General features: G+C 38.3%; 14 protein-coding genes and 1 pseudogene across 35 annotated transcripts; 8 read left to right on the forward strand and 7 right to left on the reverse strand.

Moving 5' to 3' along the window:
• Positions 1-299: 299 nt before the first annotated feature.
• On the reverse strand, positions 300-96538 carry GPR135 (G protein-coupled receptor 135). Of its 7 annotated transcripts, XM_064374888.1 has the most exons (6): positions 91705-96538; positions 89745-89829; positions 52171-52312; positions 8468-8580; positions 2842-2925; positions 300-525 (listed from the first exon to the last, which is right to left on the reverse strand). In XM_064374888.1, the coding sequence occupies exon 1, from the start codon at positions 96382-96384 to the stop codon at positions 94891-94893; it is 1494 nt and encodes a 497-aa protein (XP_064230958.1). In that variant the 5' UTR covers positions 96385-96538; the 3' UTR covers positions 300-525; positions 2842-2925; positions 8468-8580; positions 52171-52312; positions 89745-89829; positions 91705-94890. The 7 variants fall into 7 exon arrangements, with proteins under 7 accessions (XP_064230958.1, XP_064230961.1, XP_064230962.1 ...); XM_064374891.1 differs by lacking the exon at positions 52171-52312; XM_064374889.1 differs by lacking the exons at positions 300-525; positions 2842-2925; positions 8468-8580; positions 52171-52312 and adding exons at positions 67463-68217; positions 89310-89381.
• On the forward strand, positions 21395-49793 carry LOC105724071 (origin recognition complex subunit 3-like). Its single transcript, XM_064374524.1, is given in 4 exon segments — positions 21395-21583; positions 46716-46789; positions 47468-47619; positions 48148-49793. Coding segments are annotated over 4 exon segments (1254 nt in total). The 3' UTR covers positions 48987-49793.
• A 6811-nt stretch (positions 96539-103349) lies between the features above and the next one.
• L3HYPDH (trans-L-3-hydroxyproline dehydratase) lies at positions 103350-115723 on the reverse strand. The gene is made up of 5 exons (XM_064374893.1): positions 115130-115723; positions 110200-110369; positions 106774-106896; positions 105463-106683; positions 103350-103849 (listed from the first exon to the last, which is right to left on the reverse strand). Exons 1-4 carry the CDS (start codon positions 115635-115637, stop codon positions 106471-106473), a joined length of 1014 nt encoding a protein of 337 aa, XP_064230963.1. The 5' UTR covers positions 115638-115723; the 3' UTR covers positions 103350-103849; positions 105463-106470.
• A 96-nt stretch (positions 115724-115819) lies between these two features.
• Positions 115820-134905, forward strand: JKAMP (JNK1/MAPK8 associated membrane protein). 3 transcript variants are annotated; one of them, XM_012462417.2, is made up of 7 exons: positions 115820-115909; positions 117883-117974; positions 118846-119000; positions 125926-126132; positions 127462-127643; positions 131057-131133; positions 133388-134905. In XM_012462417.2, exons 1-7 carry the CDS (start codon positions 115906-115908, stop codon positions 133604-133606), a joined length of 936 nt encoding a protein of 311 aa, XP_012317840.1. In that variant the 5' UTR covers positions 115820-115905; the 3' UTR covers positions 133607-134905. The 3 variants fall into 3 exon arrangements, with proteins under 3 accessions (XP_012317840.1, XP_012317841.1, XP_064230965.1); XM_012462418.3 differs by having other exon boundaries at positions 115821-115909; positions 117901-117974; XM_064374895.1 differs by having other exon boundaries at positions 115827-115905; positions 117898-117974.
• Positions 116432-198939, reverse strand: CCDC175 (coiled-coil domain containing 175). Of its 2 annotated transcripts, XM_064374894.1 has the most exons (20): positions 198779-198939; positions 197426-197511; positions 195373-195484; positions 190866-191001; positions 187351-187579; positions 182883-183005; positions 180271-180380; positions 175484-175565; positions 167266-167402; positions 165421-165531; positions 163868-163939; positions 162371-162506; positions 161718-161849; positions 155637-155775; positions 151131-151210; positions 148095-148247; positions 144788-144890; positions 141155-141198; positions 140038-140200; positions 134307-134861 (listed from the first exon to the last, which is right to left on the reverse strand). In XM_064374894.1, exons 1-20 carry the CDS (start codon positions 198933-198935, stop codon positions 134776-134778), a joined length of 2391 nt encoding a protein of 796 aa, XP_064230964.1. In that variant the 5' UTR covers positions 198936-198939; the 3' UTR covers positions 134307-134775. The 2 variants fall into 2 exon arrangements, 1 of the variants encoding a protein (XP_064230964.1); XR_010342048.1 differs by lacking the exons at positions 195373-195484; positions 197426-197511; positions 198779-198939 and adding an exon at positions 116432-116608 and having other exon boundaries at positions 134716-134861; positions 190866-191878.
• An 18302-nt stretch (positions 198940-217241) lies between these two features.
• On the reverse strand, positions 217242-607485 carry RTN1 (reticulon 1). 5 transcript variants are annotated; one of them, XM_064374904.1, is made up of 9 exons: positions 607467-607485; positions 381245-382018; positions 358848-359597; positions 229085-229292; positions 226831-226969; positions 225292-225361; positions 224671-224717; positions 224526-224584; positions 217242-218045 (listed from the first exon to the last, which is right to left on the reverse strand). In XM_064374904.1, the coding sequence occupies exons 1-9, from the start codon at positions 607468-607470 to the stop codon at positions 218003-218005; spliced, it is 2094 nt and encodes a 697-aa protein (XP_064230974.1). In that variant the 5' UTR covers positions 607471-607485; the 3' UTR covers positions 217242-218002. The 5 variants fall into 5 exon arrangements, with proteins under 5 accessions (XP_064230974.1, XP_064230975.1, XP_012317836.2 ...); XM_064374905.1 differs by lacking the exon at positions 607467-607485 and adding an exon at positions 543622-543876; XM_012462413.2 differs by lacking the exon at positions 607467-607485 and adding an exon at positions 507038-507423.
• On the forward strand, positions 544563-730867 carry LRRC9 (leucine rich repeat containing 9). The gene is made up of 35 exons (XM_064374896.1): positions 544563-544649; positions 551405-551535; positions 551858-551938; positions 552209-552427; positions 554533-554673; positions 555227-555290; positions 555575-555645; positions 562344-562526; positions 568257-568412; positions 574272-574468; positions 575371-575502; positions 581402-581578; positions 582984-583101; positions 585678-585810; positions 588258-588380; positions 589249-589364; positions 592464-592676; positions 595789-595908; positions 605986-606177; positions 607420-607545; positions 610642-610776; positions 612545-612722; positions 615507-615727; positions 617208-617330; positions 626764-626894; positions 628467-628575; positions 629234-629373; positions 633087-633223; positions 638239-638456; positions 642251-642319; positions 670576-670716; positions 675302-675446; positions 679278-679452; positions 680301-680415; positions 730830-730867. Exons 3-34 carry the CDS (start codon positions 551891-551893, stop codon positions 680338-680340), a joined length of 4491 nt encoding a protein of 1496 aa, XP_064230966.1. The 5' UTR covers positions 544563-544649; positions 551405-551535; positions 551858-551890; the 3' UTR covers positions 680341-680415; positions 730830-730867.
• Positions 696543-711264, reverse strand: LOC135274203 (uncharacterized). Its single transcript, XM_064374525.1, has 3 exons — positions 710732-711264; positions 700782-700915; positions 696543-698552 (listed from the first exon to the last, which is right to left on the reverse strand). The coding sequence occupies exons 1-3, from the start codon at positions 711262-711264 to the stop codon at positions 698467-698469; spliced, it is 753 nt and encodes a 250-aa protein (XP_064230595.1). The 3' UTR covers positions 696543-698466.
• PCNX4 (pecanex 4) lies at positions 711225-809321 on the forward strand. 7 transcript variants are annotated; one of them, XM_064374903.1, is made up of 12 exons: positions 711225-711445; positions 735655-736396; positions 738086-738265; positions 738359-738846; positions 739109-739209; positions 739331-739450; positions 744356-744719; positions 747909-748012; positions 751881-752914; positions 753280-753466; positions 762180-762258; positions 807693-809321. In XM_064374903.1, exons 2-12 carry the CDS (start codon positions 735702-735704, stop codon positions 807707-807709), a joined length of 3369 nt encoding a protein of 1122 aa, XP_064230973.1. In that variant the 5' UTR covers positions 711225-711445; positions 735655-735701; the 3' UTR covers positions 807710-809321. The 7 variants fall into 7 exon arrangements, with proteins under 7 accessions (XP_064230973.1, XP_064230971.1, XP_064230967.1 ...); XM_064374901.1 differs by lacking the exon at positions 807693-809321 and adding an exon at positions 792326-792641; XM_064374897.1 differs by lacking the exon at positions 807693-809321 and adding an exon at positions 788436-792427.
• DHRS7 (dehydrogenase/reductase 7) lies at positions 772213-799753 on the reverse strand. 2 transcript variants are annotated; one of them, XM_012462411.3, is made up of 7 exons: positions 799436-799753; positions 783565-783717; positions 781499-781605; positions 780482-780721; positions 778077-778199; positions 777370-777585; positions 772213-772433 (listed from the first exon to the last, which is right to left on the reverse strand). In XM_012462411.3, exons 2-7 carry the CDS (start codon positions 783698-783700, stop codon positions 772386-772388), a joined length of 870 nt encoding a protein of 289 aa, XP_012317834.2. In that variant the 5' UTR covers positions 783701-783717; positions 799436-799753; the 3' UTR covers positions 772213-772385. The 2 variants fall into 2 exon arrangements, with proteins under 2 accessions (XP_012317834.2, XP_012317833.2); XM_012462410.3 differs by lacking the exon at positions 799436-799753 and adding an exon at positions 792802-792966.
• LOC135274244 (short coiled-coil protein B-like) lies at positions 773368-788526 on the forward strand (annotated as a pseudogene).
• Positions 809322-865007: 55686 nt separating the features above from the next.
• LOC105724087 (tropomyosin alpha-4 chain) lies at positions 865008-865906 on the forward strand. The gene has a single exon (XM_012462412.3). It carries the CDS (start codon positions 865011-865013, stop codon positions 865428-865430), a length of 420 nt encoding a protein of 139 aa, XP_012317835.2. The 5' UTR covers positions 865008-865010; the 3' UTR covers positions 865431-865906.
• A 9820-nt stretch (positions 865907-875726) lies between these two features.
• On the forward strand, positions 875727-927538 carry PPM1A (protein phosphatase, Mg2+/Mn2+ dependent 1A). Of its 2 annotated transcripts, none has more exons than XM_064374906.1 (6): positions 875727-876156; positions 902084-902937; positions 904647-904764; positions 908784-908892; positions 910076-910133; positions 917309-927538. In XM_064374906.1, exons 2-6 carry the CDS (start codon positions 902104-902106, stop codon positions 917336-917338), a joined length of 1149 nt encoding a protein of 382 aa, XP_064230976.1. In that variant the 5' UTR covers positions 875727-876156; positions 902084-902103; the 3' UTR covers positions 917339-927538. The 2 variants fall into 2 exon arrangements, with proteins under 2 accessions (XP_064230976.1, XP_012317832.2); XM_012462409.2 differs by lacking the exon at positions 875727-876156 and adding an exon at positions 877883-878011.
• A 120759-nt stretch (positions 927539-1048297) lies between these two features.
• CUNH14orf39 (chromosome unknown C14orf39 homolog) lies at positions 1048298-1101115 on the reverse strand. Its single transcript, XM_012435632.3, has 17 exons — positions 1101059-1101115; positions 1100911-1100967; positions 1099745-1099871; positions 1094439-1094528; positions 1084373-1084560; positions 1084237-1084279; positions 1082349-1082469; positions 1081596-1081687; positions 1080049-1080176; positions 1079134-1079210; positions 1072279-1072364; positions 1072126-1072184; positions 1069429-1069490; positions 1067637-1067815; positions 1065599-1065743; positions 1054001-1054058; positions 1048298-1049369 (listed from the first exon to the last, which is right to left on the reverse strand). Exons 1-17 carry the CDS (start codon positions 1101105-1101107, stop codon positions 1049167-1049169), a joined length of 1764 nt encoding a protein of 587 aa, XP_012291055.2. The 5' UTR covers positions 1101108-1101115; the 3' UTR covers positions 1048298-1049166.
• A 25619-nt stretch (positions 1101116-1126734) lies between these two features.
• Positions 1126735-1130420, forward strand: SIX6 (SIX homeobox 6). The gene is made up of 2 exons (XM_012435631.2): positions 1126735-1127551; positions 1128659-1130420. Exons 1-2 carry the CDS (start codon positions 1126980-1126982, stop codon positions 1128825-1128827), a joined length of 741 nt encoding a protein of 246 aa, XP_012291054.1. The 5' UTR covers positions 1126735-1126979; the 3' UTR covers positions 1128828-1130420.
• Positions 1130421-1153433: the final 23013 nt, after the last annotated feature.

Raw genomic sequence — 1153433 nt, forward strand, 5'->3', positions numbered from 1 at the left:
CATCTGCTGGCCAGCAGCAGGAAAGCCACTCGGACCCTGGATTCTACCTCTGCAGCCTGCCTGCACCTGAACCCTTCTCCCCACATCAGTAGAAGCCTGGAACTCAGAACAGCAGACCTCACCAGCCGCTGCCACCTTCACCAGAATGATGTGATTAATTCGTTCACACAGAAGACAGCAGGAACCCCGAGAGAACAGGATCCAGAATGTGTGGGTTTTGATGGACAGGGTGGTAGGATATTGGAGGCTCCACCTACCTCACCCCCTGACCCCCACACTCCTTCCCCAGTCCTGCTCGGCATAGAGATGAGAGTGACATCACCAGAAATGTAGACGCTTGGAAGGACACCAGTGACACGGAGAAGAGGAGGCCAGAGGTCCACAAGGTGCCCAGCTCCTGGCCTCAGATGCCCAGGACTCTGTCCAGAAAGGCTCCCTCCCAGTCATGGAACTTGATGGTCCTCGAGTTCCTGAGGATGGAGCTGGTGAGCTGGGCCCACATGTCCTTCTGCCTCATTTGCTCTCCTGGGATTGGAGGGAAGAGAGAGATGAAGACACGGCTGGTCCAGAATTCTCCCCTGCACCCTAACAGCCACCCTGAAGCAAATCCCACTGATCTCACCAACTGCGTCCCAAAGCTGTCTGCCTCTCTGCATCTCTGACCCTCAGTCCTGATCCATCCACCATCATCCTGTGCCTGGACTCCTGCAGGAGCTGACCCACGACCACCGCCCCAGGAAGACAGCTTCTGATGCCCAGAGAATAAAGGATGCCCCCTGAGCCCACATGGGTATGGCACCATCAGGAAGGCTACCTGGAGGTGGGTAATGCCTGAGCTACATCTTTTTTTCTTTCTTTCACATTTTTGGTGGAGTTAGGGGGCTCTCACTATGTTGCCCAGGTTGGCCTCAAGCTCTTGGGCTCAAGTGATCCTCTGCCCCTGGCCACCTAAAGTGCTGGGATTACAGCCTGAGCTATACCTTAAATGACCAGGAGGTGGGTGCTGGGCAGGCAAAGGATGAGGGGATGGAGCCAGGAATAGGGAGGGGAGGCTTTGAGACAGGAGGCAGCAAAAACCCAGGCACAGGGAGATGCATTACTCAGAGGACACTCAGTGTGGCTAGAGGAGTGCATGGGCAGGGTCACTTGGCACTTTAGGGTCAGGCAGGAGTTCAGGGTCTCCTGTGCTTCACCAGGGGAGGGGGGCATCATCAGAAGGCAGCTGCCTGGAGAAGGTTTTTTGTTATTTTCTGAGATGGAGTCTTGCTCTGTTACCAGGCTGGAGTGCAGTGGCGTGATCTCGGCTCACTGTAACCTCTGCCTCCCGTGTTCAAGTGATTCTCCTGCCTGAGATTCTAGAGTAGCTGAGATTATAGGTGCCTGCCACGATGCTCAGCTAATCTTTGTATTTTTAAATAGATATGGCATTTTGTCATGTTGACCAGTCTGGTTTGGAACTCCTGAACTCAGGTGATCCGCCTGCCTCAACCTCCCAAAGTGCTGGGATTACAGGCATGAGTCACTGTGCCCAGAGGAGGCCATGCAGGAGGCTGGAGAAACAGTCCAAGTGACAGATGGACATTGGGACAGCTGGGCATAGAGGTGAAATAAGTTCCTTCCCTCCATCCCCCTTTCCTCCCTCCCTCTCTCCTGCCTTTCTTTCTTTTCTTCCCTACTCCTTTCTTCTGCTCTCCTGCCCTTTCTTTCTGCCCTCTCTTTCCCCTCTCTCCTCCCTTTCTTCCTTCCTTCCCTCATTCCTTCTCTTCCTCTTTCAACTCTTTCCTTCCCTCCATCTGTTCTCCCCTTTCCTATCTTTCCTTCCCTCCCTCCTTTTCACTCCTCCCCTCCCTCCTTTCTACCCTCCCTCCCTTCTTCCCTTCCTCTCTCCTACCCTTCTCCCCTCCATCCTTTCTTCCATAGTTCTCAAACACTTATCCAGCACCTTCTGCATACCGAGCACTAACTAGATACTGAGTCTGCCACAGGGAATGGCCTGTGCTGCTGTGGAGCTTCCAGTCTAAGGGGAGCGAGGCCATCGGCCTCTGCCAGGCACTTCCTGCAGGGCTCTTTAGGAAGTGGAAAGTGCTGGGGAAAAGCAAAAACAAACCCAGGACAGGCCAAGGAAGGGAGCTGCTGGGAGGAGAGGGATGGGTGGGCTGTGTCCTTGCTGGATGGTGGTGAGGGAGGTGGCCCTGACTGCAAGGGTTGCTGGAGGGGACAAGGGTCTTCTGGAGTGAGGGTGGTCCAGGTGGAGGGAACAGCTAAAGCAGATGCCTGGAGAGATGTGTGAGTATCAGGCAGTTGTGAGGATGGGGAAGGAGGGTAGGTGGGAAAGGGAGGGAGATGGGTGGAAGGTGAGGCTGGAGGCAATGAGGCCACTCAGGTCGGGCCTGGTGGGCCACTGTGGGCCTTTGGCTCAGACCGAGGAAAATGGGGCCACTGTGGGTCTGAGCAGAGGAGGGTGCAATGGATTCAGCTCACACAGGTCTCCTGTGGCTGGAAGTGGAGAGAGGCTGGGGCAGAAGTAGGGAGTGGGCCAGGGCCTTGCTGCTGGATGCATTTTCAAGATGATGCCAAGCAAATCTGCTGACTGATGGGGTGCAGGAGAAAAAGGCATTGATCTGACCCAGGGCCTGGGGCCTGAACACTGGAGGGAGGAGCCACCATCCACTGTGATGGGGAAGGAGCGGGGCATGTCTGCACAATGGGAAACTCACAGAGACAAGAACAAAGCCAGACCCACTGGCTCCCACTCAGCTCTCCCCTCCCCATCACCCACACCAGGGCCTATGTCTTCCGCCCTACTTCCTGCCTGGTCCGTCCCTTTCCCAAAAGCCGAACCTGACAGTGATTCCTCTTCTTAGTGATGAAGAAATTCAGAGGGAGGTGGCTCAGGAAGACAGCAATGGTGGAGGGACCCAGGAGCTGGGGACAGAGGGGACAGAATGTCAGGAGATCCCAGCTGCCAGAGGCATGTGAACCACAGCAGCTCCATCTTGAGTAGGAGCTGGGAAAAAGGAGGCTGAGACCTACTGGGCTGCATTTCCAGGTGGTGAAGGTATTCTAAGTCACAGGATGAGACAGGAGGGCAGCACAGGATACAGGTCACAGAGACCTTGCCAGTAAAACAGGCTGCAGTAAAGAAGCCAGTCCAAAACCCACCAAAACCAAGATGGCGACCAGAGTGACCTCTGGCCGTCCTCACTGCTACATTGCCACCAGCACCATGACAATTTACAAATGCCATGGAAACATCAGAAAGTTTCCCTATATGATCTAAAAAAGGGGAGTCATGAATAATCTACCCCTCGTTCAGCATGTCATGAAGAAATAACCCTAACGATGAACACTAGCGCCGTCTGGGCTGCTCTATGGAGTAGCCATTCTATCTTTACTTTCCTAAAACACTTGCTTTTTTAGGAAAAAATAAACTTGCTCTGTGGCTCACACCTGTAATCCCAGCACTTTGGGAGGCTGAGGTAGGCGGATTACCTGAGGTTGAGGGTTCGAGATCAGCCTGGCCAACATGGTGAAACCCCATCTCTACTAGAAACATAAAAATTAGCCAGGTGTGGTGACATGCACCGGTGATCCCAGCTACTCAGGAGGCTGAAGCAGGAAAATCACTTGAACCCAGGAGGCGTAGGTTGTAGTGAGCCAAGATCACACTTCTACCCTCTATCTAGCCTGGGCAACAGAGTGAGACTCCATCTCAAAAAAACAAAAAAAAAAAAACTAAAACTAAAACAAAACAAACAAACGAACAAAAAAAATGTACTTTAACTTTATGGACTCATCCTGAATGGTTTCTTGCACGAGATCCAAGAACCCTGCCTTGGGGTCTGGATCGGGTCCCCTTTCCTATAACACAGCTGCAGATCCTGAAGAGGGTCAAACTTGGGTCCTAAGATGGGGAGTCAGGGGATGTGATAAGGTCAGCCACCAGGTCCCAGGGATCTGGGCTCATGGGGGTCTGCTGGGTCAGGAGCCTCCTGCTGAAGACGGGGTCGGGGTCCTTCAATGTCACGGAGGGGAATGACCCACTTACATGATGGGGAGAGGGTTATATTCAAGACAGAACATGCACACACAGGAGTAGGACTGCGAGGTGTTCCTGGCCACAACATTGAAGTTGAAACCTCTGGAATCAGGACTGGTTTCAAATCCTGACTCTGATGCTTGTGAGTGTGGTCTTGGGGCAAGTCACCTCCCTCACATGCAATTCCCTTGTCTGCAAAATGGGAACAGAGTTGTCCTCATTTTGCATGTTTGCTTATTATTTTCCTAATCTTCATTTTACCCTCATGAGGGTTGTCAGACTTAGCAAATCATCATACAGATGCCCAGTTACCTTTGAAGACAAAGAGTGAAAAAGGTTTTAGTTTAAGTCTCATGCACTATTTGAGACATACACTGAGATTACAAAACTCACACTTCACTGGATGTCCTGTGTTTTCTCTGGCAACCCTGCTCCCCACCAACGTGTTTTTGGGATAGTTATCTCCCCCCTCTCAGCTTTGGTTTCTATATCTGGAAAATGTGGAAGTGGGAGGTAGAATAAATGATTTTTAAGTTGCTGTGACTTTCTGAGAGTCCTTCACAGGTTACCTGAACCCATTCTCTCGCCAAGCCCCACCCCAACTCCAGTCTGCATGCCTCAGTTTCCCCTCTCAGTCCTTAGGAATACTATTTTTTTTTTTTTTTTTTTGAGATGGAGTCTCGCTCTGTTTCCCAGGCTGGAGTGCAGAGTCATGATCTTGGCTCACTGCAACCTCTGCTTCCCAACTAATTCTCCTGTCTCAGCCTCCCGAGTAGCTAGGATGACAGGTGTACATCACTATGCCTGGCTAATTTTTGTATTTTTAGTACAGACAGGGTTTCACCATGTTGCCAGGCTGGTCTCAAACTCCTGGCCTCAAGTGATCTACCCACCTCAGCCTCCCTAATTGCTGGGATTACAGGTTTGACCCACCCCACTCAGCTCAAAGAAAATAGAACACTATTTTCTAATCTTGGGTCAGTTTGTTTCATTTATGCAGCAATGGCGTCACCTGGTGGCTTCATGGAGAAGTGCCCTGAGGGTAAACCACCCACAGCAGGGGTTGGAAAAACACTCAAAGGAATCTGACAGAAGATGAGCATCTCTCTCTGGGGGAAACATGGTTCATTAAACTGTAGCAACCTCAGTATCCACCCCTCCTTCACCAGGATCTCATGGTGATGTTAGGAGCTGTCTACCAAGAGGTAGGAAAGGTGCACAGGGAAAGTGACATGGTGCATTATCTGCGGATATCTTGGTCTTCTCTGAATTTTTTTTTTTTTTTTTTTTTTGAGGGGGAGTCTTGTGTCCCTCAGGCTGGAGTGCAGTGGTGTAATCTCGTCTAACTTCAACTTATGCCTCCCGGGTTCAAGCGATTCTCCTGCCTCAGCCTCCTTAGTAGCTGGGATTACAGGCACATGCAACCATGCCTGGTTCATTTTTGTATTTTTAGCAGAAACAAGGTTTTGCCATATTAGCCAGACTGATCATGAACTCATGACCTCAGCCTCCCAAAGTGCTGGGATTATAGGCATGCACACCCATGCCTGGCAGAAGGATCAGGTTTTCTCATTTTATTTTTATTTTTATTTTTTAGATGGAGTCTCACTCTGTCACCCAGGCTGGAGTACAATGGTGTGGTCTCAGCTCACTGCAACCTCCACCTCCAGGGATTCTCTGGCCTCAGCCTCTTGAGTTGCTGGGACTACAGGCATGTGCCACCATACCTGGCTTTTTGTATTTTTAGTAGAGATGGGGTTTCACTATGTTGGCCATGATGGCCTCGAACTCCTGATCTCTGGTGATCCTCCCACCTCAGCCTCCTAAAGTGCTGGGATTACAGGTGTGAGCCACCGTGCCTGGCCATGGGTTTTCTTGAACCAAAGCATATTCCTTGTCATGTTTAACAGAATTGTGCCCCAGCCCTGTACTTTCCTTGATTCATCCTCCTTTGAATAGCGAACCTCTCAAAAGCTGTAATGAACATGGAAGAGCCACTGGACAGGTGGGCTGGGTGGTGGCAGGGGGCTGGGGTCCCAGCAGTTGGCATCCCCTTTCCCAGGATGTACACATGGCCTCATGTACCTGTCCTTTTATCTCCTAGGTCAGCTCATCGACACTGTCTGGGTGAAAAAAGGAGACCAGATCTTGTTTTCATCCACGTTCGAAGCCAATATCACCACCCACAACATTGCTGTCAGTGCATGCCCTAGCCACTGGTAGCCTAGAAATATTTAGACTTGGTTTATTAACCATACACCTGCCAGACCTAACCCAGCCAAAACATGAAATCGACTGGGTGCAGTGACCCACATCTGCAATCCCAGCACTTTGGGAAGCCAAAAACTCCCAGCACTGAGGTCAGGAGTTTGAGACCAGCTTGGCCAACATGGTGAAACCCCATCTCTACTAAAAATATAAAAATGAGCTGGGTGTGGTGGTGCACACCTGTAATCCCAGCTACTCGGGAGGCTGAGGTGGGAGAATCACTTCAACACAGGAGGTGGAGGTTACAGTGAGCCAAGATTGAACCACTGCACTCCAACCTGGGCAGAGTACGAGACTCCATGTCAAAAAACAACAGTAACAACCACAAAAACATAAAATCAAACCCCCACCCTTTTTTTTTTTTTTTAAGAGATAGATAGGGACTTCCTGTGTTGTCCAGGCTACAGTGCAGTGGTACAATCATAGCTCACTGCAGCCTCTTACTTCCCAGGCTCAAGCAGTCCTCCCACCTCAGCCTCCTGAGTAGCGGGATTACAGGTGCATGCTACCATGCCCAACTAATATTTGTGTGTGTGTGGAGATAGGATCTCACCATGTTGGCCAGGCTGGCCTCAAACTCTGGGCTTCAAGTGATCCTCCTATCTCAGCCTTCCAAAGTGCTGGGATTACAGGCATGAGCCTCTGTTCCTGGCCAAAACCTAATTACACATTCATGAATGACCAAGGGCATGAGCTTCTGTGTCCTTTAACAATGAAATGGATTATTCCTTGGGTATAACTTTGCTGGGGATGCTGTAACAAAGTGCCACAAACTAAGTGGCTTAGAACAAGACAAATTTGTTGTCTCAGGCCAGATGCCATGGATCATGTCTGTAATCCCTGTACTTTGGGAGCATGAGAGGATCTCTTGAGGTCAGGAGTTTGAGACCAGCCAGGCCAATAGGATGAAACCCTGTCTCTACTAAAAAAATACAAGGCCGGGAGTGGTGGCTCACACCTATAATCCTAGCACTTTGGGAGGCTGAGGAAGGCAGATCAAGAGGTCAGGAGTTCGAGACCAGTGTGGCCAACATGGTGAAACCCTGTCTCTACTAAAAATACAAAAATTAGCTGGGCGTGGTGGCATGCACCTGTAATCCTAGCTACTCAGGAGGATGAGGCAGGAGAACTGCTTGAACCCAGAAGGTGGAGGTTGCAGTAAGCTGAGATCGCACCACTGCACTCCAGACTGGGAGACAGAGCAAGACTCCATCTCAGGAAAAAAAAAAAAAAAAAAATACCCAGGCATGGTTGCATGTGCCTGTGTTCCCAAGCTACTCAGGAGGCTGAGGTGGGAGGATTGCTTGAGCCCAGGAGAATGAGGCTGCAGTGAGCTGAGATCATGCCACTGCACTCCAGCCTGGGTGACAGAGTGAGACCCTGTCTCAATAAATCAATAAATAAAATAAAAAGTTGTTGTCTCCCAGTTGGGAGGCCGGAAGTGTAAAATCAGGTGTCTGCAGGCCGGGCTCTCTCTGGAGGCTCTGGGGAAAAATCTATCCCAGCCTCTCTCGTGACTCAGGCATCCCTTGACTTATAGTGGCCATTGTCCTTCTATGCATGTCTGTCTCTGTGTGCAAATTTACCTTTGGGCGGGCACAGTGGCTCACACCTATAATCCCAGCACTTTGGGAGGCCGAGGCAGGATTGCTTGAGCCCAGAAGTTCAAGACCAGGCTGGGAAACCTAGTGAGATACCGTCCTACATAAAATACAGAAAATTAGCTTGGCATGGTGGAACATACCTGTAGTCCCAGCTACTCAGGAAGCTGAGGTGGGAGGATCACTTGAGCCCAGGAGTTTGAGGCTGCATTGAGGTATGATCACACCACTACACTCCAGCCTGGGTAACAGAACAAGACTGTCTCAAGAAAAAAATATTTTATTCTTTCTTTTTCTTTTACTGGCAACAAATTTCCCTTTTAGTAAGAACACCAGTTATATGGGATCAGGGCCCCACCTTCATGACCCATTTTAACTTGATGATCTCTGTAACGACCCGGTCTCCAGATAAGGTCATGCCTGTAATCCAGCACTTTGGAAGGCTGAGGCGGGAGGATCACTTGAGGCCAGGAGTTCAAGACCAGCCTGGGCAACATACTGAGACTTCACCTCTACAAAAACAATTTTTTAAAAATTAGCTGGGTGTAGGGGTGTGTACCTGTAGTCCCAGCTCCTTGGGAGGCAGGAGCACAGAGCGAGCCCAGGAGGTCGAGGCTGCAGTCATCTGTGATTGTGCCACTGCACACCAGCTGGGCAACAGCAAGACCTAGTCTGTCTCAAGAGGAAAAAAAAAAGGTTTGCTGATCCAATGTGGGGTAATTTTTAAAAACTTTAACTCTGTATTTTTTCATATTGCTTAGCTTTTCCACGTGAACTCTGTGATTATAACCAGAAAATAGCAGTCACATTACTTTTTTTTGTCTTTTGAGATGGAGTTTTGATCTTTTTGCCCAGGCTGGAGTGCAGTGGCATCATCTTTGCTCACTGCAACCTCTGCCTCCTGGGTTAAGTGATGCTCCTGCCTCAGCCTCCTGAGTAGATGGGACTACAGGTGCATGCCACCCCGCCTCACTCATTTTTGTATTTTTAGTAGAGAGGGGGATTCACCATGTTGGTCAGGCTGGTCTCGAACTCCTGGCTTCAAGTGATCTGCCCGCCTCAGCCTCTCAAAGTGCTGGAATTGCAGGCATCAGCCACTGCACCCGGCCATACTTATCTTTTTGTCCACAGAAATGACCAGCATTTCAATTTTTGTTTGTCTTGTTTTGTTTTTCTTAGATGAAAACAAACTGGCAGTTATAATTGGGGAGGACAATTTGCATTATGGGAACCTGGGAGTTGTGCCAAGTTCCATAATCAAAGTTGGTAAAAAGAAACTGGGGTTATGGGATGGGGGTGGTGGCACATGCCTGTAATCGCAGCACTTTGGGAGGCCGAGGTGGGTGGATCACCTGCAGTTAGGAGTTTGAGACCAGCCTGGCCAACATGGTGAAACCCCATCTCTACTAAAAATACAAAAATTAGCCAGGCCTAGTGGTGGGTGCCTGTAATCCCAGTTACTCATGAGACTGAGCAGGAGAATCACTTGAGCCTGGGAGGGGGAATGAGACTCTGTCTGAAAAAAAAAAAAAAAAAAAAAAAAAAAAAAAAAAAGTTCATACTGGGATGCAAGGCTGGTTCAACATACACAAGTCTATAAATGTAATTCACCACATAAACAGAACCAAACACAAAACCCACATGATTATCTCCATAGATGCAGAGAAGGCAAAACTCTCAATAAACTAGGCATTGATGGAATGTATCTCAAAATAATAAAAGCTATTTATGACAAACCAACAGCCAGTATCATAATGAATGGGCAAAAAATGGAAGCATTCCCTTTGAAATCTGGCACTAGACAAGGATGCCCTCTCTCACCACTCCTATTCAATATAGTACTGGAAGTTCTAGCCAGAGCAATCAGGCAAGAAAAAGAAATAAAGGGTATTCAATTAGGAAAGGGGGAAGTCAAATTGTCTCTATTTGCAGATGACATGATTGTATATTTAGAAGACCCCATTGTCTCAGCCCAAAATCTCCTGAAACTGATAAGCAACTTCAGCAAAGTCTCAGGATACAAAATCAATGTGCAAAAATCACAAGCATTCCTACACACCAATAACAGACTGAAAGAGAGCCACATCAAGAATGAACTGCCATCCACAATTGCTACCAAGAGAATAAAATACCTAGGAATACAACTAACAAGGAAGGTAAAGGACCTTTTCAAGGGGAACTACAAACCACTGCTCAATTAAATAAGAGAGGACACAAACAGATGGAGAAACATTCCATGCTCCTGGTTAGGAAGAATCAATATCATGAAAATGGCCATACTGCCCAAAGTAATCTATAGATTCAACGATATCCTGGTCAAGCTACTAATGGCCTTCTTCACAGAACTGGGAAAAACCACCTTAAACTTCATATGGAACAAAAAGAGAGCCCATGTAGCCAAGTCAAATCTAGGCAAAAAGAACAAAGCTGGATGCATCACACTACCTGACTTCAAACTACACTACAAGGCTACAGTAATCAAAACAGCATGGTACTGGTACCAAAACAGAGATATAGGCCAATGGAACAGAACAGAGGCCTCAGAGACAATGCCACACATCTACAACCATCTGATCTTTGACAAATCTCACAAAAACAAGCAATGGGAAAAGCATTCCCTGTTTATTGAATGGTGTTGAGAAAACTGGCTAGTCCTGTGCAGTAAGCAGAAACCAGACCCCTTCCCAACACCTTACACTGAAATTAACTCCAGATGGATTAAAGACTTAAACATAAGACCTAACACCATAAAAACCCTAGAAGAAAATCTAGGCAAAACCATTCAGAACATAGGCTTAGGCAAGGACTTCATGACTAAAACACCAAAAGCATTGGCAACAAAGGCCAAAATAGACAAATGGGACCTAATTAAACTCCAGAGCTTCTGCACAGCAAAAGAAACAATCATTAGAGTAAACTGGCAACCAACAGAATGGGAAAAAATTTTTGCAATCTACCCATCTGACAAAGGGCTAATAACCAGAATTCACAAAGAACTAAAACCGATTTACAAGAAAAAAACAAGCCCATTCGAAAGTGAGCGAAGGATATGAACAGACACTTTACAAAAGAAGACATACAAGAGGCCAACAAACACATGAAAAAATGCTCCTCATCACTGGTCATCAGAGAAATGCAAATCAAAACTACATTGAGATACCATCTCACACCAGTTAGAATGGCAATCATTAAAAAATCTGGAGACAACATGTTGGAGAGGATGTTGAGAATTAGGGACACTTTTACACTGTTGGTGGGAGTGTAAATTAGTTCAACCATTGTGGAAGACAGTGTGGCGATTCCTCCAGGACCTAGAAATAGAAATTCCATTTGACCCAGCAATCCCATTACTGGATATATATCCAAAGGATTATAAATCCTTCTATTATAAGGACACATGCACACGTACATTCACTGCAGCAATGTTTACAATAGCAAAGACTTGGAACCAACCCAAATGCCCATCGATGGTAGACTGAACAGGGAAAATGTGGCACATATACACCATGGAGTACTATGCAGCCATAAAAAACGATGAGTTTGTGTCCTTTGTAGGGACATGGATGAACCTGGAAACCATCATTCTCAGCAAACTGACACAAGAACAGAAAATCAAACACTGAAGGTTCTCACTCATAGGCGGGTGTTGAACAATGAGAACATATGGGCACAGGGAGGGAAGCATCACACTCTGGGGTCTGTGTGGGGGGGAACTAGGGGAGGGACAGCAGGGGGTGGGGAGTTGTAGAGGGATAACATGGGGAGAAATGTCAGATATAGGTGATGGGGAAGGCGGCAGCAAACCACACTGCCACGTATGTACCTATGCAACAACCTTGCATGTTCTTCACATGTACCCCAAAATCTAAAATGCAATTATATAGATAGATAGATAGATAGATAGATAGATAGATATGTATATGGAAAGTTCCCTTTCCACCTCTTTCTCCCAAACAAAAAAAGAAGAAAGGAAAAAAAAGAAAGAAAGAAAGGAAAGAAAAAGAAAAATTGGGGTTATTAATCAGTTGGTAAGGGATAATGGTCTTGTTCACAAACTTTGGATCCATCTTTTTGCAGGCTAAAAATCACTCCAGTTAGTAAAATAATAACAGTAACAACAGCCAAAAGGGAAGAGTATTTAAAATGCAGGAGGTGCTGGTCTAGGCATGTTCATGAGTAAGATTATTTAGCCTTGAGCATCATCTTAGGAGTACATCTTCATATGATTCCTATCTGACAGGTGGAAAAACTGAGACACAGAGACCTACGTCATCTGTCCGGACTCAAAGTGGTATTACGTTGTGGCACAGGTGTCACCTGACATTGTCTTGTGCACTATGCCTATCTAATTATTATTATTATTTTTGAGACGGAGTTTCCTTCTCGTTGTCCATGTTGGAGTGCAGTCTCGGCTCACTGCAACCTCCGCTTCCCAGGTTGAAGCAATTCTCCTGCCTCAGCCTCCAAAGTAGCTGGGATTACAGGCACATGCCACAATGCTTGGCTAATTTTGATTTTTTTTTTTTTTTTTGAGATGGAGTTTTGCTCTTGTTACCCAGGCTGGAGTGCAATGGTGTGATCCCGGCTCACCGCAACCTCTGCCTCCTGGGTTCAGGCAATTCTCCTGCCTCAGCCTCCTGAGTAGCTGGGATTACAGGCACGCGCCACCATGCCCAGCTAATTTTTTGTATTTTTAGTAGAGACAGGGTTTCACCATGTTGACCAGGATGGTCTTGATCTCTTGACCTCGTGATCCACCCGCCTCGGCCTCCCAAAGTGCTGGGATTACAGGCGTAAGCCACTGCGCCCAGCTAATTTTGTATTTTTAGTAGAGACTGGGTTTCTGCATGTTAGTCAGGCTGGTCTTGAACTCCTGATCTCAGGTGATCCATTCACCTCAGCCTCCTAAAGTACTGAGATTATAGGCATGAGCCACCACACCGGATTTTGTTTTGTTTTTTTGTTTTTTGTTTTTTTGAGATGGAGTCTTGCTCTGTCTCCCAGGCTGGAGTGCAGTGAGATGATCTCAGCTCACTACAACCTCCACCTCCTGGGTTCAAGCAATTCTCCTGCATCAGCTTCCCGAGTAGCTGAGATTGTAGGCACGTGCCACCACGCTGGGCAAATTTTTGTAGTTTTAGTGGAGTCAGGGTTTCACCATGTTGGCCAGGCTGGTCTTGAACTCCTGACCTCAAGTGATCCACCCGCCTCAGCCTCCCAAAGTGCTGGGATTACAGGCATGAGCCACCTCACCTGGCCACTATGCCTATCTCATTGTATTTCTAAAAGAAGTGGGAAAAGAAATAATTGTATTTCCATCCTCACAGTAACTCCATGAAGGAGATAATATCATTTAACTTTTACAAATGCAAAAATAAAAGCTTCAGCTTTTTTTTTCTGAGACAATGTCTCACTTTGAAGCCCAAGCTTGAGTGCAGTGGCATGATCTTGGCTCACTGCAGTCTTGACTTCTGGGACTCAAGTGATCCTCCCACTTTAGCCTCCTGAGTAGCTGGGACTACAGGGGGACACTGCCACACCTGGAAAATTTTTTGAAATTTTTTGTAGAGATGGGGTCTTGCTATGTTGCCCAGGCTGCTCTCAAACTCCTGAGCTCAAGCAATCCTCCTACATTGACCTCCCAAAGTCCTGGGATTACAGGCATGGTCACTCCAGCCTTTTTTTTCCCAAAGGTCACATTAAGTTGTTAGTGGCTAAGTCAAAAGAGTCCCAGGGTCTGCTGACTCCTGCTTCAGTGTTTTTCCAGCTAGATTACAGCCACTGTAATTCCTGGAAATTGTCTAACAGTGGACTGAGATGGATTATTTGGGTGTGTAGCACAAACAGAGGAACATCTCTTAGGAGACTGAACCCTGATGTTCTGATGGGGCCAGCATGTATTCTGGGGAAAGGTTCCATACCTCCCATCCATGACCAGTGAATAGGAATTAGGTACCAGGCATGGTGGCTCATGCCTGGAATCCCAGCACTTTGGGAGGCTGAGGTGGGTGGATCACTAGGTCAGTTCAAGAACAGCCTGGCCAATATGGTGAAACCTTGTCTCTACTAAAAATACAAAAATTAGCTGGGCATGGTGGCATGTGCCTGTAATTCCAGCTACTCAGGAGGTTGAGGCAGCAGAATTGCTTGAACCCAGGAGGTGGAGATTGCAGTGAGCTGAGATTGCGCCATTGCACTCCAGCCTGGGTGACAAAACAACACTCAGTCTAAAAAAAGAAAATGCTGGGCATTGGCCAGGTGCAGTGCGGTGGCACACATCTGTAATCCCATCATTTGGGGAGGCTGTGGCAGGCAGATCACTTGAGGTCAGGAGTTCCAGACCAGCTTGACCGACATGGTGAAAGCCCATCTCTATTAAAAATATGAAAATTAGCTGGGTATGGTGGTGGGTGCCTATAATTCCACCTACTCAGAGTGAGGAGGCAGGAGAATTGCATTAACCTGGCAGGCGGAGTTTGCAATGAGCTGAGATCACGCCACTGTACTCCAGCCTGGGCGACAGAACGAGACTTCATCTCAAAAAAGAAAAAAGGTTGGGTGTGGTGGTGTGTGGTCTCAGCTACTCAGGAGGCTGAGGTGTGAGGATCGCTTGAGCCCAGGAATTTGAGGCTTCAGGGAGCTATGGTGGAGTCACTGCACTCCAGCCTGGGTGACAAAATGAGACCCCTATTTCTAAAAAACTAATTTAAAAAATTAACAAAATAAGAGAGACAATAGGATAGTATTCATCACCAATAAGAGATCAATCACATCACCCACTGAATCTTGCCAACATGATCAAATGCTAATCTAATGGGGTGAGCGTGAATCCAGCTGCAAATATGCCACAAATACAAAAGACAGAGAATGGGTTCACCTGCACCAGGGAAATTCAGACTTTGAGAAATGCTGCAGGCCCAACAGTGTGGAGTCTTCCAAACTCCACAGAAAGGAAAAGGAATAGGCCAGGCAAGGTGGCTCAGGCCTGTAATCCCAGCACATTGGGAGGCCAAGGTGGGCAGATCACAAGGTCAGGAGTTTGAGACCAGCCTGACCAACATGGAGAAACCCCATCTCTACCAAAAATACAAAAATTAGCCAGGTGTGGTAGCACATGCCTGTAATTCCAGCTATTCAGGAGGCTGAAGCAAGAGAATCATTTGAACCTGGGAGTCAAAGGTTGCAGTGGGCCGAGATTGCACCATTGCACTCCAGCCTGGGTGACAGAGCAAGACTCTGTCTCAAAAAAAAAAAAAAAAAAAAAAAGGAAAAGGGATAGAGGAGAAACTTGTAGATTGTGTCTTTTTTTCAGTTTTAGTTTTTGGCCAGGCACAGTTGTTCACACCTGCGATCCCAATCTTTGCATTTTGGGAGACTGAGGTGGGCAAATCACCTGAGGTCAGGAGTTTAAGGACAGCCAGGCCAACATGGTGAAACCCCGGCTCTATTAAAAGTACAAAAATTAGCTGGGCATGGTCCCATGTGCCTGTAATCTCAACTACTTGGGAGGATGAGGCAGAAGAATGGCTTGAACCCAGGAGGCGAATGTTGCAGTGAGCTGATATCACACCACTGCACTGCAGCCTGGGTGGAGTAAAAAAAGAAAATTAGGTTTTGTAGAGACAGGAATCTCCCTGTGTTGTTCAGGTTGGTCTCAAACCTCTGAACTTAAATGATCCTATCACATCAGGATTACAGGTGTGAGCAGAGCACTCACCCAGCCAACAAACTTGGAGATTGAAAGAGGCTTAAAAGACATACCAGTGCTGGGGAACAGTTATGGGCTAGAGATGCACACCAGGGTGGCTCTACTCTAAAGAAACAGAAAGAGGCCAGGCATGGTGGCTCACACCTGTAACACCAAACAGTTTGGGAGGCCAAGAAAGGAGGATCGCTTGTGCCCAGTAGTTTGGAACCAGCCTGGCAACATAGTAAGACTCTGTCTCTACAGAAAAAAAAAAAAAAAAAAAGTTTTTTTTAATTAGCCGGGAATGGTGGTACACACCTATAGCCCTGGCTACTCAGGAGGCTGAGGGGAGACACTCACTTGAGCCCAAGAGGTCAAGGCTGCAGTGAGCCATGATCACACCACTGCACTCCAGCCTGGGTGACTAAGCAAGAACCTGCCTCAAAAAAAAAGAGAGAAACAGAAAGAAGCAATTACTGTGAATGTCAGAGTTGGGGAATACTTCTGGAGAGAAGGGAGGGGCTGGCATTGTGCCCATCTCCAGCCCCTTTTGGAAGTACAGAGTCTAGTGGGGAAGACAGCAGCACAAGTGGAGATTCAGGCCGCAGCACCAGGAAGTTCCCTTCCACCTTCCCGCCTCCTTGCCCTTTCCTTTGGGGAACGGGAGCATGATTTTCTTTCTTCTTTGCCTTTCTAACTAGATAGAGTTTCTGATGGGAGAATTCATATACAGGATGTGTAGCATCAACATGAACAGCCAGCTGGAATTGATGGCTGTGTTGATACCCCAGCCAGGCACATCCCTGATTTCTCTGCTAAGTACATCTGGATGTTGCTGCTGTCCAAGATTCTCAGCCACATGCTCAGTGCCCATTCCCAGATTCTGGAAATCCCCTGACATTGCCCCCAAAAGGAGAGACACTCACTCACAATTCTGCATAGAAATTGTCTCTATGTGTCTTTTTTTTTTTTGAGACAGAGTCACTCTGTTGTTCAGACTGTAGTCCAATGGTGTGATCTCAGCTCACTGCAACCTCTGCCTCCCAGGCTCAAGCAGTTCTCCTGCCTCAGTCTCCCAAGTAGCTGGATTTACAGGCACCTGCAACCATGCCTGGCTAATTTTGTATTTTTAGTGGAGACAGGGTTTCACCATATTGGTCAGGCTGGTCTTGAACTCCTGGTCTCAAGTGATCCCCTCACTTAGGCCTCCTAACATGCTAGAATTACAGGCATGAGCCACCATGCCCAGCCATTTCTGTGTCACCCCTTGGGCCAGCCTCTGCATGTTTGGGCTTGATGAGTCTGTGGCTGTCCAGCGGGCTGCCTGTCATCTTTAGTCTCTGTGTCTCCTCGATCCTTCTCAGCTGCCCATAAATTCATTTTCCTTTCTTTCTTTTGTTTTTTTCTTGAGATGGAGTTTTGCTCTGTCACCCAGGCTGGAGTGCAGTGGCATGATCTCAGCTCATTGCAACCTCTGCCTCCCATGTTCAAGCAATTTTCCTGCCTCAGCCTCCCAAGTACCTGGGACTACAGACATGTGCCACCATGCCTGGCTAATTTTTGTATTTTTAGTAAGATAGGGTTTCATCATGTTGGTCAGCCTGGTCTCAAATTCCTGACCTCAGGTGATCCACCCACCTCGACCTCCCAAAGTGCTGGGATTATAGGCATAAGCCACAGTGCCCAGCCTCAGTTTTTAAACTCAGCCTGAGTGGGCTTCTCTTGCTAGTAGCTAAGAGCTCTGACCCCTATGGCCTTCCCCCACCCAGCAGGAAGTGTTTGGATGTTTCTGGATCTAAAATCCAAGTGCCTAAGCCTAGCATTAGTTGCAAGTGCAGATGGTCACACAATTTTTTGACTTTACAATGGCACAAAAACAATCACATTCAGTAGAAACTGTGCTTCCAGTACTGATACAACCTTTCTCTTTTTCACTGTTAGTATAGTATTCAATAAATTGCATGAGGGCCAGGTGCAGTGGCTCATGCCCTTAATCCCAGTACTTCAGGAGGCTGAGGTGGGAGGATCGCAGGAACCCAGGAGTTTGAGACCAGCCTGGGAACATAGTGACACCCTGTCTCTATAAAAAAGATAAAAATTAGCCATGTGTAATTGTGTGCACCTGTAGTCCCATCTACTTGGGAGGCTGAGGCAGGAGGGATCACTTGAGCCCAGGAGATTGAAGATGCAGTGAGCTATAATCATGCCACTGCACTCCAGCCTGGGTAACAGAGCAGGACCTCATTTCTTAAAAAATAAAAAATTTAGGCTGGGCATGGTGGCTTACACCTATAATCCCAGCACTTTGGGAGGCTAAGGTGGGTGGATCACGATGAGGTCAGGAGTTCAAGACCAGCATGACCAACACAGTGAAACCCCATCTCTCCTAAAAATACAAAAATTAGCTGGGTGTGGTGGCATGCATCTGTAATCCCAACTCTGGAGGCTGAATCAGGAGAATTGCTTAGAACCTGGGAGGTGGAAGTAGCAGTAAGCCAAGATTGCGCCATTGTACTCTAGCCTGGGAGACAGAGCAAGACTCGGTCTCAAAATAAATAATTAAGTAAATAAAAATTTAAAAGTAGGTAAACTATTGCTTCATGAGGACAGCATTTCTGTTTGGGATGATAAGAAAGTTTAGAAACAGATGGTGGCGATGGTTGCACAATATTGTGAATCTACAATTCAAATGCCATTGAATTGTACACTTAAGCATGGGTACATTTATCCAAGTTTATTATCTATTTCTACAAACATTCATGAAGTCTGGACCCCTGAAATGTCAAAGTCATGATCCAAGGTGGGGAAGGGTGAGTGGGTTTTGTTCTCCTTTTAGTACTGCTTGGTTTGTTCTCAACCTAAAGTCGGCTGGGCTAACCTCCAATGCTTGGTAGGGTAGGTGTATTACCTGCATTTGCAGGCCGGGTATGGTGGCTCACACATGTAATCCCTGCATTTTGGGAGGCTGAGGTGGGCAGATTGCCTGAGCTCAGGAGTTCAAGACCAGCCTGGGCAACATGATAAAACCCTGTCTCTACTAAAAATACAAAAATTAGCTAGGTGTGGTAGGGTGCTTGTAGTCCCAGCTACCCAGTAGGCTGAGGCAGGAGAATCACTTGAACCCGGGAGGCAGAAGTTGCAGGCAGCAAGCCAAGATGGGATTACTGCACTGCAGCCTGGGCAACAGAGCCAGACTCCACCTCCAAAAATAAAAATAAAAATAAATAGGCTAGGTATGGTGGCTCACGCCTGTAATCCCAGCACTTTAGGAGACTGATATAGGCAGACTACCTGAGGTCAAAAGTTCACAACCAGCCTGGCCAACACAGTGAAACCCAATCTCTACTAAAAATACAATATTTACCCAGTGCTCACTCCTGTAATGCCAGCCACTCTGGAGGCTGAGGCAGGAGAATCACTGGTCCATCAATTGTAACAAATGGACCACTGTGGTCGGGGATGTTGATGATACAGGAGGCTACACATGTAGGGGCAGGAGGTATGTGGGAAATCTCTATACCATCTGTTTAGTTTTGCTGTGACCCTTAAACTACTCTAAAACATAAAGTATACCAAGAAAGAAAAGTCCCGGTATACACAGCCAAGAAACTTTTCCAACCAATCAGGCCACGTCATCCTACTCCTCTGAACACACTGGCTGCTTCAGGTAAACTCCCTCTGGCAACTTTTCATGCTCTTTTGACTTTTCCAGTTTATTCACATCTGGATATATCTCAATTAAACAGCTCAGTGGGGTGGCTCTTCATAATACTTCCTTGGACTTCCATGCAGACTGCCACCATTCAAGACTTCAGCCCCATCCCCAAAATGTCCTGATTAACTCTTAGACTACTAGGACCTTAATATTCATATCTTAACTCTTGAGAAGTCAGAGGGCAGAAATAATTAGGAGGGCTTGTCACTAGTGAGCTAGTCACTCTCAGGCAGTTCAGATGATACGCCTTTTGGATTTCCAGTTTAAGATAATTTTTGGAAGTTGACTGTCATTACAAGGTCCACAAGAAAAGACTTTGCTCGCTCCTTCCCCGACCTCCTTCCTTCCCTCTCTCCCTTTCTTCCTTCCTTTAAACTACCCCATCAGAAGAGTTCATTATTAGGAATTCTCTTAAAATGCCTTTTACAGAGAACAGCCTTCTCTTTCTACCTTGAATGTGAGCTATTTGACACTGAAGGGCAGCAGCTGTTCAGTGACCTGACATTTTTATGGCTGGTGAGTTCACACTAAAAGCTGGCTTCCAATGTCTGCTAAAGGCACTGCTAGGAGGGGGTCATGCAGGCCCTACTATCTTGCCTGGCTCACTGCTAAAGAATTAATGCACTGGGGAAAGAATCCTCTATCACATAATGCTTGTAGGACAATTGGCACTGACTTCTCCCCTGCTAGACTGTGCAAAAGAGACCCTGACCAATCCTGAAAGTATCTATAGCTATTAAAGTACACGCCACAGAAGCTGGATCCCAAATTCCCATCTGCCTATTCTGTTGTCTTGCACCAGCAGCCAAGCAACACACTAGGGCCCAAGTTCCAGCATTGTCTCTATTGCTATCAGACATGAGTTGTGACCCTAGGTCAGTCTCCCACACACCTTGCTTCACACTTTACAAGCTGGACAGAGCAGCCCTAAAACCTCCCCTTGCAGGATGCTGTAGCCCTGCCTCTGAGGTTCCCAGTTCCTGGTTGCTGGGAATTTACTGCAGCCAACTCATTAACTAGAATTAAACAAACTATTCTCATCACACTGTTTATCAGTTACAGCCAAGAACTTGAGCTTCTTGCCCTGGCTGTTTGAGAAGGGGAAAGGTGGAAGGGCAATTGCTTAGAGCACATTATGTTACAGCAATAATGAGGCTCATTCCTGGGTTCTCTTTTACTAAGTAGCTGTGGTAACGCAGATCCTTGGAGACTCATCTGGGCTGCACCAAAACCACCTGCATTGATTTTGTTATAAAATCAATGTATAACATTAACATGGCTTTACCCTGTAGAAGCCATTGTGGTGACCTAGGAAGAGTGTGGTTGGAAGAGGAGGAAGGAAAAAATCAAACTAAATTGATGGGCCCACTGCTGTTTTCACTGGAGTGGACACAGCTGGAGTGTTGTGTCTCACGGATACTGTGTTCTAAGAGCAGCATTGACAGATGAAAGTGCATCCTGATAAGGAGGTTTATAGACTGACTCAGAAGCATCCACTGACAAGAAACTTTTCTCCTGCAAAATAAATTATTACAAAGATAAGGCAACTGTCCTCAAATATTTGAAAAGAAAGAAAACTTATTCTGTATTTCACCAGAAGCCAGGGTAACAATCAGTGGGTGAAAGTGACCAACAAATTGATTTCATTTTTTTTTAACCAATAGAGAAATTTCAAACTCCTAAAACTAATCATCAATTGAACAGGTTAATAAGATACTGAGTACCCTTTCCTTAGAGATATTCACATCTCTAGACTGGATGCCCGAGACAGGAGGACCATCTGTCACATCAGGGATGTTGTCCAAAGTTCAGGCTATGTATAAGCTTGACTCACAACTAAAAAAATAACTTTGGCGGGGGAGAAGTGGGGGGCCAAGATGGCTGAGAGAAGCCAGCACCAGAATGCAGCTCCCAGCAAATGAGACTCAGAAGACTAGAGGACTTCACGATTCCAAACGAGGTGACCTGTTCTTTTCTGTGGGACTGACAGGGCTCTGAAAATAGGCCCAGGGAAGGAGCCACAGGGCAAAAGCCGCTCAGGGGAGCAAATCAAGACTGGGGGTGGGCACAACCCTGCCTGAAACATGCAGCCAGCTCGGAGAGTCAGGGGACTTAACCCCTTCCATGCTCCGTTTCGGATCCTGTGCTTACCTCATCCCTCCTGCAACCCACGGTCCACGAGAGCCCTGCCAGATGGTGGGGCACCGTGGGTAGTGGATGCAAATCTGAGCAGCAGCTACTGCCAGGCTCTGCAAGTTGTCACAGGGACCTGGGTGGGAGTTTGGACTAACGCCAGCAGGACGGACCATCCCACAAAGAGAGGCAGAGTTGAAAGCAGGGAAATAGACCATAAGGCCAGGCAGGCCCCACCTCCACAGAATGCAAACTGAAACCCTTGCTAGAGAGCTTGGCAGCAAATACACCAGCTTGACCCCAAACAGGAAGATCGAGCTCTGGGAAAGATGCCATTGGGAAGGTGGGGCCAATCCCACCTGCAAACAAACTCCAGGGAAGGACCATCCACCCAACAACCTGACTGAACTCGAGAGCCCAGCAATGCCCTCTACAGGCCAAAAAAGATACAGCTCCAACCTCAATAGAAGAAAAAGTCCACTCAGAGACTCCTCCTGAAACCAGATCAAAGGGAGATAAATCCACCAAGATGGGAAAAAAAAAATCAAAACAGCACAAAAAGGATGAAACCATCAAAGAACAAAACACCTCTTCTCCTCCCAGGGATCACAACTCCTCACCATCAAGGGAATAAAAAATGACAGAGAATACATCTGACAAATTGACAGAAGCAGGCTTCAGAAGGTGGGTAATAACAAACTCCTCTCAGTTAAAAGACCATGATCTAACCCAATACAAAGACACTAAGAACCCTGAAAAAAGGTTAGATGAAATGCTAACTAGAATAACCAGCTTAGAGAAGAACATAAATGACTTGATGGAGCTGAAAAACACAGCACAAGAACTTCAGGAGACATATACAAGTTTCAACGCCGAATTGATCAAGCAGAAGAAAGGATATCAGAGATAGAAGATCAAATCAATGAAATAAAATGAGAAGGCAAGATTAGAGAAAAAAGAGTGAAAAGAAACGAACAAAGCTCCAAGAACTATGGGATTATGTGAAAATAAACCTTATCTATGCTTGATCAGTGTACCTGAATGTGACAGGGAGAATGAATCCAAGTTGAAAAACAGTCTTCAAGATATTACCAAGAGAACTTTACCCAATCTAGCAAGGCAGGCCAACATTCAAATCCAGGAAATACAGAGAACACCACAAAGATAGTCCTCAAGAAGGGCAGCCACAAGGCACATAGTTTTCAGATTCACCAGGGTTGAAATGGAGGAAAAAGTCCTAAGGGCAGCCAGAGAGAAAGGTCAAGTCATCCGCAAAGGAAAGACCCATCAGACTCACAGCAGATCTCTTGGAAGAAACCCTGCAAACTAGAAGGGAGTGGGGGCCGATATTCAATATCCGTAAAGAAAAGGACTTTCAACCCAGAATTTCATATTCGGCCAAACTAAGCTTCATAAGTGAAGAAGAAATAAAATCTTTTACAGACAAGCAATTGCTGAGAGATTACATCGCTACAAGACCTGCCTTACAGGAGATACTGAAGGAAGTACTAAACAGAGAACAATCAGTACCAGTCACTGCAAAAATGTACCAAATGGTAAAGAATAATGACACAATAAAGGAGCCACGTCAAATAAAAGACAAAACAACCAGCCAGTAACAAAATGGCAGGATCAAATTCAAACATAACAATATTAATGTTGAATGTAAATGGCCTAAATGCCCCAATCAAAAGCCACAGACTGGCAAACTGGATAAAAAGTCAAGACCCATAGGTGGGCTGTATTCAGGAGACTCATCTCACATGCAAAGACTCACAAAGACTCAAAATAAAGAGATGGAAGAAGATTTACCAAGAAAATGAAGAGCAAAAAAGAGCAGGGGTAGCAATCCTAGTCCTTTAATCTCTGATAAAAAGGACTTTAAACCAACAAATATCAAAAGAGACAAAGAAGGGCATTACATAATGGTAAAAGGATCAATCCAATGAGAAGAGCTAACCTAAATATTTATGAACCCAATGCAGGAGCACCCAGATACATAAAGCAAGTTCTTAAAGACCTACAAAGAGACTTAGACTCCTGCACAATAATAGTGGGAGACTTTAACACTCCACCGACAATATTGGACAGATCAATGAGACAGAAAGTCAACAAGGATATCCAGGACTTGAATGCAGATCTGGACCAAGTGAACCTAATAGACATTTACAGGACACTCCATCCCAAATCCACAGAATACACATTCTTCTCAGCACCACATTGCACTTACTCCAAAATTGACCACATAATTGGAAGTAAATCACTCCTCAGCAAATGCAAAAGAACAGAAATCATAACAAACACTCTCTCAGAACACAGCACATTCAAATTACTACTCAGGATTAAGAAAAGCACTCAAAACTGCACAATCACATGGAAACTGGACAACTTGCTCCTGAATGACCAATGGATAAACAATCAAATGAAGGCAGAAATAAAAATGTTCTTTGAAACCAATGAGAATGAAGACACAACATACTAGATCCTATGGGACACATTTAAAGCAGTGTCTAGAGGTAAATTCATAGCAATAAATGCCCATGTGAGAAACAAGGAAAGATCGAAAACTGACATGCTATCATCAAAATTGAAAGAGCTGAGGAGGAGCAAGATAAAGAAAAAACCTCAAAAGCAAGCAGAAGACAAGAAAGAACTAAGATCAGAGCAGAACTCAAGGAGATAGAGACACAAAAAAACCCTTCAAAAAATCAATAAATCCAGGAGCTAGTTTTTTGAAAAGATCAACAAAATAGACCACTAGCTAGACTAATAAAGAGAGAAGAATCGAATAGATACAATAAAAAACAACAAAGGGGAAATCACCACTGATTCCACAGAAATACAAACTACCATCAGAGATTACTACAAACAACTCTATGCACACAAATCATTAAACTTGGAAGAAATGGATAAATTCCTGGACATTTGCACACTTCCAAGACTAAGCCAAGAAGATGTTAAAACTCTGAATAGACCAATAACAAGGTCTGAAGCTGAGGCAGCATTTAATAGCCTACCAACCAAAAGCAGCCCAGGTCCAGATAGGTTCACAGCTGAATTCTACCAGACATACAAAGAGGAGGTGGTACCATTCCTGTTGAAACCATTCCAAACAATAGAAAAAGAGGGAATCTTCCCTAACTCTTTCTATGAAACCAACATCATCCTGATACCAAAATCTGGCAGAGACACAACTAAAAAAGAAAACTACAGGCCAATATCCATGATGAACATCAATGCAAATATCTTCAATAAAGTACTGGCAAACCAAATCAAACAGCACATCAAAAAGTCTATCCACTGCAATCAAGTAGGCTTCATACCAGGGATGCAAGGGAGGTTTGATATACGCAAATCTATAAATGTAACTCACCACATAAACAGAACCGAAGACAAAAACCACATGATTATCTCAATAGATGCAGAGAAGGCCTTTGACAAAATTCAACAGCCCTTTATGCTAAAAACTCTCAATAAACTAGGTATCCATGGAACACATCTCAAAACAATAAAAGCAATTTATGGCAAACCCACAGCCAATATCATACTGGATGGGCAAAAATTAGAAGCATTCCCTTTAAAAACTGGCACTAGGCAAGGATGCCTTCTCTCACCACTCCTATTCAATATAGTATTGTAAGTTCTAGCCAGAGCAGTTAGGCAAGAAAAAGAAATAAAGGGCATTCAGTTAGGAAAAGAAGTCAAATTGTCCCTATTTGCAGACAACACAATAGTATATTTAGAAGACCCCCATCATCTCAGCCCAAAACCTCCTTAAGCTGATAAGCAACCTTGGCAAAGTCTCAGGATACAAAATAAATGTGCAGAAATCACAAGCATTTCTATACACAAATAACAGACAAACAGAGAGCCAAATCATGAGCAAACTCCCATTTACAATTGCTACAAAGAGAATAAAATATCTAGGAATACAACTAACAAAGGAGGTAAAAGGTCTCTTCAAGGAGAACTACAAACCACTGCTCAATGAAATAAGAGAGGACACAAACAGATGGAAAAACATTCCATGCTCATGGTTAGGAAGAATCAATATTGTGAAAATGGCCGTACTGCTCAAAGTAATTTATAGATTAAATGCTATCCCATCAAGCTACCATTGACCTTCACAGAACTGGAAAAAACCATTTTAAACTTCATATGGAACCAAAAGAGAGCCAGCATAGCCAAGACAATCCTAAGCAAAAAGAACAAATCAGGAGGCATCACGCTACCTGACTTCAAACTATACTGAGAGGCTATAGTAATCAAAACAGAATGGCACTGGTGCCAAAACAGAAATATAGACCAGTGGAGCAGAACAGAGGCCTGAGAAGCAATGCCACACATCTACTATTACCATCTGATCTTTGACAAACCAGACAAAAACAAGCAATGGGAAAAGGATTCCCTGTTTAAAAATGGTGTTGGGAAACAGGCTAGCCATATACAGGAGGCTGAAATTGGACCCCTTCCTTACACCTTATACAAAAATTAACTCCAGATGGATTAAAGATTTGAACATTAGACCTAACACCATAAAAACCCAGAAGAAAACCTAGGAAAAACCATTCGGGACATAGGCACAGGCAAGGACTTCATGACTAAAACACCAAAAGCAATGGCAACAAAAGACAAAATAGACAAATGGGACCTAGCTAAACTTAAGACCTTCTGCACAGCCAAAGAAACAATCATTAGAGTAAACTGGCAACCAACAGAATGGGAAAAAATTTTTGCAATCTGCCCATCAGACAAAAGGCTACTATCCAGAATCTACAAAGAACTAAAGCAGATTTACAGGAAAAAACAAACAAACCCATTCAAAAGTGGGCAAAGGATATGAACAGACACTTTTCAAAAGAAGACAAATACATGGCCAACAAACATATGAAAAAATGCTCATCATCATTGCTCATTAGAGAAATGCAAATTAAAACCACATTGAGATACCATCTCATGCCAGTTAGAATGGCGATCATTAAAAAATCTGCAGACAATAGATGCTGGAGAGGATGTGGAGAAGGAACACTTTTACACTGTTGTTTGGAGTGTAAATTAGTTCAACCATTGTGGGAGACAGTGGTGATTCCTCAAGGATCTAGAAATAGAAATCCCATTTGACCCAGCAATCCCATTACTGGGTATACACCCAAAGGATTATAAATCATTCTATCATAAAGACACATGCACACATATATTCATTGCAGTGCTGTTTACAATAGCAAAGACCTGGAACCAACCCAAATGCCCATTGATGATAGACTGGACAAAAAAAATGTGGCACATATACACCATGGAATACTAAGCAGCCATAAAAAACAATAAGTTTGTGTCCTTTGTAGAGACATGGATGAACCTAGAAACCATCATTCTCAGCAAACTGACACAAGAACAGAAAACCAAACACTGCATGTTTTCACTCATAGGCAGTTGATGAACAATGAGAACACTTGGGCACAGGGAAGGGAACAACACTCACAGGGGTAGTTGAGGGGGAGGAGGGAAGGGGAGGCAGGAGACAGTGGGGTGGGGGCAGGGAGGAGGGGATGGGATAACACTGGGAGAAATGCCTGATTTAGGCAACGGTGGTGGGGGATGGAGACAGCAAACCACCATGGCCTGTATCTACTTATGCAACAATCCTGCTGTGCACATGTACCCCAGAGCCCAAATAAAAAAAAATACAAACAGCAAAAAAAAACCACAACTTTTTATTTGTAAGTTCAAGCTCACAGAAAGTTTCAATATAAAAATAGCACCAGAAACACCTTTCTTTCCCAGATTCACTTGTTGTTTTTTGTTCTATAGATAAAACTGTTTTTGTTGTATAGATAAAACTTTTATTCATTTACTTCATCATTTGTTCTCCTGCTCTTCCTTTGTGTGTACATGTACACATAATTTTTTTCTGAACCATTTGAGGGTAAGTTACATACATCACAGCTCTTAATTCCTAAGTACTCCAGTGTTCATTTCCTAAGAATAAAGATATGCTCTTATACAACTTCAGTACATATATCAACTTCATAAATTTATATTGATACATATATCTAATCATACCACCATGTTCCAATCATGTCAACTGATATAATAATGCATGTTATTTATAGCATTTTCCCACTCCAGAAAAAGATCTAATCAAAATCAGGTATTGTATTTAGGTGTCATATTCTCATACTCTCTCATACTCTCTAGGCTTTGTCTGTCTCTTATGACATTGACATTTTTGAATTATAGTCTATGGTATGCAGAATAATGGCTCCCCAAAAATATTCATGTCCTAATCACCAGAACCTGTGAATACATTACCTTACATGACAAAGAGGACTTTGCAGATGTGATGAAGTTAAGGATTTTAAGAAAGGAAGATTACTTATCTGGATTATCCAGGTGGGGCCAGTGTAATCACAAGGAGCCTTATGAGAAAGAGACAGCAGAGTCAGAGGGAGAAGAGGAGACATGAGGATGGAAACAGAGGTGAGAGTTATGTGAGTGCTGTCTTTGAAGATGCAAAGGGGACCACGAGCCAAGGAATACAGATCCTCTCATCTTTTTTTAAACTCTAATTTTCCTTGTTTAGTATTTGTCTGATGTTTCTTTTTATTAGTTTGAAGTTATGCATTCTCAGCTGGAATATAGCATAGTTGGTATCAGGGTGTTCTACCTGAGGACACACAATTTTCATCTGTCTCCTATAGATAATATACATTTTGGAGGAGATCCAAGATGGCTGATCACTAGCAGCTTGGGATTGTAGCTCTCAGTGAAAGTGCAGAGAACGAGAGGATGCCACACTTTCAGACGAATTTTTGTTGCTCACAGACCAGGAGATTCCCAGTGGAGGAGCCCCATGGGTCACCAGCGCAACTCTTGTGGCCGACACGGTGGTTTTGCTGGCACCTCGGTGCAGCAGTTCTTGGTGCAGAGTGAGCGGAACTGAGTCCCCTTTTGGCTGATGTTGTTTGGAGCTCCAGGAAGACAGAGTTGCCTATTCAGCTGATTGAAGGACAGACTCAAGAAGGGAGCTAGACCAGAGATTCCCAGGCAGCAAAGCACCATCAATCTTAACATCGCTGTTTTAGCCAGCACAGTGGATTGCTCAGATTTTGGCACTGGGAATCAACAAGTTGGACGTCCACTCAGAGACCTAATTCGAAGGTCGGTAATCACAAAGATGACAGGTGGATAAATTTACAATGATGGGAAGAAACCAGCGTAAAAAGGCTGAGAATACCGAAAATTAGAATGCCTCTCCCTCTACAGGGGAACACAGTTCCTCATCAGCAACGGAACAAGGCCTGATGGAGAACGAGTGCGTTCCATTAACAGAAGTAGGCTTCAGAAGGTGGATGATAAGAAACTTCTGTGAATTAAAAGAACTTGTTCTAACCCAATGCAAAGAAACTAAGAACTTTGAAAAAAGGTTTGACAAAATGCTAACCAGAATAGACAATTTAGAGAGGAATGTAAGTGAATTAATGGAGCTGAAAAACACAACATGAGAACTTCATGAAGTATGCACAAGTTTTAACAGTTGAATTGATCAAGCAGAAGAAAGGATATCAGAGGTCAAAGACCAACTTAATGAAATAAAACAAGAAGTCAAGATTACAGAAAAAAGGATAAAAAGGAATGAGCAAAGTCTCCAAGAAATATGGGACTATGTGAAAAGACCTAATCTATGTTTGATAGGTGTACCTGAATGTGATGAAGAGAATGAATCCAAGTTGGAATATACTCTTCAGGATATTATTCAGGAAAACTTTCCCAACCTAGTAAGGCAGGACAATATTCAACTCCAGGTAATACAGAGAACACCACAAAGATATTCCTCAAGAAGACCAACCCCAAGGCACATAATCACCAGATTCATTAGGGTTGAAATGAAGGAGAAAATACTAAGGGCAGCCAGAGAGAAAGGTCAGGTTACCCACAAAGGGAAGCCTATCAGACTTACAGCAGATCTCTCAGCAGAAACCCTACAAGCCAGAAAAGAGTGGGGGCCAATATTCAACATCCTTAAAGAAAAGAACTTTCAACCCAGAATTTCATATGCAGCCAAATTAAGCTTCACAAGCAAAGGAAAAATAAAATATTTTGCAAACAAGCAAATACTTAGAGATTTCACCATCACCAGACCTGCTTTACAAGAGCTTCTGAAAGAAGCACTACACATATAAAGGAACAACCAGTATCAGCCTTTCAAAAATACTCCAAAAATATATCAAAAAGTAAACAGCATTAACATAATGAAGAACTCATGTCAACTAATGGGCAAAACAGCCAGCTAGCATCAAATGGCAGTATTAAACTCATATATATTATTAACTGGATAAAAAGCCAAAACCCATTGGTATGCTGTATCCAGACCCATCTCACATGCAACGACACACAAAGACTCAAAACAAAGGGACAGAGGAAGATTTACCAACCAAACAAAGAGCAAAAATAAATAAATAAATAAAAAGCAGGAGTTGCAATTCTCACCTCTGATAAAATAGACTTTAAAGCAACAAAGATCAAAAGAGGCAAAGAAGGACATTACATAATGGTAAAAGGATCAATGCAACAAGAAGAGCTAATGATCCTAAATATACACGCACCCAATACAGGAGCACCCAGATACATAAGACACGTTCTTAATGACTTATAAAGAGACTTAGCCTCCCACACAATAATAGTGGGAGACTGTAACATCACATTGTCAATATTAGACTGATCAACGAGATAGAAAATTAACAAGGACATCCAGGATTTGAATTCAGACCCGGAACAAGTAAACTTAATAAACATTTATAGAGCTCTCCACTTCAAATACACAAAACACACATTCTTATCAGTACCATATCACATCTATTCCAAAAGTGACTACATAATTGGAAGTAAATCACTCCTCAATAATTGCATAGCATTTCATAGGTTTAAATGAAATATTGGTTGGCTGCTTGTTTGTTATTTTCTTCCCTTATTCCTTCCTGTCTCCATTGTTAAGCACAATTATTGGCATAAAAGAGGTTTTCAATTCCCATTTTTAGACTGCATTCTAGCCTGGGCAATAAAGCAATACTCCCATTCTTTCTCCCTCTTTCTCTTCCTTTTTCTTCCTCTTCTTCATTCCTTTTTTCTTTCTTTCTTTCTTTTTTTTTAAAAAGTATATATACATTTTGATCACTCAGTCAAGGTGTTGCTCAATTTCTTTTGTGTATATTTATATGATATTTTTTCTCTCTTACAATTAATATGTGGTCTGCTCCTCATCTAAAATTTCTCCTAGATTTAGCATCTGCTGATGATTCTTGTCTAAACCAATCTTTACTATGATGGCTGCAAATGATGATTGTTCAGCTCCAGCACTCTCTCCATAATTACCAGTGGGTTCTCAGCATTCCACAGTAAGCGAGTTCCCTCTCACCTCCTGCATTAATTAATTTACCTATTATGAGTAAGGGCTCATAAATTCCTCAGCTCATAAATTCCCTCCCCAGCAGTTTATAATTCATTCATGTTTAATTATTTTATGCTCAAATGGTTTCAGATTTGACCAGACAGAGCCCTCTCAAGCTTTCTCCTGTGTCCTTGTAATATTCTCCCATCTTTAGAAAAGCATTTTTTAAATATCTGACATAACAAAAGGTTCCAGGTTTATTTTACACTTACCCTGCTACAGGGTAATGGAGTCAACCATTTCTCCAAAAATGTCTGATGCCTTTTAGTGGGGAATAGTATTAAAAATCAAGATTAACTTTGCTTCTAACCTTTTCCACAGAGGGAGACAATGTGTATATGTAGATATACACAAAACACACATACAAACATGAACACATACATGGCAGAAACATGCATACACATACACACGTTTTAGGAATAATGAGTTCACATCAATACCTCAAATTCTACCCCATCCCTACAGCATTCTTTCTTGCCTTACCCCATTCTGTATTTGTATGTTCCTTCTTTCACAGTGAGAATCCTGACTCCTAACACGTTGATACATGTACTCATTTGCTCAGTTCTATATTAATCTAAAAGAGTTTCAGAACTGTTTCTTGTGTAACACTACTAAAAACTAACCTACTAAAAAAAGTTCAGGCTTTGTTCATACTTCTTCCCCCTTCTGCATCCCCTCCCCACATCCCACTCTGGTCCAGAACAAGGATTATATAATTAAAAACTGCTCATAAGTTACTTGGATTTATTCTTTCTTCTTTGTCCTCTCTCTTCAGTATGGTTTTATAGCAACCATAAAAAAATGCACTTAATTAATTTGCTTCCATTTTCTTTCAGATTTAGTCAGTTTTTCCCTCCTAATTCTTGTTGATTTTTAATTTTGATGTTTGTGTATGTATTTATGGGTTACATAAGATATTTTGATACAGGCATACAATACATAATAATAACATCAAGGAAAATGAGGTATCCATCACCTGAAGCATGTATCCTTCCTTTGTGTTATGAACAATCCAATTATACTTTTAGTTATTTTTAAACGTACAATTAAATTATTGATGGTAGTCACCCTGTTTGCTATCAAATATTAGATCTTATTCATTCTATCTAATTATATTTTTGTATCTATTAGCCATCCCCACTCCCCACCCCTCTGACTAACTCCCCCAAATTCTGGTGAGCAGCACACTACTCTCTATCTCCATAATGTGGCTGCCTTATTTCACTTAACATGACTTCCAGTTCATCATTGTTGTTGCAAATGACAGGATCTCATTCTTTTTATGGCTGAATAGTACTCCACTGTATATATGTACCACATTTTTTTGGGGAGTGAGGGACAGAATCTTGCTCTGTTGCCCAGGCTAGACTGCAGTGGCACACTCTCTGCTCATTGCAACCTCTGCCTCCCAGGTCCAAGCAATTCTGTCTCAGCCTCCCGAGTAGCTAAGATTACAGGCACCCACCACTGCACCCAGCTAATTTTTGTGTTTTTAGTAGAGAGTACTTTAGTATTTTCATCATCTTGGCCAGGCTGGTCTTGAACTCCTGACCTTGTGATCCACCTGCCTCAGCCTCCCAAACTGCTGGGATTACAGGCATGAGCCACTGTGCCTGGCCACCACATTTTCTTTATCCGTTCATCTATTGATGGATACTTAGGTTGACTCCAAGTCTTGGCTATTGTGAATAGTACTGCAATAAACATGTAAGTGCAGATATCTCTTTGATATACTGATTTCCCTTCTCTTGGGTATATACCTTGCAGTGGGATTGCTGGATCATAGAGTGGCTTTATTTTTAGTTTTTTGAGGAACCTCTATACTGTGTATCATAGTGATTGTGCTGATTTTCATTCCCATCAACAGTATACGAGGGGTTCCCTTTTCTGCATTCTCACCAGCATTCATTATTGCATTATGTCCTGGAAAGTTTCCCTAATGTTTTATTTTAGGTTTTTTTAGTAGGTTTTTGGATGTAAGCCATTTTAACTGGGGTGAGATGATATCACATTGCAGTTTTGATTTGCATTTCTCTTATGATCAGTGATGTTCAGTACTTTTTCATATATCTGTTTGCCATTTGTATGCCTTCTCTTCAGAAATGTCTATTCAGATCTTTTGCCCATGTTTTAATCAAATTATTAGATTTTTTTCCTATAGAGTCATTTGAGCTTCTTCTATATTTTATTAATCCCTTGTCAGATGGATAGGCTGCAAATATTTTCTCCCATTCTGTGTGTTGTTACTTTACTTTGTTATTTTCTTTGCTGTGCAGAAGCTATTTAACTTGATGTAACTGATCCTATTTGTCCATTTTTGCCTTGGTTGCCTCTGCTTGCAGGATATTACTCAAGAAATCTTTGCCCAAACCAATGTCCTGGGAAATTTCCCCAATGTTTTATTTTAGTAGGTTTTTGTATGTGTGTCGCCTGATCTGACTGTTTATTTTCAAATAGCCTGTCTTCAAGCTTAGTAATTCTTTCTTCTTTTTGGTCAATTCTGCTGTTAAGAGATGTTTATACATTTTTCAGGATGTCAATTGTATTTTCCAATTTTAGAATTTCTGCCTCATTCTTTCAAATTATGTTCAGTTTTAAACTTTTCTGATAGGATTCTGAACTCCTTCCCTGTGTTTTCATAAATTTCATTGAGCTTCCTTAAAATCGTCATTTTGAATTCTCTGTAAGAAAGGTTACACTTTTCTGTCTCTTCAGGATTCGCCACTGATGCCTTATTTAGTTTGTTAAGTGAGGTCATGTTTTCCTGGATGGTCATGTTGCTTGTGCATGTTCATCAGTGTTTGGACATTGAAGAGTTAGGCATTTCTGTAGTCTTCACAGTCTGGGCTTGTTTGTTCCTGTCCTTCTTGGGAACACTTTTCAATTATTCAAAGGGAATTGAGTGTTGTGATCTAAGTCTAAGTGTGATGTAAGTGCCCCTGAGGGGGCATTGTATCCATATATGCCTCAGGGGGCACCCCAAGCCCAGTAATGCTGTGGCTCTTGTAGATTTGTAGAGGTACCACCTCGGTTGTCTTGGATAAGATCTGGAAGAATTCTCTGGATTACCAGGCAGAGACTCGTGTTCTCTTTCCTTCCTTTCTCCCAAACAACAAATGGAGTCTCTCTCTCTCTCTCTCTCTCTCTCTCTCTCTCTCTCTCTGTGTGTGTGTGTGCTGAGCTACTTGGAACTGGGTGAGGAATGACACAAGCACCACTGTGGTCCACCACCACTGGGACTGTGCTGGGTCAGACCTGAAGCCAGCATATATCACCCAAGGCTTATAGTAACCACTACCTGGTTATCACCTATGTTGATTCAAGGCCCTAAGGCTCTACAATCAGCAGGTAGTGAAGCCAGCCAGGCTTGTGTCCTTCCTTTCTGTGCAGTGAGTTTCCCTTGGTCCTAGGTGGGTCTAGAGATGCCATTCCAGAGCCAGGGCCTGAAGTTGGGAACCATAGGAATCTACCTGGTACTCTACTCTACTACTGCTGAGTTGACACCCAAGCCACAGGAGAGAGTCCTTCCTCCTCTTTCACAAGCAGAGGAGTCTCTCCCTGTGGCCACTACTATTCCAGGCCCATAGCAAGTACTGCCTAGCTACCACCAATGTTCATTCAAGGTCCAAGAGCTGTTCAGCCAGCTTGTGATGAATGCTGCAAGGCCACAGACTCTCCCTTCAGGGCAGTGAGCTTCCCTTTGGCCCAGAGCAGGTCTAGAAATGCTGTCCAAATGCCAAGGCCTGGAATTGGGTACCCCAAGAGCCCACTTGGTGCCCTATCCAACTGTGGCCCAGCTGGTACTTATGCTGCAAGACAAATTATCCTTACTCTTACCTCCCCTTTTCTCAACAGAAGGGGTCCCTTCTCAGAGCCACTGCAGCTGGGAATGTACAGTGTCACACCTGAAGCCAGAACATCTCTGAATCTTGACCAAGGTCTACAGTGAGTACTCCCTGGGTACCACTGCTGATTATTCTGAGCCCAAAGGCTTCTTAGTAAGTAGATAAAACTGCCAGGCCTGAGTCCTTCCCTTCAAGGTAGGAGGTTCCCTTTTGGCCTGAGTGTGTCTAGAAATGTCATCTGGCAGCTAGAGCCTGGAATGGGGGCCTCAGGACTCTGCCTCATGCTCTATCCTACCGTGGCTGAGGTGATACCCAAGTTGCAAGACAAAATCCTTTTTATCCTTCCCTCTCTTCTCCTCAAGCAAAGGGAAGGAGTCTCTCCCGGAGCTGCGAGGTGTACTGCCTGCAGTTGAGCTGTGGTCTTACCAGGTTGTGTTCCCTCCAAATCCACTGGCTCCAGGCCCAGCACAGCACCAGTGCTTAACCAGGAATTGCAGTCCTTGTGGCCTATATCGCCTTTCAAGTTTATTTAGGACCCCAGAGCACTTTAGCCCACAGTGATGAGACTTGCTGGGACTCAGGTTCTGACCATTGGGATGGGAGATTCCCCTCTGACCAGAAGTGGCCTAAATGCATCCTCCATGGGCACCAGCTGAGTTCTGCCTTTTGTTGCTTTCTGCTGTGACAGGTCAGCACTAAGTTGGAATATAATGTCCCACAATCACTGCACTCTTTCTCCCCAGGTGCACAGATTCTCTCTCTGCACCATGCAAATTCTGCCAAGGGATGGGGAGAGGTGGCATCAGAAATTCAAGACTGTCTTTCCTACCATTTTCAGTGGCTCTTTCATTGATATGAAATTAGAATCAGGTACTATGATTGCTCTCCTGGGTTTGGTTCTTATGAAGATGCTTTTCTGTGTGGATAGTCATTCAATTGGTGTCCCTGTGGGGAGGACAACTGGTGGGGGCTTCTATTTGGCCATATTGCTCCACCTCCTCCCATTCTTGATTTGCTTTGCTTTTTTAAAAAATATGTAGGCTAGTAACATACAGTTATGCATCCCTTAATGACAGAGATACATTCTGAGAAATTGGTCTTTAAGTGATTTCATCATTTGCAAACATCATAGCATATACTTACATACACCTAGGTGGTATAATCTACTATACACCTAGGCTATGTGGCATAATCTATTGCTCTGAAGCTACAAACCTGTACAGCATGTTACCACATTGAGAACTGTAAGCAACTGTAACACAATGATGAGTATTTGTGTATCTAAACATAGAAAAGGCACAGTAAAAAATATCATATACAAGATAATTGGGGCCAGGCACAGTGGCTCAAATCTATAATCCCAGGGCTTTGTGAGGCTGAGGCAGGAAAATTGCTTGAGGCCAAAGGTTGCAGACCAACCTGGGAAACATAGTGAGACCATCCCCAACTCTACAATTTTTTTTAATTACCTAGGCATGGTGGCCTGTGCCTGTAGTCCTAGCTGTCCAGAGACTGAGATAGAAAGATCACTTGAGCCCACGAGTTGGAGGTTACAATGAGCTATGATCACACTTCAACACTCCAGCCTGGGCAACAGAGCAAGACCCTAGCTCTTGAAAAGAAAGAAAAGAAAAGGAGAGAAAAAAAGAAAAGAGAAGGGAAGGGAAGGGAAAAAAGAAAAGAAAAGAAGAGAAAATTAGTACACCTGTAGAGAGCACTTACCACAAATTGAGCTTGCGGGACAGGACACTGCTCTGGGCAAGTCAGCAAGTAAGTGGTGCGCGAATGTGGAGGCTTAAGGCACTACTATACACTACTGTAGATTTTACAAACACTGTCTATCTAGGCTATATTACATTTATAAAAAATAAAGTAACTGCACTACTATATTACAACAGCTATGGTATCACTAGGTTATAGCAGATTTTCAGCTTAATTATAAACTTATGAGACCACCATTGTATATGCACTGACTGAAATGTCATTATATGGCACATGATTGTACTTTCAAAGTCAAAACTGTATGAAAAGGTATACTCAAAGAACTGTCATTCTTTCCTCTTTCTTCCTGACCCTTCTTCCATGGTCATCTTTCTCTCTGACTACACATTAAGAAAAGTTCTCCACTGTTAAGGACTTATCTCATTAGATCAAATCCATTCAAATAATCTATTATACAAAAATCTCCCCATCTCAAGGTCACAACCTTAACCACATCTGCAAAGTCCCTTGTGCCATATGAAATAACATATTCACAAGTTCCAAGGATCAGGGCATGGTTATCTTTAGAAGGCCATTATTCCTCCTGTTAGAGAGTCAAAGACCTAAGTTTGTGACTTAAAAAAAAAAAAAAAAAAAAAAAAATCGGGATCGATCCAAGATGGCCACTTAGGAGGAACTCGGGAATGCAGCTCCGAGAGAAAGCACAGAGGGTGAGTGGACGCCGTATTTCCAGACTGATTTTTACTGCCCACAGACCAGGAGATTCACACGCAGAAGAGCCACACGGGTCGCCAGCGCCGCTGGTTTGAACGGCGCAGCCGCTGGGCTGGCACCCTGAGGCAACGGCTCACGGTACAAAGTGAGAGAGTCTGAGTACCCTATAAGTCAGCAAGGGGAGCTGAAACGGGGAGCCAGGCCAGCGCCACGAATCTCAGAGCTGCGGCTTTAGCCAACGCAGCGGCTCCGGAGGCAGATCAGATGAGACGGTGTCCCCTCTTACCCAGCAAGAAGACCTGAAACAGGGAGAGAAGACAGGAGATTCCCGAGCAAAAAAAAAAAAAAAAAAAAAAGGCGCCACTGCCAACACAACTGAAACCGGGACGGTCCAGCTCTGTGGAGGAGGGGCGTTCTCCATAGGCACCCTGCTGTTCCCAGGGCAATCTACCAAGGCAACCCGCCACTACAGAGACTCCGTCACTACAGGGGCGGGCCAACATAGGGGAAGCAGTTCTAACTACACCCAGAAGTTCACACGGAAGCTGGGTGGAGCCCACAGCAGCTTAGCGAAGCCTCTGCAGCCTGAGTGTGACTAGGCTGCCACCTTGTGGGCAGGGAAAACAGCAACCGCACAGGGGAACATCATAAAACCGTAACTCCCTGGGACAGAACACCTGGGGGGAAGAGCAGGGGGGTTATGAGTTCTGCCACAGCAGACTTAAAATTACCAAAATCAGAAAGACAACAACTACAAAGTCAACAGGTGGATAAATCCACAAAGATGGGAAGAAACCAGCGCAAAAAGGATGAAAACACCCAAAACCAGAACACTTCTCCTCCTACAAGGGATCACAACTCCTCACCAGCAAGGGAACAAGACTGGATGGAGAATGAGTGTGATGAAATGACAGAATCAGCTTTCAGAAAGTGGATAATAAGAAACTTTCGTGAGCTAAAAGAACATGTTCTAACCCAATGCAAAGAAACTAAGAACCTTGAAAAAAGACTTGACGAAATGCTAACAAGAATGGACAACTTAGAGAGGAATATGAGCGAATTGATGGAGCTGAAAAACACAACACGAGAACTTCGTGAAGCATGCACAAGTTTCAACAGCCGAATTGACCAAGCAGAAGAAAGGATATCAGAGGTCGAAGATCAACTCAATGAAATAAAACGAGAAGGCAAGATTAGAGAAAACAGGGTAAAAAGGAATGAACAAAGTCAACAAGAAATATGGGACTATGTGAAAAGACCTAATCTACGTTTGATTGGTGTACCTGAATGTGACGAAGAGAATGAATCCAAGCTGGAAAATACTCTTCAGGATATTATCCAGGAAAACTTCCCCAACCTAACAAGGCAGGCCAAGATGCAAGTCCAGGAAATACAGAGAACACCACAAAGATATTCCTCTAGAAGAGCAACCCCAAGACACATAATCATCAGATTCACCAGGGTTGAAATGAAGGAGAAAATACTAAGGGCAGCCAGAGAGAAAGGTCGGGTTACCCACAAAGGGAAGCCCATCAGACTCACCGCAGATCTCTCAGCAGAAACCCTACAGGCCAGAAGAGAGTGGGGGCCGATATTCAACATCCTTAAGGAAAAGAACTTTCAACCCAGAATTTCCTATCCAGCCAAACTAAGCTTCATAAGTGAAGGAAAAATAAAATCCTTTGTGAACAAGCAAGAACTCAGAGAGTTCATCACCACCAGACCAGCTCTACAAGAGCTCCTGAAGGAGGCACTACACATGGAAAAGAACAACCAGTACCAGCCACTCCAAAAACACACGAAAAGGTAAAGAGCATCAACACAATGAAGAATCTGCATCAACCAAAGGGCAAAACAGCCACCTAGCACCAAAATGACAGGATCGAATTCACACATAACAATATTAACCCTAAATGTAAACGGACTAAATGCCCCAATCAAAAGACACACACTGGCAAATTGGATAAAAAGCCAAAACCCATCAGTGTGCTGTATCCAGGAAACCCATCTCGCATGCAAGGATACACAAAGGCTCAAAATAAAGGGATGGAGGAAGATTTACCAAGCAAATGGAGAGCAAAAAAAAGCAGGAGTTGCAATTCTCATCTCTGATAAAATAGACTTTAAAGCAACAAAGATCAAAAGAGACAAAGAAGGACATTACATAATGGTAAAAGGATCAATGCAGCAAGAAGAGCTAACGATCCTAAATATATATGCACCTAATACAGGAGCACCCAGATACATAAGGCAAGTTCTTAAAGACTTACAAAGAGACTTAGACTCCCACACAGTAATAGTGGGAGACTTCAACACACCATTGTCAATATTAGACAGATCAATGAGACAGAAAATTAACAAGGATATCCAGGACTTGAACTCAGACCTGGAACAAGCAAACCTAATAGACATTTACAGAACTCTCCAGCCCAAATCCACAGAATATACATTCTTCTCAGCACCACATCACACCTACTCTAAAATTGACCACATAATTGGAAGTAAATCACTCCTCAGCAAATGCAAAACAACGGAAACCATAACAAACAGTCTCTCAGACCACAGTGCAATCAAGTTAGAACTCAGAATTCAGAAACCAACCCAGAACCGCACAGCCTCATGGAAAATGAACAACTTTCTCCTGAATGTTGACTGGATAAACAATGAAATGAAGGCAGAAATAAAGACGTTCTTCGAAACCAATGAGAATGAAGACACCACATACCAGAATCTCTGGGACACATTTAAAGCAGTCTCTAGAGGAAAATATATAGCAATAAGTGCCCACATGAGAAGCAAGGAGAGATCTAAAATTGACACCCTATCGTCAAAATTGAAAGAGCTAGAGGAGCAAGATCAAAAAAACTCAAAACCTAGCAGAAGACAAGAAATAACTAAGATCAAAGCAGAATTGAAGGAGATAGAGACACGAAAAACCCTACAAAAAATCAATAAATCCAGGAGCTGGTTTTTTGAAAAGATCAACAAAATAGACAGACCACTAGCCAGACTAATAAAAAAGAAAAGAGAGAATAACCAAATAGATGCAATAAAAAATGACAAAGGGGATATCACCACAGATGCCACAGAAATTCAAACCACCATCAGAGATTATTACAAACAACTCTATGCACATAAACTAGAAAACCTGGAGGAAATGGATAAATTCCTGGACAGCTGCCTCCTCCCAAGCCTAAACCAGGAAGAAGTCGAAACCCTGAATAGACCAATAACAAGGTCTGAAGTCGAGGCAGCAATTAAGAGCCTACCACCCAAAAAAAGCCCAGGTCCAGATGGGTTCATAGCAGAATTCTACCAGACATACAAAGAGGAACTGATACCATTCCTACTGAAACTATTCCAAATAATCCAAAAAGAGGGAATCCTTCCCAAATCATTTTATGAGACCAACATCATCCTAATACCAAAACCTGGCAGAGACTCAACAAGAAAAGAAAACTACAGGCCAATATCTATGATGAACATAGATGCAAAAATCTTCAATAAAATACTGGCAAGCCGATTACAACAACACATCAAAAAGCTTATCCACCATGATCAAGTAGGATTCATCCCGGGGATGCAAGCCTGGTTCAATATACGCAAGTCTATAAATGTAATTCACCACATAAACAGAACCAAAGACAAAAACCACATGATTATCTCAATCGATGCAGAGAGGGCCTTCGACAAAATTCAACAGCCCTTTATGCTAAAAACCCTCAATAAACTAGGTATCGACGGAACGTATCTCAAAATAATAAAAGCTATTTACGACAAACCGACAGCCAATATCATACTGAACGGGCAAAAACTGGAAGCATTCCCTTTGAAATCTGGCACTAGACAAGGATGCCCTCTCTCACCACTCCTATTCAATATAGTACTGGAAGTTCTAGCCAGAGCAATCAGGCAAGAAAAAGAAATAAAGGGTATTCAATTAGGAAAGGAGGAAGTCAAATTGTCTCTATTTGTAGACGACATGATTGTATATCTAGAAGACCCCATCATCTCAGCCCAAAATCTCCTGAAACTGATAAGCAACTTCAGCAAAGTCTCAGGATACAAAATCAACGTGCAAAAATCACAAGCATTCCTACACACCAATAACAGACTGAAAGAGAGCCAAATCAAGAACGAACTGCCATTCACAATTGCTACAAAGAGAATAAAATACCTAGGAATACAACTAACAAGGAATGTAAAGGACCTCTTCAAGGAGAACTACAAACCACTACTCAACGAAATAAGAGAGGACACAAACAGATGGAGAAACATTCCATGTTCATGGTTAGGAAGAATTAATATCGTGAAAATGGCCATACTGCCCAAAGTAATATACAGATTCAATGCTATCCCCATCAAGCTATCAATGACCTTCTTCACAGAACTGGAAAAAACCACCTTAAACTTCATATGGAACCAGAAGAGAGCCCGCATAGCCAAGTCAATTCTAAGCAAAAAGAACAAAGTGGGAGGCATCACACTACCAGACATCAAACTCTACTACAAGGCTACAGTAATCAAAACAGCATGGTACTGGTACCAAAACAGAGATATAGACCAATGGAACAGAACAGAGACGTCAGAGGCAACACAACATATCTACAACCACCCGATCTTTGACAAACCTGATAAAAACAAGCAATGGGGAAAGGATTCCCTGTTCAATAAGTGGTGTTGGGAAAACTGGCTAGCCATATGCAGAAAGCAGAAACTCGACCCCTTCCTGACACCTTACACTAAAATTGACTCCAGATGGATTAAAGACTTAAACATAAGACCTAACACCATAAAATCACTAGAAGGAAACCTAGGCAAAACCATTCAGGACATAGGCGTAGGCAAGGACTTCATGACCAAAACACCAAAAGCATTGGCAACAAAAGCCAAAATAGACAAATGGGACCTAATCAAACTCCACAGCTTCTGGACAGCAAAAGAAACAGTCACTAGAGTGAATCGGCAACCAACAGAATGGGAAAAAATTTTTGCAGCCTACCCATCTGACAAACGGCTGATATCCAGAATTTACAACGAGCTAAAAAAGATTTACAAGAAAAAAACAAACAAGCCCATTCAAAAGTGGGCGAAGGATATGAACAGATACTTTACAAAAGAAGACATACATGAGGCCAACAAGCATATGAAAAAATGCTCATCATCACTAGCCATTAGAGAAATGCAAATCAAAACTACATTGAGATACCATCTCACGCCAGTTAGAATGGCGATCATTAAAAAATCTGGAGACACTCAAGCCTGTAATCCCAGCACTTTGGGAGGCCGAGGCGGGTGGATCACGAGGTCGAGAGATCGAGACCATCCTGGTCAACATTGTGAAACCCCGTCTCTACTAATACAAAAAAATTAGCTGGGCACGGTGGCGCGTGCCTGTAATCCCAGCTACTCAGGAGGCTGAGGCAGGAGAATTGCCTGAACCCAGGAGGCGGAGGTTGCGGTGAGCCGAGATCGCGCCATTGCACTCCAGCCTGGGTAACAAGAGCGAGACTCCGTCTCAAAAAAAAAAAAAAAAAAATCTGGAGACAACACATGCTGGAGAGGATGTGGGGAAATAGGAACACTTTTACACTGTTGGTGGGAGTGTAAATTAGTTCAACCATTGTGGAAAACAGTGTGGCGATTCCTCAAGGACCTAGAAATAGAAATTCCATTTGACCCAGCAATCCCATTACTGGGCATATATCCAAAGGATTATAAATCGTTCTACTATAAGGACACATGCACACGAATGTTCATAGCAGCACAGTTTACAATAGCAAAGACCTGGAACCAACCCAAATGCCCATCGATGATAGACTGGACAGGAAAAATGTGGCACATATACACCATGGAATATTATGCAGCCATTAAAAACGAGGAGTTCGCGTCCTTTGTAGGGACATGGATGAAGCTGGAAACCATCATTCTCAGCAAACTGACACAAGAACAGAAAATCAAACACTGAAGGTTCTCACTCATAGGCGGGTGTTGAACAAGGAGAACACATGGACACAGTGAGGGGAGCACTATACACGGGGGTCTGTTGTGGGGGAGTGGGGGGGGACAGCGGGGGGGTGGGGAGTTGGGGAGGGATAGCATGGGGAGAAATGCCAGATATGGGTGAAGGGGAGGAAGGCAGCAAATCACACTGCCACGTATGCACCTATGCAACAACCTTGCATGTTTTTCACATGTACCCCAAAACCTAAAATGCAATTAAAAAAAAAAAAAAATCTCTGTTACAGGTAAAATTAGTTAAAAGAGACCAAGACCTAGATATTTGGAGGAAATTTTTTAGTAGCAAATGTAAACTTTAAAAAAAAATTAGTAACCAGACTGTATTGTTTACTTTACCAAAAACTCCCAGCACAAATGGTTACTACCATTCTAGCATCTCATGGACTCTGACTCAAACCCAAGCAGAGATGGCTTAATCACATCTATTTAATAACGCTTAGAGGTGGTAATCAAGTTGCAAAAGAGAAAGGGGGGTAGAGAGACAGAAATTTACTGGGCTTAGAGGATTTATCTTTGTGATGTGTTGATATAGCAACCAAAAGTTCCCATTTCATCAATCGTCCCCATTTACTTCAGAATTTACTTAACTTGTAAAGCCAAAGGCTTTACTATGAACAAGATCCTATGTGACTACCTCCTGCTCCATGCCTTTCTCAAGTCATCCCTGAGTAATTTCTGCTCCCTGATGCCAGCCAGGTAGTTTGTTTGTTTGTTTGTGTCTGTCTGTCTGTCTCTCTCTCTCTCTCTCTCTCTCTCTCTCTGGCACAGTAGTTGGGATTACTGGTGCCTCCCAGCACATCCAGCTAATTTTTGTAATTTTAGTAGAGACAGGGTTTCACCATGTTGGCCAGGCTAGTCTTGAACTCCTGACCTCAAGTGATCCACCCATCTTGGCCTCCCAAAGTGCTGGAATTACAGGTATGAGCCACTGTGCCTAGTCTTCCTTGCTTTCTCTTGAATGTGTGTACCTCAGAGCCTTGGCACTGCATATCCCTCAGACTAGAATGCTCTTCCCCTCATTATCCATGGGACTCTCTTGCCAGGTCTTTATTCAAAAGACCCTGTCTCAGTGAGGCCTACCCTGCTCTGACCACCCTACTTAAAGTTCCCCTGACCCCGCAATCCCAATCTCACTTATGCAGCTCTATTGTGCCATAGGACTTGCTTTCTAACACACACATCTAATTTGTATGCTTTGTGTATTATCTGTCCCCCCATCCCATACTAAAGTATAAGAATCACAAAGGCAGTTTTTTTAAACCTATTTTGTTTATAGGAATATTTAGTATTTGGAAAAAGTACCCAGCACGTGTAGTCCCTCAGCACACGTGTGTGGAATGAATGGATGGATACCTGAACAAATGAAGAGCAAGCACCCTAACTGTACTTAAATCATGTAATATTTGGGGTGGCTTATAGGAATTAACAAGGATTTAGGGATGGCAAAGCAAAGTCTCCAAATTACCTCTTGACTCTTTTATTACTATAAGACATTTATAGGAAACAGGCTCCAAAGGAGAGGGATGAGGAGTAGGAGAGAGGGATGGATGGAAAGAATGAGTGACACGAGGAGGGGAGAGAAGAGAAGGATGAGACTTAGCTGACAATAGAAATATGAATAGTGACTGAAAGAAATAAACATACTCTAAGGGGCCCTTATGTCTTCATATTTATGCCCTAATAACCACTTGAATGAGTATTACTCCTCAGTACCTAACCCTTTATAAATAAGTTCTCTAAACTGTTATGCCCTAAAGAGATTTTAAACACCCTGCCAGCCCTCCCCTCAGTTTCCTTTCCCTTGGAAGAAGAAATGAAGTTGGAGCCCATGAGGAAGTGTCAACCCCTTTTGACTCTGTCCTCTATTACAAACACATAAGAGCTCAGAAAGCAGATGCATTTTTAGAGAGAGAATTCTTCCCTTCTCCTGGTTCCAATGAGGACTGAGTTTTCTTCTGGCCTCTCCCTACCCATTTACTCACTCTGCCCTAGGGATTGGTAAATTTCAGAATAATAATAGATTATTCTAAGCTTATTCTGACCTTTTTTCTCTTGAGAACAAGATGCCCAGAGGGGGCTCTGCCATCTGCTGTGAGACCATGACCCCTTGCACTGGGTGGGCTGCTTTTTTCTAGGGCATAGTTAGCAGGCTTAGTTGTTCTCATTTTAAGCTACATCCTCCAACCAGGCTTCTATCAAATAAAAGTACTATTTTTAAAAATCTTCTGAATTAGTCTACTATCTGCCATAACAAAATACCATAAACTAGGTGGCTTAAACAACAGAAATTTACTTTCTCACAGTTCTGGAGGCTAGCAGTTCAAGATCAAGGTATCAGGGTGGTTTCTAGTAAGGACTGTCTTCTTTACCTGTAGGCTGCCACCTTGTTGTTTTACTTTGAACTATGTGGTCAATTTTAGAATAAGTGTGATGTGGTGCTGAGAAGAATGTATATTCTGTTGATTTGGGGTGAAGAGTTCTGTAGCTGTCTAATAGTTCTGCTTGATCTAGAGGTGAGTTCAAGTCCTGAATATCCTTGTTAATTTTCTGTCTCATTGATCTGTCTAATATTGGCAGTGGGGTATTAAAGTCTCCCACTATTATTGTGTGGGAGTCTAAGTCTCTTTGTAGGTCATTAAGAACTTGCATTATGAATCTGGGTGCTCCTGTATTAGATGCACATATATTTAGGATAGTTAGCTCTTCTTGTTGCATTGATACCTTTATCATTATGTAATGCCTTTCTTTGCCTTTTTTGATCTTTGTTGGTTTAAAGTCTGTTTTATCAAAGACTAGGATTAAAACTCCTGCTTCTTTTTGCTTTCCATTTGCTTGGTAAATATTCCTCCATCCCTTTGAGTGTGTGTCTTTGCATGTGAGATGGGTCTCCTGAATACAGCACACCTATGGGTCTTAACTCTTTATCCAATTTGCCAGTCTGTGTCTTAATTAGGGCATTTAGCCTGTTTACATTTAAGGTTAATACTGTTATGTGTGAATTTGATCCTGTCATTATGATGCTAGCTGGTTATTTTGCCTGTTAGTTGATGCGGTTTCTTCATAGCGTCAATGGACTTTACAATTTAGTGTGTTTTTGCAGTGGCTGTTACTGGTTTTTCCTTTCCATATTTAGTGCTTCCTTCAGGAGTTTTCATAAGGCAGGCATGGTGGCAACAACATCTCTCAGCATTTGCTTACTTATAAAGCATTTTATTTCTCTTTTGCTTATAAAACTTAGTTTGGCTGGATATGAAATTCTGGGTTGAAAATTATTTTAAGAATGTTGAATAATGGCCCCCACTCTCTTCTGGCTTGTAGAGTTTCTGCAGAAAGATCCACTGTTAGTCTGATAGGCTTCCCTTTGTAGGTAAACTGACTTTCCTTTCTGGCTGCCCTTAACATTTTTTTCCTTCATTTCGACCTTGGTGAATCTGAGGATTACATGTCTTGCGGTTGTTCTCTATGAGTACCTTTTGGTGTTCGCTGTATTTCCTGAATTTGAATGTTGGCCTGTTTTTCTAGGTTGAAGAAGTTCTCCTTGATGATATCCTGAATAGTGTTTTCCAATTTGGTTCCATTCTCCCTGTCACTTTCAGGTATACCAATCAACCATAGGTTTGGTCTCTTCATTCGGTCCTATATTTCTTGGAGGCTTTGTTTATTTTCGTTCTTTTTCTCTAAACTTGTCTTCACACTTCATTTCATTGAAGTTGATCTTCAGTCTCTGATATCCTTTCTTCCACTTGATTGATTCAGCTATTGACACTTGTGTATGCTTCATGAAGTTCTTAAGCTGTGTTTTTCAGCTCCATCAGATCATTTATGTTCTTCTCTAAACTGGTTATTCTGGTTAGCAATTCCTCTAACCTTTTTTCAATGTTCTTAGCTTTCTTGCATTGGGTTAGAACATGCTCCTTTAGCTTGGAAAATTTTGTTATTGCCCACCTTCTGAAGCCTACTTCTGTCAATTCGTCAAACTCATTCTCTGTCCAGTTTTGTTTCCTTGCTGATGAGGAGTTGTGAACCTTTGGAGGAGAAGAGGTGTTCTGGTTTTTGAATTTTTCAGCCTTTTTGCACACATTTTTCTCACATTCATGGATTTATCTTATCTACCTTTGGTTTTTTCTCACATTCATGGATTTATCTTATCTACCTTTGGTCTTTGATGTTGGTGACCTTCAAATGGGGTTTTTGTGTGGATGTCCTTTTTGCTGATGTTGATGCTATGGTTTTCTGTTTGTAAGTTTTCCTTCTAATAGTCTTCTCTCCTGCAGGTCTGCTAGAGTTTGCTGGAGGTCCACTCTAGACCCTGTTTGCCTGGGTATTACCAGCAGAGGCTACAGAACAGCAAAGATTGATGCCTGTTCCTTCCTCTGGAAGCTTTATCCCAGAGGGGCACCCACCAGATGCCAGCTGGAGCTCTCCTGTATGAGGTGTCTCTCAGCCAGGAGGCATAGGGGTCAGGGACCCACTTGAGGGGGCAGTCTGTCCTTTTGCAGAGCTCGAGCGCTGTGCTTGGAGATCCACTGCTCTCTTCAGAACTGTCAGGCAGGAACATATAAGTCTGCTGAAGCTGTGCCCACAGCCACCCCTTCCCCCAGGTGCTCTGTCCAGGGAGATGGGAATTTTGTCTATAATCCCCTGACTGGAGCTGCTGCCTTTCTTTCAGAGATGCTTGCCCAGAAAGGGGGAATCTAGAAAGGTAGTCTGGCTACAGCAGCTTTGCCAAGCTGCAGTGTGAACTTTCTGGGGGCTTTGTTTACACTATGAAGGGAATACCACCTCCTCATGCCTCAGTAATAACAGAGGTCCCTCCACCAGCCACACTTGATCATCCCAGGTTGACTTCAGACTTCTGTGCTGTCATCAAGAATTTCAATCAGATCTGGAATCCTCAGAGCCAGTTGAGACCATGGCCACCTCATCAGTGTCTAAGGCCTGCTTTCTTTTTAAGCCAAACTCCAAAAAGAGAAAGATCTCTGTGCCAATAGTCAATATCTGCATGAATTTCCACTAATACTCATTTCTGGAATCGCTACATCTCCTATTACCATCTATCAATTGCTTCCTCATGCAGTATCATCTCTGTTGTGCATAGAACTGTTCCAATCTTTGCCTTGCAGGGAGCACCTGACTACAGTACTCAATAAGCTACTTCTTACAACTCAGTTTTCCTTTAAAATAAATGAAAAAGTATTACGGGTTCTGACCAATATCTTTTTGTATCATGATTTCTCAATTCAAAACTTTATAAAAGAATTTCAGCTTTCTCTATTAGAGCATTTCTATTCCCAGCCCTTAAGTGTACTGTGCTGTAATCTTCCAGAAGCCAAAAGAAGAATAAATTTTTTGTCAAATAATCAATGTGAAAATATTCAGTGTCTTCCATCTCTTAGGAGGTACGTGGAAAAGCAAGCTTCAGAAAAGCAAGTGGTACTCTTGACCAAGGAGAAATGTTTGAAGGAGAAAACACAATTATTACTAGAAAACCTGCATGTTTATCATATGAATTACTTCCTGGTTTTGAGATGTCTTCATAAGTTTACCTCTTCTCTTCCCAAGTATCCACTGGACTGACAGATCAGAGAGTTGTACTGCACATGTTTAGAAAAGAACATATGGGATTCAGAGGAGTATGCATCAGTCTTGCAACTGCTGAGGATGTTGGCAAAGGATGAATTGATGACCATACTTGAGAAATGTTTCAAGGTTTTTAAGTCTTGTGAAAAACACCTTGGCAGCACAGCTAAGAGAACAGAGGAGTTCCTGGCCCAGTTTCAGAACCTCAATTAAATCAAAGAGGAAGATGATGCTTTTGGGTCACAGCCAAAGGGGCTTCAGAAGACAGACCTCTATCATCTTCAGAAGTCCTTATTGGAGATGAAGGAGTTAAGAAGAAGTACAAAGCCAACCAAATTTGAAGTATTCAGAGAAAATGATGTGAACTTCATTGTCTGTCTAGTGAGAGAATACCTTCTGCCTCCTGAGACACAGCATCTCCATGAGGTAGTGTACTTCAGCACTGCCCATGCCCTTTGTGAGCATTTAAATGCTGCTCTGTGAATTGCTCTCCATACTGCACCCAACAATCCTTACTATTATCTAAAGAATGAAGCACTGAAAAGTGAAGAAGGCTGCATTCCAAATTTTGCCCCAGACATCTGCATAGCACATAAACTGCACCTAGAATGTAGCAGGCTAATCAACCTTGTGGACTGGTCAGAGGCTTTTGCAACAGTTGTGACAGCTGCTGAAAAAATGGATGCAAATTCTGCAACCTCAGAAGAAATGAATGAAATTATCCATGCTCGGTTTATTAGAGCTGTTTCTGAACTAGAACTTTTAGGATTTATAAAACCTACCAAACAGAAGACTGACCATGTGGCAAGGCTAACACGGGGAGGCTGCTAGAAAGCAAATGAGCAAAGCCAGAACTATCATATTTAGCTTAAGAGAAAAAGGTGACCTGTCGTATTTACATATACTAGAGAAGCCTGTTTTGGCGAGAAGATAAATGTATAATCCTTATGTGATGTTTAACCAGAAAAGTACATTGCTAACCCCAAATGGGCATATAGCAAAACATCCATTTGTTTAGAATCCAACAAACAATATGTAACTAAAATCGCTCACACACATTTCACTGTACTTTCCACAAAGTCATTACTAAATTGTGAGTAAATCATTCTTGAACTTACAGTATATAAATGTAATAAATTCCTTTATCCAGGACTATATTAAAAAAAAAAAAAAGAATTTCAATCCAGTAGATCTCAGCTTGATGTGCTCCATGGGGGTGGGATGTGCCGAGCTAGAACACCTGGCTCCCTGGCTTCAGCCCCCTTTCTAGGGGAGTGAATGGTTCTGTCTCACTGGCATTCCAGTCACCACTGGGGTATGAAAAAAACCTCGTTTATTGAGGACTACATGATTATACAAATGAAAAAGAAAAAAACCTCCTGCAGCTAGCTCGGTGTCTGCCCAAACAGCTGCCCAGTTTTGTGCTTAAAATCCAGGGTCCTGGTGGTGTAGGCACCCAAGGGAATCTCCTCATCTGCAGGTTGCTAAGACTGTGGGAAAAGCATAGTATCTGTGCTGAAGGGCACAGTCCCTCACAGCTTCTCACAGCTAGGGGAGGGAGTTCCCCAACCCCTTGTGCTTCCCAGGTGAGGCAATGCCCAACTCTGCTTCTGCTCACCCTCCATTGGCTGCACCCACTGTCTAACCAGTCCCAATGAGATGAGCCTGGTACCTGGAAATGCAGAAATCACCTGCCTTCTGCACTGATCTCACTGGGAGCTGCAGACTGGAGCTGTTCCTATTCAGCCATCTTGCCAGTCACTCCAAGACATTTATGTACTTGAGACATTTTCAGGGAGATGGCAATGCCTCCCTGAAGCATTAGTGCTAGAGACATGGGCTTAGAATGAACTTGGGAGTGTCTAGACTCCTCAAAGTTATCAAGTCTATCAACTATCTTTGAGAACCAGAGTGAAAACAAAAAAGCAAGGTCTACTGTGTATGATCTGCTATCACTGTGTTGTCATTTTCTGAGCCATGTTCTTATCAGCAGTAGCTCTGTTGCCAAATTTCAATTCAAAAGAGCATTACAAGGGGAAAAAAAATCCAAATTTTTATGTAGTATTTCCTGGGTAGTAAACACAGGATTTCCTGCATCCAAAATGACTTGAACAAATTGCCTGTTCCTTCAAATGTGGTCTAGTGACAAATTTGGACCCTGTTCTGTTAGGTACAGATAAGCTTGCTGATTGAAATCTCCTCCAGCTGAGCAAGAGGGTTTTGCCAGCTATCCTGCTGTAACAGGCCTGGGAGCCACAGGAATGAGTTTTCATTTCAAATGGATTTCTACTTGGCCTTAATATTTTGTATGTTTACATCTTGTCTCCCCCATCTAGAATATACAATGCATAAGTGTTGGAATAACACTTCTCTTCCGAGAACTCAGGCAGGCAGCATGGTGATGAATAAAAAGGTAGGTAGGTGGTCAATAAATGTTTTTGCTTCATTGGTTTAAGAAATAATAAGATGGAGCCGGCCGGGCACGGTGGCTCAAGCCTGTAATCCCAGCACTTTGGGAGGCCGAGGCAGGTGGATCACGAGGTCAACAGATAGAGACCATCCTGGTCAACATGGTGAAACCCCGTCTCTACTAAAAATACAAAAAATTAGCTGGGCATGGTGGCTCGTGCCTGTAATCCCAGCTACTCAGGAGGCTGAGGCAGGAGAATTGCCTGAACCCAGGAGGCGGAGGTTGCGGTGAGCCGAGATCGCGCCATTGCACTCCAGCCTGGGTAACAAGAGCGAAACTCCGTCTCAAAAAAAAAAAAAAAAAAAAGAAATAATAAGATGGAAGACTTCTGAAGGATTGACTTAATTTCTGAACACTGGCATTTGTTTCTGGTAGGGAAGGATAAACTTTCCAACTCAAACTTCCACAGGAAGGAAGTACGTTCTATCGACAAAGGAGCAGGAATCTCCCCCTCTCAGATATAATTCTGGTAACACCAGGATAATTTGTAAATCTGCATTAGAAACAGCTCTTTTACCCAATTCCCATTCCTAATAAAGTGCTTGTGATAAACTGAGTGAAGGAAATTCTCTCCCCAGATTTCAGTCACTCTTTGTTTTAAAATCCTTCTTTAGTGAGTTGCTTCCAGAAGCATGTGGTTTCATAATTCCCAGTACACATTTTTGGCCTGAAACTCATTTTTACTTTAGTCATCACAATGATGTATAAGGGAGTCATAGCAACCACTCCAGTTTGCCAAAGGACAGAGGATAGACAGGATATAATCAAAATTCTACAGAAATATAATATTCCATGTCATTATATGGAATTCACCAGGAAGGGAACCTTTTCAGAAAAAGCCAGGATAAATCTTCAGAGTGAGTCTTTGTAATGCACCTTCTATAATGTCGCCCCAGTTGCTGTTGAATATATATACCAATTACATACCTGGACACATCCCTGTGATATGCCTTTGGGTTCACAGAGCACAAATACGTAGATTCAGTGAATTTTCACCATTCATTTTCTTAGTCTCCTGGGCTTGGTTGTTGAGTATCCAAGATTATCTTTCTGTTCCCATGCCTCCAAGCTTCAGTGAATTAATGAAAATGAACTCATTAAAATATGACCATATAGATTTCCATGATTAACATTTGAGAAGGAATTCCCTTACAGAAAAATAGTAATAACTACCACTTATTAAGGCTAGGCACTGAAACAAACATTTCCTATACAACAACCCAAAAAACCCTCAATGAAGTATTTTTGCTCATATTTTACAGATGAGGAAACAGGCTCAGGAAAATTAAGATATTTAATTGAAGTCATACATAATTTAATTGTGATCTGACTGAAACTCTAGGCTTTTAACAACTACTCAATAAAAAAGAACTACAAAAAAAACTGCCATTATCTCCTTAATTTTTTTTTTTTTTTGTATTTTGTGTTGATGCTATTTTCCAAGTTTAAACCCTGAAATGAGAGTAGAGCCTGCAGCTAGTTCTCTGGAGCCAAGACATTATTTAGTTCTCAAATGGGAATTCTTTAATGATGGAACAGTAGAACTATAGAACAGCCACAGAATCCTGGGCTTGGAGGGGACTTCAAAGGCATTACAGTAGACACTTGTGTTTTTATTCTCCTAACGCCCACTTCCCCCCTTTTCTGCTAACCATCCCCTGCCTGATCAATCAAAACATCCCACACCCCCAAACCAAGGGATAGACATGTGACCCAAACAAGGCAATCAGCACTGAGGAACGCCAAGTCTGGTCCTGATGACAATCCCTGAAGAGACTGCCCTTTTAGTTCCTGTGTCTCAGACAGAACCCAGGAGTTTCCCTAATTCTGGTTTCCTTTCTGAAGCTTAATTCTTCAGCTTTCCTAGCAATTTTGAAAACTGTCCAAAGTCAAGATTCTGTTGTTTGCAAGTGAAGGTTCTAACTGATACAAATGACTAATCTGCTGTCTTCATAGGGCTGATGAGCCAGATAAGCAAGGCACTGGGCCCCCATTTCTGCCTAAGCAAAAGGGATCTGTTCTAACCAAGGGTTTCATTATTAAATAAAAACTCAAAATGTCACTAATCTAGTTCAAGCACCCTCAGTCTTTGGTAGCTCAAATTGTCATCATCCAGCCCAACTCTTAGATCCTTTAATTTTGTTTTTTTATACTAATTTACTTTGAAAATTAACTAAAATGACACCTAAGGAGTCCCTTTAATCGTCCAACAACTTGTGCCCAATCTCAACTCACATTCTATTGATGACTTTTTCAAATCTGGTTCCAAATCACATCTGAACTTTCCTTTAAATAACATATAATTGTCACCAAGTTGTAAATGTACAACGGCATATTTGTGTACACATTTAATGTTAGCAATTTTTATTATTTTCTATTCCATACCTGTCAAAGAAGTTTGTTCAATAACTTATTCTTCAGGTTTGAATTTGAAATTTATAAAATTGAAAGAGACCATTCCAAATTCAAAACTAACCTACAGAGGCTGACCAGAACAGATAAATCCCCTATTTCTCATACCATCCCTCTTTCAAAAGGTAAGATTCCAAAAGTCTTTATGAAAAGAAGCAGAGGCTCAAATCTGATATGTGAACTTTTGGCTTGAGATGCAATGTAATTCACTATTTAACAGCAGGCACCTGTCCTCTCTTTTCAAAACCAGGTTTCTCTATTTTAATACATGAGCTAATGTCATCTGAAAATTGAAGAATTTCCAAATACAGTCAGTTACATCAGGACTGGAGTGGTTGACCATGTTCCAGTCGGGAGTCTCATGGCACAGTGGCCATAGCAGATAAGAACACATTGCATTTCAAAAGTTTACAAGATAGTTGTTTAAAACTCAAAGCATAATTTCCATTGAAATTTATGTTCAAATTAATAGCCACATCTTCAAAGTTAGCCTACAAAAGGCTTTCAGACAGTACTGTTCAGTCCTAATAAAGGTATAGAGCAAAGAAAGATTTTGAAATTCGACACCTCTGTCTTTGCCCCTCACCCCAGCTTCCTAGAACCCTGTGTTTCCCTTGGTCTCCCCTGGTTCTCTCTCAGGGATCTCTCTCCTGCTGTGCTTCCCTCAGGAAGTACTACCTTCAGACCACAACCTGCAGCTGAGTCGGTGGCACCCAGGTGCTTATTAAAAAGACTACTAAGCCCAATTTCATAAATAAAAATTTCTAGAAGTGGGGACAAGAAATCTGCATTTTAACCCATTCCCCAGGTGATCCTTTTACACACTGAGGTTTGACAGCCACTGTCCCAAGAATTTTAGTTTCTAATTGCATACTTTGACCTCCACCCCAAATCCAAACTCCTATTCACTCCAGCTGGCCGCGCAGCAAATTAATGTGATTTTACTGAAGATTTGGGTCGTGGCATCCTCCTGGTATTTACCCTTTCCTCTGTGGAAACCCCTGACACATGATGGTCATTTTTTAATGACTAGGTACATTTCTCTTTAGAGGGAAACAATTTTTTTGAAACTTAAAATTAGAGGGAGCGGCGCCAAGATGGCCTAGAGAAGCCAGCACCAGAATGCAGCTCCCAGCAAATGAGACTCAGGGCCAGAGGACTTCACGATTCCAAAAGAGGTGCCGGGTTCGTTTCTGTGGGACTGATAGGGCATTGAACTCGGTGCTCCATTTCAGAACTTGTGCTTACCTCATCCCTCCTGCAACCCACAGTCCAAGAGAGCCCTGCCAGACGGTGGGACGCCATAGGTAGTCGATGCAAATCTGAGCAGCAGCTACCGCAGGGCATGGCAAGTTGTTGCCGGGACCTGGGTGGGAGTTTGAACAAACGCCAGTGGGACGGACTGTCCCACAGAGGGAGGCAAAGTTGAAAGCAGGGAAAAAGACCTTAAGGCCTGGCAGGCCCCACCTCCACAGAACTCAAACTGAAGCCCTCGCTAGAGAATTAGGCAGCAAACACACTAGCTTGAGCCCAACCAGGAAGATCGAGCTCTGGGAGAGACGTCATCGGGAAGGCGGGGCCAATCCCACCTGCAAACAAACTCCAGGGGAGGACCACCTGGACTGAACCCGAGAGAGCCCAGCAACACCCTCTACAGGCCAAAAAGGATACAGCTCCAACCTCAATAGAAGAAAGAGTTCACTCAGAGACTCCTCCTGAAATCATAAACTTCAAAGATTAAAGGGAGATAAATCCATGAAGATGGGAAAAAAACAGCACAAAAAGGGTGAAACTATCAAAGAACAGAACACCTCTTCTCCTCCCAGGTATCACAACTCCTCACCATCAAGGGAATAAAAAAAGACAGAGAATGAATCTGATGAATTGACAGAAGCACGCTTCAGAAGGTGGATAATAACAAACTGCTCTCAGTTAAAAGACCATGTTCTAGGCCAATGCAGAGAAACTAAGAACCTTGAAAAAAAGGTTAGATGAAATGCTAACTGTAATAACCAGCTTAGAGAAGAATATAAATGACTTGATGGAGATGAAAAACACAGCACGAGAACTTCGGAAGGCATACACAAGTTTCAACAGCTGAATCGATCAAGCAGAAGAAAGGATATCAGATAGAAGAACAAATAATGAAACAAAATGAGATTACTCTCTATACTTTTCTTTGGTATCCCCAAATGTATTCTGTAACAGTCAGGAGATGGAACCATACCAGTTATGTTAACTGAGAAAAATTCATATGTAGATTTGTTAGTTAGGTATAACGTTGTTAACCAAGTAACCCAAAGAGTGAGAAGAAAACTCTGAGATATGGCAGAAGTAGCCCCTGCAGGAAGCAACTCCACCTCTAGGGCTGAAAGGACAAAGGAAGAGGCTGTAATTATTAAAACTAGAATGCAGAAAACAGACTGCCTAGGGTGGGACCCAGACCTTGGAAGAGGGGATGTAGTTGGTCACTGCTAGTGTCTCTAAGCAGGGGTAAGAGGAAGCTGGTTTTGCAAGTGTTAGAAAAACTACACACTGGCCCCAACAGCTGTTACTGGAATGATGTGCAACTGCTGGATGGAAGCAGTGAGGCTGCGGGATGATTCACACCCCTGTCCTCCCTCGAGCCCTGCAGCTTCCCTCTATTGGCAGGGCCTAAGAAAAAGCCAACTGGTCAAATAGAAATGTGGTTTGCAGAGTCCTAGCTCCAGCATCAGAAAGCAAGTATGGAGAGTACATTTGGAGGAAAAGATAAAAATGAGGAGAACTCCATAGCCTCAAATATCACTGGAAGGGGCCGAGCACAGTGGTTCATGCCTAATTAATCCCAGCACTTTGGGAGGCCAACGCGGGTGGATCATTTGAAGTCAGGAGTTCAAGACCAGCCTGGCCAACATGGTGAAAGCCTGTCTCTACTAAAAATACAAAAATTAGCCAGGCGTGTAATCCCAGCTACTCAGGAAGCTGAGGCAGGAGAATCTCTTGAACCTGGGAGGTGGATGTTGCATTGAGCTGAGATCGAGCCATTGCACTCCAGCCTGGGTGACAGAGCGAGACTCTGTCTCAAAAACAAATGAATGAATAAAACCACTGGAGAATTTAACAACCTATTTGCCTAACCCAAGTTTCTCTCTTGAACCCAGGTTTTTTAACCAATCCTCTGTTGGAATACTTATTTGCATGCCCTATGGTTACTTCAGACTCAATATGTTCTAAATTGGTCTCATTACCTTTCTCTTTCCCCCTGTCCTCTTCTTCCGCCCTGCTCTATGTGAAATATATAAATGCTATTTCATCAGTACACCTCTGGCTGTTTGCACTCACATTGAATCAATCATTAGAGTCCTTTCATTTCCCTTAATATCTCTCAAATCAGTTCCCTTCACTTTAGTCCCATTGCTACTCTCTTAGTCCCTGCCCTCGTCATTTCCTACCAAATTAAAACATTGTCTACTAACTGGTTCTGCTGTCTCACATTTTACTCTGTTGCTATACCCTGGGCTCTAATTTCCTGACAGTGAACCCCTATACAAGCAGAATAATCTTTCTTAAATACAAATCTTGTCACCCTGCCCTCTGCCTGAAATCCTTTACTGGCTTCTCTTAATCTTCAAAATTCCTTTCTCTTTGGTATGACTTAGAAAACTGTCCAGCCTTAATTCTAGCCTCTCTCCTGTCCCCATCCCCTTTCTTCAGTAAAATCCAAATTCAATCATCCTATCATACCACACTGCCTAGATTTCTTCAGCCTTGTTATGTTCTTGATGGCCTTTGTATATTCGTACATCCCATTGCCTTTTCTGGGTTTATCTTCCTATTTCTCACTTCCAAACTTTCTTCCTCTTTCTAATTCCTTTCCACCCTTCAAGATCAAACACAAGCTTTAACTCCTAGGAGGATTCTGTCTCAGCCCACATGCCCACATCCAGTCTGTCAGGGTCACTCCCTTGAGTCCCCACTCCACTTCATGTTGGGCTTCTTGGGGCTATTCCTGAGTGGTTAGGAGTGAGAGCTCTAAGCCAGACTCTATGTTCAATTTCCAGCACTTCATCTTGCTGTCTGTGTGACCTTGGGAAAGGTATTTAGCCATGCCATCCTCAACCCTGCATATGTAAACCAGGGCTTATAATACTACCTTCTGATCATGGTTATGAAGATTAAATGAGATACGCAAAAGCCCAATCCCAGTTTTCAATCATTCTTTTTAAAGTGTCTCACATAATTCTCTGGCTATTGGTACCTGTAGATTATTAAAACCAGGGCGCAAATTGATAGTGTACTGCTTTAGAACAACACTAATCTTCTGCTAAACCCTCAGCCACATCTATTTTAGAAAGGCCAGGTCCAGATGGATACTATCATTGACTTGATTCTACAATTATTTGGGGATGGGCTCAAGTCTTGCATTTTTTTAGGTACTAGGGCCTTTGACTCTCTTTGGGAAACAGAGCGAATTCTTTGCCAGCCCTGAGATCCTCTGACTGGTGTTAAAGTGCATTTAGTGGGAATGTCATTAACTTTTTCATGGGAAAGATGGAATTGGCCGGCACCCTGCTTCTCCCTTCCAGTTTTTCTGTGGTCCTGGCTGTGCCTAGAGAGGGAAATCCAATGAAGCGTGAGGTCAGGCAATCCAAGCTCTTCCCCAGGGTGCAGTCAGCCAGCAGGACTCGGTCCTACCTTAAGGCAAACACTACTTCTAAACATTTATTTATACTTTTGAACCCAAGGTCCAATGGGAACATAAAACAAATGATTCCAAAAGAGATTACCCCCCACTGATTTCTTCTACCACACACAGAGAAAAGGAAAACCATGTACAGTCCAATAGCAGGGAACTTCTCCAAAGAGCTTCTGACTACCATGTACGAAGCCCTCAAATATAGCTATGGGGAGAGCAATGCTTGGGGAAGGCACATGGACAGAATGAAGGCATAGGCATGTTTTTAAATTTTCTGTTCACTAGACCTATCCTTGACTTTTCACATATTTCCCAGCTGAAGAATCAAGATCAATGATAACACAGGAGAAAAATGTTCCACTGTGGCCAGTTTGTGTTCCTCCAGAGAGTCACTTGCACACACGTGGATGGGCAGCCAGGAGACCTGGTTGACCCCTGAAGCAGCTGGGAAGGTCAGGCTACTCCCTGGGAGCTGGGATGGAGTGACCACTGTCTTTTGGTTCTCTGGGAGGATACAGCTCCCACTGGCCTTGGTCCCACAGTGGACTGTCACCTCAGATGGCTTCACTGAGACAGAATGAGTTACTGGTAACAGTCAAGCTCTACAATGTCCTACTGTGTCCCCCTCTGAGAGCACTGAGACTCTGACACTCCCACTAATGGGCTGTGAAAATGACTAAGAAAAATGTAGTAGGGATAGCTTTTTAAAAAGCATGACAAGTTTTTTAGCCTTGCTCAAAAAATATCTCTCCTTAAGGAAAAAAAGCAAGAGGGGCTGAGGATGGGCATGGGGGTGGGAGGGAGCTAAAATACTGTGTATGGGAAGTCACCTTCAAAGGAATACAGGACTGCAGGGTGACTCATGTTCCGTGGAAATGGTTTACATTCTAATACCAAATCTACAGACTCATAAAACCAGGCTGTATGCAAGCATTTTGCACGTGTTCATCATCATTGTTACATGTCACAACTATATTACTTTCATAACTAAGGTATAATCAAGTTGTGTCTTTACTTTTTATTCTTCCACACTGCAGCGCCCCCTGCCTGACATGTAGAAGGATGATCAAAGTGCTGGTCCTGCATGAAAGGAAGCTATCACAAACTATTAATGAGAGATGTTTCAGCCATCTTAAAATTGGTAAGAGATACAATTTTCATTTTGTAAATTAAAGGCAGCTTGCAATTATTCACTGTAAAGAAATAAAGGAAGGAAAGATTATGGGCTTATGTAGTTGGCTTTTGAACATATTTTATATTAAATATATTTGAATGTATTTATTTCTATTTTTGAACATAGTTTTAATCTAGGATTGTGGAAAGCCAAGTCATTTCCTACAAACTAGACAAAGTACATTGACGTCATACCTTTAAAAAAAACCCTGAAAAAAAAAACCAAACAAAACAAAGAACACTCTGTTTAAATGAAATTGCTCAGAAGCCCAATGTATAAAATGGGTATAAATGGAGCAGCTTTGGTGGAAGCAGAGATTGCAGGCCTTGAGCCAAACCCTCTTGGCTGTCATGTCCACCTCATAGTGACACCAAAGGTGCTCTGGAGAGAGCAGTTTACATAGGCAAATGAGCACACACAAAGATGTTCACCATCATTAGCCATTAGGGAAATTCAAATGAAAACCACAATGAGATATCACTGCACACCTATGAAAATCGCTTAAATAAAAAAGGGTGATGATACAAATAATGGCAAAGATAGGGAGAAACCAAATCACTCATGCAGTACTGGTGGGAATGTAAAGTGGTATAGCCACTCTGGAAAACAGTTTGGCAGTTTCTTAAAAAAACTAAACATGAGCTGAACACAGTGGCTCATGCTTGTAATCCCAGCACTTTGGGAGGCCGAGGTGGGCAGATCACCTGAGGTCAGGAGATTGAGAACAGCCTGGCCAACATGGGGAAACCCCATCTCTACTAAAAATACAAAAATTGGCCAGGTGTGGTGGCACATACCTGTAATCCCAGCTACTCAGAAAGCTGAGGCAAGAGAGTCTTTTGAATCAGGAGGCAGAGGTTGCAGTGGGCCAAGATTGCACCACTGCACTCCAGCCTGGGTAATAGAGCGAGACTCCATCTCAAAAAAACAAAAACAAAAACAAAAATGCACAAAAAACTAAACATATAACTACTATGCAACCAAACAACTGCACTCCTGGGCATTCCAGAGAAATGATAACTTCTGTTTACACAAAAACCTGTACACTAGTATTCATATGAGCTCTATTTGTAATAACCCCCAAATGGAAACAACCTAGATGTCTTTCAACAGATGAATAGGTTAAACTGTGGTACATCTATACGATAGAATACTACTCAGCACAATACAAAGAAGCCAATTATTAACACATTGAACCTGGGCGAATCTCCAGAGGATTATACCATGTGAATAAAGCTCACACCAAAATGTTGCATACTGTATTATTCCGTTTATGCAACATTCTTTAAATGACAAAATTATAGAAATAGACAAAAGATTCATGTTTGCCAGGGGTTAAGAATGTGGAAGGGAAGTGGAAATGGCTTTAAAGGGCATGAAGGATTGTGTTGGTGATGAAATGACCTGTATTTTGTCTGTATATATGTAAATATTCGGATGTAATAGTGTACCATAGTTTTGCAAGACATTGCTATTGGGAAAACCGGGTTAAAAGTACATGGGATCTCTTCATTATTTCTTACAACTGCAGGGGAGTCAAAATCTTTCTCAGAATAAAAAAAATCAATAAATTTTTTTAATCATAAAAAAGATGATCTCTCCAAATCCTGTGTTCTGCTATGACTTGAATGTCACTTGTTTCACCCTGTTCAGACTGATTCACACATCACTCTAGAGATGGCAGTATGCCCTTCAGACAAATGTCAGGTTCTAGGGGAAGCTCAATTTCCCTCCTTCTAATCCAGTAAAAAGCACTTACTTAATATCATGAATCAACAAAGTATCCAGTGCCGGAAATGAACCTACTGTTTTTTTCTTTTAAGTTCATGTCTCCTCTGCACTAGGTAGGTATTTAAGTGATAAGGCAGAAAATGCAAGAAAGAAATAATATCAGTGAGAGATGATTGGTTAGTTGGATCATGGCATGTACCTACCTCATTTCAAAAAGTGATTTAGGATATGTTATTTTAAAAACACGTGTTCTGTACTGTGGTAGGCTGAGTGGTAGTCCTCCAAAGAGGTCCATGGTTTAATCCTCAGAACATGTGAATATGTTACCTTGCATGGTAAAAGGAACTTTGCAGATGTGACTAAGTTAACGATCTTGAGATGAGCAATTAGCCTGTGCTATGCAGTTGGGCCTGATATAATCTCTGAACAGAGAGAGGAGAAGACAATTTGTTAAGGAAAGCAGAGACTGGAATGATAATGGCCATAGCCAAAGAATATTGGTAGCCGCTGGAAGCTGGGAAAGGCAAGGAATATTCCCTCTGAAGACTTCAGAAAGAATCAGCCCTGCTGACACCTTGATTTTAGCCCTATGAGATTCATTTCTGATTTCTGACCTCCAAAGTTGTAAGAGAAGAATAAATGTGTGTTGTCTTAAATCACTAAGTTTGTGGTAATTTGTTAAAATATCAACAATAAATTCATTGAAGGAGAAGAAAATAAAGAGGGGAAAATATGATAAAGCAATATCTTACTCTTTCATGTGTTTAATTTTATTGAAATACTAATTTGAAAGCAAGATTTACTTCTTATAAACTCTATGTAGACTGTGCACTTGAAAGCTTACCAAAAGCAAAAAACGAAAACAAAAACCAGTCAACTCCCATAGCAAGACATTGTATGATCTCTAATAATTTACTTTTTTGAACTCTGCTAGTAAAAAAATCTCATGTTAGAAATTCCTTTTAGGCCAGGCGCAGTGACTCACACCTATAATCCCAGCACTTTGGGAGGCCAGGGCGGGCAGATCACTTGAGGCCAGGGGTTCAAGACCAGCCTGGCCAAAATGGTGAAACCCCATCTCCAGTAAAAATATGAAAATTAGCCAGGCATGGTGGCCTGTAGATACTCAAGAGGTGAAGGCAGGAGGATCCTTTGAATCTGGGAGGTGGAGGCTGCAGTGAGCCGAGATCACGGTACTGCACTCCAGGCTGGATGATAAAGTCTCAACTCTGTCTCAAAAAAAAAAAAAAAAAAAAAAAGAAAGAAATTAAAAAACATTTTATTACGCGTTTCTATGATTTATCATAGTCTCAGTAAGAGTTAAGGTCAATATTATCTCTTTATTTCCATTTTAGGAAACCAAGAGTCAAGTAAATTACAATAAATTATTTAGAGCTTGGCATGCATTTCTCCGTTCTTTCTCTATTTCATATTTTGAAGCTGGCTTTTTTTCCATAACCTCTGACATCAGTCTTTTTACAATTAAATCATCACTATTTGTTCTTAAATTAAACAGGTAATTATTGTCATATATAAAAATATATACACATAGATACATATGTACACATATAGAAATATACATATATGTACATATGCACACACGTACATATCATAGGAATTAAATTACTCCCCTTATTTACAGTAGACATGTGAAAACAGTGAAGATACTGATTTTCAAAATGGTGAATTTCAGAACATGATATCTCTCATGCCCTAGAAAGTCTTTAGGATGTTGTTAAACAGCAGTTTGAGAGCATTTAAAAAAGAGGTATAATCCTCAGGAGTCAGCAACATGGTTTCCTGATGGCTTCTAGAATGACAAATCTCAATAGAGTTGGTATTCACCTAATATAAGAGCTCTGGAACATTCTCTTGTCCCAGTATATGCCACATCACACAGGCTCCAACTGGCACAGGACTCTGTTTCAGAGAGTGCCTATTAGCATGTGAATGACTTGAGAAGAAACAATGTTCTTGCCAAGATTATATATGTATGGCTTAAAATATAATTAGAATATGCTTTTAAAATGTGCCACACATGTTTACAAACCACAGAACATCAGAGTATCTCTCTGAGAGCATCTAACCCAGCCCTATAGAATCCTTCCAGAGCATCTACTTGAATATCCCTAGAGAATGGGAACGTACACCCTCCCTGTTCAACCTATTCATTAGACAGTTAATTTTTATAGAGTAAAACTCTGTCTCTATCTGACATCAACTCATCATTCATCTGTAAATTAAAAATAAAATCCTTTTCTTTTTTTGAGACGGAGTTTCCATCTTGTCACCCAGGCTGTAGTGCAGAGGCCATCTCCACTCACTGCAATCTCCGCCTCCCAGGTTCAAGTGATTCTCCTGGCTTAGCTTCCCGAGTAGCTGGGATTACAGGCACCCGGCACTACGCCTAGCTAATTTTTGTATTTTTAGTAGAGACAGGGTTTCTCCATGTTGGTCAGGCTGGTCTCGAACTCCAGACCTCAGGTGATCTGCCCACTCAGTCTCCCTAAGTGCTGGGATTATAGGTGTGATCCACTGTACCTGGCCCAATCCTGTCCTCTTTTAACACCTGGAGACAGTATCAGGCTATATCAGGCCATTCTTGCATTGCTGTAAAGAAATACGCAAGACTGGATAATTTATAAAAAATGAGATTTGGGCAGGATGCGGTGGCTCACACCTGTAATCCCAGCACTTTGGGAGGCTGAGGCGGGTGGATCACGAGGTCAAGAGATCAAGACCATCCTGGTCAACATGGTGAAACCCCGTCTCTACTAAAAATACAAACAATTAGCTGGGCATGGTGGCGCATGCCTGTAATCCCAGCTACTCAGGAGGCTGAGGCAGGAGAATTGCCTGAACCCAGGAGGCGGAGGTTGCAGTGAGCCGAGATCGAGCCATTGCACTCCAGCCTGGGTAACGAGAGCGAAACTCTGTCTCAAAAAAAAAAAAAAAAAAAAAAGAAATGAGATTTATTGGCTTGCAGCTTTGCAAGCTGTCAACTGGAAGCATAGCACCATTTGCTTCTGGGGAGGCCTCGGGAAGTTTCCAATCATGATGGAAGGCAAAGGGGGAGCAGGCACATCACATGGCAAGAATAGGAGCAAGGGCCAGGGGAGGTGGCATGCACTTTTAAATCATCAGATCTCATGCACTAAGGTGAAGACAGCACCAAACCATGAGGAATCTGCCCCCAAACACCTCCCACCAGGCCCTGCTTCCAGCATTGGGGATTACAATTCAACATGAGATTTGGGCAGGGACAAATATTAAAACTGTATCACAGGCCCTGCTTCCAAAATTTTTCTTTTTTCCCAAGTTAAACATATATTTTTTCTTAACTTTTCACAGGTTATTTTCCAGGCAGATCTAGCCACACTAATCTCTGCTGCAAATTTTTCTAAACCAGTTTTATAATGTATTGCTCAGACCAGGACAAATACTCCAGATGTCATCTGCACAACAGGTTATAACAGTTATGAAGTTAATATTCTGTGTTCATCTGTGTGGCATGAGATCTCATTAGCTTCACTGAAATAATTACATCGAACTATGTTCTTTTGTATCTTTTTCCAAGTCATCATAAAAAATGTTTTATAGAAAAAAAATGTAAGGATTAAACACTGTGTTACTCTAAAAGAGATATCCTACCAAATAGACACTTAGGGTATTGTGTTGGTTCAGCCAGCTGTGACTCCACCTCACAGTTCAATAAAGAGCCAGCATTTCTCTATTCTCTTCAAAAGGCTGTGCTGGAAGACTTCCAACCATGCTAGTCATGGTACAATATAGGTATGGCATTCCCCAGATGTAACAAATTACTAATGAGGATAATTTGGCCTGTCTTACAATTACTGAACTACTTTTCTGACTCCCAGCAATAACTTCTTTTCTAATGTTCTTCCACCATCTGTTTAAAATGAGCTCTTGAATTTTTCTAGGACATGATATCATCTTACAGGATTTGACCTTTTGAAAATCTGGATGAGTAGGTGTCTCGATTTTCCTAACATCAACTATCCCCCAACAGTTTTGAAGATTATATAGAACAGTTCTGAAAGCATCTCCATATTTGTTCATCGCCCTCGGATAAAATTTATCTAGACTTAGGCATTTGCACTAAATTAAAAACAACCAGAATCCAAAAGGACTCCCCTGCCTGCCAGTGACTTAGGTGTCACATAATAACTGTGGTAGAAGGGGATCTGCAGTCACCAGGCTCTTTAAAGATACCACAGAGGCAGCATTGTGGCCTGCATTCAGTTCCTTTCTGTTTCATGAAGCTACCTTTGTGTTCAGCTGCTTGGTGGTATGAAGGATTTCACAGCAAATGGCAGTAGATAAATCTGCTATTGTATCCACTGATTATTAACACAATTTATTGGGATTACTGCGCTAGGAATTATCCTATTTCTTCATAACATGAGATGTTTACTTTCTTATTGCCATTGAAATTGAATGCTACTAAGGCAGCTATCAGCATTTGTCACAAACATGAAACTAACTCCTAAAATTTAGGCCTTAAATATGGACATGAATGTAGAAGACACTGTAATATCTCTCCAAAATCAATTTCACCCTCTCCCTTTGTATAGGTTGTATTGGATGGGGCTGATTTCATTCCCAGTTCCAGAGTTGCCCCTGGGTTGCTTTGAACACCATTTGACACAAAGATTGATTAGGGATAAACATATGACTTAATGCTGACCATCAAAGCAGGATTCAGGACATTTTTTCCATGGCTTTGAGAGGAAAAGCCATCTCCTTCCCCTGGCTGCCATTGCACCCATCTATTAATCAGGAGGAAACCAATTTGAAGGTAACTCTACACATGACAGTGACCAGAATTTAAGCAAAACAAAACTAAACAAAAATATCACACACATCGAAACAGTGTCCTTGATCAAAATAACTCTGAAGCTTACACTACTATGGGACCAGCCTTTCTCAATCAAAGTTTGATAGAAGAAAGAAGAAATGAACCCTAAGGTATACATTATATGCAACAAAGTACTTTCTCTCCTATGCATCTGGAATGGTACTAAATATGTCCTGTCTTTGGGAGAACTAAGAAAATAGTTGCTCAAATTACTTTTGTGTTCTGTGGTTCAAATGAGGAACTCTGGTTGCAAAAGCAATTTGACTCTACAGTTTGGTGTACTGATAAAGTCATCTTTATTGTTTAAGCTAGTTTGAGTTGGGGTTTCCATTTCTTACAGCTCAAAGCTTCCTAACTAGTATAACTATCAACTTCCTTTTGGAGACACGCTTCTTTCTTGTACTTCCATCTGTTGCTCCTATTGCAATTTCAACAAAATTACAGGGAAATTTTCAAAAAAATTACCAGAAAATCTGGCTCAGCAGATGCAGAATTCCGTAGGTTATCTGCTGTATGCTCACTTGATTCATTTCTCATTCACAAATGCTGAACAATGACAAAAGAGTCAATCCATGAGGAAGATATAACAATTATAAACAAATATGCAACTAGCAGAAACTGAAAATGCATGAAGGAGAAACTCACAGAATGGAAGGGAGAGATAGACAATTCAACGATAATGGATGATATACCATTATCACCATTATGTACCAGTTATCCTAGGAATGCAAGGTTTGATTAACATCCAAAATTCAATCAACTATATTACAAGATTCCAGGGCAAAACCTACATGATCACCTCAGCAGATGCATAGAAAGCATTTGAACACATCCAAAACCTCTTCATGACAAAAAACATTCAGCAAACTATTAACAGAAATAGAAGAGAACTTCCACAACCTGATGAAAGGCATTCACTAAAAACTCAGAGCTAATATTTACCTGGGAAAAACAATACTTTCCCCCTAAAATCAGGAAAAAGACAAGATGTCTGCCCTCACCACTTGTATCCAACCTGAAGGTTATAGCCAGGGAAGTTAGGTAAGAAAAACAAAATCTTAGGTTGATGAAAAAGTAATTGCAGTTTTTGCCATTACTTTTAATTGGCAAAAAATGCAATTACAGCCAAATAAAAGGCATCTAGGTTAGAAAGAATAAAACTATTTTTATTTGCAGATGAAGTGATACTGTATTTGAAAAATCCTAAGTAATCTGCTAAAAAAATAGAACTAATTAACAAGTTCAGGACATTTGCAGGCTAAAAGATAATAACATTAAAAACAGTTGTCTTTCTATATACTAACAATGAACAATCCAAAATGAAATTAAGAATTCCATTTATGATAGCAGGACAATGAAAAGTGCAAAACTTGTACTCTGAAAACTACAAAAAAATGTTGAAAGCAGTGAATGAACACCTAAACAAATGGAAAGACAATTTGTGTTCACTAACTGAAAGATTTAATATTATTAAGATGGCAATATTCTATAAATTGAGCTGTAGATTCAATGAAATTCCTATCAAATTCCCAGCTAGCTTTCTTGCAAAAATTGACAAGCTGCTTCTAAAATCCATGGAAATGTAAGAGGCCCAGAAACAATCTTGAAAAAGAATAACAAAACTGGAAAGCTCACACTTCACGATTTCAAAACTTACTACTACATTGTTACTGTAAACAAGACAGTATGAAACTGACAGAAGGATAAACCCATATTCTGGAATACAATTGAGAATCCAAAAATAAACCCTCATATTTACAATCAATTGATTTTCAGTGATTGTCCTGGGATAATTCAATTGGGGAAAGAATAATCTTTTCAACAAATGGTACTGTGACAATTAGATATCTATGTTCAAAAGAATAATATTAGACTCCTACCTCACACTGTCTATAAAAGTCAACTCAAAACAGACCTAAATGAAAGAGCCAAAAAAACCAAACTCTTAAAACAGCTCCCTCATCCACCGCTGCTGCCTCCTTCTTCTGCCTCTCCTGGTGCTGCTTGTGTGCTCGTTCGGTGTGGACCTGGTACTTCTGGTGAAGCGGCAGCTGAGGAGACTCCGGCGCTCGCCATGACACTCAGTAAACTAATGAAAGCCTATTGTGAACAACAGGGATTGTCAATGAGGCAGATCAGATTCCAATCTGACGGGCAACCAATCAATGAAACAGACACACCTGCACAGTTGGAAATGGAGGATGAAGATACAATTGATGTGTTCCAACAGCAGACGGGAGGTGTCTACTGAAAATGGAACCTGCTTCTTTACTTCAGAACTTTGTTCTTTAAAGATCAAGATTACATTCTCAATTAGAAAACTGCAATTTGGTTCCACCACATCCTGACTACTACAGTATAGTTTTCTCTATTCTTTCATTTTCCCCTTCCCCATTCCTTTATTGTACATAAAGTAACTAGTATATGTGCACAAGCATATTGCTTTTTTTTTTTAACAGCCAATGGTATATTTTGATTGACATCAAGTGGAGACGGGATGGGGAAAAATACTGATTCTGTGAAAATACCCCCTTTCTCCATTAGTGGCATGCTCATTCAGCTCTTATCTTTATATTCTAGTAAGTTATTTTGCTCTCACTGTTTAAAAAAAAAAAAAAAAAACATAAAAATCCTTGCATATCTTGTTTGATTGGAGACTTTTAATGTTTTTCATTTATCATTGTAAAATCAAGGACAATTTTATAACTTTTTTGTAGGTAGCTGTTACATGTAGGGCACTCTCTTTAAGTAGGGATAAATTACTCTAAAACCAAAAAAAAGAATCCTAGATAGTTTTCCCTTCAAGCCAAACGTCTCGTTGTTTAAATAAACTTCTTGTTTAAAAAAAAAAAACATAGATGTGAATCTTTGAGAACTTAGGATAAGCCTATTTAGGTATGCCAATAAAAGCACAGCAATAAAACAAACAAAAAAGTAAATTGGACTTCATAGAAATAAAATACTTGGGGACATCAAAGATTTTAACAAGAAAGTGAAAAGACAACCTACAATATGGGAGAAAATACTTGCAATCTTGATATATGACAGAAATTTGTATCCAGAGTATATAAAGAACTCCCACAAGTCAACAATAAAATGACAACCTGATTTAGAAATGGGGAAAATACTTACATAGACATTTCTCCAAAGAAGACATATTAAATAAAAATGGCCAACAAGCACACAAAAAGATGTTCAACATCATTCACTATTAGGGAAATGCAAGTCAAAACCACAATAAGATATTCCTTCATACCTATCAGGGTGACTAATACTAAAAACAAAACAATACGCCATAAGAAGTATTGACTGGAATCCTTATACATTGCAAAATCTAAAATGGTGCAGCCACCCTGGAAAATAATTTGGCAGTTCCTCAAAATGGTCAACAGAGTGATACCATACACGACCCAGCAATTTCACTCCTAGGTATATACTCAAAAGAAATGAAAACAAATGTCCACACAAAACTCATACACAATGTTCATAGCAACACTATTCATAATTCCTAAAAAGTGTAAACAACTCAAATGTCCATTACCTGATGAATGAGTAAACAAAATGTTTTTATCTGTACAACAGAATGTTATTCAGCAATGAAAGAAGTACTGATATGAGCTACAGCATGAATGAACCTCAAAAACATCATGCTGAGAGAAAGAAGTCAGATGCCAAAGACCACATATTGTATGCTTAATTTATATCAAATATCCAGAATAGGTCAATCCATAGAGACAGAGAGTAGTGTTTGCCAGAGTCAGGGAGGAGAGGGAAATGGGATGGGTACGGGGTTTCTTTTTAGTTTAGGAAGTTAGATAGTGGTGAGAGTTGTACAAGTTGTACAAGTAGGTGAATATACTAAAAAGTACACTTTAAAGGATAAATTGTATGGTTTGTGAATAATATGTCCAAGTTGTTATTTAAAAAAACATGCTTGAACAGCTTTTACAGTTTTGCTTTATCATTTACTATATCTCAGGCCTCATTACCATCAATATGGTTGTGAAATGAACTTTTAAAGACATTTAATGTAGAACTTCCCAGTTAGAGAAATAAAATTTCAACAAAATAATGTTTAATGAATTCTGAATTTGTCATATTAGACAAAGTAAGTCAAACTATTGAAAGCATGAGATAAAAAGACAATAAAACTTGGGCATAAAAACATGTTTCATGACTACAAAGCTTAGTATAAAAATATTTGATAAATTAAAAACATGGAAAAGTGAAAGCTTATCATTACTTTTAATTATTTTATTAATCTCAAATGTTATGAAAAGAACTAAAGCAGTTTATTTGGCTGAACATATATTAATTACTTAAAAATAAAGCATAGCCATCAAAATAGCATGCTTCAAATGCCTGTCCAGTGATTTACAGCTAATTGCCAAATATTCTTCTGTTGCTAAGTCTGCTTTATTAAGGTGTGCTAAATTAGTTAAAATGAACTCAAGCATAGCATATTTCTAGCATATTTTTGATAAAATGTCACAAACATACATTTTCCTTCATATTTTAAAAATAGTAGGAAACGCTCTTGTGTCATATTTCCCAGGAAAAATATAAACAGATTTGTGTATGGGAAGCTTATTGTGCAAGGGTTTCAGAAAATAAAAACTGTGAGACATTAAGGAAGCAGGTGTGAGCAAAAAGAGAGTTGAATTGTGATGTAATTGCAAAAAAGTCTCAGCTAATCCCATAGGCGCTTGGAAGCTAGAATGGCCTTTCAGAGTTGTCCCAAATTAAGACAAGGGGGCCTGATTTGTGTATCCCCACACTGACCAGTCATTGGATATGGTCTGCACCTGGGGTGCTAGGTGAAGAAATTCCTTTCACCTGAGGGCAATTCTTAGCGAGGGATTTGCTCTGCGCCATCAACAGGTAATAATTCCTACAGCTGGGGAAATGAATGCCTTAGTCCTGAAGTAAGTATCTAAACCAGACACCACAGTATCCATTCAGTCCACCCTTTGAACGGCTCAGACCCATTCGCTCTGTATAAAACATTCACACCACCTGGGAATAGCTTCCTTTTGGTTGGTGTCTTTTCCAAGTGAAATTTACAAAAGGAAAGTTGGTGGGATGAAATATAATCCCCACCACTGCACCTGATTGCAGGCTTACAACTTATATTTAATATCTCTCTTCTCTATTACCATTTTGAATTATCATTACTTTTGGCTGGCATCTCCACTAGCCCTGGGGGGCTTACCCATAGGGGTGACCCAGACCCTCATTACTGTGCCATCAAAGTCTTGCTCACTATGCCCTCCTTAGGGCCAACATGCTGCATTGTTCCTTCACTGTCAACTTTAGACAGGAGAATATCAAGAGATGTCCCAGTATACCACTATTCTTTCCCTCTCCATTGTGGAACAGCAGTCCTGCCTCCCACAGAACCTGTGGTTCTTTGAAATGCAGTCCCCAAAGCATAGCTAGGTTCTCACATCTGGGGAAGCCAGCACTTAACACTTCAGCCTCTTGCTCTGTGTCTCACAGCATGACTGTTGATGTTTTGATGTGTACTAAATAAACTGACATTTCTTTCAAACTGTCTTCTCTACATCTTTTCAACACCATGTCAACAACCAGAATACCAACATATTATTTTAGAAATGTTGAGAAGTTCTCCAAAAGCAGAGAATACATTCATGAGGAATGTCTGCTCCTCTTTTTCCATGTGAGCTATACTATTTGGGGACAAAATTAGTCAAAGGAGTAGCTTAATTTTTAATGGACAGGAAGGAAACTTCATTCCATGCTAATGACGTACCACTTACCCCATAATTAGGGAGGATGTTTATTCAGCCAGGATGCTGAAAAATACATTTTAAGATATAGAGGCAGTATCTGTGTTCATACTATATTGGTTGTTAAATATTTTGACTATGATACTGTGACATGGTAAAAGCCCCATAAAACTGCATACCTCAACCATACCTTGGCTTTCTGTTGAAACTGCTCTCTATAACCCAAATGTAAATAAGTAATTAAGGACTGTAATTTCCACCCGACCCAGACAATGTGTAAACAAATGCTTATCTTGACTTTTGTGAACAACTTAAGTAACAATCAGAATGTCAAAAGTCCCCTGGAGCCCCTCACCCTCATCTTCGCCCAGGAATCCACTGGAATGTCCAGAGCCCCTGACCCTCATCTCCGCCCAGGAGGTGATTTACAGAATCCACTAGCCCTCAGAATGTCTGAAGCCCCTCACCCCCACCCCTGCCCCTCACCCTCACTCCCGAGGTGATTTTACGGGTATAAAAGGTCTTGACACCCCTTTCGGGGCCACGGGTTGGAGAGATGTGAGTCCTCTGTGGCCGCCGGCAATAAAGACCCTGCAATTTGGCATACTTTTGTCTTGGTGTTGACTTTCTATGCTTGGGCCGTACAACAATACCTGCAATTTGATAATTGCAGGTAAGTTGTAGGTACATAAAGTTGATTAGCCTTTTGGCACCAAAGGCAAACAAACAAACAAAAATCTAGAAACTATTTAGAAATATTTGACAGCCTTGACCTCAAGTTCACCTCTGTTATAGTGCTTTGATACACAAGAGTATTTGATTTGTTTTAGAATAGACTGTCAGGTTATCCATTTTGTGTTAAATCCAACACTCTGTGTTTAATTTCTGGTTATTTTTGTTTGTATTTATCCCAATTATTGATTTAGAATAAAACCCACTTTTGACTCGGACTTTTTTCTACTACATATTTTTCAGGAAAATTTTTACAAATAGGCTGATTGAGTAGACTATATGGAAATGAACAAATCTCTTTTTATCAGCTCTTTAAAAGTGTGTAGACGTGTAATACAAAACATTGCTCCAATTAAGAAAGCAAAAGTACAGATATGCTTACATTGAAAAACATTTTTTGAGACAATGGTATATTTTAATAGTCTACAGTAGCTCATTTATACTTACTTGGGTTTATGAAAAGAATAATGAGGAATTCTTATGGCAGATGAGAGGAATAATGTAAAAATAAAGTGAACTAAGAGTGTATTTGCAAAAAATTTTGTGACTTGCCCAATCTATGTGCTTCATAAGACAACTATCTGTTTCATTGCTTTCCACCAAGGTCTAACTGAGAGCCTGGCACATAATAGAGGCTCAATAACTGTGTGGCAAAGGAATAAATGTACAAAGTGTTCACTGCCCATCTGATACACCATAATTGCAGACAACTTCTCTCTCTTCTTCCCTCCCTCCTCCACCCACTCTTGTTCTTTCCCTCTCCTTATCTCTCTTTAGTCTCCTCTTTGTTCTTCCCTTCCTTCTCTTCTCCTTTCAAAGTAGGTAACAGGAAGACATTTAGGAGACATTCATTAGAGAATGTTCAATAGCAAAAAGAGAGCAGAAAATGTATACAGCATCACATTTTCCATCCCTTCTTTTCTCTTTTTTAACCAAATCTTGAAACTCTGAATTTATGTGACTTTGTATGTTTTAAAGAGGTGTTTTCTTTTTCTTTTCTTTTTTTTTTTTTTTGAGACGGAGTTTTGTTCTTGTTACCCAGGCTGGAGTGCAGTGGCACAATCTTGGCTCACCACAACCTCCATCTCCTAGGTTCAAGCAATTCTCCTGCCTCAGCCTCCCAAGTAGCTGGGACTACAGGGGTGTGCCACCATGCCCAGCTAATTTTTGTATTTTTAGTAGAGACAGGGTTTCACCATGTTGACCAGGATGGTCTCAATCTCTTGACCTCGTGATCCACCCATCTCGGCCTCCCAAAGTGCTGGGATTATAGGCGTGAGCCACCGCGCCTGGCCTAAAGGGGTGTTTTCATGTTGCATGGCTGACTTGTGTAATTAAGGCAAACTTTCCACACTGCCCTTGTCTTATTGTGTAGTTTCTTTCTTTTTATTTTATTTATTTACTTATTTTTTTGAGGCAGGGTCTGACTCTATCACCCAGCTTGGAGTGCAGTAGCATAATCTTGGCTCACTACAGTCTCAACCTCCCCTGGCTCAAGCAATCCTCCCATCTCAGCCTCCTGAGTAGCTGGGTCTACAGGCATGCACCACCACACCCAACTAATTTTGTTTTGTTCTGTTTTTAATAGATATGGGGTTTCACCATGTTTCCCAGGCTAGTCTTGAACTCCTGGGCTTCAAGCCATCTACCCACCTTGGCCTCCCAAAGTGCTGGGATTATAAGCATGTGCCACCACACCCACCCCACAGTTTACAAGAGAATCTGACCTTTTCCATTTTCCAGAGACAGTCTTTGTAATGGATGATTTATCTGTGTTAGTTTAAGACTCCAAGATTAAGCTCCCATTTCCAAAGACAGAATTGAGAGAAACTTCTCTTTCCTCTAAAGAGGTGGGTCTGTATGTAAACTGAGAGTGATCAAAGCAAGTTTTAACACAAGCTTCTGTTATTTTTGTGAGAAGGATTGGTGAGGCTCCCCAGACATGAAGGTAAACAAGAGGTCGCAGGTTTTCAGCACTGTCAACTGCATGGGTGGTGTAAGGCTGGTTGTGCCATCGAGAGCTCGGACACACCCCCTCCCCTCACGGGGAGCTTGAACACACCTCCTCCTCTCGCAGGGACCTCTGACACACCCCCCTACCCTCACCGGGAGCTCGGACACGCCTCCTTCCCTTGCCGGGAGCTCGGACACACCTCCCTCCCCGGGAGCCCAGGAAAAAAAGCCTCATCAGGACCTACCTGATAGCATTTTGTCCCATCCAGGCCCCACTCCCTACCTACCATTTTGTCCTATCCAGGCCCAACTCTGTGCCTGCCATTTTGTCTTCCTGCTTACCATTTTGTCCTATCCAGGCCCCACTCCGTGCCTGCCATTTTGTCTTCCTGCTTACCATTTTGTCGTATCTGGGCTCCACTCCCTGCCTACCATTTTGTCCTATCTGGGCCCCACTCCCTGCCATTTTGTTCCATCCGGGCCCCACTCCCCACCATTTTGTCTCACTCACCTTGGGCACAGCCAATCAAACACCTCCACTCCCTATAAAACCCCATGCCTGAGGGGAGTCCGTGTGACTTCTCCGGCCCTTTCTGTCGGACCGAAGAACCTCACCTGGGAGCCTGAATAAATTCCCTCACATTGGATTATTTTCGTGCTGGCCTCAGTTTCTTCATCTTACACTTGGCGAGAATAGAACTTACAGATGGTGCCGAAACCCAGGGGGAGTTGTAAGACCCCTCCTGGGGGAAACTGACTCCTCCACACAGTGCCAGACCAGGAAGCTGCTGTTTCACCACAAGGTAAGACTTCTGTTACCCACTACCCCACCTGCTGCTTTCAGGGAGTCCCTGTCAGAAACTCACTGTGCAGCATCAGGGATTCCCACCGCCACGGGGTCCGTGACCCCTGACTTCCCTCCTGTGGGGTCCGTGACCCCTGGCTTCCTTCCCCAAGGGTCCATGACCTTGGCAGGCCTCCCACCACGAGTCCGTGACTCCAGCTTCCCTCCCTTCCTTCCCCACGGGTCCATGACCCTGGGAGGCCTCCCACCACGAGTCCGTGACTCCGGCTTCCTTCCCCACGAGTCCATGACTCCAGTTTAGGACCTGAGTGTAAGAGGAGAAGTCCCTACACTCTTGTTCTCTCCCCGTGAGGGGTTTTTAGGGTCAGGAATCTGAGGGAGACATCCCCACTTTCCTGAACCCTCACCAGCAACCGAGGTGTGGGTACTCAGAAGCCCTGTTTAAGCAGCCCTGCCTCACGGCAGAGCCAAACCCCCAGCTTACACCAAATTCTTTAATTCATTATTTTAAACTGGCCCATTTGGCATAAAGGCTCCCATTAGAAAGAAACCAAAAATACAGTTTCCTTCTCATCTGTTTTTCTTTTTCAGTTTCTCTTTCTTCTTCTTTCTGTTTTCCTCTCTTTCTCTCTCTTGTCTCTCTCCCTCTGTTCTAAAATGGCGGCCAGACCACACCCTTAAGATGGTGGCTGTTTTCTACCTTTAACTCTATCCTTCTGTCCTTTCCTAACTCCAATGCGAGTGAGTGAGTGAGTTTGTGTGTAGTCCCATGGCCTAACAGCTACGGGGCTTGTGTGGGCCTCCACCCGCGGTTCCACAGGGACATCATAAGGCATAACGGTGATTCACCTCAGAGCTGTCCTACTCGAACTTCCATCCTGGGGTGACCAGGCCCAGGGATTATACGGGTACACCTTAGCCAAGACGCCCCTGAAATATCCCTCCTGGGACGTGGCCAGGAAGGCATCAGACTGGTCTCCCATCTGGGGGGCACCCACCCTTTGTCCATCAGTCTTGTCTGTCTTTATTGTAACCTCTAATTTTGCCATGTGGCAGACAGTCCTAGCCTGGTCTCTCTTTGTTTTCCTCTTTATTATCATCATTGCATATGTGGTGTTGGCTTTATTGTACCCTCTAATTTACCCATGTGGCAGACAGCCCTAGTCCTGTCTCCACTGCCCAGGTGCTCCTAGCCACCCACTTTCTCTCTCAGTCAGTGGCTGATATAAGGAGGAAACTTAAAAAAGCTGAGGAGGGCCCCCAGACTCCCATGCGAGACCTGGTAAACATGGCATTTAAAGTTTTTAACGGCCAAGAGGATAAGGTTGAGGCCACCCGACAGGCCCACTTAAGGCAGAAGGTAGGCCTCCAAACCCGAGCTCTTGTAGCAGCCCTGAGGCCGGCAGCCCACCAAACATCTGGTGAGGGAGGTCCATCAAAACCCTTCTGAAATGTTTTAAGGGCCCCGCCCGGGTCCTGTTTTAGATGTGGTCAAGAAGGACATTGGGCCCGGGAGTGCCCCTGTCCTCAACCACCCCCTGGACCTTGCCCAAATTGCAAATGAACTGGACACTGGAAGGTTGATTGCCCGTCCTGGACCAAAGGCCCACTCCCCACACCTCTATGTGGGGAGCAGGCCAGTCTGCAGGAGGCAGTCCCTTCACCTGAATTTCTTGGCCTTCTGGATGACTGATGCAGCCCGGACTCGAGGACCCCCATCACCCTTGCCGAGCCCAGGGTAATGCTGCAGGTAGCGGGTAAGTCCATTTTCTTCTTAGTGGACATGGGGACCTACTCTGTATTACCTTCCTACTCAGGGCCTAGCATACCTTCCCAGGTCTCAGTCATGGGAGTTAATGGAAGGCTTTCCTATCCCAACCAAACCCCTCCCCTAACCTGTCTCCTCAAGGGACACCCCTTCTCTCACTCCTTTTTAATCATACCCTCATGCCCAGTTCCCTTGCTAGGATGAGATATTCTCCAGACTATAGGGGCCACCCTCCAACTCACTAATCTCACATACACGAAGTCAAACCCCTCACATACACACCTCCTACTGTCTCTCCTGAGACTATGCCCTGTCTTAACCCTTTGCCTCAACCCCCATCCCTCCCGATATAGTCAATCCCTTGGTGTGGGATACTTCCAAGCCTGTAGTGGCAAGACATCACACACCAGTTAAAATATTTCTCAAGAATCCTACTCGCTTTTCCTCACGTCCACAGTTTCCCATTTCAAAGACCCACTGTCAGGGCCTGAAGCCCATCATCGCTCGACTCCTAGCCCAGGGACTCCTTATACCCACCAGTTCCCCTTATTATCTAATTCCCTCCAATACCTTCTACTTCACAGTTCTGGACCTCAAGGATGCCTTCTTTACCATCCCTCTACACCCTGAGTCGTACTTTCTCTTTGCCTTCACCTGGACTGATCCGGACACCAATTTGGCACAACAGCTTACCTGGACCATTTTGCCTCAGGGATTTAGAGACAGTCCTCATATTTTTGAGCAGGCCTTAGCAGCTGATCTCAGCTCCTGCCCTCTCCAACCCAGTCTCCTCCTCCAATATGTGGACAACCTTTTACTCTGTAGTCCCTCCCTCTCCCTGTCTCAACAGCATACTGCCACTCTTCTTAACTTTTTGGGATCTAAAGGATACCGAGTATCCCCATCCAAGGCACAGTTGTCAGTCACCTCAATAGTTTACTTAGGCATTCGCCTCACCCCTACAACTAAGAGCCTAACAATAGACTGTAAAAAGGCACTCCTTTCACTACAGCCTCCAGAGACAGCAGACCAAATTCTCTCCTTTTTAGGGTTTGTAGGATTTTTCCACCATTAAATACCTAATTTTGCCTCCCTGGCTAAACCTCTGTATGTGGTGGCTAAAGACACACCCACGGGACCCCTCTCCCACCCTGGGGTAGAAAAACAGGCTTTTAACACCCTACAAACTGCCTTGTCCATGGCACCTCCACTCCAATTACCCGATCTCAACTGCCCCTTCCATTTGTTCACTGATGAAAAACAGGGAATTACGGTTGGAGTCTTAACCCAGCCCCTAGGCCCTGTGTATTGTCCGGTAGTCTACTTATCAAAGCAACTTGACCCCATGGTCAGGGGATGGCAACCTTGCCTGCGGGCCTTGGGGGTGGCAACAGAACTCACTAAGGAATCCCTAAAACTTACCTTAGGCCAGCCCATCTTGGTATTTTCTCCCCATCAGCTCACCTTCTCTCTCATAAGTCTCTTGCACACCTAGGACCTTCCTGGTTACAAAAGTTTCATCTACTCTTCATTAAAAATCCTTCAGTCAGTCTTCATCCCTCTTCTCCACTCAACCCGGCTACTTTACTTACCCTTCCATCCCACTCCCCTTCCCCAATTCATTCCTGTCCTGAACTAATAGAGGCATTTGCTAAACCATAAGAGGGTCTGTCTAGCCTTCCACTCTCCAGCCCAGACCTAACCTTGTATGTAGATGGGAGTTCAGTAATAACGGCTGAGGGACGGTGAAAAACGGCCTATGCTGTAGTCACACATTCAGCCACCCTCGAGGCACACCAACTCCCTGATGGGACGACATCCCAAAAGGCAGAGCTCATTGCCTTAACCCTAGCTCTTGCACTAGCAAAGGGAAAACGGGCAAATATCTTTACAGACTCCAAGTATGCTTTCCTTATTACCCACTGTCACTCTGCCCTTTGGAAAGAGCGAGGTTCCTTACCATAAAGAGGCCCTCCATAGTCAATGCCACCCATATCTCAAACCTCTTGCAGGCTCTGTTACTCCCCAAAGAGGTTGCTGTCATCCACTGTTGGGGGCACTGGGCCCAGCAGGATGCTGTTTCTCAGGGCAATGCAAGGGCAGATGCGGTAGCAAAGGCTCTAACCAGTACTAGGCCAGCTCCCGCTCTGGTCCTGTTCCTTACCACAGCCACGTCGTCAGTGTACACACCATCAGAAAGACAGGACCTTATGTTAAGAGGTGGAACTGAGTCTGACCAGGGCTGGATCTTCCTAAATAATAAGATCGCCCTTCCATGGGAACAGGCTTCTGAAATTATTGCCAAAATCCACCAATCCTTACATATAGGGCCCAAAGCATTACACCGCTTTGTGCAACCCCTCTTTTATTCACTAGGTTTGCAACAGACAATTGAGCAGGTACACAAAACATGCGTTACTTGCTCTAAGGTCTCATCTCAGGGAAGCTTGAGGCTACAGTTTCCCACCCATCAAATGCGTGGCAACCTGCCAGCTCAGGATTGGCAAATTGATTTCATCCATATGCCCACTCACAAGAAACTTCGCTACCTTCTAACCTTTGTAGATACCTTTTCAGGTTGGATTGAAGCCTTCCCCACTTCTCGGGAAACAGCAGACATGGTAGCCTCCATTCTTATTCAAGAGATCATCCCCCGCTTCGGCCTACCTGCCACCATCCAGTCAGACAACGGTCCAGCATTCATAGTCCAGGTAGTCCAGCTGATCATCAAGTCTCTCAACATCTCCTGGAAACTACACATCCCCTACCACCCTCAGTCATCGGGTAAGGTTGAACGGGCCCACGGCATTCTCAAAGACCATTTGGCCAAACTGACCATTGAAGTAAAACTTTCTTGGCCTACTCTCCTACCTCTTGCTCTAGCCCAGATCCAAGCCACCCCAAGGCAACCAATGGGCCTTAGTCCCTTTGAGTTGCTGTACGGCTGACCCTTCCTGGTCTCTCATAATTACCCAGTGCAACCACCTCCCCTAGCCACCTACCTTCCCTATCTATCTCTCCTCTGCCACTTACTCAGGGAGCACGCAGATCGCGCTCTCCCCATTGTTTCAGGGCCTGGAGACTCGCACCCGGCAGCACTCCTTCAGCCAGGTGACAGTGTTCTCCTCCGGGAGCTCCAGCCAGGATCTCTGCAGCCCAGGTGGTCAGGACCCCACATCATTATCCTGACCACCCCCACAGCTGCCAAGCTCCTGAGTCACACCCTGTGGTATCATGTGTCCCACCTTAAACCAGTACCACAAAATGACCAGTAGAAATCCAAATCCCTGGGCCCCATTCACCTTCGCCTCACCTGCTACCCCTGCCTGTCAACTCCTGATCTTTCGAATTCTCCTCCTAACATTTCTTCTAATATCTCCCTCTAAAGCCAGCCCCTACTATGCCTGGCAATTCTACTTGCAGGAATACTGGAAACAAGGCCCCACCACTAGAACCCAATACAGCGCTACAAGCTAATATGCAAGAAGTTGGACATGTCCGACTCTCAGTCGAGGCACCAGCCGACTGACCTGTCCCCCTTACTTTGCCCCTATTCAGCAGGAAGTAGTCAGGAAGAGCGGCACCCTCTATCATCAAAAGGTTGGAATGTAAGGCTGGTTGTGTCGCTGAGAGCTCGGACACACCCCCTCCCCTCACGGGGAGCTCAGACACACTCCCCTCCCTCACGGGGACCTCTGACACACCCCCCTACCCTCACCGGGAGCTCGGACATGCCTCCTTCCCTTGCCGGGAGCTCAGACATACCTCCTCCCCCGGGAGCCCAGGAAAAAAAACCCTGTCAGGACCTACCTGATAGCATTTTGTCCCATCCAGGCCCCACTCCCTACCTACCATTTTGTCCTATCCAGGCCCAACTCTGTGCCTGCCATTTTGTCTTCCTGCTTACCATTTTGTCCTATCCAGGCCCCACTCTGTGCCTGCCATTTTGTCTTTCTGCTTACCATTTTGTCGTATCTGGGCCCCACTCCCTGCCTACCATTTTGTCCTATCTGGGCTCCACTCCCTGCCATTTTGTTCCATCCGGGCCCCACTCCCCACCATTTTGTCTCACTCACCTTGGGCACAGCCAATCAAATGCCTCCACTCCCTATAAAACCCCGTGCCTGAGGGGAGTCCGCGCGACTTCTCCGGCCCTTCCTGTCAGACCGAAGAACCTCACCCAGGAGCCTGAATAAATTCCCTCGCATTGGATTATTTTCGTGCTGGCCTCAGTTTCTTCATCTTACACTCGGCGAGAACAGACCTGACAGGTGGTGTGCTGGCAGAGCTCAAGTGGTAGAGTTAATAAGGCAGACTGGACATCACTAAGGGAACCAGGTTCTTTCAGGTGCACTGGGGCAATCAGCAAGTTTCAGTGAATAACAACTTGCCTCAGGCTGCTTGGCAACAAGGTCTACTCTATTAGTGAGGCTATCTAGGTGCAATCCTGACCCTTATTAAGAGTAACCAGACATTCAGGAGCTGGTTGCCTAAGCACCCAGTAAGCAGTTAAAAAGATGTCACAGAAGGCCAATTTCACTCTTACATTTCGAATATAATATTGAGCTAAGATCCTGACTGGAAAAATAGAGATTCATCCAGCTATAGAAGGCCTGATAAGGATGAAGGAGGCATGCTACGGGGTATAAATTACTACTTTGGTGAACTCCCAGATAAGATGCTACCCGTGTTTAATTTCATTCTGCCTCCTCCTCACTCTCCAATCTCCAAACCTCCATCCTTGTTTGCCTCTCTCCCCATCCATCCCTGCTGTGGGTTCTAATCCCAGTCCTGCTGTTGTTTAGCTGGCTACATGATCTTGAACAAGTTATTTATTTGAGTCTCAGCATCTTCATCTATGGAATGGGGAATAGTAATATCTAGCCCACTGATATGAAATAATATGAGCAAAGGACTTAATTGAGGCAATCAATAAATGCTACTTACTCTCTAAAGAAAAATAAAGTCTTAGAAAACTAAAACTTTCAAATCACAAGCCCAACTCTATTTTCCAAATGTAAGAAATTTGCCTTATTTATCAGTTGTCCTCATGCATTCCATTCATCATATAAAATAATTTAAATGAAAAGTTAATTGGATACTTACAGCACTAAAAGTCATCCTAAGTTCTTTCAGAGTATAAAAGAGGCAAAAGGAAAAGCTAGTTTCAGCATCATGCACTGAAAGAAATCTAAATTGTAACAAATTATGTATATATTTACTCTCTATTTCCTGTTCAAATACTTCAAATACATTTATAACCATTTGGAACTGTTATTACCAATATTTTAAGATGCTACACCATCCAATAAGAAATATTCACTGTCTTATTGTTAAAGAGTGATATTTAAATAATGCCATGACATATGTATTATCAATTAAGCAATGAGTTACCAGTGTGCTTTTTTTTTTTTTTTTTTTTTTTGAGACGGAGTTTCGCTCTTGTTACTCAGGCTGGAGTGCAATGGCGCGATCTCAGCTCACTGCAACCTCTGCCTCCCGGGTTCAGGCAATTCTCCTGCCTCAGCCTCCTGAGTAGCTAGAATTACAGGCACGCGTCACTATATCCAGCTAATTTTTTTTTTTGTATTTTTAGTAGAGACGAGGTTTCACCATGTTGACTAGGATGGTCTTGATCTCTTGACCTCGTGATCCACCCTTCTCGGCCTCCCAAAGTGCTGGGATTACAGGCTTGAGCCACTGCACCCGGCCTCAGTCAGTGTGTTTTGCCGTATAAAGGTAAAGAATTTAAGCCAAGGTAAAGCTTGTGTTTGTTTGTTTGACTTAGAAAGCCAAAGTTGAACCTATGTGACAACTCTTTGATCAAATGTAGTAACCGAAGCATAAGAAAATTTGTTTTTAGTGTATTTACCAATCGTCCTCCCTTCCTCCTACTGAGAAACAACTTGGTCTTGTTTAAATACTCAGCTTAATTTAAATTACATATTTAATATATGATACATTTGTCTTGGCTTTGCATAACACCAAAATGATAGATTAATTTTTTATATGATAATTAGAGCCAAACTGTTATCAATAAGAACGTTAAAGCATTTAAAGATTATGAAAGTTTAACGTGCTATTGATGTGTTGCTTTTCAAAATGGTTAAGGCATTCTCGCTTTGAAAACTGTTGTACTTGATAATGAAGCTTCCTTGTGGTGAATCAGCAGTATTTCAGGCTTTCAAATCGCAGGTGAACTGCTCTAATTTTCCCTTCACAATGGGAATGTATGTACTGTAGCAGTGTTACCAAGAAAATATATACTTGTCTCTGGACCCCTGACATCCAGAAACCAGCAGGAACTTAATGGCTACCAGAAAATATGTACTGCCTTTCCTTTGGTTTGTCTGTAGTCCTGGTAGCTACAGATAAACCAGTATTATTTTTTTTTCAGTCAAATTGATTATGTTCTCTGGAGAGAAAACAAATTAATTGACAATTGTTTTCACTTTTAAACTGTCCAATATAGCTGGGCTTTATGGTGCATGCCTGTGGTCCTAGCTACTTGGGAGGCTGAGGCAGTAAGATTGCTTGAGCCTAGGAGTTGGAGGTTACAGTGACCTATGATCCTGCACCTCACTCCAGTTTGGGTGACAGCAAGACCCTATCTAAAAAAAAAAACAAAAAAAAACCAACAACAATTAAACTGTCCCATGTAGTGGGGGCCTTGAACATACTGAGTCAGGTAGATGAATGTTTTGCTTTAATCTCACGGAGTTATTCTCTACTTCTGACCAGAGAGCACATTCCTCTAAGAAAGATAGACTTACTGAACAAAGCCCTGAGGTTAGGGAGAGAGATGGCAGCCACCCAGATAAGCCAGCTCAACTTTTATGTTTAAATCTGATGGCTTATGCTTTCTTGGCCAATGATACAGGGAGATCCAGGTGAGGAAGAAGAACAGTCAGGACCAAGGGAGTAGTGATATGGTAAGGCTATCCTCTACTCCTTCTCCCATATGTGGAGAGGAAAGAACTGAGTATTAAATGTAAAATGATCTCAATCCAAGAGAGAGGGATAATATAACAGCATGATTAAAAATAAAAAGATAAGACTGGTTTATAACACAATTAAATTTTCTCTAGGATTATTTTTAACTACTCAAATACACAACTCAGAAGGGTTCCTATGGTCTGGTATATTGTCAGGGACCCAAGCCAGTAATTCAGGCCTCGCTCTGAAGCTACAGAGGCAGAAACGGCCACACCTCCAGCCAACAGGCCTGAAAACGCTGAGGTCCCAGTGCATATAGTAGATAGGTAAATTAGTTTACTCCTTCCAAGGCTAAGTAGAGAGACTTAAACCTTTCTTCTTCTTTACACAGACCTCTCAAAATGCTTTTTAGTGGTTTATTTAAAAATATTCTTTTATTTTAAAAAGTAATGCTTATTATAAAAAATATAATGGAGTAAATTATTAACAATTGAAGAAAATCTGTAATTATATTGTTTGTTAAAGATATTCTTACTTGGTAGTAATATTATTTGGTAGATATCCTACCTAATTTCTTTCTTTTTTTTTTTTGAGACAGAGTCTCACTCTGTCACCAGGCGCCAGGCTGAAGTGCAGTGGTGGGATCTTGGCTCAATGCGACCTCCGCCTCCCAGGTTCAAGCAATTCTCCTGCCTCAGCCTACCGAGTAGCTGGGACTACAGGTGCGCGCCACCACACCAAGCTAATTTTTGTACTTTTAGTAGAGACGGGGTTTCACCATGTTGGCCAGGATGGTCTTGATCTCTTGACCTTGTGATTCATCTGCCTCGGCCTCCCAAAGTGCTGGGATTACAGGCGTGATCCACCGGGCCTGGCCCTTTCCTAATTTATTTCAATATGTTCATTTTCAAAAATGAGGTTACTTTAATTGTACCATTTTATAAGACCTTTTCTTTAATAAAACATTATAGATAAAATTTATATCAATAAATACAGATTTCATAATAAGAATCAGCATTTATTGGCCATTTACTCTGTGCAGATATCATGCTAAGTGTTTTATAGGAACATCCATTATGTAAATTATTTCATCCTTCTACCTAGGACTATTTTTCAGAATTTGACCCTGGGAGGTGGAGCTCCAGTAGAAAATGGTGGTCTTCCCAAGCTGAGAAGGCAGAGATCAGAGTTCAAGACAGTTGAAGTGACTGGAATTTGTGGAAAAGAAAGGAGTAATGTGATGGAGGGAGACAGATGTCTGCATGGGGGCTCTTTATATATCTTTGGTATACAGCTGGGTTGCATGTGTGTAGAACAAATCACCGTGAGACCTAGGAAAAAGTAACTACTGTAGGAGTGAGAGGTGAACAGAGACACCTAAAATTATACTGGACTAGATGATGTTGTAGGTGTGATAGTCTAGTCAGAGTGGAGACATTTCATTGAGCACCTCAGGCATTCGTTTAAGACAACAAATGCCTTGAAAATAAAAGCCAAGTTTTAAAATAAGAGCCACATGTTAGGACAAGGAACAAAACCAAAAAAGACTGACTCCAATGCAGAATGACACCATGCATGAAAGGATTTGGAGGACCTTCTAGCAATTTAAATGAAGTGCCCTTTAAAACACGACATAAAATCCAGATTCTTTGCAGTGCATCATCTATAATATTATGCATGTAATCAAAGATAACTAGACATGGAAAAAAAAGAAGAAAAGAAAATATGACCCATTATCAAGAAGAGGGAAGCAGTAAATAAAAACCCAACTTTATACAACCAAGATGTTTGAAATAGAAGACAAAGACTCTAAAAGTACCTATTAAAATATATTTAGGGCTTAAAGGAAAACATGGATATACTGAATGACATATGGGAACTATCAACAAGGAACTAGAAATTCTATTTGTTTTCACCATATACTTATTTTATCTGTTCTGGAACTTCATATAAATTGAATTATACAGTATGTACTCTTTTGTTTCCAGATTTTTCTCTTTGCAAAATGCCAGTAGCATTTATTTATGTTGCTGTATGATCAGCAGGCCCTTTTTATTGCAGAATAAACAAAATGAAGTAGTAGACGCTTACATTTAAATGTAGAATCACAGTGATTATAATAGCTACAAGTGTAGACTGATACAAAAGTGTTTTTTCACAGTCTTAGCTAAAGAGGTGTAGTAAATTATGATACAGCTTTCCAAATGGGTGAATATTTTTTACTAACAATCTAAATAAAATAGATATAATAAAAGTTTCAATTTGTAAATAGAGTTGCATTTGTAGAAAGTTTTTGTGTATATTAAAACCACGTTTAAAACACTTTTTTTCTATGCAGAATGAACTAAAGTTATGGAATTACATAATGATTCATAAATTTGTCAGCTATTTCAATGTCTGGTGGGACATTTGAAAGCTATATGGGATGTGAGACAATCTGCATTGGTCATTATTCTCTCACGCTTTATAGGACATCCAGAATTCTTGGACACCACTTGCTAAATGCTAGTGATATTGTGAAATGAGAAATGCTTCCCCAAATTTCCAAAATGCTCTTAAGGGAGGAGTAATATTCCTATTGACAAGAGCTACTCTTCACCTTTTCATCACAATCTTACCAACTGTCATATTCATGTATTTTCTTTTTGAAAATGTTGAAAAGAGAATGAGAAAACCAGTCACAGACTGGGAAAAAATATCTGCAAAAGACATATCTGATAAAGAAGTGTTACCTAAAAATATTAAAATAACTGAAAACCCAACAAGAAAATGAACAACCTGATTTTAAAACGGACAAAAGGTCTGAATAGACATCAAAGAAGACATGCAAATGGAAAATAAGCATATGAAAAAATGCTCAACATTACATGCCATTAGGAAATTGCAAATTAAAACAACATTGAGATATAACTGCATACCTATTAGAATGGCCAAAATCTAAAACACTAATAACACCAAATCCTGGCAAAGATATGGAGCAACAGAAACTCCCATTCATTCCTGGTGGGAACGCAAAATGGTACCTCCATGTTGGAAGACTGTTTGGCAGTTTCTTGCAAACCTAAACATATTCTTAACATACAATTCAAGAATTATGCTCCTTGATATTTACCCAAATGAGCTGAAAACTTATGTTCACAAAAATGTGTACACAGATGTTTGTAGAAACTTCATTAATAATTGCAAAATACTGGAAGCAACCAAGATGCCATCATCAAATAAGCAGATAAATAAGATATGGTACATCCAGACAATGGAATATTACTCAGCACTAAAAGGAAATGAGGTATTTAGCCATGAAAAGATATGGAGAAACCTGAAATACATATTACTATGTAAAAGAAGCCGATCTGAAAAGGCTACCTACAGTATGATTCCAATTATATGACATTCTAGAAAAGGAAAAACCATGGAGACAGAAACAGTTTCAGTGGTTTCAAGAGACTGTGAGAAGGAAGGGCTGAATGGATGGAGCCCAGAATTTTATGGCAATACAACTCTTCTACATATTGCTATAATTATAGATACATGTATTGTCATTTGTCAAAACCCATAGAGTGTACAACACCAAAAGTGAACCCTAATGTAAACTATGGACTTTGGCTGATAACGATGTGTCATTGTAGGTTCATTGATTATAACAAATGAACCTCTCTGGTGGGGGATATTGATAACAGGTGAGGCTTTTCATGTGTGGGGGCAAAGAATAAATGGGAAATCTTTGTACTTTCGCTCAGTTTTGCTGTGAACCTAAAAATGCTCTGAAAAATAAAGTCTACTAATAAAATGTTGAAAAGATGCCATGTTTAAAGAATGTCGTTCACTAATCACAATCTCTACTTCTTTCCTAGCTACTGTTCTTGGCAGAGCTACTTGGATTAACAATGGTGCCTGGCAGAGTAACACAGAGACCATAGGAACAGACATTTTTCTGAGTACATGTGGAAGATCAACTGGGAACTCCAAAATATTTTGTGATGGATGTTTGGATGGAACATCCAAAATATTTTGTGATGGATGTTTGGATGGAACATCCAAAATATTTAGTAATGGATGTTTGTAATGGAAGCCCACTTTGGACTTCTCATGGAGAACCTAGAACTAGGTCATCAAGTCCATTGAAATTAGTGATAAAAACCAGGCCTGGGTAATGACTTTGGGTTGAAGAGGAACAGATTGGGAAAAAGGGACTTGATTGGCAGGTTTTAGGTGTAAGAGCAGAAAGGAAAAGGGAAACATTTATTTTTCACTTTGTACCCTTTTGTAGCTTTTCAAATTCATATCATGTGCAATATTACCTATTTTTAAAGTAATTTTTAAAATGTGAGATGGAGAAGCAGAGAAAGTAGTAAAATAGATTAGGAAGGGGTGATCAGAGTGATTAGAGGAAAACCAGGAGAGAGTAATAACATAAACACCAGGACAAGAACATTTCCAAAAGGGAAGTGAGGCCAACCACGGGATGGTTAATACTGAGTGTCAACTTGATTGTATTGAAGGATGCAAAGTATGGATCCTGGGTGTGTCTGTGAGGGTGCTGCCAAAGGAGATTAACATTTGAGTCAGTGGGCTGGGGAAGGCAGACCCACCCTTAATCTGGTGAGCACAGTCGGATCAGCTGTCAGCACAGCTAGAATATAAGTAGGCAGAAAAATATGAAGAGAGAGACTGGCCTAGCCTCCCAGCCTACATCTCTCTCCCATGCCGGATTCTTCCTGCCCTCAAACATCAGACTCCAAGTTCTTCAGTTTTGGAACTCAAACTGTCTCTCCTTGCTCCTTAGTCTGCAGATGGCCTATTGTAGGACCTTGTGATTGTGTGAGTTGATACTTAATAAACTCATATATATATATGGAAGGCAGCCACAAAGCCTCAGAGTAGAAAACTATTTCTTCGTTTGTTTTGTGCAGAATTTTCCATTTTGTTTTTTACTGCAACCTATAAGAAGGGGTTCATTTTACACTGAGACCTAGCACACATTCATATATAACTGAAATAAATGTTTCATGAACCCATACTTATTTCTACTACGTGTATTAGTCATTATTGTTGTATAACAAGTTAGCCCCAAATTTAGCAGCTTAAAACAATTATTCTCTCAAAGCTTCTGTGAGTCAGAAACTTGAAGCAGATTAGCTGGGTAGTTCTGATACAGGTCTGTTAGGGGGTTGTAGTTAAGATGTCTGCTGGAGCTGCTTCCAAGATGCCTCAAGCATATGACTGTTGGCAAGAGGTCTTAGTTTCTCACCATGTGGGCTCCTTCATAAGGTTGCTTTAGTTTCCTACAACATGGCAGTTGGGTTTCCCCAGAATAACTGAACTGAGAAAGAGCAATAAAAAAGCCACAGTCAATACCTCTTTTTGCCCTAATATTTCAGACATCTTCACTTCTGCCACATTCTATTCATTAAAAGTGATCATCATAATACTATTTAGGGAAAAGAAAATGCACTCTACTAAAACTTTCAAATTTTCAACCTCCCTAACACCTGAGGATAGCCATGTGATACAGTTCTGGCAATAAGCTGTAATCAGACATCTATAGGAAGGTCATGTCTTCCTGAATAGAAAGGTAAAACTTTTTTTTAAAACCCCTTATTCTCCTTTTTGTCTTTCTTGGAATGGAGAGTGGAGACCTGGAGATGCAAGTCATCTTACAAACATATGTCAATATAAAACTTACAAGTACAGGATGGAGGCCTGGAAGCTGTATCTCTGATGGTATTCTTGGGCTGCTCTTTTCTTGACTTTTTGTTGAGACAAATAACCTGAGTTTAAAAAAAAAAAAAAGTAATGAGTCACTAAGTACAGCCACACTTAAGGGGAAAGGAAATGAGTTTATATTATTTGAAGGGAGGGGTATCAAAAAAATTTATATCTATCAAACTGTGTATGGTGAAATCTGATATGATTTATTCTGTCCTACACCACTTCATTTTGTTTTAAATGTTGGTTATAAACCATTACACTAAATTTATGACTTACCATTGGTTGTAACCCACAATATAAAATCACTCTATTGACAAAACTGCAGGGAAACAATCACACTCATAACTTAATGGTGGAAGTGAAAAATGGTACAACCTATAGAGAAGGTAATGTGGCAATTTGTATTAAATTATAAATGTATTTAGCCTTTGAACCATCACTCCTATCTCTCAGCATTTTTACGGTTTTACTATTTACTATAACTCCCAAGTAAGACAAAGAGACATACTTTGTCTTACTCGGGAGTTACAGTAAATAGTAAAATAGTAATATTTCATACAGTGAAACCTCAATGTATGTTTTATATATAATTTTGATTTTTTGAACCAACAATATCAAAACATACTGAAAATCAAAAATGTTTGAAAAGTTTTTTTTAAAAAGCAGCCTGTGTCCCCCCTCGTAATGGGTGTGGTCACAGTTATCTATGGTTCTGAGATGGAGTAATGATTTTTTTGTGTTTGGAGAGGGGCTCTAAGGTGGTCATTTGAGCTGTGTCCTCTTGGACTGCAGTGGAGATAATCTTGCAGCAACCCATGGATATAGAGCCAAAGACAGACTGATGGATGTCTTGGCAGATGCCAGGATGAATGGATGACAACTCAGTACTTATGGCTCACCAATGCATTGGCACTAACCAGCCCCTAGAACCTAGATGCTGTCTTAAGTTTTGCCATCTGGCAGAATAAGATACTGAGTTGTAAAAAAATAATGACTTTCTTTCTTACACTACTAAAAGTGTGGCCTAGGATTTAGATCAGTTGTAAAAGTACAGGCAATTATTTTGATGAGTTGGCTGATGGGAAGGAGCTGAGGGAGAGAAAAGGAGGGAAGAATAGGAATTTTTCCTCTCAAGTGAGAGACTAGAGCATGCTTAAGTGCTCATGGCAGGGATATGGTTCAGTGGGAAGGCTAAGGATACCAGGAAACAGAAATAATAGATAGCATGAAATTCCTGAGGCTGGAGAAGGGAACACTTCTTTATTTTAAATGGAAAATAGAGCTGAGAACTAGTACAAATCCAGTTTAGTTAGGTTTGGTGGCTAAAATATGAAGAAATATGTATCTGATGGCTTCTATTTTCTTGGAGAAGTAGCACCAAAAGTCCTATTTCAAGAGGTTAGGTTGGCTAAATGTTTCAGTGGAGAAAGTCTGAAGGGTCACAAAAGTGGGCAGAAGTGAGTTGACAAGTGAAAATGTTCAGATTGCCAGCAGGGTGGCAGGGCCAGGTAAGGCTGTGGATTCTAACTGCAGGGGGTACAAACTGATCTGACTCTATAATTTTTTTTTTCCAGTGGTGCTCAGATGCGCTGGAGCAGGAATGGGGAAGATGGATGACTGGGGTTATCCTGAGTTGGAATTATTCCAGAAAATAACAGCTCTGAACTTCTTCATAGATAGATAGATAGATAGATAGATAGATAGATAGATAGATTTAAACACACATAAATAGTTGTTTTCCAAATTAAAAAAAAAATCTTTCCTTTAAATTGTATGCTGTTTTTCCATCCCTTTGATAGTTGTCTTTATCTTCCTTGGCTCTTTTCCAGGTTTCTCATTGTCTTTTTCAAAAGAGAGAGGCAGTACAGTATAGTGGTTAAGAGAGGACTTCTAGCACCAGTCTGCCAGGTACAAATCTCATGTTTAGCACTTACCAGCAGTGTGATCACATAACACCTCTGTGCCTCAGTTTTCTCACCTGCAAAATGGGGACAGTGATAATATAGCATGCCTTCATAAGAATGCTCTGAGGATATATGAGCTAATGCACCTACTATACAGAGTATTACTTGTTGCTGTTATTATTTTCACCTAAATGAAATACCCAAACTGGGAGCAGAATAAGATATGAAGGATTACCTTCTGGCCTTTACATAGTACTCAATATTTAATCCATTTCAATATTTCATAGCTTCTATTTCTCCTTTCTCCACAAAGTCACTATAATTGCATACTCATAGTAAGCATGAGGAAACGTCAAAGTCTTAGACTATTTTGAGAATCATTCCTTCTTCAACTTTTGAGGTGTTGATTGTTTAAGTACTTACACTGGGTCAAATGGGTTGCTGATCTATACCTACATATCTCTTGCTTCCAAATTCATCTCTCTTCTTTGACAGCCTCTTCTGAAAATGCTACACCTTTTCTTCTCCACAAGTAAACTGGTTATGGCTGATTGTTGTCACAAAGCCACAGGGTCCTTGCTGAGGCTGTAAGCCCTCTGCAGATGAGTACTGTGGCTTCTACTTTTTAGTAGCCTTAGTACCCAGGAAGTTGCCCTTATAAAAAGTAGAAAACAAAAATGGTAGATGACGGTGATGCTGATGATAATGATGGCAGTACCGTAACTGATCATTCTTGGTTTTCTTACCTGTAGACTTCTGTGGGGATAGAAACAAACATGGGGTTTTGAGGCCAAACAGATTGTAGTTCAAATCCTAGTTCTACCACTAAATAGTTGGAGAGCCTTGGATTAAAAACAAACAATTTACAGCATTGTAAATTGTTCAGTAATTTATGAACGACTTTCTCTTTTTCCCCTCCAATTCTTGCCTACCATGACTCTTAGAGCCACTAACAGAATGGTCTCTTTCACAAGCCATGCCTTTCCTAAAACTTCCTACCACTGAAGAGGTGGGGCTGGAATTCCTTTTCTTCCTTAAAGTCTTTCGTGCCATCACCTTGTCACTTTCAATCTCTCAGATTTTCCCTTCACTCACCAGGTAGGTTTATTCTATATCACATTTATTTTTCAATGCCTTTCTTCAATTCTTCTTCTCAGGCAACACACTATTTTGCAACATGCTCAGCTCCTTACTCTAGATCTCTCTCTTTCTGACCTTTGTTCGCAAGAGTAATTCCTATTCTATGATGTCTTTTATAATTGGAAGACATTATCATTTCTCCCTAAATCCCAAAAGTGACTTGGTGCCAAAAAATACACAATGTTTTTTGGCTTTAACAGGCAAATACTGCAGATACCTGTTTTTGTTAGTCCACCTGCATGAAGTCTATATATGCTTTATAAAGTAAGGGCTAGAGAGGAGAGATTATTTCACCTACTTTGTACTACATTGAGTGTAGCAAAATACATACAATTTATAAACTTCTGATTTGTGATGATACCCTGAGAAGCAGAAAAAATTAAAACATTTTTAGCTTTGACATGAATCATGTATTTCCACCTTTGATTACAAAATAATGACATGTACCCATTTGTCAAAGAAATACTAAAAAATATATTTAAATACTTTACAAGAAGAAAATGCTGGCTATTTCATATTGAAATCCTCAAATGACAGCTAATGTCTTTTCACATCAACTGTAAATAACTTGTTCAATTAAGGCCGTGAAATACTGAAGAAAAGAGGGGCAGGATGAAGGGAAAGAAATAGGAAAAAATAACATTTAAAAAAGTTCTGAGTAAATGATTCTTTGTGTAGTCATATTTAACATGAGAAAGTTCACATACACAAATCCTGAATTATGCTTTTGAATTATTGTAAAAAAAACCACCTTTTCTGATAAGATAGAAATTTTTAAAGCATCATTGATTTGTAAATTTCTGAAGATATTTTCAGTTTGCTTGAAGTTCTTTTCCAACTTTAGGCCTGTGTTTTAATACTCTATTACATATAGTCCCACACCTACATTATCTTAGACAAGTCATAGCTATAAAGCAACCATCAGCTATTTTAAAAAACACAAAATATACCAAATTTCTAAAAGTAGATTAGGATCTTCTTGGAAAAGTCTATGTTAATTCCAAGAGGCTGCTTCTCAAAATATTTTTAGAGTTCCTCTTTGGAACCATTTTCAGTTGGCTAAAACCACATAGGAAAGCCAATTTTGTTGCTTTATAGAGGTCTCATTTAAAAAATAATAATAATTTAAATAAAGTGCCATCACTCACCTTATTCAATCAACTTGACTTCAAGTTACATTTTTGGCTGTATTCAAAAATCATATTTACCTCAAAATTCAAATATTTTCTACAATGAAAAATTTTTTTTAATGTGAAAGCCTTCTGAGAGCAACATCCCAAAATTTATCAGAAATAAAAGTAGCAGGTTAGAGTAAGGATAAAGCTTCAAAGTTTTCCAAGGCAGATCATTTTGGTGGTATGATGCGGGTGGAAGGAACGTTAATTTTTACATATAATCTTGGAAAACATTTAAAAGACACATTTCTTTATGTTCATACCTCTATTTGCCCTTCAGATGGTTGAATTTTACCTAATAATAACCACCTTTTCAAAATCCTGAAATGATTTTAAATGGATTATGAATTTAAAATTTCCCACAAAGGTTATCAGGGGTGAGAAAGTGCAGCAATGTGAGTAGGGATAAGACTTTTCCACTCCCAATCTAAGCACCCAAAGCATGTCAGAAACACAAGCTCTAGAATCTAAAGTTTTGCTGGATGATAGTGATTTAGAGGGGCTTTCAAGCAGCTCTTAGGGTCTCCATTCATTCCTGATACTCTATGTAGCTGAACAATACTAGTTGCATTCAATATTTTGTTTGTTTCACAGGGTGGTCCTATAGTATGAGGTTTTCAGTGATTGTGAATGTTATTTTTGTCATTTTTGGCACTTACAGTTCACAATGTTTGGTTATGTGGCTTTAGATTGTTTTAACTTTTGCATTTTACATTACTTTTGGCACTTTTGAAGAAAGGGATATTGTCTTTTATGCTATGTTGGGGGAAAGTGGTAAGCCTCCCCCAGTCTCTAGCTTTAAATGTTTGGCTTTATGAAATCCACGATTCTCCCCAGAATCCTCTATCATTAAATGACGCGAGTGGAAATTTGCCTTCATAAGCTGGTCATCCCAACCGCCTTAGAGGCTGGTATCCCCACCTTCAAATTTAGGCTGTTTGGCCACTGCAGTCACAGGCTCTGGTGGTCCCTCTCTGCAGAAAAGTACAACTGGATTTTTGCGGGCCCACAAGGCCATGTCCCCTCCCACCCCGCTGGCCGGGGTGGAAGAGGACATCCTGCTGCAGGCCCCCAGCCGGTTGGCATAGCAGTTTCGAAGGCGATTGCGGCTTGTGGCTTGCAGACCCGGACCCTGGCTAGGCAGGAAAGCGTCCACATTCCTAGTCCGGTAGCCCTCCTCGCGGTTGCGCCCTAGGAGCATCGAAATGTTAGGGTTGCGGATGGCGTAGATGACAGGATTGATGGCCCCATTGGCCCAGGTCAGCCAGACGGCTACCACGTTGAGGAGCGAGGGGGCCTGCGCGGCTTGGGCCTGCCGGGCGGCGGCCAGCAGCACCAGAAAGCAGTAGGGCCCCCAGCAGCAGATGACGAAAACGATCATGATGAGCACAGTGGTGGCTGTGCGCACCTCGCTGAAGAAGCGCAGCACGCGCGCGTAGGTGGTCACGGGCCGCACACGCACGTCCGTCAGGCGCACTGTCTTGCAGATGTGGTAGTGGCAGAAGCACATGAGTAGGAAGGGCAGCAGGTAGCAGGCCACCACCAGCCCCACGCTGTAGGCCGCGCCCAGCTGTGCGGGGTCGGGGGAGGTCCGGTAGAGGCAGCTGTGGAAGCTCTGCGCCGCCGCGAGTTCCCGGGGCGCCCCGAGCAGCTCCCAGGGCAAGGAGAAGCCCAGGGCCGCCAGCCAGGCGCCCGCCAGCAGCTGCAGCGCGCGGCGGCGGCCGATCTTTTCCCGCGGCGGCCGCACGATGGCGCAGTAGCGGTCCAGTGAGATGAGCGCCACGCTGAACGTGGACACGATGCCGAAGCACGAGCTGAAGAAGCGGCTGGTTGCGCAGAAGCCGCGCCAGGGCCCCGCGGCGGCGGCAAGCGCCGAGCCCCCGGGCGGTGTGAAGAGGTCCAGGAAGGCGGCGGGGAGGCAGAGCAGCGCCGTGAGCAGATCCGACAGGGACAGCGACAGGATGAAGGCGTTGGTTACGGTGCGGAGCTGCCGGTGCTTTACAATGACGCTCATCACCGCGCAGTTGCCCAGGCTAGACACCAGGAAGATGAGCAGGAGGACGAGCGCCTGGGCGGCCACCGCCGCTCCGTGCGACAGCAGCAGCGCCGCCTCCGGGCCTAGCGGCGGCCTCACCGCCGCCCCAGCCTCCCGCGCCGCCCCGGACTCGCCGAGGCCGCCGCGAGCGGTGCCGCCCCCGCTCGCGTCGCTCAGGTTCCCCAGCCCCGCGGCCCCCGCGGCCGCCACGGTGCTGAAGGAGAGCACGGCCGCCGTCGCCGCGGAGGAAGTCCCGCCAGGCGAGCCGGCCGCTGAGGGGGCGCCGGGGGGCGGGTTGCCCAGGAAGGCCATGCTCGCTGGTGGACGGGCCGGCGGCGGCGGCAGCGGCTGCTCCTCCATGGGGCCCCGTGGCGGCCGTGGATCTGCTCATCCCGTAGTGGGGGCGGCGGCCGCTCAGCCGGAGAGCTGGCTCGGGGCCGGGGGTTAGCGGCCGCTGCGGGGAGTCGGGCTCGGCCGGAGGCATGGCGGTAGCCGGGGAGCCAGCGGAACCTTTGACGTGGGTTCCAGTGTTGCCAAGGGAACCGCGTGTTTACGCAGGAGCGCGGGGCGGGACGTCAGCCCAGCAACCTCCACAAAGGCAAGACACTGAATCTCCCAGGTTGAACGGCCTGGGGCTTCGGGTTTCGGAGAGTGCCAGGTCGACCTCCTAAGGGACCACTGTCCGGCCAGATAAACAGGACTGGCATGCAAACAAATGACCAGATTCAACGAAGTTCATTCACTCTTTCTTTTGTAGTGTACACATGTTCCACAGGCAGGCCTTTTGGGGAGCAGGGGGCGCTTTGCTCCCTGTGGGTGCTTTTGACGTATCCAGGTAGGAAAGGAATCTAGAGCCTGAAGTGAAGGAAAAATCCAAAAGTCTACATCCAGACATCTTAAACTTGAGAGGTAGACTAATTTAAACCAATAGTTCTCAAACTTGAGCTAACAGAATTCATAGAGGGCATGTTAAAATACAAGTGAGGAGGTCTCAAGCCCAGTGTTTCAGATACTTCTGGGGAAGTGCCCAAGAATTTGTATCTCTAACGGGTTCGCCGGTGGTGATGATGATGCTGGTCCCAGGACCACACTTTGAGAACCACTGATGTCAAGAGCTTCATAAAATGCAGATTCTCTGGCTGACACTCAGTACTGAGGATGGGCCCATGACTCTAAACCCCATCAGTGATTTTGATACAGGTGCTCTGAGGAGCTAGGATATGGATCTTCTTTAGGTATTACCTCATTTCCAAGGGCCTGGACCTCACTCAGGCCCCTACTGGCTGATAAATGTGGGGAAGGGATTGGTACCTTGCTCTGCTGGCAGCCTTCATCTGTTCTCAGGAATGTGGTGTGTTTTGGGTCTAAAGTGCTGCCAGCCTGGCAATTACCACAGATGCAGCTCCAGCTACCTGGCTGGGAGACACAGGGAAAAGAAAGGCACGGCTGCCTAGGGAAGTTGCATCTCAAGTTTCTGGGGATGGCCTCTCATGGGGAAAAGTGTGATAAACGCTCAGGTTAACTAACCCTGGGCTCTTCTCTAAAGCAGTGGTTCACAGAGTATGGACACTGGACCAGCAGCAGCAACCTGGAAACCTTGAGAGATACAAATTATCAGGACTGCAGTGCATAGGATACTCCTCATCTACTGAAACTCCTGTGGTGGGGCCCAGGCTCCTATGTTTTAACAAGCCCTCCTGGTGATTCTGATGCACAAATTTGAGAAACACTGCTCTAAATGACAATACATTTGTAGGTCTTAGAATCAATGATATTAGTACTTGGAGTACTTATTTCATTCAGAAAAAAAAAAAAATCCTACAGGAAATTTACAGTATAAATAGAAGAACGTTTAAGGTGGCAAACCAAAACTGGGTTTCTCAGCCTCAGTATCATGGACTTTTTGAGCTAGATAATTCTTTGTTGCAAGGGCCACCTGTGCATTGTAGGATGTTCAGCAGCATCCCTAGCCTCTACCTAAGAGATGCCAATAGCACCTCTCTCAGCTGTGACAACTAAAAATGTCTCCAGATATTGCCAAATGTCCTCTTGGTAGCCATCAACCCCAGATTAATCTAGACTGATTTTGTCTTAATTTTGTCAATCAAGACAAAAATATAATTATCATGCATTAATTTATTTAGCAAACACAATCTTCTAAGATTGTGCTCAGTTTTAGGAAACAATAAATGAGATATGAAACCCAGCCCAAATAAGCTTACAGCCATAGGCAAACACAGTATATTACAGCATGCTAAATATTGTCTTAAAAATGTGAATGAAATCATTTGGAGGTGACTAACTTTCTGATGAAGGCTTTGACCAAGAGGTAACATTAGACTTTCTTAAAAAAGAAGAAAGGGGAAGAACCGTGTTGAAGTGAGCAGTGTCTGAATTCCAGGATATTGGGAATGGGGAGTGAAAATGGAAATAAATGACCAAAGTTTATTGGGGCCACCTTATGATTGGCCTTGTAGGCCATGCTCTGGAGACTGAAAGTCATCAGAGGAGGAGGGGCTAATAGCACAAGGGAGGGTCATGAGCAAGTGCATGGTACAGCAGGACCGAAAGGACTGCACTCGCCTGGTTCCTTCCTTCCTCATCTTTCTCAGTGTCCTCTTCTCTGCCAGTTCATCCTCTTCCACCTGCCTTTACATGCTGGAGTTCATCAAAGTCCTGTTCTCAGCTCCTCTGGACTCCCCCCTCAGCCCCATCTCACTCACATCCAGGACTTCAAAGATTATCTATATATTCATTACTCAAATTGTCTGTGGCACCAACCTACATGTCCTGATACTAGGCATCTCTCCTTGATGTGCTGGTCATACATCAAATGGATTCATGATCCTCCTCCTACTTTCCTGAAAAACATCGTCCTCAATACTCTATATCTCAGAATATGGTAGAACCATCCCTCTAGCCTATAAGCTTTTTATAAATCCCTCTTCCTTGCCACCAGTCCACATCCAGTTCATCCACCACGCCCTACGGATTTTAGTTGCAGACTATCTTTGCATCCATTCACTCCTCCATCCTGAATCTTGGCTCTCATCCTCTCATTGGACTACTGTTGTCACTGTTGCCCTAACTGGTCTTCCCATATCCAGTCCCTACACTGGAGGCAGATAGGCATAATGCTCTTAAAAACACACACAAATTTCTTCATGCCACTTACTTGATTCAACTCCTGTAGTTAGGCCGGTGTAGTGGTGTGTGCCTATAGTCCCAGGTACTTAGGAGGCTGAGGAGGGAGGATCGTTTGAGCCCAGCAGTTAGAGGCCAGCCTGGGTAACATAGTGAGACCATATCTCTTTTAAAAAATCCTATTGGCTTTCACCATTTATTTTAGAATAAGGACCCCAATCCTTACTATTTCCTAAAAGGCACTGCATGATTTGACCCCTGCTTCATTTCTAGTCTCATTTGAGACCACTTTCCATCTTTTTTGTTGTGTTCCCGCCCCTCTACACTTTTATGACTTCCTTAAGCCTTTCATCTTAGGGTGTTTTCACTTACTATCCCCTCTGCCTGGAAAGCTCCATCTTCCTCCTCCCTTCCTTAGCATCCCCATCTTCGCATTAAGGTTAGTCCATAGGGGGAAGCCTTCCTTGATTGATACCCTCTTCTCACATATTGGACCATGTTCCCTTGTTAGTTTCACAGCACTCTGTATTTTCCATTGTAGCACATTACCTTGGTCTATAATTTTTTTGTGTGTGATTAAGTATTATCTGCCTCCCACTGTATACTATATGAGGACCTAAATCTTGCCTGTTTATTTTATGAGATCCTTGGCACTTAGCACTCTAGCAAACTGCTATACAAATGCCCACATACAAAAAAATATTTTTTGAGTGACTGTAAGAGGAGAATCTGGAAGTTGGGAGACCAGTTAAGGAGAGGCATTGTAATCACCCAGGTGAAAAATGAAGAGTCTGAAGTGGACCTTTGCAGTGAAGAAGGAGAGGTCGAGTATAGATTATGGTAGTAGTATATAGATTAGGATTCTTTGGGCATAAGTAACACAGAGAAGACACTTGTTCACATAACCAATATACAAATTTACTGGAAGGACAGGGGAAGTTCCATTTACAAAACGACGGTCTAACAGCCAGCTCCAAAAAGAGAAGTCAGAGAAGTCCTGTGGGTAGAGAGAGCAGAAACTGATGGAGTGATCTCTTTAGGCCACCACTGGAATAGATCAGCTTCAGTTTTCAGACCTTATGTTGTTTCGCAAGATCTCAGTGTCGGGGAGAAAGTCTGACTCATGTACCGGTCTCCTGGCAGTCCTAGCAAGACTACATGCAGGTAGTTTCCCAAAGAAAAAGGAGAGTGTTGTTGATAAAAGAAGGGGAAAGGCATAATAGCTGGAGAAATCCACCGTTATCCACCTTGGGAGCATCAACAGAGAGGACAAAGATTGTGAATAGAAGCCAAGGGTCAATCCCAAGTCCCTAGCTTGGTGGATGGTGGTGCCATTAATCAAGTTAGGGAATATGGGAAGAGGGGCATAATCTAGGGGGAAAATGAGCTTGGTTTGTCCTCTAAGTCATGAATCTACAGTATGGCCTTAGACCTTGGAATTTGGGGATGTGGATGTGGTTAGCCTCTCTATAAGAGGGAAAACCATGGGAATCAATGTGACAATTTAAGGACTGAGTAGTCAGGGAACAAAGAAAAGGACCATGGATGGAATGCTAGGGAGTAGTAAAAGTTAAGAAGCAGATAAACAAAGCAAACCTAGGCAGGTGAATGATACAGTTAATGAGGCACATTGGCCTACTGAGAAATCAGCTGTTTTATGTTTTTGGTTTTTAGAAAAGGTGTGGCAGTTTTCCCAGCCTCTTATGGAGAATGTATTTGTGATCTTGTGGTCAGCGCTATCCTTTACATCCTGGTGGAGAGCTAAAACAGGCTTTCATGTGTTTCAGAGCTTAGAGAAGTTCACAGGTTGAGGAGACTCACCTGTAAAGCCTGGGCCCAAACAGGTAATTAAAGTAGGCATGTCCAGAAGTTTTGCCACTCACAGTACTACAACCAGCAGTATTAGCATCACCTGAGAGCTTGTTAGAAATGCCCACCCCATGTCTGATGAATGAGAATCTGCATTTTAAGATTTCCAGGTGATTCACATGCACATTGAAGTATGAAGAACAGTGTCCTAAAGAGGGATAGTATGGAATTTGTGGCTTTCAGGGTTGAAGAGAAGGGTGACCTAATTCTCATTGTGTCTGGAGGACTTGGAGCAAAGCGCATTGTGAGTTCATGAAGAAGAGAAGATGGGCCTGGGCCCATACAATTGCAGCACTTTGGTGGGCACTAATGTGGACTGGGTACTAACTTCCTAAGCCTAACTGAGTGGTTCTGTGGCTGAGCTCAGCATCAGGGGACTAGAGTTGCCTGTTCTAAAATGGACCACACCTGCCTGCAGGGAGCAAGCAGCAGGGGCCACCATGGATTACATAAACCATTAGACCTGGCAATTAGGTAAGGTTTCTAATGAGTAATGAGGTAGAAGCAAGATTGATGAGAAAATGTACCCAATGAGCAGACAGTAAGGAATTTACAAGTTTAAATACCAAGGGAAAGAGTTAGCTGTGACAGCTATCTACAGAGGGAAGGAGGGAGAGGGATGTTTGATTTATTTTGTTTACAATTAGCACATTTAAATACTTAGGGGAAGGAACCAGTGAGGGGGGCAGCAGGAGATTGGAGACACCTGAAAGAGGTTAATTGCTAAGGCAAGATCCTCACTGAGATGGGAAGGGATAGATGTGAGCAGTACTTAGACAGCAGAATCAACAGGGCTTTGCAACTGACCAGACATGTGGAGGTCAGAGGTGAAGGAGCTGATTTCCCTAGTGTTTTTGACTCCATGGGAACCAGGGTGAAGTGCAGCAGGAGTGAACACTACTGCAAAGGTTCAGCTCTGGTTTGGATTGAAATTTAGGAGACTTAGGTAATATCTATTTTTTAGTGTTCAAGAAATATAACATTCTTGTTAAAGTACTATATCCTAGACCAAGTTATGGCCATCCTATCTTAGAAATGGAGGAAGTGTTGTAGGAAAATCCTAGACTAGGAGTCAGAACTCCTAGATTTGCAGCCTCTAAATGGCCTTAGGAGAGTTAGTTAACATGTTCAACTTGTATCTCCCTTAAGTGTGTAAATGGGATAAAAACAGTGGCATACCACAGGTAGGGCAGGAAGAGTAGTTTTCCATGGTGCAGTTGAAAAAGGGGTGTGATGTCTGTAGAGAATTTTAGAACAATAATAAAACCAACTAAAAGTCTTTTTAAACATGGTGCCGACAATTCTAAACAAGGTCAGGGAGTAAAAATATCCTCTATCTTGGTGGCAGTGGAATCATAATATGCATTTCCTAGTGTACTTCATTATGTACCTGACAGATTATAAAATGCTACGAAATGTAATTTTTAAACAATTTTCTTTCAAATTCATGTGACTTGTGAACTTTGGAGGGAAAATAGTGGTTCCGTTTTTATTTTTATTTTTTTAAGTATAATGATGTGATCTGCAAAAATTATTTGGTCATATTGAGTTAGTGATAATGACTTTTTTTTGAGGCAAGTGATTTATTTACTACAGAATTCTGTGGAGAATGAGAGAAAAAAAATCCTGTTTTTGTGTAATAGAGAAATAAAAAACATTAACATTATAGCTTTCCTTTTGGTTAGGTAATTAAATCACAGACTAATGATAAGGCCAATACAGACTCTCTGGGTGATAAAGCCAATTAAATGAATACATTACTTCAGTTTCTGGATGCTCCAAAATAAAATACTATTACCTGTCTCACAGAAGTCTACTGAATTCTCTGGGAGTGTCACATCTTGGAATATTTTAATGCTTCACCTATTTTTAACAGGCTCATAGATAAGTATTAACTAGCAGGAATGCCAGTAGTAAGTATTTCATGTTTTAAATCTACCTGGCATGCAATTGATAGAGTATGAGACTCATTCCATTGTACAGATTCACTGATTAATTTCCACTGTATTCCTGTATTTTAATAATGCAATAAGGAACCCCTTTTATAAAAACCCTGAAGATATAGCAAAAGTCTGATTACTAATTGGTCTTCTCAGCATCAATCTCTGATACTTCAGTACCTGTGGGTGTAGAAGCTGAGCTTTGCGCCACAGAGAACACCCTAGCAGCAGCTATAACAAAGATGCTGACTCCAACCCGATCTTTCCCAGGCTATTATGCTAAATATTGAGTACTTTATAACAATCCATCTCATTTATATGCTGCTTACAGAGAGGGCATTATTTTACTCAAAAAATGGAAGACAAAAATAATAAGGTTGGAAAGTTCATTGCCGAATTTCACATATTATTCAAAAAGCCTTTAAAACAAATATGACATTAGTAGTAATTACTATAAAGCAGTATTTTAAAAGTAACTACTGTTTTAATTTTACCTGATATGTTAATCACTAGAAAAAGACTCTTATGTTTCTGTCATTTTGTATGCTAGACATAAGTGATATTTATACCAAAATACAGTTGCAAATATGAGGTATAATGACTTTAGCCACAGTGTAGTATTTCAGAAAAAAAATGAAAGTTAGATTATATGTATAATTTGAATATTGGTTTCCACATAATTTAGAGAAAAAATTACTTATGGATAATGATTACTTTAAAGAAAGCCCGTACAATCATGGAAGAAGTCACTTGAGAAGAAATCCATCCTTCAGTGGGTCGTCATCTTCTACTGTAAAGCTTGCTGTACCTGTGTAATGGGCTTGTCCTGATACTTCCACTATAACAGCTTTAAAATCACCACATTTCGCTTCCTGAAAAAAAAAGGTGAAAGGAGTACACTATCAAAATATTGCACTCATATTGTATCTGGCTTGAAAATTGTACTCTTGACTTTTATCATGTTAAGAAAAGGCCAAGAATTAATCCTACGGGCAAGGGAAGGTTTTTAAGGAGAGTGACAAGGTCAGACTTGTGTTTTAGATAACTGTAGCTGCAAAATGGGGGTCAATCTGGAGAAGAGAGAGACAAGAGACCCAGAAACACGTTAAGATCTAATCTCAATTCACTGAATGATTCCAGAGTCACTAGGGTAGTTATCAGTGAAGATGGAGAAGGATATATACTAACATAGAGAGAGTTTGGAGGTAGAACCGATAGGTTTCTTGACCAATGCATGTGGGAACTGAGGAATAGCAATGAGTTAATTATAACCATAGTTTCTAGCTTGGAAATGATGCTAGTGATGCCATTAACTGCAATGGGGAGAGAAAGGAAGAGCACATTTTAGAAAGAGAGGAAGGAAGAACTTTTTAACAAGGTGAGTTTGAGACACCTCTGGGACAATCATTTAGAGATAAGTATAGTGAACAGTTGGGATTAAGAGCATTAGATTCAGAAAGACACACAGGGTAGGTAGGCCTGGTAGGGATAAAGGTTTGGGAGTCATGATCAGTAGGTGGTTAAGAACTGATGCCTAGGAAGTGGATGAAATTGCTCAGCAGCATCAAATTGTAGATGAGATGAGAAGGAAGCTGAGAATGAAGTGATGAGGACATCTAAATGGAAGGACTGGGAAAGGAAGCTGGGGCAGGGGAAGAAACTGAGAAGGTACCATCAGGGAGCCTGGAGGAGCCCAGACAGACAGGGAGAGAGCAAGATGCAAGTGAAGACATTCTGGCAAGCATGATTAATAACTATAAAACAACTGGAAACCTTAACTTCAGCATATCCTTTTATGTTTTAATTTTTGACAAGAATAACTGAAGCTAAAGGTAAAATATCAAATATTGTTAGGGTATAATACTTTATCTTTTTATAAATCTGCTGTAGTGTGATGGGTCCTTCACCAGGTTACATGAAGGTGTATTTCCACTGCTTGAACCCTGAGGGCTGGGGGGTAAGCCAAGGGTACCTAGCCAAAGAGCTGGTATCCCTGAGAACCAAAAATCCCAGAGAATATCTGGGAACATACCAAGGAAAACAGTCCTGTCACACATACACAGTAAGCAAAGAGCCAGAAAATTAGTTTAAAAGCAGCTTAGAGACCGGAGGCAGGATAGGTCTCCACAGTTGTCTAGCTGCTGCCCAGGAGTGCCTTGTATGTAAGTCCTAATAAATGCATCTACTTGCCAACCTGGACTTGTCTGAGTCATTCTTTGGTTTCTGGGCTCCTTCTCTAGTTGGGGGGACATTATAGTCCCAGATTCTTCTCATAACAGATCCTATAACATTAAAGCCTCATTGACCTTTGCTTTGTTTGATAGCAACATAATGTAGTGCTTAACAGCATGTGGTCTGTTCAGAGAGACCCATGTTCATGACCTCGATCTGCTACTCACTGACTAACCACCAGCAAATTATCTAACTTCTCCAATCCTCCATTTTATCATCTACTAAAAAAGGATAATAACAATACAGTACTGACCTTGTAGGATTCTTGTGAGGATTAAATGAGATGGCATGTATCAAGTGCTTAGCTTGGAAACTGATGCACAGTGAAGTATCCAATACATGTATGTTATTATTTTTATGTTCATTTCAGATTCTGAAGACAACGTGTTCTGAATTTTTGCAGACAACATAAATGGTTTCACATGTAAGATCATTATGTGATGCACAGATTCTTAAAGAAATTCTAATATTCAGAAACACCATATCTTAAAAACAGCCATATTAGGATAGATTGTTTGCTATGTTAAATGACTGTTTATGAGTAGATTCATTTGCTGAATGTAGATTAGTCATTCTGTAGTAGATTTCATTTACTACTGTGATAAGATTCATTACTTAGCTCTTAGCATATTTAATTTGACGTTCCACAACTTTTCAGGGCTTTCACATCCTATTATATAGAATAAAACACTATTATAAAGTAAAACAAACAAACAACAAAAAACCCAAACCGCAGTTCAGTGGTTCTTAAACCTTTTGGTCTCAGGACGCTTTTATACCTTAAGATTTGAAGACTCCAAAGAGTTTTTGTTTATATCTATCAATATTTACTGTATTAGGAATTGGATATATCTATTTATTACTTCATTTAAAAAATCATAAACCCATTATCATTAACATATGATAATATATTTTTGTGAAAATAACTATGTTTGCCAAAACAAAAAAAAATGATGAGAAAAGTGGCATTGATATTTTTGCAAACCTCTTTTACGTCTGGCTTAATAGAAAGCACCTAGGTTCTCATATCTAGCTTCTGCATTCAACTGGTTGGGTTATCATAGAACGCGTAGCCTCTGAAGAACTCCACTGTGCACTCTTGAGAGAATGAGAGTGAAAAGCAAATGATGTCATTATTGTGAACATAGTTTTGACCTTCTGAACCCATGGAAAGGACCTTAGACCACACTTGAGAATCAATATCCTAGTTGAAAAGAAGTTTTTAAGCTCCTCTCTCCTGAGAGCTGAGTGAAGAAATTTATCAAACACCCACCACAGGCCTCTTCAGTCTCATAAATGACACATTTATAAATAAGAAGCTAAGGGTGTCACTTACCCTCACGGCCTTCCCTGTGAATACTGAGCCAGTTGCACTGCTTTTAAAGGCTCTGGTCTGGTTCAGTTCTAGAAGCCCTTTGTGATACTGTAAGGCAATTCGGGCTGTCACTCCTGAGCCAGTGGGACTTCTGTCAACCTGTTTCAGAAAAAATGAAGATAAGAATGTTAACAGTGTTTTAGTTCCATATTACCTGGCTTTTGTGCCTAAACATAACAGTTTTAATACCTGTTCATCTGCAAAAACACAAATGTTGGTGGTTGGTTCCTTGGTATAAGCGTCTTTTCCATCTGTTAATATAGTTCCATATAAAAAGGCGAGGTCTTCACTATCAGGATGATTAATTTTAAACTGCAAATAATAAGAAAAAATGATATGATCAACCACATGCAAAATAAATATTTTGATTCAAATTTATCTTTATAATGTAGATGAGTCATTCTTAGACATAACTTTTTAATTCTTAACATCTTTAAAATAGATTTTTTGGGCAACATAAATATTAATTGCTAGGAATTATGTCTTTGTCTAGATGAAGAAACATAGTTTTATTGGAAATTATGATTCTTATCATACTTTGAGTCCCTTGTAAGGAAGTTGTCCTGCATATAGCCTTTGCTAAAAGAGCAGCTCTATTTTATACCCCTCCCACCCCAAATACACATAGTCTTTGAAGCACTGACCCCAGGATGGTCAATCCACAGGCTGGCAATGGCTGCTCGAATAGGATGAGCTAAGGCAATCATAATCTTATTCTCAGGAGCTTCAAAAGGATAATGTGGAAAAATCAGGCTCTGAGCATCTAGAGCTGAAGTTAATACCAATGATAGAAACAAAGACTGTGAGAAGACATGAACAAGGAAAAGCTGTAAGAATGCAGAAGCTATTAGGTAGAGAAACAATTGAATGAAAAATAGATTTATTGACCAGCTGCAGTGCTACTCACGCCTGTAATCCCCCCACTTTGGGAGGCCAAAGCGGAGCTCAAGACCAGACTGGCCAACATGATGAAATCCTGTCTCTACTAAAAAAATACAAAAATGAGCTGGGCCTGGTGGCTCATGCCTGTAATCCCAGCTACTTGGGAGGCTGAGGTAGAACTGCTTGAACTGGGACCAGGCAGGTGGAAGTTGCCATGAGCCAAGATTGTGCCACTGCACTACAGCCTGGGCTACAGAGCAAGACTCCATCTCAAAAAACAAAACAAAACAAAACAAAAAAAGATTTATTGTAAATGATGAAGTCAGTTGATTCATCTAAAAGCAGCAGATATGCACAGAAAGAAGCAGGCACTGGCAGGGACTGCTAAGTCACTCATTGGTACATTCAGGCCCAAATGGGCAGTGCTACTTGTTCTTAAAAGGTCTAGTTCTTTTAACTTTTCCAGGATTTCTGCAACATTTATAGTATGACTGAGATTGCTATCATCTTACTTCCTTTGTGTGTCCTTACAATTAGTACTTTCTACTTCCACTTACATGTCATTTAAAGCAATGCAACAGCTTTGGGTTCTTAACATCCAGAGTCCATCTGAAACTATGTTAAAGTGGCCTGCAGATTGAATCTTTGTTCTCCATCCTCTTAAAGTGATATGCCCCATCTCCACTATAGCACATTCCAACATAACAATGTTCACAGGTATGCTCACTTCCCTCACTGGAGTTATCTCCTTGAAGGTGGAGTTTGTTCTTTCTTTGAATCTCCAGCATCTAGCATAGTGTCTGACATACACACAGTGTGTTCTTGGTAAACGTTTGTTAAGAGTGAATGAATGAAAATGAATTTATATTAACTTTAACCCTCCATCCCCATGGCCTTTTCCTAAATCTGCTTCAGCAGTATGAATGGTCAACAGTTCACAAAGTAATTAATTGTACTGTCTGATACATCAATAATAGAACTTGTCCTCCTTTTTCTCAGAATCCCTCCCCACTCAAAGTCCACCCCTTGCCACCTTGTAGAGTTCAAACTCAAATGAGAAGTTCAAAATTACAACTTTTATTAAGATATCCATGACTTTTTCTCTTGAATTCATTAAAAATCAGGAGAAATTATTTTGTGCCAAACTGTTAACTCAAACTATTAGCTGTCCTGCTTAATGGAGCAGAAAACTGATGTAAATTTAGAGCTTCAAAAGTTACTATAATGTAATTACACATATTGGTACTGGCAGTACCAGAAAAATAATTTAGAATACTGATATAGTATATATTCTCATTTTGTTATTTAAGTTATAAATTATATTAAAACAAAGCCTCAGAACTATTAGATAGGCCCATAATAATTATTAATACATTAAACACTATCTTACATAAGTTACTTTTTACTACTAATAAATTCTCACATACCAAACATTCAAATACTGTACACATGTTTTATTTATAGGTCCCAATTTCAAGGTAAAATGGCAGACTTGTGAAAGTGAAATAATATTCTAGAATTATTTATTATGTAAACTTATTTTTATCAGAATAGCTTTCCCAAGTAAAAACTAGATTTCTTAAGTAGTTATTTGAGTAACTTCTTAGCAATATAGGGAAAAAAATCATTAATAGGAATTAATATTCTCTGTGAAATAAGAAAAAGTCTTATCAGGCTTAAATACATTTTATATGCTATATTTTACATTTATTATTTTCAAGTTTTACAGAATGGTCATGCACATGCATTTAAAATTTGTGGAATTCTACAAATACATTTCTACACATTTAAGGAACTATAAACTATATTAGTATATATGTACTATTAAATTTAGTAACTGCTGGTTGTCGTGGTTCACACCTGTAATCCCAACACTTTGGGAGGCTGAGGTGGGAGGATCACTTGAGGCCAGGGGTTTGAGAACAGCCTGGGCAAGATAATGAGATCCTGTCTCTATATAAACACATACACACACACACACACACACACACTCTCACAGAGAATTAGCTGGGTGTGATGGTGCATGCCTATGGTCCCAGCTACTCCAGAGGCTGAGGCAGAAGGATCATTTTGAGCCTGAAAATTCAAGGTTAGAGTAAGCTATGATCACACTACTGTACTACAGCCTAGGTGACAGAGCAAGAATCTGTCTCAAAAAAATAATATTATCATATACTGAACATTTGCTATTGGCCAGGCACTATTCTAAGTCCTTTACGTGTATTGACTTCATTCTTACAACCCTACAAAGCAGGTATTTTTAAATTTCCATTTTGCAGACAGGAAAACTGAGGCATATGGAGGTTATGCAACTTGTCAAAGGTTACATATGTTACAAGTGGTAAAGCTAGAATTCATAGGTAGTTTTGCTCTAGACAGAGGTGTCCAATCTTTCGGCTTCCCTGGGCCACATTGGAAGAATTGTCTTAGGCTACACATAAGACACACTAACACTAACAATAGCTGATGAGCTTAAAAAAATGCAAAAGAACTCCTAATGTTTTAAGAAAGTTTACAAAATTTGTGTTGGGCCACATTCAAAGCCACCTGAGCTACATGTAGCTCGCAGGCCAGGAGTTGGACAAGCTTGCTATAGAGTCTAAGATTTTAATAAGTACCCTATTCTTAGTACTACTAATAACTTAAACATTATTTTCTTTATAGACATAATAATGTATATTTCCTCCATGCCACAGAGGAGGGCATTGATTATGAGGGCAGAATAATACTGACCTGAGCTTTTACTGCCTCTGTCACTGCACTTGCTGCATCTACAATGTCCCTGGTCTTTGAAGAACAAATGTCTAGTCCTAACTTTTCAGCACTCACAAATGCATAAAATGCACCGCCATATGCGATGTCCACCACCACCTTTCCACGTCCAGGAACATCCACCATGAGATCTAAAAAAAGATGTGTTTGGAAATAAGATGTGTTTGTTAATAAGTATTTTAGCAATGAAATTCAAAGGATTTTTAATATCTTCATTTTTGAGGAGGGATGTTCTTTTCCTATCACAAAAAGAATGAAGTAAAAATCCATTTTTTAAAATGAGTAAGCATCGGATGAATAATAGCTAGATGCATCTTTCTAACTTGAAGTTTGCAGAAGTTATAAACTGAATGCCATGCCTTCCCCCAACTCATACAGACATATTCATTAACTTCTCTGAGAATCTTTTCTAGGAAACATCACTGAGACGGAGAGAGGGAAACCCAGGGTCATCCCTGTGAACACCATGAAGGAAGATGTCGATTCCTCACTTGTACTATGAGAGATGGTTTAAAATAGTAAGGATCTTGGATCCTACTTACAAATCAGTTTTCTTCAGCTGTAATGTCAAAACAAAAATTTCAATAAAATATTTTTCTATATAAATTATATATACTCATCTACCTATTTTCATCTCATTAACATATCCTGTAGGCAAACACACAGAAAAATGCCATTGTAGAATCACTGACCTCTACAGCATCATTTTGCATCAGGGTTTTTATTTGAGCATTTTAAGTCTCGACATCTCCAAAGTTTCACCTGAAGGTCAGTAGTTTGAAATCTTGAATCCGTATTTCCAAAGAAAGGGGGCTGGGTGATGTTTATTTTAGCCCTTCTCAAATTTTCCTCTTTTCCTCTTCCCTAATTTAAGCTAGCTTGGTGATCACTGCCTTTCTGGGAAGTCTATGGCAGGGGAGAAAGCTGGTCTTTCATGCTTTTATTTTACAGAACCCTAAGCTCTCAGGGGAAACATACCTGTTGGCAAAGAAGTGTCCTGAAGGGAGAAATATTTCTCCTAGAGATAATTTTTTTCTGGCTTGAGAAGAGTGGAGGCTGAAGGTCTTTAGTGCAGAGAGGACTTGTGTTAACTTCCACAGGGCACCACAGGAGCAGAATGTGGAGAAACAGAGGATGGGGAGGCCGTGCAGACAGCAGGGACCAGGTAGGGTGGGGCAGCCGATGCTCCTGCTCTGCTTCACTGGTTAACTGTGTAAGCTGAGGACTGAAGTGCCATCCTCTCCAAGGCCATGCATGGCACTTTTAAGAAAGCTTTGCTCACACATTATCAGGAAAGGTGACAGCACATGGAGTGATGAGGCTAAGTGAACCAAAAGGACAGAGTAGGGTTTCAATTTCAGAAATTAAGTTTTGAGAAAGAAAATATATCTTGGATTCCTGAGTTTTCATACTAAGTCATACAAAGATACCAGTGTGCTATTAGTCCACACTAGTCCACAGAAGCCCTATTAACCATGATGTGTTAAAACACAGCAAGTTTATAATCAAAAGAGTAAAATATGCTGTGGATCTTAACAACAAAATTGAATCAAAAATGTCTTTATCTTGATGCTGGTGCAACATGAAAAGCAAGTTTAATGAAAGGAGAATGAGGAAGTTGATGGAAATGAGGGACTGCTGGAATTGGAACGCTAAGGTGAGGGTGAAGATCAGCATTTACCAGGAGACACAGGTGATAGTCCTAGGGCTCAGCTGGCCTGCCCTTTTCTCTTGATTTTAACAATTAAATGGGGCATCGGCCACCAATTCCGGGACCTGGACAGAGTGGGGATGCTGGTTCAGGAGGAGTCATCACTGAGCCTACAATGGTTTCCCTGGCCTACCCTTTCTAGAATCTTGGGTCTGGTTTTCTTAGGGTGGGCAGTTGGGTAGGGTTCTACACCTGAGTTTCAGTTTCCTTTTCTTTAAAATAGATCAAATTTCCTTTAAAGTTACTCTTGTCCATCAATTATCTGTGACTATTTCATTTTTAATCACTAAATTGCTAATATTAAAAATTAAGATATTTCACACGAGTACTTCCTACGTGCCAGGTACTTTACATACATAGCCCCTTAATTCATTAAATTAGCGCCTTAATTACGACACCCCCGAGAAGTAGGTACTGTTTACTTACTATCCTCACATTATTCCCAGGCTTACCCACCAAGTACGTGGCAGAGCTTAGGGTCAAACCTAGGATCAGGTGACTCCAAAGCCCAAATCCTTTCTACTAAAATACACAACCTCTATCCAGAAATCAAAATCTAAGGGTTTTTCTTTTCTTCTATACAAGCATATCATTGAAATTTCAATTTGATCTACTTTGCTCAAGATTTAGTGAGCACCTACTACGTGCTGATTACTGTAAAAGATATAAGAAGTACAAAGATGAATAAAACATAAGCTTTGCCCTCCTTGGAGTTTTGTTGGACAAGATAGATTTTAAAATATCCTGTATCTGTGAATGAGGTGTAATACACTAAGCAGTATTCCAGAAAATTGAAACATATCTCCTTAAACTACAAAAAATTTCAAGAGGGAAGCAATATGATAGGCCAGGGTTCCAACCCTAGTTCTTCCATTTAGTATGGCTTTGGTGTCTTCTTGTGCAAACTGTAACTGCTATTTCTCCTAAAAAGAGTTGTTTTGAAAATTCCACGTGTGGGGAGTTCCTGGCACAGATTGGGAACTGAATAGCCAAAACTTTAATTTCCAGTGGGAATAGGTTTCTCAAGAGGACCAGATGTTTACATTTATCAATCAGCATATTCGTCTCCAAATTTCATTTATTTAGTTACTCATTCAACACATATTCATTGACTAACTACTGTTCTAGGAACTTAGAATACTGTGAACGAAAGAGTGTGCAGTTTAGCCTGGTTGGGTGGAGATGAACTCAGCAAGCCTCTGAGGTGGGAACTGTTGTCATCCTCATTTTACAGACTGTGATACTGAGATACAGACTTTCTAGCACAGGTCACTGAGATGTGGAGGGGCGGGGCAGTGACCATGAACACTATGTCTGCTTTGTACTCATTTTTCAAGGTAGAAAACATAGCATTTCTTTTTCTTAACTCAGTGACCATTAATGCCCACTAATTATTGTACTGTCACACAGTAATGCTCTCAGGAACTACTGTGCTCAAGCGGTTAGCTGACCCTGCCCTAACTGACCCAGGAATGCGATGTAGTTCATGTTCCTGCTGCCAGTTGTCATTTCCCACAAAAGTCTACCGTGTTTCTAATCTGCTGCTGGAGTTGCCTGGGGGAAATTCTGGTAGCCACACTAGTTAAACTCTTGAGGTTTGAAAAATGGAATTGTAAACATAAATTCTGTCTCCCTCAAGTGGACTCCCAATCTGGAAGTGACACCATTCTCTGGGAAAATGGCATCAATTTCTCCAGAGGCATTTTTCGTTAACTTGTGGATTTCAGCTGCCTGAGGTTGCTCTAAAAGTGCCTGTTCTATTACATATCATTCATAATCAGGCTAATCTGGAACCTAGTTCCTCAGGCAGGAATCAAGGTCCAACTTTCTTTTTTTTGAAACGGAGTTTCGCTCTTGTCACCCAAGCTGGAGTGCAATGGCGCGATCTCGGCTCACCGCAACCTCCAACCTCCGCCTCCTGGGTTCAGGCAATTCTCCTGCCTCAGCCTCCTGAGTAGCTGGGATTACAGGCACGAGCCACCATGCCCAGCTAATTTTTTGTATTTTTAGTAGAGACGGGGTTTCACCATGTTGACCAGGATGGTCTCTATCTGTTGACCTCGTGATCCACCTGCCTCGGCCTCCCAAAGTGCTGGGATTACAGGCTTGAGCCACTGCGCCCGGCCAAGGTCCAACTTTCTAACAGATGGATCAAGGTCCAACTTTCTAACAGATGATTTGCACGCCTTGAAGATTTTTAAGAAAAGGATAACTATTTCTGGTAAACTGGCTCCTGGCTCACTTCCAGCCACAACGACTAAAGCATTCTTACTGATAGAATTCAGCCCCTGGGAGGAAGTACTCAGATGAGAAACTAGATGCCAGCTTGCCAGGTCATCCCCATGAGGGATCTCCCTACTGTAAGAGTTATGGTTAAAGAGATGCCCTGCTTCACATGACATGCTGTATAAGGATCTGTACTAGGGAATCCAGCAAAACCTTTTAACAGCTCAATAGGCCTAAGGAACTCTAGCAATTATATATACCTTCCAATCTATCTCCAGGAACATAGTACCTTGCATACTCTCATTTAATCCTAACAGAAAACTCTATGAGGTAAAAGAAGAAACACAGGCACAGAGCTATTAAGTAATTTGCCTAAGGTTGCACAGCTTTAGGGGATTACTAGGATTTGAACCCAGGCAATGTGTGTTCCTGCTCTTAAAAAGCAGCAACATTCGTATCTCAGTGACTTATAAACTGTTTTGTTCATTCATTCTCACTTAATTTTTCCTCAAAGAAGTGGGGGAGATGAAAGGAGACAAGGTTTAGTAACTTATTAAGGGTAACTATGTGTCTACTAAGTATATCTGAGCCAGCCTGGAACCCTGGTACATTGGCTGTTCTTTGCTCTTTCCTTGACCCTATCGTACCTTGCTTTATGCACCGGTGAAACTCTAGGAATGCCTCACCAGGGCAGAAGGAGGCGCTGAGTAAGGGAAACACGAATTCCTCACTCCTCAAAGGTCTCCCAAAACCTCAGGGAAAATCGAAATTGCATGCACCAAGCAAATACGCAAGGGTGCTGACACACGTTCGCAGTAGTTTACCTTTATATTAATTGCAAGGGCACGCGGGGTTGGTTAGTTGCGAGAGTTCAAGCCCAGAGAGACCGTTAATGTAGTTAAGTTGCGCCCCGGTTGCAGCTCTGCCCTAGGCTGGAAGGGTCCCGCCCGTTACCTGTGGCCAGAACGAAGGCTGGGACGCTGTGGAAGCGCACCGGGCCGCTGCTGCGGCCGTCCTCACACGCCACGAAGGCCGTCACCAGCCCGCACGGACAGTGAATGTTGATGCGGACCTCGCGGCTGCCCGCAGGCAACACCGGCACCAGCCCGAAGTCCAGGGCGAAGCGGCCCAGCGCCAGCACAGCGTGGCCGCACATGGAGCTGTAGCCCTCGTTATGCAGGAACAGGACGCCCAGGTGCGCGTCTGGCAGCTCGCTCTGCACTAGGACTGCTCCGTACATGTCCCGGTGCCCTCGGGGCTCGAACATGAGCCGTCGCCGCACGTGGTCAAGGTGCTGGCGCATGTAGCGCCGCTTGGCCAGCAGGGTCGGCCCGACCACCTCCGGACACCCCGCCAGCACGATGCGCAGGGGCTCGCCGCCCGTATGCATGTCAACCACCGACAGCGCCGGCGTCCCCGGATCATGAGGAGGCGGCCGGGGCACCGCTAGCGCGCTCTCCATGGTCTGCGTCCGGGGACACCAGGATAGTTCCGCAGAGCTGGCTTCAGTGGCCCCTACCCTTTGACTTCGCGCGAAGAGGGCGGGACTCGAATCAGCCCCACTGGGGGCGGGGCCTCGGAGCCTAAACCCGGAAGTGGGGGTGGCACTTCGGAGCGGTCGCCCCGGTTACTGGGAGGCGGAGCCACCGAGCCCGATGTGGCCCGGATGTTCGGTGTAGCTGCCAGATCCGTTGATCTAGTGCTTCTCGAGCAAAATCTTCAGGCGGCCGATGGGTGAGTGGTCGCCAAGGTCCCGGGAAACGTTTCTGTTAGTCCCGGTTGCTTTCCTACACGGTTGGCCTCGGGCTTGGCTCCCTGTAGGCGGCCTTCGGCTGGCGGCGCAGGCTCGTCCCTTGACCCCGTCCGTCCTCGGGCCGGACCCCGCATTCCTGCTGGGTTGGGGTGGTCTCTGTCCCGGACCGGTTGTCTGGGGAGGCGCGCTGCCTGCGGCGAAAAGGCCAGGCCTTTGTTGTCTGGTTGAAAATGTCCCTTCAGTCCCTTAGTTTAATGTGGAGGGAACACTTGCATGAGGGTGGTTGATTTCAGAATTGAAAGCGCGGCTGATAGTGCAGAAAAAAACAGTAAAGCAGAAGCAAGTTGCTGCATAATTTGTCTCCTGCTTCAACCTCAAACGTAAACTTATAGGGCCCATCCCAAAGGGGCAAGACCGTTAGAAAGAAATAGAGTCTTAAAACTTTAACCATCGTTCACTAAAGGAAATGGAAGGGGAAATTGAACAGACACTTGGAACCTGGATTTTGTTTATTAGATAATAGGCTGTTTATTTCAGTTCAGTTTATCATACTGGTTTTCAGGCCTTGGATTTTGAGAAACTTTAGATTATTGGCAATCACATGTATTTATTAAGCATCTACTAGATGAAAAGCCCATACAGAAGTTTCCAATTCGTTCTCTTCTGCATTCTTGAAAAATCTGAAACATAATTCATTTTCATTTATTAATTTAGAACATTGTGATTACAATTGGTTACCAAAAAATCAGTGCCCATTAAAGAAGCCAATAGGTTTAAAAAGCTAAGTCAGAAATTTGTTAAAAGCGAAAATATTAAACCCGAGACATTTTAGTCAATGCTCTCTTTTTCTCTCAGCAGCATAAGAAAAAGGAAATAAAAAGTCTACTTGAATGTGAAAGGAGAAAGGGCATTGTAGACCAGGCAGTCTAGACTATGAATTCTTGAAGAATCTGGGAAATGACTGTTCAAGAATAGTGAAAAGTTGCATAATTTTTCGAATTAATTCACATGTAGACCACAGTTTCTTTGTTTTAATCCACATTAGATTGTAGGTTCTTGGCAGGAACTCTGTTTCTCCTTGGACCTTTAGTGGCCTCTAACCAATGGAATCTGACGCTGAATATATGTTTATTGAATGACTGAATCAATGAATGAAGGGACTCAGATGTCAGTGAGGAAGAAAACTCCTTCCATAATTTCTTCTTGCGAATGAGGTCAAAGACAACGTAATTAGGTTCTTAGTTGTTGGGTTTTTTTAGTAAGGAATAGCTGCTTTTCCCCTAAGCCTTGAGATCAGGGGATTAATTTTAAGGCAGTGGTTCCTAAATATTGGCCCAGTGACAGCCTTGATGAAATTTACACTTATTCTCCACAAATATGATAAAAGCTAGGACAATCGAGGAAGCTTTTTATAAAGGTAATTTACTTACCTCTGTTCTGACATTACATTCTCTCTGCTATCCTGTGAAAATGTGTTCTGTTATGAACATAGGTGATAATCGTGTGTGTACATGTGGGTGCTTAATGTCCTGACTGGGAAAAATAAAAGATGGTGACCCTCTGTTGGTGCTCTAATTAAAAAATATATGTATATTTGAACTTTATAATCAATGAAACTCAAAAGTATCCTCTAATCAAGGGGAGTGGCTGGCTGGAGCCATTGGAGACATACTGGGTTAGGGTTTGAGTTCTGGAGATAGATCCTGCTCTGCTGGGTGAGGACCTTAATCTAAGGCACAGTATTAACAGCAAGGTTCCAGGATGACTGTCTGCAGTGTTACAGTGTAAAAGAAGAAATTTAAATTTAAAAATGCTTCATACTTTTGTCTAATATGTATTATTTAAAAATTTGAAACAGTGTTGAGATACTTCTACCAAGTGCTTCAGCTATAATTGCATTATTTTTTTTATAATCACAAAAGATGTTACTATACTGGCGTTTGTTTTTAAAAAGCTGTCGATATTCAACCAGCATGCCTTGGACTTTATTGTGGGAAGACCCTATTATTTAAAAATGGCTCAACTGAAATATATGGAGAATGTGGGGTAAGTCTTATGTTTGTATCTTATTTCATACTGTAAAATCTATTGGCTTTTGAAATATTACCACAAGTAGAATATTTTTTCTTATTATACTCATTAATTTATAAAAGAATAGGGAGGGTCAGGCACAGTGGCTCATGCCTGTAATCCCAATACTTTGGGAGGCTGAGGCAGGTGGATAACTTTAGGTTAGGAGTTTGAGACCGGCCTGACCAATATACCGAAATGCCGTCTCTACTAAAAATACAAAAAAATTATCTGGGTGTAGTGGCGTGAGCCCGTAGTCCCAGCTACTCGGGAGGCTGAAACAGGAGAATTGCTTGAACCCAGGAGTTGGAGGTTGCAGTGAGCCAAGATTGTACCACTGCACTCCAGCCTGGGTAATGGAGAGAGACTGCATCTCAAAAAAAGATAAAATAAAAAAATATAAAAGAATATGGAGGCCTTAAAACAGTCATTGTTTATGTTGGCATTTTGATGTCTGTATTATTTTTTAAAGCGTTTAATAATTTTATAATTTCTAGATTCTTGTGATTTAGTACAGTGTCTTATACAGTAATTTGAACATCATGAATCCAGAATATTTATCTGCAATTATTCTTATATAATGTTAATAACTAGGTTTTTCATTGAATGTTAGTCAACTTTTTAGTAACTTAGTAAAAGCAATCTTTTAAGAGCATTGTACAAAAATAGCACATACAATATAGAATCCTTTTTATTTTATTTATGCTTTTTTTAAATTTCTAAAACTTGCACATATAATTTCAGTTTAAATATTTAAACTGAAATAGGATGTCTTATAGCATGATGGGGGGTTGTTAATATTCCAAAATAATATCTGTACACAAAATATTGGTTTTATTTATTGTAGGTATGCCCGAGAGGACAGAGAACGAATGCACAGAAATATTGTCAGCCTTGCACAGAATCTCCTGAACTTTATGATTGGCTCTATCTTGGATTTATGGCAATGCTTCCTCTGGTTTTACATTGGTTCTTCATTGAATGGTACTCGGGGAAAAAGAGGTTAGCACATTTCTATGAACATATCTGGCTGGACTAATGTTGGAACAATTATCACTCAGAAGACCTTACTAAGTAATTACGCTGCTTCTGTTGTTTTAAAAGTGGTAAACATATTTTTCCTTTATCTTCAGATTAGTCTTCCCTGTGACAAGAAAACTTAACAATAGGGCATGACTTAGTGATTTTTAAGGGAACTCTCCTTAGTGTGTTTTAGTTTAAATGATCTTGAAGGAATATTTTTTTACTTCTCAACTATAATCCTTACTGGTTTTCTACAAAAAAGTTGGTTATGATTACAAGCTATTTATTGTTATGTAACACATTCTTTGTAATTTAATACTAATAATCAAGTACATAGTTAAAAATGATATAGCCGTAACCTAATACAAAAACTCATATTAACATATTAAATCAGCACATGTTTACTGAGCACTGCGTTTTATGTTTGGAAGATCGGGAAGGATATATAAAAATAACTGACATGGCTTATAGTCAGAATCTTGTGGAGAAAACAAATGTGTACATGATTCTAATATAAAGCAGTCTTAGACAGGTAGTGGAAGAGTTAGAAACAAAGTACTCTGGAGTTACAAAAAATGGAGAAATAAATTATGCCTGATGGGATCTGAAAGATTTGAAAAAAGGAACATTTTAAGCAGAGGAAATAGCATGAATAATGGCATAGAGGTATGAAATATGTGATCTGAGGTAGGTAAGAATGGAAGTAATCTAGGGTGGTCAAGAGTGGGTTACAAATGAAGAAAAGTAATATAAGGGGGAATAGGAAAGATAGGTTGAGGGCAGAATGTGAAGGTTCTTGACAAGCATGTGAACTTTAATCTGCTGGGAATGGGAAGTCAAATTCTGCCTTAGTGCATTTCAGCCACACTGATTTTCTTTTAGTTCTTCCAGCTTCACAAGATCTTTCCTACTTTCGGTTCTTTCCCTTCCTCCAACGTCTTTCTGCTATCTGAAATACTGTCTTCTTCATCTGACTGCAACTTGTTACCTAGCCACCTTCTTTTCCTTCTGATTTCAGTTTAAAAGTCACTCAGAAAGTTGAGTGCTAAAAACAAAACAACAACAAAACAAAGAGTGCTATTAAAAGAGAAAAATAAGGAAAACAGCCTACTTTCTATTCTTGTAGGCCTCTGGGCCTGTGGTGAGACAGGCAGTCTGAAAGACTTCTGAAATGCCTTCAAGGCCTTTTCTCATTGTCTTGGCTATTAGCACTTGGCTTTCTTTTAGCCATGCTAACCTCTCTAGCAAGTTATGCTCAGCAGCCTGGTTGAATTCCTCTCCTGAAAATGCTCCTTTGTTCTCTACCACACAGCCAGGCTGCAAATTTTCCAAACTTTTAGGCTCTGCTTTCCTTTTAAGTATAAGTCGCAACTTTTAGATCATTCCTTTGCTCCCACATCTATCTGATCATAGGCTGTTAGAGCAGCCACAGCATATCTTGAATGCTTTGTTGCTTAACAACTTCTTGCACCAGATACACTGAGTCATTGCTCTTAAGTTCAAAATTCCACAGATCCCTAGGACATGGACACAATGCAGCAGCGTTCTTTGCTAGGGCATAATATGGGTGACCTTTACTACACATCCCAGTAACTTCCTTATTTCCATGTGAAACCTCATCAGCCTGGCTTTCACTGTCTATATTTCTGTCAGCATTTTGGTCACAATCACTCAAGGCTCTAAGACCTTGAGTGTTCCAAATCTTCCTTCATCTTCCTGTCTTCTTCTGGTATCTCCAAACTCTTTCAGCCTCTGCCTGGTACCCAGCTCCAAAGCTGCTTTCATATTTTCAGGTATCTTTATAGCATTGCCCCACCCTTCAGTTTTAATTTTCTGTTAGTCCATTTGTGTTGCTATCAAGGAATACCTGAGACTGGGTAATTGATAAAGAAAAGAGGTCTAATTGGCCCATGGTTCTGCAGGCTGTATATGAAGCATAGTGCTGGCATCTGCTTCTGGTGATGGCTTGAGAAGCTTACAATCATAGCAGAAGGCGAAGGGGAACCAGTATGAGAGGAGGCAGGAGGCAAAGAGGAACTACATGGTGAAAGAGGGAGGAGATACCTCTTTATTTTATTTTTAGTTTTATCTTTTCATTTTTATTTTTTGAGAAAAGGTCTTGGTTTGTCACCTAGGCTGTATTGCAGTGGCGTCATCACTGCTTACTGCAACCTTGACTTCCTAGGCTCAGGCAATCTTCCCATCTCAGCCTTCAAATAGCCAAGACTACAGGTGTGTAACACCATACCCCACTAATTTTTTATATTTTATAAAGACAAGGTCTCTCTGTTGTTGCCCAGGCTGGTCTCAAATCCTGGGTGCAAGCAGTCCTCCTGCCTCAGCCTCCCAAAGTGCTGGGATTACAGGTGTGAGCCACCACGCCTGGCCACCAGGGTCTTTTAAACAACTGAATTTCATATGAACTCATAGAGTGAGAACTCACTCATTACTGCTTCCACTCCCATGACCCAAATACCTCCCACTAGGCCTCACCTCTTTGGGGATTACATTTCAACATGAGATTTGGAGGGAATGAGCATCCAAAAAATCACTCTGTATTTGAGTGAATCATTTATTGGTGAAGTTCTGGTGTAAAGAAGTGGCATCACTTGATGTATATTTTAGGAAGAAAATTTCTGTGGAGGGTAGATTAGAGGTGAGATATTTAATAGAAGACTGTTGTCAAAGAAATAGACTATGGTAGTTGGAATGGAAATGGAAAAGATGGTCAGATGGAAATAGAATCAGCAGTTTTCTGGGTCCTACCTAACAGTTGGAGGGTGGTTATTTACATTGGGAAAGCATTTTTAATTTTTCAGATTAATTTATAAAAATACTTTAAAAATAGCAACTTTCATCCTGCTTTTAATTTCTTTTATATTAATAGAATGATGATAGATGGGGTGAGAAAGGAGATGTGATCAATTTAAAGCTGAAACAGAATAACTGCCCAGTCAGTTGGCAGGAACTTCTCAGGCCAAATTAGAGGAGAGAGCTAAAGGGCATAGGGATGTCTTCACCAAATGTATTTGAATTCAAACATCAGCTATGTTTTGAGGAAGAGACTTGAAGCAAAGACTAGAGATTGGTTTGAGGGAAGACAGAAGAGTGACTAATACTCAGACAGGAAACGAGGTTTAAAAAGAAGGAATTGTACAATTATGCTTTGCCTAGGAAATTGGTAACAAGGAACACAAGGGCCATCTCTTACGATTTCCTGAAACTTTGCACTTACAGTCCAGATAGATTGGGGCTGGAGGTGTCTTAACAAATGTTCATAAAAACTGTAGATAACCCCTGAGCTGATCTGGAAGGATGCATGGTTTGGCAGATAGGTGAAATGTGTTTTGAGGTGGAGGATGATGCATGCCCAGATGTGTGGAGGCACAAGTGAACTTAAAGTCATTTAGCATGGCCAGGAAATATAGAAGACGATGCTGGAGAGGGGTAATTTTCCAGAAAGACAGAAAGGACTCCAAAGTAGTTTAATGAGAGGAGTTTTAAAATCGGATTGCATTTTATAAAGATTTTGTGGCTGGCTGCAGATAGACTGAAAGAGAACATGACAAGAATACCAGTAAGAAGGTTACCAAAGTAATGGCAAGAAATAATGAAGTTGGGATTTTGCCTCTAAAAATATAAATTCTATAAGGAAGCAAAATATCAAATTACATAATGTGAATGCGTGTTTGTTTATATATTCAGTGTTTTCATCTTTGTAAAATGGCACAGGAGTTCTGCTTCCAACAGTGTGAGTTAATTAGGAGCTCCAAGTGAACCCACCTGCATGAAATAACTAAGACTGGGAAAGATAAACTATGTGAGACATTGCTGGTCCCAGCTGGAGATGGAAAGATCTCCAGGAACTTTTCTCTTTCAAAACACAAACCGACCCACCCTAAGCTGGGCCAGAGTGGCAAGATAGAATGGGATGAGAGGGTTGTCCGAGGTCAATTGCTGGTAGCCCCAGTTATCTGGATACTGAGTCTTGGGTAGCCTATGCTAAGACTAGACTCTCAAGGGCTTGAAGCCCAAAGTAGTAGTGGCCATGGCTGCTGGCAGAAGCAGCAAAGCCTCTTTGCTGGAAAGCTTCCCCATTCTCAATTTAAGCCTTTAAGACTCTTGCTCATTAAGCTCTAGTAATGACCTCATAATCTGTGGTTACTAAATAAAATAGCACTATGACTTATTGGTAGATGCAACAAACAATATATTTATGCTCTCAAAGGACACAGATAATGGACTTTCACCTACAGGATATGTAACTGCTACCTATAAAGAAATTAAGAATGTAGTCACAAGCTGTCCATAATAAGAGATTATTAGGAGTAAACAGATGTGATGGGGGAAACAAAGGAAACTTTTAGAAATGAAAATTTCTGCTTGCCAAAATAAAAAAAAAAAGGTAGTCAGCAGATTAAACAGTTGAAGATAGAATTAGTGAACTAGAAAAAAATGCACATTAATAATGGAATATAGCACTGATAAAGAAGGAGATGGGAAATCAGGTGCAAGAAGGTGAGATCCATGTTGGGTGGGTGTGGGAGTCGTCCACGCCTAAAGTCTTATACTTCACAGGAGCCAGTCTCTCTTATAACAACTCTAGGAACTTCTGGGGTCCTGCAAGTGACATGCCAATTATAAGAGTCACTGAACTCAAGAAAGCCAAACCATGGTGTCCCCATCAGGCATTTATAGTTAATTTATGGTTCTCCCCAGTCCAGATGTAATTTACCAGTCAGGGATCATTTGTATTATAAGCAGTGTTGCCTAGCAACATAGTTGACATTCTATCCTTATCAGGCTTCCCGGAGAAAAGAGCTAGAGAGTTAAGGCTAGATTCTCATGAACAGCATAAATGTTTTGTTAAGTCATTGTCCATAGTATCTAATTAGGGTCTCTGGAAAAATAGAGACTATGAAGGAGAGCTGGTATTTTAAGAGATACTGGCTTCAGGTTTTACAAAAATAATGAGAAACAGATTCACAGATCCCAGAAGCAAAATACATCTCAAGCAGAATAAATAGAAATTCACACCTACACGCATCATAATTAAACTGCAAAATACTGAAAACAAAAGAGAAGCCATGTGGAAGAGAACCAAGGTGCACGTGTTAACAGCCTTGGTTGTGCTTCCAGCTAACAGCCAGCACTTACTGCAGCCATATGAGTTAGTCATTTTAAACACTGCAGCATGGTCAAGCCTCTAGACAAGTGCTTTCCAAGTTGACATCATGTGGAGCAGAAAGAACTACCCAGTTGAGCCCAGTCACAACACAAAATAGTGAGAAAAGGTCAGTGGTGGTTGTTTCAAGCCACTAAGTTTTGAGGTAGTTTGCTATGCAATGATACATAATGGAAACAGTGTTCAAGTAGAAAACTCAAAATCACCTATAGACTAGATATTAGAAATAGCAAGACAGTTTAATACAAAGGTTGGCTATAAGATAAATATATGAAACTATTTCCTGTATTCCATGTTCAGTACCACAAGTACTGTGACATAGCTCAGACCAAGATAGCTAAGCTACATGGGATTTATCTGAGCACTTGACAAGGCAATTTTAAAATTTATATGAAAGAGCAAAGGGCCAGGAATAGCCAAGACCACCAAAGAAGTAGAAGACTGTATGTAACATCAAGAATTATGATCATATTATTCTTTTGGCTCAGAAATAGATAAATAGACTCAAGAAACAAAATAGAGAGCCAAAACACAGGCAATTATATATGAAACTTTATGTGACAAAAGTGCCGTGGCAAATTAGTTGAGGACAGGGGCGGGAAGGAGTACCTGTTCAATAAAATGCTGCTGCTGGGACAATTGACAATTCAAATGGGAAAAGGTAAAGTCAGATCCTGCCTTATGTTAGACACAGAAATCTCTTTTTAGGTGAATTAAAGATAAATGTGAAAAGCAAAACCTTAAAATATTTAGAAGAAAATATGGTGGGTGTGTGTGTGTGTGTGTGTGTGTGTGTGTTTGTGTATGTATGTGTGTTATACACATTATCAGAGTGTGGAAGGATTTTTTAAAACATTTAAACTGCTAAGTAGGAAAAAAATAAAGCCTGGTATATTAAAATTTAGAACATGTTTATAAAAAGAAATCACGAAGAAAGTGAAAATTGAGCCCACAAACTGAGAGGAACATATTTGCAACATATTTAACTAATGGCAGAATGGATAAACAAATCATGGTATTGTCACACAGTGGAATCTTAACCCAGTAGCAAAAATGACTGAACCTCTGCTATAAGGGTGAATAGCATGGATGAAACTTGGAAATGCAATTTCAAGTGGAAAAAAATCTCAAAAGACTTACATTAGTGTGCTGTCATTTTATAGCATTCAAAAATAAGTAAAACTAACCAGAGTAGTGAAACAAATATAATTGGGATAAAAACTTTCTAGAATAAGGTGATAAAAGCATTTTGGTATATGGTTGCCTTTAGGGGAGAGATGGAGATATGGATGGGGAGGAACAAAGAAATAGATATCAATTGTTGACAGTGTTCTAGTTATTGGGTAGGAGATGAGCTTATAATATTCATTATAATGACTATACTTTATAACAAATACATGTTACATACCATCTTTTATGTGCATATTAAAATATTAAAATGATACACAGATAACTAAGAAATTTTTAGCAACAATTTGGCAAGATACTAAAGATACAAGATAGATCTAATTCCTCCTTTTCTGTTACACATTTAGATAATACTGCCACAGTGTTATTTATCCCTTTTGAGAAAATAAGGTTATACTCTTGAGTAGTTTTTATGTTTGGCTTTTCTCATCTCTTTAGAAATCTGTGTCTTGACACATGTACATGTTTTATTAAAGCCATTTAAATATTGCAATTTTTCTGGTAATCACGCCTCTTTTCCTTCTTCTCTAGTTCCAGCGCACTTTTCCAACACATCACTGCATTGTTTGAATGCAGCATGGCAGCTATTATCACCTTACTTGTGAGTGATCCAGTTGGTGTTCTTTATATTCGGTCATGTCGAGTATTGATGCTTTCTGACTGGTACACGATGCTCTACAACCCAAGTCCAGATTATGTTACCACAGTGCACTGTACTCATGAAGCCGTCTACCCACTGTAAGTGTTTATTTAGACTTATGATCATTTTTTAAAAATCTCTGAGGATTATTATAGATTTTATCGACTTTGGAGACAAAAACAGGTGTGGGTTTGAGTTCTGGGTCTGCCAGCTGCTACATTACCTTGAACATGTAAACAGCCTCTAGTAAGTTCAGTTTATTCGGAGAATAAACTGATTCATTAGAAGAGGTAATACATGATGGTTTCCTCTTGATTAAAATAATCGTTTTTGGAGCTCTTAAGGAACTACAAGTTGCAGGAATGGATAGATTTTGTTTTCTTTTGAAGTTGGTAGTGGGTGGTATAACAAGACAAAAAAGTATCACCCAAGAGGTGAAACATGTCTTAATGCATTACGGTACAGGACTGAACCTGAAAGTATCATAAGAACACAGGATTATGGTATCATTAGTTATATGGGGAGGAAGCGTGTGGTCGGTGATCTGAAATGACTGCTGCACTTTCTAGGACACTCCCCTGTACAGGGAGAGGGTTTGAGTAGCAAGATAGTAAAAATGATTTGAAAATTAAGTTAGAACTATGTGGCTGAAAGTCCCATTATTCAAAATAAAATGCTAGAAGTCTGGTGACACAGAGCTTTTTCTACAGCTTTTTTTTTCTGATTATAAAAATTATATTAAAAATGTAATTACATTAAAAATCAGACATTTCAAAAACATAGAAAAAGCACTCACAGAATAAAATAATCTATAATTCTGTTCCTTGAGATGATTCTGCTAAAAATTTTATCTTTCCAGTTTTATTTCTGCATGTGTATGTACACATTTTAAAGAATATTAAGCTTATACTATGACATGCTATTTTGTAAGCTGTCGGCACTTAATATATTAGGCACAGTTACTTTTGTTAACATTTTCATAACTAGATTTATATGTCTGCATAATATTGCAGCATGAATATACTATAAAATATAACCAGTTTCCTATTATTGAATATTTGTTTTCTTCTGGACTTTTGTTTATTATAAGTGATTCAGTAAAAATCCTTGTACAGTAGGGTTTTTTGTGTATGCCTGGTTGTTTCCCTCTGATACATTTCTACAGGTAAAATTGCTAAATCAAAAGGGATAAAGATTTTAGGATTTTTTGATACATATTTCCAGACTGCCTAAGAAAGCAACCATTGTACCCTTGCTAGCAGTGTATGAGAGCCTGTTTGGCCAGCCTTCCACCAATCTGAATATCCAATGGATAGACTAAATATGCTTTGTAAACCTTTTTTAGGAGCTTTCATTTAAAAATGATCAAGGATAAAAACATTTTAAAAACATTTCTGATGTTACAAATTCTCTATTTTATTTTACAGATACACCATTGTATTTATCTATTATGCATTCTGCTTGGTATTAATGATGCTGCTCCGACCTCTTCTGGTGAAGAAGATTGCATGTGGGTTAGGGAAGTCTGATCGATTTAAAAGTATTTATGCTGCACTTTACTTCTTCCCAATTTTAACTGTGCTTCAGGCAGTTGGTGGAGGCCTTTTATGTAAGTTTGATGGGTAGAGTCAATGAAATATATTTATTATTGTATGTAGTAATATTTTGTCTAGATTTAACTTGGGAGCTTTTTCCTTAAAATAGTTTGTTTAATCCTTTTTTTTTTTTTTTTTTGCCTTGAGACAGAGTCTTGCTTTGTCACCAGGCTGGAGTATACTGGCATGATTTTGGCTCACTGCAACCTGTTTCCTAGGTTCAAGCCATTCTCCTGCCTCAGCCTCCTGAGTGGCTGGGACTACAGGCACACACCACCACATCCAGCTAAATTTTGTCATTTTTTTAGTAGAGACAGGATTTCACCATGTTGGCCAGGATGGTCTCAATCTTCTGACCTCATGATCCGCCCACCTCAGCCTCCCAAAGTGCTGGGATTATGACATAAGCCGTTGCACCCAGCCAGTTTGTTTAACACTTGAAAATGAAGCTTAGTGTATGTTTTTGCTAAAACATGATCAGTATTATAAAGAAAAATGGATTTCTTGGAATGGAATAAAAATTCTCAAGAAATCAGTGGCAGCTAATCAAAAGTGATTTCTGTTTAGAGAATACTTTGCATTTGAAGCTCACAACCAAATTAGAAGATTTTTTAAATCTAAGTATCTAATAAGAAATAAAAACTTTTTTATTTAGGAATACATGAACATTAATCTTGATAATGCATACTGTTTATTATTAAGTAGGGTCTCAGGTTTCTAAGTTCATTTATGAAAACCTTTTATAGTAACAAATCCTCAGTATGTCCTTTATTTTAATGTAACCATTAATTCATTTGTTTAGTAACCATTTAGTCCAAAATGACTCAAAAGAATAAGAAAAATTCACTGTTAAAAGCCTCACATACTATCAGGAAATAAAGCAGGCAAGTCAATGACTGAGAAAATGTAGTGTGGTTCTTTTGAATATGTGATATTGAACATTCCAAGATGTTGGATACCATCCTTTATATGGAGCTTGGTAATGTAATGTGGTAATATAGTTTGGGAATGTAATTCGGTTCATGGTAATGGTAGGGCTGAGGGTAAGACCAAAGGAAGCAGAAATTCTCTTACCCCCATATTCTGGTTTACAGATGAACTGTTTCATTTGGCCTGCACAGGATTTAAAAAGCTATAGTTCCCTTTAGCTCCTCTGTTTCCCTGTTAGATTTGGCCCATTCCCTTATACCTTCCTGGCTAGCCTCTGTGTCATCGGAGGTTGCCATTCTTGCTCTAGGGAATAGGAATCTATTCTGAAAAGGATTTAGACAGAAGAGTGACATGATTAGATTTGCTGTGGAAAGATAACTTGATACATGTGGAATTCTCCATCTTTGGTAGCAAAACACTGGGAATGAGGAGCTACTTCAAAGATAGCATTAACTAAACTAGGGAACAAAGGTAGGGGCTGAAGGAATGGAACAAGAATACTATAAAGTAGCTTTCTGACTTAGTAACCAGTGGATGGATAAACGTGAATATTAGAAGAGGCAAATGGGTTGGTGAAGAGAAGTGAATTCAGTTTCAGTATTCGTGGAATAGCCAAAAGATCACAGATAGTTGTTTCTGCAAGGCTGAAGAGTTAAGAATTGGCAGGCCTCAAATCTGTAGATTCTACACTGCAGGTGGAATTCTACACATTCTACTATTGTGTAGAGCCTTTTGGCTAAGAAATGGAAAAAAGGGAGACGCTGTGAAAAGCAGGAAAATGTTTGGAAAGCTAACCCAAAGAGATGCCAGACAGCATTGCTTCCTATATTGTAGCTGCCTATATTGAAAATAACTTTTCCCATGGTGAATGTTTTTATGATTTCAACGAGCTTCCACTCAAAACACATTCATAGCGGGACTCAAGGAAGTAGTATTCATTTGCATTACTAACTCATAATTTTATAATGTTGAAAAAAAGATAATAATTTTTGGTTTGTAGGGATATAGCAAGTCTGAGCAAAGCAGAGCACTAGGAAGCTTATAATAGCTTAAGATAGTGAAGGACTGGGGATCTAGGGAGAAAGATGGGGCATGATTAGGAATATGTCAGTGACAAATTTTACCTGCTTGGAAGTATTATGGAAGCCGGCTTCTAAGCGTGATCTGCAGCTGAACCACCAGGGGAACTAAAATGCCTATCCCTAGACCCTACTCCAGACCTGGTTGCACAAAACTTCAATTTTTTTTTGTGCAGTAGAAATTAAGAACCACTCCAAATCCTATCTCTAGCCCAGTACCTCCCTCTACTCCCTACAAATTTGGACTTAGTTAGAAACTTCCTCTTTTTTTCCTTTTTACTTTATGTGGCTTTTTACTATCAGGTCTTAAATTTGTATCATTAGCAACATTGTTTAGCTACTTATAGGTTAAATAGAAGTTTTTTTTGTTTTTGGTTTTTTTTTTTTTGGAACAGTTGATTGAAGATCTAATCACTGTCTATTAAATAAAAGGTTCTAAATGTCAGATAAGTCATTCAGTTCTTTAGTAAGCTGGAATAAGGCCTGTGTAACCTGTGTGGATAACTCAGTTTCTGGCTGCTGCATCCTGAATTAATATTTGAAACTGTTCCAAATGGATTCTACTGCAATGTAGAATGATTAGTATTTCATAAACTGAAGTCATTTACAAATAATTGTATGAAAAATAATTCAAAGTTTTTTTCTCAATTTGTCCATTTATTATAGTGTGTTATATATTTGAAACATTTTAAGAGAAAAGTGGTGTTTTATAGGAAAAAAACTGCTTAAAGTTTTATTACTGTACTGTAGAGATTTCTGGAATTTTGATATTAAGAATACTGAATGATCTCTTTTTATACTTTGAGGTTTGTTGATAAATGACCTTTTCTAAAGATTAATTAAAGCTGAGTTACTCTTATAGATAACCTTTCTCAACCCAGGTTCCCCACCTGGACCACAAAACACAGAAAATTATTTGACCATTTTTTGAATTCTCCTAAGTTTAGTACTTAACTGGTACTATTCTGGAAAGCAGAGGGAAGAAACTAATTATTTACATTCACTGGATGCCTAAGGCAAGGTTCTTCAAAGCTGGCCTTGGAGAGTTTTTACGTCTTTTTACCGTTAAAAAAATCAAAATACTTATAATTCTTGATGTGAAAAATGCATGAAATTTATATTTTACTGTCCATAAGTTTTTATTGATGCCTATTCATGTATGTATTATCTGTCTATATAACTGAAGAGCTGGGTAATCAAGACAGAGGCTATAGGGCCTGCAGGGCTAAAACTATTTACTGTCTTTCCCTTTCCATAAAAAACTTGCTGGCCCCTGCCTCAGAACCTTAGGTTGTAAGTCCCACAGAACTGGTTGAGAAAGGACTTGACTCTAAGGAGAATTCCTATTTGAATTTATTTGATGGTTTATTCAGATAATTTGTTCAATTTCCAACATAATACCAATGCTTATATTTCAGATTATGCCTTCCCGTATATTATATTAGTGTTATCTTTGGTTACTCTGGCTGTGTACATGTCTGCGTCTGAAATAGAGGTAGGAAGTCTTTTTTTCCTTTGTTAAATACTTTTTAAAAAAATAAATTTGACAACTGAAAATCAGAATAGTCCATATGATATGATATAATACAACTAATTGTTTTAGTGATCTTTGGCTGATTGATGCCACTTGGTAGCCTTTAGCTTGTTAACTTTATAAAAAGCTGTGTACTGGACTATATAGTTCCCTGGGAAATTAGCAAAATAGTGAAGTAGTCAGGCTCAACTATCCAGCATGAAGGAGAAAAGTCATTTTACATAAACATATAATTATTGAAATGTTGAAACTTATTAACACTATTTTGAGAAAAACCATAAAAATGTTTTATATTTAGAACTAATTTTAAACTTTATTTTACAATGGCAACATTAACAGTCATCGATAATTGTGCATTCCATATCCTTCTATGTTTTATCCCAGATTTTATTTTCTTGATTATGGATGTTTACTTTTACCCCATAATGTTTGGGGGATTTGGAGCTAACATTAATAGCCACATTATTCTGATACTGTTCCTTTATCAGGGTATCCATTTTGTACCTCTAACTTTTTAATATTTCAGTGGAAGGCCACTATTATAAAGAACTCCTTTTTTAAAATTGTGTATGTCTTCATTTTTAGAATATTTTTGGCCGGAAAAGTCTCTTTTGACACATTTATAATCACTGGGTAGAACAGAACATCATGTCATCACATCTATATTTTCACATATTCTATTTTTAAGGAACTAAGCTATTGGTCAAAAACATGAACAACAAATGAGAAGTAATAGTGTATTTGACTCTATGCCTAGGGAAAAATGTATTTAAACTTTAAATCAAAATGGGCATTCTTGTACATTATGTGTCCATATGCAATCTGACATTTTCTTTCTAAAATAATTATGTGGCTCTCTACTGTTAATATATTACATTTAAATGATTACTTTTAAATACGTTAATGGTTCTGATTTAAGAACTATTCTGAGGCTAAACTCTAAAGAAAGCAAAAGTATAAAGTGTCTTAGTACTCTTCCACCCAAACTTGCTAATCTAGGGCCTATGAACTGTCTTAAACTACCCATCACAGTTGATATGTGCTTTCTCATAATTTATAACATAAAAAAACTCAACCCAGAGAAAAGTTGTAAACTATTTTGGAGTGGTTACCGTTGATGCCACTTTTTCTATTACCTTAGTCAAAGACTGAGTGGGGGAAAACATCTAGAAATCATAGTGACTTTTGGGTAGGATAATAGTGGAGGAACTAGACAGAATATATTTATAGTGATTATTCAGTTGTTTTCATCTGTAGATGATCCTCATTTTCCTTTGTAATCTTTAACCAGCATTGAAATATAATTAATTAAAGAAGATAGGCAAATTAGTTTTGACACTTTTATCAACTCTAGGGAAAGATTTGAGGCAGGAAATAATTGGCTATTTGAATAAAACGAGGTTTTTGAATTTTTATTCCTTATCCATAGTTAAGAATTAGCTATACACTGTTAAATTAGCTTGAAACTTATTTGTTTCTCTGCCCGTGTGAATCTCCTATATAAAATGTTCACATACTTCAATTAGCATGAAATGGGGACCTAAAGCAGGAAAGACAGTTTAGAACTGGTTGAGTTGATGAGCTGTTTAATGACAAGAGAAAGTTGGTAAGTAATCTATTGCAAATTACGTTTTAATGTGTTTATTAGCACATTTAGATATTAATTTTGTATTAATTTTGTTCTAATTTCTGCATACTATGCAGTGGTATTAAGGATTAAAAGAAAATCAGACTGTTCATGTGTCATTTCTGCTTCCTTACTATTCATGCAGCAGGCTCCAGGAATGTTATAGGTTAAGGAGGTTGAGTTTCTGTACCTCCTATTTCCCACCTATAGATCCATAGTGACAGTGGATCAGGGCAGGAAGAAAGCACGTAAAGTGGAGTTTCCCTTCTAGTTCATATCTTTCTTTCAGAAGTAACTATAGTGTTTCCAGGAGTGAATGCTGGCATAGACAAGGACTTAAGAGACATGATGACGTGGCTCTCGTCTTGGTTCTGCTACTGAGTATGACCTTAGGAGCCTCACTTTCCTCATCTGTAAAGTGTGGTGGCTAGACTGAGTGATTTCCTAAAAGTCTTTTTTAGCTCAAACCTTTTACGATTCTGAGATTATAAATAATATATTTTACATTAAAATATATTAAATCACCCAGCTGATTTAGCCTGATAATCTGTATTTCTCTTTTCTTTCTTTTATAAAATTATTATATAGAACTGCTATGATCTTCTGGTCAGAAAGAAAAGACTTATTGTTCTCTTCAGCCACTGGTTACTTCATGCCTATGGAATAATCTCCATTTCTAGAGTGGATAAACTTGAGCAGGATTTGCCCCTTTTGGCTTTGGTACCTACACCAGCCCTTTTTTACTTGTTCACTGCAAAATTTACCGAACCTTCACGGATACTCTCAGAAGGAGCTAATGGACACTGAATGTAGACATGTGAAATACCAAAACCTTAAGAAGTGTTCCTAATAAAAAAGGAAATAAATCTTAACAATGTATGAGAACTGTTCTGTCATATATGGGAACAAGATTGTCAATATATCTTAATGTTTGGGTTTGTTTTTGTTTAGTTTACGGTTAAACTTGGAAAATGCAAAACCCCTTAATACTCTGTTACACAGGGTAATATTATCTGCTACATGAGAAGCCCACTAGGAAGCACTTGCTTTTCTCAACAGTTCAGCTGTTCTTTAGAGCAAAATCCTGTTTCTGTGTACCTAGCAATGTGTTCCCATTTTATTAAGAAAAACTTACATATGTAATCTGCAATCCTTAGCAGTGGCATAATTGTGCACACCTCTTGTGTTTCAGTTTGTTTTTCACCTATAATGAATTGTAAAGACAAACATACTTGTGGGGTCTGATAGCAAACATAGAAATGATGTATGTTGTTTTTTGTTATCTATTTATTTTCACCAATACAGTATTTTGATATATTGCAAATAGATAATAATTTATATAACGGGTTTTCTGTTTATAGATAGTTTGGTTCAAGACTTGTTTGGATTATTATTCCTGTAAAGAAAACAATAATAAAAAGCTTGACTACATAAAATTTCAGTGTTTTGACACTTAATTGTTTTTTGGCACAATAGTATGGAAGTAATTCAAACTAGTAGTTTCCTCTTACATCTGAGGCATATATACATGCCATATTTTATTGATCTAGAGATACTTTTTATTTCACGTGACATCTCTGAATTAGAATGCATCTTACAACTGATGGCTTATTAGATTTAATGAAATACAGAAGATACACAATATAAAAAATGGTTTTCCTGTGGATGGTTTGTTTTTTGTGATAGGTGTTCTGTGATGTTTATGCTCTGAAGGCTTTAAGAGACTCATGGATGCAACTATGGAAGCAAAATAAAATTTTTAGCACTTAACCTAACAATCTGACCATGTTTATCCATTTTTATTGTTTAGAAGTTTATTTACTGGTTCTGCTACTTGGTGGCAATTGTATGAATTAAATTTTAAACATTTAACACTTGTATTAATAGCTGCAAAATGTGAAAGTAAGTGCACTCACTTTTCCTGTAGTTGTGTTTGTCTTTTGAATTCACAGCAGTTGTATCCTTTCGTTATTTTGTTAGTTATTCTTTGTTAATATATTTTTCTCAGTACATTTAACCTCTGGGAAATGAACTCTTTTGGTACCACTGTGTTTCTTCTTTTCTGTAGGAATAAAAAATAAATGTAAAAATTCTATTTGTATTACATATAGCTTTATGTGGTTATTAGTGTTTATTAAAATTCTGCATTGCCCAAAGTATCCTCAATTGGGTAATTGTATAATCGGGTGGAGTAGGGAGGGTGTCATGTGTCTGATTACTAGGACTATATCTTCTGGTCCACTTGGAGCTATTTTAACAATCATGTTTTCAGATGTCCTGTTTTAACAGAAAAGTATGTATACAGAAGAAGAAATTATAACTACAAGGCCCCAAGGGCAAATAATTTCCAGAATACTTAATATAGATCTGCATTTTTAATTTGCTTTGGTAAGAGTAAGACTGGAACAATTCATAGCCACTGTAGTTGCTAATGTTACTAAATAATTTGTTAAAACATGGTCATTAAAAACAACCCTTGTCTTAGTTCAGTTTTTGTTTTGTTTTGTTTTGTTTTGAGACGGAGTTTCGCTCTTGTTACGCAGGCTGGAGTGCAATGGCGCGATCTTGGCTCACCGCAACCTCCGCCTCCTGGATTCAGGCAATTCTCCTGCCTCAGCCTCCTGAGTAGCTGGGATTACAGGCACGAGCCACCATGCCCAGCTAATTTTTTTGTATTTTTAGAAGAGATGAGGTTTCACCATGTTGACCAGGATGGTCTCTATCTGTTGACCTCGTGATCCACCTGCCTCGGCCTCCCAAAGTGCTGGGATTACAGGCGTGAGCCACTGCGCCCGGCCTTAGTTCAGTTTTGACTTAAGTCCTTGTAGCACATCACAATTCTCATCACTACAGTGTATGGTAATTATTTTGCTAACCAGTCCTGAATAGGTAATTTAAAAGTCAAAATATAGGTTGAATATCCCATATCCAAAAAAGCTTGAGACCAGAAGTGTTTCAAAATTCAGGGGTTTTTTCAGATTTTGGAATATTTACATTATGCTTACAGTTCAGTATCCCCAGTCCTAAAATTTGAAATCTTAAATTCTCCAGAGTATTTTCTTTGAGTGTCATGTTGGCACGCAAAAAGTTTTGGGTTTTGGAGCATTTTGGATTTTCAGACCAGGGCTACTAAATCTATGTTTTCTTGATTAATTTGGGTCAGCTGATATATTTAATAACAACCTTGTTATATATTTGTCTAAAATCCTTGGTTTGCAAGAATACTGCACATTGAAGCCATCTGGAGAGATTTTTAAAAATCATGCCTGGGCCCCACTCCCAGAGATTCATGTTGAATTGTTCTGTGATGCTGTTTGAGCACAGGGACTTTTTTCTTTCTTTCTTTTTTTTTTTGAGACAGGGTCTTGATCTGTTGCCAGGCTGGAGTGCAGTGGTGCAATCTCAGCTCACTGCAACCTCTGCCTCCTGGGTTCAAGTGATTTCTCATGCCTCAGCTGCTCAAGCAACTGGGATTACAGGTGCCTGCCACGACACCCAGCTAATTTTTAGTAAAGGCAGGGTTTCACCATGTTGGTCAGGCTGGTCTTGAACTCCTGACCTCAAGTGATCCGCTCACCTTAGCCTCCCAAAGTGCTGCGATTACAGGCATGAGCCACTGCACCTGGCCAAGCACAGGGATTTTTTTTTTAAACCTCCAGGTGATTCTAACAAATCTAAACTCTTCCAAATTTCAGATATCAATTTTTCCAAGAGTCCTTTTGACAAGTACAGGGCAAATGATTTTCTTCTCACTGAAATTTTGATTCTGCTTTAATTATAAGGGGGTGCTTTTCTAGAATTAATCAAAATGTAGATGATTGTATCAAGCCCTTCATCACAATAACAGAGATAGCCTTGACAGTTATATAAATTGATTTTTTAATATTTCTTTCAAAGTACCTCATCCTAAAAATATCTTCTATAGACCACCTATCAAGATACTTGGTTAATACACAAATTATTTATATAACCTAAGTTATAGTACATGACATAATGCTCGAGGACTTTTGTAATTTTAAGATAAATTCTTTTTAATACTTTAAAAATAACTGTACTAAGTTACTGTTTAGCTTACATATACACTAAGAATTAACTTACCTTTGATTTACAAGAAAAAACTAAGGCAAAAAGGAAGTTTTTAGTAATTAGTTTTCAGGTTGAAGTCTGCCCTTTAACGTTCTAACAAGCCTATCCCACACTCTTGCTGGTTGGTTCCCCCAGCAGATCTCCACTCAGCCTTGCTACTTGCAGTTCTTGACCAGCTCATGTCTATGCTTCTCCTTTGGGAAGATATTCCTGTGTACTCCAACATCCAATAAGACTTAGAGCTTTACCCTTTGATAGCCACTTTCTAGAAGGAATCCAGTGTATTCTAATCAGCTCCTCAATTGTCTAGTTTCTCACAGAGTATGCACTTTAAGGTTGAGGGCCTGAGTCTTACTCAACTTTGTAACATCTGCTCCAGTGTCAGGCTCCAAAGCACCCAGTATTGATGAAGCTAGTGCAGTGATCCTGGAGAGGGCAGGACCTGCAGGCTGCAGTGACTATCATGGCCAGAAGAGGACAGTAGAGGAGTGCTGACCTGATGTAAGGGCTTCTCCAGAAGTCCTGTGGTGGAACCCACTCAACAGGGAACCTTCAAATGCCGGGAGATTACAGGTGGCTCAGAGATGGGCAAGGAATTCAAGGAGACAAACTTTACCATTACCTCCCCAGGAGGGTGGTGGGTTTCAGGGATCTGATGAGTGCCTAATATGGGTCTAGTGTTTTATAACTCCTGTTAGCTATCAGTGATATTTCACAACTGTGGAGACTGAGGAGTGGAGGTTAAATAACATGTCAGAAGCAGCGCTTTGAAGGTACGGTGGCTCACACCTATAATCCCAGCACTTTGAGAGGCTGAGGCAGGAGGATTGCTTGAGCTGAAGAGCTCAAGACCAGCCTGGGCAACATGGCATAACCTTGTCTCTACAAAAAAAATACACACACACACACACACACACACACACACAAAGTAGCCAGGCACAGTGGCATGTGCCTGTAGTCCCTGCTACTTGGGAGGCTGAGGTGAGAGGATTGCTTGAGCCTGGGAAGCAGAGGTTGCAGTCCAGCCTGGGCAACAGGGTGAAAGACCCTGTCTCAAAAAAATAAAAGCAAGTAATGGTGGCTGCTATGGTCTGAGCGTTTGTGTCTCCTCCAAAATTCCTATGCTGAAACCTAATTTCCCATGTGTATTAGAAGGTGTGGCCTTTGGGAGGTGGTTAGGTCTTAGGGTTTATGCCCTTATCAAAGAGGCCCCAAGGAGCTGCCTTACCCCTTACATGATTTGAGGACACAGTGAGGAAGCACCATTCTATGAACAAGAAGGTGGGCCCTCAGCAGAAGCCAAATCTGCCAGTGCCTTGATCTTGGACTTCCCAGCCTCCAGAACTGTAAGAAATAAATTTGTGTTATTTATAAACTACCCAGTGTACAGAATGTTATAGTAGCCCAAATAAACTAACACAGTGGCTGGATCCATTGCTATAGCAAGCTCTGCATAATTCTTTACTTATTTGTACACTGCTAGTCTCTACTTGTCGTAGATTATCTATAAGACAGTCCTCAAAATATATGAGAAAGGAAATATGATATTAGTAATTCAGTGAAACTTTTCTTAAGCATCTATTTAAATTTGTTGCAACACAAAGATTCCATCAGGTTTCAGATAAAAATGGAAGATTCACTCATGTGAAGACAGTGCACTTGACTGTCTTCTCACTATTCCTCTTTTTTATTTTGACTTAATCTTACCACTATCCCTCTTTTTACTTTTAAGATGGGGTCTCACTCTGTCATCCAGGCTGGAGTGCAGTGGCACAATAATGGCTCACTGCTGCCTCAACCTCCCAGGCTCAAGCAATTCTCTCACCTCAGCCTTTCAAGTAGCTGAGACAGAGGTGCTGCCATACCCAGCTAACTTTAAAATTATTTTTGTAGAAACAGGGTCTCATTATGTTGCCCAAGCTGGTCTCGAACACCTGGACTCAAGCAATCCTCCTGCCTCAGCCTCCCAAAGTGCTAGGATTATAAGCATGAGTCACTGCACCCAGTTCTTTTTACTTTTATCCCATTTTATTTCTACATCCTACTTTTAAAATTGCTTATCTAGTGATTATGCTCTTTAAAATTAAGCCTTAATAACCATGAATAGATCTGTACACTTGCCAGATGATAGCATTTTTGTTTTATCATTTAATCTCTCTTCTAGACTCTGTTCTCTTTCCTTCTTCCCAGCTCCATCTACCCCCACCATCCTATCTTCCCAGATGATTCTACCATTGGGACCTCTGAGCAGTCAGCTGTGCAAGGACTCACCTTCATTTCTCACCACAGCCCTAATCTGGACAGAGTTTTGTGGTTGTGTCTAACATGACAATATTGTGGGGACTGAGGATGAAGCTGATATGCCTCTGGAGAGACTGGACTGCTTGCTCATGAGGCAAGCATGTTAGACATGAGGTGTAAACATCTCAGAAGCCCCCAAAGACATCACTAGATTTTTCCAAGAAGGTAACAGTTGCTGTTTTTAATGTTAAACTCGGCTCAGGAAGAAAAGGTGAAATTATATTCAACTTCTGTTTAAGAAGACCAAAAAATGTATAAACAAGTTTAAAAAGACCTCTAAAAAATGTTTAAGATAAACATTTTATTAAAATTATAAAGAAGATTCAGTTGTCTAGAAAATTCTCTTAGGCTGGGCTCAGTAGCTCATGCCCGTAATCCCAGCACTTTGGGAGGCCAAGGTGGGCAGATCATGAGGTCAGGAGATCAAGACCATCCTGGCTAACATGGTAAAAATACGAAAATTAGCTGGGCGTGGTGGTGAGTGCCTGTAATCCCAGCTACTTGGGAGGCTGAGGCAGGAGGATCACTTGAACCAGAGGTTGATGAAAATATCTGTCAGAGGTTGCAGTGAGCCGAGATTGCGCCACTGCACTCCAGCCTGGCCACAGAGCGAGACTCTGTCTCATAAAAAAAAAAAAAAAGAAAGAAAATTCTCTTAGGTGAAAGGCAGAATTTGCTAACACTGCAACAGTGTATTCAACCCACAAGTAAGTATCAATGTTCAACTGAATGTTTGTGGCATAATTGGGGATAACTAAGTTACTTAGGTGACACTTTTTTTCTTTTGATGTTACCAGCTACATAGTAAAATAGGAAGTCCCATGTTAACAAAGTTCTAAGCTGTTGCTTACTAAGAAGGTTCATTGGTGATTCCTGCTTCACAAGAGAATACAGCTCTTCAAGACTTCCTTGTAGCCATGTACTGATATGCTCCATGTTTTCATCTCTTTCACACAGTTTGTCTGTTAGATTTTTTATGTCTTGCAAGGTCTTTTCACCATTGTCCACCAAGATCTAAAGAAACAGTATTTTAGGGTATGTCAACATAAATTGCAACAACATAAATAAATACACATTCTGTCTAAGTGGATCATGCCCAGAATGAAAATATTATATATGAAAAATTGGTATCCATCATAAAAATTAAGTGTATGTATACACAGCCAATTCACAAAGTTCTGTAAATGATTTTGGGAAAATGGATTATCAAACGAGAAGAATAATGGAATGCTCACTGAACTCAAATTTTTAAGTGGATAATGGTAGCCACGGTGATGGCAGCATAAAAAGCTAGTTTCCCCCTCAGAGAAGCACAGAGCTGCAGAGGAGATTCAGCCTAACAGAAGGAACTTTGGAATCAGGCAGAATGTGGGTTGTAAATTCCCATACATTCATAAACTATTTGGTCTTGAGCAAGTTATGTAAACCCTCTGAGCCTCAGCAGCTCCATGTGAAAAAGGCATTTTAACACTTTCCTAATCCAGTGTTTTAATACTTAAATGAGGATTATATGTAAACTTTAAATACTTAGAAAGTGGCAGAGCCAGGATTTTAACCCCAGCCTATCTGACACTGAAGTGGGGAGGGTGCAGATGTTGCACTGGTAAAAATGAAGAGGTAAGGAGTCCAGAACTGACAACTTTGTCCTAAACAAAATGTGTTCATTTAGGTCATGCAAATAAAGTCTTTCCCACCTTAACTGAATGGTAAGAAGACAGCTTCCCAAAAAATTAAGATTTCATAGTGACATTTGGTTAAAAAAATTTTTTAAAGGACACATTTTAGGATGTGGTGGTCACAGTAGCATCTAGGACTGCAGGGGAGTGACAGAGCTAGTGTGACTTTCCACCTTGATGTGTGTGCATGCAGGTGCACGCAGACACAAAAGCACACACGCTTATTAGGTAGGTAAACATTTTTAGAAATATGGTTATTTATATGGAGGCAACACACACACACAAAACTCACCTTAACTGTGGCCTGAAATTCAGCCCACAAATTCTCATATTGTGCTAAAATAAAGATTTAAAAAATACAATGGTTACTGATACAATTTGAATATTTTAATAAAAGTAATGTGTTTTTTCAAAAATTATTTTTTAAACAAAAATGTCTACTTCCAAAATGACAGAATAACTGGATTGGACTTGCCCTCCCACTACAAACAAGTAGAGGAAAGAAGCAAAATATATGAAAGAAATGTTTTCAGATGTTGAAGAATGGGCAGCCCAGGACCTTGACACCTGGAAGAAGAGAAACAAAGGAGGTGAGTCCTGCGATCACCCAGCTTTCCACTGGGGGCCACTTTCCAGACCACAGCACAAGCACAGTAGGGTGGTATTAACACAGATACAAAAAAATTAGCAAATTGAATCTAGCAATAGACAAGAACAATAAAAGCTTTTGGACAAGTGGGCTTTATGCTAAGAAAGAGAGAATTCAAATTCAATCAGTGCAACTTACCACACAAACAGCATAAAGGGGTAATACTAGCTGAGCATCTCAGTGGATATCTGAGCAGCTGAGGCTAGTCACCCAGGCACTCTGTGCCTACATGACTGACCATCCCCCACGCCCATAAGTACCTTGAACACCCAATCCTGGGTGAGCCTCCCTGGCTGGAAACACTGCATGTGGGGCCACACAATGTTGCTGGGGAAATTAAGGGCATCTCTGAGAAGGTTGCACCCGGTTTCCTCAAGACTTTGCCCTCTGTGCCTTTTCCCTTTGCTGATTTTACTCTGTATCTTTCACTATAATAATAGTAACCATAAGTATAACAATTTTCAATTCCTGTGAATCATTTTAGCTAATCATTAAGCCTAAGAGTAGTCCTGGGACATCTGATACTACACTAAAGCTGCACAATTTTTTTTAGATAAAGACCTAAATAAATGGAGATATATACTATATTCTTGGATTACATAACACAATTTTATTAAAATGTCAATTCTTCTAACATTAATTTATAGATTCAATGCAAACACAGTTAAGATTCCAGCAGGTGTGTGTGTCTGTGTCTGTGTGTGTGTGTGTGTGTGTATAATTAGGTGATTCTAAAATGTATATGGAAATCAAAGAATTTAGAATAGTGAAATTAATTTTAAAAGAGAAGCATACAGGTGAAGAATTCTATTACCTGATGTCCAGACTGCATATGAAGCTATAATAATTAAGACAGTGTGGTATTGGTATAAAGTTTGGCATTTAGATTAAAGGAACAAACCCATAAAATTGATTTTTGAAAAGCTGCTGGAGTAATACAATGGCAAAAGCATGGTCTTTTCAAAAATATTACTGGAACACTGAATGTACATAAGACAAAACAATGAAATTCAAGCCTTGCCTCACATCATATGAAAAAGTTCACTTAAAATGAATTAGAGATCTAGACATAAACACTAAAACTAAAAAAAAAAATTATACAGAAAAATCTTCAAGAGCTTGGCATAGGCAAAAATGTTTCAGGCAGGAAACAAAAAGTACTAACCTTAAAAGACAAAATAGATAGATGGGCTTTATTCAAATGAAAACTGTTTACTCTTTCTGAGACACCATAAAGAAAACGAAAAGTCAAGCTTCAGACTGAAAAAGGACTCATTTCCAGAAAATATAAAGATTTTAACTCGATAATAACAAAACAAACAACACAAAGCAATGAGATAAAGATGAGGACAGACATGTGACAGATTGTATTTTCCAAAGATAGCCCCACAATGTATTCCATTCCACAAGTTTTTTTTCCCCTGACACGATGCTGATACTCCTTTCATTGAGCAGTGGTGGCTATGACCCCTCCCCTTGCACCTGAGTGACTGCCTCAACCATTAGCATGTTGTGGAAGTAACACTCTCACTTCTGAGGCTAGGTCATAAGACACCAAGAACTTCTACTTTATTCTCTTGGGATGCTTTTGGAACCAGGCCAAACAGCTACAGGGACAGGCCATGAGGAGATGTTCTGGCCAACAGTCTCCCTCGAGATCCAGTTGAGAGCCAGCATCAACTTCAGACACAGGAATGAGTGAGTCTTCAGATGATTTCAGTTCCCAGCTGCTGAATTACCCTCAGTCTTCAAGTTGCCCTGGCTGATGCCATGTGGAGCAGACATTAAGGTGTTTTCGACAAGCTCTGATCACATTGCCAATTAGTTAGCAAAGTAAATAATTTGTCTTCAGCTACTATGTTTGCAATATTTATCACAAAAGATAATACTAACATGGTCAAGAAACACATGAAAAAGTATAACAACATTAGTCATTAGAGAAGTACAAGTTACAATCACAATGAAACGCCATTAAATACCTATTAAAATGACCAGAATATTAACAATTTAAAGCATTTTGACAATTTTAAGTGCTGATGAGAATGTAGAGCAATGGGAACTCTTCTCCATTGTTAGTGGAATGAGACACTTAACGATCACTTTGGCAAACTTATCACTTTGGTTTCTTATAAAGTTAATCATATACTAACCATTTCTTATAATCATACACTAACTGCTATATAACTCAGCAATTCCATTATAGGTATTTACCCAAGAGAAATGAAAACATGGCCAAAAAACACTTGTAAACAAACGTTCACAGGAGCTTCATTCATAATAATCCCAAACTGGAAATAATCTAGACATCTTTTGACTGGTGAATGAATAAACAAAATATGGTATCTATATAATAGGGTTCTATGGTACAGCTATAAAAAGGAGCAAACTAATGATACATGCAACAACTTGGATGAATCTTAAAACAATTTGCTGAGTGAAAGAAGCCAGGTATAAAGTGTGCATATGCTATCATTTCATTTATATCTAATTATTAATGACAGAAAGCAGATCAATGGTTTCCAAGATCTGGAGATGGGGTAGGTGATCAATGGCAAAAGAATACAGAGAAAATTTTGTAGTGATGAAAATGTTCTATATCTTGCTTGTGGTGGTAGTGGTTACAGTGGCATGTACATTTGTCAAAATTCACTAATCTAAAAATGGATGCATTTTTTGTAGGCAAATCAATAAAATGGATTTAAATGAAGTAAAAATTGTAAGTGTAAAGAGCACTGTAATGGTTGATGTTGTCAACTTGATTGGATTGAAGCATGCAAAGTACCATTCCTGGGTATGTCTATGAGGGTGTTGCCAAAGGAGATTCACATTTGAGTCAGTGGATTGGGAGAGGCAGACCTACCCTTGATCTGGGTGGGAACTATTTAATCAGCTGCCAGCACAGCTAGGCTGGCTGAGTCTTCCAGCCTTCCTCTTTCTCCCATGCTGGATGCTTCTTGCCCTCAAACATCAGACTCCAAGTTCTTCAGCTTTTGGACTCTTGGACTTACATCAGTGATTTGTCTGGGGCTCTTGGGCCTTTGGCCACAGACTGAAGGCTGCACTGTCAGCTTCCCTACTTGTGAGGCTTTGGGACTAGGACTGATCCTCCACCGGCTTCCCTGTTTCTCAACTTGCAGATCACTTATCATGGGACTTTACCTTGTGATCATGTGAGTCAATTCTTCTTAACAAACTCCCTTTCATATATACATATATAATATTAGTTCTGTGCCTCTAAAGAACCCTGACTAATACAAGCACCCACACATTACTTACCCTCCTGAGCCATCAGTTGCTGAGACAAGTCACTTGAGGTGTGCATGAGGGCTTCTTGTCCTTCTCTGTATTTCTCTATGTTATTCTTCATGTATAAAATGTACTGAAAATTAAAAGCATGTGATTGCTCTTAGCAGTTTAGTTACTATAGATAAATTATCATGTAGTCATTCAGCAAACATGTATAAATTCCTCCTCTGTGCCACCTACTGCTCTAGGTTCAGGGGTAACAGTGGTGAATAAAACATACCTTGGTCAGGCTTCCATCCTGGGGAAGGAGATAAACGATTCTGCTTCCTATTAAGCATTTCATTTCAGCATTTAAATAAACATGGCACTCTGAGTATAATTTTTCACAAAAGGAAATTAGAGGGTGTTCTATCCGAATGCATCATGTCCACAACAAAAATGTTCCTGATGCAAAATGTGTGCCGTAGAAGTCACAAAGCAGTAATGCTGCCAGACTGGAGTTCAGTGTAAGGCCTCAGAGAGATGACTGACTGAGTCAGGAGACTGCATGAATTAGTCACTCAAGTCAGATGTTCACTGGGTTGGTGACAGTGGTGGCAGTAGTGACAGGTAACTTTGAGTATTAAAGTCATGGCTTTCTGTTCTGACCACCCAGTGCTCAGAAACGCTAAAGTCCCAGGAACTCTGAAAGTATAGGCTTTCAGAGTTCACAGAAATTGTGTTCAGTGCTATAGATGAGGTAGACATGGGACTGATACTTAGACTGTTTTAAGCATATAGGGTTGACTCATGTATCTTTGATCTTATGTCAGTCTTTTCATAGCTTGTTTTCTGGCATTATAATAAACAAAATTAAAAGTCACCTTGAGCCAAGTCCAAGGCTTCATTCTTGCCCTTCTTTGAACATGGGGCTGCAGACTTGCCTAGTTCAGCTGGACTCTTGTGCTTCTCCCAAACTCTCTATCTTCTTTTAGTCTCCCCCTTCATCTCCTCTTCCACAGCTCACTCCTTCAAAGTTGTTTTTCTCCAGGGTTCTGTTCATAGTCCCTGATCTACTCACTCAACACATTGTCCCTGAAGAGACTCATCCATCTCCCAAGTGTAAATCCTGCCTTTACGCTAATGATAACCAGTGAGAGTTCTCCTTTGAGCTCTTCACCTGATGTGGCAAGGTGCCCTTGCTCTGGGGCACTGAATGTGTCTTGTTCAGATTGCTGTACTTAACAATACTGAATTGTAATGATCTGTTTGTATGTGCATCTCTTCAGCTAGACCATGAGCTTCCAAAGGGCTGGGGCAGTATCTTACATATCTCTGCATTCACTGTGTCTTGCTCAGTGCTTGGGACTCAGTGCATGTTTAGAGTAAAGGGATGCAATCAGCAAAACTGAGTGGTGAGTGAATAAGAAAACCGCACAGGGTCATTTGGTGACTAGCAGATGGACACTGAATTAAAAAAAAAAAAAAAACAGGACTTTTGGAATCAGTCTTTCATGTACGCATCCATCTGCTCACCCATTGCCAAAATAGCAATACGAATTCCAATTCTTTTAAGAAATAATCTATATCCTGATAGGAAAGCAGTCTAGTGGAACAAACCAGTTTGTTTCAAGGTCTAGAAGAATGAAGATGCAATGCAAGGTCTAGAAGAATGAAGATCAATGATGGTATGTATCTAGGCTCTTTGGAGCACAATTACCTTTTCAAAGTGCATTAGTACCTATTACGTCATTTTAGTTTATAAAAAAAACATGAGAGTGGTGAGATAACTATTGCCATTTAACAGATGAAAAAAATTATCCAGCGAGGTGAAGGGGTTTTCTTCATTCCATTGCACTAGTTATTGATTTTTTTCTGGCTATCAAAACTTCTAAAAAAAAAAAAGCCTCAATTTACACATCTATAAATGGGACATACTGTATTGCCCATTTTTAAGGTTACAGTGAGCCTTAAATGTCAAATGAGACTGAATCCCTCTAATATTACAGGCATTGTGCAAAACACTTGGGGTACATTGACAACAGATCTGGACCATGAGGTCATCATGGATGGCTGCAAAAAAAAGGATTTTAAAAATTATAATTCTTTTGCATTTTCAGTTTATAAAGAAGTCACATTCAACCTGTGAGTAGCAGTTATTCCCATTTTAAGAGGACAAAATGAAGCTTACAAGTTCAGTAATCTGCCCAAAGTCACACAGAGTTACTAGTGAATGACAGACTCTAATCCAGGTCTTTCAAACTAGATAATATTATGTAAAGTTTTGTTGTTATTGTTTTGTCATAGTATATAAAATGCAGGACTCTATGCACTTTAACAATATGCTTTGAATGCAATAGTTCTGGGCATTAACAATCAGTTCTTATAAATATCTAATTATTAAATATAGCATTTTAAAATGTTTAAAAAATCACTTTTAAGTATAAATAAGACTTTAATTTTAAGAGTTGGATAAACAAATTCCTCTGCTATAAAAAGAGCTACAATCAGTATGAACTAGATAACCTACTTTTAAAAAATTAGGCAGAAGACTTGAACAAGTGGCCAAGAACAGAACAGGTGCTTCAATAGTGATCAGGAAAACACAAATTAGTGGGGCGCCACTACACACCATCAGAAGGTTTAAATTGAAAAAGACAGTTTTGTGAGAGTGTGGAGCAACTGGTGCTCTCATGCATTGCTGGTGGGAGTGGCAATTGGTGCAACTTCTTTGGGAGACAGGTAGTATGTACTGAAGTGGGAGTCATGCATCTCTATGGCTCTGTAATTCCACTTGAGATATATACTCAATAGAAATATGTGTGTTCACCAAAAAATGTGAACTAGAATGTTCACAGCAATACTATTTGTAATAGCCAAAAATTAGAAACTCTCTGAACACCCATCAACGATATGGTGTATCAATACATTGTAGTAGTAGTCATACAATGGAATACTACACAGAACAAAGAATAACAAATTACACTCAACAATAAGGCTGAACCGCACAAACATAACGTTGAGCAAAATAATCTACACTGTATTGTTCTATACCTATAATATTCCAAACCAGGGAAAACTAGTCTATGATGTTAGCATGCTGGTACCCTTAGTGGGGCTGGTTAGTGACTAGAGGGAGCATAGATGATATCTGGATCCTGATAATGCTTTGTTTCTTGATCTGGGTGCTGGTTACACAAGTGTGTTCATGGAGCTGTACACTTGCAATCTGGGCATTTTTCTGGTACTTTATGCTCCATTAAAAATTTTTCAAGAGCTATTATTTTCTCTTGTAACTATTACAGGTCTAGTCAATTGATCGAAGCCATCATGCAAAGCATGGTGCTCTTAAACTTACTTCTTTTAATTTTTTATTTTCCAGGAACAGAAGGTCTGCTTTTTCATCATTTATATAGATTCCACTTTCTAAGTTCTTTAGAGTTTCAAAATGATCTTTGATTTTTTTGCTTTCTTGATCTCGTAATTGTTTTAATTCTTCTTTTAGGTCCTCCTGTTCAAACAGAAAACTCCAAATTATCTCTGAGTTCAAAGTGCAAGGCACCATGGTATTATATTGCCTAGACAACTGGAGCTGGATTCTAAATTAATTCCTGAAGCACAGAGCAGAGAACAGATATTTTTCCTTAGAAAAACCTATCAACCCCACATTTATTCATGGACTCTAGGAAGGGGGTCTGTGGACTTCAAGTTAAGAATTCCAGACATTGAGACAATTTCAGAAAATAAAACATACAGTCAGCCCTCTGTATCTGTGGGTTCTGCATTTGTGGATTTATAAACATGGATGGAAAATATTCACAAAATAAAAATAATGACAATAAATAATACAAATAAAAACAATACAGTATGACAACTACTTACATAGCATTTACATTTTATTAGGTATTATCGGTAATCTAGAAATAATTTAAAGTATTTTGGAGAATTTGGGTAGGCTATATGCAAATACTGCACCATGTTATACAAGGGACTTGAGCATCTGTGGATTTTGATAGATATGCTGGTCTTGCAACGAATCCCCCATAGACATAAGGGATGACTGTACTTTGATATATGAACAACTGTCTGGCAAAATAGAGAAGGGGAAATTTATTGAGGCATTTTTTGTTTGTTTGTTTGTTTTGTTTTTTGAGATGGAGTTTTACTCTTTGTTCTCCAGGCTGGAGTGCAGTGGCACAATAGCTCACTGCATCCTCCACCTCCCGGATTCAAGCAATTCTCCTGTCGCAACCTCCCGAGTAGCTGGGATTACAGGTGCCCGCAACCACGCCTGGCTAATTTTTGTATTTTTAGTAGAGATGGGGTTTCACCATGTTGGCCAGGCTGCTCTCAAACTCCTGACCTTAGGTGATCCGCCTGCCTTGCCTCCCAAAGTGCTGACATTACAGGCATGAGCCACTGCGCCCAGCCTATTGAGGCTTTTTTTTTTTTTTTTTTTTTTTTGAGACGGAGTTTCGCTCTTGTTACCCAGGCTGGAGTGCAATGGCGCAATCTCGGCTCACCGCAACCTCTGCCTCCGCCTCCTGGGTTCAGGCAATTCTTCTGCCTCAGCCGCCTGAGTAGCTGGGATTACAGGCACGCGCCACCATACCCAGCTAATTTTTTGCATTTTTTAGTAGAGACGGGGTTTCACCATGTTGACCAGGATGGTCTCGATCTCTTGAACTCGTGATCCACCCGCCTCGGACTCCCAAAGTGCTAGGATTACAGGCGTGAGCCACCGCGCCCGGCTTAGCCTATTGAGGCTTTTAAAGAACTTAATGATTCTTAAAGAAAGAAGATTACTTTATGAAATTTTCAGAATTCTCTAATGTTTTCTCTACTAAATTCTCTATTCGGTTCTCTGTTGTTAGACTATTATATATTGTGACATTTATTCATTGTATACTCATCACCAGCAGCATCTTTTGTTTTGTTTTTTTTTTTGTTTGAGACAAAGTCTCGCTCTGTTGCCCAGGCTAGAGTACAGTGGCATGATCTCGGCTCACTGCAACCTCTGCCTCCCAGGGTTCAAACGATTATCCTGCCTCAGCCTTCCGAATAGCTGAGATTACAGGCACGTGCCACCACACCTGGCTAATCTTTGTATTTTTAGTAGAATTGAGGTTTTACCATATTAGTCAGGCTGGTCTCAAACTTCTGCCTTGGCCTCCCAAAGTGCTGGGATTACAGGCGTGAGCCACTGTGCCTGGCCACCAGCAGCATCTTATTAAGAAAACAGAACTGCATATATACTATACTTGTAATTTTCTCCTTCATATTTTCCTCTATATTCCTTCACATTTTATAACATATTAAAAGTTACATTTACATTTTGAGGCTGAGCACGGTGGCTCACATCTGTAATCCCAGCACTGTGGGAGGCTGAGACAGGCCCATCACTTGAGGTCAGGAGTTTGAGACCAGCCTGGCCAACATGGTGAAACCCCATCTCTACTAAAAAATACAAAAATTAGCCAGAAATCACTTGAACTTGGGAAGCCGAGGTTGCATTGAGCCAAGATCGTGCGACTGCACTCTAGCCTGGGCAACAGAGTGAGACTCCATCTCAAAAAAATAAAAAGGTACATTTTGATATCAATGTATCTCAAAGAATGTTTCCTTTTTAATTAACCAACTCCGCATGCATATGCTTATCACCAACTATTGATCATAAATTTTTAAAAGGCACTAAACACCTTTTTACCTGCTACTAATTCATCCATTCCCCTCACCGCAACCTTTGTTCACGCACCCTTAAAAAGCAGAATCAAGTTTCTAACTTAAGAAAACCGAGGTCCACTCAATGACTGCTCCAAAATTATATGTTATTGGTTCTAGTCTCTCTCCCTCTTTCCCTGTATACATATTCACAGAAGTATACATATATACACATATGCACGTAAGTATACATATATACACACATGTACATAAGTATATGTATACGTGCATACGTGTATACATATGCATATGTATGTACTGTAACAAAGATTTTTAAACATTGAGATGGAAAGTATAACAAATGTGGATTTCATGAAAACTTCAATGCCAGGTAAATATTACCATCTGTATATACCACTCTTCTAATTTTTTTTTTTTTGAGACGGAGTTTCACTCTTGTTACCCAGGCTGGAGTGCAATGGAGCGATCTCGGCTCACCGCAACCTCCGCCTCCTGGGTTCAGGCAATTCTCCTGCCTCAGCCTCCTGAGTAGCTGGGATTACAGGCACGCGCCACCATGCCCAGCTAATTTTCTGTATTTTTAGTAGAGACGGGGTTTCACCGTGTTGACCAGGATGGTCTCGATCTCTTGACCTCGTGATCCACCCGCCTCAGCCTCCCAAAGTCACTCTTCTAATTTTTTTAAAAAAGAATTAATGCATTGATCCTTTACCAAGTTGGTAATGTATCTTGAAAAGTCCCTTGTAAACAGAAAAATGTGATTGTTCAGTAAATCCTCTTCTTGTCTTTGTGCTATTAAAAAAAAAAAGAAAAAAAAACCTCAAAAATTTAGTTAACAAAATATTAATCAAAGTAAGAAGCAGCACCTAGTTTTAAAAGTCACATTCTCTCATAGGGTTTCTAACAAAAACCAGCTGTCAGGCGCTCCACAATGCTATGTTTACTCCTGTCTGATTCCTCAAAATCAATCATTTTTAACTCGTTAGTTGTTTATTCTTCCACTTAGCTCAATTTTCTTTAAAAATATGCAAAATATGCCTATTTTTTTATTTATAATTTTCAGGCATTTTCCATTTAATTAGTCCCATTTCCACCTCCTTCTCCCACAGCCACAACGTCTACATTTCCTCCCTGACCTTCCTATAAAGTTATAGTTTTTGTTTAAATAAATTCTAACTATTTTGATCATTATGGCAATAAGGATTATTCCCTGATGAACCAAATAGTATATTTCCTTTTTAGTATAATTTGTTTTTTCCTGGAGTTAAAAATCACCTTATTAAAAAAAAATTTGCTCAGTGTTCCATGTACAAATAATTAATTCATACCCAAATCTACAACAGAATTGTACAATCTTTCTAAATATTATTTCCGACATAGTCAAACACATGAACAAATCTATCAGTTCCATTTCTCCCCTCTCCCTCAGAACCCCCCCTCTGAGATATGCCTTCTGGGATCTTCTCTTTCTATGTGCTTGCTTTGCAGCTCACTTCTTGGGACTTCCTTTTGCATTTTTCTTTTTTTAAAGTTTTAATTCAACCAGAACCCTTTGCATTATTCTTATCCTGGACTTCTTGTTTTCTGAATTTCTTATACTCTTTTTCTTGATTCATTCCTTCCATTTGTTGAAGCAAATTCTACACAGCTTTAGGAGAAAGAGCAAGTGGGATAAATGTTTTGAGACCTTGTATATCTCAGTATGTCTCTATATACTTGATTCATAGTTTAGCTGGGTATCTACTGTTAGAAATTATTATCTCTCAGATTTTGAAGGTATTGTCTTATAACTTTTACTATAATGTTGTTAAGAAGTTTGAAATGATTCTGATTTCTAATATTTTGTGTGAGATCTAATTTTTCTCTCTAGGAGCTTTTAGGATCTTCTCTTTCTATTTCTCCTGAATTCCAGTGCTATGGCTTAGTCTCTTCTTTTAAATATTGTTTTGGGGATTTGCTTGGACATTTAAAAATGGAAACTTATATTCTCTAGTTATAAGAAATATGTTTGTATTATTTCTTTGATAATTTTATTCTTTCTTTAAAAACATGAATATATGGCTATATCTTGATTTATCTTTGTCAGGCATTTTCTATTTACTTTGTCATATAGTAGAGGACAATTTAGCATGCTTACTCCCATTCCCCCATCCCCCACCTACACCCTCTGCATTCCCTCCCTAACCTTTCTAAAAAGTTATAGTTTTTGTTTAAGTAAATTTTAACTGTTTAGATCATTATAATAATGTAAGAATTATTCACTTATTTTTTTTTTTCTGGTCTCCTTGTTAGGTAGATATCTGGCATCTCAGAACAGTTCTTTAATTTTCTTACCTTTCTTTCCTTTTCCTCATCTGTTTTCATTGTTGTTGATGCTCTATTTTTACAGATTTTCTTAACATTTCTTGTAATTTTCCTATTGAATTTTAACATTATACTTTGAATTTCTCAGAGCTCTGTTCTCTTTCTTTTAAGCATCATGTTCTTTTTTCATAAATGCGATATATTTATTTCTCTAAGAATATACTCTTTAAAAGCATGCTTATGCTCTTTGCATTTTCACTGTTTCCACCAAGTTCTCTTATTCTGTCCACTTCAGTTTTTCTTTCACACTGGGTGCTTCAGATCTTTGTCCGATCCCATTTAATAGTCCTGGGTGAGCTTCAATATACAGTGGTCAGGAAGGCACCAGCCATTTGAGGGGACCATTGAATGTAGGTGCTGCTGTGGGGCTTTTCTCTGAACTGTTCAGTTTCCTTAGAGGAAGAATCCAATAGTCTCCTTCCTCAGGTTGGGGTAAGGGATTATGAAGGAGTTCACAACACCATTGGCTGGCAACATTAATAAAGCTGAGCTCAAAGGGGATCTCAGTACAGTACCTGTCTTCCACCCTCAGCCATATCTAATGCCTTGCAGTCTGAAGCCATCTGGTCCAGTTTCTTTGCCAGCATTGAGGAGGAGGAGTCACTCAGCTAGTTGTACAACGATGGGATTTGACCTGGAGCCCTAATTGCTCTTTATAAAGACTTTCAACCAACCGTTAGCCTTGTGACTCATCTTAGCTGTCACAGTTTCATGGGATGCCACTATCTGTGACTTTACAGCTTCAGGGAAAAGAACTTTTTGCCTTCATGGTGCCCTTTTTGGCAGACTCTTGGTATTTATATTTCTCTTTCTGCCACTATCCAATTACACCTTCCCAAAATTTCTTGATATTTATTATCAGGTAATAAATAATAAATCAGCAGACAGCAAATGTCTTATCTTTGCCAGTGTCTTGGTACTTATGGATTTGTATCTTTTTTAAAAACAATATTTATATACATATTTGGGAGTTTTATGAGGGAACAAAGATATATACATGTGTTTTATCCATCAGACTTAACTAAAAGCTTTATGTGTACCAAGCCCATGCATGCCATTCTCTGTAAATGTAACTGCTGGCAGGTCAACCTTCCTGCTCTTATGTTCCCTTTACTTCTTTTCTCCTGTCTTCTCCTCTTTTCTTTACTTTCTTAAGCATTTTCTTTTTTTTACATTAAGAGATTTAGTACTTGCAATGTATTGCTTACTTTTATACTCCTAGTGTTTCTATTCTCCTCTACCTAGTACACAAAGGGATAGGAAGAATGGTTGGGGAAATAGAAAATTGGGAATAGGCTGGGCACGGTGGCTCGCGCCTGTAATCCCAGCACTTTGGGAGGCCAAGGTGGGTGGATCACGAGGTCAGGAGTTCAAGACCAGCCTGGCCAATGTGGTGAAACCCCATCTCTACTAAAAATCTAAACATTAGCCAGGTGTGGTGACACACCTGTTATCCTAGCTACTCAGGAGACTGAGGCAGGAGTATCACTTGAACCTGGGAGGCAGAGGTTGTAGTGAGCCAAGATTATGCCACTGCACTCCAGCCTAGGTGACAGAGAGAGACTCTCTCAAAAAAGAAAGAAAATTGGGACTAAGAGACAAATGCATTGTCTGTCTGGGTAAAAGTGGTAGGAGGCCAAGAAAACCTACCTAAGTTGACTAAATGAAAACCTGACAAGAAAGTGGAAAATCAACTGAGGAGTGGGAACCAGACCAATTACCCATGTATTATTATAACATTCTTACATTTTTAAAAATCCACCCTCCTTGGCAATAATCACTATTCACATTTGAATATTTGTTTATTTTACATTTGAACATATTGGGATTCCATATGAATGTCCCATTTTGACACAGGCAATTTTAAATATTCATCTTTGCTAACCAGTAGACAATTTTTGTTCCCATTCTAGTTATTTCTGTAACTTTTGGTCCTGGACTTCTGATTCCCACATCTCTTCTTTCATCATCTAGAAGATATAAATTCTGGCAATTGTTCCTGCTTAAAGACCTGGGCAGACTTGTTAGATAATGACCCCTCTACTCCCCAAATGCAATATAAGACTCAAAACTCAAAAAGATGATTCTGGGCCAGGCACGCACTTTGGGAGGCCAAGGTAGAAGGATCTCCTAAGCCCAGGAGTTTGAAATCAGCCTGGGCAACAGTGAGACCCTATCTGTTTGTTTGTTCTTTTTTTTCTTTCTTCCTTTCTTTCCTTCTTTCTTTCAAGAAGATTTTGGATATATAAACTTTGGACCTTGGGCACAGGGTTGAATGATTACACTCAATTTTTTGTGGAGAAAATAATTATTTTTATGTTAAACATGCATGATTATACTATGTAATATAATTCAAAATATGCATACTTTCAGACATACTTCACATCCTCTACTAACCCCCAGAACTGAGACAAGCTCTTACCTATCTCTACCTTAGGAGGAAATTAGTGAAAAAAATCTGACGAGTACCCACTCAATAAATGGTTAAAACCATAGCAGGAAAAGAGATATAATTTGCAAATTCATGGTAAGAAATAAAAAAAATTTTCACATGGTAGCAAATAAGTCAGTTCTACCTTTATGAAGTATGGAGAGAAAGAAAATAATAAACAACTAAGTCTTAAATAGTTCTTAAAAGAGAAAAGGAAAATTTTGACAATAGCAACAGTAATATTGTAGTGTGAAGGAGAAATTAGTAGGTGAAGCAAAAATTAGAGAATAGAGGCCCAAAGACGATGGGAAAAGTTTGGTGAATTTCACCATTGGCTTGCAATTGATGACCTGCCTGTGGTAGAAGATGATAGTGAAATCCTTACCTGAAACTGGGTTTAATTACTAAATGCTTCATACGTACCTGTAACAATATTACTGAGCTCTTCTAACTTTCTTTTTTTCTCTCTGTACTCTTCTTCTGCCACCTGAAGTTGTCGAAGACACTCAACTAATTCCTCTTCCTTTTCTTTGGTAATTTGTATTTCCTTAACAAATATTTCCTTTAAAGAAAATAAAACCAATTGAGAAATATAATTTTGGATAATTCACACAACAATTTAAAGTAGAATATAAGTTTTTTGAGTTTCATCTGTCTTGGTCTCCTATCCTGAGGTATATAAAAGATATATGGCATATACTAATCTTTTAATAAATATTTGTTTCCTGACTCACTGACACTCTGACAATCTACAAAGTAAAGAGATTAGATTTAATTGGTTCTCTTAAAGATCCCTTCTGCTTTATACCTCTTCTGTATATCTCTATGAACACTACCATATATACAGCCCAAAAACATATCTGAGAAAATTTCCTTTGATAATATTTTACCAAAAAGAGGCAGATAAACAGAATACACTTCTAACACATGTTGGATGTGAGAAATGTGGAGAGGATAGAAGTAATTGGATATAATGGTAAAATAAATGGGTAAAAAGTGCCCAAAGCAAAAACATGAAGATTCCTGCTTACTTATTCAAACTCAAGTTTTATTTAGTTTCATATGGAATAATAGTTGGACCCTTCTTAGCAAATCAGGATTGATTTTAAACAGTGACTAAGACAGAGACTGCCAGCTGACACTTAATATTTGTTCTCTTCTCCTTCAATATTAGGGCTCCTGAATTTCAGCTGAGCCCATGGCTTCTGGCTAGAGTGTGGTTTCCAGGCTTCCCTTGCAGGTGAGTATGACCAAGGAGTTTGTGAACAGAAGTCATGTGTGCCACTTCTGGGCTCTGCTCCTGTAACAGGAACAGCTGTGTGTTCCTTTTGTCCTTTCCTCCCTCCCCTGGCCAGAGGAGAATGAGAATGGAGACTACTACTTGACACACAGATGTTAGATTCGTGCTGAGGATGGCAGAGCCACCCTGCCAGCCCTGGATCCCTTCCCGATGGCCTGGACTGGGAAAGAGCAACAAACATCTCTTTTGCTGTACTGACCACTTTAGAGCATCTTCTCCACTAGATGTTCAGACTCACGAAATTTGATTAGGCTACACTTGACCCAGTTTACTCTTAAAATACTTTTAGTTTTAGTTTTCATTTTTGTCCAAGTTGTATGCACACATAATTGGAAGGAAATGCTAAATTTTAGCAGGCCAGTACCAGGCATGCTTCCCCACTGGGAGGTGTCTGGACAACACAGCAGACCAGTGGCTAGTTTCCTTCAAACCCACCAAAGCGATACTTTAGATGCAAGACAGAGAAAGACTCACACAGGTGGGGCTATAGCCTCCCTGGCTTAGAAACCCCATGTTTATATAGGAACTAATATATCTTGGACATACCTTCCAGGTCTCTCTTCCCACTTAAGAGAGCCATCAAATCCAGCCCAATGCCACAGTTTCCCACGAGTTATTTTTCCAGTCAAGATGCAGTATACAAATCAGGACTCTTTGTTATACAAGTAATGTTGCTTGATAATACAGCTGATATTCTACCTTCATCAGGCTATTAGGGGAAGGAGCCAGAAAGTTAACCCAAGGCCAGTTTCCCAATAAAAAGGTTGTTAATCCTTTTCACATCTTGCTTATGTTCACTGTGTTTTGGTATATCTTTGATAGAGTAGTTCTCTTGCACCTTAACTAATACACTGACATGCTGGCTGATATGTCCTCTCTCAAATTGCCATTAGTATCCTTATGAATAAATACAGAGAAGCTAAAATGCATAGAAAAATACCATAATTCAAAAATATAATGCAGAAGCAGGAGTACATTTCTCCAGACCGCAACATTTAGGAAAGGTTGATTTAAGAAATGCAATCCTGTATTATCCATACTATGTTTTTTTGTTGTTTTTGTTTTTTCAAGACAGAGTCTCACTCTGCCACCAGATGCCAGACTGGCATGCAGTGGCATGATTTCGGCTCACTGCAACCTCCGCCTCCTGGGTTCCTGCCTCAGCCTTTCAAGTAGCTGGAACTACAGGCGCGCGCCACCACGCCCAGCTAGTTTTTTGTATTTTTTTAGTAGAGACGGGGTTTCATCATGTTGGCCTGGATGGTGTTTTTTAAAAAAGAATAGCCTGTGAATACAAGTTTGTATGTGCAGGCATTAATTCATTCCCATTGCCTGCACACAGCTCAGGCTGCCAGAGCTACCCTGATGAGAAGCTATGCTCTTGTTTCATGCTCCAAAAGAGACTGTGGGTTAACAGGTTCAGTGTAGCAAGTTGTTGCTTTGTCTGTGGGCTCATGTTGTTGGAGTGGGGCAGCCAGTCAGGTGCACAGTCTTCAGATCCTCCAGATCCTTTCTCAGTGATTCCTGAGTCACAGACATATTTAGGTCACTGGTGACAGGCTTCAGTTTCTGCTCCAGGTCCCCCATCTCCCTGAATTTGAAGCCTTGGAAAAGAGAGACCAACGTAGATTCCAGTCTACACTTGCTCATCCCGTGAATTCCAGTTTGTCCTTGCTTCCATTCACTTCCTGTTGGTCTTTCCATACCAAGTACCTGCCCAGCTGACTTCAGGCCTCAGCACCAGATGTAAAGCTGACAGCCTCACCAGGCTGTGCAACTAGATACCACAGTTGCAGAAGGTCAAGTCCTGGAATAAACCCCTTTCCTGGCAGCTCTGCTTCTCTGATCAAATTCTGCCAGATACAGGGCTCTGGACCCAGAAAAGTGAATGGTCCTTGGCATGGGCTTGTCCATGCTGTATCAGGATGATAAGCCAAATCATCCTAAGAGAAGAATTACAATGGAGGGCCTGGTATCAGAGCCAGGTCCATGGAAAAGCCAGTCACAGCACTGCCTTGTAGACAACACATCCCAACATTGGGATGCTTATATTATGAACCAGTGACTAATCTCATTAATATTCAGGGTTGTTTTCCTTAGAATTTATGGGTCAGAGACCCAAATGGTAGTGGGACTTCTCACTATTAAACCTAATGATTTTGCTTTTCCTCCCTGTGACTTTGGGTTCTGTTGATTTAGAGATGCTACTGGGGAGAAAAATGGTTCCACCAGGGGCACAACAACAGTTTCATAAACCAGAATCTGAGGTTGCTTCCTTCTAATTTTGGGCTCCTCATGCCACTGAATCAAAGGCTGAAATGGGATTACAATGTGCCTGAGGTTACTGATGGTGATTATCAAGGGGAAATCGGGTTATTGCTATATAATAATGGTGCACAGGCTACCAGTGGCCCATGCGTTTGTGTGAATTAGGTGTGGGTGGACACAACCCTGCAGTGAGCATATGGCCTGGGAAGCTGAGCGCAGGCTGGAGGCCTGTCTGCAGTGGGTTTGCAGTTGATTATCTTGAGTTTTGCAATCTACCAATCATTTCATCTGCCAAGTTTTATGCTTCTATTTTACATATCTTGCCTAATTGCACTGTATAAACTCGAGTAAAAAGTTAAATAGGATCCTTATTCCTTATCCTGTTCATGACTCAAAGGGATTGCCCTCATTGTTTTACAAGTATGATAGTAAAATTATAAAAAATATCTGAGATGCTGACCACGTCTTAACACCTCTTCAGTTACCATTTTGGTCCAAGATACCTTCATTTCTCACTTGGGTTATTGCTATAGCTCCCTAATTGTTCTTCCTGCATCCACCCTTTTCTTTCCTAAATTCTACTTAACATAGAAGCTAGAGTGATCCTATTTAAAGGAAACTCAGATTATTTCAGCCTCCATTCAGAACCCTTCAATGGTTTTCTAGCTCAGACAGAGCAAAGGACAAAGCACTTATGATAGGCTATAAGGATGTGCAGATGCTCCACTTGGATCTCCCCTTGAGGGTGGACTCACCACACCATTGTGAGGAATGTGTTTAGCTGACACCTCCAATAGCTGGCTCCTTCAGAGTCAGCTATCTAGCCAATATCATGCTCCTCTGGGGCAGTCCCCAGTCAGTGACTAAGCAAGGAAGTGGTGCAAGGATGTAGCCATTTCTGCCCAAGGCAGTCCTCTTCAAACAGGCAGTCCTTGCTCCAGAGTTCCCCAAAGAGACTTTGTCAGGCTACATAATGTCCAGCTTTCCCTGCCCAATTTTGTCACAGATAATTCTCCCTAATATGGATTTGCACTCCTAATTCCATCTCAGTGTCTGCTTCCTGAAAATGACTCCCCACTACCCTGGCACTCCCCAGCTCTTATTCAGCAACCCCACCCCTTTGTGATTCCTTAGATAGGAGGGTCCTGCCTCAGGCCCTTCCTGCCTGGCATGCCCTCTGCCTGGAGCCATCTCCTGAAGACATCTGCAGGGCACTCTTGCTCATATTCAGGATTCCTTCTCTGACTACCCTATTTACAACAGCACACAGACCATATCACGTGCACTCTCCCTGTCCCACTTCCCTACCTGATTTTTCTGTGTACCATTTATCACCATCCAATATATGACATGTTCTACTTGTTTATCTCATTTATTTTCATTTCCCCATCGCTAGATAGTAAGCTCCATAAGGGCAGAATTTTTGCACGTTTTTCAGCATTTAGAAGAATGCCAGGCACCTAGACTAATGCTTTCCACCCCGACTTCTCTCCCCTGCACCCTGTTTCTTCTAACATTGTAGTCATTTGTGTCATACTTTCTTTCCTTTGTTCCCTGAGTTGTGCTAGTTTCTGTTTTAGCTCTTCCTGTTTTCTGGCCATCACCTTCTGACATCTGTTACCTAAGTTCCTACATTTCCATACTGATAATTTTCCTTTGTACTGCTATTAAATTATTTTTTTTAATTCACAGAAGAATGTTTGATCATAGTTTTTTTTCTTTTTTTTTTTTTTTTTTTTTTTTTTTTTTTTTTTTATTGAGACAGTCTTGCTCTGCCACCCAGGCTTGAGTGCAGTGGCAGGATCTCAGCACACTGCAACCTTCACCTCCTGGGTGCAAGCAATTCTATGCTTCAGCCTCCTGAGTAGTGGGATTGGCACACACCACCATGCCCAGCTAATTTTTTTGTAGTAGAGACGGGGTTTCATCATCTTGGCCAGGCTGGTCTTGAACTCCTGACATTGTGATCCACCTGCCTTGGCCACCCAAAGTGCTGGGATTACAGGTGTCAGCCACCACACCTGGCCTGATTATAGTTTTTATTTGTTCTGTGCCACCATATTTTCTGAGTGTTATTTGTTGGAAAGTTTTATGCCTCTTTTCACTTGTTCTTCTCCTAGTATTTTTGTATGAGAAAAAATGTCTACTTTCTTTTGGTTACCAGTATTATTAATAGAAAGAATTAGCTGTCCTTGGGCCAGTCATCTGCAGAGGGTTTCTGCAGGATGTGGCAGGATGTGATGAGGTTGCGGAAGACAGCTTGGATCAGGTAAGACTCTAAACTAGGACATTTCAGAGCTCCCTATTTTCGTCTCGCACTATGAGACTGCTTCCTTCAAATAAAGCCCCTCTTTGGCGTAGCCAAGACCTCTTCTTCCTTTGTAAATCTAATCCAGTTCAGGAAGGCTTCTACCACCATCCCTATTCTCAGCTGCTCTGTTAATGGCTGCCTCCAGGATATCACCTTGAAAAGGTGCATTTGTGTGTGTGTTTCTGCAGACCTGGCACTTCTGGGTATTTTCAGTGCCTTTTCTCTCTACCTCCCCCAGCATCCGTGCCCTGTTCTATCTCAGGTTGGCTTTTGGCAGTTCCCAAGGCAGCATGATACCCTCTTTGTAAGAAGCACATCTGAGACTGACTTTACTAGTCTCCCTTGCCCCAGCTATTGTCAAGCCAGCTCCATGGCTTCCTGTCTCTGAGGCCATTGCCAGCAGTTCTACATAATCTGAAGTGTGATTATTATTATTTTGCTGAAAACATATTTCTTATTCTGCTTCCTCTTCAGGAAAAGAAGAAAGGTTCAGAATGAAACTGTAACCTTTTTCATACTAGAATATTTATTTTACATTTAACTGATTAGAATAGCATGAAATAGTATTCCCCTTCCCTCTCATGTAGTCATCCAAAAGTATTCTTAGATGTAAAATAAAATTTACCTCATACTTGCTTATCTCTTTCATTAACATTTTTTCTTTGTTAATAAACTCTTTCTCATCTTCTTTTAATTCTATTGTAAGTTTGTCAATCTGTGCCACAAATTCATTGATCTCCTTTTCTCTGAAACTGGTCTAATTAGAGAAAAATGGGAATTTGTCACTTCAAATAGCCAGGAAATTAATATCTCTTTGCATGAGACCTGCTTCTGATTTCAGTTTATATAAGTTCTCAGCAAACACTGAGAGAAACAGTTTTCCCTCCAGAAATTAAGTTATTCATCAAATGATATTTTTATAAATATGACGCAAGGAGTGGGGAGGGTAGAGGACAGTGAGTGAGCAGAGGGTAAATATAAAAGCTTAAAAAATGAGGTCTGGGCTCATATTTTTAGAGGTAATTCACCTAAAGTCTAACCTTAAGTAAGTTGCTAGTTACGTGCTTCAAAAGCATAGTTTACTTTATTTGCTAATTCTCTCTAGTTAATATACAGCAAATGAATACACTTCCTAAGAAAATTAAATAATTCACTCTAAACATGAAATCAGCAGAAAGGAAAATACTTTTTAATAAGATAGGATGTAATTAAATATTGAAGGAGAATTGCTGATATGCAATGTAGGGGACTAATTCTAAGTTCCTTGGGTTCCCTTACCTCTGTAAGTAATTCAATTCGTCTAGCTTCTGCATTCTGAATTTTTTCCATAATAGCTTCTATTTCAGCGTTTGTCTTGGCTGTCCAACGTGCATGCTGTTTTCTCAAGCAAGCTATTTGCCACTGAGTTATAACACTAGAGATTAGAACAAAAAGAATTACCATTAAATTGACATAGTGGTTTACTAAAAACATGAGGAAATTCAAAGCAAAACAAGTCAAACTATGACTACACAATATTGTTTGTGCTATTAGTGTTGCAGGCTACACACATTGCCTGAAAAAGTAAAACAAAACATTCACTGTCTCAATTCTGTCTCTGCAAGTTGCTTCAGGGTAAGAAGTTACATCTGCACGTCCAATAGAACAGTGAACAAACCACACTTGGCAGCTTGCCTCCTTCAGGTAAGGAACAGAAATGTGGAAGGCTTGGGGCAGGCGGAAAAAGAGGCCCAGACAGAAATAGTAATAGAATTACCTAAATTACCTGATGTGCTACTAATAGATTTCAAACTTCTGGGTTCTCAAGTTTTTCTCCACCACAACATGAAAAAGCTACATATTTGAAGAATGGTAAAAATGTGCAATTAGAGTCTTTAATTGCACATTCAATAATAATACTGGCCAGGCATGGTGGCTCACACCTGTAATCCCAGCACTTTGGGAGGCTAAGGCAGGCAGATGACTTGAGGCCAGGAGTTCTAGACCAGCCTGGCCAACATAGCAACACCCCATCTCTACTAAAAATACAAAAAATTAACTGGGCATCGTGGTGGATGCAGTCCCAGCTACTCTGGAGGCTGAGGCACGAGAATCACTTGAACCTGGGATGCAGAGGTTGCAGAGTGCCGTGATGGGGCCACTGTACTCCATCTTGGGCAACAGAGCAAGACTGTCTCAAATAATAATAATAATAATAATAACAACAATAGCAACAACAATAATAAAATACAGCTAAGTATAAGCAAGAACTTTTTAGATGCACTGATCTAAATATAGTATTTTACATGTATCACCTCATTTACATTCACAGCTACTTTATAAGGTAGGTACCGTTATCCTTCCCCACTTTATAGAGATGGGAGCAAAGAGAAGTTATTAAATAACTTAGCCTTGGTCACAGAGCTAATAAGGACAGCAACCAAAGCAGCATCTGCAGAGCCTGTAAACTTCATGCCACTTTCCTCTCTGACCACATGTGTCACCTCCCCTACTGGTTCACAAAGAGGCCTGGATGAGCAAAAGGCATTGCACAAATATTAGCAATTTTACTCTTTGGTGACTCTACTTGATTTAAATAGAAAACACTGGTTCTGTTCAATGCCAAAAAAAAAAAAAAATTGAATTAACCAATATATCTAGATCTGAGAGAATTTACACACAATTTAATTTAGGAAAATCATTTACTTGGGTTCTAGTAACAAGTATTCTGCACTGTTTATTAAGATACATATACTGCTGATAACACAAAACACAAACTTTTTTTTTTTTTTTTACCATCTCTGACTTTCTCTTTCCAGGTTAGCGCTCAGGATTTTGATTTGTTGCTGATACACTGTTTTTGTTGCTCTAAAAAGAAAATCATATTGGATTTTGCATTTGCAGGAGCTGTTGGAATACACAATAGACTCTTTATGTATAATCTGTATGCTCAGTAAGGCTATAGTCTAATTGGGAGACAAAATAAGCCTTGTGAAACAACTAAAGATTTTAGTGGCAGACCCGTAGAAAGACAATTAGTGCAAACTGATTCTGCAAGGGTTGGTGGATAGCCAAGGATAGAGAAGAGATTTCTGGAGAGGCAATTGATGAAGGGTTACTGAAGGTTAATGTTTCTCAGAGGGAGAAATATGGGTTGTCAGAATGGAGATACAATCTTACCAAGGAAAGGGTGTCATTATATGCAAATACAGAGAGAGAAGGAACAGCACGTCAGGCCTCTGTTATAACCTACAGTAGGCTTGCTGTATACAGAGGACATGAAGAAAAGAAGCAAGAAAGTAAGGTCGACACATTGTTAAGGAACTCCAGACCCTAGACTGAGCTCTAGTTTGATATAATACGTAATTCAGAAAGCCAATATAGTTTCTTGAACTGGGGAAAAGTAGTAACTAAGGATAGAAGATTTTCTTATGCTAGGATGGATGGAAATGTGAAGATTCCAATACAGGTAACAGAAGCCTTTATTTTTATCCCTCACCCTGCCTTTTCCCTATTAATTGCTTCTTGGACAGAAACAAATTGAAAGCCACATAAGTAAAATGCTGCTTTACATCTTTTGAAAGAAATATTCAAAAACAAAACTTAGAATAGGACACACTGTTAAATAAACTAGAAACATAAATAAAGAGAATATATATATATATATATATATATACACACACATATATATATAGAAATAGTTTCAAACTCAACAGGTAAGCATAAAAAATGGTACAAAGAATTCCATATATCTTTCACCAACTTTTCCAACTGCTACCATTTTACCTTATTTGTTTTATCATCCTCCCAGGTATAATTTTAAGTGGAACAAATTCAGTTATAGAATATAATCCAATTTTTGGATACATACATATAAATATATATTTGAAAGCATATATAGTAAACTGTTAACAGTGATTATTTTTGTGGAGAAATGGAGAGATTAGGGTAACTTTTACTCTCTAAGTTATAAAGTTTATATTTCAATTTTAAAATCATGTATGTTTTTTTTTAATCAGAAAAATTAAAAATTAAAATTAAAATGACTTAGAATGCAAAATGAACATCACTGGGACTCAGTGATGTGATAATGTTCAGGCACATTCTTGTCACTGCACCCCAACTGGTCCATTCCTGGGGCCCAGGGGCTCCTATAAAATTCAGAACCTATCTATCCTTTCAATGAAAAATTCCATGAGAATGACTCCCAGACTGTGAAACAGAGAGAGCTAGTTATAAACTTCCATTCTGTACTATATTAGAAATCAACACAGATTTATTGCCATCATTTATTAAAAAATAAATGCAGAGAAAGTAAAGATCAAAAATTTCAAAGGCAATAAACATACCGATGAAGTTCCTGGAGTGTGATGAGTCCTTCTTCCATATTTTTTATGTCTACTCTCCTTTGTGATAGAAAGTAATCTTTCTGAGTAATAAATGTCAGTTGTTTCTGATTTCTATCATGAAAAACAGTTATCATTTGTTGAAGGCTGACATAATCAAATATGCAAACACAAATAAGAATTTCAAAAATAGTTTTGAAAGTTCAGATCATGAGCTATTCACTAAATAAATTATTAAAACTAAAAACAAAGTCTTTTGTTAGCAGTAGCTACATCTAAATTTATGCATAGAATTTTCTTAAAATTTTTTTCCCAGCTAATTTTTGTACTTTTGTAAAGATGGGGTTTCCCTGTGTTGCCCAGGCTGGTCTCAAACTCCTGGTCTTAGGTGACCCGTTTATGTCAGCTTCCCAAAATGCTGGATTGCAGGCATGAGCCATTGCGCCTGGTCTACACATAGGATTTTCATAAAACTTATGAAAATTCCCAAACCACTGAAAGAACATTCACCACAATAGTAACCACAAAACAAGAACAGTTTTATAGTGCTCCATCTCTCTGAGTGTGTGCGTCTCTTCTAATCTGCTTATCAATTCTGTCATGTTCTTATGTGAAAGGTGAAGGAGTCAGTGAGACTAACTTTGCATATTGGCTCTACCTCTTAATTAGAGTGTGATCTAATAATAACAGCCAACAAGTAGCTTCACCTGTCAATAAGCCTCAGTTTCCACCAGCTATAAAATGAGGATTACAATACCTAGCTCAACAGATGAATGAATTTAGTAAGATATAAAGTGCTCCTCTCAGTGTGTGGACTGATAAGGCTAATTTTTTTTCTTGAGATGGAGTCTGGCTCTTGTCACCCAGGCTGGAGGGCATGATCTTGGCTTCCAGCTCACTGCAATCTCCACCTCCCAGGTTTAAGAGATTCTCTTGCCTCAGCCTCCCAAGTAGCTGGGATTACAAGTGCAGGCCACCATGCCCGGCTAATTTTTTATATTTTTAATAGAGATGGGGTTTCAAGTAGTTATTTTTCTGTCTCAACTTGTAAGAGAAAATAATGAGGCTCAGAGTTTTTAGTCTTGTTCAAATGCCCAGACATTGATAGGAACCTCCCTGTAGCAGAAAGTATTTTAACTCAGTGACTCTTTCAAACTGCTGTGGACTGAATTGTGTCTTCCCCCCTCTACCTACAGAATTGATGTGTTGAAACCCTAAGCCCCCAACATGATTAAAAAAATGGAGAGATTTGGGTAATTTTTACTCCCTAAGTTATACATTTCTATATTTGAATTTAAAAATCAGGTACAGGCATTGCTTTTTTCATCAGTAAAAATTAAAATTTAAAGTGCCTTAGAATGGCAGAAAGGAACATTGTAGGGGATTAGTGTTATGATAATGTTCAAGCATATTATAAAGATGGGGGCTTTGGGGAAGTGATTAGGTTTGGATGAGGTCACGAGGGTGGGACCTTATAAAGGAAAGACAGCATGTTGCCTCTCTCCACCATGTGAAGACACAGAGAGAAAGCAGCTGGCTGGCTATAAGCTAGAAAAGGGCCCTCACTCAGAATCCGACCAAGCTGGTACTGTAACCTGAGACTTCCAGCCTCCAGAACCATGAGAAAATCAATTTCTGTTGCTTAAGCCAGCCAGTCTATGGTATTTTGTTATAGCAGCCTGAGCTGCTGAGGCAGAAATCAGTAAATGATAGCAAACATTTTCATTTTCGTCAACAGATTTTAAAACTAGGGTAAGTTTAAGTGGAGGGCCACCACTTCGATAGCAAGAAAAGCACCCCCTAACGATGGCATGTTGAATCACGCATGGATGGTGGGTAAAGACATACTCATCATGGATCTTTCGTTTCTGCAAAAAAGCTTTTTCTTCTTCATTTAAAACAATCTTATATTGTCTGGTAAGAGTTTTCATTTTCTCTCGTAGGTCTTTGTAATCCATACGAGCAGCATGTAGTATTTCAGCCAGCTAGAGGAAAACAAAGGAGTTGAATGAGAGGACTTGCTTCACTGCTCCTCTGAGGGGATCTGCATCAGGTGGCAACTTGGAGAGCACCTGGTATATTGCTTAGCACACCGTGAACACACCATAAATGCTAAGTGATTTAATTCTATAGCAAACGTGCAATTGTACATTTTGGGGCCTCTACTATATATATTTTTAAGTATAGAAAAGTAGTAAACCCTGCTGCAAAACCATAGAGTAATAATCCATATTGAAATACAAAATGGGATGAATAAACTGTGATTGTTCAGCAACATTTGTCTGTCCTTTTTCCACAATATAAACTCTACGAAATATAAAAGAAAATGTAACATACTTAGAAGCTCTTGCTCAAAACATCTTTGAGTTGGTATTATGCTTGCTTCATGTGAAATATTTCTATTTGAGGACAAAAAATAGTACCCACCAGTGTTCTACATGAGACATGAATTTTGTGCTTATATTGGTTTGCTTCAAATAAGGTAAGAAAGTCAAGTTTAGCAGAAAAAGTGAGCTGAGTAGTTCATAACAACCTTGTGTCTGGGGACAACTAAAATAGCTAGATAAACAAATATTTGTAGAAGTGTTGAGGAACTCACAAGATAATAAAGAACTACTCAAAAAACCAAACATAGAATTACTACTCAACTCAGCAATCCCATTACTGAGTATATACCCAAAGTAAAATATTCTACCAAAAGGACACCTGTGCTTGTATGTTTATTGCAGCACTATTCATAACAGCAAAGACATGGAATCAACCCAGGTGCCCATGAACAGTGGACTGGATAAAGGAAATGTTGTACTTATACACCATAGAACACTATGCAGCCATAAAAAAAGAATGAAATTGTGTCCTTTCTAGCAATATGGATGCAGCTAGAGGCCATTATCCTACGTAGATTAATCCAGAAACAGAAAAGGAAATAATGCATGTTCTCACTTGTAAGTAGGAATTAACATTAGGTACACATGGACCCAAAGATGGAAACAATAGACACTGGGATTCCAAAAAGGTGGAGAGAAGAAGTGAGGAAGGGTTGAAAAACTATTCATCAGATATTATGTTCACTACCTGGGTGACGGGATCATTAGAAGCCCAAACCTCAGTATTATGCAATATACCCTTGTAACAAATCTGCACATGTACTTGAATCTAAGAACGCAAGAATCCAGAGTGATAAGGCTAGCACTTAAAATTCCTCTTGCCCTGAAGACATTTAGTAACACAGAAGAAACCACTTGAAAACCAAGTTTTGGGTTTTTTGCATGGCAAGTGGAACAAAAGCCAACATGTACGGCTCATCCAGGTGTTGAGCCTACATAAACCTCCCACTATTTCAGTCTGGAATTCCAAAGAGCTTCACCCTCTGGATAAAGGTAAATTGAAAGTTAACAAGTACAGCTTGACTCTGATCACCAGAGATGCTTAGCACGGATTAAGGTAGCTTGGAACTTGTAACACCCTACCCATCTGGCAGAAGTGAATGTAAACTTCTCCTGGGGTAAACATCATTATCTTAAGCCTCAAATTGCTTTTACAAACAATATTAGTCCATTTTCATGCTGCTGATAAATACACAACCACAATTGGGAAGAAAAAGAGGTTTAATTGGACTTACAGTTCCACATGGCTGGGGAGGCCTCAGAATCATGGTGGGAGGTGAAAGGTACTTACATGGCGGCAGCAAGAGAAAATGAGGAAGATGCAAAAGCAGAAACCCCTGATAAAACCATCAGATCTCATGAGACTTATTCACTACCACGAGAACAGTATGAGGGAAACTGCCCCCATGATTCACATTATCTCCCACCAGGTCCCTCCTAAAACATGTGGGAATTATGGGAGTACAATTCAAGATGAGATTTTGCTGGGGACACAGAGCCAAACTGTAACACAAACATTTTTTTTTTTTAAAGTACGATGTCCAGCATACAGTTTTCCAGCAGGAACAGAAGGAAATAAGAGCATGAACAAACATTGGCAGAAACAACACACTACAGAAACAGACTATAGACCCATAAAGACATAAGATATTGAAATTATCAGACACTGCACTACAAAACTAGTATGCTTATTATGACTAAAGAAATATTAGACATTCTTGAAAATGATAACAGAGAATTAGAAATGGTAATGAGTGACACAGCAGATTTGAAAGGTACCAAAAAATTATTAGTTGAAAAACACAATAACCAGCCAGGCATGGTGGCTCACACCTGTATCTCAGAACTTTGGGAGGCCAAGGAGGGTGAATTACCTGAGGTCAGGAGTTTGAGATCAGCCTGGCCAGCATGGCAAAACCCTGTCTCTACTAAAAATATAAAAATTAGCTGGGCATGGTGGCACAAGTCTGTAGTCCCAGCTACTCAGAAGGCTGAGGCAGGAGAATCACTTGAACCCAGGAGGCAGAGTTTGCAGTGAGCTGAGATCATGCCATTGCCCTCCAGCCTGGGCAGCAGAGTGAGACTCTGTCTCAAAAAATTAAATGAATGAATGAATGAATGAGAAATACAATAACCAAAATTAAGAATTCAAATAAGACCACTCTGCTTAAAATGCAGGAAGAGGAGACAAAAAGTAGAAAATACAGAAGAGTGAGTATGATATGTAGAGGATACATATATTAGAATGAATAATTGCATACATACAATTGGAGTCTCAGAAAAAGATTGACACTAGCAGAAAAATGTCTTGTACCAGAAGTCTATTACAAAAGTAAAAAGATTAAGAAAGAACTCTACCCTAATGTCAGAATTAATGGATACAAAGAAAAGAGGGCCCTGGGCCATTCTCTGTGGTGGCCAATTGAGCAACTGTATCTGGAGTATTTGCTTCAACTTCTTCCCTTACTTCTGACACTTATACTAATCAGCCAACTGTGGTGGAGATTTTCTCCACACCAAACCGGTGAGTACCACAGGCAGTAACTAACCCCAGGAGTCTAGAATTGGGTATAGAATTGCCATACCTAAGACAAGACAGGTCCTCTTCTTCCTGACATATATCCCTTCCACCCCCACATGTATAAGCCCAATCAACGCATTCCACTCTTGCCACAAAATTATTTTCTTTTCTTCTTTTCCTTTTCCTTTTCCTATTTAAAGATGGCATCTCCCTATGTTGCCCAGGTTGGTCTCAAACTCCTGAGCTCAAATGATCCTCCCACCTTGGCCTCCTTAGTAGCTGGGATTATAGGCACACCATTGCACCCAGCACCTCCCACAAAATTACTACATGCAGGCTCAGTAAACAGAAGAGACAAGAAGAATGCACAATTAAGGCTGGCTGCAGTGGCTCACACCTGTAATTTATTACTTTGGGAGGCTGAGGCAGGAAGATCGTTTGAGACTGGGAGGTCATGAGGCTGCAGTGAGCCATTATCATGCCACTGTACTCCAGTCTGGGTGACAGAGCGAGATCCTGTCTCAAAAAAAAAAAAAAAAAAAAAATATATATATATATATATATATATACACACACACACACATATACATACACACACACAAACACACACACATGCACAATTAAAAGATGAACAAATATCTAGAGTTTCTAAACATTTGAGTAAAATCAACATTGTGAAACACAGCCATCAAAATCTACTGTAGGCCAGGCATGGTGGCTCAAGCCTGTCATCCTAGCACTTTGGGAAACGGAGGTGGGAGGATTGCTTGAGCCCAGGAGTTAGACACCAGCCTGGACAACACAGGGAGAATAGGACAAAAGAAACAGGTGAACATATAATGGCTGAAAATTTTGCAGAACTTATGAAATATAGAAATTCTCAGATTTAAGGAGCCAAATAAATTCCAAGGAGGAAAAATAAAAAGAAAATTTGGACACATCATAGTGAAACTGAACAGCTAAGGCAAAGGGAACAAAGAAGATCTAAAAGAAAAGACATGCCATGTTAATGGGTTGGAAGCTTCAATATTGTGAAAATGTGAAATCATCTTCAAATCGATTTATAAATTTAATACAATCCCAATCAAAATCTAAACAGGTCTTTTTTGGAAGAACTTGACAAACTGATAGAAATTGAAAAGGTCAAGAATAGCTGGAACAATTATGAAGAAAAAAGGTGAAGGACTTATACCACTAGCCATAAAAACTTATTTTAAATCTACTAATTAAGACAATATTGTTTTAGTGTGAGGACAGATGAATAGTTCAAATGAATAGAGTCAACAATCCACACGTATATTTATTACCCACACATGATTTATGACAATAAGTATGACTACCATGTGGTGAAGGAAAGGATTGTATTTTCAGCAAATGGTGCTAGTTAATTGGACAACCTTAAGGAAAAATATGAATCTTGCCCACTATCTCAAAGCACACACACATACATTCCAAATGGCTCATAGTCTTAAGTGTCAAAGGTCAAATAACAAAGCTTCTCAACGGTGACAGAGAGAATATTCTCATGACATAGAACATAAGGAACATTATCTAAAAAGATTAATAAACTAGACTTCATTAAAATTAATAAATTATATTCATCAAAAAGATAGATACGTACATAAATATTATATATTTATGGTTTATGTATTGTTCTGTAATATGTAATATTTTATAATAAAAAAAGTTAAATCATCCAACAATCCTACAGCTGGGTATATATCCCAAGGAAATGAAATCAGTATGGCAAAGAGGTATCTGTCCTTCTATGTTCACTGCAGCACTATTCACAGTAGCTAAGATGTGGAATCAACCTAAGTGTTCATCAGCAGATGAATGGATAAAGAAAATGTGATATGTACATACATAATTGAATATATTCAGCCTTAAAAAAGAAGAAAATCTTGTCATTTGTGACAACATGGACGAATCTGGAGGACATTATGTTAAATGAAATAATTCAGGTACAGAAAAACAATTATTGCATGATCCCAATTATACATAGAATCTAAAAAAAAATTGAACTCAGAAGTAAAGAGCAGAATGGTGGTTGCCTGGGGCTGGTGGGGGTGGGGAGATGCTGAGAAAAAAAGGTAGAGTTAGAGTTTAATATCATTTTTGAATGTTTCTCCAATAACTTATGAGAATTATGATTAAGAGTCCATAGTTTCTATCCTAGTGAAAATAATAAATAGGTCAGTGCCTTGCACTCTGGAAGTGATCACTCACTTATAACCACGGAATTTAGCTAAGGGTTACGGATTAAAGGGAAACTCCTCTACACCTGCTCCTTTGACCAAGTAATCCATGCCAGTTTAGGGATCCTAGACTGTTCAGAAAATCATGTGGGCTAGAAAATGTGGAGTTATTGTCAGAAAGTTGTCCAATAGCTTCTACAGCAGGGGATAATACATATTCTCTACTGAAATATATATAGGAAAAATAATATTTTGCTCAGAAAATGAAAGACAAATTTGAAACCAACCAACCAATCAGCCAATAAACCAACCTTGTCTGGTTTCTCCCTGTTGTTAGGGATCCTTGCAACTAAAAGAATCAGAGTAGCCCAGAGGGGAAGCCATCTCTAACGCTGTTAGTTCACAAAAGCAAAAGTGGAAAGCATTTAATTAGTACAAATCATTCTTCCCGGAGGGAGCTGCCTTTTATATCTCTGATGAGCCTCAGGGCATGGGTGTAGAGGCAGATATTATGCTTTGTAAAAAAGGGAGAAGAATTTGGATATGGGCCGGTATCCTACAGCAAGAAGATAGATGAGGAACTGTGAAAGAAAAGTTGGTGAACAAGATGGCTTTGCGAGAAAGCCATCTTTCTCACAAAAATGTGAGAAGATCCTGCAACAGGATTTCTCCCCATTAACCACTAAAACTTCCAACAGAGTTTGCAATAGATCATGAAATGCTCAGTATAATTATATTCGTTTTAGAAACTAGTGAAAGGTACGAATTTTATATCCTGGTTGACTTGGGCAAAACAAAGACAGAGGATGTAGACAGAGAGTACTTGACTCAAGTCCTGAATGATTAAAATTAAGTATGTGTGGCAGGGTGTGGTGACTCACACCTGTAATCCCCAGCATTTGGGGAGACCAAGGCAGGAGGATTGCTTAAGCTGAAGAGTTCAAGACCAGCCTGGGAAATATAGAGCGACCTTGTCTCTGCAAATAATTTAAAAATTAGCTGGGTGTAGTGGTGAGTGCCTGTGGCCTCAGCTATTCAGGAGGCTGCATCGGGAGGATCGCCTAGACCTAGGAGGTCAAGGCTGTAGTAAGCTGTGACTATGCCACTGCACTCCAGCTTGGGCATCAGAGTGAGATGGTGGGCAGATCATTTCAGGTCAGAAGTTTGAGACCAGACTGTCCAACATGTCATCAGCCTGTCTCTATTAAAAATACAAAAATTAGCCAGGTGTGGTGGCACGTGCCTGTAATCCCAGTCATTGGGAGGCTGAGCCAAGAGAACTGCTTGAGCCCAGGAGGCAGAGGTTGCAGTGAGCTGAGATCATGCCATTGCACTCCAGCCTGGACAACAGAGTGAGACTGTGTCTCAAAAAAAAGAAAATAATACATGAGGTGAGGGGAAGAGATACTAAGGACATTTCTCTTTCAATACAAGGGACAAGAAGAATTTCAGTTATGTCTAGTGTGTATGTGCATTTGTGTATATAAATAATTAAATTGAATCATATCATACATACTGTTGTTTCTTTTTCTTTTTTAGAGGGTGTCTTGCTCTGTCACCCAGGCTGGATATGGTGGCATGATCTCCACTCACCACAACCTCTGCCTCCAGGGTTCAAGCAATTCTCCTGTCTCAACCTCACCAGTAGCTGGGACTACAGGTGCTACCCACCACACCTAGCTAATTTTTGTATTTTTAGTAGAGACAGGGTTTCACCATATTGGTCAGGCTGGTCTTCAATCCCTGACCTCAGGTAATCCACCCACCTCAGACTCCCAAAGTTCTGGGATTACAGGCATGAGCCACAATACCCAGACTATTGTTTTAAAATATAGTATTTGACACTCAGTAACATATTATGATCAACACTGATAGTTATTTAACCAAGGCCTTTTTGTTGAATTTTAATTGTATTTTTCACCCTCACCCCCAATTTCTTACTATCCTAATGAATGCTTCATTGAATATTTTGAGGCTAAATCTTGGTTTACCCACATGATTATTTACATATGAAATGACAGATTTATTTTTTTAACCTAAGTTTGAAAAATGTCTAGTGAATTCTCCTTGGGGCTAAATCTGACACAAATACTTCTAACTATGTATTTAGAATATTATATTATATGTATTAGGGTTCTCTAGAGGGACAGAACTAATAGGATAAATGTAAAAATAAAGGGGAGTTTATTAAGGAGTATTAACTCACACAATTATAAGGTCCCATAATAGGCCATCTGCAAGCTGAGGAGCAAGGAAGTTAGTCCAAGTCCCAAAGCTGAAGAACCTGGAATCTGATGTTTGAGGGCAGGAAGCATCCAGCACAGGAGAAAGGTGTAGGCTGGGAGGCTAAGCCAGTCTAGTCTTCTCATGTTTTTCTGCCTGCTTTATATCCTGGCCACACTGGCAACTGATTAGATTGTGCCCACCCAGATTAAAGGTGGGTCTGCTTTTCCCAGCCCACTGACTCAAATGTTAATCTCCTTTGGCAACACCCTCACAGACACATCCAATATCAATACTTTGCATCTTTCAATCCAGTCAAGTTAACAGTCAGTATTAACCATCACAATATGATATATAATATTTAGAATATTCTTAAGTGTAGAACAGGTTGCTGCACTTCACAGGTGCAACACAACAGCAAGATGATTATAACTTTCTAAATAATTCACATGAAAAATATCCATTAATCCATTAATCATGGATATTCCTAATGTACCCATACTCACATGAAAAGTTACCAAAAAACAATTCCTCTGTACATGGACAACCCTTGCTCTTCCACATATTTAAAGTACTTTAGGAGAAGATAAAAATTTTAAATTATTTACTACAAATAACCATATTATAGGTCAATGAAAAAATCCTTTTAAAAAAATCTGTATTTCTCACATATTTTAAATATTAACTAAACATGAAATATAATTATAATCTAAAAGTAATCATTTCTGCTTTCTTACCTCTTTTATCTTGCTCAGGAATTCAGCTTTTTCATAATTAGATGTACCATCCAGTTTTTCCTTGTTATCTGTGAAAAAACCCCTATGAACAAAGGAAGCCAAACAGATTCATATAAGAACATATTTTCCAGAAAAGTCATATTTGCTTATGAAATCAAAAAGTTCCAGTCCCCATCTCCCCACATACGTATGTATATATTTATCAAAATAAGCAAAAATGTGTACTCCTTTGAATTGATGAATTCATATTTTATTTATTTATTCTTTTACTTAAGAAGCAATTATTGGTCATGTGCAGTGGCTCATGCCTGTAATCCTAGCACTTTGGGAAGCCAAGGCGGGTGGATCATGAGATCAAGAGATTGAGAACATCCTGGCCAACATGGTGAAACCCATCTCTATTAAAAATACAGAAATTAGCCGGGCATGGTGGCGTGCACCTGTAGTCCCAGCTACTCAGGAGGCTGAGGCAGGAAAATCGCTTGAACCCGGGGGTGGAGGCTGCAATGAGCGGAGATCGCACCACTGCACTCCAGCCTGGCGACAGAGCAAGACACGATCTCAAAAAAAAAAAAAAAAAACGAAGAAGAAGCAATTATTGAACACATATGCTGCCAGATATGTTTCAGGTACTAGGGATACAGCATATGCAAGGTCCCTACCCTCATGAAAACTACATTCCATGGAGGGGTCAGGAGATAAGCAAGTTATAAAAAAACAAGTAATATATCTCAGATACTATTAAGTCCTCCATAGAACACAAAGTAGGATAAACCACAAAAGGATCCTGAGAGCAAGAATGCTGGTCTAGACAGGTGGTCAGGGAAGACCTCTTTGAGATGATCTGTGAAAAGACCTGAATGTTAAGGGGAGCCAGCAACATGAAAGTCTGAAGGAAGAGCTTTTCAGGCAGAAGAAACATCAAGTAACAAGACAGCGGTAGGAAAAAGCTTGGTGTATTCAAGGAAGAAGGATAAGGAGGCTGGAGACACAGACTGAAACTGGATCATGCAGGGTGTTAAGGCCAGGCCAGAAGTTCAGATTTTATTCTGAAAGGAACAGGGGTGGATTATTTAAGCAGAAGAGCAACATGAACCTATGGATACCTTGTTAAGATGACTCTGGTTACTTTGTGGAGAAAGACAACTGTGGAGGAAGATCATGTAGAAGGCTCTGGTGGTGGACCAGAAGAGATCATGGCTGTTCAGGCTAAGGGGACAGTGGTGGCAGTGGTAAGAAATAGATTTATTCAGCATATATTTTGAAGATGAAGGCAATATGATGTGACTTTGAATTTGGCTGGAGTAAGAGTTGAGTCAGGGTTGGGTAGTGAGTAAAGCAGAAACGGTAGATGACCCCTGGGCTTATGGCTGGAGTAACTAGGTAAATAGTGGTACCATATTAACTGATATGGAAGACTGTGGGAAAAGCTGTTTCAGGAAGGTGAGAAATCAACAATTCTGTTCAGGACATGTTATGTTTGAGATATATAAGACATCCTTCAAGTGGAAAGGTCAAGAAGGTATACAGTATCAACATTTAGAGCTCAAGTCATTGAAGTAAAGAAAGTATTTAAAGCCATGAAACTGAAAAAAAATCACATAGGGAGGGTATGAGAAGAGAATAGTGAAGGACTGAGAACTTGACATTTTTCTTTTTTGAGATGGAGTCTCATTATGTCACCCAGGCTGGAGTGCAGTAGCGTGATCTTGGTTCACCACAACCTCTGCCTCCCCTGTTCAAGCAATTCTTCTGCCTCAGCCTCCCAAGTAGCTGGGATTACAGCCACATGCCACCACGCCCAGCTAATTTTTGTATTTTTAATAGAGACGGGGTTTCACCATGTTGCCCAGGCTGGTCCCAAACTTCTGATATTGTGACCTGCCTGCCTCGGTCTCCCAAAGTGCTGGGATTACAGGCATGAGCCACCACGCCTGGCCAAGAACTTGAAATTTAGAATCAGAAAAAAGAATTAGAACAAGTAAAGGATACTGAAAAGCAGCAATCAGTGTGGTGAGTAAAATAAGAAAATATGATATTTAGGAAGCCAAGTAAAGAAAGTACTTCAAGAAGGTAGAAGTGATAAACTGTCAAATCCTATTATGAATTTGAGAACTTTCAGGAGTTGACTAGACCACTAAAGTTTAACAGGATGGAAGTCATTGGTAACTGTGGCAATTCTGAAACCATGTTAGCTCAAAAAAGCATCTATAGTCTTCATAGCTTCACATACTTTAATGGCAAGTATATACTCTAGGCCACAAATTGGATGTCATTTATATACAACATTTAACTTTCACATCTCTCATGTGCTGAAAACCAGCTGAATGGCAAATAAACACCATAGCGATTTAAAAAGGTAGGCATTGGATTTGTCTTCATCTCTGTAATCACACTGGATATCAATGATAAGAAAGAACAAGGATCAAATGACAATGCCTCCTGTAGATTTATGGAGCATTTGAGTTACTCTTAGTTGTCCAAATACACATGGAATTTTTTCTTTTTGAGATGGAGTCTTGCTCTGTCACCCAGGCTGTAGTGTAGTGGCATGATCTCGGCTCACTGTAACCTCCACCTCCCAGCTCCCAGGTTCAAGTGATTCTCCTGCCTTAGCCTCCTGAGTAGCTGGGACTACAGGTGCCCACCACCACGCCAGGCTAATTTTTGTATTTTTAGTAGAGCCAGGGTATCACCATATTGGCCAGGCTGGTCTCAAACTCCTGACCTTGTGATCCACCCGCCTTAGCCTCCCAAAGGGCGGGGATTACAGGTGTAATCCATCCCACCTGGCCTACACATGCAATTTAAACTTGTGGTTGAGTGATTTTGTTTTCCTCAATATTTTGAATTCAAAATAGGTAACAGTGCTATTAACCAGCTTGCAAGTTAAAGATTTCATGAAGGAAGGCCGGGCATGGTGGCTCATGCCAGTAATCCCAGCACTGAGAGGCCAGGTGGGCAGATCATGAGGTCAGGAGATCAAGACCATCCTGGCCAACATGGTAAAACCCCATATCTACTGAAAATACAAAAATTAGCTGGGCATGCTGGCGCGTGCCTGTAATCCCAGCTACTTGGGAGGCTGAGGCAGGAGAATCGCTTGAACAAGGGAGTTGGAGGTTGCAGTGAGCCGAGAATATGCCACTGCACTCCAGCCTAGTGACAAAGCGAGACTCCTTCTCAAAAAAAAAAGATTTCATGAAGTAAAATAAAGGGTTATAGATTGATAGGAAAATGCGTTGTATAAATTATTGTATAATTTCTTATAGAAATCTTATAAAACAGCACTGATTCTTTAAATCCACCTAGCAGGAACCTAGACTGCCTCTCCCTATCTTCACAGATAGAGGAAATCAGCTAAGGAAGAAAATAGGAAGAATACAAAGAACTTTCTTTTAATTTTCCAGGTAATAAAGAAGAAAGTTTTTTTAATAAAAAGGAGAACAACTTATGTCCTTGATCACCACATTAATATAAAGCACTTTTCTTTCGTGAGATTCTACACAAATCCAAACTCTTAAAAAGCTGGGATTAAAAATAATGATAAATCACTACAAATGGAAGATCAATGAATCCTTATACATGTTAGCTAACATGAAGACGGCTTATAAATAAAATATCATCAATGTAATGAGGTTTTTATTTGTAACAGCTAGAAATAATCTGAGCTAATCCACATCTTCCACTATGATTTCTTGTCTACTTTTTCTTCAAAATATATGTAAACTAATACTATTGAATCACAAAATAAAAGAATTTTTTTTTGAGTTGTAATTGTGGTATTAATTGAGCTTTCTTATTTTTTAATCTAATACTGAAGATAAAGATTATTGCCATTTTGTGAACTGATGATGGTAAATCAGCATTGCTGTTTTGAAAGACCTATTACAATATTAATCACAATATATCCAAATGTATATAGAAATGACCTACGTTATAATAGGATTCTACATGTGAGGTTACTTGTCTTTTTGGAATCTACTCAGTCCCCATTTTGTTTCTTAAACTGTCAGTGAACCATTGGAGTAGTCCCCGGAAGCCATGTTATAAGTTAAGACTCCATCTTCTTGTGCAGAGCTGATTGGATTAGGAACCAAAACTGAGCAAACACATTCTGATGTGAAATCTGGGGATTTTCTGGGGAGAGAGTGTATTGATCAATCTTTAAAGATAGTTGGACCTGTGCAAGGTCAATTCAGAGGATTTGGCATAGGCAGACGTTGCCATGTGCTCACCAAGAGAATACCATGTGCAGATAAAGAGACAAATGAAACACTTTCACAAAATGCAGCACAGACTGAGGCTTTGGATGGATGGAATGTCTCCTTCAGTTTCTGGTTCTAGTCCCATGTGTAGCAGTTTTTGCCCTGGACTTCCCTGTATTTTCTCAGGAAGTTTGGCAAGTCTCCCTTGAATAATAACAACTCTAACAGCATGGGTAGATGGGTTGTAGCCTATGCTACGTCCCACTAATGCCTTCCCCTATGAGCATTTTTGTTTGTAGTGAGTCAGAAACTGAAATGGGAATAATATATACATTCCAAAGAGTCCCTTCCTTTCCCCAAGCTGACACCATTTTTTCTCTTGATCATTTGAAGGACTAATTTCTCAATGAAAAGGTGATTCTACAAAGCTATCACACATATTTTAGTAAACTAAGAGAATATAATTTTCATGTCAAATTAAAGACATGTTTTTAAAAGTGAAAACATAGCATAACTATACTATAATATCATATTAACATATCTTGAAACACTTCAGTAAAAATAAAGCATTACACTTACAGTTTAGCCTCCAGAATCGCAAGGGCTTTCCTTAGCTCACTGACCTGTTGTTCCCAATACCTTATCGATTCATGTAGTTGTGCTATCTTTAAATTGTGATCACCAAGAACCTATTAAAAATTAAACAAAATATGGTATCATCACCAAGTGCTTCATAACAGCAGTTCAATTCCACTCAATATTCATGAATTACTCATTCAACTTTTATACTGGGGGTGTACTTCTAGGAAAAAAAAGCAATCATTATAATTATTTCTCTATAAAATAAACTTGGACACAAATAATTCTGAAATCATCAGAAAAACCCAAAATTTACAGGGGAAGGCGACTAAATACAGCAGTGAGAATGTGACTACTTTAAAAGATTTTTGAGACAAAAATTAACTTTGTTTACCACTTGAAAAAATTAAACAAATCCATATTGTCACAATCACCTTCATTTATCATCCCAGGATACCAAAATGAGCATTATTTTAAAAAGTCAAAACAAATTGGGTTTTTTGTTTCCTTTGATAGCTATGTTCATGCTGAAAATAATTTTTATTTCTTAATATTTAATCTAAATTTAGGAAATGGAATAATTGGATACTATGAAAAAAAGTTATGATTTAAAAGAGGGAAAAATTGATGGAGAAAATTTATAATGAAACAGATATTTTTGCAAGGCAATTTTGGGATCAAGAAAAAGAAAGTCAAACTTATTCAGCCTTAGGTTTGCATTTCTGCTTGTGAGGGACAATGGAGCTTAGACAAGGCTGATGAAACAAATTCCTCTTCTCTTCAACATAGAATTACCATGGACATAATATTTAATGCCATCTAACCCTCGACAGCAACGTGGTATCAGAAATACACCTGTGGGGAGAACTGAGGTGCTTTCAGCCACGCCAGGTGAGAGAGGTGGGTAAAGGCTACTCAAAATGCTTTCTTTCTCTTGTGCACCCATAGCTAGTTCCAGAGCTAACAGGAGTCGTAGAATTACCATCAAAATGAGCAGAATGTTGAGAGGCCTCTGATCAATCAGATTTAGGGATACATGCTGAAGGCTTAATCAGTCTGACATCTGTTATCTTTAATCCTTAGTCCTCCTTGCCTAGACAGGTAGGCTGCCTTAAGGGTCACATGCTATTATTTTTTTCTGCCAATATCCTATCAACATAACCTGGCTGCAGAGACTTCTGAACTATACGTCCCATGTGAGAGTAAATCTGAAATTCCTTGTGGTCTCAGTCTATAGCCAAACTACTGTTTGCTAACCTCAGCCAACAACAATGACAACGAACTCCCAAATATAAAGTATTTAATAGGCATGACCTCATTTAATCTCTACAAAAACACTCTGCAGTAGGCAATATTAATACTTACATTTTATAGATGAGGAAACTTCAGGTTTGTAGAACTAAGATTTGAACCCAGTTCTGTGTGATACTTAACTTTGTGCTTAAAAAACTATTCTCTACTGATGGAAGGGTAGGAGGGTGGGCAGGCTGGCTTGTGGAGAGTGGGGAAGGACCCAGAGACGAATTTACTCCTGCCACCTTCAAGCCTGTCTCATTTGGCCTTAGAGACCTTCAGAGTACAGGCTAAGGAACACATACTTCATTTTCCCAAGCTAGTTGGTGGTGGGCTTGGTTTATTATTTATGAGGCCAAAACTGGAAACATGAGCTTGGGCACGCAGATAAAATATGTTATATATAGCCTCTATATTTTCCTGTAAGCCCAGTGCTTCCTTACTATGTTGAAATTTAAAAACAGATAATGTTTTTTTAATGCACATATTTGAAAGAAATTTTCATTTTACTAATGTTTTGTAATTGGATATCATAATAGATATATTATAATTAAGATGAGCAGAACCACCCTATATAAAATATTAAGTTTTACTGTTGTACCAGTATAGTTTTACATGTGATTTTTCAAGACACATAGAAAAAATATACTAAAGATTCATTAATTTGATTAATCATGATAAGAGGTTAACAGGCATTTTTGCTTTAATTAACATAATATTTACATTAACCACCTCAATTACAGTCACCTCCATCAGCTTATGTTTTCTCATCTCTAAAATAAAGATAATCCTCACAAAATACTTATCACAGTGCTGCCGTTCAGCAAATGTTATCACAGTCTTCTAACAGAAGTACAGAGTTCTGACATATTTCTTTTCTAGTTCAACAGACACCTGGCCTCCTTTACATATTAATGTTGCTGTACCCAATATTAATAGACGGCCTACTCTGTTCTGTTATTCCACATTCAGAACTAAGGACTCAGCCCATGGTTATTCATTTTGTTATACAAAATGAAGCAATCTCATGGAAATGTTATATATATATCAGTATATTTGGATAGTTCTGTATGTTTTCACAGTATTTTGGCCCATCAAATTCAGTTGGTACCTAAGGCATTCCTAATTTCCTTCTTCCCATTATATTCCCAAGGAGGAAACCACAATTGCACCATAACACTGTAAAGGAAGTGTCAGAAAATATTGATGTGCAGAAAACATCCTCTCAGCATGGCATGAAGATGAATTAAAATCAACTCCTTTTTTATTGAGGTGCCTAGATAAGGCTTAAAATACATATATAGTTTATTCTTTCTTACCACTGCAGAAGTAGTAACTGTTTCTTTTATTTTTGATGCTTTAGTTTGTAATTTATCCAATTCTTTCTTCTTTTTATAAGTCTCCATTTTCTTTATTTCATAGATATTTTTAAATTCATTAATCTATAGTGACAACCATAATAAACCAATTTTAAAAGTTTAGAAAATCCTTTAAAAAATGTGTCAACCTAATTCATATTTAATCTAAGTATAACATATTCAATCCAAGTATATCAATAAATAAAAAATAAACCAAAAAACTAGGGTTTGCTTATTTTGCAGTATCACAGGAAAAATCATGAACCACAAGGGCCAAACTGTAATTGCTGAATATTGAAATAGTAAATTTTTAAGAGCAATAATAACAATGATTATTAATAACTAATTATAAAAGCAATTGCCAAGGTAGTGATTTACTAGTAAATCACCACAGCAGTAGTGACCAGATTTACAATGTACTAAGCAGACAAGAAAAGTAAAAGGAAGGAATGAAGAAATTATCTAGGAATCTAAATTAACATTATTTCATGGGAAATAAAACCAGCTTAACACAGAGCAAACAAAATCATTAAAGACAGAGCAGCTTGTAATCCTGAAAAACTTCTTACCGTTTTATCACAATACCACTTGTTAGACCCTAACGAACTATGTCACCCTCTTATCAAAATCAAACATATCATGGATTTGTCTGTAAAATGGATTACCAAGAACAAGGTAACTAAGTAGAAAGGCCTGGGAAAGCACATTCAACTCTGTATTAAAGAGCTATGAAAACATATGCCTGGGTGACTTCTCATTAAAGCCACCAGCTGCTTCACCCAAAGTGGCTACTCTGAATGAATATGATCATTACTAATTATCACTGTGCCAGGGCACAGATGCATATGAATGAAACTTCACGATTAATAAATTTTGCTGAAAATTGAAAATCTGGCCAGGAGAGGTGGTTCATGCCTCTAATCCCAGCATTTTAGGAGGCTAAGGCAGGAACACATCTTGAAGCCATGAATTCAAGACTAGCCTGGGCAACATAATGAGACCCAGTCTCCACAAAATATTACAAAATTATCCCATCATGGCATTACATGCCTGAAAGAAAGGAAATCGAAAAATTTGCATTCATACTTTGGCTGAAGCCTTCTCCCAAGGTCTTGCAATCATAGAAATAATATTGGCAACTACTATTTTGTTTGGTGTTGCCGGGAATATTATAGGTTGAAGATTCTCTGACACCTGTAATAGTTTTTCCTTTCTCATAGGAAGGGAACAAATAGGCTGTGACCATGGCCTTTGATGTGTCTTTAGTAAACACTGGTGGTCAATTCTTTAATATCCATCCACCTCAGTTGGTCTAACCCACTGGACATGACATTCCCTTACAGTACATTGTTGTTCCAGGGATGGGCACTATTTTTTTTTTTTTAGCTGGAGTCTCTCTGTTGTCACCCAAGCTGGAGTACAATGGTGTCATCTCGGCTCACTGCAACCTCTGCCTCTGAGGTTCCAGCAATTCTCCTGCCTTAGCCTCCCGAGTAGCTAGGATTATAGGTGCCTGCCACCACATGGGTAATTTTTGTATTTTTAGTAGATATGGGCTTTTATCATGTTGGCCAGGCTGGTTGAACTCCTGATCTCAGGTGATCCACTGGTCTTGGTCTCCCAAAGTGCTGGGATCACAGGTGTGAGTCACTGCACCAGGCTGATGGGCACTATTTTAACCTGGCCAGGTCATAGGGTCCAACTGTCACTGGCAGCCATGTTGTGACCATGCCTTAGGATGAAGGGTGAAGGAAAGAAGAGAGGACCCACTGCCTTAACTAGTTCTAAAGGCTGCCCCACCTCAGGAATTCCTAAATTGTGAGATAATAAAGGCCCTTACTGTTTAAGCCAGCATGAGTCAGGGCTTCTGCATTTTTCATCTGAAAGCATCCTAACTGGTACCCTTTCCCTGGGAGATGGAGCAGGAGTAGGCAAACAACCCATGAGCCAAATCCAGCACCGCCTGTTTATGAAAAGCAATTCTCATTCATGTAGGTTCTATTTGTGGCTACTTTTGTGCTCAAATGACAGAGTTGAGTAGTTGTAACAGAGACTGCATGGCCTTAAATATTTAGTATCTGGCCCTTTTCAGGAAAAGTCTGTGGACCCCTGAGATAGACTATTTACATACCGTAAGAAAGAGGAACCTGTCATGCTTGCAAATTCCCTATATGAAGCCTTTCTGGGCTTCCTTTCTTGTGAAGTTATTAACTCATTCATTAAATAAAGTATTATTATAGTGTGTCTGCCATGTGTGAGGTACACAGCCACTGTTCTTGCTGCTAAAGATACAGCAGTGAATGAAGCAGACAAAACTCCTGCCCTGGGCAGCTTACCTTCTGGTGGGCAAAATGCAGATTGGATGCCATCCTTGACTGAATGTTTTGGTCCCAGGAGAAGTAAAGAAAAGTGACAGGGTTCCCCAGATCTCCACTCCTCCACCACCCTGGAAGTCCTTAGCCAGTTATGCCCACACAGACACACCCCACTATTTGCCCTATAATTCAAGTGAGCCATACCAGGTGTGGATTCTGGACTGATCAGAGAGAACAGAATCCTGCTTTCAGTGTTTATCATCATTGTCAACAGGAAACGAAAAAGTAAATCCCTTTTGATCCTTGTTGTCCTGAAACTTCCTTTTCATTGTGATAACAATAAATCCAAGTAAGGTCTAGCTCAGTGAGAGGAACCTTATCCTATTTTTGAGATACAGATTTCAATTGATTCAAGTACTGCAACCCAAGCTAACAGCTAGTTTCAATCTCAAGAAAGGTTCAAGGACCTTGGCTTTTATAATTTATGTTTAGAAGTTGCAGACTGCCCAAAGAAATGCGCTCTGATGTGAATGTGTACCCCTAAATCCATGTTCAAACTTAATTGCCAATATGATAATATTAAGAGGCAGGGCTTTTAGGAGGCGATTAAGTCATGAGGGCAGAACCGTCATGATGATATTAGTAACCATATAAAAGGGTGGGAGGGCATTTAGCTAGGTCTTTTTTTTTTTTTTTGCCTTCTTCCACATGAAGACACAGTATTTGTTCCCTCTGGAGGAGGCATCATTCAAGGCATTATATTAGAAGTGGAGACTGGCCTCTCACCAGACATTGAACCTGCTGGCACCTTGATCTGGGATCTCCTGAGCTGTGAGAAATTTCTGTTATTTACAAACTATCCAGTTTCAGTTATTTTGTTATAGCAGTTCAAATGGACTGAGTTAGACTCCTTGCCAGCTACTTTACAACGTCCCTCTTACAGGGATGATTAGAGTGAAGCTCTCTGTACTCAGGAAGAATAGTACATAGCTTCAGTGTAAAATGATTTCTGAAGAAGTAGGCACTTTTAAGGATAAAGAAGCCCAGACTTGATTGGAATTTTGAAATAGCCCAAATCTTATCATGGAATCAATTGCCATAAGAATCAGTTACTGCTAGATTTTAATGATTTAAATTTTAATTAAGACTCAAGAAAAGTAATTTAATAAATATTCCCTCCCTCCCTCCCCCTCCCCCTCCCCATCCCCCTTCCATTCCTTCTCCTTTCCTTCCTTCCTCCCTTCCTTTTCCCTCCTTCCCTCCCTTCCTCCCTCCCTTCCTTCCTTCTTCCCTTCCTGTTCCCTCCCTCCCTTCCTCCCTTCCTTCCTTCCTTCTTTCTCTCCTCTTTCTAACACAGCAGTCAGTATTGCAAGTCTAAGTCCAGCTTCCTACATTTATAACCTGAGGTTATGCCAATTCCCATCATGGATAGAGCAGCATCATGAGCTAGGCTTCCCTACTGCAGAAGGAGAATGAAGACTGTTGCTGGGAACACCTAACATGCAGACAGCCCACCTCTCCTGAGTCAACTAAAGCAGGACAAGGAAGAAACAATCATAACCGATCTGATGCTGAATTTTAATTAACATGGCATAGCAGGGAGTTCAGCCCCCACAGTGGCAGAAAAAGATGCAGTAGCTATTCCTGCCCCACCCTCACAAAATTGCTGGTCTCAAAACATTGTTTTCTCTTTAAGGCCCTCAGTTCTGTCCAGCCCCTCTGCAGGCCACTGCTCTCTCTGATTCATTCATCAGGAGCAACAGAGCTGATAAATGTCTGAACACCCTGGTCCTGTCCATACAGTCTCAGGATTACCAAAGGCAACCAGATAAGATGGTAGCCTATTCCTTGTCCCTATATGGCTGCGTATAAGCAAGGGGACACCCCAGTGTTACAAATCCTGTCACTTATATTCATCCCCATGAACTGAGATGTGCTACCCATCAAATATCTTCCCCCAGAGGGGAAGTATCCTTGAGTTTTCCACTTATCCCATTTTCCCAGTGTTCACAGAAGACACCACAGAGGCTGCTTGCCAGCCTTGAGGACAAATAAATTATTTCCCGTTTCCTGCCCCAGATTCTGTATTTTAAAGAATAAATCATGTCACTTACCTGTGCAGCCAACTCTTGTTTTCTCATTAGATATTCTGCCCTTTCTTTTTCCATTAGCTCTTCTGCCTCCTTAATAATTTTTTTTTGCAATGCTATGTCTTCTCTCTTCAAGTTTATTTCAGTATAAGTCTCATTTATGTAAACAGTGGTGGTGGCTTTTTTCTCCATAGTTTGGTTAAGTGACAGGATAAACCTCGCATGCTTCCTTGCTAGCTCTTCCTGTTTCTCCCTGGGAGGAAAGAATTGCTCAGAGTGAGAAGCACAGCTCCTAAGAAAGGAATAAAGTCTCTGTGGTGAGATGAATCCTCAGCAGAGGAAAACTGTCAAGAATACTTATTTTATGACTGTGTTTATGATTTTCTTTCTTTTTTTTTTTTTTTTAGACGGAGTTTCGTTCTTGTTACCCAGGCTGGAGTGCAATGGCGCGATCTCGGCTCACCGCAACCTCCGCCTCCTGGGTTCAGGCAATTCTCCTGCCTCAGCCTCCTGAGTAGCTGGGATTACAGGCACGCGCCACCATGCCCAGCTAATTTTTTGTATTTTTAGTAGAGACGGGGTTTCACCATGTTGACCAGGATGGTCTCGATCTCTCGACCTCGTGATCCACCTGTCTCGGCCTCCCAAAGTGCTGGGATTACAGGCTTGAGACACCGCGCCCGGCCTGTTTATGATTTTCTAAGCTTGGTTGAAGGCCAGGAGCAGTGGCTCATGCCTATGAGCCTAGCACTTTGGGAGGCCAAGGCAGGCAGATCACCTGAGAGGTCAGGAGTTTGAGACCAGCCTGGCCAACATGCTGAAACCCCATCTCTACTAAAAATACAAAAATTTGACAGGCATGGTGGCATGCACCTGTAATCTCAGCTACTCAGGTGGCTGAGGCAGGAGAATCACTTGAACCCAGACTGCAGAGGTTGCAGTGAGCCAAGATCACGCCACTGAACTCCAGCCTGGTTGACAGAATGAGACTCTGTCTCAAATTAAAAAAAAAAAAATGTTTGAGATGAGGACAGCAGGAAACAAGCATCAACCGTGCAACTTATACCACTTTAGAATGTCGTGTGGCCCTGCCTTGCCCCACCAGTCCCCACATGCCTGGTGGTAACCACAGAATTTTTTGGGTTAAAGTATACAATGACTCAAAAGTAGTTTTGAACAGGTAAATGGGATCTGGCCAGATGAGTGTTTTGATATGTAGTGTCATCATGTCTATCTCATCATCCTGAGATATGCAGTTAAGCCAAAGAAAGAGAAACATCTCATCACATCTCCAGCCACCCTGAGTGCTACAGCCCTTCAGGGAGGGCCCAACAGAAAGCTCACCTTCCTCCGGACAGAAATCAGGGAAAGAAAAGAGTCCATCTTTACTGTTTGGAGGATGCTTGAAACCTAATTTGAGCCCTCTTAGCTTCTCCCAGCTGGAGCCAAAGCTGAGCTCAATAGGAGTCATTAACCTCACACATCCATTGCTGGTCAGTGTTCACCTGAGGAAGACCTTAAGACTGGGAGAAACGTCTACCTTGAGGCTAACAACAAAAGATTTACAAAAGGGACAATCAGTGCCAGGTCTCTATTTTTCCTTTTTAAAAGCTCCTGCAATGTAAAGACCCCTTTCCTTTGGCTAGTCCTCAGGACTAGCGACTTTTAAAAGAATTGTGTTTGAAGGCTCAGGAAAGTAAAAGCAGGCTGTTGGGAAGTTTGCTTCCAGAGGTCAAACCCCACAAAAGAAAAGAATAAAGAGAAGCCTAGTTGAGAGGCTCAGTAGATGGTCAGATAATAGAGCCTTTGTGGATGCAGCAGAGGAAGGCTTCTAAGAATGAATCAACCTGAGGACTGTGGAGCCTCCGGGAAACAAAGCAAAATAAGTAAACTCAAAAAACCTCACTAGGTGTGCTGTGATGGGCTGAGAAGAAAAGAACACTCACAAACGCAGTGTGGAGCCTCAGGAAAGCACATTCAAACAGTTGCTCTGTCTGTATCTAGGTTTTGAAAATTGCCCAGGACAGGAGACATACCCACCACCTGTCAGAGCTTGTGGACACTTTGATATGCATTTTTCCTTGAAAAATTGATGCAACAAATGATTGTAGCTTGATGATGCCAACACAACTGGCACCACCTTCTGTTTGTTATGGCCTTTCCATAAAGATTTGTCTAGAGCAGTGGATCCCCCAATGTGCTCAGGATCAGCAGCAGCAGCGTCACCTGAGAATTTGTCAGGAATGCAAATTCTTGTCCCATGCCACTCCTCCCAGATCTATTAAATCAGAAATTTTGGAAGCAAGTACCAGTAATTTGTTTTAATTACAAACAGTAGTTGCTGCTGGGTTTTAACAAGCCCTCCAGGTGATTCTGATGCAAGCTCAAGTTTGAGAATCATTGGTCTATAGGAATGTGATGTTGGGACCAGTTGATATAAATACCTAGCCTGGGTATTATTTTTCTTGTTATTAGTTTAGGAACAGATAGTCTAGTTTATGTAGCAGGCTCTGGCCATTGTGGCTAGCATGCACCATGCACAAATCTGCATTGTGAATCCCCAACAGGGATTAGAGTATCTGGTTTTTCTCAAACTTATATAATCATAAACTTTCTCTTTCATGGAGCATCTCCCAGCACAGGTGTTCTGAGAGCTTGGTTTGAAATCCATGTCCCTGGGCCTGGAGATCTCTACCTGATTTCTGTTAATTTGATATATGGGGCACCAGGCAACCCTCTGATTATTTTAGCTTCCCAAGAAGACTTTTTCCCCTATGATAAGGTTTCCTTGTGAACATTTCTCACTCTGGAAACTAACATGCTGATATTTATGATATTTATTAAAATTTATCAAATTTTCTCATGGGGTGAGTAATTCTTCAAGGGGTTCCTTCTTTCAGAATATATCTCTTCCTTTCATGAGCTACCGAAGAGTTGTGATCCCCAATTCACAGATGGAGAAAATGAGGCTCACTAAGGGGTGTCAGATCCTGAGCTACAGGCAGTTTCATATACTGTCTCATTTAATTACAGATAAAATCTGGAACTAGCCCCATCCTCAGTCCTCCAGTGGATTACAAATATGACTAAATATCTTCAATGAACTGAAATAGATACAATAGGTCTGGTTTGATATTAGATTTACAATATAATCCCTGCCAGATTTCTTACTTTGGTGGTGGGGGTTTGTAAACTTAATTCTATGAAAATGGAAACGAAACCCACTGTGTGTCTACCTTTGGAGGTAGCATCAGAGGTAGTGTGATTTATAAACAGTAGTTGCTGCTGGGAAGCTGGACTGACTTTGAAATATTACAGGTCTGCTGGCTGCTGTGGTTGAAGATTTTCTGCTCTCCTCCTCAGTCCTCTGCATCCATCACCTTCCCTGCCCCATCAGCCAGGGTCATCTCCTACAACCCATTTTCACCCCTCAACTTGCCCTGCCCCAGTTCAGATCAGAGAGTAAACCCCTTCCAACAATCTTCCCATTCCAGCCACAGACCCCTTCTCCCTCAAATACTGAATATAAGAATACCTACCCCAGAGCTTCATTATATTTTGTCAGGTCAGTTATTTTCTTCTTCAGCAGCTCTATTTCTTTCTCTGTCCTTATAATTCTCATTTTTATTGTATTTATCTCAAAAAGATTTAATCTGCGAGCATCTCTGACACATTCTTCAAAGTAAGTGGAAATATTACTACATTATTTGAGGAAGAGCACGATTATAGATACTGAGTTTTCAAATCCTGAAAAAAAAGTCTTTCTTTGAAATACTCTTTTAATAATGTTTTTTATCAGGCACCTCTTACTCCCTCGGTCCCTTTCAATCTTACCTACTAATTATTTCTCATTTCTGCTGGTGCTATAGTGATCAGCTTTCTGTGGCCTTGGATCATCTTCAGACAGGTGTAGTCTGCTAGTGCCTGTGATTCCACACACTTCTCACCTCCTGCTTAGGACTTCTATAATTTCTACCATGAGGCTTCTTTATGCACCCACACCCATGCATGTATAACCCAGAAGTGTAAGAGGTAGGGCAAGCATCAGACCAATGACAGACAGGAGGCAGTGCATAAATATTTCTCCCTCTCTCACACTGATAGATGGTCCTGAAAAGAAATAACACTGGGTCTTGGGGGCTTCTTCTCATAATTAATTAGTTCCACTTAGCAGCAGCCACCATCATAATATACCACATATTATCTCTTCCTTGTCCCCTGCTTTGGTCTCCTTATCTCATCCTCCTCTTTGGATTATACTCTCTAATAAAATAATAATGCAAAAGCCATTACCTCAGGCTCTGCTTTCTGGGGAACCCAATGTATTAAAGAAATAATTATTCATCGACAAATAACAAGTCAGTGTAACCACATGTGACTTCAGAGGATTATCTCAGTGCATGACAGATGGTCAATATGCATGAATTTTTGAACACTGATGTTTAGAAAGGTGCTGGACTACTCATTTCTACATAACAAATTCCCTAGAAACTAGCTCATAGCTCTCCTGAGAGAGCTAGGATATTTTTTCTTTCTAGGCTACTAGTTAAATTGCTTATTGCAGAAGGCCTTCTCAAACTTGGTGTCTCAAATATGCACATACATCAGCTGGAGATCTTGTTAAAATGCAGCTTCGGATACAGTGGGTCTAGGATGGGCCCAGAGATTCTGTATTTTCTCACAAGTTCTTACATGTTGCTTATGCTGCTGACACAAAGACCACACTTTGAATAGCAAGGACTTATGACATAAGGCCAACTAATTAAATTACTTGGTTAAGCATTTAGCATGTATCAAAGACCTTATAAGCTATTAAGATATTTTCCCCCTTCTAAAATATTTGTTTCTGATTATAAAAGCAACCCAATCTAGAAAATAAGGAACAGCAAACAAAGGAAAAAAAAACACTCTTAATTCTACCTTTGGTGCATTTTTTTCTAAATCTGATTTTCTTTCTCTGCACATATAGTTTGTTGTATTTTCCCTGTCAAACTAGACTAACATCAAGCATATTGTTTTAAACTCACTCTATCAGTCAGGGTCCAATTAGGAGATAGAAATCTCACAGTAAATTGAAAAGGGAAAGTTTAATAGAGTAAATTATTAACTACAACCGAGGATTAGAGTAATTAGAGGATTAGGGAATGGGTGGTAAGAAGTGAAGAGAACTTGAAAGCGTTCAGAAATAGCAGACATAAGGGTAGCCACCATCCCTAGGGCTGAGATACAGTGCTCGAGGAAATAGCACCTTGAGATCTGGGATCTAGGCCTCATTAAAGAGGCTGTGCCTCATTAGAAGGCAGAGAAGTTCCTGAAATGCTGGGCTGATGGGACTTGCTGGAAATCTGCTCTCTGGGGGTGTTAGGGGCACCTGCCCACAGAAAGATGCCATACTTAGAACTCACTGCAAAACTACCCAAGAGGGTGCCAGAGAAGCTCTTCATGGAGAGGTGCCTCACTGGTGGCTGAAGCTACCCAACGGGTATTGGGGGAAGCTGCTGGGCACTGTAGACTGCTGGATGCTGCAGGGCCACAGCCTGGAGAAGCTGCACGCACTGCAAGAGTCAGCCAAGCTGAGCACACTGGAACCAGGAAGAAACCCCTTCCTCCTCCATATCCCTCCTATGCCCTCTGCTGACACAGTTTAACATTGTGCCAGCTGGTAAAGGGGAAAATTTAGATGGCTAACTGGAAAATCTACTTTTTATTTTTTTACTTATTAAGACCACTCTTTTTAGGTTGGGCTCTCTGGGAAACAGATTTTAAAATGTGTGTGGGGAGCACTGATTGTGTAATGCTCTGAGGAACATCTCTTTGGAGGAAATAAAAGGCTGGGCAGAGGAGGAGATTAAATTGTGATGAGCTTTGGAGCTGTGATGATGCTCTAGAGTTGTTCTACATTGAGGCAAGGGAGCCAGGCCTTCGTACCCTCATAGTGACCAATCATCAATGTGGGTGGCAGGCATGGGGAGAGAACATAACTTGGAGTGAAGCTTCCTTTTTTTTTTTTTTTTTTTTGAGACGAAGTCTCACTCTGTTGCCCAAGCTGGAGTGCAGTGGCGTGACCTTGGCTCACTGCAACCTCTGCCTCCCAGGTTCAAGCGATTTGCCTGTCTCAGCCTCCCGAGTAGCTGGGACTACAGGCATGTGCCACCATGCCCAGCTTTTTTTTTTCCTTTTTTGTATTTTTAGTAGACATGAGGTTTCACTATGTTGGCCAGGCTGGTCTCGAACTTCTGACCTAGTGATCTGCCCGCCTCGGCCTCCGAAAGTGCTGGGATTACAGGCGTGAGCCACTACGCCTGGCCCCTTCTCTCTTTTGTTGAAGGTAATCCCTGGAGAACTCAGCTGTGAGCCTCAGCCAACATTCCTGGCATCTGGAGAAATGAAGTTGGACTCTTAACTTACCCCAAATACGAAATTTACCCCCCTCAAAAAAGGTCGAAGACCTAAACATAAGAGCACTCTTAGAAGAAAACAGGGGGAAAAGCTTCATGGCATTGAATTTGGCAATGGATTTTTGGATATGCTACCAAAAGCACAGACAACAAAAGAAAAAAGGGATAAATTAGACTGCATCAAAACCCAAAATTTTGTGCAGCAAAGGTCACTATCATCAGAGTGAAAAGGCAACCCATGGAATGGAAAAAAATATTGCAAATAGTATATCTAATCAGTGGTTAACATTCAGAGTACATAAAGAACTCCTACAACTCAGCAACAACAAAGAAAACCAACCTGATTAAAAGATGGGTAAAGGACCTGAATAGATACTTCTCCAAAAAAGATTTACCAATGGCCAATAGCACACAAAAAGAAGCTCAACATCACTAATCATTGGGGAAATGCAAATCAAATCACAATGAGATCTCACTTCACAGCCATCAGGATAGCAATCAGATAAAACAAAAACAAAACCATCTGAAAAATAACAAGCACTGGCAAGGATGTAGAGATACTGGAACCCTTGTGCATTGTTGGTGGCAACATAAAATGGTGCAGCCACTGTTGAAAACAGCAAAGCAGACCTTCAAAATATTGAATATATGACTCTGTAAGATCTGACCCCAGTAAAAAAATAAAAAGTAATTGAATGTAGAATTACCATACAATCTAGCAATTCCACTTATGCATAAATATACAAACAACAACAACAACAACAACAACAACTGAAAGCAAGGACTTGGATACAGGTGGAGTATCCCTAATCCAAAAATCTGAAAACTGAAATGCTCCAAAGAACATTTCCTTTGAGCATAATTTTGGAAATGCTTCAAAACCCCAAATCTTTTGGGCACCTACATTATGATCAAAGGAAATGCTCAATGAAGCATTTCAGATTTATGGATTAGGGATGTTCAACTAGTAAGTATAATGCAAATATTCCAAATTCCTAAAAAAAAAAATGAGAAATCAGAAACACTTCTGGTCACAACTGTTTTGGATAAGGGATGCTCAACCCGTATTTGAATACCCATGTTCTTAACAGCATTATTCACAACAGCTGAAAGATGGGAGAAACCCAAGTGACAATTTGCAGATGAATAAATAAGCAAAATGTGATAGATACAAACAATGGACTATTATTCAGCCATAAAAAGAAAGGCAGTTCTGACACATACAACAGTATGAATAAACTTTGAAGACATTATGCTAAGTGAAGGAGGCCAGTCGTGAAGGCAAATATTGCAAGATACTACTTATATGAGGTACCTAGAGTACCCAAAACTCAGACAGAAAGTAGAATGGTGGTTTAGGCCAGCCAAGTTGCCTAATTTAATTGGATAAATATCAATTTGGAATGCGCTGATCCATTTATCTACAGTCTATTTAGAAACCAAATTATATAAATTCAACTATAAATATACTATTTCCACTTAAAATGTAAGAGAAAATTATTATGGATCTTACTGTGTTTGTGTCATGTATGCTTTCTAGTTATACTTTACATGAGCAATACTTACAAAACTTATCTTGTTAAAAGTACTTCATTCTACTTTCTTGTAAGATCAACTAAATTTCCACAGTTGATAACCTCAAAAGTACCTTCCAATTCCCTCTTAATGCTATTGGGAAGAGTTTCCAATAGATAGTATAGTTTGTTGAGTTCCATGCTTTCAATCTCCAAAAGATCAATTGTGGATTTTCTCATTTCTTCCTGAAAATTTAAATTACATTTTTAAAAAGTTAAGACACTAAAATAGTAAGACTGATTTCCTAAACGATGTCCTATAAATGTTTTCAGGGGTCAAAATATAATTATATTAAATATTTTCCTTATGAATATCTGTTTCTTACATGCTGTTTCAATCCATTTAAAAGGAAAGACTCTAACAAAAATGGTAATATTGAGAAAAAAGCTACTTATTAAAATATGGAAATTGCCTATAAAAATATGCTTAGGTATAAAGAGAACAATGGTTTTCTCATACACACATACAAACCCAAACAAATAGGTAAAGCTGTTATTATTACTTTTAGGTGAGGCTACTTTAAGAAAGGAAATACCACTCAGAAATCAGTTAGTGGGAAAAAATAGATAAATCATCTTTTAAATAAATGGTCATAATAGCTAGAGCTATTTTATAACCTGAGAAACTGCCATTATATTTTATGAATTATAAAAAGCAGACTATATAATTACATATATGGCATGATCACTTTTCTGTATAAAATGAAATTCAATGCAGTTATCACCTATATACTCTGAAAGTAGAAAGTATATTCATCAGCATTAATTGTGATTATTTTAATGTGGTCCTTTTGCTTATCTGTTTCTTTCCAAATTGTCCAAAGTCAATATGTATTAATTTTATAACAGTGAAAATGTATTACTTTAAAAATAAAAGAATTGATCTCTGGGTTTTTTTTTTTTTTTTTTTTGAGATGCAATCTTACTCTGTCATGCAGGCTGGAGTGCAGTAGGGCGATCTCAGCTCACTGCAACCTCTGCCTCCTGGGTTTAAGCAATTCTCCTGCCTCAACCTCCCAAGTTGCTAGGATTACAGGATCCTGCCACCATGCCAGGCTAATTTTTGTATTTTTAGTAGAGATAGGGTTTCACCATGTTGGCCAGGCTGGTCTCCAACCCCTGACCTCAAGTAATCCACCCGTCTCCGCCTCCCAGAGTGCTGGGATTACAGGTGTAAGCCACCATGCCCAGCTTGATCTCTCTTTTTTAAGAGATTTCACAGCTCAGATATTAAATGAATACACATTAGATACTTTAGTCACAATAAATATTTTGGCCCCTTAAGATCCTAGAGAAAGACATAACTGAAAGAAGGAACCCGCAGGGAAAAATGTTTCCACAGTACCACAGTGCTGCACAACACACACGTCCCCTAAGTGTTTACATGTATCTATCCAATTAAGTAGGATTGTAAAGTATGATTATGTAGTATATATATATGAATGTATAATTATATAAAATGTAAAGGGATAAGAGTTTTATCAGCAGTCTGGGGATTCAAACTCATTTACAGCCATATTTCTACATTTTTAGCTATTTGATATGTAGTAGATTCTTATTCAATATTTTTAAATAAAATGAAGAGCCTCACCATTCTGACAGTGCCAAGAAAGCATTGTCAATATCATCCATGGCTGAAAAGAGATGTCTGTGACACCTCAGAAGAAAATACTTTAAATATTTCTTCAACATGTCTTTGATAGGGGCCAGATAAGTGTAACTGAAAGAGTTTCACTTTGTTTTCACTAACAGTACAGTCTACTTCAGTGGAACAGATGTCAAATAATCTTTGACCAGGTATTCAAGGAACTGCTTATAGAGAACTGAGTTACTTGGCACCATGCTTGAAATTTATTCCAGAGATTGTGTGTTTATTTTAAGCAAGGGGTTTATGCTGCGGATGAGGGCAAGCTTTAGTTTTCTAGTTGGAAAATCAAGCAACAATCCACAGTTGATCAAAAATTGTGCAAATACTTACAAAACAGAGAGAAAAATATTTTTAAGTTAAGGGTAACTGTATTCCCTAGTCATCTACTTAATACTTTGAACAGAGTTGGTACTAAATGAAAGTTTGATGAAGCAATGTGTGGAAGATTGAAGAAATAGTTCTTATAGATAAAACAATACCAATTTCTTAACCGCTACAGCAATGTCCTTAAGAAAGATCTTTGCTTCTTCATTGCATTTAAAATAGTCACTTTGTAGTGATCGCTCTGAAAAAAAATTAGAAAATAAAGATTTCTTATTTATCTATCCAAATCCTACTTAGCCTTTTATAATCTAGCTCAAATGCTTACTCGGCTGGAAGTTGCATCTTCAATCTCTGAATTTCTATTGTACATTACACTAATCTCTTTTGTGCTGACTTCCTATTCCATATTATAATTTAGGTATATATTTTAAGCTCCTTGAGGACAAATGTGCTGGAGATTTACATATTAATATTTATAATTCCCACTCAGAGCAAGAAGGCACAATGATTTTTTTCCTATGAAAAATGTTCTACGTGTCTAGACATCATTAACAGAAAAATGTATTTGTACATAAGTACTAGGTTTGCTCTGGCATGCTGATCTAGAGATCAAGTATGAAGGGAGTTCAAGGTCCTAGCTTTATCATTGACAATGACCTCGGATACATGTGAATAATTTAGGTCTTAGTAACTTTAGGTCTTCTCAGTGGTTAACATTCTTCATGATAATATTTACCCAAGCATATTTGATAAGAACTGTGAAATTAACCTAGTGCATTTAAGAAGGAAAATTAAAACTATCCCAAATTAATAGTAACATTGTAACATAAATCAGTATGATTATCTTGAAGAAACGGGATGATTCTAGTGAAGCACTGAAATGTTCTGCTGTTTGGCCTAAATGGGTTTTGCACTGAACAAGAAACACCCTTTCTTGGACTGTCTTACCTTAAACTTAAGTGACTTGATTACAGACAGGTTCAGCTTTCTAACTGAAAAAGTATTTTCGCCTGGCCCCATCCAAGGTCCTTTTCTATTAGAATCTCCTAAACAACCTTTTACATCTAATTTTCCTTGCTTAACACAACAGGAGCCTCTTAAACACTCCCTTTCCCATTTGCTTAATTCTCCAGTTTGCCATGGCAAAATGTGGGAGAATGTTAACTTGTAAAGGAAAGGCGGGAAGAGAACTGAAATCGAAGGCGTAACCTAAATGCAGGTGTGTACTCTGGTCGCAGGCATAGGGCAGTGGCTTGGGAGTCCCGGATTTGTTACCAACCATTACTGAGAGTTGAGCAAAGTCACCTCAGCTGCGCTAGAGCCGGAAAGCTGGGCACTTGACCCCACCCGCCACCTCTCTCCCCAGCCTCCAAGGAGCGGGGAGAAGGCTCTGCCCCGGTCAGGGATGCCCTGGTTCCGGGAAAGTCCCCGCTCAGGGTTCCCGCTGAGCGCCTCCTAAGCGCCACCTCTGAGGAGAGTTCCCTTCAGGCGTCCGAGGGGCGTCTTACCCACAACAAACAGCTGTTCCAGTGCCTCGACCGCGACAGAGGAGCCCAGGGTGGAGGGGACGGTGCATAACTCCAGGGAGCGGCCAGTGGAGACGGCTGCTGCCTGCACCAGCTTCTCGCCAGCCCTCAGCCCTGGGGTCCAGGAGCTCAGGGCCATTTTGCCGCTCTAGCTGACAGCCCCGGAAGCCAGAGCCAAGGACCGCCGGTCGCCACGGGCAACGAGGACGTCGAGTTCCGGGGGCGCCCCCTCGTGGCCAGCGCTTCTAGTGGGTACCTCCCTTGTTCTCTGCTTTTATCCGTAGTCATTAAGCAGTCTGGGAAGAATGACTCTCTTTAGCCGACTTTTTCCCCTTTCCATTTCCATTTCGTTAGTTTAGGCCTGTGTCTTTTTTGTGGACCAATGGAATAATAATGATCACTTTTGAGCGCATCTTTGTGCCTGGTACTGCAGGAGAACCTTTATATACAGTAGCTCAATCTTCACGAGGACTTTGTGAGCAGGCTCTTTTAATACCTCTGCTTTTACAGACAAGTAAACTGAGGTGCGGGCGACTATGCTCAAGACCACCAGAGAATAATATTGGATTTAAAGTGACATCTGCGCCGGGTGCTGTGGCTCATGCCTGTAATCCCAGCACTTTGGGAGGCCAAGGCGGGAGGATCCCCTGTGGTCAGGAATTCAAGACCAGCCTGATCCCCGTTCCTACTAAAAATACAAAAATTAACCGGGCATAGTGGCGGGTGCCTCTAGTCCCAGCTACTCAGGAGGCTGAGGCAGGTGAATCGCTTGAACCCGGGAGGGAGAGGTTGCAGTGAGCAGAGATCGGGTCATTGCACTCCAGCCTGGGCAACAAGAGTGAACTCCATCTCAAGAAAAATAAATAAAATTAAAAAATAAAGTGAAATCAGTATGAATCCTTTTATTATGTTACAAAACCTTCTCTTGTATTCTTTTTATAACTTTTCTTATATCTAGTGTATCACTCAGAATCATAGTGATTTTTCTCTGTCCACCCATCGAACTGTGAGCTCCGTGATGACAGGGTCAGGAGGATATTATTTATGTTTCTCTGAATCTCCAAAATTCAGTTTAACATGAGGCTGGCTCAGTTTGAGTCTGTCAGTTCCTTTTTCTCTGATGGGTTAGAGAGAAGCAAAGGTGATTCAACACTCCTTTTCTCTACAGATGGCAAAATTGATATTACAATGATAACAATGACAATAGCTATCAATTGTTAAATGCTTATTTTGTTCCTGGCATTGTTTTAAATACTTTGCAGTACCCCATTTCTTTTTTCTTTTTTTTTTTTTTGAGATGGAGTCTTGCTCTATTGCCCAGGCTGAAGTGCAATGGCATGACCTCAGCTCACTGCAACCTCTGCCTCCAGAGTTCAAGCAATTCTCCTGCCTCAGCCTCCTGAGTAGGTGGGATTATAGGCACCTGCCACCACGCCTGGCTAATTTTTGTATTTTTAGTAGAGATGAGGTTTCACCATGTTGGCCAGGCTGGTCTCGAACTCCTGACCTTGTGATCCACCTGCCTTGGCCTCCCAGAGTGTTGGGATTACAGGCGTGAGCCACCGTGCCCAGCTGCAGTACCCCAGTTAACTCTCACAAATAATCTTTTGAGCTAGATATTAATGCCTGCTTTGCAAATGAGGGCAGTAAGCTACATCCTGAACCACTGTACAACACTGCCTTGGAGGGGTCACAGCACATCAATAGCACAACTAGTTCTAGAATCCAGGCCTCCTTCATCCAGGTAAAGCCATATTTTGGTGTTGAACAGCATCCTGGACAACATCCCCCTTTTTTGCTGGATTTGGTCTATTGATATTCAAATCTGTTCCTGCCCTTCTGGGTCCTCCTCTGTGTGGCAGGAGCAAGAAGCCTGGAAATGACATGTCCTGGATGTCCTTGCCAGCTGTTTTCTTGGTAAGTTCCACTAGTGGGAGATACTGGTGGGAGATTTGAAGGCCAAGAAATCATGTGATTTCTGCCTCCACAAGTGGTAGTTTCAGGCTACAGTCAACTGTAGGCCCGAGCAGTTTTGGTGCCTCCGGAGGTGGCAGGAGTAGGAGCTAGTGACTCCGGCAGTCTCCAGCTGCTCAGCACTAAATATGAGCTTGTGCGTACAGTACAGGTGTTATGGCAGCTCTGATCACTGAGGTCTTCTTTACCCTCTTAGCCCTTATAACAAATTCCTTCTCTTCTGGGAATATCTAGACTGGACTACTTCAAGGCAACCCTTATGCTGTCACCAGAAGACTCTTCCTACTCATCACCTGATTTGGATCACATTGCTCTCCATTATCTATGCATGAAGACTAATCTTAAGGCATTTGGTGTCCTCCCCACTTACTGGATTTGTTATAGATTTTCTAAATTTTTATATTTCTCTATTTCCCTTCAAGTTTCTAATACTTTCTTTTCCGTGAACCTTGTGAGAAATCATCAGTTTCTACTTTGTTTCATGGTTCCTTTTACATGGGATGCCCTATACAAAATTCAACCATAATTTTTCAAAAGAAACTATTAATTCTGAAATAGAAATCTAGGCAAACAACAGGAATCAGCACTTAATAAAAAAATTCCAAGAAACATATTGAAAAAACCTTTACCCTCATTAGCATTCAAAGAAAAATAATACTCTCATTTCCGTATAATATTAAGATTAAAAAGAATAATACTTCAAAGTATTGACACTGGGAATACGCATACTATCTGAACGACAATTTGAAAATTTGTATAAGGAGCCTTGGCGTGCAGTAATTGTTCCAACAATTGTTCTTAAAGAAATAGTCACATGTTTGTCCATGGACATAGGTATAAACTCGTTTATTGCAATTCCGTTTTAAATACTGAAAAATAGCGCAAATGATCTATAGTAGGACACTGTTTTTAAGTAATATATGGGATATCCATGCCGTGGAACAATCTAGGAGACAATCCATGTGGTTAAGAGCTTGGGTTCTGGTGGATTCAAGTGCGTTCCACCACTGATTGGTTCAGGTATCCCCTGAGACAGCCTCTCAGCGCATGCTGCCAGTATCCCAGCTCTAAAGGATGGTGATAGCAACTCTCAGCTCACAGGATTGTTCAAAGGGTTAAATTAAGTGAGCACATGGTAGATACTTAGAAAACACTAATGGTAAAGTAATAATGGGGTACCTATTAAGAATAGTGGGTAGAAATGTACATGTACATACACATACATATGTGTAAAGTGGGAAAAGCAAGTTGAAAAAGAAATGTACAGTATTCAATTAATATTTAATTTTTATAAATCCATACATCTATAGAGATGTATATAGGCATATCTCTATATACATATGCATAGAAAATGGTTTGAGAAGAATTGTTTACTAAAATGTTAACTGTGGTTATTCCTGGTTAGTGAAATTAGAGGTGTGGTAGGTAATATAATGTCTTCCCCAAATGTACACATCCTAACCCCTGGAACTTGTGAATATATTAGGTTACCTGGTAAGGGATAACTAAGATTGTAAAGGGAACTAAGGTTGCGAATCAGCAAACTCTGAGATGGGGAAAGTAGCCTCGATTGTCCAGGTGGGCCCAATGCAATCACGGAGTTCTTATAACTGAAAGGCAGAGGCAGGAGAGTCAGTATCAAAGTCAGAGAAAGATTTGAAGATGCTACTCTGCTGGCTTTGAAGATAGAAGAAGGGGACCATGAACCAAGGAATGCAGATGGTCTCTGGAAATAGAAAAGACAAAGAAATAGATTCTCCCTTAGAGCCTCCAGAAAGAATGCAGCCGTGTTGATATCTTATTTTCACTGACTCATTTCGAACTTCTGACCTCCAAAATGGTAAAACAATATATTGGTTTTAAGTATTGTTTAATTTTAAATTTACTTTACTTAAAATAATACTTTTGTATTGTTTTAAGCCACTAAATTTGTGGTAATTTGTAACAGCAGCTACAGGAAACTTTAAAAATAATTGACTTATAAAAAAAGCATTCTCAGCCTTCACTACTTACAGATGGTGTTCACTTGGCCGAAATCCATGTCCTTTTCTCATGTATTTTTATTTTGGTAACACAAACAGATACATTTATCTTCCAGTCAGTAATGTTAAAAAGGACTTTTGCTGAGCAGCCAGAATGACATTGAGAATCCTCCAGTCCTGTGCTGATGTAAGATTTTTAGTTATCATAAGCAAATTTGTTTCTGTTGACCCCCTGCTGCTTTTAGAGCCAGGGAAAGAACGCAGCTGTTCCTTGGAGTTTGGCCCCTAACTAGCACAGGAATTGATATGTTCATGTGTTCTGGCAGGTTTGCAGTCTCTGTATGTGAGGTCTATATGATATTTGATGATAACATTGTTCTCAGAGCATCTTTGCAAAAATCTAGTACCTCTAGGCAAAGCCTAAACTCCTTGGGCCTAGGCTCTGAGTTAGATCAAGCCAAGGTTCCATTCTTGGTAGTTGGGTCCAACATCTCATATATAGAAAGTAGTTGCATGTTTCGGTGCTTTGTGCATGTTGTCATTTCATCATCAAGCTTTTTGCCTTATGGTCACAGATGGCTGCTGCAGCCCCAGACATCCACACCCTACCCTTGTGCAAAGGCAAGGAGAAGTGGAAAGGAGTCATATGTGGAAGCCCTTCTTCCTTTTCCTCAAGGAAGAAAATCTGCTCAGAGTCCCATACACTTCCTTTTATGTCTCAACAGCTAGAGCTGGATCCCAAGGCCACCCATGAAAAAGGGGTTAGGACAGTGATAATCTGGACTTCTAGCCTCTCTGGGAGGCAGCAGGAAAGAAGAGGGTTCAGAAGAGCTGGAGGATTTTCCACAGGATGTCAGCCATACATATGTTCTCCAAACTATTACTTATGAACCCCAACATCAGTCCCGTTATGTTGGGTGACTCGCCTAACTGGCTGGGTGAGTCCTTTTTAGGGGCTGCAAAGGTTTGGGCCTCCTGCATTTTGTACTAATAAGATTTCCCCAGTTTAAACCTTCAGCTTGGCTTTCCTCCTTGATGGTCTGCAGTATGTTTATATATTCAACAAAGATTTCCTACCCTTTGGGATTCTCACAGCTTCTAAAGTGTCTGTCTTGTGGTCAGGCTATAATTCTCAGCTACAGTGACTCCAGCATATGGGTATTTCTGCGGTAAAATGGCAGGAAGATTATGTTCCCCAGGTAGTGCCAGATTGTTAGAGAAGCAAACAGATGGACTGGTGCCTCTGATGGAGTTATGCCAAACAAAAAAGCAGGGCATCACTGAGGAAGAACAGAGCATGTTAGTGTTTATAACAACTAAGAGGATTCTTTTCCATTTCATTTCTTTGTTTTTATCCATCACCAGCAATTTCTTCGGGCTAAACAGATTTGGGACATATATTGGTTGCATTATTTGCTAGAGGGTTTAGACTCAAGTCTCCATTCTTCATCTGTACAATGGATTTTTACATTTTGGGATTATGAAGATGAAGCAGAATAAAGATGTGCTTACCACGGAGCACAGGCTAAGTGTTTTTCATCTTTTCCTTTCACTACTGGAAAATTAAAAGCATTTCTTTTGAAATACAAATGTGACTATCCTTTCTGCCATCCCTAGGCTTCCTTAAACCTCTTGGTCATTCAATCCCTTAGTGAAAATTTCTGTAATTAAATCAACGGTCACTGTCATGGAGGTGGGAAATTGGTTTTATTTCCATGCCATTGTCACTGGATGGCATGTTTGTTGTGTGCCTACTCTGTGCTGGTTCCTGAGTACATATTGTACAACAGAGACCTATAGGTGGTGCCAGGGGAGGCCCTGCTGAGGAAGAAAGAGGCAAGGTAAAAACAGGCAAGTGAAAAAGGAGGAGGCCAGCCTGGCCAACATGGTGAAACCCCGTCTGTACTACAAAAATTAGCCGGGCATGGTGGCATACGCCTGTAATCCCAGCTACTTGGAAGGCTGAGGCAGGAGAATTGCTTTAACCTGGGAGGTGGAGGTTGCAGTGAGCAGAGATCACACCATTGCACTCCAGCCTGGGCAACAAGAGTGAAACTCTGCCAATAACAACAATAAAGAAAGAAAGAAAGAAAGAAAAGAAAAGGAGGAGGAAGAGAGGGAAGAAGTAGAAATCTGGAGCTGCCAGCCGCCTCCCCTCACAGGATCCTCCTTTCTAGAGCCCTCTCCATTCCAGGGACTAAGAGCTTGGGAAGTGCTGTTTTCCCTGGAGGTTCACGTTCTCACTTAATCCAGTCGGCATGTGTGGGGCTTTCACACATAACAAATAGTCAAATCAGTCCTTTGACTAAACACGTGGATGAAATTTGTCCCCTGTTCCCCAGAAGATGGCCTTGAAGGTGGGAAAAGGGAGGATTTTGAAACATACCACCTTAGAACCAGGTGGAATTCCCTGTAAGAAGTGCGGTACCGTAACTGCTGCCCACAACTGTGAGGCATTTTACAGTTTTACAGAATGTACTTGCTTCCATGACTTTATCGCAACTCTCTGGGGGTGATTATTATCGTTATCCTATTTTTTGGAAAATAACACTTAGATGAGCGATTCAATAACCTTGGGGTTAACCCACAGGCTGTAGAGTTGAACAGTGGCATGGGGCATGGCTGGACTTCCGACTCCAGGTCTGGAGCACTGCCGCTCTGCCAGAGCTGTCTTGTGGCCCTGCAACGGGGCAGGGAGTTGGGGCTGGGTTGAGGGGGCACTCTGCATTCTACAGGATGTTGGTAGAGCCATAGAGGTGTTGCCAATGAGTGTTAGGTGCTTGGAGAGGAAACGCAGAAGCTCAGCCAGAAACTTACATAGTGACTTCACCGTGGAGGGCCTGAATTCCAAACTATGCAGTTGGATTTTAAGCTGCAGACAGTACTACTGTGAATATGGTGCTGGTGAACAGATTGGGCTGCTCCCTGCTGGCAGCTTCTTGGTAATAAATCAGTTCATTTTTACCTAAGGTAACATTTTATGGTAGGTTAGGATATCAATTACAGGCATTATAATTTTTTCAAGTGAGAATTTGCAGAGTAATTAGAAACTAAATTAGGCCTGAAACAACCAATGCCATATTTAGTAAAGATACCTTATGTCATTTTATCATTATTATCTTAAATTATGTTTCAGAGGCCATCCTTGTAGCGATGATTTTTTAAAATGCTCATTTAGCATTTTCACAGACAATTCCAACACTGTGATTTTTAAGTTGCAATATTCTGATTTTCCTTATTTTTTTCTTATTTTAATTTAGTTCTTATTTTTAAAAAATATATTTGATGATTCATCTCAAGATGATTCAGTAAGATCGTTGGAGTAGGTAAACTTTCCATTTCTGTCTTTTCTTTCTTTTTTCTTTTTTGTTAATTTACAAAATATCACCGAATGACCTCTATATATGGATGCAGGTGAGAATTTCTGGAGATCTTTAGGGAAAGTAAAAGTATACATAAAAAATTGCAGTTCTCACTCCCATTCCCTCCTGTCTCCTCAGGGACCTTTCTCAATGAGCTCCTGCTCACCTAGTTCTTCCAAGTGTTCCTCAAACATCCTGCCCAGTTTTCTCTTACTAAACCAAGGCCTCACATAAACCCCCTGCCATGGAATCTCCCTGCTTCCCTTAGTTGCCAAACTTCTTTAAAGTGTGGTCTATATCTTGGCTATAATGCATCCCTTTACTCTGCATTCTAAAATGTCTCCTCCTCATCTTCTAATGGCCTTTGCTCAAGCCTCGTTCACCCCCATCTTCTTTCCTGCAGAAACTGACACCCTTGCCCAGCTCCCTCATCCCTTCTATAGAAACTCACTCCTAATTGGTTCCTGAGACACGATGCCATTCTACTTTTCTCACTCTGGTTATTGCTTCTTCACATCCTTCATTGGCTCCCTTGTTTTCTTTCTCCTGTTGGCTAAAAGGGGGCATTCTCCCAGAGCTCCATGCTGGTCTCTTTATATTCTCTAAACTTTCCTCTTGCATAGGGTTAAATCTTCACAAATAACTCTCGAGTTGCATCTCCTGCCCATCTTCTCCCGTAAGTATTAATCTTGTAGACTAAACATTCTCACTTGACTATGCTGCTAGCATGTGAAATTTCAGGCTGTTATTCAAAGTCTGCATTGCAGATGGTTTCTCTGCCTATTGAAATCACAATGGTATTGTCAATCCATCTCAAAAGCTAACATCCATTCTTCTTTTTTATCCCAATAATCTGAGTTTTCAAAGCACTTTGTTCAAACTTTTCATAGATGATGGTTATCGCAGGCTGAGTGGATTTATGTTTTTTTGTGTAATAACCTTCTTACTTAATAGCTTTATAAACTTTATGCCAAATTTTCTCATCTGAAAAACATCCTTCATTGTAGGAAAAGCATGCGAATTAAATCAATTAATGTAGTTAAAATGTTTAAAACAATGCTTAGAACAAAATAAGCCGTGCCATAAATCTGCGTCCCTTGCAGCATCTAGTACAGTTATTTGCACATAACAGATGTTTACAATATTGTTGGAGGCCAGGCGAGTAGCTCACGCCTGTAATCCGAGTGCTTTGGGAGGCCAAGGTGGGTGGATCACGAAGTCAGGAGTTCGAGACCAGCCTGGTCAACATGGTGAAACCTAAAAAATACAAAAAATTAGCCAGGCATGGTCGTGGGCACCTGTAATCCCAGCTATTCGGGAGGCCGAAGTAGGAGAATTGTTTGAATCTGGGAGGCAGAGGTTGCAGAGAGCCAAGATCACGCCATTGTACTCCAGCTTGGGCAACGGTGTGAGACTCCGTCTCAAAGAAAAAAAAAAAAGATTATAGAAAAGAGTAGTGTGTTCAGAATTTTAAAATATATAGGGCTCAAAATCTTCTGCAGTTCAGGCTTTATTAGAAAGAAAAAAATACTAGGGAAAAAAGCAACTTTCAAAGGGTCTTTCACACCACTTTTGTATCCAGGCCAGTATGGTGAGAACTGATACTCACAATGGTCTTCCTGATCATTACCATTACAAGATGCTGAAGGGCCATTTTGAATCATTAGATTGAATTGTACATAAAGGTTGCTTCTAAGTAAATTTTATGGCACCAGAATTATTGCCTAATTACTATTTTTAAGTAAATCTCAGTTAACTCTGATTTTAGTTAATGAGAACTCCTGATTCTCAGCTCTGCTGGATAAATAAGCTTCCGGAGTTACAGAATGAATTGTCACCATGACTCCAACCATTACAGCTTCTTTTCCTGTTGCAATGTAGATGTGTGTTCTGGCTCAGGATGAATGTGTATGTAAAATTAATTCATTATATAAAGCTCCTTAAGATTTGTGCACTTTCTTTTCTGCCTCTATTCACGGCAGGATTGTTAGGTAATGCCTACATTTAAGCACTCCCGTCTTTAACCACAAAGGTCAAAGGAGCAAAATTTTGTGTTTAGAAAAATACTCCATCCGCTGCAGTTAAGCCTTTGGACTCTGTTGTGTTCTTCCAATAAACGCCCATTTATGGTTAATATACTTTAGTGGGTTTCTATTACTTGCAACCAAATAGTCATGCTGAGGAAGTGTTGTTTCTGAGCTAGAGACTGCAGGGAGAGGCCAGGAAACACTAGGAGGGTAGTATTGCTCAGTGGAAAGAGCCAGCTTCAAAAACAGACAAGCAGGGCTCATTTACTGGCTGTGCAAACCTGCGCCAGTTATGTTGAGATTTTGTTTCCTCACTTGGAAAATAAAAATAAAAGTACCAATCATGTAGATGAATCATGCACTTCTGAAGGTTAAAAATAATGTTTGTAAAGAGCCTGGCACTGTTCCTGGCTCAATGATGCTATATGATTCCTAGGAAATTTTATTCTAATAGCCTCAAAATAACCTTTGACTAATATATCAAGTAGCTGAACTATATAATTAGTTAATTGGCTAGATATACGTAATATGATAACCAAATAAAGAATTAAAGAACAAAATTAAAATCAAAGAAAAGTTTGGTAGAAAGGAAAAAAAAAAGTAAGTACATTTTATCTAATAAGAAATTCTGTAACAGCCAGAAGAGGATGCCAGTGGCTTAGCACTATTCTTCCCAATGGAGGTTACAGTTCTATCAGAAACTGGGGGCACAGATGGGCTCACACAGATAAACTAGCATGATATAAGGGTCTCTAAAGAAAACTCCATTTATTCTATTGGGAATATATTTTGTGGTAGCAAGCATTTGAATGTTCTTTCCTACCTAGGGGAAGAAAAAAAAAAACCATGAACTATATATTCTATTGAGCAAAAAGGTAGACAGGATTGATTTGCCACTGAGAGATTATGGTGTGGTAAATTCTCTTCGAGAAAAATTTAAGTTTTAAATTTTAAAGTTAGGAGTACTTTAAACATAATTATTGAATGGAGTGAGTACTGCAGAGTTTCTGGATATTCTTATGAATGCCCCATGAAAAAATAACCATACTGCCTCTTTGATATTTACCTCAGACAAGATGCATCGTAGTCATTGGGCAACTTGTCTTTATAAGAATTTACATGCTGAGGTGCTCTATTTGTACCGAGCCCTTAATATGTGAGTATCAGAAAGAAAATACAGACAACATAGTAGTTTCTGACAAATGTATGCCCTGATGGTGGGGAAAAAACACCCCACGAAACTCAGTGGTAATATTTAATTTTTAATTTCCAAAGTGATTTTTTGAATATAGAGCCTGTGTCTGTGATAGTTGTAAAAACAGTGAAAGGTTGTTTGTTGCCTGGGCTTTCTCCCTGTAACCTTCATGGAGTGCTGGCTGCAGCCTTCCTCTGAACCTCAGCTCCTGTCAGGAGGCCCTCGCTATGCATTGCTACTTTCTCTGCTTTAATCAAGCATCCCCTCTTCTTGTTCCATCAGGTGTAGGGGTAGTAGAGGCTCTCACTCTTGCTAGACCACAGGCACCACATCATCTCTGCTTCATTTTCGTAAACTCTGCCCAATTTTGTCATTAAATTTCATTCAATTACCCTTTTGAGTGTGCTGTTACCTGCCAGGCTCTGACTGATTAATTGCATTCACAAAATTAATAGAGAAAAATTCAGTTTTGTTTCTTTTTAAGGATAGTATATAATCCAAACTATATTTTTTAAAGTGTTGCCTAATATAAAGTCCTCAGACGGCATGTTTTAATGAATAAGGTCTTGTTATCATTGTTGGCTGTTGTAAGTGAAGTCCATTGGCTTTGGAATAAAAATACCTGGATTGAAATCTACTCTCCTTGTCTATGGGACACAGGTACTTCCAATCCATTCCCAAGAGGAAAACAAATGGCAGCAAAACTTGCATCTTCCCTTTACCCTGTCTTTGTTCTTCTCAAAGGAAGAAGTATGATATTGGAGAGGGAATTGGGAAGGCCTGGCCTGGTTCCCTCTCTCCCTGTCAGCCTGGTCTGCCCTCTGGACTCGCTGCTGCTCTGCTTCCTTGTATTGTGAGCTCTGTCTAGTGCAGGGGGTAAGGTACACATCGCCACTCGGAGCTGAGGGGATAGAAGTCAGAGGAAGCCTCACTCTGGCCATAGTGAAGCAACTTTATCAGTAGCAGAACTGGTCATCTGATCTTCATTCAACCGGTTCCTTGGGATATTTCACAATTGACTTACAACTTAGAGATAAAATGTCATTGAATAACATTCTGAAATCCAAACCTTCATCTTTAAGACTGATCTTCGGCAAGATTTGAACTACAAGTTCATTTATATGTAAAACTGGTATCTTTTTCTATAGGCCTAATTTAAAGATGAAATGAAAATAAATGTAAACACTTAGCATAGTGCCTTTTATGGTTATAAGCAATAAGATATCTGTCATGTTTGATTTGACAGAAGTTTGGGGCTTTAAAAGTCCTTCAAATGCCATGTTAAGTTAAAATGTAATATTACTAAGTAAAATAAAAGTAAGACGAGATATATTCATAGCACAAATATTAATATTTTTATCATTTTCTTAAATTTTGGTTAAGAGCACTAGTCAAATAGAAACATAAAGGGCAATTAGCAGATCATAATTCAAGTACTGGCAGCAAATTTCACAATATAAGAAAAAAGAGAACTTATTCTTAGAATGTTTCCTCCATATTTAAAAGTATTAATACCTTAAAAAAATCCAGTGTGTTTGAGAAATCTAATACAACATTACTTTGAGTAAGAAAGATACCATAGAAAAATGTATATGAAATATACAAATATACATTATCATTTTAAATTTAAAGGCAGAATTCAAATATTGTATGGATAATATAAATTCGATTGTTTTTAAATGTCTAGGGAAAAAAGGCTTTATTCCAAAATGCCAATGGCAATTTTCTCTGAATAGGAGAATCTGCATCATTTACATTTTCTATAATCAATATATATTACTTCTGTTATTGAAAAAAATAAAACTTAATTTAAAAATAACAATGGCAGAAATAAATTAGAACAATTATTAGTTATATAAAGCAAATCAACAATGTTAAAAGAACAAGTTTTGGTTTGAAACATATAAATTCCATCTTCCTTTGACACCCGCAAGTTAGTTTACCTATTAGCAGAAAAAGGCATGGGTGCAGGTGTGAACCAGAGATGCAGGTAAGAAAAATCGATATTTTGATTTGAACAAGAAATGGAACCAAATGAGAGAATATTATTTACTGGGGGGGGGGTGATTCCTCACTCATTTTTATAGCTTTGGTTTTGATAGGTATGGGGTTTGAAACAATATTTCAATTTTAAAAAATGAGAAAAAGACCACAGATGAATGTAAACAATCTAAAAACCTTAAAAAGCACATACACAGAGAAAGGACGATCTTTCAGAGTCGTCCCCAAGGAAAGATAATTACATTTAATATTTTGTTGTATGCCTTCATATTTTCTATGTTGACTTCTTCATTATTACTAATTAATATGTTTCTTTGTGCATTTTATATTATTTTATAGCTTACCTTCTTCACCTGGTGCTATATTGTGAACAGTTTTCCATGTCAGAATATTATTTTCCACTGCCAGGCGTGGTGGCTCATGCCTGTAAACCCAGCACTTTGGGAGGCCAAGGCAGGCAGATCATGAGGTCAGGAGGTCAAGACCATACTGGCCAGCATGGTGAAACCCTGTTTCTATTAAAATACAAAAAATTAGCCGGGCATGGTGGCATGTGCCTGAAGTCCCAGCTACATGGAAGGCTGAGGCAGGGGAATTGCCTGAACCCGGGAAGCGGAGGTTACAGTGAGCCGAGATCGCACCACTGCACCACTCCAGCCTGGGCAACAAAGTAATACTCTGCCTCAAAAAAAAAAAAAAATTATTCACCAAGATGATTTAACTGGCTATATGGTCTTTCATTAGAAGGTCTATAATTTACTTATTCAATTGCTTGATACTTGGCACTTTAGGATTGTTTTCAATATTTGCTATTGTAAAAAACATTGTCTGTATACCTTTGGGAATATCTCTGATAATTTTATAAAGATTTGAAAACAAAATCCTCCCTTTATTTTTGCTGGCTATTGGAAGTAAGGGCTTTGCCCATCTTTCTGGAGGACGGACACTCACAGAGTTTCTGAGAGGAAGAAAGCCAAACTTGGCTAAGATGCTGCATGGCCTTCCCAAGTCTGCTGTCATGGTGCAGTCCCTTTCAAGGGTCAAAACCTATTTCATCTTCCAACCAAAACTGCCTTCATGGCATCTTGGAAGTACTGAAAACCATTTATCTCAAACTAGGGCTACTTGGTATAAAAAGAGAAACGTGGTACATTCTCCTTGAATCAACTTAATACAGAAGTATGGGGGAGAGTTTTTAAATTAAGGTAAATGCAAATGTCTTATGCAATGGCAGACAGCTTCACACTAACTTCTTTTTTTTTTTAATTTAAAGACAGGGTTTCACCATGTTGGTCAGGCTGGTCTTGAACTCCAGACCTCAGGTGATCCACCCGCCTTGGCCTCCAAAGTGCCTGGATTACAGGCGTCAGCCACCACACTGCCAACACTAACTTTTAAGATGAAATATGTGATTAAAGAAATTCTTTGCTTGCGAAGCTGGCATCTGAACCATCTCCACTGAAGGGGTGCACATTTACACTCCACTCCCAGTGGGGCACTTCCCTGATAGTCGGGAAGTGGGAGCTTAAAGCACAGTGGGGTTCCACATGGTTGCATGTGCTTCTTGAACCACAGAGAAAGCATTCCAGGAACATGTTTTAGGGAAGTATAGAATTTTGGAGAGGCACTGTGGGTGGGGAGTGGCCAGGTGTTCCTGAGGAATGTTTTGCTGAAAGGATGAAGCACCACTCCAGAAAACTGGAGGCAAATCTGTGTACTCCATTTTGTATGTTCCTCCCCATTCATTCCCCTTTGTCTCCATGACATACACATCCTTTTTATTGACCGGTCCTGGATTTATAAGTCAAGGGAACAAAGGTTTACCATTGACAAAAAAGAGAATTATCTATTCACTACTTGAATTTCGACAAGGTACATTTTACCATCACCTTGATTTATAAGCCAAATGTAAGCATTTCCTCCACTGAGCTTATTAAGTACTTGAAAACTGGCTGGGAGATGCTGAAACCATATTTTATTCAAAAAAAGTTAAATTTAATTTTAATAATACATTTTAAAAAGCAGTCTTAAATATATTAATTCCAATGTCAAATGCATCATTAAAAAATCACTTTGGGGAAGATATAATTCAATGTGATCGTTTTATTATAAAATGCTAGTTACTTAAAATGTTTGAAGATTTTTTTGAAAAAGGTTAGTGTCTCATCTGTTGTATTTGGCTACTTCACTTCTGTTAGTGATGGCTAGAAATACAGGTTGATAAAAGTCACCCTTCATATGAACTGTTTAATTTTTATGAGTATTATTTTGACAGAGGCCTCTATTAGTCACTTAAGAATTTGACTCCTGTCATAATTTAGTGATGGCTTCTTTTGTTTTATAAAGACATAAACATGTCTTTATAAAGCAAAATCCAGAGCAGTTGTATGTTTAGAGAAAGCAGGCAAAGATGCAGTGTTAATTCTTAAGGACCATTTTATCATTTTAGGAAGAAAACAGAGACAGCTGATCTAGCAGAATTGTTTTCAAAGACTATGATGACCTAGAATGCAAATGAATTCATTTCAATTTACCCATCACAGAAAATGTGGCCAGCCAGACTGATTTTGTAACATTGAATTTAATATTAAATGTATTGAATTAAGGAAAAATTAAAATCATAAGATAAACCACAAAAATAAAATCATACAATACAAATCTGATTGAGGAGGGTGCCACTATCAAGCACTAGGGAAGCAGGCTGGCGTCTAAAGGTAGGTAGATCAGAGGGTGTTTAGTCCCCTTCCAACCACGACTGCATTTGGTGTGAGCTCTAGCGGTGGCTCCTCCGTCTCCCCCACCTGCTTCTCTGCACACAGAAGAGAGTGCGAACCTTCTGATGCTCAGAGCAGCCCTATGCAGGGACAATGTGGTGATTGCTGGAACCTCACAGCTGTGAAGCAAGGCCCAGCAATCCACCATACCCCATGTGCATTTGGGTGAGGTAGAAAGCTGTGGGACTACTTCTCAGCAGTGATTCCTGACAGAGAGAAACAAAATGCAGAGATAGGTCTGGGATCTACACCAGGAGGAAAAGTCTTTATAGTAGGGTAAGGGTCCATATGAGTCCTGAGGTGGTGTCCGGGTGGAACTGTGTACCACCCTCAAACCAGATATGTTGAAGCCCCAAACTTCTATATCTCAGAATGTGACCTTACTGGAAACGGTCTTTACAGAGATAATCAAGTTAAAGTGAAGTTCTTAGGGTGGGTCCTATTCCACTATGACTGGTGTCCTTATTCAAAGGGGAAATTTAGACACAGAGGGAAGACGATATGAAGATACACAGGGAGGAGGCGGCCCTGTGACTGGAGTACTGCATCTGCAAGCCGGGAGCACCAAGAATGGTTGGCAAATGCAGATGTTAGAAGAGGCAAGGAAGAGTTCTCCCCTAGAGCAGACAGAGAGAGCATGGCCCTGCCCACACCTTCAGTTTGGACTTCTAGCCTCCAGAATGGTAAAAGAATAAATTTCTGTTGTTTTAAGAAACCCAGATTTTGAGGCTGGGCGTGATGGCTCATGCCTGGTAATCCCAGCACTTTGAGAGGCTGAGGCGGGTGGATCACTTGAGGTCAGGAGTTTGAGACCAGCCTGGCCAACATGGTAAAACTCCATCCCTACTAAAAATACAAAAATTAGTTGGGTGTGGTGGCATGCACCTGTAATCCCAGCTACTTGGTGGGCTGAGGCAGAAGAATCACTTGAATCTGGGAGGTGGAGGCTGCAGTGAGCTGAGATTGTGTCACTGCACTCCAGCCTGGGCAACAGAGCGAGACTCCATTAAAAAAAAAAAAGAGGAAGAAACCCAGATTCTGGAACTTTGATAGAGCAACCCTAGGAAACCAACATGGGTGGAGAAAGAGCAGAGGACATATAAACTATTGTGCTTTATCCAGCTTCTTCACCTGCTCCTATTGGCTTCACTCATCTACCAGCTGAAAGAATTTTCTACTGTTCACAGCTCTCAGAATCACCTCACTCACTCTGGGTTTTCCAGGGGCTCTGCTTTTGGTCCTCTTCTCATCTGTTCACATTATTTCCATCATCTTGAATATCACCTGGGCTGATGCTCCTGTACAAACAGGGAATAATGTGCCCCATGTTCCATTTGTGAAAAATCCACATCCATACCTATCATTTTGTAAGCCTAGAGCTTCCTTAGGAATCTTCTCCACCACTGCCAGCAAATAGAGTTCCTAATTAAACCTTCCTAATGAGCAGCTGCCTGGGAAAGGAATTCTGGGCCTATAGAATGGGGACAATGCTACAGATACAGACATTGAAGATTAATTCTGTACAATAAAGCCATGTAGAAGAAACTTTGTCTAAAAGGTCAGAGAGTGAAAAACATAAAGAAAAAAGAAAATCCTCTTCTAAATTTAGTTATCTATTAAGAAAAAAGTCAGGCATCAAACTAAGCTTATTATCTTCCTTCCCCAAAACATCTCTTCTGGGCTCTCTGTCCTGGAAAATGGCATTGCATCCTCCTGATCAGTGAGTCTTTGTGCTGGGCTAGGGTGAGGCAACCAAGCTTCCTTGGGTGCACAATTCAGGGAGGCACTCACTTTTAAGGCCAGTCAGTCACCAGCTCCAGTCCAATATCCCTCCACGTCATCTGTTAGCTGCACCTTGTCCATGGTGGATGCTTGGCATGCTGGGCTAACATCAAGGATCAGGGACAGGTGAACATCTTTCTAGTCTTCCTGTGGCTGTTCTAATAAAGACCTAGTCATCTGGCACCTATGTAGAGTTAGGTTACAATTATCACTCTGTTTGTCTAGCCTTCAGTATCTTGCACCTTTGTTGTGTCTATGTGACTCTGAGATGTAGAGAATAAAGCCCAAACTTCTTGGCACAGGCATCCAAGTTTCTTCCCATTGTGATCTCAACCCACCTTTCCAGCCTTATTTGGCACCACCGTTTCCATCTCAAGAACTTTACAACGCATCTAAGCTTGTTTAACTCACCATTCTCTGCATAAGTCTCACATTCCACACCTTGGCTCTTTAGCTCATGTTCTTTCTTCACCTTGAGTGGACTTTCTTCATCTGGTGTCCCAGCCCTGAAGTTCACCTCCCCTGAGAATCTTCTGTTGCTTAAGCCCTGCATCATGGCTCTTGTTTTATGCTAACCTTTTCTTAGTTAGCATTTCCACATGGCCACCTACCCTCTCCCCCAGCACAGTGACCAGAGTGTCTGGCTGCTGGCACAGTGTCAAGTGACCCTTGTAATCTTCATACCACTTTGCACAGAAGGATAACTCCACAAATATTTACTGAACCCATGTGTAAAACTGGTAAAAGGCAGCTTTTTATAAGCAATCGTTTATTTTCTCCTCCAATTGCTGCTCCTTTCATTCATTTCTACCTCTTCGTCTTTGACGTTTGATTGTAGCAGTGAAACAAAATATGCAACTGGACTTGTACAAAAAGCGGTGAGGAAATTATTAGAAGACTTTACATGGTGAGGACAGCAATTGTCATCTCTCTTATTCACAGCCCTTTTCTTAGGGCTTAGCAAACATTCGGTGGTTAACAAGTAATTACTACAACGGTGTGTTCACAGCAATTACGATTGTTTTTGCCAGTGTTTTTGCTGCCTATTTGCTGTACAGTTTATGTAAGGATTTATATCACTTTCACGTTTTTAAAAAAACTATTTAAAATATCTGCATCCACCCCACACAGTAAAATATAAAGAGTGATTTACAGTTTACCACTGTTCAGTTTTCTATTAATGACCCAGAAAAACCATAAGCCAGGTTGGGGTTTGACTCTGCAGTCCTGGAGAGAGGAATAAGGTGAGCAGTTGCTCCCAGCCCTCCCAGAATGTCATCAAGTGACTTCACCACTTTGAGCTTTTGTGTTTTCCAGTAAGACCATGCATGAGAAGAGAGGGAAAACATTCTACATTTAGTAACATTTATTTATGCATTCAGTATCAAGTACATAAGTGCAAATATCCAGAGTCCGTAATTGAATCCATTAAGAACTACAGAGAAAGTAATACAAATTGTAATAAAGTTAACATGCTGGTACTTTTTAGTAACCATACATGTAAATCAGCCCACCAATCCCATACGACAAAAGTACTGCATGTTCGTTTTGGGTTTATTCATTTATTTAATTATTTTAAGTTATACAAAACTGATTACCATAAGTACGGTCGACCGTTTTTATTTTTACGTTGTGTGTGTTGGAAAAGTGCTAAAACATCAGTCTACAATTCTATATATTGTTATTAAAGATTAATCCAACCAGCAACCCAAGGACATATAAGCGATTTCCACTATTGCATCAGAGCACTCGGCAGGAAAGGCCTAGCCACGGGAACGTTAGAAGCTACAGAAGCATTGCAGAGAAGAGAAGAAGAACACCGAAGAAGGAAAGATAACATGGGCTCTCACCATCATGCACTTTTTTTAGCAACACAAAATTAAAAACCACATCTAATACACTTTTCTCTATACTTTAGTGGTTGACACAAGTGACTCAAATATCCTAAGAGTACAAGGAACAGCCTAAAAACAGCTGTTTTAAGGTTTGTCTCTAAGATTATGGTACTGGGGGGAAGGGGGCACAATCAATTTGCAGTAACGAGTAAGAAGAGAGCTGTTACCACTTCAGACATTCCTGTTTGTGTCCAGTCCCCGGTGGGATGTCAGTTTACTCAGCGTGCCTCTTAGCGCCTGGGATTTTAGCCTGAATCCTAAAAAGACAGTATCAAAAGGTAGTAAATCACAAGTGTTATTAATGAAACCATTTTATGTGTTGTTGCTTTAATTAGCTAAGTGACCAAAGAGCTTAATATTCCAGAATTTATAGTTTTTACGTATATATGTCTCTAAATACTCTTTTTTTTTTTTTTTTTGAGAGGGAGTTTTGCTCTTGTTACCCAGGCTGGAGTGCAATGGCGCGATCTCGGCTCACCGCAACCTCCGCCTCCTGGGTTCAGGCAATTCTCCTGCCTCAGCCTCCTGAGTAGCTGGGATTACAGGCACGCACCACTATGCCCAGCTAATTTTTTGTATTTTTTAGTAGAGACGGGGTTTCACCATGTTGACCAGGATGGTCTCGATCTCTTGACCTCGTGATCCACCCGCCTCGGCCTCCCAAAGTGCTGGGATTACAGGCGTGAGCCACCGCGCCCGGCCCCTAAATACTCTTATATAAAGCAATAAGAAAGTAGAAACTGGATAAAGAAAATAACAACAAAAAAGAGAATTGGAAGAAAGGCACAACATTTTTCAGATCTTTTTAGGCGATGAACATGTTCATTTGTTTCAGGATTACAGAAGCTGCGATATAATTAGGGTGATCATTTACCCCCATCCGGGACACTTCAGAAAGAGAGAGAAAGTGCTATTACTAACTATGCCAGGAAGATGAGCATAACTAGAGATGATTATATAACTAGGGATGTAATCTGTTCCTGTGTTGGACATAGGAAAAGGAATCTATGTTCACCCTCAGAGTAGTCTAACTACTCAGAACTGGAATTTAAAAACCTGGGTCCTAGTCTCAGGTAGATCTATTAATTAGCTGCATGGCATCCGGCAAACTAATGGACTTTTCTTGTCCTAAATACTCATCATTAAAATGTGGCACAGACTAGATATCTCCAGGGTCCCTGAAATTCTGTGACACTCACAATGTGGCAGCATGATTTTAGGATAGGTTTACACTGAAAGTGTTTTGTTAACTTGAAGATTTATGAGCTCATTGTGCAGATTTTGATTGAGACCTCCCTCTGTGCCACCAAGTACCCTTCCATGTACTGCAATTCAGTGGTCAACAAAAGGGAAGAAATGCCTGCTCTCATGGAGTTTTCATTCTTGTAGGGATTGAGGAGACAGAAATAAACCAGAAGACAACAGAAGTCTGGATGGCGATAACTGCTATAAAGAAAATCAAGGCAGTATGGCAGGCAGTGAGGGGCACAGTGGTAAGGTGGGCAGTACCCCTTTAAATCCACTCATCTGAGAAACTGATCTTCAGAGGACAGGAAGGGGCCATCAGGCAAAAATCTAGATGTGAAGTGTTTCAGGAAGAGGTAGTAACAAGTGCAAGGCATCACAGAGAGGACAAGCTGGTGGCAAGCAGAATGGAAGCCCGTGTGTTTGCGGCATGGATAGGGGAGGTCTGAAAGGCAGGCAGGGACCAGATGGTGGGCGTTGGAGCTTGTGGGCTGTGGTAAGGAGTGTGGATTCTCCCCTGTGGGATGGGAAGCTATTTAAGAATTCAGGTAGGGGAGTGATGTGATCTGATTAATGTTGTAAGAAGATCATGATGGTGGCTGTGTGAAAAAAATAGGGAAATGGGAGTAGAAGCGATGAATGGAGGTAGAGAAACCCACAGCAGTCCAAGTACTAGATGGCAATGGCTGGACTGTATGGTAGACATGGAAATGAAGACAGGGGAACAGTCTCAGGATTAGTTTGGAGATGATGCTGCAGGACCCACCTGATTTGTTGATGAACTGAATGCACAGGATAGGATTAGAGGAAGAGTAATCAATGAAGATTCTTTGGTTTTTAGTCTGAGAAATCAGGTGAAAACGGTATTGACCAAGATGGTGATGACTGAAGGAAATACAAGTTCTGGGGTGAGATTTCAAGATGTTTGGCTATGTGAATCTGAAAGGTCTATGAGACACTTTAGAGAAACCTTACATAAAGAAGTGGATAGACCTGGTGCTTAGTTGAAGAGGTCTGGGCTGGAGACACAAGTTTGGAACCCTAGATACAGAAATAACCTTTGAGGTCACAGGACCAGAAGAGAAGTAGACAAGAGTAGGAGGAGCCAGGAGAGGACACATGCAGTGATGGCTACCTAACTTCTCTTTGAACACTTGAATGAATGTCAGGGAACTCACTCCTTTATGAGGCAAATGGTTCTATTATTGAACAACTTTAATCATTACTCTTTTCTCTCATATTAAATTAAAATCTCAGAACTTCTAAAATTTCCATTCATTGCTCTTTAGAGAAAAAGAGAAATCCTATTCCTTTTAAAATGTTAGACCTCCAAGTATTTGAGAATGGCTATGGTGTCCTTTTAAAGTCATCTCTTTTCCAGGGTAATCATCCCCAGCAAAGTTTGCTCTTCACTGCTCATTACTATTAGATTTCTAATACCACAGTACCCTGGTCATCTTTGTGGCATTACTCCAATATATTAATGCATTTGTTAAAATGTCCAACCCTGAAATTGAACACAGATATGAGATGGCTAATATGGAATATGATGTGACTGTGGCCTCTGTTAATTTAGACTTTGTACTCCTACTAATAACAACTCAACTTGCATTTATTTTTTAAAGATACTTCAGCACATCATTGACTTACATTTGGCTGTGACCAATCAATTAAAACCCCCAATGTATATACACACTTACTGTTACCCTTTCTCATCTATCCCTCCCTGCATTCTATATGTTAAGTTGACTTTAGAAACCTAAATGTAGGACTTTACTTTCCCTATTAATTTCATTTTATTGATTTCAATTCAGCAATCTAGCTTACTCAAGATCCCTTGATTCATTTTGAATCTTGAGCTTACCATCTTCTGAATTTGCTTTCACTTCAAACTGTACATCACCTGGAACTTTGATAAAGATATTTGATTTGTCTTCACATAGTCAAGGGAAGTAATGGGATTGAAAGTAATGGGATCAAAGGCAGGGCCCTGTGGCACATACCTTGCCTCAGACACATATTTGATGGTTTAATGAACACCTTTAGGGTCTTTAGGGTCTGCTATTCAACCTTCTAGAATTCTACCACCTGTGCTATCATCTGGATCATACATCTCCATTTTTCTCCACAAGGACACCAGAAATACTTGTTGAGTACCCCCACTAAAATCAGAATACTCACTGACTAGGGCGGTCTATACCAGCCCAGGGTTTACTGACCATATAATGATCCATTCTGAATATCTACAGTTTTACTAATTCAATCTGGATTTTTGCTTGAAATTAGGCCTTCAATTTATCAGAGATAATGCCTAGAATCTTTTCTTTCTTCTCATTTGAAGATCAGGACAGCTCCTTTCCAATTTCAGTTCTCAGGACGTCCTTTACTCCATGAGATTTATCAAAGATCACCAAGAGAGCTTCTAGGTAAAGTCATAGGCTATTTTATCACTCTAAAACACAACTCACCTAGACATAGGGAACTGTATTTAGTTAAAGCATATTTCTTATTATGGTGTCACTTACTTAAAGCTTTAATTTCCTCTACAATGTTTATTTTGTCTTTTGAAATTTGAGGCCCTTTTTCTCACTTTCAAAACTCTAAGAAGTGTTATTATATATTATTAACCCCCATTTTAAGCTGGAAAACTGAGATCACAAAGGTAAGATGACCTAGACAGGGTCACTCAATATGGAGGAGAGAGTGGCCCTGGGGTCTACTGGCCCAGTCTGGGACTGTCCTCTACCTCCATGCCCCATGAACTGATCTCTAAGCAGTAATAGGATGGATGATGATGACAATGATATATAATATTGAGGGTTTCCTACCTCCAGGTAAGAATACTTTACAGACATTACCTCATTTAACCACCAAGAATCCTATGAGGTATTAACATTTCCAATTTACAGATAAGGAAACAGGCTCTTAGAGTCAAATAACATTATGATGAGCTCATACAGCTAAAAATGCTAGAAACTGACTCAACCTAGTCTATCTGATTCTAACGATCATGTTCTTAACTGTTCCACTAAAATGGTGGAAGTTCTTTTGCTGGAATTATTTTAAGGTGGAATTAGAATTTCAGAGGTTGAAGAGGCCTTAGAGTTAAGATCCCACCAAGAAATTTCCTTCGAAATATAGTGCCAGGCAAAACAGGTTATTTTGAAGAACTGTTGTTTCTTCCTTTCTGATAGATAGTAAAAACCATGTAACTTGCCGAGTTTCTCTTTTTGTCCCAGCTACTAGGAAGCTAAGAGCCAACTCTACCTGAAGCTCAATTACAGAAGCCATATTAGTCATAGCTAACATGTTTCCTTTCCATTCCTTTTCACAGCCTTGATTTCCAATTGTAATTTAACAAGTACATTGTATATACGTTATATTCTCTGCCATCTCTCTTCTCCCTCTATTTTAACCAGGCCATGCCCTTGTCACTTTTGTTTGAATTATGATAACCGCCTAGAGACATCTCTAGTCTTTCCCCTCTCCAATTCTTTTCTCACTAAACTGCCATAGTGATATTTAAAAAACACAAATCTGATGACATCAATCCCCTGCTTAAAAGCATCAAGGGCTGGCCATTTCCTGTTGGGTTGGAGTCAAAACCCCACAGAGTGTTCACCACCTGGCCTCAGCCTCTCTTCCTAAATTCCTTCTAGTTGATTTTTCGACTCATTTAAGCTCTACACACACTGGTTGACAGTTTCCTCTTGAACAGGACTGACATTTTCATGCTTCTCTGTCTTTGCTTATATTATCTCTTCCTCTTGCAATGTCTTTCCTCTCATCATCCACCTGACAACTGTTTACCCATCCTTCAAGGCCCAGGTCAAATGCCACCTTATCTTAATGGCTTTCCACTATCCTGTCCAGGAAGGAACAATGGCTTCCTCATTTCTCTGACTTTCGTATTTCATACAGCTCTATTATACTTATCATATTTTATTATAGTTTATTTCTGTACAATTTTGTCTGCACCACTAGGCTAAGAGCTCTTTTAGGGCTAAGATCATTTCATTTATCTTTATACCCTCTGTACCTGTCATATGAAGTCTCCAGAACATAACAGGTACTCCTCTTTTTGGACTCAACCAACAAACCAAATGAAAAAGTAATAGATGTGATTTGTGATCCCCAAACTAAGTATTGGACAACTTACGTCTAGAATGTCTACCTTCCAGTTTCCAAACCCCTATTCTGGTGTTCTTTAATGTAGTTTATGAATACAGTTCTAGCTGCCAAAAAGTCACCAGGGAAGTTCATTAAAATAAAAATTCCAGGTCACCAATCCTAGACATTCTAATTCTATAGGTCTGTGTGGGGTCTTGGAATTCGTATTTTTAAACAGGCTCCACAGGTTTGGGTGCTACCAAGTCACATACTGTGCTATGCTACCATTTCTTAATATAAAATAAAATGATTATTTTATGCTTAATGTGTTGATTTTCATTAGGTATTGGTTACACCTGGGTCCAAGCTGGTAAGTTCAGGCATTCTGAAATGCATCATAGATCTCTCACAGATCCAAATTCAACACAGAACCCTATGAGTTCCTAATGAATTCAAGAGAAAAAATGTAAATAATACACAGTAAAAAAACAAAAGTTTATAAACTTCAGGAGAGAACTGAAGCAGATCACATATAATCTAATGGCAGAGGAACTTCAATGTGATTGGCCTTTCTTACTTTGTTATCATACATCTTTAACTATCTAAAATACCTCTCTCTAAATCTGACTCCCACCTAGGTCCAGCCACATAATTATCAGATAATTAGATAGAATTTTTGTGAAAAAGTCTAGTCCTTTGGTGATAAGTATTTGAAGATTAGGTTAGCTTTTTAATAAAGCAAAATATTGAATAACAATGCAATATAAGAGCTATCACTTTAGATGACTATACACCTAAAAATAGTAATGCAAGAAGTAGGGGAAACTCCTAAGTTTAATGGCCATGTTAGCTGTGGATATGTAAAATTAAAATCTCTATCTCCTAATATATAAGGTAGCCATAAAGTAAGGCTTGTTTAAGACTCAGGTTTAAAAAGCAATGGGATTAAACACATACGCATAGTTGTTGAATTAAAATGGTGTGATGTTATTTAATTGGCAAAACATTATATATATTTTAAGGTTCTAAAATAATTCAAGGTTTAAAAGTAATTTTAATTTTTTTAAAAATTAGTGTTATTCATTGTTTAAAGGATTAAAAATGTTAACTTAATTGTTTTTATTTGAATTAAACTGTTAATTTTACTTTTGGAATCAAGTTTTCCTCTTTCCTCCAATGCATCTTGTTCTTGTACATGGGGCAGTCCTTAGATAGAGCTTAATATTCATTCATTAAAACTCACTGTGAAACCTGAAATAAACCATGGGGTTTTATTTAATTGAGAGTTAAAAAACTTAAATCAATCTATCACTTTACTATCTTCTCATTACCCCTATCCTAATCCACTCATTGGATTTTATGCATTGCCCTATGTGACTTACTTTGCCACAACAGCATTTATGTGAGTCCTCACAAGTCCCAGATATTGGTCAATCTGTGCCTACACAGAGAAAAAAAATAATGAGCACATCCAAAGATCATGAGGTCAAAATTTAATGTCATTGTTTGACATCACATAGAACTTACCTGGTGCTTAACATACACTACAGGTAGAGTAAACATTGAAACCACAGCTGGGATGAAAAACAAATACAGTATTAAAATTCTGAGTTATCAATAAGAATATGCTTATAGACACATTTTTTATATGGTTATATGATATTATAGCATTATTTGGAATATCCAGCATTTTATTTTATTTTTTATCCCCTATTTTGGGAAGCAATATCCAGCATTCTAGATAAAAGATGACAGGCAGTTCACAGGGAAAATAAAATGATGCTGAGCCCTGTACAGGTATTTTGTGATTATTCCTAGAATTAGGATACACTTTCCCCTCTCAAGATGCAAATGACTCTCTATCTATTGCTGCCACTGTAAACAGATCCAAATATATGTTACAAGCCAAAAAGAAGCCAGTTATGTTTGAAGAAAAAAAAACCTTTAGACTTAAGAATTCATTATTAGTGTATAATATATATTACACACTTTAATTGAACTATGATGGTAAGAGAAGTGCTCTGTACTCAGATATATCTGGCATTCGTTCCTAGGAATCTCTTTCAACAAATGAAAAGCTTACAGCCTAGGAAGCAGCATTTCACAGGGGGCGTGAAGGAAGACGTATATACTCTCATCTGCTCTTACCCATGAGCAGCAGGGTCAGGCCATTGAAGAGAGCGCCAACATAGGTCAGGAGCCACATCAGGACTGCGAACTGAAGAACAAAAGCATTGTTCCTAAAACCCTTCCTGACAAGAAGAGTCTCATATCATTGACTTTTACCTAGATTCAAATTTGAGTCAGAATACATCATGATTTCAATAGTCAATGAAAGGTGTTGAAAGCTCTTTGCAGAATCATTGAAAGGAGATCCAGTCCTTAGTTCTCTTGGAACCCTTTGGACCACTTTGTGATAAGGTTTGAGGGACACAGGAAATAATCTAGGCCAGGGGTCAGCAAGCTGTGGTCCTTGACCTGTTTTTGTATACGCCCACGAGTTAACAATGATTTTCACATTTTTAAATGGTCAAATAAAATAAAACAAGAGTACTATTTTCTAATATGTGAAATGATATTGAATCAAATTTTCAGTGTTCATTAAGTTTTATGGGCACTTAGTCAAGCTCTTCCTTTTTCTATTGTCTTTTTCTGCTTTTGTACTACAATGGCAAAGTTGAAAATGTGCCACAGATAGTGTGGCTTGCAAAGCCTAAAATATCTACCATCTGGCTCTTTGTGGACAAGGTTTGCTGACCCCTGTTCTGGCCCACAATTTTTACATAACAATTACAACCATGACCTTAAAGCACTAAGGTAAGTAATTATAATTGCCCTGGTATCTCTCTTCAGTCATTATATGGCAAGTCATTATTCCAGTAAAGCATTTTGAGGGTCAAGACCACATTTTTCATTTTTCCTTCTGCCCTTCCTTGAACAGCTACCAGACAGCTCCCAGTACAAGCCCCTGTCATGGTGTGTACAAAGTGCTCTGGGAGCACAGAAACCTCACAACTACCTTGCCTGGGCTTTCCCAGCTTTGCTTATGGCTATGCCGAATCACAATTGACTAACTTGGATTCTATATGTAAGTCACCAGGAGGCCAAAGCAGCTTGTTCAAAGGAACCCAGCAAATTCATTGAGAGCCCCAGGTGCTCCTGATCCTCATCAAGTGAGGGGCTGGGCATACCTGTACCCTTCAGATGGCTCAGTCTCCCAGCTGTAACTATGTAAGCACACTTGGAGGTCTTACTATTAATATTAGCAGAATCCAGAGTTTTCTTCAATGCAAAAATATATATGTTTTTCACATTCCCTATCTAGAATTTTTTATATTAACATTAATTTTGGGAAATTGTTGGAGGAACTAAAAATGGTTTAAGGAGAAATCTGGTGCGTTGTAAAGACTATAGAGCTAGAAGCTATGTCACCTAGGTTTGATTCCAGCTCTGCCAGTGACTCACTGGGAAACCCTGAAATGTTTTCGTCTCTCTGAGCCACAGTTTCATCATTGGTACAATGAAGGGATTAGACTGTTTCATGGTGTCATACAACTGGAGGTCTTCTGACTCTAGAATATAATTAGCACTTGCTTTTCATTCTCCGTGATGTAGCAATTTATAGTATTATACCTTTAGGGAAAATAACAGTCAAGATTGTAAAGTGAGCAGCTTAAGCAACTATACTTTTAAGGAATCCACCAGGTCCTGGACAAGGAAGAGCCTCCTCAGTTCCTTAAGTGTGCTGTTCACGTAGAACTGCAGGCAGTCCGTGTACTTCTGAATCTGCTCCTGAGAAAGGGTGATCTCAAGCTCCAAGTAGGCTCTGTCAATAAACCATCCCCACAGAGAATTTCATCAGAGGGAATCATGAGACAGGCTGCCACACCCCATTAATAGTTGAGCGTTCCTTTTCTCACTCTGAGAGTGAGGGCGGGGTCATCTCTGGGGGGTTATGCCAGCCAGCGAGGGCTACAGGGCACCATACACACCTGCTTCCAGTGCACTGGGAACACAGAAAGCATGGTTCTCAGTGGAGTATTGTGACTGTTTCTGGCTATCTAAGAAATAGCATGGGAAGGCTGAAAATTCAGAGAAACCAGCTGGGACCAGAGAAAAAAAATCAGTGCAAAATCAGCTAATTTGCTGAATTCTCCATACATAACTTCATGGAGATAAATTATCTTTTTAAAGTAGTTGAGATAGCCCAAAATCCTAGCTGCCAACTGTTCCTCTTAAGAACTCTAAGAATTCATGTTTAATTATTCTGGGATTTACTTCCAGGTTTATAGAAAGAGCACTGAAAACTCAAGTGGCCTGGGCCATATTCAAATACTTATGGGTTCTACTGAGTGGTATTTTTAGTAATAACATTTTTCATTAGTTAAAAACGGTTAAATTTGCCAGGCGCGGTGGCTCACGCCTGTAATCCCAGCACTTTGGGAGGCCGAGGCGGGTGGATCACGAGGTCAAGAGATTGAGACCATCCTGGTCAACATGGTGAAACCCCGTCTCTACTAAAAAATACAAAAAAAATTATCTGGGCATGGTAGTGCGTGCCTGTAATCCAAGCTACTCAGGAGGCTGAGGCAGGAGAATTGCCTGAACCCAGGAGGCGGAGGTTGTGGTGAGCCGAGATCGCGCCATTGCACTCCAGCCTGGGTAACAAGAGCGAAACTCCGTCTCAAAAAAAAAAAAAAAAAAAAAAAAAAAACAACGGTTAAATTTAACTCTTGGGTGAGAAAAACATGTAAAATACAAATATATAAATATCACCCCAGCTTAAGCCTCCTCTGCTTGGCCAAGCTCCTCCACAGAGGTCCATCCTTCCTCCCTCCTTTCCTCTGCTTTAAAACAGCACCTATTATCTACCTAGGGGATAGTCCTAGAGTGCTTTAAGTGTTTACTTAACTCTGTGTTGAGATAAAAAGAGTAAAGCAGTATTTGACTTAAGTTTTCAGGAGTGTTATGGACTGAATGTGTCCTCCCTAAATTCATGTTGAAATCTTAACCCCCAATGTGATAGTGTTAGGATGTGGTGCCTTAGGAAGGTGATTAGATCATGAGTGTGCAGCCCTCACAAATGGGATTAGTGCCCTTAGAAAAGAGGCCCAAAGGAGCTTGTTCACTCCATCCCACAGTAAAAGTGGGATACAGTGAGGAGTCGGCAATCTGCAACCCAGGTGAGGGCCCTCAACAGAACCCAACCCTGCTGCCACCCTAATCTTGGATTTCCCAGCCTCTAGAACTGTGAGAAATAGATTTCTGTTGTTTATAAGCCACTCAGTCTATGGTATTTTGTTACAGCAGCCGGCAGTGCTAACACCTCCCTCTGCCACATGTCATATATCCTCTTAGTAGGCTGCCCTTTTATTTTTGTATTTCCTCCTCTTCAATGTGCATTCAAATCAGGTTTTCCCCAGTATAAAAATGTAGAGAAGGATATATGATAAATCTGTTCATGAACCCTGCACCCCCTCAGAAGGTTGGCCCTTCGGTGTTAAACTTCTAGAGAAGAGCATGGAAACAAAACTCCAAATACCCTAGTCCTGGTTTCGTGCTATTTACTGGCCACCTGGTCTTGAGCATGTCACATCACTTCTTGGAACCTCAGTGTTCCCACTTGTAAATAGGAATGAAAATGCCTGCTGTGCCTTTCTCATATAGTTAAGAGGATTAAGTAACTGTTGGATTATGATTACTGTTAGAAGTAAATACATATGAAAACTCAACAAAGCAATAAGTATTAGAATAAGAATAATCAAGTTTGTTTCACAAATTCACCAGCAATGTTATATACTCAAAGACAAGGTGTTGGGGAGACTCTAAGAGGTCTGTTGGGTCTCAGAGAAACATGACTCAAGGCATCTGTGAGCTGAAATACAGGTGAGGGGAAAAGCCCCTGCTTGGGGGGTGAGGGCTCCTCAGCTGAGGCACTCACTTGAAAGGGTGGCCCTCGTCGGTTTTCTGCACAGCTTGTAAAACAGACTTGTAGATGCGGAAACTGATGGTGGCTGAGAGCGCGGCCAGGGCCAGGTAGGCCACGACGCTCACCACGCTGAACTGGGTCAGGGAGAAGAGCAGCAGCAGGAAACTCCCAAACACGATGCCCGTCTGCTTGATGTCCCGCCAATACAGCAGGTCAATAGCTGCAGGAGGAGACACAAAACACACCCTGCTGAGCTCCCACAGTGCCACCACGTGAACCGCTGTGGCTCACTCTACCAAGCTGTGGTTGCTGTGGGTTCTCACCTGGCATCTGGATTCCTAAACACAAGTGAGCAGAAACACGGCTATACCAAGGGCACTTACTGTCATTCCACTTTGGTTTGGAAGAATCGTTTCCACCCTTGAGGATAATTCACAAATTCACATATAAGAAAAGACTGTTGAATCCCCATTGACCATACTGTGATGGGTGTAGCTCTGTGGGCTACAGCATCCACACAGTGGCCCGAATTATGTGACTTTGAAAGAAACTTGAAAATACGGAGGACTCTGTGAAGTACCTGTTCTCCTCTTTTGGATAGCATTGCTTATGCGTGCATCTTGCTGCCATGCTGACAATTTTACGGCTCAATGGTAGCCTTTAGATGTACATACTGGTCATACAAATGCCCCTGCTGCTGAGAATGGGCAGCAACAATGAAGAGAACGGTCTGGGAGAAGCACAGAGGAAGGTCAGGAGTTGCCAGCCAATACCATATACATCCGGACAAAGACATAGCCTGCCTCCAAAACAAGAGCAAAACTGACAAGTTAGTGGCGGTGTCAAGAGACCCCGGAGGCTGGGCAAGGTGGCTCATGTCTGTAATCCCAGCACTTTGGGAGGCTGGGGTGGGTAGATTATCTGAGTGAGATCAGCCTAGCCAACATGGTGAAACCCTGTCTCTACTAAAATATAAAACATTAGCCAGGCGTGGTGGCGGGTGCCTGTAGTCCCAGCTAGTTGGGAGGCTGAGGGAGGAGAATTGCTTGAACCTGGGAAGCTGAGATTGCAGTGAACCAAGATCATGCCATTGCCAACTGGGCACGTGACAAATGGTTTTCATAGAATATTATGCCAATCAATTTTAAGGAAGAGAAATAAGATGCAAAGTTCCCATCCCACAACCAAATGTAAATGGAAGTGGTTTGTACTGCCAGCCTCACCTGCAGTGTACCTACAGACACCCGGTTTACAGAATTAGACTACAGTCATTTGCTCATAGGAAGAGAGAAGTGACCAGGCTGAAGAGAGCAGGGAGCTACTCTCATCTTACACAGGTATGTAATTAGCTTGAAAGAACAGTTTTGAAAAAGTCACATGCCCTCATGACAATGCAAGCCAGGAGAGGTGACATAAGGAATTTTGCAGACTAAAGTACTAACCCTCTCTTTGGCCACAGACTTACCTCAGGCTGGCTGGAGAGTAAATCAGGGCTAAAAGGTGAAGAGTCTCTCTCATAACAGGCTGGAGAGAGAATTCACTCCCCACAAACTCCCCACCCACCACCACTATCTGAGCCATCAGGGATATTAACTCAGACTCCAGTAGGCAGAACTTTGTTGGGCAAAATTTGTTCCGTTTCCTCTACAACACTTTTGCCATGTGGGAAATAGAGAAGAAGCTCACAAGCATGTTTTGGGGGTGAAACAGATTTTTTTTTCTCTTTTGAGTAGGGCTGGTCCTACAAATAGGTTTCCAGAGGCAAAAATAAAAAAATAAAAAACAAAGCACTGTGCTCTAAAGCCTCTCTCTTCTCCCTATCCCAACCCCAGTCACACTGACTGACCATTAGGAATTCATTCCTTTGGCCCAACCCTTTTCCATCCTCAAAGTGGTTGTTACCATCTTTTTTTTAATGCAAAGATGCTAGAATAGAATAATGCATTAAAGATTTGCTTGTCCTTAACAATAAAATATGAATGAGTTCACCAAATGATTTTTCTTTTAGAAGAGTTTGTTTAGAATGAAGCAGCAAAAATTATAATCCTTTTCAGGTGGAGAAGAGGGATCTTTTGGAAGACATGACCTGCAATAAACCCCTGGAACTCAGGGTAGACAGAGTGGGAGAAAAAGGGCTCTCCACAGAAGCCCAGTAGCTCCAGCGTTGAACGGACTGGAGACAATAAATAGGGGTATGCCTAGGCTAAAGGTCTAAAGCCTAGGCAGCAGGCCCAACGGTCTTTGAGGGTCCAGGGTCTCCAGGTATTTACTCTCTTCGTGAAGGGGAGGGGCAAAAGGGAATTAAAAGGAAACTAAAGCATCACCACTAACTAAAGTGTTCCTCTAACATAACTGTTTTCATTTATTGAGCAGGAACTAAGTGCCAGGCTTTGTGCTGGGTAGGGTGGTGGGGATTTAAAAATAAGTTAATTGTACAAAAACACACACACTCACACAAATGAGTAAGAAATAAACGGTAATCTATTTTATGATGACCATACACATATGGAAACAAATACATTATAAGACAGCATGATTTGTGCTGAAGGGGGCACTCTTTAGTGTGAAGGAAGATGCTTACCCACTTGTGAGATTGAAGGGGCTCAGGAGAGCCTCAAAGTAGTTTTCAGACAAAGAGAAGATAGAATTTGCTATTTTCAAGTGAATCCTCTCTGAATGAATTGCTTTCTACCTGGTAGAAGTGGCATGCTTTCTAGGGAAGCGTCCTAAATCTCCAACCACCAGAATGCCTGCTCAAGAAATCTATGAATGGCAGGCACTTCATGGGCTTTCCTTGAAGAAACTGTGGGCAAAAGGCATTAACTAGGTAACACGAGTTTGGTGTAGAGTCATCTCTTAGCAGGTCTTTCAACTACTTGCTAAGATTGTAGGAGGTTTCTCATAAGGAGGTTAACAAAAGGATTGTTATCTTAAAACAATGGGCTGTTGTTTCTGGATACTTTGGAACAAGATTATCTATTTACATTGATCCTGAAATGTTCAGAGCACTCTCTCTCATATGTTATCTCACTGAAACCTCAGAATAAACTCCATTACATAGGTATCTAAGAAGCAAGGAAACTACTAAACTTTTAGAAACTTGTGAAACCACTTTTGCAAAATTATTACTGAGACAGTGAAAGAAATCTAACTAACTCTATCTTGCTTCTAACCTCCAAGCTGTCCTTGTTCATTCCTGGGCGTAGGCTGAACTAACTTTGGGAGAAATTTAGTTTATAGTTTAAACCAAGATGGTAGCAGCCCTTTCCCAAAGAACACCTTCTTCTTAGCTGGGGACTAGATTGCCTTTGTAGGACAAACATTAGCGACAAGAAGAGAAATGATGGTTTAGGAGTCATGCAGCTGGAGGCTACAAGATTCTGACCCTCCCTAAACTGCTCCTTAGATCAATGCTTGAGATATTTTGCAGACCCTGCACTTGATGGATCAGTTGGCCCCACTCAGATCAATAAACTGGCTCATCTGATCTTGTGGTCCTGACCCAGGAACTAACTGAGCACAACAAGACAGCTCCAACTCGATATGATTTCATCTCTGACCAATCAGTACTCCTTGCTCACTGGCTTCTCCCGACCCACCAAGTTATCCTTAAAAACTCTGCTCCCTGAATGCTCCGAGAGACTGATTTGAGTAATGATAAAACTTGAGTCCCCTGCACAGCCGGCTCTGTGTGAAGTACTCTTTCTTCATTGCAATTCCTCTGTCTTGATGAATTAGCATTGTCTAGGCAGCAGGCAAGGTGAAACCCTTGGGTGGTTACAAATTTGGGGTATCATCTGGGATTGCCTTTGTGACTACCTGCCTGTGGTTCAGTGGTCCCCCTCCAGCAATGGATCCAAAAGCCAACCCAAGTGGCCTCCTAGTTCTCTTGGACTGGGGACTGACTCTGGTATTCTTTCTGCTGGCATGATGCTGCTGACCCAATGTGCATGGATTTAATTGCAATGGAGAAATGGTCCTGGGGAGATGTCCCTTAACTGTAGCCATATCACAGGGTGTCTGTAGCCCCATGGTGGGGTGTCTGTCTATAATCCCATTGAGGGGTGTCTAGATTGGTGAGTATCCTAGGCACTGCCAATGCCTCCTTTCTTGTCCTGACTGGTAATGTAGTCTTATGGTGAGGTGCCTGTAGCCCCATTGTGGGGTGTCTGTAGCTCCATTATTGAAGGGTATCTGGCTCCTGGGGGTCTCAGTTGGTCCTTTTTTTTTTTTTTTTGAGACAGGTCTCACTCTGTTGCCCAGGCTGGAGTGCAGTAGCACGATCTTGGCTCACTGCAACTTCCGCCTCCTGGGTTCAAGCAATTCTCCTGTCTCAGCCTCCCAAGCAGCTCGGACTACAGGTGCCTGCCAGTACACTTGGCTAATTTTTGTAATTTTAGTAGGATAGGGTTTCACCTTGTTGGTCAGGCTGGTCTCAAACTCCGGACCTCAGGTGATCCACCTGCCTTGGCCTTCCAAAGTGCTGGGATTATAGGCATGAGCCACCGCATCTGGCCTTCAGTTGGTTCATTCTAACTAGTAGGAAGAATCCTGGTTTGGGAGACTTGTCCTCAATTAGGAAGATTTCGAGGAGGTTTCTCAGATGGAGAATAGGAGGATAATTTGGAAGGGATACTCTTGGAGTTCTTGGTTAGGGATTTAATTTGGAAGGCCTTCTGTCCATCTCCTCTTTGTGTGTGTTTGTATATGTGGAAGGGATCTCAGAGGGGGTTGCTGATGGGAGTCCAGCAGGCCTAACTCAGGGGTGACTATCTGCTCTTCACCTTGACCACTGACCCCATTGTGAATTATCATCTGGAGGTCATCCACCCTGATGTGGAGTGGATCAGGACTAAAGGTAAAAAGTTTTAGCTTTTCCAGGCTGACACTGGGTGCTGAACAAGGTGACTAACATCTGTTTTCTTATGTGTATTTTGCTGGGATGGAAAATGTTAATTTGGTTCTCCATGCAGCCCACTGCGCAGCATTATGCAAATTAAGAATCTTGCTGTGGTTCCATAAAACAGTAAAAGGTGATTTTCTCTTGTAAAGTGTCTGGAACCCCACTGCTATAGCACAAACAAGCCGGGTCATCAGAAGCTACTCCATTCTTCTGGAAGCTGCAGAGAAAGAGAAACCTGGTATGCCAGCAAAAAGGGTAAGAAATTCTTACCAGTCAAGTTCTGGTCTCTCTCTCTGTCTAGGTAAAACAGTAAACTATTGGTCTTCTCTGCAAAGGTTTGATTAATAGAAAAAAGGATTTGTCAGATCAGTCTTAGGCTGTAGCAAATGCTGTGTACTTTGTGCTAAAAATTTGTCTTTCTGTGTTCTGTAATGGAGAGAAGGGTATTGCAGGATAGACTGTGGGTCTAGGACCCCTATAAGCCTGCCTTTCAAGCCAGCTTGGCAGGCTGGTTAGTTACAAACTTTGCTACGGGTCCCTGAAACTGATACTGTATAAAATTTCTCTGTCTGGTTTTGTGTCCTTAATAGCTTAAACTTGTGACCATGTAGTGATACTTTCTTCGGTTTCCACTATCCAGGACAGGAATTTTGGGGTTCATGTCATAGTCCTTAAATTTTTTCTGGAGCAGTTAAAAGCCTTGCAAGCTTGAATTTGGCTTTTCTAGGCTCCTTCTGGGAAAAGCAATAGAAACTGCTCAATGCTGTATAGCTCAGTATCTGAAGCTTTATCTTTTGACGGTGGTGGCCTGGGTTCAATTGTTGGCTTCTGGAATAATTCCATTCTGATTAGTATAACTTTGCCATTTATTGGGGTTCCCCCCCATACATGACTTCTAATTTCTTCTCTTGAATTTTCCTTTCTTTAAACTACCTTGTGGAAATTCTAAATCTTGTAAAAAAAAGAAACTGCTTTCTTCAAAGAAAATGTGTTTGAAATATATAGGAGGTTACCTTTGGTAAAGTTCAGAAAGTAAAAATATTGGCCACTTGGCATGGCTAAAGTCAGGTAATAAGAGATTTGAAAGGATTTTTTTTTTTATTTTAAAGAACACTATGGTTAAAAGTCAGCTTAATTAAAAGTGGATAAACAAGCTATAGATTGATTGATTGATTGACTGATTGAGATGGAGTCTTGCTCTGTCATCCAGGCTGGAGTGTAGTGGCACGATCTTGGCTCACTGCAAACTCCGCCTCCTGGGTTCAAGCGATTCTCCTGCCTCAGCCTCTCGAGTAGCTAGGACTACAGGCATGCATCACCACACTTGGCTAATTTTTTGTATTTGTAGTAGGGACAGGGTTTCACCATGTTGGCCGGACTGGTCTCAAACTCCTGATCTTGTGATCCACCTGCCTCAGCCTCCCAAAGTGCTGGGATTACAGGTGTGAGCTATTGCACCTGGCCCATAGATATATTTAAAGGGCTTTATGATTTCCTCTTCTTGGAATTTGTTTTTCTGGAAAAAGGTTTTTTCTTCTCAGTCGATTGAATTATTTTTCTCCATTTTTTTTGTCTTGCACATCTTAATGCACATACGAGAGGCCCTGAGATAACTTCTGGTAGCCTGGAACTCACTGGGAAAAACAGAGAAGACATCACAGACCCTGTTTTGGGAAAAAAACCCTCTGTTTTCCTCATAAAATCCCAAGAATTAAAAACAGATAGGCCGGGCGCAGTGGCTCAAGCCTGTAATCCCAGCACTTTGGGAGGCCGAGGCGGGTGGATCACGAGGTCGAGAGATCGAGACCATCCTGGTCAACATTGTGAAACCCCGTCTCTACTAATACAAAAAAATTAGCTGGGCACGGTGGTGCGTGCCTGTAATCCCAGCTACTCAGGAGGCTGAGGCAGGAGAATTGCCTGAACCCAGGAGGCGGAGGTTGCGGTGAGCCGAGATCGCGCCATTGCACTCCAGCCTGGGTAACAAGAGCGAGACTCCGTCTTAAAAAAAAAAAAAAACAAAAAACAAAAAACAGATAAAGCCTTCGTAAAATTAAAGGCTCTGTTCTGTTTTGCATTGTGTTATCTGATGGTTTTGAGTTTTGGGGGTATCAGAAATTACATCACATTATGATAACTAGGTAGGAAATATACTTTAAGGGATGGCTAATAGTATTTATGGAGGGATACTAAATTCTTTGCACACTTGGATCAGAGAAGCATGCTTTTGGCCACTTGGAAGATAAGAAAACATCCCCACGCCCCTCTTGGGAGATAAGACTCCTATGGGAGACAGGCTGATTACAAAATGGGCTGATTGGCTTTGGGTTGCCTTGCAATAAAATGCCTGGTAGAAGCACTGCACTGTCCTCTCCCAAGTATTTTCCTCCTTTTGAGGATCCAGGATCCAGTATAAAATGGCACCCTTAATTTTGGGGATCTATCTTTGCCTTCAGCTGCTTATTTGCTGATTCTTTGGCCCTAGAAATGCAGGCTTTCCTGGCCCTGTTCCTCCAAGGGCTCCACCCTGAAGCCAGTCATCCAGTTAAGAAACTGGCAAATGAAAAATTTCATAAGTGCTGAATCTTCTATGTATTTATATGTGTTGTATGTTTATATATAAAAAAAGCTCTGATTAATTGGCTTAGAAACATAAGTGCAAAAATCAAATATTTTGTCAGAAAAATAGGATTAAATAGCCTAGGATTCTATTTTGTGATATCCAGTGTTTTAAACCTTTGATATTTAACAAACTTTCCAACATCAAATTATAAATTATGTCTCTTTCTTACCTAATATTTTAGATATTAGGTCTTCTAAAGTCCAAAAATAACCTTTGGTTTATTTGGTACAAAACTCATACAGAAAGCATTGTCAATTATGAAATGGTGTTTAGTTTTCTTTGGTCTATGTTTGTGTAAATGTGTTATTGGTATATGTAAATAATGTAAAACCCCTGTAAGTCCAATATAACTTAGTGTATTTTATTAGTCATTATTATGTTATATCACATCAATAATTATTATATTAACAGACTGTGCCACAGAGGTAACACAATTCCTTGTCAATTGTGTCTTTAACTGTGGCTGCCTTAAAATGTTTTTGTAGTCCAGAGACAATTCTCTCATTTTGGTCCTCTTTAAAAAAATGGTTTTATAATCAGCTGTAACATCTAACAGGTGCTCTTAAATGCAGGTTTCTAATTAATAATGCTGGAGATTGTGACATTAAAACCGAGGTAAATCTTTTAAATAGAAGAGTAAATGGTATTTGGTTTACTTTGCACTTTATTTGTATAAATGTTAGTATGTGTTCCAAAATTATGGGAAACTTCTATAATGTTGATATAATTTAGTGTACATTATTAATAATTATAATTGCTATGTATAATTGTTATATGCCACAAAAGTCTCCAAAATTCCTAGTCAACTGTAGCTTTAATAGTGGCTATAGACTTTTGTCATCCACAGACATTTTGTCTTGCTTTGGTTCTTTTCAAAAGGTAGTTTATAATCAGATATAGAACTCTTAACTACAGGTCTCAAATAACTTTAAAAATTGTGCTATTGAAAGAGGGAAAAAAACAAACTTCTAGGACTCTCATGGAAAGCTTATGTGTTAAACATTGCTAAACTTTTTGTTTTCAGAGTCAAGAGAACTTACTTCTTTGGAGCTATTTGCAACTTTTAACAAGTGAGTAAAATTTGGAGCATATTTGTTCCTCTCTACTTAATTTCTCCAGAATTTGGAAACTATTTGTGAATATTCCGAATTTATGGAAGTACAATTAATTGCATAAGTGCAATAAGAATCTGTTTTCTTTTGTAGTAGGATACATTGGAGAAATTGGTTATTTTACCAAGGCTTTAACTGGAACAGTTAAAGGGGTTCACTCCCATTCCCACTACAACCCTGTCTTGGGACCTGAAGAGAAGAGGAATTTTTCTACCTCATAGGTATTAAGGATACAAACCCATTGCTGGGCTTGGCTTTTAAAAAGTATCATCTAAAATTCTTTATGAAACAAAGTTCTAGCAAAGCCAATGAAAAAAGCCTAAGTGAAAAATAATTATTCTTGCTGCACTTTATGCAAATAGCTAGGCTGAGAACATTAAAACTGAAGTTTATTTTGTAAACAAATCAGTTCTCTTATGATTTGTTTTTAATAAAAATGGGGACTGGAGAGAGAAGAATTGTACTTCAAAAGAAAAACTATAGTGCACTGTTGTTAGCTGTTCTTGGGTTTTTTTCTGCAGTTTAAACTAAATTCTAAATTCTTTGTGGGTTATCAGTCCCCAAACTAATGCTTTCAAATCTTTGCTTTTAAAACTGGGAATTGTACTCCTCATCCTAGAACTTGTTATTTACCTTATAGTAGGCTGTTCACGTAAACACTGTAGTAAAACTATAAACAAGAATACAAATGTTTTTGCCATGGAAGCCTTAAAAGCCCAGCCAGGCCTGCATGAGTATACTCAGACAGCTGCAAAGCGGCTCCACTCTTCTCATCTTGGGGTTCACTCCCATTCCCACTTCATCCCTGTCCTCTGTCAGTAGGAAGAAGCCAGAGCAATCAATGGCCTTTTCCCATCTTCATAGCCTACACCTTAAGATTAAGGTGTTATAAAACCTAAAGGGAGGGATTGAAACCACCTTTGCAAAATTATGACTGAGACAGTGAAAGAGATCTAACTTAACTGACTCCATCTTGCTTCTAACCTCCAAGCTGTCCTTGTTCATTCGTGGGTGTAGGCTGAACTAACTTTGGGAGAAACTTAGTTTACATTTTAAACAAAGATGGTAACAGCCCTTTCCCAGAGCATACCTTCTTCTTGCCTGGGGACTAGACTGCCTCTGTAGGACTAACAGCCACAAGATGAGAAATTATGGTTTGGAAGTCATGCATGGAGGCTATAAGATTCTAACCCTCCCTAAACTGCTACTAAGATCAATGCTTGGGATATTTGCAGACCCTGCACTTGGTGGATCAGCTGGCTGTATTCAGATCAATAAACTGGCTCATCTGATCTTGTAGCTCCAACCCAGGAACTGACTGAGTGCAAGAAGACAGGTCTAACTCACTATGATTTCACCTCTGACCAGTCAGCACTTCTGGCTCACTGGCTTCCCCTTGACAAACCAAGTTGTCTTTAAATAAAAACTCTGCTACCCGAATGTTTGGAGAGACTAATTTGAGTAATAATAAAACTTGGGTATCCTGCACAGCTGGCTCTTTGTAAATCACTACTTGGGTCTCCTGCACAGCCGGCTCTGTGTGAATTACTCTTTTGCAATTCCCTTGTCTTGATGAATCAGCGCTGTCTAGGCAGCAGGCAAGGTAAACCCCTTGGGTGGTTACACTTGCATCTTGGCTAGTTAATAGGAGAATCAGGATCAAATCCTAAATCTGATGGTTTTTCCAAAACAAAATAGTTGCCTCTCTCACATTACATGTTAATGTTGCCAAAAGTTACGTAAAATTAGCTTAGAGAAATTTGATTATACTTACAAAGCTTTTGGAGTTAGGTATTTAAAGAGAAATTTCTTTGAGTAAAAAGTCATTTCAATAGTAAACAGTTATTGATCATCTATTATCTAAGTAAGCACAGGAATGAAGAAATAAAAAAATTCTGATCCTGCTTTTAAGGAACTTTAGGTCTAGCTGGGAAGATTGAACATTCTTTTGACAAATGCTGAATCAATGCCAACATATCTTGTACTGTTGTAGGTGGCAAAAGTTGAGTTTGAGGAAGAGATAGTACTAGAATTGATAAAGAGGATGTGGGATGGTATGTGAGTGTGGCGGACAATTTGTTAAGGAGATGGGGTAGGTAAAAGGAAATATTACAAAGGATTAGTTGACAAGAATGGTGACTAATTAACTGTGGGAGAAAGGCGGAAGAGCTAATTAAGGGTGAAAACAACATTTCAAAGCTGGGTGATTGAGTAATTAGTATCACTGCCAAAAACAGGAAATTTGAGAGTGAACTGGTTTGGGGAAGAGCTGACACTTGTCTTTAAATCTCCAGATTCTGACATGATGACATCTAAGCAGGGCATTCTGACACAGCCTGGGGCAGAGATGAGATCAGAGATGAAATGAGGCTGACAACTGCACACACTACTAATTTTTATAAAGCTTAGACGTTAAATGACTTGCTCTTTAGGCTCTGTCACAGTGGCCCGAGTTAACATGGTCCTTAAAATCACATATCCAATGATATTTAGATGAATATATACAGTAGGCCACTGGAAATGCAGGGCTAAAATTTAGTACAGGGGGCTGAATATTTACTCTTGGTTGTATGCTAAGTGTAAATGATGACTTCAGCCATGAAAATGGAGGAAATCTCCAATGGAGGACAGGCTAAGGGATGCAGTTTAGGATGAAGACATCACTTGAGATTGAAAGGAATAAGTGGGTGCATAGAAAAGAGAAGTCCACCTGTTAGAAAGGGCACCACAGTAGTGTAGGTTATGGCAGCCAAGGAGGACATTTCCCAGAAAAAAGGGGTGAGCTACAGTGTGGAATGCTGTAGACATAACAAGGAAATGGGAATGCAGAAAGGACCACTGGATTTGGAGACAGGAAGGAAGGTCATTCATAACTTTGCAGGGAGCAGTGTTAGGAGTAGTGGGGACAGAAGCCATTATTGTAAGGGGCTGGGTGGGTGGGGGGAAGTTCAAAGTGTTAAAGAAGATGGTAGTTTCGGGAGTAGTAGCAACAAGTAAACCTTTAGGTTGAGCAAAACTTAGGATTATTAGTGGGAAGAGAGGGGTAAAGATTTTGGAAAACAGATTTGATGAAGCAAAGTCTCCACAAAGACAGGAAAAAATGGGATTATTCATAGTTTATTGTTTTCAAAGAAGGAAGAAGAAGAGAAATAGGTAAAGATGGAGGGGCATTGTGGAAAGTTATAGGTGTGGCCATAGATATGTGTTGAGGAGGAACAAAAATAACCTAAAGTGGTAAAATAACATAAAAAGGGAAATTAACTTGAATTTTCCCTGGAAAATGAGTCAGGAGGTTCCTGAGGCTAAGCAGATTAAGGGTGGGGCTTGAATAGAGTAGGAAATGTCAAGGTCTGCACTGTCCAATACAGTAGTAATAAGTCACATAAAGTACTGGGTGCTTGAAACAGGGCTAGTCCCAAATGAGATGTTCTTTAGTGTCAACTACATACTGGATCTTAGACTTAGTACAAAAAAGGATGTAAAATATCTCATTAATGCTTTTTGTATTGATATGTTGAAAGGCTAATACTTTTGGATATAATAATACAATATATAATCAAAAAGAATTTCTCCTGTTTCTTGTTACTTTTTAATATGGCTATTAGAAAATTTACAGTTATATTTGTGGCTTATATTATATTTCTATTGGACAGCACTGGTCTAGAAAAATACAGTAAGGTTGCAAAAAGAAATGAATAAATGGACTGCCAAAAAGTGAAGAGGGTTTGGTTAAAGTCAAGGATTTCTTAGGGGTCCATTCAATAGATTTAGATGCTGAATGTTCTGATCAGTGGGTGGTGGGGCTGGCCCAGGGCTGTGAGTAGGCCCAAGGAGCATGATCAGAGGACTCTAAGGTACAAGAGGACAGAATTGAAATGAATAACCCTGGGGTTCAGGCTGGGAATGATGGACAGTCCAAACGGCTGGTGTCTGTCAGGCTGGGAGAGTGGCAATGGCCATGTGTGGTCAGAGTGCCAGGAAATGGCCCAAAGTTCTGATGATTCAGTGGGAAGGGTAGGAGGTGATGGGATCAGAGAATAGAATTTCTGCATTCCAAATCTGCTGTGTAAATGCCGATTTTTCACATTTTAATTTTGTTTAGAGTGATATCAACTTGTGTAGGAAGCTTTATAGTACCCAATCCAGAAAAGAAGGTACTTGAATAAAGTTTCCTTAGAACCCAGTAAGAAAAACATTAAGTAACTCTGTTATTGGAATGAATTACCCACAGTGGTCTTTAGGTATAACAAAGTATGAGCAGCTTTTCTCTTTTAATATCTTCCTAATGCAGGAAAGACAGGAAAGAGTTTAAATATCTGAGTATATTAGCTAAGAATACTTACTAGGACAGGCATATTATGATATTGCTTTGCCAGCTGTAACAATTAAAGCTACTTTGCTAAAAATTGAGGAGAAACATATTGGTTTTGAAATGAGAGATCTGTGTGTCCTATCAATTTGATAAAAGAACTGGGCCTGGTGAATTCATCATAGTCCTCAAACCACAGCTATGAGTACACACACCGCAGCCTGCCTGGGACTGTCTTAAAATGAATTCAGCCAAAGGTGAAGTAGCAGATTTGAAGAATCCTAACACCAAATGTTGAAATCAGTGCTCCCCTCATTTCCAGAATCCAATCAATAAGCAAAGAAGAATAAAAGAAGTGATCCAAGGTTTGAATTAATAGCTAAGTGGAAATTAAATCCTATGTCAAATTTCTAGAAAGTCCTTTGCTGTAGTCCAAATTTTTTGTTTTGGGAAAATATTTTAAATCCATTCAAATAACCCAATAGTGGCTACAGTATTCAGAAAGTTTATTAAAAATGTATGAACTAAAAAGACAAGTAGTGCAGCTATTTATATTTTATTTATAAGGCAAAATGTAATATACGTGGATAATATAAAATGGCAATAAATTGTGCATAATTATCTTCATTATGGTACCATATTCTTAACTGTGTAATTTTATTCCATCTTGGTACAGAAAATATTTTAGGCAGCACTACAACACTTGCTGACAAGTGGTGACAAGTTAGTGCTACTTTGTAAAAGGCCAAGTGAGGCCAGGTCCAGTGGCTCATGCCTGTAATCCCAGCACTCTGGGAGGCTGAGGTGGACAGATCACCTGAGGTCAGGAGTTTGAGATCAGCATGGCCTACATGGTGAAACTGTCTCTACTAAAAATACAACAAAAAAACAAAAAGAAAAAAATCAGCTGGGTGTGGTGGCACACGCCTGTGATCCCAGCTACTCGGGAGGCTGAGGCAGGAGAATCACCTGAACCTGGGAGGCGGAGCTTGTGGTGAGCTGAGATCAAGCCACTGCACTCCAGCCTAGGTGACAGGGCAACACTCCATCTTAAATAAATAAATAAAAACAAACAAATAAATAAGGCCAAGTGAGAAGATGTGAGAAATTCCTGTTCATTGGTAATGTCAGCATTTCAACAAAAGGACTGTTGAAAAATGATATGCTGTTGACATTTATTTACTTTTTAGCAAGCTTCCAATGATTTAACTACAATAATTGACTACCTTGTGAACAGACTAAGAAGGCTAGACAAACCTCAGTTGTTTCCAACCCAGTGTCCCAAGCAGTGATTAAAAGCCAGTTTTTTTCTGACTGATTTTCATGAAGGAAACAAAATGTCACCACAAAAGGTTAACCAGAAAAAATAGAAGTAACTTTTTCCTTCTTTAATCTTCCCTCGTTTGACATTAAACTGGAGAAACAAAACAGAAGTAGATGTAACAAAATACTTTAAACATAGAGACTTTCCAAGATGACATCTTCTAGTCAGGAGTTTCATTTACCAAGATAGTCTCCCACATCAGTTGAAGGTTCACATGGTAATCTAGGAGCCCTGAGCCCAGAGGGAAAACTGCTGGCAGTGACTTTTGCTGATAAAACACCTTTTGATTTCATTTTCCAGGCCCTTCCCTCACACCTCCTAACTACAACCTATATGGCCGTCAAGAGAAAAATGCCAACACTATTTCTAGACCCTTAAATAATTCTGTGGATGTTTTGAGAGGAAAGACACACTAAGCCTGGTGCTTTTTATAGACAGTAAAAGAGCATATCATTTAATCTACTACTTTAAATGAGCTTTGGTGGAACAATGGAAAATAAAAGATTCGAGTGTCAAAGCCACAGCCAATAGCAATCTCTGCTGCTTTTCTTCCATGAGAGAGAAAAGCAAATACACTATTCCCGAATGGCTACTCCTCAGGTTGGACTGAAGGCAAAAACTGCTTTATCTTTATGGAGGGCTTAACATTTTCCTTGGTTAGAAATGAATGTAATTCCTGTTTGCTAGGTCTAACCACTAGGACTAGAACATTCCCATTCTTTCCAAGCTGTAAAGTTAACATGATGATGTGTAAGCCCTTGGTCAGCATTGTGGGGTGGGCCTGCCCAGGAAGTGAAACAGCAGGGCCTGTGTATTCCAGACAGTTGTGCAAGCTCCTCCTCCTCCTAGACCTCTGGCAAAGCCAAGGCTCACGTGGGGGGATCTTCACAGGGTAACTGGGATCAAAGGAAGAAATGGTCACAGGGAGGAAAAGACAGGCTTTGGGAATATGATAGTTGAGGCATGAAGAAAGAACTTTGAGGTACTCAATAATGATTGTCTTCAAGTACTTTTTCTTTCTTTAAGCCTTCTGATCTCATCAAAATACAAAGTGTTCATTTGGTCTGTTGGTCATCAACCATAATTAGCCACAAAATCTTAAGATTGTGTCACCCTTTCTTAAAACGCATAATTGTAGTGGAATAGAAAAGAACCATGAGGTAGACAGCTGTTGGCTCCTTTCTTAAAAAATGAATATATTTAAAATTTGAGCCAAGATGGTAACAGCAAAAATATTTCTTGAACTAAAAGGACAAAAGAAAAGGAATGATTTCTCATCGTACCTCTGTTCCATTCAATAAAATATTATGTTCTTGATGCCAATTATCACCAAATTTGAAATTTGCCAATCTGCTGTTTGGTGAACTGTTTCTGAAGAAAGGAGATAAGATATGACCACATTTAAAGCATTTTCTTTGTAAAATGAGTAGAAATGAATAAATTCTAAAAATTAAAACTTGTAGTTGTACTTTTCATTTATTCAACATTGACACCAACTTTGTCAAAGAGCTCAGGAGTAATGCTGAATTATGTTTTCTCCTTTGGCAATATAGGAAATAAGGAAGAATTTAGAATTTTATTTCATGAAACAGTAAGACAACACTGCTCAACTTGAACTTAAAGACAGAGCTTAAACATACTTTGGGGTAATAGAACTCTATACTTTTAAGTTTTAAAACTGCTAACAATTTTCTTATTTGAAATACATGCTGTAAGTTTGGAATATAATTTTAATTATCAAGATTTTAAAGTAATTAACATTATTAACTGTCACCTTGAGAGAAGATGGCTTTTAAAGAATCATTAATGTCAAATTCCTAGCTTTCCAATTATGAGCTTCATCATAAGGCAGGCATATTTGTTTGAATGGCTGTGCCTGCCTTCCTGCCTGCCTGCCTGCCTGCCTTCTTTCCTTCCTTCCTTCCTTCCTCCCTTCCTCCCTTTCTCCCTTCCCTTTTCTTGATAGAGTCTCACTCTGTTGCCCAGGCTGGAGTGCAATGGCATGATCTTGGCTCACTGCAACCTCCACCCCCTGAATTCAAGCAGTTCTCCTCCCTCAGCCTCGTAATTATGATTACAGGTGTGTGTCACCAGGCCAAGCTAATTTTTGTATTTCTAGTAGAGATAAAGTGTCACCATGTTGGACAGGCTGGTCTCAAACTCCTGGTTTGAGGTGGACAGGCTGGTCCACCTCAGGTGGACCACCTACCTTGGCCTCCCAAAGTGCTGGGATTATAGGTGTGAGCTCTGGCGCCCGGCCTATACTTTCATAAGAACTAGAAAGGTGACAGTATATCAACAATACATGGATGCAAATAGGCACACAACTTAGGAGGAAGATGGGAAATTTGCCTGTGACGTACATTTAATTATTTTCAAAAAGAAAAGTGCTACTCTGAAAGTTAACCACTCAAGGCCTAACTCATAATAGATCTGGTTATGTTGGATTCAGTGGATTTTAGAATTTAATTCTATTATAAGGTAATTTAAGATACATCAATTACTTCACATTCTGTTCCAGAACATATTAACTGGTCTAAAGATGAGAAATAATTGAGTACAGAATATCATTTCAGATATAAGAAAGGGAGAGAAGGAGGGAAAGACACTTTTTAAAAATGATGAAGAAGGAAGGGCCTGGTAACTATGACGGAAGATTTCATCCACAATCCCTATTGATATATAGTAATCATAATGCTTTGGTCATAGAATATTAGGATTATCATTTCTTTGTGTTTTTTTTTTTTTTTTTTTGAGACGGAGTTTCGCTTTTGTTACCCAGGCTGGAGTGCAATGGCGCGATCTCGGCTCACCGCAACCTCCGCCTCCTGGGTTCAGGCAATTCTTCTGCCTCAGCCTCCTGAGTAGCTGGGACTGCAGGCACGCACCACTATGCCCAGCTATTTTTTGTGTGTGTTTTTAGTATAGACGGGGTTTCACCATGTTGACCAGGCTGGTCTCAAACTCCTGACCTCAAGTGATCTGCCTGCCTCAGCCTCCCAAAGTGCTGGGATCATAGGCATGAGCCACCGCCCCTGGCCCATTTTTTTAAATGAAACAAGTATTCAACAGAAATCTGAGAAAAATAATAGATTTGAAGATGTAAATTTAGACCAGCATTTTTGTCAACCTTTCTCACCCATAATGAATCTTTAAAAAAAAAAATGTTGGACACTGCAGAGAGTCCATCTGGAGGGTCTAAAACTGCAACATGTAACTAAAAAAATGATTCAAACCTTTTGATGTTTATCAGTCTTTTTCTCAATTTTCAGGAAGGAACAGCTCATTAGTAATGAAATATGTATGTGAAGTTCCACAATTCTTTGTTTCATGTCCATTTCTGTTAAATTATTTTAAATTCTTTTTGTAATATATTCAATCTGATTTTATAAACACTCTTTTGTTGCCTACCTAGCCCTTTAGTTTCATTTTTATGCAGTATCTAGATAATATCCAGCAAATCTTAACAATTATTAACTCTGGGTAGTAAGATTTTGAGTAATCTGTGGCTTTTTTTGAACCTCTCTTTGTACAAATGAAAATGTTCATAATGTGCCTTCATCATTTTTAGAAAAAAATAGAGCCATTATTCCCCTCCCAAAGTTTGTTAATGTTTCCTTCGAAAGTTTCTCTTGAAAATGTCAATACATTGTGAAAAAGAATTTATTTTTCAGTGGAGTGATTGACTACCTACATTTGGTATATTATCTGCGTAATAAGGGTTTTTCTTTCACTAAGGGAAAAAAAATCCCCATCTCTCCAGCTAAGCCAGTTTTCCCATTGGATCCCATTAGAATCTTCAGAGCCAGGGAGTATGTAAATGTTAACATTTACATCGTAGTATTTGTACAATATTTTAATAAGGGGTATAAATAAAATGCTGATTTTGATAAAAGGTGATATTAGTCTGCCTGTATCTGTGTAAAATGTCTTTCCCAAATGCCATTCCCAAAGGTATGCATTTATTTTTTTCAATTACTGTGGCTAAAATAGATTATTTCCTCTGTGTATTCTGGGATGCTTAGCTCTTTCATGTTTCAGACTAGCTCCTTTTAGAACAGACTATTTGGAAGTATTTCCAGGAGCACTGTAGATCAGCATAAAAGTTTCAAAATATTTTGTAAAAAAATGACTGCATTTAGGTTATGCTCTCTGGAAAGTGTTTCATCTTCCATCAATAACTTACATTCTGGCAATCTGTAACTACAAAATATTGCCACACAGAGTAAAGTGGGAGGTGACCTTTAGCCCCAAGCACTCATGTATCAATCTACCACACTATTAAGCATCCTGCCAGGTGAAATTGTTGAGTATAGTGAGATCTGGGGAGAAAAAATGATCTTTAGAGAACAACAGAATCATGTGGATGCATGGTTCTAATAAAACTTTGTTCCCCTAGTACAACACCATTTGGATTTAGGTAGTATGGTAGAAGTGTAAAAGTATAGGCTTCATGATCAGAATGTCCTGTGTTCAGAATCCAGTTATGTCCTGGGGCAAACTGCTGACCCTCACATTCTTAAATCCCTTAGTTACCTCCTTTATAAAATGAGAGTAGTCTCACGGAGGCTTAATTAAAGCAGGTATGTAACAAGAGCTTAGGACAGCAACTGGCACATAGCTAATATTTACAGAGAATTTTAGAATGATGAATTGATGATGGCGGTGATGACAGTGACAACCATGGTATAAATTGGTCAAGATCACTGCCTTTCTGCTAAGTTTTGCTGTATTTGTAAAGATTAGAATGTCTGTGAAAATATCTCAGATGACGTAGATGAGAGTTCAGTTTCCCTAACCTAGCATTAGTAAGATAGGCAGTGAGTGCTGAGATGGGAGGAGTTATGGATTTGAAGCCAAGAGAATCACCTTTACTACACAATTTGCTACCAAAAAACCTTGGGCACGTCAATTAACTTCTGAGCCTCATAATGTCCAAGAGTAAGCTGAAAAGCTCAAATGAAAAGATGTGTGGTAAAATGAAGACTTGTAAATGTGAAGGGGTTATCAAGCCCACACAATCACCATCACAGAGATAATTTAAACCTTTAGAAAAATCATCGAGGAGGCCGGGCGTGGGGCTCACGCCTGTAATCCCAGCACTTTGGGAGGCTGAAGTGGGCGAATCATGAGGTCAGGAGTTTGAGACCAGCCTGGCCAACATGGTGAAACCCCGTCTCTACTAAAAATACAAAAAATTAGTGGGGCGTAGTGGTGGGCACCTGTAATCCCAGCTACTTGGGAGGCTGAGGCAGGAGAATCACTTGAACTCAGGAGGCAGAGGTTGCAGTGACCTGAGATCACGCCACTGCACTCTAGCCCAGGAGAAAGAGTGAGACTCCGTCTCAAAAAAAAAGAAAAATCATTGAGAAAAAAGCCATCGACAGAGGCAGACGGTGGAGCAGTGGGAAGTGAGGGTCTCTGGAGACAGCCCAGGCTTGCAGCCAGCCTCTGACATTACTGTCTGTGTGCTCTTACGAAAGCCTCAGGCATCCCCTACAAAATGAGGACAATAATAAAACTTAAACTGCATGGGTTTTGTGGGGATTAAATGCAGTAATTCAAATAAACCACTCAGTAAAAGAGTCCTGTAAATAGTAGGATGGTACTGATCTGTAAGAATATACAGGTGTTTATTAGGTTGTCATTTAATTCTCATTTTGTTTTCACTGAGAAGAATGTGCTTTGATTTATTAACCAATATTTGGTGATAGTATAATTTTTTTAAATGGAAAGCAGAATTGGTGTGATGTAGTGTATATAAGGATAACTTTAGCCTCCTTTTCTTTAAACATTCTTGTCTAACTGAAATTATGTATGTTAATAAGGTTCCTTTTGCATGTGCACTACAGTGTTTATGGCACACTATAATTAGTTTCAGTGGAGTCTTCATGAAATAGTCAATCTGCTGCAATTTCTCCATGGAGTATTTAATAATATGATGAAAACCTAAAGCTCACATTATTTCCTTTCCAAGCAAAACTTGCCCCTCCTAATCCTTCTAGAGAACGTCATCAACAACGTTGCACTGACTTTTTACCACTGCATTCACAGCTGCTCCTAGATCACACCCATTTTTTATTTTTGTTTTTATTTTTTATTGGTATCCTGGACTTCTGCTGGTCTATGGGTTTGGCTCACTAAGAATTATTACACACTGGGCTAGGCATGGTGACTCAAACCTGTAATCCCAACACTTTGGGAGGTTGAAGCAGAAGGATTACTTGAGGCCAGGAGTCTGATACCAACCTGGGCAACATAGTGAGACAACATCTCTACAAAATAATAATCCAGTGACTTCAATCCTGGTTACATATTAAACTCACCTAAGGAGCTTTTTAAAAATACTGATGCTCAGCTCAACTGAATCAGAATCTCTAGGGTAGGGCCCAGGCATCCTTTGTGGTTTTTAAAGCTTCCCAGGTGATTCTAATGTGCAGACAAGGTTAAGAACAACTGTTTTTGAGAATAAGGGAACTGAAGGAAAGAGGATACACTAAAAATGCTAAACAAACAAAAATCTCAATGTAGATTCTGTTAAGGTTAAAAGTTTTCGCAGTGAGGAAAAAAAAAAAGAATAATTCACTCCTCACAATTTATCCTTTGTGCTCATCACTTCTCCACCCAGTTACTTATTAGTCAATTTTCAAGATAATGGATTTATTCTATCTGACAAAAGGAAATCAATGGTACTGAAGACTACTAAAGGTCACTGAGTATAAAAGATTCTCAATGATCTTCAATTAATCTTCACAAGCAGTTCTACATCAGAAATGAAAATTATTGTCTTCAATGGAGAAACTAAAACATTTTGTATTAATTTCTGATTATAAAAGTCCATGTGTTTTTTAAAACCTCAGAGACATAAACTGAGGCAACCAAGTCAAAATGCATACGATTGTGATGAAATAGATTAAGATATTTAATTCAAAAGATTTTGTGAATATCTTATACAAATAGAACAGAAAACCCGCTGTCTTTGGATATCTACTTTTGTCAAAAATAGCAAAAACTCTATAATAATAGTCTAAAAATCAGTCTCTATGTCCAACTAAATTTGATATTATATCAAGCCATAGTTGTTTGTCAGTGTGTATATCAAATAAACTTCATGGGTCTAAACACAGAACAAGAATAAAATGTCACAATATATTTTCGCAGCTGCCTTCTATATTGAACATATGCTCTTCCATGTAGTTGTCATCATTCTTCAAAATATTGTGCCTCAGTTGCCATACATAAGTTCTTATTTATTGGCTTTTAAATTTACCAATGCCATCGATTTACTTTTGACAACTGTATTTCCAACACTCACACAATTTGAAGTAGACGATTGTATTTTACGTCATTGTCACCCAATCCAACAAACAAGAGGCAAGGCAAGCAGGCTTTTAATTCTGAGATTTATGTTTACTTTTTCTAAAAATATATACTGAAACAAAACCCCACAGAGGAATTAAAGATGAAAAGACATCCTGTCCTTCCTGTGATATAAAATTACAAGGGGAAGATGCCAGGTTTTTATAAAATCAGCTGCTGCTTCAGAGTATTCTTGGTCTCCTGAGGGATGCTGCAAAACCCTGCAGGTTAAATTAAACGCGCCTTCTTCAGAACCATATTTATTAAATATGAAAAGACACTACCTCCGACAAACACCCAAGTTACTACACACAATCCATTCTTGCAAATGATCTTTCTCCTCATACTCTGTAACTGAGCAAGGTGAATTTTAATGTAACAAAGGAGAGATGGATGTGTGAAGTGTGAGGCTGAATAAAAATGGCTGAAAAGCAATCCAAGCGAGGCTGGAGGGTAGCCACACCCAGTGCTAATATGGACTATTCCAAAATAAATCTGTTATACCAAGGGCCACCGGCACTGTTTCGTTCTTTCCCTCCATTTGTTTCACAGCTACCTATTACTAATAAATAATAGTTACAGGTTACTCCAATGACAGAAAAAGAAACCCAAATATTTCAAAGTGAACCATCCTAATATGTGGCTACGCCATCATATTTTCAGGATTTCGAGAGCTAGTCTGCATCTCCACTCTCCTTTGTGTGACCACAAATAACAACCCTGAAATGGGTGTGTCCCTCTTAAAAGGATGCACTCTGGCCCTCTCAGTTAATGCTTCTGCCAGGAGATTTCAACCTTTGGGCAGAAATAAATGGGATGCATGGAACAATAAGAAAGCACTTTAACTCCGGGGATGAGAAAACATTAAACAAGTACTGAATGATCCACCGATCCCAAAAGAACTCCCAGAGGAGGCGAATGATGCATTATTTAAAATACCAACATTACGACAAAACAAAGGGGTGGGGGTGGGGTTAAAAAAAAGAAGAAAAAAAAACAACAACTAAGCACCATCCATTTTGATTCTTGAAATAACAGGTTTACTACCCCCCAACAGAAAGCTCTGAGTTATAAAGCATGCACAGGTCCCACAGGTGAAATGATGCACAGTGGACGAGTCCGGGTCCCGGGCTTCCCATGCGCCTCAGGCATGCACTACTGAAATAAAGAGAATACCCTGACTTTTCCAGTTGCTCCACACACAGTCCATCTTGGTGGAATCGGCAGTGGCCTGCATCGTGCGGGCTTTGGGGGCTCGCCGTGGCTCTCCTCCGGGGCGCCGAGCGTGCACTCAGGTGTTGGTGCCCGGCTGCAGCGGCTGGGCTCGCGGTGGCCGCGCGGCTGCGGAGAGACTGAGACTGCACCAGGCGGCGCACGGCGAGGGGAGGGAGCGTCGCTGGCGCCGCAGTCTGCGCGGCCGGCAGCGAATCAGCGCGGCGCGGCCCCGGAGCCGCCTGCGCGCACGGGGATGCGGGCGCCGCTCGACGCGACAGCGTTGGCTGGACTGTCCAAGGGTGCTACCCTGGAGGCGGGTAAAGTGCTTCTGGCCGGGAGGACACCGACGCCGACAGGGGGCTGGAGGTTTGGGAGAAGGAGGGGAAAAAGGGCGGAGGGTGGGGGTGAGAGGAGGGGGACTTGGGCTGTTCCTGGGAGTTGACTCCCAGAATATGCTAGGTGCATATTCTAGAAATTTCTTAGAAACCCAAGAAACCTGCTGGACAAGACCAAGTCAACGACATCATAAATGTCAGGCTTGCAGGTTAATGTCCTCTAATTGTCACCACTGTTTACCGTTCATTTCTCCCTTCCCTAACTTAAAAATCTGGCCTCGATGAATTTTAATTGCCTAGAATCTTCTGAAGAATTGCCAGATACTCTCCTTCTTGTGGAATATTCCACAGATATCCAAAACCTCTGTTGGCAAGCAACAGTCACTGGAGAGAAATCCTACTGCTCTGTCCCAGAGGGCTTGTGTATTTCTTGGGTTACCCCTCTCTGTTTGTGGGTTGAAGGAATCCATGTCAGAATGCGGTGCCTGTAGACCCCAGACCAAAGCCCTTGGACTGTGGCACGTGGAGTCATTGGTCAAAGCAGTGACAATACAAGAGTGTCAGTTGTGGGGACGTTCAAACAGAACTCGGAAGCAAAGGGCGTTCTGTCTCAACAGTGTTATCTTTGAGATTGAGCACTGGGGGGCAATGGAGATGGGTGGTGTGTATAATTTGGGAGATAAAGCTTTTGGTTTCAAGAACCGGTGGTCAAGGATATCAGGAGTCCCCAGTTAAAATGCAAATGTCTTAAGGAAGGAACAGAACAATGGGTGGTGACCTACTATTTAAATCTTACCATAAACTACTTTATCAGAACATACATCAAGACCCTGAGAGAATAGACAGGGGATAAATGTATTTTGATGAAGAAAAGGTAGAAATAGGAAAGAGAAAGGACTGGAATGTGGGCATTGTCAGGAAAAGAAGGTACTGTTGGAAGGGGTCCCTGGAGGAGACAAGACACTGCATGAGGAAAGAGGGTGCCTTGGGGGCCACAGGAGCACACAGAAGGAAGAGTTCCAAGGGAGCAGGAACAAACTTCCCACTTCATCTTGTGGCAAAGCCTTACCCATTACAGGATCTCTCTCATAGAGAAGTGAAGCCTTCCTGATTCCTCTACAGTTCCCAGGGGTGTTCTTTCCCAGATCCAAACCTACATTTGCATATCCCACACCAGCAAGGGCCTAAAGACAGTAATCTCAAGGTTATGCTTGTACACACGATTTATCTTTCATTTTAATGAAGCATATACACTTTAAAATATGGTCTTTGGGATCATGTATATTCTTTTCAGAATACAAGCTTGTGGAGAAACCAGCTGGGCCTCTCTGCATATCTTTGTAACATATCTGAAATTATTCTTGATGAAGCTTAATGGGGTGTCAGAGCTCCCACAGGGTTGATGGGAAGGAACAACAATGACCACATTATTACTAAGCACTTTTCACAATGACCTATTCTAAGGATATTCGTGATTTTTTTTTTTTTTCTATTTGTATTCCCTACCTTTCCTTCCTCCTCCCAATTTCTTTTCATTGCCAAGGTCATTTTTGGGAATTCTGTCAAATACTGAAAAGACTGGTATATGACGATAGCCTGATCAGCACCGAATTCTCACTGCATGATATGGGGACAAGACTGAGATGAAAGGAGAGGCCAGGACAAGAGTTGCCTGGTGGGTCTTGCTGCCCTGGCTGCATTTCAGTTGGAGGGAGATCTTTAGAGCTGTGGCCACTAGGAGGCACTACCAGTCCAATGATAGCCCCAGTTATCAGCCCAAAGTCCAGAAGGTACCAGCAGGTACCTTTACTGGTGAGTATTGTGTCCACCACATTACAGCAAACTGTGTGTACTGCCAGTCTGACAGTCTGTATATAGTGTGTATGGCGAATCTGACTAGCAAGCCAAGGGCAGCACAGCCCTAATAAGGAACAGGCAGAAGCAAGCTCTCTTTCAAGGTCAGACTTCCTAGGCCAGGTGTTTTCATTGACCATAAAGCTGACCTTGGGGCCAAGTGCAGTGGTTCACTCCTGTAATCCTAGCACTTTGGAAGGCTGAGGTGAGTGGATTGCTTGAGCCCGGGAGTTCAAGACCAGCCTGGGCAACATGGTGAAATCCCATCTCTAAAAAAATAAAAATAAAATAAAATTAGCTGGGCATGGTGTCATGTACCTGTAGTCCTAGCTACTCTGGAGGCTGAAGTGGGAGGATCACCTGAACCTGGGGAGGCTGAGGCTGCAGTGAACTGTGATCACACCACTGCACTCCAGCCTGGGTGACATAGTGAGACCCTGTCTAAAAGCTGACCTTGGAATGTCAGCTTAGCTGAAAGACCATGTTATTTTCATTCATGCTAAATGTGGAGAGAGATATTGGATAGCACACAAAAAACCACTACAGCAGTTTGATAGTTGAAGGTTGAAGAAGTAAGACGGCTGTTTCACAGATAGATTCACTCTAGTGAAGTAAGAATTGGTGGGCTTTAGATTAATGTATAGGTGGTAAGAGAAACATAAATGAACTTATTCAAGGAAAACTAGGAAATCACCTGTATTGTAAAAGTTAGCTACATGGCCTTAGCAAGTAATTTATCATCTTTGGACCTCTTATAAGACAAATAAATAGAAGCTTTAGGTGTTTGTCATAAAGAAATAATAAAAATTTATTTCCCATCAACATTGTAAATGGGTGTTTTCTTTGCACAACTGCTCACACAGTATTAATTGAAAGCTCTTGCCAAGATCAAACCGATAAAATGGGTAGAAAAGATATGTAAATTTTCCTTAAGTGGTGAAAGAAAACAGAAAGCAAAAATAAAGCTTGCTAAAAGCAGGCAGGAACTGCCACTATCTTTGAACCAGTAGAGAACAGACGGGCTTTATCTGCAGCCAGCTTAGAACTTGGTTAAGGTGCTTGCCAGGAGAGGAAGTGATTTCTTTTTACTTTTCAGGATGAAATCATGCATTAGCCAGTCTGTTCTCAGGAAAAGCAAAATAGTCAAGTTTTGTAATCTTAGCCCAAATCAAGATGAATATTGAAGTCTAGCATTCCCAGAGTGGCTTTGTGTCTGTTTCCTCTAGCACCAGAATTTTACTGATGAGAATCAGTGGCATCTGCATTGATACTTTTATTCAACAAATATTTATTGAGTACCTGGGGTATGCTGGACACTGTTCTAGGCATAAAGCAAAGTTCCTACTTTATATGCTGGTGTGTATGTGTGGGAAAATAATAATGAAAAAGGCAAATATATAATATTCATTTGTGGACAAGTATGTAGGAAAAATAAAGCACATAGCAAAGGATAGAGTGGACGTGAGGTAGAAATTTGCTATTTTATAAGGTGGGTCAGCAAAGGCCCAGGGCAGACATCTAAAGAAGCAGGAGAACACCACTAAAATATATGGGAGAAGAACATTCACAGATGCACTGCATTTTCATGACAGAATGTAATAACTGGTACACTATATAAGCATCTTCATTTTTATTCTTGTTCTGAGAAATATAGCAATTGGAATAAAAGGCACAGAACCAAAAATATACTTCATTATGATCAAAGAACACTGAGAACTCTACTTTATGCCATATGGAATAAGGAAAATTTAAAAGGCAACCAGTTTGGTACATAACCCATTGTAGCAGAATAATGCATGAATATGGAGATTCAAACAATAGATTAGCACATGTTCTTTGCCAGCTGCTTCTTCATGTGGTATACATTTAGTTGTTACAAGATCCCTATGAGTTAGATAATGTTTACCCTCATTTCTTGATTTATTTATTCATTTGAGCTACAGATATTTATAGAGCCTATACTAAGGACCTGTCTCCGTAAATACAAAGGGAGCTTTACACTGGGAACTTGGGTCTAGACGGGGAAAATTTTATACATTAATAGATACATGCAATCAACTAATAGACCTATGAGCAGGGAAGAGTGGCTAGAAACACAATGGTTAGGGAGAAGAAGTTTCAGGAAAGGCTTTAGAGGGTAGGTAAAGTTGAGCTGAGTTATGAACAAGAAATAGCATCACCAGTTCGAGTCATGGGGATTTCCTGACAGATAGAAATGGAATTAATGGGAAACTTAATTACGGAAATGTGCAGGGGCCAGATCATGCCAGGCCTGAGTAGTAATACTGGCAGTAAATAAGGGGGACACTGAAGGGTTTTGAGAAGCGGACTAACATAGGAACTTGAATAATTTATCCAAATTTGCAACTTTCCAGAATTGATAAGTTCTAGGTTATGACAGCCAATCAGCCCTTAGCAAGACAAATGATAAATCAATACCCCAACCCCCTTTATAGTGAAAATGTAAGACATCAAAGACAAGGAGAAAATCTTAAAAGCAAGCATAAATAAAAGGCAGATTACCTCAGAGAAACTGTTAGACCAACAGCAGTCTTTAATAGAACAAGAATATAATAGTTTGAGAAAATAACATCTTCGAAGTAGCAAGGAAATGTAATCATCAAATTCTATACCCAGCAAGACTAACAGACTTTTCCAAATATGTAATAAATGAGAGAATTTACTCATTGCAGATGCTGAAAAAAAAATTTACCAAAGGTGACACTTTAGGAAGAAGAAAACTGAACCTTAGAAATGAGTTGTATGAAAAAAGTGCTGGGCATAAAAATTGTTAATGGTTGGTTTGAGGATTTATAAAAGAAAGGTAAAACTAAAACAGGAGACAAAAACAGAACATAAGGTAGAAGGGAGTGAGAAGAATAAGAGCATTCTACAGTCCTTGCATTGTTTAGGAGGAAAATAGAAATACCAGCTATAGACTTTGGCAACGCAGATTTGCGTATTAAGCATTTGTCACCTAGAAAAAAAGAAAATAATGAGAACATACAACTTCTAAATAAATAAATTGCATAAACTAGAGAATAAATTCATTCAAACAATAGAAGTTAGGACAGGGAAAAATAAGAAGAAGAAAAAAGAGATCGATCCAAGATGGCCGCTTAGGAGGAAGTCGGGATTGCAGCTCCGAGAGAAGGCGCAGAGGGTGAGTGGACGCCGCATTTCCAGACGGACTTTTACTGTCCACAGACCAGGAGATTCACAGGAGGAAAAGCTCCACGGGTCGCCAGCACCGCTGGTTTGAGCAGAGTGGCCGCTCAGCCTACGCCCTGGAGCGGGGGGCAGTGGCTTCTTATGCAGAGCGAGAGAGACAGAGTTCCCTCTGAGCCAGAAAGGGGAGCTGAAGCAGGGAGCCAAGCCAGGAGACCCCCGGGCAAGGGAGCGCCAGGAATCTCAGAGCCGCTGCTTCGGCTGACGCAGCGGCACACAGGGCAGCGGATTTTAACTGCCCACAGACCAGGAGATTCACAGGCGGTGAAGCTCCCCGGGTTCCCAGCGCCGCTGGTTGGACCGGAGCAGCCGCTCGGCCTGCACGGGGGGCGGGGAGCAGCGGCTCCTTGAACAAAGTGAACGAGACTGTGTCCCCTCTGGGCCAGCAAGGGGAGCTGTGGCAAGGAGGCAAGCCAAGAGATTACCGGACAAAGAGGGCCCCTCTGGAAACACAGCTGAACCTGGGACGGTCCAGCTCTGTGGGGGAGGGGCGTCCTCCTTCGGGAAACACCCTGCAGCTCCGGGGCAATTTTCTGTAACCAAGACAACCTGCCACTACAGAGACTCCGTCACTACAGGAGCGGGCCAGCATAGCGGAAGCAGTTCTAACTACACCCACAGGACTGCAGGGAAGCTCACACGGAAGCTGGGTGGAGCCCACAGTAGCTCAGCGAAGCCTCTGCAGGCTGAGTGTGACTAGACTGCCACCTTGTGGGCAGGGAAAACGGTAGCAACACAGCTGAAAAACATAAAGTGCTAAACCCCTGGGCCAGAACACCTGGGGAGAAGAAAAGGGGGTTTATGAGTTCAGCTGCTGCAGACTTAAAATTACCAAAATCAGAAAGACAGCAACTACAAAGTCAATAGGCGGATAAATCCACAAAGATGGGAAGAAACCAGCGCAAAAAGGATGAAAACACCCAAAACCAGAACACCTCTCCCCCTACAAGGCAGCATAACTCCTCACCAGCATGGGAACAAGACTGGACGGAGAATGAGTGTGATGAAATGACAGAATCAGCTTTCAGAAAATGGATAATAAGAAACTTCTGTGAGCTAAAAGAACATGTTCTAACCCAATGCAAAGAAACTAAGAACCTTGAAAAAAGACTTGATGAAATGCTAATGAGAATGGACAACTTAGAGAGGAATATGAGTGAATTGATGGAGCTGAAAAACACAACACGAGAACTTCGCGAAGCATGCACAAGTTTCAACAGCTGAATTGACCAAGCAGAAGAAAGGATATCAGAGGTCGAAGATCAACTCAATGAAATAAAACGAGAAGGGAAGATTAGAGAAAACAGGGTAGAAAGGAATGAACAAAGTCAACAAATAATATGGGACTATGAGAAAAGACCTAATCTACATTTGATAGGTGTACCTGAATGTGACGAAGAGAATGCATCCAAGCTGGAAAATACTCTTCAGGATATTATCCAGGAAAACTTCCCCAACCTAGCAAGGCAGGCCAATATTCAAGTCCAGGAAATACAGAGAACACCACAAAGATATTCTTCTAGAAGAGCAACCCCAAGGCACATAATCATCAGATTCACCAGGGTTGAAATGAAGGAGAAAATACTAAGGGCAGCCAGAGAGAAAGGTCGGGTTACCCACAAAGGGAAACCCATCAGACTCACAGCAGATCTCTCAGCAGAAACCCTACAGGCCAGAAGAGAGTGGGGGCCGATATTCAACATCCTTAAAGAAAAGAACTTTCAACCCAGAATTTCATATCCAGCCAAACTAAGCTTCATAAGTGAAGGAAAAATAAAATCCTTTGTGAACAAGCAAGTACTCACAGATTTCATCACCACCAGAACAGCTTTACAAGAGCTCCTGAAGGAGGCACTACACATAGAAAAAAACAACCAGCACCAGCCACTCCAAAAACGCACGAAATGGTAAAGAGCAGCAACACAATGAAGAATCTGCATCAACCAATGGGCAAAACAGCCAGCTAGCATCAAAATGACAGGACTAAACTCACACATAACAATATTAACCCTAAATGTAAATGGACTAAATGCCCCAATCAAAAGACACAGACTGGCAAATTGGATAAAAAGACAAAACCCATCAGTGTGCTGTATCCAGGAAACCCACCTCACATGCAAGGATACACAAAGGCTCAAAATAAAGGGATGGAGGAAGATTTACCAAGCAAATGGAGAGCAAAAAAAAGCAGGAGTTGCAATTCTCATCTCTGATAAAATAGACTTTAAAGCAACAAAGATCAAAAGAGACAAAGAAGGACATTACATAATGGTAAAAGGATCAATACAACAAGAAGAGCTAACGATCCTAAATATATATGCACTTAATACAGGAGCACCCAGATATATAAGGCAAGTTCTTAAAGACTTACAAAGAGACATAGACTCCCACACATTAATACTGGGAGACTTCAACACACCATTGTCAATATTAGACAGATCAACGAGACAGAAAATTAATAACGATATCCAGGACTTGAACTCAGACCTGGAACAAGCAAACCTAATAGACATTTACAGAACTCTCCAGCCCAAATCCACAGAATATACATTCTTCTCAGCACCACATCATACCTACTCTAAAATTGACCACATAATTGGAAGTAAATCACTCCTCAGCAAATGCAAAAGAACAGAAACCATAACAAACAGTCTCTCAGACCACAGTGCAATCAAGTTAGAACTCAGAATTCAGAAGCCAACCCAGAACCGCACATCTTCATGGAAATTGAACAACTTTCTCCTGAATGTTGACTGGATAAACACTGAAATGAAGGCAGAAATAAAGATGTTCTTCGAAACCAACGAGAATGAAGACACCACATACCAGAATCTCTGGGACACATTTAAAGCAGTCTCTAGAGGAAAATATATAGCAATAAGTGCCCACATGAGAAGAAAGGAGAGAACTAAAATTGACACCCTATCATCAAAATTGAAAGAGCTAGAGGAGCAAGATCAAAAAAACTCAAAACCTAGCAGAAGACAAGAAATAACTAAGATCAAAGCAGAAATGAAGGAGATAGAGACACGAAAAACCCTACAAAAAATCAATAAATCCAGGAGCTGGTTTTTTGAAAAGATCAACAAAATAGACCACTAGCCAAACTAATAAAAAAGAAAAGAGAATAACTAAATAGATGCAATAAAAAATGATAAAGGGGATATCACCACAGATGCCACAGAAATTCAAACCATCATCAGAGATTATTACAAACAACTCTATGCACATAAATTAGAAAACCTGGAAGAAATGGATAAATTCCTGGACAGTAGTCTCCTCCCATGCCTAAACCAGGAAGAAGTTGAAACCCTGAATAGACCAATAACAAGGTCTGAAGTCGAGGCAGCAATTAAGAGCCTACCACCCAAAAAAAGCCCAGGCCCAGATGGTTTCACAGCCGAATTCTACCAGACATACAAAGAGGAACTGGTACCATTCCTACTGAAAGTATTCCAAATAATCCAAAAAGAGGGAATCCTTCCCAAATCATTTTATGAGACCAACATCATCCTAATACCAAAACCCGGCAGGGACTCAACAAAAAAAGAAAACTACAGGCCAATATCCATGATGAACATAGATGCAAAAATCTTCAATAAAATACTGGCAAGCCGATTACAAGAGCACATCAAAAAGCTTATCCACCATGATCAAGTAGGATTCATCCCGGGGATGCAAGGCTGGTTCAATATACGCAAGTCTATAAATGTAATTCACCACATAAACAGAACCAAAAACAAAAACCACATGATTATCTCAATTGATGCAGAGAAGGCCTTCGACAAAATTCAACAGCCCTTTATGCTAAAAACCCTCAATAAACTAGGTATCGACGGAACGTATCTCAAAATAATAAAAGCTATTTATGACAAACCGACAGCCAATATCATACTGAATGGGCAAAAACTGGAAGCATTCCCTTTGAAATCTGGCACTAGACAAGGATGCCCTCTCTCACCACTCCTATTCAATATAGTACTGGAAGTTCTAGCCAGAGCAATCAGGCAAGAAAAAGAAATAAAGGGTATTCGATTAGGAAAGGAGGAAGTCAAATTGTCTCTATTTGCAGACGACATGATTGTATATCTAGAAGACCCTATCGCCTCAGCCCAAAATCTCCTGAAACTGATAAGCAACTTCAGCAAAGTCTCAGGATATAAAATCAATGTGCAAAAATCACAAGCATTCCTATACACCAATAACAGACTTAAAGAGAGCCAAATCAAGAACGAACTGCCATTCACAATTGCTACAAAGAGAATAAAATACCTAGGAATACAACTAACAAGGAACGTAAAGGACCTCTTCAAGGAGAACTACAAATCACTGCTCAACGAAATAAGAGAGGACACAAACAGATGGAGAAACATTCCATGTTCATGGTTAGGAAGAATTAATATCGTGAAAATGGCCATACTGCCCAAAGTAATTTACAGATTCAACGCTATCCCCATCAAGCTACCAATGACCTTCCTCACAGAACTGGAAAAAACCACCTTAAACTTCATATGGAACCAAAAGAGAGCCCGCATAGCCAAGTCAATTCTAAGCAAAAAGAACAAAGCGGGAGCCATCACACTACCGGACATCAAACTCTACTACAAGGCTACGGTAATCAAAACAGCATGGTACTGGTACCAAAACAGAGATATAGACCAATGGAACAGAACAGAGGCATCGGAGGCGACACAACATATCTACAACTACCTGATCTTTGACAAACCTGAAAAAAACAATCAATGGGGAAAGGATTCCATGTTCAATAAGTGGTGTTGGGAAAACTGGCTAGCCATATGCAGAAAGCAGAAACTGGACCCCTTCCTGACACCTTACACTAAAATTGACTCCAGATGGATTAAAGACTTAAACATAAGACGTAACACCATAAAAACACTAGAAGGAAACCTAGGCAAAACCATTCAGGACATAGGCGTAGGCAAGGACTTTATGACCAAAACACCAAAAGCATCGGCAACAAAAGCCAAAATAGACAAATGGGACCTAATCAAACTCCACAGCTTTTGCACGGCAAAAGAAACAGTCAATAGAGTGAATCGGCAACCAACAGAATGGGAAAAAAATTTTGCAGCCTACCCGTCTGACAAAGGGCTGATATCCAGAATTTACAATGAACTAAAAAAGATTTACAAGAAAAAAACAAACAAGCCCATTCAAAAATGGGCGAAGGATATGAACAGATACTTTACAAAAGAAGACATACATGAGGCCAACAAACATATGAAAAAATGCTCATCATCACTGGTCATCAGAGAAATGCAAATCAAAACTACATTGAGATACCATCTCACGCCAGTTAGAATGGCGATCATTAAAAAATCTGGAGAAAACAGATGCTGGAGAGGATGTGGAGAAATAGGAACACTTTTACACTGTTGGTGGGAGTGTAAATTAGTTCAACCACTGTGGAAAACAGTGTGGCGATTCCTCAAGGACCTAGAAATAGAAATTCCATTTGACCCAGCAATCCCATTACTGGGCATATATCCAAAGGATTATAAATCGTTCTACTATAAGGACACATGCACACGAATGTTCATTGTAGCACAGTTTACAATAGCAAAGACCTGGAACCAGCCCAAATGCCCATCAATGATAGACTGGACAGGAAAAATGTGGCACATATACACCATGGAATATTATGCAGCCATTAAAAAGGAGGAGTTCACATCCTTCGTAGGGACATGGATGAACCTGGAAAACATCATTCTCAGCAAACTGACACAAGAACACAAAATCAAACACCACATGTTCTCACTCATAGGCGGGTGTTGAACAAGGAGAACACATGGACACAGGGAGGGGAGCACTATACACGGGGGTCTGTTGGGGGGGAGGGGGGATAGTGGGGGGGTGGGGAGTTGGGGAGGGATAGCATGGGGAGAAATGCCAGATATAGGTGAAGGGGAGGGAGGCAGCAAATCATACTGCCACGTGTGCACCTGTGCAACAACCTTGCATGTTATTCACATGTACCCCAAAACCTAAAATGCAATAAAAAAAAAAAAAAAGAAGAAGAAGAAAAAAGAACTGGTAAATGGAAGCACAAAACTGAAGTGCCATAAGTCCTCACTTAACATCATTGTTAGGTTCTTGGAAACTGCAACTTTAAGCAAAAAGACATAACAGAACCAATATTTTTTTTCTCATCAAACATGAACCTACTTTGCATGAAATGACATCATTCAAGAATTTGTTATACATCTTTTCACTTAAAATTATAGTCTCCAAGAACTTATGACATTGAAGACTTACATTATTGGAAATACATCTAAATATATCTAACTTGTGCCAGCTGAAAAGATGGAAACTAACAGATTGGAGGAAAAAAATCTAGCCAGAGGATGCCTACAAAAGAAAATCTGAATACATAGTTGAAATAGGAAAGTTTAAAGTAGAAATGGAAAATGCTATACCAGGTGATGTGGTTTGAATGTCTGTCCCCTCCAAATCTCATGTTGAAATATGATTCCCAGTGTTGGAGGTAGGGCCTGGTGGAAGATGATTGGATCATGGAGGTAGATCCCTCATGAATTGCTTAGCACCATCCTTTTGGCGATAAGTGAGTTTTCACTCAGTTCATATGAGGTGTGGTTGTTTAAAAGTCTGGGACCACCCCTCTTGCCCTCTGCTCCCTTGCTCCACTCTTGCCATGTGATGTGCTGCTCCCACTTCACCTTCTGCCATGATTGTAAGCTTCCTGAGGCTCTCACCAGACACTGAGCAGATGTTGGTGTCATTTTTGTACAGCCTGCAGAACCGTGAGCCAATTAAACCTTTTTTCTTTATAAATTACTCAGTCTCAGGTATTCCTTTATAGTTAAAAAAAAAGAACAGTCTAACACACTAGATTAATATAGTTTTATATAGTGACCTTGCTAAATTTACTTATTAATTCTGTTTGATGATTCTTTAAAATTTTGTATGCACATACAGGCATACCTTACAGATATTATGGTTTCTGTCTGAGACAAATGCAATGAAGTGAATATTGCAATAAAGTGAGTCACATGATTTTTTGGGTTTCCAAGTGCACATAAAAGTTATGTTTACACTATACTGTAGTCTATTAATTGTGCAATAGCATTATGATTACAAAAATTTACATGCTTTAATTTAAAAATATTTTATTGATAAAACTGATAATGATCTTCTGAGCCTTCAGTAATTCATAATAATCTTTTTGCTGGTGGAGGGGCTTGCCTCGATGTTGATGGCTGCTGACTGATCAGAGTTGTGGTTATTGAAGGTTGGAGTGATTGTGGCAGTTTTTGAAAGTAAGATAACAGTGAAGTTTGCCACACTGATTGCCTCTTCCTTTCATTAAAGATCTTTCTGTAGCACACAATGTTGTTTGAGAGAACTTTACCCACAGTAGAAGTTCTTTCAAAATTGGAGTCAGTCCTCTCAAACTCTGCCACTGCTTTATCAACTAAGTTTATGTAATATTCTAAATCTTTTGTTGTCATTTCAACAGTGTTCACAACATCTTCACCAGGAGTCAATTTCATCTCAAGAAAACACTTTCTTTGGTCATCTGTAAGAAGCAACTCTTCATCCATTCAAGTTTAATCCTGATACTGCATCAATACAGTCGTATCTTCGGGCTCTACTTCTAATTCTGTTTCTTTTGTTATTTTCACCACATCTGCAGTTACTTCCTCCACTGAAGTCTTGGACTACTCAAAATCATCCATAAAGATGGAATCAACATTTTCCAAACTCTTGTTATGGAGGATGACCTCCTTTCATGAATCATGAATGTTCTTAATGACATCTAAAATGGTGAATCCTTTCCAGAAGCATTCAATATGGCAGCTATAGGCTTACAAAATGTATTGTTATTATTTTTCCCCCAAGACAAGTTTCGCTTTTGTTACCCGGGCTGTAGTGCAATGGCACAATGGCACAATCTTGGCTCACTGTAACCTCCACCTCCCAGGTTCAAGCAATTCCCCTGCCACAGCCTCCTGAGTAGCTGGGATTACAAGAATCTGCCACCACACCCAGGCAGTTTTGCTATTTTTAGTAGAGACCGGGTTTCACCATGTTGGCCAGGCTGGCTTTGAACTCCTGACCTCAGGTGATCCACCCACCTCAACCTTTGAAAATGCTGGGATTACAGGTATGAGCCACCGTGCCCAGCCACAAAATGTAATTTTAAATATAAGACTTGAAGGTCAAAATTACTGTTTGGTACATGGGCTACAGAGTGGATGTTGTGTTAGCAGGCAAGAAAACATTCATTTCCTTGCACATTTCTATTAGAGCTCTTAGGGTGACCAGTGCATGGTCAATGAGCAGTATTTGAAAGGAATATATATTTTCCTGAACAGTAGCTCTTAACACTTGGCTTAAAATATTCAGTAAACTATGCTGTAAACAAATGTGCTGTTATCCAGGCTTTGTTATTAAATTTATAGAGCATAAGCAGAGTAGCTTTAGCATAATTCTTAAGGGCCCTAGGATTTTCTGAATAATAAAGGAGCATTGTCTTCCACTAAAAGTCACCAGCTACAGTGTAGTCACCTTCATCAACGATCTTTTGAATAACTTGCTGCAGCTTCTCCATTAGCACTTGGTGCTTCACCTGGCATTTCTTATGTCATGGAGATAGCTTCTTTCCTTAAATCTCATGAACCAACCTCTGCTAGCTTCCAACTTTTCTCCTGCAGCTTCCATCTGTTCTCCTGCAGCTTCCTCACCTCTCCCAGTCTTCGTAAAATTAAAGAGTGAGGGCCTTGGTCTGGATTAGGCTTTGGCTTAAGGGAATGTTAGAGCAGGTTTGGTCTTCTAACCAGACCACTAAAACTTTCTCCATATCAGGAATGAGGCTGTTTTGCTTTCTTATCAATCATGTGTTCACTGAAATAGCACTTTTAATTTCCTTCAGGAATTCTTCCTTTGCATTTACAACTTGGATCACTGTTTGGCCTTGCTTGTGGCCTATCTTGGCTTTCAACATGCTTTGTTTACTAAGATTAATCAACTTGGATCACTGTTTGGCCTTGCTTGTGGCCTATCTTGGCTTTCAACATGCTTTGTTTACTAAGATTAATCATTGCTAGCTTTTGATTTAAAAGTGAGAGATGTATGACTCTTCCTTTCACTTGAACACTTGGAAACCACTTTAGGGTTATTAATTGGCCTAACTGAAATATTGTTGTTTCTCAGGGAATAGGAAGTCCTGGGCAGAGGGAGAGAGACTGGAGAATGGCCAGTCGGCTGAGCAGTCAGAACACACATGACATTTATTGATTAAGTTAGCCATCTTCTATGGGTGTATAGTTTGTGGCACCCCAAAATAATGACAACAGTAACATCAAGATCACTGATCATAGATCACCACATAACAGTTGTCATAACTAGAAAAATGTTTAAAATAGTGTGAGAATCACCAAAATGTTACAGGGACATGAAGTAAGCAGATGCTATTGAAAAGATGGTGCTAATAGACTTGCTCAATGCAGGGTTGCCACAAACCTTCAATTTGTTAAAAAAAAAAAAAAAAGCAATATCTACAAAGTACAATAAAATGAAGTATGCTTGCAATCATATTTTCTGTAAATAAAAATGGGTTTATTTCTTCCCTTCCAATCTTTGTACTTCTGTCTCTTTACCTTGTCTTACTGCATTGGCTATGACCTCCAGTATAATGATGAGCAGAAGTGGTGACAGATTATTCTTTGTCTTACTCCTAAAGTAAGGGAAAACTGTGCTCAAAATTTTTACTACCAAGAATGATGTTGTCTGTGAGATTTTAGCTTTCCTTTATCAGATTAATAAAGTGTCCTTTGTTTATCAGTTTTCTGAGAGTTTTTGTTATGAAAAGATATTGAATTCTATCAAATATTTTTTCTAAAACGATTGAGGTGACCATATGGATTTTTTCTTTATTTTCTTAATATAAAGATTACATGCATCAAATTTTGAATGTTAAGCCTTGCATTCCTAGAATAAACCCCACATGGCTCCTATGTGAATCTTTTAATAGATTCAACACGCTAATATTTTGTGTAGAATTTTTGTACCCACATTGAAGAAATATTATCCTCCAATTTTCTTTTCTTGTAATATGCTTGTACATCTTGTGATAGCTTAGATTTTTGCATTAGGTTTATACTGGTCTCACAGAGCAAGTCAGAAAATGTTACTCCCTCCTGTATTTTCTGAAAGAGTTTATGTAAGATGGTATTATTTCATATTGGAATATTTAGAAGAATTCACCACTGAGCCCATCTGGGCTGGGACTTTTCTTTGTAAAACAGTTTGTAATTATAGATTTCTTTAACAGATATTAGGATTATTCTAATTTTTAATTTCTGCTTACATCAATTTTGGTTAGTTTTTATTTGCAAATGAATTTATCCATTTTAAATATGTTGTCGGTTTATTGGCATAAATTTTTTATAACATCATCTGATGTTTTTTAACAAAATGAAGGAGACATAGCCATGTCCCTTCTTTCATTTCTGATATTGTTAAATTTTCTCTCTTTATTTCTTGATCATTTTGAAGATTTTTCAATATTATGAATTCATTTTAAAGAATACAATTTTTACTTTTTTCTTTTTATCTATTGTATATCTACTTTCTATTTCATTCTGTTTTGTTTCTTTGTTTTTATTTTCCTTTATTTCTTTTCTTTTGCTTTAATTCACTATTGTTTTACTAACTCCTTCAAATGGAAGCTTAGATTATTTTCAATTTCCTTCCTTTCCTTTCTTTTCCTTCTTTGCTTCCTTTTGAGACAGGGTCTTGCTCTGTTGTCCACACTGAAGTGCAATGGTTCAATCATGGCTCACAGTAGCTTTGACCTGGGCTTAGGTGATCCTCCAACCTCAGTCTCCAAAGCAGCTAGGGACTACAGGCATGTGCCACCATACCTGGCTAATTTATTTATTTATTTATTTTTGATATTTTTTATAGAGATGGGGTTTTGTCATGTTGTCTAGGCTGGTCTTGAACTCCTGGATCTGGAAGAGTCACCTACCTGACCTCCCAAAGTATTAGGATTACAGGTGTGAGCCACCATGCCTGTCCTGTTCTTCCTTTCTTGACTTCTTTGAAATTAATCAAGTATATTTTTATAAATCATTTCCTCCAATCGCCTATAATTTTATCTTTTTGAACATTTTATTTTATTTATTTACTTTTTATTTTAATTTTTTTTTTTTTGAGACAGTTTCACTCTGTCACCCAGGCTGGAGTGCAGTGCTGCGATCTTGGCTCACTGCAAACTCCACCTCTGGGTTTAAGCAATTCTCCTGCCTTAGCCTCCTGAGTAGCTGGGATTATAGGTGTGCACTATGACGCCTGGCTAATTTTTTGTATTTTTAGTAGAGACAGGGATTTATCATGTTAGTCAGGCTGGTCTTGAACTCCTGACCTCAGGTGATCTCCCTGCCTCAGACTCCCAAAGTGCTGGGATTACAGGCATGAACCACCATGCCTGGCCTATTTTTGAACATTTTAGTGATTATTCTAGAAATTAAAATGTTCATCCTTAATATATTGGAGACAGTCTTAAATTAGGAAGTTTACAAATTCCTACAAGATTCTTACAACACCAAACTCCCTTACTCTCTGTCCCCTTTCGTGCTAGGGCTTTTATATATTATTGGTGCTATGAACACCAAATGATATAATAGTTTTTGTTGTACAAAAATCAATAATCTTTCACATTTACTCACATATTAATCCTTTCCAGTGTTCTTCATGTCCTCCTGTCATACCATTCATATCATTCCTTCCATCTGAGATCCGTTTCTTTCAGTCCAAACAATTTTCTTTACTATTTCTTTTATCTCAGATCATGGCAAGTATTTATATCAACTTTTGTTTGAGAATATCTTTATCTTATTTTCATTTTTAAATGATAGTTTTATTGGACAAAGAGCTTTAATTTGGTGGTTTTTTCTTTCAGCAATTTAAATATTTCATTCCATCAACATCTAGACTTCACAATTTCAGTTGAAAGGTCAGTAATTAGTCTTCTTATTGCTTCTTAGAAAGTAACTTTTATGGCTGTTTTTAAGATTTTCTCTTTAACTTGTGTTTGATGCAGCTTGATTATGATAGTTTTATTACTCCTTTAGGGTTTACTGAGCTTCTTAAATCTGTGGATTGATGCCTTTTATCAATTTTTAATAATGTCTCATATATATTTCTTCAAATATTCCTTCTGACTCATTTTCTTTCTCTTCTTTTATTAAAGAATTTTCTTTATTAAATTAAAAAAATCTTTAAATCTTCTTAAAGAATTTTATTAAATTTAAAAAATCTTTAAAAAGTTTTCTTCTATTAAAAAATTCTATTAAATTTTTCATATGTTAGACCTTCTGAAAATGTTTCACAAGATTTTTATACTCTACTCTTTTCTTTTTATATTTTTATTCTCTTTATCTACCGCTGTGGATATTTGATATTGAGCTTTGATATTATTTGATATTAGTTTACTAATTCTGTTTTCTGTGTTCAAAGTCTTATTAAACATAGTCAATTAAGTCTTAATTTCAGAAATTTTACCTTTCAGTTCTAGTAATTTTGCTTTTTAAAATAGTTTCCATGTCTCTTTCTTTATCAATTTTCTTTCACATATTTATAACAGTTATTTTGAAGTCTTCATCTGCTATATCCAATATCTGGATAATCTATGTGTCTGCTTCTATCATCTCCTTTTTTGCTTGATTATTAGTCTCATATTTTTGCCTCTTCTATGTCTAATAATATAGTATGATGGGCATTGTGTATAAAAGAATCACAAAGACTGACAGTTGATGCTATTTTCCTTCAGAAAAGTTCTTCCTTCCTCTAGTAAGTAGCAACTGAGGGATTGATAAGTTTCCATCAGAAATTAAGCTGAGTTGTGATGGGTTGCAGTTTTAGTTAGGCTAGGTCCACCTCTGGTTTCAATGATCTCATAGATGGCATTTGAAATGTGATTGTTTTAGGCCAATAAGCCTCTGGCCAGTGTAAGAAAAATGAGAGAACACAAAGCCAGGGATGGTGGATCATTCCTGTAATCCCAGAATTTTGGGAGGCAAACAACTCTATACTCACAAATTTGATAAACTTGATAAATAACTCTACACCTACAAATTTGATAACCTAGATAACAATTCTATAACAACAAATTTGATAACCTAGATAAATGGATCAATTCCTTAAAAGACACAGTCTGACAAAATTCACACAAGAATAAATACACAATCTGAATAGACCTATCTCTATTAAAGAAATTGAGTCAATAATAAGTTTCCAAAACAGGAAGCACCAGACCCAGATAGGTTTACTGGCGAATTCTACCAAATACTTAACGAAGAAATTATTTTATTTCTCTACATTTTATTTCCAAAGATAGAGCAGATGGAATACTTCCTAACTCATTCTAAGAAGCCAAAAATTAACTTAATATTAAAATCAAATGAAAACATTATAAGAAAAGAAAACAGGCCATTATTTCTCATCAACATGATACGAAAATTATAACAAAATAAGAAATCAAAACCAACAAATAAAAATAATTATATGCCACAACCAAGTGTGAAATGCTGCTGTAGCCCAGGTGTGAAACGCTGCTTCAAAATTTGAATATCAATCTATGTAATCCATGATATTGATAGGCTAAAAAATAAAAATGACATGATCATATAATATAGAAAAAGTATTTGACAAAATCTAACACCTACTCATGATAAAAAGAAAATCTCAGTATCCTAGGAATAGAAGGGAACTTCCTCAAATTGATAATGAATATCTACAAAAAATCTACAACTAACATCATACAGAATGGTGAGAAACTAGCTTTTCCACCAAGATCAGGAACAAGGCAAGAATGTCCTCTTTCATTTCCCAATTGTAATGGAAGTCTTGGGTAATGCTACAAGAGAAGAAAATAAAATAAAGGTATTTCAGACTGGGAAGGAAGAAATAAGCTGTCTTTGTCTAAAGATGACATGATTGCCAATACAGAGAATACTAAAGAACTGACCAAAAAATCTCCTGGAACTAATAAGCAATTATAATAATAATAATGTAATAATACATAATATATTATGTAATAATATAATAATAATAATGTAGCAGGATACAAGGTTATTAATCAAAAGTCAATTGCTTTCCTATATACCAGCAATGAAAAAATGACATTTGAAATTTAAAACAGAATACCATTTACATGAGCACCAAAACATAAAATATTCAAGTATAAATTGAAAAAAAGATATTTAAATCTATATAAGAAAAACCACAAGATTCTCATGAAAGGAATCAAAGAAGAATTAAACAGAGAGCTATCCCATGTTCATGGACAGGAAGACAATATCGTCAAGACATGAATTCTTCCCAGTTTGATCTATTGATTTAAGGCAGTCTCAATCCAAATCCCAAGATGTTATTGCATGAATATCAACAAAATAATTCTAGAGTATATGTGGAAAAGCCAAAGACTCAGGATAGCCAAAACAATGCTGAAGAAGAACGAAGTTGAAAGATGACACTACTTGACATCAAGACAGTATGGTATTGGTGAAATAACAGACAAATAGACCGATGGAACAGAACAAGTAATTCGGAAAAAAACACAGACATTTAGTAACCATAAAATTGAGCAAAATTGTCAAAACTAATCAATTCACAACCCTGGAAATCAACCAAACACAAATAACAATTTGAGAAGTATTTATTCATAAAAACTACTAATATTTGGGGAAGAACAGTGTGATTCTCTTGTGTACTTGACTGGGGTTTCTCCCATCCCTACTTCCAGCTGAATTTTTTTGCACTTCTCTTACCAGAGTTAGACTCACTGTGAAAACAAGCAACTTCACTCTTCCAGAAAGAAGATTTGATTAAGACTGAGGGTTAAAAAGTCAACATTCAGTGGTGTTGTCAGTAAAAAGAGAAAACTTGTTAGAAAACAAATGGAAAAGCACAGTTTCTGGAAGCCTAAGGGTGTGGTCCTGCTTGGGGTAAGCAGCAGACAAGTGGATTAGCCAGAAATTTAAGAGATTCTGTAAACTAGAGAAGTGTGCTCTCCACATATCCTTTGGTGACTCGGAGACTGTTACCACATGCAAGGATGATCCATGAAGTCCAAGTTCTCCAAACATCTCTTGTCAACTGGGAGGCTATGAATGAGCAGTCACAGGGAAGACCCAAGAAGGTCCAAGATACCCCATATCCAAAGCTGTCTGAGAGTCTGTGCACATGCAAGGCAGACTGGGATAATCCAATGAAATTTAAAAGTGGGGAACACTTGAAAACTTCCTGAACTTTTAATGCAAGCCTCAGACAGATCCACTAGTTGAAGGCTGAAACTTTATGAACTTGAGACATTTGAGCACTATGATCATTAGCTGTCTGCTGAACTATGCAGACAAAAGGGGGATGCTTAGGAAGACAGGATACACAATAAAAACAAAACTGAGCAGAGGTATCAGCAGCTATATGCCATTGAAGAGATAGATCAACCAGATTAAGTTAGAAAAGTTACTAAAAACAAACAAAAAATCAAAACAATAGCAATAACTCTCAGTTAAAATGTCAGAATCTAAAGTTGTCACATTATATTAACCAAATGTTCAGTTTTCAGCAAAAAATTACTAGACATAAAAAACCAAAAGAATGATCCATATTCAAAAAAAAAAAGTCAATAAAAACTTAACTCTGACCAGGTGTAGATATTGATTTAGCAGATAAAAACTTCAAAGCAGCTACTATGAATATGTTCAAAGAATAAGAAGAAAGCACATTTAAAGACTTTGTGAAAAATAGGACGATAATGATTCAACAAATAGGAAACACTGATAAAGACATAGAAACTGGAAAAAGGAACTAACAGGAAATTCTGGAGACAAAAGTACAATAACTCTCTAAGTTTTAAAGATGGCCAACTAGAAGCAACTAGTGTGTGCTGCTCTTATGGCGAGCAGTAGAAAGGGCAAATAAATACAGCAACTCCAACTGAAACATCCAGGTACACATATTCGGATTCATCAAGAAAACAACTCAATCCACAAAGAATGGAGAAAGGCAAGGCAGGATGATCACTCACCCAGGAGCAACATGGAGCCAGGGGAGCCTCCTCCACCTAGGGAATTGGTGAATGAGTGAGCGATCCCAGGGACCCACACTTCTCCCACGGCTCTTTACAACCCTTGAGTCAAGAGATCACCTCATTGAACTCACTCCACCAGGGCCTGCAGTATGACATGCAGAGCTATGTGGAGTCTTGGCAGAGTGCCACTCAGGCACACATGAAGCCCTGGGAGCTTTAGACACCTGGGCTTCCTGGCAAAAGCAGCTGCAACTCTGACAAGTGGGCAGCTAGATAGATCCCTAGACATACCCCTAGGAAAGGGGCTGAATCCAAGGGGCTGAGCAGTGACAGTCTGCAGACCCTGTTTCCATGGCACCTCACAGGATAAGACCAACTGGTTTGGAACTCCAACCAGCTACCGATAGTGGCATTATATCTCCCTGAGATAGAGCTCCCGGGGTGTGGGGGCAGGGGGCAGGCTGCCATCTTTGGTGTTTCACAGCCTTGGCTGTTGTTGCCTTCAGTACAGCCACCCTACAGAAAGTGGCCAGACTGTTTTCTTTACCTGAGTCCCTGGCCTTGCTTCTCCTCACTGGGCGGGACATCCTGACTGGGGTCACCACCCACCCTTGCCAGTGTTTTCCAGCTGGCAGTGGTTCCAACCCTCCCTGGCAGGAGGAACAGGCCACCATCTTAGCTGTTTCACAACCTTAGCTCTTCTTGCCATTGGGCTCTAGAAAGTCCAAGGCAACTAGGGACTGGGGCAGTTCCCCAGCACAGCACAGGAACTCTATGAAGCAGCAGCTAGACTGTCTTTCCACATAGGTCCTAGACCCTGTTTCTCTTCACTGGGCAGAATCTCCTGGCCAAGATCTACAATTACCCACACCAGTGTGTTCAAGCTGTCAACAGATCCATACCTCCCTGGGATGGAGCTCCCAGAGGGAGGGGCAGGTTGCCATCTTTGCTGCTTTGTAGCCTTCACTGTTGATATCTTCAGGTGCTGGAAAATCTGAGGTGACTAGGAACTGGAGCAGACCTCCAGCATACTGCAGAAGCCCTCTGGAAAAGTTGCCAGACTGTTTGTTACTTAAGTCCCTGTTCCCATATCTCCTCATTGGACAGGTTCTCCCAGCCCAGGTCTCCAGCCTTCCTCCACTGGAGCTATTGAGCCAATAGCAGCTCTGAAGCTCTCTGGGACAGAGCTCCCAGTCGGAGGGGTGGGTTGCCATCTTTGCTCTCCTGCAGCCCTCACCCTTGTTGTCTCCAGGCCCTGGAGAGTCCATGGGGACCAGGCACTGGTCTGAACCCCCAGCACAGGGCATCCACCTAATGGAAAAGTGTCCATACTGTTCTCTACATAGGTCCTGGTTCTCACTTCTCTCCATTGGGCAGAGTTGCCAGACCCAGGACTTCAGGACAACCACTCTGCCCCTGCCTGCCTGACTGCTTCAATCAGAGGCAGCCCAACAGTTAAGAGAACACCTAAATACAGAGATGAGAAAGAACCAACACAAGAAATCTGAAAATTCAGATGGCCAGAGTGTCTTATATCCTCCAAATGATTGCACTAGTTCTCCAACAAGGATTCTTATCCAGGGTGAGTTGGCTGGAATAATAGAAATAAAATTCAGAATATTGATAAGAACAAAGATTATTGAGGTCAAGGAGAATGCAAAACCCAATCCAAGAAAACTAAGAATCAAAATAAAATGATTCAGAAGCTGACAGATCAAATAGACAGTATAAAAGAACTGAACTGATCTGATAGAGCTGAAAAAACTGCAAGATTTTCACAATGCAATCACAAGTATTAACAGTAAAATAGAGCAAACTGAGGAAGGAATCTCAGAACTTGAAGTCTGGCTCTCTGAAATAAGATAGTCAGATACAGATAAAGAAAAAATAATGAAAAGGAACAAACAAAACCTCTGAGAAATATGGAATTATATAAAGAGGCCAAGACTATAAATCACTGGCATCCCTGAAAGGGACTGGGGGAAAGCAAACAACTTGGAAACATATTTCAGGATATCTTCTGTGAAAACTTCCCCAACCTCACTACAGAGGCAACAGTCAAATTCAGGAAATACAAAGAAGCTCTGCAAGATTCTCCCTAAGAATATCATCATGAAGACACACAATCAGACTTACCAGGGTCAAAATGAAAGAATGTTAAAAGCAGTTAGAGAGAAAGAGACCCCCATCAGGCTAACAGCAGACCTCTCCGCAGAAACCCTACAAGCCTGAAGAGATTAGGGGCTTATATTCAACATTTTTAATGAAGAAAATCTTCAACCAAGAATTTCATTTTCAGCCAAACTAGGCTTCCTCAGTGAAGAAGAAATAAGATCCTTTACAGATAAGCAAATGCTGATGGAGATCATTACCATCAGACCTGCCTTGCATGAGATCTTGAAAGAAGCACTAAATATGGAGAGGAAAGACCATTACCAGCCAAGAAAAAAATACACAAATACAGAGGCCAGTGACACTATAAAGCAACCACACAAACAAGCTGGCATAAAAAACAGATTAACAACAATGACAGAATCAAATCCACACATATCAATAATAATCTTGAATGGGTCTTGCTTCTTCATCCAGCTAGCCACTCTGAGCCCCATTTAAAAGGCATAGAATGGCAAGCTGAATAAAGAAGCAAGACCCAATGATATGCTGTCTTCAAGAGACCCATCTCATATGCAGTGACACCCATATCCTCAAAATAAAGGGATGGAGAGAAAAATCTACCAAGCAAATGGAAAACAGAAAAAAGTATGGGTTGCATTACCAATTTCAGACAAACAGATTTTAAACCAACAAAGATAAAAAAGACAAGAGCATTACATAATGGTAAAAGGTTCAATTCAACAAGAAAACCTAACTCTCCTGAATCTATGGGCCTTAACACAGGGACACCTAGATTCATAAAGCAAGTTCTCAAGATATTTGCAAAGAGACTTAGACTCCCACACAATAATAGTGGGAAACTTCAACACTCACTGGCAGAACTAGACAGATGATCAAGGCAGAAAATTAACAAAGATATTTAGGGACTAAAATTCAACACTGGACCAAATGGATCTGATAGACATCTACAGAACTCTCCACCCCAAAACAATAGACCATACATTCTTCTCATTGCCACATGGCACATATTGTAAAAGCCAACCACACATTTGGTTATATAACAATCCTCACCAATGTAAAAGAACCAAAATCATACTAAACACACCCTTCGATAGCAGTGAAATAAAAATAGAAACCAAGACTACAAAAAAACCTCAAAACATGCAATTATATAGAAATTAAACAGCCTGCTCCTGAATGGCTTTTGGGTAAATTATAAAATTAAGGAAGAAATTAATAAATTCTTTGAAACTAATGAGAACAAAGATACAACATGCCAGAACCTCTGGGACCCAGCTGGACACAGTGTTAAGTAGGAAATTTATAGCACTAAATTCCAAGTTAATATCAAAAGTCAGAATGATCTCAAATTAATAAACTAACACCACAACTAAAAGAACTACAGAAGAAAGAGCAAACCAACTCCAAAGCTAGCAGAAGACAAGAAATAACCAAATTCAGGGCTGAATTGAAGGAGATTAAGACAAAAAATACCATGAAAAGTTCAATAAATCCAGGAGTTGGTTTTGTGAAAGACATTAATAAGGTAGGCAACTAGCTAAATTAATAAAGAAGAAAAGATATAAGATCCAAATAAACACAATCAGAAATGACAAATGGGATGTTACCATTGACCCCACATAAATACAAAGAACCATTACAGACTACTGTGAACACCTCTATGCAAATATGCACAGAAATTAGAAAACCTAGATGAGATAGATAAATTCCTGGACACAAGTACCTTCTCAAGACTGAACTAGGAATTAACTTATCCCCTGAACAGACCAATAATGAGCTTTGAAATTGAATCAGTAATAAATAGTCTATCAACCAAAAAAAGTCCAGGACCAGAAGGATTCACAGCTGCATTTTGCCTCTAAAAAAAAGAAAGAAGAGCTAGTACCATTCCTACTGAAACTATGCCAAAAAAAATGAGGAGAGACTCCTCCCCAACTAATTCTATGAGGCCAGCATCATCCTGATACCAAAACCTGGCAGAGACACAACAAATAAAGAAAACTTCAGCCCCATATCCTTGACGAACATTGATGCAAAAATTCTCAAAAAAATGTTAGCAAACTGAGTCCAGTAGCACATCAAAAAGCGAATCCACCATGACCAAGTAGGCTTTATCCCTGGGATGCAAGGTTGGTTCAGCATATGCAAATCAACAAATGTGATTCACCACATAAACAAAACTAAAGGCAAAAACCACATGCTTAGCTCAATAGATGCAGAAAAGGCTTTCTATAAAATTCAACATTCTTTTATGTTAAAAACTCTCAATAAAGTTTGTATTGAAGGAACATACCTCAAAATAATAAGAGCCATCAATGACAAAACTACAGCCAACATCATACAGAATGGACAAAAGCAGGAAGAATTCCCCTTGAAAACTGGCACAGGACCAAAATGTCCTCTCTCACCACCCCTATTCCACATAGAATTGGAAGTCCTGGCCACAGCAATCAGAAAAGAGAAAGAAATAAAAGGCATTTGGGTAGTGTGAGGCTGCCAACTTTGTTCTTTTTACTTAGGGCAAGGCTACAGTAACCAATACAGCATGGTACTGGTACCAAAACAGATATATAGACCAGTGGAACAGAACAGAGGCCTCAGAAATAACACCACACATCTACAACTATCTGATCTTTGACAAAACTGACAAAAACAAGCAATAGGGACAGGTTTCCATATTTAATAAATGATGCCTGGAAAACTGGTAAGCCATATGCAAAAAACTAAAACTGGGGCCCTTTCTTACACCTTATACAAAAATTTACTCAAGATGGATTAAAGACTTAAACATAAAATCCAAAACTATAAAAACCCTAGAAGAAAACCTAGGTAATACCATTCAGGACATAGGCATGGGCAGAGACTTCATGATTAAAATATTACAAGCAATTGCAACAAAAGCCAAAATTCAAAATGGGATCTAGTTAAACTAAAGAGCTTCTGCTCAGCAAAAGAAACTACTATCAGAGTGAACAGGCAACCTACAGAATCAGAGAAAACTTTTGCAATCTATCCCTCTGACACAGGGCTAATATCTAGAATCTACAAGAAACTTAAACAAGTTTACAAGAAGAAAGCAACTCCATCAAAAAGTGGGAAAAGGATATAAACAGACACTTCTCAAAAGAAGACATTTATGTGGCTAACATATAAAAAAAAGCTCATCATCACTGGTCATTGGAGAAATGCAAATCAAAACTACAATGAGATATTATCTCATGCCAGTTAGAATGGTGATTATTAAAAAGTCAGGAAACAACAGATGCTGGTGGGGATGTGGAGAAATAGGAACACTTTTACACCATTGGTGAGAGTGTAAATTAGTTCAACCATTGTGGAAGACTGGCAATTTCTCAAGGATCTAGAACAAGAAATACCATTAGACCCAGCAATCCCATTACTTGGTACATATTCAAAGGATTATAAATAATTCTACTATAAAGACACATGTATATGTAAGTTTACTGCAGCACTATTTACAATAGCAAAGCCTTGGAACCAACCCAAATGTCCATCAATGACAGACAAAGAAAATGTGGCACATATATACTATGGAATACTATGTAGCCATAAAAAAGAATGAGGTCATGTCCTTTGCAGGGACATGGATTAGCTGGAAACAATCATCCTCAGCAAACTAACACAGAAACAGAGAACCAAATACTGCATGTTCTCACTCATAAGTGGAAGTTGAACAATGAGAACACATGGAAACAGGGAGGGGAACATCACACACCAGGCCTGCTGGTGGGTGTGGGGAAAGGGGATGGAGAGTATTAGGACAATACCTAATGCATGCAGGGCTTAAAACCTAGATGATGGGTTGATAGGTGCAGCAAACCACCATGGCACATGTATACCTACGTAACAAACTTGCATGTTCAGCACATGTATCCCAGAACTTAAAGTAAAATAGAAAAAAAAAAGGGATTAAAATAGGAAGAGAGGAAGCCAAACTATTCCTGTTTACAAATGACATGATTCTTTATCTAGAAAACCCTATCACCTCAGCCCGAAAGCTCTTTAAGCTGATAAACAACTTCAGCAAAATCTCAGGATACAAAATCAATGTACAAAAATCACTAGAATTCCTGTACACCAGTAACAGCCAGCTGCAAGCCAAATCAGGAAAGCAATCCCATTCACTGTTGACACAAAAAGAACAAAACACCTAGGAATACAGCTAACCAGGGAGTGTAAGATCTCTACAATGAGAATTACAAAACAATGCTCAAAAATAACACAGAGATAACACAAACAAATGGAAAAACATTCCATGCTCACGGATAGGAAGAATCAATCTCATTAAAATGGCCATACTGCCCAAAGCAATTTATGGATTCAAAGCTATCTCTATCAAACTACCAATGACATTTTTTGCAGAACTAGAAAAAAATTATTTCACATTAATAATTCATTTGGAACCAAAAAAGAACCTGAAAAGGTAAGGCAATCACAAGCAAGAAGAACAAAGCTAGAGGTGTCCTGTTACTTGACTTAAACTATACTATGGGACTATAATAATGAAAAAAGCATGGTTCTGATACAAACACATACACATAGAGCCAATGGAACAGAACAAAGAGCCTAGAAATAAGGCTATGCACCTACACATCTGATCTCTGAAAAACCTGACAAAAATAAGCAATAGGGAAAGGATGCCCTATTCAATCAGTAGTGCTAAAATAACTGGCTAGCCATATGCAGAAGACTGAAACTGGACCCCTTGCTTCCACCATATACAAAAATCAACTCAAGGTGGATTAAATACTTGAATGTAAAGCCCAAAGCTATAAAAACCCTGGAAGACAACTTGAGCAATACCACTCAAGACACAGGCATGGGGCAGCACTTTGGGAGGCCAAGGTGCATGGATTACCTGAAGTCAGGAGTTCAAGACCAGCCTGGCCAACATGATGAAACCCTGTCTCTACTAAAAATACAAAAATTAGAGGGGCATGGTGGCAGGTGCCTTTAGTCAACTACTTAGGAGGCCAAGGCAGGAGAATCGCTTGAACCCAGAAGGAGGAGGTTGCAGTGAGCCGAGATCATGCCACTGCACTCCAGCCTGGGCGACAAAGCAAGACTCTGTCTCAAAAAAAAAAAAAAAAAAAGACATAGGCATGGAAAGATTTCATGATGAAGTCACCAAAAGCAATCACAACAAAAGCACAAATTGACAAATGGGATCTAATTCAATTTAAATTAAATTTGTTTCTGCACAGCAAAAGAAACTATCAATAGAGTAAACAGAGAACCAACAGAATGGGAGAAAAACTTTGCAAACTGTGCATCAGACCAAGGTCTGATATCCAGCATCTATAAAGAATTTAAACAAATTTACAAACAACCTCATTAAAAAGTGGCCAAAGACATGAACAGACACTTCCCAAAAGAAGACATACATGCAGCCAACAAGCATATGAAAAAAAGCTCAACATTACTGATCATTAGAGAAATACAAATCACAACCACAAGGAGATACCATCTCACACCAGTCAGAATGACTATTATTAAAAAGTTAAAAAAAAAAAAAGATGCAGGTGAGGTTGCAGAGAAAAGGGAACACTTATATACTGTTGGTGGAAGTGTAAAATAGTTCAACTATTGTGGAAGGCAGTGTAATGATTCCTCAAAGAGATAAAAACAACTACCACTTGACCCAGCAATCTCATTACTAGGTATATACCCAAAGAAATATAAATCATTCTACCATAATGACACATGCACACTGTGTTCATGGCAGCACTATTTACAATTACAAAGACATGGAACCAACCAAAATGGCCATTAATGGCAGATTGGATAAAGAAAATGTGGTACATATCACCAGCAAATACTGTGTAGCCATAAAAATGAACAAGATCATGTCTTTGGCAGAATCATGAATGGAGGTAGAGGCCATTATTCTTAGTAAACTGATGCAGGAACAGAAAACCAAACACCATATGTTCTTACTTTTAAGTGGGAGCTAAATGATGAGTACACATGGATACAAAGAGGGCAAAAACAGACACTGAGACCTAGCTGAGGGTAGAGGGTGGGAAGAGGGAGAGGATCAGAAAATATAACTATTGGTATTAGGCTTAGTAGCTGGGTCATGAAATAATCTGTAAGATAAGTTTACCTATATAACAAACCTGCACATGTACCCCTGAATCTAAAATAAAAGTTTAAAAAACCCACAGAATTATTAATCAAAGATAGATAAATAAAAACAATCAAATCTGAAGAACTGAGAGAGAAAAAACTTAAAGAAAAATGAACAAAGTACAGAGACTTGTGCTACAACATCAAGTGTATCGATGTATATATATAAAGAGAGTTCCATAAAGAGAGAGGAGATAGAAGGAAACAGAAAAAAAATTTTTAACCTAATCCTGGAAAATGTCCTAGATTTGATTTAAAAATGGGTTAGTCAACAGATATAAGAACCTCAACAAACCTCACGTAGTTTAAATACAAAGAAATCCTCACCTAGTCACATCTTTATCAAATAGTTGAAATAAAAAGACAGAAAATTGGAAAGTAGGAAGTGAAAATGACTCATAGCATGCAGGAGATTATCAATACTAATACCGACTAATTTCTCAGTAGAAACAATGGAGACCAGAAAGAAGTTCCATGACATTCTGCATGCTGAGACAAATGCTGTCCATCAAGAATTTTATATCCAGAAAATTATCTAAAACTGAAGGTGAAATAAAGACATCCCTAGATAAACAAAGATAATTCATTGCTAGCGGACTCACTTTAGAAAAAATTCTAAGAAAACCTTTCAAGTAGAAAGGAAATTCTCCCCAGATAGCTGCTAAAATTCACAGAAAGAAACAAAGAATTCCAGAAATATTAAATATTTTGGCATAACAGACTGCATGCATATACATATATATATGTAGTTTTTGTTTTTATTCATTTATTTAAGAATGAGACTATTCTATATGTAAAACTATATAAAAGCAATAAATATAAGCAATAAAAATATAAACAATAAAATAAAACTATATATATAAAGTAATAGTCATAACACTGCATTGTTGAATTTATAACATATATAGATAGCAATCTATTAAGAAGACAAAAATTTTATATATATATCCCCATACATATATATACTCCCATAATAATAGAATTCCAAAATAAAAACAAAAACTGACAGAATTAAAGGGAGAAATAGATAATTCAACAATAATATTTGGAAACTTCAATATCCTACATTCAACAATGGATAGTACTAAACAAAAGATTGTTATAAGAAGGAAAGAGGAATTTAACAACATTTTATTTATTTATTTATTTATTTATTTCGAGATGGAGTCTTGCTCTGTCACCTAGGCTGAAGTGCAGTAGTGCAATCTTGGCTCACTGCAACCTCCATTTCTCACTTTCAAGTGATTCTCCTGCCTCAGCCTCATGAGTAGCTGGGACTACAGGTGCATGCCACCACGCATGGCAAATATTTGTATTTTTAGTAGTAGAGCTGAGGTTTTACCATGTTGCCCAGGCTGGTCTTGAACTCCTGACCTCAGGTGATCCGTCTGCCTCTGCCTCCCAAAGTGCTGGGATTACAGGTGTAAGTCACTGCACCTGGCCTATACAACATTATAAGCTAACTAGATTTATCTGACATCTATTCAACACTCCACACGATAATAGCAAAATATACATTCTTAAGAACACATGAAACATATGTTAGGCCATAAAATAACTCAACACGTTTAAAAGGATGAAAATCATACTGAACAAATTCTCCACTCACAATGGAATATAATTAGGAATCAATAACAGAAATTTGAAAAATTCACATATATGTGGAAATCAAACAACACATGTCTAAATAAGCAACAGATCAATAAAGAAATCACAAGGTGAATAGAAAAATACTTTTACATGAATGAAAAGAAAACTAAAACTTAGGAGGAGCAGCTAAAGCACTAATTAGCACTGTATAGCTACAAATGTCTATATTAAACAAGAAAAACTCAATTACCTAAACTTCTGCCTTAAGAAACCAGAAAAGAACTAAGCCCAGATCAAGAAGACGGAAGGAAGTAATAAAGGTTAGAGTGAAAATTGATGAAATAGAGAAAAAAATCATAGAAAACCCAAGGAAACCAAATATTCATTCTTGGAAATAATAAACCTTTAGTTAGGATGACTAAAAAAAAAAAAAAAAACCCTCAAAGAATTTAAATTACTAAAATCAGAAATGAAAGAGGGACATCAATGCTAACCTTACAGAAATTAAAAGGATTACAGGGAAATACAATGGACAACTGCACACCAAAAATTAGATAAAATGGGCAAATTTTCGAAAGATATAAATTATCAAAACTGACTCAAGAAGAAGTGGAATATCTAAATCGCATGAGATTAAAAGAGATTAAATTAAAAATTTAACAACTTCCCACTAAGAAAAACTCAGGTCCAGATGGTTTCACTAGTGAATTCTGCCAAATATTTTGAAAGAATTAACACCAGTACTTCACAAATTTTTCCAAAAAGAAGAGGAGGAGGGAAAATATCTTGTCTCATTCTGTAAGGTCACTATTTTCCTGATGCCAAAATCAGAAAAAGGCATTATGGAAAAAAAAAAAAACTATAGAGCAGTATCTCTTATGAATATAGATGCAAAAATATTCAACAAAAAACTAACAAACTGAAGCCAGTAACATATACAAAGGATATATCATGATTAAGTGGGATTTATCCCAGGGTAAAACAACTAATGTAATACATCCTATTAATAGATTAAAGGAAAAAACCATACCATTATCTTTTTTTTTTTTTTTTGAGACAGAGTTTTGCTCTTGTTACCCAGGCTGGAGTGCAATCACGCGATCTCAGCTCACTGCAATCTCTGCCTCCTGGGTTCAGGCAGTTCTCCTGCCTCAGCCTCCTGAGTAGCTGGGATTACAGGCATGCACCACCACGCCCAGCTAATTTTTTGTATTTTTTTTTAGTAGAGATGGGGTTTCACCATGTTGACCAGGGTGGTCTCGATCTCTTGACCTCGTGATCCACCCGCCTCGGCCTCCCAAAGTGCTGGGATTACAGGCGTGAGCCACGGCACCCGGCCATACCATTATCTTAATGCGGAAAAAAATTTGATAAATCCAACACTCTTTCGTGTTAAAAATAACAAGAACAACACTATTAAAAACTAAGAACAGAAGAAAACTTCTGTAACTTGATAAAGGGAATCTCTAAAAACACTCAGCAATTATGATGTTTAATGGTGAACGACTGGAAGATTTTCTCCTAATATCTGGAACAAAACAAAGATTGTCTATTCTCACAACTTCTGTTCAGTACTGCGGAGGTTCTAGCTAGCGCAATGAAATAGGAAAAAAAAAGCTATTCACACTGAAAATGAAGTAAAACTATATCTGCACAAAAAATGATCTTGTGTATAAAAAATTCCTGTGTTTCAACATATTGAGTTGATACTTAAAAAGGAAAAAAAAAAAGAAAATTCTAAGGAATTCACACACAAAACAATTTAGAGGTAATAGGTCTAGCAGTTTACAGAATACAGTCAATATACAAAACTCAACTGTATATCTATACACTAGCAGTGAACAATAAAAATGAAATTAAGAAAACTATTCCACTTTTAATACCATAAGAAGAAATAAAATACTTACGAATAAATTTAACAAAAGATCATACCCGGACAACTACAAAATACTGTTGAAAGAAATTAAGAGAATACCTAATTAAATGAAATGACTTATTTTTGTTGTTCATAAACTGGAAGGTTTGATATTGTTACATGGCAATACTCCTAAAATCAATCCATAGATTCAAACAATCCCTGTCAAAATGTCATTTAGTTTATTGTTTGTTTTGTGTTGTTTTCAGAAATTGACAACTGGATCATAAAATTCATGTTGAGATGCAAGGGACTCAGAAGAAACAAAATAATCTTGAAAAAGAACAAAGTTGTAAGCCTCATACTCCTTGGTTTCAAAATTTACTAAAAAGCTACAATGATCAAGACAGGGTGGTGGTCTGGCATAAGGCCAGACATATAGATCAATGGAATAAAATCAAGAGTCTAGAATTAAGTCATCACATATATGGTCAACTGATTTTTAACAAGGGTGCCAAGACCATTCAATGTGGAAGACAATTTTCTGTATTTTCAACAGCAGTGTATTTTCAACAACAGTCCTGGGACAACTAGATATGCCCAAGAACAAAATTGGACCTCTGCCTTACACCATACACAAAAATTAACTCAAAATAGATCAAAGACCAAATGTAAGACATAAAACTAGAAAGTTCTTTAAAGAACACAAAGGCATAATCTTCAAGACCCAAACAAAAACTTGGATACGAACATTCAAAGAAGCCCTGTTCATAACAGTCACAAATTGAAAACAACTAAAATATCCATCAGTTAATGAATAGAGAAACAAAATGGAGTATATCCATACAATAAATATTTTTCAGCCATAAAAAGGAAGGAAGCACTGATGCTGTAACATGAATGAACCTTGAAAACATTATGCTAAGAGAAAGAAGCTGGATATAAAGGTCACATGTTGTATGATTCCAATTATATGAAATGTCCAGACAAGGCAAGTTTATAGAGATGGAAAGCAGACTAGGAACTGGGAGGTGTGGGGAATGGGAAATGACTGCTAATGGGTACAGGGTTTCTTTTGGGGGGTAATGAAATGTTTTGAAATTACATAACTGTACAACTTGGTGAATATGCTAAAACTACTAAACTGTATACTTTTAAAAGGGTATGTTTTATGGTATATAAATTATATGTTAATTAAAAAGAAATATGGAAGAAAAAAATTGGAATAAGATTCCTCCTCGATGTGGCTGCAGTGCTGCATCTCAACATGACACTTGATGAACAGGGTGAGCCAGAGTCAAGTTTCACTTACTATTTTGGCAAGGAACTCCTGTCAGGGGCACATATCCAAACAGATCAATGAAACAGAATAGAGAGTCTAGAATTGGCAGCTTTACATGGCCACTTGGATTGTTCCTTAGCCAACCCTCTAGGCCAGCCTATCCTCTGTCTCTGCCTCTGATCACAGCTCAACTCCTTAGCTCAGACCACAATTCCTCTCTGGAACTCCTTGGCAACCTGAATTTACTGCTGTCCCTTTCCTGGTGCTCCTGATATACGTCTCTCAGAATGTTCCCTGCTAGTCTGCCCAAGTACATAACTTGAATTGGTTTCTGCAGTCTTCACATTTCCACCAAACACAGGCATGACTATATTTGCAGGTTTTTTTACTTACTTGGAATCCAGTTCCTCAGACTTCTGCTTGTCACATATCTCTGCCTTCTATGGCAGCTCTAGATTTTCTCTTTCTTATCTTACCACCCATTAGTCAGTGGCATGACTAGCATGATCTCCATTTTTATTTTTTTCAAGCACACATGAAACATTTTATGCTTATAGCAAAATAAAAACAAAAACCAAAGACATAATACCTAATCTACAAATAGCTGGAAAAAAAAAGATTGTGAATAATAAACAGTGCATAAAAAGTCACCAAACAGGTCAGGCGCAGTGGCTCACACCTGTAATCCCAGCACTTTGGGAAGCAAAGATGGGTGGATAACCTGAGGTCAGGAGTTAGAGACCAGCCTGGCCAACATGGTGAAACCCTGTCTTTACAAAAAACTAGCTGGGCGTGGTGGCGTGTGCCTGTAATCCTAACTACCTGGTAGGCCAAGGCAGGAGAATCACTTGAACCCAGGAGGCAGAGGATAGAGTGAGCTGAGATTACACCACTGCACTCCAGCCTGGGTGACAAAGCAAGACTGCATCTCAAAAAAATAAAAAAATTGGGAGAGAGATCCAAGATGGCCGATCACTAGCAGCTCGGGATTGTAGCTCCCAGAGAAAGTGCATAGAACGAGAGGACGCCACACTTTCAGATGAATTTTTGTTACCCATGGACTGGAAGATTCCCAGTGGAGGAGCCCCATGGGTCACCAGGGCGACTCTTGTGGCCGGCGTGGCAGTTTTGCCAGTGCCCCGGCATGGCAGTTCTTGCTGCAGAGTAAACGGGACTGGGTCCCATTTTGGTCGACGTTTGGAGCTCCGGGAAGGCAGAGTCGCCCATTTACCTGATTGAAGAAGGGACTCAAGAGAGAAGCCAGACCGGAGATTCCCGGGCAGAAAAGCACCACGAATCTTAATGCTGCTGCTTTGGCTGGCGCAATGGGTTGCTCAGATTTCGGCACTGGGAATCAACAAGTTGGACGTCCACTCAGAGACCTAATTTGAAAGTAGGCAATTACAAAGACAACAGGTGGATGAACTCACAATGATGGGAAGAAACCAGCGTAAAAGGGCTGAGAATACCCAAGATCAGAATGCCTCTCCTTCTACAGCGGATCACAGTTCCTCATCAACAAAAGAACAAGGCCTGATGGTGAACGAGTGCATTCCATTAACAGATTTAGGCTTCAGAAAGTGGATAATAAGGAACTTTAGTGAACTAAAAGAACATTTTCTTTTTTTTTTTTGAGACGGAGTTTCACTCTTGATACCCAGGCTGGAGCGCAATGGCGCAATCTCGGCTCACCGCAATCTCCGCCTCCTGGGTTCAGGCAATTCTCCTGCCTCAGCCTCCTGAGTAGCTGGGATTACAGGCACGCGCCACCGTGCCCAGCTAATTTTTTGTATTAGTAGAGACGGGGTTTCACCATGTTGACCAGGATGGTCTCGATCTCTTGACCTCGTGATCCACCCGCCTCGGCCTCCCAAAGTGCTGGGATTACAGGCTTGAGCCACCGCGCCCGGCCTAAAAGAACATTTTCTAGCCCAATGTAAAGAAACTAAGAACCTTGAAAAAAGATTTGATGAAATGCTAACGAGAATAGACAACATAGAGAGGAATATAAGTGAATTAATGGAACTGAAGAAACAATACAAGAACTTCGCAAAGTATGCACAGGTTTTAACAGTCGAATTGATCAAGCAGAAGAAAGGATGTCAGAGGTCGAAGACCAACTTTATGAAATGAAACAAGAAGACAAGATTAGAGAAGAAAGAGTAAAAAGGAATGAGCAAAGTCTCCAAGAAATATGGGACTATGTGAAAAGACCTAATTAACGATTGATAGGTATACCTGAATGTCATGAAGAGAATGAATCCAAGTTGGAAAATATTCTTCAGGATATTATTTAGGAAAACTTTCCTAATCTAGTAAGGCAGGACAATATTCAACTCCAGCTAATCCAGAGAACACCACAAAGATATTCCTCAAGTAGAGCAACTCCAAGACACATAATCGCTAGATTCACTAGGGTTGAAATAAAGGAGAAAATTCTAAGGGCAGCTAGAGAGAAAGGTCACGTTATCCACAAAGGGAAGCCTATCAGACTCACAGCAGACTTCTCACCAGAAACCCTACAAACTAGAAGGGAGTGGGGGTCAATATTCAATATCCTCAAAGAAAAGAATTTTCAACCTAGAATCTCATATCCCGCCAAACTAAGCTTCATAAGCGAAGGAAAAACAAAATTTTTTGCGAACAAGCAAGCACTCAGAGATTTCATCACCACCAGGCCTGCTTTACAAGAGCTTCTGAAAGAAGTACTACAAACGGAAAGGAACAACCAGTATCAGTCATCCCAAAAACTTACCAAAACGTAAAGAATATCTCTATAATGAAGAATCTACATCAACTAATGGGCAAAATAGCCAGCTAGCATTAAAGGACAACATTGAACTCACAAATATTAATTCTAAATTTAAATGGATTAAATGCCCCAATCAAAGACACAGACAGGTAAATTGAATAAAAAGTCAAAACCCATTAGTACACTGTATCCAGATCTATTTCACAAGCAACGACATACAAAGACTCAAAACAAAGGGATGGAGGAAGATCCACCGATTAAATCGAGAGCAAAAAAAAAAAAAAAAACACCGAAAAAAACAGGAGTTATAACTTTCGTCTATCACAAAATAGACTTTAATAGTAACAAAGACTAAAAGAAACAAAGAAAGACATTACATAATGGTAAAATGATCAATGCAACAACAGGAGTTAATGATTATAAATATATATGAACCCAATACAGGAGCACCCAGATACATAAGACAAGTTCTTAATGACTTATAAAGAGACCTAGACTCCCACACAATAATAGCAGGAGATTTTGACACCACATTGTTAATATTTGATGGATCAATGACATAGAAAATTAATAGGGACATCTATGATTTGAATTTAGACCTGGAATAAGTAAACTTAGTGAATATTTATAGAATTCTCCACCCTAGGTCCACAGAACATACATTTTTCTCAGTATCACATTACACCTATTTTGAAAGTGACTATATAATTGGAAGTAAATCACTCTTCAGCATTTGCATAGCATTTTACAGACTTAAATGAAATATTGGTTGGCTGTTAGTTTGTTATTTTCTTCCCTTATTCCTTCCTGTCTCCGTTGTTAAGCACAATTATCGGCATAAAAGAGGTTTTTAATACCTATTTTTAGATTGCATTCCAGCCTGGGCAATAGAGCAAGAATCCTGTTCTCTCTCCCCCTTTTTCTTTCTCTTTCTTTCTTTCTTTCTCTCATAAAAAATAAAATAAAATAAAATAAAAAAATAAAAATAAAAAAAGTGGATGCTTGTTAAGATGGCTGAATAGGAACAGCTCCAATCTGCAGCTGCCAGTGAGCTCAACGCAGAAGGCAGGAGATTTCTGCATTTCTAACTGAGGTAACTGGCTTATCTCATTGGGACTGGTTAGACAGTGGGTGCAGCCCAGGGAGGGTGAGTCAAGCAGGGTGGGATGTTGCCTCATCTGGGAAGTGCATGGGTCGGGGAACTCCCTCCCCTAGCCAAGGGAAGCCATGAGGGACTGTGCTGTAAGAAACAGTGCACTCTGGCCCAGATACTACGCTTTTCCCATGGTCTTTGCAACCAGCAGACCAGGAGATTCCTTCAGGTGCCTATACCACCAGTGCCCTGGGTTTCAAGCACAAAACTGGGCAGCTGTTTGGGCAGACACCCAGCTAGCTGCAGGAGTTTTTTCATACCCCAGTAGTGCATAGAACTACAATGAGATAGAACTGTTCACTCTGCTGGAAAGGGGGCTGAAGCCAGGGACCCCAGTGGTCTAGCTCAGCAGATCCCACCCCCATAGAGCCCAGCAAGCTAAGATCCACTGGCTTAAAATTCTTGCTGCCAGCACAGCAGTCTGAAGTTGACCTGGGATGCTTGAGCTTGGTGGTGGAAGGGGCATCCCCCTTTAATGAGGCTTTCAAGCTTGGTTGGGGGAGGAGCATCCATCATTACTGAGGCTTGAGTAGGCAGTTAAGCCTTGGGGAAGTTCGAACTTGGCAGAGCCCACTGCAGCTTAGCAAAGCCAGTGTAGCCAGATTGCCCCTCTAGATTCCTCCTCTCTGGGCAGGACAACTCTGGAAGAAAGGCAGCAGTTGCAGTCAGGGGCTTATAGATAAAACTCCCATTTCCCTGGGACAGAGCACCTGGGGGAAGGGGCAGCTGTGGGTGCAGCTTCAGCAGACTTCAATATTTCTGCCTGCCAGCTCTAAAGAGAGCAGTGGATCTCCCAGCACAGTGCTCAAGCTCTGCTAAAAGACAGACTGACCCCCTTGCCTCCTGAGTGGGAGACACCTCCCAGCAGAGGTCAACAGACACCTCATAGAGGAGAGCTCTGGCTGGAATCTGGTAGGTGCCCCTCTGGGACAAAGCTTCCAAAGAAAGGAACAGGAAGAAATCTTTGCTGTTCTGCAGCCTCCACTGGTGATACCCAGGCAAACAGGATCTGGAGTGAACCTCCAGCAAAATTCAGCAGACCTAAGCAGAGGGGCCTGACTGTTTGAAAAAAACTAACAAACAGAAAGGAATAGCATCAACATCAACAAAAAGTGTGTCCACACTGAAACCCCATCCAAAGGTCACCAGCGTCAAAGACCAAATGTAGATAAATCCATAAAGATAAGGGAAAAATCAGCACTAATAGGCTGAAAATTCCAAAAACCAGAATGCCTCTTCTCCTCCAAAAGATCACAACTCCTTGCCAGTAAGAGAACAAAATCAGATGGAGAATGAGTTTGATGAATTGACAGAAGTAGGCTTCAGAAGGTGGGTAATAATAAACTCCTCCGAGCCAAAGGAGCACACTGTAACCCAATGCAAGGAAGCTAAGAATCTTGGGAAAATGGTTAGAGGAATTGTAACTAGAATAACCAGTTTAGAGAAGAACATAAGTGACCAGATGGAGCTGAAAAACACAACACAAGAACTTCATGAAGCATACACAAGTATCAATAGCCAAATCAATCAAGCAGAAGAAAGGATATCAGAGATTGAAGATCAACTTAATGAAATAAAGCATGAAGACAAGATTAGAGAAAAAAGGATGAAAAGGAACAAACAAAGCCTCCAAGAACTATGGAACTATGTGAAAAGACCAAACCTACAATTAATGGGTGTACCTGAAAGTGATGGGGAGAATGGAACCAAGTTGGAAATCACTCTTTGAGATATCCAAGAGAACTTCCCTAACCAAGCAAGACAGGCCAACATTCAAATTCAGGAAACACAGAGAACACCACTCCTCAAGAAGAACAACCCCAAGACACACAGTCATCAGATTCACCAAGTTTGAAATAGAGGAAAAAATGTTAAGGGCAACCAGAGAGAAAGATCAGGTTACCCACAAAGGGAAGCCCATCAGACTAACATCAGATCTCTTTGCAGAAATCCTACAAGCCAGAAGACAATATGGGGCAATATTCAACATTCTTAAAGAAAATAAGTTTCAACCCAGAATTTCATATTCAGCCAAACTAAGTTACATAAGTGAAAGAGAACTAAAATCCTTTATAGACAAGCAAATGCTAAAGGATTTTGTCACCACCAGGCCTACCTTACAAGATCTCCTGAAGGAAGCACTAAATATGGAAAGGAAAAACCAGTACTAGCCACTGCAAAAACATGCCAAATTGTAAAGACCATTGACGCTATGAAGAAACTGCATAAACTAATGGGCAAAATAACCAGCTAGCATCATAACAACAGGATCAAATTCACACATAACAATATTAACTGTAAATGTAAATGAGCTAAATGCCCCAATTAAAAAACACAGACTGGCAAATTGGATAGAGTCAAGACTCATCAGTGTGCTGTATTCAGGAGATGCATCTCACATGCAAAGACACACATAGGCTCAAAATAAAGGGATGGAGAAATATTTTCTGTATCATATGATGTTTTGACATATTGAGAGGCCCACATGTATCAACAGGGTGTTCCTTTTTATTTTTCTCTGTGTAACACTCCATGTTATGTATGTACTATGTATTATTTCATCATTCACCTGCTGAAGAAAGCTTCTGACTATTATAAATATAACTGCTCTGAGCATCTGTGTATAATTTTCTTGTGCAAGCATAAGTTTTTATTACCCTGGGATAAACACCAAAGAGTGCAATTGCTGAGTCATATGATAATTGTGTTTCATATAGAAACTATCCAACTTTGTTGAAGAGTGGCTGTACAACTTTATATTCCCACCAGCAATGTATGAGTGATCCAATGTCTCCACATTCCTGCCAGCATTTGGTGTTGCCACTGCTTATGACTTTAGTCATTCTGTTAATAAAGTTAGTCTTCTTGTGGTTTTAGTTTACATTTTCTCTGATGTTATTTCTCATGCTTAACATCTGTATGTCCTCTTTGGTGGAATGTCTACTCATGTCTCTTGAATATTTTCTAATTGAATCTGTTTGTTTTTTACTGTTGAGTTTTAAAAGTTCTTAATATATTGTAGACACAAATCCTTTGTCAGACAGATTGTTTCAAATATTTCACACAGTGTATAGCTTGTTTTTAAAACCTGTACACATAGGCTTTAATAAAGGAAAATTATTTAATTATTCCAGGTATGCAAGGAATAATTACATCCTTTTACAGTAGATTACATTGATTTTTTTGAATCATACCTGGAATAATTCAAAATTTAATTTATTTAATTTTATTTAAATTTTGAATCACTCCAGGTATGATTCAAAAATCAATCAGTGTAATCTACTGTATCAATAAGCTAAAAGAGAAAAATCATGTGAGCATACCAATTGATGCGGAAAAATTATTTGACAAAATCCAACACTCATTCGAGATAAAATCTTTCAGAATACTAGAAATAGAAGGTAACTCCCTCAACCTGATAAAGAACATACAGAAAATCCAACAGCTGACATCATTCTGTATTTTGTTTTTGAGACAGGGTCTTGCTGTGTCATGCAGGCTGGAGTGTAGTGGTGTGATCACAGCTCACAGTAGCCTCAACCTCCTGGTCTCAAGTGATCCTCCCACTTTAGCCTCCCTAGTATCCAGGACTACAGGTGCACACCACTATGCCTGGCTGATTTAAAAATTCTTTTTTGTAGACACTGGTCTCACTATGTTGTCCAGGCTGGTCTTGACCTCCTGAGTTCAAGGGCTCCTCCCTCCTTGGTGTTTCAAAGTGCTGGGATTACAGGTGTGAGCCACCACACCTGGCCTTCATTCTTAATGGGAAAAGATTAAGTGCTTTCCTGAATATAAGTTCTGCAAAGGAAACTTTGGGTGGGGGGAATTTACACTTTCAGAAACCAAGCAAGGATGACCACTCTTATTTAACATTGTATTGGAAGTCCTAGCTTGTCATGATGAACAATTCTTTCTTTTTTTGTGCTATGAATGGGTATATTTATTGGAATGAGATTAGAAAGTAAATGATATATGTTTTTTAAAGAGGCAAACTGCATGTAATGAATACCCTAAAGTGTAATTGGCACATGGTGGCAGTCATTTCAAACTCTCTTTTCTCATGGTTTCTTCCCCACTATATAACATATATATGTATATACAGTTGCTTTTTCAAAAGACTGTGCAGGTAGGGGTGGCAATGAAGCTAGGTTTTAGGCAATGATAAATAAAATATGTGCGAGGGCTTCTGGGAAATATTTTTTTTTCCTAATGAAAATCACCTGATGTAACCCTGGCTGTCCTCAAGCTTTCTATGAGGATATGATGCTTAGAACTGTTGCAGTCATCTTGTGATCACGACATGACGATGAGGATAACTCTGTAAGTCTCGTGCCCTGATACTATAGCTCTGCTGAGTCACCTATATCTCTGAGATCTCCTAGTTCTAAACTTCTTATTAAGTAAATAGTGAATAACCTTAAGGTTCACGTTGATGATGGGTGGATTTTCTGTCACTTGCAGCCAAAAGCATTCCTACTGTTAAACTCACTAACTGAGGTTCAGTAGCACTGTTGTACCTTTTCCCTGGTTCCTGCATTATGCAGACTCATTGTTCCAGAGCAACAAAACCTCCTGTCTCAATTTTTTTTCTCATTTCTCTCACCATGAATGAGTTGGACATTTTCCAACATTTTATTTGAAGGTCATCATTGATCACTTTGAAAGAGTGCGATGACAAGTAGAATAACTAAATGAATGGGTTGCTATTGCAAAAATTTGCCCAGTACATCAATATAACAGAAGAATTCTCAATAAATCATCATAGAAGGGAAATATTAAGAATTTTGTAATACCGCCTAGTGCAATAGTATAGTATGATAGTGTAAATTCCCCCCACTCAAAGTTTCCTTTGCAGAATGTACATTAATAAGCAAGGACCAGAAACCAGATTTAAGATAATAATCTCATTAAACATTTATACCACAGCAGTAAAATTTTGCAAACAAATGCAATTTTGCAAACCACTCATAACTTATCTAGAAGGAAATTTAAAAAATAATAATCTGAAAGCCCAGGAAGCTGCTGAAGCAGCACTGAAATTTCTTCTCAGCAAGATGCAACCTGAATCCACAAAATAAGAGTTTCACTACTTAACGTTTGAAGTTTCAGAGGAGAGATTTTGTATTAGGAAAAAAAATAAGTAGACAAAGGACAAGAATATTGGGTTACTGTGGGGGACATGCTCTAGGACAAACCACTCTAAAATTATGTAGCACATACCCATAGGAGCTCAAAAGGAATAGAATAAGAACACTAAGATTGAATCAATACGCTTCCTAGAATATGAATGTCTCTCCACCCTTAGTTAACAATCATTTAACTTTTTTTCTTTTTGGATGTATAGGATGTCATCTGTGTTACAGTGAGTCTGGAAGTCTCAAGGACCAGAAAGGTATTCTTTCTTTCATAATAATGGCATAGCAAGTCTCCCACAAAAAAACTCATGTGAGATGAGTCTGAAAAGATGCTTATAATGACTGTTTTTGTTTGTTTGTTTACTTTAAAGTTCCAGGATACATGTGCAGAACATGCAAGTTTGTTACATAGGTGTACGTGTGCCATGCTGGTTTGTTGCACCTATTGAACTGTCATCTAGGTTCCCTCCCCTTGCTCCCCACCCTCAACAGGCCCCAGTGTGTTGTTCCTCTCCATGTCCATGTGTTCTCATTGTTCAACTCCCACTTATAAGTGAGAACATGTGGCATTTGGATTTCTGTTCCTGTGTGTTTGCTGAGGATGATGGCTTCCAGCTTCATCCTTGTCTCTGCAAAGGACATGATCTCATTCCTTTTTATGGTTGCATAGTATTGCATGGTGTATATACGCCACATTTTCTTTATCCAGTCTATCATTGATGGGCATTTGGGTTGGTTCCACGTCTTTGCTATTGTGAATAGTGCTGCAATAAACATATGTGTGTATGTGTCTTTATAGTAGAATGATTTATAATTCTTTGGGCATATACCCAGTTTTTGGATTTTTGGGTCATATTGTATTTCTGGTTAATGATTCTGTTTTTGTCCACTCAGGAATGCTTTTGACATTGGTTGACTGGAGATGTAGACAGAGGAGTACTGTATAAGTCTGCTGATATCAACAATACAGTTAGGGTCACTTCTTGATTCAACTTCTGTGTTCTGAGCATAGATTTACTCTTGTGGTATAAAATAAAGATAGAGCTCTGCTCCAAATATATTCTTATTTTTCCTTTAATGTAATCTAACTTTAGGTGAAGAAGGTTTTAAAAAGTCTTGAAGATTACCAACGCTGACCTAAATGCATTCAGAAAAACTCACATCTGATGTTAAACTTGAAGCGAAAAGAAGTTTGACCAATCTGGCACATTTGAACCAATTTCCTTCAACTATATGTATCAGTACCTCCATAGAATACTGCAGTCTTTCAAGCCTATTTGCTTGAAGACGAAAAATGTGCTGGACTAGGCTAAATTAGAGTTAATGTAGTAACTTACTATGCCCAAGGTAAATGACATCCAGGTGTCATGATGGCTGGTATATTTTTGCAAGTGTATTTTGAGCCATTTCAGAAGGTATCCTTGGAATGCTTCTCTAACACCAACATGGTTATTAACCAAGTCTTTTTAAGCAATTCCCATTAAAATATGAGCAAATTGGGAAAGATGTGCATGTTCAACACTCCTTTGAGGACTTTCTAATCCAAGCTACCACAGGTAGCTAATAGCAGTGCCCTCACTGATACCACTATGAGCATCCATCACTCCATCCTGTTGGTTTTAAGTGGTGGACTCTACAGAAGTATATACTGGCCCAGTCTGTGTGTGGGTACATATGGAAATGTACAGGAGGAGGAGAGAGGGTTGTTATGTAAGATTTTTGCAGAGTTTGACTCACAAAGACACATATCAAAAAGTCATATGTGTGGAAAAAAAGAAAATATGTTGAGTCAACCTCTTCTCTCTTTGAACATACTTTCAAAAACATTATAGTTTTACCATATTTGTGGAGAAGATTCTTCCTTCTTATTTTTAACCTCCATTAGTTATAGACCCACCATCAGGTCCTTGAAGAAATTCTCCTCGTTCCTTCTTTTGCAACTTGACAGTTGCAAAAATAAAATGGAGTGAAAATGACTTGTAACTCATATACAAACCAAAGAGCAGAGAAAAACATTCCACACTAAAAAGAATGAGTGATACCAACAATTTCATATATTTATTAACATATACCAAGTGACAGATACTTGATTATGTGTTTCGCATAGATTATTTTATTTAATCCTCACAACAGACTTATGAGGAAGGGCTGCTAATACTTGACCTTACCAGGGATAAACTTAGGGTCAGACTGGGTAACTTGACTACCTTCTCAAAGCCTCTCAGTGGCAGAATCTGATTTTAGATCTAGGTTTGCCTTGCTTCAGAGCACCAGGACACTTCACTTCCTACTGACACTTTCTAACAACCACCTGCTGTCTGTACCAGAGAAGCTGGGGCCAGAGTAAACAAAGGATCTAAAGCTTTTGAACCAGAAAAGGCCAGTGCTTAGGCGGGAACAGCTCTAAACTTCCCCCATGTGTCGACTCTACAGAGCTGGACCTGGGCTCAGAATTCAATGCAGAGAGAGGACACTGTATGTTTAATGTTTTGTTTTGTTTAGTCTTTGGCTATGTCCCACAAAATAAAAACAAGAAAGCCTGATATTATATTTCTGACATCTAGTTCCTGCTTTTCTGTTTCCTGAAATGGACACATACAACTTAATGCCACATGATTAGTACGTGGTTAGTTAGAAACACAAATATTGAAAGTCTCTAAAATCAGTTTTGCCTTCTCTCTTGGCTTTGGGATGTGAATCTAGTTGGTTAAGCTGCAGCAACAGGCAGGGAAAACTGTCCTAGCTTTGCTACTTATCAGCCTTACTACTTTAGACGCCATTTGACTTCTCTGAGCTCATATTTGTCACCAGGAAAAAGGAGATACTGCTCACCACACATATGTAAATAGCCAACAGTTATGGTGTTCAGTAAATAGCAGCTGGTGTCCATTCACCAAAGAGTGAAATTAAACAGTGCAGCTCAACATAAAAAGCCATTCCATAATAGGAAGTAAAGCGCTATGATGTTACCCCAGCTTAAACAAAGCCAGTGCAGGATCTCAAAAGATGTTACTTTAAAACACTTATATTCCAAGAGTAATTATTAACCTTTTACTATGGTGCTTTGAGTTTCACAATAATCCACATAAAGGACACATCATGTGGCAATTTTCAAAATGAGTATCAAGGAAGGTGTTGTCTTTCTCAAGCAGATTGTATGTTTTATTAGGTGATCATTATTGTATTATTTGTTGAATGAATGAATACAAGATACTTCTTTTTTGCCTTGACGCTTTTGCTTAACTAGGAAACTCAAAGTCAAGTAATTTATCCCTTTTCATTTATGACATTGGTTTCGTTTCTCTCTTTTTTAACTTTCATTTTTTTTTTTTTTTTTTTAGACGGATTTCACTCTCGTTACCCAGGCTGGAGTGCAATGGCTCACCGCAACCTCTGCCACCTGGGTTCAGGCAATTCTCCTGCCTCAACCTCCTAACTTTCATTTTTAAATGAAAACTTTTATTGAAAAACTTGTATAATACTAAGAGATCCCTTGTATACTTTGTGCAGTTTATTCCAATGGTAATGTTACAGGATTCCTTTGGTACTGCTTCACTAGCTGGAAATCTCTGTAGCTGCCATGTTACAGCACTTGCCTGGGGAGTCCCAAGGTCTGAGCCCCGCAAGAAATACTGTGGCTTTTGTAGTTCAGTGAGTGGGAGGGAGTGGTGCCCAGCAGCTTTTTCTCTCTTGTTGCTCAGCGAGCAGGAGAGAGTGGTTCCCAGTGGCTTTGCTTTTTTGTGCCCATAGTTGGCGAATGAAGGTGTATTGCAGCTCTCTTGTTCCTGCTGCCCACAGCTTGGTAAGGTCCAGGTTCTTGTCCCGCAACCAAGAGGAATAAGGTCTGCACACACCAGAGAGTGGGCAAGGCAAAGATTTTATTCAGCAACAGAAGGAAAGCTCTCAACTGCAAGAGGAGACCCTGAAAGTGGATTGCCCGCAGCAATGAGCAGATGTCCAAAGGCAGGTAGCCCCCTATAGGGCTGAGTCTGGGGTTTTTATGGGGTCACAATGGCAGAGTGCATGCTGATTGGTCCATGGGTGGTCTTTGGAAAAAGCACCATTCAGCTGGTTAAAAGGCATCATCCAGAAGGAACCAATAGAGAGAGAGGAGGGTAAGATGGGCATAGAAGTTCTCACTTCAGTTATGGACTCTATCAAGGACTAGCAGCCCAGTTTTTAGGCTTTAAACTGTCTTTGGTTTGAAGGTCAGGTTTCACTGGGGGCTGTCCTGTTTGCCTAGGAATTTGTCTGTCTCCTGTCACTATCAGTAACATTTTGCAAAATTGTAATACAACATTATAAATAGGATATGGACATTGACTCAACCCCCCAACCTTATTCATATGTCCCTAGTTTCACTTGTATTCATGTATGTGTGTCTATTAAGTTATTTACAATTTTATCACCACAATAAAGATACTGAGCAATTTCAATGCCACAAAAATTTCCTGTGTTACCCTTTTATAATCAAAGCTATATCCCTCCAATCTTCCCCCAACTGTTTCTATTTTCAACATCCCTGTTTTCTACATGTATTGGAAGTCTACAAGAGAAACAGAAATGAATAAATACTTTAAAGACAAAGTCACACCTCTATGGCAGCCTTATTGTCCATGTCAGCTAACTACTCCAGATAGCTACCAATATGGGTCCTTTACTAGCAGTGGGAAAAATATATGCACTAGGTACTTTTTCACATTTTAACTTAACAAGCAGTGATAGTGTGCCTAGTGCTCCAGGCATGGGCTAGATGCTGGAGAAATAAAGATGAATAAAGTACAGTAACAAGTGGGAGGCAGAAAGGCAAAGAAGCAACCTCAATGCAGGTGATATTAGTTTCTTTCAAATGTTTGGTTTCTAGTACAGATTGAGAAGCACAGAGTTGGAGAGATGAAAAGATATTTTAAAGAGATCTAAAAATTGCAAGTCTCTAAAAATGCTTTGAACCGGCTTTACCTAAAGCCAGAGGAATTACTCCCAAAGGAATTATTTAACAAATGGCATTCAAAGAAAGAAACCAAACATAAAGCCTATATGTGTGTGCCCGTATGTGTGTGTATGTTATTCAACATAATGAAGATTCATCAGGAGTTAAGAGCTTTACACTGTAAAAATGAAAAACCTGGATATGTATAATTCTGAATTGAAAGATGCAAATGACAAAGAAGTAGCAAAAGAAGTTAATAAGTATCTAAAAATTGCAAATGGCACAGATTAAAAGACGGAGTTATCTGTAAAAATTATAATGAGGCTAGTGTATATGTATCAAGTACACTCCTCACCTAAAATTAGGAGAAATTGGTATCACCATTTATTCAAAAATACTTGTTGAAAATGTATAATGGGGCCAGCACCTATCTCCTCTAAGTGCTGGACATAAAAGGGCAAGCAAGTCACACATGAACACCATACAGCCCAATGGGGTATGCAGAAGAACACACACACACACACACACACACACACACACACACACACATTGTCAAATGGTGTAAAAGGCACCATTATGGAGGAAGCCCAGTGAGTTATGGTGCACAGAGGAGTGGTGGCTAACCAAGACATGATAAAGAGGGTCAGGGAAGGTTTCCTGGAATAAACAGTGTCTAAGCTAAGTCTTGGCAGATGAGTAAACTAAGTCATACAAACTGTGTGTGCATATGGGAGTGAAGGCAGGAAACAGAGACAGGGGAAAATGGACTGCACATGGAGAGTCTTTTAGGCAAGGGAGCATAAAGACAAAAGTCAGAGTGCTCAGTAAAAAGCTGGAATGGTAATATGGGGGTCAGGAGACTAATTAAAGTAGAAAAATTAATTATTTGAGACCTATAGGATTTGGTGGGGGGGCACTATAATTTATTGAGCACTAACTATGTTCTAAATACTGAACTATCTAGTTAAGTATGTTCTTTCATTTAATTCTCCCAACAATCTTGCAATCTATGGATTATTATTTCTACTTCACAGATGAGGAGCCTAAGATTTGGAGAGGTTAAGTAACTTGTCACATTATGTATAAGTGGTGAAGCTTGGATTGAAACTCAGGGGGATCCAATTCCAACACCCAGGGTTCTCAGCCAGGTTATTTTTATTATCTATTTTCATTAGAATTTTATATTTAAGATACAAATCACAAGAAAATAAATTCTTACAATGGCTGGAATTCTGTTTTAAAGGCAGCCAGCCATTAAGAACATAATCTGGGGTCAACATATTCAGCCTCCATTCAAACCTTTAGTCCTACTCAACTTTCAGTCCTCCAAGACACCTCTCTGATAAGCCCTACTTCCCATTTCATGCTGTGTTTGGTGCCACTGTGTATACTTTTATTATTCTCTTTGTTTTCTTGTTTGCTCTGCAACTAGCCTGGATGCTTTGTGAGGGCAGGTTCATCATTGTATCATTAGTACCTAGCACAGTGACTCATATATGGCAGACAGTCCATAAATATCCATTAAATAAATAAGCAAACCTATGCATCAAAGTTAATAGGAAAAAATTATTGGTGGAATGTACACTTATGACTAATTGTCTTCAACTGAAAGTGGAAAGCAATTTTAGCTAGTTTTTGCACAGAAGCTGTAAAAATTAAAGAGTCAGTGTCTTCTGTATATAGCAGATCCTCAGAAAGCTCTAAGTATACAGCAAGTGCTACTGTTCTTTCCTGTGATATAGAAATAACCTTGAAAATATCATCATCATTTGTAACTGCAGTGGCAGCAATCAGAGAACAGTTCAATTAATTATCAGTAGTTTTATGGCCTGAAACGTAAGTCAAAATTTGAAGCAAAGAAGCATTAATGAAATTAATGTGAGAAGTCCAAGTTTAGGTAATTTTTACCTAATCGATGATTAGAAAACACTTTTGAGGGCAAATGACACATATACAAACACGGTATGTAATAATCAAAGAGGAGGCAGGACAGCATGAAAGGTTGAAGTAAAAAGAAGCAAAGAGTAGCTCGGTTGACCTAATGATCTTTAAAATCATTTGGTGTGCTCACTAAAAAATTTCTGGATCCATCCCCAATTAATCAAATCAGAATTGCCAGGAATGAAGCCCTAGCATGTGCACCTTAACAGGTTTCTAAGGTCATTCTTAAACACTGAAAAAATAGTAAATCACTACTTCTTAAATCCAAGAAACATGAGAAATAACCATAGCATTGAAAAGTGAAGAGGCTTAGATATGCTTGTTCTCTAAGAGGTATGATGGTAGCCCAAAGAGGTTTTCTCGGAAGGCATTATAAGGTCAGATGATGGGAACAGATTGGTCATAGTCAGCATACCCTACTTAGGAAAGCAGAGCTCACCCCAAATCTCAATGTGCACCCTGCTCCACTCCTATCGACTGCACCAGCCCACACTTTCCATGTGAAGGGATCTGGCTCCCACCTCAGTGTTGTCTGCAGGTCTTGCTCTTCCTCCTCCTGATGTGCTTTCTGACCCTCTTCCTCCAGAACCCCAGCCTCTGAATTCCTCTATACACTTAGATACCAATATTTGACCTATGTTGATGCAATACATTCACAGTGGTAACATCTCTGAATTAAAAAAAAAACCATCCGTTTGATTTTTCTGATTTTCAGCCTCTAACAGAAAGGCTCTCTCCATTTTATATTCATTGTAGGATATTCAAGATATCTTTTTCCAGGGATGCTGGTACCCCATTGCTCTGGCCAATGAGGAAAACATGGTTATAATCTGGTAATAAAAACAGTAAGTAGAGACACAAGAAAGATCTACTTTTTTAAGGAGCCATGAGGAGAGGTTCATGATTTGAAATGTAGCTCAAGGAATCAGATACTGCAGTAAGTGGATAGAGAATGATGGAAAATGAAACAAAACAAACAAAAAGATTGATATTAATATTGGAGACTTTTGATCACTAAACAAACGAACAAAAATTCTGGTCCTGAGGCAGGAGATGCAAAGAGCAGGTGTAATTATTTTTGGAAAGATGATATGGACCTGCCTTCTACAGGTAAATGAAAAAGCATTCTATGTTGGCTTTCTCTTGAGTGGATTCAAAGCACTTGGCACGTACCCATCCTTCTAGCTTCCAAAGGTGGCAATAACTCAGGAATCATGACCTCATTTAAAATAAAGTGAGAAAGTGACTAACTACCCTACTCATGAAAGGCAGTAATGTGGATTTTAGCTTTGCAAGGAAATTTCCTAGCGAACCATATGGCCCATTTCTGTCTCTTAATGTTAGAACAGTCCCCTAAAATAGTCTTTCTTACAAAAATAACATTCTTTTCCCACTCCCAGGATCTTGGCATCTAAATGCTATTCTCGGCATTTTAGAAAAATAAATTAGTCAAAGCTATTTACAACAATGACTACCAGGCTGTGGCCTGAGATGGGAAGTTGCGCTTTAATTGCCAAGAAGGGAACAAGGGCGTCACATAAACCCTGGAAAACAAGCCAAGAGACAAGCCCTGTTCTGGGGTCTGGAGGATTTGGAAGGCTGCCAAAGCTTGGGCAGTGGTGGTGGTGGTGCGTGGGGAATGTGAAAAGGGGTCTTTTCTCCAAAGTTTTATTTAAGGGTTGAATGCTAATGCTTAAGTGGCCTAGCTCAATTATTTTAGCTTCTTTGGCCTGGCCTAACAGCAAGCAAGAAGCCATCAATGAGCTACAAAACTTTTCATTTTTCCTACAGGCTGGAAAGGGGTCTTTTTAAAATATGTTCTGGATTCCACTGTCTGAGAGAAGAAAATTGATTTAAACATTTAGGTATCTACAGACAGTATAATCCATCAGTACTACTGATTCAGGGACCAGTGCACTCAGATTGCAGATTGTGACATCCCTGTTTCTCCACCTTGTGCCTCATCCTTTGTGAATTTTGAAAGCTGGTTGCTTTTTTCCCACATACAGAGGTCCAGCATGGGCCATAGCACATGTTGGGACCTCAAGAGCTGGAGGTTCCTGGCTGGGCTCCCAGGCACAGAGGCACAGGCCTCCCCTCTCACTACTTTCCCCTCCTCAACCTCCACTGTCCCCATCATCCTTAGGATCACTGATGTGGAAAAGACTTTAACAGACTGATGTGCTGTTCTTCAGGTTTCTCAAAGTGTCACCACAGGCCACCTGGTTCAGAAGCATCAGAGGAGCTGGTTAAAAATGCAGCTTCCTGGGCCTCACCCCAGGCTTACTGAGTCAGAATGGGAAGCTGGGAATGTACATTTTTAACAGGCTTTCCAGGTAATTCTTATGAACATATAAGTTCAAGAACCACAGATATAGGCGCAAGGTCTTAATATCTAAGTCTATTGGGTTTTTGAATTCAACTGTGATTTCAAAAAGGAGGGGATAGCATCTGAATCCTCTTGGCTCCTGGGGTTTGGAGAGTGAGAGATTGGATTGTGAGGGATAACAGTGTCTGGAAAATACTAGCAACAGGTAGGAATCTAGTAGAAAAGGCCAAGATAATCCCCAACTTGACATTTTGTATCAAATATTATCATGTGTAATTGTTAGGTTGGCTTGGGTATGAATTAGAGAAGTATTCTCAATTTCCCTGTTAAGCATCAGAAATTACATAGGTGCTCTGAAATGAAACCATGGTACAGCTCTCTCTGTTAAATTGAGTTACCCATTAAACAAACAGAATCACCAATGATAACCCATACATCATCTGACTTAGGTTTCATCTTTGCCATTGTAATAATGTTTGTAAAATAAGTCTGGAGACTGGGGCTCTAACTTTTATCAATCTGAACTCTACCCGCCTCCAGCTAAGATCATGAGGTCTTTATTTCTTCTCTATGCCTTAATTTCCCCAACTGTGGGATGAGTCTGCTTATAGTACCAGGCATAGGTACCTTTTAATGGTTATTAAAGAGGGTTGAGCAGTGAAATAGCAGAGTACAAAACAGGTGTTAATATTAGTAATTACTTTTAATAATTCACTGTTAATCATTGTCACTGCAAAAAGTAACAGTGATCTGACCTATGAGAGGAAGCTGAACTGTTCAGCTCAAGTGAAGCCTGGGGATGACTTCTAGATTTAAGTTATTCACACTCAACTTATCACTTATTGCCATGGACACTTCAAAGTTCACAGTTCTTTGGAATATCATATAATTTTCTGGAGCTGCCATACAGACTTGCTTAAGATGACAGTGAATCTTCCAAATTGTTCTCATTTTATCTTAGGTCTAATAGGTTGGGGTTTGTTTTTCTTATTAAAAAAATAGAACCTCTTTAAAAAATCTAGGTCAAACTTATCAACAAAATCTAAATAAGACTCGGTATGTTGTGCAACCTTTATAACATAGCAACAATGAAATTTCACTGCAACTGCTGCCCTCAGATCCAATAGCATTTACAATACCTCTGACAAAATGTGTCTACTCCCATGGTACCTGTTGCCATGGGAGCTGAGCAGCACTGCTCCTAGAACAATTATGTTAGTAACATAGCTCTTAGCTATTGCCTTCTAAGAGCTTTGCTCTAGAAAAAAATGAGATACTTTGTTTTTTAAAGAAGTCATAAACCCCTCCAAAATAGATAATTGTTGCTTAATTGTACTAAAAAGGAAAGGGCAATCCCTCTTTCCCTCTATACCAGTTAGAGAAGCATTTCTTGTTTCTTTATTCTAGAGAAGCATTTCCAAGTGAAACCAAGCAAAACATAGGGAAATGTGCTTTAAATTCCATTTTAAAGTGATTTTGCATAGAAGCTAAATAAAAAAGGAGATAGCTGTGCTTGTTTACAATAAGGTTATCTTTACTACTTCGAGATAATCAGTGAATTCACTGTAAAATACAAGGTTAGTGCCAATTCTCAATTTCCTAATGAACCCAAATACGAGGCTTTATAGCATGCTTTATTACTTAGTGTGTCCAGGCATTGCCACATAAAACTGATGGAAGCATAAACTGGTATTACCTTTCTAAAATACGATTTGGCAAAAGTAGCCTTAACATGTTCATATGTTTTAGCATGGTAATTCCATTTCTAGAAATCTATCCCAAGAAAATAATCTGAAATGAACACAAAGCCTTATAAACAAAGATACTCAATGGAGTGGTATTGAAAGTTTTTTAAAGCTAAAATCTGAATGTTGAACAATAGAGAATGTGTAAGTAAATAACTGAAAAGTTATAGGCATATTTATGCTGTCATGAAAAGCCATATTTATGAAGAGTTTTTAATAACTTGGGAAAATGCTCATCATATCATTTTAAGTAAACAAAATAAGTATATGAATTTATATAGCCAATATAACAAGTATGCAAAAATGTGTATAGACATAATAGAATATATGTTGAAATTTTGACAGTGGTGGTTGAATTATGGAATTACAGCTATTTCATCTTTTATAAGTTTCTATATTAATAGTATGTGTGTGTCTATCACTATTTCCCATTTTCTCTTTTTCTCTGCTTCTCGTTCCTTCTAAATGTTCATAAAATAAAGCTAAAAATCTATTTTATTATTTCCATATTTATTAAATACATCTTAGCATTCCATATGTACCAATCCATCAAAAACTTACCAAGCATTATTTGCTAAAACAATTCTTAATTTAGATATATAAACAGATATTTTCTCTAACAAAAAAGGTCACTTTGCTTTTAATTTACTTGATTCTTGATTGATATTTTTTATTCTATGAGTTACTGTCTCTCAATAGAAAATCATTCTGAATCTTAAAAAATGGTAATTTGAAAATGCCAAAATGTTCTCCATACTATTTTTTTCAACGCTTTTTTTCCAGCTTCAATCATGATTATCAACAATGAGTGTCATATCAATTCTATCCCAAAACTATACACTGCAGTAGGCACTGGGATATAATAAATCTGGGTCACTAATACTCTGTATTTTCCGCTGGGCTGTCTCACTCACGCTTGTAGTTACTACCAGACATGGGTACCACCAACTCTGAATCTTCAGCCTGGACGTAGCTCTTGAGCTCCAGATTCAGGTCACTAACTCCTTACTAAATAAATCTTCCTGAATGTTTCCTAGGCATCTACAAACTCATTTTCCCTGTATCACCTTCTCAGATCGTGTTCTACTAAGTAGCTTTCTCTTTCATCCAGCTAATCAAATCAGAACACAAGGATCATCCCAGATTTCTTTTTCCGTATCACTGTTCCCTTCCCCTACTCTCAAACCTTGATTTCTACTTTCCAAATCTCTCCCAAATTTATCCTCTCAGCTGCTACAGCTTTAGTTTATAGTTTAGACCCTCATCACTGCTCACTAGATTTTTTAATGATCTTCTAACTATCCTCTTGGTTACCAATCTCTCCTTCACATGGATACATTTTTCTAAATATAAATCTGATCATGGTACTACCCTTTAAGAAGCTAGAAGATCCAGCATGTGCTTCTTAATATGGCTCCTTCTTCCCATCTCCCCATCTTCATCTCCCATGGCTTTGCCACTGACATACTTTCCAGAAAAACGGAACTATCCTAATTTCCTGAATCCACATGCTATTTCACCCTTTGGGGACTTTACACACATTCTCCTCTTCAACTGAAATCCTCTCACCTGCTCCATATTTCAAGACTTAGCTCAAGGTTCAACTCCATTTGTCTTCCTTTCCTGTGGCATTACTATTTCTGGTACATATTCTCATGATTATTTTATTTGTTCGACCAAGATTTATTACGCATCCAATATTATACCATGCATTGTGCTGGCTGCTGGGTAGACAGACTACCTTTGCCCCCACAGAGGGATTCCATTTGCCTTTCCTGTCCTTGATGATTTACACCTATGTCTCCTTGAATTGCTAGAGGGCAGCAATGACTCATGGTCATCTTTGTATCCCCCAGCTTCTGGCAAAAGCAGATGCTTAATAAATGTGTACTGAACCAATGGAAGGAAACAGAAAGTTACACTAACAGAAAAATAAAACTCAACAAGTATAAAAGTAACTCATACTGCCAATGAGTAATGTTTGACACTTCATAAAAGAGAAACAGTTCTATGTTTCTAGGGAACAAAATCAAATATATACTGATAGAGCACGTGGTTAAGCATTGCTTAAAAATGCTTTGAGGATATAATTGGATAATTTATGAGTTTCCTCATAATTCTACGATTAAAGTGGCTGATCGTAGGGAATATACTTAGTCCCACTGTAGTCCACTTCAGAAACTGTGGTTTCTAATCCGCATGTACTAATTTGCCTAACAGAAATCTTACTTATAAGGTTATTCAGCATTTAAGAGTACAGGCAAGAGAATGGAGAAGCAATTTAATTTGTACCTAGGGGAGTGACATTTTGGCTTTTGGTTAATATTTAAATGTCAACTGACACATGGTATTTGGTAACATTCACTATGGTTGATGTCTGAATCTGCCAACTCCATTTCTCCTTTGTAAGGCATTCTTTTGGTCCTATACTGAAGCTTATTCCAAACTCAACCTCATGTTCTCTTTCTGTTGGAAATCACGAATTGGCATCAACCCTTTGCTTTTATGTAGCTGAAAAAGTACATTAATGAATTTAAATTTATATGAAGGTAAGTATTAATTTTTGTGTGTTACAATGACTTATTTTCTGATCTAAATATTTCCAAATCACCCTGGGACAGGGAAAGTGAAATATGCATTTGTAATATAATTGACATGGAAAATATAGTTTGCAGATTTGAAATGATGTGGATTCAATACACATCTTTATCTGTCAATTCAGTAGGCATTTAATACTAGGGTTTCTTTTGTTTTTTTATTTAACATTCTTTTAGAAAATTGAAAAAAAAAAAAGCTTAGAATTTGTCTCTGGCCAGGTTCAAAACACTTTGCAATATACTTGTCTAAGATCCATTCACTGTAGAATTAAATGTCACAAATGATAGCTTTTTACCACAACTTCTGAGAACTTTCTTTGTTTTTCAAACCAGGTGAGCCGAGTTACAGATCTGTTTATTTATTTCTATTTCCTGAAAGGTTAGATCCTAGAGTATTTAGTATTCTATCTCCATAGTAGGTCCCTTGAAGGGCTCCTTTCTCTTGCTTTAGAATTAATCTCTTATTTCCCTAATATCTTTGGTTTCAAGTAGTTGACCTTATTAGGCAGATAAGAGTTTTGGACTTTTGTCTGCCATGAAAGAAAACTGGTGATCTACCTAATTTGCTTTTCTTTGGCTTTCTGTTCTTGCCAAAGCCAGCTCCCTTCACTATGAAGAGTACTCTGGTGTTTTGAGAGTCTTTGTGTGATTCTCATTATCAAGGATTGTCCTTTGAGTAAGTGTCTTAAAAGTAGTAATTTTAGTGATTGACTTACACAGGCTAAGAAGGCTACGGTATATAAAGTTTTCTAATGACCAAGAAAATATACATGGTGCACTTTCTGTTTGCAATGTTATAATCACAAAAGGAGAAAGACTTTATTAATTTTCATTAGAATAAGGCTTTTTAAAAGTTAAATTCTCCCTCCCTTCACCTCATTCTTACTTTTTTCTTTCTTTTTTTTACTTATGGTGATTACTATGATTTACTTAAATGATCTGTTTCATAACTATTTCTAGGTTTAGTAATTTTAGGTAGTTCCTGTTATATAAAATTTAAAAACTTTAGTACATTTTCACTATCATTTATATCTTTTCCAGTTACTAATTTTTCACATTACTTTTAGTGCCAAGATTTATAAAATTTACATATTTTTCAAAAGTTATAATTAGGACTTCTCTACTTTATCCACAGGATGGTTCTAAATTTTATGGCAATATATATAATTATTGTATTATCCTGATTTAGATATTATTTTCTATAAAAATAAAAAGGATGTTTAGACTCAAAGAAAGGAAAATGTGATCTCATATCACTAAATCCCCTGTCACTCCAGGAAAAAGCTGTAAGCATTAAGATTCAATAAATTCTCTACTAATTTCAACTTTCTTCACGTTTTATAGGTCATATTCAGCTACTACTCCTTCTTATGCTTTATATTTTACTCCATCCTCTTCCCCGAATTTACTTTTGTTAGGATTACCTCCTTGAGAATTTTTTTATATGAGGTACTTGAGCAATAAACTTTCAAAGCCTAAATGTCAGAAAATATCTTGATTGTTTATATGAATAATAGTTTAGGTGGGTATAGAAGTCTAAGTTCAAAAGTTTCTCCACAGAAATCTGAAATCATTATGTACTGTCTTCTCATGTACAGTGCTGCTGATGAGAAATATAATATCTGACTGATTCTTATTCCTTCATTCCTGGTCTTCATTCTTTATTCTTCCCACTCTGGAAGTTTTAAAAAATATCTTTATCCCATGATAAAGTGGGATTTATCCCATGATAAAGTGGGATTTATCCCAGGGATGCAATGATGGTTCAACATATGCAAATCAATAAATGTAATACATCACATTAACAGAATGAAGGACAAAACCCATGTGATAATCTTAATAGATGCAGAACATGCATTTGATTAAACTTAACATTCCTTCATGATGAAAACTCTCAACATATTAGGAATATACCACGATATAATAAAGGCCATATGTAACAAACTCACAGCTAACATCATACTGAATGGGAAAAGTTGAGAGCTTTTCTTCTGAAACATGCAACAAGACTAAGATGACCACTTCTGTTCAAATAGTACTAGAAGTTTGAGCCAGGCCAATTAGGAAAGAGGAAGAAATGAAAGGCATCCAAATCTGAAAGGAAGAAGCTAAAGTGTCCCTCTTTGAAGACAACATGAACTTACATATAGAAAAGTCTAAAGACTCCACAAAAAAACCTGTTAAATCTAATAAATGAATTTAGTAAAGTTGCAGGATACAAAATCACATACAAAATGAGTAGCACTTCTATGCACTAACAGTGAATTATCTGAAAAATAAATCAATAAAATATTACCCTTTACAATAACTACAAAAAACATATTAGGAATAAATTTAATCAAGGAGGTTAAATTTATATCTCTACACTAAAAATACTGATGAAAGAAATTAAAAAATACACAAATAAATGGAAAGAGATCTCAAATTCATGAATTAGAAGAATTAATATTGTTAAAATGTTCATCCTACCCAAAGCAGTCTACAGGTTCAATAAAATCCTTGCCAAAATACCAAAGACATTCTTCAAAGAAATAGAAAAAACAAGCCTAAAATTTGTATGCAACCACAACAAACCCCAAATAGCTAAAGCAATCTTGAGCAAAAATAACAAAGCTGGAGGCATCACACTATCTGACTTCAAAATGTACTATAAAGCTATAGGAACCAAAACTGCATTGTACTGGCATAAAAACAGATAGATAAACCAATGAAACAGAACAGAAAGCCCAGAGATAAATCCATCCATTTATGGACAACCAATTTTTGACAAGGGTGCCAGGAACACACAATAGGGAATGAACAGTCTCTTCAATAAATGGTGTTGGGAAAACTGGATTTCCACATGCAGAAAAGTGAAATTAAATTTTTATCTCTCACCATGTACAAAAATCCACTCAGGATACATTAAAGACTAAACCTAACACTTGAAACTATGAAACTATGAGAAGAAAAGTTAGGGAAAACGCTCTGTGACATTGGTCTGGGCAATGATTTTTTGGATATGACCTCAAAAGCACAGGCAACAATAACAAAAACAGAGAAACGAAATAACAAATTTAAAAAACTTCTGCACAGCAAAGGAAATGACTGTTTCCTTTACAGAATGAAGAGACTACCTACAGAGTAGGAAAGAATACCTGCAAACTATACCTCTGATAAGGAGTTAATATTCAAAATGTATAAAGATTCATTGTTTTCCAAGATGGTGAATGCTAAGGCATGTCTCAGCCAGTTGGAAGTATCAAGATAGTGCATTAAGATCAATGCTGAGCTTAATTCATGAAGTAAATGAGAATCCACCAGAATTATAAAGGATACCCCAAATCTCTAGGAGGAAAATATGGGCAAACAGTCCTTGTGACATGTCTGTCTGATAAAAGTGAGTGAAGCTCCAGCACATGAGAAGGGTAGAGAGCCCACTCTGTGACTCACCCTTCTGTGGAGAGATCCTGGTACAGCAGGGCTGTCTCCATTTTATGCCCAGGTAGATCTCCAGGCATTTGGTGCACCTTCTTACCTAGTTCAGCAGCCTAAGGTGCCCTACCCTTCCTGTGCAGAGATACAGGTGCAAAGAGGTTCCTTCCACTTCACACTCAGGCAAATCTCCAGGCATTCAGAGTACCCACTTACCTGGATTAGCATCCTGACCCACCCTACCATTCCTATACAGAGATCCTGGTGCAGGGGGAGCCTTCTTCACTTCATAGCCAGGCAGATCTCCAGGCATTTGGAACACATGCTTGTTTGGTTGGCAGCCTGAGTCACCCTACCACTAGTGTGCAGAGATCTTAGTGAAGGAGGGCCTTCTCTGTTTTGTGCCCAGGCAGACCAGACATTCGGAGAACCTGTTTGCTTGGACTGGCAGTCTGAGCCACTCCACCATTTCTGTGCAGAGATATTGGTGAAGGGTACCCTCTGTGCTCTATACCCAAGCAGATCTCCAGGAATCTGGAGCACCTGCTCACATAGAACAGAAGCCTGAGCTGCCCCACTATTCTTGGCAGAGATCCTGGTGCACAAGGGCCCTCTCTACTCCATGCCCAGGCCTATCTCCAGCCATTCAAAGCACCTGTTCTCCTGGATTAGCAGCTTAAGCCAGCCCACCTCTTGGTGCAGAGATTCTGGTGCAGTAGGGTTCTCTAATGGTCCATTCCCAGGCAGATCTCCAGTCATCTGGAACACTCACTCTCCTGGATTAGGAGTTTCAGCCATTCCCCATCACCATGCAGAGAACTTGAGGCAGAGGAGGTTTCCCAGCTCCAAAACTAGGCACACCTCTGGGTGTTTGGTGGTTGCTCACTGGGTTCTCCTTTGGTGCTGGTGTTGGTGCATGTCATTAGAGGGCCTGTAAAGAAGCCTGCCTGATCCAGCACCACCCATTTGCCACTGGCTCCACCCCTTCCAGGGCTGAGCAGGGGGCTCAGACCAATGTGCACACCATAAACCAGCCCATTTCTTGAGGCAACAGAGAACTTCTCCCGGTGAACAAGGATCTACTCAACCACAGTGGACAAACAGCTCTTACCCATAAGCACCATCTACTGGCTTGTAGGTTGAACTGCATAGCCCAATATAAGACCTGTCAACAGAAGTGCATAGGGCTATAGAAGCAAAGCCAAAAGACACTACCCAGCCTTTTCTACAATTATATCCCCTAGGGAGGGGGTGAAAGGGAAAGGGAAAGAAAGAAAATAACAATAATATTATAGGGAAAGAAAGAAAAAGAAAAAATTCCAACCTCGCAAAAGTAATGACAAAAATTAGAAACACTGGCATCTCCAGATGAGAAGGAACAAATGCAAGAATTCCAGCACTGTGCAAAATCTGAATGCAGTTACACTATCAAAAGATCACATTAGCTCTCCAGCTATGGTCCCTAACCAAAATGGAAACCCAGAAATGACAGGTAAAGAATTAAAAGCATGGTTGCAAGGAAGCTCAACAAGGTCCATGATGAGGTTGAAAATCAACACAATGAAACTTCTTAAGTAATCCAGGGAATGTAGGAAGAGATAAACATCCTAAAAACACAACAACAACCAGAACTTCTAGAATTGAAAAACTCATTTAAGAAATTTCAAAATACAACTGAAACCTTCATCAATAAACCAGACCAAGCAAAAGAAAGAATTTCAGTGCTTGAAGATCAGCCTTTTTAACTAACACAGTCAGACAAAAATAAAGAAAAAGGAACTTTTAAAAATAGACAAACTCTTTTAGAAATGTGAGATTAGGTAAAGTTACCAGGCCTATGAAATAATGGCATCCCTGGAGAAACAGAGACAAAATCAACAATCTAGAAAACATATTTAATGGAATAGTGCAGGAAAATTTCCTCCATCTTGCTAGAGAACTAGATATCCAGATACAAGAAATCCAGACAACATCTCTGAGATACTATACACAATAAATATAACAAAGGCATATAGTCACCAGACTGTCAAAGGTCAACACTAAAGAAAAAAACTTAAAGCCAGCTAGAAAAAAGGGTCAGAACATGGACAAAGAGAACCCCATCAGCTAACAGCAGACTTATCAGCAGAAACCTTAAAAGCCAAGAAAGATTGGGAGCCTGTTTTTAACATTCATAGAGAAAAGAAAATTCCAACCAAGAACTTCATAACCCACCAAACTAAACTTCATAAATGAGAAAAGAAATAAATTTTTTTCCAGACAAACAAGCACTAAGGGAATTCATTACTACTAGACCAACCTTACATGATATCTTTGAGAGATTTCTAAATATGAAAACAAAAGAATGATACCTGTTACCACAGAAATAAACTTAAGTACATAGCCCACAGTCCCTATAAAGCAGCTACACAATAGAAACTACAAAGCAACCAGCTAACAACTTCACAATAGGATCAAAACCTCACATATCAATATTAATCTTGAATGTAATTTTCTTCTTCTTCTTTTTTTTCTTTTTTGGTAGAGATGGGATCTTGTTATATTGAACAAGATACTCTTGAACTCCTGACCTCAAGTGATACTCCTGCCTTGGCCTCCCAAAGTGCTGGGATTACAGGCAAGACCCACCACACCCAGCCTTAACCTGGAATGTAAATGGCCTAAACACCCCACTTAAAAGGCACAGAGTGGCAAGCTGAATTTTAAAAAAAGTACATCACTCTGCTGTCTTCAAGAGACTCATTTCACACATAATGACATACATAGGACCAAAGTAAAGGGTTGAAGAAAGATCAATCATGCAAGTGGAAAACAAAGAGTAGGGGGTGTTGGTGGTCACTATCCTTATATCAGATAAGGATAAAAGAGGGCATTACATAATTATGAAGGATTCAATTCAACAAGAAGACTTGACTATCCTAAATACATATGTACCCAACATTGGAGCACCCAGATTCATAAAATAAGTACTTCTAGACCTTCAAAGGACTTAGACAGCCACATAAATAATAGTAAGGGATTTCAACACCCTACAGACAGTATTAAATAATACAGGCAAAAAACTAATAAAGAAATTCTGGGCTTAAACTCAACATTTGACCCACTAGGCCTAACAGACATCTACAGAATACTCCACCAATCAACCACAGGGTATATATTGTTCTCAGCTGAACAAGAAACATACTTCAAGACTGACCAAATGTTTGGCCATAAAGCAAGTCTCAATAAATTCAAAAGAATCTAAATCATACCAACCACACTCCTGGACCACAGTACAATAAAAATAAAAATAAAAATCAAAGATCTCTCAAAACCATACAATTGCATGAAAATTAAATAACTTACTCCTAAATGACTTTTGGGTAAATAACAAAATTAGGGTAGAAATTAAAAAAATCAAATAAATGAAAACAGAGCCACAGCATACGAAAATTTGTGGAATGGAGCAAAAGCAGCACTAAGAAGAAAGTTTATAGTGCTAAATGCCCACCTCAAAAAGTTAGAGAGATATCAACTTAATAATCTAACATCTCACCTACAGGAACCAGAAAAACAAGAACAAATGAACCCCAAAGCTAGAAGAAGAAAAGAAATAATTAAAATCAGAGCAGAACTGGACAAAATTGAGACCCAAAAATCCATGCAACCCAAAATCCTACCAGACATACAAAGAAGAGCTGGTACCAATTTTACTGAAACTGTTCCAAAACGTCAAAGAGGAGGGACTCCTCCTTAACTTATCTTATGAAGGTACCATCACCCTGATACCAAAACCTGGCAAGACGCAATGAAAAAAGAAAACTATAGACCAAATATTACTGATGAACATAGATGCAAAATTCCTCAACAAAATAATAACAAACCAAACCCAGCAGGTCATCAAAAAATTAATTCACCAAAATCAAGTGGGCTTTATTCATGGGACACAAGGTTGATTTAACATATGTGAATCAATAAATATAATTCATCACAGAAACAGAATTAAAAACAAAAATCATGTAATCATCTCAATAGAAATAGAAAAAGGTTTGGATAAAATCCAACATTGCATTATGATAAAAACCCTCAAAAAACTAGAGGCATCAAAGGAACGTACCTCAAAATAATAAGAGGCATCCATGACAAACCCACAGCCAACACCATATATAACAGGCAAAGCTGGAAGCATTCCCCTTCAAAACTGGAACAAGACAAGGATGCCCACTCTCACCACTCCAACATAGTATTGGAAGTGCTAGCCAGAGCAAACAGGTAAAAAAAAGAAATAAAAGGCATCCAAATACAAAAAAAGAAGTCAAACTATCTCTCTTTGTAGACGATATAATTCTATACTTAGAAAACCCTAAAGACTCTGCCAAAAGATTTCTGGAACTGATAAATGACTTCAGTGAAGTTTCAGGATACAAATTCCATGTACAAAAATCAGTAGCATTTCTATACACCAGTAATGTTCAAGCTGAGAGTCATATCAAGAATGCAATCCCATCCATAATTGCTGCAAAACATTAAAATATCCAGGAACACATCTAATACCAAAAAGGTGAAAGCTCTCCACAAGGAGAACTACAAAGCACTGTTGAAAGAAATTACAGATAACATTTAAAAATGGAAAAATATTCCATGCTCATGGATTGGAAGAATCGGTATCATCAAAATAGACATTCTGCCCAAAGCAGTCTAAAGATTCAGTGGTATTCCTATCAAGCTACCAATGTCATTTTTCATAGATTCAGAAAAAAAAAAAAATTTTAAAATTCATATGGAACCAAAAAGAGCCTGAAGAGCCAATGAAATCTTAAGCAAAAAGAATAAAGCTGGAGGCAGCATACTGCCCAACTTCATACTATAAGCCTATAGTAACCAAAACAGCATGGTACTGGCACAAAAATAGACATATAGAACAGTGGAACAGAATAGAGAGCCCAGAAATAAAGCCACATATCTACAGCCATCTAATATTCAACAAAGTTGAAATATCTTAAATAGAAAATAAATTATTCTACTAAAAAGGCAAAAATAAGCAATGAGGAAAGGACTCCCTGTTCATTAAGAGGTGCTGGGATAGCTGGCTAGCCATATGCAGGAGAATAAAACTGGATCCCTACATTTCACATCTACAAAAATTAACCTAAGATGGATTAAACATTTAAATGTAAGACCTCAAACTATAAGAATCTTAGAAGACTGTAACCCCAGCACTTTGAGAGACCAAGGCGGCAGATCAGATCACCTGAGATCAGGAGTTTGAGACCAGCCTGCATGGTAAAACCCCATCTCTACTAAACATGGCAAAACCCTGTCTCTACTAAAAATACAGAAACTTAGCCAGGTGTGGTAGCAGGTGCCTGGAATCCCAGCTACTCAGGAGGCTGAGGCAGGAGAATTGCTTGAACTTGGGAGGTGGAGGTTGCAGGGAGCTGAGACTGCACCACTGCACTCCAGCCTGGGCAACAACAGCAAAACTCTGTCTCTAAAAAAAAAAAAAAAAAAAGAATCCTAGAAGAAAATCTGGGTAACACCATTCTGGACGTCAGCCTTGGGGAAGTCCTCAAGAACAACTGCAATGAAAACAAAATTGACAAGTGGGACCTAATTAAATGAAAGAGCTTCTTCATAGCAAAAGAAATTTCAACACAGTAAACAGATAACTTACAAAATGGAAGAAAATATTTGTAAACTATGCATCTGACAAAGGTCTAGTATTCACAGTCTCTAAGGAATTTAAACAATTGAACAAGTGAAAAACAAGTAACCCTATTAAAAATGGGGAAAAGAAAGATATGAACAGAAATTTCTTGAAAGAAGACATACAGGCAACCAACAAACATAAAAAATACTCAACATCACTAATCATCAGTAAATGTAAATCAAAACCACAATAAGATACCATGTTTACTAGTCAGAATGGTTATTTCTAAAAACTCAAAAAACAACAGATGCTGGGAAGGCTGTGGATAAAAGAAAATGCTTATATACTATTGGTGAGACTATAAATTAGTTCAGCCACTGTAAAAAGCAGTTTGGAGAATTTCTCAAAGAACTTAGAACTACCAAAGTGCAAAGACTCATAGAAATAGCATTTAATTAATACCTCCCTTAACTCTCCTCCACTTTATTCAGAGAAGCATCTTCTTCTAGAGAATCAAGCAGAACTACTAAGCAAGACATGTTAAGGAAGTTTGAAGAAAAAGAACCATAAAATTCAAGAGGGGGGAGTTGATAAATACAGCGAGTTCTAAGTTTCTCTTCAAAGAATCATTATGTCAGTATGTTCAGTTTCCTTGTACTTTGTTCTCCATTTTAAAATTTAACTTCCTCGTCTCCTCGCCCCTAGTTTCAGTAAACAACTTTCCCACCAGCTGTAATCAGTAGTTCACATCTGTTCCCTTGGTCACCTGCTGCATCCTGAGTCACCCGGTCACCTGCTCTGACTTGAGTCACCTTTAGTCACCTGTTCCATAACCGTCTTTCCTGCTGAAACTGTTCAACCCACCACTCTGGTTCTAACCCCTGCTCTCTTTAAAATAGCCAATTGGAATTATCTTAGACTGTGTGGTTCAATCCTAGCTAATCGGGGAATGACACAGCAGTAGGGGCTACTGGTGTCAGGGATAAGAACCCCTTCCCCTCCCTTGTTCAGGTATGCTCTCATCATTGCTCCATTTCGTGAGATGCACCCTTCTATAGAAGTAAATTGCCTTGCTGAAAAAAATTTTTTTTAAAAAGACAAAAGGTAAATTCTGACCCAGATGTGGAGAAACAGAGCCCTTACACATTGTTGATAGAAATGGAAATTAGTACAGCTATTATGAAAAACAGTAGAATGGCTCTTCAAAAAATTGAAAATAGAACTACCATATTATCTAGCGATTCCACTACTAGGTATAAATCCAAAGGAAACAAAATCAGCATATTAAGACATATCTGAACTCACATGTTTACTTCAGTATTACTCATAAGAGATAAGATATGTAATCAACCTAAGTGTCCATCAATGAATGGATAAATAAAATGTGGTATATACACACAACAGAATATTATTCAGCCATGCAAAGAAGGAAATACTGTCATTTGCAACAAAATGTATAAAACTGAAGGGCATTATGTTAAGTGAAATAAACTAAGCATGGAAAAACAAATATTGCATGATCTCACTTATATGTGGAATCTAAAACAGTTGATCTGACAGAAGTAAAGAGTAGAATGGTGGTTACTAGGGGCTGAGATGGTTGCTGGGGGAGGTTGGGGAGAATGCTGGTAAAAAAAATTAAAAATTTCAGTTAGGTGGAATAAGTTCAAGGAATTTATTGTACAACATGGTGACTATAGTTTATATATATTATATCACTGAAAAATGCCAAGAGAGTGGATGTTAAGTGTTCTATCACAAAAGTGTTAACTATGAAAGATAATGCTTATGTTTATTAGCTAGATTTAGTCATTCTACAAAGTATATATATTTTAAAACATACATACAATTAAATCTGTCAATTTAAAAAATAAAATAATAAAACAAAAAATCTTCATTCTTACAGTTCTGCAATTTCATTAGATTATGTCTTGCTGTGCATTTTCTTCTGTCTACCTTAATACTTATTAAGGTATTCTCAGCCTGAAGATTTGTGCTTTTCCAAAGTGCAAGAAAATTTTTCTTCTTCTGTTATTACTGGTATTTTTTAGTATTATTACTTCTTCCCATACAATGTTCCCTGATCCTGAAATTCTGATTACATGATGGTCTTCCTAATGTGGCTTCCTCTTATCTTTTTCTTTGGTCATTATCATATAATGAATAATGTCTTTTGTTTTACCTTTCTGGGAGAGTTCCTTAATTTTATTTTATTTATTATTATTATTATTATTATTTTAGACGGAGTTTCGCTCGTTACCCAGGCTGGAGTGCAATGGCGTGATCTCGGCTCACCGCAACCTCTGCCTCCTTGGTTCAGGCAATTCTCCTGCCTCAGCCTCCTGAGTAGCTGGGATTACAGGCACGCGCCACCATGCCCAGCTAATTTTTTTGTGTGTTTTTAGTAGAGACGGGGTTTCACCATGTTGACCAGGATGGTCTCGATCTCTTGACCTCGTGATCCACCCGCCTCGGCCTCCCAAAGTGCTGGGATTACAGGCGTGAGCCACTGCGCCCGGCCCGAGTTCCTTAATTTTAAATTCAGATCACCAGCTTGGTTGTCAGAGTTATCAGTCATTCTGATATTCTACTATTCAATCCTATTCACTGAATTTTTCTTTAATCATATTTACAATTTCTAGGAACTCATTCTCTTTTGACTCTCATTCACATACAGCTTGTTTCATCTTGTAGTTGAAATGTCTTTTTCTAATCACTGTATGGATTCTAATTACAGATTCTTAAAAATTCCTCCTCCACCTATATTCTCTCATTATCTCTACTTGGTTTTAGAAATGTGGACATGCAAAGGCCCCCAGCCCACCTTGCCTGTAGTCTTTGTTAAGCTGGGAGTCTCTCTGGACTCTCATGGGATAAAGTGTACCAGTAGCTGGTACCTTGGACTATGGTTTCCCCTGTATTTCTTCTGCCAATCAAATCTCATCTTCTTCTTGTTTTCCAGAAATTCTTCTAAAGTTCTTATCCACTGATTTCAGTATTTCATATTTTCCAGTACCTATATAAATTTATTATGTCAAAAATATTTTCTGTCATCTCAATAGGAAAATGGAAGGGAGAAGAGGTGAATGCAATTGCTCATTTTGTCATTTTCAATTGAAAGCTCCTCAAGCCTCTGAAATGGAACCATCATTTTATTCATATATATCTGCTCCTGGGTTTGCTATAAATTAATTGCAATATGAGGCAAGTTACTTAACATCTTTTTTTCAGTTTTCTTCATTTTTAAAGCAAAGAAGGTTAATAGCGATTTCCTAAATTGCTTCCTAGAGTTAATATTTAAGGATTCTAACATTTTCTTTAGTATCTTAAGATTCTGCCACTATTTAAAAATCGGAGTGTTTGGCATAAAGTCCAAATACATCTCTAATATGGAGAAGCAAAACCTATGTGGATTATCTAACTAGAACCCTTTTGACTCCCCATCAATTTTTCTCACACAAAAATTTTGTGGGAATAAGAAAAACATGAGCAAAGTGACGGCCTCTGCAGTTCTTTTTTGTTGCAGTTCATTCTGTTGCCCAGACTAGAGTGCAGTGGTGCAGTCTCGGCTCACTGGCAACTTCTGCCTTCCAGGCTGAAGTGATTCTCCTGCCTCAGCCTCCTGAGTAGCTGGGATTACAGGGACATGCCACTACCTCCTGGTTAATTTTCTATTTTTAATAAAGACGGGATTTCGCTATGTTGGCCAGGATGGTCTTGAACTCCTGACCTCAAACGATCCACCCGTCTTGGCCTCCCAAAGTACTGGGATAACAGGTGTGAGCCATCATGCCCAGACAGCCTTTGCAGTTCTTTAGTCACCAAATATTTATTGATAATTTCTATTTTTTTTTTTTTTTTTTTTTTTTTTTGAGACGGAGTTTCGCTCTTGTTACCCAGGCTGGAGTGCAATGGCGCGATCTCGGCTCACCGCAACCTCCGCCTCCTGGGTTCAGGCAATTCTCCTGCCTCAGCCTCCTGAGTAGCTGGGATTACAGGCACACGCCACCGTGCCCAGCTAATTTTTTTGTATTAGTAGAGACGGGGTTTCACAAATGTTGACCAGGATGGTCTCGATCTCTTGACCTCGTGATCCACCCGCCTCGGCCTCCCAAAGTGCTGGGATTACAGGCTTGAGCCACCGCGCCCGGCCGATAATTTCTATTTTAAGCAGACAAGAGTGCTGCTGTCTTCTATTCTGGTGGGAGAGTCAACCATGAAGCAGAGTTTCATTACCTACTTCAGACAGAGAACTAAAATAGGGTAATGTGTAAGCAACTAAACTGATGGTGATTTTAGATTTAGTGGTCATGGAAGCCCTCTCTGAGAAGGTGACATGTAGTTTGAGAACAGAATAACAAGAGATAGCTGACAATAAAAAGATCAGGAAAGGAGAGGATGCTTGGAAAACAGAACAGGAATGCAGATGTCCTGAAGCAGGGACAAACTCAGTGTGCTAGAGAAACATAAGTTTAGCATCACTGGAAGATGGTGTATGAGAAGGGGAGAGGTAGAAAATGAGGGCAGAGAGTGAGGCAGGGCCACAGCAGGGGGCTCAGATTTTGTTCTGAGAGCACTGGGAAGACAATGACTGGTTTATAACTGGTGGCTGACATAGTCTGATTCACAATTCTGTACCTGCCATGTGGAGAACACCCTGTCAGGGACAAGAGTGGAAGCAGGATGATCACTAAGAAGCAATGAGCCACCTTTAATTATTAGGTAGTTGCTACCAGTTGAATATTTGCCACGACTCCCCTCTCCCAATTTTTAGGTGGAAATCTTAACCCCAATGTGGCGACATTAGGAGGTGCGGTCTTTGAAAATGGAGGTCATGAATGGTCATGAAAATGGAGGCCACATGAATGGGCTTAGTGAGAGCTGGCTTTCTCCCTCTGCTCTTAAGCTTGGACTTCCAGCCTCCAGGGCTGTGAAAAATAAATTTCACTTGTTTGTAAGCCACCCAGTCTATGGTATTTTGTTGTAGCTGCCCAAACCAACAAGACAGTATTGTTAAAAACAAACACCAGTTTTTGCATAACTTATCTTTTGCAGTATTTGCTATAATATTAGTAGACATTTCTATGTTCATTTAATCTAATAAGCCTCCTGGTTTTTACTTTTTTATTTTTTATTTCTTTTTTTATTTCCATAGGTTTTGGGGGAGCAAGTGGTATTTGTACATGAATAAGTTCTTTAGTGGTAATTTCTGAGATTTTGGTGAACCCATTACCCGAGCAATATACATTGTACCCATTTATAGTCTTTTATCCCTCACCCCCTTCCCACCCTCACCATCCCACCAGATCCCAAAGTTCATTGTGTCATTCTTATGCCTTTGCATCCTCATAGCTTAGCTCTCACTTATGAGTGAGAATATAAATGTTTGGTTTTCCATTCCTGAGTTACTTCACTTAGAATAATGGTCTCCAGTTTCATCCAGGTCACTGCGAATGCCATTATTTTGTACCTTCCTGGTTTTTACTTTTTTGTACAAGGTAGGCTGTAACTCTGGACTCCACGTACAATTCAATATGAATGCTGCTGTCCAAAGTTTTCTTGTGGCTGAGTTTTCCCTTATAATTCTTTGAGACAATGCTACTACAGAAAAAAATGTACCCAATACAAGAATCCCTGAGAATCCAAACAAAGGCTGGTCTGTGCCACAGCAGATGAATGTGTTTACTAACGAAGTCAGCCTGCTCCATGGCAGCACATCTGAAGATGACTTTCCTGCTGGACTCAGAACCTGCTCAGAATCAGGCTGAGTATTTTAGTTCCCTTTACCTTTGTCCACATCTTAATTTGGTTTAAAGAAGATATATCTAAAATATGGTCCATTTGGGTTCTGAAATTTTACTTTAATTCCAAATACCACCTTTCAGCATAGGGTCTTCATCTCCTTTTCCTTCTTTAGCCAGGTGTTTCATCACTCAGCTCTTATTCCTCAGTTGGCCATTCACAACTTTGTTTTCTAAATCAGGATTTTTTTAACTTCAAAAAAATATTGATTCATGATAAACTCTCAGTGAAAGTAATGCTAGTGTAATAATTAAAAGCGTCAGATTACCCATCTGGAAGTAATGAGAGTCATACTTCTAGGCATATGGGAAGAGGGGGAAAATTGCTCCCAATGGGCATAAATAATTGACAAACGCTCTAAGAATGGAAGGCAGAAATCACATACATAAGTGTGTATATGTACTTACATATACATGACACTTTTTTTTTAAAGAATCAGAGATTTATCACAATGTATTTTATATGACAAAGCATAATTAAATATCATTTTTAAGAAACATGATTTTCAGGCTTCTGGAAATAATTCTGAAAATGTGCATGGTGCAAAAACATTAAAGCACATCAATTACAAAACTGAGAAAATTCTATATGGTGTCTTATAGCCTCAAAGCTCAGGTTGAAAAGGAAATTTCTGTTATATTCTTATACCTTTTGTGCCATTCAAAATTTGTTGCTAAGTTTCCAACATTATGGATCAATTTATCCTTAGGATGTGCAAATAACTGGTTATACAACTCAAAGTAGCTTGACAAACTATTTCAACAAGTAGGTTAAACCAGCTACTTGTTCTCTCCCCAAACCCAACCCTAGAGAAGCCACAGAAAGAAAAAGGAGGTTGACAGATCTCAGAAACTCATATATAACTGGGAAACTATTCAAGAGGGAGTGGTTGGGTCCCAGTGTGGACAGCAAACAGCACCCCTGCATGGGAAAAGTGGGCAGCCACAGACAAAGGACAGATGATGGCATGGGGCTTCTTAGTTTTCTTTTCTCTGTATTGCTTTGAAGTATGTCACTAGAGACAGAAAAACAGCAATACCAGCTTCTCAGAGTAGCACTAGAGTATTCTGTCCTCCATGGTGCAGAGAAGTTCCCAGAGAGGCAAGGGCACTTGGTGTCATGGTTGAGTGATGGAGTGAGGAAGTTAGGTAGTGAGGTGGTGGGCAGAAGGGAAAGGCAAGCTCAGAGTGTAACCCCAGAGCTTTCCATTTGGAAGAACATTCTGATTACCACTCTCTAGGCTTATGATAAGAGACTGATGGAAAAGAGGGTGAGGATGTGAACAAACAACTATACAACCTTCATCCTGCTTACCATCCATTGGCTTTAGGCTTGGCTATGGCACAGGCTTTGGCTAATGGAATGTGAGGGAACATGATGTTCATTTATCCCATTTGAGCAGTAGCGTAAAAGTGACTGTGTGGCTTGGCTAGGGCCTTTTTGTGCCATCCTTGTATCAGGACACCATGTCCTAGACAGGGGCTGCTCCTTTAGCCTGGGTTCCAAAATGAAAACACACATGGAGCTAAGCCAACCTGAGCTGAGCCCAGCAGACTTTGGCAGAACCAAACCCTGATGTATTATACCAAAGAAAAACTATTTCTCATTGTAGCCCTGAGGTCTGGGATTTATTTGTTACAAACTAGAAAAAGCTGAAGAATTCACTGATTTAATAGGTGAAAAAACATTACCATCTCTTTTATCCATATAAATTGAGGATAATTCTTTATTTTTCCAAGAAATATTATCTGACTTTATTAATCCCTAAATCTACCTTTGATTATATCAGCACAATTTTGCTATATAGTGATATTATATTTATATATATATATATATACACATATACATACATACATGATATATACACACATGATACATACACACATATATATCAGAAAGACTCTAGCACTTTACATAGTGTAGTCTGTAAACTCTATAAAAAAATACTCAAATGATAGTTGATTTGGCCCCAAATATTTTTATATGTATGTAGTTTTTTATAAATGTAAAATATGTAGTTTTAAAAAATTTTGTTTTTTTAGGGCACTTATTTTATTTGTGACTTCCCTGGAGATATAGACAGATTAAGCAGGTGACTTTGTTGAAGTTAGAGCAACTATTCAGCTATGTTTCCAACAGTCGCCTACGTCTTAAACTTCTCTATTGTCAAAGGCAATTTAATATGTGCATTTACCTGCCTGGCAGCAGACAAGGTCAAGTACCTTTATATTGAGGAGGTAGGTCAAATGACTGTGCTTTTAAAAGTTGCAGGCTCATTGCTAAATGGCAGGAACACCCTTGACTAAATGAATGACTTGGCCCACAGCAGAATTACCTTGGTGTCTTCAGATTGCTTACTGCCCAAGTCACTCATCATCCCCAGAGCTAAGACATTGCTTAAAAGGTCAGTATCATAATCTAATAAATGAAGAAGTAATTTTATATTCTCAGGTCTTTGTTGTAAGAAGATAGCAGCTTTTAATTACTTTATTTTTTAAAGGAGAAAGTCTGTTGCTGAATTGATTATCCTTGTAGAGACACTACATGGAAAATGCTATTTACTATAGCTGCATGAATGAATCCCAAGGGCAGGGCTGGCAGGAGGGGGAACAAATCCATTTGTTGTCAGCAACATACTACTAAATTTCCACAAAGGTGTGAAGTTTACTGTGACTTCCAGGTCCCAAATACTGGTTGAAGAAGCTGGAAGCTACTGTAACCTAGTTGTTGATGGATCTAATCCGGACAGGAGTTATGCTTCTAAGATAGAGGAGTCTCTTACAAAGCAGAGATTTGGGTCAATAGGATAGGAAATGATTTTTCAGAATTTCCTATTTTTGGTCCCTAAATGCTAAATTTAAGGAACATTAGTAAGAGTTTCCTAACTGCTCTCATGGGGAAAAAAACCAACAAGAACCACAAGATCAAGAAAATATTTTAAATGTAGTCACTCATTCTGAAATAATGTGATTGATGTGGCACCATGAAGTAGCCACTACATACTCCTGAGTTTAGTTTTGATTGCCTTATGCTATTCATTGTTGTAGAGTCTCATTTTTATTTTATTTTTTTGTCCACTTGTCTCTTAAGAGAAGAACTATGAGGAAGATAACATTTCATTTTCCTATGAATAAATGCTGATTAATGAATGGCAATCGGACTCTTTTCCTGTACTTCTCACGAACATCTCCTTCTCTTTCAAAATTTGGCTAAAATATCCCTCATCTTGGCATGCATCAGAAACTTCCCCCAGATAATTACTGGCCTCTGCTTTGTGTTCCTTGTTCACACCTTTGTTATTATACTTTGTATTTTATACCATGGTTATTTCTGGATGTCTTTCTCCCACTATAGAGTGATGACGTGTTTGAGACTACCACCCTATTTTGTTCATCACTGAATTCCCAATTCTGAGAATAGTCCATTATAAAGAAAAAGCCGAATACATGTTTACAGAATTGAATTTAAATCTGGAGAGAAGTTTCAGTGGCCCATGAAAGGATATGAGCTCTCAAATCTTTCATCAAATGATAAGTAAGAAGTGAGTAATCATACCTACAGATAATGCAACAGGGATAGTAAAAGCTTTGAGTGATAGAATCTTCCCAAATCTTTCAAGAAAAATAGGGTTAGCCTAAAAATATGAAATTTAATGGAGACAAAATGTAAGGCTTAGTACTTCCACCCAAAGTGCCAACCATAATAATATGAAATAGAAAAATATATAGCTTATTCGTAGCACATTAATAAATAAAAACTTACGGGTATTAGATAATGTAAGCTTAACACAAGTCAACAGCATGATGTGGCTGATGAACAGGTGATGTGTGCAGGTTGAATTAGTAGAAACTGTGCATCCATAGTGAGGGAAGTCATAGTCTTGCTGTAAACCACACTATCCATCTCACATACGTCTCAAAAAGATGTACTGTTTAGGGGCATAACATTTAGAAAAGGGGGTTGGAGGAGGTAGATGGGCTAAAAGAGGGGATAAATGGACTTAAAAGCACTCTGTGGTGATAAACAGCAATGGTAATGTAGTGTTTGGAAAGGTGAAGACTCAAGGTCAATACAACAGTGATCTTTTTATTTTATGGCCCTACATGACACAATAGGATTAGTGGATAAGTAACATCAATATGAGATAAATTTCTTATAGTTGGAACTTTCCAAGGATAGAAAGTCAGTTTGGAAGGCAGTGAGTTCTCTGTACTGAGAATATTCATAAGATTTTTTAAAATACTGGTTCCTTCCAACCCAGAAATTCTTTGACTCAGGGCTTTTTGTTTAGTTAGGTTAAAAATAAATGATGGAGGGAGGCTGAGGCGGGTGGATCACGAGGTCAAGAGATCGAGACCATCCTGGTCAACACGGTGAAACCCCATCTCTACTAAAAATACAAAAAATTAGCTGGGCACGGTGGTGCGTGCCTGTAATCCCAGCTACTCAGGAGGCTGAGGCAGGAGAATTGCCTGAACCCAGGAGGCGGAGGTTGCGGTGAGCCGAGATCGTGCCATTGCACTCCAGCCTGGGTAACAAGAGCGAAACTCTGTCTCAAAAAAAAAAATAAAATAAATGATGGTTCCTTGCTTTTTACAAATAGGTAACATCATTATCAACATATTATCTTTTCTAATATTATGTTCCATTGGAATAAATAAATAGTCATAGCAGCCTACTATTTTTCAAAGATTACATTAGCTAACTTTTAAAATAAGGTGATATGGTTTGGCTGTGTCCCCACCCAAATCTCATTTTGAATTCCCACATGTTGTGGGAGGGACCTAGAGTGAGGTAACTGAATCATGGGGGCAAGTCTTTTCCATGCTGTTCTCATGTTAGTGAATAAGTCTCAAGAGATCTGAACGTTTTAAAAAGAGGAGTTCCCCTGCACAAGCTCTCTCTCTTTGCCTGTGGCCATCCATGTAAGACGTGACTTGCTCTTTCTTGCCTTCCACCATGATTGTGAGGCTTCCCCAGCCACGTGGAACTGTAATGGGTATGTCTTTATCAGCAGCATGAAAACAGACTAATCCAGTAAATTGGTAACAGGAGTAGGGTGCTGCTGAAAAGATAGCCAAAAATGCAGAGGTGACTTTGGAACTAGGTAACAGATACAGGTTAGAATAGTTTGAAGGGCTCAGAAGAAAGCAGGGAAAATGTGGGAAAGTTTGGAACTTCCTAAAGACTTGTTGAATGGCTTTGACCAAAAGCCTGATACTGATATAAACAAAAGGTCCAGGTTGAGGTGGTCGTAGATGGGGATGAGGAACTTGTTGGGAACTGGAGCAAAGGTGGCTTTTGTTATGTTTTAGCAAAGAGACAGGTGGCATTTTTGCCCCTGCCCTAGAGATTTATGGAACTTTGAACTTGAGAGAGATGATTTAGGGTATCTGACAGAAGAAATTTCTAAGCAGCAAAGCATTCAAAAGGTGACTTTGGTGCTATTAAAAGCCTTCAGTTTGATAAGGGAAGCAGAGCTAAAAGTTTGGAAAATTTGAAGCCTGACAATTTGAAAGAAAAAGAAAACTATCTGCTGGGAAGAAATTCAAGCCAGCTGCAGAAATTTGCATAAGTAATGAGGAACCAAAGGTTAATCCCCAAGATAATGGGGAAAATATCTCCAGGGCATGTCAGAAATCTTCATGACAGCCCCTCCCATCACAGGTCCAGAGGCCTAGGAGAAAATGGCTTCATGGGCTGGGCCCAGGGTCCCCATGCAATGTGCAGCCTAAGAACTTGGTGCCCTGTGCTAAAAGGGTCCCCATGCAGTATGCAGCCATGGCTAAGAGGGGCCAATGTAGAGCTCAGGCTGTGTTTTCAAAGCCACAAGCATTGGCAGCTTCCCTGTGGTGTTGAGCCTGCAAGTGCATAGAAGTCAAGAATTGAGGTTTGAGAACCTCTGCCTAAATTTTAGAAGATGTATGGAAATGCCTGGATGCCACCGCAGAAATTTCCTTCAGGGAAAGGACACTCGTGGAGAACCTCTGCTAGGGCAGTTCAGAAGGGAAATGTGGGGTTGGAGCACCCACACAGAGTTCTTACTGGGGTACTGCCTAGTGGAGCTGTGAGAAGAGGGCCACCATCCTCCAGACCCCAGAATGGTAGATCCACTGACAGCTTGCATCATTTGCTTGGAAAAGCCATAGACACTCAATGCCAGCCTGTAAAAGCAGCTAGGTGAGAGGCTGTATCCTGGAAAGCCACAGATGCAGAGCTGCCCAAGACCATGGGAACCCACCTCTTGCATCAGTGTAACCTGGATGTGAGATTATGAAGTCAAAAGAGATCATTTTGAAGCTTTAAGTTTTTACTGTCCTGCTGGATTTCAGACTTGTGTGAGGCCTGTAGCCCCTCTGTTTTGGCCAATTTCTCCCACTCGGAATGGCTGTATTTACCCAATGCTTATACCTCCACCGTATCCAGGAAGTAACTGACCTGCTTTTGATTTTACAAGCTCATAGGTGAAAGGAACTTGCCTTGCCTCAGATGAGACTTTGGACTGTGAACTTTTGAGTTAATGCTAAAATGAGTTAAGACTCTGGGGGATTGTTGGAAAGGCATAATTGGTTTTAAAATGTGAGAACATGAGATTTGGGAGGGGCTGGGGTGGCATGATATTGTTTGGCTGTGTCTCCACCCATATCTCATCTTGAATTCCCGTGTGTTGTGGGAGGGACATGGTGGGAGGTAATTGAATCATGGGGACTTTCCCATGCTGTTCTCGTGCTAGTGAATAAGTCTCGTGAGATCTAATGGTTTTAAAAAGAGGAGTTCCCCTGCACAAGCTCTCTCTCTTTGCCTGCTGCCATCCATGTAAGATGTGACTTTCTCTTCCTTGCCTTCCACCATGATTGTGAGGCTTCCTCAGCCACATGGAACTACAAGTCGAAGTAAACCTGTCTTTTGTAAATTGCCCAGTCAGATATGTCTTTATCAGCAGCATAAAAATGGACTAATACCTAAGGGATTAAGAATCAGGCTAAAAATGTGCCTGAAAAAGGCCTCTAGCTTGCTGTAAGCACTAGACTTAACGTTTAGATGCTGGATAAATTTGCTACAAGGTTACACTTCTAAAACATTTCTGAACTTTTAGTTGTAATTGGCAGTCTGCATTTTACCTATACAACTGGAATTCCTGAGTCATATTTTGATTACTTTTAGTCTAGCCATCATTTTCTGGAGTAGATTTAAATATTGAGAAAGAGGAAACCCATTTTAATCTGTTCCAGCTGGAAGCTTGTTGTCATCTACTTCAACAAAGTAGATGTTGCTGGAAATATAATTTTGGTGGTTGAAACTGCTGCATTTTTCTGTATCATAGTTAATATGGATGTGTCTTTTATCCTTTGAGTTCAGGGTATACTGCTTGAGTGATGGGTGCACCAACATCTCACAAATCACCACTAAAGTTCTTACTCATGTAATCAAACACCACGTGTTCCCCAACAACCTATGGAAATAAAAAAATTAAAAATAGGCAGGGTGCAGTGGCTCACGCCTGTAATTCCAGCACTTTGGGAGGCTGAGGTGGGCAGATCACGAGGTCAGCAGATCACGAGGTCAGTAGATCGAGACCATCCTGGCTAACATGGTAAAACTCTGTCTCTAATAAAAAAATATACAAAAAACTAGCTGGGCATGTGGCACACACCTGTAGTCCCAGCTACTTGGGAGGCTGAGTTAGGAGAATTGCTTGAACCTGGGAGGCGAAGGTTCCAATGAGCCGAGATCACACTACTGCACTACAGCCTGAGCGACAGAGCAAGACTCTGTTTAAAAAAATAAAAAAATAAAATAAAATAAAAATAAAAGTTGATAAAGTAAAGAATGTGTCATGCAAATTTATGAGTCAAACTAGAACACCTTTACTAGGAAAGGAAATCATTTATCTTTTTCATAAGAGTAAAAGAAACAGACAAAAAACAAAACTTATTCCAGATAATATTGAGTAACATATTTTTCTGCACTTACATTTTTATGAAAAAAACAAAACAAACAGTATAAATAAATAATAAAGACATATCTAATGGGTTTATGTTAAGAATTTAGTGTGGAGGATGAGCAAGGAGCAATATTTATATTGTTGCTCCTGGACAGAGATTTAACTTTAAAGCAGTGGAAATGACAATGGACAAAAAGGAGAAGTTTGAGGCTAGTTCTAGCATTGGCTCTTACATATGACAATAATAAGTCACTTTCTTCCCTCATAAGAAAAAGAAACTAAAATTTCAAGGAGGAGAAACAGAATTTCAGAGAGATCAAATGGAAAGCGAAGGTCTAGAATTTGAACCCAGGTCTCATTTACTCCAAAATTCATGCCATCCAATCTTATTTAATCTCTCAAAATCAAATACATGAACACGATTCTTCTTCCATCTTATCACACAGCATCTCTAAGGAAGAAAAAGAAAAGAATCAGCTTTCCTGCCAACAAATTATATTTGAGACCAGAAATCAGCAAACTCTTTCTGCCAAGGCCAAACAGTAAACATTTTTAAGCTTTGTTGGCCATAGTCTCAATTGCACCTATTCAACTCTACCCTTGAAGCACAAAACAAGCCAAAGAAAATATGTGAGAAAATGAATATGGCTGCATTCTGACAAAATTTTATTTTAAAAAACAGGTGGTGGCATGACAGCATCAAAAAGAATAAAATAATCAGGAATAAATTTATTTTAAAAGTGCAAGACTTATACAATGACAACTACAAAATGCTGTTGAAATAAATTAAATAGGGCCTAAATAAATGAAAAGATATTATATGTTCATGAATTGGAAGCCAATAGTGTTAAGATGGCAGTACTCCTCAAACTAGATTCAGTGCAGTTCCTATCAAGGTACAAGCTAACTGTCTTTCAGAAACTGACAAGCTAATTATAAAATTAATATGGAAATAAAAAGCACCCAGAATAGTCAAAAACAATATTGAAAAAGAAGAACAAAATTGGAGGGCTTGCACTTCTAGATTTCACTTACTACAAAGTTACCATAGTCAAGACAATATAAAACTAGCATTAAGTCTAGACAATAAATCAATATAACAAAATTAATTATCTAGAAACAGACCTTACATTTGTGGTCAATTTATTTTTGACCAGGGTGACAAGATAATATACTGGGAAAAGAACAGTCTTTTTAACAAACAGTACTGAGACAATTGGATATCTATACGCAGAAGTTGGGTTTCAATGTCACATCATACACAAAAATTAACTCAAAATGAATCAAAGACCTAAATGTAAGAACTAAAACTCTAAAATTCTTCGACGAAAACAAAGAAATGAATCTTGGTTAACTTGGATTAGGTAGTACTGCTTTCTTTGATGTGATATCAAAAGATAAACAGCAAAATAAAAATAGATACACGTAACTTCATAAAAATTAAAAACTTTTATTTATCAAAGGACACCACCAAGAAAGTGAAAACACAATCCACAGAACAAGAAAAAATATTTGCAAATCATGTATCTGATAAGGAACATGTACCTAGAACAAAGAAAGAACTCTATAGTCCAACAGTAAAAAGAAATTCCACCCAATTTAAAAATGGACAAATTTGAATAAACATTTCTGCAAAGAAGATAGACCAATGGCTGATAAACACATAAAAAGATGCTCAACACCATTAGTCATCATTAAAACGCAAATCAAAACCACCAGGATGGCTAAAATTAAAAAGTGTGAGAATGTGGAGAAATCGGAATTCCCACATATTGCTACTGAGGTTGTAAAATGATGCAGCCACTTTGGAAAACATTTTGGTAGCTTCTCAAAACGTTAAACATAGAGTTACCTTATGACCCAGCAAGTTCATTCTTAGCTACATACCCATGATAATTGAGATCATGTGCCCTCACAAAAACCTGTACATGAATGATCATAGCAGCATTATTCCTAATAGTTAGCAATGGAAACAACTCAAATGTCCATCAAATGATGAGTGGATAAATGTGGTATATTCATACAATGGAATATTATTTTGTCATAAAAAGGAATAAAGTACTGATATATGCTACAACATGAATGAACCCTGAAAATATTATATTATGCTAAGTGAAAGAAGCCACACACAAAAGGCCACACATTGTATGATTCTATTAACAGGAAATGTAAACTGTATCTATAATAGGCAAATCTATAGAAATAGAAAGTAGATTCATGGTTGCCAGGGACTGAGGGAAAGGGAAGGGAGAATGAACATTAATAAGCATGGGGTTTCTTTTAGGGGTGATGAAATTTTTTGAAGCTAGACAGTAGTGATGGTTGGACAACTCTGTAAAGGTACTGAACTGTACACTTTTAAAGAGTGAATTTAATGGTATGTGAATTATATCTCAGTAAAGCTGTTATAAAAACAAATCATCAAATACAAATTGGCTCTAATTTGCTGACTCCTGTTTCAGATTCTTACATAATTGTCTGTGCCTCACTTACTCTAACTGTAAAATTATTGAATTAGAGTAAATGTTCTCTAAGATTACTTTTGAGTAAAACAAAATTCTCCTTTTTTAAAAAAAAATTATATTCAGAATTGAGATCTGGAGGCTCCTGTAAATCTTGTCACCAACCATACAGTTTTTTAAATTTTGCTAAAATTGATAAGAAAGTTAACATATTTTAGAAAATACTTAACAATTGAGGTTATAGTAATAAAAATGCTTTTTGATAAAGCATTGATTAATCAATAATTAAATCAGGGCCTTTAATTATCTTCCCAGAGTGCTGCTCTGCACTGGAAAGTCTGTGCAAGCAGTACTCCCTGTGAGTGCACTTACAATATGGCAAGGTTGCTTCCTCTTCAAAACTTACTTATGATCTACATCTGCTCTAAATAACGGAAGAGAAATGTTTTCCTGAGCTACTCATCTTATAATTGCTTATTTGGCTACAACTTTTAAAGTCCATTTGAATACATTTTGATATATAAATCTTTATGATTGCCAGCCCTTGGTTCTCTTTACTGCTGCACCCATTCCCTTCTGATTTCATTCAGTTGCAAGGCTTTACTCATCTATTTTTTCGGGCTGCTGAAATAAAAAACCATGGAGTCATCCCTGTTTCTTCTCCTTCCCCACCTCCAGTTGATCAGGAAATCTTGTGAGTTCTACCTTCCAAATGTTTCCAAAATCTGACCATGTTTCATTACTGCCACTTCTACAACCTTGTTCCACCACCATCTCCCACTCGGGTTCCTGAAGTGCCTCTGATGGGTCTCCCTACTTCTCCCTGGTCTCTCCCGTCTACTCACTATATGGCAACCAGAGTGAGCGCTCACATCAGAGTAGCTCGCTCCTCTGCTTTTACCCCATGGGGGTCCCATTCCACTCCAGTAAGAATCATGAGGCCTGTGGTCTGCCTCCCCTTGCTTTGCTGACCTCTTTTCTGGTGATTCTCCCTTCCAGCCACCCTGGCCTCCTTGCAGTTCTGTGAACATGTTTGAAAACTCCTGCTTTAGGGCCTTTTGCTGCAGATGTTCCTTCCTCCAAGGCTGCTCTTCCACCCCATAGCTGCTGGTGTAAGTTCTTTGCCTTCCTTAAAATCTTTGCTCCACTCTCACCTTCTTCAATGAGTTCTCTCTCCCTTGACCATCTCATATAATATTGTGACCTGCCCTTCCCTCCATCACATTTTCTTTTTTTTTTTTTTTTTTTGAGTCGGAGTTTCGCTCGTTACCCAGGCTGGAGTGCAATGGCGCAATCTTGGCTCACCACAACCTCTGCCTCCTGGGTTCAAGCAATTCTCCTGCCTCAGCCTCCCGAGTAGCTGGGACTACAGGCGCAGGCCACCATGCCCAGCTAATTTTTTTTTGTATTTTTAGTAGAGACGGGTTTCACCATGTTGACCAGGATGGTCTCGATCTCTTGACTTCGTGATCCACCCACCTCGACCTCCCAAAGTGCTGGGATTATAGGCGTGAGCCACCATGCCCGGCCCTCCATCACATTTTCAATCCATCTCTTTCTGCTTTTTCTTTTCCTCCCAGAGTCTTATCACTCTCTAGCATACTATATAATTTGCATATATATTATGTGATATTGTTTGGATATTTGTTACCTCCAAATCTCATGTTGAAATGCAATTCCCAATGTTGGAGGTGGAGCCTAGGGTAGGACGTGACTGGATCATGGGCACATCCTTCATAAATGGTTTAGCACCATCCCCTTAGTGATCAATGAGTTCACTGAGTTCACGTGAGATCTGGTTGTTTAAAAGATTGTGGCACCTCCCACCTCACTCTCTTGCTCCCACTCTTGCCATTTTATGTGACTGCTGTCCTTCATCTTCTAATTGGAAGCTTCCTGAGGCCTCAACAGAATAAGATACCAGCACCATGCTTCCTGTAAAGCCTACAGAACAATGAATCAGTAAAACCTCTTTTGTTTATAAATTACCCAGCTTCAGGTACTTCTTTGTAGCAATGCAAAAATGGACTAACACATTTTGTTCTTGTCTTTCTCCCCCTACAAGAATATAAGTTCCATGAGAACAAAAATCTTTGTTTTGTTCACTGAAGTATCTCAAGTGCTTCAAACAGTGCCTGATGTATAAGATGTAACAATGAATATTTTTTATATAAATATACCAGCTATCTATGTATCTATATGGAATGATGTAACTAAAATTTTGATTGTTAGCTAACACTCATATGACCATTATTTTAAATGGCACACTGCTCAGTCAGATATTATACAGTGAACAGGAGTGTTCCAGGTTGAGGCAATGTGATTCCACAGTTTGAAGCTCCTAGAAAAATAAAGGTGATTATATTGTATTATTCTTCCTTTTATGGGGAAGGTTAATAATATTGCAGGAAATCACAGATTCAGACAGCATGGAGCTCTTGAAATTATCAAGTCCAGTGTTTTCTCTTCCTGTTTTAAATTTAAACCTATTTTTGGAGTCACAGATCCCACTGAGAGTCTGATGAAAGTTACGGATCTTGGCCTAGCAAAATGCTCCTGCAAATATTTGCATGATTTCAGGCCCTCCAGGGACTCACAGTCTCTATATAAGAATCTTAATTCTAGTCCCTTCAAGAACATCCCTCCCACCCCCCATGAATAGTCAAATCTCTGCTAGGTTCAAAAACTGACTGGGAAGAGTATGCAACATTGCTCAGAAATCCCATTCAATATTGAACAATGTTCCCCCTTGGAAAACTTCTCCTTATGTCTTTGTGAGGATAGAGTGAAAGAGCAGTAGATACAATATGGTCTGCCATGAGGGAAAGGGGAAACAGAAATGCTAAGAGCTCTGAAAACCTGCTGGCACCAAAAATAGTGAGCTTTTGAAGCTTCAAAGACCCAGAGTCACTAGAACCTACACACTAGGTTCTACACACTAGTCCATATTTCCATTGACAGGGTGCCCCTGCATCAGAGGGAAGTGATGGCTGGGTTCTCATTTTCTGAATTCAGCATTGTGCTGTGCAGATAGAAGTAAAAGAAAATTGGGGAAACAATCAAATTGCCAGTCACTGAGAGAGTGCAGAGGAGAGAAGGGTATAAAAATGGTGGTGAAAGCATCTGGGGAGAGCTAGTGCTGGAATTTGACTTGCTGCTGCTGCTGCTGATTCCCAGACACTGTGATCAGGAGGAAAACCCACCTCTCCCAAAGGCAGTGCCACAGACCATAGACATATCATTTTGATGCCAACTGAGCATACTGGGTTGGGGAAATGGAGAAGAGGGTAATCAGAGAGCTGGATCATCAATATAAACACTCAGCAAAAAGCAGCTTTTACAGTTTTTAGTTAGCCCAACAAATATTTTCCTGGCTCTGAAAGTGGTGCTCAACTCGATAATTTTATATATAGTAAGGGAAATACGATGGACTTAAATCTTTCCTTTGTGCCCAGAAGCACCTTATCAAAAGCACTTCTGAGAGTAGAGGTGGAATAAGACATTCAACAACTTCCCCCTATTCTCAAACTCAATTTTACTTTTGCTTCCATGCAGGCTTCCATGGGCTCCCAGGAACAAGGACAGGAGAGTCTATGCATGCTTAGGAGTTCATATAGTTGCCTGACCCTCTTCCCCCACCCCAACTTTGCAGCTATCTTGTGATCAGCCTCTACTAAGATGAGCATTTACATTTAATTGTACAGAGGGCTAATGAGTCTCTAAAGTTATCCAGTAACTCCAAGTACACTGCGTAAACAGGAAAACAGGGAGAAAATGTACTTACTGCTTGTTTCTCTCCCACTGGTATACTAACTATCACTACAACATCTGATATTGGTACTCAAGCTATTAAAGCAATGATTCTTTTTATGTGCCTCACTTCCCAGTAAGCCAAAACAAATATTGTCATTACTTAAGAAAAACCCAACCTTTCTCCCTAAAGTAAGAAGGCTAAGAGTCATTATTTTGCTAATGCTTCTCCCTGTACCAGATTTTTTGAAGATACGAGAAAACAGACATAGAAAGATTAGAACAGTCATACATTTCAAACATCACAACATAAATCATTAACACAGACAAGGCTAGGTTAAGCATCGCTTGCTTTCATTGACCTAATAACACTTTATTACACCAATCTGTTTATATGTATGTCACTACAAATGCCTTGCAGGCAAGCACTGTGTCTTATTCATCTTAGCTTCTGTTGGGGCTCAGAAAATGATACCCCAAAATATGGCCCTTTGGCATGCTGAGTGCTTTGAAAAAAGGAGAGTGAAAGGCCTCAGAGCCAAAGTCCCTCTTTGACCTTCTCCTGCCTCCCCGCTCACCCCCAGCTTTTCCTTTCAAGGCACAGAAAGGGGTTCTCTCTGAAATTGTCTTATCTGACTAAGGGAAGTTCATCCAGAAGGAATGCAATTGTTGTGGCTTTCCTCTATTGAATCTACATTAAATAGAGAAGATTAACTTACGTCACAGGAGAGGAAGTTCTCCATGCTCATGACATCACACTCGACAGACTTTTCACCTGTTCTCTCAACTATTCTTCTTTATCTGCATAGTAAGACAAACTTTGTTTGCAGTGTCATTCTGCCCCTCACGTTCTGATAACTTGTCATCACCTCTCCCAGAGCCCAGAAGAACTGTGTCCCAGGCCAATGTCTGCTCTTTGGGGTCACTAAAATCCCCTGAAAACCATTTAATCTTCCTCTAAAATTGCCTGGATCCCTCATTTTACCTCTCCCTTAGGAAAAAAATATTTAAGCATCAGCCATCTGACCCTTTTTTAGTCTCATATTTTGTGTGGCTCCCATGAGCACTTGTAATGCCTTTTCTCCTGTTTATCTGTCTATTGTCAGTTTATTTCAACAGACTTAATGACTCAGACCTTTAGAGGGGAAAGTTCTCCCTACACTTCTCCAGACACAGACCAGTAACTCACATGCAGTAGTTGCCTAAAATTTGATTCTTGAATGAATGTATGGAGCACGTGCACATGAGTGTGTGCACACATGCGAGCAAACACAGACATATAAACACAGAAGAATTCACATGGGTTCTTCATGATTCTAATTACCTGATTTCAGAATCTCTTTGTTTCTAATGAAAGGAATATTAGTAATCTCTGTGATGCTCAATGTTCTGCTCAAACTGACCTTTAAAGAGGTTAGGTAAAGAGAAGGGCACTAGACATCTTAACACTTCTCCCTCCTCTGAAATCCAATAGCACTTAGGATTGACAGTATTTGTAGTTGAAGTCAATCATAATAGCAACTGGTGTTATTCTTAAATATTCTATATGTATTATTCAATCCCTTTGATGGGTTGAGAGTTGGGAAAGCATACAGTTAAAAGCAACTCCTGGAGAAAAGTTTCTTTGTTATCTTCCAAGGAACTCAACTAAGAATCAGACACATAGAGGTGTTCTTACCATGTGCTGAACTGAAGAACTGTCAAGCCAAATTAAGCCCAAGGTCCATCTAGCTCCAAATCAACAACAACAGAAACTCTGATGGCTTTCAAAGAACAGATTTGTTTTTCATCCATATAATGTTCATCATTAATGTTAAAATATAACTAATTAGCTAATGATGAGTCTATCTTTAACAAGAGCCTCAAGGCACAGGGTTAGAGAGCATATCTGTTGTCCTTGTAGCAACCTTAACACATCCATTCCAATATTCTAACTCTATCAACTATCAGGCCTTCTTTGGCCATCATATTTAAAATAGCTTTCTTTAGCCTGCTTTATTTTTAAATTTTGCAGCATTTACCACTGCCTGATAACTATAGGATATGTGTGTTTATTTGTATACTATTAGACTCTTCCATTAATGACACTCAATGAGAGAAGGGAGCCTGCTTGTTCTCCCCTAGTGCCTAGGAAAGAGCCTGGCATGTAATGAGTTCTCAATAGTCGTTGATACAGCAATGTTGCTGATATACAAATGCTCGCTCACCAAGAGTCAGCATCATTTGAAATAAAGAGACGTCTAGGAGGGAGTTAACTGCTTTATAATTCTCTCTCTCTCTCTCTCTCTTTCACACACACACACACACACACACACACACACACATAAATACACACAGATACACACATGCACTGAAACAGAAATCTTCAGAAATCTTCAGGAAATGAACACCTAGAGTCAAGGAAACATTCTGACAACAGCCTCATCCAGTATTCAGTAGGAAGAAACAGGACCCAATCAGTACGAAAGATTTGAAAAGGGATTTCTGTGTTCTAAAACTAAAAAAAAAAAAAAATAAGGGAATTGCTACAAGTAAGCCAGATGGGGTAGAATGCCATGAAACTTACAGCAGATGGCACTAAAATATTAAACTAACATTTCCTTATGCTCCAAGCTGAGCTGTATGTTGACGCTGATTACAGGAGCAGTCTATTTAAAAACAGACAGATGAAAAATGAATACGGTATTGTTAAATCATTCTGCTAAAAACAACTCCAAGCATTAGCACCTAATGTGCTTTCCCAGAAGGGATATGTTAATATTATTCAAGTAAGGTTATGTCTAACAAAACCACTCAGAATAGGCGAGGGGGGGAAGCCCACAGTCTCAGGAATCTGTTCAAAAACAAGCTCGGTGTGCTAAAGCGTGAAAATCTGCTTCTCTGATTTCCATAGCAACGGCAGCAACCCTGAGACAGACACTTTAAAAACCAGATTTGTTTTTCTCCTTTCCAAATACCTTTGCATGGTATTTTCAGATAACGTTGAAATACAACTGACATTGCATAAGGTGTAAATACACTGCTAGTTCCAATGGCTTCAGTATTAGACAGGGTGGCTCATCATTTTCTCACTTAACTCACGTGATGATCCCACTGGCAACAGGTCAGCACCTGGCTCTCTGGGATGCCCCAGAAAAGTACTGCCAACTGAAAGTCAGGCTCAATAATATTTATAGATTGCCATGAGCTACCCAGTTGGGAAGATATTTCCAAGATTTATAAGCCATGCAAAGAAATGACATATTATCCATCTGCTTTGCAAATATTATTTAAGGCTTCCACCTAAAAAGGAGCCACAGAATGCTTATTTACTTTCTCACTGAATCTGAGGGGTAGAGACTATCAAGTCCCAGTTACTAAGAAGTCAGGAAAAGAACTAAAAATAGAACCATGGATACAGGGATGCGCTGAAGAATTCTATCAACTATTCTACATGTTTGAGGAATTACATAAGAAAATATTGGGAAAAAAGAAAATCCATTTGATCATCACATAATACACAGACTGAGAGAACTTTCTACTGCTCCATATTGTTGTTACAGTTAATGTAGTGGAAAATACAAGTTGAGAGATTTTTGCTCATTTTCTAACTAAAACTAACCAACTGAAGGAGAAAAAAAACATTTGGAGGATTCTTGGGAGAATCTGCATATGAACTGAGCATTAGATGATACTAAGGTATTTGTTTTGTTAGATGTAATAATAAGCTTATAGTTATGTAAGAAAATGTCCTATTTTTAGAGATGTACACTGAAGCATTTAGGGGTGAAATGCCTTGGTGGCTGTGACTTAATTTTAAAATGCTTTCCCCAAAAGTAGAGAAGACAAATATGACAAAATGATGATAATTGTTAAGTTTTGTTTATCTATAGATGAAAGTTCATAATACTATTTTGTTTGCTCAATGTATGCATGTTTGCACAATAGTCTATTTAAAATGTCTCAAATAAATGGAACTATGAGAACTCATTTCAAATCGTAGATGACAGTTAGATATTTGAAGAGCCAATCATTGCCTTGTCTTCTTTAAAGGGTAACTAAAATATATTCTTTTTTTTTTTGAGACGGAGTTTCGCTCTTGTTACCCAGGCTGGAGTGCAATGGCGCGATCTCGGCTCACCGCAACCTCCGCCTCCTGGGTTCAGGCAATTCTCCTGCCTCAGCCTCCTGAGTAGCTGGGATTACAGGCACACGCCACCATGCCCAGCTAATTTTTTGTATTTTTAGTAGAGACGGGGTTTCGATCTCTTGACCTCGTGATCCACCCGCCTTGGCCTCCCAAAGTGCTGGGATTATAGGCGTGAGCCACCGCGCCCGGCCCACTAAAATATATTCTATGTTATGGATGACAGTTCTCAGCACTTGCGAAGTACTATGTTATGCTTATGGGGGTAGACAAAAAATTGCCCTAATTAGAAGTACACCAAAGTTTACTTCCAAGTTCAGATAACTGAAAGCATATAACAAAAATGGGAGAGACTTTTGAGAGAAATGGCAGTCATCTGAAGCATTTTATATAAGAAACAGATGAAACCCTAAGGGATTTGTCTATCCACTCTAAAGAGGCGATTCCATGTTTATCACAGTAAGACTGTAACTGAACCTCGCCCCTAAATACTACTTCAAATATTCCTAAAGTTTCTCATTGTTCAAAGGTAACTTTCCATAAAAAATAACCACAGGACTCAACATCTTTCATTTTTATTTTTTCTGTTTTTTTTTTTAATTTTTTCTTTTCAAGGTGGAGTTTCACTCTTGTTGTCCAGGCCGGAGTGCAATGGCATGATCTCGGCTCACTGCAACCTCCACCTTGCGAGTTCAAGCAATTCTCTCGTGCCTCAGCCTCTTGAGCAGCTGGGATTACAGGCGCGTGCCACCACACCCAGCTAATTTTTGTATTTTTAGTAGAGAAGGGGTTTCACCATCTTGGTCAGGCTGATCTCTAACTCCTGATCTTGTGATCTGCCCACGTCAGCCTCCCAAAGTGCTGGGATTATAGGCGTGAGCCACTGCACCCGGCTTTTTCTTTTTTTTGAGACAGACCCTCACTCTGTTGCCCAGAGTGGAGTGCAGTGGCATGATCTCAGCTCACTGAAACCTCACCCTCCCAGGCTCAAGTGATCCTCCTACATCAGCCTTCTGAGTATTTGGGACTACAGACATGCACCACCACACCTGGCTAATTTTTGTATTTTTTTTTTTTTTTTTTTTTGTAGAGATGGGGTTTTGTCATGTTGCCCAGGTTGGTCTCAAACACCTGGTCTCCCAAAGTGTTGGGATTACAAGCATGAGCCACTGTGCCCAGCCAGGGCTGAACCTTCTTTGCTTGTAAAGTTTCACTTTAAAACATAGAGGAGCCTGCAGCACTCCAAGCTTGACATAAATTCATTCTCCTTTAAAGAGAAGTGCCCCTAATGGTTCTTTCCGTGAATCGATCCTGCTAGCTTTTCCACAGCTGAAAGGACCAGAACTGGCGTGAGATAAATGTTAAGCACAGGGGGAGATAATGTCCCTGAGGTGGGCTTTAACAGGTGAGCTCCACACTGGATGGTGACAAAGTAGCCCATGCTGGGGAACAGTGTGCACCAAAGGAAGTGGTGGGCTGCCAACTGAGCTCAGGTGCAAAGTAGGCCTGCCATGGCCATGCGCTACAGGACCACCAGAAAGCCAGCTTTGGAAGCCCCATATCAGGGACTGATCCACAAAGGACAGCCCATCTGTGTGGCTTCACATTCTCTCACCTCCTTAAGTAAGCCCCATCACTGACTATAACCTGGGTATATCGCCGTATCTAGTACAGAAAAACAATCCAATTATAGAATGTGATAATAATTGCTGTCATTTACAATGTGTCAGTTCTTCTACCAACCTAAGCACCTTAAAAGCATTATTCATTTTAAATCTCCTTACAATTTTAGCAGGTAGGAATTATTAAACACATTTAATAGATGAGGCTTGGGAAGTTTTAATAAGGTAAGTGTTGGACTCAGGTTCAAACCGAAATCTTTCTTATTCTAGAGCTCATGCCTTAATCACAACATAATACTGCCTGTCTCTATATCAGCCTTAATAACAAACCTTGTTTTGAATTGGGTTCTGCAGTATTCAAAATGAGAAGAAGCATTCACTGCAGAAGGTTTTCCATTTTATGGGGGTTATAAAGTTTCAACAGACTGGTCTTGTGCAAATTCGATAGGCTCAGCTCAGCAAAGAAAAGGCTCAACACAGGCCCACAGTGATGTCACCTTCTGCTTTGCCAACTCAAGTCTCTTATTGACTATGTCAGCTGAACCTCAGAAAGCATCCTTCTCTGCTGACTACATTTGGCCTCTCCTGGGCTGATCACTCCAAGAATGAACAACTGAGAGATAAATGCTCTTCATGAGTAATAGGAGATCCACATATAATGTTCTTCTTAATTAGCCTATTACTCTTTAACCTCTCATTGGACTCAATAACATTTAAATGTGCTTTTGAAAAAGAACACAAGCTATAAAGCACATTGACATACAATAAAATCCCACAACAGACTTCAGTGGCTTCACCTACATGCATGGAGTTGCCATTCACTTATTTATTAAATGTTTATTGAGTCCCCAGTGCTCACTAGGCATGGCTGTAAGCACTAGAGATACAGCAGCGAACAAAAGGCTGTGATCTCAAAAAGCTTAAAGTCTACTTGGGAGAGGTAGGCAATACACAGATAAAGGAAGGCACACATCATTTACTAGGTGATGGTAAGTGCTATGAAGATCTAAGACAAGAGGTCACTGTACAAGAGGTCCATGATAAGGACCTCATCAAATTTCCAGTGTGCCCCATGCATCAAGATGCATAGAGTCATGTGACAAATTCTGGCCAATGAGCCATAAGCAAAAGTGACATGTGTTGTTTCCAGGGGAGGCTTTTAAGAGTTGGTGTGAGCTCTTTCTTCCTCTGGCATGGCAACCTGAGAAGCCATATGTTGAGATTCAACTGATGCAGTAGAAAGGCAGCTTGGATCCCTTTGTTGCTGAATAAAGGAAAGCCTCTACCAAATAGCAATAGTTGTAAGCTAGAAATAAATGATTGTTGAGCTAAGCCATTGAAAATTTGAGATTTTTTAACAGAGTCAAAAGAGTAAGGCACACCTGAGGCTAAGGAAGGATTGAGGAGGTAGCCCCAATACATAGGCCTAAAGATAACAAAAACCTATATACAACAGGTAGGGCTAAGTGAACTCCAACCCTGGCTGGACATTTAAAATTAATTGGGGCATACTAGAAAATACTGATCTACAGATGTTATATCCACATATTTTATTTTGAGATATTATGGGTGAGGAACTCAGCATCTATTTATTGAAAACTACAGTCAATAGAACATGACAAATTGGGTCAGCTGGCTTTAGGAAACCTCCCCAGAGGCAACTTGTCCCACAATATACTTTGGAAAGACCTTATTAGTGAGATCAATTTAACTTCCTATAACTTGTTGGAAAGCAGCCAATCAAACTGTGACATAGGAAGAAACCTGCAAACTTACTAACTGAAATGTTATGAAAGAGTATGTTGCAGAAAGTATTCCTGCATTAAATAATTAACTGGGCCGGGAGTGGTGGCTCATGTCTATAATCCCAGCACTTTGGGAGGCCAAGGCAGGCTAATCACCTGAGGTCGGGAGTTTAAGACCAGCCTGGGCAACATGGCGAAATCCCCTCTCTACTAAAATACAAAATTACCTGGATGTGGTGGTGCTGCCTGTAATCGCAGCTACTCAGGAGGCTGAGGCAGGAGAATTAATGGAACCCGAGAGGCAGAGGTTACAGTGAGCCGAGATCGTGCCATTGCACTTCAGCATGGGTGATAAGAGCAAAACTCCATCTCAAAAAAAAAAAAAGAGTATCTGTACTAGATTCTCCCAAAGCACCATCTCACTGTATAATTATTATTAAAAATAAATATTTAAGTAGCAACATTAGAGGATAGGCACTTTACCTTACCTAAATTATCTCAAATAATCATCACAAGAATCCTGTGATGTAGGTACTATTATCCCCTTTGAACAGACAAAAGAAATGAAATGCAGACAGGTTAACTTGCCCAAAGTCACACAGTTAGTAGTAAGTGGAGAAGGTGAGACCCAGATCCAGTTGGCGCGTGATTCTTTAACTCAGTGAAAAGAGGACGTGCAATCAAAAGGATACAATGTCTTGAGGGAGGGAATCCAGACAAGGGGCCACTGGTAGGGGGAAGGACCGCAGGCATGGGGTTGGGAGCAGCTGCTCTGATTCTAGTCGAGGATTCCCAGTCCTTTGAAAACAGAACAGTTTCACAGGATGCCAAAGCATGATGGAAATTTCCTATGAGAACAATCTATTCTTTTTGCTCCAGGCAATAATGAGCAGAGCTCTACACTAGGATGAAGTTCCCCTCACACATTTCCAGTGTAACTCATAACTTGGCATTCTGGTCTAGACCAGATTCAGACAAGCTTCAGAACACTTACTGCTGAGAATGGGGCCTTGGACTAAGGAAAATACTGCATAAATCCCCAGGCATGTCTTACCCTTAGGCAGCTCACTGCTTCGCCCAATTCAGAGAGAATCAGCGATTTCCCAAGTTTGCTAGGCTAGCCCTAGACAGGGACTTTTCTAGTTCTCCTAGGTGTTTCCTGGTTTTTAGAGGGTGTCAGCTACCCACCTTGTGGATATAAAAGATTTGTACAGTTTTTATGACAACATTTCATGAAGAAGCAATAAAACATCTTGAAGACAGAACTGTCTTTTTAAAACAGTATGAAGTATGAAGGGGAAAGGACAGTATCAAGGGGCAAGGTACAGAGAAGAAGCAAGACTTATAAAATTATGCTTATAAAAATTAGACTAATAAAATTATGGTACATATGCCCCAACATACATTCTAACTATAGATCTTCTTTCTCAACTTTATATTACATTATGGGTTGCACCATTAGTCAGGATAATGCTGGCTACAGTAACAAATAAACCCACAATTTCAGTGGCTTAACATGGAAGGAATTTTTTGTTGTTGTTGCTAATTTAGTAGATCAGTGTGAGTGTTTACTAGCAGGTAGCTTTCCACCAGGTAGTCATTTAGGAGCCCAGGTTCCTTCTCCTTTGCCATCCCCTTGGTCTAAAGCCTTGAAGGAGGAAAAGGCACAACTGCATCTCACCCACCTTTCTAGATGTGACCCATACCACCTCCACTCACATTCTATTGATAAAAATTACTCAGAGCTTCGCCTGGGTGCAAGGCTGGGAAATGCAGTTCCTTACTGAAAGCCACTTCCCAAGAAGGACTGTACACAACAGAAGAGAAAGTATCAATCTGATGGAAAGTTATCTACCTTTATCCATTGCAAAATGGGCATCATATAAACCAGGGGGTCCTCAAGCCCCTGGCCACGGACCAGTACTGTTAGGAACTGGGCCACACAGCAGGAGGGGAGTGGTAGGTGACTGAGCATTTCTGCCTGAGCTCCACCTCCTGTCAGATTGTCAGATCAGCAGGAGCATTAGGAGATTAGATTCCCATAGGAGCATGAACCCTATTGTAAACTGCACAAGCAAGGGATCTAGGTTGTGTGCTTCTTAAGAGACTCTAATGCCTGATGGTTTGAGGTGGAACAGTTTCATCCTGAAGCCATCCTACCCTCCCACCTTGCCATGGAAAAACTGTCTTCCATGAAACTGGTCCCTGGTGCCAAAAAGGTTGGGGACCGCTGATATAAACTACAGGGGCAAATATAAACAGCAGGAGGGACAAAACCTGTAGTTCAGGTAAATGACTTTATGTGCCATCCCAGAGGCAAATCAGTTCCAATATGACAGAGGAACAGTAACGCTAGAAGGCCAAAAGTGTCTCTTTCTCAGAGGACTTGGCCCTCAGGCTCTAGGTTTGGTTCTGAGACTTTCCCCATCAACAAGTCCCTTTATGTTTTTAGCCAGAGTAGTGGGCCCTGAGGAAAATGTGGACCTTAGGCCGGGCATGGTGGCTCATGCCTGTAATCCCAGCACTTTGGGAGGCAGAGGTGGGCGGATCACTTGAGGTCAGGAGTTCGAGACCAGCCTGGCCAACACAGTGAAACCCCATCACTACTAAAAATACAAAAATTAGCCAGGCATGGTGGTGGGCACCTGTAATCCCAGCTACTTGGGAGGCTAAGGCAGTAGAATTGCTTGAACCTGAGAGGCAAAGGTTACAATGAGCCAACGTCACACCATGGCACTGCGGCCTGGGCAACAAAGTGAGACTCCATCTCAAAAAAAAAAAAAAAAAAAATTGTGGACCTCAACAAAGAGAGGAGGAAGAAAATAAAAGGAACAAATTGACAACTAGACTATTTTACTTATATCTAAACTTTCTAGAATCATTTATTTATGATTTTATTTATTTTCTACATTTAAGAAAACTATAATTCTATGTAAAAAGGATTCAACTATCAATTGGCTAAGCTAAAGAAAAAAATTAAATGCTTTCCAAGTGATTGGACTGAATTTCCAGCTTACAGACCATGCTAATACTTGAACCAGCTGCATATATAATATAGCATTATAAAACTATTGACATCTACATACATTTTTGATATTAAATGTTAAATCTCCAAATTCTAAAGTAACTTGCCATAGAGAACATTTAGCTTTGCTTTTAAGCAGGCCAACTACCTGGAAATCAATTTAGTTGGAAAAGGACACTGGCTGAAAATGAGTAGATCTTATTTCAAATCCTGGTTCTTCTACCCCTGAGAAATAATCTAGAACAAGAAACTGTACCTCAACCCTTGACTTCAATTTGAAATGAGGATGTTGACCCAAAACTCCAATTAGTAGGAAACCATAGTTCATAAACTCCAGTATTATATTTTATGTTTTGGTAGAGGTCAAATGGTCTAGCCTTAAAATTAATTCTGCTGAAAACTAAGTTACCCATTAAGAAATATTTTTTGGAACTCTGTCCTTGTGCTTGTTTCAAGGAAAATTACGAGGATAATTTAAATAATCAGTCACCACAGAAACAGTACAGCCATGTAGACAGCGTAAATTCACTTAAAGACATATCTTCTTATATCATAATCCAAGAGATCTTATTGCAAATTTTAAATTGTGGTGGTTGGTGTGACAAGAGGTTAAGAAGTAGAGGTTGAACATTTTCATGGCAACCACTGGATGGCAACAGACTTTAACAGTGAGTGGCGATAATCAATACAAAAGCAACTTTCTGCTTTGCTTGCTTGATTCCTCTGCATTTTCAGAAGTACAATCAAACTGAGCTCCTAGAGATGTTAGGGAGAGATAAACAAGAGTGAGTTCGTAAGTGAAAGAATTAGGTTTAGGGATACGGTACTCTGCTTTTGCAAGTGCTTTGTAGGCTGATAAATCTCCCAAGATTTAAGTGCTCAGCCAAGAGTTGTAAGAAAATGAAGTGCCTGCCAGAAGGGAGGAGTTAAGCCAGAATGTTATATTTACCAGAATATGCAACTTTGAACTTAGGAGTGGTGAAATGTTTGATCTTGCATAATAGAGTCATGCTGGTTACTCCTGATTGGTGAGTGGAAGACTACAACTCAACCCCACTCCTTCTCCTTTCCCTTTCCCACTACGAATTTTCCAGGCTATGAGCAGAGGTCACCCAGAGGACTCCTCTGACCCAGGAGGCTTCAAACTACTGGAACAATGAATGGTTAGCTCCTCTGTGTCCTCACCATATACTGCTGGGGCCTTTGTTCTAGTGGCATTGTGGGGTGGAGAGATGTTAGGTGGCATCCCCTGGAGTAAGCTGGCAAGACCAGGCTGTGCTTACATGATCTCTCCTTCACTCCCCCATGAGGAGGTGAAAGTCTTGAAGTAAACAGTATATATTTCACTCTAAATTCCATTTATCCACAAGAACCATTTTAACTAACATCTAAGCCTAAACAGAAAATCCAGCTGGCACTGGAAAAAGTTGGGGCACTAGGGAAAATTCCACCAAAGATTACTCTGAGGACCTCGAGAGATCAGCCCCAACACAGTCCCTAGAGCAGTGATTCTCAAATTCTCTGCCTACAATTAACTGGGGAGCTACTTAATGAAGCAGTATCACTAGCAACTATGATGCATTAGCCTCTCCCTAGGAAATCCTGGAGCCTGGGAATTCTATATTTTAACAAACTGTTTCTGATATAAACGGTCTACCAATTACCCTTTGAGAAACACTATCTAGAAAAACTGAACGGGTCCACTGAGCCCCTAATCTGCTTTTCCTGCCACTCACACCCACTTCCCACAAGAAGAGAGAAAAGTCCTGGATCAATGCTTTGCCTGGCCAAGAGGACCATCATTTCAACCTAGGTCATTTAAAACCCAGAAGTGCCAATACAGAGATGGGGTGACTCAGGAATCACTGAGTAAATCACTGATAGAGACCACGGTCCACTGTAGTCTTGAGTTGAAGTAACCAGACCAAGTGGTGTGCTTGCCCCAACTTGCAGCCCTGGTTTGAGTACTTTAAAGCTGCCTTTGCTCTAACTTTAGCCTCTGCTCTCCAACAGACTGCTGACTTTTCCTTGCCTGTTAGTGTAATTTTGATTCATATGTGGGACGTTCTTTAGACTTTTTGAAGCTTTTGTGATTTCCTGGCCCTAGACAAGCATGTATTGAACTCTAAAGAACCAACTTGCTTGACCATAATTCCTACCTATGTCACGAGTTGTCTCACTTAACCTCCACCGGTACCATATTTGACCATTCCAGCTCTGGTTTCAGCCACCCAAATATCACCATCACCTAAATACATTAAACCAATTAGTTGGCCATGGAAATATGCTAGATATAGTGCTCAAATAGGGAGAACATTTCAATGCTATCATAATTCAAATGGAAGAGTTTTTCCAAAAAGCAGATGCAAAAAAATGAGTTCAATGGCTAATGAAGCAGCATCAAAGTTTGGAGTATTTTTCCCCATTGCAAATATTTTTGCATCTCTTTGTAATCATTGTGTTGATAAAAACTGAAATATAATTTGAGAGGTACTGGGGATAAAGTTACTCCTAACACTAATCCAAAGCATCAGTAGGGTCCTATTAAGTTCATCTCCAAAACATATCTCGAATCCATTCTTTACCCTCCATCTCTAATGCTACCACCTCTCCCAACCATTGCCATCTCATGCCTGAAACAGCTTTCTAATTTGTCTTCCTGCTTCCATGCTTGCTTGTCCTGCTTCAAGTCTTTCTCCCTGCAGCAGCCAATGTGACCTTTAAAAAATGCAAAGACGCTCATGTCACTTTCTAGTTTAAAAATCTTTCAGAGGCTTCTTAGAATGCTTAGGAAAGACCAAACTTTGGTGTGTGTATGGAAGGGCACTGCCAATCTTCCACCTCCATTTCTTGCCATTCTTCTCCTTCCCTACCACATTCCAGCAACAACTTTTTTCCATGCATAGAATATTCCTAGAATTTTCCTGTCTGTGCATTTTCTATTGCCTGGAACTTGCTTTAATCAGCTCTTGCCATAGTTGACTTTTCCATTTGCTCCTTCTCAGAAGCCTTCTCTGATCTTCCTAAGTGCCACCCACCACCAGGGACTCTCTTACACATCACTCTGTTGATTTTATTCTTGATGTCTACTCCCACCTACACCAGAATGTAAGTCCCATGAGGGATAGATTCAAGTCTGCCTTGGCCACCCTATATTGCTAGTGTCAGGCACATCCTATGCCATATTGGTTGAATCAAAGAAAAGATGGATGTATAAATAGGTAAAGTCTTGCTTTGGTGGGCATGGCATAACCTTGAGTGAAATTTATGTATTGTATTTTGGTATTACAGGAGTGTTTTGGGGGGTCACAAAGATAGAATATAGAAGTGCAGAAACCATATATATGAGTGTCCCACTGAGACTTTAGAGAGAAGTAGGGTTAGCATCTGAAAGAAGTAGCTAATTTCCTTGAGACCGTGTTGGCTCTGAGAATTAGAAGTAACTGAATTATGTCCTCCAAACTCCATTATTATAAGTGAGATTGCTGGATAGGGAATTAGGATTGCCTAATTAATAAATAGGATCATTATTTCTTGGAGGCATAAAAATGTTTGCTGCCTGTGAGCTCTCTCTCTACAGGCAACTTTAAGGTTGACTTGAATGTGTTTTAGGAGCTGATCAATGCCTTACTCCATGCCCAAACCAAATTTACTAGGAGCGTTTATTGTGTCCCAAAGATTTGGCATTATAACAAAGGTACAATAACCATTTTAGATCTTTATACACATCTTGGAATTTAAGTGGCAAAAGTACTTGCCCCTAGAAACAATAAGTGCTGGGACCACCAAGATAAGCAACAACTCTATCCAAGGCTGAGAAGGAAACCCCACCACTTAGTGAAGCAACTATTTAAAAAAACATAGATCAATATGCAATTGGAACAGTGCTAAATTTGTGACAGCTTCAGAAAGAAAAGCCATGAATTCAGCTGGCTGCTGGCAGCCTCATCCAGGGTTGCCTAGACTAGAAGAGCTCTTTCTATCACTGAGCAAAGTCTCACAAAAGTACCTTTGCTGCTTTCAACAGTCTAAGGTGGGCTGGGCGCTGTGGTTCATGCCTGTAATTCCAGCATTTTGAGAGGCCGAGGCAGGCAGATCACTTGAGGCCAGGAGTTCAAGACCAGCCTGGCCAACAGAGCAAAACCCCATCTCCACCAGAAAATACAAAAATTAGCCAGGCATGGTGGCACGTGCCTGTAGTCCCAGCTACTCAGTAGGCTAAAGCAGGAGAATCGCTTGAACCCGGGGGTGGAGGTTGTAGTGGGCTGAGATCGCGCCACTGCACTCTAGCCTGAGCGACAGTGAGACCCTGTCTCAAAAAAAAAAGTTTAAGGTGGAAAACTCAATGTCTCCATCTAAGTATTTCCATGGCATACATCAACACAGTAATCACACTTTATCTAGCAGCTACTGGTCTATCTTGTTGAAAGCTGACACAGAACAGCAGCTTCAGTGGAGGGGCATAGAGCTCAGGCAGAATCTGACATCTGTACCATGAAAGAAAGAGACTTTCCAAGAATCTTTACAGCCTGTTATATTAATTCAATCTCATGAAAATGAATACATACAGGACTAGGGTATAATGACTTTTTTTTTTAGAATTATGAGAATAAATGTAAATGGGTCATACTTATTTTGGTTCCCTCCCAAATATTTTAGGACAGGAGTAATATCTAGTATATAATGAAAAATAATAACAAACATCATAAATCCTAGGCAGATGGAAATCTATTCTGTTTGAGAAGACCTCCAGCTGGTAGCCTTCCCACGAATCACCCCTCCAAGGAAGAGAGAAGTTTTTCCCTGCCACAAGAGGCTAAGCCCTCCAGGCTCGAGCTGCTATAGCTGGTATACACAAAGGAGGCCACGGGTGAGGAGGCTGCAGAGGCCTGCCTCCCAGGGCATGGACAGGTACCTCTCTAACAGAAAGGGACAGAAACAGCTGATTTCCCCTCAGTATCTTTAATTTAAAAACATGATATGTCTAAGGCATGCTCATCATGGTATTTTCTTAGGAGGTCTGGGCTGCTTAGTTCATCTGTTTACAACAGAAATTGTCAAGCTTCAGTGTGATTATTAAAAGTGCAGATTTATGCCCCAGCCAATTCTAATTCTATAGTTTTGAGGTGGGTATAGAGTGGGAATCTGAATTTTGAACAAGCACTCTGAAAGTTTCTGAGGTACCTGGTCTCCAGGCAACACTTAGGTCATTGCTAGCTTAAAGAAGGTCACTGCTAGCTTAAAGAAGTATTTCTCAACCTGGGTCATTGGTTGCATACTTTAGGGTTCCAAAAAGAGAATTTTTACATTTTTGTATTTTTGTTTTGATTATAATTTTTCAAGTAGTAAGAATATTCTAGATCATCTAGGTGATAATTTTATAAGCAAACACTACTGCAAGACTTCCACTGAAGTATTTACAGTCAGGCTGGCACTGAGAACCTTTAACTTTGTCTCAGGCTAATGAGTCTTTACTTGGATCCAGACTTAGTTCTTTTAAATGATTTTGTTGCTTTCCGTTGGATGGATAGATGAAAATTCATTTTCATGCTCAACTCCCTGTTGGTAGAGTGTTTTTTCCAACTTTCTCATTACTATGAAAAATGCTATAGGAAAGATATTCATATGTATCTTTCTAACTCTATTTTTTTGTACACATGTGCATAATTTATATATTTTTGTCCACCTGTTGTAGCATTTCTATGGGAAAAAATCCTAACAGTATTCAGAAGGTATGAATACTTAACACTGTAAGAGGGTTACAGTCCTGAAGGTTGAGTGTTCACACTCAATGATATCACTTCATTTGCTCAGGAAGGGAACAGAGGAAGGAAGAGAGCAAATTTTGATAAATTAGAATGAATATACTGAATTTGAGAGGTCTATAGGATGTCCAATGTACAGTGAGGAAATGGGCTTGGAGTTTAGAAAAGAGGACTTCTTCAAAGCAACAGATCTGAGAAGCGTCATACATAAGGCAGTGCCTGAAAACCTGCATGGGTGACAGCAACCTTGAGAGCAAAGATATGCAGGAGGAAGAAAGACAAGGACAGAACTCAGGAACAACACAGAGGAACTGGAAGGGAGGTAGCAAAAGAGATTGGAAAAGAGGTCAGAGAGTGAAAGGAGAACCAAGAAAGAGAGACATCAGTACAAAAAGGGAAGAAAAAGTTCTGAGAAGGAGTGAATGATCTCTATGTGAGCTGATATTGTCCCTGATTTTACTGTTAAATAAGTTACAAAATAGTATGTTCAATATAATGTTACTTTTTCAGTGAAAAACTATATATGCCTGAATACTTAAAAATAACAACAATAAAAACCAAACAATACAAAGGCCTGTGGTGATGTCTGAGAATTAGGGATGGAAGGGTTGAGTAGGGAAACTTTAATCTTTCTTTCTTTTTTTTTTTTTTGAGACGGGGTATCTTTCTTTGTTACACAGGCTGGAATGCAGTGGTGTGATCATAGCTCACTGCAGGTCCGACCTCCTGGGCTCAAGTAAGTGATTTTCCCACCTCAGCCACTTGAGTAGCTGGGACTACAGCTGTACACCACCACACCCAACTAATTTTTGTATTTTTTGTGGAGGCAGGGTTTCATCATGTTGCCCAGTCTGGTCTTGAACTCCTGGGCTCAAGTGATTCACCTGCCTTGGCCTCCTAAAGTGCTGGGATTACAGGTGTGGGCCACCATGCTCAGACCCTTTAACTTTGAATTTTGTACCATTTTGTACAGTTTGAATTTATTATAACAAACATACATTACTTTCCTACTAACGTTTCAAGGACTGATCAGCAGTATGATATTAGATTAAAAGAGAGGACAAGAAAGATGAGACTGAAAAGAGGCCTTTGTTTGCCAAGAAGAGACTTGGGTTCAGACAGGAATATGAAGTGTACTGCCATCATTTAAAACCCTGCTTCTCAAGCTTTAAAGTGCATAAGAATCACATATGCACTTATGCACAGGGGACCTTGATTCAGGAGGTCTTGGAAGGAGCCTGAGATTCCCCATTTCTAAAAACCTCCCACATGTTATCAACGTGGTGGATCCAACCTGCACACTTTCGAGTTGCATGATAAGTAATCAGAATGCAGGAAGCAAGCTCAAGGGCAAAGAGACCATGATTTCCCAAAGTGTATACCCTGGAATATGAACCCAAAGGCACACTATAATAAAAAAGTTTCTACAATCAAATAGGTTTGGTAAATATTACATAGTTAACCTGATTAATCACACTGGGTATCAGTGCTTTTATAAGAATTTTTAAATTGGCTTTTTACTTGTACATTCCTAACAGTTATGGCTAATCTTGTAGAAAGGAAAACATATCTACTCCCTTTAGAATCTAATGTTTATAACAGGTCATCCTAGAAGGTGCAGGGTAGCAGAAATACAGGGTAGCAGGGCTCAGGGGTATACAAGAAGGAAAACTGAAGCATGAAAAAATAACTGCATTTTGTCTCCAGTGCAGTAACTGCAGAGGTCTCTGAAAGGTGAGACAGCTCCAAAAGTAGACATTGTTAGAGCATGTGCACCAGTAATCCTGGTGCTCCTCCATGGTACATGCAATGATGTCATTGAATGTCTGTCAAAGCTTATATTTTTCTAAATATTTCTAGGCTCTTTTGAAATTTTGTCCAGCATCAACAGGATGGCTCATCCCCCAGATACTTGTGAATGCAAAAACTTAAATGCATGCATACTGCCAGAAGCTTCAGCGGACAAGAGCAGGAAACCACAGAAGCTGACCTGACCTCACTGCTGCTGGGAGTCAAGTTTGGCATGCGCAAAAACCTGTTTTCCATGAACAGTGATTAAGAACAGCCTGGGGCCGGGCATGGTGGCTCATGCCTGTAATCCTAGCACTTTGGGAGGTTGAGGTGGGAGGATCACCTGAGGTCAGGAGTTCGAGACCAGTCTGGCTAACATGGTGAAACCTTGTCTCTACTAAAAATAAAAAAATTAGCTGGGCATGGTGGCGGACACCTGTAATCCAAGCTACTTGGGAGGCTGAGGCAGGAGAATTGCTTGAACTCGCGAGGCAGAGGTTTCAGCGAGCTGAGATTATGCCACTGCACTCCAGCCTCGGCAACAAGAGCAAAACTCTGTCTCAAAAAAAAAAAAAAAAAGAAAGAAAGAAAGAACAAATGAACAACCTTGGGGAGGCTGGGCAGTGCTGATCCTTTCTCACCTGCTGAGACAGAGCAAGTGAGACCAAAAAGAACCTCAGAGCTCAAAATGCCTGCTGGCATTGCTCAATCACCTGCCCAGGACCTCCAGTTCTTGGCTGCCTCAGAATGGCCTTTTAGACTCTTTAGTGCACTGCACTATCTATAGTGCAGTGGAGCGGTGAGTTTCAGTGGGAGACCAGATTTCAAAGGATCCCTCAGTGCAGAGGATAGTGGAGAGTATTCACCCTGGCACACCTTCATCTTTTGAACAGACTGCCATTCCCTCCTCTCTACCTTCTAAACTTTGCAGCACAGGGTCCAAGCCATATGGGGCAACTTGTACAGAGATTCAAATGACACCAAATTGGCCATAAAAGATGTTCTGAAGCCTCTGCATTCACAGCTGCAGTTTTCCATCTCCTCAGCTCTTCATTAAATGTCTGGTCAGTCAGTCCCAGCTGTTGTCCTTGTTTCTCAATAGGCCTGCAAAATTCCCTTTTCTCTTTAGCGCTCAGATTTATTTACTTTTGAGAATAAACATATTTGAACAGCACTGTGCACATGGTGACTATCTCAGGAACATTAGTTAGGGGATAAAATGGAGACACATGCATGTTACAGTGACATGAACACATGCTCAGCATGACTCAAGCTTGACTGCTTCAGGGCCCCAAGGGGCTAAAGGCTGTCCATGTTAATGCTGTTTCCCGTGGCTCCCTGCAAGCTACAGGGTCTTTTCCTACCACAGTTAGGAGTAGCAAAAAAATCCAAAATGGTTTTAATATTGACCAAACAAACACATTCCCATCATTAAATCTGTCTTCAAATATCTTCCCTATAACACACACTAAATACACTTTCAGCTCTTAAATAAGAGCTATTTGGGAAATCAAGAGTCAGCCCCCACACCAGGCCACACGTGTCTGAGCCACCAGCAACCATGCATCTTTTTATTTCAGTCCTCTAGGTTCCTCCATTCTATTCCAATGTGTTAATTTAAAAAAATTTAGAAGCTAGCTTCCAATTTAAAATAACGAGAAAGATTTTGTCCTCTATTTTTATATGAAGCACTTTAACTGCTGCTAACATCATTCAAAGGAAAGAGGGTGTACCCTTGAAATCATTTATCTCCAAAAGGCAAAGAAAGCACTTCTAAAATAAGGAAAAGTAGAAGAGATGGGTAGGAGGGGACCTTGAATAAAGTGAGGATTTGTTTTAAAGTCCTACCTGAGTGTTCTCTCCCCAGGAGCCGGGTAGAGGTTCTCTAACTTCACCCATTACCAAAAATAGAATAAGCAGCACCTCACTTAGTCAGGTGACTCTAATTCCTTTCTTGAATTCCATAAGACAACTGCAATCAGCTGTGGTGAACAATTTTGGGGGAAGAATCTCTTGTACACATATAGTGTCTGGGAAATAATGAATTCCATTTTCCTTGCATTTGAAGACTCACCTCAAAATTTTTCATAGGGAGAACATAACGACAACATTAAATTCATTCAAAGTAATAAGAGATTTTAAAAATGAATGAATCACCTTAGGTTTTGCTTAGGGACAAGAGAAAACTCTGGATCCAACTGTGGTACCTGTCTTGCCTGACTCACTGGGACACAAAAACCTTATCAAGGTCCAAATCCCTTGCCCTTGGGTAAGAGAAAGGATGAAGCTGAGCTCCACTTTGCACATTTAAGAAACAGGCCTGGCTGGCAAAATAGAACATGCTAGTGGTGGGTTTCAGCACTAGGGACGGAGCAGGGAGCCTGGACCAGAGCCTGGACAATGACAAGAAAAGCATCGCTTTCCCAGGGAGGAAACCCAGCCCTGGAATGGAAGGACAGGTACATGCACTCCATTCAGGAGATCCTGGAGTGTACACAAAACTGCTCATTATTAGGGAGGCTGGGTTCAGCCAGTTCTGAGTTGCCCTGAGCACATGGTTCTGCCACCGACTTCTGTCCTCGCTGTGGATCTGAATTCTCTCATCTCCTCCCAACCCCCTTGGAACTATTCTCTGATCAACTCTTTGATCAGCATGGGGATGACTCCAGGGCTGAGCCAGAACCACCCCTACTGAATGCTCAGAACACCCAGAGGAAGGACACTAACCAAGCATCCCTGCTGCAGTCGGATCCTTTACCTTTTTGCTTACTGAGAAACAGCAGTAGGGGTGGGGCACCAGGGCCTAGAGGCCCGGGGCCCTTTGTGGCCGCAGGACTTTGGTTGGAACTTGCATCTTCCTCAGGTTTCCGTGGTGACGTGGACGTCTCGGGCTCCAGGGCTCCGTCTCCAGTGGGCAGCTCGGGGCCAGGCTGGGGTTCAGCCAAGGGGTATTCGAGGAAGGAACCTGGCTCAGCCAGGCCCCGCCGGCTGGGCGCGCGCTCCTCGGCCCGGGCTCCCGTCTCCTCCCGGATGGCATCCAGGGCGCTGGGCTTCACTGGGGGCGAGTCCTGCTCCCGCTTGGGGCTCTCCTCCGAAGCCGAGGAGGCGTCGCAAGACTCGATGATGAGCTCGCTGTCCAGCTCGGCCTCGCGCTCCTCCCTCAGGATGCTGTACTGGATGGACGGCGAGGCGGGCGATGGCGGAGGGCCGCCCACGTGGCTGAAGCTCACATAGCTGGAGGGCAGCGCGTCCTCTGCGGCCATGGGGTCCTCGGACACCAGCTCGATCTCTGAGTCCCCCGACTCTGCGCTGCTGGCCTCGTGGTCCAGGGGGCTGGGGATGATTGGTGGTCCGGACCTGGCCTTGACCTCCGGCCTGTCGGCCAGCTGGCCCACTGGCCGTACGCTCTCGGCGGTTTCATACGATAAGCCCTTTGCTTCTTTGATGGCGGTGATCAGCTCATCCTCGGAGATGCTGCCTTTCCCCTGGGATTCTGCAGCAGATGGTTCTGTCGTCCCACAGAGCGAAGGAGAGCCAGGGAGGCACACACACGGACAGACAGATGGACAGAGAGAGGAGAGATAAAACAAAATTCCATTAGGGGAGATGTTTTGTCGTTGCTTGAGAAACACATATCTCATTAGCACAAAAATAATCTGTTTCCAGGGCTATGCTGGAAAGACAGGCCACCTGAACTAAAAGACTAATTACTATTATGGCCCAATTAATCAGTGTTTTACAGACCTATCTTCAGCTAGCTATTTTAAAAAATGACCCAGCAATATCTTAGCAACAGAATCTCAGTTGGTTTTCCTGTTTCAATGCAGAGAAGATTCTACAAGTCATCGTTTCAATTTATGATTCATTCTCTTAGGGAACTTTTTCAATTTCACAGATTTCATCAGATAGTCTGATGTATATAACTCTAATTGGACCCACTGATATTAACAAATCTGAAAATCACCCATTATTCCCTGTCCATTACTGTTTATCTCCTCTCATTTAATAAGACAAAGACAGGCAATTTGGAGCCTTGGATACAACTTGGCTTCTGAGCTTTATATTTCCCATAACAATCAATATCATTTTTTTGCAACTAAGTGGAGCAATGTAAGAGATCACTTCTGCCAATTCCACCAAGCAGGCTGTGCCGATATCCATAATGCATTATCCTGCAAGGCTTCCCATAGAGGCAGTCCACTGTATTCTTTCCCTTTCTTCTCCTCTCTCACTTCCTCTCGAGAAGAACAAAACCTGAAAGTCAGCCCTGGTCCCCTGGGTGAATGCCTGCCTTCTGCCTGATGTTTATCCAGCTGGCTTAAAGGCTTCACTGGCAATCTTGCTGAGCTTTCTCTCCTGTGGATGAGACAACCTGGGATCACCATGACAACAGTGTTCAAGAGCTTCATTTTCTCTTGCCATACAGAAGGGCTTTATTTCAGAATATCTTAGTGGGATCTAGTCCTTTTGTTAGCAATAACTAGTTACATTTCTCTAAAGCTTTGAGGGATCTGTGGCTTTAGGACTGTGGGACATTCCCAATGGATAAAACATTTTAGATTTTCCTAATTCTTTATAAATCAGAATTGATTTTATTCTTTATCTATATTCATTCATCTGTTATTTATTGAGAAGCTAATATGTGTTAGGCCCTCTTCTATACACTTGGGATATATTAGTGAATGAAACAGATAACAAAGTCCTTGCTTATATTCTAGTGGAGGGAACACAATCTATAAACAATATATACAGTAGATAAGTAAAGCATATAGTATGTTAGATGATGTTAAGTGTTACGGAAATAAGTAGAGTAGGGTAAGGGAATCACATGTTCTGGGTCAGGGTAGAGATGAGTTTGCAAGTTTAAATAGGGGAGTCCGTATAGGCCTCATTGAGAAAGTAACCTACATTTAACACTTGAAGCAGGTGAGAGAGTGACTCATGAAGATATCAAGAGGAAAAGCATGCCAAACAGAGGAAACAGATAGTGTAAAGGCTCAGAGGTGGGAGCTGCACTGATTTCTAGATATCACAAGCAGGTCATTATGTCTGGGCAAAGTGAATAAGCTAGGAAGTAGGAGAAGAGATCAGTGATGTGGGGAGCAGGGGAAGATCATGTAGGATCTGATGGGGCTTTTATTCTGAGTGAGGTTGGAAGACATTGGACACAGGACTTTGGACACTGGTTTTTGTTGTGTAAGCAGAGGAAGGATATGATCTATGGGTTCCCCCCCACCCTCCTTTTTTTTTAGTAACTTCAACAACCGCTTCATTATCTCTCATGATTTACGTTGTAAAAAAAGTATTTTATGATCCCCAACTCTATTTTTACAGTAGTTCCTTAATAACTTGTACACAGAGTTGTTTGATATGATTTCAGACAGTGTAAAAGTGTAAAAGTTATGCCAGCTTACTTCTGAGTAGTTGACCAGAGCACTGAAAAAGAAGATAAGGAGTAGTGTAAGTTAAGAAATGTTCTGTACCTCGAGAGCACTGCTAGTAGCAGTAGCATCTTCTGCTGGGTGCCAGGCACTTTACATATGGAACTTAGGGTTTAGGGACAATAGATTAACCTACTTGTCCAAGGTCACTGTAGTGGTTTTCTCTCTTTGCCCCCTTGGATCCATTCCTTTCTTTCTCTGCCCTGTCCTGTGCTCTGAGAGGCTGACCTACATAGAAGGTATACCCAGGAACCCTTTCCCTCTGGTTTCTGGTTGTTTTTAGCCAATAGGAAGCCTGAGGGCTGGGATGAGGGAGATGTTGAGATATTTATACCCCCTGCTGCTTCTGAAGCTCCAGCTCTTAGCAGGCTTTGAGAATGCTCTTCCTTCCTCTTGCTCTTTAGGTCTAGGGGTAGTAATGGCTCCCTAATGTTAAGGCTTTGCCATCATATGTTGGTTTTCTTGACCATCTTTACACATCTGTAAATAGCCGCTTCTCTAAACTCTCTTCAGTCAAACCCTTGAGTGTGTCACTTGTTTCCTGCCAGGACCCTAAATGATATAGCTCCATGGTTAGAAATTATTTGACCTAAATTTGCATGCATGTCTATTTCATGTGTTTTATTATATCATGCTACATCTTTTCAAAAGGGGGATACAGTCTGAGGTGCGGCAAGTTATATTTTGGAGCATGAGAAGGAGAGGAAAAGTGAATTGGAAAACCACATGCAGAAGAATGAAATTAAACCCCTATATAATATCATATTTTAAAATTTCCTTCAAATGGGTCAATAGCCTAAATATAAAAGCTAAAATCATAAAACTCTAGAAGAAAACATAGAAGTGAATCTTCATAACCTTGGATTAGACAATCATTTCACAGATATGACACCAAAAACAGAAGCAACAAAAGAAAAATTAATAAACTGGGCTTTTGTGCTTCAGAGAATACCATCAAGAAAGTGAAAGCATAATCAATAGACAGGAGAAAATATCTGCAAATCATATATCTGATAAGGGACTAATATCTAGAACATATAAAAAAACTATTATGACTCAATAATAAAAAAGCAAGCCAATTAAAAATGGGTAAAAACTTGGATAGTTCTCCAAAGGCGATTGACAAATGGCCAAAATGCACATAAAAATATGCCCAACATCATTATTCACTAGAAAAATGCAAATCATTTTGCATTTCTCTGAGATATTTACTTCATACCCACTAAGATGGCTATAATCAAAAAGTCAGATAATAAGTTCTGGCAAAGATGTAGAGAAATTGACACCTTTACACACTGCTAGTGGAATGAAAAATGTTGTAATTGCTTTGGACCAAAGTCTGGCAGCTTCTTAAATATTTAAACACAGAGTTATCATATGACCCAGCAATTCCACTCCTAGATATCTACCCAAGAGAAATGAAAGTATACATCCAAACAAAAAAACTTGTACATGAATGTTCATAAAAGCATCATTCATAATGACCAAAAAAGGTAGAAACAATCTAATGTCTATCAACTGTTAAATGGATAAATAAAATGTAGTATATCCATACAATGGACTATTATTTAGACATAAAAAGGAATGAAGTACTGATATGCGTTACAACATGGCTAAATACTGAAAACAGTACGCTTAGTGAAATAAGCCAGTCACAAAGGACCACATGTTATGTGATTCCATTCATATAAAATGTCCAGAATAAGCAAATTTATAGAGAAAGAAAGCAGATTAATAGTTGTAGGGAGTGGAGATTTTGGAGGGTGAGAAAGGGGGTGCAGTGTTTCTTTTTGGGGTAATGAAATGCTCTAAAATTTATTGCAGTGATTGACCACAACTCTGAATATACTAAAAACCATGGAAATGTACACTTTAAATGAATTGAATAGTATATGGATTATATCTCAATACAGCTGTTTAAAAAAAACAGAAGGAGACTTGGCCTTGAATCTAAATGTATAAGAGAACTAACATATTGGACTGTATTACGCTTGAAAAGTAATGCTTTTATTATGTTAAGTCACCAAGATTTTGGAATTTACGTGAATTCCAGTGAATACATCATTTCACTCTGGATTCTGACATTACTGCTTGCCTCAGTTCACTGGCAACTTCCCAGTCGCTTTTGAGTTCTCATCATATTTGACTTCTCAACAGTATTTGACACACTGTCCACTCCTCCTTTGGTGTCTGCAACACTACTTTCTTCAGATTTTCCCCCTCGTTCTATTGATCTCCTCTCTTCCCAGCCATGAAATAGTGGCCTCCCCCAGAGTTTTGCCGTAGGATCTCTTCTTACTCCACTCTATCTCTAAGTGATTTTACCCACTTCCACCATCACTAGGTCCCAATTACATTACTACGCTGATGACTCACAGCATTTCCTGCCTCTCCTAGAGAATAAGAAGAAAACAAAACAGAATGGGCCAGGAACTTAGAGGAGGTCATTGAGGAAGTTGCACTTGAGTTGATCTTGGAACACAAACAGAACCTTGAAAGGCAGGCACTGTCCAAGAGTGAACTCCACCAGCAAATATATGGAGGTAAAAAAGTAAGGGATCTGCTCAAAGAATGACAAAGTCAAACATTTAACTGGAGTATTCTTGGGAATGATGCAGGAGATGTAACTGAAAATGAAAGCAGGCCCCTGGTCATGGAAGGCCCTGAAAACTAGTTTAAAAGTCAATCCTGAAGAAATAGGCATATGGAGGGGCCAAGATGGCCGAATAGAAGCAGCTGCAGACTCAGCCATTCACGGAAAGGAACGAAAGGGGAGAATGACTACAGTACCTTCAGCTGAAATATCCAGGTCCTTGCATTGGAACTGATGAGGGAAATAACACACAGAGAATAAAGAAAAGCAGGACGGGGTGACAGCCCACCCAGAAGCGACACATAGTCAAGGGAAGCCCCCTGCCTTTCAGCCAAGGGAAGCAGTAAGTGACTGTGTGATCCCAGAAAACCACGCTTCTTCCACAGATCTTTGCAACTCTTGTCAGGAGATCCACTCATGAGTCCATGCCACCAGGGCCTTGGGTCCGACACACAGAGCTATGTGGAGTCTTGGCAGAGCAGCTGCTCAGGCATGCACAGAGACCCAGGAGCTTTGCATACTGCAGCCCCAGGATCCCCCAACAAATGTGCCTGCAACTCAGGCAAGGTGGGCAGTCTGCACATACCCCTAGGAAAAGGGCAGAATCCAGGGAGCTGAGCAGTGTTGTTCTGTGGGCCCCACTTCCATGGCACCTCACAAGATAAGGCCCACTGGCTTAGAATTCCAGCCAGCCACCAGCAACAGTGTGGAGCCTGACTGAGACTGGATGGAGCCCCTGGTGGGAGGGGTGGTCACCATCTCTGCTCTTTGGTGAACTCAGCCATTCCAGCCTGAGGGCTTTGGAGAGTCCAAATGGTCCAAGAAGGAAGGGTACCTCCAGCAGCACAATACAGTGGCTTTGTCAGATTGTGGTCAGACTGCTTCTTCTTTTTTTTCTTCTTCCTTTTTGTCATTTTTTGAGACAGAGTCTTGCTCTGTTACCCAGGCTGGAGTGCAGTGGTGTGATCCCAGCTCACTGCAACCTCTGTCTCCTGAGTTCAAGTGATTCTCCTACCTCAGACTCCAGAGTAGCTGAAATTACAGGGATGTGCTACCATGCCTGGCTGTTTTTGTATTTTTAGTAGAGACTGGGTTTCACCATGTTGGCCAGGGTGGTCTTGGAACTCCTGACCTCAAGTGACCTGCCCACTTTGGCCTCCCAAAGTGCTGAAATTATAGGCATGAGCCACCACGCCTGGTCAGACTGCTTTTTTAAGCAGGGCCCCATCCATTCCTCCTCACTAGGCAAGAATCCCCGGCTAGACCTTCCAGCCACATCTGCCAGCACATATTAGGGAGAGAGCTCCGATCTTTCCCTGGGATAGAGTGCTCAGAGGAGGGAGGGGCTGCCACCTGGGCTGGTTGGACGACTCAGCCATTCTAGCCTGGGGTCTTTGGAGAGTCCAAACTGACAGGAGCAGAGACAGTTTCCCACCACGACGAGGCTATTTTGTCGAGGCCAGACTGCTTCTTTAAATGGGACCCCAAACCACTCCTCCTTGCAGGGTGGGTCCTCCCAGCTGGGGCCTCTGGCCACCGCTGCCTATGTTCTCCCTGGGATGAAGGCCTGAGGGACAGGACAGGCCGCCACTTTGCCCATTCAGACTTGCTAGCCTGTGGGCCTTGGAAAGCCCAAACCAATTGGGGGCTGAAGGAATCTCTAGCACAGCACAGCTGCTCTAACAAAAAAAAAAAAAAAAAAGTAAAAGGCAGACTGCTTTAAGTGTGTCCTTGATCCCGTTCCTCCTGACTGGGAGAGACCTCCCAACCAGGGTCTCCAGCCACCACCTACACCACATTCAGGCTGACAACAGGTCAGTACTCCCCTGGGATGGAGCTTCCAGAGGAGGAGGCAAGCTGCCATCTTTGCTATTTCCCATACTTCACTGCTGATACCTCTAGGTATGGGAAAAAACCAAGGCAACTAGGGTTTGGAGTGGACCCCCAACAAACTGCAGCAGCCCTAAGGAAGAGTAGGCAAATCGTTAAAAGAAAAACAAACATAAAACAACAACAAAAACAATAACAAACCCACAGAAACCCCATCTAAAAGTCAGCAATCTCAAAGATCAAAGGTAGATAAGCCCACAAAAATGAGCAAGAATCAATGCAAAAATGCTGAAAACTCGAAAATCCAGAGTGCCCCTTTTCCTTCATATGACTGCAAACCTTTCTAGCAAGGGCTCAGAACTGGACTGAGGCTGGGACAGCTGAAATGGCAGAAGCAGGCTTCAGGAGGTGGGTAATAATAAACTGGGCTGAACTAAAGGAGCATGTGGCAACCCAATGCAAAGAAGCAAAGAATCATGATAAAACAATACAGGAGCTGACAGCCAAAATAGCCAGTGTAGAGAGGAACATAACTAACCTTCTAGAGCAGAAAAACATACTACAAAAACTTCACAATGCAATCATAAGTATTAATAGCAAAATAGACCAAGCAAAGAAAAGAATCTTAGAGCTTGATGATTACCTTTCTGAAATAAGGCAGGCAGACGAGAATAGAGAAAAAAGAATAAAAAGGAATGAAGAAAACCTAAAGAGACTGAATCTACAGCTGAATCACGTACCTGAAAGAGATGGGGAGAATGGAACCAAATTGGAAAACAATTTCAGAATATTATCCAGGAGAACTTCTTCAACCTAGTGAGACAGGTCAACACTCAAATTCAGGAAATGCAGAGAACTCCAGGCAAGATATTCAATGAGAAGATCATCCGCAAGACACATAATCATCAAATTCTCCAATATCAAAATGGAAGAAAAAATGTTACGGGCAGCCACAGAGAAAGGCCAGGACACCTACAAAGGGAAGCCCATCAGACCAACAGTAGGCCTCTCATCAGAAACCCTACAAGCTAGAAGAGATTGGGGGCCAATATTCAACACTGCTAAAGAAAAGAATTCCAACCTAGAATTTCATATCCGGCCAAACGAAGCTTCATAAGCAAAGGAGGAATAACATCCATTTCAGACAAGCAAATGCTGAGGGAATTAGTTACCACCAGGCCTGCTTTGCCAGAGTTCCTGAAGGAAATACTGAATACGGAAAGGAAAAACCATTACCAGCCACTACAAAAACACACTCAAGTATACAGACCAGTGACATGATGAAGTAACCACATAAACAAGTCTGAAAAATAGCCAGCTAGCAGCATGATGACAGAATCAAACCCACACATAACAATACTAACCTTAAATGTAAATGGGCTAAATGTCCCAATTAAAAGACACAGAGTGGCAAGCTGGATAAAGAACCAAGACCCATTGGTATGCTGTGTTCAGATTCATAAAGCAAGTTCTTAGAGACCTTCAAAGAAACTTAGACTCTCACACAATAACAGTGGGACACTTTAACACCCCACTGACAACATTAGACAGATCATCAAGACAGAAAATTAACAAAGACATTTAGGAATTAGCTCTGAATCAAGTGGACCTGATAGATATGTATAGAACTCTCCACCCCAAAAGAACAGAATATATATTCTTCTTATGGCCACATGGCAGTTACTCTAAAATTGACCACATAATTGGAAGTAAAACACTCCTCAGCAAATGTAAAAGAACTGAAATAATAATAAACAGTCTCTCAGACCACAGCACAATCAAATTAGAACTCAAGATTAAGAAATTAACTCAAAACCACACAACTACATTGAAACTGAACTGCATGCTCCTGAATCTCTTGGGTAAATAATAAAATTAAGGCAGAAATTAAGCAGTTCTTTGAAACTAATAAGAGCAAAGAGACAACATACCAGAATCTCTGGGACGTAGCTAAAGCAGTGTTAAGAGGGAAATTTATAGCATTAAATGTCCACATTAAAAAGCTAGAAAGAGCTCAAGTTAACAATCTAACATCACAACTAAAAGAATCAGAGAACCCAGAGCAAACAAACCCCAAAGCTAGCAGAAGACAAGAACAAAGATGAACTAAAGGAGACAGAGACATGAAAAGCCTTTAAAAAATAAATCTAGGAGCTGGTTTTTTGAAAAAGTTTAAAAAATCAACCAGTAACTAGACTAATACAGAAGAAAAGAGAGAATAATCAAATAAACACAATCAGAAATGATAAGGGAGATATTACCACTGACCCCATAGAAATACAAACAATGTGGGGGATCCCAAGATGGCCGAATAAGAGGCAGCTACAGAATGCAGTTCCCAGAAAGAGAGATGCAGAAGCTGAGTGGTCTCCACAGTTCCAAACAAGGTACCTGGTTCATTTTGTGGGTCTGGTTGGACAGTGGGTATAAACCAAACAGGGCAAGTTGAGGCCCAGGAGGTGCATGCAACTGACTGGAGGACCAGAGGATCTCCCCCTCTGGGACTTCAGTTCGGATACAGTGCTCCACCCAAGCCCTCTACAACCCACAGAACAGGAGATCTTCGCCGGGCTGAAAAGCCTCAGTGAGCTGCCTGAACAGGGCAGAACAGCAACTTTGGCAGGAGCTGCAGCTGTCAGCATAGATCTAGGTGGAAGCACTGGCTGACGCTGAGAAAGCCAGAAAGCTGGCTGGATGGAGTTACCTGCCCCCAGAAAGAAGGGGAACTGACAGCAGGGAAACAGGCCATACAGCAGGATGGATCTCCCCTGCACGAAGCCTAGGAGGCTAAAAAACTCTCACTTCAGAGTTTCACACCCAGAACATCAGTTAGAGAGCGACCAGGAATGATTGAGTTCATTGGGGGAAGTGCAGCCACCATCGCAGAAACTGGCCTAATTTTCCTGGGTAAGTAGATGCAGGAGCTCCACTGAATCTGTGGCAGCCCAGCAGCGCCTCTGCAGGCAGACAAAGGAAAGACTGTCTCCCCAAGCAGCTACCTGAGATCAAAGCTATATAAATCCAACAAGATGGGAAGAAACCAAAGCAAGAAGAAAGAAATCATCGTAAACAAGAATGTCTCTCCCCCATCACAAGATCACAACTCCTCAACAGCAAGGGAACAAAGCTGGACGGAGAACGAATTTCACAAACTGACAGAAGCAGGCTTCATAAGATGGGTAATAATAAACTTCTCTGAGTTAAAGGAACATATTGTAACCCAGTGCAAAGAAACTAAAAACCTTTCAAAAAGGTTAGACAAAATGCTAACTAGAATAACCAGCTTAGAGAAGAACATAAACGACTTGATGGAGCTGAAAAACACAGCACAAGAACTTTGTGAAGCATACACAAGTTTCAATAGCCAAATAGATCAACCAGAAGAAGGGATGTCAGAGATTGAACATCAACTCAATGAAATAAAACGAGAAGGCAAGAAAAGAGAACAAAGAGTGAAAAGAAATGAACAAAGCCTCCAAGAAACATGGGATTATGTGAAAAGACCTAATCTACGCTTGATCGGTGTACCAGTCAGAATGAATCCAAGCTGGAAAACACTCTTCAGTATATTATCCACGAGAACTTCCTCAATCTAGCAAGGCAGGCCAATATTCAAATACTAGAAATACAGAGAACACCACAATGATACTCCTCTAGAAGAGCAATCCCAAGGCATATAATCGTCAGATTCACCAGGGTTGAAATGAAGGAAAAAATACTAAGGGCAGCCAGAGAGAAAGGTCTGGCGACCCACAAAGGGAAGGTCATCAGACTTACAGCGGATCTTTGGCAGAAACCCTACAAGCCAGAAGAGAGTAGGGGCCAATATTCAACATCCTTAAAGAAAAGAACTTTCAGGCCGGGCACAGTGGCTCAAGCCTGTAATCCCAGCACTTTGGGAGGCCGAGGTGGATGGATCACGAGGTCAAGAGATCGAGACCATCCTGGTCAACATGGTGAAACCCCATCTCTACTAAAAATACAAAAAATTAGCTGGGCATAGTGGCACGTGCCTGTAATCCCAGCTACTCAGGAGGCTGAGGCAGGAGAATTGCCTGAACCCAGGAGGCGGAGGTTGCGGTGAGCCGAGATCGCGCCATTGCACTCCAGCCTGGGTAACAAGTGCGAAACTCTGTCTAAAAAAAGAAAAGAACTTTCAACCCAGAATTTCATATTCAGTCAAACTAAGCTTCATAAGTGAAGGAGAAATAAAATCATTTATGGACAAGCAATTGCTGAGAGATTTTGTCACTACAGACCTGCCCCACAAGAACTCCTGAAGGAAGCACTAAACACAGAAAGGGAAAACCAGTACAAGCCACTGCAAAAAAGAACCAAATGGTAAAGATCAATGATGCAATGAAGAAATTGCACCAACCAAAGGCAAAACAACCAACCAGTAATAAAATGGCAGGATCAAATTCACACACAACAATATTAACATTAAATGTCAATGGACTAAATGCCCCAATCAAAAGACACAGACTGGCAAATTGGATAAAAAGCCAAGAACCATCAGTGTGCTGTATTCAGGAGACCCATCTCACATGCAAAGACATACATAGACTCATAATAAAGGGATGGAAAGAGATTTACCAAGCAAATGGAAAGCAAAAAAAAGCAGGGGTGGTAATCCTAGTCTCTGATAAAACGGACTTTAAACCAACAAAAATCAAAAGAGATAAAGAAGAGCATTACATAATGGTAAAAGGATCAATACAACAAGAAGAGCTAAATACTCTAAATATACATGCACCCAATACAGGAACACACAGATATATAAAGCAAGTCCTTAATGTCGAAAAAAGAGACTTAGACTCTTGCACAATAATAGTGGGAGACTTTAACACTCCACTGTCAATATTAGACAGATCAACAAGATAGAAAATCAACAAGGAAATCCACGACTTGAATGCAGATCTGGACCAAGCGAACTTAATAGGCATTTACAGAACTCTCAACCCCAAATCCAAAGAATATATGTTCTTCTCAGGACCACATCACACTAACTCTAAAATCGACCACATAATTGGAAGTAAATCACTCCTCATCAAATGCAAAAGAATGGAAATCATAACAAACAGTCTCTCAGACCACAGTGCAATCAAATTAGAACTCAGGATTAAGTAACTAAAAACTGCACAACTTCATGGAAACTCAACAACTGGCTTCTGAATGTTGACTGGATCAACAATGAAATGAAGGCAGAAATAAAAATGTTCTTTAAAGCCAACGAGAACGAAGACACAATGTACCAGAATCTCTGGGACACATTTAAAGCAGTGTCTAGAGGGAAATTCAAAGCAATAAATGCCCACACGAGGAGCAAGGAAAGATCTAAAATCAATACCCTATCATCAAAATTGAAGGAGTCAGAGGAGCAAGATAAAAAAAAAAACACAAAAACTCAAAAGCTAGCAGAAGACAAGAAATAACTAAGATCAGAGCAGAAATGAAGGAGAGAGAGATACAAAAAACCCTTCAAAAAATCAACAAATCCAGGAGCTGGTTTTATGAAAAGATCAACAAAATAGTTAGACTGCTAACTAGACTAATAAAAAAGAAAAGAGAGAAGAATCAAATAGATGCAATAACAAACGATAAAGGGGGCATCACCACTGATTCCACAGAAATACAAACTACCATCAGAAATTACTACGAACAACTCTATGCACACAAACCAGTAAATCTGGAAGAAATGGATAAATTCCTGCACACTTGCACTCTCCCAATACTAAACCAGGAAGAAGTTAAAACCCTGAAGAGACCAATAACAAGGGCTGAAGTTGAGGATGCAATTAATAGCCTACCAACAAAAAATAATCCAGGTCCAGATGGGTTCACAGCTGAATTCTACCAGAAATACAAAGAAGAGCTGGTACCATTCCTTCTGAAACTGTCCCAAAGAATACAAAAAGAGGGAATCCTCCCCAAATCACTTTATGAGATCAACATCATCCTGATACCAAAACCAGGCAGAGACTCAACTCAAAAAGAAAACTTCAGGGCAATATCAATGATGAACATTGATGCAAAAATCTTCAATAAAATACTGACAAACCAAATGCAACAGCAAATCAAAGAGCTTATTCATCACAATCAAGTAGGCTTCATCCCAAGGATGCAAGGCTGGTTCAATATATGCAAGTCTATAAACGTAATCCACCACATAAACAGAACCAAAGACAAAAACCACATGATAATCTCAATAGATGCAGAGAAGGCCTTTGACAAAATTCAACAGCCCGTTATGCTAAAAACCATCAATAAACTAGGTATCAGTGTAACATATCACAAAATAATAAAAGCTATTTACGACAAACCCACAGCCAATATCATACTGAATGGGCAAAAACAGAAGCATTCCCTCTGAAATCTGGCACAAGACAAGGATGCCCTCTCTCACCACTCCTATTCAATATAGTATTGGAAGTTCTAGCCACAGCAATCAGGCAAGAAAAAGAAATAAAGGGCATTCAATTAGGAAAAAAGGAAGCCAGATTGTCTCTATTTGCAGATGACATCATTGTATATTTAGAAGAGCCCATCTTCTGAGCCCCAAATCTCCTGAGACTAATAAGCAACTTCAACAAAGTCTCAAGATACAAAATCAATGTGCAGAAATTGCAAGCATTCCTATACACCAATAACACACAAACAGAGAGCCAAATCAAAAGTGAACTCCCATTCACAATTGCTACAAGAAGAATACAATACCTAGGAATACAACTAACAAAGGATGTAAAAGACCTCTTCAAGGAGAACTACAAACCACTGCTCAACGAAATAAGAAAGGACACAAACAGATGGAAAAACATTCTATGCTCATGGTTGGGAAGAATCAATATCGCGAAAATGGCCATACTGCCCAAAGTAATTTATAGATTCAACACTATTCCCATCAAGCTACCAATGACCTTCTTCACAGAACTGGAAAAAACCACTTCAAACTTCATATGGAACCAAAAGAGAGCCTGCATAGCCAAAACAATCCTAAGCAAAAATAACAAAGCTGGAGGCACCACACTGCCTGACTTCAAACTATACTATAAGGCCACAGTAATCAAAACAGCATGGTACTATACCAAAACAGAGACATAGACCAATGGAACAGAACAGAGGCCTCAGAAGCAATACCACACATCTACAATCATCTGATCTTTGACAAACCTGACAACAACAAGCAATGGGGAAAGGATTCCCTGTTTAACAAATGGTGCTGGGAAAACTGGCTCACCACACGCAGAAAGCAGAAACTGGACCCCTTCCTGAAACCTTACACTAAAATTAACTCCAGATGGCTTAAAGATCTAAACATAAGACCTAACACCATAAAAACACTAGAAGAAAACCTAGGCAAAACCATTCAGGACATAGGCATAGGCAAGGACTTCATAGCTAAAACACCAAAAGCAATAGCAACAAAAGCCAAAATAGACAAATGGGATCTAATTAATCTCCAGAGCTTCTGTACAGCAAAGGAAACAATCATTAGAGTGAACCAGCAACCAACAGAATGGGAAAAAATTTTTGCAATCTACCCATCTGACAAAGGGCTACTATCCAGAATCTACAAAGAACTAAAACAGATTTACAAGAAACAAACAAACAAACCCATTCAAAAGTCAGCAAAGAATATGAACAGACACTTTTCAAAAGAAGACATTTATGAGGCCAACAAACATATGTAAAAATGCTCATCATCACTGGTCCATTAGAGAAATGCAAATCAAAACCACGTTGAGATACCATCTCACGCCAGTTAGAATGGTGATCATTAAAAAATCAGGAGACAACAGATGCTGGAGAGGATGTGGAGAAACAAGAACACTTTTACACTGTTGATTTGAGTGTAAATTAGTGCAACCATTGTGGAAGACAGTGTGGCTATTCCTCAAGGACCTAGAAACAGAAATTCCATTTGACCCAGCAATCCCATTAGTGGGTATATATCTAAAAAGTTATAAACTATTCTATTATAAAGACACATGCACACGTATGTTCATTGCGGCACTGTTTACAATAGCAAAGAACTGGAACCAACCCAAATGACCATCAACGATAGACTGGATAAAGAATACGTGGCACATATACACCATGGAATACTACGCAGCCATAAAAAATGATGAGTTCATGTGCTTCACAGGGACATGGATGAATCTGGAAACCATCATTCTCAGCAAACTGACAGAAGAACAGAAAACCAAATACTGCATGTTCTCACTCATAGGAGGGTGTTGAACAATGAGAACATGTGGACACAGGGAGGGGAGCATCACACACTGCAGTCAGTTTTGGGGGGCTAGAGGAGGGACAGTGCAGGGTGAGGAGGGTGGGGAAGGAAAATGTGGGGAGAAATACCAGATATAGGTGATGGAGGGATGAAGGCAGCAAGCTACCTTGCCATGAATGTACCTATGCAACAATCCTGCATGATCTGCACATGTACCCCAGAACCTAAAGTACAATTAAAAAAAAGGACAGAAAGAAATACAAACAATGATCAGAGAATACTATAAACACCTTTATGAACATAAACTAAAAAATCCAGAAGAAATGGATAAAATCCTGGAGACATACACCCTGCCAAGACTGAACCAGGAAGAAACTGAATCCCTAAATAGACCAATAACAAGTTCTGAAATTGAGGCAACAATAAAAAGCCTATCAACCAAACAAAAGCCCAGGACCAGTTACATTTACAGCTGAATTCTACCAGAGGTACAAAGAAGAGCTGGTACCATTTCTACTGAAACTATCCCAGAAAAATTGAAAAAGAGGGACTCCTCCCTAACTCATTCTATGAGTTCATCCTGATAACAAAACCTGGCAGAGATACAACAGCAACAAAAAAACTTCAGGCCAATATTGTTGATGAACACCAATGCAATAATGCTCAATAAAATACTGGCAAACTGACTCCAGCAGCGTATCAAAAAGCTTATCCACCACAATCAAGTAGGTTTCATTCCTGGGGTGCAACTTTGGTTCAGCATATAAACATCAAAACATGATTAATCACATAAGCAGTTCTAAAGACAAAACCACATGATTATCTCAATAGATGCAGAAAAGGCCTTCAATAAAATTCAACATTCCTTCACGTTAAAAACTCTCAATCAACTAGATATTGAAGGAACATACCTCAAAATAAGAGCCATATATGACAAACTCACTACCAATATCATACTAAAAAGGCAAAAGCTAGAAATATTCCTATTAAAAAGCAGCACGAGACAAGGATGCCCTCTCTCACTTCTCCTATTCAACATAGTATTGGAAGTTCTGGCCAAGGTAATCAGGAAAGAGAAAGAAATAAAGGGTATTCAAATAGGAAGAGAGGAAGTCCAACTATCTTTGTTTGCAGATGACATGATCCTTTATCTAGAAAACTCCATTGTCTCAGCCCAATAGCTTCTTAAGCTGATAAGCAACTTCGGCAAAGTCTCAGGATATAAAATCAATGTACAAAAATTGCTAGCATTCCTATACACCAACAACAGGCAAGCAGAGAGCCAAATTATAAATGAACTCCCACTCACAATTGCCACAAAAAGAATAAAATTCCTAGGAACACAGCTAACAAGGGAAGTGAAGTACCTCTTCAAGGAGAACTACAAACAACTGCTCAAAGAAATCAGAGATGATACAAAGAAATGGAAAAACACTCCATGCTCATGGATAGGAAGAATCAATATTGTGAAAATGGCCATACTGCCCCAAACAACTTACAGATTCAATGCTATTCCCATTAAACCACCACTGACATTCCTCACAGAATTAAAAAAAAAAATTTAAAATTCATTTGGAACCAAAAAAGAGCCAGAATAGCTAAGACAATCCAAGCAAAAAGAACAAAGGTTAAGGCAACATGCTACCGGACTTCAAACTATACTACAAGGTTACAGTAACCAAAACAGCATGGTACTGGTATCAAAACAGATATATATAACAATGGAACAGAATAGAGCCCACAAAAATAATGTCATACATGCACAACCATCTGTTTTTGACAAACATGACAAAAACAAGCAACAGGGAAAGGATTTCCTATTTAATAAATGGTGTTGGGAAAACTGGCTAACCATATGCAGAAAACTAAAACTGGACCCCTTCCTTACACATACAAAATTAACTCAAGATGAATTAAAGATTTAATCATAAGACCTAAAACCATAAAAACCCTAGAAGAAAACCTAGGCAATACCATTCAGGACATAGGTATGGACAAAGATTTCATTACAAAGATGCCAAAAGCAATTGCAACAAAAGCTAAAATTGATAAATGGGATCTAATTAAACGAATAAGCTTCTGCACAGCAAAAGAAACTATCATCAGAGTGAACAGAACAGAATGGGAGAAAATATTTGCAATCTATGCATTTGACAAAGGTCTAATATCCAGTGTCTACAAGGAACCTAAACAAATTTACAAGAAAAAATAAAAAACCTCATTAAAAAGTAGGCAAAGGACATGAACAGATATTTCTCAAAAGAAGATATACATGCAGCCAACAAACAGATGCTAGCAAGGTTGTGGAGAAAAAGAAATGCATTTACACTGTTGGTGGGAGTGTGAATTAGTTCAACCATTGTAGAAGACAGTGTGGTGATTCCCCAAAGACCTTGACATAGAAGTACAATTTGACCCAGCAATCCCATTACTGGGTATATACCCAAAGGAATATAAATCATTCTATCATAAATATACAGGCACATGTATGTTTACTGCAGCACTATTTACAATAGCAAATACATGGAACCAACCTAAATGCCCATCAATGATAGACTAGATAAACAAAATGTGGTACATGTACACCATGGAATGCTATGCAGCCATATAATGGGATCATGTTCTTTGCAGGGACATGGATGGAGCTGGAGGCCATTATCCTTAGCAAACTAATTCAAACTAAACCAAACACCACATGCTCTCATTTATAAGTGGGAGCTGAATGATAACATATGGACATATTGAGATGGGGAGCAACAGACACTGGGGCCTGTTGGAGGGTGAAAGGGGAGGTGGGAGAGCATCAGGAAGAATAGCTAATGGATGCTGGGCTTAATATCTAGGTGATGAAATGATCTGTGCAGCAAAACACCATGGCACATGTTTACCTACGTAACAAACCTGCATATCCTGCACATGTGCCCCTGAGCTTGAAAGAAAAAGATGTCAGCCTTTTATCAGGTAGACATTAGCTGGTCCTGGAAGGGTTAGGATGAGTTTAAAAGGGAGGGAAGGCCAGACACAGTGGCTCATGCCTGTAATCGCAGCACTTTGGGAGGCTGAGGTGGGCGGATGACCTGAAGTCAGGAGTTCAAGACCAGAGACCAGCCTGGCCAACACGGCAAAACCCCATCTGTACTAAAAATACAAAAATTAGCTGGGCATGGTAGTGAGTGCCTGTAATCTTAGCTACTCGGGAGGCTGAGGCACAAGAATCTCTTGAACCCAGGAGGCAGAGATCGCACCACTGCACTCCAGCCTGGGCAACAAAGGGATACTCTGTCTCAAAAATAAAATAAAATATAAAATAAGATAAAAAGGGAGGGAAGTAGAAGGAGGATAACCCATTAACAGGATCGTGCAACTGTTGAATTATGACAACTGGACGTAGGGTATGAGTTGTGGTGGCCATAGAACAGAAAAAGGAGAAAAACACAAGTGAAAAGAGAGAATTCACTGACTTGGAGTCTGATTCATATGGTGGGTGAGAAAAAGAGGGGTTTCAAAAGTTACTCAGAAATGGTGAGCCTGGGTGAATAAAATGAACAGGGATTCCATAGCTAGAAATATAGAAATCAGAACAGTGAGCTTGTTTGATGAGACAGGGAAAAAGATTCTCATCTTGGATGATTCTTCCCTTTCTGAGGCACCCATCCTTCCAGTGTCACACGCAGGAGTCCTCTGTCTAACCACCCAAACTGCTAGGACTCAGGAAACTCCTGCTTGAACATACTCCTGGGAGAACACATGGCACAGCAGCCCACGCTTGTGCCAGCTGGTCTGATACTGTGTTGTTCCAGAGACAGGCTGGTGCCCACCCATTCTGCACAACTGGGAGCCCCTAGGCAGCCTTGTATTTGTTTATATGATGATTTCATTAACATTTGCTCCTTCACCCTTCCCCACTCTCCCTGACCCCAGACTGAAAGCGCCTTGGGAGCAAAGTACAGCCAAGCTGTGTTTGTTCATTATTATATCCTTGCACCCAGCACAGTGCCTGGCACACAGGAGGTATGCAAGAAATAGCACTCATGTGAGAGCCAGCTCAAATTTTTACAACAGTGGCTATTACTCCAGTGTTAGCTGAAAACTGCCCTCAGAAATTCTGCCTTAGTAGAAGTAGGTCTGGATGTAACTCCATGTGTGATTCTAACAGTCCCTTCCAGTTAGGGCTGGCAGATTTAGCAAATAAAAATACAGGACACTCAGTTAAATTTGGATCTCAGCTAAACAACGAAATTTTTTTTTAGTATAGGTATGCCGTAAGAAATATTTGTGTTTTATCTGGCAACTCTACCTACAGTTGAAAACTACTATGTTAGTGCATTCAGAAAAAGAAGGCCCAAGGTCTTGCTTTATTTGCTAAAGAGTAAGGATGATTCCAGACAGCTGTGGGGTGCGGGAGAAAAGGGCCTGAGGAGTTCCATCTTGAGCAAGTGAAGGTGCTACCTTAAAAATAATCCACCCTTTCCATGAGTCAAAAGGGACTCATAGCTCCTGTAGATACTGCCCTATGTTCTTAAGGGAAACTAAAAGTTTAACAAAATGCTAGGAGTAATCAGGGAAAATTTTAGAACAAAACACAAGTTTCCATACCTTTGTTTAACATTTCATGGCCTTCTAACTAAGATATTGGTATTATGTTTCAAGACTGACACTGTAAAGCTAGAAACAGTAACCTAAAATCATCAGATAAAATAGGAAAATTGAGAAGGTTAGAATGGCACCCCAGGGTGATGTGTTTGCTGCTGCTGATAATTATGATGATATAATTGAGAGGGATAAAAGGAAAGGTGAACATGGGCTATTTTAGCAAGTTGCAGAGACCAGTGTCCAACTGTGAATGATGCTGCCATTAGGGTTCCCTTTGTTCCTGGCTCATTCTCCACGCAGCATCTGGAAGGATCATTTGAAAACCCAAGTCTGAACCTGCCACACTTCTCTTCCTTCCTCCTACTCCAGCCATGCTGGCCTTCCAGCTCCTCCTGGAAAGGACAAGACATTCCCAGCTCAGGCCCTTCGCACTGGAAGGCCCCTCAGCCTGGCCTCACTTTCTCAGACAGCTGCATGACTTGCTCCCTCAATCTATGTCCATGAAGCTCTTCAGACTGAAAGGGCACCCTTCCCTTCATCTGTTTGTTTCCCCCTGTTCCTCTGAGAGTCACCTCTGGTCCCAGTTCACCTGGGGAGCTGCTGGACTCCAGAGCTCCTTAGCACCATACGTTTCCCTTTCACAGAACACCAAGCACACTGGATTGGGACTGTTTCCTTGGTGTCTGGCCCCCTGGAGGCAGGGACTGGTTTTTGTTTGTTTTTTATTTTTTGTTAATTTCCCATCACCCCTGCTTCATAGAGTACCTGACCAAAAGAAAGTAAGTAGAAAGTCTTTGTTGAGTCAATGAGTGAATTTGAAAATCAGGGACTTGGCACAGTGAATCTTCAAGACCCTTGGAGCTTTACAGTTGAATGAGTCTGAAGTAATTTTGGGGAGACTGAACTAACACTAAAATCTATAGGGAAACAAGATAGGAGGAACTTTCATTAATTCAGTTCTATTCCAACACTTGGACCTGCACTATAGCATCAGGGTTTAGAGCAATCGCTCCTCCTCTACAGGCTTTGGCTACATTTTCAGAGTTTACTAGAAGCTCTTTCACCTGATATGCTTATCAAAGCTCTTTGAGATATGGTAGAATGCCAGTCACCACAGGCAGGGGAAGGTTTGAGGACCTCTCACTGTCCTCTTCATCTCAATGCCTCATGGGAATTTGAGAGAGGTAGAGATGCAAAGGCTGGAGAGAAGAGGGGTGGCACAGGGTGGGGTAAGGAGTTTCCTGCTGCCTCTCTGGCCTTTAGCCGGGGGTGTAAGAGGCCTGCTTTGTGTTTGAGAGAATGTGTATGAGTGCTGTTTAATATCTTGCCTTGAGTCACAGTAGGAGAATGTTCAAATTGAAAAAGACCATAGTCTAATGAAGTCCAAACTTAAAAATTTTAGTGAAGTACATCTTTTGGTTTCAAAAATAAAATTATATGTGGAACTTCAATAAACTAGATATAAAATGACAGTGTTGATATTGAAAGGGGAAGGGAGGAGTTCACTTTAAGTTTCCTCTCCCTGTCTGTGCTACCCCTAAAAGATCCAGAAGTCCACCTTTTCCTTTCCCTTAAGTGTACAGACTTAGAGCTCATGCCAGGAATGTTAAATGCCAAGGTGCTTAAGGCAGTCTAGAGAGAACAGTCAACATGCTTTGCTCATAATGTCTCCAAGAGACCTGTGCTATAGTTTGAATGTCCCTTCCAAAACTCATGTTTAAACTTAATACCCAGTGTGGGAGTATTGAGAGGTGGAGCCTTTGAGAGGCTATGGTCTATTGGACTATGAAGGTTCTACCTTCATGAATGTACTAATGGATTAATGTATTAAAGAGTTAATGGATTAATGGATTATCATGGAAATGGGACTTGTGGCTTTATAAGAAGAAGAAGAGAGACCTGAGCATAGCATGTTAGCATGCTCAGCCCCCTCACCATGTGATACCCAGCATCTACTTGAGACGCTTCAGAGAGTCCCCACTTGCAAGTCAGATGCGCCCCTTTGACCTTGGACTTCTCAGCTTCCAGAACTGTGAAGAAATAAATTGTGTTTCTTATAAATTACCTGATGTCAGGTGTTATAAGCAACACAAAACAGACTGAGACAACATCCCAGCAGAAAGCTGAGAAGCAGGCAGTACCGCATTGTCTCCTCTGGACAGTAGGGCTGCATGAGGATTTTAATGTTTCCAGTATGTCATCTTAATATCTCCCCTCAAATAAAGAAAAAAAAAATTTACAAAGAAAACCTGATAGGACTTTAAGAGAAATCCCAGATTGCAACCTTTGTACAATTGGCAACAGATTGAAAATGTTGAATATTATTTAGTTAAACTAAATGAAATTTAAGGGGCCCATACAGTGAAGTATGTTGAATGAAAATAGTCATTCCTTAATATGTGTTTTAGAGATTGAGATTTCCATATGCTGGGTTTTCCTAAGTCAAGCAATAACGGGGCATCTACCTGTTCCGGAAGACGGAGGGGTGATAGATCCTGGGCTGTCATCTTCAGGCTCCGAGACGGTGACAGTGGGGACTGTGTCAGGACTTGGCTTTAAACATATATCTTGCTTCTCAGGGGTCTTCTCTTGGGTAGTGGTTTCAACAGAAGGTTCTATCTCCGTCAGTGTGATTTTGACAGGGGTGGTGATCTGAGGAGCCCTGTGCTGTTCTTCAGAGAGATCATCTATGTATGGAGTAAATGTGGATTCTTCACATAAATGGTCCTTGATGATATTTCCCTCCACAGGAGCTGGGTTGTTAGGTTCACGGACCCCTTCAGGTTTTGTTGAGATGTCAGTGTCCTTATTCTTAAAGTCCAAGTCTTTGTCGTCCAACTCGGGATGACGTTGTTCTTGGTGCTTCACCTCCTCAGGTCTGGTTATGTCAATGTATTTATAGGCCTCTCCTTTCATCTGGTCCAGGGGATCTGCTAAGATCTTATTCACTTCAGTGGACTCTGCAGGAGTCATCTCTATTCCAGAATCAGAACTAAATAAGCTATGAGACTCTATCCCAGGTACATCTGGCAAGGAGGAGCCAGGTGTACCCAACTCCTCAGGGCTTTCTGAAAAGGTGACGTGGCCATTTTCCTTCTGAAGAATTCCAGTGAAATATGTAGAATCCTCCTGATGTGGGTAGCCAATGTCAGAAATCAGAGATGTGTAACACGATCCTTCCTCATCTTTGGATGTTGTTGAGAACGTGTGGTCCATGGCACCGGAAGCACCTGCCACACCTATGAATCAAAGCAGCAGCAGACAGTGAGTGGGTGCTTGGCCTCAGCTCTCTCTCCTGTCTAAGCCACCACCCACCCCTGCCTGGTGGAGATACGACATCCTTTCCCCTCAAGACCTCAGAGTTCCCTCAGAGCTCCCTCGGAGCACCAGCATGTTAAACTTCCTTGTCTCCCTGACAGTCCACAGTTCTGGTATTTTTCTAGTAACAGACCCCAGAGGCTCACATAAACTGCCAGGACCAGATAAGTTGGGGACAGATCCTATAATACTAGGAAATTTATTTTCAACATCTACTGCCTCAACACACAGTGACTTGATCTTAGTATTTTAAAAAGAAACCCTCTTTGTATTGAAAGTATTAACCACTCTTTAAGTAGAGGTGGAAATAAGGCTACCTCAGGACTGTAACTGCAACAATAGGATAGCTGACTGGGTACAGGAGCTGTTCTTGGAGATTCAATGGCTGGGAGGAGGCTCAAAGGACCCACTTGTCCAGCCCTTTTGTTCATGGACTCCTGATCCATCTAGTCTCTTTTGTAAGGTCCTCAGAGAAAGGGACTCCTAGCTTTGGACCCCATCCCAAAGTGGCATCACCCAATTGATGTGTTTCTCTATTTATTTCTTCAGTGTTCTCCCTCGCTTTGTTTTCCTCCTCTTTTACTCCCCTACTGCCCATTCATTGCCATCCAGTGATATTCCAAGTAACCCACTGGGAATTCCTTCATTCCACTGGTGGTGCTAACGGTAAAATTGCAACTTGCCTTCCCCTCCCCACTCCTCACAATCCTATTCTCCTCTACCCTCCTCTGCTTTTTCTCCTTCTTATATACTGTATAATTAACATTATATTTATTATGCATTGATTATCTCCTCTTGCTATGTAAGCTCCATAAGGACACTGACCAATGACAGGCGCTAAAACAGAGCCTGATGAATAGTAGGTAGTCAATAAATATTTGCAAAATAAGGGAAGGTGATTTTTTTGGAAGAGGGGCAGAGTTTCATTCTGTCACCCAGGCTGAAGTGCAATGGGACAATCTTGGCTCACAGAAACCTCAGCTTCCTAGGTTCAAGCAATCCTCTTGCCTCAGCCTCCTGAGTAGCTGAGATCACAGGCATGTGCCACCACACCCAGCTAATTTTTGTATTTTTAGTGGAGATAGGGTTTTGCTATGTTGGCCAGCTGTTCTCTAACTCCTGACCTCAGGTGATCCTCCCACCATGGCCTTCCAAACTGCTGGGATTACAGGCATTAAGCCATCACACCCAGACACACATACACACACACACACACACACACACACACACACACGTGGGTTTTTTTTTTTTTTTTGAGACAGAGTCTTGCTCTGTCGCCCAGGTTGGAGTGCAGTGACATGATCTTGGTTCACTGCAGCCTCAACCTACAGGGCTCAAATGATACATCTACTTCACCCACCCAAGTGGCTGGGACTACAGGCATGCTATGCCTGGCTAATTTTGTTTTCATGTTTTTGCAGAGATGTGGTCTCATTATGTTGTCCAAGCCTGTCTTGAACTCCTGGGCTCAAGTGATCCTCTTGCCTTGGCCTCCCAAAAGTGCTGGGATTACAGGCACAAGCCACCTCACCTGGCCAAGGAAAGTAATTTTGAAGTTTAGAATTAAGAACAAATATCAGTCTTGTGTGAGAAGACAGGCTAGAAGATTCCCCAAAATTGCTAAGGATACTTCATTTAGCAAGTGACTTAATTTTGTGAGCAATAGACCAGTTCAAACCTATATATGGCAGCCCCTCTTTTCAAGTTAGAACAAAAAAGCTCAATAACAAAAGGAATAATAGTTATAAAGGAATAACAATAAGGATTGTCCTTATTGCCTGAGCATAGATAGACACCAAAGAAAAAACTATTAAATTTAAATCCCTGGGTGTGCACACACCTTTATCCTGAAGAATTCTTAAGTTTCTTTCATTATATGGGTTCAGCTTATATGTAGACCTCACTGGAGGCAGGGGAATCAACCTGAGATAGATATTTCACTACAGATATTTGGATCCTAGGATTCTCTACCAGTTCTTTGGAACCACTTGCAGGTGTTAATACGTAAATATTCACCAGAAAGTAAGGAGAGGAGGGGTTTGTCCATATATATAAATAGTCTGGAGAGGTGGGAAGTGAGAAAGGGAACCTGGAGAAGAAATAGTAAGTGCTTCATTTCGTTTCCAAAGCTGTGTCTCAGTCATTATCCAACTCTTATTCAATTCCCCCACTACAGAGGCCACCACAGGGCTCCTGACCCTTATTACTCATCCCTGACATGCTGCATATCCCTCTAGCCCACTGTCTCCTGCCACCAGGGTTATCTCACTAAACACAAGTGTCACTTGCTTAGCGCCCAGCCCCTGGGCTCTGCCCTGCCTTGCTAGATAATCCTTAGATTCTGCAGCCTGGCATTTGAGACGACGTGAATTCTACCTGGTCACAGCTCTGTTGCCACCATTCCTCTCACCCTCCACTCCAGGCATAAAAAGCCCTTCACAGTGTCACATTCACTTGACCAGCTTTTCTAGTCCTGTCTTCTACTCTCCAATTCAATTTCTAAGCCCAACTAATATAAATTACAATACTTCTTCAACGTTGGATCCTTCCAACCTCCACATCCAAGTCTCTGCCCTTCAGCATCAAGCCATTAAACATAAGAAGCTTTAAATGTCACTGTCTCCATGAAGAATTTGCTGACTATCAGTCCATTTAGGCTGTTTCAACAAAAAGATTGTAAACTGTGTAGATTATAAACACAGAAATTTATTCTGGAGGCTGGGAAGTTCAAGATCAAGCTGCCAGTGGATTCAGTGTCTGGTGAGGGCCCACTTTCTACATGGCCATCTTTTTGCTACATCTTGTTTCCTACATGGCCATCTGTAACCTCACATGGTGGAAAGGGTGAGGGAATTCTCTCTGGGGCCACTTTTATAAGGTCACTAATCCCATATATGAGAGCTCTGCCCTCATGGCTTAATCACCTCCCAAAGGCCTCACCTTCAAATATCATTGCCTTTTGGTTTAGGATTTCAACATATGAATTGTAATCTAAACATTCAGATTACAGCACTGACCAATGCCTGCAGGACCCGATCCTATCCTTCTTCATTCTCATAGCACTGAGTTTATACTGCTCATATAGCATATATGACATACAGCTTATATATGTCCTTGTTACCTTCTTCTAACCTGTCAGCTCCTGGAGTTTGATGCTTATGCCTGGCACACTATATTGTATATTGTAAGCATCCAATTCAAAATGAATATAAATAAATGGACTGATCAATCAATTAATGAGTGGGTTTATTTTGTGGAGCTACTGAGAACAAACTATGACTAATTAATGCAAATTACAAAGAGGACATTGTAAATCTGTCATGCGAAAACCAGTCTAAAAATCTGAGTTATCCAACAATGAAATAGAGCTGCACCTCAGAACAAGTGTATTCTGATCATGGTAGACACTTAGGCAGAGAGACACCCAGTGTTTGTCTAGACAGAAACTAGTACTTTGTAGAAAGTTGGATGAGATAACTGCAGAATTCCCTTCCAACTTTCCATGATTTTTATACTAATTGGCTACCACTGTAGTGTGACACAACTTCCTTTTTACTTACTCCTTTCCTGTGTAATAGAATCAATATAATTTCCCCAAAGGTGATGCCTCTGAGAACAGGGGCTTCCCAGATGTATGGTAATAATTGAGGGAACAGAATCTAGATGACATTTATATTATTCTATAAATAAAATATTATTAGAGAGGCTATAAATAGAATCAACAATCGGGAAGAAGTCCTATTTCTACCCTACCATCTCTGTCTTGCTCAGAAAAACCAGTATGAAATTGGAAGGACCCCTTTACCACACTCTAAAAATACTGCCAGCTAGAGGAAGAGAAGAGGAACAAAGTTATTTGTGTAAATCACACATTTTATTTTCAAAACTTTTTTCACACATTTTAGATGGGACCGTATTAGAATCATTATAAAAACAAAGAATAATTCAAATACTTTGAATGTAGTTATGTCCCATTTTAAAAACCTGAGCTAAATACCCTGAAAAATTCTCAAGGTTCTAACTTAATGAATTTAAAAATATATTCACATGATATGGTGCCTATCAGTTAGAACTCTTGTAAACAGAAAGTCCTCCTAGACAGTAAATTATGTTGGAGCAGAGTCCTGTGGGGGTTGTTGGAACTGAGAAGCAGAACGGAGCCTGAAGGCTCAGGAAAGCCAATTAATTCTTGTCAGCACTTCCTGCAGAGCTGGCAGATGTGGGAACTGAGAGAGCCAAGCCATTTGCCCCAGGTAGGAACTCACATTGCCATATTGTTAAATACAAATCCACTAAATAAAGTTGCCTTGTCTAGACTAGAAATTACCACATAACCAAGAATTCTGTGGAATATTTGATTTCCTCAAATATTTCTCTGCAGCTGTTTCCTGGACCATCTAGAAGCCTAATTCACACAGAGGTAGATGTACCTTGAGAGTTGCTGTGTTAACCTTCAGAAGCCCTCTTGGGAGGTGGCTGCTCTGGGAGGACACAGCAAATTCAGTTACCTGGATGCATTTAAAATGGCATTGGTTTTCAAATTTCCAATCTACAATAACTTCAAAAAAGTACTTATAATAAAAACTGAAGGATTCACAGGCTACTATTTCTAGTCAAAAGCTAAGTAGGAGAAGGATAAAAAGAAGCTGAAACTATTGCCATTAAATCCCAATATGTGCTGATAAAAATGAGGCTTTTTAGTCTACTGATGTAGAGGTCAGAAACACTCATCATGTGGCAGACATATTCAGTAATCTCATAACAGGTAGATGTTTTATTATATTTTAAAAATGCTCTGGCAACACTAAAAGATAGGATGACAACGATGACTTGCTGAAAATGATTTTACTTTTCTCAAGGAAAAGTTTTAATCCTAAAATTCTATTAATAGTTCTTAACACTGACTCATCCTCACAGAATGGAGTTCATTCAGTTGGTGAACCATAGCTTAGGGAGTTTGTATTCTGGCTCTATCACTAACTAACAGTTTGAGATGTTGGGCAAGTTAGCATCTTAGAGCCTCAGTTTATTCATCTTTAAGATAAAGCAATAATAATTCCCACCTTATTGGGCTGCTAGGAGGACTAAATGAGAGAAAGCCCTTAGATCTTTGTCTAATACATCGTACACATTCAATAAGTGAGAGTTGTTGATTTTCTTATTATCTCTATTTTGGAGGGAGAACACTAGTCATCTCAAACATATTACCATCTGTTAGTTAGTTTCTTCCTTTATCTCTAATGACATCCTCTCATAGTAGATTGGGCCAGAAGAAGTTTCATGTATCCAGTCCACACCCATGCTTTCTGGGGTCTGTCTGCCTTAGATGCTAAGTCCCCAGAGTGCAAGGCCATGCTGTCTTCACAGCTCTGCAAGCAGGTGGCGGTTCATTATGTACTTTGAATGGACATAGATTCTGTCATGACTGTGATAATGACTGACCTGAGCACAAAAAGCTGAAATTCACCAAACTATAGACAAAAAAGAAATGAGAGGGTTTATTGCCTACAGATGAGCCTTCTTCCTATGGACAGAGCCTATTCTGACTCGCTAGGGTTGAGATAAGATGCCTATGATTTAAGGTGGTACTTCCAAAACTCTGTAACTCTCTTCTTACTGCACTGAAATGGAGATATAGAGAATGCCAGAAATAAAAAAAAGTAACAAATTATACCAAAAGGTTTTCTGAGAACAGAGATAGAAATGCTTTATTAGACAAACATCTCACTTACCCTTCTCCCTGGAATTAGAGAACCAATTATTGTTTGAATAGAGCCAATATTAACAGGTATAGGGGATATTAGTCCTATTAAATTGATAAACTTTTTTTTTAAAGTGTGGGCATAATAAAAAACTGTAATGACAGTGGGGAGAGAGGTGTATATTAAAATTCAAGAATTAAAAGCCAGAATCAATGACCAAAAGCAAATTTGCATTCACCTTTCCCAGAATCCCCTGCCCTGAGGCTGCCTATGTGATGGATAGCAGCAGCCTGCACAGAGGTTAGGCTGGAAGGCTTTTTCCCTGAACACTCTCACTCATCTTTTCTAAGTGCTATGAAATCAGCAGGCCCACAGTCTGGAGGCTGTGACACATTTGACAACAGAGTCCTCCATGAGGGATGAATATGCCAGAGAGATTTCAGGAACCTCTATGTCACCTAGAAAACATTCTCCTCAAATTAAGTGGCCTGTGATTTAACATGACAAATGGCTACTGAGAAATCCAGGTACACTCATTTTTAATCAGTTTTATCTGTATGGTTAGTGAAGAGAGTTAAAAAAGAAAAAGAGCCTGCATTCTCTAGCAAAAGACTAAGCCAAAGCTGATGACATGTTTGGGGGTTTAAGAATATAAGTAACTACTCTTTCCCCAACTCACTGCCTTACTTAAACCTTGTCTGCCAGAATAATGAAGATTTAGCTTTTGGTTTTGCAAAATCAATGTATAATATAAATGATTCAGCAAGTTGTTCTTTTCTCTATGAAGAGCCAAGATTCGCATTGCCTAGGATGTTTTCACTTAAGCAAAAAATTCACTTAAAGTAAAAAAAAATTGCTTTAGCTACAGACCAGGGTCTAGATCTTCTTCTGAGTCCTCAGTAGTGCCCTGAAAAGCATAAAGTTGCAAAGCACTGAGAGGAAATTATGGTGAAAATTCTGATAAGCTTGGAAGCATGTTTTGGATTTTGTTTGTTTTGGCCTGCTACCTAAAGATGGAAATGTGATTCTGTGGTCTTCTTTGAGAAACAATCTTTTTTAGGGAAAGGGTGGAGGTAAATACTTATTTATAATTTACTTATATCTTAAGAAAAGGTGCCTAAAATCCTATAGACATTCCTTTGTTGTTTTGAAGAATAGTTATATTGATATGTAATTCATATACCATAAAATTCACTTTTAAAATGTACAATTCAGTAGTTTTTGTATATTCATAGTTATGCAACCACCACCATTATCTTCTAATTCACCCAACTAATTTAAATATATTCTATTCCTAATGTTTCCAATACAGAGAGAGCTCTAAGTTACCTCTATTATGTAAATGATTGCCTTTGGAACAAAAACAAGGGCTATCCCCAAACATCTTTCTATTTGTCATTTGCTGATAGAATTTGCTCTCTGATTTCCAAAGAGAAAAATAATTGTTCTTGGTCAGATTCCCTCAATGCTATGTATAACATGGATAATAGCAAAAAAATGTGTACTATAAATTTGTTTGCACTTTTACAGCTCTTTTACTCTCTCCCCATATGTAGAATTAGCTAGCCAGTCCCTATAATTTTTTTTCTTTTTGATCTCTGTTGCCCAGGCTGGAATGCAGTGGTAACATCATGGCTCCTGCAGCCTCAACCTCCTGGGTTCAAGCAATTCTCCCACCTCAGTCTCCCAGGTACCTGGAACTATAAGCATGAGCCACTGCACCCAGCCCTTTCTTTTTAAAAAATACTTTATTCTTATTTTTTGAGCAGAGTTAAGTTCACAGCAAAATTGACTGCAAGGAAGGCACAGAGATTTTCCATATGCCCCTGCGTCCACACATGCTGCTGTGGTCTGAATGTTTGTGTTCCCTCAAAATTCCTGTGTTAAAATCCTGACCCCAAAGATGATAGTATTAGGAGATGGGACCTTTGGGAGGTGAGGAGATCACGAGGGAGGAGCTTGATATGGTTTGGTTGTGTCCCCACCCAAATCTCATCTTGAATTGTAGCTCCCATTTCCCATGTGTTTGGGAAGGATCTGGTGGAAGATAATTAAATCACAGAGGCAGTTTCCTCCATACCATTTTAATGGTAGTGAATAAGTCTCATGAGATCTGATGGTTTTATAAGGCTGTAGGGATCCATGAACCCCACACATTGGATGCCAGAATGTAGGGATCCATGAGCCCCATGTTGGGCACCAGAATGTAGGGAATCCATGAGCCCACACATTGGGAGCCAGAATGTAGGGATCCATGAGCCCCATGTTGGGCACCAGAATGTAGGGAGTCGGCCCTACATCACCCATGGTACCCCGAGTTCAATGGTGACAAAGGAATAAGAAAAAGACAGATTAAGAGAGACAATGGGACCAGGGGGCCATCACTCATTACTAGAGGCAGTGAAGGCCCCGAACTCTGATCATCCACACTATTTATTGATTATAATCACTTTGATCTACAGGGTAGGGGTGGAGTGATGGTGGAGTGAATCAGTGAACTGGAAGTGAATCAGTGAGCCAGAACTGGTGTATCATTCTAAGGATTGATAACAGTGGTGGTTTGGGAGTTTCACAAAACAAGAACATGTGGTTATCTTTAGCTTATTATCTACGTGCAGCTGGTGGAACACAGGCCTTACAAGGAGCCTACAAGTCTGGCTATGTCATAGTGCTATGAAGGGGTTTTATATCCTTGAGCACAATGTTTATGGTAACAGAGACTAGGTCACTCTGCACTGGAACATGAGGCATGGAGAGGCCTTCCTCCTCAGAGGCCTCCCGCAGCCTTCCACAGTTTGTTGTTCCTTATTTGTTACTCATAACCACTTTATGTAAGCACTCTGTAAGTCCTTTCTCCTTTGCTGCTTTTCCCAACATAAGGGGAAATGCCTTTCACTTGGTCCTCATTCTCTCTTTGCTGGCTGCTGCCACATAAGACATCCTTTTGCTCTCCCCTCATCTTCCACCATGATTTTGAGCCCTTCCCAGCCATTTGGAACTGTGAGTCAATTAAACCTCTTTCCTTTATAAATGATCAGTCTTTGGTATGTCTTTATTAGTAGTGTGAAAATGGACTAATACAGAGCCCTCATGAATGGGATTAAATCCCTTATAAAAAAGGCCCAAGGGAGTGCCTTTTTCTCTTCCACCATTTAAGGATGCAGAGAGGAGGTGCCATCTATGAACCAGAAAGTGGGCCCTCACTTGACACTGAATCTACTAGTGTCTTGATCTTGGACTTTCTGGACTCCAAAACTGTAAGTAAATGTTTGCTGCTTATAAGCCATCTAGTTTATGGTGTATTGTTATAGCAGCTCAAACTGACCAAGATGCACGGTATATTTGTTAAAACTGGTGAATCTACAATAACATATCATCACTCAAAGTCTGTAGTTTACATTAAGGTTTGCTCTTGGTGGCATACATCCTCTGGGTTTGAACAAAATATAATGACACATATACACCATTATAGTATTATATCGAATATTTTCACTTCTCCCAAATTCCTCTGTTCTGACTATTCATCTCTTCCTCCTTCCTAACCCCAGCAACCACCAATCCTTCTACTGTCTCCACAGTTTTGCCTAGTCCAAAATGTCATATATTTGGAATCACCCGTAATTCTTTTTATAGATTTCTTTCCATTCCCTGGCTATTTCCCTAGAAAGACACTTAACAACTTCTCTCAGGAGTACCGTGATGGTTTCCTAAGTGTTTTCCAGCTTCCAGCCTCACCTCTTCTCACTCTGCACTACTCTACACATGGCTGACATATTTATCTCCCCAAAACACCACTATTACCATGTCACTTCTCCATTTCAAAGCCTTCTGTGACCATCTTTGCCCATCCCTTGGCTTAGAATTCAGGATCCTCTTCAGCAGGGTCCCAGCCTGCCTTTAAGGTTTTATTTCTGAGACTGCACAAAAAAACACACCTGCTCATGCCCACAAACATACCATAAGATTTTATACTTCTGTGCCTCTGCTCAAGCCCTTCTCCTCAATTGAAAGGCTCCTTTGCTCTTCCCAAATTCAAGTAACATCTCTGGTGAAGTTTTGCCTCCTCTAGGAAGTTTCTTCATGTTACCCTACTCCCCAATGTTTTCCTCATCTCCACTCCAAGGGCCATGACCATTCATTTGGGACTCATTAGCTTTCCTGCCTTAGTTGTCAATTGTGTTTTTCTATATACTTGTTAAGAAACATGTCATATACATCTTCATATCCTTGCACAGTCTATGCAAAGCAATTACTGACTAGATTATTACCTCTATGTTGCCATTTGATTGAGTCACATTCAAGAACTTTTAGAATAAGCTTTACCATCAATCATGTGTTAATTCAATGAAAAAAAAATTTACTGAATGCTTACTATGTGCAAAGCACCAAAATGAAGGACATTCTCATATATACATAGGCTTAGTAACCTAGTGTGTCCCCAAATTCTACTACAAAATCACTGTAAATAGAAGTTCAGGTGCCCCTGGGTGCAGTAGAAGTGATGCTAGGTGGGTTGCAGTATCTGCTGATGGATTATAATGGGAGCAGGCAGATCCCATATGGGACATCATATGTCCTGATTCATCTTTTTGGTCCAGCATGGCATTATCAGAAAAAAAACAAAGAAGGATTGAGTTTCTTCAGGTCATCTAATGCAAGGCCTTTTCAATCTTAGGATCTTATCCACAAGACTCAGAACTACCCATCTCCCAATTTTATTTTAAATATTTCCATTAATGTGATCTAATTGCTTGCTCTGCACACTTAGGAAATGTTGTAATTAACAGCCTGGGTCCTGGGTTCAAATGCATGGCTTTGAATACTGACTCCCCCATTTACTAGCTGTGTGACCCATGTGACCCTGGACAGATTACCTAATAGATTTGTACCTCTGTCTCATCTGTTTATAATAGTAGCCACTTCATAGAATTATTGTGAAGACTAAATGAGGTAGTAGAATCAAAGCAGTGAAAGTCATACATGACATTAAGGGCTCATTATTATTTTTAAAATTGAACCCCAAAATACCTCACTGTTGCTTCCAGACTTTAGTCCCAGTTTTGTCTTCATCTATTAGTAAAAACAGACACCTCAACAAATAATTAAAAAACAATACAGCACATAAGGGGTAATCCCCCTAATATATAAAGAGTTCCCAGAAATCAGGAATAAAGAGACTATTGCTCCATTAAAAAAAATAGAGAATATAAATAAACACTTTGCATGGAAGAAGAAATATGACCTTGGAATATAAAAATGCAAATTTTTTAAATATTTGAAATATATATATATAATATATATATTTATATAATTTATATATAAACATATAAATATATATATTTATATAAATATATATTATATATAATATATATAAATATATTATATAAATATATATAAACATATAAACATATAAATATATATTTATATATATTATATATACTCAATATAAAATATATACTCTATATATATACTCAATATAAAAAATATATATTTAAAAATATATATTTATATAAATAATTTATATATTAAAATATATATAAAAATATATAAAAATATATATAAATTTATATACATGAAAAATCCTTGAAATGGCATTTCTTCCTTATCAGTTTGGAAAAAATTCAAAAAAGTGTGGCAACACACTCTTTAGTGAGGCTGGAGGGCAACAGGCATTCTCATACTAGGAGGAGGTTGGGAGGAGTGCAATATGCCATAATCCCAATGGGAGACAATTTGGGAATTCCTATGCCAATTACAAATGCATTTGCTTTTGCAATCAGCAACCTTCTTACAGGAATTAGTCCACAGACATACCTGCACATGTACAAAATGAATACATACAAGGTCACTCATTGTAGCATAAGTTGAAAAAAAAATAGAATCAACTCAAATATCCATCAACAAAGCCTAGCTAAACAATGTATTTCTATACATAGAATACTGTGTAGCTCTACAAGAGTGAAGACAATCTCCATGTATTGATATGAAAAGATTTCCAGACAAATAATAACTGAAAAAGTGAGTTGCAGAATATGTATGTATAGATATACAGTTATAGATATATAGATGCATATATAGAGAATACTAACTCTCAATTCAGAAAAAGAGGAATAAGAATATATGTTTGTATTTGTCCATTCTGCATAAGGAAAACACGGAAAGAATACACAAGAAACCAATTACTAACTATGGAGGGTGGGACAGGTGACAGAGTACCAGAAGTGGAAGGGAGATTTTGTCGTTGTGTATACTTCTTTTTAAAAAGTATTTTCCTTTTTCAACCAAATGAATGTATTACTCTTTAAAACTTTAATTTCATTTAAAGAAAAAGAAAACAATATAGGATGATAGTAAGAGTGTTGCACAAACTACGATGGGAACCCCACCCCAGCTTCCTTCTTCTATATGACAGACTTTCAAAGCAAGAGTTGGGTTTCTCAATAGAATTTGTTTTATTAAGGGAAATTCATGGCCACACAGCACAGGACCATCCCTTATAGGGGTATGGCAAGCCCATACCATGTCTTGGTAAAAAAGAAAGGTGCCCTTCCTCTGGTGGTCACAGATGTGTGCCAGAGGCCTGCATCCTCTGCTGAAAGTCTTGGATTTTGTGCCAGTGCTGGGAGTTGAACGTGGGTTTCTGGGATCTAAAGCAATATCATGGAAAGTGATATCCTTTGGGAAGCACATAGAAAGAGCAACCAAATGAGGATGACAACTAGGGGTTGCTGTTAGGAACACGACATGGCAAACAACGTGGTGTGATGTGGTATGTGGTGTGGTATGGCATGCCGTGGTGTGGCATGACATGGAATGCAGTAGGGTGTGTGTGCTGTGCTGTGACATGACATGACAGGGTGCATGGGATAATGCAAGGCATGCCATGGTGTGTGGTGTGGTGTCCTTCATGGTTATGGCATTCCATTGTAGAAAAATCAGAGGCATCAGAGTCCCAGGGCTAAACATCCTCCTCAAATTACTGGCCTGGGGTTGGACATCACCATCAAATCACTGATCTTTAATAAGTCATTAAACTTTTAGGAAGGCCCGGTTTCTTCACTTGCAAAAAATGGATTATAACAACAACTAACATTTAAAATATATGCTCACTCTGTGCTAAATGCTAAATGAGATCATCAAACAGATGATCTCACTTCATGCTTTAACAGTCTATAAGACCTCGTGTTTAACCACACCCATACTATTGTTGAAGAAACTGAAGCTTAGAGAGGTTAAAGAACTTGTTCTTAGGAAAACAGCCAGAAGTGGCAGAAGCAGAACTTAGATTTAGGGCAATATGACTCCAAAGCTGATGCTAACAGCACTATTCTTGGAATTGTTGATGATTAAAGGAGACTGAATGGTTTGTGGCAGGCTTCTTAAGCTAAACTAGATGATCTGAATTTACAGTCACATCACAACTAATAAAGCAGTAAAGTAGAAAGAATCTCTGCTCAAGTTAACTCAATAGCTGATCAATGTTTACTTCTTACAAAAATTGTTAAGGGATTGTAACAAGAAGCTGTGTATGCAAAACATGTTTTTCTGAGTTCAAAACCTCATAGACTGAAGACCTTTTTGAAGTACTTGTGCAAAGGACAATGTTTTTATTTTGAAATGTAATTATCATTAGCTACTATTTTGCCTTTACACAGTGTATGCCTTGCCTTCTTGTTCAAGTTTTCAAAATCTAACTCACATGTTCTGCTGGTCATGAGATTGTCTGAAATTTACTTTTGTGTTTTGAGCATTCCTCATTACAATCTCATGTTGGAATGCAGTTTATAAAAATAGAAACACATGAATAACATCTCGGGAAAAATAGCATAAACCTGAAATTCAGGACATATCACTTGGTAGACTCAAAGGCAAACCCTTTGACTTTAACTCTCTCTCTCTCTCTTTCTCTCTCTCTCTGTGCACTCAAAATCAGAAAATAGTACAGAAGTTATACTGAGTGTACAGAAGATGTGCCCCAGAGGTGGCCATACTAATTAAGGAAAGTGACAAGAAAGATTATCAACAGCAGCATTCATTGTGCTCCTCTGAGCTATCTAATCTATAAGCTGAGGTAAACTCTGTGTTTAAAGCAAGACAATAATCCAGCTGTTGATAAGCCAGAGTTTGGGAATATTGATCTAAGTGACTGTGAATGCTCAGTCGGGAAACTACATCAAGATTTATTTTCTTCTCTCTTTTCTTTTATCCCCAGGAAGAAAAAGGGTAATAAATTATAAGGAATAAATTTTAAATATGCACAATTTCTGATGTTAACACAAAATTTTAATCAACTGCATGTTCTAAGGAATTGTTAAAATACTACATTCTCCTGGTGCAACCTACCTAGCTGATGATCAATAAAAATGCTTTGTTTTTAGGAATTTGGAGAAGACTTGCTATTGTGAGGAAAGTGAGACTTGCACTGGGGCTTTGAAAACGTGTGATTTTTGACAGGCAGAGGGAAATAGCAGGAAAGCATTTTAGGGGCAGAACTAATAGCAAAACCAAAGGTGAAGTAATGAGTAGGAAGGAATCCCTACACAAATATGAGAGCTTGGTGAGCCATAGTAACTCAAGCCAGAGGGAGTAGTTAGGGTGATGGAGCCACTGTGAAGGTATTAAAAAGGTGTGGGAATCAAGGATCCAGTGACTGTTTTAGAACATAGAAATGACTGGAACAATCAGTCCAATAATAACTTTCCAAAATGATAGCATTCAGGTTTGGAGGTTACATCAAATGCATTTGTGAGGCTTTAAAAATTACAAATAATCACTATAACATTTTTTAAAAATAGAAGGTACATAAGTTTAAGGTAAAAATCCTTTATTTCTACACCCATGCCTCAGAAATAACAACGATATTATTTGGGGAGTTGTAGATGTTTTATTATATTTTATATGAATGGGGGAAATATCTTCAAAATTTGCTTTCCTACACTGTAGCAGGGCCATACTTACATTTCAGTATATAAAGATCTACCTTGTGTTTTTAAAAGTCAGTATTCAATGAAATGAACGTTCTACAATTCATTTAAGCATTCCTCTTTATGTTGTCACCAATTCTTTTGCAATCCTAAATACTGCTGTAATGAACATCTTTTGAGTACATGATTTTTTGATGTGATCATTGAAGTCCAGAGATGTAAAACATTTTAAAATGTCTTTTTACTTCATTTTACACTTTGCAGTATTTTCAAATTGCCTCATAAAATGCTTTTCTTTATATTAAACTGGAAGAAGTAGGAGGAAAAAAAAGACAAAGAAGGAGTAGGATTCAATAATGCAGAGAAAAAGATAAAAAGAGCTTCAAGCAGATACTGTGAAAAAATAGTGCACTTAAGTATAGCCTGGAGCTCTAGGCTCCCAACAGGGTCATCTTTAGAGACTGAAAAAGATGAGTTCAAACAAAAGTCCTTTTACTGCAGAGGTGCCTGGTTAGGAAAGTTTCACAGACTTGAAGAGATTTAAGCTCAATCTTGAAGGATGTGAAGAATTTATATAGGCTAAAGAACAGGCAATGAATTTCCAAGGGCAGAAGTGTTGATGCTTTGATGTTCAGCCAAACAAATTCAGATAGTTATCTGAATTTCTACCTATTCCACCTAAACTTTGGATACTAGCTTACAGTCATCCTTTTTAAGTAGTCTGAAATGAATCTGTCATGTGTGAAGGCAAAATAGACATCATAAACAAGCTAGTATGTGAATAGTTAAAATGGTCTAGGTAAAACCACAAATAAATAAGAGCTTGCAAAGGTTGCTGCATTTCTTGGTTCTGTAAGATTTTATAAAATGTGAGCAGAAGCCAAAATCAAATGTGTTCTAGAAAGGAACCAGCAACCAATTACTATGTTAATAATTCACTATAAGCATTAAATGCTCATGATTTTTTAAAAACCCCTAAAAATAATTTGCAAGACACTATCTCCAACATCTGGTCTTTGGCACCCTTTAATCATGACTCCTAAAGACTGTGCTTTGTACTAGTTAAGGACTGAATGAACAGATTGGGCCACAAACAAAAGTCAGTTGCATTTAAGTGCTTTTAAAAAAAATTTCAGCTGGGCATGGTGGCTTACGCCTGTAATCCCAGCACTTTGGGAGGCCAAGGTGGATGTATCACCTGAGGTGAGCACTTCGAGATCAGCCTGGCCAACATGGTGAAATCCTATCTCTACTAAAAATACAAAAATTAGACGGGCACAGTGGCACATGCCTGTAGTACCAGCTACTCAGGAGGCTGAGGCAGGAGAATTGCTTGAACCCGGGAGGCAGAGGTTGCAGTAAATGGAGACTGTGCCAATGCACTCCAGCCTGGGCGACAAAGTGAGATGCTCTCAAAAAAAAACAAAAATCATTAACAATTAGGTAGAATTTAATCTGTACCTCAACAAAAGATAGTTTTCAAAGTAAATGCTTATTGAAAAGAGCAGTTGGATAGAAAACAGAATCAAATTTTCCTTTCCTAAGTGTGTAGAAACAGGCCAGTCAAGGTATACTTTCTGTTTTATCTTTGTTTTTATTATTTTTGCCCCAAACTAATATATATTATTCAACGTATTATTTTTTACTTACCCTTAAGCCAGTAAGGTAGCTGCTCTTGTATTTTGGGAAGAAACTAAGGGTTCAAACAGAGCTATCCAGTTGCCTTCTAGCTGCTGGTTGTTTATCAGAAGACCCCATAATAAGGTTTAAAAGTATTTTTAAAGTGAAAATGCTTCAGATTTCTTCTTTGAATAGCAAGATAATAGTTTCAATATTATTTCTTAGCATATCTTTATATCCCATGTATGGATCTTTTCTCCTGGACTAGAAGAAATGGAAGGAAAGAGTGCTGAATACCTGATATATGCCAGTCACCATGCTAAGTGCTTAAAGTCTCAGTCATGCCAATAAGTAAATAAGTGGAAATCCTAAGGTAGATATTTGGTAACATCGTGAGAATTGTGAAGACAAACCTAATAATGATAAAACAAACTTATGGTTTCAGTGTTTAGTTACTTAACTACATTCATCCCAATATATCAGTAGGCACTGAGCACCGACTATGTGGTAGGTACTTATTCTAGTTTCTGAGGATGTAGCAATAAATGAAACAGATAGTCTCTGGTCCCATGGAAGGCAGAACCAAACAACAATAACAAAAAGAACAAAAACATAATTACGCAGGCATTGTTTCCCAGTGTCTCTCCTGCCTTTCCTCCCTTTTAGTAAGTCCTCTACCCACTCTTACCACCCTCCCCGACAAGGAATATTAGCATATGGCCACCCAGCTGAAGACCATGCTTCCCAACCGCCCCTAGGTGTGAACATGTGACTGGGTTTTGAATTAAAGTAATATGTATTGCTTCTGGATCACACGCTTAAAGAAGAAACTGGTTGAACTTCACTCTTTCTTTACCCTTCTCATGAGCTAGACTGTGAACACGGTCTTGTTGAACCAGCTCTATGCAGATGAAGGCAGTACCCAAAGGGGTGATGAGCAGAAGGAACATGGAGCCCTGGATGATCTCCTGGTACAGACATTACCTGACTGCTCACCTAACTCTGGACTGATAAATCAGAGAGGAACTTTTACTTGCTTGAGCCATTCTATTTTTGCACTTACTGTTATGGCAGCTTAGCCCATATCCTAACTAATACAGCACACAAATAAAATGACTGACAATTATAAGTGATTTGAAGGAAAGTCACAAGTAGATAGCAGAAATAATAAAAAGTTATCAGTGGAGAGGGGTGGGTTAGTTTAGATAAGATGCTCAGGCCTCCCTAAGGAGGTGACATTTAAACCAAGACCTAAAGGATGAAAAGAAAGAATACATAACTTCTAAAATTTCTCTATTATGCCTGCCTTTAGTTCTTTCTCCCTTCCTATGTTTTGATTGCTTTGTTCTTACCCTTGCTATGGGCCAGAGTACAGATACTACACACTTGCATAAAAGCCCTAGCATAGTATCTGATCTTTCTGAATCTGCCACAGTTGTTGCCTTTATGTGGAAAGCTACATAAATTAGTTAACCAGCCAGTGACGATCTTACTGAACAGTGGTTTACCTTTCATTAGAGTCACACTATCTGTCAGTGACTACTGATATATTGGATGATTGAAGTTAAATAACAACATTGAAAACTATCATTTGTTATATTGTTATTAGGTTTGGCTTGTCTTCATAATTCTTACCGTATTACCAAATGCCTACTTTAGAATTTCTGCTTATTTACTGATTGATATGATTGAGATTGGGAGATACTTGAGAGCAAGAATGCTTCTATTCTCATTGTATTACTAGCACAATACTTAGCACTTAATAAGAGTTCAATACATTTTATTGAAGGAACACATTTACAAAGTACAACTTGACAAATGTTTTAAAAAATTCCCTATAAATAACTTTACCTGGTTATAGACTTTTCTTTGGCAACACAAAGACAGAGGTTTGTTATCTTTTAAGACAGCTACTCTAAAGATGTGGCAATGATCCAGTGACTGAAATCAGGATTTAGATACTCTTCCCTGCCCTTGTTTGGGCCAGGCAACTGGAGGTAACTGGGGTGTGACTCCACCTCTAGAATGTTGAATGCATCCTGGCTCTTGATGTGGTCATTGCTACTCAGAGCCCTGGGTTGTATGTAGAAGGCTAAATGTCCTCTGAACTTTCACTCCCCACTCCAGTTTCTACCCTATCAATGATTAGAAATGGAAAGAGGGGAGGCTTAGCCCTGGGATAACCTTATTAGAATCTTGTCACTAACATACTAATATGGTTCTATTCTTTTCCTTTCATTTAACTCCATGTGTCTTACTGTTAAAAAAAATTAGACTGGCTAATAATAAGGAGGACAATAGCTAAATTTATTTAACATTTCTATATGTTAAGCTCTCTGCTAAGCTGTATAAGAATTAACTCATTTAAGCTTTAAAATAACCCTGTGAGGCAGAAACTGTTATTCCCATTTTGTGGTTGAGGAAATTAAGAATTACAGAAAAGTCAGTGACTCAAACAAGGTATTACTTTTGTAAGGTGACTAATCATCTCAGGTTGCCCAGGACCAAAAGATTCTGTAGGATGTAGGACTTTCAGTGCTAAAACTGGGAGTGTCTTGAACAAACTAGGATGAGTTAGTCATCCTATAAGTAGCTGAAAAAGAATTCAAGACTAGGTCACTGAATTCTAAAGCAGTTGCTCTTAATCATTATGTTATACTGCTTGATTTTTTTTTAAAGTGTTTATTATTAAAAAGAATGAAAGTTCTCTCTAAGGTATCTAGTAAATGTTAAACAAAAAGTATGGTAGCCAGAAAGTCTTTTACTCATGTCGTTCTGTATTGCAATTTCTGTTAGGGTGTTTTTCAAAATACTATTAGCATATGCACTTTGAGAAAGATGCTTTTTGGTTTGGTACCAAATAAAGTCAGTATCAATGCACAACAATCATTTCTGAGGCTTAAAGTACTAGTTACATAATAAGAAAATGAAAATATTCACCACAAATGATATAATTTTTCATGGATACTTTCCCCAGAATGAGTTGTTTTGCCTCTAGACTTCCAGAATAAATCCTGAGAACTGTGTTGGAAACCCTGAAGAAGCAAACCTTGCTCCTTGTAAAATCAGAGCCACAGCAGAAGCAGCTGAGAAAGCAGAAAACTGAAACACAGTCCTGTAAGACCTGCCATGCAGAGTTGGCTTTGCATTAAGAGTAAACTGAAACAGAATTAAGATGAAAAAGGTTATTTTTCTTTGTCTCTATCACACAACCATTCTATCCAATTCCTGACATCAACTCACCTTGATTGCAAGGTGAATAAGGCAGTCTGCTGCCCTCCAGAAGTTTACAGTACATTGTAGACAGCTGTGATGAAAGATAATGAACAGAAGATAAATAAAGGAGAAAGTGCTGTGAGAAAACAAAATAGGGAGTGTCTTTTCTTACTTGTGGGACAAAGAAGAATTTCTCAGAAGAGCTGGTGTTTTACAGGTGGATAGAATGGCAAAAGGAGATAAGGAAGTCTACCTTTCCCAGGCAGAGAACATGGAATAAGCAAAGCCATGGCAAGTCTGACTCTCAAGAAAAACAGGACTGTAAGGTATAGTTGACACTACATATGGGAACGCAGTAAAACAAATAAATCCAAATCCAAAAAGAACATAGAACTTAGGGGGCCAGGTGTGGTGGCTCATGCCTGTAATGCCAGCACTTTGGGAGGCAGAGGCAGGTGGATGACCTGAGGCCAGGAGTTTGAGACCAGCCTAGCCAACGTGGTGAAACCCCATCTCTACTAAAAATACAAATATTAGTTGGGTGTGGTGGCACACACCTGTAATCCCAGTTACTCAAGAGGCTAAGGCAGGAGAATCACTTGAACCTGGGAGATGGAGGTTGCAGTGAGCCAAAAACATGCCATTGCACTTCAGCCTGGGTGACAAGAGCAAAACACTGTCTCAACAAAAAGAACATAGAACTTAGGATTTCAAAGACTAAAGCACAATTTCATTTTGTTTAGAAGTTTGGGCTTTGGAAATACATCAGATTTTCAGTAAGGCCAGGTCAGTATTCTCAGAACTCTACTCATTTCTGTGGTTCTTTACCAGAATTTATCATTTATGATTAAGAACCTTAATGTCATGGTCAAGCTTTATATATGTGTGTATGTATTTTTGAGTTCTTTATTTTCAAAAATCCAGAAATTCATTGGAATTAATATTGATCAGATTAATTACAGGTATTCAAAAGTGAAAATAAAAATTTAGATTTTCAAACCAGGCTTATTTCCCTGAAGGTTTTACTAACCTTAAATACTTTATTTAAGAATTCTGTAATGGCACGAGGTTTCCTTTCAATATCAAAGTCATCCCACATCAACATGATCTGTATTTTGAACATGATCTCTATTATCTCTCTATAGCCATGATGGATTTGTGAGGGCTCATTTATATTTTCACTCCCAGTGAACATTTTGGTCTCATATTTGCAAAACAGTGGGATCAGGCCAAGACACTACCTGTGGTCATGGAATCAACTGAAACCTCAGGCCTCAACAGGGGTCATCAGCAGACTTCTAACCTAATGGGTTTACTAAGAATAAGCAGTGTTGCTGGTAAACTCATCAGTCTGAACAGTGTGCAAAAAGTGCAGGCATTGCTTTTTAAGTGTCAACTTGGCTTTTAACTTTTAAAAAACCAAAATTCAAGTATATCTGTGAGCACCATAGAGGTATGTGAGTCATAAGCTTTCATAAAATGCCATGCCTAAATTAAATCTTATCATCAAATAGTATTTATTAAACTCCCACATCCAGCATACACACGGTAGTGTGTGAGGCACATTAGCAACAGAAAACTGTATCTTCAGCTATGAAAATACTTCATAATAAAATGCCAAATGACTGCTGGAGGTCATAAAGATATTCTTTCACTGGGAATGTATCCACCATAAATTTCAAATAAGCTGTGGAATGGAGTAACTCCTCCCATATGGTGAAATCCTCACAGAAGTTCTTCATGTTCAATAATCCTTATCAGTAAATAAAAGGCTTATATGTCATCCCAATTACGCTTCCTGTGGATATGACACAGCATTCCCAGAAGAGTTACTCATGTATGGATTCATGCCATTTTGCATTATGCTTTTAAAAGATATTAAAGTATTACAGATACACAGTAAAAAGAAATGTCTGCATTTAAATTGTCAAATAACCATTTTATTTTAGACTCCATTATACTATTCATTATTTATTGCTGGTGCCTTATGTAATTACTTCTGATAATATGTACACTAAAAAAGTTAATAAAAGCTGAACAAATAGAACATTTGAAGACAATAGCACTAAAATAACTTTTTATATCTGGAGACTGATAATACATGCTACTGACTGAAAAAATAAAAGCTTTAATCAACTGGTGTTCTGTCCACAGAATATTTAAAAAATCTGTTTAAATAATGTAATTGGCTTTAAAAAAAACTAAAGGATATTAATCAACCTGTTGTTTATATATCTTTTAGAAAGATCCTGAAATGATTTTAAATTTGAATGCATTATGTTCTCTCCTATTGACTTTTTTCTACTTCTTAGTTACTTTCTTTTACAAATGTTCTAATTATATTCCAATTCCATTGTTCAATTCATCTGCAAGTACGTTTAATTGCCTTTAGTGTGCACAGCGTGCTACTAGGTAATCGGGGTGCAACAGAAGAAGCAAAAGATGGTCAAAACCACAGTTTACATCTTTCCAGATTAAGTTGCCTTATAGCCTAATTTCTTCCTCTTTTTTCCAAATATTAAAAAAAAACAAAAACAGTGGAAATATACTAGAAGGAAATCATTGCTCCTGTCTGATTCCTTAGCTAACAAGATGCTAAATCATAAAACTATTATGCACATCTTTTAGGGTACTGCTTTTCTATTCTAGGGAAAGCCTAGGCTGTGGAAAACACTCATCCCCCAAGATGAATGAGGCTCATCGTCTTTGTTCTTTATTGTTTAGCATCTAAGATTCTCCACCACCTTAGGCAACCCACAAATAAAATCATGACTAGTCAAAAAAGGACTGTTTTTTTTTTTTTTTTTTTGGCCATTTTAGAGGTGGGAATTTAGAGCTTAGAAAAAAAATTAAATGATATGATACTTAGAAAATCCTGTGGCTGTGCCTCTAGTCCCTGTGAAAGAACTCCAGGTAAATGGCCCAGCCTGATAATGGAACCCTTTTGTCCATCATTCTTTGCATTCTCTTAGATGAGGTTCAAGTTATACCCGGCTTATGCTACATTCTGCTGCTAATGAATAAAGCTACAGTAAAAGTGCAGAGCAATTAATTTCAGATGGTTTGCTATAAATTAATATAATGGCAAACTTGTTAATTAAGGATATAATTCCTTATCTTAAAATAGTTCATTAAACATTTTATTTTAAGTAGCTTCTCATCGAAGAACTCCAAAGAGAGAGTAAAATCTAAATCTATGAGACATGTTTCAAAGGCTATTCTAACTCATTAGTTATGAAGTATTACCACACCCAGCTAGTTACATAAAAAAAAAATTCTCATCATTTATTTCTTGTTATACTGAAAATACTATCTTATTAAGTCTAATAAAGAGAAAAACTGAAGATAGTACTATGTCATGCAATTCACTATTGTAGTTCCAAGAATAAATGAAGAAGTATTATATGTTTATCATATATATTGTGATGCCTTTAAAAAGTTAGTTTCTGATAAACAAATCAGCACAAAAAAGACAGAACTTACTTTTAACCACAGCAATATTGATTTACAGATGACAAATATTCCGATTTCCATTAAGACTTGGAGTATCTTCTGAAAGCTCAATTTTCCATAATTGAGAATCAGATGCAGTCTTTACATCAAGTTAAGAATCTCCTAAAGACAGTTTCCCCACCTGAGTTACCAGGTAACTCTACAGCTGAGATTTAATGGGGACAAGAGCATGGTGTTAAAAGTGTATGGGGTACAACGCCTCTTCTCAGTTATTCAAGAGCTGATTGACTTTGGCTTTTTTAAAGCTTACTGTTTTTCTTCTTCCTTCTACCCTGGTTTTACCATCTCATTAATTATCTTAAACAAGCAAAGATAAAAGAAAAAGACAAGGGACAAATAAAGAAATGAATATTCAACCCATCCTCTTCATTTTCAACACTTTCAGAAAGGGAAATAGAGTGACTAAAATGAGGATTTTAAATTATGTGAACATTTCATTCATATATGCCTTCTTTTCTCTCTTTTATGTGAATAGAGTTTATTATTTCTCCATTATTGAAAAATTAGGATAAACCTGCCTCCATGTTTGTGAAATAGAATATCAGATTTACAAATTTGGGCAAGTATCCACATTATGGTAAAGAGTGTCTATAGTGGACGGACAGTTCCACTTACATGAAAGAGATGCTTTAAGTAGCAGAATTAAAACATAATGCAACTGCTGAATTAATGATGGCACAGCTCTTTATTTTTCTATGGCCAAGAATGTGAGTCTCTTACTAAATTAACTGTCTAACATGTTGAATTTTTTTCCCTAAAGCATTCTGCATTCCACTTGTAAGAATGTGGACTCAACTCTGAATTAAAGTGTAAAAATGACTTATAATCTATACAACATTGTGTAGATTATTATAATTTGGCTCTGAAGGGTTGGTTTATTTCAACCTCTGCAGTTTCAGTTGTGTTGCTTGCTATTCTAGCTGTGTCAACACGGGCAAAATTGAGAGCTGAAGTAATTAGGCTAATAATACAGGCCAAAAATATGACTGAAAAGCTATTTGGCAGTTTTGCTCCACACTGATCAAAATCAGTTCAAAATAGTCCAACTCATTGTGCTTTCTTCTCCTTAAAAGCCTTAAATGAAAGCACATGAAACCAATGAAATTAATTTTCATTTGGAATCTCATATTTATTTGCATATTCTTAATGTTCCTTTCTAAATAAACCATTATCAATGTGGATACATCAGTCACAATAAGTCACCACTACTACAGTTGAGATTGAGGAGTGGTATCATAAAATCAACCAACAGCCAACTCATAAACATCTCCCCAAGGAGACCACATGATCAGAAGTCACTCCTTTGAATAATTTTCTTGATGATTAAACTACCATCTTTTTCTCATTAAATGAAGAGGCAAAAACATCCAAGTAACCACTTCTATAATGCTTGACTGAATTAACATTTCAGGGGAAAATTGCTGCAGTAACAGACAGAAACCTTCTTCACATATATGGCAGAGATGGCTACCTAGTCACCTATTCGTGCCACTCTTCCATATTATAAGGTATTGCTGAGATGTAGTTGTCCAGCCAGCTCTCTTCTTAGGTGAGGCCATGAGAATAGCTCTTGTAAAGGTGATGAGTGCCTCCTCTAGACTGAGTTAAGGGCAGAGTATCTCAGACATTTCTCATCTTCTGACTACTGGCTGAATGTCACTAGGGTCCCACAAAACCTCGAAAACCTCTTATTAGAGATGGTATTAGAACCCAAACATGAAAAGTTCCTGAATCACCTTTTGAGGCCAGCTGCCTGCTGATTAGGAACAAAAATTCTAGACTTGATGTAAGAAATAAGCCTCTATTCTATTTGAGGAATTATACATTTTTGACCCCCCCCCCTCTTTTTTTGTAGCAGCTAGAATTACTCCAGCTTAGACAAATCTTACCCCAGCATTTTGAACATGATGCCTCTTTCCTGGAAGCTTTCTTCACTACATAATAGTGGTGATAGTTAATACTTATAAACTGCTTACCATGTGTCTTATACTGTCTAAGTCCTCCTCAAGTATCAGCTCACTCAATCCTTGTAACAACCCCATGAGGCAGGTACTATTAATTATTCCCATTTCACAGATGAGAAAATTGAGGCACAGTGAGAGTAAGATTACACAGCAACAGAAATTGAACTGAAAAACAAGATGATACATTTCCAGACCAAAAATGAAACACTCTGTACTCTGGTTTTTTTGTTCTTCTTTTTTTTTTGAGACGGAGTCTCACTCTGTTGCCAGGCTGGAGTACAGTGGCACAATCTCGGCTCACTGCAACCTCTGCCTTCTGGGTTCAAGCAATTCTCCTGCCTCAACCTTCAGAGCAGGTGGGACTAAAGGCGTGCACTACCATACCCAGCTAATTTTTGCATTTTTAGTAGAGACGGGATTTCACCATGTTGGCCAGGATGGTCTCGCTCTCCTGACCTTGTGATCCACCTGCCTTGGCCTTCCAAAGTACTTGGATTACAGGCATGAGCCACTGCCCAGCCTTGTATCCTGTATTTTGTAAGATAAGTACATCTTCTATTCCATGTATATTTTAAGACATTCTGAGGATAAGCAATAACAATTGTGAACTGGTCATCTGATTTGTTAAAAAGATCACTCATCCATACAACAGAAAGTTGTCTCTAATAACCGAAATAAAAGAGAGAAGCCATTTGAAGTCTGAATTGTTCCTTTCACAACCAGGAATAAAAAGTTTTAAATTAAGGGTAGCAGAGATCAATCAGTATATACAATACCTAATAATTTAAAAATGAAATAAATATGATTCAATTAATGTAATATTATAATCAAGTTTAGGGCATTTCTAGCACTTTCCTAGTCATTTTCTATCACTTTTTACTCTGTGGTCAAAAGCCTATTGTATCTTTGAGAATAAATATCTTGTGCCAAACATTATGATATTGCCGAGCCACTGTCTTCTCTCTTTGTTCCTGACAAGGTCCATTGCTATGGTTCGAATATGTCCCCCAAAGTTCATGTGTTGCAAACTGAAGTCCCAATGCAACACTTTTGGGAAGTGGGACCTAGTAAGAGGTGGATTAGGTCATGAGGGCCGTGCCCTCATGAATGGATTAATATTGTTATAGTAGAACTGGGTTAGTTATTGTGATAGTGGGCTTGCTATAAGAGCAAGTTTGGTCCTATTTTGCTCTCTTGCTCTCTCATGCTTTCTTGTCCTTCTACTTTCCACCATGCCATGATGCAGCAAAGCCCTCACCAGATGCAGGCCTCATCCTTGGACTTCCAAGCCTCTACAAACACAGGAAATAAATTTCCCTCTTTATAGGTTACCTAACCTGTGTTATTCTACTATAGCAACACGAAATGGGCTAAGACATTACAAAATAGGATGTTTGTTCAACTTGAAAGTGTTTGGTGAGGAAACTTTTAGTCCTTCTCTCCATCTCATTTGTTCTCAACCAGAAGAGGCTGAGCCTTCCTCTGCTGTGTGGGGCCTTCCCTGTGGCCTGCCTCTTACCCTCTCTGATGCTGCTTTGGAGCTGCAAGTCACTCCTTTCCTTCATCCAGTAGGAGGCTCTGCTGGGGACCAGATGAAAAATTTATTTCAGGAGGAGGCGTAAAAAACCCATTTTACCACAAGGCCAGTGCTTTCTAACTCAGGTTTACCAGAAATAAAGCAACAATATAGGCTCCAATTTGACTGGAATGGCTCAGAATTCTGAGGGAAAGGAGTGAGATTAACTGGTACTCTGAAACTCCCATACATATTCTAAATTATTTATTGAGTTATACAGCTCTTAAACTAAAAATAATCTATCTGCCATCACTGAAAGCTACAACAGGCAAGCATTCATCATGGAGTGACATGTCCCTCACCTAGGAAGACTGAACACGTCAGCATGAGCAAATGTGGTCCTTCAGGCATGGACATCTCAGTAATAAAATTCTGGCTATACTTAGAAAGAGTATGAGACTCTCTACCTTGCACTGTCTTTGGTCTGATATCGTGTTATTGAAGAGCAAATGGCGCATACCATCACCACAGGCATGATGAGTCATCATCTTCTCTTGGTTTAGAAGCATATTCTAAAATCTTTGGGAGTCTGCTTGCTTTTGTGTTTGATTGTGTGTCTTTCTTCCTTGCCCACAGACTTTTTACCCTCAACACTTCCTCTTCTCCCAATTAATAGTTACTCATCAATTGGCAATAGGTCACATTATAGTTACTAAAGCTGCAGCAAGGCTACACACATACCATTTTAGCAATGTCTCCTTTTAAGTGTGTGCTGACCTTGTGGCTTTGCTATTTAAATGCCCTTCTACCATGACTGGTACCTACTGCTGGCCCCTTCTTCCCTTTGGCCATTGACTTGGTGACATTCCTTCCAAGCAATCTTTTTCTGGAGTAACACTGAAGTTTATGATGGCTTCTTCAGTTCAGCTAAAGGAAGTTTTAATGCTGGGCCCTGAATCCCAGCCCTTTTGTCCCCCTTTTTCAGGAATACCTTAGGACCAAAGGGATGTCCTCGCTTTCTTGGGGAAAGAGTGAGTGTTTCATGAGATTGACACTATATTTCCAGCAAAACAGATTCACCTATTTTCCTCTATTTTCTTTCTAAGTCTTCGGAAATCAAAAATGGAGGCAAGTCAAGACAAAAAAAAAAAAAAAAAAAAAAAGAAAAAAGAAAGAAAAAGAAAATGCTAACATTTATTTTGTGCCTCTCCTGTGCCAAGATGGCATGATGCAGCCTCTACATTCTCTTTAGCTTCTTCTTGTACCACATTCACTCTTGTTCCCTGCATCCAAGGCACACTATCTTACTTTCAGTTCCCTGAATGTGCTGTTTTCTAATGAGCTTTTGCATGTGCTGTCCCTGCCTAAAAAAAATGCTTCCCTTCCCCTTCCCCAGTAGCTCCTTCTCATCTTCCAGATCTTTGCTCACTCGCCAATTCCTGAAGGAAGGCTTCCTTGACTTCTTTGGCCAGGTCAATACCTCTATCACAGATTCTCTTGGTACCACATGGCTTTGCTTTGAAGCAATCACAGTTATAATTTTATATTTATTTTTGTGATTATTTTAATTTCTCTCTAACTGTATTGTATGTTTCATGAAAGCAGGGACCGTGTATGCTTTTTCTCATCATGGTATATTGTAGGCTATGTGCTGAATTAATGAATGGCTTTTGTTAATTCTCATAAAATCCTGTGCTATACGTATTTTAAGCTGTTTTCTAAAGATAAAGAAGCACTATTTGCTGGGCTAAATGATTTGTCCAAGTCAGGGTAAGTGATAGAGCTTGAGACCATACCTATTTATGCATTCATCCAATATTTATTGAGTGCTCAGTGCATACTTTGTTCTGTGTCAGATGCTGGAATAAAACAAATGTCATAGTTCTTTCAGGAACTCCTAGTCTATTTGAGTGAGGGAAGTTTGTAAACAAATAAGTCAAGTAAAATATTATACAAGTTAGGATGTTTGTGCAGCATACAGCAGGCATACATTTCTGTCATACAAAGGGGACAAAGATGGTGGGCAGTTGTACTGAAAGGCAATGAATCCTAAAATATAAGTAAGTGCTTACCAAATAGATAAGGGAATTAGGGTGGAAGAAACCCTGGAAGCAAAGGGACGGAAGAACATGAGAGTGAGGGCCCTGAGACTAAGCAAAGAGGCTGCAGTTCCAAGAACATAGGTTATGTGGATGGAGAGGGAGAACGGGGTCATGTTACAGACGACCTTGTATGCAATGTAAGAACTTTGGATATTATGCTATAGCAATGGGGAGTCACTGAAGGCTCTAATTAAGGGATATCTGACCTGATTTCAGAAAAGTCACTCTGGAAGTGTGGTAGACAGATTAGGGGCAGGGGAGATCAGAATAGGAGAGGACACAGCAGTGGTCCAGGAGAGCAGTAATAAGGACCAGGACTAGAGAAGCAGTAATAGGGGCCCTTGCAGTGGGGATGGAGAGGAGTATATACAGGAGTTGTTTAAGAAAAAGAAACCAATAGGATTTGATATAGATTGAGTGTGAAAGCTGAGAGTGAGGGAGGAGTCTGGGGTAATCCCAGAGTTTGGGGCAAGGCCAACTGGGTGGATGGTAATATAACTTTCTGTCATACGAAGGGGAGAAAGAGGTTTGGGGAGGTAGAAAATAAGTTCTATTAACATTTAGGAACCCCTTAAACTGCCTGGGAAACATAGTTTAAACATGTTCACTAGGCTGGAGAAATGAATGTGAGAAACCGCAGTGTGATGTTGGTAGGTGGACCATGACCATGCACACAGGTCACAGGGAGATTCTGCAGAGGGGGAAGGCAGAATTCCAAGGAACCAAATCTCCATTTCAGGCAGAGACTGAGGAGCAGGAGCCAGCAAAGGGGACAAGATTCCCAACATTCTTATTCCAAACAGTAGACAATGGAAAACAAATCCTAGTATGTGAGGAAATCATATTCTCTTCCTGATACATTATATTCCTTTTCTGGGCATCTTCATGGCATTTTGGAATACTTTCACTAGGCTGCTTAGAGATTATAACTGGCCTGACCTTCTTTTAGAGAACTTGGCCCAGCTCTCTGCATACACACTTAAATTGTCTATATGTCCTTAGTTTTGAAATTATTGCTCATAACTAACCTCATGGCTTTTCTTCACCCTTCCTCCAACCTCTACCCTGTAGTCTCAGTGGAGAACATTAAGGCACAGATGATAAATGATTTAGCAAGGATGACATCACTAGTCAATAGCAGGGCAGGAACTTAAGCCCAGAATCGTCAAGTTTCCCTTGCTACATTGAAGTTCTACTAGGACTTGAAAGAAAAATCATAGATCACTCTACACTACTTGGTATTTCCTGCACATTGTGGCCTTTATTCCTCATTTTCCACTGTTCCAGGCACTGAGTAAGTGCTGAGGATAAAGGGTGAAAAGCCATGGTCCTTTCCTAAGGAAACTCCCAGGCTAGTGGGAGGCTGACCAGTGGACACTTAGAGGTCACTGTGATTTGTGCTGTAAAAGAGGTATTTCGGGTATCACAAAGGATAGAGAGGAGGTACTGAATTCCATCCTGAGGTTTATGGTGGGTTCTCAGGAAACACAATGCTTCTACTGAAACCTAACCTTCCTAGCATGTGAACATAGCCACAAAAGCAAAGAAATTCAAAATAATAAATTAGGGTATATGGCAAATATTAAGAAAACTTATCATCTTGGATTTATATCCTGTTGTCATGAAATTGAAAGGATGCTAGGGGGAAGAAAACCATTTAACAGAAGAAAGCATTACCTAATGGTGCCAACCATTCTCAGGAAATCAAAGCTGGTGGTTATTAAACTCAAGAAAAAATATGAAGCAGAATCATTTTAAGTGAATTAAGAAGCTGCAGAAAGGAAGAGCCAAGGTGTAGGACAAATCTCAGACCTCACACGCCTTACCAGCTTTTTATTTGTTTTTCCTTTTTTCCTATTTAAGGCAACTTTTTATTTGTTTCTTCTCACTGCTTCTCACAAATAAAGGACTGAGGAGGCTGTGGACTGCCACAATATAAGTTCATTTTGGTAGTAGTGAATCCAATTGTATCATAGAGAGCAAGGTAAATATAGGAAGGTGTGGCAATATCATTAGTTCCATAAATATTTATTCACTGCATCTGTACCTTGTAACAGCAATGGATATGATCTTAGAATTGGAGCCAGCTGTCTTGGAAGGAGAGGAAGCCTCCCAAATTCTGATTCCATCTCCCCTCTCCCTATAAAGGCATGGCACCTGCATGGAAGGTATGTTTATCAGTATGTAATAACATGTACTAATTACATCATAATCATGAACAGATCTGTTACTTCCATCATCTTGCTTAGTACCCCAACAACCATGTGGAACTGGTGTCTTATTGCTATTTTGCAGATAAGGAAATGGAAGTGTCTGGACGAAATTCACATGGACCAAATGTGGGTCTAGGATCCGAACCCAGGTCTCCCTGATGCCGAGCCCATGCTCCCCATCACTCGGCCAACTCCCTTCTATTTGTTCACTGAACAAAAATCAGAGTAACATCTCTTGGCCCATTTTCTTTCCTTTTAAGTAACTTTATTGTAGAATTTAATACCTTTATAGAAACAAAAATCTTTAAAGTGTCAATCATTGACTGTTTATGTTCTACTTACTGTTCTGTTCCAATTGTTGTTGCTGAATATGCATATATGAATATAAATATATTCAGAAACAACAACTGTAACAGAACAGTCAGTGGAACATAAACTTAAAATATGGTTTGCCTAGTTCTAATTGGGATATAATACTCAGTGTCTGCTATTTCTACTGAAAGTTATTCCAAAACTCAGCTCCATGTTCTGATATAGTTCACACCACTTGTCATTTTAATGGCCATAAAATATTTCATTCTGGACAATACTTTTTCCTTCCAAATAATTATGAATAGTTTCCATATACTTCTTCCCATATTCCTATTATTATTTGTCATTGAGATGTTTACAAATGATAAGAATTCCTAAAGTAACTACAACTTAAAATTTACTTTTCTTGTATATTGAATTCCCTGGGTATTTGATTTGAATAAAATTAAAAAATTGCAGCAATATTAAAGTGAATAAGTTAGATAAGAATTACTTCAAAAATATAGTCAGCTTCTGAAATATTTCTGGAACAAAAGATAAACATTTCATGAAGATATGATGCTATGATCTGTATGTTTGTATCTCCCCAAAGTTCATAGGTTGAAATCCTAATTCCCAAGCTGATTGTATTAGGAGGTAGGGACTTTGGGAGGTGATGAGATCATGATAAAGGCAACTTCATGAATGGCATTAGTGCCTTTTTAAAAGAGACCACTGAGAGCCAGCTGGTCCCTTCTACAATGTAAGGATGCAGTGAGAAGGTTATGAATCAAGAAATGGGTCCTCACCAGACACCAAATCTGCCTTGATCTTGAACTTCCCAGCCTCTGGAACTGTGAGAAATAAATTTCTGTTGTTTATAAGCTATCTAGGTTATGGTATTTTGTTACAGAAGCCCAAACAGATTAAGACATATGATAGAAAAGTACATAGACTCACAGTAATGTGGGTCATGAAGGCATTGTTACTGGAAGATAGTCAACCAGCAACACTAACAAAATCTGTTGGAGAAAGAGAAAATAGATTTACATTTTAATTCTTGGTTTTGAACTTTTCTCTTACAATGAAAAGTACCTGGGAGCAAGAATTAGAGTTGAAAAGTTTAAATAACTTTCTGCCAATTTAGATAGTGCACTTTTCCCCTGGGTTAGTAACGTCAGAAACATTTTAAAGCACCAATAAAACTTCACTGCACACAGCTGCAAGAATGGAAAGAAGTTAAGTCATCATTTTATCCCAAGTCTCTTACCTAAATTAATTATTAAGAGCCAATAAAGAGCCAAAATGTAACTAAATGGATAAGGTAGGATAATGCTTGATAATGATTTTCTAAGAGGCTATAATGTTTTGTTTTTCTAATCTAGGACCTGATTTATAGCTGCCCTATTGCTGCAAGAAAAGTAGTGTACTTCACCAACATTTTTTCAGGTAGCTGCTATTACTGAATAGGAGCAGTTATGTGTTGGTGCAGTTTCTCTTTTTCCTTGAGAATGATTATTTAAAGTGCTAAAGGAAGGCATTGGAGATGATAAAAGTCTACCATGCAGTCTATGTTGAGTGATCATTCTGTGTAGACTGCAGGGTCCCTGACTATGTTGCCCCACTACACTGTGCTAATAAGCACTTTGCACACTTTGCAGATACCATCCCATTTACTCCCCACAACAACCTCAGAAGGAAAGCTCTATCAATCTGATTTTACAGACAAAGAAAGCAAGACAGAAAAAAAGTTGAGAAAGCTGTCCAAGGACACTCAGTTAGTGGCTAAGTTTCTAATCAAATCTACATATTGGTCCCTATGTTGTGCTACACACCTATGTGCCTAAGTATATGGATTTTGGGTCAGTTCACCACAAATATCTCCCATTTTCCATTGTATGTGCAATAAAATGGACAAAAATATATGCACCAAAATTTTGGGTGGGGTGGGGAGTAGGGAAGGAAGCAAGAAAGGTGCCCTGGTGGGGTCATACCCTATAAGAGAAGCAGTTGGAATGGGGTTTGGATTACATTCCTCAAGAGGCTAGGTACATTAGGGAATAATATACCAGCTGAATTTTGGAAGGGGTGGAGGACAAAATAGCTGGGAAAGTGGAAAAGTGGGAGAGAGAAAGAGTAGGTGACGTGGTCAAAGTTGTATGACATGGGATTTGAGTCCTCCACCACAGGCCCTCTAATTTTAAGCAAAAAGATTAAATTCACAAAATGCTCTGGATGTTGGTATTTCTTGTTGAGAGCAGTAATGGAGCAGCCTCTGGACTCAGAAATAAGAGATGCAATGGAAACAGCGAGAGCAAGCCTTCCGCTTTTCCCTAGAACAAGGGAGAAGGGAGGGGGTATCAGGGACTGAGAGTTCCTTTCTTTGAGGATAACACAAGGAAAAACTAAAATAATGAAGGGATGTTTTTCTCAACTGCTAGCAAAATGCACTGTAGACCCCTAGGAATTAAAAGTGTAGCATACACCAAAAAATTAGTTAATAGAATTTTATAACCTTATAATTTTCCAATCTGGGGGCAAAAAAATGGTAACTGGTAGTTTAAATGCACATATTTCTGGTTCCCAGACAGGGGCATGGATCCTTACAAATACTTATTGGCTGTTTGTCATTTCTTCTTCTGCAGATTGACTCTCCATATCCTTTGCAAAGTTTCTATTAGGTCATTTGTCTTTTTTTATATTCGTTTCCTAGAACTCATTATATATTTTGATTCTTAATCTTGTCTTTATGTTTTAAAAATCTTGCTCACAATTACTTTTTTCAACTTTAATTATGATATATATTGCTGTATGAAAGATTTAATTTGTATGTGGTCAAAACTACAGATTTTTGCTGTTTGTCTTTTGGGTTTTGTGTACTGTGGGGAAAATATTACTCTAAAACTGTTGGCAAATACTTTGGGAATATGTTTCAGTATAGCCTTTTGGGAGGGAAATTCAGCAGTATTTCTTTTTGAGACTGAAAATTTACTTTGTGAAATATGTTATTCTCTCTTTATTTGAATATTTTTGTAGAAAGAAACTATTTGCTATGTGCAAACTCATATTCGCTGATGTAGTTATTAACTCTTGGTAGCTGAGGAGTACGTAATAATGATACTTTTGCTTCTGTAATTACCGCGGCATCTATTATAGGGAAGACAGGATGAAAAATAGGAGTGGAAGCAGGTAAACTTTTGAACTTATTTGTCAAGCTAGGTAGTTTCATTTTTTGAATTAATATAATTTCAATAACAGAACGGCTTCCTGAGCTTCTTGATAGCTTTGTATCTATCCAAATTGATCTATCTGTCACATTTTATTTCCAATTTAACCTGTTTTCACATATCCTACAACACTGTAGAGATGATACAGAGCTTAACTCACTGGACAAATCCTACCGTAGTTGCTTCAAGTGGAGAGAGGTCTCTGTCTTACAACTGAATATCCTGGCTTGTGTTCCAAAAGGCTGGGTTTCAACTACTCCTAATGCTGCAGGTATTACCTTGGGCACCTTTTCCATTCACAAAATAATGTGTTTTCCAATCATTTATGTTAATCTAATTCATGAAACTCATCAGTGCTCAAGCTGTTTCATCTGAATTCTTCCTGCATCATTGATTTTTATTTTTCTCTTCTTAAAAAGTCACATTTTGCATTACGTGAGTTAATTTGAGTGCCAAATAATGAAAATACATTACTAAAACCCATAAGAAAATTTACAACAAAAATAAAACTTCTCATATCTAAATGCCAAGGTAAATTTTGTCATCTGGTACTTTGTCTCTACCTAAATACATTTGTTTCTTTCCCATCTGTTTAAAAACTTATTTAAGCAAATTAACATTTCTCCCAGAATTAATCTGGCTTGACATCAAATGGAAAATATTTTTGCTTGAGGAAATTGTACTTTATTATTTAGTATCCACCACACCCTTTATGCCATAACTATTGTTTTTTACATTAAACAGATTTAAAAAATTGCCACTGAAAAAGGTAAAACAACTTGCTTAAAGTCATAAGGTTCTTAAGTGATGGAGCTGGAATTACATTCCCCCAGAGGCTGGGTGAATGAGCTTGCCTCACTCCACACTCCTGCCCTTTCAAATCTTCCATTCACCCATGAAAATTAATACGGCGTTTGCATGTTCTCACTTATAGGCAGGTGTTGAGCAATGAGAACATGTGGACACAGAGAGGGGAGCATTATGCACTGGGGTCTGTTGTCGGGGGCTAGGGGAGGGATAGTGGGAGGGAGGGTGGGGAGGGCTTACGTGGGGAGAAATGTCAGGTATAGGTGATGGGAGGATGGTAGCAGCAAACCACTTTGCCATGAATGTACCTATGCAACAATCTTGCATAATCTGCACATGTACCCCAGAATCTAAAATACAATTTAAAAAAAACACTAAAAATAAATAAATAAAATACATTTTAGTCATAAGAACATGGGCACCCAAAGAGCTTCTGAACCCAGAAGAGGCATAATTATATGAGCCAGAGCTGTCATTTTACTGAAACCCTTGGGGTTACACTGGGCCAAATTCTAGGTAAAAATTGTAGCAAAGCAAATGAGTGACTTGCAGTGGTAAAGAGTAAGAAAGATAATAATGGTTACATATGTATCACAGAAAGATTTCTAATGTATAATGGTATAAAGAACATTTACATTTAATACATTTGAATTTTTGTAATATGGATGTTTCATTTTCATAATTATTAATTTCCAGTATTTTAAATAAAATGGTGAACAAAATTTCTAGAAAAATGATTTTAAAAAGATTAATATGGTATTATTATTTGACTCTGACTCCAGTATTAGAGTCCTCACTGTTCTCCCTTAAGAGAGAGTTATCTCAGGAAGGCTTTAAAGGCTGAAACCCCATCAGTCACAAGACAATGGAGCCATCCATAAAAGCAGTTCCTTCTTCCATCCAAAGTCTTCTCTGTGCTTCTCATTCTGGCCACAAGGCACATAAATTCTTTCCTTCAATCAGAAAACAGGAGGGTATAGAAGGTAGAAGAGTACATCAATAGCTCATAGAAGTCTGTGTCCCAGTGAGGACCACAGGCAGCATAGAGTAGAAAAAGGGACCAGCACGTTGCTAGACATTACTACACCACCAAGATGATTTGGTTGCAAACCTACCTCAAACAGAAGTCCAAGGAAACAACAGAGGTTTTGCAGTCAGATAGGCCTAGGTTTGAATTCAAGTGACACTATTTACTATTATGTGACTTTGGGGGCAATATTTTAAAGCCTCTATTCACTTGTAACATGGAGTGACTGGAACCACTGCATAGTACTCAGTAAGTGGCAGTGACTATTAGTATTATGAGTAGTAGCAGAAGTGCAGGCCTGAGCTCCTCTACCTTTCTTTTGTGAAGAAATAAATGATACTGAATATAAAGTACCTGCAACAACGCATGGCTCATGGATACCCAATAAGTATTAGTATTATGATTGGAACCAGTTGTAGAGATTACAACTGGTCTTGGCAAGACCCTTTTCAGGTTTTTCATTTTGACAAAGGGCAGAAAGAGTTTTGAGAAAGAGTAAAAGTACACAATAAAGAGGTAGGATGGGGAAGGAAAAAGACAAAGAGGCAAAAATGTATAAACCATGGAAAAGTTACCATTAATTGCTGTTCGAAGAATCTGATAAATATGCAAGCTAACATCTATCATTGGCGTAAAATTCTGGCCAATAATTTCACCTTTGCTGTCTGAGCAACACACACCACTGTGAAAGAGAAAATATTGGCTTGCCTGGGTCTGTGTTTAGCTGTTAAGAGTCATCTTGTCAGAACTTAGTAACCAAACTGGAACAGAATGAGTAATACCAAAAATACACCTTTGAAGTACCAAAAATAGTCCTAATGACTATAAAATTGAGCAATCAGAAATTATTTGAGAAAAGCAATCAATGGACAGAAAAGTACTTAAGAAATATCTGCTATATATGTATTATTGAAGAGAAACAAACATTAAGTTCAAATGGTCTTCAGCTTATAAATCAGAAGTTTCATTTCCCAAAGTCTATTTTCAGTCACTATTTGGAACCTGAAACACATCTCCCCATCAAGAAAATTATGTTATAAATGATGATTTGCACTGGGCCAGGAAGCCCTATGTGACTCACTGTGGAGCTGAGCCGCCCTAGGAGAGCTACAGAGGTGGTGTAACAGCTGTCAAAAGCTCTGCTGCTATCGTGGGGCTCACTAGGGCTTCAATCCTTGACCTGCCTCTTACTAGATGTAGAGTCCTGGGCAAGCAACCACATCTCTATAATCTTCAGTCTATTCTTTTGTCAAATGGCTGTGTAAACAGTACCAGTCTCATAGGTCCATGTGAGGAATAACTGAGACCAGAGACATGAAGTGCTTCACATAATATTCCCTCCTCCCCCTTGCTTAGCACTTGATCAATATTTACTAGATGGCAGTGATGTTATTATTAGCGGCAGAAGTGCAGGCCTGATCTCTGTCTTTTTTCAATGCAGGTTTTATTTGTCAGTGTGAGGTAAGAACTAAAGAAAAGGCCATGAATGTGATAACATTGTGGTTCCCTCATAGGGAGAAAATGGTGGGGACCTTGTGCCAAAAGTTGCCAGAATTACAATGCTGGGAGATGGGGAAGAGGCTGGTGGCAGGGCTGTTGTGTCTGGGGTCTCATGTAGACTGGGTGATTTGTATAATGCTTCTATATGCAAAAAGTTAAAAATTCGAACAGGACAAAGGCATAAGATGGAAAGAAAAATGGTTCCTCTCCCTTCTGACTCCCCATCATTCATTCTTGTGTAGTTTTCAGTAAATTCTTTTATGCATACATTAGCCTAAATCGATTTCTATACCTTTTTTTCTCCCCATACCTGTGTTTAAGCCTCTTACTCTATATTGTTAAGGGATTGCATGAGATGGGATCTTTCTTACCCTTCTCCCCAATAAATACATCTTGGAGCTCTTTACATGTGCAATTATTGAGCTGTCTCATTCTCTGTAATGATTCACAGGTATTTAATTGTATGAATGTACTTTGATTTTTTTAACCTGACTGCTATCAGTGGACATTTAACTTTGTCCCAGAATTTTATAACAATGCTCCAATAAATGTCCTTGTACACATAAATTGATGATGTATTTTGCAAGTTTATCAAGAGGGCAATTTTCCAGCAATCAGGCTGCGAAACTAAACAGTATATTGGTTTTTTTTTTATTTTGAGAATTCCTGACAAATTTTCTTTTAGAAAAAGAATGCACTAATTTGCACTCCTACCAACAGCATGAGAGTTCCTGCTTCCGTTTACCTTGGCCAACACAGAATTAGCAAACACTGAAAATGTTGCCATCAGATAGGCATTCCTTTGATTATCAATGAGATAATCATATTTGTTTTTCATGTTTGTTTGCCATTTGTTTTATTTTTCTATGAAGATCCTGTTTGTATTTTTTGTTTAGTTCTCAATGTTTAAGGGATGTGTTCTTCCTGTCAGTTAAATACATTGGGCATTTGTCAGATTGTTTTTAATAGTCATTTGAAATGCTTCATTTTTAAATACTCAATGTTCATATAAATTTGCATTCAAAAGAATGTTTATTCTTTCAATTTATCTATTTCTTTTTCAGTTCTAAGCTGTTTGGGTTATTATAGCTTCCTAATTTATTTTCATACCTTCATAGGTTATCATTCTCCTCTCCCTATAATCCTCTGGTTATTTATAGGGGTTTATTTCTCCAGATGAACTTGTCAATTTGTCAAGTTCTAATAAAAATGCATTGATTTCATTTGGTATTTAGAGCTAAATTTAGGAGAAATTACCATCTTTATTTTATAATTTTCCTATTCAAGAATAAGGCACAAATTTATGTAAGTCTACTTTTATGTCATTTGGTAGATTTTTAATTTTTCAAAGGCCTTTTATATATTATATAATATTGTTAATTTTTCCCTTTATATTTTTAATCATTTATCATTAAAGTATCTTCTTCTTTCATATTTCCTTAATAGGAAATATGTTTAAAGAAATAAGTTTATTTCTTTAAGAAATATGTTTAAAGAAATATGTTTAATTCTTTAACTTAATTATGTAACCACCCATCTTACCATAATCTTTTAACATTTTGATTTTTTTTTTAGTTTGATTCTCTCAAGTTTTCTTGATATAGAGTATTTTACCTCCTCCTTTCTTTATTTCTTTCTTTGGTCTAAGTACATTTGCCAAAACAGGAAAATGCTAAGTAATAAAAATAAATGGCATTTTTTCATGATTTAATGGGAAAATATTTAATGTTGTATGATATATGTTTATTTTTTAACATCGGTCCATCATCCATTCCTATACTGGTAAAAGTTACTACTTCTTTTTTTTAAAGATTGAATTTTATCAAGTGCCTCTTTGGCATCTAGTACAATGATTAGGTATTTTTATTCTTTAAAAGGATTGACATAGGAAAACAAAATAATGAATACTTTGTAAACTTTTATACAAATAAGCTTAAAAGCCTAGTTGAAATGGATGCTTTTCTAGGAACTATATGCTTCAAAATTTTGCATATTTGAAAATATTCTGTCCTCCTTAGACATCAACAATTTGGTATCAACAATTTGGCTAGGTATAACAACATGCTTGGGACAAAAAAAAATTTACAAATCCTGCAATTCAGAACTTCTACATCTAATGTTTACCTTAGAGGAAGATTTATATCTGGGCATGAGGAGACACCTAGGATGTCCATTGCAGCTTTAGTTGTAAAACTAACAAAACTAGAAACAATCTAAATATCTATATATAACATAATAAAATACACGTTTAAAAGAATAAAGAACACTGATAGGTATCAATAAAGACAAATCTAAAAATTTTGTCAAGAAATGAAGCAAGTTGCAAAATTATGTATACAGCACAATACATTAAAATACACAAAATTTTACATGGTTTTTATAGGTAATATCATATAAAAGTATAAAAATGAAAATGGAATTATATACTAAACTTAGAGTCTAGTTGTGTGTCTTGGGAGATTTTAACTAATCTGTAATTTTGTAACTTTTTAAATGGTAACAATCTACTCATTCATTATGCATGTCACACACACACACATGCACACACACAACACACACAAACACCCCCCTAGGAAAAAAGTAGTGGGAAATGTGACAACACATTGATAGTAGTAGTCATTTCTGAATGGTAGCAACAGAGGTTTGTGTTCCTTTTTTTTTTTTTTTTATGTTTAAATTTAAAACAATAATATGAAATTCTTGTGTCACTTTTTATTCATAATTTTTCTCCACTTTGCCTTATGGTCTTTTGGCCTTGATTGCTGCCTTGGAAAATTCTGATAGAAGTCTGATTTTTCCTTTTCTAGGTGATTTGGTTTTATGTGTGAAAGATGCCTGAAGAATTCATTCTCTGGCTTCAAAGCATATCCAGAGAATATATGTCTTGGCACTGAAGTTTCTGTATCAAATTTTCCTAGCACAAAGTCTACTCTTTTGATGTGTTTTTTGCAATTTCTTTTTAATATTTTTTCTTTTTCATTTGTTCTATTTCCTACCCCAGATATACTGATTTTTCTTTTGCTGTATCATCTTTGAGTTTCATATCTACTACCTTCTGATGTTTAACTCAGTATCTTTTATGTTCACTGGTTATTTCAAGCCTTTCTTCTAAGTCATTATATCAGGTTTTCTTCATGCCTATCTTCTCCTACCATTTCTAATTATTTATCACTTTGGTAACAATATCATTTTGGCCCTCAATTCATTTCTTTAGCTCCGGCATTTCCTTTTTTAATCTAATTCCATATTCTTACCGTTTTGTCTTTGTTTTCCTTCTTTCATGTTCTTTTAAATTTCTTTATAGTGAAAAGCAATCATTAAGGTAACATACCTTCCATTTCCATAGCTCGTTTCTTCCAAAATAAATTAATCTTTCCTTAGCATTCTGTCCTCCTCTCTTTTGTTTTCCTTCTTGTTCCTTTCCTCTTTCCACTCTTTCCTAGTTCCCATGTGTTTGTTTTCTTGGCTCATTGTCAACCTGAACAGTTCTGTCAAGACAATATAATTGCTCCCCAGATGCCCTCCATATTATCTGACACCTTTTCATCTTCTTAAATGTTCAGTCTGAGAGTTGAGAATTTCAGGTTCCCTCCAGGGGCAAGTTCAGCTGGGACTATAGGTAGCTACGGGTAGCAGAGACCTGCACACTGCTCTCCATTCTGTGCTGCACCTGGGTGCACGTCGTCTCATTCCCCTTATGACAAAGGGCATTAGTTTCATGATCCCAATTTAGGGTAAAGCCAAGAAAACTTCATTCAGAAAGACTAAGGTGCCTACTCTCTGTGTTTCACCTTCCTCTATCCAGCAGTGGATCCCTCTCCTCCCAGCAGACAGAGACCAAAGATGTGCATTCTGCCACATTAACATTCTACTATGGACTAACAACTGAACCCTCCATGTACCTCTTCCTGTAGACCCTTATCCCCATCATTCACTTTACTGTATCCTTTGTCCTCCATTGAGCTAAGTCTCCAATTAGGGCTGGGCATAATTTGCTCTGGGTAATTATAGTCACTCCTTATTACCTCTCAGCTTTCTTTCCACCTGGTCAGTTTTATAAAGGTTAGCCTGGATGTTTCTTTGTCCTCTGATGAGACACTGAGGGCATAGGGGGAGCTTTCCAACTCCCTCCCCAGGGCTGCCAGATACCTAGCAGATTGCTTCTCTCTAAATTAAGGAGGAATGGGAGACTTCTTAGGATTTTGTCTGCCCCCTCCCCTGCCGCAGGGGAGCAGAATGTAAGGGAATGGAATTAGGAGTCATGGGTTCCAGGAGTCTTACGCTTCCTTCTTTCTCTGGCTGTTGCATAGCATGGAGCTGTACCGCTGCCTTTATTTGATGGACGCCAGCATACTTTTTGCTGGTTTTTAAATTTATTCTGTCTTTGAGCATGTCCTTGGGTTTTGGAAGAGGGAGATTTTGTGATTTGGCTTCACTTCATCATCTTATCCTGAAAGTGGACTTAAGGTAATATATGTCAGAAACTGTCCTCCTAGAGGCAGCTCTAAGTAAGTTCTGCTCTTCGATAGTGAAAACATCAGATTATCAGTTCAACCTGAGAGAAAAGAGAAAAGACTTCACACAGATACACACACACACACACACACACACACACACGTACGTTCTGAGATAACAGGTCGATTTACATGCATGGATGTGTGTGTATGCTTGTGTAAGAAAATGGAAAAGATAAATAAAAAACTGGCCACATTCAACTGGGTAAGCTTTGTTTATTTTAAAAAAATAACATCTGCCTTAGTATCATCAGGGATTTAAAGGAGGGCCAACACCAACAATACTTTCAATGACTCAATTCTGAAAATGGAGTCAAAATTGTCCATTTCATGCTTTTTTGGTATTTACTGTCATTCCAATTTCATTAGAAATGGCAAAGTCTAGTCAACATACTTTAATACAGTCACACTTAATGGCAAATATTATCACCTCAACAACCTCAAAAGCACATTTTAAAATTGGAATATTTCAGAAAATGCTAGTGGGAAGCAACAAATGGTCAATAATTATTTCCAGATTTCCTAGGAGTTCTAGCAAATATTTTTCTTAGTAAAGAGAATTATTAAAAAGCAATTTTGTGTGTGTGGCCCTCAGGATGAACACAAAAGCTTCTTTTTCATTGTGTCACGCTGAGTTGAAATGATTTGTATAACTTCATATGCCAATATCAAGGTGATACAACAGTGAAAACTTCCCTGAGATCATGTGACAAACTTAGCCCGATATATTTTAAAGGCTCTAAAAAATAATGGTTGGCCCCAAGGTCAAACCATTATAACCGTATGACCAAGTTATTGAAACTAGCAAAATCTGAAGAACACACATCATATTCTACAGACAGAGAAACAGAGACCTGGCACTTAGTAATTTTACTAAACCTGCTTTTACTAATTAATTAACATAGAGTGCACATTTTGAACTCAGTATGTAGCATTTTACTTTATTCTAGACAAAACTAACATTTTTTTCTAGAAACTGATTACCCAGTGGTATTCATCCTGCTGAGGGACAGAAGACGAGTCCTATCCTAGGCACAGGCAGGTGACTCAGGACATGTGAACTATGGTCTCCACCTTTACTTTAAGCTGTACTTAGAATAAAAGGTGGGAATAAATTCTAAATGCAATCTTTTTTTCTTAAGTCCAGAAGCACCAGACTCCATTCCAAAAGTAAAATCAAAACAAGAGCAAGGGCAACAAATATATCCAATTTGTAATCTTAGATATCTAGTAAAAGACTAATTACTGTATGTAAGTATGTGTATGTGTGTGTGGTTGGGGGGAGTGCTTTTAATCATATATGTTTCATTCCCTATGCCAGGGCCTTTTATCATAAAATTCATAAAAATTCTATTACCTTATCAATTACAGGCACACACACACACACACACACACACCGCATACACACACAGTGATGAAAACAAAAAGCTACCCAGATACACATACCTAAGCCTTTATTCCTTTAGACTCTTTTAAGAGTTATTATACTAATTTACACTCAGTATTGTGCTACTATCAAAAATCATGTTCAGCAAAGCCTCAGCCCAAATTCCCAACTCATATATACAAAATCCTGACCCTGACTTTCAAACACTGTCAGTAGTAGCTCCATCCAGCCCTATGCACATTGCCCCTATGCCACAGTGCATATACTACACTCCTGCAACACATAAGGCCCCATGCTCTTTCCTTAGATCTGCTCATCTTCAGTAGTGAACATTGTCTAGATGCCATTACACTCCTCTCCCACTGAGTACCAGCTGTGAATCTTGAGTTAGACTGACCCATCCTCTAGTCCCAGGGATGCTGACTGGCTTAAGTTGATCAGGATGGGACCATCCCCTTTACCAAAATTACAAATATCCCAAAGATATGTCACTAAGTTTATGGTATTATCTCGGCCATAGTGATTAATTCAGATATATACATGTGACTTAAAATTGTTCCAATTGAAATTAAACCCTCTTTACACACTGGTTGAAGAACAAGAAGTTTTCTGTCCCCTTGGGTGTCAACAGAAACATGTATAACCCAGGTATATTGTTAACTTATAGAGGAAGATGAAAAGAATTAGAGACAGAAAGCATCACAGACTTGAAAGCAATTTAAGCCATTGGATCAAATCATCTCCAAAGCCTGTCTATATCTAGAATTTTCAGTTTGATCAGCCAATAGATTTCTACTTTTATTTTGACCATTGTGAATTGAGTTTCTGCTAGTTGCAACACAAAGACACTTGACCAAAAACATCTTCCTCCTGCTTCCCAACTGTATTAGAATAAAGTTTTAGTTACTGTAACAAAGATCCATGTCTGCTCCATGGTGTTGGGAGCAAGGTTGTTTCCATCTTGTTGCCCTGTCACACCCAGGATGTGTTGTCATCTGTATGGTTGAAGTGGTTCATCACCAAACTCTTGTTCTTGGCTAAAGGATGAGAAAAAGGAAAAAGAGAAAGGAAAGGACACACCCTTTTCTTGTAAGGGAACAATTCAGAAGTAACACACATCACTTGTAGTCACATTCTATTGACCAGCGGACGCTTATATGGCCATATTTAGGTATATGGGAGGCTGAGATATGCTGTCTTTATCTAGGTATCCAAATGTTGAGCAAAAACATTCTTTCACTACAGAGAAGAAAAGAATAGATACTGGAGAAAACCTAACAGCTTATGTACCTTGAACTTTACACAGATTGTTTGATTTTGGTGTAATAATCTATCTTCTGTGATCTACCAAATTGTTTCCATGTGTTCTTCTAGACCTATTTAATATCACCTCAATTTAACAGAATCACATCTGCTGAGTTCTACATGAAAATAATTCCATATTGTGTGTATGTTTGTGTGCATACCAGCTAAAGTTCAGACTCTGGCTAATTTCAATATTCTGTGACTATTTTTAATCTTTGATAGGACAAAACTGGAATTAGTCCCAGCTGTTTTCACTTGATGACATTAAAGATTAAAAATAGTAGCATAACAAGGACGACCAATCATTCTCTAAGGCCAGTTAATAACAAGATACTTTGGTTTTTTAACGATTTCAGAATAACTAGATTAATGTTAAATGTTAACATGGGCAATGGCAACACTAGCCAGAATTCTGAACTTTTTCTAATACATAAAATTTAAAATCTGGGCCGGATGCAGTGGCTCACACCTGTAATCCTAACACTTTGGGAGGCCAAGGCAGGAGGATCACTTGAGCCTAGGAGTTCAAGACCAGCCTGGGCAACATAATGAGACTCCATCTCTATTTATAAAAACAAAAAAATTAAAAATGGAAATATCTATCTATATTATCTGCTAGTGTTCATCTACATATTTATTGTGGGCAAGTTCCCAGTGCCAAGGAAGCTGCATTCACCTCTAGAGTTTTAAAACAAACATCTCATTAAGAAATTCATTAAAAGGGGCAAACCTTGACATTGATATTTGGTATGTATGTAGCACATCGATATCTGGACTGACAGATTTAGATGTATATGCATGTAATTGTTGCTGATTAATGTCACAGAAGACAAATTTGTTCTCATTTCAATGCCCCAGTGGCACCTCTACTCAGGAATGTAATATGTTTTGGGGATGAGGAAACGGCCAGAATTGGGCTTTATATTAAAGATGATCATTGAAATAATCTATATTATCCAAAAATTATGTATTAATAATCAACTATGTCCCAAGCACCATGGGAGGTACCAGGGCAGATAAAAAAGAATGAGATAAGGTCTCTGCCCCTATGATACACAGTCACATGTCCCATAAAGATGTTTTGGTTAACTATGAACCAAATATTCAGCAGTGGTCCCATAAGACTATAATACCATGTTTTTAACTGTACCATTTCTATATTTAGATACACAAATACTTATGAATATTTTACAACTTCCTACAGTTTTCAATACAGTAACATGCTATGCAGGTTTGTGGCCTAGGAGCAAAAGGCTATATTATATAGCCTAGGTATGTAGCGGACTATGCCATCTAGGTTTGGGTAAGTATACTCTATGATGGTCACATGATGACAAAATTGCCTAATAACCAATTTCTCAGAACGTAGCCCTGTACCTAAACAATGCATGACTGCATTTAGTCTGGTGTTACAAGCAATGCTATGTATCAATATAGCACTGCTCATATCATTTTATTTTGTTGTTATTTAAAACCTTCAGTGACTCCACTGCCAGCAGGAAAATACCCCTACTTCTTTGCAAGATACATAGGACTTTAATAATATACTGGTTCTTTTTTTACTTAGCACTTTCCTGTAATACCCTATAACCCTTTACATCAATATTTGTAGTTGCCTGAACATTCTATGCTGTCTCATACCTTCATAGCTTTACATAAACTCCTACCTCACCTTGGAGTTGTTCATCTCCTCCTTGTCTAATGAACTCATTCTTCAAAATTCAACTCAGATTTCACCTCTATTGTGAAGAAAGTTTACCTCAACCTCTGTAAATAATATAGGTACTCTTCCAGTTTTCTCCAAATAAATCATTCTCTGGTTGTATTCATCATTTCTACCTGTTATTTCTACCTGTTGATTTACTGATCTGTTTCATCAACCAGACTGTGGGCCTCTGAAGGGAGTGATTTTATCCTGTCTATCTTCATATCCACAGTGCCTAAAATAGTGCCTCACACAAAGTCGGGGTTCAATAAAAGTTTGCTGAGTTAATGAATAAAAGATCAGGTATGTTAAGATTATATATGAACTCAATGCAAATTATTGCAATCTATGAATAACTTCTTCAAATTCCAAAGGGATCACTAGAATTTTCAGAATCTTTCATTCCATCATTGTTGGAATTAATACAAGCTCTTTGCTCCATGGATGATTCCTTTGGAAGATTTATTATTTATTTTCTATGAAGCAGTTTGAATTTCTTATTCTATGTAACAAACTATTGCTAAATGCAAAATAAGTCTTCATCATCACCACTGTGTATCATTTTTCAGCAACTTCTATAAGCACAGAGAGAATGGGATAATAATATATTATGGGAAAAATTCCCTTGTCTAACAACCATCTTGGTTTCCCTAATTCCAGTGGGTTACACGTATTGCAAATGCAACCTATGACATTTAAAAATCAGCATTGAAAAGAGTGAAAGTGGGGAACCAGTGGATTCTGATTCAGAAAAGGTACTGCAATATCTAGCAGTATTCTGTCCTGCAAAGCTATAGAGAGAGATTTCTCTTTAGTTATTCAAAAGTTCATTGTGCAATCAGTTACCAGAACCTACTATTTAGTAAAAAGAATACTCTAGGGATGCTTCTCAGCGTAGTCAAAGAGGTGGCTACCTACATGTCAGGACACTGAAGATAAACCAAAACATCTGAATGCCACAAAGTATCTGCCCCTGTGACCAGACTCAGGGTCTGAAAGTCCCATTATTAGAATTATTTCTTTGGATTAAAGCATTATGTTTACTCATTCCTTATAAAGAAGTAGAGGTACCAGAGTCATAGTAAAGATAAAATTCTGCTGGTTTCATTATTTTTGCATAGTGTCATCCCTGACTATTGAGGAACAGTGTTTACAGTGTTTGAAAGGCTAAAATCCAACTTTTCTTCATAGCATAAGTGTATATCTATGTAACAAACCTGCAAGTTTTGCACACGTACCCCAGAATTTAAAGTATAATAAATAAATTTTTTTAAAAAGAAAGGAAATTACCCAGTGATGTCAACATTTTAAAAGACTTCAATCAAGTGAGAGTTTAATTAGTAACATTGACATTGGTCCCTTATAATATGACTTGAGGGGCTTAATGGATTTTTGTTTTGTGATTTTAGCAGATATAGATTCATAAAAAATTATCTGTTTTAACAGAAGGAGCAGAGTCATGATTCTCAGTGTTCTCTTATCCTGGGCAAATGGATGTAACACCCTTTATTCCAGAGATATACTGTACTATGTTTTTCAAGAAATTCATGTGTCTGAATTTTCTAAAAATGTGTTAATGTATTTCTCTCCAATGAGGTCAAGTGAATTATGACTTGGCTACGCAAACAAGTACAGTATTATTCTAATATTTGGAGGTATATGTCTTGGAGTTCAAATGTAGCTCTCCACTGACTAATTGCATGAATTTGGGCAAGTTACATCAGCTTTCTGAGCTTCAATTATGCATACAAGAGGAACAAGAACATTTACTTCTAAAATTATGAGGATTATGTGAAGTAAAGGTAAGTACCTAACATACTATATGGCTCATAGTAAATTGAAAATTATTATTTTATTCTTACTATTACAGACAATGACTCAACTTTGAGAGGGAAACTAATTCATCCTGGCCAAAATGGCTATAATAAAGAGACAATGTACTAAATGTTAAGCCAGAAAAAATAGAAAATATGTTAATCATATGAAGACAACATGTCATCTATTATTACCCATGATTAAAAAAAAAAAAAGGGCAACACAGTATAGTATATCCCTGGAATAAAGGGTGTTATATCCATTTGCCCAGGATAAAAGGACACTAAGAATCATGACTCTGTTCCTCCTGCTAAAATAAATAATTTACTATGAATTTATATTTGCTAAAATCACAAACCAAAATCCATTAATCAGCTCAAGCGATATTACAAAGGACCAATGTCAGTATTACTAACTAAATTTGTATTTGACTAAAAGCCTTTTAGAATGTTGACATCACTGGATAATTCTTTTTTCTTATGCTATGAAGGCAAGTTAGATTCTCGCCTTTCAAACTTTACATTAATTTCCTATTGCTACTGTAACTGTAACAAATTATCACAAATTTAGTGGCTTAAACAACACGAATTACCTTACAGTTACAGAATTCTAAAGTCCTAAAATTAAGGGGTTAGCAGCATGGGTTCTTTAGGAGGCTCTAGAAGAAGACGTAGCTGCCTACATTCCTTGGCTTGTGTCCCATTCTCCATCTCTCTCACTCTCTCTGATTAGGATCTCTGCTTCCATGGTCACATCCTCTTCCCTGACTCTGATCCTCCTATCTTCCTCTTCTAAGGACTCTTGTGATTACATTGGGCCCATCTGGATAATCTCCGCATTTCAATGTTCTTAGCTTAATCACTTCTGCAAAATCTCTTTTGCCATATAATGTAACATATTTACAGGTTTCAGGGATTAGGAGATGGATGTCTTTTGGTGGCAGCAGGAGCAGGGTTGGGGAGACATTATTCTGTTTACCACAGTGTTGAAGTTAATGAATTTACAGATAAAGCACTTATATCAAACACTGATGACTTAAAAAGTGACTCAAACTATAAAAACGATATAGGATTCTTAGCACCCCAATAACAGTTAGTGATTTGCTAAAGTCTCTTGAAAAACAATTGCCAGATTTTTCAAGCAATTGTGTCTGAATTTTTCTAAAAATGTATTAATTCATTTCTCTCCAATGAGGTCAAGTGAATTATGACTTGGTTGCACAAACAAGTGTAGTATTATTTTAAACATGTGATTTGCTTCATGCAGATTAGGGTATTACCTCACGATTTGAGATGAAAGAAAAGGATTTAAAATTCTTTAAAATGATGTTCAGAAAAGAGGCCAAGGATAGTACACTTAGTCTAAATAAAAACATAATACCTTATAGAATGAGAATGAACAAACCATACTCATCAAATTCCACTCATCATCATAACCATGTAGGAGGTAATTCTGCTTCTTTTTAAGAAGTAGAAAGCTTCAAGGGAACATCACTCTCCTTTTAAATCAAATTTAAATGTGGGCTATAATGCATAATTTTAGATTAATTGGGAGCCCCAGACACATGGGAAGTTCACATTCTTCTCCATGGACTCCCATTGGGTGGTCACAAGAAGTATCTGGAAAAGGGCAGGAGAGCAGAGTGTCCCTTGGTGGCACAGGCATTCAGGTAGTGACCTGCTGCCAGTGGAGGCAAACATAAAATACTGCCCACTTTGACAGACTCTTGTCTCCCACCGGGCTGGGGTTGGCTGGAGGAGCATACTTTTCAAGAGGGTCCAGAGATACAAGGCCCAGTTTGATATACAAAGGAGTAGAGGTACTGGAACACTGAGAAAGACCTCCCTTTAAGATCTAGGCACACTGAAAATCAACAGGAAGTAGCAAAACAAAACAAAACAAAATATCTAGGCATAGAGAACTTGCCTAAAACCAAAGCTGGTTGGGGAGAATTTCTATCTCCAACCCCACAAGCCTTGCATGAAGTAATAAACGAAAGAATTTACTGGTGAAAGATGGATGAGGAAAGAGAACCCCTCTGTGGCACAGATATACAGAGCATGCTGTAAGCTGAGAGTGAGGCAGGAAAATTGAGAAAAATCTGTTGACACTATATGACTACAGAAGCAGAAGGTAACAGTAACCCATTGAAAGAAGAATTTGAAGCATATATGGCAATGAAGGTAACTCTAGAAAGAAAACCCCAGCCTAGTACATACAACCAGACACTGACTGAAACCCCCACACTAACAGCCTTACATAAGATTAGGGGCATGCTCATTTCTGGGCACAAGTGCTATTTACCTCTTTCCCTATTATTCTTCAATACAGGATGTTTGGTACTCATTCAAAACTAAAAGGAAACACAAAAATACTTCTTAAAATAATTCTTTAAAGAGAACATTGTCAAGAGATAAAGAAATCAGTAGACTCAGACTCAGAGATGACACAGATGTCAGAAATATATAGAGAGTTTAAAATAACTATAATTAATATAATAAAAGATCTAGTAAAAAATGTAAAAAATTAGTGAACAGAAAAGTGAAAATTCAAAGAAAAGTTAAAAGTGAAAATTCACAGAAAAGTGAAAATTTCACCAGAGAAGTGAAAAATTTTTTAACATTCTAATGTAAATGCTAGAAATAAAAGACGTTAAAAAAAAGTCCTTCAACAGGCTTATCAGCTTTCTGGACACAACTGAGGAAAGAATCAGTGAACTAAAAGATAAATAACTAGAAACTGTCCAAGCTGAACACATATAGAAAAAGAATCAGGGAGGAAAAAACAAAACAGAGCATCCAAGATCTCCAGGACAACATCAAACAGGTAACACACACATAATTAGAATCTCAGAAATACAAGGTAGAGCAAAAATAAGACAAAAAAATATTTGAAATGATAAGGGCTGAGAACTTTCCAAAATTAATTTAAGAACCCTACGAGGCTCCAAGCAGGTAAAAGAATTTTTTTAAACCAACATATCTAGATACACCATAGTCAGTCTGCTGAGAACTAAAGATACAGACAAATCTTCAAGACAAGGAAAAAAGAGTCATTATAGACAGAGGAGGAAAGATAAAAACTATAGCAGCCTTCTTATCAGAAACTATGCAAGCCAGAAGAAAACAGAATAGTATATTTAACATACTGGAAGAAAAAAAACAGTTAACTGTCGATCCAAAATTCTATACTCAGCAAAAACATATTTCAAAAATAATGGCATAAGAAAGCCATCATTTCAGACAAACTATAGCAAGGAGAATCATTAGCAGCTAGGCAATGAAAGAAAAGTTATAGGAAGTTCTTCAAGAAGAAGATAAATTATGAAATTTCAGATATATGCAACTACAGATATAAACAATAAAAACTACAAGAAATAGTCAAAATGAGGCTAAGTATAAAGGATTTTTAAAATAATTTTAAAGGATAACTGGCTGGAGGAAAAATAGCAAGACTGTATTGTTAACGAAAGCACAAAAGATATGAGGGAGGAATGGAAGTATACTCATAAGATTATTACACTATACATGAGAGATGTATTATTAGAAGATGGAACTATGATAAATTAAAGCCTTCTATACTTAGATATTAGAGAAAATTCCACAATTTTCAGTTCTTCCTCTACTGTTCCATGTAAAAACTTAGCTATTCACAGGTAACACAGGAAAAAAGTATCCCACAGACAAGTATGTTTGGGGTCAAACAGAATTCATCACACTTCTCAGACTCGTTAATATGTCTTTTCACCTTATAAAGTACACCCTAAGTATATTTCAGTATGGAAATATCTCGTCTCAGTTGTGTTCCAATTTATGTGATAGAGGAAACTGTGAACATTGTGTACAACTGAAGGCTTTGAAGCAACCGGTAAAGTTACTAATGTTAAATGAAATCTGTATAAAATGAGCTAATTTTTCTCTTTGGTTCAATTTATTTATTAGTAAAAATAAAATCATAAAAATGTAATTGAAATCCAGATAAAAAGAACTGTGACTTTTTCAGAGGAAGGGGCTGGAACATTGATATTCAAGGTCTGTGGTCCAGCAGTATCGACATCACCTGGGAGCTTGCCTGATAGGCAGAATTTCAGGTTAAGCCAAAGATCTCCTGAATCGTAATGTGTATTGTGTTAGAAAAATACATGACACTAGGCTACAACAGAGTGATATGACTTTCTGTGTGTCATTAAACACTGGGGGGGGGGGGGGTTGTGATTTTAATTTATAGTGTATTTGATCCAAGCTGTAAGAGTATCTAAATTTCCACTTACTTGAATGATTATTAGAAAATAACCTTTAATCCAAATTTTGGTCATTAATATACATTATTCACAATTAATGTTTAGATGTGATTTTATATGAAATAGCATTTGGAATTTATTAACACATTTAGAATTTATATATTTAGCATTTAAGATTTTCTTTAGTTACCATTTGCAATATTCAAGCAGCCACAGCAAAGGAAGCTTCTGGGATTGCTCAAGAATTTTACCACTGGGGAAGCATCACAGGTTTTGTCTTCCCGATCTCTGACTATAACCTAAAACAAAATCTCACTTGCTAAAATGGCAACTAATTTTAATTGTAAACAAATATTTTCTTCTTTAATCAGAATAATGTCACAATCTTACTAAGCCAGAGCCAGGACAGGTGCCAGCCTTTTGCCTGTCTAAAAGTAACAATAAAATGTAAATAGCTCTACAGAAGAGATGATTTTTACAAAGAGGAGAAATAGAGAATTTACAGATGACACTGAATTTTCTCAGCTTTCACTGCTTAAAAAAAAAAAAGAAAAAAAAAGAGCCTACACAACAATTTACCATCCTCTTGGTGAAACCGATTTAAAAAAAAAAAAAAGTCATTTGCACTGAGACAAGCACACAGACCAGGCAGAAGACAGTTGTCTATCTAAATGAAATAATAAGGACAGGATGCCTCCTATTCTTATTTGACTAAACACAGCTAGAAAGAGTACACCTGTAATCAGAGTCCCTGGAGCTGTGATTAGACAGGGAGAGTTGGTTCCGTACACAACACTGAGCTGCATATGACTTGCCCTGACTCTCACGGAGGTCACAAGTGAGCAAACGCCTTTACAAGCTAATAATTTAATCCAGATGTGAAAAGTTTCCACACCTTTAAGTAAGTCTTCATCCTTCAGGAGGGGAACTAGTATCTCGGGGAATGAATGACCTACTTCCCTCAAAAGCTAAGTCTCCACAGTCAAAGCAAAGAATTAGGGCAACTATCCAGATAATTCAGGCCACCCAAATCTACACTGGCCTGAATTATTCAAGTTAAAAACAACCTTCTTTGCAGGGGCTGGTCTCCCATATAATTCTGAGGGCTGTGAGATCCCTCAGCATTTTCTTACCTGGGAAATCAGTATTATTTACTGCCTCAGAGAAGCCAAGAGGTAGAAGTATTACTGTGACCCACTTCTATCTGTCATCCGGCTCTTTCTGCCTGGATACGTTACACTTTGCTTTTCATTCTAAACAGCACTTTTCTTTCCTGAGCTGCACTACCTGTGACCTGAGGGAGAAACAGCAGTAAATAGCAAATGAGGCAGTATGCAGATGAGTAGTTAGGTCTCTTTCAACTTGAAGATTCAGAAACCTGAGATCCCAGTATCCTATACTTAATTGTCTAAATGTGATTTAGGGTTTTATTTATTTATTTATGTTTAAATTTTTAATTTTAGAACAGGTTTGGTGTACAGAAAAGTTGTGGAAATTGTACAAAGCGTTCCCACATGCTGTACATCAGTTTCCTTTCTTGTTAACATCTTAAATGGTCTATTTGTAACAATTAATGGATCACTATTAATATATTACTATGAGCTAATGTCTATATTCAAATTTCCTTAGTTTTTACCTAATGTTCTTTTTGTCTTCCAGGATCCCACCCAGGACTCCCCCTTACATTTAATTGTCATGTCTCCTTTGGCTTCTCTTGGCTATGACAGTTTCTCTGACTGTCCTTGTTTTTTATAAGCTGCAGTTTTGAGAAGTACTGGTCATGCATATTGTAGAATGTCCCTTAATTAGGATTTTTTCCTCATTATTAGACTGGGGATAGAGATTTGGGAGATGAATACCATAGAGGACAGTGCCATTCTCACCATATGGTGACACTGATGTGACATCACTGGTGGTGTTAACCTTGGTCACCTGAGGTAGTGTTTTCCTAATGCCTTCACTGCAAAGTTACTGAGAGAAACCCTGAATGCCACAGTGATTATAAATCTATATTCATATTTGTAGCTATCAGTATTTTTAAAAATACATTTTTAAAACTTGGTTCATAATTTATTTTAAATAGAATTATAGAATACCCACCCATTTAGTGAATCCTAGAGTTTGAAGACGCAATGAAAGACTGCTCATATCCTGGGTTCACAAAGTATGTTGATAAATGGTTGGTATGGGTGACTGTCATTGGAATTCTTATAAAAAGCAATTAAAAACTAGAAACCCAGTTCCTGGCAAAACTGGGTGGGAGGTGAATTTACTCCTGGAAATGTAGTAGTTTTTTGGGTGCCAAGGGAGTACAAAATGCTTTAGTGGCCCTGATCATGAGGAAAGGTGAATTGGTCACATGACTAGTATTTTGGCAGGAATTAGCCTATTTAGTTTAATGGTTAATGTTGAACTGAAAAACATTATGGTATTTAGGTGAAAGTGAGAATTTTGCAGATGGTGACTTTCACAGTTACCTACCCTCTTCCCCATGCGGGTCACAGATTCTAAGTAATGTCTTCACAAAGGGAAGGAAAAGGAATTATTCACATGGGGTAATATTCAAACACACTAAACACATTCCTATCTCGAGAACTTTGCTACCTGGAATACTCTTCACCAAAGTATTGTTGTGGCTCAGTGCTTTCCTTCATTCGGGTCTCCATTTAAAAGTTCCTTCCAAAGGGAGGCCTTCCTTGATCACTTCATCTAAAATAGCGTTCCCAGATCCCAGTTCTACCTCCTTATTCTGGTTGTTTTGATACTTTTCGCAATCTGACATTGTTTATTATACTCTTCTATCCCACTAGAATGTAAACTCCATAATAGGGACCTTTCCTTCTTCACTGCTCTAGTGCAAAATTCCTAAACGGTTTCTGACACAGAATTCAGGTTCACAGGCTTAACAGGGGAAGAGAGAGTTGTGACCAGTCTGGAGCACCTAAGAACCTAGCTATGTCTGGCCAGGTCTCTACCCTTGAATATTTCAATTGGGATTGAACCACTGACATGGTAGCCCACTTGCCTCCCTCCAAGTCCCTTATTTATATCAAATAATGAAATATTAGGAGCAAGAAACAGCTTAAAACTAAAATCTCTGATGCTCAAATTAACAACACACATAAAACAAATCTTTTCCTGAAAGGCTTGAATAGTGTCATAAACCTTGATTGTTCCACAGAAGTTTGACCTAAAAGTATTGTCAAAAAAGTTTCTTTCATGAAAGTCTTTATTATCCATCAGCTAGATTTCCCAGATAACTTCTGATTTTTACAATTAAAGAAAATATTATAAATTTTACATTATTAGGTTCTTTCCCAAATTAAATCAAAGAAGTTCCAAAAAGGAAAGAGCACAAACCAATGGTTTGTGAAAGACTGCCTTTCATTTTGTTTACTGAATTCAATCGTATTTGAAGGACTTTGACAAAATCGGGACCAGAGGATATATCTTATGAATGATATGAATTGCAAACACAAATAATTATATATGTTTGACTTAATACAATTGGGAATAAAATCCCATTATATTTCTTTTGCTTCTCATTGTCATACATCTTCCTCAATTTTGATTTGCAGAAGTATCATTGGTTTATTTTATTTCATTTTTAAAAGTCTTACTACAATCTAGCAGAAAAAAAATGAATTAAACATAAATTGGAATATATTTTCATATTTTACCTTTCAAAGCTACATTTTTTTAAACTTTTAAGGTCTGGGGTACATGTGCAGATTTGTTAGATAGGTAAACTTGTATCATGGGAGTTTCTCATAAAGATTATTTCATAGTGCAGGTATTAAACCTAAACACCCATTAGTTATTTTTCCTGATCTCTCTCTCCTCTCACCCTCAACCCTCAGGTAAGCCCCAGTGTCTGTTGTTCCCCTCCATGTGTCCACGTATTCTCATTATTTAGCTCTTACTTATAAGTGAGAACATGTGGTATTTGGTTTTCTGTTCCTCCATCAGTTTGCTAAGGATAATAGCCTCCAGCTCCATCCATGTTCCCACAAAGGACAGGATCTCATTCTTTTTTATGGCTGCACAGTATTCCATGGTATATATGTATCACATTTTCTTTATTCAGTCTACCGTTAATGGACATTTAGGTTGGTTCCAAGTGTCTGCTATTGCAAATAGTAAAGCAACATTTTTAAATGGAATTTTAAATCTCACATTTGCCTGAGGGCCCAAAAGGCTGAGAACAAAAGAGTAGACTGGCACTTCCATATTCTAAAGGAAATCGGAAAACCAATTTTGTAACTCTTTACCCCTAACTTATTCAATGTGATAAAAGTATTAAAGTTGGAGAGGCTAAGAGAATGAAAGAAATTGAAAGATATTTTTCAACGAAGGAAGGTGTCAGTGTGACTTTCAATTCAAATTAGAGGGCTTTCTAGAAAGTACTGTGGGTGGTGACAGTGAGGTGGCATGTGGTTGCAGAATGGAGAGCTGAATTTGGAAAGTAAATGCATTCTACCTACTATAGCCAAAGGAAAGTTGACCCAGGGTCAAATTAGATGCAATTCTAGAGATCAATATAGAACTGCTAGAAGACTTCAGCAAAATGAGGCAGGATATGAAAATCCACTAGAGATGCAAAGGAACTGCAGAGGAAAGCTCTTTTAGGGATGCGGGTCATCCACAAAGAATCCATAATGCCCCATAAAAGATTCAACCATTTGCCTCACTCAGAGGAAGTCAACAGCCTTTCATATCAGTGCCATTTGAGTGAAACCTTTCTGGACCTTCCTTTCCACCACCTCAACTCTGGAAGGTCACACAGGCTGCTTCTAGGACATGGCAGAGTTAACATAAAAGATGACTGGCTCCTCTTTTCCACCGAGTTCTCCCACATGGAGTAACCCTGAGTTGTGGTAGGGAAAAGCTTTAACTTTAAATGAAACTAGGATGGAGTTTACAAGGGATATGATATTTTAATTGTAAAATATAACTGTTTTTGCCACTTGCGGTAGCCAGAGGACATTTCCAAGCATGACAAGTTATGGAACTTATTCCAGCATTCACCTAAAAAGAATGAAAAACTAGTTCCACAAAGTAGATGAGAAAACACTGAAGATAACAATAAAATTGTTTTCATTTAAATCCTGTGGGTCCTGTTCTTTCAATATACTTTAAAGTATAAAATATACATAAAGTATGTAAAAGATAAAGATTTAGGAACCTCTAAATTTATTATGCCAAGGGAATTATATAGGATGTTTGTAATTTTGCTTCTTAGATTATAAATTAACTCTCTTCCTCATTGTTCTTATTCTGTAAATGACTAGGAGAGACGAGAGACCAGGCCTTCTCCCTTCCAATCACGGATCTTTGTTATAGATTAACTGCTTCCTTTATTGTCCTGTACTTAACTCAGACCAGATAATGCCCCAAACCCCATAACTGTTACATCTTCAATGTGGAATGTGAAATATACCTTTCCTGAAAGAAAAAGACCACCTTGACTAATCAGATCGTTGTAACTATGCATTGTTACATAAAAAGATGTTGAAATTCTATTAAGATTCCCTTAACTTTGTCTACATAAATAATCCCAAACTTCGACACTTTGGAACACTGTCTTCCATTCTTTGGAATCTGTGCTTCCCAGTGAACTCATCCTCAAATTTTGCACTTGAATAAGCTCTCTTTAAACTAGATTCTGACCCTTTTGAATATTTATGTTGACAAGCACATTCTTACTTTTATGAAAGTTGCAGGTATCAAGATGAACTCACTTTGGTCAGACCCAGACAAAACAGGGCTAGGAAGCCTAAGAAAAGGCTCATGTTTACAAGTCTGCAGTAAGAACTGTGATATGCAAATGTTCATTGCAGCACAGTTTACAATAGCAAAGACCTGGAACCAACCCAAATGCCCATCGATGATAGACTGGACAGGGAAAATGTGGCACATATACACCATGGAATATTATGCAGCCATCAAAAATGATGAGTTCGTGTCATGTTCTCACTCATAGGCAGGTGTTGAACAATGAGAACACATGGACACAGGGAGTGGAGCACTACACACTGGGGTCTGTTGGGGGGAAATAGGGGAGGGACAGCGGGGGGTGGGGAGTTGGGGAGAGATAGCATGGGGAGAAATGCCAAATATAGGTGAAGGGGAGGAAGGCAGCAAATCACACTGCCACGTGTGTGTACCTATGCAACAATCTTGCATGTTCTTCACATGTACCCCAAAACCTAAAATACAATTAAAAAAAAAAAGAACTGTGATATGGGTTGGATCTGTGTCCCCACCCAAGTATCATGTCAAATTGTAATCCATAATGTTGGAGGTGGGGCTTGGTGGGAGATGATTGGATCATGAGGTGGATTTCTCATAAATAGTTTAGCAGCATCTTCACGATACTGTCCTCACAACAGTGAATGAGTTCTCATGTGACCTGGTCATTTAAAAGTGTGTGGCACCTCCCCCGACTCTCTCTCTTGTTCCTGTTCCTGCCATGTGAGATGCCTTGCTTCTCTCCCCTTTGCCTTCCTCCATAATTGCAGGTTTTCTGAAGTCTTCCCAGAAGCCAAGCAGATACCAACATCATGCTTCTTGTATAGTCTGCAAAACCATTAGCAAATTAAACCTCTTTTCTTTATTAATTACCCAGTCTCAGGTATTTCTTTATAGTAATTTGAGAACAAACTAACACAAACTGCTTTCCGAGGACTTTCTAAAAACACTTTTGCATCCTTCACTCATCTTTTGCTTTGATAAGGCTTATCACTAGTCAGTCTTAGGACTGTCTTAATTCAGACAAGATGCTCTAAGAAGAATACTTGTCCCATAACAACATCTCCACCAATGAACTGTTAAGAACTCTAGCTTTGAACCTCTGGAACCAATGAAGTCTGTTTCAAAAACTTACATATCCCATATAAATCTCTTTTTGCTAATAAAAGCTGTCCTTACTCTTCCCTCACTGATCACACTGGTGGCTTGCCATTCCACGTATCCTAGATTATGATTCTTATTTCTTTATAAACTTGATGTATTTAGAGATAGTTCTTTCGAGTGTCATTTCTTTCAGATTGACACTCGTAAAAATAAAAATGTGCTTCCTCTCTATAAGTATGTTGGAATTTCCCAACATTTCACACCAGGGAGTGGGGTTCAGCAAATACTTTCTTATGCTAATATCACTGAGACAAGGCAAAAGGCCATAATTATACAAATTAATGGCTCAGTGAAATATAAAGGAAAATAGAAGCCTAATTAATTAATCTGCTATTTGACTTTCCTTGTTATAAGCATCAATGTTCAGTATTTAGCTTTAATATATCAATTGAACAGGAAATAACAGAGTCCCAAAGGCTTTTGGAAGTCTCATCACAGGACTTTCCCTGTGAGAGTCTCCTACCTTGGGCCCACACCTGCAAAGCAGTTGAAGAAAGGCTGAGGACTTCACAAGTGCCGAAGGCACAACAGAACTCCCAGATGCCCTAGTGAGGCAGTAAGAGTGTTTCAGGCTGATTTCTGTGCTTTTTTTATATTAAAGGAAATTGGTCTCTGTTCAAGGATTTTTAAAGGAAAACTTCTGAAATAAACACTTATAAATTTCCTCTCAAACCTTTTTTAAAAAAATTCCCAGCTGCGTTCAGTCATCTTTCAACAACTATTTGGAGTACCCACTAGTTCCTAGCCCTGTGCTAGCTGTGAGACAGACTCGTGTTGGGAGATAATTTTCCCTGGGTCTCTTGCATTTCCATATACCTTATCAAAGGGTACTTACTGCTTTGATCTGGGCTGTCTTTTCAAGAATGTTCATATAGCAAGCAGCCTTGGAAGGCAGAGATAGTGCCTCTTTCCCAGGCAGAAGGCAGGTTTGTTTCCCAATCTAGATATGATAGTGTTTTGTTCTAAAGCAAAGGTCGGTCAGATTCACTGGCACCCTCTTAGAACATAGAAGGTTTTCCTAAGCTCAGGGTTCCTTGGCTGTGACACAAACCCACTGTGTGTGCAGCATCTATGTGAGCTGCTCTATCACCTGGATAGAATTTGGGGGTTAAGAGAAACTGATGCAAACATGAAATACATGTGCCTGCCGTGGAAGTAATAAAGTTCTCTGTTTCTGATTCGGGAGTCTTGTGTCTTCTACCAGCATCCATGAAACTATGGCAGGCTAATGGTTAGCTTGCAGGCAGAGAAAAATCTAAGACCCTCCATAGTTTTTGGCATTCACTCCTCCACATCAAGGAGCTCATGGTCTTTTGGGAGATTAAAAGCAAATAAAAAATCATCAAAATATGTGGTACCTGGAGGGATAAAAATATACTTAAGGTGTATGGGAATATTATGAAATCAGTGGGTAGGAACACTCAAGGCAAGTTTCTAGGAGGTAATGCTATCTGAACAGAATCTTCAGAATTCATAGGAATCAGCAAGGTGAGGAGGACAAGGATAAGCACAGGCATGACAGCAAGACAACGTGTTGTGTGTAGAGCACTGAACAAGTCACTGATGCTGAAGCATCAAGTATGAACCTGGGATTGACTCCAAACATAGCTGGAGTAGTAGAAGCCAGATCCTAGAGACCCTTTATTACAGAACCCTGGATTGGAGGCTTCAGCAAAATTTTCTCCAAAGAGAAGCAAACAAAGCAATCCATTGTGGTGCAGAAAGAAATGTACTGAAACTTCTATATATATATAAGTCTTACTGAAAAAAAATTTGTTACTATCAAATATATGGATTGGCACAGACACCCTCACCTGATCTGTATTTTTGATGCTTGGGGATCCCCAGGGGAAGGGTGAACCTCCTCAATCATTGGTAAACATTTAGCATATTGTAAAATTGCAGTCTATGCCTACTAAGTATGAATATTTACAGACTATATCACCTAATTTTATTAGTCTGTAACAAAATGGGCAAGTGGCTTAAAAAGAATCCCAGCAAAGAAACCAGATTGCTGATAGCCCTAATAATGCAAATGCAAGCAAAGGATCCCAAAATGAACTGACACTTCTAGTCTGATTGCTTCATCAGCCACATTACAAGCTAAAATCAATGACAATTTAATCAGATCTGACCACAGAAATTAGTTTTCTTGTTAACTGAAATATAGATCTATATCTACTGCTGATAAATATGCACTGCATTGTAAGTATATATTAATTCTTGAAATATTAGCTAATACTGGTGTTGAGTCATCACAACTGGCAAGGCATTTAAAAACTGGACACCCTAAACAGAGAATCAAACATTACAGTTTTTTCAGGGCTGCTTAAAGTTCTATATGCCTTGATGCAGCAAGTATTGTTGGAAGATGCATTTTAAAATATCATGGCATCTTTGGAAAGACTCATATTAGTATAAATTATACAATGTGGGAGGTTTGCTACAGAGTTAAAAGAAAACACTGGAGTTTCAACATCTCTCCCCTTATGGTATTTGCTAGTATCTATTTTAGTGATAAAATATCCAAAGAGCTACATTATGTGAACAACTGAAGCAGTGATTCTCAACCCTAACTGCATACATAAACATTAACTGGGTAGGTTTAAAAAAATGCTCATAGCCAGACTAATTTCTTCCCAGACTAATTAAATCAGAATCATTGTAAATACTTCAGATAGGAAGGAGGAAAGGAGGGAAGGTTAGCGCCTTCCCTTGCTGTGAAGTAGCATTCACTGAATAGCACCTCACTGTGCTATTCACACTAAGGTATGATAGCACCTCACTACGAAACCCATTCACCGAATCTTCAGAAGCAAATCATTGCTACAAAGAATTTGACGCCAAGAGCCAGGATTGTACAAACAGCTGCTGGAGGTCCTCAATGTGCAGTCAGTTCTGCTATTAAATAACATACACATTCCTAAAAATCACCACACCCTATGCAAAATTACAATTAAAACCATAGGGCATTTTAGGGGAAAATGGGTTAAAAGGTATAACATTCAAAAACTTCGTAAGTGACGGGGTTTTTTTTTAAAGTAGAAATTTCATAAAAACAGAAGCAGTTTTCCATGTGTTAAATGGCTAAGAAATACACAAATATATAATAAATTTGGTACTGTACCTTGAAAAAGGCCTGAAGACTTGTGAAAATAAGTATTAAAAGTGTTGTACCTTGTAAGTTATTGTGCAATGGTGAAGGAGGGTTATCTGAAATTGTATGAAAAGTTCACCAGATGTGAACAAGCACGGTTCATAACACATGCAAACATATTGTGGTAAATTGAAGTAGCTGGTAGATATTTGATGGGTATGTGTGTGCACCAGCTACTTCGATTTACCACAATATGTTTGCTAAAACTAATCCCTAATATATCAAATGCACTGGAATGAACACACATTCTCAAACAAGCTTTATAGTAGAACTTACTGCTCTTAAAAGTACAAAAACAACACGTTAAAATATATTATAATCTTTCACTAATTTGCAACGAGATGGAGAGTGGCCAAAAAAATCTTTTGCATCTTACCAAGGTTTGCTGATTATCTCACTGCAAAGTAAATAGAAAAATTGTTGAACTTTAAGTTCAGTTACTACCTATTTTTCTTTTACTAAAAAAGACAAGTAACCTAAATTTGCTGACCTCTCCTAGAATAAAAACAAATGCCTATGTAATATGCTATTGAGTAGACATTTCAATAAAAATAAACACATGCACACTCTCCCTTCATTATAAAGGTGGCATTTTAACCAAGAGGGACAAAGTAAGGGCTTTCCAAAAGAAACTTGAGTTGTGGAAGGAACATTTTATAAGCAAATAGTTGGAAATGACTTCACTATTAGATAATTTTTTGCTGACGTGTGTTATATATAAAAACTCTCAAATCTGCACACATTAAATTGGAAACTGAATTTTCTAATCCATCTAAAAACCTTCCACATGAGAAGTTTCTGAGTTTTGAAGCGAATTGTTAAATGTATTAAAAGCATCACTCCCAATTAGTTTGTGGGGAAAGGCATCAGGGGAAATCAAGTTTACTGGCCAAATTTAATTAAAAAAATACTTTTGTATTACTGATGGATGGGACTGAAAAACGACTATCTAGACTTAATAAGTTCAACCAATTATCTACTTATTCCATTTGAATACATGTATCTTTGTAAGACTGCTTTTTAAAATTTGACTGCCAATTAAAACCACGCATAGAGCTAAACTAATCTAAGAGACAGACTTTCAGATCGTTCTATCATAAAGTGTAATTTTGGAAAAAGAGTGTGATTTAAAAAGAAATTCAAAGTACACTGAATCACATTCACATTGCTCTAATTTTCTCAGTACTGAGAGTAAAAAAGATTCCTTTTCCAGTAATAAATAGAATAAAATACAAAATTATTTTTAAATGTGTTTTATCTTTATTACTTTCTTTTCTGTTTCCAAGATATTATTAAAACATGTGGATAGTTTATAAATAAATAAAATACAAATGAATGTAAATATGATGTGTTGGATTTTTTTTTACTGATAGATGTCATGATCAAAAAAGTTTTAGAGACCATTGCTGGAATTGATGAGGAGATGAAACAGCTGGAACTGAAACTACATGTTATCAGAAATACTTTAGTGAGTTTAATTTTCTCATGAAAACGTTGCCTAGGAGTAGGCAGTCCCAGGCTGGGATTCCTGTGAAGCCCAGAGTCCTGCCTTTCCACAAAGCCTGGTTTGACTTATAGATTTGCCCTCATGCACACAAAATGGTTGCTGTACCCTCAGACATCATGTCCACGTTCCAGGCAGGCAGAAAAGGGAAAGTGAAGGAAAGAATGCAGAACACACACCTTAGCTGAAGGTCTGTACAAATACCCCAGGGTGAGGTACCTGGGGAATAAGATCCAGAGTGGCCAATAGCAGGAAGGCTCTTACTGTATTTATATCAAGGTAGATGCTGAAAGTAGGCATCAACAAGAGTCACTGCAGTAAAGTGAGCCAAAAGCCCAATTGATAGCTGGTTGCATACTGGCAGTGAGGGCTGATGTCAACCATTTCCTAGACTGGAGTCATGGCAGTTGTATAATGGAGTCTGCTCTGCATCTGAAAGCACAGACTCTGAAGAGATCAAGTCGGCAGCTTCTCTGGAAAGGCAGACTATGAAAAGGAAAAGCTAAATGACATTCTTCCAACTCCCATCACTCACATTTGTTAATCCATTAACTCATTTTTGCAAACAATAGTATATCTGGTCATCTATGGCTTCGACAAAACAGATTGGTGCCAACTTTAACATATTCTTTGGGAAAATCCTGATTAGAAATGCTGAAAATTAATCTTCAAATGATCTCATTCATTCATTCATGTAAATCAGCCATCATGATTGTAGGCTACTACAAGCAACCCAAACAAGGAAATGTACACAGAATGTATAAATGTTCACAGCTTAGAAGGACAGCCAAATTCTCTCTGGGATAATTTTATCCTTATAAGGAAAAGTTACCCTGATTTATGTTCAGCATGATTTTCTCATATATAATATTTTTGGGCTTTCTGCTCTGCAATAGTTAGAATCAGCTACTTTGTTAAAACAGCAAAAATAGTACAAAACTTAAAGCCAAGATTATATATTGTTCACAACAGTGTGTTCAGGCTGTTTTATATTGCTCAAGACTCACAGTCTTGTGCATTATTCATTTACTCCAAACAGGGCATGTAATATATTACTGCTGAGATGCAATCACTTGGAAAAAGGCAGTTCCTATTTACTCTGAAAAATTATTTCATTTCAGAAAGCTTTTTCTTTAAGCTACCATCATAGGCACTGATGACCATCCTAATCATGCCCTCCTGTACTATGTAATTCTATAACTTGAAATAAAAATTGAATTTTCCCTCTTGGGTTTTATACTTGGAAGGCGACAGCTCTGGAAGAAGTGAACTAGAGTATTTGAGGCCCCACAGCAAGAGTGCAAGTGTCCCTGTGCAAAGGAGCCCTGCTTTTGTCACTTGGAACTATCACTTCACTGCTCATCCCCTTTCCCTCTCATACTTAAATCTCTCCCAGACTTTAAAAATCTCCTCCTGAATCCTAAATACCCCTACAGTTGCCATGGTCTCTCTATTGCACAACAAGATTCTTAGATAGTAATTTATGTTGTCCTCACCTCCTCAACTACACTCTCTTATTCTCACTAAAAAGCTCATTGCCTAATGACCCATTCCCACTGAGCCAGGCACTTCTGCAGAAGATATCCATGGGAAGACTATCTTCTCCGTGCCCTCACAGGAACACAAAGGTGCGTGGCTCATCCCAGTTCTCCAACCTTCAGGCCTTCTCTAGTCCTACTGGAGGACTGATTTCACCCTCCTCTCTTCTCAACCTGGATCCTGTGGTCAGCCTTTTCAATATCTGACCTCCCTTCCTGGAGTCCTTTTTTCCTTCCCATACTACTGATCCCCATCCCTAGAAGTTCTTACTGGGCTCTTGAATATCTGCAACTGTCCCCAGTTGCCCAGTTAATTTGTTTCCTATGTAGTTTACTAGTTCCACCCTTTATGCATTTGCTCAGGGTATTATTCCTGCTAGCCAATCACAAATGCCAATCACTTGTACCACCTGCTCTTAGACCGAAATATGAAGTGCCTTCATGCAGCCTTCCTTGATTAATCCCTACACCACAGTTTATTCAACATCACCAAATACAGAGAAGCACAATTTCTCTCTTCCTAACACTTGAGCGTATGATCCTTGTGCCCCGTTTCTTATGTGATTATCTTTACTGCTACATGCATACTTTTAGAGATTAAGGTATGTAAATACACACACACACACACACACGTTACTCAGGTGATTAATGAATGCTGATACAGACCTTTAGTAAAGAACAAAATAACAATTTCCCTGGAAACCTCTGTCTACTCTCACCCATCTCCACTAGCACGTTGTCCATTTCTTTATCACTAGAGTTGACCACATAGTAATAAGGTTAATTGCCTGCCTTCTCCAATCCCCAGGGAGCTCCTAGGAAACAAGAATGGAATCCTATTTAGCTCTGTATCTCCAGCACTCATACAATGCCTGAGACAGAGTAAGAGGCTTAATAAATATTTATTGCATGTATGAGTTTTGAGATGGAGGATTCAAACCAGGAAATCAGGCTGTGATCAACATCCAAAATAAAATTAAGATGGGGTTAGGGGGTGAGAAGTGGGGAGAATCAAGTTACAAAATACCCAGTACTAGCCGAGCACAGTGGTTCATGCCTATAATCCCAGCACTTTAGGAGGCCAAGGCAGGAGAATGGCTTGAATCCATGAGTTCAAGGTCGGCCTGGGAAAGTGGCAAAATCCCATCTCTACAAAAAAATACAAAAATACTAGCTGGGTATGGTGGCGTGTGCCTGTGGTCCCAGCTACTTGGGAGGCTGAGGTGGGAAGATCACCTGAGCCTGAGAGGCAGAGGTTGCAGTGAGCCAAGATTGCACCACTGCACTTCAGCCTGGGTGATAGAGAGAGACCCTGTCTCAAAATAAATTAATTAATTAATGAAATAAAACAAAATGCACAGTACCAATAAGGGTTGTTTTATGTGCATCTTAAAAGCAAATCTCAGCATGATAAATAGTGCATAGTGAAATTATCAGAGAACGAGAGGATATCTTAAAAAATATTTAATGCAGTTTATATATATATGCACCTACTTATTCAGGATATTGTTACTAAGAGACTATGTGTGACTGGCACCGAGCCAAACACTGGGGTTACAAGAGTGATGGTCCCTGTTGTCACAGGACCTCTTAGAGTCTAGCGGGGGAAATAACTTTAACTAGTAGCAGGGAAAATGAAAACGTAATTGCAAACTGCAGTAAGTGCTATGAAGAAAAAATAAAGGATGCCATGAGCCTATCTACAGGAGGCTCTGACTAAGATGATGCTTGATAGGGGGAAAACTGTATTTTTTTAAAAAGACACAAAACAAGACCAACCTGGATCAGCTTCTTCAAAAGTCATCAAGCTGCCCTATTGTCTCTTCCCCTATCTGTCAAAATAGTCCTGCAGTCCATGATCCTGACAAACGGGGTGTCCTGAAGAAGACAGTCTTCATTTTTCTTCTTTGTAAAGACTGTCATGTAGCCCTCTCAATAAACATGCTTCAGTGCTCTCCACCACTTCCTTATTAAGCGGAAATTGTTGATATACTAAAGCATCCTTCTATATACACATTATTTCCTCTGACTTTTTTTTCAAGAAAGATTTTGAAGAGTGAGTGGGCTGGATGGATAGTATAAACATTTCCATGACTCTTGGACCACCCTGCCAGCTTAGTGTCCTGCCATGCATAATGTTGAAGTGCACCCATTTGTCCATAGCTTTGTTGGCAGGAAATTTTATTGTCTTCTCCATTTTTGCTAGTTAAATAGATATAAACCAGTGCTTAACTCCTGTTTTCTTATTGTGAGATTAAGCAGTGTTTTTTTTTCTTCAACTTTTTTTTTTAGGTTCAGGACATATGCAAGTTTGTTACATGAGTAAATTGTGTGTCATTTGGGTTTGGTCTATAAACGATTTTGTCATCAGGTAGTGAGCACAGTACTTGATAGGTAGTTTTTCAGACCTCACCCTCCTCCCACACTCCTCACTCAAGTAGGCCCCAGAGTCTGTTATTCCCTCCTTGTGTCCCTGTGTACTCAATGTTTAGCTCCTGCTTACAAGTAAGAACATGCAGTATTGGGTTTTCTGTGTTAATTCACTTAGGAAAATAGCCTCCAGCTGCATCCATGTTGCTGCAAAGGAAATGATATTGTTCTTTTTATGGCTGCATAGTATTCCATGGTGTGTATATATCATTTTTTAAAATCCAGTCCACCATTGGTGGGCATAACCATTTCTCTGGAGGCCTTTGTCCACTCTCACCCATCTCCACTAGCACTCTGCCCATTTCTCTACCATTAGAAAGCTGAGCTACATGATAACAAGGCAAATTGCCTGCCTTTTCCAATCCCCAGGGTCTCCTGGAAACAAGAATAGAATCCTATCCAACTCTGTATCTCCAGCATGCACACAGTGCCTGAGACAGAGTCAGAGGCTAAATAAATATTTATTTCAATATTAATTAATAAAAATATTAAATCAATTATCTAATAAATAGTTTGTATTCAATCAAATAAATATTTAAATTAATATTTTATTCAATCATCTAGATTGATTCCATGTCTTTGTTATTGCAGATAGTACTAAGATGAACATATGAGTGCATGTGTCTTCATGGTAGAAGGATTTATATTTCTTTGGGTATATACCCAGTAATGGGATTGCTGGGTCAAACAGTAGTTCTGTTTTAAGCTATTTGAGAACTCTCCACACTGCTTTCCACTGTGGTTGAGCTAATCTACATTCCACTAGCAGGAATTCCCTTTTATCTGTAGCCTCACCAACATCTGTTATTTTTTGACTTTTTAATAATAGTCATTCTGACTAGTGTGAGATGGCATCTCATTGTGGTTTTGATTCACATTTCTCTGATGATTGGTAATGTTAATTTCTTCATCTGCTTATTGGCCACATGAGCACGTATGTCTTCATTTGAGAAGTGTCTATTCATGTCTTTTGTCTATTTTTTAATGGGTTTTTTTTTTTTTGCTTGTTGATTTGTTTATGTTCCTTAGAAATTCTGGATATTAGACTTTGTCAGATGCATAGCTTGTGAATGCTTTCTCCCATCCTGTAGGTTGTCTGTTTACCTTATTGGTAGTTGCTTTTGCTATGCAGAAGCTTTTTAATTTAATTTCTGTTTTGTTGCAATTGCTTTCGGAGACTTTGTCATGAAATCTCGATGAAGGCACATGTCCAGAAGGGTATTTTCTTGGTTTTCTTCTAGGTTTTTATAGTTTTAGGTCTTCCATTTAAGTCTTTAATTCATTTTGAGTTGATTTTTGCATATGGTAAAAGGAACGGTTCAGTACAGTTTCAATCTTCTGCATATAGCCAGCCAGTTAATTATCCCAGCACCATTTATTGAATAGAGTACTTTCCCCATTGCATGTTGTGTTAGCAATTACCTCCCATGGGGTCCCTCACATGACATGTGGGGATTATGGGAACTACAATGCAAGATGAGCTTTGAGTGGGGACATAGCCAAACCTTATATGCTATTGTTAACCTTGTCAAAGATCAGATGGTTGTAGGTATGCAGCTTTATTTTAGGGTTCTCTAAGATGTTCCATTGGTCTGTGTCTGTTTTTGTACCAGTATTATGCTGTTTTGGTTACTACAGTCTTGTAGTAGAGACTGAAGTTGGATAGTGTGATGCCTCTGGCTTTGTTCTTTTTGCTTAAGATTGCTTTGGCTATTTGGGCTCTTTTTGGTTCCATAAGAGTTTTAGAACTGTTTTTTTTTCTAATTCTGTGAAAAATGACATTGGTAGTTTGATAGGAATAGCATTGAATCTGTAAATTGTTTGGGCAGTATAGCCATTTAACACTGACTCTTCCTATGCATGAGCATGAAAAGTTTTTCCATTTGTTTATGTCATCTCTGATTTCTTCAAGCAGTGTTTTGCAGTTGTTATTGTAAAGATCTTTTACCTCCCTAGTTAGCTGTATTCCTAGGTATTTTATTCTTTTTGTGGATACTGTGAATGGGATTGCATTCTTGATTTGGTGCTCAGCTTGGATGTTGTTGGTATACAGAAATGCTACTTATTTTTGTACACTGTTTCTAGTTTGTATCCTGAAACTTTATTAAAGTTGTTTATCAGTTCTCAGAGCCTTTGGGCACAGACTATATGGTTTTCTAAGTGTAGAATCATATAATCTGCAAAAAGAGATAGTTTGACTTCCTCTATTCCTATTTGGATGCATTTTATTTCTTTCTCTTGCCTGATTGCTCTGGGTAGGACTTCCAATACTGTGTTGAATAGAAATGATGAGAGTGGGCATCCTTGTCTCATTCTGGTTCCCAAGGGGAATGCTTTTGCCTGTTCAGTACAATGTTGACCGCAGGTTTGTCATAGATGGCTCTTACTATCTCGAGGTACGTTCTTTCGATGCCCAGTTTGTTGAGGGTTTTTAACATGAAGGGATGTTGAATTTTATTGAAAGCTTTTCTGCATCTATTGAGATGACTTTAAGGTTTTTCTTAGTTCTGTTTATGTGAGAAATCACATTTATTGATTTGCATATGTTGAACCAACCTTGCATCCCAGGAATACATCCTACTTCATAATGGTGAACTAGCTTTTTGATGTGTTCCTGGATTTAATTTGCTAGTATTTTGTTAAGGTTTTTATGTCTATGTTCAACAGGGATATTGTCCTGAAGTTTACTTTATTTGTGTCTCTGCCAGGTTTTGCTGTCAGAATAATGTTGCCCTCATAGAGTGAGGGAGGGAGGAGCTCCTCCTCCTCCTCAGTTTCTGGAAATAATTTCATTAGAATTGGTACCAACTCTTCTTTGTATGTCTGGTAGAATTTGGTTTTGAATCCGTCTGGCCTAGAGTTTTTTCTGGTTGGTAGGTTTTTTATTGTTGATTCAATTTTGAAATTTGTTGTTCTGTTCAGGATTTTAATATCTTTCTGGTTCAGTCTTGGGAGGTTGTATGTTTCCAGGAATTTATCCATTTCTTCTAGGTTTTCTAGTTTGTGTACACAGTTGTTTATAAGAGTCTCTGAGGATCTTCTGTATTTCTGTGGGGTAAGTAGTATTGTCACTTTTGTCATTTCTGATGTGTTTATTTGGATCTTCTCTCTTTTGTTGTTTATTAATCTAGCTAGCAGTCTATCAATCTTGTTTAATATTTCAAAGAACAAACATGTAATTTCATTGTTCTTTTATATGGATTTTCACATATCAATTTCATTCAGTTCTGCTCTAACTTTGGTTATTTAATTTCTTCTGCTAGCTTTGGGGTTGGTTTGCTCATGTTGTTCTAGTTCCTCCAGGTGTGATATTAGCTTGTTAATTTTGAGATTTTTCCAACTTATTGATGTAGGCATTTAGTGCTATATATTTTCCTCTTAACTTTCCTTTAGGTGTATCCCAGAGATTCTGGTATGTTTGTACATCTGTCTTCATTAGTTTCAAATAACTTTTTTATTTTTGCCTTAATTTCATTCTTTACCCAAAAGTCATTCAGGAGCAGGTTGTTTAATTTCCATTTGATTTATGGCTCTAAATGATCTTCTTGGTACTGATTTCTATTTTTATTGTGCTGTGGTCCAAGAGTATGGTTGGTATAATTTTGGTTTTTTAACTTGTTGAGAATTGCTTTAAGGCCAAGAATGTGGTCCATCTTAGAGTATGTGCTGTGTGTTGATGAGAAGAATGTATATTCTGTTGCTGTTGGGTGGAATATTCTGTAGATGTCTATTAAGCCCATTTGGTCAAGTGTCATGTTTAGGTCCCAAATATCTTTGTTATTTTTCTGCCTCAGTGATCTATCTAACACTGTCATCACTGGAGAGTTGAAGTCTCCCACCATTATTGTGTAGTTATCTAATTCTCTGCATAGATCTCTAAAAACCTGTTTTATGAATCTGGATGCTCCAATGTTGGGTGCATATATATTTAGGAAAGTTAAGGCTTCTTGTTGGACTGGGCCCTTTGTCATTATGTAATGTCATTCTTTGTCCTTTTTTTTTTTTTTTTTATCATTTTTGATTTAAAGAATGTTTTGTCAGAAATAAGAACAAAAACTCCTGCTCTTTTTTTGTTTTCCTTTTGCTTGACAGATCTTCCTCCATCCTTTTACTTTGCCCCTATGGGTATCACTACATGTGTTTTTGTGGTGGTAGATATCAGTCTTTCATTTCCATGTTGAGCACTCCCTTAAGAATCACTTATAAGTCAGGTCGTGTGGTAATAAACTCCCTTAACTCTAGAAACCTGTTTTACAGGAAAATACTCCCCTTGCTTCCCTTTGGCCAAGTAACACCTGAAGAAAATTGTGGTGACAGCTCCCATACTGGAGTCCTTCACTTTTATTCAAGAAGTCACTGGTTTTTTCAAATAGTTTTAGGTACTGCAGCCACAAAAAGGGTTGACAACAACTATCTTAAAAAGCTACTACAATGCATTTTACTTTTTAATATCTTATTTGCCAACTAAGAAATCTAGATCTCCAATTTCAAGGTGTCATTAGAATTAATATTCTCATTGGATGAACCTTGAGAGTATTACGCTAAGTGAAACAAGTCAGGCAGAAAAAGACAAATACTGCATGACTTTCCTTATATGTGGAATCTTTAAAAGCTGAACTCACAGAAGCAGAAAGTAGAATGGTGGTTGCTAGGGGCTGGGGGAGGGAGGAAACAGAGAGATGCTGGTCAAAGGGTACAAATTTCAGTTATAAGATAAATAAGTTCTAGAAATCTAATGTACAATATAGTGACTCCAGTTAATAATCCTACAGTGTACCTGTGAAATTAACTTGTTCTAGAGAGCTGTCCTGTGCATTGTAGAATCTTTACCAACATCCCTAGCCTCTACCCACTAGGTGCCAGTAGCACCCCTGAGTCATGTCTATCAAAAATGTCTCCAGACACTGAAAAATTTTCCCTTGGGAGAAAAACTGCTTCCCCACTCCCAGTTGAGAACCTTAGCTCACCCTCCTGTATCTGACTTCTGGGTTACTTGGTCTATGGTATTTGCTTACCAGCCCTAATATGGTTTAGGCAACGACTGTTCTGCTTCTTCTCCAAGCCCTTTTCTGCAGCCAAAAGCTTGAGGTATCCAGAAAAATGCTCTGATTCAGGGCATTTTAAATAATTTAAAAATATTAAATAATTTAAAAATAATTTAAATTATTTAATAATTTTAAAAATTATTAAATTAATTTAAAATAAAATAATTTAAAATAATTTTTTAAATAGTTACATAAAATAATTAATTAAATAAATAATTAAAAAAATAGTTACTATAAAATAATTTTAAAAATAGTTACTATGTGTTTTCTGTTTTGTCAAAGTTTTATCAGCCTAAGGGGAAGCTGCCTGTGGTGTAGCCAGCAGCGAGAGAGGAAGGCGGCTGTGTCCCGGTATCCCGGACTTCCAGCCGGCCACAACAGGGCCTTCTCCTGGAAGCACCCCTGCTGTAAGGCCAGCCTAGTGCCACAACAAACCGCGGAGTCCACACAAAGCACAGTGGCCAAGGAATAGTGATACTGTGTGCTCTTAGAGTTACACAGAATTTTAGAGTTTACCTTCCTCAGTGCCCCATCTTACCCTCCATCTGAGAGAAGATAAAACATAGACCTTGGGTATACATAGAAACTAAATGGCATACCCAAGGTCTCAAAGTTACTTTGTGACTGATCTCAGACCAGGAGCCTGTAACCTCGTCACAGGCCATGCATTCCAGGAATGGTGTGAGTAGGAACCTAACAGTTTGTAGTACCCACTCCCAGAACCCTAGTTCAGACATTTCATTCTTTAGTATTGGCTTTTCTACTTGTACTTATGTGTTTAAACATATCACAGAATACTTACATTTCCCCAACACCCAGATAAAAAAGAGCAATCCACGAGAAAGCAAGAAACCACAATATCAGGAGTTTAGAAAAGCACCAACAAGAAAAAAGAAAGGTAGAGAAAGGACACATTTGCTAAGCACAAACTATACTGAGCACAAACTAAACACTTCAAACTAATGATCTCAGTACTTTTCAGCATGATCCTATGGAGTGCATTTGAAGACCAGCTCTATCACTAAACAACTAGATAACCTTTAGTAAGTTAAACTCTCTGTACCTGTTTCCTCATCAATAAAATGGGTTAAATGATAGCATTTATCTCATTATATGAAGCAAAAAAGAAAAAAAAGGAATTTATCTCATTATATAGTTGTGGAGGTTAAATGACACAGTGTACATAAAACACTCAGCAGAATAGCTGGCACATTGTAAACTCTTCATAGCTGTGGCTGATTATTGTCCTGGATTCCAGGGAGCTATGTCTATGTCACCTCCATATTCAGACTGCCATATTTCCAGTCCCAGTCTAGTGACATGACCATCATTTACAGCAGCTCATTGGAAGCCACAGAATTCCTTCCCCTGACTTTGCATTGATTAATGGCTCCTGTGAACAAGCTATGAGAAAGACAAAGATCACAGGATAATCTCACTGCTTCATAGAGGTGCAATTTTGCTCAATAAATGTTTTTAGCCAGAAATTCAAACTTTAAATATGAATAAAATATAGTGTTCTCCCCAGGCAGTACACAGTTTTTCATCTAGCAAATGTTTATTGAGTACTTACTCTGCGCCAGGCTCTATACCAGTCTCTGGGATGTAGTGGAAAAGGACAGAGCCCTGCTTTCATAGTTACTACATTCTAGTGTAGGGAAGACAATAAAAAATAACTAAAATATAGTATCAGCAGTAATGAGTGCAAAAAACCTGAAATAAAATAGACTTGACTGCTAGAGAGAGATGGAGGGTGGGAGCACAGTATTTAGAATGGGTAGCCAGGGAGGTGGCATTTGGGCTGGTAGCTAGATGACAAGAAGCATCCAGGCAGGTGAGTTTGAGGACACTAAATGCATCTATAGCCAACAAGGACATGTGCATATGTGGTTCTGATTGCAGTTTCTTTCTTTGCATCACTTGGGTTCATTTTCTCACTGGGTTTGCCCTCCTGTTGGCTGCCATAACAACATGGGCAGCTCATTTTATTTTGCCCACCCAGTCACTCCTCAGCCCACACTCTGCTCATACCCAATCCTAGCAACTAGTCATGGAAACATTATTTAGAAAACAATAGAGTCCATAACTCTTTGCATCAGCTCCAAGGACTATTCAGCTGTAACTGATAATAAATCAGGCAGCCCCATCCCAGGAGAAATCCTCAGTCATTGCCTATCCTTCACAAATAATTAGCTTGGCCTCCTCAAGGCAGTTTCTATCTTGCTTTCAACAAAAGGCTCAGGTAAGTGACTTATAATAGCCCTGTCTGACACCAGATGATATCCTTATCTACTCTTTGTAGTCAAACTTTTCTATTTTGACTCTGGATATATCTGCATTCAGGACAAGTCTTTTGATTTTAAATATTTCTGCAAGATATACTCCCAGAAGCTGCAGCCTATGTACAGTTTGTTTCTACTCATCTGTGGTATCTAATTTAAGTTATCTCATATAAGAAGATAAGCAGAATGCTTCTGTGTTTAATGGGCTATGTCAGACCAAAATAAGTTGCTACCCTATCTATCTTCCAGGAAATGAGTTCAGGTGAGGCTTGTGTACTTTTATTCACCTTATATTGGAATGTGGCTTAGCAAGTGCAATCTTACATCTTGAATGATAATTCAGAATCATTTCTCCTGACACTGACATTCCCACTTTGTATCTTTGAAATCATCTTCTGAAGACCTTCAAATATTTGTCCTTAGTTTTTATTCTCAAAGGAAAGCTAAAGAATTAAACAAATATGACCACAACTACTCCATAATCTAATCATTTTCTCAATATTGAAGTATTGGGTTAACTATACATTATGAGAATGGAGAGAGGAGGAGAGAGGAAGAGAGAGCCTGAGACCGGCTGTAAATCCTGAACAGAAGCCAGGGATTTACAATGTTCAGTCCCTAGAGTGCTGTGCTCATTTCTGGCCTGGACAAAGCCCACCTTAAGAGGATTGTGGAGAACACCAGCTAGAGTACAGAGGGGAGACTGGACAGAGACCTGAAAGAAGAGATAGGTGGGGATGAGCTGGTATTATGGGGCCCAGAGGGAAGGCTGCAGACTTCTATTTACATACCAGCAGCACAGGAACAATGAGCAGCCCTAAACCCAGAGGTCAGTGGTTCAATTATTTTGCAGTTTTTCTCTCAGGCAATAACCCACTACCAGGTCCTTACAAAAGTGTCCCCATCATAAAATACCTAGCCACAGGGAAACAGGCACTGCTGACTTCAACTTCAATTGGGGTATGATTTTTCTCCCAAAGGTAGATGGCTACAAAAATCTCATAATGGATGAGAAGGAAGTAACATGATTTCAGAACGAAAATCTTAACTCAAAACATACATATACTCATAGATAAATTTTCAAAGGCACTGAAAGTCTATAGTTTTAAGTGGCAAATAAGGAAGCAAGGTGGCCTGTAAATGCAAGGTAGAATTAATTATATGCCTAATGGAATCTCTCTCTCTCTGCCTGCCCCACTTCTGCCAAATATTATCATTATCATTCAACCTCCTAGGCTTTCACTATATCCTTGAATGATCGCACTGCTCAATACTGAAGCAGCTGAATAACCATGGACTTTAGGACACTTAACCCCCCTCAGTCTCCAGATGGGCTGCTTATTTCCCATGCTTTATACATAAAAGGCTAGCAACTACACAGCGGTACATTGTTCATTAATTAACATTTTAAAGTGCCTTCTACAGCAAAGTTTTGGGAGGGATTTAAAGATGAATAAGATATACTCTCTTAGGGAGCTTGTGATCTGGCAGATAAGCAATGAAAATAAACGTGAGTAACTACAATACAGGGGAAAACATGCTGTTGCACAAAAGAGGGGGCAATCAAAATGTGACAGGGATTTGGAAGAGTTTTATGTCCTCGTAATCAAGGTATGCATTTTAGAAAAAACCTCTATTATTCAAAATAGAATAGTTTATGCTGAGTGATCCAAAATCTCAGTGACTTAAATATTTTATAGTTATGTAAGTTATACCCATGGGGGAAGTACTGAAAAAGGTTATATGGGCTTTTTCTCTATTATTTTTGCAATTTCTTGTAAATCTAGTTACTGCACATTAAAAATATAAATAGATAAATGGCAGACAGCTAGACATAGATGAAGAACAGGGGACCAAACAACATTTAATTTCCTGCTCTTGATCCCTGTCCAGGCAGGTTGGCTTGGGGACTCTGTTCTCCACAGTCCTCACACAGAAAGTAGGCAGAGGGAGGCTCCACTTCTGTGCCTCCACAAAGCAAGAGGAAGGAAATGTGGTAAAAGCGCACACCCACTCAAAGCTTTCACCCTGAAGAGGCACACATTTCCACTCGTGTTTCATTAGCCAAGCCAAATTATACGTTCATACCTAACTTCCAGGAGACAGAAATGTACCCAGGGAAAAACCAAAAATATTTCTCAAATAGTATTAATGAATATTGTACCCAAGGACACAAACTGTCTGCTGAGTCATTGGGGTTTGAGAGTCTTCTATTTTAAAACATAGCATGTATTTTGGCGGGGGAGAGGGGTGTGGGGGCATGTGTTTAGTCTTGTGTGACTTCCTTATAACAACAGAGTAAACTCTGAAATGCATTTAACCTAGAACACAGTCACCCAAACTGGTTGGTTGTGGAATAACTATGTGGCCTTCTTTCCACTGTTTAGCCCTCTGCCCCCCAGCAGCACCCTGCTGTTACAATTCCTTCCTGAAGGCATTACACAGAATGTGAATCATTGTGGATAATGCTGGTTGAAAAGCAATTCCAACTACATCGGATATGAATCTGAATTTTAAAGTGGCCAAAGATCTTCAGTGCCAACATTAAAGATGTTTTGTGCTGACTCTTCAAGTGCATTCTATAAGAAGATTATCAAACAGCAAGACACAATGAAACCAACCCAATACTCTCACTCACAAAGTCTACAAAACTAGCATTCTTTCATAAAGTCAAGGAAGTTTAGGAAAGTCTCTATCTGGCTCTCAATAAGGGATACTAATGAATGAGGACTGAGGATCCCAAAAGTAGGTGACTATAGTCAGGACAGCATCATGAGAAAGAACCAGGATGCCTCCTAGACAGGTGCCTCCTATAGATTGTGTGACTCTGAGCAAATAGTTTAACTTTTCCAAGCCTCCTTTGCTTCATCTTTAAAATCAGGAGATTACATCAGGTCATCTCTGAGGCCTTTTTCAAATTAAGAGCCAGGTCATTTGTTCTTAAATCTAGTAATGTGACCTTCAGTATTAACATCTCTGTGCCTTAAGTTTCTGATCTGCAAAATAAGGATGGATCTAGTTCATAGAGTGGTTGTAAAGACCAAATGAGTTAACATATGTAAAGCCTTGAGAACAGTGCCTAGAAGGTGACAAAGACTAAATAATTATTATCCATATTATAATTGTTATTACTATTATTAATCTAAGAGAAAGCCAGAGAAGCAATGCTCTAAATTCTCAGCTCTGTGTCCTGGACCAGTTCATGAAAAGATATAAGTATGTTTTAGATTAGTTTCCCAATGAATATGAGTTTAAAGATGAAAGTTAAAGGTACCAGTTATAAGTCAAAAAAAAAAAAGGTTAAATTATTACTTTGATAGCTTCTGGACATTAGAAAAATTCAGTTCTCTTCATCTACACTTGAAAGAAGGACACACCTCCTCAACCCACCTGTGGTGGTTAATTTTATGTGTCAACTTGACTGGGCCACGGGGTGCCCAGATACTTGCTCAGATATTATTCTTGGAATTTCTATGAAGATGTTTTTGGACATGATTAACATTTAAAGCAGCAGACTGGGTAAAGCAGATTGCTCTCCCTAATGTGGTGGGCCTCATCCAATCAGTTAACGGCCTGAACAGAAAAAAGAGGCTGACCCTCCCTCAAGTAAGAGAGTATTTCTTCTGCCTGACTGTCTTTAACCTGAGACATTGGCTTTTTCATGCCTGTGGACACAAACTGAAACACTGGCTCTTTTGGGGGCTCAAGCTGGCCAACCTTCAGACTGGAACTACACCATCAGATCTTCCAGGTCTTCAGGTTTTGCCAACTCATCTTGCAGATCTTGAGACTTGTAAGCTTCCATAACTGTGTGTGAGCCAATTCCTTACAATAAATCAACCTTTCTCTCTCTCTCCATATGTATGTGTGTGTATGTATAATATGGATTTCAAGAAAAGAGTTTGAGAAAAAAAGAAAGTTCCCTACATCTCTTTCTCATTCTCTTTATTGCTCTCTTGGCAGTCCCAGAAGATGGCAGTAATATAGGATACATATATCTCCTATTAGTTCTGTCTCTCTGGAGAACACTCATGAACTTACCAGCCAACACTTTGCCTTGTTCCCCCTGCATTCTCTGTGGCACAGAAGACGGCCCTCCTAGTTGAGGCAGCTTGATGCAACATGTCTCTAGCATCACACTGATGATCTCTCTACAATCTGGTAAAACTGACTTAGACTGAAGACCATGGGCTTCGGAGAGTCACAATATATGCCAGCTCCAGAAGGGCAGAGATGGAACAAATTATAATCTGAATTTAGGGTTACAAGGATCTCAAAAGGGTCATTAAACACCTCCCCCAACTCTGAGTTTCAATATGGAGTCCCCTGAGAGGTTATACTATCAAAATTAAATACATATGGACCAGAAAAATGAAGGCCCAGGGTAAGGAAGTATACATTATCTTCAGATCCTATTACCTGTGGGAATGAGGTAGAGTACGATAACCAACCCTCTCTTCCATATTGAAGAACAATTTGGTTGCATGAGCTCCAAGATCTTAAGAAAAAATAAAGTTCCCTACATCTTTTTTTTCATTCTCTCTATTGCTCTGTTGGCAGTCCTAGAAAATGGCTGTGGTGCAGAATCCATGGTCCAAGCCCAAGTGGCTCCCACCTACCCATTCACAGGGTGCAGGGGTGCCAGGGAATACTCTCCAGAAGTGGTTTCCACTTGCACCTGTCAGCTCTTCTTCCTTAGACCAGAGGCCTGATATTTCCAGAGGACAATGCAATTGTTTATTTATTTTTCCTCATCATCTGCAGGAAAGTCAACATCTTTCTAAAGCTTAGAGGAAATATCTTGAGGACATTCCCTAGAATGAACAGTGGAGGTGCCTCACCACTACACTGGGCAAAGATATCACAGCTCTGCCAAGGCCTGCTCTCCTCATTTAGATTGTGGGAGGAGATATTTTTCCCATTTACATTAACTTCTTGTGCTAACATACACAGAGATGCTATGGTGTCATTACTCTTTAACAAACCCTTAATACATCCTTATTCTGTGAAGGCTCTACAATGACCTCTGCCTTAGGTTCTGGAGATTTACGATCTTGTTGTTGGTCATAGAAACTTCCTCCTCTCCTCACTGCTCTAGTTGTTGCATCATCCTTCAATGCCCTGTATTATAATTGTTTCCTCCCTATGGAGTCCATGTACTCTTTCAGCATGAAGACTGTGCCTTATTTATTTATGAATTCCTAGAGGTCATAAATGGTCATTGAATCCATTTCCTTTTCTCCTCCTTCCCTTAGAGTGTACAGTGCCAAGAAAAGAACTACGCAGAGCAAATCAAGACAGCACTCTAAAATGATTACACATCAGGAAGCATCTTTATAATTGAGGTACACCAGCACATCTGGAAGGGAATATGATAATGGGGCCTCAGGAGAAAAAAATAATAAGATACATCTGGATAACTGCCAAACTGAAGCCTGAATAAATATTTTCCAAGAAGCAGAACTTACAAACTTAGAGAAATAGCTTATAACTCAGAGATGTATGTCTGAAAATGGGACATTTATATCCAAATGAATTCCTATGGGAGATATAAGTCTAAGAGGGACAGAAATAATGAAAAATAGTAATAAATTTTGACTGTCTCATGGTGATTGACAAATATTCAATGTAGTAATGTATAAAACCCAATCATAGGAAAGTATTAATTGTGAAAAAGTTAGTGACATGATTTACACACTAATTTTATTAAATTTTTTTTTCTTTCCAACTTTCATTTTATATTCGGGGGGCACATGTGAAGGTTTGTTACACAGGTAAACTATGTGTCTTGGGAGTTTGGTGTACATGTGACTTTGTCCCCCAGGTAATAAGCATAGTACCCAATAGGTAGTTTTTCAATTGTCACCTTCCTCCCACCCTTTATCCTCAAGTAGGCCCTGGTGTTTATTGTTCCCTTCTTTGTGTACACTAATTTTAGAGAATATGAGTGCTCTAGTAAATGATACAGCAATTTCCATTTATTCAGTGCACAAACAATAAGAAAGTTCACATAGTCATATTACTCCCCAAAGCAAATGCTATCTCTGAAACACTGCAAGATTCTTCTAAACAACCAATAATTCAGAATTTTCCCTTGATTCAAAATCATTTCTTAAAGAAAACAAAGTTGAAGGGCTATTACTACCTAATTTCAAAACTTATAAAACTACAGTTATCAAAAGAGGATGGGGTTTGCCTAAAGATAGATAGAAAGATCAATGGAACAAAATAGAGAGTCCATAATTGGACTTGCATGTAAATGGACAACTGATTTTCAACAAAGGCAATTCACTGGAGAAAGGACAGGCTTCCAAAATATGATGCTGGAAAAAAATGAATATCCAAATGCAAAAAGAAAAAAAAAGATGAACTTATATCCATATCTCACATCATATACAAAAATTAACTTAAAAAATGAGCCTACATATAAAACCTGAAACTACAAAATTTCTAGAAGAAAGCACAGGAAAAAAACTTTGTCACCCTTAGGTAGGCAAAGATTTCTTAGATACAACACTAAAAGCACAATCCATAAAAGAATGAATTGATAAATTGGACTTGATCAAAAATTAAAACTTGTCTTCTTTAAAAGAGACTGTTAAAAGAATGAAAAGACAAGCCACAGACTGGGAGAAATATCTGCAAATCAATGCCTGATAAAGAACTTGTGTGTAAAATATATGAAGCACTATTAAATCTTAATAATTAAAAAATCTAATAGTGAAATGGGCAAGAGTTTTGGACAGATACCTCATGAAAGAAGATATATGGCTAGCAAATTGCACCAAAAAAACCTCAAAATCATGATTCATTAGAGAAAGTCAAGTTAAAACCAAAATGAAATGCCACTACATGCCTCTTAGAATGGCCAAAATCAAAAGGACTGACAATTGCAAATCTTGGTAAGGATGTGGAGAAATTGAACTCTTGTATACTGGTAGGAATGTAAAATAATACAATCACTTTAGAAAACAGTTTAGCAGTTTCTTGGAAGGTTAAATGTACACCTACTTGAAGATCCATACTCCCAAGTATCAATCTAAGATAACTGAAAGCAGATGTTAATACAAATACTTGTACACAATGTTGATAGCAGCTTCATTTGTAATATCCTAAATTGGAAACAACCCCAGTGACTATCATCAGGTGAATGAGTAAACACATCATGATATATCCATACAATGTGGTACCCCTCACAATAAAAAGGAATGAAATAGTGATACACACAACAACTTGGATGAATATCAAAATAATTATGTGGAGTGAAAGAAGCTAGACCAAAAAAAAAGCAGCATATATGGTATGATTCAATTTATATAAAAATCAAGGAAATGCAAACTAATGAAAAGTGATAGAAAAGGGGTGGGGAGAGGGCAGGCCCAGTGAAACTTGTGGGTGATGCATATATTCATTTCTTGATTGTAGTGATGATTTCACAGGTCTGTCAAATTTACTGTACCCTTTAAATATGTGCAGTTTATTTTATGTTTATTTTACTTCAATAAAACTTTTTTTAAAGAAAATAATAATTTCATTCATTTATTCAGCAAAAATTTGTTCAGCACCTTCTCTGTTCCAGGCACTGTTATAGGCACTGGGATTCAACAGTGATCAAACTGGACAAAATGTAATAAAAATATTATCTGCATTTCATACATAAAATTATTTAGTTAAGGCCAGGAAAAAAGTTAGAAACTGACAGAGTCTGGAGCAGGTCCTCCTTTGGCATTTGCAGGACCCAGGGCAAGAGCACAAATAGAGGCCCACAGTAAATATCTAACACATTGAAGAGATCAATCAAGCTGTACCCCAGCCTAGTCCACACTTCCTCCAAGGCCCTAGAACTCTGAGGCTAAGAGGCCACTCTTCCTGGGCCAGCCCTGCCACTCACAAGCCTGAAGGAGGACAAGAAAACGCTGAGAGAGGATGCAAGCTGGGTCTCACTTTCCAGAAGGCCTCCCAAAACTACACTGCCTGAGCAGAGCAGAGGACTGGAGTGCAGTTATCTGGGGAGCTCTCTCTGCCTAGGCACCCTCTAGTTTCTGAGACAGAGGTTGAAACTTTCTTCTTTCTCTTAGTGTACTCTTGCACTCTCACATCTACACCTTGCCTACACCTGCAGGCTCAGGTAGTCCTGGTCAATTTCTCACCTGGTTCCTGAACTTGAAAAAAAAGTAATTTTTTCAAGATGGGAAAAAATTTTAAGGGTCTTTGTCTCTCAGTGTGATATGCAGAACCCTCTTAAAGCAGGACTCAAATTAAGGTCCCTTTTTCAAAAGGTCTAAAGGTGGTACTGGTCAGAAATAGAATTTAGGTTTACAGGAGACCACACTGACTTCAAATACTATATGCAAATCACATAAAAGATAAATGGAAAGCATTCAATAATAAGAAGAAATCAATTGTTTTTAAGCACAAGGGGAGGTGGAGAAAGGGACACTCCTTTCCATAGGTACTATCTGCCTACCCTATATTTCATGTCATCAATAAAGTTCTGAACCAACATTTAAATAATTGGAGAAATGTTCTCTAATTCTGAGAATCAACTCAAGAGAAAATTGAACAGCAATTTCAATATTTTACACACTTGAACTGTGATGAATTTTTTTTCAACATATTCTTGGTGAGTTCAATAAACATGCCAAGCCATGGGTAGGTTACTAAGTGTGCAAAACACTGCCTTGGTGCTCAAAAGTCTTGGAATCTAAATATTTAACTCAAGGACATACATGATAAATATCATAAAAGTGGAACAATTAAGAACAATGAGGATAAAGCAGAGAGAGAGAAAGTCCAAGAGATCACGATGGTATCATAACAATGAGAGGGGAGGCATTAGAGGTAGGCTCTGGAGGATGGTTCGCCAAACCAAAGACCGAAATCTAATCTGACCCTTTACAGGATACATGCACAGGTTATCTAATAACAGGCCATTCACTGCATGATTCCTCTAATATATTGGTAATCTGCTATTTTATTCTACTATCAGATATATATTCCATTAATATATATTCTCTCTCTATGTATGTATCTCTATATACCTATATATAGAGAGAGATAGAAAGGGAGCACTTCAGGCACCTAGTAACTTCAAACCATTGATTTTGGTTCTACCCTTGAACCAACCAGAAAATTATTTAATTATGTTAAGGCAGTGATTATATCCTGAGGCTTCTCTTTTCTAGGTTCCATAATAACTATGACCATGGCGATAAAATTAATGATAGCAGGTGTATTATTTTTCTATTGCTGCTGTAACAAAAAAACACAAATGTAGGTGCTTAAAACAACACAACTTTATTATCTTACAATTATGTAGGTCCAAAGTCTGACACGGCTCTCACTGGGCTGAAATCTAGGTGTCAGCAGGGCTGCATTCCTTCTGGAGGTTCTAGGGGAGAACTGCTTCCTTGCCTTCTTCCAGGTCCCTGGCTCTATCCTTCCCTCCCATCACTTCAATTCTGCTTCCATCATCACATCTCCTCTGACTCTGACTCTCCTTCCTCCGTCTTAGAAGGACCCTTGTGATTGCACTGGCCCACCTGGATAATCTAGGCTGATCTTTTCAACTCAGGATCCTAAACTTAAGCACATCTGCAAAGTCCCTGTGCCAGATAAGGTAACATATTTACAGGTTCTGGGGATTAGACATGGACACCTCTGAGAGCCATTATTCTGCCTACCACCACAGTTAACATTTTTGACATTCACACGTGCCAGGCATGCTGCCAAGGGCTTTACACACATCATCCCACTGAATCATTCCAACAATCCTATGAGGTTGGTCCCATTGTCCCCATTATAGAGATGAGGACTCTCAGGCACAGAAAGATTAAGTAACTACCCACATCACACAACTAATTTCTCCAGTTTTTATAACTTCTTGGTAACTCACAGTTTTCAGGGGCTTTGGTTTTCTTGCTTTCACTTATGGATGTGTTAAAATTTGTTGCTCTTAGAAAAAACTGATAAAAACAGGAGGGAAGACATCCCAGATTTTTTAAATTATATGAACAAAGTAGTGGCAGCAGGAAAGCAAAAATGCATTATTAAGGACCAGCAAGGAATCCAGAATGCCAGGGCAAAGGGCATGTTGGGGAGTAGTGAAAGAGAAGGTGGGAAAGGGGGACTGGATACCAGAGTTCAGCAGCAAAGATGGGTCAAGGAGGAAGGAGGCCAATGCTGAGTGGGGTGACACATTGCAGGGCTGCTTAGACATACCAATCCAAAAGGTTCTAGGTGAAAAGGAGGAGAGTGAATAGGGAGAAATTACAGAACCTATGTGATAAAAAGCTGTCAAACTCTTCTGAAAAAAAATTAGAAGACATGTTTTATGAATATATTGACAGCATATCATGCCCCTGAAATTTTAATCAAATGCTTTGCTGATTGTTTTTTAATTTGTAGCATAAGAAAAATACTTTTCTACAAAGAAGAATAAGGGGTAAATATGGCCAGGTATATGTTTTTTTTTTTTTAAAGAAAGGAGAAATAAGACTACCTCATAATAAAACATATTATCAAGCTACAATAATTATAGTATACAATGAGTATAGTACTAAACAGATCAATATAACAGAATAGGAAGCTTAGAAACAGACTAAAATGAAAGCAAATATTAAGCAGATAGTAAAGGTAATAATTCAAATTACAAGATAATAACAAATAATTAGTAAATGGTACTGATGATTGGTTAATTTGAAAATAAATATGAGTTTCTATATTCTTTAACCAAAACAAATTCAAAATTGATTAAATGATGAAATGTTAAAAAAAAATATTTAAGAGAAATAGAAAAAAATGTGAATCTGTTTAACCTTAAAGTGAGGAAACTTTTTAAAACATAAAAGTAAAGGAAGAAACAGAAAGAAAATCAATAATAGATTTGAACACACACACACACACACACACACACATATTTCTAATATGTCAACACCATTAAAAACATCAAATAACAAACTGATAAATATACATAAATGTATATAACAAAAAAGTTAATATCCTTAAAATGTAAAGAACGTTTATCAAGAGAAACACTCCAATAGAAATCTAAGTAAGTGATCTGAACTAAGAATTCATAAGTAAATGCAAATGGCAATAAACATTAAAAATCTGGCTTCATATGTAATCAAATAATTAAATAATATGTTTTCGCCCATCAAATTGATAAAAAATATTTTAATAATATCCAATTTTTTAGGATAAACAGGCAATCTCATACAGTTGTCAACCTTTTTTTAACCTTAATTTAAAACACTTTATTGTTTAAAAAAATTGCTAATGAACATCTAAGCCTTCAGCAAGTCATAATCTTTTTGCTAGTAGAGGGTCTTGCCTTAATTTGGAAGGTTTGGGGTCTTTTTAAAGTAATTTCTATCTTTACCTTACATTATTCAGGGGGTACATGTGCAGGTTTGTTACATGGGTATAATGCATGACACTGAGGTTTGGGGTACAAATGATCCCATCACCCAGGTGGTGAACATAAGTAACCCATAGACACTTTTTCGGCCTTTGTCTCTATCCCTCTCTCTCCTCTCTAGTAGTCTTCAGTGTCGATTGTTCCTGTCGATTGTACCCAATGGTTAGCTCCCACTTAGACGTGGGAACATGCAGTATTTGGTTTTCTGTTCCTGCATTAATTCTTAGGCTTAGGATAAAAGTGTTCAGCTGTATCTATACTGCTGCAAAGGTCAGTTCAACCTTTCTGAAAGGACTTTTGACAATTTGCATCAAAAGTCTGAAGAACATTCACATCTTTTGACCCAGAACTTGTGCTTCCAAGCAAGGAAATAACTAGAAAAGTGCAAAAACACTCATGTATAACAATGTTCAATATTAAGGGGTATTATACTTTTTTTAATGGCAAAAATCTGAAGGCTCAGTAATATAAAACTTAATTATTGTAGTACATCTATAGGATGGAATACTATGCAGACTTTAAAGCCATGAAGATTATAAGAGGCTGAAAATAACCAGAAAACTGAAAAAAAAAAATTAAGCCACTACACAGTACATAGAAGATGATCCCAAATGTTTTTGGCACACATGTATATATGTCTGTATATTAAGATATAAAGGATACATAACAAAATATCAATTTACTTAATCTACTGAAGTTCTTCTAGGTACATAACTGTAGGACACAACCATAAGATTTAACACCAGGTGAAAAATTGAGAGGGCCCAAATAACCATATGTAATATTTTGGTCATTATAGGCTGACATAATTGAGAAGATTAAGATCATTGAAATATAGTTGTATTTCTGTCCTACAAAATAGCCTACGAATTTGTCTCTGCTTGTTTTAAACATTTCAATTTCCCTCCAGAATGGCTTAGTTTTATTTATTTGGCTCTTTCTGCTGACTCTCCAGTATAGCATATATTACTAAAGTTTCATAAGGAAACAGCATCAGACAAAAATAAAGAGATGCTTTCCCCAAACTATTTCACTAGCAACATCTTCCAGATTTCTCAAGTTGAAATTCATCATTATGAATCAAAAAGAAAGACTGCAAATGATCAATAGAATTAGATTATCAAGTGAATTCATTTGAATAGATAATCTTTAGGATTTTTTTTTTTCGCTTTCTACTATTTTTTCATGTTCGTAACAAATATATGCAGATGTAACTCAGTTTATACTAGCAATCAAAGTTCTGTATTACTACAAAAATACTTTTTGATTACAGAAAACCTGTCTTCCTTTAAAAATATTTAAAATATTCATTAGCCTGTCTTTAGTTTCAGCTCATAAAATACATAATGACTTTCATTTATTATTATTACTGTATAATCATTGTTATTTCAAAGGCATGCATGCTTATTGCAACTTGTCAGACAACCCAAAGGAACATTAAGAATTGATAATCTTCCTCCCTTGATCCAGATCCCACTTTCCTAAGGAACTCAAGTTAACTGTTTGACTATCATCCTTTGGCACCCTCTAATCTACTTGTTTTAGTTTGGGAAAAGCAAAGTTCAAAAAAGCAAAAGTTTAGTCCGTTAGCAAAATTTATTCTGGTTTTGCAAAGTATTAATCTATGCATGAAAAAATCATTGAAATAAATCAAAAGTGATTTAAAACCTTTAACCATTCCGATTCTGAGGCAGGAAATCTTTTCCATAAATGTGGGCTCAAATTTAACAAACTCAAATTGACCCATATAGATAACTCAGGTGTTTTTTTTCTCTCTCTAATATATCTAATTCATTTTAGATAATGAATTTCCTTTGTAGAATTATCATTCATACAAAGAGTAATTTAAAATATGTTTTTAGTACTAAACATGCAGAAAAAAATTTTAAATTGGTTCTTTCCTGTCTCATAAAATTAACCTTTCCTCTCTAAGATTATCTCAATTCTTGGTGTTCCATAGTTAACTTATATCTCCACCTTTTCCTTTTTTTTTTTTCCCTTGTCCCAACTTTTCCAAACAGGCTTCCAGAATCAGTTTCATACTCTTCCACTATCAGCCTTTGGAACCCATCATAAGCTTTGCCCTTTATTCAATGAAGTTCTACTTCTTCTGATTCTATTCCATTCTAGGATGGGCCTATCTTAGTCACTGGAGGAGACCTGGACCCAGCAGACTTTTCTTGATAGTGAAGTTGGATGTTGGAGAGCTCACTAGCTACTGTCTCTTTTTTCCCATCCGTAAAAACAAGAATCACATTTATCCACTCAGAAAGCTGTTGTGAGGCTTACATAAAATAGAGCACAGAAGAGCTGTAAATGGAAAATCACCCTGTCCTCTCCACCTTCAATTTGTATAGTGGCTAAGAGCACATGCTTTCAAGTGACTAGCTCCTTCTTTTTTCAGTCATGTGATCTTGGGCATAATCTTATATTCTCTGTGTCTCAATTTCCTCACCTGCAAGTTAGAGATAAAGAAGTATCTACTACGTATGGTTGTTGTAGGAATAAATGCCATGTATCTGAAAAGCACTTAGTATATAGCACCTGATCAAGAAATGTTCGCTACCCTATATCTTATATCACTTCAGATTTTCACTTGTATAATAAATCCAAAACTAAAATATTCTCCCATCTCTATTCTTCAAAACATTCAACATTTTCCCACACTAATTCCTTTTTCATGGATTTGTCATTTTGGAGAAACTTAGCAATAATATTTTCTCATAATTAAAGAAATTTTTCCTGAGAAAGCAGCCAAACTGGTAGTCTCTGAGATGCCAAACTCTTTCACTAGAAGTTTTTGATGATAACTTACATGGAAATTTCACCAAGTTCTTAGCACAAATACTTTTTCATGCTATTCATAAAAGTAATTTGCACAAGCAATGACTATGTGGAGAGAACCACTGAATTAAATACATTGGGGCCATTTCAGTAATTAGCATTCTTCAAGTGGCATCTTTGCTCAATCTCTTCATATGTGATTTTCAGCAGCTTACCCTCTTTGGATCTCCATTTCTGGATCTATTTAAAAAGTCTGGATAATAACATATACCTCATAAGCAGAAGTGAAGATGAAATAGTGAAAAGTGGTGAATATCAGCTCTGAATGGAATTTGATAGGTTAAGGATGTTAGCCATGCAACAATCATTAAGAACCATAGCTAAAAAGACAATAGATGAAGTAAAATGGAGAGTAAAAAATCCTTTCATTAACCGAAAAGAGAGCAGATGCAAGTAATGAAGGAGCAAAACCTAGATGAGACAAATAAGAATGAAAAATGGTAGATTTAAGCCCTGTCATAGCTATAATTACACAAATATAAATGTTTACACACTACAATTAAGAAGAAGAAATTGTCAGACTGGATAAAACTGCAAGACTCAGCTGGACGTGGTGGCTCACACCTGTAATCCTAGAACTTTGGGAGGCTGAGGCGGGTGGATCACTTGAGGTCAGGAGTTCAAGACCAGCCTGGCCTATTTTTTTTCTTTCTATCAAAAGAAAGAAAAAAAAATTAGCCGGGCATGGTGGCATAAGCTTGTAATCCCAGCTACTTGGGAGGCTGAGGCAGGAGAATCACTTGAACCCAGGAGGCAGAGGTGGCAGTGGGCTGACATCGTGCCACTGCACTCCAGCCTGGGAGACAAAGTGAGACTCCAACTCCAATTCCAAAAAAAAAAGGAGGACTCTAGAAGACTGTTAATAGAGACATGCTTTATAAATATTTATTTAGATAGAAAGTTAAGGATATTTAGATAGAAAGTTAAAGAGCAGACAAAAGCACAACATGCAAACAACAAGCATAAGAAAGCAAGGCCAGGCATGGTGGCTCAAGCCTATAAACCCAGCACTTTAGGAGGCCGAGGTGGATGGATCACCTGAGGTCAGGAGTTCGAGACCAGCCTGGCCAACATGGCAAAACCCCATCTCTACTAAAAATACAAAAATGAGCTGGGCATGGTGGTACATGCCTCAAGTCCCAGCTACTCGGGAAGCTGAGGCAAGAGAATTGCTTTAACCTGGGAGGCAGAGGTTGCAGTGAGCCAAGATCAGGCCACTGCACTCCAGCCTGAGTGAGAGAGCAAGTCTCCGTTTTGAAATGAATGAATGAATGAAAAAGAAAGCAAGTAAAGGAGGTACACATCACAATAAGGAATGTTAGCATAGTTTTATAACCATGCAAGAGTCAATTTACCAGGAAGGATATTCATAAATGTGTATGCACCTAATAACAAAACTCTAATTCTATTAAGCAAACTTAAGAAAACTAATGGAATAAATAGAAAAATCCACAATCATAATTGGATATTTAAAACTCCCTCTCTCAATAATAGGCAAAATAAATAGACAAAAAACAAGAATATAGAATAGCCTTCATGAACTGGAGTTCTGGGAGAAATTTAAGCACTTGGAAAACAATGTGAATGACTTTTTTTTTTTTTTCGATTTTCCCAAAGATGGGCACAGTTAGCACCATTCTAGATCCATTCAATGCATGTCTTAGGGCACTGGGGCTTAATTATCTGCAGGAGCTCAGTTGCAAATGGTTGATAAAGAAAATATGAAAACCACTATCTATTAACTTACCCTAATTGGCACTTATAGAACATTTATACCTAAAAATGGATTGGGGTGGTATTAATAGTTATGTGGTTTTAAACACTTTTGCAAACACACCAAACTATACACTTAAAATGTGTGCATTTGATTATATGTAAACTACATCTTGGAACAATTCATTGGTGGGGAGGATTGAGATTTCACTACACATCCACTAGAATATGTCTGAAATTAGAGTCTGATACGTTCTGGTGAGGATGAAAAACAACTAAAACGTTCATATACTATAAATAAGAATGCAAAATGGTATAGGTATATTTTGTAAAAAATGTTTAGGAGTTTCTAATAAAACTAAACATCATCCTACCCTATAACCTCCAAGGTATACTCCTAGGTACATACTCAAAGAGAAATGTTTCCACAGGTTCACAAGATATGTTCAAGAATGTTCATAGCAGTTGTATTCGTAATAGCTAAAAAAAAGTTCCAAATATCCATCAACAAGTGAATGGATAAACAAATTATGATATATTTATGTTGTAGAATATTGCATAGTAATTTTTTCAAACTCTCAATACACACAATAACATGGATGTTTAACAAAGCATTGTATTGAGCAAAAGAAGACAGACACAAAATTATTCCCTTTATGTGCTGTCCAAAGACAGGCAGAACTACTCTGTGATTACAGAAGCCAGAATAATGGCTGTCTCTGGGAGTAGGAGATTAACTAGGAGAAGTGGTATGAATGAGCCTCTCTACTGATGGAAATGTTCTTTCTTGATCTGGCCTGATCTGGGTGGTTACAAGGTGTACATTCACCAAACTATACAAGTGAGATTTGTTTTTTTCTGTATGTGAATTACATCTCAGTATTTTTTAAAGATTAAATGGTATAATTAAGTTAAATCACAGAATTAGTTTGACAGGTGGATGATGTTTAATACATCATAGCTATTAATGTTATTCAACTTACATACCTGTTACTAACATCAGCTAAGCATGTGTAACTGCACACTTGGAAAGATAAGCTAAAAAAAAAAATTGAAAAAGAAACGCACATGTGATTTGAAAAGCGCATTTGTGAGAGTGGGAGAAATGTGAGTGCGATTTATCTAAAGTAAGACACTGGAGGAAACACAAAACTCGTAAAGCCTATGTCCTATAAATGTCTAGATGAACTTCAGAAAATGTTCATAAATGATACAGCCATTGGAGTTTTGTCATTAATGTCACTTGTTTTTGAAGCCTTCAATTTAGGAAGCAACGATTGTAACATGGTGCTTTTAAACAAACATTTTAAAGGCACTAGGGGAGAAAAGAGATTTATATTAAGAAAATAAATGGGTTAAGATTTAGGTCAAAATCCCAAAATGATTTGTGTTTGTCCTTAATTTCCTCCATGAAAAAGACTACTTTGAGAATCTCGGCACCCTCTTGGGATTCCCTTGCTCCCTACCTCTTTGCAAGAATACAGGCTGGTTTAGCAATGGAGGAGTGAGCCCTTTCTGCGTGAAAGAACAAGAAAAGGTTTTTCTTGTGGGCACAGGCCTTATAAACACAGCCTCAGGTATCGAAGGAGGACAAATGTGCTATGGTTTGAATGTAGGCTCCCAAACTCAGGTTGAAATTTAACTGTCATTGTGACTATCTTAAGAAGTGGAACCTTAAAGAGGTGACTGCCCTTATGAATGAATGAATGCCCTTATCACAGTTGTGGTTAGTTAGTGGCGAGTCGGCTTCTGGTAAAAGTATGAGTTCAGCTTATTTTTTCTCGCTGTCTCAAAGCTCTCTTGCCAATGCACTCTGCTGTTTTAAAACCTTTAAAAGGTTACTCTGACAAGTAGTCAGCTACATGTAAGCCAACACAGAACCAACAAGATTCTAGACAACCTATATTATTCCCTTTTGCTTAAATAATGAGTTCTCCTAGAGTAGTCAAATTCATGAAGACAGAAAGTAGAATGGTGGTTTGGTTGCCAGGTGCAGGAAGGTAGGCAGAGATGCAGGGTTAATGTTTAATAGTTACAGAGTGAGTTCTAGAGATGGATGGTTACCATGTTTGTACAACAGCGGTATGTAATTAATAACACAAACTCTGCACTTAAAAAATGGTTAAGATGGCATATATTATGTTACGTGCATTTTGCCACAATTAAAAATAATTTTTAAAAAGATAACCACTTGGGGAAAACACATAAATAAATCTTCTATTGTTTTAATTAACAAATTATTAAATGAGTTAATAGATGATCAGGGGTCTTTCTAATACATCTTACTAGCTTTTGGCAAACTTCATTTTCTGCCCTAGTTAAAACTTTAAAATTTCACTTGATATTTATGGATGAAAATAATGAAATTATAAGAATGCAACTGTACAATCAACTTATAGTCAACAAGTAGAACTAGTTAATGTTTCTCCGTTATCATAAAGTGCTATAACCAAAGGAAAATTTAATCACTTGATAAATGAACTTGACATTGTAGATTTCCTGAAGCAATAAAAAATTTAAAATCTAAAGAGTTCATAGTTTGCATCTTTTGTACAGTGTTGTAAAAGCCCTAGCTTTGTGATTCCTAATGATTTCTCTGTATCTATTTAATCAACACTCTTTAGAACCATTAAACTGAAAGGTAAGTTCAGTGAATATGATTTTAATATTAATACATTACATTTGCAATGGAGTGCTATTATCTTTGAAAGTGTTTTCACATTGATTTTCTCTTCCTGTATCCGCATCTCACTATCCACCCACGTGTCTGAGCCAGAAACTTAAATAATTCTTAAGTCTTCTTCATCTCCAACTTCTAGCCACTGTATTTCCCAATCCCTCTTTCTCTCCAGTACCACAGTTTCAGCCTCACTGTGTCTCATTGTGGAGATCTCTTTAACCTCCCAGGCCTTACCATACTCCAACCTTCTACATTGCTAGAGTGCTTTATAGACACAAATCTGAGAGGGCTTTTATATCACCGAAAATAGCAAATTACTCTCTATTGTTAACAGAGAATAAAATCTAAAGTTCCTACTATGGCCTGTCTGCCATTCCATTTTCAGCTACCCCTTCCCCAAGAAGATCTCGTCACGTGCAGAACTACTACTTGTCAATATCTGATTATGCCAGCTTTACGAGTCTACTCCTTCAGACTTACTGAACCTTTTCCCTAAAAGACTCCCCCATACCCCTACTACAATTTTTCAGCATATGACTTTGTTTAAGGGCCAGAAAAAGAAACTATTTAGGCAGCTGCCATGGACAATTCTACAGAGAACATGATAGAGGAAAAAAAAAAATCTCCTAAATTCCAGTATCATACATATCTGCACTATAGTAGATTAGGAACAACAGCTTGAAGTCTAAACATATAGTTGATGAAGGCTCTATATTTAAAAATCTGAGCTTGGAACAATTGCAAAAAAAAACAAAAAACCAAAAAACAAACAGTAATAACAACCCTGACATCTGTAAGCAGCCAGCCAGCGGTAGGTGGGTCAAAATAGGATGTCAACCAGGTAGGAAAGGAAGACATGGTAAACAATGTTACAGAATGAGGATGATTCAAGAAGAGAATCAGCACCAGAGCTGTGACTTCTTCCTTACCCCACTGGTGCTTTTTTGTGGAAGTAGAAACAGAATGAACTGAGATGATAAATCCTGGCCCATCTGCTGCTTGTGTCCCTCCTCACTGCTCATCTACAGCAGACATCACTCATTAATCCCAACATTCTTTCCACAGCAGTCTTCTCATCCCAGCACCCATATTTGTGCAGCCACAGCCCATGGATCAGAGGTGGTGTATGCACGTATGTGTGTATGCACATATGTGTGTACACACACACGTGTGTACCACACACACCCACACTCATCTGTCACTTTGTTCCTGCGGTCTCAGTATTCACCTCAGAGTCCCTACCTAGTCACTTTTCTGTTTAGTGTTCCTCAATGGTTATCAAGTAAGCATAATGGAAAAAGAAGAGTAAGTATGCATCCCAAAGGCCTGTGGATGTAGTCTACACCCATGATACAGGAAGTTCATTTAAAGTCCCACATTTTAAAACTACATGTGCTTTTACTCTGTGATGCATATATTTATTTGTAATAAAACAGTGTTTGGAAGGGCTTACTACTGGAGAAAATGGACTTTGTGTAGTCTGGCTCTGAGTGCCCCTTGGTTCGTAGCCAGGTGTCTGCATACCTGTTTGAGGTGCACAGTCTGTCCAACTCTGACAGCCATATGCACTTTCAGAGAAGCAGCCACTTTGATAAGACTGATTTTGCTTGTGAACCAGGAATAATTCAGAGGCTTAAAGAAAAATGCAAATGAAGAGCTCTGTACTCCTTCATCACCATTCTAGAAACCTAGGTGCCTGAGAGGAAAAACAAAATTTCTCATTGAAAAAGTCAAAAAGGGAGAAATAACAGTTTTAAGTGCTGCTATCCTCTCTGAATAGCCTTCCCCATGCCTCATCTTGCTTATTTCTCATGCTTTAAAACTCATTTCCAGAACCCTTTCCAGTAAAAAACTTTTTCTGACTTTCTTCTCTGTTTAGATGCTTGCTGTAGATCACGTACATTCTTCTATCATATTTCTTCACAAAAAGTATCATTGTTTCTTTATCTCCTTCATTAGACTATAACTTTCTTGAGAAAATAATTTCTTAAACCTTTATGTCCACAAACATGTAGCATAATAATACCTAGCATGTAAGTGTATAATAATGACAAATAGTCCCCATCTCTTTAGTATTGTTCCCTATAAGCACTACATTATAAAATATTTTTATCTACCAATAGTCTTGTAAAGTACATAATGATTAACCAATGTTTCCACTTGACTAATCAAAGATGTTTTATCTGAGCATGTCCATAAATATAATAAATGAAAAATGCTTTTAAGTGGTAAAATTACTTGTTAATTTAGATTGTTGCTGTTTTGTTTTGCTCATGTGGGCTCATACAACTTTTATTTAAAGGTGTAAAACCCCAATATTTAAATGTGTGTCATTTTATAGTTATTCACAGGACTTAGTGCAAAACAATTATCTGCTTTCTATTATAAAATCAAGGAATCCTGACAAAAGGAATGTAAAGCACATTTGAAGTGATCAAGTTCGACTTTCCACTTAAAAAACATGACTCCTTCTAAACCCTCCTGGTAAGTGATCATGAAATCCCTGCTTAGATCCTTTCAGTGATGGAGAATACCCTGCTTCATGCTACATACTTTTTGAAACAGCTCTAACTCCTGAACCCAGTCTTTCCAGCAATACGAAGAGACTGCAGAGGAAGCTGGCACAGATTGCCCAGCTCAGCAGTCAGGAAGTGGGCCCAGGGCCCGAATTTGTTTACATATCCCATGTGAAGACTTTTAGCCAGGCCACTCTGCTGGAGATCTGAAATAATTTTTCTCACCAGGCCCAAACCTGCTTCTAAGCCCCACTTCATTAGAGCCTCTTTCACCTTAGCAAGCCCTTTCATCTTTCAACTGAGTAACTGCTCAGATTTTGAAGCCCTAGAGTTTAAGTGAAGAGACCATAAAGTCTTCCTCTCCACAAACTAATGAAACATCAATTTACCATTATTATGCCTTTTATCAACAGAAAATGAGGATCTAACTTGTAATGGTCTCCATCTGAATGTAGTATCTCCTTTTTGAGAGCAGAGCGTTCAGGTGAACTGCTACGTGCTAAGAAGTCCGAGTTGTTAATGGCAATTGTGTCAAATTAATCTCAGCACAAACTACTGCATTTTATTATGTAAATTCTCAAGATAATTGAATCCTGTATCAAGGACATTCATCCAATTAATTTTTAAAATGTTAACAGAATTCATTTATCATCAGATAGTTTTAATAATAACTGTCAATAATTGGTTTTGTCTTTAAGTTAGCACTCTAGAGTTTAAGAAATTCAAAGTGATATAACATATGAAGATTTTTGCTGATTATTCTTATAACTCATATAAATAGGAGCAAAAATTTACACTGTAATTGATTTAAGACTAGCCATGTGAGTCATACATAAAAGATCCAAATCCTGCTTCTAAAGGCTTTGAATAGTCATTGATTCTGTGAACTTTGAAAGCTTCTGAAAATGTGCTATAATCCCAATATGGTATTAAGACTATTTTATGTAATCAAAGAAAAAAAAACCACAAAATTATAAAATTCTGCTATTTATATGCTTGGCTCTCTGCAAGGAATTATAAAGACTATTGGAGACCTAACCTCTACTTCAAGGGACTTTCTGCCTAGATAAGGAAATCAAACATTAATTCACTTGATAAAATACGAAGTCCATGTACACAAATCATCACTGATGAAAGAATAGGAAGGACTCCAAATCCTTAGCTATCTATTTTAATAATCCCTACCCTCCAGGAAGAATATGTGGTTTACTTTACTGAAAATGCACATTTGTTACCAGCTATGACTTGAACCCCAATATCTTGTCCCCCTGATCAACTTAGCAGGACCTTGCTGGAAGAATCTTTTTCTATATGTAGTTTATGGCTTTGGATGGAAACAAATAGAAAAATGTGAATTAGTCAGATTAACCAAATCATAGTTCAGTACTCTGCTATATATTCAATAGGCCATTAGATCATAAAGCTAATCTAAGGGATATAAAGTGTTTATCACAGTCCTGCCTGCCTAGCACTAGGTGCTAAATACATGTCCACTTCTTTCACTTTCATCGATTTCCTCTCTTTTCCTTAACTAGTCCCTATTCCCCAAAGTATAAAGTACATTTTAATATTTGAGCATGGTAAAAGAAAAACCAATTAACTCCCTGATACTGCTATCCGAACACTGCATTTGCAAATCTCCGGGCTAATGCAGAAGGGAAAAAGCATATAAATAATCCCTTATGTCTGAGGGAAAACCCTCAGCTAAATTCTTCTCCATTTAGATAAAGTTAATGTGAGTCTTTTGGAAAATCACCAGACCAAGGAAGGAACATTTCAGCCCACAGGCCTGACTCAGCCCACTGCTTGATTTCATTCAGTTGGGGGTGAGAAAGCTCTGGGTGGTCCTGTACAGAACCCCAAGAATGGCTCCTACCCCTTAGCCCCAGGGGTCTCCTGGAGTCACCCCACTTAGAGAAGTTTCTCATGGTTTAAGGATCTAAGCAATCGTAAACATGCAAATTACAATTTCTGAGGGAAGTAAAGCCAAGAACTCCCACTCTCACTCCAGGTTCTGGAATTTAGGAAAGTCTTCTTAGCTACTTCTCTTTTCCTTTTCTTTACAAATCCATTCCTTTTTTTTCTTTTGCTTCCTCAAAGGGCTTCCCCTTCTCTGTGTACTTCTTTCTTCCTTAACTCTCTTTCCTCTTTTCTGTTTTCCTCTACTTCATCTTCCCTTTTGTCTGTTTGTGTCCATTCCAGGGGCCAAGCCTCTCCTTTCACTGCCACCTCTTCCCAGCCCCATTGCTCCCTTCTTCACCCTCACTTCTGCTTCTGGTGTCTTCTGTCTCTTCAGCTGACACTTATTACTTTCTTCCCTCTTTGCAAAGTAAAGCTGATTCCATGTCCTGGCTTTGTTGTCTTGTAAGACAGTTCTATTTTTCCTTATGTTATACAGGTGCTCCTCAACTTATAATGGGGTTACATCCCCATAAACCAGTCATAAATTAAAAATATCAATGTTGAAAATACATTATAGCTCAAACATTATAACTTAGTCTCATCTATCTTAAACGTGCTCAGAATACTTATATTAGCCTACAGTTGGGAAAAATCATCTAACACAAAGCCTATTTTATAATAAAGTGTGGAAGAACTCATGTAATTTATTGAGTACTATGCTGAAAGTGAAAGACAGAATGGTTGTATGGGCACATGAAGTACAGTTTCTACTGGATACATATTGCTTTTACACCATTGTAAAATTAAAAATCTTAAGCCATTTTAAATTGGGACTATACACATTTCGAAGACAGAAAGGCAGTATAATAAAGAGAGCATGAGATTCAGGAGTCAGAGATGAGGGTTTGGTCTTGCTCGCAATCTACAAATGTAAAAATGGGGATCACTCAAATGATGACAGTGTTTCATTCTAAACCATGTTAAAGAGGTTAGTCGTTATTATGCAAATGAACAACTGATAGAGAATAACAATCATAAATATAGCAAACATTTATATGGTCCTTACTACATGTCAAACACTGTTCTAAGCACTTGAAATAAGCTCCCTGAATCCTCAAATCATCACATGGGCACTAAGAATGTGCAAAGGGAGTGGAATCATGGGTAGGTATTTTTCTCTTGCAAAAGTTTCTTTTATCACTGTTCTTAAAATTTTAAAACAAGGCTGTGGAGTTGAGCATTTCTATTTCACTAAGAAAGTTGACTGAATTTTCAGTTTTACTTATATACAGTTGTCTACCAATTGTTTTCTCCCTGCAGTGGAGGGTCATTATAGAAAAAACAAAAACAAAAAACTCCAGGCTGCTGTGATCAACCTATGTACCAACTTTCCCTTTTATAAATAGAAAATAATGCTTTGAATGATTCATATTGATGTGATAATACATGGAGCATACAATTCAATATCATTCAATAAATGTTGTGTGACATTTTCATACTAAAGATCACAGTGGAAACATAATCATTACTGTTAGGAAACATAATCATTGTGTGTTAAATAATACACTTAAAGGTTGACCTTGATGTCCCCTGTCTGTCAGAATGGCAGATAATTTCATTTTAACAGATTGTTAAAGACTCCTTCCAGAGACCAATGTTCCTGGGAGTTATGATAGCCCATAGGGGTTAAACAAGCACAGAGCAGATTACTACACTTAAAAAATAAAAGCAACCCATAGGGGTTAAATAAGCACAGAGCAGGTTACTACTAAAAAATAAAAGCAACCCAAAGAGCCTTAACAGCACATTTACTTTAAAAACAGGGAATGTCTGGGGTTTATTTCTCAAGAAAGTATACTACTTCTCTTCTTATATATATGTATGAATTTCTTGGCTCCTTAATGTTATTCACAAGAATAAACCAATTCTTATTTCTGAGAATTGATATGCAAACTTCCAAACTGTAAACAGAAACCACCTGGTTTTAAAACATTGTACAATTTCTAGAAAGCAGTATTACGCATTTGCTCTTTCCAGACTTTTGGTAAAATAGGAACATTTCTCTAATACCATGAATTCAATCTAAAAGAAACTCACACAAGTTCAATTCTGGTAATTCAAACATAATGGGTTGTAATGTACTCTTGTATTATCTATAATAAAAGGTTTGCTAAACAAATTAATAGTATGGTAAGTAGTGGCAACTCCAAATTTTCTACATATAATGGCACATAGGGACTAAAATCTGGTTAGAGAAGTCAGTTGACTTATTTTGAAGCTGCATTTGCATGAGAAACACTCTGATTTTACCTTGATTGTATGTGCATACATACATAAAAGTAGAGCAGGCTTTTAAAAATATCATATGTACACTTTAGATAAAATTGAGAAAACCTTGATTGTCCACATTGAAGAATACATATTTATTTAGAGTGGCATTAGATTGCTGATAGATTTTTAGAGGGAAAATTAACATCTCCTAGTCCCACCCCAAGCATTTCCTGATAATAATGCTAAAATAATGTTGCCTAATCTACTTAAAATAACATTTGGTTCCAAAAACTTTGGCAGTGACTAAAGTGTACACAGAAGCATACATAGTGTACACAGAAGCAGTGAATATACAAAGGATGATGCATCACTTATCCGGGCAATGAAGATTCACATAGACACATAATTAAGCCCTTCTCAGAGGTTGAGATTAGCTATTGCCCACTCTAAATTCAGTTAGAGTATATTCTTGAAATTGATAAAATTTATGGAATGCAGACCTTTTGCCTGATTTAGACTGCTCTTCCTCATAGTCTGACTGTATTGTTATTTTACTGAATTTATATATTTTTATTATGTATTTGTGTCATCTACCCAACTTCACACTTTGTGTGTGTCTGTGTACATATATATATAGTAAGTGCTCAATAACTATTTGTTGAATAAATAAATGGATGATTGAGTGAGATTTCACTGAATCACAAAACTATTGCCCCTGTATAAACAGTGATCTCTAAGAGAGTATCTGGAATCACTGATTTCTAAGAGTTAGAAAGTTATATCATTTCCCCATCCATAAAAATTCCAAAATTTGTGAGTGTTTGTACAGATTTTCCAGTGGGGGATCTGTGCTCATGAAGAGACTTTTTTATTACTAATCTAATGCATCTTCTCTATTATAACCCCTCTGTCACAGATATGATCAACCCAACTCTACTACATATCTCCAGCAACAAAAAGCTTACTACCATATGAGGCAGTCTAGTCTATTTTCATAGCTCTGATGAATGCTGAGCTCTAATTCTTTCCCTGTAACTGACCACAGCTCCAACCTCCAGAGTCACATAAACATGCCCAGACCCTATGCCACTTGACAACCCTTTGTGTATTTTTAGACAGCTGTCACAACCCATCCTATCTTCTTTTAAGCAGTCTGTAAATCCTCAGCTCTTTCAACCAGAGTCAAGGTTTCTACTATGACTTCTACCCTGGCATCCAGTGCACCCAGAACTCTGCCCAGATCTGCACATGTTCCAACCCTCCCATCTCAAGGGTTGAAACAATTAGGTGCAGCTCTCTCCTACTTGTTCTGGGAATCTCCAGTTAACAAAACCGACAGTTATCATGTCAGGGACAGCTGCTTCACTCCATTGACTTAAAGTGAACTTACAGTTAACTAAAAATCTCTGTTTTTTCTCTATTTGTGCTGCAGCTCCACCATCCATGGCCCTCCCATTCTATCCATGCAGTTAGTTTGGGGATTCTATTGAAGGATTTTGCAATTATCCCTACTAAACTTACTTTCTTGTTTTTGTTTTTATTTTTGAGATAGATTCTCACACTGCTGCCTAGGCTGAAGTGCAGTGGCACAATCTCAGCTCACTGCAACCCCAGCCTTCAGGGTTCAAGCCATTCTCCCACTTCAGCCTCCTGAGTAGCTGGGACTACAGGCATGAGCCACCACACCTGGCTAATTTTTGTGTTTTTATTTTGTATTTTTAGTAGAGATGGGGTTTCGCTATGTTGGCCAGGCTGGTCTTGAACTCCTGACCTCAGGTGATCTGCTTTCCTCGGCCTCCCAACTTGCTGAAATTACAGGCATAAGCCACCGCACCCAGCCAAACTTCTTTTTAAAATGCAATCAATTGTTACTTTTGGCTGAGATTCTTAAGGATTCTCAAGTTCTATCAACCCAAGTTTTAGTCAGTCTTTCCCCCCTCAAATTAATGCTCCCTCTAGTTCAGACAGATTTTCATGCAAGGTAACGCCTTATTTAATATGCAACTTTTACTGCACAGATCATAAAATAAATGCTGTGACTGGGCATGGTGGCTCATGCCTATAATCCCAGAACTTTGGGAGGACAAGGCGGGTGGATCACGAGGTCAGGAGATCAAGACCATCGTGGCCAACATGGTAAAACCCTGTCTCTACTAAAAGTACAAAAATTAGCTGGGTGTGGTGGCGCATGCCTATAATCCCAGATACCTGGGAGGCTGAAGCACGATCGCTTCAACTCAAGAGGTGGAGGTTACAGTGAAGTGAGATTGTGCCACTGCACTCCAGCCTGGCAACAGAGCAAGACTCCATCTCAAAAAAAAAAAAAAAAACTGCACAAGAAAAGCCTAAAATAGGCAACAGAGTAAAGTAATTTTAAGAGCATAAACTCGGGGAGATCCAAGATGGCCGCTTAGGAGGAACTCGGGAATGCAGCTCCGAGAGAAAGCACAGAGGGTGAGTGGACGCCGTATTTCCAGACTGATTTTTACTGCCCACAGAACAGGAGATTCACACGCAGAGAAGCCGCTGGCTTGAACGGCGCAGCCGCTGGGCCGGCACCCTGAGGCAACAGCTCACTGTATAAAGTGAGAGAGTCTGAGTCCCCTATAAGCCAGCAAGGGGAGCTGAAACGGGGAGCCAGGCCAGCGCCACGAATCTCAGAGCCGCGGCTTTAGCCAACGCAGCGGCTCCGGAGGCAGATCGGATGAGACGGTGTCCCCTCTTACCCAGCAAGAAGACCTGAAACACAACTGAAACCGGGACGGTCCAGCTCTGTGGAGGAGGGGCGTTCTCCATAGGCACCCTGCTGTTCTGAACCAAGGCAATCCGCCACTACAGAGACTCCGTCACTACAGGGGCGGGCCAACATAGCGGAAGCAGTTCTAACTACACCCAGAAGTTCACACGGAAGCTGGGTGGAGCCCACAGCAGCTTAGCGAAGCCTCTGCAACCTGAGTGTGACTAGGCTGCCACCTTGTGGGCAGGGAAAACAGCAACCGCACAGGGGAACATCAGAAAACAGTAACTCCCTGGGACAGAACACCTCGGGGGAAGAGCAGGGGGTTTATGAGTTCTGCCACAGCAGACTTAAAATTACCAAAATCAGAAAGACAACAACTACAAAGTCAGCAGGTGGAAAAATCCACAAAGATGGGAAGAAACCAGCGCAAAAAGGATGAAAACACCCAAAACCAGAACACTTCTCCTCCTACAAGGGATCACAACTCCCCACCAGCAAGGGAACAAGACTGGACGGAGAATGAGTGTGATGAAATGACAGAATCAGCTTTCAGAAAGTGGATAATAAGAAACTTCCGTGAGCTAAAAGAACATGTTCTAACCCAATGCAAAGAAACTAAGAACCTTGAAAAAAGACTTGACGAAATGCTAACAAGAATGGACAACTTAGAGAGGAATATGAGCGAATTGATGGAGCTGAAAAACACAACACGAGAACTTCGTGAAGCATGCACAAGTTTCAACAGCCGAATTGACCAAGCAGAAGAAAGGATATCAGAGGTCGAAGATCAACTCAATGAAATAAAACGAGAAGGCAAGATTAGAGAAAACAGGGTAAAAAGGAATGAACAAAGTCAACAAGAAATATGGGACTATGTGAAAAGACCTAATCTACGTTTGATAGGTGTACCTGAATGTGACGAAGAGAATGCATCCAAGCTGGAAAATACTCTTCAGGATATTATCCAGGAAAACTTCCCCAACCTAACAAGGCAGGCCGAGATTCAAGTCCAGGAAATACAGAGAACACCACAAAGATACTCCTCTAGAAGAGCAACCCCAAGACACATAATCATCAGATTCACCAGGGTTGAAATGAAGGAGAAAATACTAAGGGCAGCCAGAGAGAAAGGTCGGGTTACCCACAAAGGGAAGCCCATCAGACTCACTGCAGATCTCTCAGCAGAAACCCTACAGGCCAGAAGAGAGTGGGGGCCGATATTCAACATCCTTAAGGAAAAGAACTTTCAACCCAGAATTTCGTATCCAGCCAAACTAAGCTTCATAAGTGAAGGAAAAATAAAATCCTTTGTGAACAAGCAAGAACTCAGAGAGTTCATCACCACCAGACCAGCTCTACAAGAGCTCCTGAAGGAGGCACTACACATAGAAAAGAACAACCAGTACCAGCCACTCCAAAAACACACGAAAAGGTAAAGAGCATCAACACAATGAAGAATCTGCATCAACCAAAGGGCAAAACAGCCACCTAGCACCAAAATGACAGGATTGAATTCACACATAACAATATTAACCCTAAATGTAAACGGACTAAATGCCCCAATCAAAAGACACAGACTGGCAAATTGGATAAAAAGCCAAAACCCATCAGTGTGCTGTATCCAGGAAACCCATCTCGCATGCAAGGATACACAAAGGCTCAAAATAAAGGGATGGAGGAAGATTTACCAAGCAAATGGAGAGCAAAAAAAAGCAGGAGTTGCAATTCTTATCTCTGATAAAATAGACTTTAAAGCAACAAAGATCAAAAGAGACAAAGAAGGACATTACATAATGGTAAAAGGATCAATGCAGCAAGAAGAGCTAACGATCCTAAATATATATGCACCTAATACAGGAGCACCCAGATACATAAGGCAAGTTCTTAAAGACTTACAAAGAGACTTAGACTCCCACACAATAATAGTGGGAGACTTCAACACACCACTGTCAATATTAGACAGATCAACGAGACAGAAAATTAACAAGGATATCCAGGACTTGAACTCAGACCTGGAACAAGCAAACCTAATAGACATTTACAGAACTCTCCACCCCAAATCCACAGAATATACATTCTTCTCAGCACCACATCACACCTACTCTAAAATTGACCACATAATTGGAAGTAAATCACTCCTCAGCAAATGCAAAAGAATGGAAACCATAACAAACAGTCTCTCAGACCACAGTGCAATCAAGTTAGAACTCAGAATTCAGAAACCAACCCAGAACCGCACAGCCTCATGGAAAATGAACAACTTTCTCCTGAATGTTGACTGGATAAACAATGAAATGAAGGCAGAAATAAAGACGTTCTTCGAAACCAACGAGAATGAAGACACCACATACCAGAATCTCTGGGACACATTTAAAGCAGTCTCTAGAGGAAAATATATAGCAATAAGTGCCCACATGAGAAGAAAGGAGAGATCTAAAATTGACACCCTATCGTCAAAATTGAAAGAGCTAGAGGAGCAAGATCAAAAAAACTCAAAACCTAGCAGAAGACAAGAAATAACTAAGATCAAAGCAGAATTGAAGGAGATAGAGACACGAAAAACCCTTCAAAAAATCAATAAATCCAGGAGCTGGTTTTTTGAGAAGATCAACAAAATAGACAGACCACTAGCCAGACTAATAAAAAAGAAAAGAGAGAATAACCAAATAGATGCAATAAAAAATGACAAAGGCGATATCACCACAGATTCCACAGAAATTCAAACCATCATCAGAGATTATTACAAACAACTCTATGCACATAAATTAGAAAACCTGGAGGAAATGGATAAATTCCTGGACAGCTGCCTCCTGCCAAGCCTAAACCAGGAAGAAGTCGAAACCCTGAATAGACCAATAACAAGGTCTGAAGTCGAGGCAGCAATTAAGAGCCTACCACCCAAAAAAAGCCCAGGCCCAGATGGGTTCACAGCCGAATTCTACCAGACATACAAAGAGGAACTGATACCATTCATACTGAAACTATTCCAAATAATCCAAAAAGAGGGAATCCTTCCCAAATCATTTTATGAGACCAACATCATCCTAATACCAAAACCTGGCAGAGACTCAACAAGAAAAGAAAACTACAGGCCAATATCCATGATGAACATAGATGCAAAAATCTTCAATAAAATAATGGCAAGCCGATTACAACAGCACATCAAAAAGCTTATCCACCATGATCAAGTAGGATTCATCCCGGGGATGCAAGGCTGGTTCAATATACGCAAGTCTATAAATGTAATTCACCACATAAACAGAACCAAAGACAAAAACCACATGATTATCTCAATTGATGCAGAGAAGGCCTTCGACAAAATTCAACAGCCCTTTATGCTAAAAACCCTCAATAAACTAGGTATCGATGGAACGTATCTCAAAATAATAAAAGCTATTTACGACAAACCGACAGCCAATATCATACTGAACGGGCAAAAACTGGAAGCATTCCCTTTGAAATCTGGCACTAGACAAGGATGCCCTCTCTCACCACTCCTATTCAATATAGTACTGGAAGTTCTAGCCAGAGCAATCAGGCAAGAAAAAGAAATAAAGGGTATTCAATTAGGAAAGGAGGAAGTCAAATTGTCTCTATTTGCAGACGACATGATTGTATATCTAGAAGACCCTATCACCTCAGCCCAAAAGCTCCTGAAACTGATAAGCAACTTCAGCAAAGTCTCAGGATACAAAATCAATGTGCAAAAATCACAAGCGTTCCTATACACCAATAACAGACTTAAAGAGAGCCAAATCAAGAACGAACTGCCATTCACAATCGCTACAAAGAGAATAAAATACCTAGGAATACAACTAACAAGGAATGTAAAGGACCTCTTCAAGGAGAACTACAAATCACTGCTCAACGAAATAAGAGAGGACACAAACAGATGGAGAAACATTCCATGTTCATGGTTAGGAAGAATTAATATCGTGAAAATGGCCATACTGCCCAAAGTAATATACAGATTCAATGCTATCCCCATCAAGCTACCAATGACCTTCTTCACAGAACTGGAAAAAACCACCTTAAACTTCATATGGAACCAAAAGAGAGCCCGCATAGCCAAGTCAATTCTAAGCAAAAAGAACAAAGCAGGAGGCATCACACTACCAGACATCAAACTCTACTACAAGGCTACAGTAATCAAAACAGCATGGTACTGGTACCAAAACAGAGATATAGACCAATGGAACAGAACAGAGGCATCAGAGGCAACACAACATATCTACAACCACCTGATCTTTGACAAACCTGATAAAAACAAGCAATGGGGAAAGGATTCCCTGTTCAATAAGTGGTGTTGGGAAAACTGGCTAGCCATATGCAGAAAGCAGAAAATGGACCCCTTCCTGACACCTTACACTAAAATTGACTCCAGATGGATTAAAGACTTAAACATAAGACCTAACACCATAAAAACACTAGAAGGAAACCTAGGCAAAACCATTCAGGACATAGGCGTAGGCAAGGACTTCATGACCAAAACACCAAAAGCATTGGCAACAAAAGCCAAAATAGACAAATGGGACCTAATCAAACTCCACAGCTTCTGCACAGCAAAAGAAACAGTCAATAGAGTGAATCGGCAACCAACAGAATGGGAAAAAATTTTTGCAGCCTACCCATCTGACAAAGGGCTGATATCCAGAATTTACAACGAGCTAAAAAAGATTTACAAGAAAAAAACAAACAAGCCCATTCAAAAGTGGGCGAAGGACATGAACAGATACTTTACAAAAGAAGACATACATGAGGCCAACAAGCATATGAAAAAATGCTCATCATCACTGGCCATTAGAGAAATGCAAATCAAAACTACATTGAGATACCATCTCACACCAGTTAGAATGGCAATCATTAAAAAATCTGGAGACAACAGATGCTGGAGAGGATGTGGAGAAATAGGAACACTTTTACACTGTTGGTGGGAGTGTAAATTAGTTCAACCATTGTGGAAAACAGTGTGGCGATTCCTCAAGGACCTAGAAATAGAAATTCCATTTGACCCTGCAATCCCATTACTGGGCATATATCCAAAGGATTATAAATCGTTCTACTATAAGGACACATGCACACGAATGTTCATTGCAGCACAGTTTACAATAGCAAAGACCTGGAACCAACCCAAATGCCCATCGATGATAGACTGGACAGGAAAAATGTGGCACATATACACCATGGAATATTATGCAGCCATTAAAAACGAGGAGTTCGCGTCCTTTGTAGGGACATGGATGAACCTGGAAAACATCATTCTCAGCAAACTGACACAAGAACACAAAATCAAACACCACATGTTCTCACTCATAGGCGGGTGTTGAACAAGGAGAACACATGGACACAGGGAGGGGAGCACTATACATGGGGGTCTGTTGTGGGGGAGTGGGGGGGACAGCGGGGGGTGGGGAATTGGGGAGGGATAGCATGGGGAGAAATGCCAGATATGGGTGAAGGGGAGGAAGGCAGCAAATCACACTGCCACGTATGCACCTAAGCAACAACCTTGCATGTTTTTCACATGTACCCCAAAACCTAAAATGCAATAAAAAAAAAAATAAATAAAAAAAAAAAAAAAAAAAAAAAAAAAAAAAAAAAAGAGCATAAACTCTAGATCCAGACTGCCAAAGCTCAAATCTGGGTGCTATCAATTACTAGCTATATGATCTTAGGCAAGTCACTCAATCTCTCCCTATCTCAGTTTGCTTACTTGTAAAATGGGGTAAATAATCATTCTTACTTCATTGGGATTAAGGATAGGATTAAATGTAAAGAGCCCAGAACACATTGTAAATGCTATAGAAATGATCATTTCATAAGTAATTTAGCTTATGTATGCATATAAGTACAGACCAGAAATCAGTAAGTACTGTAAATGTGGAAAACATCTCAACAACTAAAAGTAGTACTATCTGGTTATTTTCCCTGATGCTCACTCACATCTGAATCAAAAGAGCTTAGATTTTATGCATTTAGCAAACCTGAGGCAATACACCTGTCAGTCTGTTTTCACTGTACCTTATTAATATGAATACTCAGTCAACATTTGAAAAAGGGAACATGTCCTATAAACATTCCAGTGCTGCAGAGAAGAGGTATTTTATTATTATTCCCTTTTATTTTCTGTGTTTTCACTCTGTTGTTCAGATTGGTCATTTCTATTGCTTCTCTTCAAATTTACTAACACTTTCTTCTTTTCTCTTCACTCTGTTGTTGAGCCCATCTACTGAAGCTTTTAAAAAATTATCTCAATTACTATATTTCTTAGTTCTAAAATTTCCATTAGTTATTTATAGCTTTTATTTCTTTGGTGAGACTTTCCATTTCTTTGCTGGGATTTTCTATTTCTTTGCTGGGACTCTCTGTTTTATTATTTATTTCAAGTGTGTTTGTAATTGTTGAATATTTTTTGTGATGGGTACATTAAAATCCTTCTCAGATAATTCTACCACCTATGTTAATTTAGTGTTGATTATTTTTTGTCATTCAAGTTCATATCCTACTGGTTCTTGTAATTTTCCATTAAAACCTGGACATTTTTGGTATTATGTCTTGATACTATATATCTTACTTAAATAGAAGTCCAGGTTTTCCATTCAGTCTCATCACTGAGCAGTGGTGAAACTCCTGACTGTCCTCTAGGCTTCCTCTAACACCACATTAGCTGGCAGGTGTATTAAGTACCAAAGCCTTGCTACTGCTGGGTGTCTCTTACATCCTCAGAAGGGTGGAAGTCTAGGCTCCCTCCTTGGCTTTTGCAGTGGGCATGGAGGTGGGACCTCAGTTTATTTCGTGATGTTTGGCTGGATAGAGCGATTATTGTCTAAAAGTTTTCTATCCTGCTAGGTTGCCCTTTTCTAGTCCTTTCACTAGAAAGAGCAGGCTTTTTTTGTGGGTGTTTTTTGTCTGTGCCCATTGGCATTTCCTGCTTGCTGGCTTCTTCAGTATCCAGGCTGAGATATAGGAGAAAAACAGAAAACCCCAAGAACTCACTGCTGTGCACCTCCTCAGGTCCCACGGTCTCCAGTAAGTCTTGCTTCTTCTCTTCATTCACCTTTCAGAGTCCTTTTCTATTTATTTTATATGTAATGTCCAGGATTTTTAGCTATATTTAGCAGAAGGGATAGAGACTCCATCTTTCTAGAGCAATCAAGTTTTATATAAGACTTTAACCTACTGAGTTGCAAGACTAGCCTGCAGATTCCTACAAGCCCACAAGGCCAGTTGATTTAGCCCTGCACTGGAGGGTAGCAGGAGCTAGCTTTCATTGTGCTGTCTTTTCTGGTAAGAGAAGCAGCCTCTTCCAGACCAACTCCCACACATACCTGGGACATCTTCCTAGGATTATTGCCCTTCCACTGAGCAGAAGAATCATAATAGGTTCCATCTGCTGTCCTCCCTCACTCCAGCTGGTCCCCATGGGCACACCTCAGCCCTGTACTCACAGATCACTCATCAGGACATGGGAAATGCAGCAGGTAACCACTCCTACTGCCCTCCTCCAAAATGTCTTCCTATGTGGATTGCCAGAACTGACTTCTTTCCATCCCCATCCTTCCTTGTTCTCCTGCCCTTCCCCATTTCTATTTGGCTGAGGTCCACAGCAAGCATTTTATAGTAAAACATCTAAGGCTGAGGTTCTTTCTCAATCTTCATTCTCTTCTGCATCTGACACTGCTGCCCAGGCTTCCTATTAATAGTACCTGCAGATACATAGTTATTTGCCATTTCCATGCACCTTCTTGTGTTATCCATTTTTACATAACCTTTTAAGATAGCCAGAACAGTATTGTGCTCATATTACATCATATATGAAGAAACTAAGACATAAAGCAGTCATATGACTTGCCCACATTGACATAATATTAGGTACCAAAGCCAACACTAGATAAATCTGATTTCTGAGTCAGGGCTCATTCTGTACAATGTCATCTTGGCTTTTGTGACACTATAACAACAAGAGTACCTGTAGCTACCATCTGATTGCCAGGCACTCCACAAGACCTAGTGCCATATATACCCACTGTAGAATCCAAGGCTCAGCGAGCTTAAAGCTAAAGCTTTAAGCTTAACCTTAAAGTGAGAGGCAAGGAGTTCTTGCTCTGTCCCTGGCCCTCTGTCCTTCTCATGCCACATAATCTTTCAAAAAACTAATTTATTTATGGTTTCTCTTCTAATTTTCTAAATATATATCAACAATCCTGTTTTCACCTACAAAATCAATTTCTTTATCTTTGGTTGCCAAGTAGAAATTTCCATTCAAATGGCTTGTCATCATTTCAAGCCTCATATGACTAAAAGTGAATTCATTATCCTCACGCCCCTAGCTAGTTCCCCCTCCCACCCTCTACAGCATAACATTCTCCCAGCCATAGGGCACAAAACTGTAGAGTAATCTTTGATTTATTCCTCCCCTCGTCCCCAGATCACGTCTGCTTATCACAAAGTCCTGTTGACGGTTTCTGTGAAGCCTCTCATCTTTCTTCCCATGTACCTCCCTCTTTATTCCCATGATTACTTATTCAAGGCCCTGAAACTGATGTTACCGGGTTGGCCTTCTTCCAGCAAAAGTCACAGGTTTAGGATTATCCTCAATTAATTCATCGTCTATGCTACTGTTAGACTAATATTCCTTAACATAGCTCTGTGATATTACTTCCCTTACATACAAGCCTGCAAAGATCCCAGAATCCATAGAAAAGGAGACTAGAGTCCTGAGTAGCCCTGAAGCCCCTCACAATCTCCCTTCTCATCACTGCTCACTTCCCTGTCATCATCCTCTTATTCAGACTGTCTTTCTGCTCACTTCTCCCCCCTTCCAATTCTATCCATCTTTCAAGAGACCAGGTACATTGGAACCCATACACTCATGAAATTCCTGTCACTCATATAGCTTGTACCATCCATCCAAGCATCAAGCTGCATGCTGACCTGAGTTACTCATCTTGGTTTTGTGGGAGTTGGCCATATCTCCCAACTGAATGACAATAAGCCCAGGAGGAAATGAGGAAAGGGACATGGTTCATGCTCCTCTATTCCCCACATCTTCTACAAAATGCCAAGCATGAGCAGGAAACTCAATAAATCAGTGCTTCTTATAGCTTTAAGATGCACCTGGCAGGCTTGTTTCCCTAGGATGAGGTCTGTAGTTACCCCATCTGATGTTGGAGCAGGAAGTCTACAGACCATATTTTGAGAAGCCCTGATTTTTTTCAGGGTGAGTTGAAAAATTCATGCCAAAGGCAGATATGACATTGTTTTCTGTTCCTTTGGCTGTCAACTAGATCAGCAATAATTCAAATACACAAAATTTTCTGTTGTCCAAGGGTATTTGTTTTTAAAAAGCCAAAGATTTGCTATGCATAAAACAAAATTCTAGAAATTTTGAAGGATGTGAGATTCAACAAATTTTCCAAATTCAGAAAGCAAGAATTTGGTCTATAACTGATTTTACAAAAAATCTCATGCAATAAATGAATTAGAAAAGGCATTCGGGGATTGGATGTGGAAATTAGAATGGAGAATTCTTCCAGCTAAAAATGTGATTCATTAAGAAACACAGGAAACATGGTTTTCCAATTAGTAATCTGCCATAAATGTACAGATAGTGAGGCAGAGAAATAAAGAAAGAATCATATGATGCTTTTAGCATGACAAAATTAATTATTTAATGAATTTCCAAAACATGTTAGAATATATTGAATATTTATGGAACTAGATTCAGTAAAAAATGAAGAAGATAGTTTATCAAAAGAATAAATGAAAGAACTACTGCAGATAACATATTTCATATTTATATTAATAATCCAAAACCGGATAAAATTGTGTAGTTCTTAAGAAGAAAACATGTCACATTATGAAGTTTTCTTGACAATGGAGAACTAGAGGAGGATTTTTAAAAGGACATGATTCTGTGAGGAACACAATTCAAGTAGTCAATTTGGGGTAACTATGGTTTCTGTGATGGACATAGTTTCCAGTTTCATTAGTGTGCAGTTCATTTTTGAGAAATAGGCAACAATGTTAAAGTATTGATATGGTTTGGCTGTGTCCCCACCCAAATCTCATCTTGAATTCCTACATGTTGTGGGAGGGACCCAGTGGGAGGTAACCAAATCATGGGGCAGATCTTTCCTGTGTTTTTCTCGTGGTAGCAAATAAGTCTCATGAGATCTGACGGTAGTGTAAGGGGGAGTTTCCCTGCCCAATCTCTCTCTTTGCCTACTGTCATCCATGTAAGACATGACTTGCTCCTCCTTGCCTTCCACCATGATTGTGAGGCCTCTCCAGCCATGTGGAACTGTAAGTTCATTAAACCTTTTTCTTTTGTCAATTGAGCAGTCTCAGTTACGTCTTCATCAGCAGTGCAAAAACAGACTAATACAATAAATTGATACCAGTAGAGTGGGGTGCTGCTGAAAAGATGCTCAAAAATGTGGAAGTGACTTTGAAACTGGGTAACAGGAAGAGGTTGGAACAGTCTGGAGGACTTAGAAGAAGACAGAAAAATGTGGGAAAGTTTGGAACTTCCTGGAGACTTGTTAAATGGCTTTGACCAAAAGCCTGATAGCTATATGGACAAATAAGGTCCAGGCTGAGGTAGTCTCAGATCGAAATGAGGAACTTGTTAGGAACTGTAGCAAAGGTGACTCTTCTTATGTTTTAGCAAAAATACTGGTGACATTTTGCGCTTATCCTACATATTTCTGGAACTTTGAACTTGAGAGAGATGATTTAGGGTATTGGCAGAAGAAATTTCTATGCAGCAAAGCATTCAAGATGTGACTAGGGTGCTGTTAAAGGCATTCAGTTTCATAAGAGAAGCAGAGCATAAAAGTTCAGAAAATTTGCAGCCTGACAATGTGATAGAAAAGAAAACACCATTTTCTGAGGAATAATTCAAGCCAGCTGCAGATATTTGCATAAGTAATGAGGTGCCGAATGTGAATCCCCAAGACAATGGGAAAATGTCTCCGGGGAATGTCAGAGGTCTTCACATCCCATCACAGGCCCAGAGGCCTAGGAGAAAATGATTTCACGGACCGGCCCAGGGTCCTTTTGCTGTGAGCAGCCTAGGGACTTGGTGCTCTGTGTCTCAGCTACTCCAGCTATGGCTGAAAGGGGCCAACATAGAGCTTGAGCTGTGGCTTCAGAGGGTGCAATCCCCAAGCCTTAGCAGCTTCCATGTGGCATTGAGCCTTCAAGTTCACAGAAGTCAAGAATTGATGATTGGGAACCTCCGCCTAGATTTCAGAGGATATATGGAAGTACCTGGATGTCCAGGCAGAGCTTTGCTGTAGGGGTAGGGCTCTCAGACAGAACCTCTGCTAAAGCAGTACAAAAAAGAAATGTGGGGTCAGATGCCCACACAAAGTCCCTACTGGGGGACCACCTAGTGGAGCTGTTAGAAGAGGGCCATTGTCCTCCAGACCCCAGAATAGTAGATTCACTGACAACTTGCACCATGTGCCTGAAAAAGCCACAGACACTCAACACCAGCCTATGAAAGCAGCCAGGAGGGAGGCTGTACCCTGCAAAGCCACAGAGGCAGAGCTGCCCAAGACCATGGGAACCCATCTCCTGCATCAGTGAGACACGGAGTCAAAGGAGATCATTTTGAAGTTTTAAGATTTGACTGCCCTACTGGATTTTGGACATGCATGGGGCCTATAGCCTCTTTGTTTTGGCCAATTTCTCCCATTTGGAATGGCTATATTTACTCAATGCCTGTACCCCCACTGTAACTAGGAAGTAACCAACTTTCATTTTACAGGCTCACAGGCAGAAGAGACATGCCTTGTCTTAGATGAGACACTGGAGTGTAAACCTTTGAGTTAATACTGAAATGAGTTAAGACTTTGGGGGACTGATTGGTTTTGAAGTAAGGACATGAGATTTGGGAGGGGCCAGGGGCAGAATGATATGGTTTGTCTGTGTCCCCACCCAAATCTCATCTTGAATTCCCACGTGTTATGGGAGGAACCCAGCAGGAGGTAATTGAATCATGGGGCAGGTCTTTCCCTGTTCTTGTGATAGTTAGTAAGTCTCACAAGATCTGGAATTTTCCCTGCCCACTCTCTCTCTTTGCCTACTGCCATCATATAAGACATAACTTGCTCCTCCTTGCCTTCCACCATAATTGGGAGGCCTCTCCAACCATGTGGAATTGTAAGTTCATTAAACCTTTTTCTTTGTAAATTGCCCAGTCTTGAATATCTCTTTATCAGCACTTGAAAATGAACTAATACAAGTAATAATGTAATAATAACAATGTCAAGTTAGGGGCACTGTTGTCTTTAAGGAAGATATAAATATCTTGGTGTAACTAACGACTTCCTTTCTACATTTCCCCCATTAAAACAGCAACCTGGCTTTTGCTTGAACATCACTAACTGGGAGAGAAACTGTCTTTTCTGGTCAGTTCTAATTATTAGAACATTTTCTTTATTAAGCAGAAATCTGCTTCTCCAAATCACTAGTCCTAATTTTGCCCTATGAAATCAGCTGGGTCAAGTCTTCTTTCTTTGCTTCATGGAAGTTCTTCTAGTATTTAACATTCAGATCTCCTTTCTTTTCTTTTGGATAAAAATTCTTAATTTCTTTAACTGTCTCTCAAATGGCATGTTTTCCAAAAGCCTCTCAATTGCCCTTCTCTCACCGTATTATAGCTCATCAACGTCTCTCAAAGCATGGCACCTACCCTTTAGTACGAGACTCCAAATTTGGCCTGCCTAGAACAGAATCTAGGGGAACTATTCCCTCATATAATGTGCACTTGAGACTTTCTATTAATACTACCTGAAATTACATAAGATATTTTAGTAATTTCACCATACCACTAGCTCATATTTAGCTAATTACAACCCTCAAATTTCCAAACCCCTACCATGAACTATTTTAAGTTACATCTCCTACGTTTTATACATATTAAATAGAATTTGCAGAACTTATAGTCAAAATTTTGCATTTATAATGTTACAGGCCACTGTTCTTCCTTCCCCCTAAAAGCCCCTAGGCAGCATTCTAGGCCATTATGTCCCTTGCTAAAGGTATCCATTAGCTTCTGGTTTACTGTACCTCTCAGAATCCATCATGGTTCATTATGATGTCAGTAATCATGTAAGTGGTTGTTTCACTCCTGTTTTCACCTTTCTTCTGGACTCCTCCAATGGCCTTGTCATCTACTCGATCTTAGTTTTCCACTCCTTCTCAATAATAGTGCCCCTCGTCCTACCTACCGCAAACACCCCAGCTACCAAATCATCACCTCTTATCCTTTCATCTCCCTTACTTTAGTACCATTACTCCAGCAACACTGCCAGCATATACAATCCACTGCTTATGTCATCTTTTTACTATGCTTCATTACTCCTCAGCAAATTCTATGACCAAGCATGTACATGCTGCCTCGTATATATCCTCAAATCCATTGTCCCTCTCTTCCTACTGGGATCACTGGAAAACAAAAATAAAAACCAATCCAACTACCTACCCACTCCAAACCAAAATCAAGATAACACATACAGTGATTAGTCTCACTTTAAGCTCCAAGCGAGCCCCAAGGGCTGCTCAGTATTCCCTCAATTTGCCCTAGTCCTTTCACGCTCTCATTTACCTAAGTGACAATTTTATGCCTTCTCCCCTCTTCTTAATATTCCAACAGCTCCACTCCTGCCTTCACTCTGTTGACCCTGCTTCCTATTTTATTGATAAAATAGAAGCAGTTAAGGAAAACTTCTGCCTGTTCTCAACCCTATGTCCACCCACTCTCTGCACGTGTGCCTTTTCCTCTTGTCTTTCCTCCATTATATCCATGAACTATATCAGCCCTTCTCTGTGTGCTGGCTCCATCCCCCCTTACTCACTTAGAGACACAGTTTCAGGAAATGCCCGTGCCTCCTACAACACCAATCTTTCCCTGACTACTGTATCATTTGCATCATCTTGCAAATATGCCTTAATATTCCCCACAGGAAAAAAAAATTCCCTTCATTTTATCTCAATCTCCATATAGTTACATCTTATTTTTTCAGTTTTCTTTATAGTAAAACTCCCCAAGAGAGTCAGGTCTATAAATACCATCTCTTATTTTCTCCCCTCTCATTTGCTCTAAAACCATTTTAACCAAGATGTTTTTCCCAGCACTTTGAATGACTTACTCATTGTCAAATCCAATGGCTGATTCTCAGTCTCTATCTTAACCACAAGCAGCATTTGGCAGAATCAATCACTCTATTCCTCTTGACATATATTTCTCTTTTTTTCTGGAGTCTCGGTTTTCCTACTTAATTATCCACTTTTACTCAGTTTTCTTTGAAAGACCTATGAATATTTGATTGACCCAGGACTCCTTGACCTAATCACTGTCAACACTCACTCCCTTAGTGATTTCATCTCTATACCAACAACTCCCAACATACATATATATGCAGATCAGACCACTCCCCAGCCCCACTCTACACTGCCTACTTGGCAACTCCACTTGGATATCAAACAGACATTCAAAGATTAACATTTGCAAAACCAAACTTTTGGATTTTCCCTGAAACATGCTCTACCTAAAGTCTTCCCATTGCCAGCTAAAAACAACTCCATTCTTGTATTTACTCAAGCCAAAAATCATGGCATGACCCTTACGTCCCTTCTCATACCTCCTGTACAACCCCTTAGGATATATTGTTAGCTTTACATTCAGAATATATCTAAAATCCAACCACTTTTCACCTCTTCCAATGCTGTCACTCTGACGCAAGCCACCATAATTTCTTGCTCAGATTATTGCAATGGCCTACTAGTAGGTCATTCTTGCTCCATACCAACCATCACCACCCCCATGTTAGATTCTCAACACAGTGACTAGAATGATTCATTACACTTAAAACTGAACTCTAAATATGCTGCTTCTCTATTTAACACCTCTCCCATTCCTGTGGCTCCCATCACACTCACAGTAATATTCAAAGCTGTTACAAGGGCCTACAGGACCTAATGACCTAATCTATCCATTCCTCTCTACCTCTCACCCTTTGCTCATCCTCTGTCATTCTCCCCTTGCTTACTACACCTGACTGCCCTTCCTGTGGTTCCTTGAATGTGCTGGGCACACTCACATCCAGGGCCTTTGCAAAGGATATTCCCTCTGCCCAAAATCATCTCTCAGCCATCTGTATGACCATTCTGTCACTTCCTTCAAGTCTCTGCTTTAAAGATACCTTATCAAAGAGGTCTTCTTTGACTATCCCTCTCATTCCTACTACTGTATTTGGACCTTTTCCATAATACTTATCATCCCTTGATATGTATGTTCTGGTCTCTGCTAACCTTCCTACTGTCCCCTTGTCCCCACCAAGGAAAAAAACTTAAACTTTATGGATTATTGACTTTTATCTGTCCTTTTCTGTACTATAATCCTCAGTGCTTAGACAATGCCTGACATATAGCAAGAGTTCAATAAATAGTAATATAATCATAAATAATGCTCTCTTGCTGAAACTAATTACAATGGTTACCTCTGGACAGGGCAATGGATTGTTGAAAGGTAAGGTGTGAAGACTTCCTTTTCTCAACATACCCTTTGTACCTTTTGGATTTTAATAACATGCATGCATTTTTCTACCCTCCCCCAATTTTTTAATTGGGGCAAAATTTATTTTAATAAACAAATTTATGTTGTTCCTTTTGAATAAACATTAAAATCAACATTCTTTTTCATAGCAATCTGCACTGTAACATATGAACCATCTTTTGAAATTTTGTGCAGTTTAGAAAATTAAAGAGCATGCTTTCTATATCTTTATGTAAGTTGAGTGCTTTGTACTGTTCCTGGGCATAGGAAATGCTACACACATGTTGATAATTCAAAATCTGAAAAAAAAAAAAAAGAGAGAAATAATGTTGTACAGGCATTATTTTTTAGTGAACCAGAGGGAATTTCTGATCAACATATTCATTCTTTTCTAAGGGTCTATGAATATTTAGCATAATAACACATTCTTAGATTGTACCAGCAATCAGTGTCAAATACATTGACTTATAAGTTTTAAGAATCCACCATTTTCCCCTTTTTGAAAATCATATATCAATTTCAACTTTTCTAGCCCTAGTCTTATTCTCCAAAGATACTGGGAATGAATTTAAAACTGCTCAGCATACTCATTCAATTCTGTGAGATGTAAAGTAGCTGGATGTGAATAACTGATCTCATCAAAGTAGTAATACAGGATTTTACCTTCTGTTTACATATCCTGGGATTCCAGTCTTTCTTTCTATATATATTAATTTTCCAACATAAGAATCACCGTCTATTGTAAATCAGGGAGCTCCACTAAGAATTGAAAAGTTCTTTCCTCCCTTTTCTCACATCCTATTACTACAGCTTCTTCCACAAACAGTTGGCCTCTCTGGCTCACACTTTTCTCACTGTTCTCTTTGACCTCAAATATTATTTAACCAAACAAAACTGGTTGTTTGTCTTTCATTTTTGGACCATGTTCTTTATAATGACTTTAGTGCAGAGCATTCCTATGTGGATATTTAGTCTCCTGAAATGTCTTTTATTTTCACTGCCCTCTAAATTTTCCAGCATCGTTTTCAAAACTCCCTTAGTCACCACTGAAATAATCTAATTGTTGAATAAAATCACAACTAATCCAAAGATCTTGATGTAATATTTAGCCAGTTACTTCTCTGAAGATGCAAAGAATGAAATAGATGATAGAAATAAAGGGAAAGAGAGAAAAATTTTGTTTTTTCACAGCTACAACAGTCTGAGCAAGCTGTGCTCATATTTACTTATTCTGTGCTGATCTCAGAAAACTAACTCATAACCTTGTGCCCATGGGGTTAGATTATTATAATTCCCTTCTAGTCAAGCTTCCAGCAATAACTTGGGAATGAAGAAAATGAAAAATAACACAAAAGGAACTATTTGGCTATATTAAATAATGGGAATCAGAAAGGTGCACATTTTAGGAAACCATGACCAACATGTGTTTAGCACAGATCCTTACACAAAGGAGGCATTTAATAAAAATCTAGTAAGTTGAATTGAATCGCAATGGTTTCTCACTTTACAAAAGATAACAAAAGCTCTCTGTAATCCCTGTAATCCATGCTCCCAGGAATAGACAATAAAATGGGCTAGATAATCAACAACACTTCTCTCAACCCTCAGAATCAGAAGTAAAAAAGAGATGGAGAGAGGAGAGCCTAAGAGTAAGGCAATGAGCAGGGTGGTTTTCTTGGAACAGCAAGTTCATGAAGGGAAAGTTAAGCTGAAAGCCTTGATAATCTTTATCAATGTATTTTTAAAGTATGTAAACAACTCTAAATTTTAATTTAACCCAATATGAATTCCCAATATTAAAGAACATATACTGTACTTACTTCCAGAAATGGTATTGATCATATCCAAAGGATATGTCCAGAGAAATAAATTGCATTAGTTTTCCAAACTCTTTTATTCATCTTATATGTTTTAAAGATAGTAATAGCAAAGTGTAATGTTCCTTACCATTTCAATAGAACTGTAGCTTTCTCAAAAGAAAGGAGATTGAAACTTATACCTTCTGAAGGGGATTACCTGGAAATGACTCCAAATAAAAAATTTCCACACATCTGTCAAACACATCCAAAAGTGAAGACAGGACAGTTAATCTAGCTTCCAAATGGAATTTAGAAGATGATTGGTAATGTGTTATAGTTCTCTAGATTTATTATATTAAATAGAATAAACACAGGTTATATAAAACCTCCTGAAAATTATTGAAATCATGATAGGCTGAGAATAGATTTTCCAATACAGCATCACATTTAGCATTTGAAAAATGCAAACATATAAGCAATACAGTCCATGTAAATTGGTAAATGCTTTTTGCAATTATCTTGAAATTTAAGTCAAATTATCTATAAGTTGATATCACTGAAGAAAATCATATTGGACTGATTTTTTCCTGATCATTCTCCATCATGTTCTTCATTTCGCTTTCCATACATTAAGCAGTCAATGAGTTAATTTCCAAAGCAAGCAATGAGTTAACTTCTATTTCATTTTGTTCAAATGTTCTATTTAAAATTCTTTCTTTAAACAAAGGACTATTCTTTTTTCCTTTGGTTATTGTATGCTCTTTTTGAATAGTTTCCAGAAATAAAATAACTGATCATGAAAAAACAAAATAGCTACTCTTAACATTCTTTGTATAAAGTTATTAGATGATGGCACTTTTATGATTAACAACTCTAACATGTTGCAGCCTATCCACAATATGTTCCCTTGTCAACAGACATAATTTCACATCTCCAGTATCATTTTAGACATGAAGTTGTAACTTTAAAAGACAGTGTTTCTTTTTGTTGAGACTATTTCCACACCACAAAAGGGACAGAAGCAATGAGAATATCTGAAAATAGAGGACTGATGGAGTTTTATGGTACATGGGTTTTTTTGTCGTTGTTTTTTGGTTTTTGTTTTTTTATATATTTTTAGTAGAGACGGAGTTTCACCATGTTGGCCAGGATGGTCTTGAGCTTCTGACCTTGTGATCCACCGGACTCAGCCTCCCAAAGTGCTGGGATTACAGGCATGAGCCACTGATGCCCAGCCTATGGTACAGTTTTAATGATATTTAAACATATATTCATTCCAGGACACTGCTGAGAAATATTTTTGGAAATGTTCCTGGGGGAGTTTTAATTACCATCAATGTATAAAAATAAATAACAGAATCTCTGTCCAGATGGCATGATTGGCGATGTTTTTCAGAAAAACACTTTTTAAAACATCAATATCTGTCTTATATTTCCATTTGAAAAAGAAACAAAATCTGTTTACAGTGCATCACACTCAAAGTCTAAGTTACTTAGTTTGAGTTGAGTCCCAAAAAGCACCACTCCTTAAAAAAAAAATAAAGCACTCTTCTGCCATATGGGGACACAGTGAAAAGACAGCTATCTATGAACCAGGAAGCAGACCCTCACCAGATACTAAATCTACCTCGATCTTAGATTTCTCAGCTTCTAGCACTATGAGAAAATAAATTTCTGTTTATAAGCCAAAAAAAAGTAAATTTAAAAATGCAGTGTAAATTAGTGTGCTTAGTTGGCGTCTCTGAGACAATTGAGGGCTCACATGCTGACTTTGCTTACAGCAATAGAACTGCCAAAATAATAGACCAGAAAGCTGGCAAAGATTTCTTTGGATTTTTAGTTACTTATTTAGACATCATTTCTTGCATTTGATTCTCTTATAGCAGCATATCCAGTCTTAATAAAAAACATAGAGATTTAAAACATTAACCAATCAACAACTATATCAGAGATTCCTTCAAGCCACAATGATAAACTAAAAAATTTCTATATTAATATGCAAAATATGTGTACCTTCCATCTTTCTTCATTCTCCTCCCACCCCAAAAAAACTATCATGTTTGATTTTATTACTATATTTGTTGCCTAGGATAGAAAACCCCTAACACATTCAACAAAGCAAGATATTTCTATGATAATAATAATAAATGGCAAATACATTGTTACTTATTACAGTCACCTTTCTGTAACAATGCACTGTATATTTTGAAATTGCTAAAACAGTAAATTTTAAATGCTTTTATCACAAAAAATAAGTACATGAGATGATGGATTTGTTAATTAGCTAATCATTTGACAATGCGGATATATATCAAAATATCACACTGTACCCCACAAATATATATTCTAAGCATTTCCTATATAATAACTTTCATGAATGATATGTTACTGAACATGGGGCACTTAGTTTTACTTTTTCTAGCTCACATAATCTTGTTGACACTAAAAGGAGGTGGTTAATGTTTCATAAAGACAAAATTTACTTTGATTACAGTGGATAAAGATTCTACCCTCAACAAAGAATGGTAAAGACAAAAACTACCTTCCTTTGTCTATTATCATTTGCCATCTTCTTTTGCAATTAGTTTTGTTTTCATTTGGATGCAGAAGTTGAAAGACAGACTGAGTAGCCATTCTTAGACTTAAATCCTCCCCCACCCCCAGAGAGATCATAATTAATATATAACAAATGATGTTTACCGTTGGGGTTTTTGAGTACTTTTCTTTCTTTTTTTCTTATATAGGGTCTCCACTTTTTCTCTTCCCTTCAGGACATTGACAAGTTTTATTCAACCCATTCCCCAAACCTCTTTTCCCCAGTTCAGATCTTCTGTACCAGGGCAGAGTTAATTACTATTACCTTAGGTATTCCACATAATCCTTAAGAGAAGCTGAAAAGGGGTTTCCTTACATTGACCAGTCCCACCCCACATCCCCTCCTCTGGGAGCACCCACCACCCCAGGTCTTTTAGCTCTACATTGCCCAAACTACACAACTCCCACTCGACCATAGCAAAGCTTTCTCAGGAAACAGCACCACACAGCATCCCCTTTCCTTCTCCTTGGAAACAGCGTCAACCAGACCTGTAGCCTCAAAGCGCGCTTCGTGGATCCTTTGACCAGGATGCGCCAGGGGCCTGAGCTCCTGCTGGACACCCGCGCACTCAGACTTAGAACAGGGAGTCAGGCGAAGAAAGGTCAAACCCAGGGAAATTTCCAAGGTGGGGGAGGGGGTGGTCAGACTGCTGGTAAACTATGCCACATCCACTTACCACCACCCAAACCTTCCAACCCACAGCCAGGCCCGCCGCACTTCGGAATCCAAGTTTCAATGCTCCCTGCAAGGTGCGGCCATCCGGGCAGCGGCGAAAGACAGATTCTGGACAGCGGGAGCCACAGCACCCAACCTGCTTGCAAAGCTGTGTCTCCGAAATAGGGACACACTCCCTGGGATTTGTTTTCTGCGGGGGAAGAGGGGAAGGGATGTGGGGGGAGTAAGTGTGGTGGCGATTCGTGGAGGGCAGGGGTAAGGGGCAGTTACAGCCAAATCTCTGCCCTGGACAGAGCCAGGTCCAGGGGTTGTGGACCTGGCTACCGCTGGGTTGTCAGTATCTCCTGTTGCCGGCGCAAGCTGCGCGCAAACACGCCCCCCCGAATTCCCACAACCTGTCAAACCGGCCCTACAGCTCGGAGCCCCCTGGCAGGAGGGAGAAACTTCTACCCAGACTCACCAGCAGCCAGGATGCTGCGGTTTGCTGATGAGAAAAATTTTTTAATCTGAAAGAATCATGATAATGAAATAAAAGGATCAAAAGCATCCTGACTTCTTCTGAACCTTTGGAAAAATAAAATTCTTGTTTTCCACCAGCCCGCGAATATTCCCAGTCGCCACTGGCGACGCGGGGGTGGGGTTGGCGCTCAAGGCAAAGAGCACGAGGCAGGTGCCCAGGAGAGCCGCGCAGAAGGGGACCGACTGAGGGGCCCGGGTCCCCGACGCCATTTGCCGGGCAGTGGCGCCCGCCTTACCTGTGGATGCAGTTTCCATGGCAACGGGCGGCTGTCGGGCGGGGCCCGAGCTGGGTTCCCGCGGCGCCGCTTCCCGGGCCCTGGCGCCCAACCCCGGGCTGGGCTCCCCAGCCTGAGGCGCCGGCGTGGCACCTTTCGGCGTCACCGCTTCATCCTCCCCCTCCCCCCGGTCCCTGAGCCACTGGGACCCCGGGTAGGCCAGCGGCAGCAGCTCGTCCTGCGGATCCGGCGGTGCGGCCATGGCTGGCGTTTCCCGGCGCGGCGACGGCGGCTTGGCTGGGCCGAGGCGCGGTGGCTGCGCGGCCGCTCCCTGCTGCTGTCCCCGGAGGGACTCCGCGCTCCGGGAGGCTGCGGTGTCTCAGCGCCGCCGCCGCCTCTGCTGCAACTCCGCGGAGCCGCTGCCTACCGCTCTTCCCGCTTCAGCTCCTCCTCCTCCCCCCTCCTCTTCCTCCCGCCCCGCCGCGGCCGCTGCCTGCGCTCCTCCTCCTACTCCAGTCGCTGCTGCTGCCGCTGCTTCGCTACTCCCAAGCCTGTTATTACGCAGGTGAAAATGGCCTGCTTGGTCCGGGTCCTCCTGGGCACATCAGCCCCCAACCTGCAAATGGCAGGCCCCGGTTAGGGGATGTGCCAAACCCGCTCGAATCTTCCTCTCGTTTGGGGAGGAGTAAAAAAGGACTAGCAGGTAGAAGCAGCCCCCAGCAGCGTCGCCTTCCCAACTCAGAAAGTTAAGCCCCTACTGGTGGCCTGGGTCCCAAGGCAAAGAGGAAAGCTAGAGAGCTCAGGGCCACAGTTCTGAGAGTGACCAGTATCAGCTGTGGAGGGGACACAGGTCTGAGCGGGTAAGCGGTGGAGATGGGTTCTGGTGGCAGATGGAGACGAGGGAAGCTGCAACCCCGAGGTTAAATCCTGCGTTTCCAAAATGGGCCTGAAAATAGTGGACTAAAGGAATGAGTTATCAGGACAGCCTCCAAAAAAAGCTTAACAGATCTCACCCTCACCAGCCCTGAGGGCAAACAGGATGTCAATTGGCAGGACAAAAGCTGTACGTTTCCTTTCAGAAACACTGAGCCAAGGCCATCCTAATCATAAGCTGTCTGTGCAGTCTGTTGTATTTCAGAAGTTGGACATTCCATGAAGCTTGCATCTTTTTCTTTACAGTTCACTGTTATAAAATGGAAGAGAGTAAGCCAACAAACTCAAACTCAGAGGAGGAAAGTAACTTGCCTTATCAGGTATTATGCCTATATGAAGCCCATCTTTTCAAATGTCTTGTGCTTTATTGGTTCCTAAATTGTTTAATAAAATGATGTGCCTTTAAAAACTAAGATCCACTACAACACACAGGTTGAAGGAATAGGCTTGTCTGCTGTTTCTTCTCTAGGAAAGGTGGTCGCAGACGTACAGCACACTATGAGACTCTGTGGGACTCTAGGCCACCAGGCACATCTTGAGGATTTCATACCTGTCCACTGGTATGTTCAAAGGCCAACTTCAGTACCATTCAAGTGCTCCTCAATAGTGCTGAAAAAGCCCAGATTCTGCCAATCTTTTGTTCTGTTAGTGCACCAATGTTCAAAAGCTGACAATAAATTAGAGAAAAATCATTCACTAAACAATAAATATGGCCTCCTAAAGCCAGATATCCCTGGAGATCTGATGGTTGCCAAATTCTACATTTTTGATATACTCAAAATTATTTCTCATGATGGAAATGTTCCCCATCTAGATTGTGATTCTAGCTTTGCAGGTGCATACATATGTCAAAACTTATTGTTTACAGTAAATATGGGCAATTTAATGTGTTGTCAGTTATATCTCAATAAAGCTATAAAAAGAACTCATCCAAAAACAACAATATAATTGGTTATCATGAATCATAATAATTTTTAAATATCTTTCCATGATAAAACAAGAGCATATTTAAGAAACCATTAAGTTGAAAAGCTTATTCCACTGCTGTCTTTCCATGGAGCTTAATCCTGTCTTGTAATTAAGGGGCACTTGTAAGCTTTTTTCAGATCTATTATTTAATATTCCTGAAAGCATCAGAAATATTAGATGGGGATTTTTCATAGATGATACAACCTTAAGTGGTCATTGATGAGTACTAATATTTGAGAATTGCTATGCAAGGGAGTTATATACAAAATAATATGGAATATATTCTTTTGTTTCTCTGAGAAACATAAATAAAGGTATCTTAAAAAAAACTGGGAGACCTAAGCAAGACTCTTTGTTTCCTTATGATTAATCAGATCGGAAGTTTGGGGATATGATTCTAATTATTTGTCACATTTCTTTCATACTGATCAATGCTCTCATTGAGAATGTGTGAAGGAAATAGCCAGTTAAATCTATTTAGAGTGAAGTTATTAAAGGAAATTGGCCATTATTGAGAGTTCCATTTTGATAAATTATTCTATTTTACACTTCTGAAAAGGGATGTCTACATTATTTCAGTGTTAGCAATTTTCATTACTAACTTTCCTTATTAGACTCCACCTTTGGATGTATACAAATCATCTATTGGGAGAAGATATTTTCAGGTTTATGCTTTGACTTGAAAGGACTCCTGTGTTAGTATTATTTATTTTGCACTCCTCTGAACTGACAAAGCTTGACTAATTTGAAGATTTATGGGCAAAACACACAGTCAGCAATGGGATTCTGGGACTTGTTGCTCTTAAGTTATGAATTACTCTAAAATGCTTTTGAGACACAGAAAAAATAGGGCTGTCACTTTTAAAAGGTTCTTAGCAAGAAGAGTTGAGACAAAAGAACTGTCAGGTTTTGTCTTCAGCTTTTGTTTTTTGTAAAAGAAGTTTTGTTCATCATTTGAAAAGAAGGAATCTGGTGAGGAGCATTTATTTAGCACTAGCTTCTTAACTTAGTCCAATTCGTATATCATGGGGAAACAGGATGTGGGCACATACAGGAAGAGCGCCACGAGTAACAAACTTTAACCAAGATGAAATTCCAGCCTCAATATTAAAGTTACTTAACATCTCTACATCCCAGCTTCTTCAATTATAACCTGTAGACTTTTTAAAAAATTTCTGTTGGGTGCATACATAGTAGGTGTGTATATTTATGGGGTATATTAGATATTTTAATACAGGCATACAATGAATAATAATCACATCATGGTAAAGGAGGTATCCATCACCTCAAGCATTTATCCTTGCTTTGGGTTACAAACAATTCAATTATAATCTTTTTGTTGTTTTCAAATATATTGTTGATTGTAGGCACCCTGTTGTGCTAGTGAATACTAGATCTTATTCATTCATATCTAACTATATTTTTATATCTATCATTAACTGTCACACTTCTGTGGCCCCTACTCCCTACCCTCCCCCACAACCCTGCTAGCCTCCCAGCACTACTCTTCCTGCCTCTGGGAAACATCCTTCTACACTCTATCTCAACTGTTTTAATTTTTATCTCCCATAAATAAATTCCCATAAAATTCTTATGTGAGAACATAAGTTTGTCTTTCTGTGCCTCGGTTACATCACTTAACAAATGTCCTTCAGTTCCATCTATGTTGTGCAAATGACAGAATCTCATTCTTTTTTATAACTGAATAGTAGTCCATTGTGTATATGTACCACATTTTCTTTATCCATTTTTCTCCTGATGAACACATGGATTGCTTCCAAATCTTGATTAGTGTGAATTATATAGTGCTGCAATAAACATTGCAGTGCAGATATCTCTTCAATATACTTTTGCTTTCGTTTGGGTATATACCCAACAGTGGGACTGCTGGATCATATGGTAGCTCTAGTCTTTTTTAACTTGGTTAGATGACATCTTATTGTAGTTCTGATTTGCATTTCTCTGATGATCAATGATACTGAGCACCTTTTCATATGTCTGCTTGCTGTTAATTTGTATGTCTTCTTTTGAGTAATGTCTACTAGATATTTTGCCCATTTTAATGGATCATTATATTTTTTCTTATAGACTTATTTGAGCTCCTAATAGATTCTGGTTATTAATGCCTTATCAGATGGATAATTTGCAAATATTTTCTCTCATTCTGTGGGCTGTCTCTTCACTTTGTGTTTCTTTTACTGTGCAGAAAATTTTTAACTTGATGTAATCCCATTTGTCCATTTTTGCTTTGGTTGCCTGTCCTTGTTGGGTGTTACTCTAGAAATCTTTGCCAAGACCAATATCCTGGAGAGTTTCCCCAATGTTTCAATGTTTTCTTTTTTTCTTTTCGAGATGGAGTCTTGCTCTGTTACCCAGGATGGAGTGCAGTGGCACCATCTTGGCTCACTGCAACCTCCACCTCCAGGGCTCAAGTGAATCTCCTACCTTCAGCCTCTCAATTACAGGTACTCGCCACCATGCCCAGCTAATTTTTGTATTTTTAGGAGAGAAGGGATTTCATTTTGTTGGCCAGGCTGGTCTGGAACTCCTGACTTCAAGTGATCTGCCCATCTCTGCCTCTCAAAGTGCTGGGATTACAGGTGTGAGCCACTGCATCTGGCCCCCAATGTTTTCTTTTAATGGTTTCCTAGCTTGAGGTCTTATATATAAGCCTTTAATCTATTTTGATTTGATTTTTGTATATGACAAGAGATAAGGGTCTAGTTTCTGCATATGAATATGAATTTGTCCCAGAACTGTTTATTAAAGAGATCATTCTTACCCAGTGTATGGTCTTGGCACCTTTTTAAAAAATGAATTCACTACAGATTAATGGATTTGTTTCTGGCTTCTCTATTCTGTTCCACTGTTTTTTTGTTTTGTTTTTTTGCTTTTTAAATGGCAGTAACATGCTGTTTTGGTTACTATAGCTCTGTGTAGGTAATGTGATTCTTCCAGTTTTGTTCATTTTGCTCAGGATGGCTTTTGGTATTCTGGGTCTTTTGTGGTTCCACATAAATTTTAGGATTATTTCTTATTTCTGTGATGAATGTCATTGGTATTTTGATAGACATTTGATTGAATGTGTAGGTTACTTTTGGTAGTAGGGATCTTTTAACAATACTGATTCTTCCAATCCATGAACATGGAATATCCTTCCATTTTTTTGTGTGTCCTCTTCAATTTTGTTCATCAATGTTTTATAGTTTTTATTGTAGTTTTTGTTGCTTAATCACTTCTTTGATTAAGTTTATTCCTAGGTATTTTATTTGCAGGTATTGTAAATGGGATCACTTTATTGATTTCTTTTTCAGATTGTTTGTAATTTGCATATAGAAAGGCTACTTATTTTTTATGTTGATATTGGATACTGCAACTTAACTGAATTTGTTTATCAATTCTAAGAGTTTTCTGGGGAAGAATTTACATTTTTCCAAATATAAGATCATATCATGTGCAAAACAGGGATAATTTGACTTCTTCTGTTCTAATTTGGATGCCCTTTATTTCTTTCTCTTATCTGATTGTTCCTGCAAAGACTTCCAGTACTATGTTGAATAACAGTGGTGAAAGTAGGCATCCTTATAACATTTCAGATCTTGGGGAAAAGGCTTTCAGTTTTTGCCCATTTTAGTATGATCCTAGTTTTGGGTCTGTCATATATAGCTTTTATTGTGTTGAGGTATGTTCCTTCAATACCTAGTTTTTTGAGGGTTTTTACCACAAAGCGTTGTTGAATTTTATCAAATGCTTTTTCAGCATCAACTGAAATGATCATATGGTATTTGTCCTTCATTTTGTTAATGCAATGTGTGACACTGATTGATGTGCATATGTTGAACCATCCTTGCATCCATGGGATAAATCCCACTTGGTCATAATTAATGATCTTTTAAATGTGTTGTTGAATTCAGTTTGCTAGTATTTTGTTTATGATTTCTGCATCAATGTTCATCAGGGATATTGGCCTGTAGTTTTCTTGATTGATATCTTTTTATCTGGTTCTGATATCAGGGTAATATTAGCCTGGTATAATATGTTTGGAAGTATTCCCTCCTCTTCTATTTTTTGTAATAATATGAGTAGGTTTAGTATTAGTGCTTCTTTAAATGTTTGGTAAAATTCAGCAGTTAATACATCAGGTCCCAGACTTTTCTTGCTAGGAGACTTTTATTACAACTTTGATTTTATTACTTGTTATTAGTTTATTCAGGTTTAGATTTTTTTATGGTTCGATCTTGGTAGGTTGTATGTGTCTAGGAATTTATCCATTTCTTTTAGACTTTCCAATTAATTGGCATACAGTTCCTCATAGTAGTCTCTAATGATCCTTTGCATTTCTGAGGTATCAGTTATAATGTCTCCTTTTTCATCTCTGATTTATTTGGTCTTCTCTCTTTTTTCTTAGTCTGTGTAAAGCTTTGCCAATTTTGTTGATCTTTTCAAAAAAAATCAACTTTTCATTTCATTGATTTTTGTTTATTTCCATTTCATTTATTTCTGCTCTGATATTTATTATTTCTTTTCTTCTACTAACTTTGGGTTTGATTTGCTCTTGGTTTTCTAATTCTTTAAGATGCATTATGTTGCTCATTTGAAGTTTTTCTACTTTTTTGATGTAAGTGCTTATTGCTATAAACTTTCTCGTCAATACTGCTTTCAGAGTATTCCATAGGTTTTGGTATGTTGTGTTTCCATTTTCATGTAGTTCCAGAAATTTATCCCTTCTTAATTTCAATGAAAAAAATTAAAATAAATCTTTGACATGATTTCCATTTTTTTGAATTTTTAAGACTTGTTTTGTGGCTTAACATATGGTCTATTCTTGAGAATGATCTATATGCTGAGGAAAAGAATGTATATTCTGCAGCCATTGGATTAAATAGTCTGTAAATATCTATTAGGTCTATAGTGCAGATAAAGTCTAATGTTTCTTTTGTGATTACCTGTCTATATGTTCTGTCCAATGCTGAAAGTGGAGGGTTCAAGTCTCCAGCTGTTATTGTAATGGAGTCTGTCTCTCTCTTTAATGCAATTAATATTTGCTATATATATTTGAGTGCTCCAGTGTTGGGTGCATATATAATTGTTATATCCTCTTGATGAATTAACCCCTTTATTATTATATAACAATCTTCTTTGTCTCTTTTTATAGTTTTCATATTGAAATCTGTTTTGGCTGGTATAAGTATAGCTTCTGCTTTTTTTTGATTTCCATTCACATAAAATTTCTTTTTCTGTCCCTTCATTTTTAGTCTATGTAGGTCTTTATAGGTGAAGTATGTTTCTTGTAGGCAACAGATTATTGGGTCTTCTTTTTTAATCCATTCAACCATTGTACATCTTTTGATTGGAGAGTTTAATTGATTTAAATTCAGTATTATTAGTGATAAGTAAGGACATACTCCTGCGTTTTGCTTTCTGCTTGTTTTGTGATCTTTTCTTCCTTCTTTCCTTTCTTCCTGTCTTCCATTTAGTGAGGGTGATTTTCTGAGGTGGTATGCCTTAAATTCTTGCTTTTATTTGCATGTGTATTGTATGTTTTTAGATTTGAGGTTACCATGAGGCTTGTGAATACTATCTCACAACCCATTATTTTTAACTGATGAAAACTTAACACTGATTGCATAAACAAGCAAGGAGAAAACTAACAGAAACTCTACTTTAACCTCATCCCTCTGCTTTTTAATTTTTATTGTTTCTATTTGTATTTTATTGTACTATGCCCTGAAAATTTATTGTAATTATTTTTAATTGGTTTATTTTTTAGTATCTGTACTCAAGATATGCATAGTTTATACACTAAAATTACAGGGTTATAACATTCTGTGTTTTTCTGTGTACTTACTATTACCAGTGAGTTTTGTACCTTCAGATGACTTTTTTCAAATTAAAGAACTCCCCTTAGCATTTCTTCTAGGACAAGTCTGGTTTCGATAACATTCCTCGGCTTTTGTTTTTCTGGGAACATCTGTATTTCTCCTTTATGTTTGAAGGATATTTTTGCTGGATATACTTTTCTAGGATAAAAGCGTTTTTTCCCTCAGCACTTTAAATATGTCTTGCCACTCTCTCCTAGCCTGTAAGATTTACACAGAGAAATCTAATGCCAAATGTACTGGAACTCTTTTGCATGTTATTTGGTTTTTTTCTCTTGGTGCTTTTATGATCCTATATCCTTGACCTTTGAAAGTTTGGTTATTAAATGTCTTGAAGAAGTCTTATTTGGGTCAAATCTGCTTGGTGTTCTATAATCTTTTGTACTTGAATATTGATATCTTTCTCTAGCTTTGGGAAGTTCTCTGTTATTATCTCTTTGAATAAATTTTCTACCCCTATCTCTCTCTCTATTTCCTCCTTAAGGCCAGAACTCTTAGATTTGTTCTTTTGATGCTCTTTCCTAGATCTTGTAGGCATGCTTTATTCTCTTCATTCTTTTTTCTTTTGTCTCCTCTGACCATATATTTTTGAACAGCCCATCTTCAGGCTCACTAATTGTTTCTTCTGCTTGATGAATTCTGCTGTTGAGAGACTCCAATGCACTCTTCAGTATGTCAATTACATTTTTTTTAGCTCCAGAATTTCTGTTTTTTAAAATTTATTTCAATGGCTTTGTTTAACTTGTCTGATAGAATTCTGAATTCGTTTTCTGTGTTATCTTGAATTTTTTGAGCTTCCTAAAAACAGCTATTCTAAATTCTCTAAAAGGTCACACATCTCTGTCTCTCCAAGGTTGGTCACTGTTGACTTATTTAGTTCATCTCCTGAGTTCATGAACTGTCCTGATGCTTGTAGATGTATGTCATTGTCTTGACATTGAAGAGTTAAATATTTATATTCACAGTCTGGGCTTCTTTGAACCCATCCTTCTTAAGAAGGCTTTGCAGGCATTCAGAGGAACTTAGTCATTATAATCTAAGTCTTTGGTCACTGAAGCCATATCTGCATTAGGAGGCACCCCAAGTCCAGGAATGCTATGGCTCTTGCAGACTCGTGGAAGTACTGCCTTGCTGAACTTGGGTAAGATCTGAGAGAAGTCCTTGGATTTCCAAGGAGATACTCTTATTGTCTTCCCTGACTTTACAGAGTCTTTCTCTCTCTGTGATGAGATGCCTGGAGCTTGGAGAGGTGTCACACAAGTATCCTGTGGTCATCACCACTGGGACTGTGCTGGGTCAGACCCAAAGTCAGCACAGCACTATCTCTTGCCCAAGGCCTGCAATAACCCCCACGTGGCTACCACCTATGTTCACTCAAGGAAAGATGGCTCTACAACCAGCAGGTAGCAAATCCAGCCAGGCTTGTGTCCTTCCCTTCAGGGCAGTGAGTTCCCCCAGCCCTGGTAAGGTCTAGAGATGTCATCTGGGAGCTAGGGCCTGGAGTTGGGATCCTTAGGAATCTACCTAGTGCTCTATTCTACTGCAGATAAGGTGGCTCCCAAGCTGCAAGAAAAATCCTTTTCCTCTCTTCCCTCTCCTTTCCTCAAGCAGAGGAGACTCTCCCCATGGCCATCACCACCAGTGGCCCATGCCAAGTACTGCCTGGCTACCACCTATGTTCACTCAAGGACCAAGCACTCTTCATTCAATCTGAACTGAATGCTGCCAGTACTGAGTCTATCCCTTCAGAGTAGTGGGCTCTCCTGTGGCTTAGGGTAGGTTGCAAAGTACCATCCAGAAACCAAGGTCAAGAGGCAGGAACACCAGGAGAGATTTGCCGTTCTCCCCTGCTGTGGCCCAAGCTGGTACCCAAGGTGCAAGACAAAGTCCCCTTTACTCTTCCTTCTTCTTTCCTCAAGCAGAAGCAGTCTCTCCCCATGGCCACCACTGCTTGGAATGTGCTAGATAACACCTGAAGCCAGGTGTTTGAAGGATAAGTAATAGCTACATTCAGGTAAGTGAAGGAGTCAAGCAAACAACACATGCCAAATATTTGCCTTCTCTGGCTTATATTTAAGCTTATCAGAATCCAAACTAAGGCCCTACTTTTGAAACTTTTAAGAATGAATGCAACTGTGGAATCACTCCCACTGACTTAGCAAGATAAATGTTTGACTTAAGATGAGACTCATTCTGGTGCCTCAAATTTCTCTGAAATCATTCTGTGTGGAGTTGGTTTAGGGCTTAATTTGTCTATGTAGCATCCAAATCATTTTGCAACATAGTTTTCACTTTCTACAGTGTGTGGAAGCTCTTGAATTTGATATGGAAAAGAGGTCTCCATTTCCTAATGCAAGGAAGGAATATTTAGACTGACACTAATTTATAGAGGCTACAGGCTGGTGGCATGAGACAGCTGTGTTTTCTCCAGGACATCACTACAGCACTCATAAATGCCACACAACACATTTGGAACACACCAGGCTCCTTCTGTCTATGGAAGTGGCTGCTGTTTTTTAATCTGCCGTCTAAGGGGATAAAGCACAGATGCTTCTAATGTCCTCCAGTAGAGGGTGGGAAGAAGAAAGTTGGCCACTTTTCATTGAACCTAGTTTCTTTTTTCTTTAATTAATTTGTACATTTCTATAAAACTGCAAATATTTTTTATTTCTTTGGGCAAAAAAACCAATAATTTAGGAAATCTGTAATTTGAATTATCCATGCTTTGGGCTCACAATAAAAATGTCTAAGATATTCTAAGCTTGAGAAGCAGAACTAAATTATATATGCTATAAGTAAATTGCTTATGAATACTTTGCAGTTTACAAAGTATACACACATACAGATTTCATTTAATATATACAGTTTTCATTTATAATTTGATGAGAGGTATGGTGTCTCATGCTAATTTTAATATTCATTTATTTAATGACCAATGAATTAGAAGCTTTTTCATGAGTTTCTTGTTAATTTGTATTTTCAATAACAGTATTACCAAGAGAACTTATATAGAATATAATTTAAAGTGTATACTTCAGTGATTTTTAGTATATTCTTACAGTTGTACAATCATCACCATCATTAATTTTAAAACATTTTCATCACTCCACAAAGAAACTCATACCCATTGCTAGTCGTTCTCCAACTTCACAACCCTAAGTCCAGTCCTAGGCAATCACTAATCTATTCTCTGTCTCCATACATGTACCTATTGTGGACATTTCACACAAATGGAATCAGCCAGTTTAGCCTTTTGTGACTGTTTTTTCACTTATCAGGATGTTTTCAAGGTTCACCCATGTTGTAGCATGTATCAGTATTCATCCATTTTATTGATGAATAATACTCCGTTGTATAGTTATACCACAATTTGTTTATCCATTCATGAGTCAATGGACAATTAGGTCTTTCCACTTTTTGGATATTACAAACGATGCTACTATGTATACATGAGTTTTTTTGTGGGCATGTTTTCATTTCTCTTGGGCATAAACCTAGGATAAGAATTGCTGTGTTGTATGGAGACCGCGGGTTCAACCATTTGAGGAACTGCCAGACTGTTTTCCAAATCAATTGTACCATTTAAAAATCCCACTGTTAGTGTATGAAGGTTCTAATTATTCCACCTCCTTGCTAACACTTGGTATTTTCTGTCTTTTTAAAAATAACTTAGTGGGTGTGAAGTAGTATCTATTGTGGTTTTGATTTGCATTTCCCTGACTACTAATGATGTTGGGTATCTTTTCATGTGCTTTTTGGTCATTTGTATATTTTCTTTGGAGAAATGTCTATTCAGGTACTTTGCCTATTTTTAAATTGAGATGTCTTTTTATTATTGATTTATAAGAGTTTTTTTATATATTCTAGATATAAGTTCCTTACCAGATATATGATTTGCAATTTCTTTCTCCCATTCTGTAAACTGTCTTTTCATTTTCTTGATGGTGTCCTTTGGAGCACAGAGTGTTTAACTTTTTATGAAGTCTCATTTACCTGTTTTCTCTTTTGTTGCTTATAGACTTTGTGTCATATCTAAAAAAAACATTGCCTAATCTCACCAACTTTTATGATTTACACCAACGTTTTCTTCTAAAAGTTTTATAGTTTTAGGTCTACATTTAGGCCTTTGATCCATTTTAAATTAATTTATGTATATCATGTGGGTAATTTGTCTTTCTTACCTTGTGAGTTGCCTTTTGTATCCTGTGCTTACTGTCCCAATCAAGTATCATTTTTCTGTTATATTTCTAAATGTTCTTTGTATTGAATATTGTCATTTATGTTGCAAATATTTTTCATATTTTATTGCTCAGGGTTAAGAAAACCTAGATTCTTATAAGAAAAATTCAGAGACTTCTCCAAAGTCACATGCTTAATATAGCTGTTACTAAAGTCTAAGTCTTGTGACTCTGCCTCTTGATCCCTAATTTAAAAATCTTGAAATATTGTAATCATTGTTTCAGTTTTTATGCAGTATGCCATTAACAAGAGCCTCGCTCAACAAAGCTCCCAATAAACTACAAAGATAGTCAAGATTTGTGATCACAGACCATACCCAAAGTATTCATAATTTAAAGCAAAACACCAGCATCAAGACCAGGGATAGAAACAATACCAATGTCCTGTATGGAAGTCAGACCCGGGGAAGTTCTGAGTTAACATGGGAGGAAAAAAAAAAAACAGTTTTCATCTAACTTTAAACTGCAATAGTTGAAACCTCAGACCAGTGATTAAAAGCTCATACTTTATGGGGTTAATTCCAATTTAAAGGGCTCTGACCTTAATTATATGGCCCCAACCTCTCCTGGGGAAAATTCTATACCATCTTTTAAGAGTCCGTAGTCTTTGTCAAGTGACATGGCCTCCCTCATCTTTGGGCCTAATAAATGTTAGAAACTCCTGGGTCCCTATAACTTCTTTGGGGTTAGGACAGTCTAAGGTGTAACTGTTTTCTCTCTCCTCTTTCTTGGGTCCCTTTATCCATAAAGCTGGCTTTCCATCCAAATTTAGAGACTAGGCAGGACTGGGCTGTAAGTAAAAATCTGAAACAATACTTGGTTGAAGCTTAAGTTTAGAGTGCCAATGAGATTTGGGGTAAATATAGATACAAAAGTACAGAGTCAAGATGTATTTATAATTCCATATGCACCATAATACATATGGAAAATATTATAATTTGGCCACTGGTATCATAGAGCAGATAGGACTACTCAAACTCTGCGCTTATATGCCCTTCTGAGTTGTACTGAATAGTTGGTCATTTTTCCCACAGTGGCCCTATCTGGTTACAGGTACAAGACAGTGATATATCAGGATAAGCCTATCACAATTGGGAAAACAGCCTCTATGAAAGTCCTGATGGTAGCAGAAAGTTCTAAACAAAAGTCTTTAGCATGAAGATAGTCCAGAAGACATAGCACAGTCAGTAATAGGCAGAGACACTTTGGGTCTTTTTCATTTAATTTGAAGAAATAAAAGGAAAGAGAACATTGAACTTTGTCTCTTTGAAATGGGCAAAGCATATTAGAACTTCAGTCCAGAGGCTAGCTTTATTTTGAAAGTGGTAGGCCAGCTAAGTAGGGAAACAATTAATCTACAGAAACATCTAGATGACCCTCTGGAATAATATTGTTTTAACACAGTCATGGCTTCCTGTGCAACTTAATTTTGGGGACTTTAGAAGGATCTCCCTGCTAAATGTTGCTCCTACTCTAGCCTGTCATTTGTCATGGAAATTCAACATTTTGACTTTATAGATTTGGTAGATTCGTGCTGTTATAAATGGCAGGCTCCTTGGGAAAGGTACTCAGCATTCATAGTATTAAGATCTCATAGTAAATTATTAGGCAGCTGTACTAAGCTGAGTTTAGAGTTTGGTAAGGGAAGAAGACTAAAGCCAAAGCATTTCACACCACACAAGGAAAATCGCTTGGGAAACTGCAATCACAAGCCCTTGAGAGCCAGAGAAAATGTTTCAACTTCTTCAGGACTGAATACATTTTGACAAACTGTAAATATGCTCAATAATCCTTGAAGACTGTAATAGGGTAATGGAAGTTATCTCTAGGGTTCTGAATAAGTTTATTTTCTTTAAACTTTTTCTTCTTTCTCGAATTCTTGAAGAAAAAATAAGTTACTCTAAAGATGTCTTAATCAGCCAGCATCCTTTAAATATTAATACATTTTGCTTATAAATTATACCTATAAGGTCATCTTCGACATCAAAAATCAGTTCATGAACGGAACACTACAGGCTGTCAGTAAGCCAATGACAATAAAGATCATGCATTTGACTACATCAAAAAACACCATTTATACCTTTTCATGAGAAATGCAGTTCTAATGCCTAAATTTAAATTCCACTACTTGAAAACAAAACATGAAACTACATACATAGTAGATTACCAAATTATTTTTTTAAGGCAACAGGTTTGTAAGATTTATGGGAGGTATGTAATCAAATGGTAGACTACTTACAATCTGATGATACTGTTCTTTTGGGATGTTCAGCTATGAAATTGTAACTTCCTAACAACTATAGATCAAGTTTCTTGAACAGTTCCAGCAACATATTTTATTTAATAGTTATTATTGCCATTTGATCATATTCATAAATTTATTGGATACTTCCTCTGTTAGTTAGCTTAGGATAGGCTATGCTCCAGTAACATATTAATACTGAAATTTCAGTGGCTCAACATAACAGAATTTTTCACTTCGACTCACATCTAGTAAAGTTCAGGGGGAGCTATGATCCACAGGGGCAATCAGGGACGCAGGCCTGCAGAAACTTCACCAACTTGTAGCCAAGCCATCTGGAACACACAGTGTTGTAGAAGGCAAAGAGGGAAGAAAGAGTGGAGAATTCTCCTCTGTTCCAAAATACCTCAAACTGGAAGTGTTACACATAACTTTTATAGACTGTTGGCCAAGACTAATCATGGACCCTGAATTGGACAACAAAGAATGCTGGAGAATTAAAGAAGTTCGTGGAATGTTTGATGAGTCTTATCAACTTTTTTCAAATATTTATATCAGGCACTTTGGGAATACAAAAATGAATCAAAAGAGTCTGAACTGTTTTTCAGATGTTTATAATCAAACCATGCAAATAAAATGTGTATATAAATAATTGAAATGCAATTAGAAAGTCATAAGAACTAGGAAAAAGTCAGAGAAAAGTGTAACAGCAGGTCAGAAACTATAGAGATTACTGCCACCTGAAGAGGTCAAGGAAACCTTCATGGGACTAGAGGTATCAGATTAGACTTTGAATGATGTAGGATTTGTACATAAGGATTTGATGACTGGAACTCACTCTGGTCTAAAGGATCAGCAAAGGCATGGGAGAGAGAAATTAGAGGCATTTAAAGAGAAGAGTAAGTCAGCCTATTTTTTCTACAGCAAAAGGTATGCAAAGTGGAAAATAAAAATAGAAAAATCTATTGGGTCAAATGTGAATAACCTAGAATGCTAGATTAGGGTGTTTGACTTGTTTGTGAAGAAGAGCTTAAATGAGAGATATAACAGATATTATTCAGAAATGGACAGAATTAATTAGTTAAAATGGATTGGAGGAAAAGAAAACTAATGGTAGGGACACCAGCTAGCAGGCTACTTGAAGTTATTTTTGATGAAGGGTATTGAGAGAGAAGAAATAATTATCAAAAGGGGAGATAAATATTAGAAATATTTCAATTAACAGAAGTTGGTACTTGAATGAATAAAGGGAGAGTAAAACTTGATCCAAAGGCATAGAATTTAGGAGAATCAGAGTTCATAAATATCATTAACATACATAAAAAACATTAAGAGAAGCTGGTTGTAGATAAATAATGAGTATATGTTTATACACATAGAATTTAATGCAGATGAGATGCTTAGGTGGAAGTAGCTAGCTGGCCACTAGAAATGTGAAAGGGGGATCAAGGTCAAAGTGGGTAATTCGGATTTAGGAGTCACTTGGGTAGAGAGAATAATCCAAATCATATAATTAGATGAGTCTGCCAGAGAAAGGACAGTACAGAGAGAGCTGAGAAGTAGGCCAATAACATATCGTTATAAAAATACATATTTAAAAGCCCAAAGAAAAAGAAGAAAGAAAAGACACCCAAAGAAGCAGGAGGAAGGCACAGCAAAGGGAGGAGTTTTAAAAGTGGGCGTGTTCAAGCAATGTTTAATGCCGCAAAGAGCCTGGAGAGCATCATGACTAATCAAAACCATTGACTTTAGCCATTAGGGGTTGGGGAGTATGGAGTGGGGTAAAGATGACACCTGCTTTAAGATGTAAAAGGGTAAAGTGGGTTTTTGGAAAGGGAGAGGAAAGTGTATAGCCTAAAGGGGTGGGGTGTGAGGACACAATGGAATGGGAAAAACTGTAGATTCAAGAAAGAGAAGAGATAACTGATGAAGCCAGTGGATAAGAATGGAACCAGCACATGGTTTTCCTCACCTGACATACTCATCACCCAAAAAGAAGCAGCTACCAACTCATTCCCTTTGTCCTTGCCTACATCCTAAACCATTTCATTTGAATGAACACTTGCTGATATGTTTCTGCCTTTCCTAGATCCTAGATCCTGACTTTTTCCCCATAGCTTTGAAAGCTCTCTGTGCAATAGATGCTTGATGCTTGTCTCCAGTGATGACTCTGGCCTCCCTCTTGGTTCACAGCTCACAGTAACCCTTTGAAATTTGGCAATTCCATCTTAACTAGGAAAACACCCTACCCCATCTAGTCTCACTGTGGGACCTCACGCTTGGTACAAGCATTTGAGGGCAAGGATTAAATTTAGGATGTAGAAATTTTAATACTTTTCCAGAGATAGAAAAAAAAAAAAAAACACAAGAGAGATGAAGACTGAGAAAAAGTTCAAGCTGGAGATGGGAGGTTTGTGTCAGATGGCTTATAATTTTCAGTGAAGTATAAGGCAGAGTCATCTATAAAGCATGAAGCTGGCAAGGGTGGGGTGTCAGGAGAATAAGAAAAGTTGCATATAAGTCTCATGTATGTAATTTCTATTGCTTTTTCCAATTGACTTCCATTTTAATTTTACAGTACATTCTTACTCAGATCTGCTAGATTCTAATTCTTCAAATGGAGAATTCCAATATGATTAAAGGGCTTTCTGAATGTTCTCTATCCAAGGCATTCTAATGTGTTCTCTATAGAAGAAAATAATAATGAAATGAATAATCAACTTGAACATACACAAAGCGTTTTAAGATATTCTATTTCTAAAAGTTCTCAGTGACTCCAGTGGAGTTTAATGTTTAAATGGCCACAGTAGCAATCCCACTACTTCTAGATCTTAGTACAAATCATTAACCAAAACAAGCTGACAAAGGAAACCGTGGGAGATTGACTTTCCAGATGGACGAATATTGAATTGGTTAGGAATTCTGAAGTCAGGCAGGATTTGAAAACCTGTTGCACCACTTGCTAGAGAATAGTTTAGCAGAAGAGAATTGTGACAACCAGCTTCCTGGATTCAGATTGTGACTATTCAATCTACTCAATATGGGTAAATTACTCCCCAAAGCCTCAGTTTCTGATGAAATCTATAATAATAATATAGCCAGTTAAAAAGCAGTCATAATGTAGATCTTATAGGACTATTGTGAAGGTCACATAAAACAAGCCATAGCATAAATAAGCCATAACATAGGGTTATAAGCATGAACTCTGCAAACACTGCTTTGGTTTGAATACCAGCTTTACCACTGTCTAGCTGTGAGACCTTAGGTAAGTTACTCTCTATACTTCAGTTTTCTCATATGCAAGATCAGAATCTTCACAGAACTGTTGTGAAGGTTGAGTGAAATGATAATGGAAAGGACTTAATGTAGTGTCTGATATATAGTGTTTAATACATACTATGTATTATCATTATGTAAAGTATTCAGCACAATGCTTGACACATAGCACTCTCAGTTAACAGTTCTAAATTATTCTAAAAATAAAGTTTTTAGTGTCTCTTCAAGACGATTTTGATCCAGTATTAAATATTTGACGATCAAGCCTGCTTGATAATGCCAGTATTTCAAACACCATTAATGAAAGGCATCTTTAAATATTTGCAGCAAGCTGGACTCCTGAGAACTAAATTCTCTTACAGCACCTGAGCAGAACACACATAAAGCACAAACGGCTCTAAGATTTTAAATAGCTACTCTGACATGAACAAAAAAAAAATGAAGTAACTGCAAGCTAGAGAAACGGCATAAAAATCAATGAATACACAGCCACAGGCAATGATGTGCAGCTTGGATATAAAATGCTAAGAAACAGCAGTGCTGGGCAGATCTGCTGAGGGCACACTGCCAGGAGCACTATTGTGAAAGAGCATTGTGAAGACTGATACATGTTGATTAAGAGTTATTCTGGTCTCGTAAAAATGAACTTCTTCCTGTATGTTGTGTTAAACAGGGTATCACTGAGTTCTCAGATGTCCTTTTTTCTCACTAATTTGCATGCATATTTTACAGAGGTAACTGGTATATAGTAGATACTTAATATATAATGACTGAATAAATGAATGAAGTATGAGGAGTTCCATAAGAACAAGACACATTGGGAATCCTTTAGACTAAGCAGGATCACAGAATCCTTAGCCTAACTCCTCCAAGGGACCCTCCTCCTCCTTATGAGCCCTGGAATATCAGCCCAGGGTTTCCAGAAGGCACCTCTAGGTCCTGTGATATCCTGGGTCCTTTGACCCATATTTTCCTTCTGGAGATGGGATGGCTTAGACTTTGGCTCCCTATCCCTGCTTTTCCTGGTTCCTCCCTTAGATATGGCTTCAACCCTGATGATTTGGCCTTGTCTCATCAACCTTTTTTCACCTTGCAAGTCTTCTCTCCTACTTCCCAGATAAACCTGAGTCACTAGTTCTCCACTCCTGGGCTTTCTGTTCCCTATGTCCATTACACACGGGATAGAGACTGTTGTGCGGCTATGGCACCTGCAGGCTCTGGGATAAACCTCTCAGACTGTCAGTACATGCCATCTCTACCCTTTAACACCAATATGCACAGAGGAAAAGAGCCCCCAGCCCAAGGACATGTAGAAGGAAGGTCATAGCAGTCTTAAATATTTTGAAGACTGAAGTCTATCACATTCTTCTCTTGATTCTCTTATAATATTCCCCTTTAGTCTTCCAAAGGTATTTGAAAGAAACAAAGACTCTGTCCAACCTCTTGACATGACTGTAGCCTTAGCTACAATCTTTGGCCTACATTTCAAATCACTTCACCTCAGGTGACAAAGTTTGGGCTTCCTCATAAACCACCTCTTCAAGATAGAGAGAGAATTTTAGAACTCCAGTGATAATAAATATCGTCTCCTGCTTGACTGCAGTGGAGAATCTTCCACAGCTAAACTGGGGCCGATTCTGTAGGATGCCCAGGGGTGGTGGCTGGGTCGGAAAACTTCAGTGGTGATAGTAGAGCCATATCTTAGTTGTGGCCTAGATTGCTTATTTAATGTAGTAGACTATGTTTGGAATGGAAGAAAGCCACCTAATGAGTTTCGGGAAGTTCTGAACTGTCAGTCCATTTGGGCCACTTAAGTGGAGATAATTAAGATTCTGTCCAGATCACTGTGCCTACTGATTAACGCTGATTCAACACCCCTTAAATACTAGCTCAGGTGTCTACATAATTATTCTCAGACTTGATGGCCTCCTTAGGGGCCCTCTTAAATTGATATGCTTAGGCTAGCCTGCGTCCAGCCTTCTCTTCCTCTTTGCATTTGGACAGCCAATCACTATGCCATTTGCAAGCCCCAAGTGGAGACAGGGAGTAGAAAAAAAATCAGCTTTGGTCAATTTTGAGGTCCCTACCAAAGTCTGTCTCATCCTGGAGCCACTAGCACCTGTAACTACTGCCCTGCAAGTCCCCTAACAGGTTCTACCAACCGCAGCATCCTCAAGAACTATAAACTTGGGCTGATACTCAATGACCACATATATTTCTACTCGTGTTTCTCCCAATGTTATCACATTAAAAAGATTCCTTGAAGCTCCATGCCCACTGCACTCTATGTGAATGATTTCCCTAGGAATCAAACACAGCAGTACCCTTTGTTGCTCCACTGATGTTAAAACCATTGATGGCCAACCTTGAGAATAAACTACTTATGATAAATATTTATTTTCAGCAAAAGATTGTCATATATCAAAAGACTGAATGTATCATATATACCACAATTTTCTTATAGGTCTCAGAATTTGTAGTCTGTCCCAGAGCTAGCATTTTGCTCCCCTAGTGAGGCCTGTGGGATTCCTGGACTCTATCCAGAAGCCAGCAGCCAAGCAAAGCCTTCCTGAAATATGTGGGAAGTACCAATACTTCCAGTACACTTGTAGTACCATAAACACTATCATCCTGGTGCCAAGAGCTGCATTTCTGATGGGATGTTTCCATCCATCCCACAATAAGAGATCCAGGTACCCTGAGACTTCCTTCCAACCAACCTATGACAGTGCCCCAACTGAGGATATGTTTTGATACATATTGAATTGGAGTTTGCATCAGATTATAGATGACTGCCTCACAACTTCAGGCACCTGACCTGCTCTCCCTTATAACCCTAAACTGCTGCTAGCAATGCTGGCTCTTTGCTGAGTTGAATAATTTAAAATATAAGACTGTAAAGGCCAATTATTCAGAATAACAAGACATTCCATGATATGTGTGATTGGGCAGGCCACTGAATTCCAACAGTCCTTAATACTTTTGGAGTATGTGAAATATTATGGGATAGACATGGAACATGTATGTAATTTCCACCATATTTCCCCATCCTGACTTCCAAGTTCACCAAACTGCTTAAGGAAACCAAGCCAAGCATTCTAAAAGACTCAAAAGGCATTAAAAGAACACAAAGATGATCTCTCCTGCATTTATTCTAACACATCCTGGCTTTCAGGGTTTTTCCCCTCCAAGTATATTTCCCGAACACACAGTGGAGGAATGTCTCTCGAAGTATGGTCTGGGGACCAAACTACATCAGAATCACTTGAAGTTCTTGTTTAACATGATTACTCCTGGGCTCAACTCCAGAGCTACTGAATCAGATTCACTGGAGATGGGCTGAGGAACATGCAATTTAAATAAGCACCTCAAGTTATTTTTATATGCACTAAAATTTGAAAACCGTAGCTGTGGCAGCATCCTTCCTAAATCAGCTCTGACTCAGCATTTTCACAAACCTATTCTGCAAAATCACCACACTCTAACCTCTACCCCTACCCAATTACCCAGTCAAAGTTATATCATTTGTGAGGGCAAGTTCTTCAGCACAAATCCTGAAAGCATTATTTGGAAGAGGGCCATGTTTCCAATAATGACAACAGACTGTTACAACTGACAGAAACATCCAATCACCCAAAGATTAAGCCAAATGTCCACTCATTGGTTCTGAGTCCCTCCTGGTGCCACATATAGTTAGGTAGAGAGAGAGAATTCTTTGTAGCTAGGAACCCAGAAAGACTGCCAGAGCTGGGAGTTTTTAATATCAACAGGCAGCTGGGGGAAATGTGACTGGGTATTTAGAGCAAGGTATGGTGTTAGAAGAGGTGAGACCGAGTAATGAAGAGACACTGAGGACAGTTTAGGGCAGAAAGAAGGCACTGAATTCAAGGAACAGAAGAATTCAAGGAACAGGCTAATGCAGAAAAAGAAGGCCATATTAACACACACACATCAAGACACGGTAAGATAGGCAATTGTGTGACATTGATCAAAGCAGAGGAGGTTGTCATTTAGGCAGTTCTGTATTATAGTTTTTAACTAAGTGAGCTATAATATCTCATGAAGTGAGGGAGGCTTCCGGTAGCTAAAATGCCTGTAAGTATACACCATGATTTATATCTGCCTTCTATTCAAAGTACCCACTATATTAAGCCAGGCCAGAAACAAAACCCAAACTTATGCAGAAGAAAGAATTCTTAAGCTCATGTCACTGAAAGTTTCCTGAGCAGTCCTTGCTTCAGGTTCAGCAGGACTGACATGCTCATTAGGGGTAGGGATTTATATTAATCTCTCAGACAGACATTCTTCCTGTAGTAGATGAAATGACAGTTGGCAGATAACATCTATCCCACCGACTTAGTCCAGCCAGAAGTAATAGAACCATCTTTGCTGATAGCTCTGAGATGAATGTCCTGGGGAACCTCTCCATCAGCCCAAATTGGGGCATATGTGCACTCATTTAGGGTAGGCGCGGTTATAGTGTAAGGCAGGGTGACAAGCTCATCCCAGAATGCATGGGATTCATCCAGTTTTAAAACTGAAAGTCCTAGGTCCAGGAAACCCCCTCGGTTCCAAGTGAACCAGAAGACTGGTCACCCTAGTGGAGTCAGCCTTACTTTTTTTGTCTGGAATGCGTTCTTAACAGAAAAGAGCACTTCTGTTACAAGATGAAGAGTTGAGAAGGGCTGAAGCAGAGGGAGTATTCACTTCGCCCAGCCCAGGCCAGATCTATCTGGTGCCTGGGTAGAAGTGTAGGAAAAGCCCCATCCTGCCCAATTCTTGATTGTCTTTTGGATCAGGCTGGGCCTGTGTGACTAGCCAAGGCTACCACTTCCTAGTGCTTCAATCCTAACAAGTTCACCTAGGGCCCAAGGTTTCTCTCTTAGGATTCTTTGCACCCTCTCCAGGACTTTACCTACTCCTGGTTCCTAGCCTTGATCTGACTCTCCCCTTTGTGACCTGGCAGCTTGCTTTTTGGTTTCTGTTCCTGTGCTTACCCTGATTTCTGGCTTCTGTGTCTCTTTACTTCATAGTTACTCTGATCTGTCTGCTCCTCTGATGCCGCTGCTGCATCAAAGCTTGGATTTGGCCTGATTTATTTTTTTTTTTAATTTTAATTTTTTTTTTTTTTGAGACAGGGTCTTGCTCTGTCACCCAGGCTAGGGTGCAGTGGTACATCACAACTCACTACAGCCTTGACCTTCCAAGCTCAAGCAATCCTCCCACTTTAGCCTACCTAGTATCTGGAACAACAAGTGTGTGCCACCATGCCCAGTTAATTTTTTTATTTTTTATTTTTTGTAGAGACAGAGTCTTACTATGTTGGCCAGGCTGATCTTGAACTCCTGGACTTAAGGGATCCTCCTGCTTCGGCCTTCCAAAGTGATGGAATTATAGGCATGAGGCACCACGTCCAGTAGCCTGATGTTCTTTCACTAGGGTCTTTGTTGCTATTTGCAGCTAAGATTTGCCAATGCCTCCCTACTCACGCAGTTCACCACTGCCCCCACCTGTTTCTAGTTGGAATTCAACATCGGTGTCCATCAAAATCTGTGCTAAATGTTGAGGTGGGAGATTAATCCTTATACTCACAGCTCCCCATTCTCCCACCTTACAATTCTGCAATGCAGGTACTTTTATTCCTATTTCACAAATGAGGACACTGACACTTAGAGGAGTGAAATAATTTTCCCAAATTCACAAAACCAGTCAAATCAGAAGTTAGAACTCATACTCTAGAGGTCTTTTTACTATACCATGATGACTTGATCAGATAATATAATGGTAGTAACTAGTTCAAGTAGCAAGGTCACAAATGATAACTTCTAAAGACTATTATTTTTTAAAGTTCTGGTTAATGTATATATATCCTTGTATTTTTGCCACTCAATAATGTCAAATATGTGATGTTTTTTAGAATTTTTAAACTAATTTCTACAATTTAAACAGTAGCTAAATTATTTTAAGATATATTTTTACATTATATTCCAATAACTAATAGGATACCTTCTAGGCCTACAGTTCTATACTGATTCACTCTCAATTACAAATATTACACTATTTCCCCTCATCAACCAAATATTGTTCTAAACAAGCAGTTCTCAGTGTGTGACTGACTTTCAGGATTTGTGAGCTATTTTCACAATAATATTGATGTTATTTGCTTTTTCACTCTCATTGTCTCACAAATGCACAGTGGAGGTTTCCAGAAGCTACATGATCTGAGATTTTGTAACAAACAGACTGCAAAAGCAGTATGAGAATCCTAAATGTCTTCCCTTAAGTCAGACATTGTTTTTTTTAATGTAAAACCTTGTCATGTTCCTCACTACAGTTTTGTTTCATGAGTATCTTTATAAAAACATATTTTTGTGTTAACATGTAATGAGTTTATTATTTTAAAATTAATAAATGTTTTAAATTTCTGAATTTTAATTCTTAGTATGATTAGTATCAATTGATGTAACTCACCTAAGTAAAAACTTCTTGGGGTCCTCAATAATTTTTAAGAGTATGAAGGAAATCAAAAAGTTTGAGAATAGCTGTTTCTTATCAAAAGATCTTTGTGGTGAAGTTCTAAATTACAAGCTCCCATTAAATATGCTTCGATATGCTAGAAAACTGGGAAACACAGGGACAGCCTACAAATTAGGAAAGAAAAGTAGATTATTATTATCACCAAAAAAACCCCAATAATCTTGTAATGAGAAACACCTGTCAGTCACTCATGGCTGTTCATCAAGATGTGCTGTAGCTCACACCAGGTTACTCTCTTACTTTCCTCATGAAGTCACATTCCTCCCCAGCTTAAATTCCAAGGCCATTATTGACCTTCATATGGACACATCCTCAACACTTCTGCCCCTTTTTCATTTTGCCGTATACATTTGGTTAAATACCATCCTTGGTTAAATCTATCTCTCCCAGTCCTCTGTATTAGGCAAACACACAGCTAAATGTGGTTGGAGAAAAATCATAACCATACTGACTGATCTCACCTTACAGTCCTGATCGTTAAACTCCCTAGAGAGTAATACAGCCAGGCAATCATATTCTGTTGGCCTAGTCCATTCACTCTCCCTTTTTCTTGGACCATTACACCATACTTTTTCCTTTGTCATCAAACCTCCACCTCCTTTCACATTCCTACTCTCAGATAACCTTGCTTTCTACTTCACTGAGAAAACTGAGGCCACTGAGAAAAGAAGGCTTCCACACACCACCACCACCAACACATATATCTAGCTATCTGCTTCTGTGCCCCTTGACTGCCCTCTCTTTTGTCCCAGCTCTGAGATAAAGCTAACTCTGTGACCTAAGCACACCCATCTTCTGTCAATTCCTCAAGGACATTCCTCCAACAATTCTCCCTCTATCCTGAATAATTTTTGTTCCCTACTGGATCACTCCTATTAACATAAAAGCATGCTGTTATTCTTCCATATTAAAAAAATACCCCCATAACCCTACTTCTCTCTAGCATGTGCCCCATTTCTCTTCCTCTTTTACAGCAAATCTCCTTGAAAGCACTGCCTATAATACCCACAGTCTCTAATTCATCTTCTTCCATTCTTCTTGAATCCCCTCTATACAAACTGTTCTTTTCAGCAGCATCGGTGACATCAATTCTTAATCCTCATCTTCCTTGACCTATTATCACTCAATTTTCTTCATTTGGTGTCTAGAACACCACCCTCTTTCCTGGATTTTATCTCACCTTTCTGACTAGGACTCAGTCTTCACTGGTTCCTTATCATCTCATTGACCTTTAGATATTCAAGTTCCCCAGAGTTCAGTCTTCAACCTCTTCTATTTTCTAACCACACTCATTCTTTTGGCAATTTCAACCAGTCTCGTGGTTGTAAATACCATCTTTATATTAATGAGCCCAAAGTTATATTTCCAGCCTGGAACTCTCCCATGAACTCTAGACTCATAAGTCTAACTTCCTACTTAACATCTGTACTTGCATTCTAATTAGAATCTCAAACCTAACATATCTAAGAGCAAGTTCTACTGTCATCCCACCCACTAAACCCTGGTCCCTTTACAGCTTTCCCATTTCAGACAATGCCAACTCATTTCTTCAGTTGCTCTGACCAAAGCCTTACAATCCTCTTTCTTTGTTATGAGGCTCACAACAAAAGCCTCATAAAACCTGCTGATAGCATCTTCAAAATAGATACGGAATCCAAGCACCTCTCACCTCCTCTGCTGTTACCATCTTTGTCCAAGCTACCGAGAACTCAAGTATTGCAATAGCCTCATGACCTAGGATGACCACATATCTTGGTTGCCCTGTAAAGTCCCTGTTTTTGCTTTTGGTCCTGGATTAATGCTTTCCTTTCTTTTAAAAGATGTCTCACTTAAATGACATTATATGACCTCTCTATTCATAACTCTGCTTCTATTATTTCCCTGCTTCCAATTTTCTTTTAAAGACAGGTCAGGGTGATCATTTGAAAGCCAAGTCAATCCCAGCGCTTTGGGAGGCTGAGGTGGGTGGATCACAAAGTCAGGAGTTCGAGACCAGCCTGGCCAATATGGTGAAACCCCATGTCTACTAAAAAAACAAAAAAGTTAGCTGGATGTGGTGGTACATGCCTGTAATCCCAGCTACTTAGAAGGCTGAGGCAGGAGAATTGCTTGAACTGGAGAGGCAGAGGTTGCTGTGAGCCAAGATCGCACCACTGCACTCCAGCCTGGGTGACAGCGAGACCGTCTCAAACAAACAAACAAAAAACCAGAAAGCCAAGTCAGATAAAGTCACTCCTCAAAAATCTTCCAATAACTCCCAATTGCCCTCAGAGTAAAACTTGCTACTCTGGCACATTCCTCTTACACAGGCTTTTTTTTTTTTTTTTTTTTTTTTTTTTTGGTTACATGAGTAAGCTCTTTAGTGGTGATTTGCGAGATTCTGGTGCACTTATCACCCATGTACACACTGCACTGTATTTGTAGTCTTTTATTCTTCACCCCCTTCCCACTCGTCCCCAAAATCCGTTATATCATTCTTATGCCTTGCATCCTCAAGGCTTAGCTCCCACATATCAGTGAGAACACACGATGATGTTTGGTTTTCCATTCCTGAGTTACATCACTTAGAATAATAGTCTCCAATCTTGTCCAGGTCACTATGAATGCTGTTAATTCATTCCTTTTTATGGCTGCATAGTATTGTGATATGGCATGGTTTCTTTATCTACTCATTGATTGATGGGCATTTGGGTTGGTTCCACGATTTTGCAATAGTGAACTGTGCTGCTATAAATGTGTGTGCAAGTATCTTTTTTGAATAATAACTTCTTCTCCTCTGGGTAGATACCCAGTGGTGGGATTCCTGGATCCAATAGTAGTTCTACTTTTAGGTCTTTAACGAATCTCCACACTGTTTTCAATAGTGACTGTACTTGTTTACATTACCACCAGCAGTATAGAAGTGTTACCTGTTCAACATATCCATGCCAACATTTACTGTTTTTTGATGTTTTGATTATGGCCATTCTTGCAGGAGTAAGGTGGTATTGCATTGTAATTTTGATTTGCATTTCCCTAGTCATTAGTGACATTGAGCATTTTATCTTTTTTTTTTTTTTTTTTTTTTGAGACAGAGTCTTGTTCTGTTGCCAGGCTGGAGTGCAGTGGCACGATCTTGGCTCACTGCAACCTCCGCCTCCTGGGTTCCTGCCTCAACCTTCCAAGTAGCTGGGATTATAAGCATGTGCCACCACACCCAGCTATTTTTTTTATTTTTAGTAGAGACAGGGTTTTAACATGTTGGCCAGGATGGTCTTGATCTTCAGACCTCATTCATGATCTACTCACTTCAGCCTCCCAAAGTGCTGGGATTATAGGTGTGAGCCGCTGCACCCGGCTGAGCATTTTTTCATATGTTTGTTGGCCATTTGTATATCTTCTTTTGAGAATTGTCTAGTCACGTCCTTAGCCCACTTTTTGATGGGACTGTTTTTTTTCTTACTGATTTGAGTTCATCATAGATTCTGAATATTAGTCCTTTGTCAAATGTATAGATTGTGAAGATTTTCTCCCACTATGTGGGTTGTCTGTTTACTCTGACTGTTCCTTTTGCAGTGCAAAAGTCCTTTAGTTTAATTAGGTCCCAGCTATTAATCTTTGTTTTTATTGCATTTGCCTTTCGGTTCTTGATCATGAAATCCTTTGCGTAAGCCAATGTCTAGATGGGTTTTTCCAATGTTATCGTCTAGAATTTTTAGTTTCAGCTCTTAGGTTTAAGTCCTTAATCCATTTTGAGTTGATTTTTGTATAAGGTTAGAGATGAGGACACAGTTTAATTCTCCTACATGTGACTAGCCAATTATCCCAGCATCATTTATTGAAAAGGGTGTCTTTTCCCTACTTTATGTTTTTGTTGGCTTTGTCGAAGATCCATTGGCTATAAGTATTTGGGTTTATTTCTGGGTTCTCTATTCTGTTACAGAGATTTTGCACTTGCATTTCCTTCTTCCTGTATGCTCTTCCCTCAGACATAATTATGGCTTACACTTCACCTCTTCCGAGTTATTACTCAACTATCATCTCCTGATTGTCTTTCCTGGACATCCAATTTAAAGTTACACACACACATACACACTATCTTTCTCTGCTTTACTTTTGTTCTTAGCACTTACTGCTATCTGGCCCGCTACATAATTATCATCTCTCCATTAGAATGCAAGCTACATGAAAGCACACATTTTTACCTGTTTTGCTTACTGTTGTATCCCTAGTGCCTAGAATAGTGCTTGCTTTGCATACAGTAGAAGTTCACTAAATATTTGTTCAATTAATGAATGTACAAAAGAATGAACATGCAAATGATTATGTTCCACATTTGATACCATATACAATAGTACATCAATAGAGATATATTAAAGCATGACTTTATCAGATTTGGGTTTTAGGAAATAATAAGGAGGATAGGCTAGTGGGAAGAGATTAGTGGCTTTTGCAAGTAGTTTAAAGGCAGCTGGGAAAAGATGTTGCATCCTGAACTAAGGCAGTGGTGGTAAGAACAGAAAGAAGTACATGGGCTGGATTAGTTGGGATAGAGACTAGGAAAGACAATGGGTGGTAAGGGTGTGTGAGGGTTGTGAGCTAATACTACTAATCTTATGCCAGAGGTGGGCAGAAAAGTTTAGCCAGCTAAGGAGTAGAAAGAGGGACCTAAAAGTGGATGTTCAGCTCTCATGGCTATTGTAACTATCCCCACCCCTTTCCCTCTGTGTAAATGCCAGACAAACAAGAAAGAGCATCTGAGACTCACATAATACTGTGAAAACGGTTTCAGATTATGTTTACTCTTCTACTTGTTAGCCGTAACTGTGAAGTGACAGGAGCTACTTAACTATTAGAAGGTGGAAATGAGAAAAACAAAATAAATCTAGACTGATGTAGAACGTTCAAATTCCTTTTGACTATTTTATTAAAGAATACACATATCAAAGTACATATATAGTGTGCACATTCATGAATAAAAAAATACTACATTTATGGAAAGTATGAAATGTGCCATTAGAGCCAAAAGAAGCTGGTCAGCTTCATTGTCATAGATGCCAGCCTCCCAAACCTTACTCCTTCCCTCTGCCAGTCTTAAATCCCACCTAAAGAGTCCATGTGGAAAGCCCTGTGAATTCTGGGGCTACCTCTGGCCTAAACTGTACTACTCAAGAGCTTCCCATACACGTTCTTCTTACGTTGTCGGAAGCCCTAATGAACCCTGCAGTAGTAAGCAGTAGTCACCTTTCTCTATTTCACCTTGGACAGGGCTACAGCCCATAGAGTCTGAACATTTAGGGCACTGGCAAAAGGGGCCCAGCTAAACTGCATCCAGCACTCCCTCTTCATGCACCCTGATCTCTGTCAGGAGGACTCTCCTTTCCTTTGTTCAGAGGTGCTGTCCATAAGCTGCGCCTTTCCAGACCTTTTCAATTTCTACAAAGCTGCTTTCCAGGTTATCAGGGCCCTGACTTAGAGGGCCTAAATTGGAGTTGTTCCTCATCAGTATGATATTTTGTAAATGCCACAGATTCTCTGGTCCTGTTTGCATCCTAATTCTGCAGCCTTTCCTTATGCTAAAAATCTACAGTTCCTTTTACCTGATTTTTAACAACTGTTAAACAGATGCTCCAACTTATTAAATTAGAAGGAAGAATCCTACAGGGGAGCCTTTACAATATCCTGAGCTCAAAAAGTGGAAAACAGACTTAGTCATTGGAAGCTGTGTAATATTTTCTGGTTGAGAGTCTGGCTCTCAAGTCAAAAGACCTGAACTCTGCTCTGCCACCATTGGCATAACCTTGCACAAGTTATTTAGTTTCCTGGTTTGTAAAATAGAATAATGACAATATATACATTAGATATAAATAAGATAAGGCATGAAAATGTGTAGTACCACTCAAGAATCCTATTTTTGACATTCCCTGCCTCTGTCCAATGGCTGTTTGTAGCAACTCCTGACACCCTTCTCACTTTTCCTGACCTGCACCACCCCCTCTTCTTGTCACTGCCCAATTCTCCAAATTCTTGGCTTTGTCCCTCAACTCCAATCTTATTTCTCACTTTTGGTTGTCAAGTCCTGCTCTGGATCACATGCTGTATGCATAACTTGGGGTACAATACTGTCCCCTCCCTAACAGTACCTGTAATCATTTCCTAAGGCTGCTATAACAAATTACCACAAACTGGGTGATTTAAAACAAAAGAAAATTATTTTCTCAGAGTTCATAAGGCTAGAAATCCAAAATCAAGGTGTCAGCAGGCCATGCTCCTTCTGAAGGCTCTCAAGAAGAATCCTTCTTTGCCTCTTTCAGCTTCTGGTGGTGACTGGCAATCCTCGGTGTTCCTTGGCTTGCAGCTGCATCAGTCCAAATCTCTGCTGCTTGTCATGATGTGACCTTCCCTCTGTGGTCTGTGTCTTCACATGGCCTTCTTACAAAGACGCCAGTAATTGGTTTTAGGGCCCACCTTAATCTAGTATCACCTCATCTTAACTGATTACATCTTTAAATATCCTACTTCCAAATACAGTAATATTCTGGGGTTCCAGGTGGATATGTATTTTGGGGAGCTACTATTCAACCCAGTATAGTACCCGATTTCCGTTTGGTAATTATCTGTCCCTTTGCTGCTCTCCCACAGGGGAAGTCTAAAGGCTTCTCCCACCAGATCTTTCCTCCCCTCAGCCAGCATGATAAGCATGTGACCTCACCTCAGGTGGGATGTTTGGGGAGGTAATTAGATCATGAGGCCTCAGCTTTCTGTCTGAGCACCTTCAATCTGGAAGCTAGTGATAACAGGGTTGAAAAAGACATTTGGAATCGAAGGTCCCTCAATAAAATGAAAACTCTAAGAATTGTTTGTTCACTGCTGTTTCCATAATCTAAAATTGCAAGTGGCAAAGTATTTGTTGAATAGAAGAATAACATATTCAGAGTGGGGAACCACTCTGAATGCTCGCCCTTTAAGTCTTTAGCTGTGGACATTCCTGCCTAAAGCTTATAAATTGGCTACTTGTTTTCTGCATTCTGTGCTGCTCTAGATCTAGGGTTGGCAAACTTTCTCTAAAGGTCCAGACAATAAACATTAGGCTTTGCAGGCAATATGGTTTCTGTTATAAAACTACTCAACTCTGCCATTACAATGTGCAAACAAATGGATGTGGCTGTGTTCCAATAAAAACTTCGTTAAAAATCGGGTGGCAGATTAGATTTCACTTCAAGGGCCACCCAATCCCTGCTCTAGACAAATAGTGTTCTTTAGCTTCCTTCCCTATTATTCCCTATTCATCCTTCCCCACTTGTAGCCACTAGAACCTCATTAAGGATGCCACATTTTCCTGACAAAGGTGCACCTACATTGGGAACACAATTTGGCACTTGCTGAATGGATGGCTTAGTTCTCAAGAGTGAGAACTGAGGGCCTCCAAAAATACACAGAAAGCTCCCACTAGGGCAATGCCCAGAGGAGATGTTAGGGGGTCCTAGAACCCTAGATTGGTAGAGCCACCAATGTGCAACTCTGGCCTGGCAAAGTAGCGGGCAAGTGATTCCAACTCATGAAGCTACAGCATGGGCTGTGTCCAACAAAGCCATGGGGCTGGGCCATCTTAATGCTCAAATGCCCAACTTCTGCCTCCATGTATCTACAAGGTGGATATTGAGTCAAAGAAGATTATTCTCAACCCTTGAGACTTAATGTTGTTTGCCTTGTTGGGTTTTGAACTTGGGATCTGTTTCTTCATTCATATTTCTCCCTTTTGGAATGGGAATATCTATTCTCTGTCTGCCCAGTTATATTTTGAAATCGCATAGCTTGCTTTCACAGGCTCACAGCTAGAGAGAAATTTGTCTCAGGATGAAATATACCTTGAGTCTCACCCATATCTGATTTAAATATTTAAATGAGTCTGTGCACTTTATACTTAAATTGATGCTGGAGTGAGTTAAGACTTTGGGGGTTATGGGGTAATGTATTCTGCATGTGAGAAGGACATAAATTTTGGAAGGCCAGGGGTGGAATGCTATGGTTTGAATATCTGTGTCTCCTCCAAATTCAAATGCTGCAATATTAACCCCCAAGGTGATTAGGAGGTGGGGTGTTTTGCAAGGTTATTAGATTATGAGGGCAGTACCCTCTACAGGGATTAGTGCCCTCATAAAAAAGGCCCAAAGGAGCACATTTATCTTTTCTCCTAGGTGAGAGCACAGTAAGAAGTCAGCAGTGTACAACTCAGGAGAATCTGTGACCATGCTGGCACTCTGATTTGGACTTCTCAGCCTCCAGAACTGTGAGAAATGACTGTTGTTTATAAGCCACCCAGTCTATGATATTTTCTTACAGCAATCAAATGAAATAAAACATACTCCTTCTCAACTCCCAAATGCTCCTTTAAGATGATTATTGTTTTGTTTGTTTTTTAGAAACAGGATATTGCTTGGTTGCTCAGGCTGAAGTACAGTGGCATAATCATAGCTCACTGTAACCCCAAACTCCTGGGCTCAAGTGATCCACCTGCCTCAGGCTTCCTGAGCAGCTGGGACTACAGGCATGCACAAGCATACCTGGCTAATTTTTTGTTTTATTTTGTTAGAGAAAGGGTGTCACTATGTTGCCCAGGTTTAAAATGATCATTGTTAATTGTATAATGCTCCTAGTCCCTTCTCAAGATGCCAATGTTGTTAAACTGTTTGATTCCCTCACAGGATAGTGCATTTTATTACTTAGACCAAATTCCATCTATCCCAACTGCTGCCTGTCTTAAAATGTATTCTTCCTCTGTAAGTTACACTTTATTTCTAATTATGGCCTTCGATTGTTTTGTATTTGAAGAAGCTCTTGTTCAAACCTTTCTATATTTGTAATGACCTGTTTGCTGCTCATCAGCCACAGGTCAACTAACCTGGATGCATATTTCTTTTGCTACATTTCCTAATGACAACCTACTAACCCATCTATCTCACCATATCAATTCACTAATTCCTTCCCCAAAAACAAAGCACTATACAGAAAACAAAAAATATAGCCTCCACATTTATTGCTCCTGTGAATCAAAAGGCAAAATCTTTGCTTTGGTCTGTACAGGAGAGATCTCTGGGACAGCTTCCAACGTGTCAGGGAACAGAGCAAAGCTTTTGGTGGCTGACAATGGACACTAGGGAAACACAATACAAGTCAGATGCAGAACTCCTCCAACAGGTGACTTTGGCTCAGGGGCTCCCCACCAACCTTGCAGAACATTTCTTTGAACTGTACCATAGTCTGAGGTTCTCTCTATTCAATCCTTCCATCCTCTCCTTCCTCAGGTATCAGATCTGCATTGTGGTCTGAAGAATTCCTACCTTCCCCTGCTCCTTTGCCCATTATATCTTTTGCAAATCTAATCCTATCTACTTCTCAGGAGACGCTAACTAATGATTTGACAACTTTTCAACATACACACAATCCCTGCACTACCAAAAAAAAAAAAAAAAGAAAAAAAATCCTGAAGATCACTTTCTAGAGCCATCTAGAAGTAATCAGTCCTATGACATTCTGCTTCCACTTATTCCCTCCATTTGGCTCTATTCTTCACCTCCAGCAACAGAGACAGGGACCTAGAGTACACAATGGAAAATGTGCTATATTCCTACCGACACCCCGGCTAGCTCTCATAGCTGACAATAGGAATCTATGAACTAGATGTACATATAAAACCGTGGATAGATCTTAAAATAGCATGGAATGAAAAAGAATCAATAAAATTTATAGCATGATACCACTTACAAAAATTAAAAATAGACACAGAAATAACACTGCCTGTTTTTCAAAGAAAAATACATAACTAAAAATATGTAAGAAGCATTAAATATGGTTGGGATAAGGGTGGGTCTGGAAAAAAAAACTGAGAAAAAATAAGAGAAGACTCTTGTATAGACCAGTGATGATCACGTACTTTGACCTGAGAAATATAATCAAAGTTATAAGGTCTAAAGGACAGAAAAGAAAAGAGGAAGAGAGGAAAGACTTCTCCGACACAAAGAACTGGTGAGCTCTCTAAGGAATTAAGACTACCATCCTGCTTAAATTCACTATCCCCAGTCTGCTGCCTTACAGCTAAATACTAATATATCTAAAACAGAGGAAATGCCTTCTTAAAATTCCATTCTGGCTGCCTTTTAAGAAAAGCCTGTCTGGGCCGGGCGCGGTGGCTCACGCCTGTAATCCCAGCACTTTGGGAGGCCGAGGCGGGTGGATCACGAGGTCAAGAGATCGAGACCATCCTGGTCAACATGGTGAAACCCCGTTTCTACTAAAAAAAAAAAAAAATACAAAAAATTAGCTGGGCATGGTGGCGCGTGCCTGTAATCCCAGCTACTCAGGAGGCTGAGGCAGGAGAATTGCATGAACCCAGGAGGCGGAGGTTGCGGTGAGCCAAGATTGCGCCATTGCAGTCCAGCCTGGGTAACAAGAGCGAAACTCCGTCTCAAAAAAAAAAAAAAGAAAAAAAAGAAAAGCCTGTCTATTAATTATATATAAACAAATCATGAACAAAGATTATTATGTTTTTTAGATCGACCCACTAGAAATAGCATTCCGTTGGTCTAATTAAAACTTTACTTCAGAACCCCTAACTTTTAATTGGATCTTAATATATATTCATTGCTAGGCATCAATAACAACATGGCCTTTATTGATGACTTCATAAGCACCACATAATTATTTCTTCCAGTGCCAAAGTAAACCCTAAGTAGTGCTTCATTTGTGATTTTTATGATGTATCAAATTTAAATGTGAAACAGTAAATTTTTACAGATTAAAATCATTAGCTGGAAAGTACTCATTTACATAAGGATCAAATGTCTACACAAATATAAACATCAAATTAGCATTTAAAACCTCCAGACTTGGTTCTCTGGAAGTAAAGGCACCATTACAAGGGAGAATTGAAATTAGATGTCTCCACAGTTCTCTACCAATAAAGATAGGGCTGTTTTGAAAACTAAATTTAAAAATCTATTTAAAAGGTTCTAATTTACAAATAATTATGTAATTCGAGATTTTCTTATTTGGGTCTGTAAAGTCACCTCTCTATTTTGTTAAAATAAGTGATTATTTATTTCAGGATGTTATATAGTAAATTTACTATAATTAGTGGTAATATCTCTTTCCAATTGTTTTCAGATTCAAGATGCCTTTACCCATAAATAAACAGATTTAAATTAATATGGTTTGGCCTTTGTCTAGGAGTATGATCAGAGATGAATGAAATGAAATCTTATTTCAATTTGATGATTACTTAATTTGTTTGACTCTTTAGCAGTTTCAATTCCCATCCTTTTTTGTTCAGACATGAAACCTTATAATAAAGCTACTTTAACGTGAGAAAAGGAGATTAACAAAAATGATCACTCTTTTTGTATTGCTTCTATGGCTTTTAACTGTAAGCATCTTTTGCTTCAAATAACATTTCGAATACGTGAACAACAGGTGATTCTTTTAAGATTTACCCTGTGGAAAAAGGCTTTATTTTGGCAAGTTACCAATGGTTATTAAGTCTACAGCTATGCAAGAACTCAGACCCAATTGCTGACCGGACAGATCATTGAGCTTTACCTAGAATAATAACAATCTTAAAACTATTTGTTTATATCATGTACGGAAAACTGTTAGCTCTCTCACAGTCTTTTACTGCTCAGGAAAATCCCAACAGATTTCTAAAACTATACTTTGATAATGTCTATACTTTCATCCAAGAGCTAGACACCCCCCCCAACCAAAATAAGAAATTTAGTGTAGATAACTCACTCAACTGGTGTCTGATCAAATTTCTATGTCTAAAAGTTTAATAATCTCAACTATTATGTTCTAATTAGTCTTTATATTCTACGAAGAAAATTTCCCCAAAGACAAGTCACCTTGTTCAACTATATTTTCAGAGAAGATAATAGTAAAAGTGAAAACTATGAATCTGACTTTTCTGGCATTAGTTTGAAAATCATAAGCCACAAATATTTTAAATAGCATATTTCTAATCATCTATTAATGACAGAAACAATTTTCTGTGAAATAAAAATGTAGAGGGAAAACCAATTAATTTTTCTACATATTTATGTATCTTTACAAACGGTCTATATTACAGATAAAGTTAATTGAATAAAAGCAAATATGCTGAAATTTTTGACAATTGTTAAAGAAAATATTTCTAAAATCTGAACTTTTTTTCTTGGGAAAGCAGTTTAAAACTGTAGTCTATTTAATGAGGTGGCCATCTGGTGACAGAAAAGAGCACTACAGACAATATTTTGCATTAACTGAACATCACAACTGTTCTACACAAACCGACTGAACCACATAAAAGAGAGCAACACTGTCCAAAAGAAACACAATGCAAGTTACACATGCAATTTAAAATTCTTCTAACAGCCGCATTTTCAAAATAGAAACAATAATTTTAACGGTATTTATTTAACCCAATGTGTCAAAAATATTATTTCAACATGTAATTAATGTGAAGATTAACAACGAAAGAGTTTCCTTTTTCATACTAAGCCTTCAACTTTCAATGCGTACCTTACAGCACAGGTCAATTCGGACTAGCCACATTTCAAGCCATCACAGGCCCCGCGTGTCTGTGGGTAGCGGCAAGCACTCAACTGGACGGCGCAGATCTAGAGAACGACATGAGACCTGCGGTTGCTCTGGTTTGCCTTTTACTAAGTTCATTTCTCAGCCTCTCTGCCCACTCTGAAGTCTCCCCTGTCCCTACTTTTAATTCTACTTTATTTTGTAAATAACCGTTGCCTCCTGAACATTTTGGAATGCTTAAAAGGCACTCAAAAGACTGTCCCAGAACGCCTCGAAGACCCTCGGAAGGTCCCCCTCTTCTCCGGACCGCAACGGGCGTTCGTTTGCCCGCGCCGTCCTTCCACTCGGCTTGCCGGGTGCACAGCGGCTTCCGGCTGCGGTCAGCTACCTTCCCCGGAGGCGGTGGTCGCTGGCCGCGGGAAGGCTGCCCCGCTAGGGGTCGGGGCTCGTCCTGGCTGTCAGGCCGCCTTGTGACGTCACAGCGCCATGCCCTCGGGGCTCAGGGCCAGAGAGGCTCCGGGCTTCCAGGACCCGAGAGCCAAAGATATTCAATGGGAGGGAGTCGGACTGGAGGAGGCAACGAAAAGGTCCCCGCCATCTAGCCAATAACGCGTTGCTTTCAGTCACGTTCTGTGAACCGGCGAAGGCAACTGAAAAGATGAGCTCACGTACAGAGAAGCCCACGAAGGAGAAGCTCCCGCCGTTTCCCAGGAGCCCCAGCTGGGTCTTCCGGTTGGACCCCTGCCTCTGCTGATTGGTTGGAGGTCGCCACCACGTGATGCAGACCCGGGTCGGCCTCCGCTTTCCCCGCCCCTTTTATCCCCCTCCCCACCCGGAGGTCGCCTGACGCGGAGAGCAGGTTACCTCGGCAACCGCGGCAGGCAGTCTGTACACACCAGGCCTGTGGCGGGAGAGGGTTTCCTGTCTGCTGCTGCAAGACAGCGATTGGGAAGTCGGAGTGGACTCTGACTTGAATCGGATTGCCCCGGAATCCATCCCATCTCTGTGATAAGGTGAGAATCCGTCACCTGGTGGCCTTGCGGCGTACATCACCTGTAAGCAGAGCCCCGGGAGTCTTTGGTCCCCTCTTTTTCCTTCCAAGCCATACCAAGAAGACGCCAGTGAAGCAAAGTCTGGGGAACTTAATGGTGCAATGGAGATAGTAATGATGAAAGACAGTGAGGTGGCTTTATTGAGGCAGTCAGGGTACTAGAACAAAGCTCAAGAGAAGGAAAGGGAGGGTGGCCTACAGCCAACTATGCATCCTTTACTGCACCGGTTAAGGTTCTAGGCTGGGAGAACCAAGTGCTCCCTGACCCAACCTGACACTGCTCATCTAGAGAGTGAAGTGGGGTTATTTGGACCATCAGTGATAACTGATGGATTCTGAGCCTTTTATACCCAAGCAAGGAAATAATTTGACCCATACAGGACTTCTACTGTGCAGAAAAAAAAAATATTTTTCTCAGAATGACACCCTACCCAACTCTCATGGCGGACAGAAACATTGTCCTTTATACTCTGATTGTCATTGTACTCTGGTCATGGAGAACAATTATGTCTTTAAATTATACCATATGCCTGTGGCATGACAACCCATTAAACAAAATTTTTTTTAACACCTAGCGTGTGCCAGGCAATAAACCTGTAATAGTTTCATAGTTTCTGCCCTCAATGAACATGTAACCTAGTAGGGAAGAAAGGCCTGTAAACATTGCATTACAGTGTGACAAGTACTATACATAGAGTAGGTGCAAGCCTTAACCAGAGTCACAAGAAAGAGAATGCTTATAACACTACCAGAGAGAATGAAAGTCTTCACAGAGAAAATCTTTGATTTAAATCCTTAGGGAAGTATGGAATATGCCATACAGCCAAGGGAAAAGACATTTTAGGGAGAGGACGCATCCCATCCGGTTCCAGAGAACAATAGTTGTGGCCTGAACCTCTGTGGAGGTTGTGGTTGATGAGCATGTGAGGTAGGCAGGAGTCAGAGCATGGAAACCATGAATACCTTCCGAAGGGGTATAGCATGAGCAGCTTTACCTTTCAGGAGACTGTCACAGTAATGTAGAGGATGGACTTGAGGGAAGACAGACTACAGGGAGGACATCCAGTTAAGGTGAAGTGATGAGGATGTGAACCAAGGCAGAATTGGAGTAAGGAGGAAAAAAATGTAATAAGACATTTAAGAAGTATATGCAGAAGGATTGAATGAACCTAGGGTGATAGAGTCAACGATTGGTTGAGGATAATAACTCAACCAATAAAAAGGTGATAGTGTTATTTCAAGAGAAGGCATACATTAGGAGAAGCAGGCTGGTTGGAAAATATAATGAGTTCAGTTTTGAACACACTGAATTTGAGATGCCTGTGGCACATTCAGATGGAGCTTTTTCATGTGGGCAGTTGGATTTTTTTTTTTTTCTTTTTGCACAGAAGATAAGGATTTTTCACCATGAAGAAAACAATTGGTTTAAAAAGCACAAAGTAAGTTTGAAATAACAAGTAGAGAGAAGCCAAGGAGAAAAGACGAACCAAAGAAGAAAAAGGAGAGAGTTATCAGCATTGTTAAATGCCATGTCAGGCTCAAGTTGAGAACTAAAACATGTCCACTGTCTCTGGCACTTGGAAGATTATTGTTGACCTCAGTAAAAAGATGCTGTAGTAGCTTGAGGTGTCCTCAGTCCAGATGGCAGTGAATCCAGGACTGAATGTAGGTAGTGATGTGTTGCTAAGGATTATCTAAAAGCTTCACCATAAAGGTATCTAAACCCAGCTATTTTTAGAAGAACATTGAAGAGACTTTTTTAAGATAGGAAAGACCTCATATTTATATACAAAATAAAAGAGACCCTTGAAAAGGAAATATGGGAATAAATGAAAAAGGAAAATTTGACAGCAATATTTCGGAAAAGACAGATAAGGATGGGATCAATACATAGAAAAAGGGATTTGTTTTGGACAAAAGGAAGAACACCTACTAAGAGAGGAGTCAGAAGGGAAAGAAATACATCTTTGAGGGGAAGGAAATAAGAAATGTGCATTTGATGGCATCTCTGTTCTCTATGAAAAGGGGGTCAAGATCTCTTTTGAGACAGAGAGAGACCTTGAAAAAGTGGTAAAAGTTTAGTCAGTAATGTAATGAGTCTTGAGTCTCTAGTCCTACTCTCTTTGGAGAGGAAGTTGAGAAAAATATAAAACATTTGTTGCTGAAGATCTAACTGAAGTTAGAGACCATGCATTTGCAGTAACTTCAACTCCATGCTGGTTAGGTGAAATTTTCCAGTAGCAATACAAAGTGGAAAGATTAATCCAAGATTTGCAGTGTGAAGTGTAAAAGCCATAGAAGTTCCTGATGGCTTCTGGTTTTGTGGAGGAACTAGAGAAGACCTTCAGCCTCTTAAACGGTCTGGCCCTGAAAGAGCTTCAAAGAGCAGGAGAGTGGATACAAGCTGGCCAACAGGACATTCACCTCTTGATGGAGTCAGAAACTTCATCTGAAACTCTTGAGTCCATTTGTGACTGAAGAAAGCATATGAGACTTGTACATACCAAGAAGGTCCAGTATTCTTGTGATTCAGAAGTAGTTATGCAACTTATAGAATTTGGGATTTTAAAATTAAATTGCATTTTTCTAATTAAATGTTGAATTACAGTAAGATTTTCTGCTAGATAAGGGCACTGATGAAGAGAAAATAAGGTGAAGTGAGAGGTAAGATTTGTATCCCAAATAGGCATATTTTTCTTCCAAGGAAAAGTAGTTCCTTAAATAAATAGAGAGCTATACCTTGTTCTTGAAGATGACTCAGAACTGTAATATGAAAGTTCTCCCTAAATTAATCTTTATAATGCAACCTCAATCAAAATCCCAACTGAATTTTTTAAAATAAATACAAAATAATCATAAATTTTATTTTGAAAAATAAACATGGAAGAATATCCAGGAAACTGCCAAAAAAAGAACATGAGGTGGGAATTTACAACATAAATCACAGTAATTAAAACAGATACTGGTGCAGGAATAGACAGAGCTAAGGAAAAACAGATTAGAAAGTCCAAAATTAGGCCCAAGTGTATGTGATCATTGTATAACAAAGAGAATGATTTACTTCCTTCTAGAATAGATATCTTGGATAGAGACAAGGTAACCTAGAACACCATTTGGTGAATTTGGAGCTTTGAAGGGAAGCCTTTGTCCTTTGTGTGGAGGTGGGCAGCTAAGCTATCCTTTGTTATTCACAGACTTTAATCTGGAATGTAAGGGTTTCTCTTCCAATGAGTAGAGGTGCTGCAAAACACTTTTTTAACTTGGTGCACCATTCAAATAAACTTAGAGAGGTAAGACTATGACCTGCATCTATGTATGGGCCTTTGATGGAGTCTCCAAATTCTTTCAGGTTGCATTCTTGACTAGCTTCTCTTGCGGCCTCTGCTGTGATATCCTGAGGTTGTCCAAGAATGGGGTAAAGTTGCAATTGCCAATGGGAAGCAGAGAGGGAATGCACAGCATTTCCCTCAATATAGACCATTCATCTAACCACTGTCACCACTGCCACTACTACCGCCCTACTTCAATCTCCATCCTCTCCCACTTATATTATTACAACTGCCCATTAACTAGTCTCCCTGCTTCTGCTCCAAACCATATAATCTACTTTAAACAGAGTAGCCAGAGTGATCTTTTTCAATACTTATTACAGTTCATGTTACTCTTCCACTCCAAATCCTCATATAGCTTTTCATCTTACTCATAATAAAATCCAAAATCCTTACAAAGGTCTACAAGATAGCACATAATTTGGCCCTGAAATACCTCTCTGACCTCACATCCTCCCAGTTTTTATTTATATCAATGTACTCCAGACACATAATTTTCTTTGCTATTCTGAAAACATGCCAACATGCCAAGTATACTCTTACCACTGACACCTATTTTTTTTTTTTTTTTTTTTTTTTTTTTTTTCATTTGCTGTTTCCTTTGCTTAGATATATTTTCTCCAGATTCCCTCATGGCTCACACTCACACTCCCTTATTTCCTTCATTTCTTTGCTGTGATTTCACTTTATTATCTGATAAGGTCCTGATCTTCTCCTTCCTCCCACCCCTGTCATTCTCTGTCTGGGGTTCTGTCTTATGCCTTCAATATGAATATTAACAAATGAATGAATGAATGAATGAACAGAGTCCAGTGTATTAGGATAATTTGCTGACTGTATTTTTCTTTGTGGTGCTAGCTAGAGTCCTTTCCCTCCCTTCCCTCCTTCTTGACTCAGTGTCTTAGTCCATTTCATGCTGCTGTAATAAAATACCTCAAAGTGGGAAATTTAAAAGCAACAGAAATTTATTTCTCATAGTTCTAGAGGCTAAGAAGTCCACAATCAAGGCATCAGCAACTGGTGTCTGCTACCAACAAGATGCCTTGAAGTCTGCCTCCTCTGGAGGGAAGGAACAGTATGTACTCACATGGCAAAGTCCGCAGGGCAAAAAAGCAATGAACTTTCTCCATCAAGCCCTTGAAACGAGCAGCTAATGGGCACCTAATGCCATTTGGAAGGGGAGGAACCCTCATGACCAAATTACCTCTTAAGGGCCCACCTATTAGTACTATCACATTGACAACACCTGAAGTTGGAAGGGGACACATTCAAACCATAGCACTCAGCATGGTAGGACAATGTCCCCAATTTACAAAGCATGAGTAGAAATACAGACTGCGTGCAGTATTCTGGTACATTTCTCAAAGTCCTTTGATTTGATCCCTTATATATGATACACAGCTACCCCTTTCCCAACCACTGCTGCTCTGAGTTTGAAGATTTTTTTTTTTTTTTTTTTTTTTGAGAAGGAGTTTCGCTCTTGTTACCCAGGCTGGAGTGCAATGGCACGATCTCGGCTCACTGCAACCTCCGCCTCCTGGGTTCAGGCAATTCTCCTGCCTCAGCCTCCTGAGTAGCTGGGATTACAGGCACACACCACCATGCCCAGCTAATTTTTTGTATTTTTAGTAGAGACGGGGTTTCACCATGTTGACCAGGATGTGAAGATTTTTTTATAATATTTTTGTGAAGCTTCTTTCCCTGGTACCTTGAATTTTGGTCTGTACTACGGTTTTGCTGTGTCCCCACCCAAAGTCTCAACTTAAATTGTAATAATCCCAACATGTCAAGGCGAGACCAGGTGGAGATAATTGAATCATGGGGGCAGTTTCCCCCTTACTGTTCTTGTGATAGTGAGTGAATTCTCACAAGATGTGATGGTTCTACAAGGGGCTTCCCCCTTCACTCAGCTCTAATTCTGTCTCCTGCTGCCATGTGAAGAAGGACGTATTTGCTTCCCCTTGTGCCATGATTATGTTTCCTGAGGCCTCCCCAGCCATGTGAAACTGTGAGTCAATTAAACCTCTTACCTTTATAAATTACCCAGTCTCTGGCATGTCTTTATTAGCACTGTGAAAACAAGACTCTGGTTTGTGTTGATGAGTTTTTTTCTCAATCTGATGTTGTCTGTGTCATATTCAAAGACCTTTCTCAATATTTCTGGCAATCATTGCTCTTTTTGTAGCATTGCTATATTCTTTTCTTATTTTCATATTTCTGTAGTCATTCTAGTGAGATTTGGGGAGGGCAGATAGGTAAATACGTGGACTCAAATCATCATCTTTTTTTCTTAACATTTTTATGTACGTATATGCCAGTACATATACATAATTTTGCATAAATGAATAAAATAAGCATATAAATGCTTTTAAAATAGAAATTTAAGTAGAATATCATTAAAGTGTAACATATATACAGAAGTCACACACATCTTAAGTATCTAATTTTATTTTCAAATTGAACATAACCAGCACCTAGATAAAAAAATACATCATTATGAGCACTCTAGAAGCCCCTGTTTTCTCCTCCTCTTAGTTGCTCTTCCCTGAAAGGTAGCCAATATCCTAACTTCTAATACTATAGTTTGTTTAAAAATATTACATAAATTGAGTCATACAGTATTACTCATTGTATGTCTCTTCTTTTGTTCATTTGTTTCTGTGAAACTCATTCATGTTGCAAATAATAATAGTTGTTTCTTTCTCATTTCACTTTTAGGTAGAAACCGCAAAGAAATTTGTAGCTATGACCTATATGAAAAAATGTTCAGAGAAGCACTATTTAACCCCCAACTGGAAACACTCCTAATGTGTACCCATAGTAGAAATAATAAATAAATGTCTATACATTCATACTAGGCAATTATAAACATTTTTTTTTAAAAGTATAGTTTCTTCTTTTACATTTTTGCCTAGATCTGTCCCCATCCAGCTTTACATTTATATTCTATCCACAGCGGCTTTCACCTGCATCTAAGGCAACTCATGTTAACAACTTTGTATGTATCTTTCTGTATTTTGTATTTTCTCCTGACACTAATCATACATGCACATTTCATTTACGTATATATACATGTATACACACATGCCTATGGGGGAGTTGTTACTGTAAAGAGTGGGATTATACTGTATACCATTTTCTACATCTCACTTTTTCAGGTCATTATATTAAAAGCAGTATTCTTATATTTTTTAGATAGTATATATCTGGAATAATATACTAAAAATGTTAAAAATTGTGAAAGTCGGATTAACATTTATTGAAGCTACTTGAGTATTAATTGGTTCATATTCTCTAGAATGAAGGAGAAGTTGGATTATTTTTTTAAATAAACATTTATTACTATGCTAAGCATGTTGCTAAGCCCTAACAATTCTTCTTTTTGCAGTCTAAGTATACTTAGAGAAGTGTGTTGACTTTTAGACACCACAGTGTAATACGAAAGACAACCAGAGCCTGTTCAAAGGAGAGAAACATGAGTATCCAGTGAGAGAACTAACAACTTGAACTGGGAATAAGGTAAGAGGGTAGGTGAGAGATGACCATTTTCTTCAAGTATTAAAGGCTTATCGTGTAGAAAAAATGTTATACTTGTTTTAGGACCAAGGAGGTATACTGAGAACAGAAGGGAAGGAATTAGGAGAGAGAGATTTAAAATCAAAATACAAAATAACCTTCTAACAGAAAACTCCCTCAAAGTTTATACAGATACTTCGTAATGTACTATGTGAAGATTTCAAACTACAGTTAAGTGGTTCAACCTCAGTAGCTTTAAAGTCTGTTTTAACTTGGAATGACAATGACTTTAATATTTTATCATTTTTTTCATTTTCCTTAACAGTTATAATATTATGATCACTATTTTTAATGGAAGATGATTGAAAGTGAAAACCTAAACCAAGAAGAAATAATTAAAGAACTGGTGAGTCAAAGTCAAATTTCTTTTTAACAACATTTTCAATAATATATAATGGAAAGTTTTTATGCTCCTTTCTAGAGCTGGAAGGGTTACTTAGTGATTTCTTCTATCCAGTGACTTTTGGAAGCAGAGAATAATCATATATGTGATATAACTCTTCTGAGATTACAAAAATGGCATCAGCACAATTGACAATGTATAATTTCTAATGGTAAACATCATTTTTAAATTATTTAAAATAGATAATTACCAAATTTCTTTTTTTAAAAACAGTGTTTGTGCAATGGCTTATCTTATGAGATGGTTGGACAAGAAGGATCAGATACATCAAAGTTGGAAATGTTTTTCTCAGGGTATCCATGTATAGTCGGATTATCATTATTTCCTAATTTAACAAGTCTTACAATTGTTGCTCAAGATATAAAAGAAATTTCTGGATTAGAGACTTGTTTACAACTTGAAGAACTTTGGATTGCTGAGTGCTACATAGAGGTAAGTGTAAACATAAAACCTTACATGGAATATTTTATTCTGAATTCTTTGGCTTTAGAAAAATAATTCATTGAAATATATACATAAGGCATGGGTTAAGACAGATAATTGAGCAAAGGATAGAAATTAATGTGTACAAAGGAAAAAGTAAAAATGAATTAAAACATAAACATATTCTTTTTAGTAATCAAAGCAAATCAAATCAAAACAGCATGTTACTGGTATAAAATAGACACATAGACGAATGGAACAGAATAAAGAACCCAGAAACAAGGCCACACACCTACACCTATCTGATCTTCAACAAAGCTGACAAAAGCAAGCAATGGTGAAAGGATCTTCTATTCAATATGTGTTATGGGGATAACTGGATAGCCATATGCAGAAGATTGAAACTGTACCTCTTCCTTATACCATATACAAAATTAAACTCAAGATGGAGTAAGGACTTAAATGTAAAACCCAATATAAAAACCCTGGAACACGACCTAGGCAGTATCATTCTGGAAATACATGTGGCTAACAAACATAAGAAAAAAAGTTTAAAATGACTGATCGTTAGAGAAATGCAGATCAATGAGATACCATCTCACACTAGTGAGAATGGCTATTATTAAAAAGTCAAAAAAATAACAGATGCTGGCAAGATTGTGGAGAAAAATGAATGCTTATAGAGTGTTAGTAGAAATGTAAATTAGTTCAACCATTGTAGAAAACAGTGTGATGATTCCTCAAAGATCTAAAAACAGAAATACCACTCAACCCAGCAATTCCATACTGGGTATATACCCAAAGGAATATAAATCATTCTATCATAAAGACACATGGACGTATTTGTTCATTACAGCAGTGTTAACTAGCAAAAACATGGAATCAACCTAAATGCCCATCAGTGGTAGACTGGATAAAGAAACTGTGGTACATATATACCATGGAATACTGTGTAGCCATGAAAAAGAACAAGATAATGTGCTTTGCAGGAACATGGATGGAGCTGGAGGCCAGTGACCTTAGCAAACTAACACAGGAACAGAAAACCAAATACCACATGTTCTCACTTAGAAGTGGGAGCTAAATGATGAGAACACATAGAGGGGAACAACAGACTCTGGGGCCTACCAAAAGGTGGAGGGTGGGAGAAGGATCAAGAAAAATAACTAATGGGTACTCTGCTTAATACCTGAGTGACAAAATAGTCTGTACAACAAACCCCCATGACACACATTTACCTAAATAACAAACCTGCACATGTACCCCTGAACTTAAAACTTCAATAAATAAATTGATGTGTACAAAGGAAAAAAACAGAAATAAGGAATTAAAACATAAACATATTCTACTTTTTAGTAATCAAATCAAATCATAGCCAATATTACTTAGTAATAAAATTGGTCCAGTGAGACACCATTGGTTGTGTTGAAATTATAACATCTATTTTGAAAAGAAATATTGAAAAACATACGAGCCATCACAGAAATTTACAGTGCATAAGTTTTGACTTAGAAGGCCCTACTCTAAGATTTTATCCTGGAAAAGTAACTCAGTAGCAGGAAACAACCATACCCATGAAACTACTTGTTACAGCATTATTTATAACTAAAAATTTGAAACATAAATGTGCCACACATCAGGTAATTTTTCAGAAAATTATTATAACCTTAATGAAATATTTCATAATTATTAAATATTATAATTTGAAGGATTATGAAAACATTTTAGTCTTAATTTAAAAAGAGTCCCACAAAATTGTATGTGCATTAAGATTATAATGTGCTTACATGGTTATAATTATAACCATATAATCATTTCTATATGGTTATGATCATAAACATAGAAATACATGATCATATATGATTATAATCATAACCATATAGAAATAGATGTAGAGTTGATTAAAATTTAAAAGAACATACAAAATTGAGAATGGTTGTATTTAAGTGGAAAACATGGAATGTATTTTTTTCTTTTAAAACAGTTCATTTTGCTGGATATTGATTTTGCAATAAAATGTGATTATTTAAAATAAAATATACTTAGAAGTCTACTTAATTCGAAGGATTAATAACAAATCATAAGCTAACACTATTCAGTCTCCTTTTTTACAGAAAATTGAAGGTCTTCAAGAATGTAGAAATTTGGAGAAACTATATTTATATTTTAATAAAATTTCCAAAATAGAAAATTTAGAGAAATTAATCAAATTGAAGGTTCTTTGGCTGAACCACAATACAATTAAAACTATTGAGGTAAGATAATAATTTCAATTATCTAAATGTAAAGCCAGTTACTATTGTGGAGTTTAAACCACAGTGTTCAAGATCATAGTGTGGTTAAAGGCCAAACTATTGATGACAAGTGCAATTATTGTCAAAAAGAACTAACACGTGTATAGCATTTTATAATGTACAGAGGGCTTTGTACATATTACTTTCTTTACTCTTTACAAGCCTAAGTGGTAAGGCATTGTTATTCTTTCTTTGAAGATTTAAAAGAAAGAGGTTTAGAGAAGTTGCATAACTTACCTAAGATTATAAATATACTCTGTGTGATGTATTCTTTTTCCTCCTACTCCTGCTCTTTTCCTCTCCATTCCTCTTCCTGTTCCCTCCTCCAATAATTCTAAGTTCCAGTATAGAGAACAAAGGTGGCTTCTTGGAGGCACTTATTTCCTTCTGTGCTTGTGAATCACAAAGTACTCTGTGCTCAGAGCACCTGAGAACTAACCAGATTAATCAGAGATGGTCTGTAAATGTTAATTTTAATTATTTGTTCTGAATTGTATCTTGTCTAAATTTTTAGGGTTTGCAAACATTGAAGAATTTAAAAGATCTCAACCTTGCTGGAAATCTAATAAACAGCATTGGTATGTACTATTTCATTTGGAATCTGAGATAATGCTATAATAATTTTTTATCAATATAAAAAGTACATGCTTAGATTTTTTTCTTTTAGGCTTTTTTCTATGATATCTTTGCAAAGCATTTTTAAACCTACGAAAATGTTACTCATTAATCAGTGGTTACTAATTATACAATAGTACCACTAGTCTATTTATATGCAAGAAATGATGGCTGCATACAACTCAGAAGTATGACAGAATATGAACAGAGGTAAAATAATTAATTTTTTTCATCTTATCTTTTAAAGGTCGATGTCTTGACCCCAACAAACAACTGGAAAGATTAAACCTTTCTGGTAACCAAATATGTTGTTTCAAGGTATGTTTAAGTGGAATAATTACTTTTTATTTATCATCCTGGATGATGAACCATTGTGTTGCAGAAACTGTACTAAAACATCCCCTATTAAGGAATAAGTTCATTATTTTGGGCTGATACTCCAGAAAATTTGAAAGTCATCTAACTACACTAGCCTTAATGATCTGACACTATTAAAACCAAACAAATAACTATTTATCTGGCTCTGGAAACCATTTTCTCTTAGTTTTTTTCTAATCTTTCTGCCTACATCTCTTCAGTTACTGTTCTTTCATTCCTCCTAGCATCTAGGATATGGTCTGCCCTTAGTCGATACTGAGATCTTCTCTCATCTCTGTCTGCATTCATTCTCTAAATAATCTTATCATGCCTTAAGACTTTACATGCCCTTTATCTACTGATTACTCTAAACTAGTACTTTTACTTTCCTTGACAACTCTCCAGAACTGCAGACATGTCTTAACACAAACTAATTTTCCCTCTAGCAGACCTTCTCCTGCGGTCTTCCTCACCTCCCTAAATGGAGTCTCCATTCTTCCTGTAACTTAAGCCAAAATCCTTATAGTCATTTGTGTCTCTTCTTATTCCTTCATACCCTCACCCAACCCATCAGCAAATACTATTGCTTCCACCTTGAGAATATGTCCAGAGTCTGATCATTTCTTACCACCTGCATCACTACCAAGTTGATTCAAGACACTATCATCTCTAACCTGCATTAATGACAAAAAAGCTTCCTAACAGTTTTTCCTGTGTTTATCCTTTCCCTACTATAAATCTGATCTCCACACAGAAGCTTGATGGAACCTTTAAAAATTTGTCAGATAAAAATCACCCTTCTGCTTAAAACCCTCCCTTGACTTCTTACCTGTTTCAGAGTAAAAGACGTTTTTATAATGGGCCATAAGCCTACCCAATCTAGCCACCCTACTACCCCCTACCTGTCTCTTTGACCGCAGTTTCTACCACTCCTTTGTTTGTGCAGTTTAGCCACACTGGTCTGAATATACCTAGCACACACTCATCCTAAGGCCTTTGCACTTGCTGGAATATTCTTTCCTCATATACCTCCATGGCTCATTTCCTCATTTATTACAGGTCTTTGTCAAAATGTTATGTTCTAAATGACACCTTTCCTTTTCAATTTAGGTGTAATAGGAAAACCCTCACAACCCTCCCCAACCTGCAGCACTCCCTATCACACTGCTGCTGTTTTATTTTTCCTCTTGGCACATCTCTTACTAGAGTACAAGCTCTCTGAGTACAGGAACTTTGTTTGTTCTCTTCACTGCTATATCCACAATCCTTAAAACAGTGTTGGACATGTAATAAATCTCAATAAATTGTCAAGAACATGAATGAAAGAGAAACAACCAAACAAAGGGACTTAATGTTTATCACATAAATGTTGGTTAAAATGTGATGTTTATAATTTTGACAGTGTAAGATTGAAGGTTCATATTCAAACACATCCTCTAGAAAATATTGAAGAAAGATAGGTAAATTTACTATAGAAATAATTTTGAGTTCATCAGTATTAAAGTAGGCATTATTTTACTCAGGCAAAAATATAAAAAGACCAAAAAGCTATAGAATGAGGCAGATTAAGTCCCTTAAAAGGAAATGTAAACAAAATTATATTAGTCAAATTCAAGAGGAAATACTTGATAAGAACTTTGAAGTGTCAACAGAATTTGAACAAGCATTGTGGAAGGATTTTCTGGGTAGTAGGGAGTAGGCATTCTAAGAAGGGGAAAGCAATATGTACAAAGGCATGGAAGTAAGAAATCAAGGAGTATATTTGAATAACATCAGCATTGTCATTTGACTGGAATATAGAGTATATATATCAATATTGGAAGTTAACCCTAGAAAGGTCAATTGGGTCTCAAATATGGACTGTATTTTATAGACAACAGAGAGCTGTAAAATTTTTTAGCAAGAAAGTGATACAAGAAATATTCTTTAGGGATAGTGATCTGGAGTTAGTGTTTATTGACTTGGAGCAGCTAGAAGAAGAAAACTCAGGAGGTTGCAGGAATAATCTAAATGAGAGATTATGAGAACGTGAAGCGGAGTGATAACAGAAAAAAGAAGAAAAGAAAAAAGAGAAAAAGGAGGAAGAGAAGGAGGAGGAACGATGAGGAAGAAATAGATGTAACAGACATTATGGTTGTTGAATTTGCAGAATTTTACAGCTACTAGAATGTGAGGAGCTAGAGAGTCCAAAATGAATCTGTGATTACAGTTCTTAGAAAGCTAAAAAAATATACACATTAGAAAAAAAAATGGGGCCAGGCGCGGTGGCTCACGCCTGTAATCCCAGCACTTTGGGAGGCCGAGGCGGGTGGATCACTAGGTCAAGAGAGCGAGACCATCCTGCTCAACATGGTGAAACCCTGTCTCTACTAAAAATACAAAAAATTAGCTGGGCATGGTGGCGCGTGCCTGTAATCCCAGCTACTCAGGAGGCTGAGGCAGGAGAATTGTCTGAACCCAGGAGGCAGAGGTTGCGGTGAGCCGAGATTGCGCCATTGCACTCCAGCCTGGGTAACAAGAGCGAAACTCCGTCTCAAAAAAAAAAAAAATTGCTATTTTGGTGTAGGTGAGGGGAAGAGAATGTATCTGGTTCTGGATATGTTGAGTTTAGAGTATGCGTGGAGCCATCCAGGTAAAGAACTGCACATACAACACTGAGAAATGGGGAAAGAGTAGTCATAATCTTGGCATAACAAGCAAGAGTGTGAAGTGATGCTTAGGGCCATGGCAAATTGTCTCTACCAACATTGAGACCATCAGATAAGGGATCAGATTAAACATGTGGAAAATGGAAATAAGCCATGATAGAAACCAGAGACACTCAGAGGGTGGTAACAGTTGTGACAGGCACAGGCAGTAAGATAGATTGATAAGATATGTGTGTGTGTGTGTGTGTGTGTGTGCGCGTGCACTAATGCACATGTACGCATATGTATCTTTCCCCTTCTAGTTCTGCTAGCTTAAGATACTACACTAAATCTTTAAATCATACTTACTATGGAAATCCTAAATTTCAGTCTAGTAAATACATCATAAAATTAAGACAAACAAAAAACCTGTGAAATTATTCTTACTATTAAGAAAGCTCTTTTAAATCAATTAGAAATAAATAACCTAAGTCACCCAGTAGAAGAAAGGATAAGTGAGTAGGTAATTCATAGAATTGAACTCCACATGACATAAAGGAATTTTCAATCCTACTAAGAATGAATAAAATGAAAAATAAAACATGATATAAGGCTGGGCAGGGTGGCTCATGCCTGTAATTCCAGCACTTTGGGAGGCTGAGGCAGGTGCATCACTTTAGGTCAGGAGCTCAAGACCAGCTGGCTGACATGGTGAAACTCCGTTTCTACTAAAAATCCAAAAAAATTAGCCAGGCATGGTGGCCAGCATCTGTAGTCCCAGCTACTCAGGAGGCTGAAGCAGGAGAATCACTTGAACCTGAAAGGCAGAGATTGCAGTGAGCTGGGACTGTGTAACTGCACTCCAGCCTGGGTGACAGAGCGAGACTGTCTCAAAAAAAAAATGATAAAAAAAATTAAAAATCCAAAATTGTAATTGATATTTTATATAGTCAATATTTTATAAACATGATACTCTGTGCTAGAAATACTAGGATAACATGGGCATTTATATGACATTGGTAGTCATTTAAGGTGATACAACTTTTCTAGAAAGCATTTAGATAATATGTACCAGGTCCTTTAAAAGGGCTTCTATTCTTTAACCTATCAATTCCTCTTCTAGGAATCTATTCCAAGAAAATAATGTGAAATGCGGACAAAGCTTTATGCTTAAAATAGGTTAAGATTGCAGAAGAGATCAGAGAGAGCTATGAACATTAAATTCAGAGTGCTGTGGGAACATATAAAAGGGCGACCTAGCCTTGTTTGGGATGTCAGGACAAGACACCCTTGAGAAGCTAGCATTGCAGCTAATGATATCAGACGTGAGAAGTTGCCCAGGCAAAGACCCTTCCAGGCAAAAGTTAGATCACATGTGAAGGCTCAAGGTGGTTGAAAGGAGTATGGCAGATTCCAGGAACTAGAAATCCTGTGTGACTGGAACAGAGTAAGGGAAGCAATTATGACATAAGGCTGAAGAAGAAAAGTGCAGGATTCTGTGAAAACTTGGGATTGCCCTGCTAAGAAACCATATAGAAGTTTATATTACCATGGCCAGCCACTGTACCCTCATGGTGGTTATAAGCCTGGCTGCGTAGGCAGAAAGATCTCTCAGGTCTAGCTCTGCCTCATACCAGAGGTAACATAATACATTAGAACATGAAGTTTAGGTGAAATAACAAAGATGACAAAGTTAAGCAACTAAATAGTGACTAGCACATCGTAAGGACTCAACACATCCATTGTTTTTATTATTTTATTACCATTACTTTAATTACATTGACCTGCTGCATTTCAGTATCTTCATTTAAAAATGATGATAACAGGATTATTGTAAAAATTCATTGTGTGGCATAATATTTAAAAAGACTTTTTATGGCATTATGGCTATCATAAAAACATTGAATGTGATTCACAGAAATTTTTACTATCTTCATATTAGAAATGTTTCTGAAACACTATTATCTTAGATTTTTATCTCTAACCTTTCCTCCCACCCTAAAAAGATAACTCTCCTATCCTGGTGGTGATTAAATAAATTCTGTGCCCACCTTCCAACCATACCAGGTACCAGAGAACTAATTTTCAGTGAGATTTTGTGCCTTCATGGACTCCAGTGTCATCTGAATTTGGAATGTAGTTGGGGGATTTCTGTGTAGGACTTCAGAGTTTATACCCACCATCTACTAGCTCAGACTACTGGTCAAGTGAAACATAGCAACTCAGTAATCAAAGGCTGCCAAATGTTTTACCTTCTTTGCCCCTGCAAAATTTGACCAAATAATTCTCTGCACAGCTCTGTTCATATATCTTCCTTTTAGAGCAATTGTGCTTAGTCTTCCTCCCTGCATAGGCTCAGCCCAAGCCTCAGTTCAAACCAGTGAGCCACATTCTCACTTGTCCAGAAAGAGTTTGGAAATATATTAACCACCTCACCCTGTATTACTCTTGCTTCAACCTGACTTCACTATTCTCTCTTCTATTCTATTTTTACTGTAGTTTTAGAACTAATGCTTCCTGGTTCTTCCTTTGGATTTCCCTTAACTCTGATTCTGATTTTTCTAGTTAGTATTGCATCCTTTCAAGTTTGACCCCACCACAGTACCCTCCTACCTCAGGCACCATCCTAGTAATGAGGAGGGTATAAGGATATCCTCAAAGTTGGTTAAAAGTAATAATTAATTTACTTAACATATTTATTTAGTGCCTGCTGTATTCTAAGTGCTGATTGTTAGGAATACAATGTTAAGACACAAACTGTGTTCTCCAGAAGTTTATCTCCAAGTTGGCAAATGTTTTCTGTAATAACGGCCAAATAGAAAATATTTCAGGCTTTGTGGGCCACATGTGGCCTCCACTGCATATTCTTCTTTTTTTCAATACTTAAAAAAGTAAATAACATTGTTTGTAGACTGAGAGCTAAAGCCCATATAGACCCTTGGCTTACAGATACAAGCAATAGGGTATCTTGTATAGATACAAGATACAAGCAATAGGATATTAGATAATAGATAGAAGCAATAGGGTATGGCAATAGGGTATGATAAAGTCCATACCAAAACTAAGCTTAGTGGCTAAAAGAGCTCATAAGAGGATTATCTGTCCCAACATTGGGGGATAAACAAGGTTCCCAGGGAATATGACACTTAGGTTGGGCCCTGACAGATTAAAAGGTGAATTGAGGTAAAGTTCAGACCACTCAAAAGGAGCAGCATGCGTAAAGGTCTAAGGGCAATATAGGGCTTGGCACATTCTAAAACTTCAATTGGTTTAATATTGCTAAATCATAAAATATTAGGATTTAAACAGGAAGAGGCAAGACTGAACAGTTAATCAGAGCCAGATGACAAATAAAGGAAAGTACAAATAATGACTTAAACATCAAGAAAAAATATGTTAAGGAGAAACATTGGTCTGAGAGTGCATAGCAATCCCTCCTCATCGATAGGTTGTGAGAAAACTGACTCTCAAGAGAAAGTTAGGCTTCAGTTGACCATGATAGGTAAAACAGGAATTTATGGAAAAAAAATCAACAAACGACCCAAAATCAGGAATTCCATGGTGATTGTTTGTAATGAACGGGGGTGGGGGTCCCATAGCCTTTGATGAGTAGAGCAGATCTGGAGGCAGGGAGGAAGAGCAGTGTTTCTGGGTGCTAAGTACAGGAAACAGGGGTGAAGAAAGCAGAGACCTAGAGGTATCCTGGGGGCAACTAGCAAGAGGGGCTGTGTAAGGGTAGCAACATATTAATGAATAAGTGCTCATGTCACTGGCTTCAAGATTCCGGCTGAAACACATGATTTAGTAAATACTTAAAAGGCATAGTGGTATAGCATGCTGTTTAATTATTTGATCTTTTCTTCGGGAATTTTCCTTGTTTTTCACTAGTGAGAAACATTTTAGGCATCTAAATCACTTTATTTAAGCACATAATTAGAATGCATTAGACTATGGCTGATCTTAGGTGTTCAGATACTGCATTTAGAAATGACCATCACAATTAATTGAACATTATCTTTGCTGGTGTTTTAGGAGCTCACAAACTTAACCAGGCTACCTTGCTTAAAGGATTTATGTCTGAATGACCCTCAATATAAAACCAATCCAGTTTGTCTTCTGTGTAATTATTCCACACATATATTATATCATTTGCCTTGCCTTCAAAGATTTGACACATGGGATGTGTCAGCAAAGCAAATCAAGGAACTGGCAGATGTAAGTACATCCCCAATCAGGTATCTGTGATTTCAGTTTTATTAATTAATGGCTTCTTTCTGGCTGTGTCCACATATGGTAGGTAGGATTATCAGGTCAGTTCTTGTTGCCAATTCTACTTTTGCCCTAGTGAACTGGATATTACACATAAAAGTATATAAATAATAATATCAATACTAGAATTTTAACTTTGATGACAGTACTGGAAGGTGAAATAATAGAATATTGTTTCTAATTTATACAAAACAAGAAGGAAATTGAAAAAAAATCAATGTTAATAATTAGACTAGTGATACATACATATATATATATATATATATATATATATATATATAGGCTTAAATAACAGAAATGTGACAACCACTTCTCCTTTGGAAATATTACATATCAAAATTAGAAAATATCTATGGTTTATGGTAGTCTACCAAGTATTAGGTAAATTTTAATCTAATTAAACATAGTTTGTGATTCTCTGAAAGGTTAAGTAGCTGAGGACATCAGGGGACAAGAAGTAACAGATGACAGGAGTGGTGGAGGCCAGATTATGTGAGACTGTAGACTGTTGTAAGGACTTTGGCCTTTACTTTGAGTGAGATGGGGTCCACTGGAAAATTCTGAGCAGAGGAGCGACTAAGATGACTTATGTTTTAAAGGGATCCTTTTGAATAATGGATTAAGAATGGAGAGTTAGAGGGGCAAAGGTGAAAGCAGAGAGACCAGTTAGGAGATTATTCCAGTTACTTAGATGAGCGATGTGGATGGTTCAATTCATGGTGTTCCCAAAAAATGTGGTAGGAAGTCAGAGTCTAGTAGCAATTAAAAGATGGAGACTATCTGGGTTTACTGGTAGATTGGATATTAAGTACAGAGGAAAGAAGTAGAGAATAATTCCAAGATATTAGTTGGAGCAATTCAAAGAGAAAGTTGCTATTTGGTGACATTAGGAAGAGTATGGGAGGAGTAGGTTTAGGAGGAAGAATCTTGATTTAATTTTAGGCATTTAATGTTTGAACAATTTTTTGAATATCCAAGAGGACATATTCAATAAGTGGTTGGATGTATGAGTCTACTGTGTAGGAGAGTTTCCCAGAAAATTAAAATATGAAAACTGAAAGCAGAAAATTGGCACTTAAAGCTGTGGACTGCATGAGTCAACAAGGAATGGTGTGGAAGAGAAAGTGTTCCACTTGAGTGTTAAATGTTGGGTAGATGAAAAGGAACCTGTAGAGAGACTGAAAAGGAGAACTAAGAGAGGCAAGTTCTTCTAACATTTTGACTGAGATTTTCAAACATTTGGTTGTCTTATAAATGTCAGGAGTAGCATAAGGAACAAAATAAGAAATTGTTAGACAGTGCCTAACATCTTAAATTAAGTAATTATTTTCATTTTCTTATTGTAAAATATTTATCCTTCCTTTATCTTTTAAGGCACAAATAGGATATATACTATGGTTCAACTTCTGATTCAGACCAAAATGATTTTCAGATTCAAAGTATTTTTAATTTATGGATTGATAGAGATTTCTAAAATGCTTTCTTCCTTACTACGCATAAGAAGATAAGTTGTGGCAGTTCTTTGTGATGAACTCTTGAACAGAGTATTATTGATTCTTCAGATTTTCACCTATGACTGTGAACTAGTTTGTGTAAACTACAAGTGGCAGATAAAGTCAGAACTTACCAGGAGGACCACCAAAGAGTTAGTGTGAGCAAGAGGGAAGAACATATGGGTTCAAATCAGAAGACTTGGATTCAAGCCCCCAACTGCATGTGCTACTCCTGAAGCTCAGTTTTCTGAACTGAAACAAAGATGATGAAAATAGTTATCTGCCTTTCAGCACAGGGTTGTTTTGGGGGAACCAATGAGTTAATGTACATAAAAGCCCATTTTAATTTTTAAGTAGTATAAAAATAAGTGCTATGAAACTGTAGTTGAATATATTTCTGTTTATGACTTTGAATTCTTTTTTGGCCACCTAAGATACAAAGGGATCAAATTTCGTCTTAGTACAAACATGCAACTGAATTTAGCATTATAATTAGTCTAACTTCTTTCTTTAAAAAGTTTGTTTTAACAGCTGGGCAATTTTAACAAAGTCCTTGAAAGTGACTTTGACATTAATTTTTTTAAAGTCCAAATTCAAAAAGCAAGTTGCATGTGGTCAGCCTGCAAAGTTGATTTGCTATATAGTTACAGTTTATAAAATAGTGTTCCCTCCTTCCCCGAAATCTTACTATATACTCTCAAACAAGGACCAAAAAAAAAACCCTTATTGATAACACTTGTTTATTGTTATGACATACTAAGTGATTTTGAAAAAGTTTAGAAATAGTAAAATATCACAATTTGTGTTTCTATATGAAGATAGAGGTACATTCTTAATAAATTAGAAAAAGTTGAAACTATGGTAAGATATACTACACACAAATCTGGTTTGATGGGAAACATAAGTAGGAAGTACACTTTTCATTGTATAAATCAAATTTTTTGGTTTTTGAAATGTGAATAGATTGCTTATTCAAAAAAATTAAAATAAGATTAGTATGTTTTAATCTTTGTTTTATCGCCACCTAGGGGGACTCCAAGTTAAATTTAAATTTTAGATAAACAACAAAGAATGTTTTGGTATAATTAAATAAGTATGAGTAAGTTTACTAAGTATTGTACATATTAAAATACTATCCATTGCTTATCTGAAATTCAAATTTAATTTGGCATCCTATATTTTATCTGACAAAATTAACTCCATCCCATGTTCTCTTGTGTTATTTTTTTCCCTTTTATTTACAATTGATGCATAATAATTCTATGTATTCTATAGGATACACTGGTATTCTGATACACATTTACAATGTATAATGATAGAATAAGGGTAATTAGCATATTCATCTCCTCAAACATTTATTTTTTCTGTTGTAAACATTCAAAATCCTTTCTTCCTGATTTTTGAAAATATACACGTTATAGTTAACCATATTCACCCTGCAGTGCTACAGATACCAGAACTTACTCTTCCTATCTAGCTTTAATTTTGTGCCCTTAACAAACCTTTCTCCCCATTCTTTCCTCCCCGGTACCTTTCCTACAGCCTCCAATATCTACAATTCTACTCTCTACTTCCATGACCTCAGAATTTTTTTTAGTTTTCACACAAGTGATAACATGCAATCTTTATTTTTCTGTGCCAGACTTGTTTCACTTAACATAATGTCCTCCAGGCTCAACCATGTTGCCACAAATGACAGAATTTCATTCTTTTTTATGGTTAAATAGTATTCCATCATATATATATATATATGTGTGTGTGTATGTGTGTGGGGAGGTGTATGTAATGTGATATATATGTATCACATTTTCTTTAACCATTCACCTGTTGATGGCACTTAGGTTAATTCTAAATCTTAGCTATTGTGAATAGTGCTGCAGTAAACGTGGGGTGCAGGTATCCCTTTGATACACTGATATCCTTTGTTTTAGATAAATACCCGGTAGTGAGATTGTTGAATCCTATAGAAGTTCTATTTTTAGTTTTTTGAGAAAACTTCGTCCTGTTTTTCAAAGAGTTCCTTTTTCTGGGCCCAGGAGGGTGGATCACTTGAGGTCAGCAGTTTGAGACCAGCCTGGCCAACATGGTGAAACCCCGTCTCTACTAAAAATACAATAAAAATTAGTCGATGTGGTTGCAGGTGCCTGTAATCCCAGCTACCTGGGAGGCTGAGACAGGAAAATTGCTTGAACCCAGGAGGTGGAGGTTGCAGTGAGCCGATATCGTGCCACTGCGCTCCAGACTGGATGACAGACTTGTCTCAAAAACAAAACAAAACAAAAAAAAAGTTCCATTTGCTCTGCATTCTCACCAGCATCTCTTTCTGTTTTGTTTTGTTTTGTTTTCTGTCTTTTTGATAATAGCCATTCTAACTGGGTGAGATTATATTGTGATTTTTATTTGCATTTCCATAATGGTTAGTTAGTGATGTTGAGTATTTTTTCATATACCTATTGGCTATTTGTATGTTATCTTTTGAGAAATGTCTGTGCAGTTCCTTTGCCCACCTTTTGGTTGGATTATTTGTGTGTCTGTGTGTGTGTGTTTCGTTTTTTTGTTTTGTTTTGTTTTTGTTTTTCTCTGTTGAGTTGTTTGAGTTCCTTGTTATTCTGGATATGAGACCCTTATTGGATGAATAATTTGCAAATATTTTCTCCTTTCCATAGGTTGTCTCTTCACTCTGTTGATTGTTTCGTTTGGCTGTGCGGAAGCTTTTCAGTTTAATATAGTCCCATTTGTCTATTTTTGTTTTTGTTGCTCATGCTTTGGCAGTATTAGCCATAAAATCTTTGCTTAGATCAATATCCTAAAGCATTTTCTCTCTTTCCTTCTAGTAGTTCCATGGTTTCAAGTTTTACATTTAAGTCCATCTGTTGAGTTAATTTTTGTATATGTTGAGAGATGGGGTCTAATTCCATTCTTCAGTATGGGGATATCCTATTGTTTTAGATTTAAGAATTTATTAGAATTTTTTTTCAGCTGTCACTAACCCACAGAATTTTGTATAGGATTTTCTATTGTCTCCAAATAGTAAAAAAAAAAAAAAAAAGAAAGAAAAGAAAAAAATCAAGAAACACCATTTCCCATTTCTTAAGTTAACAGTTGTTCTTTTAATTCAGTTGCACATCAGAAATTAAGCTCTTCTTTATCAGAGATATTTAATCAGTTTATCATGATCCTAAAATAAATTTTTTCTTAACTGTTCTTTGTTAGGATTGTCTTATTTTTAGCAGAGAATTTAGTGATTTCAGTCGCAGTACTTCATAATATGCATGAGGAAAGAGAATTCTGGCCTTTCATCATACTATGTATTTGTTTCTATTCTGTCTTTTATGCCAGATAATTATATTAGGATCTTGATTATCCACTCTGTACTAAGTAAATTTAATAAGAAAATACAGCAGCTGTAGAAAATATATGTCTAAAACTGTAAAAGCCTTCCAACTTATTTGCTTTCATTATTTCAGGTAAATAATTAAAATCATGTCACATTTTTTATAATGCCTCTAATTTGTTTATGGTCTCCTCAGGTAGTCCTTTTTAAGTAATATAATTCTCAAGCTCCATTTAGCTGGTGCATTTCTTAATTATGTATTTAATCAATTTATCATGATAAATTTATTAATAACTGGATGACCCATTGTTATTAAGGAAATCAAGATAAATGGATTTGATAGACATTTAGTAATTTGCTTAACCTAATGAACATCCTTTTATAAATTTGAAAAAAAATAAATTCTGTTCCTTAGCCATGCTTTTAAAAAATGAATTGAGTAATGTTATATTTACTTTTAATTCTTATTAATTTCTTTTTTCCCTGAGTCAATCAAATGGGAATAATGAGTTATATGTTTGCTCTAATTATACTACCTCATTACCTATGTTATTTTATACATTAAATTTTATTTGTAGTCTCTTTATGTTGTTATCCTGGAAATAAATGTGAATATGCCTCAAACTTTATGCCTCACAAAGACAATTTTTGGAATATTTTACTTTTTCTATTAAATTTAAATATAGAACTCTGTGTAGCCATTGTCACTCCACTGTCATCATTATTAGTAACTGAACATGCAAATTATCTAAATCGTTATATAAAACATGCTGTACTTATATAATATCACTAATAATTGCCTATAATTTGTTTTAGCTAATTTTTTGTTGTTTCCTTTCTTACTTTTAGACCACAGCAATGAAAAAAATAATGTATTACAATATGCGTATAAAAACTGTTGAAAGGCATCTTAGTGAAGACCTTGAAAAACTGAATGATCAAAAATGCAAATTACAAAAGTTGCCAGAAGAACGAATAAAATTATTCAGCTTTGTGAAAAAAACCGTAAGATTTAATAATGTAAAATTCCAGTGGCGATACCTTAAGAAAACTGCTAGATGAGATAGCAAGCAATATCTTTTATATTTTATATATATATACATATATAATACACACATACACATACACACACACACACACACACACACACCCCACCATAATTACTACTGAGTTTCAAGTTAAGTTTGCCCCCAAAAAAGTTTTGATTCCAGGTACTTAACTAAGCTGCATTCTGTGCTTAGATATCTACAATTCAAAAAAGGTATAGGCTTATTAAATTATGAATCTCTTAAAAACAATCTATGTATTTCAATATGATTTAGAGTGTTACAAAAATTGTTAGACTTATTTCAGCTGCATTTTTATTAGATACTAGCAGGCTGTGCTCAAAATTCATTTTCTTGTTTAAAGTGCTAAAAAAAGAAAAAACCCTTTACTAATAATATTAAGGTATAAAACGAAGCGAGAACTTTAAATTAAGCTTTGTTTTAGTAGTACGTATGCATTTTTATTTAGAATAAATTGAATTTCCTTTAGCAAAAGTAGATCCTGAGAAATTAAGCATTATTTAACTCAAAACAGAATCTTGTATATATAATTATTCCTGTATTTTTTTCAGTATGAGGAAATAGGATTATTTCCTCATGCTGAAAAAAAATACAGGAATAATTATATATATTTTACATAAATTAATATAAAATTTATATAAAATATATTTTAAAATTTATATAAAAATACAGGAATAATTATATATATGTTGAAATGGATTATTCAACAAATGGTGTTAGAAAAATAGTCAAACTATTTGGGAGTTGGAGACCTGGATCCTTCATTTGTACTTTACCAAATGTAAATACCAGTAGGAAAAAAAAGAATTAAATGTAAAAATGAAAAATTTAAGAATAAATGTATAGACTGATATATTTATCTGATCTCAGCCTGCTAAATTAAAGAAATACTAGAAATCACAAAGGAATAAAATGTAGATTTGAGTTTTAAAAAACCAGTAAAATAGTTTTGTATTTAAAATCATCATTAATACACGTAAATAACAAATGAATATCTGAAAAAATGTCTTCAACAAACATGATGGACAAAGGGTCAATATCCCTAGTATAAAAAAGTACTCACACGTAAAACAAAATAAAAGGTAAATGTCTAAATAGAAAAGTTGAGCAAAGTACATAAACTAGAATTGTACAAAAGTAGAAATAAAAATGACTAATAAGCATTTGAAAGAAATCAATTTGATGATTAATTTCCAAATGTTAATTAAGATAACAAGAAACTGTTTCACCTATAAACTCTCAAAGTATGACACATGACAGTACTCAGGCTGGTGAAGATAGATGTGACACACTAGATATCACTTATGGGAGCGTAACTTTGGTCATACATATAACAGCCCCAAAATCTTGAGTTTTTGACACAGTAAATCTACTTCTAGCACTCTATTGTAAATATATACATAAGGATATATATAAAAATGTTTAAATATATATCACTGCACTATTAATAATAAAAACATTGGAAACTAAATAATAGGAGAAGAGGTATACACTCAAGATAGAACAGTGTGTAACTATTAATATTAAAAACCAAGGTTTTGAAATATATTTAATGCTTTTATAAAATGAACAGGTCTTATTATAATCAGAAAAATATTCTTAAAACTTTAATAACATTTAAAATTCATAATTAAAAATAGATTATTTGAATAAAAATCACAGTAGATCAGTATATGAATAACATATCTGCTGTTTTCATGTACAATTGCATGTATTAAGTAAAATCTGCAAATGAGAAAAATAATGGCTATAGATATATACAACAATAGACATTTTAATAAATATGCTTAATCTGTTTCGTAACAGCTGGCTAGGTCTATTATAGAAGAGTACACATAACTAGTAAATTTCCACTTATATACACTTTTCTTTATACAGTACAATTTATCTTTTTTGTTGTCGTTGTTGTTTTTATTTTACTTTAAGTTCTGGGACACATGTGCAGAACAGGCAGGTTTGTTACACAGGTATACATGTACCGTGATGGTTTGCTGCACCTATCAACCCGTCATCTAGGTTTTAAGTCCTGCATACATTAGGTATTTGTCCTAATGCTCTCCCTCCACTTGCCCCCCAACCCCCTGACAGGCCCCAGTATGTGATGCTCCCCTTCCTGTGTCCATGTGTTCTCATTGTTCACCTCCCACTTGTGAGTGAGAACATGTGGTGCTTGGCTTTCTGTTCCTGTGTTAGTTTTTTTGAGAATGATGACTTCCAGCTTCATTGATGTCCCTGCAAAGGACATGATCTCATTCTTTTTTATGCCTGCATAGTATTCCATGGTGTATATGTGCCACATATTCTTTATCCAGTCTATCTTTGGTGGGCATTTGGGTTGGTTCCAAGGCTTTGCTATTGTAAACAGTGCTGCAATAAACATATGTGTGCATATGTCTTTATCAGTAGAATGATTTATAATCCTTTAGGTATATACCCAGTAATGGCATTGCTGGGTCAAATGGTATTTCTGGTTCTAAATCCTTGAGAAATCACCACACTGTCTTCCACAGTGGTTGAACTAATTTAGACTCCTATCAACAGTATAAAGCGTTCCTGTTTCTCCACATCCCTGCCAGCATCTGTTGTTTCCTGACTTTTTAATAATCACCATTGTAACTGGCATGAGATGGTATTTCATTGTGGCTTTGATTTGCATTTCTGTAATGACCAGTGATGATGAGCATTTTTTCATATGTTTGTTGGCTGCATAAATGTCTTCTTTTGAGAAGTGTATATCCTTTGCCCACTTTTTGATAGGGTTGTTTTTTTCTTGTAAATTTGTTTAAGTTCTTCATAGATTCTGGATGTTAGACTTTTGTCAGATAGATAGCTTGCAAAATGTTTTTCCCATTCCGTAGATGGCCTGTTGATTCTGATTTTAGTTTCTTTTGCTGTGCAGAAGTTCTTTAGTCTCATTAGATCCTATTTGTCAATTTTGGCTTTTGTTGCAATTGCTTTTGGTGTTTTATTCATGAAGCCTTTGCCCATGCCTGTGTCCTGAATGATATTGCCTAGGTTTTCTTCCAGGGTTTTTTATGGTTTTGGGTTTTACATTTAAGTCTTTAATCCATCTTGAGTTAAGTTTTGTATAAGATGTTAGGAAGGGGTCCAGTTTCTGTTTTCTGCATATGGCTAGCCAGTTTTCCTAGCACCATTTATCAAATAAGGAATCCTTTCCCCATTGCTTGTTTTTGTCAGCTTTATCAAAGATCATATTGTTGTAAATATGTGGTGTTATTTCTGAGGTCTCTATTTGGTTCCATTGGTCTATATATCTGTTTTGGTACCAGTACCATGCTGTTTTGATTACTGTAGGCTTGTAGTATTATTTTAAGTCAGGTAGCATGATGCCTCCAGCTTTGTTCTTCTTTCTTAGGATTGTCTTGGCTATTTTTTCATTCCATATGAAATTTAAATTAGCTTTTTCTAATTCTGCGAAGAAAGTCACTGGTAGCCTGATGGGAATAGCATTGAATCCATAAATTACTCTGGGGAGTATGACCATTTTCAGGATATAGATTCTTCCTATCCATGAGCATGGAATGTTTTTCCATTTGTTTGTGTCCTCTCTTATTTCCTTTTGCAGTAGTTCTCCTTGAAGTGGTCCTTCATGTCCCTTATAAGTTGTATTCTTAGGTATTTTATTCTCTTTGTAGCAATTGTGAAATTGAGTTCACTCATGATTTGGCTTTCTGCTGATTTGGCTCTCTGCTGATTTGGTGTATAGAAATGCTTGTGATTTTTGCACATTGATTTTGTATCCTGAGACTGCTGAAGTTGCTTATCAGCTTAAGGAGTTTTTGGCTGAGATGATGAGATTTTCTAAATACACAATCATTTTGTCGGCAAACAGAGAAAATTTGACCTCCTCGCTTCCTATTTGAATACTTTTATTTTTTTTCTCTTGCCCGATTGCCCTGGACAGAACTTCCAATACTTTGTTGAATAGAAGTGGTGAGAGAGCGCATCCTTGTCTTATGCCAGTTTTCAAAGAGAATGCTTCCAGCTTTTGCCCATTCAGTATGATATTGGCTATGGGTTTGTCATAAATAGCTCTATTATTTTGAGATATATTTCAGCAATACCTATTTTATTGAGAGTTTTTAACATGAATGGGTGTTGAATTTTATTGAAGGCCTTCATCTATTGAGATAATCATGGTTTTGGTCAGTGGTTCTGTTTATGTGATGGATTATGTTTATTGACTTCTGTATGTTGAATCAGCCTTGCATCCCAGGGATAAAGCTGACCTGATCATGGTAGATAAGGTTTTTGATGTGCTGCTGGATTTGGTTTGCCAGTATTTTATTGAGGACTTTGATGTCAATGTTAATTAGGGATATTGGCCTGAAATTTTCTTTTTTTGTTTCGTCTGTGCCAGGGTTTGGTATCAGAATGATGCTGGCCTCATAAAATGAGTTAGGGAGGAGTCCCTCTTTTTCCATTGTTTGGAATAGTTTCAGAAGGAATGGTACTAGCTCGTCTTTGTATCTCTGATAGAATTCGGCAGTCAACCCGTCTGGTCCTGGGCTTTTTTTTGTTTTTTTTTTTTGGTTGGTAGACTATTAATTACTACCTAAATTTCAGAACTTGTTATTGGTCTATTCAGGGATTCAGCTTCTTCCTGGTTTAGGTTTGGGAGGGTGTATGTGTCCAGGAATTTATACATTTCTTCTAGATTTTCTAGTTTCTTTGTGTAAAGGTGTTTCTAGTAATATCTGATGGTAGTTTGTATTTCTTTGGGTCAGTGGTGATATCCTCTTTATCATTTTTTATTGTGTCTATTTGATTCTTTTCTCTTTTCTTCTTTATAGTCTAGCTAGTGGTCTATCTATTTTGTTAATCTTTTCAAAAAATCAGCTCTTGGATTTATTGATTCTTTGAAGGGTTTTTCATGTCTCTATCTCCTTCAGTTCTGCTGTGATCTTAGTTATTTCCTATCTTTTGATTGCTTTTGAATTTGTTTCCTCTTGCTTCTCTAGTTCTGTTAATTGTGATGTTAGGGTGTCAATTTCAGATCTTTCCAGCTTTCTGTTGTGGGCATTTAGTGCTATAAATTTCCCTCTTAACACTGCTGTAGCTGTGTCCCAGAGATTCTGGTATGTTGTCTCTTTGTTCTCATTGGTTTCAAAGAACTTCCTTATTTCTGTCTTAATTTCGTTATTTACCCAGTAGTCATTCAGCAGCAAGTTGTTCAATTTCCATGTAGTTGTGCAGTTTGAGTGAGTTACTTAATCCTGAGTTCTAATTTGATTGCACTGTGGTCTGATCCTGAGAGACTATTTGTTATGATTTCCATTCATTTACAATTTGCTGAGGAGTGTTTTACTTATAATTATGTGGTTGATTTTAGAATACTTGCAGTGTGGTTCTGAGAAGAACAATGAAAAATTGAAAAGTAGATGTGTTAAAAATTACATTATTTGAATTTTAAATATTTATACTAAAGCCAGCATTTATTTTAATTTTACTTTGGCTTTAATAGAAGCAAACTCATTAAAAATATTTGAAAAACTGTTGCTTTGCTTATTTTCAACTGAGAGACTACCATGTTTGAAGTGGTTAAGGTCAGCACTTAGTTAAGAGAAACTGGCTGACTGAATTTGCACCCAAGTTGAAATCACATGTTTGGCATGGTTTTATGAAATTTGGCCTATTTATTACCTAGATTTTTACTCTGTTCATTTAAATTAGACATTTGTTTAATAGATCCCATTAAAAATTAATATCTGAATTTCAACTTTGCCTTGACCATGTTTTATTTTTATTTTGCTCTCTGGCATATTGTTTTCCACAGTTGGAAGAAGAGCTAGCTGAACTCAAGGGCTTGGGCAAAGGGCACAGTGATGGATCCAATAACAGTAAAGTAACTGATCCTGAAACATTGAAGAGTAGTGAAACTGTCACTGGAGAACCAAGTCTTCAGCAGAAGATATTGACCAAACTAAATGCCTTGAATGAAAGGGTAACATTCTGGAACAAAAAACTAGATGAGTATGTTTAACGAATTGTCTAGCTATTGAGATTTGAAACTGAGAGAATCAGAATTTTTTGGGCCATCGGTTGACACTAGTTCCCTTCTTCAGGAGTGTAAAGAATTATAGTATGAAGTAAAGCATGAAATATGTTCTTAGTACTAGTTCCTAGTACATATAAGAAATACAGCTTAAAATCTGGCATACAGTTTTTTGCAGAGGCAGTTCTTAATTAGGAAGAGTAAGCTACCTCCAAGTGGCTTCCTGTCATATCACTGCTCTAGTGTCTGCAAACTAAAAACAATAGAGCTGCTGCTGGTGCATAAACTCACCAAATAGATGAGACCTGGAAAAGCCCATACACAGTAGAAGCAAGTTCAGTCTCAGTTTTCAATTAGAAATGTAAAGCAAGAAGGCTTAGCAAGGACTGTGAATTTTTTAATTTACTAAGGCACTAAGTGGATAAGTTAGTGGGCCCTGTGATAATACTAACAGTAATAGGAGTAACATGTATTGGGTTTTTACTTTGTGCCAAACTCTTTGCTAAAATCTTTACATGTAATTTGCATATATCTCTCAAAGCAACCATTTTAGAAGTAAGGACTATGAATATTGCTATTTTACTGAGAAAACTGAGGCATAAAAAGGCCAAGTGATATGTCTGAGATCTGAAAGCCTTAAGTGGTAGAGCAAGGATAGTATTCTAGTCTTCACACATTCTGAGAGTAGCAAAATTAAAAGTTATTTTAATTGCCAAAAATAGAATGTCTTTTACAAGGTTTAACTGTTAACACCAAGCTTTCTTTATCCATTGAAAGGAAGCCTTGTGTTTTAACATCAGTTAAAAAAAATCTATCATAAGTTTTAATGTTGTGATCTGTAGTTCATTCTAATAGCTGTATGTATTTTTCTCTTCAATAGAATTGAAGCAATTTATCATATGGAAGTAAAACAAAAGAAGAAAAGTCATGGCTTATTGATCCCATTTTTGTTAATTGAGTTAGAGACTGTGGGAAATTTCCACTTTGAAGAAGGCACTCAATCTGATGACTGGTAAATCCATTAGAAATTTAGTATAGCTTTAAAAATAATTTAAGTACTTAGGATCATCAATCAGAATATAAACTTATAAAATCTTAAAATGTCCCATTTTGAAATATTTCTCATGCAGAATATTCGTCTATTAAAAATTGGCAGGCATCTATTGAAAATTTAAAATTACCTACTTTCTACCTATACATTTGTTTATGCCATTGCCATTAGCCAACCTTGAAGACATCCTAATGGTTTCTCACTGCTTTTTACCCAATTTTTCTTAGCCCAAGAGCAGAATATAATTTAGAAAAAAATAGTTTATAATCAAGTATTAATTTTTATATACATTTATACTGTTCCTTTCTGGACTGGATATAGTACACGATTCTGAGTATTAGTTGAGAAAATGGAACAGGGCAGGAGTGCCAAAGCAAGATTGGTGACAGCAGGTTGCCAACATGGGAGGAGACTGTCTAGCAAGTCTTCTGTAGGTCAGAACAGAACAGTGGTCAGAGTGGAACCCACTGTTGAGAGATAGCCACGGTCAGGGTGCATATGAACACTACATGTTAGAATAAGGCATATGCTTAAACCAGGAATTCATGTCAAAAGCCTGTATCAACAAACATGGAGAGACTCCATGATCAACCAGAAAGCAGACAGCCAGGCTTTAGAACCAAGGCCTACTAGTAGAAACTAGGAAGTGGTTGTGTTGCTTCAATTAGAGGGGCACAGTTAAAAATTACCCTAAAAAAAAAAAAGAAAGCCTTGAAGAAAAATAGTGTTAATTATGACTTTCACATTTCTAAATCATTTCTTCAAAATTGAAGAGCCTGTGAAACAGACAAAAATTGCTCTAAAGCCATAGTAGGAACTGGGTACATGGAAATATACCAGGAGACATGTCAAACTATAGAATGGATTTGGCACATAACCCTGGAGCATGATTTTACTTGAAGTCAATGTCAACATAAATACTAATTTTATAGAGTAGAATGTAAAAGTTACACTAACTTTTTAGGAAAAAAAATTGTTATTGTTATGGGCTACTTTAAACCAAGCCCCCTGATTTCTATTAGACATGGCTTTTTTCTCACCTCTGTAAGGAAAAGCTTCTCAAGGGTCTTGGGAAAACTCTGATGGAAAAGTGTAAGAAGCTCTTTGCTAGGGAAAAAAAGCCCTTTTAAAATACTTTCCTTTGTATTAGTACATCCATTTTCATAGCAGTTACTACTGTTTGCTTAACCACATTGTTTGATTTTTATGTACAAAGATATAAACGATGTTCATCCCAGCTCCCATGTGAACAAGTAAAGGCCTTGATTTTTCAAGTGCAAAAACTCAATGGTGTCTCGCTACAGGGTGCACATTTATATTCACTCAAACTAAACAGGATTTTTTTTTTTTTTTTGAGATGGAGTCTCGCTCTGTTGCCCAGACTGGGATGCAGTGGCACGATCTAGGCTCACTGCAACTTCTGCCTCCCAGGTTTAAGCAATTCTCCTGCCTCAGACTCCCGAGTAGCTGAGATTACAGGTGCATGCCTCCACACTCGGATAATTTTTGTATTTTTAGTGGAGACGGGGTTTTGCCATGTTGGCCAGACTGGTATCAAATTCCTGGCCTCAAGTGATCTGCCCACCTCAGCCTCTCAAAGTGTTGGGATTACAGGAATGAGCCACTGTGCCCAGCCCTTAACAGGATTTTAAAAAATTATTTCTGTTTCTTTTTACTTATTGTAAAGGAAGCTGTTTGCAACAAGTAGATTAGTGAAAAAAAAAGTAAAATCAAAATGACTAAAAGCCATTTAGATAACTATGTCAGCCTGATAGTAAATTAGGTAGGTTTGATGGATTTTGATTAGCATTAACCTATTTACTTGGTTTTAATAAGAGCAACCTTAATTTGTTTTAAGGAATAAATCAAATATATGTTAGCAGAATTTAAACAACTGTTTTTTTACTTTTAGCATACTATAAGTTTGGTTGCTTTTCCTCTGATCTTTTATGTATGTTAAGAAATAACTAAGTGCTTTAAATTGCTATGCCACATTTCTAGTTGTTTATTTGAGCATTGACTTCTCTTTTATTAATACTTTAAAGGCTAAGGATTCAGTAGTTGAATAAAAAGTGTTTGAGTAGAACTAGGACTGAAAGATTTTCTGTTAAAATTACCTTTATGTCTTTAACAACAACAAAACACTGCATGTTTCTAAGTGTATGTCATTATTCCTTAGCTTTATTTCTTTTATGAAATATAATTATTATATTTTCCAGTTTAAAAAAATCTTATTTTATAGAGACTTGCTAGTTTAGTGGATTGTTGCTACTATACCTTTATTATTATAGAATCATATTATTTACTGATGTGTTGCCAATTGAGTTACCCATTGACATCAGAAAACATTTATCAATAGTGACTCCAAAGCATAAAAGATGCTGTCCTTGTGCCTGAGAAGCTGTCATCCTGGTTATAGATACAGTGTATTTACAACTAAAAACAAAATTTTAAAACACAAGAAAACAATATATAAGTGACTCTGTACATTCCTTTTGGGCAGATATGATGTTTTGTGTGTCTTTTAAGTTGTAACATCTAGCATGAGGCTAGATTAATAGCCAAGTATATATTCACTAATTGAAGCTTCCATATCACTTTATAGATACTCAACAATTTTACTTTGGTATATATAATGACTTTCAGTTATTAATCTGACTCTTTATAAAGATTTCATGCTGTACTATCTCAAGGAGCTATAGAAGCAGAAACTTTTTGTTTTATAGGGTTTTGAAGCTATTATGATGTTGATTTAAGTTGGTAAGCCTGTGAAGTATTTATTAAACCTTTGTCTAGGATTATAAAGCATGTTTTAAAAACTGTGTACTCTACATTTGCTAAATGAGACCATTTATCATATATTAACAAAATTTGTAGGCATCTTTCTGTGTAACTGAATATATTAGTCATTGATATATATCATTGTGAATGTTTATACATTCATGTCCCGCTGAATGAATGACGATAAGGTACACAGTTCAGCTGACACTAAAGGATTTGAACAGGAGTTTTGATTAGTTTAGAGACCATACAGTGGAGAACACTGAATTCTCTACTGTAGGTAAAGAGTCTGAATATAATTTGGAATGTAACAAATAGCTGCAAAGGCTTTTGTTTTGTTTTATTGGCAGACTCTGCACCTATAGAGAGGATCAGTGATCTCCACTGAATGGTTTTAGACCATCATGACTTTTGTTCAAATCTTTTAAAGTCAGCTGAACTGTGTACCTCACTGCTCCTGAAGCAAACGCAACACTCCACCACATAAGTGGTTTTGTTTGTTCTCCTTCCTTCACCCAGAATGCTTTCGCATACCTCGCCCTTACTTCGTCATTGCTCAGCTGCTGAATTCCTGGGCAAAATAAAAGCACCATGAAAAAAATCACACTTCATAGCTTCTGCATTCCTGGGGGACCAGCCTAGTAACTAGGTATTGTCTGTTCATTCCTTGCATGCATTCTTGAGAGGCCTCAAGCCCAATATCCACTATATAGTGAAATCTTTATCTAAAATGCCTATAGCCCTAGTTTCTACCGGAGTGCAGAAAGCTTCCAGGACATGTTATTTAGGGGAAACTTGACAGATTTAGGCTCAGCAAATGATCCCTCTACAGGAGGGGCAGTGGCTTCCCCACCTCAGATGATACTGTGTCTGTTTTGTAGGTCCTCTGAACTGGTTAGCAGGCATCATGATTGATTGCAACACTATTCATATCTGTCTCCTCTACCAGACTGTGAGCTCCTCTGGGATTAGTTTGGTTTAGGCAGCCCTCTTTCCAACTCTAAGGGAGAGATAATTTATAAGATCCTGGCTGCATAGATTAAGTATTTGCTTGTGAGAAATACAGATGCCCTAAATTAGGAGCTCAGCTGTTAGGCTCAAGGAGAAACTACCCATCAGGAAGCTCACCTCTATGATCGTAGCTCACACCCATTTCAGATCCTGGTTGATTATGTAGGTAAGGATCTAGATCTGTCATTAAAAGCTAATGTATTCCTTATAAGATCATTTACTTCCTTCTCAAAATGATCCATTTTTCAATCTCATCTTAATCTAGGTTCTGTGCTAGACAGGACGGGAATTTTATGAGTATGGCCAGGTGAGGGCAGCAGAGAGCAAACAAGCACTTCAGCGTTCTTGCCTTCACACGGCTGGCTCCTGCTCCTCTTCCTCCAATTTTGAGATCAAATATCTTAACGTCTCTGAAAGGCCTTCCCCAAGACCCTATCTTAAGTAGGTCCCCTTTGCATTCCTTACCCCAAGTTTCTCTTTAAAGCTCTTATTAGTTTAGAAATTTTATTTCTAGCTTTACTTGTTTAGGCTTCATTAGAGCAGACATTGCCTCTTTCACATCAGTATTCCTAGTCAGGAAGTTATTTCAGTAGTCCAATAAGAGGTCATGGTGATTTGGATTAGGATGGTAACAGTGGTGATGATGAAACATGATCATATTCAGGACACATTTTAGATGTAGAGCCAGACGGACTTGCTAAAGAATTAGATACTGGTAAGGAAGAGAGGAGAGGATTATTCCTATGGTTTTGACAAGCTACCAGTTAAATGGTGGTGCCATATACTGAGATGGAAAATACTCAGAGGAGCAGGTTTGGGATGAAGTGTTAGTTATGTTAGGTTGGATTCACCTATTTAATATGCAGATAGACATACCAAGTAGGTAGTTGGATATTGAAGTCTGAGTATAACCAGCTATGTTGGGTAGAGATCAAGACTAGAAATAAAATGTTGTAATTTATCAGCATATATTTAAAGCCAAGGAACCAGATGAAATTATCTAGGGAGAGTGTTCATGGAAATAAGGGGATGGCCAAAGGCCGATCCCTGGGCAGCTGAACATCTAAAAGTCTGTCTGAGAAGACCCAGCAAAGAAAACTATGAAAGAGCAGCCAAAAAGAGGAAGGCATATGTAGTTTTCCTGAAGCTAAGAAAGAAAGTGTTTCAGAATGTGAGGATTGCTTAACCAACATGTCTTTCAGGCCAAAGAAATATGCAATTAATGAATAAACAGAGCTGTTGTTGGCCGTGAGATCAGCACGTCTGCCAAGGATCTCTTGACCAGCAAGAGGGTCCTAATACCTGGAAGAGAGAGTGCGCGGAAGAGAAGAGAGAGAGATAGATGGGTCTGGAGGACTGAAATGAGATATGCTCAGATCAGCGATTTATTCTTTGTGCTCATGTTCTTATATATGATTTTACATACAGTGGCTGACGTCAGTTTTCTTACAGAATCATTATCAGGGGAAAAAACAGAAAGTTACAAGGTAACCAAAGGAGGTTCAAAGTAACCAAGGGAGGGGGCAACATACAAGTTTACCTAAAGTTCACAAAAGATTCTTATCCTTTTATCCATTGTTACAGAAAATAACGTTAAGACAGGTGGGCAAGCAATAAATCAGGAGGGGAACAATTTTGTAGTGATTCAGTGAATGATCTCAATGTTTCTATGGCTACGGGTAAATAGAGTCATAGAACTAGCCCAGAACAGTGACTTCAGGAGAAAAACAATAATCTGGCATTACTTCAGTCAGTGCCTTAGAAGCAGTGAACTGAGAGTGACTTTCTGCAAGCTTAACATTTCCCACGTCTTCCTGTAGCCACCTCACTCGACTGCACCCAGTGGAGAGAGACGTGTCTGGGCTCAAACCCCGTCATGGCGGAGACACGGAGGGGCCTCTACGCTGGTGGGGGATCCCCACACAGAGCCACACATATGATTACTGCATCATTAGCAAAAAACATAAAATGAGCTATAACTTTTATCACATGTAGTTTTGTGTTCTTAAACATTTTAAGGAAAATCCGTTGTTTTCTTCATGTATATTCTGTATGTATTCCCACATAGGTTTAATTTCTGCTATGAATTAATTCTGTCACGTTTTTGTGCCTGGGACTTCAGAATATATGGTATTACAGGAGTAAAAGTAAAACGTGTCATTAAAGTTAACAACCGCATTCTGAGACTAAAATTTGAAGAGAAATTTCAAAAGTTTTTGGAGAATGAAGATATGCATGATTCAGAGTAAGAAGTTGAATTCTTTTTTTTCCCTGCCTTCCACACATCTCTGTGTGATCTTTAATCCTTTTTTTATATTTATACTTTAAGTTCTGGGGTACATGTACAGAATGTGCAGGTTTGTTACATAGGTATACAAGTGCCAGGGTGGTTTGCTGCATCCATCCCCCTGTTATGTATATTAGGTATCTCTCCTAATATTATCCCTCCCCAAACCCCCCACCTCCCCTATGATACCTCCCCTAGTCCCCCCGTAACCCGACAGGCCCTGGTGTGTGATGTTCCCCTCCCTGTGTCCATGTGTTCTCCTTGTTCAACACCCACTTATGAGTGAGAACATGTGGTATTTGGTTTTCTGTTCTTGTGTCAGTTTGCTGAGAGTGATGGTTTCCAGATTCATCCATGTCCCTGCAAAGGACATGAACTCATCTTTTTTATGGCTGCATAGTATTCCATGGTGTATATGTGCCACATTTTCCTTGTCCAGCCTATCGTCGATGGGCATTTGGGTTGGTTCCAAGTCTTTGCTATTGTAAACGATGCGGCAATAAACATATGTATGCATGTTTCTTTATAATTGAATGTTTTATAATCCTTTGGGTATATACCCAGTAATGGAATTGCTGGGTCAAATGGAATTTCTATTTCTAGATTCTTGAGGAATCACCACACTGTCTTCCACAATGGTTGAACTAATTTACACTCCCACCAACAGTGTAAAAGCATTGCTATTTCTCCACATCCTCTCCAGCATCTATTGTGTCCTGATTTTTTCATGATTGCCATTCTAACTGGTGTGAGGTGGTATCTCAATGTGGTTTTGATTTGCATTTCTCTAATGACCAGTGATGATGAGCTTTTTTCATATGCTTGTTAAGGAACAACTTTACAAAAGTTTGACTTTATTTGTACAATTTCTATTTTAAAAGTTTACACGATTAAAAATATACATATACCTGGTGAAACCCCGTCTCTACTAAAAATACAAAAAAATTAGCTGGGCATGGTGGCGCACGCCTGTAGTCCCAGTTACTTGAGAGGCTGAGGCAGGAGAATTGCTTGAACCCAGGAGGCAGAGGTTGCGGTGAGCCGAGATCGCTCCATTGCACTCCAGCCTGGGTAACAACAGGAAAACTCCGTCTCAAAAAAAAAAATTGAAAAAAATATATATATACATATACCGTGTTAGTAAATGTTTCCTTTTTATGCATCTCCCATGGCTAGGATGACCTCATAATTTATCCACATTGAACTTGCGTTTGTGGTTGAAGGCAGGGAAGCTATTAATAATGATACTAGAACATTGCATGTAAATGAGAAATATCCCTGACGGGACATATGGTTATCTTATCTATAGCTAAGCTTTTGTGAAATCAATCCTCAAACTTTTTCTGTTTCAATTATTCTCAAGGAGCCACCGAAGAATGCTGGAATGCCTTTTTTATGTTTTTGATCCTGAAGTTACAGTAAAGGAAGAGCGTCTGCTACAAATACTTGAAAAAGGATTCAAAGAAAGTGAAACAAGCAAGGTAGCATAAAATGTTATTTAGAATAATGCTTTCTTCCTAATAAGTGGAGCTCTGCCACTTATTAAGCATGATTCCCAATCCTTTTATCCATATTTACAGTAAACTTCTACTGCTGTTTCACAAAAAGCTTAGTGTTATCATGGAAAGTACAACATCTTTCCTCTTTGGATTATTTACCAGAGTAAGTCCATTAATTACTACTGCGTCACCCTATTTAATCCTTCTAGGCATCTTATTTTTATGTCGTGAGCCTTTTGTTGATGGTTTTGAAATCTGCTTTTTAAATTGGCTATAAATCTTTAATCTGCTATAAACTCTCCAGAGTCTTTTCTATCTTGAAACAATTCAATCACTTAACGCCACTGTACTTTCTAGCTATTGTCCTGTTTTCACTTTCCTTTTACTGCTACCATTTCTTTATTCTCTACTTCACTATCCCCATCTTGCTGCTGATCTTGCTTTATCATTGGTCACTTCTGATGTCGCAAATATCCAATCCATATTTCTCAGTTAAAGATTTTTGCAAAATAATTCAAACATAAGACTCCTTCTAGTTTTCTGATTCTCTCCTACCACCCCAAACTTTTGCATTTGCCTTGTCTACACATGCCTTGCCAAAAGTTTTTAATGATTATCTTTTATTGAATTTTACTCAATTTTCCAAAATTGTTCAAAGAAACAACTCCTCTTCTATTTTATTGCTTTAAGTAATATGTGTAATTTCATAACAACTACAACTGGCATAAACAAGTTTGGGAACACAATTAACTGACTCTTGGTAAGCATACAACACAACTGGATACAACAGAAGTACATCTGTGTTTTTAAAAGTTCCATTTTATCCCTGAACTGCCACCATACTATGGGTTATATAGGCAACAGAAAATACTGGTTAATCCTGCAAATTGGTTAAGTGTTAGTTAAGTGGTGATCAACTGAGAATTTTTGTTATAACACATTTATTTTACTGAAATGTAATCATTTGTATGCATTTTCTACTAGTTCTTACGAGCAGGATCTGTGTTTATAGAGTAGATTCTTAGTAGAAATATAGTGAAGGAATAGATGTTAGATGGATGGATAGCAATCAAACCTATTTGTATACCTCCATATGTTTTCCTCCTCTTAAAATATAATTTCCTTTTAAATTTCTGATTATTTGAATTATGTACAATCTTCAAAGCCTACTGATGATTTCATTACCTCTATAAACTCCTTCCTAATCTCTTCAGTTAAAAAGTATATCTTATTTGATGCACCTGGTAATACCTTGTATTTTTTGAATTATTGCGTATAGTTTCTACTGTGCCTTTATTAATTGAGGACCAACACTAGACTGTAGCCTTACAATGCCATGCTCATGGGTTATAGCAAATGTATATGTAGTTGTGTTCATTGAAAGTCTGAGAAGGTTACTTACTGGGGTGTGGAATTTGTGGTTGGATAAGCTCTATTGGAGTATAGTCATCCATCAGTATCTGTGGGGGATTGTTCCAGGACTCATGAATATACCAAAATCTGTGAATACACAAGTCCATTATAGAAAATGGTGCAGTATTTGCATATAACCTACACATATCCTCCTGTGTACTCTAAAACTCCTCTGGACTACTTGTAATGCAATGTAAATACTATTTAAATAGTTGTTATACTATATATACTATTTGTGTTATTTTGTATTGTATTTTTTTCCTGAATATTTTCAACCCATTGTTGGTTGAATCCTCAGATGTGGGAACTGTGGACATGGAGGGCTGACTGTATTTATTTTTTTGCAATTTCTTTGGATTGCAGATTTCAATAAGAAAAAAATATATAAGTAATTTGGCATTCACAGACAAGACATAAGTCTAAACAATTTGGCTATAAATGTTAAACTAATAGTAATTTCAAACCTTTGAGACTGTGACAAGGACAAATAGATCTGAATTCAAATCTAATTTTGCCAATTACTAGTTCTGTTCTCGGACAGATTGTATAATCTCTTTTAGCTCTTGTTTTATTACTACTAACATTTAAAAATAGAGATTTTTGGTTTTTAGAGATACTTTCACAGCAAGCAGGTAATGTGAACTTTACTGATAATACTTTTCAAGGAATAAAGTTAGGTACAATACAAACTAGGATTTCCATGGGTTAGCACAATAAAAAGTGTTTTGTTTCTGGAAAACAATGTATATCATTAGACCAAAACGTTATAGTAGAAACAATCTTCACTGATATAATACCTAATTCCATTAGATTTTCTTTTTGGAGTTAGCAAGATTACTAGTGGAGCACTCATTGAAAGCGATTGCTCCTGCTCCACATAGTATTGTCAGTCTTGACTACGGCTGCTTTTCCAGGAACAAATTTTGTTCTGCATCACTTTTTATTAACCTATTTGCATATGAATTTAAGATATATAAATGGCTTTGCCAAATGCAGTTGCTCCTGAAGGTTATCTTCTTTTCAGTGAGTCTAGCCTGCAGATTTCTTTGCCCAGACACATTAACATAAAATAATAAACTCTCTATATTGAAGTTGAAGTATTGTCAGTTTTATAAACATACTCAGACTTTGTTTTTTCTTTGCAGCTGCCTCTCAAAAAAGAAGCTGTCATTCTTTCTAACAGTCTAAGTATAAATGAGTGTCCCAGAATTGAATTTTTACAGGAAAAGCACAAAGATGAGAAGAAACACTCTCTTAAGCATGAGCTCTTCAGGCATGGTAAATACAAATATGCCATGTTTCTGAACTTTTAAGTTCTAAGTCTTCAAATTCATTCAGTATTGTGATATCATTTCTGATACTTGGTTTTATCAACCCAGGAGATGTTCTTCAAACCACTTTATTTCATATTTACCAATGTAGTAATACATGACTTTCTCATGATTAATTTAGCAACACTTTAACAGATACTTACTGAATGATTACCATGTCAGTATTAACAGGAACATTTGTTACTCAGATATTTAATCCAACTTTTCAAGGGCATTTTTCACAGTCTGCCTTTGTTCATTATGTTGTGTCACAAAAACTGAGCATATATATATATATATATATATATATATATATATATATATATATGTTACACACACACCAAATTCACAGGAAAGAGAAAATAATTTGGCCCATATATGTGATAATTATATAAAGTATGCTGGAAGGTAGGCCTTATTTGTCCTGAATCATCATAATGTAAGATGATAAGAAAACGTAGGTTTTAGTTAAAATTACCTAAAGACAAATTGGAAATTGTATGGATTGCCTTGTAACTTGTCTTATGGAAGATAAACTTTTGATATTTTAATTCATTCATAGTTACCAGTACTTCATTTCCAGCTTGAATATGTAGAAATACAAGTACACAAACCAATTTATGGTACACTTCTGGGAGAGATTCCCTGGTACCCACAGATTAGGGAAAAAGACTAGCTCATCATGTCCTTCTTACCTCATCCTCTTCCACTTTACGTTCTTTAGTTCCACAAGTATTTATTGAATGCTTATTGTGTGTTAGGCTCTGGAAGGGATACAGTCTATGCAAACTAGACAGTTTCATCTTTATGGTGCTTATAAATATTAATAATCACATAAATATAAAATCATAATTATCATATAAAAGCTATAAACATGAAGTATTAATGCACAGTACCAAACAATGTATAATATGGAGAATAGATAGGTCAGGGAGTAAGGAACACCTATTCTTTAGTCTCAGCCATCCAAGCTACTAAAGCAGGAGTCCCCGACCTGTGGCCACGGACTGGTTACAGTCTGTGGCCTGTTAGAAACCTGGCCACACAGCAGGAGGTGAGCAGTGTGTAAGTGAGCAAAGCTTCATCTGTATTTACAGCCACTCCCATCATTCATATCACTGCCTGAGCTCCACCTCCTGTCACATCAGTGACAGCATTAGATTCTTATAGGGACGTGAACCCTATTGTGAACTGCACATGCAAGGGATCTGGGTTGCATGCTACTTATGAGAACCTAATGCCTGATGATATGTCACTGTTTCCCATCATCCCCAGATGGGACCGTCTAGATGCAGAATAACAAGCTCAGGGCTCCCACTGATTCTACATTATGGTGAGTTGTATAATTATTTCATTATATATTTCACTGTAATAATAATAGAAATAATGTGCACCATAAATATAATATACTTGAATCATCCCAAAACCATTCTCCCATCCCCAGTCTGTGGGAAAATTGTCTTCCGTGAAACCAGTCCCTGGTGCCAAAAAGGTTGGGGACCGCTGTACTAAAGATTGGGTAGTCAGAAATTGGGTTAATTTAATTCTATAAGAACAACATTCTAGGTTCCACACTATAGCTCTGATAAGATGATTCACTCTGAACTAAACTATGTATGTTTTGCAGTTTTTTATTTAGTTAATAATAATTTTTAAATTAGGCAGGTTATTGAGTCTAAAAAGAACTCCATAACTCCTTACTTGAAAACACCTTTTCTTTTTTATCATTCTTCTCCATTTTCATATTAAGAAATACTTCATGATGTTCTGCTAGATCCTTCTGGAATGTTTTCCAAAACAATTAGGTTTCCTAGTTTACATTTTATATTTTGTATATAGTAAAAACAAACAAAATTCATTTGAATGTTGTATGTATCATGATTAGAAATTATGTTTTTAGATTCTTGACTTTAGGATTTACTGAATCCCAAGGATCCTTAAGAATCCAAAGGAAAATTATTACTAGAATAATTACTATAATAATTTAAAGGGAAAAATTACTTAATTATTCATTACGTAGACATATATTGAGTGCATCTCACTATCTAAGCTATGTGCTAGGTGCTACTGAACTTTTACCCAGTTAACAACAATGAACATTTATTTTTAACTACTGGGAAAACTTTGCTAAATTATTGTGTTCTTTCTTTCTCCCTCTTCTGTAAAGCTTTGCTTGATATAATCACACAACTCCTCTTTTATAATCATTTATCTATTCAGCAATATTTGTTGAGCATCTATTTTGGATTAAACAATGTGCTATGTGCTATACAGTAGCAAACAGGAGAGCCAGTATCTCTGCCTTTACAGAAAATACAGTTTAGTCTCAGGCCAATAAAGAAGGTTATGTTGGAAAATTATTAAAGTGAATTATTCTTAAGAATTACTTGTGTTTTTTTTTTTATTTATTTTTAGGCATCCTCCTCATTACAAAAGTTTTCCTTGGCCAGAGTGTTCAAGCCCACGAAAAAAAATCCATCAGTCAATCCAACTATCCATTGGTTGATTCAGTGTTCATTCCTAGAAAATATTTACTAAGTATGTCTGTCATAAAGATTAATGTGGTTTCATATCTCTGTGTGAAAAATGTGTTTAATACAGATACTCACAGTTTTATTTCTACTTAACAAAGTAGAAAATTTCTACTTAACAAAGTTTGTAGAATTTTCTACAAAAATCTGTTACTAGCCACTAATAATTTTTCTATTCCATACCTCAAAGATATTTATATATGGGTGTGGGTAGATAGTTAATATGGCAAATTTTAATTTAATTATATATTTGTGTGTGTGTATATATGTGTGTTCATTTTCAAAGAATTAAAAAACACCCAACTTTTAACAAGAGTTTTAGAGAAATACATTTGTCAAAATTACCTGGCCACAAATTGAATAGAAAAGTGAAAAAGTATGAAAAGGAAAAGGATATGAATATAATTAAGCACGACTAGTGTATGTAGTGAAAAGATGACTAGTAAGTATTTATGTAATTAAAAAGGGCCAGGCACAGTGGCTCATGCCTGTAATCCCAACGCTTTGGGAGGCCAAGGCAGGTGGATCATGAAGTCAGGAGATCAAGACCATCCCGGCCAACATGGTGAAACCTGTCTCTACTAAAAATACAAAAATTAGCTGGGTGTGGTGGCAAGTGCCTGTAATCCCAGCAACTTGGGAGGCTGAGATAGGAGAATCGCTTGAACCAGCAAGTTGGAGAGCCTGGGCGACAGAGACTCCGTCTCAAAAAAAAAAAAAAAAAAAAGGCTGGAGCAGAAAGGATGAAAGAAAAAAATCCTCAATAATATAACTGTTGCAGTTTATTGAGTTTGTTATCTGTTAAATTAAGAATGAAAAATTTGTTTCAATTTGAGGAAATGTGTTTGCTTTGCTTCTTTTTGTTTTTACTCTAGATTCTGTCATGGGACAAAGAAACTGTGATTGCAGTGTTCGGCAGTACAAGTGGTTTGTCTTTGATCATGACCTTGTTTTGCCAGAATACGTTGTTGAATTTGAGTATATTACAATGGTATGAATTGTTACATATTTTTAAAGACTGGAATTCCTTAAATGGGAGCAGAATAGTAATTTGAAGTCTAATAATGCTATGTCAAGTTAAGAAAATACAGTTTAGTCTCAGGCCATTATGTGCATGTGTGTATATTTGTTATTTTGTGAAGAACAACTTTCAAAACAAGTCATTATGACACCTAAATATTTTTAATGCAAATGTATCACATGATTAATATATGGCTGTACTCTCACTGGAAAAGATTCAGTCTACTTTGAAGATTCAAACTACATTGGAACTACATTGAAGACATTGAAGACTAAACATGAAAATGTGCCTTTACTTTAACCTCACTGCCATTCCACCAGGGAATCCACTGTTAACAGTTTTATGGGTTTGCTTTCAATCCTTTTTCTATGCACTTCATATCTAATAACAGATACCATCTGACATAGTAGAAACAAGGTCTAAGTATTGTGTTATTTCTTTTGCCTTTGACAATATCTTTTGAACATATTTCCACTTTAGTACATATAGAGGGATATTTCATTATTTTTGTGGCTGCATAATATAGAATCTGTCTATATGAATCTATTCTGTTTCACTGAACTCTTTCATCTTATTTTGGATCACTATCACATTTGTTTTGCTTATTACAAACTTCATGTCTTAACATGTGATAGGGCAAATCCCCTTCCTCTGTCACCACTCATCTTTTTAAGCTTTTTTTGGCTATTCTTAAACGTTATCTTTTTTCTATAAACAATTTCTATAAAACAATTTCTATATGGATTAAAAAGGCTAAAGGTTTTAAAACAAGTTACATAAGTATCATAAGAAAATAAAGAATATTTATTACAGGATTTTTGAAATAAGACATAAAATTCAGAATCCATACAGGAGATTGAGAGAACTGACCTCTTAATAATTAACTTGTGAATTACAAATTAAAATGACAAGCAAGTTTTGTTACAATTAAAATTAAAAAGCAAGTGACAGAAAATATTTGCAACATATATAAGATACATGATTTTTAACTTTTTTAATTTTTAAAATTTTTTGTAGAGACAAGATCTCACTATGTTGCCCAGGCTGGTCTCAAACTTCTGGACTCAAGCAATCCTCTCACCTTGAACTCTCAAAGTACTGGGATTACAGGTGTGAGCCACCATGCCTGGCCTAAGATAAAGTACTAATATCCAGAATGTATGTAAGAATTTTCCTAATACAAAAAAGACAAAGTTTAATAGAAAATGGTCAAAAGATATATAACCAGTGATTCATAAAACTATAAATAATTTTAAGCATATGAAAGAATAAAATATCTTATTTTTTGCCCATCATAGTGGCCAAAAAAGACATTGGTAATATCTCATGTTGGAAAATGTAATGAGACATGCACTGTCATACACACTTATTGTTTTACAGAAATTGTTTATAGAAATTGTGAGGTAGAAGGGTAGTGAAACAATTTTTTTAATGAATAAATAATTATTTAGGCATTATCTTTTCTACTCTATTTTGAAATACAATCCTTATTGTTAGAATTATTTGCATAAATAAGAAATCTGTCTATATGAATCTATTCTGTTCCACTGAACCCTTTCATCTAATTTTGGATCACTATCATGTTTGTTTTGGTTATTACAAACTTCATATGTCTTGATATGTGATAGGGCAAATCCCCTTCCTCTGTCACCACTCACTTTCTTAAACTTTTTTTTGACTATTCTTAAACATTTTCTTTTTCCAAATAAAATTTAGAATAGCTTGTCAAGTTCTATTTTAAAATCCTATTGAAATGTGATTGAAATTATAATGAATTTAAAATTTAATTTGGTGTGAACTTAGACTACTCTGTAGTATTGGACTTCTTGTTCTAGGAACATGATAATCTACTCCATTTACTCAGGTCCTCTCTTACAGTTTTCTTTATAGAGGTCTCCAACATTTCTTATTAAGTTTACTTCTGGGAATTTATATTTTATATTGCTATAATGAATAGGATTATATTAGTCAAGTATGCCTTTAGCAAAAGATACAGAAACCCAGACAAACAGTAAACAGATAGAAGTTTATTTAACTCACATAACAAGAAGTCAAGAGATGGGCAGTACCTGGCAGTTGTAACCGTTCAATGATGTCAGAAAAGACCTTAGTTCCATCATCCTCCTGCTTGCCACTTTATGAGCTCTTTCGATGTTATGATTCAATTCTTTCTTCTCTTCTGGGAAGTTTGCTTCTCTTAGTTCCTTGGTTATTTCTTCTCTTCCATTTTCTTTTAAGCTCTCTGGATCCCCTCGTTAGTTAAATATTAGACATTCCAAATTGATCCTCTGTGTCTTTTAATTTTTCCTCTTCTAGTTTACACTCTATTTTAAAATTATTTGTTTTGAAATATTTTCTCAATCTTAGCTTCCACATTGCTAATTTGATCTGCTACCATATCTACTTGGTTCTCAGAGTATGTACTAAATTTTTTATTTTAATAATTGTTTTCATTTTAGCTTTGAAATATATGTCCTTTTCTTTTCCATAGCAGCTTATTTTATTATAGATACTTTGTTGTCCTAGATTTTAAAAACTTCTCAATGAAATATTTTGGTTTCTTCTAGAACAAGTTCTGTTTGTTCATGTGGCTCTTGCTCATTCCTTCACAATTATTACCATAATTACTTAATTACCTGACAGTCAAGATAACTAATTGCTCTTTATTCACTCTAATCATCAAGTTTCTCTGGATCTGATTTTAGAAGTATTTGTCTCCTGCATATTTTTTAGCCATATGTTACATTTCTGCTCCTATTTACCTGCCAATTCAGTCCTTTCTGATTTGTGTGTCACAATTTCTAGGCCTTTGTAGGTACCCTCTTCACTGTTATGAAATATTTTTAAATTACCTTTTGCTAGTTTTTAAGAAATTTTCAGTGGGTGGGAATAGATATACCATGCATATCCTAAAATTTTAATCTGCTCTATAGATGTCCTAATGTGATTCTGATCATCACAGATATGACTGTATAACTAAAAATGTCAACTCATCTTTTCTACATAGCCTGTTTTTCAAAATGATAACTACAGCTACTGATTTTGCAATATTTTAAATTCATATTTTAGGTCAAGGCAGACTCTTTATTTTCTGTGTTCAACAATGTTATTCTACAGGAGAGCAAAAAAAAATCAGAAGGATCAGTATTTTCCAAGGATTTGAAATTTGATGATGAAGTAATGAAAATGGAGCCCAGGTTCAAGGCCCGACCAAAACTGATTAGTTTAGATGACAAAACAATACTTTCCCTTGCAAAGACTAGCGTTTACAGTCATATTGTGGTAAGTATTGTGAGTAATAAAGCTTTCAGACAGGAATCTTGAATTTGGAGTCAAAATATAGCATATGAAGTCAAAAGATACTAAACTGCCTATCTGATGATGCCAGATACTATGCTACCTGAAGTGCCCATTCCTCTTTTTCGACATGGATTAGATCAGTGCTCTCTAGTAGTAATATAATGTGAATTACATAAGTAATTTTTAGTTTTCTGGTGGTTATGTTTTTAAAAGTTTTTTTTAAAGTAAAATTAGTTTTAATAATACATTTTATTTAACTGAAATATCTTAGTTTGTTTTCTATTTCTATAACAAAATACCACCAACTGGGCAATTTATAAAGAAAATACGTTTATTTAGTTCATGGTTCTGGAGTCTGGGACATCCAAGAGCTTGGTACCAGCATCTGATAAGGGCTTCTTGCAGTGTCATAAAATGGCAGTGGGCATTACATGGCAAGAAGGCAAGAGCAAAAGAGCCAGAGAGAGCTAATTTCATAACAAATTTACTCCCAAGATAATAGACCCACTCCTCTGAAAGTGACATTAATCCATTAATGAAGGCAGAGGGATTGAGTTTCCAACACATGAACATTTGGGGGACACATTCAAACTATAGCTCTTGTGTATTTAAAATATTATCATGTTAACATAGAACTAGTATGAATATTCATTAGTGAGGTAATTTCATCCTAACTCTTAATTCTGAAGTATATTTTACACTCTTAGCACATTCAGACTAGCCACATTTCAAGTGCTCAACAGCCATATGAGGTGGCCTTCCAATTAGCAAGGGATTTTATTCCTCAATAACCAATAAGCTCTCATTAAATGATTAAGATAAAGGCAGATAAGTTTTAAATCAGTTTCTAGAATTAATCAACATAGAATATGGGATCTTTATCTTTACAAAATTAATCAACAGAAATCAGGTTACTTACTCAAGTGACTTACTTTATGCTGAGACAGTTCTATTGAGATACTAGGCCTACTTCCATATCTTACTTTTAGATGTGTTCATTTCAGATCTGCTGCTACCACTCTATCCAAACTACTACAGTTTCGGACCTAGACTCTTATCCCAGTCTTCTAACCAGGCTTTCTGTACTCTACTATTGCAATATTGCACAACTCCAGAAAGTAGAATTCACATTATATTATGTTTAATGTGCACTTTGGGTGCCATTCATCATATAACTGAATAGAACTCAACACAAGATGGTGGGAGTAGGATGCCTCTAGAGCTACACAACAGAGGCCCTGTCCTGTGTCCATAAACATGCAGTATAATAGCAATCTTCTGGCTGACAGTACTGAGAAATTATTATTTCTGCACTATAATGTCAAGATTTACTATTTTAGTAAGAAATTGGTTTACCTGCCTCAAAAACATCAGTTTAGTGGAGGAAATAGATATGTGAACACATGTAGGAAGCTCAGAGTTACTGGGAGAGATTTACAGAAAGAGGTGAGGTTTGAGTGGATTTTTGAAGGACATGAGAAATTTAGTTGTTTACATCTTCCAGACAAATAAAATATTCTTATCTGTAGGAACATGGTTTTGAAAGATCCAGATGTTTTCAGGGAACACTGAAAAATTGAGTATGCCTAGAATATGATGTTACAATGGTGGAGGGTAAAGATGTAGGTTGGAATTCAAGAAAGACATGTGAAGCCCAGGCTAGAAGAGTATGAGGTTGTAGCCAAATTAGTATGGATTTTGGAAGCCAAATTTAGAAGTTTAGATTCTCCTGTTTAAGGAACAAACTTTCTTTAAATACCTTAATTTTGACAGCTTATGAATGGAATTAACTGAAGTCAGACTAGTGGTATGGAAATTCCGTAGAAGACCATTGCAATATCCAAAGGAAAAATCCATTCATTTCTTTTTGGATAACCAGAAAACCAGGTGCACCATTACATCACCACTACCACTGCCTTAGTCTGCTAAGGCACTGATAGTGGTGATATAATGATATGGCCAGTTTGAGAAACAGTCCTACCATCAAATGTATAAGAAAAAGAAGGAAAGGGGGTGATCAACAGTATGTTAGATAGTGAAGCTCTTTATCAGACACATAGGGAAGATAAATTCAGTTGTGGACAAGTTAAGTGTAAGGTTTCCGTAGAATATATCATGGATGATAACCATATGTGACTTGTAAAATAACTAGTCTGCATAAATTAGCCCTTAGCAATTTTAGCTAATTTTGACAGCTATTAGAAATTTAATTGTTTCTTCCTTCTGGGAATTTTGTTACATCTGTGATATAAGGCATAAGATGGTGGTGGTGAATGAAGGTAGCTGGGAGATAGATACTTGATTTTATCATGATAATTAATACCCATTTGTTGTGAATACCGTAGTCAGTTACAGTAATATATTTTCTTGTGCCCTTGTTTATTTTACAAGCTATACATAAATACAGTCTTCACTCAATACAAATCACAACGGCATAAAGACAAAAAAAAAAAAAAAAAAAAACAGGCATCAGAATCTCTCCTTAAGCATAAATGTGTAATAATGTTTGTTTTTATAAGGAAATGGACAAGAAAAGTCTAGGCCAAATTCTGATATAGGTGTTGTCTTAAGCAATCTCCCACCTCTTCCTTTGACCTTCTGTCCTCCTACTTCAGCACCCTCAGGCTTTCTTTTTCAGTTCAGTACCCTCATAGATTTTCCTGCAGTCACAGTGCCATCATACATTTTCCTGTCATCTCTCTCCCATGAGGTATCCTATTTGATACCCCAAATCTTTAAGGTCTACATTGTTCACTGGTTAGCCTGAGAAATAGATCTACCCTAATAAATACCTTAACCACATATATTTATTTTATAGAAAGAATGTCATGCCAATTGCTGATAAACTTAGACCAAGTGAGAAATCATATTAATCAAGAACCAAAGTCTAGTGATACTATTGCAAACTATCTTTTAACATCATAGATTAGATTTTTTTCTTATTGACAGTTTCTTAATGCTATTTAAAATAACTACTTTCTTATTTTGTATATTGGGTCAAGTAATTGTTCTAAACATTTTTGATATCCACACTTCAGTATGATGTAGAATGTAATCTGTCTTATTTTGTACTTTATATTTTATTTTACTTCAGAGTCTGAATCTGCGTGGAAACAGCTTGAGTAAATTGAGAGATCTCTCCAAGTTAACAGGACTTCGAAAACTAAACATTAGCTTTAATGAATTTACCTGTTTAGATGATGTATACCACTTGGTAAGAACTTCCTTTGAATCTAAAAAAGTCAAACTTAGAAGCAGAAGGTAGAATGGTGGTTATCAGAGCTTAAGGTCTAGGGGAAATGAGGAGATATTGGTCAAACGGTATAAACTTTCATTTATAAAATAGACAAGTTCTAGGTATCTAATGCACAGCAAGGCTGGTGATAGATGTATTAATTTGATCGTGGTAATCATTACACAGTTATATCAAATCATAACATTGTACACCTTGAACATATTCAAATTTAATTTGCCAATTTAATATTTTTGAAAAACTATGCTGACTCTGGGCACACTGCCCAGGAGTTAGGCCCACTCCTGAAGGAGAGCTATAAAACAAAAAGAAAAAACTTTGGTGCAGCAAAAAGATCATGAGGTGAGAGGACTCACAAATGATAAATTGGAATAAGTATTTGAAAAAAGAATTGTCCTTTTGAAAATATTTATGTAAAATAAAATAATTAATGGATAAATTATTTTTGTAATTATGGCTTTATATCTACCATTTACAGCCTGAATCAGCCTAAATACATATACTGTATTATGTTACTTTCTCTAAAACATGTCTTAGGTTGAACTTCTGTTTGCAGACCAAATCTGTACCAATGGTCATATCTTATTTCTAGCTACTTTAAATAAATATGTTAAAATAACTTCTCAAGTTTGTGTTTAAAATATTCTCTGGTGTAAATTCCATTTTTTTCTACTCTTTTTTTTTCCCACTCTTTCTTTCTTTCTTTCTTTCTTATGAGTCCCTATTTCTTTTTCATTTTCTAGTTCACCACTTCACATCTTAATATGGTCAGTTCCTCCCATCTGCTCATCCAGGTTGTAATTTCTCTTGCTTTCTGCCTTGTCCTTTCTACCTGAATATCACATGCATAGATCTCATTGAATTTGTATTTGCCTTCTCGTATATCATAGGACAATACAGGAATGCACATGTACACATAGCCATGGATCTTGTCTGGCTTTTATTTTGTTATATATCATATAACAAAAATAATTACATATGTAGTTCCAGAACTTCAACCCAACATCCCCTGTTTACATGGGTCCCAGGTCAGTCACTTATCCCATCCGAATATATCATCATTTTCAGCTCTTATTCATTCTCTATTCCACCTCCTTGCCACTATATCAACACCTTTACATTATTTCTTCTACCATTGTAATGGGAGCTGTTTCTTTTACTTATTGCCGTTAGGTTTAGAGTTAGTGTTACAGCCACTTCCTTGCTTTTTTGGTAGGCCCAAGCCCGTTTAAAAAAGTAAATAGAATCCCTAATAGTCTGAATTCAGTATGCAAATAAGGAAAAGGGGTATATTAAAAGCGGTCTCAGGAGTCTATGTAGATTGTTGGTATGTTTATTTTTATTATTTATTTGCCAGCACTTCCAAAGGTTACAACAGTCATTATAATTTTGCTTAAGCACAGATCTAAAGAGTAAACTCATTCAAGACACTTAAATAGTGAATGAGCTTAGCCAGCTGCCCAGCATTTATTTTGCCACATGGTGGTGGTGTTCACCTTTAATACAAAGGTTATTTTCATTATCACAGCCTCATAGCCTATTTGTTTAATGACTGTTACCATTGTCATTTTACAGATGAGGGAACTGGGTAAATTTTATGCCAAAGTGGTATTTTCAAATTTTAGGATGAGTAAAGGTGGCTAGCTATAGACCTTTCAAATGTCAAGTCTCTAAAAATGACTATAAGGATATTAGAGGTAGCCAGAGAGAAGAGAAACACTGCATGGATGTCCATGTGTATTTCTTCATCTTTTTATTATAAAATAAAACACAGATACAGAAAATTACATGCTATACACATATGGCTTAGTACATTGTTATAAGGTGAACATGCTTGTAATTAGCATCCAAGAAATAAAACCTTTGCCACCTAGGGCAAAAGCCTCTTCTATGGCCCCTGGCCTTCCTCTCCCCACAAGAAATCATTATCCTGACCTCTGCAGTAATCTTCTTCCCGGATTTTTCCCTGATAGTTCTGTCACCCAAATGTACCTCTCTAGCACAATAATTTGGTTTTGCCATTTTAAGAAAATGTACTGTATTTTTTGTTGCTTTTGGCAACAAGTTACATTATTTGTAACAACCTGTTATTATTACAGAGGAAGTTTATATGCATTGCATAGAGACAGAAAATGTAGGTCAATAAGAAAACATTCTTACCACCCAGAGATCAACCTAACATCTTTGTACTCTTTTAAGTCTCTTTTAATTGATAGATTTCCCTTCCATTTCCCATAGTTTATTTCTAGAATTACTTGAGCCTTTCAACCCAAAGAATTTTCCACAGCCTGGGATTTGCTTACTTAAGATACATCCTATATGCCTTCCATCTTCTATATTTCCTACAAATTGGCAAGTGGATCCAGAGATAAGATCAGATCTAGGTTCCATTTTTTTCTGGCAAAACTAATGTTTGACAAGACTGTAGAAGACACATGATATCTTATTGTCTCACTATTATGATGCCAGAAGCCATTATTACTCAATGCCATTGGGGATTACAAAATGGTGGTATTCTTATTCTATCATTGTTTCCTTTATTATTTGGAATACTTTTACAAAGAGGCATTTCTCATTATCTAGTACTTTATTTCCCAGTGGTAGCATTCACATAGAAAGTACAGAATAGATTCTTATCCACCAATTTGCAAGATAATGAATTGGTTCCCTATCATTTCCCGAAGTGAGCAACTCTTGTTTTAATATCAGTATGAATGCAGGGACTTACCCATATTTGGTTATATTCAATCCATTGCAATTTTTTTAACATGATTGAAGCTCAAATTGTCTCATCCTTAACCAGTGAGAGCTTTTCAAAGTTAACTTCTTTTGCCATGACCCTAATGGTCTTTGATACCTTCTTTGACACTTGGTATACAAAGATGTTTCATACACATCTTATGTATTTTCTGTTGCAGACATGGTATCAGCCATGTCTTCAAGGCTTAGTTTCTTTCTTTTTTGGAGATGGAGTTTCACTATGTTGCCCAGGCTAAAGTGCAGTGGCATGCACTCAGGTCACTGCAACCTCCACCTCCCAGCTTCAACCCATCTCCTGCCTCAGCCTCTCGAGTAACTGATATTATAGGCACACATCACCATGCCTGGCTAATTTTTGCATTTTGGTAGAGATGGGGTTTCACCATGTTGGCCAGGCTGGTCTCTAACTCCTGACCTCAGGTGATCTACCTGCCTCAGCCTCCCAAAGTGCTGGGATTATAGGCGTGAGCCACCATGCCTGGCCAGAACCTTTAGAGAGAAATGGTCCTTCAGGAATACAATCCAATTGGTCATTATTTCTAGGTCTTTTCACTGGGCTGAACTTGTTGGAGGGGATATGAATATCTGTGTGCATGTGTGTATAAACTCATGAATTTTTTATACTTCCAATTCAGGTTCAAGACTACAAAGCTTTTTACTTTTACTTTTCTATTACTTACATATATATACTTTTCTCATACCAAGAATCCTGATTCTTAAGGATATAAGATGATAGAATATTTAATAATTACTCATTGTTTTATCTACTATTATACACATAATGGTGTCAGAATGACAGTACTTATACTATTATCAATATTATTTACTGGAAAATTTTCTAAAAATTTTGTGTATGTTCTTCCCAATTAAAAAAAATAATTTAAATAATTATACTATAACCATATTGTCACAGCAGGTAGCCTTATGCTTTGCTTACTCTCCCTTTTAGTTAATTGGTAATTGTATATTTACTTCTCATCACCAGTCTTTATGTTGGTATCTCTCTAAACATTTTGATTGTCTGAAATATATTCTATTATAGATCATCAGGAAGGAGTTACAGGAACAATATCCCTTCAGCTACTGAATGTTAGTAACAGTTTAGCTATGTCCTTTATACTTGAAATGTGGTTTTGGTAGGTATAAAATCTTTGGCTCACTATTTTGGGGGGCATCATAAATATTACTTCGTTTTCTTCTATTACAAAGAATTGCTGTAGAAAGTCTGATGAGAATGTGTGATTTCTTTTTATCCTTTATAAGTCACAAGGTTTTCTTCCTTCTAGATAGCCAAATAACTTTTTCAGTTTTCTTTAAAGTCTAATAAATTTACTAGAATTTGTCTTGGTGTTGGTCGTTCTTGGTTGTTTTCTTCAGATCCACAGTATCATCTTCCAATATGTAGCTTAAAATCACTTTTTTTCTTTCAGGAAAGATGTTTTGAATGGGAAATTTTTAGCACTTTTTTCTGTTTCCTTGCTTTTGTCTTATTCTTCAGGGACTCTCATTATCCATAAGTGAAATCTTCATCATCAGTATTTGTCACTTTCTCTTGAATCCTTTTTGTCTCTTTATTCATTTCTTATCTTCAAATTTTTTCACTTTTTCACCTTGTATTTCTCTTAAAAGTGTTATCTGTTTTTTATTCACTCTCGGATATGACTGATTTAGTTTTTATTTCTTAAATTATTTTATTTCATTTTTTCTGGGTCCTTTCACTCCACTTTTTAAAACAGTTTTTTTATTTTTTGTAATCCAGATTTATATTGTTATTTTATGTCTCATATCATTCTTAACATCTTTTTGTTTGTTTTAAAATGGTAAGTTAATAGTCACGATATGTTTCTTGAACATATTTTTCTGGTGTACTTTTATTGCCAGCAGCAATATTAATTTCTGTCTTCCCCCTCTCTACAATCCCACCATACCTTTGTCTTGGATTTGACCTCAGTACTTTTCTCTGCTCATTTGTAAGTGAAATTAGTTTTTCTTAACGTTTAAAATGAGGTGAGGTTCGGGAAGCTTTTCTAACTTCACAGATCTTCCTCTTCTGTTGTTTATATACACTGTTTGAAAATTGTAATTCTTACTTTCTGAGATGCTTTTGGCTCTATTCCAATCCTCCACTTTAGACCTTCTTTTTTATTTGCCTCTCTTGTCCTTATCCTGTTTAATTTTTAGTTTAGCCCCAGCAGTTTCTTCTATGAGAAGGATTCTGTCTTGAAGGGAGTCCTAGTGGAATAGTTTTTAGATTCATAGGGGCTAGACTATTCCAGGGACTGCTTCCTTCAGACTTTTCTTTTTTCTTTTTCATTTTCTTTTCTTTCTTTTTTTTTAAAGACAGGGTCTCACTCTGTCACCCAGGTTGGAGTGCAATGCGCAATCATGGAGTGCACAGCAGCCTCAACTTCCTGGGCTCAAGTGATTCCCCTGCCTCAGCCTTCTGGATAACTGGAACTACAGGTGCATGCCACCACACCCTTCTGATTTTAAAAATAATTTTCTAGAGATGGGGTTTCACTGTGTTGCCTACGTTGATCTCAAACTCCTGGTCTCAAGCAATTCTCCTGTCTTAGCCTCCCAAAGTGCTAGGATTACAGGAGCCACTGTATCAGGCCCCTTCAGACCTTTTTACTGTGGATGTCATGTACTCATCTGGTATTTAAGAGAGCAAAACTCCTCCCTATTTCAAGTGCTATTTCAAGTCCCTATTTCAAGTGCTATAAATTAGTCTCCACACTTTCCAGTGAATATTTGTTGACTATTTTGGGGCTCTTCTGCTTTCAGTTCCATCAGATGCTGCCCTGACACTTCCTTCTTCTCTCACATGAATACCATGCAGGTCTTGTGTTGGTGGTGGTTTATTTCTACCAACTTCTTTTGGAGCCTATAGAGCAACCTTGTCATATAGTTTTGTTATAAACATTGTCCATGAAAATTTGGCTTTTTCTATTTGCTCTGTTTTTATGTATGGTTTCACAATGATTGAAAACTTCTGCTGCCTCTGCCTCTAGAGTCTATTGGTTTTATATGCATGTTTACTATTATGTTTATTCAATATTATAAAAGGTTATGATCCAATTTAATCATTCATTTATAATGCCTATCTTCTAAGTTTTTAAATTTGCCTTGGGATACTCATCTTTACTATCATTTTCCTTAAGTGTATACTAACATAGACAATTTCTATGCTCTTCTTGCATGCTTCTCATATAAATGAGGTAAGCTGGTTCTTCTAGGTTGTAGAAAGTAAACATATTGTTGTTAGAGTGTTCATCATTCCTGGCCTTGCCTTATATATCAATATACCCAAACTAAATATTATGCGGTGGATAATATTTGTGGAAAATAAATAAATACACGTTATAGTTTTATGGAATTTTTCAGAAATCTAAATAAGATATCCACATAAGGTAAATTAAAATGTAATAAGCTGCATGTCTGTCATTCACTTATCATTATTATCAGGAAAAGAGAATATCTGGGAGAAGGAAATAGGAAGAGATGTTTTCTCTGAAAATAGCTCCACCATAATTAGTGTTGACTAGGGAAAAACAAATATAAATGGCTATTTGCAAACTTGATCTAGATAACAATTACAGTTCTAATTTTTATTGAAATAATACTCATTGTCTTACCTTTCTGAATGAGAAATCTGTTGTTAAGTTTTTCCTGATGTCTAGAGATAACTATGTTTAGAGAATGAACCAGTATCCCTAAGAAAATTTAAGAGGTGTTTTGAGTTTTAATCTTTGTAATGGACTGTACTGTACTGTAACTTAAGAGAGATTTTTAAACTGAAGCACAAGAAATATTAAAACAAAATGCTGGCCGGGCGCGGTGGCTCACGCCTGTAATCCCAGCACTTTGGGAGGCCGAGGCGGGTGGATCACAAGGTCAAGAGATCGAGACCATCCTGGTCAACATGGTGAAACCCCGCCTCTACTAAAAATACAAAAAATTAGCTGGGCACGGTGGTGCGTGCCTGTAATCCCAGCTACTCGGGAGGCTGAGGCAGGAGAATTGCCTGAACTCAGGAGGCGGAGGTTGCGGTGAGCCGAGATTGCGCCATTGCACTCCAGCCTGGGTAACAAGAGCGAAACTCCGTCTCAAAAAAAAAAAAAACAAAAACAAAATGCTATTGCAAAACTGAAATACTGTTTCATGAATATTTAATGAGTTCCTAGAATCTGTTTTATGTCCTGGAGATATGGAAATAAAGATTCCACCCCTGTTTTCAAGGGAAGAAGACAGTTATTATTTTTTTTTTATGATGTGTGTTTCCCAAATGTTGGTCTACAGGTAGGTGCCACAATGTGGGACAAGTTTTCACCAGTCTATGATGAAAATTGGGAACAGAAAGGCCATGTAGTAAATTTTTATAAAGCCAAATTCATTTTACTTAAAAGTGTTTTTTGTAAAGTATCTGTTCATATCCTTTGCTGACTTTTGAATGGGCTTGTTTGTTTTTTTCTTGTAAATCTGTTTTAGTTCGTTGTAAATTCTGGATATCAGCCCTTTGTCAGATGGGTAAGCTGCAAAAATTTTTTCCCATTCTGTTGGTTGCCGATTCACTCTAATGACTGTTTCTTTTGCCGTGCAGAAGCTGTGGAGTTTGATTAGGTCCCATTTGTCTATTTTGGCTTTTGTTGCCAATGCTTTTGGTGTTTTGGTCATGAAGTCCTGCCTACGCCTATGTCCTGAATAGTTTTGCCTAGGTTTTCTTCTAGGGTTTTTATGTGTTAGGTCTTATGTTTAAGTCTTTAATCGATCTGGAGTTAATTTTAGTGTAAGATGTCAGGAAGGGGTCCTGTTTCTACTTTCTGTATTTGGCTAGCCAGTTTTCCAAACACCACTTATTAAACAGGGAATCATTTCCCCATTGCTTGTTTTTCTCAGGTTTGTCAAAGATCGGATGGTTGTAGATATGTTGTGTTGCCTCCGAGGCCTCTGTTCTGTTCCATTGGTTTATATCTCTGTTTTGGTACCAGTACCATGCTGTTTTGATTACTGTAGCCTTGTAGTATAGTTTGATGTATAGTTTGATGTCCCGCTTTGTTCTTTTTGCTTAGAATTGACTTGGCTATGTGGGCTCTCTTTTGGTTCCATATGAAGTTTACCATCTCACACCAGTTAGAACGGCAATCATTAAAAAATCTAGAGACAACAGATGCTGGAGAGGATGTGGAGAAATAGGAACACTTTTACACGGTTGGTGGGAGTGTAAATTAGTTCAACCATTGTGGAAGACAGTGTGGCGATTCCTCAAGGACCTAGAAATAAAAATTCCATTTGACCCAGCAATCCCATTACTGGGTATATATCCAAAGGATTATAAATCGTTCTACTATAAGGACACATGCACACGAATGTTCATTGCAGCACAGTTTACAATAGCAAAGACCTGGAACCAACCCAAATGCCCATCGATGATAGACTGGACAGGGAAAATGTGGCACATATACACCATGGAATATTATGCAGCCATCAAAAACGATGAGTTTGCATCCTTTGTAGGGACATGGATGAACCTGAAAACCATCATTCTCAGCAAACTGACACAAGAACACAAAATCAAACACCGCATGATCTCACTCATAGACGGGTGTTGAACAATGAGAACACATGGACACAGGGAGGGGAGCACTATACACTGGGGTCTGTTGGGGGGAAATAGGGGAGGGACAGCGGGTGGTGGGGAGTTGGGGAGAGAGAGCATGGGGAGAAATGCCACATATAGGTGAAGGGGAGGAAGGCAGCAAATCACACTGCCACGTATGCACCTATGCAACAATCTTGCATGTTCTTCACATGTACCCCAAAACCTAAAATGTAATTTTAAAAAAGTGTTTTTTTCCTAAACTTACGGTTTTCATACTTTTTTTTACTGTCAAATAGCCTTTTGTTCAAGAAATGATGATAGTAAGAGATAGTTTTTGTTTTGTCTTGCTAATGCTTGCTTCTGAGAATTAAAAGCTAGTAACACTGTTCGGTTCCAGAATTTTTTTTAGGTTTTGATTCAACTCTTGAAACCTGAACCACTATAGGAAGTTCTATCCCAAAAATAGAAATTATACCATATAAAGGAATGACTAAGTCTATTCTGAATTCAAACAGTTGTTTAAATTAAGTTGTAGAGAAATCAAATGTAACAAATTAAAGTCTTAGAGATTTCTCACAAACACGTAAGATGAAGATATGAATAGAAAAATAGCCAAAGACAAGAAAGGCAATATACAAAAAAAGGAATTTTAAAATGGCTAGTATAAACACATCAAAAGATGTTCAATTTCACCAGTAATAATGTAAATTAAAATAAGGCAGGTGGATCAGTATTTGAGAATACAGGCATTCTCACAGTCTACTGTTGGAAAGTATTGGTACAAACTTCCTTGAAATCTACTTAGCAGTATTTATCGAGTCTTAACAATGCAGAAAGTCTAAGAACGAGTGATCCTGTTTCTAAAACCTGTTCTGAAAAAGACTTTGGAGTTGCAATTAGAAAATCATTCTCATGGATGTTTGTTGCTGTGTTGCCAACAATTAGAAACATAAAGATCTATAGTAAAATGTTTTTAAAAAGTATACTCACATATTAAAATATCATACAGTCATAAAAATCATTTTAAGAAGATCTAATAATGTGAAAAAAATGTTAAAAGGATATAATATGTATATTTTACATAAGAAAAAATATGTGCATATAATGAAAAACAATGCTTCAGTGGTTCTTTCTGAGCAATAGGATTATATGTGCTTTCTATGTTTTCTTTTGATTTATTTATGATATTTTCCAAACTTCCAACAAGGAACATGTGTTACTTTCATAATTGAAAAAAATTATTATTAAAAATTGTGTACTTTTTAAAAAGAAAATTATTAGTATTGAGTTAATGGGTTTAGTTTCTAACTCTGAAGATGAACCCAATTAAACCTGTGGGTTCAATGGTATAAACCAGAAGCCTATATATTAAAAAGTGCATTTTGTTTGTTGGGGATAAATTGGTTTCTTTATTTTTTCTCTCCTATGAAAACAGACATTGCCACTCTATGTTACAAGGATGAAATATTAATTAAAAGAGAATTACTAAAACAAAATATCTGTAGTTTTTTAGATAAATGCGTATGTTGATACCATCATTGCAACATAACTACTGTTTAGGTGTCCTGTTTAGATTACCAAGAAGCATGTAAAGTACATAAAGAACCACAGAGAAACTATTTTGTAAATACAAATTATGATTCTCTTAGCATCACTTTTATTCGTATGTGTTGCAGTATAACCTTGAATATTTGGATGCAAGCCATAACCATGTGATAACTCTTGAGGGATTTAGAGGTCTGATGAAACTGAAGCACTTAGACTTGAGCTGGAATCAACTGAAAAAATCTGGTGATGAAATAAATACTTTATGCAAACATACCACAAGCCTTCTTACACTTAATATTCAACATAATCCATGGCAAAAGGTATGCCACAGACATGTTACTAAAAAGCAAACATTTTTATTTCAGCGACATTTCCCTTCTAACTTTACTATTCAGTAATAGCCAGAGATGGGCAAACTGTCTTTGTTTTTCTAGACTTCCTTCCATGAAGTCATTCATAAGTTGGATTTAATGTACTGATCAAATGAATCAGACGTTAATATAATAAAAGACTATAATTTCGTATCAGATTTTTTGTAACCTTTAATAGATTGAGAACATTATTGTTTTGAGTCATTGATGTCATTGCCATTTGCAAACCTCCAGAGAGTTTATTTAGTTCAGTGTGCCAGAACTCTATATTAACGAGGCATGAGAACCAAGAATAATATAATACAGTGAGAGAGGCATACTATTAAGAAAGAAACATAATTTGATTTATAATATATCCTAATCTCTGATTAAGCAACATGTTGTACAATTTTATTTTGCTTTTTGTATTATTTGTTTTCTATTTTAAGTCCAGAAATCACCTCTCCTCACAACCTGCATTACGAAGTCTTATGTTCTCTTATAAAAAGGAAATCTGAACATTATTTTTTCTCATTACAAAAATATGTATATTAATGCTAGGTAATTTCCATATTCCATAACTACATTTAAGTGTATCTTCAAGTATTTAAAATAAGTCCAAAGATTATAATTTCAAGAATCTTCCTTTCTCTGCCTTTAAAAGATGTATATAAAGCTGTGTTCAGCCTATAAAAGGAAACTAAAGCACAATTGGTCTTTTAAATTAGCCATATTACTGTATTTCTTTTTATTTGCTCAGTAGAAGTGAAGACTGTTTTTCTTTTGCCAAAGCATATTTCCTGGATGATCACAGTACAGCTATCTCCCTGTTGCCAGATTGGATTGTCCAGGGCTAAAGATCCGTGTTGAATCACACATGGAGATGACTAGCTTACTGTTGATCTAGATAAACCAGGAGTCACTAAAATTGTTCTTTTAACATTTTTCACCACAGTCACTTTCCAACAGCTTATGGGATTTCCCTCCCTCATCAGAGTAGAACCATCCACCTTCAAACAAACAGATTAATTCTTAAATATAATTTCATTTCAACTATTATTGAAACAATTCAGCTTTTATTTTTAGTTATATGTAATGAACAAGGAAATGAATAATTTTGAATTCTATGGAAGGATATGAAAAATCACTCATTTTCATGCCATATTTAATAGTTTATCTTAAAAGAAATAATTTTTTGCTATTTTTCCCAAGCCAGCCACATTGAGACTGAGTGTTATTGGCAGATTAAAGACTCTTACCCATTTAAATGGAGTCTTCATTTCTGAAGAAGAAGCAACAGCAGCTGTGAAATTTATTGCTGGAACAAGGATGACTCAGGTTAGATTTTACTGTTTACTATTCATTGTGCTATTTAGAACATACAAATAGTATTTCCCATACTCTTCTGTCAGTAAGATTTTATATTCCCTCTTAGCATATTAATAAAAAATTAATACAGAGAAATCATAACACTTGATATTTGTTTCTGTTTAAATGTATCTCATTTAAATACCAAATGGTTGTATGCATTCTCTTTATTATCCATGAACACTACACCAAAAATACATCTAGGGTAACTGATTTTTGCCTAGTCATCTGAACTCACCAGAGCCCTTTCTAGAGCCTACTTGAAAATAAGCAACTTTCTGAAGATAAAGTAAGCTTAGAAGCCTTCAGAAAGCATTTAATGAATTATCTATCTACTTAGTATTAACATTATATTTATTTGACTGAAAAGAACACAATCCATTAACATGGAAGGAGAGGAAATACCATTATTATCCATATTAAGAATGCCGTACTTTAGCCAAAGTATCTTCAACATCCTAAATATATCTACTCTAGTTTTCTAGCTATTTACTTTTTCTGGAGTATCTGAATATTAATTCCTTAAGTGATATAATTTTTAATTTTGGAACTATTCAAATTTTTGAAAAGAAACTTTTTTGTTGATTAAAAAAATCATTAACACTCCAAAATAAGAGTTGGGAATTTACCCTAAGAAAATAACTGAAAATAGAACTACCTTCTACTCAGCAATTCCATTTCTGGGGCTATTCCCAAAAGAAAATTAATTGTTCTACTAAAAAGACATATGCATTAATATGGTCATTGCAGCACTATTCACAATAGCAAAAACATGGAATCAACCTAGGTGCCCGTCTGTGGTGGACTGGATAAAGAAAACGTGGAAAATGTACACCATGGAATCCTATGCAGCCATAAAAAAGAATGAAATCATGTTCTTCGCAGCAATATGGATGCAGCTGGAGACCATTATCCTAGGCGAATTAACACAGAAAGGAAAAACCAAATACCATCTGTTCTCACTTATAAGCAGGAGCTAAACACTGGGTACACATGGACATAAAGATGGGGACAATACACATTGGGGAATACAAGGAGGAGGAGGGAGATGGGTAGGGCTGAAAAATTGCCTATTTGAGTACTATGCTCACTATCTGGGTGATGGGTTCAATCCTACCCCAAATCTCAACATCATGCAATATATCCTTGTAACAAATCTGCACATGTACCCCCTGAATCTAGAATAAAAATTGAAATTAAGAAGATTAAATATTTTTTTAAAAAGAAATCAAGCTGGGTGCGGTGGCCCACACATGTAATCCCAGCACTTTGGGAGGCCAAGGTGGATGGATTACCTGAGATCAGGAGTTTCAACAAGATGATGAAACTCCGTCTCTACTAAAAATACAAAAATTAGCCACATGTGGTGGCATATGCCTGTAATCCCAGCTACTCAGGAGAGTAAGGCAGGAGAATTGCTTGAGTCCGGGAAATGGAGGTTGCAGTGAGCTGAGATCATGCCACTGCACTGCAGCCTGGCCGAAAATGGAGAAAGAGAGAGAAAGATTGAGAGAGAGAGAGAGAGAGAGAGAGAGAAAGAGAAAGAAAATCAAAGCCAACTACAATCCTTTAAGACAATGTGTTATATGGCACAGAGCTAGACAAGTAGACCAATGGAACAGAATAAAGACCTAATATAGACTGTAGAAACTTTATAAATAACAGAGTTGCCTTTGCAGATCAGGGAGATTATTCAATAAAAGGCTTTAAGGACTTTATTCTAAAAGGCAAAACCAGAAGTTTTTTTGAAGAAAGTATCAGAGATTATCATTATGACCTTGAATTAGTGAATAATTTAGCAGGCAAGAAACAAAGAGCATAAACCATAAATAATTAGACGTGTCTACATTAAAATCAATATATCGTTTTTCAGAGAAAATGAAAAGACAAGCTACATACTGAGAAAAGAAATTTGCAACACAACTGTCAAAAGATATTCTTTATATATGCAGAATATATAAGGAAAAAGACAACCAGCCAAACAGAAAAGTGAGCCGAAGATCTGAACAGACACTTCACTGGAGAGGAAATCAGAACAGCCAATTAACTTAGGAAAAGATGCTCCACCACATTAGATTTCAAGAAAATGAACATTAAAATCATAATGACCTACCAATTTTTGCCAGTTATATAGATGAGCCAAAACTTTAAAGCCTGACAATACCAAGTTGTTGCAAGAATATGAAGTAAAAGTGTAATTTTTCCAAAGTGGTACAACCACTTTGGAAAACAATTTGACATTATTCAGTAAAGCTGATGTATATGTGTGTGTGTGTGTATATATATATACACACACACACACATATATGTATTCAACAACCCAACAATTTTACTTAGGGGCATATACTCTAAATAAATTCTTCCATGTATGTACCAGGAAACATGCACAAGAATATTCATGACAGCAGTGTTTATAATAGCAAAAACTGAATCAACCCCCATGTTCATTGACAGGAGAGTCATTAAGGGAATACTATACACAGGACATATGAATGAACTGCAGCTACATATAGAAGCTTAGATGAATCTGATGACTATGATATTGAACAAAAAAAGGCAAGTCGTAGAAGGAATACATACATATTATTCAATTTACATAAAGTTCAAATATGTGCAAAACTAAATGATACATTGTTTATGGACACAGACATAGGACTATAAAGAAAGCAAGTCAATGGTGGACAAAACATTTGAGATAATGATCACTTCTAAAGGGAAGGAAAGAAAAGGTCTTAGATCAGGCCCACAGGGTGCTTGCAATGTATTCATAATATTCTAGCTCTTAAGTTGGTTTCACGGGTGGATTATATGGTGTTCATATTATAGTAATCCTTTTACAGTCTTATAAATATTATCTTGTAATGGTTCGATATTTGCTAAAACAGAAATAATGTAATTAAAATGTATCTAGATATTGAAAACAATTTAACACAAAGGAAATGTTATATTTAAAAAATTTTTAAATTATTTACTGGGCCACTCATCTTCCCTAGGAAACAATAATTTTACTATGTATCAACTAACCTCTGTATACTGTTTATTCACTGTATTTTTAAATTTTATTAGTTATCTCTCTTACGGCATTCTAGTACTAAAGAGGAGAGACCACATATACTTAGTATATGGCCTTCTGCCAAAATTCTGACGCAGATTTCAAAGTTAGGACCTCATTTACATCCAGGTGGAAACTGGTACTTGAAGGTAAAGCTAATTTTATTAAACCTAATATAAAGCTTAATTTAAATCTATTTTTAATTCAGTGTTGGTCTGTGTATCATAAGGGCACAGATAGGTAAGGGACAGAATGCTCGAAAGATTAATTAAAATAGGGAAGAAACACTTAAGATCTACCCTCTTGGCTTCAAGTATACAATATAGTATCATTAACTTTAGTCATAGGGTACATAGTACATTAGGGTCTCCAGAAATTACTTGTCTTGCATAACTGAAACTTTGTACTTCTTGACCAGCATGTGTCCATTTCCCATTGCCCCCAGACTCTGGCAACCACTATTCTACTCTCTCCTATGAGTTTGATTATTTTAGGTTTCTTTTTTTTTTTTGAGATGGAGTCTCGCTCTGTCACCCAGGCTGGAATGCAGTGGCGCAATATCGGCTCACTGCAACCTCAGCCTCCTGGGTTCAAGCAATTTCTTCTGCCTCAGCCTCCCAAGTAGCTGGGACTACAGGCATGTACCACCATGCCCTGCTAATTTTTGGTATTTTTAGTACAGATGAGCTTTCACCCTGTTAGCCAGGATGGTTTCAATCTCCTGAACTTGTGATCCACCCACCTCAGCCTCCCAAAGTGCTGGGATTACAGGCGTGAGCCACCGCGCCCAGCCCTAGATTTCATATATAATTGAGATCATGCAGTTTTTAATTTACAGTGTATATTTATATCAAGTTTATACATCTTAAATATGTGCAATTTTAAATTGTCAATTATACCTCAACAGAGCTGGAAAAAATAAAAATAAGAAAGACATTGTTATTATTAGAAAAAGTAATACATCTGTCACATTCTAAAAAAATAAAAAAGGAGATCAAGTCAGGAGTGGCTATGTCAGAGGGGCTGGGCCTTGACTGTGTTCACCATAGTATTAGAAATTTAAGATAAAGGTGCACTAAAACTGAAGGGTAGATTTTAAGATTATCTTAAATTAGAAATTTAAGATAAAAGGTGCACTAAAACTGAAGGTAGACGTGTGATAACACATCAGAATAGGCAAGCAAAATTTAAAGGCTCAGAGCCAGAGATCAAGCCAAAATTTGGACAGCGAGATCAGGAATAATGACAAGAGAGTAGGAAAGCTGGTCAGAATTCAGCCAAGGATAAAGGAAAAGGTTATAGAATACCACCAACTTCTTGCTACATTAGGTGTCCTTATACCTCTTGCCAAATGTATAAACTGGGCTAAGTGAAGCTGCTCCTTGAAAATGGCATTACTTTTATTACAAGATATATATATATAGACATTGAGCTGCAAATGAAGGCCCAGTGACAGCTTTGGCTGACCCACAGGCAGTTCTGGAATTAGAATGGCCCTTTAAATTTGTCCTAAGTTGGGCTGAGACGGTCAGGCCTTCATATGTCTCCATCACTGGCTGAGGGCCAACTTGGGAAGGAGCATGACCTTGGCAGCTATCTACACTGAGGCAGTCCCTGCAGAGAGCTGAAGGCTCTCTGCCGGAAGCTCTCCCAGCAGCTGAGACAAGTCCATTACTGCAGTGGGACTCTAGCACACCAGTGTCCTTAATACCATATAAGTCCTCCTGGAGTTACAATCTTGTCAAATTTTACTTTTCTGTAAACTAATAGCTTTACAATATCTTTAGTTCCTGAAGGAATTCTTTTGATGTTACTTTTCATATTTGAATTATTTCATTGGCTTTTTAAAATCTTACAACATTGATTGAATTTATTTATAAGATTCAGAAATAACATATAATGTAAATTATTCTACAGATAACTGCCTTAAATTTAGATGGACAACATCTTTTTGAAATCACAAATTTAGAAAAATTGGAAAATTTGAAGTGGGCATCATTCAGCAATAATAATCTCACTAAAATGGAGGGCCTGGAATCCTGTATTAACCTGGAAGAGCTCATACTAGATGGAAACTGCATCTCAAAGATAGAAGGTAAAATATTTAAGAACTTTGAAGTATCAAAATTTGTATATCTAAATAACAGGGCAAAAAATAACAGGTAACAAAGCTTCTGAAGAGGAAGATCTCTAGGAAAGTTCCAAGTTTTGTGGCAGAGTATTCTAAATACCTGTGTGAGGTAATGCAATTATCAGTTAGCTAGATTGGAGCATTCTACAATATGTATATATACTTCAAAACATCATGTTGTACAAGATAAATAGATATGTCAAATTAAAAAATAAAAGATAAATAAAAAATTAAAACAAGTTCATACCCATTAGTGGAATTTGTGACTATGTCACTATATATAATGGGCCCAGGAAGCTGACTTTCACCTCCTGTGGCTTCTCTCTCCTCTTCTCTGTGCTAGTTTACAATCTGTTACCAAATCTAGCACATACAAACTATGTAGTCATTAATGTCTGTAAAGTTGAATAAACAAATGAATGAGGTATGCTTTTGAAAAAGATAAAGCAGCCTAGTTCAGTTTTGAAAATATAAAATTAGGTTATATTTAGAAATTTGAAGACTTTAACAAAAAATGAAAATTATACTCACTAGAGGTTGAAAATAAAATATACTACATGTAACCTTTTATATGGATCCACATACAAGTCCAGTTAAGCAGCTTTACTAATATCTTAATAATTATACCAATATATTTTATTTGACTGTTTAAAGTTCAGTATTAGAACATATTTTTCTGAACCAGAGAGAATAAAAAAGACTTTTCCTCCCTTCCCCCTTCCAAGCTTCTTAGATTCTTCACTTCATTTGGATTTATGCTTATCTACAGCTAAAAATCATGAGTTTAGAGAACATGTCCCAGAATATATAGTACTAAGTCAAGTATTTTCTGACTCCTTCCTTCCTAGCTTTATTTTATTCTCTCTCTTTTTGAAATGGAGTCTTGCTCTGTTGCCAGGCTGGAGTACAGTGGCGTAATTTCTGCTCACTGCAACCTCCTCCTCCTGGATTCAAGCGATTCCCCTACCTCAGCCTCCTAAGTAGCTGGGACTACAGGCAGGTACCATCATGCCCAGCTAGTTTTTTGTATTTTAGTAGAGATGGGGTTTCACCATGTTGGCCGGGATGGTCTGGATCTCCTGACCTTGTGATCCACCTACCTCAGCCTCCCTATTTTATTCTTACCTTCATTAGAAAGAAATTGAAATAAACTTTCCATGACTTGCTACCAACTTTCTCTTTATTTTCCCTCTCCATCTACTCAAAAGAGTAACTCCTAGAAATTAAAAAATATATCCAAAAGTGTGTACTATTTGATTGAAAAGAGAAATATGTATATGTGTATACACACACACACTTATCTGAGTAAAGAATATTTCTGTATGTGCATTTTGGTGACATGGTTGTCTTTGTCAAGGAGAGAAAGTAAGAATTAGAAATCATGGCTGGGAAAGAGAATTCACACTTTATTCATTTTTTAATTGGATTATTTTTAGCATGTGTATATACTACACTTTTTATAAAATAGAAAATTTGATTTCAAAAAGTCATATATGTAAAAGCAAGTAGTAAATATCTTTAAGATAGAATATATAACATTTGTTATGTATTTCATTTTAATGGCTGTTAACAATATGTTTCTAAAACTTTCTTGATGTTAAGAATCACTTGGGATACTTACTAAATATATAGATTCACAGGCCTCTCTTCTGTAGATTTCAGTTGAGTAAACCTAGGGGAGGCTTAGGCATCTGTGTCTAGAACTATCACCAGTCTGCCATTCCCATACAGCTGGATATTAGTTTTGCTTTGTACATACAATTAAAAACCCTATTTCCTTTTCATTTCCTTCTGTAAAGCTATTAAAGACAAGAATCTTCCAATCTGTATTTTTCTTACACCCACTTTTTGGAGAAGATTCTTATTCAGACATGGGTAGGTTTCATAATGATTTTTGCTTTATGGCTTTGATCTATCTTGCTCTAGATTGATTCACCTTTAGCATTGTGTAGTCCCACAATGGGAACTAATGTGAAAGGTGAACACAGATAATTATTTGATACTTCCCAAACATTATTCCATTTAATTTCATAACTCCTTGGAAGAAATTTCAGTATGCCCATTTTATGGCTGAGAAAACTGAGGCTCAGAGGTTACATAATTTATGTATTGTCACAAACCTAGTAGTGATACATTTGAAGCCAACTAGGATTCCAAAGTTCTTATCTTTCAACTGTACCATCCTGGCTATACTTATAAAGTGCTTGCAGTATATAATGTATATAGGAGTTAGACTGGTCCCATTTTCTAAACTTCTATCTTACAGTACTTTTAAACATATGAAAGTAAAAGTTTGCTAAATGGTTTATTTTAAGACAAATGATGCACTTTCCAGAATGTGGTACTCAAGTTCCTTACCCTTAATATTTAAAAATGAGGGCTGATGATTATTTTGAGCTTTGTGTAGAGCTTTTTGTTGTCAAAATGGTAAAAATCTTAATTCATTACATCATTTTAAGGTTATTTGAAAGAAAAATTCAATACTTGTATGTAATGCCTTTCCTTAACTCCTAAGAAGAAGGAATCTACCTAAAAATCCCAAATTAGAATTTAATGTTTGAGATGGGGCTTATACACAAGATTATATTCTTCTAAAACTAAAGGAAAAGCAATGATAGTATTACAGAATCTTTAAAACCATTTGAACCTAAAAATGATTTATTTGATTACAATAAAATGGCCAGCCAGTTATTTTTAAATTAACCTTTTAGTGTTATCTGAATCTTTCCTTGAATTTTATTTTTCTAGGTATTTCCAAGATGACTAAATTAACTCGCCTCAGCATAAATAATAATCTTCTCACTGGTTTGGAACAGCATACTTTTGATAACATGCTTCATCTTCACTCCCTTTCTCTTGAGAACAACAGAATCACTTCATTGAGTGGTTTACAAAAATCTTTTACTCTTGTTGAATTATATATAAGCAATAACTATATTGCTGTCAATCAGGAGATGTATAATTTAAAGGTAATCATCTGGGCTAGTAATTTTTTTGTTTTTTAAAATATTTATTGTTTCTTTATATTATGAAAGTAATGCATGTTTACTCCACAGAATTTGGAAAATATAAAGAAAATAAAAATAAGAGGTTTATTAAAATTTATTTGCATTCAATTTATGTACACATACAAACATATATGTGTGTAAACATAATGTCCCCATTTGCTATCCTTCTAGGGTAACTTTTTTTTAATACTCAAGTGTGATAACCCAAACCTATTCCTTCTAACTAGTGCCTTCTTCAATATTTCCAGGGATTCTTTAGCATTCTCCTGTTCTCAGTATAATTCTTGATATTCTCTCACTGTTCTCTTACCAGTTAGCTCAAACTTGGTCACCTTTGCTCAGATTTGCTTTTTTTAATTCCCCCAAAGAAACCACTAATTTAAGGCTATTGTGTAATAGGATTTAAAAAGGTTTGATCAAAATGGAGGGTTTCTATTGCACAGAACAAGAATTTACTTCAACTGTCATATGTGACTTCATTGTTTCTGAAGTTCAATGGCCATTTTCTAACACTATGAGTCTTACACTGGCCTCTCCTTTTGCTGATACAATATTATTATGACTTTATCTCCTACCAAAAACTTGTGTCCATTTCCTGTCTTTTCTTAGTTGAGATTTCTCCGCATTCCATTCCCCCAATACAATTACTACTTTTAGAGCTAGGGAGGCAACTAATCAACAATACCAGCAACACAATAAGCCACTTCACATTATGATGCACAGTAGTTTTATTCCCTCTTATCTTCACCTCTCCCTTTCATACCTCCCAAGACCCTTCCTTCACAACAAAGGCATATCAAAGTGTCTAGTCTAGTAAGACAGCACATTTCCCTTAAGATGAATTCTACTACCCTCTCAGAAAGTAGAAGCACTTCAATTTTATTGCTTTTCAAATACCAGTGTCTTTTATTCCTGTTATATCTATATAGACACATATGTACCATTTATTAAGCCATTATTCCATAAACGAAGTATATTTGTCTTAAACATAGTAAAGTTTGCTCTAAGCCTTTACCATTAATAGATAATATATTTGGCACTAGTATCCTAAAAGGTATTCTGATTATATAACATAGACCATTGAAATATTGCACAAAATTGTACCTTAGTGGTCTGAAAGGTAACCCTTCCACTTAAAAGTGCACTTAGGCTGGGCATGGTTGCTTATGCCTATAATTTCAGCACTTTGGGAGGCCATGGTGGGAGGGTCACTTGAGCCTAGGAGTTTGAGGTTGCAATGAGCTATGATCTCACCACTGCACTCCAGCCTGAGCAACAGAGTGAGACCCCATCTTTAACAACAACAAAAAAAGTACACTTAAAAGCACTGAAATCCTATGGAATAATAGATAATTCTAATATTAAAATTTGAGAATGGCTAAGCTCTTACTAGAGTGTTTTAAATATACATATGGATAAATGTATGTATTTTATTACCTAGGGTTTATGCAACTTGGTCATTCTAGACATGTGTGGAAACATTATTGTATGGAATCAGGAAAACTACCGGTTGTTTGTAATATTTCATCTTCCAGAACTGAAAGCTTTGGATGGAATATCAATTGTAAGTTGTTTTATGACTTATAATATTTTCTCTAAGCTGCATACTCACATATCCATAGGACATAGTTATTTTGAACATTGCTTTATCACTAGCATGATAGCCAAATTTACTAGACTTAATACAGTCGAGATCTGGGTTTTTTAATTTTGTCATCTGGCCAATTCTTAATTGTCTGAATTGTGGTGGAAAGGGAGGGAAAATGCTGCTTACAATAGAACCCACTGAATTCAATGCCTAAAAGGTAAAGAACACAATTTTATGGGACAGGGTAGAAAAATTATTCTCTGGAGCTTTACCATCCTCTTAAGCCTAAAAGTAGCTTTCTATTTTCTGGGGAAATATAGGTGCTAATATTAATAATTAAGAAAAAATATATTTGAATCAAAAATGTGGTATGTCAACATTACTAAGTAAGCTGAAAAGAAAAATAGACACAGACCCTAGGACTGAATGTGAAAGCAACATTTGGATACTTGGATTCCATAACAAGCAAATTCATAGGGCTCCTGTTTTCCACATAACAAGGTAAATACATGACAAGTGTGCAAAGAATAAAAGGTTTCCCTGTGTAATGTTGCCCAGCTCCAATCAGACAAGAAAACACATCAAACTTTCTAGAAAATTGAAAGATAATTCATGATCATTTAGTACTCTGAAGTATTCCAAGAAGATTACTAATCCTAGTCCTGCTGTTTTCTGGCCCCTCCTCAGAATGGACCACTAAAACATTCTCACTCCAACACATGAAAATTCCCTAGCACATTGTATACTGGGCTTTATTTAGTTGTTAGCTTTCACTAAAGAATGTTTTTAACATAGTCCTATGAGACTAGTACTGTATTTACTTTAAAGATGTTGTTGAGGATCTTATCTGTCCTATCTCTCTGTACCCTCATTTGAAGGGCCACATGAGAAAGCACTTTTAGAAATAAATGTAGGAGAAACATTTTCCCTAAGGAAAAGTTTCGTTCTGCTCACTAACAATGAGTGTATTAGTCTGTTCTCATGCTACTAATAAAGACATACCCAAGACTGGGCAAGTTATAAAGGAAAGAAGTTTAATGGACTCACAGTTCCACATGGCTGGGGAGGCCTCACAATCATAGTGGAAGACAAAGGAAGAGCAAAGTCATGTCTTACATGGCAGCATGCAAGGGAGCAAGTACAGGGGAACTTCCCTTTATAAAACCATCGGATCTCATGAGACTTATTCACTAACACAAGAACAGCTGAGAAAAACCACCCCAATGATTCAGTTACCTCCCACTGGGTCCTTCCCATGACATGGGAATTATCACCACTCAAGGTGAGATTTGGGTGAGGACGCAGAGCCAAACCATATCATTTCACCCTGGCCCCTCCCAAATCTCATGTCCTCACATTTCAAAACCAGTCATGCCTCCCCAACAGTCCCCAAAGTCTTAACTCATTTCAGCATTAGTTCAAAATTCCACATTCCAAAGTCTGATCTGAGAGAAGTCCCTTCTGCCTATGAGCCTGTACAATCAAAAGCAAGTTAGTTACATCCTAGATACAATGGGAGTACAGGTATTGGGTAAATATACCCGTTCCAAATGGGAGAAATTGGCCAAAACAAAGGGGCTACAGGCCACATGTGAGTCCAAAATCCAGCAAGGCAGTCAAGTCTTAAAGTCTGAAATGATCTCCTTCGACTCCATGTGTCGCATCCAGGTCATGCTAATGCAAGAGGTAGGCTCCCATGGCCTTGGGCAGCTCCGCCCCTGAGGCTTTGCTGGATACAGGCTCCCTCTGGCTGCTTTCACTGGCTGGCGTTGAGTGTCTGTGGCTTTTCCAGGTGCACAGTGCAAGCTGTGGGTGGATCTACCATTCTAGGGATTGGAAGACGGTGGTCCTCTTCTCACAGCTCCAGTAGGCAGTGCCCCAGAGGGACTCTGTGTGGGGGCTCCAACCCCACATTTCTTTTTGGCATTGCCTTAGCAGAGGTTCTCCATGAGGGCTCCACCCCTGCAACAGGCTTATGCCTGGATATCCTGGCATTTCCATACACCCTCTGAAATCTAGGTGGAGGTTCCCAAACCTCAATTAGTGACTTCTGTGTACCCAACAGGACCAACACCATGTCAAAGCTGCCAAGGCTTGGGGCTTGCACCCTCTAAAACCATGACTTCAGCTATATATTGGCTCCTTTTAGCCATGGCTAGAGTGACTGGGACACAGGGTACCAAGTCTCTAGACTGCATAGAGTAGAGGGGACCCTAGACCCCTCTAGGAAACCATTTTTCCCTTCTAGGCCTCCAGGCCTGTGATAAGAGGGGCTGCTGTGAAGGTCTCTGACATGCCCTAGAAACATTTTCCCCATTGTCTTGGCCATTTCCATTTGGCACCTCATTATTTATGCAAATTTCTGTAGCTGGCTTGAATTTCTCCCCAGAAAATGGGATTTTCTTTTCTTTTGCTTTTTTTTTTTTTAGATGGAGTTTCGCTCTTGTTACCCAGACTGGAGTGTAATGGCATGATCTTGGCTCACTGCAACCTCCGCCTCCTGGGTTCAGGCAATTCTCCTGCCTCAGCCTCCTGAGTAACTGGGATTACAGGCATGCACTACCATGCCCCGCCAATTTTTTGTATTTTTAGTAGAGATGGGGTTTCACCATGTTGACCAGGATGGTCTCGATCTCTTGACCTCGTGATCCACCCGCCTCGGCCTCCCAAAGTGCTGGGATTACAGGTGTGAGCCACCACGCCCGGCTGGGTGCATCATCAGGCTGAAAATTTTTCAAACTTTTATGTTCTGCTTCCTTGTGAACACTTTGCCACTTATAAATGTCTTTCACCAGATACCCTAAATCATCTCTCTCAAGTTCAAAGTTCCACAGATCTCTAGGGCTGGGGCAAAATGCCACCAATCTCTTTGCATAGCAAGAGTGACCTTTATTCCAGTTCCCAACTAGTTCCTTATCTCCATCTGAGAACACCTCAGCCTGGACCATATTGTCCATATCACTATCAGCATTTTGGTCAAAGCAATGCAACAAATCTCTAGGAAGTTACAAAGTTTCCCACATTTTCCTGTCTTCTTCTAAGCCCTCCAAACTGTTCCAACCTCTTCCTGTTACCAATTTCCAAAGTCACTTCCACATTTTCAGGTATCTTCACAGCAGCATGTGACTCTACCAGTACCAACTTACTGTATTAGTCTGTTCTCATGCCACCAATAAAGACATCCTGAGATTTTTTGTTTGTTTGTTTGTTTTTTGAGACAGAGTCTCCCACTGTCACCAGGCTGGAGTGCAGTGGTGCAATCTCAGCTCACTGCAACTTCTGCCTCCCAGATTCAAGCGATTATCCTGCCTCAGCCTCCGGAGTAGCTGAAACTACAGGCACTTGCCACCATGCCCAGCTATTTTTTTATTTTTAATAGAGATAGGTTTCACCATGTTGACCAAGATGTTCTCGATCTCCTGACCTCACGATCTACCCGCCTCAGCCTCCCAAAGTGTTGGGACTATAGGCGTGAGCCACCATGCCTGGCCTGAGATTGTGTAATTTATAAAGGAAAGAAATTACTGGACTCACAGTTCCACATGGCTGGGGAGGCTTCACAATCATGGCAGGAGATGAAGACCAAAGGCATGTCTTACATGGTGGCAGGCAAGACAGCATGTGCAGGGAACTCCCCTTTGTAAAATCATGAGCTCTCATGAGACTTATTCACTATCATAAGAACAACACTATTACAAGAACAGGAAAAACCCACCCCTATGATTCACTTACCTCCCACTGGGTCCCTTCCACAACATGTAGAGATTATTACAATTCAAAGTGAGATTTTGGTGGGGACACAGAGCCAATCCATATCAATGAGTATTATTTAATTATATTCCTTTTCACTTTACCTAAAAACTCAGGACCAAATTTATGATTCAATAATATAAACCCTATAGGGTCTTACAGTCTTTTTGTCACTAATCCTAGTTTCATTCTATTCTGGTTTATATTGTTCTTTATCTTGATTTTCATTATTTATGATTTGCATTTTACTATTTGATTATATGTGTTTCCTGTAAACTGCCACAAATTATTTGTGGAATGAGGCAGAATATAAATGTATGAATTAATAATTGGACATGAAGACTAAACTGAAGAATTTAGATTTTAAATGCAAGGAATGGGAATGCATTGGATTTGAAGGACAAGGGAAAGGAAGAGTAAAATATGTCTACAAGGTTTGAGTCTATGCCAATAAAAAAATACCATAACAGAATATGAATATAAATAAGAAGAAATGCAAATTGGGGGTATAAGATGATGAGTATTGGACATTAATTTTATATGGCAGAAGATCATTTGACTGGAGATGTCAAACAGGCAGTTGAAATCACAGGATTACATTTGGATATGAAAATTTATTTTACATTTGTTTGGACTTGAAATGAAGAGAGTTAACACTTAAGACCAAAAGCATATGCAATATTTTCTAAGGGATGAGAGTAGAGAAAGTAAAGAAATCTAAGTGACACTCTATTACTTTCATTTATTAAAGATATGTAGAAAAAGAAGTCAGGAAAAGTGGGTGCAGAGGTAGGTAAGAGAGCAATTTATAATGCTAGAGTGTCTGAGACATAAATAAACTTTGGCAATGGCATAGTCCAAATCCTTTATGTATGAACACAAGGAACTCTAGAGAAGTTACATGACTTCTTCCAAGTTACATGACTCTTTAATGATAAATCATGGTCAGCTGAGCCTCACTCTCTGTCCAACACTCTCTAGATATATAGTTACATTGCCTTCTTTGGAGTTGGAGTAGAAACCAAGGGAGGGCATAGACTAGGAAGAACCGAAGAGCAATTTGGGTAGTTGCGTTTTCTTTTTTTTTTTTTTTTTTGAGATGGAGTTTCGCTCTTGTTACCCAGGCTGGAGTGCAATGGCGCGATCTTGGCTCACCGCAACCTCCGCCTCCTGGGTTCAGGCAATTCTCCTGCCTCAGCCTCCTGAGTAGCTGGGATTACAGGCATGCGCCACTGTGCCCAGCTAATTTTTTGTATTTTTAGTAGAGACGGGGTTTCACCATGTTGACCAGGATGGTCTCGATCTCTTGACCTGGTGATCTACCCGCCTCGGCCTCCCAAAGTGCTGGGATTACAGGTGTGAGCCACCCCGCCCAGCCCTGTGTTTTCATTTTATCTTTTGTTCCCACATACTTTTATTTGTAAAAGATTACTTTTTGCATTAAGGATACATATTCTCAATTTAGATATGAAGTTTTAATGGAGTAGGAAAAAAGAAGGGAGTTTGAGTAAAAGTAGATCAAATGACTTACCATTTTTATTTAGATCAAGTTCAAGCCATTTGTCTGAAATAGAATGCTGAACAATAGCCATTGGGCCAAATGTGGCCTGCCACCTATTTTTGTAAATAAAATGTTGTTAGAACACATCCATGATTGTTTGTTTATATATAGTCTATGACTGCTTTCACACTGCAGTGGCAAAATTAAATAGTTGTAACAGAGAAGCTATCATTCCCAAAGGCTAAAATACTGACTCTTTACAGGAAAACTGTAGAAAACATTTGCCAACCCTTGATTTAGGACACTAATCATATGTTGCTTGTATGATTATGAAAAACACAAAACAAATGGTATTTCTAAGGATGAATTAATATGTTTTTAAAACTTATTTTGGGATTTTATTATTGAGGATTCAACAAGAGAAGCAGAACTAGTAAGATAGATCTGCATATAGAGATATCTATGTCTATATAGAGAGATATAAATATCAAGGAATACTTAATAATTGAGAGGACTGCCTAAACAAGTGTGAGGTCCATAGGACAGGCCATCAGGAATGGAAGATTATGGGCAGGCATAGATGAAAGCTGTTGTCTATAAGTGGGTTTTCTTCAGGAAAATTCTTTCTTCTAGGATGTCTCACCTCTGCTTTTAAAGGCTTGCAATTGTTTGAATCAGGCCCATCCAGATTATTCAAGATATCTTCTTATTGAAAGTCAACTGAGTAGGAGCTTTAATTATGTCTACAAAATTCCCTCACAGCAATACCTAGATCATTTGCTAAAATAACTGGGAACTGTAGCTTCAAATATTTTGCAGCTCTGTTGTTGGTGCATACATGTATAAGATTGTTATGTCTTCTTAGTGGACTGACCCTTTTATCAGTAGATAATGGCCTCTCTCACTCTGGCAATTTCCTTTGCTTCAAAGTTTACTCCATCTGAGGTTAATGAAGCCACTCCTGCTTTCTTTTGATTAATGTTTAGGATATCTTTTTCCATTCTTTTACTTTCAACCTGCATATATTATTATATTTAAAGTGAGTTTCTTGTTGACAGCATGCAACTGGATCATGTTCCTTTATCTGCTGCTAATTTTTATCTTTTAATGGATGAACAAAGACCATTTATATTTCATATAGTACACTGACCTGTTAGGGTTTAAGTCTAACATTTTGTTTTCTTATTTTATATTTGTTTCCTTTGTTTATCTTTCTTCTGTTTTCTTTTTTGTGCCTTCCTATGGGTTTCTTGAACATATTTTGGACTTCTATTTTTATTTGCTCATAGTGTTTTTTAGTGTATCTCTTCATATAGTTTTTTTAAGTGGTTGTTGTATTACAATGTATATACATAACTTATTATAGTCTGTTAGTGTTGACATTTTACCAGTTTGAGTAAAGTGTAGAAATGTTACTTTCCTTTCAGTCTATTTCTCCTCCCCTGTTTGTATTTGAATTAAATATTTTCATTATATACATTGAGAACCAGTGAGACAATATTATAGTTTTTTTACATCGATCAATCAGAGATAACCTAGAAAAATCGAGAAGGGAAGTTTATTAATACTCTTTCTATTGTGCTTTCCTCTTTCTTGGCATTCCAAGATTTCTTTTCTTTCTTTCCATTTCAAGAACTTCCTTTAGTCATTTCTTAGGGTAGGTCTGCTGGTAACAGCTTGCTTAGTTTTTCTTCCTCTGAGAATGTCTTGATTTCTCCTTTTATTTCTGAATGATATTTTCTCTGGGTATAAATTCTGGCTTAATGTTTCTCTTTCACCACTTGAAAAATATTGTGCCACATACTCCATGGTTTCTGATTAGAAATCTGTCATTCACATTGTTTTCCCCTTATAAGTAAGATTTAATTCCTCTGTCATTGTTTTCATGACTTTTTTCTCTATCATTAGTTTTCAGAAATTTGATTCTGATTATTCTTATGTGTCCTTGCATGGACTTGGGTTTTTTTTTTCCTGTCTGAGGTTTACTTAGCTTCTTACTTAGCTTCTTGGTTTATGTCTTTTGCCAAATTTGGAAGATTTTTGGTTATAATTTCTTCAAATGCTTTTTCAGCCCCACACTATTTCTCTTTTTTTCTATGACTCCAGTTATACTAATATTAAACCTTTTGTATGGTTCCACAAGTACAGGATATGTCCATCTTGGTAAAATGGGGCTTATTTATTTATGGGTCTATTTTCTCTCTTTTGTTCATACTGGGTAATTTCTATTGTTCTGTCTTCAAGTTCAGTGATTCTTTTCTCTTTTCTCTCCACTCTGCTATTGAGTCCCTATCCACTGAATTTATTTGTTTATAGGATTTTTTTTAATTCTAAACTTTTCATTCTTCATATCTTCTGTTGTTTTGCTATCACATCTCTTTGCTAAGGGTTTCCATTTTTTCATTCATTTCAAGTATGTTCATGATTGCTTGTTAAAGCATTTTTACTTTGACTGCTTTGAAATACTTGTCAGACAATTAAAACTATTTGTGTCATTTCAGAATTGGCATCTGTTGATTGTCTTTTCACATTCAAGTTGAGATGTTCTTGGTTCTTGGCATGACATATTTTTTTTTTTTTTTTTTTTTTTGAGACGGAGTTTCGCTCTTGATACCCAGGCTGGAGCGCAATGGCGCGATCTCGGCTCACCGCAATCTCCGCCTCCTGGGTTCAGGCAATTCTCCTGCCTCAGCCTCCTGAGTAGCTGGGATTACAGGCACGCGCCACCGTGCCCAGCTAATTTTTTGTATTAGTAGAGACGGGGTTTCACCATGTTGACCAGGATGGTCTCGATCTCTTGACCTCGTGATCCACCCGCCTCGGCCTCCCAAAGTGCTGGGATTACAGGCTTGAGCCACCGCGCCCGGCCTGACATATTTTTTATTTTATTCTGGACATTTTAGGCATTTTCTGGATCTTATTTAAATCTATTTTAGCAAACCTCCCTTGACACTGTACCAGTAAGAAGATGACAGGAACCACTTTGTTGCTGTTAGGTGGGAGACAGAAGTCCAAGTTCCTCCATTTGGCCTCTGTTGACAACCTGGAGGTGTGTATTTCATTAACTGCTAGGCTACAGTAAGAGTTCATGCTCCCCACCAGGCCCCATTAATTTAGTCTGGCTGGGAGGTAAGGAACTCCTTGTTACTATCTCCCACAAGCCTCCACTGATTCATCCTGGCTGAAAGAGACAGGAATTCCTAATTGATGCTCCACAGATAACTCATTATTACTGGGTGGAAGTGGGAATCCAGGCTCCCCATGTTATATCTACAATAATACTAGTATGTACAGGGTGGGGAAGTGTGTTACTGCTAAAGGTGGATGAAAGTCCAGGTTCCCAGGTAGATGATGGAGAAGTGCCTTGTTACACATGTGCACTGGTGAAAGTCTAAGCAGTCCATTCTGCTTTTACTGATGGGCATAAAGTTGGGGCCACAGTTTATTCTGTAGGGTTTAGCAGGAGTAGGCTTGTTATTGTCTAAAGTTTTCTGCTGTGCTAGGCTTCCCCTTTCCTGATCCTTTGACTGGAGAGAGCAGGATTTTTGTGGACTTTGTCTGGTTTTTTCTAATTGTCATTTCTGAGTAGAGATTATGAAGCAAAGAAAATCCAGGGTGTCATTCCTCAGGTCCTAAGGTACCTACCTGGTCTTCCTTCTCCATATTTTTCAGTATTCTTATGTTTGGTTTTAATTTTTTTAATTAAAATTTTTTTTTAAAGACAAAGTCTCACTCTGTCACCCAGACTGGAAGCCAGTGGCATGATCATAGCTCACTACAGCCTCTGAACTCCTGTGCTCAAGACATCCTCTGGCCTCAGCCTCCCACATGGCTATGACTACAGGCATGTGCCACTGTACTTAACTAATTGTTTTTTATTTCTAGTAGAAACAGGGTCTCACTTTGTTGCCCAGGTTCATCTCGAACTCCTGGATTCAAGCAATCCTCCCACCTTGCCCTCCCAATATGCTAGGATTATAGGTGTTAGCCACCTTGCCCTGCCTTATATTTGTTTCATATATAATGTACAGGATTTAGCTCAACTTAGTAGGAGGAATTGGGAGAAATGAGTCCACTGAATTTTTACCTGAAACCAGAGAACTATGTGATTTAGTCATCTGTAAGCCAGGACATCATTTTCTAAATGTCTTCATATAGGAACAACCAGAGACTGAGAGTGCAAAAGATTTGTTTGGTGGGAGACTTACTTCTGACATGATTGCAGAACAACAAGGACATTCTAACTTCACCCAAATGCAAGAACTAAATTGGACTTCATCATCCATTAGGTATAATCATTTTATTACATGCCTTTTTATATTATAATTAAATTATGTAATTATTATTTTTCTGAAGCATATACATTTATATATCTTATCTAAATATAATCAATTCATAAAATTATCTACCCTAATGCAAAGGTTCATGCTAAGTAATTAGCATTTTCTGAGGCATGGTCTCAAAAAATAGCTCACTCCAGCTTCAACCTTGCAGGTTCAATCTATCCTCCTACTGCAGGCACGTGTCATCAAGCATGGCTAATTTTCTTTGTATTTTTTGTGGAGACAGCATTTATGCCATGTTTCCAGGCTGGTCTCCAATCATGGGCTCAAGTGATTGACCTGCCTCAGTCTCCCAAAGTGCTGGAATTTCAGGTGTGAGCCACTGTGCCCAGCCTAAAATGTAAAACTCCTTTGTATAACATGAAAGACCCTTTATTACCTGTCCATTATCTCTTGTAGTCCTTTTCTTTACTTCCCATGACACTTATATTTCAGAAATTCTGAAATATTCTAGTTACTGAATCTCAATCATAAGATGCTCTTTCATGTTTGTTTCTGCCTTTGTTTGTACCTGTTGCACTGCCTAGAACTATTTTCTGCTAAGTTACTTGACAAATACCTACAAATCCTCCAAATATCATCTCAAGATCTCTCTCCTCCATGCTGTCATCCTTGACTTTTTAAAATATATTTTCTTTCCCCGAAATGCCATTACATTGGTATGATAGAGATGCTAGCTCTATCATAGCAATTCTCCTCTTTATTTTCATTTCTCTGGCTCCCACTTCTTAGGTGCTGAAACATTTCTTTCATCTTTGTTGTAGCTTTTCCAAACACATTTTCTGCACTTAGGAAATACTAATGAAAATATGTTGAATGAATAAATGAATGAATGAATGACTTAATGGGTAAATGTCATAATTATAACTTCAGGTTTAGGATTTGTTTAGAGAAGTGGTTAGGAAAAGGGATGTAGTTTTATGCTTTTCTCTGTCATGGCTCAAATGAAGGTATAGCTATGGACTGGGAATCAAGAATTTTGTTTAATTACCAAAATGTTTACACAGATGAAATGCCATAAAAGTTTCCAAAAGATCCCACAGAAACTCTACTTTCAAAGACATTACCTTCTTTTCCTTTCCTTTTCCATCCCTAACCACTTCCTGGTATTTCAGAAATGACCTACTTCTTATATATCATCTGAAGTTCATAACCTGAAAATCTTATGATTTACTATATCAATTTCACTATGATTTCATGAACATATATGTGAATTTATAAAGAAAGTAGAAATGTCTCTTTTACAAGTTTCTTCTGTAATAGTGCTATGTTTATATGGTAATAGATGTGTGTTTTTTTTAAAGCAACCAAATTCTATGTCACTTTCTTGCATATATACACAACCAAAATATATATTCAGCTAATCATTTAACCAATTCATTTTACATTAATTATTTTTGTATTTGTCAGATGAGGCTTTTTTAATGCCTTTGGTAGTTGTATATGAAGGAACTCACCTTTTCTTATATTTTCCTGTCCTATTAAAATAATAACTGTATTTACTTTGTCTAAATTCAGAACTGTGGATTTGATTCCAGTTGACCAATTTAGAAATGTGTGTAATGTGAATCTACAGAACAATAATCTTACCTCATTCAGTGGATTAATCTATCTCCCTAATGTGAAGGTGAGTCACTCACAAATTTTTTTTCTTTCAAGGTTTCCAATGCAAGTTATTATCTTCTTTACTTTGAATTAAATAGTGTTTCCATGTTATTAAAGTAGATAATTTATTCCTTAATTTTCTTTGGGGGTTTTTGTTTGGTTGGTTTTTACTAAGCAAGAAAAAAATATTACCTTCCAAAGTGGTGTTGGTTTGACCTCAGTTTTATGTGATTGTCACATATACAGTAAATCTTCCTCTGTAGTCAGAGATGGGATTGAAGGCAGGTATGGAATGAAGTTTCAAGGTTCTTTAAACGGCCTTATTGCCTCCTTTCTTATTTCCTTGACTCAGCCATCTACTAAGGCCTTTTAAACATAAGTAAATAGCTGTCTCTTCGACTAAAAATTATTTCATCCTTGTCAGGTTGGAGAAATCAGGAGTACAAATTGAGAAAGTTGAGATGCTTTCTAGGATCTCCATTATTTTATGTTAAGTATTGTAATTTCCCAGGATGTCAGATGAAAAACACATTCAAAACTAAATCTAGATTACTTAGGATATAAACATTTGTTGTTTTAGCACTAATATATTATTAAATTATGTGGTATATTCCAAGTTTTATCCATACAATTTTTAATAGTTTCTAGGATTTCTGATTAATAAGATATTCTTTCTGTAGGTCTTATGCCTCAACTATAATCATATTGAATCAATCATCCCCAGACTAAAGCCTCAGACTCACTTAACCAATAGACAACTACTGTACCAGAAAGTGCCTTCAAGTGGCTATGGACAGCAAGGAATTTCAAAAACAAACAGGTGCTATTCTTTATTTTTATGATTATAAATTATTTTGGTTGAGAATTTTAAAAGCAGTTAATCACATTAATGATAGCAGTAACACATTCCAGTACATAACATTTAGCTTATTGTAATACCTATTTTATTTAATAGCTACATTCCGAAAATAAACTTCATAAATAAAAAGATACTCAAAATATTTCTCTCATTGTTTATTCTCTACTTTCTCTATTTTAAACCTATATTGTGAATAAACGAGGGGGTGGTAAAAAGCCTTATACTGCATGTTTGATGACCTTGGATGTCCTTTTTTAAAATTGAGGTACAATTCACATGCCATAAAACTCACCGTGTGTGTACAATTCAGTAATTTTTAGTTTATTCATCACAAACATTTTTATCACACCACAAAGGAAGCTTATACACAGTAGCATGGACATGGTTTTTTTTTAGTATTTCTTTTGCTTTTATTTCTAAATTATTTATCTAGTCACTTAATGACCCAGCACCAATAGAATAGCTACTTATGCAAAAAATGAGGACAAACCTTCCACCTCCTTACACATTTTTGATAGAACATATAGATATACATTATATGATATATATATGTATTATATAATGTTTATCTCCAAATCAGAATATTTTCATTTCATTTTTCCAATAAAGAACATTCCTTGTGCTTTTTATTACCTCTATTGAAGTACAATTTCCATGCAACAAAATTAACCAATTTAAGTGTAAAGTTTAGTGAATTTTGACAAATGTATTCAATCATATAACCTGTACCACAATCAAAATACAAAATATTTCCTATTCCGAAAAGTTCCTTTGTAATTCCTCCCCTGACACCCTGACACCTGGCAACAACCACTAATCTGCTCTCTTTCACTATAATTTTGCCTTTTTCTAGAATTTCATATAATTGGAATTATGTAGTTAATAGGTTTTGTGTCTGGCTCCTTTTACTTAGCATAATGCTTTTGAGATTCATTCATTTTGTTGCAAGTGTCAGTAATTTATTTCATTTTATTGCTGAATAGTATTCCCTTATAGGTATTATACGACAAGTTGTTTATGCATTTATCATTGATGAACATTTTAGTTGTTCCCAATTTTAGGCTATTATGACTAAAACCACTATCAATATTTCATTTATGTACATATTTTTTGGATCCTATTCAGATTTTATTTTTCTAATAGTTTTATTGAAGTGGCAGTTTTTGTATCATGTTTACTCATATTAAGTGTATAATTCAATGATTTTACTAAAATTATAGAGTTGTATAATCATGACTGCAATATAATTTAAAACATTTTCCATCTCACCAAAAAGATCCTTCATGTCCATTTACAGTCAATTTCCTTTCCCACCTATAGTCCCAAACAACCTCTCATCTATTTTTCTAGGATTGTATTTTCTAAACATAGCATGTAAATGGAACCATAAACTAGGTTGTCTTTTGCCTCTGGCTTCTTATCCTTAGCATGATGTTTTCAAGGTTCATTGTGGCACTCCTTTTTATTGCTTAATATATTGGCTGTTTCACTGTATCGATATGTTACATAATGTTTATTCATCAGTTGACAGACATTTGAATTGTTTCTACTTTTGGCTGGTTTGAATAATGCTGCTTTAAACATTTGTGTACAAGTATTTGTGTGCACTCATATTTTTATTATGTCTATTTTGGGTAGATACTTATGAGTGGAATGGTTGGGTCATATGATAAGTTAACATATGGCTATTTAAGAAACTGCTGAACTGTTTTCCAAAGTGGTTGCACCATTTTTCATTATCACCAGCAGTGTATGAAGATTCTAATTTCTGCACATCTTTGCCAATGTTTGTTATTGCTTATCTTTTACAGTATAGCCTTTCTAGTACACTTGAAGTGGTATCTTATTGTGGTTTTAATTTGCATTTCCTAATGATGAATAGTGTTGAGCAGTTTTTCTTTTTTTTTTCTTTTTTTTTTTGAGACAGAGTTTCGCTCTTGTTACCCAGGCCGGAGTGCAATGGCGCAATCTTGGCTCACTGCAACCTCTGCCTCCTGGGTTCAGGCAATTTTCCTGCCTCAGCCTCCTGAGTAGCTGGGATTACAGGCACGCGCCACTGTGCCCAGCTAATTTTTTGTATTTTTAGTAGAGACGGGGTTTCACCATGTTAACCAGGATGGTCTCGATCTCTTGACCTTGTGATCCACCTGCCTCGGCCTCCCAAAGTGCTGGGATTACAGGTGTGAGCCACCGTGCCCGGCATGTTGAGCAGTTTTTCATATGCTTATTAATCATTCATGTATCTTCTTTGGTAAAATCTCTATTCAAATCTAAAACCTAAAAATCCTAATTGTTTAATTAGATTGCTTGGCTTTTTATTATTGAATGTCTTCATACTAGATGTAAGCCCTTTATTAAATAAATGATTTACAATATTTTCTCTCAATCTGTGGCTTCTCTTTGCATTTTCTTAAATGGTGTCTTTGAAGAAATTTTAATTTTGATAAAATCTAATTTATTAACTTTTCTCTTACAGGTTACAATTTTAGTGTTATATATAATAATTCTTTGCCTAACCTAAGGTCATGAAGATATTCTCCTGTTTTCTTTAAAAGGTTTTATGTTTTCACTCTTACATCTAGCCCTATGATCTATTTTGAATTAATGTTTGTGTATGTTGTGAGGTAGGAGTGAGGTCTAAATCCATTTTTGTATGTGGATATTCAGTTGTCCAAGCACCATTTCTTTAGACACTCTCATTTCCTCTATTGAATTGTTTTGGCACCTTTGCTAAAAATCAGTTGACCATAAATGTAAGAGTTTATTTCTGTACTCAGTTCTGTTCCATTGATCTATATGTCTGTTCTTTTGTGCCAGTACTAGAATGGTTTGATTACTGTGGTTTTATGAAAAATTTTAAAATCAGTGAATTAAGCCCTCCAACTTTGTTCTTTTAAAAGATTGTTTTGAATATTCTAAATTCTTTGCATTTCTTTATAAATTTTATGATAAGATGGTTATTCACAGTGAGTGGGGGGATGTCTTCTGGATTTTTGATAGAGATTGTATTAAATGAATCTATTGCTTGGTTTGGGAGAATTGCCATTTTAGTAATATGAAATCTAATCCATACACATGGAATATTTCTCTATTTATTTAGCTCTTTGTTAATTTTTCTCAGTAACGTTTTGTAGTTTTCCGTGTACAGATTTTTTAATTCTTTTTTATTAAATTTATGCTGAAGTATTTTATTCTTTTCTATACTTTGTGAAAGTATAGAATGCTTAATTCATTTCAGATTATTTATTACTGGTAGGTAGAAAATTCAGTTAATATTTGTACATTAATCTTTTATCCTATGACCTTGCTGAATTCCTTTATTGCTTCAAGTATTTTTTTGGTGGATTCTTTAGGATTTTCTAAATACAAGATCATGTCATCCGAAAATAAAGACAGTTTTATTTATTCTTTCCAATCTGAATGCATTTTTTCTTGCCTGATTGCATTTGCCATTGTTTTTCATTGTAATACCTTATGTACTTCTTTATTAAAGAATAAGAAAGTATTATTATGTAAAATGTAAACAGACTATGTATTATAGCTTAATTCTGATATATTGGTAAATTTATTTTTTCTTAAAGTCAGTTTATAGTAAACACATACTGAACTATCTTTTCATGATATAGGTGGTTTGAAGTTAAGTTTATGGCCTCAAACTTACCTATGTGTTTCAGAGATAAAATGAGCAGTGAAAATTTGCCTCCAATAATGCACAGTTTAGAAGTTCTTCATTTGGGCTACAATGGAATTTGTAATTTGATCCAGCTACAACTTAACAGACTAACAAATTTAAAATTCCTCTTTCTACAGGGTGAGTAAAAATACTGTTTTTGTCTAAGTCATTATTTTTAAAAGCTGACTTATCATCATTCTGTTTTAATAAGCAAATAAAAGCATCAACATTTACTCAAACAAATTCATAGACAAAAATATTTTAGTAATCACAAATGGGGTTTTCTTGGGTTACTTACATATTTTTAGAAACCATTTTTAAAGGTCAATGCAGTATTCAGAGAATATATAGAGTATTACATCATAATTTACTTGTATATTGTATTCAACTTAAAAACCAATAAAAAATAACCAGTGGGTAATTCACAAGTATTTATTAAACCCAGAACTGTGGTAAGAACTATGAAAGATATGGAAGTAGTATATTATTATAATTATATATCATTGAAATCCTTGATCTAAGTAGTTTAAGATCTGTGGAGATAGTGTACTGAGACAAAGATGAATTAAGTTCAGATTATGTATTACTAACTTAAGTGCAATAGAAGTTCAGATAAAAGAGAAATTAAAAGATTAACTCCTCCACATGCATAGAGCTCTTTAAAGGAGTCATAGTATATAGATTGAAGGTGAGCATTACTGAGAGCTTTGCAAGCAGCAGGAGGAGGAAAAAAGTCGCACAACATGACTGTGATGTCTTTGGGGCCAAAACTTGAAAAGGGACCAACCTGATGAGAACAAAGAATATGCACTTTTGTAAGAGAGTTGTAAATCTTCTAAACATGATCAACTTGATAAATAATGCTCATTTCAATATATGTGTTCATTTTACTTAATTTTAATTTAAATAAGCCTCATTATAGTAATTTTTTTATTAAAGTTCTGGGATACTTGTGCAGAACGTGCAGGTTTGTTACATAGGTATACATGTGCCATGGTGGTTTGCAGCACCCATCAACCCATCATCTGCATTAGGTATTTCTCTTAATGCTATCCCTTCCCTTGCCCCCTCAACCCCTGACAGGCCCTGGTGTCTGATGTTCCCCTCCGTATATCCATGTGTTCTCATTGTTCAGCTCCCACTTATAAGTGAGAACATGTGGTGTTTGGTTTTCTGTTCCTGTGTTAGTTTGTTGAGAATGATGGTTTCCAGCTTCATCCATGTCCCTGAAAAGGACATGAACTCATTTTTTTTAGGGCTACATAGTATTCCATGGTGTATATATGCCACATTTGCTTTATCCAGTCTAACATTAATGGGCATTTGGGTTGGTTCCAAGTCTTTGCTATTGTGAATAGTGCTGCAATAAACATATGTGTGCATGTGTCCTTATAGTAGAATTATTTATAATCCTTTGGGTATATACCCAGTAATGGGATTCCTGGGTCAAATGATATTTCTGATTCTAGATCCTTGAGGGATTGCCACATTGTCTTCCACAGTGGTTGAACTAATTTACACTCCCATCAACAATGAACAGTTTTTTAAATTTTGTAGAATAGTGAAAATTTGAGGTTGAAAATATAGAGTAGGACCAAAGTATGGGAAGCCAAGCAGAGAAATTTGTACAGGATGTAATCAATAATAGGTAGGAGCTTGAGCCTTTTAGAAAAGTAGTATGAGAAAATACAGGGCTTGGGACATTTAGTCTAACAGTAATTTTTAATGGCATAAGAGAAAGGCAGGGAGATCCATCAGTAAGACATGTGGAGAGATACCGAGGTAGTTGATCTGAGTATAGTAACTTCTATAAGACAGGCTTTTCTAGACCATATTTAAAAAAATTTGAATGCATCTTTTTATATATCAAAAGCACTTGTGATTTGGATCAAGAACCTGGAGACTGGGCCTTAAAAACAAGAAATTCAGCACAATGACAGATCTTTTTTTAAAAAAAAAAAATTATTTTAGATTCAAGGGGTACATGTGTATGGTTGTTAACATGGTTTATGTACTGGTGTCAATTGAGCTGCTAGTGTACCCATTACCCAGATAGCGAATATAGTATCCAATAGGTAATTTTTCAACTCTCATATCCTCTCCCATTCTCTCCTTTTCTGCAGTGTACTTATTGTTGGTGTGTACTTACTGTGTATTTATTGTTTAGCTCCTATGTGTAGGAGATAGAAAAATTTAATTTTCTGTTTCTGAGTTAGTTCACTGAGGATAATGGCCTCCAGCTCCATCTAGGTTGCTGCAGAGGGCATGATTCCATTCTTTTTTATGGATGTCACAGATTGGTTTTTGTTTTTGTGTTTTATTGGTTTGTGTTTATGTTTTGAGAAAGGGTCTCTATCACCCAGGCTGAAGTGCATTGGCACAATCGTAGCTCACTGCAGCCTCAACCTCCAGAGCTCAAGTGATCCTCCTACCTCAGCCTCCTGAGTAGTTGGGACTACAGGCTTGTGCCACCATGCCTGGCTAATTTTTTAATTTTAGTTTTAATTTTTTTCTGTAGATATGGGGGTCTCAATTTGATGCCCAGGCTAGTCTCAAACTCCTGGCCTTAAGAGATCATTTCACCTCAGCTTCCCAAAGAGGTGGGTTTACAGGCATGAGCCACCACTCCCTGCCCAGATCTTTTAAAAGATACACTGACATACAAAAAAGCAGACAACCTAACCCTGGAAGGTCTATTTTAATCTAATAATGTAAAGGAGGAGTGTGTTCTGATGCTATGGCTGGCATGGCAAATTAGAGTAGGGCAGCCTTATGCAGGAAGTGAGGCAGTTTACTCTGACAACAGCTGCCATTCATGGAGTCCCTGGGCAAGGTGTTTGTCTACATAGATTGTCATATTTAATCTTCACAGCAACCCTACATGGTAAGGATTGTTATATACATTTTACAAAAAAAAAGTGACATTCAGTGAGCTTTAATAATTTGCCAAGTTAGCACCAGTGTGTGTTATGGTACAAAGTCAAACGTAGATCTGTCCACCTCCAAAGCACATGCAGTTTCTACCCAGGTTGAATGACATCATAAGGGCATAGATTAGAGTGCTGTCAGTGGGAGTGGTAAGAGATGAGTCCAAAAGGCAGTTTAAAAGGAGGAAATGTTAGGGTTTAGTGGCTAATTAGATATAAAATAAGGAGAAAAATTGTCCAAGATGTTTTTATAATTTCATTAGGAGATTGAGCAAGAGGGGGTACTAAAGCTAAAGTCATTGGGAAATGTTGATCATTTGGGAGAAGAGAAAGCTCAGTTTGGTAACAATTTTGATGCATTAAAAACAGAAACTTTCAAGCAATATTACTGGATCACAAGTCAGGACTAAAAATACATTATTTTAGAATGATCACAATGGAAGTGACAGGTGAAGTCATAAATGTATGTGCTTACTTAGGAAGTAAGTACAGAGAAAGGAGAATGAAAGGCTGAAAAGAGCTTTGAAGACATTCTACCCCTTTCTCTATATCTTCACCAGCATTTGTTATTGCCTGTCTTTTGGATAAAAGCGATTTTAACTGGGGTGAGATGAAATCTCCTTTGTATTTCTCTTATGATTAGTAATGTTGGGCATTTTTCCATATACCTGTTGGTCATTTGTCTTCTTTTGAGAAGTGTCTATGCAGACTTTTTTCCTACTGAGTTATCTGGGCTTCTTATTTATTCTGGTTATTAATCCCTTGTTAGATGGGTAGCTTACAAATATTTTCTCCCATTCTGTGGGCTATCTCTTCACTTCGTTGATTGTTTCCTTTGCTGTGCATGAGCTTTTTAGCTTGATGCTATCCCATTTGTCCATTTTTGCTTTGGTTGCCTGTGTTTTTGAGGTATTACATAAGAAATCTTTGCCAAGTCCAATGTCCTAGAAAGTTTCCCTAATGTTTTCTTCTGGAAGTTTCATAGTTTGAGGTCTTGGCTAAGTTTCTAATCCATTTTGATTTGACTTTTGTATATGACGAGAGATAGGGCTCAAGTTTCATTTCTTCTGCATATGGATATCGTTTTCCCAGCACCATTTATTGAAGAGACTGTTTTTTCCCGAATGTATGTTCTTAGCACCTTTGTTAAAAATGCATTGACTGTAAATGTGTGGATTTATTTATGGGTTCTCTATTCTGTTCCATCGGTCTAAGTGTCTGTCTTTATGCCAATTTTTATAAGGACACTAGTCATATTGAGTTAACGCTCACCCCAACGACCCCATTTAACCTTAATTATCTTTTTAAAGACCCTGTCTCCAAATACAGTCACATTTAGAGGTACTAGAGGTTAGGATTTTCACATATGAATTTGAGGGGACACAATTCAGCCCTTAATAATTAAGGAGAATGAATATTGAATGAAATGTATTATGGCGTACTAGAAACAGCATTGAGCTTAAAATGTAAAAGGTCTAAGGTAAGTCTGGTATTGCCATTTTTATGTCTTTGAGAAAGCCACTTAATTTCTCTGACCCTCGATTTTCTGATTAGAAAAAAGAGATATTAATATTTCCTCTGCAGTATTTTGAGGCTCTAATAGAAAATACTGTAAATATAAAAGCATTTTGTAAATTGAAGAGTCCTCATACAAGTTATCATTAATATTTATATAGCTATTGATAGCTATAATAGAGAGAAATCATAGTTTAAATAAGGGGTTAGGGTTTTAAAGAATTAAATAAACTCTAATATGTTTAATATGGTCACAGTACCAAAATATGAGAAAGAACAGAATAATTAATGTGTATTCTTCTAACATAATATAACAAATTAGTTTATTTTAAGAAATAATTATACTATTATACCTATTTGAATAATCAATATATTCAGGAAGCATATCTTTTGCAGCACTTTTATATATCTACTTTTGTCAATAACAACTTTTAATACTTAATTACTGAACAGACATTAAATCAATTAAGTACACTGTGTACATCACATCCTGATCTTTCAAACACAAATGAGAAATTTTAGCAAATATTATTTTATGATGATGCTACCTTCCTGTGAATTACATTTCAATTTCTCTTTGGAAATAAGTTTCTTGAATCCCTTACTTCTTTTGAAAAATCATCTGATTAAAAAATATTTAAATGAAAGTAGATATCCTTTAATTCAGGAAGTTTGGGCTCACCTCATATATCATGACTTATCTCTTTTTAGGTAATGAAATCAGTCAAGTTGAAGGGCTTGACAACTTAGTAGTCCTTCAGGAATTGGTAGTGGACCATAACCGCATTCGAGCATTTAATGACAGTGCTTTTGCCAAACCGAGTTCTTTGTTGGCACTTCACTTGGAAGAAAACAGACTACGAGAGCTGGGCAAATTACAATCTTTGGTAAAACTAGAGAAACTCTTCCTAGGATATAATAAAATCCAGGTAACATTGTTACTTTTTATTATGGGATTTACAAGCTTTAATTTCTTTGAGTTCTGAACATAAAGCTTCCGAACACACCAATGAAAATATTGCTAGTATGTTATTTATCATTTATATACCATCCATATTTCAAGGCATAGAAATAGTCTGTGATGCAGAAATGCCCACCCTGCTTCTAGACTTAAGAACTGGACAAACCCACATGCACAAACTCATTAACAAAGGTTCTAAATGTTCTAAGATTTCCTCATCACTCCTCTCTGAGAGCTCTCATTTGTTCCTTGACTGCTCTTGGTCCAAGTTGTTTCTGAATCTCGATTCCAGACTTCCTTTGGCCCTTTAAACTTGTCATACGTACTTGTTCTACCTGGCATTTGAATCAACTCCTGATACTGGACTTTGACTCGGCTTTAGTATTATATCTTTCCCCACTCAAGTCTTTCTTAGATAGATTTCTGCCTTAGTTTTACCTGCTCTGAATTTAACCTGTTACTTTTAGGCCACTGCACAGATAAGAGTTGAAGACATAACCTTATACAGCCCTCACATGTCTCTCAGAATTTCTGTGGTTAGCTCTTCTTTTACCAACTTTTCTACTTCTGCCCATACCTCTAAGATAGCCTCAAAGACAAACTGAACTGTGGACTACCTGCTAAAGGCAGTGACCAACTCTATCTTGTCCACATTTATATCAGTATATAGCATAGTACCTGGTACTTAATAGATAGTCCATTAATATTTGTTTGTGGTTCTATTTGCTATAGAGTTCAGGAAGCTTTTTCTGGGGCTGATTTTTGTAAAAGCCCTGGACAAGGTTAGAAGGAAATCATGAGCCACGCCCCTTTCTACATAGCGACTAGGGAATGACATACAGATAAAAATAGTATACAACTAATTTATACAGATTCAAACATTCATTTGGAAAAAGCCTGACAAAACTGGGGATGATTCTTCCTAAGCTTTACCCAGAAGAAATCTAAACAAGGAAAATTGCTCTACTCTGGAGAATCTTTCCAGTGATAGCAACGGACCTAACAGAAAAGATTGTCAAATTAGACTTAACACTCATCAGAGATACCTAGTATCAAACTTTACAAATAATTTCAAGGACACACAGGGCCCAGGACATGCTTAGTGCCTTCTCAGGACCTTCCTTCCCACATCACACACACCATTGAGCTTAGAATAAAAGATGAGATCTTCAAGTGAGATTCCATGAGGTGATCTAATACAGAGGGGTGTGTTTCATTTATTAAACATCTCCATTTTAAACTTGAAAATTCTGTGACATTTTATAGGGATCCATGCCTTATAATTCTATAGATTCTAGGTTTATTTATTATAGGTAGTCTTTAACCAAGGAGATCTGCTAAGAGAATAGCTTAAATGAGGGCCTTCCTCCTAGCAAGTATCATTGCTTTATTTGACAGGCTGTCCAGTTACCAGCATGCTTACAAGAAGATTAGACCTGGTCACCTGCTTTTCCACAGGAGTGTCCCTGCCCTACCTGTCTACCCCTCTATCCCTCTTAAGTGAATGAATGGATAGAGATCAGCTGGTATAACAGCTATACTTAGTCAAAGTTATTTATTATCAAAATCTAATATAGATAAATGAAATCTTATATGAGAGATTCTACATATTATTGAATGAGCATTATTGATTATTTAATGACTAGTCCTTTGTTTATTTTTATCCTTAAAATGTTATTTTCCATTGAATTTAGGTCGATCATTTTGCCATTAAGCTTATTCTAATCATTAATATTATAGTACCTTGATGTGACCATGCATTTAGCTGGGGAAAAAATGAAGTCAGATTCTACTGAAAATATATTATCTTCAAACTTCTGAACTCTCACTTCAAATTTTATTTTTGAGAGAGATTCTGTCTATACCAACATGGGCAGGCTGATAGCAGCATTAATTTCCACAAAGGGGCAATCAGATTGCAAACTTTGGATTGATAAAGATTGATGGAAAGGAGAAAGCCTAGAAAAATTAGCAAAGGAGCAATATTTCAAGTGAAGTTATATGCAGCCCCTCACTGACCTACTTTAATATCCTTCAAAACTATATCCTTGACAAAATATAATATATAACCTTGATTCTGGTGCAATGCTTTTTACTTAGCCATCCTGTCCAATAACGTAGATTTAGCAAATTGTTGTCTATAGTCTTGCTTCTAAAGGAAGAATCACAGAAACACAATTGAAAGATTAGCTATTTAATTCACCTTTATAGTCCCATTTGATCCCTGTGTCTAAATGATTCCCCTACCTGACATCCAGCTACTCTGTCTACTTTTAAACATATAACTAATCACCTGAAACTGAAAATTACCCCAAGAATAGTCTATTGCTATTTCTTGTCCTCGACGAAGGCACCAATCTAAGCGCGACTATTATATGACTGCCTTAAGTGCTTATGCTGACATTGTAACACCCATTGGTTTCCTGGTTAATGTTTAACAACTGGCTTTCTAAGAAGAAAAAAAAATCCCTAATTAGTGACATTTACCAATTTCTGTAGTAGAATTTCTTCTATCATAGCCAATTTCAAGCTAACATGCCATCCCACAAAATCCCTAAAAATTGCCAATTGACTCTTTGTGAGCCAGTAGCGGCACACTACTGTAAAAAAAAAAAAATGCTGTATATTAAAAATGGGAAGCCATCAGCCCTCTACCCACAATTATGGACATATGAGTTTCCTTGATGTCTCTTTAAAAGTTCATGCCATCATTATCTTCTACAAATTTAATAGTCTATTTCCCATATTAACATTTTCTGTGAAAAACAGACATTTTGATTAGGAATATTTCACTAGTGACTACTGTTATATTTGGTTTAATTTGAGAAAATAATGTAAGACTTTTCAAATGTCTGTGATTACCAATCAGGCTTTGATTCCACAGATAGAAACTGTCTGTGGGTAAAAATGCACAATATTTCTATAAATTTACAGATTTTTCAAAGCCCTCCTTTTTGATACTTCCAAAATCAAAGCAATAAAGATCAGTCATTTTAAAAATCAAATTCACTTCCAAATGATCTAAAATAGATAAATACTTTTACAGTTACTAGAAGAATTTGCTATATGTCCACTTGTAATTCCACAAAGGAATATAATCATGTCAATAACTTTGTTGTGTTACCTGAACTAGCAACAACCTTAGGCTGAGCTTGTTGGCTAAAATTTGTCAGAAATAGCATTGTAGAAATAATTTTGCAAAAACTAAAATACATTTGCAAACTTTCACCAATGTTAAATGGAAGCTAATAAATAATGCTATGCAGTAGGGAAGGCAAATTGTTTAACATGAGAAATTGTTTTTCAGCTTTATATAATCCCAGAAAGTATATCAGGATGCAATCCATTCAGTATCACACATTCCTTTTTTTTAAGTTAGTGTAATTAATTAATTATGTACCTTTAAAACTTTTAGATTTTATTCACCTTTTCCACACTTCTTGGTCAATACACTGGAGGAATTAACCAAATATAATCTGAGTCCTAGAATAAATCATAATTCTGAGAAAAAATTTGGTCTTTTCTTACAAGTGCTGCTATATAGCCAATTTTCCATGTTAGACTGTTATCTTTGCCAGTCATGTATTTGAAATCTACAGTACACAGATCTGCCTTTATTCAAGAATACTGAATACTGTTACTCAAACTCACTTCAGAGAATTCAATCATGTGCTACCTTCAATCTAACACTTACATATAATTACTTCAAATTAGTCTATATTTGAAGATGTTGAGTCTAATCAAATAATAACTTTTGAATAGGATATCACAGAACTGGAAAAACTTGATGTTATCTCTTCTCTCAGAGAGCTTACAGTGTATGGCAATCCAGTGAGTATGTTACTATTCTAATTTATTAGCTAATTTACTGGCAGTTGTATAAAATTTATATTTATATGGTCTGAGAAAGGAATTTAATTTTATGTTTCTGTATGCATAGCCAGTTATCCCAGCCCAAATTAATTGAATTCTTCCAACTGATTACAGTGTAAACTGTCATTGTCATGAATTAACAAGAAAGTCTGTTTCAGGTTTCCACATTGTAATCCTTGACCTATTTTTCTATCCCTGTGCTAATATTTTTATTTTTATTATTTTTTAATTTTTACTTTTTTGTTTCAATGCACATATTTATTTGACTGGTCATATTAGAGACACAGTAGCAAAATTGATTACTTTTCTCTTTTTTCAATATCACTGCATTCTTTTTTTAAACTGTACTTTAGGTTCTGGGGTACGTGTGCAGATCATGCAGGATTGTTGCATAGGTACACACATGGCAATGTGGTTTGCTGCCTCCATCCCCCTGTCACCTACATCTGGCATTTCTCCCCATGTTATCCCTCCCTGACCTCCCTACTCCCCGATGTCCCTCCCTTGGCCCCCCACAACAGACCCCAGTGTGTGATGCTCCCATCCCAGTGTCCATGTGTTCTCATTGTTTCAACACCCGCCTATGAGTTAGAACATGTGGTGTTTGATTTTCTGTTCTTGTGTCAGTTTGCTGAGAATGATGGTTTCCAGATTCATCCATGTCCCTACAAAGGACACAACTTCATCATTTTTTATGGCTGCATCGTATTCCATGGTGTCTATGTGCCACATTTTCCTTGTCCAGTCTATCGTTGATGGACATTTGGGTTGGTTCCAGGTCTTTGCTATTGTAAACAGTGCCGGTATGAACATACATGTGCATGTGTCTTTTTAATAGAATGATTTATAATTCATTGGGTATATACCCAGTAATGGGATTGCTGAGTCAAATGGAATTTCTATTTCTAGGTCCTTGAGGAAGTGCCACACTGTCTTCCACAGTGGTTGAACTAGTTTACAGTCCTACCAACAGTATAAAAGTGTTCCTATTTCTCCATGTCCTCTCCAGCATCTGTTGTCTCCAATTTTTTAATGATCACCATTCTAACTGGCATGACGTGGTATCTCAGTGTGGTTTTGATTTGCATTTCTCTAATAATCAGTGATGATGAGCATTTTTTTCATATGTTTGTTGGTCTCATATAAGTCTTCTTTTGAAAAGTGGCTGTTCATATCTTTTGCCCACTTTTGGATGGGTTTGTTTGTTTTTTTCTTGTAAATCTGTTTTAGTTCTTTGTAGATTCTGGATGTTAGCCCTTTGTCAGATGGGTAGATTGCAAAAAATTTTTTCCCATTCTATTGGTTGCCAGTTCACTCTAATGATTGTTTCTTTTGCTGTACAGAAGCTCTGGAGTTTAATTAGGTCCCATTTGTCTATTTTGGCTTTTGTTGCCCATGCTTTTGGTGTTTTAGTCATGAAGTCCTGGCCTATGCCTATGTCCTGAATGGTTTTGCCTATGTTTTCTTCTAGGGTTTTTATGGTGTAAGGTCTTATGTTTAAGTCTTTAATCCATCTGGAGTTAATTTTGGTGTAAAGTGTCAGGAAGGGGTCCAGTTTCTGCTTTCTGCACATGACTAGCCAGTTTTCCCAACATTATTTATTTGACAGGGAATCTTTTCCCCATTGCTTGTATTCGTCAGATTTGTCAAAGATCATATAGTTGTAGATATGTGGTGTTGCCTCCACAGCCTCTGTTCTGTTCCATTGGTCTATATCTCTGTTTGGTACTGGTACCATGCTGTTTTGATTACTGTAGCCTTGTAGCATAGTTTGAAATCTGGTAGCATGATGCCTCCAGCTTTATTATTTTTGCTTAGGATTGTCTGTTGGTGCGTACGAAGCTTAAGGTGGTTTTTTCCAGTTCAGTGAAGGTCATTGGTAGCTTGATAGGGATAGCATTGAATCCATAAATTACTTTGGGCAGTATGGCCATTTTCATGATATGATTCTTCCTAACCATGAGCATAGAATGTTTTTCCATCTATCTGTGTCATCTCTTATTTCCTTGAGCAGTGGTTTGTAGTTCTCCTTGAAGAGGTCCTACACATCCTTTGTTAGTTGTATTCCTAGGTATTTTATTCTCTTTGTAGCAATTTTGAATGGGAATTTGCTCATGATTTGGCTTTCTGTTAGGCTGTTATTGGTGTATAGAAATACTCGTGATTTCTGCACATTGATTTTGTATCCTGAGACTTTGCTGAAGTTGCTTATAAGTTTAAGGAGATTTTGGACTGAGACGATAGAGTCGTCTAAATATACAATCATGTCATCTGCAAATAGAGACAATTTGACTTCCTCTTTTCCTAATTGAATATCCTTTATTTTTTTTTTCTTGCCTAATTGCTCTGGCTAGAACTTCCAATACTATATTGAATAGGAGTGGTGAGACAGGGCATCCTTGTCTAGTGCCTGATTTCAAAGGGAATGCTTCCAGTTTTTGTTCATTCAGTATGATATTGGCTGTAGGTTTGTCATAAATAGCTTTTATTGTTTTGAGCTTCCTTTGATACCTAGTTTATTGAGAGTTTTTAGCATAAAGCGCTGTTGAATTTTGTTGAAGGCCTTCTCTGCATCTATTGAGATAATCATGTGGTTTTTGTCTTTGGTTCTGTTTATGTGGTGGATTACATTTATAGATTTGCATATGCTGAACCAGCCTTGCTTTCCTGGAATGAAGCCTACTTGATCATGATGCATAAGCTTTTTGATGTGCTGTTGCAGTTGGTTTTCCAGTAGTTTATTGAAGATTTTTGCATCTATGTTCATCATGGATATTGGCCTGAAGTTTTCTTTTTTTGTGGAGTCTCTGCCAGGTTTTGGTATCAGGATGATGTTGGTCTTATAAAATGATTTGGGGGCCCAGGTGCGGTGGCTCACCCCTATACTCTCAGCACTTTGGGAAGCCGAGGCGGGTGGATCACATGGTCAAGAGATCGAGACCATCCTGGTCAACATGGTGAAACCCTGTCTCTACTAAAAAATACAAAAATTACCTGGGCATGGTGGCATATGCCTGTAGTCTCAGCTACTCGGGGGGCTGAGGCAAGAGAATTGCTTGAACCCAGGAGGCAGAGGTTGTGGTGAGCCAAGATCATGCCATTGCACTCCAGCCTGGGGAACAAGAGGAAAATTCCATCTCAAAAAAAAAAAAAAAAAGATTTAGGAAGGATTCCCCCTTTTTGTATTGTTTTGGAATAGTTTCAGAAGGAATGGTACCAGCTCCTCTTTGTACGTCTGGTAGAATTCAGCTGTGAACCGGTCTGGATCTGGACTTTTCTTGGTTGGTAGGCTATTAATTGCCGCCTCAACTTCAGCCCTTGTTTTTGGTCTATTCAAGGTTTCAACTTCTTCCTGGTTTAGGTTTGGGAGGGTGCAAGTGTCCAGGAATTTATCCATTTCTTCCAGGTTTACTGGTTTATGTGCATAGAGTTGTTTGTAGTAATCTCTGATTGTAGTTTGTATTTCTGTGGAGTCAGTGGTGATATCCCCTTTATCATTTTTTATTGCATCTATTTGATTCTTCTCCCTTTTCTTTTTTATTAATCTTGCTAGTGGTCTATTTTGTTGATCTTTTCAAAAAACCAGATCCTGGATTTATCGATTTTTTTGAAGGGTTTTTGTGTCTCTATCTCCTTCAGTTCTGCTCTGATCTTTGTTATTTCTTGTCTTCTGCTAGCTTTTGAGTTTTTTTAATCTTGTTCCCCTAGCTCTTTCAATTTTGATGACAGGGTGTCGATTTTAGATCTTTTCTTGCTTCTGATGTGGGCATTTATTGCTATAAATTTCCCTCTAGACACTGCTTTAAATGTGTCCCAGAGATTCTGGTACATTGTGTCTTTGTTCTTGTTGGTTTCAAAGAACATCTTTATTTCTGCCTTCGTTTCATTGTTTATCCAGTCGACATTCAGGAGCCACTTGTTCAGTTTCCATGAAGCTGTGCAGTTCTGAGTTAGTTTCTTAATTCTGAGTTCTGATTTGATTGCCCTGTGGTCTGAGAGACTGTTTGTTATGATTTCCGTTCTTTTACATTTGCTGAGGAGTGATTTACTTCCAATTATGTGGTCAATTTTAGAGTAGGTGCCATGCAGTGCAGAGAAGAATGTATATTCTGTGGATTTGGGGTGAATATTTCTGTAGATATCTATTAGGTCCACTTGGTCCAGATCTGAGTTCAAGTCCTGGATATCCTTGTTAATTTTCTGTCTCATTGATCTGTCTAATACTGACAGTGGAGTGTTAAAGTTTCCCACTATTATTGTGTGGGAGTATAAGTCTCTTTGTAAGTCATTAGGAATTTGCATTATGTACCTGGGTGCTCCTGTATTGCATGCATATATATTTAGGATCATTAGCTTTTCTTGATGCATTGATCAATTTACCATTATGTAATGCCCTTCTTTGTCTCTTTTGAATTTTGTTGGTTTAAAGTCCATTTTATAAGAGACTCAGATTGCAACTCCTGCTTTTTTTTGTTCTCCATTTGTTTGATAAATCTTCTTCCACCCTTTTATTTTGAGCCTATGTGTGTCCTAGCACGTGAGATGGGTTTCCTGAATACAGCACACCAATGGGTCTTGAATTTTTATCCAATTTGCCAGGCTGTGTCTTCTGATTGAGGCATTTAGCCCATTTATATTTAAGGTTACTATGGTTATTTGTGAATTTGATCCTGCCATTTGGATGCTAGCTGGATGTTTTGCCCATTAGTTGATGCATTTCTTTCATTGTGTCAATGGTCTTTACCATTTGGTACGTTTTTGGAGTGGCTGGTACTGGTTGTTCCTTTCCTTGTTTAGTGCTTCTTTCAGGAGCTCTTGTAAGGCAGGCCTGGTGGTGACGAAATCTCTCAGCTATTACTTGTCCATTAAGGATTTTCTTTCTCCTTCACTTATAAAGCTTAGTTTGGCTGGAAATGAAATTCTAGGTTGAAAGTTCTTTTCTTTAAGGATGTTGAATATTGGCCCCCACTCTCTTCTGACTTGTAGGGTTTCTGTGGAGAGATGTACTGTGAGTCTGATGGGCTTCCCTTTGTGGGTAACCTGACCTTTCTCTCTGGCTACCCTTAGCATTTTTTCCTTCATTTCAACCCTGGTGAATCTGACAATTATGTGCCTTGGGGTTGCTCTTCTTGAGGAATATTTTTGTGGTGTTCTCTGTATTTCCTGGACTTGAATGGCAGCCTAGTTTGCTAGATTGGGGAAGTTCTCTTGGATAATATCCTGAAGAGTGTTTTCCAGCTTGGATTCATTCTCTCCATCACATTCAGGTATACCTATCAAATGTAGATTAGGTATTTTCACATAATCCCATATTTCTTGGAGGCTTTGTTCATTTCTTTTCACTCTTTTTTCTCTATTCTTGCCTTCTTGTTTCATTTCATTGAGCGGATCTTCAATCTCTGATATCCTTTCTTCTGCTTGGTCAATTCAGCTATTGAAACTTGTGTATGCTTCATGAAGTTCTCGTGATATGTTTTTCAGCTCCATCAAGTCATTTATATTCTTCTCTAAGCTGTTTATTTGAGTTAGCATCTCATCTAACCCTTTTTCTAGGTTCTTAGTTTCTTTGCATTGGGTTAGCACATGTTCTTTTAGCTCTTAGAAGTTTGTTATTACCCACGTTCTGAAGCCTGTTTCTGTCAATTCATCAGATTCATTCTCCATCCATCTTTGTTCAAGGAGAGGCATTCTGGTTTTTGGTATTTTCATCCTCTTTGTGCTGGTTTCTTCCCATCTTAGTGGCTTTATCTACCTGTGATCTTTGTAGTTGGTGACTTTTGGATGGTGTCTCTGAGTGGACATCATTTTTGTTGATGATGAAGTTATTTCTTTCTGTTTCTTAGTTTTCCTTCTAACAGTCAGGCCCCTCTGCTGCAGGACTACTGGAGGTCCACTCCAGACCCTGCTTGCCGGGGGATCACCTGTGGGGGCTGCAGAGCAGTAAGGGTTGCTGCCAGTTTCTTCTTCTGTTATCTTCATCCCAGAAGGGTACCTGCCAGATGTCAGCCTAAGCTCTCCTTTATGTCTCTTTGTGTATACAGGGGTCAGGGAGCTGCTTGTGGAGACAGTCTGTCCCTTCTAGGAGCTCAAGTGCTGTGCTGAGAGCTCCATTTTTCCCTGCAGAGATGGTGGGCAAGTACTTTTAAGTCTGCTGCTGCAGAACTCACAATCACCTCTTTTCCCAGGTGCTGTGTCCTAGGAAGGTTGGCTTTATTTATAAGTTCCTGTTGTGCTGCTGCCTTTTTACATAGATACCCTGCCCTGCATGGAGTAGTCTAGTCACAGTCTGCCAGCAGAGGTGTTGCTGAGCTGCCACAGGCTCTACCCAGCTGCTGTGTGAACTACCTTGATAGTGGCAGACTGCCTTGGTAGTGGTGGTCGCCCTTCTCCCCAGTGAGCTGGACCATCCTGGGTCCAACTGTGCTTGCTGCAAAACTCTCAATCCAGAGCGTTTCAGATTGCTTGTTTTGTGGGGGTGGTACCCGCCGAGCCAGATTGCCTGGCTCCCTGTCTCTGCCCCCTCCCTTTCAGTTGAATGGGTGGCTCTGTCTCCCAGGCATTCCAGGTGCCAGTTGAAATGGCTGCCCAGATTTGTGTGAGTTTCTGTGCATCAACCCAGCACTGGTTGAAACCGCTATGCTGAAAACTCGTGGCGCTTTTCAGCCTGGGAATCTCCTGGTCTGCGGGCAGTGAAAATTTGTTTGGAAATGCGGTGGGCACTCACCTTCTGCATTGTTGTTGCTGGGAACTGCACTCCGGAACTGTTCCTATTTGGCCATCTTGGATCCTCCATTCCCCTATGTCAATATTATACTGTGTTAATTATTAACATTTCGTAGTAAGCCTTGATGTCTGGTGGAATAAGCATCTGTAATTCTTCTTCTTTTACCTCTTTCTTTTTCTTATTGTTTCTTTTTCTCTTCACAACCTTGTCTATTCTTGGCCTTTTACACTTTTATATAAATTTTAGGAACCAACTTCTCAAGTTACTTTGAGAATCTTGATATTTTATTGGGAATGGCATTCAATTTATAAATTAATTTGGGGAGAAATTTGCAACCTTTCCTGTTGGAATCTTTAAGGGGGCCCAATAAGTAGCACCCTTGTTCAACTAATTTCTAAACAAATTGAGAAATATGACAATAAAGAGGCAAAAATATCAGCTTAGCTTAGTGAGAAGTCAAAGGGGCGTGTTATCAGAGCTCAGAAATAGTCAATCATGATCACCTAGAAACAGAAAATACCACACTGAGCTTTTTCCACATAGAGGAGAGCTTCTCTTGGGGAGCAGAACACATTCTTCCAGAACACTCTCTTCCCAGGAAGGGAGTTAAATCACTTCACTTCTCCCAATAGAGAGAAAGTGAAGTGTGGCCCCAGGAAGGCCACATCACAGAGGTACTTCCACCAAGAAGGAAACAGTAATAATCAGTATCCCCTAATTTTTATAGTATTCAACCTTCCCATTCATAAACATCCATATCACTCGATTTATTTCATGTCTTTGAATAAATATTTATAATTTTCTCCATAAAGATTTTAATCATCTTTGGTTAGATTTATTGTTGTTTTAATTGCTTTTTAAAATAGTGTCTTTTTATATTTCCCTAATTGTTTGTTGCTGGAGTATATAAATTCTGATTTTTGTTTATTGCTTTTCATCTAGGAAACTTGCTGAACCCTCTTAATTCTAATGGTTTGTAAATTTTTTTGGATTTTCTCTACAGACTATTAACTGAAAATATGGTCATTATTTCTTTCCAATTCTCATATTTTTAATTTCCCTTATTTCTCTTAGTGTGCTATCTAGGACCTCTAGCACAGTGTTGAATTAGAAGTACTGATAGTAAGTTACTAACTACAAAAGAATGCTTTGAAGTTGTCACTACTTAACATGATGTTTGCAGTAGGTTATGGGAAGATAATCTTTAACAAGAAAATTCTTTTCTACCTGTTTTGGTAGAAACAGTTTTCTACTTGTTTTGTCTCGAGTGGACATTTGCCTTTTCAGTAATTGGTAATATAGTTTTTCTCTTTAATCTGTTAATATGGTAAATTACATTAATAGACTCTCTAGTGTTAAACCATCTTGAAATTCCTGGATTGAATACTTCTTCATCATGTTTTGTATTTTATTGGATTCAATTTGCTATTTTATGTAGCATATCTGTATCCATGGAAATAAGTAAAATTATCCTATAATTTTATCTTCTTTTAGTATTATTTTTAACTCTCTCAAAGTTTTTCTTGTCTCATAAAATTAATTTGGGAGCATTCCCTCTTTCTCTAAACTATGAATTAGTTTTTATAGGCAATGTCTCTTATACTTCTGGAAGGATAATTAAACCTTATCTCTAGAACTCTCTGGGCTTAATATTTTTTGAGGTTATATTTTAAACTACTTAAATTCTTTAATGGCTATAAAGCTAGTCATGTTTGTATTTCTTCAAAAGTTATTTTGAGAAGTTGTATTTATCTAGAAAATGGACCTTTTATGTAAATTTTTAATGTATTGCTCTCATAGTACTTTCATGAGTTGTTTTTGCCTTTTTTAAAAAAAGTAAAAAAGTTGTATTGAGGTAAAATATCCATATATAATTTACCAACTTTACCTTCCTTTTTTTTTTTTTTTTTTTTGGAGACAGAGTTTCACTCCTGTCACCCAGGCTAGAGTGCAATGGCCCGATCTTGGCTCACTGCAACCTCTGCCTCCCAGGGTCAAGCAATTCTCCTGCCTCAGCCCCCCAGTAGCTGGGAGTACATACACACACCACCATGTCCAGCTAATTTTGTATTTTTTAGTAGAGATGGGGTTTCTCCATGTCGGTCAGGCTGGTCTTGAACTCCCAACCTCAGGTGATCCAACCACCTTGGCCTCCCACAGTGCTGGGGTTACAGGCGTGAGCCACCGTGCCCAGTCCATCTTTACCATTTTTAAATGTCCAGTTTAGTGGAAATGAATATATTTATATTCTTTTTTATTCCTTTCATTCCTGTCTCTCGTCCCCGCTCCCCTTCCCAGACTCTGGTAACCACCAATCAAGTTTCTGTCTTCATGGGATCCACTTTTTTAGCTCCCACATATGAGTGAGGACATGTGATATTTGTCTTTCTGTGTCTGGCTTGTTTTACTTAACATAATAGTCTCCAGTGCCATCCATATTGCTGCAAATAACAGGATTTCATTCTTTTTATGGCTGAATAATATTTCATTGTGTATATACACCATATTTTCTTAATCCATTCATCCACTAATGGGCACTTAGGTTGATTCCATATTTTGGCTATTATGAATAATGCTGCAATAAACATAGGAGTGCAGATATCTCTTTGATGTATTGATTTCCTTTCTTTTAGAAACATACCCAGTAGTGGAATGGCTGGATCATATGGAAGTTCTATTTATAATTTTTTAAGAAACTTCTATACTGTTTACCATAATGGTAATCTACATTCCCTCCAACAGTGTACATAGGTTCCTCTTTCTCCACGTCCTTACCAGCATCTGTTATTGCCTATATTTTTTATATAAGCTATTTTAACTGGGGTAAAATGATACCACATTATGATTTTGGTTTGGATTTCTCTGATTATTAGTACCTTTGAACATTTGTGGTTTTTTTTGTAAACTTGTTGGTCATTTGTATGTCTTCTTTTGAGAAATGTCTGTTCAGATCTTTTGCAGATTTTAAAATTGAATTATTTATTTGTTCTTTGCTGTTAAGTTTTTTGAACTCTTATGTGTTCTGGTTATTAATCCCTTGTCAGATGGAGCGATTGCAAATATTTTCTCCCATTCTGTGGGTTGTAGCTTTACTTCATTGATTATTTACTTTGCTATGCAGAAGCTTTTTAGCTTGATGTAATCCCATTTATCCATTTTTGCTTTGGTTGCCTGTGCTTTTCATGTCTTACAGAACAAATATTTGCCCAAATCAATGTCTTAGAGCATTCCTCCAATGCTTTCTTCTAGTAGTTTCATGGTTTCAGGTTTTAGATTCAAGTCTTCAATCTATTTTGATTTGATTTTTGTACATGGTGAGCGATAGAAGTCAATTTTTATTCTCCTATACATAGTTATCCACTTTCCCCAGAACCATTTATTTAAAAGACTGTCATTTTCTCATTGTAACTTCTTGGTGCTTTTGTTGAAGATGAGTTGAATGTAAATGCATGGATTTCTCTCTGTATTCTCTATTCTGTCACACTGGTCTATGTGTCTGTTTTTAATGCCAGCTCCTTGCTGTTTCAGTTACTATAGCCTTGTGATAAAATTTGAAGTCACATTGTGTGATGCCTCCAGCTTTGTTCTTTTTGTTCAGGATTGCTTTGGCTATGCAGGGTGTTTTGCATTTCCATAAAAAATTTAGGATTTGTTTTTAAGAATGTTTTAGTTATATTGATAGGGATTGCATTGAATATGTAAATTGCCTTGGGTAGTATTGTCATTTTAACAATATTAATGATTCCAATTTATGAGCATAGAATATATTTTCTTTTTTGTATGTGTCCTCTTTTATTTCTTTCATCAAAGATTTAAGTTTTCCTTGAATACATCTTTCACTTCTTTGGTTAGACTGATTCCTAGGTATTTTATACCTTTTGTAGCTATTGTAATGGGATTGCTTTCTTGATTTCTTTTTCAGATTGTTTGCTGTTGACATATATAAATGCTACTGATTTTTGTATGTTGATTTTGTATTCTGCAACTTAACTGAATTCATTTATTAGTTCTTAACAGCTTTTTGGTAGAACTTTTGGGATTTTCTAAGTATAGGATCACATTGTCTGCAAACAAGGCTCATTTTGCTCCTACCTTTTCAATTTGGATGCCCTTTATGTCTTTCTCTTGTCTAATTGCTCTGGCCAGTACTTCCAGTATTATATTGAATAAGAGCAGTAAAAGTGGGCATTCTTGTCTTGTTCTAGTCTTTAGAGGAAAGGCCTTCAATTTTTCCCCATTCAGTATGCTGCTAGTCATGGGTTTGCCATAGATGGCCTTTATTATCTTGAAGTATGTTCCTTCTATACCTATTTTGATAAGAGTTTCCATTATAAAGGACATTAAATTTTATCAAATGCCTTTTTGGCATCTATTAAAATAATCATATGGTTTTTGTTCTTGAATTTGTTCATATGGTGTAATATGTTTATTGATCTTCACATATTGAACCATACTTGCATCCCTGGGATGAATCCAACTTGATAATCGTGACTGTTCTTTTTAATGTGTTGTTACATTTAGTTTGTTAGTATTTTGTCGAGGATTTTTGTATCTATGTTCATCAGTGATGCTAACCTGTAGTTTTCTTTTCCTTTTTTTTTTTCCTTGTCTTGTTTTGTTATCAGGCTAATAACGCTGGTCTTGTAGAATGAGTTTGAAAGTATTCCTTCCTTTTCAATTTTTTTAAAGGGTTTGAGTAGGATTGGTATTAGTTCTTTTTTAATGTTTGGTAGAATTTAGCAGTGAATTAATCAGGTAGTACACCTTTCTTTTATGGGAGACTTTTTATTACAGCTTCTATATCATCACTTGTTATTGAGTAGGTTGAGGTTTTCTATTTCTTCATGATTCAATCTTTGTAGGTTGTATGCATTCAAGAAGAAATCATCCAATCTTCTAGGTTTTCCAACGTATTATAGCTCAGAATAGTCTCAAAAATTCTTGTATTTCTGAGGTCTCAGTTATTACATATTCTTTTTCATTTCTGATTTTTTGTTTGGGTGTTCTCTTTTTCTTTCTTAGTCTAGCTAAAGGTTTATTAATTTTGTTTATCTTTTGTAGAAAACTTTTTGTTTTGTTGATTTTCTGTTTTGTTTTTTAGTCTGAATTTCATTTATTTCTGCTCTGATATTCATTATTTCTTTCCTTCTGCTAATTTAGGGCTTGGCTTGTTCTTGCATTTCTAGTTCCTTAAGGCACACCATTAGGGTGTTTATTATTCAGGCCTTTCAACTTTTTTGATATAGGCATTTATTGCAATAAACTTCCCTCTTGGTACTGCTTTTTGCCATAATCTCATAGATTTTGGTGTGTTTTATTTCCATTTTCATTTGTTTCAAGAAATTGTTTTATTATACTTTAATTTCTGGGATACACGTACAGAACGTGCAGGTTTGTTACATAGGTGTACACGTACTATGGTGGTTTGCAGCACCCATTAGTCATCTACATTAGATATTTCTCCTAATGCTATCCCTCTCCTAGCCTCCTGTCCCCACCAACAGGCCCCAATGTGTGATGTTTCCCTCCTTGTGTCCATGTGTTCTCATTGTTCAACTCCTACTTATGAATGAAAACGTGTGGTGTTTGTTTTTCTGTTCCTGTGTTAGTCTGCTGAAAATGATGGTTTCCAGCTTCATCCATGTCCCTGCAAAGGACATGAACTCATCCTTTTTATGGTTGCATAGTATTCCATGGTATATATGTGCCATTTTTTTTTATCCAGTCTATCATTGATGGGCATCTGGATTGCTTCCAAGTCTTTGCTATTGTGAACAGTGCTGCAATAAACATATGTGTGCATGTGTCTTTATAGTAGAATGATTTATAATCCTTTGGGTATAAACCCAGTAATGGGATTGCTGAGTCAAATAGTATTTCTCATTCTAGATTCTTGAGGAATCGCCACACTGTCTTCCAAATACTTGAACTAATTTACACTCCTACCAACAGTGTAAAAGCACTGCTATTTCTCCACATCCTTTCCAGCATCTGTTGTTTCCTGACTTTTTAATGATCACCATTCTAACTGGCATGAGATGGTATCATATTGTGGTTTTGATTTGCATTTCTCTAATGACCAGTGATGATGAGCTTTTTTCCATATGTTTGTTGGCTGCATAAATGTCTTCTTTTGAGAAGTGTCTGTTCATTTCCTTCACCCACTTTTTGATGGGGTTGTTTGATTTTTTCTTCTTTGTGTAAGTTCCTTGTAGATTCTGGATATTTGCCCTTTGTCAGATGTATAGATTGCAAAAATTTTCTCCCATTCTGTAGGTTGCTGTTCACTCTGGTAATAGTTTCTTTTGCTGTGCAGAAGCTCCTTAATTGGATCCCATTTGTCAACTTTGGCTTTTGTTGCCATTACTTTTGGTGTTTTAGTCCTGCAGTCTTTGCCCAAGCCTGTGTCCTGAATGGTATTGCCTAGGGTTTCTCCTAGGGTATTTATGGTTTTAGGTCTTACATTTAAATCTTTAATCCATCTTGACTTAATTTTTGTAAAAGCTGTAAGGAAGGGTCCAATTTCAGTTTTCTGCATATAGCTAGCCAATTTTCCCAACATCATATCTAAAATAGGGAATCCTTTCCCCATTGCTTTTTTTTTTTGTCAGGTTTGTCAAAGATCAGATGGTTGTAGATGTGTGGCATTATTTCTGAGGCCTCTGTTCTGTTACCTTGGTCAATGTATCTGTTTTGGTACCAGTACCATGCTCTTTTCATTACTGTAGCCTTGTAAAAGGGCTCTTTTTTTTTGTTATATATGAAATTTAAAGTAGTTTTTTTTCTAATTCTGTGAAGAAAGTCAAGGGTAGCTTGATGGGGGTAGCAATGAATCTATAAATTACTTTGGGCATTATGGCCATTTTCACCATATTCATTCTTCCTATCCATGAGCACAGAATCCATTTGTTTGTGTCCTCTCTTATTTCCTTGTGCAGTGGTTTGTCATTGTCACTGAAGAAGTCCTTCATATTCCTTGTGAGTTTTATTCCTAGGTATTTTATTATCTTTGTAGCAATTGTGAATGGGAATTCACTCATTATTTAGCTCTCTGTTTGTCTATTATTGGTGTATAGGAATGCTTGTGATTTTTACATATTGATTTTGTATCCTGAGACTTTGCTGAAGTTGGGTATCAGCTTAAGGAGATTTTGAGCCGAAATGATGGGGTTTTCTAAATATATAATCATGTTGTCTACAAACAGCAACAATTTGACTTCCTCTCTACCTATTTGAATACCTTTATTTCTTTCTCTTGCCTGATTGCCCTGGCGAGAAATTCCAATACTATGTTGAATAGGAGTGGTGAGAGAGGGCATCTTTGTCTTGTGCCGGTTTTCAAAGGGAATGCTTCCAGCTTTTGCCCATTCAGTATGATATTGGCTATGGGTTTGTCTTAAATAGGTCTTATTATTTTGAGATATGTTCCATCAATACTTAGTTTATTGACATTTTTAGCATGAAGGAATGTTGGATTTTATCAAAGGCCTTTTCTGTATCTATTGAGATAATCATATGCTTTTTGTTATTGGTTCTTTTTATGTGATGGATTACGTTTATTGATTTGCAAATGTTGAACCAGCCTTGCATCCCAGGGATGAAGCTGACATGATCATAATGGAGAAAGTTTCTGATGTGCTGCTGGATTCGGTTTGCCAGTATTCTATTGAGCATTTTCGCATCAATGTTCATCTGGGATATTGGCCTGAAATTTTCTTTGTTTTTGTTGTGTTTCTGTCAGGTTTTGGTATCAGGATGATGCTGGCCTCATAAAATGAGTTAAAGAGGAGTCCCTCCTTTTCTATTGTTTAGAATAGTTTCAGAAGGTATGGTACCAGCTCCACTTTGTACCTCTGATAGAATTATACTGTTAATTCATCTGGTCCTGGGATTTTTTTTTTTTTTTTTTTGGTAGGCTATTAATTACTGCCTCAATTTCAGAACTTGCTATTGGTCTATTTAGGGGTTCGACTTCTTTCTGGTTTAGTCTTGGGAGCGTGTATGTGTACAGGAATTTATCAGTTTCTTCTAGATTTTCCAGTTTCCTTGTGTAGAGGTGTTTATAGTATTCTCTGATGGTAGTTTGCATTTCTGTGTGATCAGTGGTGATATCACCTTTATCATTTTTTATTGTGTCTATTTGATTCTTCTCTGTTTTCTTCATTAGTCTGTCTAGCAGTCTATTTATTTTGTTCATCTTTTTAAAAAACCAGCTCTTGGATTCACTGATTTTTTTGAAGGGATTTTTGTGTCTCTATCTTCTTCAGTTCTGTGCTGATCTTAGTTACTTCTTATCTTCTGCTGGCTTTTGAATTTGTTTGCTCTTGCTTCTCTAGTTCTTTTAATTGTGGTGTTAAGGTGTCGATTTTAGATCTTTCCTGCTTTCTCCTGTGGGCATTAAGTGCTATAAATTTCCCTCCAAACACTGCTTTAGCTGTGTCCCAGAGATTCTGGTACATTGTGTCTTTGTTCTCATTGGTTTCAAAGAACTTCTTTATTTCTGCCTTAATTTCATTATTTACTCAGTAGTCATTCAGGAGCAGGTTGTTCAGTTTCCATGTAGTTGTGCGATTTTAAGTGAGTTACTTAATCCTGAGTTCTAATTTGATTGCACTGTGGTCTGAGAGACCGTTATGATTTCTGTTCTTTTCCATTTGCTGAGGAGTATTTTATTTCCAGTTAGGTGGTAGATTTTACAGTAAGTGCTATGTGGTGCTGAGAAGAATATATATTCTATTTATTTGGGGTGGAGAGTTCTGTAGATGTCTATTAGGTCTGCTTGGTCCAGAGCTGAGTTCAAATTCTGAATGTTCTTGTTAACTTTCTGTCTTGTTGATCTGTCTAATATTATCAGTGGGGTGTTAACATCTCCCACTATTATTGTGTGGGAGTCTAGTCTCTGTGTATGTCTCTAAGAACTTGCTTTATAAATCTGGGTGCTCCTGTATTGGGTGCCTATATATTTAAGATAGCTCTTCTTGTTGCATTGATTCCTTTACCATTATGTAATGCCCTTCTTTGTCTTTTTTGATCTTTGTTGGTTTAAAGTCTGGTTTATCAGGGACTATGATTGCAATCCCTGCTTTTTTTTTTCTATTTGCTTGGTAAATACTCCTTTCTCCCTTTATTTTGAGCCTATGTGTGTCTTTGCAAATGAGATCAGTCTCCTGAATACAGTACACTGATGGGTCTTGACTCTTTATCCAATTTGCCAGTCTGTGTCTTCTAATTGGCGTATTCAGTCCTGTTTACGTTTAGGGTTTTTACTGTTATGTGTGAATTTGATCCTGTCATTATGATGCTAGCTGGTAATTTTGCCCGTTAGTTGATGCAGTTTTTTCATAGTGTCAGTGGTCATAAAATTTCATATATTTTTGCAGTGGCTGGTACCGGTTTTTCCTTTCCATGTTCAGTGCTTCCTTCAGGAGCTCTTGTAAGGCAGGCATGGTGGTGACAAAATCTCTGAGCATCTGCTTGTCTGTAAAGGATTTTATTTTTCCTTCACTTATGAAGCTTAGTTTGGCTGGATATGAAATTCTGGGTTGAAAATTATTTTCTTTAAGAGTGTTGAATATGGGCCCCCACTCTCTCTTGCTTGTAGGGTTTCTGCAAAGAGATCCACTGTTAGTCTGTTGGGCTTCCCTTTGTGGGAAGCCAGATCTTTCTCTCTGGCTGCCCTTAACATTTTTTTTCCTTCATTTCAACCTCGGTGAATCTGATGATTATGTGTCTTGGGGTTGCTCTTCTCATGGAGTATCTTTGTGGTGTTCATTGTATTTCCTGAATTTGAAAGTTGGCCTGTCTTGCTAGGTTGGGAATGTTCTCCTGCACAATATCCTGAAGTGTTTTCCAACTTGGTTCCATTCTCCCCGTCACTTTCAGGTACACCAATCAATCGTAGGTTTGATCTTTTCACATAGTCCCATATTTCTTGGAGGCTTTGTTTGTTCCTTTTCATTCTTTTTGCTCTAATCTTGTCTTCATGCTTTATTTCATTAAGTTGATCTTCAATCTCTGATATCCTTTCTTCCACTTGATCAATTCATCTATTGATACTTGTATATGCTTCATGAAGTTCTTGTGCAGTGTTTTTCAGCTCCATCAGGTCATTTATGTTCTTCTCTAAACTGGTTATTCTAGTTACAATTCCTCTAATCTAAGGTTCTTAGCTTCCTTGTATTGAGTTAGAACATGCTCCTTTAGCTTGGAGGAGTTTATTACCCACCTTCTGAAGCCTACTTCTTTCAATTCGTCAAACTCATTCTCCATTCAGTTTTGTTCCCTTGCTGGCAAGGAGTTGTGATCCTTTGGAAAAGAAGATGCATTCTGGTTTTTGGAATTTTCAGCATTTTTGTGCTGTTTTTTTCTTATCTTTGTGGATTTATCTACCTTTGGTCTTTGATGTTGGTGACCTTCATCATGGGGTTTCTGTGTAGACATCCTTTTTGTTGATGTTGATGCTATTCCTTTCCGTTTGTTAGTTTTCCTTCTAACAATCAGGCCCCTCTACTGCAGGTCTGCTGGAGTTTGCTGGAGGTCCACTCCAGACCCTGTTTGCCTCAGTATCACTAACGGAGACTGGAGAGAAGCAAAGATTGCTGCCTCTTCCTTCCTCTGGAAGCTTTGTCCCAGAAGGGCATCTGCCTGATGCCAGCCGGAGCTCTCCTGTATGAGGTGTCTGTTGACCCCTGGTGGGAGGTGTCTCCCAGTCCAGAGGCATGGGGGTCAGGAACCCACTTGAGGAGGCAGTCTGTCCCTTAGTAGAGCTCCAGCTTTGTGCTGGGAGATATGCTGCTCTCTTCAGAGCTGGCAGGCAGGTATGTTTAAGTCTGCTGAAGCTGTGCCCACAGACACCCCTTCCCCCAGGTGCTCTATTCCAGAGAGATGAGAGTTTTATCTATAAGCCCCTGACTGGGGCTGCTGCCTTTCTTTCAGAGATGCCCTGCCCAGAGACGAGGAATCTAGAGAGGCAATCTGTCTACAGCGGCTTTGCCAAGCTGCAGTGGGCTCCACCCAGTTCAAAATTCCTAGAGGCTTTGTTTACATTGTGAGGGGAAAATCATCTACTCAAGCTTCAGTAGTGGTGGACACCCCTACCCACAAGAAGCTCAAGCATCCACATCAATTTCAGACTGCTGTGCTGACAGAATTTCAAGCCAGTGGATCTTAGCTTGCTGGGCTTTGTGGGGGAGGGATTCCCTGAGTTAGACCACTTGCTCCCTGGCTTCAGTCCCCTTTCCAGGGGAGTGAATGGATCTGTTTCACTGGTGTTCCAAGCACCACTGGGGTATGAAAAAAAACTGCAGCTAGCTGGGTGTCTGCCCAAACAGCCACCCAGTTTTGTGCTCAGAACCCATGGCTCTTGTGGCATAGGCACCTAAGGGAATCTCCTGGTCTGTGGGTTGCAATGACCATGGGAAAAGTATAGCATCTAGGCCAGAGTGCACCATTCCTCACAACACAGTCCCTCAAGGCTTCCCTTGGCTAGGCAAAGGAGTTCTCTGACCCCTTGCACTTCCTGGGTGAGGCAAGGCTTCACCTTGCTTCAGCTTGCCCTCCATGGGCTGTACCCACTGTCTAACTAGTCTCAATGAGATGAGTTGGGTACCTGTTGGAAATGCAATCACCTGCCTTCTGTGTTGATCTCACTGGGAGCTGCAGACCAGAGCCGTTCCTATTCAGCCATCTTGCCTACAATCTGGTAATTTTTCTTCAAGCAATTTTTAAATTTCCTTCTTCATTGACCCACTGGTCATTCAAGATCATATTGTTTAATTTCCATATGTTTGTGTATTTTCTATTTCCTCTTGTATTTGATTTCTAGTTTTATTCCACTGTGATCCAAGAAGATACTTGATACTATTTGTTTTTGATATTATGGTCTATTATGGAAAATGTTCCATGTGCTGATGAAAAGAATGTGTATTTTGCAGCAGTTGGGTGAAATGTTTATAAATGTCAGTTAGGCCTGTTAGATCTAGTATATAGTTTAACTTTACTGTTTATTTATTGACTTTCTGTCTGAATGATCTGTTCGTGACTGAGAATGGGGTATTAAAGTCTGCTACTATTATTTTGTTGCAGTCTATCTCTTTTTTTAGGTCTATTAATGTTTCTTTAATATATTTTGGAGCTCTGGTGTTCAGTGCATAGATATTTATAATGGTTATATTCACTTGCTGACTTGAAACCTTTGTCATTATATAGTGCCTTTCCTTGCTTTTTTCTTTTTTTTTAGTCTTTGATTTGTAGACTTTTTATATAATATAAGTATAGTTACTCCTGCTCTTTTATTTGGGGGGGAGTGTACAGTGGGTGCTCTAGTTGCATGGAATATCTTTCTCCAGCCCTTTCAGTCTACGTGCATCTTTATAGATAAAGTCAGTTTCTTGAAGGCAGCATATAGTTGGGTTTTGTTTCTTTCCTTCTTTTTCCAACTTTTATTTTAAGTTCAAGAGTACATGTGCAGAAGGTGCAGGTTTCTTACATACGTAAACATGTGTCATGGTAGTTTGCTGCACAGATCAGCCCATCACCTAGGTATTAAGCCAAGCATCTATTAGCTATTCTTCCTGATGCTCTCCCTTCCCCACCCTGACTCCCAATAGGCTCCAGTGTGTGCTGTTCCCCACTATGTGTCTATGTGTTTTCATCATTCAGCTTCCACGTATAAGTGAAAACATGTGGGGTTTGGTTTTCTGTTCCTATGTTAAATTTATTCAGGATAATGGCTTCCAGCTCTATCCATGTCCCTGCAAAGGACATAATTTCATGCCTTTTTGTGGATGAATAGTATTCCATGGTTTATATGTACCACATTTTCTTTATCCAGTCTATCATTGATGGGCATGTGGGTTGAGTCCATGTCTTTGCGATTGTGAATAGTGCTGCAGTGATCATATGTATCTTTCTAATAGAATGATTTATATTCCTTAGGGTATACACCCAGTAATGGGATTTCTGGGTCAAATGGTGTTTCTGGTTCTAGGTCTTTGAAGAATTGTCACGCTGTCTTCCACAATGGTTGGACAAATTTACATTCCTACCAAGAGTGTAAAAGCTTTATTTTTCCTCTACAACCTTGCCAGCATCTGTCATTTCTTGACTTTTTAGTAATTGCCATTCTGATTTTGTGTGGCATGTTATCTCAGTGTGGTTTTGATTTGCATTTCTCTAAGGATCAGTGATGTAGAGCTTTTTTTCAGAGCTAACAAATATATGAAAAGTATGTTTTCTTTTGTATGTCTTCTTTTGAGAAGTATTTGTTCATATCCTTTGCCCACTTTTTAATGGGTTTGTTTACTTTTTTCTTGTAAATTTGCTTAAGTTCCCTCTAGACTCTGGATATTAGACCTTTGTCAGATAGGTAGATTGCAGAAATTTTCTCCTATTCTGTAGGATGTCTGTGCACTCTAATGATAGTTTCTTTTGCCATGCAGAAGCTCCTTAGTTTAGTTAGACCCCATTTGCCAATTTTTGCTTTTGGTGCAATTGCTTTTGGCATTTTTGTCATGAAATCAATTGTCTGTGCCTATGTCCTGAATGGTATGGCTTAGATTTTCTTCTAGGGTTTTTATAGTTTGGGGTTTTACATTAAAATTTTTAATCCATTTTGAGTTAACTTTTGTATGAGGTGTAAGAAAGGCATCCAGTTTCCATTTTCTGCATATGAGATAGACTGTTCTCTCAGCACCATTTATTAAAGGAATCATTTCCCCATTGCTTGTTTTTGTGGGGTTTGTCAATGATCAGATGGTTATAGGTGTGCAGTCTTATTTCTGAGTTCTCTATTCTGTTCCATTGGTCTATCTGTCTGTTTTTGTACCAGTACAATGCTGTTTAGGTTACTATAGTCTTGTAGTATAGTTTGAAGTCAAGTAGCATAATGCCTCCAGCTTTGTTCTTTTTCCTTAGGATTGACTTAATTATTTGGGCTCTTTTTTCTTAGGATTGACTTAACTATTTGGGCTCTTTTTTCTTAGGATTGACTTAACTATTTGGGCTCTTTTTTAACAATGGTTTCTTCTAATTCTTTGAAGAATGTCAATGGCAGTTTAATGGGAAGAACACTGAATCTATAAATCACTTTTGGCAATATGGCCATTTTCACAAATTGATTCTTCCTATCCATGAGCATGGAATGTTTTTTCATTTGTTCGTATCCTCTCTGATTTCCCTGAGCAGTCAGTAGTTTGTAGTTCTCCTTGAAGAAGACTTTCATTTTCCTTGTTAGCTGTATTTCTAGGTATTTTATTCTTTTTGTAGCAATTGTGATTGGGAGTTACATTCATGATTTGATTCTCTGTTTGCCTGTTGTTGGTCTATAGGAATGCTAGCAATTTTTGCACATTGATTTTGTATCCTGACACTTTGCTGAAGTTGCTTGTCAACTTAAGAAGCTTTTGGGCTGAGATTATCGAGTTTTCTAGATATATGTTCATGTCATCTGTAAACAAAGAGAGTTGGACTTCCTTTCTTCCTATTTGAATACCATTTATTTATTTCTCTTGCCTGACTGCCCTGGCCAGAACTTCCAATACTATGTTGAATAGGAGTGGTGAGAGAGGGCATCCTTGTCTTGTGCCACTTTTCAAGGGGAATGCTTCCAGCTTTTTCCCATTCAGTATGATACTGGTTGTGAGACTGTAATATATGACTCTTTTTGAGGTATATTCCTTCAATAACTAGTTTATTGAGAATTTTTAACATGAAGGGATGTTGAATTTTATCAAAGGCCTGTTCTACATCTATTGAAATAATCATGTGATTTTTGTTTTTAGTTCTGTGGATGTGATGAACCACATTTATTGATTTGCATGTGTTGAACCAACTTTGCATCACAGGGATGAAGCCAACTTGATTATGGTGGATAAGCCTTTTGATGTGCTGCTGCATTTGGCTTGCCAGAATTTTATTGAGGAATTTTGCCTCAATAGTCATCAGAGATACTGGCCTGAAGTTTTCTTTGTTTTATTGTATCTCTTCAAGGTTTTGGTATCAGGATGATGCTGGCCTCATAAAATGAGTTAGGGAGGAAACCCTCCTCTTCGATTTTTTGGAATAATTTCAGTAGAAATGGTACCAGTTATTCTTTGTACCTCTGGAATTAAGCTGTAAATTTGTCTGGTCCTGGGCTTTTTTTGGTTGTTAGGCTATTTATTACTGTCTCAATTTCAGAACTCATTATTGGCCTATTCAGGGATTCCGTTTCTTCCTGGTTCAGTATTGGGAGGGTGTATGTGTCCAGGAATTTATCCATTTCTTCTAGATTTTCTAGTTTATGTGCATAGAGGTGTTTATAGTATTCTCTGATGGTTCTATTTTTGTAGGGTCAGTAGTGATATTCCCCTTATAATTTCTGATTGTGTTTATTTGACTCCTCATTTTCTCCATTAGTCTAGTTAGCAGTCTACCTATTTTATTAATTTTTTCAAAAAAACCCACCTGGATTGTTGATTTTCTGAAGGGATTTTTTTATGTCTCTATCCTCCTTCAGGTCTGCTCTGATCTCAGTTATTTCTTGTCTTCTGCTAGCTTTGGGGTCTGTTTGCTCTTGGTTCTCTAACTCTTTTAGTTGTGATATTAGGTTGTTAACTTGAGATCTTTCTAGCTTTTCCATGTGAGCATTTAGTGCTATAAATTCCCCTCTTAACACTGTTTAGCTGCCCCCAGAGATTCTGACACATTGTCTCTTGGTTCTCATTAGTTTCAAATAACTTCTTGATTTCTGCCTTGATTTTACTATTTATTCAGGAGTTATTCAGGAGTAGGTTGCTCAATTTCCATGTAGTTGTGTGGTTCTAGTGAATTTCTTAATCTTAAGTTCTAATTTGATGGTGCTATGATTTGAGAGAATGTTATGATTTCAGTCTTTTGCATTTTCTGAGGAGTGTTTTACTTTCGATTGTGTGATTAATTTTTGAGTAAGTGCCAAGAGGCAATGAGAATGTATATTCTGTTGTTGTATGGAGAGTTCTGTAGATATCTATCAGGTCCACTTGATCCAGAGCTGAGTTCAGGTCCTGAATATCTTTGTTAATTTTCTGTCTCCATGATCTAATACTGTCAGTGGAGTGTTAAAGTCTCCCACTATTATTGTGTGGGAGTCTAAGTCTCTTTATAGGTCTCTAAGAACTGCTATGAATCTGGGTGCTCTATATCATGTAACTATATACTTAGGATAGTTAGCTCTTTTTGTTGAATTGAACGCTTTACCATTATGTAATGCTCTTCATCATTTTTTATCTTTGTTGCTTTAAAGTCTGTTTTGTCAGAAACTAGGATTGCGACCCCTTCTCTTTTCTGTTTTCCATCTGCTTGGTAAATTATCCTTCAACCCTTTATTTTGAGCCTATATGTGTCTTTGCATGTGAAATGGGTTTCTTAAATACAACATACCAATGGGTCTTGGTTCTTTATCCAGCTTGCCATTCTGTGTCTTTTAATTGGGACATCTAGACCATTTATGTCTAAGGTTAGTATTGTTATATGTGAATATGATTCTGCATTCATATGCTGGGTGGTTATTTTGCAGACTTATTTATGTGGACAGCTAGACCATTAATATCTGAAGTTAGTATTGTTATGTGTGAATATGATTCTGCATTCATATGCTGGCTGGTTATTTTGCAGACTTATTTATGTGGCTCATTACTTCATAGTGTCACTGGTCTGTTTACTTCAGTGTGTTTTTGTAGTGGCTGGTAATAGTTTTTCCTATCCATATGTAGTGCTGCCTTCAGGAGCTCTTGCAAGGCAGGCCTGGTGGTGATGAATTCCCTCAGCATTTGCTTGTCTGAAAAGGATCTCATTTCTCCTTCACTTATGAAACTTAATTTGGCCAGATATGAAATTCTAGGTTGGAAATTATTTTAAAATGTTGAATATTGGCCCCCTAATCTCTTCTGGCTTGTAGGACTTCTACTGAAAGGTGTGCTGTTAGTCTGATGGGCTTCCCTTTGTAGGTGATTGGCCTTTCTCTCTGGCTGTTCTTAACATTTTTTTCTTTCATTTTGACCTTGGAGAATCTGACAATTATGTGTCTTGGGGTTGATCTTTTCATGTAGTATCTTACTGGGTTCTCTGAATTTCCTAATTTGAATGTTAGCCTGTCTTGCTAGGTTGGGGAAGTTCTCCTAGATAATATCCTGAAGTATATTTTCTAACTTGGTTCCATTCTCGCTATCTCTTTCAGGTTCCCCAATCAGTCATAGGTTCAGTCTTAATCCCATATTTCTGGGAGGTTTTGTTCATGTCTTTTCATTCTTTTTTCTCTAGTATTTTCTGTCTTTATTTTATTTTATTTGAGACAGAGTCTTGCTGTGTCACCTAGGCTGGAGTGCAGTGGCACAGTCTTGGCTCATTGCAACCTCCACTTCCTGGGTTCAAGTGATTCTCCAGACCTCAACCTCCTGAGTAGCTGGGATTACAGGCACCCACCACCACACCCAGCTAATTTTTGTATTTTTAGTAGAGATGGGTTTCACCATGTTGGCCAGGCTGGTCTCGAACTCCTGACCTCAGATGATCCACCCACCTTGGCCTCCCAAAGTGCTGGGATTACAGGCGTGAGCCACCACGCCTGGCCCATATTTTCAAGTTAACTAGCTATTAATAGGTTGCTGTAACTATTATTGTTTTTGATAAATTTTTTGGGGGGGTGTTATATTACAATTATGAGTGGATTACACACCACAAATATAATAATAGAGTATTCCGGATTTGTCTATGTATTTAATTTTGCCAGTTAGCTTTATATCTTGAAAAGCTTTCTTTTGCATGTTTATAGGTTTTCTTTCAGATTGAAGAACTCCTTTTAGCATTTCTTGCAAGACAGGCCTGGTGGTGGTGAATTCTCTCAGCTTTGTTTGTCTGTGAAATACTTTATCCTTTAAATGTTAGTGTCAATTTTGCTGGATATTTTTATATGGCAGTTCTTTTTTTGTTTGAGCACTTTGAAAATATCATTCCATTCCCTCTTGGCCTATATGGTTTCCATTGAGAAGTCTGTTGCCAGACAAATTAGAACTTCTTTATGTTATTTCCTTCTTATCTCTCACTGCTTTTCAGATCTTGATCTTTGAGAATTTGATGATTAAATGCCTTCAGGTAGTCTTACTTGGACTGAACTGGTTTGGTGTTCTAAGACATTCCTGTAACCTGGATTTATCTTTCTCAAATTTGGAAAGTTTTCTGTTATTATGTTTTTTAATAAGCTTTCTACCCCTTGCTCTTTGCTCAGATCCCCCTTAGATATCAGTCATTCTTAGATTTGGTCTTTTGAGGCAATTTTCTATGTCTTGTACGCGGTGTTCATTTCTTTTCATTCCCCCTGCCCTCTGTATATTTTCATAGAAAGTCTTTGAGCTCATTGATTCTTTTCTCTGCTTGGTTATTCTGATGTCGATAACCTCTAAAGAGGTTTTCAGTGCAGCAAATTTATTTCTTAGTTCCAAGATGTCTATTTGATATTTTTTATTATCTCAATTCCTTTGTTAAATTTTTCTGATAAATTTCTAAATTGCTTGGAAATTCACTGAATTTTCTTAAAACTACTATTTTGAATTATTGGTCAGAAGCTCACCAATCACCATCTTATTAGGGTCAGTCTCTGGATTTTTGCTTTATCCTTTTGGGGAGGTCGTGGGTCCCTGTCCACTGTTGTTTCTTGTGAGTATACATGTATGTCTTTGCATTGAAAGATTATTTACCCCAGTTTTCTCTGTCCAGCTTGTTTTGGTTTTTATTGACTATATTTGTTTAGCAAATCTTGACTGTTAGGTTGCTGCCTGCCTTTTGGTTCTGGCTGGAGTGGCACCTTAAGGCCAAATTCACCTCAGCTCTAGTAACTGGTCCGAGCACTGCCTGTCTCAAATGGGGCATCCCAAAGGGATTATCCTGGGAGTGTGAGAAGGCTGGCTAGGAGCTTGTGCCCAGGGGACCAGGGGATGTACCTCCTGCAGTCACTTTTATTTGGCATCGCCTTTGGCCAAAGTTACAGAGCAAAGTTTCTGGGCTGGGGATGGTAGTCTCACCTCCCCTGTTTGATTCTGCCTAGTCTCAGGGATATTTCTCCCTTCAGGCAGTCATGATGCTACCAGCAGGTTAATGCAATGATAGGTCTCCTGCTAGGGAGCCCAGGAAGATGGAGAAGCTGGCTGATCACCTCCATTTTACTTTTTCCAGGGTATAAACCATGAGTTAAGGGCAGATTTTCTGCACAGTTGGTGCCTGGCAGGATTCGGGGGCGGGGGTTGAGGGGGGTGGGGGGCGGGAGAGGGGCGTCATGTACGTGGAAGGCTGGTTCTCCTGCCATATGCTAAGAGTTTTTCTACTTCTCTGTGGCCCTGGGAACTGTCTTAGCCTCATTCTTGAACTCTGGGTTGTTGCTGGTGAAGATTTCAGTACTTTATATTATTTTTCAGTTTTTTATTGGGGGTGAAAAAACAACTTGCCTATTTGCTACCATTTTAGAACCAAAATCCTCTTGTGAATTTTTAAAATGTTCACCATATCCATGTTTCTGTCACCTTTTTTATACCTAAAATGGTCAATTTTTCTTTTTCTTTTCATTCTTGATGAATCCTGCCATAGGTTTGTCTATTGTAATAGTTTCTTTAAAGACCCATATTTTGGCTTCACCAAGTGTGTTATTATTTTGTTTTCTATTTCATTAATTTCCACTTTTATTACCTTCTTTTAGCTTATTGGAGTCTGCTTTTCAAAAAAATTATTTCCCAGCACTTTGGGATGGCGAGACAGGAGGATAGCTTGAGAGCAGGAGTTTGAGACCAGCCTAGGCAACATAGCAAGACTTTGTCTCTACAAAAAATTTGAAAATTAGCCAGGTGTAGTGGTGTGCTCCTGTAGATCTAGCTACTTGAAAGTCTGAGGTGGGAAAATCACTTGAGCCCAGAAGTTTGAGGTACAGTGAACTATGTCTGTATCACTGCACTCCAGCCTGGGCAAGAGAGTGAGACCCTATCTCTTTAAAAGAAAGAAAGAAAAAAACTGACAGGGAGGGAGGGAAGGAGAGAGGGAGGGAGGGAAGAAGGAAGGAAGGAAGTTAGTCTTAAGTAGCATACCTAGCTCATTAATTTTCAATTTCTTTTCAGAATCAGTCAATACATTCTAGGTTATAAAGTGCTGCTTTAGCAACATCCTACACGTTTTGATATGTAATATTTTATTGTTTTTTATTTCTTAAAATCTTCTACTTTCCAAAGGATTTCTTCTTTAACAACTCATGAGTTATTGAGGGAGATGTGTGTGTCTACATTAATTTCAAATTTATAGAGTGTTTCTAGTTATCTCTTTGATATTTATTTCTAATGTTATATTTTAGTCAGAGGAATCAGAGGAAATCATAGTTTTTTGGTATTTATGAATCTTGCTTTGTGGTCTACAATGCAATCAAGTCTTTTTTTTACTTGATTTTATGTATTAGAGATCTTTCTCCATTCATGTATATATAATCTACTATATATATTTTTAAAGATAGTTTATTTATTCTCTCTTGATAGTCTGTTTCTTATTTTCTTTCTTTTTGTTTGCTGCATACTATCTGTATCAGCAATCCCCAAGATCACCCTCACATTCAGAGATTTGCTAGGAGGACTCATGAGACTCAGCATACGATTGTACTCATGGCTAAGATTTATTACAGTGACATAATAAGGATACACAGCCAGATGAAAAGGGATGGAGACACAGGGAGATTCTGGAGGAATCCATGGTCAGGCTTTCTTATGCCCCTTCTCTTCCACAAGGAGTCACACAGAGCACACTCTTTACACAGCAACAAAAATGTAGCAAATTGTATGTTATGTTTTTGCCCAAGGAAGCCCATTAGAGACTCAGCGTTCAATGATTTTGTTGGGGGATGATTACATAGGCACCTTCTTCCTATCACGTACCAAAACTCCAGACCCCAGAGGGAAATCAGGAGCATAAATCATATTGTTTGTATTAATAGTCTAAGCACGGCAAACTACCCTTATCAATTAAAGAATGGTGGGAACATTCCCAAAACACCAAATACCAAACACCAGCAACAGCTATCCTTGCAAACAAGCAGACCCTTCTGAAGTGAACAACCTCAAACCAACTTTGTTAAATCCCTCTTAGATCTTTAGAGTAGGTTGATACTATGAAGAGATGGATCATATAATTCAGTAGGTGTGTGTGAATTAATTAGATAGTGCCTATGGGAAAATATGTTTCAAACTAGTTACTTTTAAGTGAACTTCCATAATGTAATCCTATTTATGAGTTTGAATTGCCCGTAGTTAGTGAACAATACTGTTTTAAAAGGAGACTGAACCTCTAAATGGCACCCCAAAAAAGGAGCTCATTATCTGTTGCCTCTAATACTACAAGTTAGCTATTATTTGTCCTCTTTGCTGCCTATGCTAAATTTCCTTCTCTATACAGGTTAATCTTTGAAAGAAAAGTTTTGTAGGAATAAGTTGTTATTTTTAACTTTATTCAGATTTGTAGAAAAATGCTACATCGCCACATGCTCATATTTCGACTGCCTAACTTACAGATGTTAGATAAAATTCCTGTGAATTCAGACGATAGGGCAAAAGCTGAATTTCACCTCGCTGAACTACAAGCAAAGAAAAATTCGGTAATATATTACTTACAATTTTCCTTTTGAAGTACATTAATTATTAGTTAATGAATATTACATTATATCTTTTGACTTAAATGTTTAAACCTATAATGTTTTTGATGTGGATGTTCTTAGTATCTATTAAGTGATTTCTATCAAAGGCAGCTTGATTTGGTGAATAGAGCATGTGCGTGTGCACACACACACACACACACACACATTAGGGAACAATAACATACTTCATTCTCTGGCATAAGGGAAATTACTTAAATTTGTGTGCTCAATATGTCGGATGATGCTAGAACACAGGAAACTATAACATATCACTTAATAAATAGAAACTAACAATAAAACTGTTTCCATTTAGGCAGAGAAAAAGGGAAGGAAGGAATTCTCAACACAACTCTCTGGATTGTGCAGTTTATCTAAGATAGATGTGTGCCTCTATTCTTGTGTTTTGTCAGGATAATTGGGCTTTTTACTCAGGAGCCCTAAAATGTATCCGATCATGGTAGGAAAGAGATTAAAGAGAGAGGAAATAAGAAAAGCATGTCATTTGAAAATTCTGTCTTTGATCACCTAGTTTCTTCATGATCATCTTCTAAAGACTAAGTTTAACACAGAAAATCTATGGTTTCTGAACAGAGAAGTAACATTAGAGCACTGCGGTTTGTGAAAAAAAAGAGAGACTGGAGGGAGAAGGAAAAACAACTAAGAGGCTTTTAGAATAATCCAAGAGAGATGTTATAAAAACCTGGACCAGGTTAGAGAATATAAATGAATCTGTGATGTAAGTGAAAACCAGAGACCAAGGATATTAGAGTCCATGGAAAGAGGTGACTTTAAAAACATTATACTGAATAGAAAGAGATAGGACTACCATATATGCTCTCCTAACAGGCTTTCACTGAACTCACCAGATTAATTTTGGTGACACTCTCCAATTCCAGAACACACTCAACTTTTGATACTTGTAGGCTCCTCTCTCTAGTCCACTTCTCCCTTCAGTAGTACATTCATATACTTATCAAGAGCTAACCTGTATGTCAGTTCTTGTTATTTTAAATAAACACAAAAACTTGAAGTGTAAATTTTAAATTATTATTTCTATTTGTCTTTGAAAACCAAATGGGATACTTTGGAAAGTCAGTCTGGATAAAGGGCACTCTCTCCCCACCCCTTCCAACACCACCCCTCATAGTGTCAAATTAGATTTGGGAGAAAAAACTAAAATATGAAGAAAATGATAAAAATTCAGAGAAAATATGTAGGGAAATTATTCTTAAAAGCTAGACAAATTCTTGTGTTCAGATTTTTTCCACATGCCTTTAAATTGTTGCTACTTTAAAGAAACCAAAACTGGATATTGTAGGCAAAATAAGGGTATAATGTCTCCAAAAACAATAAAAAAATACCAATCAAGGGATCCTTGCCTACAGAAAAGGCCTTGGTCCTTCATCAAAAGATTGATGAATGCATGTACTTTTACATATTTGATTTTTTAAAGATGAATATCAATTAGACTTCTTATTGATTCCCTTATTTTTTTTTATTTTTTAGACGACGAAGTCTCACTCTGTCACCCAGGCTGGAGTGCAGTAGTGTGATCTTGGCTCACTGCAACTTCTGCCTGCCAGGTTCAATTGATTCTCCTGACTCAGCCTCCTGAGTAGCTAGGACTACAGGCATGTGCCACCATGCCAGGCTAATTTTTGTATTTTTAGTAGTGATGGGGTTTTGCCATGTTTGCCAGGCTAGTCTCGAACTCCTGACCTCAGGTGATCCACCCACCTCAGCCTCCCAAAATGCTGGGATTACAAGCTTGAGCCACTTGCCCAGCCCCCTTACTTTTTTAATTTACTCTTTTAAAATTAATCTTGACATTTTTTGATTAACCAAAGGACTTCAATTATAGGCCAAAGTAGCTACAGAGGCTTGCATGACTTAAAAAGTTGTACAATGTTTAAAAAAGATTATTTAGTTTAGGCAAAGGAAATTGATTCATTAGTGGATTCTATCTACAAAATTTTTTCAAAAAACTATGATTTCTGAAAAGAACTTTAGCCATTGATCTATATGATGTAACAAAAAAAGTGCATCATCCAATGTCATCTACTCAAATCCTTGTCACAGGCCCAGTCTTTCAAAAGAGAGCAAATGGTCAAATAAAATTTAGTTCAGTGATTTAAGCCTTCTTTCCTTTTTCCTTTTTTATATTCCTGAAGCAAGTCACTTCTTGAAAAAATGTATGCCACCTGTATTAGTCTCCTATTGCTGCTACAACGAAGTACCCCAAATTTAGTGGCTTAAAATAACATATATTATCTTACAGTTGTGGAGGTCAGGAGTCTGAAAACGGGTATTAAAGGACTAAAATAAAAAATATTGGCAGGGCCAGGCTTGGCAGCTCATGCCTGTAATCCCAGCACTCTGGGAAGCTGAGTTCAAGTCTACCCTGGGTAACACAGAGAAACCCTGTTTCTACAAAATAATAATAATAATAATACAAAAATTAGCCAGGCATGATGGCACATGCCTGTAGTCCCAGCTACTTAGGAGTCTGAGGTAAAAGAATCTCTTGAGCCTAGGAGGTGGTGGTTGCAGTGAGCCAAGGTTGTGCCCTGCACTCCAGCCTGGGTGACAAAGTGAGACCCTGCCTTGAAAAAAACAAAAAATATTGGTAGGGCTGCATTTACTCTGGAAGCTCTAGGAGAGAATTTACTTGCCATTACCAGCTTCTAGAGGCCATCTGCATTCTTTGGCTCATGGCTGTCATCCAGCAATGCCATCACTTAGACCTCTGCTTCCATGATCACTTCCCCTTCTCTCTGACCTTCTGCTTCCTTCTACCTCGATAATCCAGGATAATTTCCCCATCTCAAAATCCTTAATCCACCTGCAAAGTACCTTGCTGTGTAAGGCAAGGTATTCACAGGTTTTGGGAATTAGGATGTAGATATATTTGGGGGAGGGGCATTATTCTTCCTGCCATACCACATATGTGAGGGCTCCAGTGAAAGACCTACGAAAATTCCCACATTAAAATGTATAAATTGTTTTAAGGTAATGTAGTCTAAATAGGAAAGACATAAAGTAACCACTTAGAACTTTGAAGATCCCAATTTTCATATAAAATTCTTTAAACATTGGTTTAATTTAGCATTTAATTTGGCATAACTCAAAATTCAAAAATAATGAATATTTCAACTACAGGGTTTGTTTGTTGGCTATTCTTTTCTATTTCTTATATAGTGAACTCAGATTTTCTCCTTATAGAACTATGATGTCATCTTGAGTTATTTTAGATACACATCCTTGCCATTTAAATTAGTGCTATATAAAGGAATATAACCATCTTTCCACTTAGTTATTCTGTATATAAATAAAAATGTTTTTAATTTATATATGGTTAGTAAAATAAAGTGGGTATTTGAAATCTTTATTTTAGAGAAATTTATTTTAAAATTCAAGGGACTGGAACAAACTTAAGCCATTATTTCTTCTAACTGGCTGTTCAGGAGACACAAGTACAGAAAACTTCTGAAGTTTTTCAGTCAAATGTGTTTGTCTTTGTTTTAGGTGCTACTGGCCTTTCTTTTTAACAGCAGATAAGGATGAAATAAATGAAATCTAAAGTTCTTTTAAACCAAAACATTTTGGTGGTATGGTTTCAGAATAAAATTTGACAGTATTCTAGATTAGTGATGGGAAGAAACTCCCACAAAAGAATTTGTTAGAGAATTTAGAACTGACCAGCTTTAGTAAAAGAACTAATAGCTTAGCATTCATTACAAAGCAGCATTCTTGGTAACACTTAATGAAGTATTACTGAAGTATGAGGTAAACAGGTAATTTTACACAAATAGAAAAAGCCTACATCTCTAGATAAGCTGAATTGTACGTTCAGAATTTACACATTTTAAAGTATAAACAAGGTCAGTCTTAACGAAAGCAGAGAAGGTATAAATTTCTAGGGGAAACAAGAGTCCCCTGCCTAAAATATTTTTCTCCTCTATTTGCTGATTCCTGAAATTCTTACAAAAGCCTCTTAATCCTCAGCAGGTGTGAAATGCAAATACTATTTAGAGTTTTATCACATTCACTAAAATTGATTATAAGATACTTCTCTTAGTTCTCATTTTATTTACTGTTTGTTTTGAAAACTAACTGCAAGTCATCTGATTAGGTAATCTGAAGAATACAAAGATTTCGAGAAATAACATTCACCTTCCAGAAATTCTATTCAAATACAGAAAAGAAAAAGCATTACAATGGGGAAGTTTTAATTCTCATTTTCTTAATTCCATACTTACCTTGTTAAGACCCGTTGGAAATGAGGAGTGGTCATCAAGCACTAGATTCTAGTGATGGTGCAATGCAGTCTGAAAAAAAAAAAAGAACACAAGGTTCTGGGGGAAGTTAACTCCCCTAAAAGCTCTGCTGATTTTACAGGTTTCGCCTAGTACCAATTCTGCATTTAGGCAAGCAGATAACTCCTGACTAAAAAAATGTTGTCATCTTGGATTTGTTATAAGGATTAAGCCTATTGATCTGAGTTTTGGAGATGAGATATTATTAACTGTTTTATTTTATTATGTAGCTTATTCCTGTTACCAGCTCTCCTATGGATGGCAGATCATTTGGCCAAGTGAAAACTCCTCCCATAAAGATAACAAATGTGATTTTGCCTGGTGGATTCAGCCATTACTTGGGATCTGACATCACTTTAACTGCTGAAGTTGAAGGTATTTTGAAAAAGAATTTCAGAGAGAACGTAAAAGAATCACTTCACTTGAAATAAAAATCTCACTTTAATTTCTAATATTACTTAAAATTCCTTACATTTCCTAAAATTGCATGTTTGTTCAAGTTTCCTGTGGCCATTTTCATTTCAGAGATTATGGTTTTATTGTTTTTAGTTTTATTATTGTTTTCTTTTGTACTCAGCTACTAGTATGTTGTGACTAAGCATTTGCTCATTTACAATGTGAACTTTGCAATACTTGAACAATTATTTCCTGACATATCTTTCTGAAGCTTTTATTTCATTGCATGGATGTCAGAGCGAACAACTACTAAAACTAGTTCATTAGTACATCCTGCTAAAAGTGGAAATCAGAGGTGTGAGAACATAACAACAGAATCTTGGGGTACAAAGGATGTTTTGCACAGAGATCTCACTTTCCCTTGAAATCATAAGAAAATATTCATGAAGCAAATACTAAAGAAGAGCTTCAAGAGGTAGAGTTTTAAAAGAGGGAGTATATTAAAAGAACAAGTATGGAAGTGGTTTAATCTGCTATATAAATTTTAGTTCAAGTTTAGAATAAGCCTGTTCCCTAATTCCACATCTTCTCTGGTTATCATTTTGGCAAAATTGGGGGTAACTACTCCTCTGAGGGCTCACCTCTTCCATTCCTTCTGACTTCCTGCTTTGTCCTCAGACCATTCAGAGACAATAAAACTGAACATCACAGTAATTATAAAATGATCTAAGAGCCTACTATCAAAAAATAGTAGATTGTTCCATGTGATTACAGTTTTTTTTTTTTTTTTTTTTGAGACGGAGTTTCGCTCTTGTTACCCAGGCTGGAGTGCAATGGCACGATCTCGGCTCACCGCAACCTCCGCCTCCTGGGTTCAGGCAATTTTCCTGTCTCAGCCTCCCGAGTAGTTGGGATTACAGGCACGCGCCACCATGCCCAGCTTGATTACAGTTTTTTAAATAAACCCAGTGGAAAAAATCCAGCATAATTTACTCTATTAAGATGTTATATTTTGTCTCATTTTTCATACATATATGTCATTCTGGCTTCCAAGTTTTAATCATAATGAAGATTGTTATACTTTTGTCTACAACTGTCAGTAAAATTGGGCATACCAAATTGTTATATCCTCCTTAACAGAACAAAGTCATTTTCAGGAATGTCATTATCTTTTTATATTTTTTATTAGTTTACCCCTCAACTCATCTTCATAACTTCCTTCTCAGGAGGAGCATACCTTGTTTTATTGCATTTCAAATACTGAGTTTTTTACAAATTGAAGGTTTGTGACAACCCTGCATCAACCAAGTCTGTTGGTGCTATGTTTAAAACATGTGCTCACTTCGTGTCTCTGTATCACATTTTGGTAATTCTCTTACTATTTCAAACTTTTTCATTATTTTTATATTTGTTATGGTGATCTGTGATCAGTAATCTTTTTAAGTCAATTAATAACCCTACAGTGACCTCTAATGAAGGAAGAATCTCACATCTCTCACTTTAAATTAAAAGCTAGAAATGATTAAGCTTAGTGAGGAAGCCATGTTGAAAGCCAAGATAGGCTGAAAGGTAGGCCTCTTATACCCAACAGATAGCCAAATTGTGAATGCAAAGGAAAAAAATCTTGAAGGAAATTAAAAATGCTACTCCAAGGAACACATGGATGATAAGAAATTGAAACAGTCTTATTGCCGATATGGATAAAGGTGGTCTGGAATAGTATCAACCAGCCACAACATTCCCTTAAGCCAAAGACTAATCCAGAGACCCTAACTCTCTTCAAGTCTATGAAGGCTGAGCGTGGTGAGAAAGCTGCAAAAGAGAAGTTTGAAGCTAGCAAAGGCTTCTTCATGAGATTTAAGGAAAGAATCACAAAATATTATATCAGACAACATAAAAGCATAAGGTAAAGCAACAAGTGCTGATGTAGAAGCTGCTGCAAGATATCTACAAGATCTAGCTAGGATAAATGATGAAAGTGGCTATACTAAAAAAGAGATTTTCAATGTAGATGAAACAGCCTTATATCAGAAGATGATGCCATCTAGGACCTTCATAGCTAGAAAGGAGAAGTCAATGCCTGGCTTCGAAGCTTCAAAGGATAGACTATCTTGTTAGTGGCTAGTGCAGCTGGTGACTTCTAAGTTGAAGCCATTGCTCAATTTAAAGAAATCATTGCTTACCATTGTAAAACTCCTAGGGATCTTAAGAATTACACTAAATCTACTCTGTCTATGCTCTATCAATGGAACAACAAAACTTGGATGACAGCACATCTGTTTACAGTATGGTTTACTAAGTATTTTAGCCCACTGTTGAGACCCAGTGCTGAGACAAATACTGCTTTCCAAAGACTACTGCTCATTGACAATGCACCTAGTCACCAAATAACTTTCATGGAGAAGTACAAGGAAATGAATGTTGTTTTCATGCCTGCTAGCACAACATCCATGCTGCAGCTGATGGATCAAGGAGTAACTTTAAGTATTATGATTTAAGAAATACATTTTGTAAGGCTCTGACTGCCATAGATAATAATTCCTCAGATGGATATGGGCAAAGTAAATTAAAGACTGCTTGGGAAGGATTCACCATTCTAGATGCCATTAAAAACATTTGTAATTCATGAGAGGAGGTCAAAATAGCAACCCTAATGGGAGTTTGGATTACTTTGAGGGATTCAGAACTTCAGTGGGGGACATAACTTTCAAACTTTTTCATTATTATTATATTTGTTATGTTTGTGGTGGAAACAGCAAGAGAACTAGAAGTGGAACCTGAAGATGTGACTGAATTGCTGCAATCTCATGCTCAAACTTGAATGGAAGAGGAGTTGCTTCTTATGGATGAGGAAAGAAAGTGGTTTCTTGAGATGAAAATTACTCCGGTGAAATGCTGTGAACATTGTTTAAATGACAACAAAGGATTTCAAATATTACATAAACTTAGTTGACAGAGCAGTGGCAGAGTTTGAGGGGACAGACTCCAATTCTGAAAGAACTTCTATTGTGGAGAACATGCTATCAAACATATTGTTCACAGAAATCTTTCATGAAAGGAAGAGTTGTTCTATGCCATAAACTTCATTGTTGTCTTATGTTAAAAAATTGCTACAGCTACCCCAGCCTTCAGCAGCCACCACCCTGATCAGTCAACAGCCATCAACACTGAAACAAGACCCTCCAACAGCAAAAAGATTACAACTTGCTAAAGATTCACATGATCGTTAGCATTTTTTAGCAGTATTTTTAAATTAAGGTATGTCGTTGTTTTTAAACATAATGCTATTGCACACTTAATAGATTACACTATAGTTGTAAACATAACTTTTATATATCCTGGAAAACCAAGAAATGTGTGTGACTCACTTTATCGCAATGGTCTGGAACCACACTCACAATATTTCTGAAGAATGACTGTTACTTTCTTCAAGATTTATTATGCGCCAAAAAAATCCTACAATCTCTTTCCTTTTTTTGACTGTGCTGCCCCAATTTTTATTTTTAAAAGTATGGTCACTTTATCTGTACAGATAATATTTTAAACATAAATATCCAGCATGCAGGTCTGGATATTTATGTTTAAAATATTATCTAGAAAAAATCAAATTGATTCACTAGCTCATAGAAATTTAAGCCACATTAAGTGCTAAAAATACATTCTAATTCTATATTTTTATTTGAAATTTTAAATTCACTTTATAAAATATGTATAACATACATTCAGCTGAAAGGACAAACTATATTGCTTAATGCTTATGTTACTTAATGTTTCTCATTGTTTCATAATTTTAATTTTTCAAATTTCTAGTTTCAGACAGAAAAAACAAGAATGCTGGGATTCTGACAAATAATCCTCGGAGCATCTATGCAGAAATAGCTTTTCAGCAACTGAGAGGGTTAAGTATCTCTCCATCTCTTTTATCACACCAGAATATTGCATCTCCAACTGCACAAATATACCAGAGCAACCAAGATGAGAGAAGGTAAAGCTATTTTCTGTGTGTTTTAATATCATTTCTCATCATTAAAAAAGTACTCTTCATATTTGCTAGTCATGTATAAAAACAGGAAATATTGTTATATACTATTATATATTTACTCTGGGAACTAGAAAAAACTATCAGATAGCATAAGGCTTCTTAATTCCCACATTCACCAAACCTTTCCCAAAGTCCAGTCTATTTACATAATAATTCAAAAAGACTTAGAAATGGCTATCAAGGTCAAATAATTCAGAGTACTAGTGCTCACTAGTGAGGGAACAATGAAACAGTTACATGGGAACTACTTTAATTGTATCCTCTCTCAACTCACTCTGCTCACTCAATTTGCAAAGCAGTTCACTTATACTTTAAACAGCAGTTAAATTAAACTCTCTGAAATTGTGAAGGCTAAGAATTTTGTAAAAATTCCTATTTGCCTCCTTCTCCAGTCTGAATGTAGCCTTAGAGTCCAGCTCAAAGCCTAAGAACCTTGCTAGTTCTCATTAAGAATACACTCTGCTGCTCAATACTTGTCTCCTTCGACTCCCAAGTATTACCTGTCCCCATCTTCCTTGCATTCATGCTTCCGCTCATCTGTTGAAATGACCTACCCCAGCAGCAGATCTAGTTTAGTCTTGGTTCTTGCTGCACTGACTCCTGCTATAATCAGCCATGTCCCACTGAGTTCAAAGAATTTTTAAATAGCCACAAATAGTATCATTTTGTCTCTTTGAAATTGCGTACATCTAAAATACAGAAATTATTTATTGCAGAATTACCTTAAGTTAGCTGATCCATTACAAAATTAAGTCACCACTATTTGACTTATTAAATCTTATTTCTTACAGAATTTCTGGGAACAACTTTTTAAGATCAAATCGAATATAACTGCCTATAGAGAAATGAGCATACACCAAGAAACTTACCTCTTTTTAGTAGTTGTGCAAAAACTAGCAGACAGTGGTGAGTGGAAAACAACAAAAAAAGATAATCATGTTACTTGTTACTGAAACACTTCAGTTCCATATGAAAATAATCACCCTTGTGAACCTGATTTAATATCACCTCTCTTAAACTTTCTTTATAGTTATCTTTAGTTATTTGTTTGAATTTCTATATTATAAAAATCATGAACTATTACATCAGACAACAATTTGAAAAGATAAAAGTGACATGAAACAAAGTCCAGAGAATTGAATGCTTAGTTCTGGTATTAGAAACATTTAGTATAAATTCAGTAGAAACATTTATGTATAAATTTAGTCATTATGGCATGTCATATGAAGATATTAAGAAAAGATAACTTCAGGAAATAAGCATATTTTCATTTGTAGAATATCTATTCATTTGGGATTACATAAAACTAAAGCACATTTCTTACCCAACATAACTATTACTAAAGCAAGATGAGTTTTGCTAGTTGAACTACAGATTGGTTTTTAGGACTGTATTTAAAAAAAAAAAAAAAAACCCTTAAATCAGATCTGTCCTCAAAATTGCTTAGAGATGCAAATTGTGGGCATCAATAGTAGTTTCTAAATGTGGCTAACTGTGGGTGCAGCCAGTCTTTCATACTCTAAGAATAAAAAGAGTCCGATTTAATATACAAATCATTAATTATACCTACAGTGATATAATTTTACAAGTAGTTTCAGGCTGAAGAGAACACATGTTCAAACTGAGTGGACACACTTAAAAATATAACCTGGGTCGGGCGCAGTGGCTCACACCTGTAATCCCAGCACTTTGGGAGGCCGAGGCGGGCGGATCACGAGGTCAAGAGATGGAGACCATCCTGGCCATGGTGAAACCCCGTCTCTACTAAAAATACAAAAATTAGCCAGGCGTGGTGGCACACGCCTGTGGTCCCAGCTACTTGGGAGGCTGAGGCAGAAGAATCGCTTGAACCCAGGACGTGGAGGTTGCAGTGAGCCGAGACTGCACCACTGCACTCCAGCCTGGCAACAGAGCAAGACTCCATCTCAAAAAAAAAAAAAAAAAAAAAAAAAAAAAATATATATATATATATATATATATATAAAACCTTAAATAATTATATTTCACTGAAAAGAATTTTTCTAAACTATTACATTGTATAGTACTAGGACATGTCACAAATTCATCAAATGTGGTTTTGAATTTGCTTGTTATTTAAATTGATAACTAAATTGCCAGTCATATTTTGATATAAATGAGCTCCATGATTCATGAAGTATTCTATTTAAAATTTTAAAGTTATTGGTTCAACAGTACATGTAGTTTCATAATATTTTATACTTTCCTTACACAAAAATAAGTTATTTTAACCAAAATATGTATACTTTATAATCTGTCTGGAAATAGTTTTAAAGGTATTTTGGAAATGATATAATTCCAATGCATATGCAACAATTTTGTATTTTTCTTTTTTAAATGCTGTATGTCTGTATTTAACATGTGACATTTAAAATTTCAAACCTAATTATAGATTGATTTTGCCCTTCATAACATGTGGTTTTTAAACAACTGTTACACTTAGGAGGTAATAGGATCCTTTGTTTAAAAACAACTATGCAGTTCTTAAGATGTCCAGAAGATGTCTTTTTTGCCCTTTCATTTTGACAACTGCTTTTAGTTACAGTGTTGTGACAGTCTACTCTACACTATTTATTACTAAATTGGCATCATCTGTTTATTTTCTTTTATGATTTTGTATAAATTAAATGCTGAATATGTTACTTTTGTAATGAAAAGTGTCTTAAAATAACAAATTAAGTAGCAAAAATAAATATAATAGGTTTCACTGGAGAAAAATGTTCAGAATAGAAATATATAAAGCCGAAAAAACATAACTTCACACTGTTATCCACTTAGCATTTTGGCATATTTTCTTTTAGCCACTTTTCCTATGGACTTTTAATATATTTGAGATCTTCATTTGATTTTTATGTATACATTGTTAAATTTTGAGCTATTTATAATTCTTATAAATCGTTAATTAAATTTCATCTGAATTTCTGAGTAGCTGGGATTACACCACCACGTCAGGTGCAGTGGCTCACACCTGTAATCCCAGCACTTTGGGAGACCAAGTTGGGTGGATCACCTGAAGTCAGGAGTTCAAGACCAGCCTGGCCAAGATGGCGAAACCCATCTCTACTAAAAATACAAAAATTAGCCGGGAATGGTGGCACACACCTGTAATCCCAGTTATTCGAGAGGCTAAGGCAGGAGAATCACTTGAACCAGGGAGGCAGAGGTTGCAGTGAGCCCAGATGGTACCACTGCACTCCTGGGTGACAGAGTGAGACTTCGTCTCAAAAAAAAAAAAAAAAACTGTAAAAGACTGTAAACTATTTATTCATCAAGGTATTTCGCTAAGATGTATAATTTCTCCAGTAAAGTTATTATGTCTCTTCTCCCAGCAAATGTCTTGGTTTATTTTGTAAGTAGTCAAATGTATGATTATATAACTTGTTTTCATTAAAGATAATTACACAAACAACCTTGTAAGCTAGAAATTAAGGCACTTTATAGAGCAGAAGCCTCCAAAGTTGAACTGAATGTAGATAGTATGAAATTAATCTGATTTCTATATATGAAGATTAACTATGATTAATTGTTCAATAAGAACTTTATTATTTACTTCTATTTAAAAAAATTTTTTGGTACAGATGGGGTCTCACTATGTTGCCCAGGCTGGTCTCAAACTCCCAGCTTCAAGCAATCCTCCTGTCTCTGCTCCCACAAAGTGCTGGGATTACAGTCATGAGCCACCATGTCTGACCATTTACTTCTATTTTTCTAGTCTTAGTGTTTTTTGACTATTGATACAAAATTAACTGATTGTGAATCTATTTTTGCCTAGAATATTTAGTGTGCACTATGTATGTGTGTCTGCAGGCACTCCTGACTAGTTTACAAATAACCCTTATATTTAAGTAACATGCCATTTCACTCTTCGTAAGCTATCATAAATTATGAAAAGTTAATATTTTAAAACATTAGATCTTACTCTTAGTCATGCTCTAAGCTCTTGGCTTCAATTAAATATTACTTACATAAAAGGAGGTAAGTTTTTTATAATATTATATTAGTAGAAGCAAGAACTTACGGCCAATTTCTTTTGGTATTCAGTGAAGCTAACCAAATCAGTTTGGTTATGGGCTAGAAACTGGCTGGTTTTTCTGATGCCTTGCTATAAAACTCAGAGCTTCTGGACCACCTGCAAGTGCTAACTACTTGTTCATTTTTATACATTTTTGTCCCTTTTCCATTATTGAAATATTTTTAAAGAAACACCTATGCTAAATTGAAATTTAAATTCTCAGTTGTCTTTCAGAACTACATCAGCAAGAAATGCCCCAGCTATTTTATTAGTAATATTATTTCTGTAAGTTTTCATTTTACAAAAATCTTAATTATACCTTCTAATATTAGTTTTTCTTTCCATTGTGAATAAAATTGTTTTGTAAACTACTCAAAAGACATTTCTCAGACTTAATTTATGCATTTTTTATCTTAAGATTTTTGTTTTGGTAATGATTTTTCCTTAAAATTAAGATAAAATGAATGATTTAATAGCAAAGACATACAATGTTGTAATCTAAAAATAGAATAGCATATTCGAAGGAACTTAGAAGTAGCTTTGAAAGTATTAGTTGCCTGAAGTCAAATTATTTTTCTCTCGTATTTTATTAAGCACTACCTTAACTATATGCTTTTTTAGGTAAATCAAAAAGCCAGTTTATCAACATTGTCATTTTCCATATAAGATTCTAATGATTCTGAAATGCTAAATTTTAAATTAGAACAGACTTTTTCAAGTATCATTTAAAATAACAGTATTTCTGTATGCTCTGAATAAAAATCTATTGAGATAAAATAGTTTGTTTTTTCCAAAATAAAAAGTTACATTTTGATGAAACATTAAAATAGAAATGGATATGAAGAACTTTTAACAAATAGCATTTTACATTTTCATTTGGTTTTTAATTTTATAATTGTAATTAACTTCTAAATGTTTGCAAATATTTTATACCAGCAGTTAGAAACATTATAAATAGTAAAAAAAAAAATTAATGAAGATCTTACTATTTTAGTAAACCACAAAAATAACAATAACTATAATTTAAACAGAAAAAAGATACGGTGATACGATTTTTGTTCGTTTCCAGTGGGGTTGAAGTGATTTAAAAGCTATAGATTTTAATCAAGAGCTGCATGTTTTTCTTCTTGCTTACTGTAGGACATTTATTTTCTCTAGAAAATATTTTCAATAATTTTAGTGGTTTGCCTCTACTATTTGTTCCATCTTTAATTATAACACAGCCCTTCCTCTCTCTTCCCTCTCAGAATGTTTTACAAATTTGTCTCTCAAATAACAACCAAAAAAGACTAATCAGTAAAATATAGAGATATATCAGTAACATTTTAAAGTTTCCAATTATTTCGTGTTTCTCTATCAATTTGGTTTAAAACAAGTATTTACAAACACTGGTAGCCTACTTTCCTATGGCCTTTCATTTTATATGAAGTGCTTTAAAAGAGTTCAATCAACCTTAATGGTGCATTTCGAGTTAAGGAAATAGAATGGGGATAAGTCAATTTGAGCTCCCAGACAAACAAGTGTCTTCAGAAAGAATAGGCATAAATGGGTTTAGAAATCAGAGTACGAGTAAAACGCAGCGAGCAGAGCACTCAGGGAAGCCAGATACAATGGAAAGAGTAAAATACTGCAGAGCTTTTTAAGCTTCACACAATTGAACAATGGACTTGATCCAGCCATCTATGTTAAACTGTTAAAAGATAGGTGAAAAGCAAGCTGGAATTCTATAAAGAATGTTGAGGAACAGTAGAATGAAGAGCTTTAAATCTAAAGAGAATGAATACAGTCATTCAACATGATGGCAATGAAGTCAAAATTGACATATTTCCCTGGTTACCTTGTAAAGGACTCTGTTCTGTTTTAGGTATTAAGCCATGATTAGCAACGAAGTAGTCTTTAAACTGTCACAATTGGAGTTTTTAAACATCATACTATACATATGTGATTTTTACAATACATACACATATATCCATGGAAGTAGAAATATATGTAGATCTCATAGTTGTAACAATTCAATATTCTAGTCTATAGCAATCAGTACACTGTATCAAACTTCCTGCCACCTAGAAAAAAGAAAGGCTAATTTAGTGGCAAAGGTTTGAATGTACAAATAGATTAAATGGTTTAATTTTTTAATTAGCTGTAATCAATCAGACTTATTTTATACATTTTGGGGAAATTTTTCTTAAATATATTGATGTACTTTCCTGCTTTAACAAATAGAATACATTAAATAAAATTTTATTTTCAATGATTTATAGCACTTCAGGGTCATAGTTGTGCATGATTTGCCATTTTAGAGAAATGTAGCTGAGGAGAAGTGTATAGAATGTGTTTTGAACTTAACGCTATAACCTTGGCAGTTGCTTAAGGCCAAATTCCCTTATATGACTTTTATGTGTGTCCCTTCAATTATGATGATGCTGAAATAACTTTTCTAGTTAATTGAAGATTCCAATATCAATGGAGTCATTACTATATTGTTAAATTATGTTTTGAATGAAGATATATTTATGGAAACATGGTAAACTCTATAAATTGAAACAATACAATAAAACTGAAACCCAAACGTGTTAATAGTAACACATTGGGCTGCTGTGAACTCACAAGAAGTATAACTATGAGAATGTCAGTCACATAATTGTCACCCTTTAATAGTTCAATTATTAAATGTTTTAAATACTTAATCTAAGATTTAGTATTAACTAATGTTGACATTATCAAGAATTTAATGATAGCTATAACAGAGATTTCATAAATTGATTATTATCATGGTACTATTTTAGCATAATGCTATTTGCAGATTTTTTTCCAATGCATTGTAAGAAAATAAGAGTAGAAATTTGGCCAGGTGCGGTGGCTCATGCCTGTAATCCCAGCACTTTGAGAGGCTGAGGTGGGCAGATTACAAGGTCAAGAGATTGAGACCATCCTGGCAAACGTGGTGAAACCCCATCTGTACTAAAATAGAAAAATTAGCTGGGTGTAGTGGCATGCACCTGTAGTCCCAGCTACTCAGGAGGCTGAGGCAGGAGAATTGCTTGAACCCAGGAGGCGGAGGTTGCAGTGAGCTGAGATAACACCACTGCACTCCAGCCTGGCACCTGGCGACAGAGCGAGACTCTGTCTCAAAAAAAAAAAAAATAAAGAAAGAGTAGAAATTTGTATTTACAACATGAGTATTTCAGTCACTTCAATTTTTTAAAGAAAAACTATCTTTGCCGGATATGGTAGCTCCTGCCTGTCATTCCTGGAGGCAGGAGGATCACTTGAGTCCAGGAGTTTGAGAATGCAGTGAGCTATGATTGTGCCACTGTACTTCAGAACTGGGGTGACAGAGAAAACAAAACAAAACAAAAGTTTTGGCTGGAAATCACTTCTCTCTTGTAATTCAGAAACAATTTTAAAAAGTGAGATATGAAGCGATCCAAGATGGCCGGTTAGGAGGAACTCGGGATTGCAGCTCCGAGAGGAAGCGCAGAGGGTGAGTGGACACCGCATTTCCAGATGGATTTTTACTGCCCACAGACCAGGAGATTCACAGGCGGAGGAGCCCCACGGGTCACCAGCGCCACTGGTTTGAACAGCACGGCCGCTTGGCCTGCACCCTGGGGCAGCAACTCCCTGTACAGAGTGAGAGAGACTGAGTCCCCTCTAAGCCAGCAAGGGGAGCTGAAACGGGGAGCTAGGCCAGTGCCACAAATCTCAGAGCTGCGGCTTCAGCTGACGCAGTGGCTCCAGAGGCAGAGCAGATGAGACGGTGTCCCCTCTTAGCCAGCAAGGGGAGCTGAAACGGAGTCAAGCCAGGAGATTCCCGGGCAAAAAAAGGGCCACTGCAAACACAACTGAACCCGGGATGGTCCAGCTCTGGGGAGGAGGGGCGTCCTCCATTACAGAGGCACCCTACAGTTCCCAGGGCAATCTACCAAGGCAACCTGCCACTACAGAGACTCCGTCACTACAGGGGCGGGCCAACATAGTGGAAGCAGTTCTAACTACACCCATACAAACAGGACTGCAGGGAAGTTCACACGGAAGCTGGGCGGAGCCCACAGCAGCTCAGCGAAGCCTCTGCAGGCTGAGTGTGACTAGGCTGCCACCTTGTGGGCAGGGAAAACAGCAATGGCACGGCGGAAAATCATAAAGCCCTAACTCCCTGGGACAGAACACCTGGGGGGAAGAAAAGGGGGTTTATGAGTTCTGCTGCTGCAGACTTAAAATTACCAAAACCAGAAAGACAGCAACTACAAAGTCAACAGGTAGATAAATCCACAAAGATGGGAAGAAACCAGCACAAAAAGGATGAAAACACCTGAAACCAGAACACTTCTCCTCCTACAAGGGATCACAACTCCTCACCAGCAAGGGAACAAGACAGGATGGAGAATGAGTGTGATGAAATGACAGAACCAGCTTTCAGAAAGTGGATAATAAGAAACTTCCGTGAGCTAAAAGAACATGTTCTAACCCAATGCAAAGAAACTAAGAACCTTGAAAAAAGACTTGACGAAATGCTAATGAGAATGGACAACTTAGAGAGGAATATGAGTGAATTGATGGAGCTGAAAAACACAACACGAGAACTTCACGAAGCATGCACAAGTTTCAACAGCCGAATTGACCAAGCAGAAGAAAGGATATCAGAGGTCGAAGATCAACTCAATGAAATAAAACAAGAAGGCAAGATTAGAGAAAACAGGGTAAAAAGGAATGAACAAAGTCAACAAGAAATATGGGACTATGAGAAAAGACCCAATCTACGTTTGATAGGTGTACCTGAATGTGATGAAGAGAATGAATCCAAGCTGGAAAATACTCTGCAGGATATTATCCAGGAAAACTTCCCCAACCTAGCAAGGCAGGCCAATATTCAAGTCCAAGAAATACAGAGAACACCACAAAGATATTCCTCTAGAAGAGCAACCCCAAGACACATAATCATCAGATTCACCAGGGTTGAAATGAAGGAGAAAATACTAAGGGCAGCCAGAGAGAAAGGTCGGGTTACCCACAAAGGGAAGCCCATCAGACTCACAGCAGATCTCTCAGCAGAAACCCTACAGGCCAGAAGAGAGTGGGGGCCGATATTCAACATCCTTAAGGAAAAGAAATTTCAACCCAGAATTTCCTATCCAGCCAAACTAAGCTTCATAAGTGAAGGAAAAATAAAATCCTTTGCGAACAAGCAAGTACTCAGAGATTTCATCACCACCAGACCAGCTTTACAAGAGCTCCTGAAGGAGGCACTACACATAGAAAAGAACAACCAGTACCAACCACTCCAAAAACACACGAAATGGTAAAGAGCAGCAACACAATGAAGAATCTGCATCAACCAACGGGCAAAACAGCTGGCTAGCATCAAAATGGCAGGATCAAATTCACACATAACAATATTAACCCTAAACGTAAATGGACTAAATGCCCCAATCAAAAGACACAGACTAGCAAATTGGATAAAAAGCCAAAACCCATCAGTGTGCTGTATCCAGGAAACCCACCTCACATGCAAGGATACACAAAGGCTCAAAATAAAGGGATGGAGGAAGATTTACCAAGCAAATGGAGAGCAAAAAAAAGCAGGAGTTGCAATTCTCATCTCTGATAAAATAGACTTTAAAGCAACAAAGATCAAAAGAGACAAAGAAGGACATTACATAATGGTAAAAGGATCAAGGCAACAAGAAGAGCTAATGATCCTAAATATATATGGACCTAATACAGGAGCACCCAGATACATAAGGCAAGTTCTTAAAGACTTACAAAGAGACTTAGACTCCCACACAGTAATAGTGGGAGACTTCAACACACCATTGTCAATATTAGACAGATCAACGAGACAGAAAATTAACAAGGATATCCAGGACTTGAACTCAGACCTGGAACAAGCAAACCTAATAGACATTTACAGAACTCTCCACCCCAAATCCACAGAATATACATTCTTCTCAGCACCACATCACACCTACTCTAAAATTGACCACATAATTGGAAGTAAATCACTCCTCAGCAAATGCAAAAGAACGGAAACCATAACAGTCTCTCAGATCACAGTGCAATCAAGTTAGAACTCAGAATTCAGAAACCAACCCAGAACCGCACAGCTTCACGGAAACTGAACATCTTCCTCTTGAATGTTGACTGGATAAATAATGAAATGAAGGTAGAAATAAAGATGTTCTTTGAAACCAACGAGAACGAAGACACCACATACCAGAACCTCTGGGACACATTTAAAGCAGTCTCTAGAAGAAAATATATAGCAATGAGTGCCCACATGAGAAGAAAGGAGAGATCTAAAATTGACACCCTATTGTCAAAATTTAAAGAGCCAGAGGAGCAAGATCAAAAAAACTCAAAACCTAGCAGAAGACAAGAAATAACTAAGATCAAAGCAGAATTGAAGGAGATAGAGACACGAAAAACCCTACAAAAAATCAATAAATCCAGGAGCTGGTTTTTTGAAAAGATCAACAAAATAGACAGACCACTAGCCAGATTAATAAAAAAGAAAAGAGAGAATAACCAAATAGATGCAATAAAAAATGACAAAGGGCATATCACCACAGATGCCACAGAAATTCAATCCATCATCAGAGATTATTACAAACAACTCTATGCACATAAACTAGAAAACCTGGAGGAAATGGATAAATTCCTGGACAGTTGCCTCCTCCCAAGCCTAAACCAGGAAGAAGTCGAAACCCTGAATAGACCAATAACAAGGTCTGAAGTTGAGGCAGCAATTAAGAGCCTACCACCCAAAAAAAGCCCAGGTCCAGATGGGTTCACAGCCAAATTCTACCAGACATACAAAGAGGAACTGGTACCATTCCTACTGAAATTATTCCAAATAATCCAAAAAGAGGGAATCCTTCCCAAATCATTTTATGAGACCAACATCATCCTAATACCAAAACCTGGCAGAGACTCAACAAGAAAAGAAAACTACAGGCCAATATCCATGATGAACATAGATGCAAAAATCTTCAATAAAATACTCGGAAGCTGATTACAACAGCACATCAAAAAGCTTATCCACCATGATCAAGTAGGATTCATCCCAGGGATGCAAGGCTGGTTCAATATACGCAAGTCTATAAATGTAATTCACCACATAAACAGAACCAAAGACAAAAACCACATGATTATCTCAACTGATGCAGAGAAGGCCTTTGACAAAATTCAACAGCCCTTTATGCTAAAAACTCTCAATAAACTAGGTATCGACGGAATGTATCTCAAAATAATAAAAGCTATTTACGACAAACCAACAGCCAATATCATACTGAATGGGCAAAAACTGGAAGCATTCCCTTTGAAATCTGGCACTAGACAAGGATGCCCTCTCTCACCACTCCTATTCAATATAGTACTGGAAGTTCTAGCCACAGCAATCAGGCAAGAAAAAGAAATAAAGGGTATTCAATTAAGAAAGGAGGAAGTCAAATTGTCTCTATTTGCAGACGACATGATTGTATATCTAGAAGACCCCATCATCTCAGCCCAAAATCTCCTGAAACTAATAAGCAATTTCAGCAAAGTCTCAGGATACAAAATGAATGTGCAAAAATCACAAGCATTCCTATACACCAATAACAGACTTAAAGACAGCCAAATCAAGAACGAACTGCCATTCACAATTGCTACAAAGAGATTAAAATACCTAGGAATACAACTAACAAGGAACGTAAAGGACCTCTTCAAGGAGAACTACAAACCACTGCTCAACGAAATAAGAGAGGACACAAACAGATGGAAAAACATTCCATGTTCATGGTTAGGAAGAATTAATATTGAGAAAATGGCCATACTGCCCAAAGTAATTTACAGATTCAATGCTATCCCCATCAAGCTACCAATGACCTTCTTCACAGAACTGGAAAAAAACACCTTAAACTTCATATGGAACCAAAAGAGAGCCCGCATAGCCAAGTCAATTCTAAGCAAAAAGAACAAAGCGGGAGCCATCACACTACTGGACATCAAACTATACTACAAGGCTACAGTAATCAAAACAGCATGGTACTGGTACCAAAACAGAGATATAGACCAATGGAATAGAACAGAGGCGTCAGAGGCAACACAACATAACTACAACCATCCGATCTTTGACAAACCTGATAAAAACAAGCAATGGGGAAAGGATTCCCTGTTCAGTAAGTGGGGTTGAGAAAACTGGCTAGCCATATGCAGAAAGCAGAAACTCGACTCCTTCCTGACACCTTACACTAAAATTGACTCCAGATGGATTAAAGACTTAAACATAAGACCTAACACCATAAAAACCCTAGAAGGAAACTTAGGCAAAACCATTCAGGACATAGGTGTAGGCAAGGACTTTATGACCAAAACACCAAAAGCATTGGCAACAAAAGCCAAAATAGACAAATGGGACCTAATCAAACTCCACAGCTTCTGCACGGCGAAAGAAACAGTCAATAGAGTGAATTGGCAACCAACAGAATGGGAAAAAATTTTTGCAGCCTACCCATCTGACAAAGGGCTGATATCCAGAATTTACAACGAACTAAAACAGATTTACAAGAAAAAAACAAACAAGCCCATTCAAAAATGGGCAAAGGATATGAACAGATACTTTACAAAAGAAGACATAGATGAGGCCAACAAGCATGTGAAAAAATGCTCATCATCACTGTTCATTAGAGAAATGCAAATCAAAACTACATTGAGATACCATCTCACGCCAGTTAGAATGGCGATCATTAAAAAATCTAGAGACAACAGATGCTGGAGAGGTTTTGGAGAAATAGGAACACTTTTACACTGTTGGTGGGAGTGTAAATTAGTTCAACCATTGTGGAAGACAGTGTGGCGATTCCTCAAGGACGTAGAAATAGAAATTCCATTTGACCCAGCAATCCCATTACTGGGTATATATCCAAAGGATTATAAATTGTTCTACTATAAGGACATATGCACACGAATGTTCATTGCAGCACAGTTTACAATAGCAAAGACCTGGAACCAACCCAAATGCCCATCGATGATAGACTGGACAGGAAAAATGTGGCACATATACACCATGGAATATTATGCAGCCATCAAAAACGATGAGTTTGCGTCCTTTGTAGGGACATGGATGAACCTGGAAACCATCATTCTCAGCAAACTGACACAAGAACACAAAATCAAACATCGCATGTTCTCACTTATAGACGGGTATTGAACAATGGGAACACATGGACACAGGTAGGGGAGCACTATACACTGGGGTCTATTGGGGGGGAGTTGGGGAGAGATAGCATGGGGAGAAATGCCAGATATGGGTGAAGGGAAGGAAGGCAGCAAATCACACTGCCACGTATGCACCTATGCAACAACCTTGCATGTTTTTCACATGTACCCCGAAACCTAAAATGCAATAAAAAAAAGTGAGATATTTGTTTCTAATATATGGTTTCCAATAGATGTTTCTAATAGATGATTCATATTTTTACATTCAAAAGATTAGTTAAGAATACTATTATGAGCTTAGAGGGAAAAATCAAATGGAAACAAAGCAGAACTAATGATTTCTAGAGTAATTTTATTTCTATTTGGTTATAAATAGCTTGACCTCCCTTACTGGATCATAAACATTTATCGGTTACTAATATTTACATACTGTTTTATTTCTCGCCAAATTTTTAAATTGTATTCATCATGTTTTCAAACATCTTTTCATGATGTTTGAAAAGAAATAAAGATCTTTTCATGTACTGAAGGGGGAGAAAAACTAAAATGACTTTTTAAATTATAAAATCAAATCTATCCACTAATTTGCTGGCACGATTATATTAAAATATTAAAAATATATGAACTTATATTTTTTAAGAATTGATACTATTCCTTCGATGTAAACTCACTTATTCATTTGTATGTGCAATCAAGTTTACCATAACTAAATGGCCTATACATTAAAGAGATAAGCACAGGAATAATGTTACAGTAGAAAACAGAGGCTACACAACTAACAAAGAATAATAAAGAGCTGTCCTACTACATACCACATCACTTCCATTGCGTGACATTAGATTTTTACTGTTCTTTTACATTTTCTAAAGATGTCACCATCTGGGAGATGAAAATATCAGTTATATACAGTCTTTTATCAAATATTCAATTGAGTATATCAGTACAACAAACAAAACAGTATTAGAACCAACCTGCAAGATCTAAGAAATTATTTCCCCCAGGAATTGCAAACAGAAGTCTTCAGGAACACTGGCTGGGCATGGTGGCTCACGCCTGTAATCCCAGTATTCCAGGAGGCCAAGGCAGGTGGATCACTTCAGGAGTTCAAGACTAGCCTGGCCAACATGGCAAAACCCATCTCTACTGAAAATACAAAAATTAGCCAGGTGTGTTGGTGGACACCTGTAATTCCAGCTACTCAGGAGCCTGAGGCAGGAGAATCGCTTGAGCTCAAGAGGTAGAGGTTGCAGTGAGTCGCGATAGACCCACTGCACTCCAGCCTGGGTGAGACGGAGATTCTGTCCAAAAAAAGGAAAGGGGAAAGGGAAAAAGTGAAAGGGGAAAGGGGAAAAGGGAAAGTGTAAAGGGTAAAAGGGAAAGGGGAAAGAAAGGGAAAGAGGAAAGGAAGGGAGAGGAGGGAGGGAGGGAAGGAAGGAAGGAAGGAAGGAAGGAGGTACGGAGGGAAAGAGTCTTCAGAGAAACATGCCACATAACCTCAATGAAGGAGGCCAGATATAAGAAAAATTAACAGCCAGAAATATAGTCAACTGTGCTTGTACTGAAATATAATTTGCTAGATAGCTTCCAATTGCCCTTCCAGATACAATCCCCACCTTTCTCCTCCTCTGTGACTCTAAAGACTCACCTTTAAGGACAACATCATTTAGGATCATTTGTCCCTCTAGCTGGCAGCTGGCTGTAGCCAATGGAAGACAATAGAAGTAGATCGAAGAGTAAAAGGGTGAGAGTTGGGCTTTAGTAGCACCTGCATTCTACAAGAACTACAGCTCCTATTGGGCTCTCCTAAAATATCTAGGTTCTGGTGAACTCTCGTCCTATTACACCTTCAGTCCTACAGGCATCACAAGTTCAGATGCTTCACCTGCCAGGGCACAGTGGCTCACACCTGTAATCCCAGCACTTCCGGAGGCCGAGGCAGATGGATCACTTGAGGCCAGGAGTTCAAGACCAACCTGGCAAACATGATGAAACCCCATCTCTACTAAAAATACAAAAATTAGCCAGGTGACAGAGAGAGACTCTGTCTCAAAAAATAAAAAAATAAAAAATGCTTCATGAATCCTGGTCTGTTTCCTTTAATTCTATCCACACTTTTTAAGTAGTCCCTTCACTAAACTCCTCAATGACCCCATTTGACTTTGCCACTTGTTTGTTACTGAGATCCTAGTACATACAATACCTATATGACACAAATGTATGATACTGGGGAATTATATTTTAAATTAAAATGGAAAAACTAGCAATGGAAAACTGAAATATCTGTTTACCTTTAAAATCCATTAGCCTTTTGGTTTAGACCTAAACACCTGACACCTCTTTCTTTCACAGCAAGATGTTAATGTCAGGTTAGAGTTGTGATGTGCAACATGGAAACAGACTTCAATTGTGGGAACTATATTTTTAGTTTCATAAAAAAACAAAACAAAACAACTGGGATTGACAGAGTTCTAGTTTATCGTTGCTTAGATAGCACTCCCCATACCTTACTATTGGCCAAGAAGATTTATTCTGAACAGAGAAAAGTGGGATTAGAACACCAGAGTTCTTTGGTTCCATCAAGAATCATACCCCACAAATAGAGATAACTGGGTAATATAACTGTGCTCTTCTCAATTGAAGTTAAAAATGCTACAAATAATTTAACATTTAAATACATTTTTTCCCTATAATTTTCACAGAACTGCTTGGCTGTATATTTAACCTACTGATCAAAAGAATTTCCTCAAGTTTACATTTATAGATGTTTTCAATGAGAGCACATAATTTTCTTCTGCATTCAATAAACATGTAAAAAATATTGATGACTATGGAAAACACCCAAGTAATAACTGCTGCGGTTAAGAATCATCTATGGATACTAAAATTAGTAGATGTCAGTATAAACAGGATATTTTTGCAAGGTCTCTAAGAATTTCCCTACAAGATACTTTTTAATTACAAATAGAAAAAAATAGTAACTGTAAACTGATAAACACTTTAACCAAGTGATCAAATTTAATATCACTAAAAATAAGATATATCAATATCCTGATATGATACACTGATAAGGGCACAAAATCATTCTGTAGTATTCCTGCCAAAATTACCACACGATCATGAGAATAATAATGATCTAATCATGAGAAAACATCAGACAAACCCAAACTAAGGGACATTCTACAATATAATTGGCCAATAAGTCGCTAAAAGGAGCAACGACATTGCATGACAAGGACTGAAGAAGTTATATTGGAGAAAACTAAGAGACATGACAACTAAGTAATATACAGGATATTGGATTGGAACTAGAACCAGAAAAAGGGCATTAGTGGGAAAACTGCTGAAATTCAAATAAAGTCTATAGCTTAGTTAACAGTTGATTGTTAATTGCTTAGTTTAAATAATTGCTATGTTATATAAAATGCTATGTAAAATGTTAACATTAGGAAAAGCTGGGTGAGGAAATCACTATTTTTAAAACTTTTCTGCATGTTCAAAATTATTTCTTTAAAAATGAGAATTTAAATTTTGAAATATAAATTACTGATGATGTTCCTGATCCACGTTGTCATTTTACTGGTGTAGAAGCAAAACTATCAGGGAGTAAGCCCAACCACCACTTTACTTTACACATTCTTCACGAATTCTGGCAAGTCTTAGGAAATCTTCTGTATTTTATTTTCATATCACAATCTAAAAGTAATATGAATTAGTTTACTTTAAAAACACACATTCCTTTTATAAGTAAGAACTTAACTCATTTTGAAGCCATCATATCTTGAAAATAACTAAATGGGAATTTTTGTAAGAAAATCACTTTATTCAGGCAATTAGAATGAGTGTAACAATACAATAAAAACTGTACAATTATGAAATTATTTATTACATTAGGACCACTATATTTATTGTTCCAAATTTTTACTACTTAGTTGAACTAAAAATTTACAAAGTAGTCCTAAAACATAAAATAAACTGTTTTATCTAGAAAGATGGGAAATTACTTACAGATAGTCAGAAGTATAAATTGTGGAAGAGAGAGCCAATTACCTCCTGGGCTTGTTCTGTCATTCTTCCTTAGTAAAAGAACTCTGATTATTAGGTAGGAATAGTGCTTCTCTTGCACTATTATAAATGTGGCCCTTTGTTTTGGCAAATGACTTATATGTGGTAGTGTTGTATGGAAACTTCCTGAAGTCTTTTTAAAAGGAAAGGAAGAAAATACTGTAGCTTGGAACAAGATCATGATGAAGAAAGTCCACCAGGAGGAAAAAGACCTTAGAGATGATGGCATAATAAATGGGACTGTCCCACCAGTCCATAGAACTGCCATACTGACCCTGGAATAATTAACTTATATGGCAAGAAATAAATTTGTATCTTGTTAAATCATTTCGCTATTACATGAAGTACAACCTAATCCTAACTGATACAGGAACATTCCCAGAAAAGAGATGTGAAGGACTTTTATACCAAAATTATAGCAGAAAGATATAACTTAATGAGAAATAAAAAAGCAAAGAACAAAAGAAGATTTTATGGAAAAGCATAAACTGGACAATGGTAAAATGAAAGCAGCAATTGGTTCTGAATGAGACATAAAAGAAAGTCACCGCAAGTGGTTTAATGTCAGTATAAAAAGGGGGTCATGCAAGAATAAACTCTAGAATTTGAAGCTTTTAAAAACATTAAGATGAAAAAGGACTCATACTTAAATTCACTAATCATTAGCATCTGAGAAAATAACTGTGCCTCAAAATACCTTGGCTAAAAATTGTTAGCAGAATGTATCACTCAGTGGTTTTGGTTGCAAGCAAAATTACTCTGGATATAGCACATAGGATAGTTTACAGAACAGAAAGGCCGAGAAACCAGGCTCTTCGAATGAGAACGAGGGGAGCATGGTGGCCAAAACCACAGGTAGTGTCATGTCACAGGATCACCTTAATTATGTTGCCAGTGCCACACTGCTGCCCAAACATAGATGCCACTAGATGGATGCAATAAGGCCCTGATGTTCCTGCTGCAATCAAAATGAATTCTAAAGATTCCTGCTTTTTTGCTTCCCATGTTCTACACTGAAAGGCCCAGGAAAAAGATGGCTAAACTTAGATTGCCCACCAGAACTTTAGTTATTAAAGAAAAGTATATGTACTTTTTAACATCTGTAACCTGTAATGAGAGATGTGGCCTGTCTTCCCACCAAGGCTCTCACAGTGGCAAATTCCACAAAGGACAGGGATTCAAATGCTGCACAGCCAAAAACAGACAAATATGCAGTACATTGAATAATTTTAAATGAACAGGAACATTGATTTTTAAGGTATCTAGAATTTTTTAAAAACTTGCTTCGCTATAAAAGCGGGGAAACACTGGTATAATAGACTATGGGAATTGTTCTTTTTTTTTGCCTAATTTTCCCACCCCCTTTTCTTCAGAGTCCTTTGGGAAATTCCTCCTCCATGCATTAGTGTTGGGGCTGCTAATCAAGGAGTAGGCACACAGAACCTGAAATTGAGATTTGGACATTGGTAGAGCATTCTTTGGTTTATTTCCTCTGTTGCAATTGCTTAACTGGAAGATTTGAGTCTGTCTGGCAGCCATTTGTCTGCCACTAGGAGAGACTCTAAAAGAATAAAGCGATGCAAACAAAGAGTTGGAGAGAATCTTGACAGCAGTATTTGAGGCTTCAGATGCACTCTTTCCATAAGATGCACTCTTGCACTTCCCAATTACATGGGCCAATAAATCCTTTTTGGAGGAGTTGAATTTCTGTCACTTGAAACCAAGTACTCTGACTTTGTGCAATGCATAAGATCTAGAAGATAATAAGGTCAGTATCATTTGAGTCCCGCAATTACAAATATTTGAAAAAATACAGTTCAACATAAGAGTGGGATAGGAAGGATATCTGGACAACAATTCATAAAGTAGATTATTTTTTAAAGTAAAGACAATGCAACCTCTCTTAGAATCAAAGGAACAATGGCTTGAGAAAAGAGCTGTGAAGTTAACAATTCCTTGAGAATATAAAAAACATCAAAAGCAGGAGTAAAAGACATAGATATAAAGTACAGCAGAGGAAATTCATGTTTAAGAATTTCCTTTACCACTAAAGAACTTATCAATATAACAAAACTATCTTTACCCCCAAAATGATTGAAATATATTTTAAAATTAAAAAATAAAACTTTCCTAATAGAGAAGAAATAATTGAATGTTATAGAGCATTTTTTTAAAAGGTTAGAATTTAGCCTGCTTGAGTTAATATAAAGCCTAAATAATACTGTAATGAAGTCAAAGGATCCATTATAAAAAATCTCTCATTACCTATCTATATACTCTTAACTGAACCTGTGATGTCTTACCTCTAAAGCAAGTGTGATGGTTAATATTGTCAACTTGATTAGGGATGCAAAGTATTGTTCTTAAGTGTGTCTGTGAGGGTGTTACCAAAGGAAATTTACATTTGAGTTAGTGGACTGGGAGAGGAAGACTCACCCTCAGTCTGGGTGGGCACCATCTAATAAGCTGTCAGAGCGACTAGACTGGCTGAGTCTTCGTACCTTCATCTCTTTCCTGTGCTACAGCTTCCTGACCTCAAACGTCAGACTCCAAGTTCTTCAGCTTTTGGATTCTTGGACTTATGCCAGTGGTTTGTCAGGGGCTCTCAGGCCTTCAGCCACAGACTGAAGACTGCACAGTCGGCTTCCCTACTTTTGAGGTTTTGGGACTCCGACTGGCTTCCTTGCTCCTCAGCTTGCAGACAGCCTATTGTGGGACTTCACCTTGTGATCTTGTCAGTTAACACTCCTTAATAAACTCCCTTTCATATATACATCTATCCTATTACTCCTGGCCCTCTAGAGAACTCTAATACAGCAAGCATCTCTTTCACCTCTAAAATTGTAACAACTTTCAAAATTCATTTCAGTCTGACAATTACATTTTTTGCTACTATCTACAGTCATAAGCTTACACAAAAACAGGCAGGAGAAATACTGAAGCAAAACATTTCACATCAGACATTTCAGTAATACAGAATATAATTCAGTGATATTTATCTTTGGAATTCTTTTTGAAACTGCCTTATACATTTCATTTTTGGTCATTGTACTATATTCTTACTCTATAAATTAGCCCCCTTTTCAACTTCTGATACATATATAGAAAACCACCCACAGCTACTATTTTAAAAATTTTATTACATCAAAATACACAAAACATAAAATCTACCATTTTAACCTTCAATTTTTAAATTGTGGTAAAATACACATAAAATTTACCATCTCAACTATTGTTAAGTGTACAGTTTAGTGGCATTAAGTACATTCACATTGGTATGCAACCATCACTAATACCCATATCCAGGCCTCTTTTTATCTTGCAAAACTGAACTCTGTACCCATTAAACAATAACTCCCATCCTTCCTCCCCCAAGTCTCTGGCAACCACCATTTTAACTTCTGTCTTTATGAATCTGACTACTCTAGATAGATCATATAAGTGTAATCATACAATATTTGTACAATAATTTTGTGAATAGCTTATTTCACTTAGAATAATGTCTTCAAGGTTCATCCAGGGCTGAGCACAGTGGCTCTTGCCTATAACACCAAGACTTTGCAAGGCTGAGGTAGGAGGATTGCTTGAGCCCAGGAGTTCAAGACCAGCCTAGGCAACATAATGAGACTCCATCTTTAAAAAAAATAAAATAAAAAAACCATCAATCTCAGCAAACTGACACAAGAACAGAAAACCAAATACTGCATGTTCTCACTCATAAGTGGATGCTGAAAATTGAGAATACATGGACACAAGGAAGGGAACATCACACACTGGGGCCTGTCGCGGGATGGGGGGCTAGGGGAGGGATTAGCAGGGGGTGGGGGGGATAGGGAGGGATAGCATTAGGAGAAATACCTAATGTAGATGATGGGGTAATGGATGTAGCAAACCACCATGGCACATATATACCTACATAACAAACCTGCATGTCCTGCATAGGTACCCCAGAACTTAAAGTATATTAAAAAAAAAAAATTACCCGGGCATGGAGGTGCATGCCTGTAGTCCCAGCTACTCAATAGACCAAGATGGGAGGATTGCTTGAGCCCAGGAGGTCGAGGCTGCAGTGAGCATCCTGCCACTGCACTCCAGCCTAGGTGACAGAGCAAGACCCTGTCTCAAAAAGCAAAAAAAAGAGTTTATCATCCATGTTGCAACATGTGTCAGAACTTCTTCCTTCCTTCTTAAGGCTAAATAATATTCCATTGTATGTATATACATTTTGCATATCCATTCATCTGTTTATGAATACTTGGTTTACTTCTACCACTTGGCTATAGTGAATAATGCTGCTATGAAAATGGGCATACAATATCTGTTAGAGTCCCTACTTTTAATTCTTTTGGGTATCTTAGAAGTGGAACTGCTGGATCATATGGTAATTCTATGTTTAACAATTTCAAGAGCCATCATATTGTTTTCCACAGCAGCTACACCATTTTACATTCTCATCAGCAATGCATAAAGGTTGTATGTTATTAAGGACTTTTATACATTAAAATATTTTATGAATCATTGTTAAATAGTACACGATATTTCAAAAACACAATGAGATGATCATCTGAAACACCTCCATGTGAATACAACTACCATTTTGTAAAATTCCAAGTTTTCTCATTTGTATATTTTTATAAAATTTCAATACTTTATATAATTTTGATTTTCTTCATATTAAATATCTAACCATTTTCCATGGCATTACAAAGCTATTATAATTATCATCCTAATGTTCATGTTTTAGTCAACCAAGGGGAAATACTATAATTTTCTTTGTCATTGAACTTTGGAACATTCAAGTTGCTTCCAATTTTCCAATATTAGAAATATGCAATAAATACATATATATATATAAATCCTTTTCTTCTTTTGAATCATTTGCACAAGAAAGTATTAATCAGTTAAAAGTATGCACATTTTTAGAGTTGCTGATAAATATGATTAAATTTCTTTTCAAAGTGATCATATAGATTTGTATTACCTTCAGCACTCACACCAGTGGGGCCCATAACAGGAGGTACTGGTACTCTTTCACCACTAGTCCTTTAACAAATTGTCTACCACCTAGTAAACACAAAATAAATGTTCACTAATTGAATTCATAAGTGAATAAATGAGAATGACATTTAACTGAATCCTCACCATCTCTGAATATTATTTTGTTTGCTAGTTTAAGACAGCCAGTACATTTTAGGCTATTTTAAAACTATTTAAAACAATTAAAAATTTGGCCTTTGAATTAGAAGGTCCATAAAAAATGAATTTCCTTCCCAGCATAAAGGTATTTCTTGGTAGTTAAATATTTTCCTATACATTGCCAAGTGTAATGTAATTTCATTCTATTATAATTTTTCTTTCTTAACATAAGATATTATTATGGGAGCACTTTCCTAACTTGCCAGGTTTTGCCATATCAGGTAAACATAACCTCTATTTAGCATTTATATATAAGAAAATGAATTGCATCAGCCATACTCAACTCATAATAACGGAAATGCAATTGGTTCTAAATTTTTCTTATTTTGTTCATTTCTTTTTATTATGAATTTTCTATCCATTAAGCTGAAGGCTCTTTAATCTTTCTTTTTCATCTCTGTCTGCCAAATTGATTAGCATAAAATTTGGCACATAGTAGGCATCAATAAATATTTCAGGCATATTTATTATGCTCTATGGTTGATTTTTGTTTGATCTAATTGAGAATAATTTTCAAGAATCATGATAAAAATAAATTATATATGCATTAAAATACATATTACAAGGATTCCTCTTTATGTTAACATAGTAGAATAAAATTAGCAGATAAAAAGGAAGCCTGAAACTATCCTGATAGTCAATGTAGTATTCAATTCTTTACAGATTGTAAATTATAATGGTAATGGTGCTAGAACTATCAAATTTTTCCCAAAGCAATCTTCAAGGGTAATCAACATAGACAACCACTCTTTTCATTTCTATAGCAGTAAGAAAATTTTAAGCAGTATCTTTTGATTGGAGTTGTCTTGAAAATTGCTTAGTCGGAGGCCTTATTTTAAAATGCAACAAGCCTCAAATATTAAATGTAATTTGCCATGCAGCCTAGAGAAAGAACGAAGCATTTGGTACATTTTTCCTAATTGTTTCTGATTGCTGCCTTTATCTTCAAAATCACCTTCGAGGGCTTCAACATCTTTGACTACTACTTTTAATCAAAACGAGACTAAATACAAAATAATTTGACTATTACATAGAAGAAATCCTCATCATAATAACTGGCTTTAACATTTTTACTTAACCTACCTTAGAGAAAGAGCCCTCAGAAGGTAAACTGTTGGTACTTAATGAATACTGATTAAGGTGACACATCACCTGATGCTAATATTAACAGAAATCACTGTCCCAGGAAAGTGGTCAATACTGAAGTAAACAGAGTTAGTTTTCTAATGATAATCATGTTTTGTTTAGGTTTGCTTAGCATAAAGCTCACTCTTACGTTTAAGTATGTTATTTGAAAAATTTATGCACTTTAAAAAATGTATTTGCATACAAAATGAAATTGTATAGGCTATTTTCACCAAAGCATAAATTTAACAGAAAAATAATATAGTAGCAGAAATATAGTTATATGGAAATTTGGATACAGCCTGATCTCTTAATATTACCAAGGAGGAAACTTAAACCTAGAGATTGACTTGCCCAACATAAAATTATCAAGTTTCTTGCAGAGCTCAAATGGTAATTCAGATCTCATTATTTCTTGTTAAATATGCTTTCCATCATCTTATGAACATCATTATCTCTTTTTTTTTTTTTTGAGACATAGTCTTACTCCGTCACCAGGCGCCAGGCTGGAGTGCAGTGGCGCGACCTTGGCTCACTGCAACCTCCGCCTCCCGGGTTCAAGCAATTCTTCTGCCTCAGCCTCCCGAGTAGCTGGGACTACAGGCGCGCGCCACCAAGCCCAGCTAATTTTTTTGTAGTTTTAGTAGAGACGGGGTTTCACCATGTTGGCCAGGATGGTCTCAATCTCTTGACCTTGTGATCCGCCCGCCTTGGCCTCCCAAAGTGCTGGGACTACAGGCATGAGCCACCGGGCCCGGCCCATCTGTTTTCTTAAACAGTTATCGAGTTCATGCTTTGATGAGGAATGAGGAAAATAACTGGTCTAGTAAATGGAGATCATGCAGAATACAATGTATTTTGCAGTTCTCTGGTAGAGCTACTTTTGCTTCTGAAAGGAATCATTCCATTCTCTTTGGATGGAGGCATCAGTGGATGGGGTATTTGTGATATAACCAAAAGGAAGGGAAATGGGCTTCAGGCCTTCCTTGTTCTTAAAGATTGTTTACTGACTTATAAAGCAAATACTATTCATTCTGTGCATCAGAAGAAAAAGGAATTAAAAATTCTAGAAGAGTCCACACTATATTCAGGTTAGTACTTTTAAGATGTATTGTAGTTTTAAAGAATTTATACATTGGGGAAAGAAGGCAAACATAAATAAATCTTTTCATAAGAGTAAATATAACTTTTGGGTTTTCAAAGTCCACTGTTGTAGCCCAGAGTACATTTGGGAATATGAATGACATAGGAACAAGTTGCCCAGGGATACTGAATTGTAAAATTCAGGGTGTATGCTTCTACATGAATTTGACCACTCAGAATAAAAAACTCATTGAATTTTTGCAGTACATAGTATGGGGAAGTGTTTTGGTTTTATTAGGCAGGGCATACATGCTCTTAAAGCTTTCCTCTAAAATTTTATTATTTTCATTATTATGATACCAGGAGAAAAATTATAAGGGAAAAAATTCACAGGGAAAATAATCCACAGGCTAGTTATATATAAAAGTCACAAATAAAAACAATCCACTGTTTCTTGCTACATGGTTATCTCTACAAGTATATGCATCTCTTTTGTGCATACTGCTCTTTAAAAGTGTATCAATTTTCTACCAGTTACAAAGTTTTGTAGGAGTAAAATTTCTAGGTAAAAACATGAATCAGATATCTCACTTGGAATTCACAAATAATGGAATTTTAAAAATTCAGTAGGATTAATAATTATTCTAATATTTATTTCTATACACTGATCTTAATTTAAACTAAGAGTCTAAAACACAGCTCTGGCAAAATAAAAATTTTTTAAAGTACCAGCATAAATGTTATTAAAATAATTACACTTTTAAATTATATTGTTAATAACAAACCACATCTAAAAATTTCTTATGGTAATACTTAGCCATTGCTGATTCGACAAAATAGAATGTATTTTATTTTGCATGTTATATGTAACATATACTTTACATATGTACATATACTTTACATATACATATCTGTATATATACACTAATATATTTTTACACATATGCTAAAATTTATATTTTACATACAACATTTGAAAAAAGCTAATAAGCTTGAGAATGTATATATAAATTCAGTAAATGTTCTCATTTACTGTATAAAATGAACTAATTTTAAGGATTTCAAAAGATGACCTATTGATCTAATACTGCAGTGGTCTAGTATCTAAACACTGTATGATTATCAAAGCTCAAAATTTACCAATATACCAAATAAATCATAGTAATTTTCAACTGTAATACAACTCAAAAAAATATATAGGATTTCTCTTCCTATGAAAGCATCAATAGTTTAATTTCTTTATTCAGAAAAACAATATTTTCCAAATATATTCTAGATGCAGGCACTATTATAAAAACAAAAATCTACTACACCTTTATACCAGTTATACAATGGCTAAATCATTTAATGGCTTGGTGAGTTTTTTGCAGGGTAGGAATATTTCAGCCAATTTTTTTGTTTTCAATTTCATTATTTTATAAAGATTATAAAATATATATTATTTAAAAAATTTATTAACAGCACAAAACAGCAATAAGGTAAAAAGTAAAAGTTCCCCTTCCGATCAAACCCTAGTTAATCTCTTGAGGCTAACATCTGTCTGTTTCTTAAGTAGCCTTCAGAAATATGCATATACAAACATGCTCATGTTTACATCCAGTTTAACATAAAATCTTACTGTGCAAACTATAATTTTTTAATGTTACTTAATGTAAGTTGGGCATCTTTGCATAGATGTACATGCTGATAAATCTCCTTTTTACATAATGTATTTAACCAGTCCCCTATTGAAGACTGTTTTATGCTTTTTTGATATTATAAATTTTCTAATACAAATACTTGTAACAGCAAAAACACAAAACAGTCATCAATAAGGAATAGGTTCAATAAATTTAAATGAAATTCTGTGTCAAGGAGAACTGCATTTTAATTTTGTTAAACAGAGACAAGCTAAGTTTTAAAAATGTACTTCTAATCTACCATCCCAGCAAAACTGGTTTTTGTTATTTTATGCATAAATTTTATTTGCTAAATGTGGTTTTATTTCCTGTAAATAATTATTTAATATGAGTAATCTCTAGTTTTTGTGTTTTTAAATATACTAACCTAAAGAGCATCACAATGTAAACCATAAGAAGTAATTGCAACAAATGTGAAGTTTTCCACTCAACAGTATAAGGCTGGAAAGATTGCAGGAAGGTCTACAGGCTTTCCTCCAGCACTAGGCAAATTACACCTATTTCCCCCACTCTTATGTAATCACAACTTTCCTACCAAGTAGAAATTCTCTCAGTTAACTTGCACAGGGCACTTCCACTTATATATTTATTTTAAAGGAAAGTGAAGGTAATGTTCACAAGATTCTAAATGGTTAGTACATTTATAAACAGAACTTGGCAGGCAAATGCCAGGAAAAAGGGCATCTACTTGAGGTTGCTAACTTCAGTTATAGCTTTAGAAATTAATAAAGCATCATATCCTTGGTCACTGTCAGTAGAAAAGGTTAGCTGATGCTCCAATCAAGCTGGGATAAAGACTATGAAATCTGCATCATCAACTATCAATTATGTTCGCCAAAATAAAGGAGAATCATTGTACTTAATTCAGATGTGTGTAATTTAATTTTTATAAAATCAAATCGTTAAGTATGCCTGTGGATGGTGTATGGCAGACACACCTGACAGCAAAACTTAAGAATATCCTGAGAAGGACCCTGTATGCAGACACAGCTCAATGAAGGTTCCTTCATCCCAGTATGGCCAACCCAGAGAGGCATCCTTATCCATGAGGAACATCTGAGCCCCATCCAGTCCTGTGGAACGTGGGCCATACAAGAGATTGAGGCCCTTTGTTTTGGGTTAAATGAAGATTGCCAGATGGAGGTTGCTAGGGGGAGGGTGTTAAGTGTGCCGGATGGAGGTTGCTAGGAGGAAGGTGTTAAGTGAAAACACTATCTAAAATGCATGTTTTTTGCACCTGGTAGCACTTCTGCCCAGCCTGCCACCACTGTACTGCTCTGTATGTAAGTTCCCTTCAATAAACCCTGTATCTCATTTGCTGGCTCTAGGTCTCTTTTTGGCCTCTTGAACCTGGTGCCATCCATACTGAAGTGAATGGGGGTTTGGCACAACAGATGTTTATAGTTTTGTTACCGTTAAAATTTTTACAAAATATAACATAATTTAAAAAATTAAAGTCTAGCCTTTTAAATATTCCAACTTACTGATTTCCAGTCTACCAATAATTCTACTGTGTTCTTTCTTAAACATCTGTGTTTTTAAAACAATTATCCAAAATAAGTTTCCAGTAGTTACTATGTTCCAAAATAATATTAACTGGAACACCTCTAAAATGAAGTCTCATCTGTGAAGTTATTGATGTAGACTAATAATGAAATTTAAAAGCTATACAAGAAAAACTAAAAATTCTTTATCATAACCAAAATTTGAAACTATCCTTTTATCATACACTCCCCATCGTAATTACTGTAAATTTTTCAGAACTGGTATTTAAAAGAAATATATCTTATATTAAAGCTTAGACTAACCAATGGCAAAGCTATGATTACATTATATATTATTTGATGTTCTATTTATGAATATTTATGGGATATGAAAGTTTCTATATTAAAGGAAGTTTCAATAGGAAATGTAATTATCAGGCACTCCCTCTCTTCAATATTCTTATAATTCATAACTTGCCCAACCCAAATCTCACAAACATGCTGATACACTCTAAAATTTCTACCCACCACATGCCCTTTCAGATGATCTTTGATGCATATCATGATCTATGATATATAGTGACTTTCATTAAGCCATATAAGTCAATCTTATTTTATAGTCCTTTTCTTCTTGGGTTTTCTTCTTGTCCCATTAAGATCTAAACCTGGGCATTCTCTTCCAATCTTCTTACTTCAACTAGCTTAAAAAAAAAAAAGAATCATAGAATATTCTGTGTCTTAACTTCTCTCCCAAGGTCAATATGTAATATAGGTCCAATTCTGTATTTCCAACTGGGCATAGGCACCTGAATCCCATCAGTCCCTTAAACACAGGTCTCAAAGTAGATTCATTACATTTCTTCCCAAACCTATTATTCCTCCTGTGCTTCTTTAAAGGCACCTGAAACTGTGAGCCTAATTTTGCTTCCTCTTTAGCACAAACCTGGTGCTGCAGCTCTGCATTATTTTCAGAGACCTCTGGCCAGCAGTCTCTGGGAATGGGGCAGAGTGAGGGTTTATGGTGTGTTTGTTTTACTTTTCAGCAAGAGAAGTAACTTGCGTATGAACTGAAAACGGGCATTACTATTACACAGTAACATGTATGTCATGATAATGCCTGGCTAAACATCTTCTCTGGCTGAAGCAGGCAGTGGCAGATTTTTCACAATTTGTTTCATTTTATGTGAATCGTCAGGGTAGAAAAAATACATGAATTTTGAAGACATACAGATATGAACTCAACTCCAGATGTCATCACTTATTTTACTTTTCTCAAGCTCAGATTCCTTACATTTGAAATAATAAGCTACCTCATAAGGTTAAGACTAAATGAGGTACACAAAGTACTGATTCTATATATGCTCTAAATATGTGTTGAATGAATTAATGAATAAATGTTCCCCTACCTGAATTACCTTCTCTCTCAGCTAACTTTTTTTTTTTTTGGAGACAAGGTCTCACTCTGTTGTCCAGGCTGGAGTGCAGTGGTGCTATTTTGGCTCACTGCCATGACTTCTCACCTCAGCCTCCGAGTAGCTGGGACTTCAGGTGCACACCACCACACCCGGCTAATTTTTTGAATCTTTTGTAGAGACAGGGTTTCACCATATTGCCTAGGCTGACCTTGAACTCACAGGCTCAAGTGATCCTCCTACCTCAGGCTTCAAAGTGCTAGGATTGCAGACATGAGCCACCATGCCTGGCCCACCTAACGTCTACTTGCCCTTTAAAACTGGATTGCAACCATCCTTCATTTCCTCAGAATTATGTGTCCCATTTCTGTTTCTGAAGCTCAGCGCATACCTGTTTATCACACACACTGTAATTACTGATGTCCTTGTTGTTCAAGTTAAGTCTTTGATGTCCAAGTTATATTTTGGGAAATTCCTTAAGGATCATGTTTTATTTGACTTTATATATGCAGCAATTAGTGTAGTTCCTGACAAATAGGAACCACTATTCCCTTCACTATTTCAATAAATGTTGATTGAATATTTTACACACAGATAACCATATGCTCTACTAATTTTATTCTAAGAAAGTGCAATGTTCAAATATATTTGAAACACAGTAGATATTTCAACAATTAAAATGTTAACTCTGGTTGCAACATAGGTAATGCCCACGAGAAGAACAAGCATAAATACAGGTTCTCTATATAAAGATAATAGCTTATCCATACTAAGCGTAAGCTGTGCCATTTAATCTGCTAAGCAAATTACAATTATTTGATTTAATACAATGACATAACTCTCTGTGGGTTAAGTTCTACTATTTGCCTCATTTTAAAAGATATGGGGAAACTGAGCACTACAGAAATTACATAACCTCAAGATCACACAAGTAGTGAGCAGCTGTGTCAGGGTTTCAACCCTCTACTCTTAACCACAGGAAACTCAGACTTCTTAGCGGTAACTGAAGCTTCCAAGATGCTTACTGTGGTACTCTGATCCACGATGAGTGAGCTTCAGTGAGAAACACTATAGATGCACCAACCGCACATTTTCCCATATTCTATCATGTCGTGAAGACACCGAACTGTGAAAGGATCTATCTGCAATTTATGTCCTTGAAGACAAGTATATGTACATCCGGGGGTTTTCTTCCACACACTTTCAACAAACGACACTTTCCCTCTGGACAGAATATCTTTAAAATAAATAAATAAATAAAGCTTTGGCTTTCTTTTAATATTAACACAGTAATTTTTTTTCTGTTATGACCTGAAAACCTAAATACTTAAATGCAAATTCATAATTCCCAGGATGGCCAAGAGCCAAGAATTAAAAAGTTTTTAAAGCCGCATTTATAGTTTTAAGGTATGGAGATCCAAACGAGATAGTCCACAAGTCAGTTAGGACTCTCAAGTGTGCAGAACTGCTAGGGTATCAATCACGTGGGGGAATTGCGGGTACCTTGGTATCGACAAATTAGCTTCAAAGTTCCCTTAGGCGAGCCTCTAAATCAGTTGAGAGCAGTCATTGTTAACGCTCTCTGTCTTGAGGACTCCCAATTGGTATCTGGAACCTGTCCAGAACTTGGGTTGGGGGGGTGTTAAATTTCGTGGAGAATAGGGGAGGTGAGCGCTGGACACATGGATAACTTTTTAACTAGCATTAATTGGGTCTATGCGGCCAGCCTGTAAAGATTCCCGCCACACTAATAACAATCAGCCATAGCCTTTTCATTGGAACGCCAGATCTCTGCCTTGTTTGATATCTTAACACGTTTCTATGATGGACATTTTGGTTCCTTGTATTTTAAAACGCAGCCACAAATTGGGGCAATAGCAATCACGTATATGCACTCCCCAATCGTCCAAGCCGACTAGGGTGCACGAAGTATCACCCAAAAACATTCATTACCGTCGGAGTGTTGAGTGGTGACGGTCGGTGAGATTATTGGAAGTCGCGGGACCGAGAGCGGTTGGAGCACTGTCACACCCCTCCACCTGCATTAAGACAACCTGACACGACCTTCGGTGAACTGATGCGCAAAATGGCGGTTGCACGTCTGTCTCCTGCGGGCGCACAATCCTGAAGAAGGACGTCACGTCACCAGGGCAACGACGCTCTTGCGTAACGACTCGGCCCAGGGGAAAGTTCAGGGTTGGCGCTGCGTCTTCGCCTTCGCCGCTGCCGCTTTTCCTAGGCCCGGTGCTAGACCAGAGCAGGAGCGACTCCCATAGCCCCTGGCCAGGAAAATGTTGGACTAGGCCTGGCGCGAACGGAGGGCGCTGGTTCTCTGCTTCCGCGAGGCCCAGCCTGCTGTACTGCAGGGCCCGTCTCCAGAGCGAGCACAGCTGGAACAGCGGGGCCAGCCGGGCGCCGGGCCCAGTCCCCGAGCGCGCACGCGCGCTGTTCAGCTTCGGGTGGAGGCCGGAGTTGACGTTAGCCATGGAAACCGAGAGCTGGCCCGCGCGGGGCCACTGTGAGCTCGTTGTTCTGCCGCCTTAGCTTCTCTGCTTCTGCGCTCGGGCGATAGCTAACCTCCCCGCGGGAGCGTCCAGCCCGGGTTTACCTGCAAAAATGCAGTTTCCGGGATGCCTTCGCGTCTCCTCTTCCCTCGGGTGATTTGAGGTACGTTCGATGTCTGACGCCCACCTCGGGACCTCTTCGGTGCCGTAATGTCCAAGACTATGCAGAGAGCCAAGTTGTTCTTGCAGCTTTTATTGCCACAAAAACCTGTGCAGAGAGCCAAGTTCTTGCAGCTTTCATTGCCACGTTTTTCGTTACAAAACCTTTAAGTGCAGTTATTGCACTTTAAGACGTAATATGAATTCAGTCCTTAGAGTAATTCAGTGTGATTTTAACTTTCCTTCGAAAGAGTACTTTAGCCTATTGAATTGTAACATTTTGTTTCTAAGAGACTCGTACGAACTGGGAAATTGCCCTTTGACCCTTGATTTGAAGGTTGGCCATGTTACCCCAATAAAGGTTACCCGTTTTGTCCCTTAGATAAAACTGCACTGTCTCCTTAATCTCCAGCTAAACCTCTTTTGTCGTTTTGTTACTCGTGGCCCCCTAAACTTGAAGAGCTCCTTCCCCACTGATCTCGATCTCTGTCCCCACAACCTCTTGTCTGTCCAGGACCAGAATTTACTCCTGTGAATCGGAAGTTGTTTTTCATGTAGCCATCATTTTTCACTTATTCATTTTTTACTATTTTTAGGTATTTCTTTTCTTCATTAAATAATTTCTGCAGTTAGGGCAAAGACTATCCATGTTGTTTGGTATCCACCGCCACTCACGCCAAATCCGCAAACCTTTAGCATAGCATCCAGTTCAGATATTACTATTTTACTAATTTAACTGTTTGAAACACCTGTTGGCTGCTCCTAAATTTCCTACCTAAAGGGCTGCCTTCCAGTTATTATCTGTTGTGGAAAATACCAGTCAGGGAACCTTTTCTTTTTCATTTTTAAGAGCTTTACTGAGATATAATTCACATTCAGTACAGTTCACCCATTTACAGAATTGTGCAACCTTGACTACAGTCAATTTTAGAACATTTTCATCACCCCAAAAAGAACCCTTTACCTTTCAGCAATCACCACCTCCCTCCCCCCATTATCCTTACTCCACCAGCCATAAGCAACCACTAATCTGTTTTCTGTCCCCATAAATTTGCTTATTTTGGACATTTAACATAGATAGGATAATACAATATGTGGCCTTTTGTAATGGGCTTTCACTTAGTGTGTTTTCAAGGTTCAGCGATGTTGTAGCATGTGTGAGTACTTCATTCCTTTTTATAGTCTAATTCCATTGTGTGGCTATATCACATTTTATTTATCCAGTCATTGATGGACACTTGGATTTTCCATTTTTTGGTTATTAGTATTTCTGCTATCAATGTTTTGTCTACAGATTTTTGTGTAGATATACATGTTTTTACTTCTTTTGGGTGCATACCTGAGAGTAGAATTGCCGGGTTATATAACTCTATGTTTAGCCTTTTGAGGAACTGCCAGACTGTTTCCCAAAGGAGCTGTATCATTTTACATAACCACCAGATATGTGTGAGGGTTCTGATTTCTCCACAGTCTCATCAATACTTATTGTCTGCCATTTTTATTTTAGCCGGTCAGGGGGGTTTGAAATGGTACCTCATTATAATTTAAATTTGTGTTTTTCTAATGAGTAATGATGTTGAGTATCATTTTCTGTGCTTATTAGCCACTTGTATGTTATCTTAGGTGAAATGTCTATTCAGATCCTTTGCTCATTTTTGAAAGATTGAATTATTTGACTTTTCATTTTGTAAGAGTTCTTTATATAGTCTAGATACATATCTCATATATATGATTTGCCCAAATTTTTTTTCATCCTATAGGTTGTTTTCACTTTCTTAATGGTGAGGACCTTGTTTTTTAAACACTTTCTCACTTGTCTTATCAAAGAGTACTGGATGCCAATACCTTCATGCTGGCTTAGCTATCAAAAGCTTCCCATTTTGACATTTTGTAGATTCCCCTTGGACCCACTTTTCTCCACAGAACCCTTTTCCCCCAAGTTATCCTTCCAGTTCTCAAGTTTCAAAATAAAATTCCCTTTCATTTGGCAATTGTTAGTCCAAACTGCACCATTTTGTAAGCCCCCTGCCATTTTGCAGACCTTGGTCAAAGTGACACATTCCATGAGAGTTTGGGCTGTGAGAAACATCCTGCCTAACCACCTGATCACAACACACAAGAACACCTTTATTATACCCTGCTGAGCATAGGCCCTACTGAAGGAACATCCCTATCATACCCTACTGGATAAAGGTGCAAGGAACATCCTATCACATCCAACAGGAAAAAGGGCCAAACCACCTGATCATAGGAACATCTTATCAGTATCCTGCTGGGCAGCAAGCTAGACAGCTCATACCTATAAGTCCCCAGCCTATGAACAGCAGTGGGCTCTGGCATTAAGCTGGTCCCCCACGTCTGCAGGTTTTTGCAATATACCTGTGTTGCTGTAGAGCCCCCCAACCCCATCTGTCTTTAACCACCCCGCCCACCTCCCCTGCCTTGCCTTTAAAAAAATCCTAACAGCAATAGCATGGTCCGGTCCAAAAACTCATTCTGCCACTGACATTGTATCTTGGTTAAGTTGCTTAATATCACTGGTTCTCAGGTTTGTTTGTAAAATAAATTAATTTATTTCTAGTAATTCATTTGAATGACAGATTTCATTCACCTGATACTTGATTAAAAAAAAAAACTTTTTCAACCCAGTTGAATTTATAGTGGGTGTCAATTGAGAAAAACGACGAGACAAGTCTCAATCATTTTAGGAGATTTATTTGCCAAAGTTAAGGACTCGAGAGATAGGTCTACACCTTTCTCTGAAGATGATTTTGAGGTCTCCAAATTTAAAGGGGAAAGGGTAGGATATTGAGCAAGTACACAATTTTCATGTAAGAGGTGGGTAGGGAAAAATATTCATGCCTTAATCTGGCTCAGTGAATCTGCATCTTTTACATAAGGTGACATAAAAGGGACAGAGGAAAAAATGGGGAAAATCTGCATTTTACATAAGATAACAGACAAAATGGGGCAGGGGAAGAATTAGATATGCATTTATGTCTGGTAGGCAGGGATGACTACACCTGTAAAGATGAGCTGTCAATTGGCATTGCCATGGTGAAATTCACTAGGAATTTCCTTATGGGCAAAATATGAGGGATGTATGTAGCTTTTCATCTTCTAGCCATCTTATTTAGGAACCAAAAGTGGGAGGCAGGTTTGTATGACTCAGTTCCCAGCTTGACTTCTTCCCTTTGGCTAAATGAGTTTGGGTTCCCAAAATTTAATTTCCTTTCACATTTCCCTTCTTTTTTCTTTAAAATCTTTTGGAGAAAGCATTTTAAAAGGAATACAGTTTCCTGGCCTCAGGTTGAGTTTTCCTCTCTTATTTTGAGCTGCTTTCTTGTTGCTCGGATGGTTTATTCCTAGAAGTTCAGGTCCCAAGTCGCTAGGAAGGCACATTTCTAGTAAGTCATGTTCCATGAAGATTTTTAAAAATAGGAGAAAAGAAGTAAAAGAGGCAAGGTAAAAAGAGAGAAAAAAATATAGGGACCTAGGCCAGATTTATAGCAACAAAAGAAAATCAAATCTGGAAACTGGATCAGGCTATATTACTGGCTTCTCAATTAGAACAATTCTCTAGACAGTCATTACCCTAGCCCTTTCAGTTGTGCATTGACGTATTTGCAGGCACATACCATAACAACAGTGTAAGCAGAAACAGGACACAACACAAATTATTATTATTATTCCTATTATAAGCAATAAGCTGCCACCAGGTTCCCTAGGATCCAAACTAACTAGTCAAACAATTGACTAATGAAGGTTTTGGATCTGACAGGTTGGTTATCTAGGTTTTCATATCAGTCATAGGTCAGGGTATATTCTTCAATTCATCTGGAATGTAAACACAACATTCAGTTTTTATGATGGCCCAGGTCCTACTTTGTGCCCCTGTGAGTATATCTAAAGCCATAAAGATTTGCAGCACCACTTTCCTCATAAGCAGGACTTCATTGTTTAGCAAGGACATACTCATGCGGCTATCATTCAGGGCCTTTTGGGTTCATCAAAAGCCTCTATATGCCATATAACATCAAAGCCTCTATATGCCGTATAACATCTTCAGTACCTATCTGTGGTACAAAGATTGAAGCTAAGTGGTCATACCATTGGAATACCAAATGTGTCCAACAAGATTGTAAATGAAAAAGGTTTGCTGGTTTTGGCAGGGTCTGAATTACTTGTCCTGTGCCCAAGCATAACCTAGGGAACATTGTCTTAACCAGTGTGGAAGTAACCACAGCCATGTTAGTGCCACATTGCCAATATGTTACATTTGGAGCTAGGCAATAAATACCTGGTCATTGCACCCAATTGGTGGCATGCCATTCAGTGTCTTATAATATGATAGTGTGGTCACAGTGTTCTCCAGCTATTCACCCCATATCTCTCATACTGTTTGGACATAGGTCCTTGGTGTGATTTCTTTGCTCCCAACACAAAGCATTTTGGCTGAGTTGGCCAAATGAAGGGGTGAGCCAGATAAATCCATCCCAAATTTGCATTATTCCATTTTGATAACGGGCCATTGTTTGGGGCGTGGTTACCACCTTCCGTTTTAGTTGGAGGGGATGCTAAAGTAAGAGCTAATGAGCTGGTCCTTTCCATTGAAAAGTTTTTCCCATGTCCCTTGTTCTTAAGAGAGTTTTTAATGGGCCAGTTATATATGTTGTCTTTTGTTACGCCAGCACTAAGAGTACCAGACCATTGCTGTGATGTAATAGATTTTTGACATGCTATCCAGTCCTGACCTTGGAAGGGGGATACCCACCATGGCAGGATGGAGCCACTGGAAAGAGGCATGAATCTACCTATCCATCAGGTGTCCTTTTGTAATCTGTCTGCATAATCCTGAGCCCATTGTAGAAACTGGTTTGTTTCATGGGCATCAGAGGGTGGCAATGACAGGAAGGTGTAGGGATATAGGGCAATAATAATAGCAAGGTTGTGAGATTCATTTTAGTTACTAATGGGTGTTAAATCAGACAAGGCAAGTGCCCTGTTCTTTATAAGACAGCAGTTGCCAGTATACCTAGGACAATAATTCTAATGGTTACTGTACAATAAACATAGGCATTCCTTTGTATACAGGCCTGGTCCTGTGTCTTGGGTTTAAGCAGTCCACAAAAGCTGTCATCTGCTTCTCTTAGTTGAAAGTCAATGTTTAGTGAACTGGAGGTGAAGGTCTTTGGTGGAAGTTACAGTCCACTCAGGAGGTTGTGCCTTTTTAAGATGAAAGATGTGAATCTATTAGTCTGTACCATCTAATTTTGTGGCACATGGATTAGTAAATAGTACCTGGTATGGGCCATTCCATCAGGGTTGAAAGGAATCCTTTATTAGATATCTTTTCTAACAGACAAAATCTCTGGGTTGCAGATCATGACCAGGCATCTTATCTTCATGGAGCACACTGTGAAAGGAATTCTTTACCAAATCTTGGCTTTTTAAAAGATGATAAATGGGCCACTTACAATATTGCAATATATCTCCCTTGAGAAAAGTTGGATTAGTTATGTTCGTTCCCATACACATGGATCTTCCTGTTATAATTTCATAAGGAGACAGTTGATGTTTTCCGAGAAGGGTGGATTGGGGTATAAGCAGCACTAGGGGGAGTGCTTTGGGCCAGGGGAGGTAAATTGCCTCTGTGAACTTAGCCAATTGTGTTTTAATTATTCCATTGGTCCTCTCCTGGCCTGAGAACTGAGGATGGTAGGTACAGTGGAAATGTTGAAATATGGACCAAAATTTTACAAATATTTTGAATAAACTGGCCAGTAAAGTGAGTTCCCCTGTCACTATGGAGTTCACCAGGAACTCCCCTCCCCACAATTGGATAATTTTTTTCTATTAGGATTTTTTTCAACTCAAATAATTGTTGCTTGCCTGCAGGGAAAAACTTCAACCCAGTGGGAAAACATGCAGACCATTACTAAAACATACTTTTAACCTTGAGATGATGGCAGCTGGATAACATCAAGCTGCCATCTTCAAAAGGTCTGGCCAGAAGGGGAAAATGACCCTGGGCCCCATGGAGGGGCTTTCCTGGGTTATATTGGGCACAAAAAACACATCCAGAGTAAACTTTTTGTGCCACTGTGAAGGATGGTTTCCAGTAGTACTGTTTACAACAGGATATTATTTTATCTGGATTTCAATGGGATTATGGACATACTCCATAAGGCGCACCTGACATTGCATTGGAATAATGGGTTTATTATTAGGTCCACACCGTATTTCAGTTTCAGGAGACAAGTATCCCCCTGCCTGTTTCCAAGTAGATTTCTCTTTTGTAGGAGCTTTGCTCTGGGTTTCTTTCAACATGTTTTTAAGTGTTTCAGGTTTTATGGCCATTTCTCGGGTTGAGACTTGTGGCTCAAATGTTGCTGTTTTAGTTGTGGCATTAGCCAGTTGGTTGCCCCGACCTTCTGTGTTGTCTAATTTTGAGTGACCTGGGATTTTTTATAATTGCCAAACGTTTTGGTTTTAGAATAGCTTCTAACAGCTCTGATATTTGTCCATTTTTTAAGGGTTGCCCTAAGGAGGTTAAATATTCTTTCTCTCTTCATATCATCCCAAAGTCATGAGTAACCCCAAAAGCATAGTGGCTGTCAGTGTTAAACATTTGCAGCCTTGTCTTTTGCCAATTGACAAGCTCGAGTCAGGGCAACCAATTCCGCCACTTGAGCTGATCTGGCTGTGGGAGAGAACTGGCTTCAGTTACCTCTAGTAAAGAAACCACAGCATATGCTGCTCTAAAATTTCCATCCTCTCCCCTCAAATAAGACCCATCTGCATACCATTCCATCTCAGCATTATTCAGTGGTGTCTCTTGTAAGTCTGTCCTGGGGGTGAGAAGTCGGTCAGTCATCAGAACACAGTCATGAGGCGTTTTGTCAGAAGGGTCTGGCAAGAGAGTGGCTGGATTAAGATTATTGTAGCAGGAAATAGTAATATTGAGAGATGATAAAAGCAACATTTCTTAAGAAGCTAACTGGTGGACAGACAGATATTGAGTATGATGAGAGTTTAGAAGGGTCCCAAGAGACTGCAGCACAAAAATGGTAAGAGGGGAACCCATAATTGTTTCTCCAACAGACTTATATAGAAGGGCTTTGGCTGCTGTTGCTCTTGGAGGAGGCAGCCCTCGAGCCACAGGGTCCAGCTGTTGGCTATGATAGCCTATAGGTCTCTGATGATCATCATGTTTCTGGGTCAGTAACACAGATGCAGTACTTCCAATTTAGTGCACAAAAAGAAAGACAATTTGAATTTGAGTTCCCTAAGGCTGGGACATTAGTCAGAATTTCCTTTATTTGTTGTACAGCTGATTGTCCCTCTGGCATCCCCAGGATGGGACCAGATTGTTCATTTTTTAGGTATGCATACAGAGATTGAGCCGTAAGAGAGAAATTTGGTATCCAGCTTCAAAGAATAGCCTGCCAGGCCCAGAAATCCTCTAAATTTTCTCCTAGTGACCAACATTAGGAAAGCTGAAATCCCTCTCACTCTATCAGGGATAATACTCAGTCCTTTGACCAAGATAACTTCCTAATTACATAACTCGTAACTCTTGGTAAGCATAGCTCAAGTTTGTCTTTAGACACTTTGTGTCCTTTGGTGGCTGTTCGAGTAAATATAGACTATCTTCCTGAGAGGAAGAGAGTGTTTCTGAACAAAGGACAAGGTCATCTACATACTGGAGTGTTGATCCCTGGGGAAAAAGTAAATCCTCTAAAGCAGCTTTTAATATTTGAGAGAAGTAAGTGGGACTTTATACCCTTGGGGTATTACAGTCCGCAAAGTAAAGGCAAATAAATATTGGCTCTCTGGATCTATAGGAATAGTAAAGAAGGCACTGCAGAGATCCACAACTGAGAAATACTGGCTGGCAGTGGGCATAGCTGATAGAAGGGTATGTGGGTTGGGCACTACTGGGTGCCTTAGTATTATGATATTGTTTATTGCCCTCAAGTCCTGCACAAATCTCCATCCTCTCCCGCTTGGTTTCTTTACAGGGTATATAGGGCTGTCACAGGGCTTGTGCAGGGAATAATGAGCCTCTTTTCCAGATAACGTTGAGTGATAGGGACAATTCCATCTATGACTTTCTGTCATAGAGGATATTAAGGTTGGGTAGGGGTTTCTTTGGGTTTATCTCTACCTTTATTAGAGTGGCTGGGAATATTTTTCCTGTATCTGTGTTTGACTGAGACCATAAGTGGGAGGGGACACCCTTGAGCAAGTGCTCTCCTTCTGGTGTTAACAGAAGATTGGGGAAGCTCAAAGAAGTTTTACCGTTTTCTGCTCTTTGTTCCAGTGTTTTCTCTTCTCTCCTAGTATTTTCTCCTCTGTCTCCATTTTGTTTTCCTGGTCTCAAGATAATATTTTAACATTACTAGTACTAAATTGTAGTACATTGTCAGGATGTTTTTTAATTTGGTATTTTTGGTCTCCTGGCTCCAGTTGTTGAAAAAAAGTTAACCTTTTGATGAAAAAGAGGTATGGGCATTATAGATGTTGAGGAGATCAAGGCCCAAAAGATTGACAGGGGCCCCAGGGCATATAAGAAACATGTGGGACCTACTTAGCAAGTAGGTCACACTTAAAGCCTGTGGTGGGGGAGCCGAACCCTGTGAATGGTAAGGTATTGGTTTGGACTTAAAAGCATGAGGTCGTTTTATTAGACACACCCACCATTTTAATTCTTTTATTACTCCAAGGAATGAGATTTCTAAATAAGGTGGGATATATCAGAGATATAGTCGTGCCTGTGTCAATTAAGGCAGTTGCAAGCTCATGGTTTGTTATTATATTATTCTCTCCCAGTTCGTTTGTCAGGGTAGGATATTTGAAGGGTGAAACCTCTGTTCTTTCTTGGAGCATCCCTAGTCTTCCTGAGTTGCATTCTCCTGCCTTTTCTTTCTTTTTGCCCTAAGGCAGTTCCTCTTAAGGTGTCCTTGTCTCTTACTGTAGTAACAGGCTGGGGGAGAGGAATTCTAAGACCAAGGGAGCTTAAAATTGTTCTGGGGCTGAGAGGTTTGAGACATTAATTGCTTTAGCTGTAAATGCATAACTCAGGCAATCTTCAGCTTTTCTTTTTTTATCATGGTGTGGGATAATTGGTCAGCTAAGTTAACTAGTTCATTTGTTCTGGCTGTGGCCTAATTTGTCATGTGGCATTTTACAAGGGTGGCTAAATTATCATCTAGTCTGTTTAAGAAATTTGCATTTAATAATGTATCATTTTTATTGTTTTCAAAGCAATCAGCTTTGACATCCTGCAATATCATCTTAAAGTTTTATTAAAATAATCTAAAACTGATTCATTTGGGCTGTAGTGGCATTGTTGGATTTTATTCCAATTTTTTTTTTCTTTTTAAGACGGGGTTTCACCATGTTGGTCAGGCTGGTCTTGAACTCCCTACCTCAGGTGATCCACCCGCCTTGGCCTCCAAAGTGCTTGGATTACAGGCGTGAGCCACTACGCCTGGCCAATTTTATTCCAATTTACAACCCTTTGGAACACTGAAGGAATGATATTTAACAGAGTGGTTGCTCATTTCTGTGCATCTTTGAGCCTGTCTTTTGGATATTTGTGGATTTTGTGGGCTGGTTGTTAGGCCTTCAGGGGTCAAATCTGCTATAGGTTCTGACCATTGTGCTTTTTCCAAACATTCCTTAGCTTTAGCTTCTGAGACCAACATGTGGACTAGCTGATAAAGGTCTGAATGACCATAGGTTCTGATAATGAGCTCAAATTCTCAGGCAAACTCAGTTGGATCTTTTTGGGGGTCAGGAAATTCTTTATGCATCACAATTCCACCTTTGACCAGGGTTGGTAGACAGTCACCATGGTTCCCCTACCTGTTACCTGTTGTTCTCGAAATGAGGCAAACATGGGAGATGTCCCTGCAGGGTCCCCCTTTTCTACATCTTCCAGATGAGACACTGCCAGTGGGGTGTCAGGGAATCATCAGAGGGTAGGGTCTTTGAAGTCAGACTGTCTTCTGTTGAGCGAGTATTAAACATGCAGGAGAATGAGGGGACAGATCGGGGAAGTTCAGAGAGGTCAGGGTAGAGTGGGGATGTAGGTATCTGTGGGGGAGGTACCCAGGGGGAAGTAAGGGATTCCAAGGATTTCTTTAAGAGAGACACCTGTAATCCCAGCACTTAGGGAGGCCGAGGCGGGTGGATCACGAGGTCAAGAGATCGAGACCATCCTGGTCAACATGGTGAAACCCCGTCTCTACTAAAAATACAAAAAATTAGCTGGGCATGGTGGCGCGTGCCTGTAATCCCAGCTACTCAGGAGGCTGAGGCAGGAGAATTGCCTGAACCCAGGAGGCAGAGGTTGCGATGAGCCGAGATCGCGCCATTGCACTCCAGCCTGGGCAACAAGAGCAAAACTCCGTCTCAAAAAAAAAAAAAAAAAAAGAGAGAGACACAAGATTAGAGAGTTCCCGATTAGCATTTTTAAGTTGTTTGTTGGCCTTCTGTAGGGAGATGAGGTGGTCTTCTCCCCTTTGCTATTCTCTAGATACCATTGAAAATAGCTCTCCCATTCTGGTTGTTTAGTTTTTGTGCCTTCATTTTCCATCCTGGTTCGCAGGTACACTAATTTGGGCATCTCAAAGCATCCCCATTTAGGCCATTGTAACTTAGAATTTGCTTCAGTTATAGTGGTCCACTTGATTAAATATTTGCATGATGATTCACCATAAGTATTTTGCATATACCCAGCCAGAGTTTCCAAAGGGAGAACTTTTATGTTCTGCAGTTGCTGGGGTCGTAGAGACTCATTCCCCGAAATTTAGAGTTCCTCTTCGGACCCAAAGTAGGGTTGTGTGTCAGACCCAAAATGTGCTGCTTGTAGACCTAGCTTTTCAGAGCCGTTACACCCTGAACCAGTTTGGTCCACCTATGCTGCAGCTACCTGGCACAATGTGGTAGGGGCTCAAGTTGCGAGAGGGGTCAGTTCCTTCTACGCATCTGCCAGCTGAGATTAGACCCCAAGTATGTTTCTGAGGGGGACACCTATTTAGAGCCTCTCCACATCTTAGGGAGCATTTCTCCCAGACATCTTCACATGATTCTCAGTCGCCTGAGAATGCACTGAAAGGCTGAGGGGAGCAAGGTACTACATTTCTTCAGATTCCAAACTCATGAACTAGAGAGTTTGGAGTTGATCAAATCCAATAGGGAAAGGACTGAAAACACACACACACACACACACACACACACACACACACACACACACACGGAGAAACAAACAACAAATCTGTTAAGCAAAACTAACAGTTATCATACAAATTATATGCTTTCTGAGTGAGTGCTCTAAGCAGGAAATTAACACCAGCTGATTGTTAATGCTAATTTTAGTTGTTAAAGAGAATTTGCAAGACAGAATCCCAAACCAGTTTCTTACCTAGTGATGGGGGCCCAAGATGAAGACCAATCTTCACAGATGCAGAAGCAGATGGATTCACCATTTTTGATGGAAGTGAGTGCAAACTTCCCTTCCAAAAAAAAGGTTTTTTTAAAAAAAAAAAAAAAAAAAAAACAAATAAACCTCAGACCCCCAACTGAAAAACATGAACAGATCAGGGATCCCTGGAGGAAAGAGGTCCCAGACTTCTTTGGGAAGAACTTTGGCAAATTGTCCTATCAGTTTAGACTATAAGGTGCCCAAGCCAGTACCAAGCACCGAGAGGTAAGCTAGTCTTGAGAGAAGTCTCAATCATAGTAGGAGATTTATATGCCAAAGTGAAGGATGTGCCTGGGAGAGAGGTCTATGCTTTTCTCTGAAGATGATTTTCAGAGCTCGAAATTTAAAGGGGAAGGGGCTGGATATTGAGAAATATACATTTTTTATCTAAGAGGAGGGTAGAGAAAAATAGTCATTCATGACTTTTGTAAGGTCTGACCTTGCCATGGACAGCATGGCAATCCCCGTGACCCACACGTAGACCTCTGGAGGGCCTTCCAGAGATAGAAAACCTGCAGTATCTGGAAGATGATGAAAAATGGAAGGACGATCAACCCTGTAGTGCCTAACTAACCTGAGACATTCTTCTATTGTTTCTTATTCCGGCCTCAATTGACAAGGCGATTGGACTTTGTAACCAACCTTGGTCAATCTTGTGACTCCACACCCTACTACCCCCTCCCAGCTTGCCAAAAAACACCGCTAAACTGTAACTTCTGTAACTTTGCACTATTTACCCCAAACCAATAAAACCAATTCCTATCCCGCCGCCCTTTGCTGACTCTCTTTTCACACTCAGCCCACCCACACCCGGGTGAATAAACAGCCATGTTGCTCACATAAAGCCTGTTTGGAGGGATCTCTTCATTCAGAGAGTGCTTATTTTAACACCTTTGTCTGGCTGAGTGAATCTGCATTTTTTGCATAAGGTGATATAGACAAAAGGGGCATAGGAAAAATGGAGGGAATCTGCATTTTACCTAAGGTAACACATGCCAGGCATGGTAGCTCACACCTAGAATCCCAGCACTTTGGGAGTCCCAGGCGGGCGGATCACCTGAGGTCAGGAGTTCAAGACCAGCCTGGCCAACATGGTGAAACCAAAATAGGAAAGGTAGTTGGACATGGTGGTAAGCACCTGTAATCCCAACTACTCTGGAGGCTGAGGCATGAGAATCGCTTGGACCCAGGAGGCGGAGGTTGCAGTGAGTGGAGATTATGCTACTGCACTCCAGCCTGGGTGACAAGAGCAAAACTTGGTCTCAATAAAAAAAAGATAACACAGACAAAATGGGACAGGGTAACAATCAGATATGCATGTATGTCTGGTGGGCTGGGGGTGACTGCACCTGTAAAGATAAGCTATCAGTTGGCATTGTCATGGTGAAATTTTAACAGCTCACTAGGAATTTCCTTGTGGGAAAAATATGGGGGAGGTATGTAGCTTTTCAACCTGTAGCCATCTTATTTAAGAACCAAAAGGGGAGGCAGGTTTGTGTGACTCAGTTCACAACTTGACTTTTCCCTTTGGCTAAATGAGTTTGATATTTCTCCAAAATTTAATGGGTATTGTAACTGGGGGAGTGTACCTAGCTCCCAGAGCTCATAGGTTCTTGGCCTCTCTAACCCCAAAGAATGGGGAAAGGGGCCCTGGAGGCGTAGTGAGTTTACCATCCGAATAAAATCGTGGACCCAAAGAGTTTTGCAGAAGAGCAATTTATTAGACAGAGAGAGAGAAAGAGAGAAGACAACTCCCACACGGTTGTGGAAGGAGAGCCCAGAAAGGGAAATACCTTCAGGTAGGAGCAGCTGAAGTTTTAACCCCTGAGTTATTCCCCTCCATCACCCATTTATGTTCCCATCCAATGAGAGGAGTTCTTTGAAACTTCCTGTGGAGTGATTGATCTTTGACTATGATACCGGATTGGCTACTTTGTCTGCAACCCTGAGTTACAGAGCCTCCTCCCAGTGCTTTCGGTGGGAATTTGGGATAAAAGAGTCCCACCTGTCTTTCCCTATCTGGCCCCCATGCATGGGAAAACGAGACAAAGAATTTTACGTTTGACACTCCTCCCCTAGCAGACCTGGGAAGAGAAGTTTCTGTAACACAGTCCCTCAGTATAATGTGTGAGATTTAGGAAACAGAAGTATTGGCTGGCCCTACTGTACATTTCTGATGCTTAGCTATTTCCTACCGTTTTTGCATTCCATGATGGAATGCTGTCAACTCAATTCCGGTGTTGAACCAGCAATTCATCATTCCACTTGTGAAGTGTTGCCAATACCTGCAATAGATTCTTTGAGCTCTCCAGTCACCCCTCCCTTCCAGTCATAGTTTTCTCTACAAACCAATTACTGTGTGACAGGGCAGGAGCATTGCCGTCTTGGACAAATGCCGCCATTTTAAGTTTCACCTTGGTCAAAAACTGCCAAAACCCAAAGGGCATTAGCCTTATAGCTAAGGTCAGCATGACCGTAAATCACAAATGACATCTCTGACCAGAAACATTCCAAACCCCTCCCCAACTAGTCGCATGCCAACCCTGAGATAACCTTCCCTTTGGCTGTCTGTCCCTCCTGCTGTCCCTCCCCTAGACCCCTGTATGTGATGCTCCCTCTCTGTGTCCATGTGTTCTCATTATTCAACACCCACCTATGAGTGAGAACATGCGGTGTTTGATTTTCTGTTCTTGTGTCAGTTTGCTGAGAATGATGATTTCCAGATTCATCCATGTCCGTACAAAGGGCAGAGACTCATCATTTTTTTTTTATGTAGTATTCCATGGTGTATATGTGCCAAATTTTTCTAGTCCAGTCTGTCATTGATGGGCATTTGGGTTGGTTCCAGGTCTTTGCTATTGTAAACAGTGCCCCAGCGAACATACGTGTGCATGTGTCTTCATAATAGAATGATTTATAATCCTTTGGGTATATACCCAGTAATGGGATTGCTGGGTCAAATGGAATTTCTATTTCTAGGTCCTTGAGGAATCGCCACACTGTCTTCCACAGTGGTTGAACTGGTTTACACTCCCACCAACAGTGTAAAAGTGTTCCTATTTCTCCACATCCTCTCCAGCATCTGTTGTCTCCAGATTTTTTAATGATCGCCATTCTAACTGGCGTGAGATGGTATCTCAATGTGGTTTTGATTTGTATTTCTCTAATGACCAGTGATGATGAGCATTTTTTTATGTTTGTTGGCCTCATGTATGTCTTCTTTTGAAAAGTGTCTGTTCGTATCCTTTGCCCACTTTTGAATGGGGTTTTTTTTTATTGTAAATCTCTTTTAGTTGTTCGTAGATTTTGGATATTAGCCCTTTGTCATATGGGTAGATTGCAAAGATTTTTTCCCATTCTCTTGGTTGCCGGTTCACTCTAATGATTGTTTCTTTTGCTGTACAGAAGCTCTGGAGTTTAATTAGGTCCCATTTGTCTATTTTGGCTTTTGTTGCCAGTGCTTTTGGTGTTTTAGTAATGAAGTCCTTGCCTGTGCATATGTCTTGAATGGTTTTGCCTAGGTTTTCTTCTAGGATTTTTATGGTGTTAGGTCTTTTGTTTAAGTTTTTAATCCATCTGGAGTTAACTTTAGTGTAAGGTGTCAGAAAGGGGTACAGTTTCTGCTTTCTCTACATGACTAGCCAGTTTTTCCAACACCATTTGTTAAACAGGGAATCTTTTCCCCATTGCTTGTTTTTGTCACGTTTGTCAAAGATTAGATAGTTGTAGATGTGTGGTGTTGCTTCTGAGGCCTTTGTTCTGTTCCATTGGTCTATATCTCTGTTTTGGTACCAGTACCATGCTGTTTTGATTATTGTAGCCTTGTAGTATAGTTTGAAGTCAGGTAGTGTGATGCCTCTAGCTTTGTTCTTTTTGCTTAGGATTGTCTTGAGTATGTAGGCTCTCTTTTAGTTCCATATGAAGTTTAAGGTGTTTTTTTCCAGTTCTGTGAAGAAGGTCATTGGTAGCTTGATGGGGATAGCATTGAATCTATAAATTACTTTGGGCAGTATGGCCATTTTCACGATATTAATTCTTCCTAACCATGAGCATGGAATGTTTTTCCATCTGTTTGTGTCCTCTCTTATTTCCTTGAGCAGTGGTTTGTAATTCTTGAAGAGGTCCTTTACATCCTTTGTTAGTTGTATTCCTAGGTATTTTATTCTCTTTGTAGCAATTGTGAATGGCAGTTCACTCTTGATTTGGCTCTCTGTGTCTGTTATTGGTGTATAGGAATGCTTGTGATCTCTGCACATTGATTTTATATCCTGAGACTTTGCTGAAATTGCTTATCAGTTTAAGGAGATTTTGGGCTGAGACACTGAGGTTTTCTAAATATACAATCATGTCATTTGCAAATAGAGACAATTTGACTTCCTCCTTTCCTAATTGAATGCCCTTTATTTCTTTTTCTTGCCTAATTGCTCTGGCTAGAACTTCCAATACCATATTGAACAGGAGTGGTGAGAGGGGGCATCCTTCTCTAGTGCCGGATTTCAAAGGGAATGCTTCCAGTTTTTGCCCATTCAGTATGATATTGGCTGTGGGTATGTGGTAAATATCTTTTATTATTTTGAGATACATTCCATCGATGCCTAGTTTCTTGAGAGTTTTTTGCATAAAATTTTGTCAAAGGCTTTCTCTGCATCTATGGAGATAATCGTGTGGCTTTTGTCTTTGGTATTTACTGGATTGTAACCTTTGGGTTAGAGAGAGCAGTATAGGTACTCAAAAGTTTGTAATTAAAAAGTTTAAATTGTGGGAAGTAATAATTTATTTTCCAGCTGTTTCTCCATAGAAGGAAGGGTAACACATTTGGCCTATATTTAATAACTATCAAAATTTAAATCTTTAATATTTTCTAGTATCTTCCAACTGTGTTTTAAGAGCAAGGTAATGGTCAGGTGCAGTGGCTCATGCCTGTAATCCCAGCACTTTGGGTGACTGAGTGCCAGGTCTGTCCCACAGAACCTGGCCGAGGGATGAAATGAGTACTCAGACACAGGTATGCAGTGTAAGAGCAGCTAGATGACTGCCTGGCTCTAGTAGCTAAATTTATCTGTTTCAGATCAAGTCCCCTACTCTCCCTTGTACCTACCCTTTGCCCTCTGCCTCAGGATTATAGAATAGCTGCCTTCAGCTATTCTCCCCTGGGGCTCTGCAGAACCTTCCGACCTTTCAGAAGGTTTGCGTGCTTTCCCTATAGTTTTTGCCATCACTATGACCAATACCCCACAGCTGAGACAGGTGGATCACTTGAGGTTAGGGGTTTGAAACCAGGATGGCCAACGTAGTGAAACACTGTCTCTACTGGAAAAAAAAAAATTAGCTGGGGGTGGTGGTTCATGCCTTTAGTCCTAGCTACTTGGAAGGCTGAGGCATGAGAATTGCTTGAACCTAGGAGGTGAAGGTTGCAGTGAGCCAAGATCATGCTACTGCACTCCAGCCTGGGAAACAGAGTGAGACTCTGTCTCAAAAAAAAAAAAAAAAAAAAAAAAGGAAAGAAAAGGTCAAGGTAACCCGGAAAAAAAAGAAAACTGTCATGTCAAAGAGTTAATGCCCTTCATATATGAAGAGTTCTTCCAAACTCATAAGAAAAATGATACAAAATGATCACTCCAATAGAAAAATAGACAAAGGACATGAAAGCCAATTTATTAAAAAAAAAATTATCTACACATATACAAACATATATACATACACATAATTTTTTTTTCTTTTAATTTTTGAGATGGAGTTTCACTTTTGTCACCCAGGCTGGAGTGCAGTGGCTCAATCTTGCTTACTACAGCCTCTACCTCCTGGGTTCAAGCGATTCTCCCACCCCACCTCAGCCTCCCAAGTAGCGGGATTACAGACACCCACCACCACGCCTAGCTAATTTTTGTAATTTTAGTAGAGACAGGGTTTTGCCATGTTGGCTGAGCTGATCTTGAACTCCTGACCACAGGTGATCCGCCTGCCTCAGCCTCCCAAAGTGCTGGGGTTACAGGCGTGAGCCACTGCGCCCTGCTGTAATTAATATTCTTAAACCATATTGATGAAACAATAATAGTATTTTGAGGACTCTGCTCTGATTTTTAAAATCTTGCCTAAATTCCCATCTAAGGAGCCTGGAGAGTCACGCCCTACACATCATAAATTCTTATCAGATGGGTTTTATTTATCCCTGTATATTATGACTTACTTTTCAATCTGACTCTGGCATAACAAGGAATAAAATCAAAATGTTTTATCTCAAAATATATTTTTTTTGCCATACCTTGAAATTGCCCTGCAAAGCCTCTTGTCGGAAAAATCCACATTCCAGATCCAAGAGATAATCGGCTACAAGCCAGGCACCCTGTTAAGTCTGACAAGAAACATTTTACAACCTGCTCTCTGAAGTCTGCTATCTGAGAGCTTCCTCTGCACAAAACTTGGTCTCCACAATCCTTTATTTTAACCGAACATTTGCTTTCTGTTGATCTCAGGTCTTCAAATAAACTCAATATATTGTCAACCAGAAAATGTTTAAATTTACCTATAGTCTGGAAGCCCCTACTTTGAATTGTCCCGCCTTTCTAAACCAGACCAATGTATTTCTTTTTTTTTCTTTTTATTTTTTATTACACTTTAAATTCTGGGATATATGTGCAGAACATGCAGGTTTGTTACGTAGGTATACACATGCCATGGTGGTTTGCTGCACCCATCAACCCGTCATCTATGTTAGGCATTTCTCCTAATGCTCTCTCTCACCTCTAGCCCCCACCCCCTGACAGGCCCCAGTGTGTGATGTTTCCCTCCCTGTGTCCACATGTTCTCATTGTTCAACTCCCATATATGAGTGGGAATATGTGGTGTTTGGTTTTCTGTTCTTGTGTTAGTTTACTGAGAATGATGGTTTCCAGCTTCATCCATGTCCCTGCAAAGGACATGAACTCATCCTTCTTTATGGCTGCATAGTAGCCCATGGTTGTATAGGTGTATTTCTTAAATGTATTTCATAGATGTCTCTTGACTTTTTTTTTTTTTTTTTTTTGAGGCAGAGTTTCACTCTTGTTACCCAGGCTGGAGTGCAATGGTGTGATCTCGGCTCACCGCAACCTCTGTCTCCTGGGTTCAAGCAATTCTCCTGCCTCAGCCTCCCGAGTAGCTGGGACTACAGGTGCGTGCCACCATGCCCAGCTAATTTTTGTATTTTTAGTAGAGACAGGGTTTCACCATGTTGACCAGGATGGTCTCGATCTCTTGACCTCGTGATCCACCCACTTCGGCCTCCCAAAGTGCTGGGATTATAGGCTTGAGCCACCGTGCCCAGCCAGATGTCTTATGCCTCCCTAAAAAAAACTAAGCTGTACCCCAACCACCTTGGGCACATGTTCTCAGGACCTTCTGAGGGCTGTGTCATGGGCCATGGTCACTCATATTTGGCTCAGAATAAATCTCTTAAAATATTTTATAGAGTTCGACTCTTTTATCAACAGTTTCATAAAAAGGAACACTCAGATTAAAGAAGAGCTCCTAGAAGTTAAAAAAAAAAGTGAGCAATGATTTCATAAATTTCTACAGATCTATTAGAAGATAGTCTCCTGAAAGTATAACAAAAATATAGTTGAGACAAGTGCCTCAGTGCAGAAGTACTCCTTAATATCACCTTACCTGTTAGGATGACTACTATCAAAAAAACAAAAGATGAGTGTTTATGAAGATATGGAGAAATTGGGACCTTTGTATACTGGGTGGGAATGCAAAATTATGCAGCCACTATGCCAAAACAGGATGGAGATTCCTCAAAAAAAAAAAAAAAAATAGAGCTACCATATGATACAGCAATTTTGCTTTTGAGTATTTATACAAAATAATTGAAATCAAGATAAAAGTGATGTTTGCCCTCCCATGTTCATTGCAGCATTATTCATGGAAACAACTTAAATATCCATCAGCAGATAAATTGTTAAAGAAAATGTGGTATAGACATACAATGGAATAGTATTCAGCCTTAAAAAACAAAAACAAAAAGGAAAACCTGCCATGTGTAGCAACAGATGAACCTTGAAGGCATTATGGTAAGTGAAGTAAGCCAGTCATAGAAAGACAACTACTACATTCCACTTTTGTGAAGTATCTAAAATAGACAAACTCAGAATCAGTGAGTAGAATGGTGATTGCCAGAGAATGAGGGGAGGGAAAATGGGGAGTTGCTATTCAACAGGTATGAAGTTTTAGTTACGGAAGATGAATAAGTTCTAGAGCTCTACTGTACAACATTGTGCCTATAGCTAACAACACTGTGTTGTATACTTAAATATTTAAGAGTAGATCTCATGTTAGTGTTCTTACCACAATAAAAAATCAAAATCTTAACAATACAGGAAAAAAGAGGGATTCAATAAATGAAATCAACCAATCAATAAAAATAATACAATGAATTTTAAAAAAAGCTTTACTAAACAAAAATCAATCGCTACAACTTCTAAAAAAATTTTGTTGAACTTAGAAAACTACATATTTAATCCAAAAACATGGCTACTTTTTGTTTTTTTGTTTAACAGATTTTTAATGTGGTGTTATATATATGTCTGAGTTACATACAGTTTTAGTAGCTAAGATTTCCCTCCCAGTACATTGCCAAATTGATCTCTGTTTCTTACTCTTCTGAGTAATGCTTAAGAAATATGACTGAGATTCCAAATAAAGCAACATTTCTGTGGCTATTTTGTCGGCTCACTTTCAGAGTCGTACATGGAGAAAGCATATGGCTTAAATCAGTGTTGTGATGTCATGTTTAAACATCAAGTTCTCTTTTCAAATCCCTTAAGTTTTTTTCCTGTCTTGAGCCATTTTTTTATTTGAATATTGTAGAGATGTAGAACTAATGCATTAGTTCTTCTGGGAATTAATAGTCTTTCAGAACTATGTGCCAAATTCTCACTTGGGGCGTACCTTTTAGTAATTGTGAATTTGTTTTCTATGCTGTCTTCCTCTGAGCCCTCCAAACTGTTTCAACCTCTGCCTCTTACCCAGTTCCAAAGTCACTTCCATGTTTTTGCACATCTTTACAGCAGCACCCCTCTCCTAGTACCAATTTGCTGGCAGAAGGTAGAAGGTGAAAAGCATGTCTTACATGGCAGCAGGCAAGAGACAGTAAGAACCAAGCAAAAGGGTTTCCCCTTATAAAACCATCAGATCTCGTGAGACTTATTCACTGCCACAAGAACAGTATGGGGGAAACCACCCCCATGATTCAATTATTTCCCACCAGGTCCTTCCTACAACACATGGGAATTATGGGAGCTACAATTCAAGATGAGATTTGGGTGGGGAAACAGCCAAACCATATCAGCTCCTATGCCAAATAGCATATTATTAATAGAGAAAATAAATAAATCTGAAAAGATAAAATATAAAGAGGTGAACAATACAAGAAGTTACTGTGAGAAATGCCCTATACTAATACATGTTACAAGGTAAGTATAGGTTGAGTGTCCTTTATCCAAATTCCTTGAGACCAGAAGTATTTTGGATTTGGGTTTTTTTTTTCCAGATTTTGGAATATTTGCATTATGCCAGTTATGCATGCCAAATCCAAAAATCAGAAATGCTCTAATGAGCATCTCCTTTGAGCATCATGTTGGCACTTAAAAAGTTTAGCTGGCCAGGCACAGTGGCTCATGCCTGTAATCCCACCACTTCAGGAGGCTGAGGCAGGTGGATCACCTGAGGTCAGGAGTTTGAGACCAGCTTGGCCAACATAGAGAAACCTCATCTCTACTAAAAATAGAAAAATTAGCCAGGCATGTTGGCGTGCACCTGTGATCTCAGCTACTCAGGAGGCTGAGGCAGGAGAATTGCTTGAACCTGGGAGGCAGAGTTTGCAAATGAGCCGAGGTTGCAACATTGCACTTCAACGTGGGCGACAGAGCAAGACTTCATCTCAAAAAAAAAAAGTTTCAGCTTTTGGAGGATTTGGGATTTCAGATTTGTGACGCACACCTTGTAGTATGTAGAACAAGCAGTGGTTTTAGAATACAGAGAGAAGAGATATTCAGCTAGACTAAACTGCTCTGCAAAATTTTCAGAAATGTCTTAAAAGTTGCTTAAAGTCACTAATTTGGGAAGGGAGGAGAGGACATCATCCTAGGCAAAGGAGAGACGTGAATTTAGTGGAAGAAGAACACGGAATGTATTTACGGGGTGTGATGTTGAGAGTTCTGGAGGACATCTGGTAATTTGAAGAGATGTTAAATGTTACACATAAAATACAGCTTAGTTAATATTCCTTCTGAAACTTTTTATGCATATGCAAACTGTATAAAACCTTCTGTATACACAGGTATGTGTACTCTTTATTTTGGATACAAATGGAATCAGTAGTATGTTTATTTTACTTTTCAGTATATCATGGGCATTTTTGCATGTTTCTACAATAATAACACTTCAGATATTCCACTATTTGGAATATGATCACAGATTATTTCATCAAATGGATGAAAACATTTAAACAAAACTTTACAAAAGACCCAGAAATACTAAAAGGGAAATGAATAGGAATACTAACATGCAGTTAGATAATCTGGTTTATAAAGTATCTTTACTTTCCCAAGAAGCCACACTACCTTGTTTCTGAGTTATCTCAGTAGAGCTAGAAGGGCTAACTTTTGCCTAACTTTTTGGAGAAATTTCAGGCACATCCAGATTCTTCAAAACCCAGACCATCCATCCAAGTTCATTTTCCTGTTTGATGGCATCTTCCATAGATAACTGATATCAGAATGCTTATTCCCTCCCACAGGAGTGTGACCTTTCTTACTCCTTGGTTTCTATAAGACAATTATAGTGGAATATCATACAGTGACATCAGTGCAGGAGACAAGCTTGTACAGAGGGGAAGGAGGAACTCTCTCCATTCCCTAAGATTGACCCTGTAGATCACTGAGGTTCGATTTGGCCCTGTAGTTGTTAGTTTGTGAGTACAGTCATTCCTTGGTATCTGTGAAAGTTAAGTTCTAGGACCTCCCTCAGATACCAAAATCCAAGGATGTTCATGTCTCTGATATAAAATGGTATAGTATATGCATATAACCTATGCACTTCCTTGCTGTACTTTAAATCATCCCTAGATTACTTATAATACCTAATACTATGTAAATGCTATGTAAATAACTATACTTTATTATTTAGGGAATAATAATGGGAAAAAACGGTACATGTTCAGTACAGATACAGTTATTTTCCTGATTGTTTTCTGTCTGTGGTTGGTTGAATCCACGGATGCAGAACTCACAGATACGAAAGGGCTAGCTGTACTTGCAGGGCTGTCGTGTGAGTAAAAGCTGTGATTCGTTCTGTGCACAACTAAGACCAATGATTGGAAGATGTAAAAAGATAGATGTTTACAATTTTTAAAACTTCATAAAAAACTTCATAGCAGTATAACAAAGAGGTGATCTAACGTACTAATTCTTTTTTTTTTTTTTTTTTTTTTTTTTTTTTTTTTTTTTTTTTTTTTGAGACGGAGTTTCGCTCTTGTTACCCAGGCTGGAGTGCAATGGCGCAATCTCGGCTCACCGCAACCTCCGCCTCCTGGGTTCAGGCAATTCTCCTGCCTCAGCCTCCTGAGTAGCTGGGATTACAGGCACGCGCCACCATGCCCAGCTAATTTTTTGTATTAGTAGAGACGGGGTTTCACCATGTTGACCAGGATGGTCTCGATCTCTTGACCTCGTGATCCACCCGCCTCGGCCTCCCAAAGTGCTGGGATTACAGGCTTGAGCCACCGCGCCCGGCCAAACGTACTAATTCTTAAAGGTGACTCCCAAACTTTTCATGCTGCCCCAAATCTCTCTCCAGAATTGATACTGGTTAGGTAGAATTGACTAGAGGAAAGACTATTTTTAAACTGACTGGAAGAAAGACTATTTTAAGATGGTTTTAAATTTTATTTTTCCCTTCTAGCCTAACATGATCCACCAAAGTAATACTTCGCTAGCTGGTTTTGTGTAGGGTAATTATTTTTCAGAATAAGCTTCAAGGAATAAGGAAGAGTTGAACTGAAGAGAACCTCTGTTATTTGATATTTAAATTTATATGGCTCTTAAATAAAAGTAACCTAAATTGATTTGAATTGAAAGTACTGGCAGTTTGGACTTACCATTGACTTCAGAATTTAAATATGTGAATTAAAGTCTAATTCCAAATACTAAATTATAAGTTAAAAAAGAATGTGATTTTTTTTAAATGAAAAATAAGACTGAGCACAGTGGCTCATGCTTGTAATCCCAGCACTTTGCAAAGTCAGGCAGGAGGATCACTCGAACCCAGATACTCAAGACCAGCCTGGGTAATATGGCAAAACCCCATCTCTACAAAAAATAAAAAATTAACAAGGCATTGGGGAATGTGCCTATAGTCCCAGCTACTCAGGAGGCAGAGGTGGGAGATCACTTGAGCTTGGGAGGTTGAAGCTGCAGTGAGCTGTGATCACAACAGTTTACTCCAGCTTGGCTGACAGAGTGAGACTGTCTCTCAAAAAAAATAACTGAACATATTTATTTTGTTTATAAAAACTAACAACTTAGCATCAAGTATGTGTCAGGAAGAGGTCTGAGAAGTGCAGTTATAAATCCTACCCTTGAAGGAAGTAAGGCGATGAAATAAAAGTGTGAGGTTTTTCCTCACAGGTTTTAAGTATGACATTTTCAAACAGTGACTTTTTTTTAATTTTTATTTTTTAGAAACTGCTGCGTTACAGAAAAGCATGTGACTTTCAGAATAATCCCAAATGATGATGAGTCCAGATGTGCCTCTACTGAACGATTACAAGCAGGACTTCTTTCTGAAGCGCTTTCCACAGACTGTTCTTGGAGGCCCTCGATTCAAATTAGGCTATTGTGCCCCTCCTTACATATATGTTAATCAAATTATTCTCTTTCTAATGCCATGGGTTTGGGGTGGAGTAGGAACACTTTTGTACCAGTTAGGCATCCTGAAAGATTATTATACAGCAGCACTTTCAGGTGGATTAATGCTTTTTACTGCATTTGTCATCCAGTTCACAAGTTTATATGCCAGAAGCAAATCAGCAACAATAGAAAGAATACTAACCACGGATATCTTAGCAGAGGAGGATGAGCATGAATTTACAAGTTGTGCTGGTGCTGAGACTGTCAGATTTCTCATTCCTGGCAAGAAATATATACCCAATACAGTTTTTCATTCTGTTCTTGCTGGATTAGTATGTGGTCTTGGAACATGGTATCTGCTCCCAAATAGAATAACCTTGCTGTATGGCAGTATAGGAGGCACTACTCTACTATTCTTCTTTGGATGGATGACATTATGTATAGGAGAATATTCATTAATTGTAAACACAGCTACGGAGACTGCGACTTTTCAAACAGAGGATACTTACGAAATTACTCCTCTTATGAGACCTCTTTATATTTTTTTCTTTGTTTCTGTGGATCTGGCACACAGGTAAAAACCTACCAAATATTTTGTAACTTGCTTTGTTTTTAAGAATACAGCGTAAGAGAGCTTTCCTTTTGGTATTAAAAAAAATGAATCTATCAATTAAAAATCATCAAACCATGGGTGACAGGTTATTTTGATAATTCTTTTAGGATTGATCTCTGTAAAACATATTAAAGCAATAGCTAAAACTTATTGAAGAGTTTTTTTTAAAACCTTCTTGAGATAAAGAAGGAACTTTTCAATTTTGTGTTTCACTTTAAATAAGGAGCTTTGGGTTGCTGAAACCTGTGTAAGGAGATGGAACTTTTCTGTGGGGAGAAAAGGAAGAATTTAAAATGTATACACATAAATATTATATACAGATCAAGTGAATTGAAGACAAGTAGAAAATTTATTTCTAATTTTGTGATAGCAACAATAGAAGTAATACTGATTTTTTAAAATGAACTTGTTACAGAAGAAAAGTAGAAAATAGTTTTTTTTTTAAAAAACATAATTGTCCACAAAATTGTTTGATAGTTTCTTTTACTTGCCTTTTCAGGTTTGACTTTTCTATCTCTGTTTCTGTAGATTGCAGCTTTCTTTTCCTAGGTTAGTGTCCAGGTAGAAATGTTCAGGCATGTTATGGACTGAATATTTGTGTCTCTCCAGAATTTATATATTGCAGTCTTAAACCCTAATATGATGGTATTTGGAGATGAGGCCTTTGGCAGGTAATTAGGTCATGAAGGCAGGTCCCTGCTATGAAGGGACTAATCCCCTTAAGAGTCACCAGAGAGCTTGATCTCTCCCTCTCTGTGTCATGTAAGGACACAGCAATAAGGTGGCCACCTGCAAACCAAAAAAGAGAGCTCTCATCATAGCCTGACTATACTGGCAGCCTGATCTTGGACTTCCAGCCTTCAGAACTGTGAGAAAATAAATTTCTGTTGTTTAAGCTACTCAGCCTATGGTGTTTTGTTATGGCAGCCCACACCAATTAAGATTTTGCTACTAAGAAGTGGGATGCCTTTGTAACAAATACCTAAAAATGTGGAAATGGCTTTATGTAATGGGTAGAGGCTGAAAGAGATTGTTTTGTTCTTTTGTTTTGTTTTGTTTTGTTTTAGATGGAGTCTCGCTCTGTCGCCCAGGCGAGAGTGCAGTAGCACAATCTTGGCTCACTGCAACCTCCGCCTCTCGGCTTCAAGTGATTCTCGTCCCTGAGCCTCCTGAGTAGCTGGAATTACAGACATGTACCACCATGCCCAGCTAATTTTAAATTGTAAAATCTTAAACTCTGAAGAATCATTCGTAGAATTTCATTCAATATAGTAGTTTAGACATTTAAGGGAGAAATATTTTTGCTCTGGCCTCAGTTGTTCAGTTTTACAAATTCCTGTATTCAATTTTCTTGCTATTCGATGATGGCTTTTAATTATTTCCTCCTCCTTTGCACATTTGAATTCACATATTGTCTAAATGCTAAGCTTGTACACAATTGAGTAGGGGTAGTTGCTGATATAGAAGGACAGTTGTCACAATTTATCTGTAATGATCATTTGTAAGTTGCGATTAAGACTTTTCTGTGTTGAGGGTGTGTGTGGGGTTTTTTTTGTTTGTTTTGGAAGGGAGTGTGTTATTTTGTGTTTTGCTTTTCTTTAAAAGACTCTTCTATGTATTTTGTGTGATTTAAATGTTCTTTTTTTATAGGTTTATGGTAAATATACCAGCTCTAGAACAAGTGAATCAGATTTTACACATCTTGTTTGTATTTTTACCCTTTCTGTGGGCACTTGGGACTCTGCCCCCTCCCGATGCACTTTTCTTATGGGCAATGGAGCAGGTTTTAGAGTTCGGCCTTGGAGGCTCATCTATGTCAACCCACCTACGGTATTCATTTTAAAATATTGATGTTATGTGTAACATATTCTTAAAGAACATTTTTCTTTTCAAGTAAATCTTTTTTCTTTTTTTCCTCTGCAGGTTATTAGTAATGTTCATCATGTCTGCTGGAACAGCTATAACATCATATTTCATTCCAAGCACTGTTGGTGTGGTTCTCTTCATGACTGGATTTGGTTTCCTGCTGAGTCTGAACTTAAGTGACATAGGTCACAAAATTGGAACCAAATCTAAGGATTTATCCAGCAGTCCAGGAAAACATTTTATATGGAAGGAGTGCCTTTTCTACATCATTATATTAGTCTTGGCTCTTTTAGAAACTAGTTTGCTTCATCACTTTGCTGGCTTCTCACAGATTTCCAAAAGCAGTTCCCAGGCTATTGTGAGCTATGGTTTGATGATATTACTTATAATACTGTGGATACTTAGGGAAATTCAAAACCTGTATATCTTTGGAATTTTCCGAAATCCTTTTTATCCGAAGGATGTTCAAATTTTGACTGTGTTCTTAGAGAAGCAAACCAGGCTCATGAAGATTGGTATTGTCAGACGGATTTTGCTAACTTTAGGTAGGAAGATAAAGTCTGTTAACCTTGTGTTATAAATCATATCCAGCAAGTATTCAAAAATATTGCTGAATTCCCATATTTGTGCAGTATTATACCACATATAAATGTTTGTTCTTTTATGTTTTGGTTTTTTGTTTGTTAGCTTTTTTAGTTCATTGCTTAAATATGCTTATGAAAATGTATATTTGCCAAAATAAAATATGGTAGAAGGAGCTATTTTGCCTTAATTAAATTTCTCTCTTTTTGTTTTGTTTTGTTTTAGTATCACCTTTTGCTATGATAGCATTTCTTTCATTGGACAGTTCCTTACAAGGGCTCCACTCAGTGTCTGTCTCTATTGGATTCACAAGAGCTTTTAGAATGGTAATCCTAATATGTGTTTAATAGTAATTTCCTACTGCTAAGTTTTCTTGTAATTTTGCTTAATAGTTTGCATAGATTATCTAATTCTACCTGATGAAAGTGGATAATTTGTATACCGCAGGTATGGCAGAATACAGAAAATGCTTTAATAGAGACAGTTATTGTATCAGCAGTACACTTGATCTCCAGTGCAGACATATGGTGGAACAGAAGCCTGGATACAGGAATCAGACTCTTACTGGTAAATGTATTTTTTAACAGCTTTAGTGAAATATATTTCACATACTGTAATATTTATCCATTTAGTGGTGTATATTCAGTTTTGTAGTCATCACCACAATTTAATTTTAGAACACTTTCAACATCCCATAAAGAAACCTCAATTGTTATTCCCCATTTCCATCTCATCTACTGCCCACTCTAGTCCCAGCAGCCACTAATCTACTTTCTGTCTTTATAGCTTTGTGTATTTTAGATATTTCACATGAATGAAATTCTGCAGCATGTGATCTTTTGCATTTGGCTTTCACTTTTATGTTTTCAAGATTCATTTATGTAACAACATGTATCAGTACAGTCATGCATTGCATAAGGACGCTTCATTCAATGACAGACCATATATACAATGGTGGTTTCATAAGATTATAATTCAGATGAAAAATTCCTATCACTAAGGACGCTTCATTCAATGACAGACCATATATACAACGGTGGTTTCATAAGATTATAATTCAGATGAAAAATTCCTATCACTAAGGACGCTTCATTCAATGACAGACCATATATACAACGGTGGTTTCATAAGATTATAATTCAGATGAAAAATTCCTATCACCTAGTGGCATAGCCCTTGTAGCATAGCACATTACTCATGTGTTTGTGGTGATGCTGGTGTAAACAAACCTACTGGGCTGCCAGTTATATAAAAGTATAGCACATACAGTTGTGCACAGTATGTAATACTTGACAATAAGCAACTACTGGTTTATGTATTTACTGTGCTTCTTATCATTATTTTAGAGCATATTCCTACATATTAAAAAATAAAAGCTGTAAAACAGCCTCAGGCAGGTCCTTCAGGAGGTATTCCAGAAGAAGGCATTGTTATCATAGGAGATGACAGCTCCATGTATGTTACTGCCCTTGAAGACCTTCCAGTAGAACAAGATGTGGAGGTGGAAGACAGTGATATTGATGATCTGACCCTCTATATGCCTAGACTGATGTGTGTTTTTGTATCTTCATTTTTGACAAAGTTTTAAAAGTTAAAAATTTTTAAATAGAAAAAAGCTTATATAATAGGGATACAAAGAAAAAATTTTGAACAGCTGTACAATGTGTTTTAAGCTAAGTGTCATTACAAAAGAGTCAAAAAGTAAAGAAAGTTTATAAAATAAGAAAGTTATAGTAAGATAAGGTTAATTTATTATTGAAGAATGAAAAATATTTTGAAAATAAATTTAGAGTAACCTAAGAGTACAGTGTTTTTAAAATCTACAGTAGTGTATAGTAATGTCCTAGGACTTCACATTCATTCACCACTCACTCACTAACTTAGAGCAGCTTCTAGTCCTGCAAGCCCCATTCATAGTAAGTGCCCTATTCAAGTGTACCATTTTTTATCTTTTATAATGTATATTTTTACTGTACAGTTTCAATGTTTAGGTACAAAACTACTTACGATTATGTTACAGTTGCCTACAGTATTCAGTACTGTAACATTCAGGACAGGTTTGTAGGCTATGAGCAATAGGCTATACCATATACCCTAGTATGTAGTAGGTTATACCACCTAGGTCTGTGTATGTATGCTCTATGATACTCACTCAATGATCATTCTCATTATTTGTGAACATATGTTTTTGTTTATCTTGGGTATACATACCTAGGACTGGAATTTCTGGTTGTATAGGAACTCCATGTTTAATGCTTCAAGATACTACAAAACACATTTCTTAGAACATATCCTGTCTGATCAGGTGCTGTGGCTCATGCCTGTAATCCCAGCACTTTGGGAGGCCAAGGCAGGTGGATCACTTGAGGTTGGGGAGGTAAAGACCAGCCTGACCAACATAGAGAAACCCCATCTCTAAAAATACAAAATTAGCCGGCCGTGGTGGTGCATGCCTGTTATTCCAGCTACTCAGGTGGCTGAGGCAGGAGAATCACTTGAACCTAGGAGGTGGAAGTTGTGGTGAGCCGAGATCACACCATTGTACTCCAGCCCTGGCAACAAGAGCAAAACTCCATCTCAAAAAAAAAGAACACATCCTTGTCATTAAGTGATGCATAACTGTACTTTTTATTACCAAATACGATTCCATTTTATAGATATACTACATTTGGTTAATACATTAGTTGATTTATCAGATGTTTCCACCTTTTGACTATTAAAAAGAATATTGCTGTGAACATCTGTGTACAAGTTTATTTGTGAATGTGTGTTTTCATTTATCTTGGGCACATGTACCTAGAACTGGAATTTCTGGTTGTATAGGAACTCCTTGTTTAGTGCTTCAGTGTACTACAAAACTGTTTCCAGAGGAGCTGCACCATTTTACATTCCCATCAGCAATGTATGAGGATTCCAGTTTCTCCACATCCTCACCAGCACTTGTTACTATCTGACATTTTCATTACGGCCATACTAATGAATGTGAACTGCCACCTTGTTATTTTGATTTGCATTTCTCTGATCAATATTTTATGTGTTTTGGGTCATTTGTTTATTTGTTTTGAGAAGTGTCTATTCCAATCCTTTGCCCATTTTAATTTGGGTTATTTATCTTTCTGTTGTTGAGCTGTGACAGTTCTTTATGTATTCTAGATAAAAGTCTCTTGACAATGAACAATTTTTCTCCTATTTTCAACCTATTCTGTAGGTTATCTTTCACTTTCTGCATAGTATCATTTGAAGAACAAAAGTTTAATGAAGTTTAATATATGTTTCCTTTGTCACCTTTGTTTTTGATGTCATATCTCACAAACACTGCTTACTCCAAGGTCATGAAAATTTACTTTGTTTTCTACTAAAACTTTTATAGTTTTAGCACTTACATAGAGTCTGATCTACTTTGAGTTAATTTTTGGATATGATGTGAGGTAGGGCTCCAAAGTTACTCTTTGGCACATGAAAGTCCGGTAGCCCTACCACCATTTATTTAAATGATTCTTGTGCCTGCAGTGAATTTCTTAGCACCCTTCTCAAAAATCAGATGACTGGAAATGTTAGAGTTTATTTCTGGACTACTCTGAGTTCTCTTTCATTCATTTATGTGTCTGTCTTCATGCCAGCACCGCACTCGCTTAGTTACACTAGGTTGTAGTAGAGTTCGAAGTTGGGATGTGTGAGTCCTCCAACTTTGTCCTTCTTTTTCAAGATTGTTTCGACTCTTAGGACCCTTGCATTGTCATCATCTATTTGGATAGTTTGCCATCTTTAAAATATTCTTCCAATCCATGAACATGAGATGTCTTTCCATTTTTTTAGATCTTCTTTGATTTATTTCAACAATGTTTTGTAGTTTTCAGTATATAAGTCTTAGACTTCTTAATTTTATTCCTAAGTATTTTATTCTTTTGGATGATATTATAGATGGAAGTCTTCTTAATTTCATGTTTTGGCTTATTATCAGAGTATGAAATACACTTGATTTTTAAAATATTAAACCTATGTCCTGGAGTCTCACTGAACTCCCTTATTCTAATAGATTTTTAGTGGGTTCTTAGGATATTCTATGTATAAGATCAGGTCATCTGCAATTAAGAGATAGTTTTACTTCTCTTCTGTCTAGGCTAAATGCTTTTCATTTCTTTTTCTTGCCTAATTGCAATGGAAATAACTCCAGCATAATGTTGAACAGAAGGAATAGGAATGGACATCTTATGACGAAAGCATTCCATCTTTCTCCATTAAGTATGATGTCAGTCTTTTACCATTGAATGTGGTATCAGCTAAGGATTTTTTCATGGATGCTTTTATCAGGTTGAAGAAGTTCCCTTCTATTACTAGGTAAATCAAGCTTGTCCAAACTGTGGCCCACCGGCTGCATGTGGCCCAAGATGGCTTTGAATGTGGCCCAACAGAAATTTATAAACTTTATTAAAACATTATGAGGTAGAGGGTTTTTGCAATTTTTTTTTTCTTTTAGCTCATCAGATATCATTAATGCTAATGTATTTTATGTGTGGCCCAAGACAATTCTTCCAGTGTGGTTCAGGGAAGCCAAAAGATTGGACACCTCTGAGATAAATTTTTTTTTATCATGAACGGTATTGAATTTTGTCGAATGCTTTTTCTGTGTCTGTTGAAATAGTCATGTGGTTTTAGTCCTTTATTAATGCGGTATAATATGTTGATTGATTTTTGGTTGTTAAACCAACCTTATATTCCTGGAATAAATCCCACTCAGCCGTAATGTGTAGTCCTTTTTATATGTTGCAGAATTTGGTGGGCTACTATATTGTCTGTCATCTATATTTATAAAATTGTATATTTATCTAGTTTTCTTTCCTTGTGTATCATTGCCTGGTTTAGGTATCAGGGTAGCACTGATCCTATAAAATGAGTTAGGAAGTGTTCCATACTATTCTATTTTCTGGTAGAAGTTGGTGAAGAATAGGTATTGATTATTTGTAAATGTTCTATAGTATTCAACATGTATCTGAAATTGTTTTGTGGTATGTAGTATTTTGTAGTATTGAAGCCATCTGAGCCTCAGCTTCTCTCTGTTGGTAGTTTTAAAATTATTCAGTCTCTTTACTTTTTGTTGATTATTCAGATTTTTTATTTCTTCTTAAGCCAGTTTTAGTAATTTGTGTCTTTCTAGGAACTTGTCAATTTCTGCATTATCTAATTTATGGCCTACAACGGTCAACCTTAAAGCATAGTTGGTACACTGTCAGTTTTCTTTAGTGTTACTGTTTTCTTTTTGTTTGCTTTTTTTTTTAAGAAAGTCCAAACTTAAGAATGTAGTCTCATTTATCGTGAGATTGGAGAAAAATTAACAAAGAATCAAAGGATAAGATCTATTTCTTAAAAAATATTGGAGCAGAATAAAATTACTGTATAGTCTTTCTTATGAGATCTTGAAAATTCATGAAAAGTCTTTAAGGATAAATAAAAATAATTTTTACATTTCTGCAGGTTGGTATCATACGTGATCGTTTGATTCAGTTCATCTCTAAATTGCAGTTTGCCGTGACTGTTCTTTTGACATCATGGACAGAGGAAAAACAACGTCGAAAAAGAACTACCACCTTATGTATACTCAACATTGTCTTTTCTCCATTCGTCTTGGTCATCATAGTTTTTTCTACACTGCTCTCTTCTCCCTTACTCCCCCTTTTCACCCTTCCTCTGTTCTTGGTGGGGTTTCCCCGACCTATTCAGAGTTGGCCAGGAGCAGCAGGCACCACAGCGTGTGTGTGTGCGGATACAGTGTACTACTACCAAATGGTCCCCAGGTTGACTGCTGTGCTGCAGACTGCAATGGCAGCTGGAAGTTTAGGTAAGTAAATGGGTTGTGCTCAAGAATTTCTCACTAATGTATTTAAAGTACAAAAAAAAAAACCAGGAAAACAATCTTTTTATCCAACTATAATATAGCATAACAACCATACACTTTGATGTGTAGGCAGAACGACTAAATATGAAATTAGAAGTTTATCTCCTGATCCTTATTTTCATCTGAATTAAGTTATAAAATAAAAATACTTAGGAAAGTTTTTCTTTTTTTTTTTTTTTTTTTGAGACGGAGTTCCGCTCGTTACCCAGGCTGGAGTGCAATGGCGCGATCTCGGCTCACCGCAACCTCCGCCTCCTGGGTTCAGGCAATTCTCCTGCCTCAGCCTCCTGAGTAGCTGGGATTACAGGCACGCGCCACCGTGCCCAGCTAATTTTTTGTATTTTTAGTAGAGACGGGGTTTCACCATGTTGACCAGGATGGTCTCGATCTCCTGACCTCGTGATCCACCCGCCTTGGCCTCCCAAAGAGGAAAGTTTTTCTTAAGGTTATTTGATAATTTTTTAAATGCATTTTTTTGAATAAATTCAGATTGCATTTGCACCATTGAAACATGGAAACACCTTTCTTCCAGGATTGCCATGAATTTTTTTTTTTTGTGCATGAGAATTTTCAGTTCTGCCCAGGCCGACCTTGAACACATAGCCTTGCCTCCTCATGCGCCAGGACAACTGGCCTGAGCAACCGCGGCTCATGATTTCCATGAATTTATAATGAGTTCATGTCAAGTAGATGTAATAGCTTACATTCATAAAGTTTAGTGAAAACTAGCTTTACATAATACCAACTTGAGGAGCAGAAGGGAGTTTTGTTTATACCTTACTAGTTATGGAGAGTTAAGCAGTCTGACAAGATAACTGGGCAAGATAACATAAAAATTTTGGTCAGTGATCAGTAGGAAAGGTAGCCTCCCAAAGTGAAGTGCTATGCAGTTATTAGCAAGAAAATAGATTTTTGATGACAGTGAACTAATCTTACGAGTTTTAATGCTTTTGTCAAACACTAACTAAATTTTAAGTATATTATACTTCTCAAGGTTGATTTTAGATAAAGTATAAGTTTTTGACACTAGTGTGTCATCTTCTACCATGTGCTTTAGCCCCTGAAACTTGTTTTTAAAATGACAGATTACTTTCTGATAAACTCATTCTAGGTAGAGTAGCAATTTAAGATTATAATTTTAATAAAACACAGGGTTGAACTTTCCTAATTTATATGTGAGATGATTTATGAGACAAAATTATCTTTGTAGTACAAATTTTTTATGAATAATCATTTTTCTTATAGAAAATAGTCTATTACTTTTATCCAGTGCTATTAATTTTCATTATGTAATGCTATTCTTTTTAAAACACCTGTGGGGTTAAACTCCCATCAGAAATAGTATTTACCTAAAAATTATACTTTATTATCAAACCAAATACACTCAATCACGAAGTATATTATAAAGTAGTTTCTGATGAGGGGAGAAAAAAAGCAATGAGATAATATTTCACATACATTGAAGTGGCAAAAATGTGAACAGTTTGACACTACAAAGTATTGGCTAGGACCTGGGGAACAAGAACTTTCAAACCTTGCTATAAGGAATTTGTACAACCACTCTGAAGAGTTAATTGGTAGTCTGTAGTAAAGATGTACATATCCCATGGCTCAGGGATTCCAATTTTAGATTCCATGATTTGGTAATTCCAATTGTAGAGAAATTCTAGTGCATGTGTTTTGGAGGTCCTCAAGACTACCCCAGGTTTGATGATTCACTAGGAGGACTCACAGCTAAGATTTATTACAGCAAGCGGATGCAGAGCAAAATCAGCAAAGGGAGAAATCACAAGGAGTAAAAGAGACCAGGTGCAAGTCTCTAGCAGTCACACGGAGTCACACAGAATGTGTTTAATCCCCTGGCAACAAGTTGTGATGTGCAACATGCTGACTGCCAGAGAAGCTCGTTTGAGACAATGCCCAGGGCTTTTGTTGCAGGTTGGTCATGCAGGCACTTTCTGCCTGGCATGTACCAATACTCCAGAATCCCAAAAAGAGAGCAGGTGTTCAGGATATATTGTATTGTTTGTACAGTTAGACACATGAGAGACTCTTACCAGCTAGGGGGTTCCCAGATGCCAGCTGAGTACCAACCATATAAGCAGGCCTTTCGAAGAACAGCGGTCAGTTCTGGTATGTTAACACTGTTCTGAACCACATGTTGTACAAGCAGACTTACACAAAGATACTTTCTGTAACATTAGTTACGATAGTGAAAAGCTGGAAACATCTGAAAAGTTTATCAATGAGGAAATGAATACTCAAATTCAGTTACATTGATACAGTATATTTTCAACAGCAGTTACAATAAATAAATTTTAGCTGTTTGCCGTCGATGTGGGCAAATCTCAGAGATAAAAGTATTTAGAGAAAGTCGGGCACCGTGGCTCATGCCTGTAATCCCAGCAGTTTGAGAGGCCAAGGCAGGCAGATCACTTGAGGTTGAGAGTTTGAGACCAGCCTGACCAACATGGAGAAACCCCCTCTCTAAAATACAAAAAAAAAAAAAAAGCCAGACATGGTGGTGCACACCTGTAATCCCAGCTACTCAGGAGGCTGAGGCAGGAGAATTGCTTGAACCCAGGAATCGGAGGTTGTGGTGAGCTGAGATCGTGCCATTGCACTCGAACCTGGGCAAGAAGAGCAAAACTCCATCTCAAAAAAAAAAAAAAAAAAAAGTAGAGAAAAACTAAATTTAAAAAGTATTTGTACAGTGTGGTAGCATTTTATGTACATTTTGTAAGCCACAAAACACTTTTATATGCATATACATAAAAATGTCAAAAATATTTTAAGTCATGACTGTGAAGTTGACTTCTATAAACTCAATACTTTTCCTAATATAATTAACATGTATTTAAGATTTTATACAATTTCTAATGTGTTTTTCTAGAAAATCCTTGAATTTTTATGTATTATCACCTGTAGATTGTCTCTTTCAACTGCTCTTGTAAAGAGTTAACTTAATGCCTACTGATACACAGTGAATAGTTATTTCTGTTCTCGACCTAAGGAGAGAGTAGGAGTTGTGAATCAGTTCTAGATGTGTTTTCAGTTTTGAAGACATACGGCAAAATAAAAGAAACTTGAAAAATTATTTTCTTTTTTTTTTTCTTTTCTGATTTGTTGTAGGTCTCCTCCTACCTGGATCTCATTACTTGGGCCATTTTGAGGATCGTTTAATATGGATAATAATTCTGGAATGTGGCTATACTTACTGCTGTATTAACATTAAGGTCGGTGTGCATTTAAAACATCTCTAGTATATTTTATAGTAAATCTGTAAAATTTTACCTGTTCACATCAAACACTCAATTTGAAAGAAGAATACCTTTTCAATTACCTGTGAAAATACTTAGGGATTTTTAAAGTATATTTCAATAAGCACCTGTTGATAAAATGGACTAATTTTATAATAGAGCATGGTAACAAAATATACCTGCTACCTTTTCTTCCAGTCCTATTCTTGTTATCTCTGTCTAGTTAAGCATCTCAAAAGTGTGAATCAGTAATGTTTTTTAACTCCCATATCATTAAACGTTCTCAACTTAATAAAAACTGTCTTCTGATCCTACCTGCTATACCCTATTTCTTTCCTTCCTTGAAGAGCAAAATTGCCTTATTAGAGCTACTTATAATCGTATCTCCAATTTAATTTTTTCCATTCTATCTTCAATTTACTCTAGGTTTTTGACCCTGCTACTCTACCCAACCTGCTCTCGTCAGGGTCTCTAGTGACTGACACCTTGCTAATTCCAGTGAACAACTCTCAGAAGCAGTCTTATTTGAACCATCAGCAGCATTTTACACAGTTGTTCTCTTTTCGTCACCTGTTTCATGGGTTACTTCTTGACAGTCTACTTTGTGATTCCTTCACTTTTCTTTGACCTTTTAACAGTGGAGTGTCTTAGAGCTTAGCAGTCCTTGGTGACAAATCTGTCCTTCTGGTTGCTCAGACCAAAAATACTGGAGTCATGTTTGGCTCCTTTTTTACTTGTATACCCCCACACCCAGTCCAACAAGAAATTTTATTGGCTCCGCCTTTAAACCATATTGTGTAATCCATCTCTTTTTCTTTTTTTTTTTTGAGACGGAGTTTCGCTCTTGTTACCCAGGCTGGAGTGCAATGGCGCTATCTCGGCTCACCGCAACCTCCGCCTCCTGGGTTCAGGCAATTCTCCTGCCTCAGCCTCCTGAGTAGCTGGGATTACAGGCGTGCGCCACCATGCCCAGCTAATTTTTTGTATTTTTAGTAGAGACGGGGTTTCACCATGTTGACCAGGATGGTCTCGATCTCTTGACCTAATGATCCACCCGCCTCGGCCTCCCAAAGTGCTGGGATTACAGGCATGAGCCACCGCGCCCGGCCTGTAATCCATCTCTTTTTACCACCTTGGTCCCAGCCACCTTGATCCTTTACCTGAATAATGGAAATAGCCTCCTAATTGGTCACCCTGCTTCCACCTATGTGCCCCTACAGTATACTGTCAACCAGAATGATCTTTAAGATCTGAGTCAAATCATGTCACTTCTGTACTGAAAACCCTACAGTGGATCTCTTCTTTCATTCAGAGTAAAAGCCAGGCTCTAAATGGCCAGGCTTCCTATTCCCTCTTTGGCCTTCTCTATTACTTTAAACTTCTCACCCTATTCCAGCCTACTGGCTCTTCCCTCTGCCTGAAACACTCTCCTTTCAGATAAGCATCTGACTCCCTATTTCACCAATTTCAGGTCTTTGCTCAAATGTCATCTCTTCAATGAGATCTCCTATGGCCATCATATTTAAAATTATACTCCCACTCTTATCCCAGCACTCCCAATCCCCCTTGCCTTGCTTTACTTTTTCCTTATTTTTATAGTACTTATACCTTCTCACAAACTATGTAATTTACTTACTAGTTTCACAGTTGATTACCCATGTCCCTCACTTTATAAGTATCACAAGCACAGGGATCTCTTGTTTTTATTCAGGAATACAGTGCTTGGCACAGAATAGGCCTTTAACAAATGTTTTTTTAAATGAATAGTGGATTTTTTGTACTAGCACAGATGGGAAAAAATTGCTAGTAACTATAAAGCTGTCTCTTTAGTCCAGTGGTCCTCAAAATGCAGTGCCCGGACTAGTAGTAGTAATATTTCCTGAGAACTTGTTAGAAGTGCAAATTCTTGAGGGCTACCCTGAACCTACTAAGTTAGAAACTCTCGGGGTAGGCTCAGCAATCTGTATTTCAAAGAGTGCTCCAAGTGATGCTGACTCGCCTACCGATTGAGAACCTCTGCTCTGGTCTAACCTGTACAAGAAGGCAAACAATATTGAGGACATTTTGATTACTTAATTTTATTATATTTTAAAATGATATGGTTTAATAATATTTAAAAATGTTGATTGATCTTTGTGCTCTGTGACATACATGGTTTTAAAATATACTTTTTGAGTTACTCGGGAGGCTGAGGCAGGAGAATCTCTTGAACCCAGGAGGCAGAGGTTGCAACGAGCTGAGTTCGTGCCACTGCACTCCAGCCTGGTGACATAGCAAGACTCCATCTCAAAAAACAAAACCAAAAAACCCCTACTTTTTGGTGATACTCTTTTCTGTTTGTCTTTTTTTTTTGACACAAGTTGGGTTAGGCCATGCCACCTACTAACAATTATATTAATAGTTTAAAGTTTACAAAATATATGCAACCTTCACAACCATATGCACTAGGATTATTTTCTTTTGAAACTAATCCTAAAAAGGAATCTCAGGGAGGGTAGGTTGTGACGTTGGTCACATCGGGGTCACCACCTGTGGGTGTCTGTCCTGCAGACCCTGATTCTGCGACATGAATAAATATACTCAAACACAGAGTATAGTGAACAAGTGGACTAGGGAGTCACACGCTTGCCACAGAGCGAGATCACAACTATATGACACCCACTGGTTCTCCTTCCTCACATTTATTCAGTATAGATTTAACAGCAAAGGCTTTGAGTAAACACACTTGTGGATAATTAACATGGTTAAGAGAGTAGTTCGTAGAAAGTTAAAGCTCAGGTACCATTGCCCAGAGCAACCACCATTAAAGGATAATCTCCCTGCTTGACCTCCCATATAGAGGGCCATCTGGCTCAAAGGTTAATGAGTAAACAAGCTAGTTAGAGTAGAGACAAAAGAATGTGGGGATTTATTTAATTATTTAACTAAAGGGACAAGGCTGCCTTCAGCTGAGTAATAAAAACCTTTTGGCCTTCCAAAAGGGTTTTTGACTATATTCTATAACTTTCCTTTAATATTTCTGCCACCATCCTGAGTGAACCCCAACAGCTGGTGACCTGCTCAAGTTGTGTGCCAGCACCTGGTAGAGCCATGACTTAAAAACAAGTTCTGTACTGATAGCTTTGTAAAAATATATAAATAAGCAATAGCAATAGGTATTGTATTAGTAAATAGTGACCTGATACATCCTCTTTAAGTGATTCCTTCTAAGGAGGTAATCAAAATGTGTTTAAAATTTATAAAAGGACATATTGATAATGTTCACTCAGTGTATATTTGTTGCATACCCACTGTGTACCAGATACTGGTTTAGGCATAATGATACAGCAGTAAGCAAGGTAATCAAAGAAGTAAATCTGCATTATAATGTTATCATAAATCTGGAACAGTATAATGATAAATTCTGGCACATCCATACAATTGAATAATGCTGTTGGTCTCATAAAGTGGGATGGAAATGATATAATACTACTGCATATACTGTATAACTCTAATTTTGCTTTTTTCAGCTTTTTGCAGAATTATAATTTAAAAGTTTTTACTGTGTGGTTCACTCTTGAATATGGATGTAGTCTTTTAAAATTATAATCATACCTAATAAATTTGCTGAGTTTCTATTAGAATTTCATATTTTCAAAAATATAGTAGCATTATTTTTAATCTCTATCCAGTATCAAATGTGTTAAGTGCCATTAAGTTTAAGTCAGGATGTTGCTCTTGAGTTAAATTGTTTTCATTATGTTCCATATTTTGTGATGAGAATCTATGGGCATTTACAAGACTATTTGCTGTATTCTATGTAATATATGATTATAAACTTCAGTACTTTTTATTTCTTCTGTAGGGGTTAGAATTGCAGGAAACATCCTGCCATACTGCAGAAGCTCGCAGAGTTGATGAAGTTTTTGAAGATGCTTTTGAGCAAGAATACATAAGAGTACGTTCTCTTAATAAGCACTTTGGAAATGTCTTGACACCCTGTACTGTTTTGCCTGTGAAATTATATTCTGATGCCAGGAATGTTCTATCAGGCATAATTGATTCTCATGAAAACTTAAAAGAATTTAAAGATGACCTCGTTAAAGTACTTGTGTGGATACTTGTTCAGTACTGCTCCAAAAGGCCTGGCATGAAAGAGAGTGTTCACGACACTGAAAATAAAGGGAAAGCACCTCTAATCTTGCCTGCTTTGAATACTTCACTGCCTCCCGAATCCCCAGAAGACATAGATAGTTTAAATTCAGAAACTTTTGATGACTGGTCTGATGATAATATTTTTGATGATGAGCCAACTATCAGAAAAGTAATAGAAGAAAAACATCAGTTGAAAGATTTGCCAGGTACAAATTTGTTTATCCCAGGATCAGTAGAATCACAGAGGGTTAATGATCATTCTACACGCACAGTTCCTGAAAATGATCTTTACAAAGCAGTTCTTTTAGGATACCCCGCTGTTGACAAAGGAAAACAAGAAGATATGCCATATATTCCTCTCATGGAGTTCAGTTGTTCACATTCTCACTTAGTATGCTTACCGGCAGAGTGGAGAACTAGCTGTATGCCTAATTCCAAAATAAAGGAGATGAGCTCGTTATTTCCAGAAGACTGGTATCAATTTGTTTTAAGGCAGTTGGAATGTTTTCATTCAGAAGAAAAGCCTTCAAATGTACTAGAAGAAATTGCAAAGGACAAAGTTTTAAAAGAATTTTATGTTCATACAGTAATGACTTGTTATTTTAGTTTATTTGGAATAGACAATATGACTCCTCGTCCTGGTCATATATTGAGAGTTTACAGTGGTGTTTTGCCTTGGTCTGTTGCTTTGGACTGGCTCACAGAAAAGCCAGAACTGTTTCAACTAGCACTGAAAGCATTCAGGTAATCTATTTTGATCATATACAAGTTGTAACATTGGCAGAAAAATGTTGATTTTTCTAAATCACCTATAAGAAAATAGTCCTTCATTTCTATTTTTTAAAGTTTACTTTCTTCAAAATGAAAAAATATATGTAGTGTGATTTATATCAAGAGTACACTTCAATTTGTACTTACTTTGGTTTTGTTTATGTGGATAACCTTTTTTATTATGGCTCACTGGATTTCTTCACGTGAACTGCATCATTTCTCCCTCCACTTTTTATGATTTCCATTCAATGTCTTTAAAATATTGATTTAACAAAATCTATTTGATCTATAAAGTTGACAACAAATACTCTAAAATTATTTGCTTCTTCATTTTTTAGGTATACTCTGAAACTAATGATTGATAAAGCAAGTTTAGGCCCAATAGAAGACTTTAGAGAACTGATTGACTACCTTGAAGAATATGAACGTGACTGGTACATTGGTTTGGTATCTGAGGAAAAGTGGAAGGAGGCAGTTTTACAAGAAAAGCCATACTTGTTTTCTCTAGGGTATGATTCTAATATGGTAAGTTTAAAAAATTTTTCAACATTTTCACACACTAACCTTAAAGAATGGAAATCAGTTATAAAATATTTGAACTAAGTGATACATGATGTAACATTCTAGCTGTGATATATTAGTTATAGTTTTAAGGCACTTGTAATCATGACTTTATGGCTAAGCTATATGAACTCTAGAATAGCTGGTTTCTCTACCTTTTCCAACTGAAGAGGAGCCAATGAAAAATGATGTATAGCCGTAGTGCAACACCTGACCTATAAGAGAGCCGAGTATGTGTAGTATGCTATAATACAACATATTTTATTAAATGAATTGTATTCCTATGTTCAAGTGTATGAATTATCACTTGGATTTGACTACTAGAAAAATATATTTGTAAATGACAAAGTATTTTGTTTACATTTATACTGTATTGAAGCAAACCTAACCCGTGAAAATCCAGAGACTTAAAATAGGGGATGACTCTTTAAGATTTAGTACTTGTCCTTATCGTATTTAAAATGTCATCAAGTGAACACAATATGAAAGTGTCAAGTTATGAGCTTATTATGGGTTCTTCTGTCTTGCATTATGTTTTGAGGAGCTCTACAAATGCACTCTCCAATGAAACTGATGAAATTTTTTTTTAAATATCCATTTAAAGTCTTAGAAAGCCACCTAAGAGCATACAGCAAACGAACACACATTTATTCAAAAAAAATCTGCTAAAACCCAGTGAGAATAGCAAGAGACTGCAGTATTTGAACCAAGACCTACCCTAGCACTTATGGGATGAATGCTTTATCTTGGGTGTGGTGCTGCTGAAAATACTGGGGCCTTGATCTCTCTTTCCCACTCATAATGTGGAGGTTCAGTGCTGGGCGAGGCAAGCTGGGAAGACCTAAGGCTACTCTCCTTCCCTCCACCAAGTGCTTATCTCCAAAAGCAGAAGTGTCACTCAAGAGAGAAGCATGCTATTGCCCCATCCCTCACATCCAGAAGTCTGGCTCAGAGATTTTGCCCAGTGGGAGAAGCAAATTATTAACAAAAAAGTTCTGAATCTCTGAGGAACTGATTCATCTGCAACAGAGTGTAGACATATTGAAGCCCAAAATGGTCTTAAAAACAGTGGAGGACTTGCTGTTTCATGATAGTGTCAAAAAGAGGAAAGAACAAAAACAGTGGAGGCTGTGGTGAAAAGTAATTTTTAGGAGACTGGTAGGTTCATTAAACTGAACTGTAAATTGGCTAGATTATTTCAGGGGAAGAAACAGCAAAGAGCCTTCCTGGGATCAGAACAAATCTCAAACACTGACATCAAAGCTATTCCTTTGAAGAAGTTCACATTTAATTGGATCAGTCTGTGGAGCAATTTATGCCCCAGGTCATTGTTAAAAACATAGAGTAACCAGATGGCAATCAGTGGAGCTTAACAGCTGGATATGAACACTTAACAAGATAGCCCTGACAAAACCATCCCAAGGTAACTGTGCATTCACAGTTTGACTGTACTCTATGAGAGGCCATATCTGAGACTTCACACTGGGCAGGGGATGGTAGGGAGTAGACAGGGATTGACTTCACTACAGTAAGCCAGCCAGTCACAAACAGGTACATAATAATAACAAGCCCTGGAGTTAGGAATGAAGAAGACCAGCACCCAAAATTTCTACAGTGTTGCCTGGAATATCCAATTTTCAACAAAAAATTGAGACATGGAAAGAAATGAGAAAGTATAACCCATACACCAGGGGAAAAAAAGCAGACAACCAGGCTTGTCTGTGAGAGGGAAGAGATGTCAGATTTAACAAAGATTTCATGGTAGTCATTATAAATATGTTCAGAGAACCAAAGGAAACCATAGTTGATAGTATGGTGAAACCAAAGGACATACGGTGACAATCTCACATCAAATAGAGAATGTATGTAGAAATAGAAATTATAAAAAAGAACCAAATGAAAAATTCACTAGAGGGGCTTGACAGTAGGTTTGAGCTCACACACGAAAGAATTAGTGAACTTGAAGATTCTAGATCAATAGAGATGCAATCCAAAGAAGAGAAAAGAGTTAATAAACTATTCAGGACATAGGCATAGGTAAGGACTTCATGACTAAAACACCAAAAGCAATGGCAACAAAAGCCAAAATGGACAAATGGGATTTAATTAAACTTCAGAGCTTCTGTACAGCAAAAGAAACAATCATTAGAGTGAACCAGCAACCAACAGAATGGGAAAAAATTTTTGCAATCTACCCATCTGACAAAGGGCTAATATCCAGAATCTACAAACAACTAAAACAGATTTACAAGAAAATAACAAACCCATTCAAAAGTGGATGAAGGGTATGAACAGACTTTTCAAAAGAAGACATATATGAGTCCAACAGACATGAAAAAATGTTCATCATCACTGGTCATTAGAGAAATGCAAATCAAAACCACATCGAGATACCATTTCACACCAGTTAGAATGGTGAACGTTAAAAAATCTGGAGGCAACAGATGCTGGAGAGGATGTGGAGAAATAGGAAAACTTTTACACTGTTGGTGGGAGTGTAAACTAGTTCAACCATTGTGGAAGACAGTGTGGTGATTCTTCAAGGATCTAGAAATAGAAATTCCATTTGACCCAGCAATCCCATTACTGGGTATATACCCAAAGGATTATATATCATTCTATTATAAAGACACATGCACATGTATGTTATTTGCAGCACTGTTTTTAATAGCAAAGACCTGGAACCAACCCAAATTCCCATCTATGATAGACTGGACAAAGAAAATGTGGCACATAGCAATACTATGCAGCCATAAAAAATGATGACTTCATGTCCTTTGTAGGGACATGGGTGAATCTGGAAACCATCATGCTCAGCAAACCGACACAAGAACAGAAGATCAAACACCGCATGTTCTCACTCATAGGCAGGTGTTGAACAATAAGAACGTGTGGACACAGGGAGGGGAGCATCACACACTGGGGTCAGTTGATGGGGCTAGGGGAGGGACAGTGGAGGGTGGGGAGGGTAGGGAGGGATAACATGGGGGGAAATGCCAGATATAAATTATGGTGGGATGGAGGCAGTAAACCACTTTGCCATGTATGTACCTATGCAGCAATCCTGCATGATCTGCACATGTACCCCAGAACCTAAAGTACAATTAAAAAAAAAAAAGGAAGAGAGCTTCAGAGAAATGTGGGACACCATTAAGTACTCCAGCATATACTTAATACCAGAAGGAGAAGGGAGAGAGAGGGAGAAGGGAGAGAGAGAGAAAAGAGAGAAAAAAATTATTTGATGAAATAATGGCTGAAACTTCTTAAATATATTGTAAAACATTAATCCACACATCCAGGAACTTAAGTGAACTTTAGAATAAATGCAAAGAGATCCACAAGCAAATATATCATAGTAAAAATACTGAAATCAAAGACTAGGAGAAAACCTTGAAAGCACCAAGCAAAATCTACTTGTACATTTTAAGGAAAGTCTGATAAAATTCACAGCTGACTTGTCATCAGAAACAATGGAGACCAGAAGCATGGAATGACATATTCAGAGTGCCCCCTAAAAAACTCACAAAACAAAAAGCTTAACCAAGTGCCCTATATCTGGCAAAGTGATCTTTCAAAAATGAAAGAAAATAAATCCCCAGATAAACAAAAACAGAAGTTGTTGCTACCAAACCCACCTAACAAGAAATACTAGAGTTCTTCAGGCTGAAAGCAAGTGACCACAGACAATAATTCAAATAACACACAAAAACAAAGAGCACTAGTAAAGGTAACTGTGTAATTATAAAAAACAGTTAAAAGGCATATTTCTTCTCTTAACTGATTTGAAAAGCAATTCTACAAAACAATATGTATTCATGTATTGTTGGGCCTATAACATATAGGAATGTAATTTGTTAGTAATTGCACAAAGGAAGCCAGTAGAGACAAAACTGTACTGGACAAAGGAAATGAATCCACATGATTCATTTCTGGATTCTTGAATCTACAGGAATAAAAAGAAACAGCAATTTTTTTTTTAAGGGTAACGTAAGGCCGCGTACAGTGGTTCACGCCTGTAATCTCAGCACTTTGGGAGGCTAAGGCGGGTGGATCACCTGAGGTCAGGAGTTCAAGACCAGCCTGGCCAACATGGTAAAACCCTGTCTCTACTAAAACTACAAAAAAAATTAGCTGGGTATGGTGGTAGGTGCCTGGCTGAGGCAGGAGAAGCACTTGAACCCAGGAGGTGGAGGTTGCAGCGAGCTGAGATTGCGCCACTGCACTCCAGCCTGGGTGACCAAAGCAAGACTCCATCTTAAAAAAAAAAAAAAGACTAACAACAAGGCTGGGCATGGCAACTTATGTCTATAATCCCAGCACTTTGGGAGGCCAAGGCAAGAGGATTGCTTGAGACCAGGAGTTCCAGACCAGCCTGTGCAACATGGCAACATCCCATCTCTACAAAAAATAAAAATTAGGTGTAGTGGCGTGCATTTGTAGTCTTGTCTACCGCTTGAGAGGCTGAAGTGGGAGGATTACTTGAGCCAGGAGTTCAGATTATATTGAGCTATCATTGCACCACTGCACTCCAGCTTGGGTGATGGAGGGAGACCCTGTCTCTAAAGAAATAAAAATAATTAATATAACAAGCACGATAAATGTATACTTGCTCCCTTTTCTCTCAGCTTCTTTTAAAGACATAAAATTATATAAAGTGATAATTATAACAATGAACTGTTGGATTTATAATATTTGTATTGTAATATGTATAACAATACCACAAAAGGGAAGAAAAGGAACTAGAACTCTGTAAGAGTAATATTTCTGTTTCACCACAATTAGTATAAATCTGAAGCTGATTCTTATAAGACAGAGGTAGTAAGCTTCAGTCAACCATTGAAGAAATAACTGAGAAAAAAAGTGAAAACAATAATTTAAGAAATTTAAATGGCATATTACAAAATAGTCAATGCAGAAGAAAGTCAAGAAAGAATAGAGGGATAAAAAAGATATGAGACAAAACAGAAAGGAAAATGATAGACAAAATTCAGCTATTTCAATAATAAAATTAATGGGAATGGATTAAATAATCCAAATGAAAGGCAGAGATTATCAGACTGGATTTAAGAAAACTCCTGTAATCCCAGCACTTTGGGAGCCCAAGACAGGTGAATCACTTGAGTCCAGGAGTTCAGGACCAGCCTGGGCAACACAGTGAGACCTTGTCTCTACAAAAAAGAAACACAATTATCCAGACATGGTGGTGTGTTCCAGTAGTCCTAGCTACTCTGGAGACTGAGGTAAGAAGATTGCTTGAGTACAGGAAGCTCTATGATATATAAAATATATAAATATGTAATATATAAAATAAAAGACAATCACATTATCATCTCAGTAGATATAAAAAAACTAACAAAATCCAGCACCCTTTTATAGTAAAAACAACTAGGAAAGAAGGGAACTTCTTCAACCTGAACATCTATGAAAAACTCACATGAACATCATAATTATTGGTGAAAGATTGGATGCTTGCCCCTAAGATCAAGAAGACAAGAATGTCTACTCTTATCACTTTTATTAAACATTGTACTAGAGCTTCTAGCCAGGTAGTATGGACTGAATGTTTATATACACCCCAAATTTATATGTTGAAGCCTAACCCTCAACATGATGGTGTTAGGAGGTGGGGCCTTTGGGAGGTAATTAGGCTTAGATGAGATCATAGGGGTGGAGTCCTATGATGGGATTAGTGCTCTTATAAGAAGAGTAAGAGACACCCAGAGATTCCCGTCTCTCTGCCATAGAGCTGAATAAGAAGATGGCTATTCATGAGCCAGGAAGATAGCCCTCATCAGAACCCACCCATGAAACCACTCTGATCTTGGACTTCCCAGCCTCCAGAACTATGAGAAATAAATGTCTCTTGTTTAAGTCACCTAGTCTATGGTATTTAGTTATAGCAGCCTATGCTAAGACACCAGAGTAATTAGCCACGAAAAAGAAATAAAAGGCATTCAATTTAGGAAGAAGAAAAATTATCTCTATTCACAGATGACATCATCTTGGTGTGTAGAATATCTAAGGAATCAACTGAAAAACTTAGAATTGATAAATTCAGGATGGTTGCAAGATACAAGATCAACATACAAAAATCTGGTGAATTTCTACACACTAGCAATGAACAAACCAAAAATGAAGTTAAGGAAATCCCACTTAAAATAGCATCAAAAAGAATAAAATACTTAGGAAAAAATGAACAGGAGTAATACAAAGCTTATACTCTGAAAACTACAAAACATTATTAAAAGGGGAAATTAAATATCTAAATAAATAGAAAAACATCCACTGTTCATAGATCAAAATAATATTGTTAAGATGGCAATACCCTCCAAATTTACAGATTCAACACAATCCTTTTCAGAATTCTAGTTGGCTTCGTTGTAAAAATTGACAAGCTGATTTAAATTTATATGGAATTTCAAGATACCCTGTATAGCCAGAACAATCTTGAAAAAGAAAATTGGCAGTTTCATCCTTTCAAGTTTCAAAACTTTGTGAAACAATAATCAATACAGTATGGTAGTGACATAAAGATAGACATATAGATCAGTGGAATTGAATTGAACATCCAGAAGTAAACCCTTGGGTCTTTGGCCAACTAATTTTCAACAAGGATGCCAAGACCATTCCCTGGGAAAATCACCTTTTCAACAAATGGCGCTGGGACAATTGGTTAGCCACATTCAAAAGAATAATGTTGGATTATTAGTATTAGTTTCCCAGGGCTGCTGCAACAATTACTACCACAAACTGGGTGACTTTTAAAAAATGGAAATTTATTCTCTCATGTTCTAAAGGTTAGAAGGCTGAAGTCAAGGTGCCAGTAGAGCTACGCTTCGTTTGAAGGCTTTAGGCAAGAATCTTTCCTAGACTCCTCCAGCTTCTGGTGCCCCTTAACATTCCTTGGCTGTGACTGCATAACTCCAGTCTCTGTCTCCATCTTTGCATGGCCTCATTCCCTATATTCTCTTGTGTCAATTCTGTTACTACTTTCTATGGATATCAGTCATTTGCTTTAGGACCCACCTAAATCCAGGATGATCTCATCTCTGAATCTTTAATTACATCTACAAAGTACTCATCCCAAATAAGGTCATATTCACAGGTAACTTCAGAGAGATGCTATTCAACTCACTACAGACCTTACTTTATACCATACTTTTAAAATAACTCAAAACTACATCGAAGACCTAAACATAAGAGCCATAAAAATCTTAGAATGAAACATAAGGGCAAATCTTCATCACCTTAAACTTGGCAATAGATTCTTAGATATGACACCAAAGCATGAGAAACAAAAGAAAAATAGATACATATGACTTCATCAAAAGTAAAAACTTTTGTTCCTCAAAGGACACCATCAAAAAAGTAAAAGACAACTCACAGAATGGGAAAAATATTTGCGAATACTGGTAAGGGACTGTTATTAGAATATATTTTAAAAAAACCTCTTACAACTCTATAATAAAAAGATAAACAGATTTTAATGTGGACAAAGGATCTATATAGACATTTCTTTAAAGAAGATGTACAAATTGCAAATAAGTACATGAGAAATGCTCGGTATAATTAGTCATCAGGGAAATGCAAATCAAAACTACAATAAAATATCACTTCACACACACAGATGGTAAAATCAAAAGGTCTGAAAGTAAGTGTTAACAAGGATGTGGAGAAATTGGAATACTCTTCTGCTCTTGGGAATGTAAAAATCGTGCAGCCACTTTGGAAAATATTACAGTAGTTTCTCAAATAGTTAAGCATAGAGTTAACATCTGACCTAGCAAGTCTATCCCTAAGTATATTTACCCAAGAGAAATGAAAACATAGATCCACATGAAACCTTGTACATAAACGTTTATAGCAACATTATTCTTAATTGCTATAAGGTGGAAACAACCCAACTGTACATCAACTGCTGAAGAAAAATTTTAGTATATCCATATAATGGAATATTATTCTGCCATAAAAAGGAATAAGGTACTGATACATGCTACAACATAGATGAACTTTGAAAATATGCTAAGTGAAAGAAATCAATCACAAAAGATCACATATTATAGGATTCATTTCAAGTGAAATTTACAAAAGAGGCAAGTCTATAAACATAAGAAGTATGTTAGTGGTTACTTAGGGAAGGGTCAATGAAGAGATAGGATGGTGATAACTAAAGAGTACAAGGCTTCTTTTTGAGGTTATGATATTTTAAAACTAACTCTGGTTATGGTTGTACTTATCTGTGACTCTAATAAAAACCATTGAATTGCATACAGTAAGTAGATTGTACGAAACGTGAATTATATCTCAACAAAGCTATTTATTTAAAAAGAGCCTATTGTGTCATTCACCACCAAATGGTATTTATGACTATGCATCGCCAAGGCAACAGATTAGAGAAGTCAGACAAAGAGAAGTGACTAAGATTTTGCCTAATGGTGATTGAGATGGCTGCCAGGAAACTTTTATTTAAAGGACCAAGAAAGTAGAGGTGATTCTTGATTCTGAGTACAAGCCACTTGTTATGTACATTTTAAAACACTACTTTCTATTTTTTGACCTTGGGAAAAGTTTGCCTAATTACAATGCAATTTTAAGTTTATAAATAAAATACAAAGACCTAAATGTAATCTCTTCTCTTTTTCTCCTCCCCCCGCCACCCACCCTTTTTACTTTAAAGGGAGTTTACACTGGGAGAGTACTTAGCCTTCAAGAATTATTGGTCCAAGTGGGGAAGTTAAATGCTGAAGCTGTTAAAGGTCAGTGGGCCAATCTTTCATGGGAATTACTTTATGCCACAAATGATGATGAAGAACGTTATAGTATACAAGCTCATCCACTACTTTTAAGAAATCTTACGGTACAAGCAGCAGATCCTCCCCTGGGATATCCAATTTATTCTTCAAAACCTCTCCATATACATTTGCATTAGAGCTCATTTTGACTTGTCATGTCATTACATGCAAAGTTTTTATTTTTTCATTCTAAAAAGTAACTGTGGTTTTTTAACTTCATTAGACTTCTTCCCGCCCCATTCAGATGCCTGAGAACAGCTAAGATCCATAAAGTTGGTTCTGTTAGCCGTCTTAATGGTTTTCAAAAGCAGCAAAATCATCTTTATGTCTAACATAAAAGTATAGAACTATTTGGCTATTATTTGTGCCCTCCATACACTTTAGTAGGCTTTGGTAAAATATGATAAAACATTTGTATAATCATTACATAATGAATTGTTTAATGCTTTCTTAAATGTGTGATAGGTGACTTGCCATACTAAGTTAACAGCTATGTAATTTTTACATACTTAAAAGATATGCATATCAGTGTTCTAAGTAATGATAATGGATCCTGTTCAAGGTTAACATAATGTATATATATTTGTTTGAAATATATTTATAGTGTTTTCCTATGTGCTGTTTTATCATATAATATTGTCTGAATGTTTTTATACAAAGCATGTAGTTTCCTTTCATAGACTTCAATTCCTTTCCTTTCATAGACTTCAGTTCACAAATACCCTTTTCAAATATCCTTTTGATATATGTGAAAGGAGCAGGGTTTATCCCATTCATCATGTGAATATTCACAGGAAGAGCAATGTTAGGGTAATCTGCATCTGACTACTAGAGCATAGATCTGAATCATTATATATTTCTTTCAGCTGAATTTACTGCTTCTGAAAAAATGATTTACCCAACAGGACTACCAGTCACTAGTTTCTTAAAGTATATGAACTAAAGTCAGAAGGAGATGGGAAGAAAATTTTTATAATGTGATCTGAATTTTACTTTCATTCTCTTCTTGCTTAGGAACTTTTTACAGATACATGTAAGGGGGATTAACAATGAATCTGCGTCAGTTGAGAGATCAGATTTCTCTAGTTCTTACTTAATTTCCAATAAAATCAATAGGAGCCCCCTAGATTTGTAATAGAGTAATTCATTCTCTTTAGAAATCATGCAAGTTATATGAAATATACCAGTTAAACTGTTAATATTCCATTTATTTAGTATGCGGACCAATTCACTCTAATAATGTTAAAGGATAACTTTTGGGACCATTTTTCAGATAATGATTCAAGAAATCTGTATGTTAACCTTTTTTTTTTGGAGGTAATATAGTTATTAAGATTTTGTATTACTCTAAGTTCACATCTCAGACTTATGATTTAATTTACATAATTGAGATTTACTAGCTGTACATCTTTATATCTTCATCATGTAGAAATATTTTCTCATGTCATTAAAAGTACTTCATAATTATCAGGGTTTTTATTTGTTTTGTTTTTTTTGTTGTTGTTTTTTTGAGATGGAGTCTCTCTTTGTTGCCCAGGCTGCAGTGCAGTGGCATGATCTCAACTCCCTGCAACCTTCACCTCTCGGGTTCAAGCGATTCTCCTGCCTCAGCCTCCTAACTAGCTGGGATTACAGGTTTGCCCCACCATGCCCAGCTAATTTTTGTATTTTTAGTAGAGACAGGGTTTCACCATGTTGACCAGGCTGGTCTTGAATTCCTGACCTCATGATCTGCCCGCCTCAGCCTCCCGAAGTGTTGGGATTACAAGTGTGAGCCACCGCGGCTGACCGTAATTATCAGCTTTAATGACAGCATAATATTCTGTTGATAGATATTATTTATTGGAACTCTGTCCCCCAAATAATGAGAAATTTAAATTGTTTAGAGATTTTCACTATGGTAATAATGCCAACCTATGCCTTCCCTTAACCTTGAATCCTACTCAAACTGCTCCCACATCTCCATTTCATTCATGGCCAAGTTTTCTCTTTCATTTACTTGTCAAACCATTCAGATTTGGATCCCATCTCCACTACTCTCCTAAATTAGAAAAAAAAAAGTTTTTATTAAGCTCACTATTGACCTTTTTTTGTCAAACCAGCTAGTAGTAATTGACACATTTGACCATTCCTTGAATCAGCTTTTGTGTTTTCTTTTGGACTTTCCTGATACTACATTATCTTTGCTTTCTTCTTATCTTCCTAGCAACTCGTCAGTCATCTTTGCTGCTTTCCTCTTCTACCTGACCTCTAAATTTTAGAATTTCTCAACAGTTGATTCTAGGCTCTACTTTGTGTGTCTACATTCACCATAGATAATCTCATCTACTTCAAGACTTGAAGTATCAATAAATTGATGATGATCAAATATGTGTACCTAACCCAACCTCTCTTCTTACACTGAACCTATATATATTATTTATTTGATATCTTCACTTGATATGTTAAAAACTGACAGACTTTGAAGGGAAGGTGAGGGTTAAAGAAAGACACATACACAGGAAGAGGGGGGTTTGAGAGCAAATGCAGACTTTAATTTATGTCCAGCATAAAACCTGCAGAAGTAGGGGACCAGCTTAATGCCAGAGCCCACCGCTGCTTACAGACAGGGCATACTTATTGGTATGGATGGGAGGGATCTGGGCAGTATGGCTTGCTGCCCGGCAGGATATTGATAAGATGTTCCTATGTTGAGGTGGTTCTGGCCCTTGTTCTGGTAGGGTGTCATCATGGTGTTCCTTGGGCCTTTGCCCAACAAGATATGATAAGGATGTTTCTTTAGTTGGGCCTTTGTCTGCCTTGGGTCCAGTGGTTAAGCAGGATGCTTCTCACTGTGCGAACGCCTGTGAAATATTTCACTTTGATCAAGGTCTGCAAAATAATGGGGAGCTTACAAAATGGTGCAGTTTGGGCTAACACTGACCTTACTGAATTTTCCCTAAAACCTACTTTTCTACTTCTGACTTTTAGAGGTACGTTCATACCAGCTATTTCAGAGAACTAGAAAAGCCAATCAAAATAATTTTTTAAATCTGCTTAAGGGTATTAGAGAACCAAAAGACAGTGAAGAATAACATCACTAAGATCTAAGGCAGAATGAAACCTAGAGACCTGAGCTCAATTTTTGGGCTGCTTTTCTTTTAGAAGACATGCCAATTCAGGATAAGGTAGTTGAAAGATGCTAAGTAACACTTATGACAGTCTTGCTGCTGAGTTGGAAAAGAACTGGAGACCAAGGCTCTAAGGAAGTAGGGGAGGGAAAAGGAACCCTAGTAACTGACCACACATTGGGTTGTGACCCCAAGGGACAATATCCAAATCTTAAGAGTGAAGAAAAACCAGATGCAGTTAGGATCTTCTCACTTCCCAAAACTGGATTAGTGACCCTTGGCTCTAACCTCTACCCAGAGCAAATGTAAATCCTTTCTGGACTGATCTTTTGAGTTATTTTTATAACTTTTTACATTTAGTGTTGGAAAGTTATTTAAGGCATCTGAGGAAACAAGGCAACATGATCAAAACCCGAAAGAAGCAACAAATGATAGGACAGAGCCACAGGGGATCCAGATAATGAGCTACTCAACACAGGGTCTAAAATTACTATGTTAGTGTGTTTAAAGATCTAAAATACAAGACTGAGAATTTCAGCAGAAAATCAGAAAGTATATAGAAGAATCAATTGACAAGTCCCAAACTTAAAATTACATTAATCAAGTTTAAGAATTCAGTGAATGGATTTGATAGAAACTGGATACAGTGAAGTGGGAATTAGTGAACTAAAAGTTCTATCAGAAGTAAATACCAGATGTGAAAAATGAAGAGACAAAAGAAGATACAGTAGAGAGAATAAGAGACATGGAGTTAACGTGAGAAGATCTAACATACACGTTACTGGATTTCCAGAAGGAGAAGAGAGAATATGGCAGAAGCAACCTGTGAGGAGATAATGACTGCGAATTCTCCAAATTTTTAAAACACATCAAGACCTGCAAGATCAAAGAATGATAAATAAAAACAAAATTACATCTTAGCACATCCTAAGAAAAAATAAAACACAAAAAGAAAATCATTAAAGGAGCTAGATGTGATAAAAGACATTACTTTTAAAGGAGCCACAATTTTATTAAACTGACAGCTAACTTCTCAACAGAAAATATGGGAACCAGAAATCAATGGAATGATATTTTCCAGTTACTGAAAGAAAATAACTGCAATTTTAGAATTCAATATCCAAAAACAATTCTTCAAGAATGAAGCCAAAGTCACTTTCAAACACAATAAATTTAATAGCAGATTGTCATTAAAGGTAATAGTAAAGGGTACTCTTCAGACAGAAGGAAAATTATCCCAGAAAAAGGTTAGGGATAAAAGTAGGAATTAACAGTAATTTTAAAAAATAATATACAATTAAATCTAAGTGAACAATAACTATATAAAATAGTCTCAGAGGTTAAAATAAATAATGTTAAAACATATGACAATAATATATAAATTTGGTGCAGGAATTCCAAGGTCTTTAGAATTATCAGAAAGAAGATAAAAGTATAAGTAATATTAGACTTTGCTTTGTCATCTATAGGGTAACCACTAAAAGAACAGCAAAAAGCAAAATAATCATATAACTACAACACTAATACAGGGCAAAAGTGGAATAATAGGCAAAAAAGGAGAGAAAATGTAAAATAGGACAAAGAGAAATCAAATGGTAGATTAGGAGATTTAAATCTAAATATCAGTTACAACATTCATATGAATAGACAGTGTACCAATTAAATGCAAAGATTATCAAAGTGAAAAGAAAACCCACAAAGTACCTTTATGCAAGAGATGCCTTAAATATAGGAGTACAAGGGTTGGAAATAAGAATAGAAAAACTTATAGTATGAAATATGAAAAAAACAATAGGGCAGGTGACTTTGGTGGCTATTCCAACATTATTCAGTGTAGATCTTAAGGTGAAAAGTATTATAAAGAGAGACAATTTCTGGTTTCTGTTGAAACCAGAAAGTTTCAACAGGTCTAATAATGATTTAACAATATCGCCTCAAATATTTAAGCAGAAATGAACAGAACTAAAATGAGAAAAGCCAGCTGCATTCCAGATTTTAATATACTTAGCAACAGAACAGCAGCCATGCAAAGATACGTAAATATGTAAAGACTGGAATAATATTTTAAAACTTAACCTAATTGGTATATATAAAACAGAATACCAGACAACTGCAAAATACACATTATTTTCAAATGCAGGTAGAATATTTATCAAAACTGACCATATTCTAAGTCATAAGGATGGAATATATTCTTTGGCCACTTTCATTCACTTAGAAATCAATAACAATTTCAAAAATAGAAAATTTCTATTAAGTTTATAAATTAAGAAATACACTTCTAAATAACTCATGGATCAGACACTAAATTACAATGTAAATTAGAATATATTTGAACTGAATAGTGAAAATACTTTGTGTCAAAACTTACAGTAGACACCTAAAGCTATGCTTGGAAGGAAATTTATAGTCTTAAATGCACATTTAAAAGAAAAAAGATTGAAAATGAACCTAGAAGTTATTTCAGAAAGTTCTAAGAATAGCAAATTAAACCTGAAGAAAATAAAGGAAATAAAAAAATAAAGATAAGAACAAGAATTAATGGAGTAAGAAATGAAGATAACATGGATCAACTAAGCCAAAAGTTGATTCTTTGAAAGGATAATTGACAACTATCTGGTAGACTGAAAAAGGAAGAAACACAACCTATATCAGAAATGAAAGGATATTACAAATCATACACAACTCATGCCAATAAGTTGGAAATTTTAGATGAAGTGAACAAATTTTGTAAAATATGGCAGAGCCAAAATTGACAAATAAAAAAAAATAGAAAATTTGAGTAGTTCCCTATCTGCTAAAGAAATGGAACCTATAATTACTTTATTTACTTTTCCATAATGAAAACTACAGGCTTAGATGAATTCCTCAATGGAAAGACAATCTTTAATTCTTACAAAGAGCAATAGAAATGCAGGAACCCTCCCCACCTCATTTGATGATGCCAGAAAATCTAGATACCAAAACCTGGCAAGGACTTTATGAGAAAGGGACCTATTTCATTCCCCTCAACATCAATGCAAAAATCCCAGACAAAATACTAGCAAACTAAACTACACACACACACACACACACCCCTACACACACGGAATAATAAATCACAAGTTGGGTTGAAAAACCACTGAAAAAGTGAAGTTGGTGTGATAGTTGAAAATCAGTATCATTCAACACACTAACATAATGAAAGGAGAAAAATATTTCAGTAGATCCAGAAAAGATATTTGATAAACCAGTATTCACTCCTAAAAACTTGCTTTTTAATATTCATCTTTATTATTCTTATCCTGAGTTTCCACATACGATCTTCTGGGTCAGCGATAGATTTCTTGTTACTCAGGGCAATCAAGGGCACCTGCCCACCTTCATGCTAGTCCATATCCCCAGGGCAACCTGATAAGAACTCATGGGATTTTTGCTATGTAAGGGGCCAAACACTGCATAGGCAAGGGACAGGGAAAATTATTTTTCCCTACTTTTAAAGACAAAAGAGGCAGCTGTCCTCTTTCCCCCCCGAAAGGGTCTCCTTTCACTTGTGTCTTGAGGTAGACAAAAAATAAAAGTCTCTCCAAAAGCCAGATAGCCAGCCCCATGTGTCTCCTAGAGCTGTCTCCTACATCCCAGGGAATACTTAGGAAGCTAAAATATTAGAAAAGAGGAAAGATCTCAGTACAATAACCTAAGTTCCCACCACAAGAAACAAGAAAAAGAATAGCAAAATAAACCCAAAGCAGGCAAAAGAAAGGAAATAACAAAGAGCAGAAATGAATTAAACTGAAAATAGAAAAATACATAAAATACTGGTTCTTAAAAAAAATCAAGAAAATCCATAAACCTGTAGAAAAACTGACAAAAAGAAAAAACACATATCATTACCAAGAATGAAATGAAGAATATCACTACAAATCAGGCAGTCATTAAGATAATGAGGAAATACTGTAACTTTCAGCTTACGCCACTTGACAACTTAGAAGAAATAATCCAATTCTTGAAAACCACAAACTAGTAAAACTCAACCAAGACGGAATAATCTGAATATCCTACAACTGCTAAGTCTTTTTCAAATTAATTGTATCATTTATATTCCTGCCAGCAGTTTATGTGTACAAAGTGTGTGATTACATTTATATAAAACTATAAAATGCAAACTAATCCACAATAATGCAAGCACATCATTGGTTGCCTGGAATGAGATGGGCAAGGGGAAATGATTACAAAAGGGCAAAAGGAAACTTCTGGGGCTCATTTATGTGTTTACTCTCCCTATTGTGGTTATGGTTCACAAGGGTAGCCATTGGCAAAACTTACCATCTTGTATAGTTTAAATATGTGTAGTTTGTCATACATCAATTATACTTCAGTAAAGATGTCAGAAATAACAGGAATTCATTAACTCTATCTTTGAATTACTGATTGTGACTGAGGTCTCATGTGGCTTACTCGTGAATCCAGTAGTTGAGCAGACTAACTTTAAAGCCATCACTTCTGCTAATTTTTACCAGCTCACCTGCTGTTACCTTACACAATCCCAACTGTGTTTCAGCATTTCCTTCCTACATAAAAAGACCATTCAGGATAATGGTTAAGAAATACATCAGTGCAGAATAATAAATACTTACAAAAAAGTTAAATGTGAACATTTGGTTTTTATTGCCCTTGACTGTCTTTGACAAAATGCACTTTGACATAAAGCTGCCTTTTCCATCTTGTGCTGTTGACAAAAGAGCCTAAAAAAGAAAGAAGGTGTGTACAGAAGATTACATGCCATAGAAAAATACCATACACAGGCTGGAAGCAGTGGCACTTTGGGAGGCCGAACTGGGTGGATCATTTGAGGTCGGGAGTTTGAGACCAGCCTGGCCAACATGGTGAAACCCGGTCTCTACTAAAAATACAAAACTTAGCCAGGCATGGTGGTGCAGACCAGTAGTCTCAGCTACTTGGGAGTTGAGGCAGGAGAATCGCTTGAACCTAGGAGGCAGAGGTTACAGTGAGCCAAGATGGTGCCACTGCACTCCAGCCTGGGTGACAGAGTAAGACTCCATCTCAAAAATGAAAAAAGAAAAATACCATATAGAAGAATAAAAAGATTTTAATTTATATATACCTCTTCTACTGTGCATTGGCTGGAGTAGCTGAACAGACATCGGCAGGCACAATGCTAGGCAGGCACAATGCTAGGCAGGCACTAGAGACTCAGTGATGAATAAAACAAAACTGATCTGGAACCTGACCTCCTGAAGCTTCTCTTAATCTGTCTGTATTCCTTTCTTTCAAGGCCCAGTGCAAGTGACACCTTCATTAGGAAGGGCTTCCACACTATTCTATCTGCAGATCTCCCTTTCCTGAACTATTATGCTTATAGTCTGTACCAGGCCACATGACATATGTCATTTTGTAGCATTCTAGAATTATTCCAATCTTTTCATTTTTATAACTGGTATGTTGTATTCAATAAATAATGTCATTATTCCAGTTTTAATCACTGGTTATGCAAGAGTCCTCTCTATTATATTTTATCCCCATAGTGCACCCCCATTTTCCTCCCCATCCTAAGTAATCGTTACAATACCTAAATGTACATCGAATGTATATATTTAGGTTGTGTGTTTTCTTGCAGAATGAGCACTATCTTCTGTGCACGTTTGTGTATGTGAACAGAATTGTGTGTTGTTTGTTTCTTCACTCATTACCATATCTCTAGAACATATCCATGTTATGTATACATTTATTCCATTGCTTCTACCCACTATACCTCATGGTGTACCTCCACCACATGTCATCTTCCCCCTTTCCCAAAGACAGCCACTTGGGTGGCTTCCAACTTGCCTAACAAATATTCCACAGTTATTTGATGTATGTTACTTTGGCTTCAGCTAAATTGTGAGCTGCTTGTAGATAAGGACCATGTTTTTCTTTACCTGTTACTCCTGATAATTTTCTGTTAGTGCCTGTGCATAATTTCTCCTGTAAGGTGTTAAACATTAAATTAAAATTAATCATAGTAGAAGTAAAAAGTTGCCAGTGGAATCTTCCTAAGTCTAATCATCGCTTTACCCCTTACTAGCTTTGTGACCTTGACCTTGGAAAAGTAAAACCTTGTTGCCCTTTTGTCATCTATAAAGGTAGATAATACCATCTATCTTAGTGGGCTGTTATGAAGAATGAGTTAATTAATACTAAGCACTGCAGTACAGCGTAAGACATACAACAGGTATTTCCTGTCAACTTTTCTAAGAAAGTATAAGCATCTTGGAGGTAATATTTCTAACACTTCTTTGTATCTGCTTATTACCCAGCACTCTGCTTGGTATGAAATATTCCACACATTTATGTTGCTATGATTTGGATGTTTTTGTCCCCTCCAAAATTAATGTTGAAACTTAATCCCCAATGCAACAGTATTAAGGGATGTGACCTTTAAGAGGTGACTGAGTAATGAATGGGATTAAATGCTCTTTTAAAAGAATTTTTCCCCTCTTGCCCTTCTGTCCCTTCTACCATGTGGACACACATTCCTCCACTGTGGAGGATGCAGCAATGAGCTGCCATCTTGGAAGCAGAGATCAGCCTTCACCAGACACTAATTCTGCTGGTGCCTTGGTCTTGGAATTCCCAGCCTCAAGAGTCACGAGAAATAGATTTCTATTGTTTATAAATTACCAAATATGTGGTATTTTGTTATAGTGGCACAAACAGACTAAGACATGTTAAATGGATTACTATAATTCTTTGGTCAGATGTGTGTTAACTTAGATTTTAAGCATATGTGCTGAAGTATTTTAAAAGGTTATTTTATCAAAGAATATAGTATGAGTTAATACCTTTTTTATTTTTTATTTCATTACATGTTGAAAGCAAAGTCATATCTATTAAAAAGTAAAATCACAAATTAGTCTCAGATTATTCAGAAGCATAAGAAGATTGCTGTTTTCATGTTTTCCATTTCTACCTCCAGTGACTTGAAAAGTACAGGTGCTCTTTTCAGTCGTGTTTTTTCTTAATGGTATTAAAATAAGAAGAGTCTGCATCCTGTAAAAGAGGGACAGAAATATGAATCAGTACCTACTCTTATTTACCCCAGATTTTAACATTTAAGTCCTTCTGTTTTGAGGAGCTGTATCGCTATAGTTCACTATTAAGAATCCTTGTAAATTTTGAGAAACTGCTTAAATTAGAATTTAAAAATCATAGCCAAAAATTCTAGATGCATGCAAAAGTATCTCCAATGAGTTTAGCATCATCTCTGGTTTAGAGAAGGGATAAATAGCACTGGACTGCAATGCTAAATTCTCTATAATGACTTTTCTGGATCAGCATATCATACCTACACTGACTTGCCCTAATAAATAAAAAGAATAAGTTAGATTTTGTAGAATTGAAATATATGGGAGGTAACTCTTTAAAATTCTTTGTGAACTTTTTGTATATTGCTTAAGGAATAAAACAAGGCAATGTGATAATCCCCAAGATGTGATGTGTCTTTTGGGAAGATATGCATTTACCACTTCCAAAACTTTGCACTAAGGACAAAATAATGATAATACAAAATTCAGTGTAGCCACTGTTCTTCATCCCTAAAAATAATAAAGATTCATAAAAACAAAGTTCCAGGCACAATGTTCTTAGACTAAGGAAGCAAATTCTGGTTAACAGCAAGTACTATTAGCTTGAAATAAGCTATACTGGCATTTTGTTAACTTAGATGCTTATAAACATATATCAATAAGAAAATTTATATCTATATCTATATCTATATCTATATCTATATCTATATCTATATCTATATCTATATCTATATATAAAATAGAAAATAATGGGGGAGAGGGAGGGAATGTGTTCTCTTTCTGGGTCCACAATGGCGCGTAGTTTTAAGGGCAAGAATTTCCCAGCGCCATGCCCCTCTCCCATCTCTCTCCTTCTGGGAGATTTAACAGTTTATATTTAAATTTCATGGGCAAGGGAAGAAACAAAAAGTCAATCACTCTAGCATAAGTTCTAAGGAACTCCTTTCATTGGCCCAGAGTCTTAGAGAAGGTGGGGGTTCCTCCCAGGTTAAAAGTCTCCTTCTCCCACACCTCTTTGGACTCCATGTTTGGGTCCCCTTCCACGAACACTCCCTTAGTGGAACCTCTCTTTCTCTCTCCTGGATTTCCCCTCTGGAGTTCCCTTCCACACTCTCTGGAGGAAGCCTGTCTTCTCCTCCTAAACTCCATCTCTCTCTATTCCCTTCCACTCAGTGTGGAAGCTGCTTTCCTCTCCTGGATTCCATCTTTCTGGATTCTCTCACTCAGTGTGAGAGTTAGCTGTTTCTCTCTCCTTCTCCTGTTAGTCTCTGTCTCTTTAAATAAAATCACTTTCTACAAACACTTTTGAGTCTGGCATTTACTGTGCACTGTGTTGTGGTCCCCTCTCTTATTCTTGAGAGGGCAGGAGACCAAGAACCTGGAGAAACATCCTCTCAGGGGATCTGAGGGCACCCTGAACCCCAGTATTGCAAGAGGAACAGTACAGACTGTAAAGAATGAGGTGTTATGTTGTAAAAATTGCTTTGGGAAATGACAGAATGCCCAGCTTATCATAAAAAAGAGTGACAAAGTAGTAATACCGTATAATAAACAATATTTCAAAGATGGTGGTAGGAAGAAAAAGGCCATCATTTTTTAGAAAAGCCTAGGTGTAAAAAAATGCTAGATTTGCTAAATTATGTTTATATTTTACAGCTAGTTAGACATTCTCTAAACAAAACAAAATAACCTTCATATGGACATTTCTGGAAGTACTACTACAGTGGAACTTAAATTCTCTAGTCCCTGGTCCCTCTTTCCCCTCTGAAAAAAATCACATCTATAATGTGTTCTTTCTCTGCCCTATTATTTAAATTGAGAATGTGAACCATACAGACATTACAGAAAATGTGGAAATTCGTCAAAAAATTAGAATTACCATCTGATCCAGCAATTCCACCGATGGGTATATATCCAAAGGAAGTGAAATCAGTATCTTGAAGTGATATCTACACTCCCATGTTCATTTTAGCATTACTCATAATAGCCAAGATATGGAAACAACCTAGGTGTCCATTAGTGAATGAATGGACAAAGAAAATGTGGGGTGTGTGTGTGTGTGTGTGTATGGAATATTCTTCCACACTGGAATATTTTTCAGCCATAAAAAGATGGAACTCCTGCCATTTGTGAAAACATGGATAATTAATGAACATTACTGCTAAGTTATATAACCAGGATACAGAAAACCAAGTACTATATGATTTCACTTACATGGAATCTAAAAAAGTCATACTCAAAGCAGACTAGAATGATGGTTGCCAGGAGCCAGAATATGGGGAAAAGGGGAGATCTTGGTCAAAGGGTACACATCTACTGTTAAAATAGATGCATGTGCTATGTAATACTCACTGGTTTTACCTCATTCCTGAAGTACTCTGCACATCTAAGATGTGCCTATGCCCCTGTCTAAGGAAATATGTGGATTACTCATTCTTTCAGCACCCATTCTTTGCAGCAATTAGTTGGGGAATATTATTAACTGTTTCTGAGAAATCATGAGCCTCAAAAGAATTTAGTGGCCTCACTGGCTCACACCTATAATCCCAGGACTTTGGGAGGCCAAGGTAGGTGGATTGCCTGAGCCCAGTAGTTTGAGTCTAGCCTGGGCAACATAGCAAAAACCTGTCTCTACAAAAAATACAAAAACTAGCCAGGCATGGTGGTGTGTGCCTATAGTCTCAGCTACTCAGGAGGCTGAGGTGGGAGGATTGCTTGATCCTGGGAAGTGAGCCATGATCGCATCACTGCAGACTCCAGCCTGGGCGACAGAGTGAGACCTTGTCTCAAAGAAAAATGGCAGAAATTTTCAGTTATAAGATAAATAACATATTATTACAACTTACAAATCGAAGGACCTAATGTATACATGGTGACTATAGTTAATAATACTGTATTGCATATTTGAAATTTTCTAAGAAAGTAGATCTTAAATGTTCTTACTATACAAAGGTAACTTTGAGGTGACAGATGTGTTAATTAGCTTGACTGCTGTAATCATTTTACAGTGTATATTAGATCATCACAATGTATACCTTAAATATATATAATTTTTGTCAATTATAAAGAAAGTTTTGATCATTGAGGAAGCTGAATATCCTGCTATATCTAACTCAAGATGAGAAGGGGGAAAAAAGCACAATAGCTAACACAACACTCCAAGTTGTGTTTTAAGTGCTTTTCATATATTAAACTCATGTAATTCCCATAACAATCCTGTGACTAGGCACTATTACCATCATTAATCTTCACCTTATATTAATAGATGGGGAGACTAAGTGATAGAGAAGTAACTTGCTTTAAGGGCATGTGGCAGAGCTGGGATTTGAACTCAGGTAGCCTAGCACCAGGCTGCATGCTCTTTGCCAGGAGGCTGTGCTTCCTCTGTAATGACGTGGCCTTTCCCTCCCAACTCAGTCTATCACAGGGCACAAAGCCACTGCATCAGCTGTCCTCCAAATTTAAAATTCAGGCATAATCTTTGATGACGCTCCACCTTTAGAGTTTCTATCCACACTACCAAGTCCCAAGAATACCAAAACACTCATAAGTGATTCAGCCCAAAACAAACTGTTCCACATTACTACTTGGTAAAAAATGAAAAGACCCTTTGTGATTTTTCACACTCTGGATGTTTTAGTATGTCATGACTCAGTCTGATAACCTTTTAAGTCTCTTAAACATTTTGTGTTTTTAACTTTTTTCCCCCTAATTCATTTTCACTGTCCTGCAAAGAGTTGGAACAGGTTAAATGTCTAATAATTTGTGGATTACTTAAATATTTGCAGGTATGTATAGTATGATCCTGTTTTATAATTCTCTTTTTATCTATCAATCCCTATTGATTAATTTCTAAAAGAAGGTGGTAGCAAAGCATATCAAAGGCTAGCAATAAAAACCATCCTCAGCAATAATCTTTTGCTGCATAATCATCTATAATTTTTTAATTCATTACATTTCCTATACTGTCTACAAACTAAATTCTTTTGAGGGTCACAATTTCTCAAAAATAGTTAATAATATTCTCCAACTAATTGCTGCAAAGAATGGGTGCTGAAAGAATAAGTAATCAGCATATTTCCTTAAAATAGGCACATCTTAGATGTGCAGAGTACTTCAGGAATGAGGTAAAACCAATGAGTATTACATAGCACATGCATCTATTTTAACAGTGCAATAAGTGCTTTGACAGGAAAGCACAGGGGATGAGATGCACCTGGTCCTGGGGAGAAGTGGGAGGGAAGGCCAGGTACCATTCCAAGGAGGTGACACAGGAGCTAAGACTGGTAGGATGGGTAGGAGCTAGTGGGGAGAAACAGTAGGGAAAGAGCATTTTGACACACACACTGGTCAGACTGTAAGTATAGAAGAAAAAAATGCAATCTTTGATTTTACCTTATAAAACACTTCTTTCTCTAAGACTAGTAATAATTTATAGTAAACCAACAGATAATGCATGGGGATAAAATACTTTTTATATTTTTTATATATATATATGTATATATATATAAAATTGAGATTGGTGGAAGGTTAGAAAGGTTTTTTGTTTTTGAAACAGTCTCAAAAACAGGCTGGAGTGCAGTGGTACCATCCTGGCTCATTGCAGCCTCCGCCTCTTGGGTTCAAGCAATTCTCATGCCTCAGCCTCCCGAGTAGCTGGAGTTACAGGCATGCACCATCATGCCAGGCTACTTCTTGTATTTTTAGTAGAGATGGGGTTTTGCTATGTGGGCCTGGCTGGTCTTGAATTCCTGGCCTCAAGTGATCTGCTTTGGCCTCCCAGAGTGCTGGGATTACAGGCATGAGCCACTGCACCCAGCCAGAAAGTTTAACACTGGAAAATTCTGTAGCTTCCTGCAAGATTGATACATGTTATTAAGAAACTTAGAAATTGGTCTTACCACACCACTCTTAAAGTTCTCAATCCTTTTCTTCCCCATCTTGTTGGTTATCCACCAGGCCCAGGTTGGCATGTATTGCCACAAATATGCTACTGCCAAGAAAGGATGTTCTGAGATCCAGACTTCTTTCAAATCATTAGCCATGCTGATTAACATCAGCCGCACACAACGACTGGTTGCCATCTTGTAGGATTGATCTCCACCACTGCCTATAGTCTAAGAAAATTTAAAAATTAAGTGAATTTATCCATGCGATTTCACAGAACTTTAAGCTAGAAAGGACTCAAATGCCATCTAGTTGAGTGGTTCCTTTAGTGGAGCTTCATGCCCCTTGGAAGTCTCAATAGGTACTAATGGAAGTTTATAAACTATTTGTAATATTTCAAAAAGCCTAACAGAAACCACATGCTTACCAGGTAATACAGTGCAGGCTAACTAAAAGATGAAGATTCTTTCCTTTTAATTAAAATTGCATAACCTTAATGTGCTTAATGACAATTATCACTTTAGTAATAAAAATCAAACTATTAATGCATTTAGCACATGAAATTCCATAAACAGTTTTCATAATGGCAGTTGTTGTTTTATGAATAGTTCACAAAAAAGCAGTTCTAAGACAACCCTGATATACAGTCATAAAACACCAATATGTAAAACTAATATATAACTAGTAAACATTCAAATTATTCCCAACTAGAAATTTTTACCTTTGTGACTTCTCCAGCTAGGGAACTTGCCACAATATTTGATTGCACAGGTCCCGGGCAAATGTTAGAAACTGTTATACCTGGGTATGTGGCAAGTTCCGTTCGAAGGCAATTAAAAAAACCCTAACAGGCCAAAAAAAAAAAAAAAAGAAAAAAGGCAAATAAATACAGACACATATCTCATGATTTATCAAAATATGTTCTAAAATTTGCGAGTAAAGGACAGGTAGAGTATTCATGCAAGCTTATTAGGCACTTTCAACTGTAGGCTGGAGGCAATCTACAACAAACATTCTCAGCTCTTTCCAGGTGTAAATGGTTCACCCCCTTTGATAGTGATAGCTCTTGCCATCAATGATTTTTATGGTAGGCATGCACTAGATAGGTAAAAAACTATCCCTGAAGATTCTGATATACCCTTTTCATACCAGTCCTCCTCTCCCCACTCCAAAAAGGGTGTATATCCTCCACTAAGAATCACTGAGGTCAGGTTTCTATTTATTCCCCAAAGTGGTCTAAAATTCCAATGTTTGGGGCAAAGGTAAGGAAGATGGGATTAGTACGTCATAGAAAGTATCACAAGGAATGAATTCAACTTTTTCCATTTATATTACTATTTTAACAGAATTAATTCATTTTAGCAAACATTTATCTTTTTTGGGTAAAGAGGGTACATGGCTAATTAAAAATGTAATATGATTGCCTACTGAATGACTTATGCAAAACAGACTAGACCCTCTAGACTTAAAGATACTGGCCATTTCTAAACCAATGGGGAGTAAACAGAAATCTACTGCCTCTCATCTCTTCCTAAATTAGGAAATGTTCCAAGACATTGTTATAAGGCTGAGTTATCTATTGAAAAGCCTAAATAGCTAACCCACAGTACATCTACATATGATCCAAAAATATTAAACAGTTATCAGCCCTGAAATGCTGACCCCAACAAACGGGCTATGAGGATTTATGATCAGACACTGATACAGTGCCTGACTCAGCGATGACCCCCCACACACACAAAAAATGCTGGGTAAATGAATGGAAAACTCATATAACTTTAATGTTCTGCCTCTCTGTAGCAAAAGAGGAGAGAGAGGACAATAAGCAAGCCAATGCATCAGATACTAAAACCTCTCCTTGTTTGAAATCACATCTAGTATAGTGTGTAAACTATTCAATGATAGACAATTTAATTCTGTAGCTTACTGAGAATCTGAGAAGGAAATGTGCTCTTCAAAAAAAGCTTCCTGGTAAGTCTCAACCTGCCACATTTTATCATAGTATCAAATCTAGTAATAAAATAATGAGTCTTGGAGGGCAGGCCAGACAGCTCATCTGTGTTTACTGAAAGCATATGGCATATCTTAAGAGATACACGGTGCCAAACAGATGGGTGGGTGTCCTCCCTCATCTGCCTGCCTGAGGCTTGCCCAACTGCTCTACAGGAAGTGAGTGATGCCCATTACTAAATATGAGGAAATCATCAGTGTAGCATTCTGCTTCATCACTTTCTGCAATCGTCTGCACTTTGCAGCAGAAAAAAGATGTCCTAAAGAACCAAAACCAAATTTTCATGAAACCACGATGACCATGTAGCTATTGGATCTCATTATTGCAACAGTGAAATATTCTACTTAAACTGACTTCAACAGCATTAAATATACATTTTGTGAATTCTTTAATCATTCTCTTCCTATTGGCTTTATTATTTCTTTATATCCAGTCTGAAGCCACCATTAAAAATTCATCCATTTCTAATATTTATACCTCGTAAGCTATGCAATCCAAATCAAGCTTTTTTCCTTGCCTCTGCCTTGACTGGATTTTCTTCTTCCAGTGAAACCAGAGTGAATACAGTCAAAAGTTTTCCATATCCAGTAGGGATATGAGACCAGGAATAATCATCCTGTGGGATGTACCTGTTTCTGACATGCATATATAATTAGACCAGGCAAAATAAACACCAGCTACAAGGGGGGAGGAAAAGAAGTCACAGAAATGGTAAGGAAAAAGTATATCCTGAAATGTATGTAGAAGAAAGGAGAAGTAGACTCCAATTTTCCATGAAGATGTGGTAGAATAAGGGTAAGGTGAAGAGTGACATGTTAGCTAGATGATACACTTTCTGAGGGCTGAAATCATATCTTTTCATCTTAATATCCCCCGGGTCTGTTGTAGTGCATGGCACAATGCAATGCTCGATACCTATTTGTTCAACAAGTTAGAGGCATGTGTGGATCAAGTCTTTTTTAGCATCTACTGGGGGTGTCCTCTACCAAAGGGCCCCTTAGGTCTCTGTCTCCCCACATCACTTCCCAGTTCCAAGGGCCTCACACACTTGATGGCAATATCACCATATACACAATCAAGTCAGTTCTATCAGAGTTGAGTTTGAGCAGCCTTACCCGAAGAGCATGCTTGCTGGCACAGTATCCAGTGGAAAGAGGTGCAGCTATGATACCTAGGAGGCTATTCACAGTAACAATCTTTCCTTGCTTCCTCTCAATCATGTAAGGCAGAACACACTTTGTCAAGGACACCGTCCCTAAGTAGTTAAGCTCTATTAGCTTTCTGTAGACATCCAAGCTGGTATCCATGCACAGAGAACGCTGGGATACTCCACCATTGTTGACCAAAATGTCGATCTAGTAAAATAAAATCAGAAAAGGGGCATTTGGGGGATGTCCTGTGGATAGATTGATGGAATTCCTAGGGAATAGTTGGTTATATTGTTAATGTGAAGAATCAGTGGAACAATGGTATATTTCCAGAAGTCACCAATTAAAAAGATAAAATAAAAACCTGTATTTACCTGTGGAATTAAATTCCTATTTTAGGTGACTTTTTATGACAGTTAAAAATTGTCATAAAAACAAAAGCAGCCGGCCGGGTGTGGTGGTTTACACCTGTAATCCCTGTACTTTGGGAGGCTGAGGCGGGCAGATCACAAGGTCAGGAGTTCAAGACCAGCGTGACCAACATGGTAAAACCCTGTCTCTACTAAAAATACCAAAATTAGTTGAGCGTGATGGCGCATGCCTGTAATCCCAGCTACTCAGAAGGCTGAGGCAGGAGAATCGCTTCAACCCAGGAGGTGGAGGTTGCAGTGAGCGGAGATCTCACCCCTCTGCACTCCAGCCTGGGCAACAAAGCGAGACTTCCTCTCAAAAAAAAATAAATAAAAGCAGCCGTGAATTTTAAGCTTCTTTTGTGCTACATGAAGGAATCTGTACTTGTTAAGACACGAATAGTACTAATTCTATAATGCCAAAGACTCAGAAATTAAGGGGCCTAATTCACGGGCCTGATCTCACTGCATGGACCCCACTTGCCTAAAGCCCTTTGGATGATAGCACCTTGGATGGGAATCTCTTCTGCAGTTACTTCAAAGCAAGACTGTATCAATATAAGATGCTACTTACTCTACCAAACTCCTGGAGAACAGCTTTAGTAGCCGCTTCATGGGAACCAGTATCGGTCAGGTCAAGGGGCAAAACAAGTATATCTTTTTCTTTTAAATTGCTATTCTCTAAATAAAGACAAAAATTTGTGTAGAAGTCATTCCAAAGTTCAATCAAGCTCCTTGCTGCTCCCATTAACACCCCACCCTGCAACAGGAGTGGCAACAAACTCATTTCTGGGTGGCCCCGTCAAAGTTCCTCTCAGTGGTCAGGAAGAGGACTAGTGGTGATATGACAACGTCTTATCAGACAGAAAGCTGGCTGGCCTCACAGGAAGTAGAATGGCACACTTCAACTTGAATATACAGTCTAACTTTACAATTTGATTTCTGGCAGAAATCAAGATTATACTACAAACTAGAACAAAAATTTTAGAGCAATTTCTTTAGAAGTACAGAGGTACCTTTGTCTGTGATAGGCTCACAAAGTTAAATTGCTCTTCTACACACAAAACAGCTATTTGTGCTTAAAATCAGTAAGAAGCTCAGAGTCCTACCACCAAATGACATATAGAAGCTTCTCTCCAGAAGCTAAGGATTCCTGGAGGTAAACAGGGAAAAGGACACAAGCCTGGAATTACCAACCAAGAAACATGCTGGTGAGTTGTAACTGGCTCTTTCTGTTCATCAGAAGAACAACTGAAACTAATTTTCCTGGACTCTAACCTTGAAATACAAATAACATCAGAAAGAAAAGCAAACAAGTATAGAAAATATAACACGTAAAAAGACTTCATGAGCAAAAGGGTTAATTGTGAAACATTAACCATATTAAATGAAAACGATTGCACTAGAGATCTGCAAGATAAAAGGAAAACAGCCTTGTGCCTGGTAAGAAATGCTGACACGGTTCATCTACTCCACCAGCACAGGACTTGCAAGTCGCAGCAGCAGAGGAACAACTACCAAAGGAAGTGGCCCAGTGCAAAAACACAACAGGCCTTTGAAAGCAGTATCATGAAAGAGGACTTGTGGCCCTACTAAGCACTACTGTGGCAACTAACTCTCATTTCTGGGTGGTTAGCTCAATCAGCAAAGTTAAAGATTTAAAAGAATGACAGGTAGACAGATGACCCAAAAAATGGTCTGTTGGAAAATTCAAAATTATCTCAGTTTAGGTATTATTAATAAATGTTCCGTGGAAAATAATAACTTTATTACTTGAGGTTGCTTTCAATGTGAACATAATGGCTGTGCGTTGTACCTCACACCTGTAATCCCAACATTTTGGGAGGCTGAGGTGGGCAGATCACCTGAGGTCAGGAGTTCGAGCTCAGCCTGGCCAACGTGGTGAAAACCCATCTCCACTAAAAATACAAAAATTAGCCGGGCGTAGTGGTGCACTTCTGTGGTCCCAGCTACTCAGGAGGCTGAGGCACAAGAATCGCTTGAACCTGGGAGGTGGAAGTTGCAATGAGCCAAGATCATGCCATTGTACTCTAGCCTGGTCAACAAAGTAAGACTCCCAATTCAAAAAAAAAAAAAAAGTGTACACAGCAATACCAAAACTCAAACAAAAATACTAACACTGGCCCTTTATGTCAATATGAAAGTACCACCTCAAGTTTTTTTTTTTAAACCTAATTCCATTTCTGTTCTTTTATCCTATATAAGTCTTATCCCATATGATTTTAATATCTGATACTTTAATGAGTAAGGATTCTTCCTAACTTCTATAATCAGATACATGTATGTCATGGATAAAAACCCAACTGTTCTGTCTCTAAGACAAAAATATAAGTCACTTGGTCACTAAAAATCCACCAGCATTTGATAGAATTGTTGGTCACTCCCTAATGCCAAGAGTCAGTACAAAAAAACCATAGAAAGGTGGCAAAAAAGAAGAAAAAGGCAAGGGCAGCCAATTAAGACAAAAAGGAGAGGATGTGAGACGAAGCACTAAGAGCATCTGGGAAATCTTAGAGCTGGGAGAAATCTCTCTCCTCTCTAAAAGTCCCAAAACTGTATTTGAGTTTGGATTCTGATTTTATTTCTAGGAAACACTGCTGCTATTTCAGATCTGCTTACCTAGGCATCTTCTTTTCACCCTTTCCAGCTCATGTACTCTTCTGGCTGACAGCACAAGAGAAACTCCTAGTTTAGACAACTGGTAAGCCAGCTCCTCACCAATTCCACTCGAGGCTCCAGTCACCCACACCACCATATCAGTCAACTCCCATTCTGTGGAAGGAGTGGCAATGGAAGGAATAAAATAAGCAATGAATTACACTCATAAATCAAAGATTAGAAAAAAAAGAAAAAAGAAAAAAAAAGAAGCCTTAAACAGTACCACTAAATATGAGGACATAATGTATGGAGCTTAAAATCTGAAATATCCTAAGAAAACATTTCCTTCTTGATTAAAAAAAGCATTAATATAAATCATATTGGTAACAGCTATAAGTATTTGTATATTCCAGAACCTTCATGACTTTCCCAGACTCTACTTCAAAGTAAGCTTTATAACCCCATGGTTTCACTCCAAGGCTCTATTTATCTATGACAAACAGATAAGATAAATATGATAGGTAAGATAATTATATAAATAGGCTAAGTAAATAGTCACTGCCTGGACTAACCTTCCTTTGCCATTAAATGAGAGATTCAGATTAGATGATGGCTGAAGCTCCCATCCAGTTTTTAATTCTATTATTCTAATATTTTGCAATGGAGGTTGGTTCTGTGCTGTTGATGAAAACATCCTAGATTTTTAAAGTAATATTTTCCCCACTTGCCAATCATGCCAGATGCCGATCAGCTCAAGGTCATTTTGTAAAAGTGCTCCCCAGATGCCTGAGCTTTCATCTTAGGAGAATATAGTAATTCACCCAAGAACAAATGCATATTACAGAGAGATAGAATATTGCACTCTGCTTGTCCAATTATGTTCCTTTTAAAGACTAAAAATGTTATAGTACTAAAGCAATGACAAATGGTTTATTCTTTCTCTAATGAAAAACTTGCACTGCAGGAGATTATATTCACTGTCTCTCGAACCTGTAAAGTCACTATTATGTAGCTCCTGTGTGCCTTATTTATTAAAATATATGTTATTCATCAAAAATATCAAACAAGTATCACTTAACATCACATTTTTGATTTTAGATCAGAAAAGTTAAAATCAGGAAATGACTGTACTGTTTCAAACAGCTCTAAATCCTAATTGTTAACAGTACCATCCCTGGGGACTGCCAGGGATCAAACGCCAGTTCCATCACACACAGCACTGAAATGCTCCCAGGTGAGAACTCAGTGCTTTAATTTTCCACAACTGGAAACATGATGAATAAGAATTAAGGCACAGGATTGTAGAGAAATGAACACCCAACTGTTTCTTAGACATTCAAGAAAATACCTCTTGTCCTTAGGAAAAAGGTTTTCATGTAAATGGGTTAAAACATGGAAAGCATTCAGAGCAGTATACAGCACATACTCAGTGTTGAATAAATGTCAATTATAATTATTGCTCAAGTTTTTAAAGATGGACTTTACTACAGCAAAACGTAACAGTCACTTAATAAAGTATGTCTTCTAACTTCTCCAGTTGGGGAAATGAGGTTACTAATTCTAATGGCGTAACGTTTTTACATTACTTCCTTGTACTTAAGACATTATCTATTAAAAGTTTCACCAGAACTGTACGAAAAAGTATTATTATCTCAGTTTTACAGAAAAGGTCACTGAGGTTTACAGAGATTAATTTGTCTCCACGAGACAGTAGATTCCATTAAGCATAGGATCCTGTCTACCTTATTCATTGCTGTGGCCTCAGTGCCTAGCAAGGAGTGGAATATTGAAAAGGCTCCATAAATAACTACTGAATAAACAAACACCCAAGAACCCTGGCAGAGCTGGGATATAAGCCCAGGTATATCTAGCTCCAAGGCCACAATGTCCACTATTTCATGATATACACATTTAAATATGACTAACATTTTAAAATCCAACTGTTTCTTAGATATTCAAGAAAATGCCACTTGTCCTTAGGAAAAAGGTTTCATGTAAATATCGCAACTAAGTCCAGGTACAGTGGCTCACATCTGTAATCCCAACACTTTGAGAGGCCAAGGTGGGTGGAACACTTGAGGCCAGGAGTTTGAGACCAGCCTGGCCAACATGATGAAACCTGGTCTCTACTAAAAATACAAAAATTAGCTGGTTGTGGTGGCACACACCTGTAATCCCAACTACTCAGGAGGCTGAGGTGCAAGAATCACTTGAACCTAGGAGGCAGAGGTTGCAGTGAGCCAAGATCGCACCACTGCACTCCAGCTCTGTGTAAAAAAAAAAAAAAATCTCAGCTAAGGATGGAAACATCCCAAATACTATGTCTGGGCTACAGTGCTGTCCTGTCATATAATGTACTTTTGTGAAAAGGCACAATTGAGCAACCTTCCTATAGGACTTTATCAAGAGCAACATAACAACTACTCAGATAATCATTTATTCAATAATTGATTACCTGTTCCCAAGTACTGCAATAATCAGACTCAAAAGTGAATATCATTTGTTTTAGAACCAAAGGATTTACTAACTAGCCTCGAGCTAACAAAGACTTCTTGATACTTATACAAATAAGCTAATATTATTTAAAGCTGACAATGTAAACCTTTAATACAGTCACAGTTCTGGCCCCGTTCTCCCACCCTGAAGAAACTTTTTTATTTAGCACCATTTGTTTCCCGATCCCACAGAATTTGATATACATAATGGTCTCCCTTAAGGAACCCCTGAAAGTAGATTCTTAGAGTTGAAAGGAAAGTGATAGTTCAACTCCTGCTCCAGTTTGAGAATTCTCTTCTCAAGCCCTTGACCATCTCTAATTTCCACACAGGATGAGGAAGCTAATTATCTCTGAAGCTTTAGCTCCTTTTTCGGGAAAAGGGAAAGATCTCTTTTTCATTCAAGGGATCTTTTTTATATTGATGTGATAAGCAACCAGCAGCAGTGGGCAGTAATCTTGCCTTGTGGTTCGACAAAGAAGTCAAACTTCTAGTGTCGGTGGGTCCAAGTGTCCAGCCTGAGGCATCCTCCTCATCCCTCCTCCCAGCACCTCAAACATTCATCAAGGATTTTGTATTCAAGGCCCAAAAGTTTGTTACCCAAGATGACAAATATCGACATGGATGCAGTTGATGCTGAAAATCATGTGGAAATGGAGGAAAAACACAGCTTATTAATCAAGTGTTGGAACTCCAACATACACTTGAAGATCTCTCTGTAAGAGGACATGCAGTTATGGAAGAAAATCTCAAGCTAAAATCAGAAAACCAAGTTCTTGGACAATACACAGAAGACTTTATGTCAGCTTCTAGTGTTTTTCAAACAACTGACACACACACAAAAAAAAAAAGAAAAGAAAAGCCAGGCGCGGTGGCTCACGCCTGTAATCCCAGCACTTTGGGAGGCCGAGGCGGGCTGATCACGAGGTCAAGAGATCAAGAAAAAACAAAAGAAAATACAGAATTAAAGCCCTTCTGTTTTATGGAATTGCTGCTGAACTTCCTTTAAACGTTGGACAGATTTCAAAAGTGATAGTACCTCTGTTTGTGGTTTCATTGACTATTTATGAAGCTAAAGTCAGATGTAGGCAACATTCATAGCGTTAACAGGAGACTTCCATAAGTGTTTGTATTATGTCACTCTATGAGAATGTGCAAATGTATTGGAGACTTAATTAGAATTGCACATATTTATGACACTTAAAGATGAATGTTTTATCAAATTTGCTCTGATTTGTGGCTTTAGCCCTGTCTTTTATTATAGGCTTAGTAAGATATACAAGAAAATAACCATCATGCTGTGAAAAAGTACCACAATCAGGTACTGGCTGCACAGCTTCATGTACCATGTCCATTTTCTTGGTCCCCTTCTCTACTGGCTTCTTCCTTCCTATCTCCCCTCCCCTAGGAAAAAATTGGTTTCACTTTTGTAAAAGCAATTTTAATACTTAATCATCTCTGAGAGTTAACAGAACTTTAATTTTCGAAACTTAACCAAATGAAGATATTTTCTCATCTAGGGCTTCTCATTTGTGATATTTAGTACTAAGATAGAATTGCTGGTTTCTCTTTAATCAATTAAAAACAAAAAGAGGCTATAGAAATGAAGATTTTTCATTGAAACTGAATTGTCAATCTGGGAAGACTTGGCCAGGTACAGTGTCTCATGCCTGTAATCCCAGCACTTTGGGAGGCCAAGGCAGGAGGATCACCTGAGGTCAGGTGTTAAAGACCGGCCTGACCAACATGGCAAAACCCCATCTCTACTAAAAAATACAAAAATTAGCCAGGTGTGGTAGCAGACACCTATAATCCCAGCTACTCGGGAGGCTGAGGCAGGGAGAATTGCTTGAACCTGGGAAGCAGAGGTTGCAGTGAGCTGAGATCATGCCACTGCATTCCAGCCTGGGCAACAGAGCGAGACTCTCACAAAAAAAAAAAAAAAAAAAAAAAGCAAAACAAAACAAAAAAAACAACTTATCCTTTTGTATAAAATAACCTAGTTGGTATCTGAAAAGATATAAATTCTGCTCGTGTGTGTTTAAAATAGAAAAGCTTAAGGAAAAATAGAAATAGGGTGGGTAAGTACTTGGTAAATACAATAGTAACCAGCTCCAAATATTTTCACTCCAGATTTGTGTATCTCTGGCACAAAGTAGATCTTTTGGGAAACATATGAGAGTAGATTAAGCTTGACTAACCTTTTTTTTGGTGGGAGTTGGTGGGGACAAGTTCTGGTTCTATCACCTAAGCTGTTTGCAGTGGCATGATCTTGGCTCCCTGCAACCTCCACAGCTCAGGCTCAACCCAACCTCTCACCTCAGCCTCCCAAGTAGTTGGGACTACAGGTGTGCACCATGATGCCCAGCTAATTTTTTTGTGTGTATTTGTTTGTAGATATGTGGTTTTGCCATGTTGCCCAGGCTGGTCTTGAATTTGTCAGCTCTAGTGATCTGCCCACCTCAGCCTCCCAAAGTGCTGGGATTACAGGTGTGAGCCACTGCGCCCAGCCAAGTTTGACCACATCTGGAAGAGAACAGTTACAAAGAGTTTGGTCTCAAGGTTTATTTCTACTCAGCAGATCAACTTTTGCAAAATTCCTTAAGAATGTATTAGTATCAGAATTGTGAAAAATGGGAGATTTTTAGATGTATACTTATTGATAATCTTGCTCAGTTTTAGCCTACTTGTTCTCCCAGAATTTTTTGTAAACTCAACTACTCAGTTTACAGAGTTTTAGTCATCCTTTAACAATTTTTAAAAATTCAGTTTGTAGATTCAATTTGTTAAGGGAATCCATATCAGAAGTAATACTAAAATGTTATAATAGGAAAAGGGATCCACTTATATAGCTTATGGTTTTTAGAGCTGGGCTACTTTTAATCATGGAATAATCTTATGTATAGGTGTAAGAATGACTCGCTATATGAATACATAGTAATACTGCAAATATTTTGTATCCCTTTTGTGACCTAATTTATAGACACTTAAATTGTGTTGGAACTCTGCTTTCTTGTTTTATGAAAAGCTGTTTCAGGAAGAAAAGAAATCAAATCTGTCTTCCAAATGACAGTCCCTCACCACTGTTAGGGAAGACAGCCATTATGTCTTCCCTAAGTCCTTTCATCTCTTGCTTCTCTAAGGCTAAATAAACCTATCCAATTTCTGCTACCTTCCCTCACAGGACATAGCATCAGATTTCCTTACTCTTCTGCTCACACCCACCTACACTAATTCTAGTTGGTCAATGTTCCCGTTTATTAAAGGGAGCTGGTTAGGGAAGCACATGGGATTCCGTAGGGTCTGGACAGTGCAGAGCAGGATGAGATGACAAAAATCACTTCTCTTGTCCCCCAGAAGGTAGGGTCTATGAGGGCCTGGACTATGGATGGCTCAGTCACTGCAGTGTCCCCAGTAACCAGCTCAGAGTTCGGCACATACAAGCAGCTACTCAGGAGACACCCCGTTGTTTGCAGTTGTTGCTTCAGACACTGAAGTCTACAAATGCCACCCAAGGATGCCTAATCTTTTCTGGTAGCCACTTCACAGTTGACTCCTATAAAGGTTACTGTAAACGAAAACCTGAACTTTGCTCACATGTGCTGCTGTTGAAATTTTTCTTCCTCTAGACTGTGCCATGGACTTTTCTGGACCATTTGAATGTCTAAAATTAGTCACCCTTATATTTCACCCTGTGTGGCTGGGCTCAGTGACTCACATTTCTTATCCCAGCACTTTGAGAGGCAAGGCGGAAGGACCACTTCTGCCTTGGCCTCTCAAAGTGCTGGGATAAGAGATGTGAGAGGAGGGATAAGAAGAAGCCAGGAGTTCAAGACCAGCCTGGCAATACAGTGAGACCCTGTTTCTACAAAAAGTTTAAAAATACCCAAGTGTGGTGGTTTGCACCTGTAGTTTTAGCTACTGGGGAGGCTGAGGTGAGAGGATTGCTTGAGCCCAGGAGTTCAAGGCTGCAGTGAGCTATGATCATTCCACTGCACTCCCACCTGGGTGACAAAGCAAGATCCTTTTTATTTAAAAAAAAATTTTTTTTCACCATATGAAATGTATGTTTGGAAATGCACAGAATTTCTCTTGACAGATACAGAGGAGGCAGGAAATGGTGGCTGCCTCCAGAGAGGCATAATAGGTAGCTGGGCATACGGGTCAGAGAAAGCTCTTTACTTTTTACTGTATATCTTTTTGTATTTTTTACTTTTGTATTACATTAGTGTGCTGTTTTTTTAAGTGACCAAAAAATAATAAACTTACAGAGAAGTCAAGAAGGATATTTTCTTTTTTTTCTTTTTTCATTTTCATAGAGTCTGCCCATCTCTCCAGTGTGAGCTGTTTTGGGAATCTGAGTCTATTTCAATTTTCCTTTAATCTTTTCTTTTTTCTCACTCCCTACCTCCACCAGGAGTCTTTTTAGACATTTTTTTCCCTAAAACTCTCCTGTGAAATGTTAATTCCATAGATATAATGTATATCATTTATGTATTATAAATATAGCTGTGCTTTATACATAAAAAGAGTTCTATAAATCTTATTGCTGTCAGGCTCGGTGGCTAACACCTATAATCTCGGTACTTTGGGAGGCCAAGTGGGGCAGATCACCTGAGGTCGGGGTTCAAGACTAGTCTGACCAACACGGCAAAACCCCAGCTCTACTAAAAATATAAAACTTAGCCAGGCATGGTGGTGCACACCTGTAATCCTAACTACTCGGGAGACTGAGGCAGGAGACTCACTTGAACCCGGGAGATAGAGGTTGTAGTGAGCTGAGATCACACCACTGCATTCCAGCCTGGCCAACAGAGTGAGACTTGTCTCAAAAAAAACCAAAAAAAAACAGAAAACAACTTCTTAGTTAATGTAAGCATATAACTAAATTTTAAAATTAAGTTAAACATTAAATTAAAATTTAAAAGTTATTAACATCTAACTTTATAACTGTATTTGCTGAAAAACATTTTTATGATTTTTGAGAACAGTGTCTCACTAGGCTGGTCTTGAACTCCTGGGCTCAAATGACCTTACAAACTTAACCTCCAAAGTAGTTGGGATTACAGGTACATGCCACCACATCAGATTTTTACTGAATAACTGTTATGTAACTTATTTACTTAGATAATCAGCAATTTATCAAACTGCATGTGCAGATTTGCAAATTATATAACTACAAAATGATAGCAATATAACTAAATTTAAAATCCTTTAAACTGTTCTTTTCCAGCAAAAGACAACTGAAAACATTAAATAATTTTCTTAAAATTTTCAATGATCTTTCTTAACTTTTAACTTTTCCTTAATATGAGAAAATAACTTTTAGTAGCTTAGAGATATTCAGATGTTGTCAATAGTTTTCCTTTTTAGGACTTGACATAATTTGATGGGTTGAATATTTTTTGTAGGATTAAATAATAAAATATAATCTATTTTCATTTAATTCTCCAAGTCCAAGTGAACACAAAAGCACCAAGGATCAAATACAAACAACATCTCCAAGGCAGCATAGCAGCCAGTAGGCATGCACATTCCCCCACTGAGATGCAGCAATCAATCAAGAGAAAGCCCATGGTTAATGAAATTGTGCAGTATTTGGGATTCCTGCTTTAAAAGAAGGAGAAAGCCCAATCGCTTGCCATAGTTTTGTAGCACTGCTGTCACGCCTGTGTTGTGTATTTTCTGTGACCTCAGTGTCAGTGCTGCACATGCTATACCCAAGAAAACCCAACCGGAAAAATGAAATACTAAGGAATAACATTTTCTTGGGTAGGGTTAAGCTTTGGAGGGGCACAAACCACTGTATTAGCAGATTTTTTTTTTTGGTCCACTAGAACCAATTCTCACCTTGGGATCAATATCACCCCCCTCAACATAGTCTTTCTTTTAAGCTACTATCTCTTCGAAGCAAACTTTGTAACATGCTTTGAGTATTTTTATACCAGAAACTTGGTCCAGGGAAACCTTACTTACCCAACTCCTTAAGGATCCAAAGCCTAGCTTTCAGTAGGTCATTTAATTTATCTGAACATCAGTTTCCCTATCTGGAAAAGAAGACTAATAACGCCTACTTTTTAAGAATTGTTGTAAAAGTTAAAGGTTATGTGTGTAAAACGCTGAGCACACAGCCAACATACAGCAAGTATACACGATGTCAAATACGAAGCAAGGCACAGATAAAAGTGGGATAGGCAGTATGCCAATAATGATCTAGCTTCAGCAAACTGCCATTTCAGTTCTTTCTGGTATTTGACTTTCATCCCAGTGACTCTGGATTATCTCAGATTCTATTGCAAAAATCCAAGAGCAAGAAGTGGAGGAAAGACAACTTCAGACTGTAGAAAGACCGGGCTTCCAGTCCTTACAAAGGAGGTACCCTTACAAACGCAGGGGGACAGTCACTGTTTCTCAAAGTATCATCCTCTGAGACAATACCGAAATCCCTGGGGTCCTGCCTAAGAAGTCAGAGTACTCAGGGGCCCCGCCGACTCCAGCGCTCTCTTATATTGGCACTCCCTGGAGAGGTTTCCTAGCCTGAATGGCAAGTCTTTCGACCTGGACAGAAGACAAAGGGGCTTCTTAGCCCTGGCCTCTTCCTCCCCAACCGGTAGCCCCTGCGCAAGACGTAGTCACGCCTTCGGGAAGCTCCATGCAACCTGCAAGGGACCTGGGATCAACGCTGAACCGGCTGAGATCGAGACAAGCCTCGGCAGCTCCGAGCCCGGCCTCCCACTCGAGAGAGGCCTTGGCCGGTCCTCACCTGGGCGTCGCCCCTGCCACTCGGCCCATAGCAGCGTCAGGTCGCCGTCAGCCCGCAGGAAGCGTAGCAGCTGCACAACGAGCAGGAGCAGCGCACACAGCGCCAGCAGCCAGAGCAGCAGCTCCCAGCTCATCGCGGCCGCGCACGCCCAGCTCCGGAGGAAGAAGACAGTCAGCCCCAGAGCCGCGTCGCCGCCCTGCAGGGTAGCAGCACCGCCCCTTCGGCCCGCCCAGCGCAGTACCGCCCCGGCTCCGCCCAGAGAGCAGGTCAGGAGGAGGAGCCGCTCGGACGCGAGGGGCTTGGCACCGGCGGCCCCACTAGTCGCACTGCGCGGCCCAAGCCCTCGTGCGCCACACCCTGCGGAGAGATTGCTTGAATTCAGGTGTTCGAGACCAGCCTGGGCAACATGGTGAAACCCTGTCTCTACCAAAAATAAATAAAATTACAATATTTTAAAAAAATCTGATTCAAACATAAGCTACATATTATACTACATTATTTCCTCTCTGAACAGGGAAACTATCAGTGGCCAGGTGACAAGGAGAAGAGATGCTTAGCCCCTCTTTTCCATTCCCATTCAGAAAGAACATCCTCTTCTAAAGTTTCAGTATCTTTTCATGAGGTCGAAAGAGTGCTGAAGAGTGTGGCTATCACTCAAGACCCCACAAGCCAAGACAATGGTCCCTCCATGGGGACAAGGTCCTTTTACAACTAGAGAAAAAAGACTGAAGCCATGTGCTATGGTGGCACCTTACAACCTGATTCCACCACGCACAAATTTACTCTCAGCTGAAGTGTCTGTTTGGCAATCAAAGCCTGGCTTGCTGTCAAATCCTCGCCTTACCCAAGCCGTGATTCACATCGTCATATAAACAGCAAATAAAAACAGAGAATGTAATGAAAATACCAAAGTCTTGCCTACTCTAATACACAAAATAGTAAAATACTGTTCTTGATTAATTTCCGTTTCAAATGAGCTTCAAAACACTTAATTACTTCCCACTAAATACCTACATGTGTTTGAGGCATTAACAGTAGCATCTTTCTTGTTTTCAAGCATTTGAAAGCAAGAGGGTTTTCTATTCACAAGCCTCAGAGGGACCCAGTTAGCATGCATAGAAACTAGGCCATGGATGAGAACGACCTGTGGCCAAATGGAGAAAGCTGTGGGCGTTGATGCAGTAGAACTTTCATCTTCTTTATTTCCTAGAATACCCTGCATGCTCTAATATCAAAGGATGTTCTTCCTTGGCTGAAATTAAATGTTACTTTAAAACGGTTATAGTAATGAAAGAAGCAATGACTTCCCTCCCCAATGTTTTCTTTTTCCAGTCTTGCCTACTAAACTTTTCTTTTTCTTCAAATGTTTTAAAGAATGTTACTTGCAGTAATCAAATTTCCTTAAACAGCTGTTTCTTCTCTCTTTCTAATCCTATTATAAACCCTACCTGCCTCCCCACCCTCATCCTTCTCTAAAAAGCTTTTTTGGGTTATCTGGACTCACAGTCGTCTCTTCCCTAATCTCACCTCTTTTTGTAATTACTTCTGAACTATGTCTGAAATTGTTTTATAATTATTTTGGGGGTTAATATATTATAGAATCCTTAAAATAAAGTAGCAAATTTGATGCTTCTTTTGAAGAGTCTGCAACATATAGCTTAGTGTTGACATAAGAAACGATAGGCCCACATTGATTGAATTCGCCTTTCCTTGAAAGTTAAACCTTGATACAGAATAGAAGGATGGTTACTAGAGGCTGGGAAGAGTAGTGGGAGGGTTGGGGAGACATGGAGATGGTTAATGGGTACAAAAAACAGAAAGAATGAATATTACTTATTTGATAGTGCAATGGGGTACCTATAGTCAATAATTTAGTTGTATGTTTTAAAATAACTAGAATAGTATAATTGGATTGTTTGTAACACAAAGGATAAATGCTTGAGGGGATGGATATCCCATTTACCATGATGTGGTTATTACACATTGCATGCATGTATCAAAGTATCCCATGTACTCCATAAATATATACACCTACTAGGTACCCACAAAAATTAAAAATTAAAATTTAATTTTTTAAAACCTCCTTGAAGTTCCCAAGTTAATGTTAAAATGAGAGTTGCTAGCATTTAATAAATTGATCTTCTCTGAGTATCATTAAAATGCTTCGAATAAAGTCCCAACCAAGGGGCCCCAAAGTCTTTTCTATAACTGGTAGCCTTCATTTTTAATTCCAGATGTAATAGAATGGTACCCTGCCTTCTCTCCTTTTAATAATGGTCACTTTTGATGGTCTGGGAGTCAGGCCCAATCATGGCAGGTCAGCTAAGATGAAGGCAGTTGTGTGTAAGCAATTGCCACCTTCCATAACAAAAGCATCATACAAAAATGACTTTAAAATTCCAGATCCTCCAAGATTGGCAGTCCCGGGGAGTGAAGGGGGAAGACCCTATAAGTGGAAACAGAGACTGAGGAAGTCTAGGGAGGGAGTATTTTCCTCAAGAACAAGAAAGGGTTTGTGGTTTTTGATTGAGGGTGTTCTCACAACCCTTAGATGCTCTTAGAAATGTGTTGGATGCACAGTTGCCATAGTGCCAGCTAGCCCGGGTGCCATCAGAGTGCTAAAGATCTGGGCAGTATGTAAAGATACACCTGGAGAGAGATCCAAGATGGCTGATCATTAGCAGCTCGGGCTCCTAGCTCCCAGTGAAAGCGCAGAGAATGAGAGGATGCCACACTTTCAGACGAATATTTGTTGCTCACGGACCAGGAGATTCCCAGCAGAGGAGCCCCACAGGTCGCCAGGGCGACTCTTGCGGCCGGCGCAGGGGTTTTGCTGGTGCCTTCGCGCGCCAGTTTTTGGTGCAGAGTCCGGAGATTTCCGGGCAGAAAAGCACCATCAATCTTAACACCGCTATTTTGGCCGGCACAGTGGACTGCTCAGATTTCGGCGCTGGGAATCAACAAGTTGGACGTCTGCTCAGAGACCTAGTTAGAAAGTTGGTAATTACAAAGACAACAGACGGATAAATATATAATGAAGGGAAGAAATCAGCGTAAAAAGGCAGAGAATACTCAAAATCAGAATGCCTCTCCCTCTACAGGGGATTGCAATTCCTCATCAGTAACGGAACAAGGCTTAATAGATTACGAGTGTGTTCCAATAACAGAAGCAGGTTTCAAAATGTGGGTGATAAGAAACTTCTGTGAATTAAAAGAACTTGTTCTAACCCAATGCAAAGAAACTAAGAACCTTGAAAAAAGGTTTGACGAAATGTTAATGAGAATGGACAATTTAGAGAGGAATATAAGTGAATTGATGGAGCTGAAAAACACAACACGAGAACTTCGCGAAGCATGCACAAGTTTAAACAGTCGAATTGATCAAGTAGAAGAAAGGATATCAGAAGTCGAGAACCAGCTCAGTGAAATGAAACGAGAAGACAAGATTGGAGAAAAAAGGATGAAAAGGAATGAGCAAAGTCTCCAGGAAATACGGGACTATGTGAAAAGACCTAATTTACATTTGATAGGTGTACCTGAATGTGATGAAGAGAATGAATCCAAGTTGGAAAATACTCTTCAGGATATCATTCAGGAAAACTTTCCCAACCTGGCAAGGCAGGGTAATATTCAACTCCAGGTAACACAGAGAACACCACAAAGATATTCTTCAAGAAGACCAACCCCAAGGCACATAATTGCCAGATTTATTAGGGTTGAAATGAAGGAGAAAATACTAAGGGCAGCTAGAGAGAAAGGGCAGGTTACCCATAGAGGGAAACCTATCAGACTTACAGCAGATCTCTCAGCAGAAACCCTACAAGCCAGAAAAGAGTGGGGACCAATATTTAACATCCTTAAAGAAAAGAACTTTCAACCCAGAATTTCATATCCAGCCAAACTAAGCTTTATAATCGAAGGAAAAATTAAATCCTTTGCGAACAAACAAGTACTTAGAGAGTTCACCACCACCAGGCCTGCTTTACAAGAGCTTCTGAAAGAAGCACTATACATATAAAGGAACAACCAATATCAGCCTTTCCAAAAATATATCAAAAAGAAAAGAACATTAACACAACGAAAAATTTACAGTAACTAATGGGCAAAACAGCCAGCTAGCATCAAATGCCAGTATTAAAGTTATATATATTCTAATTGGATAAAAAGCCAAAACCCATTGGTATGCTGCATCCAGACTCATCTCACATGCAACGATACACAAAGACTCAAAACAAAGAGAAGGAGGAAGATTTATCAACCAATCAGAGAGTAAAAACAAACAAATAAAAAGCAGGAGATGCAATTCTCGCCTCTGATAATGTAGACTTTAAAGCAACAAAGAGCAAAAGAGGCAAAGAAGGACATTACATAATGGCAAAAGGATCAATGTAACAAGAAGAGCTAACGATTCTATAGATCAACGAGACAGAAAATTAACAAGGACATCCAGGACTTGAACTCAGACCTGGAACAAGTAAACTTAATAAACATTTATAAAACTCTCCACTTCAAATACATAAAACATACATTACCACCTCACACCTATTCCATAAGTGACTACATAATTGGAAGTAAATCACTCCTCGGTAATCGCATAGCATTTCATAGGTTTAAATGAAATATTGGTTGGCTGCTCGTTTGTTATTTTCTTCCCTTATTCCTTCCTGTTTACATCAAGTATAATTATTGGTATAAAAGAGGTTTTCAATACCCATTACTAAACTGCATTCTAGCCTGGGCAAGAAAGCAATACTCCCATTCTCTCTCTTTCTCTTCCTTTTTCCTCCTCTTCTTTATTCTTTTTCTTTCTTTCTTTCAAAGAAAAAAAAAAGGATTAAAAAAAAAAGATATACCCAACAAAAAATTGCCCTGCCCCAAAAGCCCACAGCACTCTTACTCAGAAATCCTGCAACCTGGCCACAGCGGAGAGGAGCTCTCAATCTATTAGCTGCCTCCCTCCACACGCTCCAGCTTACTCCTGCCTGGCCATACACCAGGTACAAGCATTCAGGGCACTGTTTAGTTTTCTGATATTCTTCAGGCAGACAAGGTCTTACCTAGAGTCTATTTATAATAAAATAAAAGTTATTTTCTTATCTTTAATAAGCTCATGGGATCCCTCAATAGGAATATCTCACTCCACTGTTCACCACGTGCAGTTTCCCATATCAGTGCATCAATTGTTTCTTCAGATTAGCCAATTTCCACATTGAGTCTCTTAAACATGAACAGTTTATGGTTCTCACTCTCTCTCCCTTAAATGACCTGTTTCAAACTTCCCTTTACATATCTTGGTACATGATTTAGTAGTGGTGGTTGACATTCAAATCTAGAACTTCAAACACTCATACACACACAAGTACATGCAAAGCTGGTGAAATTTGAATGAGGTCTGTGGATTTTGCCAATACCAACTCCCTGGTTCTGTTATTGCTCTAAAATTATGTAAAATTTGCTAGTGGGACGAATGGGGTACAGGGTACGCATGACTTTTCTATGCCATCTTTGCAACTTCCTGTGAATCTATAGAAAGTTTAAAAAATTAAGTTAAACTTCTTAAAATATGCAAACATTTTCTTCAAATTCTAAAACTGCTCAGTGCTTTTCCCTCTCCTTCTCTTTTTTCTCCCCTCTCCAGCCAGGACCAGACTTGGGGACAGAAATTTGTGTGAACAGAAATTTGTGTGAACAGAAATTTGTGTCAGAAATTAAAGCAGAGTGAACAGAAATTTGTGCTTTCAGATTTAAGAAAAACAAGACTCTTTCTTGCTTCTTAAATCATACTCCATCCCATCTGCTTGTAAACGTGCTGACACTCCTCATAATTTAACTCTTTATAAACCAAAGCATAATGTCAGAGGAGAACTTGACATATTAGAAAACTGAGGCATTGAAAGTGGTTAGTCTAACTAACCCACTGAAGTGTTGAAGAATCTGGGGCTCAAATTTTGGAAGATGTGACAGATGATATGTTAAAATACATTGCACTGAGGCTACAGTGCAAGGATCGCTTGAGCCTGGAAGGCAGAGGTTGCAGTGAGTCAAGACTGCACCACTGCCCTCCAGCCTGGGCAACAGGGCAAGACTCTGTCTCAAAAAAAAAAAAAAAAAAAAGCACCAGGTAACAGTCCACTTTTCAGCAGAGGTGAGTAGCCTTAATCAGTTAAGCCTTTCTGGAATGCCAGCCCACCTCAAGGCCTTGTACATACTATTCTCTCTACATAGAGAGATGGGCCAGAAATCCAGGATGAATCCAACAATCCTCACCACCTGTGTGCAAACCACCATGTATTTTCCTCCCATGTTGTATCAGGGTTGTTCCCTGTAACCAATAGAATGCTGCAGAAATGATGAGTGTGTGACTCCCAAGGATATGTCACAAAAGATATTGCCGCTTCTACCTCTTGCTCTCGCTTGTTTAGTAAAGTAAAATTTGAGTACAAGAAACTGCACATATTTAAAGTATACAATTTGAAGTTTGTCGAATATATACACCTGTGAAATAATCACCATAATCAAGGTAAACATTTCCATCACCCCCAAAAGGGGTGACCCTTTGAAATCCAACCCTCCTCCACCCCTTCTCTAGGCAGCTGCTGGTCTACTCTCTTGTCACTGTATGGAAACACCTTACCTGTTTCCGCTGTGAGATGTAAAGTCTCATTTTTGGCTCATTCAGGTCCCTGTCTTTTGTCTGTTCTCTTTGCCTTGCCCTTACTATTGCTCAGACCAACTTTAGCCTGAGCAGGGAATTTGGTTTTGTAATTCCAAACCCTAAGCAGTCTTGGATTGCTGCTGTCTGCTGAGATGGGGCATGAGAGCAGTGAGGAGCATGATCTCATTAACAAAGCTGTATACTGTTCCCAGCCATCTAAGACCAAGGCTTATCTCTTTCTACTAGGATCTTGGCAGAAGTGACAAGAAGTAACCAACACAACAGGAGTTAACCTGTCCATATGCTTTCTAAGTGCCAGGCCTATTCTAAGTGCTTTATATATATTAAATCCTTTAATCCTCATAATAATCCAGTTAGTTAGGTACTATTTTAATTCCCATTTCCCTAATGAGGAAGCTTAATTGTGATTAAGTAACTTGCCCTAGGTCACACAGCTAGGAGATAGCAGTCTTTAAACCCAGGTAGTCTAATTTCAGAATCTTTCCTCTTAAACCACCATATGATACTGCCTCTCACACCAGAGCGGCCTAACTTTGTTATTCTGTGTTCCCTGAAGCTTCCACCAAGTAGGTACAGGTCTGAATCGCAAAGAAACCACAATAACATCTTAACGAGCTGCTTCATTACCATATCATAAAGACTCCCCACTTCCCACCCAGGGATGGAGGGAGCCTCACTCCCTCCTACCCCCACTTGACACAACAGTTCACATTTTAGGATCTTTCATTCCTAGCACTCTACTTCTGGGTACCAATGTTTCAATCAGCTGGTACTCTCAATTGCAAATGGCAGAGCACTCAAAGTAGCTTACAAGAAACATTAAGGAATGTATTGGCGCCCCCATAGGTAAACCCCCTACCCTAAGGATGTGGCCTGCCTCTGCAACCACCCTGAAGTCCAGATAAAAACCACTAACCTGAGGGCCAGGATCCTGAGCACAGAACTGAGACCTGTTACTCAGAGACAGAAGCGCTCAGGCAGAGTCCAGGGTCATCACCCTCATTCAGTAAGAATTTTAATGTTGATATCTAGTGTCTAGAGACCTCAATATCCGAAATAAACATTAATATATTAATTTGCTGGAACCGCCATAGCAAAGTATCACAGACTGGGTGGCTTAAACAACAGAAATTTATTTTTTCACAGTGCTGGAGGCTAGAAATTCAAGATCAAGATGCTGACAGGGCTGACTTATTCTGAGGTCTCCCTCGTTGACTTGCAGATGGCTGTCTTCTTCCTCTGACTTCACATGGTCTTATCTCTGTATGCATCTGTGTCCTAATCTCCTCTTTTTATAGGGACATCATCAATTATATTGGATTAGGGCCCACTGACATGACCTCGCTTTACCTTCACCACCTCTTTAACGATCTCATCCCCAAATACAGTGAAAGCAAACCACCTGGGAATGGACTGTCCCCAAATACAGTCTCATTCTGAGGTACTGGGAGTTAAGACTTCAACATATTAATTTCAGGGAAACACAATTCATACCATAACAATAAGCAAAAAATTAAGCTGAATTTATTGCTTAGTTATATAAGGGAGAGCTACGCGGATCAGATCTAGTCTCTCTAAGCAGATCAGGGAACTGATCTTAATACCGTTCTGCAGAAGCATGGAGTTTGGGGACTGGCAGAGTAGGTTGATGTCAGCTGAAGAATTGTAGTTACTGGGGTGAGAGTTTAGTAGATTTGTTGGCACTCAGTAGTGTGTTCATTGAAGCAGTGCATTCCCAGATAGTTTGCTTTCACAAGCAAGGGGCTGTCGCTGGCGGGTTGGCATCCAGAAACATGCTTGCAGAGGTGAGTTGTTGACTAATTAAGTAGATTTAAAATCATTTCTGGTGGTTGATCTTGTATCTTGGCTGTAAATCTTTCCTAGGAGTGTGGGAACCTTTTCAAATTTTCACCAGTGTCAATAATAATACTTAAGTTGGGCATGGTGGCTCACACCTGTAATCCCAGCACTTTGGGAGGCAGAAGAGGGAGGATCACTTGAGCTCATGAGTTTGAGACCAGCCTGGACAGCACAGCAAGATCTCATCTTTATATATTAAACATTTTTTTAAAAATTAGCCAGGTGTGGCGGCACACACCTGTAGTCCCAGCTACTTGGGAGACTGAGGCAGGAGGATCACTTGAGCCCAGGAGGTTGAGTCTATGGTGAACCGTGATTGCATCACTGCACTCCAGCCTGGGAAACAGAGCAAGAGCCTGTCTCAAAATACAATACTTCAGAAAGAGTTAGATATTTGCAAGTAGATAACTTACTGATATATATGAAAGAGAAGATTCAAGGAACAAACACAAAGCATGATTTAAAAGGGTAAAGGGAGAGATAAAAGTACAAGCAGTCAGGGAACAATACATCTTCTTTGCACAATTTGTGGATAAACTAATTACCTGGAACTGGGCAGGTGGACTGAGGGAATTAAAGAAAATATATATTTTTTTAATGGAGTTTTGCTGAAAGCACACATGACAGGCTGTGGCCTCTGTGTAACCTCCCACTGTGTCTCCAGGAAACACCCCCTTAGCTAGGCCAGGTCTGCACCCTTTCCCTCATCAGGATCCCTCACCAATCACACGGTTCCCAGGAAACAGAGTGGACTGCCTGGTAAGGGAGTTGTGTTGTCAGAGAACTTTGGGTCTAAATGGCACAATCTCCAAGGTAATTCTCAGATCCCTCTCTGGCTCCAATAACAGCGCAGGGAAGGGAAGATGAATCCTCACCTTTGTTGCTTCTGGTGTGCAGAGCTTACCATAACCAGACTGGCAATTTGCTGTCAGGCAGTGAGACCTTCCTGTCCCTGCAGAGCAGGGCATGACTATGCCATGGATCAGTGGGAGGTCTGATTGTAGTTATCTTTCCCTTTAACATCAGATGTTGTGTGTGTTGGAGATTCTTACATGTACTATTTAATATATTTAAATATATTTGGACCACATCTACACCAAAGGAATATACATCAACAAGAGGTACCAAACTTGAAGGTGAATGCCAGTGACTTCGGGTTGTCTTTCCTTGGGAAGCAATGCATGGATTATATATAGAAGAGTTGCATTTTGTTAATAAGGGACACTTTAAAAAATATATGGAAAGAAGTTAGTGTGTAAGCACTAGTCAGCCAGTGACTGCATATGTGACCAACACCTGGCCAAAGAATGCTCATCCCCTCAGTTTAACTGATGAGTTCTGTGATAGACACATGACCCTAGCCAATCACTCAGCATCCCCCCAGGGACTCACTGGCTGGTGCTGTTTGGGAAGATTTTTCTCTTGCTTTGAGAAAGTGTGACCAAACTCACTGACCAGGTGGAAGAGATACATCTGAAATATGAAAGAATGAGAACAACATGCAAAGAAAAGCAGAAACAGACAAGAAAGATGAATGATGAGAGCTTGATCATGGTTAAATCCCTAGTTTTTGAGGCTTCTCCCCTAGTTCTATGGTCCGTTCTATATTCTTCCCATTGATATTTGTGTCAATAAATTCTTTCCTTTTTTTTTTACTCAACTAGTTTCTTTTTCAACTAGTTTGAATTGAATTCTTGTCACTTACAACCAAGAGTCCTATATGATATAGTGGTTTTTACTTTTATTTTATAAAGATCATAATTGTGACTTTATTATAATTTTGACCTTAATTATAATTGCAATTTTACTCATGTTATTTTCTGTCTCTCCTCCATCATAAATTCTTTCTCTGTAAATTTGCATCAGTATAAAACATGGACAGTATGTTCCACCTTAAAGAAAAACATTTCTTTGATCCCCCACATTCTCCTCCAGCTATTGTTTCATTTTTCTCTGCTCCCCTTTAAATCAAAATTCAAGAGTTTTCTGTGTGCACTGTTTCCACTTCATAACCTTCATTCTCTCTGCAACTTATGCTGGTGAGGCTTTTGTCCCCACTATTCCACTGAAATCACTCTTCTTATTGTCACCAGTAATCCCTATCTTAATATCGTAAATGATCAGTGGTCAGTCCTCATCTTAACCTCTCAACAGGAGTCGACCCAATTGGTCATTTCCTTATTTATCAAACCCCTTTTTTATTTTACTTGGCTTCCAGTGATTTCCCTCTTACTGATACAGAATTTAAAAACAAATTACTTAGGCAGGTGGGGTAAGGAAGTCCTTGGTAAGGTTTTCCTTTTAATGAAAAGCAGTCCCCAAATCATTTGCTTTTCTAACAAAGAGCAGCCTGTAAAATCGAGCTGCAGACATAGACAAGCAAGCTGGAAGCTTGCATGGGTGAATGCCAGCAGTTGTGTCAATAGGAAAAGGCTACTTGGGACTAGGCATGATCAAAATGGCAGCTCCATCTTCCCTTATCTTTGCCAAACCACGTGTACAGTAAGAAGACAACATGGCACCTGCCAGGTGTAGACCTTATTTGCAAAGTATGATTAGGGTAGGGCAGCCAGCTTCCCCATGTAAACATCACATCTCGTCCAACCAATCTGTAGGCCCTATGTAAATTAGACACTGCCTCCTCAAGCCTGTCTACAAAATCTGGTGCACTCAGCTGTGGGCTGGAATTCCAATTCTGGCGCCCCTCTCTCTAGTAAAAGACAGGAGAAAAGCTGTTCTCCTTTCTTTCTTTTGCCTATTAAACCTCTGCTCCTAAACCCACTTCTTGTGTCAGCGTCCTTGATTTCCTTGGCATGAGACAATGAACACCGGGTAAGTACCCCAGACAGTGATGCCACTTCATTACCTCATAGGTGCTGGTTCCTTCTGAGTCTCCATTGCTGGGTTCTCCTTTTCCTTTTCCTAGCCTTTGAATTTGGAGTACCCCAGGACAATCTTTAGCCTTCTTCTCTTTCTCCTCTGTCTATTCATATACGCTGGTGTTCTCTGTACTCTGATGAGTCCCAAAAGTGTGTTTCTGGCACTGACCTCTCTCGTCAGGTCCAAACTCACATCTTCACTAGTTGCCTAATCCTCATCTCATTCTTAAAATATCAAAAACAGAACTTACGATTCCTACCTCTAAACTGTTCCTACCTGTATGGTTCTCCCATCTCAGTAAATGATACTTTATTTGTGCAGCTTCCAAACCTCAGAATCATCCCTAATAGGATGTTGAGTGGAAATTTTCTTGGGGCCTCTGAATTGGTCACTAGAATCTAGCTCTGAGAAAAAAGATGTATCTTGCACAATCCATATTCTAAAAAGGGCCAGACATCTCGTTGGGCTTATTCATAGGAAAAGAACCTGTCATGCCACTCCTAAACATGATCCCAATGATTCCCTCCCCCATTTTTAAACTGTCCCAGAAGGAAACATCAGAGAGAGTTGTAGGAAATAAGGCAGTGAGTCAACAGCCTCAGGGAAGGGCCATGGCTTTTTCCTCCTTCCTCATGCAAAGGGAAGTGGGTGTTCCCTCCTAAAAGACAAGGGTGGGGAAGCTCATAGGAATTGGGATACCTGTGAGAAAGGAGAGTAGCGAGAAGGGAGACTGCTGTTAGCTCTTGCTTAGGCAGCAGACTTAAACAGGGAAAAGAGAAGTGAGAAGTGAGACAGCAGAGCAGACAGAGGGACCACAGTACAGCTGCCTGTAAGACCATTATTGGGTGTGGCAAGGACTCTAGAATTTCCTGAGGCCCAAGTGATGGGAGGTAACAAGACTTATGCCACATCAGAGGACTGGCAGCATGTCAAAGAAAACCCAACAGTAAGACCATGGTGATGGAGCTGAGAGATTAGAAGAGGTCAGTTGGAATCTGAGCTCCCCTGGCAGAAAACTAGGTAGAGGTAAGTCTACTTGGATTCATTCTGAGAGCCTCCGTATGATCACTCAAAAGACCCAAGAACTTGGATGTCTGCTGCACAGAAGGCATCAACAAAGAGGAGAGGTTTGCAATTGTACAACCTCTTAAATGAAAGTGAAGGCTGGGCATGGCAGCTCATGCTTGCAGTCCCAGCACTTTGGGAGGCTGAGGTGGAAGGATTGCTTGAGCCCAGGAGTTTGAGACCAGCCTGGACAACATGGCAAGTCCCCGTCTCTACAAAAAAAAAAATTCAAAAATTAGCCCAGCGAGGTGGTGTGTTCCCTGTAATCCCAGATACTAGGGAGGCATGAGGATGGTTTCAACCCAGGAGATCAAGGCTGTGGTGAGTTGTGATCGTGCCACTGCACTCCAGCCTGGGCGACAAGGTGAGACTGTCTCAAAAAGAAAAAAAAAGTGACTTGTCCCTTTTCATCTCTCTCTCCCGTTCCAAAATTGGCCTTGCTTAGGTAGCAATGGGAGATGGAGAGAGCATGCGCGGGCAGCGGGTAGAGAAAAGATGAACATGAAATTAAAATTGAGATAAAGTTTTAAATGGGAATAGGCTAGATCAGGAATTACAGTGCTTGCACATGGTCAGATAACTGTGTCACCTGTCAGAAATACTGTAAGAGGACAAGAAAGGAAGATTTAACAGTAATTAGAATAAAATAAAACTCTTTCAAATCCCTGTGGGATTGAAACAGTCAAATAAGCCAGTTACTATTTCTAGCTCTAAATGTGCTTCCCTTCTAGTTGACTACATCCAAGATGCTGCCTTTGCTTACCCCATTCATTCTTATTGTCCTGGTCCAAGCTGACATCACCTCTTCACTTACTCACTGCAATGGCCTCCTCACTGGGCCCACAACTGTCACTCTCTGCTCCTCCTCCCCCATGTCTATTTTCTACTCAATAGCTAGAGTTCTCTTATAAAAACCCAAGTGAATTACCTACTCAAAATATTTGGAATGAAGGATAGGGGCAAGAGAAGGATAGAGAGAGGTTGGTTAACAGATAATTACAGCTAGATAGGAGGAATAAATTATAGTGCTCTATAGTACTATAAGAACTATATGGTGAATATAGTTAATAATAATGTATTAATTATTCAAAAAGCTAGAAGAGAGGATTTTGAATATTCCCCACATAAATAATGATAAATGTTTGAGGTGATGGATATATTAATTACCCTGATTTGATCATTGCACATTGCATACATGTATTGAAATAGTACTCTGTATCCCATAAATATATACAATTACTACATGTCAACTAAAATAAAAGGAAAAAAAATTGTGTAAGTTCCTGCATTCAGTTCTTTTGGGTATAGACCCAGAAGTGTAATTACTGGATTATATGATCATTCTGTGTTTAACTTTTTAAAGAATTGCTGTGCTGTATTTCACAGTGACTGCATCATTTTACATTCCCATGAGCAACACATAAGGGTTTCAATTTCTCTACATTCTTAGCCACACTTGTTATTTTCCAGTTTTTGATAGTAACCATCCTAATGGATGTAAGATGGTATCTCATGGTTTTGATTTGCATTTTCCTAATAATTAGTGATGTTGAGCATCTTTTTATATGTGTATTTCCCATTTATATATCTGATTTGAAGAAATGTTTCAAGTCCTTTGCTCATATTTGAGCTTTGTGTGTGTGTGTTGTTGTTGTTGTTGTTTTGCTATTGCAGTTACAAGAATACTTTATATATTTTGACTATTAATCCATTATCAGATATATGATTTGAAAATATTTTCTCCCATTTGCTGATTGTATTTTTACTCTCTTGATAGCCTACCACTTTTATTTCCCTTTTTCTTCATTCAGTATTCACTTTTGAGGTTGTAGTTTTTTTGTCTATTTTACAGAATTCTCACAAAGTTAATTCTGAGAGTTTTTGCTTGAGTTTTTATTTTTCTATGGAGAGACTTGCTCTGGGAGCTACCCACTCTACCATTTTTGCTGACATTACTCTATCTACATTTTTCTATAAAGTTTTATAGGAACACATCTATGCCCACTCATTGCTATACTGTCCATGGCTGCTGTGTTATGTAACTTCTGACATGGATCCCTGTCCTTTAGTATTCACATCCTTATGCAATTCTCCTGTTTGAATGGGGGCTGGATCTAGTCACTTGCTTCTAACAAATACAACAGAGCAAAAGTGTTGGAAAACTGGATATGGTTCATGCACCTATAGTCCCAGCTACTGAGGAGCTGAGGCGGGAGGATTGCTTGAGCAAGGTAGTTCAAGAGTATAGTGCGCTATGATCACACCACTGAATAGCCACTACATTTCAGCCTGGGAAACATATCAAGACCCCATCTCGGGAAAAAAAAAAAGATGAATGTCATTTCTGTGGTTCAATTTGGAAAGACTGTGACCTCCTTTTGCTATTATCCTCTCACTCTTACCTTCTCAGCTTGCAAGCATAGATGAAGCAAGCTGCCATGTGTGCAAGGCCCACAGGAACTGAAAGTGGCTTCTGCCAACAAGGAATTGGGGCTCTCAGTCAAACAGCCTATGAATCCAATCAGCAACCACGTAAGTGAGCTTCAAATCAGATCTTTTCCCAGTTGAGCCTTCATAAGAGACCATACTGCTCGCCTACACCTTAATTATAGGCTTGTGAGAGACCATGAAGCAGAGAACCCTGCTAGTTTATGCCAGAATTCTTGACGCACAGAAACTGAGATGATAAATGTGTGCTATTTTAAGCCACTAAACTTTGGAGTAAATTTTTACAAGGTATAGACAACTGATACAGCTGTTTTTGCACTACAATACTAGAGCTGATCATTGTGACGGGAACCATATGATTCACAAAGAATAATGTATTTACTATCTGGCTTTTTACAGAAAAAGTTCTATGTGAGAATGCAAGCAAGGAGGCTATCAGGTAGCCTTCCATGACCCAAAAAGGAGGGAAGAATGAGCACTAGTAACTACCTGAGCTACATGAGCACTAGATAATTATTGCCCTCTGATGTACTGATGTACATCAAGTGTCTGTCTTGAACTCAAACTGCTTTCTTGGTATGATCTCAGAACCTCTTCTTAAGTGTGTAGAGGTTGAAGGCTCAGGAGACCCAGTGATATGTGCGTTCTCCCACACCACTCACAATCTGGTCCCCTTTGTTTCCTGAAAAGTCCTGCAAAGGCTTTGGAACGAGACTACCTCAGTGATTCGGAGGATGAGTGAGACTTGGAAATTACCACTTTGACTTCCCCAGGAAATCTCTTTTTCAGAATTAATGTACTTAATGTACTGGTTCATAGAATAAATGCTTCTTAAAACAAAAGGGAATCTACCCTCTATCTGGGTCATATGTATCATTTTCTAGGTGAGAAAAATGAGGATCGGAAAGCTTAAAAAGTTATCTGAAGGCCACAGTGCCCCAGGTTTAGAAGAAAAGTGAAAGCAGATTCATTAATTCTCAGCCCAGAGCTTTTAAAAACTATTATTTAATTTGGTTTTTGAGCAAATTATCAAGATCTGATTCACTTAAATGTGAATTAATATGATTTTACTGCATTAAGAATCATCTGATCTGCATGATGGTTGAACAATTTACAAGAAAAGTCTTTTATTACTTAATTTGCATTTGCTACTGAAGGCACCCATAAATAAGTCAGCATTGCCCTCTACTGGATGATTTGTATTTATTACTCAACAGTTTCATGATTTACGTAGAATTCTGGATTTTTTTTTTCTTGATTTCGGTGAAAGATACATGAAAATCAGGACATTCTAGTTGTTTGGATATTTCTCTATGCCTGTTAATGTGGTCAGATAAAATTTTCCTGTTCCAAAAGAGGCCTCAATTTTCTGGTTTTGAGAATTTTAAGTTTAAACAGTGAATTCCAACGCGTTAACAGAGAAGGGAAAGACAGAGTCAGAGAAACCAAGAGATGGAGATAGAGATGAGGAAAAGCTAGAGAGAGAGAGAGAGATTAGAAGAAGGGTCAATTCTGGTCAGAGTGAAAGGAGACTGTTTTTCTACTTTGGCAGCTTAAAAAATAAACTCAAATAAATGCTTTCTTTGTGGCATCACCAGCTGCAGTTCTTATAATGTGTATGCTAGTTCTAGCTCATAGGATAAACTTTTTATCTTCTTGAGACCACATTTAAGCTATGAACTGGATTGACTACAATGATTGGTTCTTCTGCTTGTGAAAATGGTATGCTTCTATCAAAGCAGATTAATTGTGGTTGGTTGGGAGCCAGCCAGCAAACTGTTAAGAGCATGAAAACTGACTGAATTGTGGCTCCAATTCTGACTTATAAGGTAAGAAAAAATAAACAGTAATAAAAAGATACCACTGCATAATTAGCTCTTACATTACAAAAAAAAAAAAAAAAAGAGTATAAATTAAATTATACTATGTAATTACTATGGTGTAACATCTAGATGCAGTTGTAATAAGGCAAATGCAAATGCAAAGTGAGTCATCATTTCTGGGTTAAGTATCCCCAAACCAGACTCTTCAGCCCTGACCCCGATTATCTAGCCCAGAAGCAGCCTCAGATCCTGGAAAAAACATGGGCTTTGGCAAAGACACACCTGCATTCAAATTGCAGCTCTGCCACTGTGCAGCCTTGAGAAAGGCCTTGCTTTCCTTATCTGTATGATGGAGATAATTGTATATAATTCATACCGTTTGGGAGAAATTAAATGAAATAAAGCACAGAAGTCGCTTAATACAGTATCTGCCATATATGGTTACTACACAACTCCATGTGACACGCACAGGCCATCATTTCCAAGCAACACATCCAAAACCCTTTCTTTTTACCTCTTCAACCCCAATTACTACCACCATTATTCACATGGTTGTCCAGGCCATAAGTTTGAGCATCACCCTAGATTCCATTTCCCTGTTCACCTCTATATATGCTTGCAAAACTACTACTCTATCTTCAAGGCAATTCAGGTGTCACCTCTCCTGGGAAGAATCTGGATTTCTCTGCCCCTCACAGACTAAGTTCTTGTTCTACTCCCATGTTCCCAAGGGCCCCATATATATGTCTATTAGACAGTTAGTTAACACCATGTTGTTTCTCTTTCCTACTGGGCTGTGGGTAATTTTAGAGCAGAGGGGAGGGGAGGGGAGGCGAGGGGAGGAATGCCATGCAGACCTGCAGGGAAGGCTTCCTATTCCTTCCCCCAGGTTTAAGATTTCTTGACTCTGCAAATCAACTAAGATTTGCTCAGCAGCCACCTTCCCAGTAGCGAAACAGCTACCTGCCTCATACCTACCAGCATGGAGTGAAAAACAAGCATGTCTCTGGAAGCCTGTCATTGGACCTTGATCCAGGTGTGATTACCCCACAGAATCAGGGACAGAGGAAAAAATATGCCCTTTGCAGGCAGGGCAGTTCTGAAAATGAAAATGCCTACCTCAGTGCAGGTTGTTTCCTGCACAGGATGCCAGCCAAGGAGCAGGTGGTACTGAAATCCAGCCCACATTTCACTAGCCAAATATACTCACTGGTTTGAATCTATGTTGCATAAAGATACCATCTTTCCATCAAGCCATGTGGACAGAGGGCTGTGTCCACCCAGAGGGAGCCCTTTTGTGTCATTTCTACAAAAGCTCCATGTGAACTCATGGGGTTCTTTTCCCCAAATCTCACCAATCAAATGAGCCTTTCCTACTCCGTTGGAGAGGAATATCATAGATGGAAGTAAGGCCAGAAAGAGAATTGGCATAATTGAACATATACTGTATGCAAACATTGGAAAGCATGTGATATGGATAAGCCATTTCATATTATTTGACCAAGTTGTTAAGATTGATATCTTCAGATGAGTGTCCTGAAGGCTACATTAAAGAAGACCACACATCCAAAGTCTGTCATCTTACTACTACTCCGTGGTACTTTGTACTCTTCCAACGAAAGGTCCTATTGGCAATGACAATTCTTTAGGATTTCCAGGAGCTGAGGCGCATGCAGTTGAACAATACAGACACAACTGTTATCCTATGATCTACAATGAGAAACACAAGCCAGGCAGGACCAAGTTTTTAGACGGGTGTGTTCCAAAAGTTCATTCCAAGACTAAAGCTTAGCAAATATTTTTTCTAAGTTATAAATGAAGATTCATTTACTGAGCTAGCTCAAAAAATTGCTTTTAGTGTGGTTTAGACCCTTAACCCCTGAGATAGATCTTCCCTGATTCTCTCTGATCATTGAGTCCCACTAGGTACCTTTGTGAGCCAGTAAACTCCCAGGTGAACTAGCTGTGTACATGGGGGACTTCTGAAGCAAGCAACATAAAATGAAGGGTCTATGTGAAAAGTCCTACAAATATGGCTTTGAAAATCTCTATTGCAGGGTTTCTCAGTCTCAGCACTATTAACATTTTGGGCCAGATAATTCTTGGTTGTAGGCAGCTGTCTAATATGTAATAAAATGTTTAGCAGCATCCCTGGGCTTAACCCAGTAGCTGTCAGTCACAACCTCCCACCATCACAAGTTATTATAGTCAAAAATGTCTCCAGACATTGCCAGATGTCCTGTGCGGGACCAAAATAGCTCTCCATTGACAATTTGGAGTGCAATGGCTTCTGAACAATGGCTTATAACCATTTAAGTATGCTGTAACTCTCAAAGGCTTAAAACCCAGGTTCTGTGAATAAACGCACTAATGTGTAAAAATGCATAACATCTTAAAAAGTAAAACATAATTTTTGAGGGTTGTGAAGGGTTATTTAAAAAATTTTAAAGATTTAATACCTCTATATATCTAGATTTTTTAACATGTAGAAAGTTTTAATACTTTTTCTTATATAAAGGATGATTGAAGATTGTTTTTCAATCTCAAATAAAATGTACTGTTTCCCAGGCACTGTAAGACATTTTAGATTATGAATTAATTAAGAATTATGATACTCTTGTTCTCAGGTGGTGATTTAATATCAACAACAGGCCTTTTCTTTGGCTATAAACAGAAAAATGTGGGTGTGGACATAATGAAGCAATTGTTTTGAAATAGTGAATAACTCATTCACTATTTGAAATAGTGAATAACTCATATCCCTCATAGAGGATAGTGAACTAGTTTGAAATAGTGAATAACTCATATCCCTCATAGAGGATAGTGAACTAGTTTGAAATAGTGAATAACTCATATCCCTCACAGAGAAAGGGTCATGTTACCTTTACAACACAGGCCAAGAAAATTCCCATGATCTAAGCCACATACAATAGTTTCAGATTCCACAAAATACTTTGGGCCCCCTCCATGATTCTCCCATCCCACTTTTCTCTGTTTCTGAATGATCAAAAAGTGAAGTTTCCTTCACTTTTGGACTAATGTCCAAATGCTCCCTGGGAAAGTTCAACCTCTCTTTTATTTGAAAATTAAAATTCTTAGCTGATGAACTTCAAAATCTTCAACCAAAGATGAATACAGAGGTTGTGAGTTGCTCTAGCTTTCTAAATGCTACACAAAACAGACAAAGGAATAGAATTCCAGGACTCTGCCTTCCCAGTCCACTACAGACATTATTATACATTTTCCACCTGAAAGCCACATTCTAGGAGCTAGCTGTTACCATTAAACTGACTTCTCATCCACATTTTCTAATACCAATGCTTTCAAAAAAAATCGAAAACATATATGGTTTGTATATAAGCAGAGTATAGTGGCTGAGAGCTGGGATGCTGGCACTCAGTGACTTTGCTGCAGAATCTCAGCTCTGCCATTTACTAGCTTGTGACCTTGAGACCCTCCACCTCACCTTCTGTGTGTCTGTTTCCTCATTGAACCAGTGGAGATGATAAAAGTACCCACACCTTAAGGTGGTTATAAGGAATAAATGAGTTAATATTTGTAAAGTGCATAGATTGTTGTCTAACACATAGTAGGTGCCAAATAGTATCTGTTAAACAAAATTATACAATAAATAGAGCAACACAATGCCTTTGTCCCATTATTACAATCATTAAATGCTCTAGGGGAAAAAATAGAAAACAGGCTTTTTGTTTTTGCTAGTGGCACTTCCTTCTTCCAGTCCCTTCTTCCTTTTTCTGTGTCCATCTCATGTCCTCTTTCCAGGTGTCTACCAGAGTGTTAGCAGAGAATAACTGGTGATGCTTAAGTTGCCAATCTAAGCTTCCTTCTCAGAGAGAGCTTTGAATTTCCTCTAGAGACTCTGAAAGGCTGAAAAGCCCACAGAGCTTTAAGAAATGAATCCCTATCCCTGCAACATCTGTGAGGAGTTGTATTTTCACAAAAGGGGACCCTCTAGGCTTGTTCTGAACCCTTCTAAGGCTGACCCTGGGGAGCATAGTAATGCAAATTCATACCTTTGAGCTAAAAAATTAAATTTAAAAAATAAGCAGCCTCAAGTTTCTGCATTCTAGCATATGGCAATTGTAGCACTGTCTTTAAATGAGTCATCTTAAGCCCAAGTTAGAAGCAGACATAATTTCCAGATGTCAAAAACAATATTTTTCACTAAATCAAAAAGCAAGCAAGATGGAGTGCTGTTTTAAAAACTGCTTATTTTACTAGCTGTTAATGTTTACTCACTTCTGATTTTCCCAAGATTATCCCCTTGTAAGCTGTGGCCTAAATGCATTTAAATTGCCTTTGAATATCCCAAGCAATCCTTACTACCATGGAAACAGGACCAAGGATATGCAAGATGACTCCTCTGGGGCATAATTTGGTGCTCTAGATACTTTTGATTGGTTGCTCCCTGCTCTGTCACCTCTTCCCTGAAATGTAATCATGTTGGTTGGATTTATTTTTATTATCCACAGGATCACATAATTCACCAAGTAGAGAAAATACTATTCATTCATCAAGTCCTTCCAAAGAGACATGGGAAGCATTAGTGAACAAATCTTTATGTGTCAGAAAACACAGGCGATTGCTCCAGAAGGATTTAGGCCTTTGCCCAACAGTCTAGAAGGTAACTTGCACCTTTAAAAATTTTATAGGTGTAGGAGAAAGGACTGTAGATTGGTGCCCCAAAGAATGCTGCTTAATGCCCTGGCTCTGGAGAAGTGGGTAGTTGTACACTTCTATATAAACGGTGTAAGAAATAGTAACAATAAGGGACCAAAACAGAAATATCTAATTCCTGGCTTTGTTGTTAAGATATTTATCACCTTGATAAAATTGCTTAACTGTGTGTGTGTGTGTGTGTGTGTGTGTGTGTGTCTGTGTGTCTGTGTAAAATGGCCATTTGTAGAGTGGAGTGCAGAAATATGGCTTGGGTTCAGTTTGAGGTCAGTGTTTGTAAACTAATGAATCCTTTGGATGAAGGATCTAGGCATAAAGAACAAATACTATTTCCCTTGCCTATCTCATCAATCCAAGATGAAGACGAGAGAAAAATGTCAAGGTCAAATCTGTTGCTCTTGTTTAAAAAATACCATCTGAGACGAGAGCATCTATCTTAGCCACTCAAAGGCATAATGTCCTTATGCTTCCTACAAAACTCAATTCATGACATGTGTACAGGCACAGAACAAATACTTGTGATTTTTGGATTCTTATTTCCTTCTCTTTTTGGAGTGCCTTGAAATTCTCTGGGCATATGTCAATGCATGGGAACAGACACCAGCTGCTTCTTAGAATAAACAGTATCACAGCAATGAAAAGATGCAAAGTCCAGAGTTGGACAAGCTGAGTCTACCTGATCTTCATTCTGCACAGAAATGATGGTGGCATTTAGATGTTGATAAATATTGAAAGATAAAAACATTGACAACCAAATTTAAGCTCTATAGTACAGAAAAGTTTCTGTATATCCATAAGAAATATGTTAATAAATATATTTACAGATATTTCTAACAGAAAAATTGGCGAGGAAGGTTGACTGATAGTTGATGTAAATGAATATAGAATTAGTTCATAAAAACTTAAGGGGAAATTTAATTAGTAATTGGAAAAATGAAAAAAACTATTTTATAACTGATTAGCAAAAACAATTTAATCGTTTAATGCTAGCAGAATTACAGAAAGTAAGGTAGACATAAGTCACGTCTGTAGCCAAGAGCATCTTTTGAACAATGTTCTTATATTTGGAGAAGTTCTTATGCGTTCTGCCTCTTATGGAAAAATAAATAACTTATTTTCCCAATCTCCTGTGCAACAGAGACGTAGACATGTAACCTAGGTTCTACCAATGAAATATAGCCAATTAAGATTTTGCTGGAGAAGAAGGAAGAGGGAGGGCTCAGATGCTGCACAGAATTTATTTTCTAATGGCAATGACAGCAGAGTTTCTGGCACCAGCCAATGCCCAGACTCAGTAGATGAACTGTGGTGGTGTTTCCTGATGACAGCAGCATTGTTTTCTCCAAAGCAGTCCTGGAGGTGATGTGAGCACCCTTCATGGCTGTGTAGTCTTACTCTCTGGACTTATAGAAGGACCAATCAATTCCTTAGTTTTCAACTAAGGACATTGGTTAAATACAGTATGTTCATTTGTATATCCTGGGTGCAAATATAAATAGGACTGCTACTTTTGTAAAGTGTTTAGTATTGTATACCAAGGTCCAAAAAATATTATCTTGCACTTATTAAGCCTTCTTATAAAAATTTATGCCAAGGAAATCGTCCAAAAGAAGAAAAATGGCACCATGAATGGACAATTTAAAATTTCAAAGGATTAGAAACAACCAGCTAATTTTTGAATTTTTAGTTGAGATGGGGTTTCATCATGTTGGCCAGGCTGGTCTCAAACTCCTGACCTCAGGTGATCCACCTACCTAGGCTTCTCAAAGTGCTAGGATTACAGGTGTGAGCCACCACGCCCAGCCTATAGTTTATTTTTAAAAAACAAAAAGAGGAGACTCTAACAAAAATATCTGTATGTTAGGAGTTAGGCAGTGGAGAAATCACATTTCTAGAAACAAAAACACCCTTCAGGTCACTGAAGCGGGAGTTGAAGAAATTAGTTTAAGATCTTGATCAATAAAATAGAGCCACCTCAGGGATTTGGTTATCAATGAGGAGCAGGGTTCAGAAGTGCTACTTAATGAATAAATAGGATATTTTGAATTCCTCCATGGGAGGTCTAATTGTGCCTTTGAAAGGCTGCAGGGCAGTGGAAAGGAGAGCTCTATAGGTTGTGGAGCTGATGCATGGGAAGAAATCCTCTCATAGTTGATGCATGTATCCTGTCCTCTTCATCTGTATCTTCTGCCTCTTCATCTCATACAGTATTGACTGAGAAACTGAAGAGGGAGGCATGGACCTGCCAATAGAGAAGTTAAGGTTACAGTTTGAGTTATCCATCATTGTCATAAAGTCATGAACCGACAGGCATGTTTATTAACTCGCCAATCCACACTGGGCGTGGTGGCCCACGAGAGGGCTCTGAAATGAAAGGGAAAAGCATCTCGGGGACTGTTAGATTGAAAGCAGGACTCCAACAATTTTAAACAGAACCCAGAATAGCAGAGTAGTGAGGAGTGGAGAGTACTTACTACATTGTACTATGGCCAGGGAAGTCACCCAACTCACTCTCCTGCTTATAAACTGTTGCCCAGGAAAGTTTCAAGCGAAGTCTTATCAAGCCCTCTTCAAACTGACATGGACAGCAAAATACCTAGCAGTTGTTTAGTTGATTGATCAACCTGGGAGGCCTGCCCCATACTAAACATTTTACCAAGAACCAAAAGATTGTGTTGATTACCCGTGAATTTGAAATCTATCATTTAAAGCTCAAGACCAGAGGCTTAAGTTTAGGTCATGTTCCTGGTACACTATTAAACTGGAAAGTTGGATAGAAACAAAAGAGATTACTTGGTGTTCTTGCAATGTAGTGCTGAGCTTAACTTTATATTGACTCCATTATTTTACAACTCTGTGAGGGTGGAAATGAACTTAAAAGTTTTCATCTGGTAGAGATGTGGATAATTTCTTTCTGATAGAAGAGATAACCACAAATATTATAGTTATGACCCCGTTGGACATTAGCCAGTTCTGTATATAACCCAGCAATCTTATGCTAAACTGTCAAAGACACCTAGTTTCTCAAATGGTCTTTGGACAGATTTGAAACTTAACTTGACATCCACAGGCTAAAAAAAAAGGCCTTTCCTCTGTGAAAGATCATGTGACTAACAAAGAATGTGAGGAAGATAAACAGAAAAGCTACAGACTGAGAGAAAATATTTGCAAACTATGTATCCAACAAATTAAAACTCAAAACCTAATACTGAAAAACGATAAACAATTCAGTTAGAACATAGGCCAAAAACATGAACATACATTTCACTGAAGATGGTAAATAATCCCATGAGAAGATGTTCAACATCACTAGCTATCAGGGAAATTAAAATAAAACCACAATGAAAAATTTCTCTGTATCTACCAGAAGGGGAAAATTAAAAAAAAAAAAATAGTAACAGCACCAAATGCTGGCAAGAATTGAAGAGAAAATGAATCACTCATGCATTGTTGATGGGAATATAAAATGGTATAGTCACTTTGGAAAACACTTTGGTAGTTTCTCTAAAAACTAAACACACAAATACCTATATGACTCAGCAATTGTACTCCTGAGCATTTATCCCAGAGAAATGAACTTATACTCACACCAAATGCTGTACACAAATGTTCATAGCAACTTTATTCATAATAGCCAAAACTGGAAACAGTCCAGAGGCGTTTCAATGGATAAATGGTTAAATAAATGGTGACATATATATACCATGAGATATTACTTAGCATTAAAAAGAAACAAACTATTGATATGTGCAACAATGTGGATGAATATTCAGGGATTTATAATGCATGGAGGGAAAAGCCAATCCTAAAGGGTTATATACTATATGATTCTACTGTATTCTTTAACAACAGTTCAATGTTAACATTTAACATTCTAACATTTAACATATTTTAACACTTTGAGCATTTAATATTCCTTTATATAGCATTCAATATTTAAAATTATTTAACAAATTTAAGCACATATTTAACATAAAATTTCAGATATGGAGAACAGACTAGTGGTTTCCAGAGTTAAGAACCAGAGTTGGAAAGTGGGACAAGGGGGAGGAGAGATGCAGAGTAAGATGGCCAGATACAACTTTCCAGTAATCATCCCCTCAGCAGGAATATCAAATTGAATAACTATCCACATAAGAAAGCACCTTCATAAGAACCAAAAATCAGGTGAATAATTACAGTACCTGGTTTTAATACCATATCAAGGAAAGAGGCCTTGAAGAGGGAATGAAAGACAGTCTTGAATTAAAAACACCACCCTTCCCTAATCCTCAGCAGTGGCTACATAGTGCTGAGACAGAATCTGTGCATTTGGGGGAGGGAGAACAAAGTGATTGTGGGATTTTTGCATTGGAACTCAGTGCTGCTCTGTCACAGAGGAAAGCAACATGAGGCAGAATTCTCTTGGAGCCAATGTAGGGAGTATTCAGACCAGCCTCAGCCAGAGGAGAGTCGCCCATCCCAACAGTTGGAATCTAAGTTCCAGCAAGCTCTGCCACCATGAATTAAAATACTCTGGGGTCCTAAATAAACTTTAAAGGCAGTCTGTCACAAGGACTACAATTTCTGGGCAAATCCTGTTGCTGTGCTGGGCTTGAATTCAATGGTCTGGGGGTGCATATGACCTAGTGAGACAGCAGCCAGGGTGGCCAAGGGAGTGCTCACCCCACCCTTCCCCCAACCCCAGGCATTGCAGCTGCAAATCCAGGAAAGATTCCTTCCTTTTGCTTGAGGAGAAGAAAGAGTAAAGAGGACTTTGTCTTGCAACTTGGATACCAGCTCAGCCACAGAAGAATAGGGCACCAGACAGAGTCCTGACACCTCTATTGCAGGCTCTAGCTCTTAGAAGACAATTCTAGACACATTCTGGGCCAAAAGAAAACCTGCTGTTTTGAAGAGAAGGACCCAGTTCTGGCAGGATGGATCACCTGCTAACTAAAGAGCCCTTGGGCCCTGAATAATCAGCAGTGGTACCCAGGCAGTTCTCACTGTAGGCCTGAGGTGAGACTCGGAGCTGTGCTGGCTTCAGGTGTGACCCATCACATTCCCATGTGTGGTGGTCACAAGGACAGACTCATTCTGCTTGAAAAAAGGAAAGGAAATAACAAACGGGTCTTTGTCTAGCAGGTTGGGTACCAGCTTGGCCACATTGGAGTAGAGCACCCATGGGTTCCTGGGGCCCCAGATTCTAGGCTTTGCCTCCTGGACAGCCTTTCCGCACCTGCCCTGGGCCAGAGGGTAGCCCAATGCCCTGAAGTGAGAGACCCAGGCCTGGCAGCATTCATCACAAGCTAACACAAGAACACTTGGGCCTTGAGTGAATATTGGTGGTGGCCAGGCAGGACTTGACATGGGCTTGGGGTGATTGCAGCCATGGGGAAAGCCTCCTTCTAGTTGAAGAAAAGGAGAAGAAAGAGTGCAAAAGACTGTGCCTTGTGGCTTAGATGCCAGTTTGGCTTCAGTAGGATAAAGCACCAACTAAATTCCAAGGTTCCTGACTCCATGCCATGGCTCCTAGATGGCATTTCTGAGCCCACCCTAGGCTGAAGGGTGGGAGCTCACTGACCTGAAAGCAAGGACACTTACCTGACTGGACTTACCACCTGCTGACTGAAGTGCTCTTAAGCCGTGAGTGAACATCGGCAATAGCCAGGCTGTGGTTGCTGCAGGTGTTAGGTGAGACCCAGTGCTATGCTAGCTTCAGGTCTGATCCAGATTGGTCTCAGCGGCAGTGGCCACAGAGGGGCTTGTGTCACCCCTCTCTCAGCCTCAGGAAACTGAGCACAGACACAGAGAGACTCCATTTGTTTGGGGAAAAGTAAGGGAAAAGAGTAACAGTCTCTGCCTGGTAATCTAGGGAATTCTCTCAGATCTAACCCAAGACTACCAAGGCAGTACCTCCATAACTCTGGAAGAGTCACAACTTTACTGGGCTTGGGGGAGCCCCCTAATGCAGATACAGTTTCAGTGACTGAAGACTTACATCACGATAGTCAATTCCCTTTGAATACTTGGAGAGCCTTTCCAAGAAGAAGAGGTACCAACAAACCCAGACTGTGACGACTACAATAAATACCTAACTTTTCAATGCCCAAACATTGACAAACATCCAGAAGCATCAAGACCATCCAGGAAGACATGAGCTCACCAGATGAACTAAATAAGGCACCAATGACCAATCATAGAGTGACAGAGATATGTGATCTTTCACATAGAGAATTCAAAATAGCTGTTTTGAGGGAGCTCAAAAAAATTCAAAATAATACAGAGAAGGAATTGAGAATCCTATCACATACATTTAACAAAGACATTGATGTAAAATTTTAAAATCAAGCAGAAATTCTGGAGCTAAAAAATGCAATTGACATATTAAAGAATACATCAGAGACTCTCAACAGAATTGATCAAACTGAAGAAACAATTAGTGAACCTGAAGATGGGGTACTTGAAAATACAGTCAGGCCAGGCACAGTGGCTTGCCTGTAATCCTAGCACTTTGGGAGGCCAAGGCAAGAGTATTGCTCCAGGCCAGAAGTTCTAGATCAGCCTGGGCAGCATAGTGAGACCCCATCTTTACAAAAACATTTAAAAGTGATTGGGGTATTGTGGCACATGCTCATAGTTCTAGCTACTCAGGAAGCTGAGGTGGGAGGATCATTTGGGTCCAGGAGTTTGAGGTTGCAGTGAGCTATGATTGTGTCATTGCTCTCTATCCTCAGTGACAGAGCAAGAACTCATCTCAAAAACAAGTTTAAAAGAAAAAAACAAAAAACAAAAAACACAGTCAGAGGAGACAAAAGAAAAAGGATTAACAGAGGATGAAGCATGGTTACAAGATCTAGAAAATAGCCTCAAAAGAGCAAATCTAAGAGTTATTGGCTTGAAAGAGGAGGTGGAGAGATAAGGTAGAAAGTTTATATGAAAGTATAGTAACAGAGAACTTTCCAGACCTAGGGAAATATATCAATATTCAAGTACAAAAATGTTATAGAACACCAAGAAGATCTGATCCAAATAAGACAATAAGACTACCTCAAGACATTTAATAATCAAACTCCCAAAAGCCAACGATAAAGAAAGAATCCCAAAAGCAGCAAGAGGAAAGAAACAATAAAGTAAAAAGGAGCTCCAGGATGTGTGGCAGCAGACTTCTCAGTGGGAACCTTATAGGCCAGGAGAGAGTGGCAAGGCATGACAAATTTAAAGTGCTCAAGGGAAAAATATTTTATCTTAGAATAGTGTATCCAATAAAAATATTCTTCAAACATGAAGGAGAAATAAAGATTTTCCAAGACAAACAAAAGCTGAGGGATTTCATGAACACTAGACCTATCCTACAAGAAATGCTTACAGAAATAAGTCCATACATCTAGAGTGAACTCATTCAACAAAGGTGCCAAGAGCATATGCTGGGATAGGACAGTCTCTTTAATAAACGGTGCTGGAAAACTGGATATCCATATGCAGAAGAAGAAAATTATCTCTTGTCATATACAAAAATCAAATCAAAATGGATTAAAGACATATCTAAAATCTCAAGCTATGAAATTACTAAAAGGAAATTTCAGCCGGGCACAGTGACTCACGCCTGTAATCCCAGCACTTTGGGAAGCCGGGGGGGAGGGTGGATCACCTGAGGTCAGGAGTTCGAGACCAGCCTGATCAACATGGAGAAACCCCATCTCTACTCAAAATACACAATTAGCTGGGTGTGGTGGCACGTGCTTGTAATCTCAGGTACTTGGGAGGCTGAGGCAGGAGAACCACTTAAACCCAGGAGGCGGAGGTTGCTATGAGCCAAGATCATGCCATTGCATTCCAGCCTGAGCAACAAGAGCAAAACTCAAAAGAAAAAAAAGAAAGGAAGAAAGGAAGAAAGAAAAAGGAAGGAAGAAAGAAAAGGAAGTAAGGAAGAGAAAAGAAAAGAAAGGAAATAAGAAAGAAAATTCCAGGGAAACTCTCCTGGACATTCGTCTCGGCAAAGATTTCTTGAGTAATATCCCACCAGCACAGGCAGCTGAAGCAAAAATTTCACAAGGGATTAATACCCATAATATATAAGGAGCTCAAACACCTCAATAGGAAAGAATGTAATAATCTAAATGAATAAAGATAGGCAAAAGCTCTGCAAAGACATTTCTCAGAAGAAGGCATACAAATGGCAAATAAGTATATGAAAAGATGCTCAACATTATTGATCATCAGAGAAATGCAAATACAATGAGATATCATCTCCCCCAGTTAAAATGGCTTTCATCCAAAATACAGGCAATAATGAATGCTGGAGAGGATGTGGGGAAAAAGGAACCCTCGTACACTGTTGGTGGTAATGTAAATTAGTACAACCACCATGGAGAACAGTATGGTCTTTCCTCAATAACTAAAAATAGAACTACCATATGATTCAGCAATCTCACTGCTAGGTATGCATCCTCAAGAAAGGAAATCAGTATATTGAAGAAATATCTCCACTCCCATGTTTATTGCAGCACTATTCACAAGATTTGGAAGCAACTTAAGTGTTCAACAACAGGGAACAGGTAAAGAAAATGTGGGGCTCATGCCTGTAATCCCAGCACCTTGGGAGGCTGAGGCGGGCAGATCATGAGGTCAGGAGATCAAGACAATCCTGGCCAACATGGTGAAACCCCGTCTCTACTAAAAATACAAAAATTAGCTGGGTATGATGGTGCGTGCCTGTAATACCAGTTACTTGGGAGGCTGAGGCATGAGAATCACTTGCACCCAGGAGGCAGAGGTTGCAGTGAGCCGAAATCACACCATTGCACTCCAGCCTGGCAACAGCGAGACTCTGTCCCCCCGACAAAAAGAATGTGCTACATGTACACAGTGGAATACTATTCAGCCATAAAAAATAATGATATCCTGTCATTTGCAACAACATGGATGAAACTGGATGTAATTATGTTAAGTGAAATAAGCCAGGCACAGAAAGACAAACTTCACATGTTATCTCTCGATTTGTGGGAGCTAAAAATTAAAGCACCTGAACCCATGGAGATACAGGAGAATGATGGTTACTAGAGGCGGGGAAGGATAGTGGAAGGTGGAGAAAGTCAGGATGGTTAATGAGTATAAAAATATAGTTAGATGGAATGAATAAGGGCTAGTATTTGATAACACAACAGAGTGATTACAATCAACAATAATTTATTGTACATCTTAAAAATAACTAAAAGGGTATAATTGGAATGATTGTAACACAAAGAAATGATGAATGATTGGTGATGGATAGTCCATTTGCCCTGATGTGATTATTATGCATTGTATGCCTGTTTCAAAATATCTCATGTACCCCATAAATATATATACCTTCCATTAATACATAGCCATAAAAATTAAAAAATGTTTTAAATTGGGAGGTAGGTGAGGTTATAAAGGCAACAGAAGTGATCCTGCTTATGGTAAAGGAACTGCTCTGTATCTTGCCTATGCTAGTGAATACAAACGTGATAAAATTGCATAGAATTAAAAACACACACATACACACACAAATGAGTACAAGCAAGACTTGGGAAATCTGAATAAGATCTACAGATTTTATCAATGCCAGTTTCCTGGTTGTGATATCATAGTATAATTTTGCAAGATATAACCATTGGGAGAACTCAGATAATGGGTACACAGATCTCTTGGTTATTTTTTACAATTACATGTAAATCCATAATTGTCTGAATTAAAATTTTAACTAAAATGATATACATGCTGTCTGTAAAAAGCTATAAAAAATGAAGAAAAGCAAAATAATCTTCAATTTCATCACTTCGAAATAAGCAACTGCTAAGACTTTGAAGAATATTCTTTCATCCCTGTAAGAATTTATATTTTAAAATATTGGTAGTGAACTGTCTTATAAGCCAGTTTTTTTCACATTGTACATTCTGATAAGTTTTCCACATCATTAAATAAACTATTTTTTTTTTTTTAGAGGCAGGGTCTAGCTCTGCTACCCAGGCTGGAATGCACTGGCACGATCATGGCTCACTGCAGCATCAAACTCCTGGGCTTAAGAAATCCTTCTGCCTCAGCCTACCAAGTATGTGAGACTACAGGTGTGCATCACCATGCCTGGTTTTTTTTTTTTTTTTTTTTTTGGATAGAGATGGGGGTCCCATTGTGTTCCCTAGGTTGGTCTTGAACTCCTGACCTAAAGCTCTCCTCCTGTTTTGGCCTTCCAAGTTTCAGAGATTATAGGCACGAGTCACCACTCCCAGCCAAAAACATTGTTTTTAATGACTGTATATTATTCCTTCATATGGAAAATCCAAAGTATTTACCCAATCCTTTGTTTTGTTCTGTTTTTCCCTACTGTGAGAAATGTTCAGTGAATATCTTTACAGATGAGCCTTTGGCCACATTTCTGATTACTTCCCTCAGACAAATTTTAAGAAGTGGAATTACTATTCAAAGGCTGTAAGCATTTTTAAGACTTTTGACACATCACTAAAATACTATGAAGAAATGTTGTAGCAAAATACACTCCTATAGTATCTGAAAATATCCATTTACAGATCTCTCTCATAAATCATGGGTATTATAATTTACTAAAAGTCATAAATTTGTTAAGAGAGATAAAGTACCCCATTTTTAAACTGCATTCCTTTAAATATTAATCTAACTGAATTTTTCTTTTTTTTTGGTCATTAAATGTCTTTTGGGAATTTACCTTCCATGTCCTTTTTTCCATTTCTCTGTCTCAATAGGCATCATATTTTCTGACTGATTTATAAATGAGTTTTATCAAGTAATGCTCTTGACCCCATATGCAACTTTTCCCCCAGTTCTTTATTTTAATTTTTTAATATACAGAATTTTAATAATTTTATATATTAAAGTATATTAAGCTGTTTGTTTATGGGTTCTCCTTTAATTTCAAGTTAAGTCCTTCCTTTCCCTGATACCTGATTATAGTTATCTTTGTAATCTATGCTTACTTTTCATCCTTTCATATTTTTATTTTGTTTTTACAGTTAACCTTTATCCACCTTTAACTTAGTTTAGTATCCACCTTTAACTCAGTTTAGTATCCACCTGTAACATACATATCTATATATAAAACAGATATAATAACTTCTCCAAATTTTTTGCCATTTGTCTCACCACTATTTTTTGGGTGGCTCAACTTTTCTTCCCAAATTTAAAATGTCAATCTTGTCAGTACTAAATTCGTATGTGTGTTTGGGGTTGCTTTTAGAGATTTATATTCTGTTCCATTGTTCTGTTTAATGTTGCTACAGTCTCATTTTATTTCACTGATGGTACTGATGGGTGATATTAAACATAGTAATGCCTGGAAATGCAAATCTTCATTTTATCATTGTTCTTTTAAGTTTTCCTGACCATTCTCACCGATATATTTGACATATTTTTTGCTGACTTGATCAGCCAACAAAATATTTATGTAGCTGTGACGTATACTTTCATTTCATCAACTGCTAATTACACAAGGGGCATCTATTGGGTGCTTACTTTGTGCCAGGCACTGTTCTAAATGTTTTATATGCATCGACTCATTTAATGCTGGCAGCAACCCTGTAAGGTGAGTACCTTTATTGCCTATGTTTTATGAAAGAGAAAACGCAAGCATAGAGAGGAAAGGTTAATTTGCCCAAGGTCACACAGCTGGCGTGTGGCTAAGCTAGCTGTTGCATGTAAATCAGACTGCTCACTCAACCCATGCAATCTATTCCAGAGCTCACTCTCTCTCAAACAGTATGGGTTAATATTATCTAGATTCTTTGCTTTAAACTGGAGATACTGTAATTTAATAATCCTTTGAGATGCCACAGTGACTACAAACACTGTTCAAATCAGCTTTTTACACACATTCTATAGCAATATAATACTTTTCCCCTTTAAAGTACTGAAGGATGAAATTTTCTTCAAATTATAAAATACTACTAAGAGAGTTAAATTCCAACAAAGAAGCAAAAAAAAAAAAAAAAAAAACAGAGGCAGCAAACTATTGCCAGAAGAGCCCTGGATTGAGCAACAGGAAAACAAAAGTTTTAGTCCTTGTTTTGTTGCTAACTTCCTGCCTCCACCCCTACTCCAGCCCATACACCCACCCAAAATATTGTCCTTATTAGTCTGTAACGCTGCCTAAATTATGCTATTACAGATTCAGTCCTCCAGGTTAACTCTCTTTCTGAGACGTGAATAGCCCTGGTGACATACTACTTGTCAGAGTACTGATTATTGGCAGTGTTTTGAGATTTTAATTTCTCTTAACCAGGAAACTTGCCCTGCCATAATAGAAGTTGTCATGGTTCAACAGGGAGCCGGGAATAGAAAGCAATGTTATTCTGGAGCCTGAAATGCTGTGAGAGGTATGTGTGGTGAGGGACCACAGCTGACAGAAGCAGACTATGGGGAGTAGCTTGAGTGTCTCAGGTGACGGAGAATGGTGAGAGGGGAAGCTGAGCAGGGGAAGATGATCCTGTGGAGGGAATGTGGGTAGAGCCTACTCTACTTGAAGTTTTCCCAGGGCTGGTGCTGGGCGCAGCCAAGGATTCTAAAAGGAGGTCTTCCTCTGGGGATCAGGAAGGGAGGGAGGGAATATGAAAAGAGTCTGCCCCCTTGACATTCACCCAGAGTCTTCTCGAGTCATTGGAAAAGATGCATGAGAAGCTGTATCTAAGGGCATGCAAACATATACACACAACACCATAAAAGGAGAGAGCTTTTTAGGCTTTCCTCAAATCATCAGGCTTGTGAATTTCCTTAACAAAAATCTCCAAACATCATGTCTCTACCAAACCTTTGCCTGTTTATCATTGCCACAGTGATGCTGACCTTGAATTCCAGTACCAGGAGAAAAAGATGTGTATGTGATGGGGGAGGAGGGCAGTAGTATCACCTTTTATGTAAATTCTTACTTGCTCACACAAATACTTTCATTTCTTTTTGTTTTATGGGGGTGTAGATGGAAAAGTTTCCATGTTTTTACTGATTATAAAAGCAATGAATGCTTACTGTAAAAAAAGAATCAATGGCACAAAGAAGAGAAAATCTGTCACCCTACCACGTTGTAGTGTGTCTCTCCAGACTTTTTTTTTTTTTCAAAATGGAATCACACTGTTCTGCAATTGGCATTTTAACTTAACATATATTGTGGGCACCTCTTTGTGTCAATAAACGTAGCATTCCATCTTATTTATTAATGGCTCCATAGTATTCCATTATATTTATGTACCATAATTTATTCAACAAACCCAGCTGATAAACATTTAGGTCATGATAACTTTTTTATTATACATCATCTTTGTATTAATTGTTCCCAATATATTGTAATTTCCTAAGGGAAGAGGAACTAAATGACACATGTATAAAATTTTACTATACATTTTCCTATTTCTACTGTTTGTTTATATCTTTTGCCATGTCTTTTGCTGGTATCCAGCTCTTTTTTAGAAACCTTTTAAACCTGTCCTTCATTCTTTGTTTCACTTCACAATTGGTAGGACATAGGTCAATAGGGAGCTCAAAGATTCTCCAATCTGGGGCATCATGTTTTCTTTAGATCTTAAATAAATCTTTCTAGGAGCAGGAGACATCAAGCTACTGGCAAATGAAAATTCTATGTGAAAAGAGTACCTCAACAAAGGAGTGAAGTTCTGTTGTCCTCGGTGTTCTGTCATATAATTATAGTTTCATTATGATTGTTCTGGTAAAAATGAGTCAGGGAGAAAAGTGTACTGATTTAGGCTTGATTACCTAGGATCACATGAGAGTACCTGGGAAGGAGTTGCTGAGATCAGTGACTACCCTTTGAACCAAACAATGTATAAAGAGATCAAAGTCTTGGGTGTAATCTCTTCCTGGGCCACTTAGCTGCATTTTTCTCCCTCAGTACATATTGTTCCCTGCCAGAATGAATAAATGAGAGCTGAGGTTATGAGAAGCCTAACCAAGACCATGTGCATGACACCAGGGCAGATCTATTGGCACCACTCAAAGGGCGGAGCACAGCATCTGAGCAGATTAGAACACATTACACTTAGTTCACAGACTGCAGGCTGCACTGAGAATCGGGCCACAGTGCCTATTGGCAGACAAATGGGAGAACAAATAAAGAGAAAGAAAGAAATAGAAAATGTGATGACTCAGGGCAGGAGGGCCTTCCAAATCTCCCCAGCTGGGGTCATGGTCATCTATGACAAGGTTGGGGTGTCACTGCTGAAGAAAGCATAAATTTAACTGGTAGGAACCCAATAAAATATGTGCCCAACATCGACTGAGTCTTTTCTCTTCCTCAGCAGACATTGCGCTTGTATCCTATGGGCTTTCCACAGAATTCCTGTCAGGGACTTTCTTAGACTTCCTCCAATCCCCCAGGTCTCTAATTCAGTACACCTTTGCTCTCTTGTGCTCTCTCTCTCCTTCCCCTGTTTCTCTTGCTTCTTCCCTTTCCTTCCTTCATTCCCCGCATCCCAGTTGCTGGAAATCCAGTGGCAAATGAGACCTATATTACTTCTTTCTTTGAATGCCTTCTCCATTGCCTACAAACTGTCCGAAGTGTTTCTTCCTTCAACTATGTTCTAGTTAAAACTTGCATATCTATTCACTTTATCACTCTGTTGTTTCTCAGTGAGGTTTCAAAGATTAGAAGGTGGCTAGAATGTATGTGTATGAGTGTGTGTGTGTGAGAGAGAGAGAGAGAATGAGTGCACTTGTGTACAGGAACCATCTGCTTTACACAATATAGATGGGAACTTCCCTATGACTTGAAATGGGACCTGAGGCTCTAGGGCAGGGGTTCTCAACCCTAGCTGCTCATTAGAATCACTCAAGCAGTTTTTAAAAATCCCCATGCTCAGACTGAATCCCACACCAATTAAATCAGAATCTCTGGGTGTGGGACCTGGAATCAGTCCTTTTTAACATTTCCATAGTAATTCCAGGGTACAGGCAAGTTGAAAGCCTCTTCTCTAGAAGAAGTTCATGTATTAGTTAACCTGCTAGAATTAACGACCTCCCACTCATTGTTATCATTATCAGGTGGGAGACTTGATGGTTTATACCAAAGCCCCCACCAGTAGAAATGTGGCAAAATTCTGACACTGCCAGATCTGAACCAGTGGCTTTCTCAGCCCCAGGCAAAGCATCTTGCCAATGTAAACCTAATTCTGTTAGACAGCTGGATTTTACCGCCAGTGCTATAAACAGCTCATTCCTTGCTAAAGTGGAAAAGGTCTTGTGTCACAGAAGTTACATGGACCCCTTGGGCTGTCAGGGCTCTCTCCACTCTCTAGATTCTTGTGTCACAAATTGTGTGTGTGTGCACACGTGTGTGTGCATGCATGTATGTGTGTTTTCATGTTCTTTCTTTTCAAAGTGGTTATTACCAAATTTGACAGGAAAAAAAGGAAAAGGTGATGGACTGTGGCCATGCAGTCTTGTCTGTTTCTATTTTTTATTAATTTTTTGGTGGCATCATGTCACTTAATAAGCACTTATTTTCTAAGCCATATAGATATTATCTTGCTCAATTTCAACACTTCCGTGAGGTGAGTATTATTTCCATTCTATAGCTCAGGAAACTGAGGAGCATAGAGATTAAACTTGCCTGAAGGCAAGCAGCTAAAAGGTAATGGAACCAGAATTTGAGTCCAAGTTGATCTGACTTCAAAGTCCAGGCTCTTAGACACATTATATTGACGCTTAGAGTATTTTTTGTGATCATCCATATGCCCTTTATCCAATGTCAAGTATTAGTAAAATGTGCTTTTTACCTTGAGGAATTCCAGATCTATTTTTATTGATAAGACCCATAATTACGGGTTATGGATCTCTATAAATGTACAGTGGTCAATGTTACTAAGGTAGTGCTATGCCCAAATTGGGTGCCTAATAAATGTTTGCTGAAGGATGGATGGATAGATGGATGGATGGATGATTGGAGGGATGAATAAATGAATAAGTCAATTCAGATGTCGGTAAATAAAGGAATGAGGCATCCAATGATAATCTACATTATCTTCTCCATTAGATTAGGCTCCTTGAGAGGAGGGGATAGGTCTTGTTAACTACTGCATCTGTGCCTAGCATAGTGCCTGACACTTACAAGGTGTTCATGTAAGTACAGAAAGCAGTGGAAAAATAAATAGCAGTACAGGCCACTGGACCCCAAATTACTCTGTTCATAGAATTTGAAGCAAATAAATTGTATCTCAGTATTTTTCCATAGAGTAAGAAGGCTTAAATTCAGGAAAATAAGGATACTAAAGAGGTAGCTGAAAACTGAAAAATGTTGGGAAATTCTTCATGTTTTCTCTAAAAACAAGAATCTATACATTTCCATATATTTGGAAAATACAAATTTTTAAATATTCTTTCCAGTTTGATTGTATTTCTCGGTGTTGTGTATGCAAAGCTTCAGGGTTATACTCACCCGCACATGAGAGCTATAATCACAGTATACTTCATTTGTAGAAAGAAAAGTGGGATTCTCTTAGCACAAAGAGCTTTGAAATCTAATAAGTACCATAGCCCTCCAGGTTGAGAAGTAGAAGTATTCTGTTTGTTGTTCTCCAGAGCCACTTTTAGATATTCCTCCTCATTTCCACTTTCTTGTAAAAACTTCTGCTCCTCTGAGGCTTGCACTGTATGGACTACACCCCAGCCCACCCACTATGGAGTAACAAATTGCTGATCACCCTTTTGCTTACTACTCAAACTGACTGAAGAGCCTGATTGACAGCCATCTTCTCCACATGGCTCCTGATATTACCCGTAAAGGTCATCCAGTAACCTTGTGTCTCAGTTCCCTAACCTCTTAATTCCAGATGATCTCCATTCCCGCACAGCTACCCATAGCCATGGTCACCCCTTGTGCTTTTCATCCCCGGAAATTCATCACATCACTATCCAAAGGTTTTTTCTTTTGTTGTTAAATTTATGGAGCACAACTGCAATATCGTTGCATGCATACATTGCATAGTGATGAGGTCAGGGCCTTTAGGTATCCATCACCCGATTCATATAAATTGTACCCATTAGGGAATTTCTCATCATCTTTCTCCCACTATGTTTCTTTTCTGAGTCTCCATTGTCTATCATTCCACACCCTAAGTCCATGTATACACAGTATTTAGCTCCCACATATAAGAAAGAACATGTGATATTTATTATTCTGTGTCTGACTTGTTTCACTGAAGATAATGGTGACAAGAATGTACACTGAGAAAAGAACATCCTTTTTGCTAAATGGTGCTGGGAAAATTGAATTGCAATATGTCGAATGAAACTGGACCCCCATCTCTCACCAAATAAAAAATCAGCTCAGGCCGGGCTCAGTGGCTCACGCCTGTAATCCCAGCACTTTGGGAGGCCGAGGCGGGTGGATCACGAGGTCAAGAGATCGAGACCATCCTGGTCAACATGGTGAAACCCCGTCTCTACTAAAAATACAAAAATTAGCTGGGCATGGTGACGAGTGCCTATAATCCCAGCTACTCGGGAGGCTGAGGCAGGAGAATTGCCTGAACCCAGGAGGCGGAGGTTGTGGTGAGCCGAGATCACGCCATTGCACTCCAGCCTGGGTAACAAGAGCGAAACTCCGTCTCAAAAAAAAAAAAAAAAAAAAATCAGCTCAAGATAGGTTAAATACTTAAATGTAAGACCTGAAACTTTAAAAATATTAGAAGAATACCTAGAAAAAACTCTTCTGTACATTAGTCTAGCCAAAGAATTCATGACTAAGACCTCCAAAGCACAGGCAACAAAAACAAAAATAGGCAAATCAGACTTAAACTAAAAAGTTTAAGTTTCTTCTGAACAGCAAAAGAAATAACAAAATGAACAGACGACTTGCAGAATGGGAGAAAATATTTGCAAACTATTCATATGACAGGGGACTAATATCCAGAATTTACAAGGAACTCAAACAACTCAATAACAAAAAATACAAATAATTCCATTAAAAAGTAGGCAAAGGGCATGGACAGACATTTTAAAAATGAATCATAAACGTAAACATCCCATTTGTCATTCATTGTATTAGTCTGTCTCCATGCTGTTGATAAAGACATATCCGAGACTGGGTAATTTATAAAGAAAAAGAGGACTCACAGTTCCACATGGCTGAGGAGGCCTCACAATCATGGTGAAAGGCAAGGAGGAGCCAAGTCATGTCTCACATGGCAGCAGGTAAGAGAAAATAATGAGAGCCAAGTGAAAGGTAAACCCCTTATAAAATCATCAGATCTTGTAAGACTTACTCACTACCATGAGAACAGTATGGGGGAACCACCCCCATGATCCAATTATCTCCCACAGGGCCACTCCCACAACATGTGGGAATTATGGGAGCTACAATTCAAGATGAAATTGGAGTGTGGACACAGCCAAACCATGTCAGTCACCTATTACCTCTTCCTTCCAGCTTTCCTGCTTAGCTTTATTGGATTTTTTTTCTTTTTTTGACAGAGTCTCACTTCGTTACCCAAGCTAGAGTGCAGTGATGTCATCATGGCTTACTGCAATCTCTAACTCCTGGGCTCAAGCTATCCTCCCACCTCAGCCTTCCAAGCAACTGGGACTACAGGTGCATGCCACCATGCCCAGCTATTTTTTTCTTTTTTGGTAGAGATGGAGGTATTGCTATAATTCCCAAGCTGGTTTTAAACTCCTGGCTCAAATGATCTTCCTGCCTCAGCCTCCCAAACTGCTGGGATTACAGGCATGAGCCACTGTGCCTGGCTCAGGCTTTCCACTTTTTTGCCATCATGCCCTTTTGCCTTCCCTTCTCCCATACCAACTTAGATTCCTGAGCCCATCATTGCAATCATCCTATCAAAAACATGCAGCCTTAATTGTCTTTTTCTCCTTTCATAGCATCTGCCTACAGAAACCCAGTCCTCCCCTGTGTCAATGCCTGAGCAGCTGAGCGTGGCAGTAAAAATCACAAAACCAATCCGGATTTGTATCACAATAAAATCTTAATTATAGATATCAGCAGGTGGTCTACATGACCCAGCAATCTTACCTTTGTTCTCTAGAAAGCTTGAGCTCATATTCTCTGCCACTGCTATTTCTCTGACTCGCTCTCTGAAGAATACCTATTGCAGATATTGGAGAATTGTCTTTGTTTACAGAATCCTAATTTTATTTGAGTGATGCAGAATCAAGTTTGGGCTAAACCAGCAGTTTTTGACCTGTGTTATGTGAATTCCCAGAGGAACACAAAGACTTCCCAAGGGAATATGGGCACAGATACTCAACTACCTTTTGAAAAATTTAAAACAATTTTGTACATTTTTATAAACCAATTGACCTGAAAATGCACCTACCAGGTTTTGGTTCTTATCTTCCTTTTCCCTATTACCCTCTTCCACTTTACAGAAGAAATTATACATCCCCCGCTCCTTTTTTTTTTTTTTTTTTTTTTTTTTTGAGATGGAGTCTCACTCTGTCGCCAAGCTGGAGTGCAGTGGCTCGATCTTGGTTCACTGCAACATCTGCCTCCTGGATTCAAGCAATTCTCCTGCCTCAGCCTCCCAAGTAGCTGGGACTACAGGCGCGCCACCACGCCCAGCTAACTTTTTGTATTTTTAATAGAGACGGGGTTTCACCATGTTAGCCAGGATGGTCTCGATCTCCTGACCTCGTGATCCACCTGCTTCAGCCTCCCAAAGTGCTGGGATTACAGGCGTGAGCCACAGTGCCCGGCCACATTTCCCCCTTCTTAAGTCTTACTGTGGTACATTGTACATTAATGTAAAGCTCTGATGTACTAAATCAAGGGGGTGTGTGTGTGTGTATAAAACAGTCTCACTCTGTCACCCAGGCTGGAGGGCTGGAGTGCAGTGGCATGATCTTGGCTCACTGCAGCCTCGACTTTTTCACCTCGGCCTCCTGAGTAGCTGAGATCACAGGAGATCGTGTGTCACCACGACTGGCTAATTGTTTATATTTTTTGGTATACATGGGGTTTCCTATGTTGCTCAGGCTGGTCTCGAACTCCTGAGTGCAAGTGATCTGCCCGCCTGAGCCTCCCAAAGTGTTGGGATTACAGACATGAGGCATTGCACTTGGTCTAAATCAAGGGATATTTCTAACTATTGATATCAGAGAATAATTTTGAAAATTAGGTACCTCCTTCCATATTTTTAACTCAACATCTAAATACTTTTATCGGAAGTTTGAATGGTTAATAAAAAGATAATTACTGATAAAATTTAAATTACTATTAAATAATAAAACTCTTGCACCACTCTTTCGAATGTAGCTAGTAGAACACAAATACTATGGTGATTTAGTACACACTATTGTTCATTTTAAAAATGAACAGTTTCTTCTTTAACAATTGGATACATCATCCATGATTTTTCTTGTTGAACAATTTGTTTCAGTAAGGATCATCTTGATGTAGCAGGGAGAGCTCATGCATGAGTTAATCTGACTATGTGCTTTGTAAGTTCAGCAGCACCTTTTAAGTGCTCTGTTCACCTAGATATGCTCAATGACCAGAGAATCTACATCTAAACCCTTAAGTTCAGCACTACTCTCTGAACTTTTAAGCATGTGCAGCAAAAATTCAGCATGCTTTTTGGGCCACGCACCCTGTGTTCAGCCCCACTGCTTGGCCTGGGCATAGCCACCAATTTCCCGACTGTAATGTCAGAATGATATACACTGCTTCTGCAAAGTGACATCTTTCAGATACTTGGTGGCTTTTCGTATATACATACCCTTGATAGCCTGGGCAGTTTCATGAGTGTTCTGAAAGTGAACACAAAGATTTGGACCTCTTGATTTGCATAATTTTGTGGGATTTTCTGGGTCAAGTGGATAGTGAACTGTTTTCACAGATCACCTCAGGTCACTTAGGGGAAGAGCGGTCTCCTCATCATATTCCACTTCTTAACAGTACTTGACATTGTTAACTACTAACCAATTATCAAATCACTGTCTTCCTTTGGTCTCTATGAGACCAGGCACTCTAAGTTTCCTACCACCCCTGTGGCCTCAGGCTCCTGTTTTGATTCCTTCTTCTCAAGACACATTGGAATGTTGGGGCTCTTCATGGCTCTGTCCTGAGCTCAATCCTTTCCTTGTGCTCTGTTTTGTCATTCCGGGATGATCTCATTTACATAGGCTGCTGATTTAAATATATATCTCTAATCTAGTCTCCTTGCTGAGCTCTAGGTTTGCATTGCTAATTGATAACTTGAATTCTCTATTTGGAGGTTTCACAGGCATCTCAGATTTAAGATTTGCAAAACTAAATTCTTAATCCTTGCCTGCTCAAATGTGCTTTCCTTTGGTCTTCTACATCAATAAATAACATCTTCATCTATGCAGATACTCTAGCATGAATACTGGTTGTGTCATCCTTGACATAGCCCTTACCATCAATATTGCCTCCCTCCTTCAACCCCACCTTCAATCCTAAGCCATCACTGAGTCCATAGATCTATCTCTCTAAAATAGTCCCTGTAATCCACTTCTCTTTGTTTCCACTCTCACCATAATCCAAGCCACAAGACTTCTGCAATAGTTTCTTAACTGGTTTTCCTCTGTGCCTTTTCTTTTTCTTTCCTTTCCTTTCTTTCTTTCTTTTTTTTGAAACAGGGTCTTGCTCTGTCAACAAGGTTAGGGTAGAGTGGCATGATCATAACTCACTGTAACCTCAAACTTCTGGACTCTAATAATCCTCCTGCCTCAGCGTCTGGAGTAGAGGGGACTACAGGTGCATGCCATCACACCCAGGTAATATTTAAAATTTTTTTGTAGAGACAGGGTCTCACTATGTTGACCAGGCTGGTCTCGAAGTCCTGGGCTCAAATGATCCTCCCACCTCGGCCTCCCAAAGTGCTGGGATTACAGGCATGAGCCACTGTACCTGTCCCCTCAATCCTTTTTCTAATCCATTCTTCACATAGGACCCAGGGCAATGGTTCAAAAGATAAAATTGATTGTGTTATTTCCCGCTTAAAACCCCTCAATGAGTACCCACTGCACTTGGATAAATAAAAATTCCCCATCCTTAATATTGCCTACAAAACATTGCACAATGTATCTTCCGCAGTGTATCCCAATCTTAGGACATGTCTCTCTCTCCTTGTCTATCCGCAGTGTATCCCAATCTTATGACATGTCTCTCTCCTTGGCTGTGGCCCTACCACATTAGCCTTCTTCAGTTCCTGGAGGGTGCCAAGGGTTTGCTTACTCAGGGCCTGCTCAGTGTCCAATACTCTTTGCCAGGCTTTACCCTCTGTTCTATATTTAAGTGTCATTTCCTCAAAAGTCCTTTTCTAACCTCCCAATCCAAGTCATACCCCATTTTGATACACAAAGTTTATCATTAGCCACACACATTTCCCCACTTCTTTGCTATTTCAAACAGTGCTGCTATAAACATTTTGTGTATGTGTCCAAGTTTCTGGGGCAGTGCTTTTCAAACTGTGGGTCCCAATTTGCTGGTGAACTAGTAATATCAGTTTTTAAGAAAATAAGAAGGAAAAAAGAAATTGAAGAAGATAGAATAAAAATACTAGAGTTATTGCATGTAAAAAGTGTTAGTTTTGTTTTATGAAATTTTTATTTCAAGGTGTGTTTGTGTGAATTGAATCACAAGGTAAAATGGATTTATTACTGCAGGTCAAAGTAGAAGAAGGTTGGGAAGCTACTATTTCAGGGTATATTTTAGGGATGGAGATCTTAGATCATGGCCTTTGATTAAAAATTCAAACACAAATATAGAAAATTAAAAGGGCCAAAGAATATATTGTACATATCAATATTATGTATTTATACACATATATATTGCACTTTGCTCTTGGTTTACTCATGCTAGTTTCCATAAACTTTTGTTCACGTTAAAGGCACTTTTTTAAGGGGAAAATTCTTAGAGTCAATTACCTTACAAATATTTTATAAGGGATGAGTTATTTATGTAGAAATCAGTGTTGTTTAAGCACACAGAGCAGTGACAGAAACCAGGAGGTCTGAAGTTTTTGGATGCATCCTCTTTTCATAACTTTCTACATCACCAATTTACATTACAGCTAGAAATAAATCCTCCATGTTTATTTAAACACTACAAGTGCAGAACACATTTATTTTATTGTATAAAACTCTACTGGAAAAATCCTGGCTGCTTAGGATAGTAATCCCCAATCCATGGACAAAATGCCATCTCCATGTGCTGTTTTCTATTCTCGTTCCATTCGGTGCTGCCCTTTAACCTACCTTTACTGCACAGCAAAGATCTGTAACAGAGCCAACCCTACCCAGCCAGAGCAGACAGCTGCCTCTGTGTAGAAGTTGAAGGGAACTGAAGGGCAATCTACCCAGAAGCATCTCCCTACTGCCTGACTTTTCACCATTAGAGTGACTTGTTTTATATCAACCAGATGACCCTTGTTCAAATACAAACATCTTAGGTAAAGGGAGGAAGTCACATTTTTAAACCATTATCCATTAGCTAGTAAATTGGTTTATTGGATTAGTTTTAAAAGCAGGATCAGGATCTTGAATGAGTGAGATGAAAATAATTTACATGCTAAGCCGAAGAAAACCGGAAGGCAACCACAGCACCTTTAGTTGAGAGGGCAGTCTGAGTTTCCCTGCTGAACCCGGAGAAAGAAGAACTAGACACAAACTCTCCCTGCTTAGCAATTCGCCCTGCCTGTAAATACTGATTCCGTTATGGTGGCTCCATCTTGGAAGTACCATGAATCACAGCAGTCAACATTTCAGCTCTGTTCTATTCAACCTCATTCACATGCTCCATCCATTTGTGAGGCATCAGGTGTTGCTCCATCCTTGCATTCAAATATGGCTTCTCAGAAGTCAATGTTTGGAACATAGAAATCATCAGGTTTGGATACCCATCTGGTTTCTGTGTTGCCCTTTTATTTCTATTTTAATTATATTTAGGACTGCTCTCATCCTTCTTTTAGCCAGTTTTGTTTTTTCAATCAACTCCAAATAGAGATTCCAGTTGAGCAAAACCAGTACTGCCTTGTAGCCTAAGCCAGAAATGAAAAGAGGAATGCTGGATTTAAAAAGCAATAAAAGAAAACAAATCCAGACAGGGAACAGGTCTGTTTCTTGGGACACATCAACCTTACATCACATTGTCAAAATCACTTTTTATTGAAAAAGATAAACAACAAATTTTTTTAGATGAAACCCCTCCATAGCTGATGTAAGAAAGAGGTCTTTTGGTAAAAATAGCAGTAATGACAACTCAGGTCCAGGTTTAGATTGCTGCGCCGAGATTCAGTTGTAGGGGTGAGTTGTGAACAGGCCACCTGCCTCATGTATTCAAGTGGATTTTGCTCCCAGAAGCCTAGGGGCTCTACATTTGGGGTCAGGCTGAAGACAAGGCAGAGTTCCTTGCCTTCAGAGCCTGGAACTCCTTCTACTTCCCCATCTCCCACTCTCTGGCTAAGTTTTGATTAAACTTGTTCACGGTGAGGTATAAATGACAAAGGAGGTTCCTTGTTCGGTGTTAAAACTCCTCCCACTAGAAATTCATAATGCACATTAGTATATTAAGACGCTGAGAAGTTCTACTGAGAAGAAACCTGTCTAACTTTGTTTTACCCAAAGTGTCCAATTTGACCATGGACCTCTTTTTGACCTCAGAATAAGTACTAACATTTTGGGGAGCACTAGCATTGTGACAACTGTACTCCTTTCAGTTAAATGATGGCATCTCTCATCCATTCATTCTTCCAACAAATAGTTACTGAGACCTAGTATGTACCAGGCACCGGTGAGTAAAACAGGCACCTTCATGAAGTTTACATTACTTAATGTTTGTCTCAGCCACAGTTTGTTGTATAATTAATTAACAAAAATCATTACAATAATTGCACAAGTGAGGACAAAGCTGAGCCAGGGGAGCTGTTAAAAGTTCTCTTCCAGGTGACTGAGGAGACCTGGAGAAGATCTGGAAGCCTGATGCTAACTGAATGAACAGAGTGGAGGCCTGAGGGGAACAGCATCCTAGGAAGAGGGAACAGCAAAGATCACTGTATTCAAGGAAGCAGAGTGCGGGCACCCTTCCTGTTTGAGGCTAAAGAGGTGCATAGAAGTCAGGTAATGTCAGAAAACTGTCAGGGAAGGATATGTTTGGGCCCAAGGGTCCTTTCTCAGTGTGGCTGAAATCACAGCACATCTGTGTGTTGGACATTTGCCAGGTCCCAGGTAGGGACTGTGTCAGGTCACCACACAGATGGGCATTAGTGTGGAGGAAACAAAGGTCAGAGAAGCGTGTGGCCTGCCAAAACCATCGAGCTACTCAGGGCAGAGTCAGGATTTAAACAAAAGTCTGTCTGAGTCCAAAGCCATGTGCCAAACTAACAAGCTGCTGAAAACTGCTGTCTGCTCAAAAGGTGTGCCATTACCCATTCCCTCCCCAAAGCACCTAGTTCCTGGCACTTCTGTGGGATTCCAGACCCTAGTGGAGGGTGTAGCAGGGGAATGACAAACACAGGTGTCACGTTCGTGTCAGAAAGTATAGCAGTAGGACCGAAAGGTAGCCATTCTGAATACCAAGTGTAGACACAAGTTTCCTTTTCATGCTTTAAGCTAGACTGCTGTCCTAAGCGCAGCAGGGAAAGCCAGAGCAGCCTCTGGAAGTCCTGGTTTCCTGGGGATCTGAGTCCTGAGATGTAGCAGCGGACTTTAAATATCCCAGGAGCACAAGCCTGTGCCCCCCGTGGGCCTCCGTGCCAGCACCCAGACCCCAGACTCCTGAGAAGTTCCAGGACCCCCAGGGAGACGGGTTGGTGATACCCAGGAGGCCTGAGAAATTCACAACTGCCAAAGAGTACTTAAGCTGGAGGTTGGAAGCCAGGAAGTTGGTTTCAAGGCCCTTTAGAAGCTCTAAGAGTCTGGCAGCCTGTTTCATGTGCAGAGTGAAAGCATGTCCTCAAAAAGCCCTAGATCTGCCCTACTTCCTCTGTGGACTTGCTTAAATACGGAGTAGCAGACAGGGCTAGAACCCCATTCTCCTGACATTCCCTGTACCATACACTTACATGTGTGTGTGTACATGTACATACATACAGGTGTGCACGCACACACACACACACACACACATACATACAACACACACTATTCTTTCTATCTCCACACAAAACATATTATAACTTGTGCCTGCATTTCAGAAATCCTGGAGTCTCTTATATCTGATAATGGTTCAAGGTGGGTATGTCCCAATGAAATGTCATTTTGGGGGCTGAAATAGCTCCCAGGGTACACTCTCAGGCTAACCAAGTGGATATTCACTGGCCTATACTGAGAGACTCAGGAGAGACAACTAATCTCGGTAGATCTTCCCTGCCCTTCAGAATATCACTGTCTCCAAAACAATCCCTTTGTAGGGCACAGCCTTTGACCACATGTATATCTGAGTTCGATTCATGGCCTTGCTGTGTGACCCTGACAAGGCGTTCAGCCTCAGTTTCCACATCTACAAAATGAAGATCTAATTCCTCTTCATGGGGTTGTTGTAGCAACTAAATAAGCTCTTATAGGTAAGTAAAGCAGTTCACACAGTGCCGGGCACATGGTAAACTCTCAGTAAATAATAGCAGTCACATCTGTATTGATTGCCCAGCAGAAGTCAAGGGCCCAAGGTACATAAGCAGGTGGGACTAGCCAGGAAAACCTGCAGCAGTGTCATCTCTGGCTCTGGCCACCCCACCCTACCCCTTCCTTCCCTGATCTCCAATCAAATCTAAGCATCCTCAAATAAACTGACAAGTGGCCTAGGCTCTCTGCCATCTCCTTGGGCCAGGGCGTATCTACAGGGTTGAGACCACATGGGGTAGTAGATCAGGAATTATCTTCACGGTAGTCCTGTCTTTATCTTTTCTTAGCTGTTTGATCTTAGGCAAATCATTTACACTCTGCATCTCACTTTTCTCATCTGTAAAATGAGAATAGTAATGACATCCTCCCTACAGGAAATTTGTGCAGATTAAAGAGATAATGTAGAAAGGGTGTTAAGGGTATAGTTATGTCTTATGATGGAGAAAGAGGACTGATAGTTCAAAAGTGTAGCCTCTGCTGGAAATCTTCCAGTAACAATGAGTTCACAGAAAGGTGATTACATTGTTACTCAGTTATAATTGTTCAAGGTTTTCCCTTTACATTAAATGGGTATCTGTTCATTTCAACCTTGACATGTGGATTTCATAGGAGAAGCTCCAGATCCCTAAATTAGAATTTCTGAGGGACAGGATCTGGACTTGTAGAGTTAAGAGCTCCACAGTTTTAACTGTGACAAGCCAAGGCTGCTCACCACCGGACTATGGACTAAGAATGACCTGGAGTTGGGGCGGAACTCTCCAGGGCTAACACTGACATGACCAAGTTCTATGGATGGCAGGGACAGAAACATAACCCGATTCAAACTGTGTGCTTAAATAGAAGTTTGGCTAAAGTGGTAAATGTCCCACTTAGGAAAGTTTATTAGGAAAGTCTCCAAATAGCTTAGACCTTCTGGATTTGTCTGGCTTCTCCAAATGACCACACTTTAATTTATTCCTTCAGTTGACACCCCAGTTATCTCCTACGTGACTTGAGATGGAACATGGAGAATGGCCACAGAATGGTTGGCTGAAGGATTAGAGAAGTTATACATCTTCAGACTCAGGGGCTGTCAATCAGTGCCAAACATAGTGAAGAGTGAGTGAGGAGACTTCCCTCCTGTACCCCCTACACACCTTAACTGGTATATGCAAGTACTGGCACTAAAATGGGCACATTTTAAAGCAGAAAGAAACTTTAACCACTATTTAGTTTGTGAGTACCTAAGAGATTCAGCTCAGAGGTCATGAAAGTGTTTTGCCCTATAATGTGTTTTGTACAGTAAGTTATTTAAAATATAAAATGTAAGCAATATAATTATAAGGAAAATATACTGACTCCTATTATAACATTCTTTTTCCATGCTCTTCATCTTGGAACATATTTACATGTTGCCATTTTATATAAAACTATGTTATTTCCCCAAGGAGATTGGGAGCTCCTTGTTGCAGGGCTGGCCTATTTAGAAGTTACCATTCCAGCACCTTTTGCCACACTGCAACAAAAGAACCCTGGGAAGCCCCCAAAAGTTTCTCTGGTGCTTCCCAAGTTTCTCTTTCTGCTTACGAAGGTAATGTCCCACTCCCATTACCTAAGTGACAAGACACGTGGGTCTCTAGGGACAAGGCCCATTAGATCTACTTTCGTTTTTCCTTTTCCTTGCAGTGCAACACGTACATTGGTTGAAAAAAACACTTTTTATAGAGGGTGAGTTAAATTACAGACAGGTAGTGTCTCTACTTACTCAATCGACTGGGTATAGATGTGGAGCAATAATAAGCAATATCTTGACTGCTACTGTGGGCAGGATCCTTCTCAGAGCAGTCCTTTGAACCCAAACCTGTTTGAGAACTTATTTTGCTTCTGCCATTTTGTTTTGAGATCCCTGATTTCTGAAGGAAGAAAGTTACTTCTGCCCAACACCTGAGTTTCTCTCCTTATAGCCACTGGAACCCAGCATTAACAAATCGCTTAAGTGTCAGTGTGGTGTACGGCTGAAAATCAAGGCACTCGATATTGTGTACTACCTTGACATCTTGTAAAATCTGGAGGTCCTTGAATGGCTTAACTGCAAGTTCCCCTCCTCACTCTGCTCTTATAGATGAGGTCTCCTATCTAAACAACCTTTGTTAAAGTGACCAAGAACAGTTCCTGCCTTTCCCTGAGTAGTGCGTTTCAGTTCACAGTATTCAAACAAGCCAATCCCATCCTCCTGTGGAAATCAGGAGGCACCATATCCTCTTGGCCCTGCAAAGCTTGCCTCCAACAGCCCTTCCCTGTTCACTCTACTCCCAAGTGCAACCCGCATGCGGCCCTGCCTGGTATGCAGTGTCCTCTTGGGCTGTAAGTGTATGTGACTAATACACTGCTGTTGATCTTATCGGGCCAGTGTTGGGTGTCAGGTGTTTCACATTCCCATGATTCTAGAGCAAAAAACCCTCCCTTGTCAACAGGGTGAAGAGGAGGCGATTAAAACAGCTATGCCCACACTGTTCCTAAAGTGAATCCTGTGGGTATTAGTTCTTGTGCCCCTTCTGTAGCACCCCTAAGCCGCACCTGTTCCCTGCAGATTTTTCGCTGCTTCTGCTGCCCTTATGGAGTGCTAGGTGCTGCATGTCCCACACTTTCCCACCTCCAGTTCTTCATGCTTAGCAAGTGACCAACTCTTACTCTACCAACAGCAATGACAAGGGGAAGCTTCAGAAACAACTTCTTCAATGTTGGTAAAAAGTAATTAATTCACTTTCCTTCTTTAGCAGCATTTATGTTCTCCAAGTTCTCTTTAATATTTTACTACTTTTACCCCGCCACTTTGTGGGTTATCCGCACATATTCTGAGAGTAAAGGGAGTTTTTGCTGTGGAGACTCAAATGTCTGTCAAAAGGCTAGTCAGCTAATAGTAGCCCTTTACAAAACAAACAAACAAACAAACAAACAAACAAAAACCTCACTACTCTGAGAGGCCGCTTACTTTTTTCACTTCTTGGAACACTTAAGCTGACTAAAGTGTGCTCGTGGTAGAATACATTATTAACTGATCAATCTACCACTTTTTTTGTTTTAGACAGAGTCTTGCTCTTTTCGCACAGTGGTGCAATCTCGGCTCGCTGCAACCTCCTCTACCCAGGTTCAAGCGATTCTCCTGCCTCAGCCTCCCCAGTAGTTGGAACTACAGGCGCACGCCACCACACCCAGCTAATTTTTTGTATTTTTAGTAGAGATGGGATTTCACCACATTGACCAGGCTGATCCCAAACTCCTGACTTCAGGTGATCCACCAGCCTCAGCCTCCCAAAGTGCTGGGATTACAGGAGTGAGCCGCTGCACCTGGCCTGATCAATCTACTTCTAACATTCAGTTTCTACAATAGGCCTTGACATGCCCTCAGGAGCCACAAAGGGAAAAGAACACCCCTCCTGTGTTGCATCTACTGAATTGTGGTGAATTCTTCCCATATTTTAGGATGTAGATCTTCCTTCTACAACTTTATGACCATTTAATCAGTTCACCTGAAGACTAGAAAATTAGATTTATTTAGATTAGTTAGAAAATCTAGGTGTTTGTTTATTTAACTTCAGACTAGGGAAGCCCTAAGTTTAAAAGCAAAATAAGAAAACATACAGTTTACCTATTTTGTAATAGGCAAACTTCTGCAGGCCAAAATTAAAAATTCCTAGTTGAAGTTAAAGGTCAAATTGGGGAAAAAATGAAACATATATATCTGGCAAAGTGTTCCTAGCCTTACTGTTAAAAGAGCTCTTACCAAAAAAAATAAATAAATGAAGATAAATACCCCAATAGAAAGCTCACTATTCCAATAGAAAAGTCATTCTAAGACATGATTGGGTAATTTACAAAAGAATCACAAATTACCAGTAGGGCGATGCAAAATGTTCATCCTCTCTAGCAAACAAATAAATGGAAATTAAACTAAGAGGAAGGCACTATTTTTGCCTATCAAACCAGCAGTGAGTGGGCTTTCCTACCTTGTGAGTCTTGGTATAGGCAGGGCTCATGTCCCTGGAGGGACAAACACCAGATACTTTCATTCCTACCTCCTGGGCTTAGGCACTCAGATGTGACAACCTAAGATTGTGTGTCTATTGCTAGTCATGCCAGAAATTGGAAGACAGCAGAACTCCTTCTGGCTGCAGCAGCAACATCCAGTTTTCAGGAGCTGCCAGGGCAGAGCTGCCAGTGTAGTGTCCAGTGTCCAATAACCAGGTCCACTGCCAGCAGCGGCAGCCTCTTGTTCGGTCTCAGTGGCAATGGCAGAGGAGTCCTTGCTGAACTGGATTGGCAGCAAAGACTTGGCTGGGGCTCTGGCTGCACAGCCTTGCTGTGTTCTTGCCCATTTTCTAAGCCTGAGGCTCTAGCTTTCCTGACAAATCTGTGGGCTGCCCAATACCTTGCATAAATAGATTCTTGTGGTGGTTTCTGTTGCTTGATTGATAAAGCAATATAAAGAGAAAGCTCTCCAATCTAGTAGTTTTACTCCTTGGGACATATCCTACGTAAATCATTTGAAATGTGCACAGTTATTTTTATTTCAGTAGATTTTGAAGTACAAGTGGTTTTTGGTTACATGGCGGAATTGTATCGTGATGAAGTCTGGGCCTTTAGTGTACCCATTCCCTGAATAGTGTGAAATGTGCACGTTTAAATAAAAGGATATTTTTCAAACCCCTGTTGAGAGTAGCAAGAACAAGGAAAAAATCTGAATGTTCTATAAGAAATTGATTAAATAGACTATAATATGGAATATTATATAGCAATTAAAATCTTGTTCTTCAAGGATACTAAGACATGTTAAAATACTCATATGATACTAAATTAAAAAAGAAAATATTCAACAATGATCTAAATAACCAAAATGCCAATGGTTGCTTTCTCTTGGATATGGGTCTACTGGTAAGTTTTATTGTCTTTATACTTGTTTTGTATCTCCTAATCCTCCATAATGAACATGTATATTTTTACCTTTATCAAAAAAGTAAACAAAAGCTATATTAGAAAAAATAGATTTATCTGAAACTGTCAAGTGGACTAATTGGTTTTTTTTGTTTAGTTGCATATTTGCTTTTCAAAGTTCGATAATCTTCAACTGGCAAAGGAAAGGGAAGATTTGCTGTACCTTTTTCACAACCACCCAAAGAACTGTCTCAATAAAACAATGGTTTTAACTTTTAGGAAACTGAATTTTAAAAAAATTAAAAGGTAACCCAAAAATCATGTGTCCACCCAGGGCAGGAGATTTGAATTGGGGGGAAGATCAGAAGATAGGTGTGTGGACTGATGAGAGATCCACTCATGGAGGGTGGAGGGACACAAATTCCTAAAAACCTAGGGAACACAAATACATTGTCATTCTCCACTGTGTATGTTAATTGTCTTTGCTTTATGCTGATGTTGCTCTTGATAACATTCTTTACGGTGCTAGGGTGCTTTGTGGTTTATGAAGTACTTATACTGCCTCATACATTATTATTAGATTCATTTTACTGGGGAAAAAATTAAGCCCTAGAGAACCTAAATGATTTGTTAAATGTCTTATGTTTATTATGTGGTTGAACTGGGCCTAGAAACCAGGTCTTCTGTTCTTTTAACGATTCCTGGAGGTGGCAGAGCAAAGTGGCTGAAAGCTTGGGCTTTGGGGCCTGAAAAACCTGGGTATGCACTCAGCTCTGCCACTTCTTAATTGTGTGAACTTGGAGAAATCGCTTAGCCCTCTCAACTTCCATTTCCTCATCTGTCAGGTGGGGATAAGAACACCTACCTTGGACAGTCTGTCCAAGAATAAAAGGTAACCATTGTCATTATTACCCCGCCAAGCCCTTGACAAGTCCTGCTTTTTGCATCCACATTGTAGGTTAAATTGTGTCTCCCCAAAATTTATTTGTTAAAGTCCTAATCCCCACCTCAGAATGTGACCTTATTTGGAAATAGGGTCTCTGCAAATGTAATTAGTTATGTTAAAATGAGGCCTCCAGAACGGTGATACAACAAATTTTTGTTGTTTAAGTGACCTAGTTTGCAGTACTTTGTCATAGTTGCTTCAGGAAGCTAATACAATCCCCTACTCAGTGTGGCACTGGTGATATCAGTGCCTATGCACAGTTCCACAGAAGTTTTACCATTGCAATCAGCTGCCGTCTATGACCCTTCCCTTCATTCAACTTTATTCAGCAGAGAAAGGTCTTCAAACCAGAAATTCATGAGTACTGGAGAAGTTCAAATCCTAGGTTTTAAGAAAATCAATCTGATTATAAAGATCTAATTAAAAATATACCTTAATCATAAATGAGCTTAAAGTTGCCATTTGCACTTTAAGGGTCCACCTTTTCAGAATGGGCTCTCCCTCTGGAGTGTGCTTACTCTGGAGCAATAATTCCCAACCTAGAATATCTAGAAATGAAGCTCAGGAAAATGTATTTTCAGAAAGCTTTTCAAGTGATTTTCATGATCAGCTAGTTTTCTATAATAAAAATAACATTATTAAATTACATTTGAAAGTACCACCTGATTGCAATAAACAGCAAACCAAGACCCTAGAGAAGTAAAGTGTATGGATTAGTTTCCTAGTGCTGCTGTCACAAATTACCACAAATTTAAAGGCTTAAAACCACAAAAATTTATTATCTTATAGTTCCAGAAGACAGAAGCAGTAATATCTGCCTGCAGCACCCTGGTCCTTTGAAGCTCTAAGGAGGAATCGACTTCTTTACTTTTTCCAGTTGCTAGAGGCCTCCTGCACGACTTGGCTTGTGACTACCCCACAACCCCCAAATTTCTCCAACCTCTGCATCCATCATTATGCCTCCTTCTCTGACTCTGATCCTCCTGCCTTCCTGTTATAAGGACACTTGCGATTACATTGGGCCCACCCAGACAATCAATCATAATCTTCCTATCTTAATATCCTTAACTTAATGACATGTGCCAAATTCCTTTTGCTGTATAAGGTAACATATTTACAGGTTCCGGGGATTAGTATGCAAACATTTGGGTGGGATCATTATTCTGTTTAACCAGTACAAGAGAGTTGTTTTTTAAATTTTTTTTGAATTAAAGAAGAATTATTGTTGTTTTAAGGTTTACATCCTTTTTGCAATTCTGGACTCTTGGGTCTTTGGTAATTTATATGCCCATCCTCTCTACTTTTCTAACTTTCAATTAAGAACTAGCATTTTTAAAGTAATGATTTTGGAATAAACTTGCTAGTATTTGGATGTCTTTGGAAAAGAAGAGAGCAGAATCTTTAAGTCCATTTTTGTTTTCAAAATCACAGACCCTGAGTTTCGAATGCTACAGGATTTTTCTAACTATTTCAAAAGATGCTGTCAAATTTTCAAAAATATATGACGATAAAACATTTTTATTTATATATTTTGGAGGTAGGAAGAACTGTGTTGAAAAAAATTTTCAAGCATCAGTATATTATAATATTGCTAAGCAAATATGTCTCTCATCACAGTTTCTATGGGTCAGGAATCTGGGTGTGGCTTACCTTGGTCCTCTGCCTCCGGAGCTCATGTGAGACTACAGTCAAGGTGTTGGCCGTGACTTGCAGTCATCTCAAGGCTCTCCTTGGGATGGATCCATTTCCAAGCTCATTCAGGTGGCTGTTGGTAGACTTCCATTTCTCCCAGGTTGTTGGACCAAGGGCCTCAGTTCCTCACTGGCTTTTGGCTGGAGGCGAGCCTTAGTTCTTGCCAAATGGACCTCTCCATAGGACAGTTCACACCATGCCTGCTTGCTTCATCAGTACAAACAAGCTAGAGGGCCGAGGGAGTTTCAGCCATACAGAAAGCACGGTCTTTTGTAACCTAATCTTGGAAATAATGTCCCATCATGTTCCCAATATTCTGTTAGAAAGTAGTCACTAGGTCCAGCCCACACTCACGGGGGAGGGGAATTACACGAAGATGTGAATACCAGGAGGTGAGGACGGTTGTGGTCATCTTAGAAGGCTGTCTACTACAGGTGCTAAATAGAAAGACAAGGGTCTACTTCAGATGACCTCTTGGGCCCCTCCTGTTCGATTACTTCATGACACTTTCCCCTCTTTTCCTAAATTCTAGCTGTCTGTCACACTGGGTTTGTCATTGTTGCTACAGGAATGGATGCAGCTATCTTTCTGACCCTGTCATTTCTAATAAGTTTTTAGATGCTGATATACTCTGCGATGATTTCCAACTGTGTACACAATGTTAGGGCTCCATGACTGCTGTCTTCCAGTCCAAACTCTACATTTCTATCAGTGTAATCTTTCTAAAATGCTTATCTAATCCTATCATTTCCCTGCTTACTCTTGAAATAACTCACTGACGGTCTTCAATAAAACCTTGACATGGCAAGCAAGAATCTCAGTTACTAAGGCCCACCTATCTCCCACAACTTTTTTTTATTACTTTAACTCCCATTCCTACGTAAAATAGCAAGGCATTATTGAGTTATTTGAAGTTTCTCCAGGACTTCACAAGTTCTTGCCCAATCCTTTGTACAATATGCTGTTTCTGCTTGAAATCTATCCCTGGACAGCACCACCAACTTTCTCCTTCCTGTTAACTTTGATTCATTTCATAGTCATATATGCATATTTTTATCATAGGACTTTATATGATAATTGTATGCTTTGTATCTAATTGTATATAATAATTGTATGCTTTGTGACTGTTTGACTTATTCTGAGCTCAGAAAAGTCTGTATGTTCCTTTCACAATGCTCTCTTAGCTTTCAGCTTTTTCTCATCTTATCACACTATATTGTAATTTCTCATTTATTCATCAGTTTCTCCTCTACAAAAGAGTTCTTCAAACTGTGGGTTGTGACTTCTTAGTGTGTCATAAAATCAAACTGTAAATTGTAGCCAAAAGTTTTAAAAACAGTGAAATAATATAAAACAGTGGAGTGTATACCATGTAGTAAGGTGTCTATGTAATTTCATTTTTTAACTTTTTAGGTATGTAAGTATATAAATATATAAATTAATATATAAAACATTATGTATGTGTAAAGTGAAGCAAGCCCCCCCCCACCACCAAACATATTTGTTTGGGTTAGGTTACAGTCAAAACAATTTTGAAAAATGCTATATTAAATTATAAAATCTGTTGGGCTAGAGCCATATCTGTCTTGTTCTTGATTATTTTCTGGCCCTGGCATATGGTAGGAATTCAATAAATATTTGTGATCAACTGACTGAACAAACACATGAATAAAAAACATATGATTCTGGTACTTTATTAACATAGTGTCATACATTGATTGGTTTTAAGATGTTAAAACAAACTTGCATTCCTGTGATAAATTCCAAATAATTACAGCTATAATGATTATGACTCCAACCCTTTTTGCATGCTGCTGGATTTGGCTTGTTAGCATGGTCACGTGTCACTCAGCAATAACAGGGATATGTGGGTTGTGACTTATTAGTGAGTTGTAAAATCAAACAGTAAATTGTAACCAGAAGTTTTGAAAAGAGTGACATAATATAAAACAGCAGAGTGTATACCATGTAGTAAGGATGTCTATGTAGTTTCATTTTTCAACTCTTTCTGTATATAAGCATATAAATATATAAATTAATATATAAAATATTATGTTCTGATAAATGCATCATTCGGTGATTTCCTAGTTGTGTGAACATCATAGAGTGTACATACACAAACCTAGATGGCGTAGCCTATACTGCACACCTAGGGTATATGAAATTGTCCATGGTTCATAGGCTATAAACGTGTACAGCATGTTACTGTAATGAATACTGTAGGTAACTGTAACACAATTATAAGTATACATATATAAACATAAAAAACACAGTATAGGAGATTAAAAACATACACCTGTGTAAGGCACTTATCATGAACGAAGTTTGCAGGACTGAAAAGTTGCTCTGGGTGAGTCAGTGAGTGAGTGGTGAGTGAATATGAAGTCCTAGGACCTTACTATACAGTACTGTAGCCTATAAACACTGTACACTTAGGCTATACTAAGTGTATATAATAGTAAATAAATCTACTAATATTTATTTAAAAATTTTTATCTTTCTTTCTTTTTCTTTTTTTTTTTTTTTTAGAGAGACCTGAAGGTCCTTTTCTTTTTTTTTTTTCTTTTAGAAGAAAAAAAAAAGGTAGAAAGAAAGAGAGAAAGGAAAAAAAGAATGAAGAAGAGGAAGAAAAAGGAAGAGAAAGAGGGAGAGAGAATGGGAGTATTGCTTTATTGTCCAGGCTAGAATGCAGTCTAAAAATGGGAATTGAAAACCTCTTTTATGCCAATAATTGTGCTTAACAATGGAGACAGGAAGGAATAAGGGAAGAAAATAACAAACAAGCAGCCAACCAATATTTCATTTAAACCTATGAAACGCTATGCAATTATTGAGGAGTGATTTACTTGCAATTATGTAGTCACTTTTGGAATAAGTGTGATATGGTACTGATAAGAATGTATGTTTTGTGTATTTGAAGTGGAGAGTTCTATAAATGTTTATTAAGTTTACTTGTTCCAGGTCTGAGTTCAAGTCCTGGATGTCCTTGTTAATTTTCTATTTCATTAATCAGTCTAATATTGACAATGTGATGTTACAGTCTCCAACTATTATTGTGCGGGAGGCGAAGTCTCTTTATAAGTCATTAAGAACTTGTCTTATGTATCTGGGTGCTCCTGTATTGGGTGCATGTATATATAGGATCGTTAGCTCTTCTTGTTGCGTTGATCCTTTTACCATTATGTAATGTCCTTCTTTGCCTCTTTTGATCTTTGTTGCTTTAAAGTCTATTTTATCAGAGGTGAGAATTGCAACTCCTGCTTTTTATTTATTTATTTATTTTTGCTCTCCGTTTGGTTGGTAAATCTTCCTCCGTCCCTTTGTTTTGAGTCTTTGTGTGTCGTTGCATGTGAGATGGGTCTGGATACAGCATACCAATGGGTTTTGGTTTTTTATCCAGTTAATAATATATATGAGTTTAATACTACCATTTGATGCTAGCTGGCTGTTTTGCCCATTAGTTGATGTAAGTTCTTCATTATGTTAATGCTGTTTACTTTTTGATATATTTTTGGAATATTTTTGGAAAGGCTGATACTGGTTGTTCCTTTATATGTGTAGTGCTTCTTTCAGAAGCTCTTGTAAAGCAGGTCTGATGATGGTGAAATCTCTAAGTACGTGCCTGTTTGCAAAAGATTTTATTTTTCCTTTGCTTGTGAAGCTTAATTTGGCTGGATATGAAATTCTGGGTTGAAAGTTCTTTTCTTTAAGGATGTTGAATATTGGCCCCCACTCTTTTCTGGCTTGTAGGGTTTCTGCTGAGAGATCTGCTGTAAGTCTGATAGGCTTCCCTTTGTGGGTAACCTGACCTTTCTCTCTGGCTGCCCTTAGTATTTTCTCCTTCATTTCAACCCTAATGAATCTGACGATTATGTGCCTTGGGGTTGGTCTTCTTGAGGAATATCTTTGTGGTGTTCTCTGTATTACCTGGAGTTGAATATCGTCCTGCCTTACTAGGTTGGAAAAGTTTTCCTGAATAATATCCTGAAGAGTATTTTCCAATTTGGATTCATTCTCTTCGTCACATTCAGGTACATCTATCAAACGTAGATTAGGTCTTTTCACATAGTCTCATATTTCTTGGAGACTTTGCTCATTCCTTTTTATCCTTTTTTCTCTAATCTTGACTTCTCGTTTTATTTCATTAAGTTGGTCTTCGACCTCTGATATCCTTTCTTCTGCTTGATCAATTCAACTGTTAAAACTTGTGCATACTTGGCAAAGTTCTTGTGTTGTGTTTTTCAGCTCCATTAATTCATTTACATTCCTCTCTAAATTGTCTATTCTCGTTAGAATTTCATCAAACCTTTTTTCAAAGTTCTTAGTTTCTTTGCATTGGGTTAGAGCAAGTTCTTTTAATTCACAGAAGTTTCTTATCATCCACCTTCTGAAGCCTACTTCTGTTAATAGAACATACTCGTTGTCCATCACGCCTTGTTCCGTTGCTGATGAGGAACTATGATCACCTGTAGAGGGAGAGGCATTCTGATTTTGGGTATTCTCAGCCTTTTTACGCTGGTTTCTTCCCATGATTGTAAATTTGTCCACCTATTGTCTTTGTGATTACCGACTTTCAAATTAGGTCTCTGAGTGGACGTCCAACTTGTTGATTCCCAGTGCGGAAATCTGAGCAATCCACTATGCTGGCCAAAACAGCAGTGTTAAGATTGATGGTTCTTTTCTGCCCGGGAATCTCCGGTCTAGCTCCCTTCTTGAGTCCGTCCTTCAATCAGCTGAATAGGTGACTCTGTCTTCCCAGAGCTCCAAACAACATCTGCCAAAAGGGACCCAGTCCCACTCACTCTGCACCAAGAACTGCCGCGCCGGCCACAAGAGTCGCGCTGGTGACCCGTGGGGCTCCTCCGCTGGGAATCTTCTGGTCTGTGAGCAACAAAAATTCGTCTGAAAGTGTGGCGTCCTCTCGTTCTCTGCACTTTCACTGAGAGCTACAGTCCCGAGCTGCTAGTGATCAGCCATCTTGAATCTCTCCTCTTCTCTCTCTATCTTTCTTTAATAATAAATTAACCTTTGCTTACTATAACATTTTTACATTATAAAATCATTTTTTTACTTTTTGACTCTCTTGTAATAATGCTTACCTTAAAACACAAGCATACTGTACAGACATACAAAATGCTTTTATATCCTTATTCTATAAGCTTTTTTTCCATTTCTAAATTCTTTTATTTTTTAGTTTTATACTTTTTTTGTTAAAAATAAGACAGAGGCCGGGCGTGGTGGCTCAAGCCTGTAATCCCAGCACTTTGGGAGGCCGAGGCAGGTGGATCACGAGGTCAAGAGATCGAGACCATCCTGGTCAACATGGTGAAACCCCGTCTCTACTAATACAAAAAATTAGCTGGGCATGGTGGCGCGTGCCTGTAATCCCAGCTACTCAGGAGGCTGAGGCAGGAGAATTGCCTGAACCCAGGAGGCGGAGGTTGCGGTGAGCCGAGATCGCGCCATTGCACTCCAGCCTGGGTAACGAGCGAAACTCCGTCTCAAAAAAAAAAAAAAAAAAAAAAAAAAGACAGAAACACACACATTAGCCTGGCCTACACAGGATCATCACTATCACTGTCTTCCACCTCCACATTTTGTCCCACTGAAAGGTCTTCAGGGGCAGTAACATGCATGGAGATGTCATCTCCTCTGATAACAATGCCTTCTTTTGGAATACCTTCTGAGGGACCTGCCTGAGGCTGTTTCATAGCTAACTTTTTTTTTTTTTTTTTTCATGAGTAGAAGGAGAGCACTCTAAAATAATGATAAAATGAATAGCATAGTAAATATATAAACCAGTAACAGTTATTATCAATTATTATATACTGTACATGTGGTATACTTCTATATGACTGAATGCATGGTAGATTTGTTTACACCAGCATCATTGTACTGTGACATTATGATAACTACACAGTCACTAGGCAATAGCAATTTTTCAGCTAAGCCCACGGTCATATATGTGGTCCATTGTTGATAGAAACATTGTTATGTGGCACAAGGCTGTATTTTTTAGAGTTTTTGCATCTCCATGCATAAGGAATATATATTTGTAATTTTCTTTCCTCGTGATATATTTGTCTGGTTTTGGTATCACAGTAATACTGGCTTATGGAATAACTTGGGGAGTGTTCCAAATGTTCTAGTTTTTGGAAGAGTTTGTGAATAATTGGTGTTAATTCTTCTTTAAATATTTGGTAGAATTCATCAGTGAAGTCATTTGTTCCTAGGCTTTTCTTTATAGGATGTTTCATGAATGCTAAATCAATATTTTTACTTGATCTAGATCTATTTAGATTTTATATTTCTCCTTAGATAAGTTTCAATAGCTTATGCTTTTGTAGAAATTTGCCCATTTCATCTAAACTATTTAATTTGTTGGCATACAAATATTCATAGTATTCCTTTATAAACCTCTTTATTTCTGCAAAATTGCTAGTAATGTTCTCTATTTCATTTCTGATTTTAGTAATTTGAGTCTTCTCTCTTTTTTTCTTGGCCAGTCAAGCTAAAGGTTTTCAATTTTGTTGATCTCTTTGATGAACCATTTTTAGGTTTTTAAAAAAATTTTCTCCTTTGTTCTTCTATTCCCTATTTACTTATTTCCATTATAGTCTTTATTATTTCTGTCCTGCTGCTTGTTTGGGGCTTAGTTTACTCTTCTCATTTTAGAGTCTTAAGAGGAAAGAGCAGGTTATTGATTTGAGATTTTTCTTCTTTTTTAGTATAAGCTTCAAACTACAAATTTCTAAGCACTGCTTGAACTGTATCCCATAAGCTTTGGTATGTTGTATTTTTGTTTTCAATAAGCTCAAAGTATTTTATAATTTCTCTTGTGATTTCCAGCAAAAATAAATAAATAAATAAATAAAAAGCAGGAGTTGCAATTCTCACCTCTGATAAAATAGACTTTAAAGCAACAAAGATCAAAAGAGGCAAAGAAGGACATTACATAATGGTAAAAGGATCATTGACTAAGAGTATGTTATTTGAGTTCTACATATTTGAAATTTTTTTATATTTCCTACTGTTATTGACTCCTAAGTTTATTCTATTGTGGTCAGAGAGCATCCTTTGCATGATTTCAATCATTTTAAACTTATTGAGAGTTCCTTTATGGCCTAACATATGTTCTATCCTGGACAATGTTTCATGTGCACCTGAGAAGAATGTCTATTTTACTGTTGTTGGGTAGAGTGTTCTATAAATATATGTTGAGTCTGCTTGGTTTATCTTCTTATTCAAGTCTTCTAGGTCTAATTTATAGTGTTGTTTAAGTTTCTTTTTCTTTTTTTTTTTTTTGGAATGATCTTCTGTCTGGTTGTTTTATGCATTATTGGAAGTGGAGTATCAAAGTCATCAAATATTACTGTTGAATTGTTAATTTTTCCCTTACATTCTGACTGTTTTTCCTTTATATATTTTAGGAATCTGTTGTTAAGTGCAAATATGTTTATAATAGTAATATCCTATAGATGAATTTATTCTTTTATCATTATAAAATGTCCTTTGTCTCTAGTAATAATCTTTGTCTTAAAGTCTATTTTCTCTGATATTAATATACCCTCCCCAAGTCTAATTTCCTTATTGATTGAACCATATACCTTTTTCCATCTCTTTACCTTCAATATTTTTTGTGTCTTTGAATCTTAGGTGTCTCTCTTGTTAACAGAATACAATTGGATTCTGTTGGTTTTTTATCCATGCTACTAATCTCTGCCTTATCATTGAAGTGTTTAATCCATTTACATTTAATGTAATTACAGAAAAGATAGGATTTATGCCAATCATTTTGCTATTCGGTTCCTACATGTCCAACGTCTCTTTTATTTCTCTATTCCTTAATTATTGCCTTTTTTTAATATTAAAGAGATACTTTCTAGTATACTATTTTAATTCTTTTGTAATTTCCTTTACTATATGTGTTATTTGGGTTATTTTCTTAGTGATTGTCTGAGAAGTTACAATCAGCATCTTAATTATAACAATCTAATTCGGATTAATAGCATCTCACTTTTAATTGTATAGAAAAACTTTCCTTCATTGCAACAAAAGCCAAAATTGACAAATAGGATCTAATTAAATCGAAGAGTTTCTGCACAACAAAAGAAACTATCATCAGAGTGAACAGGTAACCTATAGAATGGGAGAAAATTTTTGCAATCTACCCATCTGACAAAGGTCAAATATTCAGAATCTACAAGGAACATAAACAAACTTACAAGATAAAAAAACAACCCCATCAAAAAGTAGACAAAGGATATAAACAGATACTTCCCAAAAGAAGACATTTATGTGGCCAATGAACATATGAAAAAAAGCTCAGCATCACTGATCATTAGAGAAATGCAAATCAAAATCACAGTGAGATACCATCTCACGCCAGTCAGAATGGTGATTATTAAAAAGTCAAGAAACAATAGATGCTGGTGAGGCTGTGGAGGAATTAGTTTAGCTATTGTGGAAGACAGTGATTTCTTCTTTCTCCTTTGCACTGTTATTATTCTACAAATTAAATCCTTATACATCATATTCTTATCAACACTGGTTCATAATTATTGCATTATGCAATTGTTCTTTAAATCAGATAGGCTAAAAAAGCATTATAAGAAAAAAATATGTTTATACTGTCTTTTATATTTACTTATGCAGTTGCCTTTACAGGTATTCTTGCTTTTTATTCTTTCACATGGACTCAAGTTATTTTCTAGTGTCCTTGTTTCAGTCCGAAGAATTCCCTTTAGTATTTCTTGTAAAGATGGTTTTCTAGCAACACATTCTCTTAAGTTTTATTTCTTTTTATCTGAGAATGCCTTAATTTTTCCTTTATTTTTGAAGTACAGTTTTGCTGGTTATAGAACTCTTAGTTAATAGGCTTTTCTTTCAGCATTTTGAATATGCCATCCCACTACCTTCCGGCATGTATATTTTTAGATAAGAAATCAGTGGTAAATCTTATTGAACATTGCTTTATGTGGTGAGTCATTTCTCTCTTGCTGCTATCAATATTCCCACTTTGCTTTTGATTTTTGGCAGTTTGAATATGTTGTGTCTAGGTTTTGATTTCTCTGAGTTTTCTTTCTATTTGAAGTTTATTAATCTTATTAATTGTAAACATTAAAGTTTTTCATCAAAATATGGAGATTTTAGGCTGTTTTTCAAATGTTCTTTCTGCTCTTTTCTCTCATTTTCTAATGGAACTTTCATTATGAATATACTGGTACACTTGATGGTATCCTATAGATCTCTGAGGCTCTATTCATTTATCTTCACTCCTTTTTCTTTCTGTTCCTTAGACTGGATAATATCAATTGATCTGTCTTCAAATTCACTGATTCTCAAATATGCTACTGGAGCCCTCCAGTCAATTTTTAATTGCAGCTACTATACCTTTCAACTCCAGCATTTCAATTTGATTGTTTTTCTGTAGTTACTCACTCTATTAATATTCTTTTTTTGTGAGTAATTGTTCTCATGCTTTTCAGTTCTTTAGACATGAGTTTCTTTAATTCTCTGAACATATTTTAAATAGCTGATTTTAAAGCCTTTTTCTAGTAAGTCCAATACCTGATCTTCCCTCAAGATGGTTTTTATCAGCTGTTTTTTTTCTGATGTATGAATTATACTTTCTGGTTTTATTTCATAGGTGATGGTTAATTTTATGTGTCAACTTGATCATGAGATGCTTAGGTATTTAATAAACATTATTTCTGGTGTGTCTGTGAGGGTATTTCTGCATAAGGTTAACATTTGAATCAGTAGACTGAGTAAAGCAGCCTCCTTGATATGGCTGGGCATCATCCAATCTGTCAAGGCCCTGAATAGAATAAAAGACAGATGAAGAGAGCATTTTCTCTCTGATTAATTGCTTTAGCTACAACATTGGTCTTCTGATGTTTTCAGACTTGGACTCACACCATCAACACTACTAGTTCTCAGGCCTTTAGAGTCAAACTGGAGCTATTGCATCAGTGTTCCTGAACCTCTAGCTTGTAGATGGCAGATGATGAGATTTCTCAGCCTGCATCATAGCATGAGCCTTTTCTTAGGATACACACACACACACCCTATTGGTTCTGTTTCTCTGGAGAACCCTAATACACCATGTCTTGTAACTTTTTGTTGAAAACTAAACATTTAAATAATATAACATGGCAACTCTAGGAATCAGATTCTCCTCTCTTCCCAGGGGTTTGTTGTTGTTGCCATTTGTTTAGCAACTTCTCTGAACAAACTCTATAAAATCTGCATTCTTTGTCATGTGTGACCACTGAAGTCTCTGCTTAATTAGCTTAGTAGTGCTAATCCTGGGGCAGAAATTTCCTTGAATGCCCAGAAACAGTAAGTCTCCCAATGTTTGTTAAGGATCTCTGTGTGCATATTGGAACAGTCAGCCAGGCAGTACACAACTCTGCCTTAGGTTTTATTGCCTGCTTGTATAGACCCTTAAAGTTAGCCAGAGGTGACAGCTTAGGGCCTTCTCAGGTCTTTCACGAGCATGTACACATCCCTGGGAACGCGCACAGCTTTAAACATGCACATAGCCTTCTAGATTATCGGGAATATGGCTGGCACGTTCCAAAGCCTGCTGTGGACACCTCATTCCCCAACTTTTATTTTTAAGCTTTTTGGTTAGCCTATTGTTTGCCTCAGCTGTCATCCACTACTTCAGGTATCCATGATGTTAAACAATTGTGGATCATTTTTGAGAAATATTCCCAAGGTAAAGGCTATTTGTGCTGAGCAAGCTCTGAGTCATGTCAATAAAGGGGCCTTGAGAATGGGGTCTTCCAGGGAACCACTAGGCGGTTCAAACAATGACAGTTCTCTGGAGGTGAGATTTTGAAGGTGCTCCAGTCCTATTCTGCACCTTCCAGTGTTTGTCAGGCTGCTGATTTTTGCCACAATTGCAGGCTGTTCATTTTCAAGTGTACCATAGCGCTAGGAGAGGGAGTGTGTGGAGTTCGGAAACAAGGCAAGTTAAAACACAACAAAGCTCACTGTTCTTACCATTATTCAATGATTTTTCTTGAATAAATGTTTTTTATATTGCCACAAGCCTATAGTCAATTTTCAGAGTTCTGAAAAAAAAATTGGTTGTGACAATTTTCCCAGTGTTCTAATTGCTTAGGAGAGGATTTTCTAAGGTCCTTAGTCTGTAATTTTCTCTGTCTTCTGTTAGTTAGCATCTTCTCAAACCTAACCAGAGATGTCCTGTAGTGCCACTTCTGCCTTATTCTATTATTAAGGCAGTTACAAATGTATACCTAACTTCAAGGAAAATGGGGATCTATTCCAACTCATCATGGGGGAATGGAGGGGCTCTTCTAGAGCACATGTTCTAGAAGAGCAATGGGACTAGAAATATTACTGTGGCCTTTATGGGAAAATAAGTTTGCCACAGTCTTCCCTCTAGCCATAATAATTTACAAATCTCTCATATACAAAATTTCCTAACTTCTTCCTCAAGAAATTCTAAAATCTTAGCTGTTTTAAATATTTATTAGAAAACAGCAAACATTGGAATCAGACAGGGTTCAAATTCTATCTACTCATTTTCTCTACAAATTTAGACATGTAGCTTAACCTCTGTGAGATTTTTTTCTCATCTATAAAATATAGGTAATAGCACCTACCTTGAAAGGATCATTGTCAGGATTTAGATGAAATAAAGATTCTAGCAAATGGCAATTGGTCAATAAATTGTACCTATTATTTACATTTCGTGCCATGTTTAATAGGGTTTGACACACTGTGTTTTCATTGTTTATGTGGTGATTGATTAACTTGGTTCTTTTCAGATGTGGGGGAGTTATGATTTACATCATCTAGAGAATCTTATTGAGAAGTCAGTGAAATTCTTGCCCTTAAAAGACTTCCAACTAGCATTAAATAATCAAGAAAGATATATCCAAATTAGTTAGAATTACAAGGAGTACTTCATGGGCTTTTAAACACCCTCTTGTAACATTGCCTTTGGGAAGTTAAGTATAGGACAGCAGAAATTTTATATGTTGTTAATTCCATGTGTTACTATATTTTAATTTTTGCTTTTGCTTTTCAATTTAGGCGGAACTGATGTGTGATGATGATTTTAGTGATGACAGTCTAAATAGTCTGACTGCCTTTAAGCCAATATTTGTGGATACATAACCCAGATATGATACACATGACTCACCAGGCCATATAAGTCACTGGTATTTTATATCAAGCCAAGATTTTTCTTTTGGCATCACATGTTTCAAGTACTCACATTGTTCTCTTTAACCTTTCCATGCTTTTGTTGTGATTGACAACACAAAAGAGTTTTGTGTATCTTGCCTACTTGGACAAAGGTCAGTACTTTTATGTCCCCCAAGAAATGTACATGTAGTTCTTTAAAAGTTCAGATGCATATATTTTATTATTTCTTTTAAGAACCTAGCATTGTCATAAAGTATTATTTGAACAACAAATTATTTCCAACAGATATTATTTATAATAGCATTTATATGATATATGTAAGAGCCTAGTAAATAGTTTGCAATGTAGTAGTCCCCCCTTTGGAGTTTCATTTTTCACAGTTTCTGTTACTCATGGTCAACTGTGGTCTAAAAATATTAAATAGAAAGCTCTAGACATCATCGTCTCTTGATATCCAACCATTGACATTGTCATAGCTTGACAATCTAGAATCACCCAAAATAGATGATCCTCCTTCTAATGTATTATGAGAAGGTCAATAGTAGCCTAATGCTGTATTATTCACCTTACTTCATCTTCTCATATAGGCATTTTATCATCTCGTATCATCATAAGAGAAGGGTGAATATAGTACAATAATATATTTTGAGAGACAGGGAGAGAGAGAGAGAGACCAAATTCACATAACTTTTATTACACTGTGTTGTTATAAATGTTCAACTTTATTATGTTATTGTTCTTAATCTCTTCTATGCCTAATTTGTAAATTAAACTTTCTCATAAATATGTATATATAAATAAAAACATAGTTCATATAGGGTTCAGTACTATCTACAGTTTCAAACATCTGCTGAGGGTCTTGGAACAGATCTCTGCAGATAAAGGGAGGACTACTGTATATTTTTTACATTCCCATCTGTGTTTGATGATGTTTGACACATAGTAGATTCTTTTTTTTTTTTAAGATGGAGTCTTGCTCTGTGGCCCAAGCTGGAGTGCAGTGGCTCACTGCAACCTCCACTTCCCGCATTCAAGCGATTCTCCTGCCTCAGCCTCCCAAGTAGCTGGGATTACAGGCGCCCATCACCATACCTGGCTAATTTTTGTAATGGTTTTTTTTTTCAGTAGAGATGGGGTTTCACCATGTTGGCCAGGCTGGTCTTGAACTCCTGACTTCAAGTGATCCACCCGCCTCAACCTCCCAAAGTGCTGGGATTATATGCATGAGCCACTGCACCCAGCTGACACATAGTAGATTCTTAACCAATACTTGGATTATTCTTTCTGGTGGCTTATGATTTTCACCACGTAATGCATAAGCTGAATTTGACACTGTCATGGAAGTTGCTGTTTTGGTTCATTCATATAGAGTCTACAGATTATGCAGCTGTAATATAATGCCCATAATAATTTTTATTATGAAATATGTATTGGGTGGCTAAAACATACTAGTTACAAGATTAAAAATAAAATTAGTTATAGTTCTTTTCCAAAGGCCTATTCTGGGTTTACTTTGAAGACTACCAATATAGACTCTGATGGTTAATACTGAGTGTCAACTTGATTGGATTGAAGGATACAAAGTATTGATGCTGGGTGTGTCTGTGAGGGTGTTGCCAAAAGAGATTAACATTTGAGTCAGTGGGCTGGGAAAGGCAGAACCACCCTTAATCTGGGTGGGCACAACTGAATCAGCTGCTGATGCAGCTAGAATATAAGCAGGCAGAAAAATGTGAAAAGAGAGACTGATCTAGCCTCCCAGCCTACATATTTCTCCTGTGCTGGATGCTTCCTGCCCTCAAACATTGGACTCGAAGTTCTTCAGTTTTGAAACTCATACTGGCTCTCCTTGCTCCTCAGCCTGCAGATGGCCTATTGTGGGACCTTGTGATTGTGTGAGTCAATGCTGAATAAACTCCCCTTTATATATATATATCTATTCCATTAGTTCTGTCTCTCTAGAGAACCCTGACTAATACAAGACCATTAAGTCAAATAAAGAAAATCTAGGTTGGGTGCTGTGGCTCATGCCTGTAATCCCAGCACTACGGGAAACCAAGGGGGGTGGATCACCTGAGGTCAGGAGTTCGAGATCAGCCTGGCCAACATGGTGAAACCCCGTCTCTACTAAAAATACAAAAAAACTAGCCGGGCATGGTGGAGGGGGTGGGGCACCTATAACCTCAGCTACTCGGGAGGCTGAGGTAGGAGAATTGCTAGAACCCAGGAGGTGAAGGTTGCAGTGAGCCAAGATCATGCTATTGCACTCCAGCCTGGGTAACAAGAGCGAAAACTCTGTCTCAAAAAAAAAAAAAAAAAAAATCTAATAGCAACTAAAAGACTCAACATGTGAAGTGTATATATTTGAATGTATTTGTTTTGTAGGTCCTTGGGCAAGAACAAATCTGAATACAATGTGTGAGAGTAGAATTCATCTTTGGCATTATTGAAGTCTTTACTAAATGCTTTCTTAATGTATTTCAACCCATCTCATCACTACATGTCAAGGCAGCTTGCTTCCCAAGTATTAAAACTTGTCTCCGCAAAGGACCTCAAGACTTTTGTATCAAGATGAAAATATCTGCCTTAGACAAAGGCACCTTAACTATCATCCTCACTGGATAGCACAAGTCCTAAATTAATTTATAGAATATTAGTCTTCAGACTTTAGATGTGTTTTGGGAGAATACTGAGTGAAGAGGCTCTTGGAGAATATTTTGGGGGGGTAACAAGTATTGACCTGAAATTGAACCACTTAAGTGGGCTTCTATTTTACCTACACTTAACCTAACCTTCCCTCAAGATACTTCCCACATTTTATGAAATTTTCCAAGCAAGGTTACTTGATGAGTTACTGGTAAAAATATCCATATATATTAATAGTTCCCAGAAAATGGAAACATGAGCTCCAGTAACAAAAGCTCTGTAAAAGACCACATTCCTACCACCAAAATGTATCACCCTATGTCATTTAAAGCTGAAAGCAAATTTTACCTTCTCTTTAAGAGTATATAAAACTGACGTAAAAGGATTTTTCTGTCTCCACTTTTGCTTTCCTAAAATCTCTTCTCTACAGTGCAGCAAGAGCAAAACATAGATCGGATCATGTCACTACTCTACATAAAAACCTCTAGTGGTTTTTCCATCACACTTAGGATAAATTTTTAAAAATCCTACTGTGGCCTATAGGCACCCTGCTTATATCATATTCTCCTTCCCTCAGCATGCCCAGACATCTCAGAATTGTCTTTCCTGGATATGCCAAGCTCACTTCCACCCCAGGGCCTCTGCCCATCCCTGCAACATGCTTCCCTCAGATCTTCTAAGGTGGCTTCCTCCTATCATTCAGGTCTGCCCAGCTGCCACCTCCTCTCTTAGGCTTTCCCTAAGCATCTAAAGTAACCTCTCCTTCAGCCCCTCTCTCACTCTACCTGCCCATGACATACTCTGCTCTGCATTCTTTACAGTACTTACCCCTCTCTGCATTGACCTTGTCTGTTTTCTGTTGACCTCAGATAAACACCATGAAAGCTGCCTCTCTTCTTCACCACAGTATCTCCTGCATCTACAGCTGTGCCTAGCATATTCCAGAGGCTCAACATTTACTCAATGAATAAAATGCATGGTGACTCAAGTTCAATAACATAAAATTATAATACTATATAAAATATAGAAATAGGGCTTGCAGTCTTTCTTTTGAAGCACTATAAGAAGAACGATCTAAAGTTTAGATTCAGAACCAAATGGTCACTTTAGTACAGATGGCATGAAGGAGAAAACTCACACAAAAGGGGTTCAGCGATGGTAAGGGAGGCAGATCTTTCCAGCAGAGGATCCTTGTCTTCCCTTCATCCCTTGCAGGTCATATATACATGTCCCATTCACAAAGCTGAAGAACTAGAAGTTAAACCTCGTCTTGAGAAGAATGATTTTTGCCCTGTAACCAGCAATTCTAGTGTGAATCTATAACTAAGCCTGTATAAAGCATGGGATGGATAATGTCAAATTATTTACAATGTATTATTAAAAATACGTGTGCTTAAAAGTAAGTTATGTTTTCTTTTTTTTTTTTTTAAATCAACTTTTACTTTTAAGTTCCGGGGTACATGTGCACGATATGCAGGTTTGTTACATAGGTAAACGTGTGCCATGGTGGTTTGATGCACAGATCAACCCATCATCCAACTATTAAGCCCAGCACCGATTAGCTGTTCTTGATGTTCTCCCCTGACCTCACAGGCCCCAGAGTGTGTTGTTCCCCTTCATATGTCCATGTATTCTCATTGTTCAACTCCTAATAGTAAGTGGGAACATGCAGTGTTTGGTTTTCTGTTCCTGCATTAGTGCACTGAGGATAACAGCTTCCAGCTCCATTCCAGAGTCTACAAAGAACTTTATGAGAAGAAAAAATTTTTTAAGTGAGCAAAGGACATGACCATTTCAGGAGATGCAGCTCAAAGAGGCCAAGCACATTGCGGAAGAGGCTGACCGCAAATACGAGGAGGTAGCTCGGAAGCTGGTCATCCTGGACGGTGAGCTGGAGAGGGCAGAGGAGCGTGCGGAGGTATCTGAACTAAAATGTGGTGACCTGGAAGAAGAACTCAAGAATGTTACTAACAATCTGAAGTCCCTGGAGGCTGCATCTGAAAAGTATTCTGAAAAGGAAGACAAATATGAAGAAGAAATTAAACTTCTGTCTGACAAACTGAAAGAGGCTGAGACCTGTGCCGAATTTGCAGAAAGAACAGTGGCAAAACTGGAAAAGACCATTGATGACCTGGAAGAGAAACTTGCCCAGGCCAAAGAAGAGAACGTGGGCTTACATCAGGCACTGGATCAGACACTAAATGAACTTAACTGTATATAATCAAAACAGAAGAGTCTTGTTCCACCAGAAACTCCGGAGCTCCCTGGGTCTTTCTCTTCTCTTGTAAGAAGTTCCTTTTGTTATTGCCATCTTCGCTTTGCTGGATATGTCAAGCAAATTATGAATTCATGATCAAATATTTTGTATCGGACAAGCTTTGAGCACCAGTTAAATCTCATTCCTTTCCTTTTTTTTCCCTCAAATGGCATCAGCTTTTTCAGCTCTCTTATTTTTTCCTTAAGTTGCATTTATTCCTAAGGTAGGCAGGGTATTTCCTAGGAAGCATACTTTCTTAAAACGGAGGGCATTTGGTTCCTGGGAGAATAGGCAGCCCCACACGTTGAAGAACGCAGACCCCAATATCTAGTGGATCTATTTAAAATGCTGAAGAACATAACCTTTTGGGTCAAGGTTGGTCGAACTATAGGAGAGAACAGGGACCATCACATGGGTGGGGATTTTCCATCCAGAGCCAATAAAAGGGCTGGGCGGGGTTGGCGGGGGGCGGGCATTGTGGGAAGTCATAACCCATGGATAGATTAACCTAAGAATCCTGGCCCTTCTCCACACTGCACCATGCAGAACAAACATCCTCTCAGTCAACGTAGAATGCTTGGGAAATAGTCGTGATTACCCACATATTTTCTGGATAGATCCTTGATGTGATGTTCTGCATATTTCCTTCATTCTAAAGTTGTTCTCCGGCCGGGTGTGGTGGCCCACTCCTGTAATCCCAACATTTTGGGAGGCCAAGGCGGGCAGATCACGAGGTCAGGAGTTCAAGACCAACCTGGCCAACATGGTGAAACCCTGTTTGTACTAAAATTACAAAAATTATGATGGCGCCTGCCTGTAGTCTCAGCTACTCCAGGAGACTTAGGCAGGAGGATCCCTTGAACCCAGAAAGTGGAGGTTGCAGTGAGCCGAGATCATGGCACTGCACTCCAGCCTGGGCAACAGAGTGAGACTCCATCTCAAGAAAAACTAAAATAAAAATAAAGTTGTTCTCTGATGAACAAATGTCTCATTCCAATAATGACCCATCAACTCAGCAGGAATATGGTGGAGTTCAGTCCAGTTCAGGTCAGCCATATCCAAAAGACTACAAGTCATTAATAAGTTGAGCAGAAGAGTTGTTTTTTTTTTCTCTTAGCAGAAAGGGCCTCTCTGGCAGCAGAGATTAAAAATTGGCCCAACTTCATTTCCATACTTCAGGGAATAGCAAACTGAAGATTTACTTACCTAGGACTTGAATTCCTTCTTTGGGACCAAGTTAATAAAGGACCAAGAAACTCCTGATTAAACTGGATAATGGAGGATTTTGTAGACAGAGCTGCACACATTGGCTTTGTTTTACTTCTCTTTTCTCAGTTAACATCTCAGAGCTGGAACATTCCATATTCCCCAGCAGCGTGTCGGGGCCAACTAAAGTTTACAATTCCGACTAAAAATCACCCTGCTTCTGGCTTATTTGAATCCCCTATCCGCCCCACCCCATCACCCCGCTCCTATTTATTCAGCACCACACTACCCAGGAAATACACTAGCAAATTGTGCAATTGAATGAAATCCACACTTTTCTTTAGATTCTTGCAACTGTATTATATGTAATAGTATCACTTTTCTACATTTTGGTCAAATAAATTTTTACATAAACTAAAAAAAAAAAATGTTTTAAGGTAATTATTGTTTTGAATGCCTTTGAATGTGACAAGTATGATCTACCAATCCCTACTGTGCTAGACCCAGGCTGATCTAACATTTATATTAGCAGCCTGGCCCCTACTAAAGGAGCTTGAAACTTTAGTAGGGGCCCCTTCAGTAGGGGCCAGGCTGGTAATATGAATGTTATATTATATTACCTGCTGCTTCTCTACAAAGAGGCTTCTGCCCTGTTTGTACCAATGGCAGGATGACTTGAAGCTCTTCATGGACATGCAATGAGGGTGGGGGTGTTGATGGATATTGTCTTAGCTTTTGCCTTATGTGGGATTTTTAAGAAATGTGCAGAAAAAAAAAAAAACCCAGGAAAGTGTATTAGGAGAAGGGAGGATAGAAGTTTTCCGTACGTGGAGAAAGCAGGAGAATGGAGAAAGTGACTGCTGGAAGCAAAACTCTAAGAAAAAAACAATTTTACATGGAGCTTAAGAAAGATTTTGCTGTGTAATGTGCATTATAACTCCTCTCCCATCTCCCAAGTCATATTTGGTAAAGATGTCATTGTTGGGCTTTTTGTTTTCCATGGGACAATGCACTGAAAAGGCCTCAAGGGAAAAAGCAAGTCATCTCTGGAAAGATCAGCCAGAATTTGTAACAAAAAGAGTGGGAAAGCTGGAATCAGATGGTCTTAGGCTTTCAAAAAAGCTCTTTTTCACAGCCTTAGCTTCCTGCTTTGTAAAATGTAATAAATAAAATAAAATAGTTTCTTCTTTGAAAAGTTGTTGTGATAATTAAATAACATTCATGAGGGCATTGTATGGATCTTGGCATATTCTAGGCCCTCTTTTTATATTGAACTAAATGATCGTCTCTGTAATTCCCATGAATTGATTCCAATTCTATTCTGCAGAACATTGATTCTCTAACCTTTTTTATGTAATGATGCTCCAGTTTGTCTAGATCCTTTAAGAAGAGAAAATACATTTTAACATTTTTGTATCTAGTTGCTCTTGAGCTTGAAATGATGTCATTTTTCAAGTATTTCTTTTATTATACAATAAAAACATATTTAGAAGAGAAACAAGTTAAATATTAAAAGTTAAGCTAATTACTGAACAATTTTCTTAAATATTTAAGAAAAATAACCTCATTAGTATAGTGGTCCAGCTGTGCCAGTGGCCAAAAAATTTTTTAAAAAAATAATAAAAAAAGAAAAAACAGAAATAAGATCAACACACATTTGCCCATGGCAGTTTTTCTAAAGGCAAAGGATCTAATTTCGTGATTAACTAACCATAGTGAGCACTCATTAGGTGTCAGGGATGTACCAGTTCTTCTACTGTATTTGAGTGTTTTTAGTTATGAATAACCAAATACAAAAATAAAAGTAGTTTAAACAATGAGGAGCATTCATTATTACTCTTAAAAATAAGTTCCCAAGGTAGGCAATTGCAGGGATGGCTCAATGGCTTTACAATGTGAACAACTCCGCCGCTTGCTGTCAATCCTTTTCTCTACATTACCTTGGTTCTTTGCAAGATAACCTGGAAATTCCAGGCACACATATGGACCTAACAACATATGGCTGAGGAAGGTGTTTTTTTTCCTTCTGTGATTCTTCTTATCAGGGGAAAGCCCCTCCATCTCCTCAAGGCTTCTCAGGTCCCTTTATCCAGAATTAGGCTACCTATATATGCCCCCAGGCAGTGCTTCTCAATTTTTTTCACACCATGACACAAATAGAAAGATAATGTTTTTATGACACAGAGGGATACCTGGGTAATTGTTGCTTGTGGCCAGTCATACCATCCCAGGGCTTTAGCAGCTCAGCCTCACTTGAATGTCCCAAGAGCTTAAGAGATCAATACCTTATCATAGCTATGACCCATCTGAGACATACCAGGGTGTGCTGGCACATAGATTGGTATGCTCTGCTCTAAGCTTCAAGGGAGGGTGAGTGAGCATGCATCCATATACAAGTTCTAGTGAGAGAAGGATTTGCCAACGAGGAAGAAGAAGTAGGAAGTGGTGGGGCAACCAACTGCATCAGTCATTTTTTCAAGGGTGCCTTATCTATTCTAATTTTCATAACACATTCTAGGAGGAAGTGTTTTGTGGAGGATAAAACTGAGGCTAATAATTTAAATGATTTGCCTGAGGTCATAGAATCCGTGAGTGGTTCAGTTGACACAGCAGATGCAGATCCAGGTGTGTACTGGGAAGTGTTTAACAACCACCTTTTCAAATGTAGTTCCAACATGGCTGTGGGTTTTTTCTTTTAAAATAAAAATAAAACAACAAATATGTATGTTAAAGCTTATTTATCAATGACGCAAGGGGCTTCGTTGCTAAATTGGATGTTTTTGTGCTATCCACCACGTAACAGTTATAGACACAACATGTCTATAACTGTTTAATTTACATTTAATCTGCATAAAACATTTTCTCTGTCACTTAAGTCTAGACCAAGCTTGTCCAACCCCGGGCCTGCAGGCTGCATACAGCCCAGGATGGCTTTGAATGCAGCCCAACACAAATTTGTAAACTTTCATAAAACAGTATGAGATTTTGTGGGTGTGTATGTGTGTGTGTGATTTTGTTTCGTTTTGTTTTATATTAGCTCATCAGCTGTCATTAGTGTTAGTGTGTTTTATGTGTGGTCCAAGACTATTTTTCTTCTTCTAGTGTGGCCGAGGGAAGCAAAAGATTGGACACCCCTGGTCTAGACAAGCAACAAAGCAATAAGTGAAGCCTTCATCTGTGGTGTCTGCTGATCAAGCTACCAAAGGAAACTCAATAAATGTGGTGTTGGGAAAAAGATGTACAATTACATATTATAGGGAATTTCTACCATGCAGATACAATGCATGTAAATTGCCTCAAGAACAAAGATGTAAAATGTATTAACATAATTTGGAAGTGATGTTTTTATCACATACTACCTTTGTTTAAAATGTATTTCATTGAAAGTTCATATAATTTAATTTTTATTTCTATTTTTATTTTTATTTATTTATTTGTTTTTGAGACAGTGTCTCGCTCTATCGCCCAGGCTGGAGTGCAATGGTGCAATCTTGGCTCACTGCAACCTCTGCCTCCCAGATTCAAGCAATTCTCCTGCCTCAGCCTCCCAAGTAGCTAGGAGTACAGGCTCCTGCCACTATATCTGGCTAATTTTTATACTTTTAGTAGAGACAGGGTTTTATCATGTTGTTCAGGCTAGTCTCAACTCCTGACATCAGGTGATCTGCCCACCTGAGCTACTCCACTTGGCCTATATCATTTAATTTTTAATAATGACTATTTAACAAACAGCAGGCAAAATTCCTGAAAATTTAATAATCTACTGTCATGAGCCAGTACAGGCCAGCTCTCCACACCACTGACTGGAACTAAGTTCAGCACTCTTTCCACTCCTGCTGCTACCAGCTTGTAGAAGTGATGATGCTCAGTATCATACAGGGAACAAACCCAGGTATCCATCATTACTTTCTGTGATCCTGGGTAGTTACTACCAGATACTTAGTTTTCTCTTCTGTAAAGGAGGAGATTAACAGTCCTTGCCCTGTGTACCTGCAAGGGTTTTTGAGAGGATTAAACTGGTTAGTCTGTATGATAGCGCTTTGTAAACTGCAATCAGGTACAGATAAAAGGCTTTATTATGATGATCATTTCATCACTGTTTTCAACCAGGCCACCATTGTTAAGGATGCAGTGTGTTGCTGCTTTCCAAAGTATGGTTTAGTTAGAGATCTGTAATGCCCAGAATAGACAGTAAACACCCAGAAGTATTGTTCTGAAGAAGATCACTCAAATTTGTACTAGTCTTTACTTAATACAAACAGCTATCTATATTGGGAAGAGAACTATTTATTCAAAGTCTCTAATTCACTCTTTTCTAGCTGCTGCTGGATTGTCTGATGGGTCTTGCGTGGGGTTATGGAATGCTTTTCAATTTCAATAGTTGAATAAAGGTACTTTTTTTTCTGTTGCTCAGGCTGGAGTACACGGGCATGATCTTGTCCCACTACAAACTCCACCTCCCGGGTTCCAGCGATTCTCCTGCCTCAGCCTCCCAAGTACCTGGGATTACAGGAGTGCGCCACCAGGCCTGGCTAATTTTTTGTTTTCCATAGAGAAGACGTTTCCCCATGTTGGCCAGGCTGGTCTTGAACTCCTGGCCTCAAGTGATCCACTCGCTTTGGTCTCCCAAAGTGCTAGGATTACAGGTGTGAGTCTGCGTACCCAGCCTATTTTTAATTTAGATTTTTTTCAAAATTGCTTTGCTTTTTGCACCAGATCAACTCACCAAGTTATTTTCTATGAATTATACCCCTCCACACAATGTGGTTTCCTGATTATGAATCCCTAATGTCCACGTTGAAACACTCTTGAAACTTGAATGACTGTAACTATTTGCCTTGAGTTTGCTGAACTTGTCTTTGGGCTGTAGAAAACTCTTTTCTGCCAAAACTCAACAGACCCTTTGCCCATGCTGACCCCTCTATCTGGAAAGGGCTCCCCAGATTCTTTATGAAAGCTGACTCCTTCTCATCCTTTAGATCAAATGCTACCTTCTTAGAGAGGTCTGCACTGAACACCTGTTTCAAGTTATCTCCCTGATCTATTTCCTTACTTATTTTCTTCACAGCACAGATCATGAATTTCCTTTTTATCTGTTGACTTATTTGTCTATGCCCCTTATTATCATGTTGGCCCTTTGTGGGCAGGGGTTGCCCATTGATGTCACTATCTACCTCCATGTCCCATACAGTGCTTGGTGCACAATAGCTATCTGATGAACAGATGAACTTATCTGACTAGTATTGTAAGGCTGTGGCCATATATGGCTACCTTGAGGTGAAAGTACCCTAAAGACTATCCAGGACTTGGCCTATGGTGCTCATGGTTGCCCACATTTCTCTTAGGCCCCTGGATGAACCGCAATGGTAGCATAAGATTGTTAGCTGCTCCCTTCTGCCCCGCCCTAAGTGATGCCCCAGTGATGTCACACAGGACAGGATTCTCTAATCCTTCTCATTCTGTAACGGTCCTCTAAGCAACTAAATTTCTCAGAACATGATATGATGTGGAGGAGGGACAAAGGAGGGCCGGGGTAGGGGGTACACCCTTTCCCTGAATGAAATTTATTTAGGGGCACTGTCTGCTCACATGTTCTGCTCTGGGAGAAAATGGGTAGCAGAAGCTACAATTTGTACTAAGCGAATGAAAAGAGAGAAGAGAAGAATGGGGAAAAGAAGTGTGAAGAAGGCAAAAAGAGAAGAGAAGAAAAAGAGAAGAGAGAAGGAGAAATGAGAAAAGAGGAAACCAAATGAAGAGGATGTGTGAGAGAAAAAAATACGAAACAGGTAGTGAGGGAGGAAGGAAGAGTTGAACCTATGTTCTGGTTGGCTTTCTAACTCTTGAGTAGTGAGTGACTGGCTTCAGTGTAAAAGGATGGCGAGGGGAATTCTCAAGTACTAGCCCACTGAGGGGGTCACTCACATTACTGACATATATTTTGAGAAGCCCAGGCAAGTCTGCCTCAAGGGTGACTCTCCTGGAAAGTAATTTGGGAACAGGAATGTAAACCTTTTTTTAAAGTCACAGTTGTGGAGGAAAGAGAGAGAGAGTATTGCTGACCAGATTAAGCTTTAGACTCCACCCTATAACCCCTGTTCTCACCTCAAACTTCCCAATTACTAGGCTATCAATACACACTAAATTCAGGGCTTTAAAGCCAGTCTTGTAGATAATCTTTTTCCTTGTTAATTGAAACAAACAGATTTCCAAAGCAGAGCAGGGTAGTTTTATAATATACCTATGAAAATTACTAAATGTTATCGTCATGGCAATATATTCCCACTACAATCTTACTATGAACATCCCAAATATGTGTAGGAGGCCCAGCAAAGTCTTGTTTAGAAGAGAACTTTCAATCCTCTTTTTTCAATGTTTTTTCCCCCTTGTATTAGTCCCCCGACCTTAGCATAAGGTTTAATAAAAGTAGATACGGGGCCGGGCGCGTTGGCTCACGCCTGTAATCCCAGCACTTTGGGAGGCCGAGGCGGGTGGATCACCAGGTCAAGAGATCGAGACCATCCTGGTCAACATGGTGAAACCCTGTCTCTACTAAAAATACAAAAAATTAGCTGGGCATGGTGGCGCGTGCCTGTAATCCCAGCTACTCAGGAGGCTAAGGCAGAATTGCCTGAACCGGGGAGGCGGAGGTTGCGATGAGCCGGGATCGCGCCATTGCACTGCAGCCTGGGTAACAAGAGCAAAACTCCGTCTCAAAAAAAAAAAAAAAAAAAAAAAGTGGATACGATAATATTAAGCATATTTAATCAGACAATACTGATGTCTTGGTTTTAAATTGTAAAATGTTAATCTTATAACCCATTAGTTTCCTAGCTCATACCAAAATGTCCCTGCAAGCTGTATTCAGAAATAAAAAGTAGTAGGAAGGTGCCATTCTATCGACAGTCTGTACACTGTGCAGACTCCTTAAAAATCTCTCTGTTCATATTTTCTATTTCTCTCCCTCGGCTGCTACAATTGACCCAGATTCCCCAAGTGCAGAACAGAGAGAAGAATGGTGTGGAAGCCTAAAGGAAGGCAGCATAAAGATAAGCAGGCTTTTCAAGTTTTCTATGGTCCACTACTGTCACTAGTGACCCAGCTTCTCCCTTATGAGTAAGAAAATTTATCTTTTAAGAGCACTCCAAATGGTGGTTGCCACATGAGCTTTTCTAGTTCAGAATGTTAATGAGTCCACTAGCATGCTACTCATGCTGTTACTTGTCTGGAGTATTAAGGATTCCAAGAAGGCAGCATTTCAAAGATCTTTGATCTAATTTCCTTTTTTTTTTTTTTTTTGGCAGTTATGTGGAGAATTAGGAAATGTACCCTCAAATGATATTGAGACCAAATGCATACTGAATTTTATTTTTATTTTATATATCTGGAAATGATCCAATTTGATCTTCTAAGAAATTCTAACCCCAGAGATACCGAGTAGAGTAATTGACGGGTTCCTTGAAGATTTGGTTTGCCAGTGACTGGCAATTATATTTGATCCTGTTGTTAGGTTCTAGGTCTAAAAGTGAAGGAAACAGAACTTTCCCCAAAAAGTCATGTTGAAAAAACTGCAGATGGCTTTTTACAACTTTAAAAGCGGCAAGAATGCCAGAAAGAATAAATAATTTGTTTTTGATCTAACAGTTGGAGCAACAAAATGGTTTAGGAGATAGAAAGTAGCAGGGTGCAAATTGTTATGGTAAGCTCCTCAGATAAAATAGAGAGCCTCAACACAAATTTACCTTTTTTACTGGCCAGAACTCGATTTGGCCAGTAAAAGAACCTGCCTTCTACAATGAAGTCTTTGTTTTGTTCATCAGAACATCTTTTTAAAATACGGACTTTTCTTCTAACTTCTGTTCCTGCGAATGTGGTGTAGGTCTAATTCGTCAACTGGTTAAGCTGCTGACAAGAGAGGGAAGGGCACCCCAGCCAATGGGAACCCGTGCTGGTGATGTACTGCTCCTAGGCTGCAATTCATTGGCTGCCTAAGGTTTGTCATTCTATCCCCGGCGTCTGCAAGCAGCGTGGGTCGGGTTTTCTAGCTAGCTAAACTGGATTTTGGCCGTCGGCACGTGCAGTTTCTATTAACTTTAGCTCATCTCTAGCTCTCAGTAGAAGCAGCTGTTATGTTTCTGATTATCCTCCTGATTTTGAAAAAGCCTGTTCCTTTAACCTACCTCATTGGAGGTCGTTGGAGGACCCCTGTGACAGAATCACGTGATTATCTAACATGTGCAAATAAATACAATGTGGAATCCCCTAAGCTACAGAGGGAAAACCTGCCAGAAACTCAGAGCATGTGCCCCGTGCGTGAATCAGTTTCACTCGCACGTGGGTGGGCGGTGGTAGGGTGCGTGTGTCTCTGCCCTTCGGGACGCGAGGTGTGTGGCCGTGGCACCTGCTTGGGCTTCCTGGGGTCAATGGGAGAGGAAAGCTCCGGAGGAGTGGGACTCTGGGGTAGGGGTATCTGGCGGGCTGCCTGGGACCCATTATGGGTTCGAAGGGCAGCGGCCAGACCGCGATGGCGCCCAAGAAGGGTGGACAGCCCCAGGTCCGTGGTCCGGGCTGCGTGTACACCATCTTCGCAGGGTTTGTATCTGCAGGCAGGCAGAAGAGCCAGAGCTCGGGGTGCGGACGACGTAGGGGGAACTTCCGAGTCCCCACTAGGCCAATGGTCGGGCGTAGAGGGGCTCTCGATCTACTGGGCACCTAATAGTCGCACATTTCTGTCCAGTCCCTGGCGCCAGAACGTGAAAGCCTGGGTCCTGGCTGCTATCTGGGATACGGACACTCCCTTTGGCCTCGGCCTAATGGTCCAGGCCGCGAGGCGACGGCAGCGGCGGCAAAAGAAGCTGGGCAGGGCAGTGACGTCATCTGTGGCAGCCCCTCCCCCGCCCGCCGGCCCTCGCCGCAGTTCCTGCCCGACGACATCCGGGTCTCTCCAGCTGCTCGCCGCGCCGCAGCTGTAGCGGCGGCGGAGCCGGCGGGGCGGGGCGAGCGGAGAGGTGGGGGAGGGGCGGCGCGGTCGTGAGCGCGCCTGCGCGGGGCCGCGCTAGAGGCGGCGGCGGCGGCGGCGGCGCTAGGGACGGGGGCGCGCGCGAGAGCTAGAGAGCCGTGGTCTCGGCGCCGGTCCGGCCCGCAGCTTCGGGTCCTTAGGCGGCTGCTGCTCCGGAACGGGTGGTTGGGGAGGGGGGTGGGGGGACGCCAGGCAGGTGAGGCGCGAAAGCGATGAGTCCTCGGCTCTTCCTCCTCCTCCTCCGGGACCCGCTCTCTGCCTCCCTCTCCAACGCCCGGATGATCTGAGCCGCGAGGGCGCCGAGAGCCGGGGGCCCGGACGCAGCCCGGCTCCTCCCCTCCTCCGCCCCCTCCCCGGCCTGACCTGGCCCGCCGCTGCCGCGGTGACCCCCTCCCCGCCCCCTCCCAGGCTGCCGCCGCCGCTGCTGCCTCGGCCGACCAGGGAACTGCCCGCCTGCGGCTGCTCCGGGTAAGTGCGGCGCTCGGGCCGACGACGGGCGGGCGGGCGGGCGGGCCTGCGCGGCGGCGGCGGCGGCGGGCAGGCCTGGGGCCTGTAAACAAGCCGGGCGTCTGCCCGGGCGCTCCCGGGAGGAGACGCGACAACTCCACCCCCTGGCCGGCCTCCTCCCCCGAGCTGGGCGGCGGGCGGCGAGGGGTTAACGCTCGTTGAGGGCGGTGGCGGGGAGGCGGGGGCGGGGTGTTTGTGGCGGGGGCGCGACCCTCAGGCCGTCCGCGGCCGGGAGAGGTGTTTGTGGCAGCGACGTGGGCAAGGGCAAGGGCCGGCCTGGCCAGAGAGCGGCCTGCGGAACTTTTCCTGAGCGGGGAGGGGGCGTCCCCTCGCCCCCACTCGCCCGGGCGCGCCGCCCCGGCTGTCCTGGACTGTAGCCCCTGGGAGGGAGGCGGGGAGACTTCCTTTGAACCGGACTTAGACTCGAAAAACCTAATTCTGGAGAAATTGCTTAAGGTTTTACAGGGGGCAGGGCTGAGAGGCTCCTTCAGAACTCGTCAGTGAGTGATGCTTCCAGTTCATTCATTATTAAGGCAACAAACAAATCCATTGAAGTAAATTCAGATTTCTCAACCTTTTAACTACGTAAATTGGGTAAAACTAATTGATGTTACATCTTGGTTGAGGTATGGTTATGTTCTGCTTGTAGATTTTAAATAAACTTGGAGCCTTTTCTTGAAAGACAGCTGGCTGTGGAGAGCCTTTTACCAACTGCAGTTTTAGATACGTTTTGAAAATTTCATCACCTGAGATATTTTTCTTGTCTGTCCTCAAACACCACATGGTACTTACAAATCCACAAAGGTCATCTGTTGTCCAAGCCGTGGGATTTGTGCCACCCCCACCTCACCCAGGTTTCCTGCTAATTGGAATAGTGAGCTCAATGTGTTTTAAAAAGTGAAGTGTATGAGAGATACGTATCATTTTCTAAAAGGAAATGATTTTGACATTATTGAGAGAAATTAGAAAATTTAAAAATTGTTATGTAAGACAGTTTTTTCAAACTTGCACGTTGGAATTTTAAACACAACCACTTTTTACATGTGCTATGCCGAAGAGTGGAGGGATTTGAAACAGTACTCTGCTGAGACTTAGGGTTCCAGAGGGCTCAGGAATTTAGCAGAGCTTGGTCCCCAACTCTGTTTGAAACACTTTACTTTTATACTTTTATCTTGCTACATATTGGGACTTTTCCAAAGATTGTATTTCTGTAACTTGTTGTTTTTCAAATGAGAAAAATTGAAACTACGATTTTCTATTCTTAAATGTTACCTTTATTGAATGAATGCTTTCTTTACCAATAAATAATTTGAAACACAAAGTAACATTTCCCAGTGTTACAGTTTTGTTCTTATTATGTGTAACTTACATATATCTGATTAAACAGTCATGTAAGGATGATTATTTTTAACCTGGAAGTTCACAGCAGTACCACATTATTGAAACTATAATGAACCTCCTGCACATGGAAGTTGCTTAAGACATTTTAATTTGATATCATAAAGCATTTTTAGATCAGTGAAGTAATTACATTATAGGAAAGGTATATTAAGACTGATAATGTTTGAAGTTAACTACCTTAATTATATTTGAGAAATAAGTCATCAAATTGCTTTTTACTTGGCTTGTATCTTTTTATGTATTTTGTGTACAGATTTTATCTTTTTACATGAAAGGCTGAGGTATATAACCTGTTGAAGAGAACAGTGCAGTAGAAGACAAGGATTGTTTAATCATGGCTGTGCTCCAAAATATCTGTGTCCGTGGACAAGTCCTTTAACCTTTTGAGTCTCAGCTTCCAAATCAGTAAAGCCAGGTGGGCAGATTAGATTATCACATGTACTATCCAGTTACTACTTTTTAAAATTTCCTTACCAATATTGTGCGTCTAGTCACCATACCTTTGCCAAATAAATGCCTGTTATGTGTCAGGCACGTAGATGTTTCAGTGTTCTAAGACTGGATTTCTTTCTCGGTTCTATTTTATTTAACAAATTCTAAGCTGGTGATTGTTCTTCAGGAAAGCTATACTTGTAGATAGGTTTTATTGATTTTTCTTTTAGGATTGGGATGTGTAGAAAAACTCTTGGGAGGAAGGAGGATGGAGATTTCTTGAGTGACAAAGGGTGGTTGAAACTACAGGTTTGAACAAGCACAGGACCCTTGGTAGTCTGATGTGAGGGAGATTATAAAAACACATTATGAAGGTTTTTCCTGTCACTTCAAGCTGGGTCTTATCTTGTTAAAACTTTGAAAATTCTGTAATATCTCATTTGTTTTTGAAAGAAATCTATAGCAACATCATTTTGTCATGTGGTAAATATTTCTGAGCAATTACCAAATACCTATAGTTTTTGAATTTGTTCAAATTATACCTAGGCCATTTGTTGACTCTAATAGCTAGTAGAATGTACAACTGATTTTGGTTTAACTGTGTGTGCTTATTTATAATTTTAAACCAAAGAGTGGCATCTATCCACAAAGAACTTGTTATCTCTGAAATGCTCACCCAGGAGAGCTGGATTAATTTTTTAAGATGTAAATCTGTGTCATGTAGAAATAATAACAAGGTGATATTTTGATGATCCCCTCAAATGATCATCTAACTCTTGCCTGGGCACCTGACTCTGAGTCAGTTATACTCTTGAATACTTTCCATCCTTAAATCAGGAGAAAGAGACAGCCGTGTAAGAAAATTGGCCCCCGCTGGGTTTTGTAAGAGTTAAGCAAGAAGATAAAACAAGGCATGGCCCTGTGAAATATATAAACCTTGGAGAAAGGGAGAAGGTATGGTGAGGCAACTGGGTAAAACTTGTGTCGTCTTCTGTGTTGGGTAGTAATTTTATGTCACAATATGTCCTGTCTTCCATCTCGAATAACAAATTTTAAAATTCAGTTGCTGTGTTTATTATTTTGATGTTAGCCAGGATATGTAAATTAACTGACCTGGGATTATTAGCCATTCCTATATAAAAGAAATCTGGGATAACCTTTATCAAAATCAAAACATTGATGATACTCTTTTCCTTTCACTCTTTCTCATGTCTTATGTGCTCCATATTACGTAAGTAACAGTTTTATACTTCATTATGAGTCTCCAGAATATATTCTTTGATGATTTTGACCTTTGAATGTCCTAGCTATCCATGTACTACCTAGATAATCTCGTTACCTGGCTTTTCTTTTGCTGAGGCAGGTAAGAGCTAGAGAAGGTAAACAGTTGAGAGAGGCAAGTTTCTGTATCCCTTTATCTAAAATGTAGTAGACTTTACAAATATTGTAAGGAACTAAGAGAAAGGTATAGGATTTTAATGTGTATCAATAAATTAGATTCTGATACTGTGTTTATAATATTAGAGATATTTTAAATATTCCTTGAGTAAATGTGTGATAAAGGAGGGATCTTGAGTTTTTATAATTCTTAATATGTTTATGTAGTATCCATGTATAAGATCTGAATTTAAAGCTATTAGTTTTTATGGCTGATAAGATTTAGAATTAAAATCTTGTAAGGCTAAACTACTTCTAGATACAGAAGAAAGTAATGAAAGCCATACTTTCTTGGCCATTTATCTGTGTTAGGCTTTTAATTTTTTGCCACGACCCTCTAAAATATATGATGTTATCTTCATTTTATAAATAGGAAAATATAGGGTCAGAGAATCTAAGTAACATGCCAGGATCAGATTTGGGTAGATATAAAAGTATTTTTCAAGATATTACTGAGTGGATTTTTTCCAATTAGATGAACCTCCTTATTACCAAGAACCAAAATTTTAAAAGCTGAATACTAACACTTATGATTCATAGATTTCTAGAGTTAAGCAAGTCCATGTAAGTTTATGTAAAGTCTTCCAATGCAAGACTGTAATGTTTTCTTGTAAAATATTCGGAGAAGCTATTAGAAATTAAGTTGATTTTCTCATTCCCAAAATTTCAGAAGTTAACAAAGCTAAACATTTTATGTCTTCAACTACTATTGTTTAGATTAAGTAATGGAATCCATGTTAATTCTCAAGTGGTTGATATCCTTATGAAGGATCTAGGAAAATGTTTCTGAACAAATATAATCAGTAGAGCCACATTGAAGGGCCCCATGGTGAACATGGTGATAAAACTAACCTTTGAAAGTCAGATAGGATAGAGTTTGAGTCTCTGCTCTCTTACTTCCTAGCCAGGTGCTCCTGTGTAAGCTACTTGATTTCTTTAAACCTGTTTTCTTTATGTCAAAGGAAAATACTTTTATCGTGAGGTTATCTTGAAGATTTAATGAAATAATTATATGAAACACTTGAGATATTTTCTACCATAAAGTGCCAAATAAATGGTAGCTGCTATTATTGAGTATATGAAATCTTGAGATACTTAGGGGTACAGAGACTTTCTTAGTATGAGAGGGTTGTCTTTTGAGTATAGCTTTTGCAATGAACCTGGAAGCCAAACTAGAAGAGATTGAGTAGAGAATTTTGAAGACATTGTAAACTGCAAGTTTAGAGAGCTTGCATTTGAATAGACTAAAAGTTAAGAGGTAATAGAAGAAAGAGAAAGTTGAGTTTAAGTAGCTTTATTTGGCTGTGCAAAGCTGGCAAGTAGTCAAGGATTTGGAGTTAATGATTAGGTGGGAGTAGATGGTTAAATTGTGGATAAAGAGTAACAGTAATAAAGCAAAGGTGAATGTTCAGGCTAGAATGATCAGTCAGTAAGGAAGGACAAGGGTTGGTATTTTGAAAGGGGAGTTACAGTTTATGGCTAGAAATGAGCAGGAAGGTGTCTTTGCTACAAGAAAGGATGCAAAAGAGTAAGGAAACAATCATTCTGATTAACTCAGTAATTACCATTTTTTAAAAAATGGAGTCTTTATAAAAGGCATTAAGGCTTTATATGTGAGTCCTAGGTTAAGTCTGAAAAATTGTCTTGGAAGGTGCAGGTCTTACTACTACAGACCCAAACCATGATATTAGCATTCCAACTGGTCTCTTTCCTGTTAGCATATTGTACTGCATCTCCTTCCCAATTCTATAAACCATCAACATTCTTTCTAAAAATACAGTTTTTCATTATATCGTTTCTCCCAGTATACTTCAGTGACTCCCTTTACCTCTGGAATAAAGGTCAGAAGTCTTCTCTGACACCCCAGAGTGTTTAATCTCTTCTTTCTCTGTACTTAAAGCAATGTCTGTGTATTATATCTATTATATGTTTTACCTCTAGGTATTTGTGTCTAAATTATAATTGTGTTCAGTTAATTCTAAAGGGAAAATAAATTTTTACTTTACCCAAAGGCTAACACAGTGCTTTATGGATAGTAGACATTCAGATGCTTAGTATTAAGCAAAATCTACCTGGAGTGGAAGTGATTGGTGTAGGGGAAGATAGTTGAAGCAGTTACAAGCTTTACTGTAGCAGACGTTTCTGACTCTCTTCCTGTATGCTATTTTGTCTGAACCTGGATATTTAAGTGTGAAGATTATACAAATCTGAAGTGTGGCTGTGTTCTTATATTGATGTAGAAGACTAGGTTAACTAATTTGGGACCTACAGGTTTCATTTTAACTTCCTACTTAATTTTGGCTTTAAGGGTTAACAGGACATTTAAAATCACATATCTCTTTTCAGAATATTTTATATTTGCAAATATTATCATGAACTTTGTGTCCTTTTAACCAGAGAGGGATTGTGGAATCATAGGAATTAGATGATGTGTTAAAGAAGGGAGATAACTATCAACTGATTTAATTTGAACCAACAAGTATCTAATATATGCATACTCTGTGTTCAAATAAACCTCTAAGCTAGACTTTAAAACTTATCAAAATGCTTGACTATTGTCAGTACTTAGAAAATACACAGTAAAATTTCCTTTATTGGATTTTTAAATGGATAATTTCATATCATCAGTGGCTGCTTAGATGCATTTATTGGAGTACGATGCTAATGAGACCTCTTGATTCTTTTTGTACCTCTTATGTTTTCCCATCTTTGACATTAGCAAGTAACAATGATAACTAACATTATTGAGCACTTATTTTTTATTTTTTATTTTTTTTAGACGGAGTTTCGCTCTTGTTACCCAGGCTGGAGTGCAATGGCGCGATCTCGGCTCACCGCAACCTCCGCCTCCTGGGTTCAGGCAGTTCTCCTGCCTCAGCCTCTTGAGTAGCTGGGATTACAGGCATGCGCCACCGTGCCCAGCTAGTTTTTGTATTTTTAGTAGAGACGGGGTTTCACCATGTTGACCAGGATGGTCTTGATCTCTTGACCTCGTGATCCACCCGCCTCGGCCTCCCAAAGTGCTGGGATTACAGGCTTGAGCCACCGTGCCCGGCCTATTGAGCACTTACTAACAATGATAACTAACATTATTGAGCACGTATGTGTTAAGGAGTATTATAATAAATTTTCAATTATTATCTCATTAAATCTTCACAGCAGCCCTATAAGCTAGTTACTGTTACTACCTGTATCTTAATAGATGAGGAAATGGAAACAGAGCAGTTATTTGCCAGGAGTTTCAGAGCTAGTAACAGAAGCCTAATACATGTCCTTGGACTTCTCAAAAATACTTTGTGGATCAGTGCAGTTTCATTTTTACAGCCGAAAGAAAGTCTCTTGGCCATTGTGATGGGTCAGAAAATCTTTGTATGTGAAGGATATGACTATAGTTCCATTGTACCCAGAGAGCGAATCTTGTGATTGAGTTGGGATCTGAGGTGGCAATGTACACTAAATTTAAAAGGTATATTATCATATGTTAGCTCCTTTTAGAAATTTTCCCCAAGAAGAGCTATTACATTTTTTAATATTAAAAAAGCATAGGATATGGCCATGATACAACTAGTTCCATAAGCCATGCACACTTTTTCTTACGGCTTAAAATTTTATTCATGTTCACTACTTTACAACCCACTGACATAAATTATTTCATTGGTCCTTTATTCAAGTGAAATTCTCAGTGAGTCTAAGAAAGATAGTCTTAAACACAAACTACCTGAGTTTCCAATAGAGATTATACTGTAAGTGGAAACTCCAATGTTAAGTTTATTGAAAATAAATTTCTTAAAACCAGGTCTTTTTTCATTCATTTTAAATAGATTATCAGTATATGACTGTTAAATTTTTGTAGTCTCTCTGTTCATTTTCTGATGAACATGTGACAGGAAACTGAATGTGAGCTGGAAATATAGCAGACTATGAGAAAACATTCACTTAAAACTTAGGCTGGTGTTTTGTATTCATCTATGGTATGACTGCCTCAGGCAGGGATATAACTAAACATTCTTTTTTTAGTCATACTTTATGTGGCCTAATTATTTTAAAGAATATGTTATTCAAGAATTGTCTCTTGTACTGCTTCAAAGAATAAGAATATAATTCATTACCAACTTTGAATGTCTTGGATTCTTTGTACTACCTTTATCTTTAGCATGACTGGTAGAATCACATCAAATTTGGTATTGTGTGTATAAAGATGAAGTATGCTTGCCTTTATTACCACAATTCAGAAATGAAAATGTGAATGATAAAAGATAAGGTATGGCTGTATATATTTTTTGTTTTGTCTTTGTTTTCCAAACAGAATCTCAGAACTTACCAACCATTAGAAAAACATCTTTGCTTTATGCCAACGTGCCTCAGAATGTTAAGTAGATAGTAAATAAAATTTTCACTTTTTGTGAAGCAGTGCGGTATTATCCTTTCTGAGAGCCTGTGAGGCTGTTTTGGATGCCAAGGGGCCAATCTTAGAAGTGGCAGCTTTTGTTCTGTGACCAACCCACAGCTTACCCTTTGTTATTCCGTATCTGTCATCTTCATTTTCTCTTTCTGCATAAATGCTTCTTGATACAGTAAGCAGGTGTTTCCATTAGTAAGCCATCTAGTGTGATATTTTCTGGTTTGCTACAGTCAATAAAATAACTCTGTTAATGTAAATAGTATTATTTGTTTTATATAGTAAAACTCTAAGATTAAGTTAGAGATATTTTGGCTAAAGTACATTGAAAATGGATTTCCCAGCTCCCAGAAATTCCTGTTTGTGTCTGAATTACTTTATACTTGCTTGGCTTCTTGTGTAGAGAAAACTTTAGAAAAGAATTAATCCATCCATGAATGTCGAATAAATGAGCAGATAAATAAATAAATAGCTCAGGGGAAAAAAAAAAAGAAAAAAAAATAAATAGCTCAGGGAAAGAAAACGTGTGGGCTCTTAGTCATAACTACTTATTTTTCTCTTTTGTTCCCTTCCTTATGTGGCACTTTTCAATAATGGGAGTGTGTGTCTAATGATAAACTTGTAAAAGTCATTGATGAACAGTAATCTGAAAATCAAGTTTTGATTGTTAAGCTGCAGATTTCTTTTAGGGTCCAATAGTTTCTTTTTAGACATACATTATGATATTTTTGTAGGGATGAAAAACAACCATAAAATACATAGAATATCATGTATTCTATAGATGGAAAATTATAAGATACAGTTTGTTGGCAGGCCTACTTCTCTGGAAATACCTTTTCCTGTATAGAAGGTAATCACTGTTGACAAGGGAGAAGTCAAGGTATAATGGCTATTATTCATTTGTCTCATGTATTCATCAAGTATCATGTGCTAAATATGGACAAAAAAGGCCATGATTTCTTTCCTCCTGGATCTTAAAATCTAAAGTGAGAAATAATTCACCAGGTGAGTGCTGCGATAAGAGAAGCAGAGGATTCTATGAGCTTATGACTAAGGGTAGATCTGTTTCCTAAGACGTGGAACTAAGAAGTGATAGGAGTTGAGAATTTCGTTTTGGGCCATGTGCTTTGAGGTGTGGCTATTCAAGTATAGGAGGTAGGTGGTTACACATTTTTTAAGCTATTAAATAGAACTTTCACCTGAAAAGGTTTTTTCTCTCTTTCTTTCCTCAGCATCTATCTCCCTACACACAAAGCATCTCCATACCACAATTCAAGAACTAAGTGAATGATTCTATTTTGAAAAATGTTAAGAAGTTTGTTAGAGGCAAATGCTTTTGGTCATTTTCTTCAGCAGGGACGTTTCCTATGTGTAAAATATTTAGAATCCCCACATATTTGTGTATGAATGAAACTTTTACCAACTTATTAAATGTTTAATAAGTTATGTTTTTCCCTTCTTTCAACTTAAGCATACAAGGTTATCAGCAAACACTTGTAAATGCTCTATGTAAGGGGTTTTGTTTATTAGTTTTAGCAAGAGAAAAAAAGGATAGATTGGATCAGGAAATCAGTTATTGTTTTGTGGGTTATGAGTCTGAATCCTCAAATATGCAGAGATTTAAAAGTAGCAAACTAGGAATTGAATCCACTTCTGTATCTGTAGACAAGTTATCCAAAACTGATAAATTTGAATTGGTTACCAGATGAGGCAAATTGAGATTGTAACTAAATTCTTAGAAAAATTTAAAAACTAAGTAGTTCTATGCCATCTAAGTCTTTTTAGTATTTTTATTTTGCTTGTACTATAATTGGTAGTGAAAATAGGTCAGTATCTAATTTTTATCATCACTAGAGCCCTCCAACTAAATTTAGCATAGATGTTTTCCTAGCAATTATATACTTACAAAGTTTACTTTTAAAAATTGTGCAATACATGCCTTTATAGAAATTTAAGAAGACTATTTACAGATTGTGTACTTCAGATCACAGCACAACTAGAAGATGTTGATACATTAAGTAAAAAATCATGAAACCTATGAAGAACATCAAAAGTGGCAAGGTGTGTTCACTTGCACTTTGTGAGATTGAAACTGCTGCCAGTATCTGTACAAACTATGGTTTGAGTACTTTTAAATTTTAACTAATTTAGCAAAGGCTAATTATTTTTTAGGTAATTTAGGGGTAGAAAAAATGGTCTTTGGCATAGAGGAGCTTTATCTGACATTTTAGCTGGTTCAATTGGTTGATTTTGGTTTGCTTTTTGAAATTTTGTATTGTCTTGATTTGGGGCACAATGAAAATAACAGTTCATTTGCATTAGAATTCATTATGAAATTTATTGTTGGAGGCAGGTAAGTAAATAACTGAAAAATGAAGTAAATATTTAGTCAAGGCTGTAAGATCAAATATTTGTCAGCTGAAATATTTTCAGGTAACTTTTTTAACCTTTGAAAAAAATTGAATATAGCACGAGTATTTTGGTACTACTATGTATAATCCATAGTCATATTTTTTAACCTTCTTATTTAAAGTAAAATATCAATGTAGAAAGCCATATACAATCATAGTAATCTTTTAAAATTGCTTTATAACTTACAAAGCTTAACATTCATGCATTTAAAGTTTACAGTTCAGTAGTCTTTAATATATTCAGACTTATGCAACCATTGATCTTTGAAGGAAATTCTTGTCTGAATGAGGAAGAATTAAAAGCAAGAAAGGAGATATAGAAGAAGAGATTGCTGAGGCTGAGGAGGGGCAAAGTGGTAAGAGCAGGATTAGAAAGAGACATTAAAAATTCAAGGATACTGAGTTTATAGGCATCAGAAAAACGTGTAGGCTGTTTTAAGAGAGGATAAAACCTAGAGGGAAGGAACAATAGACAAAGATGTTATAAAACATAGGTAAAATATTTAAAACTTTTAGTACTGAATTTTGAATTTTGAATTTTAGGGATATGTAAGTGAAATACAAAGGATAGCTCCTTTTTCTCATGAGTTTTAGTACCAACAGTCCCATATATCCCAAAATATCTAGAAAGATATTTTCTTTCTAGAACTTCGTGCAGGAATTTTGAAGCTGAACCATAATCATGTGTTCTCTTTGTTCTATTCCGTCATCTTCAGATTGGAACCAGTACAGAGTAGGAAACCCATATGATCTAGGGATTATTTTTTAGAGAAATCTTCCAGAGGATTAAATGGCACCATCCCCCTTGGGTCCAAGTAGGAGGGAAAGAATCCTATTTTGGGTGCTGTCCGACTGAGTGGGCTGCTTTAGTTCACTTTTTAGCCAGATAATGGAGCTAAATGAGAAATTTCAGCTTCCAGAGAAAATCATACTTGATTTTATAGATCAGAGCTTTCTGGTTACGTCAGAATTGTTACTGAGATTTTAGGGGCATTCAGTTAAAGTGCCCCAACAAGTGTGATAAATCACACAGAGGTATAAAGTCCAATAAAGTCCTGTAGTGTGCAGACTGGAAATTTGGGGTGGGGTGGAGAATGCAAAGTGTTGGTACTGTTGGTACCTATATTTGACTACTAGGATGATGATACGTTTTAAATTCTATATTCAGTTTCTTAATCAGAAATACTGACTATAATATCTTGTACTTAATTTTTTAAGGAGCAGGTGATAAAGATAGGTTATATTTTTTTCAGAGTAATTGAGATTATTTAATAGATAAAATGTGTTATCTGAATGTTTATAGTAATGGAAATCAAGTTTACAAAATGTGTGTATATAATTTGTTTTTAATAACCAAGGATTCCTTTCTTTACAAAAGATTTCCTTTATGTAAATCTTCATAACTGTTTTACTGTATTATAGAAGGGGAACGTAAGTGTATTTGTTGATTTAACTGGCTCATCTACAGGACTGAGTTTTATTAGAGGAGTATTTAAACATAGAAGTCTGTGAAAATATTTTTAATGCTGAGGGAAATTGGAGGGACTTCCTAGAACTGCAAACTAATAGAAAACTTTTGGCCAGGCATGGTGGCTCAAGCCTGTAATCCCAGCACTTTGGGAAGCCAAGGCAGGAGGATTGCTTGAGCCCAGGAGTTGGAGACCAGCTAGGGTAACATAGTGAGACCTCATCTCTAGAAAAAATATTTTAAAATTAGCTGGACGTGGTGGAATGCTTAAAGTCATAGCTACTTGGGAGACAGGCACGAGGATCACTTGAGCACAGGTGTGCAGCTCCAGGCTGCAGTTTGAATTGTGATTGTGCTGCTGCATTGTAGCCTGGGTGACAGTAAGACACAAACAAAATACAAAAAAACCCTCTACCTCTAAAGATGTGGAGATTTAAAGATTGCTACGATTTAAATATAAATCATAAATATATAAAATATGATATAACAGAAGAGTATTTGTTAAACAAGACTAGGCTGTGCTACATAAAGGTACTATCATTTTGCTGGTGTTTTCTGATTCTCTTTTGCAATACATGTTCAACTTGACTACTACCTTAGCCATGGTGCAGGGAAATAACATGAACAGAGATGTAAATTAATAGTTCCTGAGTTTCAGCCGGGTGCCGTGGCTCACACCTGTAATCCCAGCACTTTGGGAGTCTGAGACTCAGTTGATCTCAAGTCTGAAGATCACTCGAGACCAGCCTGGCCAGCATGGCAAAACTCCATCTCTTATAAAAAATTTAAAAATTAGCTGAACAAGGTGGTGCATGTCTGTAGTCCCAGCTACTCAGGAGGCTGAGGCCGGAGAATTGCTTGAACCTGGGAGGTGGAGGTTGCAGTAACCCAAGATGGGGCACCACTGCACTCCAGCCTGGTGACAGAGGGAGACTCTGTCTCAGAAAAAAAAAAAAAAAGTTCTGGGCTTCAAGGGCACTAAAATGTCCAGGTCTTAAATTCTTAGAGCCCTCTTCTATGGACCATTTATGTTACTGTTGTTGGAGAATCTAATTTTCATTCTTATCTTCCCCTTTCCCTTTACCTTTTGTTACAGGTTTTTTTGAAGTGAACATACTTTTATGTATTGACTTATTTATTGAGTGCTTCCCAAATGGCAACTTTATTATTTATTTCTTCAACTCAGTTGTCTAGTTTACTTCATTTGTGTCTTATCCATTTAACTTATCCTTTGAGTTTTTAATGTAAACATTTTTAAACTTTTTTTTTTAGATTGAGAGGTGTGCATGTGCTTGTTACATGGATATTACATGTATAATGGTGGAGGTTGGGCTTTTAGTATACTCATCACCCAAATACTGAAGGTTGTACCCAATAGGTAGTTTTTCAACCTTCACCCTCTCCTACCCAGTTGTTTTTATTTCTGAAAGTAATATTTCTTTCTCAATCTGTGTGGTAATTTTTTTTATAGTTTCTTATTTTTCAAAAAATACCTTATCAGGCATTTTGTCCATAGTTATAATATCTTTCAATAATTGGAATTCCTTAGGAAGTTGTATTTACAGAAGTTTGTTTCGTTCTGTATTTGGTGATTTTTTTTTTAATGAGCTAATATTTGATTAAACACTGAACATTTCTCTATCATCTGTATAATTACATACAATTTAATTTCCACTGTTTTTAAGCATAAAAGAGTTTCATTTTCCTTTTTATACTCAATAACTTCTTTAATTAGCCAGTATTTTTTACCAGTTTCTGTACTTACTGTTCCTTGCATCTTCTCTGAGTTCACATTTCTTCTTGCTGAAGTACATCGTTTAGCAATCCTTTTAGTAAGAGGCTGGCTTGTAAATGTCCTTAGTTTTTACTTAGTTTTTCAGCTAGATAAAGAATTCTTAGTTGATAGGTTTCCTCCCATCAGCACCCTCAGTATATTATTTCATTGTCTTGTGAAACTTGGCAAACCTGGATCTCTGAGAAGTCTGGTCTCTGCCTAATTGTTATGCTTCTGTATGTAATTTTTTTTTTTCTGATAGTTTTTAAAAATATTGCTCTTCTTTATTCTGTCACCACTACTTACTGTGTGACCTTGGGCAAGTTCAAAATGGAGATAAAATTGTCTCTGTTTCATAAGGTTGTAATGATGATTAAGTTAATATATAAAGCACTTAGAACAGAGCTTTGCATATTTTAAGTGTGACATGTTAATACTTGTTTTATTTTGCCGTACTTGATATTCTAAACACATTTTTATGATATGCTTAAGTAAGTATGTTGTTTTATCCGTAGCTACTCTTTGAAATATGTTGTTGATGGGAAGACTTATACTTTTCTTTGGTTCTGGAAAATTCCTTAGCCTTCATATCTTTGAATATTCGTTTTCCAATATTCCTTCTTAGTCTCTGTATTATGTTCTAGGCAGTTCCTTAGTATTATTTTCTTTTTTTTTTTTTTAATTGCATTTTAGGTTTTGGGGTACATGTGAAAATCATGCAAGGTTGTTGCATAGGTGCATACGTGGCAGTGTGATTTGCTGCCTTCCTCCCCTTCACCTATATCTAGCATTTCTCCCCATACTATCCCTCCCCAACTCCCCACCCCCACTCTGTCCCCCCCACTCCCCCCCAACAGACCCCAGTGTATAGTGCTCCCCTCCCTGTGTCCATGTGTTCTCATTGTTCAACAGCCACCTATGAGTGAGAACATGTGGTGTTTGATTTTGTGTTCTTGTGCCAGTTTGCTGAGAATGATGGTCTCCAGGTTCATCCATGTCCCTACAAAGGACTAGTATCATTTTCTAATTTACTAATTCACACCTTGACTTTGTCCAGCTAGAATTTGTGTGGCCTCAGTTTTTATTTCTCAGTGAACATTTTTTTAATATCTAGGCTGTCTCTAATAGCCACCTATTCTGGTTTGATTTCTGCCTGTTTTTAATTTTTCTCCCCTAATAGCTATTGTGCCTTCCTTTTAACAATTGAAGTCATTTTCAGATTGTCATTTTTTCTAGTAGAATGAATTCCTACAGTTGTTGATTTTATTGGCTATCTATCTTAGTTGGGTTTTCTTCATGTGTTTTTGAATTTGCTTTTGCAGTCTCCTAATGAATGGAAGTTTTTTTTTTTTTTCTTTTTTACTCTTCTTATCCAGTGTTTTTCATGCTCCTACATCTCTGTCTAAAATCACATCTTTATATTGGAGGCTCAATTCCCTTGATTCTTGATAACATCAAGATCAGGCTTCTTTTTTCAAGAATAATACACAAACTAAGATCTATATTCTTCTCACTGGGCACATAACTTCATCTAAACTGTAGCCTCACGCAATGGTTAGTAGCAGCTTTTTCTGGCTCCTTTCATAGGTTGGAAGAGCCTCCATCCTAGGTATTAGTTTCAGGCAAAGAGCCTGTGTTCTATCTCAGCCATGCATGGGTACCTTTTTAGTCCCTGTTACTATCCTTACAGTATGTGAACGTTTGACCATCTCTGTTACTTGAGCCCAGAAGGCTCATAGTTTCAGCCTCACAAACTACTTTGTATTTAAAGAGTTCAATGGCTTGGTCTTTTTAATATTTTGTTTTTATAGTTAATCTATAGTCAACATACATTAAAATGTTTGGAACAGAGATGCATTTCAACAGTGAATATACAAATCCGTTTGTTTGGAAGTTAGTTGTCTTAGTCCATTTTGTGTTGCTATCACAGACTGGGTAATTTATTAATAATAGAAGTTCATATAGCTCTCAGTTCTGGAGGCTGGTAAGTCTAAGATTGAGGGGCTGCATCTCGTGAGGGTCTTCTCGCTCTATCATCCTGTGGTGGAAGGCAGGAAGACAAGAGAGCACAATAGCAGACAAGGGCAAGAAGGACCCAGAGTTGATTTTACCAGGAACCCACTCCTAAGATAAGGGCATTACTCAAGTTATGCACCCAATTACTACTTAATGGACTCACTGGTTAATACTGTCACAATGGCAATTCAATTTCAGTAAGTTTTGGAGGTGACATTCAAATCATAGCAGAAGGCAACGTTTAAAATCAGTGTATATCCTACATACCCTTCAGAAAGATACTAGTTTACTCTCCGACTTATGAGAGGTATATTTTTTATTCCTTTGCCAATATTGGGTGTTATAGTTTTTTAATCTTTGAGAAGGTAATGTATAAAAAACAAATTTGTGTTTAATAGCTAGCAGGATTGGTTATTGCTCCATATATTTATTAGCTGTTTATATTCTTTTATTATTTAATTGCCTGTTCACATTCATTGCCCATTTCTTTTCCTTTAAAGTGTTCATTTTTATTGTCTTTTAAAATAGCTCTTTGTCTGTTGTAGGAATGTTAACTTTTATGCATATATTGCAGATACTTCAAAGATGTTTGTTTTCAGGTTAATGAGCTTTATAGTGTAGAAATTTTCTTTCTCTGGAGTCACTTTTTCTTATTCCTTTGGAGTGTCAGTCTTGTCTTTTCTTTCTTGTCATCCTTAGAAAGTCCTTTCCTACCATAAGATTATAGAAATATTTGCCTAGATCTACTGGTATGGTTTTTTTTTTTTTTTTTTTTTTTTTTTTTGAGACGGAGTTTCGCTCTCGTTACCCAGGCTGGAGTGCAATGGCGCGATCTCGGCTCACCGCAACCTCCGCCTCCTGGGTTCAGGCAAGTCTCCTGCCTCAGCCTCCTGAGTAGCTGGGATTACAGGCACGCGCCACCATGCTCAGCTAATTTTTTTGTATTAGTAGAGACGGGGTTTCACAATGTTGACCAGGATGGTCTCGATCTCTTGACCTCGTGATCCACCCGCCTCGGCCTCCCAAAGTGTGGTATGGTTTTATTATTAATACCTCAGACTTCAATCTTTAATCTCTTGGTATTTAAGATATGATGTTGTAGGGATTCAACTACCCACCAATGGAGGGCAGGAGTGGAAAAGATCAGCTTTTAGACACCCGTTACTGAATCTTTGTTCCCAGAGCTCTCTTTCTGGATTCTCAGTTCTGTTCCACTGATCAGTTTATTCCTGCATTAGTATTGCCTCTTAAATACTATAATTTGAACTCAAGTTTAAATATCACATATTGCAAATTCTCGTGTTTTTAAGAATGTTTTGGCTATTAACATTTATTCATTCATATGTATTTTGAAATTATGTAATCAAGGTCTGGGAACAAAAAGGTCCAGTTGTGATTATATTGAATTTATAGATTAATAAAATAAGGATAACCGTCTTCACAATTTTGAATCTTCCTATGCAAGAAAAAGAAGTGTGTTTTATTTCACAGCCCTTTTCCTAAAGGTTCTGTTTCTTGTTATTTATTTAGATATATTTTTATTGCTGTTTTTTCTTAACTTTCTAAGTGATTACTGTTAATCGTTTTCATATGATTTTCTCTAGTCAGATAACCTTACTGAGTATTGTTTCCCTAACATTTTAGGTTTTGAGTTTGCCATCATGTAGTCATTAACTGCAAATAATAATTTGATCTCCTTATAATTTTATGCCTCTTTTTGTTAGTCTTCACTTACCTCAATAACCATTATTTTTAGACATTGCTAAGTTACAGGGATAAGAGTTGGTGTCCTTGTTCTTTTTTCTTTCCTGGGAATTGTTCTAATACTGAGGTTTCCTCCTTGGGTTGAAATAAGTATTATATTTAGGAATAAATTTTGTCAAATCCCTTTTAGTATATGATGAAATGATCATATGGATTTTTTTTTAACTTTTAAAAAGATGACATATTAGTCAGCCGCCTAACATTGGATCATTGTTATATTTCTAAAATGAACCCTATTTGGTGATTTGTATTCTATCTTTTACTTACCTTTTTTTTGGCATCTGTATTAATGAATATGTTTGGACTGTAGTTTTATTTTTTTAGTGCTGTCTTTGTCAAATTTTATAGAAGGATTATGATCAGTTTGTAAAAAGTAATGGAAATTTTTTTCCTCTGATATCTAGATAATTTAGGTAATTTGAAAGTTACATGTTTCCATAGGGCTTGAAAGATCTTGTTTTGAAATAGTCTTGCCTGATGCACTTTTATTTTTAATACCTTATTTTGAAAACCATCCAAACTTAAAATTTACAAAAATAATACAGTGAACTTCCATATTTATTTAAATGGCCAATTATTAACATTTTTTCACATTTGTTTTATAAACTTTTTTCCCGTATATGTACATATGTCTATTCATATTCTCTTGGCGCACACACGCACATTTTGTTATTTTTGCTGAACTAATTAAGACTCAGTATGGACTTTATGAATCTTTATCCTTAAATATTTAAATGTGTGTCCCCTAAGAACAAGAACTTTAACTTTCTCTTACATAACCATAGTTCTATTACCAAATTTAGGAAATTCAACATTCATACAATACTGTTATCTAATATACAACCCATAGTCAGATTTTATCAGTTGTCCTAGTAATATCCTTTATAACAATCATCCCCACCACACTCCTTTACCCTTTGCCTTCATCCAAGCCAGTCCATAATAACACATTACACTTTGTTGTGATCTCCGTGGTCTCCTTTAACCTGCAGTAGTTCTTCAGTCTTTTTGTGTTTTGTTTTTCATGAGCTCTGGAGTTTTTTAAGGGTTAGTTTTTTTGATAACTTTCTCATATCGTTCTAGGGTTCTGATCTTCACTGTAGCACTAACTGAAAAAAAAATAGTAATTTGTTTTCCAAGAACTGTTACTTTCCTCCGTATTTTCAAATTCATTAGCAGATAATTATAAGTGATTTATTTTACAACAATAAAATTCTATTTGTGCGATGAGTATAGCCTGTTTGGCTTCTAATTTTAAATAATTTTTTTAGTTAAACTAGTTAGTGGCTTGCCTATTTTATTTTTCTCTCATGTAACATGTTTTGCTGTAATTTTACATAATATATTCCTTCAGCTTTCCTTTTATTTTGTGTATGTATGTGGTTGTTCATTTTTCTTTTTAGGTTGAATATTTAATATACTTATTTTCTTTTTAACTAAGTGGGTATTTTTTTTTCTGTTTTTCAACACACTTGCTAGCTTAAAGGTGAGTTTCCTTTTTTTTTAAGGTGAGTTTTCTTAAGTTTTGGTCACATCTCAGAATTTGATAGATTTTTCTTATTATTTTTTCCAAATATTCTGTAATTGTAGACATATATAAACTCAGTGCAAACTGGCATAGGAGCTTACTTTTTAAGCAATTTCCAGATGTTTGAGGTTTTCTTCTTTCTTTCTACATTATCAATATCTACTATTAATGTATTAAGTTAGATGTGATGTGTCATTTCATTTTCTTTTTTTTGTCTGTGGGGTAGGATGGGGGAGTGTGTTAGAAATGTATAAGCTTTTTCTTCAACATATAATTCAATAAATGTTTGATGTTTCAATTAATGTTTTAAGTGTGTTTGAACAGAATATACAGTCTTAAAATTTTGGACCACACCTTTCACCAGTTTAAAACATGGCTCTTACTCTGTTTATTGCTGTATTCCTTGTGATTTCCTTGTCTGAAATTGAAATTGCAATTCTTGATATCTTTTTTGTTACTTGGTATCTTTTTGCCTAGTGTATTTTGATAACGCCAAAGTACTTTTATACTGACATCTTTGAGTTTCTTGTTTTTGATTAGTCTCTTGATTGAATGAATCTATCTTTAAATAGGTTTTTCTTTTCTTTCAGAAATGAAACATGGATAACACTACTTTAGTGCTGGCCTATCTGTTAATGTCTTCCTATTGCCTTTACTTATGAATGACAACTTTGCTGGTCACAAATGATACCTACTAGGTATCATTCTGTTTTGCTACTTTAGAGTGAGGCAGACATATTAGTCAAAAATTGGATTAGCATAAAGCCTCATAGATTCTGCTGTTTGTTAGATTCACACATATTGTCCTCTTTACCAAATCATACAAACTCTGATGCCATGGTGGAAAAGTATATGAATTGAATTGGATGTGGTCAATAAGGATTGCTAGGGACTCTGGAGAATGCATGTTGTTCTGGGGAGAGGAAATATAATCATTATTCTTGGAATAATACCTCTTTATCCTCAACGTTTATAGCCATTACTTCATTGTCTATCATCTGATATTGCAAAGAAGTCTGGGGCCAGCCTGATTTCTTTTTTTTTTTTTTTTTCTGGCATCTTTATTTTTTTTCATTGGAGTTGGAGTCTTACTCTGTCGCCCAGGCTGGATTGCAATGGTTTGATGAGGCTCACTGCAACCTCCTCCTCCAGGTTCAAGCAATTCTCCTGCCTCAACCTCCTGAGTAGCTGGGATTACAGGCTTGCGTTACCACACCGGGTTAATTTTTGTGTTTTCAATAAAGACAGGGTTTTATCATGCTGGCTAGGCTGATCTCAAACTCCTGACCTTAGATGATCCTCCTGCCTTGGCCTCCCAAAGTGCTATATTACAGGCGTGAGCCACTGCACCTGGCCGATGGCATGTTTATTTTGTCTGAATTGTATTATAGTCTTAAAATTTATAATCTTCAAATTATGCTTTGGTATTGGTCAGTTTCTACTAAATGTATCTAGTACTTGATAAACCCATTCAATCATCAAGTTCAGTCCTTAGTTTATGATTAATTTCTTTTGCCTTTGAAATTTAATTTTTCCCCCATTATTTGATTTTCTTATTTACAATGTGCTAATTAAGCTTTTGGATCTGCATTGTTTGTATCTTTTCTCCAGTCTACTAGCTTTTGTTTCTTTATGCTTACTTGCATACAGATGATTTTTGTCCTGTTCATTTTTAACCCTTGCAGATTGTTTGCTATAGAGTCTTCATATTGCTTTTCATGACATTTAGAATATTGCAGTGATTTTTTTCTCTCAAATATCTTTTATTTAAAGCTCTGTTAATACTTTTTTATATTCTAGTTTCTTTTCATCCTTATTTCACAAATTAGGTTTTCTTTAATTTTCTTAGGTATAAGTTGTGACTAGTTTTCTAGGGTAAATCTTTTAGACTGTGACATCATGTTCTGAGTACTTTTTTAGTTATTACTTTTTATTTCAGAATTTTTGTATGGGTTCCATAAATTTTGTTTCTGTTTTTAAGGATGGCAGTTTTCTCTGTTGTTTGCCCAAAAATAGTGTAACTAGATACTCCTTGCCTCTCCTGTCAGTATACTAGGATACCATTACTTCTTTCCCCTTGGATTTAACAGGCTGAATTATACTAAATTATTTTAGTTATCATATTCATTATTTTTGAGAGAAATGATAGGGATTTGGCCCTATTAACCTGTTACAGGTAAGAAACATAGTCTCTTGATTTTTCTCTTGATGCTTTCTGAAATTACTGCACATTTTCATCTTTACCAGTTTGGCGGATTTTCTTTCCCAGCAGAGGAACTTTACTATTGGGCATTGTATTAGTTTCCATGGCTGCTGTAACAAATTACCATGAACTTGGTGGCTTAAAACAATACAGATTTATTTTCTTACAGGAGGCCACAAGTCCAAAATTATTTTCACTGGGCCAAAATCAAGGTGTCACCAAAAATGTGCTCACTCCAGAGGCTTTAAAGAGGAATCTGTTTCTAGCTTTTTTTCACCTGGTTGTCAGCCTTATTACTTGCCTGGTAGCCACATCACTCCAATCTTTAAGACCAGCATCTTCAAATTTCTGTATGCTCTGTCTTCACATCATCATCTCTCTCTGTGTCAGATCTTCCCCTGCCTCTCTCTTCGAAGGACATGTGAGTTCATTTAGAGGTCTCTGGATAATCCAGGATTCTCTCTCCATCTCAAGATTCTTAACTTAATCACGTCTGCAAAGACCTTTTTTTTTTTCCAAATAAGGTAACATTTATAGGATTAGGACCTGATATCTTTGGGAGTTATTATTCAGCCTACTAGGTATCATTCTGTTTTGCTACTTTAGAGTGAGGCAGACATATTAGTCAAAAATTGGATTAGCATAAAGCCTCATAGATTCTGCTGTTTGTTAGAATTACACATATATTGCCCTCTTTACTGAATCATGCAAACTCTGATGCCATGGTGGAAAAGTATATGAATTGAATTGGATGTGGTCAATAAGGATTGCTGGGGACTCTGGAGAACCCATGTTGTTCTGGGGAGAGGAAATATGTGAAGGTCAAATTCAGGTTATTAGCTTGTAGTCCTAGTTTGTAGCTGCTTTTTGCTTATTTATTTATTTATTATTTATTTATTTATTTATTTTTGAGACAGAGTCTTGCTCTGTCACCAGGCGCCTGGCTGGAGTGCAGTGGCACAATCTCGGCTCACTGCAACCTCCGCCTCCCAGGTTCAAGCAATTCTCCTGCCTGAGGCTCCTAGGTAGCTGAGACTACAGGTGTGAGCCAACACGCCCAGCTAATTCTTTTTGTTGTATATTTAGTAGAGACGGGGTTTCACCATATTGGCCGGGATGGTCATGATCTCTTGACCTCGTGATCTGCCCACCTCGGCCTCCCAAAGTGCTGGGATTACAGGCTTGAGCCACCGCGCCCGGCCTTGCTTTTTATTTCTTACAAGCTAATCTTGCTGTAGACATTGTGTGTGTCTCTTATAATCTTGGTATTGAGAATAAGAGTTTTTTTTTTTTTAATGGGAATTCCATCGATGTGATTTTAAAGTATTACTTTACTAATGATGTTTACTTAGGTATTTCTAGAACTTTAGTCTTCTCACTTAATGTTTTATACATTTCTCAGAACAAGGCAATTGACAGATAATCAGGGTTGCTTATTTATTTATGAGGAAAGTTAGACGTTAAGCGAAAGGACTTATCCAGCATCACATATTGAATAGACCTATAACTTTTAACTTTAATCTTGTGATAACAGGTATTTCCATTTTTTCAATGTTTCATATGTACTTTGAAGTTGATGTGTCTTGTAACATGAAAGAAGTGTCTCTCTATTATTAAATTGGATAGTTGGGCAATTCTAAGTTCTTTTTACTTCATGTTCATGATTTTGTTTTTCTAGATGTGTTATTTTTAAGAATTCAGGTTACTTCTTTTTTTTTTTTTTATCATGTTATTAGAGTTAAACTAATGAAAAGCCATATAGAGATGAACTTGGTTTTGAAATATAATGAGTAGATACTTGCTTGGCTGGAATTTTTTCTCAGAGACACAAAAAATTTTATAAAGAGGGTATGAGTGTATACTTTGTATCCAGGAATGCATGTTCACTAGGGGGAGTGTTAGGGGAACTAGGGTAGAAGACATTTTAAGACACACAGGAGGCCAGTGTGGTGGCTCATGCCTATAATCCAAGCACTTTGGGAGGCTAAGGCAGGGGGATCACTTGAGGTCAGGAGTTTGAGACCAGCGTGGCCAACATGGTGAAATCCTGTCTCTACTGAAAATACAAAATAATTAGCTGGGCATGGTGGTACATGCCTGTAATCCCAGGTACTCGGGAGGCTGAGGCACAGAATCAATTGAATTCAGGAGCTGAGGTCATGCTGCTGCATCCCAGCCTGGGCGACAGAGTGAGACTCTGTCTCAAAAAAAAAAAGACACAGAGGACACAAAGTATACACTCATACCCTCTTTATATCCATATCCCTTATCAGTTTGGGTGATTATGTTATTCTAGTTTCATGAACCTTTACTCTTAGAACTTGGTTTATTCTCTAATACCTTTTAGGATTCAGTTTTGCAGTTGAGATGGCTAATACCAATTTGATACTCTTTCCTTTTATGATTGCCCATGGTTTTTGTCTAGAATCTTGCATTTTAGTATTTTGTTTTCCTTGCATTTCTATAGTTGTGGGTAACTAGGAGTGGGTTTTTAGTAATTAATTCAGCGAGTTTAATTTTGAAAAGGTTTCCACTGAGGAACACTTTCTTTGGTGATAGCTTCCCTGTTTTCTCCTTCAGAAAGTCTTGTTTTTTATATGCATATTTATTTTTTGGGTGCAATCTCTTTGTTATTGAATTTTTATTTGCATCTGATTTTTTGAGTTTATTTATTCAGCAAATATTTATTAATGGTCTACTGTATACTCTTGCTAGAGGAGTTGACCTAGGAAACTCAAAGGAGGGTTCTTTGAAGAATTGATGCGTGAGTTGAGATCTCAAGAATGAGTAGGAATTAACTAAGACGTGAGAATAGCTGTTAGGGAAAGTAGAATTTGTTTATATATTTGGAGGAAGGAGGTATGAGTACTAGGTACTGTAAGAAAACCCTTGTGGTTGGAGTAGAAAATGTAGGGGAAGGGACAGTATGAAGTGTGATGAGGCTGGAGAAGGTAGGTAGGGGATTGACTACCCAGGGCCTTCCTGTGAGTCATAGTAAATAGCAGTTCTTTATCCACCACCTCCCCCTGCCTGCAGTGGAAAGGCACTGAGAAACTTTTAGTACAGAATTGCCCCCATCTTCTGCCTTAGGCATTCTATCTAATCTTTTTCACCAGTTTGCAGCTTTACTGTGCCTCAGAATCACATATGAAAATTTAAAAATCATAGATAACCTAGGTTCCAACCCTACTCTGGAAATTCTGATTTGGAAATACTTATTTTTCAAAAAGTCCACAGATAATTCTGCTGCACAGCCATGGCAGAGACCCATTTTCTCAGTGGTTGATGATGCTTTAGAGTCAGGCAGACTTGAATCAGAGCCCTGATTTCTTTAAACTTATTAGTTAAGTGATCTTGGCCAAGTTCTTTAATCTTGACTAAGGTTCTTCATCTATAAATTGGAGATAATATTATTACCTACCTTAGAGAGTTGTTGAGGAGATTAAATGAAGTAATGCTTGTAAAACACTTACCAGAGGAACTTAGAATGCTTCTTAAACATTGTCTGGTAATAAGGTGTCATTATTACGTTATCCTTTATCCAATCAAAACACTTATCCAATCAACTTGATGTCAGAAAAATAATCTGATAAATATCAGCATAAGGGATGGATGATAGCTTGTTTTCATTACTTAACCTTCTGTTAGTTGAACTGTTCTAGGAGGCAGAGGAGTAGGCAGATGGTTTTATCATGCCAAATCAGCCCGTCTTTTCTGCCTATGTATCAATTTGGACCTACAAGGAAAATGAAGGGGAAAACAAATGTTTTTCTTTCCTTTCTAGGGGAATTTTCTTCTTGCCCTTTTTCTCCCAGTTTCCTCTCTGTGATGAGTATCATTAGCATCATCAGTACCCTAGTCTTAAAGCTGCATAGTGATTTACCTAGATAATTTTCTCCACCATTATTCTCTGCTACCTAACTCATCTTCACCTCCATTAAATCTCTGTTCATCATGCTGTCCTTCTTTTGGATTGCCTTTAGTTCAATTGTGACTTACTTGATTACTTGAACCCAGGTCTCGACATTTCTAAGCTATTGTTAAGGGCCATGGTAAATTCTGACCAGCTGTCTTTCTGCCTTGTGTGGGCCCTTTCTAGACCAGAGGGTGTTAACTTTTGAGTATTGGGAAACCATTAGATTTGCTGAGCCTTCAGGCTTGTCAGCAGGGCTGTCACTAGACCCTTTGATCTTCTTTGCTATTTATACCTAATGGTCATAGCATATAATAATAATGGTACATGGTATTACTATTTGATTAATAGATTACTATTAGTAATTTTGTTTTTTATATATATATAGTATACTTTGTTATGTGTATATATAATTGCTTGCAACTTGAAATTTTAGGCTAGAGGATTTATAGTAATTTAAGAACTTATTGGCTTTATCAAAGATTGAAAAACTTCATGGAAAAGGTAGAATGTAAGCCAGACTTAAAAGGAATAGGTATACTTTTTTCTATAAGTAGAGAGGAGAGGCAGGGGATTCCAGTTAAGTAAACTGACATGAGCAGAGGCTTAAAGGAAGGAACATGCAAATTTGGAGCATTGTGAGTAGATTATTTTTTATTTTTTCAGAGCGTTCATGCAGTGGGAATAAAAGTAGGGAGTTTGGAATCAAGCTTAGAAATTCCTAAGTGTTCAAGATATTTCAATTAGTAGTTTCTGTTTTTTTGGTATGTCATGAATTTGTTTGGCTTTTCTTGATTGATATGCATACAACTTAATCCTGAGATTACAAATGTTCATTGTATCATTAAATACTTAGCCTGGTTTGTTGATGGCCACTGCCAGGTCTCCTTTCTGCCTTCTCCCCTTAATCCCAGTGCTTTAGTGTTTTTCTGCCTTTTTGTCTATTATGATCTGTGCTTCATCAGGCCTTCTCCAGTTCTTCCTTGTTAATCTCTAGATTCCAAATTAGCAACACGATGAATGTCTGCTTATCACAAAAGTTGTGAATTCCTGTGTATCTCTTTCACTTATTAAAAAGATTGTTTGGTACATGTTTTGTTTATAAGACAGTTATTGACTTTCCTGTTTCTCTTCCTTTACAGACCTAGAGGATCAAGACATAATGGGAGCATTTTTAGACAAGCCAAAGATGGAAAAGCATAATGCCCAGGGGCAGGGTAATGGGTTGCGATATGGGCTAAGCAGCATGCAAGGTTGGCGTGTTGAAATGGAGGATGCACATACGGCTGTGATCGGTTTGCCAAGTGGACTTGAATCGTGGTCATTCTTTGCTGTATATGATGGGCATGCTGGTTCTCAGGTTGCCAAATACTGCTGTGAGCATTTGTTAGATCACATCACCAATAACCAGGATTTTAAAGGGTCTTCAGGAGCACCTTCTGTGGAAAATGTAAAGAATGGAATCAGAACAGGTTTTCTGGAGATTGATGAACACATGAGAGTTATGTCAGAGAAGAAACATGGTGCAGATAGAAGTGGGTCAACAGCTGTAGGTGTCTTAATTTCTCCCCAACATACTTATTTCATTAACTGTGGAGACTCAAGAGGTTTACTTTGTAGGAACAGGAAAGTTCATTTCTTCACACAAGATCACAAACCAAGTAATCCGCTGGAAAAAGAACGAATTCAGAATGCAGGTGGCTCTGTAATGATTCAGCGTGTGAATGGCTCTCTGGCTGTATCGAGGGCCCTTGGGGATTTTGATTACAAATGTGTCCATGGAAAAGGTCCTACTGAGCAGCTTGTCTCACCAGAGCCTGAAGTCCATGATATTGAAAGATCTGAAGAAGACGATCAGTTCATTATCCTTGCATGTGATGGTATCTGGGATGTTATGGGAAATGAAGAGCTCTGTGATTTTGTAAGATCCAGACTTGAAGTCACTGATGACCTTGAGAAAGTTTGCAATGAAGTAGTCGACACCTGTTTGTATAAGGTAGCTAGACTTTTTTTAAAAAACAAAATGATTTTATGTCATATTAGTCACTACTCTAATATTTAATCATCTTAGAATCTGTAATTCTGAAAACTGAGTTTTTGGCACAATTGTAGGATACTGTTCACCAGTTATGACTATATCATAGGAACACTTGTGTAGAAGTAAATTACCCAGTTACCATCTCTGCAAGAGTTATAAGCTGAATGTTTAGTCTTACTACTTGAGCTTTGTAATAATGTGGAAGATTATCAGCGGTAAAAAGATTTTTGTCAGAGTGCATGTTTTGAAAGAAAGGGGGTGGGGAGGGTTAGGCTTTAGTGTCTATAAATGAAAAGCATTTTAGAGTTTTAATGTTTCTACCATGTGATATCTCAATCCATTTATGATACCCTAGTACTTTGAAACTAAGGTTTAATGGGTCTGTAGCACTAAGAAGACTATAGTGACCATTAGACCTGATGTAATAGAAATAACCTTGTACATGGAGTCAGAAGAACTTGATATGAGACTGTGTATGGTTTTAGGTAAGCTATTTAAATTCTGGATAATCAGTTTCTTTCATTATAAAAAGGGTAAGACATTATCTTGTCTCATGGGGTTATCAGGAGGATCAAATGGGATAATATACATAGGTGAACTAGCTCAGCCCCTTTATTATACAGATGAGGAAGCTGAAGCCAGAGAAGGTTCCACAGACTTAAAAGTCAGACAGACTTGAGATCAAGTCTTACCTCCATTACTTTTGTACTCGACATGCCTGAACAAATTGTTCAACACCTCTCAGTTTTAAAATGGAGGTAATACTATCTCATAGGACTGTTGAGAAATTAATTAGCATATATATATAATGCCTAGTTTAGCATATAATACATGCTATACCCTTTTCTAGAGATATTACAAATGACTTTTACAGGGTTTTATAACATTGGTAGCAGCATTAAGACTAGAAAATCAAGGCCCTTGACTTGGGTTCAGTGTTGTTTCTGCCACACTTTGTTCTGTTTTGCCAATAATACTTATTAACTTATTCTTTGATTTTTTTTTAAATAAATGTTGACTTTATAAAATTCTTCTGAGGGTATATATTTGAACTCAAGTATTTTAATTACAGCATTTTGAATACTTAGATTCTTTAAAAATATAGTTTCTAAAAGTTGTCAGTTTTTTAAATTATACAAGTTAAAAGCTGGTTTATAAAGCTTACATGTAGTTTTACCCCTTATTTCATATTTCTACTTATAAAGCAAATGCATTAACCCCACAATATATAATTTACTTTAAATATAATTTTATCAGATATGTGTGACTACAGGTCAAATCCTATTGTAAACAGCCACTAAAATTTTCCATCATGTTGTATGGAATGAATGTGTGTGTACATGTGTATTTGTGTTAGGTATCACTTCAAATTAAGTCATCAGTAAATGTTTAGAAATAGTATTGTTTTATAGAATTATACAAAATTATTATTACAGTGAGATTTAATCTGTAATGTTTCTCTCCTATCTTTTGGAGTATTGGTTATACTGTATTCTCTCTACTGTTGGGTCATTGCACACACACGTGCGTGTGCATATGTTTTTTCTCCCTAAAAGTAACATTTTCACTAAAACAAGTATAACTGTAATTGGCACAGCTGTAAAGGTTCTCAAGGATTTGAAGAGCAAAAAGAAAACTAAAATATTCTCAAATTTTTTTCTTCCCAGGGAAGTCGAGACAACATGAGTGTGATTTTGATCTGTTTTCCAAATGCACCCAAAGTATCGCCAGAAGCAGTGAAGAAGGAGGCAGAGTTGGACAAGTACCTGGAATGCAGAGTAGAAGGTGGATCATTTAACAAAAAATAAGTAGCTTTATTAAAGAAAAATCTTCAACACAATCAAACTTTAACATTTTAGCTTTTAGATTTTTATGTATCTTTGACATCTAGTGTTTAGTGTACAAACGTGGAAAAGGACATTTCTGTAGTAGCTGTTAAGATATATGCAGTTGTCCTATCACAGTTATATTAGAAGTAACAACTAGCGTGGAAAGAACCTACGTTCTGTTCAGGATACTTCTGTTTTAAAAAGCTAAAATGTTTGTGTGCTCTAAAATTCTTGATGAATTCACTGGCATGAGTAACTTTTATGCCGGGAAAATCTGATTTGTGGTTTATTTAATTACAAAGAGATTGTGATGGTGATAATTTTAATACCATCTTTCTGTGAAAAGCTGTGTATATTTTTAATCTCTAGGGCCTTTTTTCGATAACTTGAAAATCACAGCCTCACTCATCATTAGCAACGTTCTATACACAGCTTTAAAAAATTTGCTGTAAACTGTTTCAGAGCTTCTTACCTAAGCCATAAACTGTCTCACTTAAACAAGATAGACCTCAGTAGAAGACATAATATTTCTCTACCTGGCAGAAATGTAACTGCTGAGTAAGATTAAGAAATAAGTTGAGGATTTCTGGAGTATATTTCTCATAATTCTGCAGAGACTTCAATTTATTGCATATATTCAGTTAAGTGTCTATGCAGTTTCTGTAAGCAGAAAACTTGGCATGACTTTATTAGTGTTAAAATGTGAAAATGCTGGTGAACTGAGGTAGAAAAAATATAAGAAAAAATTAAATTTAAAAAATAGTATTAAAATGCATTTTAGGCTCCTAATGTTAATTTGCACGTTAAAGACCTCTAATCTCATGCAAGTATTGACCTATCACACCTATATCCCACTGTGCCTGCATTATTAAAATTACTGTTCACTTTAATTTTGTTTTTTCCCTTTTTACTGTTTGATACCAATCATAATCAGTCTGATATTAGAATCATGATTGGTTTTGTTCTTTAGTACTGTCTAGAGCTACTATTTTGTTTTTATTGCCATCTCCCACTTGATAGTGATACATCTACTATTTGTTTGTACTATTTAGTATTGCATTCACTGGACATGCTATTCAATGAGTTTGTCTCCTTACTGTTACCAAGGGTCTTGGAATTTTTATATTTTAAGTTAATCATTCAATATAAGATATTTATAGGTAAAATTTTAAAATATTTAGAATGCTACAGTCATTGGTTCAAACGATTAGTGGAAAAAGACAAATTCATAAGAATAATATGTGTAGGGATAAGTTGATGTTTAATGTATTGGCACTTTAACTTGGGCAGACATGTTTTCTTCTTGGTCTAAAGAAATAATAAGTATTTTAATATTTTTACTATGAAATGGGATCCAGTTTTAGAAATTAATTGCTACTTTTCTCTTTAGTGTATACTCTTTAAGTTTTAGATGGAATTATGAAATACTTTACATAATTTTGTTACAATACTAAGTTTTATATTTCTTATTATCAAGCAAGAGTTGCCACCTGGACAGAGTTTACATTGATACTCAATACTTTTGATATGTTAAAGTGTTATTATACTTGTACCATTCAGTTGGAGATTGTCATAAATTAAATATGCTATTTTTTACTCAGATTTGATGAGACTGCAAATAGAGAATAAATATTACATAAAAAATGCTATTTTAAAACATAGAATGTAACTGTTTGTTTTGTAAAAGTTGTTGTATGTCCTCAATGAAAAATATTGCCTTCAGCTTCCAAAGCAGGCACCCAAATGCCTTTTTCTTTTCTCTCTCTTTCTTTAAATACATGCCTTCACTAGATTGCTGTGACCTACTAAACCTCATTTTATTTGCTTGGAACATTTTTGGCTTCTCTGTCCACACTGTAGAAAAGGACAAAGGCCTTCTAGCTCTCCTTTTTCTCTTATTTGTTCCTTTCTAAATACTTGACTCTCTGGGGGCGTGAAAAGATTCAGCTCATAATTTATAGTACTATTAATTTTGTGGTCCTTCTAAGCCAATTTAAAATTATACTTCTGTGTATATATTTTCTAAATCTTTGCTACCAGCTGCCTTAGCTTTAAAGTTGCTGATTTGGAGATGACTGATAGAATCCCTGAAACTTGGCGGAGGGGAGTGGAAAGGAGCAGAATGTGTTTGTGTATATGTATGTGAAACATGGATTTTCTGTACATAAATATTCTTTAGAAAAAGCATTCAGTCTTTTACAATTCCAAGTAAAATGTATAGACCAACAGAAATTAAAGGAAAATTTCTTAAAATTCATTTTCTTTTTTGAAAGCAGACAGAAGCAAGGCTAGTACAGTATAAATAGTCAGGTAGTTTAAATGCATTGTCCCACGTGAAATATGAGATATTAACTGTTTTTAAAGCTTTACATTATTTTTTTAAAAGAATTTGTTTTCCTGTAATTTTCTTCACAGTTAAAATATCCTAATTTATATTTTAACAAAAGATGTAAGATACATCAAATATAGATGAGTCAAAGTAATGTTTTTTTAGACCTGAAACCATCATTGATTCAATTTTTCATCAGTGTTTATTTCTATTGTATTTAGTTATCTATCCAAATAATTGTATTGGCTTAGTGGAGACTGTATGTTAAGTGTATTAATTTTAGATTGTAAAGTTGTGCAGTTCAGGTAAACATCAAATCCCTTTATTTTTGTACAGCAGATTTCCAGCATTAGAACCATGTAGAACAAATATATACTAGATGTTAAAGATTACACAATAAAGGAACTTGGCAAACCAAATCTGAGATCCTTGCTTTTTGTTCAGATTTAAGACTGTTTTTTTTAAAGGCAAAAAATAATAGATGGTAAAAATTTGGCCTTTATTCTAAAAGGACAGTTTGAACCATTTAAAGGAAATATTATGGGTAGCCATGCCTGTTTTTAAAAATGTTGAGGCTTGATCTGAATCTTTATGTGCATTGTTATTTTCTAAGGTATTTACAAATTGAGAAGAGAATAATGATTTCTTGCCCCAGTAATGACAAACACAATACCATTTCTTACTAGAAACATTGAAAAACAAAAACTGAACAAAACTTGAACATATAACTTACAAATACTTTTGGCTTGAATTTGCATGTCTCAGAATATGTGTGCTAAAACTGCAAGTGAAGACTTTTTGTACTTAGAGTGAGTAGTTTTAGAGTTCTTTGTAAGGTTCTTCTTAATTTTTTCTAGTCTGTGATGTGAATAACAGTATGCATCTGCATGACAGCACTGCAGATCATATTGCTGTGCCCTTTTAATAACTGGATGTTTTTAAATTCTTTTAAATGCAGTTGTATGGTTTATCAGATCTTTTTTTAAACATGAGGAAATTTAGACCTTTTCTATTCAAGGCTTTGTTCAAGTAATGAAGGAATGGTATTACATATCTATACAGTATATTGTTTAAAGATACTTTAGAGAAGAATTAAGCTGAGACAGTGATGTTCAAGTACATAACCTAATCTCTACATGCTATTTAAGTATCATTTTGCAAATATAAATATATAAATAAAAATAATTGGGGTAGTATATAATCTATAAATTCCCCTATACTTAAGGGTTATTCTTTTCAAATCTTGAAATTGCTTATTTTTAAAAAAGCTATGCAGTGTTTATATAGGGCAAAGGTCAGGAAACATGTTTTCAGTCTAAAGAAAGGAGTGATGTAAGAAGTAACTAGTTGACATCTTAAAGGATATTCTCATTTGTGCACACATATCCTTGATTATATAATATGCCGATTTAACATGAAATATTTTTTCTTTTCATGTTTTAATTTTGATTTGAAGTTAATCTTATGTGTCATTTTGTGTTCTAAATCTTCAAAGATCAACCTTTTTTTTTTTTTAATGATACCAGATTAGAAAAAATCTCAGATGTGGTAAATGCCATCTTTAAAAAGCTAGGTTATCTTTGTTTCAGTTTTCTTTTTAATTAAATTTGGATAACACTTACAAAAAAAGTACTTCTGATTCCCAGAAATCATAAAGAAGCAGGGGGAAGGCGTCCCCGACTTAGTCCATGTGATGCGCACATTAGCGAGTGAGAACATCCCCAGCCTCCCACCAGGGGGTGAATTGGCAAGCAAGTAAGTTACATTCTGTATACTCTTAGCTTTATGTCACTGTATGAAAATGTTAGGTGTTCATCAATCAAATGTGTTTGCCTAATTTTCTAAACTGATGCAGTTGTCTGTGTTTTAACCTGTGATTTCAATGTTTTTTTTTTAGTATTAGAATATCTAGAGCTTGTTTAGACTTAGGTATCAGAGTATCATTGTTTACGACTGATTGCAGTGAGGATTGTCTTTAGTGGAAGCTTGGTTGACATTGATTTCCTTATAGAGCATAAATGAGATAATATACTGAAATAACTTTTTAAACTAAATTACATAGGACTACATAAAAATTTACATAATTCTAAGTGTCATTGTTATTAATAGTATAATTTGATTTTGTCAATCCCTGAGTAACTTAACACCCTGAAAATTCTCTTCATATGGGCCAGTTTCTATATCTGATTTTCCCAGTGTTTTTGGTTGCTGATTGTTGGTTAGTTGGTTTAGGTGTCAGGGAAGAAGGTAGAATACATTTCTTATCTTTTCCCTTTCCACTTAAGTTAATAGAATTGGACTACTTGGTGTGAAATAGTAAGCTTACATCTTTACATGATAAAGTGGAAAATTCAAGCAGTTCAAAGGCTTAAAATATTTTTACCTCAAACATCATATAATTGACCTACAAACATAAAACATACAAACACCTTTGGCTTGAATTTGGATATAGAGTAAATGTGCTAAAACTACAAGTGAAGACTTCTTGTACTAAGAGTGAAGATATATTATTGACTGATTTTTGATTCTCTACTATGTTTTGCAAGTGTGACCATGTTCTTTGTAGTCATTAAATAGTGATTGTAAAAGTTCCTGTTTGAAGCTTTTATTTTTTGGAAACGTTTTATGTTAGCGTATCTTAAGAACGGCATTGCCGTTGCAGACTCATAACCATTTAACCAGTTCAAACAGAAGTAGACTATATAGACTTTTTTTTTAATGTGTAATTTTTAGCCTGTTGGTAGAGTGTTATAATACATTTTAGACTAAATTCGCCTTTAACATAGGGGCCCAAATATCTTAAAGTGAGGCTCACTATTGACAGCAAGAAATAGAACTAAAATTCTAAGATTAGTTTTGAAATTTTAATCAACACCTGGCTATGAGTTACTGTTTTGCTTTCTGAAGAATTAATTTTCTGCATTTTTTTAAAACTTAGGAGGAATGTTATTGAAGCCGTTTACAATAGACTGAATCCTTACAAAAATGATGACACTGTAAGTAGCATTTTAGCTCCCTCTGCTTTCTCTTCCCCTCCACTCTAAATGCATATCCTTCCTAGCTTTTTTTGCAGAGCTGTTCACTGTATCCATTCTCTTACACACACCCCTTATTGATTGTTCTGAACTCTGCTTGCTCTGATCTCTGCCTGCACCACACTTCTAGTAATTGAGGACATAAGCATGGTGAGTGGCCACCTCTCTCAAAAAAGAAGAAAGTCCTTTTGAATTATTCTGAATTTTTAAAAGTCTTTACAAGCAATCAACTTCAGAAGGTTTGCCTCCACTAAATGTTTTTTGTTTTTTTTTTTTGAAGTTGGGAATATCTCTACTCAGAATCTTTACTTATTCTGAGTTTTGTAAGCAGCTGCAGCAGAACTTCAGAATGTCTGTCTCCACTAAATAGTTTATATGGTTGCAAATACCTTTGTGAGGAATCCTGAAGTATATACTTCACATAAATATTAGAGTACTGTTTGCATAAATAGACATTAGAATGCCATATTCTCCAGTTAAGTGTTCTATTGTAGTTCTGTTGTATGATATGCATAGAAAAGTGGTATCTTAAAAATCATGTGGGCACAGCTCTGAAATATTTTATGTATTGCATTATGAAGCTTCCTCAAATCTCATTTTACCTGAGTTCCTGATCTTTTCTGATGCAATAGAAGTTTATAAAAGTGGTATTCTTTTTTTTTTATTTTTATTTTTTATTGTACTTTAGGTTCTGGGGTACATGTGCAGATCATGAAGGATTGTTGCATAGGTACACACATGGCAGTGTGGTTTGCTGCCTCCATCCTGCCATCACCTACATCTGGCATTTCTCCCCATGTTATCCCTCACCGACCTCCCCAGCCCCCTGCACTGTCCCTCCCTTGCCCCTCCCCCAACAGACCCCAGTGTGTGATGCTCCCCTCTCTATGTCCATGTGTTCTCATTGTTCATCACCCACCTTTGAGAACATGCGGTATTTGATTTGCTGTTCTCATGTCAGTTTGCTGAGAATAATGGTTTCCATATTCATCCGTGTCCCTACCAAGGACACAAACTCATTTTTATGGCTACATACTATTCCAGGGTGTATATGTGCCACATTTTCCTTGTCCAGTCTATTGTCAATGAGCATTTGGGTTGGTTCCAGGTCTTTACTATTATAAACAGTGCCGCTGTGAACATACGTATGCATGTTTCTTTATAACAGAATGATTTATAATCCTTTGGGTATACACCCAGTAATAGGATCACTGGGTCAAATGGAGTTTCTATTTCTAGGTCCTTGAGGGAGCACCACACTGTCTTCCACAATGGTTTAACTAGTTTACACTCCCACCAACAGTGTAAAAGTGTTCCTGTTTCTCCACATCCTCTCCAGCATCTGTTGTCTCCAGATTTTTTAATGTTCGCCATTCTAACTGGTGCATTTCTCTAATAATCAGTGATGATGAGCATTTTTTCATGTGTTTCTTGGCCTCATATATGTCTTGTTTTGAAAAGCGTCTGTTCATATCCTTCTCCCACTTTTGGATGGGTTTGTTTTTTTCTTGTAAATCTGTTTTAGCTCTTCATAGATTCTGGATATTAGCCCTTTGTCAAATGGGTAGATTGCAAAAATTTTTTCCCATTCTGTTAGTTGCCAGTTCAGTCTGATGATTGTTTCTTTTGCTGTACAGAAGCTCTGGAGTTTAATTAGGTCCCATTTGTCTATTTTGGCTTTTGTTGTCAGTGATTTTGGTGTTTTAGTCATGAAGTCCTTGCCTATGCCTATGCCCTGAATGGTTTTGCCTAGGTTTTCTTCTAAGGTTTTTATGGTGTTAGGTCTTATGTTTAGGTCTTTAATCTATCTGGAGTTAATTTTAGTGTAAAGTGTCAGGAAGGGGTCCAGTTTCTGCTTTCTGCACACTGCCAGCCAGTTTTCCCAACACCATTAATTGAACAGGGAATCCCTTCCCCATTGCTTGTTTATGTCCAGTTTGTCAAAGATCAGATGATTGTAGATGTGTAGTGTTGCCTCCGAGGCCTCTGTTCTGTTCCATTGGTCTATAGCTCTGCTTTGGTAACCGGTACAATGCTGTTTTGATTACTGTAGCCTTGTAGTATAGTTTGAAGTCAGGTAGCATGATGCCTCCAGCTTTGTTCTTTTTGCTTAGGATTGTTTTGGTTATGCGGGCTCTGTTTGGTTCCATATGAAGTTTAAGGTGTTTTTTTCCAGTTCTGTGAAGAAGGTCATAGGTAGCTTGATGGGGATAGCGTTGAATCTGTAAATTACTTTGGGCAGTATAGCCATTTTCACGATATTGATTCTTCCTAACCATGAGCATGGAATGTTTCTCCATCTGTTTGTGTCCTGTATTTCCTTGAGCAGTGGTTTGTAGTTCTCCTTGAAGAGGTCCTTTACGTTCCTTGTAAGTTGTATTCCTAGATATTTTATTCTCTTTGTAGCAATTGTGAATGGGAGGTTGCTCATGATTTGGCTCTCTGTTAGTCTGTTATTGGTGTATAGAAATGCTTGTGATTTCTGCAGTAATTTTGTATCCTGAGACTTTGCTGAAGTTGCTTATCAGTTTAAGGAGATTTTGGGCTGAGATGATAGGATCTTCTAAATATACAGTCATGACATCTGCAAATAGAGACAATTTGACTTCCTCTTTTCCTAATTGAATTCCCTTTATTTTTTTTTTCTTGCCTAATTGCTCTGGCTAGAACGTCCAATACTATATTGAATAGGAGTGGTGAGAGAGAGCATCCTTGTCTAGTACCAGATTTCAAAGTGAATGCTTCCAGTTTTTGCTCATTCAGTATGATATTGGCTGTAGGTTTGTCGTAAATAGCTTTTATTGTTTTGAGATACGTTCCTTTGATACCTAGTTTATTGAGAGTTTTTAGCATAAAGGGCTGTTGAATTTTGTCGATGGTCTTCTCTGCATCTGTTAAGATAATCGTGGTTTTTGTCTTTGGTTCTGTTTATGTGGTGGATTACGTTTATAGACTTCCATATGTTGAACCAGCCTTGCATCCCTGGAATGAAGCCTACTTGATTGTGGTGGATAAGCTTTTTGATGTGCTGTTGCAATTGGTTTTCCAGTATTTTATTGAAGATTTTTGCATCTGTGTTCATCATGGATGTTGGCCTGAAGTTTTCTTTTTTTGTTGAGTCTCTGCCGGGTGTTGGTATCAGGATGATGTTGGTCTCATAAAGTGATTTGGGAAAGATTCCCTCTTTTTGTATTGTTTGGAATAGTTTCAGAAGGAATGGTACCAGCTCCTCTTTGTATGTCTGTAGAATTTGGCTGTGAACCCGTCTGGACCTGGACTTTTTTTAGTTGGTAGGCTATTAATTGCTGCCTCCACTTCAGCCCTTGTTATTGGTCTGTTCAAGGTTTCAACTTCTTCCTGGTTTTAGGCTTGGTAGGGTACAAGTGTCCAGGAATTTATCCATTTCTTCCAGGTTTACTGGTTTCTGTGCATAGAGTTGTTTGTAGTAATCTCCAACTGTAGTGTGTATTTCTGTGGAATCAGTGGTGTTATCCCCTTTATCGTTTTTTATTGCATCTATTTGACTCTTCTCTCTTTTCTTTGTTATTAATCTTGCTAGCAGTCTATTTTGTTGATCTTTTCAAAAAACAAGCTCCTGGATTTATTGATTTTTTTTTTTGAAGGATTTTTTGTGTCTCTGTCTCCTTCATTTCTGCTCTGATCTTTGTTATTTCTTGTCTTCTGCTAGCTTTTGAGTTTTTTTTGATCTTGCTCCTCTAGCTTTTTCAATTTTGACGATTGTTCATTTTAGATCTTTGATCGCTTCTCATGTGGGCATTTATTGCTATACATTTCCCTCTAGGCACTGCTTTAAATGTGTCCCGGAGATTCTGGTACGTTGTGTCTTCGTTCTCAGTTTCAAAGAACATCTTTATGTCTGCCTTCGTTTCATTGTTTATCCAGTCAACATTGAGGAGCCAGTTGTTCAGTTTCCATGAAGCTGTGCGGTTCTGAGTTAGTTTCTTAATTCTGAATTCTAATTTGATTGCACTGTGGTCTGAACGACTGTTACAATTTCCGTTCTTTTGCATTTGCTGAGGAGTGATTTACTTCCAATTACATGATCAGTTTTAGAGTAGCTGCCATGCAGTGCTGAGAAGAATGTATATTCTGTGGATTTGGGGTGGAGATTTCTGTAGTTGTTTATTAGGTCCAGTTGGTCCAGATCTGAGTTCACGTCCTGGATATCCTTGTTAATTTTTTGTCTTGTTGATCTAATATTGACAGTGGAGCGTTAAAGTCTCCCACTATTATTGTGTGGGAGTCTAAGTCTCTTTGTAGGTCATTAAGAACTTGCCTTATGTACCTGGGTGCCTCCTGTATTGGGTGTGTATATATTTAGGATCATTAGTTCTTCTTGATGCATTGATCCTTTTACCATTATGTAACGCCCTTGTCTCTTTGGATCTTTGTTGATACAAAGTCCATTTTATCAGAGACTAGGATTGCAACTCCTGCTTTTTTTTTGCTCTCCATATGCTTGATAAGTCTTCCTCCACCCCTTTATTTTTAGCCTGTGTGTGTCCTTGCATGTGAGATTGGTTTCCTGAATACAGTACACTGATGGGTTTTGACTTTTTATCCAATTTGGCAGTCTGTGTCTTTTGATTGGGGCATTTAGTCCATTTAGATTTAAGGTTAATATTGTTATGCATGAATTTGATCCTGCCATTTTGATGTTAGCTGGACGTTTTGCCTGTTGTTGACACATTTTTTTCACTCTGTTGATGGTCTTTACCATTTGGTACGTTTTTGGAGTGGCTGGTACTGGTTGTTCCTTTCCTTGTTCAGTGCGTCTTTCAGCAGCTCTTGTAAGGCAGGCCTGGTAGTGACAAAATCTCTCAGCAATTGCTTGTTCATTAAGGATTTTCATTCTCCTTTGCTTATGAAGCTTAGTTTGGCTGGATATGAAATTCTAGGTTGAAAGTTATTTTCTTCAAGGATGCTGAATATTGGCCCCACTCTCCTCTGGCTTGTAGGGTTTCTGCAGAGAGATCTGCTGTGAGTCTGATGGGCTTCCCTTTGTGGGTAACCCGACCTTTCTTTCTGGCTGCCCTTAGCATTTTTTCCTTCATTTCAACCCTGGTGAATCTGACGATTATGTGCCTTGGGGTTGCTCTTCTTGAGGAGTATCTTTGTGGTGTTCTCTGTATTTCCTGGACTTGAACGGTGGCCTGGCTTGCTAGGTTGGGGAAGTTCTCCGGGATAATATCCTGAAGAGTGTTTTCCAGCTTGGATTCATTCTCTCTTTAACATTCAGGAACACCTATCAAACGTAGATTAGGTCTTTTCACATAATCCTATATTTCTTGGAGGCTTTGTTCATTTCTTTTCACTCTTTTTTCTCTATTCTTGCCTTCTCGTTTTATTTCATTGAGTTGATCTTCAATCTCTGATATCTTTTCTTCTGCTGGTCAATTCGGCTGTTGAAACTTGTGCATGCTTCGTGAAGTTCTCATGCTGTGTTTTTCAGCTCCATCAAGTTGTTTATATTCTTCTCTAAGCTGTTTATTCTAGTTAGCATCTCATCTAACCTTTTTTCTAGGTTCTTAGTTTCTTTGCATTGGGTTAGTACATGTTCTTTTAGCTCTGAGAAGTTTATTACCCACTTTCTAAAGCCTGTTTCTGTCAGTTCATCAGATTCATTCTCTATCTTTGATTACTAGCTGGTGAGGAGTTGTGATCCCTTGGAGGTGGAGAGGCATTTTGGTTTTTTGTGTTTTCATCCTTTTTGCACTGGTTTCTTCCCATCTTAGTGGCTTTATCTACCTGTGGTCTTTGTAGTTGGTGACTTTTGGATGGAGTCTCTGAGTGGCTGTCCTTTTTGTTGATGTTGAAGCTATTTCTGCTTCTTAGTTTTCCTTCTAACAGGCCCCTCTGCTGCCGGACCAGTGGAGGCTCACTCCAGACCCTGCTTGCCTGAGGATCACCCGCAGGGGCTGCAGAACAGCAAGGGTTGCCGCAGGTTTCTTCCTCTGCTATCCTCATCCTAGAAGGGTACCCGCCAGATGTTGGCCTGAGCTCTCCTTTATGAGGTGTCTCTTTGTGTATATGGGGGTCAGGGAGTTGCTTGAGGAGACAGTCTGTCCCTTATAAGGAGCTCAAGTGCTGTGCTGGGAGCTCCATTGTTCCGTGCAGAGCTGCTGGGTAGGTACCTTTAAGTCTGCTGCAGCTGAACTCATAACCGCCTCTTTTCCCAGGTGCTCTGTCCTAGGAAGGTTGGTGTTATTTATAAGTTCCTGTCATGGTGCTGCCTGTTTTCATAGATGCCCTGCCCCACACGGAGTAGTCTAGTCACAGTCTGCCAGCAGAGGCATTGTTGAGCTGCCACAGCCTCTGCACAGCTGCTCTGTGAATTGCATTGGTATTGGTGGACTGCCTTGGTAGTGGTGGTCGCTGTTCCCCTCACTGAGCTGGACCGTCCTGGGTCTAGCTGCACTTGCTGCGAAACTCTCAATCCAGAGCTTTTCAAATTGCTTGTTTTGTTGGGGTGGTATCTGCCAAGCCAGATCACCTGGCTCCCTGTCTCTGCCCCCTCCCTTTCAGTTGAATGGGCAGCTCTGTCTCCCAGGCATTCCAGGCGCCAGTCAAAACAGCCACCCAGACTTGTGTGTTTCTGTGTGTCGACCTGGCACCGGCTGAAACCGCCGCACTGAAAACTCGTGGCGTTTTTCGGCCTGGGAATCTCCTAGTCTGTGGGCAGTGAAAAGTTGATTGGAAATCAGTGAGCACTCACCCTCTGCGCTGTTCCTGCTGGGAACTGCACTCCGGAGCTCTTCCTATTCAGCCATCTTCTCCATACACTTTTTTCAAAAGTGGTATTCTAAAACTATATTGGATTTCATTAAAACAGTTCTTTTTAGATTTATTGATACAATAATACATTTGATCAGCCTCACCATAAAAGCTTATTTTGATTATTTTCCAAACACAAAACAAAGGATTAACAATTCTTTGAACAGATTAAACATTGCTATTTCACATATACACATATATACTTACATATTTTTAAAAACATTTACGTTCTAAAAGTCATCTTTACAGAACATTATCTTTCTCCATTATCCAGAAAGTATGGTGTATTTTGGCACCTCTCAATTTTAACTTTGTTTCTCGTTTTGCTTCCTTTTATAAAGGACTCTACATCAACTGATGATATGTGGTAAAACTGCTCATCTAGCCATGGAGTTTACCTTCACCTCCAAAGGAGAGTACAGCTCAACTTTGTTGAACCTTTTAACATCCATCCTCAACTTTAAGGAAGGGGATATGACATGGGTGAGAATGATTACATCAGAGAACTTCAGCAGTACAACAGCTAGCCCAGAACTGATTTTTTTTTTTTTTTTTTTGTAAATTTGAGACTTATGTAAACGTGATTTCAAACCATAATTCATGTTGTAAATCAGACTCCAGCAATTTTTGTTGTATGATTTTGTTTTGTTTTGTAAAGTGTAATTGTCCTTGTACAAAATGCTCATATTTAATTATGAACGGCTTTAAATCACAGTTACAAGAAATGTTTGGCTTATTGTGTGATGCAACAGATATATAAGCCCTTTTAAGTCATGTTGTGTTTGGACTTGGGGTTGGAACAGGGAGAGCAGCAGCCACGTCAGCTAGACTCTCAAATGTGCACAATTATGGAAAATAATCTCAAAATCTTACAAAGCTGAACATCCAAGGAGTTACTGAAAACTGTCTTAAATGTTCTTGGTAGGGGAGTTGGCATTGTTGATAAAGCCAGTCCCTTCATTTAACTGTCTTTCAGGATATTCCTTCCTTGTTTCCATGAGTATTGCAGGTAAATAATAGTGTATTCATATGAATCTCAATCTTGGGGCTAAATGCCTTGTTTCTTTGTACCTCTTTTACAAGTCCTTACATTTAATTACTAATTAATTGATAAGCAGCAGCTTCCTACATATAGTAGGAAACTGCCACATTTTTGCTATCATGATTGGCTGGGCCTGCTGCTGTTCCTAGTAAGATATTCTGAATTCCATTTTATCAATAAAGCTTGATTTAACAAACAAGAAGTTTAATTATGTATGTGTAATTCCTCTTTTACCCCGGCCTTTTAAAACACTGTGCCATTTTAATGAGATGTTTCTCATAGGGAAAGATGTTAGTCTTTTAATTGGACAACACTGTTTTACTCAAGGCATAGATGAAACTGTTTCCTTCTATTAGAAAAACTAAAAAGTTTAAGTCTCGGTTGTTTCTTGATCTGTTTTTTTTAAATTGGTTTCTTTCGGGCTGCTTATTTTTCATTAAGATGTGTATCAGCTTGGATTTACCTACTGTTTAAATAATTGTCAAAGTTTGACAATCTTAACACTCTATGGTAGGTGTGTGTATGTGTTCGTGAGTGTGTGTTTGCCTGTGATTTTAAATTGGCCCATGTCTTTAGAATCCAAGTGGTTAAGATGTATTTGTGATTTGAAATATAGCATGTTGATAATATTTAGCCGTTGGCCTTTACAAATAACTTTCAAAGCTTAAGGAATTGTAGATATAAAAATAACCTAATTTAATTTAGGCTTAAATTCCTCTGATTAAGCATGTGAAAGTAAGTTTTAAAATCTGTCACATTGAAAAGAGTACTGTTTGTGCCCTTCTGTATTTTTGAGTCCTTAGGTTGAATATTGTATTTATCATCATGTAATTTAATTATTCAGTAGGCAGATTCCCACTAGAAAACTATTAAAATGTAAGACTAAAAATACAACATTGAATACAAAATCAAAACTTTGTGTATAAAAACTAGCATAGTCCATTTTGTTACATTTGTTTTTTCCCTAACTTGGAAATACACATATTTGTATATATAGCCTTACAATTAATTAATGTAAAGTTAGGGGAGTAGTGGGGAAAGTAAAGTGAAATGTCTCAGATTTAAGTAGTTACATACCAGCAAAATCTTTTCATTATCCCTCTTATTTTGTGAGGTGATTAAATGTAACTTAATTGTATTTAATTTATATCTTATTCCAGCATGAATGAGGAAAAACTGAAGTACTATTTATATTTAGACACTCATATCAGTTGAAATTACAGAACTGATTCCATACTTACAATAAATACTTAATGTCAATCTGTGGTAGAGTACAAAGTATGATATAATGTTCTAAGTTATGGCTTTGCAAGCATCTAAATGTGCACTTAATGAATACCAGTGCTTTTAGTATAGACTAATTACCAGACATACTGGTACTGAAAGCCAAATCCCTATTGTAACAAGCCAGTTCCTTAATTTTTTAAGCAGACTGACAATTTTAGTTCCAGAAATTGCAAAACTTTGAAATGAACTGTGTAAACTTTTGAGATGTAAAACTTAAATCACAAGTAGAGTATGTGATGGAAAGCTATATTTCAAACCATAACAGCATATTTAGAGCCTTTTTTTTTTAGTCTTTAAACAAAAAACAGAAAATTACAATATTCCTCTCAAAATTATTATTGAAATTAGGCTTGGAAGTGAGAGAAAACTGTATTTGAGTGATCTAAGAAGACTAAATCTTTTCCACATGAATCAGCACTGCCATACTAATAATTTTTTTACTATAAAAATACAGGAAGGAAGTATACATTGTAATAGCAGACTGTGTGTGTTCCTGATTCCTGGAGGTAATGGTGGGGGAAACCAATCATACTTTTTAAAGGCACTTTTGCACCTCTATTATGCACTTCATTCTTGTACCACTTAAATTCTTCACCTTCATCCCCTTTTTTTGTGCTAATTAGCATCTCAGGGCAATGCCTCAAAAATGTTTGATGTGTTCTGTTCTTTGGAGGGAAAAAGTTCTTGTGTAATGATAATGTAGTACTCAAAATATACTTTTATCATTTAAATGTCTTATTTGCTGCTATGAATAGGAAATAACATTTGGATAGCAGGCTCTGTTTTACCCTAACATTAAAACATTTCACTGATCTTTCATTGTTTTAACAGGGTAGAATTTCCTAATTTCCACTTTCTTGGGAATATATTTTTATAGATAATAGAAGCAGTTCTCAATATTAGCATTTACTTTAAAAATTCAAAGTGATAATTCAGCTTTAGAAATATGTCAAACATATTTTTACTGTATAGTATATTAACTTGCTTCTAGAGTACTTATGCAGCTGCTCTAGCCACTTAATTTTTTATACTAATCTCAACATTAAGAAATTTGGATTAAGTAATAAATTAGTTATATAATTCAAATAATCTGAATTACAGCAGTAGTTGTAGTAATCATCCATATGACCATAGATTAATTCAGCTAGTAACTCAGTTTTACAAAATGTTTCAAGTATTATCTGTAAAACACTGTTCTAGGCTAAGCACCTTGGGACTGTAAAGAAATGAGTAGATCCTTGGCTTCAAGTTTACATTTGGGCAGAATTTATAATCTAGTGTATGTTAGTATTATAAACTGGATCACTCATCAAAAAAAAAAAAAAAAGCTATTGCCCAACTGTTATTTGCCAGGTACTTAGCTGATCAAAGCAGGCTCTTCCCCTAAGGAGCTTGTTCATACTTCCTTTACTCACCTGAAAACTCATCTCCAGTTTATTTTCTTCTCTCCAAAATTAAAAATCATTCAAAAGAAAATTTTGCTTAGCATAAGGATAAAATGGGACTGAAGAGGCTTAAGCCCATTCAGTATGCTTGATTGCATTTATTGAATGGCCTTTATTCTTCCTGCTGACAGCAGTAACTCAGAGGAATAGGTAGATTTCTGAAAATTCTCCAGCCATGGAAATGCAGGTGGGGTTTGAGTTTAAGGCATTTAAAAATGTAAATATCTCTAGCTAAATTTATCTTAAGTAGAACTCTGTTTTTGTAACACACTGATATTGTTAATATCCAATTTTAGCCAAATGATTACTGTATGTTTTAACATTTTAAAATAATTTTACTGCCCATCTTTATTGGACAAACTCATCTAGGAGTTTAACTTGTGATTTCTGAAAGAACTGATGAAATTGGGTACTGCTTTTTTTCTCCATTTTTTTGTTTTATTTTAATTTTGAATTTCATGGTATATACTTTTAGTTCAAACTTGGCTGTTTGTACAGTATTGTATTAGGATTTGTATTAGAAAAGATGTGTAAATATTTTAGTATAATAACTGTTTTCTTATTTTAGGTTTTTTTTGCTAAGGGACCTTAAAGAATTTTATATACTTTTGCTCACAGATACTGCTAGTGAGATTACCATTTTTTAATTGAATACCTAGTCTTCTAGTTTTTCTTTTAGGTATTAGGAAGCCTTCTTTAGAGTTCAAAATTTTAGAAGTCTAATTTGATCTTCCTTCCTTCAATTATGTGCCATGTGTTTTGGTTTGTATATGTTTTAAATTGTATATTACCTTGGAATATGCTTGAAATATTTAAGAATACATTTTTACAATGTATAATACTGTATTGTTTTGTTGATCAAAATAATGTCTCAGTTAAATGTTATTACTGATAGTCAAAACACTCAGTAGAAATGATGAGAGGAATTGGTTCCAACTCATTGTCAAATGAACATTTTCTAATTTTGTTGACAGATCTTTCCCTTTAAATTGTTCTATATATTAAGATAGTGGCTTCTGCTCTCACTGTTTTCCTGTTTATATTACTAGCAGGTAAGAGTGCTAATTAGAAAAACTTAGATGGTATTGAAATTGCAGTTGACAACTTACATTTTTGTGAGATGGAGAAAAAGGATGTTTAAGTTGATATAACAACAAAAGTTGTCATTTTTTTTCTTCCTTATTTTGCACAAAATGTTGTCCTCGTTTCCTCTGCTTTCCTCTTGGTGTTCTCTCTTTTTTCAAACAGAAACAGGCCAATTCCATTTTCTTGAGCAAGAAAGCTTAGTGCATTACTTCATCAAGGCCAGTTAATACTGTGTTAAACTGGGCTGAAAATGAGAAAATTTGGGAATTGGAGGAATGGGGAAATGGCAGTGGGATAGGTAGGGAAGAATTACTTTTATTTGTTTTAAAAGCTATAGGAGTCTTCCCTGTATCTGGCTGTAAATTTTTAAGAACTATTGTGTTACATAAACCAGCAAGAATCAACCTTTGCTGCTTCTGATAATTTGACTTTTTCAGCAAGGAAAATAATAAAAGTTACTGATTCTTCAGCATAGAAACAGCTAAGAAGAATTAATGCAATGTTTCTTCACTACAAAACCCAACCCTTCATTTCTTTTCATTGCTCCAAAACCCAATTTTCAACTAATGGTTTTCTCATTAAACTAAATGTTTAGAAAAATTGTTGAGTTTTCATTTTTTCTTTTACATAGTCCTTCTGATCCAGTATAAGACATTTAGTAACATTTGCATTTGTATGGTACTGTCTAAAGTAAGTTAAATTCATGTAGGAGATTGGGTAGCTGCAGAACAAAATTAGTTATATCCTAATTAGGTACAGTGAATGGCACAATATCATTTTAGACCGTTTGGGGTCACAGGCCCTTTGAGTCTGATGAATCCTAGGGACTCCTTTACCCAGGAAAATGCATATATAATATACATATCTCCCTAAAGTTTACAATATTGTAGTTATTCATGGGTCCCTAGTTAAGAGCCCATTCTAAAGTACAATAAAGCATCATCCCTTTTCCTGTGAAGCCCATAAATATATTTCAAGGTGATGTAAATAACTTGAGTCCATTTTAAGAAATTGTTTCAATGTTTAAAAGACAGATGAGGTAGATAGGGGGCCTGGCTAGAATCTGACATTAAAATACACTTAAAAATACATATATTTGGAGGGGAAAAGTGATTAAAAGGTGAAAAAAATATAGTATTCAGAGGTTTTAGAGATTAATGTCTTTCTCTAAGATTTGCCACTTTGGAAATTCAACAGAAAAGAAGTAAAACAGAAACTGAATGTTATCTGGAACATTTTTGGCCTCCATAGTGCAGATATACTATGTTAACAAGTCACACATTTACCTCTCAGATCTCACTCCAGGTTTTAAGATTTTGAGCTTTCTAGTATTAGAATTCATTACATGTTTAATTCATTTCATATTCTAAGGAATTAGGTATTTACTTACTAATTTAGGATGTCAAAATAGCCTCCAACATGGACAGCCACCACCAATGCACAGGGTTAATGAGATTTCTAAAATATAATAAGTACAATGAAACAAATTTACAGAGTTTTGCATTTGTTGCCAAAATTACATGTTTAATTACAGCTTATTTAATTCCCATTTGTGGGACTTCTGAAACATAGAAATCATTGTCTTACCTGGTTATCCCTTACTAACTTAATTGCGTATCTGCAGGAAAATATCTTGTTTATAGTGACATGCCCCAATACTGATTGATTTCACTCTTGAAATGAGTTATATCACTTAATTTGTGTAAATGTTATGAGTGGAGAGACGTGTACATGTTTAAAGCATGTTGCATTATATAGAGATTCATTTTTTAAACTCTATAAATGTTAAGACATATAATTGCAGAAATATTTTTCTTAAACACAATGTGTAACAAAATTCTCCAAAGTAACTCACTCACTTTGCAGTTTATGTGATCCACACTTTTAAAGAAATTCCATAAGTGTATATTTTGTATTATGTATTATTTCCTGGTCCAAAGAAAATATGTGAATTCAGTTCTAACTTTGAGAATGTACTGTTTGTTTTCAAGTTCATTGAAAAATTGCATTCAGCCTGCGAATGGTTGCAGATTGTATGTTAGATGAAAAGTAGAAATAATTTCTAGTTTGCAAAACTGGTGCCACTAAATAAACAGGCAATTGCATAATGTGTGTGTATTTATGATTGTTTAATATTGAAAGCAACATTTTTATTCTAAGAAACCTGGAAAATTTGAAGTTAGCTATTGGAAGACCTTAAAAGAATTGTTTTTTTCAACTGAGAGATAAATCTGATAGAATTTGAACTAGATTTGTCCTTTCCTAATTTTAAGAAGTTTACTGAAAGCCAGAAAGTTTGAGTTGATGGTTTTTGTCATGAAACATTCCAGAAATAGAGAAGCCAGAGTAGTTTCTCTTTGGTAAAAAATATTCCCATTTGTCTGTCTTCCAATAGATGATTATCCCTTTGAAGAGTTGAAATTGGGAATTGGGAGTGGTCTGGGAAAGGACTTCCTCACCTAGTATCTGTGGTCTAGTGCCTGCTTCAAAATGGCACTTAAATGTGTGTGTTTTTAGGATGCAGAAAGGTGTTTATTTCCTCTGCCAATTCTGATCATTGGCTGTATTATATCCTGTGTTCATGTCTGAAAGTGACTTACAGGTTTAAGTGATTCTAGTCATGGCTTCCATAATTAGAGGAACTTTAGAGTTGAACTGTTAATAAAAGTGAAATTCTAGAGCTCATTTTGTTTATTGTAAAACGTGTAATAGAACAGTAAGGAAGCTTCATGACCAAAGGTAAAATGTCTTAGAACTAAGTAAAGTAAGGCAAATAAGGTTTTACTTGATTTCTATGTAAGTGGAACCTCGTCACTTGTCAAATTGTATCATGCAGTTTTGTTCATGGGTTTTTTGGGTTTGGGTTCCCCCCGTCCCTTTGGAGCTTTTCTTTTGAATGTTGAAGCAAGTTTAAGTTGTTTTATTTCCTTTTTTCTTAATTTTTTACTGAGAAACTAATATTAGAGTGCCCTTCTCTTTTTCCTTTTTATCAATAGTTCAAATTAAATTTCCCATCACTTAATAGATGAAACTTCACATCAAGTCAAATTTTATTGTAGTTGAAAAGTACTGTATTTTTTGATGAATTACTCTGGGAAATTGGTTTGCATGCCCTCTAGAACTTTGCTTGTTTGCCACAAAACCAGCAACTTACCAGATGTTGGTAAAAGATTTGGCTCTGCTGTCTATCTGTTGTTTACATGAGAGTTATATGTATTTCCTCTGATATCCTATCTAAGGTGATTCAGAGTGCCTTCAACATGTTTCTTTGATAGTTTAGATAAAGGCTTGTGTCTTCCAAACCAAAGCACTTCCTCTATGGCTTTCTCTGTAGCTACACAAAAGTTTTTCCAGAAATCAATTTGAACTAGCAAAATTTTATAATATTTTGATTTTTGATCTACAAAAACGGCTGTTTTATCTAGTTTAATTTGTTTCTGAAATTAGTTGTTATTCTTGAATGATCAGATTGCAAGTCAGTATTTGGTACTCCTCTCTATATTTTAAGTCTTTTTAGAACTGGATGAAAGGTTTGTAGAAAAGCTGTATATATTTGGACAAATTTCCAAATGTCAGACTTGATAATATACAAATCAAAATTATACAGGTGCTCAAACATTAGGTCAACATCAGTATGAGAAATGTTATTCCATCAGTGACTTGGAAAGGAAAGGATGCTGAATTTAAGTGTTCAGGCAGGAATATAATAAAGACTAAAGATAAGATGGGAGAAATGATCTTAAGGATTTATTTTGAATTACATAATTGAGTAGAGAGTTCCTTTCTATTATTTTATTAGGATGTTGACATGTGGATCCAATTTAGTCTGTGACTTAGAGACATCACTGAGTAATTCTCTGAGCATAATTGTTCTTTATAGTGCAGTCTTTCTTACAGGTAACTGAGGGTTCTAACTTGGTTCTAAGTGTCAACTCAAACTCTGTCTTAGGCTGTGGCCATGCTGCACCTTTTCTAAAGATTTTTTTTTTTTTTTTTTTTTGTATTTTGCTATTTGTGTTTGTCTTGGTAACAGCTAAAATTATCTAGTATTTTAAAATCAAAGCATTTGCTAGAAGAGTGTAACTGTTCTGGGTCAGAGGGATTAGATGTGTATCTTAACATTATTAGCATACTGAAACCAGTATTCTAATCTTAGAATATGTGATTTTCTTCAACTTTAACTCAAAGTCATTTGATGAAGTTGGCATAATTCATTCTAATTCTCAGTGTGACAGTCTTGAATATGTATTTGGTTCTATTAATATTTAATGAAAATATTTTTGTGAAGATTCGCTGTATAAGAGCAGAACTATTCTCAATTATTTTAGCCACTGAACTTTTTTAACTGCTTACTAACAACGCTGAAAGGTTTTTTTTAACTAAATGTTTCCAGAACAGTTCTAACAATATTCTAGTGATTAGATACAGTGGAGGCACATAAGTGACTTTTTGAACTTACTAGGCATAGCAAATAAGTTTTCATGTATTTGGTATAAATTTGACTTTTATCACTGTTCACCTTTCCTGATGTATTTTAACAGATAGATATCCTACTGCAATGATCCTTAATAAAATGAAAGCGGTCTAAGCATTATAAGACCAATAAAACTGCTTTTGTGCCTAGATCACAGAAAAGAAACTCCCTTCTTAGAATTTACTTTTACATCTGAAATCAGGATGCTTGCTTTTTGTTGTTGCTTTCTTTGTTTTTGTTTTAAATATATAGGTCCCCAGACCACATTCTGTTTTAGGGCTTCTATAAATACTCTTGGGAAAGTAAGTCATGAAATTCTGCCTCCTCGAATTTTGTAAAGGATTTATTTTCCATGTGCTCTGTCCTGATTTTTGCAACCTATCGAATAGGCCAGACTGTTGAATGACAATCTGGTTTTAAGTGTGTTACATATGCATGTATAAATATCCTTGTTCAAAGTCAACTCTACAGTGACTGTCAGTAGTGTTATTGGTTCAACTTGACTTCAGAGGTTTCCCTGCTTCAGGACCAGATGGATTTGGCATCTGACAGGACCGCAGTGTCAGTAAAAGCTTCATCCCAAGAGGAGCAGGGCTCCAAGGAGGAAACTTCCTGGAGGGCAAGTCTCCATAATTTGAGATCAGGAAGAATACAGTAGCAATTTTTGAAGATCATGTGGTTGGTTTTCTGCATCTCTTGGAACTATCTTTGATAGTTTCTTGGACTGATTATCACTTTTGTTCAAAAATCCTTTGTTTGGGTATAAAAATTTGAATATGTGAAAATGATTGTACTTTTTAATCTTAGAATGTGATTTTCTTTAACTCAAAAGTCATTTAATGAAGTTGGCATTTTTCTATTTGGCAAGGGAGGAAAAGGGAAGGTGGAAGAGGGGGAGAAAAGGAGATAATATTAAGGGCAAGAAAGGAGTGTTGTTTTAAAGTGAAAAGATATGTTTTTTAAAAGGAAAATTATATTTTTATGAAATTCAAAATGAAATTAATTTAGGCACCTTATAAAGCATCCTTATGTTTTATAGCAGTCTCTAATGCATCACTGGTTAGAAAATTCGTCATGTCTCTTCCCCGACCCCCCATTATGTTTTTAACTCTCCCCTCCAGAGGGGCTGAGTTAGGGGGAGGAGGGAAATAATGCACCTTCAATTGCCAGCTGTCACTTACAGGTTTGATTAGGAAAGTGATTAAAATGAGGTTTAAAATAAAGGATTGCAGATTTCCCTTTTGTTATCGGTTCCCTGGCTTTTCTGAAGCAGTGGTTCGCAACCTGCCAGCAAGGTAGAGTGACCTGGGAAGCTTTAAAAATCCTTCAGCAGTGAAGGTTCTTACCACTCCCCTCATCCTCAGTGAATCCCTGCATCTTCTTTGTCCCTGCTCAGATCATGTCACTCCTCTGCTCAAATCCCTGCCACTCAGAGAAAGCCAGCGTCCTTATAGTGGCCTGCAAAGCCCCGTACCTTATCTGGTCCCTGTGACCTCTTGAACTCACCTTCTTCACTGTGCTTTAGATGTGCTGGTCTGGCTGACCTTAGAACGTGCCTGTCCCACTCAAGCCCTGAGGTCTTACAGGCACTTGCTCTGGCTGTTCTCCCTATCTGAATTGTTTCATTGGCCAAAGCAAGTCACGTTGCCAGTTCAGGAGGACCTGAAAGAACAAACCAGAATATTTGTGAACAACCTACTGTTATATCCAATGTGTATTTGATGACTGAAGAAGATTGTGCATCTGTGTTATCTGTAGACGAGATTGGCATTCTGGTTTGCCAGGAGACATACATAGTCTTATTTCAACTGGGCTATTTGAGACTAGTGTTGATAGCAGAGAGGCTGGCTCACACGAAATGGTCTCATATTCTAAGGGCTCATAATTAGGAGGAGGTCCATGTTCCTGTATTTGTGGGGGAGTGGGACCACCTGTCTTTGAAGGTAAGGTTCAATTTACATAAGCAGAGCTAAGTAGAGTTTTCCACCAGAGAAAAGAAGTGTGCATCACATACAGAAGGCAGCAGAGACCAGTGATGATAGTGTTCTTGCTAGGAACTTTGCACTCAGATTCCCTAAGGAGTCAAGAGAGAGGTTTAGGTAAAGTGCATCCCTAAGAGAAAGCCTGCTTTTTATGTCCCTTGCTTTTGGAAAAGAGCTTTCACTGTAGGCATCCCAGTTATGAATAGATGCCGCTTATCTCAAATCAGCTTTACTCTTCAGTGGCATTTTAATAATGGAGAAGTTATCTCACCCAGTGCGGTGATGCCCCAAACCTAGCAGCCTTTAAATGATTTTGGCTGATTGTCCAGTCAGGAAAATTCAACTGAGTGGAGTGTTCTAGAAAAGATATGAACTGTAAAGAGATTTGGCAGTGGTTCTGACAGACCTGGGAGTCCCCAGTAGGAAATGTTCTTCAGGACCACCGCTGAGTACCATGTAGCTGGCCTGGCTAGCATCTGGCCAGCACACGCCTGAAGTGGTCTAATTTTAACTGCACTTTGAGAGCACATGTGGGACAGAGAGACTGGGGCCACATAAGGTGCTGTTTGAGGCTTCCTGTTTGCTCCTGCTTCAGTCCTGCTGCTGGACTTGACCACCATCCTCCAACCAAAGCAAAATGACGTTAATGTTCAAAAGGTGGAATTAGAGCAAAAAGCATTCCGGAACTTGGTAGTTTGGCATATTCCACATTTTTCAAGTTTTTCACAGTGGATGAACATGTTATAATTTTTAAAACATTATAAAGCAATGTCTCCAATTTATCAGTAATTTATTTCTGATAGAACTATTGCTAGATGTCTATGTGCCTATTTTTGAGCCACTTCTGAAGCTATTACACAAAGTCCAGAATGCGGTAATTTGGACAAAAATATTGCCAAACCCTTAGTTTTATCAGAAAGCTTCCCTCTACCCCATGTGCTCTCCTTCCTTCCATTCTAAAACAGTAACCTCCACCAGTTGTGGCTAGGACATGAGGTAAGACAGTGATGTCTTGGTGACTGTAAGTCTGGACTAGAAATTCTCTGAATATAAGCGGTAGGCACCAAAAACCAAACCCATCCCAGTGGGCTCTGCTTCCTACTAGATGCTTCATCTTGCTACTGCTCCAGCCCTGACCCAAATGTCCTGGGGAGAATTATTAAACCAATCTTAAATAAATTAGCCCCTGCTGTCACTAACCCTGAAACATGCTACAGCCTAAGCTGCTCCTGTCAAGGCCTCACTGCCACCCACACCTGCAGTTTGGCGTTTCTGCCTTTAGACTTGGCAGGCAGTTCAACTGGGGAACTTGGTGGTATCTACTGCATTCTGCCATGCATCAGCTGAGGCACAAGCCTTGGGTTCATCTCAGATAATGACTCCTTATCTCTGAAGTGCTTCTGGTACTACCACAGTCGATCGTAGATTTTATGTTTGCCACAGAGCCTGTATTTTAAGTTTGACTACCTTAAACCTCTAAATTTGGTGACAGTATTTCCAATCATTTTCTTGTGGTGCATGGGAAAGAAAAAAAAATCAGTAAGTGGGCCAGGCGCAGTGGCTCACATCTCTAATCCCAGCACTTTGAGTCTGTGGCAGGCAGATGGCTTGTGCCCAGGTATTTAAGACCAGCCTAGGAAACATGATGAAACCCTGTCTCTACAAAAAATACAAAAATAAGCCAGGCTGGTGGCACCTAACTGTAGTCCCAGCTATTTGGGAAGTTGAGGTGGGTAGATTGCTTGCACCTGGTATGTTGAGGCTGCAGTGAACCGTGGTCACGCCACTGCACTCCAGTCTGGGTGATAAAGTAAGCCCCTGTCTCAAAAAAAATCAGTGATATGGATTATTGTATAAAATGATTATTAATTTAAATTTACTAGATTTGTCTCCCATCATAATTTAAAATAACCTGTACAAAATGTATACATATAAAAAAGCTGGGGTGGGGGGACTTTTTTCCAAACATCTGTGATCAGCATTAGCCACCCAAATTAACTTCTCAAGGAAGATCTCACCGGCTTTATTTTCTACATATTGTTGTTTATTGTGGTAAAGAATATGTAACAAAATTTACCATTCTAACCATGTTTAAGTGTACAATTAAGTACATTTACAATGTTGTGTAACCATCACCACTATAAAGAGAGCTTTTTCATCCCAAACAGAAACTGTACCCATGAAGCAACTCCTCATTCTTCCCTCCCCTCAGAACTTGGTAACCTCTATTCTACTTTCTGTCCCGAGGAATTTCCCTAGTCTAGATATCCCCTGCAACTGGAATAATACAAGTCCTGTAAACATCATCAATAGGTTCTTGGAAACTGTGACTTCAAGCAAAGCAACATATAAAGAAACCAATTTTACTATAAGCTAATTGATACAAACAACAGTTAAGGTCCTATGGCATATTTCTGGTCACAAAAACATCACCAAACTTGTAAATAAAGGCCCCAAACAGTAATACTATTACAAATTGAAACAAATGTGAACTACTGTAATTTAGTCTATTCTCATGCTGCTAATAAAGATACCTGAGACTGGGTAATTTATAAAGGAAAGAAGTATAACTGACTCACAGTTTCACATGGCTTGGGAGGCCTCAAAATCATGGCGGAAGGTGAATGAGTAGCAAAGTCATGTCCTCCATGGCGGCAGGCAAGAGAACATGTTCAGGGAACTCTCCTTTATAAAACCATCAGATCTCATGAGACTTATTCGCTATCATGAGAACAGCATGGGAAAGACCTGCCCCAGTGATTCAAATACTTCCCACTCAGTCCCTCCCGTAACACGAAGGAATTATGGAAGCTACAATTCAAGATGAGATTTGGGTGGGGACACAGCCAGACCATATCAGCTATACATAGATTTAAGGTTAATAAAAACAAGTATGGTAATGATGTGATCAGTGACTCCAGTTCAGGGCTGCAGTGGCCACAGCCCCTCCCAGCAGGCTTAGGGCTCAGGGTGAGAACTGACCCTGGCCAGGAAGCCATCCCATCTCAGGGCACATACACACACCCTGACAGATCATGTAGACATGCCTATTCACCTAATGTGTGCATCTTTGAGAGGTTGGAGTAAACTGGAGCACCTGGAGAAAATACATGCAGGCAGTGGTCCCAGCCAAGGAACTGATTTTTTTTTCTTACCAACGTTGTAACAAAATGACGTTGAAAAAAACGTTATTCAAGGACCTGCTGTATACTATCTGGTCTTTTGTGTCTGTCTTATTTCACTGAGCATAATGTTTTCAAAGTTTAACCATGTTGTAACATGTATAAGAATTTCATTACTTTTTATGACAGAACAATATTCCATTCTATATATATCTGTTCCATCCTGCTTACATCTGTTTATCCATTTGTACATTGATGAACTCTTGGGTTTCTTCTACCTTTTGGCTATTGTGATTAATGGTACCCTGAACATTGCTATTTAAGTTTGAGTATGTTTTCAATTTTTTGAGGTATCTAGGAATGGAATTGTTGAGTCATATGGTAATTCTATGTCCAACTTATTGAGAAACTGCCTAACTCTTTTCCACAGTGGCTGCACTGGTTTATATTTCCACCAGCAATACATGAGGATTCCAGTTTCTCCACATTCTTGTCACCACTTACTTTTTATTTGTTTAATAGCCATTCTAATGGGTTGGCAATGGCATTTCATTGTGGTTTTGATTTGCATTTCCTGCATCACTAATGATATTGAGCATCTTTTTATTATTGGCCATTTGTATATCTTCTTTGGGGAAATGTATATTTAAGTTCTTTGCCCATTTTTGAATTGAACTGGGGTTTTGTGTGTGTTATGAGTTCTTCATATATATTCTGAATATTAATTCCTTATCAGTTACATGATGTGCAAAGATTTTCTTTCATTATGCAGATTGCCTTTGTACTCTTTTTTTTTTTTTTCTTCAGACAAGGTCTTGCTCTGTTGTCCAGGCTGGAGTACACTGGTATAATAATGGCTCATTGTAGCCTTGACCTCCTGGGTTCAAGCCATCCTCCTGCCTCAGCCTCCCAGGGAGCAGAGACTACAGCCACATGCTACCACACCTGGCTAATTTTTATATTTTTTGTAGAGATGGGGTTTCACCATGTGCCCAGGCTGGTCTCAAACTCCTGGGCTCAAGCAATCTGCCTGCCTCAGCCTTCCAAAGTGCTAGAATTACAGGCATGAACCACCAGGCCCAGCCTCCTTTGTACTCTTCATAGTATCATTTTATGCACAAAGTTCGAAATTTTGGTAAAGTTCAGTTTATCTGTTTTTTATTGCCTATGCTTTTAGTGTCATAGTTAGGAAATCACTGCCTAATCCAAGGTCATAAAGATTTTCACCTACTCTTTATTCTAAGAGTGATACAATTTTAGGTCTTAAATTTAGGGCTTTGATCCATTTATTCTGATTCATTTTTTAGTTAATTTTTATATGTGGTGAAAGGAAAGGTACCAACTTTACACTTTCACATGTGGATGCTCAGTTTTCCCAGCACCATTTGTTGAAAAGATCACCAGCTTTATTTATGATGATGGAATGAGTTGTGGATTTTCCCTTCCTGCCTAACAAAACTGTGCAAAGGTTTGGAAAGAGTTTGCAAACTGCTTCTTTCCCTCCTCCTTCTTTCCCTACCTGTTACCTGGCTGATGAGGATCAACCCTGATTCCTACACTAATAATGGTTCTTGCAGTCCCCATTTAAAATAACTAGCCAAGACAAAGAAGTTCTATGATTCTTGTTTACCAGCAATTGGCCTTTTACATGCCTGTCTACCCCATAAAGCTGGTAGATAGCGAGAAATGTCGAGACAAAGTATACAAGACACCTAGCACAGTACCACGGTGGATGGATCAGTTAGGGCACTGTGTTTCCAGGCAATAGATACGGACTCTAACTTAAGCAAAAAGTGAAATTTATAGCAAGTCCAATATAAGCTCACAGATGTATAAGAAGGCTTGAAAACCAGGCTGAAAATGGGAAGGAGCCAAGGTAATTAGAGGAAGGAGCTATCCTCTTAGCTTCTGTGGTATGGCAGACACCAAAACTTAGTGAAGCATCAAACACCACGACAATACTTAATGCTGTGTAAGAGATTTCCCAAAGAAAATAGAGTGCAATTAGGAATAGGGGATGAATGCTAGGTAACAATTTGTGGCCATATGTCTGCTATAATTCAACTTGTTGGTTTCCCAATATCCATATCCACATCCCTTTCACTCATGTACTTCCCCAAATGCCCCTGCCTTATGTAATATAGTTTTTTAAAATGCATTAGCCCCTCCCCAGGGGGAGACAACACAAAATGTTGTCAGTTACTGTTCCCAGTCCAGTATATCTCTGTCATGTCTAATCTTTAGTACTGTCACAGTCTCATCTTGCCATTCAGCAACTCATATACTAAATGGTGAATTTAATCAACAATCTACTGTAGCTTGTGGGCAAGTGGGGGTGGTGGGGGGGAATAAGATAAATTATTTGAAAATTTAGATGTGTGCACAGCCCTATTTGTATCAGCAATATGATTTCCCCTTAATAGTCTGGGTCAATCATTCTAGCTGTGGTATTAGATTTTGTTCAAAATACTCCTTGGCTGTCCCCAAAGGACACTTCTATGGGTTCCTTGGGAAGATTATACATCTCCATCCCACTGCTATCGGGCTGGCCATGTGGTTTGCTCTAGCCTGTTGAATGTGAACTTGAGTGACTTTCATGAGGAAGCTTTAATCATATGGTTCTGCCTTAAGCTTGGCACTCCTTCATATAGGGTCTATATTCCATTGTCCTTGGTCCCAGAATGAAAAGTACATGAGCAGAGCTATAACTATTGATTCATGATTGACATATAGTTTGAATGAAAAATAAATTTTTGTTAACCACTGTAAGTTGGGAGGCACTTGCCAAAGCACAATTAAGTCTTTACTGACTAATACATCAGCCAATAACAACACATACCCCCCACCCCAGCCTTTTATTTTGCACACTGGAAGAAGGTGCTCCAAATAAGTGGCAGTGTCACCTTCCAGCTTAGTGGGACTCTGATATATTTACCTTGATGCAAGCATTCCTCCTTTGGTTACTAAAGCTTCTATACCAGCAGTCATTAGAATGGAAAGCAAAATTTTTGCACTTTGATTTTAGACCAATATTGTCCAACAGAACTTTCTGTAATATTATCCAATATGGTAACCATTAGCCACATGTGACTGCTGAGCACTTAAAGTGTGGCTAATGGGAGGAGCTGAATTTTTAACTTTATTTTAGTTTTTAAATAGCTACATCTGGCTAGTGGTTACCACACTGGACAGCACAGTTCTAGATCATCATATCCTGCTTTGGAAAAAAGAGCATCATATTCAGTCACTGGTTCAGAACATAAATAGAAACCTGCAATACAGCATCCTATATTCTTAAGGTACTTCTGATTCGGGGGAGGTAAGCCCTAAAACTGGGGCTTCACCCAGGAAAAAATTTAATGGCAAGCTGGTGTTAGATAGCAATGCAGTGTACAGCAGCAGCAGAGGCACTGCTCCTTATGGAGCAGGGCTACCCCATAGGCAGTGTGCCCAGAGTAGCAGTTCAAAGGCAGTTCTATTTATACCCACTTTTCATTATATGCAAATCAAAGGGCGGATTATGCAGAACTTTCTAGAAAAAGGGTAGTAACTTCTGGGTCATCAGGTTGTTGCCATGAAAAGGGGCAGTAATGTCTGGATGTTGCCATGGCAATGGTAACTGACATGACATGCTGGTGGGTGTGTCTTATGGAAAGCTGCTTTTGCCCTGTCCCTGTTTTAGTTAGTCCTCAATTTCGTCTGGTGTCCAAGTCCCACCTCCTGAGTCAATTACTACTTTCTACCTCGCTACCTCCCAGCTGGTCCTGGGACTGATCTTCAATAAGCCAATCAACTTTTCAGTAAGGCTAGATGGTTCTGGGTGATGGATGTGTGATAGAGCCAGTGAATCCAAGAGAATTAGCTCATCTTTATACTATATCATGAGAACGGATGCTTGTCAAAGACGGCTTGGTTTTGCTGCAAAACCCTGCAGATCTCAGACACTCCAAACCCATTAGTTCTGCTGAGTTTTGAGACCAGGTGGCAAAGTTAGCTTTCTCAACATAGGCCCCACTCAAAGCTAGATGTTTTGGGAGGATTCTTGGTAAATGACTTAAATAAAAACATCCAAGTCAGGTAGACAAGGCTGCATCCTGATCTTAATTCTTCAGCTCTACTGAATCTTGGGGCCCTACCAGGCCTTCTTGTGCTCTGCGGAAGTTCATTCACCCCTTCTTGCCTCTGTTTCTCTCTATAAAGCATCACTGACATAGCAGAACACACAAATTATTAACTCAATATAGCGCATGTTGTTTTCCTCAAGCAAGCTGAAAACAGCTTGATCGAGAGATAGGGCTCTGGAGATTCCTAAAGGGTACATGAGCTTTGATGTTGCCATCTTGACACTAAACTCTCTTCTATTTATAATTATTTTGTGGCCCTAAAAAAAAAAAATTCAACTTTTATTTTGGGTAATGTTTTCTTATACTTCCCTTCAAAAAAGCTGAAAGAATAGTCAGTGAATTCCCAATGCCATTTACCTAGGTTTACCAATTGCTTATTTTGCCTCATTTAAAAAATGTTTCTCCCCTCCCCACACACACATAAATTTTTCTGAACCATTTGAGAAGTTGGAAACATCATGCTTCTTTATCCCTAAATACTTCATTTATATTTCCTGAGAACAAGGGTGTTTTCTTACATAAAAATCACAGTGTAATTATCATAATCAGTAAACATTACATTGATAAAATACTGTTACCTTATCCATAATCCATTCAAATTTCAATTACCTCAAAATGTTTATTGTAGCTATTTTTTCCCCACTCTATGTTTCAACCTGGGATTATGGAAATGCATTCTGTTATAATATCTCTATTGTTTTCTTACTCTGGAACAGTTCCTCAGCCTGCCTTTATCTTTATTAAATTTGACACTTTTGAGGCATAGAAGCCAGTTAGTCTGAGCATATCCCTCAGTTGGGGTTTGTCTAGTGCTTTCTCTGATTAGTTTCAGATTATGCAGCATTGGCAGGAACCCAATAGAACTGACATCACATCCTTAATGCATCACTTCAAGAGGCACATCTTAGCTATTTGTCCCATTACTGGTGATGTTACCTTTGCTCCCTCAGTTAAAGTGATGCCTACTGGTTCTCTCCACTGCGAAGTCAATGTTTTTCTCTTTAATCTTAACATGGAATTAATGGGGAGATTATACAAGACTGTGTAAATTGCATTCTTCATTAAACTCTCACCCACCAGTTTTAGCATCAGTTTATTTTCTAACTCTATTCCTTCCATATTCTACTATAAAGAAGGGCTTTCTGTTTTCTTTCCAAAATTTAGCTTTTTGGGTTTTTGTTTTTGTTCTGTTTTGTTTTTGAGACAAGCTCTTGCTGTGTCAACCAGGGTGGAATGCAGTGGCACGATCTCAGCTCACTGCAGCCTCAACCTCCTGGGCTCAAATGATCCTCCCACCTCAGCCTCCCAAGTAGCTGGCACTACAGGCATGTGACCACTGCTGGCTAATTTTTGTTATTTTTTTGTAGAAATGGGGTCCCACTATGTTGCATAGGCTGATGTCGAATTCCTGAGCCCAAGTGATCCCGCTGCCTCAGCCTCAGCCTCCCAACATGCTGGAATTACAGGTGTGAACCACCAACCCAGCCCACTTTTAGCTTTTTGAAAATTAACAAATGTGCCTAACATATTTTCACCCATCCCGGACTTCCTCTATCCTAAGCCTCAACCTGATGTTGGTCCCCATTCTAGTCATGAGCCTTGTTTATCACTGTGTTCCTATTCTGACACCTACTCCATCTCTGAGCTTCACCCATCCCAATTTCCTGTCTCTGTCTACCCCACTCTGTCTTTGGCTTTGAGCCTGGACAATGAGCCCTGGAGAATAGCATGGACATTGGTAACGTACTACTGAAAGCATTTTATCTCTGAGAGAACATTACATCAATCTTCCTCTCCTGGTAAGCATTTTATCCTCTCTTTTACATCTTGTAGATTTTTACTATTTTTCATCCATTCTGAAAGGTTTAGACAAATTTCCATCCCTAATCTTCATCTCATTTTCTTTTCCAAAAGTCAAAACTGGAATTTTTCTTCCTAAAACATGAGTCCTGATTTTACTCTTTGTTTACACCTTATTCTAAAGAGTAGTTTTCAAATAAATACAATCTGGTAATTTTGTTAAGAGAGAGGACTAGAATTAAGGGAAGCAAGGAGAGCAAAAGTAAGATTAAGCCTGAAATAAGGCTGGTATAGAGAATGCATGTCACTGTTTTTCCGGCTAGAACCACGGAGGGTGTAGAAGAGAAGAAGAAAGTCCCTGCTGTGCCAGAAACCCTTAAGAAAAACTAAAGGAATTTCGCAAAGCTGAAAGGAGTTTGAGAAAGGAGTTTGCCCATAAGATGCTTCAAAAGGCAAGGAGGAAGCTTATCTATGAAAAAATAGGAGTTTGCCCAAAAGATGCTTCAAAAGAAGTTTGCCCAAAAGATGCTTCTAAAGGCAAGGAAGAAGCTTATCTATGAAAAAATGAAGCACATCACAAGGAATATAGGCAGATGTACAGAACTGAAATTCGAATGGTGAGGATGGCAAGAAAAGCTGGCATTTTATGTACCTGCAGAACCCAAATTAGTGTTTGTCATCAGGATCAGAGGTATCAATGGTGTGAGCCCAAATGTCCAAAAGGTGTTGCAGCTTCTTTGCCTTCATCAAACCTTCAATGGAACCTTTGTGAAGCTCAACAGGCTTCAATTAACATGCTGAGGACTGTAGAGCCATATATTGCATGGCGTACCCAAATCTGAAGTCAGTAAATGAACTAATCTACAAGCGTAGTTATGGCAAAATCAGTAAGAAGGGAATCACTTTGATAGATAACGCTTTGATTTCTCAGTCTCTTGGTAAATATGGCATCATCTGCGTGGCGGATCTGATTCATGAGACCTATACTGTTGGAAAACGCTTCAAAGAAGCAAATAATTTCCTGTGGCCCTTCAAATTATCTTCTCCGTAAGGCAGAATGAAGAAAAAGACCACCCATTTTGTAAAAGGTAGAGATGCTGGCAACAGGGAGGACCAGATCAACAGTCTTATTAGAAGAATGAACTAAGGTGTCTACCATGATTATTTTTCTAAGCTGGCTGGTTAATAAACAGTATCTGTTCTCAAATGAAAGAAAGAAAAGAAAAGAAAGAAAACAAATAAATAAATGCATGTCATGTGAGCTATGTTTGGCTTCGGTCTTTCTAGCAGCCAGTGCAAAAGAGGGTTTTATCATCAACTGGTCTTTATTCATCAAACAGAGAGTGATACGTTTTAAATTCCCCAGTTAAACTGAAGTCACTTAAAGTTTGCACTTGCAGCATGTCTACATCATTACCAGGTGTTGGGTGGTTCTATCCCAGGCTTAGCTAGATTCCTCTGATACTGATTGGAACTCAGCTGAGGACTTGCAGGAACCTCTGCAGATTTCCACAGCTCTTTCCCTCTTTAGCTTTCTCAGGAACTCTGTTTTGAGAACTCGAGTGGCCTTGCCTTCCCTGGACCCACAAGTCTGTCTGTTCAACAAACCACTAGGCTTTATCTGTTTCCCTCCCCTTGTGCCGTCGCCTGGAATGTCTCCTCAGGCAGGAAGGCAAAGCACTCATCAGGCTTACACTTCCTTTCTCAAAGGCATCCCTGTGCCTCACTGCCTGATTGTCCAATGTCTTGAAAACCTTTGTTTCATATATTTTGTGTGTTTCCTTAGTTGCTTCATGTGGAAGGGTTAATCTGGTCCCTGATACTACATCCTGAGTGGCACTGAAAGTCCCTTGTTTCTCGACAACACCACACCTTTAAGTCCTAGCCCACCTGGGACCACCAGGGATTCCCGAAGGCTGCCCTCTAGGAGGCACCAATCTGTGATCAGGAACTTTCAGGAACCACTGCGTCTTCCAGGCAACACTTACATAAACATGTAATTTTAGAAGCTCAATGACATTTTATTTCTTCTAACTGCATCCAGGATGGATGTCCTCAAATCTGCAATGATTTGGAAAAGGAAAATTGTGTTCAGGCTGGTTATATTATAAGCTAAGCCCAAGACTTACTTATTAGAATATAGTCATTATTGTTGTCATGTCACATTTGTTGATAGTGCCTCCATCTTATATAGATATATATGAATATATGTGGATTCACTGAGTATATTCAACTTCCCATTAACTGGGGATAAGTAAACTATAGCGAGAATAGAAGAAGAAAATGTATTTTGAAAAAAAAAATTAGGAATAAAAAAAAAAGACCTACATATTAGAAGGTATCTATCGTTTGGCACTGCATAGTAGTAGACAAAACATATGCTTCTCCCTGAGCAACTAGAGTTACAACTTCTCCAAAAAGACCTTGATTTCTCAACCCAGAGCTCCTCTGGAAAACAAGGCAGGGCTTACAATCTAGACATTGTAGACCAGGTACAGTGGCTCATGCCTGTAATCCCAGCACTCTGGGAGACCAAGGTGGGAGGATCACTTGAGTCCAAGAGTTTGAGACCAACCTTGGGAACATCGTGAATTCCCATCTCTAAAAAAATGATAATTAAAAAATTAGCCAGTTGTGGTGGTGCACACCTGTAGCTGCAGCTACTTGGGAGGCTAAGGCAGGAAGATCACTTGAGTTCAGGGAGTCAAGGTTATAGTGAGCTATGATTGTGCCACTGCACTCCAGCCTGGGTGACAAAGCATGACCCTGTCTCAAAAATGTAAGAATAAAAATTAAAAGTTATAGTGGTCAGAGATCCCATTCCAAAGTCAGCAGTGGGGACCATGGAGGATGGAGGTAGATGAGGAAGAGGGGTTGGGGAGAAGGAAGTTTCCGGCAATGGAGAGTGCTTGATCTTATCCTGAATTTCAAAACAATGAGCTCAGCTAAGAACCAGCAGTTTGGCTATTTTTCATTTTGGTTTTGTTCTCAAAGTATTTTACAGTATTTATACATTTAGATGATGATTACAGAAGAATAAATGTGTTTCTGAATACTGTACGTAATTTTAGCTAGACAAATAAAGCCTTGGGGTTATATCATTCAAGGATATAATAGCTCCAGTCTCTTACACATAAGCATCTATTGCTGCTCACTTTCAACATTCAACCACATTTGTGACTTAATTTTACTACTTATGCTGCCACCAACTGATGGATTCCCTCGATGGATCTTTAGCCAAATTCCCCAAGAGACAAGATCTTATGAGCTGACTAGTCAGCATCCATTAGCAAGTGTGCTTGTTGGGCCAGCCAGTGAGACAGCTACCTCAGACTCAGGTGTCAACATGTGATGTAGGGCAGCAAGGTCATGTGGGATAAAGCAAGATCATCCATCCCGGCCATCAAAAGAGGCTGTGAATGTGGCAGGCGCTTGGTATCCCACATACAGTACAAAAGCAGATGATTTTACTTAACACTTTCCACAGTAAGCACAAGTCCCTGAGCTAATCTTTTTAGGAGATACAGATATGGGAAAGACTTGATTCCTGTCATGTCATTGAGGGACAGTGACAGATGCTGTACAGCGAAGAGACAAGCCAGGGAATGAACAGCAGGGTGGAAGAATGGCAGAGCCAGCCGATGCAGAATGTTGGTTCCCACCTGCGTTAAACTTGCAGGTCAATTGCTTAACTCAGGGCCTGTTCCACAGTGAGTATGCAGTAAGTGATAGTTGTTACTATGGAGACAGAAGATAAAGCCCCATCCCAGAGCCTCCCAGGCATATTCTTGAGTCCCACCGAGTTATGATGAATCAAGAAGGGTTGGCAATGGCGCAGCCAGTCTGTGGTGATTCAACTGCTTTTGTAAACTTAGGGAGAGCAGGGCACGAGGAAGGTCCACAGGGTCTGCTGTCATTCTAAACAGTTCTTAACTATTCCCCCAAGGTTGCCCTGAGCAAACTTGTGAGGTGCAACCTGGGACCCCTCCTCTCTTCCTGGGAGCAAGAACTCCAGGAAGCTTTGAGTGGTTTCACTTCTCCAGTCCCCCCAGTCCTTTGGTGTGTCAGCAAACCAGCTGGCACAATCCTTTCATAGGGCCTGATTCACATGGCAGCCTTGGGATTTGTGGATTCAGATGAACTCTTGCTGGTTTCTTTGTGACACCTTCAACCTCTTCAAAGCCATAAACCACATTGGTTGCTTGAGGTTCCTCCTGAAGACAAGTGACTTTGTTTGCTTTGTCCCCAGCCCCTATAGAGTTGGCCTTGTGATTACTATGAGCAGGAGGAGGGCTCATGCTGGGGTCCCTTGCCCACTGCTTTGCAGGCAAGGTGACCCTCTGTTCTTAGGCATTGTGATTCTCCCCAGATATGTGTGAGTCAAGTTGAATGAATAGCAAGAAATATTTCATGCAGCACAGCAGACGCTGCTTCTAAAGTTCATTTGAGTCTCAAGGTCCAATTGGCCAGTTAATCTTTTCATTGCAAAAACATCATCATGACTTTTGAAAAATCACCTTTGAAATATAGCCAGGCAGGTTCTCAGCACAGAACACAGAAGCCAGCACTGTGATGTCCAGGTCCACCAGTGATGCCGCTTACAGCCCTGATGGAGCCAGGAGCTAGAGGTGGCCGTCCTCAGGAACTGCTTCCCACTGGCCAGCAGAGTTCACTTCAAGGGATGTGAATATGAATTGTATCCCTGTGACTAAATTTGGCCTAATTTCTAACTTGAAAACTATGGCTTCTTGTTTATTTTGTTAATGGCAGAGGGGTGATGTTTTCAGCCATTGCAGGGCTGGTCAGGGAAGGGGCTGTGGCTGAGCATCATACTGCTCATCTGAGGGAAGGTGTCTGATCCTACTTATGGCCCCTCTCCTTCCCAGAGGCCCCACAATACCACTCCACTTTATTTCTAAATCCTTGGCTTGAGCCCCATCTCTGAGCAAGAAAGGAACATGGCCAGGGGACTTGCATTCCCACCAACTCTTCAAAAGCAATGGAGGCCACAGAAGAGCTGGTAGGGAGGGGTGGCAGGGAAACTTGATTTCTGAAACAAGATTGCTTAATCCTCCAGAATTGGCTTCTTAGAAAATGCACTGATCTCAAACAGACAGGATACCCACCCCTGCCAGGGAAACTTGGGATTTGTTGCTGCTCCAGCTGACTTCCATGTGCACCTGAACACACAGAGCTTAGGGCTCCCTGTGTTGGGGTCACCATAGGTAATTTGCTCATCCCTCTGTCATCCAAGATGAAAGTTATTTACTAATGACTCCCCCTTTTTTGTTTCTTTTAATTCACTGGAGGGACCCTTCTAACCTCTCAATCCAGGACAGGTTTCCTGAGCTTGGGAAGGCTAAGAAAGGAGGAAGCAGTCTTTTTCAGTGCACGTTCCTAAGGCTAGGGACTTGCATGGAGGCCCATAGACATGAGAGGCATGTAAAACCAGCCTCAGATGCATCATTCTCTTCAAGACTTAGAACACTACAGGCTCAGAGGGATATGCCCAGAAGAATGTGGCTACTCTCTCCTACAGCCACTTTGCACAGGGGTAGGCAAAGCAAATAAAACTAATACTACTGCATGGTTGACACTCTGTGTTTACCCTATGCTAGGTACCACACTAAGTGCTTTCCATGTAGCATCTCATGTAAATCTTCAAAATAACACCATGATGTAGGCATCATCGTCATCAGCATTACTTAGATAAGAAACTGAGGCTCAGAGAAGGTGAATGATCTGGCCATGGGTGTGCCATCACTAACTGGTTAAGGCAGGATTTGAACCCAGAAAATCTGCCTTAATCATTCTATGGTCCCCAGTCACAACCTGTTGAATGGATGAATTACGGCCTTTTGCTTCCTTACCCTAATCTCTGTTTGGTATATAAGATGCCAAGATATATACGGTCCACTTAGGGCTGCTAAGCACCTACCCCATGGACTGCTTCTGCAGGAAGCCCATTCCCTGTTCTGGGCACGGCCTCTGTTCCCCCAGAGCCCAGCAGTCAATTCTACACTGTAATCTAGGACTACAGCGAAGTGAGCTGCAGACTCTTTTCTTCCTTGGGTAAATTCCATTTCCTTTTCTATTGTCTCAGGCTTCTTAGTGATGTAACATTACACCAAGCATATCTTGCTTTTAAAAGGAAACTTTGATGGAGGTTGGCAAATTACCATTCACAGCTCAGTGAATGATGAAGTCACAAGAGAGGAGTGGAAGCAATGCACCTGGTGTCTGTAATTACAGCCTTGAATGAGGGAGGAAAGAAGGGATGAAGGCAGGCCAAAACAGCTGGGTGTGGGAGACTGGCTCAGAGAGGATTTGAGAGGGCTAGGAAGCGGAAGGATGTTATACAGCAAGTACTTTTAATCTCCATTCATCCTACCCCAGTCTTGCACTCCCACCTTCTGCTCCTTACCTTGGGTTTCTTTTTTTGATCTGTATTTTTCCTGATCTCAAAGATTTCTTTGTCCATCTTCCCATAACAGCACCAGATGAACTGTGAGGATCAAAATAAAAGCTCTTGAGGCATCCTCATGTCAATTTATGTTTTGCTTCTTCACTTGGGTCCTCTGATCTGTATTATGTATGAGAACCTACTAGAACACTCCAAGAATTTACTCCAGAGACAGTAACTGAGGGGACTACAAAAACAGAAGTCATAATGTCCACTATCTCTTAAAGTAGACTTCTTCAGTTACTCCTTTTAATTTTGAAGTGAAATTAGTACATTTTGTACTTGGAAAATAATCTGATCTCTCAGGACTGCACTGTGGCAATTTAAATTATAATTAAAATGAATGAACATCAGATAAAATTAAAAGTTTAATTCCTCAGTTGCATTAGCCATACTTCAAATGCTCACAAGTCACATGTGGCTTGCGGCTATCATACTGAACAGCGCAGATATAGACCCGACATGGTATGGATCTCTGTCCTAGCCCAAATCTCATGTTGATCCCTTGAAATCCCCAGTTTTGGAGGTGGGATGTGGTGGGAGGTGATTGAATCATGGGGCAGATTTCCCTTTTGGTCCTAATTTCCCTCTTGCTCCTCCTGACAGTGAGTACGTTCTCATGAGATCTAGTAGTTGAAAACTGTAGTTGAAAACTGTAGCACCTCCCTGGCTCCCCTACTTCTCTGGCCATGTAAGACATGCCTGCATCCCATTTGCTTTCTGCCATGATTGTAAGTTTCCTGATGCTTCCCAGAAGCAGAAGCTGCTGTGCTTCCTGTATAGCCTGCAGAAGCATGAGCCAGTTAAACCCTCTTTTCTTTATAAATTACCCAATCTCAGGTATTTATCATGATGCAAGAACAGACTAATACAGAAAATTGGTACTGAGAGTGGATTACTGTTATAAAGATGCCTGAAAATGCGGAAGTGATTTTGGAACTAGGGGAGTGAGTTGAGGTTGGAAGAGTGTGGAGGGCTCAGAAGAAGATAGGAAGATGAGGAAAAGTTTGGAAATTCCTAGAGACTTGTTGAATTGTTATGCCCGAAATGCTGGTAGTGATAGGGACAATGAAGCCCAGGCGAAGGAGGTCTCAGACGGAGATGAAAAACTTACTGCAAACTAGAGTAAGGATCACTTTTGTTATGCATTAGCAAAGAACTTGAAGGCACTGTGCCCCTGCCCTAGGGATCTGTGGAACTTTGGACTTGGGAGTCATGATTTACGGTGTCTGGCCAAATAAATTTCTAAGCAGCAAAGCATTCAAGATGTAGCCTTGCTGCTTTTAACAGCCTATGCTGTCATATATATGAGCAAACAAATTATCTGAAACTGGAACTTATATTTAAAGAAGAAACAGAGCCTAAAGGTTTACAAAATTTGCAGCCCAGCCATGCAGTAGAAAAGAAAAGCCCATTTTCAGGGGAGGAATTCAAGCAGGCTGCAGAAATTTGCATAAGTAATGAGGATCCAAGTGATAATAGCCAAGACTATTGGGGAAAGGCCTTGAAGGCATTTCAAAGAACAAGCCCTGGCCATAACCAGGACCCTGCTGCTCTGCACAGCCTCAAGACACTGCTTCTTGCACCCAGCCACTTCAGCTCTAGCCATTGCTAAAAGGGGCCCAGGTACAGCTCGGGCCACTGTTTCAGAGGATGCAAGCTCTAAGCCTTGGTGGCATTTCACAAACCTCAGCAGCCCCTCCCATCACAAACCCGGGCCACAACCAGGATCCTGCTGCTCTGCACAGCCTCAGGACACTGCTCCCCGCATCTCAGCCACTTGAGCTCTAGCCATGGCTAAAAGGGGTCCAGATACAGCTCAGGCCACTGCTTCAGAGGGTGCAAGCCATAAGCCTTGGTGGCTTCCACATGGTATTAAGCCTGTAGGTGCACAGAATTCAAGAGTTGAGGCTTGAGAGCCTCCACCTAGATTTCAGAGGATGTATGGGAAAGCTTCAATGTCCAGACAGAAGCCTGCTGCAGGGGTGGAGTTCTCATGGAGAACCTCTACTGGGAAAGTGTGGAGGGGAAATGTGGGGTTTGTGCCCTCAAACAGAGTCTCCACTGAGGGCACTACTTAGTGGAGCTTTGAGAAGAGGGCCATCCTCCTCCAGACCCCTGAATGACAGAGCTACCAACAGCTTGCATCCTCACCCTGGAAAAGCCACTGGCACTCAACACCAGCCTGTGAGAGCAGCCATGGGGGCTGAACCCTGCAAAGTCACAGGGGCAGAGCCAAAGCTTTGGGAGCTGACCCCTTGTACCAGTGTGTCCTGGATGTGGGACATGGAGTTAAAGGAGATTATTTTGGAGCTTTAATGTTTTATGACTGCTTTGCTGGGTTTCACAGTTGCATGGGGCCTGTAGCCCCTTTGTTTTGGCAAATTTCTCCCTTTTTGAATGGGAGTATTTACCCAATACCTGTAACTCCATGGTATTTTTGAAGTAACCTACTTGTTTTTTATTTTACAGGCTCATAGGTAGAAGGGACTAGCCTTGTCTTAGGTGAGACTTCAGTGTTGAGACATTTTAGTTAATGCTAGAATGAGTTAAGACTTTGGGGGACTGTTGGGAAGGGATGATCGTATTTTGCAATGTGAGAAGGACATGAGATTTGGGAGGGGCCGGGGGTGGAATGATATCGTTCAGATCTGTGTCCCTGCCCAAATCTCATGTTTAATTGGAATCCCCAGTGTTGGAAGTGGGGCCTGGTAGGAGGTGATTGGATTATGGGGGCAGATTTCCCCCTTGGTGCTGTTCTTCTGATAGTGAGCTCTCATGAGATTTCATCATTTAAAAGTGTACAGCAGCTCCCCCCTCCACTTCTCCAGCCATGTAAGATGTGCCTGCTTCCCCTTTGCTTTCCGCCATGATTGTAAGTTTCCCAAGGCCTCCCAGAAGCAGAAGCCACTATGCTTACTGTACAGCCTGCAGAATCATGAGCCAATTAAACCTCTTTTCTTTACAAATCACCCAGCCTCAGGTATTTCTTTAGAGTAATGCAAGAACAGACCAATACAGAACATTTCTATTACAGCTGAAAGTTCTACTGGACAGTGCTGTCTCAAACACCAGTATTATTGTCTTAATGCTGATGACACTGATGATAGGGGAGAACTTCTAAGGGATATTTAAAAGACACATAAGATAGATATAAACCCTCCCAGCAGCTCAATCAACACTTTTTGGAAACCACTTAGTGAATAATCCTGTCTTCTATTTCCTTCTCTCTAGGGTAATCCAAGTTCTGAGGGTGAAATAGGGGCTCTAAGAATTTCCCTGGCATTGAGGGTATAGTTTCTGGGACACGTGACATCCTCTGTTCTTGTAGGCATTTGGATGTTGGTGCGATCCCTGGTGATGTCCTTGGACTAGCTGGGGTCTCTGACATGTATTCTTCTAGCCTATTTGTTGATGGCATTGACATGTCATATAACTAAGAGACTTCATTCAGTCTGCTTGTCCTTTTAGTCACCTCTGACACTTTGCAGGGAACAAAAAAAGCTTCTGGATACTCCCGCAGACTACTCTGCATTGAGGTTCCCCTCAGACCCTTCTATCTGGTTGCTTTCAAGCTAAAGTTCCCCCACTCTTTAATTCCCTTCAAACTTCTATTTCCCACTCCGTCTCTTGGATTTAACTAGTATGGTGGTCTCTGCACCCATTCTCTAGGGCCCAGAAAGCTCTAAGCTCTAGTCGCCCATTCTTACATTTCTCCCTATCCGCTGCATGTCAAATGTTTATTTCCTTTAAGGAGACAAAACATCTTTCTTTTCTTCTTGTGTTATTCATCCTTATACAGATATCACAAACTCTGAAAGGTGCCAAACAGCAAATATTTTAGGCTTTGCAGGCCATACGGTCTCTGTTGCAACTACTCAGCCCGCTGTACTAAGTGCAAAAGTAACTATAGGTAATAAATGGATATGGCTGTGCTTCGGTAAAACTTAATTACATAAAAACTTTACCTTCAAAGATTGCAGGTTGCTGACCCCTGGTTTATATTAGCAGTATAAAGTTGGGATCCAGGTTCTCTTTGCCCTTGGTATTTAGAAACAAGCTTTCAGAATTAAAAAAAAGCTCCTGCCTATGAAAATCAGCTTAACCTGCTATAGATTTTTTAAGTCTACTGTTGGACTCAAACACCAATAATTTTCTTCTTTCTTCTAGGCATATTAGTGGTGCCCTAAAGAAAGGTCATGCAGAAAGTCTCCATGGATGTTTGAATGGTAGCAGAAAGGATACAAATAAAAGAATTAGAAAATAGCTAAAATAATAGTATTTCTCAACTACATCTGCAAAACAGATTAGCAATTCTTATCCAACTGTGATTGTGAGGATTAATGAAAATCAGTGTTTCAGAAACTGTGCCTCACACCTTATCAGGCATATGACAAACGTTCAATAAATGCCCACTCTTTCCATTCCTGTACCTCTAGGATCAACACTGATGACATTCAAGAAACAGCTAGAAGACCAACTCAGTCTCAGACTTACTGCGTTGAAATGCATTTCTTTTTCCACTGTTACGAAAAAAAGATTTTCCCCAAATAAAAAATTTTTAAATTTGCTTTTTCTTAAAACCACATGACAGAAAGCCAGGGCCCAGCTCCTGGGGGAAGGAGCCATCATGCGTCAGTTTTTAAAATGTGAGAAAAGTGTCCCCTGTAAGAAAGTACTACTTGTCCACTTTAGAGGAGAGGATACCAAATATGAAGTGGGAGGGGCTAAAATCAAATTCCACCCACTTCCTCTGTATGACTTTTTTGGTTACAAGTGATAGAAATTTAACTCACATTAGGTTAGGTAAAGGGGGAATATATTAGCTTGGAGTATCTAAGGCTGAATAACTAAATTATGGCTGGTCAGGAATGCAGCTGGGCTTCAGAAACAACTGGAGCTGGGCATCTGGGTGCTCTCTGTACTCTTTCCCTGTCCTTCCTTTCTGTGGCACTGGCCAGATCAGCTTCTTCCACCTAGGAGGGAAAATACCTGCTGACAGCTCCCAAGCCTCAATCCCTCCACCCTTGCCACTGGTAAGACAGATTCCTTTTTTCACTTCGGCTTTAAAAATTCTAGGGAAGGGCTCTGATTGGCCCTGCTGTAGTCATGTATAAACCCAGCCAATGAGAGCCAGGCTGAGGGGCGGGGTCATGACTGTTATCACCCTATCCCCTTGGACCGAGGCGGCAGGCACAGACATCAATCACTAAGTGTCCTTCCCCTCGGCACTTCCCCTGGGGTTGGTTCTGCATACCCCTGTGTTTTATCTCAACACAGGCCCGGGAAGGCAATGCCTTTTTATGTTTGTTATGTATGAAGTTATTTGTTACAGTGTTGACTCAAAGCTGACACATTTCTGTTCTCAGGCAAACTGCGGTTGAGGTTTAGGTTGCTGCCTTGGCACTCCTGGCTGTCCTCACAGAAGGGCATGTGAACCGCCAGCCTGGCTGCCTTTTTCGCTGGGTTGGCTCTGCAGTGGAGGCTGGCGGATGAGCAAGGGATGAGCCCGCCCTTGCTGGCCGTACAGTTTGGCTCCTGTCATGCTCTTGGCCATTAAATCGGCCTAATGCAGCCCTCAGTAGCCAGGCTGGTGTTCCCTGGAGCCGAGGATCTCATGTCAACAGGGCACGATTCGATTCACATTAAAAATGGATATTAAGCCTTTTTACTAGGGGTCTTGCCAAGAAAAACAAATCTGCCTGCTATCAAAGGCAAAGAAAATGCCCCTTACCATAACAGCAGTTAACTATGTTCACTGATATCAAAGAGACTGTCTGTCCCCACGCCTTGGAGGCAGTTTTGTCAAGGTCAATTCGGCTGATGTTTTTTGATGATAACCCAAAGAGGATTAAGTTAACATCTGACCTTTAAAGAGCTTTATCTCTGGGTAACCAAGCTAATTAAAAAATTAAAGGACTGCTTTTGAAAAAGATTTAGACCAAAGGCTAAGGAAAACATGAACCCACTGCTTATAGCAGCAGGAATATCCACAGAAAATCCCCTGTGGCAAACTAGCTTTTTTATCACACTGTTGCGCTTAATGTGGGGATTCTGGAATCAAACCAGTGACTTCCAATCCTGGCTCTGCCACTTTCTAGTTTCTAGAAAGTGTTTCTAGAAACACTAGTTTCTAGTTCAGTCTAGTGTCAAACTAGACTTGGGTAAGTGTCTTGCCTTCTCTGAACTCCGTTGTATTATTTGTAAAATAGAGGTGATAATAGTAATTGTCTATAAGGTTATTGCAAGGATTAAATGAGATAGTACACGTAAAGCCTTTTCATTTAGGCTAACTATAAATATTACTGTGAACATTTTCAAGTTTAAACATTTTAAAATTTTGCTTTACCAACTTGTCCCATCATGTTGACAGTTGAATAGAATCTCTTGACGAAGTGGCTGGTTCTCACTATACTCAGAATTCAGAGAAACTCTAGGTTCTGAGATGGCTCAGCTTTAGACCAAATGTTACTAGCATAGATATAACAGTGCTAGCACCTCAGCTGCTGCTGAACTTGATCATCTGCCCCATCACACATATGATAACAGTTTACTACTAAAGCCATGTTGAAGAAATGGAACTGTGAGAATAGGGATGGTAATGTTGTCCAGAAAAATTTCTGGCTTTTAAGTTCTCCTATAAATACTTTCCAATTCAAGGAGACACTGTTCATTGTTAATTGTTTTCTTCCAAAGCAATGTTCCTCACTCTGGCTTGCTTTTTATTTTTCTTTTCTTTTCTTTCTTTCTCATCTCACTCTGTCACCCAGCCTGCAGTGCAGTGATGCAAAGCTCACTGCAACTGCAGTCTCAAACTGCTGGGCTCAAGTGATCCTCCTGTCTCAGCCTCCCAAGTAGCTGAGACTACTACGGGTTCACACCACCACGCCTGGATAATTTAAACATTTTTTTTTTAAGACATGAGGTCTTGCTATGATCCCCAGGCTGGTCTCAAATGCCTGTCCTCAAGTATCCTCCCACCTTGGCCTCCTAAAATGCTGAGATTACAGGCATGAGCCACTGCATCTGCACCTGGCCTGGTTTTCATTTCATTGGCCTATGTGGTGGTTGGAATTATCTCTTTTGCATGTTGACAAGTGTCATAAAGCCATAGGAGACTGTGATGGCCTGAAAATAAGATCATGGATTCTTCCTGGAAGAGAGTTCAGTTTACTTTCAAACTTCTCTGGCCTTTGCTACTCAAAGCCTGGTCCATAAACCAGAACTTTGACTTCACTTAGATGCTTCTTAGAATTGCAGAAGCTCTGGCCCCACAGACTTGCTCTGTCACTCAGGCTGGAGTACAGTAGCACAATCTCAGCTCACGGCAACCTCTGCCTCCTCCAGTGTCTCAGCCTCCTGAGTAGCTGGGATTACAGGCATGTGCCACCATGCCCAGCTACTTTTTGTATTTTTAGTAGAGATGGGGTTTTGCCATGTTGGCCAGGTGGGTCTCAAACTCCTGACCTCAGATGATCTGCTTGCCTCAGCCTCCCAAAATGCTAGGATTATGGGTGTGAGCCACTGTGCTGGCCACAATCTGCATTTTAACAAACTTCCCAGGTGGTGCCAATGACATTAAAGTTGCAGAAGCACTGCTCAGGAGCGGTGCACTGGAATCACCTGGGGAGCTTGAAAAAATGTTGATGCCCAGGTCCCACCCACAAAGAACCCCCCCTCCCGCCCGCACACAACTTAACTGACATTGCGATTTTTAAAATTTCTCCAAGTCATTGTAATGCACAAGGTGAAAACTTGTGCTCCAGAGACATTCTTTCCTCTTCATCCACTTATTACTACAATAGTTTTTCTCTTAAAGTAAAAATCTCAAACTATAGTCAAGGTTCATTTCAGGTCCATTTTATAGATAATGCCACACAATGTGAAGATTCACTCTGAATTTAAAAAATAACCTTTACAAATATCTTCTGAACTTTTGCCAAAGTCTCCACATCCCTCTTTTATTGTGAAGTCCAGAACTAGACACAGTCCTTCAGTACAGCCCTCAACAGCACTAAACATCAGCACAAAGGACGTTTGTATCCTTCTGAATGAAAGGTACTGTTATATATACAGTCAGAACATTTGAAGGGGGTGGGGGTTGGCTTTGATGGCCAAGCAAAAGATTTTCTCATGCCTACACTCAGTCTGGGAGTGAATGGGCCAGTTACATAAGGAGAAAATCCTCCTTCCTAGTGTTGAGCTTTCTTAATAGGAGGTCTAAATGTGCCATTATTTAACTAAACAATTAATAAGCTTTCTTGAATCTGTAATTCATGGATGAGTAAACAGATAAACTCACCTGTACCAAACTTTCAGAGGGAGTTCAACTGACTTAATAAATTTGGCTCATGTCATGAGCATGAAAGTCATCTGAACCTGGAGCCTCAAAGACCAGTCACCTCCAAACTTGACTACTCAGCTGGGCTGCTTACTAAACATATATAGATGTCTGAGCAAAGGTACCTGTGGTTTTTAAAAAAACTAGATCAGTTCTTCTCAAACTTTAATGGGGGAGGTGGTGTGGGGATGGCAGGTCCTGTTAATAATTTCGAAAAAAATTCTAAAAATTTAGATTCCCATCAATAAGTCTGAGTAAGGCCTGAGATTTCTGCATTCCTGATGATCTCTAAAGTGATACAGTGCCGCTACTTCATGGACCACACTTTTAGTGGCAAGGCCCTAGACAATTCTGATAATCAGCAGGTTTTGGAACCAGAACTTGAGGCATCATAAACGTTGCCTGAAATATGAAAAAGCTAATCTCCATCTCAATGTTTATCAGCAGCTCAGGGTGCATCAGTGAGAGTGTTACACAGATGAATACAAAATGTGGGTGGGCAAATTTAATTTCAAACGGTAGAAGAAACCTTATTGAGAATGTTTAATTATGTTCATGCTCCGCTAATACAAGAATAGAGAGGACTCTTAAGTTCCTTTATTTCTCTAGTGATCTATTCTTTAGAGTTGACCAGCAAACACAAAGGCGGGAGGAACCGTTACTTTAAATTCATATTATTTTAGCTGATGTATCTGGAGCACGGTGATAAATTAATCATGACGTCTGGTCTGATTCACAATCATATTCTAGCCCAATTTACACTTTGAATTTGCAGAACTGAAATGCGATGCATTAAAATGGTGCACACACCACGGATTTTTCTCCTCACTGCACCCATGAAGGGAGGCGCTCTCTCCGCCTTTTCCTGTAAGCACCTGCCCAGGGCCCAAGCCCACAGTGGACGAGTCGTCCAGCTCAGACAGGGCCCAGGACATAGTGAGGAGGCAGAATTTGGCGCTCAAGACTCAGACACGGCCTTATGGGCGAAGCCTGCCTGCGAGAACGAGTGGGAGTCGTTAAAAAATATCCTCCTGGCTTAATGACCAAGGCGGGTTTATTCTCTAGGAAGGGGGAGCGGCGTGGTGGTGTTACTAAACATAACAGATGGCAGCTGTCTGCGGCTATATAGGGCGCGCTGACAAATCCCTCTGGATGGCCACGCGGCGCTGGGCTGCGGGGCGTGGGTGCACCGCACTCCTGGCTCCGAGGGCGCCACCTGCAAGAGGACCTCAGGGAGCCGAGCCGCCTCCGCCCGCAAACCCGACCCAGGCCCACGCGGGCTCAGGGCACCAGGCGGGGCGCGCCGAGGTGCAGCTCCCTGGTCCGAGGCTTCGCTAAGGTGAGGGTCGAGGCCTCTCCGCGGGTCGCTCTCTCCACCCTGCCGCCCTGCCCCGCAGCTGGGAGTTCCCCCAGGGAGCTGTGAATTCACTAGGCCAGCATTCACCCAGGGCCTGCGGGGGCTGTGAAAGGATGGGAGGACCGAGCTCCCCCAACCCACTTTTACAGAGCTCAAGTGTGGCTGGTGAGACACCCGACACGCACACACTGCACCGTGATACTGAACCATGCCTGCGCATGCATTTTGTGTGAAATGGATCTTCACCATGATTTCCATGTGGTGCACCTTTTTTCCAAACCCCGGATTGAAACACAATGACGTTTTTCTATGATTTGGAGATTTATTCAGATGGGTGAAATCTTACGAAGTTAGTAATCTTATAAAAATCTTATATGTCGCTTTTAGAGAGACACTTAAAAAATATGTCTATTGAAAATAATAAAATTCAGTGAAATTGGACAGGACAGTGGTAGTGGCAGTTGGGGAAGCTTCCTGGAAGACAGGGCAGAAAGAGAGTTAGCTTGACAGTTTGGGCTTGGGATGAGCAAAAAAGAGGGGACTGAGAGTTCTGGGGACTGAATAACAGTATATTACTGTGATTTTCAAGCTGCAAAGTTCTTTAGAAAGGTAAGGCCAGACAGACTAATGCGACCTGTCCAAGGAGAGGGAACAGAGGAACCGTCTGCACTTTTGGGGCTATGGTCTCTGAAATGGGCTCTCACCTAGGGGTGGTGTGGTGCATTTCATGTGCTTGGCTCTCTCTACAGCAGCGTTGCAGAGTACATGAAAAAGCCTCCTCTCCCCACCCTCAACATCTCCTCAACCCCTTTCTCAACAAATGTCAGGGACTGAGGCTTCCTCATTTTCTCCTCAATCACCTTGCAATGCTTCTCACTGAAGGTGAGAAAGGTTGAGGTTCATTCATTCATTCAACAAATGTTTAAGAGCCTTCTATGTGCTAAGCCCACGTGCTTGGACCCTGAATAAAACAGGTAAGAATCCCTGCCCACATGTAGCTTGCAAGAAGAATTCTTCCTTTTGACTTAACAAGAATTCTGACACATTGAGGGTCCTCCATACGTGTGAAGCTATCGTTGTGATTATTCAGTAATTTCAAAGAAAAAGGCACAGCTGATGGAGGAACCCTTATGTTTGAAAGAATAGAATAAGGTTTTAATTCCTTTTTATGAATTTATCTGGTGGAGGGTGCATCGGCCACATGTGAACCTTTCCCCAGTAATGTGGGTCTGTGTAAACTAAGAGTTTGACTGTGAAGCATTAAGAAATGTGGACTTCCTGTCTCCATTCCTGGGAACCTTTAGGTCAGATAGAAAATGCAGGGCCTCTGGTACTCAGCTTCCCTGGGACCACATTGTTAACCCTACCACCTTTTAAATTCTCCCTCACCCTTATCATGTCCTCACTTCCCTCCTTACCCAGCTTCAATTCTATGGCCAGGTTTCAGAATTATTCCCTTGTCTTTGCCACAGGATCCAAGAGCTATGTTTCAACGATTTCCAAAACCTCAAAGTCATTGTATATCCACCTTAGATAAGCCAGAAGAAACTAACCTGCCTCTCAAATTTATTTGCTTTTTGTACACAGCAATAGTAATTCACTATGGTATGCTGGGTAAGTATTTCACCAATTACTTATTAAGGAGTTTTTCTTTTTCTTTCTTCTTCTCTTGAGATGGAGCCTCACTCGGTCGCCCAGGCTGGAGTGCAATGGCGTGATCACTGGAACCTCCCCCTCCTAGGCTCAAGTGATTCTCCTGCCTCCACCTCCTGAGTAGCTGGGATTATAGGAACCTGCCACCATGCCCACCTGGTTTTTGTATTTTTAGTAGAGATTTCACCATGTTTGCCAGCTGGCCTGGAACTCCTGACCTCAAGTGATCTGCCCCCTCTTAGCCTCCCAAAGTGCTGGGATTACAGGCATAAACCACCACACCCTACTATATTAAGGAGTATTTGGAGGTTGATACAAGAATGCCACATAAGGCCACAATGAATAGATGTAATTGACTGTTCTGTCTCTCACATAGACATACAAACTCACACATTCACACTCATGCTTAAGTCTACTAACTCTATTATAAATTCATGTGCACCCATTCTATAAACATGCATTTTTACATTCTCTTTTAAGCCATCTGGTGCCTATATAGGATCCTGGTTTTTAAAAATCTTTCACACTATTTTTATAGTGTATGGTTATGGTTATGTTTATACTTCCTCAAGATGATTTAAGGTAGTAAGTACATGGATGAACTTTAAAACTTTTAAATAGTTATGCATATATGTTAGAGTATATTTGAAAAAATATGTAGTTTAGCAGACTATCATTTTACAGACATTAGGATGCAAGAAAGTTTTAAAAAATGAGTTAATAAAAAGATGAAATCACATTGTACTCAGATACAACAGAAAATAACACAAGGGATAACAACAATAAATAATACAATTAATAATAAAAATTAAAATATCCTGAATGGTAAGGAATGACCACAGTTTAAGTTGCGGATTCATCTATGATTCAGGGGGACCAAAAAAGGCAACTGCAGTTGGCCCTGGAGAAAGGCTCCTTCTCAAAGTATGCTCCAGTCTGCCTTTGCCAAACATTCCATTAGTGCTCACTAGCAGACATATCAAAACAGGTACCAATGGCTTCAAAAATTATTTTTCTACAACTCGGGAAAATTCTACCACACAATTTTATCGATGCGACACTCACTGTTCACTCTTTGGACATCTGTGTCTAATGTGATCATGACTTTAGATCTTCAGAGCTCACAGACATTAGAAATATGCCAGAAATCTTCTAGTCCCAGCAAAACTTTTTTCTTTTATTTTTTTAGAAAATCACACAGAATTGAAAACCCTGTCTAAAAAGCTTCATACAAGTCATGAGCTATTTATCATTTTCCTTTAATATTCTACTTCAAGAATTCCATTTAACAACTTCAAAATTGAAAGTGAATTTATTTATATTTTTTACGAATAAACAATCGTATAGACCCAGTGTTTCTCCACAGGGTTACTATTGGCATTGGCACAATGTTTAGCATCGCTGGTTCTTGGGTGCTAAATGCCAGTGGCACCCTCCTCCAAGTCTTTGTGACAACCAACATTGCTCCCTAACCTGTGCGTGTACACACACACACACACACACACACACACACACACTCCACCTACCCTCAGTGGGGCAGACTACCCTCTTGAGAACCCAAACTGCCTTATACTGAAAAGAAACCTGAGACCCAGGAAGGAGAAGGACCTACACCAAAGAAGAAAGAGCGCTCAGACCATCTCAGATGTGGGGGGATGGGGGATTATTGAAAGTTTACATGTGTAGGGTGGCAGGCATGTGGTGGGGAGACCCAGAAAACCATTTCAGAGATCTCCCAGTCAGGCCTAATGGAGAAGCAGAAAATGTTCCAGATTCAACAGCAGATGTGAGGTCTCAGGGGCAGCCCTGGGGACTTGGCTGCTATGTCACCTGTACTGGAGACTCACAGGCCCTGGAGATTCCACCTGCTGACTGCATCACCCTCTGCCTTGTTTTTTCCTGCTTTGCCTCCCCTTGAACTGTTTCCTTATTGCCTCTGTCTCTACTCTTTTCTTTCTGATTGTATTTTCTTGAGGAAACTGTGAACGTAAAACAAACAGAAATATTAAATATCGCCATACGCAGAATCCCTTTGGAACAGAGGGTTTTTTTGACCACGCTGCCCCGGAAGCCACTGTTTCCATCCAAGGCTACTTTGGGTTAGAGCCAACAGCTTATTTTCTCCAGCAGAGGGCAGCATCGCTCGTTGGCATCTTGAGGTTTATTACTCAATATGGGCTTTGAAGCCAGATTGCCTGGGTTTGAAAGCTAGCTCCATATAAGGCCCCTGTGTAACTTCAGCTGCCTATGCCTCAGTGTCTTATTTGAAAATTGATACATTAACAATAAAGTAGACTTCAAAATATGTGTGTTTATATATGCTGGCAAGGGGAGGAAGTTTAAATAAGAAGGCATTAAAAAATAGTTCAAAATACAATGACATTCTTCATACAAGTAGGAAAAAAATAATTTTGAGGTTCTTAAAATTTATGTAGAACCATGGTACTGGCATAAAAACAGACGCATAGACCAATGGAACAGAAAAGAGAACTCAGATATATGTCCATGCATTTATAGACAGCTCATTTCAGAATTACCATATAATTGAACAATTTCATTAGTGGGTATATATCCAAAAGAAAAAAAGTTAAGGGCTGGTGTGGTGGCTAACACCTGTAATCCCAGCACTTTGGGAGGCTGAGGTGGGCAGATCACTTGAGCCCAAGAGTTCATGACCAGCCTGGGCAACGTACCAAAACCCTATCTCCACAAAAAATTAAAAAATTAGTCAGGCGTAGTGGCATCCACCTATATATAGTCCCAGCTACTTGGGAGGCTGAGGTGAGAGGCTCACTTGAGCCCACGAGGTGGGGCAGCAGTGAGCTGAGATCATGCCACTGAAGTCCAGCCTGGGTGACAGAGTGACACTCTGTCTCAAAAAAAGTATAAAAAGAAAGAAAAGAAAGAAAAAGGAAGAGAAAGAAAGAAAGAAAGAAAGAGAAAGAAAAAGAGAAGAAGGAAGGAAGGAAGAGTATCAAAGAGATATCTGCATTCCCACCTTTAGACAAAGGTGCCGAGAACATTCAATGGGGAAAGGATGATCTCTACAATAAATGGTGCTGGGAAAACTGGATAACCACATGCAGAAGAATGAAACCAGATCCCTATCTCTCACTGTATACAAAAATAAAAGCAAAATGGATCAAAGTCTTAAATCTAAAACCTGAAACTATGAAACGACTAGTAAAATATATTGGGGAAATGCTCCAGGACATCAGTCTCAGCAAAGGGTTTTTTTTGTGTAAGACTTCAAAGGTGGCAAAAAAAAAAAAAAAAAAAGAAAAAAAAAATAGACAAATGGGATTATATGTGGCTAAAAAGCTTCTGCACAGCAAAAGAAACAATCAACACAGAGACAACACACAGAATGGGAGAAAATATTTGCAAACTATCCATTTGACAAGGGATTAGCAACTAGAATATATAAGGAACTCAAACAACTCAATAGGAAAAAAACAAATAATTCAGTTTAAAAATGAGCAGAAGATTTAAATAGACATTTCTCAGGAAGACATAAATGTCTGAAAGGTGTATGAAAAAGTGTTCAACATCACTAATCGGGAAAATGCAAATGGAAACCACAATGAGATATCTTACATAGTCAGAATGACTTTCATGAAAAAAAAAATCAAGGAATAATAGATACTGGCAAGGATGTGGAGTAAAGGGAATCCTCATACACTGTTGGTTTGAATGAAGATTAGAATAGCCACTATGGAAAACAGCATAGAATTTCCTGAGAAAACTAAAAATAGAGCTATGATGTGATTTAGAAATTCCAGTAGTGGGTATACATCCAAAATAAAGGAAATAAATATATCAAAAAGATATACGCACTCCCTCATTTACTGCAGCACTACTCATGATAGCCAAATTATGAAATCAACCTAAGTGTCCAAAAATGGATGAATGGATAAAGAAAACATGGTTTATGTATACAATGGAATGTTATTCAACCATAAAGAAGAATGAAATCCTGTCATTTGCAGGAATAAGGATGGAACTGGAGACCATTATGTTAAGCAAAATAGGCCAAGCACAGAAACACAAATATTGTATGTCCTTACTCATATGTGAAGCTAAAAAAATAGGTCTCATGAAGATAAACAGTAGATCGAAGCCAGGCACGAGGTGGCTCATGCCTGTAATCCCAGCACTTGGGAGGCTGAGGCAGACAGATCACCTGAGGTCAGGAGTTCAAGACCAGCCTGACCAACGTAGTGAAACCTCATCTCTACTAAAAATAAAAAAATTAGCCAGGTGTGGTGGCATGCACCTGTAGTCCCAGTTACTTGGGAAGCTGAGGCAGGAGAATTGCTTGAACCAGGAAGGTGGAGGTTACAGTGAGCTGAAATTGTGCCACTGCATTCCAGCCTGGGCAACAGAGCGAGACTATATCTCAAAAAAGAAAAAAAAAAAAAAAAAGAAGAGTAGATTGGTGGTTACCAGATGCCAGGGCAATGAAAGGAAAGTAGATGAGGGATTGAAGAGAGGTTGATTAATGGGTATAAATATACACCTGCCAGGGGGGGCTTCCACCAAGATAGCCAAATAGGAACAACTCCGGAAAGCATTTCCCAGCAAGAGAGACCCAGAAAGCAAGCGATCTCCACATTCCCAAATGAGGTACCAGGTTCATTTCAATGGGATCAATCAGACAGTGAGACTAGCCCAAAAAAGGTGAACTGAAGCAGGGCAGGGCACTGCCCCACCTGGGAAGTGCAGCTGGCCTGGAGGATCAGAGACTATACCCTCTCAGCATTCTGGCCCAGATATTGTGCTTCCCCCATGGCCTCTGCAACCAACAACACAGGAGAATGCCACTGGGCTGAAAAGTGCAAGCTATCAACACAGATATGAGCAACAGCTCTGGCCTGCCCAGCACCACCAGTTGTCAGCACAGACATGGGCTGAAATTTTGACTAATGCTGAGAATGCTACCCATCCTCCAGAAAGAGGGAGAGTTGAAAGCAGGGAAACAGGTGATACGGCTTGGCAGGTCCCATCCCACAAAGTCCAGTAAACTGAAGCCCTCTTGTTAGAGTTTTGCAGCCAGCACATAAGCTTGAACTCAACCCGGGACGATGAAGCTCGGTGAGAGGAAGGACGCCTGCCATTGGCAAGGCAGGTCAAACCTCATCTGTGTAAACAAAACCCAAAGGAAGACTACCCAGAAGCAGGGCTGAGCCAAGCCAGCCCAGCAGCATCTCTGCAGGCAGAGAAGTGACAGGCTGCCTTATCAAGTGGTTTCCTGACAACTGCATAACCAAAAAATGCCTCATAAAGGAGAAACAGCTTCAACCTCAACAGAAAGGACATACACTCAGAGATCTTATCCAAAATCACCAATTTCAAAGATCAAAGGTAGATATATTCATGAAGATGGGAAGAAACCAGCACAAAAAGGACAAAATTATCAAAGACCAGAATGACCCTCCACCAAGGGACCACAATTCCTCACCAGCAAGGGAGCAAAACAGGATGGAAATGAGTTTGATGAATTGACAGAAGCAGGCTTCAGAAGAAGGGTAATAACAAACTTCTCTGAGCTATAGAAACATGTTGTAACCCAATGCAAAGAAACTGAAAACCTTGAAAAAAAGGTTAGATGAAATGCTAACTAGAATAACCAGCTTAGAGAAGAACATAAACAACTTGATGGAGCTGAAAAACACAGCACGAGAACTTTGCGAGGCATACACAAGTTTCAATAGCCAAATCAATCAAGCAGAAGAAAGGGTATCAGACATCGAAGATCAACTCAATGAAATAAAACAAGAAGGCAAGATTAGAGAAAAAAGAGTGAAAAGAAATGAACAAAGCCTCCAAGAAATATGGGATTATGTGAAAAGACTTAATCTATGCTTGACTGGTACACCTGAATGTGACGGGAAAAATGAATCCAAACTGGAGAACACTCTTCAGGATATTATCCAGGAGAACTTCCCTAACCTAGCAAGGAAGGCCAACATCCAAATCCAGGAAATGCAGAGAACACCACAAAGATACTCCTCAAGAAGAGCAACCCCAAGGCACATAATCATCAGACTCACCGGAGGTGTAATGAAGTAAAAAAATGCTAAGAGCAGCCAGATAGAAAGGTCGGGTCACCCACAAAGGGAAGCCCATCAGACTCACAGCAGATATCTCAGCAGAAACCCTACAAGCCAGAAGAGAATGAGTGGAGCCAATATTCAACATCCTTAAAGAAAAGAATTTCAACCCAGAATTTCATATTCAGCCAAACTAAGCTTCGTAAGTGAAAGAGAAATAAAATCCTCTAGGGACAAGCAATTGCTGAAAGATTTCATCACCACCATACCTGCCCTACAAGAGCTCCTGAAGAAAGCACTAATCATAGAAAAGAACAATCAGTACCAGCTACTGCAAAAACAGACCAAATGGTAAAGACCAATGAGGCAATGAAGAAACTGGATCAACTAATGGGCAAAACAACTTACCAGTAACAAAATGGCAGGATTAAATTCAAACATAACAATATTAACGTTAAATGTAAATAGCCTAAATGCCCCAAAGACACAGACTGGCGAACTGGATAAAAAGTCAAGATCCATCCGTGTGCTGTATACAGGAGACCCATCTCACATGCAAGGACACACACAGACTCAAAATAAAGGGATGGAAGAAGATTTACCAAGCAAACGGAGAGCAAAAAAAAAGCAGGGGTTGCAATCCTAGTCTCTGATAAAATAGACTTTAAACCAACAAAGATCAAGGACAAAGAAGGGCATTACATAATGGTAAAAAGATCAGTGCAGCAAGAAGAGCTAACTATCCTAAATATATATGCACCCAATACAGGAGCACCCAGATACATAAAGCAAGTCCTTAATGACCTACAAAGAGACTTAGACTCCCGCACAATAATAGTGGGAGACTTTAACACTCCACTGTCAATATTAGACAAATCAATGAGACAGAAAATCAATAAGGATATCCAGGACTTGAACACAGATCTGGACCAAGTGGACCTAATAGACATCTACAGAACTCTCCACCCCAAATCCACAGAATATACATTCTTCTCAGCACCACATCATACTCTAAAATTGATCACATCCTTGGAAGTAAACCACTCCTCAGAAAATGCAAAAGCATGGAAATCATAACAGTCTCTCAGAACACAGTGCGATCAAATTAGAACTCAGGATTAAGAAACTCACTTAAGGCAGGGGGAGATCCAAGATGGCCGGTTAGGAGCAGCTCAGGATTGCAGCTCCCAGTGAAAGCGCAGAGGGTGAGTGGACACCGCATTTCCAGACGGATTGTTATTGCCCACAGACCAGGAGATCCCCAGGCAGAGGAGCCCCACAGGTTGCCAGTGTGGCTGTTTTGGCTGGCGTGGCTGTTTTGCCAGCGCCCCGGCGCGGCAGTTCCCAGTGCAGAGTAAACGGAACTGGGTCCCCTCTTAGCCAGCAAGGGAAGCTCCGGGAAGGCAGAGTTGCTCATTCATCTGATTAAAAAAAAAGGGGGGACTGAAACAGGGAGCCAGGCCAGGAGATTCCTGGGCAAAAAAGCGCCACAAATCTCAGAGCCGCTGTTTCAGCCGGCGCAGTGGGTCACCGCACAGGAAATCACACAGATCCCTGCGCCTTTTCAACAGGCGACCGGAACACCTGGGAGAGAGCTGACTGGTCAACTAAAAGACAAAAGGCTCTGAGGCAAGGAGCCAGGTGATCAGGCCCGGCCAGTCCCATCCCCACAAAAACAAAAACAAAAATGAAAAAACAGCAATTGGAAACGCTCTGGGTTGAGAGTTTCACAGCAAGCACAGCTGAACCTGGGACGGTCCAGCTCTGTGGGGGAGGGGCATCCACCATTACTGAGGCACTCCACCACTACGGAGGCAGCCTGCTGTTGCCGAGGTAACCCGCCATTACAGAGAGTCCGTCATTACAGAGGCAGGCCACCATTGCCTAGGCAGTTCTAACTATACCCATATAAACAGGACTGCAGGGAATTTCATGGCAGCTGGGAGGAGCCCACGGTAGCTCAGCGAAGCCTCTGCAGGCAGACAGTGACTAGGCTGCCTCCTTGCTGGGCAGGGCAGCCCTGAAAAAAAACAAACAAAAAAAAAGGCAGCAGCACAGCGGAAACTCATAAATAAAGCCCTAACTCCCTGGGACAGAACACCTGGGGAAAAAAAAGGGGTTTATGAGTTCTGCTGCAGCAGACTTAAACGTACCTGCCCAGCAGCTCTGAATGAACAACAGAGCTCACAGTTCTGCACTTGAGCTACTATAAAGGACAGACTGTCTCCTCAAGCAGCTCCCTGACCCCCATATATCCAAAGAGTCACCTCATAAAGGAGGGCTCAGACTGACATTTGGCAGGTATACTTCTGTGACAAAGCAGAAGAAGAAACTGGTGGCAACCTTTACTGTTCTGCAGCTGCTGCAGGTGATCCCCAGGCAAGCACAGCCTGGAGTGGACCTCAGCAGTCCTACAGCAGAGGGGCCAGACTGTTAGAAGGAAAACTAAGAAACAGAAATAACTTCATCATCAACAAACAGGACATCCACTCAGAGACCCAATCAGAAAGTCAGCAACTACAAAGATGACAGGTGGATAAATCCACAAAGATGGGAAGAAATCAGCACAAAAAGGATGAAAACACCCGAAACCAGAACACCTCTCCTCCTACAAGGGATCACAACTCCTCACCAGCAAGGGAACAAGACTGGATGGAGAATGAGTGTGATGAAATGACAGAATCAGGCTTCAGAAGGTGGGTAATAAGAAACTTCCGTGAGCTAAAAGAACATGTTCTAACCCAATGCAAAGAAACTAAGAATCTTGAAAAAAGATTTGACGAAATGCTAACGAGAATGGACAACTTAGAGAGGAATACGAGTGAATTGATGGAGCTGAAAAACACAACACGAGAACTTCACGAAGCATGCACAAGTCTCAACAGCCGAATTGACCAAGCAGAAGAAAAGATATCAGAGGTCGAAGATCAACTCAATGAAATAAAATGAGAAGGCAAGATTAGAGAAAACAGGGTAAAAAGGAATGAACAAAGTCAACAAGAAATATGGGACTATGTGAAAAGATCTAGTCTACGTTTGATAGGTGTACCTGAATGTGATGAAGAGAATGAATCCTAGCTGGAAAATACTCTTCAGGATATTATCCAGGAGAATTTCCCCAACCTAGCAAGGCAGGTCAATATTCAAGTCCAGGAAATACAGAGAACACCACAAAGATATTCCTCAAGAAGAGCAACCCCAAGGCACATAATCATCAGATTCACCAGGGCTGAAATGAAGGAGAAAATGCTAAGGGCAGCCAGAGAGAAAGGTCGGGTCACCCACAAAGGGAAGCCCATCAGACTCACAGCAGATCTCTCAGCAGAAACCCTACAAGCCAGAAGAGAGTGGGGGCCGATATTCAACATCCTTAAAGAAAAGAACTTTCAACCTAGAATTTCATATCCAGCCAAACTAAGCTTCATAAGTGAAGGAAAAATAAAATCCGTTGCGAACAAGCAAGTACTCAGAGATTTCATCACCACCAGGCCTGCTTTACAAGAGCTCCTGAAGGAGGCACTACACATAGAAAAGAACAACCAGTACCAGCCACTCCAAAAACACACAAAATGGTAAAGAGCATCAATACAATGAAGAATCTGCATCAACTAACGGGCAAAACAGCCAGCTAGCATCAAAATGGCAGTATCAAATTCACACATAACAATATTAACCCTAAATGTAAATGGACTAAATGCCCCAATCAAAAGACACAGACTGGCAAATTGGATAAAAAGCCAAAACCCATCAGTGTGCTGTATCCAGGAAACCCATCTCACATGCAAGGATACACAAAGGCTCAAAATAAAGGGATGGAGGAAGATTTACCAAGGAAATGGAGAGCAAAAAAAAGTAAGAGTGGCAATTCTCATCTCTGATAAAACAGACTTTAAAGCAACAAAGATCAAAAGAGACAAAGAAGGACATTACATAATGGTAAAAGAATTAATGCAATGAGAAGAGCTAACGATCCTAAATATATATGCACCTAATACAGGAGCACCCAGATACATAAGGTAAGTTCTTAATGACTTACAAAGAGACTAAGACTCCCACACAATAATAGTGGGAGACTTTAACACCCCATTGTCAATATTAGACAGATCAACGAGACAGAAAATTAACAAGGATATCCAGGACTTGAACTCAGACCTGGAACAAGCAAACCTAATAGACATTTACAGAACTCTCCACCCCAAATCCACAGAATATACATTCTTCTCAGCACCACATCACACCTACTCTAAAATCGACCACATAATTGGAAGTAAATCACTCCTCAGCAAATGCAAAAGAACGGAAACCATAACAAACAGTCTCTCAGACCACAGTGCAATCAAGTTAGAACTCAGAATTCAGAAACCAACCCAGAACCACACAGCTTCATGGAAACTGAACAACTTTCTCTTGAATGTTGACTGGATAAACAATGAAATGAAGGCAGAAATAAAGATGTTCTTCAAAACCAATGAGAACGAAGACACCACATACCAGAATCTCTGGGACATATTTAAAGCAGTCTCTAGAGGAAAATATACAGCAATAAGTGCCCACATGAGAAGCAAGGAGAGATCTAAAATTGACACCCTATCATCAAAATTGAAAGAGCTAGAGGAGCAAGATTAAAAATCTCAAAACCTAGCAGAAGACAAGAAATAACTAAGATCAGAGCAGAACTGAAGGAGATAGAGACACGAAAAACCCTTCAAAAAAATCAATAAATCCAGGAGCTGGTTTTTTGAAAAGATCAACAAAATAGACAGATTACTAGCCAAATTAATAAAAAAGAAAAGAGAGAATAACCAAATAGATGCAATAAAAAACGATAAAGGGGATATCACCACAGATTCCACAGAAATTCAAACCACCATCAGAGATTATTACAAACAACTCTATGCACATAAACTAGAAAACCTGGAGGAAATGGATAAATTCCTGGACAGTTGCCTCCTCCCAAACCTAAACCAGGAAGAAGTTGAAACCCTGAATAGACCAATAACAAGGTCTGAAGTCGAGGCAGCAATTAAGAGCCTACCACCCAAAAAAAGCCCAGGTCTGGATGGGTTCACAGCCGAATTCTACCAGATATACAAAGAGGAGCTGGTACCATTCCTTCTGAAACTATTCCAAATAATCCAAAAAGAGGGAATCCTTCCCAAATCATTTTATGAGACCAACATCATCCTAATACCAAAACCCGACAGAGATTCAACAACAAAAGAAAACTACAGGCCAATATCCATGATGAACACAGATGCAAAAATCTTCAATAAAATACTGGCAAGCCGATTGCAACAGCACATCAAAAAGCTTATCCACCATGATCAAGTAGGATTCATCCTGGGGATGCAAGGCTGGTTCAACATAAACAAGTCTATAAACATAATTCACCACATAAACAGGATCAAAGACAAAAACCACATGATTATCTCAATTGATGCAGACAAGACCTTCAACAAAATTCAACAGCCCTTTATGCTAAAAACCCTCAATAAACTAGGTATTGACAAAACATATCTCAAAATAATAAAAGCTATTTACGACAAACCAACAGCCAATATCATACTGAATGGGCAAAAACTGGAAGCATTCCCTTTGAAATCTGGCACTAGACGAGGATGCCCTCTCTCACCACTCCTATTCAATATAGTACTGGAAGTTCTAGCCAGAGCAATCAGGCAAGAAAAAGAAATAAAGGGTATTCAATTAGGAAAGGAGGAAGTCAGATTGTCTCTATTTGCAGACGACATGATTGTATATCTAGAAGACCCCATCGTCTCAGCCCAAAATCTCCTGAAACTGATAAGCAACTTCAGCAAAGTCTCAGGATACAAAATCAATGTGCAAAAATCACAAGCATTCCTATACACCAATAACAGACTTAAAGAGAGCGAAATCAAGAACGAACTGCCATTCACAATTGTGACAAAGAGAATAAAATACCTAGGAATACAACTAACAAGGAATGTAAAGGACCTCTTCAAGGAGAACTACAAACCACTGCTCAACGAAATAAGAGAGGACACAAACAGATGGAGAAATATTCCATGTTCATGGTTAGGAAGAATCAATATCGTGAAAATGGCCATACTGCCCAAAGTAATTTACAGATTCAAAGCTATCCCCATCAAGCTACCAATGACCTTCTTCACAGAACTGGAAAAAACCACCTTAAACTTCATATGGAACCAAAAGAGAGCCCACATAGCCAAGACAATTCTAAGCAAAAAGAACAAAGCGGGAGGCATCACACTACTGGACATCAAACTATACTACAAGGCTACAGTAATCAAAACAGCATTGTACTGGTACCAAAATGGAGATATAAACCAATGGAACAGAACAGAGGCCTCGGAGGCAACACAACATATCTACAACCATCCGATCTTCGACAAACCTGACAAAAACAAGCAATGGGGAAATGATTCCCTGTTTAATAAGTGGTGTTGGGAAAACTGGCTAGCCATATGCAGAAAGCAGAAACTGGACCCCTTCCTGACACCTTACACTAAAATTAACTCCAGATGGATTAAAGACTTAAACATAAGACCTAACACCATAAAAACCATAGAAGAAAATCTAGGCAAAACCATTCAGGACATAGGCGTAGGCAAGGATTTCATGACCAAAACACCAAAAGCATTGGCAACAAAAGCCAAAATAGACAAATGGGACCTAATCAAACTCCACAGCTTCTGCATGGCAAAAGAAACAGTCATTAGAGTGAATCGGCAACCAACAGAATGGGAAAAAATTTTTTGCAGTCTTCCCATCTGACAAAGTGCTGATATCCAGAATTTACAACGAACTAAAACAGATCTACAAGAGAAAAACAAACAAGTGCATTCAAAAGTAGGCGAAGGATATGAACAGATACTTTACAAAAGAAGACATACATGAGGCCAACAAACATATGAAAAAATGCTCATCATCACTGGTCATTAGAGAAATGCAAATCAAAACTACATTGAGATACCATCTCATGCCAGTTAGAATGGCGATCATTAAAAAATCTGGAGACAACAGATGCTGGAGAGGATGTGGAGAAATAGGAACACTCTTACACTGTTGGTGGGAGTGTAAATTAGTTCAACCATTGTGGAAGACAGTGTGGCGATTCCTCAAGGACCTAGAAATAGAAATTCCATTTGACCCAGCAATCCCATTACTGGGTATATATCCAAAGGATTATAAATCATTCTACCATAAGGACACATGCACACGAATGTTCATAGCAGCACAGTTTACAATAGCAAAGACCTGGAACCAACCCAAATGCCCATCGATGATAGACTGGACAGGGAAAATGTGGCACATATACACCATGGAATATTATGCAGCCATCAAAAACGATGAGTTTGCATCCTTTGTAGGGACATGGGTGAACCTGGAAACCATCATTCTCAGCAAACTGACACAAGAACACAAAATCAAACACCACATGTTCTCACTCATAGGCGGGTGTTGAACAATGAGAACACATGGACACAGGGAGGGGAGCACTACACACTGGGGTCTGTTGGGGGGAAATAGGGGAGGGACAGCAGGGGGTGGGGAGTTGGGGAGAGATAGCACGGGGAGAAATGCCACATATAGGTGAAGGGAAGGAAGGCAGCAAATCACACTGCCATGTATGCACCTATGCAACAATCTTGCATGTTCTTCACATGTACCCCAAAACCTAAAATGCAATAAAAAAAAATTAAAAAAAAAACCTCACTCAAAACCACATAACTACATGGAAACTCAACAACTTGCTCATGAATGATGAATGGATAAACAATGAAATGAAGGCAGAAATAAAAATGTTCTTCGAAACCAATGAGAACAAAGACACAACATACAAGAATCTCTGGGACACATTTAAAGCAGTGTCTAGAGGGAAACTTATAGCAATAAGTTCCCACATGAGAAGTGAGAAAAGACCTAAAATCAACACCCTAACATCAAAATTGAAAGAGCTAGAGGAGCAAGATCAAAAAAACTCAAAAGTGAGCAGAAGACAAGAAATAATTAGGATCAGAGTAGAACTGAAGGAAATAGAGACAAAAAAAACCTTCAAAAATTAATAAATCCAGGAGCTGGTTTTTTGAAAAGATCAACAAAATAGACTGCTAGTCAGACTAATAAAAAAGAAAAGTGAGAAGAATTGAATAGATGCAATAAAAGATGATAAAGGAGAGATCACCAATTCCACAGAAATACAATCAGAGAACACTACAAACAGCTCTATGCACACAAACCAGTAAATCGGGAAGAAATGGATAATTCCTGGACACTTGCACTCTCCCAGGACTAAACCAGGAAGAAGTTGAAACCCTGAATAGACCAATAACTAGGTCTGAAGTTGAGGCAGCAATTAATAGCCTACCAACCAAAAAAAGTCCAGGTCCAGACAGGTTCACAGCTGAATTCTACCAGATGTACAAAGAGGAGCTGGTACCATTCCTTCTGAAATTATTCCAAACAATACAAAAAGAGGGAATCCTCCCTAACTCATTTTATAAGACCAACATCATCCTGATACTAAAACTAGGCAGACACACACAAAAAAAGAAAACTTTAGGCCAATATCCATGATGAACATGGATGCAAAAATCTTCAGTACACAATACTGGCAAACCAATTGCAACAGCACATCAAAAAGCTTATCCATCACAACAAAGTAGGCTTCATCCTAGGATGCAAGGTTCATTCAACACATGTAAATCTATAAACGTAATCCATCACATAAACAGAACCAAAGACAAAAACCACATGATAATCTCAATAGATGCAGAGAAGGCCTTTCACAAAATTCAACAGCCCTTTATGCTAAAAACCCTTAATAAACTAAGTATCGATGGAATGTATCTCAAAATAATAAAAGCTATTTATGACAAACTCACAGCCAGTATCATACTGAATGGGCAAAAACTGGAAGCATTCCCTTTGAAAACTGGCACTAGACAAGGATGCCCACTCTCACCACTCCTATTCAATATAGTATTGGAAGTTCTAGCCAGAGCAATTAGCCAAGAAAAAAAAAAAAGGATATTCAATTAGGAAAAGAGGAAGTCAAATTGTCTCTATTTGCAGATGACATGATCATATATTTAGAAGACCCCATCATTTCAGTCCAAAACCTCCTTAAGCTGATAAGCAACTTCAGCAAAGTCTCAGGATACAAAATCAATGTGCAGAAATCACAAGCATTCCTATACACCAATAACAAAGAACCAAATCATGAGTGAACTCCCTTTCACAGTTGCTACAAGGAGAATAAAATACCTAGGAATACAACTAACAAAGGATGCAAAAGATCTCTTCAAGGAGAACTGCAAACCACTGCTCAAGGAAATAAGAGAGGACACAAACAGATGGAAAAACATCCCATGCTCATGATTAAGAAGAATCAATATCGTGAAAATGGCCATTCTGACCAAACTAATTTACATATTCAAAACTATCTCAACCTACCATCAACCTACCATCAACCTTCTTCACAGAACTGGAAAAAAAAAAAAAACAAAACACTTTAAACTTCATATGGAACCAAAAGAAAGCCCGCATAGCCAAGACAAGCCTAAGCAAAGAGAACAAAGCTGGAGGCATCACACTACCTGACTTCAAATTATACTACAAGGCTACAGTAATCAAAACAGCATGGTACTGGTACCAAAACAGAGATATAGACCAATGAAACAGAACAGAGGTCCCAGAAGCAATGCTACACATCTACAACCATCTGCTCTTTGACAAAACTCACAAAAAGAGGCAATAGGGAAAGGATTCCCTGTTCAATAAATGGTGTTGGGAAAACTGGCTAGCCATGTGCAGAAAGCTGAAACTGGATCCCTTCCTTATACCTTACACTAAAATTAACTCCAGATGGATTAAAGATTTAAACATAAGACCTAACACCATAAAAACCCTCAGAAGAAAACCTAGGCAATACCATTCAAGATATAGGCATATGTCTTCACAACTAAAACAGGACTTCCTGACTAAAACAACAAAAGCAATGGCAACAAAAGCCAAAATAGACAACTGGGACCTAATTAAGAGTTTCTGCACAGCAAAAGAAACAATCATTAGAGTGAACTGGTAACCAACAGAATGGGAAAAAATTTTTGCAATCTACCCATCTGACAAAGGGCTAATATCCAGATTCTACAAAGAACTAAAGCAGATTTACAAGAAAAAAACACACAATCCCATCAAAAAGTGGGCAAAAGATATGGGCAGACACTTTTCAAAAGAAGACATTTATGTGGTCAGAAAACATGAAAAAATGCTCATCATCACTGGTCATTAGAGAAATGCAAATCAAAACTACATTGAGATGCCATCTCACGCCAGTTAGAATGGCGTTCATTAAAAAATCTGGAGACAACAGATGCCAGAGAGGATGTAGAGAAAAAGGAACATTTTACACTGTTGGTGGAGTGTAAATTAATTCAACCATTGTGGAAGACAGTGTGGCGATTCCTCAAAGATTTAGAAATAGAAATTCCATTTGACCCAGCAATCCCATTACTGGGTATATACCCAAAGGATTATAAATCATTCTATTATAAAGACACATGCACATGTGTGTTCACTGCAGTGCTGTTTACAATAGCAAAGACCTGGAACCAATCCAAATGCCCATCAATGATAGACCGGACAAAGAAAATGTGGCACATATACACCATGGAATACTATGCAGCCATAAAAAACAAGTTTGTGTCCTTTGTAGGGACATGGATGAATCTGGAAACCATCATTCTCAGCAAACTGACACAAGAACAGAAAACCAAACACCACATGTTATCACTCATAGGTGGTGTTGAACAATGAGAACACATGGGCATAGGGAAGGGAACATCACATACTGGGGTAGGTTGGTGGGTGGGAGCCTAGGGGAGGAACAGCGGGGAATGGGGAGGCTAGGGAAGGAAAACACTGGGAGAAATGCCTGATGTAGGTGACGGGGGGATGGAGACTGCAAACCACTATGGCATGTGTGTACCTATGCAACAACCCTGTGGGATGTGCACATGTACCCCAGAGCTTAAAGTACAATAAAAAATAAAATAAATCATCTGAATACACAAAACTCACTGGTAATAGTAAGTATACAGAAAAACAGACTATTATAATACTGTAACTGTGGCATATAACCTACTCTTAAGCAGAAAGACTGAAAGATGAACCAATCAAAATTAAAAACTACAACAATTTTTCAAGACGTAGGCAGTACAATAAGGTATAAATGAAAACAACAAAAAGTTAACAAGTGGGGAGACAAAAAGTGTAGTTAGTTTTCTTTTTGCTTGTTTATGCAATCAATGTTGTCATCAGTTTAAAATAATGAGTCATAACATAGTATTTGCAAGCCTCATAATAACCTCAAATGGAAAAGCATACAACAGATACACAAAAATAAAAAGCAAGAAATTAAATCATACCACCAGAGAAAATCACTGTCACTAAAAGAAAGACAGGAAGGAAAGAAGGAAAAGAAAACCAGAAAACAGCAAAATGGCAGAAGTAAATCCTTACTTATCAATAATAACATTGAATATAAATGGACTAAATTTTCCAATCAAAAGATACAGAGTAATTGGATTTAAAAAAAAGACACAAAATGATCTACTGCCTATAAGAAACACACTTCATCAATAAAGACACACAAAGACTGAAAATAAAGGGATAGAAAAAGATATTCCATTTAAAAAAAGAGTAAGAGTAACTATGCTTATATCAAAATGAATAGACTTCAAGACAAAAATTTTAAGAAAAGACAAGGAAGGTCATTATATAATGGTAAAGGCATCAATTCATCAAGAGGGTATAACAATTGTAAAAATACATGCCCACAACACTGGAGCACCAAGATGTATAAAGAAAATATTATTAAAGCTAAAGAGAGAAAGACCCCAATGCAGTAATAGCTAGAGACTTCAACACCCTACTTTCAGCACTGGACAGATTTCCTAGACAAAAAAAATCAACAAAGAAACATCAGACTTAACCTGAACTACAAAATTGACCTAATAGTTATTTAGAGAACATTTCATTCAATGGTTCCAGAATACATATTCTTCTTTTCATCACATGAATCATTCTCAAAGACCTTATGTTGGGTCACAAAACAAGTCTTATAACATTAAAAAAAAAAAAACTGATATAGTATCAAGCATCTCCTCTGACCACAATGGAATAAAACTAGAAATCAATAACAAAAGGAATTTTGGAAAGTATTCAAAAACATGGGGAAATTAAACTACATGCTCCTGAATGACCAGTGGGTCAATGAAGAAATGAAGAACTGAAAAATTTCTTGAAACAAATGATAATGGAAACACAACATACAAAACCTGTGGGATACAGCAAAAGCAGTACTAAGAGGGAAGTTTATAGCTCTAAGCACCCACATCGAAAAAGAAGAAAAACTTCAAATAACCTAGTTTTTGTCATCAGTGTTTTAGTGTTTAGTGTATAGGTCTTGAATATATTTTATTAAATTTATCCCTACATATTTTATGTTCTTGACACTATTATAAATGGCATTTTAAAAGTTATTTTAATTTTATAATTACTTATTGCTGGTATACAAAAGAACTGAATCTTGATATTGACCTCATATCCTGTCACTTTACTAAATTCACATATTAGCCCCCCCACTCCCCACCCCCGCCAAAAAAAAGAAATATACACCTGGATAGGAGAAATAAGACCTGACAGATCAGTAAGTTGATCATAGTTAATTTATATTAACATAATTAATGTTAATTAATTGATTATATATTTCAAAATAGCTAGAAGAGAATAATTCAAATGCTCCTAGAATAAAGGATCAATATTTAAAGTGATGGATATCCCAATTACCCTGACTTGATTATATGAATCAAATTATCACATGTACCTTAAAAATATATACATCTAATATGTATCAATAACTGATTAATTTTAAAAAGTACTTAGCAGTTAGTATTTGATAAACATTAGCTATTGTTTTTGCTGCTGCTATTGTTATTAAAGAGAAAGTGGCTGCTACTTATTAAGTAGAATGTTTAGAGCTTGTATTTCCTGACTACCCTCACCCCCACCCTGAGCACTTTTCAGACTTTTCCATTCAAGTTCCTCTGTTGGAGGAAGGTAATAAAGACGCAGGAAGATGGAGGGGAGGGGAGGTTCTAGGTGTCCTCGTGCAACCCTGAAAGTTCTTTGAAACCACTTGTTTTCTCTCTGTTTTATATTGTGTCACAAATCATTTATACACTACAAATAGATTAAATGTGCTTTTTAATATGCTATTCCTTAACATAGTCCTATCTCCTCTAATGCAAAATGCTTTAAATTGTATAGCAGGTCAAATGTTTAAATTATGTCCAAAAAAAAGATCTTTGACGAAAACTGGTATCAGGGAAAGTCGCCATGTTTCTCCCCCAGCACATACCTGGAGGTACACATAACTCATTTCAGGTCACCATAATTCTCATGCCTTTATGGTTGGAGGATTTCCTTCCAGAAAGATCAAATAGAAAGATGTGCAGTCAGTCATTAAATTGTCAAATATTTATTAAACTTTATCTTGGGGAAGACATACAGTAAATACTACAGAGGCTTCGACCACACACCTTTGTGCTGCAGGAGTTTATTATATTTAAACATGCTACTGATGTCTTCTGTAGGTAACCCACATTTCTCAGCTTTCCCCACTTGGCGAGGAGGTAATCAATTTTCTTGCGCACTCCCATCACATTTCCTGCAATTTCCTTTTGATTATAGCTGTATATTTCCAAAGCCAAGTTGGACAAGGATAAAATCTGTTTCACAGGAGGTTCCTCAGCCCTAATGTAAATCAGTGAATACAAACAGCTTGGCTACTTCTTCCAGTTTTATGCATGTACCATACTGTTTCATCTCTGAGCCTTGCCATGTTGCCTCCTTTGCCTGCCTTATCGCTTCCTCTCCCTTCCTCAGGCCATTTATTGAGTAATTCGTATTCTTCCTCCAGGTCTCCATGCTGCCTGCAGTTCTGAACAGAGTGCTCCTCCTCTGTTCTCACAGAAACCTCTCAATTTTCCCTTCTCATTGTTATACTTTGTTGTACTTACTTGTTTGATGGTCTCTCTCCCCTGGAAGATTTCATCCCATAAGGGTGGAAACTACAACTGTGAAAAGCCAGCACTTGCCTAAGTTCAGCAGAAAGTTCATTGCCATTTTCCATTTGTTGAATGGATACAGGAATAGATAGTGGATGTGGCTTAGCCCACTTTCCAGAAATCTTCTGTGTCATAGAGGAAAGAAATAGCTGTGTGGGCAGGACATCTTCTGATCTAAGTCATGTTCATATGAGCAAAATGGCCGAATTGTGGTTCAGCCAAGCTGGGAAGCTTTGGACCGTCTTAGCAAACAATTTAATTCCTCTTGCATCCAACATCAGTGAAAGAGAGACTGGTTGATAATGCAGTCTTATTCTCCAAAACAGAAGGTCTGTGATCTACTTACACATGGTGTAATAATGATGCCTTTGATAACCAATGCTTGACCTAGGAGGATTTGAACTTGGGAAGCCTTTTACAACTTTGACCTAATAGTAAAGCTCCCCTTTGGATAGATTTGTCAATTGTAAAGCTGTTAGAGTCGCTGTCAATAAACTCAGCAAATTTGTAAAAAGCAGAGAGAAGCATAGTACTGAGCAAAGAGCAGCAGAGAGAAAAGAAGGAGATGTAGTCCCAGCTCCATCACTGCAGCTTTCTGCACCCCACTTCTGTACAAAGAGGAGCAGGACGGAATAAGCTCTGCTTATGCTGAAATCCTATTACCATGCCAAGTAAAGGTGCATTCCAAGCCAGCATTTGGCAGTATCAAAGATCACTGCACCTGAGCTTTCAGGGATGTGGGGCCTCACACTAGTTCAGAGTCTAAGTTTCAGAGAAGCAAACTTGGGTTTGATGCCCTGAATGAGCCTCTTATTCACCTGTTGTCCATGGACAATTCTTTTGCATAAGCCTTAGTTTCCTCATTTGTAAAATGCAGATAATATCACCTACCTCATTGGATTGTTATGCTTCAATGAGAGAAATTCTTTTAGATAAAGCACTCAGAACAGTGCCAGGTCATGGTGCAGTCTCAATAAATGTTTGCTGTTTTAGTTAAGTGAATGTACACAGATTGTAATACTTCCATATTCTCATAATATGTATGTGCTTCTTAAGTTAGAGTGACAAACAGGGCTACCACCATTAGTAATAATGCCGTTCTCACAGGGCAGCATGTTTCTGTGCCCAGATTGTCTATGGTTTTGACCGGCATCCACTTCTCAAACACACATGACAGTTACTGTCAGTAGTATTGAGAATCCTGCCTCGATAGGAAATATTAACTCCCATTATTTCCATTTTAAGGAAGCATTTTTGGAAGTCAAGTAATTACATAGCATTTTGAATATCTCATAATCTGTGGCATGTGATGGCAAAAATTGGAATATCTATAAATTATTTCTTTTAAAGAAAGGAAACCATGGCAATTATTTATTTTTATAGCATCGCAGTGCATTGTAAAAATAACTCTTTTTGAAATTCATTTTTGGGAAAGGATACTTTTGTCAGTGAAGCTGGGTACCTTATATTATTGCAGAATTCCTGGCAGTATATTCTATCTAGAATTATTATTTTTTGGCAGGGTCACAAAGGGACTTAGAGGCCAAAAGTAAACTACATGTGATAGAAGAAAATCCATTTCTACGTCTTTGGCCAGTAAGACGCAGAAGATCCGTAAGGGATTTTCATGTCTAGTCTAGGTACACAAGTGAATTGGGTGCAGGTTAGAGTTTTCAGATTCTGCAAAGACTATGAGGCACTTAGCTTACCCTTTAAATCAATTTGCCTATGTTTTTGTTAGTGACAACTATAATTAGTTACATAACTATTTGCTATAATGTAAAAATGAAAGCAAGAAACCATTTTCAATTCAAAGTGGCATTTCAAGTCCTTGTTTTAAACATCCCCTTTCTCCCTGCCCATCTCCCAGAACTGAGATGAGAGTCAGTGAAACACTACCCAGGTTTGTCACTGATAGCAGTGAGCCACTCCCACAGTTTCTTTGGTGATAAAATTCCTTCTTATCTTTGTATTGTATGGTTTTAGCAGTAAAAATGGTTGTTGCCAACTTTACTGGAAATTGTGACTACTAAGGGAATTGATGTTTAAGCTACAGATTCCCAATAGGTCTGTGTCCATTTTTATTTTTTATGCTTTCATAGAAGCAAAATGTAAACTTAATATTTTTACAAGTTTTGACCATTAATGGCATTATTATTTTTGTACCACAGCCCAAACAGTAAAATTTTACAATGATTTCAACCAGTTTCCCTGGGCTCTTCTCACTTCTCAGGGCCTTCAGGGCAAGCATGGTTCCATTTGTCTATTTGCCCAATACACTCACAGGATTAAGCACACCCTTTTCAGACCCTGTCTCTTTCTCTGCAGCATATCTCGAACCGCTCCCCTTACCTGGACTCCTTTTGTATCAACTCTGTACCGCAGCAAAGTCGACTGTGAACAGGAGACGACTTTCCCTGCTTACAAGCTCTGCCTGCTTTCTAAATCTTGAATGCCTCGCCCCCACCTCCACCTGTGAAAATCTGAGCCTTGTTGAGAGGCTTCCTTGTTAAGAGCCACGATTTTTCTCTGCTTACTCTGTGTCAGGTGTTTTCCTTAGCACATCATAGTGCATCATCTTGTATAATCCCCATCACAATCTAGGAATTGGGAAATACCACAGTGCATTTTACAGATGGGCAATCTACAGCAGAGAAAAGTAAAGTTGCACCGGGTCACACTGCTACCGTGTGGGATGGAGTCAAGACTGAAACCCAGTTCTCTGAATTCCTTGCCCAAACCACTGTGCTGCTTTAAACCTTTTTCAAGAGCTGTCTTAGCCATACGGCTTTGCTTCATTCCTCAACTGGTTTTCACAGATCACCCTTTAGAACCGGAGAGTAAAGATTATTTTATGTTTAACTCCAATGCCCTCTTGCAGCACCTCACACAAACCCTTTCACATAATGGGAGTTCAGTACATACTTTTTAAATTAAATTTACCTAGAGAACAATTAAGTCACAAAATTTCATGGTCTTGACAGTAAACTCAGAAGTTCAGAGACTGTGGGCAGTTACAGAAAGCTCTATGTGGAGGTGGAGCTCTGGTGGGCTTTGATGACCTGGGTGGATTTGGTGAGTGAGAAGGAAAGGAGTGTCTACTCCATATATGGTGATCATCTGAAGGAAGTCAAGGGAGGAGGAAGAATCATGGCATACTAAAGGAACTGTGGAAAAAAGCAGTGCCTAGTAGACATGATGACTTAATGTGCTTTGGGGAAGGATATGAGATTGGGCAGATTAAATAGGCTTTATGGATTATGGAACGATTCGAGTGCCAGGCACAGAAATGTGGGCCTAATGCTTGCTGATGATTAGATATTCTTCTGTGACATTATGTTTCTGACAGTTATCTATGTTGTATGTAATTTTAGTTCATTCATTTTTAATACTATATAATATTCCATTGTGTGACTATATCACAATTTATACTAATACGATTGAACATTTGGGCTTTTTTCCTAATATACTATTATAAATGTTGCTGCTGTGAATATCCTACTGCATATGTACCATTTCCCCTTGTATAGATCTAGCTAATAGCTAGGTCATGTGACATGCACATCTTCAACTTTTTCGATAAGGGCAAATTGTTTTCCCAAGTGGTTGTGACAATTTACACCCCACCCACAGTGTATGAGTTTCTCAGACCCCGTCTCTTTCTCTGCAACATATCTCGAAACACTCCCCTTACCTGGACTCCTTTTGTTTCAACTCTGTACCGCAACGAAGTGGACTGTGAACAGGAGACATCTTTCCCTGCTTACAAGCTCTGCCTGCTCTCTAAATCTTGAATGCCTCGCCCCCATCTCCACCTGTGAAAATCCGAGCCTTGTTAAGAGCCTTCCTTGTTAAGAGCTATGCTTTTTCTCTGCTTATTCCATATTCTTGCCAACACTTGGTTTGGACATACTTTAAAATTTTTGCCTGCTTGGGGGATGTGAAATGTTAGCTTACATTTTCATTTCTTTATGGTATTTTGAGATAAGAAGTTCTTTTTTACTGTTGGTCTTTTCCTTCTATAGTTTATGCTTTTAGTCTCTTCTTTAAGAAATAATTTCCCATCATCAGGTTATAAAGATATTCATCTTCTGAAAGCTTTATAGTTTTGCCTTTCACATTTAAGTCTCTAATCCACCTGAAATTTCATTAGACGTATGTTTGAGAGTGTTCTCTTTTTTTTTTTCTATACTCCTTTCATGTTTGGTAAACTGTTAAAAGTGAGGAAGTCTGGTGTTTAATCTTTGTGGAATTTTCAAACTACTAATTCAATTTCCTTAATGGGTATAGAACCATTCATGTTTTTTACTTTTTCTTGAGTCAGTTTTATGACTTATATTTTTCCTTAGAAACTGATCCATTTCTCCTAAGTTTTCTAATGTATTTGCAAACAGTTGTTCATAATTTCCTCATAATTAAAAAAAATGTCTGCAGCATCTGCAGCTATGTTTCCTTTTCATCCTGATATTGCTTACATGTATTATCTATTTTTTCACTCTATCAATCTTTATGGAAGTTTGCCACTTATCAGCATTTTCAAATAGTTTCAGCTTTGTTGATTCTCTATATTTTTCCATTTGTTTTCAATAGCACTAATTTATGCTTTTTATTATTTTCTCCTGCTTTCTCTATTCTGTTGCTTTTTCTGACTTCTAATTTTTAGTCTTTCCTCTTTTCTAAATAAGTATTAAAAACTATAAATTTTCCCATAATTATCTATTTAGCTTTATATCACAAGTTTTGAAATGTAGTGTTTTGTTGTCATTCTATTTTCAATATTTTCTCATTTTAATTATAATTTCTTACTTAGCCTATAAGTTATTTAAGTGTGTTTCTTTGTCTTATTCTTTAATACTCCATTAACTCACATTTAAAAGATCAAATTCCCCTAAATTTTTATACCATTTCCATAGTCACATTCCCTTAGACCTTTCAAACCACAACTATAAGTTCAGTGTATCTAATTCTCTCAAATACTTCGAAAACCCAAAATACAGACTTATTCATCAAAAACAACAAAAATTTCCTAAGTATGTAAATCTAATAAGTTAGACATTAATTCTGTGGTTTAAATTCTCTTAACTAGTTTAAATATCTGAAAACCACAGATCAAGCATAACAGAGTACACAATGATAGAACTCATTAGTACACAGAAGTATAATTATTAAAAAATACTTTTCTTAAGACTGTAGATTTATTCATACAAAAAAGGGAGCAGAATTGCCTTCCTAAACCGACTGAGGTTGCTCTGTCACCCTGCTACTCAAAGGAGGGTCTACAGACCAGCAGCACCACACTCAGCTAAGAATTTGTTAGAAATACAGATTCTCAGGCTCACCTGAAACCTCCTAGGTCAAAAATCTTTATTTTAGTAAGAGCCCCAGGTGGCTTGCAGGCACATCTAAAGTTTGAGGAACACTGATGTCCAATACTCAGTACTACAATACACGTGTGGGAAAAGGCAATTAGGTAACAACTCTGTACTGTGATTAAGTCAAAGAAATTTAAAACACCTGGGTGGACCTCTCACAACTAAAGTAGGTGCTCTTAGAGTGAGTTCTTTCATGCTCAAATTTTGTCTGGCCGACCAACTGGGCTTTCAGATGAGATACAACCAATCACATAGTTTTCTTTCTTTGCAACATAGGGCTTTCTCAATTTCCCATTTAATTTGTATCGTAACCTCCTACATTAAAACCTGGTATGTCTCGGTGGAATTTTGGATACATGACTCATGCTGCAATTGTGCACCTCTTCCCTTTCATAATTCTAATATGTGTCATTGATATTCCTTCTTATGTGACAGTGTGGTTATAAAGAAGTTTGAGAACAGGCTGCAAGAAGGGAAATGGTTGTTGAGCCAAACCTGATGGAAGGAGGCTGTGTCTGGCATCCATCAGGAAGCAGAGGGAAGTTCCAGGCATTCCCAGTGGGAAATTTCCCTTCCCTCTTTCCACACCTCCATGCCCTGAAAATGCGTAGGTGAAAATGGATAGGCAGAAAGAAAAACGGAAGCAAGAACTAAAGCTCCCTTGTCTGAGGCTAGAATATTTACTTGACAGACTCAGTCAGTGTTGATCCTGGTTTCCTGTGCCAAGTTAGCAGGTGTTAGCTGCTGCCCAATGAGAAACATTAATGTCAGCAACAGATTATATTTCCATTTCAGTTGCCCTTTTCACCAATATCCAAGAAGTAAGTCATATGGCAAGGTCATTAAATTGTTGGTCTAACTGATTTGTATACTTATCCTCCCCTAAGGAAGAAAAATTGGTCACTGGGAATAAAAAGGCAGTATCCGTGAAGCAGTATTCCTGGATTACAATACTACACCTCTCCGACCCTATTGTGAAAGCTTGACCAAATCTCCCTTAATTTCTCTGAACCACAGATTATTTATTCATTGACCAGGGGGACTAGTTACAGAATAATCAGTTTTTCTTGTAAGAACTGCAATCAATATCTCCTGACTTGATGTCCATGCTTCTAGAATCTTCCCACACCATTTATTAAATAACACAGTGTGTGACCCGGGGCTATTTTCACAACTCTGGGCTTGACAATGGAACTCTTCAAGATTTTTGCTCAGCAAAAAGCTCTAATCACTCTCTATCTCAGCCACCCTCGGGAATCAAGAAGAAAAACCTCCTAGAGGTTTTCAGTATTGGGAGACTTATGAGCTTCTGACTTCTGTTGACTGAATAACCTGAACAGAGGTCATAGACTCTGCTGCTTGAGTCTGAATCTTTACTCAACCACTTACTGTCTGCCTGGAATAAGTTAATTAACCTCTTTTTGCCTCAGCTTCCACACCTGTAAAATCAAGCTAATAATGAAAATTATCCCACATGTTAGTATGAGGATTAAATTGGACAGTAGATATAAATAAGTATCTGGTGTGTGGTAAGTACTCAATTACTATAAGGTATGTTTGTGAAAAAATTAAATATAAAATGCCACATTAAATACTCATTTTGGTATATAAATTATCTCAACATTTCTTAAAACCAGCTTTTCCCATGCATTCTACTAAAAAAATATTTTTTGGTACCTAATTATGGTAGACATCGCCCACAATATGAGGAATTCCAGAATCATTGATCTGGGTGTTCTTACCTGAACTCACCGCCACGTGAAGAAAACAACTAGAATATGGCTGACTCCCGATTTAGCCTTTTTCTTTTAACAACAGTAGGACTTTTAATCCTTGCATTCAGAGTAATACCTGTCAATCACCTTGTTTTCTAATTAAATTTACCTGGAGTTCATTTTAAAGAAAATAATTTGTTCAGCCAAAAGTGGTTGCATATTTATGCCACAGTTAGTTAAGGACTCCACAAATAAACTTCTCGCTCTGAGCCTCTGTAAAGAAAGGAGAATGCAGTTGAGAGCCCGGAAAATTTCAGAGCAATTAAGCCTAGAAATGCAGGTGTTTGAAACACCTGTTTCCCCTCCCTCCCACGCCTACTGCCCTGGCCACCCTTCATCAGTAGGTTAAAATAATTAACTGAGGCTATTGGGAGAAAAGCTCCAGCACTGCTAAGGGCAACAAGTCTCCCTTTCTCCCCTTTCTCAGATTAAATGAGAAAAATAAAAAGGTTCATGGGTGGTCTACAAACAGAAGAGGGGGAAAAAAACCCTTTCCTTTTCTTTAAAAAAAAAAAAGACAAAACCAAGTGACAGGGAAGACATTGTTTCCCTCAAGCAAACTCAGTGGCTTGCTTAAGTTCAGAATTCTATGTTTGTTTTGTGAAAGTGATTGCAGTGCTGTTCATGAGCATGAAAAAAAACTATTTAAGGGATATTTATGTGAGGAAATAAAGCAATTGGGGAGAATGTGATTTTGCCTGGCCTGCCTTTTGTGAATACCTACAAATTTATTTTAAATCTCAACAACAAAGTCCTTCCCAAGGATAAATTGTGGAAATTTTACTGAGACTTTTAAAAATGGAATAGTCTATAGCTAGGAAATCAAGAAATTGTTTTTAAAAATAAAGGAAGTTTAATGTGGCAATTTGATTGAATTTTGGCCATGATGTTTTGTGTATCTCAGTTTTCTTTTCCTGAGTTTCATTAAAGCAACTGTTGAATACTATTTGGCATAACTCAGAAAGATTGTGAAGCTAGTTTTGTTTTTATGATTACTGGCGCTTTCACTCTCTATTCAAACACTTTTTTTTTATTTTCAGACAGGGTCTCACTCTGTCACCCAGGTTGGAATGCAGTGGCTCGATCTTGGCTCACTGCAACCTCCACCTCCTGGGCTCAAGCGATCCTCCCATCTCAGCCCCCTAAGTAGCTGAGATTACAGGCACACGCCACCACATCCGGCTTTTTTTTTTTTTTTTTTTTTTTTTTTGTAGAGATGGGTTTTATCATGTTGCCCAGGATGCTGGAATTACAGGTGTGAGCCACCGCTCCTGGCCTCAAACACAAATTTAAGAAGCTTTATGCATTTTAATTGGAACGTGATTTTTGGAAGACGTAAGGATGATACGGGCCAGGGGACCTGACAGAGTTAGGAAACTAGTTCAGTATTTAAGCAAATATGCATACATCTATACTTTTCCATTTTTTTAAAGAAAGGTACTGGTCCAGTTACACACTGGATGTGAGTAAAAGCTTTGTGACAATGCCCACATGAAATATACACTGCAGGAAGGGAATATACTGCATACTGCTAATTTCATCCATAATTCTGACCAACCTATATTTTTTATAATCCCTTATGATTTTAAAAGCATTTTTTCATTTGAGGTAAGGCAGGACTTATAATACCTGTCCTGGAGATGAGGTGGCTAAGGTGTTGGATCGAGGCAGCCACGGAGAGGGAAGGAGAGCATCTCCGATTATTGAGGGAAACTTTGAGGACTTAGGCAACTGGCTGGCCATACAGGAAGTGGTAGAACTGGGTTCCTGCATGACTGCCTCCATCCCTCGCCCCAGGTTTTTTGACACTAGATCCAGCGTTATTGACACCACCACCCAGGCCAGGTGAATTCTTCTCCAGCATAGTACTACTTTTTCACAAACCAGTGTTGAGGCTCACTGTTCAAAGTGGCCAGCTCCTGAGAGCAGCATTAATTTTAAATGGCCAGCAGGTGGCAGAGTAAATCCTAGTCCCAAATCTATTCTAGTAGTTTTAAATCATTTGAAAGTAATGGCTGAAAAACTTCACTATCAGTTCAAATAAATTTAGCTGAAAAACTTCACTATCAGTTCAAATAAATTTAGCTGAAAAACTTCACTATCAGTTCAAATAAATTTAGCTGAAAAACTTCATTATCAGTTCAAATAAGTTTAGCATTTAAGGTTTCATTAAAATATCGGCAATTATAATACATAATAATAAAGACTTAAGTCCACTGTCAAACTAAAAACTGATTCTAACACATGCTCACTTTTTCCCCCCTCAGCAATCTAACACAGTTGTAGTTTTTTGTTTTTAATTCTGTTTTCCCCTTACTGTGCTACTTAGTGAGAAATGCTGGCTTACTACTCATTTTAGTTCCTTTTCTCATCAAAGAAATATTTTTAATAGCTGCGTGTGGCATGAATCCACGAACATTACAGCTCTGTCTAGGTCCAGTAATGTCTTTGTTAAGCGTTCATTATTAAGCACCAGTTTTCTAACTCCTCCTAGCTTGGTGCATTGGGGAGATAACCTACAGGAACTGTTCCAATTACATTACACTGCTTGGCTGTATCCTGAGCGGCTCTAAAGGGAGGGGAATTAGAGAATACTCTTAATCAGAACCTTCCTCTCCTTCATAGCATCTTACTTCACCGTGTCGTGATTTTTAAAAAATCTGTAAACCTTGAGGTTCCCAAATGCCATTGTTTAATACCTTCTTCAGCTGCTTTCATGCATTCTTAGCAAGCACCAATAATGATTAAAAGGGGTTTCCATCCAAGCATAGGCAGAGATTTTTGCTTAAAATATAATCTTTATATAGTGTACCCATACATATATATTCCTTTCCATACACTCAGGCATTTGCCTTTGCATATACATATATTAACATACATTTGTATAAGGATCAAATCTCAGTACAATGTATTTCATTGAGTTATCTAATTCCCTATATTATCTTGGAATTTTGCTGCTTCAAATATGTTTTAAGTAAATTAAAGGAACTAGGTTATAAGTTATAGAAACTATACCACCTACTTTCTGTCACTTATAACTTAAGAACTTGAAGATATTTAATCTGAATTTAATTTTTTGATATGAGATTTGCCATATGTTCATAAGCATCCATAAATCAATTGATTTTTAACAAGCACGTTGAGATTATACATGTAAATGTCTATTTATATATGCTTTGTCTTCAGAAAAAAGATTTTAAAAGGACTTGCAGAATTACAAGTTACAAATATTTGAACATAATTAGCTGCTAAGATTTAATTTAAAATGTATTAACTTATGCTTCTAGAATTACATAATGTATTTTGCAAGCTGATATATATTTCAGCTGACCAAATAAATGTAAATGTTAATAGTGCAAGTTAGCTGTCTACTTGCTCTCTAATTCCCTGCAGTCAGCAGTTGAAGAATGGGGCTTATTTAGAATATCTCAAATCCTATAATAACACTATTCCTTTTTAAATGAGTTCAAGGGAACCAAACAGTATAAGAATCCACCAGCAATAGAACAAGTGTGTTGATGGTAATTGTAGAAGTTATTTTGCCTTTCCCAGAAATTGCAAATTCCATTTCGCAACCAGGTTAACTCCCTTCTGTGCCAATTTCTCCATCGACAAGTACACACACATATTTTTCATAGACCCTGAACCATCCCCTCCAGGATTATTTATTTCCTTATTTTTTTTAAGAACAATGTTATACCTACAAAAAATTTGCTTTAAAAATGTGCACTTTTGTTTGCTTTTATGTTAATTGTTAGACATTACGTGTTTATTTTGTAGACTGGGTTGAGAGCTGGAAGACTTTTTTTTTCTGTTTCATCCTAAAAGCCTAAAGATCAATGCCAATTGTATACTTAGATATCAAGGCAGCTTTTCCAGCTGTGCCCTAACTGTTTTCTATTGTGCTCCTTACCATGTCCTTGGTGTCATTTTTCTGATTTGAGTGAAACCTATGCAAGACATTAATTGTGTCTCATTACCAGTCCTTGCTCTTCTTTTCAATCATGGTATGTATGAATGCCCCAAGAGAAATACAACCCATAAAACAAAACAGCAGTATATTCCTCTATACCTTGTTTGTGAAGCAAAGAATATGTGAAAAATTCATATTTGCCAGTGTATTTCAGGGCATTTTTGGGTGCCCTTTAAAAAAGTCCATTGGTCTGTTTCTACCACAGTACCACTTCATACCTGAATATTGGGGCTGATTTAGCCAGAAGGGCAATATTTATGAATTCTTTCCTTTAACTATTTAAATATGCACAAGGATTTTGTGCACCAATGCTCAATACTAACAATTAAAAGTGCTGCTACAGCAAAACTAGGGAAAATTTAAAATAGAAAAGTATAAATGTTGCTATAGATAGTTTCAGAATAATTATTAATAAAGCAATATTTTGGCTTGTGTTATCTATAGTCTGGATTAAAAGCAGTGAAGAAAGGCGTGAGCTAGTGGAACCTACATCCAAGTTGCATTTAAAGTATTTTCTAAATCTATGGCATACGCCTGATGTGGTGGTTGCTCATGCCTGCAATCCCAGCACTTTGGGAGGATGAGGCAGGAGAATCTCTTGAGGCCAGGAGTTCGAGACCAACCTGGGTAACATATGGAGGCCCCCCCTTAACCTACAAAAAAAAAAAAGGAATATAAATATATGATATACAAAGTGCTAATCTTGATTTTAAATTTGATAAATACTGCTTTATGGAAGTCATGAGTGAAATTAACAAATAGTGTAAAAATCACTTATTCAAATAATCCTTATACTCTTCAGAGGCAAACCATGACTATGAGGACCAAACTTTTCAACCATTATACAGCACTACCTTAAAAATCACTAACTCTTTTGTTCAGTCAGAGGTACCAGAGATTATAAGAAATGTGAAGTCTATCAGCTATTAACTTCAGGCCTGACTAAATAACAGCTAATATAATTGGAGCACTTTTATGTAAGAGCAATTTCTGGAATAAAATATACATTATCCTGGTAGAGTAACAGGTATACTTAGGGGAAAATAAAATAAAATAAAATATATATTATATAGCAGGAACACAGTTTTAAGAATTACAGAGAACAACTCAAAGTGATGAAATTTTTCATTTCAACACAATCTTTTAAAATTTACATATTTTTACTTATGTCCCCATGATTAATAACTCCCATTCTTGAGGATGCAGTGGCAAAGTACAACACTTGACACTTTTGTGCATCAACATTATTATAACACTAAAATTTACATAAATTTAAGTATGTTCCCTATAATTTTATTCACTGTGAAAATACAGAGAATATATTTTGAGTGGAAACAAAAATGTATCCTTAAAGATAACATTATCAAGGGTAAATCTCTTTTGACAATTACAAATTGATTTTGGTAACACATTTCATTGTATAAGAAAAGGTGGATTTTTTTTTGGAACAATGGCCTGAAATTATACTTTCTTGCATTGAAAAAGGTTAATTAGGAATTGAGCTCAAAGTTAATTTTTTGAAGGTCAGCTGCTATGCTATTGGGTCCTGTGACCCTGTCTCAAGTAATCACAGCATTAACATACAAGTTATAGCTTTCCTTTCACTTGATGACATAATCTCTTTAATTGGTGTCGGGAAGCCTGCATGTGAAAGAACCGTGGAAAACACCTAGAGACTATAATTTTACTCTCTCCATTCACAGGGCAAAAGAAACAAGTCTTAAGAATGTACTAGAAACTCATTACAGCTCATAGGCTGTCAACACAAAGCCCTCACGTTTCAACCAAGGGTTTTAGGAATGATCAAGTCTGTTTAGTTCTAACTTTGGCTGGTGAACTATTAACCTTTTCAGAAAAACTGGTGAATGCTACATGTCACATAATCTTCTATGAGAAAGCTAGGAGGGTGTATAATGTTGTTTAACTGATTAGACATAAATGTGAGAAGATAATATTTGCAAAATTATTAAGTGTGCTCTCTGAAAGAAACTACTGGAGTGAGACTCCCTACCTCTTACATTTCCACAGCTCTTTACATAATTCTCTTTCATAAATTCCATGTGGCTCATCATACACACTTGAAATGACCCATTTGTATTTGAAAGTTTAAATTCACCTTTTCCAGGGAGCTGATCTTCCCCTAGGTCAGAATGGTTGTGACCCTGTTTTCCCAGTAGATTCTGCCTAATAAAAAAGAAAGCTACTGTGGTGTAGCCCTTGAAATACCCACCATGAAACTTTTGCAAAGATACACTGTGGGAAAAGGGAGCAAGGGGAATGCTGAAGTTTGCTTAGCCTATCAGCATCAGTTTAGCAACCACTTACTGCAGCAAAGGGTAAAAATTGACCTTCTTCCTGTTCAAGAAACTAGTTCTGATTTTAATAAGTGAGTAGATATTCAGAACCACTTATATCTACTAAAACAACAAAAATCATGCACCGCTGGGCCCTAGAAGGGAACAGAAGAAAAACCTAAAGCATGAATCCTATTTTAATAAAATTTTTTGATCCCAGAAGTGTCTCTGCTGAAATATAATGATGGAAGGGCCTACTGAAAAATTCTAGGCCAATTATACCACAGAATATATTTTCAAATCCTCCTCAAGCAAAGGAAGGAGGGTGAGCTCCTTTGCTTATGACAGGGCTCTTAGTCGGCTATTAAAGCAGCTCCTGTACTTATAGCACTGAATATTTAAATCTTGTTACCTTTCCACGATCTTTTTACCTCTTGAATTCTGACACGCCTTTAAAAAAATTAGACCATCCAAGCAAGAAGTCCTGTGCCTGGAATGCCTTATACTGAGCCTTATATTGGGTGCCATCAGCAATGTGGCAAATATAGGGATACGTCATCTAGCAGAGATATAAAATCATCACTTAGAACTGGCTCATCTTTGGCTCTGATATACCAGGCTCTCCTTTTTGTGCCTTGTCTAGACAAAACTGCCCAGAGGGTGTGGGAAGAGATGGAGGTAAAAAGGATAGGTAGGTGCTTACAATTGCAGACAGTACATATGCCTGCCTTTTTATGACATTTACTAGATAACTGCTATATTATGTATTGACATGTCTTTAATCATGTCTCTGTGTAAGCATAAATGAGTCTTTTGGGATCTGTTTTGTGTTCTATACACTCTTACATTTTTCCAGATCCACAGTACATAAAACCAATCAAATACCAGTGTTGGTTGTTTTAATCATAGGGGCATAGCAACTTTTACTTTTAAGACTTGTCAAGCCAGAAATTAACTCATTTTGCCCTGTTATTCAGATTTAGTCACTGCCACAATTTTATTAATAGCATAATAATAATGTACAAATGCCTTAACTATTTTTCTGCTTTATTTCATTCTCTGTGCCAATCTGGTAAAACCTCAGTGATATCAAGGACTGAGTGTACCCTGGAAATTTAAGCATTTTTCTCCTCCAGCTCCCCAATAAAACCAACAATCATCTTTTCCCATCAGGTTTTTAAGCAAAATTTGAACTGTATCATCTAACTAAAATTGTAATTGATAGTAGGGAATTTGTTTTCCTTTGTTACCTGTGAGCTTTCCTCAGGAATAGGAAATAAAAATCACAAACACTTACCTGTTAATGCCACTGCAATTCTAATCATCCCTGAGCAGTATCGATCATATCTTCCCCACTCTCTTCAAAAAAGAGTCCTTATTCTGGCACATGAGGCTATGTATAATCTGGTGCTCAAATACCTCTCCGACCTCCAACCCCCCACCATATTGCACTACTCTCAGTCACTAAAGTACCATGCTCTTTCTCTTTTTAGAATCTTGTATGATGTTCTCTCTGCCAAGAATTTCTCTTTCATCTAGACAGTCACTAACTACACATTCTTTAGGGGTTAGCTTTGGTGTCATCTCCTCCAGAAAGTCTTACTTATGAGCATAATAACCCTTGCCCTACATTCTGGGCCATATATCCCACTAACTGTTCCCTTAGGACCCTGTGCCAAACTCTATCCCAGTACCCTTTATATGTGCTATAATTGTACGATACTTCTCTGTTTTCTTGAAGGCCAGGACTATATTATATTTTTTATCTCTGGATCTCCAACCTCTAGAACAGTGTCTGGCACAGATGGGTGTCCTGTGAATATTTGTTGAATGCATGTTTCAGTGAGAGCATTTTGTTAATGTGTGGGAAACCATTTATTTTTTGTGAAAATTATTTTGTATGATAAAATCCTTGAAGCGTAAAATCCAGACACATACAGTAATGCTTACTAATCTATTTAAAATATTTTAAGTATTATTTTAAAATTAATAAATCCAATGATCTAGTTTTAAAACAAGTGTGACCATGTTGGATCATTCTTAACAAAGACGCCAGTATAATCTTTTTATAGGGAATCAACTTAAGCCCCACACAGGTCACTTTAATTGTGTCCTCTAGATTAAGAAGATGAGCTATTCTGCCCTGTCCTTGTTGCTATCCCTTCCTCTCTGCCAGGTTAAAATTTTAATGGGTATTTAAATGCATATCTTTGAAATGGTGACTGAATTTTGACCAGCAATTTATGGTCTTGTCACAGAGGGCATAATCAAGAAATCAAAATCCTCTCTGTCATTTTTGTCCAGTTGTGCAAATCAATGAGCATGCATTGCTTGTGTGCCTTCAGCAAAGCAGGCATTTGTGACTGCAACTCTGAATAGAAGTTTTCCTGTTTACCTTTTTATCACTTATTTAAGTTCTAAGAAGACAGACCTGGCCATTTTGTTACAGAATGGATGTTTTCAATGCAAAGAAAAAAAAAATCACAGTTTTGAGTTTTTACAATGTTTGCCCCTTTTCCCAGCAGGGATGTGTTTTGAGTGCCAGGAGACAAAAAGTGTGGCCTCAACAAGCAGAATTTTAAAAAGAACATCATTTTCATTATGTAGTCAATCTCAATTACAAGCAAATGTTTTCTCTGTGGAGACTCTTCTCCTTTCAGGGCATTATGTGAGCCTCTTTTGTGGATTGAGAGAAAGGATCAGTGGTCAATAGGGAGCAGAGTGCTGTGTACAGTGGATTTTTGTATCCCTCCGTCTCCTACATAATGCGTTTTGTCAGGAGAACAGCCCGCCATCCTGAGCAGATTTGCTGAATTAAAGAGCACAGCGGGGATAGGAAACTTGTTGCTAGGTGACTGACCGCCGCTGCTTGGCGGGTCTGGGCCGAAGGTGACTCTCTGCTTTTCTTCCACTACTTAATCTTGCCTTTTAATCTGCATCTATAATTAACTCTGTTAATGCCACACATCCATTTGTTCTTCTTTACTGCACTTCAGGCAGCCAATTTATAATTATTTAGTCTTTTCATTCAAACAACAAACTATTTTTTCTCCATTAGCGTCATATGAGGTGAAATGTTCTGCAGTCAAAGAAAAATGTAGACTCAGTAGATATTGCCTCACTTCCTGTGAGAATTTTCAAGGTATTTTTGCAGATCTGAATATAAAATACATCCTTGAGGAAACACTTCTGTTGGCCATTATCTCTACAACTTGACTGGGCCTAATTAATTGAAATGTTCTTGGTGACTTTAAATTCCTCTCAGTGGTGACACACAAAGTTAAAAATTACTTTATTTCTTGGAGGTTATATAACAGTTCAGCACATGATGTTGCCTCCAGTATCGTTGCAGGATTTATTCTCTGTGGTTATTATCAGCCATGGAGCCTGGACATGGATGCAAAACCTAGGGATGCAAAAAAAGGAGGGACTTTGCAGAACTGATTCTAGCTGCAGCATTTGGAATTCAGCTTGGCTGATGTCAGTGGTTCAAATGTGGTGCTGGACCTGGTGGGAGAACTAAGGTGGCTCTAAAGGACCAGTTCTGTGGCATGATTTTCAACACTGTTCCTGCCTAGATGGCTCCACCGCTGGCTCACTGACCTTCCTGGACAGTCTATGTGCTCAGACATAATCTAAGAACTAAGAAATGCAGGTCGATAGGCCTTGACCTGCATCTCTGTATTCATACAGGCAGTCTGGTGTAGTTAAAAGAAGTGGCCTGGAGACTGACTGCCTGAGTTCAAATCCCAGGTATACTACTTACATGTTGTTTGACCTGAGGTAACTTATTTAACCTCTCTATGCCTTATTACCTTGACTCTGAAATAGTACTAATAATAGTGGCTGTCTCATTAGGGAGTTATGCCTCATAGGATTAAATGAGTTAATGTATGCAAAGCAATTAGTGCTTATCAGCTATTATTATATTGGCAATATGATGAAACAATCATCTGACTTGTTTTTTACGTGTCTTAAGACAAAACTGCATGCCCATGGTGAATAAAAATAATAAGACATGGAGACTAAATAATACCTTTCACTTAGGGTTTTTATAGCAGTTTAATCACATGATCTCATTAATCCTCCAACTCTTCTAGTTTTGCAAATTCTTAATCTGTGTACAGAGACAGGTTACCATAACAAAGATAGCATAAATGCACATTTTTCTTAATAATCTATATTTTGTGTGTACCATAATGCTATACTACAGTTTGGATTTTTAAAAAATATTCAATCTGACCCATTTAAATTAAGGAAAGGCAGGTTATGCAGGCTTTTATCCTAGACATATTTGGAGAGCATTAGGCTGTAATTAGACTAACTGGGGCTAGTTGGAGGTTGTGATTGCTCTACTTCAGTGATGCATAAAAGCATCTTGCGTACAGAGAATTAGGAAGCCAGAATAAGGACCATTAGGATGTCATTTACTACATTTTCATTTTATCAATTTATACTCTTTAATGTGAAGGCCTATTTTGCATCTTTTATGAGGGTGTTAATTCTTTGCCTTTGACTCTCTTTAATACATGTCTATGAAATGTGGCTGCCTGCAAATCTATACTTGTGTGATGATGGAGGCGAGATTACATTATTGGAGAAAGTGGGCCTAGTCCATTGCTCCCTATCACACCAGACACAACAGGGCAGCTAGGAAACTTTTATTCTGAGAGTGTGCTAATATCCCCAGTTTCTGATGAAGAGCACCTGAACCTATGCAACAAATTGAGCCAGACTCGATTTCAGGATATTGCTTCCTTATCTTTCCTATTGACCAGCAATAATAAACTAACATAAAATAACATTCGAAGCAGATGGCTCAACTGAGCACTCATGTCTTCATAGATTATAAAGAATTCCTATTTTATAAGTGAAGAAAGTAAGCCCCATTGTTGTCTTAGCTGCCCAAGATGATTCAGTGATTCTATAGCAGGAATGCAATGGAGCACAGATACATTTTCCTTTAGGCCACGTCCACGAGACCTCTATGCTAGGTCTCCTTGCTGATTCAAGCATGCCACAGTCAATAATAAGCTGTTTCTCCTCTTGTTTTTGAGAAAGGCTAAGTGATTATCTTAACTGAATTTATAGAACTATTTCACACTTTATTTGGACATTTTTACAAGATTTTGTCTCCAAATATAAATAATCAGACCGTCTTTAAAATTGCAGTCAGTTTGTGAGGCGCCATAGCCTGTTTCTTAGTTTGCCAGATAAAGCACCTCAGGAGGTGGAAGCTCCAAAAGGGCAGAGGTTGTGGGAGAAATCGTGTCTTCTGGGTCCACCACTGTAATCCCTGCATTTAGTATAAGTGCTTGGTACTTGGTAGAGGTTCATATCATATCTACCGAACAATAAATTAGTGAATAAATAAATTAACATATAAAGGAAAAGCTGGTATCCCTAGGATTCATTTTTTTCCTGGTAGTTTTTAAAGTGATTAAAATCTAACTCTTTAAAACAAATTTGAAGAATTACTATAAACTTGACTTTAAATTTTCTCATTTTCTCTCCTCCTTTTTAATAAATTCTCAACTTTTCAGTGGACAGTGTAGAGATTTGACTGGTCATTGGTTTAAAATTATGAAGTAAAGTGAGCTCAGTAATAATAACTTATCAGTTTAATTTCTCTATATCCATTATGGGATGAAACAAAAATAAAACAGGTAATTTTAGAACCTTTCTATTTATTGCCTTTCCCTAAGGAAATATAACTAAAATTATAACATGTTTTGAAATCAAAAATTTTGTCTTACTCTCTAATATTTAAGTGATTGTGATCATTAAAAATTAATAAAAAGGTCAAAATTTATATTTAAGCTTGAAAGTCTAGAAATTATATATCTTTTCCTGGTTAGCCTGATGACTATTTAAAGAAATGTAACAAATAGTTATAATTATGTACCAGGAGCATTTACTAAATTAGTTTTATCATTCTAATATAATTAGGGAAAATTAGCATCAAATAAAGCTCATTAATAAACTTTACTATTTGGTGGCTGATTATCTTTGATTTTGCAGCAAAAAGGGAGTCTTTTTTTTATTTATTACTAAAAATATGCCCTTTAATTAATAAGTTTGGCTAATTGACATAGGTATGCATGAGAGCTATGCACTAATAGGAATATGAATATCCCTTTTTCATTTGTTAAAAACCTGACAACACTAATTATCAATCATTTTTCTGCAATAATTGTTTGCAGTTGTTCTCAGAAATTTGTGAATATTTGTTTGGATAAAGCTTTCTATTGTGCGTTTTCCCCTATATTTTATGTGCTTCATGTTAACTTAACTACTTTTAGTATAATTCTATATCAAATAAGCAAAGATTATTTAGATTAAAAAATGCAATCAACAGGGAAGATGTTTTGTAATGGTCTTCCTTTTAAAATAGAATATATCTGATAATTTGATTCATCTCATTACATGGTATAAACTTCAGTCGCTAAGATCTTGGTGAAAATTCACATAATAATAAACATATTTGAAAATTATGTTTACCATTGAGCAAACCAGACTAAGCAAGTGGTCAAACTTAAGACAATACATGCAGCATTAAGGGCCCTCACAGAGCTTTATCACAAGTAGAATATACCTATTTGTTTTACTGCCTTCAGTACATAATGCTGGCAACCAATCAAATCAAAAGTTCAATAGCCCTTGCCAAATATGTTTCTTTTAGAAAGTTATTTTTAAAAGATATAATTATGCTTATTTTTCTTATGTTTATGTGATTTTATAGTTATTATATAGCCAAGAGACTTTAACTTTTCACAAAGTATTATAACTCTCAGAAAACCTTGCATGCTGATCATTAGATCCAAATAAAATTATACCTTTTGCGTTTAATTTTTGTTTTTTGAGACATAGTCTCACTCTGTCGCCCAGGCTGGAGTGCAGTGGTATAATCTTGGCTCATTGCAACCTCCGTCTCCTGGGTTCAAATGATTCTCCTGCCTCAGCCTCCCAAGTAGCTGGAACCACAGGTGCGTGCCACCACGCCCAGCTAATTTTTTGTATTCTTAGTGGAGACAGGATTTCACCATGTTAACCAGGATGGTCTTGATCTTCTGACCTCGTGATCTGCCTGCCTCAGCCTCCCAAAGTGCTGGGATTATAGGTGTGAGCCACCATGCCTGGCCTTACTTTTAATTTTTTGTTTACTCCTTAGAGTGCTGTGTTAAGTGTTTTGGATAAAGTGTGGAAATAATGAGGCATCTATTGCACTGTAAGACAGATTGCGATCCTAGGTAGACACTGTACAGTTCTTTCATTATTTCCTTTCCTCCCTCAGAAATATTTATTGAGATTGGGAATCTTCTATGTGCCAGGCACGTGAAATGCTGAGATCTGAGGTCTCTCTCTATATAGAAAGCAACTTCTCCAGTCATATTTTTTTCCTAGGCCTCTGATATGGTTTGGCTGTGGTTTGGCACTTCCACCAAAATATTAACATTTCTGGTTAATTGGCAATCCCTCAGAAGGCTGAGTGTTCTTGAAAGGAACATCTCCTCAAAAATGTTCTTTTTTTTCACACCAAGAGTGCAACGAACTTTTCTTTTTCAGTCTCACTCTTTAGCCCAGGTTGGAGTGCAGTGATGCAGTCTCAAGTCACTGAAACCTCTGGCTCCAAAATTCAAACGATTCTCATGCCTCCCGATTAGCTGGGACTACAGGCACATGCCAATACACCTGGCTAATTTTTGTATTTTTATCTTTTCTTTTTTTTAGTAGAAATAGGGTTTCACCATATTGGCCAGACAATATTCTGGCCAAACAAATTCTGGCCAGGCTGGTCTCGAAATCCTGGCCATCCATCTCGGCCTCACAAAGCGCCAGGATTAAGGTGTGAGCACTGTGCCCAGCCAATAAATTTAACATAAATAAATAAGAGGTATACTATAGGATGCAGATTTGGGGAGGAGCAATTCTAAATAGTCTGCTTCAGTGGAAGATCCCTAGGGTCTACAAACTGTAGTTGGAGTTAGTTCTGTTACATGAGTTTCAAGAACTTAGTCATGTATACATACAAAGAGTCTAAAGCCTATCCTTCTCCCTCAGTAGATTGTAATCTCTTGAAGAGCAGAGTCTATATTCCAGTACATGATAACCCCACAGTAAATATTTGTTGAACTGAATAACTGAAGGATGACTGATATTAATGATAGAATAGTAATTATGAATTTGCAAAAATTAAATAACATTACCTTCCACATCACAGATGAAAATTATACATTGAAAACCTATTATGATTCCATTACACAGAATTTGTTCCTACCTATAAATAAAACTGCCATTGTCAGAGAGCAAGGAGAATTGACAATGTTTCTGGAATAAATACAACATTTATAGGTGCTTATCATGCATCAGGTACTGTTGTAAGTGCTTTATGTACATTGACTCAATTAAGGTTCATATAAACCCTATGAGAAAACTGAGGCATAGAGGGACTAAGGAAATATCCTAGGGTCACGTAACCAGGTTTTGAACCCATTCATAACAAAATTGTTTATTGGTAAAATTTTGAAACATAGTTTATTCAAACTGTGTATTTTTTTAAACAACCAAAAGACTTAAATCTCTTATAGTCAAATTTTCAAAAGAAATATCACACTTTGGGAGGCCAAGGAGGGTGGATCACTTGAGGTCAGGAGTTCTAGACCAGCCTGGCCAGCATGGCGAAAACCTGTTTCTACTAAAAATACAAAAATTAGCTGGGTGTGGTGATGCATGCATGTAATCTCAGCTACTTGGGAGGCTGAGGCAGGAGAATCACTTGAAGCTGGGAGGCGGAGGTTGCAGTGAGCCGAGATGGCACCACTGCACTCTATTCTGGGTGACAGTGAGACCCTGTCTCAAACAAACAAACAAACAAAAACCAAACAAACAAAAGAAATATCAAACTGGGAAGTGGTGTCAGTAAGATGATGAACCAGGAAGCTCCAGGTCTTCCTTCCTCAACAAAGACACCAAGTTAACAAGATACATAAACCAGAATACCTCTGAGAAATTGTGAGACCAGTTGAAAAACTATAGCACACAGGCCAATGTAAAGCCAAGAACAGATTCAAGTGAAAGGTGACAGGAAAGTTCATATGCTTTGCTTGCTCATCTCTGCGCCCCCACCCCCATGTGGCTTAGCACAGTGCAACGAGGAGGAAATCCCTCAAACTCAAGCTCCTCTTTCTGTAGTGAATCACACATCCAGTGTTCTAAGTTGTGTGGGAGCTGCCAGAGGGACTAGTTTCTGTCTGGCTTGATAAATCAATGGCATAATTTAGAAGCCAATCAAAACAGAGATAAGCATTGCCACAAGTTAGAGCTACAGTTTTGCAGGCAGATGCCAGGGGAAGCAAGAAATCAGAGGTTTCAGAGGCACTAAAGTCTCTAGCTAGGCTGATTGGTGAAATTCATTTGCACAAAGACTGGGAGTGGTGGCTGCTTTTACAAATACCCAAATCTCAACGAAAGCAAAGAAACAAGGAATCATGGCCCAATCAAAGGAAAAGTAAAATCCAGAAACTGATCTTAAAGATATGCAGATCTATGAAATGCCTGACAAAGAATTTTAAATAGGTCAGGTGCAGTGACTCACACGTATAATCCCAGCACTTTGGGAGGCCAAGGTAGGTGTGTCATTTGAGCCCGGGAGTTCAAGACCAGCTTGGGCAACATGGTGAAACTTCATCTCTACAAAAAGTACAAAAATTAGCTCGGTGTGGTGGTGTGTCCCTGTGGTCCCAGCTAATCGGGAGGCAGAGGTAGGAGGATCACCTAAGCCCAAGGAAATTGAGGCTGCAATGAGCCATGATCTTGCTGCTGAACTCCAGCCTAGGCAAAAACGTGAGACCCTGTCTCAAAAAAAAAAAAAAAAAAATTAAAGTAACTTTCATGAAGATTCTCAATGAGATAAAAGAAAACTCATGTCAACAATTAAATGACATAAGGAAAATAATACATGAACAATATGAAAATATCAAAAAAGAGATGGAAACTATTTTTAAAAAGAACCAAACAAATTCTGGCACTGAAAAATACAAATGAACTAAAAAAGTTATTATAGAAGTTCAACAGCGGACTTGATCAGGCAAAAAAAAAAAAAAAAATCAAAAATCCAGAAGACAGGTCATCTGAAATTATCAAGTCAGAAGAGCAAAAAGAAAAAAAGAATGAACAGAAGTGAAGAGTGCTTGAGGGACTTATGGGACATGATATCATTTGGATCTATGTCCCCACCCAAATCTCATGTTGAATTGTAATTGTCAATGTTGGAGATGGGGCCTGGTGGGAGGTGATTGGATCATGGGGGTGGAGTTTTCCTGAGTGGTTTAGCACCATACCCTCTGTGCTTTTCTCATGATAGTGAGTGAATTATCATAAGATCTGGTTGTTTAAAACTGTGTAGTACCTCCTCATTCTCTCAGTCTTGCTCCTGCCACATAAGGCGCCTACTCCTTCTTTGCCTTCCACCATAATTTCAAGTTTCCTGAGGTCTCCCCAGGACCAGACATCCCTTCTAAATTCTAAAATTCTCATATCCAGTTTAAATATGAGACTTGAAAATTATATAATGATCTTTGGTAGTCATCAAAACTATGGTTCCACTATTGAATCTTTTTAAAATTTTATTTTATTCTATTTTATTTATTTATTTATTTATTTTTGAGATGGAGTCTTGATCTGTTGCCCAGGCTGGAGTGCAGTGGCATGATCTTGGCTCACTGCAACGTCTGCCTCCAAAGTTCAAGTGATTCTCCTGCCTCAGCCTCCCAAGTAGCTGAGATTGCAGGTGTGCACCACCACACCCAGCTAAGTTTTGTATTTTTAATAGAGACAGGGATTCACCATATTTGCCAGGCTGGTCTTGAACTCCTGACCTCGAGTGATCCTCCTGAGTTGGCATCCTAAAGTACTGGGATTACAGGCATGAGCCACCGCACCCAGCCTCACTATTGAATCCTTAGAGTCATTTTGCCTTACAGCAGGCAGACTAATGTTTTCAAGACAAATCGGGTTATATACTGAATTCAAAACTCTAATAACATGCTGTTACACTCTCAATAAAATCTGCACTACTTACCATGGCCTGTGAAGGTCTACATAATATGGTCCTTGCTAACTTTCTGATTTCATCACCTACTTCTCCTTCCTCATATAGTCCTCAAGTACCCCTAACTTCTTTCTGATTCCAGACCTTTGACTTCTACCTAAAATAGTCTTCCTTCATATCACCCTTTACATTAAAAACATCTTCCCTCTTTTGCCTTTCATATTGGTGAGCCCCTCACCTTATTTTGGTTATTATCCAAGTGTTATCTCCTCAGAGAAAGGCCTTCCTTGACCACTTTATTTAACATAGTACTTCCATCATGCTCCAGTTTCTCACCCTCCATTTCCAGTTAATTTTCTTCATACCACTTATTACTTTCTGACACCTACTGGCTGACTTTCTCTTACCAACTCCCTAAGGCATGGGCACTCTCCGTTTTCTTATCTATCATATCCCATGCCTGGAACAACTCAAAATTTATTGAGATTTCAGGCACAAAAGAAGTTTCAATAAATTTTTTGTTGACACAATAAAATGTATTAAAACACTTTCTTATGTTGAACCAAATGAGTAAAGTATAAGTATCAGGTTCCCCTTTTAATGCTAATGGACAGTTATCTATTTGTTTATTTTGTCCGGAGGGGATGCTTAATTTTGTCACCAGTCAAAAGTCAGTCAACAAATACTTACTGAAAGCTTACTGCAAGCCAGTGACTATTCTGGTAAGCACACTTAAGAAAGAATCATGTGGCTGAGTGCAGTGGCTCATGCCTGTAGTCCCAGCACTTGGGGAGGCTGAGGCGGTAGATCACCTGAGGTTAGAAGTTCACGAGCAGCCTGACCAATGTGGTGAAACTCCATCTCTACTAAAAATATAAAATTAGCCCTGTGTGGTGGCTCATGCCTGTAATCCCAGCTACTTGGGAGGCTAAAAAGGGAACATTGCTCAGCTGAGATTGTGCCATTGCACTCCAGCCTGGGCAACAGAGTAAGACTCCCTCAAAAAAAGGAAAGAAAGAAAGAAAAAAAGGAAAGAGAGAAAGAAGAAAGAAAGAAACAAACAAAGAGAAGAGGAAAGGAGAAAGAAGAGAAGAGAAGAGAAGAGAAAAGAAATCATGGGCTGGCACAGTGGCTCCTGCCTGGAATCCCAGCACTTTGGGAGGCTAAAACGAGAGGATATCTTGAGGCCAAGAGTTTGAGAGCAGCCTGGGCAATAAAGTGAGACCTTATCTCTACAAAAAATAATTAAAATATTAGCTGGGCATGGTGGTGTGCACCTGCAGTCCTAGCTACTTAAGAGGCTAAACCTGGAGGATCACTTGAGCCCAGGAGCTTGAGGCTGCAGTGAACTGTGATCATACCACTGCACTCTAGCCTGGGTGACAGAGCAAGAATCTGTCATAAAAAAAAAAAAAGGGAAGAAAGAAACAATCATGGCTTAAGAAAAAGCCAGTGACTCACTCTAAACTCTCTGTTATCAGATTTGTTGAGAACTTAAGTCTAACTCTTCTCTATCTAAAAAGTTTAAGAATATATACAAAGTGAGTGACAGAAGAAAATAGTTTGTTATGCTAATTTCTGAATTCTTTCTTTCTTTCCTTTTTTCTTGAGATAGTGTCTCATTCTCTCACTGAGGCTGGTCTCAAACTCCTGGGCTGAAGTTATCCTCCCACCTGGGCCTCCCAAACTGTTGGGATTACAGGCATGAGCCACCTCACCTGGTCATCTCATTTCTAAGTGCTTCAAAGCCTAATAGAAATCTAACATGATTTCTATTTCTATCTTTAGCTAATAAACTTTAAATAATATTTAAATGAAAGATCTCGAGCCAATAATCTAAGTTCCTACCTAAAGAAAGTAGAAAAATTGCTTGATGATTGTGATATAGAGAAAAAAATAGAAACTAGAAAAATAAGAAAGTAAATCCAAAACAATCTGAAAGAAGAAAATGAAGAGAAGTTGATGCAATTGAAAATAGGAAAATAGAGAAAATCAATACAATAAAAAGCTGGTTATTGGGAAAAAATAAACTATAAACCTCTAGCAATAATGATACAGATTAAAAGAGAGAAGACAAAAATCACCAATGCCAGCAATGGCACAAGAAATATAATTGCAGATCCCACAGCCATTAGAAGGAAAATAAGGCCAGGCATGGTGGCTCACACCTGTAATCCCAGCACTTTGGAAGGCTGGAGGGGGTAAATCTCTTGAGCCAAGGAGTTCAAGACCAACTTGGGCAACGTGGTGAAACTCTGTCTCTACAAAAAATACAAAAATTAAATGGATGTGGTGGCACACACCTGTAGTCCCAGCTACTCAGGAGGCTGAGGTGGAGGGATCGACTGGGCCTGGGAGGTCGAGGCTGCAGTGAGCTGTGATTGTGCCACTGCACTCTAGCCTGGGTCACAGAGTGAGATCCTGTCAAAGAAAGAAAGAAAGAAAGAAAATAAGGAATACTACTGTATTAGTCAGGGTTCTCCAGAGAAACAAAACCAAGAGGATGTGTGTGTGCATATATATAGTTAGAGAGATAGATTTATTTTAAGAAAATTTGTGATTATGGAGGCTGGTAAGTCCAAAATCTACAAGCTGTGTTGTCAGGCTAGAAACCCAGAGGAGACCTGATGCTGCAGTTCAAGTTCCGAAGCCATCACACTGAAAACCCAGAAAAGAGCCAATGTTGCAGTTCAAGGCTGAAGGCTGTCTCCTGTGGTATTATTCCTTGTTCAGGGGAGGTCAGTCTTTTCTTTCCATTCAGTCCTTTAACTGATTAGATGAGGTTCATTCACATTATTGAAGTCCACCAATTTAAATGTTAATCTCATCTACAAACGTCATTACAGAAACATCCAGAATAATGTTTGACCAAATATCTTGGAATTGTGACCCAGCCAAGTTGACCCGTAATATTAAATATCTACCAAACATTTAAAGAATTAACACCAATTTTACACAATCTCTTTCAGAAAATAAAAGAGAAGGGGATACTCCCCAATTAATTTAAGAGGCTAGTATTACCCTAACACCAAAACCAAAAAGACAGACAATATCAAAAAAGCAAAACCGAAAACTAACAAAAAACCCCCCAAAACTACAGACCAACATTTCTAACAAACTCAGACATAAAAATTCTCAAAAAAATATTAGCAAGTTGAATCCATCCATGTATAAAAAGATTATATACCATGACCAAGTGGGATTTAGCCTACATATGCAAGGCTGGTTCCCAAATTCAAAAATAAATCAATATAATCCACCATATCAACAGGCTAAGGAGAAAAATCACATGATCATATCAATTGAGGCAGAAAAGGCATTTGACAAAATATAACACCTACTCATTTAAAACAAACAAACAAACAAAACCTCTTAGTAAACTAGGAATAGAGGAACACTTCCTCAACTTGATAGAGTATCTATTAAAAAAAACCCCTATGGTTAACATTATACTTCACAGTAGAAGACTGAATGTTTCCTTTAAGATCAGAAACAAAGCAAAGATGTCCATTTCCTCTTATTCAACATAATACTGAAAGTTCTAGACACTTCAATGGAACAACAAAGAGAAATAAAATCTATACAAATTGAAAATGAAGGACAAAATCTGTTCTGATATGCAATGATATGATTATCTATGTGTGTAGAAAATTCCAGGGAATCTACAAAATTAAAATAAAAGCTCCTAGAGCTAAGAGGAGTCAGAGAAAACAAGATGGTATAATTTGGATGCTTGTCACTACCCAAATCTCATGTTAAATTGTAATCTCCAATGTTGAAGGTAAGGCCTAGTGGGAGGTATTTGGATCATGGGGGTGGGTCCCTCATAAATGGCTTGGGCCAGCCCTATGGTAATAAATGAGTACTCACTCTGAGCTCACCAGAGATACGTTATTTTTCAGGTGTGTGGCACCTCTCCCCTCCACCACCCGCTGGCCTCTCTTGCTCCCGCTTTTGCCATGTGAAGTGCCTGCTCCAACTTCACCTTCCACAATGACTGTAAGCTTCTTGAGGCCTTCCAGAAGCTGATGCAGGAGCCGTGTGTCCTATAGAGCCTGCAGAACTATGAGCCAATTAAGCCTCTTTTCTTTATAAATTACCAGTCTCTGGTATTTCTTTATAGCAAAGCAAGAACAGTCTAATACACAAGATTAACACACAAATATCAATCATATTTATACATACAGTAATTCCCCTTTTCCAGTTTTTCTTTCCATGGTTTTGGTTACTTGTGGTCAATCACAGTCTGAAAAGATTAAATGTAAAATTTGAGACGTAAACAATCCATATGTTTTAAATCACGCAACATTCTGAGTAGCATGATGGAATCTTGTGCCATCCTGCCCTGACTCACCTGGGTTGTGACTTACCTCTTTGTCCAGCGTAACCACACTGTATATGCTACCCACCCATTAGTCACTTAGCAGTCATCTTGGTCATTAGATCAACTGTCCTGGTGTCACAGGGCTTGTGTTCAAGTAACCTTTATTTTATTTAGTAATGACCCCAAAGCATAAGAATAGTAATTATGGCATATTGTTACAGTTGTTATATTTTATTAGTTATTGTTGTTAATGCTTTACTGTGCCTAACTTACAGATTAAACTTTACCATAGGTATGTATGTACAGAAAAAGGCATAGTATATATAGCATTTGGTAATATCCATAGTTTTAGGTATCCTCTGGGGGTAGAGGGTGAACTACCCTACTAACATTAAACATGTGACACTAAAATTAAAAACCTAATGCTATTTGCAATTGCTCCAAATAAAATTGAATAATTACACTTAACAAAATGGATGTAGAATCTGCATGCTGAAAATGACAAAATGCTGATAAAAGAAATAAAAGAAAACCTAAATAAATAAAGACATACCATGTTCAAGGATTATAAGACTCTATGCAATAAAGATGACAGTTACAGTTCTCCCAAACTGATTTAATGTAATTCTTATTAAAATTGAATAAGAGGAGGGAAAAAAGAAAGAAAATACAAATAAAATTGAAGAAGGGATTTTTGTAAACATAGAGAAGTTTATTCTAAAATTTATATAAAAAGGCACAGGCCCTAGAAAAACTAAAACATCTTTAAAAAGAAGAATACAACAGAAAAACTCACTCTAACCAATATTAAGGCCTACTGTATAGAAACAATAAACAGGACAGAGTGGTGGTGTTGTTAGAGGGATAGACACATAGGTCAATGGAACAAAACAGAAAACCTGGAAATAGACCCACACAAATATGCCCTATTGATTTTTTGCAAAGGTGCAAAAGCAATACAAGGGAGTAAGGACAGCCTTTTCAAAAAAAGGCAAAAAATGACCTAAACCACATGCCTTATATAAAAATTAACTCAAAATGTATCATAGACTTAAAGGTAAAATATAAAACTATATAACTTTTGGGAAAAAAAGAAGAAAATCTTCAGAATCTAGAATTAGAGAAAGTTACTAGGCTTGGCACCATAATCCATAAAAGAAAAAAAGCACAATCCAGAACAGAAAAAAAATAGATACATTGAACCTTATCCAAATTAAAAACTTTTTCGCTGTGAAAGACCTTGTTAAGAGGATGAAAAAAAGGCTACTGACTAAAAGAAAATATCTTCAAAGTACATACACAAAAAGTAGTATTATATAGATATATCAAGAACTCTCAAAACTCAACATTAAACAGTCTAATTTGAAAATGAGCAAAAGATTGAAAATGGGCATTTTATTGAAGAGGATATACAGATGGCAAATAAACATATGAAAAGACGTTCAGTATCATCAGCCATTGGAGAAATGCAAATTCAGACCATGAGATATCACTACACATCTATTATTAAAATGACTAAAATTAAAAATTATGCATTTATGTAAAATTATATGTCTGATTGGTACTTTTTCTTATGTTTTCTATCAGATTATTGGTGATATATATGAGTTATAGATTTATTATTTTGATTTATATCTGGTTTCTATACTAAAATATCTTATTAACTCTAATAGATTTTCCATTGATCTTCTTGGATAAACAAATGAACATGTTGAAAATACAATTTTGGATCCTATTTTCTAGTTTGTATAGTTGCTGTTTCTTTTATTTTGACTCCTTTAATTGCTTGAAACTTTAGCTTCCAAGAAAATATTAAAGAATATTGGTTTTCTCAGCCATTTGTATTTTGTTTCTTTAATATTTCTAGGGCTTACAATTAAGTATAGTGTTGGTTACAAACTTAAAATATTTTTTGGAGGAATATATTTGTGTGTGTGCTTTTTATGAGGAAAATATGCTAAACATTAATGAGTGCCTTTGACATCTATCAACGTAACACTTTTTAAAAATTTCTTTAAGCCAGGCAGAGTGACTCATGCCTGTAATCCCAGCACTTTGGTAGGCTGTGGCAGGTGGACCTCTTGAGCCTGGTAGTTCAAGACCAGCCTTGACAACATGGTGAAACTCTATCTCTACAAAAAATTTGAAAAAGCTAGCTGGGCATGATGGCACATGCATGGTGGCACATGTCTGTAGTCCCAGCAACTCAGGAGGCTGAGGCAGGAGGATTGATTGAGCCCAGGAGATGGAGTCTGCGGTGAGCTGTGATCATGCCATTGCCCTCCAACCTGGGTGACAGAGCAGGACCCTGTCTTAAGAAAAAAAAATTCTTTGACCTAGCAATATAAATAGATCTGTCATATCGATTCATATGATATCATATGAATAGATTTATTAATACTAAATCATCTTTGCACTTTAAACAATAAATTATCTATGGTTAGTGTCATATAGTTTTGGGTTTAATTTTCTAATATTTTATTTAAAAGTTATTCCAAATTTCTTGATGGATTATCTGTTGTTTTCTTTTTTTAACTTTTATTTTCTTTTTGTGGGTTCATAGTAGTGTATGTATTTATGGGGTACATGAGATGTTTTGATACAGGCATGCAATGTGAAATAAGCACATAGTAAAGAATGGGATATCCATTCCCTCAAGCATGTATCCATTGAGTTGAAAACAATTCAATTGCACTCTTTATTTTAAAATGCAGTTATTATTGACCATAGTCACCCTGTTGTGCTATCAAACAGTAGGCCTTATTCATGCTTTCTAAGTACTTTTGTACCCACTAACCATTCCCACCTACCCCCCACCCACCTATCCTTCCCAGCCTCTGCTAACCATCCTTCTACTCTCTATGCCCATAGTTCAATTGTTTTGATTTTTAGATCCCACAAATAAGTGAGAACATGAGATATTTGTCTTTCTGTGCCTGGCTTATTTCACTTAACATAATGACCTCCAGTTCCATCCAGGTTGGTGCAAATAACTGGATCTCATTCTTTTTTATGGCTGAATCGTACTCCGTTGTGTATATGTAGCACATTTGCTTTATCCATTCATCTGGTGATGCACATTTAGGTTGCTTCCAAATCTTAGCTATTGTAAACAGTGCTGCAACAAACATAGGAGTATAGATAACTCTTCGATATACTGATTTCCTTTCTTTTGAGTATATACTCAACAGTGGAATTCCTGGATCATGTGGTAGCTCGATTTTTAGTTTTTTGAGGAATCTCCAAACTGTTCTCCATAGTGGTTGTACAAATTTACATTCCCACCAACAGTGTACAGGGTTCCCTTTTCTCCACCTCCTCACCAGCATTTATTATTGCCTGTCTTTTGGATATAAGCAATTTTAACTGGGGTGAGATGATATCTCATTGAAGTTTTGATTTGCATTTCTCTGATGATCAATGATGTTGAGCACCTTTTTATATGCCTGTTTGCCACTTGTATGTCTTCTTTTGAGAAATATCTATTCAGATATTGTGCCCATATGTTGATCAGATTATTGGATTTTTTTCCTATAGAATTGTTTGAGCTCCCTATATATTCTGGTTATTAATTCCTTATCAGATAGGTAGTTTGCAAATATATTCTCCCATTCTCTGGGTTGTCTCTTCAATTCACTTTGTTGATTGTGTTCTTTGCTGTGCAGAAGCTTTTTAACCTGATTTAATCCCACTTGTCCATTTTTGCTTTGGTTGCCTGTGCTTGTGCGGTATTGCTCAAGAAATTTTTGCCCAGATGAATGGCCTGAAGATTCCGACCCCCCTGCCACCGTGTTTTCTTGTAGTAGTTTTATGATTTGAATTTTTAGTTGTCTTTAATTTATTTTGATTTGATTGTTTTGTATACAGCAAGAAATAGGGATATAGTTTCATTCTTCTGCATATGGATATCCAGTTTTTCCAACACTATTTATTGAAAAGACTGTCTTTTCCCCTATGTATGTTCTTGGCACCTTTGTTGAAAATGAATTCACTGTAGGTGTATAGATATGTTTCTCAGTTCTGTATTCTGCTCCATTGGTCTATGTGTCTGTTTTTATGCCAGTACCATGTTGTTTGGATTATTATAGCTCTGTAGTATAATTTAAAGTCAGATAATGTGATTCCTTCAGTTTTATTCTTTTTGCTTAGGATAGCTTTGGCTATTCTTGGTCTTTTCTGGTTCCATATAAATTTTAGTGTTGTTTTTTCTATTTCTATAACAAATGTCATTGGTATTTTGCTAGGGATTGCATGGAATCTGCAGATTGTTTTGGGTAGTATGAATATTTTAACAATATTGATTCTTTCAATCCATGAACGTTGAACATTTTTCCATTTTTTGGTGTCCTCTTCAATTTCTTTCACCAGTGTTTTATAGTTTTCATTGTAAAGATTTTTCACTTCTTTGGATTAGTTAATTCCTAGATATTTAATTTTATTTGTGATTATTGTAAATGGGATCTTAAAATTTTGTTTTTCAGATGGTTCACTGTTGGAATATAGAAGGCTACTGAATTTTGTATTTTGATTTTTTATCCTACAACTTTACTGACTTTGTTAGTTCTGATAGTTCTTTAAGAGGAATATTTAGATTTTCCAAATATAAGATGGTATTATCTGAAAAACCAGGATAATTTGACTTCTTCCTTTCCAATTTGGATGCCCTTTATTTCTTTCTCTTGTCTGATTACTCTAGCTGAGACTTCCAGTACTATATTGAATAACAGTGGTGACAGTGGGCATCCTTGTCATGTTCCAGATCTTAGAGGAAAGGCTTTCAGTTTTTCTCAATTCGGTATGATACTAGCTGTGGGTCTGTCACTTTCTTTTGTGTACAATTTTTATTAAATGTTGGTATCAGGGTTACTAAAGTGATTTGAAATTCTCTCATATATTTTTGCTTCTCAGTGGAGCGTATTTTTTCAATATTTCTCATACTTTATAAAGCATATAAATTATTTCTTGGCAACTTGATAGTGACAATCATTAAAATCCTTAAGACGTGGTACATTCCATAGAGGCAATTTTTAATAAACTTTTCAATTTGTTACATGGTTATTTTTCTTGAGTCAATTTTTATAATGTACATTTTCTCAGAAAAGTATTCCTTCTATCTGATATTCTCATTTTGAAGAGAAGCCAGAAATTTTCATTACAGTAGTACTCCTTTTATTAGAAATAATTTTAGGCTTACATTAATGTTAACATCTTATGTAACCACAGCAAAATTATCAAAGCCAAAAAAATTAATGTTAATAGATTATTAGCTAATTTTAAAACGAATTTTCCTATTAATATCTTTTTTTCTTAAACAGGATCCTATCAGAGCCCATATTGCGTTTACTTGTCTCCTTTGTCCTTATTTCTTAATGTTAACAGATAAGTTATAACACTGCAGGACTAACAAGACCCCAGATCTCTAATTTGCTACTTCTGGACAAGCAAGACACAGTTGACGCTTATGTCTTGCGTATCATCAGTAACAGCTGTCCTGAAACTAAACACAGGGTTGATGAAAATTGATAGAATATAGAAAAGTGAGTGTTCACTGTAAGGCTGGTCGCCTTGCCGGGAGCTCGGATGCACCCCCTCCCTCTCCGGGAGCTCGGACACACCCATCCCCCTTGCACAGCCTAGCCCTCCCTTAAAGAACCCCACCAAAATGCAAACGAAGTCTTGTAAATCTACCCAATAGCATTCGAGTCTTAGCTACCCAATAGCAGTCGAGTCTTGTAAATCTACCCAATAGCAGTCGAGTCTTGTATCCACCCAATAGCAGTCGAGTCTTGTTAATCTACCCAATAGCAGTCAAGTCTTGTAAAACTACCCAATAGCATTCAAACCCTGCCTACCTGCCAAGAGCAAGCTTGCCTTGCCCACACCCTGCTCTCCCACAACCAATCAAATGCCTCCACTCCCTATAAAACCCCACGTCTGAGAGGAGTCCGTGTGACTTCTCCGGCCCCTCCTGTCGGACCGCAGAACCTCGCCTGGGAGCTGAATAAATTCGCATTGGATCTTCTTGTGCTGGCCTCAGTTTCTTCATTTTAAACTCAGCAAGAACCCAAGGACCCTTACATTCACTATATCTTCACTTTCTTTAATTTGCCAGAGGAATATTTCCTGAACTTATTGTATCATGTAGAAATCAATTTTTATTTTCTTATTCTGGTATCCTCTACATCTTATATGGCCTAGCATATGGCATATGTTGAGTATCTGTCAATAAATGAGTAAATTCTGACAAAAACAAAATGTTGGCCATTTGAGAAAAGTTTCTACCAGCAAGAATGTATGTGTGCTATATTTTTGTGGACATATGATGTTTTTGTTTGTTCATTGTCTATTTTCCTTTCTTTTGGAATAGTAACATTTACCTTTTGGAAACAACTTTTCCCAATACTACGCAGTCTTGCCAAAACCATCAGTCAAGGTGCCAAGAAGTGAGCAAATGACTCAGGTTAGACCAATAAAGTTTTCCTGGAATTTCAAGCTTTGAGCACCTGCTCAATGAATGGCTGGAGTGGATTCATTCCATTGGCAGAACTCTGAATGGACCTAGAATCCTGAAATTTTTCGATTCATATCCTTCCCACGGGCTTAATTTGTTGAGCTTTTGCTTCTATTTTATAAGCTACTTCCATCCTTCCAATAAATCCTCACTCCCCCCACCACCTTGGTTTGGCTGTATTTAGTCAGTGTCAGTTTCTATTGCTTATAAAGAAAGAAATCTAAAATATATATGAAAGGGGAAGTGAGAAGCCTACTTCTGGATTTTCTTCCCTAAATGAGTAGAAATTAGCAAAATCAAAGTTCTCCCCTCTTCCATATGTAAGCTAATCACGTCCTTTGTAATACAGCTTATTTAACATCCATATATCAATTACAGTATAGTATATAGTATAGTATAGAATAGTATCAGCTATGGATATATCTATATTATATATAACATATATCAATATCTTTATATAATTATGTTATATATTATATATGTTAAGATAACGATTACACATATTAAATTTAACAATATATCTTAATATAAAAGTGATATAAGATATAGCAAACAATACAATACTTTTTTCATGAAAAAAATTCAAATAGATATTTCATCTTGGAAAACAATAATCAGGCATTTCTCAAGCTACTAGATTAACATTTAATGAATTTAATATCACTTTTTAAACATGTATATAATAATCTGAAAAATACATTATTTGACTTCCAAATCCTTGGTACTAATGATCCACTACTTTCTAAAATATCTTACCCTATAATAGTTTGCACAGTTGAATCATAATAGAAAAAATAATTACACGTTTAAACTATTTGCTTATAAGACTCTTGACATATATCTGTTATTTTTCTTTATGTGTTTACAATATGGAATTTGAAGACATCATAATACAAAATAATTCTTATTACTGGTTTATAAATATGTGCTTATTAACTTATAATAAAAATACATGCATTCAATTTCATTTCTTAACATAAAGATGTGGTAAAAGCATTGACTATCAAAAGTCATCTCTCATATATTGATAGCTCAGAGAAAAGGTAACTACATTTGAAATTCAGGAAAAAAATTGTTAAGGCTTCAGCACTCCCTTGTCAAAGTAATCACTGTGACTAACATTCAGCAATAAATGACAAAAACCAGAAATACAAATAGCTGTTTTACAGTATTGTCAGTATTTACTATTGACCTAGTCTCTGTGTTTAGTCTCTGATAATCTTAATTCTGAAATGTCATTTCCTTTAAGAACTAAAGAAAAATACAGTGTACAATGTCCCATGAAATCCAAATAGTTGTTCTAGATTGGTCTTAGTTTTACAGACAGAAACAGATCACGAAAGATGTTAAATTGTGTCAATGAAATGTTAATCCTCTTTTAGTGGGTTTTTTTGTTTTTATATTCTCCCTTGTTATCTAAACCAGAGAATACTTAGTTGTGCTTATTAATAGATGAAAATTTGTAAGAAGTGAAATGCACTTTGGGAGGCCAAAGCCAGAAGATGACTCGTGGCCAAGAGTTTGAGACCATCCTGGGGAACATACATAGCAAGATATTGTCTCTACAAAAAATGTATTAAAAATTAGCTGGGTGTGGCCGGGCACAGTGGCTCATGCCTGTAATTCCAACACTTTGAGAGGCCAAGGCTGGCAGATCATAAGGTTAGGAGTTCGAGACCAGCCTGGCCAACATGGTGAAACCCTATCTGAACTAAAAATACAAAAAATTAGTTGGGCATGTTGGCACATACCTGTAATCACAGCAATTCAGGAGTCTGAAGCAGGAGAATTGCTTGAACCTGGGAGGCAGAGGTTGCAGTGAGCGGAGATTGTACCACTGCACTTCAGCCTGGGAAACAAAGCAAAACTGCATTTCAAAAAAAAAAAAATTAGCTGGGTGTGGTGGTGTATGCCTATAGTGCCAGCTACTTGAAAGACTGAGAAAGGAGGATAGCTTGAGTTCAGGAGTTTAAGGTTGCAGTGAGCTATGATCACATCACTGCATTCCAGCCTGGGAAACATAGCAAGACTCTATCTCTAAAAATCAATCCATCAATCAATTAATTAGTTAATTTTAAAAAATAAGTAAAATGGCAGCAGCATATGTCGAAACAGCTAGCACATCAGTGTACTTTCTATAATCCTGTTCTGTTCAGATCAGGAGTAATTCTTTTTCTAATATAAAGAAAAGGGTTGCCATATAGTTACATTTTTTTCTTTTTATATGACATAGAGGAGCTTGCTTCATTTCTCAATAAAAAATTTAATGGCAATTTCTGAGACATGATTCTCTAGATTTTACTGGCTTATAAATTTCAGTAGTTTTCAAAAAGAATTTTAATCATTTACTCAACAAATATTTATGAAGTATTATTATGTGAAAAATCCTGTGCTAGGTGTTTTGGAGACAGTGGAGAACAAGACAGACTTAGTCCCTCAACTCCTGGAACTTACAGCCTATTAACAGGTACAAGCATTAAACAAGCACATAATTTTTGTATAATTAAAATTGTGATAAGTTATATGAAGGAGGTATGCAGGGTGTTATGAAAGCGTAAAATGGGTATTCCAGTAGGCTTTGGGAGGGGGAGGAAGACGTCTTTGAGGAAGTGGCATGAACCAGTGAAAATCTTGTTAACAAAGTCTATGATTCTCTTCAGATCTGAAGCCACATTTATGGTGACTTAGTTCTGTTTAAGCTCGTCTGAGTTGAGTGTCTGTTTCTTACATGTGAGAATCTTAACTAATATGACATTTAATGTCAAGTAAGAAGTAAAATTACTTTCGTTCAAGATATTCAGGAAAAAACATTATTATTAGGGTTTAAGTTGCTATGTGAAGTTCACTTCTAATTGCAATTCATTTTTCCTAGGTAATCTTTTTAAGCTTATTCCCCAAAGAAAATGTAATCATTCAATACATTCACACATATGTTTTTGAAACTCAGAAAAATTATACTTTAGGTCAAACTAATTATCCACTAGGACAAAAATATTTCAATTTCAAGTATTTTCAAATAACTTTAAGGAATATCAAAGAAGACTATTTTTCAAAGTTATCAGCTGCACATACATTTACCAAGTATATACTGCATACTATATAGTAATTTAGTAAACAGTTATTGAGTATGTACTAAGAACCAGACTAGAGGATGTAAAGATTAAAGACCAAATTATTGTTCTCAAGGAGGCTGCTTCTAGGATTGTGAGAAAATTTCATAGGGAAAACAATATTCAACAAAACAGTAGTGTTAGATACTGGAAACACAAAAATGATTAAAATTTACTTTGATCTGGAGGACCAGCCTAGTGGCATAGTTAGCTCTTGCCATTCACTTTTCTTTCAAAAAATATTGATTGAGCACCTACCATGTGCTAGGGACTACACTAGGCTCTGTCTGAGAGAGCAGTAGCAAACAAATCAAATATATTCAAATAGGAAAGATGGAAAGTACTCAAGAATTATAAAAATAAAGCATTATTGCACTTTGGGATCACTAATAGATCTAGAGTTCAATCCTTCCACTTACAGATCACAAAGTCTGATTTTAAAAAATAAATTATAAAAGAATGTTTTAAAAGCTGTGATAAGAAGTATGACCAATGTCTTTTCGAAGCATACAAGAAATGCCAGGATCTGCTTAGTGAAATCAGAGAAGGCATTGCAGAGTGTCTTTGAGCTAAATTTTAAAGGATAAGTGGGAATAAATAGCATAAGGGTGGTATTTTAATTAATAAAAGAAGATAAGACACTTTGTTGCCTACAATTCTCTTAGCACAAGGAAAAAGATATGTACTATTTTATTAATTTTGTTTTTGTAGGCATGGAATGTTAATTATGTTTCTGTTTAATTAAGCTATCTGTTAAAAATATACTGATAAGTTACGCTTCTTGTGTTACATTGAACTATAGGAATAAAATATTTTGTTTCATACTCACAACTTTGTTTTTGAGACCAAGTTGATTTTATGTATGAATAAATTCAAATTCTTAGAGAGGTGCTACTGTTGTGGTAGAGGATGAATTTTTGTTTGGCTCAGATAAGCTATACTATTATTTTGTTCCTCTTTTCTCTCCCTTATTCACTATATTCTTGCCACATTGACTTCTACCTCCTAGAACTTCCAAGTTCCTGCCTCAGGACCCTTGCCCATATTATGTGCATTACCTAAAACATGTTATGTATTTACACAAGTCTTATACATTGCCTGTCTTTCCCACACAGTAAGCATTAATTTTTTTCTTGAATTAATTATTATTAGGTCAGCCACATTTTTACTTCTGAGGCTTGCATATGAAATTTAAATGTACTATTTTTCTGCTTCTATCAAGAATAGACAGAAAGGAAGAGACACACTAATTCAACAAGGAAGACTATTATTGGTTATGTTTCAGAATCCTCATAATTCACAGTTGAAATATTTCTCTATAGTGAGAATGCATCAATTATTTTATTTTATTTAAGTTCTGGGATGTACAGGTTTGTTACATAGGTTAACATGTGTCATGGTGTGCCTAGATAATACCTAACTGCTGGGTTGATAGGTGTATCAAAACAAAAATTAATCCTGCACAGCAATAGTAGCATCTCTCTAAGAACTTGAATTTATTCATACATAAAATCAACCTGGACTTAAAAACACAGTTGTGAGTATGAAACAAAATATTTTCTTCCTATATTTCAACATAACACAAAAAGTGTAACTTATCAGTATATCTCTAACAGATAGCTAATTAAATAGAAATATAATTAACCTATCGAGGGATAGCATTGGGAAAAATACCTAATGTAGTTAAACCACTATGGCACATGTATACCTATGTAACAAACCAGCACGTTCTGCACATGTACTCCAGAACTTAAAGTATAATAATAATAAATTAACCTATCAACCCATCACCTAGGTATCATGCCCAGCATACATTAGCTATTTTTTTCTGATGCTCTTCCTCTCCCTGCACCCCCTAACAGGCCTCAGTGTATGTTGTTCCCCTCCCTTTGTCTATGTGTTCACATTGTTCAGCTCTCACTTATAAGTAGGAGCATGAGGTGTTTGGTTTTCTGTTCTTGTGTTAGTTTGCTGAGGATAATGGCTTCCTGTTCCATCTATGTACCTGCAAAGGACATGATCTAATTTCTTTTTATGGCTGCATAGTGTTCCATGGTGTATATGTACATTTTCTTTATCCAGTTTATTATTGATGGACATTTGGGTTGATTCCACGTCTTTGCTATTGTGAAAAGTGCTGCAATGAACATATGTGTAGATGTATCTTTATGACAGAATGATTTATAATCCTTTGGGTACATACTCAGTAATGGGATTGCTGGGTCAAATGGTATTTCTGTTTCTAGGTCTTTGAGGAATCGCCACATGGTCTTCCACAATGGTTGAACTAATTTACATTCCCACCAACAGTGTAAAAGCAATCCTGTTTCTCCATAGCCTCACCAACATCTGTTGTTTCCTGACTTTTTAATAATCACCGTTCTGGCAGGCGTAAGAGGGTATCTCACTGTGGTTTTGATTTGCATTTCTGTAATATTCAGTGTTGTTGAGCTTTTTTTCATGTTTGTTGTCTGCATAAATGTCTTCTTTTGAGAAATATCTGTTCATGTCTTTTGCCTGCTTTTTAATGAGGTTGTTTATTTTTTTCTTGTAAATTTGTCTAAGTTCCTTGTAGACTCTGGATATAAGACCCTTGTCAGATGGATAGATTGCAAAAATTTTCTCCCATTCTGTAAGTTGTCTCTTCACTCTGATGATAGTTTCTTTTGCTGTGCAGAAGCTCTTTAATTAGATCCCATTTGTTAATTTTTCCCTTTTTTGCAGTTGCTTTTGACATCTTTGTCAAGAAACCTTTGCCCATGCCTATGCCCTGAATGGTATTACCTAGATTTTCTTCCAGGGTTTTCATAGTTTTGGGTTTTAAATTAAGTCTTTAATCCATCTTGAGTTAATTTTTGTATAAGGAAGGGGTCCAGTTTCAATTTTCTGCATGTAGCTAGAAAACAGGCTAGCCTGTTCTCCTAGTGCCATTTATTAAATAGAGAATCCTTTCTCTATTGTTTGTTTTTGTCAGGTTTATCAAAGAGCATATGGTTATAGATGTGTGGTCTTATTTCTGAGTTCTCTATTCTGTTCCAATGGTCTGTGTATCTGTTTTTGTATCAGTATCATGTTGACTGGGTTGCTGTAGCCTTGCAGTATAGTTTGAAGTCAAGTAGCATAATGCCTCCAGCTTTGTTCTTTTTGATTAGGATTGTCTTGGCTGTATGGGCTTTTTACTTCCATATGAAATTTAAAGTAGTTTTTCCTAATTCTGTGAAAAATGTCAATGGGGGTTTGATGGGAATAGCAATGAATCCTATAAATTACTTTGGGCAGTATGGCCATTTTCACGATATTGATTCTTCCTATCTGTGAGCATTAAATGTTTTTCCATTTGTTTGTGTCCTCTCTGATTTCCTTGAGCAGTGGTTTGTAGTTCTCCCTGAAGAGGTCCTTAACTTCCCTTATTAGCTGTATTCCTAGGTATTTTATTCTCTTTGTAGCAATTGTGAATGGGAGTTTATTCGTAATTTGGCTCTCTGTCCGTTGTTGATGTAAACAATGCTTGTGATTTTTGCCTTTGATTTTGTATCCTGAGACTTTGCTGAAGTTGCTAATCAGCTTAAGAAGCTTTTGGGCTGAGACTATGGGGTTTTCTATCTTATCAGCAAATAGAGACAATATGGCTTCCTCTCTTGCTATTTTTATTTCTTTCTTTTGCCTGATTGCCCTGGCCAGAACTTCCAATACTATGTTGAATAGGAGTGGTGAGAGAGGGTATCCTTGTCTTGTGCCAGTTTTCAAGGGGAATGCTTCCAGATTTTGCCCATTCAGTATGATATTGGCTGTGGGTTTGTAGTGTATGGCTCTTATTATTTTGAGATATGTTCCTTCAATATCTAGTTTATTGAGAGTTTTTAACATGAAGGGGTGTTGAATTTTATCAAAGGCCTTTTCCACGCGGTAATCGTGTGGTTTTTGTTTTTAGTTATGTTTAGGTGATGAATTACGTTTATTGACTTTTGCTTATTGAAACAGCCTTGCCTCCCAGGGATGAAGCCAACTTGATTGTGGTGGATAAACTTTTTGATGTGCTGAGGATTCGGTTTGCCAATATTTTATTGAGGATTTTTGCACGGATGTTCATCAGGGATATTGGCCTGAAGTTTCCTTTTCTGTTGTATCTCTGCTAGTTTTTGGTATCAGGATGATGCTGGCTTCATAAAATGAGTTAAGGAGGAGTCCCTCCTATTTCATTGTTTGGGATAGTTTCAGAAGTAGTACCTGGTCCCCTTTGTACCTCTGGTAGAATTCAGCTGTAAATCCATCTGGTCCTGGGCTTTTTTTGGTTGATAGGCTATTTATTGCTGCCTCAAGTTCAGAACCTGTTATTGATCTATTTCAGGGATTCAAATTCTTCCTGATTCAGTCTTGGGAGGGTGTATGTGTCCAGGAATTTATCTATTTCTTCTAGATTTTCTAATGTATTTGCATAGAGGTATTTATAGTATTCACCGATAGTTGTTTGTACTTCTGTGAGGTCAGTGGTGTTATCCCCTTTATAGTGTTTTATTATGTCTATTTGATTATTCTTTCTTTTCTTCTTTATTAATCTAGCTAGCAGTCTACCTATTTTTTTAATTTTTTTTCAGAAAAACAGCACCTGGATTCATTAATTTTTTTAAGTGTTTTTCATGTCTTTATTTCCTTCAGTTCTGCTCTGATCTTGGTTATTTCTTGTTGTCTTCTAGCTTTGGGGTTTGTTTGCTCTTGGTTCTCTTGTTCTTTTAGTTGTGATGTCAGGATGTTGATTTGAGATCTTTCTATCTTTTTGATGTGGGCATTTAGTGCTGTAAATTTCCCTCTTAACACTGCATTAGCTGTGTCCTAGATTTTCCCTGTTAACACTGCATTAGCTATGTTGTCTGTTTGTTCTCATCAGTTTCAAAGAACTTCCTTAATTTCATTATTTACCAAGGAGTGTTATGATTTTTACTTCTGGTTTTGTGATTAACGTAGAGTAACTGTCATGTGGCACCAAGAAGAATGTATATTCTGTTGTTTTAGGGTGGAGAGTTCTGTAGATATCTATCAGGTCCACTTGATCCAGAGCTGAGTTCAAGTCCTGAATATCTTTGTTAATTTTCTCTCTTAATGGTCTAATATTTACAGTGAAGTTTAAAAGTCTCCCATTATTACTGTGTGAGAGTCTAAGTCTCCTTGAGGGCTCTAAGAACTTGTTTTATGTATCTGGATGCTCCTGTATTGGGTGCATATAATATTTAGAATAGTTAGCTCTTCTTGTTGAATTGAATCCTTTACCATTACAAAATACCCTTCTTTGTCTATTTTGATCTCTGTTATTTAAAGTCTGTTTTGTCAGAAACTAGGATTGCAACCTCTGCTTTTTTCTGCTTTCCATTTGCTTGGTAAATTTTCCTCCAACCCTTTATTTTGAGCCTATGTGTGTCTCTGCACATGAGATGGGCCTTGACTCTTCATCCAGCTTGCCATTCTGTCTTTTAATTGGGGCATCTTGCCCATTTACATTTAAGGTTAATATTATTATGTGTGAAATTTGATCCTGTCATCATGGTGCTAGCTGGTTATTTTGCAGACTTGTTTATGTAGTTGCTTCATAGTGTCATTGGCCTGTGTATTTCAGTGTGTTTTTGTAGTGGCTGGTAATGGTTTTTCCTTTCCATATTTAGTACTTCCTTCAGGAACTCTTGAAAGGCAGGTCTGGTGGTGATGTATTCCAAGAGCATTTGTTACTCAGCATTGGCTTATCTGAAAAGGATTTTATTTCTCTTTTGTTTATGAAGCATATTTTGGCTGAATATGAAATCCTGGATTGGGATTTTCTTTAAGAATGTTGAATATTGGCCCCCAATCTCTTCTGGCTTGTAGTGTTTCCATTGAGAAATCTGCTGTTAGTCTGATGAGCCTTCCTTGGTAGATGACCTGGCCTTTCTCTCTGGCTGCTCTTAACATTTTTTCCTTCATTTTGACTTCGGAGAATCTGACAATTATGCGTCTTGGGTTGATTTTCTCATGAAGTACAGAGTTCTCTGGATTTCCTGAATTTGAATGTTGGCCTGTTTTGCTAGGTTGGGGAAGTTCTCCTGGATGATATCCTGAAGTATGTTTTTCAACTTGGTTTCATCTTCGCCATCTCTTTTAGTACTCCAATCAGTCATATGTTTGTTCTTTTTACATGGTCCCACAGTTTTCCAAGGTTTCATTTGTTCTTTTCAATTCATTTTTCTCTAATCTTGTCTTCTTTTTATATTTTATTTTTCTCTTTAAACTTTTATTTTACATTCAGAGGGTAAAATGCATGTTTGTTACCTGAGTATATTGTGTAATGCTGAGATTTGTTTTTTTTTCCCAATTCTGTGAAAAGTGACATTAGCATTTTGCTAAGAATAGCATTGAATCTGCAGCTTGTTTTGAGCAGTATGGCCAATTTAATGATACTGATGCTTTCAATTCATGAGCATGGAATGCTTTTCAGTTTGTTGGTGTTATCTGTGATTTATTTCAGCAGTGCTTTGTGGTTCTCATTGTAGATTCTTCATCTCCTCGGTTAGATGTATTCCTAGGTATTTAATTTTATGTGTGGCTATTGTAAATAGGATTGCATTAATTTGGTTCTCAGGTTGAACATGATTTGTGTATAGAAATGCTATAGACTTTCGTACATTGATTTTGTATCCTGAAACTTTGCTGAAGTTGTTTATCCGTTTCAAGAGCCTTTTGGTGGAGACTTTAGGGTTTCCAAGGTATAGAATCATTTTGCTTATGAAGAGAGATAGTTTAACTTATTTTCCAATTTGGATGCCTTTTATTTCCTTCTTTGCTTAATTGCTCTGGCTAGCACTTCCAGTAGGAGGTTGAATAGGAGTGGTGGGCATGAGGACACCTGTCCTATTCCAGTTCTCAAGGGAAATGCTTAGGTTTTTCCCTTTTCAGTATGATGTTAGCTGTGGATTTTTTATAGATGGCTATTATTATTATTTTGAGGCATATTCCTTTGATGCATAGTTTCCTGAGGTGGGTTTTTTTTTTTGTCATGAAGAGATGTTGGATTATAATGAAAGCTTTTTCTGTATCTATTTAGATGATTATACAGTTTCTGTTTTCAATTCTGTTTATGTGGTGAATAACATTTATTGATTTGTGTATGTTAAACCTACCTTGCATCCCAGGAATCAATCCCACTTGATCATGGTGAATAAACATTTTGATGTGCTGCAGGATTCAGTTTGCAATCATTTTGTTGATGATTTTTGTGTCAATGCTCATCACGGATCTTGGTCTGTAGCTTTGTTTTTCGTTGTGTCTTTGCCAGGTTTTGGTATCAGGGTGATACTGGCTTGAAAGAATGAATTAGGGAGGAGATATGTCATAATTGCAAGGTTCCTGAGGCCTCCCCAGCCTTGCTGAACTATGAGTTAATTAAACCTCTTTCCTTTATAAATTACCCAGTATTTGGGCAGTTCTTTATAGCAGTGTGAAAATGGACTAATACAGGAGGAGTTCATCCTCCTTCACTTTTTGAAATAGTTTCAGTAGCATTGGTACCAACTCTTTGGTGTATGTCTGGTAGAATTTGCCTGTGAATCCATCTGGTCTGGGGCTTTTTCTTGTTGGTAGGTTTTTATTATTGATTCAATTGCACAACTTGATATTGGTCTGTTCATGGTATCAATTTCTTCCTGATTCAATCTTAAGAGGCTGTGTGTTTCCAGGAATTTATCCATTTCCTCTAGATCTTTTAATTTGCATATGTAGAGGTAATCATAATAGTCTCTGTGGATCTTTTATATTTCCATAGGATTGGTCACCTTTGTCATTTCTAATTATGCTTTATTTATATCTTCTCTCTTTTTTTCATTGTTAATCTAGCTAGCAGTTTGTCACTCCTGTTTATTCTTTTAAAAAACAAACTTTTGCTTTTGTTGATTCTTTGTATAAATTTTTGGGTCTCAATTTTATTACTTCTGCTCTGGTTGTAGTTATTCCTTTTTTATGCTAACTGTGGAAATAGTTTGTTGTTGTTTTTCTAGTTCCTCTGGGTGTCATGTTAGATAATTAATTTTAGATCTTTCTAACTTTTTGAGGTAGGCATTTAGCATTATAAACTGTCCATTTAACATGGCTTTTGCTACATCCCAGAAATTTTGGTATGCTGTGTCTCTATTTTCATTTATTTCAAAAAATGTTTTTATTTCTGCCTTGATTTTGTTGTTTATCCAAAATCACTTAGGATCAAGTTGTTTAATTTTCATGTAATTGTGTGGTTTTAAGAGATCTTCTTGGTTTCAATTTCTATTTTTGTTCCACTGTGGTCTGAGAGTATGGTTGGCATAATTTCCAACATTTTGAATATAGTGAGTCTTGTTTTATGGCTGAACATGTGATTAATCTTAAAGTACGTTTCATGTGCAGAGGAGAAGAATGCATAGTCTGTGGTTGATGGATGGAGTATTCTGTAGATGTCTATTAGGTCCAACTGATCATGTGTCAAGTTTAAGTCCAGAGTATCTTTTTGAGTTTTCTGCCTTGATGATCTGCCTAATGCTGTCATGGGTGTTAAGTCCCCCACTATTATTGTGAGGCTGTCAAAGTTTTTTTGTAAGTTTAAAAGTATGTACATTGTTTCACGAATCTGAGTGCTCAAATGTTGGGTGCATATATATTTAGGATAATTAAATATGAAGCTTAGTTTGACAGGATGTGAAATTCTTGAATTGGACTCATTATCATTATGTAATGCTGGTATTTTTTCCATTTTATTGTTGTTGGCTTAAGTCTGTTTTATCTGATAAAAGAATAGCAACCCCTACTTTTTTATTTTTCATTTGCATGGTAGATCTTCCTCCAATCCTTTACTTTGAGCCTATGGATGTCATTGTGTGAGCTGGGTCTCTTGAAGACAGAAGACAGATGTATCATTTTAAAAAATCCAATTTGCCACTCTGTTCTTTTTAAGTGGGGGTGTGTAGACCATTTATATTCAAGATTTATATTGATATGTAAGGTTTTGATCTTACCATGAACTTGTTAGCTGTTTACTTTATAGTTTCAATTGTTTGGTTGCTTTATAGGGTCTGGGGGCTATGTACTTAAGTGTATTTTGTGGTAGCAAATATTGTTTTGTTTCCATGTTTAGAACTCCCTTAAGGATCTCTTGTAAGACTAGTCTAGTGGTAATGAATTCTTTTAGTGCTTGCTTGTCTGGAAAAGATTTCATTTCTCCTTTGCTTATGAAGCTTAGTTTGGCAGGATGTGAAATTCTTGGTTGGAATTTCTTTTCTTTTCTTTTTTTTTTTGATATGTTTGGTTTGATCCGGGGTTGGAGTTGGGTATAGTGTTTAGGGTGTTTAGGATTAGAGGGTTAGGGTTTAGATTTTAGGGATTAAGGGATAAATAGGGTTTGAGGTTTAGAGTTAGGGTTAGGCTTAGGGTTGAGGCTGGGGCTAGGGCAAGAGTCAGGGTTTAGGGGTTAGGGGGTTAAGGCTAAAGTCCAGGTGCAGTGGTTCAGGCCTGTAATCCTAGCATTTTGGGAGGCTGAGGCGGGTGGATTGCTTGAGCCGAGGAGTTCAAGACCAGCCTGGGCAACATGGCAAAACCCCGTCTCTACCAAAAAATATTACTTTTAATGGCAAAATCCTCAATTACTTTTTTTTTTTTGAAAGAAAGAAAGAAAAAGAATAAAGAAGAGGAAGAAAAAGGAAGAGAAAGAGAGAGAGAGAATGGGAGTATTGCTTTCTTGCCCAGGCTAGAATGCAGTTTAGTAATGGGTATTGAAAACCTCTTTTATACCAATAATTATACTTGATGTAAACAGGAAGGAACAGCCAACCAATATTTCATTTAAACCTATGAAATGCTATGCGATTACTGAGTAGTGATTTATTTCCAATTATGTAGTCACTTATGGAATAGGTGTGAGGTGGTAATGTATGTTTTATGTATTTGAAGTGGAGAGTTCTATAAATGTTTATTAAGTTTACTTGTTCGGGGTCTGAGTTCAAGTCCTGGATGTCCTTGTTAATTTTCTGTCTCGTTGATCTATAGAATCGTTAGCTCTTCTTGTTACATTGATCCTTTTGCCATTATGTAATGTCCTTCTTTGCCTCTTTTGTTCTTTGTTACTTTAAAGTCTACTTTATCAGAGGCGAGAATTGCATCTCCTGCTTTTTATTTGTTTATTTTTACTCTCTGATTGGTTGATAAATCTTCCTCCTTCTCTTTGTTTTGAGTCTTTGTGTATCGTTGCATATGAGATGGGTCTGGATGCAGCATAGCAATGGGTTTTGGCTTCTTATCCGATTAGAATATATATAACTTTAATACTAGCATTTGATGCTAGCTGGCTGTTTTGCCCATTAGTTAGTGTAAATTTTTCGTTGTGTTAATGTTCTTTTCTTTTTGATATATTTTTGGAAAGGCTAATATTGGTTGTTCCTTTATATGTATAGTGCTTCTTTCAGAAGCTCTTGTAAAGCAGGCCTGGTGGTGGTGAACTCTCTAAGTACTTGTTTGTTCGCAAAGGATTTAATTTTTCCTTCGATTATAAAGCTTAGTTTGGCTGGATAGGAAATTCTGGGTTGAAAGTTTTTTTCTTTAAGGATGTTAAATATTGGTCCCCACTCTTTTCTGGCTTGTAGGGTTTCTGCTGAGAGATCTGCTGTAAGTCTGATAGGTTTCCCTCTATGGGTAACCTGCCCTTTCTCTCTGGCTGCCCTTAGTATTTTCTCCTTCATTTCAACCCTAATAAATCTGGTAATTATGTGCCTTGGGGTTGGTGTTCTTGAAGAATATCTCTGTGGTGTTCGCTGTATTACCTGGAGTTGAATATTACCCTGCCTTGCCAGGTTGGGAAAGTTTTCCTGAATGATATCCTGAAGAGTATTTTCCAACTTGGATTCATTCTCTTCATCACATTCAGGTACACCTATCAAACATAAATTAGGTCTTTTCACATAGTCCCATATTTCCTGGAGACTTTGCTCATTCCTTTTCATCCTTTTTTCTGCATTCTTGTCTTCTCGTTTCATTTCACTGAGCTGGTCCTGGACTTCTGATATCCTTCCTTCTGCTTGATCAATTCGACTGTTTAAACTTGTGCATGCTTCACGAAGTTCTCGTGTTGTGTTTTTCAGCTCCATCAATTCACTTATATTCCTCTCTAAATTGTCCATTCTCGTTAACATTTCGTCAAACCTTTTTTCAAGGTTCTTAGTTTCTTTACATTGGGTTAGAACAAGTTCTTTTAATTCACAGAAGTTTCTTATCACCCACGTTTTGAAACCTGCGTCTGTTATTGGAACACACGTGTAATCTATTAAGCCTTGTTCCGTTACTGATGAGGAATTGCAATCCCCTGTAGAGGGAGAGGCATTCTGATTTTGAGTATTCTCTGCCTTTTTACGCTGATTTCTTCCCTTCATTATATATTTATCCGTCTGTTGTCTTTGTAATTACCGACTTTCTAACTAGGTCTCTGAGCAGACGTCCAACTTGTTAATTCCCAGCGCCGAAATCTGAGCAGTCCACTGCGCCAGCCAAAACTGCGGTGTTAAGATTGATGGTGCTTTTCTGCCCGGGAATATCCGGACTCTGCACCACAAACTGGCGCACTAAGGCACCAGCAAAACCGCCGCGCCGGCCACAAGAGTCGCCCTGGCGACACGTGGGGCTTCTCTGCTGGGAATCTCCTGGTCCATGAGCAACAAATATTCGTCTGAAAGTGTGGTGTCCTCTCGTTCTCTGCACTTTCACTGGGAGCTAGGAGCCCGAGCTGCTAATGATCAGCCATCTTGGATCTCTTTTCTAAGAATAATGAAAATAGGGCCCCAAGATCCCTGGCTTGTTAAGTTTCTGCTTAGAAGGGCACTGCGAGCCTGATAAGGTTCCTTCTGTATGTGATCTGCTCTTTATCTCTAGTGGCCTTTAGGATTTTTTCTTTAGCATTGACCTTGGACAGTCTGGTAATGTTCATTTCGTATAATATCTTGCAAGTGTTCTCTGGTCTGGATTTCTTGTATCTTTATGTCTACCTTTCTAGCAAAATGGGGAAAGATTTCTTGAATTGTTCTCTTAAATATATTTTCCAGATTATTTGCTTTTTCTCCTCTCTCAGGAATGCCAATAATTCATATGTTTGGTTGCTTTACATAATTCCATGTTTATCAAAGACTGCTTATTTACAAAATTTATTTTTTCTTTATTTTTATCAGATTAAGTTAGTGCAAAAATGGTCCTCAAGCTTGAAAATTGTTTCTTTTGCTTGGTCCAGTCTATTGATAAAGATTGATTTCAGTTGTATTTTGAAATTCCTTAAGTGAGTTTTTCAATTCCAGAAGCTCTGATTAATGTCTTTTTAAGGTATTAATCTTTTCTTTCATTCCCTGGATTCCTTTAAAAGTTTCTCTGTGTTGAATTAATTTTTTTTATTTCAATAGTTTTTGGGGAAAAGGTGATTTTTTGTTACATGGATAAATTCTTTAGTGATGACTTCTGAAATTTTGGTGCACCTATCGCCTAAGCAGTGTACTATACCCAACGTGTAGTCTTTTATCCCTCACCCCCTGCCCTATCTTCCCCTCAAGTACCCAAACTTCATTATATCATTCTTATGCCTTTGTGTCCTCATAGCTTAGCTCCCACTTATAAGTGAGAACATACAATGTTTCATTTTCCATTCCTGAATTAGTTCACTTAAAATAATGGTCTCCAACTCCATCCAGGCTGCCACATATGCTATTATTTCATTCCTTTTTATGGCTGAGTAGTACTCCATTGCATATACATACCACATTTTCTTTATCCATTTTTTGGTAAATGAACATTTAGGCTGGTTCCATATTTTTGCAATTGAGAATTGTGCTACTATAAATAAGTGTGTGCAAGTGTCTTTTATACATAACAACTTCCTTTCCTCTGGATAAATACCCAGTAGTGGACTGCTGGATCAAATGGTAGTTCTGCTTTTAGTTCTTTAAGAAATCTCCATACTGTTTTCCATAGTTTTCAATGTACTAGTTTACATTCCTACCAGCGGTGTACAAGTGTTCCCTTTTCACCACATCCATGCCAACATCTATTATTTTTTAATTTTAAATTATGGCCATTATTTCAGAGGTAAGATGGTATCGTATCATGGTTTTAATTTTCATTTTCCTGATAATTAGTGATGTCAAGCATATTTTCATGTCTTTTGGCCATTTGTATGTCTTCTTTTGAGAATTATCTATTCATTTCCTTAGCTTGCCTTTTGATAAGATTATGTGTTTATTTCTTTCTGATTTGTTTGAGTTCCTCGTAGATTCTGGCAATTAAGACTTTGTTGGATGCATAGTTTGTGAAGATTTTCTCCCACTCTTTGGGTTGTCTGTTCACTCTGCTAATTATTTCTTTTGCTGTACAGAAGCTTTTAGTTTAATTAAGTCCCATCTATCTATCTTTGTTTTTGTTGTTTGCTTTGGGGTTCTTGGTCATGAATTCTTTGCCTAAGTCAATGTCTAGAAGAATTTTTGCAATGTTATCTTCTAGAATTTTTATGGCTTCAGGTCTCAGACTTAAGTCTTTTATCTCTCTTGAGTTGATTTTTATGTAAGGTGAGATATGAGGATCTATTTCGTTCTTCTACATGTGGGTTGCCAATTATCCCAGCACCATTTGTTGAATAAAGTGCCCTTTCCCCACTTTATGTTTTTGTTTGCTTTGTTGAAGATCATTTGGCTGTAAGTATTTGGCTTTATTTCTGTGTTCTCTATTCCATTCCATTGGTCTCTGTGCCTGTTTTTTTATACCAGTATATGCTTTTTTGGTAACTGTAGCCTTGTTGTATAGTTTGAAGTCAGATAACGTGATGCCCCCAGATTTGTTCTTGTTGCTTAGTCTTGCTTTGGCTGTGCAGACTTTTTTACGATTCTGTGTGCATTTTAGGATTTTTTTTTGTAGTTCTGTGAAGAATGATGACGGTATTTTTCTGGGAATTGCATTGAATTTATAGATTGCTTTAGCAATCTATGGTCATTTTCCTAGTACTGATTCTACTCATCCATGAGTACAGGATATGTTTCCATTTGTTTGTGTCATCTATGATTTCTTTCAGTAGTGTTTTGTAGTTTCCCTTGTAAAGATCTTTCACTTCCTTGGTGAGATATATTACTAAATATTTGTTTTATTTTATTTTATTTTATTCTGCAGCTGTTATAAAGGGGGTTGAATTCTTGATTTGATTCTCAGTTTGATTGTTGTTTGTGCTACTAATTTGTATACCTTGATTTTGTATCCTGAAACTTTACTGAATTCATTTATCATATCTAGAAGCTTTTTGGATGAGTCGTTAGGGTTTTCTAAGTATACAACCATATCATTGGTGAACAATGACAGTAACTTCGTCTTTACCAATTTGGATGCCCTTGATTTCTTTCTTTTGTCCGATTGCTTTGGCTAGGACTTCCCATACTATGATGAATAAAAGTAGTGGAAGTGGCCATGTTTCTCCTGTTTCAATTCTCAGAGGGAATCCTTTCAACTTTTCCCCATTCAGTATAATGTTGTGGGCTCCTCAGAGATGGCTTTTATTACCTCGAGATATGTCCCTTCTATGCCGATTTTGCTGAGGGATTTAATCATAAAGGGATGCTGGATCTTGTCAAATGCTTTTCCTGCATCTATTGAGATGATCATATGATTTTTGTTTTTAATTCTATTTATGTGATGTATCACATTTTTTGACTTGTGTCTGTTGAACCATGCCTACATCCCTGGTATGGAAACCACTTGATCATGATGGATTATCTATTTGATATGCTGTTGGATTTTATTAGCTAGTATTTTATTAAGAATTTTTGCATCTATGTTCATCAGGGACATTAGTCCATAGTTTTCTTTTATTGCTATGTCCTTTCCTGATTTTGTTATTAGTGTCATGGAATCCTTGGGGTGTTGCTTCACCAGCTGGAAACCTCTGTGACTGGTGGCACTTTCTGCCCAAGTATTGCTCACATCCACTGGCCTCGTTTCACCCACTCAGCCCAGCAGGCTGCACTTGGCTCACACTACTTGCCTGGATCTCACACCTACCAAAGTCAGGCTGAACGTGAGGCAGTGAGGGCTGTGTGAATGAGCAAGCATGAAGTCCAGCCACTGCACACAGTTAGCCACACTGGCTGCTGCAGTGAGGCAAGCAGCTCCAGGCACCAACATAGGTGCCAGCTTCATGTGAGGCTGTGGCTGGACCAGATGTACCACCTATGGGAATGTAAACTAATACAAGCACTGTGGAAAACAGTATGGAGATTTTCTCAAAAAACTAAAAATAGAGCTACCATCTGACACAGCAATCCTACTATTGGATATCTACCCAAAGGAAAAGAAATCAATATATCAAAAAGATACTGGCACTTGCATGTTTATCGCAGCATTATTTACAATAGCAAATATATGGAATCAACCTAAATGTCCATTGCTGGATAAAGAAAATATTGTATATACACACAATGAAATACAATTCAACCATAATAAAAAGAATGAAATAATGTCGTTTTCAACAACATGAATGAAACTGGAGGTCGTTATATTAAGTGAAATAAGCCAGTCACAAAAAGACAAATATTTTATGTTCTTACTTTCAAGTGGAAGCTAAAAAAAATTTGAACATATGGAGGTAGAGAGTCGAAAAACAGGTACCAGAGGCTAGGAAGGCTAAGTTGGGAAGAGAGGGAAGAATGAAGAGGAGTGAGTTACAGGGTGTAAACATATGGTAAGATGGAGTAAATTCAATGTTTGATAGGAAAGTAGGATGATTGTTCTTTAAAAAATGTATTGTACCTGGATTATGGACACCCTAAATACCCTGATTTGATCACTGTGTGTTATATACATGTAAAAATGTCTCAAGTACCTCATAAATTTGCACAAATAAAAATTTTTATAAAAAATGAAAAAGAAAAGGAGACGCACTCACATAGGTAAGCTGGTACTTTAGAAAACCACCTTCTAAGTAGGGTAATTAAAATTTCCAAATGGAGTATCATATTAAGATCAAATAACGGTCGGCTGTCTCCCAGGTGTCCTGGTCGCCTGTTGAAAAGGCACCGGGATCTGTGTGATTTCCCGTGCGGCGACCCACTGCGCCGGCTGAAACCGTGGCTCTGAGATTCATGGGGCTTTTTTGCCTGGGAATCTCCTGGCCTGGCTCCCTGTTTCAGCTCCCCTTGCTGGCTAAGTGGGGACACAGTCCCGTTTACTCTGCACTGGGAACCGCCATGCCAGGACGCCGGCAAAACAGCCGCCCTGACGACCCATGGGGTTCCTCTGCCTGGGAATCTCCTGGTCTGTGGGCAATAAAAATCCATCTGGAAATGCAGCGTCCACTCACCCTCTGTGCTTTCACTGGGAGCTGCAATCCTGAGCTGCTCCTAACCGGCCATCTTGGTGGGAGTGTAAATTAGCGCAACCATTGTGGAAGACAGTGTGGTGATTCCTCAAGGACCTAGAAATAGAAATTCCATTTGACCCAGCAATCCCATTACTGGGTATATATCCAAAGGATTATAAATCGTTCTACTATAAGGACACATGCACACGAATGTTCATTGCAGCACAGTTTACAATAGCAAATACCTGGAACCAACCCAAATGCCCATCGATGATAGACTGGACAGGGAAAATTTGGCACATATACACCATGGAATATTATGCAGCCATCAAAAACAATGAGTTTGTGTCCTTTGTAGGGACATGGATGAACCTGGAAACCATCATTCTCAGCAAACTGACACAAGAACACAAAATCAAACACCGCATGTTCTCACTCATAGGTGGGTGTTGAACAATGAGAACACATGGACACAGGGAGGGGAGCACTATACACTGGGGTCTGTTGGGGGGAAATAGGGGAGGGACAGCGTGGGGTGGGGAGTTGGGGAGAGACAGCATGGGGAGGAACACCACATATAGGTGAAGGGGAGGAAGGCAGCAAATCACACTGCCACATATGCACCTATGCAACAATCTTGCATGTTCTTCATGTGTACCCCAAAACTTAAAATGCAATAAAAAAAAAACAAATAAAAATACACTATTGACTCCATAATGTGTTAAAAATCAAAGTCTCAGCAAATTGTTAGCATCAAAATGCAAAGTGATGTGTCTAGGGAGTAACATCAACAAAATGATGAAGTAGAAGAAGATTAAGCTTCAGAAACCAACTCTAATTAAATGAAGTTATATGATTTTCCTGAAAGATAATTCAAAATAACTGTGACAAAGACAATAACTGAAGTCAAGAGAACAACTCATGAACAAAATTATAATTTCAACACAGTGACAGAATATATTGTAAAGTACCCAACAAATCATGGAGGTGAAGAACATCATAACTGAATTAAACAACTCACTAAAGGGCTCAACAGTAGACTAGGTCAAGCAGAAAAATAAAAGATCTGAGATCTTGAAGACAGACCATTGAAAATAATTCAGTCAGAAGACCAAAAAGAAAAATGAATTAAAAAGTGTGAAGAAAGCTTAAAGGATGAAGAGACACCATCAAACAGACCAATATACTTGTTGTAAAAATTCTAGAAGAGAGGGGCAGGGAAGAAAGAGAGAGAAAAGAAATAATGACTGAAAACATCCCGAATCTGGGGAAGAAAACAGACATTCAGATTCAAGAAAACCAACAGATTAGGCTGGGCATGGTGGCTCACACTTGTAATCCCAGCACTTTTGGAGGCTGAGGTGGGAGAATCATTTGAGGTCAGAAGTTCAAGACCAGCCTGGCTAACATGGTGAAACCCTGTCTCTACGAAAAAAATATAAAAATTAGCTAAGTGTGGTAGTGCATGCCTGTAGTGCTACCTGGGAGGCTGAGCCTTGAAAATTGCTTGAACCCAGGTGGTGGAGGTTGCAGTGAGCCAAGATTGTGCCACTGCACTCCACCCTGGTGACAGAGTGAAACCCTGTCAAAAGAAAGAAAGAAAGAAAAGAAAATCAACAGATTAAAAAGATAACCCCCTCCAAAATCAATACATTATTATTAAATTGTCAACAATTTAACACATTATTATTAGAACACATTGTTATTAAATTGTCAAAAGCCAATGATAAAGAGAAAATTTGAAAGCACCTAGTCTATTGTATACAATGGCTCTCATAAAACCATTAGGGGATTTTTCAGAGGAAACTGCAGGAAAAGGGGGACTGAGATTCTGTATTTAAAGTGCTGAAGAAAAGACTGCTAAACAACAATACTATATCTGGCAAAACTGTTCTTCAAATATGAAAGAGAAATAAAGGACATTAAACAGCATCACGATAGCATAAGAAATTATAAAACTTGTTGCTAAAGTGAAATACAGATATAGATACAAAATACTGTATTACTATAATTGAGTAGGTAAATTAATTTAATTCTAGAACAAACGTTAAAAGAAAAAAGTATTAAAAATAACTTACTAAAAATGTGTTTGAAGATACACAGTATAAATAACTGTAAATTATACTGCTAATAAAAAGGTGATGGGAAAGAGAGAAATTCAAGTGTAAAGTTTTTGTGTGCAATTGAATATAAATTGTTACTAGCTTAAAATAGACTCTTTGAATGATAAGATATTTTATGTAAGCACCAAAGTAAACACACACACAAAAAAACTTTACAAGTTAAATAAAAGAGAAAAGAGAAATGAATCAATGAATATCCATACAAAATATCAACGAAACACAAAGGAAGAGAGACAGAAAGAAAAAGACTACCAGATCTACAGAAAACAACAAAATGGCAATAACTAATTCTTTTCTACCAATAACTACTTTAACTGTAAACAGATTGAATTCTCCAATTAAAAGATAGATTAGCAGATAGAATAAAAAATATGATCCAATTATATGTCATCTCCAAGAGACTCATTTCAGATCCAAAGACACAGATTGAAGGTAAAAGGATGGAAAAAGATATTCTATACAAATAGTAGCAGAAAGAGAACAGAAGTGGCTATACTAATATCAGACAAAATATACTAATATCAGACAAAATAGACTTTAAATCACAAAACCTTAGAGGACACAAAGGACATTATATTTCAATAAAAGATTCAATATAACAAGAAGATATTACAATTTACAAACATCTACAAACTCATTACAAACCATCAGAATATATGATGCAAAATTGACAGAACTGAAGGAAGAAGTACAGAGTTCTACATAATAAGAGATTTCAATAATTCATTCCCAGTAACAGTTAGAATGAGATAGAAAATAAATAAGGAAATAGGGGACTTAACACAATAAGCAAACTAGATCTAACAGATATATACAGAACACTCTAATAAAAATAGCATACACATTTTTCTCAAGTTCATATGAGCCATTTTCCAGGATTGACCATGTTAGGCCACAAATTAAGTATCGATAGGATTTTAAAAGCAGATATTATACAAAATATCTTCTCTGACCACAATAAGATAAAATTAGAAATCAATAACTGAAAAAAATTACAAATTTGTGGAAATTAAATAACACAATGTTAACCAATGGATGAAAAAAACTACAAAGGAAATTAGATATAGACACAAATTAGACAAATTATAATTAAAGACAAATGAAAATGAAAACACAATGTGCCAAAACTTATGAGACACAGAGAAAAAAATGCAAGGGATTTATAGCAATAAATGCTTGCATTAAAAAACAAGAAAGATCTCAAGTCAGCAATCTAGTGTCAACTTGAAGAACTGGAAAAAGAAGAAACCAAACCTGAAGCCAACAGAAGGAAGGAAATAATAAAAATTAGAGCACAGATCAATAAAATTTAAAAAAGAAAAATCAATTAAACTAAAAGTTAGTTCCTTGAAAAAAATCAAGAAAGTTGATAAACCTTTAGTTAGATATACTAAGAAAACAAAAAAGACTCAAATAAGAAATGAAAGTGGGGACATTATTGATTCTTTGGAAATAAAAAGGATTACGATAGAGTATTATGAACAATTGTATGCCAAAAAATTGGGTGATGTAGAGGAAATGAAAAATTTCCTAAAAGAAAGGAAATTGCTACATAAGAAAGCCTACCCAAGACTAAATCATGAAGAAATAAAAAATCTGAATAGACCTATAGCTAGTAGGACAATTGAATCAGTAGTCAAAAAATCTCCCAACAATAACAGCCTGATGATTTCACTGGTGAATTCTACCAAATATTTAAGGAAGAACTAATGCCAATTCTTTTCAAACTTTCCAAAATTTCCAAACTTTCCAAAAATTTGAAGAGGAAGGAACACTCTCTAACTCATTTTATTTTTTATTTTTTATTTTTCATCAACTTTTATTTTAAGTTCTGGGGTACTAATGCAAAATGTGCAGGTTTGTTACATAGGTAAATGTGTGCCATGGTGGTTTGCTGTACAGATCAACCCATCACCTAGGTATTAAGCATAACACCTATTAGCTATTATTCCTGATGCTGTCCCTCTCCCTGCCCCCATGACAGGCCCCAGTGTGTGTTGTTCCCCCTGATATGTCCATGTGTTGTTATAATTCAGCTCTCACTTATAAGTGAGAACATGCAGTGTTTGGTTTTCTGTTCCTACATTAGTTTGCTAAGGATAACCAGCTTACAGCTCCATCCATGTCCCTGCAAAGGACATGATCTCATTCCTTTTTATGGCTGCATAGTATTCCATGGTGTACATGTACCACATTTTCTTTATCCAATCTATCATTGATGGGCATTTGGGTTGATTTCATGTCTTTGCTATTGTGAACAGTGCTGTGATGAGCATCCACATGCATGGATCTTAATAATAGAATGATTTCTATTCCTTTGGGTATATACCCAGTGATGAGATTGCTGGGTCAAATGGTATTTCCACTTAGAGATCTTCGATGAATCACCACACTGTCTTCTACAATGGTTGAACTAATTTACATTCCCACAAACACTGTGAAGGTGCCTACCTCATTTTATAAGGCCAGAATTATTCTGATACCAAAGCCAGACAAAACAATACAAGAAAACTACAGACCAATATCCCTTATGAACATTGATGAGAATATCAACAAAATACTAGCAAATAGAATTCAGCAGCATATTAAAAGGGTTATACACTATGAACAAGTGGGATTTATTCCTGGAATGGTAGGATAGTTCAACATACAAGAATCAACCAATTGTAACATACCACATTAACAGAAGGAAACACAAAAACCACATGATCATCTCAAATGATGTAGAGAACGCGTTTGACAAAATGTTACATCTTTTTATGATTAAAATGATACTCAACAAAGTAGGAATAAAATGAAAATACCTCAACATAATAAAAGGCACATTTAAAAGGCCCACTAGGATTGTTATACTCAATGGTAAAATACTGAAAATTTCTCCCCTACAATCAGAAATAAAGGCAAGGATATGTGCTTTTCACCACTTCTATTCTACCCATAGCAATTAAACAAGGAAAAGAAATAAAAGGCATCCAAATTGAAAAGGAAGAAATAATATCTCTGTTCACAGATGATATGATCTTATATGTAGAAAACCCTGAAAATTTTACCAGAAACACTATTAGGACTAATATATAATTCAGTAAAGGAGCAGGATACAAAAACAACATGCAAAAATCAGTTGCATTTCTGTATACTACCATGAACAATCCAAAAAAGAAACTAAGAAAAAAATTCCATTTGCAGCAAAAAGAATAAAACACTTAGAATAAACCTGGAGAGAGATCCAAGATGGCTGATGATTAGGAGCTCGGGCACGTACCTCCCAGTGAAAGCGCAAAGAACGAGAGGACGCCACACTTTCAGACGAATATTAGTTGCTCACGGACCAGGAGATTCCCAGTGGAAGAGCTCCACGGGTCGCCAGGGCGACTCTTGTGGCCGGCGTGGCGGTTTTGCTGGTGCCTTAGCATGCCAGTTCTTGGTGCAGAGTCCGGAGATTCCCGGGCAGAAAAGCACCATCAATCTTAACACCACAGTTTTGGCCGGCTCAGTGGATTGCTCAGATTTCGGTGCAGGGAATCAACAAGTTGGACGTCAGAGACCCAGTTAGAAAGTCGGTAATTATAAAGACGACAGACAGACAAATATATAATTAAGGGAAGAAACCAGCATAAAAAGGTAGAGAATACTCAAAATCAGAATGCCTCTCCCTCTACAGGGGATTGCAATTCCTCATCAGTAACGGAACAAGGCTTAATAGATTACACGTGTGTTCCAATAACAGAAGCAGGTTTCAAAACGTGGGTGATAAGAAACTTCTGTGAATTAAAAGAACTTGTTCTAACCCAATGCAAAGAAACTAAGAACCTTGAAAAAAGGTTTGACGAAATGTTAACGAGAATGGACAATTTAGAGAAGAATATAAGTGAATTGATGGAGCTGAAAAACACAACACGAGAACTTTGCGAAGCATGCACAAGTTTAAACAGTCGAATTGATCAAGCAGAAGGAAAGATATCAGAAGTCGAGGACCAGCTCAGTGAAATGAAACGAGAAGACAAGAATGCAGAAAAAAGGATGAAAAGGAATGAGCAAAGTCTCCAGGAAATATGGGACTATGTGAAAAGACCTAATTTACGTTTGATAGGTGTACCTGAATGTGATGAAGAGAATGAATCCAAGTTGGAAAATACTCTTCAGGATATCATTCAGGAAAATTTTCCCAACCTGGCAAGGCAGGGTAATATTCAACTCCAGGTAATACAGAGAACACCACAAAGATATTCTTCAAGAAGACCAACCCCAAGGCACATAATCGCCAGATTTATTAGGGTTGAAATGAAGGAGAAAATACTAAGGGCAGCCAGAGAGAAAGGTCAGGTTACCCATAAAGGGAAACCTATCAGACTTACAGCAGATCTCTCAGCAGAAACCCTACAAGCCAGAAAAGAGTGGGGACCAATATTTAACATCCTTAAAGAAAAGAACTTTCAACCCAGAATTTCCTATCCAGCCAAACTAAGCTTTATGAGTGAAGGAAAAATTAAATCTTTTGCGAACAAACAAGTACTTAGAGAGTTCACCACCACCAGGCCTGCTTTACAAGAGCTTCTGAAAGAAGCACTATACATATAAAGGAACAACCAATATCAGCCTTTCCAAAAATATATCAAAAAGCAAAGAACTTTAACACAATAAAAAATTTACATCAACTAATGGGCAAAACAGCCAGCTAGCATCAAACGCCGGTATTAAACTTATATATATTTTAATTGGATAAAAAGCCAAAACCCATCGGTATGCTGCATCCGGGCCCATTTTACATGCAACAATACACAAAGACTCAGAGAGAAGGAGGAAGATTTACCAATCAAACAGAGAGTAAAAATAAACCAATAAACAAAAAGCAGGAGATGCAATTCTCGCCTCTGATAAAGTAGACTTTAAAGCAACAAAGATCAAAAGAGGCGAGGAATGACATTACATAATGGCAAAAGGATCAATGCAACAAGAAGAGCTAACGATTCCATAGATCAACGAGATAGAAAATTAACAAGGATATTCAGAACTTGAACTCAGACCCGGAACAAGTAAACTTAATAAACATTTATAGATCTCTCCACTTCAAATACACAAAACATACATTACCACCTCGCACCTATTCCAAAGGTGACTATATAATTGGAAGTAAATCACTCCTCAGTAATCGCATAGCATTTCATAGGTTTAAATTAAATATTGGTTGGCTGTTTGTTTATTATCTTCTTCCCTTATTCCTTCCTGACTACATCATTAAGTATAATTATCAGTATAAAAGAGGTTTTCAATACCCATTACTAAATTGCATTCTAGCCTGGGCAAGAAATCAATACTCCCATTCTCTCTCCCTCTTTCTTTTCCTTCTCCCTCTTCCCCATTCTGTCTCTCTCTTTCTCTTCCTTTTTCCTCCTCCCTATTTTCCTCTCAAAAAAAAAAAAAAAAAAAAAGAATAAACCTAACCAAGGAAGTTACACTTATTCACTGAAACCTCTAAAATATTGCTGAAAGGAATTGTAGAAGATATAATAAATTGGAAACATCCCACGTTCTTGGAAGACTTACAATTAAGATGTCAGTACTATTCAAAATGATCTACAGATTCAATGCAATCCTTATTAAAATCCCAATTATTATTTTTTTGGGCAGAAATGGAGAAAGCTATCTTAAAATTAATATAAAATCTCAAGTGACCCCAAATAGTCAAAACAATCTTTAAAAAGGTGAACAAACCTGGATTTCAAAATTTATTACAAACTTACAGTAATCAAGCTACAGCAGACAAGAGATGAAAACAACCCAAGTGTCTATCAGTAATTGAATGGATCAGCAAAATGTGGTGTATGCTATAACAGAATATTATTCATCTCTAAAAATGAGTGAGTTCCTGACACATACTATAATATAGTTGGACCTTGAGAGCATTATGAGTAAAATATATCAGGCACAAAAAAGATAAATACTGTATGATTCTACTTATATGAGGTACTTAGCATGGTTAAAATCAGAAAGATAGAAAGTAGAATGGTGGTTGCCATAGGCTGGGAAGAGAAAGGAATGGGGAGTTATTGTTTAATGTTTATAGAGTTTCAGTATTACAAGATGAAGAGTTAAGAAGATGGATAATGGTGATGGTTGCACTACATCATGAATATATTTAATACCATTAAACTGTACACTTAAAATGGCTTAGATGGTAAATTTTATTTACCACAATTTCAAAAATGAGAGAAAAAATTGAAGTCAGCAACAAAAAAACTCTTTGAAAGTAAGTTGCAGACATGTATTTTCTAATAAAAACATTATCTTGTTCAACTGTAATACCATTATCACATCTAAAAAATCTAACACTGATATAAGGATATTATCTAGTATATAGTTTATATTGCAAAAAAATATAGAAACTAATTTTTACACAGAAAAAGAATAGTTAACATTTTGGCATTTCATTTCAATCTTTTTATATATTTATATTTTGACATAGTTGAATGAATACACATTATATATAACAATGTGTTACTAGCTTTTTAATTTTTTCAACTACCAATGTATATTACAAATTCTATGATGGCATTATTTTAAAATACTTTATGAAAATAAAAAGTGATGTGTCTTGAAGCAGAACTGCTGAGCTGCAAACAACCTGGGTGTGAGTCAGAGGATATTAGAATGAGACTGTCCACCAGGGATATAGATTTGATTGCATGTGACTTGTGTCAACTTTGGAGATATCAAGAGCAAACATAAAGCAAGGCAAAGGAAATGTTTTTAAATGAGCCATTCAGCCTCGAAGGCAAGTTATAGGGCAGCAATTGAAATTCAAAGGGAAAGCATCAACATGTCAAGTTTACCATCTTTAAATTACACATCGTTTTTTCATTCATTCCTTCAAAATATCAGAAAAACTTTATTTTTAAAATTTTAATATTATGTCAAAATTACTGGCACTATCTGGTCATTTAGCAATTATGCAAGCTCTAATCAGTCACATCTTTAGGCCCTTGAAATTCTAATAACTACTCAGTTGGAATAAATTTTAAAAAATTAACCTTTATATTTTCCATCCACCAAAAAGAATTTATAACCCTGAATCCACAGGGTAGTAGCAAGATCACTGCTTTTTATAATACAGATATACTTATTCCAATCTGGTCTAGTCAGTAGCATTTATATCTTATTTTCTAACTACGTTTAAGTACATTAAAGCTATAATGTGTAAGTAGAGAGTTATTTCATTCCCTAAGTTTAATTTAATATAAATTACACTGCTAAACATGTAACAGAACTATGAATAAAAGTAAAGTCAGTTAAATAGTGAATTGCCTTAATACCTAATACTAAGGTACCTAATATCTTAATACTGAGTAAAAGTAAACTACAACCAAGTCAAGTGATTTCTGCATAGTGACAGTATGGTTTGAGAACTGTTTTAATAAAGTAAAACCCACCTAAATTTCAATGTTAAAGGTAAGTATTTCCAGCAAGATGTCAGCATAGGAGTTTCCAATGCTTATCCCCTTGCAGAAGCATCCATTTGAAGAACTATCTACATAAGAAAATAGGTTGACAAGAGCTCAGGAATCCAGGTGAGAGATTACAGCACCTAGGTGAAGCACAGAAATGAAAAAAGATGCATTAAAGGAGGTAGGAAGGACAGTTTTACTTTGCCCATGCCACCTCTCTCCCAGACCAAGTTTCACAGCACAGAGAGAGATCCTTCTGCATGAGAGGAGAGTGTAAGAACACCCAACTTTACTGAAAACCCAGCACCAAGTTCACTCCAGCGAATCCCAGTGCCAGGCTGGCCCCTGCAAATCTGGGCTCCTGGCCCACCCCGTACTCTGACCAGCTTGTACAGCTTCGGCTTTGAGAACCATCCTTGTACATCCAGGCTCTAGGACTGTTCCAGCACTCACAATCCCAGGTTCCAGGCAGGCCAGGCCTGCTTCAGCATGGCCATTATCAAAAAGACAAAAGATAATAAATATTGGCAAGGATTCAGAGAAAAAAGGAACTTGTATACTTTGTCGATGCGAATGTTACTTGGTACAGTGATTATAAAAAACAGCATGGAGGTTCCTTAAAAATTACAAGTAGAACTACCATATGAGCTAACAATCGCACTTCTGGGTATATGTCCAAAAGAAATAAAACCAGTATGTCAAAGAGATATCTGCACTCTCATGTTCATTGCAGCATTATTCACAATAGCCAAGATATGGAATCAACCTAGGTGTCCATTAACAGATGATAAATAAAAACAATATGATACATACACACACACAATGGACATTATTCAGCACTTAAAAAGGAGGAAATTGGCCAGGCACAGTGGCTTATGTCTATAATCCCAGCACTTTGGGAGAACAAGGTGAGAGGATCACTTGAGGCTCTAAATTTGAGACTGGCCTGGGCAACATAGCCTGTCTGTACAAAGAAATAAAAAATAAAAATTAGGCAGGCATGGTGGCCCCCACCTGTAGTCCTAGCTACTTGGGAAGCTGAGGTGGGAGGATTACTTGAGTCCAAGAGTTTGAGGTTATAGTGAGCTACAATTGTACAACTACACTCCAGCCTAGGCAACAGAGCAAGACCTTTGTCTTGTTTTTTAAAAAAGGAGGAATTTCTCTCATTTGTGCATTTTTGACAACATGCATAAACCTGGAGGACATTATGTTAAGTGAAATAAGCTAGGCACAGAAAGACAAATACTGCATGATCTCACATATATATGGAATTGAAAAAAGACATACTCATAGGACAGAATAAATGATGATTGCCAGGGGCTGGGTCATGGGGGACTGGGAGATGTTGGTCAAAGGGTACAAAGTTTCAGTTAGGCAGGATTAATACATTCTGGAAACCTAATATACAGCATGGTGACTATAGTGAATAATATTGTATTGTATACTTGAAATTTGCTAAAAGTATAGACCTTAAATATTTTCACTATTTAAAAAGGCAAATATGTGAGGTGATGGATATGTTAATTAGTTTGATTGTGGGAATCATTTCACAATGCAGATGTATAGATATCTGCATTTCACATCTGCATTGTGTATCAAAAATATATATAATTTTTGTCAATTTGGCCTCAATAAAGCTGAAAGATAAAAATTATTTTAAAAAATATATTTCTTGTTTTATAGAGCTTCTTATTCAGCCCCAGTACACATTTCTTTAAGTTTTATGTTTATGTTTCCCTTAAAATTTGTATTTAGGTTGGGCACAGTGGCTCATGCCACAAAAAGATAGGTGTGTGAGGTAATGCATATGTTAAATAGCTTGTTTTAGTGGTTCCACAATATATACATATTTCAAATATCATGTTGTACACTATAAATATATATAACTTTTGTCAAAATTAATTAATTAAAACTGGCTGAACAATTTATATCTAGTCAAACCTTTTAAAATAGTTTTATTGACATATAACATTTGTACATATTGATATTTTGTTACATGCATACAATGTATAATGATCAAATCCATGTATTTGTGGTATCTTGAGTATTTATCATTTCTGTGTGTTAGGAACACATTTCAGGTCCTCTCTTCTAGCTACTTTGAAATATATTACACACACATGTTGCTAACTGTAGTCACTCTACTCTGCTATTGATAATTGGGGTTTATTTCTAACTATATGTTTGTGCCCACTAAATTAACTTCCCTTTATTCCCACATCCTAGCTCACAGCCTCTGATATCTATCATTTTATTCTCCATCTCCATGAGATCAAATTTTAGCTCTCATATGTGAGTGAGGACATGCAGTATCTGTCTTTCCAGGCCTGGCTTATTTCACTCAGCATAATAACCTCCTAGCACCATCCATGTTACTGCAATTGACAAGATTTCATTTTTTTATAGCCAATTTTAGTATTTATTTATTATTAATTTTAGTATTCCAACTATGTCTATATACCACATTTTCTTTATACATTTATGGACACTTAGGTTGATTCCGTATCTTTGCCATCGTGAATAGTGTTGTGAAAAACATTCTAGTGCAGGTATCCGTTTGATAAACAAATTTCTTTTCCTTTGGATAAATACCCAATAGTGGAATTGCTGGATCATGTTGTAGCTCTATTTTCAGTTTTATGAGTAACTTCCATACTGTTTTCCAAAATGACTGTACTAATTTACATTCCCACCAACAGTGTATAAGAGTTAACTTTTCTCCACAATCTCACTGTTATTTTCTGTCTTTTTAGTAATAACCATTCTAACTGTATTAAGATGATATGTCATTGTGGTTTTGATTTGCATTTCCCTGATGATCAGTTATGTTGAGCATTTTTTCATATACTTGTTGGTCCTTTGTATATCTTCTTTTGAGAAATGTCTATTTGTGTGTCTCCTTAGCTCACTTTTTAATGGGATTATTTTTTCCTATTGAGTCCCTTGTCAAATGAATAGTTTGCAAATATTTTCTCTCATTTGATAGGTTGCCTCTTCACTCTGTTTATTGTTTCCTTTACTATGCAGATACTTTTTAGCTTTAGCTTAATATAGTCTCATTTGTCTATTTTCATTTTGGTTACTTGGGCTTTTGAGGCCATAGCTAAAAATCTTTGTCTAGACTAACCTTCTGAAGTTTTTCCCATTTTCTTCCAGTACTTTTACAGTTTTAGGGGTTGCTTTAAGTCTTTAATCTATCTTGAGTTGGTTTTTGTAAATGGTGACAAGTAGGGGCTCAGTTTCATTCTTTTGCATTTGGATATACAATTTCCCAGCATCATTTATTGAAGAGGGTGTCCTTTCCCCAGTGTATGTTCTTGACACCTTGTCAAAAATCAGTTGGTTGTAAATATGTGGATTTATTTCTAGGTTCTGGTTCATTGGTCTATATGTTTGCTTTTATAAAATACCATGTTGTTTTTATTACTATAGCCTTGTACCTATTTTGAATATATTCATGAAGGCACAGTTGATACATAAAAATCAACTGTATTTCTAGGCCAGGTGTGGTGGCTCACACCTGTAATCTCAGCACTTTGGGAGACCTCGGCCTCCCAGATAGTGGCCTCGCAATCACTAGAGGTCACCAGTTTGAGACCAGCCTGACCAATATGGAGAAACCCCATCTCTACAAAAAAATACAAAATTAGCCAGGCATGATGGCACATGCCTGTAATCCCAGCTACTCAGGAGGCTGAGGCAGGAGAATCACTTGAACCCAGGAGGGAGAGGTTGCTGTAAGCCAAGATCACACCACTGCACTCCAGCCTGGGCAACAAGAGCAAAATGCCATCTCAAAAAAAAAAAAAAAAAGAAATCAACTGTATTTCTATATACTGGTTATGAATAATTGGCATTTAAAATAAAAATATTGCATGTTTCTATTTATATGACATATTCTGGAAAAGACAAAGCTAAAGGAATGGAAAACAAATCTTTGGTTTCCAGGCTTTGGAAGTATGGGAAGGGATTGACTACAAAGGTCAATCCTAGGGAATTTGGGATATGATATATGGTGCTATGATGGTAGATACATGACTCTATTTGTCAAAATTTATAGAACTGCACATCACAAAGTATCAGCAGAAAGAATCAAACTCTGTAAAATATTTGAAGAGATTTATCCTGAGCTAAATATGTGATCAATGGCCGGTAACACAGCCCTCAGGAGGTGCCCAAGGTGGTCAGGCCACAACTTGGTTTTATACATTTTAGGGAGACATAAGGCATCAGTCAACACATGTAAGATGTACATTGCTTTGGTTCAGAAAGGTGAGACAACTGAAAACAGAGGCTGGGGTTGCTTCCAGGTCACAGGCAGATTCAAAGATTTTCTGATTGGCAATTGGATAAAAGACTTATTACTAGTAGAATGTCTGGGTTATGATAAGAGGTTGTGGAGATGAATGTTTTGTCATGCAGATAAAGCTTCCAGGTAGCAGGCTTCAGAGAGAATAGATTGTGTTTGTCAGACTTAAAGAGTCTTTTCTATCAGTAATTCCAAAAAGGAGGAGGGTATAAAAAGTTATGTCTGGTTCTCCCTTCCCATCACGGCCTAAATTAGTTTTTTTCAGGTTAATTTTGGAATGTCCTTGCTGATAAGAAGGATCCTTTCAGATGAGTGGGTGGCTTAGAATTTTATTTTTGGTTAACAGAAAGAATTTTACTTTATAAAAATTTTTTAAGCCAAGCAGTAATTAAGATCAACCCAAGATGGAATGTAGATGGTCACAAATGAATCTAACTTTGTTATAAATGAATGATACAATCAAATGTAAAGGGTTATAGAAGATAGGAGCTAACTTAAGTAACTTTGGAAAATATTGCTGTAACTGGATAAACAATACACACAAACACTGTACCTTATGTCATAGGCTGAAAATGGCCCCTCAAAAGATTTCCATGACCTAATCCCTGGAATCTGTGTTACCTATATGGGAAAAAAAAATGGGTCTTTATGGATGTAACTAAGTCAAATATATCGAAATGGGGAGATTATATGAATTATCCAACCAGAAGGACCCTAAATGTAACCAAATATATGTTTATAAAAGGGAATCAGTGGGAGAGATTTCACACACTGAGGGAAGGCCATGTGAAGGCAGGTCAAAGAGAAATTTAAAGATGCTGGCTATAGTGGTTAATTTTATGTCAATTTGGATAGGCTATGATATCCAGTTGTTTGGTGAAACACCATTTTAGATGTTGATGCAAAATATTTTTTAGATATGATGAAGTCAATAGACTTTGAGTAAAGCAGAACTCTCCATAATTCAATTAGTTGAAGCCCTTAGGAGCAAAGACTAAACTTTCCTAAAGAGTAAATTTGAACTTGAGACTGCAACACAGAAACCCTGCTTGAGTTCCCAGCCTCCCTAGTCTGCTTTGTGAATATTGGACTCAACTGAAACATAAACTCTTACCTGAATTTCTAACCTGCCAGCTCGCCCTACAGATTTCAGACTTGCCAGCTCTACAATCTTAACAACCAGTTCCTTAAAATAAATCTAAATGAATGGGTGGAGATAGATAGATAGATAGATGATAGATACTATAGATAGTTGCTATTGATTCTATTTCTCTGTAGAATCCTGACTGGCCTTGAAAATCTGCTATAAGCCAAGAAATGTAGCTACAAGCCAAGAAATGCCAGCAGCCACCAAAAGCTTAAAGAAGAAAGGAATGAATTCTTCCCTAGAGCATTGAAAGTATGGTCCTGCTGACACCTTGATTTTTGACCTGTAACACCAACTTTGGAGGTCTGGCCTCTGGAACTATGAGAGAATGACTTTCTGTTGTTTCAATCCAAAAAGACTGTGGTAATTTGCTATAGCAGTCACAGAAAACAAGCATGCCCTAGTTGATAAATTTGTTTATCATAGCATCTGGGTTACCAATTTAGAAAGAACTTTACATGTATACAAGGACTGAAAAAGAAAGCAAATAGATTGTCGTTAGTAACAGCCAGGTTTCTCAATGTCAGAGAAAGCAGTTACAAATAAACAAAAAGGGAATACTAGATGAACCTCCTGTTGCTGGTGTTAACAGTCTAAACTCATGTTTTATTTTCAGTAGATAGATACACAGACAAACATGTATATAGATATAGTATACAGAAATATATTTTCTAGCTTTGTCTACTGACAGATCCTAGGTCTGTCCACTGAGAAGCAGTTATACTCCAGGAGCCACTGTGTGCTTACACATATACCTCTTATGACAATAAATCAAGAGTCTTAACTGATTTTGGAGCATTACTCTTATATTTTTGGAATATCTTTTCTAATCATAGAGAAAAAATTCATCTAACCATATTAAAATAGATTTTTAGACCTAAACAAAATTAGATATGCAGTTTCTATTTTTCTTCTAAATTTAACAGAGAGCTCTGGGACTAGACCCCTTATTTCTGAAATCTCATTGAATAGAAATGGGGACAAATTCCGATTTTAAAGGTGATAGAAGATTTGATTTATCTCTAGGGGAATAATTCTCTTTTAAAAGTCATCTTTATAACTTTTATAAGGCTATTTGATTACACAGTTATTTTTGTGATTTGTATTAGAAACACTACATATGCCTCCACTAGTGGGATGAACTATGACATTCAAAAACAAACAACTCTGGTTCCTTTCTCCTTTTACCTTATACTCAGGTGATGCTCAATCAAATGTACTTCTTTTAAACAAGATATATTTTTCCAGTTTTGGGCATCAGCAATATGAAACCACAAGACAATCAGTTGTTATCTGGAGTTACCTGGAACATATCATTACACATTTGGACCACTGCAATTGACTCCTAATTGGTTTATCCAACTATAATTTCTCCTAATTCTGATTGTATTGTCAGTTTAATTTGCCTTAGTTGCTTCTTTTCTCTTGAAACTCTAACATTAAAATATAAGTTCCATATTGGTCTCAGAAACTAAGTCAAAACACTTCAAGATCCTCTAAAAATCAGTCCTATCATATCTATTAAACTCAATTTCCTGCTATTATTCTTCATTCCAGTTAGGTATATCACTTAATTTCCTCTACACATATTAATAGTAAATATGTGACTGCATTTTTCTTTTGATCATGTTAGTCCCCTTATCTAGAAAGCTCTGTCTCCTTTACCAATTCAGTTAAATTCTATTAACTCGATAATTGTTTAATGCAGCCCTACTAAAGACTAGCAACTAGTCAGGTAATTAAAAAAATGAAAGGCTAAAAAAAGCATCAATCTTACACTTGAAAATTTTATAATCTGTATACCTGTAAAGTCCTAATTCCGTTCTACCTCTTCAGTGATTCCTTCCCAGATTTTCTAGTCCATGATGACCTTTTTGCCCTCATTCTTAAAGTACTTGGTCTCTGATATAACAAAATCACATATAGTTATTATATATATATATTTTTAATATATATAAATATATATATTTAATATATATATAAATATATATATTTAATATATATATAAATATATATATTTAATATATATATAAATATATATATTTAATATATATAAATATATATTAATAAATATATATAAATTATAAATATATATAAATTATATATTAAATATATATTTAATATATATAAAAATATATATTAATAAATATATATAAATTATATATATATATATATAAAATAACTATATGGTTATTATAATGTGATTTTGTTATATCCCAAGTTTTTTCTACTCAACTAACATAAATAACTGTATTATTATAATGTGATTTTGTTATTTCCCAAGTTTTGTCTACTCAACCAAGTTATAAGCTCCTTGAATATAAGACCATGTCTGTGTTCTAGCCTTTTATATGCTGTCAAGATGCCATGTGCACTGTAGATACTTATAAATACTTATTTCATATCATTAATTGATATATGATAAAGCTAACCATACTGGTGTGCTAGACATTATTTAAAATAAAAATAAATCATGGAATCACTGAGTCATTCAAGGCTAAAACTAGTTTTGAATTTCTCAACAAATAAACCAATTGTAACATTTTTCTCCTTTCTTATATATAACCAATGTCTTTATTATATCAAAACTACTAATTATTTCAATCATAGCATCAATAAGATAAATGCCTGTTAAAAAAAGAAAAATACTCCAGATTTTTAGCTGAAATTTTCATCTTTCAACCAATTATTGAAGGTTTGGTGGGTTTTTTTTTTTAACACTGTCTAAAATTTTCTTAGTCTATCATTAGTTAGATTGACCTTTTTAAAAGTCTTTGAGACAGCTCAATGTAACACAACTGTGATAATTTGCAGATACCCCGAAGAAGCAGTATAGACCCTTACCCAAAATTTGATTTGCATATTGCAACTGATGATGCTGCACATCCCAATAGGGTATCAAAAGATTTTTCTAGTCATATATTAAGGCCTTCTGGGGAGAGCTGGGCAGGCCTCCTAAGCTGAACTGAAAAATGGCTTGAGAAGTAGAGAAAGAAGACTGGCTTTGGGTTTTTATGGTAGTTAGCAGGTGGGGCTGGCTGAGGGCTCCCATATGTGGTTTGAACTTCCTACTGGCACCAAAGGAGGGAGCAACCATACTTTCTGATCAGCTTGGCCAGATATTGGGCAGAAAGGGGGAAAGAAGGGGTTAGGTTTAAAAATCCATCAACAGTCACATCAAAATATGAAGTCAAACTCTTTATTACTTGATAACTAGGTATAGCTAATTTACAAAGCACAAAATACAATGATATTGAGTAAAGCGTTTACAGAAGTTCATCAAATGTTAAATATCTTCACTTACGCTATATAACTAATTGACAAATACTGAACATAAAAAATAAAAATGAAATTGTTTTTTATTGAAGGAGACAAAATTTTAAACTTTCTTCAAAAAATGTTTAAGCAAAAAAAATATATTAACAGAATCACCACCAATACAACAATCCAATTTTCAGAAATTACTCTGGCCCTTCACATTTCATTCTGATCCATTGAAGGCATTAGCATGACTCATAATGTTAGCATTTTACCATGAGTCACATTAGAAGTAAATAACACAGATTTTATGTTACTAACATAAATTATTTGAAATTATTATTACAGTACCACTCTGGATACTACATGGTGAAGCCGAAGTGAAACCCAATAAATTTAAAAGAAAGTTTTAGTAGCTAAACTACACTTCAGCACTAATTCTGCAGTTGCTACTGCAGTTCTTGTTCTTATCAAAGTACCTACAATACTACCAGAAAAGGAGAAGCCGGCTTAATATTTAAAATAAAGATTAATGAAAAAAGCATTAAATTCTATTAATAAAAGTTCTACCTGAAGACAGCTCACAAATCAAAACCAAAAAATAATGATTAGTCAATAGCACACACAAAAACCAAAATATTCACTACTTCAATATTTCAATAAATATAATCAAACAGTGTAACCATTACTGCTTTAATCAACAAAAGAAAGTAGTCTTCATGTTTTAAGGAATAATGTAAATGCATGCCCTCATGACTACAGAAGTGTAAAATAATTCAAGGAACTAATGACTAACTCAAAAAAAAGTAAACTGTGTTGTATTTTGTGAGGAAGATGAAAAACCTTTTAAAGAAGAAGAAGGTATTGAATTTTGGCTCTGTCCAAATGAAAATGGAAAACTGAAATCATCTTTTCCAGCTCCAAATGTATGAGATGAAGCGTCTGATGGAAAAGAAAATGTAAAGCCATCTCCTCCTTCTGGCTTCTCAAATAAGTTTCCTAAGGAAGATAAATATTACAATATCATGCTCTTCATCTTATATAAAATTTTTATAACCTACTAAATTATAGCATACTGCATACAATAAACATGGGTAACACTGAATCATTCGTCTATTTAGCAGGTATTTAACTGTATTCCTCTTAAGTGCAAGGCATTGTCCTTGGTACTATGAAGGTTAAAACAGACTCAAACTTAAACCCTACTTTCAAATAATTTGAACTCTAGTATATAAAGAACTAGTATAAAAAGTAAAAAGTGGAATGAAACACCCCAAATGAAGAGAATAATACAGAGGCACAGAAACAGACATGCATAGGATGTATTAGAGTAACAGAAATCTATTCAGCTTAGCAGGAGCAGTGTGAAATAATAAATATGTATTGAATGGAAATAATTAATGAAGATGAGGTAGGAAAGACTGCTGAATGTCCCACTATGGAACCTGGCCTTTATTTAGTAGATAACAAGAATCCATTGAAGATTTTCAAGCAGAGATATGTGTGATTTGAACTGCTTTGTATTACTCAGGAGAGAATAGGTATAAAGGCTGGAACAGGAGAGTCTAGAAGTGGGACTAAGCAAAATGAAATAACAGTCTACTGTCCAGTGAAGAGACACTGAAAGGCTGACCTTATCTACAATCATAGCAATGGTAATGGAGGAAAAAATTATGGATCTGAGAGATACTGTATAAGTTAAACTTATTCATCTATTATTTATTGAGTCACTACAATATACTGTTCATGGCATTGTTCAAGGAAACTGACAGAACATTAAAAAGAGTTTTATAGTTTTAAAAGGAATTTTTAAAATAAGCTCTAGAATTATCATTAAGGAAACATAGTATTTCATTTAGTATATTAATAATAAAATTATAAATGAATATATTTTCAACATTCTAATATGTAAACATAGATCCAAAAAGAACTAAAATCTGAAATTTCTCTTTGAATAAATGAATTTGATTTGTTTTTAATTTCACGAGAAGTTCATATGAGGTCTTAACAAAACTCATATGATCACTGTAAATAAAAGAATACATTACTGTGCAAGGCAGCATTATAGGTGCTATGGGGAATTCAAAGGTACAATTAAAAATCCCTGCCCTCAAAAAACCTGTGATCTAGAGGAGATTTTATATATAATTATAAATAATGATAGTGGGTAGACTGCTAAAAAGTATAAAAAAGAAGAGATATTCAGAAAAGTGAGGGAGAGATTTGAAAAAAAAAAGGTTGAGGTGATAAATAAAAGGTTTTATGGAAGGTAATTCTATCTTGAAAGATAGAAAGAGACAGAAGTTGGGGATTACAAGAGGGAAAAAGCAGGTAAGAAAGTGTGGACATACTTGAGACACACTGAGTTCCTGAGTCTGACCAAAGCACAGGTTATTCTTATAAGATAAAAGACTTAAAAGGTATGTCAGGGAATGAATAGAGATTGGTTAATGAGCACAAAAATACAGTTAGATAGAAGGAATAAATTCTAGTATGGAATTTAAGAATAAGTTCTAGAGCAGTAGTATGGTTTACAAGGATTTATAGTATATTTTGACATAGCTAGAAGAGAAGATTTGGAGTGTTCCCCACACAAAAAAAGTGATAAATGGCTGATGTGAATTACCCTGATTTGACCATTACACATTGTATGCAGGTATCAAAATATCACATGGACCCCATAAATATGTACAAGTATATACCAATAAAAAACAAAACAGGTAGTTGGAACTAAATTAGAAAAGTAGAAGCATAATTTGATAGTCAGTGGGGGAGTCACTGAAGGTATCTGATTAGGGACATGGCCAACATTATGGGCACTGAAGATTAATTGAGCTGTGATCTATAGGTAAACTAAAAAACAGAAAACATCAATCAGGATGTTATTGTAACAGCCCAAATGAAGAGTAAGACTCTGAAATATAATGGTTTCAATGAAAATAGAAAATAAAAATAAATATTTAAGGGAGAGAACTGATAAAACTTGATGACTAGTTGAATGTAGTCAACAGAGAAAAGTTAAAGAGAAAAGTTAAACAGTCACAGAGAAAAGTTAAAATTGTTACTATGTTCCAAACCTTAAGAGCCAGAATAATGGAGATGCCATTTATGGACATCAGGAGAGCAAGTCTGATTTCAACTACACTGAGTTTTTAATGTCAGAAGAGATTTAAACTATACAATCAGAAATAAAGTCCTAGAATTTAGAATTCAGTGCAGCAAGATATAAATTTGGTCATTATCTGTATGTATTATATGTGGAAACACTGAAGTGAATGAGTGTCAAACGAATGAGAGTGTCAAAAAAGAGGATGTGGGCTGGGTGCGGTGGCTCAGGTGCAGTTTACAGGTGCAGTGCCTATAATCCCAACACTTTGGGAGGCCGAGGTGGGTGGGTGGCCTGAGGTCAGAGTTTGAGACCAGCCTGGCCAACATAGTAAAACTCTGTCTCTACTAAAATACAAAAATTTGGCTCAGTGTGGTGGCATGAGTCTGTAATCCCAGCTATTCAGGAGGCTGAATAGCTTGAACCCCAGAGGCAGAGGTTGCAGTGAGCCGAGATCACGCCACTGCACTCCAGCCTGGCAAACGAGAGCAAAACTCTGTCTCAAAAAAGAAAAAAAAAGCGGATGTAAGTAAATTTAAATTTTTAGATGGTAGACATTTAAAAAATGTCTATAATTGGTAGATTCCTTCTGATCTCATAGCATTAAATACTGCTTATAAAAATTCCAAAGTCTATGTCTCCATCTCATTGAATTCCAAATTCATATGTACAATTTCCTACTTTACTTTCACTTAGGTATCTAATAAATAGGCTTTTCAATTAAAACACTTTCTAAATGAAACTCCTGGCTCCTCAATCCCAAATTACTCTTACAGCTTTCCATATTTCAATAAATGGCAACTCCATTCTGAGTTATTCATGTCAAAACCATGGCACAATCCTTGTTTCTCTCTCTGTCAATCCTTATATCCAGTCCATAAGCAAATTCTTCCAGTTCTACTTTCAGAAAACTTTGTAACCAAAATCTGACATCTTCTCATCACTTTTACTGCCATCAGTTCTCACTTTGTATCATTTTATAGTTTCCTGATCATTCCCTGCTTTTGCCCTTGTTTCCATACAGGCTGTTCACATAGCAGCCAGAATAATTCTTTTAAAAACTATCAGGTCATTTCAGTCCTTTACTTGAAACCTTCCAGCGGCTTCCCATCTCACTCAGAAAAAAGCCCTCAAGTTCTTAATGATCTATAGGTCCCACATGGTTTGCTTTTGATCCACTTCTAGGATTTAATCTCCCACCAGTCTCTCCTTCCTTATTCCATTCAAATCATACAAATTTAACTACTTTTCTATGAACATACTGAGTGTGTTCCCATTTCAAGACTTTTTTGCCCTTTGCTTGGAACACTTTTCCCGGTAGCTTGTATCTGCACCTTCTTCTCTTCAATGTTGATTTTTGGTGATGCCTTTCCTGACTCCCTTGCAATACAGCAATTACCTTCCTGATCCAAGTATTCCCTATTTCCCTTACTCTACATTACTTTGCTATATAGCGCTTATCACCAACAATAAGTAAAGAATTAACATCAAGCCTGGGGAGATTCAGGCTCACCTGGAAAAATGACCTTGGAGCCTACTTCCCACAGCACTGTTTTCTTAGAAAACACAGAATTAAGGTAAAATGTAGAATGTTGTATCTATCTAGTCTGCTGTATGAGGCTGCACCTGAATTAGAGAAGCTATGAGTTAGCATAAAGGCTTTGGGCTTCATGACTAGAATAATATAAAAGATTGGTGTGAAATTGAAGTTACAGCTCTCATGTGTCAAGGTGACCTACATGCAACATGCCTTTTGTCCATAGCAGCCTGACATGTTCCTTGGGTTGCGGTGGCAAAAGAAAGGGCATTACTTGGTTAGTTGGTGATCCTCTCAATGAAACCAAGGATGCTGTATCTACCATTATCTCTTTTCCTGTATCTTTCTATAGCATAAAGATAATATTAGATTAAAAATCATAATATGTGAGTCTGACTATTCCAGCCCGTAACAACTGATGTTTAGTGTACTATCTGATACATTATACATTGATTTACTTGTCTATTTTCAGTTTCTCCCACTAGAACATAAGCCATATGAGAATTTTTCATTCTTGTCCACTGTTCTACCCCAGAGCCCAAAAGCATACTTAATATAAAATATAATACATACACAAATTTATATTCATATGTTGAATGAATTAGTCAATGAAAGGAAAAATAAAGAAAGTATATTCAATAAAAATTATCAAAGAAAGAGAAGGAAATCCAAAAATTACAGAAAAAAGATAGAAAATAACCAAACATATCAATTGCTGCAAAGAGTCTTAATATGATAATAAATACAAGATGCCCATAATGTTTAATAATTGAGAGGTCAGTAACCTTGGAGAAAGCAAATTTTAGTAGAGTACTGAGAAAAGCTAATTGCTTTAAAAAAGAAAGAAAAGAAAATCAGTGAGTAGTGGAGAAGTAACAGTAATTTCTAATGAATAAATTGAGCACCTAAGAAAATCAGTTAGAGAAACTAAATACTGTACTAAAAAGTTAACATGTTTTTAAATGTAGCAAACTTCAAACAACTTACCAATTTCTTGCTGTGATGACAGAGGGTTTAGATTTCTTGCAGAATAATGTTCATTAAACTAGAAAATAATTTCCATTAAATATTACTTGTGAAATCAGTAGGACAGTATACAGATTTGAATTTAAAGCCTAGTTCTTCTAATACATAGACTTAAAGTAGACATATGGTAACTTTATATAGCACATTCTTACACTTTAAAAAATCTGTCTTCAAAACCTGTTATTTACTTATATTAAAATAAGGTCTATTGATTTTATTCAGGCAAAATACACTGTAGTAAGGATAGCTCCCACTTTAGAATATTAATATGATCTTTTGCTTTATTCTGAAGGCCTTTAACAAATCAGGTTCTTGATATTGCTTTTTTGCCTATAAAAATAACAGGAAGTGGATAGCTTCATGTCAGTTCAGATCAAGTTCTGCTGCCAAAAGTCTATTTTCTCAGTAAAACAGGCTTTTTAAAAAAATGAGATCATGACAGCATAGTTTTCTGTCCACTTTTTTTCCCCTTCACATTGCATGGTGAGCATTTGTCCATGTCGTTATTCTTCTAAAACATGACTCCGTGGCACTATAATATTCTTCCAAATAGACACACAGACAGTTTTAACTATCCTTTTATAATGGACATTTAAGTTGTCCCAACTTTGTTTCTTATCTAAAAGTCATACACGAAGAAACACTGTTATGCACAGATTTATGTTTCTTTGACAATTCAACAGCTATAAGGAAAGCTGTTTTCTCATAGATTTTATAAGCCACTTGAATTTCTTTTTTAGTGAATTATCTATTTGCCAAATAAATTTTGCTCATTTATCTATTGAGAGAGTAATTATTTCCTTATTGGTACATGTAAGCACTTTATACTCTAGAGATGTTAATTAATTCTTCGTAATTTTATTGCAAATATTTTATATGTTCGTCATTTTGCCTTTAAAATGTTTTAACATATGGAAGTTAAGATTTCATATGTAATCAAACCCAATTATTTTCTTTTGCTTCTTCTTCCACTGTTTTCATGCTTAGAGAATCCTTCCTCCTAAGGTCTGGTATTCACCGATATTTACTCTGAAATATGTTGTGGTTAACATTTTCTCACATAATTTAATGCATTTGTAACTTCTATTGACGTACGGTGTAAGATGAGTGTCTAATTTACCCCTATTAATGTGTAGTCTATCATTATCACATTATAAAATCTTTGGTTTCAAGACTTTCTAGACCATACCATTGATCAATCAATCCTTAAAGCCATTATCATATCTTTTATTACTCTAGCTTAATAGGATGTTTGAATATTTAGAAAGTAAGTTTCCCTCTGTTTCATAACACTTAGAAGTTATAATTATATCCTCTCTTTCATTCCTAATATAGGGATTTTATCAATTTTGTCAATTATTTTCAAAGAACCAATTTTGACTTTGTTAATTTTCTCTATTGTTTGTTTTTCCATTTCACTGATTTCTCTTATTATCTTATTTCTTCATCCTACTTACTTCAGGTTAGCTTAGTTCTTCTTTTTCTAGATTCTCAAAATGAAATCTTAGGTCACTGATTTTAGGCCTTTCTTCTTTTTTGTTAATTATGTAATTATTAGTTAAATTATTTAAAGCTATCATTTTGCTCTGGCTTTGGCAACATCCCACAATTTTTGATAGACTGGATTTTATAATGTGATAATGCAGTTTAAAATCTTTCCTAAAAAAGAACCCACTACCTTGAAGGGAAGGACACAGTCCTGGCAGAATTTATCACGCACTGACTAAAGAGCCCTTGGGCCCTGAATAACCAGCAGTAACACCTAGGTAGTATGCTGTGGGCCTTAGGCTCTGAGAGATGTTGGCTTCAGTTGTGACCCAGCACATTCCAAGCTGTGGTAGCTATGGTAAAAGACCCTATATGTTTAAGAAAAGCAGAGGAAAAAAGCAAGGGGCATTTTAACTTGCATACTAGGTACCAGCTCAACCACAATGGGGTAGAACAAGGAGGATCTTGGGGTCCCTGAGTCCAGGCCTAGGCTCTTGGGCAGCATTTCTGGATCTGCCCTGGGCCAGAAAAAAGCCCACTGCCCTGAAGAGTGAGTCCCATGCCTGGCATCATTCACTGAAGAGTCCTTGGGCTTCAAGTGGACATCAGCAGTGCCTTGCAGACCCCCACCATGAGCTGATGGTGGCAGGGTCCACAGGGAAAGGCTCCTCTGCCTGTGGAAAGGGAAGGAAAAGCAGGAAGGACTTTGTATTGTGGTTTGGGTGCCAGTTTAGCCAGAGTAGAACAGAACATTGAGCAAATTACTAAGGTTTTTGACTCTAATCCCAAACTCCCAGACAGCATCTCTGGACCTGCCCAGGGCCAGGAGAACTAGCCACCTTGAAGGGAAGAACACAAACCTGGCTGGCTTCACCACCTGCTAATCACAGAGCCCTAGGGTCTTCAATGAACATAGGTGGTAGCCAGGTAGTGGTTATAGAAGGCCTTAGGCAAGACTCAATGCTGTGCTGGCTTCAAGTATGACCCAGTGCAGTCCTAGTCGAGATGGCCACAGGGATGCTTGCATCACACCCCTCCCCACTCCAGGCAGCTCAGCACAAAGAGAGAGGCTCCATTTGTTTGGGAGAAAGCAAGGGAAAATAAAGAGTCTCTGCCTGGTAATCCAGAGAGTTCTTCCAGATCTTATGTAAGACCACCAAGGCTACACCTCTCTGAGTCTAAAAAAACCACAGGGTTATTGGGCTTGGAGCCCAAGTCCCTTTAAATACTTGGAAAGCCCCCTCAAGAAAGACAGGCACAAACAAGCCCAGACTACAAAGACTACTACAATAAATACCTAATTCTTCAACGCCTAGACACCGACAAACAACTACAAGCATCAAGATCATCCAAGAAAACATGAACTTGCCAAATCAATTAGAAAAATCACCAGGCACCAATCCTGGAGAAACAGAGATATGTGACCTTTCAGACAGATAATTCAAAATAGTTGCTTTGAGGAAACTCAAAGAAATTCAAAGTAACAAAACAAGATATGCAGAATTCTATCAGATAAATTTAACAAAGAGATTTAAATTATTAAAAAGAAGCAGAAATTCTAGAGTTGAAAAATGCAACTGCCATACTGAAGAATGCATCAAGAGTCTCTAAATAGTAGAATTAATCAAGCAGAAGAAAGAATTCGTGAACTTGAAAACAGGTTATTTGGAAATACACAGAGGAGATAAAAAAGAAGTGTGAAAAAGAATGAAGCATGCCTACAAGAACTAGAAAATAGCCTCAAAAGGGCAACTCTAAGAGCCATTGGCCTTAAAGAGGCGATAAGGAAAGAGACAGGAGTAGAAAATGTATTCAAAGAGATAATAACAGAGAACTTCCCAAACCTAGAGAAAGATACCAAGATTCAAGTACAAGAAGGTTATAGAACACCAAGCAGATTTAACCCAAAGATGTCTAGTTCAAGGCATCTACTACTCATATTCTCAAAGGTCAAGGATAAAGAAAATAAATAAATAACATACAATGGAGCTCCAATTTTTCTGGCAGCAGACTTTTCAGTGGAAACCATACAGGCCAGGAGAGAGTGGCATGACATATTTAATGTGCTGAGGAAAAAAAACTCTTACTCTAGAATGGTATATCTGAAAAAATATCCTTCAAGTATGAAGGAGAAATAAAGCCCTTCCCAAACAAACAGAAGCTGAGGGGTTTCATCAACACCAGAACTGTCCTATAAGAAATGCTAAAGGGAGTTCTTCTATCAAAAAGAAAAATAGCCAGTTAGAATGGCGATCATTAAAAAATCTGGAGACAACAGATGCTGGAGAGGATGTGGAGAAATAGGAACACTTTTACACTGTTGGTGGGAGTGTAAATTAGTTCAACCATTGTGGAAGACAGTGTGGCGATTTCTCAAGGACCTAGAAATAGATATTCCATTTGACCCAGCAATCCCATTACTGGGCATATATCCAAAGGATTATAAATCGTTCTACTATAAGGACACATGCACACGAATGCGCATTGCAGAACAGTTTACAATAGCAAAGACCTGGAACCAACCCAAATGCCCATCGATGATAGACTGGACAGGAAAAATGTGGCACATATACACCATGGAATATTATGCAGCCATCAAAAATGATGAGTTTGCGTCCTTTGTAGGGACATGGATGAACCTGGAAACCATCATTCTCAGCAAACTGACACAAGAACACAAAATCAAACACCGCATGTTCTCACTCATAGGAGGGTGTTGAACAATGAGAACACATGGACACAGGGAGGGGAGCACTATACACTGGGGTCTGTTGGGGGGAGTGGGAGGGACAGCGGGGGCGGGGTGGGGAGTTGGGGAGGGATAGCATGGGGAGAAATACCAGATATAGGTGAAGGGGAGGAAGGCAGCAAATCACACTGCCACGTATGCACCTATGCAACAACCTTGCATGTTTTTCACATGTACCCCAAAACCTAAAATGCAATTAAAAAAAAAAAAAAGATGTTGAACCTCCTCCAAAAAAAAAAAAATATGTTAACCAGCAAGAAGAAATCACTGGATGTCCAAAAAATCACAAGCATTCCTATACACAAGTAATAGACAAGCAGCGAGTCAAATCATGAGTGAAATTTCATTAACAAGTAATGAAATTTGTAAGCTCTATTCCTATTGTAGTCTCTCAAGAAAATACCTATTTTATTTGTAAATAGGTATTTTATATTTAAAATATTAAAAATAAAATACCTATTTTAAATTTGTAAGTTGTATTCCTATTGTATTCTCTCAAGAGAATAAAATACCTAGGAATACAACTTATGAGGCGTGTGAAGGATCTCTTCAAGAAGAACTACAAACCACTGCTCTCAAGGAACTAAGAGAGTACACAACAAATGGAAAAACATTCCATGCTTATGGATAGGAAGAATCAATATTGTGAAAATGGCCATACTTCCTGAAGTAATTTATAGATTCAATGCTATCCTCATCAAGCTACCATTGACTTTCTTCACAAAATTATAAAAAACTACTTTATGTTCTCACTCATAAGTGGGTGTTGAACAATGAGAACACACAGACAGGGAGGGGAACATCACACACTGGGGCCTGGGGGAGTGGGGGACTAGGGGAGGAATAGCAGGGGGTAAGGGGATTGGGGAGGAATAGCATTAGGAGAAATATCTAATGTGGATGATGGGGTGATGAGTGCAGCAAACCACCACCATGGCATGTGCATACCTATGTAACAAACCTGCACTACATGCATATGTACCCCAGAACTTAAAATATAATAAATAAATTAAAAAATAATAAAATAAAAAATATTAGGTAGAAAAAAAAGAAAAAACTACTTTAAATTTCATATGGAACCAAAAAAGAGCCTGCACAGCCAAGACAATTCTAAGCAAAAAGAACAAAGCTGGAGGCATCATGCTACCTGACCTCAAACTACACTACATGGCTACAGTAACCAAAACAGCATGGTACTGGTACCAAAACAGATGTATAGACCAATAGAACAGAACAAATGCCCATCAATGATAGACTGGATAAAAAAAATGTGGCACATATACACCATAGAATATTATGCAGCCTTAAAAAAAGATGAGTTCATGTTTTTTGCAGGGACACGGATGAAGCTAGAAACTATCATTCTCAGCAATAATCATCAGCCTCAGAAATAACACCCCACATCTACAACCACCTGATGTTTGACAAACCTAACAAAAAAAAAGCAATGAGGAAAAGATTCCTTATTTAATAAATGGTTTTGGGAAAACTTGCTAGCCATATGCAGAAAATTGAAACTGGACCCCTTCCTTACCTCTTATACAAAAATTAACTCAAGATGGATTAAAGACTTAAATGTAAGACCTAAAACCATAAACACCCCAGAAGAAAACCTAGGCAATACCATTCAGGACATAAGCATGGGCAAAGACTTCATGACTAAAACACAAAAAGCAACGGCAACAAAAGCCAAAATTGACAAATGGGACCTAATTAAACTAAAGAGCTTCTGCACAGCAAAAGAAACTATCATCAGAGTGAACAGGTAACCTACAGAATGGGAGAAAAATTTTTGCAATCTATTGATCTGACAAAGGGCTAACATCCAAAATCTATAAAGAACTTGTTTACAGGAAAAAAATCAAACAAGTCCATCAAAAAGTGGGTAAAAGATATGAACATACACTTCTCAAAAGAAGATATTTATGTGGCCAACAAACATATGAAAAAAAGCTCATCATCACCGGTTATTAGAGAAATGCAAATCAAAACCACAATGAGATATCATCTCACACCAGTTAGAATGACGATCATTAAAAAGTCAGAAGACAACAGATGCTGGAGAGGATGTGAAGAAATAGGAATGCTTTTATACTGTTTGTCAGAGAATAAATTAGTTCGACCATTGTGGAAGATAGTGTGATGATTCCTCAAGAATCTAGAATCAGAAATACTACTTGATAAAGCAATCCCATTACTGGATATATACCTAAAGGATTATAAATCATTCTACCATAAAGACACATGCACATGTATGTTTATTCTGGCACTGTTAACAATAGCAAAGACTTGGAACCAACCCAAATGCCCATCAATGATAGACTGGATAAATAAAATGTGGCATATATACACCATAGAATATTATGCAGCCATAAAAAAAAGATGAGTTCATGTTCTTTGCAGGGACATGGATGAAGCTAGAAACCATCATTCTCAGCAAACTAACACAAAAACAGAAAACCAAACACTGTAAGTTCTCACTCATAAGCAGGAGTTGAACAATGAGAACACATGGACTCTGGGAGGAAAACATCACACACTGGGGCCTGTTGGAGGTTGGGGGACTAGGGGAGAGATAGCATTAGGAGAAATACCTAATGTAGATGATGGTTTGATGGGTGCAGCAAACCACCATGGCACCTGTATACCTATATAACAAACCTCCATGTTCTGCACATGTAACTCAGAACTTAAAGTATAATAATTAAAAAAATAAAAAAAGAAAGAATCCAGGCATAGAAAAACAAACTACATATTCTCACTTATTTGTGGGATCTAAAATTCAAAACCATTGAACTCTCAATCTCAAAACAATTGAGATAGACAGTAGAAGGATGGTTACCAGAGGTTGGGAAAAGTTGGAGGATGGGGTATTGGGGAGAGGTGGCGATGGTTAATGGGCACAAGAAACATAACAAGAATGAATAAGACCTAGTATTTGATAGCAAAATAGGATGACTATAATCAATATAATTTAATTGTACATTTTAAAATAACTAAAAGTGTATAATTGGATTGTTTGTAAGACAAAGAATAAATGTTTGAGGGAATGGATACCCTAATTCTCTATGATATGATTATTTCACATTGCATGCCTGTATCAAAACATCTCCTGTACCCCCATAAATATATACATCTACTCTGTACCCACAAAAATTAAAAATAAATAATAAAATCTTTTCTGATTTATCTCATGATTTCTTTTTTTCTTTTTTTTTTTTTTTTGAGACAGAGTTTTGCTCTTGTTACCCAGCCTGGAGTGCAATGGCACGATCTCGGCTCACCGCAACCTCCGCCTCCTGGGTTCAGGCAATTCTCCCGCCTCAGCCTCTTGAGTAGCTGGGATTACAGGCACGCGCCACCATGCCCAGCTAATTTTTTGTATTTTTTAGTAGAGACGGGGTTTCACCATGTTGACCAGGATGGTCTCGATCTCATGACCTCGTGATCCACCCGCCTCGGCCTCCCAAAGTTATCTCATGATTTCTTCTTTGATCTATGGCCTACATATTTAGGATTTTCTTAGATATCACATTGAGTTCTAATTTAATTCCACTGTGGTCAGAGAACATATTCTGATTTCAATCCTTTTAAATTCATTAAGACTAATTTTATGGTTCAGAATATGGTCTATCTTGCTGAAGGTACCATCAGAACTTGAAAAGAATATATATGCCGCAGTCTTTGGATGTGATGTACTATAAAGGTCAATTAGATCAAGGTGATTGATGATGTTATTCAGATCTTATTGAAGATCTTTGCTGATTGTGTTGTCTAATTCTACCAGCTGCTAAAAGAGGAGTATTAAAAACCTCCAGCTATGTTTGAGTTTTTGTCTGTTTTTCCCTTTAATTCTGTCACTTTTTGCTTCATGTATTTTGAAGCCGTGATTAGGCTTTACACATTTGCAATTGTTATATCTACCTTATGAATCAACTTTTTTATCTTTATGAAATGTCCCTCTCATGTCTAGTAATATTTTTTAAGACTACTAGAAATGATACTAAGACACTGTGACCTTCTAATACTTACAGTTTTCATGATACATCATTTTCCACCTATTTATTGTCAACCTGTCTTTGCCTTTATGTTTAAAGTATGTTTCTTATAGATAACTTTTATTTGGGTCTTGTTTTTTTTCCCCCCATCTTTACAATCTTTGTCTTTTAATAGAGTTAGCCCATTCACACAATGTAATTATTTAAAAGTACATTATTTGGTGTAAAATTTATTTATTTTATGATTCTTTTTAACTGTGTGTATTTTTTTTTTTTTTACTGTTCCTTCTTTTCTGCCTTTTTTGGGTTGAAATTTTTTAGAATTTCATTTTATCATCAATCTTATTTTTTAATGTTTTCTTGGTTATTCTTGACCACTTTACCCCAGGACACTCATTAATTATTTTGCCAATCTCCTTCCCCAGTCCCACCACCACAAAAATAAACAAAAAATTAAAGATAATCTTGCCAGGATTCCAATTAGATTTCAATTGGACTATATTTATAAATTATATTGGGAAGAAATTTATCTTTACAAAATTTTCTTCTTATACAAGTACTGCATGTGCCTATGTATTCATTAACTTTTTTCAGTAGTTTTATAGTATTCTTTATTTAAAATGTATATTTTCTGTTAAAGTTATATACATGCATTTTGCATTCATGTTATTATGGTAAGTGAGAATTAAGTAGCTATAGTCTATTTTCATGCCCAGTATACTCCTAGGAATTTCTTGTTTTTAAAGTAAGCATTTAAATAAAAAATGAGACAAAAGTTGAAGATGTAAAATACTATAGCATGTATAGTACTATATCATCATCAATAAATCTGTAATTTCAACAATTTAATGTAATATCAGAGACATACAAATAAAATATTCTAATCCACATAAAATTGGGTAAATGCAATTAATTAAAATGAGCAATAACAATATGACTCATATCACATTGATACTTATGTAGGATTATTAAGTGGTTGGTACTTTTCTAAGTGCTTTATGTGTATAAACTCTAATATTCACAAACCTTATGATAATAGTTATTATTTCATTTTATAGATAAGGAAACCAAGTCACTTACCCCAAATCCCACATCTGATACAAACCTAAGAAGTAGTCTGGCTTCAGAGTCTAGTTTTAACCACTACACTGTATTGTTTCCACTTTTTGAATAAAGCATGTCTGAATTTTCAGCTTTAATTTCTAAATATAGAAATAAGCACTTTATTTCATATCACTGAACAGTGGAAACGAATATTAGGTCTTTTAAAATTAACCAATGATAATGCTGCTATGTATACACAAATAGTTGAAAAGACCAATTTATAATGTGGAACTTTTTTTTTTATTGTACTGTAGGTTCTGGGGTACATGCAGATCATGCAGGATTGTTGCATAGGTAAACATATGGCAATGTGTTTTGCTGCCTTCATCCCCCCATTATCTATATCTGATATTTCTCCCTCGTTATCTCTTCCCACCTTCCCCACCCCTCCCTTAGCCCCCCACAACTGACCCCAGTGTGTGATGCTCGCCTCCCTGTGTCCATGTGTTCTAATTGTTCAACACCCGCCTATGAGTGATAACATGTGGTATTTGGTTTTCTGTTCTTGTGTCAGTTTACTGAGAATGATGGTTTCCAGATTCATCCATGTCCCTATGAAGGACAAAAACTCATCATTTTTTATGGCTATGTAGTATTCCATGGTATATATGTGCCACATTTTCTTTATCCAGTCTATCATTGACAGACATTTGGGTTGGTTCCAAGTTTTTGCTATTGGAAGCAGTGCTGCAATGAACATACATGTGCATGTGTCTTTATAATAGAACAATTTATAATTCTTTGGGTAAAACTTCAGGCCAATATCCATGATGAACATCAATACAAAAATCTTCAATAAAATACTGGCAAACAGAATGCAACAGCAAATCAAAAAACTTATTCATCATGATTAAGTAGGCTTCAACCTGGGGATGCAAGGCTGGTTCAACATAAACAAGTCTATAAATGTAATCCATCACATAAACAGAACGAAAGACAAAAACCACATGATTACCTCAATAGGTGAAGAGAAGGCCTTCGACAAAATTCAACAGCCGTTTATGCTAAAAATACTCAAGAAACTAGGTATCGATGGAACGTATCACAAAATAATAAAAGCTATTTACAAAAAAAATAAAAATAAAAAAATAAAAGCTATTTACAACAAACCCACAGCCAATATCATACTGAATGGGCAAAAACTGGAAGCATTCCCTTTGAAATCTGGCACTAGACAAGGATGCCCTCTCTCACCACTCCTATTCAATATAGTATTGGACGTTCTAGCCAGAGCAATCAGGCAAGAAAAAAAATAAAGGATACTCAATTAGGAAAAGAGGAAGTCAAATTGTCTCTCTTTGCAGATGACATGATTGCATATTTAGAAGAGCCCATCGTCTCAAAGTCTCCTGAAACTGATAAGCAACTTCAGCAAAGTCTGAGGATACAAAATCAATGTGTAGAAATCACAAGCATTTCTATACATCAATAACAGACTAACAGAGAGCCAAATCATGAGCAAACTCCCATTCACAATTGCTACAAAGAGAATAAAATACCTAGGAATACAACTAACACAGGATGTAAAGGACCTCTTCAAGGAGAACTACAAACCACTGCTCAACGAAATAAGAGAGGACACAAACACATGGAAAAACATTCCGTGCTTATGGTTGAGAAGAATCAATATGATGAAAATGGCTATACTGCCCAAAATAATTTATAGATTCAATGCTATCCCCATCAAGCTACCAATGACCTTCACAGAACTGGAAAAAACCACTTCAAACTTCTTATGGAGCTAAAAGAGAACCCGCATAGCCAAAACAATCCTAAGCAAAAAGAACAAAGTTGTAGGCATCATGCTGCCTGACTTCAAACTACACTCCAAGCCCACAGTAATCAAAACAGCATAGTACTGGTACCAAAACAGAGACAGAGACCAATGTGGAACATTTTTTACATTGAGAATTCTAGTTTGTCTGAAAGTTAGACACATCAACTATAAAGTCAGACTAATTTTTTAAACTGCCTTTAACTGCAATTTAAATTATCCCTAGCCTGAGATCCTTTTTTAATGAACAAATATCAATATGAGTCATCTGAAGTTGAAAACAAAAAGGTAATAGGGAACTTTGTCATACTATCAATACTCAGAATTTTTAAAAAATTGCTTCTGTTGATACTCTGCCCGAAGATAGTTTTGTATTAAAGAACTAAAATTACTCAAAGTTCCAGAGCACAATTTTTATAAATAAAACTTTTAGCTTTGCATATTACCTGATCTGATGAGATTTCTGTATCAAATACAGAAGAATCAAATAAATTGAATCTAGGTGATCTGGAAGTATAACTCATTAGAAAGGAAAGTCCAGGGGATTCCTTTTGTGTTTGAACTTCAGGCACTGCATTTCTATTTCTGTTACTGAGAAATAAGAAATCATCAACATGTTAAAAAAATCTATTATTAAACACTGAATACTGGTAAGCATCATAAGCAATAGCATAGGGTGAGAATTAGCATAGTAGGGAAACATAGGAAGTAGTTATCGAAGTGACAATCCTATGGAGAAAAGATTATATGAAGTGGAGAATAATGTTAAATAAAGTAGAACAATCAATTTGGGTATAATAACTATGAAACCCTACTGTGAATATACTGTCAGACTCTATTCTAGGTTATTCCATAGGTGTAACTTACATATTTCTCACAAGTATCCTATGAAATAGGTGCTATTACTATTATTTCCATTTTACAGTAGGGAATATTGAAGCATAGAAAGATTAAATAATTTGCTTAAAAGAATAATTAGTGTCAGAAGTGGCATTTGAACGCAGCAATCTAGATTCAAAGTCCAAACCCTTAACCTTGACACTGTGCTGTCAAGATTTTGAATGCCAGTTACAAGATTTTAGTGCTGATGAGAAGCCAGCCATTATAGTGCTATATAAGGAAGTTAAATTATAATATGATTTGGAAAAAATAATTTCACAAGACAGCTTATAACAGTGGCTAAAAGCATGGATTCTACAGCCAGAATTGTCTGGGCTTAAATTTCTCTTCTAACATTGATTAGTTATATCACCTGTGATTCTGTTTTCTCATCTGTAAAATAAAGATAATAATGTACCTACACCTAACAAGGTTGTTGTGGATATTAAATGAGCAGTATTTATAAAACGCCTAGAGCATTGCCTTGCAGTTTGTTAAATTTAATAGAAATCTGATGATACTGCCGTAACTATCTCTATTACCATGAATGAGTCCCTTAACTTTACAGATCATAGTTTTCTCATCCATAGAGAGAGATTTTAATGTATGAGCTCACATTCTTTTACAGTTCTCAGGTTTGATGATGAGTTCCATTTTTAATGTGCTGTACTTGAGTCAACAGCATGACATTCAAGTCTATAACTCTTACTAGCAATTTAAAATAAGGAAGTAGAGCACAGGTCTGATGTAAAACATCCCTGATGAAGTGAAATCTGCTTGACATATGCCTTAGAGAAACCTCAGGGTTCAGTGTTAAGGAAGAGAATGGACTAAACAGAAAGGTTAAATGCAGCACTATTTTCTTGGCTCCAAATTACAAATCTGTGGTTTCCAAAGTTTAATAATCATGTTAGAGATATTTATGCCTAAAGAGCTTGCTTAATAGAAATGGCAAGTCTTGCTTCAAACACTACAACATATGAAGAAATGACTGATGGAACATTAGTTGATGATAAGACTACCATCTGCCATATGTGACAGTAGCTTTTCAGCCTGACATGTTGGGGGGAAATAGAGTCTCGCTATGTTGCGCAGGCTGGATTCAAACTCCTGGACTCAAGGGGTCCTTGTCACTTAGCCTCCCAAATAGCTAGGACTACAGGCGCATGACACTATGCTAGGCTTAGCTTGACATTTTAATTTTTTTTTTTTATCCTTTGGAAAAAGCTTAAGTCTACATACTACTGCTTTAGAAGTACTTGGGACTTAGGCCATCTTCAGCTAAATGTTGCAAGAAAAATAGGGAAGAGGATCTATGAAACAAGAACATTAAAGTTTTAATAATTGTTAAAACTGGGTGATGGGCAAATGGAAGTGTATTATGTTAGTCTTTATCTTCTCTGTGTGCCTGAAATACCACGTAATAACTTGTAAGTTATTATGTACTAAATATTATGTTATTATACATATATACATAATATAAGTTATTATGTACTACATAATAACTTGTAAGTTACAGGTACTAGGCATTTTACTATTCCTATCAGTTATTTATAAAATTCAACATACAGATAATTTAACGATAATCATTAATTAAAATCCTACATTTCGAATGGGGGGGTTTTAGAAAACTGCATTTTCTCCAAAGTTTCAGGTGTTTTCACAGCTTCAGGAGTTCCTAAAAATATAGGAATTTCAGATGTTCGTGGAAAATTCTCAGCTCTCTCTTCTACTTCGTCACTATCATTTTCTGTTGGCTTCCCAAAATGTTCAGTATATATAGCCTGCAAATTCAAAGTAACAGAAAGCTATAAAAAACAAATGCTGCTGCATAAATGACATACATAAAAATGCACGAGGTGAAAAATACCTTATTAATCCATGAAGTTAACATTTCACAGGCAAAGTAAGTGAAATAAGAATAACTAGGGAAAGTGACACTAAAACATATATCAAAATATAGAAAAATAAATATTTATCCTATTTTTCTTTTCCTTCCAGTTCCATCTTCCACTCCTACCTGAAAAAGTAAATGACAGCCAGAACATATTGGAATTGATGAAAAAATGATTAGGAATGATTTTTCTTTTAAAATTTCTTTTAAAATTTCAATATGCTCTTTGGATGAAGAATTATACATGCTACCTCCTTGAAAGTGAAAAGTGATTTACTTTTAAGCAATCTTGCTCTCATTGATTAATTATATTTTCACACTTTTTTGACTTTATAAATCTTTTATGCTACTTCCCCTACAATAATTAAGATTCTGAATATTAATTTTCCTTTATGTCATTTTGTAGGATAGAGTTGTGATTTCTCAAATATACTTGTTATGCCAAATCCCATTACAGAAATAATTTGGGTCCCTTCATCAAAAAAATCAAAATGTTCTTATTACATGTATTTCTTTACAGCAAAATACTACTTGTTGTTTCTCTTATCTTAACCTTTAATAGTTAGACTGAACTTAATATACATTGTTTACATTTATCATCAGTAAAGTATTCCACCATTTAAATAATGCTGTCAAGATACTTTTATGGCAACCACTGCTCTTGAATTGCCGTGATGAATCATTCAATCTTACCAAACAAAATTATTTTCATTAATCATGATTTAGTTGTGGTCAATATATACTGTCACTTACCAATCATAACTTTTTGTATATGTTTTTTTATTTTTTTTTAATTATTGATGCATAATAGTGAACATAGTTTTGGGATACATGTGATAACTTAACACATTCATGTAATTAATAAATATCAAATCAGTGTACTTGGGATATCCATTACCTTAACACTATCACACTATCCATCACACTATCTTTTCTCTATGCTAGAAACTTGGAATTATTCTCTTCTAGCTATTTTGACAGGTAAAATAGACGGCTGTAAGCTACAGTCACCATACTGATCTATCTAGCACAAGGCTTTATTTCTTCTATCAAACTAAATAGTTGTACCCATTAATCAGCTTCTCTACATTCCTCCTTCCCTACTACCCTTCCTGGGCTCTGGTAACCACCAATCTGCCCTGTATCATATTGAGATCTGCTTTTTTAGCTCCTGCATATGAGTGAGAAGATGTGATATTTGTCTTTCTGTGCTTTGTTTATTTTGCTTAACATAATGACCACCAGTTCCATCCACGTTGCTGCAAATAACTGAATTTCACTCTTTTTTTATGGCTGAATAATATATTTTTGTATATTTTCATATAAAATATTTGTGTCTTCATCTTTTAATCTGAAAAATGGAATATGTAACTCTCCAGAAACCTGATCACCAAGCTAACAATAGCTCACATAAATCATTGTACTACATCTGAAATTAAAATAGACATAGTATTTTTAATTGGAATTTTTGCTTAGAAGTTAGAAATCAAACATTTGACTTACTTGTGAAGTACATTTTGATTCTCTTACTTGTCTTATTGTCCCTTTATCTCCATACTCAGCATCTGTTGTCATATGAGAACAAACTATTTTTCTTTTTGTTATTTTATTATAAAATAAAATGTTAGTCTAACCATTTGAAATTGCCAATATTTAGCTGTTTTAACCTACAAAAATGACAGTTTCATATGGTTCAACGTAATGCATACAGATAAGAGAATAAAACATAATATGAACAGTTTAACAAACAAAATTATAAAGAGAGCACCCATGTAACCCACCCAAATAAAGAAATACAACATCATGAACACTCTAAAAGGTTTCGTATTCTCCATGTCTTGCTCCTCAGAGGTAATCACTATCCTGACTTTTGTGACAACCATTTCCTTAGTTTGCTTTATATTGTTTTATCATCTAAATAATATAGCCTGTTTTTCCTGTTTTAAATGTTATATAATAAAATAACGTATGTATGCTCTTATGTTTTGCTTTTTTGTTTTTCATATGCTTGTGAGATGCATCCATATTATTGCACAAAGACACAGTTCTTTTATTTTTACTGATGTAAAGTATTCCATTGCACAAACACAATATATCTATCCATTCTACTGCAAATGAATATTTGAAGTGTTTCTGCTTTCATGCTATTATAACCAATAATATTATAAACATTATTTTACATATATCCTTGTATGTATGTACTTGTATTTCTTTAGATATATACCTAGGATTAGAAATTGGGTAATAAGGTATGTATATCTCTCATATAACTAGATGCCAATTTTTTCCAAATGGTTGTAACAATTTTTTGTGGTAATGTGTCATTCTGAATTACTCCAGGAAATTGTTCAATCTCATGAGGCAAAATGATTAGTTCCAATTATAATTTAGGTATGGTCTCAATATGTAGTCATTTATTAATGGAGTTCCCAATAGTTTATGAGAGTTCCTATTCTCCTACATTCGCCTACTTATTATTGTCAGACTTTTTGAATTTTGCTAATCTGATAGATGTGTAATCATACCTCGCTGTAGTTTTATTTTGAGTTCCCTGATTTTCATATGCTTATCTACCACAAAAGATTCTCTTTTCTAAAGTGTATACTTTCATACTTTGGACATATTTCTAATTGGGTTTTCTCCTTTTTTCTTCTTCATTTGTAGAAGTTCTTTACACATTTTGGAAACTACTCTTTTGAAAGTTTAATTGTACTTCAAATATATTATTTGGCTATGTACCCTTTTTATGGTATCTTTTGATAAACAGAAATTCTTAATTTTAATATTGCCAAATTTCTTCATCTTTCTTTCATGATTGGACTTTTTATTGCTTGAGAAATCCTTTCCTATCTTGAAGTCATGAAGATGTTTTTCTATTTGATCTTCTGAGAGCTTTATAGTTTTTGTCTCTTACATTTAAGTCATAAGTATTATTTTTTACCACATATTAATTTCTTCAAAAGATGGGTTTGAAAATTACCGAAAAAAATCCTTTTAAATTCCAAAATAATTGTATTCATTCTTGAGTATGAAGCCTCACTATATATGCTCAACAGCAGGTAGGACTGTGTGAAATATATGCATTTCCGCATGTTCCTAGAGATTAGCTATTCCTCCTTGTTTAACACTCTGTCAGCTTGGCATATATAAACAGGTAAAACAGATCACCTGCACAGATAATATATAATTTTTTTCTCCCAGAAGGAGGCATGGAGAATATTCATCTGTGTGGAATAAACATATGTGTTAGGTGAATCCTTACTGAATGAGAGAGAAAGACTCATAGTATGTTAAGTGACCATTCTAAATATACATCTATTTCATGCTGTCAGAATAAGGCATTTTTAAAACTTCAAAACAAAAGTCAGTTATCAGACAAAAAGAGATGTAGACTTTTGTATACCTAGATAAATAGAGCAATGGTCATGCATTACTGGTCTACCAAAATATATATACATCTGTGTGGTATATATTATGTATACAAACACTCACATGTGAATATGTTTATATATATATACATACATGTATACACATGTGTGTGTATATATACATAAAGAGAGAGAGAATGAGTTCATATTTTCAAGGGTGTGTCAACGTTAGAAAAGCTAAATGACTTGGGGATGACAAACTCATATATATATATGACAAACTCATATATATATTCTGTGACCCTTCAGTAACTGTATTCAAAGAAAATAGTCCAAGGTATTAAAATATTATATAGTAGCATTATTTATAATAGTAAAAAAATGGAAATAACAAAATATTCCATGTGAAAGAATGACTAAATAAATTATGGACATTATACAGTCATTACAAATAAAATCTATTTACTAACATAGAGAAAAAAACCTCAGTAGTATGTCAAGTGGGAAAAAAGAATAACAAATTATGTATATGATTCAAACTTGGGAAAAAAATAAAAAATGCATAAGAAAAAAACGTATACATGAGTATTAATGGTGTTCAGTTGTGCCTGAGTGGTGATATTTTTGTTTTCTTCATATCTTTCTTTGTTTCCCAAATATTCTACAATAAAATGTGTTTGTTTTATATTTAGAGAAGATGTATTTTAAAGCCAGGCATGCACGATCAGTTAACCAGAGATGCAAATAATCCAAACAACTTATTTGACTAATATGAAAACCTGAGGTAATTTGTTACCCCTACTTCATAGAAAAAAACATAAATGGCAAATACCTTTATCTCCTTTTTCAAACCACTGACTGGAATTTGATTGTTTCTGTGGGGTTAACAATCTAAAATGCAATAAATATAATTTGTATATTTTTCTGAGTTGATATTCATAAATTATTTCAGAGATTAAAGCATTTTCTTATTTTTAAAAGTTACCTGACTTGCATAAAATTTTGTGAACTTTTGATAGTTGTAACATGTGAACATTTTGAATGGTTATCCACAGCAGAGTCATTAAATATCTGAAAGAAAGAAATTAAGCATCTAACTTGGCTACAAAAAGCAATAAAATTTTTTTGCTTGTCATAGCAACTTAGAACTCTCATTTCATTAGCATTTCATCCTTATCATCATTACCATCATCAATATCAACAACTACACACATGAACTGAAACCACTACATACAAAACATTAAGTCGAATACCGAGAAACAAAAAGTTTAAGAATTTAATGTTTTTGACAAATATAGTAATGATTTGTAGTAGTATTTCTATATTTAAGATAAACCTTTTAAAATTTATACCACCCACATTCATGACTCATCAGGTAAATCTTACCGTTTTCTCAACTGATAATTTGAATTTCTGTGTCCCTCCATTCTATAACCTCTCAAATTTAACACAGGAAAGCAAAACAAGAGATTAAAAGATTAAAGGCTGAAACTTTCCTTCTTATACACATATAAAAGAGCTTTGTTCCATTTTAACTTTAAATTGTTTAATATCTAGCTGGGTGTGGTGACTTACGCCTATAATCCCAATACTTTCAGAGACTGAGGCAGGAGGCTCACTTAAACATCAGGAGTTCAAGACCATCCTGTACAACATAGACCCCATCCCTACAAAAAATTTAAAAATTAGCTGAGTTTGATAGCCTGATGTCCTAGCATCAGGGGTGAGGGAGGGGTTGAGGTGTGATAATCCACTGAGCCCAGGATTTCAAGGCTACAGTGAGCCATAATCGAGCCACTGCACTCCAGCCTGGAGGTGACACAGCAAGACTATGTCTCAAAAACAAATTGTTTAATATTAATATCTAAACCTTGTTTTATTAAGGTTTGTTTCAAGCATTTGGTTTCCTTGAATCACTCATTATAAAGAATCCCTGCTTTTTGTTATTTAACTCAAAATGACAATATAGTTTTAACAGAAAAGTTTATCTCATCTATTTTTGTTAATTGATCTTAATTCTGTCATCTTACTGTGCTCTTCAGCTATAAGAAAAAGTGTCAACTTCCTTTAAAGAACAAGTGATGCTACTGTTCTGATGTATGCTTTAAAGCAAGCTTGTTCAACCCATAGCCAACAGGCTGCATGTGGTCCAGAATGGCTCTGATTGTGGCCCAATACAAATTTCTAAACTTTCTTAAAACATGAGACTTTTATGTTTGAGGTTGTTTGTTTGTTTGCTTGCTTGTTTTTAGTTCATCAGCTATCAATAGTGTTAGTGTATTTTATGTGTGGCCCAATACAATTCTTCTTTGTCCAATGTGGGCCAGGTAAGCCAAAAGATTGGACACACCTGCAAGCAGTATACATGTCTATATATGTCTCCTCATACAAGTACCTGTATAAATATTTCAAATATTTGTTTCAAGTAGATGTCAAGCAGTAGAATTGCAAAGTATATACATTTTTATTTGTAATAAATTTATATTGTGAATCAGTCCTCTGAAGTGGTTGTACCAAATTACACTTCCACTATTCTTGACCTCACTAAATAGTATCAGGCAAATATTTTAAGTCTGCTAATCTGATAGGTAAAACCAGGCATTTCTTTTTTTGTATTTGTGCATGTGAAAGCACATTTTTATTTGTTCCAATTTGATTACCAATATTATCACTTTTTTATTATACTTTAAGTTCTGGGGTACATGTGCAGAATGTAGAGGTTTGCTACATAGGTATACACGTGCCATGATGGTTTGCTGCAACCATCAACCCATCATCTACATTAGGTATTTCTTCTAATGCCATTTCTCCCCTAGTCCCCCAACCCCCAACAGGTTCCAGTGTGTGATGTTTCCCTCCCTGGGTCCACGTGTTCTCATTGTTCAATTCCTGCTTATGAGTGAGAATATGTGGTGTTTGGTTTTCCGTTCTTGTGTTAGTTTGTTGAGAATGATGGTTTCTAGCTGCATCCATGTCCTTACATAGGACATGAACTCATCTTTTTATGGCTGCATGGTATTCCATGCTGCATATGCACCACATTCTCTTTATCAGGTCTATCACTGATGGGCATTTGCGTTGGTTCCAAGTCTTTGCTATTCTGAATAGTGCTGCAATAAACATACATGTACATATGTCTTTATGGGAGAATGATTTATAATCCTATACGTATATACCCAGTAATGGGATTGCTGGTTCAAGTGGTATTTCTGGTTCTAGATTCTTGAGAACTGTCACACTGTTTTCCACAGTGTAAAAGCATTCCTATTTCTTCACATCCTCTCCAGCATCTGTTGTCTCCTGACTTTTTACGCCATTCTAACTGGCATGAGATGCTATCTCATTGTGGTTTTGATTTGCATTTCTCTAATGACAAGTAATGATGAGCTTTTTCTCATGTTTCTGGGCCACATAAATGTCTTCTTTTGAGACGTGTTTGTTCATATCCTTTGTCCACTTTTTGTTGGGATTGTTTGTTTTTTTCTTGTAAATTTAAGTTCTTTGTAGATTCTGGATGTTAACTGTTTGTCAGAGGGATAGATTGCAAACATTTTTTCCCATTCTGTAGGTTGCCTAGTCACTCTGATGATAGTTTCTGTTGCTGTGCAGAAACTCTTTCGTTTAATTAGGCCCAATTTGTCCATTTGGTTTTTGTTGCCGTTGCTTTTTGTGTTTTAGTCATGAAGTCTCTGTGCATGCTTATGTCCTGAATGGTATTGCCTAGGTTTAATCTAAGGATTTTATGGTTTTAGGTCTTACATTTAAGTCTTTAATCCATCTTGAGTTAATTTTTGTGTAAGAGATAAGAAAGGGATCCAGTTTCAATTTTCTGCATATGGCTAGCCAGTTTTCCCAAAACCATTTAATAAATAAGGAATCTTTTGTCCATTGCTTGTTTTTGTCAGGTTTGTCAAAGATCAGGTGGTTATAGATGTGGGGTGTTATTTCTGAGGCCTCTGTTCTGTTCTATTCGTCTATATGTCTGTTTTGGTACCAGTACCATGCTGTTTTGATTACTGTAGCCTTGTAGTATAGTTTAAAGTCAGGTAGTGTGATGCCTTCAGATTTGTTCTTTTTGCTCAGAATTGTCTTGGCTATGTGGGCTCTTTTTTGATTCCATATGAAATTTAGGTTTTTCTAATTCTGTGAAGAAAGTCAATGGTAGCTTGATGGGGATAGCATTGTATGGAATGTTTTTCCATTTGTTTGTGTCCTCTCTTAGTTCTTTGAGCAGTGGTTTGTAGTCCTTTTTGAATAGATCCTTCACATCCCTTGTAAGTTGTATTCCTAGGTATTTTATTCTCTTGGTAGCAATTGTTAATGGAATTTCACTCATGATTTGGCTCTCTGTTTGTCTGTTACTGGCGTACACGAAGGCTTGTGATTTTTACACATTCATTTTGTATCCTGAGACTTTGCTGAAGTTGCTTATCAGCTTAAGGAGATTTTGGGCTGAGACGATGGGGTTTTCTAAATATACAATCATGTCATCTGCAAATAGAAACAATTTGACTTCCTCTCTTCCTGTTTGAATACCATGTATTTCTTTCTCTTCCTGATTGCCCTGGCCATAACTTCCAGTACTATGTTGAATAGGAGTGGTGAGAGAGGACATCCTTGTTGTCTTGTGCTGGTTTTCAAAGGGAATGCTTCCAGCTTTTGCCCATTTAGTATGATATTGGCTGTGGGTTTGTCATAAATAGCTCTTACTATTTTGAGATATGTTCCATCAATACCTAGTTTATTGAGAGTTTTTAGCCTGAAGTGGTGTTGAATTTTATCGAAGGCCTTTTCTACATCTATTGAGATAATCATGTGGTTTTTGTCACTGGTTCTGTTTATGTAATTGATTACGTTTATTGATTTGCTTATGTTGAACCAGCCTTGCATCCCAGGGAAGAAGCTGACTTGATCATGGTGGATAATCTTTTGGTTGTTCTTTTGCCAGTATTTTACTGAGGATTTTTGCATGGATGTTCATCAGGGATATGGCCTGAAATTTTCTTTTTTTGTGTGTGTCTCTGCCAGGAAACTAAGAATTTTAATGGATTAATTTGCATTTCCCTGTACTTGTGGGGTCTGGCATCTTATTATGTTTAGTAATTCTTTGGCTTTCCTTTTCTGTAAACTGTCTTCCTATCTTTTGTCCATTTTAATTATCTTTTTATAATTTGCAAGAGTTCCTGCATACTTCTTTATATAGTATACATTCTGGATGCCAATCTTTTGCTCATTCTGTCATTGTCTTTTAACTTTGTTAGTGTCTTTTGTCTTATATAAGTTTTTTATTTTGATGTAGTCCATTGATCACTTTGTCCTTCTCCTTCACCACACTGTTATAATTACTATGTTTTGATAATATTTTTAAATGTTTGGGGTGATAGAAACATTCTGGAATTAGAGTGATAATGGTTACACAACCTTATGATATACTAAAAACCACTAAATCTACACTTTTAAGTGGTAACTTTCATGGTATATGAATTATACCTCAGTGAAAGATGAAAAATTATGAACATTTTGACATATGGACATACAGATCCCCCTCTTTATCTTGCTAGTTTTTTGGGGGAGGGCTATCTTTGTGTTCGATTTGTATTTTTTAAATTATGGTAAGTGAAAATAGCAACTTTTTAGAATTCATTGAGATATACTTTTTATTCTAGTAAGAGGTCAATTTGGGTGAATATTGCAAATAAAAACTTAATTGCATTCTGTGTACATTGGGCACAAAGTTTGCTAATTGTGCTATTCAGATTCCCTAAATCCTTACTTACTTTTCACCTATTTGATTTACCTCTGTGGCAGAAACTACCATTTGCCTATCCTATCCAAAATCTAATCTCTCCTTGTGTTCTACTGTAAAAAACAAAGAAACAAACAAAAAACCCTGTTTCTCAACCTTTCCTGCAGATAGAGGTACCCAAGTGACCAAGCTCTGGCCAATGAAATGACATCATAAGTTGTTTAAGGAGCTTCCAGGAGAAATCCTTAAAAATGGGGCTGACTTGGCTAGCCCTTCTCCCCTTTTTCTTTCTTGCCTGGAAGGCAGATATGATGGCAAATTTATATGGTCACCTTCTGACCATGAAGTGACCTAGAGGTAAAAGCATAGCATGAAAAATAGCAGGAAAAGAAAGCATAGATAAAGCTTGAGAAATAATGACATTGTTGAGATGATGCTATCAGTCCTGAATCTGAGTCACCTATTCTACAATTTCATGGCAAGTAAGAGAAAATAAATGTTTATCTTGTTTAAGATGCTATTATTTCATTGGTTTGGTTTTGTATTGTTTCACATGCAGCCAAATTCAATTCCGAAACTCACAATCAGGACTTTCTTTGAGAGAGCTATTGTAACCTGCTTGCTTTAACTGTGTATTCAACCATTTCTTTGAAAGTCTGCCAAATTCTGCTTTACGTATTTTAAAACTCTATAATTTGGTGCATCGTGGATTTTATAATTTCTTGGTAAATAGTTCTTTTTAAAAATATGAAATATATTTACCCCATTAATTCTTTTCACCCTGAACTCTCATATAACATTGTTACATCTGCCTTGTTTTTGTCTGCATTTGCCTAATTCTTTCTTTCTTTTTTTTTCAGCCCCAATGTCAAGTTGTTTCTTCTATTCTGTTTTAATAACATATACCTGTATTTTGTTTATATATCCCATAGAAGTCCTTGTGTCTTTTAATGGGGGTTTAATCCAGTCACATTTTTGTGGTTACTAATGTGTTCAGAACTCTTTCTGGCATCTTATTTTTCTATTTACAATGCTTTCCAGCTGTTTATTTTTACCCCCATTACTATCTTTTGTTGGACTAATTAATTTTGTTTTATCTTTTTTCTTCTACTGTTTTAAAACTAACACATTCCATTTCTCTTCTGGTGGTTATCCTTAAATGTTTAACATATATGCATAAATTTACATTTTTCCAACAATGTATAGAGTTCATCAGTGTTCATATCTTCTCCCTACCTCCATCCTTAAATCAAAAATAGAACTCTAGTAAATGTTTATTTTTCCCATTTATCTTTCCACCCTCATCCTATATTGACATCATCTGGAATTTCAGTACTACATATGAAAATTTTTATAAGTTAAGTTTCACTAATTACTTTGGTCACCACTACTTGTGGAAGAACAATTATATTTTTCATTGAGGCTTTCCCTCTGGACTATTTTCAGGAATAATGGGGAAAGATAAAAAAGTGTGACACTAGCAGTTAGCTCTCTGCTCCTTGTTCTTCCTGGGCATCAAGAACCACCCAGAGGACCTGCCTATCTCTCTCACCCAAACTTCCATATTCATTCACTGCTTCCACCTGGAGACAGTCATCCCATTGCTGATGCCTGGTCAAATATACAGTGGATATGAGATGAACAGGGGGTTAAGATGAACAGGGGATTAAACTAACTATCACTGAGGTAATGCAACCAATTACCTTAGTCATTATCACTGTATCTTGTGGAACAGTATTCTCCTACGTGTGTCCTAGGCAATAATTTCCCTCTTCAATCCAATCCTGTTATCTTCCTTCAGGGATTTCTCACAGTTTTAGGTCTACTATGTACAGGGCTTGGTATTTTAAAATATCTTTTTCTATTATTTTTAGGAATAAGAGAACAGGTTACAGTATATATTCAGAATGCCATATTGAAACTCCTTTAAATTTTTTAGACCTTGAAGTTGTACTAATGGCTGATTCAATAAATTTATAACACACACACACACACACACACACACACCCTTCTGTATCTTAAGGGTAGTACATTCATTATTACATTTAATGCAAGCAGGTATTTACTTTATACTATTAAAACAGAAATACCTACCTGTGTATCATTTTCTTTTTGACTGAAATCAATATTGGCAAGCTTTGACTGCTGCACAGAACTTTCTTCTTTTTTATCTAGATTATTAAATAGTACTACTTTAAATCAATTCCGGAAACAGAATCAAGTATCTTCCCCAACATTTAATCTAAACTTGTAATTTAGAAAATGTATACATATTTAGTTTAAATTAAAATATGAAATTATGAAATTTTTTAAAACTCAATTCCTTACTATATAATAGTTTTATAATAACTATGAAGATGAAATGACAAAAGGACCAAGCTATACCTTATAAGGGGTTACCAAAGAAGACGTATTAGTTGAGGAGACAAAGAAACCAGCCAATGTAGTTAATCTAATCCATTAGGTTGCTGCAAAAATAATCATGGTTTTTGTCATTACTTTTAATGCCAAAACCATTATATAATGGCAAATGCCATTAAATTTTAATTTAAAGCAATGGCAAAAACCGTGATTACTTTTGCACAAGCTAATAGTTAATTTAATCTGCAGATTCACTGAATGAAACTTGATTCAAGTATCTCAGTGACCAAGTTACAGACACTATTAGCGTAAGTCTCTTACCTGCCTAAGTCACACATATTAATAATCAACTCCTCAAATGAAAAATATGTAATTTTTCATCATCCTCTAACACCTGTGCAACCAGAACAGAACACTTTTTTTGAGACTTATTGTGTGAATAATTCCTTTCTCGAAGAGAAAAGAGTTAGGTATGGAAGACATATTTTGTTTGCTCTCAGAAAGATCCAAAGCAGTTCTTTCTTGAGTTTATAGGTCTCCAGTATTGTTTCCACTTACACCAAATGGTAAATATAATTGCTTCCTTCTATTTCTTCTATGTGTTTGCAAAAAAAATGAAGTTTTTAAAATAACAAACAGATATTATACCTGCAACTCTTGGCTCTGAAGAATGCATCTTTATTGGTCTTAGAAAGTTTTGAGATTCATGAGGAATAAATAATTGACTGCTTTGAGTTTTATTCAATACAAGTATATGCTCATCTTTTTCAAAAATTCTAAAAAGAAAAGTGAATTACATTAAATATTAGATGAGTTAAAATTAACATTTTAAAACTAGGAGGCATATTTAGATACTATATAGTAAAAATTCCTCATTTTGCAGATAACAAAACTGAGTTCCAGAGAATTTAATAGACCTGCCCAAAATGACAGAATTACTTCGTAGTGGTGTCAGAGCAAAAACACACTTTGATTAAATCCAATGCTCTTCTCAATATCGTACACTGTTATTTTTAAAACATAATCATTGAAAAAGACTTTCTACACATGTCAAAAACATTTTAAGTCAAACCTTTTAAACACAAATAGCATGCTTCAGATTTCATGGTACTTCAAACTTTAAAAAGACTTATTCAGAAATAAATCAACCAACGTGAATACAGAAATTGTTAAAACAGTATTATAATCATAAATGGATCTTCTAAGTTTTTTATTGAAAGAATAGTTTTCACTGAATTTTACCTAAATCAAAGAAATAGAATAAACTCTGTCAAAATATATATTGAGTAAAAAATGACTAAATATTTATATGTTTCTGTCAATATACAGAATTTTTCTTAAAAGGGGTCGATAAAGTTAAATTCTGTCTATTTACCTATTTTTTCAATTAACGTCATTATAAAATTAAAGACACACTTGCACTGAATGTGGTACATGGGAGTGGAGGAATCAAGAAAATAGTACATCCAAAAAAGTGGGATCAGGGAAATTAACCTGAGAGAAGAGTGTGTTGTAAAAATCAGATTAAGGGCCATGAAACTTGAGGAGAGGAATTTAAGAATGAAAAAGGATATAGGTAGGGGGAAAAAAGTAAAAGTTGATCAGAAATAGCAATAGTAATACATCAATTTTTCTGTTATACAATATACGGTAACAGGCAGAGTTCATCTTTTTTTTTTTTTTTTTTTTTTTTTGCCATTGTCAGTGATCTCTATTTTATCACCATTAGAACAAAAGACAAGGAAATATGATACTACACATTTAGAAACATGCTTTGACTCATCTTCACTTATAGAAAGGGACGAACTGGTCAAAGAGGACAGGGTGATTAAAAAAAAAAGTAAATACCTTGCCGTTCCTACCATTGTTTCTGTTTTACTCCTATTGCTGACCCATCATGGAAAACACAGGATGAATTATACAACTGACAGGTTGCAGAACAGCAGATGTGCTGCTGCTACTCTATTTCTCTTTACATATTATCCTCAGCCTTACCAAACAAGAAGCAGATTTTAGTATTAGTTCATAATATTTAAGTTAATAAATTTTTCATAAGAAATTAATAGAAAATAGCCTGCACAACAAAATCTATAGATACTGTGTAAATATTAGCGGTTTGGGATGGGATATAGAATCAAACTTCTAGATGCAGAATATCTGTTCACATACAATCTAGTTTTAAAGTTTACCTATACTTTTCTTTCAGCTCTTTTCTGTTTTCTGTATTTTTGTTCTTTTCTTCCAGAGTTTCTGAAAGAGCCTTAGTTTCATAATACCTTTCAATCTGCTATAAAGACAAATGGGAAAGCAAATCAAAATAATTACTTGCAAAGCAGTAAAAAATATATGCTTTATTTTATAATTTTTTATATAATCATAAGATTTATATTTTTGGTAGTATTTACTATTTTCTATTTATAGTTATTACAATGAAAACAAAATTATCAATAAATCATACCCCTTTAAATTATCCTTACAACTCCATTGACAAATGTAGATTTTAACTAACTCTCATATTTTTAAAAACAGTCATAAGCAAAGTAGATATTGATTCCTTACATAAGGACATAGTTACCATATATTTTAAAGGAAATGTCATCTACTTTCTTCTGTTTACTAAAATGATATTACTGTTATTTTGTACCTCATACTTAATGAATGGTAAGTATATAACATTTAACAGAATTTTCAAAAATTTAGAATATCAGGTATTATATTCAAATTTTTCTCAAATTTGAATATATATCTATTCCCCAAAACCCAGAGTTTACTATATTCAGTACCTAAGATACCTTTTGGCTTCAAAGGTAACCTGAGGCAAATAAATTATCTTAAGCCTTTCTCCATATTAGGCTCTCTTAAAAATAGCTCTTCTAAAACTGTCAATTAACATATCATTATACGTGTACATTAATACATGTATTAGAAATATATAACAAAATATATACCTGGTTTAAATAATTAATTTCTATTTCCATTTCATCTACTTCTTTCTTCAGTTCAGATGAACTTTTGGTAAAATTGCTGGCATGTTTAAGAATATCTTGTGTTTTATATCTCAGATTAACACTTTTTATGTTAAGGAATTATGTCATAGAAGTAAATTTTACATTTATAATATATGCACTATATCAGAAATGATTACTATTATGTGACATCATTTATATGTATGTTCCATATATGCCAGTAAGCAATGTTAACAACAGTATCTGAAAACAGAAGGATAATACAAACATTTAGCAAATTAACAAAAACATTTATTATCTATATTATATATTGAACTTAAAAATAACATTTCATCCAAAATATTTGTTAGGATTCTTTCAGTTAAGCATTTTCACAGGTAGTTTTTTTTTTGTTTTTTAAATCAAAGTTCATTGTGTCACTTGGAATAACTAATAAAACATAATTCAGGCCCAAATTTAACTTATACGCTTCCATTATTTATTTGTTCAAAGCCAATATTAAAAATCTACCCATTTCAAGCCACAAACAGTATGCTGGAGAAAAACAAAATCCACCAAATTTCCCTTTTCTTGCTCTGTAAGGCTCATCAGTGTACCCTGCAGAACTCAAAAAAGAGAGGTAGATCTTCCATTTGGACTTTCTGATTGAACTGGATTTATGTCCAATTTCAAGTAAAAAATTCTCAGCTATTAATAGACATTCTACATGGTTATTAGCTAATACAATGTCCTAAATTACACTCCATTTAGGAGAATTTGAAAATGATAGAATAGTGACAGTAAACAAGAATTCCAGAGAAAATTAATCAGGTCTTTCCTATTCTGCCTTAAAATATGTATGTTTATATGCTAGAACATAAAATTGCATGTGAATTATAATTTATAAGTCTATTGTTACCAAGTTTTCATTATAATGTTAGCTACAGATAATTAAATCCTAATCTTCAAAGCTTCCTACCTCCATTTACCTCTTCCTGTTTGTCATGCAACCTTATATTTCATTCCATTCCATATCCAACTCCCCAAACCTTTGCTATACCTTCAGCATCTATGAACTTTTGCCCTTTCCCATTGAGAAGTTAAAGTGCGAACGGGTAGCAAATGAACAACTAAAAACAGAGAGACTAAAGCCAAAATTCAGAGGAAGCAAGCAGCAGAAGAGTTAAAAGGATGGTTTAGAATAAAGCAGACAGGACGCAAGGTAGAATGCTGGGATAAAGAAGACTTAGTACAAACAGTGGAGTTATAATCTGATAGGAAGCCATATGAAGGATTGTGGAGGTTGAAAGAGGATTAAAGTTTCAAGTTCATCATCAGGGAAGATCGCTCTGACAAACAGGTGAGACTTAGACCAATTAAGAATTACTTAGGCATCTATTACAGTGGTAGTGTAATAGAATTATTTGTTTACATGTCTGTCTTCCCTAAACTCTGAGCTCCTTGCAAGAGAGCTCTGTATCATCTTCACTACTGCCTAGCACAAGGTAGGTTCCCAATGAATTTTGATAGATGAATGAATAAATGTAACTCACCTCCTTTCCACCTACTATTCTAACAAGTAATAATTAAGCAATTTTAACTGGAACTTTCTTTTCTATGACATTTTCATTGGTTTGGTTTGGTTTGGTTCCTAAGATATGTCACTTAAAGCCAAATACATATGCCATTTTATTCTCACCAAAGTTGCTTGCTTCTGACCACATAAATATACATGAAAATGAATCCAAGATGATCTTTAAAATAATTTCTAAAATCTTTTAATTAAAACAAAATAAATCCATGTGATTCTCACAGGAAACACAATAACAATTAAAATACAAAATAATACTTATCTCATAAAAATTATAAGTAGAAACACTAGTGTGGATACATGTTTAATGTCCATTTAGTAAGTGACGGAAAGGGAGCAGGCACTAAAAAACAAAGTCATAGTATCAGCTGATTTATTATATTCTTTTCATTACAAAGATACCATAATTAAAACAATATAACAAAAATATTAATACCTAGAAATTTCATAAAAATTGTTTCATTCATTTTTAATTGTTCAGTACATGCCAACACTCTGCTTTGAATTTCTTCATGTTCTCTTTTCTTTTCATAATATTCATGTGAAAAAGGTGTTTCCAAGTATTTTAGTTGGTACTGCTTCAAAACTTCTTTATACTGACATATATAATCATGATACATTTCTCTGTTAAAATTAAAAGAAATGTTTATATAACAAGAATAGATCTAAAAACTGTAAATATCATTTGTTAAAATCTACTAAATTAAGCATAAAAGGCAAACCAAATGTTTTCTTATTCTTGCTTCCCTCAATATTGTCTGCCCTTCAGACTTTCCTTAACTCTACCACACATCTCAACTTTACTCTTTTTCTTCATTACCCAAGTTATTCCTTCTTAATTCTTTTCCATTTAACGCCTACTCCCACCATATTAAAGACACTATTCTTTCCAAGGTCACCAATGATCAAATTTTTCCAGCTAAATTATCTTTTTTTAGTACTCAGCTAATTGACATTGCAGAACCTGGTTCTTCTCATCACTTACTCCTTGTTGAACCTCTATCGTCCCTGGCTTCTGAGTCCCTACTCTCCCCAGATCAGCTACTTTTATAACCATATCTTTTTAATCTTCAATTTTTATTAGCTAAAATTATCACATGAAGACATGTTCTATGTGTTAGAACTCTGTGTTCACAATCATGTATACCCCACAATAATTTTATGAAGAAAATTTTATGACAGTTTAGAAGAACTTCTCTAGTCCTGCTCCACTAGTAGTGGGTGGTCATCTATTTAGGCACAAATCTTGAGTGAGACAGTTAATCATTGCAAAAAGACATTAACCTTTTTTTTTTAAATTTGACCTGTACTTGATTCTACAATAATCAAAATTACTATGGCCTATGGGGCAAATCTAATCTGCCACCTATTTTTGTACAGTCCATGAACTATGAATGATTTTTACATGTTTAAATGATTGAAAAAAATCAAAAGAATATTCCATGACACATTAAAATTATTGAAATTTAAACTTCAATATCCATAAAATTTTATTAGATCATAGCTCATTTATTTACATGTGATCTGAAATTCTCTTGTGCCATAATAGCAGAGTTGAGTAGTCATGACAGATTGTATGTCCTACAAAGGTTAAAATATTAATACTTCCTGTCTGGTTCTTTACCAGAAAAGTTTGCCAGCTCTAATCGACAACATTGAAAATGTTAAATTCAGTCCTTTATAGAAAATATATTCTTAAATCTTTTTGCCCAATTCTTATACTTAGTTTCAAAAAATTCATAGAAAATTTTTTTAAAATATATGGTCTTTACATTCCTTAAGATGTTTTCATTTCTTGGATCAAGGTATACTCTATAGGGGAGTTTCTTAAAAGATACTTTAATGATTATCTCACTTAGCAGACTAGGAAAGAGCAAGCCTTCAGAAACTTCATATATGAGAAGAAAAGTAAGGATAACAGCCCTGTGCTGGTCAGAGGGTCTGAATCTTAAGAAAAGTTTTAATTTCTTAATATTACTAAACTGTCCCCTTTAGCAAGAAAAAGCAGTTGAGCCCCAAGCAAGCTCCTATTCCTCTAAATGTATATTTGCTAATTAAGACCCATTTACTATTTTTAATAGCTTGAGAAAACAGTCCAGGGAGGAAATATCTATAAGAAAATTAAGACTGGATCACCGGTTCCAGGTGAGATGAACATACTCTATTCACCCCATTCATGCTGTACATTGATGCTCACTCTTCTAATATATACCATATAGAAACTGTGGCAGAGCTTAGCATATATTATTATCTCATCTGTGCCAGCAATACTATTCTTCATGAATGACTAGAACAGCGTGGGAGATTAGGAGAAACAAGCAACGGGTGCCTCTCCTTCCGCCATTATCCACAAAACCAGCAAATGAGTTATTGTCTGGTGTTGAATCAATAATTCAATTAAGCTATGCAGCTGGTTTAAGAAAGAAACACAACTGTTCACTTGAATACCTTCAGTTAGCTCATAGAAGTCCTCTATAATAAACACTATCAGAGAAGTACATATTTGAACTGGTTTGCTTTAGCCTCTCACAGAATCATTAAGAATTAATGTTTTATACTCATGACTTACATTAATAAATGTTATAAGCAGCAGTTCTATATATTGTGTTTGGGGCTGGGAGAGGTCACTGAAGATACTACCACATTGCACAATTTCCCCTGGGTAGGACTCGGGAGAAATTTCAAGCCTCAGAAAAAGCCCCTACTTATCCTAAGCAATTGACCTGTTTTTTTTTTTTATGAATATTATGAATCTCAAACTGACTATATTACCACAATGCCTTGACTACTAGAAATTTGAAAGCTTCATTTGTGCCTATATCTAACAAATGTGCAGGACACATAGTATGAATTTCTAACTTCATCAAAGGCTTCAACTTCCTATATTATCCTTACTTCCGTGTAGCCTTGATTTAAAAAAAAAATATATATATATATATATAAGTATTTTAATTGCACTTTAGTTCTGGGGTACATGTGCAGAACATGCAGGATTATTGCATAGGTACAACCATGGCAATATGGTTTGCTTCCTCCATCCCCCCAACACCTACATCTGGCATTTCTCCCCATGTTATCCCTCCCCAACCTCCCTACCATGCACTGTTCCTCCCCTATTCCCCCCAAGAGACCCCAGTGTGTGATGCTCCCCTCCTTCTGTCCATGTGTTCTCATTGTTCAATACCCGCCCATGAGTGAGAACATGTTGTGTTTGACTGTTCTTGTGTCAGTTTGCCGAGAATGGTGGTTTCCAGATTCATCAATGTCCCTACAAAGGACACAAACTCATTGTTTTTTATGGCTGTATAGTATTCCCTGGTGTATATGTGCCACATTTTCCTTGTCCAGTCTATCATTGATGGACATTTGGGTTGGTTCCAGGTCTTTGCTATTGTAAACAGTGCTTCAATGAACATACCTGTGCATGTGTCTTTATAACAGAAAGATTTACAATCCTTTGGATATATACCCAGTAATGGGATTGCTGTGTCAAATGGAATTTCTATTTCTAGGTCCTTGAGGAATCACCACACTGTCTTCCACAATGGTTGAACTAATTTACACTCCCACCAACATTGTAAAAGTGTTCCTATTTCTCCACATCCTCTCCAGCATCTGTTATCTCCAGCTTTTTTAATGATCGCCATTCTAACTGGCATGAGATGGTATCTCAATGTGGTTTTGATTTGCATTTCTCCAATGACCAGTGAGGTTGAGCATTTTTTCATATGTTTTTTGGTCTCATATATGTCTTCTTTTGAAAAGTGTCTGTTCATGTCCTTTGCCCACTTTTGAATGGGTTGCTTTTTTTCTTGTAAATCTGTTTTAGTTCTTTGTAGATTCTGGATAATAGCCCTTTGTCAGATGGGTAGATTGCAAAAATTTTTTCCCATTCTGTTGGTTGCTGGTTCACTCTAATGATTGTTTCTTTTGCTGTACAGAAGCTCTGGAGTTTAATTAGATCTCATTTGTCTGTTTTGGCTTTTGTTGCCAATGCTTTTGGTGTTTTAGTCATGAAGTCCTTGCCTATGCCTATGTCCTGAATGGTTTTGCCTAGGTTTTCTTCTAGGGTTTTTATGGTCTTAGGTTTTATGTTTAAGTCTTTAATCCATCTGGAGTTAATTTTAGTGTAAGATGTCAGGAAGGGGTCCAGTTTCTGCTTTCTGCATACTGCTAGCCAGATTTCCGAACACCATTTATTAAACAGGGAATCCTTTCCCCATTGCTTGTTTTTCACAGGTTTGTCAAAGATGATTGTAGATGTGTGGTGTTGCCTCCGAGGCCTCTGTTCTGTTCCATTGGTCTATAGCTCTGTTTTGGTAACCAGTACAATGCTGTTTTGATTACTGTAGCCTTGTAGTATAGTTTGAAGTCAGGTGGAATGATGACTCCAGCTTTGTTCTTTTTGCATAGGATTGCTTTGGTTATACGGGCTCTATTTGGTTCTATATGAAGTTTAAGGTGTTTTTTTTTTCCAGTTCTGTGAAGAGGGTCATAGGTAGCTTGATGGGGATAGTGTTGAATCTATAAATTACTTTGGGCAGTATAGCCATTTTCACGATATTGATTCTTCCTAACCATGAGCATGGAATGTTTCTCCATCTGTTTATGTCCTCTCTTATTTCCTTGAGCAGTGGTTTGTAGTTCTCCTTGAAGAGGTCCTTTACATCCTGTGTTAGTTGTATTCCTAGGTATTTTATTCTCTTTGTAGCAATTGTGAATAGGAGTTTGCTCATGATTTGGCTCTTTGTTAGTCTGTTATTGGTGTACAGGAATGCTTGTGATTTCTGCACATTGATTTTGTATCCTCAGACTTTGCTGAAGTTGCTTATCAGTTTCAGGAGATTTTGAGATGATGGGCTCTTCTAAATATACAGTCATGTCATCTGCAAAGAGAGATAATTTGACTTCCTCTTTTCCTAATTGAGTATGCTTTATTTCTTTTTCTTGCCTGATTGCTCTGGCTAGAACGTCCAATACTATATTGAATAGGAGTGGTGAGAGAGGGCATCCTTGTCTAGTGCCAGATTTCAGAGGGAACGCTTCCAGTTTTTGCCCATTCAGTATGATATTGGCTGTGGGTTTGTCGTAAATAGCTTTTATTGTTTTGAGATACGTTCTGTCGATACCTAGTCTTGAGTGTTTTTAGAATAAAGGACTGTTGAATTTTGTCAAAGGTCTTCTCTTCATCTATTGAGATGATCATGTGGTTTTTGTCTTTGGTTCTATTTATGTGGTGGATTACGTTTATAGACTTGTGTATGTAGAACCAGCATTGTGTCCCTGGGGTTGAAGTCTACTTGTTCATGATGGATAAGTTTTTGATGTGCTGTTGCAATCAGTTTGCCAATATTTTATTGAAGATTTTTGCATCTATGTTCATCATGGATATTGGCCTGCCGTTTTCTTTTTTTTTTTTTTTTTTTTGAGTCTCTGCCGAGTTTTGGAATCAGATGATGTTGGTCTCATAAAATGATTTGGGAAGGATTCCCTCTTTTTGGATTGTTTGGAATAGTTTCAGAAGGAGTGGTACCAGCTCCTCTTTTTACATCTGGTAGAATTCAGCTGTGAACCCATCTGGACCTGGGCTTTTTTTGGTTGGTAGGCTATTGCTGCCTCAACTTCAGCCCTTGCTATTGATCTATTCAGGGTTTCAACTTCTTCCTGATTTAAGCTTGTGAGGGTGCAAGTGTCCAGGAATTTATCCATTTCTTTCAGGTTTGCTGGTTTATGTGCATATGGTTATTTGTAGTAATCTCTGATGGTAGTTTGTATTTCTGTGGAATCAGTGGTGATATCCCCTTTATTGTTTTTTATTGCATCTATTTGATTCTTCTCTCTTTTCTTTTTTATTAATCTGGCTAACGTTCTGTCTATTTTGTTTATCTTTTCCAAAAACCAGCTCCTGGATTTGTTGATTTTTTGAAGGTTTTTTTGTTTCTCTAACTCCTTCAGTTCTGCTCTGATCTTGGTTATTTCTTGTCTTCTGCTAGCTTCTGAGTTTTTTTAATCTTGCTCCTCCAGCTCTTTCAATTTTGATGATAGTGTGTCAATTTTAGATCTTTCCTTGCTTCTCATTAATTGCTATAAGTTTTCCTCTAGACACTGCTTTAAATGTGTCCCAGAGATTCTGGTACATTGTGTCTTCATTCTCATTGGTTTCAAAGAACATCTTTATTTCTGCCTTCATTTCATTGTTTATCCAGTCAACATTCAAGAGCCAGTTGTTCAGTGTCCACGAAGTTGTGCAGTTCTGAGTTACTTTCTTAATCCTGAGTTCTAATTTGATTGCACTGTGGTCTAAGAGACTGTTTGTTATGATTTCCATTCTTTTGCATTTGCTGAGGAGTGATTTACTTCCAAGTATGTGGTCAATTTTAGAGCAGGTGTGATGTGGTGCTGAGAATAATGTATATTCTGTGGATTTGGGGTGGAGAGTTCTGTAAATGTCTATTAGGTTTGCTTGGTCCAGATCTGAGTTCACGTCCTGGATATCCTTGTTAATTTTCTGTCTCGGTGGTCTGTCTAATATTGACAGTGGAGTGTTAAAGTCTCCCACTATTATTGTGTGGGAGTCTAAGTCTCTTTGTAGGTCATTAAGAACTTGCTTTATGTATCTGGGTGCTCCTGTATTGTTGTATATATATTTAGGATCGTTAGCTCTTCTTGTTGCATTGATCCTTTTACCATTATGTAATGCCTTTCTTTGTCTCTTTTTATTTTTGTTGGTTTAAAGTCTACTTTATCAGAGACTAGGATTGCAATTCCTGCTTTTTTGTGCTCTCCATTTGCTTGGTAAATCTTCCTCCATCCCTTTATTTTAAGCCTATGTGTGTCTTTGCATGTGAGATGGGTTTCCTGGATACAGCACACCAATGGGTTTTGACTTTTTATCCAATTTGTCAGTTTGTGTCTTTTGATTGGGGCATTTAGCCCATTTACTTTTAACATTAATATTGTCATATATGAATTTGATCCTGCCATTTTGATGCTAGCTGGTTGTTTTGCCCGTTAGTTGATGCCATTTCTTCATTGTGTTGATGGTCTTTACCATTTGGTCTGTTTTTGGAGTGGCTGGTACTGGTTGTTCCTTTCTATGTTTAGTGCTTCTTTCAGGAGCTCTTGTAAGGCAAGCCTGGTGGTGACGAAATCTCTCAGCAATTGCTTGTCTATAAAGGATTTTATTTCTCCTTCACTTATGAAGCTTAGTTTGGCTGGATATGAAATTCTAGGTTGAAAGTTCTTTTCTATAAGGATGTTGAATATTGGCCCCCACTCTCTTCTGGCTTGTAGGGTTTCTGCAGAGAGATAAGCTGTGAGTCTGATGGGCTTCCTGTTGTGGGTAACCTAACCTTTCTCTCTGGTTGCCCTTAACATTTTTTCCTTCATTTCAACCCTGGTGAATCTGATGATTATGTGCCTTGGGGTTGCTCTTCTTGAGGAATATCTTTGTGGTGTTCTCTGTATTTCCCGGACTTGAATGGTGGCCTGGCTTGCTAGGTTGGGGAAGATCTCCTGGATAACATCCTGAAGAGTGTTTTCCAGCTTGGATTCATTCTCTCCATCACTTTCAGGTACACCTATCAAATGTAGATTAGGTCTTTTCACATAATCCTATATTTCTTGGAGGATTTGTTCATTTCTTTTCACTTGTTTTCCTCTAATCTTGCTTTCTCATTTTATTTCATTGAGTTGATCTTCAATCTCTGATATCCTTTCTTCTACCTGGTCAATTCAGCTATTGAAATTTGCATATGCTTACAAAGTTCTCGTGTTGTTTTACAGTTCCATCAGTCATTTATATTCTTCTCTAAGCTGTTTAGTCTCATTAGCATTTCGTCAAACCTTTTTTCAAGGTTGTCGGTTTCTTTGCATTTGGTTAGAACATGTTCTTTTAGCTCAGAGAAGTTTGTTATTACCCACCTTCTGAAGCCTGTTTCTGTCAATTCATCAGACTCATTCTCCATCCAGCTTTGGCCCATTGCTGGTGAGGAGTTGTGATTCCTTGGAGGAAGAGAGGCATTCTGGTTTTGGGTGTTTTCATCCTTTTTGTACTGATTTCTTCCCATCTTTGTGGATTTATCTACCTGTGGTATTTGTAGTTGGTGACTTTCTGATAAGGTCTCTGAGTGGACATCCTTTTTACTGATGTTGAAGTTATTTCTGTTTTTCAGTTTTCCTTTTAATAGTCAAGCCTTTCTGCTGTAGGACTGCTGGAGGTCTGCTCCAGACCCTGCTTGCCTGGGGATCACCTGTGGCAGCTGCAGAACAGTAAGGGTTGCTGCCAATTTCTTCTTCTGTTATCTTCATCCCAGAATGATACCTGCCAGATGTCAGCCTGAGCTCTCCTTTATGAGGTGTCTCTTTGGATATATGGGTGTTGGGGAGCTGCTTAAGGAGACAGTCTGTCCCTTATAGGAGCTCAAGTGCTGAGCTGTGAGCTCTGTTGTTCCTTTCAGAGCTGCTGGGCAGGTATGTTTAAGTCTGCTGCAGTGGAACTCATAACCACCTTTTATCCTAGGCACTCTGTCTTGGGAAGGTGGGGCTTTATTTATAAGTTCCTGACATGCTGCTGCCTTTTTTCAGAGCTACCCTGCCCAGCAAGGAGGTAGCCTAGTCACAGTCTGCCAGCAGAGGCATTGCTGAGCTGCCATGGGCTCTGCCCAGCTGCTGTGTGAACTTCCTTGTGGTTTTATTTACAGAGGTATAGTTAGAACTGCCTCAGTAATGGCAGTCTACCTCAGTAATGGTGGACTGCCTCAGTAATGGCATACTGCCTCAGTAATGGTAGACTGCCTCGGTAATGGTGGATGCCCTGCCCCCCACAGAGGTGGACCATCCCGAGTCCAGTTGTGCTTGCTGTGAAACTCTCAGTCCAGAGCATTTCAGATTGCTGGTCTTTGTGAGGATGGGACCCACCAAGCCAGATCACCTGGCTCCCTATTTTAGCCCCCTTTTTTTCAGTTGAATGGGTGGCTCTGTCTCCTAGGCATTCCAGGCACCAGTTGAAATGGCTGTCCAGATTTGTGTGAGTTTTTATGCAGAGACCAGCAGGGCTGGATGAAACAGTTGTGCTGGAAACTTGTGCTTTTCAGCCTGGGAATCTCCTGGTCTGTGCACTGTAATAACTCATTTGGAAATGCAGTAATCACTCACCCTCTGCATTGTTCTCGCTGGGAACTGCACTCCAGAGATCTTCCCATTCGGCCATCTTCAGCCTTGATTTTTATTCTAGTTTCTTTAAACACTAATCTTTCAAGATGATTATTTGGTCAAATCATCTAAAATCCTTTTTTATTTATTTTATTTTATTTTTTTTTAGAGAAATGGGGTTTCTCCATGTTGATCAGGCTGGTCTCAAACTCCTGACCTCAGGTGATCTGCCCACCTTGGCCTCCCAAAGTGCTGGGATTACAGGTGTGAGCCACCATGCCTCACCATTTAAAATCCTTTTTTAAATGAAGCAGGATGTATAAATGACAACACAAGTCTCCTTCACTGATCCCACTGTCTGCCTAACCTCTGGATGATGGTGTATTCTAGCTTTCTCCTCTTTTTGCTCCATACATTTCCATGAGCAATTTCATGTATTTCCATGATTTCAAAATCCATATCTATAACTTTAGTCCCTACCTTTTCTTAAGATTTGTCCTTGAACATACAGGGTATTGCACTCTAGATTCTGCACTTATTAGTTACAATATAAAAATAGATACTGCTTTCATGCAATTATATTTAAAAACATTTCAATGTTTTATATTAGGTGAAATTATTTTTCTTTTTTTTATTGCATTTTAGGTTTTGGGGTACATATGAAGAACATGCAAGATTGTTAGATAGGTGCACACGTGGCAGTGTGATTTGCTGCCTTCCTCCCCTTCACCTATATGTGGCATTTCTCCCCATGCTATCCCTCCCCAACCTCCCACCCCCGGCTGTCCCTCCCATTAGGTGAAATTTTAATGCTATATAATGTGTTCAAAGTCTCTTGCCTTGTTTCATTACATTCACTAATTATATTTAATCCCCAAGACAATATTATACATATAATAAAATAAATTCATGCAATTATTGGTGTTTATTAGAATATAGCCACGCCATTAAATCAGCAGTCTAAGAAACAGAAGTTTGATATAAAATAACCTTCAAAAATCAATATCCCAAAGTTGTTGAAGCTAATTCTATAGGTAACTATCCCCTAGATATTTGCCTATACAGTTCATTCATAAATACCATTAATTGAAGGACTCTGCTATAATAATTGCTACTGAGAAACAGTTTATATCTAAGGCCATATCTATATATATCTAGGGTTAGAAAGAGCTTTACGACAAGCAGGTAGACCTTCCACTGCACCAAAGGAGTCCAAAATACTACATTTACTTAAAAACAAAAACTCCTTCAGAGTACAAAATGCCTACATTTTTCAATTAACATTCTTACAAACCATGTCCTAGTAATACAAACTTATCGAATTGATAAACTAAATATATATACTATACTTGTCTTTTTCAATGGTTTCTTGATAAACTGTAAATTGGTCCTGCATATAATCTTCATGTTTAAGAAAAACATCACATGTTGGCTTCCAGCTATAGAAAAAAAAATATATTAGTAATTAGCAACTCAGAATGATAGACAAATTGACAGAGATAATAAAAAATTAACATAATCACTTAAAGAGAATTAAATCTTTGTCTTCCTGGAGAAAACAAGCTTACATCAAGAAAAGTATTTCCATCTCACATCACTGCCACTGCCTCCTTTCATGGACTCTTATGCTCAAATATCAATATTCATTAATTTTTATATCAAACTTGTTTTTGAACCATTACTAGGGAAAGAGCAAATGTGATATTGCTGGATTGTGTATTGCTATTGCATCTCTATCACACACTTTGTAACACTCCAACATCAGCCTTTCCTTCTCATCACATTTCTAAGATCTTGGCCAAAAAAATCATTTTGGAGTAAGCATTCAAAGAACTAGAATAAGGGCTAAAGAGAGGTATTTTTCTCCCTTGACACTTAGAAAACAGGTGTTACATCATCCTGAGTTACAAAAAAAAAAAAAAAAAGAAACCAGAGCAAATGAATTACAAAATCAGACAGTATGAATATGACAAATATTTATATTATACATTATGTAACTTGAAAGAATATTACCAATACAAAAAATCTAAAATGAATATATACCATAATAGTTTCCAGTCAAGTATTGTTCAAATATTTCCCTTTTTTCCTAACATTTTTTTCAGATTCAAAAAGTATACATGCCCAATTTGGAAACTCAAAAAAGTATATGTAAGCAAATATCTATTAACTATTTTCTTGATATTGAAAGATAACTAATATTATTGTTTTAATAAATTGTTTCCAGATGTTACTATAATTACACATTTTAATATCATTGAGATCTTATCCTCATATAACAACGTATCCTCCTTTATCACTTAGTAACAGAACCTGTACTTAAGTATTTGTCTGAATTTCTGATCATTTCCTTAGAAAATATTCTCCAAAGTGAAATTAAAAGATCCAAAATTATACATACATATATTCTCAGTATTTTTAAACGTTATAAATCTCATAGTCATAAAAATAGCAACAGTAGACACTGGAAACTAGTAGAGAGGGGAGAGTTTAAAACTGTTGAGTACTATGCTCACTGCCTGGGTGATGGGATCAGTCATACTTCAAACCTCAGCATCACACAATATACCTATCTCATAAACTTGCACATGTGCCCCCAAATCTAAAATAAAAACTGGAATTATTTTAAATTTCCATATGATATATATGTTCATTGAGAAGATATTCACTTTAAGCCTTTTGATTTACATCCTTCTAGACTTTTTCTAATTATTTATAAATATACATTTACTAAATTGGCTTAACATTATGAATACTGTTTTTTAATCTGCTTTGACTAATTTGTAATTTTAAAAAGGAGATTGCAGACTTTGCTTTTAAAAAAACTTCCTTTACTGTTAACATCTTTCCATATCAATAAATATACACCTATATCACAATTTTATTGGCTGCCTAGTGTTCATTCATATGGATATACCAAAACTCATTTAACCAGTTCCCTAATGCTGAAAATTACAGTTGCTCCCAATATGTTCCTATCATTAAAAAAAAAAAAAAAAACAGGCTGAAATAGAACTCAACTCAGTAAGAAAATAAATAAATAACCTGATTTTTTTTCAATGGTCAAAGGATCTGAACAGACATTTCTCAAAGAAGAGATACAAATGGCCAACAGATATATGAAAAAGGGCTCAATACTTCTAATTATCAGGGGAATCCAAATTAAAACCAAAATAAGATACTACCCCACACCTGTTAAAATGGCTATTATCAAAAAGAATAAAGCTGGGTGCGGTGGCTCACATCTGTAATCCCATTCCTTTGGGAGAGTGAGACGGGCGGATCACCTGAGGTCAGGAGTTCAAGACCAGCCTGCTCAACACGGTGAAACACTGTATCTATTAAAAATACCAAAATTAGCTGGGCATAGTTGTGCATACCTATAATCCCAGTTACTCAGGAGGCTAAGGTAGGCGAATCGCTTGAACTCTGGAGTTGGAGGGTGGAGGTTGTAGTGATCCGAGATTGCGCTATTGCATGCCAGCCTGGCCAACAAGAGTAAAACTCCATCTCAACAAAAAAGGGGTGGTGGTGAATAATAAGTTTTGATGAGGATATGGAGAAAAGGAGACCCTCAGACACAGTTGGTAGAAGAGTAAATTAGTACAGCTACTTCAAAAAATAGTCAGGTCCTCAAAAAACTAAAAATTGAATTACTATATGATCCAGCCATCCCACTTTGGAGTATTTGTCCAAGATAACTGCCCTCCCATGTTCATTTTAGCATTATTCACAATATCAAGATATGGAAACAACCTAAGTGTCCCTCACAAGATGATGGATAATGAAAGTGTAGCATAGATACACAATTAAATACTATACAGACTGAAAAAAATAGGAAATTCTGCCATTCAAGACAACACGAATGGGACTAAAGGACGTTACACTAAGTGAAACAAGCCAGGCAGGTAACAGCAAGTATTGTATGATCTTACTTAGATGTAGAATCTAAGAGTCAATCTCATATAAACAGAGAGTAGAAAGGTGGTTACCAGAGGTGGGATTGAAGTGGAGAAGGAATGGGGAAAGGGAAGATGTTGATCAAAGAACAGAAGTTTAAGTTGGAGTGGGAGGAATAAATTTTGGTGATCTACTGCACTGTATGGTGACTACAGTTAAATAATATATATTCCAAAAGTGCTAGAAAAAAGTTTTTTATGTTCTCATCACAAAAAATAAGTTTGTAAGGTGATGTGTATCTTAATTAGCTTGAGTCTTTCTACAATGTATATATAGATCAAAACCTCAGATTGTTGTACATTATCCTGGTTGTACATTACATCTTTGAAAGAATCTCTATTTCCTTGTGAAAAATTCTCAGAAATGGAATCACTATCAAAAATTATGCTTGGGCCACGCATGGTGGCTCACGTGTATAATCTCAGCACTTTGGGAAGCCAAAGTGGGAGGATCACTTGAGTCCAAGAGTTCAAGACCAGCATGGGCAACACAGTGAGACTCCATTTCTATTTTTTAAAATCATGCTTATTTTTAAAGCTTTTAAAAATATGTGCTGGCATGTCATCTAAAAGATTTATACTACTGTAACACTCCTACAGCATATAAGAGTTGGTATTCTTATTTCTTGCCAGTGCTGGGTGTTAATTTTTTTTTTAATCTCAGCAAAACTCAAAGGCAAAAGTAGTAGCATTTAATTATCACTTTAATTTAGATATTTCTGACTATTAGTAAAATTGAGCATTTCTGCACATGTATTAGACTTATGTATGGTTTTCATTTTGGTATTTTCTTGTTTACCTTCTTTGCTCATTTTTCTAATAGGACTTTTGCTTTTTCTTATTAATTTCTATAAGTACTTTATGTTTTTAAACAATCCTTATTTGACACTTTTCCTAGCTTATCCTTTTGTCTTTTACATAATTATAGGGTATTTTTCTTTTTAATTTGTGTGTAGTCATATTTATCCATCATTTCCTATGTGGTTTCTGATTTTGGTGACATATTTAGAAAGACCTTCTTCTCTCAAAGATTACATAGTCACATATTTTTCTAGTACTTTCATAGATTCATATTTCACATTTAAATCTAATAACCAGGATGCTGAAACCATGAACTAGAGCTATTCATGAATTTAAGCATATTAAAATCAACAGATCCTAATGACTCTCCTCAGACCCCAGCAGAAATTAAGCTTTTACAAAGTACAGTGTATCTAGGACATGGTAGGTTCTAAGGGGAAACTATTAGTACTTTCCACAACCCAATGCAGCTAATTGAGGAAACCACAGGTAAAACCTATTACAATAAAACAAAAATCGAAATAAAAGAAAATGGTCAACAACATGTAAGTTTTGGCTGATCGGATTACCAAAATATTTAAACACTGATCATTTCAGTGTTGGCAAGAGTATGAGGAAATAGAAACTCTCCTACGCTGTTTTTTAATAATTCATTTTCTATTTATAAAAGTAACATTCATAAGTCAATCAATGTGTCACTGTACAAAATATTGTTCTCTTACATTATTGGTAGGAGAATAAATTGGTATAACCTCTTTCGAGAGCAGTTTGGTATTATCCACCCAATGTTTAAATGTGCATACTCTTTAGCAATTTCATTTCGAGGAGTCCATTCTATAGCAATAGACCTCTATACCTGGAAGTATATCTGTACATGACTGGAAATAACCTAAATGTCCATTAATAGGGGAATGGCTAAATAACAGGCTACATCAATACCATAAATACTCTGGAGCTGTTAAAAAGAATGAAATATATACATAATTACATGCATAGTACAATTCACATTACATATTGTTAAATGCTAAAAAGCAAGTTGCAGAATGAAGAGATTCCATTTTTGTAAAAAGAAAAGATAGCTATATAGACAGGTGCATATGTGTGGTATGTGTAATAATGATGTTGACTATGTAAGGTCTAAAAGGATGTGAGTGATTACCTATGCAGAGGATGACAGGGTAGGGGATGGGAACTACAGGAAGGGAAAAACTATTTACATCATACATGTGTATATTACTTGAATCTTTGTATTAGGTACATGTTACTTTTATGATTTCTTAAAACCAGTGGGAAAAAAACTAATGGGGGGAACACCAGAAAGGCTTATTAAAATTTTGAATAACAAAATATTTCAAAAGAAATATGATCCTAAAGTACAGTGCTTATTACAATGTCCATATAAAACTAAGTACAGAAAATTTATATTTTTATTAAGTCTTTGTTCTTTTCATGTCTTTGTTTCAAAATGTTTGTCTTATGCTAGAGTTAACAAGTAGAATCCAGAACCTGAAACCATGCTGAAAGAATTGTTAACATACTAAATATTTTTATTTTGAAAAACTTTAGGCTGTATTCCCTCACACAAAAATAAGATCTTGAAAATTCAAAGATGGGAATAGTTTCAAATTTATCTAACAGAAATTTTATATGCTGAGCTTATTCAAAAGTTTATAGTTAGATTAACTGAATTTGAATTAGTGAGATCTTATAGCTGTTTAGTTCTAGTTCTCTTTTGATCCTCCTATAATCCCTCTCCATAGTACCATAACAAGGCACTTTAAGACTTGATTCATTAGCTAATAAAGAATATTAATTTGAAGCAAGTGTCTTCAACTATTAGCTCAAAAACCCTGAATAAAAGAATGTAATGACAATTGATTCTTTGAAATACTCACTCACTACTGTTGCCTTTGATCTCCTCACTATGTTTATAGTAATAATCAATTTCCTCATCTGTTGTATTTATAGTTTCACGTATTCTAGAAATAGTTGATTTGTTTTCCTTAATATCTTCATAGCATTCTAGAAAGAGGAAATGTTTATTTTCTTAAGGTAGAAATTATAAATTCAAAATAAACAAATACAGTAGGGAAAAAAGTGGGCATGGCAGTTTACCTAAAAGGAAGAAAGCCAGAGAATAGAATGAAGCTTCAGATGGGTGGGATCCTACACTAAAAGGCAGAGAACCAGGGCCAGGCCTGATCCTAGAGTCAGAAGCTAAGGATTTCAGTTTGGGATTAATGAGAAATAAGTGTCCCTTGTACCTCATCTTTAACATAAGAGGGCTAGATTCAGTGGTATCTAAGGTCAATCATATCTTAAGATGCTAGAATCTGTGTAAACATTTACTCATTAATGACACTAACATAAGCCTTCTGTTTTTGACAAATGTGAATGTCTATTCATTAATGCTATGTCAATTAATTATTAAATGCACCTTCAACTCACTTATTTCTGTTACTAGTGATTAAATACAAGCTAGAATAGACATAATTTCTTGAAAAGATTAAAATAAATTCTTAATATTTTGTATTTTTTTGATTGCAGAAAAGATAACCAAATTCTACCTTTTCAGAAGGATTTAAGAAATTTAGAACTCTATTTTTTATAGTTGTTTTGTCAGATCTTAAAATACTATACAGTATTTGTGTGATTTGCCTTGCTATTTCTCTGATAACATTATTTTTTAGAATTATTATTCCTGAAAATGTGCCACCTATCAATTTTGATACCTGATTTCTGATGATTTCTATAAAGATAAAAAAATTTCACTCAACTATTAGATAAAATAACATCTTTTCAACTGTACCTAAGGGGTCATTTCTATGTAAGACAAAATTCTTTACAAAATAATTAAATGCTGAATATAGAAGTTTATTATCAAAAAAACTATAGTTAAATACAACTATTTTGTCTAAGGCAAATAGTTTATTTGTCGCCAGAGAGAACTGACACAAAAGTTATAATGCCAACAATAAGTTGCCCTAAACAGAACAATTGTATATTATATGCTGTAACAAATTAAAAGACTAAAATATCTTGATCATGCAAAGCTACTTACTATTAATTCTTTGAATCATCTCTTCTTTAGTACTTATGTCTTGTTCATACTGGAAGACTAAAATAAATAATTCTCTTGTGACTTCAATTCATTGTTAAAATGTCAAATGATAGTACAAAAAGTTACCTATTTTTCACTTTATACCTACCAAATTCTAGCAAAAGTCTGTCCAAACTGACAAACAGGCTGTCATTCATCTTGGATACTATGTTAAATGAAAAAATATATATTTATAAGGAAAGATTTTCTGAAGTCATATGCAAAACAGCATATATTCGGTAAAGACCTTTTAAATATAGCATTCTTCACAGGAACATGTGGACGGAGCCAGAACTGTAAGGAGAGAGGCCCCCTCAGCCCAAGGTGACATTCCCAGCCCCTTCCTGGGCCAAGCCCAACGTGCACTTTAGCAATCTTTGTTGAGTTGGGGCTTGACTGAAACTTCGGGGATGGGGTGGGAGGCGCACGCATAACCGCTTATGCTTGGGATTGCAACAAGCCTCCGGATCTTCCAGGGTTCACGGACACCCAGATTTCTCCACAGGATATGCCCTTTAAAATAAGCCTCTGAATATGTCCCTTGGTGGCGTGTGTAAGACCACGTGTAGCAAAATCCTAAGAAAGCTCTTCCCCAACAGCCAGGTAAAACCTAGAGAAACAGTGCGATTTCGCAATTACGAATTTACCACGGAGAATCTAAAAAGTGGAGGTTTTCACAGGACTGTCAACTCGCATTACAAGGTACGCCTGAGGCGGGGTTCGCGTCTCCCGCTCTCCTCAGAGCCCAGAAGCCACAGCCCGCGCGCTTCGCGGTGGGAGTTCCCCAGCCAACTCCCACCCTCACAGCCTCCTGTCCTGGAGAACCCTCGCCCGAGGCCGCAACACTGTATCCCGCCCCCACCCCCGCCCCCCCGGCAGCGCCCACAGCCACGGGCAGCACCAACCCGTGGGATAAGGCGACCCAGTTGTTCTGAGGGGCAGGGCCAGCCAGCACCCGCCCACCCACTCACTTGCTCTCCTTCAGGGCCGCCCGCCCAGAGAAAAACCGCCATACACAGCTCCCTTCCCCACGCACCTAAACGGCCCCCGTGACCCCGGACCCGAACGCCCGCACCTTCCCTCCCTGGGGTCCCAAAATCCACTCAGAATCCCCGGGCCCGGAGACGCCCCAGCTGACCCCGACTCCAAACGGCCGGAGTCCTGGCCTGCCCTCGCTCAGCCCCGCCCCCACGCCCCTGGCGCCAGCCCTGAGAGACCCTGCGGAGCACGCCGCGGGAGCGGCAGATCGCGCTGAAGAGCGGCGAGATCGCGGTCCGAACGAGACCTGCGCGGGGACAATCGCTCCTTCCTTGCGGGTGGAAGCACGGAACAAGCCCTGTAAAACCCCGTAAGTGGGTGCTGGAGTCAGAGAAAGGGCCCTCAAAGAAGTGGAGACCTGTCAGGGACCCTCCTGTTGTCTTGAAGACAAGTGTTTTTTAAGGCCTGTTTATTCCTCTTGTAACAAGTTTTTAAACATATTTTGGAGTACAGCAATACATTGATATTAACTTTAACATGAGAGTAAATAACATTCGATTCAATAATCAAAATTTAATTCTGAATCCAGCATTTTTCAAAACATCTTGAAAAGCAAGCACAATTCAAATATATGTTGGTTGAATGGACGTTTTGAGACTGATTCATTTGCTTAGTTTCAAATAAAGCACATTTTCCATCCAAAATGCTATCTTTAGGTAATTTATGCTCTTAGGCTTTGTCTACCTATCCAAAGTGACATAAAGAGTGAAAACAAAATAATTTAAGCAGTTCAGTCCTCCAAAGTGCCTCAATCCTTTGTATATTTCTGGTAGAAATGTTTTTAACTCTAAATGATCTCAATAACTGTCTTAAGTCATCAAAACTTGTAAAACAGCATATTGAAGTGAAAAAGGTTTCAGAAGTTTTTCTTGCTTAAGTGCCGCAGATCAGATATGCATTACCAATTTCATTATAGTGTGCTGTCATGTTGCTCACTAGCTGGTATTAATACCCATCAAAACTAACATATGTTTTGATAATGTAAGAATTTACATTTATTCTTTTGTGTGTGTGAAAAATCTTTTACTTATTTTTTTCCAGCTTTATTGAGGTATAATTGGCAAATATAAATTCTATTTACCAAGTATATGATAATTGGACATATGCATACATTGTAAAATGATTACCACAATCAAGTTAATTTGTGTAACACATTCATCACCTCATATAATCATTTTTGAGTGAGTGTGGTGAAAACCTTTAAGATATACTCTCTTAGCAAATTTCAAGGACACAATACAGTATTGTTAACTATAGTCACTAGTGCTGTACATTAGATCTCCAAAACTTATTGACTCTGCCTAACTGAAACTTTGTACTCTTTGACCAACATGTTTCCTCATTTCCACCTCCTTTCTCCCCCATCTGCTTGCAACCACCATTCTACTCTGCTTCTATGGGCTCAGCTTTTTCAGATTCCACATACAAGTGAAGTCATATAGTATCTGTTTTTCTGTGCCTGACTTATTTCACTTAGCATAATGTCCCACAGGTTCATCCATCATCCATGTTGTCACAAATGACAGGATTTCCTTCTTTGTTGAAGCTGAATAGTATTCCGTGTGTGTGTGTGTGCACCCACACCACATTTTCTTTATCCATTCATTTGTCAATGGATACTTAGGTTGAGTACATATCTTGGCTATTGTAAGTAATGTTGCAGTGAATATGAGAGCACAGACATGTGTTCCACACAGTGATTTTATATTCTTTGGATATATATTCAAAAGTAAGATAGCTGGATCTTATGATAGTTCTATTTTTAAATTTTGAGAAGCCTCTACACTATTTCCATAATGGCGGTACCAATTTGCATTCCCACCGAGAGTGTACAGCTTTTCCTTTTTTCCATATCCTTGTCAACACTTGTTGTCTTTTTAATCATTGTCATTCTAACAGGTGTAAGGTATCCTATTGTGGTTTTGATTTGCATTTTCCTATGATTATTGATGTTGAGCATTTCTTTATATATCTGTTGGCCATTTGCACATCTTTTGAGCAATGTCTTATCAGGTCCTTTGTTCATTTTTAATCAGATTGTTTGTTTTCTTGCTGAGTTGAGTTCCATATTTTAGATGTTAACCCAAATTTACTCTCATTATGTTTGTTTATAATATATTTATTAACTACTTCTTTTTAGGAAAATATAAGAAAACAAATATAAAGAGTACAAAGCTATTTTGTCTTGCTGGCACTACATTGCTATGACTGTCAAGAAAATTTAGTAGGTGAAAAGTTAATCCACTTCAATTTAACATTAGATTTTCTTATGAAAATTTGTAGAAATCTAGAAACACCACCTTATTGAAATCTGAAAATCAATTTGTTTACATTTAAATTCACACCTATACATATCCTAATTACCCTGATAAGAGTATACCTAAGTTCTACCAACACCACTACCACCTATCTTATTCCTTTCCAAAATTTTCTTCTGGGAAAGCAATGAAGATGCTCCATCTACTGGAGAGTTTTAAATAAATTTTATTTTCCCCTCTCCCTATTCCCTCTCACTCCAATGAATTATCGTGCTCCATTTGAAAAATTAAAGAACTTTGACTTAGGTAAACATTTATCCTAACAAATCATTTTCTGGGAAAGTACTCCAATAAGACAATTTTTTTATTATCTATTATTTACACCTTTGCCTCTTGATCCATAATCAGGAATCTGAAGAAATCCATTACTTAAACTTGCTGCTCATTCTAATTGCACAGTACTCCTTTTCTTCCTTTTATTGCCTTATTTATCTAATAGGAAGCTTGTGTCTCCTACCTACAATTCCTCTTTACTCATTTCCTAATTGAACTTTTCAATTCAATTACTATCTCCATCTCATTTAACTACTTTCTCAGGTAATTAAGACAACATTTCAATTCCAAATCTTATGGTCTTTTCTCAGTCTTATCCTCCTCCCTTCCTTTTTTTCTGATTTTCTTCCATATTTGGTTCCATTAAAACTCTCTGCAATCCTAATTTCCAAAACACTACTCTCTTCTAGTTCTCTCACCTTTCCTATCTGCCCCTCAGATTTCTTCTTCTACTTCTTTTCCTCTCGTCATCACCATGGACTCTTACCAAGATTTTTTCCCCTTAACTCTACCCTTCTCTTTTTTGGGGGTCATGCATTCATAATAACTTCAATTATCACACCTGTGCTCATGATTTCCAAATCTATGCTTCCAGTCCTATGCTGTTATCAAGGAGTTATCCAAATATGTATCTTTATATGCTTTTTCATCTATTTTGATTAAACTTGATCCAAATTCAAAGTCAACTCCCATAAATAATTATTCACAAAGTCTTGCTGATTTTTTCTTTAATATATTCTTTATATGCATCCAATCGACTCTATAAACAACCTTTGCAGTCCGGCAAAGTTAAATATGGATTTAACTTCTGGATCTGTCATTTGCAGTCAGGCAAAGTTAAATATGGATTTAACTTCTGTATCTGTCATTTGCAGTCAGGCAAAGTTAAATATGGATTTAACTTCTGGATCTGTCATTTGCAGTCAGGCAAAGTTAAATATGGATTTAACTTCTGGATCTGTCATTTGCAGTCAGGCAAAGTTAAATATGGATTTAACTTCTGGATCTTTGTAGTCAGGCAAAGTTAAATATGGATTTAACTTCTGGATCTGTCATTTATTAAGTCAAAACTTTGGGCAAGTTTCTAACCCAAGCTTTCATTTCCTCAATAAAGTGAGAATTGTAATAACTCCAACATCATAGAATGGTTATAACAATTAAAGAAAATGATTACTATCAAGCTGCTAATATAATGCCCAGCACATGGTATATAGAAAATATAGAACACATTGGAATGAAACTTCTTCAAATTCCAGCTACCAAACATATGATCCTACTTACATCTTCATTATTCTATTCTCCTTCTGTTCTGTTACAATAGTGGAGCTATCTCTCCTCTTACCTAAAGCCAATTCCTCCACCTGTATTTGAGTACCATCTCCTTTTGCCTCCTCAGAAGTGCCAAAATATCAAATATGCCTTTTCTTTCATGTATATTCAATCTCTTCCATTTAATTGGATCCCTCTCATCAGCTTTACACAAAGTCAAGTCTACCAGAAAATCAAAGACAGAATCTTCCCTAGACATTAAATGTTTTATGAGTCAACGTTTTATTTCTCTCACAGCCAATCTGCTTTCTAAATGGTTGTCTAAACTCAGTCTCCCTCCTAACTCATTTCTTACTCCAATCTGCCTTCCAATGCCATTATGCCATAAAATTTGTTCTAAGATGACAATGATCTCATGACACTAAATCCAGTGAACATGTTTCAGTCCTTACTTGACCTGATCTCTGCAGCATTCAATGGTATTTATCACTTTTTCTTCTTAAAACACCATAGTAACTACCTGATTTTTCTCCCATCTCTCAAAATTCTCTCTATCTTCTCTTTCAGCCTTCTCTCCTTCTGTTCAGCCATTAAATGTTGTAAATCTCAGGCTTAGTCCTAGGCCTTGTCTCATCTGTCATCCCTGTGCATGGTTTCTAATGCAACCACTCTACAGGTGACTCACAATGTATATCTCGAGCCCAGACCTCTAGTATCAATCCAAGTCAGTAGTTGCAAACAACAGAAATTGATTCTGGCTGATTTAAGCAAAGGTAAACTTTGTTAAAAGAATACTGTGACCAGGCATGGTGGCTTATGCCTGTAATCCCAGGACTTTGGGAGGTCATGGTGCAAGGATTGCTTGAGCCCAGGAGTTCAAGACCAGCCTGGGAAACACAGAGAAACTCCATCCCTACAAAAAAATAAAAAACAAAAAAATAAAAATAAAAATTGGTGCACACCGTAGTCCTAGCTACTGGGGAGGCTGGGGCAAGAAGATCACTTGAGCCCAGGAGTTCAAGGCTGTGATGAGCTATAATCACACCACTGCACTCCAGCTTAGGCAACAGAGTAAAACCCTGTCTCTAAAAAATAATAATAAATAAATAATAAAAAATGATACTGTGTAATACAAAACTCCCCAGAATAGCTAGAGAACCAGACTCATGTACTATTCAGCAAGAAGCAATAATCAAACTCACACCACAGATTTGGTAGTCAAGACACCATTGCTGCAACTAAGCACTGAGGGCTGCAGCTTACACCACTACCATAAGAACTACCACAACTGCCCTACAAACTGTCTTACTTTAACTATCACATGTTAAAAGAGAGGATTCTTCTAAAGGCATACTTGCTGGTGTCACTCATTCCAATTCTAAATCTTGGGTAGTTATATCTCATTAAAGAAGCCTATGACACATAAATCTCTTCTTCCTCCCAGACTGTTAGGATAAAATATTCTCCAAACATTAAGAACTGGATTTAAATGCTGGGCAGTCAAAAACAATAGCAACTGTCCATGACACTTATCCTCTGAGTTCCAGATCCATGTGTCTAATTGCTGGCATGATAAGCTCTTAGTCCATTCTGTGCTATAACAAAACACCACAAATTAGGTAATTCATAAACAATAGAAATTTATTTCTCACAGTTTTTGAGGTAATTCCAATACTGAGGCACTGGTAGAGTCAGTGTCTGCTAAGGATGCACTTTGCTTCTAAAACGGTGCCTTGTTGCTGTCCTCCAAAGAGGACAAATGCTATGTCCCAACCTGGTGAAGAGGACAAACTCACCCCCTCAATCCCTTTTATAAGGGCACTAATACTAAGCTCTCATCACACCTTTTAATACTATTCCATTAGGGATTAAGTTTCAACATGAATTTTGGAGGGACACAAACATTCAAACCATAGCACAAGTTCAAACACAGCTTGTGTATTCACCCCACTAATGCTGTCCTCTTTCATTCTTTACATTAATGGGACCAGAATCTATTTGTATGTACCAGAAACCTAAACCTTGACAACCTTCCTCTCCTATCATTTCCCCACATGTAATCCATCATAAATCCTACCAATTTTTCTTCTTAAATATCTTCCAAAGATAAAGATATTTCCTCTGAATTATCTTCCATCCAATTTCCTCCATTTCAATTGCCACCATCTAAATCCATTCTCTCACTTGGATTATTGTACTAGCTTCCAAACTGGTTTTGCCACATATCTGCTCTAGCCCTCTTGCCCATTCTCTATCCATCCTGTAACAGAGAAATTCTTAAATGCAAATATTCTCTCTCTTTTTTTTCTCTCTCTCTCACACACATATACCCCTATGTTAAAGCATGTTAATATATTAATGAGTTACTATCATTCTAAGGACAAAATACTTTTTTATTGGGAAAAAAATTCAAAATTTATTTTTCAACAGACAGCATCAGCAGTTACAACTACAGGTGTTTCTCTATAGATCATGTATTCACAAGGCATTACTAGCTCAACAGTGAGAAAGCCACTTGTGTGTTTTCTGCAACAATACTCACTTCACAGTGTGAACAGGTACTATTATTTTGTTCTCTTAAAATTCCAGAAAGAAAGGCACAACTTGGCAAAAAAAAAAAAAAAAAAAAAAAAAGAAAAAAAAATGGATCCTGAAGTCAGATGTAATAACTAAGAGACAAAACTTTGAGTAACAGTGTGGCCTTCAATAAAGGCTTTCCATGGGACTAGAAAAGACTTCTCCACCCTAAAGTTAGGGTCTTTTTTTCTTCTTCCTTGTTAAGCCTTTAATGTATCATTTGCGCAATATTAACACATATACAAAAGTGAATTTTTAAAAAAGAAATAAAAACGTCTTGAATGTTCAGCTGCTCCCACCAATACATCAATCCTTAAGTTTAAGACAGGACCTGGGAATCCTTCAGCAGTCATAAAGTAAGAAAATAGATACTATGGATACAGAAACAGAAAATAAATGAAGTATGGGCCCAGCACAGTGGCTCACACTTGTAATCCCCACACTTTGGGAGGCCAAGGCAAGCAGATCACTTGAGTTTGAGACCAGCCTGGGCAACATGGCAAAACCTTGTCTCTACCCAAAAAACAAAAACAAAACAAACAAACAAAAAAATTAGCTGGGTGTGGTGGTGTGTGCCTGTAGTCCCAGCTTCTCAAGAGGCTGAGGCAGGAGGGTGACTTGAACCTGGGAGGTGGAGGTTGCAGTGAACCAAGATTAGGCCACTGCACTCTAGCCTGGGTGACAGAGCAAGACCCTGTCTCAAAATAAAATAAATAAATAAATGAAGTAGATAAATTAAAGCTTTCACAGACAGCACTTGACTGTTCCAACTTTGCAGCCTCCATGAAATACTTAGGGAAAAATCTTCATAATTACCTGGCATCAGCCTCACCAATGAAATTTTTTAAATTAGTATGTGAACCTGTGATAGAAAACATGCCCTTCCATGAGTTTCATCTCTAGAATGAAAACCCAGATTTTCAATAGAGTAGGCACTGGCAAACTGAATTATGTCACCTAATATTCCCCACTCAGGTGCCCACCTCTTCTAGTGTTCAGGAAGATGAAAGCGTCTGGGAAGTGTGGGAAGGGCATTGGCACACTTGGGGCTTCAAATGAACTGTATTTAAATAAGCACATTGACTCCCTAAGGACTAAAATAAGTCCATATGAGGGTATCCTACTTAAGGTTCTAGGGTTGAAGAAACTTTGTAATTCTACAATCTTAGTATTTTGGAGTTTTTTTAAGGTACACTCAAAACATAACAAAACAAAAGATAGCTACATGGTTAGATGGCACATAAAACAGGTCCCTAAATATATGACAGATCTTGTCCATTCAGCCAAATACAGTTACCTTGTAAGTATACAGTACCCCTTCCCCCGTTATGCTAAGTAGTTATCTTTTCCACTTGGTTCAATAAGCTCCAACTGTTCCACTTTGAAATAGGTGACAGTCTTTGGAAACAGTCACTCTAGGTGTACAGAGTTTCTATGTGTAGTTCATCACAAGTGACAAAGCTACTTTCAAGGCCCACTTCTTCCAAAATTAAAAAAAAAATTCTAGTCTGTATTTGTGTTGGTATAAATTCTTTTTTTAATTTTTCCTTTTTTGTTTTTATTTTTTGCAAAGCAGCATAGCAACAATTGTGATTGTAGGGCTGCCTGAGGTTGCAGACACAACTGTAGACATCATTTGCATATCAGAAAGAAAAAGGAAAACAGGAAATGGAGAAGGATTTCTTAAGAAAATGAAAAAAATAAAAGAGCACAGATTCTAGAGATTACACCAGCTGCATTCCTCCTTCTACACAGGTTCCCATTTGGCTTAGTTGTCCACAGTCTTGTTTTCTTCCAAGAAGCGAGGGAAACTGGTGTTTAGAAACACTGTCAGTAGCTCTTGGTTTTTCCACATTGGCACTAATACCTGATTGGGAGCTAACCATCTTGGAGACAGTACACCATTCACAATGAAAACAGGGATACTGGAAGGGTGTCAACACTGCTGCTCTAAACCACAGAGATCTCATTGTTTTTCATGGCAAGGCCACCATTGAGCATGCTGATGTACTGGTTCCACATGACAGGGTCCACATTCATTAAAGGGGACAGAATTTCCTTGGGAAACTTATCTGAGACTCTCTTTCCATTCATATCTAACATCCATGGTAAGCAAGAACAAGAGTATCTATGATGTTCTTGATAGCCAGGTTCTTTCCATGGCATGTCTAGTTATTGTTTACCTTGTGCACCATATAGTGGCCTTCAAGTTGCCTTTGGTGGCAAAAGGTAGCCCATATATGTTGTACACAAAAGGTTTCTCTCCAGTGTGAGCTTATTCATTAATCTGAAGGCACTAGCAGACAAGAAATTCTTCCCACATCATGTTCAGCTATGTTGCCTGGCCTGTCTGCATGATTGGGCTGCTAAAAAGGTGTCAGTCCAAGAACATGGCCAAGGGTCTGATAAATGTGTCAGAAACTCAACTCTGACATAGATTGGCTGTGTTTGTATAAATATTAATGGGAGACTGCTTCAACCTTCCATCTCAGTGCAGCTATTGTCAGAGCTCTCAACTTTGCCCTAGCATCAGGAGACTCTGATTTGATAGTTTCTGCTTAACTATTGACTGGGTAGAGTGCCTGGAAAGCCATGGTTTCCATGGCATCTAGACTTTGGCTCTCCACTGGACCATTTTTTCAGATGCTCTACCACTGCAGGCTAAAATGGGCAGAACCCACAATCTAGGGAAGCCATCAGGTAGTTAGAGTAGGTGACGCCAAGTGGATTCTAGGAGGAGGTGCAAGGACCTTCAAGGAGCTACTGGGAGCATCCTGACAGCTGACTGTATCTACATCAATGCTTCCTACAACATCATCATGATAGATGGCACTTATATTGCCATTCTCACTGGCCATCACTGGCTCAAGACCAGTAAAATCACAAAGATTCTCCAGCATGTGAATATGTTGGTACAACATGACCACACTGGTAAATTTCTTCTGACTGATAAGGCACAACTTTATAGATGTGTTGGACTGCTGAACCCCAAGGTATGTCTTCAAGTTGCCTTTGGTAGAAAAAGCTTGGCCATAGATCTTACACTGGAACAGTCTCTCCCCAATGTAGGCATGGTAATGCATTTTGAGGGAGATAGAGCAGCTTAAGTTTCAGTGGCAAATGAGACATTCATTGGGGTTGGTGGTGGACTTGTCAATGTTCTCCACAAGTCACTGCAATTTCTGGGTCTCTGACCCTGGTTCATGGGTTCCACTCCCTTGGAGGCTGCCAACTCTTGGGGAATTATAGTTTGGTCCTACCCCAGGTTGTGTGAGTCTAACCTTACATTCCGAAGAAGATCTGAGTGACAGCTCATCAAGCAACAGTTAACTGATGAGGTCCTTGAGCTTAGTCCCCGAAGGGAGATTTTGAGGTGCACCTATGGAGGGCATCCCTGTTACAAAGACAAGTTTGCTGCCTAAAGAGAGACTCTGGTGGCATGGGCACCAGAGGGAATGTCCTGGTCTGCGGCTTGCGAAGATTGTGGAAAAAGTTTAATATCTTGCAGGGACATGGATGAAGCTGAAAACCATCATTCTCGGCAAACTAACATGAGAACGGAAAACCAAACACTGCGTGTACTCACTCATAAGTGGGAGTTTAACAATGAGAAGACGCTGGGCACAGTGGCTCATGCCTGTAATCCCAGCACTTTGGGAGGCTGAGGTGGGTGGATCATGAGGTCAAGAGTTTGAGACCAACCTGGCCAACATGGTGAAACCCCATCTCTACTAAAAATACAAAACTTAGCTGGGCTTGGTGGCACGTGCCTGTAATCCCAGCTATTCAGGAGACCGAGGCAGGAGAATCACTTGGACCTGGGAGATGGAGGTTGCAGTGAGCCGAGATCGCACCACTGCACTCCAGCCTGGCAACAGAGCGAGACTCCATCTCAAAAAAAAAAAACAAAAAACAAAAAACAAACAATGAGAACACATTGACACAGGGAAGGGAACATCACACACCGGGGCCTGGGGGTTAGGGGAGGGATAGCATTAGGAGAAATACCTAATGTTGATGATGGGTTGATGGGTACACCTAATATAGATGGCACATGTATACTATGTAACAAACCTGCACGTTCTGCACATGTATCCCAGAACTTAAAGTATAATATAAAAAAAAAAAAGAGAGAGAGAGACTCAATTCATCTATGGGGACAGGTACAAAGAGTGCATGGGAATGCCATTGCCTGCTCCCATTTTGTCCTGGAACTATTTGCGAAAGTGATTCTTGGGTTACCCTTGGTGGTGAACCCATGACCACAGACAGAGAACATGAAGGGTCTCTCTCCAGCAGGGGAGCAGAGTTTGAGCTACAAGGAGCTATCAGTCCCCAAAAGCTTGCTACAATACTTAATGGCTTTGTCTTTGGCTTTGACATTCACCTCAAGATGTTCCATGGCTTCCCTTTCCCTTTCTTGAGGGAGGTATAGCAGCTTAAGATTCAGTGGCAAATGAGACATTCATTGGGGTTGGTGGTGGTTGGTGGTAGCACTGTAGTGTAGAATACGGAAAGAACTCTGGAAGAGCACAGAGTCCAGGATGTGAGGTAGCAAAGTACTCGGGAGGCAAGACATGACATTCAGGAGCACATGTGTCTCATCCCATTTTAGGGTGAAGGGTATCAGTCCTGGGGAAAAAGAGCTAGCTGTGGAAGGGGTGTTGGCATGAGGTAGCTTGGCTTGTTTCAAGACATCCAGAGACAGACCTTGGCTTCCAGCCTTCTGGCTGAGCAAAGCCACAGCTGCAGAAACCTGTTGGAACAGGTGGCTGCCCAAGGTGTACAGGGTATCACACCCCTGCCCCCATGTGAGTGCAGGAGACCCATGTGTTCACCTGAATTCAGATCTGCTGGGTGAGCTGGATCTGCTATAGCTGCTGCAGACATAGGATCTTCTCAAGGACCCACTGGATACTGTTGGTGCTAGTCACAGAAGCTGATTCATCATACCTTGTTGCCCTATAGTGACCGAAGTCACATTAGTGTTGGCCACTTTGCCTTTGGGTAAATAGCTTATGTTCTGGAGTGCAGGTGGCAGGGTAGTGTCTGTCTTTAAGTACATGACAGACTCTGCACCCAGCTTCTCCTTTATGTCCCCTTAGCTGCCACCATTCTCCCTGTGACCATTCTTACTGCTTGGACTGGGTGGCCGGTGGCCCAGTATAGCTCAAAAAAAGTCTTCTTAAGGCACTGGCCCCTCACTGTCATACATGATGAAGACAGGTGGATTTTTAGTACAATTTTTCTTATGTTCCAAGAACTGAGAGAGGCTAAAGAACTTTGCACAGCATCCTCAGTTTAGTCCTCTCCCAATGAAGCTGCTTTACCGCTGCTTCATTCTCATTCAATTTATCGCCATTTCCTAGATTGGTCATGGGAGTACCTGGCTCCCCTGCCACTAGTGCCACCAGGTTGAATCTGCAAACTCCGTGTCAGCTCTGCAACTACTGCTCACCCTGGTCTTTCTCCAAGGTGATGTGCTGGGGTTTCACCTGCTTATTCATCAAGATGATGCAGTCCCAGCACTTTGGGAGGCAGAGGCGGGTGGATCACGAGGTCAAGAGATCGAGACCATCTTGGTCAACATGGTGAAACCCCATCTCTACTAAAAACACAATAATTAGCTGGGCATGGTGGCATGTGCTTGTAGTCCCAGCTACTCAGGAGGCTGAGGCAGGAGAATTGCTTGAACCCAGGAGGCGGAGGTTGCGGTGAGCCGAGATCGCGCCATTGCACTCCAGCCTGGGTAACGAGCGAAACTCCGTCTCAAAAAAAAAAAAAAAAAAAAAAAAGATGATGCAAACAATGGGTGCTGGGGAGAGCTACAGTTATTTGGCCTACAGCACAAGTTACTGGAGTTGGGAAATTTAGCCCCCTTCAGCTGGAAAGCACAGGTCCTAGTCAAGGACAAAATTCTTATCATGGTCTACAGGGACCTTTATGGTCCTGTCCCTACCTACCTCTGCATCTTCATACTATACTAACTCTGCCTTCCTCTGCAATTCATCCTTATGAACTCCTTTCAGTTCTTAACATGCTCTTTCCATCACAGGGATATTGTACTTGCTGGCTCCTCAGCCTGTAATGCTCTATCCTTCTTTATTTAATAACCTCCTACTCATTCTTCAACTTTAAACTCAAGTATCACAGTCTCAACAACGTCTGTTATAAACACTCATAATTCATGCACTTATCCTTCATAGCAATTAACGCAGTTTCAATTCTCTGTTATTTGTGTAATTATAGTACAAATATCTATCTCATCCACTATACTGTAGCCTCTATGGTACAGGCCCAACTCCACCACCCCCCTGCTCCCCTCTACACACCCCTTGGCACTCAAAACAAATAGGTTATAGCAACTGTTTGTTATAATGGCTATAATCTCAATCAATTCATACGCACTTCTGAGAGAATAAAGTCTAAGAACTGTCCTTATTAGGAAAACAGTCACAGATAAGGAAGAATCCACTCCCTCTGGACTTTTGGTTCTGCAAATCAAAAAATTCCCTTTGGGTAGGACACAGTGGCTCACACCTGTGATCCTAGCACTTTGGAAGGCCGAGGTGGGAAGGCAGATCACCTGAGGTCAGGAGTTCAAAACCAGCCTAGCCAACATGGTGAAACCCTATCTCTACTAAAAATATTTTTAAAAATTAGCCAGGTGTGGTGGTGGGCACCTGTAATCCCAGCTACTCAGGAGGCTGAGGCAGCAGAATCGCTTGAACCTAGGAAGCCGAGGTTGCAGTGAGGCAAGATCGCACCACTGCACTCCAGCCTGGGCAACAAAAGCAAAACTCCTTCTCAAAAAAAAAAAAAAAGAAAAAAATTCCCTTTGTACTTAAGATAGTCTAAGTTGGGTTTCTATCACCTGCACCTACACGTGTCCTGGTAAATGCAGAGTAGAGACGATGAAATTTTGTGTCACTGTACATACCACTTGAAAACTTCCTTGTACCACATTTCTAAGTATCAAAGTCAATTAAATTTTCTTTGTTTAGTCTCCATGAGTTTATTATAATCAGGCATGTTTTAGTATTTTTCATATTCCATTTAGAATTTCTTATACAGATTTTGTTTCCCCTGGAGTTTCTAATTGCACTTCTATATTTCTATACACAAAATAATCCTACATATTCTTTACTATATAATTAAAACTCTTTGGCTCCTTACTAATTGTTGAATGAGCTAACATAATTTCTAAACTCCAATTAAGCACAAACATTTCTCATTGACAGGTCTATACCTTTCCAGGCTAATCACTCAATTTCATTAAAGACTATTTCTGAGGCTTCAGACTGGGTGCATTCATAGGATTAGGGAGATATAGGAAAGGCCAGTTGTCACAGCCCTGCTCCCGACAGTTCTTCAAACTCTAGCCTCATTTTCTGCTCCTCTTCCCCTCCAATTATCTATGTCTACAACACAGGGAATTCAATGGAAAAACTTTTTCATTTATTTTAAACAATACTAAATGTTAATTGTTGTGCTACTCTGTAATACAATGATGCCTTTGTAATCTATGGACTTCTATAGGACTTAAGGCCTTTATAGTAATAACCTCAAACCATGGTGCATTTTCAAATCTCATGTCTGCTTTTCCTACATGTGGAAACTATAAAATTTTGCTGAAGGACATTTAAAAAAAATTAGAATAAATGATAGTCATTTCATGTATTTGAACTGGAACATTCAACATTGCAAAGATGCAATTCATCACAAATTAGTCTATTTATATGATACAATTCCATGAAAACCCCCACCGGACTCTAAGATAGTGGAAAGAAAATTGACAAACTGATCTTAAGGTTCGTCTGGAAGAGAATATTCACAGAACAGCCAAAAAATTTTCTTAAACAATTACTGAAGGGCCAGGCACAGTGGCTCACACCTGTAATCCTAGCACTTTGTGAGGTCGAGGCAGGTGGATCACCTAAGGTCAGGAGTTCGAGAGCAGCCTGGCCAATATAACGAAACTCCATCTCTACTAAAAATATAAAAAATAGCCATGCGTGGTGGCAGGCACCTGTAATCCCAGCTACTTGGAAGGCTGAGGCAGGATAATTGCTGGAACCCAGGAGGCAGAGGTTGCAGTGAGCTGAGATCACGCCATTGCACTCCAGCCTGGCTGACAAAAGCAAAACTCCATCTCAAAAACAAAAAACAAAAAACAAAACTGATAAATAACTCGCCTTACTAGATATTAAAATGTACTTCAATTGCAGTTGTGAAACAATAGGAATAAATACACATATCAATGAAATAGAATAGAAGATCCAGAAGAATTTCTATGTATATAAATTTAGTATGTAATAAAGGTGGCATTTCAAATCTGTGGAAAAAGAATAGCTCAATCAATAAATAACAGTGGTGAAATCAGAAAATGATTTGAAGAAGAAAAAAACATCTGCTGTTAGATTTCAAACTTACAAGAGACCACAAAATAAATCCAGAAGTATTAAACAGTTTTTAAATGTTTTTAACCTAGGAATAGTAGTAGAAGAAAATATGAATTATTTTTATAGCTGGCAAGGTTAGAAATACTAAGCATGGCCCCCAGGGCAGAACTGGATTTGATAGATTTGACTTTGTAAAAACTATAGGTGATTGCCTGTAGGCAATCAACACCATAAAGTTAAAAGGCAAGTGAAAAATTGTGAAGAAATATTTGCAATACATGACCAGAAAAAAAATATATTCTTAATATTTGTAGTGATCTTACATATGATTTTGAAAGAACAAACATTCCAAATGAGGGATATAATTGGAAACTTCTCCAAAGAATAAATATAAGTGACCCATAAATATACAAAAATGTGTTACCTCATTAATAAAGAAATGCCCATTTAAAAAAATGAGAAACTATTTTTCATCTATCAGGTTGGCAAAGATTTATAAGAAGATTAATGACCAGAGTGTGAGAAGGGAATGGTACTCTTTCTAAAAAAATTTTTTTTAAATTTTTTTTTGAGGCAGAGTTTCACTCTTGTTGCCCAGGTTGGAGTGCAATGGCAGAATCTTGGCTCACTGCAACCTCTGCCTCCCGGGTTCAAGTGATTCTTCTGCCTCAGCCACCCAAGTAGCTGGTTACAGGCATGCACCACCACACGTGGATAATTGTGTACTTTTAGTAGAAATAGGGTTTCACCATGTCAGTTAGGCTGGTCTCGAACACCTGACCTCAGGTGACCAACTCACCTCAGCCTCCCAAAGTGCTGGGATTATAGGTGTGAGCCACCGCACCTGGCTGGGAATGACACTCTTATACAGAGTGAGTGGAAGTAAAACTTGGTAAAAATCTTTTTGGATGGCAATTTGGAAGTATGTATCAATTTTTTAAATATTTTTTCTTTAACTAAAATAACCAGCTTAGAGTATGTATCAATTTTTTTTTAATGTGTATACCTTTTGACCCATTCATTTAACATCCAATAATTTGAAGGAAAAAACTGGACAATGCATAAAGATATTCATTGCTTCACTGTTATAATGGTGAAAAAATGAAACTAACTTAAACATCAATAGGGAATGGTTAAATAAGTTGTAGTATTTATGCTGCAAAATACAATGTAACCATTCAAATGATAACATATTTATGATCAAGAAAATTAATCACAAAATGTTATCAGGAAAAAGTTATAAAACAGTATGGATAATATGATGGTATTTCCATCAAAGGGAAAAAAGTGTGTGTCTCTGTGCGTAGAGTAAAACGTCCATAAGGATATGCACCTACCACTAATAGTAGTTAACTCTAACAATGGCACTACAAGTAACTCATTTTTGACTCACATAACCATAGTGCTTGGATTTTTATTTCAATGACCATGTATTGAGTTTATAAGAAGGAAAACAAACAAACGAAAAAAGGTATTTCCAGTAGGAAAGAAACCTAGCACTTCAGATGAGGGCAATACATGAGAAAAGAGCATAAATAGCAACAGATGAACTAGAGCAGAGGGAAGAATGGAGAGGAATGTGTGTGTGTGTGTATGTGTGTGTGTGTGTGTGTGTATGTGCATGTGTGTGTGAGTGTGTGTAATAAGAATAGACTGTCTAGGGCCAGGTGAAGGAGGATCACTTGAGGCCAGGAGTCTGAGACTAGCCTAGGCAACATAGAGAGACCCTGTCTCTACAAAAAAAAAAAAATTATTAATTAGCCAGATGTGATGGTATGGACCTGTAGTCCTTGCTACTCAGAAGACTGAGGTGTGAGGGTGGCTTGAGCCAGGAGTTCAAGTTTGCAGTGAGCTATGATTGTGCCACTGCACTCCATCCTGGACAACAGAGTGAGACACTGTCTTTAAAAAAAAAAAAAGCAATCACATGAAGCCTTATAAAATACAGGCAGAAAGAGTTTTCACATCCACACATCCATCCACATAGGGGAGAAAGTAATGTGAAGAAGGAGGCAGAGATTGGAGAGATGCAGCCACCAGAAGCTGGAAGGGGTATAAAGAGGCTCCTCTAGAGCCTCTGCAGAGGATATCGCCTTGTCAACAGCTCAATTCAAACTTATTGCCTCCAGAACTGTGAGAAAATAAATTTTTGTTGTTTTAAGCCACCCAGTTTGTGGCAATTTCTAACGGCACCCACAGGAAACAAATACAGTGGCCATTTGGGGAATTTCATGTAAGCTATCTATTGACTTCTTTAGACTAATTTATTGCAACACAGTGGTCCACAGAATAGGAAGTCCTATTTCAAAACAACCTATTGCTTGGAAAGTTTTGAGAAACCTAAGGCAGCCACCAAAAGATTATGAGACCCAGGACAAGATAGAAAGTGATACATCACTAAGACAATATAAAAGGCCTAACTGATATTTTAAGTGGATGATTGCCCACAAGAGGGGAACTAACACTTGTTGAGAATTTAACTATGTGTCATGCACTGTGCAAGGAATAGTCATTCATAATCTTATTTAATCCTTACAACTATTCCATAGGATAAGAATTATGCTATCAGATAAGGAAACTGGGGCCTGAAATCATGTGGTTATTGAAATGATTTAAACCTAAAATATCAGAATTCCTTGCTCTTTCTACTGCTTTATCTGCTTCTATAAAGTTTAGTTTGAGAAGCATCACTGCCCTAAAATATCGTTATAGTGACACTGTTCCCCTCTTCTATGAAAACCACTCCCCATCCTCCTATCTACCTTTAGGAGTGAGTATTTTGTCTTTTCTATCTCACATTTTTTTTTCCCAAAAATATGTTTCTCCATGAAGGCCTAAAAGAGATTACTTTTTTTTTTTTTTTTGAGACAGAGTCTAGCTCTTGTCACTCATGCTGGAGTGCAATGTCACAATCCCAGCTCACTGCAACCTCCGCCTCCTGGATTCAAGCCATTCTCCTGCCTCAGCTTCCCGAGTAGCTGGGATTACAGGTGTGAGCCACAGGGCTCTACCTCACAGTTTTAACAAGGCTTAGCCTAGTGAGGAGGTCCTCAGCAATGGAGAATCATGGAGTCAGAAGAAACACAAAAGAGAAAAGGGAACATAAATATAAATTATTACAACACAGAGAAATACAATCATTGGGAAATAATAAATCTTTCAGAGACCACAAAAAGGATAAAAAAGTAAACAAGCAGAAAGGAGATGAGAGGGATAGAAAGAAAACAACTAAATGAAAGACAAAAATTAAATACTAAAATTTATAAAATCAGTTTAGCCCCCAATTTTAATAGCTCTAATGGCATATTATCTTATTAATTTCACCAAAACCAAGGCATAACAGAGAAAGTAATAACAGATAAAATACCAAAAACAGAAAAAAAAGATTAAAATTTCATAGTTTGAAAGATCTGAGAACAAATATCTGCTGTTAAAGGAAACATGCATTCATTTCTCTGTTCCTTAATTTTTTCTAAATCTACTCCCACTGTCTGCCCATATAATTCCCTGCCAGAGCTTTGCAGCTGGTCCCCACTGGGGCTTAAGCAGCCTCCTCTCTGTGTTTCCATTTAAAAATCTTTATTTCAATAGGTGGGCCTAGAGCATCTGCACTTCCAAAATTACCACACAACTGATCCAAAATGATTGAAACAAAATTGGTTTCAAAAATTGCCCTTAGGCTGAAAAGAAGATGAAGGCTAACATTTCAGACCTAAAGAAACATTTATCACAATTCTGCGGTCTGTAATAGACTTCTGCAGTTGTAATAGAAATGTTGACAGCTTGTTAATTATAGAAATGCTTGTGAGCGTCACTGTTATTCTTTTGGAAGATCTGACAAAAGAGTTCAGAGTGTTTTTTACTTAAACCAAGCTTTACAACACCTCAAGTCCAATCTTTTTTTCCTCAGAGGCTGTATTCAGTTCCATTTTTTCTGCTAGTATACAGTGTGCTGACTCAGGGAAGGATCTTCAATAACCCCAGACTCCACCAGTTCACACCCCTCCTCAAAAGACAACAAAAGTCCCAGAGACACATTTTTGATCCAAGTGTTTTTTAGGGCTTGCAAAGGTTACACCACGTGACAAGACCCAGAAGAGTTTAAATCTCTCTGGGATCTTTGAACTAGAGTGCACCAAATTCTGAAAGTCACAACAGCATGAAACAGTACAGGACTTTACATACAGCAGGCATTAATAAATGTTAGTGTGTCATACAGAACTGCCCTCAAACTCAACTGGAATGGAATTATTTTCCTTGGGTAAGAAAAGTAATAAATATAATGGATAGAAGTTTGAATTTGTGTTTTAAACCCATCTGTGCCATTAACTAGTTGTGCAATATGGGTAATCATTTAACCTCTGTGGTCCTCATATTTTATTCATTTGTAAAATGAAGAAACACTGAACAATAACTTTCAACCATTGTTCTCTGTCCCACTAATTATTCAAAGAACACAGATCCTAACAAGAGAAAAACAACCCTACCGTTCCCACAGATATTTACAAGCTTTATAATTATTCAGTTATCCTAAGTATCACTTACAGTAAATTTGAAGAAAAAACAAAATTATAGTGAGCTCTTAGGAACATATTTTAGTAGCATGGCCTAGACCCAAGATGAAATTCAAAGTGCCTTGAGTCCTTTGTAAATGCTTCAACTCTGGAATAAACCAAATTTTAGCAGGTTTTGTATGTCTGCCTTGTTGATTGTTTTGAGATCCTTTGGGGCAAGGTTTCTTAACAGCAGTGCTATTGACTTTGTTATTGTGGGGTCTGGTTGGCAGGAGTGGTGGGGGGTGCTGTTCTGTTAATTGCAAGATGTTTAGCAGCATCTCTGGCTTGCACCCACTAGATGCCAATTGAGACTACCAAAACTGTCTCCAGATATTGACGAATGTCCCCTGGAAACGGAGAAGCAGGGGGAAACAAAATTTCACTCAGTTGAGAATTGCTGCTTTGAAGGATAAGATGTTATTTAAATGTATATTTTTATAATGCAATATTTAATAAGTACTTTCTGCTAACTAGCTGGATCAACTCAGATAATTTAAGGTATTTGTCAAAGGCTAATGCCTCTATTTGACTTTATAGTACTTAGAAGGAAATTATGATTTACTACACATATAATACAAACAGTTGATACAATGTATGATACAAATAGTTTAATGTGAATAATATTTGGTGTATCCCAGAGGACATGAAACAAACTTATATTCTTCCATTTCATTGAATTTTAAGGTTTCTTTTTGTATTTTAAAAGGATATTTTGATCTTGGATTTGAAAATGGTCAAAAATAACCTGCTGCTGGGAAAAAAAGTAACGTCCCAATAGAGAACCATGAATTAATCATTCTTTCAGTCATTCAATAAATGTTTCATTACTGATAATAAAGTGTTTTTAACTGACAAGCTAGGTACATTTTTAGCACTAATCTTTCAGACAAGAAGCAAATGATATGTAGCTCAAAGCAAGTAATGCAGCAGTGAGGTTAGCCCTGTAAACATTTTGGCTTGTCCTAAAGAAGTAGACAAGAGAAAAATGAATTTAAGACCACAGTTTATATTACAAGGAGAATAATTTGTAATATACTCTTTGGCTTAGATACAAATTCTTATCCAAGTGTCTAGGATCAACCACAAGCTAGAAGTCAAAACACAATTGAACAGGAAGCCTAACATTTTTTTAAGAAAACATTACTGCTAATTAATCATCTCTTTGAAGTAGTGCATTGTTCCAAATTTAAGCTTATGTAATTTCCTCCACTTAACAATATAAACAATTTGCATCACTTTAAAATGCCATTTAAAAATGGTTGATGAAGAGTAATAACAAAATATGCTAATCTCTTAAAATTCGGTTAATATTTTAATTGTAATAATTTTTTGCCAGTTAATTTACAACACTAGGAAATCTACAAACGTTGCTCAAATGGTGTTTGTTCTCGAAAATATACAATAAGCCTTCTCTGTTCTTTGTTACAAGATGCACAATGACAGAGGAGGAATGTGTGAAACAGAGCAATCTACCTTGGCAGTTTATTGGGATAGTCAGTACTTTAAAAATACGATATTGAATTCATTCCATAATTTGAAGGTCTGTACTATCAAATACATAAACTAACACACATCTTTTTTTATACATATGATATCATCTGAAAATCAGAATGCTAAATAAATAAATGTTTGAAAGTATAAATTTTTAATACTACAATTTCAAAATCTGAAAAATGCCTTTTAAAAGTTTCTAGATTTTTATATTTTTTTAAAAATAAAAGCCAGTTGTCAATAGCAACACTCGGCGTTGAGACACAGGAAAGGGAAACCAAGATCTCTTCCAAAGTCCAAATCACACAAAAGACTGGGGACTTCATTGTTTTCCAGTCTGTGACTCTCAGATGCACGACAAATGTCTTCATCAAGGAATTCAGTCTTAAAATCTCTGATAATGTGAAATTGTGTGAGAAAGAAAACAAAAACACATCATTTAAAAAAGACATCCAACTTAGGAAAAGTCAAAGAAAAGGTTAGATAAGATTGGAACCCAGAGGTAAGAAAGTATTGACTTCCAAGCACTGCGCTTCTCTGGCAAATGTGAGCTACCGGTCAGCAGGGTGTAACTAAGATTCCACCTGTCCTCTACTGAGAGGAAAATCAGTAGGGGCAGAGCGAGGAGTGAGAACCCCATATGTGCAGAAGCCCCACACTGAACTCCGGATATTTCTGACATGAGCCTGAGAATTCCCTGGGGGCACTTTGCTTAAATCCAGCACGGAACAGTTAGATACCGAACCTGTCCTTGGACAGCATCTTCTACATGTTTATTTTCCTCCGTATTTGCCCCGTGAAATACAACTCTAGAGAAAGCTGAATAGACGCATCTACGGATTCCCAGCAAGAACCGAGCATTTGTCCAAGACCTCATATCCCAGTCTACTAGCTGCAAACCACAGGTAGAAAGTTGCAAAAACACCCGGACAGGCCCAAGGCCAAGGTCTGCCACTATACTTTCTCAATTTCATGGTAAAATGCAAAAGAAACATGAAATGTGGGATAAGAAGTGAGGGGTTGCCTGGAGGGTTGGCACAAAACTTCAAAACTGGTAAAAGAAAAAAATATTATACCTTTCCGTAACATTAAGAAAAGCCAACCCGAAGATACAGCTTTCGTCTGGCAAACCTGGGAGAAGTACACCTTAAGGGTGGAGTGAGGGTCACCGCCTTCCCCAAAATAGGGTTATTTCTAAGGAACCCCGTGAAGCTCCCTTCTTTCCCAGGGGGCTCGGCTCACACACTTCTTCCTATTTGTCCCTTCCTCTTGTGAAGCCGGTGAACAAATAAGTGATTCCAAGGTGCCCTGGCGCAGTCTATTTCCTTTGGGTTAATAAAATTAAGTCAAATCCCTTGCGATGGCGAAGATGGATCTCCTGGTAGTAGACCCCGACCTCCAGGCGCTTCTCAGTCCCTTCTTACCGAGCGACCAGACGCCGCTAGGACTGCCGCACGCAGCCCGCACCCTTCTCTGGCAGCTCCCGTGCGGCCAACTCAGACTCTCAGTTCCAGTTGCCTGCGACCTTCAGACACGCAAAAGCCAAAGTGCTCATCTAATTATTTGCAGAACTATTACCCAAGAAATGGGCCATATGATAAATATTCCCATTTCCTGGATGGGGCTCCTAGACTGTCAACTTGCTCACAAAGATTAAGGGTAAGAAACCAGCTCTCCCCGAATTGCCGCTTTCAAACTGTCCAGCAAGAAAGCGAGGGGGATGTGTGGGTCTCCTGGGGCATGGACAACCTCTCCCACCTCAGCATCTAGGCGCTGGGATTGGGGTTGGCTCTCGGCTCGCGGGCTGTAAAGTCTCCGCGGACCCTACCGCCTCTTCTGAGCGCTAAGGGTAAGCGCGAAGCAATTTCGAGAGCGATGGCCGACAGAGGAACCATCCCGAGAGGGAAAATAAACCTCTGCAAACTGGAGCAAGGGGATTTTTTTCCTTCCCTGGCCAGAAGCTCCGGGATCGCAGCCCTCCCGGGTCCAACTTCTTCCCTGCCTGGCCCCCCGAGGCCCTCATTTTCTGCACCGCGGATTCTCCTCCGCCTGAGTGTTCAGGGCCCTTGCATGCGATGTTTATTTCTAAAAAGTTGTCCTTCCGGCTGATTTGGAAGTCGCTCCAAGGGAAAGAAGGTTTATGCTTTGTCATTATCTTCATCGCCCTCTTTATTTTGCCCCTGCCCTGTCGTATTTCAAGAAAATGAGCTCTTAGAAAAGAAAGTCTCTCCTTTGAGGCGGTTGGCAACCACAGCAATGATGTAAATGGTTTCAGGGCTTTTTTTCTTCCCCTCTGCTATTTTTTTCGAGTGAACTGTGAAGATCTGTGAAAATAATATCAGGGTTTTCCGTCAGAACGAGCTTTGCCCTGCACTCAGGCGTGGCGTGATCTGACCCGACACCTCCAACCATCTGTGCTATCTATCTGCCTTCTGATTTACCAGATCTGTACAAGCCGCATACAAATTGTACTTGATACTAAAGAAAAGACAGTCGGGTCCAGTCCAGTTCGGCCGGTGAACATTCTCATCTGATTTCTGTCTAGGGATGAATCTCCCAAAAACAGTTTTCTTGGCGTTTTTGTAATACAGCCCCCTGCCAGTTATTTTCTTCAAACTAAACAAACTCCTACCACAGTCCCAGATGAGATCATGGTTTCTTTGACCCAGGCCTCAGAAAATGGTACGATATGGACTGTTAATTGGGAATCAATAAAAGTTGCCAATTCAAGCTACTAGCCCAAAGTCAGAGCTACGAAGCCACCCCTTTCTCTCTGCAGGAGGGGTCAGTGCCCAGCGGCTTAAGACGTGCTTTCTAGGCCCCTGCATTGTCGTGGATGCCTTCTGTATTGTATTTTTACTGAATTGCTTTTGTGCTAAAATGCCAAGGTTAGAGTTGTTATCCCCAACTCAAGAGTTACATGTTTTAACACAGAGTAGGGGCAAAATAAGCCTGCAAGGAAAGGAGTTAAGACGATATTTTTAAAAAGACCTCGGAAATAAGCTTTTAAGTTGCTGTCCTGACCCATCAATGACTTCTCAATCTAGATGTGCCTATACTGCACATTTGTTCAAGTCTATTAAACTGGGGGAGGGGAGAAAGTGTATTTACCCCCTTTTATTTGAGAAGCCCCTAGAGCCCACCTCTCTTTTCTCAAAGTGTTTGACTTCGTGGTCTGCATCTGAGTTGTCAAATGTGAGCATGTCCTTGTTTGCATTTAAAATTATTTTAGCGGGCGTTGAAGGGAGTGAGGCTAGAGTTCAAATTGACCTCTTCTACAGATCCCTGGTCCTGTTCCTGCTGCTCCAGATTTGCTTCCCACTCAGCTGCTTTGGCAACTGGAAAAGGGAAGAGGGAGGCATGCAGAAATGGGAACTTGGGGGGAAAAAAATGAGAACATCTCTCCCCTCCACCTGCTTCATGCTCCCCCCGCAAGGTTTGCTGTTTCGTTACAACTAAACTTGCAATTTCTCGGAGGATTTCAATTTGGCCCAGTCCTCTTTGTCCTCTGGAGACCTCTCGACCGAGACAACGCATCGCCCCAAAGTGAATTCCTGAATTCCTGTAGCATCACTGACTCTACGGTGGGAAAAAGGGAGGGAAGGGTAGAGCGGGGGAAGGAGGAGGAGTGAACGCTGCCGCACTCGCCTCTCTTTTTCTCCCAGCCACTCTCATGTCTTTTCAACCTCCAGGTTCTGCAAAATACTGAGGAAAGAAGTCCAGGGACTAACGGCGGGCGCTGTCGAGCGCTGGGAGGTGCTGAAATGGTCCCGGCGTGCAGGTCGAAGCTTTGATTGGCAGAGCCAGCCGGTGACTGACAGGGGGTCTCCATGGCGCCCGCGCCGCCAATCCGCCCACCCCAATAGCGGAGCCCGCTCGCTTGCCTGCGTGCCTGAGCCGAGCGGAGCCCGAACCCCGAGCCGCCGAGCCAGTACCTCCTCCAGTCGGGGTCGCTCGCTCCCGGCCGTTGCCCCACCGCCGCCACCGGGTCGCGTGTCCCTGCTGCCCCAATCCGCCTCATCAAAAAGAGCCTGGCGCACTCAGCCAGGCCCGCGGGCATCTGCTGCGTGTCCCTCTCCGGGCTCAGTGCCACCGGCGCTGCCTCGATGTTCCAGTTGCCCATCTTGAATTTCAGCCCCCAGCAAGTGGCGGGGGTATGCGAGACCCTGGAGGAGAGCGGCGATGTGGAGCGCCTGGGTCGCTTCCTCTGGTCGCTGCCTGTGGCCCCTGCGGCCTGCGAGGCCCTCAACAAGAATGAGTCGGTGCTGCGCGCGCGAGCCATCGTGGCCTTTCACGGTGGCAACTACCGCGAGCTCTACCATATCCTGGAAAACCACAAGTTTACCAAGGAGTCGCACGCCAAGCTGCAGGCGCTGTGGCTTGAAGCACACTACCAGGAGGCTGAGAAGCTGCGCGGAAGGCCCCTGGGGCCAGTGGACAAGTACCGAGTAAGGAAGAAGTTCCCGCTGCCGCGCACCATTTGGGACGGCGAACAGAAGACACACTGCTTCAAGGAGCGCACGCGGCATCTGCTACGCGAGTGGTACCTGCAGGATCCATACCCTAACCCCAGCAAAAAGCGTGAGCTTGCCCAGGCAACTGGACTGACCCCCACGCAGGTGGGCAACTGGTTCAAAAACCGCCGACAAAGGGACCGAGCAGCTGCAGCCAAGAACAGGTCGGTACTTAGAGGCCTCCGCGCTTTGCGCTCACCGGGGACAAGGCGGGTGAGGCACCTCTGGCGCCCTTACCCAGTGCTTGGCGACTCCAATTCAGCTGGAGTTGGGAGCGAGGTCTGTCTTGGGTTATGAGCCCACTGCGTTCTAGGCTCCTGGCCGGGAGTTCCTTTTCCCGGCTCTGCTTCCCCACCCTCTCTCTTTCTCCGCGCCTCAGGGCAGCTGCAGCAGCTGGTCCCAGTCACCAAACCAAGGCTTCGTTGGGACGGAGAAGGGAAGAGAAATAAAAATTAAAATCCCACAAACAATTAGGGACCCCAAGACCCAAAGCTAATTCTTGTCAGCCTGGGTACAGGCTCCTACTATTAAGCGAAGCCTGGCTTATTAGCAATGTGTCGGTTTCATGTTAACTATTATTTTCAAAGCCCAGGTACATCCCTCCCTAATGCTTTGAAAACAGTTTACAATGGACTCTTGGGAAATGGGAAGTCGAGTTTTCCTCTTCCCATGCGCTGCCACCCTTGTCTCAAAACAGCAAACTATTCGGTAGGCCGAGGCTTTTGATTCCCCGGAGTGTGGATCTCGATTAGCCAAACATTTTGGCCAAGAGCCCGGCCTCATTCCCCAGGCAGAAATGTTCCTTACAATCCTTTTTGCCTTTATGTCTGGCCGACCCTATCAAATACAATCGCGGAAGCACTGACTCAGGCTTGCGCCCCAGGCAGACGCACCATTAGAAAGGGTATCCCATGTCCCCAGGACCTATCTGTCCTTGTCACCCACGTTTATTTCTTGAGAGTCCTATAAATCTCCCAAAGGTGTACAACAAACGGGAAGGACTCTGCGAGCCCAGTATACCAAAGACCTGGGTGCTGGGGCGCTGAGAAAGGGCGCGAAGGATGGTGCACCACAACAGTAGGGACCCTCGGAGAGGCGGCCGCAGACTCCTGCCCGACCTCTGCCGCCTTGCCGGGAAATCCTCGCCTTAACTGCTCGGGTCTGAGGAAGAGCCTCTGGCCGCCGGGCTGGAGGGACTCAGGTGGTGGTGGGGACAGGCGACGGGCGGCTGTGTTACGAGCTGTGACCCGTGTTCCCTTTCTTCCCTGTAGACTCCAGCAGCAGGTCCTGTCACAGGGTTCCGGGCGGGCACTACGGGCGGAGGGCGAGGGAACGCCAGAGGTGCTGGGCGTCGCCGCCAGCCCGGCCGCCAGTCTATCCAGCAAGGCGGCCACTTCAGCCATCTCCATCACGTCCAGCGACAGCGAGTGCGACATCTGAGCTGCCCATCCAGGATGCTCAGAAACAGATTCCAGTGTAAAAACAAGAAAAACAAAATGAAAGAGAAAGAAAGGATGAGAGACCTGCAAATCAAGCGCCAGAGAAGCCAGGTGACCAGGGACCCGCGGATTCGGGTTGCCGTTTCCCGCCCCCAACTTCCCCGCAGCCGGCCTCGCTCCACTGGTGCCCTTGGGCCGCGACCACAGGAGCCCGCGGTGAGGCCTGATCCAGCACCACGTTCTCCTCGCTTTGCTTTTTCCTAAGGATTTTGCTGCAAACACGCCTTTGGAACCCGAACTGCAAGCTGAGCGCCTGCCCAGAGTCTCCCATGGGTATTTCACGTCGAAAGGACGCTGTTATATGTTTATAACTTTTGCTTTAAAGTTTTTTTTTAACAAGACATATATATGCTGTTTATTTACTTATTTAAGAGACTGCCAATGGTAGGTTTCTCTGTAGTTTGGGGAACTTGCTGTTTCTAAACATGCAGGCTGGTGCTGATGGGTTCTGTGTGGAGAAGCCAAACAATAAAACAACCTAGTAGGCAACCTTCTTAATTAAGGCAACTGCTCTCAGATTCCTTTTATCATTATTATTATTATTAAGATCATTCCCTTCACCTTCACCATGCGTGCAGGGACTCTTGAGTAAATGGTCTCCGGAAGGTCTTATCTATATATCTTTTGCCTTCTTTGGTGCTTCCTGGTATATGTTGTAAACAACCTATGGTAGGTCCATAACCACCTCCCACATCAAATTACATGTATGTGTATGTATGTATGCACCTATACAAACATATATGTATGCATGCATACACATGATATATTTAAGCCTAGAAATTGGCAACATGTGAGCATCCTCTGTAAAGCAACTCCCTGCATCCCCAGCACAGGTAATTACAGCTTGTTCACTTGACACTCATTTATATGAAGTATCAACAGCTTTCAGGAACAATTTAGGAAGCCAAACTCTGGGACTCGATAAGTGAGTCCTATTTTCTAAAAATGCAAAACTATCCAGACTCAGGCTCTGCAACAAAAAATGCTTTCTATCTCCTTCGAGGCCCCCTCCCATACAAAAGCAGCAGGCACCCATGATCATGCTAGAGTGAGCATATATTGCATTTAGGATTGAGCTTTTATTAAAATAAGACAAAAGATGATAGGAGAGGTTGTAAATAATTAGACTAACATCTTCTTGCTGCAGAATTGGGTTTTAACCAAATGAATGGTTTTTAACAAGAGAGATACTGAGATGGGGGAAAGGATGTAATAATGTCACATACTGAGGGTAAAACAAGGCTGTAGAAATAACTGGCATTTTAAAAACCTAATCTCCAAATTAAGCATGGAACAAGTCATCAAGGGCTTCATTGTCCTGGTAATGGCCTCAATTAAAATATAAAATATTTTTGGCATTTAATTTTTCCTTGTGCACATGCATGCGTGCACCTACATATGAACAAATGCATGCACATCTGACACAAAAACATCTACCATCTTTGCACTAAGAAAATAAATGCTAGCCAGAGTCTCTAATTTTGTTTCTAGTGAAACAGATTGCATATTATAAAATTTGACATTGATCTTTAAATCGCTTGAGCTGACTTCCCTCTTTACTGTCCCCATCCCCCAATTAGAATCTTTTCCATTTGCCTCTCTGTCCTTAGAAGACGTTCTTTGGATCAGAAGCCTGCTAACTTCTTTAAGCAGAAGTGCCAAAGTGCAAACCAAACAAAAATAAGTGAAGTCAAAAAGCAGCCAAATGGCAAGATAGACAATGGAAGCCCAGGACAAGAGTAAGGGTTGATTTTTGGTTTCTAAATCGCTTAAGTAGATTTAGCTCATTTGGGCTTTATAAATGTTGTCATTGTGTATGGTGGCCCTTATCCAGAGAATTCTTGAAAATCAAAACTCTCTTGCACAAGAGCTTTAGATGGAAGGAGTGGGTAAGTCTTCGTGATAAAACTGGTGTTCTTTCCAAAAGCAAGCAAAAGCTCTCCTGTGGGTCCTGAAAGGCTCTGATGGCAGAGCTTTCTCAATACTTAATTTTGTTTCCTGGAGCCCCGGGTAGTTCCTAGAATGCCAAAAAGGGGTTGGGCAGGAGTAGAGTAAGGCCAGGAAGCCACTCACTGTCAAGGTTATGCAAGTGCAGCAAGTGCAAGGCACCTGAGATTGATTGCCTCCTTAAATTTTGCACTCTTGCCTCCCTTGCCTCACCCGAGTCCTTAATCTGCCAAGGAGTAAGTAGCAACTGACATCCAGTCTTGTTCCTCAGCCTCACTCCACCCTAGCTATGGAGCTGTCTAGAACCCGAGTTTGGAGAAGTTTGCTGGTAAATTTTCTCTAACTTTGTGCTTCCAGGTCCAAGAGGGATGGGAAGGAACTAATTAGTGAAACGATGTAAAAGAATCTGAAGTTCTAAAAATCCCACTCCACCCACCAGTTCAAATGATGCCTAAAAGCAGAAGAAAATGTTCATTCTGCAGTGGCAAGACAATAGGGTAACTAAGGAACTAATCTTTCTCTTTACAAAATAATTTTTAAATGACAGTTTTTTGCTTGGAGAGAGAAGACCAAACGATGATGGAGGATTTTTTCTTCCTGCTTTGGCAAAAGCCTTTGAACTACATCTACCATGTACTTAAATTAACAAGCTGCCTACATTTTAAAATAGCTACTTTGTTTCAACAATATGGAGATTCATTGATCTAATTTCACTTTAGAATCTTATGGGGGTGACACATTATTGTAACATTTTTAAAAAATGTTTATCTGTAACCTGATTGCACCTAATTGCCTCTGTGAATAACCAATTCTTTGGTAACCACGTGTTGAAAATTAGTCCAGATCTTCACAGAGATTTATTTTATTCTAATCGCTCAAATCTTCCCAAGGGCATTTGAAGGGTTTCTTTTTAAGTCTTTTTTTCCATATCAGCTTCATCCTGGTCTTTAGGGTTTGGGAGGGGCGGGGAAGGGAATCCAGGTAGCAGCAAAGGCTGAAGGTTTCTGAATTCGGCAAAATCTCTATATGATTGGTTTCTTTCCTTTATTTTCTTGCAATTCTTCTGTCACAATTTCCCAAAAAGCAGAGTGGAAAGGAGCATTTTTATATTAAATATTTCAAAGGACCTGATCAATGGGAAGATTTTACCCCAAGCCTCAGGTCAGGCTCTTTTCCAGCTTATAAACATTTCAACCACACTCCAGTTTCACCAAAAAAGCGACGGCCCCTGCTCCCCAAATGCCGGTCTTCTTGCCTCCACTTTAATGACCCACTCCGCTTCCACCCGTCGCCCCCCCTTTCCCTTTGCCAGTTTGTTTATAAAAAATCTGGGAGGGAGGGGAGGGGAGGATGGGGGTGGGGAGGCCTTGCTCTTTGTTTACATTAAACAAATGACAGGCAAAGAGCTCAAGCAAAGTCTTCCTTGACCTCGTTCCCTCTCCCTAATTTTGACAAAAAGGAAAAAAATATTGTATCCCAAGAGAATGTGAATGGGGCGGGAGGGGAGGAAAAGCAGCTTTTTGCTCTATTCAGTGGGGACGCGGGAGCGCGGACGATTTCCGCTCCTTTTGTGAGGCGGGGCCCGGGGGCGGCGGTGAATGGGGGGTCTGTGGAGCGGCCCGCGGGGCTGTCAGGCGGCTCTGCGTAATCAGGGCTAATGACGGCGGCCTGGCGCTCGGCGGGACAATGCGCGGGGCCGCGGGGTTTTGTCGGCCTGAATGGCTAATAGGTTTGCCTGTGAGCTGTGAGGGGGCGGTGTCGGGGAGGAGGCGGCGGCGAGGGGAGAAGGGGTCATTGTCCGCGCGCTGGCCAGGGCGCCGAGGCGGGTCCCTGCTTGCGCCGCGCGGCCACCCCCGGGCCCGGCGCCGCCAACGCGAAGGCAGCGGCGGGGAGGCCCCCTGGAGGCCTACTGGGAAATGGCGGCTGGAGCGGCGGGCGCGTGGGTCCCCTCGGGGAGGCGCCCCGAGCCACTGTCTGCGCCCAAAAAGAAGTCCAGACTGGGCCCCCAGTACCCGGGAAGGTGAGTCCTTCTTCGGGGACCCAGATTGCGACTCAAGATCTGGGTCCCCGAGGAAGGAGAAGCCCCCCTCTTTGCGCACCCACCTTTTCCATCCAGCGCCCCGCGAACTAGCGGACGTGTAGGCCTCGAGCCCCTCCTACTGTTGGACTGCCTGACTCAGCAGCTTGAGGAGAGAAACCTCTCAAAACCCGGGGACCTAGATGGGGTTCAATTCAAACCTAGGTGGGAGAATGAGCCCACAATCGCGCGCCCCGGCAGCTGCGGCGGCGCGCACTCGCCCGCCCTCGGGCGCCTTAAGTCGCGGCGGTTCGGAGCCTCGAGCCCTGGTATGCGGCGCGCGCCGAGGTCTGGGCCTGCGCGAGAGGCTGCGGCGCGCGTCGGGCCTGGGCCTATGCGTGTCTGATTTGGGCCGGTCCGCGCAACGGCAGTTGTCGCTACCGGCCCTAGGCGGCGCCGAGCGAGTCGCGGAGAGGGGCGGTAAGAGGGGAAAGGTGCGCGACCCAGGGAGCGGGAGCTAAAGGGGGTTTTCCGCGCCCGGCAGGTCCGCTGGGGTCATCCGTCGAGGCGAGAAGAAGAAGGAGCGGGGAGCCTGGAAGACCGCGTGTTCGCGACAGCACATTTAAGCCCTGGCAGGCTACCTGGGCCGCCTTCTTTCGGAAACCTTGCGGGGTTTCCGCGCAAGGTGTACGATGGGAAACCTTATTTCCCATTGTCAGCTCTTAAACATCTCCTCCAGCTAGATCCTTCCCTGTAGCTCTCTTTGCTAGGATTTATATTCCCAAACTTCTTTAGACGTGCCCTACCGTGAGGGAACGAACTGGTTTTTTTTCCAGTTTTCACCTCCTCGTCTGGAGACAAAGGGTTGTGAGGGCGATCCCAGAGCTGAACAAGCAGTTGCTGTTTCCGCTTGCCCTGTGGTTTGCTCTGTCTGGAACGCCGCCCCCTACTTCAACTGCTACCCTGTCAATCCACAAAGCCTATTCCACCTCCACTAAGTTTTCCTTGAGCCGGTGAGCTCCACACAGATAATGCGCCACGACTTTTTAATGCTCCCACCGCACCTTATCTAAACGTCTGTTTTAGCGCTTGTAACACTTTTGCTTATTTATTTATCCGTTTGACTTTCCCCTTCAACCCCCTCTAGAATGTAAGCTCTTTATTTAAGAGCAAGGACCGACGCTATTCCATCTTTGTATTCCCAGCACCTAGCTCAAGTAGTAGGTGCTCAATAAATATTTTAAAACTGAATGAATTCATGCATCTTCCTTGAAATCTGTCTGCTCTTACATTAGTGGGGGACCTCTGCTAGCTCGGGAATCATTTCAACAGAAAAGGTGACTTATATTGACTGGACCCAACGTTCACTGCAATCTTCCCAGCTCAGTAAGTTACTGGCTGTTACCTGCTTGTCGTGTTCTCTGGGAGGATTCCATAGAGTGGCCTCTCCCTCTAGGCATGGGTTTTTAGAATCCTGTGGCTTTGGGCTCATACCATGAAAATTATCTTCTCACAGAATACATTTTCCCAAAAAGGTAAGAGTGATCCCCTTAGATTTTGAAAATTCTAGGTATTACACTCTCTGAACCCTACAAGATAGAATTCCTTTTATTTGTGTTTGTTAAAGAATGATAGAGGTTTCTGCTTCCAAAATAACTGCTATGGTTTAATGTTCGTATCCCTCCAAAATTCATGTTGAAACTTAATCTCCAATGCAGTAGTATTAAGAAGTGGGATCTTTAGGAGGTGATTCACTGCCCTCAGGAATGGAATTAGTGCCTTTATAAAAGGGCTTGAGGGAGTCTGATTCCCTTTTGCCTTTCTGTCATTGTGCCACGTGAGGATGAAGGAAAAATGCACCATCTTAGAAGCAGAGAGAACCAGCCTTTACCAGACACAGAAGCCAACAGGGCTTTGATCTTGCACTTCCCAGCCTCCAGAACGGTGAGAAATTTATAAATTACCCAGTCCAAAGTATTTCTGTTATAGTAGCAGGAATATTCTAAGGCAATAACCCTTTCCTTTCTCCTCCCTCCCACATTCTCTCTCCTCAGCTTCCCCACCTCACTCCAGTCCTGACCTACAAATGATAAACAACAAAAAAAATCACAAACCCAGACAAGGTGTCCAATTCTAAGATAGTAGATTGGCATCCCACCGCTATGCTTAGGCTCACCTTGGGGAGAAAACAGTTTTCATTAAAATCTTAAATCACAAGGGCTCTATAAAAATACTGGATAACAAACTCATCTCAATTTTAAAATTTAATGGGCAGAAGCAAGTGAACTGTGTATAATTTTGAATTCTGATAAAATATATATAAGGCTGCCTCTTGGAAAGTCATTCTAGCCTGGCACTGCCAATCTGCAACCTGAGAATACTGAATTAGTGTTTGTTTTTCTTACTGAAAAGATTACTCTTGAATTTTTTAACATGAAATCAAATGTTTAAGCTGAGAGGCCACATTAATTTGGGACATGAAAAGTCTGGTGGGCAATAAATTATTATGCATTTCAAACATTTTCAGATACTTAAGATTCCCGTGAAAGATTTGCCCATTTAAATTAAGCACCATTTAAAACATATTCTATGGCTTAGAAAGTATAGAAAGTATACTCCTGACTTTCTATTTAAAAAAAATTATAATATCCAAGAATATTGTGAGTGTTATTGAGTTAATGCATGTAAAGCACCTAGCACAGACCCTCACACATAATAGGGGTTGAGTGAATGGAACTTCCCTTTCCCCATTTTTCCTGGTTAAATGCTAAGGCAAAGAAATAACCTGTACAACTCCCCTTAAAAATTGTTTTTAATAGATGTAAGTACATATTTGTAATATTGAATTTAAATGCTAAAAGCTTTCCTTAGTACTAGTAGCAGCCCACTCATCACCCCCAGTAGATAGGGTCCAATATGTTGGTTTTCGAGCAATGGCAATGGAGGAGCTTGTACTCACATACCATCATCCTTTCCTTGCTTCTTTACTCTGCCTAAGGCTGCTTGTCATCTATGTGAAGCTCTCCAAAGGGATCCTGGCCCATCATGCAAGTAAGGATAACCCCACATATAAAGTATGATCACTGAAAAGGTAACATAACCTTTTGGGGAAAATGCAAGGTTCATTTATTTGAGTAGTGGTTTCACTTCAATTACACTCGCATGGCTTTTTTTATAGCTAATAATAAAATCTTTCACTTGCACTATCTCACTTCCTCACAAGAACCCTGTGAGGTAAATCAGCAGATAGCATGATTCCCATCTTTCTGATGAGGAAACTGGGGCTCACATTACTTGCTTAAAGTCACAGGACCAGGAAAGAATCCAGATTTTGTAGGGTTTGAAACTTACACTATTTGGAGAGAGAGGGGCACTCTTTAAGATTAAAGATATAAAATTATGAGTACAAAATTGGATATGAGAAAATAAATCACAACAATTAAATTTTTTTAACCTGACAAAATACAACAAACCACAAAATCCAGGCAAGTAATAAAATCACTTCACCACAAAGATATTCCTCCAGAAGAGCAACACCAAGACACATTAAAAAAAAAAATCACTTCACTAACTGTCTTACATACCTCTAGAATTGTTTTATCCCTACTGTTTTTCTGTATGTTCTTTGATTGGTCCTTTGTGTGACCACAATTTTATTATACCACCTCAAATAGAAAGATAATTCAGTCTTTACTATGGGTTGGTTTAAATATTTTTATTACTGGTAACTTATTAAAGTTTCTCTCAGTTTCATAGCTCATTACTGGTAATGCCACATATTATTTTTAGGATTGGCATCAAATATGGGAAAGCTTCAGTGAAATTTCTTCCATATATAGGCAGTAAAATTTTAGGACACAACAAATTTCCTTGAAAATAAACCATTAAATAATCTGTGCATTGACAACATTCATTAACTAGTTTGTGATCAAGGGTCTTATACTTACAAAGAAGTAACAGCAAATTATAAAAATATAACACTAAACTCTAACTGTATATCCAACTCAAGTTTCCTTTAACTGCCAGATCCCAACAATGCCTACGGTTACTCCATTGCCACCCAGCATGAAGGGAAATGGACAGAGGGAAACTAGGAGTGGAAAGAGACAATGATCTATTGTTGTTAAATTGTCTTATTTTATACATTTTCCAAAAATGCATGATTCTGTGAACATATTGCTAGAACCACTTCCAGGACCCTGGAAGAGACCTGTGCAAGTAATGAATCTTGAAGCCCAAGCATCATTTGCTTCAAGGTAATTCTGCCTGTGCACAGGCCCAGTGAGTGTTTGATGAGAATGGGTTTTCTGACTCCAAGTCCATTACACTTTTCTATTACCTGAGACATAATGTATTTTCTCAGAAAGTTTTGATAAGTTTCTACTGAAATGCTGTTTTTAAAAATGACTCATAAATGGAGGGAGAAAGAGTTTAAGATTGCACCTGGAACGACGGCCCTGAGTAGAACTGTGAGGTACACAGGTTTACCCCTTTGAACCTGGTTACCTTTCTGTTTCCTTTTGGAGGTCCTTCACCTTGCCTGCTTACAGGTACCCCATCCCAAACTGTCAGAAGTCCTTCAATGTTCTTCACCCTCCGTTTATCAAAATCTATTCTCAGTTGTCACAAAAATCAGATAAACCAATTCACATCAACGTACAAACAGAGCTGCTAAAAGCTTACAGATGGGGGCCTGAGAGAGTCCTTACTAACTGCTAGGAGATAATCCTTTAATTCAATAACCCCAAATCACTAATGGTAGCAATTCAGACACCACTAGCAGGCTAATAGAAAATTATTTTTCATTGGAAAAGAGCCAAGTACCCTTCAAATCATTCCATTGTAAGTAGATGACTGCTCTGGGAGTCAGATATCACCAATATTAAAAATAAAATAAAGTAAAAAACCTTTCAGGCCCCTCAAGCTTTCCCCTCAAGAAGCAATTCCTTCTCTTCACCACCCAACTTCATGAAAGAGTAGCCTACATTCTTTGCCTCAGTTTCTTCTCTAGGTATTTACTCCTTAACCTTGTGCAATCTGTCATTTACTTACGTCATTACATTAAAACGGTTGCCTCAAAGGTCACTTTACTTACTTGGTCTTCAAGCTACTCAATCTGTTGATCTTCAACTTTGTGAAGCATCCCTTCTAAACAGGGCCAGGATTAAGTTGAGGCAAGCAAGGTGACTGAGGTACAAAATTTAAGGAGGCACTCACTCTCAACGTCCTGCAAGTTCAGGATTGGCATCTAAGAATTAGTACCCCCTTAAATTTTGCACCATAGGTGCCTTGCTTGCCTCACCCTTGTACCTGCCTTCTTCTGAAACATAATTGAACTTCTTACCATATTCAGAGCATGCAGCACATTTTGCTACTTTCATAAGTTTGCTCATGATGCAGGTGTAAATAGACCTCCATGCTTGGTGCCTGCCTGCATCCCTTCCTGCCTTATTCTGTGGCACACTTAGGGAACTGCTCTTTCCCAATCTGTGTGATTTGGCTGAGGCCGTCAAACAGTACCTCCCAGTCCCGCAACCCACAATGAGGTATAACCACCAAGTTGGACCAGTCCTTTCCAGAAATTTATGAATTAGAATTAGAGGAGCAGTTTTCTCTGTACTCTTGGATTGAGAGCAGTAAGAATATGATGCTACAGCCATATCACCTATTACGGGAAGGAGGCTCAAGGAAAAAGAAACAGGATTGAGGAAGGAGAGATGGAAAAGGCTAAGACTGGTAAAATATTTGTGTGCTATTGATACCAAAGTTGAGTTCAGTTTTATCTTGTGTTTTGGATGCAGGAGCTAACGTGTATCCTTCTCCCTTTGCACTAGTTCTTTAAACTACTTTGAGTTTCTATCACTTGCAAACAAGAGTGCTAAGTTATAAAATAGAATGTTCTTTATTTTCCTTTACCCCATCTACACAGGTACATAGACCCAACTATCAGTGCTCAGCTCTAAGGTCATTTTCATCCCAGAGACACTTTTGATCCATACGATCTAACTAATCTCTCCTATGAACTGCTGTGATATTTTATGCATCTCTCATAGTATTTAGATTCATATCTTATATCTTCCACTATACTTACTATATTTTCTTCAAGGATAAGGTCTATAATCTTTGCAATCTTCCAAGAACTGAGTATATAAGATTTTTGCCACCACAGAAAGTCAGTAGATCTTTGCTGAATTATTGAATTAAATGAATGAGTGGACATAACTAAAGAATAGCCAGAATCCTTATGTTTTATTTCAGGAAAGTTTAGTCTGAATGAGCTGAAGTTATTTACAAATTTAAAAAAAAAATGATTTTTTTCAAAGAAAAATAAAAGAAGTTATGGCCAACTGATTGCTAGACAAAGATAGTGAGTATAAAAGGATGCCAGAGTCTTTTTTTTTTAAGTGGGGAATTAACCTTACATTTATATTTATTCATATCTCAATAAATAAAATCTGGAAAGACAAGAAAGACAAGAAGCTATAAACAGTGGTTTGAATTTTAGAGGACCAATTGAGCAAATGGGAGATATGGGTGGGAGGGAGACTTTTCACTGTATAACTTTGCATACTTTAAATTTTTTAAATCATGTGAATTGATGCCTATTACTAAGTTTACTACTTAAGATGTTCTAAATGAAATACCAAGCTGCTCCCTTTAGCTAATGGGAATGCTATTTTAGTTAATAGGTATTATAAAATAATAAAGTACGTTTTTTGGTAGAGATAATTTGCCTACAAAATGAAAGGAAAAATCTAGGTGCCTAATGTAATATGCAGGCAGTGACAGCACCATGGTCAGGTTTTAAAAGTGCTGTGGCTCAAATAACTTAGAGATAAAGATGATGTGCTGAATTCTGTTAGAGGTCTCATCAAATGGCACAAACAGTGATGACAAACATAATGATAAGGACATGGATTTGAAGCTAAGTGTGAAGGGTTCAAATAAAATTGCTTCCTATTTAAAACGGTATAATAAGAATCCAAAATTGTTCATCGTCTTCACCTATTAACTAATGTTTCTCTTTCCAGTGGTGGGAGAGATATATCCTTTCATCAGATCTTTTCGAAATACACACTTTCAGATGGGTAAATTTTGTTGTATATAAATTATACCACAATAAAGCTGATTTTTAAAACATGTAAACAGATTGAAGGGGACCTTAGATATTTTGTCTAGTCATCCCCAATCTTTTCATCCAAGTATTCCTTTTATTGTGTTTCCAATTATGGACCACATATCTTTAAAAATTTTGTCACCGAAATGAAATCATATAAACCACTGTGATGGATAATACTTATAAGCAATAAAGTATGTTTACGGACAAGAAAATCTTAACCTCATTCTGCTAGTTTAAAAGTTGAGAGTCAGGTCTTTTCACATAATCTACTTAGCTTCTAATTTATAATTAGCTAAAATACCATTCCTATTAGCTAAAGGAAGCAGCTTGGTATTCAATTTATAACATCTTAAGTAGTAAACTTATAACAGCTTGCATAAATCAGAAATCTCATTTATCTAGTAAAGAAATACTTTCACCAACAATACCCTAATTGTATCATTAACACTAGATAGGCACTCAAACTGGCCAGAAACTCATTGACTCATTCAATCATTCTATAATCATCCGTCCATTCACCATCTATTGAGCAACTATCTTGTGCAAGGTGTTTTCAGCTTTCTATCCATACTAAAAGTATCTTCATATTTTAACAGTTTACTTTTCAATAAATGGGTGTCCAACAGATAGAGATTAGAAAGGAACAATTAGCCATCTTAAACAAGTCCAGATATCCAAACCCTGATGAAATACATTCTGAAACACGGAAGGAACTTTCCGATGTTGTCTCTGAGTCACTACCAGAAATGTTAGAGAATCTATGGACAATGGGAGGGGCATCAGAATTCTGGAATGAGAAGATGATCTCCTAAGCTCAAAAAGAGGAAAAAGGGTAGATTGTAGAAACCACAGATTTAGCCATATTTCTCTAATTGCAGAGAAGATCACAGTGCAGTGCCACAAGTAACTATCCTAAATTGACATTTTTATTCTTGATTTAATTAAAGGGTTTTTAAAATCATGTTTTTAAAATGAACTGAATTATAACCAAAAAGAAAAATTAATATGATAGATGATCAGAACAAAATTAAAGATGATCTTACTAGACTGGGATGTTAGGCTAAAACAAGCAAGATAATTTTTAATAGGTCTATCCCAAATTCCCAGGCTTTAACAACCTGTAACTACAAAATAAGGTCACAGGTCACACTTCTCCTACCTATGAAAATTACAACGACGAATCTTATCATACTGATTGAAGGAAACTACCTGACAGTTCCCTTCTCCAGATTGTGTTTCAGGTGTGCTTACGTTTTTCTGCTATGAGCACCTTGTCATGATACCACACTCCTACTACGGCATGAGCCTGCTACATTGCCAGGCACAGCTGTCTTCACTTATAATTCTCCCACTGCAACTCCTCTCTAGCCTCAAAAATGTAGATACTGTTCTACCCTTTGCATTTCCATCCATGTGAAACAGACCCTCCACTAAAATCCCTGAAGCACAACTAATATGAAGCCAAACTTATGAATAAAATTTTACTCATGGTTAAAGGATAACAGAGGGGAAGTACAAAACAAGTAATACAGTTGCTAGTAGAAGTGACTGTTTTCCAACTTCACAAACAAGACCCTTGCTTAGGGTCCTTTGGAGGATTCTAGGCCTGGATCTACCTCCTGGGATTAATCACTGGTCTGTCAGATGCTCTGGTATCTCTACCTGCAACAGTTCAAGCCAAATTCTCCCCAAGGCTCAGAGACAGAAACAAGGTCACCCTGCTCTATCTGGGTCTACTCAGCACTGTTAAAGTTAAGAGGAAACTATTTGTCAATAGTACTCAATTATGCCACCTAGTAAGATCTGGACTGGGCAGAGACTGAGTTGGAGATGTCAGGGTCAGTAAGTGCAGTAGAAGAGTAGGCTCCAATATTGGAATCCAAATGTCCCAGGCCAGATAAGACAGTAGCAAAAGGGCACTGGTAGACACCAAGAGCCAAAGGGGGAAAATCCATAGTTCAGGGGGAACTTCGCAATGAAGGCACCAGGAGTACTTTATCAGCTATTGCTCAGGAAAATTAGTGAGTGGAGGATTGACCTTCCAAAGCCAAAGTCAGAGAAAGAGTATAAGAGGACATCACACTGAAAAGGCCTGCCCACCTGGCAGAGATCAGGGCAGGACTTCAAGGCAAAGCCAAGGCTGAGAAAAGATGAGCTGAATAAACTTGTGGTACAAGAAAAAAGGACAGTTTCAAAAAAAAGGTTGGAAACAAATCAAAAGGATAGAGGAACCAACCCAAAGGAGTCCCACAATGGCTCCTTTATTGGGACAATTTAGCCACTAAATTACATGATGCTAGGATTGGATTATAACTCATACAGTAAAATAAATATCCATGACTCCATATTTACATAAATAATTGAATAAATAAATGATAAATAAAGGGCAGTGTTTCCTTATAGAAAAGTTCTAATTAATAATATAAAATGTAAAGAGAATACAGAGGAAATAAGAATAAAGTCAACATTAGGCAAATACTGCAATAATAATTGTTGCAGACAAGATTCTATGGATGCAACAAATAATGGGCAAAAGTCTGAGGAAAATCAGGACATTAGTATGCTCTCCGAGTACCCCAAAATAAGTATCAATTACAAAGAAGAAAAGAGTAGCTTTACAGGGTAGAAACCCAGCACGACCAACTTAACCAAGTGATCAAAGTTAATATCATCAGTAATAAGACATGTTGACATAATGTATCGCTCTTATGATGTTCTGAGGACACAAGATGACTTCCATGGTATTCTTGAGAAAAATGCGTAACCCATCATGAGGAAACACTAGGCAAACTCAAATTGAGGAACATTCTGCAAACTAACCAGTATTCTTCAGAAATGTCAAGGCAATGAAAGACAAGGAAAGACCAAAGAATGTCTTTAGAGGATACTAAACAACAACTAAATACAATGTGGGGTCTTGAAAAAGAAAAAAAGACATTGAGATAAACTGATAAAATTTCAATAAAGTCTATAATTTAGATTCTAATAATGTATCGATGTCAATTTCCTGATTTTTATAATGTACAATGATTGAACAAATAGTTAACATGAGGGGAAGCTGGGTAAAACATGTATATATGTAATCTTTGTATGATTTTTGCAAACTTACAAATTTAAATTATTATAAAATAAAAAGTAAAAAATGTATTATTACCTATTCTGAAATCAAATAACACATTCTTGACTGGAAGGCATTGTAATATTTGTGTTTCCAGGTGGGAGGGATAGAGCGTCCATCAAATAAGCATATGCTTATTCATTTGTTAAAATGCAAAAACCAAGAAAGGTAATTTTGCATAATTTTAATTCACCTAAACGGAAAACATTAAATTGATTTCCCCTCTCCCTCCTCCACCCTTCCCTCAGAAAAGACTGAGGAGGACAACAAAGAACATCCTGCCTTAGGCACCTTAGCTGAGTCACCATGAATCACTGGGCATATTGTTTTTTAATTTGTATCTACTTCTTAATGTGGCATTCTTGATCAATGTTTTTTATAATCCTTTTAAATGTACCGTTACTTAATCTTGAATCCCAGCTACAAAACATAACATGTTGTTGGCTCTGAATTACCTCTCAAACTTGTATGACCACTATTGCCTTCTGCATAGATTCTTTTGCGCTCCTCTTTCCACAACAGGGGTTTAGCAGTTATCCCAAGGAAATAAAAGACACATGACTATTTATATCTCAACTAAAATATGGCAATTAAGATTATTCCTACTTCTCTTTCTTCATTTCCTCTGTAGAGTCAGAATTTGAAGAAGGCCTTAGGGATCTTCCCAGTCGCAGAGCAAGTTCCAAACTCTTCCAAAAGGAACTTACTTCTACACTCAGCACTGACTGAAGAGAAGGCATGAATAAGGTGCAGAGTGAAAGCAATGGCAGATATTTGGAAGGTGGAATTAAAGAGATAGATACCCCTTTGATGTTTAAAGTTCTCATGCTTTCCTATATGTTGTTAGAGAATTTCCTTGCTCTACACATTTTTGGTATAGAAAAATCTAAATTTTGATAACAAATCTATTACATTTCTAGTTATTTGTATTATACTCTTAGTAAATAAGAAATCACATTTCTTCTTTTGAACCCAAATCTTATTCTTTTAAGAAATATATTCAAATAAGTAAAAACTAGCAAGACCTTTGGGTAATTATACAAACTTTGGTTACATATCTGTTTATCTACCTACTATTACTATCACTCTGGTAGAAAGAACACATTTCTTTCTCAACTGGTGAATTAATCAACAGTAACTGACTCCATAATTGTAAAATCTCAGCAAAAACTTGCCCATAAAAGCCATGGAACTTTCTCCACCTGTTAATAACTTACCTGATTTCTTATCCATACTTGGAGCCTCTTGATCCAGACCCATATCCTCATTCCCTCCAGTCTCTCAGGCTCTTAGATTTATACTCCCTCCATCATGGAACTGAACAGCCCTAGTTCAGCACAAGGGGAATGGACATCAAGTCAGCCTTAATGTTAGGCCTGTTTATTGCCTCCTACCCCATCTCAGGCACCTAGAGTTCAGCTACTGAGCTTCTAAACCTAAGCCCTTGCCTTGTATCCTAGTTCTAGCATGTATCTTAAATGTATCCTAGTTCTAGCATGTACCTTCAGCCTCAGCTCTGTTCTGTGAGTTCTTCAACCCATCACAGACCAGAGTCCCAGTCCTAGCCTTTTTCTCACAAGATATTCCATCTGAAGGAGAATAATATATTCCGGTTATGCCCTACTTTAGTATTTCTCAAAAATATATTACAGTAAGTGGGCTAATAATTGCTATTTTTCTAGTCAAGTGTACTTAACAGATCACAAAACATTATGGCCCAAAAGAACATCGAAATCTGTATAATAATGCCCCAGATGAAGAATAAGTCAAATAATTGAATCTAAAACCCTCAAAACTCAACCTCACATAGATAGCCATCTTCAGTTCTCTGCTGGTGAGCTGCTATAAAATTATTCCAAATTTACAAGTGTCTTCTAGAACATTGCTACTCAAGGGTGGTGCCTGGAGCAAGCTAAAAGTATAGACTCTCAGGTCCTGACCTACTGAATTAGAAACTGTAATGAAATTTTCAAATTTGAAAAGCACTTTTCTGGAACTCCTTGAACCCTTATTTATGTTTTCTCCAATAGCTTTGGAAAACACATAACTATTTTCATCTTTATACTACTAATATTTCAGTTTGAGTTGCCACCTCTCTACCATTCTATGTGGACCTGGTTGAACTGCTGAGTGTCTTATCTTTCCTCCCAACTCCCACTAAGGTATAAGCCTGGGAGTTACATTGAGCTGATTACAAGATGACAGCTTGCTATGGTTTGGCTGTGTCTCCACTCAAATCTCATCTTTAATTGTAGTTCTCACAATCCCCATGTGTCACGGGAGGGACCAGGTAGAAGGTAATTGAATCATGGGGGCGGTTACCTTCAAGCTATTCTTGTGATAGTGAGTGAGTTCTCATGAACTCTGATGGTTTTATAAGGGGCTTATCCCCCAACTTCACTCCGCACTTCTTGCTGCAGCCATGTGAAAAGCATGTGTTTGCTTCCCCTTTCCCCATGACTATAAGTTTCCTGAGGCCTCCCTAGCCATGCTGCCTTGTGAGTCAATTAAACCTTTTTCCTTTATAAATTATCCAGTCTCAGGTATTTCTTCATTGTCAGCGATGAGAACAGACTAATACAGAGCCCTCTGGAAACAGTGTCTGGTTTGAGGAGCCAGATTGGCAAATAATCCAACCCAGAACAATCAATAATTTATGACATTTTTCAAATTGGAGGCTAAGAGATGGCTTTCTCTCTCCTTTTGGAGCTGAAGTTTTAGGCTAATGATGCCTGTGTTACCAAAGGCCACATTTCTGCCATGGGAAGAAATGCCTCATGCAGTACAAAAGAATGAAACCAAGCCAAAAGGAGCAGAGATGAGAGACAGATAAGGAAAGCATTGTTTGAGATGCTGGATCCAGGCATGCCTAAGGCCATAAGTTCCTCAGATTTGCCAGTCAAGTGAACAAATAAAAGTCTCTCTTCTTCACTTAAGCTAGTTTGAATTGGCTTTCTATACTTGCAGCTAGGCTTCTTGACTAATACACAGTTCATACATTTGAAGATGGCTATACTTCCATTTTTTTTTAACTGATCAGCTTATTTTTTTTAAATCCCTTTTCCTGTAGATTTTCTAAACTGAAAACCATTTGGGGGATATGGAGTGCTACTATGAGATCGCCAAATCCCTACCTGTTTTTCCTAATAGTCTATTTATTCCACCACCCCTTGGAACCCCCCTGAAGCTCCTAAGAATCCTCTTCAGAGCATCTTTGTTATCAAAGCTGATGTATGTGGGGGGGTTTGCCTCCCTGATCGGTGATGTTTCTGAATATTTTTCAAGTCGTATATATGAACACTCACTCCGCTGAGAGGACAATACATTGGCCTATTTATGAGTGGATTCTGAGAACACTTAATGGAAGCTCCATGCATTAATCCTACAAGAAGAGCCACTGTACGCTAATAATGATGAAGGATCTAAATGGTTACAATGCTTTGCTTTCGAAAACGTTGAGTGCATCTTGGCCATTTTAAAAGATTGCTTCAGTTCAGATTATTTGGTAAAGCTAAAGCAAAGGAGTAAAAACGTTTGCTTTAGAGAGCCAATTCTAACTACTGCAGGGCAAATGCAAACCATCACATTTATCCACTTATCCTTGGAATCTAGAGACAACAAATGTGTATATAGAGATACAGAAAGGAGTAACCTAAAATCATTTTTTTAATCTTGAAGGGACGTGGCCATTATAACATGCCAAAGCTGTTTTTTACTTTGTTTAAAAATAACCACTTCTCTATAACACTGGAGTTAGACTAATGTTAGAGAAAAGACCCCTTCAGAAACACTTCCAAACTATACCATATAGTAAGGTCAGGAGAGGGCAGACCATTCAACTATGTTCAACATAATAGATTTATGTAAACCAGTGAACATCACTGTATTTCACAGTCATGAAATTCCATTATTTATGTTTCACAATTGTGTCTTACTGTTAAAAAACAAACAAACTATGCTAGTGTAGGTCAGATCAGATCAATGATCCATCTGCTTCAGTAGTTCTTTTTCTTTTTTTTTTTTCTAACTGTGACTTACTTACTCGGAGAAAAGGCCAGGCAATATTCCTCCACTACATGTTCCTGCTTTCTAGGGAAAAAAGAAATTGATAATAAAATGGCAACCACACATAAAATCACAAGAAAAATAACAGCTCTTCTAGTGTTTTCATGAATACACCAATAGGAGCAATTTAAAACCACAACCAACTGAAGATAGCACAAGTGGTATACTGTGATATTAAAATATCCTACTGAAAAATCTGGAGAAATTCCAACTATATGTACATACATAGAGTAGGAGCTTTGTGGCATCTTCTCCAGACTTGTTATCAAGCTATATCCTCATATATATACTTGCTGTCCAGTATAGCAACCAGTAGCTACATGTGGCTATTGAGCACTTAAAATGTAATATGAATTTTGCTTGAGATGTGCAGTAAGTTTAAAGAGCATACTAGCTTTTGTAGACTTAGTATTAAATAAATAATTAAGCTGGGCATGATGGTTCATGCTTGTAATCCCAGCACTTTGTGAGGCTGAGGTGGGAGGATCACCTGAAGTCAGGAGTTCAAGACCAGCCTGGCCGACATGGTGAAAGCCTGTCTCTACTAAACTTACAAAAATTAGTTGGGCGTGATGGTGGGTGCCTGTAATCCCAGCTACTAGGGAGGCTGAGGCAGGAAAATTGCTTGAACCTGAGAAGCAGAGGTCACAGTGAGCCGAGATGGTGCCACTGCACTCCAGGCTGGGCCACAGAGCAAGATTTCATCTCAAATAATAATAATAACAATAATAATGTTTATATTGAACACACACTGAAATGATATTTTGAAAATATTGAGTTAAGTGAAATAAATTTTTAAAATTAATTTTTACCTGTTTCCCATAACATTCTTTAGAGGCTAATAGAAAATTTAAAATTACATATGAGGTTTATATTATATTTTTACTGAACAGCACTATTATAGTATGTTCACTATTATATTATGTCCACTATTATATTATGGTTAGGAGCATAGTCTAGAGTCAGACTGTCTGAGTTTGAAACCCAGTTCCATGACATTGGACAAATTACTCATTTGGTGGGGAGTGGTTCTCAGTTTCATCATACGTAAAATGGGGTTAATAATAGCATAATTATTTGTAATTGTGAAGATTACAGGGGTATTTGTATGTAAAGGACATAGAACAATGCCTGACACATACTGAGCAGTCGATATATGTTAGCTTTATATATATAAAGCTAATATATATATGTTAGCTTTATGTATATATATTTATATATATATATGTTAGCTTTATATATATATTTATATATATGTTAGCTTTATATATATATATCCCTAGTAATATACTAATTTTCATTTATGGACTCCAAATTTTACTATTTCACTAAATTTTAGTGATTCATTTAGTGACTGTATTAGCTCTGGTTGCCATAACAAAATAACACAGACTGGATGACTTAAACAACAAAAATGGGTTTCCTCACCAGTCTGGAGGCTGAAAGTGCAAGATCAAGGGCCAACAGGGGTTGTTTCTGGTTAGGCATCGCTCCTTGGCTGGCAGATGGAAACTTCTTGCTGTATCCTCACATGGCCTTTTCTTTGTGCAGAGCTCAGAAAGAGCTCTGGTGTTTCTTTCTCCTCTTTTTTTAAGGTGTTATGGACTGAAGTCTGTGTTCTTCCAAAATTCATATGTTGAAGCATTAACCCCAGTGTAAAGATATTTGGAGGTGGGGCCTTCAGAAAGTAATTAGATTTAGATGAGGTCATGATGGTGGGGCCCCCATCATGGAATTAATGTCCTTACAGGAAGAGGAAGAGAGACCAGAGCACTCGCTCTCTCTTGCTCTCTTTCTCTCTCTCTCTCTCTCTCTGCCATGTGAGGACACAATGAGAAGGCAACCAGCCAGGAAGACGGCCCCCACCAGGAACTGAATCTGCTGGCACTTTGATCTTTGACTCCCATCCTCCAGAAATAAATGTCTGTTATTAAAGCCACCCAATCTATGGTACTTTGTTATAGCAGCCCAAGCAAACTAACACATAAGAACATCAACCTATTGAATCAGGGCCCTGACTTTATGACCTCATTTAATCTTAATTGTCTTCTTAAAGGCCTTATCTCCAAATAAAGTCACACTAGGGGTTAGGGCTTCAAAATATGAACTTGGGGTTGGGGAGTGACACAATTCAGCCCATGTAGTCCCTTAGATATATATAAAACTAAAAGCCAATGGACTCAAAATTTTGGATCCATTCACAACCCACCAAGAGGACCAGGTGGCTATAGATGACTAAGAGATACTCATCTTAATAAACAGTCTAGCCATGGCATAAAAGGTATTTGACAGATAGGCAGGATAGTTCCCTATGACATCAACCTCAAAACCTTTCTGTGTATTTCTAAACCAGTCCAAGTTTAATAGCTTAGTATAAATTGAGTATCCCTGATTTTAAAATTTTTTTCTTTATTTTTTTTTAAGTTTTATTTTAGGTTCAGGGGTACTCGTAGAAGTTTGTTATATAGGTAAACTTGTCATGAAGGTTTGTTGTACAGATTATTTCATCACCCAGGTACTAAGTCTAGTACGCAATTGTTATTTTTCTGATCCTCTCCCTCCTCTAGCCCTTTACCCTCAAGTAGGCTAAAGTGTCTGTTGTTTCCCTCTTTGTATCCATGAGTTCTTGTCATTTAGCTCCCACTTATGAGTAAGAACATGTAGTATTGGATTTTCTGTTCCTGCATTAGTTTGTTAAGGATAATGGCCTCCAGCTCCATCCATGTTCCCTCAAAAGACATGATCTTGATCTTTTTCATAGCTGCATAGTATTCTATGGTGTATATGTACCACATTTTTATTATTCAATTTGTCATTGATGAGCATTTAGGTTGATTCCATGTCTTTGTTACTGTGAATAGTGCTGCAGTGAAAAATCACATGCATGTATCTTTATGGTAGAATGATTTATATTCCTTTGGGTATGCACCCAATAATGGGATTGCTGGGTTGAATGATAGTTCTATTTTTAGCTCTTTAAGGAATCATCACACTGCTTTCCACAGTGGTTGAACTAATTTAGACTTTAAGCAATAGTGTATAAGCATTTACTTTTCTCTGCAACCAATCTAGCATTTGTTATTTTTTGACTTTGTAATAACAGCCATTCTGACTGGTGTGAGATGATATCTTATCGTGGTTTTGATTTGCATTTCTCTAGTAATCAGTGATGTTGAGCTTTCTTCATATGCTTGCTGGCTGCATGTATGTCTTCTTGTGAAAAGTGTTCACATTCTTTTGCCCACTTTTTAATGGGGTTGGTTTTTTTTTTCTTGTAAATGTGTTTAAGTTCCTTATGGATGCTGGATATTAGACTTTTGTCAGATATACAGTTTACAAATATTTTCTTCCATTCTGTAGGTTGTCTGTTTACTCTGTTAATGGTGTCCTTGGCTGTGCAGAAGCCCTTAAGTTTAATTAGGTCCCATTTGTCAATTTTTGCTTTTGTTGCTATTGCTTTTGGTAGCTTTGTCATGAAATCTTTGCCCATTCCTATGTCCAGAATGGTATTGTCTAGGTTGTCTTCCTTTGGGTTTTATATTTAATTCTTTAATCCATCTTTGATTTTTGTATATGGTATAAGACAGGACCCCTGTTTCAATCTTCAACATATGGCTAGCCAGTTATCCCAGCACCATTTATTGAATAGAGAGTCCTTTCTCCATTGCTTGTTTTTGTCAGCTTTGTCAAAGATCAGATGGTTGTAGGTGTGCAGCCTTATTTATGGGCTCTCTATTCTGTTCTATTGGTCTGTGAGTCTGTTTTTGTGCCAGTGCCACATTGTTTTGGTTACTATCACTTTTAGTATAGTTTGAAATCAGGTAACATGATGCCTACAGCTTTCCTCTTTTTGTTTAGGATTGCCTTGGCTATTCCGGCTCTTTTTTGATTCTATATGAATTTTAAAACAGTTTTTTTTTCTAGTTCTGTGAATAATGTCATTGGCAGTTTGATATGAATAGCATTGAATCTGTAAATTGCTTTGAACAAGATGGCCATTTTAATGATATTGATTCTTCCTATCCATGAACATGGAATATTTTTCCATTTGTTTGTATCATCTCTGATTTCTTTAAGCAGGGTTTTGTAATTCTCATTATAGAAATCATTCGCCTCCCTGATTAGCTGTATTCCTAGATATTTTACTCTTTTTGCAATAGCCTTGAATTAATTACAATTCTTAGTCTATATCACCTTTCGGAGTATTGAGTTTAGTAGCTACCTATTAAAATACATTGTTTCTTCTTATTTGTTCTAAAATTGATTTGTCAAATACTAAAATGTGCCCCCAAATTTTTGTATTTTGGAATTAGATAGAAATAGTCTTTTTTCAACAAATGATTCTTTTAAAATTTGATTATATTTTCTTTCAGATTTTGCATTTCTATATCTATGATCTGCGTTGTCAATATATCCTCACTCAGCAATTCTTTTATTCTCTTAATCATCTTACAGCTTTCCAGCCTTTTCTAGATCTTTACTTGAGATTCAGCAATCAAGATTATAACAGATAGGAATTTGCACAAACGTAGGTTAACATTCTCTACTTTGTTTCCAGTTTTTAGTAGGAGCATGTTACTATTTTTCACTTCTGTACTTATGGTTTTATTTATTTTTGTTTTTGTCTTTTTTTTTTGGCTGACGTAACATATTAGGTCAAAATCTTCTGGATATAATCCATATGGGCTCCTAAATCTGTCCCTATGTTGGAAATCATAGCTTGGAATTCATTAGCCATATGCGTCATTCCCAAATTTCAAGTCTTATACTTGACCCGTCTGCCCACAGCCTCATTATATTCTTCCTGCAGCTTATCACCATCAGTGTGGTATTGCACTATCCAGTGAGCCAAGATGCCATGTATGAATGGTACATTTTTTCTATGTACTTCCTTTACTACATAATTTTGAAAAGTTAAATTCTATCACAGATTGTTCCCATTTCTCTATCCAAAGAAATGACAAGAAATTTAGATAAATGTCCACTGTATACCAATATATACAAGATATTAAATGGGGATAAAAATTAATGTAGTCTCTACTTTTCCTTCCAGTCAAGAGAGGAGACATCCATGCAAACAATTAACCTTAACAAGAGAAATAAAATAGTACCAACTAGATTTAAGTTTGGGACATGGCTTCTAACTGGGTTGAGTGCATAAGCCTCAAATGTAAGAGACATTTGAGCTGAGCCTGGAAGAATGAGCAGGCTTTTGATTGATACAATCACCTGAGGACAAAGCACACACAAAGTTGGGAAGAACAGAGTCTCAGAGAAATGGAGCCAAAGCCCTGATCACACTATGCCTAGAAACCACCCTATCTATGTATTCCCTATTAAGTGAGATTTTATATTTCCTTACTATTTAGACCACTTTGAGTTGATTTTTCTATTACTTGCACTTGAATTGATATAATATCTCTAACACTCAACCTCTATTTGTAACTGTCAGCTAGGCATCTCCAAATTGATGTCTCAATAACACTTTGTGTTAGTATGAGTTGTCTGAAAAGTACACGGGATTAAATCTACAAGAGATGAATTAGAGGTATCACTGGTGAGGGAAAATGAGGTGGAAGACCATGATCAGGGAAAGCTGTCAAACTGGTGTATGTGTGAATTTAATAGAATTCACATAAGAGGGCTGGTTGGGGTGGCTCATGCCTGTAATCCCAGCACTTTGGGAGGCTGAAGCAGGCAGGTCACTTGAAGTCAGGAGTTCAAGACCAGCCTGGCCAACATGGTGAAACCCTGTCTCTACTAAAAATACAGGTGTGGTGGCATGTGCCTATAGTCTCAGAAACTCAGGAGGCTGAGGTGGGAGAATCGCTTGAACCCGGGAGACAGAGGCTGCAATAAGCCAAGATTGCACCACTGCACTCCAGTCTGGACTACAGAATGAGACTGTTTCAAAAAAAAAAAAAATAGAAGAAAAGAATTCACATAAGAGAAGGAAGAATAGAAGGTTGGGTGAAAGAGCTTTAGACTGCTATGCAGTTCTAAGAAACTTCAGCAAAGTTGATGGACAGTCCTCAAGCCAACGTTGCTAAATAAAGGAAGAACAGAAATGTATCTGTACAGCTTGATCATTATACCTACCACATCCAGTCATTAGCTAGGAGCAGCCCATGGAAGGTGTGGCATGGGCCTGATTGACATCCTGGATGTCAGAGAGCAATAACACCTGGGGTTTTTGGTCAATCAAACTACCCTAGTCAGCAGATTTTAAGAGATGCATCTTCCTGACCTCCACACACCTTAACTGCAAAACAACCAAAGT

The sequence above is a fragment of the Aotus nancymaae genome, unplaced genomic scaffold, assembly GCF_030222135.1.
Source record: "Aotus nancymaae isolate 86718 unplaced genomic scaffold, 86718_ANA_hifiasm-v0.15.2.pri h1tg000011l, whole genome shotgun sequence".
Classification (NCBI taxonomy): Eukaryota; Metazoa; Chordata; class Mammalia; order Primates; family Aotidae; genus Aotus; species Aotus nancymaae.

Bases quoted from the DNA above. Each gene is read 5' to 3' on its own strand.
- GPR135 (XM_064374891.1), bottom strand. From the start codon at position 96,384: ATGGAGGAGCAGCCGCTGCCGCCGCCGCCGGCCCGTCCACCAGCGAGC.
- L3HYPDH (XM_064374893.1), bottom strand. From the start codon at position 115,637: ATGGAGAGCGCGCTAGCGGTGCCCCGGCCGCCTCCTCATGATCCGGGG. The intron at 110,370-115,129 runs GTAACGGGCGGG...ATCTTTTTTTAG, and splicing joins AGCCTTCGTTCTGGCCACAG to ATCTCATGGTGGATGTTCCT. The intron at 106,684-106,773 runs GTATTAAAACTG...TTTCTGAAACAG, and splicing joins GTGTTTTTGCAGATGAACAG to GTTGACAGAAGTCCCACTGG.
- JKAMP (XM_064374895.1), top strand. From the start codon at position 115,842: ATGTTCGGTGTAGCTGCCAGATCCGTTGATCTAGTGCTTCTCGAGCAA. The intron at 115,906-117,897 runs ATGGGTGAGTGG...TCGATATTCAAC, and splicing joins GCAAAATCTTCAGGCGGCCG to CAGCATGCCTTGGACTTTAT. The intron at 126,133-127,461 runs GTAAGTGTTTAT...TTTATTTTACAG, and splicing joins CATGAAGCCGTCTACCCACT to ATACACCATTGTATTTATCT.
- CCDC175 (XM_064374894.1), bottom strand. From the start codon at position 198,935: ATGGCCCTGAGCTCCTGGACCCCAGGGCTGAGGGCTGGCGAGAAGCTG. The intron at 197,512-198,778 runs GTAAGACGCCCC...ATTTTTTTTCAG, and splicing joins GGAACAGCTGTTTGTTGTGG to AGCGATCACTACAAAGTGAC. The intron at 175,566-180,270 runs GTAAGTGTAATG...CTTTGTTCATAG, and splicing joins GCGATTCTGGAGGCTAAACT to GGGTTTTTTCACAGATAACA.
- RTN1 (XM_012462413.2), bottom strand. From the start codon at position 507,278: ATGGCCGCACCGCCGGATCCGCAGGACGAGCTGCTGCCGCTGGCCTAC. The intron at 382,019-507,037 runs GTAAGGCGGGCG...TTTGATTCATAG, and splicing joins CATGGAAACTGCATCCACAG to GTGTGGCAGGTGCTTCCGGT. The intron at 226,970-229,084 runs GTGAGTGCCTCA...GTTTATTGACAG, and splicing joins GACGAGGGCCACCCTTTCAA to AGCCTACTTGGAGCTTGAGA.
- LRRC9 (XM_064374896.1), top strand. From the start codon at position 551,891: ATGATTGAAAGTGAAAACCTAAACCAAGAAGAAATAATTAAAGAACTG. The intron at 568,413-574,271 runs GTAAGATTTAAT...TGTTTTCCACAG, and splicing joins TCAGCTTTGTGAAAAAAACC to TTGGAAGAAGAGCTAGCTGA. The intron at 670,717-675,301 runs GTAATATATTAC...TTTATTATGTAG, and splicing joins TACAAGCAAAGAAAAATTCG to CTTATTCCTGTTACCAGCTC.
- LOC135274203 (XM_064374525.1), bottom strand. From the start codon at position 711,264: ATGGCTAACGTCAACTCCGGCCTCCACCCGAAGCTGAACAGCGCGCGT. The intron at 700,916-710,731 runs GTAATGAATGTT...TTTTTGAGACAG, and splicing joins CACCACTCAACACTCCGACG to GGTCTTGCTCTGTCACCTAG. The intron at 698,553-700,781 runs GTAATTTTTTTT...ATTATCTTCTAG, and splicing joins GCATGCACCTCCATGCCCGG to ATCTTATGCATTGCACAAAG.
- PCNX4 (XM_064374897.1), top strand. From the start codon at position 735,702: ATGATGATGAGTCCAGATGTGCCTCTACTGAACGATTACAAGCAGGAC. The intron at 736,397-738,085 runs GTAAAAACCTAC...CTTTTTTTATAG, and splicing joins TCTGTGGATCTGGCACACAG to GTTTATGGTAAATATACCAG. The intron at 748,013-751,880 runs GTCGGTGTGCAT...TTTCTTCTGTAG, and splicing joins ACTGCTGTATTAACATTAAG to GGGTTAGAATTGCAGGAAAC.
- DHRS7 (XM_012462410.3), bottom strand. From the start codon at position 792,934: ATGAGCTGGGAGCTGCTGCTCTGGCTGCTGGCGCTGTGTGCGCTGCTC. The intron at 783,718-792,801 runs GTGAGGACCGGC...CTCCTTCCACAG, and splicing joins GTGGCAGGGGCGACGCCCAG to AATGGGAGTTGACTGATATG. The intron at 777,586-778,076 runs GTAAAAATTTCT...AAATTTTCTTAG, and splicing joins TAGCTGGAGAAGTCACAAAG to ACTATAGGCAGTGGTGGAGA.
- LOC105724087 (XM_012462412.3), top strand. From the start codon at position 865,011: ATGCAGCTCAAAGAGGCCAAGCACATTGCGGAAGAGGCTGACCGCAAA.
- PPM1A (XM_064374906.1), top strand. From the start codon at position 902,104: ATGGGAGCATTTTTAGACAAGCCAAAGATGGAAAAGCATAATGCCCAG. The intron at 908,893-910,075 runs GTAAGTTACATT...TTTAAAACTTAG, and splicing joins GGGGGTGAATTGGCAAGCAA to GAGGAATGTTATTGAAGCCG. The intron at 910,134-917,308 runs GTAAGTAGCATT...CCTTTTATAAAG, and splicing joins CTTACAAAAATGATGACACT to GACTCTACATCAACTGATGA.
- CUNH14orf39 (XM_012435632.3), bottom strand. From the start codon at position 1,101,107: ATGAATGACAGCCTGTTTGTCAGTTTGGACAGACTTTTGCTAGAATTT. The intron at 1,084,561-1,094,438 runs GTATAGTATATA...TAATTTTAACAG, and splicing joins GAAACCATTGAAAAAGACAA to AGAAATGTATCATGATTATA. The intron at 1,080,177-1,081,595 runs GTATAGGTAAAC...TTTTCTTTTTAG, and splicing joins AGAAAAGAGCTGAAAGAAAA to AATTTTTGAAAAAGATGAGC.
- SIX6 (XM_012435631.2), top strand. From the start codon at position 1,126,980: ATGTTCCAGTTGCCCATCTTGAATTTCAGCCCCCAGCAAGTGGCGGGG. The intron at 1,127,552-1,128,658 runs GTCGGTACTTAG...TCTTCCCTGTAG, and splicing joins GCAGCTGCAGCCAAGAACAG to ACTCCAGCAGCAGGTCCTGT.